General features: G+C 44.4%; 10 protein-coding genes and 1 long non-coding RNA gene across 19 annotated transcripts; 6 read left to right on the top strand and 5 right to left on the bottom strand.

Annotated features, from left to right (window-relative positions):
* Nucleotides 1-118,191: 118,191 nt before the first annotated feature.
* ELF5 (E74 like ETS transcription factor 5) lies at nucleotides 118,192-139,954 on the top strand. 3 transcript variants are annotated; one of them, XM_060104279.1, is made up of 6 exons: nucleotides 118,192-118,315; nucleotides 128,416-128,649; nucleotides 132,606-132,656; nucleotides 137,349-137,417; nucleotides 139,258-139,453; nucleotides 139,858-139,954. In XM_060104279.1, the coding sequence occupies exons 1-6, from the start codon at nucleotides 118,195-118,197 to the stop codon at nucleotides 139,952-139,954; spliced, it is 768 nt and encodes a 255-aa protein (XP_059960262.1). In that variant the 5' UTR covers nucleotides 118,192-118,194. The 3 variants fall into 3 exon arrangements, with proteins under 3 accessions (XP_059960262.1, XP_059960263.1, XP_059960261.1); XM_060104280.1 differs by lacking the exon at nucleotides 128,416-128,649; XM_060104278.1 differs by lacking the exons at nucleotides 128,416-128,649; nucleotides 132,606-132,656 and having other exon boundaries at nucleotides 118,195-118,315.
* A 14,413-nt stretch (nucleotides 139,955-154,367) lies between these two features.
* CAT (catalase) lies at nucleotides 154,368-192,132 on the bottom strand. The gene is made up of 13 exons (XM_060103267.1): nucleotides 192,000-192,132; nucleotides 177,798-177,969; nucleotides 176,624-176,734; nucleotides 175,517-175,647; nucleotides 174,950-175,054; nucleotides 174,224-174,349; nucleotides 168,695-168,886; nucleotides 168,080-168,232; nucleotides 164,995-165,133; nucleotides 161,906-162,036; nucleotides 156,934-157,041; nucleotides 155,348-155,431; nucleotides 154,368-155,033 (listed from the first exon to the last, which is right to left on the bottom strand). Exons 1-13 carry the CDS (start codon nucleotides 192,063-192,065, stop codon nucleotides 154,968-154,970), a joined length of 1,584 nt encoding a protein of 527 aa, XP_059959250.1. The 5' UTR covers nucleotides 192,066-192,132; the 3' UTR covers nucleotides 154,368-154,967.
* Nucleotides 192,133-236,146: 44,014 nt separating this feature from the next.
* LOC132494476 (uncharacterized) lies at nucleotides 236,147-238,146 on the bottom strand. Its single transcript, XR_009533069.1, has 3 exons — nucleotides 238,095-238,146; nucleotides 236,693-236,878; nucleotides 236,147-236,350 (listed from the first exon to the last, which is right to left on the bottom strand). It is a non-coding gene; the product is annotated as an uncharacterized LOC132494476 (long non-coding RNA).
* Nucleotides 238,147-238,333: 187 nt separating this feature from the next.
* ABTB2 (ankyrin repeat and BTB domain containing 2) lies at nucleotides 238,334-419,194 on the top strand. Of its 2 annotated transcripts, none has more exons than XM_060103247.1 (17): nucleotides 238,334-239,643; nucleotides 369,846-369,992; nucleotides 376,623-376,836; nucleotides 397,388-397,540; nucleotides 399,132-399,297; nucleotides 402,161-402,250; nucleotides 402,815-402,931; nucleotides 404,923-405,019; nucleotides 405,280-405,415; nucleotides 407,224-407,453; nucleotides 408,920-409,098; nucleotides 409,540-409,645; nucleotides 410,339-410,441; nucleotides 410,966-411,056; nucleotides 415,329-415,397; nucleotides 416,089-416,202; nucleotides 417,562-419,194. In XM_060103247.1, exons 1-17 carry the CDS (start codon nucleotides 238,761-238,763, stop codon nucleotides 417,757-417,759), a joined length of 3,093 nt encoding a protein of 1,030 aa, XP_059959230.1. In that variant the 5' UTR covers nucleotides 238,334-238,760; the 3' UTR covers nucleotides 417,760-419,194. The 2 variants fall into 2 exon arrangements, with proteins under 2 accessions (XP_059959230.1, XP_059959231.1); XM_060103248.1 differs by having other exon boundaries at nucleotides 402,815-402,916.
* On the top strand, nucleotides 287,598-806,744 carry CD59 (CD59 molecule (CD59 blood group)). Of its 2 annotated transcripts, none has more exons than XM_060103250.1 (4): nucleotides 287,598-287,610; nucleotides 795,472-795,556; nucleotides 799,061-799,162; nucleotides 805,779-806,744. In XM_060103250.1, the coding sequence occupies exons 2-4, from the start codon at nucleotides 795,490-795,492 to the stop codon at nucleotides 805,979-805,981; spliced, it is 372 nt and encodes a 123-aa protein (XP_059959233.1). In that variant the 5' UTR covers nucleotides 287,598-287,610; nucleotides 795,472-795,489; the 3' UTR covers nucleotides 805,982-806,744. The 2 variants fall into 2 exon arrangements, with proteins under 2 accessions (XP_059959233.1, XP_059959232.1); XM_060103249.1 differs by lacking the exon at nucleotides 287,598-287,610 and adding an exon at nucleotides 779,590-779,687.
* On the bottom strand, nucleotides 424,849-464,619 carry NAT10 (N-acetyltransferase 10). 2 transcript variants are annotated; one of them, XM_060104380.1, is made up of 29 exons: nucleotides 464,432-464,619; nucleotides 462,372-462,494; nucleotides 461,934-462,025; nucleotides 459,619-459,790; nucleotides 458,248-458,370; nucleotides 456,512-456,573; nucleotides 454,980-455,094; nucleotides 454,774-454,881; nucleotides 451,076-451,209; nucleotides 449,791-449,884; nucleotides 449,549-449,647; nucleotides 446,036-446,172; nucleotides 442,919-443,043; nucleotides 442,319-442,469; nucleotides 441,939-442,035; nucleotides 440,722-440,838; nucleotides 439,743-439,844; nucleotides 439,572-439,646; nucleotides 438,877-438,993; nucleotides 437,662-437,795; nucleotides 437,401-437,449; nucleotides 433,751-433,847; nucleotides 433,556-433,666; nucleotides 432,473-432,645; nucleotides 431,769-431,888; nucleotides 431,310-431,408; nucleotides 430,852-430,925; nucleotides 429,741-429,824; nucleotides 424,849-425,585 (listed from the first exon to the last, which is right to left on the bottom strand). In XM_060104380.1, the coding sequence occupies exons 2-29, from the start codon at nucleotides 462,477-462,479 to the stop codon at nucleotides 425,474-425,476; spliced, it is 3,081 nt and encodes a 1,026-aa protein (XP_059960363.1). In that variant the 5' UTR covers nucleotides 462,480-462,494; nucleotides 464,432-464,619; the 3' UTR covers nucleotides 424,849-425,473. The 2 variants fall into 2 exon arrangements, with proteins under 2 accessions (XP_059960363.1, XP_059960364.1); XM_060104381.1 differs by lacking the exon at nucleotides 464,432-464,619 and adding an exon at nucleotides 464,051-464,152.
* CAPRIN1 (cell cycle associated protein 1) lies at nucleotides 469,703-504,835 on the bottom strand. The gene is made up of 19 exons (XM_060102728.1): nucleotides 504,650-504,835; nucleotides 503,870-504,079; nucleotides 491,848-491,910; nucleotides 491,646-491,732; nucleotides 489,110-489,348; nucleotides 488,935-489,017; nucleotides 485,368-485,505; nucleotides 483,707-483,759; nucleotides 483,543-483,629; nucleotides 482,274-482,429; nucleotides 482,075-482,183; nucleotides 480,038-480,099; nucleotides 479,449-479,559; nucleotides 479,082-479,231; nucleotides 477,979-478,129; nucleotides 473,485-473,679; nucleotides 472,898-472,998; nucleotides 472,444-472,507; nucleotides 469,703-470,894 (listed from the first exon to the last, which is right to left on the bottom strand). The coding sequence occupies exons 2-19, from the start codon at nucleotides 504,077-504,079 to the stop codon at nucleotides 470,830-470,832; spliced, it is 2,124 nt and encodes a 707-aa protein (XP_059958711.1). The 5' UTR covers nucleotides 504,650-504,835; the 3' UTR covers nucleotides 469,703-470,829.
* Nucleotides 663,805-675,216, top strand: LMO2 (LIM domain only 2). Its single transcript, XM_060105169.1, has 4 exons — nucleotides 663,805-664,090; nucleotides 664,914-665,139; nucleotides 669,248-669,463; nucleotides 674,305-675,216. Exons 1-4 carry the CDS (start codon nucleotides 663,805-663,807, stop codon nucleotides 674,522-674,524), a joined length of 948 nt encoding a protein of 315 aa, XP_059961152.1. The 3' UTR covers nucleotides 674,525-675,216.
* FBXO3 (F-box protein 3) lies at nucleotides 743,594-776,954 on the top strand. 4 transcript variants are annotated; one of them, XM_060104628.1, is made up of 12 exons: nucleotides 743,594-743,713; nucleotides 748,304-748,393; nucleotides 750,328-750,491; nucleotides 759,407-759,521; nucleotides 761,271-761,475; nucleotides 763,056-763,101; nucleotides 765,963-766,047; nucleotides 766,892-767,014; nucleotides 768,312-768,427; nucleotides 770,070-770,260; nucleotides 773,836-774,021; nucleotides 775,401-775,482. In XM_060104628.1, exons 1-11 carry the CDS (start codon nucleotides 743,610-743,612, stop codon nucleotides 773,977-773,979), a joined length of 1,383 nt encoding a protein of 460 aa, XP_059960611.1. In that variant the 5' UTR covers nucleotides 743,594-743,609; the 3' UTR covers nucleotides 773,980-774,021; nucleotides 775,401-775,482. The 4 variants fall into 4 exon arrangements, with proteins under 4 accessions (XP_059960611.1, XP_059960610.1, XP_059960609.1 ...); XM_060104627.1 differs by having other exon boundaries at nucleotides 773,836-774,026; nucleotides 775,401-775,481; XM_060104626.1 differs by lacking the exon at nucleotides 773,836-774,021 and having other exon boundaries at nucleotides 748,307-748,393; nucleotides 775,401-776,954.
* A 17,200-nt stretch (nucleotides 806,745-823,944) lies between the features above and the next one.
* On the top strand, nucleotides 823,945-825,835 carry C7H11orf91 (chromosome 7 C11orf91 homolog). The gene is made up of 2 exons (XM_060105170.1): nucleotides 823,945-824,440; nucleotides 825,672-825,835. The coding sequence occupies exons 1-2, from the start codon at nucleotides 823,945-823,947 to the stop codon at nucleotides 825,833-825,835; spliced, it is 660 nt and encodes a 219-aa protein (XP_059961153.1).
* Nucleotides 825,836-847,608: 21,773 nt separating this feature from the next.
* Nucleotides 847,609-1,034,826, bottom strand: KIAA1549L (KIAA1549 like). The gene is made up of 23 exons (XM_060105171.1): nucleotides 1,034,693-1,034,826; nucleotides 1,034,192-1,034,378; nucleotides 984,009-984,036; nucleotides 981,782-982,126; nucleotides 978,579-979,187; nucleotides 976,467-976,582; nucleotides 973,393-973,612; nucleotides 972,430-972,563; nucleotides 965,917-966,079; nucleotides 963,897-963,956; nucleotides 953,854-954,005; nucleotides 948,621-948,792; nucleotides 937,914-938,077; nucleotides 931,746-931,936; nucleotides 924,404-924,531; nucleotides 917,773-917,951; nucleotides 910,086-910,303; nucleotides 903,089-903,218; nucleotides 875,594-875,944; nucleotides 863,880-863,977; nucleotides 861,138-861,286; nucleotides 859,840-859,991; nucleotides 847,609-847,890 (listed from the first exon to the last, which is right to left on the bottom strand). The coding sequence occupies exons 1-23, from the start codon at nucleotides 1,034,824-1,034,826 to the stop codon at nucleotides 847,609-847,611; spliced, it is 4,362 nt and encodes a 1,453-aa protein (XP_059961154.1).
* Nucleotides 1,034,827-1,153,433: the final 118,607 nt, after the last annotated feature.

Raw genomic sequence — 1,153,433 nt, forward strand, 5'->3', positions numbered from 1 at the left:
CGCAAATGGGGGGCTGTTTCCTTGCTGTACACATAGAAAACCCACATGGAGGTCAGCGCTCGCATTCCTTCCTTCCTTCCCTCTTTCAGCAGATCCTCACTGAGGGTCCACTGGGTGCCCACCCTTTGCATATAGAATTCACCATGGGACAGGTGTCTTCTGCTTCACCTGCCTTGTTTTGCAGGTGAAGAACCCGGGACCCCGGAAGGTGAAGTGACCCAGTCACCGTCTCACCACCAGCGAGTGGCAGCCCCAGCACCCTGGCTCGTACCACTCCACGCCCTGCCTGCGTGGAGGACACAGCCAGCAGCATCCCAAGGACGCTTGCCTCTCAGCTTCCATCAGCTGTCTGGCACACCGTGTAGAGTGTGGGAATTCTACGCCAGTGGAATGAATGAAGAGTTTGGAAAGCAAATCTCCTGCTGGGAATAGAGAGCATAATGCAGTGCGGGCAGCGCCTCTTGGACTTCAATGTGCATGTGAATCACCTGGGGATCCTGTTCCAATGCAGATGCCAAGATGCTGATTCTGGCAGTTTGGGGTGGGCTGGGGTTCTGTGGCCCCAGACCATAACTTGAACAGCATAGCTTGAGCACCCTCTGGAGCCAGACTGCCTGGATTCGAAGCCCAACTCTGCTACTTACCAGCCATGAAGCCTTGAGCCAGTTCCTGTGCCTGGGATTTCTCACCTGTCAAGAGGGGTGGATGATAATAATAGGGCTTACTTTATAGGGTCATTGGGAGGGTTAATGAGTTAATATGTGTTAAGCAGTTTGCCCAGTGACTGGCACATATGAGGTGCTCAGAAAAGCATTGGCTGTTATCACGAGGTAGCAGAGCCTTCCTTAGAGCAAGGCAACCCCTCCTCCCTCCTGTCCTGGCCCCCACCCCAAGGAGACCCAGCAAATTCTTCTGCAGCATCCGGTTAGCCTTGGTCTAAACCACCCTTGAACGGCCCTGATTCCTAAAAGGCTGAGGCTCCCTCGCCAAGCCAACAGTCAGAGCAGCGCAGGGCACTGCTCACCCCACCCTGCCACCCCAGCCCGGCTGCTGCGCAGCTGTGTGAACAGGATGGATGAGAATGGGCCACAGGCAGAAGGAACAGATTTTTGCCTTGCAGAGCTCAGGTTCCGGCTGGCGGGCGTTTCGATTTGTTTCCTCTGAAAGCCTCTCAGGTCTTTTGGGAGGTCGAGAGTTTTTAAGTCCAAGATCCTGAGGAGTCAGGAGATAATAAAGATCCATGAGGTTATCCATGAGTATCAGAAAGAAAGCAGGCTGAACATCAGGGAGTTCTCGGAAGACATAAATTAACAGCTCTTTGGGACTATCAGGTCAGAAGGGAATTAAGAAAAACTAGGAAAAACTCAGAACCAGGTGCCCTAAGTTGGGCTCTTTTTTTTTTTTTTTCTTTTTCTGGCTGGGAGACACTTGTTCTGTACTTTTGGCAACCCCCGTCCCAAACTGCAACATTCCTGTCCCCCAGCAACGTGCCCCCCACCTCGTCATTCATACTAAGGCATGCATGGCTGTCAGCAGCTTGAATGGCAGTCTGGAACTTCTGTTTTCCCTAAGATTCATATCTTTGGCTAAAGGGAAAACACCCCACTGAGAACATCTTAGACGTTAGCCACGGGAAAGGGACAGTTGGATGGAAATTGATGTGGTTTTAAGGTTGGGAAGCCCTAACTTGGAATCCCGGTTCTAGCATTTACCAGCTTGGGAGAGTGTCCGAGTTCCTTATCTGTAAAGTGGGGCAGGCAGCTCCCATGCGAGGCAATGCGGGATTAGAGATAATGCATAGGAAGTGCCCAGGATAATGACGGACACTGGCAGCCCCTCAACTAATGATTGTGCTTGTGAACTCCTTGGAGCGCCCTCCCTGACCTCCCCAGGTTGGGCTGACCCTTCCTCCTTGGTCCCAGCCTGTCTGTCTCCTCCTCCACCTGCATTTTAGCAGCTAGACTACTGGAGACATGCCCTTTGGGGCTGTTCCTTTCCCTGCTCCCCACGGTGAGCTCACTGAGGGCAGGGACCTTGTCTGATTTATCTTGGCTCTCTGTGTCCCACACAGACTTGGCACCATAAAGGGGCCAATCTGAATTCCAGACCCTGACCTTAGAGATAAAGGGAGCCCTCCCTGGGTCCCTGCCCCCTTTTGTCCTTGGGGCTGAGGCTTGGCTGACGGGACAGGGTCTAGTGGGGAAGGAGCCACGACAGCCACCAGACCCTCAGTCCTGGTGCACCACAGCCCCTCCAAGGCTGGCATGTCACTTGTCTCTGGCGAACAACCTCAGTTCGATCCCAGCTCTCTGGGAAGGAGAGGTCCTGGCGTGTGCAGGCAAGGAAGCTCTAGGCTCTGGGTTGGGCATTTGCTCCATTGTTTCATTCTCTCTCTCTTATCTCCAGCTAGTTAGTGATTAACTGCTCTTTGAAGGTTTCTCAGCCTCCAAAGCTCCCCCAGGGGCACAGGTGGCCACTGGGTTGGAGCAGGAGAGCTGACTCAGGGCCCAGCTCTCTCTGCAAGACGGCAGAAGCCAGAGGCATAGCCAAGTGGCGGTCATGTGGTTTGATGCTGTGCTAACAGGCAGGGTTTCCTGGGAAGGGCACCGAAGGCGTGTCTGCAGGCGCTGGTTCCTTGGAAGAGAGTGTGTGTGTGTTGTGTGTGTATGGGGGCAGGGGAGGGTGGCTGGAGGGTGACCACCAGGACGGGGAAGAGAGAGGCTTGACTCTCTGTCACCACCGCTGCCTCTGACCACCCCCAGGAGCTTTCTGTACAAACCCTGATCCATGCATCTTCTGTCAAATAAGAGCTAGGTTTACAGACGGCCCCCATAAGCTGCAGCAATCATCTCCCACCCCTCTCCAGCAAGCCTCACCTCAGGTAGGCCACCAAGGAGCCCAGGTGGAAGCAGCTGACTTGGACCAGCACCGTCTAGGACTCTCCAGGGGACACAAAGCCCTTTTCTGTTCAGAACATCAGTCTCTCCTCTACCTTTTCCTTTCTTTGATGCTAGGGTTTTGGATTTAAGGTTTAGACTTCCATAGAGGGACTTTTAGGATACTTATGAATGCTCCACCCCTGGTACACAGTCAGCAGAACAATTGGCAGTATGAATCTAAGTACAGTTTTCTAGGAATGGGCTTCTAGACTCAGCCAGAGTGATATAACCAGACCTTGTCACATCTCACCCTAAAACCCTTGAGTTATTTCCTGTTGTTTCCATTGCTTTTACAGGGGAGGTGAGGGCAGCAGACACTTATCATGACCTAGATGGCCCTGCCTGCCCTCTGTCACCCTCTTCTTCGGCCTCAGGCCAGGATCATGGTGCTTGGGCCCCACTGGCTCCTTCTCGCCCAGGCCCCTGGACTTTGCCCTCGCTGTTCCCTCTCTCAACACTTCTACAGCTGCCCTTTCTCCTAGTTCAAGTTCAGCTCCAATGTCTCACCCTCAGATCTGAATCAGCATCACCCCCCATCACTCCCCCAGTTCCCCACTGCACCCTGTTTATGTCTTCATAGCACATGTTAGGTCTTGCTTTGCTTGTTTATTTAGTGTTTATTAAGTGTTTAGAATGTAAGCTCCCCAAGGGTAGGATTTTATGGCACTCCTGCCATAGCTCCAGTGGCCAGCAGAGCACCTAGGGTTCAAAACATTTGTAGGATGAATGACTTAATGTGAAGTTTTCCTTGGGTTCTCAGAGGGGTTGGCTATAGACCCCCAAATTTCAAAACTATGGCTGTAAGTCAGAGCTCAACTAACTATAGCCTCTGAGCCAAATCCAATTCACTGCTTTTGTACAGCCTGTGAGTTAAGACTGTTCTTTACATTTTTAAATGATCGAAAAAAAAAACAAAAAAAAAATAATATGACTTAGTAACACATGAAAAATATATGCCGTTCAAATTTCAGCACCCATAACTGAAGTTATACTGGAACATAGCCATAGTTACCCATTTACATATTCTCTGCCACTGCCCTCACACCGCAACAGCAAAGCTGAGTAGTTATGACAGAGATGGTCTGGCCTGCAAAGCCTAAAATATTTACTGCCTGGGCCTTTAGAAAAAGTTTGCCAACCTCTGCTGTAACTAATGCTAAGAAGGAAGTAGAGGTGGAATTAAATTAGATACAAGAAAGGCTGGAGGAAGGGAAAGAAGGAAAAATAAAAGAGTAAAGAGAAGCAATAAGGAGAAAAACAAAACATTTTATTGAGCACCTACTATGTAACATGCACTGTGTTTGGTGCTTTACCTACTTTATTTCTCAGGTCTAGACAAAACTTCAAGTAGAGGCAAAATCTTTGGTCAGGAAGCCTCCATCCCTCGAATCCATGCTTCCTCTGTCCAGCCCCTTCTCTGTCATGAAGGCACTGAGCTTTGTCCCTTCTTCATAGCATTTCCTGTTCCAGACATTTCTCTCTGCAGAGATCAAAGCTTGCTTGCTCCTCTTATTCCCTTAAAGTCCTGAGTGACTGCAGGAGTGAAAAGAGGTTTTTTTGGTTTTAGGTTTTTGGTTTTTGGTTTCTTCTATACTACTTTCACCCTCATCCATACTATCCAGCATGGTAGATGGCACATAGTAGGAATTCAGTAAATATTTGCTAAGTGACTAAATTACACAATCAACCACACAGAGCTTTAGTTCAATTAACCACCATTTCTCAGGTCAGAGGACCCCAGTGTGGGGCACTTCTGAAAGGAAGATGGTTGGCAACAGACAGATCCTTCTGGGCAATGTTACAGCCCACCAAAGACCATCCCATAGAGACCTGAGGGCTCGCGGCCTGCTCCTCCACCTTCCTGCTCTACTGCCCTTTCTGTGCAGCTGCCCCCCTCCGGTCCCCAAAGCCCTTGTCCTAAGGCTTTCTGCTTGTCCTAGGGCTGTTCTAGGCTCTTGGCTGGTCCAGGGCAAAACAAGTAATAGAATGAGGGTTGGCAAGATGGACAAGTGACAGTAGAAAGGGGGGAGTGGATTATACTTGGAAACTGTACTTCCCCAGTTTTTGTGCCAAGACCTGAATAGGAAGAACAAGCCAGGGGTTCCATCAGAAACCAATTTCAGATGACCTCCCTGTGTCATAAGAGATGACTACACATCTATCTGGTATTTCCTGTGAGAGGTGATGACTCTCGCTTTGGTGGCTGGTTGGTGAAAGAGGACAGGTCTCCTTACAGAAGAGAAGAAAGAGATGAACACTAGCCCTGGGAATTCAGAGAGAGAAAGGGAGGGTCAGAAGATGGGAAGAGAATAATTTCAGAAGAAGTATGACTGATGCATTACTGATGCCAACTGGGAGAGGTCTGTGCACTATGGACCCACGTCCTTCGTGTGTTTTGATGACACCATCAGCCGAAGGCTCCCCATCCCCTTGTGCCTTCCCTGTGTTTGGCAACTACCAATAATTCCTGGGGGACCCCAAGATTGGCGATTAGGCAAAGACTCTGGGTCACAAAGTCCTTCTTTTCAGACAATAGGAAGGACCAGAGGAAGAAAACCAGATGGCAGCAAAAGAGAAGAACAAGGTAAATCAATCCTCTGAACTCAGAGTAGAAAAATTTGGACTGGATTGATTGCCCTGACTTTCAGATGTGACCGACCATTTCCAAGGTAGAGCAGGACCTTTCTAAGGATTTCCCCATCTGCATCTTCAGTTTGCCAAGTGCCATTGTCTCTTCCGGGGTGAGTGGTTATTTTTGCACCAGCAAAATTCAGAAAGAAATACGAATGTTTATACAACTTATTATCTTTTTCATTCAAATAAAAGTGACTTTATTTAGGGGAGTCCCGGGTTGAAAGAAATAGATTGGTACAACTTAAATTCACTGCTAATAACATAAAAGAAAGTCAACTTAAAAATGAGCATCATTAGGTAATTCCCTGGCAGTCCAGTGGTTAGGACTCCACACTCTCACTGCCAAGGACCTGGGTTCAATCCCTGGCTGGGGAACTAAAGATCCCACAAGCTGCACAGCACTGCCTAAATAAATAAATAAATAAATAAATAAATAAATAAATAAATAAATAAATAAATAAAATTGTACGCGTCCTTGACCAGAGATATAAGGCTAAAAGCTTAAATTAAAAGAAAAAAATGAGCATCATTAAACACATGAAAAGAGGCTCAACCTCACTGATCAGCAGAGAAGCACAAACTGACACGTGAGAGGCCACCCCACATCCTTCAAATTGGCAAAACTAAAAAGTCGGATGGTAATAAATATTGGCCAGGAGGTAACAAGGAAGGAGTTCTAACCCACTGCTAGGTCAGGACTGGGGATTGTTATAAACACTTCAGAGAGCAATTTCTTAATTCTAGTCAAGAGGAAGATACACATGCCCATGACCTGGCAAATCCACGTCCAGACATGAGTGCTGGGAAACTGTAACACATGCTCCCAAGGTGACAGTGCAAAGAGGTTCTTCGCATCACTATTTGTAAAAATGAATGATTGAAAAACCCTAGATATACTTCAGTAGGAGAATGGATGAATAAATTGTGACAGCACCCACACTCATTCTCTCATTCATTGTTTCATTCATTTTGCTTTCCCCAAATTCCCAAGAGTTTTTATTCATATGTGTAAGAACCACCTGGCAAGCTTGTTTAAAAGGCAGATTTCCGGCCCCATCCTCAGAGTCCGAGTCTTAGGTCTGGGAGAGGTTCAAGGAAGGGGGCGTTTTGCAAGTACTATGTGTGATGCCAGTGCATGTGGTCTTTGAGTCACCTTGTAACTGATCATTCTTCCCGAGATTAGATTTGAAGCTGGATTACAAAACGAGGTGGGCTACATGTGGACCCTGGTTACTTATCACTTGCTAGGCAAAGAGTCCAGCATTGCCTGGATCGGCAGGATCAGAAGGGAAGAGTCGAGGGAGCATTTCTCCTCTATGGAACTCAGTCCTGTCGTGTAAAACAAGAAAACCAAACCAGAGAATGGCTCCATTTTTCCTTCCATTCCTCACATCTGTGATTCTGTCCCTGGAGGGGCGCACTGCCCAGTAAATAACTATAATTTTCCAAAGGAGCCCACAGCACTACCTCTACATACAGCAGTCTCTATATTCAATAGCCTTTCTTTAAACAGAACTCTCTGTTATCGGCACTCCTGGCTCCTTAAATTCCTGTCTGGTCCCCATATGCTTCCAAAGCATCTTCATCAAAGAAGAATTAGTTATATTTAGAGACCATTTCCCAGTTGAACACAGATAATGGGATTCTAATAGCTTGAAAAGTCAATACATACATGGCAGATATCAAAACTATAAAATCCAGAATATCTGATTAATTATTTGACAGTTGTTAAACTGCTTAGGGTTCAGGCAAAGGTTGGTCAAATTTCCTACACACACTTCCCTGCCCCTTTGGACAGGGAAAAATAATATTGACTAAAAGTTCAAATAAAAACTCGATTCCATGCCATCTCTTTTCTCATGAATCTTGGTCATTGTGGAGGCATTGATCTGACGTAAAATCTTTGACTTTGGGTCTTTTTGAACTTTTGAATTGAATCATTGAATGCTGCTGAGATACACAATGGAGTAGGGTGGCTTTCGTAGCTCCCAAATTCGGTTAACAAAAATTTCTGGGTAAAGCCGGCCTCTGCCACCACAGACTCACCCTTCATTCCAGACACGTCTCACCTCCTGGCCTGAGTGAGCCAGAGCCCCCTAATCGGCTGCTCCTTTAACCCTGTCCTGTCTGAGCGAAGAACAGACACGCTCAGGTGACCTACATGCAGAGGCGGGGCCAAATCCAAAGCTGAATCCCAGGAGCTGTGCAAACAAAGAAGAGAAAGGGGAATCTCTGCCAGCAGCCTCAGGAGCGGTGGATTAAATCTCCACAATCAACTTGATGTACTCTGCATCTCTGGAATACCTGAATAGACAATGAATCATCCCAAAATTGAGGCAGTGGACTTTGGGAGCAACTGTAGAATTGGGATTTGCTTTCTGCATCTAATTTGTTTCTGGTTTTATGTTTATCTTAGTTTAGTATTTAGCGTTTATTATCATTGGAAGATTTGCTTATTGATTTGGTTGCTCTCTTCCTTTTTTTTAAATATATATATATATATTTTTTTCCTTTTTCTCTTTCTGTGAGTGTATATGTGTATGCTTATTTGTGTGATTTTGTCTGTATAGCTTTGTTTTTACCATTTGTCCTAGAATTCTGTCTGTTTTTTGGGGTTTTTTTCTGTTTTTTCTTCTTTTATTACTTTTTATTTTTTATTTTTAATAATTTTTCTTAATATCTTTTATTTTAATAACTATTTTATTTTATTTTTTTCTTTCTCTCTTTCTTTTCTTCTCCCTATTCTTCTGAGCCGTGTGGCTGACAGGGCCTTGGTGCTTCGGCCAGGGTCAGGCCTGTGCCTCTGAGGTGGGAGAGCTAAGTTCAGGAGATTGGTCCACCAGAGACCTCTCAGCTCCATGTAATATTAAATGGTGAAAGCTCTCCCAGAGATCTCCATCTCAATGCTAAGACCCAGCTCCACTCAACGACCAGCAAGCTACAGTGCTGGACACCCTATGCCAAATATCTAGCCAGACAGGAATACAACCCCACCCATTAGCAGGGAGGTTGCCTAAAATCAAAATAAGGTCACAGGCAGCCCCAAACACACCACTGGACATGGTCCTGTCCACCAGAAAGATAACATCCAGCCTCATCCACCAGAACATAGGCACCAGTGTCCTCCACCAGGAAGCCTACATAACCCACTGAAACACCCTTAGCCACTGCGGGCAGACACCAAAAACAACAGGAGCTACAAACCTGCAGCCTGCGAAAAGGACACCCCAAACACAGTAAGTTAAGCAAAATGAGAAGACAGAGAAACACACAGCACATGAAGGAGCAAGGTAAAAACCCACCACACCAATCAAAAGAAAAGGAAATAGGCAGTATACCTGAAAAAGAATTCAGAGTAATGATAGTAAAGATGATCCAAAATCTTGGCAATAGAATGGAAGAAATACAAGAAACTTTCAACAAGGAACTAGAAGAACTAAAGAGCAAACAAACAATGATGAACAACACAGTAAATGAAATTTAAAATTCTCTAGAAGGAAACAATAGCAGAATAACTGAGACAGAAGAACAGATAAGTGACCTAGAAGATAAAACAGTGGAAATAACTACTGCAGAGCAAAATAAAGAAAAAAGAATGAAAAGAATTGAGGACAGTCTCAGAGACCTCTGGGACAACCTTAAACGCACCAACATTCAAACAATAGGGGTCCCAAAAGAAGAAGAGAAAAAGAAAGGGACTGAGAAAATATTTGAAGAGATTAGAGGTCAAAACTTCCCTAATATGGGAAAGGAAATAGTCAATCAACTCCGGGAAGCACAGAGTGTCCCATTCAGGATAAATCCAAGGAGAAACACACCAAGATACATATTAATCAAACTATCAAAAATTACAGACAAAGAAAAAATATTAAAAGCACCAAGGGTAAAACAACAAATAACATAAAGGGAATCCCCATAAGGTTAACAGCTGATCTTTCAGCAGAAACTCTGCAAGCCAGAAGGGAGTGGCAAGACATATTTAAAGTGATGAAAGGGAAAAACCTACAACCAAGATTACTCAACCCAGCAAGGATCTCATTTACACTGCACAGAGAAATTAAAACCTTTACATACAAGCAAAAGCTAGGAGAATTCAGCACCACAAAACCAGGTTCACAACAAATGCTAAAGGAACTTCTCTAGACAAGAAACACAAGAGAAGGAAAAGACCTACAGTAACAAACCCAAAACAATTAAGAAAACAGTAATAGGAACATACCTATCAATAACTACCTTAAATGTAAATGGATTAAATGCTCCAACCAAAAGGCATAGACTGGTTGAATGGATTCAAAAACAAGACCCATATATATGCTGTCTACAAGAGACCCACTTCAGACCTAGGGACACATACAGACTGAAAGGGAGGGGATGGAAAAAGATATTCCATGCAAATGGAAATCAAAAGAAAGCTGGAGTACCAATTCTTATATCAGACAAAATAGATTTTAAAATAAAGACTATTACAAGAGATGAAGAAGGACACTATACAGTGATCAAGGGATCAATCTGAGAAGAAGAGATAACAATTGTAAATATTTGTCCACCCAACATAGGAGCACCTCAATACTCACCGCAAATGCTAACAGCCATAAAGGGGGAAATTGACACTAACACAATCACAGTAGGGGACTTTAACACCCCACTTTCACCAATGGACAGATCTTCCAACTTGAAAATAAATAAGGAAACACAAGCTTTAAATGATACATTAAACAAGATGGACTTAATTGATAGTTATAGGACTTTCCATCCAAAAACAACAGAATACACTTTCTTCTCAAGTGCACATGGAACATTCTCCAGGATAGATCATATCGTGGGTCACAAATCAAGCCTTGGTAAATTTAAGAAAATTGAAATGGTATCAATTATCTTTTCTGACCACAACGTTATGAGGCTAGATATCAATTAAAGGAAAAAATCTGTACTAAATACAAACACATGGAAGTGAAACAATACACTACTAAATAACCAAGAGATCACTGAAGAAATCAAAGAGGAAATTAAATACCTAGAAACAAAGGACAATGAAAACACGATGACCCAAAACCTATGGAATGCAGCAAAAGCAGTTCTAAGAGGGAAGTTTATAGCAATACAATCCTACCTCAAGAAACGAGAAACATCTCAAATAAACAACCTAAACTCACACCTAAAGCAATTAGAAAAAGAAGAACAAAAAAACCCCAAAGTTAACAGAAGGAAAGAAATCATAAAGATCAGATCAGAAATAAATGAAGAAATGAAAGAAACAATTGCAAAGATCAATAAAACTAAAAGCTGCCTCTTTGAGAAGGTAAACAAAATTGATAAACCATTAGCCAGACTCATCAAGAAAAAAAGGGAGAAGACTCAAATCAATAGAATTAGAAATGAAAAAGGAGAAATAACAACTGACACTGCAGAAATACAAAGGATCATGAGAGATTACTATAAGCAACGGTATGCCAATAAAATGGACAACCTGGAAGAAATGAACAAATTCATAGAAAAGCACGACCTTCCGAGACTGAACCAGGAAAAAATAGAAAATATAAACAGACCAAACACAAGCATTGAAATTGAAACTGTGATTAAAAATCTTCCAACAAACAAAAGTCCAAGACCAGATGGCCTCTCAGGTGAATTCTATCAAACATTTAGAGAAGAGCTAACACCCATCCTTCTCAAACTCTTCCAAAAAATTGCAGAGGAAGGAACACTCTGAAACTCATTCTATGAGGCCACCATCACCCTGATACCAAAACCAGACAAAGATGTCACAAAAAAAGAAAATTACAGACCAACATCACTGATGAATATAGATGCAAAAATCCTCAACAAAATACTAGCAAACAGAATCCAACAACACATTAAAAGGATCATACACCATGATCAAGTGGGATTTATCCCAGGGATGCAAGGATTCCTCAATACATGCAAATCAATCAATGTGATACACCATATTAACAAATTGAAGAATAAAAACCATATGATCATCTCAATTGATGCAGGAAAAGCTTTTGACAAAATTCAACACCCATTTATGATAAAAACTCTCCAGAAAGTGGGCATAGAGGGAACCTACCTCAACATAATAAACGCCATATATGACAAACCCACAGCAAACATCATTCCCAATGGTGAAAAACCAAAAGCATTTCCTCTAAGATCAGGAACAAGACAAGGATGTCCACTCTCACCTCTATTATTCAACATAGTTTTGGAAGTCCTAGCCACAGCAATCAGAGAAGAAAAAGAAATAAAAAGAATACAAATTGGAAAAGAAGAAGTAAAACTGTCACTGTTTGCAGATGATATGATACTATACATAGAGAATCCTAAAGATGCTACCAGAAAACTACTACAGCTAATCAATGAATTTGGTAAAGTTGCAGGATACAAAATTAATGCACAGAACTCTCTTGCATTCCTATACACTAATGATGTAAAATCTGAAAGAAAAACTAAGGAAACACTCCCATTTACCATTGCAACAAAAAGAATAAAATACCTAGGAATAAACCTACCGAGGGAGACGAAAGACCTGTATGCAGAAAATTATAAGACACTGATGAAAGAAATTAAAGATGATACCAACAGATGGAGAGCCAAATCATGTTCTTGTATCGGAAGAATCAATATTGTGAAAATGACTATACTACCCAAAGCAACCTACAGATTCAATGCAATCCCTATCAAAATACAAATGGCATTTTTTACAGAACTAGAACAAAAACTCTTAAAATTTGTATGGAGACACAAAAGACCCCATATAGCCAAAGCAGTCTTGAGGGAAAAAAATGGAGCTGGAGGAGTCAGACTCCCTGACTTCAGACTATACTACAAAGCTACAGTAATCAGGACAATATGGTACTGGCACAAAAACAGAAACATAGATCAATGGAACAAGATAGAAAGCCCAGAGACAAACCCACGCACCTATGGTCAACTAATCTATGACAAAGGAGGTAAGGATATACAATGGAGAAAAGACAGTCTCTTCAACAAGTTGTGCTGGGAAAACTGGACAGCTACATGTAAAAGAATGAAATTAGAACACTCCCTAACACCATACACAAAAATAAACTCAAAATGGATTAGAGGCCTAAATGTAAGACCAGACACTATAAAACTCTTAGAGGAAAACATAGGAGCACTCTATGACATAAATCACAGCAAGATTTTTTTGATACACCTCCTAGAGTAATGGAAATAAAAACAAAAATAAACAAATGGGACCTAATGAAACTTAAAAGCTTTTGCACAGCAAAGGAAACCATAAACAAGACAAAAAGACAACCCTCAGAATGGGAGAAAATATTTGCCAATGAATCAACAGACAAAGGATTAATCTCCAATATATATAAACAGCTCATGCCGCTCAATATTAAAAAAAACAAACAACCCAATCCAAAAATGGGCAGAAGACCTAAATAGACATTTCTCCAAAGAGGATATACAGATGGCCAACAAGCACATGAAAAGCTGCTCAACATCACTAATTATTAGAGAAATGCAAATCAAAACTACAGTGAAGTATCACCTCACACCAGTTAGAATGGGTATAATCAGAAAATCTACAAACAACAAATGCTGCAGAGGGTGTGGAGAGAAGGGAATCCTCTTGCGCTGCTGGTGGGAATGTAAATTGTTACAGCCACTATGGAGAACAGTATGGAGGTTCCTTAAAGAACTAAATATAGAATTACCATATGACCCAGCAATCCCACTACTGGGCATGTACCCAGAGAAAAACATATTTCAAAAAGACACATGCACCCCAACGTTCATTGCAGCACTGTTTACAATAGACGGGTCATGGAAGCAACCTAAATGCCCATCGACAGATGAATGGATAAAGAAAATGTGGTACATATATACAATGGAATATTACTCAGCCATAAAAAGGAAAGAAATTGGATCATTTGTTGAGATGTGGATGGATCTAGAGAATGTCATACAGAGTGAAGTAAGTCAGAAAGAGTAAAATAAATATCATATATTAACGCGTATATGTGGAACCTAGAAAAATGGTACAGATGAACCAGTTTGCAGGGCAGAAATTGAGACAAGATGTAGAGAACAAACGTATGGATACCAAGGGGAGAAGCGTCGGGGGGGGTGGGGGAGTGTGTGATGAATTGGGCAAAAAAAAAATGCTGGAGAGGGATTGGAGGAAAGGGAATGCTCTTGCACTGTTGGTGGGAATGTAAATTGATACAGCCTCTATGGAGAACAGTATGGAGGTTCCTTAAAAAATGAAAAATAGAATTACCATGTGACCCAGCAATCCCACTACTGGGCATATACCCAGAGAAAACCATATTTCAAAAAAATTCATGTAGCACAATGTTCATTGCAGCTCTATTTACAAGAGCCTGGACATGGAAGCAAGTTAAGTGTCTTTCGAAAGATGAATGGATAAAGAAGATGTGGCACATATATACAATGGAATATTACTCAGCCATAAAAAGAAACGAAACTGAGTTATTTGTAGTGAGGTGGATGGACCTATAGTCTGTTCTGCAGAGTGAAGTAAGTCAGATATAACAGTGAAGTAAGTCATATATAACACATATATATGGAATCTAAAAAAAAAAGGTTCTGAGGAACCTAGTGGCAGGACAGGAATAAAGACGCAGATGTAGAGAATGGACTTGAGGACACAGGGAGGGGGAAGGGTAAGTTGGGACAAAGTGAGAGAGTGGCATGGACATATATACACTACCAAATGTAAAATAGATAGCTAGTGGGAAGCAGCCACATAGCACAGGGAGATCAGCTTGATGCTCTGTGACCACCTAGAGGGGTGGGATAGGGAGTGTGAGAGGGAGACGCAAGAGGGATGAGATATGAGGATATATGTATATGTATAGCTGATTCACTTTGTTATAAAGCAAAAACTAACACACCATTGTAAAGCAATTATACTCCAATAAAGATGTTAAAAAATTTTATTAAAAAAATTTGTTGTTTGGCCTGCATCTAGGTGGAAGATCAGAAGATGTGCTTGTTCTGGCCTGACTCTCCTCAGGTCCATTCCTTATTCTTTTGCCCTCTCAGCCCCCATCCCTTTCTGCTCTCTTCCACTTGGTCTGATGTCTGAGGGTGCATGAGTTTCCTAGGCTCCTATGTCAGCCAGCTTCAGCGTGGATCAACCAGTGGGGGTGCCAGCAGGAGAGCGGAGGGAGGAAGTGAGAAGCCAGGGTATTTCTCCCCGCTCTCTGCCCTGGGTATGCCTCCAGAGGCCACTTCGTTTCCTCCATGGTTCTAGCTCCCTGCAGACCAGCCCATCAGGAATTCTGGTAACATTACCTCCTCCCTTTCTTTCTTCAGCTTATACATACCAGGGAACTTCTGCTCTTGCTAACCTTTAAGTTACCTCATCATCCTTTATTTGGCTTTAAACATCTTCCAACACTGGGATGACCCATTTCCTACATTAAATTCCCTCTGTTGAAAACAGCTGAGTTTCTGTCTTCCTGGTTACATTCCAACTGATACAGGAGGTAACTAGCCTCTCCTTTCCGCCAGTCAATATTATAATTCTTTGTCTACCATGCCCGTCAAGGAGTTTGGCCTTTTCACAGCCTGTTCATCTCACTTAAGCCCACAGAATCCCTGAGATGTTGACAGGTCAGGGATTACCACTTTCGTTTTACAGAAGAGGGAACAGATCTAGAGATGCTAAGGAGATATATCAAAGTTGCACAGCTAGTGAACTACAGAGCAGAAGCTAGAATCCAGGTGTCTTGTGAACTGGTGGTAATTTCCCTATGGCACTCAGGCCCTTCTCTTTCTCTCCAACTGTTACCACTAGAAGACATTCTTTAGGGGTCAAAATAAGGATTCATTTCGGCCTCATTTGCCTTTGATGAAAAGGTGCTATAACTATGCAAATTGCACACACAAATGAGTTCAAGGGAATATTCATTTCTATTTTGGTCTTTATAAGAATATTTTGCATTTATGTCAACCAGGTTTGTCATTATTCTGTAAATCCTAGAACAGTGTTTCTCAAAGTCAGAATTATATTGGGGAGAGGGGTGTTTCTGATAAAAACTCAGATTCCTGCCCTCCCTCTCACTGAAATAGAAAATCTGGGGAAGAGTACAGGGAAAGTGTATTTTCATCTAGCATTCCAGGGGACGCTGATGAAAAACATTTTGAGGACCACTGTTCCATGAGATAGAAAAAAGTTGTCATTGTCCACAGAAGAGAAAGAGAGATCAGCAAGGTGATGACAGGGCTGGTTTGTGGCCAATCTAAGACCCAGCCCCTCAGGCCTCCATCCCAGATAAGAGGTACCACTTATGACACCCTACTGTGTGTCCAGCTTAGTCTCAGACACTGCCTGGGTATGGATCCAGTTACTCTTCACAGAAACCCTATGAAGTAGCTGTCATAACTCCTATTTTACACATGAGAAATCTGAGACCCAGATTAAATAAGTGCCACTGGGTCACCCAGGTATGACTCAAATTCCAATCAAGTTCTGCACAATTCCAAAGTCAGGCTCTTGTCTGTCCATGTCACCCTTCTCAGAATGGAGCCCATTTCATCTCCAAATGATCATGGGGACAATTATACGCTAAACTGGCTCTGTATGGGGCATCCTAATTCTATTCTCCATGGGGTCTGGGTTTCTTACTGCTCGTTCCTGAATGAGGCATCAGTGCAGCTGCAAAGAGGGCAGGTGAATGGCATCCAACGCCCCCTCCTAAACCACCAGGTGATAGGAAGAGATTGTCCTTCTCAAGTTTTTCCAGGGGCTTTTGGAGGCTCTTCTACCCCTGCACTTGGCTCAGAAGCTTAAGGTTTTGCCCCAAACCGGTAGGAGCCAATCAGAAAGCCTGAAGCAGCAGATGCCTGCATTAATCTATCCACAGAGGCCCCAGGGGAAGCAGCCCAACTGTTGTTCTTATCACAAATGTTTTAAAAATTAATAACATGAATGGGCAAGTGTGCAAGCACAGGGTGCTTGACATCTGGATGATCTTGCAACATCTGAGCTGCTTTTTCTATTTCCTAATACATTGCTTTACATGTCTAGTCACCATTCTGTTGACATAGCTATTTGGATCAGCCAGGCTAATGAAACTCCAGATAGAGACTGAGTGAGGCGGGGCAGGGCTGGGGGATTCTCAGATCAGGATGATCACTCAAAGGGTGCAGCGAGGGCTGCTGACCTGTAAGAAAATGTCTGATGCTCCCCCACAGCTTCAGTGTTCTCTCTTTATCCTTTCCAACAGCTGCCGGACCCCAATCTGCCTTGCTTAGTTTTATATGCACATCTCAGCAGACATTTGCCATATATATGAGGCTGTCCTGGCTAGCTTTAGAAAGTAAAAGCCTGAGTTCAAATCCAAGGTCAATCACTTACTAGCTGTGTCCCCTTGGACATGTTCAATAACCTCTCTGAGCCTCAGTTCACTCATTAGTAAAATGAAGACAATAATAGCATGTTAAACTTTTAGAAATGCTGAAGGAAAAACATTTTTAAAAATTGTGTATGAAGCAGTTATCACAGCACCTAATTCAACAAATATATCTTGAATGCCTTCTATGTGCCAGACACAGTTCAAGGTCCTGGAAACAATTGTGGTGAACACAAAACATAGTCCCTGCCCTCACAGAGCTTATAAACTAGTGGCAGAGACAGACAATAAACAAACAGATATATTTACAATATACCATAGATTGGCAAGAAGTGCTGTGAAGGAAAATAAAGCAGGAGGAGTTGGTAGAGAGCGGCAAAGCGTAGAGCCAATGATGTTATTGAAGAAGATCTCTCTGCAGAGAAGATCTCTCTGCAGAAGTGACATCTGATAAGAGGTGTGAATGAAAAGAGGGGATAAGACAGATGGATATTTGGGGCAACAGCATTCCAGACAGAATGAAGAGCAAGGGCAAAGACCCTGAGACCGGAGCATGTTTCCTTATTTAGGGAAAAGCACAGAAGCGAGTGTGGCTTGTGAACCATGCAGAAGTTTAGGGAAGAAGCCAAAAGGCAAAAAAATAACTGAGACATATGCAGGTAAGCAGGTAGGTAGGTAGATATGACTAAATTCATTTACTTTTCATAATATCTTCCTATCTTGGATTGAACAATGCTAGGTACTATGACAGACAAAAAGATGAACCAGACAGAGAATTTATCTTTGATGAACCTTGAACCATTAGTCTACTAGGGGAGAAAATACCTAAATAATGAGAAAAGAAAATAATAGATGTCATAAAAGAAGTATGATAAGAAATATAGGAGCCTGAAAGAGAGTCTTTGCCTCTCATAGTCACTCTCACCACCAGAAACTTGGAGAGATTAATGAAAGAAATGACAGTTACATGAAGACTGTAAAACACACAGGGAACTCTACTCAATACTCTGTAATGGGCTATATGGGAAAAGAATCTAAAAAAAGAAAAAAAAAAGAGTGGTTATATGTATGTGTATAACTGATTCACTTTGCTGTACACCTGAAACTAGCACAACATTGTAAATCAACTATACTCCAATAAAAATTTAATAAATAAAAAATTTCAAAACCTGTAAAACAATGATGCTTGCCATGCTTAAAGAGATAAAAATTGAATTTAAAATATTTCATCAATCAACTAGAATAAAATCATTGTAAATTTGAGAGAAGAATCAAATAGAAATTCTAGAATTCTAATATTTAAAAACTCAACAGCCAAAGTAAAAAACTCAACAGATGGGTTTAATAACAAATTCAATAGAGGTAGATATAGAGAGAATTAGTGAACTGAAAGGTAGGTCAGAAGAAATTACCCAGAATGAAGCAGAAAGAAACAAAACGATGGAAAGTACAAAAATGAGAAGAATACAGTGAGCAGACTTAACATGTTTTTTTCAGGAATAGTAGGAGGAGAAGTTAGAAAAAGGATAACAGAATAATGGCCTAAAAATAGGGAAGGAAGGAAAAAAAAGAGCAGAAGTTAATGAAATGAAAAAATTACAATAAACCATATTAAAAAGGTCAAAATTTGGCTCTTTGAAATGACTGATAAAATTGATAAACCTTTGCTGTAACAGATCAAGACAAAGAAGGGGAAGGGCACAAATCAATAACGTTAGTGCTGAAAAAAAGAACATCATTACATATGCTACAGACATTAGCAAGATAGTAAGAGGATATTATGAACAACACAATGTCCATAAATTTGAAAATTTACATGAACTAGACAAATTCTGAGGAAAACACTATTTACCAAAACTAAAAAAAGAAGAAATTTAAAAATCTGAATAACTCTGGAACTATTAAAATAATTGATTTTTTGATTAAAAATAAATTTCTCCTGATGAAAATGTTTCTGAAGGCTTCAAGCAAACTTGATGAACTATTTAAAGAAGACATAATGCCAAGCTTATACAAACGCTTCCAGAAAATAAAATAAAAAAGTGAGAATGCTCTCTATTTTATTTTACAAGGCTAAAGTAATCTTGATACCAAAACTCAGCAAGAACAATAAGAGAAAAAAATTACAGGCCACTTTTACTCATGAACATGTGAAAATATCCTAAATAAAATATTAACAAGCCAAAGCCAGCAACGTATAAAAAGGAAACACACCCTATCCACTTTTGGCTTATTCCAGGGTGTGAGAGTAACTGTTGCTAACCAATGTAATTTGCCACCTTAACAGATGAAAGGAGGATGGAAACAGCCCAAGTGCCCATCAACAGAGGATGTTGAATGAAATACTACTCAGCCATTAAAAAGAATGACATATTGCCATTTGCAGCAATGTGGATGGACCTAGAGAATATCATTCTTAGTGAAGTAAGTCAGACAGAGAAAGACAAATACTATATGGTGTCACTTATATGTGGAATCTAAAAAACAATGCAAATGACTCAATATACAAAACAGAAACAGACTCACAGACATAGAAAACAAATTTATGGTAACTGAAGGGGAGAGGGAGTGAAGGAGAGACAAATTGGGAGTATGGGATTAACAGATACAAACTACTATACATAAAGTAGATAAGCAACAAGGATTTACTGTATAGCACAGGGAATTATATTCAATATCTTAGAATAACCTATAATGGAATATAATCTGAAATATATATATATATATATATATATATATATATATATATATATATATATAAAACTGAGTCATTTTGCTGTACACCTGAAACTAAAAAAATATTGTAAATCATCTATACTTCAATTAAAAGAAAAAGGGGGGAATCATATAGTCATCTCAATGTATGCAGAAAAAAGCATTTGCTAAAATTCAACATCCCTTCTTTATTAAAAATCATAGAAACTAGAAAAAGGGTGGCACTGAAATAATCTAGTAAACAGTATCTACTATGAAACCTATATCAACTAATATATTTTAAAATGAAACTTGGATAGCATCAAAAAATGATGAAACTTGGAAAATATTCTTTTTGAGGTTGTGAAGGAACAAGGATGCTTACTGTCATGACATGTCCTGGAGGTCCCACACAGCAAAGCAAGGCAAAGAAATAAAAGACATAAGGAAGAAATAAAATTGTTATTATTTGCGGATTACATTATCACCTACATAGAAAATCCATGGGAATCTGCACATCATTTTTAGACTTTAAGAAAGTTCCACAAGGTCCTGGATATAAAGTCAACACAGAAAAATGAATTAAATTTCTATTCACCAACCCCAATTTTTTATAAGTTGAAAAAAATTTTTAAGATAACATTTACATTAGCATTAAAAAATAGGAAAACACCTAAAAATCTAACAGAACGTATGCAAGACCTCTGTGCAAAACATCCATTATTGAGAGAAGTTAAAGAAGACCTGGGTTAATGGAGAGAAATTTTATGTTACTGAATTGGAACACTCAAAATTTTAAATGTCAATTCTCCCTTGAGAATTGCACTATGGAATTAAATTGAGCTATGGATTCAATAAAAAGTCACAACAGGATTTTTTAAAGAACTTAACAACACTTTCTAAAATTTATATGGAATTGCCAAGGTCCAAGACTAGCCAAGACTTTCTTAAGGAGGAAACCCAGGGTTGAAGGACTTGCTCTACCAGGTATTGAGTCTTACTACCACAGCAGAGTAATTAAGACTGTCATTTTCATTCAAGGGTATGGACGAAGGAAGGTGTCACTAGTGTCTTCCAGTATCTGGGTGTCCTCCTCTTCCAGCCACATGGCAGACAGCACTTCAGGGCCCCTTACAGGTGAGTATAACTCTCTGACTGGTTCTGGCAAATGAGCTTCAAGAGGAAGTGAATGATGGATGACGTTTTCATGCTGAGTCAGTGAAAAACTCAGCATGAAACCTCAGTGTATCTTCTCTGGATGGAGAGTGCTCCCAGTGATGCAGTCACTTCACTTCATGCAGGACAGTTGCCCTGATGCATCTCCTGCATCACCAGTGACCTGCTAGTGAAGAAGATATAACTTCAGTATGTTAAGCCATGAGACGTTGGGGTTGTTTGTTAGCAAAACAAAGCACAGCCCATCTTACCTTGTCCAACATACAGACAGACTAATGGAACACAAGAGCACCCAGAAAGATAGCCACCCACTACACAATCTATTGTGTAGACAACTGATTTTTCAACACAAAGTGAAATTGCAGAGTAGTAGAGAAAGAATGGTATTGGGACAACTGGATATCCATTTGGAGGAAAAAATAGAACTTGTCCCTACCTCACACCATACACAGAAATCAATTCCAGGTGGATTCCCAACGTTATTTGAAAGGCTATGCTGTATAAAGATTTTAGAAGAAAACATGGGTGGAGTCTTCATAACTCAGGAAAAGATTTTCTGAATAAGAAACAACCAACTATGAATGAAAAGATAGTTAAATTGTGTTCTATTCAATTTTGCAAGAAAAAAAAGTTTTGTTAAAAGAGAAAATAGCAAAAGGGAATGCCTAAGTGTTAATAATATCTATGTCCAGGTGATTACATTATGGGGTGAATTTATTTTCCTATTTTGCTGACCTCTTTTTTCCAAATAGTCTATGATGAATATGGATCTCTCGTGTAATGAAAGAGAAAAAAAAACAATAAAAATTTATTAGTTTTTGTTTGTGTGTTTACAATCAAGAAGAGGCAATCCAAAAGTTGAGGATATAGAATAAGAATTTTCCAGGCCTTACTCTCATTTGTTTGTTAAGCCAAAGGAAAGAAATCCTAATGGCAGCATATTGGGCAATGTAGCAGGTGGGTGCAAGAGGGTCACTGTGGCTTTTCTTATGACTCCATTTAGCTAGTAGAACATTATCAAGGCCGCCTGATATCACTTTTTTTTGTACATTAAATTTATTTTCTTTATTTTTACTTTATATTGGAGTATAGTTGATTTACAACGTTGTGTTAGTTTCAGGTACACAACAAAGTGATTCAGTTATACATATATATGTATCTATTCTTTTTCAGATTCTTTTCCCATTTATGGTTACCAAAGGGGAAATGTGAAGGGGAGGGATAAATTAGGAGTTAGGGATTAACATATACACACTACTATATGTAAAATAGATAATCAATAGGGACCTACTTTATAGCACAGGGACTTCTGCTCAATATTCTGATATCACTTTTTTTTTTTTTTTTTGCGGTACGCGGGCCTCTCACCGCTGTGGCCTCTCCCATTGCGGAGCACAGGCTCCGGATGCGCAGACTCAGCGGCCATGGCTCACAGGCCCAGCCGCTCTGCGGCATGTGGGATCCTCCCGGACCGGGGCACGAACCCGCGTCCCCTGCATCGGCAGGCAGACTCTCAACCACTGCGCCACCAGGGAAGCCCTGATATCACTTTTTAAAAGCCTTTCTGATGTAGATTCACAATCCCTATTCCTGGAGGGAGGTACCCTTGGGAGACCTCCTTCCTTCTCCCTCTTCCATTTCTGTCTCCCTTCTCTGATAGGAAATACGTTTTGACCCAAGTGTCTTTCACAGACTTTATCAGCCCTGGAGATGCAAGGCCTCTGGCCCCACCCCAGGTGACTGTCCATCTGGCCTCCCCGTGATGGACACTGGAGCCTCCCTCTTCTTTCGGTCATGCCACTCCAGGCTCTTTGTAAAATCTTTATCAGACACACATTTGACTCTGACCAGCCTGAATATAAAGACCCTTTAAGATCTAAAATGCATGTACAGATACTTATTTTCACTCTTGGTTTTTATAGTTTTACTGGCTCTCATATATTCATTGAACTTTTACTGGACATGGGCAGTAAATTCATCATAGACCACAGCTCCTGAAGCCCTGGGAATTCACCTCCTATATTCTGGAGCCTGGCAAAACATAGAATGGGGACGTGGAGGATGAGGGTCATTCCAGAGACAAAGAGCCATCAACAGGCGGAAATAGCAGGGCCCTCAGGATAACTGGGCTTTAAGTGGATTCAGAGATTCTAAAGTGCCTCACAATGGTCATGAAGAAGGTTCTGGAATAAGGGTGGGCAGCTCGTTGGAAGGGCATTAATAGCAACCACCTTCATCAGCATTATTGGTATTTACTGAACACATACTATGTTGCAGAAATTATGCCACGTGGGAATTCCCTGGTGGTGCAGTGTTTAAGAATCAACCTGCCAATGCAGGGGATACAGGTTTGAGCCCTGGTCCAGGAAGATCCCACATGTCACGAAGCAACTAAGCCTGTGTGCCACAACTACTGAGCCTGCACTCTAGAGCCTGCGAGCCACAACTACTGAAGCCTGCACTCCTAGAGCCTGTGCTCTGCAACGAGAGAAGCCACTGCAATGAGAAACCTGCTCACTGCAACGAAGAGTAGCCCCCGCTCACCGCAACTAGAGAAAGCCCACTCGCAGCAACAAAGACCCAACGCAGCCAATAAATAAATAAATAAACAAATAAATTAATTTTTTAAAAAAACTTAGTACTGTGAATTACTTAAAAAAAAGAAAAGAAATTATTCCACACACTTTATATAATCATCTCATTTAATACAGCAACCCTGGGACATATATTATATTACCTTCTTTTTGAAGATGAGGAAATTGAGACTCAGTAGAGGTTAGGTAATTTGCCAGAGGTCCCATGGTTCCAAGGGGGTGGTGTTGAGCCAGGAATCCACATCTGTCCCATGGGAAATCCTTGACTCTTTTTCTGACTGTAACTCCTGCTCGGGGCACTGATTGTTATTCATCTATTTCAATTTCACACCCTTTTGAGGGAAAACAGGAACCTTGATTTCTGAAGGCCTTTTGTATCTGACATCAGTTTCTTTAGGACAGCTTCCTGTATTTGAGACATTGTCCGCTGGGAGGTGGGGACGGAGCAGTCCCTGTGGCAACAGGCTGTCAGGAGACCCAAATGAGATCATGCATACAAAACACTTGGGACAGAGCAGTACAGAGGAGCCCTCTGTATACTGGCCTTCACCATTATGTTGTTCTCTCAGGCCCCAGGACTGCCAGTTATCCTTGCCTTTGTAAATGGTGGAAAAAACTTCCAAACACGCAGATTCTAATTATTTCTTGGATTCTGGTGCCAAAAACTTTCTTCAGGAGCATTTCTCGTCATCCCATGCATCCACATTCTGAGTGTCCTGTAGGTGTGACACTTTGCCACCAAGTCCCTAAGCCCCAAGCTGGCTTGCTATCACTGAGCCTTCATTCACAACAGGAAAAGGGTGAGATAGTGATTGGTGCTCCGGTAAGAAACTCCAATCGTTTCTATATCAGATCCTATAAAAGACAATGTCGGGGCTTCCCTGGTGGTGCAGTGGTTGAGAGTCCGCCTGCCGATGCAGGGGACACGGGTTCGTGCCCCGGTCCGGGAAGATCCCACATGCCGCGGAGCGGCTGGGCCCGTGAGCCATGGCCGCTGAGCCTGCGTGTCCAGAGCCTGTGCTCCGCAATGGGAGAGGCCACAACAGTGAGAGGCCCACGTACCGCAAAAACAAACAAACAAACAAACAAAAAAAGACAATGTCAAGAAGCAAAACATGGAGGCTTAGAGATCAAATCCGGAGGCAGGCAAACCAGAGTGGGAACGCTGATCCGCCCCTTCCAGCTGTGTGAACTTGGGCAGTTACTCAACCTCTCTGAGCCTCTTTAACAACTAGACAGTAATAACTACCTCACAGCTTTGTTAGGGGGATTACTATACGATATAATGAGGTCAAGTGCTTAATACAGAGCCTGGTCCATAGGAAACAATGAACAAATAAATACTCGTCATTTTATTATTATTAAATGCAAAAAAAAAAAAAAAGCCAACAAACCCTACGATGAGATTTTTTTCAGGTTCATAAATAATTACTTTAAATGACTTTTCTCCCCTCCTGGATCAGTCTGCTGTTTGATGTCTTTGAACAAGTCAATCTGTTGTTCAGTGCCGTGTGCCTGGCGTGCAGAGATGCAGGGGCTTGACAGGCCAGAGGCCAACATGCTTAACGAGCAATGCTAGCTGAGCACACAAGAAGAGACATTTGAAAAGTCTATTTGAAATGTTTAAGTAAAAAGAAATTTGGGGGCTTCCCTGGTGGTGCAGTGGTTAAGAATCCACCTGCCAATGCAGGGGACATGGGTTCTAGCCCCTGGGCCAGGAAGATCCCACATGCCTCGGAGCAACTAAGCCCCTGGGCCACAGCTACTGAGCCTGTGCTCTAGGGCTCACGAGCTACAACGACTGAGCCCGAGTGCCACAACTACTGAAGCCTGCGCACCTGGAGTCTGGCTCCGCAACAGAAGCCACCGCAATGAGAAGCCTGCGCACCACGATGAAGAGTAGCCCCCGCTCACTGCAACTAGAGAAAGCCTGAATGCAGCAATGAAGACCCAACACAGCCAAAAATAAATAAATTAATTAATTAAAAAAAAGAAATTTGGCAAGCAGGCAGAATCAGGAGAACTAACTCGCTCGCTCAGGGTCTCAGTTTCCCTGTCCATATGAGAAGGGGGCTGGACTGCATGCTGCTGTCTTGCATTTCTGACCTTCATAAGTAAAGCAGCCTGATTGAACAAGGATCATCGTAGCCACTCGTGTGTGCATCAACTTCTAGTCCTGCATGGCCTAGGAAAACTTGGCATCTGAAGCCCTTCTCTGGGTGAAGGGCTCACACAAGCCCACAGTTAGGGCATATCTCCACTGCCCCCTAAGCCTCCCTAGGACCCACCAATTCCAACATCTCCCAGTTCCCACCGTATGCAACCACAAAAGACAAAATTCCAACCGGAGTTCCCAGAAGTAGAGAGGAGAAATATCTAAACAAGGGGTTTGTTGGTTTCCAGCATAAACTGCCCAAGGTGTTCAGAAGAAATTTCCTTCTTTCCTCGACAGCTTTGGAGATCATTGTTTTGCATGTTCAGGGGAGAAAAAGCTAGCAACATACGAAACTTGGCTCCCCCGGCCCACCCCGAGTGAAAACTTGCTTTGGGGCTAAGGAAACATCGCCACCTGGTGGAATGATATTAAAATAACCAGACAGAGAGTGATGGGTTTCTAGTCTCCGAATAAGTGGAGTCCCAGAAAGAGCTACAAGGGTCCTTAGAGGTTGGACCCAATTTCTTTACTTTACTGAGTGATGGAAATGTTGAACAGAGATGGTTTGTGAATGTTGAGACCAGAACTCAGATCTACCGACCCTTTATGTGAAGAATTATCTTTACTACCCCCTGCAACAGATAACTTACCCCATACTTTAGCCCCAAATGACTTAATAACTGAGGTTAGCACAGTCAGGATTATTTTCATCCTGCATGTTTCCTCTTGCTTCTTATCAACTTTATGGGGGCAGAAGAGGAAGACCAGAGGAGTTGCAACTGGCAACTGGCATAAAGAGAAGACAGCTCAGATACCAGGGGAAAGTGCATAGATTGATTTGGGACCTGAGAATTCTGTTGTATGTTTTATGTTTCTAACTGAGAAGTTAGTCATTGTAATGGAGCTTGATTAATCTGTTCATTCTTTTAACTGGGCCAGCAACAGATATAAGCTATAATAATGCAGGATGTTTTCACATCTGTTTGGAATATTTGGGTCCTAAAGAGAGTACGTTCAGTGAGTTGAGTATAGAAAGCCTCATTATTTATACAAAGTGTGAAAATCCATCATTGTGTGAGTTGAGCCATCTTATTATAGGCACAGTTATTTCCATCTCTAATATTTGCCCATCACCTTGCATTTCACTACATGCTTCAATCTATTTAAAATGACTTAATTTTTACAAGCATCCTATGGTGGGCATAAACGGTCATTACCGAGGAGAAAATAGAGGCTCAGAGAAGTTAAGCGATTTTCCTGTGGTCACACAGCTACCGGTGGCAGCACTGGGACTTGGAAGAAGGGAGGAAATTTAATATTTAACCTACAGTGGGGCAGGGGAGGTACACGTGCTTCCAACACTGCTGTCCATGGCTCCTCCGCTTAGCAAGTAGAAAGACAGCATTCCTCCAGCCTGACCACAACAGAAGCACCCAGTCTTCCCATGGCTACCACATCCTATTGTTATTTACTTGGCTGTGGAAGACACTGAAGAGCCATATGACATACGTTTTCATTTAAAACTGACTTTGAGGAATTTTGCCAAATATCACAATCTCTCCTCTGTGAACGAGTAACATAGCATAACGCCTTACTACCCCAGAGGCTGCCAACTGGGGTCCACAGGACTGTCAGGAGGGCTTTTCACCCATTTACCACCTAAACCATTTCAAGTAACCCTATTGTAAATGCCCTGGCAAAGAGGGTTCTTTGCGCCCTATAAATACAGCATCCCCTCTGCATGGTCCTCTCCCCTAAACATCAGGACCCAAAGCTCAGTCCTCAGACCACTTCTCTTCAGTGTCTAATCTCCCTCTGTAAGTGGGATAATCTCGTCTCATGGCTTTAAATGCCACCTATATACTGCTAACCCCTAAATTTATTCCCACAACCCCAGCCTCCCCCTCTGCATTCCAGACTCATATATGCAGCTGTCTACTCAATACTTTAATGTCTAAGACATCAAACCCAGCATGTCCACATCCAAACTCTTGGTTTCCCCCAACCCAACACTCTCCTTTCACAACTTTTCCCATCTCGGTAAATGGAAATCTCATGTATCCAATTTCTCAGGCCAAAACTTTTCAAGTCTTCCCTGGATCTCTCTCAGAACCCATGGCCCATCTGCCTTCACAGCACATCTAGAATCTGCTACTTCTCTCCACCTCCATTGCTACCCAACCAACCACCTTCACCTGGATTATTGCAATAACCTCTCACCTGGTCTTCCTACACAGCAACCCGAGTTATCCTTTTAAGATGTAAATCAGAACTAACACCCCCTTGCTCCAAACCTTCCAAGAGATTTCCACCCTGCCCCATGGTGGCTACATAATCTAGCTCCACTCACCTCTCTAACCTGACCTCCTACCACCGTTCCCTTTCTGCCACCATCTGCTAGAAATGTAGGGATGTAAGAACAGGGGCTTCATTTTAGCCCATGATGTATGTAGCCCAGTGCCGAGACAAGGTCTGGATCATAAAAGATACTCAATAAGTATCCGTTAAAACACAAATGCCTTTGCCCTCTGTCTGGTTCATTCATTAATGCCATCGGTCCAGAGCCTGACCTAATTCCTTCCTACTGTATTTTCACTCTATCTCATCTTACCCCATGCTCCATGGCAAGGAGTCCTGGGATGCCCAGGGGCTTTGCATTAGTTCCTCCCACTCCACCTCAAGGGCTGTTATGAGAACACCCTTCCCTTCTCTTCAAGGTACCGTTTATCAATGACTATCTTCCCATTGGCAGTTCCACCATCACAACACTTCAAGGTGCCAGATGGTAGAGCTGACTGGGGACCAAGAACACACTGCTTCTGATGATACACCAGGAGTGCTCAAGTATCAGCCAAGACCATAAAGGCAGGAGCTGAAGGTGCTAGATAAGTATGGTTTCTTGATCCCTTTCCCCCGAAGTCTCTATAACACCTGCCTCACCTCAGCCACAACTGTGAGGTTTAAATAAAGAGGAAAGTGGGAGGGAGAGTAAGAACTAAAGCCAAGAGAGGAAAGGAAAAGTTTATCTTGAGAAATGAGCAGCATCACGGTGCACACGTGGACTGGGGTTACGTCCTTGGAGAAGACAGTCACCTCTTTGCTGAGAATGAGGGGCATTGACACCCCAGAATTCCAAAGACACCCCTCACACCTGAAGTATGACCAGACATTCAAACTCTACAACCTTTGGATCTATAAGAATCCTTTTTTAAAATGCAAACACGCCCAGGCTTATTCGAACAATCAACCATTAATCATTTATACCTTATTGTAAATTGTTGTCAGCTGTTTGATATCAACTCTACTATGGAAATAAGAGTATTAATAGGAAAGGGATTGGGGCTGTGCAAGAACAAAACAGGTCTGGCAAAACAGTGAGGTCCCTGGTCAACCAGAGGGTCATTAAAAGGACACGGGACACCTTGGGAACCAAGTGGGCTAGAAAGAAGGAAGGGGCTTTCTCCTAGAGATAGAAAAACAGGCTGAAAAAAGAGATGTCGGGGCACTGAAGGAAAGCAATCATACCAGCTCATGATAACGGATCGCTAAATGATCAAAGACTTTGCAAGCCCCTTGTTAAACACAACAATTATCATAAATTAAATTATATAACTGTATAATTAAATACATTATATTTAGAAGCAAAGGTAGTGAATACTCAAAACTCATCTGTTCTTAATTATTTTACACATTTTACTGTTACCCGTGCTCTTGACATTATTTACGTCTACTAGAGCTGTACAGTGAGGACAGGTCTCAGTAGTGTGTTCTGCACATCTCCCCCCAATTCTGTATTTAGTGATGCGTTGGTAGATTGAATCAGCCATGATGAGAGGTTTTGCACCACAGAAATCAGCAAACAGTATAGATCAAGGCTTGATTTATTCTTTTGTTGACTGTCGACGCCCGGGATTAGCAAACTATTCTGTTAAGGGCCAAATAGTAAATATTTTCGGCTTTGTGCCCATAGAGTGCCTGTCTGATCTACTCACCTCTGTCATTGTAGGGCACAAGCAGTCATAGACAATATGTAAAATCCATGGGCGGGTCTGTGTCCCAATAAATTTTATTTACAAAAACAGGTTGGGGGCCAGATTTGGCCCTCAGAACATGATTTACTGATCCCTGGTCAAGACTTTTAAAAAAGTGATGGAGAAATGTTAATAATGCAGATTAAAATTTAAAATGTGTCTATAGCCAATACGTATATGAATAGCACAAACAATTGAGGAAATGTTCTTGCAATATTTAAAAACTATCATCCGGGCTTCCCTGGTGGCGTAGTGGTTGAGAGTCTGCCTGCTGATGGGGGGGACATGGGTTCATGCCCTGGTCTGGGAGGATTCCACATGCCGCAGAGCGGCTGGGCCCGTGAGCCATGGCCGCTGAGCCTGCGCGTCCGGAGCCTGTGCTCCGCAACGGGAAAGGTCACAACAGTGAGAGGCCCGCGTACTGAAAAAAAAAAAAAAAAAAAAATGTCATCCACTTCAGGAAAGTTGCCTATGTCATTGACCAATGATTGATGGCCCAACATACAGCTATGCTGTTTCACTTTCCTTTTACTTATTACATAAAGGAAAAACCAATCCACATTCACGTAGGAACTGCACTTGCTCATCAACTAGAATAATAGAGTGGCTACACTCTTGATACAAGAACCCAGAGCAAAAATCAACAAAGGCATTCTATAGAAAACCATTGGCCGTAAGGAATTTACAATAAAGAGTATTATATCGTTTGCAATCCGTAAATTGTGTTTATGCATTCTTTATGTTAGTAAATATTTACCAGTACACCACTGAACACCACTTCTTCCTGTACTTTAAACTATTTTGTTAAAACCTGGGCCCAGTAACACAGGGTTTTACAGCTTTGGAGAACAAATCATGTACCGTAAGCAACATTTGTTCTTTTCCGCCAGTTCATCCCTGTCTCATCCATCTGGCAGCTCAGAGAAGGTCCCCAAGAGACACAGTCCAACTTCCCAAGTCATCCCCAAGGGACTGGTTAATCTAGAAGCCATGAGGTCTGCAGGGTCCTGCACTCCCTTCCCAAGGTGAACCCCAAAGATTCCATTGGAAATGCATATTCTCAAGTCCCTACACACTCCTGGGAAAATACTATTTTCAAACCAAAATTGGATACGTGTTCTGAAAATGGCTGTTCCACATGGAAACTAAGAATGTTGTAGGAAATTTTGGTCATGTGGTCATATTCTTGGACTGCATAACTTCTGGCTCCATGACTAAGACGTTCATTAATGAGATGGTTTTAAAACACTGACCAATAAATCCATGAAGATCAATTATTTAGGAGAATATTTAGACTTTTAAAAAATAAAATAATTTCAAATGTGTTACTGTTGTTCCTAAGGAAGACAATGTCTGGCCAGGACAGAGAATCAGGCCAGTCTAAGAGGTGTGGTAAGTCTATTTAGGAAAATGCCCCTAGTTCCAGGGTCATGAAAGCTATTTCTGGGTATAGTGCAGTCAAACGGTCAAGAACTGTAGCTCTGGAATTATGACCCTAAGAACCGTGGAAGATTCCAGAGCTGCTGTAACTTCCTCATGTTAATTTTGTTTGGGGACTCTGTTTACATTCCTATGGCCTGTCTCAGGATATGTGTGCTCTTAAAGGCAGTGACTATGTTTTCTTCTGATCCCCTAAATGACTGACAGATTGCACAGCATAATGTAGGAGCTCTATCACTGCATAAGGGAGAAAGGGATTCCTCATCACTGGGTGACAACTTAGCATCCCCAACCACTGAACTACAACAGGAAGTGTGCAGGTGTCCTACTCACACTTGCACAGAGAAAAGAGCAGCTTTCAAGCATCAGAAAGAACACTGGCCTTGTCCCCTTAAGAGCTGGATTCAGAGCTTGGCTCTGTTCTGTGTGACCTTGAGCAAACCTCTTCCCAAAGAGCTCCTGGATGCCTCCACTTCTCCACCAGCACCGCTTTAACGCAAGCAGCTGGCCCCTAGGCTGTGATGTCTGGAAGAGCCTTTCCTTGGCTCGCCCCACGTCTACTCCTGTCCCCTCCCAATGCAGTGCCCCCACAACAACCAGAAGGAGTTTGGACATCCCAAATCTCACTCCATTCCATGGCTCCAAACTCTTCATTGCCTCCCCGTGTCCTCAAAGATAAGGTGCAGATTCCTTTCCAGAGCACACAGACCCTTCATGATCTGCTCCCTGCACTGGTCCCCGGTGGGTTTTCGGCCACACCATTCACACCATTCCACTCTTTGCTCTGGGCACACTGGCCTTTCAGCTCCCCGCTTATGTGAGCCCTTTCCGGTCTCCCAGCCTTGCCTGTGCTCTTCCTTTCCTCTCTCCCGTCCTCACACCTCATTTCATCCGGCTCACTCTTACTAGCTTACAGACCTAATGCGTTGCCTCCGGAAAACCAGCTCTGATTCCCCAGACTAGGACACAGCATCTCACATGTCTTGTCTCAAATGCATTTACTACACTATTTATAAAATTATTTGTTTCATGTCTGTCTTCCTTGGCTAGACTAGAGGCTCAAAGAGGCCAAGGACATGAGTGTTTTCTGCCCACCCCCCCAGTATCCTCATCAGCTAGCACAGAGTAGGTTCTCAGTAAATGTGTTGAATGAATAGCTGGAGGAGCTTTATTCTTTGAAACTGTTTCCTCATTTACAAATGGCAGTATTGCCCCTTCAAAGGACTGTCATGTGTATTACTTTAGATAACTCATGATATAGCTCTCGCGTGGTGTCCTGTATATAGTAGACACTTAATAAATGTTTGTTGAGTGACTATTAGCACTACAGCTTCTAAAGTAACACTTCTTTAAATGGGCATAGTAAGAAGAGTAGGCTAGTAATTAGCACTTGTGAAGGTTTCTTTATTTGGTGATAATACAACTTTAACCTTGGTTATTGAGACTAAGCTATTATTAAGACAAGTGCTCTTGATTGGCACTTGTTGGGTGTGGACTATGGCTTTGTGTTGGACCAGGACACTCATAATGTTGTCCTGGGGGGTGCGGTCACCATGAGCTAGGGGATAGACAGAAAGGGGGCTGTCTATGGTTGGGAAGTGCGAGGAGAATCCTGATGTACACACAAAGGCACAAGGATGCTTCCAGGCTGGTGACTTCAAAATTCAGCCCAGGACTCAAAAAATATATCTTTCACTCTTTCTTAGAAAGTTCATAGGTGGTGAGTTCAAACAAAGCAAAGGAATAAACCCAAGAAACAGAAAGACGTGGAATTCAGGACACAAGTAATCCAACACAGGAAATGGGAGATAGGAATTCCTGGGAAGATGGAGGGAGGGGTGGTTGGGAGACCCAGAAGGGCAGTGGAGGCACCAGCAGGAATGACCCCTGGAGCAGGGTGGAGAGGACTGGGAGAGGTGTCAACAGGGGAAAGGTAGAGCTGACAGACTATTTGATGGGAGGATCTTATTGAGAGAAGCGTTGAGGAAAAGAATTGGGGGAAAATTTGGTGATAGGTATTTAGAAAACCAAGCAAAGGGAAAATGAGGTAATTGTGAACTCCAGGGTGAGGTAGGGGTGGGAGTGGAGGATGAGAAGTAGTAAAAGAAGGATTATGTGCTCTTAACACATAATGGGGCTCAGCTGTGAGACAAAGGAGGAGAGTGAAAAACACCTTTTGAGTGATTTATTTCTGTTTTTCTGTCTTTACCAACCAAAAATAAAAATTGTCCATCTTTATATTTTAAATTGGAGGAAAATAAAATCAACCTTTTATAAAATTTTTATTGGAGTCCAGTTGATTTACAATGTTTTGTTAGTATGAGGTGTACAGAAAAGTAAATCAGTTATACATATACATATATCTACTCTTTTTTAGATTTTTTTCTCATGTAAGCTGTTACAGAGTATTGTGTAGAGTTCCCTGTGCTATACAGCAGGTTCTTATTAGCTATCTATTTCTATATAGTAGTGTGAATACTTCAGTCCCAATCTCCCAATTAAAATCAACTTTTTGAAACCTATAAAAGAACATCAGACTTGAACAGGAAGAGAAATTGGAAAGCATAGCCTGGAGAGAATTTGTAGAAAGGGAAAGGAGATTTCCCTTTGGTGATGAATTTCCCTATGGTGATGGATTGAGTGCATGAGGATATGTTTGACCCAGAATAACTTCTTCCTTTCTCCCACATCTCCATTCACCAGCACCTCATCCTTCTAGCATTCAGGTCCCCCAAATTACAGGGCCCAGGGTGCTCTCCACACCACCCCCCCACAGTCCCAGCACTGAGTCAACAGGTAATTTGTGTGCATCTCCTTCGTTTCTGACATGTTGCCATCAACAGAAGTTACAGTGCACTTTGTGCTTGTGTAATTCTCCTTTACAGCACCCAGCTCAGGGCATGGGCAGTTAGGCACTAAAAATATCTAATGAAGATGCAAAGGAAAGGTAATAAATCTGCAAGGTTAAACATGTGGATTGCTAAGTCTCCTAAACCAGGGTTGAATCCTAGTTCCACACCTACAAGCTGCTGGCTGCAAGACTTTGGGCAAAAACATCCCTCTCTGGGTTTACCCATCTGTAAAGAGGAGTGTAAAAGAGCCTCCATCACAGGGTTGTTGTGTAGATTAATTGAGATAATGATGAGTGCCTGATGTTGTAAATGTCCAATAGATACCAACAATTTTAATTATCTGCACTTATTTGTGGTATGAATACAGGGAAGACCCCACAATCGATAAGTCTTGTCATGCATACCTTTGACACATTCCACATTAGTAAATATTTTTAACTAATATTTATTTTTTATTTTCAGAATTTTTGGAAACATATTTAATGGTACTGAAAGGCTTACAAAAACAACAACAGCAGCAACAGAAAACAGCAAGCCCTTTCTTGTTCCCCTACTATCATCTTCCAAGTCCTGTTCCCAGAGGCAAACACTTCCACCTCTTTTAGTTTTTCTTTGGGTATTTGTACCCATTTTTAAAAATAATTTCCCTACTTTAGGTTAAACCAACAATCAGCGTTTGTATTTTAATGACTATAAATGTATTTATTTTTCACCCATTAGCCAAGTAGTACACTATGATTGCATTTCCTTTCTTGAAAGCTTCTTTGGTGTTGTTGTCCAGGAGTTAAGCATTGCCTTCTTTACCTTTCATTTGCTTGGTTTCCTTTGCACCTTTTTTTATTTTTTACAAATGTTCCGACATATCTGTTATACACATTTTAAATGCTACTTCTGAATGCTGAAGTTGATCAGCTATTCCTTTTGTTCCTTCCCCTAATGCTGTCCTTCTGGAGCTGTCCATCCTTGCCAGCCTGGACATGTTCTCAGGACCCCTCTGGCTGTACCCTGTACTGTGTGGTGTCCCTGTTTCCCTGAACCCATTTCTTCCACTTTCTTGACTCATGTCCTTGTTCTGATGAAGTGTGTCCCCAATACTTTCTGAGACTGGGTGCACAGGAGGCAAAATTTTAGTCCTTATATGTCTGAGAGTATTCTAATTCCTCCCTCACATTGCATCACAATTGGTCGAACTGGATATAGAATTCGAGGTAAAAATCATTTTCTCTTAGAAATTTTAAGGTATTGCTCCTTTTCTTTCAGTGTACAATATTTCTATAGAGAAGTCTAATGCCATTCTGAGTCTAAGTTTATTGTATGTGACCCATTTCTCTCTCTGGAAGCTTTTAAGACCTTCTTGTCCTAGAATTTCATAAGGATGGGTTTCAAAGTGGTTTTTTCCAAAATCCATTTTTCTGGGTACATGGTGGGTCTTTTCAATCTGGAAATCCATGGCCTTTTGTTCTGGACACTTTTCTTATAATATTTCTCCCTTCCTTTCCTGTATTCTCCTTCTGAAACTTCATTTGGTCACACACAGCATCCTGGGTTGATGCTCCATTGTTGTTTTCGAAATCTAAAGTTTTGTTGTTTAAACATGATCTTCTAACCTTCCGTTTCATTTTTTATTTTTATTTTGTTGTACAGGTTTTAATTTCCAGGAATTCTTTCCTCTTCTCTGATTAATATTTCTGTGGCAACTTGTACTTTTTTCAGAGCTGTATATCTTTCTTTCTCTCTCCAAAGGACAATAATTATATGAAGGTTTTTTTGTTTTTTTTTGTTTTTTTTTTTTTTTTTTTTTTGCTGTACGCGGGCCTCTCACTGCTGTGACCTCTCCCGTTGCGGAGCACAGGCTCCGGACACACAGGCTCCGCGGCCATGGCTCGCGGGCCCAGCCGCTCCGCGGCATGTGGGATCTTCCGGGATCGGGGCACGAACCCGTGTCCCCTGCATCGGCAGGCGGACTCTCAACCACTGCGCCACCAGGGAAGCCCGAAGGTTTTTTTTTTTAACCCTATTTTTTCCCCTGATGTTTCTTTGCTACTTACACTACCAGATTCTTCTTCCTCTTTACTTATTTTATTCTCTTGTTCATGTTGGAAGTTTCATCAAAAGCGATCCTGTCTTTCCATAATTAAGACTGAGGTACTGTGACAACTGATTAGAAGCTCTGGGTTCAAGGTCAGGCCTGACAGGTGTGCACCCCTGGAAACTGATCCAATAGTGAGCTTTCCACTGGGGAGCTCTCAAAAATAAGGATCTGGGTGTTCTCTCTTGGACAGTCAGTTTCTCTGTAAAGGAATCTCCCAGTCTTCTGCTTGGGGGCAAGCTGAAGGTGCTGATCTAAGCCTGGCTGGGAATGTTCCAGAAGAAGCTGGGGGTCTCACGTATAGTCTTACCTTTCTTCCTCATTTTCAGGATGGGATCTCACCCTGCCCTTGGCCATCTCTAGGTCTCCCAGTGCAGAGCAAGGGGACAGGCTACAAAGTCTCCTGACTGCTTGGCATGGGAAAAACAAAAAAAGACCTTGGCATCCAAATTCTCTATATTCTGAATTTCAACCAATTCCCCTGTTTATTGCTACTTGCCATAGCACCTGTTATCTCTAAGCCTCAGCCTTCCTACAGTTCTGACCAGTAAAGTAGCTTCTTTCTCCACTGGTACCACCCTCCATCCCCACCCATTCCTCATTCCCTCTAAACCACTTGGGTTTTTTGCTTCCTCTGCTCTGGTAAGTCAATTGCTGTTTCTCCAAATGTTTTCCATATTCTAAAATTTGCTGAAATGTCTTGTCTAATGATATCTCCTCTTCCCCCTTTCTCTTTCTCTTTGCTTTATTCTATTCCTTTCTTTAAATTGAGATAAAATGGACATAACATAAAATTCATTTTAACCATTGTAGAGTGCACTGTCCAGTGGCAATGAGCACATTCACAATGGTGTACAACGATCAGCTCTATCTAGTTCCAAAACATTTTCATCATCCCCAAAGGAAAGCTTGCACCCATTAAGCAGTCACTCCCTATTCCTCCTTCCTCCCAGCCCCGGGAAACCACCAACCTGCTTTCCATCTCTATGGATTCACCTATTTGGGATTTTTCAAACAAACAGAATCATACAATATGTGACCTTTTGTAACTGGCCTCTTTCACTTAGCATAACATTTTCAAGGTTCCATGTTGTAGCTTATAACAATATTTTATCCCTTTTTATTCCTTCATTTTTTTGTCCTTTTTATATTTCTTTTAATAATATCCCATTGAATGTATATACCATACTTTTTTATCCTTTCATCCGTTGATGGACATATTTCTATTTTTTAATTTCTTTCCCATCATGGGATGGGGGGGTTAGAGTTGAGAAGGGAAGATGGTAAATGTGAGTGGTAACTCTGCCATGTTTAGCCAAAACAATGCTGCTAAGCATTGATGCAAGTTCCATTCTATCAACTAGACAGAAGCTTGGCTTTCATTTTCACCTCTGTTTAAAAAGTAAGCTCTTGTTAGAATGACCATCAAAAGGCTGTAGTCCATCTCATCAGAATCACAGATAGAAATATCTTCCTCTTCCCTGGTCTGGGATCTCTCAGCCAGCTGAGGAAACCCCCAAAAATGTGTTTGGGAAGGCAATCCCAAATTGTTTGGGATAGCATGACTGTTTGATGATTAGATAAGAATGTTTTGACTCCAAGAATATTTAGAATTAAGTGTAGAACTGATAAAGTATGTCAAATCCATAGAATAATATTTTTGTATACAAGAAGAATTTGTTTGTATAGCAGAAACTAATACACCATTGTAAAGCAATTATACTCCAGTAAAGATGTTTTTAAAAAAAGAAAAAAAGAATTGTGACATGGTGAGAATGAGTCCATTGTAACAGAGCACTTGCCTAGACAGTCATTTGCTTAGAAAGTTGGCGCTGGTCGTTGATGGGGGATGGGAGGATGCATCTTTTGACCCTGGGCATGAGGAGTGGAGAAAAAGTTGGTCTGCAAAGAGAGAGAGAAATTAGAGAAGAGCACCCATGGTGCCCCAGAGACTCCTATGTGACAGCACATATAAGTTCCTGATAGATTTGTAACTTCTGGCTCTAAACCCTTATTCAGTCAAGCAGTGCCCCCTACCTTTCTGTTCCAGGGAATTCCCCATTCATTCTTTAACAAAATTATCTTTTTCCTTTGGCTAAAAAAAAGAATTCATGTATAGTTATTATATTAAGAACATATAACCTCATTCTACAGAATCATATACTCCATTCCCTAGAACTGGAGCCAGGTAATTCTAAAACATGGGCAACACCCCAGGTGGAGAATTGGTATGAAGAGATAAGTATATATTCTTAGGTGTCATTGCTCATTTTCAGAATATCTTAGGTGGATGCAAAGTAGTCTATAGAAAAAAAAATTAAAATAAAAGGTTATGGAGCTTCCCTGGTGGCACAGTGGCTAAGAATCCGTCTGCCAGTGCAGGGGACACGGGTTCGAGCCCTGGTCCGGGAAGATCCCACATGCCACGGAGCAACTAAGTCCGTGCGCCACGACTACTGAGCACGCACTCTAGAACCCACAAGCCACAACCACTGAGCCCGTGTGCCACAACCACTGAGCCTACGCTTTAGAGCCCATGCTCCGCAACAAAAGAAGCCACCACAATGAGAAGTCTGCGCACCGCAATGAAGAGTAGCCCCCGCTGTCCGCAACTAGAGAAAGACCGCCCGCAGCAACGAAGACCCAACGCAGCCAAAAATAAATAAATAAATAAAATTTTAAATGTTATGAGGTGCTACTGTAATGTAATTTGCTAAAGAGATTAATTCAATATCTAGAACAAAAGCATTCAGTGTGCTTACATTGAAATGTTAACCTCAGACTCTTGAATTTCTTAAAAATATAAAATCTGAACCACTCCTGGAAAAGATGGGGCATACTTCCCTAAAGCCCAGCCAACAAGGGTAATGGAAAAAAAACACAAGCCCCCAGAAAAAGGGCTTAAGGCAAATTCTTATTTCAATTCAGCCTTATATTTTGGCGCCACTGGGCATAACACTAACCTTCCTTTGTTCTGATTTTGCAAAGGAGAAAGTTGTTCCTCTGTAAGCTTTCTTGGGATTCTGTGCCAACGGGGATTCAGCCCTTCCCAGGAGGCCTCTCAGATCACTTGGGAAGCAGAGCTGGTGGCAGATTTCCTGGACAAGTTTATTCCAGGAGCCCCTGCCTGGCCAGGTTTGGGTACTGGCCCCAGGTTTGCACCAGTACATGAGTTTGCTCCCTACCACATCTGCCCTCTCTCATGACAAGAAAGTCATGGGCACATCTTGGTCAAGTCCAGAAAGAGCCATACTCTAGGTTTCTAGTTTTCTGCTCACCATCCCCAGGGGTTGAAAGGCGGGTTCCTTGAGGTGAGTACCAAATAACCACTGGCAGAGGAATGGCCCTGCAGTGGGCAGAGTTCCAGTCCATCTCCTGGGCCTATGTGCAGGCAAACACAGCAGCAGGCTTTACAGAGACAGAGACAGAGACAGGAACATGAGAGGAGGGCACGGCAGCAAAACATCAAGGCAGAGAGGCCAGGAAGGGAGACAGGACAAAACAAGTTAATCGGCATGTTTGTTGGGTGGTTAGGGGAAGTGTTATTAGGAAAGATAAGTGCAAGTATTGATGATGTAACTCCAGAAGGGACGGTAAAAAGGGCTTCCTCTCTGGTGATATTCATCACCCCCAATGTGACCATCCCTGTAACCATCATCATACCGTCACCACCATCCTGTCATCCCTGTCATCATCAATGCAAAGAAAACTGAATGAGTGGTGACTTGTACACCGTGCTGTTGATCACATGCAACATGCTCATCCCGGTAAGTGTCTTCACGGCATCACCATAGGCACTGTCATCAGCACCACAGCCCTTGGATAAGTGTCCATGTGAGCAGTGTGCTGTGGTACTCTGTAAAAAGAGCAAGAAAAACCTAGACCCAGCCCAGCCCTCTAGGACGGCATTATCACTGTTCTTATTATTAGCCAAAATGAATCAAATGTTCACCAATGTTTCCCAGGCACTGTGTAAGAATTAAACCTTACAAAACCCTGTAAGGTATTCACGCCCTCGTCTTACAGAGGAGAAGGTAGATTTAGAGAGGTTAAGTGTTGTGTCCAAGATCACACAACTCAGGAGTAGTGGAGCCGCTGGATATGACCCTGGATTTGGATCCCGGGTTTCCAGCTTTACGACTGACACCTCACTATGCTATATATTGCCTTCCACAGCCTTCCCCGGTGGTCTTCAAATTGAGGTACACACAAGAAGATCCACTGAGGGTAGCAGGAAAATATTAGAACAGCCATTCATTTTTACTTATCATTTCATCCTTTAGTTTCTATTTTATATGTGTTTTGTAACATACTTAATTTACCACCATAATAGAGTATAGGTACAATTTATAAATAAATAATTCATATATGGATACATGCTTAATTCTTTACTGATAGAAGTGGGCAGTCAAAAAAGCTTGGAGACCACCCATCTGGACAAAACTAACCTGGCTAACCACATAGTGAGGCAAATAGAAAATTAAATCAACTGGACCTGAGTGTACCTCTGGGGAAATGCATTCAATGTGTACAATTCTGCATCATGATAATAATTGTATTCTGCAGAATTAAAGTCTTGATTTCAACAAGTGACTAAAAATTAGGACATATCTTCTTTAATGGCCCCTCTTTAAGTGTATCATACAAACTGGGTTCCTGTTTTAGAAACAGTAAACATAGATTAGTTGTCTAATACTTCAATTAAAGAGATATAGGATTAGTGGTCTAGTAAATGTTTTAATTAAAGAAATATCATTTCATCCCTTTCTAAGTCTTCTTTGAAAATGTCCCAAATTTTTCTTCTTTTAAAAAGTAGATATATACTTTTAAAGGGAATGTTTATCTTTTAGAGATACATAGTACAATACTTGGATGTGAAATGACACACATGATGTGCTTCAAAATAATCTGGAGTCAGAGAGCGGATGGGGATCAGAGAGACAGAATTGAACAAGAGTTGATCACTATTGAGGCTTGGAGATGGATATCTAGGGTATATTAGTTAGATCTGCCAACTTCTGTGTGTGTTTTAGTTCCATAATAAATAGTCAAAGTGTTTTTAAAAAGAGTTACAACTTGATTTTTTTTTCTATTGAGCACTGTCAGAGTCAACATCTCAGTTGAGAAAGGAGAATAATGATCAAATGTGGATTTCACAGAAATTATTATACACCCTTTCATGTCTTCATGAAGTCATGACTTTGTCTAGTAAATGTGCATTCATCGTTTGCTATTGTGTTAGAATCAGCCTCACATGAGGATACAATTAAAAGGAAAAAACGTTTAAAAAAATTATTGCATTATCTGTGCAGGGAAAAACTCAGAAAAGAAACAAACTTCATGTATCATTGAAATGAATGTCCTTTGAAGACACTTTTCAGCTGATATTGTTGGTGTGGATAACAATGATAGGACATTTCACACACAGATGGTTGACTTAGAATCTGGTTGGAATCTGAATGTCAACACTCAGGAGCAGCAAGCAGTTTGCAGGACCCCAGACGACATCTCGAGGGAAACACAGTGAGATGCAAACCAGAGTTCGCAGAGGGACAAGAAGAACTGATAAATGGTGACCACTCTGCCATTGGTATTAAACCACAGAGCAGCTCACCTGTGTGTTCATCAAATAATGCAGAGAAGGCAGCATATGACAGCGTTCACCATAGCCCATAGCTACCGAAAGAGCAGAAAATCACTCCCGAAGGAAACACTCACCTGTTAGCCTTACCACTGCTCCAAGAAACCAGAGCCATCCCTGCCAAGAGGCCTTGAGCAAGAGTTCTTCCGGTGTTCAGTTTCCAAGCCCTCTTCGATCCTTCGTGTTCTGAGTAAGAATTTCCACACTGAGGGCTCATTCCAATTACACCCCAAGATAGTATCAAAATGATAGGTAAAAGTAGGCTTGGCCTTCTAGTCCAGCAGCCAAAGCACACAGTGCTACAGGGAGAGAATGGACTGATTGGGATCTCTCACCATTGTGTCTTCCTGGAGAGCAGCTGAGGGCAGCTGGAGCAGTGTCATCAGACTGTGCTACCGAGAAAGCACTAGGGGAGAAGCACGGACATGCTCATTGTGACCTGGGTTTTCCTGGGAAGGGAGAGGATGGGTCTACCTCTCCATGACATTTTTTTAAATAAACTTATTTATTTATTTGTTTGTTTGTTTGTTTATGGCTGTGTTGGGTCTTCGTTGCTGCACGTGTGCTTTCTCTAGTTGCAGAGAGCGGGGGCTACTCTTCATTACCGTGAGCTGACTTCTCATCATGGTGGTTTTTCTTGTGCGGAGCACAGGCTCTAAGTGCATGGGCTTCAGTAGTTGTGGCACATGGGCTCAGTAGTTGTGGCTCAAGGGCTTAGTTGCTCCACGGCATGTGGGATCTTCCCGGGCCAGGGATCGAACCCTTGTACCCTGCATTGGCAGACAGATTCTTAACCACTGTGCCACCAGGGAAGTCCTCCATGACATTTAAGACAGAACAAAAGAGGGTATGAATGAACCAGGCTGACGTGAGAAAGATGAAGTTATTGGGCCCAACTGGTGGACTGTACAGTGGCAGAGCCCTGGAATCATGAAAACTCAGAGATGGGAGAGATTTAAAATGTCACTAGGGTCAACCTCTGCCCTCGTGGAGAAGCCAAGGGATGGTTTAGAGTGGGGAGTGTTTCAGACTCTCCGTAACCTTCATCAACAAACCTCCAGGTTGTCCCAAATTAAATACACAATCTAAAGAGAAAAGAGGACTTGCTCTGCACATGCTTCTTCAAGGAACACCTGTCATTCCTTATGAAGAGATCAACATCCTAAAACATCTCCTATCCAGGAATTTGGGAAGCACCCTTGCCCATCCCACTCTCCCAGACAGTTAATGCTTGAATTGACGCTACAAATGGTCAACATCCTTAGAGAAAAGGACCTCACAGCCCCCAGAGGAAGCCCACACCAGCTGTGAATGGCACCATCTGAAATTTTTTTCCTAGCCATTTGGTAATAGAGATTCATGAATATAAAAATGTTCTCATTCCTCCTAAGCCAGTAATTAGTTTCTTGAATCTGCACAAAGGAAGCGATCCTCAATATGATCCGCAAGTGATCCACAATGTTCTTTAAAATAGCAAATGACTGGAAACTATGGGAGGTTAATAATGGATGCTACATCCACTCAATTTGATACTGTTCAGCCATTAAAAATATGTTCACATAGAGACTGGAGCAATATGAAAAGATGCTTATAATGTAAAAATGTTAAGAAATCAGGATGCTGAAGTCCATATTCATTAGGCTCAATTTATAATTTTTAAGAAGACCTGTTCATAAAAATGACTAGAAATGATCCCACTTATATGAGGCATCTAGAATAGTCCAATTCATAGATACAGAAATAGTGGTCATCAGGGGCTGGGGAAGAACATAATGGGGGAGTTATTGGTTAATGGATACAATGTTTCAGTTTGGGTTAAAGAAAAATTCTGAAGATAAATGGTGGTGATGGTTGCACAATAATGTGAATGTACATTATGCCACTGAACTATACACTTAAAAATGGTTAAAAAGGTAATTTTTTTTTTTTTTTTTTTTTTTTTTTTTTTTTTGCGGTACGTGGGCCTCTCACTGTTGTGGCCTCTCCTGTTGTGGAGCACACGCTCCGGATGCGCAGGCTCAGTGGCCATGGCTCACGGGCCCAGCCGCTCTGCGGCATGTGGGATCCTCCCGGACTGGGGCACGAATCTGTGTCCCCTGCATTGGCAGGCGGACTCTCAACCACCACACCACCAGGGAAGCCCCAGAAAAGGTAAATTTTATGTTATGTATATTTTACCACAGTTTTTTAAAGGCACATGAATATGACTAGAAGGAAATAAACAAAAAAATAAGAGAAGCTGTATTTGAGTGGGAGAACTTTGCATGTTTTTTTTTCTTATTTCTTTTTCTGTGTTCTTTAAATGTACACAAGGAATATATCTAGTTGATCATGGGAAAATCCAATAAACCTTATTTTACAAAATAAATTTCAACACGAGAGTGCATAAAAATATGTCTAATGTCTTTCTACAAGTTCTTCAAGGCAATAATAATAAACTTTCCTCATTTAGGTTAAATGCTTTGCCCATTTTATAGGGGAGGAAACTGAGGCTCATAGAGTTTGGTAACTTCTCAGACCACTGATTGTGTTGGCGGAGATGGTTTTGATGATAATGACCATTGCAACCTCAAGCCATTTACAGCAAATGTGACCAACACAGATCGCCAGGACTAGATATTCATTTTGCCCTCAGACGTAAGCTTCTCCAAGACGTAGAGAAAAAGCCCATCCATTGTTTGGAATTCCAGCTAGCCTCCACTTACCTTAACTTTTCAGCTTTATTTAGAAAGAAACAATTGGTTCTAAAAAAAAAAAAATTCTTGGATTTAATCCAAAAAAAGACAATCTCTTGATGCATCCCATAGCCAGCCAACAAATTTCAGCAAACTTCCTCCACCCGCTCCTTTTCAGGATTAGGACCCTGAGGTCTTGAAACTGAATCATTAAGGACTCAGTTATGCTCAGGAGGTGGGACACCCTGAGGGTCTGAATGCTTCAGTGATGAAGATAAATTTCACTTGTTGTTCTAGCCATCTTGCTGCTTAGTCTCCCTTCCCTCTGATTCCCAGCTAAATTTAATTTCCCCTGATGGTCAGCTCCGTGACCTTTGCACTCCTGGAAATGAAAAATCTGGCAGTTCATGTCAAGCACAAGAAATGTTCATGAGCCCTTTGCTAAATCCACTGAAACAAAGGAAAGCAATTCTGGTCTTCAGCACCCAGTAATTAAGGAACAACACCTCATTAGTAATAGGGAGAATATGGGGCAATGAGAGGTCTCAGCCAGAACCCCTGCAGAGCCTAGAGAACCAGCTTGGTTGGTGGAGGAGATAAATAGATACCAGTGAGTCAGTCAAGTTTAGTATACACTGAACGCCATTGATACAGAGGGCATTCTGTAAATCAACACCAAATTGTGCTCTGAGTCTCCAAGTCCTGTGGAAGTCACAATAATAAGCTGAGATGCTGGAGGACAAGCAACGATAAGGAATTCATAGCCAAAGTTTTAAACAGGCATAGGGAGCAGGCTTCACCTCAAACGTCGAGTCTGATTGATGGAGGCTGCACAGAATGCTGCATTGAGAAGGATATGGGGCTCCCGTCCCAGTGAGCAGGAAAAGGGGTACCTGTGCTAAGGTGTGGGGAGGGGACAGCTACTGTGCCAGGCATGTGCCAGCCCTGGCCCAAACTCTCATGGAAATTACTTTTCCAAAAAACAGAAGCTTCCTAAGCAACACAAGTCTTAGGCAAAATCAAGAGGAAGATGAAATTTAGCAAACCAAGCTTCCTTCTGACATTTCCCTTCTCCCAGTCTCTAAGTACCCAGATAACTGTCTGTTCTTTCACGAATATTTCAGACCCTGCATTTCCTCCAGGGAGCGCATGACAAACAATTTAAAGGATTCACATTTCAAAAGAAATCAAAATGTCCTTCTAAGGAGCTAAAGAGAGGAAATTGGGACCACTAGTCAGAGGTAGGAGTTGGGGGAAGGAATTCGGCTTACTCGTATCGGTGGTGATGAACTCTGGCTCCCACAGAAGGAAATCCCTGAATCTGAAGAAAGGAGGAATTAGTGTTTCCACTTCCTGATTCTACCAGCCCTAACTATGACTTCCTTCCTCTGTTACAAGCATAAACACAAAGATCTTTTGCAAAATCTGGAGGAACTGAGTGGAGGGCCTCAGGATCCACAGAAGCCTAAGTAGAAGCATCACATTGGGCCCAGAGAGAAGTCATGTGGTCTTTTTTTCTGGGTTTACTGCCTTCCTCCTAGAAACTACAACTAATTCACCTACACAGTCCTTTCTCTCTCCCCAGACGTAGGCTCCAGGTGCCAACAAGGATGGAGGGACAGAGAAGGAGACCCAAACAATGGAAGAAGAATGAATTCTGTGTAGCCAAAATGTAGATATCAGCCTTCCAAGGGTTTTCCACTTGTGTTCCATTTGACTTCATTCCACATAGAGAGGTACCCCTCAAAACCTCTCTTCTTTCTCAAAGTCCCAAGGATTTCCATTCCAAAGCAGCTGGCATTAGGTCTCTGACAGCCCTGCTCTGGTCTCAGAAGCCTACTGCACAGGCAGGTATATCTGGGAGTGGGAGAAGGGAGACACAGCAGAAGAGGAGGGGGGCGGACAGCTAGAGGCCATCTTTCTTCCTTCATCAGGATAGAAGCTTGGAAAAAAGGCAGAAGAACTTCGACAAGCCTCTCCCTTTTCATGTCTGAGGTAGCACCAAGTCAGTTGAAGGTGAAACTCAAGCTCATTACTATGAAAACTAGATCAAACAACAGGGAGAACTCATCAGGGGAGAGCACCATCTCTGGTCTTGCCACACATGCTTACTTTATTCAGGAAATTGACCCCAGGGTCCTGGATGACCCTTTACACCCCATTCTGAACCAAAGGAGTTTGGAGGCTACCCTTACAAACCTCTAGGTCCCTGGACCTACTTCTCTGCCCTCCAAGGTAAGCTAAGACATCTAGGAAGTGATAAATAAATGGATGAACCAATAATTGACTCTAGGCCTTCAAGGCTGCATGGTCCACCCAGGGATAGACTTTTCTGTGTAAGTTCTCAGCCGGTGAGGATAAAAGGCTAGTCCCCCTACCTTGCCATGGAGGCAGCTGATTTTATCAAGGCTTAGAGCCAAGTCGGCCTCACCCAGGGATACTCTGTTACCCCTGAGCCGATCCTAATCCACCCAGGCAGGACATGTTGCCTCTACTGGGCCATCCAACCCAGCTCTGCCCTTCCCAGACTGGTTACTCCCTCATCCCTGTACCCCCAGGGAGAGGACAGCATGTACACAGCACGGGAGAATTGCACGGACTTTAGGTCAGGTCGATTCTGGTATAAATCACGGCTCAGTCATTTTTGGCTGAAAAACTCAGCAAGTTACTTAACCCCTCTGTGTCTGACACTGTAATAGGAGGATAATAACACCTACCTCACTGGTATTCTATCGGGTTGGCCAAAAAGCTCGTTTGGGGTTTTCCGTAAGATGTTAACTTAAGTGCCCAGAAAAGTGTCTGACAAAGTAGGAACTCAATACATGTATGTTGGGCGGATGAATAGGATCTTTGAAAGGACACCAATAAATAACTTATGTAAAGAGCCTAATTTGGGGGCCTCCCTGGTGGCGCAGTGGTTAAGAGTCCGCCTGCCGATGCAGGGGATACGGGTTCGTGCCCCGGTCTGGGAGGATCCCATATGCCGCGGAGCGGCTGGGCCCGTGAGCCATGGCCGCTGGGCCTGCGCATCCAGAGCCTGTGCTCCGCAACGGGAGAGGCCACAACAGTGAGAGGCCCACATACTGCAAAAAAAAAAAAAAAAAAAAAAAAAAAGAGCCTAATTTGGGAGTAGGCTCAGTAAATGGAAGTAGTGATTACTGTCAAGTTGATGATGTTGCTGAGTATAATAGAGTAAAAGCCCCCGAGCCTGGCTTTTACAAATTCATGGGGTGCTGGGATTGAATGTTAAGGTCCATTCTCCACCAGGCCCTCAGCTCCTGATGAAAGGTGCTTTTTCACATCCTCCCATGCAGTTGTTGGAGACTTTGCCCTGGTCTCCTGCTTGGTCTGGCCTGTCCTCTTCCTACCTCCAACACAGCTCTGACCCAAGCCTGACCCCAAAGCCTCTGCAGGACAAAGAGCTGCCATCTGGCTGCCACAGGGACGGCTGTCTCATCTTCATGTAAAAGTCAGGACTTTCCTCTCCTTCCCCTCTTCTTGGCTCCTTCATTTGGCACCTGGACCACTATTCATTAGCCAGTCCTACTCAAAGGCCACAGCTCCTTCTTGGAAACTGCACAGACCTGAAAACAAGGGGCCCAAACCTCTCTGCCAACAGGGACATTGCACAACGCCAGCACTGTGTTCCGGGTGAAGGGAACCCAGTTTCAGAGAGGAGGGCAGGCACTCTCCCCTACGCTTGGGGAGACCGCATGGACGTTTAAGTGCCACTCGTTCAAAGGGACAGATTTGATTTTGAAAACCTAAGTGTCCATCGACAGGTGAATGGATAAAGAAGATGTGGCACATATATACAATGGAATATTACTCAGCCACAGAAAGAAACACTTGTAGTGAGGTGGATGGACCTAGAGTCTGTCATACAGAGCGAAGTAAGTCAGAAAGAGAAAAACAAATACCGTATGCTAACACATATATGTGGAATTAAAAAAAAATGGTTCTGAAGAACCTAGGGGCAGGACAGGAATAAAGATGCAGATGTAGAGAATGGACTTAAGGACACAGGGAGGGTGAAGGGTAAGCTGGGACGAAGTGAGAGAGTGGCATGGACATATATACACTACCAAATGTAAAATAGATAGCTAGTGGGAAGCAGCTGCATAGCACAGGGAGATCAGCTCGGTGCTGTGTGACCACCTAGAGGGGTGGGATAGGGAGACTGGGAGGGAAACACAAGAGGGAGGGAATATGGGGTATAAGTACACATATAGCTGATTCACTTTGTTATACATCAGAAAGTAACACAAAAATGTAAAGCAATTATACTCCACTAAAAATGTTTAAAAAAATAAAATAAAATAAATGAGAGTGTATTCAACATAAAAAAAAAAAAAAAGAACGTCAGACAACCCTGGCTTCAGCCTGGACATGCCTCTCCATGCCCACCGTCACCACACCCACAGGACAATCTTTTTTCAGGGGGTAATAGGTGGTTGCCATATTTGTATAATATGAACAATGTCAGGAAGGAACCCATCCCAGAAATATGACCTCCCTGGATGCCTGGGATTCCACTATTAGTGATTCACTCCTTTGGGTTGAGCACCACCCACTCTCTGGCTGTGCTGGAAAACACAAATTCTCCTGGGAGGGAGTAACACATTAAGTACCTAACACATGGAGTGAATAACTGCATTAGACATTTAAGTTCCCCATAATAGGAGAGCTATGAGGATGCTGGGCCCATTAGCCCATAGGATGCTGGGTTGGGGTGGGTATTGTAGGAATCAGAGAGGAGGGAAGGATTTGCAGTCAAACTTCATTAGCATCACCTAGAGCTAGGCCCACTTGCTCCACCAGAAAGCAGCTGGCTCTGGAGCTGTTGATTTTCATGAGTTACTTGCCAAAGGATTCAAAGAGACAACATACAAAGGATTAACTCCGTACCCCCATATGAAATCGGTATGTGACAAATTATGTCACCCTTCCCATGAATGGAAAGATACATTTGTTTTGGGGAAGAGGGCTGGTCTGTGCCTGTCCCTCGTCTTCTGGGAAAGACAGGTCAAAGGAATCGGGTCTCTCCTCTGCTCCTTCTTAGAACATGGGCCCTCCTCTGCCCAACCAACCCCCGGGGCCCATGGACCCTTCACCAATGCTGTGGAAGAGAAAGAGAGGACTGAGTACAGGTGTTTGAGAACCGCTCAATAGGGACCTGCTTTCTTCATCCCGAGGCTGTGAGAGTTTGAAGAGCCTCTTGCTTGGTGTTGCTTCTACTCTGCTTCCCAGCTCTGTAAATTCTCTCTTGTAGACCAGGCCCTGCTCTGGGCCTCAAGAGGCTGACCTCTAGGGACTGCATTTACCAGCCTCCTTTGCCCTCTGCCTTCAAGATACACTCAGCCAACGGGAGGTGCTAGGAGGAGATTGGGAAGCAGGAGAAGAGAGAGGCAGGCAACTTACTTCCCCCACTCCCTCCCTACTGGCCAGGGTTGTGGCAGGAGCTGAACCCCCTGAGCTCTGGTCACATGCTGTAAGGCAGCCCCTCTCCCACGGCGCAGTGCCCACAGGGCTCATCTATCCAGGAGTGGAAAAGACTGCTCATTCTTGCTAGTCCCTGAGTGCACTGCCAACTCTACTGGACATCATCCCTTTATTTCCCCTCCACCAGCACGTTTGTAAGGACCAAATGGGATTCCAGATGCAGTTTCTTCACCAATACTTGCTGAAAGATGAAATGAGAAGAAGCTCCCCTTTGGGAGAAGCCATGTAGATCAGAATCAAAATCAACCTATGCTCAGCCAGTCCATTCCCAAGACTCCTGGGCTCACCCTGGATGTCCAGATTCACTTTCTCTATCAGCAGAAACACTTCCTCCTTCTGGAGCAGGTATTTTGAGGAAGATTTCTTCTCCTTTGGTTTCTTATGGTCATTTTCGTCACTTCTTTGACCAGTGGGAATTTCCCCTGTTAGTCTCCATGTTGGCCGAGCCAAGGAGTAGTCAGTCAAAGATAGTACACTTTCTCAAAGAAGAACAAAAAACTACACAGAAGTAGGTTTGTCCTCTTTAGCCTCTTTCTTTATTGAAATTATCCAATTCACACTTTAAACCAGAATGTTGGTTGTTCCCCAGTCTTGGAACCTCCACATGACCAAAAAAAAAAAAAAGTTTGTAAGAGCTGAGAGGGCCCATCAAGTTCAACATGGAGGACAGCAAGTCCCCCGTTTCCAAAAGTTGGAAGGGATCTGCCCAAGGTTACATCAGTGACAGAGCCTGGGCCAAAACCCCAAGATTCCTAGCACCCAGGATCAGTAGCCTTCCTACCAGTCCATGGACTTGGGCAGCCCACCTACCCAATCAGAGCTCTTAGACTACTGAATTCACTTAACTGTTTCCCCTACAAGCCTGTGAGCTCTGTGACCCAACTAGAGCCCTCGTCCAACTGAATTTACTTACCTATTTCCCCTAAAGGAATGAACAAGCTCAATGAGGAAGGATCCAAGCCATGCTCACTATTTTACCCACAGCCCCCGGTTCCTTGTCCAGAACATTAATTCCTTCTCGAATGAATGAAGATTCTGTGTGCAGATCTCTATGCTTTCAGGCATCAGACGTTTTCAAACACTTACTTCCCCCAGTCCTCTTCAGTGAGCATCGATTAAGGGATCATTCAAAGTCACAAGCCCTTTATAGAAGCCCCTCAAGGTCATCCTTGGGCAGACCCCACGGTGAGGTTCCTCACTCCTGAGATTTGTGTACAGGAGAAATCTGAGTCAAATGAACAGCCAGAGAAGCCTTGGAAATAAATAAAGGGCAGAGATGGCTCCAAAGAGCGTGGTGAGTCTGTTTTCACAGAAGGCAGCCCACTGTTCAGTGATTACTAGTTATTAGTAGCTGCCATTATTGTTTACTACCTACCAGGCCCAGTGTGCATCTCCATACATCATCTCAATTGATCCTTATAACTGTCCTACAAGTAAAGTGTTACATTCCCTGGTTTTTAGGTGAGGAAATCTGGCTCAGGGAGGTTAAGCCACTCACCGAAGGTCACACCACTTCCACATCTGTGTCCATCCCTCTTGATAATGATGCTTCTTCCAAGAAGACCCTGGATTTTCTTAAAGCATCAGTTCATAACGTCACCTGACTTCCCCTCCCCCTTATTCACCACAATCCAGTTCCAAAGTTGAAATTAGGGTAGAGGTGGGGATGTTGACAAAGTGCAGGGTTCAAAACAATCAGTCTGGTTTGCTCTGAGAAGTGACTTTGAGCGAATAGAGGAGCTGGGGTTCAGGGGGCAGTTTGCAAGGAATGGAACAAGTCCAGCCCTCAGAATTGTCCTTTCCCTCTTTCTACCCCCTTGTCTGTAGACTACTATCTGGACTCATCATAACAGATCATACAAAAGGCTTTCAATTCATTATATCATTTGAGCTGCTCAACAACCCTGAGGTAAGAAAATATCACTATCACGATTTTTTTTTTTTTTCTTGCGGTACACGGGCCTCTCACTGTTGTGGCCTCTCCCGTTGCGGAGCACAGGCTCCAGACGCACAGGATCAGCGGCCATGGTTCACGGGCCCAGCCGCTCCACAGCATGTGGGATCTTCCCAGACCAGGGCACGAACCCGTGTCCCCTGCATCGACAGGCGGACTCTCAACCATTACGCCACCAGGGAAGCCCACTATCACCATTTTAAGATGAGGAAATATCAGCTCAGGGAGGTTAAGTTACTTGTCCAAGTTCCCACAGCTAGTAAGAGGAGGAGACAAACTCCCAAGCCTTCTCGTATCAGGATCAGTTCTCCTTCCCCTGCACTGAGGCTTGTGGAGAGAAATGTGAGGGATATGGACTAGATGAAGCCGAAGTAGCCTTGGCATTGACCCAGCCTGCTCCAAGCCACAACCTCAGCCTCCACCACTGAGTTCCGTGGATGACTTAATTACTCTTTGTTAACACCAGCCAAGATGGCTGCCAAGTTCAAGACGCAGCAGGTCGTTTTCTGCTTCTGACCGCCCAGGGGCATCCTGGGAGTGGTAGCCAGGCTTTGGTGGTGGGGTCTGGAAGGAGAGTAGAGCTCCCTTCTGACCACAGAAAGCTGTAAGGCACATGGCCTGGCTATAGGACAGAGTTGGGACAACACTATGCTAACTCGGGGAGCTTACAGTGTGGTGACCAACACCATAAAATCCCACTCGTGCTATGGGTCCAGAGGACACAAAGGAAGAAAAAAAGAGAGGGAAATAGAGGTGACGGGTAAATTCCATTTTACAACTCCTTTAGCACTTAGCCTGGTTAATATAAAGGGTGGTGCTCGGGTTCAAATCCCAGCAGCATCATTTTCCAGCTCTTACCTGAATCAGTTTCCACATCTTCATAGGGTTGCTGGGCAGACCTGAGATGTTGTATGTGGACATATCTTTGAGGACTATATTCCAGGTACTCAGTACTATGTATTGATTGCCTCCTTCAATCTTAAGGGCTCTGTGAAGTAGAAACTGTTCTATCCCTATTTTACGATGAGGACAGTGTCTCAGTGAAGGTAATTTGCCCAAAGCACACAGCCAAAATGTGCTGGAACTGGAATGATGAATGTCAGCTGATAGTAACAATTCTAATTCTAGCCTGCGAGCCCCTTGAAAGCAGACATCAGAAGCTGGGTTTAGGGCTTCCCTGGTGTTGCAGTGGTTGAGAGTCTGCCTGCTGGTGCAGGGGACGCAGGTTCTGTGCCCCAGTCCGGGAGGATCCCCCATGCCGCGAAGCGGGTGGGCCTGGGAGCCATGGCCGCTGAGTCTGCGCGTTCGGAGCCTGTGCTCCGCAACGGGAGAGGCCACAACAGTGAGAGGCCCGCGTACCGCAAAAAAAACCCAAAAAAACAACTTGGGTTTAGTTTTTTTAATTATGAAATATTTCAAGCAGAGAAAAGTGTATAATATGACAAATGCTTGGGTAGGAAACACTCAGCCTAAGAAATAAAATGTTAAAATTAAAGTCTCTGCACATCTCCCCAATCCTTTACCTCCTCACCCTCCCCAGAGAGAACGAGTCATTCATTCATTCAACTGTGTTTATTAACTACCCACTCCACCCCAGAGTAGCATCTAGAGTAGCTTCTAGATGCTGAATTGTTTTAAGCATTTTCCTGGATGGAGAGTTCATCATTTACATCCCTGTTCTATATTTTTACCATATATTCAGATATTCATTAGCAATATTTGATATTTGTTTCATGGTTTGAAACTTTGTATAAACAGTAAAACATTTCTAAATCTTTCTGAAATATCATGTCTTGATAATCTTTTTTCTCTTTGAGAAAAAGAGAGACAGAGACAGAGAGAGACCATCCATATATTACATTAGTCATAGCAGTAACAATAAATGCATGAAGTTGAAGTGAAAAAACATTCCTTCTTAAGAAAAGAAAAAATAGGAGCTTCTCACTTTATCCTGAACCATCTCACTTCAAATGAGCTTATCAATAATTTGGCAAAGGTATGGGTGTTATGGGAGCTGATACTGCAACCTGTTCTAACCAAAATCCAAACTAAGATCACATTGGAAAGTGATCATGATAATAACACAGCATTACGTTTGTATAGTGTGTTGCCATTTTTAAGGCATTCTCAGAAACATTGCTCTCAGGATCATAATATGTTTGAAGGAAGAGATTGCAGCAATCACCCAGTCCAGAGGGTTTCAGAGTTCATTTTACCAGCAGAATATATTTTTTCCAAACTAAATCTTACCTAGAACATCTCTGCTTTAAATGAGTGGAGAGTCCAGAGGCTTTTCCCCAACTCAGCCTTCTGCTCACATCCTCTGATCCTTGAGACAACTGTGGAGACAGACCTAAGGCACCAGAGAAAGATCTTGTTTACACACTTTATTTTACAAATAGAGAAACCAAGGTGACCAAAAGGGGGAAAAGAGCTTGCATCCACTGGTTCTCTACTTTATGCCCAACGTGCATTTCTCATTTAATCCTGCCAGCAGAGGTACAAAAACATAACTAGCCCAAGATCATACAGTTGTATTTTAAAAGTCCACAGGACTGCCAATAAGTACAAGGCAGATTTAAGATTTAAAATCAATCTTGGGACTCCAAGCCCAGAAGCTCAAAACTTGGAGTCAGACACCCCATTGCAGCCTCACTACAGTCTAGCTGGACAGATCTTTCTGAGTTTATCTTTCAAAAGTAGGCTCAGTCCAAAGAGACATTTGTGACCTTATTGGATGCAGTTGGGTGACAATGTGGCTGCCCTGGAGGCCAAAATAGGTCAGGCCCTTGGCAAAGATGTGATATGGATAATCTGCCTAAAGCCCCCTTCTCCTCTTCCTTGGGCAGCCCCCTCCACTCCCTTCCAGCCCCCTGCCCTACATCTCCAAGACCCTATTGCTGATCTACAGGATCCACGGGCACCAGTTTTCCTCTCCTTTCCCCAGTGCGTGGCATCAGTCCAATTCTCCTGCACCTTGATCCCCGCTCACTGAAAGAGCTCCAGTGTAAAAGAAGATTACATATTGCCTCAACTTATGTTAAATATGCATATCATCAAAATAGCACACAAAGAGTAATATTACTGGTAGAAATTTTAGGTGCCAGATTAGATCAGTGAGAGAGATATTTATGGAGAAGGAAGTCTTTTTCTGATTCCCGAATAACACTACACAGATAACTAGATTATAGTTCCAAACCTTTTCATATGCAATGTGTTCATATTGGCATTTGAGGAGCCCTGGAATCTTTCTTTTAGGGCCTTTCACAGAGGGAAAGGGAGATTGAGAGGCAGGCTCACCCTGACTTCGAAGACAAGTACCTCCTCTTTTTACCATGAGTGATAGCATGCATTCATCGAATATTCCATGCGCTCCCGTATATTTCCCAGTCTGCCTTCCAGCTACGTTGGGGTCCTGTGACTAGCTCTGGCCACCGACCATGGGCCTAACTGACATGGGCCACTCCTGAGCTAAAGCAGTTAACGGCTGATATGCCTCTTCCATCTCTCTCTTCCCCTGCCTCAATGTCTTGAAGGTCGTTTGTTCTAGCTGGTGCATCTATAAGAAAGAGAAGGGCTAACCAGGCTGCACCGGCCATTCAATGAGTGAGAAATTAATGTTTATTATATTGTCATTGAAATGTTAGGGTTGTTTACCACTGCAGCAGAGCAGAGCGTATCCTGATGAATACACCATGTAAAACGACATTTGAACAGTGCTTGTGCTGAATAGGATTGTTGGCACTAGTTCCCCATTCCCTGTAACTCAGGAGCTAGAAAAGAAAAATCAGCATTTCCCAGACACCCTTGAAGGTATGGTTCTAGAAGCAAATTAGGTTTCCCCAATAATGTCCTTGTGTGAAGTAGCAATATGATTGAAACATGAGTGTTTAGAGGCATTTCAGCCACTGGACTCCTTATTCCAGGATCCAACCACCAGCTTCATGGATGGCAGAGGCACTTGTGGTGAAAACAGCTGGGGCATCAGCTTTCTAATCTCCGGATCATAGGATGACTTTGAGATAGTGTAGTGGTACCCACCGGACTTCCACTCCTCCAGACCTTACAACAGTTCTGTAAGTTCTTAATCCCCTGAATTGAATCCTTTTCTGCTTAAAATACTCAGTCTCTTTCCTTAACTGAACTCTGACTGAATCCATGTTACTTTAAAAAGTTTGAATCCCTTTGGGAAAAGATAATAGAGCAACAAGGAAGATGATGTAGAGCATTCCAAAGGCTCAAACCGGGAAAAAGGCAGATTCTTCAAGATCTCAGAAGTTTGGAGAAAAAAAATATAGTAAGATGAATTTTCACGAAACCATGAGTTCATTTAAAAAACATACCATCAAATGATTTAATGCAAATTCTTCACTTTATAATTGAAAATGCAACGGATGCCCAGAGAAACTAAATACCTTCTCCAAGGTGGCACAGCCAGTAAAGTCAGAACTGTGGTTCAAATTGAGGTCCCTTGAATGCAGATCCTACTAACCACTTTCCAGACTCCATCAGGAGGCCCATCCACCAGCCCAAATAGCCAAAGCAATCTTAAGAAAGAAAAAGAAAGCTGAAGGCATCACACTTCCTGATTTCAAATTATATTATAAGCTATAGTAATCAAAACAGTATGGTACTAGTATAAAAACAGATACATAGGGCTTCCCTGGTGGTGCAGTGGTTGGGAGTCCACCTGCTGATGCAGGGGACACAGGTTCGTGCCCCGGTCCAGGAGGATCCCACATGCCGTTGAGCGGCTGGGCCTGTGAGCCATGGCCGCTGGGCCTGCGTGTTCGGAGCCTGTGCTCCACAGCAGGAGAGACCACAGCAGTGAGAGGTCCGTGTAGTGCAAAAAAAAAAAAAAAAAAAAAAAAAAAAAACAGATACATATACCAGTGGAACACAACACAAAGCCCAGATATACACCCATGCAAATATAGTCAACTAATCTTTGATCAGGGCACCAAAAATACACAATGGGGACAGGATGGTCTCTTCAATAAATGGTAGTGGGAAAACTGGATATCCACATGCAAAAGAATGAAAATGGTCTCCTGTCATATACCACTCACAAAAATTAACTCAAAATAGATTAAAGTCTTGAATGTAAGACCTGAAACCATAAAACCCTATATGAAGTCATAGGGCAAAACTCCTTAACACTGGCATTGGCAATGATTTCTTGGATAGGATACCAAATGTTCAGGCAACAAAGGCAAAAATAAACAAGTGGGACTACATCAAACTAAAAAGTTTCTGCACAGTAAAAAAAAAAAATCAACAAAATGAAAAGGCAACATATGGAATTGGAGAAAATATTTGCAAACCATATATCTAATACAAGTTGATATCTAAAACATATACAAACTCTTACCACTCAATAGGGAAAAAAAAAACCAGAACAAAACAACAACAACAACAACAAATCTTACGCACACCCACAATACTCTGATTTTAAAAATGCACAAAGGATCTGAAGGGACATTTTTCCAAAGAAGACATGGCTAACAGGTACATAACATCACTAATTATCAGGGAAATACAAATCAGAACCACAATGGTATATCACCTGTCAACTGTTAGAAGGCTTTTATCAAAAAGACAAAAGGTAAGTGTTAGAAAAGACGTGGGGAAAAGGAAAGCCTTGTGCACTGTTGGTGAAGATGTTAACTGGTAGAGCCATTATGAAAAAAATATGTAGGTTCTTCAAAAAATTAAAAATAGAACCACCATATGATCCAGAGCTCCCACTTCTGGGAATATATCTAAAGGAAATGAAATCAGTATCTCAAAAAAGTATCTGCACTCCTGTGTTCATCGTAGCATTACTCACAATAGCCAAGATAAGGAAACAATTTAAGTGTCTGTCAATGGATGCATGGATAAAAAAAGATATGTTATGTATATACAATGCAATATTATTCAGTCATGAGAAAGAAGGAAATCCTGACATTTGCAACAACATGGATTTACCTAGAGGACATTATGCAAAGTGAAATTAGCCATATAGAGAAAAATAATGTATGATCTCACTTATATATGGAACCTTAAAAAAAAAAAGTCAAACTCATAGAAACACACTGTAGAGTGGTGGTTACCAGGGACCTGGTAGGGGTGGGCACAGGTGGGAAGAGGCTAGTCAAAGGTTACAAGCCTTCAGTTATACAATGAATAAGCTCTGGAGAGCTAATATACAGCATGGTAACTGTAGTTAGTAACACTGTGTTGCGAACTTGAAGTTTGCTAAGAAAGTGGACCTCAAGTGTTCTCACCACAAAAAAAAAAGTTACTATGTGAGGTGATGGATATGTAAATAAACAAAATTGTGGTAATCATTTCACAAAGTATATATATGTCAAATCATCATGTTGTACACTTTAAACACATTCAATTTTATTTGTCAGTTATACCTCATTAAACTGAAAAATGTTGAAGTCCCCTGAGACTCTGACCACATTTCATTCTGTCGTATAAGGCCAGCTTTGAGTCCTTTACCATTGGGGACCCACCTGAGTGTTATAGAGGACCAGATGTTCAATTGACACCTGCTCAGAGCAGAGGAGAGACTGCCACATGCTTGCAGCATTTAAGATTGTGAAAGACATGCTTGAAATGAAATCTAATGATTGGTATTCACTCCCATGGCAGTGTTTAGAAATATATACAGTCCTCATAAAGAGTTGCCATTGTAAAACAAAAGCCTGTTAAGTGCCTAGAGATTTTATTTCAGAGCTAACAACCTGAGTTCCTCAGGTGTCTCCAGTAACGATGCCCCGCGTGACCTTGGGCCTCTAAGCTTAAACATCTTGTGCCTCATTTTCTCTGTCTGTAAAAGGGAAATAATGACACTAGCTGCTGGATCATATTGGAGATTCCCAGATCAAAGGGGCTCTGCCTGGACCAAACAAGATGATGACGGTGCTTACCATCATTAGTGTTGTTATTATTATTGTTGTTTGGGGTGGCCATGTTGCAGCCCAGGAAGTAGGCATGACTCCCAAGGCTGATTCAGCTCCAGGGCAGAATGAGGAGGCATTTTAGCGCTGCAGAAGCCATTGACAGAGAGACAGGCCACTTTGTCGACATTCCGTGATAGCATATTCCTAGGCTCCCACATGGTGACCCCATGTGGTACCTTGAAGCTGAACCACACCTAGAACATCTCCAAGCAGTAAATACTTGTCTTTGGAGAAGGAAGCCAGTGAGGAAGACCCCATGATTTCTTGTGTTATATTGTCCCCGTCATCACACAGCCAGCTAAAGAGCCCTGGGATCATACCCAGGAGGCTTTAGATTGAGTCCCAGTTCCACCAACTAGAACAGAGTGGCTTTGAACATGAACCAGAATTTCTCAAGATATTCATTCCCTGATTATAAAATAAGGATGTTAAACTAAAGTAATCCCTTGGTCTCTTACTTCTGATATTTAGTTACCCTGAAAATCATGACAGAGGAGTCTGCCTATATAAGGCCTTGCCTGACACATTTCTCCAGAGGCTGTTGGTCCCTTGCCCACAATCATGCAGTCATGGTCTAAGTCTGGGGTAAGGAAATATACTGAACTTGCTTTGAAATTTACCAGCACACTGGGGACTCAAAATAGGAAGCTAAATTCTATGTACTGGTAGACACTTATTGTGATTTTCAAAGTATGCTCACGCAAGACCATGGCCTGCCTTTATGTGACCTATGTACAAAAGGTGCCCCATTTGGGTGGATGAATTTGAAAAACACCTCCTCTGGCTGCATGCTGCTCTGTGGACACATGGCTTATAACCAGACTATACTTTGTGCAAAGAGAAAGGTATCCCTATCCCCAGGTGGGTACAGTGCTGTGCAAGATCGCAAGTCTTGATGAGTAGAACATGAGCCGGATATCAACTCCCAAGTGCCTTGGCTAACACTTTTGTGCAGTATACACACTACACAACTGTACATGGCAGTCGCAGATCTGTTAACTCCTCAGGGTTCCCTGAACCCTCTCACGAACCTCAGAGGGTTGATGGGAAACATCTTCCCCATCCCACCAACTGCTTGTACTTGCTTTACATGATATGGGCCATCCTTGAAATTTTTTATCTGAGCAAAATGAGACTTTAAAAAGCCTGATAGTCACTATGAATATATAACAAAGAAATAAATAAAAGGAGCTTTTCTTGGAGATATGCAAAGGCTCAAATCTAGAAAAAAATATTTTCTTAAGCCATGATAATTTAGAGAAGTATGTATAGTTGGTAAGAATTTTCAGGCAACATGAACTCAGGACTGCAAGATTATTTTCTTTTTTTCCCCCTCTTTCTCTAATTGGATGTACTTTCTGCCTGGGATCTCTATTCTGACCAATGTAGAATTATTAGTCTAGTTACTTTAAAATAAACTAAGTCAAAATCAGTGGTTTTTAACAACCATTTCAGCTCAGTATGTGTGTGCACGTGTGTGTGTGATAGGAACATCATCCTTTGTACAGTGTAAGAAGGAATTTACCTCACTGTCTGCATCTGCTTGGTTCCATGCTGGTCTCTGGCTTCAAATGTAACACATCTCACCTGGTCCTTACTCACGACCCATGCTGGCAAATTTTCTGAGATGCAACCGTGTCCTCATCAGATGCCTGAAGCATCACCCACCCTCCATCCTCTGCCAGGGGGTCCACACGCATTCGGGCAAGGGCCACTTGTAGGTCTTCCAGCTCTCATTTCTTGTTTTCTCTCTCTTCTTCTCCCCTCCCATTCTTTCTCCTCTCCTTCCCTCCCCTGCCCTCCCTACCCTTCCTCTCCCTCTCTCCTTCTTTCTCTTCCCCTTCTATACACGAACTTGATGCCATTGGGACATTCAGATGCCCAACCCTCAGCATTCTGAGACTTTGGGAAAATTGGAAGGCTGCCTCTACACCTTTTTTCTCCCCACTAGATACTACCATTTCTACTCTATGGCAGTCTTTCTATGATGAACAGAGAACTTACCTTAAGCTTGAAAACTCCCCAGACTGCTCATCGGGAATCTTGACACAGGTCCTCTTGACTTCAAGGCATGTCCTATCATGCCCGCCCTCACCAAGATTCGTCTCACAGGGTGGCGAGAGGCACAAGGTAGGGCCACTTACACTCACGTCTAAACCTCTGACTTCACTTCTACCTCTCTTCTTCCCCAAAGATCAGAGACCAGTAGTGAGGGAAGGAATTGGCCGATTACATCGACTTCCCCAATCTTCCATCTGAACCCTCAGCACTAGAACTTTAAATATGTGCAACCTTTTTTTGGGAGTTCCACCATGCCTTGAATGGAAAAAGGTCCTCAAGATGTGAACAAGTTGAATATGGAGGGCGTCACAACACATGCATTAATGTGTCATATGTTATCCTGCTACAAGCTAGCACTAGTGGGGTGTGGGGGTGGCTGAAGCTGGGACACCCTTATTGCTCTACAAATGAGAAAGCTCTAGAGCAGAATGAGAGCCAAGCAATGGCAGTAGGATGACAAGCAGGAAGGGAAGGCACTGTAAAGATATTTATCAAAAGTACTTTTATTTTATTTTTTTTAATTAATTAATTTATTTATTTATTTACTTTTGGCTGTGTTGGGTCTTCATTTCTGTGCGAGGGCTTTCTCTAGTTGTGGCAAGTGGGGGCCACTCTTCATCACAGCGCGCGGGCCTCTCACTGTTGCGGCCTCTCTTGTTGTGGAGCACAGGCTCCGGATGCACAGCCTCAGTGGCCATGGCTTACTAGGCCCAGCCGCTCCACGGCATGTGGGATCCTCCCAGACCAGGGCTCGAACCCGTGTCCCCTGCATTAGCAGGCAGATTCTCAACCACTGTGCCACCAGGGAAGCCCCCAAAAGTACTTTTTAAAAAAACACGTGTCCCCTACAGCCCAGCAATTGCATCTCTAGGGGGTTAGCTTAAGGTAACTAGACAAGTGCACAATGATTATCTACAAAGATGTTCCATACAGAATTGTTTACAATGAAAAAAATTTGGAAATCATTGGCATGGTCAACAATAGGAAACAGATATGTAAATAACCATGCTCTTGCAAAAGAATATTATGTAACCATTAAAAAGTGATGATCTAAACTCTATTTTTTGGAGTGGAAAGATATTAAGATATCTGAAAAAGCAGATTACTAAGCAAAATTGACAGTACCATCTCATTTTTAAAATATATCTATTCTAGTGTGAGATGCTCTCTGTTTTACTTATATTTTTTGAATTTTCTACAAAGAACAAGTATTACTGTCTTAATAAAAGAAAGTAATGAAAAAAATTTTTGGTTGTATTCAGAAGATAAGCTGTGTGTTTGGAGGAAACAGGGAAAACCACTCCTGGGCAAAATAGAGAGGTGCCAATGCTGGAAACTTGTTGACAGGCCCAGTGTGCTCCCTTTAGGGGACAGCTCTTCTGTGGCCCTGCCCTTCTCAAAGGGCACTAATCAGGTTCTTCACTGCAAACAACAGAGCCCACTGGGGCCAGTTTCAGCAGAAAGGGAGTTTATTAAAAGATATTGGGACTTCCACTTCTGGGAAGGTAGAGTAGATGTACTTCTTCCTATTCCTCCCACTAAGTACAACTAAAAACCATAGACATTATATATATAATAATCATAAGAAAATTCTGAAAGATGGGGAGAGGAAGGCAGACAGGCTGGGGACTTGGGACCCAAAGAGTGACATGGAGGTGAGTTCCCTGGGTTTTCTTTTTGTCTCATATATGCCAGAGTGGGAGCTGAAGAAACCTGTAACCCAGAAATGCAAATAAGCAGAGACATAAATAAGCCCTAATAAAAACCTCTTCTCTCTAGCCAAGAACCAGGAAAGGCTAGCAAGACAGAAAACTTTTAGACAATAACAGCTCTACTCTACCCAAACATCACAGAAACAATCGTGCCTACCTGCACCCAGGCCAGCAAAGGCAAAAAGGAGGAAGCCACACTTCCACCCTCGCCAGGCTGTAATGAGGATCCCCAACCCTCCTGCCCGTGTGGTGTCAGAGAAGACCAAGTAATGGGCTGGGGTCTTCCTCACAACAAATGGTGTCAAGCACCTGATGAACCGGGTGTCAGTAGAGCCCTTGTGGGGAACCTGAACTTCCACCTCCACCTACAAGTATCATGGCACCCTGTCCCTTCCCCACTGGGGTGGTATTTGAGGAGGCCTAGGGAAGAGTCAGGACTTTGTCATCACCCAGAGGTAATGAGGCCACCTCCCTTGGCTTCAGTGGAAGACACGTGGTAAGAAGTAACAAGGCACTCCTACCTCTCCCAGCGAGGGTGATATCAGTGAAGGCCTAGTGGGGAACCAGAACTCCCTCTTCCACTACTGTAATGAGGAATCCCTATCCCACTCAGGTGTCAACAGAGGCCACATGAGGACCTGGATTTCTACTCTCACCTGGCAGGAACAGGGCAGCACCTCTCCCTTCCCCTGCCAGGGCAGTGTCCAAAAAAGTCAGCTCAACAGAAAATGTGAATACAATCCAGAGCACCACGCACAATAACAAAAATGTCCAGTTTCAGTAAACTATAACTCTTCATACTAAGAACCAAGAAAATTTCAACTTGAATGTACAATCAATAGAGGCCAACACCAAAACGATAGAGACAGTAGAATTATCTGACAAGGATTTTCATGCAGATATCATATGCACAATTCAATGTACAATTATGAACATGCTTGAACAAGTGAAAAAAATGGGAAGTTTCATCAAAGAAATAGAATGTTTCAGCAAATAAATCGATGATATAAAAAAGAACCAAATAGAATTTTAGAACTGAAAAATATAATAACTGAAATAAAAAAACTCAGTGGATGAGTTCAACAGTGGAATGGAGGGAACAAAGGAAAGAATCAGTGAACTTGAAGATAGAATGATGGAAAGAACCCAGCATGAAAAACAGAGAAATAGACTAGAATGAGAAAACCAGTAGAGCTCCGGGTGCCTGTGGAACAAAAGATCTAACATTCATGTCATCAGAGTCCCAGAAGCAGAGGAGAAAAGGGCAGGACTGGAAAAGTATTCAAAGAGATAATGGCTAAAAACTTCCCAAATTTGGCAAAAGACCTAAACCTCAGATTCAAGAAGCTGAGCAGCAAGCCCCAACCAGGAAAAACCCAAAGAAATCCATTCCAGGCATATCATACTCCAACTTCTGAAAACAAAAGGCAAATTAAAAAATCTTTAAAGCAGCTAAAGAGAAACAACACCCTACCAGTAAAAGGAAAAACAATTTACATCACAGTGGCTTTCTCATCAAAAACTGTGGACACCAGAAGGGAGTGGCCAACATTATTCAAGTGTGGAAAGAAAAGAACTGTCCACTCAGAATCCAGCAGAAATATCCTTCAGGATTGAGTGAGAAATAAAGACATTCTCAGATGAAGGAAACTAAGAGAATCTGTCACTGGCAGACCTGCCCAAAAATAATGACTAAAAGAAGTTCTCTAAACAGAAAGAAAATGACAAAAGAAGGAATCTTGGGACATTAGGAAGAAAGAAAGAACATGAGGAGAGCAAAATTTGGGGTAAATACAACAGCCCTTCTGTTCTTCAGGTTTTTAAATTATGTTTGCTGGTTGAAGCAAAAATTATAACATTATCTTATCTGGTCCTAAATGTATTTGGAGGAAATATATAAGGCTATTGTATTATAAATTGTGAAGGGTAAAGGGACTTACAGGAAGATAAGTTGCTATCCTTCATTTGAACCAATGAATGTCAATACCAGTAGACTGTGATAAGTTATGTACATATAATGTAATATCTAGAGCAACCACTAAAAGAGCTATCAGAGAGACATAGTCAAAAATGTGACAGATAAGTCAAAATGCAATTCTAAAAAAATATTCAAGTAACCCACAGGAAGGCAGATAAAATAAAACAGAGAAGCAAACAAACAAAACACAGAATAAACAGAAAAGAAGAACCAAATTGGTATACTTAAGGACTGTGATACCAATAACTACATTAAGTATAAATGGTCTAAATAGAGATTAAACAAGAAAAATCATCAGAGTGGATTAAAACCATGGCTCAATGACATGCTGTCTCACTTCAAATACAATCATATAGGTAGGTTGAAAGTAAAAAAAGAAAGGAGAGGTTATGTCATGCAATCTTTAATCAAAAGAAAGCAGGTGGTTATATTGAAATCTGATAAAGTAAATTTCAGCAAAGAAAATTACTAGAGGCAGAGAAGAACATTACACAATGATTTAAAGAGTGTCAATCCACAAGAAAGACATGGCAATCCTGAAAGGGTATGTACCAATCAATGGAGCTGCAAAATACGTGAAGCAAATTGCCAATAAAACTTGAAAGGAGGACTAGACAAATCCAGAGTTATAGTTGAAGACATCAGCAACCCTCTGTCAACATCAATAGAACAAGTGGACACAATATCAAAAATACAGACAAACTCAGCAACACCATCAACCAACGGAATCTAGTCAACATTTAGAGAACGCTGCACCCAGCAACAGCAGAATGCATATTCAAGCATTCACAGGACAGGGACTTCCCTGGTGGCGCAGTGGATGGGAATCCGCCTGCCAGTGCAGGGCACGTGGGTTCAATCCCTGGTCTAGGAAGATCCCACATGCCACAGAGCAACTAAGCCCGTGCACGACAGCTACTGAGCCGGCGCTCTAGAGCTCGTGAGCCACATCTACTGAGCCCGTGTGCTGCAACTAATGAGCCTGCACTCTACAGCCCACGAGCCACGCTTACTGAAGTCCACACGTCTAGAGCCTGTGCTCCACCACAAGAGAAGCCACCGCAAGGAGAAGCCCGCATACTGCAACGAAGAGTAGCTCCCGCTCGCCGTGACTAGAGCAAGGCCGTGCACAGCAACGAAGACCCAACGCATCCAAAAATAAATAAAAATTAAATCTTAAAGGAAAAAAAAAAGCATTCACAAGACATATACTAAGATAGACCATGTCCTGTGCCATTAAGCAAACCTTAGCAAATTGAAAGGACATTGAGTAGCTCACAAATCTCCTGGAGGGTCAGAGTCAGACATGCAAGCTCTGCCACCAAGAACAACAAGAATACCGCTCCAGGCCCTCCGCGGGCCTGCCGCTGCAGAGATGTCTCCACCACTACCTGTACTGGCTGTAGGGACTCTGCCGAGACCCCAACCCCTACTGCCCCTGAAAACAGATCTCTTGCAGTGCCACCTTCCTCAAGTAACCACTTTCAAGGTCAAAGTCTACTTTGGGGGTGTCTCACTGACGGCACCTAAGTCACAACTCCCCATTCAGTTGCAAGCGTCAGGGTGGGGGTGGGGAAGGGCTGAGAAAGCAGGCATCTAGCTCCTGCTCTGGAACATTAAGACTCAGAATGCAGAAACAAACCTAAGAAAGGAAGCCAAAAAGCTAGGTGCCAAACATGGGAAACACCCACCACAGAATGGAGGGCTGCACCCCACCCTCTGCTCCTGGCCCAGGATCTGGGCTCCTAGGCAGCAGGAAGGCCTGGGCTCTCCTGGAGGACTTAGCTGCTTTTTCAGCCTCCCTGGCACACAACCCCAGATCCGGACTCAATTTCTCACACACGAGAACTCTTGGGTGGAATAAGTCAGCAGTTAAAATGAACTCATTGCAAACTTCACATTATCTCGCCTTCCAATCTTGCTTGAGTGAATTCTTATCTTCAGGTCGGGGTTGTTTTTCACTAGAAATGAATCAGATTCAAGCACAGAACCAGCTATCTGTCAGGAGAAGCAGATAAGGGTGGGACACACGTGTGTACATGCACATTCACACATGACAGAGCTGTTCCTATCAAGCTGGGAGAAACAAGTGACTCACTGACACCCTACTTACACTCTGCCCCAGACGAATATCACAAGGTCTCCCTGGTCCCAGATTTAAGAAATCACAGGCACACAGCGTGGGCAGGGAGAAAACAGCAATTAGAATCGCTCCCCTTGTCACCCAGATCGTCCCAAGTTCTCGCCCATCCTGAAGTCTTCGGGCTGCAGGGCAAAGGGAAAGGTGGGTAAGGAGAGAAATGGGAGGTTACATGGGCAGTGGTTAAGAATTTCAGTGTCAGGGTGACCTGGGCTCAAATCCTAGCTTGGCCACTTCTGACTGTGTGCCTTTGAGTGAATTAATCTCTGCACACTCAGATTGTTCAACTGCAAAAACAGGATAATCAGGGCTTCCTCCCAAAACTGTTAAGAGGATTAAGATGAGATGCTTTTTGTAAAGTGTTTGGCACACAGTATGTGCTCAATAAATCTCTGCTGCTCATATTATTATTAAGGCAGATTTTTTGTTGTTGTCATTGTGTTTTAAGTAGAGAATACTGTGGGCAGAAAGAATGCTACTCTGTTTGCACCTTCTTAAAAGTGGATGGACCTAGAGATTGTCATACTAAGTGAAGTAAGCCAGACAGAGAAAGACAAATCTCATATGATATCACTTATATGTGGACTCTAAAAAAATGATACAAATGAACTTATTTGCAAAATATAAATAGACTCACAGACATAGAAAACAAATTTATGATTACCAACAGGGATAGCAGGAGGTGGTGGGATGGAGATAAACTAGGAGTTTGGGCTTAACGTATACACACTACTATGTATAAAATAGATAAAAAACAAAAACCTACTGTATAGCACAGGTAACTGTACACAATATTTTGTAATAACCTATAAGGGAAAAGAATCTGAAAAAAATAGACATATATGTATGTATAACTGAATCACTTTGCTGTATGACTGAAACTAACACATTGTAAATCAACTATTCTTCAATAAAAATTTTAAAAATAAAAAAACATTTTTTTGGAAAGTGAAGGGATTGAATTAAAGAAAAACCCAGAGTCTCCCTTCCCTGAAACATAAGCCCCAGGTGCATAGTTGTAGATATGACACAGCACAGAGCCCCGTGCTGGAATGCTGACCCACTGCAGCCAAGCTCCCCAGGGCCAGAGTTGGGCTGGTGGCCTTGGTTGGCCAGAGACACACAAGGGTTCACCAGCCACCCAAAACAGGATCTGGGTCCAGCTCCTGGATCCAGGTCTGGTGACAGAGAGGTGGCTTTCAGAGGAGGGTGTGGCCTGAAACAAGGCAAGAAAGCACAGGAGACCCACTTCCTGTAAAGGGAGCTCCCTCCCCCCTCATTAAAGGAGGGCAGGGAAGGGCTTGGTAGGCCTGTGAGCCCAGCTGAGTAAGCAGGTCAGGGTAAACAAAGATCAAGTCCATGGAAACCTACATGCAGAAAAGAGTAAGCGTTATTTCAAATTCACTCTGAAACTCCACACACCAGGAACAACCGTTTCCTCAAAATGAAGTGAAAAGAGAAATCATTTCCCGGTGAAAGTCCCCCCACAGAACACTTCTTGTGGCGGCCACCAGTGGGAAGCCAGGTCACGAGGCACAAAGACCACAACATCTGCTTCCAGCAAGTTCTGCCAAGTGGCATCTGGGTCCGACCACACGGTTCAAATCCCAACTCCACAGTGACTAGCTGTGTGACCTTAGGCAAGTTGCTGAACTGATCCGTGCCTGTTTCCCATCAGATAAGACAGGAGCATAATAAGCCAACCATGTAGGGGTGTCATGAGGGTTAAATGAGATTAAGGTCTAGTGAGTTCTTGCAACAGTGTCCGGAACCTATTAAGCCCTTGGAACACAATGTCAGTTTTAATTATTGTTGTTATTATTAATATTAGCATCAGTGCCACTCTCCTCCCAACATGGCAGCCAAGGAAACAGCCTAGGAAACTCCCCCTTTCTGATTGCTGCAGGACCTAGGATATAAGGACAAAATCCGTAAGTGAAAGAATGAACTGAAAACACGCGGTGACCTCATTTCTCAGAGTCAACAGGACACATTCAGGAAGGTCCAAGCAAAAGCAAAAGGGCAGCCGCCTCTCAGGCCAGACAGAACTTGTTTCAAAGTCCAGTTTCAATACTTACTCTGTGACATTGGGAATGTTGCTTAACTCCTCTGAGCTTCTGAATCCTCATTCCCAAAATAGGGAAAAAAATCCATAAGACCTCTCTTGCAAATTGATTCCTGGGGACTAAATAATGCACAGATGTACCCAAAGAGGGTTTGCACAGTGCCTAGCACATAAATGGTTCCTTCTCCCCTGCTCCCAGAATGAAACTCTGCAGCTTCTGGCTTAAACATCAAAAGCATGGCTATGAATGCAGCTTCCAAAGTATTAAAAAAAAAAGTCTTCCCTACTCTCCATGCCATCTTTTCTCTCCTCTTGTCTGAATTCTAAGCAACACCTGGTAAAATAGTAATAGCTAACCCACTATTAACCTCTCACTGTGGGAGCCCTGAGTTGAAAATCCAGCTCCTTCAATAGCTGTGTGACATCGGACACATTTCTTTGCTTCTCTGGGCTTCGGTATCCTCATTTATAAACTAGAGATAACTGATAACTAGGTTGCTGATTTAGTGCTATGGGTTCAATTACATGTTATATATAAAAGGGACTTAACTTAGCCCTTGGCATATCTGTGCAGGAATCCCACATTTTACATCCAATATGTCATTTCATCCTCACAATAATCCTATATCCCCAGTGTTTCAGCCTGAAACTAAGGCTCAGAGAGGTTACGCCACTAACCCAAAGTCACACAGTTACCTTTCCCAGTGTAAATGGTGGTCTTCAGACTTGGGCTTTCAGTCAGTCACATAGAGAAAAGGGTGAGGCTGCCTCTGTGGAGAGCAACTCCAGGAGACTCCAGTGCAGGCTTGGAGCCCTGGCCGCAGCTCTCTCCCTGCCAGCATCAGAGCAGCTCCTGGCTCTCAGGGAGCCCCCCACACAATGAGGGGCCCCGATTTCTCCAGGCATCCGTGAACATGGTTCATGTTCAGAAACCAGTGCATGCCAGTTTCACAAGGAGATTGCTGGCAGGCCCCACGGCCTCTGTTACTAGAGACTGAATTGCCAGTGAAAGAAGCCCATTGTGTGTCCTCTGAATGAAGAATACCCCATTTAGAGAAAGAATTCAACTGGTTTTTCACAGAGAAAGAAGACAGGCCTAGTGAACAGAGAGAACAATGCTGATCATTCACCAGATTTTTACTTAACATCAAAGCCAGGTGACCAACCAGGTGAAAGGCCACACAGCACGGAGTGGGCTCAGGCCACCCTGGCGTGTGAGAAAGAGCAGTGGTTAAGGAGAAGGGACACAGAGGCACCAGGCCCAGCTCCTTCACTGTCCATCATGGCCAACTTAACTCCTGACCCCTCCTAGATGAATCGGGGGTGGGCGGGGGCAGGGAAGTGTGCCAGTCCAAAGTTCTGCCATAGTGGTTCAGTGGTAAGCCTTGAGTGCCCTAGATGGTCTACACTCAGCTGGTTCTCAAACATGGCTGCATGTTGAAATCACCTGGAGAGGTTTTTAAACGACTGATACTTGGTCCCATGGCCAAGGATTCTGATTTCACTGGTACAGGGCACTGCCCGGGCACTGGGGATTTTTCAAAGCTCCCCAGTGTGATTTTTAAAGTACAGGCAAGACTGATTGGCTCCCTGATGGAGAACCAGTGAGCTCTAGGGTCAGAAACTGTTTTGTCCACAGTTGTATCTGGAGCTGAGCACAGGGCCTGTGGTACACTTGGTGCCCAGTAAATATCTGTGGGATGAATGGGTGCATGGGCTGTTCCAAGACATTTGGGAGAAGCCATCCAGTCCCAGCGTCAATGATGGCAGCTCTGTGTTATCCCTCTATCATCTACTGGGATTTGGCACAAGGTTTCTTTTCCAAAAAGAAACCAAAAACACTGGACCATAAAATCTCTGAGACTCTTTACAACTCCAATGCACACCGATTCCAAGACCATAAGTCCCTCTTGCCCTTTGCAAGCAGTAATGTTTTTCAGATAAATGATCAGGGTGGACAAGTCCTGGACAGGGTCCCTCTGAAGGCTGGTCTGCATCCCATCTGCTGAAGCCGAGGACTTGGCTTTGCCTCAGCAACCCCTCCTGTCTCTCCTGCTGACCCCTTTCTCAGGTCTGTGTTCCTCAACATTCCATTCTTGTTCTTCTATCACTTTATGAGCTCAGCCACTCCCAAAGCTTTAACTCTCATTTGTAAATTGGTGACTCCAGATCAGTATCTCGAGCCCTGCCCTGTCATTCTGAGCTCTGCGCTCAGCCATGCGAGTGGCTACTGAGCATCTCCACCTTGATTCCTTTAGGCACTTCAAATTTAACCCGTCCCAGAAATGTACTCATTACCTTCCCCACCCAAACCTGCTCCTCCTCCTGTCTCTCCTGTCTTGACGAGCAGCATCACCTCCACCCGGTTGCCCAAACCAAGAGACTGGACTCTCCCCCTCTCTGTTGCCAGGATCACATGCCACCTTGGGAGCTTTATCTCTAAAACAGCCATTGACTTCACCCTTCTCTTCACCCTCTAATTGCTTCATCTTCCACAGCACTTCCAGAGTATCTTTCTAAAACCCAGATCCAAACATGTCACTCGGAACAAAGGTCTGGTTTGTTAGCAAGGTGGACAAGCTAGGAAGTGCACACCACGGTGCCAGCTACATCCCAACTTCCCCCCGTCCCGTCACCTCCCTCCCACCTTTACATCCTGACCACCCTGGCTGACCTACTTATAATAACACATTTTCCACTTACTGTGCCTCTCCTGTGTGTTAGGTCCAGACAAGGGGCCTGAACGTATGATCTCTCACCCTCGTTGCCTGCTCCTTGAATAAGTCATGGCAAACACTGTCTTATTCTCGAAGGCTCAGATAGAACTGGCTTTCAAAGCTTTGCCTCATCCCTTGCAAGGCGTGCCTGATCAAGGAGTTTCTTAAATAGAAGACAACAAACACTTGAATAGCTTTGTTATATGCTAAGCAGTTTTCTAAGCACCTTACACATTTTAAACTAATTTAATTCTCACAACAGCCCAGTGAGACAGGGACTATAATTATCCCCATTTTGCAAATGAGTAAACTGAGGTACAGAGAGGTGAAGCCCAGGATCTGGGACTTGAACTCTCTCAGAGGATGCTCTTTTAATCACTGCCTCCTAAGAATGTATATCTGGATACCCATTTTACTTGCCATAAGAAAGCCCTCACATTTTTTAGCTGATGACTCTTTTCTTCAAACAAAATCTTACACTGACACCCAACCTGTTGCACAGAAAATAGGGGGCTGAAGATGGTCAGTGGAGAGAATGTAACTCTCATGCTCCCCCAACCTAGCATCAATATTTGAGAGAATGCTGAGGAACCCCTGGGCTCCAAAGAGAAGAGTTTGAAAAGCAGTATCCCAAGACATCTTTTTTTTTTTTTTTTTTTTTTTTGCCACTGCGCCGCCCAGCATGTGGGATCTAGTTCCCCGACCAGGGATTGAAACCATGCCCGCTGCAGTGGAAGCGCGGAGTCTTAACCACTGGACTGCCAGGGAAGTCCACAAGACATCTTTTATTTACCATTCTGTTGTTTATTGGCAAGATGCCCTCCATATCCAAAAGCAGTTATGAAATTGCGGGACTGTCTCCAGACCAGCCATGAAGTTTCTGTGTTAGAACACCCAAGTAGCATCTTAATGAAGAGTCCTAGGCCATTTCCAGGTGGCTGAAGCTTATTCCATTAAAAACCCAGTTAACAGGTTTCAAAGCTTTGTTTTCTTAAGTAGAGTATGCAAAGTATAATTTAATCTTTCAGTAACTCAGGGCATTCCTTTTGAATGTCAGGTGTTGGGCAGTGTAAACATCCTGTGTGACGTAAAGCTGCTTCCCCACACTCCAAACAAATGCATCTATGAGCACCCAGTTGTGTGTTTTGTACTTTTTCTGTTTCCATCACCATCAGAGGATCAGGTGTCATTTCTGCTTTCACATTCTTATCTCTAACAGTTTCTTCCCCACCGCTCCTAATCCATTGTTTCCAATAGCTATGGATTTTCTAAAAATCGAACTTGTTATAATCATGCCCATAGTAGGAACATATATCTGGAAAGAAATAGGAACTGAGACTTTTCCTCTTAGTAAAATGAATGATCTTTAGTGCAATGACTTTGCTATTTTTCTAGTGAATTCTTATGAGATCCTTTTTCATCCTCTTCATTCATTTAACATTTACTAAGCCTGTGTTATGTACCAAGAAACTGGGCTGGATGCTGAGGACAAAAAGATGGATGAAGCATAGTCCCTGGCTTCAAGGACTTGCCAGTTTAGAAAAAGAGTCAAGTAAACAGAAATAATGATAACACCATGATATAAGCCCTGCAACAATGGTATCTACAAAGCTCAAAAAAGCACTTCACTCTGCCTTGGGGAGCGGCAGCAGTCAGGGAAGTCTTCCCGGAGGAGGGGGCACGTGAGCCAATTCCTGAGGCGCCTATCATTAAGAGGTTGACCTATCTCACCAGCACCAAAGACAAAGAAAATAGACTGGGGAGAGGGCCTACTGACCAAATGCAAAGACAAGGAAGGATGAGAAAACCCAGTGAGTCTTGGAGTTCTGAAGAATTCAGTCAGGCTGAAGCATGAAGGAATAAGAATGGCAGCTTAGGGGAAAAAAAAAGAAAAAAAGAAAGGTTGATGAGTAAATTGCTCATATATTTTAAATGCTCGAAGGAAAGATAATGTAAACTTTTCAAGGCAGATTAATAATTGACTTTATCACACCCATATGTATGCAATGAGCCAAGTCAATTTGCTGCAGGGGAAAAAAAAATACTAACTAACGTTGAGCAATTCCCATTTGCCAGACACTGCTGTAGTATTTCACATGTATAATCATTGAATTGCCCCAGCAGCCCTAGGAGGTGGGAATGAATATTACATTTACAAATGAGGAAACAAGCCAAAGAGAGATTAAGTGACTTCCCAGGGATGCAGAGTAAGAAAGCAGTAGTCTGACTGAACCCATGGAAGCCTTAGCATTTTGGTTTCCTTGGAGTTGAAGCAGGTGAGCTGATAAGGTGCAGGGCTGAGAGTCTGAAGAAGAGAAGGAGATGGAAGAAGGAGAGAAAGAGCTAGAGCATGACTGAGGGAGAGAGGGAGGGAGAGGAGTACAGGGGTGGAAGTGGAAGAGGAAAGGAGTTATGGTTGTCGCTCCCTGTGGGAGACCCTCTGAGCTAAGGTCTAGGACTGGAGGCCCCACTGCTCAGAAGACCCTTTGGCCCAAGCCGCAGCAGGGTGGATGGATCCCAGGATTCCCATGGGTGGGGCCTGTGGGCACCAGCCATGCAGGTGAGGGAGGAGGTGGCCAGGAGCCCCAGCAGTGCGCATGGGACAAGACTTCTACCTCCATACCCGGAAACAGTCAGAGAAGATTGGACCAAAGGACCCTGGGCTGGGAAAGCCCTGGGGAGCAGCCAATGCAGACCCCTCATTTTATAGTTGATGAAACTGAGGGAGGCTAAATGATATGCCCACAGGTACCCAATGCTAGTGTGTGTGCCTTTTCTCTCTTTGCCTGCAATTACCCACCTGGTAGGGGTAGAGGTGGGACTAAAACCTGGGTCTCCTGATCGTCTAGAATTTAAATGTCCATCACTATCCCTTCCTTCCTACGGGGTCAACTGCTCAGCCAAGTTCTGAAAACTAGAGTCTCAGGGACTCACCTGAAGAAAGGGCTAGGGCTTCAAGGGCAGGAGCAAAGGGGGTTAGAAGACATTGTTAGCATAATAAACCTTGGCCAGCTTCCTGAGAAACAGGCATCTGTCTCTGAGTTACGTCCATGCAATACAAGGTGAATCCCAGTGTTCTTTCTCATTCTTTTCTTGAATAATATGGACTTCCCTGAGCAAAAGGAAGAGAGACTTCTGGAAAAAATAAGTGGGGAAAGCCTGGAAGCCAGAGAAGAAACTTTTGTAAAGAAATTTCATGATATTTGGTCAATGAATGAATAGCTACCAGGGAGTCCTGAAAAGTGTTCTTTGTACTGCGCTCTACACAATAGCCACACTGATGATATTCGAAAGCATATTCTAGTATTGCCTTCCTAGCTGTTAAAATTTGTTTGACAAAGAGACCCTGTCCCCTACTGTCCCTGCCTCCCTGACTCGTATTCCTGGGAGCCCCTGGACTGCCCCATGAGCCAGCAACTAAAGTTGCTCTTCCAGCAAGGGGACCACCAGACTCCCCAGGATAAGTTCTGATTGGCCAGCACTTGTGCAAGTACTCTTTGTTAAATAACTGAATATCCCCCTTAGTTATAAAAAAAACCTCTACAGTTCAGTTTGACTAAAGTACGTAAAATGAATGCTGTACTATGTAGTCTTTCCGTCAACCAGGTGCATATACCTCCTGAGAATCCACTAAGGGTTAAACCCTGTCCTAAGCACCAAAAAACAACAGAGACTAAAACCTGGCATGGGTCTGTGCAGTTTTCGTGGAGCTTTTAGTCTAGGAGGAAAAGTTCTACACTCAACTTCACACCATCATCAAATAAGACAACCTACATGCTCCATTATCCAGTGGTTTTCAACAGGAGATGGTACAGCCCCCCTAAGGGGATTTTGGAAAGGAGGGGAAGTATGTTCTGTTTTTGTAACAACTGGAAGTTGTAACCAGCTTTTAGTGGGAATGCAATGGACAATCCTGCAAAAAGAATGGTTGTTCTACCCCAAAAGCACTGACATTTGAAAGAAAAAATTATAAGCAATCGACCATGAACCACTGTCAGACAGAATGGTCTGCATGTTGAACCACGGCCTGCCAGAGTTTTATATGATGCTTATCATTGAATAATTGGGCATAATATAGGGGTCAAAAAGAGTTCAAGGAGGCAAGTTCTGGTTAGAGAATCCTACCCTATGGTGAGACAAAGTGTTGCATATAACCAATGATCCTCCACTCCAGCCATGGAGTTCTATATTCTGAACACAGTACCTGCAGGAGCAAAAAAAAAAGAAGAAAAGAAAGTGTTTACTGAAAACTATACTACAAAAGACTGTGTTTTAAATACTGAACTTCAGCCCAGTACATAAAGAGTTAAGTCCCTTGCTTGTTCCTTTTTTTAAAAAAATGAGCAATGTACCTCCTAATCCTTGTGGTTTCATTCCTTTCCAGCCAGAAAGCACTGTCTGAACCCACACACTACTCTCTAAAGCTTTCTTTACAGCCCCTCTGTTGCAGAAACTGAAGTATTATTTTCACCCTCGGCACTCCCCTAAAGTAAAGCAAAAATCTCTTGTCCTCGACCACAGGGCTGAGAGCTGGCAAAATAAATTCTAGTGAAGAAATCAGTAGTCTAGAATGCTAATCCATTATTCAGCCAAAACTGCAAAATATTTTCCTGGTCTTACTCCTGATTCCCACAATGCGACTACGGGAGTGGTAGCTTATAGACAGTAGACACATAGTAGATGGGTGGGGAATATCTGCTGAGTGAATGAATAAAATAATAAAATAAAAAACAAACATGCAGTGGGTCACAGCAAGACTCTGACACTGCTTAAAGTCACCAAGAAGTCAATTCCATTTGAGGCTCAGATGCTGGAATCGAAAACTCTGGCCTGTCTCCTATTAGATATTCAATAGATTTTTATTGATTAATAATAGTAATAACAGCTAACTTATGTACCAAGCACTATACTAAACGCCGTACCTGGATCATTTTATTTAATCATCACATAAACGCTGAAAAGTAGGACTCATCATTATCTCCACTGTCCAAATAAGGAACGTAAGATAATGAGAAGTGCAACTACATGCCCAAGGTCACTCAGCTAGAAAGGGATGGAGCAGGTTACCAATCCTGGTCTCGTGTCTGAAGAGTTTAGCCGCCCGGCTCTCTGGAGGGTAAGAAGATGAGTTACTGACTTCCCATTCGTTGGAGCCCATAGGATTCCAATATGTCCCACTGGGCAGTTTTTAGAGGCCATCTCAGAGAAATAGGAGTTGAAGAAGCTGCTTCTGAAACCTGGAGCATCACCACCAAATACTTAAATCAGGCATTGTGCTGAAAACTCATGAACTAAAGGTGTGTATAAAGAGTTCCAGAAGCTCTAAGGCTGTAGAAACCAGACAGGCCTGAGTGAGGAAGTCGAGTCAGAGATGGATTCATGAATAAGCTGGCATTTGACAGCCTGGGAAGGAGATAGGGATTTGGAGACAGAGGAGAGACACGTAGGGAAGAACACATCATCACTTCCCAAGAGAAGAAAGAAGAGTGATCTGCATTGAAGGAAGAATTTGATCCTTCTGGCAGCTCATTCCTGCTTTTCAGACCCAGGGGCCAGGTCTAAACACACTAAAAGTAATCGCCGGCACAGCCCAGAACCAGATCTCGGGAGGAATTCTTAAGAAGGCACTTCCAGGGTGATAGGAAAAAGCCTGTGCCTGGCTGCCATGATGAGAGGAGTTTTGCTTGTGCTAAGAACCCAGAGGGCAAGAGTGGGTGTGCACAGGGCTTGGATCAAAGGAGGCTACTCCTCGGCCCCTTTGAGTTTAGAGGATTATACAACAGAAGCCCATACATCTCTGCAGAGGTTCAGCTTTCACAGGATCCTTTAATCGTTTCAAACTGGCACTGAGTCCCATCTTATTTATTCATGTGTATTCTAGAGTTTCTCACACAGCAACTCCCCTGAAATCCCCAGGCAAACCTGGGACTCTACTCAAGATGAGTCACTCAGGTGCTCCAAGTGGGTTCCCTGGGTTAGGTCAGTCCTGCCCTCAGCAAGAGATGCTGGAAACAGGGGTAAGGGGGTTATCCTTGAGCTCGGACAGCCTGGGAAACTTCAGGGGTCATGGAGGGAGGAGGGAGGAAATATCCGATGAGGGTGCCTAGATCATCAAAGGGCTGGCATTGGGGGTGTGCTCATTAATAGCAACTGATGGATAAAACTTCTTAAGGATATTCTTAGGGAAGTAGGATTAGTAATATCCTTGGTTTTTTATAGCAGTGAAGACTTTTCAAAGACTAGTCTTGTAGACTGTGTGCTGCCGAGGATATTGTCCATTATATCAGTTATGACTCTTCTAATGCATTGTGACAGAAACCCAACATGAACTAACTTAAAAAATAGGAAGGGGAGATTATTGGTTTATCTAACTGAAAACTCTAAAGGGAGTTCAGGCATGGCTGGATCAAGGGCTCAAACAATCAGCAGGATTTGGTTTCTCTCTGTGTCAGCTCTGCTTCCTTAAGTGAGTTTCTCACTCTTGAACAGTCTCCTACCACATGATGGACCCTCAGAAGCTCCAGGCTTCCACCTTCCCAGCTTCAAATCCAGGAGAAAGAAATTATTTTCAATAGCTTCAAGAAAGATCCTGAGATTAAGTCTCTTCTCAGCCTGTTGGCTGACTTCCAGAAGCAAACATTTCAAAAAGTCACATGGTATCACTTCCACTATAGTCATGGTCCCACCTAGATTCAGCGGGAGAGAAATAGACCCCAAGTCTCTATGGGAGAAATGTCAAAGTTACATTATAAAAAGGGTATGTGTGCTGAGATTTCATGTTGAGCCATCTCTAGAAAATACAGTCTGCAGGGACCTGGTAAGCACATTGAAATCTGAGAAGCCCATCACAGCACCAATTCTAGGCTCATTACTTATTTGATACTTTGTTTTCCAAAGTTCCTAGTGTATTCCTCAACCAAAGAATCAATGCATTTGTATCAAAATCAAGCATTTGTATCATATACATAATAAGAAAACACAGAATATTTTCTAAGTAATGTCCTATTTTCACCCATCTGGTCACCAGTAAATAGTCATAGAGTCTCTATTTTAGTCAAGGCATGGTCGTAGGTGCCAGGCATAGAGTGGTAGATAGGATGACATGGGCCCTGGTTTTGTGAGGTATCCCCTTTTTCTTAAGGTGTCAAGGATCTAGAGCCTCTTCATGGCCATCCCAAAGGGTCCTGGAGGTCTCCCAACACAGATCCTTGGAATTCTCCAATGAATCTGAGGAGGGCTCCACTTTCCTGAAACCTCCAAAATTCTTTGCAGGACTAGCCTTAGTCCCCACAGAGGATTTTGGTCAAAAAGGGACCCAAATATCTGTCATCACATGATGAAGACATCTGAGGAAAAGTCACAGGCAGAAGCAAATCCTGATGTGAGGTTGCGATGAAATCTTTCCTGTCCTCTGAGAGGACAGAGGCTGTGACAGATACCACATCCCCATCGCCAGCCACCCTCTTAAATGTTCTCACCCAGGAGGTGCTTGCCCTTGGGGAAAGGCAGGCACTTGAAGACAATGACTAAGTCAGGACTCATCCAGATGCATATGATCAACCCCAATGCAAAATGTATAAGAAAGAAAATGTATTGGTTTTCATAACTTAAAGGTCCAAGGGTACCTAGATTCAGGAATGCTGGATCCTGGAGCTCAGACACTGTCTCACTACCTTCAGATTGCTCTCTCTCTCTATCTATCCAGCTCCATCACTTTCCAACTCTCAGATATATTCCTGTTTGCACCTTAGCCTTCTTCCCTACCCCTAACCTGGCTTCCTCCATGTGGTCAGGAAAAATGGCCCTAAGAAGCACAGAGATCATTATCTCTACTGTAACTCATCCCAAAGGAATAGAGACCCTGCTTTTCTCAGGATCCATACCTGTGCCTAGTGAGAACTCTGATTGGCCCTGATTGGGGCATATGTCCCCTCCTGGACCTGTCTCAAGGCCCAGGAAGCTGGAAACCTCCAACTGGTCAGCCTGGGGAAGGGCAGAGCAGGGCCATGATTGGAGCAGGGGAGGGGTGACTTTACCAAAGGAAAACTGAGTGGCTGTTATCGAAAGAAGAGAAAAGGAATACTGGTCAGGCAAAAAATAACTAGAATCCCCATAGGACCCCCTGGGCCAAAGGCAAGAACCTAAGGGCTAAGTGTATGTCCTCCTGGGACCAAGATTTCATTGCAAATGGCAGTTTCATGAACCCCTCCTCCTATATCTCATCCCAATGCCCACATCCTACCCAGCTTGCCTGCCTTAATCCAAACACCACCACCTCTGCAAGGCCTCACCTCATTTCCCCATATCAAGAGTGGTCACCCCACAATTGTCAAGCACTTACCAAGTACTGTGCTAAGCACTTAGCTTATTTTATCTCACCTAATCTTCACATCTCCACGAGATAAGCATTATTATTGCCTCCATACTAGTTTGCTAGGGCTGCCATAACGAAGTACGCCAAACTGGGTGGCTTAAACAACAGAAATGTATCGTCTCACAGTTCTAGAGGCTACAAGTCTAAAATCAAGATGTCAGATTGGTTTCTTCTGAGGGCTAAGAGGGAGAATCTGCTCCATGCCTCTCCCCTAGCCTCTGGTAGCCCCAGTATTCCTTGGCTAGTAGATGGCATTCTCCTTGTATCTCCACATTGTCTTCCCCCTGCCTGTGTCTGTTTCTGTGCCCCAATTTCTCCTTTTTATAAGGACACCAGTCATACTGGATTAGGGCCCGCTGTAATAACCGCATCTTAACTTGACCATAAGCAAAGACTTTTGTTTCAAATAAGGTCACATTCACAAGTACTGGGGGCTAGGACTTCAACATCTTTGGGGACCTAATTCAACCCATAAAATATACCCTTTTTTTTTTTTTTTTAAGATATCGGGGGACTTCCGGGTAAGATGGCGGAAGAGTAAGACGCGGAGATCACCTTCCTCCCCACAGATACACCAGAAATACAGCTACACGTGCAACAACTCCTACAGAACACCTACTGAACGCTGGCAGAAGACCCCAGACCTCCCAAAAGGCAAGAAACTCCCCACATACCTGGGTAGGGCAAAGCAGAGAGATTCCCGCACAGAGGAGCGGTGCCGAGCGGCACTCACCAGCCCGAGAGGCTTGTCTGCTCCCCCGCCAGGGCGGGCGGCGCTGGAGCTGAGGCTCGGGCTTCGGTCAGAGCGCAGGGAGAGGACTGGGGCTGGCGGCGAGAACTCAGCCTGAAGGGGGCTAGTGTGCCACAGCTAGCCGGGAGGGAGTCCGGGAAAACTCTGGAGCTGCCGAAGAGGCAGGAGACTTTTTCTTCCCTCTTGGTTTCCTGCTGCGCGAGGAGAGGGGATTAAGAGCGCCACGTAAAGGAGCTCCAGAGACGGGCGCGAGTCGCGGCTGAAAGCGCGGAGCCCAGAGACGGGCGTGGGACGCTGGGGCTGCTGCTGCCGCCGCCAAGAAGCCTGTGTGCGAGCGCAGGACACTGTCCACACCGCCCTTCCGGGAGCCTGTGCAGCCTGCCACTGCCGGGGTCCCGGGATCCAGGGGCGGCTTCCCTGGGGGAACGCACGGCGCGCCTCGGGCTGGTGCAACGTCACGCCGACCTCTGCCGCTGCAGGCTCGCCCCTCACTCCGTGCCCCTCCCTCCCGCCCGGCCTGAGTGAGCCAGAGTCCCCGAAGAGGCTGCTCCTTTAACCCTGTCCTGTCTGAGCGAAGAACAGACGCCCTCCGGCGACCTACACGCAGAGGCGGGGCCAAATCCAAAGCTGAGACCCAGGAGCTGTGAGAACAAAGAAGAGAAAGGGAAACCTCTCCCAGCAGCCTCAGAAGCAGCGGATTAAAGCTCCACAATCAACTTCATGTACCCTGCATCTGTGGAATACATGAATAGACAACAAATCATCCCAAATTGAGGAGCCAGGAGTCAGTGCTGTGCCTCTGAGGTGGGAGAGCCAACTTCAGGACACTGGTCCACAAGAGACCTCCCAGCTCCACATAATATCAAACGGCGAAAATCTTCCAGAGATCTCCATATCAACACCAGCACCCAGCTTCACTCAACGACCAGCAAGCTACAGTGCTGGACACCCTATGCCAAACAACTAGCAAGACAGGAACACAACACCACCCATTAGCAGAGAGGCTGCCTCAAATCATAAAAAGTCCGCAAACACCCCAAAACACACCACCAGACGTGGACCTGCCCACCAGAAAGACAAGATCCAGCCTCATCCACCAGAACACAGGCAGTAGTCCCCTCCACCAAGAAGCCTACACAACCCACTAAACCAACCTTAGCCACTGGGGACAGACACCAAAAACAACGGGAACTACGAACCTGCAGCCTGCAAAGAGGAGACCCCAAACACAGTAACATAAGCAAAATGAGAAGACAGAAAAACACACAGCAGGAGAAGGATCAAGATAAAAACCCACCAGACCTAACAAATGAAGAGGTAATAGGCAGTCTATCTGAAAAAGAATTCAGAATAATGATGGTAAAGATGATCCAAAATCTTGGAAATAGAATAGACAAAATGCAAGAAACAGTTAACAAGGACCTAGAAGAACTAAAGACGAATCAAGCATCGATTAAAAACACAATAAATGAAATAAAAAATACTCTAGATGGGATCAATAGCAGAATAACTGAGGCAGAAGAACGGATAAGTGAGGTGGAAGATAAAATAGTGGAAATAACTGCTGTACAGCAAAATAAAGAAAAAAGAATGAAAAGAACAGAGGACAGTCTCAGAGACCTCTGGGACAACATTAAACGCACCAACATTCGAATTATAGGGGTTCCAGAAGAAGAAGAGAAAAAGAAAGGGACTGAGAAAATATTTGAAGAGATTATAGCTGAAAACTTCCCTAATATGGGAAAGGAAATAGTTAATCAAGTCCAGGAGGCACAGAGAGTCCCATACAGAATAAATCCAAGGAGAAATACACCAAGACACATATTAATCAAACTGTCAAAAATTAAACACAAAGAAATCATATTAAAAGCAGCAAGGCAAAAACAACAAATAACACACAAGGGAATCCCAATCAGGTTAACAGCTGATCTCTCAGCAGAAACTCTACAAGCCAGAAGGGAGTGGCAGGACATACTTAAAGTGATGAAGGAGAAAAACCTGCAACCAAGATTACTCTACCCATCAAGGATCTCATTCAGATTTGATGGAGAAATTAAAACCTTTACAGACAAGCAAAAGCTGAGAGAGTTCAGCACCACCAAACCAGCTTTACAACAAATGCTAAAGGAACTTCTCTAGGCAAGAAACACAACAGAAGGAAAAGAACTACAATAACGAACCCAAAACAATTAAGAAAATGGGAATAGGAACATACATATCAATAATTACCTTAAATGTAAATGGACTAAATGCTCCCACCAAAAGACACAGACTGGCTGAATGGATACAAAAACAAGACCCATATATATGCTGTCTACAAGAGACCCACTTCAGACCTAGAGATACATACAGACTGAAAGTAAGGGGATGGAAAAAGATATTCCATGCAAATGGAAACCAAAAGAAAGCTGGAGTAGCAATTCTCATATCAGACAAAATAGACTTTAAAATAAAGACTACTAGAAGAGACAAAGAAGGACACTACATAATGATCAAGGGATCAATCCAAGAAGAAGATATAACAATTGTAAATATTTATGCACCAAACATAGGAGCACCTCAATACATAAGGGAAATATTAACAGCCATAAAAGGAGAAATCGACAGTAACACAATCATAGTAGGGGACTTTAACACCCCACTTTCACCAATGGACAGGTCATCCAAAATGAAAATAAATAAGGAAACACAAGCTCTAAATGATACATTAAACAAGATGGACTTAATTGATATTTATAGGACATTCCATCCAAAAACAACAGAATACACATTTTTCTCAAGTGCTCATGGAACATTCTCCAGGATAGATCATATCTTGGGTCACAAATCAAGCCTTGGTAAATTTAAGAAAATTGAAATTGTATCAAGTATCTTTTCCGACCACAATGCTATGAGACTAGATATCAATTACAGGAAAAGAGCTGTAAAACATACAAACACATGGAGGCTAAACAATACACTACTTAATAACGAAGTGATCACTGAAGAAATCAAAGAGGAAATTAAAAAATACCTAGAAACAAATGACAATGGAGACACGACGACCCAAAACCTATGGGATGCAGCAAAAGCAGTTCTAAGAGGGAAGTTTATGGCAATACAATCCCACCTTAAGAAACAGGAAATATCTCGAATAAACAACCTAACCTTGCACCTAAAGCAATTAGAGAAAGAAGAACAAAAACATCCCAAAGTTAGCAGAAGGAAAGAAATCATAAAAATCAGATCAGAAATAAATGAAAAAGAAATGAAGGAAACGATAGCAAAGATCAATAAAACTAAAAGCTGGTTCTTTGAGAAGATAAACAAAATTGATAAACCATTAGCCAGACTCATCAAGAAAAAAAGGGAGAAGACTCAAATCAATAGAATTAGAAATGAAAAAGGAGAAGTAACAACTGACACTGCAGAAATACAAAAGATCATGAGAGATTACTATAAGCAACTCTATGCCAATAAAATGGACAACCTGGAAGAAATGGACAAATTCTTAGAAATGCACAACCTGCCAAGACTGAATCAGGAAGAAATAGAAAATATGAATAGACCAATCACAAGCACTGAAATTGAAACTGTGATGAAAAATCTTCCAACAAACAAAAGCCCAGGACCAGATGGCTTCACAGGCGAATTCTATCAAGCATTTAGAGAAGAGCTAACACCTATCCTTCTCAAACTCTTCCAAAATATAGCAGAGGGAGGAACACTCCCAAACTCATTCTACGAGGCCACCATCACCTTGATACCAAAACCAGACAAGGATGTCACAAAGAAAGAAAACTACAGGCCAATATCACTGATGAACATAGATGCAAAAATCCTCAACAAAATACTAGCAAACAGAATCCAACAGCACATTAAAAGGATCATACACCATGATCAAGTGGGGTTTATTCCAGGAATGCAAGGATTCTTCAATATACGCAAATCAATCAATGTGATACACCATATTAACAAGTTGAAGGAGAAAAACCATATGATCATCTCAATAGATGCAGAGAAAGCTTTTGACAAAATTCAACACCCATTTATGATAAAAACCCTGCAGAAAGTAGGCATAGAGGGAACTTTCCTCAACATAATAAAGGCCATATATGACAAACCCACAGCCAGCATCGTCCTCAATGGTGAAAAACTGAAACCATTTCCACTAAGATCAGGAACAAGACAAGGCTGCCCACTCTCACCACTCTTATTCAACATAGTTTTGGAAGTTTTAGCCACAGCAATCAGAGAAGAAAAGGAAATAAAAGGAATCCAAATGGGAAAAGAAGAAGTAAAGCTGTCACTGTTTGCAGATGACATGATACTATACATAGAGAATCCTAAAGATGCTACCAGAAAACTACTAGAGCTAATCAATGAATTTGGTAAAGTTGCAGGATACAAAATTAATGCACAGAAATCTCTGGCATTCCTATATACTAATGATGAAAAATCTGAAAGTGAAATCAAGGAAACACTCCCATTTACCATTGCAACAAAAAGAATAAAATATCTAGGAATAAACCTACCTAAGGAGACAAAAGACCTGTATGCAGAAAATTATAAGACACTGATGAAAGAAATTAAAGATGATACAAATAGATGGAGAGATGTACCATGTTCTTGGATTGGAAGAATCAACATTGTGAAAATGACTCTACTACCCAAAGCAATCTACAGATTCAATGCAATACCTATCAAACTACCAATGGCATTTTTCACAGAACTAGAACAAAAAATTTCACAATTTGTATGGAAACACAAAAGACCCCGAATAGCCAAAGCAATCTTGAGAACGAAAAATGGAGCTGGAGGAATCAGGCTCCCTGACTTCAGACTATACTACAAAGCTACAGTAATCAAGACAGTATGGTACTGGCACAAAAACAGAAAGATAGATCAATGGAACAGGATAGAAAGCCCAGAGATAAACCCACGGACATATGGTCACCTTATCTTTGATAAAGGAGGCAGGAATGTACAGTGGAGAAAGGACAGTCTCTTCAATAAGTGGTGCTGGGAAAACTGGACAGGGACATGTAAAAGTATGAGATTAGATCACTCCCTAACACCATACACAAAAATTAGCTCAAAATGGATTAAAGACCTAAATGTAAGGCCAGACACTATCAAACTCCTAGAGGAAAACATAGGCAGAACACTCTATGACATAAATCACAGCAAGATCCTTTTTGACCCACCTCCTAGAGAAATGGAAATAAAGACAAAAATAAACACATGGGACCTAATGAAAATTCAAAGCTTTTGCACAGCAAAGGAAACCATAAACAAGACGAAAAGACAACCCTCAGAATGGGAGAAAATATTTGCAAATGAAGCAACTGACAAAGGATTAATCTCCAAAATTTATAAGCAGCTCATGCAGCTCAATAGCAAAAAAACAAACAACCCAATCCAAAAATGGGCAGAAGACCTAAATAGACATTTCTCCACAGAAGATATACAGACAGCCAACAAACACATGAAAGGATGCTCAACATCTTTACTCATTAGAGAAATGCAAATCAAAACTACAATGAGATATCATCTCACACCAGTCAGAATGGCCATCATCAAAAAATCTAGAAACAATAAATGCTGGAGAGGGTGTGGAAAAAAGGGAACACTCTTGCACTGCTGGTGGGAATGTGAATTGGTACAGCCACTATGGAGAACAGTATGGAGGTTCCTTAAAAAACTACAAATAGAACTACCATATGACCCAGCAATCCCACTACTGGGCATATACCCTGAGAAAACCATAATTCAAAAAGAGACATGTACCAAAATGTTCATAGCAGCCCTATTTACAATAGCCCGGAGATGGAAACAACCTAAGTGTCCATCATCGGATGAATGGATAAAGAAGATGTGGCACATATATACAATGGAATATTACTCAGCCATAAAAAGAAATGAAATTGAGCTATTTGTAATGAGGTGGGTGGACCTAGAGTCTGTCATACAGAGTGAAGTAAGTCAGAAAGAGAAAGACAAATACTGTATGCTGACACATATATATGGAATTTAAGAAAAAAATGTCATCAAGAACATAGGGGTAAGACAGGAATAAAGACACAGACCTACTAGAGCATGGACTTGAGGATATGGGGAGGGGGAAGGGTAAGCTGTGACAAAGTGAAAGAGCGACATGGACATATATACACTACCAAATGTAAGGTAGATAGCTAGTGGGAAGCAGCCGCATAGCACAGGGAGATCAGCCCGGTTCTTTGTGACCGTCTGGAGGGGTGGGATAGGGAGGGTGGGAGGGAGACGCAAAAGGGAGGGGATATGGGAACATATGTATATGTATAACTGATTAAATTTGTAAAATAAAAAAAAATTAAAAAAATAAAAAAATAAAAAAATAAAAAATAAAAAATAAAAAAAAATAAAAAAAAAAAAAAGATATCGGGGGTAGGAGTTTATTAATTAATTTATTTATTTTTGCTGTGTTGGGTCTTCGTTTCTGTGTGAGGGCTTTCTCTAGTTGTGGCAAGCAGGGGCCACTCTTCATCGCGGTGCGCGGGCCTCTCACTATCGCGACCTCTCTTGTTGCAGAGCACAGGCTCCAGACTCTCAGGCTCAGTAGTTGTGGCTCACGGGCCTGGTTGCTCTGCGGCATGTGGGATCCTCCCAGACCAGGGCTCGAACCCGTGTCCCCTGCATTAGCAGGCAGATTCTCAACCACTGAGCCACCACGGAAGCTCCCTTTTTCTTTATATGAGGAAACTGAGTCTTAGAGGATTATGTGCCAGGGTTACACACCTCTGAAGGCAGCCTATATGCTAACGTCTGGGATCTGAACAATGTCACTCTGTCTCTCTACTCATCCTTCTCCGGAAATTTCATCCCTCTTTAGGACACTCAATGCTGTTTACTTTGTAACCACTATTCCAGGGATTTGTGTGTAATTTTGCACCACCCTTCTAGACTCTAAGCTCCTTAAAAACAGGAGTTTAGGGCTTCCCTGGTGGCGCAGTGGTTGAGAGTCCGCCTGCCGATGCAGGGGACGTGGGTTCGTGCCCCTGTCTGGGAAGATCCCACATGCTGCGGAGCGGCTGGGCCCGTGAGCCATGGCCGCTGAGCCTGCGTGTCCGGAGGCTGTGCTCTGCAACGGGAGAGGCCACAACAGTGAGAGGCCCATGTACCGCAAAACAAACAAACAAACAAACAAACAACCCCCCCAAAAAAACCCAGGACTTTATTATATTTATTTCTGTTTGCCCAGCCCACATAGCAAGGACTTAATCAATATCACCCAGAAGAATAGAGATAGACACCAAGTTCAGGGGCAAAAGCTGACCACTGTTCTTCATAGATGATTTCATTTATGAACCAGCTAAGTCTTATATAGAAGAGTTCATTTTTTAAAAACACATTTTCATTGGTCCCTTTCGCTTCCTTCATTAATTCTTTCAACAAATTTTTAATAAGCCCCTCCTATGAGTCAGGCACAGTGCTAGGCATTGAGAAAACAGATAAATCAGACAGAGTCCACAGTCTCTTAGAGCTTAGAACCTGGTGGACAAGACAGATAAATCAATAAATCATTGTAATACAATGTCTCGAAGTACAGGCTGTCTTGATGTCAGGAGTGCTTAGAAAAGTAATGAAGGCAGGCAAGCTAGGACTTGCACAACTTCTAAGAAGTTGGAGAAGAGACACTACAAGCCAGAGATCATCTTAAAATACTAAATTTTAATATAGGAGAACACAGCAAATAATCTCCCCATTCCTGCTGCGGCAGAGAGCCAGACTGAACGAACAATGTATTAGAAACTCTGCCCTAAAGCTAGCTTTGGTCTTAACCAGTAAGCCGGAGAAAAACCTCACATGGGTTCCAAATCCAGGCAGACCTGGGTTTTGTTTTGTTTTTTGGGTTTTTTTTCACATCTTTATTGGAGTATAATTGCTTTACAATGGTGTGTTAGTTTCTGCTTTATAACAAAGTGAATCAGTTATACATATACATATGTTCCCATATCTCTTCCCTCTTGCGTCTCCCTCCCACCCTCCCTATCCCACCCCTCTAGATGGACACAAACCACCAAGCTGATCTCCCTGTGCTATGCGGCTGCTTCCCACTAGTTATCTATTTTACGTTTGGTAGTGTATATATGTCCATGCCACTCTCTCACTTTGTCACAGCTTACCCTTCCCCCTCCCCATATCCTCAAGTCCATTCTCTAGTAGGTCTGTGTCTTTATTCCCATCTTACCCCTAGGTTCTTCATGACCTTTTTTTTTTCTTAGATTCCATATATATGTGTTAGCATATGCTATTTGTTTTTCTCTTTCTGACTTACTTCACTCTGTATGACAGAATCTAGGTCTAACCACCTCACTACAAATAACTCCATTTCGTTTCTTTTTATGGCTGAGTAATATTCCATTGTATATATGTGCCACATCTTCTTTATCCATTCATCTGTTGATGGACACTTAGGTTGCTCCCATGACCTGGGTTTAAATCCAGTCTCTGCTACCCCTGAGCTATGCCCAGCTAGGCAAACCTCTTAACTTCTAAGGTTGTTTTGGGGATTAAGTGAAACAAAGATGCCAAGCACATCCTGTAGTAGTCAAGGCTCCAGAAATGTAATGAAAGCGGTTCTGGTCACACCAGACCTAGGTTTGAATTCCAGCTCTGCTCTCACACCACCCTGGGAAGCTAGTAGACCTCAGTAAGCCTCGGTTCCTGCATATGTAAAATAGGGAAAATCATCATCTACCTCCTAGCGTTGTGACGATTCATGAGATGGGCATATAAAGCACTTAGCACAGTCCCTGACATGTAAATGTGAGCAGCTGTGCTATTACTCCTGTCTACATGGCCCTTGGTCTCCATTTTACCCTCTGTTCTTTTTCTACCTTCTTGTCTAGGGCTCCTAAAAGAGCTCTTTTTAAATATATATAACATAGGGCTTCCCTGGTGGCGCAGTGGTTGAGAGTCCGCCTGCCGATGCAGGGGACACGGGTTCGTGCCCCGGTCCGGGAAGAACCCACATGCCCTGGAGCGGCTGGGCCCGTGAGCCATGGCCGCTGAGCCTGCGCGTCCAGAGCCTGTGCTCCGCAGCGGGAGAGGCCACAACAGTGAGAGGCCAGCGTACCGCAAAAAAAAAAAAAATATATATATATATATATATATATATATATATATATATATATATATAACATAAAATTTCCCATTTTAACCATTTTTAGGTGCACAGCTCAATGGCATTAAGTCTATTCACATTGTTGTGCAACCATCACCACCATCCATCTCCAGAGTTTTTTCATCTTCCCAGACTGAAACTCTGCACCCATTAAATGAGAATTCCTCTTTCTACCTCTCCCTACCACCCCTGGCAACCACTGTTCTACTTTCTGTTGTTATGAATTTGACTATTTTAGGTACCTCAGCAAAGTGGAATCCTACCGTATTTGCCCTTTTGTGACTGGCTTATTTCACTTAGCATAATGTCCTCAAGGTTCATCTTCATGTTTCACGGTTGTAGCATTGGGTCCGAATTTCATTCCCTGACCGTTTCTTCTTAAGTTCAAGTCCATCTCTTGTTCCCTCCTTCAATTTATGTCACCCTCCCCTCAAAATGAAAACACAATAATTCATAGGACAGTGACTACATTAAACAACAAGAGCAACAACACAGAAAAGGTTTTTTCCTGATTACAAATGTAATGCATATTCTTTCCTAAGCCCACATTTGGTGATAGATCCAAATTCTGAAGTCCACATTGTCACCCATTGCCCTTTTGAGGAGAGATGGTGTTTCGTGCAAAAAAAATATGGTTCTGTTAAACTTTGCATCACATCGGGTGGGGCAGGGCTGAAGCAACAGGCAGCCTCTAAACAATGTTTACTCCAGTCGACACTGTTGAATAGCCGTAAATCTAGGTTCACCGGGTCACCTATCTTTCTCTGAATCCAAAGTTGAAAACACTCTCCTGCTCTTCTCAGTGGGGTGGTAAATCTTCCCTTAATCTTATTCATCATGGGTTTTGAAGCCGCTCCCTCATGCTAATAAATTTGGCCTGCTCTGCTTCCCCACCTCACCCCACCAACCCCAGGGTTGACAGTCACCTATTCCCTGGCTCAGCTTTGAGAGGCTCACTCCAGGTGGTGCCCTACCCTGCCCCCCTCCCAGCTGCTACCATCAAAAAGATCTGCAGCGGTGTCTGTAACAGTGGAAAACTGGAAATAACCCAAACAACAAACACAAGGATACTAGTTAAGTAAATTATAGCACATGCATAAGACAGAATAGGATGGAAGCCATTAAAATAATGCTAAAAAAACAACAAGACATGCAAAAGCTTTTAAGTTTATTTGATCCCATTTGTTTATTTTTGCTTTTGTTTCTTTGGCTTTAGGAGAAAGAGCCAAAAAAATGTATTGCTACGATATATGTCAAATAATGTTCCGCCTATGTTCTCTTCCAGGAGTTTTATGGTTTCAGGTCTTAAGTTTTTAATCCATAATCTTTGAGTTTATATAACAGATACAAACCTTGTTGTATATAAAAATATACAAAGCTATTCTGAGAAAATGTTCTGATTTCATTCTTTTACATGTAGCTGTGCATTTTTCCAAGCACCACTTATTTTTTTTCTCATTATGAAAAATATATTTATTTTAAAAATTTTTATTATAGTTGCTTTACAGTGTTGTGTTAATTTCTACTGCACAGCAAAGTGAATCAGCTATACGTATACCTATATCCCCTCTGTTTTGAACTTCCTTCCCATTTAGTCACCACAGAGCACTGAGTAGAGTTCCCTGTGCCACACAGTAGGTTCTCATTAGTTATCTATTGTATACATAGTATCAATAGTGTATATATGTCAATCCCAATCTCCCAATTCATCCCACCCACCCCCCTTTCCCCCTTGGTATCCATACGTTTGTTCTCTATGTCTGTGTCTCTATTTCTGCTTTGTAAATAAGATAATCTATACAAATTTTTCAGATTCCACATATATGCATTAATATACAATATTTGTCTTTCTCTTTCTGACTTATTTCACACTGTATGACAGCCTCTAGGTCCATCCACGTCTCTACAAATGACCCAATTTCGTTCTTTTTTATGGCTGAGTAATATTACATTGTATATATGTACCACATCTTCTTTATCCATTCCTCTGCTGATGGACATTTAGGTTGTTTCCATGTCCTGGCTATTGTAAATAGTACAAACATCACTTATTACAAGATTATCTTTTCTCCATTGTATATTCTTTCCTCCTTGTCATAGATTAATTGACCATAAATGGGTGGGTTTATCTCTGGGCTTTCTATTCTGTTCCATTGATCTCTATGTCTGTTTTTGTGCCAGTACCATGCTGTTTTGATTACTATACATTGTAGTATAGTTTGAAGTCAGGCAGTGTGATTCCTCCAGCTTTGTTCATTTTTCTCAAGATTGCTTTGGCAATTCTGGGTCTTTTGTGGTTCCATAGAAATTTGGGGATTATTTGTTCTAGTTCTGTGAAAAATGTCATGGGTATTTTGATAGATTGCTTTGGGTAGTATGGACATTTTAACCATATTAATTCTTCCAATCCATCAACATGGGTATCTTTCCATTTCTTTAGATCATCTTCAATTTCCTTCACCAATGTTTTATAGTTTTCAGAGTATAGGTCTTTCATTTCCTTGGTTAAGTTTATTCCTAGGCATTTTATTCTTTCTGATGCAATTTTAAATAGAATTGTTTTGTTGTTTTCTCTTTCTGATAATTCACTATTAGTGTATAGAAAAGCAACAGATTTCTGTATATTAATCTGATACACAGTTGGTGGGAATGTAAATTGGTACAGCCACTATGGAAAATGGTATGGAGGTTTCTCAAAAAATGAAAATTGGAACTACCATATGATCCAGCAATCCCACTCCTGGGAATATATCTGAGGAAAAAACCCCACTAATTCAAAAAGATACATGCACTCCAATATTCATAGCAGCATTATTTACAACAACCAAGATATGGAAGCAACCTAAGTGTGTCCATCAACAGAAGGATGGATAAAGAAGATTAAGACATGTATGTATGCATATATACATATATATATATATATATTTTTAAAATGGAATATTACTCAGTCATAAAAAATGAAACTCTGCCATTTGCGACAACATGGATGGACCTAGACGTTATTATGCTTAGTGAAATAGGTCAGACAGAGAAAGACGAATACTCTGTTATCACTTATATGTAGAACCTAAATAATAAAACAAATGAATGTATATAACAAGACAGAAACAGACTCACATAGAAAACAAACTAGTGATTACTAGTGGGAAGAGGGAAGAGGGAGGGGTGAGATAGGGATATGGGAGTAAGAGACACAAACTATTATGTATAAAATAAATAATCAATAGGGATACATTGTACAGCACAGGGAAATATCCTATGATTTTATAATAACTTTAAATGGAATGTAATCTATAAAAATATTGAATCACTATGTTGTACACCTGAAACTAACATAATTTTATAAATGATACTTCAATTAAAAAAGAACAATAAGACATAGAAAGATGTTCAGAATAATCCCACTGTGTGTGTGTGTGTGTGTGTGTGTGTGTGTCCCTTAACTACAGAATTACCTAACTGTGGAATTAACATGACTTCTCTTTTTTTTTGGATTTCCCTGCACTTTCTGCAAAGAATACGTGTTACTTTGTATATTTAATTCCTAGAGCCACCATAACAAATAACCACAAACTTAGTGGCTTACAACAACAGAAATCTATCCTCTCACAGTTCTGGAGGCCAGAAGTCTGAAATCAGGTGTCGGCAGGGCTATGCTCCCTCCAAAGGCTCCCTGGAAGGTAGGTCTCTGCCAGCTTCAAGTGGCTGTAATCGTCCCTTGGCTTGAGTCCACATGACCCCACTCCCTGCCTCTACCTTCTCGCCTTCTCCTCTTCTGTGTGTCTGGCCCTAAAAGCCCCCTCTCTTATAAGGATACATGTGATTATATTTAGGGTCTACTCAGATAATCCAGGATAAACTCTTCCTCTCAAGATCCTTAACTTAATCACATTTTATTCACTCTTAACCATATAATGTAATAATCACAGCTCCAGGGATTAGGAGGCGGACATATTTGGGCAGAGCTACCTTTCGGGCCATTACACTTTATAATCAACAAAAAGAAATCTTATGTTTTCCTTTTAGATACTCACTACTTTATGCATTGCTTTAGCCAAGAGCCCAGTGCCCGACTCAGGATCGAAACAAGTAAATATTTGTTGAAGGGACGAATAAACTGCCCAGAGTAGGAACCGCATTCAGGATGAGAAATTATAGGTGACTTCTTTCCTTTTATTTTTTCTTTGTTATTTTTTCTTACTATAATTTTCAGATGCCATTAAAAGTTATTTCCTTCTTTCTTTACCCATACTCAAATAGTTGCACCTCCAAATCTAGGAAGCTAACACTTTCCTCTAGCTCCATATCAGAGTACAGAAGGGGGTTCCATCCTAGGAGGCTGAATAAGTGAAGAAACCCCACCCCCTCAGTCCCCTCCTACAGCAGTTGCTTTCCTGCAGCCATCCCAAGGCAGCATGAAGCCAGAGACTGATATGTTAAGAGAAGCTCTCTCCTGTCATTTTGCCCTTTTCCCTCCTGGCACACGGAACATTGGTGGGAGACTGGACACTTGAGAGTCTTTATGGCACCTAGTCTTCTACCTGAGAATTCCTTCAGTTCTACATATCGCTTAATCCCATTTTAGCTAACATGGAACAAGATCTAACTCAGGAATAGCAAATAGATGTGCTTGTGCTCTCTCTCTCTCTCACACACACACACACAACACACACACGCATGGAAAACTGCTAATAGATTGTGGCACTCTTTACACACAGCATCAGGATCTTTCTAAACACAACTCCTCAGGCAGTCATAGCCATCAGTCCAATTTGGCACATGAGAGAAAAGCCATATTTCATTCCTCATCTAGCCCATGTTGGAGAATACATCTTTATCATCAACAAACATTTATTGAACTTCTAATGTGCACAAAGGCTTGCAATCTAAGTGTGGCTTCAGGAAAGCCACAAAAAAAGAGATACAAGACAATGCCAGGTAGCCTGTGCTAAAGGCCAAATCCATGATGAATCAACTTGTTGGAGGAATTTAGATGTTGGTGGAGCCGCATGAGGGCTCCAAGAAGGCTGCTGGAGAAAATTAGACTGTAGAGAACCATTGAAGGAAAACCAGGATCTACATAAGTGAAAAAACATGGAGAGAGAAATCCCAACTTGAAGAAAAATGTGATCTAGAGCTCAAGGACAGACAGGAATGCATGGGGAACAGAGAGCAAACCCACTTAGCTAACACCAAGGTCATTCAGGTGACATTCAGCTCAAATGTCACTTCCTTTGTGAGGCCTTTACTGACCAGTCCCATGAAAACAGGGATTTGTTTTTCTTCACGGCCATCCAGACTGTGAGTTCTATAGGACAGGGACCTTGTTTGTTCACCTCTGTGTTCCCAGCACCTAGAAGAGAGCCTGGCACATAATAGGTGCTCAGAAAATATTTACTGGGTAAGTGAATGAACCAAGGGTTCCTGTAGGGGAAATTGCATGCACTCCATATGGAGAGATACGTGTGCTCAATTGCTATTGCCTTTGCATAGCAAACTGAGGACATTGGCTTATGGAAAAGTATTCTGAAGTGCTTCCCATCCACCGCCATCAAACGTATTAGGTCAAAAACAGGAATTCTAGATTCAGTGCATTTTTGGGTCACTGGGCTAAACAAAGTTGAGCAAGTCTGTTTCCTGTAGTTCTTTCTTTCACCTCTACCACATCATTGTGGATATTCACATGTTCCCAAAGTATTAACCCATAGCACGCTTCTCTTTTTTTTTTCTTTTCTTTCTTTTTTTTTTTAAATGCATCATGCTGAATTTAGTGTTTCCTTGGAGACAATTTGGAAAAAGGAGCTGTGGGAGCTCTAAAGATGTTGGAGTGGGAGGTTTATGCATATGCAATGATATTTTCAGAGGATTAATGTGGTAGAATGGATTAGGAGAGGAGAGAGGCTTAAAACAGGGAACCCAGTTTGGGGATTATAGCAGGAGTCATCCCCTCAATCGTATGCCATAAATAGGATGTGCAAGACACTAGACAGTAAGGATAAAGCAATAAACAAAACAAAGTCTACCCCACCTGGACAGAGTGACCGTATGTTCTGGTTTGTCCAGGACAGGCCCAATTTTTGCCTGTTGTCCCCACACAATTAGTAAATAGTGCCATACTTATTCTCAAAATTGCCCTGGTTTGGATAGTAAGTTAAATTGTCACTCAATTCGTGGAGCTTACATTATGGAAGAGACCATGAGGCTAGCCCACATGGGACCTTTGTGTAAATTAGAAACAGAATCCCCCTCTGGGTGGCCATAGCCCACAGGTGCACAGCTGGTCAGGTAGATGCCCCCCTAGTGCAAATTGAAAAAAAGGCATATTTAGGGAAGATGCAGGCTCTTCGGGGACACTCAGAAGGCAGAGCTCAGGCCGGTTGTCTACCTCCTTTACCTTACTTCATGCAGGCGTTTGCAAGCTAGGTGTAGATTCAGGAATGATTAAAAAAAAGAGGCACAAGGTAATGCCTGGCCCAACCCTTGTGCAGTGAGCAGCTGCACAACCACTGGTTGATGTCTGGAGATAATCAACAAACAAATAAAAGTAAATGCAATGTGAAGTAGTGCAAAGTACTGTGAAGAAAACTAACATGAAGCAAGGGGACTGAGAGTGAGGGGCAGCCATAGTGTTTACTCCAGCAGGCCTCACCGGTGTCTCAGTCTATGGAGATGGCGCCCCCTGGGGTTGAGCAACTTGGCCACCCTGACAGGAGGGGCCATGTTGGAAAGGGTGGCTGGGAAGGGCCTCTCTGTGGAGGTGGTAGCTCATTTGACACTGACTGTAAAGGAACAGGGATAGACAGGAGAGAAACATCACAGTGGCGGGGGTCGACACTGCATGGTGGCCGGCTTTGGGAAGGACTTTGAGGAGTGAGTGTTAAAGATGACTTCAGGCTTTCATGCCTGAGGGACTCGGGAAATGCTAGCACCGCTCAAATCTGCTCAGTTTACTGAGCCTGCCGTGCGTGGCTGGTGCAGGGAACACCCCAGGGAAAGAGGCGCAGTCCCTTCTCTTGGGGAGCTGACCGTTGCCATCCGGACTTCCCAACCTGTCGGTGGAACACTAGCTGGGTATGCTAATAGGTGTCACTAGAAAAAGTTGCTCGAGTTTGGGAAATGCTGGGTTCAGCAATATTAAACAGGTTTCTTTACTAGAAGACTTCTCAGAGCTTTTAATAGATTCACATGCTTTGTGAATCCAAAGCAGGGGACATAGACAGCAGCTTGTCCTCAATTAGTTGTCCAGAGACATTTTTCTTCACACAATGTCTTGGGAGACTAGGGTTCCCTTGGGTGGTGGGGGCAGGGGGAGGGGAGGGGGGAGGGTTCTGTGCTGTACACAAATGCTGAATGGGCCAGAAGAGAAAGCAGAGTCCGATTAGGGCAGTGCGGGAGGCAGGGCTGGCCGAGATAAGGGAGCCCCGAAGAGGACAGAGGCGCCACATCTGCTGGGGCCCACGGCTGCCACGGGGCAGTGGCAACCTCTGAGTTGGCCCCCCTCAGGGCCGGGTTTAGCCTCTGACAGGCTAAAGTAGTTGTGTGACCTCCCTGGGCCTCCACTTACCTTTCCATAAAATGGGGATAAAGCCATTGCCCTCCCTCTCCTGGGTGGCACGAGGCGCTGGTAACTACTGGTTGGCAGGGTGCTGAGGGGCTGACGAGCTCTGTCTGACACATTTCTCCACGTCTCCTCCGGACTCCACACTTTCCCTCCCCAGGAGCAGCCCTGCAGCTCGCTCAGACCTCAGCAACGCTGGGCGAGGGAGCAGGCGTCTCTCTGTTTCATAGCTCCCGTCAAAACAGGAGACTTGCCTGACCTTCGTTCGGCTCGCACCTGGGCATTGTGGAGGTGGGAGGGCCACCTGCCACCTGCCATTCTGGGGCCCTGCTGCATGTGGGAGGCTGCTCAGGGCTGGGGCACCCAGAGGCGGTGTCACTGGCCTGGAGGCAGCCATGCATTGGGCTTCTGGCTGAGGAGGGGCCTGCCCAACTGGGGCCTTCTCGGGGCCAAGTGATGACCACGGCGGAGGACCAGAGCCCGGCGGAGGACCAGAGCCCGGCCCAGCCTGGTGGGACGAGGGAGCAGAGGTGGGTGCTGTGTGTCCGATTGTGCAGGGAGAGGAAGCAGCACCCATTGGGAGAGGAGACGGTGGCGTCCGTGGGCAGAGCTAGCCTTGCCCCAGTCCGTCCACCAGGGATGAAAAGGGGGTGCAGAGGAAACTTTGAGGTTCCTGTGTATCCACGGAGCCTGCAAGCCAGCCTCCATCACCACTCCTAAGGGGTAAGACAAGCCTCCTCATGAAGCATGATGGCCTTTTGTAGCTACGTTTTCCTCTTTAGTCTAGCTGTGAGATCCATTTCTAGCCAAAGTCATCCAGATGGGGGATACTCGGGAGCCAGCAGAGCAGCACACGGTATGCTCAAGTCGAGGCTGGAGTCGCTTGGAACAGCTCTGTCTGGCCCTGAGTAGAAGGATGGAAAAGGAGTAGTCGTTGGATCTCCCTGGCTAGTTTTCAAATGCCAGTGTGCTCATCTGCAGAATGGGATCATAAAAATGTTAAGCTCCTTCAGTTGGCTGGTATCAGCACTCATTCCTGTGTGCTGGGCATTCTCCTGTGATCCAGGGGTTCTTTTTTTTTTAACATCTTTATTGGAGTATAATTGCTTTACAATGGTGTGTTAGTTTCTGCTTTATAACAAAGTGAATCAGCTATACATATACATATATCCCCATATCCCCTCTCTCTTGCGTCTCCCTCCCACCCTCCTCAACCCACCCCTCTAGGTGGACACAGAGCACTGAGCTGATCTCCCTGTGCTATGTGGCTACTTCCCACTAGCTATCTATTTTACATTGGGTAGTGTATATATGCCCATGCCACTCTCTCACTTCGTCCCAGCTTACCCTTCCCCCACCCCGTGTCCTCAAGTCCATTCTCTACATCTGCATCTTTATTCCTACTTCCTTATTTGTACTGACATGCCTTCTGCTCAGCGGAAAAGCATCCCATTGGATAGTGGGCTCTTGCTTTCATCCTTAGCTAAATTCAACTTCTCTAAAATGTGTAAGAGAGCTGAGATCCAAGAGGATGGTGGTCCACATCTCCAGGCCCATGGCATTGAATGCCACTTGAAAATCAAGATCTCTTAATTTCTGGAAATGGAGTGGTGAGGTCTAGTCCCAGGGTAGGGACTAGTTTAGGGAATGATGTCAGGGGCCTGTCTAGTTCAGTTTCTAGCCCCTACCTTCTTTTAAAGCCACCACTGTCTTTAGCGCTAGCGTGTTACCAAGTGACTTGTCAATGTCAGAGGAGCGGTGCAAAGAATCTTCGGCTCGTCATTCCAACATGTAATTAGCCTAAAAGTCCTCCTCGCTGCCTCCATTTAGTGTTACATGATAAAGAATAAGATATTTTCAGGACATCGTGAAGAGTTCAACTTAACTTTAAAGAGTTAATTATGAGGCTTCCCTGGTGGCACAGTGGTTGAGAGTCCACCTGCTGATGCAGGGGACGTGGGTTCATGCCCCAGTCCGGGAAGATCCCACATGCCGTGGAGCAGCTGGGCCCGTGAGCCATGGCCGCTGAGCCTGCGCATCCGGAGCCTGTGCTCCACAACGGGAGAGGCCACAACAGTGGGAGGCCCACGTACCGCACAAAAAAAAAAAAAAAAAGAGTTAATTATGGCTCACTGGAGTCCATCCCCAGGAGCCCAAGATCCAAGAATTAAACCGTTTCTTTTCCAGTGTCAGACTTCCAGACAGAGTTCATGGCCACTTCCTCCAAGAAACTTGAGATTGACATTGGTTTGAAAGTAGAACCACCAGAGTGTGCAGTGACAGGTTGGAGAAAGTAGTTTGATTCGGCCCTTCCTCCTACTCTGGGCCATGTGTTTTTAGAGATACCATCTGTACAGTGTCGGAGAGAAAAGAGAACCAAGGAGAGCTGGAATTCTACTTACCCTCCTAGTTCCATGGGGCGAATCCAGCTAAAGCCATTTGTAATCTCTGAGCTGAAGAGACCAACAGTGTGTCCAGAGTTCAAAGGGAGTTCAGCCCTAATCTGGACGTTACAATCTGAGCCAATCTAACCATGCAGGCTCTGAGGACATTATTATCAGTCAAGTGTAATTATAGATAAAATAGTTTTATTAATCACCTTCCTAAGGAGACTGTGTTTATCTGATGGCTATGCATGGCATGGGGGAATCTGTGCTGTGTGTGGTGGGTCTCTGGGGAGAACAGGGTGTCTGGGGGAGAGCATGGTAGATATAGGAGCGAGTGTGTCTGGGAGCTGTGTCTAAGGGTTATGCAGGCTCTGTACACGAGGGATGGTAGAATTCTGCCTATTCTCCCCTATACCTTGGATCTGTCATAATTCTTTTCCCCCCAAAAATAGACTTTTCTATATTTGTACTTAGCTAGGGTCTGTGGAGCTCCCAACTGCCAATTCCACCTGCAGGTGCCCTCTTTTTATTTATTTATTTTCTTTAATGGGAGTATAGTTGCTTTACCATGTTTGTTAGTTTCTTTGGTACAACAAAGTGAATCAGCTATATGTATACTTTTATCCCCTCCCTCTAGGACCTCCCTCCCTCCCCCCCCATCCCACCCATCTATGTCATCACAGAGCACCAAGCTGAGCTCCCTGTGCTATACCGCAGGTTCCCACTAGCTATCTATTTTACACATGCTAGTGTATATATGTCAGTCCTAATCTCCCAGTTCGTCCCACCCTCCCCTTCCCCCACCGTGTCCACATGTCTGTTCTATGTCTGTGTCTCTATTCCTGCCCAGCAAATAGGTTCATATGTACCATTTTTCTAGATTCCACATATATGCGTTAATATACGATACTTGTTTTTCTCTTTCTGGCTTACTTCGCTCAGTATGATAGACTCTAGGTCCATCCACATCTCTACAAAGGACTCTATTTCATTCCTTTATATGGCTGAGTAATATTCCACTGTATATATGTACCACATCTTCTTTAGCTATTCATCTGTCGATGGACATTTAGGTTGGTTCCATGTCCTGGCTATTGTAAATAGTGCTGCAATGAATATTGGGGTACATGTGTCTTTTTGAATTATGGTTTTCTCAGACTATATGCCCAGTTCTATTTTTAGTTTTTTAATGAACATCCATACTGTTCTTGCAGATGCCCTCTTTAGCCACTAATTGTCTGCCACATTTTCAAATCTTACCTCCAGATCTATCTTGGCTTGTCTTAAACGTCCATCACCCTAAACTAGTTTGTCAGTTGCAAGGGATCCTGAAAGAGTAGTGCTCCTTCTGTTCTGAATATTGTTTGGCCTGACCGGAAGTCAACTCCACTCACCTCTGGTCAGGATAAATGAACTCTTCGAGGCTACACTCACCTCTGGTCAGGGTAAATGAAACTCCTTTTCATTTCATGAAAAGATCCTCCAGAAGGTCTCCAGTTCTGATTTAAACTTGATTAAACATCAATGGTCAGGTGGGTGTCAGGTAACACTCCAAGGCTAGGTTCCCCCTACAGTGAGGGCTAAGCAGCTTCCCAGAGACTGTGGACCAGGCACGTAGCCAGCCTGGTGATCTCCGCCCTTCCCCCCAGTCTACTGGCAGCGTTAGGTATTTGGACAGCCTCTCTCGGCACAGGCATGGTCTGTTGGCCAATTGTGCAACTCACCGCTTGCTTTGGCTGGAATACTTGACCCCAGTTGATTATTTCCTCCCTCGGAAGGCCTTGTGCAAAATCTGTCTTCTGCCTTAATGCAGAGGTGCCACCTGAACTTTGCCCAAAGTGACAGCTGCAGCCTGGAGTGGATATAACCCCCAAATCAAAAAGACCCAGTGCCTGTTTCCCTCCTATAGAGGCAGGTGGCATTCACATTCTCCTCTGGGTACTGCAGAAGGGGTGAACTTACCAAAGCCCACTCACAGGGTTTGTGCACAAATATGTTAAACTGGGCCAGCTGGGTTCTCTATGGCCAAGTGGCAGACCTGTTGGCCACTCTATAAAGTGAGTTGTTGGGATTCCTACGGCCTCTTTGCTCCCAGAAAGGCACACTGGAGCTCAGGAATAAAAAAAGTTTGGATGAGGAAATGAACATCTTATAAAAGTATTGTTCCATTTAAGATAATTAATAACTGTTGGCCAAATATGGTGGCCTTCTCCTAACTCCCAAGGTTGATCCCCTTTTGATAGATACCAGATAAGAGACTGAAAATGAACCAATGGATGGATGAATATCTACTAGGTGCCAGATGCACATACCTATATTATTTCAATTATTCTAGTGAATAGCTAATATTACTCTCATTTTGTTGATTAGGAAATTGAGGGTTGGATAAGTTTAATAACAACAACAGCAGCAGCAATACTAATAATAAAAATATAGTAAGTAGTATAGCTATCATTTATTGAGTATTTAATAAATGCCAGGCATTGAGTTAAGTACTTCTTGTTTTATATTATCAATTTAATTCTCACCAGAACCCTATGAAGTAACAGTGTATTTATCCAAGCTTTTAGATGAGGAAACTGTGTCTTAGGAAGATAATTATCGCTGGCTACCAAGTGATAGCACTAAGCTTTGAACCCATATATAACAGATTCAAAACCCAGTACTCTTTCTTGCACTTGTTTTTCCTTTGCTACCTTCTCATCTGGCTTTTGCTCTTAACAATACCACAGTTGTCTGTTTAGTTACTGTATCACTTGAAGATGTTCAGCCAATTTGCACAGCAAAGGAAATCATAAACAAAATGAAAAGACAACCCACAGAATGGGAGAAAATATTTGTAAATGATGCAACCAACAAGAGATTAATCTCCAAAATATACAAACAGCTCATGCAGCTCAATATCAAAAAACCAAAAAACCCAATCAAAAAAAAGGGGCAGAAGACCTAAATAAACATTTCTCCAAAGAAGACATACAGATGACCAATAGGCACATGAAAAGATGCTCAACATCACTAATTATTAGAGAAATGTAAATCAAAACTACAATGAGTTATCACCTCACACCAGTCAGAATGGCCATCATCAAAAAGTCCACAAACAATAAATGCTGGAGAAGGTGTGGAGAAAAGGGAACCCTCCTACACTGTTGGTGGGAATGTAAATTGGTAAAGCCACTATGGAGAACAGTATGGAGGTTCCTTACAAAACTAAAAATAGAATTACCATATGACCCAGCAATCCCACTACTGGGCATATACCCAGAGAAAACCATAATTTGAAAAGATACATGCACCCCACCATGTTCATTGTCGCACTATTTACAATAGCCAAGACATGGAAGCAGCCTAAATGTCCACCGACAGAGGAATGCATAAAGAAGATGTGGTACATATATACAATGGAATATTACTCAGCCATAAAGAAGAATGAAATAATGTCATTTGCAGCAACATGGATGGACCTAGAGATTATCATACTAAGTGAAGTCAGGCAGAGAAAGACAAATTTCAGACGATATCACTTATATGTGAAATCTAAAAACACGATGCAAATGGACTTATTTACAAAACAGAAATAGACTCACAGACTTAAAAAATATGGTTACCAAAGGGGTAAGGTGGAGAGGGGAGGGATAAATTAGGAGTTTGGGATTAACATATACACATTACTATGTATAAGATAGGTAACCAACAAGAACCTACAGTATAGCACAGGGAACTCTACTCAATATTCTGCAATAACCTAAAGGGGAAAAGAATTTGGAAAAAAAATTTATATATATATATATATATAACTGAATCACTGTGCTGTACACCCGAAACTAACACAACATTGTAAATCAACTATACTCCAATATAAAATAAAAATCAAAAAAAAAGAAAAGAAAATGTTGAGCCAAGTCCCATATCTCACTGGTTCTTTGGAACCAGAGGGATAACTGTTACTCAGAATGAAACTGAATCCTACTGATCTGCTTTTGTACTTTGAGAGGACTTAAAACATCATTTCATGAAAAGAGATGAGGGCAAGTGATGTCCAGAACCAAAAAAGACGTCCCTTTTCTCTTTAACTCCAACAGCTCAGTGATAACTTCCCCAGATGCGGATCCTAGACAAACACCTTGGGGAGTGACAAGTTCCACATTGGAACTTCCCTGGGTTTGCAAGTTCAAGGCACAGACAAGTCAGTGTTGATGTGGATTTCTCGATGATGTTGGGCAGCTTCCGAAATTTAAGGGCTCTCCCCTCAGATTTATAAGTGCTCATAAGTACCAGGAATTGTTGGATTTCAGTTAGGATATGATGACAAACTCTGGAATAAAACGATAAATCAGAAAAGTTCATAATCGCGAAAGACTGAAATTTTGTAAAAAGCACAATGCCTGAGTTCTTACACCATTCTGTGTTTATAGCCAAGACTGTTTCTCTAAATGAGTTTCCAACAAAACCAAACTCAGCAAAATTCAGTGTGTAATTTAGACCTCTGTACTTTTTAATGGCAAATTAAGTTGTGGGAGATAGTAGATTACAGGGAAACAACCAAAGAAAACAATGTTAGTTCAAAATGAGTGGAAGAAGAAAACCCAGTAACAACCTCCGTAAGAAAGAACAGCGCAATTCTGGAAAAATACATGGGTGAAGAGTAAGAGAAAAATCAAAGTTGTTGACCAAGTATCCTTGCTGACCTGCACAAATTTGCCCCTGAAGAGCAGACAAGATTTGAGGCCTCCTCAAACTTAAAGTCCTCGTCAACTAGGATCCCCCTTGTTCATAGGGGCTGGTGGGCCAGACAGCACGATTCAGACCTCCAGGGCCACCACATGGTGGCATGTGTTAGACTCAAGCCAACCTTCCACAAGCTCCTGGTCTATCACATACACATTCTCTCCACACACCTGCAGGTTTCCTCTTCTTTGAAAGAGCCTGTCCTTCTGGTCATCCCAGACATCACAGAGCACCGTGGGCCATGTCCTGAGCTTTAAATTAAGCAATCCTAGGATTGAACTCTGGCTCTGCTACTTGTTATCTGTATGACCTTGGGCAAATTACTGAAGCTCTTTGAGACTCAGTTTCCCCTTCTGTAAAATGGGGATAATAACAGCCCCAACTCCTACAGTTGTTGTACTTGGCACATGATAAGCAACCGTTTTTAGCAAGTCATTCCAATTTTTCACGGCCCAGCTCAAATGCCACATCCCACAAGAAGCTCTTTCTGTCTGTTCCAGCCCTTATTGTCCTCCCGTTTGCTCAGGTCCTACAGTCCCTAACTCAAAATTTAGCTTGGACTTATATACTCCCTTTAAATGTTTCCTCTTAAATTCTTTGCTAAAGTGTCTATTACTTGAAGGCTACAACTGGGCCTCACTTTTTTCTATTCCTGAAAATAGTGGCCTATTATATATTTTTTAATTGCTATATTTACCGAGTCCACATTTTAACTTTTCTGAAATCAGGATAAGCTGTATAATCTATTTGCACATTTAACATAATGTTTTCTCCCCACAATGACCTAAATCAATGTTGTATATTATAATCAACAGCATCTCAGAAATAAGATTTGGTTGACTAATGAGAGTAGATCTACATGGATCTGCTATGAATTTCCCCTAGCATCCCTCCTCACCCTTCACCCTCCATCCTCACAGCCACCCCCACCCACAGTCCCTTGACCAAATACATGCCTTTGGATGACAGCTGGCGGAAGTGAGGAGTTTAGTGTGGAGACATGGATATCCGTGTGGAAACACACTTTATGAAACTACATGTGTGATCACTCCCACTGACAGGAGAGGAAACTGAGGTTCAGATAAGTTTACCCAGTAAGTCCAATGTCAACTCACCTACAGGAAGATTAAGTCTTCAAGGATTGACTGATTGATTATCTAAGGATAGCCTGTTATTAATGTGGTTCCTGAATTAACCAAGCAAAGGAGTCATGGCTGCAGGGACTGGTCCATTCAATACCAGTCAGCAGCAGCACCATCAGCCCTACACCATACTCCAACCAACACCATGGACTGGCCAAAGGAGTCAGTGGTGGCATCCATTCCTCAAATTGTCACCCCCAACAATTCTCTCAGGCAGCAAGCTCTCATGCCTGCCAGGGAACTGATGAAGCAACTAAAGAAAATACTGTCTTGATGAATTCTTCCTTTGAGAAGGCTTCCCTTAGCTGGGCCTCTCAGATCCATGCCTTTGTATAGCCATTATTTCTTCAGATTCATTTGGGCTAACCCAAAACAGAAACTCTGATTAGGGCTTCCCTGCTGGCGCAGTGGTTGAGAGTCTGCCTGCCGATGCAGGGTACACGGGTTCGTGTCCCGGTCTGGGAGGATCCCACGGCCCGTGAGCCATGGCCGCTAAGCCTGCGCCTCCGGAGCCTGTGCTCTGCAATGGGAGAGGCCACGGCGGTGAGAGGCCCGCATACCGCAAAAAAAAAAAAAAAGAAAATCTGATTAGGTTGGCTTCCAGTATCTTTACAGGAAGAAGGGAGACTAAAAATACAGTCATGCAATTGTGTCTGCTGTTCCATAAACATTATCATAATTCAACATTATAGTGACAAAATCAGTATTCTTATCCTCATTTTCATTATGCTTCTGTCAGCCATTGACTTTGCTATTGTTTAACCTCCACAATGCCGTCTGTGCTGGAAATCACACAAAGATCCATTACTTCCATGAGGCTCATAACCAAGGAGGGATTATCAGGGGAACTACCTCACTGCTGCTATCTGCTGAACTGGAGCTCCTGGCTAGGAAAATGGACAGCATGTACAGCTAAAGGATGAGTTGAATATAGAAAACTGGGGAAAGACATCCAAAGAGGAAATAAGGCAAATACAAAATCAGCCAACAAGAATTGCTGTAGCACTTATTTGTGCTTAAGTCCATGCTAGGTGTTTTAGGGGACAACAGGTTTATAACCCTTGTCCTTGCTTTCAAGGATCCTGCCAGCAACCTGGGAAGCCTAAGAAAATTGATATCTCCTCAACTTAGATTCTGCTTCCTAGAGGTACCAAATGATAGCATAATGGGGAAGCTTGTGGACTCTGGTGCCATCTTCCTAGGCTCAAATCTTACCTGCAGTTCTACCAGCTGTGTGATATTGAGTAAGTTACCTGAACTTTCTATGCCTGTTTCCTCATTAGTAAATTTTAGATAATAATAATGGTACCTACCTCAGAGGAATGATGCAAAGGTTAAATGATTTAATACACGTAGCATGCCTAGACAGTTCCTGGCACCTAGTAAATGCCAGATAAATGGTAGGGATTGTGACTATTCATTGCAGAAGGGCCATATTATCCTACTTGGTATGGTAAACTTCAAAATTGGGCGATTTTAATCAACATCTGCGTTTCTCTCTGTAGACCATAGTCACCACTCGGTGAGAACTTACTGTGCACCAGGAATCACAGTAAATACTTCCAGATGAGAAACTGAGGCCCTGAAAAGTTGTTGCTTCATGTAATGGCTCTCAGGTGGCAGGTGCCAGGAGTTGGTTACCATATACACCTACTGAAAGAAGACTTTTCATTCTTAAATATTTAAACCAGTAGACCATAGAAAATGTAATTTCTCCAACAGACTATTTTCTAAAAAATAGTTTTAGGATAATAGAGACAGGGATCCTAATCCAAAGCTCATAGACTTCACCATCACCCTGAAAATCTGTCCTGCTAACAGCATCATCTGTGAATTTACCTAAGTGTATTTTTTAACTCACTTCTGTTTTCAGCCTGTGCTTCCTCTTGGGGTGGTGGTGAGGGTAGCAGAGTGGGGGAGAGAAAAATGACTAAAGAAATGTTGGCCCAGGTTAAATGGGGGTAGGGTCTAGGAAAAGCGTGGAACCCATTACATCTAGTAAAAGGAATTGTGTAGGAACCTCCAGCCTTACGTCAGGTGACTTGTCTTTTAATTCACTTCCATGATACATGCACGTATATTGAGTGTCTTCTTTGTCCCAAGAACCATACCAGACACCAGGGAATCAATGAGGTACCAGAATTTCTACTCTATACTGAGAGGTAGACTATGGCAGCAACAGCCATGAGACTCAGGGATCTTGAACCAACAGAGGGGGAAGGACCCCTCTGAGGCCAGTGCTGAAGCCAGAGCAAATGGAGAGATGCCAACTTGAGCTTCTGTGTCTACACTGTGGTTTTAACACTGGGCAGCCCTGAGTTCAACCCAGGCTTGATCACTGCCCAGCTGGGTGACACCCGGCAAGCCTGGCACCTCTGGTTCTTCATCCTAAAAAGAAGGTAGTGATAGCTACTTCCCAGGATTACTGTGAAAAATAACCAAGCTACAACAGGTGAGCGATTCTAGCACAATGCTTGGCATATGGTAGATGCTCTATGTGTGATTCCCTCTTCCCTGTCCCCATGCAGCCACCCCAGGAGCACCTAGAGACTGGTTAGCATGGTAGTTAAGAGAATGGGCTCTGGAGGCAGAAAATACTGCTCTGCCACTTACTAGCTGTGTGACCATGGGCAAGTTATTTCACCTCTCTGTGCCTCAGTTCCTTTACCTGTAAAATGGGGATAATAAGTAATACCCTCATCAGAGAGTTGTGAGAATTTAAGGCAGCGAATGCACTAAAAGATAAGAGGAGGCATATGAAATTTTTCAAGCGTTCATTTGAGCAAACATCCATTCCAATCAGGCATCACCATACTGGAAGTGGCTAGGTGTTTAAGAGCACTCCACCAACAAGAGCCAGGGGGATGGTTTTTATAGTACAGACGTGGAAGCAAAGCAAGGAAATTATTTGACTGGCTATAGCTTAAGCAGTTGCTTTATTTGGGAAATCCCAGTCTGCTGCCTGTGTTTGGTTGTTTTTAATTTCATTTTTTCGGATACGAGCACATTTACAATCAACTCTGGCTTAGGTTTCGGTTTGCTTGCTTGGGTTACCCAGGCATTAAAGCCACCACAGTCAAACGGCCTCCTTGTTTAATTACTTTAACAAATGTCACGGCAGCCCATAGATAACAGAGCACACGCTAGGGCTCTCACCACTTCCCAGCTTTGAACTCATTTAATTCACCCAGCACCCTATAAGGGATGCATTCTTTTTCCCTCAGTTTACAGATGAGGGAACTGGGATGTAAGGGTAATAAATAAGCTTCCCAGACTTACCCAGCCAGCAAATGGAAAGCCAGGATTCAAACCTATGAAGTCTCCCTGCAGAATCCAGGCTTAGTAACTCTGTGACTCTTGTAAGCCTGATTCGTGTTACCTGTTATTGCTACGTGGTTGAGACAACAGAAGGAGGATGGGCTGGAAAGTCTAAAATAATTCATTCCTTCTTTTGCCCCCTTCTGACATTCAAATACAGGTTTTATGAGCTTAGTGTTTGATACCATCCAAGATCTCCACTCCAATCAAATTTAGGTTCAGTGTGATAGTTAGACTTCATTAGAGTCAAATTCCTCTTTTAGTTTGGTTTGATCTTAATCACCCCTTTTATCCACTAGTCCAGAAGCCAGTAATTCCCCACAAAGGCACCCAGATACACAGTATTACACATTCAGGACTGTGAGACAAACAGAGTTTGTTGTCATCACATTCATTGCCAGAACCTTTTCACTCTGATATAGTGGCACCAAGACAGCATAGAAACAAATGGAATTTCTCCTAAAGATTCTTTTCTAAAAACAATAGCAGAACAAGATGTTTTCCATGAAAACCTCTCTGCTGAGAAGAACATATGTGTGCGGATACAAACACAAGAAGACTTTCCAAAACTACTGACAAGATGGGAAAGTACCCAACGGTGAGAAACATGGTGTGTACGACCATCCGGGTCCCCTAGATGCTGAGGAGGAAGACTCAAATCACAGAATTTTAGAGCTCAAAGGAATCTCAATGACCACCTAATCCAGTTCTTTGCAAACTCTTTTTAAGTGCGGATTCTTTTGTTCAAGAGAAATCTTATCCTGAAGATTTGTATAAAAGCTGAGATGCTCTTACTGAATCAGGGAGGAACAGCCCAGAACCTAACCCACTCTGCTTTCATCCTCTCACCCCCAGCAGCTCTTATGAGGGCTCCAGGGAACCCCTGGGGTTCCTCAGACCACAGTTTGAAAATCACTATTCTAACCCAACCTCTTCTTTTACCATCAGGGGAAATGAAGCCCAGAGAAGCTACCTGACCTGCCTGAGGTTACACAGCAAGTCAGCAGCCTAGGCAATCCCCTTATCTTCCTTCAACACTTTTTCCATGATGACACCTGAGTCCTCTAATGAACTACCTTTTGTTTCTCCAGACTGTATGTGTGTTTGTATTTGTATGTTTGCACCTGTCCCCAGTGTTCCCAAGAAAACCTAACAAACCAGTCCCTGCTTTCACTCTAAAGCTTGGAGTCTGCAATTTGGACATAAGATCTTGGCTGCCCAGGAGAGCTGGAAGCACAGGGCAGAAAGGCAGAGGGTTGTCAGTTCTGTCCTGCAGGCAACCAGGAGACACTCTATTTTCAGCCTAAGTTGGGTTGAGTTTCTGCTCTTACAGGGAAGCAGGTAGTTCTCAGCAAGACACCTGAGAGCTGACATCCAAGTCAGACCCCAACGTAGAAGCTGTGGACACCTGACTGAACCGCTAAACCTCTTCGTTTCTCCATCCGTAAGGGGGAGAGGAAGGGAGAAAGCCACCACATGGCGTGTTACGTCCAAAGAGGTTAGAAGTTGAATAGTTAATGTGTCCGATGGCCGGTTATGCTTTGTGTGAAAAAGTAGAAGCAAGGTCCAACGTTGGTTCTACAAGCTGGCTGTTCCCTTCATCTGCTCGGAAGGCATGAGGTCGGAGGAAGTGGTGGAGAGGGGCTTTCTGATTAACGTGCTCCGTCAAAGAAAACGCTATGATCACAGCGAAACAAAGGGCTCATTCAGTACTTCACTTGCAGGACCTCATATGACCCCCAGCGCACCCAGTGGGTAGGTCCTGTTATTTGCATTAGAGCTAGTTACCTTATTAACTAGCTAGTTGAGTGGTTCAAGGTGACACGACTAGAAAATGATGCACCTAGAATTTGAATTCAAGGTCATCTAGCTGCAAAGTCTGTGTTCTTAACCACTGCTCCATCCTACCCTTCCACCTTGCCAAGCTGCGTGGGTGCGGGGCGGGGGGAGGATGACGGGCTATCCAAATTTGCAGGGCTTTGTCAGCCCAGGAGGGGGGCAGCAGACATGGGCACCACAGCTAGATTCCCAGAGTTTCCCCTCCAGCTTGCCCTAAAGAGAGTTCCCAGCAAACGCAGGATCCCAGAAAGCTCCCAGAGGCAAGAATTCTCAGCTTGTTTACTGATTCCCCCAGGTTGCAGGGGGAGGGGGCGGGGTGTGTGTGAGCTGGGCACAAAGGCAGGATAAAGGTAAACTTTCTGCGTGTGAGAACCATTCCCCCCTCCAAGGAGCCGTGTCACACTGTATGTCACCGTCATCAAAGGGGCTGTGCATAAACCTGAAAAACCAAACGGACCTGTCTGTAGGTGTTACTTATATCACAAGGCTACAGGTGCCTTTATTTCCACTGTACGCCGGTGCTGGGAGCGCCTGCCTTCTCTTGCCTTGAAAACCTCCTCTTTGGACCCAGCACCGCTATCCTCAAGTAAGCACCTTTTCTTTGCTCTTTTGGATGAATTGTAAGGGGTGTCAGGGCTTAGAGGCTCCGGCTGGGGCCTGGGTCTGTGGATCTGTCCCCAGCTCCAGACTGCCCGCCCTCCTGCCATGTCCACCAGTCACAGTGCCTCCCGGGAGCTGTTTGAGTGGGATTTAACTGCTTGCCTGAGAGAGAGATTTTTGCATCCTCAGGCTGTGTAGCCAGCCATGCACCACCGCCGCGGTAGCCCCCACTGCCTCTGGATCACTTGATTAAACCAAGGGGAACTAACTAAGAGAGAATGCATACAGGCGCTCTATTCTCTACCCTTCCTAAAGCTAACCTTAGGAAGGGAGGCTGGATTTTGCACCCAAAAATATTCAGCTTCAAGGAAAGCCCACCTCCTCCTGCCTAAACGCCTCCTTTTCCCATCGGCCTGCTCATGGACCCCCCCTTGAAACAGAGAAGATAGCTGCCTTATTACAGAATAGGGCGTTTTTCAGGAAATTGTCTTACATAATAGCTTAAAGGAAACCTGTTCTGCCCTCTCACACCACCTCCATATAGAATGCTTCCAGAAAAGCAATGGTTAGGGTTTTTCCACTGTATTTATTCTCAGACCTCTGCAAAGACTCTGCAGTATGTGGTGTTCTTGTGCATTCGCCCCCTGCTGGCAGCCACCAGTAACACATGCTCCCTTCTCCAGCTGGAGCTGGGGACCCACGTTCATTTGGAAGTGCTAAGAATTTTACAAACTGGAAAGGTTATCAGAGATCATTAGGGACAACCTCTTCGCTTTACAGATGAGGAAACTGAGGCCTAGAAAGGTAAAGTGATTTAGGGAGACAGCTTCATGTTTTAGTCTAAGGACGCGGGGAGAGGGGTTGTTTGCCCCTCTGAGTGAAAGCTTAAATCTTTTGTCCCCATGTTCTCTGTGAGAATGTTTTTCATGATTCAAGGTGCTGTTGACAAGAGTTTTCACAGATTGGTTTTCTTCTTTTCAAAGAAGTCACCTGAGTAGCAACCTTTTAGATATATTGACAATGATTGATTTTCTTTCCCCCCCGCTGGGACAGGGATGGACATACATATTATGCCTACTCATCTACATATATTATCTAATTTGGTTAAATCCTTGGGATATCCTGAGAATTGTCTTTAAAATCCCTATTTTAGAGATGAGGCATTTTAAAGATGAGGTCAGAGAGGGTCATGGATTTTTACATAACACACTTTGTATGAAACAAAAATAAAGAATAAAAAATACAATTTCGGCAGGCTGAGTAGTAAGAAATGTGTCCCACATCCCTTGCCTTGTGGGTGGCAGAGATGGGATTTAAACCCTAGTGGATTTAATCCAAACAAAGCTGATGAGCTTTGTACTGGAGCCCACAGTAAACTATACGGCGTACCTCCTATGAGTCTTTGCTGAATCTTTAGGAAAACAACGAAAAACAAACTAACTAGCAAACTCCCTACACAAGCCAAAGTAAGATGAGGAATCACTTGGAAAGACGTCAGCAAGGCAGTTCTCACAGCTGCTCTGGTTTCTCCCAGAACAAACACTCAAGCAGCCAACCCACAATCCTTTAGTTGCAAGTATTGAAATAGTCCAGTGGGTTTTCCTCCATGTGTCCCTTCTTAGGGAGGTCCAAAAGGTGGGAAGTGGACCCTGCCTTGCCCGCAGGGCTTGGGACCTGATGGACATTGGGATATCGCTGAGGCTTTAGAGAACAAAAAGCTTTATTTTTCCCAGTGAGATTGCCCAGGTGGTGGGATCAGGGAAGGCCCTCCCTGGCCCCCTTCTCCATGGTTTACACCCTCACAGCCTTGTTCTGCCCAGGGATGTATTAGCACATAAACAGCCAATGTGTAGGTGCTTCACTGGGTGGATTTTTGGTCACATGCCCGAAGCGAAGTGGATGATCTCTGCCAGGGTCAGGAAGGAATTTTCCTCCTCTGGCTAACTGGCCAAGGCTGGGTGGTTTTCTGCTTCTGCTCTCTCTGGAAGGCTGAGCAGAGGTGCCATGGACACCACACCTGTGACTGCTGCCTCTGACTCGTGTGAGGGCAGGAAGCCCACAGCCCTGTCTCTCTGACTGTGTGGACCCTCCCCGTGCACCTTGGTGAGTGAGCCGACTCTCAGAAGGGATAGGAAGCCTCTGCAGGCACTGGGGACCTGAGTGTCCACGCCATTCCCAAAGGTGCAGCCAGCTTTTCTCGTGCATGGAAGAGAACCCACTTGATTCCTCCCCCTGTGTGGAATGTTCTTGACCCTTTCCTACTTATTAGGCAGCTAGAATGTGGACTACACTTTGGGGAAACTGACTCCAACTGCCGTAGATCTGTGGATGGGCAGTGAGTGAGGGTCCAGAGTACTTATGGCACCTGGCTAGCCCAGGCAAAGAATGTCCAGAGTCCACAGTGGGCATAGGAGGAAAGGGAGAAGAGAAAATCGGGTGACTTTTTAGAGCTAAAAGTTTCCTCTCTGTAGTGATTGAATTGTACTCCAGTTTGGTGAACTTACTTGACTGCACCATCCAACTATACCACCGTATAGATGCATGTGCGTATGCGTGCACATGTGTGGATGTGTCGGCCCACTCCAGTGGGTCCCTAGAGAAAGTCACACAGCTGGGGCATGTCTTGGAGTCCACCTCATCGGTGTGTCCATTTAGCAGATGAAGAACTAAGACTCGGAGAGGAGCAAGAGGCAGAATCATGACTCCCAGCCCAGTGTTCTTTCTATGATGACAAACCAGCCAGCCCCTCAAAAAACAAATATGTGTGGTTAGAACAGCAGGCCTAGGACCCTCCCTAGACATCCCTTCTTGTCCTGCTGCTGATTCTAGTTCTAACCCAGTGCTTCTCAACCTTTTTTTTCATTATCACCCCCTCTAGGGAGTCTTTTTAGATCATTGTTTCTTAATCGTACCCCTTCCATGAAATGTTAATATCACAGATTTACTGTTTATCATTTACGTACTGTGGCCTTTTGGAGAGTCATAAAGGATTATAATGGCTAAGATTTTTCTGACCCTCAAGAACCAATTTTTTCCCTCTGGGGTCACTGTCCCCCCCACTGGGAATACATATTCTAACTTCAGGCCTGGGCTTACAAATCACTGGGCATCAGCGTCTTCACTGAGAAGAGGGTCCTCAAATAGCTGTTCTCTCCCACCACCCTGTTCCACCTACATTAAAGAAATCTTAAGGGCTAAAATGTTCAATTATTAAAAGGACAACAGAGAGCCTAAGAAGCTGGGCTGCTGAATACAAAGCAGCCATTATTCCCGAACTTTCACACCTACAGCCCGCTGGCTAAGTGGCCAAGGTCTCTTGTGGAGAATCCGGAGTTAATAACACCCCGTCCTCCAACTGCAATAGCAAAAAAAAAAAAAAAAAAAAAAAAAGTTGCTGCCTTTTATAAAACACATCTTTCCACAAAGCAAAAGATAATTACAGAAGAAAAATGCATGCTGTACACCTGAAGACAGCCCTTTAAGAAAACTTGATGGATATAATTTGCCATAGAAGAACCACCAAAGGGAATCAGATACAGACGGTGCTGTGTAGAGCCCTGGAGAGATTACAGAGCAAGCGAGTGGGCTGGTGCTAAAAGAAGAAAAAAAGAAGTCTTTAAAGGAGGTAAATATCATACTGGTCAAAAATATTCCTAATTTCTATACGATCAAATTCAATTTACCAGGCTTCCCTGGTGGCGCAGTGGTTGAGAGTCCGCCTGCCGATGCAGGGGACACGGGTTCGTGCCCCAGTCCGGGAAGATCCCACATGCCGCGGAGTGGCTGGGCCCGTGAGCCATGGCCGCTGAGCCTGCGCGTCTGGAGCCTGTGCTCCACAAGGGGAGAGGCCACAGCAGTGAGAGGCCTGTGTACTGCAAAAAAAAAAAAAAAAAATTCAATTTACCAAATGACTTTTGAGAGCTTTGCTAGGCAGAGATGAGGAAGAGTGCACTCCTACTGCCACATTATGTATCTGGAGGATTCCTAATTGACACCGAAGACCTGGGAACTGTTTTCTATTTTCCTCCACGTGGAGGCCACCTCTCCTTTCTCCAAGCCCAGCCGTGAAGGTCATGTCAGAGGTCTGCCATCCTCCTCCTCCGTTTCCTGAGCCTCCGGCCCAGAGGGGCAGGGTGCATTTTTACCTTGAGCCCTCACTTAGGAGAACTTTTCTGGGGTCATGTCCAGAAAGCAGAAGGGGCTTTGGGCTCCAGGGGCCCTTCCCTCCTTCATAATCTCCCACCCCCATCCCTCTTCATCCAGCCACCTGCTCTGGATATAAAACCAATCAATCCGTGGGAAAATCAGAGTCCAAACCCAGGCAGCCTTGACTTCTGTTTGATATGGCTCGCAGCGGGAGATCTGAGAATGTGATAATCTGTTGGGCACGTTAACCCTCTCCAGGCACCAGGAAGGAGGCTTCCTAGTGCCGTCTGGTGAACCTCTGATGATGCCCAGAGAGGGGGCCTACATGTGAGAATTTGAACTCAGTTATTTATCTATGTCTGGAGCACAGTTCTCATGTACATCTGATAGTGATGATGATACATAGATAGATTTGCAAACATCCCCAAAGAATTGATCTTTGGTTCTGGAACCACACAATCCCTGCCTCTCTCGGTACTGAGGTCCTATTTGACATGTAAGTGAACCTGGGATGCGTCTGTGAACAGATGAGGCTGTGAGTGTTTTTAGAAAGGGAAGCAGATGGGTTGAAAAAAAACTTAAGAATTCTGTATACCATAGTACTGTGTGACTTTGACAAAGTTACACAAATTTCCTGGGCCTTAACTTTCTCAGCTGTAAAATGGGTGCAGGGAAAGATTAGACCAACTCAGTACTTTCCAACATGCGGTACTCCGACCACTCATTATACATGAGATAAATCTGGTCAGGGGTAGGCAAACTTTTTCTTAAAGCACTAGATAGTAAATATTTTAGGATTTGCAGGCCTAAAGGTAAAAATCAAGTACATTATGTGTGTACTTATATAACCATTTAATATGTAACCATTTAAAAATGTAAAATCATTTTTAGCTGTGGGTCATTCAAAAATAGGTAGTGGGCTAGATTGTGCCTGTAGGCTGTAGTTTGTGAACCTCTGGTCTAGGCGGTGCACGGACGACTAATTTTTATTTCAATGCTTATGTCTTTATTTTTATATATGTTAAACGAATACCGACTTTCCATTTATAGTGGTGATGTAAAGTTTTCCTTTTAAATAAATGTGGTTATGTTAAAATAAAGAGGGAAGTGATTTTTTAATATATTAAGGAAGTTATCATGGTGGCAGGCGAATGACTGAAGTTTGGGAAACACTGGACGAGATGATTAATAAGCTCCTGACCATCTAAAATTCCATGCACTTAATAACCTGGAATCTAGTCTTTGCTTTGACACTGCCCAGCTGTGTGATTTTTGAGCTGCTGTGTCCCCTTTGCAGAAGGGAGTAGAACCATGCTATCTCATCAATATTATTGCAATAATCATAATAGACGTTGGGTGAACAGATTTTTCTAATTCACCAAACATGAATTCACTTTTTTCTGAATTGTGGGAATATGGGAAACAGCAAAAGGAAACTTGAAAGATGAGACTGGTGGGGCAAGAATGCTCATGAGTAGAAGCCCCAGCCCATTTTTTTCTATCCCCTTTCCAGCCTCGACCAGTCATCTTCTCCTAGAGCTTTCCACTCTCCAGCATGCGCAGCAATTAGGTTCATGACTTCTTAAACAGAGCCACCTGCGTTGTCACCCAAACTCCAGCACCTGCCACCTGGGTGCTCTGCGGCGTGTTACCTGGAATCTCAGAGCGCCCATCCCTCATCTATAAAAACAGAACCCACACCAGAAACTGTCTCAGAGTGGTTGCCCTGGGGACACCATGAATAATGAATGTAAACTGCTCAGCCCGGAGCCCTCAGTGAAGCAAGTGTGTTACAGTTATCACAGGTCTTCACTCTCTTATCCAAAACCCTGAGGCAAGACGTGCTGAAGAATTCAGAACTCTTCAGGTATTAAGAAGGTGACACAGGGTATATACTACAGAGCACAGAATACCCCTCTCAAGGTATTGGCTGCTAGGACTGCTTAAATGCATTAATATTTCTGCAGTGTATCATATGAATATTCATCAAGTAGAACAACTAAAACTATAGCTATAAGTATAAAACTACAGAGCATATCTATAGTTGTATATGTTTAATAAATGTATAGTATTTAGTTTATATACATATATAGAAGTATAGATATAATGTATATTATAATTATATATAAAAAATTTATAACATCAATTCAGGACTGTTTTTGCTGGGAAATAAGTCGGAACCACACACACACACACACACACACACACACAATTATACTTTCAGTTTCAGAGCTTTTTGATTTCAGAATTGTGGATTAGTGTTTGTGGGCATATTCATTTATAATAATTCTTGCCCTGTTTTCAGAAGTATATATATATATTTTTGGCCACGCACCATGCAGCATGCGAATCTTAGTTCCCCAACCAGGGATCAAACCCCCGCCCCCTGCAGTGGAAGTGTGGAGTCTTAACCACTGGACTGCCAGGGAAGTCTCAGAAGTATATTTTTAGACATTATAATCCAGAGTTCAGGGCTCAGGTGTTGAGAGAATAGGAGAAGTAAAGAAAGAACATTATTATATAATAAAAGCCTTCATCCTCAAATCCCAGCTTTGCCACTTACTGGCCATGTTACCTGGACAATTGTCTCAACCCCTCTGCCTCAGTTTTCTCATCTATAAAATGGGGATATACACACAAACCTCACAGGATGTGGCAAGGATTAAAAAATGTCACCGTGGAAAGCACTTAGAGGGGTGCCTGGCTCCTGGGAGACTGCATGTTTGTAAGCGTTTGCCGTGATTACTAAAAACCAAGTGTCGCCCTGCTGGGGGCTCCTACAACATGGCTTTCTTCCTTCATCCGGCTCCTCACAGCCTCTCCTGCCGTTACAGGGTGATGTTGGACTCAGTGACACACAGCACCTTCCTGCCCAGCGCGTCCTTCTGTGACCCCCTGATGTCGTGGACTGACCTGTTCAGCAATGAAGAGTATTATCCTGCTTTTGAGCATCAGACAGGTGTGTACGTCTGGAGAAGCTCATCTGAGCTGGGACAGACTGGGGCAGGAGGTGGTGCTGGCCTCAGGCGGGTGACAATGCCATACTGGGGGCCTGAAAACGCGAGCTCTCACCAGTGTTAAGGACAGAGGGTCACAGGAGACCCAGGCGGGAGGAAGGGCCGCTTCTGCAGAGAGAAAAGCACTGGAATCCTCGTCCCAACCTTTTCCCAGCTCTGTGGGCTTGGGGAACTCCACTAACCTCTCTGAGCCTTATTTTGCTCATGGGTAAAAGGGAGATGATAACACCAATCTCTTGGAGTTATTATATTTAAACAATGTAATAGAAAGAAACCCTTAGCCCGAAGCCTAGCGCACTGTAATTGTTTGATCATTGTGGCTTTAGCCAACATTTGCTAACTACTAGCTATGCCCCAGACCCTGTACCAAACACCCGTCTCTTCCTTATAGAAGCCCTAGGAGAAATTACTAATTATTATTCCCATTTTATAGATGAAGAAACTGAGACATAGAGAAGTTACATGACCTGCCCAAGGTCTCACAGTTAGTTAAGTTTCATGCAACTTGACTTGAGCGTCTGCACTCTTAACTATCTTACATGGTCATCTTATAAATGATGTAACGCTGTGGTTATTGGTATTAATATTATAGATAGTCTCTGAGCTTCTATTTCCTTATCCCTAAAGCCGGGATGATGAGAATTACTGTGAGGATTACAGTGAGCCAAACTGTAAAATATATAGCCTGACACCAAGCAAGTGCTCAGTAAACAGAAGTCCCCTTACTGTCCCCCAGGCTGCCCTCCCCACACTTCCTCCTCTCCCAGCCCAGTTTTCTCCTCCTAAAAGGAAGCACGGGGCCTTGTGCAAGCCCCATGCCAAAGGGAGGCCAGCTGAGCTTTGCCCCAGAAACCCTCTGTGGGCCTCTGTCCCCAGGTGCTTGGGTGACTACACATCACAGCAAGCCTGGCTGACTGCTAGCATGGCAGGTGCACGCCCCACGGAAGGTGATGCAAGCACTGATCGAGCCCTCAGGCCTCACCACCCAGCCTTGACCCTGTGTGCTCCGGCCCAGCGGGGCCCACACTCAGGGTCAAGAGGCCAGCAGCCTCCAGAAGAGGCCAAGTTCCTGAGGACACTGAAATGTCCATCTCAAGGAGCCCCTGCCTCCAGGTCAGAGACCAGTGTTGCACAGACAGACCTGAGACATATACTTACAAATCGAATCCCACACCATCCCCCAACCCCACACACGACACACTTGTCCATATGACATAGCTCACTCTCACCAGGGTCCAGATAATTGCACATGGGCCTGAGTCATCCAGCCGCACATTGTAATTCTCCTTCAGGCCTAAGGAGCACCTTGTTTCCCAGAAAGACAATGAGGAATGTACTCGATCTCCCCTACACTCATTATTTGGTCAAGAGGCTAAATTTGAAGGAGGAAAACGAAGGCTTTCGAGTCCCTGTCCCTTCCCCATGTGTCCCACGATGGTGGAGCCCAGCTCCTGTCCCTTCTCTCCATCCATGCATAACCCAGAGCTGCCATCCTGGAAGCCTCCTCCTCCTGCCTCGTCTACCAGGGGCCATCAGAGCAGGATGGGAGGGGGTGGCCTCAGCCGCCTACCCCGTGCAATGTTCCAGGAGCTTCTGTAGTTGTCAAGAGCTCGGACTTTGGAGCCAGGTGCCCTAAATATGAAGAGCGGCTCTGCTATTTAATAACTGCAACATCTTACCCTCTCATGCCTCAGTTTTCTCATCTCTAAAGTGGAGATAACAGTAATGCCTATCTCGCAGACTTGTGAGGGTGAAATGAGTTAATAGGTGTGAAGTGTCTGGGACATGGCAGGCACACAGCAAGCACACACAAGTGTGTAAAAATGAAGGATGAGTTTCAGTTTGGGTTGAAGAAAAAGTTCTGGAGATGGATAGTGGTGATGTTTGCACAACAATGTGAATATACTTAATGCCACTGAACTGTGCACTTAAAAATTACGGACCTAGCTTTCTCCTGTCTGAGGCCTCTGCATTTCCATCAGTGTAATGAGGGATTGGACCAGGTCCTTGCCAGGATCCCTTCCTGAAGCGTCTCTGATTCCTGCATCAGGCAACATCACAGAGGTAGACTTCATCCCCCACGACCCATTGGGAGACTAGAAATTCCCACCAAGATGTGAAGACAAAATATCCTCCGAGAGTGGCCCAGCTTCCTGACATTCCCCAAGGGAGGAGCCAGGCTTTGGGCTTGCCCTCTGGCCCTCTGGATTTCAGAAGGAGCTGAGTATCTCTGAGCTCAAAAAGGTCAAGGGTGGGTGTGAAAATTTAGTCTCAAATGAGGACCCTGGCTCCCTGAGTCCCAGTGGTGGGAGGAATGCCCTGCAGTGCCTTCTGTCTTTTTGTCACCCCAAGAGGTGACACATGGGTCTGAGTGTCTGCAAAAACCTTCTCTGAGAGGGATGTGTCAGGGGACAGCCAGGTTCTCCTCCAGACACTGCTCTGCCATCTGTCCTAAGGTCCTTGCCCACCTCCCAGGAAATTCCAGCTTGAATTCAGGGTTGTCCCAATGGCAGCTTCCTGTTTGGGTCTGAGGTCAAGGGCCGGTGCTGGCATCCGCCAGCCCCATGACCTTGGGCAGGTTTTCCCAAACATCTCTGAGATATGCTCTCCTCAGCTGAAACGGCATCCACCTCCCAGCGTTGGGAGGATTGACTGAGATTCCACATATAACGTGTTTAGCAAAGCACCTGGCACTTGGCAAGTGGTCACTGTAGCCAGGACACCTCACGACTCCCAGGTGGTGGAAAAACAGCTTTCTCTCTGCTCGCTTCACTTTTCATATTGAACAAAACAGCCCAGGTCTCCATCTCAGCCTTTCCAATTCAGAATGTTGGCAGCTTAGACACTTTGAGACCAAAGGGAGAGAAAGGGAGTAAGAAATGATGTGCCCGCTGGATAAATGATGTCTGTGAGAGTGCAGGGAGGAATACGCAACCTAGTTGGGATAGCCAGCTGTTTACTGCCTCTTAACTGGCTTTAGCAGAGGGCAGCTGAATCTGTGTCCGACATGTGTTAAGTGTACAGCATCTGGCCTCTCTTAGAAGCAGCACAGCCTGCTACACGGCAGGCTGGCGAGTGAGCAGTCACGGACTGCAAAATGTTCTAGAATATCATGAGCTAACCCTGGCCTTCCCTTCAGCTTTTAAAGTAAAGAATTACAGATACTGGAAAATTTTATCAAAGAGGGACGTAGGGGGGAAGTGCATAAATGTCACAAGCATGTGATATTTTGAAGAGATTATTTCTCCAATCAAGTTCCAGTAGCCAAGCATCTGACAAGCCATGGAGTATCCTGATCTCACCCCTACTTTCTGGAACTCCATCCTGACCTTCACACACCCACACACCCCTCCCCTGATTGCCAAGGCGGCCAGGCCAACACTCAGTAGGCCTTGGCTTTCGGATCTTCCTTATACTTTGCAGCAGAGGTTTCTAGGTTGAGGCAGCTCTAGGGGTTCCCAGGAGGTCCCTCGGGGACCTGCAGTGACAGCTGAGGACAAGCTTTAGGTCCCCCTCTCCACCTCCCTCCCGCACTTTGATTCGGAAGATAGTACAGCATAGTGGTTACTAAGGCTTGGCTGCAGGAACTGGAATTTGCCTATATGACCTCCTCGCTCAGCCACTTACTCGTTGTGTGACCTCAAGAAGGGATTTCACCGCTCTGTGCCTTACTTTCATCATTTACTTTGTAAAATAAGCTACGTGATCTAGGACCTCACAGCATCATGTTGAGGATGACATGAGAAAACTCAAGGAGTGTTGCATGGTAACTGGCACGTACTAAGTGCTCAACAAATATGTTAGCAATGGGAGGTTTTATTTGAAGACAGAACTGTTTCTTAAAAAAGAAAAAAAGGTGCAAAACCCTGATCTTGGGTATTAACAACCAGATGATCAGGAAGAGAGGCATCTGGGTCTCACAGGGGCTTTTCTTAGGCAAGACTCCTGTTCAGGGTATAGAAGTTTGAGATCAGATATGAGAGAGAGTCTAGGAACTTCTAAATCGAAACCAGATAATGAAATACAAAATCACTGGAAAGCCTAAGGTGAGCCCCGTGGCGGTAGTCAAACCCCAGGACACCCCCAAAGAGAGACCTCACCATCAGCCACCTCCAGTCTCTCCCACACGCATCCAAGCCTTTGGGCAGCTGTGGCCCCAGGACGGCTCAGAGCTTGGTGCTCTCTGCCCCTTTCTAACCACACTCCCATGGCCTCGGCTCTTTGCTGATGCCCAGCCAGCCCTTCTCATCTCTTCTCCACCCAGTTTCTTACAATGCTCCAGGCTTTTTTTTTTTTTTTTTTCCATCTCATGGTCTAAATCATTCCACAGGCTTGGAAGAAAAGCCAAGAAGGTCTATTGGATGGGGCTAGACCAGCTCAGGAGGGAAACCTAGAAGCAATATATCATTTCAGATCTCTCCTCATAAAGTCCTCCCTTTCAGTGACAAAGCCACAATCGATGGTGCCCGGTGCTATCCAGTCCACTCACTGGCCTCTTCAGCACTGCTCCAGGCAAAAGACTTGCCCAATTACCAATGCTAATAAATCATGCTAATCATGGTCCAGTCAGTCTAACTCAGGCCTCTTCTGACCCAAACTGTCTGCCTTGCTCTCACTGAGTTTTGGGTTGCTTTGTTCTGCTTGTTCCTCAGCTACACTGAGGCCCCGGTGGAGATGGCCTCATTTCCCTGAGAACAAATGTCATCCCAAAATAATAACTAATTACAAGTGACATATGGAAAGTTTCCTGTCGTTCAGATAACTGGGCTAAGTTCTTTACATGCATCATTTCTCTTTCATTTCATAGCAAACTCCTTAAGAGGTAGGCACTATTATTATTCCTGTTTTATAGATGAAGGAGGCTGAGGTCCAGAGAGGTTAGGAAACTTTGTTAGGATTGCACAGCTAACAAGTTGAGGAAAAGCAGTTAACGTAGTGGTATGAGTAGCCCTGATATTAACAAGTATAAATGGGTAGTATTTAAAGGGCACTTACTACCTGACTGTCCTTTTCCAAGCACTTTCCATGTATTGATTCACTTAATCTTTTTAACAGCATTATGGGGTATGTCCTAGTATTCCCATTTTGCTGAGGGAGTGAGAACAAGAAACAGATGCCCTTGGAGGGCATACAGATTCCCTTGGAGACCCTCTTAGGGTCCCTAGGAGGCAGGACCACTAAGTATGAGATCACACACCCTTTCAGCTTTTAAGGGGAATCCAAATAACAGGAGCCCTGGTTTCAAGTTCTAGAACCGTGATTTTCAAGGAGCCTTCTGGGGCTAAGGAGGGGAAGCCATATGGTACCTTCCCCTAACTCCCAGCAAAGCAGCACTGCTTTTTTCCAGAGAAGTTTCAATGCGAAGAAAATACTATTCGACTAAAAAAGTTTAAAAGCCTTAGCATGCCCGCAGTAAACAATAGTCTTGAAGGAGACAACCGTCCAGAAGCTTGTGAAGTTCTTCCTCCCAAGGTCACTGCCAGGAGTGAGCCAGCCTGTGGAAGAGTTTTGACTGACCCTCAGAGTGGCTTTTAAAAATTAAATAAGTCAGCACTTAAAAATCATGAGATTTCACCTAACAATCTGGGCTTGGCCACACAGGGCCCACCTTCCTGCTTGGCAACAGCCAATTGGAGCTGGGCCACCACTGTCCACTCGGCATGAACTTGCCCATTCCCACTGTCCCCATCGGGGGCCACTCTGGGCATGGACGTAACCTGCTGACCCTGTGGGAATCTGAGTGTGCCAGCCAGCTCCACAACTTAAGGCCTCCCTCCAAAGTTCACTGCATCCCAGGTTATAGCATCGGTTGTGAGCACTTCCCCCCAGAATTGCTGAAAACTCCCTTTAGCCCCTTAATTCTTCTTCCCAGTGCAGCTAGCCCTTAAACAAGTGTCCTGACCTCCTTCCGGCTTCAAAGGAGCTGGCCAAGGCTGCTGTTTAATCGTGGCCTGCGGACCTTTGGATTAAGTCTACCAGGTACAGGACATCGTCCGTACCCAACTGGTAAACATAGGCAGAAGGGCCTCATGGCTCAGCTTCTCCAAAAAGTCTAAATTATTTTGTGAAGAGTAGGCACATCGAGACAACACTTTACATTTCCAGACAATACAACCTGTTAAAGATAATATGTTCTCTGGGCGTATCACCCTGTCTTTTATTTTCCCTGAGTTCATCTCTTCCGAGTAGTGAAAGGGCCTCCATGTCATTCAAACACTGTCACCATCAGTCTCTCTATCCTTCTTCTGATTTTTCAAACCTAGATTACATACGTACATATTATATATGTAATATATATAAATAAATACACGTAATATGTAAAATATATAACAATACATACACATACTATATAAATATTTATATAAACTATGCACATATATTTTAATATATTTTAATATATATACACCTTCATCGGAATTGTTGAGTCAGTCTTCCAGATGTGTGTCCAGTCTGGTCCTTGTCAACCAAGAAGAGTGAGGCAAAGGTGATGCAAACGTCCCACGCCCAGAGGTGGAAGAGCTGGTGGAGGCCTAACCCCCTTACCGACCAGCCACGTGGCCTGAGTCACGTAACCTCTCAGAACTTCAGTTTCCTCCCTGTGAAGTGAAGATAGTAAGTGACAGTCCTCTGGCTGGTCATTTCACCTCCGGAACACCCACAGGGGGCTAGGCGGGCTCCCCGCCCTGCTGACTCAGGGTGAAAAAGCAGAGCTGGCCACGCCCCTGTGGGACAGCAAGCCTCCCTGAGAGGGGCAGTGAGCTGGGTCTTGAGGACCAGCAGCAATTACTTACAGGACAGGTGGGGACCGCACCCTAGGTGACCAGAGGCGCCTGTGCAAAGACCTTGAGCTGGGGGCAATGCTGCGGGAGGGCTGGGGGCGGTGTTGAGGAGGAGGGAGCAGGCCTTCCTCACCCCTGTGGGATCAGGACCGCGGAACCACACCACAGCCAAAAGGCTTCCCTCCATGCTGGCGCTTCGCCCTCCACCTGGCTGAGAACAGCTACTCTGCTCGCGCTTGGGAAGGACTCGGCTTGGGAGCCTGCCGTGCTTGGCCCTGGCTCTGGCCTCCCCGGGGGGCGGGCCGGAGCTGCACACGAAGCCTGCTCTGCGGGGAAGCTGCCGAGGAGACCTCCCAGGGTCAGTGACACTTCTCCGAATCCCTTAGGTCCCCACTGGCCTCCAAAAACAACATGGCCGTGGCCATCTCCCAGAGCCAAAGAAAATGACTTGGGGGTGGAAGAGAGAGGGGAGGGGCTCAGAGACTTGGCGCACGCTCTCCACGGAAAGAAATGAAGTGTGCCTGGCAAGGGCAGCGCCCCGATAGGCATCTCCGGCGGGGCTCAGCTCGGGACCCAGGGAGGAAGAATTTCAAGGCTCATAAACATCTCTCGTGGGAATACCAGGGAAGTGGAGGCCCCGGGTTTACTCCAGCCAGAACTCGGAACGTGAAAACACAGGCCAGAAGGGGGAAGGGCCGCCAGGTGTTCCCAGGAGACCCTGGCACCCCCAGTGGGTGATGGGGGCCCCTCCTCATCCAGCAGGTAGAGGCCACAACATCAGCCTCCACCATCCCAGCCGGATAACAACTCTTTGACTCACACACATATAGAGTTCTGATTAAAACCCTAAATTTAAACAAACCTGAGATCTGGGACCTGGGACCCTTTGCAGCAGTGCTGGCACCTGGACAAACGTGTCCTCCAACAACAAAATACCAATGAAAAACATTATGTGGGACTAAAAATAACTGCACACATGTGCAGTTGGGGCAAATGATGAATAATAAGATACAAAAAGGCCAAAATCCAACTGCCACTTCTGAGGCGCCGGAGCAAAAGCAGGGTCCTGCACGTGATGCCTGTGCTCAGCTCCACCAAGGGGGTGGGCAGGCCACCTAAGCCGCCCCTCCCGCCTGACCCACCAATTCGCCCCACCCTCCCCCCATTTAAGGGACCAGGTTGACCCTCCTCGGGGATCAAGCAAGGGCATTTGTTTCTTGTTCTCACCCCCTCGTGCTGCAGCACAAGTCCCAAGAAAGCCTTGCCTGAATTCCTCGTCTGGCCTCTTATCAATTTCTATTGATTAAAGAGTCCAAGGACTCAAGTCTACAGCAAACCTAGTGTTCAAGTTTGACCTCAATCCACTTCACGGTGGGAAAAGAGATTTCTGGAAGGCCTCTACATTTTAGGGGGAAATCCGAGGAAGTAGAGCTGATGTAGACCAGGGCACATAGCAGCCTGGCCAATACACAGGGGGTGCTTAGGGGCAGAGAAGCCATCTCCCCGCCTGGGATTAGAAGTGCCACAGTTCCTTTGGGGACAGGGGCAGCCAATGCAGCATTTAAAGGAGGAATCATAACAGCCTCGCTGCCGTGCACTGTGGGGTGTAACTCGTGAGGGACACTTTCTGTCGTCCACACAGCCTGAGCCAGTCACCCCCGCCTGCCTCTGCTCCCTGCCTTTCTCCTCAGCCCTTCTCCTTCTCTCTGGCTCTGTGTCTGCCTCCACTGTCTGATCTCTTCTCTGTGCTGACCTCTGAGGACCAGCATGATGGAACAGAAAGAGTAATGGCTTTCAAGTTCAGACTGGGGTTCACATCCCACCTCTACCCCACACTGGCTGTGGGATCTTGGGCAAGACTTCCATGACCCTCAGCCTCCTCATCTGTGACCTCCTGGGGGACAGGGACCAAACCTCCCATTCATCATGAAGTCTCAGCTCAAAATTTGTTGCTTCACAAATAGAAGGTGTTCAGTGGTAATCTTCTAGACTCTGTTCTAAGTACCCTAAATACTTTGGCATGTATTAACTCATTTAATCCACAGACCAACCCTATGATGTAGGTGCTATCATTGTCCCCATTTTACTGATGAGGAAACTGAAGCTTTTTGAATGAATGAATGAATGAATGAGTACAATGGCAATGGCAGGAATTGTTTATGTCAGACTACCTGACCCAGGACCTGGTACCTCACATCTTCCATAGCAGATCTGCCACCCTTTCGGTTTCTCCTGGCATTGGGACAGTCTGTTGAGCACCCATCTCTGCCCCTGGGTTAGGCACAGCCTCCTCTCAGCCTCCCAGACAGGATGGCACACACCTCTGTCTGGGGCATAGGGACCTTCACTGAAGGAGTGAAGGGAATCTGCCCTCTGGATAGAAATTCCTCAAAACAGCACCAGAAACACAAGAACAACAATATAACCAACGCTTCCACCTCCCCCTTCCCCTGGAGGAGCCTGCTCTGGTCATCCAAGGTCTGCCAGATGCTTGGGCAACATTTCAGCAGCCCAAGGCCCGCAGCACAAGATGGCCAGGGGCAGCACACAAACCTATAGCCAGTGCTGGGCAGCTTTCCATAACAGCAGAGGGAATCAGATCAGCCTCGGATGGTGCCTGGCACACCACAGGTATTTGTTTTGGTTGACCAAAAATTTCGTTGAGGTTTTTCTGTAAGATGGCGTGGAAAAACCTGAATGAACTTTTTGGCCAACCCAATAATAAGTATTGAATTGATTGATAATTTTCTATGCACCATATAGTTTATAGGCATTAACCACAAACTCCAGAACAGCCCTGTGAGTGGAGCATATTATCCCCATTTTACAGATGAGGAAACTGAGGCTTAAATATCTATGGATCTTGCCCAAGTAGAAAGCAGCAGAACCAGGATTTGAATCCAGGCCTGTCAGGCTCTAAAGGCTATGCTCTTGATGTCCTGTTGTCTGAAACCAAATACCTGAAGGGACTTTTTCTTTCCTTCTCCCCTAGTTCCCCCCTTTCAAGGTGCTCCCTAGCCAGGACCAGGTCTCTCACCCCGTCATTCCCTCTTCTGCCAGGAAGGTCACTCGTAGGATCCAGTCCCCTCTGGGTTTCGCTGCAGGACAGAAGGTGACCAGGACCCCAGCAGAACAACCCAGGGCTGGAGGCCCCTTCAACTCATTGGACAGAGGATGAGGATGTTAGTAAAACTAGAGCCTCCTTCGAGGGACTTCTAATCCTCTCCTGGCTGTCATCCCTCACTTGTCTCTTCCTGGTGCAGCCTGTGACTCCTACTGGACGTCTGTCCACCCTGAGTACTGGACGAAGCGCCACGTCTGGGAATGGCTCCAGTTCTGCTGCGACCAGTATAAGCTGGATGCCAACTGCATCTCCTTTTGCCACTTCAACATCAGCGGCCTGCAGCTGTGCAGTATGACACAGGAGGAGTTCATCGAGGCAGCTGGTGTCTGCGGGGAGTACCTGTACTTCATCCTCCAGAACATGCGCTCGCAAGGTCAGTGCCAAGAGGGCTGGGCTTTGAGGACAGGGGCCCGGTATTGGGACCAAATGACCTCTGAAGTCCTTCCCTACCATATGACTCACATGGCGAAATTTTATTAACTGCAACTAACTCTCTGTTAAACCAAATCCCCTGCTAACCAGACCTTTCTGTACCCAGAAGCTCTAGCATGCTAGAATCAGAGACTGGAGGTAAAACAGAGTGAGTTACAAGGAAGCAAGCTGAGTACATTTTTTTAAAAAAAAGAAGAAGAGGGCCTCCCTGGTGGCGCAAGTGGTTGAGAGTCCGCCTGCCGATGCAGGGGATGTGGGTTCGTGCCCCGGTCTGGGAGGATCCCATGTGCCGCAGAGCGGCTGGGCCCGTGGGCCATGGCCGCTGGGCCTGCGCGTCCGGAGCCTGCGCGTCCGGAGCCTGTGCTCCGCAACGGGGGAGGCCACAACGGTGAGAGGCCCGCATACCGCAAAAAAAATAAAAATAAAAAAAAAATAAAAAAAGAAGAAGAAAGAAAGAAAAAGAAAACTAAAACACGTTCAAGGACCACCCAGGAACCAGGCTGATACAACAAACTATTATGTTCATAAAGATTGTTAACCATAAAGCGTGGACAAAAAGAGACTTCTGCTTGACATTTTATTAAGCAGAAGAAGAAGATTAACTAGACCCTTTCCCTTCCCTGTTTCCAGAGGGGTCCGACTAATTGCCATTTCCTTTTATCACATTCCTAATGGTCAAGGATCGAATGGCCACAAGGTGGCCCCAGTAGCATTATTTAACACCAACATGCCCTGCAAGAGTAGACTGTTGCTGGACAGGTTTTTTAAACCCGGAAGCATTTTTTGAGAACATACAATTCTGTATCCCCATATCACAGAGAAAGGAACTGAGGTCCTGAATGGTTAAGGGACTTCTCCAAGGTCAACAGGGCTGATTCATGGAAAGTCAGTACAAAACAAGGACTGTGAGATCAGAAAGACCTTTGCTCCAACCCTGGCTTTCACACTTTGGAGCCGCAGGGCCTCTGGCAAACGGCTTAACCTCTCTGAATCTCCACTGTTTCGCCTCTGTGGTGGGGTTATGATACACACCTCCCCGGGCTTCTTGACAGGATTCAGTGAAATATTATCTGGCACAGCAAATAAGGATGCAAATACAATGACTGGCAACTGTTTTTGTCATCATGAATATAACCAAGAGGCAGAAATTTTAAAAAATAAACACATCTCAGCTCAATTTTAAGAAAGACTTTTCTAAAAGTTAGCACCTTTTTTTTAAAAAGGCAGTTTCAGGGGACTTGCCTCGTGGTCCAGTGGTTGAAACTTCGCCTTCCAATGCAGGGGGTATGGGTTCGATCCCTGGTTGGGGAGCTAAGATCCCAAGTGCCTCGCAGCCATAGAACCGAAACATAAAACAGAGGCACTATTGTAACAAATTCAATAAAAACTTTTAAAAAATGGTCCCCATCAAAATAAAAAATCTTTAATTAATTAATTAATTAACTAAAAGGCAGCTTTAAAAGATACCTAAGGTAGGAAGCTCCCCATCACTGGAGATAACCAAGCAATCTAATAGCCCCCTGCTTGATGGCAGTGCCGTGGCAGGGATTCCTATTTGGGTGGAAACCCACAGAGTACCTTCCCGCTCTATGATTCTTTGCCCTCCCCTTGATCTCCCCCATCACGGGTGCCTGAGAGCAGGAAAGCTAAGGATGGGGGCTCTCAGGCACTGCTTGGTTTCTGCCCTGGGAGCCATAGCCCCCTGGGGTGAGGAAGGGACAAACAGACATGCTGTCCACTGTTATCCAGTCTCTGCTTGATTATCGCCAGTGACAGTGACCTGCCAGGAGCAGTGGCCTCCACTCAGCGGGCCTCCCCTGAAAGGAGGCAAGTCTGAGCAAATCACAGAGGCTCAGGGAGGAGCTGGGGGCTCCATTCAGAACCATCCCAAGGGGACAGCCTTGCACGAGAACCCCAGGGCCACGGAGATGAGTATTCCATCCTGAGAAAAGATACAGCTTGGTACCGCCAGCCTCAGCAGAACGTCAAGTCAATCACATTTGGTCTCCAGGCCCAGCAGTCCCTGTGCTGGGATCTCCCGCCTCGGGCACTTCCGTTCCTGACAACTGTTACATCAAAAAATACCTATCCCTGGTCCCATTACCTCAAAGTCTGTGCAGAACAAATAAGCTAAAATCCAACTGTTTTTTAAGCAGGCCACAAGTTGCCTCTTCTTATTCTAAGGAATCCCTGGAGTCACAAAGCTACCTCCAATGGTGGACTTTCAGGGACTCTATGGGCCAGGGCAGTTATCCTGTTGATCAGTAAGATGATCTATTCCATCAACCTGCTCTGTCCTCAAATTCCCCCTTTAATGTTCCTCAGGCGAGTGATTGAAATACATGTATTGTGACCAAAGTTTCCAGTGTCCCAATTTGCCCAGGACACGGTGCCTTCACCCATTATCCTGTCTTTCCTTCTCAAAAGTGTCCCTGTTTGGACAATAAATTGTATGTTAACTAGTTATTCCCCAGTTTAGGCCTTATATTACCCCATAGATTAGGGCTCTGGCAGAAAATGACACAGAACAAGTTATAGCAGGGAGAGGAGTTAAAGGGGGCTCTAGGCCCAGTGTGCTGTCTGGCTCAGCAGGTGCTGCAGTAGGATTGAAGGGCCCTAAAGCATGAGGACCCTGGTCTCTGGAAGGCGAAGTCGGCCGGAGAGGTGGAGGGCAGAGGAGGCTCTCCCAGCACAGGAGAGGAAGATTCCCCACCACCCCCTCCTGTTCTCGGGAAGAGGGAAGAGAGTGCGTGGCTGACCAGAACCAATCATTCCTAGAACCAACGGCCCTAGGAATCAAGTCACAACCCTGCCCTGTTCCTGTCTTCTCAGTAAATGGGAACTAGTCCTCACATTGGACACCAAGTTAGAAAGCAGATGGCCTTTGGCCCTGTGCTGCTACGTGAAAATGTGATCTGAAACTCTCGATTCACCCCACTCTTCAGAGACCACAGAGGCCCCGACTGTCTCCAGACTCCTTTAAATCCTCATGTCGGGTTCTGCATTTCTTGCAGCTTCCCGTGTCCATTTTTCTCTTTGACCCGCATGTAACAGGCGTTCAAATCCCCAAGGGATTAGAGGTCACATCCCAGATCATAGACTCTGAGAGCCAACAGGGAGGGCAGGGGTGTTTTTGTCACATGTTGCCAGTAAGGAACACGAGCCCGGAGAAAGGGTGACTGGGCAAGTCTGCACAGGGGTCAGTGATTCGGCCCAGCTCAGAGCCCAGGCCTCCTGATCCCAAGCAAGAATTCACTCCCAGTGCCCACTCAGAAAAGCCTAGAAGCTGCTGGGATGTGTGGCCCAGGGCTCTCTCCAGGTGACCTTTAAAAACAAGGAGATTGGGCTTCCCTGGTGGCGCAGTGGTTGAGAGTCCACCTGCCGATGCAGGGGACACGGGTTCGTGCCCCAGTCCAGGAAGATCCCACATGCCGTGGAGCGGCTGGGCCCGTGAGCCATGGCCGCTGAGCCTGCGCGTCCGGAGCCTGTGCTCCGCAACAGGAGAGGCCACAACAGTGAGAGGCCTGCGTACCGCAAAAAAACAAAAAAAGCAAAAAAAAAAACAAGGAGATTGAGGAATTCCTCGGCGGTCCAGTAGTTAGGACCCAGTGCTTTCACTGCTGGGGCCTGGTTCGATCCCTGATCAGGGAACTAAGATCCCGCAAGCCTCACAGGGCAGCCAAAAAAAAAAAAAAAAAACAAGGAGATTACATCTCTCAGGGGTGGCTTTATAGGGTGGCCCTATAAAGGCCAGGTAGTCTCCAAGGTTCCTTCTGAAATAAAAGTACCCTGCAGGGGGCACGGTGGCTCCCCTTCTCCCCAGTACCTCCCTTCCTGGCCTGGCTGGGGAAACCAGGATTGTATGCCATGGTTTGTGGATTTCTTTTTCTTTCCCAGGTTACTCCTTTTTTAATGACCCTGAAGAGACCAAGGCCACCATCAAAGACTGTAAGTAACTGAGTTCAAGCTGCCCGTGGCCGTGTTGAGGCTATTGTTGGGCACATGGGCTTGAATGATGTTCTTGTGGGACCACACTCAACGTCTGATGACCTGAAACAGTAAAGGCTAGGAGAAGATGGCAGGAGAAACGCGGTGGACAGAGCAAGTCTGTGGCTTCCTTAACCTCCCCCAGACTCAGTTTCCTTGTCTATAAAATGGTGAGACACTCGCTGGGTTGTGAGTTCAGGTAACAGGACATACAAAGTGCCTGGCCTGTGCCAGCAGCGTAGATGCTCCAAATACTGGTACCCTTTAGCAATAATCATCATAATTACTAACCATTAGAGGCCTTGTGTTTGATAATGTCTACAAAGAACCTGAGCTCACTAAGCAGGTCACGTTTATAATTATAAGGTAATGGAGGACCTCAAATGGCCTTGTTGCTTCTGAAAATTAACACTCACAGTTTCACTTCTGCAGATGGAGAAGGTTTAAGAAAGGGAACTTTGGAGCTTTCATTTTTTAAAGATGATGATGATGATGATTGCTCTTAGTTACTGAGACCCACGCCAAGGTCCTGGCTCAGGGGCCTGGCCAACTAGGACAAAGTAGCCGCCTGGGGCTTCAAGCAGTGTTCCCATTCATGTTAAATAGCTATAAGATTAATAGCTACTGTTAGTGTTTGTGAAGCCCTTACTATGTGCCCAGCGCGGTGCCAGGCCAAGTATTCTACCTACATTAACTTATTTAATCCTCATGATAACTTTGTTAGATAGTAATGTTATCCCCATTTGCATCTGAGGAAACTGGAGGTGCTGTAACTCACAAGTTACGAGTTATAAGTCAGTGCCGAGCTGAGATTCCAACTCATCTTCTCAAAGTCTATGCTCTTATACGCTGTGTCCTTCACCACATGCCCACAGGTGCATACACACATGCACGCATGCTCCCAGACCCTGCTGTTCACTCTGCTGTCCACTCAGTTGAAACCTAAGACTCAGGACTCCTCTGGGTCTGGGCCCAGCTCCACAATGGTTCAGAGAACAGGAGATTTTCAACTCAGTACCTGCTGAAGGGGCCCAGGCCCGACAAGCTAGGAAACCGTCAGAACTGGCCCGAGTGAAGTACCCCAGCCCCTCTGCACTTGGTCTCTCCTCTCCACACCCTCCCCGAAGCACCAGAGGACAAAGCCTACGGGCCTGGCTTTGCTGCTGGGCATCTCCGGCTCCTGGCACGGGGTGCAGGCTCCATGGCTGGACTGCTAGCATCATGGGGACGTGCATGTGATAAGCTCGATTCCGAAACTGCCACACCAGCCTCCACCCAGCTTCTGGAGGACAGCGGACCACGATTTCAATCAATGACTGAGACCATATCCTTTGGCCACATTTTAACAGTCTCCAGTTTCAAGGCAACCAAACCTCTCCAAATCCCACAGACAGCAGAGAGCCCAGGCCATGTCCCCACTCGCCCTGCGGCAGGCACAGCCCAGCTGCAGGGGCACATTGAAGATGACGATCGTTGTGAGACAGGGAGCTGCCCACCCCCAGAGCACTGTGGACCTCCGGAGAGAAGTTTGGGTCGGAGTTCAGGGTACTGCCTCTGCCACCACCTCAGACTGACCTTGGGGACATTTGGATCTGGGAAGCTGCCTCAACGTGGCCACGCACTGATGGCTTCAGGCCCTCTGCCCCCACTAACACCCTCACCCCACCACCCGCCAAGCAAGGCCTCCAGCCAAGCCGAGCCGTGACTACCCTCAAAGCCACCGCTGAGGACTAGGAACAGATAAAACAGGGTTATTTATCTCTGGCAAGACCCACAAGGGGAAACTCCCACCATCCCCACAGCCCTGCCTCGTGCTGACCCATCCTGTGTTCACCTCATCAAGCCAAATCTCTTCCATCCAAAGCACGCGGAGAAAGCATCAAAATTAAAAGGGTGACTCTTCCACTTCTTGCCATTTTGGCATTTCAGAGAGAGCTTGTTGTCTGGTCACCAGTTAATAATTCGCCTGTGTTTGTCTTGATGACTCCATTTGTTTTCTCTCTTCTTAAAAGATTAAATTAAAACAGTGGCCAGGTCTTCTCTGCAGGTGATGCCACAGAGCGTGACATTGGATCAGATAGGAGGGCAGAACCCTTTCTCGGTCTTGATCAACCGGCCGTCAGCCCTGCTCACCTGCTCACCTGCATTCACCTCTCTCTACGTGGCGGCAACCTCACTGTCAGCTGATCTCACCTGAGCATTCACTGTGGCTTGGCCCGTGTGCATGGGCCCGTTTTCCCACATCAATACAATTCCAGGCTGTAATGTAGGAAAGGGTGGAGGAGAGGCCGAAGGGACCCTGACAGTTGAAGTCACGCATTCATGTCATTGTTTGTTCCAGAGAATAATGCACGGCAATTATTAGGGCTGGGGGCCCTGGTGCCGGACTGTTCACATGGGACCTCAGCTCCGACGTCGGGCAGGCACATGACCTGGATCGGGCTCCCCAGACATCGCCAGGGCTCGCTCCGTTCTGCTCAGGCATCTTCTTGTCCGAGAGCTTTGTCTGTTCGCTCTTATTACAATTGCAGCATCGCTCAGCCCCTTCACCATGACCTCTATTCTCCCATCCCGCTGCATTCCTCTCCATGGCATTTATCAACAATTGAAATAGGCCGTGTTTGCTCACTGGATGTTCCTTCCCACTTGGGTGCAAGTCCCCTGAGAGGAGAGCCTGGGACCTGTTTCGTGATGTCCGTCCCGTGCCTGCTGCAGAGAGTAAACTGTGCCTCAGCACTCGTGAGCCCGTGAGTGAAGGACCTCCAGGGAGACACCCAGCCACTCGACACCTCTGTTTTCTTATACGTAAAATGGGAGAGTAAGAAACGTGCATCATAAAGGTGGGCGAGGTTGGGTGAGCACCTGGCAGTAGCAAACACTCAACAAACTTTAATAATTATTCTTTAAGCATCTATTGAACACCTGCCATGAAAGACATGCTGAAGCAGGAATTGTGAACATCTGCTTTGAAACGGAACTGCTCTGGGTTCAAGTCCTGGCTCCACCTCTCTGGATGAAATTCTTAAACTCTGTGGGCTTCAGTTGCTCCTCAATACATGGAAATAGCGATTAACCACACAGGGTCGTGGCAGGTATTAAATGAGATACTGTATGTGAAGCCCTTACAAGCACTTGGCACTTAGTAAGCGCTCCATTAATATCAGCTGTTAGTACACATGAACAACGGACGAGATGGACCTCTACGGTAGAGGTAGAAAGGGACCAATGCTGGAACAATGAGGAACACACAGGTGCTATGGGACAGAGAGGGCTCTAACCCAGAGGGTGAGTTCTGAGAAGACTTCCTGACGAGGTTTTGTGAGAGTGGGGTCAGCTGGGTGGAAGTGGGAAGCGGGAAGCATGTGCAAAGGAATCAGGAGAAAGTCAAGCCCCATTGGGACCATCTGACCCAAAGGAGGGACGAAGTTGGGGAGCAGCAAAGGATAAGCCTGGAGAACTGGGTGGAGGTCCATGTGTGAAAGGCCTGACTAACGTGGCAGCCTCTGCGCGGGAGACCACAGGGTACCACTGCAGGATGTCACGCCAGGGAGTGACAAGACCCACTGGCACTGAGACAGGCCCCCCTGGGCAGTGGTGTGGCAGACTCTCAACCACTGTGCCACCAGGGAAGCCCTACCTTTTAATCATATACACTTTGCAGCAACGTGAGTGTCTCAGACTTACAGCGTGATTTCTAATTTAACTCGGCCTTGAGGTCACGCCTTGCTTTCTGCTCTTCACAAGCTCTACTCTCCTTGCTTTTACCTGTGTCCCTTCTAGTCTGTTCTCCACACACTAGCCAAAGGGATCTTCTTAAAAAGTAGACCTTGTTAAAGTCCTAAGTCTTCGCTTTACTCTTTGAATAAAACCCCACGTCCTGGGCTTCCCTGGTGGCGCAGTGGTTGAGAGTCCACCTGCCGATGCAGGGGACACGGGTTCGTGCCCCGGTCCAGGAAGATCCCACATGCCGCGGAGCGGCTGGGCCCATGAGCCATGGCCGCTGAGCCTGTGCGTCCAGAGCCTGTGCTCCGCAACGGGAGAGGCCACAACAGTGAGAGGCCCGTGTACCGCAAAAAAAAAAAAAAAAATCCCACGCCCTTACCATGTGCCCACGTGACCTGCCGGCAGCCCGGTGCCCCTACCACCACGCCTGGGCACCCCACGGGCCTCCCTGGTCGCCACCCTTGGCTTTGCACATGCTGCTCCTTCCCTCTGGGACACCCTCCCACCTCCTGACATCAGCATGAGTGTCTCCCTTCCAGGGGACTCGCCCTGGCCACCCCATCTACAGCAGGTGCTTTCTTCCACCTCGTTCTCTGTCTAAGGCCTCCTTCCTTCATAACACTTAACGCAACGGCGATTTGTGTTTCATTTGTGTTTTCCTTGCCCAATAGTCCTTAACCTCGAGGTGAGCAGGGACCAAGTCTGTCTTGTTCACTGTCTATCTCCAGCTCAGAGCCCAGAACCTGGCACACAGTAGGGCCCCAGTGTTGAATACAAACGCTCCTTAAACCTACTAATTATTCCCAAAGGGCCCAGCACGCTGTCTCCTACCACAAAGGTGTTCAATTAATAGTTGCTCATTTGGTGTGATTTGAGGTCAGAATGTGGCCTCCAGCTTCCTTCCTACAGCTGTAAATCACTCTGTTGCAGACGCTGTTTCCAGTTGCTTGAAAACAAGTGGCATCAAAAGTCAAGACTGTCACAGTCATAGTCGAACAAGTAAGTGTAAGAGATGTCATCTGTCATTGGTAATTTCTTAAAACCATTCATGAGACAAAGTAATCTACTTTAATAAGCTTTGAGACTCAGTGTTTGAGTCCTGTTATTTCCCAAAGAACATAGCAGAGAAATTGATGATTACCATTATGTGTTATCAAAATCCAATTTCTTTCTTTTGACTTGGAAATGGTATTAGGAGAATTAATGTTCTAACCATGTTAAATTTCTGAATAAGGGTTTGTTTCTCCTGGTCTACTGTGAATCCTTCTCACTGAAGTACTCAGAGATGATACTAAAGAAACCCCATGAGTTGGCAATTCTGTTAGCTTTCCCAGAACTAAGATCTACCCAGGACAGGGTTGAGCCTGCTGGGCTTGGTTCTAGCCATTTAACATGTATTAAATCATAATCCTCTAATCTGTGCTATGAGGTAGGTACTCTTATGTTGACTTTAAAAAATGCACAACATGGGAGTTGCGAGTTAAGTTTTTGGGGGGCAAAATGAGGACTTCAGCCCGGGAGACAGCGGTTCAGGTAACTCTGAGAAACTGCCCCAAGGAGGCGAGGGGAGGAGCCAGGAGATACGGAGTTTTGCAGCAAAGAGCAGGTAATTGGAACGTCAGAAGATTATTGATTTTTGTTTTTTGTTTTTCTAACATCTTCATTGGAGTATAATTGCTTTACAAAGGTGTTTTAGTTTCTGCTTTATTACTGAGCATATCCCCTGAGAAAACCATAATTCAAAAAGAGTCATGTACCACAATGTTTATTGCAGCTTTATTTACAATAGCCAGGACATGGAAGCAACCTAAGTGTCCATCGACAGACGAGCGGATAAAGAAGATGTGGCACATATATACAATGGAATATTAGCCATAAAAAGAAACGAAATTGAGTTATTTGTAGTGAGGTGGATGGACCTAGAGTCTGTCATAAAGATTATTGTTAATTAAAGACAACCAAATGTCTCAACTTAAGGAATTCAGCGCTTTTCTAGGTATGGTAAGATGCAAGAGTGTGGGCTCAGTGAAATCATTCCTTTGATATGCACCTCAGTTATCTGGGGCCAGTATCCTGTATTTTCACACCCTGAGTTTCCTCAGGGCTCACCGCAGGGACTGGCTGCAGTCTGATGGCTGCTAGATGGCAGGGAAACTTTTCAGCCCTGAGTCGCCTCAGGGCTCACCGGCTCCCATTGGAGGGTTGAAATCATTGATGACTGTGCCATCCTTTGTTTATTTATATGGCAGGAAATATTCCATTTGTAAATATTCCATTCCATTTATAAATATTCCATTTATCACTTACTAACCCATTTTAGAGAGAAGATAACTAGAGAGATTTGGTTACAGAGCTAGAAGAGGTGAATTCAGGACCCAAACCCAGCCAGTCAGGCTCCAGAGCCAGTCTTAATTATGACACAATGGAACAAGAGAAATACCAGTTTTTCATGCAAAACATAATTGTAGGATTAGTCCAGCCAGACAGTTGTAGCTATGGGATCTCAGTACAACCATACTGCTTTTCAGAAAGAAGAATGAAAACATCATTCGACTGTCATTTCATTAATTCCGTAGAATTAGTTGGCAGTTCCATAGAGCAGGGAAAGTTCGTGAGCCAGTGTTGCTGGTCGATGCAAATAGGATGTCTCTGTGTGTGCTTTGTAATTACTTTAGTAGAAGAGGACATTTCACAGCTAGGTATGGTTCCAAGTAGAGCACTCCGTCATCACTTTGGGAAATAACCATGAAGGAGCATTTCTCATGGGTTCATGAGAACTTGTACAACTCTTCAATTTTTCTGTTTTAATTTTTAGCTAACTTTTTTTCCTTCCCTAAAGGCCTCCAGAGCTCTCACCTATGGGAATTTGTACGAGACCTGCTTCTATCTCCTGAGGAAAACTGTGGCATTCTGGAATGGGAAGATAGGGAACAAGGTATTTTTCGGGTGGTTAAATCAGAAGCCCTGGCAAAGATGTGGGGACAAAGGAAGAGAAATGACAGAATGACGTATGAAAAGTTGAGCAGAGCTCTGAGGTAAGTGAACAGCACGAAATGCCGTGAGCCTTCAGGCAGAGGTATATAAAAAGTGTCATGAGACGACACTTTGGCTCTTAGGTACAGGTGGGATTAGGGTTTGTAAACGGACACGCCGTCCTTTCCATTCTTGGCAGTGTTCCCCGGGGATCACTCTGAAGCCAGGCTATCAGACACACACACACACACACACACACACACACACGTTTTGAACCAGATGTGGTGAGGTTCGCTCTTCAAGATGACTGGGAAAGGTTTAAGCGTAAGTTGATAAGAGGGTGTGAAAATACCAGGGTAACCAAAGACCAGCCTGTCACCTGAGAGGAAAGAGGAACGTGTTGATGTGCTGTTGTTTTCCCAGGGTATGAACCCTCCTCACGTCCCTCTTCTGCTGTCTTTCACAGGTACTACTATAAAACAGGAATTCTGGAACGGGTCGACCGAAGATTAGTATACAAATTTGGAAAAAACGCACACGGGTGGCAGGAAGACAAGCTATGATCTGCTCCATCATCAAGCTCATTTTATGGATTTCTGTCTTTTAAACAATAGATTGCAATAGACATTGAAAGTTCACTTTTTTAAAAGCCTGCAAACGTGCTGATAAAATTTCTCCACATCTCAGCTTACATTTGGATTCAGAGTTGTTGTTGTCTACTTGGGGGTGATGACAGCAACCCTTAAGAAATTCCTTTTTTTTTTTTTTTTACCCGAGGGGAGGAGGGGATGATCTTTTGTGGTACCCTGATCAAACATCACTTCCCTAATGAAGAGTTGCAGAACCACAATGCCCTGTGCCATTGGTGCTGCTCAGAGAAAAAGGATCCAATTCTGCCATTAGAGGCTCATCGGGTGCTCCCATTCCAAAGGCTCAAAAGTTTTCACATAGTTAACTGTGGCAGCTCACAAAGCAAAAAAAAAGTGATTAGTTTGTAGTTAATATAGTAGGACGGGGTGAGATGTGGGTAAGACAAACATACTGTAGATTTTAAATTGTTAAAGTCAAATTCCATAGAAAAGTTTCTTAATTAGTAAAGGAGCTAAGCCATCAAGATGGTACATAATTGGATTTAGCATAGGTTAATAGCGAGTTTCTTAACCAGAACATCTTTTTAGCCACTCAGCAAAACTCCCATGGCCATCCTTCTGGAGTAACACAAAATTAGGCACATTCTTAATTCTTGCTGAGTGTATTCCCCCTCTTCTCCTAGGTGGGAGGCATCAGATGTGCAAAGAGTCGACAGACGCTTACATCAATTTCCAAATCACCTCTGCTTCTATGATTCAAGTTCTCAACACAATAAAATCGTAATTCATTGATTCTGTCTGTGGGCAAGACGTTCCACCTTTATAGAACTGGGAATGTCTTGATGGCTCTGTAATGGCCAATTAAATTATGAGCCTCTTGTTTTGTCTTCCCACCCGATGAGTACGCAAGCTCTAAAACGCATATTTCCCTGACAAAATTAGTGACGGTGGATTTACACCAGTGAATGTTCACAAGTTAAAGTATGCACTGACATTTTATCATCAGTCACTGGTAGGTGAGCCATTAGTGACCTCCAGCTGGGTGAACTGCCCCTAGAACTCCTTCCCCAGGGCAGGAAGCCTCATGTAACGAGGCACTGAACGACAATACAGGCTGAGGGCCTCCATCTTAGAGTTTCACGTCAAAAGTAACTTGTTTTTAAAAAATGTGAATGACTGTAAAATAGTCTATTTTTTAGATTCATGTGTTTTCCAGGTGGATACAGTTTGTAAACAATGTGAATAAAATATTTAACATGTTACACTGTCTCCATATTGTTCAATTTAGCAAGGCCGACTCAGCAAACATTGACAACGTATAAAACCTTTGATGAGCCTTCCATTTTCTAGCATTTAGGGGATGGAGATTCCCAGAGAGCCCCAAAATATGCAAGAAATATATGAAGTGATCCTCCCCACCACCTTTCTATCCTAAGACAGAGGTCCCCTCACAAGATGGAAGGCATGGTCCAGTGGGTCCTAGAGCTATGTTTTTGTCTGGTGTGCACACACACACACACATTTTTTTTTTTTGCTTGTGTTTTGAGGTTTTGTTTCTTATTTTGAATTAGTTGCCGTATTTAAAAATCAGGACATTTACAGACAAATCCAGATTACCAATTTCTTTTTGAAAATCACATCTAGTACCACTAGTTTCTCAGTGCCTGTCACAGTAATTTCCTGGACCTGAGTGGAAGAGCATTTGGTCACCACTTCATGCTGCCTCAGACACTGAACTTTGTTCTTGCACTGTTGTGGTTGGTTTGAGGGTTTTCTTTGTTTTTTTCTTTTTAATACAATTTTTAAAGGTTACACGCCATTTACAGTTATTACACTATTGGCTATATTCCCCATACTGTACAGTACATCCTTGTGGCCTATTATACACCCAATAGTGTGTGCCTTCCCCTCCCCCACCCCTATCTTGCCCCTCCCCAGCCAGCAACCACTAGTTTGTTCTCCGTATCTCTGAGTCTGCTTCTTTTTTGTTATATTCACCAGTTGGTTGTATTTTTTAGATTCCACATATAAGGATATCATACAGTATTTGTTGTTCTCTGACTTATTTCACTAAGGATAATGACCTCCAAGTCCATCTATGTGGCTGATAATGGCAAAATTTCATTCTCTTTTATGGCTGAGTAATATTCCATTGTATATATGTACCACATATTCTTTATCCATTCGTCTGTCAATGGACACTTAGGTTGCTTCCACATCTTGGCAATTGTAAATAATGCTTCTTTAAACATTGTGGTGCATGTATCTTTTTTTTTTAAAACATCTTCATTGGAGTATAATTGCTTTACAATGTTGTGTTAGTTTCTGCTGTATAACAAAGTGAATCAGCTATATGCATACATATATCCCCATATACCCTCCCTCTTGCATCTCCCTCCCACCCTCCTTATCACACTCCTCTAGTTGGTCACAAAGCACCGAGCTGATCTCCCTATGCTATGCAGCTGCTTCCTACTAGCTATCTATTTCACATTTGGTAGTGTATATATGTCCATGCCACTCTCTCACTTCGTCCCAGCTTACCCTTCCTCCTACCCATGTCCTCAAGTCCGTTCTCGATGTCTGTGTCTTTATTCATGTCCTGCCGCTAGGTTCCTCAGAACAATTTTTTTTTTTAGATTCCATATATATGTGTTCGCATACAGTATTTTTTCTCTTTCTGACTTACTTCACTCATATGATAGAATCTAGGTCCATCCACCTCAATACAAATAACTCAATTTCGTTTATTTTTATGGCTGAGTAATATTCCATCGTATATATGTGCCACAACTTCTTTATCCATTCATCTGTCAATAGACACTTAGGTTGCTTCCATGTCCTGGCTATTGTAAGTAATGCTGCAATGAACATTGTGGTACATAACTCTTTTTGAATTATGGTTTTCTCAGGGTATATGCCCAGTAGTGGGATTGCTGCGTCATATGGTAGTTCTGTTTTTAGTTTTGTAAGGAACCTCCATATTGTTCTCCATAGTGGCTGTATCAATTTCCATTCCCACCAACAGTGCAAGAGGGTTCCCTTTCCTCCACACCCTCTCCAGCATTCATTGATTGTAGATTTTTTGATGATGGCCATTCTGACTGGTGTGAAGTGATACCTCATTGTAGTTTTGATTTGCATTTCTCTAATGATTAGTGATGTTGAGCATCCTTTCATGTGTTTGTTGGCAATCTGTATATCTTCTTTGTAGAAATGTCTATTTAGGTCTTCTGCCCATTTTTGGATTGGGTTGATTTATTTTTTTGATATCGAGCTGCATGTGCTGCTTGTATAATTTGGAGATTAATCCTTTGTCAGTTGCTTCGTTTGCAAATATTTTCTCTCATTCTGAGGGTTGTCTTTTCATCTTGTTTATGGTTTCCTTTGTTGTGCAAGAGGTTTTAAGTTTCATTAGGTGCCATTTGTTTATTTTTGTTTTTATTTCCATTTCTCTAGGAGGTGGGTCAAAAAGGATCTTGCTGTGATTTATGTCATAGAGTGTCCTGCCTATGTTTGCCTCTAAGAGTTTGATAGTGTCTGGCCTTTCATTTAGGTCTTTAATCCATTTTGAGTTTATTTTTGTGTATGGTGTTAGGGAGTGTTCTAATTTCATTCTTTTACGTGTAGCTGTCCAGTTTTCCCAGCACCACTTATTGAAGAGAATGTTTTTTCTCCATTGTATACTCTTGCCTCCTTTATCAAAGATAAGGTGGCCATAGGTGCATGGGTTTATCTCTGGGCTTTCTATCCTGTTCCTATGATCTATATTTCTGTTTTTGTGCCAGTACCATACTGTCTTGATCACTGTAGCTTTGTAGTATAGACTGAAGTCAGGGTGCCTGATTCCTCCAGCTCCGTTTTGCTTTCTCAAGATCACTTTAGCTATTTGCGGTCTTTTGTGTTTCCATACAAATTGTGAAATTTTTTGTTCTAGTTCTGTGAAAACTGACATTCGTAGTTTGATAGGGATTGCACAGAATCTGTAGATTGCTTTGGGTAGTGTAGGCATTTTCACAATGTTGATTCTTCCAATCCAAGAACATGGTATATCTCTCCATCTGTTTGATTCATCTTTAATTTCTTTCATCAGTGTCTTATAGTTTTCTGCATATAGGTTTTTTGTCTCCTTAGGTAAGTTTATTCCTAGGTATTTTATTCTTTTTGTTGCAATGGTAAATGGAAGTGTTTCCTTAATTTCTCTTTCAGATTTTCATCATTAGTGTATAGGAATGCAAGAGATTTCTGTACATTACTTTTGTATCCTGCTACTCTACCAAATTCATTGATTAGCTCTAGTAGTTTTCTGGTAGCATCTTTAGGATGATCTATGTATAGTATCATGTCACATGCAAACAGTGACAATTTTATTTCTTCTTTTCCAATTTTGATTCTTTTATTTCTTCTTCTTCTCTGATTGCTGTGGCTAAAACTTCTAAAACTATGTTGAATAATAGTGCTGAGAGCGGGCAACCTTGTCTTGTTCCTGATCTTAGAGGAAATGGTTTCAGTTTTTCACCACTGAGAATGATGTTTGCTGTGGGTTTGTCATATATGGCCTTTATTATGTTGAGGTAGGTTCCCTCTATACCTACTTTCTGGAGAATTTTTATCATAATTGAGCATTGAATTTTGTCGAAAGCTTTTTCTGCATTTATTGAGATGATCATATGGTTTTTATCCTTCAGTTTGTTAATATGGTGTATCACATTGATTGATTTGCATATATTGAAGAATCCTTGCATTCCTGGGATAAACCCCACTTGATCATGGTGTTTGATCCTTTTAATGCACTGTTGGATTCTGTTTGCTAGTATTTTGTTGAGGATTTTTGCATCTATGTTCATCAGTAATATTGGCCTGTAGTTTTCTTTTTTGTGACATCTTTGTCTGGTTTTGGTATCAGGGTGATGGTGGCCTCGTAGAATGAGCTTGGGAGTGTACCTCCCTCTGTTATATTTTGGAAGAGTTTGAGAAGGATCAGTATTAGCTTTTCTCTAAATGTTTGATAGAATTCACCTGTGAAGCCATCTGGTCCTGGGCTTTTGTTTGATGGAAGATTTTTAATCACAGTTTCAATTTCAGTGCTTGTGTTTGGTCTGTTTATATTTTCTATTTCTTCCTTGTTCAGTCTCGGAAGGTTGTACTTTTCTAAGAATTTGTCCATTTCTTCCAGGTTGTCCATATTATTGACATAGAGTTGCTTGTAATAATCTCTCATGATCCTTATTTCTGCATCCTAGTATCCTTATTAAATCCTAGTATTTCTGCAGTGTCAGTTGTTACTTCTCCTTTTTCATTTCTAATTCTGTTGATTTGAATCTTCTACCTTTTTTTCTTGATGAGTCTGGCTAATGGTTTATCAATTTTGTTTATCTTCTCAAAGAACCAGCTTTTAGTTTTATTGATCTTTGCTGTTGTTTCCTTCATTTCTTTTTCATTTATTTCTGATCTTATCTTTATGATTTCTTTCCTTCTGCTAACTTTGGGAATTTTTTGTTCTTCTTTCTCTAATTGCTTTAGGTGTAAGGTTAGGTTGTTTATTTGAGATGTTTCTTTTTCTTGAGGTAGGATTGTATTGCTATAAACTTCCCTCTTAGAACTGCTTTTGCTGCATCCCATAGGTTTTGTGTCATCGTGTTTTCATTGTCATTTCTTTCTAGGAATTTTTTGATTTCACCTTTAATTTCTGCAGTGATCTCTTTGTTATTTAATAGTGTATAGTTTAGCCCCCATGTGTTTGTATTTTTTACAGTTTTATTTCCTGTAATTGATATCTAATCTCATAGCGTTGTGGTCGGAAAAGATACTTGATAAGATTTCAATTTTCTTAAATTTACCAAGGCACGATTTGTGAACCAAGATATGGTCTATCCTTGAGAATGTTCCATGCGCACTTGAAAGTGTATTCTGCTGTTTTTGGATGGAATGTCCTATACATATCAATTCAGCCCATTTTGTTTAATGTGTCATTTAAAGCTTGTGTTTCCTTATTTATTTTCATTTTGGATGATTTGTCCATTGGTGAAAGTGGGTTGTTAAAGTCCCCTACTACGATTGTGTTACTGTCGATTTCCCCTTTTATGGCTGTTAGCATTTGTCTTATGTATTGAGATGCTCCTATTTTGGGTGCATAAATATTTTCAGTTGTCGTATCTTCTTCTTGGATTGATCCCTTGATCATTAGGTAGTGCCCTTCTTTGTCTCTTGTAAAAGTCTTTATTTTAAAGTCTATTTTGTCTGATATGAGAATTGCTACTCCAGCTTTCCTTTTTTTTAAACATCTTTATTGGAGTATAATTGCTTTACAATGGTATGTTAGTTTCTGCTTTATAACAAAGTGAATCAGTTATACATATACATATATCCCCATGTCTCTTCCCTCTTGCATCTCCCTCCCTATCCCACACCTCTAGGTGGTCATAACTCCAGCTTTCTTTTGATTTCCATTTGCATGGAATATCTTATTCCATCCCCTCACTTTCAGTCTGTATGTGTCCCTAGGTCTGAAGTGGGTTTCTTGTAGACAGCATATGTATGGGTCTTGTTTTTGTATCTGTTCAGCCAGCCTATGTCTTTTGGTTGGAGCATTAATCCATTTATATTTAAGGTAATTATTGATATGTATGTTCCTATTACCATTTTAATTGTTTTGGGTTTGTTATTGTAGGTCTTTTCCTTCTCTTGTGTTTCCTGCCTAGAGAAGTTCCTTTAGCATTTGTTGTAAAGCTGGTTTGGTGGTGCAGAATTCTCTTAGCTTTTGCTTGTCTGAAAAGCTTTTGACTTCTCCGAGTCTGAATGAGATACTTGCTGGGTAGAGTAATCTTGGTTGTAGGTTTTTCCCTCTCATCACTTTAAATATGTCCTGCCACTCCCTTCTGGCTTGTAGAGTTTCTGCTGAAAGATCAGCTGTTAACCTTATGGTTATTCTCTTGTATGTTATTTGTTCTTTTTCCCTTGCTGCTTTTAATATTTTTTGTTTGAATTTAATTTTTGATAGTTTGATTAATATGTGTCTTGGCATGTTTCTCCTTAGATTTATCCTGTATGGGACTCTCTGTGCTTTCTGGACTTGACTAACATTTCCTTTCCCATATTAGGGAAGTTTTCAACTATAATCTCTTCAAATATTTTCTCAGTCCCTTTCTTTTTCCCTTCTTCTTCTGGGACCCCTATAATTTGAATGTTGGTGCATTTAATGTTGTCCCAGAGGTCTCTGAGACTGTCCTCAATTCTTTTCATTCTTTTTTCTTTATTTTTCTCTGCGGTAGTTACTTCCACTATTTTATCTTCCAGGTCACTTATCCGTTCTTCTGCCTCAGTTATTCTGCTATTGATTCCTTCTAGAGTATTTTTAATTTCATTTATTGTGCTGTTCATCATTGTTTGTTTGCTCTTTAGTTCTTCTAGGTCCTTGTTGAACATTTCTTGTATTTTCTACATTCTATTTCCAAAATTTTGGATCTTCTTCACTATCATTACTCTGAATTATTTTTTCAGATAGACTGCCTATTTCCTCTTCATTTGTTTGGTCTGGTGGGTTTTTACCTTGCTCCTTCATCTGCTGTGTGTTTCTCTGTCTTCTCATTTTGCTTAACTTACTGTGTTTGGGGTCTCCTTTTCACAGGCTGCAGGTTTGTAGTTTCCATTGTTTTTGGTGTCTGCTCCCAGTGGCTAAGGTTGTTTCACATGTATCAAAAGTATACGTAACTTTTTGAGTTCACCTCCACTAACCTTTCACATCTTTAAAACTCTGATAAGGATTTTAAAGTCTTCAATTTGTCTTATCAGATCACTGAAAATAGAATTTGGCCCTTTGCCTTTATCATGAAGTAAGAGGCAAAGACAGGGCCAAGCAGTTTGCCCATTGTTTTTCTTTCAGAACAGCAAGTGCTAAGAAATTCTTAAAACTCATTTCTGTAGCAGAGATTACAAATTAGAGTGATGCCCCTTTATATGGGAAAGGAAAAAAATAATGTTTTTAAACTGAAATTCTACACTGAATTTGAAAGCAACAAGGTAATCTCTCAGTGTTTCTATAACCCAGACCAAGACCTCATTTTAGAAGAGTAGTAGATTTTAAAACACAAGGAGTCGATTTTTAGAGAGTGGTGTGCCAGAAGACAAGTGAAAACGCATTTTAAGAAGGTGAGAATGTGAGAAATGAAAACACATGTCCACACAAAAACACGTACACAAATATTCATAGCAGCATTATTCACAATAGCCAAAAAGGTAGAAACAACCCAAACATCTACCAACTGATGAATGGATCAATAAAAAAGCTTATTCATACAGTGGAATATTATTTGGCAATAAAAGGAAATGAAGTACTGATCCATGATACATGTAAGAATCTTGATAACATTATACTAAGTGAAAGAAGCCAGTCACAAAAGATCACATGTTGTATGATTCCATTTAAATAAAATGTGTACGTAGGCAAATCTATAGACAGATTCATGATGGCCAAGGGTTGCAGGGCAAGATTAAGTTGGGGGAATGGTGAGTGCTGCTAATGGGTACAAGGTTTTTTGGGGGGTGACAGAGATGTTCTAAAATTTATTGTGGTGTTGATTGCACAACGCTGTGCCTATACTAAAAGCTACTGAATTATACACTTTAAATGGGTGAATTTTATCTCAAAAAAAAGCTGTTTGTTTTTTTTTTTAAAAAGGTGCCAATGATCAAGTGTTTTAAACACTGCTAAGAGGCCAAGCAAGGTATGAGAATGGACCATTGGGCTTTGTATGTGTGTGTGTGTGGTGTGTGGTAAAATATACATAAAATTTAGGGGCTTCCCTGGTGGTGCAGTGGTTGAGAGTCCGCCTGCTGATGCAGGGGACACGGGTTCGTGCCCCGGTCCGGGAAGATCCCACATGCTGTGGAGCGGCTGGGCCCATGAGCCATGGCCGCTGAGCCTGCACGTCCGGAGCCTGTGCTCCACAATGGGAGAGGCCGCGGCGGTGAGAGGCCTGCGTACGGCAAAAAAAAAAAAAAAAAAAAAAAAAAAAAAAAAAATTACCACTTTAACCATTTTTAAGTGTACAGCTCAGTGGCAAATACATTCATGCTGTTGTGCAACCATCACCACCATCCATCTCCAGAATATTTTCATCGTCCCAAATTGAAACTCTGCACCCATTAAACAAGAATTCCTCATTTCTCCCTTCCTCCCACCCCTGGCATTCTACTTTCTGTCTTTGTGTATTTGACTATTCTAGGTACCTCATAGAAGTAGAATCATACCATAGTTGTCCTTCTGTGTCAGACTCATTTCACTTAGCATAATGTCTTCAAGGTTCATCCATGTTGTAGTGTGTGTCAGAATTTCTTCCTTTTTAAGGCTTAATAATATTCCACTGTCTGGATATACATTTTGTTTATGCATTCATCCACCAATGGACCCTTAAGTTGTTTTCACCTTTTGGCCCTCGTGAATAATGCTACACATTGTACACATATCTCTTCAGGTGTCTGCTTCCACTCCTTTTGGGCATATACCCAGAAGTGGGATTGCTGGATGGAACCATTGGATTTTAGTGGCATGGAAGTCATTGGTGACCTTGGCAAGGGCAGTCTGCTTGTAGGTTCAAGAAAGGACAAAAGAGAGTGAAGATAGCAAGTAAAGGCAATTCTTATAAGATATTGGGGAAAAGAATAAAGGGGGCAAATAACAAGAGAGGCCTATGAGATCAAGAGAGGATTCGGGGAGACTTACAAGAGCAGGTCTGCATTCTGAGAAGAATGATGCAGAATTCCAGAGCAGGAAGAAGGGCATGGACCAGCCCACATACAGGGTGCTAACATTCAATATGAATCGAACTCATCTGTGTCAACAGGAAGGAAAAAAGAGCCCGTGGATGTCAGTGATGGCAAGATGGAGGACTTTGGTGGAGGAAAAGATAAGAAAGTTATCCTATCCTTGATGAACTAGGAGCAGAGGGAGTGGGAGAGTTTACTGAGGAAGGAAAGACAGATTTCCAGGCAGTGCTGAGGGCCCACTTGAGGTTGTGGTCAAATTTTTAAAAGCCCACTTTGTAGGGCTGTGTTTTGCTCCTGCCACAGTCATTTCCAGTGTAAGAAATGAATAAGTGAGAGGCCTAGTTTACCAAGGCTGGGTTCTGGAGTAATTACAAAATCTAAACAGGGGAAGTAAGGACAAGAAGAGGGCGATGACCAAGGGAAGTTGCTAGTAGTGTTGAAGAACTGATGAGAGGGGAGGCCTATGGGAAATTAGGTTAATGTCCAGATATGTTCACACACACACACACAATTGGCTCTGTGGGTACAGTACACTGCCTCACCCTTTGACTTGGGCTTAACCATGTGACTTGCTTTGGCCAATGAAATATTAGTGGGCATGATATGAACAAAGGCTTGAAAACACACTTGTGCAATTTGAATTGCAATCACGATTTCCTGAGAAAGGAAAAACAGGTTTCCTTTTCTTGCATTCTTGCGCTTTTGCCGTTATTATGAGCTAGCCATCACCATGGGTCCTGTGTATCTTAATGTCACTTAAAAGTAATATCATTAGATAGTAACTCCCAGGAAGTAAAATCCAAATGGAAAAGTTAACTTCATCAGTATTTATATTTGAAAATTACAAAATAGGTCTCCAGAGTAGAACTGGGGACACTTCCATGCAGATTTTTACATATGGAAACATGTTAGATACATGTAATTTAACTACCAGCTTATTTTTAGACTACAGAATAGAACAAAGCAGAAAATCAGCTCAAAAACACGGTGTTTATAACCAATATTTAAATAAATAACCTCCTTCCCATCATCAAAGTATATTAATTTTTATGATTTTAACTTATATATTTAATAAAGAGATGTAACTATATAGTAAAGTTACTATATTGAAAGTATTCACCATTGGGTACAAATGGATAAATTTATTTTCCATGTCTACAAATATAACAGTTTCCAGGCACATTCAAACACAGGAGGAATTTAAGCAGGAGAGTTCTGACAGGAGAGTAAAGGAGTTTGAGCTAAAAGATTGAGAATTTGTGTTTACTAGTGTCTAATGGTTTCCTGACGCCCAAGATGTGACTCCTAAGAGTAAGCACAAACTGGTTTTGAAGATCTGAGATGAAGGGAATAAGAATTTTCAAGGGAAACAAGTTTTCAATTAGCATTCAGAACTCATTTTTAAAGTGTTCCCCTTGATTTTCAAGCATGATAGGCAAATACGGGGTAAAAATAAATGAAAAAACTTGAGGTTCTGAGCCCTGTTTTAAAAATTCATAATCATAAAACTACAATGAATTCAGTAAAATTGCAGGATACAAAATTAATGTTCAGAAATCTGTCACATTTCTATGCACTAACAACAAACTGTCAGAAAGAGAAATTAAGAAAACTATCCCATTTAAGTTGTATCAAAAAGAATAAAATACCTAGGAATAAATCTAACTAAGGAGACAAAAAACCTGTGCTTAGAAAACTATAAGACACTGGTGAAAGAAACTGAAGATAACACAAACAGGTGGAAAGATATACCATATTCATGGATTGGAAGAATTAATATTGTTAAAATGACCATACTACTCAAGGCAATCTATAGATTCAATGGAATCCCTATCAAAATACCAATGGCGTTCTTCACAGAACTAGGACAAATAATTCTAAAATTTGTGTGGAAACACTAAAGACCCCAAATAGCCAAAACAATCTTGAGAAAGAACAAAGCTGGAAGCACCATGCTCCCTGATTTCAAACTATATTACGAAGCTACAGTAATCAAAACAGTATGTCACAAAAACAGACATATAGATCAATGGAACAGAATAGAAGCCCAGAAATGAACGCACACCTATCCAGGTAGTTAATATACAACAAAGGAGGTAAGAACATACAATGGGGAAAACACAGCCTCTTCAATAAATGGTGTTGGGAAAATTGGACAGCTACATGCAAAAGAATCAAACTGGACTACTCTCTCACACCATGCATAAAAATAAATTCAAAATGGATTAAAGAGTTAAATGTAAGACCTGAAAGCATAAAACTTCTAGAAGAAAACAGGCAGTAAGCTCTTTGATATTGGTTTTGGTAATATTTTTTTGGATCTGTCTCCTCAGGCAAGGGAAACAAAAACAATAAAAAATAAAATGAGACTACATCAAACTAAAAAGTTTTTGCACAGCTAAGGAAACTATCAACAAAACAAAGAGGCCCTACTCCATGGGAGAAGATATTTGCAAATGATCTATCTGATAAGCAGTTAATATCCAAAATATACAAAGAACTTACATAGCTCAATGTCAAAAAAACAAACAACTTGATTTAAAAATGAGCAGAGGACCTGAATAGACATTTTTCCAAAGAAGACATACAGATGGCAATCAGGCACATGAAAAAATGCTCAACATCACTAATTATCAGGGAAATTCAAATCCAAACCACAATGAGATACACTTGTCAGCATGGCTAATGTCAAAAAGACAACAAATAACAAGTGTTGGCAAGGATGTGGAGAAAAGGGAACCTTCGTGCAGTTGGTAGGAATGCAAATTGGTGCAGCCACTATGGAAAACAGTATGGAGATTCCTCAAAACTTTTTTAAAAGACTACCATATGATCCAGCAATTCCCCTCATGTGTATTTATCTGAAGAAAACAAAAACACTAATTCGAAAAGATATATACAGCCCTATGCTAACTGCAGCATTATTTACAATAGCCAAGATATGGAAACAACCTAAGTGCCCATCCACAGACAAATGGATAAAAAGATGTGATATATAATGGAATATTACTCAATCATAAAAAAGAGTAACATCTTGCCATCTGCAACAGCACAGATGGACCTAGAGGGTATTATGCTAAGTGAAATAAGTCAGACAAAGAAAGACAAATTCTGCATGATTTCATTTACATGTGGCATCTAAAAACCAAAATGAATAATCATAACAAAGCTGCCAGAGGAGAGGGTGGTAGGGGGAGGAAAGAAATAGGTGAGGGAGATTAAGAGGTACAAACTTACAGTTGCAAAATAAATGAGTCATAGGTATGAAATGTACAGTGTGGGGAATACTGTCAATAACTATGTAATATTGTTGTATGGTATTATACATATCATAACCAGACTTATAGTGGTGATCATTTTTAAATGTTCAGAAATACTGAATCACTATGTTGTGTAACAGGAACTAACATCGTGTTGTAGGTTATTTATACTTCATCAACAAACTAAGAAAAAGAGATCAGGGACTTCCCTGGTGGCACAGTGGATAAGAATCCACCTGCCAACGCAGGGGATCCGGAAAGATCCCACATGCTGCGGAGCACCTAAGCCCGTGCGCCACAGCTACTAAGCCTGCGCTCTAGAGCCCGCGAGCCACAACTACTGAGGCCGTGCGCCACAACTACTGAAGCCCATGCGCCTAGAGCCCATGCTCCATGACAAGAGAAGCCACGGTAATGAGGAGCCCGCACACAGCAACGAAGAGTAGTCCCCACTCGCCGCAACTAGAGAAAGCCCGCATGCAGCAACGAAGACCCAACGCAGCCAAAATAAATAAATTAATTATTTTTTTTAAAAAAAGAAAAAGAGATCAGATTTGTGGTTACTATCAGGTGTGGGTAGGGGAGAGGGGAACTGGAGAAAGGCAGTCAAAAGGTACAAACTTCTAGTTATAAGATAAATAAGTACTAGAGATGTCATGTACAATAAATATCATTAATGCTACTGTGTGTTACATATGAAAATTGTTAAGAGAGTAAATCCTAAGAGTTCTCATCACATGAAAAGAAATTTTTTCTGGTTCTTTAATGTCGTACAGTATCTATATGAGATGATTAATGTTAACTAAACTTATTATTTTTTTTTGGCCACAACACGCAGCTTGCAGAATCTTAGCTCCCCAACCAGGGATTGAACATGGGCCCCTGGCAGTGAGAGGACTGGGTCCTAACCACTGGACCACCAGGGCATTCCCATTAACTAAACTTTCTGTGATAATCATTTCATGATGTATGTGAGTCAAATTTATACAGTGCTGTATGCCAATTATATATCAATAAAACTGGGAAGAAAAAAAGGAAAAAAATTTTTTTTAATTAAAACTCATAATTAGATAAAGAAGTGAGCTAATGAACAAGAGATCTAAGCAATTTTCAAAGCTGGGAAATTTGCTGTTTTCCCAATAGAATAAAGTTCTGGTCCCCTGTATCTCAGAGGCTATGTCTAAAGGCTATTGTTTTAAACAAATAACATACTACCCTTGTGAGGATGATATTTTCAATTATAAGGGTAAGTATCTGATAACAGATGACACTCAGATTCAGAGTCTTGAGACATTCCAAGTTATATATGTAGCCTAAAGAAACCAAATACCATCTTCTATTTTTATTTACAGATTATTTTATTGTAAAAGGATAAGCAATTACAGATCAGCCTGTTGCAAAATCAATACTATATTAGCATAAATGTAATTCCAAGTTATAAAAAATCTGATCAATTCCAAGCAGGAATAAACATTAAGCCATGATGGTACTGAAGTTATTTTCAAAAGACACCAAATTGTGCTTCCTATAAAGAACTTAGAAAAATTTAAATTTCTGAGTGGATTATCTTTATCTTTTCTTCTTATATAATTACAGCCATATTTTTATATAGCAGGCCATGAGATGATATGTAAACATATTAATTTCACCAAGATTTTTTCTTATCAAATAAAATCATATTTCTGCTAGAAACTTTCATTCTAGTCATTTTAAGTAAATAATCAGCTGTCAAAAGCAAATACACATTTCTTTCAAATGATTGTTAAGCTCTAACGTTCATTTACCCCTAGGAAAATAGCATTAAAAGCCATTATTACGTTATTTGCTATAGAAACCTGCGATTATCATTTTACAGACATAAACTTGCATTTGCATGTCTAGCGCAGGAGAATCTTCCATCCAGCGATGAGTGGGCATGTGTGTCAACATTATGCTTTGCTTCATAGGCGGACAGACAACCCTCACAGATTGGCTTTCTCCCTTGCAGCCAAGTGAGACCCGGGATTTACATAGGTGTGAATTGCGCTCTGTTTCGAAAGACCAAGACCAGCAGGTTACTTAACTCACTTGGGCAGCAACTCAGTATCTATCTTAGCTTTAATCTGTGCTCAAATGAAAATAAGCATTCAGAATTTGTTCACCTTAGACTGTCTTATACTGCCCAAGGCTAAAACGAGGAGCATGTGCTTTCCAGGTGAGTTCTTATATCTCAAATGAGATTCTGAACAGCTGCTTAAGAAACGGAATAGCTGCCCCTGAGGAGAAACATCATAAAAGGAAACCCAACTATGCCTATCCACGACACACCCCCTCTGCCACAGCCAGGATGCTCTGGGCTCACCTTAGGTTTCTCAGCGTTGTATTTGTCCAAAAGAGCCTGGATGCGGGTCCCATAGTCAGGATGGACATCACTAAAGTTCTTAACCTGTAACCAAGTGAAAATAATGTAAACATTAGCCTAGCCCTCACTACCCCAGTCCCCAGAGTCTGCCTCACAGGGTCGACTCCAGAGGGGAGGACGGACGCTTCCACAGGAGGCAGAACAACACAGCATTTACCAACACGGAGGAAGGCTTGCGTCCTGGACATATACTGGCTGAGCAACTTTGCCTAAGTCACTCATCTGAGCTTCAGTACTCACTCCTCATGAAATCAGCGAGATAACTAAATCTACCTCATACAGTTCATATCCACTCCCCAGAAAAATAAGTGGGATGATTAAATCTACCTCGTAGAGTACCGTGAGAAAAACGCGTTATGAGGTGAGCTACATTTACAGCAGGTAAAGAGCTGACCTCGGAGGAACACAAAAAGTTATAGCGATTTGCATTAAGAAACAGGCCCAGACACTGCCTGAATTTAAAGTGAGATGTACAAACACTGGCCCCTGCTGGGCAACTAAGCATACTTCAAGCAGGAATTCCTGACCTTGGGCTGATCCTGAGGTGGGGCATCAAGAACCCACAGGGGGCCTTGCAGCTTCAGCATATGTGAGGAGAAGGCCAAGGGTTCAAGCCCAGTTCTCTACTTACAAACGGTCTTATTCATTCTTATCAGTGAGATGAGAAAATACCCGCCCCACCTATCTCACAGAGCGACTGTCAGGCTCTCTGCCCCAGACAGCAAGAACTACTAGCGCTCAGGGACTTAAAGGGTTATCTTTCATACACGCCCTGGTGAAACACAGTTATAGAACCTTGCCTGCAGATAGAGCACCCAGCCTGCTGGTACATATCTCCAGGCCTTAGAACACATCCCAGACAGCTGTCCCTATGAACAGAGAAGCAGCAACCAAGAGACAAAGAAATAGCCGGGGTTCCTAAATTTACAAGAGGCTAACCCCTGTGGCAGGCCAGGAGAGCACAGCGGAGCACAGAGCACAATGAGCTACTATCAGAAATACCCTGGTGCCTCAGCTCAAAAGTTCAGCCTGAGTCTTTGGAAGTAGCTCAGTTCTGATCCCAGAAAATGTGCAAGTTTCTAGTTGCTTCCGAAGGAGGATCAGACATCATAACATCAAGTAGTCAGGCTGACTTCAAATCACAAAAATGTAATCTGTGTTTCTTATCACCTAAAGTCTAAGCAAAATTGTGTCAGGACCCACATTTTGACATTGGACATTACTCTTTTACACAGAACTTGGCTGCAGTCAGATTGAACAGCATAGGAGACCATTCACCCTAAACTCAACTAAATTATTATACACTGGACAAAGAGCTAAGGATCAATGGATATGGCATATACACTGGAGGTAAGACACAGAGAGAAAAGAATCAGAGGTTGATTGGGGATTCATACTAGTTTTTTTAAGTCTGCTTAGCTCAAGTAAAATAGAAATGACACTTCCATGGAAGGGTTTTCTCACACAGCTGCACTCTCTTCTCCTGCCAGCAGGTGTCACCCTTCGGCTTGCAAAGTATCACTCACCGCTTTCTTCTGGATAAAAAGTTGTGCATCTTTCAGATGGCCCGCTATGTTCTCACACAGGCGTTTCCTCTGCTCCTCATTCAGTACATTCAAATAGAAAGCCCGCACCTGCTCATTGAAAATAGAGTGCAGGGAATCAAATAACCACTTTATCACCAACAAAACTCACCCAAACACCACTTTTGAAATGAAGATGCAAGATTTCTCATTGGTATAAGAATGAAAAAAGGTTTTAGAATTTAAAAATAATTTAAAATTATAGTTGAAACTGTCGCATGTTGAGTTCCTCACTTTTTATTTTATTTTAAGCAAAACAGGAAGATAATAGCTCATAACTTCTTTTTAATAATGCCCTTTGTAGTCACTGCTTATAAATCTCTTATAAATAGAAGGCAGTGTTGCCTACAATTAAAAATGCCACCACGCCTTAATACTGACAAGTGCAGAATGTGCAAACTGTCGTTAAATGTAAGCTTAACGCAATACAACCTTTGTTCAATTCACTCAGGACCAAAGAGGAGGAAAACACCCTAATTTATTAATTAGGTCTTTAGTTATTCAGAAGCCAAGATTTCTTGGAGAAGACAGATGTTAATAGTGACACTTTGCTTCAATTATTGGGTTTAACCTCTAAAATGACTATCAAGAAGTTAAAATAAAAAGTAAGAGCTTAGTATTAAGTATATGAGTCCTAACAGCCTCTGCTCATTTCTGAAACTAACCATTTCTAAGTTATGGCTATGATTCTATTCTACATTTCTTTCATTCATTCATTGAGCAAATACTTATTTCTCATGTACCTATAACACACCAGGCACTACTCTATGTACTGTTCTACTAATGTTTATAAAGTCCAAAAATATCCAATTATCCAAAGTAGCAAATTCATAAAATATCAAATATTCATAATTTTTCTGTTATCAAATATCAGAATATAATAATATTTCTTAAAATCTGAGCAAAGTCTAAACATAAGGGACTTCCCTGGTGGCGCAGTGGTTAAGAATCCACCTGCCAAGGCAGGGGACAGGGGTTCAAGCCCTGGTCCAGGAAGATCCCACATGCCGCAGAGCAACTAAGCCCGTGCGCCACAACTACTGAGCCTGCGCTCTAGAGCCCGCAAGCCACAACTACTGAAGCCCACGAGCCGCAACTACTGAAGCCCGTGCACCTAGAGCCCGTGCTCCGCAACAAGAGAAGCCACTGCAATGAGAAGTCTGCGCACCGCAGCGAAGAGTGGCCCCCGCTCGCCGCAACTAGAGAAATGAGACGGGGTCTTCTCATTGTGGTGGTTTCTCTCATTGCAGAGCACAGGCTCTAGGCGCTTTACCCACTCCAACACTTTTACCACAGACCTTTAAGAGCAGGACCAAATTCCTCTAAAAGGAAAAGTGACATTTTTACTAGCCTATACAAAGTTAGAGAATGATTTTTTTCTTTTTAAGTGTAACATGCCTACAGTAAGGGTACTAAACATAAGTGTGAAGTTCAGTGATTTTTCAGGGGACACAAATGTATCACAACCACCCAGATCAAGAGAGAACATCACTCACACCCCAGAAATCCCCCTACCATACCCCCCCGCCCAGTCATTATCCCCTTTCTCCAACTGCTTCCCCAAGGGCAAATTTTTTTGACTTCCAATATTATAAACGTTTTTTACTTCTCTTTCAAATGTACACAAATGGAATCATACAGTCTATATTCTTGTTCTTTTGCTCAATGTCATGTTTGTAAGGTTCATCTATGGTAATGTTTGTTGGAATACTTCTTTAATTTTCATTGCTGTACACTGTGGGAATATACTACGGTTTATTTATCCAAGCTTTTGTTGATGAACATTGGGTAATATGAATAAACAGTGTTGTACATGTCTTCTGCTGCTCATATGTACACATTTCTATTAAGAATCTACGTAAGAGTGTACTTACTAGGTCAAAAGACATGTACATGTTTAGCTTTAGTGGATATTGACAAACAGTTCTCCAAAACACCTGAACCAATCTACACTCAGGTAAGAGTTAGTGTTGTTTCTCATTCTCGCAATACTTGGTACACAGTCTTTTTCAGTCTAGTCATTCTGGTGTGTATGTAGTGGTATCTCTTTTTAGTTTTATTTTGCATATCCCCAATGACTAGTGAGATAAACTACTTTCTGTGTGTTTTTCAGTCATTTGGATATTTTCTTTTGTGAAGTGCCTGTTCAAGCCTTTTGCCCATTTTTCTATTCATTTGTCTGTCATTTTCTTATTGCTCTGCAGGAGTTCTTTACATGTACTGTATATGAGTTGTTTGTTAGTTAGAGGAACTGCAAATATATTTTCCCACTCTGTGGTTTGCCTTCTCAATCTCTAATTGGTTTCTCATAACGAAGAGATGTTCTTTTGTTCTCTCTTCATGACTGAGTCTTGATAACATATACTGCTCTATCCACCAATTCAGTAATCCTCTCTTTGGCCATGTTTAATCTCCTTTTAAACTCATTTACTAAATGCTTAATTTTAGTTCTTGCATTTTCTAGTTCAGTATGTCTATTCAATTCTTTTTCTTTTTAATTTAATTTAATTTTATTTTATTGGCCGCATTGTACAGCATGCAGGATCTTAGTTCCCCAACCAGGGATGCAACCTGTGCCCCCTGAGTGGAAGCACAAAGTCTTAACCACTGGACTGCCAGGGAAGTCCCCTCCATTCTTTTTTTACAGATTCAAGTTCTTTTATTAAATTCTCCATGTTGTCAACTGTTTTCTGTTTTCCTGAACATATTATTTGCAGTTATTTTAAAACCTATATCTGACAATTCCACTATCTGGATCTTCAGTAGGTTTGTTTCTATTACCAGTTGTTTTTTTTAATCCCCCTCTGGCTTTTCAGATATAAGGTCTTATGTGTTGGGTATGCCTGATAATTTATTACTGAATGCTGGGCATTTGCATATGAAAAAATACAGAGATAATGTGAGGCTCTATTTTCCTCCAAAGCCTTATGTTTGCTTCTGGAAGATAGGATAGAGGGAGATCACCTTAATCCAGTCTGAGATTGAACTGGTATAAAACTGAGTCTCATTTTTTGTAAAGGCAAGTTGATTTCAGGTTTGTCCTTATTTCTAGGATGGCCCTTCAGGGATCCAACTGAGTGCCTGGGATGTTAACTAGAGGCCCTCTTCCTTAGCAGGCCCTGAACTCCAATTTTTATTCCCTCCAGACCCATGAAAACACTGTAAACTCTGCTCAGAATGTTGGCCAATACTTACAAAGTAATAAATGCCTCATAAGAAAAGAAGAACAAATATCAAGCTTATATCTCTGTACTTCTTTTCTCTTCAAAATCTTGGCCCCTCAAATTCTTGCTGCTTTTATAGCTCTCCACAGCCTTTTTGTATTTTATCTAGCTTTCCAATGTTCTCCATGAGAGGATAGGTCTGATACAAGCTTGTCTGTCATAAGCCAGAAGCATAAGTCCAAGTGGATCATTTTTAAGAGTATAAACCTGGATCTTCTTATTTATATTCCATGTGACTCTTACAGTTACAGGATTATGCTATGAAGCTATAAACAGTATCATGACTGCTTAAAAACTTGAGTTCTATATAGTGATAAGAAAATCTCTCAAAATAAGAATGATCATATAGTAAATTTTAATGTGTGAGCAACAGCCTCATTATCTAAATTAATTTCTACAGAGGTTGTATTAGCTAGTTTAACACTGGAATAGACTTCAGGTAGGTAAAATTTTATGAGAAGCAGGAATTGTATTGTAATATATTGATACTTGGTAACCTACATCACCAAGAGTAAGGCAGTTACTATAAAAGGCTTTCAGGAGACATTTAATTTCATCTAAATATGGTTTATAAGGTACAATAAAGCAATTTCTTTTTTATATACATGTATACACATAAGTGCCTTTCAAATAATGGTATCTTCGCAGCGAATTAAATTATGTATTTAAGTATATTTTACTGGGAACACACATTTACAAATTGAAAATCTAGAATAGGTCCCATTCTAATTTAAATATTGTTTAACACCAACTACCCAAGCAGAGATCTAAGACAACTATACTTTTTAACTTTATCCTTTTCTTACGTGTGGTATAAGTTGCACTGGGCACATTAATGAGGTGGCTGCTCTTCAGAGTCAAAGGGCCTCTTCCATGGCATCTACTAAAAGAACAGCCCCCAGGCAGCCATAGGTGATTAGAAAGAGGGTGGGCACTTGACCCCGGTCAGTTAACTAGAGGCTGGCCAAAGGCCAATGATGCAACCCATAGTGAAAACATTAGTCTATTCAATCCAATTTCCTCTCTCCAGAATCTGACTGTAGAAGTATTGAGAGAAGGAATAAAAAAGGACCAAAAAAAAAAAAAAAGTAATACATGGAGAAAGAAGCCATAAAGAAGAAGAGTTAGGCCATGGTCATAGCAAAACCACAGCAATGTTAAAACACAAGCTATAAGGCAAAGAGGAGAAAAATAGGGAAGGACATGGTAAGAACGAGTAATTGTATTGGAGAGCAACAGCAGACAGATGGAGAGTAGCCGAGTCCCATGAATGGGGTGCCCTACAGTAGAAACACCCACACCTTTGCTACTGGGACTCCTAGTGCTATTTTGAATCCAGTTCTAGTCCCTTAAATCTGGACTGTCCTTCTCAGATTCTTAGATTCAGCTGTACTTAAGCTTTACTTGCCCATTTCTTAGATTTCCACGAGATCACTGCTTCCCTAATGGCTCCCACTTACATCCCGTCAATAAAATTTGGAGGAAGTGAAATGAGTCTCCATACCTTGTACTAAAAGCACATAGTAACACAACTCTTCAACTCCATTTAATACAGGTGCTGATTTATGAATAGAGAGGTTGTCCCTGAATTCAATTTAAGACATATTAGACACTTTAAAAGGGGGAATATATGCAGACACTGACAAGGAGAATAACCAAGCAACTCGCACAGCAGACAAAGGATCCATTACCTGAGTGACGTTATCATCGTTGGCACTGTTGAAGCGCTGCACATCCCCAGAACAGTGGGTCCGATGTTCCAGGGCAGAAGACTGCTGCTCCGGAGCACCAAAGCTGTTGGGGTAATAATTTGGAGCTCCACCTTTAACAGAAAACCACACAGGTTCACTTGGGGAGATGAAAAATGAAGGAAGTCTACAAACAGTCAACAAAATAAGAAATAAATTCAAGTGACAATTATATTTATACATACGTGTATACACACACATATACATGCCATGCACGTATGATTTTTAACACCCCATATTTAGCTACAGGCAGTACTTGGATTGTTAGAGAATATGCCATCCGCCAAACGCTTGCGTGGCTGTCCCACTCTGCGTCTTAATGAAGAGATTTCAAATTCCCTTTGAACACTTCAGACGGCCTCATCTCTACGATCTCCTGATGCCTTCCGGTACGAATATATTTATATGAGCTTGGTTTGGCCCCCATAGAAGAAGAGACTCAAAGACATATTTCAGATTGGAGGGTTTCATTGGGGCTTGGGCTCAGTTCAAAAACAGAATCACAGAATTCTTGGGAGCAACTCCAAGTTCTAGCTCTGCTCCAGCTTTGCTCCTTCAATCGCCAGACAGATGAACGGAGCCCTGAGATGTTCTGTTCACTGAGTGCCGCAGGGTGATGGATGGTCAGTGGTGGATCCGGGATCTGGGATTTTTGTCCTCTCCATTCCAGCGCATACGACACTCCTATCACAGGATTCTACGTCACTATTTATTTCTTAATGGTGTTTTAAGATTCTCGGGATATCTATCCTTCCTATTGACCAAGACTTTATTCAGTTCTAGTTTCACTTTCACTTCTCTCTACAGATACATTTTTAACATATTTTTCTAAAATTTGATATTTCTAGTATGTCAGCACTCATTCATCTGGACTTAGGAAAAAGAATGACAAATGCGATCGAAACATTTATTAAGATTTCTGGAATAAGTTACGAGGCTTCTTTTTCCTTTTGGCATGTTCATTTTCCCAACTATACTCTGCTTCGGCTGATGTTAGCAGAAGCTTACATTATCTGAGTACGTGCTGCCTAACAGAAAGGATGGCCTGGAAGCATAGTAAGTGGTTTGAACAAACCAGTCGGGATTAGAATTTTACCCAGCTCACTGCCAGAACAGATTATTCTAGGTGGATAAGCAGGAGATGCCAGTACATCACATTGACGAAGGAGCCAAATGCATGTAGGAAGAGAGGGGGCACCCTACTACCATGGAGCCCAGTTATCCACCTAAGAAATTCATTCCAGCTCAGCCACGTCCATGTGAAAAGCAAAGTGCTCCAATAACGAGCCATCACAGTGGTTTTCTGCACTAAGAATTAGCTCTTTGAAATATGCCAATTGAGTAATTCTAAAATTTGATTTCCAAATTATCTCTACCTTTACTCAAAGTCACAGCTGTCTTCAAGTCATTGACTACTGGGAACAATTAAGCTCTTTCATCAAACTACAAGGGCATAGTCCAAAGGGTCTACTTTTAAAATTAGGCAAAAGGTGTGTCAAAGTAGTTTTTTTTCATATATATGCCACTATAATAGTAAACAAGAATGGTAAACACAAAGCATTTACTTATTAATGACGTTCCAAAATATATATGAACTGCTCTGATACAGCCAGTCTCAATAATGAAAGGACCGAAGGAGATTAATGAAAAAAAAATCACTTTAGGGCCTCCCTGGTGGCGCAGTGGTTGAGAGTCCGCCTGCCGATGCAGGGGATACGGGTTCGTGCCCCGGTCTGGGAGGATCCCATATGCCGCGGAGCGGCTGGGCCCGTGAGCCATGGCCGCTGGGCCTGCGCATCCGGAGCCTGTGCTCCGCAACGGGAGAGGCCACAACAGTGAGAGGCCCGCATACCGCAAAAAGAAAAAAAAAAAATCACTTTAGAATAAAAACGCAGAAGACAGACACAGAAGTATCAGTAACTTTGGGCAATAACACACTCCATACCTTTGTAAACCTCAAAGAGCAGAAATATGGCAACAACACAATACAATCATTCAGTGAGCATGTAAACTTGTTAAATACTTGTAAAAGGCTTAATGATAATGGTAACAAAATGCAAGGCACAAAACTATATATACAAACTGATCTTAAATGTATAACAAGTATTCACAGAAAAGACTGGGAAGAAATGCAGCAAAATGCAACAGTTCTGGCCTTTGGATATTGTGACTATATATGGGTTTTTCTTCTTTTTTCTCTTCTTTCCCTTATATTTTCCAAATTTCCTTTAAGGTACATGTATTATTTTTAGCATAGGAAAATAAACTTTGCTTGAATATAGACATCTATGGCTATAAATATAAATCATCAGTAAAATTTCTGAAGGGATCATGTGTCCTTCAGACACACGTAGTATAGCATGTGTATGGCAACTCTTGGCTTTTGCATTTCCAAGAGGCTAAGTCCTGGTGGCTTAAGAGTGATTTCAGGGGGCTTCCCGGGTGGCTCAGTGTTTGAGAGTCCGCCTGCCGATGCAGGTGACATGGGTTCGTGCCCCAGTCCAGGAAGATCCCACATGCCGCGGAGCGGCTGGGCCCGTGAGCCATGGCCGCTGAGCCTGCGCGTCCGGAGCCTGTGCTCCGCAACGGGAGAGGCCACAATAGTGAGAAGCCCGTGTACCGCAAAAAAAAAAACCCAAAAAAACAAAACAAAACAAAAAGAGTGATTTCAGGAATCATCCACTTTGTGAAGAGTCTTTAAAACCTGCTCCCTAAGTTGGATGATACCCTACAACAGCCAGTGTAGAAAAGCCTTTCTCCCTGCCTTCCATAGTCAGATGGACAGCAAGTAAAATCTGAGGAGGGAACTCTCCATAAAACATATAAAATAGATGAAAGTATGGAGAATCCTCAGGCAGTTTAAACCTTCGTTGCTGGGCAACAAATAGGAGGTTGACAGGAGTGGCTGTGGGGCCTCCACAGAGCAGCAGGTGCCTGGGGCAGCCTGACGACCCCTGGGCTGGCGGGGCCTCCTGCGCCCTGCCCAGCAGTGCCCTCCACACCCGCGGGGTGAGCCAAGGTCCCAGGCCTACCCTGATTGTCCAGCACGCACATGGGGCCGTCACGTTGGTAGCTGGCCACTCGAGCTCGGAAGGGACAGTTCACAGGTATCTGAAGATAGTTGGGTCCCAGGCGGTGGCGGTGAGTGTCGGGGTAGGCAAAAAGGCGGCCCTGCAGTTACAAATGAAACAGACTTGGACGGTGTGCAGTAACATACGAAAGAGGAGTGGCCCGTGAACTTCACTGTAAAGTTTCAAGCACAAAGCATCACAAAGCCCTGCCTGTCCCCCCAGTAAAGAGCAAAGTCTCTTCTCTCTCATGAAATGAGTTCTCCCTAACTGAACGGCCCTTGCTCTTCCACCCCTTGGGGCCAAACAGCCACAAATCTTCACATCTGTTCTAGGTCATAACTCCTTTTTTCCTCAAGTAACAAGTTAGTGCTCAGACTTGAATTATTTCCTATTCCCAAGGACACATTACATTGTGAAATAAGTTTGCTAAAACCCAACTAACTGGAATCATGAACTAATTCCACTCCTCCCCACTCTCTCACTCTAGGGGAGGGGTCAACCATTTGCTCTTAACAAAAAGAAGATTTCTACAAAACTAACCATACGGGAAATTATTCCAAAAAAGCACCTCCCATGTTGCATTCTGGTTTATGTCAGATACACTTTGAGCTCTGAGACTTCCTAGACATAAACAAAATACTACACAAAGAAAGCCACAGTGCAAAACGATGGCCCTACATTGCCACAGGTCCTGAATCAAAGATTAAATTACATATTTACCAAGGCAGGAGGTTTTGCCTCACACATATTTACCAAGGCAGGAGGTTTTGTAATTTCTTTCAGTTAGTGTTGAAACAAAAAGCTTTATGATTAACTCCGCGTCAATCTTAGTATACAATTATTTAAATATTCCCATTAGTCAAAGCTCTACTACATAAGCAGAGAAAGTAGTAGTAGTTTTATTTCATTGCCTTCATTATTGGCCTTGAATCCGAATGAATATTCTTATGTCCCTAATTCTATGGGCCAAAATACAAACCAAGTTGAACAGGACAACTGATGTGATTATTTTGTACCAAATCACTGAGGCCAACGTGCTCAATCCACTCTCGCCATTCTCTCGATAATTTGCTCTGGGCTGAGTGACGCTGCCTCCCATAATCATTTCAGATATCCCCTAAGGTAACATTCAGATGACTGGTCATGCAGCCGTGCCCAAGACCACCTACACTTTGGAAGCTGGTTGCCTCCTTTTACCCAAAACAGACTAACTTGCGCTCTAACTTTACCAACAGGACAGAAGACACAGTTGAGCCAAGAGCAGCTCCTGGATATAGCCTCATCATGTAATTCTGGTCTTGTGTCACCTTAGGTTTATAAGGCATCACTACCCCACCTGCAGGTGGAGACCTTCAAAGCTAAGGCTTCGAAATGGCCATACCCCGACCCCAACTTGAATGGAGGCCTTACCCAAGGCCCTGTGCCCAAGCTCCTTGCTGGGCTGGGGTGAGAAAGCAGAGCAAAGCTCTCCCACTCAATCAGTCAGGCCAACTTCTCCTCTCCCAGTAAACTGCAGAGTGTGGGAATGAAGAACGGCTGCACCTGCATCACCAGGTACTTAGGGGACAGTCTCTGTGACTTGCGTTATACTACTGCCTGCTTCTCACCATGGTCTGGCTTACACTTTGGATCCCAAAGTTTTAAAAGTTAATATCTGACCTTGTTGAAAGGCAACTGAGAACACTGTTCGTGACTGTACAACTACTACCACCTGAACATGCATTAGTTCTCATCAGGGTAATTTCCAAGCCCTCCGAACCGGCTCTCCACTTCCAATCCCTCCTCCAATGACATCCTACGTATTCCGGACAAAAGACTCCTCCCAAGGTCCCATGCAGATTCTATTACATACCTACTCAAAAAATCTTGGACAATTCCTCACTGGTCACCAAATGGCTAAATAAGTACAACAGTCCTTCCCTACTGTATGGCCTCCTATTTTAGCAGCCAGGACAGTCTTATCAATAGATAGGTATTCAATTTATAGTAAACTAAAAACTAAGATAAACTTACTTTCTATAAAAGGTTCAAATGTTCCCAATGTCAAAGCAAAAAGTTATTATTTAAAAAACAAAGGAAACTTAGCTTGCCTCCATGGAGAGTGACACCTGAACTGGAATCAGACACTTACATAAGAAACAGTTGTCAGTCACTGTGGTCTGATCTAGGGTATAAACTTTAAACTTTGTATCATGGTCAGTCCAAGAACATGAAAGATTGATTTACTCAATAATTATTAAGCCAGTTATTTTCCTATTAATTTCTGATCCAAGTAAGAGTTTTTCTCTCTTTGTACTCCTGAAAAAGCATACTGGTGAGTGGTGAAAAAATACTGAATGCCTAGGAACATTACCAAAACAAATGGTTAAATTAACCCACTGCCTTTAATCAATGGAAACATAAATTGAGTTTGTAAAAATCATCTCTGGGTCTCTTTCTACATGTGGCAAAATTCAAGCATCACCATAGAAGAGGAAATGAATAAAGTTATGCTGACCAAGTGTTATAATCAATTAGTGATAGTCCTCCATCCCATTGATTACAGATTGAAAAAGAATATTTTACCCCACAAATACCTAAGGTATTTCTACTATAACTTCTTTTTTTTTTTTGGTACACGGGCCTCTCACCGCTGCGGCCTCTCCCGTTGTGGAGCACAGGCTCCGGACACGCAGGCTCCGCGGCCATGGCTCACGGGCCCAGCCACTCCGCGGCATGTGGGATCTTCCCGGACCGGGGCACGAACCCACGTCCCCTGCATTGGCAGGCGGACTCCCAACCACTGCGCCACCAGGGAAGCCCTATAACTTCTTTTAAATTAAGAGCCTAAATGTCAAAGTCTTACCATATTGAGGGGCCTACAATGAAATTTGTTTTACACTGTAATGCTCATTTAAGGATGTTTCAGTCAGTCCCACAGGAACTAAGGACCCAGACAAAAGTTTAAGTGATGTTCTAGTTAATTCTTCATATAAAGGTCATGCCAAATTACACTCTGCACGCGCACACACTCCTGCCTCAGAACCTCTCAATCCACCAGGTTTACCTGAAGCATTTTGTCAGGGCTGGGCTCAATGCCAGGCGGCATGTTGCTTGGGTCAAAAGCCAACTGTTCAACCTCAGCAAAGTAATTAACTGGATTCCGGTTTAAGACCAGTTTACCAACTGGGATAAGAGGGTAGTCATTGTGAGGCCAAACCTAAAAATAATGGCATATTCACAATTACCAGACAACCAACAGAAGGAAATTAAAGTACCCATAAAAATATCAGCTTTCAAATACAATGAAGCCAATGACGATGAGTGAAAAGAACATTTTTGAATCCAACAAAATGATAAGAACTTAAGGTGAGTGCACTGGTTAAAACTTTCACAACAGTAAACAGTAAACACTGAGTCTTTCCCTGGGCAAAAGTACATCAGCTCATCAAAATTTGTTCCCTGCTAATAACAATATATCAGGCCACCCAGATGAACTTAGTAAACTCATCAAACAGGAACTGGAAGGGAAATGCTGGTGAGCCCTCATGCACAGGCTAGGAAACCCTTAAGTGGTACCACTGTGTTTTGTATACAACTTACGAATGCTTGACCACAATTTTTTTTAATTAGTTGCAAAGACACTTAAAAAAGAAAACAGTTTAGTTGTTAACTGACTCACCTTGGTAATATCAAATGGATTAAATGGGAAAGTTTCTGCCTGTTTAAATGTCATAACCTGGATGTAAAAAGTCCAGGAGGGGTAGTTGCCTGTGGCAATGGCATTAAAAAGATCCCGGAGGCCATAGTCAGGATCTTCATGGGCAAGTCTTGCTGCATCTTCAACAGAAAGGTTTTTGATGCCCTGGTCAGTCTACAGAATGAAAGAAAGAAGCTCAAACTGAAACTTATTAGCAAAGTTATCAAATTTTAATCAATAATTCATTGAAGGATTATGAGTAACACTAACCAAAGACTGGATTTTCCTTCTAACAGTAATCCTACTGTTCAAATCTGATACAAGTATGAATTTATCAGTAAGAAATTCTACTTGGGGCTTCCCTGGTGGCACAGTGGTTGTGAGTCCGCCTGCCGATGCAGGGGACATGGGTTTGTGCCCCAGTCCGGGAAGATCCCACATGCCATGGAGCAGCTGGGCCCGTGAGCCATGGCTGCTGAGCCTGCGCGTCCGGAGCCTGTGCTCCGCAACGGGAGAGGCCACAACAGTGAGAGGCCTGCGTACCGCAAATTAAAAAAAAAAAAAAAAAAAAAATAGAAATTCTACTTGATTATCCTGATTCTTCTCAATGTCCAGGGAATCTGTCTACACATTTTATATTTAAAATTAGTCTTTCTTTCCCTTTATGTATTCTATATTATTTGAATTTTTAAAATTGTTGACACATAGTTTATTTTCAATTTTTCACTCATAGAGAATGCTACATTACTGTCTTCAGACAAGCTAAAACAATTTTTGCTATAAAATATACATAAAATTTATCTTTTAACCATTTTAAAGTGTCCAATTCAGTGGATTTCTCTGAGGACATATCTTAAAATGGAATTGTTGGGTCATATGGTAATTCTATGTTTAAATTCTTGAGGAATTTCAAAACTGTTTTCCAGAGTGGCTATTATTTGAATTTTTATACTCATGCTATTTTCAGATCAGAAAAAAAAATTAAAATATAATTTTTTTTTTTTTTTTTGTCTGTGTTGGGTCTTTGTTCCTGCATGCAGGCTTCCTCTAGTTGCGTCGAGCGGGAGCTACTCTTTGTTGCGGTGCGCAGGCTTCTCGTTGCGGTGGTTTCTCTTGTTGCGAAGCATAGGCTTTAGGTGCCCGGGCTTCAGTAGTTGCAGCATGCGGGCTCAGTAGTTGTGGCTCACAGGCTCTAGGGCATGCGGGCTTCTGTAGATGTGGCACGTGGGCTCAGTAGTTGTGGCGCACGGGCTTAGTGCTCTGCGGCATGTGGGATCTTCCTGGACCAGGGATCGAACCCGTGTCCCCTGCACTGGCAGGCAGATTCTTAACCACTGCGCCACCAGGGAAGTCCAAAATATATTTTAAAAATAAGTAAATGATTAATGAAATTAAAGGACTTCCCCTTTTTTTTGCATGACGTAATTTTTTAAATTCCCTGTTTTATAATAACTCAAGTCAGTTACTGAGATTGTGCTGAGCTAGTATCCCTCCACCCCAACTGTCTTCCTTTTTTCTTTTTTTTAAGAAATCACAGAATCACAGTTTGTAGAGCTGAAAAGAACTTCAGTACAGCCGCTCTAAAGCAATTCTCTGAGTATGAGCAACCAAAATTAGTATTCTGACTTTCTAAACAAGCCATTAAGACCCAAAGAACTTAAGTCACTTTCACAAGTGCTCCTATTATCATCCCATCCTGCTCTTCAATAGAGTTCCCACCGGTGTCTTATTCTGAAAGATCCCCAACAAGTCAGGCACCATGGAAATATTTCTTTAGCAAGTCAACTCTGGAAGGCTGGTCTATTTCTACCACAGAAATCCCAACTCTTTCTAGCCAGTGGGAAGGTTTAAACTCTTCTTACTATTAGATCTTCAGGATTAGAAAATGGAAGTCACCATCTGCAGATCACCCAGATAATACGGTAAACTGTGCAATAATATTTCAATACCTTTCTGATTTTAACTGAATCCCCTGGGTTTAGAAAAGAATAATCTTAGGTCAGAATAATCCAGATTGATGAAGCTATGTAGATCTCATGCTACCTCAGAGCTCTCTGCTGAACAGACCCATAAGCAATCCAATCTTTCCAGGACCACTGACAGCTGGGACTATTAGCCAATTTTACTGTGACAGAACTGGAGCTCAGAGAACTCTTTTTTTAAAAAATAAATTTATTTATTTATTTTTGGCTGTGTTGGGTCTTCGTTTCTGTGTGAGGGTTTTCTCTAGTTGCGGCGAGCGGGGGCCACTCTTCATCTCGGTGCGCAGGCCTCTCACTATCGCGGCCTCTCTTGTTGCGGAGCACAGGCTCCAGATGCGCAGGCTCAGTAGTTGTGGCTCACAGGCCCAGTTGCTCCGCGGCATGTGGGATCCTCCCAGACCAGGGCTTGAACCCGTGTCCCCTGCATGGGCAGGCAGACTCTCAACCACTGCACCACGAGGGAAGCCCCCCAGAGAATTTTTAATAATATACCAAGTCACAGTTATCTAGAAGAGGGAAGATTTGAGTTCAGATTGTTTTAACTACAAAGCCACAACATGCTAGCTGTCTGAGATACAATCATTTAGTTCTGCTCTAAGTGACACTATGCTGCTCCTTTTGGCAATTACAAGCCAATGGGTCAACTGTTTCCTGCAACTGTTCCTTGCCAAAGATTATAGATCCAAGTCATAAGTAAAAAGACGGGTGACAGTTTTCCTGTTTGATATACCCACATAAGTTGTTCAGATAACAATTAAAACAGGGCAGAAGAGGGCTTCCCTGGTGGCACAGTGGTTGAGAGTCCGCCTGCCGATGCGGGGGACACGGGTTTGTGCCCCGGTCCGGGAGGATCCCACATGCCGCGGAGCGGCTGGGCCTGTGAGCCATGGCTGTTGAGCCTGCGCAACCGGAGCCTGTGCTCCGCAACGGGAGAGGCCACAACAGTGAGAGGCCTGCATACCACAAAAATAAATAAATAAATAAAAATAAAAAATAAATTAAAAAAATAAAAAAGGCAAAAGGGGAGCAAAGGGAAAACAGGCCAAAGTGGCTAACCAAGAGACTAAAGATGATTTACCTGCAGAAAACGGAGAAACTAAAAACGAGGAGAGCCCAGCCTCTGATGAAGCAGGAGAGAAAGAAGCCAAGACTGATTAATATCACACACCCGGTCCTATCGGTGGTCCCTGTCTCCCTTCTTGTACAATCCAGAGGAATATTTTTATCAACTATTTTGTAAATCCAAGTTTTTTAGTAGCTTTAGAAACAGTTTTAAGAAGGAGAAAATCCCACCTCATCCCATTTTTTAAGTGTAAATGCTTTTTTTTAAGAGGTGAAATCATTTGCTAGTTGTTTATTTTTTGGTACAACCAGAAAATAGTGGGATATTGAATATGGGAGACTTTGATTGTCTCGGGTGTCACCTTCATATTCCATAAACGGGGATAGCTTTTATATCCTATAATACAAAGCATACCAAATGGCAATTTGGAGTCAGTTGTGCATTTAATGACTTGAACACTTTAAATTACGTCTCTTCCCATGTTGTTTTTGGTAGAATTGTTTCCTAAAGCAAACCACTCCTTGATCTTGGCTCTCCTGGTCAGAATTTTATGCATTCTGCAACATCTTTCGTCATGGTAGTCCAGTTTTCCTAGTAACTTTATTAACAGGCTACAAACAATTGAAAATTTGAGTACATAGTGTGTATATGATATTAAATTGTGAATTAGTGGGACTTACGATGTAACAGCATATCAACGCTGGAAGATATTGGTACTTGATATTCCGTTAAGGAAAATTTGCCTCCAAATTTTAAGCTGGAAAGTCACTGAAATAAGTGACTCTGTGTAGTTGTGATTTTGTTTAGAAAAGAATCACAACTACATGATTTTTGTAGATTTTTTTGTACATATGTTAAGAACTGTGTACAAATTGAAATGTCTGTATACTGATCCTCAAAACAACCAATAAAATCTCAATTATGAAAGAAAAAAACAGAATTTTTGTTTTCTGACATTTGTAACTGATTTTTCTTTGTGCCTTGTTCATATTATATCCTCAATAAATCCTTAAAAATGGATGGATGGGACTTGCCCTGGTGGTGCAGTGGTTAAGAATCTGCCTGCCAATGCAGGGGACATGGGTTAGATCCTTGGTCTGGGAAGATCTCACGTGCCACGGAACAACTAAGTTGTGTGCCACAACTACTGAGCCTGTGCTCTAGAACCTGCAAGCCACAACTACTGAAGCCCGTGTGCCTAGAGCCCATGCTCCGCAACAAGAGAAGCCACTGCAATGAGAAGCCCACGCACCGCAAGGAAGAGTAGCCCCCGCTTGCCGCAACTAGAGAAAACATGTGCAGCAATGAAGACCCAACACAGCCAAAAATAAAATAAATTAGAAAAAAAATTATATAAAGAAATAAAGTTCTATTAAAAAATGGATGATGAATTAAAAAGTTAGGAGAAATGTTTTTGGAAAGATAGCATCAGATGTTGAAAATGAGAGTGAGATTGGTATTATAGATAGAAATGCCCCAATTCTCTCTTAATCCCCTCCTGGACCCCAAAACTATATATGCTCAGAACAAGGTACTCAGGGCTAGGAAAGGCAAAGCAATATAACACTTTACTGTTTGCTAACACTTGACTCTAAACTCCAACAAAGAACTCTAGGCTAAACCAGGTAGGAATTTCCTTTTACCTAGCTTGGAGACCTGTATTATCTCCTTTTTTTTTTTTAAATAAATTTATTTATTTTTGGCTGCGTTGGGTCTTCGTTGCTGTGCGCGGGCTCTCTCTAGTTGCAGTGAGCGGGGGCTACTCTTCGTTGGAGCACGCAGGCTTTTCATTGTCATGGCTTCTCTTGTTGCGGAGCATGGGCTCTAGGCACACAGGCTTCAGTAGTTGTGGCCCGTGGGCTCAGAAGTTGTGGCTTGTGGGATCTAGAGCTCAGGCTCAGTAGTGGTGGCACACGGGCTTAGTTGCTCTGCGGCATGTGGAATCTTCCTGGGCCAGGGCTCGAACCCATGTCCCCTGCATTGGCAGGCAGATTCTTAACCACTGCGCCACCAGGGAAGCCCTATCTCTTTACCTTAGATCTAAAACCTTAGATCTTCCTTCTCCAGAGAGAAAATAATATCAATGTGCACCTGCCGGCACCAGAAATATTAAACCAGAGAGCAAGCACAAAATGAGCATTTTCCCAAATATTTATGGCAGAGCTCCCAGGGTCCAGAAGAAGAAAGCTTGATTGCTGATAGTAGTGTGCTATTACCCCCCAGCCACATGAAGAGACCAAACAGAGACTATACATAGTTCTTCTAATTGGGCAGCGTGAGTCTATTCACTCAAGCTGTGGTCAACAAGAGTCATGGTCCTACTCAACCAGATCAATACTTGTCATCCTTGAGGGCAGAGGTACGGCTAACGTGGGGGAGGCCTTAATTCTTGCCCAATCCTCAGAAGAAGTAAGGATACGTGGGTGGTGGGAGCCTTCCACCACACTGCCCAAAGGCAACATGTACCTTATAATGGAATTTGCAGTAAACAGCTTTTCCATTCGCATCAACCAGTTTGAAAGTATGCGATCCATATCCATTCATATGCCTGTGTCCATCTGGGATCCCTCGATCACTGAACAGGAAGGAAACCTAAGGAACAGAAAAGTAAAGTGTAAAACTTTTCACTTTAAATCAAAACATCTTATATTTTTAAGACATTCCTAAGTTTCCATAAAAATCTCCTAATGACATGGAACATACTAGCCAAGTGCCCATAGGAAGGGTTACCATTTGTAAAAAATGACAAACAGAAGAATTTTAAAGCAGAATGATATATAAATCATTAACCTCATGGCTCAAAATTCTATAAAGAAACGTTAAAACAAATCTGAAAACTAGCCTAACTTGCTATTCAAATTTTAAGTTAATAGAAAATTTGTTTGGTACTACTTTCCCCTCATTTCCCTAATACAAAGAACTTTACTTCCTACTAGAAACTTTAATCCTTAATATTGCTAAATATTAATCAATAATGATTCTAGAATCACATAAGGTCTATGAATGGGGAAAGATTAAGAAAATCAATCATTATAAAACTCTTCAAGGATCAAGAAATCTGAGGAAGCCTCCCAAAAAGAAAGTCAAAAACCAATTCCAATAAAATAGCCAAAACTGGAGAAAAAGGTATGCGGCATAATTAACAGTTCCATATCAGGTGATATAATATAGTGAAAAAAGAGGTGTTCCCACCTGATGCAGAGACTCAGGACGCAGGCTCCAGAAGTCCCAGACCATATCAGGATCCTTTAGGTGTGTTTGAGGGTTTCTTTTTTGGCTGTGGATAAAGGATGGAAACTAAATGGAAAAAGAGAGAAAAAAATCCAAAAATTAAGTTTACAGGAATTATGGTGTCTTATACATTGCTTAACGCTAGGTTTACAGATTATAATTTTGAACAATGTAATCCTAGAATTTTAAGCTGTAAAACCCTAAAATGAAATTTGCCCTCTACAAGTTTCTAGGGCAAACTGCCTCTTTTTATTCATCTTCCAAGCTCTGCAAGGAAAACTGGACTATTCCCATAACATCAGTGAATCCCGAAATGCCAAACTAAGACCAATGATAACTGTTGTTATTTGACCTTATAAAAAGATATTAAATACAGGAAAAAAGTTTTTAAAAGGCCATCTAGCCAATCCAAATTCTCTTCTTTCTGCTTTTCCCAGGGCTTTTCCTCAAATGCCAATCTATGCAGAGTATTTGAAATCAATTTAAATCAACAAATATCTGCAGAGTGCAAAATACTTCATCACCTACCAATATGGCATCCCTGATGAAGAAAATGGGGGTGTTATTTCCAACAAGATCCCAATTACCATCCTCTGTGTAAAATTTCACTGCAAACCCTCGAGGGTCACGAACTGTGTCAGCTGAGCCCGATTCTCCAGCTAGAAGATTCAAACGAGAAAAATGAAGCCTCCACAAGAGTACTTTGCATCCAAGAAGCATAAGTCATAAAGAAGCACTGGGATCTATGCTTTCCAATTCATTTTCTAGAAGTAAATTAGGTATTTAAGTGCCTGGGTTATTGTTTCTACTACACACCAGCTAACTCAGACTAAAAAGTAAACAAAAGACTTAACTGAGAGAAATGAGAGAGTGTATGTAACAACAGCTGAAAAGATTATCCACTTAACATAAAAAGATAGCTTTGTTCAAACAGGTAATTAAAATTTAAATCAAGGGAAGAGAATAATTATGAAGATTAAGGTAGTGAACAAAGCGAATAAGTGAGTATCAAAATTATGAGGTTAATACTAAGAAAATGCGTCAAAACATAAATTCTTATTCTTAATTTCATTTACTTTTGCATTCCACAGTATTTTAAAAATGCACAAATTCATGCAGAAACAGAATTAATCAGGTATTGTGGTGTGTTGAGATGCAGGTTGATAGCTCTAACTCTTACTAGCTCTGTAACATGAGGAAAATCACTTACTCTCTCTGAAATAGAAAGAACCCCACCTTGCAAAGTAGATCTACAGACTATAAACAATGTCAGTAAAGCACCATCCATAGACGGCATAGAGTTAATTCTCAATAAAGGGCAACTGTTATCATGGCTACTGAGTAAGATTCCCACTTCATGCAACCACTTGTAGGAAAAACTCTTTCCAAATGTCACGGAATTGCAGAGGCGGCCTCTGCGTAAGTATGATTTCCTAAGACCTCAACAAACAGAATTATAAGTAACTTTCTACATGTCTTAAAATATTTTTTCTACTGTAAAACCTTGCTATCATTTGAAGAAGTGCTTGTTTTCTATTGTCTAGTAAGTTTTTTCTTGAAATTAAGTTATAAATGCCCCAGATTAGATACACGGTTGAGTTAAGCAACACCAGTAATGCAAACAGACCAACTTACCAACAGTGGAGAAGCGAACTGCAATGGGCGTCCTCTTTCCAATGTGCTCAAACACCTTCGCCTTGGAGTATCTGGTAATGTCATGCGTGACCTCAAAGTAGCCAAAAGCCCCTAAGGAAAAAGACACAGAAATCCTCATCACAAGACTGTCACTCAGGCCATCAGGCCCTCAATAGGCATCTGTGTGAGAGAGAAACTGGTGGCTTAGCACTGGCCTTCTGGGAGCTTCCAATATGATGGGAGAAGGGGAGATAACCAAACACAAAATGATGAGAGCAAAATGCAAAGTCCTAGGTCACTTAGTGCTAAGCTGAGTGCTACACAGCTGGAGCCAAAGAGGAGGAGGAGATGGGTGGGACCAGAAGGAATGAGCCAAGGTTGCCACAAGGACACAGGGCCTGAGAGGCCCCTGAAGTAGAGGCAGGACCTAGGAGAGAAAGAACAGGGTGGAGAGGAGGAAAAAACAGGGAGAGGATTGAGCACGTACGAAGGTCACCACAGAGCCAAACAACAAACTGAATAGCATATCAAAATCATGAGGGAAAAGACATGCAAAAAAAGCTGGAGAAGATGGAAGAGCAAATAAAGAAATTGGGAAGTCCTAACTGGGAGTCCAAGTAAGCAGCTAAAATAAAGCTTCTTCTTCCTTTCTATCAAGCTTTGTTTTTCCTATTGAGTTTTTAGCTTTCTTTTAAACACCACCCCCATCTTTTGTTTCTCCAATAAAAGCAAGATAAAAGTTTTACAGAAGTTTTCAACAAAAAGGAAAAATCACCACAAACCCACCACACTAACACAACCGTCATCGATTTTGCCCAGTTCATTCTAGTGTTTAGCCAGTTAAGTGCACCATCTAAATCGAATTATAATTACAGTATGTCTGTGTCAGTATTTCCACATTTTTACTTCTTCACTAAACTGCAAAATGGACTAAAAGGAAGATTACTTATTTTCAGTAAAAAATATTTTATATATAATGTGCAATCCAGGGAAATAACCATCATTTAATTATTGACTCCTCTATTGACAGACATTTTTTCCCTTCCTCCTGGAATGGAGATTTGGCACTTCTATTAAAGGAGCTCTGATCCTTTGAGAAGTAATTTTTAACTTCTGTGTTACAACACAGAACACAGTTAACTTCTTTGTTACAACAAATGAACACAGTTCTCACCTGCTCCTTTGGCGTGCACGACTCTCTCAGGAATTCTCTCCCGGTCAAAGTGAGCCATTTCATCAGTGAAAACCACATCCTGAACAAGAAGGGGCCCGCGGGGCCCTACTGTAAGAATATTGAGTTTGTCTCCTATTGGATTACCGGCTCCGGTGGTCAAGACATCAGGTTTCTAAGTGAACATGAGAGGAGAAGAGTGCAAGAGAGTCAGTACAATCACACACTTAATTTCCGCTATCACAGGGCACATCGTTTTGCATTTTTTATACCTTCTACCCAAACTCTTTTTAAATTTCCTCTGTCAAAAGTACTGAAATACTCAAAATATGCAATTGCCTGAAATTTATAGTCAGGTCGCAGAAATCCTAAGAAATCTGCTCTGAGCAGCAGGAAGATGGCTAAATAACTCGCCAACTTGCTCCACCCCTGCTCCAGCTCCAGCCGCCAGCCTCCACACAGGAAACCCCAGATGCGGATCCTCCCAAACGGATCATATGTGCTGAACGTGGAACGTCCAAACTAATAGTGAGATGATGGTCCCCACAGAAGCTATGCCTGTAAATGCTTTCCTCAATCTTACAAACTCTTCCTGACTGCTGCAGAGGTCAAGGCGGGTCATCCTGTACAATGCATTCATTTCTCTCAAGCAGTGTGTACCAGCTATTTGCAACATCTCTTTTCAATTCCAAAAAAAAAAAAAAAGTCAGTGGCTTTTGTTGTCACTGATGATAAACAATTATTGGTAAGATGGATTATAGTACTAATTTTCTTTTTTCTTTTAAACTTCTTTTATTAATTTATTTTATGTATTTATTTTTGGCTGTTTTGGGTCTTCGTTGCTGCATGCAGGCTTTCTCTAGTTGCAGCGAGCAGGGGCTACTCTTCCTTGTGATGTGCAGGCCTCTCATTGCAGTGCTGTCTCTTGCTGCGGAGCACAGGCTCTAGGCGCGCAGGCTTCACTAGTTGTGGTGCGTGGGCTCAGTAGTTGTGGCTCACGGGCTCTAGAACGCAGGCTCAGTAGTTGTGGCACAAGGCTTAGTTGCTCTGCGGCAAGTGGGATCTTCCCGGACCAGGGCTCGAACTCATGTCCCCTGCACTGGCAGTCGGATTTTTAACCACTGCGCCACCAGGGAAGTCTCTATAGTATTAATTTTCTAAAGATGCCAAATGTCTCTGAGATGAGACAGGTTGTTTTACGGTAATAAAGAATTAGTTTTCATACACCCAATTCTCGATTTCCGTTACATCAGAAGCCTCTCAGCTGTCCCTTCTCTAGAGTGGGGACAGCACTTTTAAGCCTCACGTGATCCTGGGCAGCTCTCAGCTGTGGTCACACTCTGCTTTTGACTACAGCCAACTGCCTCTCCCACGACCCCCCCTGGTCACTAGGAAATCAGGGGAGATGCAGAGCTAAGCCACCTCCAACTGGGTGGGTCCAACTCCCAGCCCTGCCAATTACCAGATGTGTGGCTACTAGCAAGTTACTTAGTATTTCTGAGGTTATTTTACATCTGAAAAATGGACAAAAAATAACTACTTCCCAAGGTTAACACATGGATTAAGAGAACTGAATGTACACAAAATAAGGCCACACACTAGGCAAATACATGTTACTGCTGTACTGGCCATGAGAAAGTGACCTGATACCAGAAACAAAGCATTTCTGGCTTTATTTTTCTAGAAACCATGACAGATGTGTAGGTATCCATCCAGACTCTCTCGCCCTATCCCCTAACCAATATCCCATGATGCAAGCTCTGGGCTTTCTCTAGGAATATGATGGAGTGTGGTTACTGCTGGTCCAAAGCTAATTAGAAAGGACAAACACAGACTCAGTGCAGTTGACAGAACTGCATATGTTCTGTATATGTTCCTCATTTCCCTCTGTAACTACCATTTCTCAAGCACCTGCCATACACAAGGCCTTATCCTAGCTACCTTCATTCAAGCCTCCCAAGAACCCAGTGAGATAAACGTCGTTACTCCCATTTAATGGGTGATGCCACATGCTCAGAGAATTTAAGTAACTTTACACAGATTTCAATGCGGCAGCCCACGATTACCTGCAACATATAACAAGTATGGAAGGGCAAAGATGTACCTGCCTACTTGCTGATTACTGGGGGGTTTTTGTTTGTTTGTTTTTTAACTCAGTGCAAGGTCACTTTAGAACTAGAATTTTTTTAAGACAGAGGAGCTTTTCTGTTGCTGGACAATTCTAAGAGCTCCCTCTCTAGAAAAGCAGCATCAGTACCTGTTAATTTGTTTACATCTTTCTGGCTGCCAATTCCTCGTGACATTCATACATGCTTCTCCTGGCACTCTTCCTGCCCCACCCATGCCACCCCATGAGCTGGGCCAAGGGCATCTTCTTGTGCCTCACAGAATAAATACTATAATTGTCTGTGTACTTCACAGTTTTTCCTCTCTAGACAGCACACTCCTTTTGCATCTATAGCCCTGACACCTGCCACAGTGCTCAGTTACCAACAAGTGCACAACCAATGCTGTGGATTCAACATGAGAATGAATTAAACTATGGACCAATATGAAATGGCCAAGAAGGATTATTTCTAAAAAGGAGGAGGATACAACAATAGTCTATGCCTCTCCCTGCACCTCCCCTCCAAAAAATAAAAGAGAAATATTTGAACTTATAACTTCATATTCTGATCAATCACCTTCAGACAAACTTCTTATAAAAACTGCTGCAGAAATTGGCAAAGAAGTACTTTGGCCTGGCTAAAAACTGGCACCATGATTAGAAAGAAGGACTCAAAGTTAAAGTAAAATTCCACTTTGGCTTTGCTGTTTGTATTTTTTGGCTCAAACTAAGACACGGATGAAGAAATTTTCCTGGGAGGAGTCAGGTTGGCTTTCTCTGATGAAATATTTTATCAACCTAGCTTCCACTGATTAGTGCCCACTGCTGACAGAATTTCCAAGAACTTGTTAGCCATCTTAGATTTCATTTTTAAATTGAAAAACAGTGGTCATGCAAACCATCCCCAACTTTCAATCCCAACAGAGTCATAACGACAGCTTTATATTCCCAGAGATCACTATAGAATATACCTAGTATTTCTAGCAAATCACTGTCTATGACACACCCGTGTACAGAAAACCAAAGACACTCCTGGTCCTCAGATTTCTTGGCGCTCCAGGCCTCTGTCCCGATCCAAAGAAGCGGGGAGACTTCCCCTGATGGGGCAGTTTGGGAAAGGGACCCAGGCCTACACAGGGCTCCACTCTCTCCCCTTTGGAAACTAATGGCTGCAGGCAGCAGCCATTCCTCTGGTAATCTCCAGAGCTGCCTAAACACAAGGGGTACATAAATTCAGCTTAGGAGAGTGGTCTCAGCAGGCCCTCTTGGCCAAAACTCCTAAGCCACGTACTCCAGTCAAACCTCTACTGATAATAAAGGTGATTGTGGATTCCTCTCATGCCACCGACTCCCTGCTTCTCTGTCAGCTTAAGTGTGCAACATGTATGTGAGAGGCCTAACTTACTAGACGCTCTCAAGCCTCAAAACAACAAATATCAGCTTGCTCTGCAGGTGCCGTTCTAAACTCCTTACTCGGTTATCACATTTAATCCATCTCTCCGAGGTAAGGGCTATAATAATCTCCATTACACAGAAGAGGAAACCGAGGCACCAAGAAGTTATACAACTTGCTCAAGGTCACCCACCTAGAATGGGGCAGAAGCAGAATTTGAACCCAAGCAGACTGGCTCGAGGACCCAAATCTTACCCACACACTATAGCACCTCTCAAAACAACACAGCTAACATCTCCTGCACATATTCTTCAGGCTGGGTAATTGACATGTATTAATCTACACACACGTTTTAGATAAATTAATTCTCACAGCAATACTGCAAAGTAAGGAGAATTATTATTCCATTTTCAATATGGGAAACCAAAGAGGAGGGAGGTTAAGTAACCTGGCAGGTGGTCAAGCCTCAATTTGATCCCTGTCTGACTATAAAGCCTGACCCCTCAGCTGACCTCCTTAAAGTTTAAGCCACATAGGGCTTCCTTGGTGGTGCAGTGGTTGAGAATCTGCCTGCCAACGCAGGGGACATGGGTTCGAGCCCTGGTCTGGGAAGATCCCACATGCCGCGGAGCAGCTAGCCCCGTGAACCACAATCACTGAGCCTGCGCGTCTGGAGCCTGTGCTCCGCAACAAGAGAGGCCGCGATAGTGAGAGGCCTGTGCACCGCGATGAGGAGTGGTCCCCACTTGCCACAACTAGAGAAAACCCTCGCACAGAAACGAAGACCCAACACAGCCATAAATTAAAAAAAAAAAAAAAAAAAAAAAGTTTAAGCCACATAAACTTCATTTACAACCACCCTAGGGAGGAGAATGATGGACTTAAGAGACATATCAACCAATGTAGTGTGTGAACGGTATTTGCATCTGACTTTGAACAAAGTGTTAAAAAAAAGAGAGACAGACAGTGTCAGGGGTCCCCAAGACCCCCCAGGTTCAGGGATTCCCTAGAACTCACAGAACTTAGCATCTAGGCATACTCAGGCCGTTATTTATTACAGCATTTAGGTACAAAGCAAAATAAGCAAGGAGAAAAGGCACAGTGAAGTCCAGAGGAAACCAGCACAAGCTTCCCAGAATCCTCTCCCAGGGTCAGGCAGGACATGTGCCGAATTTCCCCAGCAAAGCTGTGGCAACTCACGTGAAGTGTTGTCTCTCAGGGAAGCTTGTTAGAGACTCGGCACCCGGGTGTGTACTGGGGGCTGATCATAGAGACACCCTCTGACTCCCGGAAGGGAAGCCGGTGTTCAGCATAAACCACATTGTTGGCACAAATGGCTTAGGCACTGTGAGCTACTCTTACCAGTTAGGGTGGTGGGAACCCTCCAGAAAGCCAAGGGCCAACCTTGCCTATAGGCCTTTCTAAGGGCAGCAGTCTCAGGCCTGCATGGAAACTCTTTTCTGCACAGAGACAATCTGGGAAACTGATCATGCTACTTGGAAATGTGAGGATGTGAGGTATTACTGTTCATTTTGTAGATGGGACCACAGTATTATTTAAAAAGTCTTCTCTTGGGCTTCCCTGGTGGTGCAGTGGTTGGGAGTCTGCCTGCCAATGCAGAGGACGCGGGTTTGTGCCCCGGTCCGGGAAGATCCCATATGCCACGGAGCGGCTAGGCCCGTGAGCCATGGCCGCTGAGCCTGCGTGTCCGGAGCCTGTGCTCCGCAACGGGAGAGGCCACAACAGTGAGAGGCCAGTGTACCGCAAAAAAAAAAAAAAAAAAAAAAAGTCTTATCTTTTGGAGATACATCCTAAAATATTCACAGAGAAAATGATACAATGCCTGCTATTTGCTTCAAAAATGGGGTGGGGGGGAGTTGGTGGGATAGAAATTCATTATTGAAGCTGAGAGACAACGCACTTGGAGGTTCACCAAACTATCTTCCCTATTCAGTTCTGGTTTGAAATTTTCCACAATATAAAGTTTTGGGTTTGTTTTTTGTTTTTTTTTTCCATGAAGAATCAAAGAGAAATGTCTAAGAGAAGAAATGAGGGAGAAGTTGAAGCAAGGGAGAGAAATAGGGGGCTGCATCATATATGAGTGGTAGCTCTGAGCAGGGAAACTCAGCACTGCACTCAAAATATACAACAGACCAGCTGATGAACGCTGGCTCCTGCCCAGACAGGGCTTACTGTCACCAGAAAAAGTGGAAAACCCTAACTTCCATGTAAGCTATTTACTCCTCAATTCTGGATTAAGTCTGATGTGCTTTTCATTTTCAGCATCAGAGAGTGACTCACCTCAATACCACATCACACTGAGGGGGTTTTCTAGCACACAATCAGTGAATTGACAACACTAGGAAATTTTTCTGACTGCCTGAAAGACTGAAAACTACGCTTTCTGGACTCTAAGTGGACACTTCATCACTGGGATATACTTCATTTTGTAAGTTGACTTCATCATGGTTAAGCCACTAAGGGCCTCAGTATAAGTCAAGAACAGTTGGTCATTCTAAGCTCAAGAGGCGAGAAGGAGTTTTCATTCTACTTTACTAATTGCCTAAGTTATTCTATACCGTCTGCCTGGAGAACTGCCATTCAGTAAAATACTAAGTAATACATAATGGAAAAAGTGAAATCCAATAAATGTAAGAAAAAATCAAACTGTGTTTTTCAACAAGAACCAAATGGGTCCTGTTGGTACTAAACAAAGTATACTAAAGTATCACTGAAGTGACAACAGGCCATCTCAGCAGTGTGCTAACTGGTATGGGATACGGCCTTAGGCTGACAACAATACACTGCTCAAGGAACAATAGGATCTCACAGGCGTAAGTGGCGCTGGGAAACTGGACAGCTGCATGTGAAAGAATGAAATTAGAACACTCCCTAACACCATACACAAAAATAAACTCAAAACGGATTAAAGTCCTAAATGTAAGACCGGACACTATAAAACTCTTATAGGAAAACATAGGAAGAACACTCTTGGACATAAATCACAGCAAGATCTTTTTTGACCCGCCTCCTAGAGTAATGGAAATTAAAAAAAATAAACAAATAGGACCTAATGAAGCTTAAAAGCTTTTGCACAACAAAGGAAACCATAAACAAGACGAAAAGACAACCCACAGAATGGGAGAAAATATTTGCAAAAGAATGAACGGGCCAAAGATTAATCTCCAGGGCTTCCCTGGTGGCACAGTGGTTGGGAGTCCGCCTGCTGATGCAGGGGACGGGGGATCATGCCCCGGGCCGGGAGGATCCTGCGTGCCGCGGAGCGGCTGGGCCCGTGAGCCATGGCCGCTAAGCCTGCGCGTCCGGAGCCTGTGCTCCACAGTGGGAGAGGCCGCAGCAGTGAGAGGCCCGCGTACCGCAAAAAAAAAAAAAAAAGATTAATCTCCAAAATATATGAACAGCTCATGCAGCTCAATATTAAAAAAAAACCAATCAAAAAAATGGGCAGAAGATCTAAATAGACATTTCTCCAAAGAAAACATACAGATGGCCAAGAGGCACATGAAAAGCTGCTCAACATCACTAATTATTAGAGAAATGCAAATCAAAATGCACTGATGCAATGAGGTATCACCTCACATCGGTTAGAATGGGTATCATCAGAAAATCTAGAAACAACAAATGCTGGAGAGGGTGTGGAGAAAAGGGAACCCTCTTGCACTGTTGGTGGGAATGTAAATTGATACAGCCATTATGGAAAACAGTATGGAGGTTCCTTAAAAAACTAAAAATAGAATTACCATATGACCCAGCAATCCCACTACTGGGCATATATACAGAGAAAACCATAATTCAAAAAGACACATGCACCCCAATGTTCATTGCAGCACTATTTACAATAGCCAGGTCATGGAAACAACCTAAATGCCCACTGACAGACAAATGGATAAAGAAGATGTGGTACATATATAGAGTGGAATATTCCTCAGCCATAAAAAGGAATGAAACTGGGTCATTTGTAGAGACGTGGATGGACCTAGAGACCATCATACAGAGTGAAGCAAGTCAGAAAGAGAAAAACAAATATCATACATTAACACATATATGTGGAATCTAGAATAATGGTACAGATGAACCAGTTTTCAAGGCAGAAACAGAGACACAGATGTAGAGAACAAACGTATGGACACCAAGGGGGGAAAGTGGAGGGGGTGTGGTGGGATGAATTGGGAGATTGGGATTGACATATATACACTAATATGTATAAAATAGATAACTAATAAGAACCTGCTCTATAAAAAAATAAATAAAATAAAATAAAATAAAAAAGATCTCACAGGCAAGCAAAGAATTGTCTGTCCTTGAACTTCATGGGGCAAGAGGAGCAAACGCCTGAAGAAAATAAAAAATGATTCCAAGGATTCCAGGGAAGAAAACTAGTGGGAAGTGTTTTTTGTTTTTTAATTTATTTATTTATTTATGGTTCATTGGGTCTTCCTTGCTGCGCGCAGGCTACCTCTAGTTGTGGCAAGCGGGGGCTACTCTTCATTGCGGTGTGCAGGCTTCTCATTGTGGTGGCTTCTCTTGTTGCAGAGCACAGGCTCTAGGCATGCAGGCTTCAGTAGTTGTGGCATGGGGGCTCAGTAGTTGTGGCTTGCGGGCTCTAGACGGCAGGCTCAGTAGCTGTGGCACACGGGTTTAGTTGTTCCGCGACATGTGGGATCTTCCCAGACCAGGGCTTGAACCTGTATTCCCTGCATTGGCAGGCAGATTCTTAACCACTGTGCCACCAGGGAAGTCCCTAGTGGGTAGTTTATTTTGTTCTTTTTTTTTATTGGTAGATATTAATCCAATGTTATCAGTAATCACTTTTTTTTTAAAGTAGGTCTGGATGGACTCCATTGACTGTGCTTTTTTAAAAAATTTTTATTGAAATATAGTTGATTTACAATATTGTGTTAGTTTCAGGTATACAACAAAGTGATTCAGATATATATATATATATATATATATTTTTTTTTTAGATTCCTTTCCACTATAGGTTATTACAAGATATTGAGTATAGTTCCCTATGCTATACAGTATACAGTAGGTCCTTGTGGGTTATCTCTTTTATTTATAGTAGTGTGTATAACTTAATCCCAAACTCCTAATTTATCCCTCCCCCCTGCCCACTTTCCCCTTTGTTAACCATAAATTTTCTTTCTATGTCTGTGAGTCTATTTCTGTTTTGTAAATAAGTTCATTTGTATCATTTTCTTAGATTCTAGTGGATAGTTTTAATTCCAGAAAAAACTAAAAAGTTGCCTTCTACAAGGAAGATAAATAAATGTCAGACTTCAAGGTCACATGGTTGGATGGCTGAGCACAGACTGACTGAACACACCTCCTCCCTCACTCAAATAGGAAATGTTTGTTTTTCCAGCAAGGCACTTTTGTATTATTTTTTCGAAGAGGAAACATGTCACAGTAGTTGCTAATATTTTTCTCCTCTCTTCTTGGTGAGTTGTCCACATCCAGCAAGATATGGTTAAAACACACTGATACTGGTTTTCAATAATTAGCAAACAATTAGAATAATCCCACCAAGAAAAGAACCTTGAAAATATACAGAATAACTACTGCAAAAGAGGTTTTCTCTGTCTTGAAACTGACTTTACTAAATAAATCTGATAGCACTGGGAATTGCTCTGGTCCTTCAATTTTTTAAAAAAGTAGGGAATAAGAGGAGAGAAAGGCTCAAAAAATGAAGGACAACTGATCCACAAATATAAAAGGTTTCATTACTCTTTGTAGTAGAAACTACAGTAGTCACAGTACCAGAAAGAAAATGAAGAACAAAAGTGAGAAAATAAACAAAAATAAATATTTGCTTGTTTTATGTTTCACAATCAGCCTCTCTTTTCTTACCAGGAAAAAAATACAGAGTGGTCTAGATGTTGGCTAAAAGAACTAAAAGCTTAGAAATTTTAATTCAACTTCTCCTAATGTCCATCTGTCTCTCTCTCTTTCTGCCATACTATGTCTCACTCCTAGGTCGTTGCCACCAGAAATGAAAGCACGTGTGCACAAGAAGTTACTGAGTCACTACTTCTCCAGCCTGAATGTTAGCAGTGTAACGTCAATGCAGTTATTATCAAGTTACCCTAAAAAATACATAAACCCTCAAAGGCTCTGTCTTATGACTCATTGACAGGAATGGATGGGATAAGACCCAACCTCTCTCCCAAGTAATAAGGGAACTGTTAAAAAAAAAAAGGTTCCCTTGAAATGCTCAAATTCTTCAGTTTTTAAGGGATCAGAGGCTAACAATTACCCTAAGTATCCCAAAGGAAGAGCCAGTGGCACTCTAAGCAATGAACAACAAAGTTTCCATCTACGTTCCATTCAGAGCGACTGGAAATACATGGAGAACCACCTCCCTCCCTTCAAGGTATTTTGACAGAAAAAAAAAAATAAAGTTTTTAAGAAGATCCAAGTCATACCTATGAACATGTGATTCACTCATCGCTCGCTTATTAAAGTTCACAAAGATCCCAATTCACCTGTCAGCAACAAAATATTCCCACAAGGAGAGACACTCAAAAAATTGCTTTCATGCTGGCTGACAAAGGTCCTAAAGAAGGAGACACCCAGTTTGACATTCGGCATCTAGTTCTTGAGGATGGAGACAGCAGGGTGCCCTCCAACAGTCGTTCCATAACTTAAAGCTCTCACAATCCAGAAAAAATAAAAACAAACTGGGGGTGGGAGGCAGGATACTGACACAGAGCTGCCCACTTATAAAAAAAAAATTTGCCAAGCAAGTGGAGATTTTTTTAAAAATACCACCCTTTACTGTCATAATTTTCTAACAGAAAGAATATGTTAAAGTCAGAAAGTAAAAAGGACATACCCTTTTAAAAGAGATTATGTCTGTTTGCTCATCACCACATCACAAGAAAATGGCTAGAGAGATCATCACCACGTGGAACGTATGTTTGGATACAATGTAGTAGGGTTGGCTACCTAGGCACAGAGGTAGACTATGCTTCCCAGCCTCCCTCACAGTAGGTGTGGCCATGTGACAGGGTGCTAGACAATGGAATGTGAGTAGAAGTGACCTACAGCACTTCCAGCCTGGCCTCTAAACCTCCCTCACACTCTCTGCCATGCTCTTAACCTTCTGTGACTAGACAGTGATGTCAAGGGCAACATTAAGAAACCATGTGTTGACAACGGGGAGTCCTCCTTCAGCCTGCAGCCCTCAATAACTGTGGGCCGCAGAGTACTCACTACCCCCTTCTTCAACCTCAAACCACTTTGGCTAATCATGTAAGAGAGAAATAAACTTCCAATATGTTTATGCCATTATACACTTTGGGATGTATAATATTATTACAGCACCTGGCCCATACATGACTGTACTTAAAATATGGGCTATGAATTAAGGATAATAAGACAAACAATCCAATGTTTCAAAGGACAAAAGATTGGACCAGATACATCAAAGACATATATACCAATGGTCAAATAAGCATATGAAAAGATGCTCAGCATCACTGGTCATCAGAGCAATGCAAATACCGCTTCCTACCCACCAGAATGGCTTAAGTTAAAAGAATGACAATACCAAAAGATGGCAGGATGTAGAGCAACTGGAACTCTCAAACTCAGTTGATGGAACTGTAAAATGGTACAACTGCATGGGAAAAAGGCTTACGAGTTTCTCACAAGACATTCAATTACCTTACTCACTTACCCAGCAATTCTACTCATAGGTATGTTTTAAAAGAAATAAAAGCATATGTGTACAAAAAGATTTATACAAGATTCTTTATAGAACCTTTATTAATAACAGCCACACACTGGGAATAGCCCAGGTGCCCAGCAACCGGATAAACATGTGGTGGTCTAATCATACAGTGGAATACTACTCAGCAATATAAAGAACCATGGATACATGCAATGACGTGAATGAATTCTAAAACATTTTTTTAAATTTAAAACATATTTGCTGAATGAAAGCAGCATTACACAAAAAGTACATAAATCGATGGTTAAAAAAGAAAATCAACATGGTTGCCTGGGGCAAGACTGCAGGGGTTGCAGGAAAAGACTGGAAACAGCATGAGGGAACATTCCAGGGTAATGAGAATCTTCTGTACCTTAATAAAGGAACCGGATGCACAGGTGTTTATATTTATCAAAAAGCACAGAATGGTGCACTTAATATTTGTATATTTCCTTGTATATAATAATGGTGCACTTAATATTTGTATATTTCCTTGTATATAATAATGGTGCACTTAATATTTGTATATTTCCTTGTATATAAGTTTTGCCTTAACATAAATAAGCATCGAATGCTGTTAATTTGCATGCTGAGTCAAGTCTGCTGATGTCTACAACTTACTCTGAAATGCACCTCCAAAACACAGGTTAAAGGATGTATGAAGGGATAGACAGATGGAATAACGTAATAAAAAATACACAGCAAAAAAAAATGTGGTGGATATATGGGCATACACTACACAATTCTTCCCACTTTTCTGAATGTTTGAAAATTTTCAAAAGAAAGCACTGGAAAATTACAAAGGTCATGTGACATATGCAAAATTCCATTTGGTGGGGGGAGTCACCTCAAAGAAATAAGCAGTTTTCACTCAGAGCATCTCAAGTAAGGAACAACAAGACATCAATGTGACTGCCAATCAGGACAATGTAAACAGTGCACCGAGATGCATGGGCAGAGGAGACAGCAGTATTTCACCTGGAAGTGCCCAAATTATAGATGTGCTTTGCGAGCCAGCTGTTTCTCACAACGGTGACCAGGTAGGGTAAATCACCAGCGAGGTCATAATGACTTAACAACAGTTAATGATTCTCCCAAACAGTGAAGAGGCAAGCTAGTCTCAGGGGAGTCCTTTAAAGAGAATACATTTTGTTTTATGAAAAACTCACTACACTGTCCATATTTTTTTCAGTTCACCGAGTATTCATGAAAACCTCCATGCGAACCAGGATGCAGCAACCACTGGGTATGGAGAGAGTCCTGGCCCCAAGAAGCTGAGTTCTAATCTTGACCCTGCCACTAACTAACTGCTTGTCCTTGATTGATCAGATGCTAAGTCTCTCTGGGTCACTTTGACTAAGAACTCATGAAGAGCTAAATACCCTAGTAGCATATAAGGAACAAAATGATAAATTTTCCAGGCTCTTAGAAGAGAATGGCAGCCTTCTCACAAACAAGGAACTATAAGGCAATCCATGGGAACTCAGCATTAATACTAGTTCATTAACACTAACCTGGTTTTAAGAAAGACAAGACAAGGAAAGCATGACTCTAGTCCTCTCTCTGCCATTAACCAGCCACCATGGGAACTGGGCAAGTCCCTCAGACTCTCTGGGCCAAGTTGACAAAAGAACACTCAAAACTGAAGTGCAGAAACTAACACAGTATTGTGAAGCAATTATACTCCAATAAAGATCAATTAAAAAAATAATAATAAATGCTCTCATCCCATGCAACCTCCTCAGAGATGCCCTTTAAGGCTCTGCGCCCCAGGGTACAGGCCAGGTAATGCCTGGCCCACCACCACTGGGCTGAAATCCTACTCATCTTTAAAGCGCTTGTTCAGATGTCACCTGCTTTGAGAAGCCTGCCAGCCCAGTCAGTCACTCCCTTTCATTCTGCAGATAACCTATATTAGCGCCCTCACCACGTTGGATGGTAATCATTTGTTTATCTGTCTTGTCTCCCAGACTGGACCTGGAGCTTCTGGGTGGTGCAACTCTGGCCTCATTGGAATTTGTACCACTCACCCAGCACTGTTCCTAGCACATGCTGGCATTCAAAGCATACGTGTAAATAAGCGCATTAATTAATCACTAAGTTCACTTCTAGCTCTAAAATGCTAGACTTGGTGGGTTTTTTTTTTTTTTTTTTTTTTTTGTGGTATGCGGGCCTCTCACTGTTGTGGCCTCCCCCGTTGCGGAGCACAGGCTCCGGACGCGCAGGCTCCGGACGCGCAGGCTCAGCGGCCATGGCTCACGGGCCCAGCCGCTCCGCGGCATATGGGATCCTCCCAGACCGGGGCACGAACCCGTATCCCCTGCATCGGCAGGCGGACTCTCAACCACTTGCGCCACCAGGGAGGCCCTAGACTTGGTGTTTTTAAGTGCAAACGAAATCATAGGTATAAAAATCTTTTTATTTAGTCGTTTAATGCTGTGTGTACGGTGCTGGGGACGTCGACATGATAAAACACGGTCCCTGTCCCCCTGGTACCCCACAAATATGAAAGCTGGTAGTCACTGTTTCAGCAAGGGCAAAGCTAGAGCTTGTTCCGACCTCCCCCCTCACTTCCTTTCTTGCAGCTGCAGCTCTCTGCCTCTTTCCCCATGAGCCTTCACTCCTGCCTCAAGCTGCGACCTCTGTCCCAGCTGGCAAAAGCGCAAAATTATAAGCCAACCACCCGCGACCTGCGGCCCTAACAAATCCTGCTGCCCACCGCCCCAGAACCCTCTCCCCTCCTGCCTGCGAATATAAGACCGAACGGCAGCGCGCGCACGCGCACGCGCACGCGCACGCGCACACGCACGCGCACACACACACACACACACACACACACACACACAACCCGCCCGTTATCTGTGGTACTGCCCCACCGAACCGCCGCGCTGGAGAAGCAGGGGCGGTTACTCGCGGACACCTAACTTTCTGCGCGGACCGTAGGGCCGGCTCAGAGAGCGCAGGGTGTACCTGCACTGCCCGCTGCTCCTTCCAGAGCTTCATTTGGTCGCTAGCTGGATCCCGGCTGTCCGCCATGGTGTCTGGCGCTGCAGAACGCTGCAGGGTACCTCTACTCTCGCGTCTCCAGCCAGCCCCGCGGCTGAAATTGGCTTCTTCAGACTCCGCCCCTCAGCTCCGGCCCTTGTCCCGCCCCCCTTGGCGGGACCGCCTCCTGATTGGCCGCTCGAGCGCCAGGCAGGATGGGATTGGAAACCAAATAGGGGCGGGGCTGGGACTCGGAGGGGAGAGGTTGGGGAGAGGTTGGGGAAGGGTTGGAAAAGGTGGGGAGCCCCGCGGCTCCGACCCCCTAACCTCGAGATTAAGGAACCTAGGGCCGGGGCCCCGAGTACCAGGACGTGACTCTCTCCTCGGTTTATCAACATCCTTCACGGTGCCCTGGGACGCAGCGGTTGGTGGACTGCCAGTTTTGTTGAGGGAACGCTTAGGTCCTGCTGGGTGCGGCTTTGAACTCCGTAAATATGCTCTCAGCTCTTAAAAAAAAAGAAAAAGAAATCCTGGGTTGAGTTCATCTGTGCAAAATGAAGTTTTGTCATGTTCTAATGTTAATATTGTTCGCAACTGAAGGATTGATGGAATTTGGAATAAATGCATACACTGATTCTGCATTTAAGTATGACCAGTGGTCACACTCTCAAATGTTGCGTTATTTTTTCTTTGTTACAGATTATGCACAGAAAGACGTGCCTTTTTAAAAAACGCAGAAAAGCAAAATATTGGCAAGTTCTAAATGATCTTAATAGTCTAAAATACATAGGAAGAAAATTCAACCTTTTAGACTCCCTTTTTGGTTCAGAAGTTTCCCATTTTTGAGTGTCTACTATGTGCTAGACACTGCTGATGGTTGCCAGACTCTATCACTTAATCTTCACAACAAAAAGACATTAAAGGTCAATGAAGTCTCCCCACCATGACAGAATAAACAAGCATCAAGAGGTTGGCTTGCTCCTGATGTAGAATAATTAACTAAGTTAACTAAGATGCTCAAACCCACTATTTATTAGTAGAAATGCTGGCATGGAGTTTAGAAAATCTCTTCAGTAAGTTAATGGGGCTGATTTTTGAGGTGTTCGAGCAGTGCATTTTAATAAGTGAAAAAGCAGAATATATTTTGTGATATTCCGGAAGAAAATTGCTCAAGATTTCAAAGATGCAAACAAGTTCTGTGACTTATTCTATGAAAATATCTTCAGTTGGTGTTTTACTCACGTCAAGATGCTTAATTAGATGAAGTGTGAAAGGAGGACTTGCTTGTCCCCAGCTAGAGAGATTGTCTACAAAGTTGGAGACAATTGCCTTGGCATAATAAAGCTAGGGAAAAAATGGGACTCCTAGACCTAGACCTCAACAGAGACCTGTACTCCTACAACTTCTCATCCTGAGGCCACATCATAGATTTTTCTTCCACTATGTGAACCTCCCACTCATAGGGCATCACACTTATTGTTCAGATCTTCCCTTCCCTCAGTTGTTTCCATCCTCGTGTGGTCAGGGATTGCCTTATTCCAGAGAGGCTGTCACTCTTTTCTTTGAATTCTGGGTTCATATCACTTTTTATGCTTGAGCTTGTCTTTGAAATGTTAGCATACTGTTAGGACTCTAGTTCAGTCACATTTGTATGAAAAAGGATTTTTGTGAATAGAACTGGAAATCTAACCACTGTGTTTAACATTATTTGCATGAGAATAAGTCTTTCAAGTTTAAATTAAGTGAAAGGAGCTAGGGAGGGCTACCAAAACTTTTTGCCAAGTCACATTATGATTACCAGACCTATTAGAAAACCCTAAAGTAAGAAATAAAAACACAGTGCCCATAGACAACTTTCAAGTATTCAATAATGTACATGATTTCTCCAGTGGTTCTGTGTAAATCTCATCTCCTGGACCCACTGATGCATATGTCTCCTTATTTTAAAGGCCCTTTGTTTCCTGGGCCTCAGCTGCTCAGCGGTAGGACTTTTGATTCTTTCTAGTTTTCACCATGAGTTGAATCAAATGCAATTCCCTCTCCAGATCACCACTTAACTTATCTGCTTCTCTTGAAAAGTAGGCATTTTTTTGTTTGCCCCTCCAGATCCACTTTCCACCCTTCTCAATCCTAATCTGTATTCCAGGAATCTTGATTTTTATCATCCACTCGGTCCCATGATACCCTGCCTTCTTGTTGAGTTCAGCCAATGGTGGGCCGGCATGAGACGGGAACTTAGGAGGAGAGAGGGGCCAGAGTATTCATTACATCAGCTCCAAAGTCAGATTTACAACGAAGTTAATGAAGCTTAAATTTTAGAATTCCTCACCTACACACGTTCCTTCCAAACTTCTGGGAGGTGTCCTCACCATGTGCTTATGTGCAATGTGTTTTCATAAAATTAGAGTGAGATATTTAACCATGATTGAATATGACCTCAGTCTCTTTTGATTCTGAATTCCCCTCCATCACACTACTTCTCTTATCAGGTGTCATTGGAGTGCCTGTAGTTATTTTTGGCATTCTGTTAAGGAGACATTGAGCTGGAGATTCATTTAGTTGGGTTTAGCGGAATACAATTAAGTGACTTGTAGTCTCTTCCATATATAGTTAGTTATTATTCATAAAGTTTCACAGGCTAGAGAGTGGCAGAGTTATGTCTGACTCTGATACCAAGTATCTGTGTGGCCTTTTCTCTCTCTGATGAGCCTCACTGAGCCTTTGATTCCTCTCAAACTCTAGCACACTTTGTTGTCTTGTCATTTGGTCTTTATCTCCCACCACTGCCCTATCTGTACTCCACACTCCACTAAGCTAAGATTCTTGACTTTGTTGAACCTTGCACTGCTCATGCTCTTCCCTTGGCCAGAAATGGTCTTCCCTAATCACACTTGCTTAGGTTCTTATTAATTTCTTGCTGGTTTGACATTAAAAAAATGATGATGATGAAAATAACATAAAATTCACAATACAGTATCACAGCAAGAATGGTTAATACATATGATCAGTTCAAAGAGTATTTAGGAGTAGCCCACCACAAAAGAACATGGGAAATGCCCTGAAATTTGACAAGTCCTATATGAAAGCCAGTTAGTATTGATTTCCCCAAATTAGACAACAATTAATGAATTTTCTTTTTTGGCTGCGCTGCCAAAAAAAGAAAAAATCTTACTTCCCCGACCAGAGAACAAACCTGGGCCCCCGGCAGTGAAAGTGTGGAGTCCTAACCACTGGACCGCCAGGGAATTCCCAACAGTTCATGAATTTTAAATGGCATTACCAGTAGTAAGGAATAAAGTTGAAACAAAACTTTTCTAAGCTATCAACAAAAAACACAAATTTTGACAAGCTATGCTAGAGGAAAGACTGAATTACCTTTCTATTCTCTCTATTAAAAATTATGACCTTTTTTGGTACATAAAGAGGTGACCAAAAAGTATGCAGTCAAAATGCAAAAAAAAAAAAAAAAAAAAATTTAGAAATGTGTCAGACTGTTAATGAAATATTATGCTATTTTGGGGGAATTCTGTGATGTGTATGGTACTTGTCAGATTATTCAAATTTGTAAGTTGTGATTTCTTTTACCATTGTAAATAAAGGTTAATTTTTGTGCCTAAGTATATGTTCTTTTCCTTAAAGAGGCAGTGCAAATTATATAAGCTTTGAATCCCACAAGATCGGGATCCAGTCCTACCAAGCTCACTGCCAGCCTACCCAGCCATGTTTCCTTGATTTCTTAGAAGCAACCATTTCCTACAGCTACAGGTATAACTGGTTCCAGAAACCACTCTTTTTCTTTGCCTCTTCAGACCCAAGAATGGCACAGCCTACCTGACAGTCACAGGTGCTTCACCCTTTTTGTACAGTCCCTTCATGAAAATTTCCACAATTTTCCCTTCAGAGTGTGCTGTTTTTTGCAGGAATTCTGACTGATACAACTCATAAAAAGCAAAATAATGTGGTGCATCTTATGTATTTATTTTTTATTGAAGTACAGTTGATTTACAATGTCGTATTAGTTTCAGGTGTATGGCAAAGTGATTCAGTTATATATATATATGTATATATATATGTTATTAAAAAATATTGAGTATTGTTCCCTGTGCTATATAATAGGTCCTTGTTGCTTATTTATTTTTTATATAGTAGTGTGTATATGTTACTCCCAAACTCCTAATTTATCCCTCCCCCCCCTTTCCCCTTTGGTAACCATAAGTTTGTTTTCTATGTCTGTGAGTCTACTTCTCATCTGTAAATAAATTCATTGGTATCATTTTTTTTTAGATTCTACATGTTAGCGATATCATATATTTGTCTTTCTCTGTCTGGCTTACTTCAATGTGATGCATTTTAAAGGACACTTTCTGTAGATATTACAGCACTGTGTTGGACAATACTTGTCCAACCAGCATGGTACAGGGCAGTAGTTCTCAAACTTTTGACCTTAGAACCCATTTACACTCTTAAAAATTACTGAGGACTCCAAAGAGCTTTCTTTTGTTAATGTTAGAAATTATTGAAGCATCCAAACAGAAGAACTAATATTAAAATTCTTTAATTTGTAATTTGTTTATGAAAAGAAATAATAGCTGTCTTCGAGTCACTTTGGAAGTTAGCTAATGAGATGTCAGTATGGTCCACGTGAATGTTAATAGAAGCCAAGTTCCATGGTGTTGAACCTCACTTCTGAAGGCACATATCAGAAAAATAAAGAAGGAAAACAGTGACAATATATCTAACTATGACTTATTTATTGAGAAATTAATATGCATATTGGAACTCTCAATCTCAACATTGCCAAACATCATTTAAGATAGAAGGTGATTATGATGAGGCAAGCTTCCTTGGAAAATTACAGTGGTTTCCAACTTCCCATTGGCTAGGAAATGAAAGAATTGCAAACCTCAGATACTTGACATGAATATTTTGAGCTCCAAAACAGGAAATTGTGAACAAAAAAATATTATTAAATACTGAGGGCCGAAGTCCTCATATTTTTGAGAACTGAATTTAGAAAAAAGAATCCCTCTGCTGCTTACTGGCTGGCCTGAACTAAAGGCAGAGTTGGCTTTTGTAACTCTCCTCACCCTTTCTGGAACATGACCAGCCCAGTGGGCAGTCTTATTATAGAACACACAGTTAAACTGGCTCCCTGGGGGTGGAGCTGAGGCTGCACTTTGTCAGTCTGAGAGTAGTGTGCACCAACAACACAATTCCTACCTTTCCTTAATTTTTCCTGGGGCTTGATCTTCTATCTGAACCCACAGAAAACTGCCACTGGCATGGGAGTGGTGATGGTGGTAGGTGCCAGGGGGAAGGGGGAAGAAAAAGCATCAGGATCCACTGGAGAAGTCAGTTATTGTTAAGTGAGACAACATTAATACAATAGACATCTCTTCCCTTGAGAAAAGACCTTTGTTTAACGTATGGAGCTTTCAGTATAAATCACAAAATGATCTAACCTGTAGATGGTAGGCTGGAGTATTGGAATCCTCATGCCTTACATCAACGGGAGCTGTCACTGCAGAATTTAGTTCCCTTTGTTGTTCCCCCAAATGTGCACTAATTATTAACTTTTAGATTTACAGCTTAAGAGCTGTAAGTAGAGCTAGCTCTGAATTGAAAATCGAATGCAGCCAGCTAGTAAGCCCTCAGTTGTTCAACATTCAAAAGGTTTTTATTTGGGATCAACCTGGGCAGCCTCTAGGGTTCAACAATTCATAAACTGTTATGATCCCTGCCCTTTGGACCCTATCATCTAGTCTTTCTCAAGCTAACAAGATCACAGTTTCAGGAATTAGTCAATCAACTGTTCCCGAAGGACAATCGACTAAGCTGGAAGGAATCATCCAACCCCTACAAATTAGTAATTTAAAAATAAGGGTTAAAATCTAAAATGCATAAGGAACTCATACTACTCAATAACAAACAAACAAACAAAAACAACAACAAAAACAAACAAACAAAAGCAAATAAGCCAATTAAAAAATGGGCAAAGACCCAAATAGACATATTTTCCAAAGAAGACCTACAAATAGCCAACAGGTATACAAAGAGCTGTTCCACATCACTAATCATCAGGGATGTGAACATCAAAACCACAATGAGATATCACTTTATACCTTTTAGGATGGCTATTATCAAAAAGAGAGGCAATAATAAGTGTTGGAGAGGATCTGGAGAAAAGGGAACCCCTGTACACTATTGGTGGGAATGTAAATTGGTATAGCCATTATGGAAAACAGTATGGAGGTTCCTCAAAAAATTAAAAATAGAACTCTCATATTATCCAGCAATCCCACTTCTAGGTATATATCCAAAGGAAATGAAATTAGTATCTCCAAGAGATGTCTGCAACCCCATGTTCATTGTAGCATTATTTACAATAGCCAAGATATGGAAATAACCTAAATATCTGTTGACAGATGAGTAGATAAAGAAAATGTGGTGTATATATACACACACACACACACAGTGGAATATTATCAGCTCTATATAAACACACACACACACACACACACAAAGGGAAATCCTGCCATTTCCAACAACATGGATGAACCTGGAAGACATTATGCTAAGTGAAACAAGTCAGACACAGAAAGACAAATACTGTAGGATCTCACAGACATGTGGAATCTAAAAAGGTCAAACTCATAGAACCACAGCATAGAATGGGGTTGCCAGGGACTGAGGGGTGGGGGAAATGAGGAGATGTTGGCCAAAGGGTACAAACTTTCAGTTATAAGATGACTAAATTCTGGAGATCTAATGTGCATCATGGTGACTATAGTTAATAATACTGTATTATATACTCAAAGTTTGCTGAAAGAGTAGATCTTAAGTATTCTCATCATGCACGAAAAATGGCAACTATGTGAGGTGATGGATGTGTTAATTAACTTGATTGTGGTCATCATTTCACAACATACACATATATTAAATCATCTCTGTGTACACCCTAAGTATATACAATCTTTATTTGCCAATTATACCTCAATACAGCCGGAAAAAAATAAATAACTGAGGTCCTCATCAATTATTATATCCATGCATCTGGAGTTCAAAACTAGTTAGAAACCAGGACTAGAACCCAGCTCTACGGACTCCCAGACGTTTCCTCTTTGGCAAAGTTTACTTTCCTTCTCACTTCCCCACACACAGAACAGCCTAGTTTCACATTTTAGAATCCTTAGACCAGTAAATATCTGCAGACACATACAGGAAATCAATGGCCATTGACTCCTGGCCATATTGCAAAAGCAATATGTTGTTTGTCTTCTATATTTGCCAACTGCTAGAGTACAGTTGTGACATAAATTTGTTTTTCATGAAACATTCTCTATTTTTAAAACCAAAGTTCAACAGAAAGCTGATCACATGAGAAGTACGTCACATATAACTTTGGTTGATAGATGGATTTAAACGATAAGTATTAAATAATGGCATTAATCTCTGCTTCAGTAAAGTCCCATCAAAGCTTACCTTTCATAAACATGTACTATTCCTTTAAGTTGGCTTTTCAGATTTCCAAAAGGATTTAGCGTAACCTTTGTCAGAGTGATTTTTTTTTCTTTAAGATATATATATATATATATATATATTTTTTTTTTTTTTTTTTTTTTTTTTTTGCGGTGTGCGGGCCTCTCACTGTTGTGGCCTCTCCCGTTGCGGAGCACAGGCTCCGGACGCGCAGGCTCAGCGGCCATGGCTCACGGGCCCAGCCGCTCCGCGGCATATGGGATCCTCCCAGACCGGGGCACGAACCCGTATCCCCTGCATCGGCAGGCGGACTCTCAACCACTTGCGCCACCAGGGAGGCCCTAAGATATATTTTTAATTAAGCAAGTAATTCATGAGTACTTTATTGTGTTAAAACTGTCAAACTATACAGAGGTAACTAGTTAATGAAGTCACTTACAAGTCAGTATGTAATAGTGATTTTTTTTATGTAATATTGATTTTTAAAATATGCTGGACTAAGGAAAAGTTGTGAAATATATTTAGGAGTGGAAAGGCAGAATAATGTTCCCTGTTTCTTTCCTCTTCTTTCAGGCACCCAGTGGGTTCAATGTCCTTTAGCTTAGTGTACCACATAGAGTAGCTGACAATTGTTCATAAGAAAATTGTCAAGTAGTTAATGTTCTAGTTATCACCCCAAACAATTCATTTTAAAAAGAAGACCCAGGGCTTCCCTGGTGGCGCAGTGGTTGAGAGTCCGCCTGCCGATGCAGGGGACACGGGTTCGTGCCCCGGTCCGGGAAGATCCCACATGCCGCGGAGCGGCTAGGCCCGTGAGCCATGGCTGCTGAGCCTGCGCGTCCGGAGCCTGTGCTCCACAACGGGAGAGGCCACAGCAGTGAGAGGCTCGCGTACTACAAAAAAAAAAAAGAAGACCCAGGAAAAACACTATCAGTACAAAGTATTAAATGCTTATAAGGAATTCAGGCAACACCCAGAAAGTGTACTTTGCAGGGGTAGAGGGGTTGGAGGGAGGAAAGAGAGAGAAGTGGGGAGATGGGAAAGAAGTATAGAGTAAAGGGATCTACCATGTGCACAGCACTTCAGTTACTTCTATGGGCTGTCAATCCAGTTGGGGAGGATACTGATAACATTACTCAATCATGGACAAGGAGACAAAGTTTGCATTTGTCACTTGCCCAATGTCAGATGACCAGAAGTACAAAGCCTGATCTGATTTATAGTCTCTTTATTATAAATCCCATGTGTTTTCCACTACCCTGGCATTGCTGCTCTATCATTGTGCCAGGCGTGGCATATACAATGCTATGTTTAATTCTCACAACAACCCCAGGAGATAGATGTTGTTCCCAATTTCAAAATTAAGAAATTGCCTCAGAGAGGTTAAGTCATTTTGCCCAAGGGCCTATAGTAAAAGAGAGAGCATTTAGTCGATAGGTGAGTGCAAAGCTATGCCCTAGTATTTCAGTGTTTCTCAAACAGACCCTGAGAGTCTGTGAACCTATTTTTAGAGACCTGAACGTCTTCTTCAAGAACTTTTAAATTTTGTATTTTGGGGCTTCCCTGGTGGCACAGTGGTTAATAATTCGCTGCCAATGCAGGGGACACGGGTTTGAGCCCTGGTCTGGGAGGATCCCACATGCCGCAGAGCAACTAAGCCTGTGCGCCACAACTACAGAGCCTGCGCTCTAGAGCCCGAGCTCTGCAACAAGAGAAGCCACCGCAATGAGAAGCCCGCGCACTGCAACGAAGAGTAGCTCCCGCTCATCGCAACTAGGGAAAGCCCGCACTCAGCAACAAAGACCCAACGCAACCAAAAATAAATTAATCAATTTTTTAAAAAAAATTGTATTTTTATTTTTAAGATAACATTTAAAATTTAATAGAAACATATTTTGGATAGCCAATGCAGGAGAGGAAAACTTTTCCCTTCTTCCTTCTAGGTTCTTTGGCTGGCCTAATAATTAAATTGACATAAAACAGATTAACAGGAGAAAAACATTTAATTTCACAAGTACAGGAACCCCCCCCAAATATGTGGCTCCCCAGCAGTCTGGCAATTGAGGCTTATATGCCATCCTGAGCTAAGGAGAAGGGGGTAGGGACCTGGCACTTGAAAGGGGAAGAAAGCAATTTACAGAAAGATGGGAAGAGCAAATGTTTGGTAGATAAATGTGTGCTGGGCCACACAGATAGGTCTTCTTAATGAAAAAGGTTATCTCTGCTAATAGCTCTTTCTCTGGTACAAGCCTCTTACCTAAATTCTTTAATGTAGTTAAGGGAGGGATAAAAATCTCTTCTTGAGTCTGTTGAGCCTTGATCGTCTTCAGTTTGAAATCATCCACATGCCAAAGTGACAGTTTGGGGTAGCCTGCCCTGAGCCCCATCACCAAGTAATGCAATGACATTTCAGTGCAGGCATTTATATTCATATTTATAATCATCATAACCTTTAAAGTCTTGGTAAACATGTTGAGTTGCCACTGGATTGGTGTGTCCTCATGTCCAAATGGCAACTCTCTTTCATTTGTACCTAGAGTTCATTTTTTGCAGTTATAAGACCATACTTCTTTTCTGCAGTGATAATTCATAACTGAAAAATTATTAAAACATTATCTGATATATCAAGATTGTTGCAGCTCTGCAGTTTCTATGTAGGAGAGACTTTAATGGCTCTAGTGGGTTGGAATTAGGAGCAACAAGAGTTGTCTTGAAGCTTCATTGACAAGGGAGTGATTTTCTTTTCTATTTTTTTTAATAGATCTTTATTGGAGTATAGTTGCTTCACAATACTGTGTTAGTTTCTGTTGTACAACAGAGCAAATCAGCCATATGCATACATGTGTCCCCATATCCCCTCCTTCTTGAGCCTCCCTCCCATCCTCTCTATCCCATCCCTCTAGGTCATCACAAAGCACCGAGCTGATCTCCCTGTGCTATGCTGCTGCTTCCCACTAGCTATCTATTTTACATTCGGTAGTGTGTATATGTTGATGCTACTCTCACTTCGACCCAGCTTCGCCCTCCCACCCCATGTCCTCAAGTCCATTTTCTATGTCTACCTCTTTATTCCTGCCCTGAAACTAGGTTCATCAGTACCATTTTTTTTTTTTAGATTCCATATATATGCGTTAGCATATGGTATTTCTTTTTCTCTTTCTAACTTACTTCACTCTGTATGACAGACTCTAGGTCCATCCACCTCACTACAAATAACTCACTTTCCTTTCTTTCTATGGCTGAGTAGTATTCCATTGTGTATATGTGCCACATCTTCCTTATACATTCATCTGCCGACGGACATTTAGGTTGGTTCTGTGTTCTGGCTATTGTAAATAGCGCTGCAGTGAACATTGTGGTACATGTCTCTTTTTGAATTATGGCTTTCTCAGGGTACATGCCCAGTAGTGGGATTGCTAGGTCATATGGTAGTTCTATTCTTAGCTTTTTAAGGAACCTCCATACTGTTTTCTGTAGTGGTTGTATCAATTTACATTCCCACCAACAGTGCAGGAGGGTTCCCTTTTCACTACACCCTTTCTAGCATTTATTGTTTCTAGAATTGTTTGATAATGGCCATTCTGACCGGCATGAGATGATACCTCATTGTTGTTTTGATTTGCATTTCTCTAATAATTAGTGATGTTGAGCATATTTTCATGTGCCTCTTGGCCATCTGTATGTCTTCCTTGTTGAAATGTCTATTTAGGTCTTCTGCCCATTTTTTAACTGGATTGTTTGTTTTTTTGATGTTGAGCTCCATGAGCTGTTTGTATATTTTGGAGATTAATCCCTTATCTGTTGTTTCATTTGCAAATATTTTCTCCCATTCTGAGGGTTGTCTTTTTGTCTTGTTTGTGGTTTCCTTTGCGATGCAAAAGCTTTTAAGTTTAATTGGCTCATTTCTTTATTTTGTTTTTTTTTTCCATTACTCTAGGAGGTGGGTCAAAAAAACCTTGCTGTGGTTTATGTCAAAGAGTGTTTTTCCTATGTTTTCCTCTAAAGGTTTTATAGTGTCTGGTCTTACATTTAAGTCTTTAAGCCATTTGCAGTTTATTTTTGTGTATGGTGTTAGGTAGTGTTCTAATTTCATTCTTTTACATGTAGCTGTCCAGTCTTCCCAGCACCACTTATTGAAGAGGATATCTCTTCTGCACTGTGTACTCTTGCCTCCTTTGTGGTAAATTAGGTGATCATATGTGCGTAGCTTTATCTCTGGGCATTCTATCCTGTACCATTGATCTATATTGCTGTTTTTGTGGCAGTACCATACTGTCTTGATTACTGTAGCTTTGCGGTATAGTTTGAAGTCGGGGAGCCGGATTCCTCCAACTCTGTTTTTCTTTCTCAATATTGCTTTGGTTATTCAGGGTCTTTTGTGTTTCCATATGAATTGTAAAATTTTTTTTTCTAATTGTGTGAAGAAAGCCATTGGTAGTTTGATAGGGATTGCATTGAATCTATAGATTGCTTTGGGTAGTATAGTCATTTTCACAGCATAGATTCTTCCAATCCAAGAACATGGTATATTTCTCCATCAGTTTATATCATTTTTGGTTTCTTTCCTCAGTGTTTTATAGTTTTCTGAGTGCAAATTTTTCACCTCCTTAGGCAGGTTTATTCCTATGTATTTTATTCTTTTTGTTGCAGTGGTAAATGGGAGTGTTTACTTAATTTCTTTTTCAGATTTTTCCTCATTTGTGTATAGGAATTCAAGAGATTTCTGTGCATTAATTTTGTATCCTGCACCCTTACCAAATTCACTGATTAGTTCCAGTAGTTTTCTGGTGGCATCATTAGGATTTTCTATGTATAGCATCATGTCATCGGCAAACAGTGACAGTTTTACTCTTCTTTTCCAATTTGTATTCCTTTTATTTCTTTTTCTTCTCTGATTGCTGTGGCTAGGACTTCCAAAACAGTGATGAGAGTGGACATCCTTGCCTTGTTCCTGAATTTAGTGGAAATGCTTTCAGTTTTTCACCATTGAGAATGATGTTGGCTGTGGGTTTGTCATATATGGCCTTTAGTATGTTGAGGTAGGTTCTCTCTATGCCCATTTTCTGGAGAGTTTTTATCATAAAAGGGTGTTGAATTTTGTCAAAAGCTTTTTCTGATTCTATTGAGATGATCATATGGTTTTTATTCCTTAATTTGTTATTGTGGTGTATCACATTGATTGATTTGCGTATATTGAAGAATCCTTGCATCCCTAGGATAAATCCCACTTGATCATGGTGTATGATCCTTTTAGTATGCTGTTGGATTCTGTTTGCTAGCATTTTGTTGAGGATTTTTGCATCTATGTTCATCAGTGATATTGGTCTATAATTTTCTTTTTTTGTGATATCTTTTTCTGGTTTTGGTATCAGGGAGATGGTGGCTTTGTAGAATGAATTTGAGAGTGTTTCTCCCTCTGCAATTTTTTGGAAGAGTTTGAGAAGGATCGGTGTTAGCTCTTCTCTAAATGTTTGATAGAATTCACCTGTGAAGCCATCTGGTCCTGGACTTATGTTTGTTGGAAGATTTTTAATTGCAGTTTCAATTTCATTACTTGTGATAGGTCTGTCTATATTTTCTAATTCTTCCTGGTTCAGCTTGGAAAATTGAACTTTTCCAAGAATTTGTCCATTTCTTCGTGGTTGTCCATTTTATTGGCATATAGTTGTGTGTAGTAGTCTCTTATAATCCTTTGTATTTCTGCAGTGTCAGTTGTGATTTCTCCTTTTTCATTTCTAATTTTATTGATTCGCATCCTCTCCCTTTTTTTCTTGATGAGTCTGGCTAAGGGTTTATCAATTTTGTTTATCTTCTCAAAGAACAAGCTTTTAGCTTTATTGACATTTGTTATTGCTTTCTTCTTTTCTATTTCATTTATTTCTGCTCTGATCTTTATGATTTCTTTCCTTCTACTGACTTTGGGTTTTCTTTGTTCTTCTTTCCCTAGTTGTTTTAAGTGTAGGGTTAGATTGTTTATTTGAGATTTTTCTTGTTTCTTGAGGTGAGATTGTATTGCTATAAACTTCCCTCTTAGAACTGCTTTTGCTGCATCCCATAGGTTTTGGATCATCATGTTTTCGATGTCATTTGTTTCTATGTATTTTTTTTTATTTCTTCTTTGATTTCTTCAGTGATCTCTTGGTTGTTTAGTAGTGCACTGTTTAGCTTCCATGTATTTGTGTTTTTTACAGTTTTTTTTCCTGTAACTGATTTCCAATCTCACAGCATTGTGGTCAGAAAAGATGCTTGATATGATTTCAATTTTCTTAAATTTTCTGAGGCTTGATGTGTGACCCAAGATTTGATCTATCCTGGGGAATGTTCCATGTACACTTGAGAAGAAAGTGTATTCCGCCACTTTTGGGTGGAATAAATATCAATTAGATCTATCTAGTCCATTGTGTCATTTAAAGCTTGTGTTTCCTTATTTATTTTCATTTTGGATGATCTGTCCATTTGTGTCAGTGGGGTGTTAAAGTTCCCTAGTATTATTGTGTTACTGTCCATTTCTCCTTTCATGGTTATTAGCATTTGCCTTATGTATTGAGGTGCTCCTATGTTGGGTGCATAAACATTTATAATTGTTATATCTTCTTCTTGGATTGATCCTTTGATCATTATGTAGTGTCCCTCCTTATCTCTTGTAACAGTCTTTATTTGAAAGTCTATTTTATCTGATACGAGTATTGCTACTCCAGCTTTCTTTGGATTTCCATTTGCATGGAATATCTTTTTCCAACCCCTCACTTTCAGTCTGTATGTGTCCCTAGGTCTGAAGTGGGTCTCTCACAGACAGCATATATATTGGTCTTGTTTTTGTAACCATTCAGCCAGTCTGTGTCTTTTGGTTGGGGCATTTAATCCATTTACATTCAAGGTTATTATCAATATGTATGTTCCTATTACCATTTTCTTAATTGTTTTGGGGTTTGTTATTGTAGGTCTTTTCCTTCTCTTGTGTTTCCTGCCTAGAGATGTTCCTTTAGCATTTGTTGTAAAGCTGGTTTTGTGGTGCTGAATTCTCTTAGCTTTTGCTTGTCTGAAAAGCTTTTGACTTCTCCATCGAATCTGAATGAGATCCTTGCTGGGTAGAGTAATCTTGGTTGTAGGATTTTCCCTTTCATCACTTTAAGTATATCCTGCCACTCCCTTCTGGCCTGCAGAGTTTCCACTGATAACCTTATGGGGATTCCTTTGTATGTTATTTTTTGTTTTTCCCTTGCTGCTTTTAATACGTTTTCTTCGAATTTAATTTTTGTTACCTTGATTAATATGTGTCTTCGTGTGTTTTTCCTAGGGTTTAACCTGTATGGGACTCTCTGTGATTCCTGGACTTGATAGACTATTTCCTTTCCCATGTTAGGGAAGTTTTCAACTATAATCTCTTCAAATATTTTCTCAGACCCTTTCTTTTCCTGTTCTTCTTCTGCGACCCCTATAATTCGAATGTTGGTGTGTTTAATGTTGTCCCAGCGGTGTCTGAGATTGTCTTCAATTCTCTTCATTCTTTTTTCTTTATTCTACTCTCAGCAGTTATTTCCACCATTTTGTCTTACAGCTCACTTATCCATTCTTTTGCCTCAGTTATTCTGTTATTGATTCCTTCTAGCGTATTTTTCATTTCAGTTATTGTGTTGTTCATCTCTGTTTGTTTGTTCTTTAGTTCTTCTAGATCTTTTTTAAACATGTCTTGTATTTTCTCAATCCATGCCTCCATTCTATTTCCAAGATTCTAGATCATCTTTACTATCATTACTCTGAATTCTTTTTCAGGTAGATTGCCTACTTCCTCTTTATTTATTTGGTCTTGTAGGTTTTTACCTTGCTCCTTCATCTGTGACATATTTTTTTGCCATCTCATTTTTTTTTTATGAGTGGGATTGTGTTCCTGTCTTACTGGTTGTTTGGCCTGAGGCTTCCAACACTGGAGTTTGCAAGCTATTGGGTAGAGCTGGGTCTTGACACTGAGATGAGGAACTCCATGAAACCTCACTCCAGTGAATATTCCCTGGGGTCTAAGGTTCTCTGTTAGTTCAGTGGTTCGGACTCAGAGCTCCCATGGCAGGAGCATCGGCCCGACCCCGGGTTTGTGAACCAAAATCCCACAAGCCACCTGGGGAGGCAAAATAAATAAATAACAAAATAAAAAATAAAATTAGACTAGGAAACTAACAGATATGTTAGGAAAAATATAAAAATAAAAATATAGATGAATCAACAACCGGAAGGTACATTAGTACCACAATAGTAAAAAAGAGGAGGAGGGAAAAGAAAAAAAACAAAAAAAAGGGCGGGTGGTTGGGGGGAGTCCTTGGCTGTGAAGGGTGGGGCCTAAGCAAGGGTGAGGTTTGTTCAGTGGGTGTGGCCAATGCTCAGAACCCACAGGGCTGTGGGGGGTGGGGTTTAGGCTCAAGGAACAGAAGGGGCCTGGGTGTGCCCTCCACCCCTGGTCTCAGAGGGTGGTGGACCTCACCTGGGAGCTCAGCAGGCTTCCTAGTCTCAAGTGGGAGGGGCAAACGCCCTCCTCTCCTCTCCTGCTCCTCTGGCCTGGGACGGCCCCTCCCACCTGCCTCTCCTGATCTCCCTGGCCTCCCTCCTATGCCTCCAAGGACCCACACGGCCTGGATGGGGCTTTGGATAGAGGGGAAGTGGCTTGGGAGCTCAGCAGGCTCCCCTGCCCGAGTGAGCCAGTGGATCGCCCTCTGCTCCTCTCCCACTCTTCCCAGAGAGTCCCTCCCACCTGTGTCTCCTGATCTCCCTGGCTTCAGGGGCGCCGATCCTGTCTGGCCTCCACTTCTCCTCCCCCCTCAGTCTGCCTACGTCCTACTGGTTCACTTTGGGGTTCCTCCTGTCTCCTTGGGCATCAAAGTCCCCCACCAGAGGCCAGCAGGGGCCTTAGTTTTGGGGAGACGCTAACTCCACTCTTCCCACACTGCCATCTTGACTCCGCTTTGGGAGTGATTTTCTACAAATAAATTGAGCCCTCTATAGAGCATAGTTCTCTCCAAGAAACTCTTCTAACGTTTTCATAAAATGATCATTATTCAATTACTACATAATGTTTTTCACTCTTGCACTTGTTTAAAATAAAGTGCCTTTCCTCCAGAGCCTCATGTAATTCCTTTGCTCTAGTAACTTTGTACCTTTCCTGATTGCTTAATTTAAATGTAAGAAACTCTAAAAATTCTTAACCATAGGACATGGATATAGCGCTGAACAGAGCTTTGCTCTCAGTAGTTAAATCAGCATTGAGTCTGGACTGCCAAATGGATTAGGAATAGTACAGATTTTAATGGCTAAAGTCACAGTTAGCTATGTAGACCTTTTGATTTCAGCACTTTAACACACAAGTTCCTCTTGTTATCCAAATTCACTCTCCAAACTCTCTGAACACAGGAACTGAATTCATTTGGATCACAAGGAATAATTTTATAAAGAATAAAACATGCCCCCCAAAGTTCTTTGTCTTTAGAAGTCTAACCCAAGGAACCAAGAAACAATACTGACTGATGTTATTCATTCCATAAGAAAACAGAGATCAACGTTTCCTCCACAGGATCTTTTTGTGCCTCTTTAACATGTCTTGAAAACAAAGAATCATTTGGTTCTGAAGTGAGAAAAGAAGATATCTATACCAATGGCATTTAAAAATAGTATATCTAGAAATGCAATTAAAATTAAGGACAATAGCAGAAAACCATATACATATATGAGATTCAAAAGTTGAGCATATCACCAGTACAAAGAGGAGGTTTTAGCAATTAGATGTATCTTCAGTGTTGAATGATTGTAAGAAAAAAAATTGCAAGCTATGAAGACATGGTTAATTTGAAGAAGTCTCTACTCAGCCTTACCTAGTGGAGGGGACAACAATTAGTATTCAAAACCTTAACTAACTGTCCTCTCTTTTGTCTGCTAAGATCGTTGGGGGTAGTCACAATTTATATCCATGAATTATAATATGAGTGATTCTATCTCTATACCACACCTACCCACTTGCGGACAGTAATAGGAAGAGAAAACCCAGCCTAGGGTTTAGCAAAGACATCACTGAGTCCTTAGCTAAGTATAAGCATCCTGCAGCTGAGTTTGGGGGCACTGGAGTGAGCTGCATAGTAAAGCAAAAGGGATTTTAAGTTGTTGAGGTCCAATGGTATGGGGGACAGAAGGGAAGAGTCCTAGAAATCACCAAGGGAATTTTGAAGAGCAAGAGAATCTGATTCCATTTTGTTATGGGCTGGATAGAACTGCAGCATAATCCTCCTTGCCCCTTTCTCCAAAACTTCTTTATACGTCTGATTTTACAAATGACTTTTTTCTCGTGGAGGATAATAGGAATCAAGAAAAACATGATTGAGTCACATGTCGAGGTCATTATTGAGGCAGAAAAGTAACAGCAAAAGGCAGTACTCCCCCTAAACTGAGGCCAGATGGACCCAGCCCCAGACTCCAAGCCCCAGTCTAAAGCAGTGCTATTCACACTGCAGTGGGCCCCCCCAGGGGGCCTTCTTAGGTGTTCAGGTAGGGCTGAGATTCTACAGTTCCAACAAGCTTCTAGGTAATATTGATGCTGCTGGTCTGAGGACAACGCCACCCCCTTCCCAGACCATGCTCTGATACCCTGCCCAAAGGACCCCAGCCCACGTACAGGACCTGCACTAGCTTTCTCCCTGGATCCATCCTCCTGACGACAGCCCATGTTGCTGGTGTGCATGCCAATAGGACTAAGGTTTGCCCCAAGGAGTTGCTATTTGAGGGCAAGTGGACAGAACTTAGACATGCTGGGACGTCCACGGCTGCACGAGACCTGTCGTGGTGTGAGATGGTGGAGGAGGGGGCACGGAAGAAAACAGGAGGGTGGAATGGGAGTGGAGGGGGGTGTTGGTTGGCAGGGTCCAGTTCTCCCCACACTGCCAATTTCCAGGGGTGGACCAGAAGTCCAAGAATTCTAAATTTCAACCAGGCCTTCTACATTGTTGAAGGCATATTTATCAAGGTAGGAGGACAGTACAAAATTTTATTTTTAATAAATTTATTTATTTTATTTATTTATTTTTGGCTGTGTTGGGTCTTCGTTGCTGCGCGCCGGGTTTCTCTAGTTGCAGTGAGCAGGGGCTACTCTTCGTTGTCGTGCGCAGGCTTCTCATTGCAGTGGCTTCTCTTGTTGTGGAGCACGGGCTCTAGGCGCGCGGGCTTCAGTAGTTGTGGCTCATGGGCTTAGCTGCTCCATGGCATGTGGGATCTTCCGGACCAGGGCTCGAACCCGTGTCCCCTGCAATGGCAGGCGGATTCTCAACCACTGCGCCACCAGGGAAGCCCCAGAGGATAGTAGACATTTTATTTAATAGTTTGTTAAATATTTAGACAACTGTTAGGTGAGCTTCCCTTCTTATTTCTGCCCTGCCCTGGGCTTTGTAAATATTAAGGGCAGGTCCCTACGAAGGTACATGCCTCAAGCCAAAACAAGAGTTGTGTGGGAGCTGGATCTAGCCAGAGTGAAATTTCACCAGAAATGTGCAGAAATCCTGCAAGGATGTGCCTTGGGAGGTTTGAGCTAACATCTGGGTTACATTTAAGTGTTTGGAAGTTATCAAAATATGATAAGGCTATCCTCAATAAAAAGTTGGCCTCATCCCCAGAAAACTTACAATAACCTTAGAGAACTTGTAAACAAAGGCAAGTAATACATTAGCCAGTTTATTTCATATGTTGAAGCATGAGAGGAGACAGTGAACACTCAAGCAAATTAATCTCTAAAACATTGAAGGTATTGCATCTTTTTTAGTTTTCCAGCTAATAGAGAAATGGTAAAAGCTAGAGAGAATTACCAAATATATTTTAGTGATTCTGTACATGAACTTTCAATGTGAAGGGTTACGATAAGATTATAAAACAACACTCACACTTCTGTGTACACAGATGACCAGAGTGCTAATATTCTTTTCTTCACAAGGCCATAAGAAGTGCTGACCAGTCAATTCATAAAACTTGCTTTTTTTTTTAACTTTAAAAAAATTTTTTTAAATTTTATATTGGTGTATAGTTGATTCACAATGTTGTGTAAGTTCCAGGTGTATAGCAAAGTTATTTAGTTATACATATTCATACATATTCATATATAGAATGCACTTACTTTTAATACTCTTCAGATTTTCTTTCTCATTGCCTAAATTCTATGGCTATTAGAGACCAAGATCAGCCAGGTTGGTTAGGGGCAGCATGAAGTGTAAAGAGTGTTGGCCCAGGAATCACAGACCCCTGGATTTTAGTCTCAGCTCTAGTCTCTAACAAGCTGTGTGACCTGGGGAAGTGGTTAGACCTCTCTGTGACTCGTCTTTAACATAACTACAAGGGCTTCAGCACACACATTTTAGGGTATTGATGGATATAGTATCTATTTTCCCTCTGCAAGTACTGCTGTTGATGGTATTATTTTCTACCACTGGAAGAACCAACATATCACAAAGAATGAAAGAGGAGACATACATCAAATCTCATTTTTACTGGTGAGAATACTGAGGCTAAAGTTCAAAAAGAATCTGTATCAGTTAAGGGTCACTTAAGCAGAAACGGGGAATTTCCTGACTTGGAATTATAAAGTCTGTGGCTAGGCAAGGTTTTCAGGTATACATCTTCCCGGGTTCAAATTCAATGAAAGGAAATTGGAGGACCACTCAGTCACTCAATCTGCACTCTAGGATCTTGTTTTAATTTCCCAAGAATCCCTTGAGGTAGGTATTATTATTTTCCTTATTAAATGCATGTATCTATTTCATGGAGTTGTGAATTTAAAAGAAAACCATGCATAAAAAAAGTCCTCAGCACAATCCCTGGCACAGAGTAAGAACAAGAAATGCCAGCGATTTCATATATATTTACATATTTTGTATTTTACTATACATAATGGATTACATATATTTTATTATCTACACTAGAGTGTTTTAAATTGTGCTCCAAGGAAATAAAAATTTCACTAACAATGAAATATTTGCCACCAATAATGAGGATTACTAAATGAGGAGCTCATTTCTTGATTTTTTAAAATGTATTTTATATATTTGTATGTTCCATGTAAGACATTGCTTGAAAAATGTGTTTCACTGCTAAAAATAGATTCAAAAACCTCTGACATATTCCAAGCCATTAATTTTACTGATGATTAAACTGAAGCACAGAGAGCTGAAATTCTTAAATTCTCTTCTTTGAACATCTTAATACATCTGTTAGGATGTACTCAGTTGCAAATATGTAACAGAAAATCCATGTTAAGCAGTCTAAATAATAAAGGGAAACAATCAGTCACATAACTAACAGGAAGGCCCATCAAATAAGTAGGTCCTATTTCAGGGTTGATTTGATTCCACAGCTCAAGTGGTATCACCACTGTCTGCTTGTCTTATTTGCTTTTGCTTGTTGGTTCTATCTTTTTTTTTTTTTTTTTTTTTTTTTTCTTTTTTGTGGTATGCGGGCCTCTCACCGCTGCGGCCTCCCCCGTTGCGGAGCACAGGCTCCGGATGCGCAGGCTCCGGATGCGCAGGCCCAGCGGCCACGGCTCACGGGCCCAGCCGCTCCGCGGCATATGGGATCCTCCCAGACCGGGGCACGAACCCGTATCCCCTGCATCGGCAGGCGGACTCCCAACCACTGCGCCACCAGGGAGGCCCTGTTGGTTCTATCTTGCATCTGGCTTCCCTCATGGATGCAAAATAGTTGCAACTGTTCCACACGTGAAGACCACCCAGGCCATTCAGAAAGAGAAAGAATGTTTGCATTCCAAGTGGGAACTCTGACTTTCACACTCATTGGACTAGTTGGGGTCATGTGACTACCTCTGAACCAATCACTATGTCCCGGGGGAATTGAACATACCATTCAAGGTATACTCTTGAAGTTGACTGGAATGCTGTTCACCTTTCTCCAAAGATGGGGCTCTCCAAAGATGGGGTATATGCTCAAACAAAAAGCTGGATACCAAGACTTCCCTGGTGGCACATTGGTTAAGAATCTGCCTGCCAATGCAGGGCACACAGTTTCGATCCCTGGTCTGGGAAGATCCCACATGCCGCAGAGCAGCTAAGCCTGTGCACCACAGCTGCTGAGCTCATGTGCCACAACTACTGAAGCCTGTGGACCTAGAGCCCATGCTCCATAACAAGAGAAGCCACCGTAATGAGAAGTCTGTGCACCACAACAAAGAGTAGCTCTCTCTCACCGCAACTAGAGAAAGCCTGTGCACAGCAACAAAGACCCAACGCAGCCAAAAATAAATAATTTTTTTTTTTAAAAAGAAAGATAGGGGGCTTCCCTGGTGGCGCAGTGGTTGAGAGTCCGCCTGCCGATGCAGGGGACACGGGTTCGTGCCCCGATCCCGGAAGATCCCACATGCCGCGGAGCGGCTGGGCCCGCAAGCCATGGCCGCGGAGCCTGTGTGTCCGGAGCCTGTGCTCCGCAACGGGAGAGGCCACAGCAGTGAGAGGCCCGCGTACAGCAAAAAAAAAAAAGAAAGATAGGGCTTCCCTGGTGGTGCAGTGGTTGAGAGTCCGCCTGCCGATGCAGGGGACATGGGTTCGTGCCCCGGTCTGGGAAGATCCCACGTGCCGTGGAGCAGCTGGGCCCCTAAGCCATGGCTGCTGAGCCCGCGCGTCCGGAGCCTGTGCTCTGTGGCGGGAGAGGCCACAGCAGTGAGAGGCCCGCGTACCGTAAAAAAATAAAAATAAAAATAAATAAATAAATAAATAAATAAATAAATAAATAAAAAGAAAAAGAAAAAGAAAGATAAATGGTTTGACCAAAAAAAAAAAAAAAAAACCAACCAAAAAAACATGGATACCATTAGGAAGAGAGGAATAGGAAACAGGTGCTCTATAGGCAAGCAACAAAATGCCTTAAACTAACTGTGTGACTCTAAGTTACTTCCCTTCTCTCTCTCTCTTTTTTTTTTTTTTTTTTTCCTTTTTTGGGCTGTGCTGCGAGAATTGTGGGATCTTAGTTTCCCGATCAGGGATGGAACCCGAGCCCTCTGCAGTGAAAGCTCGGAGTCCTAAACACTGTACCGCCAGGGAACTGCCCCCCTTCTGTTATAAAATAAGGTGTTGGATTTGATCAGTGATCTCAAATGTTAATATGCATAAAAATAGCCCAAGTTACTCATGAAAAACTGCTAATTCAAAAATCCCATGCTAGGCAGTTCACAATTTTTAATAAGCACTGTAGATGACTGATGTGGGTGGTCCCCAGACCTCACACAGACACTGGACGAAATCAAGGCTACTCAAAGTGAGGGCCAAGGGCGTGTGCCAGTTCATGAGCTATGACTGCTCTGGGATGAGGTAAGAAGATTGCCCCAGAAGACAAATCAACTGAACTCAGCTGTGACACTCAGCACTCTAATTCAGCTATAGTCTTTTTTTTGAGTACCTATTATGTGCCATAACAATTCCTGGTACTTATGGTGCATCAGTAAAAAAAAAAACAAAAAAAGTAAAAGAAACAAACACCCCACAACAAAAACAAAAAACTATGCTCTTGCAAAGTTTGTTCTAGTAAACCTAAACTAACCCAGTTTCCCAGAATTCTAGGTATAGAGAATAGCAGAAACAATGAGTTGGAGACAGGAAATATAGCAGAATGATGTGGAGTCTATTTTAATTGGAGCACAGCTTTTTTTTTTTTTTAATGTTAAGACTTTCTTGATGAAAGAAGCAGTGCACTGATAACTGGACAGCAGTAGAATTTCATTCTCCAATTATAATGGATATCAAAGCATCTCTGCAGAAGCTGACAACCAGGGAATAGAGAAGGCGTATCACACTGGGACATATAGGGATCCAATCCATGGGTGTCCACAAGGTATTAGATGCTGCAAAGTATAGCACTTCAAGCAGCAGCATGGAAAGCATGAGTGCAGGAACATTTCACATGGCGTCAGGGACCTTTCATCCTCATTATGACACTGTTACCAAACAGACAATATTTCAAATTCCTTAATGTGAAGCTCTGGGATTAAGCAGCTGATTCACAAGGAACCTAAATGCAGAAATGGCCCCATGACATGCAACAGGTCAAGGTCGTACTAATCCTTGTTTTATTTAACTTTCTTGTTGACACACATCCTATGTGACAAATTGTGTATACTTCCACTTGTATATCCCTCTGGGGTACATTAAATTACAAAACATTATTCAGGGATAATATTTCAAAAGTTCTGTTGAAATGAGGTAAAGGGTCTTACGTCTAGAAAATTAGATTCACCAATTTCAATATCCTTATATTTTAGATTAAACATATATATTCTTTATATTAGAGAAGCAGTATAAGGCATATAAAAAACCCAGACTCTTCAGATAAATATATTTGAGTTCCAATCCCAGCCCTGTCCCTTCAACTTTTTTTTTTTTTATAAATGTGAGTAATATTTGTACCCACTTCCTAGGGTTGTTGTGAGAATTATAGGAGTAATTCATCTAAAGCACTTAGCAAAATTCTTAGCAGTTAATAAATTAAATTAAATTACATAAACCAAATAAAATCAGCAAATAAGATGTAGCTGGGTACTGGTAGCAGTAAAGATCTAGGTTAGTGTAGGAGACATACTTTTATGCTAATTATAGTAACCGTATTCCAGTTTTTCTCAGAGGAATCACCTACGTCCTGCCCTTCCCCCCATACCTGCTGTAGGATGAGTTGAAGCCATCCCCAGCTCCAGGACTGGACACAAGACTAAAGCCTAAGCAATCAGGTCATTGTATTCCACTGGCATAGTGACAGCTTTAGGGATGGGAACATAACCCAGTCATAGCCAATGGGACACAATGACAGTTTTGCTGGGAAAGTTGAAAGAAAGAAGCCTAACCTTATTCTGTTGCACTTGAAGCTTGAAGAAGGTGCCCTGTAGCTTCTGGCCGTCATCTTGCCCCAGATGCGGGGTGGGGGGGTGGGGATAGGGATTAGGGGGCGTGGATAGGGATTAGGGGGCGGGGAAGCCAACACAGAGGAAAGCAGACACAGTGATGGCAAGAAACAGAGTCCTGATGACATAATTGGATGCCTAATTCACCTGTGCTAAAATTATGATTAAATGAGACAATAAGTTCCCTTATTGGCTTACATTATTTTTGCAATCAAAAGAGCCTAAACTCATATACCCAGAAATGCATATTTTAAGAATTTGTGTTGGGAAATAGACAGACAACTTATTTTCTGAGGCAAGCATATAAATAAATTAGAAGTGGGGAAAGCATAGGATCATTTCAATGGCTGCAAAAAAAAAAGGGACTTGATAAAATTCAATATTCGTTAATGATTTTTTAAAAAATAATAAAGAACTCTTAACTAGGAATAGAAGACATCTTCCTTATTCTGAAGCCCTGACAAGCTAATATTAAAACATATGTGATGATGCAAAGGGCCAAAAATCTCCAAGACAATCTTAAATCTTAAAAATGACAGGGGAGCTTCCCTGGTGGCGCAGTGGTTGAGAGTCCGCCTGCCGATGCAGGGGACGCGGGTTCGTGCCCCGGTCCGGGAAGATCCCCCATGCCGCGGAGCGGCTGGGTCCGTGAGCCATGGCCGCTGAGCCTGCGCGTCCGGAATCTGTGCTCCGCAACGGGAGAGGCCACAACAGTGAGAGGCCCACGTACCGCAAAAAAAAAAAAAAAAAAATCACAAGGAGATACTACTACACACTCATCAGAATGTCTGACATGTAAACATCTATTATAAATACAAAGTGCTTGTGAGGGAGTGAAGTAACAGGTATTTTCCTGCACTGTTGATGGGAGTGTGAATTGGTTTAATTACATTGCAAAACAGATTGGCATGATCCATTAAAGGGGAAGAAATGCACACCCTATGACCAAACCATTCAATTCCACTCCAGGAATGTGTCTATGTTCACAAGCATCCAGCAACAGTAGAATAGATGGGGTTTTTTTTTAAGTGCGACATATTCGTATAATGGAATACGATATATCAATGACAATGAACAAACATTAGCTACCTACCACACGAGTGGTGTTCAAAACAGTCAAGAAGCAAGACAACAAAAATGCATGCTGTAAAATTAGATTTTAAAGGTGAAAAGAGGCAAAACAAAACATATTGTTTAGCAGGTTTACAAAGGTGGTAAAATTATAAAGAAAAGCAAGGATGGGATTACTATAAAAGTCAGAAGAAGCATGATGGAGAAAGGAGGGTCTGGGGATTGTCAATATTTTATTGGTGCTGTCCAGCAAGGCTTCCTGGGTTGAGGGTAATTCTCTATATCTGAGCTGTCCAATACCCTAACTATTAGTCACGTGTTGCTATTCAGCATTTGAAATGTGGCTAGTGTGACCAAGAGCTGAATTTTAATTTTATTTCATTTTATAATTTAAATTTATTTCATTTAAAATTTAAATAGACACAAGCAGCCAGTAGTTACTGTTTTGGACAGTGAGGTATCAAGTTTGCATCAAAGTTCCAATGGTAAACAGAGGGCTTACTCAAAATAAGGTAATTTGAGGAGGGTTCATTTAAAAGACAATAATTACAAAGGTGCAGGTGTAGGGGAAGCACAGGAGATGGTTTTGCAACCCAGAGCTAGTGGCATCCAGGCTGTTACCCCCCTGAGCCTGAAGGGACAAGGGGAGGGCGTGGTCTCTGGAATTGGAAGGACAGAAAATTAAGTAGATTCTGCCAAGTTAAGAGGAGCGGAAAGACCCAGCCAGACTGAGATGACCTCACATTAGGAGCTAAAGGAATAGATGCCTTATTCCCGCTGTCTCTCCCTAGGATCTCCTGCAGGGGCTCCCCATCAGGCAGAATCAAGAGACAGCTGGAGGGCAAAGTTGCTCACTGGTCCACACAGGTCAGCCTCCAGGCCAACAGCAGATGGATAGTGGATTTGTGGGGACAAACAGAAGGTCTACAGTACAGGGATCTTTATTTATTTATTTATGGCTGGGTTGGGTCCTCGTTGCTGCGCGCAGGCTTTCTCTAGTTGTGTCCAGTGGGGGTTACTCTGTTGCGGTGCACGGGCTTCTCATTGTGGCGGCTTCTCTTGTTGCGGAGCATGGGCTCTAGGTGCACGGGCTTCAGGAGTTGTGGTGCACCGGCTTAGTTGCTCTGCGACATTATGGGATCCTCCCGGACCAGGGATTGAAACTGTCTTCCCTGCATTGGTGGGCAGATTCTTAACCACTGCACCACCAGGGAAGTCCCAGCAGCACGTGGATCTTTTTAAAAATTTTCCCTTGTTCTTTTTTCTTTTTTCTTTTTCTTAATATCTATTGGAGTATAACTGCTTTACAATGTTGTGTTAGTTGCCGCTGTATAACAAAGTGAATCAGCTATACGTATACATATATCCCCATATCTCCTCCCTCTTGCGTCTCCCTCCCACCCTCCCTAACCCACCCCCCTAGGTGGTCACAAAGCACCGAGCTGATCTCCCTGTGCTATGCGGCTGCTTCCCACTAGCTATCTGTTTTACTTTTGGTGGTATATATATGTCCATGCCACTCTCTCACTTCATCCCAGCTTACCCTTCCCCCCATCCCCGTGTCCTCAAGAGTCCATTCTCTATATCTGTGTCTTTATTCCAGTCCTGCCCCTAGGTTATTCAGAACCATTTATTTTTTTATATTCCATATATATGCATTAGCATACGGTATTTGTTTTTCTCTGTCTGACTTACTTCACTCTGTATGACAGTCTCTAGGTCCATCCACCTCACTACAAATAACTCAATCTCGCTTCTTTTTATGGCTGAGTAATATTCCATTGTATATATGTGCCACATCTTCTTTATCCATTCATCTGTCGATGGACATTTAGGTTGCTTCCATGTCCTGGCTATTGTAAATAGTGCTGCAGGCTGTAGTGAACATTGTGGTACCATGTCTCTTTTTGAATTATGGTTTTCTCAGGGTATATGCCCAGTAGTGGGATTGCTGGGTCATATGGTGGTTCTATTTTTAGTTTTTTAAGGAACCTCCATACTGTTCTCCATAGTGGCTGTATCAATTTACATTCCCACAAACAGTGCAAGAGGGTCCCCTTTTCTCCACACACTTTCCAGCATTTATCGTTTGTAGATTTTTTGATGACGGCCATTCTGACCGCACATGGATCTTGACCTGAGTGTTTGCTTCCTTATTACTTATTACACTGTACCTTTATATGTTATTCTTTTTTCTTTTTTTCTTTTTTTTTTGTATGGGACTACAGTGTACAAAAAAAAAAAGAGGAAGGGAAGGAGGAAGGGGGGAGGCAATGAAGAAAGATAAAGGTGAGTAAGAAAGAAAAAAACTAGGGCTGACCAGCTAGCACCTGTGTTATGTACTGGATTTAACTAAATTGAAAAATAGTAATCAATTATCTGAGTAAATGCACATTATCAAATATTTTTGTCAAGTCAGCAAAACAATAGAATTTTTAATGCTGTATATTGTATTTCTGAACCCATGATGAGCCTTAGACAGTGGCCTCTATCTTTAAATATTAATATCTTTCTGTTTAAAGTAACCACACATTAAATAAAGACACATAACATGCTCAGAAATGCTATGGGCAAACCCCACAATTGTGTGGGTTTTTTATTTTGTTTGTCTTCCTATAATATTGGAACTGCTCTTCAAGGTTCTGGGTAAAACCAGAGCCATGAAATGCAACTGCGGTTTGTTTTTAAAGATGTGTGGATCAGTTAGGAATGCTTTGGCTGACGGTGAAAGACAACTGGTTAACAGTGGTTTAACAAACAGAGATTGTATTTCACACATTTAGACAAAAATCTGGACATAAGCAGCTGCTGGTGATGGTTCAGTGGCTCAGTAATTTCTGGACTGGCATCTCTGCAGTTCTTCCGGCTTTTTCTTCCCATCACAAATGACTAAAACAGCTCCAGGTATCATGCTGAAGGCACTTGGTGAGGGGGTGTTGGAGGGCACAAGCATTAACCTTTTGCTTTTATCAGAAAAGCAAAAGCTTTCTTTCCAAACCCCCAACAGACTACCACCTACATCTTATTGGCTAGCGCTGTGCCACTTGGCCACCCCTGGATGGAAGGAGGCTGGGAGCAGGAGTATTTAGCTTTTGCAATCTTTATAGGGAAGTTGACAGGGGATAAGGGAATTGGAAACAGCTGTTAGCTCAGCCAGCTGAGCTATTAATACCTGAAATATGTCCCCTGCAATGTCCAAAATGCTTACCATGAGAATGAGACTTCTTTGGCTGTAGGAATAATTTCTAGATGACTTCTATTTATACATACACGTTGCCTGGAAGGGTGACATATCATCAACATACTTGTGCCCTTTATCCTATTAGCATTACTTTGTTTCTGAAGATTTGCTAAGAGTTGCTGAGTATGCCACCAAGTGGTAAGAAAAGTAGGCTTCAACATAGGAGAAATCTATCAGGAAAACTCTAGACACTGAGAATGGACTGTTAGTGTCAATAATCAGGTGAAGGCACTAAATCTAGCAAGTGGGGCAAGTAGGGCAGGAGGCACTGAGAGAGAAAATTCACCCACTGCTCTTTGCCTAGGGTCACTCTCAAAGCCAACTCCCTAAGAGCAACGCAGATTCCTCTCTAGTATGTGCCATTAAAGCTGACCCACTGCTCCCTGCAAGCTGCTAAGAATCAATGAGTCATGAAAAATGGACATCATGAATATATGTTGACAGGGAGACACAGACCTAGATTTGTTTCTTAATGGTAGGGTGTGCATGAGGAGGGCAGACTGTAGAGCTGGGCTCCCAGGGACCAAATCCGGCTCTATTAGCTCTATGACTTAATCATAGGGTGGGACTTCCCTGGTGGCACAGTGGTTAAGAATCTGCCTGCCAATGCAGGGGACATGGGTTCGAGCCCTGGTCCGGGAAGATCCCACATGCCACAGAGCAACTAAACCTGTGTGCCACAACTACTGAGCCTGTGCTCTAGAGCCCGTGAGCCACAACTACTGAGCCTGCATGCTTCAACTACTGAAGTCCGTGTGCCTAGAGTCCATGCTCCACAACAAGAGAAGCCACGACAGTAAGAAGCCGCGCACTGCAACAAAGAGTAGCCCCCACTTGCCACAACTAGAGAAAGCCCGCATGCAGCAGTGAAGACCCAATACAGTCAAAAATAAATAAAAGAAATAAATTTAAAAAAATCATAGGGTGGCCATGAGGATTAAACAGTTAATACATGCAACTTACTTGAAATCATACATGGTGTATAGTAAGTGCTGTATATGAGCTGGCTTCAAAAAAATAAAGCCTTTCTCCTCTGATCCTATTGGTATGATGCTTTAATATGTGTATTTTTTTCTAAAGTCTTTTTTCTTATTATAAGAGCAACATAGGTTTACTCCAGAGAACTCAGAAAAGACAGACAAAAAAAAGGAACTTTTGAAATCGATAATTTCCTTCCTCCAGAGAAACCACTACTAATTATATTTGATCCATCTGTATATTTTCACTTACAAAAATTAGGTCTACTTTGCATACTGCTCTGTAATATGACTTTTTTAAAAAATGTAATGGTATATTAGGAACATTTTTCCATACCTAGAAATATATTTGTACAGTATCCAGCATCTTTTTAGTTGTCATGAGATATTCTGTTAAATGGGTATTCCATTAGTATTATCCTTAACAAATCTCTGCTGTTGGGCATTGATATTGTTTATTTTGTTGATTTTTGCTATTACAGAGAGCACTGTGTTGAACATCCTTAGAGCTACTTTCTTGTGCACATCCACAATAATTTCTTTTGGATAAATCCTCAGAAGTGAAATTATGCTTAAAGTTATGCTTATTTCTAAGGCTTTTGATGAGTATGCTTCAATTACCTCCAGAAAAAATGCATTCAAGTATATATTCATTTCCTTACCCTTTTTTTGGCTGCACTGCAAGGGGATTGAACCTGCGCCCCCTGCAGTGGAAGCGTGGAGTCTTAACCACTGGACCTCCAGGGAAGTCCCTCATTTCCTTACCCTTGAAAGTACTGAGTATTATTACTGTTTGTTTGGTTTGCAGTTTTCCTGCAGTACTTTCTAAGATCCCCAAACTTGATGTTCTTTGATGTGATTTCTATGAATTTTCTACCTTTAGCCTTTGTCCCCTCACCTTTTATCTTAACTTTGCGTCAAGGACTTCTGTGGTGAATTTGATTTTTGCCATGATATATTTACAGTTCTTTATGTCAAATTCTGATTTGGTTATTTGGGAGTAGAACTCCCAGATATTTTTGATCATCATCTAGGTGTGAGAACCACTGCTTTTTTTCTAATCAAAGTTTGTTTTAACATAAATAAATTCATTGACTACATTCCTAGGTTAGAGCAAGACAGATGGTGTGATTGTCATCAACATGCCTTGAAACTAAAATTCAAATCTTTCAGCACTCTTCAGTGTGCTGTTTACTCAGTTATTCAACATTTACTCATCACCTATCAGATTCCTGACCTATGTGCTAGGGGTATAATGATAAATAATAATCATCCCAGCTCTAAAGGTGCTTGGGCTGAAGGAGAGGCAGACAGGAAAACAGGTAAATCACAATGCAATGTGAAATATGCTGTTGAAACTTTTTTTTTTTTAATTTTTTTTTTGCAGTACGCGGGCCTCTCACTGCTGTGGCCTCTCCCATTGCGGAGCACAGGCTCCGGATGTGCAGGTTCAGCGGCCATGGCCCACGGGCCCAGCCGCTCCGCAGCATGTGGGATCTTCCCGGACCGGGGCACGAACCCGCATCCCCTGCATCAGCAGGCGGACTCTCAACCACTGCGCCACCAGGGAAGCCCTGTTGAAACGTTTTTATTACATGTCAGGAGAGCACAAATTGCTATGTGGGGAAAACTGAACATTATATAATCTTTAGTTCATCTATTTACTTCCATCATACTTCCTAGAGCCAGGCCCTGACTGTACTTTTATTTTCCAAATGTATTGTTTTTATTGTAACAAAGTAATACATTCTAATTTCAGAAAGATCAAGTAATATAGACGAGGCCCCCTCCCCAAAAAGATACTTTTAAACTGTAATTTCATCTACCTTTTTTTTTTTTGCGGCACCCCACAGCTTGCAGGATCTTAGCTCCCCAACCAGGAATGGAACCCAGGCCCCAGCAGTGAAAGTGCCAAGTCCTAACCACTGTACTGCCAGGGAATTCCCATTGCTTTAGTATTCTAAGTTGTTTTCTATTGTTTTTTAACAAAAGTAGGATGATGTTTTATAATCTATTTTTTTCTTTTAATATATGGTGAACATATTTCAAGGTAAAAGATATATTTCTACAACATTATTTTAAATGGTTCCATATTATTCTACTATATAGATATTCTATTATTTATTTTAGCAATCTGCTACAGACATTTATAGTGTTTCTATCTTTTTACAATCACTAACAATACCACAATGAATTATTTTGTTGCTAAATATCTATGCTCATTCCTATTTCCTTACCATAAAATTTAAGAAGTGAAATCATGTAACATTTGAAATGCTTCACTTGTAATCAGATTTAGAGACAAATGACTACATTAGATATCTCCCAGCTCAGTTGCTTTTTGCCCTCTTGAGTTTTAGTCCTAGCTGCTGTAGATTAAACGTGATCAAAGGGGCATGTACCATGGACCAGGGTTCAGTGGCTTTTACCCCTGCAGCAGGCTGGAGGCTATCACCTTGCTATAAAGCATAGGATGATGATTAGTTCTGAATGTCATGTTTTCTTGAAGCCTGATTGGCAGGTTGCCTAGGATAACTTGCAGACTACTTCCCTGCTTGTTTGGATATTTTTTTTCGTTTGGACTTTTTTTTCTGATATCAATGTTTGTATCTCAAACTATCTAAATGCACTCTTGGCAAGGTTCTGCTTGGGCCACATGTAGCTGTGGCTTGCCAAAATCATGGGTATATTTCCTGCTGCAAACTTGCACATGATCTTGGTCCACTCCAAGCTGACTGTCAGCATGTTAACTCTGCTCAAATAAAGAGCAGCTTGTTGGCAATCTGTATATCTTCTTTGGAGAAATGTCTATTTAGGTCTTCTGCCTATTTTTGGATTGGGTTGTTTATTTTTTTGTTATTGAGTTGCATGAGCTGCTTGTAAATTTTGGAGATTAACTACCATATGACTCAGAAATCCCACTACTGGGCATATATCCTGAGAAAACCATACTTCAAAAAGAGTCATGTACCAAAATGTTCATTGCAGCTCTATTTACAATTGCCAGGAGGTGGAAGCAACCTAAATGTCCATCATCGGATGAGTGGATAAAGAAGATGTGGCACATATATACAATGGAATATTACTCAGCCATAAAAAGAAATGAAATTGAGTTATTTGTAGTGAGGTGGATGGACCTAGAGGCTGTCATACAGAGTGAAGTAAGTCAGAAAGAGAAAGACAAATACTGTATGCTAACACATATATATGGAATCTAAGAATAAAAAATGTCATGAAGAACCTAGGGGTAAGACGGTAATAAAGACACAGACCTACTAGAGAATGGACTTGAGGATATGGGGAGGGGGAAGGGTAAGCTGTGACAAAGTGAGAGAGTGGCATGGACATATGTACACTACCAAACGTAAAACAGATAGCTAGTGGGAAGCAGCCGCATAGCACAGGGAGATCAGCTAGGTGGTTTGTGACCACCTAGAGGGGTGAGATAGGGAGGATGGGAGGGAGGGAGACGCAAGAGGGAAGAGATATGGGAACATATGTATATGTATAACTGATTCACTTTGTTATAAAGCAGAAACTAACACACCATTGTAAAGCAATTATACTCCAATAAAGATGTAAAAAATTATTTAAAAAAGAGCAGCTTGCTCTCTGGGGCTTATATTTTTATTCAAAAAAAGTGAGAAGCAGGATAACGAGGTGGGAGATTCCTTCATTGAGAAGCAATGAGCCAGGGACTCTGTGGCAGGTGCTATGTGGGCATAAGGGTACAATGATTCTGACACATCTTGCCTGGCTCTTCTGGTTTCCAGGGTGCCTGGGGCATTACTAGATGGAACACAAGACCCCAGTTATGAACTATTAGAAGCAACCGAGGAGTCAGATTACAGAGAACAAAAGACACAGTCCCCAAGAGTTCCACTGGGTCCCCTTAGGCCACCAGTTTCCAGACTAAGTCTGAACAAGAGCCAATTTTATTCCATCTTCAACACTCTGAAAAGGCAGATGAATTTCACCTGCACAGCATTCTGGAAAGGCAAACATATGGAGACGATAAAAAGACCAGTGGTTGCCAGGGGCTCAGGGAGGGGGATAAAGAAGGAGTAGGTGGAGAACAGAGAATTTTCAGGGCAGTGAAACTATTCTGTATGATACTATAATGGTGGATACCTGTCATTATACATTTGTCTAAACCCATAGAATGTACAACACCAAGAGTGAACTTTAATGTTAATTATGGACTCTGGGTGATGATGATGTGTCAGTGTAAGTCCATCAGTTGTAGCAAATGTACCACTGTGGTGAGGGACATTGATAATGAGGGAGGCTATGTATACAGAGGGGCAGAGAGTCTACGGGAAGTCTCTGTACCTTCCTCTCAGTTTTGCTGTGAACCTAAAACAGCTCTAAAAAAAATGTCTAAAAAGAAAAAAAAGGAGATGACAGCAAAAACAGAGTCCCTAATCAGCATTATTACATCAGTCGTTCCTGAAGAATTTCAGACAGGTTGTAACAGACTCCTCTATGAGTGAATGCGTCAAATGACGTTGATTCTTACTATTAAAATGGATGCTAAGACAGTCACAATCTGAGTCATTGCTTTGCACAACTGTCACTTTAACAATAAGCAAGAATAAAGAATATTGATTCTATTTCATCTGCTCCCTATATGTACAAATTTGGTGTGAGGTTGTAAGGTAATTGGAAGAGCTACTTCACTAAATTATTTTTCAACTGTTGACTAAGTGTTTGGGGTAACTCTTCCCAGTCGCTGGCCTAAATGATGTTCCTCGTTGCAATCCTCGTTTCTTTCTAGCTAATCTATCTATCTTGAATCTTCTTTGCTTGAGAGAGAAAGAGTGTTCTAAATGTCCTACATCAGCGGTCCCCAACCTTTTTTGGCACCAGGGACTGGTTTCATGGAAGACAATTTTTCCAAGGACCAGGGCGGAGATGGTTTCAGGATGATTCAAGCGCGTCACTTTTTTTTTTTTTTCGGTACACGGGCCTCTCACTGTTGTGGCCTCTCCCGTTGCGGAGCACAGGCTCCGGACATGCAGGCTCAGCGGCCATGGCTCACAGGCCTAGCCGCTCCGCGGCGTGTGGGATCTTCCCGAACCGGGGCACGAACCCGTGTCCCCTGCATCGGCAGGCAGACTCTCAACCACTGCGCCATCAGGGAAGCCTGCGCGCATTATATTTATTGTGCACTTTATTTCTATTATTATTACACTGTAATATATAATGAAATAATTATACAACTCACCATTATGCAGAATCAGTGGGAGCCCTGAGCTCGTTTTCACTTGTCGCTCACTTGATAGGGCTTTAATATGAGTCTGCAAGCAATTGATTTATTATGGCCTCTGTACAGTCAAGCCTCTCTGCTAATGATAATCTGTATTTGCAGCTGCTCCCCAGCGCTAGCATCACCGCCTCAGCTCCACCCCAGATCATCAAGCATTAGATTAGCATAAGGAGCTCACAACCTAGACCCCTCACATGCACAGTTCACAGTACGGTTCGTGCTCCTAGGAGAATCTAATGCCACTGCTGATCTGACAGGAGGCGGAGCTCAGGCTGTAATGCGAGCAAGGGGGAGCGGCTGTAAATACAGATGAAGCATTGCTCACTCTCCTGACTGCTGTGCAGCCCAGTTCCTAACAGGCCACGGACCAGTACCAATCTATGGCCTGGGTGTTGGGGATCCCTGTCCTACAGTGAAGTATTTTATGAATATTTACAAATCCTTTGGCATACCATCTTAACAAGCAAAATGTGTTACAAGGAGATAGAACTTTCTGGTTTCGAGCAATGTGTGTTGCATAATTCAGAGTAACTCAACTGAGTTTAATGCAACAAATATTTATTGAGTGCCTATTCTGCGTTTAAACTGTGCTCTGGGGTGGGGGGGAAAGGGTATGGAGAAAGAGATATAAATCAGAATTCTTATCTTCAAGAAACAGGCAATGTAGTTGGAAAGAAAAGACATACACCCAGACTTCCCTGGTGGTGCAGTGGTTGAGAATCCGTCTGCCAATGCAGGGGATATGGGTTCGATCCCTGGTCCGGGAAGATCCCACATGCCATGGAGTAACTAAGCCTGTGTGCCACAACTACTGAAGCCTATGTGACTAGAGCCCATGCTCTGCAACAAGAGAAGCCACTGCAATAAGAAGCCCACGCTGCAACGAAGAGTAGCCTCCACTCGCCACAACTAGAGAAAGTCTGCACGCAGCAACGAAGACCCAAAGCAGCCATAAATAAATAAATAAATAAATAAATTTATTTAAAAAAAAAAGACACCCATGAAACAATTCAATCACATTATTGGACATACATGATAAATGTCAATCATTCATCTGTTCAGCAAAAATGTTGAATGCTTTCCATGTGCTAAGTAGGAACTGGGGATACACAGTTAAAATAATCTCTGCCTTCAAGGTGCTGACAGCAAAATGGAAAAACCAGACAAGTAAACAAGAGTTACACTGCTATGATGAGGGATGATTACAGCAGAAATGGGATCAAGGGGTGGGTGGGGTCTGGAAGGTTATGGAAAGCTTCATGGAGGAGATGGTTCAAGAGGCCCCACTAAAAGGAACTGGAGATCTCTGGAGAAATGGCCGAGCCAGGTCTGCAGCAGGGAAAGTACGAGGTGAGCTTGGGGATGAGGACCTAAAGTTTGTTCATTAGATATCTCTAACAAAGTACATTGTTTTAAGAACAGCCATGTATGAAACAGATAAGAGCACTAAGTGGTAAAATGGGCTAGACTACTAGGGACAGTTTCATGGAGAAGCTGGGAGTAGGAACCCTGGTCAGCCTTGGAAGATACCTAGGAATTGAGAAAGTAGCATGTAAACTGGTATAACATTTGGGGGAAATTTTAGTGATAAATGTTTTTTTAAAAAAGTAAAAGCATATCCCGTGACCCGTAATCCAAGTTCTAGGAAATTTATCATATGGAAACAATTGAATAGCTAGAAAAATTTATGTACAATAAAGTTCATCACAGCATTGTTTGTATAGCAAGAGAAGAAATACAGAGAGACAGAAACACAGAAAAGAAGGAAAGAAAGAAGGAAGGAAGGATGGGAAGAAAGAAAGACAGGAAGGAGGGAAGAAAGAAAGGAGGGGAAGGAATGGAGGAAGGAAGAGAAAGGAAGAAAGAACAAGTTCTTCAATAAAGGCTAGCTGAGGGCTTCCCTGGTGGCGCAGTGGTTAAGAGTCCGCCTGCCGATGCAGGGGACACGGGTTCGTGCCCTGGTCTGGGAAGATTCCACATGCCTCGGAGCGGCTGGGCCCGTGAGCCATGGCCGCTGAGCCTGCACATCCGGAGCCTGTGCTCTGCAACGGGAGAGGCCACAACAGTGAGAGGCCCTCGTACCACAAAAATAAATAAATAAATAAATAAATAAAGGCTAGCTGAAGAAAGTAAGGTACACCACGCAATGGAATGTTATTCAGTCATTTTAAAAGACTGCAGTAAAATATATTACTAATTTGGAAAGATGTCCATGATATCTTTCCACATGATATCTTGTAGAACTTACGTATTACATAAATGCACTTCTGTGAAAAGAAAAAAAGTAGCGTGTGTGTGTGCACACGCACGCATGTGTGTAGAAAGAGATGTTTGTCTGTTAAGCTTAAGGAAAAATTCAGAACACCCAACAGTTAAGAGGCATGAGCTTGAAGGAATAAACAAAGGACTTTCACTTCCTACTTTGTATATTTTAAGTGGTAGTTTTATGGTTGTTACTTATTTTCATTTTATTTTTCCAAATACAAATTTTAAATATAGAAAATATGTTAATATTAAAAAGTTGCTATTCTAGATTCCTAATATAAGCTTTTTTAAAAATATATTTATTTATTGATTTGGTTGCACTGGGTCTTAGTTGTGGCAGGTGGGCTCCTTAGTTGCGGCTCCAGGGCTTCTTAGTTGTGGCTCGCCAACTCCTTAGTTGCAGCACTTGGGCTCCTTAGTTGTGGCAGGCGGGGTCCTTAGTTGTGGCATGCAGGTGGGATCTAGTTCCGTGACCAGGGGTCAAACCTGGACCCCTTGCACTGGGAGTGTGGAGTCTTATCCACTGCTCAACCAGGGAAGTCCCTTCCTAATATATACCTTAAAAGCATCTTTCTTCTAGCTTTTCTTGGGGATGGTGATGATTTAAAAACCAAAACCCATACACAGGAAAAATAATTATTAGTTACTACCTTCAATATCCTATAGACAGCCCCTTGATAAAAGTTTGGGTATACTGGCTTCAATTCAGAAATTGAGAAAACAGAGTAACAGTAATTGTTCATACCTATACCACGGTGATTTTCAAATCAGAGGGGAAACTAATACCCAGTGAAGTGTACCCTGAACCCCATAACCTAAGTAGAGCCCACATTTGCAAGTGTCTTCTTGGTATCAGGGGCTGTATTTTGTGACCCTGGGGGATATTTCTTTTTTTAAAAAAAAATTATTTATTCATTTATTTTTGGTTGCATTGGGTCTTCGTTGCTGTGTGCGGGCTTTCTTTAGTTGCGGCGAGCGGGGGTTACTCTTTGTTGCGGTGCATGAGCTTCTCATTGAGGTGGCTTCTCTTCTTGCAGAGCATGGGCTCTAGGTACACGGGCTTCAGTAGTTGTGGCTTGCAGGCTCTAGAGCGCAGGTTCAGTAGTTGTGGTGCATGGGCTTTGTTGCTCCGCGGCATGTGGGATCTTCCCGGACCAGGGATCGAATCCATGTCCCCTGCATTGGCAGGCGGATTCTTAACCCACCGTGCCACCAGGGAAGTCCCTGGGGGATATTTCTTAATGTGAAACTAGCAGGACTCTTAAGGTGGTCCTGTTAGCCCTGTCCCAAACCACTGAGTCAGCCCAGCAAAGACTTAGATGAGCATTACTCAGTGTCATAATATTTGAGATTTGCTTTAAAAATATTGGAGATGGGGAAGTAGGTGACAGTGTAAACAAGGTGGACCACAAATTGATAATTATTAAAGTTGGGTAAAGGGTACATGGGGGTTCATCATAAAATTTTGTCTATTTTTGTATGTATTTGGAATTTTCAATAATAAAAAAGGTTTTTAAAAGTGTTTAAATAAGATCATTCAACTAGAAGTCACAAATCTCAGTTATTAATCTTGATTATTCATCCCGTGTTTGATCCTGGTTTGCCGACCAAATTGAGGCAAGAAAACTTGATGTGCTCCAGTGTTTATCTGTAATACAGGGGTCATCCCTAACACCCAGTAACCTCTTCAATTCCAAGTTGATTTCTTACTTTGATTTGGAATGCTTTTAAAAAGGCCTAAAATAGGGAATTCCCTGGCTGTGGTTAAGACTCAGTGCTTTCACTGCTGTGGCCTGGGTTCAGTCCCTGGTTGGGGAACTAAGATCCCGCAAGCTGAGGAGCGCAGCTGCTCATCTTTATTTATTAAACTTTATTTATTAAATAAAATTTAATAAATAAATTTTATTTATTAAAAAATAAAATAAAATAGACTAAAATAGGGTTTAATTTTTAACCCTTTGGTATTAAATTAACACATATTCCTATCATATTTGTAGCCTTAATTGTCTTCAAATGAATTCAGCATTAAAAAGTCTAAGGAGAACACAGTCTGAACTCTGAAAATTACTTACACCAGTTTCACCTGCAAATCAGCCATCCCTCTGCTTGGGGGTGTCTACAATCATTCCTAATATCGAACATCCTTTTTTAAGGGCAGACAGAGACATCTTCAAACTTTGGAAGGAATTCATGAGTAGAAATAGCTGTTTGGTCCCAGATCGATCCACTAGGGAGATATAAAACTTAAAAAAATAAATAAATAAAAATCCAGCTCACGATTTTTTTTTTTTTTTTATTTTGGCTGTGCCAGGTCTTAGTTGCAGCATGTGTGATCTTTAGTTGTGCATGCATGCGGGATCTAGTTTCCTGACCAGGATCAAACCTGGGCCCCCTGCATTGGGAGCGTGGAGGGTTACCCACTGGACGACCAGGGAAGTCCTCCAGCTCATGATTAAAGAATTAGACTTCTTAGGTGCAAGTTTTTAGCAAAATGAATGAGAGCGCCAACTGCTGGGAACATGTGAACTTCTGAGCGTGAATACTGATGAGCTGGTTTCCTCAGCCCCACCCATTTGAATCACCTGAGAGCCACCGGTTAAAATGGAAGGTTTATAGGCTCTAGGCCTGCTGTATTAGAATCCATGCAGGTGGGGCTCAAAGATTTATATTTTATACAAGTCTTCATGGACTTTGAAGTTTAAGAGACAAATGCCTTAGCTCTCAAACTTGCCTGATAAGAATCATCTGGGAATGCTTGTTTAAAATACTTTTACCTGGATCACACTCCAGGCTTATGGAATCAGGACATTCACGAAAGGTCTTGATAAGAATCATCTGGGGTGGGGGGATGAGCGCAATAGGTGAGGGAGATTAAGAGGTACAAATATCCAATTAAAAATAAATGAGTCGGGGGCTTCCCTGGTGGCGCAGTGGTTGGGAGTCCGCCTACTGATGCAGGAGACACGGGTTCGTGCCCCAGTCTGGGAAGATCCCACATGCCGCGGAGTGGCTGGGCCCGTGAGCCATGGCCGCTGAGCCTGCGCGTCCGGAGCCTGTGCTCCGCAGCGGGAGAGGCCACAACAGTGAGAGGGCCATGTACGGCTAAATAAATGAATAAATGAATGAATGAATGAATGAGTCGGGACTTCCCTGGTGGCTGCAGTGGTTAAGAATCCGCCTGCCAATGCAGGGGACACGAGTTCGAGCCCTGGTCTGGGAAGATCCCACATGCCGCGGAGCAACCGGGCCCTTGAGCCACAATTACTGAGCCTGCCTTCTAGAGCCCGCGAGCCACAACTACTGAGCCCACGTGCTTAGAGCCCGTGCTCCGCAACAAGAAAAGCCACCAGAATGAGAAGCCCGCACGCTGCAGTGAAGAGTGGTCCCTGCTCGCCGCAACTAGAGAAAGCCCACATGCAGTGGCTAAGACCCAATGCAGCCAAACATGAATAAATAAAATAAATACATTTTTAAAAGTAAATAAATTAAAATAAATGAGTCACAGGGATGAAATGTACAGCATGGGGAATATAGTCAATATTGTAATATCTTTGTATGGTGACAGATGGCAAATAGACTTATCGTGGTGATCATTTTGTAATGTATAGAAATATTGAATCACTAGGTTGTGCACTCAGGACTAATGTTGTGTTGTTGTAGGTCAATTATACTTCAATTCAAATACATACATACATACATACTTACATAATGGGGAGTGGGAATCATCTGGGAATACTTGTTAAAAATACTTTTACCTGAATCACATTCCAGGCTTACTGAATCAGGACCTCCAGGAAAGGGGACTGGGACTTTAAATTTGTAACAAGAATGCCAAATGAATCTTAAAAGTTGAATGTTTAGTAAATATTGCAGAGTTAAATGTCATATTTAACTCTAGGTATTTTCCATGCCAAGATAGAAGAGCACAATTGCAGTTAATTGATAACTGGTGTATAGGACATCCAGATGTGGGGATTTGGCAATAGTCCCTGGGTTTTCTGTCTTGTAGTTTTAATTCAGCTCTGCAGCTTTAAGTTCCAGCCCATATCCCTTAGAATTCCAACCCCAGGCTCTTGAAGGCTTCATCTCTAATAACAGCTATCAAATCTATGACACCAACTGCCTAACAGGCAGAACTCCCTCTTGGAGAGACTCCTTCCTCCCCAACTTGTTTGCTTTGGGAAACTTTTTACTCGTGCCTGCACCCCTATGCACTCCACCTCCTTTTCTCCTGTGGACCAATGCCCTAGGTTTATATTTACCTTTGGAATCATATTTGTGTCCAACAGAATCACCAAAATCCAGCTTTGTGCAGGGGTCAGATGGTGAACCTTGCCCTGTTCTGGGATTTATCTGGATTCCTTCCAAGGGTCCTGCCCTACCACCACTGCCTGAGGAGACACAGAAACAATAGAGTTGTCTTTTCTGCTTCAGGTTAAATAAAAAATCCCAATCACTTTACAATAGTTCTGCTGGGGATGGGGAGAGTTCTCTGCCCAGTTAAGTCTGAGATATACTAGGTCAGAAAAATATAAACAGAGTCTTAAATAAAATATTGCATCATGAATATAGTAGAGGGAGAAACAGTGCAAAATTTCCCAAACTTAACTATTGAATCCTTTATTTTTTATTTATTTCATTTTATTTTTTACAAGTAGAACTTTTTATTTGGAAAGTTTTGGAACTATCATGTACAGGAATGCAAAATTTTTTAAATTGAAGTATCATTGACTTACAGTGTTATGTTAGTTTTGGGTGTACAGCAAAGTAATTCATATATATATATATATATATATATATACATATAGGTATACAGATAGATAGATAGATAGATGTACTCTTTTTCAGATTCCTTTCCTTTATAGTTTATTACAAAATACTGAGTATAGTTCCCTGTGTTATACAGTAGGTCTTTGTTGGTTACCTATTTTATATATAGTAGTGTGTATATGCTAATTCCAAATGCCTAATTTATCCCTTTCCCACTTTCCCCTTTGGTAATCATAAGTTTGTTTTCTATGTCTGTGGGTCTGTTTCTTTTTTTGTCTGTGTGTCTCTTTAGTTTTGAGGTCCAGAAAACAATACCTCTGTCAGGAATGGGCTACCTTAGGTTACATGGAACAGAAGGATTACCTCACAGTGTCCACACCATTGGTGCTTTTTCAATAGCTGAGTGTTCTGCTTGTAATTCAGCTACAAAGCTGTTCTGCTAACCATGGCACACTTGTCTCCCTACCAGTACATTTGTCAGCTCTCCTGGCATTCCACACAGTAGTTCCTTCCTTGCAATTTTACCATTCCTCCCCTAGATGCATCAATCTGTGTGGTGAGTCAATGACCTGGCAATGGCCCTTGGTCAGTGGTCTTTGAAAAGCTCCACAAAGCATGTTTTGCAAAAGAGTTAGTCTCATATGTCCATTTCTACACATTGGCCATGCTTTTATTTATGGCAGGGACCTTGTCTAATGCACCTCTACTGTACCTAGCCCAGTTCTAGACCCAGTAGGTGTTCAATAAACGTTGCTGAAAGGATGTACCAAACATGATCCGTAAACTAAATTAAAACTTGGTCACTCTCCAAAGTCAAGGTCATAATCTACCTTTCTCATAAGAGAGTTCTGTCTGTACTTAAATAGTTGGGATTATTAACCCCTTCTCTTTCAAGATAAATTCTACAGCATTTTGTTCTCTAACCTTCACATTGTTTTTGATTTTGTAAGAAACTGTATAACAAATATGAGACCTTGCCCAAGATAAAGTTTCTACATTTTATTTCAAGCTCCTGCCTTACATAACTTCTGCATAGGCAATCCCAGATCTGGTTTTTAATTTCTCACTCCACTGGGAATTCTCCCAATATTTGCTATGGTTTCATCATGTTCTTATTAACTTGTCCAGCCACATGACAGTTGTTTTTCTTCAAAGATTATGTTTGGGCCAGGCCTGAGTAGAGAAAGTGGGTCTGCTTTCTCTTCTTCTAATATAATTTGCATTCCTAAGGTTAAACACATTAGTACCAGATTGCCTTAATTAACCACATACGTATATGTAAGAAGCCATGTCAGGACTTCCCTGGTTGCACAGTGGTTGGGAATCTGCCTGCCAATGCAGGGGACACAGGTTCCAGCAGTGGTCGGGGAAGATTCCACATGCCGCGGAGCAACTAAGCCCGTGTGCCACAACTACTGAGCCTGTGCTCTAGAGCCCACAAGCCACAGCTACTGAGCCCCCGTGCCACAACTACTGAAGCCCACATGCCTAGAGCCTGTGCTCTGCAACAAGAGAAGCCGCCACAGTGAGAAACCTGTGCATCACAACGAAGAGTAGCCCTCGCTTGCCGCAACTAGAGAAAGCCCACACGCAGCAAAAAAACCCAACGCAGCCAAAAACAAATAATAAATAAATTAATTAAAAAACCCCAGAAGAAGCCATGTCCGTTCTTTCCTTATCCAAAGTTTTGTACTTCATCCGGCTTGCCAACTTCCCAAAAGATTAACTGAAATCAGTTGGTTCATGTTTAAAACAGCTCGGTGTATCTTGTCCTCTATCACTATCTCTCTTCCTTTCTTTCTCCCCCATCACACAAAACACAAACACAAGCACACTCTGGGTTTATTTTGTACCTCCAGTCCTCAAGCAGACTATAGAACTCTTTGGGGAATATATCAAAGGCAAGAGTCTTAATTGTCTTTCTTAACTTTCTAGCCCCTTTACCAGATGTTTCCATAAAGATTTTTCTTTCTTTTTTTTAATGGTGAAAATTAAAAGACACATTTCAGTATGTCTCTAAAAGATAAGAACATTTAATAAACATAACCACACTACCATTACCACATCAAAAAACTAACAATGATTTCATAATAGCAAATATTCCAATAGTTTCATAAGGTTAAATATTTATTGATTTTAAAAACCCCTACAAATTCCAAATAAATTCCACACATTGTGATTGGCTGATATGTCTTCTAAGTCTTTTTCAGTGTATAGGTTTCCTCTCCATCTCTTTCTTTCCATGTAATTTAATAACGGAACTCAGTTGTTTGTCCAGTAGCGTTTCCAGCCGCTGAATTTTGCTGAACAAATCCTTGTGGTGCAATTTAACATTCACAGCATTCTGAAATTTGGCTGTAGGCATGTTTGATTATTTTTACACTTCAAGTCATCAAGTAACTCGAATATATTAAGATAAATCCCATCTGCTCTTTTCCCCCAAGAAATATAGATAACCTTTCCATTCAGTAAGTCCCCTGTCCTAAATTTCCAGTTGTCATTTTCGTTGCTTTTTAAGGATGCACACAACAAAATGAAAAGAAAAGGAAAGAAAAGAAACCCAAACAAAAAAACTTTGCCGATTTTTTCCCTGTAAACGTCCATTAGAGGGCGACATTTGCCTTAGTATTATATTTCCCCTAATAAATATTAAATTGCATCCGATTTTCGCATTTTTGACAAGTTGAACCTCCTTACCTACTTCGACTTCTCATCTCTTGTTCTATAAGATGTAGTCACACCTTGTGTCCTCTCTTGATTTGGTCCCTGCGGACTTGCGTCGTTCGTATGAGTAGGTCCATCCTTGACGCCGTTCCCAACCCTAACCATGAGGGGGCGGTATTGCATAAATAAAGATGCGCAGGAAGGCAAAATGAGGCCAAACTGCCAAAGAAAAAGGAGTTTCACAGGGAAAGGGCCATTAATTTAAGAAGGAAAGAGACAAACCAGACATTTCTAGTTCGTATCCAACTCACGGCTCAAGGTCAGCACCGTGTGAGATACAGCACAAAGGAGCTATTCAAGAGCGCGGGAGGAGGCTGACTTGGGGGAAACGCGTTCACAATCTCCTTGATTTTGCGGTTCCACTGGAGGAGGCATATGCACATTCGTGCACGTGTGTGTGAATAGTTACAGGACAGCAGCGGGACGGAGTGGGACCGCGCATGGATCTGCTGGAACCAATCGAACTTTGACCGCCTCTGAACACGCGCCTGAGACAGGTTTACAAGGGTGCTGCTTGGAGGTCAGCTCTCATTTTACCCGGGAAGGAAAGCGAGTCCTGAGGGGGGCAGATAACTCGCCCAAGGGCACACCGTTAGGAAGAGGTGCATTCAGCCAGGTGTTCCGAGCGCAGGCCAGTGCTAGGGACGTTTCTCACCTTCGCACACCCATTACACACGTGTGTAACAACCCCCCACCCCCCGTACACATGCACACAATCGGACACTGGCTCCTCGGACAGGAAGGATCCAACACAGCAAAAGGTATTGTACAGTTGTTAACAGCGAAGACATGGACACTTGGGAATCTGATCAGTTAGAGCCCTCTTCCCCGAGTAATACTCAGACTACTGCATGTGTAATATTGCAAGTGGCGGGGTGGGGGTGGGGGACGGGGGCGGAATCGCAGGCCTCCTGGAGCCCGTCCATTTATCAAATGCCAGATTAGGGAGAGATTGTTCTGATTGGAGCTTAGAGAGCACCGTAAAGAAAACCAGACGGATCGGGGAAGAAAAGCAAACAGGGGCGTCTCTCCTCCCTCCCCAACTTCACTGGAGTTTCGTCTGGAAGAAGGGAGGGCCTTGGCAGAAAGTCTTAGTAGAGAGGTGGAGCGACTGGCTTGGGTCCCCTCCCCCATGCCGCTGTGCCCTCCCCCAGCCCCACCTCCCTTGCTCCCTACCCACACTCGACTCGCTGGCGTCGGTGTTCGGCAGCAGAGGGCTCGAAAGGGAGCTGCGAACGCCCAAAGCCTGGACGACGGGAAGGGGCAGCGCACAGTGGCTTTTCCTTCACATTTTTCTTTAAGTCGTCAGCTCCCGAGCCTAACGTTTCGATCCCTCCTTTCCCAGTCTCTGCTCCCCACCTCCCAGCTCACTCACCCGCCTTCTCTGCCCCCTCCTCCTCCGTCCTCCCATCAGCTCTACCAGACCCTCGGCCTCCAGCCCCGCCTCCGCCGCCGAGGGGTTTTACCCGCGGCGGAGTGAAATCTGCATAGTGACCGCCTCTGTGGGAGATCATTGGTGCAGCCACTGCCCGTCGCGGCCGATGATTGGTGGGCTGCCCCGCGTTATTTGCATGCCGGTGGCGGCCGAGTACCTAGCCCGTGCGGGCGGCCGGCGCCGCGCAGAAGTTTGCTGAGAGCTTCGTCGGCGGTCGGTCCCGTACTCGCACAGCTCTCGGAGCCGCCTCTTTCTGCTGCCGCCGCCCTGTTCTCTCGGGATTCCTTCTCCGCGGAAGATAGACGCTTTGCGTGAGGGAAGTTGAAGTGGGCTAGGGGGAGTGCCGAGGAGGAGCGGCGGGGGGCCTTTCCAGTGACGGCTTCGAGTCCAGACGCCGGGAGCGTGGGGCTCCGGCCGCCGCGAATCTCGCCCACCTTCCCGCGGCCGCCGGGCGGGCGGGCGGGCAATGCGGCCGCCGAGCCCCGCGGCGCCGAGAGGAAAGAGGGCGCCCCGGAGAGCCTAGAGCTTGTTTCTGCCCACTTGGGGAAGGACGCATGGAGTTGTGAGCACCCCTCGCTCGGCGAGGCCGCCCCGGCCAGGCTCCCCATGGCCGGGACGTACAGCTCCACCTTGAAGACGCTGGAGGACTTGACCTTGGACTCCGGGTATGGGGCCGGGGACTCGTGCCGCTCGCTCAGCCTCTCGTCCTCCAAATCCAACTCGCAGGCGATCAACTCTTCGGCGCAGCAGCACCGCGGGGCGGCCTGGTGGTGCTACTCCGGCTCCATAAACAGCCGCCACAACAGCTGGGACACGGTGAACACGGTGCTGCCCGAGGACCCCGAAGTGGCCGACCTCTTCTCGCGCTGCCCGCGCCTCCCCGAGCTGGAGGAGTTCCCCTGGACCGAGGGAGACGTGGCCCGGGTGCTTCGCAAAGGTGCCGGCGGCCGGCGGCAGCCCCTGTTCTCCGCCGAGGCGGTTAGGCGCCTGGCAGGGCTGCTCCGCCGGGCGCTCATCCGTGTGGCCCGTGAGGCGCAGCGCCTGAGCGTGCTGCACGCCAAGTGCACCCGCTTCGAGGTGCAGAGCGCTGTGCGCCTGGTGCACAGCTGGGCGCTGGCCGAGAGCTGCTCGCTGGCCGCCGTCAAGGCGCTGTCCCTGTACAGCATGAGCGCGGGCGACGGGCTGCGCCGGGGCAAGTCGGCGCGCTGCGGCCTCACCTTCTCGGTTGGCCGCTTCTTCCGCTGGATGGTGGACACCCGCATCTCCGTGCGCATCCACGAGTACGCGGCCATCTCGCTCACCGCCTGCATGGAGAATCTGGTGGAGGAGATCCGGGCCAGGGTGCTGGCCAGCCAGAGCCCCGACGGCGGAGGGGCCGGAGGCGGGGAGGTGTCCGCTGAGGCCCTGGAGATGGTCATCAACAATGACGCCGAACTCTGGGGCGTCCTGCAGCCCTATGAGCATCTCATCTGCGGCAAGAACGCCAATGGTAAGCACGCGGGCCCCCGACCCATGGACGGGGTGGGGGAGAAGTCGGACATGGGTTACCCAGGGGGTGAATTTCCTAGGACGAAGGAAATTCAAGACCTGAGAGAAAGCTTTCGGTCTACGGGTGGAGGAGTTCATTAAAGGGTCTTTCCCGAGATTGTTCTTTCAACGACTGACTTTTGGAGGGCAAAGTCGTGGTTGATTTTCTACTTTCTGTTCTGCGTCGTGTTGTTGCTACTGGGGGCTGTTCACTGATTGAACCTCTCGACCAAGCCATCCCTGAATCTCTCTTGGCGCGAAGCTTACTGCCCCGTCGCTCTCTGCCTTGCTTGACGGATCTATAGTTGGCATCTCTCCCCAGAGCTGGGCAGATCGACTGTGGTTCTGTCCCGGTTCTCTCCAGTCCAGTAGCAGTAGCCAGAGGGCCCAAACTATTCAGACCTGAGCCTTGGGTAAGTGGGATGGGAGGAAGGGAGCTGGAAGCCCAGGACCTTGGTGCGGCCACCTTGGGCTTTGCTGGATTGAAGCATGCCTTTCAGGCCCTCTCCTGGGAGGTGGGGTGGTACTGGTGGGTTCTTAACTCTATGTGCCCAGACTGATGGAACCTGGTGACTCCTGAATCCCATTCCCAGAAAGGGAACCACATCCTAGCTCCCAGGGCCTGACTTTCAAAGCTGTCACCAAGTGAGCAATTGATTAAAACCCTTGTGTTGTATTATATTAAATGCACAACCTTATGGACTTTCCCGAAACAAACCAAGACCCAGTCAGTAAACCACACTATTGGGAAGAGGAGTGGGGGGATGGGCAATGCCATGGTGTCAAGTCCGGGAAAGAAACCATTAGGTAGTTGCATTTCTCTGAAGGATGACATAGCTTCAGTGCAGAAGGTGGTAGGGAAGCACTTGACCTTTTCCCTTGAAAGGTTACGGTGTGACATACATTCAACAGTAAACTGCCTACCAGACTCCAACTTCAGGAGTCAGCAAACCATCAGTTATTTGGAATGGTACTTTGGCTAGACATCCTTGCAATCTGATTGGAAGGCCATTTTGGGGGCAGCATTCAGTGGCAAGTAAGTTGTCAGTGGAAGAGGCCTTGTGGGTGTTGGAATGCCATAAAGGGAGTCATACTTAAATGTGGTTTAACATAATCATAATAGCTAAAATTTTAAATTAGCACTTAACAATGTGTCAGTCACTGTTCTTAGCACTTTATATGTTAACTTAAGTAATCTGTAGGTATAGTATTATCCCCATTATACAGATGGGGAAACCGAGGTACCCGTCAGTTAAATAATTAACCCAAGATTACACAGATATTAAGTGACAAGGTGGAATTTGAACCCAGGCAGGCTCCAGAGTTCAAGCTTTTAGCCACTAGAGGAGAAGAAGCAACTTTGTTTTCACTGGTCCAATTTTCAAGGAGAGTACTTGACATCCTAAGGCCTCATTTTGAAGACAGTCTGCATCTACCAGTGTGGCTGACTTTGACGTCCATGGGTTTTGTTTTTAATTCTAGCACTGACAAAAGGAGAGGCCTGGAATGGAAGGAAGAGCATTCGCCTTTTAATTTTCCTCCTCTTAGGTCAGAGTTGAGGTCAGTCCAGGATCTCAGCTGATAATGTCACAGCTGATAATTGTGTTTACCCTCCAGGTTTGTGGCATCAGCATGGGGAACACAGCTCCAGGAGAGGAAGTGGAGGGCAGGGGGATTTCCATGTGGTTGTCATAGCCCAGGGGGAAGCGTGTCTGAACTTTTGGCTGAGGGGAGGCCCAGACTGAACTCAGAGAAGTGAAGACTCCTGAGGGAAAAAACAAAGGCCTGTAACCCTACAAACCAGACTAGAATGAAGGAGGATAATGGGGGACAGAGAAACAAAGCAAAACAAAAACATGCCCTTCATGCAGAACTGGTGTCCCTCAGGTGGAGGAATTTCTCAGTTTTTCTAACTGTAAACTGAGGCAATTAAGAGCAGCTGCCTCTCCAGGGTCCTCTGAAAATGCAGTTGTGAGAAATTGCTAGAACACAGGTGTCTTCCACTAAAGGGCTATCCCAAAGGGCCCTAGATTTCTTATCTAGGGTCATCACTCCTTGGGATTTTCTTCACCGGATGGGGTTTTGACCCTATAATTTTACCTCTTCCCTCCCATCCTCCACTCCAAACAATTCTTCTTAAGCCATGCAAGACAGCAGGACTCTATGTGACAGGCAGCACATCTCCGGATGTTCCGAGCAAACGTGTCCCTCCATACAGTCCTTGGTCTCCAGGGAGCTCTCCTGCAAGACAGGTGACCATTCGCTTCCCCTGAGTTACATGGATGCTCATTTTTTATACATGAAAACCTGAGGGTGGCCCCAGTAAACAATAACCAGGCTGATTTATTCTCTTTAGACAAAGTGAAATGAATGTTTAGTAGAGGCACAATGAATTACTTATGCCTCAAAGCTGACTTCAGAAGGAAGCATAAACTGCTTAGGAAAGAAATGGAGAGATCCTAAACCTTTGTAGTACTAAAATAAGCCGAGGCCGACAAGGTTACCATCTATACAGCTGAAGTCTAAGTGGGAAATGGCTACGCACAGGAGGGAGTGTGCTGGTTCGAAGTCTTGTCCTGTTGGTCTTCCCTTTATAGTATGTATTTATTGTTGATATGCCTGCTCATTATACAGCATGGGCACATGCATTTGAGTCAGCTATATAGGACTCTTAAACTTTTAATGTCTTCCAACCAGGAATTTAAGACCCCTAATCCATCTAATCCCATCCATTACTCAGAGTGCTGGGCAAATATGGTTTCGCTCAGCCCAAGATGGATGATAAAATTTCTATGGTGTTTATAAAACATGATCTCAGCTTCGTAGAGCAGCAGGAGTTATATATTGCTTGCTCATTTGGTATCTGTGTCCCTGTTCCCAGGGCAATGTCATTAAGTGATGATATCTTCCTTGTGGGAGGTAGAGAAACCAATTTAATAGGGCAATATTTATAAACATGGATCTGGTAGAAAATAGAAACTTCTCTCATCTACTTTCTCTCTCTCTCTCTCTCTCTCATCGTTGTACATCAGTTTGATGCTGAGCATCACTTCGGGGTTTCTTCTTGGCCATTTTTCTTACTAAGCTTTCATGAATGTCCATGGCATTAGAGAAAATCCCCTTCCATTTGGAGACTCTAGGTTAAATGATAGGATTTTGGTGAGAATATTCCTGCTCCGAAGCAGTAACCAGGATGTACATGAAGGTAGCTCTATCATAATGGTAAGGAGCAAAAACTTTGGAATCACAGTGAGGATTTGAAGCACACCTCTGCTGTTTATATGAGTGACCTGGGGCATATTTCATAACCATTCTAAGCCTCAATTTTGTTACCTGTAAAATGGGGGTTAATAACAGCACCTAATTCTTAAGGTTGACGAGGATTAGGTGATATCATAGATTTAAAGATTGTAGCACATAGTAAATGCTTAATAAATAGTTGCAGTTCATTCAACAAATATTTATTGAGCACTGACCCTGCCTGCACCACAGTTAAAAGTGCTGTGGATTAAGTTGGGGGAGGGGGAGGTTCCTCCTCTCATGAAGTTTACAAACTAATGGAGGAGACAAGGAGAAAATGAACAAATAGGGATTTACTTTTAGCAGTAAGTGTTACTAACAACAACAGAAAACATAGTAATAGGATAGTGTGACTGGGGCTAATTTAAGTGACAGCCAAGGGGGGCCTCTGAAATTTCATAAGTAGTAGGTAATATATCAATACTGCTGATGTCTAAGGATCACTCAGCAAAGAAAAAAATAGGGACTGAGGACCTTTCTGAATTATTCAGTTATTTATCAGCTGAAGCAGAGTCCCAACAATCTCATTTGCAGCGGAGAAATGAAAGGGATGCATCTTCAGCAGGGCTGAAAACTCTTCTAGTTGTAGGATTCATTTAACAGGGAGATCATAGGATGGATTTCCATTGAGATAATCAACTCCAGGAGCAAGGGTTAATTGAGCCGCTGGTTGCTGTTTAATCAGTTTCCACACCTGGGTAGTCTGGGCTGAGGTGGCAGCTTCCCTCCTCCTTGACTGTTTTATTGAAGCCCAGAGAGCTGGTAAAACTGAAACAAAGCAAGCTTTGGAAATGCAAACTTTTTTTTTTTTTCCTTGAATGGCTGAGAAATGTAAGCCAGCCTTAAGAAGTTAGAAGAACAAGGCGGGGATGTTCTGTTTCCTCCAAGAGGTTTTACCTGCCTCCATGCCGGACTGACGGGCCACCTCTCTGTAAATTTCCACAGCACTCAGGGCAGATTCTTGAACTGTTTCCTGCTTGTGTCTCTCCCATCACACTGTGGACTCACAGGCATCACTGTCTCCCCTGTGCCTCGCATGGGGTCTGGCACACAGTAGAGGCTCCATGAATGGCAGTCAGGCAAATGATTGATCCCACAATACAAAATGTTCAGTTCCAGAAACTTCATTTGAAATCCTTCAAACCCCTCAGAAGAACCTTCCCCTGTTTCTACCATGGCAGAGAATTTCAAGTTCTTGATGAATAGAGGCAGCGGAGTTTACCCAAACCACAGGGACATCATTCAAACTTTTGATCCCCTAATTTTGAGCAGGGTTCCCAAGGTCACCTGTGATAAGTAAAGGTCAATGGGAGGGATTTCAGGCTGGGGGGGGCTTCCTTCAGTGTGCAGTGCCCATAGTGGGCGTTTCACAGCAGAAGTCTGGTGGGCAACAGATAGATCCACAGGAAGATTGAGTTGAAAGACAGAGGCACTCAGTTCCCCTAAGAATAGCAATACCAATCCCGCCTTGCCTGCAGAGCTGCCCTAGAGGGCAATTTGCTGATGACTATTGCTCAGAAGAGGGTGCATCTGTGTTGCACCCATCTGCCTCCAATCTGAGGATGGCACTAAGGCAATCAACGACCGAGACATTCCTGGGTCGCACGGACAACACCTAAAGTTCTAAAATAAGCCAGATTGTAAAGCAGATAAAATAAATGAAGATAAAATAATAAAATAAGCCAGAGACCCTGGGCTGCGAATCCTCAGGTTGGTCCTTATCCCATTTCCCCATCACTACCTGTCCTTCCCCAAGTAGGGCAGTGGGTGAATGCTTTGGCCTCTGTTTCCACACTTCTACAGCTGTAATAATAGGCGTAACCTTTGCACAGGTCCTTAAAGCTTTTTATCTAGGATCTCGCCCGGTGCCCATAAAAATCCATCGATGGGATGCTCTTTCACAGAAGGGTCCCTGGGAGCCCAGGATTCACAGCTTGGTAATGGCCGGGCCAGGACCAAGCCCCATATCACTCAAGCCCTAGGCCTGTGCTGTTTCTGTGAAGAATCACGGAAACAAAGGTAATGAGGACCGGGGCAGTATTTTTCCCCTGCCAGTGGAGGCAAGGGTCAGACTCACAGCAGCACCTGCTATAGATCTTGCTTGTTAATGCCTGCTGCGTCCGGGTTCTTTACATCCATTAGGCCAGAGAGTCTTCACGACCAAGCTGAAGACCAGGCATCAAGGCCCAGGTGTGGATCTTCCTCCGAAGGATGCTGTGATAGGCTGTTTAAATGCTGCTTGCTAACGGTCCCAGTGTGTGTCCTGCAGGTGCCATCGATTTTAAGGAGCCTTTATTGCTGCTCCTGAGGGGCGGGGAACTCTGCCGCCCAGGGAGGGCCTTACAAGTGTCAGCTGCTGGCTGATCAATAAGCTCAATTGAATGACAGAGCTGCCACCTCCACCGTGATTGTCTTCTAACGGCAGGGAGAGCCAGCCCGGAAAAAGAGGACACGCAGGAGGAAAGAACCCAAAGGGAGCCCGTGTTTAGGCCACTGGCCTCAGGGCACTCAACTCACTTGCTCTGGAGTTGGCGGAAAAGCCTTTATGAAGGGACCTTTGATTTCCTCAGAGTCCACTATGGTTTCGGCTGAAATCTCAGTGCCAGGAGCACAGGGAGAGAAGGAATCCGCGTAGCGAGCACTGAGATGCTCTGGCTTTGAAGTCTGAGTTGGGCCCCAAGTTGCCTTGCTTCTTACGAAGGCCTGGAGCAAGTTGCTTCAAGTCTCCAACTATAAAGTGAGGGCCGGCTCTTACACACGGGTGCTTGTGCCTGCAGGCATACTCCTTGCTCCCAGGATATCAGAACTGCCCTGGGTTGAGCGCTGAGAACACAGCACAGGGTAGGGCCGCCCGGGTGTCCTTCCTGGTGCCCTCCCTTTTGAGTTGTGTGATCCTGGGCGAGGTCAGTGCTGTGCCTTAGTTTCTTCCTCTATAACAGGATTTCTCAGCCTGTCACTGTGGCACTTTGGACTGGATAACTTTTGTTGCAGGGCTGTCCTATGCCCTGTAGGATGCTTAGCAGCATCCCAGCCTCCACCCACTAGATGCCAGTAAACACCCTCCCTCCCCCACCTCCAGCTGCCAGTGGTGACCATCAAAAATGTCTCCAGACATTGACAGATGTCCCTTGAGGGGCAAAATCACCCCTGGTTGAGAAACACTGCTCTGTAATAGAACTGAAAAGACTACCCAACTCACAGAATGTTTGTGGGATTTACTAAAAGTCTCTGTAAGGGACTTTGCACTGTGCCTGGCACATAAAATATTAATTCTAATCACTGCTATATTTTTGCAAACTTGTGTTGGTTTGCAGCCAGTCATGTTCACTTTTGCCGAAGTGGGCATGTCTAGTGCAGGGGAGGATCGTGACCCAAATCCCAGAGTGATGAGTGTTAGTCACAAGGCTTTCCTTGGTGACTAATAGGTAGGAGGAAGTTAGGAATCTGGAAAAAGCACCTTTGCACCTTGCTCAGTTATGGCTCTATTGCCCTCAAGATGAAGCGGGCTAGCATTGGGCATTGACATCGGACCCTCCTTCCAAGCTCAAGGCTGACCCTTCCAGGATGACAGTGACGGTGCAAACTCAATGCTCCAGGCCCTGCAAAGTCATTCTGCTGTGGGACCCTGCCCATCGCAGCTGCCAAGTCCTGAGCCACAGGACAGCAGGTGTTTTGTGTTTCGCTGGCCTCTCCTGTAAACATACTTTGTGATCTTCTTGCTTGTTTTAAAAAAAGGCCTAAATGGTTTTGCAGCTTTGGCAGTAGGCTTGGAGCAGCTTGCCGAACTGGGAGGAGAAGCTTCAGAAACACAGCCCGAGTAAGCCTGAGGAATGCCATGCCGGCCTCGTTAATCGACTACTTGCCGAGCGCCAGCTACATCCAAGGCCATGCAGGAGGACGGGAATTGATCTTGCCTGTCAAGGAGTTTAGAATCTAGTAGGGAAAGCAAAGCATGTCCATGGATTCTTCCAAGGAAGCTTGGGGTCCCTGCATTCAAATGAGAGGGATGATGCTGAAGCCTCATCTTTCCCACTGCCCATTTAGGGGTGCTTTTCATGAGCTATTTCACTTAATCCTCCCAAGGCCCTCTGTAAGGTAGATATACTGTCCACCCCTTAGATGGGGACCTTGAAGTTCTGGTGACTGGAGAGGTCAAAGGGGAGAGGTGAGCCCTGGCTGGGTGTGAGGGAGGGCGTTGGGGCTGCTTTGTGGAGGGTGTGGCATGTGAGCCAGGGGCACTTGGGCAGGTGGAGCTGGGACAGAGAAGGGAAGGTGGTGCAGAGAGCACGCAGGCTTGCAGGCAGAGGGAGTGGTGTGAGCAGAGACATGGAAGCCAGAGTGTGTGTGTTGGAAAATGGCAAGTGACCCTGTTTGGCTGGAAAGGCTCAGATGCATGATGAGGAGCAGGGCAGATAACACAGTAAAGAGGAAAACTTTCCCACATCTTTTATCCAGATGTTAAGAAGCCTGCCAGAGTGCAGGAAGAGTTTTCCAAAACTCATTTTTATAATTCAGAAATGGAGTGTGTCTGCTCCCCAGCGCATCTTAACCACAGCCCCAGACCTCCCATTACCCCTCTTGTTGATTGAAAGATTGACCTCAAAAATGCCCCTGGCCTCTGTCCTAGCAGTACAAGTAATGAAAGAAGACTTTACCCGAGCAAATCTGGGCTGAGAGGGCCTGAAGAGCAAGACTGCCATCACCCCTGCTTCTCCCATGCAATTTGGCTTCTGACACGGTGTTTCTTGCAGGGCTCCGAACATAGCATTTCAGGCCAAAGCAATCCCAGTATGGAATGAAGGTCGAGGCTGGCACACCCGTTAAATGACTCTTGCCAAGGCAGGATTCTCAAACACAGAGGCAGAGAGGGACAGAAAACAGGCTAAGAGGGTCCCAGAACTTTGGTTATGAGTCTGGCTTGATAATCTTCAATTTCATTTTGGAAAATAACAGCTCAATTCTCAAAGAGGTTTAGTCACCTTCTAATTCTTGCTAAAGTTGTTTCCAGAGCATTGATAATAAAGATTTCAATCATCATGTTAAATGTTTGATATTGTGGAGCCACCTTATAGCTCAGTGCCATCTGGAATGGACTCCCTAGGGTCCAGCTGAATTCCGCTGACAGTAATAAAATGTGATAGGTCATCAATGGCTTAGCCGATAACTCAGGTATTAGACCTTTTCCTGACCCCAGTGTTATAAAGGAATTTGTCGCTTGGAAAAGAGAAATCTCATGAACATTTTCCAAAAGTACATATATAGTTATTTATGGTTAATGGTTTGGGACCCATCATTCGCTTTCTAAAAGTGAGCTGGGTGGGGGTTTGGGAGGGGGGTGGTCAGGCCCATGATGGAAAAATCACACAGGAAAGCTGAACTTGGAAGTACCAGAGATAAAAGGTTAAGGGTGGGGAGAGATTAAAGTGGACCACAAAGAGGGTGAAGCAGGTCTTTCAGTGCATGAAAATCATCCCTAAAATTGAGGCCAAGTTTTGTTGAAATTTTAAAACTTTTTTTTTTTAGTCTACCTTTTAAGATATGAAAAGCAACATTTGCTGTGAGGAGAGCTGTTCATAAACACAAGCCGAGGTTCACGGACCAAGCAAGTATATGTGCACAAGTGTCTGGGACAGTCCAGTTCAGAGAGTGAAGGATGTGGATCCAGAAGATTCTGGGTTGGAGCTTGGCCTTTCCATGACCTGGAGTGAATCACTCCATCGTCTTGGCTCTTTCTTACTTTATCTGTGGTGTGAAGAGGTTGGACTAGATTCTCCAACAGCCCTTCTGTCTCCGATAATGTTTCCAGACCCCACATGGACACTGTGAAATCACTTTCCTAAGGTCGAGCCCTGTAATTATTATCCTTGGGAAAGAAGCAGCCCAGGATGGAGCTGGCCGCGCTCTTGGAAGATGGTCCAGGTAGTAGGACTAAATGCCATCCTTTTTATATTGGGATTAACTATGATTACTCTACTTAGAGTTTTTTCTTCCCCCACTTGCCTCAGAAGGATGAGTTCTGTCTACTCTTGGCCAGCCCACCCCACCAGCACTCAGCAGCCGTGTCCAGGTCCTGGCAGGCCTGCTTGGTGGTGAGACTGGCCCCGAGGTGACTTCATGCAGCCGGTGTTTGCAGCCCGCCTATCTGACCTTGGATATTTATAGCAGGGAGCAGCTAGAAAAAAGAAAATTAAATATGCTACACCCTTCTTTATACTATGTGGGACAGACAGACATTGTGAGGAATTTAGAAGGCAGGGCAGTATAATCCAGCAAGATATTTTTAAATGCTCTTTGTTGCAGTTGGCAGGGCCGATTCTTCAAAGGCAGGGAAAGTGAGAGTAAGTGAAAATGACAGGCTGCCAGGAATTCCAAGGCTGAGACAGGGAGCTCAGCACCCCAAGGGGTACGGGTTCTGAATCCCGATTTACTTCAGTCACAGAGTCTGAGCAGGGCTTGGGGCGGTCCCCACCAGAGCTGGGTGAGTGGGGCAGCTTGTCCCTCTTCCCCACCAGCCCGTCCACTCTACAAATCCCCAAGTTGAAGATTATAAAATGTTCAGGAGAAGGCAGAACACGTGGCCGAAAAAGAGTGGCTTCTGTGAAAACCAGAGGCCTGGTGCTGCTTCTTTAACTCATCTCAGCAGCTGGGTAAATCACGTTGTATGTGGGGACACCATTTGGAAGCCAGTTGCTTGCAGCTGTTCTTCTGGATGTAATCTTTCCAGGAGTGGGGCAGGCCAGGACTATGCTGAGACCCAAGTCAGTAGCAGGTGAGAGGGCCTCTGGGGGTAGAGCTGCCTCTGGAAAGGCATTACAGGGACCCCCACCTGTCCAGCGGATGCTTGTAAAGTATCCTGGGTTTTCTACCATGTTGGTCTTGGAGGAGACAGACGGTGATTACAGTGGGAGGGTCTGGGATTAGGATCCAGGGAGAGGCTAAAAGTTTTGGCTACCTCTACTTTTTTATTCAGCATATATTTATTGAGGACTTACTGTGCATGGTGATAGAATAGATGAATATGAGAGACACAAAGGACGGGAGGGTGTAGGCCCAGTGGATCATGAGGAAGGGTAAGACCTGCTGGAGGAGTCACAGTGAGGCCAGCCAGGCTGGAGAAGACAGCTCCAGACAGAGGGAGCAAGTGCACATTGGGTCCAAGGAGGCTGGCGGGGCAAGTGAGGGGGAGCAGGGCGCGTAGTAGGAGATGCAGTTGGAGAGGGAAGCGGGGGTGGATAGTCAAGTAGGGCCTTGTAGGCCACTGTGTGGCACCTTGGCTTTCAATTCTGAGTCTGCTGGGAGCCATTGGAGGGGGCTAGGCCCAGGAATGATGTGATCAGATTTGCATTTTAACAAGATCACCCTCTCTGCCCTGTTGGAAATGGAACAGTAGTATCAAGCATGGAAGGAACCAGCAGGACTGCTCAGGACGCTTTTGCAGTAATCCAGGTGAGAGAGGATGGTGGCTTGGGTGTCAGTTGAGGAGGTTATGGATGTATTTTGAAGTTCAAGCCAACGGGACTTGCCAACAGCTTACATGTGAGGGATGAGAGAGGAATCCATGTGACGCTGAGGTTTATGGTCTGAGCAGCTGAAAGGAAGGATTGGCCATTGATTGAAAGGGGAACAGCTATGTATGGAAGAAGGAGGGCTGAGCCAGCCATCAGAGTGTGGTTTTGGTTACTTGTCTCAAACTTTATTAGAGAGAGATTGAGCGGGAGGGTGGCCTCCAGATCTCCTTAACTGGGAGGAAAGGCCTCCCTCCTTAATCACATAATGGATTGAAACATTGCCCTCCTTTGCCTTTCCCAATGGTAGGGCCATGCAGCAGGGCTGGTTAGGGCCTCAGGCAGTGAAGATTTAATTTTCAGTCTTATAATTCTTTGGTTGATGGCCTTAAGAGCCCCCCCCTAAATTTTGCCTTCTAGCTTCTTCATAGACAACCAGCAGCCTTTAATGAAGATCATCAAATCCACAGTTTCCCGTCATTAGCGTGGGGTCTGTTTAATTAGTTCCAGTTGTTCTGTGGATTGCTGTGACTTCATGCATGTGTCCTTCAGGTCTGGGAAAGCGAGTCTCCATTTCCAGGCAGCTTTGGATTCCTGGAAGTCAAGTCTGGGTTAGAAATTTAGCCAGAAAGAGAACCGTCTTGGGTGCTTTGAGAGGGCACAGGGGACTGGAGGAGTCTCAGAAAGGCATTGGGAGACTCCAAGTGCCTGTGAAATAGTTTGACCTCTGCTCCTCAGGTAGCACAGGTGGCTAAGAGATGGAATTTGAGAGTTGCCCCTGCCTGACTGAGGTCTCTGAACCTCAGTTTTCCTCTTCTGTTTAATGGGTATACCATGGTTCCGAACTTAGAGTTGTTTCAGGGGCTCTGAACCCTGGATTCACATTAGAATCACCTGGAGAGCTTAAAAAAATTTTTTAAAAAAGTGTGTGTGTGTGTCTTAAGTCCCCACCTCCAGAAATTCTGATATAAATTATCTGGAGTAGGGCGCAGACCATGTGGGTAGAGTTCTTGGGAGAGTCTGGTGCTCAGTGAGCACTGAGACATTAGCTGTTATTCGTGGTAAAAGAATCATTGTTCTGGAGCATTCATGTCTGCCCCACCCAAGATGGCGACTTTCCTTCACTTCATAGCCATGCTTGTTCCTCTGGTGGGATTACCAAAGAACAACCAAGAGAAGCGTGAACTGTTAGATTTGCATGAAAAGAGCAAAGTTAGATCTAGAATAGCAGTGGCACCATGTAATAATGTTACTTATCCCGCTGCTAATTGAGGGATATGAATTCCATCTTAAAGAGGAGGAAACCAAGGCTCAGAGAGGTTCAGTCACTTGCTTAAGGTCATACAGCTAATGAGAGGTGGAGATTATAATTAAACCCAGCAACCTTACTCTGGATTCTCCACTCAACCACATCCTGTTCCCTCCCTACCCAGAAAAGCCAGCTCTGATCCCCAGTACATACCTGCCATGTGTTGAGCCTTTACAAAGTTCCAGCCCTGTGCTACGTGCTTCATGTGTATAATATCGAGTAATCTCTGTAATTACCCAATGAGGTATGTATTCTTCTTAATCTCGTTTGACAACTCAAGAGACTGAGGCTCAGAGAGGTCAAGGTAGCATAGCTGGTAAATGACACAGCGGATTCAAACCAAGGTCTGTTGGGCACCCTTCCTCACTAGCCATGCTGCCTCTGTCCCCCACTACTTCTGTCCTCGGCAGTCGCCTGGGTGGGGATGAAACACATGCAGTGATTTCCTGAGCAAAGAAATGAATGGGTTGGTCCAAGAGGGTGAGAGGAAAGGCATCCCTCACAGCTTCTGAACAACCGAGCCATTTAGGTGCCTTAAAATAGTAACATTTCTCAGAGGGGTGGACAACCTGACAGGCCTGAGGGCTGTGGTGTAGGTATTTGTTTCTTTGCGAGTTTAAAGCTACGCTCTGCGAAGCACGTTGCTTCTCTCCTATTGCTGTGAATGAAATAACCTCTGAGAGATTGTGTGGGTTGCTTAAAATAGTTTCAGAGGAAGAGCGTTTGGAAGCTGTTAGCTTCTTGAGTCTATTCCCTCCTGATTTATGACACCTTAGAGAATGCCGGGCTTCTTCTTGTTTACCTTCTGGTTTTTTCTTTCCACCATATTTTAGCCCTTGTGTCATCATAAGCCGAAGGAATTTGTCACCTGAAAAAGTGACAGCCTTTCCTAAGCAATTTAATCAAGGACTTTCTATGCATTTCATTTTTTTTTTCTTTTAAAAGGAAAAAAAAAAATGAGACGAGGCTATTTGTCTTGGAATCTGTCATTTCTCTCTTCCAGCTGCCGAGGTTCCAAAATCATAGCGATGGTGTTTGCTCTGGGGTAAGAAGAATTTATTTTATTCCTTCACACTAAGGCCTGCCCTGGGAAGCATGCGTTTTCTTACAGCCTTCCTGGAGTGGGAGCCCAGGACACCTGACATACTGTGAGTGAGAGAAACTGCTCTATTCAACACAGCAGACACTAGCCTTGTGAGGCTATTGAAATTTAATAAAAATTCAATAAGGTTAAAACATCAGTTCCTGGGTTGCACACGTGACGTTTCTAGTGCTCACTCATCATGGGAGGCTGGTGGCTACCAGATTGGACAAGGCAGGTATGGACCATCTCCATCATTGCAGACAGTTCCATGGGACACTTGGCCACTAGAGTGAGGCATCGGTTGGTCACTTGGGGCCAGCTTTCTGGGTTTTCAGAGGTCTCAAAATTTTAACCATTCTCTAGCCTCTCTGAAGCCCTCTGTGCAGAAACAAGAAGATTCATGGATGTGGAGATTAAGGCCATTGATTTGTGTGGCTCTAACCTCTGGACCCTTGACACGAGGTCAGGTTTTATGATTTCCAAGCTGCATGGCCTGGAGCAAATCAGCCTCTGAAGTTGTCCCTTATCAGTGAGATGGTGATCTAAAAGTAAATGGTGATCTAAAATCCCTCACAGGGATTTTGTGAGGGTTAAACAAAATGACAAAATATGTATAAAACGCTTAGCAGAATGCTTGACACATAGTAACAACTTACATGTGTTACAGAGTTTTTCATGGGTTTTCTCATCTGAGCCAGGCAGTAATCCTCCGGAGGTAGATATTGTTGCCATTTTCAAGACAATGAAACAGGCTTGGGGAAAAGCTATTGCTACTGTCTCTGCTGCTGCTCCTACTAAGGGTAGTAGGACTTGACCTTGAGTTCTGCTTTTTTCCGCCAAGGCTCTTCTTTCCTCCTGGGCTGGTTGGATGACCCCTTGTCATAAAGTCAGAGGATGTTTGTTTGAACTAGAAGCTCTTCTGAGCTCACTTTCATTCAGGAACTGCCTATTCCTCCCACCATTTGAGGGGAACTCTTTCCAGAGGTGTTTTGCCTAAAGCCAGCCTGTCACGTCCACTTGGAGAGCTGCCACCAGGAGAGCTCCTGCCAGAATCTGTGGCTCCTTGGAACTTGAAATTTACCCAAGAGATTAAGGTTTTTAGCGCTTCACATGCTCTGTGGTCCTTTTGCGTCCTTTGCTATGAGGACTGAGCCTAAGAGTACTCTCAGTAGAATCCTGGCAGAGGATGGCTTTAAAAGGAGTATCCCTTGCGAAGAGTAGGACCAAGAGAGGCCTCGCTGATGTGATGGGTAGAAGGGCCTGAGAGGATGTTTGCTCACACCTGGGGCTGGGGTTCAAACCCTGACTCCACTACTCACTTGCCCAGATCATACAGCTAGTTATTTAACCTTTCTGTGCCTCAATTTTCCCATCTGTAAAATGGGGACAGTATTAGAGCTTACCGGGTATGGTGGTTGTGAGGATTAAGTGCAAAATAAAGCCCTTAGCCTAGTGCCTGGCACATGGCAACCACCAGGAGCATGCCAGTTGCTTCCAGGCAATGGCATTTGGTACACTTTCACTTTTAGGTGCTGTTTGCATTTTCTACTTGAGGATGTACAATGTTAGCTGTCTAGTCAGAAGTGGTCTTTAAGTGAATGTTAACTCTTTAAATGAATGTCTAAGTTACATTTGTATATCGTGGGCCTCCACTTGGTCTTTTTTTCTTTTTTCCTTTCCTTCCTTCCTTCTCTCTTGACGATGGTGGGGGTGAGAAGCGTGACTGTGCAGTTGTTATTTCAGTACCTCACCTGGTAACCACCAGCCTGCTTCCCTCCTGCTGGCTTGGGCTGTGCAACCAGCACCACCAGTCAAACAGTATAATCAGACAGAGTCGGATTATTTCTGTAGGATTAATTTGTGGTATGAAATGCCCAGGTAGTTATGCAATTGCCACTCATTTGCCCACATCCAGAATGTGCTAAATCTGCCACTTGTAATGAAATCCCAATGGCTTGGAAGCATGTGTAGGGAATTTTGAGTAATTTTCATCACAATTGTTACAAGAGATGGGTTTAAATCCGGGGAATCCAAATGCTGCTTAGCAATGGTGATGTCCCTGCTTTCCTTCTGTTCATGGTTCTACTGAAGGAGGCACGACCCTCAGTGAGATGCTTCCAAGAAAAGAAGGACAAGGGCCAGGATATTACATCATCGTGTTGACATTTGTGTAGCGTGGGCCCCACCATGGGCCCTCCCAGGCTGACCAAACGCTTGTCCTTTGTGTGGCTTCCCTGGCACTGACAGATCACCCATGGTTAAAGGGTAACTTGGACTCCTCTTGGCAAATAGTTGCCTTGTTAGTTACTGTGCTGTGGTCTCTTCCATTAGCACTGGGGCCCCTCAAACCTCTAAAGAACCCTGTGTGTGTGGGGGGGGTGTGCATGTGTCCGTGTAGCACGAGTCCACACATCTCCCCCTCCTTCCTAAAATACAGGAACCCCTTAAATCAGTCATTTCCAGGCCTGGCTCATTGCTGAAACACTTAAAAAAATCGTACTCTGGGATCTACCTTGGATGTATCAAGTAAACACCTCTAAAAGGGGGGCCAGAAGGTCTGTTTTTAAAATGCTCCTCAGGTGATTCACATTTGTGAATCCCATCCTCTATCACTTGGATTTGGGTTTTGCCTTCGGGGCTCCTTTGAGGGTGTGCACTGGGCAAAGGTCCCCTTAGAGGTGGCATGTGAGGCTGGTCTGTGAAGGTCTCCTCTGTGAGCGGTGGGACGGCCTAGGGTCACTGAGCAGGAGGAGGTGAGGATGAGTGTTGCCTTGGAAAAGATAAAGGTAGCCAACCTTTGCTGGATACTATCTTGTTTAATCCTCTCAACCAAACTGTGAGGTGGTGGAGATGAGAACACAGGCTGGTATTTATTGAGTGCAGACTATGAGATAGGACAAGATTCTAAGTGATTTGCCTGGATTATCTTATGGGATCCCCACAACAGCCTCGGAGGTATATGTGCTATTATTTATTCCCACTTTACAGATAAGGAAACTGAGGCCTGGAGACAGTTTAAATGACTTGTCCAAGGTCACACACAGCATGGGACAGAACTGGGATTTGAGGTTAGTGTGATCAGACTTCAAAGCCTATGACTTACATTTCTGGAAGGTGGCTAGAGTTTTATTCACAATCCTTAGGTTATTGGGAGTGCATCAAATAAGAATCTTGTAAGTAGAACGTCAGAGTTTTTCCAGAAGGATCCTCCGTGCCCTTTCTTTAAGACACTGTCCTTTGGCATTTCCAGCCGTGGTTTTCAGAGCCTGGTCATTTCCCCACAAGGCCCAGGCCCCTGACTGAGACCAGCAGCCAGCCAGTTTTGCTTCTCTTTGTTGAGATGGCTGTATTTTCCTCTGCTGTTCCTCCTTCTCATTCGCTTCCTTCTTCTCTACTCAGCCCTTGCATGCAGCTCTTCTGGGACAGAGGCCTTGGGTCAGGGCCTTCCTCAATAAATAAATAGATCAGGTTGTAGGGGTGCCATACTCACCACCCAGATGCAGACTCAGCACAGGCCTCCTCTTAGCCAGCATCCGTCCTAGTCACTTGTACTCAGATGGTTTTCCTCCTCGGTAGACTGAGAGGCATACAGCTTTGTGATTGAGGGTTTGGATGTGCAGCTGGACTGTCTGGATTCAAATCCTGGAGCCACTGCTCCCTTGACAAATTGCTTCACATCTCCGTGCCTCAGTTTACTTGTCTGTAAAATGGAAATAATACTACCTACCTCATGTGGTAGTTGTAGCGATTAAAGGAATTTACCTTCTAAAATGCCTGAAACAGTGCCTGGCATATAAGTGTTCACTATGTTAGCCATTATAATGATGATGATGACTATTTGGGGTGGGAGGTCTTTGGTGACCCTTCGCATAGTGTGATGGGGGAGCCCACTCGTACGTGAACACGTCTTGAGTATTATAGTGGAAAGATCAAGGGCTTTGGAGACAAACCTGGGTTTAATCCCAGATAAGCTGACTTTTTTTTTTAATGTGAAGCCCCTCTCCCTGTTTGTTCTATTTTTTTTAACGTATAAAGTAGGGATGACAGTATCTGCCTTGTGCTGTTATAAAGGTGAAATGCAAAAATGTAAACAAAACTTCAGCTGGCAGTGAATGGATAGGAGGAAAAATAGGAGCTGAATGAACCTTAGCAATATAATACACGAAAATAAAAATCAGTCTCAAAAGATTAGATACCACATGGTACAATTTTTACAAAGTTAAATTTTTAAAATGTACTGAAACACTTCATCACAGCCACAGTAAATACTGTGTAAAGGAGAAAGTGAAGGTTGGTAAACACGGGTGATGGGATGATGGTCGCATTGTGTCGGAAGAAGGGAAGGGATGAACTGCGGTGTGCGGGGCCGAGATGGTTTTCGAGGCTCTAGCTTTTGTTTTGGAGGTGAGTTCACATTATTATACCTAACCAAAAATGGTCATGAACCAAGGATTACGATACACTCAATTTGTGTGCCTGAGGCTAAAAAATTAGTGGATTCTCAATAGGGGGCCATAGGCCACCATTAATACTTCCTGAGATTGCCTGTCATCTGTCAAAATACCCTGAAAACCACGCTTTTCCACCTCCAGCCACAGCGGCTTCCACATGAGAACACAGAACAGTGGGGATATTTAAGCTGCCTTATTTCTTAGGTTTGATGCAGGTCTTGGGCATGAGCTCCTGTGTGTGTCTAAAGTAGCTGGACAAAGACAGGGTTGTTTCTGCCCTTGCTGTGCTAGATATAGAGGCTTTCACTGGAATCACTTGAGCACTCACGTTAGCCAGGGTTTTTGCTTTCCGAGGGAAGGAGATGTTTGGGTTGGACCTGATGGTATTTGCCTTGGTATGGTCTGAGACCTCTCTGCTTCCATTGCCACCACCAAGCATCATGACCTTTGCTGGTGGCTTTTCTTTACCTGATGCTCCTACCCTTAAGGGAAAGGGGAAGCATGGGTGGGGGGTGCTCATGAGACACCCCAGAGGTGTGCTTGTAGGTCCCTGGCCTCTGGGCATAAATGATCCTCATGTCTTACCCCTCTCCTCTGAATCTGAGAAAGTTGAGGAGATAAGAGCATAGATTTTGGAGGTAAGGAGACCTGGTTTCACTTTTGGGATCTTCACTGTGTGATTTGAGGTAGAAGCATTATTTGTTTTCCTCATTTTTTTTTTTTTTTTTTTGTGGTACGCGGGCCTCTCACTGTTGTGGCCTCTCCCGTTGCGGAGCACAGGCTCCGGACGCGTAAGCTCAGCGGCCATGGCTCACGGGCTCAGCCGCTCCGCGGCATGGGGTATCTTCCCGGACCGGGGCACGAACCTGCGTCCCCTGCATCAGCAGGCGGACTCTCAACCACTGCGCCACCAGGGAAGCCCTGTTTTCCTAATTTTAAATTAAGGTGCGTGAAGGGCCGAATCTGAAGTGTACAACTTGATGAAACCTTCGCCAGGCATATACCTGTGCAACCCATCCAGGTCAAGACCAAGATTTAAAACACTCGTGCCCCAGGAGATGCCTCATGGCCCTTCCCTGTCAGTTTCCATTCCCTTCCCCAAGTAACCATTATTCTGACTTTTGTCACCATCCATGAGTTCTACTTGTTGTTGAACTTCTGGGGGGTGGGTACCTTATCAAACCTTTCTGACCCCCAGCTTGGTTTCTTTATTTTTAAAAGTGAAATTGTAGTTCTTGTGTTATAGCTTTGAATTGAGAGAATCAAATGAAGCAACACGTGTAAAGCCAATAGTAGAACATTTGTAAAGCAGTCAATAGTCAGGTGGAGGGACTTCCCTGGTGGTCCAGTGGCTAAGACTCTGCACTCCTAACACAGGGGGCCTGGGTTCAATCCCTGGTCAGGGAACTAGATCCCACATGCCGCAACTAAGTGTTCTCATGCCTCAACTAAAGATTCCACATGCTGCAACTAAGACCAAACGCAGCCAAATAAATATTAAAAAAAAAAAAAAAAAGTCAGGTGGAGCTGGTGATTGTTGGTTATTGCGTGGTTGACTCAAGTGTTCATCTGTTCCTTACCCGGGGACGCAGGCCCTTCCCTCGGTGGTCACTGCAATTCCCATGCTTCTGGTGCTCTCTGCACCCATCCACGCCCTGGGAGCCCCCAGAACACACTTCTGAGATTGTGCCCTCTGTGGCTTTCAGGGTTTCGTACTGAAACCAGTTCTTCTCGCTTAATAAGGCAGAGGAAATGGGCAGGAAAGCGGAGTTCTGCTGCTTCTGCCTCTTTCTAAGAGGGTCTGTTTGCTCTATTAGCAAAAGCAACAGAGGCGTTGCTGGTGAGGGCTGAGCTGGATGGACTTCCCTGGGTCCCCGGACGCTGGCTTGCCCAAGTGTCCGGAGTCGGTCATCTGTGAGGTTTCAGGAACAAGACGGAGAGCTACCTCTTCCGCTCGTCCTTAAAAAAACAAAAACAAAAAACCCCAAACAATCTACCCCTGTGATTGCCTGAAATTCTACAAGTAAAATTTAATTCCTTAGGTCAAGGCTGGGGGGCATGGAGGGACGCACAGGTGTCCTGGTCTGGGGGGTGGGGGGCATGCTTTAATGAGGTATGATTCCATTTGATCTTAACCTGAATGGCTTTATTGTGTCATTTCCTGGGGGGAGGTCTTTATGAAGGAGGAGGGGTAAAACTGTGCCCTCGGTGGTGGGCAGTGACGACACAAGAGGCAGAGAGAGGTTACAAAGGCGAATTCCCTGTATTTGTGGCGTGGTCTAGGTCAGTCTGCCCACAGGACCCTCTACACACATTTACAGAACACGTAAGCCACGTCAAGCGTTGTGGCAGAAGACGGGTGAAAAGTTACAGTCCCTGCCCTCAGGGAGCAGCTTCTAGTTGGGGAGCAAAAATTAAAGAGGCGTTTGTAACGCAGTCTGTTATGTGCTGTACTTGGAAGACCCCAGCCCCTAAACCAGACTGGGGGCACAGGGTTGCTGCAGTGCTGGAGATGGTGTCGTTTGGGTTGAGATCTGAACGATAAATAGAAGTCAGCCCTCAGACATCTAAAACTCGAGACCCACATCAGTGTATCCTTAGGACTTTCAGGAAATACATTTTCAAGGATAACTTCTGCCCACCTGATAAATGTGATTTTATTTTTACTAAACTGACTCTTTTGCTAGTGGCAAGACTGTTGATTTTTTTTTCCCCCAGCAACCTTGTAGCCCCTCTGTCCTGTGCAATGGAATTTTGAATCCACAGGTCTTCTGATTCTGCAAAAGATTTTCATTTTCCTGCGAGGTGGGTGAGAGAGGCTGGGTGGGCAGATCCATTTATAAACTGAGGACTTTATTAGTAAGATTTTATGAGTAAGAGAGTAACCCTGCCACAGAACCAGAAGAGAGATGTGTTTGTTATGGAAGAAGATACCCACTTGGCATCCCTCAAGTGGCCAGTCCTTGCGAATGGGGCCAGCACGCCAAATTTTTCCAGTTACCATGGGACCCAGACTTAGACAGGAAATCATGGCAGGATGGGAAAGAGTCCAAAATACACACGGCGGGTATACAGGCTGCAGTTAGAAAAGAGAGCCAGAGAACAATCAATCTATTTTCCTGAACGAGTACTGCAAAATCAAATGGGGTTGTTTTTCCAAGACTCCTTACATTTTATGGACCTGATTTTCAAGCTTTAATTTTTTCCACATTAAGCAATACTTAGGTTCTTCGAAGTGACCCTTCTGTATGTACATGGTGAGCACTTCTTAGGCTTGTTTTGTGTGGTTTTTAAAGCTCCCAAACTGAAAAAGAACCAGTGTCCTTTTGGTCTGGGGGGGGCGGTGCTTTTTCTCCAACACCTGGAAGGAATATCTTTTTGGTTTTACCACGGCTATCTCTTTCCTGCGAGCGAGCAGCCCACTGGAACCCCAGCCCTCACTCGTTTTATGGGCTGTACCAGTGGAAAATAGGAGGGGTCCGCCGTAAGGCAGCACTCCCCACGGCTGGGCTTCTTGGCAATCAGTGCTGCCAAGTCCAGCAACTGACGTTTCTCATTCATAAAGAAGCACATTTTCATCCTGCCCGTGAAGTCGTTCAAAGCAATTGAAAAATCAGGAAGGGGATCTTGTACCTTTGCAGATGGAGCTCTGGAAAAGTTCAGAACGGGCCAGAGTGTTCATAGCTTGGGCACAGTTCCAGGTCTCCAGAGGAACAATTAACAGGTCGCTATTGATCGCATTTTCCATGAACTGCCCTGATGTATTTCTTGGGGAGTGTGCTACACTGTTGACAAAATGACAGTTATAGTATGGAGTTTGCAGCCTCATGCTGCGCTGACAACTCTCTCTCTCCCTCTCTCCCCCTCTTTGCCGGGTCGCGTATAATTTATCAGTTGAGTTCAGTTCATTGAGTTTATTGCCTTTATCCCGCACTGTGACACTATAACCCACAACCAGTTTAGGAGTGAGGAGAGGTGATGATGATAATCCCTAATATGGTTTTTACAAAGTACTTTCACGTTCTTTCTCATTTGGTCTCACCGCTATTATAGCTAACATTTATTGAGTCTTTACTATATACCAGGTACATTGCTAAACTCTTCACAAACTTTATCTTATTTAATCCTTAGAATGACCCTATGTGATAATACTGATTATTTCCCTTTTACAGATAAGGAGGCATCTTACCTGAGATCACCTATTTAGTTGAGGGTGGACTAGGGATTTGAACCCCAGTCTTCCTGACTCCAAGCCCATGTTGTTAAGTACCATGTTGCACTGGCTCCCGTTCTCCTGGTGTTAGAGGCAGGTGGCTTCATGTTCCTATAGAAAAGGCTAAGGGTTTGTTTGAGGTCTCAGAGCCAAAAGCAACACAGCAGGAACCAGAGTCAGATTTCCTGAGGAACCAGTGCTTTGTCATTACCCAAGACCTGTTAACCTGAACAGTATTACCCAAGTGAGGCCATCAGCATTTCCAAGTCAGCTATCACTTGGTCAGAAACGGCCAGTCCTGTGATCATTCTTCAGGGCAGGCAGATGGGAAGGAATTCTGAGATAATCCAGTGCATTAATAATAATAATATAAATATTAATAATTCTGGGATAATCCAGTGCATTATTCTCACATTCTAAGTAATTTAACCGATGCTAAGAAGCCATAAATTTGCTACTTATAAGTGCGCTTCCATTTAAAATTTCTACGTCAGGACTCTGCATGTTGCAGACACGTTTCAAACCAATTAAAGCAAAAGGACATTTATGGGCTTTTCTTTTAAGTAAATTTATTTATTTTTATTTTTGGCTGCGTTGGGTCTTTGTTGCTGTACGTGGGCTTTCTCTGGTTGTGGCGAGCAGGGCTACTCCTTGTTGAGGTGAGTGGGCTTCTCATTGCGGTGGCTTCTCGTTGCGGAGCACAGGCTCTAGGCGTGCGGGCTTCAGTAGTTGTGGCTCGTAGGCTCTGGAGCGCAGGCTCAGTAGTTGTGGCACTTGAGCTCTAGAGCACAGGCTCAGTAGTTGTGGCACACGGGCTTAGTTGCTCCGTGGCATGTGGGATCTTCCCAGACCAGGGCTCGAACCTGTGTCCCCTGCATTAGCAGCCGGATTCTTAACCACTGTGCCACCAAAGAAGCCCCTACTGGCTTTTTTAAAAGTCCTAATGGTAAGGTTGGCTACAGGGGTGTGTTGATTCAGGGGTTCAGTGGTGTCTTTGGGACCCTGTCTCCTCTTGCTTGCTGGCTCCTCTGGATTCTGCCCCTGGGTTGGCTCCATTATCCAGCAGCTTTTCTCTTGTGATTATAAACTGCCTGCAGCAGTTTCAGCTTTAAGGCCTAATAGCAAAGGGGACTAGGCAGCTTCCCTGACAGCTCAAACAAAACTCCTGCGTGAGTCTCATTGGCTCTAATTGGCCTGACTTAGGTCACGTGCCCACCGTTGAACCAATCACTGTAGTCCTGTGACCATATGCTGCTCCCATGCTGGGAGCCCTCCTGGTCTGAGAACCATAAGTGGGCTATAGAGAGGGGAAGAGTGGATGTTGTGGAAATGAGACACTGGGAGACCTGGGGGTGAAGTAGTGGGGAGATGGGCTGGGAGATCCGGAGGGAAAAGTAGAATGGAAAAACCAGTCTTGTAGAGAAAGACATCTGCCACATTAGGCTGGGAAGGGTAAATTTTTTATTTGACGTGAGTTTCAACAGACCATTAATGAGAACAGGAAGCTTACAAGTATCTTTTTGTTGCAGCTATTAGAGCAATTATTATTTATTATATCCACTGACTTCAGTGTGTATTTGTTCTAGTGTAACCTTTCCTCTCTGGAAGAAAAGCACTTCTTATAGATTATAGATTATAGATTATAGGTTTGAGGGAGAGAGCCATTAGGTCCTGAATAGCTGGTGACTGGGCTTCTTTCTGTCTTAATGCTATCTTAAATCATGCCAGATGAATTGAAGTGCCACTTCTCTTCTTCAGTCTGTCTCCAATTTGATGCCACCTTGATGTGCTTCAAGTTTTAGTGAGAACGTTTGGTCTGAGCTGCATGTTGTCAAGTATTATAGACAAGTTCATCTCACAGATCCTTGTTTTTAATTGGCTGCAGATGCAAATGGAAGGTGTGATAATATTAGAGACCACATGTTTTCAGAATCCTGGGTGGCTTGGTGGCTAATTTGCTTTCCATTTCAGAACTAAACCAGACAAGGAGGGGGTGTTATTAAATATTCCTTTTGAAGAACCTGCAGCTAACTAGGTCCAGATAGTGGGAATGTTTAGCCAACGAGGGTTCCTTGAAGGCCTGCCCTGTGGCCGGCATCCTGTAGGCATCATGGAGGACACAGAAGGAGTGGTTTCTGTCCTGGAGGAATGAATGATCCTATTGCAGTTATAACAGGAACTGTTTATTCAGCAGTTACTCTGGGCAGGCGCAGCGCTATGGATTTTGCATACGTCATTTCTTTCAATCCTCACAACACCAGTAGGAGGGCAGATGCTAAGTCCTTGGTTTGCAGAGGAAGCAACCTAGGCTTGGAGAGGTTAAGCAACCAGCCCCAAGTCACACAGCAAGTGAGCAGCAAAGCCAGGCTCACACCCAGCTCTCTCCAGCTGCAAAACTCAAGCCCCTCCCCCCAGTGCTGTGGATGGAGACTGTCACTGCAGGATTTCTCACAGTCAAAAAAATGAGTTCCCCCTTGATAGCAGGTTTCATCACTCGTGAGACTGCAGGCCTGGGAAGAAAGAAGATTGCCACACGGCTGAGGCCAGTGCCTTTCCAGAAGGAGGAGACTGGGTGGGCCTCCTGCCAGCCTGTCTGACCCACGTGATTCTTCCATCTGTCTGACTTCTGACTCTGAGCTGCTGGTCCAGCCCGTCTGCAGCCTGGACAGTAGGACCAGTCTGAGCGTGAACCAAATCTTTTTTTCTGGAATTGGGCGGAATCAGAGCTGTCCAGAGCTTTGGAGTTCCCCATAATCTGTTTTCACACACTGGACTGGATGACACATGTGAGATCGCAGGCAGCATGGGGATGGGAGGTGTTAAACAGGCTGTGAGGAGTCGGGTCTGGCAGGCCAGACGGCAGACCGAACGCATCCTATCCATGCCACACGCCGCCAGGGGGCTTGTTTCAACCAACCCTGCCAAGGTCATGGAGGCAGAAAACGTAATCCAGAAACCCTTTCTCCTGGGCAGGATAAGTTGGATTTTGAAGGATTTTTTTCCCCCTATCTAATTTCTCTTGGGAGAAATATATCTGGGAGGGGGCAGGAGTGGAAGCGAGGGAATTTTTTTGCCCCCAGTGGTTATCCATACGGATGTAGAGTCCCCTGAACAGTGTGATGCTTCAGAGTTGAGAATTTACCGCTAGGAATGAGGGTATAATCCTCGGGATGGGATGGCTTTTTCAACAAGGTCACTGACTCCTGTCACTTTGGGGGTTGCCTTCCCTCTAAAGCGAATTGAGGTTGGAAGGGAATTGGGGGTGAGTGAAGATAAGCAAATGTGCCTGAGGCCCGGGAGGGAGAGCCAATGTCTCTTCTGCCCCTGGGCCCTCAGGGAGCTGGGAGTGGACAGGAGAGCAGAGTCTCCGATGGGGAGAAGAGGGCCTTCTGCAGGGCTCCCATCCCATTCTACTAGAACCTTCATCTTCTCTGATGCTTTATATAAAAGCTAGTGTTGGTAATGTCCCTCTTTGTCTCTAATAATTGTCTTTGCTCTGTAGTCAACTTTATCTGATACTAATTATAGCTACTCTGGTTTCCTCTTGATACGTGTTCACCTAATATATTTTTCCATACATTTAATTTTACTGGTTTATGTAGTACACCAAGTGAGTTTCTGGTAAACAGCATAGAGCTGCATTTTGCTTTTTTAATCTACTCTCCATCTCTTTCTTAATTGGTGCATTTAGACTATTTACATTTAATGTAACTATTGATATATTTGGATCTAGTTTCTACCATTTTTTGTTTGTTCTGTTTTTTCTCTTTTGACTATATCTTATTGTGTGGGTTTTTTTTTTTTAAGTAGGCGCTCTTAGGTTTAAAACGTATGTTTTCACCATCAACTTGGAATTAATATTTTCCTACTTCAAGTGCAATGTGGAATGCTCATCACCATATGGGTCGTTCCATATAAAATCTAGTTTTGGAGGAAACCCATCCTAACCCAGTGTAGAGAGAGGAGGCAGACCTGGAAGAAACGAAGTTTGTTTTTATCTCCATTCATTCATTCACTTAGTAACATTTATCCAGCAGGCAGTAGAATCTTCTCCCTTCTGGGTTTGGTAACCTAGTATCTAGTTGGCCTAGTATTTAGTATTAGTAATAGCATTGATGAAAAAATTACTCAGTGGATCTAAGAAAGAAATGGAAAATTTTTTTTTGTAATTTATTTACTTTTGGCTGTGCTGGGTCTTCGTTGCTGTGTGTGGGCTTTTTCTAGTTGCGGTGAGAGGGGGCTACTCTTCGTTGTAGTGCGCGGGCTTCTCACTGCGGTGGCTGCTCTCGTTGTGGAGCAAGGGCTCTAGGAGCGTGGGCTTCAGTAGTTGCGGCATGCGGGCTCAGTAGCTGTGGCTCACGGGCTCTAGAGCACAGGCTCAGTAGTTGTGGCACACAGGCACGGAGTAGTTGCTCCGAGGCATGTGGCATCTTCCTGGACCTGGGCTCGAACCCCTGTCCCCTGCATTGGTAGGCAGATTCTCAACCACTGCGCCACCAGGGAAGCCCAGAAATGGAAAATTTTATTCAAGCCAACATGAGGATTATAACCCTGGAGCAGCCTTTCAGAAAGCTCCGAGAACTGTTCTGCCCATTAGAGGTCAAAGCAGTTATATAAGTTTTTGAGACAGGGGACTGTACATTAAACTGACATATTATTGACAATTTACACAATCCAGATCTACACTACAAAGAGTAGTGGGTCATGGCCCCTTACAAGATTTAGCAGGGAGTTTATCTCCCAAGTAGTGGTGACCCTGGCTGAGATTAAGAGGGCAGGTTATCTTCTAAGGAGGTCTGTTTAATGCAGACTCACAATACACGCTAAAGGGGAGGAAGGAAGGCCCAAATGGGCAGAGAAAAATTTTAAGTTTTTCTTGTCTTGCCATAAAATACGAATTTTATTTCATCAATAGTAATAGCTAGCTTTGAGCACTTACTGTGAGTCACTCACTGTTCTAAATAAGTTCTTTACAGGCATTACGTTACTGTCCCAACAACCGTATACTGTAGGTACTCTAATTATTTGCATCTTATAAATGAGGAAACTAGGGCATCGAGAGTTGCCCAGTTACAGCAGACTAGCCAGTAAACAGCAGACTTTGGACCATTGATTATCCTATTATCAGAAGGCCTCGATGGGGGAAGAACACACTGGAAGGTATACAAGCTCCTAGTCTTTCTTGAAGATCTTATACTCTCCACCATCTTCAGATCTTCTGCTAGAGCCCACTGATGGTCCACTTCAGAGGCTCCTTTGTTTCCACACTGATTCTCTTCCCCATCTTCCTGTAAACATCGACAGGAGACCCTCTCGATGCCAGAGGTTATGCACATAATACCAAAGCTCTGAGAATGGACCTTGAATCTGAGGTTAGAACTGAAAGGGACTCTAAATGTGGCCTAACCAGTGCACTTTTCAGATATGGAATCCGAGGTGGTGAAGCAGGCTGCCCGCGGGCACGCCAGTAGAGGCAGAGCCTGGGCTGGACATAGGCCTGCTGACTCCTGCTTTTGGTTTTTGTGCCTCCATGTACTTTCTTGGCAGGAGGGTGTGGGAAGCTGAAGAGTAGCAGAGCTGGAAATTCTGATCTGTAACTGACAGGGACAGCCAGCGGTCCCCACAGGGAGCCCTTCCTTGTATGCCAAGCCTCAGAAGACTTTGGCAGCCGGGCTGTGCTATTTAATAACCTTCTGGAGGCTGATCCAGTGGTATGGCACTATTGCTCACCAAGGCCGAGGTTTATTTGGAGCCTTAGGTTTTGCATTTCCTGAAGAGGCAGGAATGGACCCCAGAAAGAACTATTGGAGGGGCAACTCTGTCACAGTGGCACCTGCTTTTTAATAGCAAGACCTAGTGTGCGAGTGGCGAGTAGATATCACATCATGGACCAAACCTAATCAAATGATGAACACTGCCTGGAGCCCTGTGATGAATACAGGCTCGGTGGAAAGAATCTGGGGATCTATTGGTGATGCCTGTCATGCACCCAGGAACAGGCTGTAAGCACATCTGTCAGGTGTGTGTCACCTTGGGTGTAGGGGTTCCATAAGCCTTGGATTTTGATTGTAGCACAATATTACCTGCCCTTATAGGATTATTGTGAGGATTAAATAGGAATATATATAAATTGCTCGTTAAATGGTAATTATTCTGCTTAGCAAATTAGGAAGGGCTTAAGAAGAAAATCCAGTTTATTCTTTCAAATATTTGAGTACCTTCTGTATGCCTGGTGCTGATTTGGCACCGGGGAAAGATTATACAAGATATATTAGGTCACTCTTCTCATGAAGATTGTTCTATATGGAAGAAATAGACAATAACTGATAAATAGACAAGTGGGGTAACTTCAAGTAGTGGTAAGAATGTTGAACCACAACAACAACAAAATCAGACTAAGGTAGAGAAGGACTGCAGGACAGGTGAAGTCAGAAGGTGGCATGTGGACAGAGGCCTGAAAGTGAGAAGGAGCCAGTACAGTCTCCCCATTGATACCAGAATCCGAGATGCTCAAGGCCTTTATATATAGTGGCGCAGTATTTGCATATAACCTATGCACATCTTCCAGTATACTTTAAATCTTCTCTAAATGACTGTAATACCTAATACAGTGTAAATGCTGTGTAAATAGTTGTGAATACAATGCAAATGCTATGTAAATAGTTACCAGTGTGGCAAATTCAAGTTTTGCTTTGGGAACTTTCTGGAATTTTAATTTTTTTTTTTTTAATATTTTTTATCCATGGATACTGAGGGCTGACTAATGCAAAGATCTGGGCAAACATTCCAGGTAGATGGAAGAAAAGGTGGAAAGGGTCTTGACGTGGAACAGCTTGAAGGCTTGGTAAGCTTTCAGCAGGCAAGGTCAGAGATATCATACCTTACTTTTGAAATACTTAAAAAATTTTTATTATGAATAATTTTCAAACATTAAAAAGAGTAGAGGGCTTCCCTGGTGGCGCAGTGGTTGAGAGTCCGCCTGCCGATGCAGGGGACGTGGGTTCGTGCCCCGGTCCGGGAAGATCCCACATGCCACGGAGCGGCTGGGCCCGTGAGCCATGGCTGCTGAGCCTGCGCGTCCGGAGCCTGTGCTCCGCAATGGGAGAGGCCACAACAGTGAGAGGCCCGCGTACCGCAAAAGAAAAAAGAGTAGAGACTTGGGTAATGAACAACTGTATATCCATCACTCAGATTCAACAGTTATCACCATTTTGATGCTTTCTTCATTGATGCCTCTCTTTATTTGTCTGAAATAGGTTCAAGCAAATCCCAGACATCATGATATTTTATCCCTAAATACTTCAGTATGCATCCTTTAAAAAACCAAGATTTGCTTATATGCTAATGTAATTTCTCACATTTAATTGTCACAGTGCCATTGTCATAATAATAGTAATTCTTTCATATAACCTAGGACCTAATTCATATTCACATTTACCTGCTTGCCTCAGAAATATCTTTTATGAGTTAGTTAGTTTGAATCAGATTCCAAAGACGGTCTACACGTTGTAACTTGTTGTTAACCCAGATGTGTTTTCATCATGAGCACTGGGAGAAAGGTATTTAACATCAGACCTGCACTAGTGGAATGGTTTTTGCATGTCTTACTGGTTCAATATGTGGTTTAAATTGTAAGGAGCCCCAGAGGACCGTGAACTACTGTAGATGTTGTTGGATTATCTCCCAAACTGACATCAGAACCCCCTGCGCCATCCTCTGTTCTTGCTAACAGAGCTGTGGCTCTGTTTAGGCATCAGAAGACATGTGCGTTATGAGTCTGGACTTCTCTGGCCCAGATGTGAGTTCTGAAATTTTTTTTCTTTTTCTTTTTTTGGCTGCATTGGGTCTTCGTTGCTGCAGGCAGGCTTCCTCTAGTGTGACGAGCCAGGGGCTGCTCTTTGTTGCGGTGCGCGGGCTTCTCATTGCAGTGGCTTCTCTTGTTGCGGAGCACGGGCTCTAGGGTGCGCGGGCTTCAGTAGTTGTGGCGCACAGGCTTAGTTGCTCCGCGGCATGTGGGATCTTCCCGGACCAGGGATTGAACCCATGTTCCCTGCATTGGAAGCCAGACTCTTAACCACTGTGCCACCAGGGAAGTCCAGTCCTGACTATTTTGACAGATGTGGTTCTGGTACCCTTGACAGTGACTGATTGAGGAATGGGCCTGTGTCCCAGCTCAGGCCGTTGAGGGAAGTTTGCTTGGTGGGGATTCTGGGAGGGCTTTCCTCTCTTACAAGGGATGGCCCAAATTTGGGGTCATCTTTTCAGACTTCTGGATGTTGAATGGGGGTGTCTGGAGCTGTGGCAGCAGCCATCTAATGACTGTGCAGGGAACATTGGGTAGAACCTACCATCCTGATGCAGACCGAGGGTAAAAAAGGAAATAGCATGAGTCCTTGATGACAATGTTGAGTCACAGAACTAACCGTCCTGAAGCCACTCTGCCAGAGATATCTTTTTATGAGATAAAAATGCCACTTTTTGAGATCAGAAGCATCCCATTCACAGGCGTCTTTTTAGAAAAAGAAATATCATCCCTAATAAGTTTTAATTTTCTTTGGATCAGAATAGGGGAACTGACCTTCACACTCTATCCTTATCCTCCTGCTTAAACCTCTTTATTTTTGTGTGTTTTTTCAAATTGGTTAGTGTTTCTCCTTTTCCTTCGAACTCCTGCACACTGCCCTCTCTGATTTGTCCAGAAACATTTATGAAGGTTTGACTTCTGTGGAATGGGAAGTATGTACCTTCTCTCCTTGCAAAGGCTTAACCCAAGGTAAAACATCTCTAAACAGTGAAAAGTAAAACTTTATGGAAGGTTTTAGCACACATGGCTGCAAGAAAGATAAAAACTGTGTTGGAGATTGGTTAAGCTTGCGTGTGCTACCTGCTGATGGAGTGAGGTGTACTCAGGAGAGGGCAGGCAGTGAGCAGGGCTTGCCCAGAGGAAATAAAGTTAGAATTTGGCAACCCTCTAATGTGGACACATGGTGCTTGTGGAAGGTAAGGTGTATGAATGGGAAAGGCTGTCAACTCAATCTACCAAAAATGACCCCTTGGGTTTCTAAGTTGTACTCTGCTTTGGAGAAAAGATTCTGCTGTAATGAGACATGTCCGTTCAAGTGACCTGTTGTCATAAGTCTCTACACCCATGGGGAGTTGAAATGGCCCATGGCCTTTCCAGTTGGGGAATCATCAAGGGACAATTTATTTCTCATCATCTGCTAGAACTGCTTCAGTCACTGAGTACATTTCTAGGACCCTGTCTTCTGACACAGCTTGTCCAGGAAATGTAAAATATCTAAATGTTAGCCCAAGTTTAACATCGTTAAGAAAGAAAATCTGGGCTTCCCTGGTGGTGCAGTGGTTAAGAATCCACCTGCCAATGCCGAGGACACAGGTTCAAGCCTTGGTCTGGGAAGATCCCACATGCCGTGGAGCAACTAAGCCTGTGCACCACAACTACTGAGCCTGCACTCTAGAGCCGACGAGCCGCATCTACTGAGCCCATGCGCCTAGAGCCCATGCTCCACAACGAGAGAAGCCACCGCAATGAAAAGTCCATGCACCACAACGAAGAGTAGCCCCCGCGCACCGCGACTAAACAAAGCCCGTGCGCAGCAACGAAGACCCACCGCAGCCAAAAATAAATAAATAAATTTGTTGAAGGAAGGAAAGAAGGAAAGAAAGAAAGGAAGGAAGGAAGGAAGAAAGGAAGAAACTCTGCTCCTTCTTCAAATGAAAACATCAGTGCCTTCCAAAGCTAGAGCTAATTCCTGTTTGGGTCATCTATGCACATACATAGGGGAGATTGACACTGAATCAGGTCCAGCTCTGCTGGTAAAGATCTCAGGGAATAAGCTGTGTGTTAAGGATAAAAATAAAATTAAGTAACATGTTAAAGAATAACTATGTTCCAAGTACTGGGCTAAATGCGTTATACCTATTAACTCATTGTAATGTGCTTGCTCTCTAAGAAGGGATGGTGTCTCATTTTCCAGATGACAGAACTGAGGCTCAGAGAGGTTAACTAACTGATCATAAGGTGATGAGTGATGGTGAGGGGATTCACGCCCAGGTCTGGCTAACTCCAGAGCCCACCTTGTTAACCACTTCCCAAAGATGGCAGCATGGCAATTACTTGGTGTGTGTTGGCTCTTCCTTTCTTGCCCACAGCTCCTCTTTGGCTTGGAGCTGTCTTGAATTTAGGTTTTCCCTGCCCCGCCTCCTAGACACTGACCAGCCCAGGCATCAGCTGGTTCTGATTGGACCTGCTCCTCTATAACAAAGTGGGAAGAAAGCTCAAATGAGCCTTGCTGAGGACTCTGTGACCTTCTCCACTTGGCTGTGGAATGACAACCTGAAGTCAGTGGGACTGTGGGAAAGAAGGCTCGAACCATGGCTTCCTGTCTGCCAGGTCCAGGCAGTAGAGCTTCACTGCACTGCCTTTTCCCCTGCCATGTGCTCCTGGAGTTTGGGGTGGTCTCTACTCCAATGCTGATCCTGTTATTCTGCAAGGCTGACAAGATGTCCCCAGCTGCAGGAGACTTTGCTGTCACTCTTGCTAAGGCATTGCTGATGTCTGGCTCTGGAATATGAGCCTGGGAAACAGGTGCCTTTGGCAGTAGAGCTGACGCAGGCTAGTAACTGGGGCAGTTCTTTGAGAGACATGCCAGCTTCTTTCCTTAGCCATGAGATGATACTTCTTGGTATTCCTTCATCAAAGCATCTTGTTTCTCTAAACAGTGGGTTTTATGGATTACTTGGGAAGACCTGAGAGCAACATGTTGTATCCTTATCACATTATGGGTCACCTCCCAACTCAGAACACTGAGTTCTGAATCCTTGGCTGGCACCAAATGGAAAATAGTCCCCTGGGCTCTTAGACTCTGTATTTACTTGGTAACTCACAGTCTAGTAAAACCACTTTCTTTTGGACTGCCCAGAGATCTAAGTTGGATTTTGATGACTGCTCTGTTGTGTTGTTAGTGGCTGAGACTCAGCATCACATCCTGGCTCTGCCACCAGCTGGCTGAGTGACCTCCGCCAGTCCCTTGACCCCTCAGAGCCTGTGTTTCCTTCTCAGAGACGTCTTAGGGTGTGAGTTCTCTAGGTGGTCTCTGGTTGCCTTTAAAATCAGTGATTCTATTTTATTTATTTATTTTTTTGCGGTACGCGGGCCTCTCACTGTTGTGGCCTCTCCCGTTGCGGAGCACAGGCTCCGGATGCGCAGGCTCAGCGGCCATGGTTCACGGGCCCAGGCGCTCCGCGGCATGTGGGATCTTCCCGGACCAGGGCACGAACCCGTGCCCCCTGCATTGGCAGGTGGACTCTCAACCACTGCGCCACCAGGGAAGCCCCAGTGGTTCTATTTTAAATCTTGTCAATGAGCAGTTCTTCTTACTGTTCCTGGCTGCATTTGTTCTCCCAGTCAACGCCTCCTCATCAAGCCGCCTGTGGGCCATGTGCTGTCCTGGGAAGTAAGAACACAGTATGCAGGAGAGGACACACGTCCCAGCTCACTTGCCCACAGGAAGACTGTAGTCTCCAGGGTAGATGGACCTGTAAGCAACGCACTAGTGACTGTGATGACCATGTGAGCCGAGGGCAGCAGAAACAGAGGGTCGCCAAAGCTAGGATGCGTCAAGCCGATCTAGAGTAGAAACAGAGCTCATGGGTGACACGTTTAACCTGCCCAAGAAGGGTCGTGCTTTCATGAAACACCTGGAAATCCACTCTGCAGTACCAAGGGTTCTTCCATACATTTCTGATTGGAATTGCTCTAGCTCGGTTGATTCTGCAGTTGCCTGCTAGTGGCAGAGAATCAAACAGCCCTTTACGCCTCTCCTGCCCTAAGCACCTCCTTCATAGGAATTCTGGAGTTAGTGCTGTTCGGGCCCGAGCGTTCTGCCCAGATCTTTCTATCCCTTGTGTCTTTCTGGGCTTCCTCCAAGGAGATCATTAGTGTGTAGAGAGTGGGAACTGTGTCACAAACTGCTCACCTATCGCTGGGCCCACTGCTGCCATAGGTGCGCAGAGGTCCTTAGTGTACCTGTCATGCAGTCAAGTAGGCAAGCCCAGCGTACCTCTATTCTTGGAAACTTTTTGTGTATGGTTTTTATTGTTATAGTTTTGTCACATTCGAGTAAACACTGTATTTAAAATATATATATATATATATATATATATATATATATATATATATATATATATATACAGAATATCTATATTCTGAAGCTCACAGATTATCTGTAAAGTTGGGTTTTAGCAGCACCAGTAGAAATAGTAACTTGGCCTTGCTGTTTTCACCACTTGACCTGGTGTGTTTGTAGCTGATGAAATATTTGTGGCAAACACACATTTGCCCTTGGTCACTGACTTAAGCCTGTGGGTTTTAGGGGAGCAAATGAGCAGACTGTAGGAGTTAATCCAAAGAGTCTCTTTGCTTCCCAAAAAGGGTAAAAGGGAGCAGTTTGAAGCTTTTCAAATACCCAAGTGACAAGTTGCTCCTGTGGTGGACAGAGTCTGGGGCTGACCACAGAACACAGCCTCGTGTTCGATGCCCTTGGCTGAGAGCTGATTTCACGCCCTGCCCCAGGGAACATCCTTCGGAGGCTGGAACAGTTGTTTCCATCCTGCTGGGTCGGTAAAGCAGAGTGACATCAACATTTGTAGCCCTGTTCTAACAAATGTGGCTGCTTGGTCCCAAAGTTGGTTCTGGTCACTTCAAGTGTAGGACAAAGTAAGATTTTTTTTTCTTCCCTTTAAACTTGAATTCCACATGTTTAATTAGCAGCTGGACATCGGTTGGTTAGAAATTACTGTGTAAGCTGGTCTGGGACAAATTATCCTATGCCACTGCAGGTCCCTTCTCTGTAAAGAGACTGACCCCCATGGGTGTTTGGGATTCTGTCTGTGTGTCAGAAGCATTGAGATCCTGCCATGAAAGATGGCCTAAACCATGAAGGATAGCTGCTCTTGTCGTTTCTAATTTGAAAAGGGAAATTGAATTTGAGGACACCTGTGCCCTTAAGAACTGAATTCACGGTGAGGAAAAGCCTCAGGGCCACGGCCAGCTAGGGAGCCCTGGCCTCTGCTGCGTCTGCAGAGGCTGTGGGAGAGCTGTCTGTAGGGAAAGGGAGGAGGACAGAGCAGAGGGGGCTGGATGGGGGGGAAAGGGGTGAATGGGAACCCAGAACTCGTCTCTGGAATCAACCTAATTGTTTCCATTCCTCCCCGTGAATAAATGGAGCTGTATCCCCCGGAAAGCGTTTTGGAGTTTATTTCAGAATTTCCTCCCGGAGATGGGTTTTTGAACCTCAGTGAGCCAAATCCCAGACCTCTTGGAGCCTGGGGTCAGGAAGGCCCTGGACGCAGGTGATTTTACATACTCACTTCTCTCCATCAGCAGAAACCAGTCAGCCTGAGCTGGGTGTGTTTATTCAGTGAAATCCAGGAACCTCAGGCCACTGGTTTTAATCAGGACACTCGCTCTGTGGTAACTGGGGCTCCTCAACCAAGGATCTGGTCCCAGTTAGGTTTCTAAATGCCAGGCAAGCTTGTTTCTGCAGATAGGGTGTCTGCCACTCACGTGGCCTCCTGCAAACGCAGACTGTCCAGAAGACAGACTCGCCCAAGTGCAGGCCTCCTTTTAATGTGGAATTTTGAAGCCTTCTGGCAGGGAATTTTCCAGTCTTTGCTTTTTGAAAGGAGGGTAAGATAATACGTGGCGGCCTTTCTGGAGAAGTAGTTTGGAGAGATGGGCTGGAACTTGGCAAAATGAACCTTGGGACCATTACAGGGCTGCTTAGGCCTTGTAAACTCGGTGTCGCCCTCAGCTTCTCAGCGCCAGCCCCGAGAGGCAGGGCCAGCCACAGGGGCATACAGCCTTTGGGGTCTCACGCGGCCTGCATTCAGAGGGGCCCCATGCTTAGCTCAGTGATCTGTCATTGCTGTCTGAATTCATAATAATTTTTGAATGAGGTTCACACATTGAGGGTGAATATCTGGGCTGAAGGCTGGGCTCGGCCACTCACCAGCCAGGAGTCTTGGGGCTAAGGAGACACTGACCTCTTGGCCTCAGTGCCCTCCTTTCAAATGAGAAACACCTGGCATCTGTCCCCTAGAGCTGCTGGGCAGAGAAGAAAAGATTATGCCCTGCAGCACTTAGCAGGGTGTGTGGCACTTAGTAGGCCCTGAAAACACATATCTGGCTTACCTTTCTAGTCATTCCATTCTTCATGCAACAAATACTATTGAACATACATGCTGTGGCCTGAATGGTGAGCCTCTCAGCCCCAATTCATATGTCGAAGGCCTAACCCTCTATGTGACTGTGTCTGGAGATACGGTCTTGAGGAGGTCATTAAGGTTAAATGAGGTCCTGAAGGTAGGGCCCTCATCCAATAGGATTGGTGGCCTTATAAGAGGCAGAAAGAGAGAATATGAGAGACAGAGAGGATGAGAGACAGAGAGAGAGAGAGAGAATGAGAGACAGATACAGAGAGAGAACGCGACAGAGGATGAGAGATCTGCCATGTAAGGACACAGCAAGAAGGCAGTTATCTACAAGCCAGGAAGAGAGCCCTCGTCAGAAACCAAACCCTGCTTGACCTTGATATTGGACTTTCCAGCCTCCAGAACTGAGAGGAAATAAGTTTCTGTTGTTTAAGCCACTTGGTCTGTGGTATTCTGTTATAGCAACCCCAGCTGACTAATACAACACACTGTGTGCCAGGTACTGGATCAGAATTGGGAGTATAGATACTTCATTAAAGAAAACATACATGGTCCCTGCCTTCATCGAGGTTGAAGTATAAGCTCAGACCCACACCTCCTTCCCTGAACAGATTGCATAAGTCTCTGTTCTGTCTCAATTTATCCAAGAAGAACAGCTTTGAAGTCTGGTGGGACCAGCTGGTCCATGGGACCTCAGGGCATGTGGAACAGCTGTTAATCCAGCCTTCACTGGCCCTCTAGGGTGCCCTTGCTGCGTCTGGGATGCTACGTATCAAAGAATTAAACAAAGCCACATGCATGGGACTATCCCAGGCAGTATTTTCCGTCATCACTCTGTCACTGCATTGGCCCCTCCCCTTTGCTGTTGTAAATTTGGGGTCCTCTCTCTGTTTCCAAGTGTGTTTAATCATTCCCCGCACCGCAGGCCGTGCCCCTTACCCCATCACTGTGTGGCAACTGGTCATGCCCTCGTGATCCACCCCCAGCTTGGAGGAGAACTTCCGTAGGTGGTGCTGGGGGGAGCCCCTCTCCAAAGGCGGCAGGGGTCGGGGTTTTTACATCGTGAATCTATGAATTCTTGCTGCTCGTCCCAGGGGTAGTAATAGTAGTAACGATAGCTAGCAGTACTTGATGAATGTTAAAAAAGCACAGGCACTGGTCTCAGGGCTTTTACACGTATTAACTCATTTTGCCATAGCGTTACGAAGTCCTACTGTTAACCCTATTTCACAGAGGAAGAATCTGAGGCAGGTGAGTCCTCACACTGGCATCACTACCACTTACATGGGATGGCTGATATCATCGTGTGTGTGTGTGTGTGTGCGTGCGTGTGTGCGCGTGCACGTGTGTGTGTGTGGTACCAGCTCCTCCTATCTCTCTGGGTGTTTGAGAGGACTTCCCCACACATCTACTAGTCAGATGCTCCTGGTTACATTGACAAGCTTGTTTAAGGGGGATGGAAGGGCCTTGACTTACCCAGGAAACGCTGGCCCCATTGGGGCAGGAGATGAGTCTGACAGTGACGCAGGCTGCCGCTCAGGTGCTGGCTTGCCTTCTGAGCCAGGTGGCTTGCAAGGAGCTACTAGACACTTGAAAGAATGTGGTCAGACCACATCCTACCCAGGAGACAGCTGGAGTGCACAGGAGCCATTCAGTAGGACAGTCTGTCTTTGAGCCAGACCTCCACCAGAGCGCCTGTGAAGAACAAGTGTCTGGTCATCTTCTCACTCCCCTTCCCTGCCAGCCGCTTGCTCTCCAGATGCTGACCTCACTCCACAGAAGGCTTCAGAACCTCCTGAGCAAGAAATTGCACATGGGCTCCTGTATACATTGCCCCAGTGACAAGGAGCTAATATTAATGCTTTCAGTCCCTGGCCCATTTCCAAATCAAGGATATAGATTTAATTTTAATGTGTGTATCTCACTAAGAAAGATTTGTTTTTTTAAGAACATGGGCTTTGGGAGTCCCTGGTGGCGTGGTGGTTAAGAATCCACCTGCCAATGCTGGGGACACAGGTTCGAGCCCTGGTCCAGGAAGGTCCCACATGCCACAGAGTAACTAAGCCCATGTGCCACAACTACTGAGCCTGCACTCTAGAGCCCATGTGCCACAACTACTGAAGCCCATGCGCCTAGAGACCATGCTCCGCAACAAGAGAAGCCACTGCAATGAGAAGCCCGTGCGCCACGACGAAGAGTAGCCCCCACTCGCTGCAACTAGGGAAAGCCCACACGCAGTAACAAAGACCCAACGCAGCCAAAAATAAATAAATAAATAAATAAATAAATAAATTTATAAAATAAAAAAGAACATGGGCTTTATTTTTTATTTATTATTATTATTTTTTTTTGCGGTACATGTGCCTCTCACTATTGTGGCCTCTCCCGTTGCAGAGCACAGGCTCCGGACACGCAGGCTCAGTGGCCATGGCTCACAGGCCCAGCCGCTCCGCAGTGTGTGGGATCTTCCCGGACCGGGGCACGAACCCGTGTCCCCTGCATCGGCAGGCTGATTCTCAACCACTGCACCGCCAGGGAAGCCCCCTTTTTAAAAAATTTTTTAAATTTATATTTTGGCTGAGTTGGGTCTTCGTTGCGGTGTGTGGGCTTCTCATTGCGGTGGCTTCTGTTGTTGCAAAGCAGGGGCTCTAGGAGCGTAGGCTTCAGTGGTCGCAGCACGCGGGCTTCAATAGTTGCGGTGCGCAGGCTCTAGGGTACACGGGCTTAGTTCCTCCGCGGCACGTGAGATCTTCCTGGACCAGGGATCGAACCCGTGTCCCCTGCATTGGCAGGCGGATTCTTAACCACTGCACCACCAGGGAAGTCCCAAGAACGTGGGTTTTAGAATCACTTAGGCTTGTGTTTGAAGCTGAACTCTGCCCCTTACTAGCTCTGTAATCTAACCCAACTTCTCTCTCTGAGGCTGTTTCCTCCCATAAAATGGAAATAATAGAAGCTATGAGACAGGACTGTTGAGGGGACTGAATGTTATAATGCATGAAACACACCTACATAGTTCATGGCGATTGGCAAGTGCTCAGTGAACATTAGTTGCTGCTGCTGCAAAGCACGGTCTGAGATGAAGGGGAATATTCTTGAGGAGGCTTATTTTTCTAGATCAGTTGAGAGAGAAAATTTTAAAAAATGAGAACTCCGAGGACTGCTTACCATCTGGGAACAGGGAACGTCTTAGAGTGGTCTTTTTGATCTAGAAATAATAAAGTACTGAACACTACTGGGAACAAAAGCCAGAGACTGGGTTCTGATGCAGCAGATGTTTGCCCAGCCCTGTACAGTGTCTGTAGCTCACAGCCTGTCTTCCTCAAGGCAAACCGCTAAGGGTAGTTACCACCCCCAGTTAGAGTTGAGAACGCTTGCCCCATTTTGCAGATTTGACCCAGGAGCTTCTGACCCCAGGGCTAGTGTTTCTCACCTCAGAGACCCTCTGGAAATGGGTGGACAGTATGGGTTCTCCTGGGATTCCAGTGTTGAACCAAACCGGCGCGTTTGGGGCCCATCTGGATGTGTTCAGTCCGTTTGAAGATGCCTTTCCAGGCAGAACCACCTTTGGAGTCACTTTCTCTGAATGAACTGACAGAAATCCTGCCTCAGCAGAAGGTAGGAGTTGATTCCTCCCTTCTTTACGCTTCCTCTCAAATGGGAAATGGTGTAATTACCCTGAGGCAGAACACTAGTAACTAGGGTTATGTTTAAATAATTGCCTCTCATTGAAAATGGACACCTTATTTTAAAAAAAAAATTTTTTTTTTTAATTTTAAAAATAGCCCTGGAGAGCAACCTCAGCTACTGTCCCTGAGAGAAATGTTCTCTTGCTTTCTCAATTAAAATATCAGTAGCAGCTCCAGAATTTCTACTTAGGTGATGTTCTCAGCCTTAATTTGGTTGTAGGGCATGATTGCGGGATTGGTGTGAAGTTTGGGTGCGTGGGGGTCTAAGGTTTTCTTTTACAGTAAATCAGTTTGGGTTGGTTTGGAGCTAAGGGGAACCATGAGGACTGAGGCCTTGTCCAGGCCACTCTGGGACTTGCATGATTAAACATCACCTTTGGTAATTTTAGACCTCCTGGCGGCAGATAAATTTAGAAGCACTTGCAGTGTGCCTGTCTGGGTCTGTAGCCTGGAAGTGCTGTGTTCCTGTCTAACCTCACCTCACTGGTCGCAGCTCTCAGAGGCCCGAGGCAGCCCTTCCGGGACCTGACAAACCAGGGTGTGCGTGAGGCCTGCCAGGATCCTCTGGAACGAGGTCCAGTGCAAGCTGGACAGGCAGAGACATAGGAAGCAGTACTTCTCACAAAACAGAGGGGTGAGATTGGGGTTGAGGGTGGCACACAGGACCAGGTTTGGGACATGCCCAGAATGGGGTATCTGTGAGATATCCAAATCTAGTTGTAAATAGCAAGTTGGATCTGAAGATAAAGCCTTGAAAATCATCAGCATTTAGATGAGCCACATTTAAAGGTACTACTTCTGGGGTGCGTCCTGGCTCTCAGCCCTCTCTGTGCCTTACCTCATTTCACTGACGAGCGTGGGACACACACTGTGCTTATCCCTCTTTTAGGAAGGAGAGTTGAGGCACAGTGCAGTGGAGGGAGGTGCCTCTCAAACCACATGGTTAATTAGTCTCAGGGTCAGGCTCACACTCTTCCACGGTCAGGGGCACTTCAGATTTTGTGAGATCTAAAGTTTATCTAGTTAAGAAAAAAAAATCCAAACTTACAAAAGCAAAGGGAGGCATAAAAGTAAATATTTATTTAGAATGAGAAAAATAGTCCAACACATTTTCAAAAGCTGATGCATGTCACAAAATCCAGAAAAATCATTTTATTAACTGCCTGTGGTTGGTATCTCCACCTCAGCTTCCCTTCAGCCGACTCCCAGAAATGCCCTCCTGATGCCTGGGGACATGTAAAGGAGCGTCCGTTGGAGTGGGGAGAGACAGCGGTCCTAACTGATGTGGTTAATCTTATGTTGGTCAAATTTTATGAAAACTCATGTTCACCTGAACACATTGCTGGACCCCCCAAGGTTCTGGAAGGGACATCTGCTAGTGGGGGCTGCCAGGAGGTGAAGCTTCCTTAGCTTTGTGATAACTCTGCCTCAGCTTGAAATCTCCACCCATCAGACCATAGGGGCGCAAGTCATCCAGGATAGCTGCACATTCGTGTCCTGTAAGTGCCCACGCTTTGTCATTACAGTAAAACTTCTTAACTGTTTAGGGCTGGAGGTTTTTTTTTTTTTTTGCTGTACGCAGGCCTCTCACTGTCGCAGCCTCTCCCGTTGCGGAGCACAGGCTCCGGACGCGCAGGCCCAGCGGCCATGGCTCACGGGCCCAGCCGCTCCGCGGCATGTGGGATCTTCCTGGACCGGGACACGAACCCATGTCCCCTGCATCGGCAGGCAGACTCTCAACCACTGCGCCACCAGGGAAGCCCCTGGAGTATTTTTTTAAGGCTCATTTTATTTTATTTTATTTTTTGGCTGTGCTGCATGTGGGATCCTAGTTCCCTGACCAAGGATCAAACCCACACCCCCTGCATTGGAAGCGTAGTCTTAACCACTGGACCAACAGGGAAGTCCCAGTGCTGGAGTATTTTTAAAGCATATCACATAGTTTTGTTTTCTTAAACAGTGAGCAGAGCAGATGTGAATGTGTTCTAGATGACTCAGGGTTGTCGTATGAGTATTTGCACAGCACTGTGCTTGCTGTAAGGGAGTGATTCACCAGGAACCCCAAGATGTGACCGGGAGTTGATCCCAATACTGAATAGCCCCACACTTAGTCTTGTTTTACATTTTTACACCTGCTTTCTCTTTTTGTACATTTTTCAGCCCTTCGAAAGCTGTTAGCTATCATTTCTTGCTGCTTTGAACAAGCTGTGGTCTGAGAAACAAAACCAGCCAGCTTCCTTTCAATTAATAGACTCTTCTGAGTATCTGTTATGTGTCCGGTGGTGAGGGTCTGGGAAGTGTACATTACTAATAATGGCTAGTATAACGAGCATTCGTTGAGTGCCTGCTCTACGTCAGGTGTTCTGATCTCATCACATGTGTCCACTCAGGTAATCCTCACAATCATCTGTGGGGTAGATGCTGTCCTTATCCCCATCTTGCAGGAGAGGAGGCTGAGGCACAGAGAAGTAAAGCAGTTGCAGTCCAAGGTCACAGAGCAAGAGGTGAAGGGCTTGGATTCAGTCCCCGGTGGTCTGGCTCCAGAGCCACAGTCTTAACCACTGTGCCCCAGGGCTTCTCAGTGTGTAACCTCTTGTCTCACAACACCCTCAAAGAATATGTTTTAGACTGTATTTTAAGCATAAGGAAATCAAAACTCAGAGAAGTAAAGTAACTTGCCCAAAGACACCGATTCCAAAACACCTACCTTTTTTATTCCACCGCATCGTAACTCTTAGAGATTTGTCGACTGTGGGGCCAGACTCATAACCATTGATAATGTAAAAATCAGACCCAGAGAGCATGATCTGTGTCCCCAAGGAAATTGCACTCTCCAACATATGGGAAAGGAAAGAATTGTGGCTTGAGTCTGAAGAGCTTTCCTGTGAGAGGCATGAATGGGGTTCATTGGCATTTCTGTTGATGGCATAGACTCTTTTACATCATTTCCTGATCGTAGCTGAGTGCTGGATGGTGTAGATTGCTGAAGGGCTAGGTTTCGGGTACGTGGGGTGTTGAGTTATCCAAGAGTTTCGGGATGTAGTGGTGATGCAGGTTATGCACACACGGAGACCAGGGGAGACCTAAGGGTTAGTCATTTCTTGGTCCTGACCTCGTGAGTATTTTAGAGAAGTGACCTAGCTGTTCTAGACTCCTCCTGTTGGTGACCCAGTGACAGTTACACTTTTGAAGCACAGGCAAGCACTGGATGCTGTTGAACAGTTCTGGCAGCACCAGGAGGAAGTCTGGATGATTCGGGATGTCACTGTAAGGGTTCTTAGGATACCAAGCTCTGAGTGAGTGAATCATTCAGGAACGCCTGCAGGAAAGTCAGCCTCGAGTCTCGCTTGAAGTTTTGTTCTGCTTTTTCCTTTTTTAAGTCCCTTCTCATCCTCTCATGCTGTTAGCTTGTTAGCTTGTTAGCTGTCCTTCCTTGCTGTGGCTGGAAAACTAAGCAAGCAAGCTTTGATTCAGCCATCAGGCACTTTTGAGTACTTCCTATGTGTTGAGCTCATCCAAATTCTCATGTAGCAGAAGTTTCTAAATATTATAAAGTAATATTTGTTTATTAAAAGGAAAAGACGACAACTAAAGAAAACAGCTCACCTTCCGATCTTTCTTTCCCTCAAGCAAAAGTACTTTTTAACTGCATGGCAAAAGGCATGAACACAAGCAAATAATGGAATGTCTTTTTAAAAACAGCCTCCCACATGTGTAATGGGATCCAGGCACTTTGAGCTTATACCCCTGTGGGGTCTACAGTGTTGAATAATGAGAAAATTAGTTTAGAATCATGCAAATATTTAATCATCGTATGAAAGTTATTTTACTCACGGCATTGTTGTACTTAGTGCGCTCTGGTACATTTTAGAGATATTTTTCCCTCTAACAATTTAATTGAATCCAAGTTGTGTCATTTTATTTAAATGAGGTTTTACTGACTCTTAGAAGTAAATGTAATTATATAGTTATATTCCAAGTACATATATTTACCTTATAACATTAATATATTATTAATTATAATTGTATCAGAAGTAAATATAATGTAAAAATAAATATTAGATAACATTGTGTCAATATGCATTTTCTTGAGAATGGCAGTCTTAGACAGAAGAATGTCTCTCATCTTAGGCGATACATGCTGAATTATCAATAGAGGAAGCTGCGTATCTGCACCTTTCAAATGGTTCAGCAAAAAAGAAAAAATAAATGTGGCAACATGTTAGCAACTGGTGAATCTAGGTGAAGGGTATGTGCTTTTCATTGTACTATCTTTTCCATTTCTTTGTAAGTTTGAACGTTTTCAAAGTGAAAAGTTGGAAGGGGAAAAAAGTAAAATTCTAGTCCTTTGGTCCTGTCCTTTAACTGTCTCTGAAGTCAGAAATCATCATGAATGAAATGTACTGAGATAGCAGGTCTTTATCATAAACCTCCTATTCCTTTACTTCACTTATTTCCGGTCAAGCCTCAAAGCCACCAGTAGAATATTCATTTATATGACGTGCAAGATTATTTTTGGCCAGGAAGGCAAAAAAAAAAATCTCAGCTGCTCTGGTCACTCAATTTTTCAGTTTACTGGAAAAGAGGTGCATGCAATGTTATTGCCTTCCTGGTGATGCCTTCGTGAGTATCAAATGTTTCAAACTGCAAGGTTTTATTTTTTGGAGAGAAAACACCCATGTGTGAGAGAGAACGTGTGCACGAGCCAGCAGCTTGTCCGGTAAGGGCTTCCCCACTCACAAATCTTGGGAAAACACCGCCAGGAATGAACGGATGGGCCCCAGAGGCCTCGCGGCTGTGTCGCTGAGTTTAGTGTGGAGACTCAGCTTAACATTTTGATTTTCAACCTGCAGATGCAGGACCTCTTCCAGATCACCTGCACCTATGTGGGGTCTTCATTCAGAGTGCACGTTTTCTTGAGCCCGAGATGTGTGCTCTGACGTGGTTGCTGTGCACTTATGTGTCATCCCAGACTCTGCTCCGACGAGTCCTAACCTTACTCAGGGGTGAGCCTCTGATGTCGGTGCACACAGCAGAAACTGCACGCGGCCAACATTTCTGCCGAAACTCTCTTTAATGGCCCGTAATGTACACCATGAGAGGCACCCGGGAACTGAGCCAGCAGGGAGCACAGGTTCATGGTCCTGTCCACATTCACTCTGGGGCCCTCACCCTTTGAGGGGAGGGCAGCACAAACGCCAGTTGGCAGGGGCACTGCGGCCATGTGGTTGGTTAAGAGCCCTCTGCAGTTGGATTGCCTGGGTTCGAATCCTGGCCCTACCATATCCTAGCTGTGTGTCCATGGACAAGTTACTTGACCTCTGTCTATTTTTTTTATCTGTGAAATGGGAATCATGCCTACCTCATAGGTTATTAGGAAGATTAAATGAATTCATTTATAAGAAGTGCTCACAACAGTGCTGGCACATAATTAGTTTCATGCAAGTATTTATTACTAGTGTTTTTTTCTTTCACGTGTGTATATTTGCATTGTTCATGTATGTTAAATGCATGTAAAGTACAACTCCACTGTCAAGATAGAGTGTGCATTAGCGTTGGCAGCTTAAGAAGAAAACATTTGATCTCTTCCTCCTCTAGACAGGAAGCTTCCACGCTGTGCCACCCATGTCTTCCTTGCAACTGATTCTGATCGCCTTAGCTGTGAGGAGGCTGTTTCTGATCCTCTTATCATGGTGTAAAGTAACACGTGCTTGACTGGTTGATAAAAATGGTAGATGGAGTTAGAAAGGAAACCTTTGTAAGCAATTAGCGGTTGATGGTTGGCTGACTGTGGTTGGGTGCCACTCCGAGGAAGTGCTCAGCACAGGAAGTGACCTTTCCACCTCTTCCCGTGGCTCTCCCTCTTGACCAGTGAAGTGAGTTGACTGCTGTCATCTTCCTAAATACCACACATCCAATAGGATCGTGGGGAGGGGGCGATGCTAACTGTGTGGTCTCTCTGTCTGGCTCCCACCTGAGAAAGTATCCTGAGGCCTCTGCCTTAAATCAAGGGACAGGAATGTTGGGAATGAAACCCATCAGGAATAAATCCGGGCCAGAGGCAGGAAATTGAATTGGAGGTGTCTTATCAGGTGCCGATCTTAACCCTCCCAGAGAAGCACCAACCCAAGATACAGATCTACAGATAAAGTTCCTTTTAGGACTGGAGACTTGACAGCTCCAGACCTGCTGGGTAGCTTAGAACCCCCTGGTGAATCTATAAGGCCTCTGGGTAATAAACCAAACTGCCAGGAATGTCCCAGCTCTCCTTCTGATGGGGGCTTTGGGTACCAGAGTTCAAGAGGTCCTGTTTCTGAGGGTTGGAGGCTCCTTAGCATTAGCTGGTCACAGAGAGCATCTTGCTTTGCTTGCTGCCCCCAGGTTTTCACAAGGACACAAACACTGGCACAAGTTGGTGACAGAAATAGTGGGCAGACCAATAGTTGATTTCAAGCCTTGGTAACACTTCTGGCTGTTGCTTGAGCCCCTCTGGGGCCTGGGGAACCAGCAGACCTTCTCTTGCCAGAGACTTTTATGCAGGAATGCCTGCTGTCAAGTTTCCCCAGTAGAATGTCTCTTGATAGGTTTGAATCTATCTGGTCATGGGTTTCAGATAGGAAGGTAAGAGTTTAATTTTAGTAAAGAAGCCAGAGAGAGATTAAAATCCTATCTATCATCTGAGAATGGTTAAATTAATCATAGCACTTGGATATGGTAAAATTTATCCAGCCATCAAATACTTTTTTTTTAAACAAAATTGCATGTGTTTATTTATATAACTTGGAATGCATAGGCGTCACACAAGAAACACTGCTTTTTTTGTATTTTGGTTATTGTGGTAAAATATACATAACATAAAATTTACCATTCTAAACTTTTTCAGGTGTACAGTTTGGTGGCATTAGGTACACTCACAGTGATGTACAGCCTTTACCACCATCCATTAAAGAATACATTTTTGGTGAATTCCCTGGCGGTCCAGTGGTTAGGACTTGGTGCTTTCACTGCTGGGGCCCGGGTTCAATCTTTGGTTGGGGAACTAAGCTCCTGCAAACCTCGAGGTGCTGGGAGGGAGGGAAAACGAATACATTTTTGAAGGAAATGTAATGGCATAGAAAAATGCTCCTCAAATGTCCAGGCATGGCTGGCAAGAGGGCAGAGACAGGACACTATATATGCCATGGTCCAGTTCTAGAATAACATACATAAATGTCATATGTGTGAAAATAGGCCAGAGTATTAACTAGTGATTATCTCAGGGCGGTGGAAACACACATGATTTTCATTTCTTCCCTATACTTTCTACTTTTTGCCAAATTTTATGCCCTGAGCATAAAAACATGTTGAAATGTTTTCCAACGTTAAGTGTTCTATAGTGAGGAGAAACGGAAGAGTTCTGAATCCTCAGAAGTGGCTCCCTCTTTGGATTGTTAGAAGAGGGTGATGCTGAAACAGATGTGTTTAACACATAGCAAAGCTCACAGGCCTTTCTTGCTTCTCTCCCTTTCAGCTTTGAGGCTAGGCCTTCATGCTCTGCTGGTGGTTGTGATGTACCAATTTACTCAAGCTTGCTGTTTATGCTAGGTTTCTTTGAGGGGTGGGGGGGTTTTTTGGATTTTTTTGAAGGATAGTTGATGCACAATATTATATAAGTTACAGGTGTACAACGTAATGATTCACAATTTTTATATTTTATACTCCATTTATAGTTATTATACAATATTGGCTATATTCCCTGCATTGTAAAATATATCCTCATAGCTTATTTTATTCTAGCTTTTTGATGAGCAGGAAAAGTACACATTCATTGACTTAGATTAAAAAAAATAATTGATGTGGTCAAGGTGATCGTTGGAAGATTCAGTTCCGTTCCACAGACCCTTTATTTGTAATCCCATTCTCTGAAAAACTCTGAAAACACAATTTTTGTCTTCAGTTTATTTGATGGCATGATGGGGTGGGGGGTGGGGTGTCCTTTGAACAGCACTAACCACGGGAAAGGAGGTGTGTTTAGGAGCATGTGGGCAGCTCCCTCTAACTCTGATGTTCTTTTTGCCCACAAGTGACCCAGGTGAGCCAAGATGCTGTCAGAGGCCTTCAAGTCTGTGAGTTGCTTTTCTGTAACAGCTCTGGGGGCTGGAAGGCTAACCAGCTATAGAAATACACTGCAATTGGACACAAAGACATGAGACCACAGATAAAGTTGATAAAGTAGATAAAGTTGCTTCACCCTCTCTCCTTCCCTCCTACCCCCTCATTATTGACAAAGACTGGGCACAATCATCTCTACCGCTGGGATAGAATGGATTCTCCCCTCCTCCCTTCCCAACTGGGATGGCTGGATGTTTAGGTAAAGTTAACCCAACTGGAAAAGAGTTTATGATTCACGTTCATTTCATGAGAAAGGAACACACAAGAAAGGCAGAGCAAAGGAAGGGAAACAGAAGGGTAGAAGCACTTCCAGTCCTTAAGCGGGTTGTTGCAACTTAAAACCTCTTCTCGTTGGTTACCTTTGTTGAGTACCCAGAGTTTGAGCCCATCCCCACCCCCAATCTTCTTTTGAAAGAAAGGCTGAAAACGCTATGAGGAGATGTATGAGCTCTGATTATGCCCAATTACATTTGGCAAGCCCAAGACAAAAATTAATGGGACCAGCTCATTCTTCTGCGTGAGATGCCGTATTGCCCAGCCTAACGATTTTAGCTCTTGCCCTGCCGTAGATCGTCAAACAAATTCATAGCATGCTAATGGGTGCCTTTCAGCCTTCTCGTTTATATTAATGAGTTCCACTCCACCCGATAACCAGTGATTTATAGCACTGGAACTTGGAGCGTGGCTATAAAGATCGTCTTTTGTCGCTCTTTCTGGGGTGGGGCAGTCAGCCTAACAAGCTAAATGGTAGGGTTTTGTAATTGAATTCTAAAATGTGAAACGCCTGATGTGAGAACATTTCATTCTGATCATGGCTTGGGAAATTGAAAGGCCTTCAGTGTGTCTCCCACCACCCAAAGCTGAATGCAGTCTGATTTGGGTTTCCGCGACTTGTGAAACAAGAGTGTGACATGATTCTTAATGTAGGGGTATTCATGCTGAGTTAGCATGGCAGTTAGATTCAGCGGGCTGTATAATAGCTCCTCTAAAAGAAAACAATATATGTTTGAGAGCCATACAGGAAGCCCCTTCCTTACCTTGGAGGTGCTTGCATCCCTCACCTTCAACCTCCGCCCCTCCCTGCCCGCCCCTCGTGACTAAGAGGCAGAGAGCGCTGACTGGGTGCCAGGCACTGTACCACCTACTCTACCCTTGTCTCATTTAATCTTCCCAGTGGTTCTGTGAAGTAGGTAGTAATATTATTCCCATTTTACAGACAGAGCTGGAACACGGAGGAGCTAATGAGCTGACCCCAGCTCTTAGAGCTGGTCAGTGGTGGAGCCGGGATGCCAACCTTGGCCACCCTCTGCTGCCCCACCCAGATGGCCCGCTTCTCTCTTCCTCCGCATGTAAGAGCAATGCAGAGTGGGAGCCCCAGATGAGCAGTCTCTCGGCATGAGGGCCCAAAGTAGCTGCTGTCAGTTTGAGCCTGGGAAAAATGCCGGTTGCAAATGGAATGGCCCGCCTTCCTCAGGCTCAGGCAGGGTTCCTTTGCTGGCCGAAAACTCCCATCAGGAGTGGCGGGCTGGCAGGGCCCTGGTGGAGCCGAAGCCTCGTTGGGCTTTGCCGACAACCGCCTTCATTGTTTTCCGCGAGGACTACGCTGTCACGACTTCCCAAACAAACACGCAATCCTTCTTAACCAGGGAGCCCAATACCCTCAGAGATCTTGGTTTAAACATCACAGAAACGTCTTGCTTAAATTTTTTTCTTTTTAACATCAGTTTGGGTTCATTTTCTCTGGTCCATGGCCACTGTGTATAGCCATGTCCTAGAAACAATCCGAAGACAGCTTCTTTTTCATAAGCAATAGTCTGGAAATTTAATTGATGTGCCATTCCTGCTTCCCAGTCCAAACCCTTGCCCAAGCCGTTCTCTTTACCTGCTTTGATTTAGATTCTTTTAATTCTTCCTATTTTACAATCACCAGCCATTCCAGAAAAACATCTGCTAAAAAGATCCATCCCCTGTAGTGGGAATTAAGTACATATTTTAACTTCAGACAATTTTACTTAATGTTTTCTACATTGCACAGAGCAGAGGATTAATGCAAACGTCCCTGAGAAGCTCCTATGAAACCTTAAGCTGCGTCTTCAATCACTCAGACCATTCAAGGACCAGAATTTGAAAGAGGGTGAAGAAGCACCAAGAATAAAATTAGAACAGGGATCTTTATTAACTTAAACATTTATGCAGGCCCAGTTGTACGTAGGAAACTCTAAACTCTTTTGCTTTGTTGTACCCAAGCCGAATGCTGTTTCTTATGGGAAGACGAGAAAGTAAAATGGCTTTTTAAAGTAGTTGGTTTGAAAGAGAAAAGAAATGAGATTTTCCTCCCAAGTTTTTTTCGTTGTTGTTTTGGTTGTTTTTTCTTTTTCCTGTAATCTTCTGTATTTTAAAGGTAGAAATTAAGACCTGAGTTTTATGCCAAGGGTATGCCATGAGTGATTGAGTCTGGTCAATCATGTTGCAGTGAAATGTGGGCATATGTTTTGTGATGTATGTTGGAGTGGTTGATAGCCAAGAGCCCTGGGTTCTGGTTCCGTTTCTTACACGCCATGTGTGATCTTGGGTAAGTCACTTAGCCTCTCTGAGGCTGAGTGAGATAATAAAAATAGGATAAATTGTCTGTTTACACTCAGCTTGAAAATTCTCCAGTGTGGTTTTGTTTTCATATTAAGACCTTCTACTCTACAGCACATTAGAAAAAGTTAACCAGAATTTGGCCGGCATTTCTTTAACTACTTAAAAAATATGTAGTTGAAAAGACTGGAGAGAGAGAATAAGCACAAGACTCAAAGGCCTCAGAGAGGCAGGGACCTTTAAGGAAAAGCAACTTCATTTCTGAATTCACAGAGCATCTACTGTGTGCGAGGTACTAGGCTAACAAGTGAGGATATAAAATGAACATGTACATAAACGGCCAAAGCTAAATCTAGCTTCCTTAGTGAAATACTTCTAAAAGGTGGGTTTTTTGTTTTGTTTTTTTGGCATGGTAAACTGTATACGCATAGCTAAATTGTATATGTGAATAAAAGCCTAACACTGAAAGTCTTCTTCACTCATTATGAATGGTAAATTTTTCAAGGTCTTTGAGCAAGTTATCCAGAAGTCCAGGGCTTTTTTTTCCTTTTCCCCCAACATTTCCTTCTCCATCTTGCTATAATTGAAATCTGCCTGAATCTGGAGGACATTATCATCCCTACAGCCTTCTGAAGCCGTGGCTGTTTACTTCTCCCACACCCTACGTACACAGGATTTTGATACAGGTCCGAGCTCTCTCTTCCTCCTTACTGTCATTTCCAGACCATTTCCCCCTATTTTCTTCTGGAAAAGAAAAAAAAAAAATACCCCGTTCCTTTGAAGCATACAGAATTTCAGGTTGTGTCACCTTCTGTCCCTCATTGCAGTCCTCTGCACATCTTCAGAGCCCCATCCGCACCTGCTTCCTGGGTGATGTTGGCCCCTGCCTCACCGCTTCTCTCTCCCGCATAACTCCTGCCTCATTCTGGGCAGCATCAACATCCTCAGAGGACACTGGTCTTTTGGTTCCTTCACCCCCTCACTTCCAGTGGTCTTGTCCTTTATCTAACTTCAGCCACCTGCTCCCAGGGTCAGACTCTGGGCCTTGTTATGACCAATAATAACTGCATCATCTCAGAAATCATCTTTTTAAGCTTCCTTCTCTCTGACCACCACCTCCTGTCTTTCCAGCTTAATTCTCTTGGTCCTAACACTCAAGTAGTTCCTCCATTCCAGGGGGACCTCCAACCCATTGACTCCACTGCCCATGAATACCCTTCATCCCTTTCTTCCCTCCTTACTCACCTTAGATTTCATGGCCCATCATTGTAATCACTGCCTTGCCTTTCACTCTATCTTACACTCTCTGGAAAATTCTGACCTTGGTTGAACCCAAGTCTGCCTTCTCCATGCCATCACCCAAGCAGCTGAGAAGTGTGGCTGAGAAGGACATGCTCACAACCACGCTGATTGGATTCACGTTAAATTTATGGCCACATACCTCAACTGAGCCTTCTGCTTTGCTTGGCACACCTTCTACATTCCATAGTCAGTTCACTCTTTTTTTCCCCCACACCTCTTCTCTCTGAAACCTTAAACACCTACTCTCTCCTTCACATTCAACTGCTGACTTTGTTATATGCATCACTGAGAAAATAGAAGCCATCAGAAGGGAATCTCCTTATATTTCCTCGGCCAAATTGAATGATCTCCCTGCATCTGAATTCCCACACTCTGCCACCCCTCCAGTGGCTGACCTGTCTCTCCTCCTGTCTAGGGCCAACCTTCTTCTTGTGCATCAGCATCCCACCCCCTCCAGCCTACGGAAGAGCTTTGCTTCTGTAGTTCTCCCATCTCTGCTGGATCATTCTATCAGCAGACAAATATACCATGTTAGAGAAGTACCGTCTTCCATTTTTTTCACTGATCCCGAGCTCAGGGTCCCCTCCCCTTTCTGTGTTCCAGTGTATAGTGAAACCTCAAGAAAGCATTGTCTATAGTTAGTGCTGTCAGTTTCTCACTTCTCATTCTTTGAAGGACCCATCAGCAATCAAGATTTCATCTGTAGCCCCCCAATGAAGTTGCTCTTGTTAAGGTACAGCAACTTCTGCCTTGTCAGATACTGGTCCATTCTTGGTCCTCATCTTACTGGATCTCTCAGAAACATCATGTTTTTTCTTTTAAATTTTTTTTTAAAGCTTCCAATTTTTTTTCTTCGTTTGTTTGTTTCTTTGTTTTGGCTGTGCCACGCAGCTTGTGGGATCTTAGTTCCCCACCCAGGTCCCCTGCAGCGGAAGCGCCAAGTCCTAACCACTGGACCACCAGGGAATTCCCCCTTTTAGCTTTTATTTTGACAAAACTTCACACGTAGAGAAAGTTGCAAGAATAGAACAAAAAAATCCCCATATCTCCTTCATCGAGATCTCCAACTGTTAATTAACGTTTTACCACGTTTGCCGTATCCTTACTTCCACCCGTCCCTCGCAGTGCGTGTGTTTGCACGCACACGCGCAGATTCCTTCCCCCACCTTTTGAGGGGGTCTCAGCAGCATCCGACACAGCTGGTCGCTCGTTCCTTCCTGGAACAGTTCCTTCACTTGGCCTCTGGGGCCCCGTGCTCCTGCCTCACAGTCCCTTTTGTGAGTTCTTCCTCCTCCTGAGGGCTGAGGGAGCTTCCTGGCGCCCAGCCCTGAGGCCTCTTCATCTGTGCTAATCCTCTGGGTAGTCTCATTTGGTTCTGAGACCTCACTTTATACCTCCAGCCTGGACTAGCCCCCGCCCCAACCCCACTCCTCCTGCTTCTCAGTCTGTATCAAACGCCCCATGCCCGAAACTGGGGTCCTGAATCACCTTCCCAGACCCTGCTTCTTGCCCAGGGCCTCCCAGCATCAGCAAATGGCACAGTCTGGTCACGCTGCCAAAAACCCAGCAGTCATCCCCCATTCTTCTCTCTCACATCCCACACCCAGTCCATTAGCCAGCCTGTTGGCTCTGCCTTCAAAGAACCCTCTCTTTCCACTGATCTCTCTCTAATCTAAGCCATGTCTTCTCCCTCCTCCCCTGCAGCCTCCTAACCTGTCTCCCTGCCCCCGCTCTTGCTCCCTGAAAACCAGAGCGTACCATGGCCCTGCCATGCCCAAAGGCCGCTCATCACACTTGGAATAAAATCCAAAGTCCTCCAGTGGCCTACATGCCCTTTGTGGTCTGGCCCTTGCCTTCCTGGGTGACCCCTTTGTTACCACCCCTCAGGGCTTTGTACATGCTCTTACCTTCACCCAGGTGGCCCCGTCCCAGGCTCCCTCACTTGGTGCAAGTCTCGGCTCCCCTGCCACCTCCTCCAAGAGGCCTTCCCTGACCTCCCTCGGAGAGAGCTCCACTCTCCCACCCCTCTCCATCCTCTCTTTGTTTAATTTTTCTTCATATCAGCAACTGCTGTCTGTAGTTTATATTTGCTTATTGTCTATCGGACCCTTGAGGCAGGAATTGGGTCTGTTTACTAGCAGATGCCCTGGCACATAGGAAGTATTCCATACAGGATTCCATATTCCAGCAGGGCAAAGGCAAAATGACCGGCTGGTCTCTGAGAAGAGTAGAGACCAGCGACCCTGGCTGGGCTGCCATCTTCACAGACCATGACTAAAAGAATCCTCAAGGAAACAGGCTGGTTTCAGGTCAAGGCCAACGTTTTACCAATTTGCAAAGTAGGAAAGATCATCTTTATGCCTCAAGGCATGTAGCTTCTTGCAGCTGTTTTAAAAGTTTCCAAGTAAGTCTTTGCTAAATTGTTCCCAGTCCTCTCTTAGAACACTGTGGCTTTTCCTTCCTTCATTACTGGGAAGGGAGCGGGGTTATTGGATGAACAGAAGGAATTCAGCCTTGGTGCTGATCCAGTGGACTTTAGACCAGGCTTCACGCAAAATGAAATGTTGGTTTGCTTTAAGGTCTACTTAGATGTGCCTCCTGCCTTCCCCGGTTCATTAGAATATGGGCTGGGTTTGGGACTCAGCAAATTAGTATTTATGGCCTGTGTTTGAGACGTGTAAATCAGTCGAGCTCAGATTCTTAGTGCATTCATTTCAATGTACCTTTGTATTATTTGTGTAAGCCACTCAAAACCTTTAAAAAGAAAAAAAAACCCCAAAACTCAAATTAGTTACTAGTAGGGATGGTTCTGTGCAGATCATTTTGCCCAACTAAAAGCCCATTTGCATTGCATAATAATATTAAAAACAAATTTTCAAAGCAAATATAATCAAGATCAGCTAAAGTAACAGTTTTCTGTTCTGTGTGCCACCCCCAGAGAGCATGGAGCCGTCTCTGTCCTAGCCTGTGCTCTGCCTGAGCAGACCCGCCAGTCAACTGACAAAGGGGTCTCCAGCTCTTGCTCCTTCCAGGCTGGGAATGTGCTTACAGACCCCTCACCCGCGTGGGAGACGCTGGTGGGGAAGCCGAAACTGGTCCACTTGGGATAAAGACATCAAAGAGGATTCTGATCCAATTAGAAAAAGATACTATTGTCCTCTGAATTCCCAAAGTTAGCCGGCTGTTATGAACACTTAGCCAGTTTCCTTGGGGATCGCTGTGGCATTGACTTAGATCTGAAGCTCATTGATATGCACATATCTCGACAGAGCCCAGTCTCTCCTACGTGCCGGGAGCCTGGGAAACCCGGGCACCACTTGCTGCCTTTCCACTCAGCAGATGAAGGTTTTCAGGGTGTGTACAGTGGCTGTAAAATGCTGTTTTTCCTCAGTTGGTCTTAAGTGAGTGTTAGTCTCTTGTGTCTTAGAAAGAAGAATATGAACACTTTATTGGGAAAAAAATTTATAACTGTTTCCATTTATGGCACTTCAGAGAATGAACATGGGAAATAGTTTAAGCTGGTAATTTTAGCCATTAGTCCTAACTGTGGAATTCCCGGAGACACTTATCCATCTGTGTTCAAGTCGCAATTATTCTGTCCTCTCTGGCACACACTTTTCTTTTGTTCCACTTTTATTTCCCCCTCTGAAGCTTTTCTGAAGGCCACCTGTCCATGATGATGTATAGATGATGTTCATATCTGCCATATGTGGCTAATGAGCTGCTTAAAATATCTTTCTTTGACTGCTGCCACTATTACAGAGAAGAACCACAATGGAAAAGTGTAGAAATTGTTTTCCCGGGGTCACTTGTATTGGCATGGACTGCTGAGGTCAGGGAGGAATTGGATATAATCTTGACCAGAGAAAGTTGGGCCTTCTCTGCTCCCAGTCCGCAGTGTAACCCTTAACTGCAGCTGCCATCTTGAAAATACAGATTTCTGACCTCAAGTGGGACTGAGCAAGGGAGGGTAGCTACTTCCACCCAAATCCAATTCCACTCTGCAGAGACACATGCCCTTGTCCAGTTGTTCCTATACTTTAATCCGCTAATGATTTGAAAATCATTTTACGATTTTGTCCATTGATTTGACTACATTGTACTCAATATTCCTCTTGAAATCAGTTTTTTAAAATTCAGCCTTGTTCTGAGTAATACTGTCCATGACATTGAGTTTTGGATGGGCTTATTGGTTTTTTCCTAACACATTATACACGTTACTATTAAATATTTTTAAATGTTTATCCAAGTACCAATAAATTTCCCAGTGCAGCACTTAGAGTAATATTTCTTTAGTATAAGTGCTGCTTATCTGAAATAATGATTTAGATATTATTTGGAGGAAGTCAGAAGGTCTGTATTTAGAGTATACATAGATGATAAGCCCCATTCTGATTTCACAGATGCAAAAACTCAAGACAAGGAGCTATGCATAAACACCTTATGGCTCTATACAAAAGTCAGGAATTTGCAGGGCCCTCTCTGAGTATAAAAAACAGCCTTTAGAAGCATTGTTCAAGACAGAACCAAAATAAAGATTAGAATAGAATCATTAGGGTCCCCACACCATTTAAGATGTTTAATTAAAAACAGAAAAGAAAGAAAAAAGAGGCTAAGAAAATGCTTCATTCAATCCAACAATCTGTCATGTGCCCTGGCTACTTACATGTATGCACGTGTATATGAGTGTTTTTGGATCTCTCTTGCTCTCCCTCTGTTTCAAATAAGCATAACTTCAGTGGCCAGCACTCTGGCCCAGATGTCTCAGATGGAGCCTCTTTTGCCAGCTACCCTAAACAGAGTAGTACCTCACCCTGGTAATCCTTATTAATGTATAACACCGTATCCTATCCTTAGAACCCTGTTAAACGTGACTTTTTTTTTTTTTGAAAAGCAGTATCTCTACTTATATTTGTCTGATAATATCCAATTGTAAAAAAAAATAAAGCAACCCAGAGGGTGCAGATGGATTCCATGATCCTACCCCCAGAGATACACCCAAACATTAGCAGTATTCATCCTTCTATCTTCTACATTTTTTTTCATTTTTTAATATTTTTTTAAATTGTGGTTAAAAAAAAAACTCACAAAATTTACCCTCTTAACCATTTTTTAGTGTGCAATTCAGTAGTGTTAAATATATTCACGTTGTCGTAAAACAGATCTCCAAAATTTTTCATCTTGCAAATCTGAAACTCTATACCCCTTAAATACCCCCCCCACCCCTTCCTCCCTCCCTCCCTCCCTCCAGCCCCTGGTAATCACTCTACTTTCTGTTTCTATGAATTTTACTACTTTAGATAGCTCATATAAGTAGAGTCATACAGTATTTGTCTTTTTGTGACTGGTTTATTTCACTTAGCATGATGTCCTCAAGGTTTGTCCATGTTGTAGCTTGTGACAGGATCTCCTTCCTTTTTAAGGCTGAGTAATATTCCATGGTATGTATGGACCATAGCTTATTTATCCATTCATCCATCAATGGACATTTGGGTTGCATCGTCTCTTGGCTATTGAGAATAATGCTGCTAAGAATATGGATATGCAAATAGTCTCTTCCAGACACTGCTTTCTTTTGTTTACATACCCAGAAGAGGGATTGCTAGATCACATGGTAGCTCTGTTTTTAATATTTTGAGACACCTCCATACTGTTTTCCACCGTGGTTGTATCATTATACAATCACACCAACAGTGTACAAGGGTTGCGGTTTCCCTATATCCTCTCCAACACTTGTTATTTTCTGATTTTTGGATCATAGCCATCTTAATGGGTGTGAGGTGGTATGTCATTGTGCATCCTTCCTGTCTTTACGTGTCTGTGTAGACACACCTTTAAAACATAAGTGTGATCATATTATATGTGCTTTCTTTGTGGAAAATGGCCTCTCTCTCCTGCTATGTTTTTGTAAAAAGCTATTAACTTGCATAAATATTTTAACTCTTAGTGCCAAGGGAATAAAACGAGCTAAAGCAGAAGACTGGGTTGGGTTTTGTTTTGTTTTGTTAGACCAGGTACTTTTTTAACAACTGTTACAATGAATCCACTTGGAATCATCTTTTAACTCTATTTTTGTCTATGAAAATTTTTATAATAAAAAATTTTAATACCCCAATGTTTTTATTAATTCACATTCTTTGTCTGACTTTAGGAGAACAAAAATTGGAGTGAGCTGATATCTGCTTATTTGCTGACTCTTATTGGTTTACTTAGAGAAGTGTTAGCTTGTGAGCAAACATGGAACTTGGCGTTCTGAGAAATTCCAGGGTAGGGGCTTTGGGGCATGTAAAATCCAAGGCGGTAGGAGGAGCATTTAGGGGCTTGTATCAGATTTCCATGGTAGGGTCAATACAACTGATTTGGTGTGATTTAGGAGTTCCATTCAAATGTCTTTAGGGGCTAGGCCATTCATCTTTGTTAATTTGTTTTAATGAACTTGTTGGAGGTGGGGCAGTTGGGAATAGTGCAGACTATAGTAAGCTGCTGGCCCTGCCCGAAGGCTATTCAAACTTAAACTTTAACAAAAGCAAAGCTGTATGGGCCAAACAACACACATCTGGTTTGAATCGGGCTCAAGGGTGCAATTTGACATCTGCTGTGGAGCTGTGGTTCTTTATGGGATATTCTTTGCCTTGGGGGTTGGTTCACCATCTCTCAGGTTTTAGTGACCTGCCCCCAGATCTCCCTTGTTTAGACTCTAGGTTATTGTGCTCCTGGCTCATGCCCAGGGCCCTGCACTGGCTCCTGCCAGGAAGGACCATCTCATCTGTTGACTTTAATAAACCATTCGGATGGGAATGAAGATTTGGGGTCAGGGGTAGCTTTAAGTTATGGCCTGAGCAAAGTTGGTTTGTGGGGTTCTCAAGAACGCCACGTGTGTTCTGGTGGTCCTGGAGTCAGGCTTGGGTAGATTCCAACTCTGCTGCTCACCAGTTGTGTGTTTCTAGGAGGCAAATGGCTTTGCCTGTCTAAGCCTCATGTTCTACCTCTGAGAGTGGTAGAATGATAAAGGGTTTTCGTGAGATTGAATAAGACAATATAGGGAAAGTGCCCAGCACGTGGTCAGCCCTACATTAGCATGAACCATGGCTATTGGGGTGTAGAGGCCTTGTAGATGTGCCATCGTGAATCCCTAAAATTAATTGTAAAATGTTGTGTTGATGGGCACTTTACTTTTCCTGGGGAGAAGATCCATTACCTTTCATCAGATTCTAAGCGTCAGCCATGATAAAGAAGGGACCCCACGGGCTTCCCTGGTGGCACAGTTGTTGAGAGTCCACCTGCCAATGCAGGGGACGTGGGTTCGTGCCCCGGTCCGGGAAGATCCCACGTGCCGCAGAGCGGCTGGGCCCGTGAGCCATGGCCACTGAGCCTGCGCGTCCGGAGCCTATGCTCCGCAACGGGAGAGACCACAACAGTGAGAGGCCCGCGTACCGCAAAAAAAAAAAAAAAAAAAAGAAGGGACCCCAATGTTCAGGGATGCTGAGGAAGCTGTCACAGGACTCAGATGTTGGAGAACTGGCACGCAGGTCTTCCTGGACCTGGAAACACAAGGTCGAGTTTCGTTCACTCTTTCCATCCCCGTCAGAACCTGACTGATCAGAGATTTATTCCATTGACCCACTTTCTCCAAGGACAGAGCCAGTTTTCCAGGCAATGCCGACATCAGAATTGGAAAACCAGATTCTCAATCAGCCAACGTGACCTCAGTAAAAATGGCCGTGTTGCTGGGTTTCCATGTGAAGGCAGGGGTAGGGGCAAGGGTACATGATGAATAACCCCAGAGGGACTGTGAAGGTCGCTGCTGATGTTATGACCAGATGCAGGAATGTCCAGGGGAGGAAGGCTGTGCTTCATGTCAGGGCAATAAGGTGGAGTGTTTCCCAGTATATTCTGCTGCGACCCCTCCCTCCACCTTCCTCGTGCAGCCGTGGAGGGATTTCTGCAGCAGCGCGGAAGCCCGGCTTCTAGGGCAGTGGCCTTGGCCACGTGGCTGGGGGTAATCCTTCACTGTCATCCTCTTGTGGACCTGTGAGTCCCGAACCACACCCTCCCTTCCCACCCTCCCCCCCACCCCGGGGTGAAAACACAACTCGGAAGACTAATGAGTCAGTGGCAAAATAACTCATCTAGGGCTCTGTCCTTCTGTTCCCTTCTTTCAGGCCTGATTCAGAGCACTTAAAACTTGGAAGGGGTGCTTGGCCTCTAGGGGACCAGCTATTGGAAATCTTTGATTCTTGCACTTAGGAAAGCCCCAAAGAATGTCTTCATCTCTGGTTCGTTTGCTTTGTTTATGCAATGGGCATTTTTAGATGATTGAATACAAATTGGTGGAGAAAAAGTCAGATGGGTTAAAGCATGGAGAGTGGGACAGACAGTTGGATAGATAGGTGATAAACAAGAAGAGCAAAATGTTAGTGATAGACTCTAGTCTAGATGGTGGCTGTACAGGTGTTCACTGTAAAATGCTTTCAATTTTGCTGTCTGTTTGAAGATTTTAATAATCAAATGTTGTAGGAAAAGAGATGAAGTATTTGAGTGTAAAACCTTTGGAAAATGGCAAAAGAGAATTCATGGATTTGGGATCCCACCTCTCCCCCCACCCCCTGCAATTGTTTCCCCATTTTTTTTCAAGCTCTTTCATGGCCTATTCACTCCGTTTGGGGCACTTGGGGGCTTGTTCTAGGTGATGTGGATACAATAGTGAGCAAGGTGGCCCCCTGATTGCGGAACACACACCCTTTCATTCTTTTGGGGGGAGGTCAGACAAGCAATAGTGGAAAGTTCTATAAAAAGAAAAAATTCTGGGCTTCCCTGGTGGCGCAGTGGTTGAGAGTCCGCCTGCCGATGTAGGGGACACGGGTTTGTACCCCGGTCCAGGAAGATCCCACATGCTGCGGAGCGGCTGGGCCCGTGAGCCATAGCTGCTGAGCCTGCACGTCCGGAGCTTGTGCTCCGCAACGGGAGAGGCCACAACAGTGAGAGGTCCGCGTACCACAAAAAAAAAAAAAAAAAAAAAAAAAAGAAAGAAAAAAAAATTAAAAACAACCATGGAAACACATAGTGAGGAGGAGGCTGAGCTGCTGTATATTGAGGGCTTAGGGAAGGCATCTCCAGGAAGGAGCCATCTGAGCTGAGACCTGAGTGAACAGAAAGCACTAACCATGCAAGGATGAAGGGAGGAGCAATACAGGTGGGGAGAAGCTGCTGCAGAGGCCTGGCAATGGGCACATACTTGGTGGATTGGAGGAAAGGAAAGAAAGCCAGTGCGTGTGATCAGGGAGTGGCTGAGAGACAGGTGGGCTGGGGGGCGGGGGGAGGTAGGCAAAGGCTTACATGGTAGGCCTAGAATGTTCCTCTGATTGAAGGAAGCACTCAAGGTTGGAGGGAGGGCATCCTGTGGGGCAGACCTCTGGGTACCGAACTGTACATTGCATATGATGAACCGGGGTCCCCGAAGTCAAGTCATGCGTGTAGAGGCCCTGGCTTGGGCAGAGAGGCTCTGTGTGTTGTGTAAAAGCTGTCTTCACAAATTGAAAGAGTTTTGAAGAAGTGGATCTATTTGGTGACTCGGATCAGTTGATCATTCATAATTGCAGAATTTTCCCACCCCCATCCCAGGAGCTCAGTTCTGTTGGGGTGTGTGTGTGTGTGTGTGTGTGTGTGTGTGTGTGTGTGTATACCAAATATATATATTTGTAATTATCGTACGGTAAAATCAGCTTTGGGGGATGTTGACGCAGTTCTCTTGTATACATTTGGGTAACCACTGCCACAATCAAGATACAGAACAGTTCCACTACCTCAAAAAGCTCCCCCCCTGCTATACTTGAGTCACAGCATCCCCCCTCCCCCACTCCCTGACAACCTCTGATCTGTTCTCTATCAGTATAGTTCTGTCTTTTGAGGACATCATACACATGGAATCTTGCCGTACATAACTTTTTCAGACTGGCTTCTTTCATGTAGCATAATGCCCATGAATATGTTTTTAAGCTTCCAAGGGGACATGTTGAGAATAATAATCAAGTGGCTTTTGTTTTTCTGGGAGTGAGGGAAGGGGGAAAGAAGCAGCACAAAAATGGCAATGGATGGTGAGAACCAAAAACAGGAGTGGGGGACACAGAGGCGGGCACTGAGCAAGGATGGTTGGGGAATGAACCTGGTCTGTAAAGGGAGATCGTATCAAACTGTCTTCTGTAAATGTGCAGTGTAAATCTCCTTTGATTTTTTTCCCCAATAAACCTTCAGTACTGGAGGTTGGGTTATGGAGTTGAATTTATTTAGGGCCTTTTGGCCGCCTCCTGCCGGGTACACATGAGTCGAGGACAGAGGCTGCCCATCTGGTTCCAGTCTGTCCAGAATACAAGCTGCAGGGGGGCAACTTCTGGCTTAAACAGGATAAAAGGATAGGGGAGTGGGTGCCTCACCGTGCCCTGGGTCTGCGTTCCTGCAAAGCGGTGAGAGGCTGGCTGCCCGGATGCTTTAGTCTCAGGCTGGGAGAGGGGCTGGTGCACTCTGGCCAGTTCTCGACAAAGCCAGAATCCCTGAGTAAACTGAGCAGTTTGTGCACACGTGTGGTGGAGTGAATGTAACAAGACCAAAGGGCGGGGTGGCGAGCCCCTGCCTTCTCAGCTGTGCTGCTCAAGCATCCACCCTCCTCTGGCCTGTCTGAGATCACATGTGTAGAAGGACTTTGTAAACTACAAACCGATCGCGGTCTTTTCATTGTTACTGTCCATTTCTGCACCTTCATGGTTAAGAGGCCTGCCAGATAATTAAAGTCGGGGAGTGGAAAAAAGGCCAACCTGTTTTTCCATTAGCAAGGGTGCATTGCTCTGTTTCTCTGGTTACCGCCAGAGCAAAGCGCACCGGGTCCTGCTGCGTGATGACGAGTCCCCAGAGACCCCCGATAGTGATCGATAGCGCCCGCCTAGCTCCGGGGCTCGCATAATGAGCTGTGCAGCCCCACCAGAGTCACCAGCCAGCATCAGGGAAACCTCCCCTCCCCCACTGTCCACTTCTACAACAAATGTCCCTCTCCACCCGCCGCCGTGGTCGGGTTTCCTTTTGATTGGCAGAGACCCTGTTATTTCCGCCTGGGCTGCCTGACAGCCTCTCTGCCTGGTCTAATTATGCTGGGTCTATTCTTGGGCCACAGCGACCCCAGGAAGGCTTTATCAGATTGTCCAACTGACCGTGACCAGATCTCCAGCACCTGCCTCCCTTGCTGATTGAGGATGGAAGGTGTTTATACACAGCCGAGCTGGGGGCTGATTGACTGTCCAGGGTCCTGTGCTGAGGACCGCCCGTCTGAGTGTCAGTGATGAAAAATGGAGTCGGCCTCGCCACCCAGCCTCATTAACGCCCCTCGGGGTCCAGACAGCATCAAGCGGGGCGTGTGCAAGCACAGCACCTGCTGCCATTGTCCAGGGCCCACAGGGACAGGTATCCAGCTGCAGCAGTGTTACTTGGGTCCATCTTTTACCGTTTTTATTGTCCTCTGCTTTCTCCACCTTTCCTGTTCCAGTCACCGGTTCTCCGCTTCCTGTTCATCCTTCTCTAATCCATCCTAACCTAAAGGTGAGAGGTGGCCTCTCACCTTTGTCTTCCACCCTCATACCTTGCTTCTAGTGTCAGCTTTCAGAGCAGCCAGTCAGAATCCCTGTTTGGGGGTTGATTTATTGGGGTCATAATGTTCTGTTCCTGAATGGAATCCTTGGTGTTGCCAATCTTTTTCAGGCGCCCAAGTGTGTTTCTGGTTATACACAGAGTTCCTGGAAGGCACCCCAGGCATCGGGGCTGCTTTCTCTGGTAACTGTGGTGAAATGGCCCATTTTGATAGGAACACTGAATCATCGAGGTCCTTCAGGGTTCTATTTGCTAGTGGATCACTGGTAGCCTGAGAAGGTAAGAGCGTAACAAAAGCCAGGACATTTCTGCCCTCTTGGGTGATGTGGTTCGGCCCATTGTCTCATTTAACCTCTGCATCCCTGGGCTGAGCCGAGCTCTCCTATCTGAGAATCATGGGGAGGGCTTTACTGCTCCAAGTGTGGTCTCTGGACCACCTGCAGCATCACCTGGGAGCTTGTTAGAAATGCAGAATCTCAGGCCCCACCCCAGACCTCCTGAATCAGAGTCTGCATTTTGATAAGATCCCAGGGATCATGTGTACAGTGCAGTTTGAGAAACTCTGTACCAGCGCATAAATCTGGTAGGGAAACCCTCCTTTGGATTTGCCAAGAAGTAAGAGAACTCAGCAACTTCCATCAAATGGGCTGGTGAAGAGTTCTCCCTTCCGGCCTGGGGAGGACCTTGTTAAGGAGACAGGAAAACCAGTTGGAAGCATGTTTGCTGAGGCTAAGGAACCAAAGGTGGGTCTTAGGCCCCTGGGGCTAAGTTTCTTAGCAGCAGCTTCTCCTTATTCTGGAGGAAATGTTTTGGTGTTGCAAGACCACCTAAAAAACAGTGTCCTCTAGGGCCACCTTGGATGGTACCCTCTAGGTTGACTGGTACTTAGTGATGATATTTCTGTCTTGATCCATGCCCTAAATTACTGCTACTTGTCTTTTGTTAAATTTGAAATTTTGAAGCTTGGATTTATAGGACGGTATTTTTTTCTCAGCGTATATTTTTACAGTTGCTAAATGGACATAACACTGCTTGCTTCTTGAATCAAAAGAAAACTTTTTTATAACTTTTATTGTACAACTAATATGTTTAAAGTAGACACAATTTTAAAATATGTGTCATCAAAAAAGGAGCTAAAATCATCTATAATCTCACTGTTTGGAGATTGTATCTTCAAGTTGTTGATTCATATATAGAGATTTTGGTTTTGTTTCACATACAGAGATTTTTGTTACTTTCCACACTGTTTCATTACCTACTTTCGGTTCAATATACTATCAATATCTTTCCAAATAGGTAAATAGAGCCCTTCTACATATTCATTTTTAATGCCTTACAAAGTATTTCATTATATGAGCTGTTCTATATAATGAATTTATGTAATTTGTCACCTACTTTGGGGCATTTTGGTTTACAGTGTCTTCTGTTATATTGGCATTGCCATGAACTTAATCTGGAGCAAAACTTTTGCACATGGTCTTAATGATTTATTTAGAATAACTTTCCAAATACATATAAAAAGGCAACCTTCCAAAAACAAGAAGGTTGACTCTGAGTTTTGACTCCATCCTGGGATGTAGCTTTGTGTCTGTTAATGGCAACTTCAGGTGATAAGCCATCAATATGCTGGAACGAGGTGATGCAGCTTCACCGTGGCAAATGGCTCTTAGGAATCATCTGGGTTTTCTGAAGAAAACAAATTATTTGGGTTCTGCAGCTCAGTGGCCCACCTAGAAGGCAGCCACAGAAGGCTGTGCCAAAATTCCAAAGCCTGGTTGGCAAAGCTTCGGTGATAGTTACAGGATCGTCTCTACAGAAGGGCCCAGGGGAGGTACAGAGGCTCTTGTAAGTGAGTGGGAAGCGTGACGCTGTATGTATGTATCGGGGCCACACCCTGGATTTCGGCAGGAGTCAGAAGAGATCCGAGGCTTGGGTGTGGGCAGCTGTGCTAAAAGGGGAACTAGAGGTGGTTTCTAGCCAGGGCGGAGCTGGGAGCCAGCATCCAAGAGGGGAGTGGCCTCAACAGCAAGGGGCAGATAGGATTTGCTAGGCAGCCAGGGTAGAGCCAGGATCAGCTGCCTCGGAGAGCAGGTATTGGAGAACTCCTGCCAGATGTACACAGAAAGGATGTCGGAAGCTGGGTGCATACTCCTGGTCTGGGAGGGAGTCTGCTGGGTGTCATGCTGTTGCTGCGACTGTGGTTTTGGGTGGAGGTTCTCATTCCTGGGGAACGTAGCTGCTCAGCCCAGTATGTTCCCCCATGAAAGGCAACTACAGCCACTTAAATGCCACCACCTCCTCCTGGCTGGGAACAGCCTCTCCAGTGTTGCTTTATATGTGTCCCAACTAGGGACTTTCCCATTTTCTTTGTTATGCTATAGTTAGTTATATGTGTGTCTCAGGAAAAGCAGTACAGTGTGGGGAGAGCACCCAGGGATTACGAGTCCACCAAGCTCTTCAGTTAGCATTCTGCCTCCTCCAATTACTGGGTCACCCTTGGGTAAGTTACTTAACTTCTCTGAGCCTAAGGGTCCTCGTTTATAAAATAGGGCGGTTGTAAGGATTAGAAGTAATGACATAGAAAGTGTTCCCTTAGTAGCTGGCTGGATAGTAAGTGCTTAAATTACCCATTTTTATTGAGGGCTTAATGTAGTGTAGTCCTTAAGGGTTGATGGATCATTGTCTGTGGGCAGATCCCACTAGACATGACTGTTAGGTTAGTAATAGGGGCCCTGAGGTCAGAAGGCTTGGAACAGCCATCCCGCCTCCCAGACCTCGGCTTGGAAAACATTCACTGCCAACAAATTATTGAGCTGTGCCTTTCTGACCAGGCAGCAAGGGAGAGAGAGAGGGGGGCCCTGGGGCAGCTGTTGGAGCTAGGAAGGCGCCCAGTTGCTGAAGGCTTGAGGAGGGCCTTCTGACCTGGCACAGGGAGGGCCCTGTGATGGTCTCCTCTCTGACCTGGATGCCACAGCCCAGCAGGCAGGCAGCACAGCCACTACCCAGGAGCTTGGCCTGGCCTCACCGTCTCAGCTCCAGGCTCACCCATGGCCTTCCTTTGCCATGCTGAGTAGTACAGTGATCAAGCCTCCATGTGCCAGGGTCCCATCCTGGCTCCATCCTTTCTATTTGTGTGATCTTGGGCAGGTTCTTAACCATTTTGGGACTCGGTGTTCTCATCTGTACAATGGGGATAATAGTACCTACCCCATCATGAGGGTCAAATGAGTTTATTTATAAAAAAGCATTTAGAGACTGGATATAGAAGGCATTTTCTTTATCAGTGTTGGCCAGTGCCTTCTGTCTGCCTCAGGCCTTTCATCTTAACCTCATTTCTTCTTGAGAGCAGAATCCCTGTCTGATCCATTTAACCTCCACTTAGTAAGGATTCCTAAATATTTGTTGGATGGATGGATGGGGAGGCTCAGCCTATGATACCAGATAGAACTGGGTTCAGATTCTGACTTTGCCCCTGTCTGTGGACCTTTGACTTCACTGGCCTCATTACCTCTTTGTAAAGTGGAGTAGAATAGACTCCTCCTAGGGTTGTAGCAAGGATTAAATTAACACATGCAAAGCCCAAGACAGTAGCGAGCTTTCAGGAAATGGCGGTGCTGATGCTGATGAGTGAAATATTGCCTCAGTAAATAAATATTGCCTCATTCTACCACACTAAGTAGGTGATTCCTGCATTTTTTCAGGTTTCATTTTGAAGTTAGAGGATGATTTCTGGTTTCTGTTTAGTTTTCCCCGGTGACTGTCAGAACACAGGAAGGAAAACAGGACACCTATGCACAAGCCATCCTTTCCCACAGCTATACCCTTAGAGCTGCTCTTCTGTATGTACTTTTCACACACAAGCCAGTGTCAGGCATTAGACCACCCCGGAGGTTCACTGTGGCCTTTGGAGTCCACTGTGTGTCCATAGTGGCCAAGATCATTGGGCATCTTCCCAACCTCAGTGTGGTGGTGGTCTGGCTTGGAGCACATCGCTTGTCTCCAAGTTGGTGCTGACTCTCCTGCTTGGAAATGCCAACACACACCTTTGTGTGTACGGTGATTTAGTTTTCTTATGAAGGCGCCTGGGCCACCAGGGTGTCAGACATTTGGGAGACCTAGCAGGCAGTAAGCTGTGTTCCTGACAAGCTCAGACCCTACAGGGTGCTGTGGGGAGTCAGAGAGAGGATATGATTTTGTCCATCATGTGCCCACAGGGGCTGGTGACACTCAGCCATTCCCTCAATACGTGAAAACGGAAGCCAGCACACTGGACACCTTTAGTTTCCTTATCTGTGAGTTTGGGGTGATGATTACTGAGTAGAGAACTTACCTCAGTATCAACTAATCCCCAGAGTAATTCTCAGAACACTGCTCATGTGAATGCATCACAGGAAAAGGTTCCATGGCCAATTATGTTTGGGAAATGCATGACTCTGTCTTTCCTTCTTGGCATTTTATAATACACATTTGCATATTCAAGGCTCTGAGAAGTCCTGCAGTAAAGAAACAAACTTAACATTGTTTAACCCAGAAGTGCCCAAATCAAATTTACCATGAACACGAACACTTTTTTTTCAGCCCTAGGGGCTAAATAAAAACACTGAAGATATCTAATTATCCTAAAAGAGTTTATAACAAGTGATTATGTGAACATTAAGAAAGGAGAATCTGTTAGTTTTTAATAAGACATTTAGAAAATGGTAGAATTAAAAGTACTTGGCAAAAAAGTATTTTGTTTTGTTTTGGTGGCCAGTCACTTTTAGATTTGATCTTAAAATACTCAATGTCTTACCAACCCATGGCCCTCTTGAAATACCAGAGTCATGATATGCTAGGAGATGCTCCCAATGGGGGTAAGACTTGAACTTGAGTAGTAAAGGTATTTATTTAAAGAGCATTTCAAAGATGCTCTTTATGAGACACTGGATTAACTAGGGCTGTTCATTCAAGTAGTTTCATTTGGACTTTTAAACACATATTCTCAGCCAAGTGAGCACCTCCTGAGCCTGCCCCGATCTAGCTGTTCCAGCTTAATCAAGCAGTATGAGACTGGAGCAGTATGAAAGATCCAGAGTCATCGATTTATCCTGAAGAATATTTTTCATATATTTTGTGTCCTCATAATGCTGGACCGTGGAAATCGGGATGGATGACCAGACCCCACTCCCCCACCCCCCTCCCCGAGCCTCATTGCTCACTTGCTCAGACTGTTCTGGTAAGGAATGGAAGTGTGGATCTGCGGGTCATCATTATCCTGGATCTGAGAGTTCATTCGGTCACCTCTGAAACCTCTGCGCCAGCTCAACAGAGAGAAAGGGCCGCTGCAAGCTCTTGTTTATTTATTACAGTCCTCTAATTGTACATCCCTCTCACCCCCTCGCTCCTGTGGCTGGTCAAGCTAATTTGATCTGACATCCTGGCATTCGAGATTTGTCAAGTATTGTAACCCTAAGCGGTACTAATATTGAAAACTGTACTTGAAATTTATGTGATCCAGATGTGCATGCCAATAAAGCAGAGAGATGAAATGGCAGGCTTGGGCTGGGGGCCGGGGGGAGGGATGAGGGAGCGTGTGTGTGGAAGAATCCTGTTGCCCTATATTTTTTCCACATGGTATATAGCCAAGAAGGATTTTATGTGTTAATATTTTCCCTTAAGAATAATAACTAGATTATGAAGTATAGCTTTAAGTAAGTACCAGCATCGGTTTTATTCGCAGCCAAGAATAACTGATTAAGTTTTGGGGAGCAGAAAGGCGATCTATTTTTAAGTTCTTTTTAAAACTCTTAAATCGGTCAGGTCCCTTCAGCAGTGCGGTCTTGAGAATTATTAGTCACACTGAGTCAGGATGTTTGACGTGGTTCTTTAGTGTCGAACGTTTTCTATTTCAACGTGTCGTTTTTCTCACTGGAGGGCCTTTGGTGTCATTCGGAGGCCCCCGCTTAAAAAGAAGGGCTTTGACCCCTGAGTTGTCAGTTCTGAGCCCCCCACATTGGTAATGCCCAAGTGCCATTTCTATTTTCCAGAAGCTTATTGAGTAGCTGAATTAACTGTGGAAAGGTCTCCATTCAGGTATCCGATGGTGGCCTTCCTTGGAGCACTTGTCTGGCATCTCCCTTCTCCACCCCCAAGCAGTGGCCCCCTGTGCCGACTCCAGCAGGACAGTCATCTTCTCTGCACATGGCCTTGCCCACCTGTGAAGATGACCACGGGATTTTATCCAGCTGACCTGACAGGAATAGTTCACGTAGCTCACCTGACAGGGAGTTCTGGGTCGGAAGTTTTGGTATCCTTGACCTGAAAGGGTGGCGGAAAGTATTGTTAGTCCTAAGCTTGTTGTGCATAATTAGCATCTACCCTTAACTAGACCTGGAAGCCCAGGGAAAACTGGTCATGCCAGCTAGTAAAAGCAGATGACAATGATACAGAAAAGGAAGCAGAGAGCTGGGATCCACATGAGTGGCGGTGACTTCTGGCGGACCTGGCTGTTCATGAAACCCATGGCTGCAGTTGGTACCGGTGCCATCTGTGCTTATTTCTAAGCAAGAGATCCAAGATCAGGTTGATATTTTAGCCCCGTCTGCGGATAGGATAAAGAGAAAATGATGTCCAGGATTCAGGGGGAGCCTGTAGCATGCTGGCATTCCCGCTTAACTAGACGGCTCTGGAGAAAGTCTAGGGTGTGCTGTTTCCACGGCAGGGGTGGGACGTTCTCCACCGGGTGTACCAGCGTTTCTTTTGTCATAACTTATAGCCCTAATTCCAAGAGGGTGAGGAGGTCGATGCCTTCATCTCAGGCTCCCCTGAACAGAGCCTCAGCCTGTGGGCTACAGCCCTGTTTCAACTCAGATCTTGAGTAAGGAATGCTGTCATGGCTCCAAGCCAAATAGATTCCAAATGATGGAATCGGATTTTTCCTGTTGGGTTTTGAGGTAAGGGAGTCAGCGTGTGATGTGATGTGATCAGGCCTCCGTGGGGCTCTGCAGGGGGTGGGGCCGGCACAGAGCGCAGGTGAGTCGTGAGTCATCACCGTCTATTCTGAACGGCTCAGCAGCCTGGGACCGGGGCCCAGACAGGAGGCAGATGGTCAAGGCTGCTGGTCCAGTTCTCTCTGCTAACATCATCGCCTCACGTAGTGTAGAAGGACGGAGCACGAGAGCAGGCTGGAAGTGGGGAAGCAGGAACTTTCCGGGACAGGAATGTTTCAAGGCAGGTTTTTTTTTTTTTTTTTTTTTTCCTTTTTGCGTTATGTGGGCCTCTCACTGTTGTGGCCCCTCCCGTTGCGGAGCACAGGCTCCGAATGCGCAGGCCCAGCGGCCATGGCTCACGGGCCCAGCCGCTCCGCGGCATATGGGATCCTCCCAGACCGGGACACGAACCCGTATCCCCTGCATCGGCAGGCGGACTCTCAACCACTGCGCCACCAGGGAGGCCCTCAAGGCAGGTTTTAAGGCACATTTGCACAGTATTGAGCCACGCTGAGCCGGTGTGGACTGACCCTTGTGTCTAACGGGATCCCAAGGCTGAAATAGGGTTCTGCAAAGCCACTGGTCTGACTTTGTACCTCCCAACTAGCACGGAGTGAGACCTGCTTGGCCAGAAAAGGAAATGACCTTTTTCCTTTTCTTTTCTTAATGCTTTTATTTGGTTTGTTTTAATTTTCAAATTTTTTCTTTTTCTTTTTTTGGCCATACCACACAACATGCAGGATCTTAATTCCTCAATCGGGGATCGAACCCATGCCCCCTGCAGTGGAAACGGAGAGTCCTAGGCACTGGACCACCAGGGAATTCCCCTCTCCCCTCCCCTCCCCTCCCCCTCCCCCCTTCCCTTCCCAGTTATCCAACTGAGGTGTGCATTGCTTTGTTGTTGTGTGTTTGTTTTAAATATGTAGTATAACCATTCCAATGCACTAGTTAATACAAGGATGAATGCATAAGATCATACTAGAAGGTCTATAACCAGAACTGAACCATAGCATTAATAAAGGGCAAAATGAGAGCCCAGCCAAGAGGAGCTGTGGTTGTGGCGGGGGCGGGGGGGCAGCGTAGCCTGGTGGCTAAGAGCTGTAACCTGGGAGTCCACGAGCCTGGGTTTGGATCCTGGCCCTGTGGCCTATTAGCTGCGACCTTGGCCTCTCCAGCCTTCTGTCCTCTTACTATAAGATGGGGAGGTGGGGAGGGGCAATATAGAGGTAGGGGTAAGTAAGAGGTACAGACTATTAGGCAGAAAAATAAGCTACAAGGATGTATTGTACAGCATGTGGAATATAGCCAATATTTTATAATAACTATAAATGGAGTATAACCTTTAAAAATTGTGAATTCACTATATTGTACATCTATAACTTTTGTAACATTGTAGCGCAACTATACTTCCATTGAAAAAAAATTTTTTAATAAAAAAACAATGGGGAGATGGTACCATGCCATAAATTGGCCTGAGAACTGAGTGCACCTAACAGGAAACAAGTGCTTACTAAATGGGAGCTGTTAGCATAATGGTTGTCCTCCTTTTTCCCATAGCAACAGCCTGTTTTGGGATGATGCCCTCTATGCAGCTCAGTGTGTCTAATTTCCTTCCTCTTTTCTACCTCGTTGCTCCAATACTAGCGCATAAGGGGATGTAAGTTCTTAGGAGCTTTGACCTTGAAACCGGACCTTGTGGCCAGCATCAGTTCTTCTCCTATGGACCCATGGTCCGGACTGGGTCCTGTTTCATCCTTCTCCTCCGAGGTCTGAGTATTGCTCAGCCATGAAGTCCATGTAGTGGACCACCATTCAGATGGATGGAGGAGTCTTTCAGAGAAAGCGTGAGCTTTCTGGGATGGTGGTATCTGGGGTCAAGTGCTGGTCTTTGCCAGCTCTGCCCCTCCCACGTCCCCTGCCAGCTTACTCTCCAAAGCAGTGAACCTGGAGCCAGCCGAGGCTCCCCAACAGAGACCTCAGGCCTTCCAAAGGCAGGCTCCTCAGGCCTAGACTGCCTGAGTTTTGTCTTCAGAGTTGCAACATGGGTTTATTCCAAAACAAAACAACAAAAGCAGACCCCTGGTGTTTCTTTGACTCACGTCCGTAAAGCATCCTGACCATTAACCAAAGGAAAGAAAGATCTGAGGCTTGTGACAGACAGAAGTTAGACCAAAATTATTCTCCCCTCTCCCTTCCGGGTCCCAGGAATGGTGAAAATAGTGAACATAATAGTAGCTAAAAAATCATGGAGTTTTACTTAAGTGCCTGCCTGCTAGTGTTTAAGCACGTTACATATATTATTATGTAATTCTCCTAATAACCCGGTCAGAGAAGTGCTATTATTGTTGTTCCCCTCTTACAGATAAGGGGACCAGGGCACAGAGCAGTGAAGTAACTTGCTGAAGGTCACACAACTAGTAAAGGCCAAATCAGTTTAGGAACCCAGCCTGGAATTAGATGCTGCACACGTAACCACATCCCTGTACTGCCCCTCATGATACTTATCAATTATAAAAATAAACCATATACACATGTCATAAAATAGCATAGAATTATAATACACAATTGTCCAGTGTCAGTTTCCTAGTTTCGCTATTGTACTGTAAGACTTAACCATCTAGGAGCATGTACCGTCTAGGTGGGTACACAGGACCTTTCTATGCGATTTTTGCAGCTTCCCTTGAATCTATAATTATTGCAAACTAAGAGGTTCCAACCAACAAATAAACCATGGCCAACACTGTATTGAATTATGATTTTATGTCAAGCACTTTACACTCATTATTTTATTTAATCCTCCCAGCAGCCCAGTGAGGTATGGGTGCTTTATTATCTTCAGGTACAGATAAGGAAGCTGAAGGTTGGCAAGGTTAAGTAAGTTGTATAAATTCAGTAGAAAGTGGTGAGTCCCCTGGGTCTTTCTGACTTCAGAGCATAAACTCATAATGCTTTTTTGGATGTAAGAGTACTAAGAAGGTGTGTGATGTTGGGACCTAGCTCTGTGTCAGGCTCAGCTGAGAGCGGGCCAGGCTCCCCAGATGACAGCAGCCCTAGGACCTTGTTTGGTCTGTGGCAGACCTGGAAGGAATCAGACCCGTCAGTTGCCATCATCTTGTCTCTTGCCCCATCATCCCTTCCTTCCCATGAAAGATGTGCTTGCCGTACAAGCTCAGAGACCCTAGAGGTATGTTGTGGGGGCTGAATCACAAGTGTTCCTCACATCTCAGGGAAAGAGCAGACTTTAGGCTCAGACCTGGGTTCAAATTCTAACTTGACTTCTCACTAGCTTTTTTTTACCTTGAGAAAGTTACTTAAACTCCTAGAACTTTTTTTAAAAACTGTAAAACAGGAATAGTAACAGTACCTACCTCCTTGTTTTATTACAGAGATAAAGCACTTGGTGCATGGATGTTCCATATTGTTGATTTCCACATGTTTGCTCAGCAAACACTGAGCCCTGCCAGGTGCTGCGCACAGTATTGCATGAGCCAGTCACAGCCTCTGCTGAGGTTTGGCACAGAGGATGCCAGGGATACAAGGACAACTACATTGTGTTTCTACCACCCAGGAGCATGTAATGGGTCATGGTGCAAAACACAATTTATAAGTATTGACAGAGTGTGAGCCAGGAAAAGGGTACCCACCCAGCCTAAGGCACCTTCCTCTGGATCCAGACAGAGTCTGGGTCTTGGACCCAAGCCAGGCACCTTCCTGGGATTCAAGGACATTGCTACAATTTGGAAGAGGGAACATTATCAATCACCCTGTTGGATGGCATCAGTGATTATCATCTTCATTTCCATCAAAGGTGTCTTGTGACAGGGTAGCGTCAAGTTCAATTTAGTCTGAATCAGGACACAGCAAGGATATATTTTCTATTTCTGCCCTGGGCTGAACCTGTCTTGAATAATTCAGTGTCTATCTACTTCCAAAGACCAAGCTTCCACGCCCCCTAGCTTCCATACTGCTTTATTCGGGGTCACATGGTTGCTTGTTTCTCCAAAAACGCACACATACTCACGTCTGGCTGCCAGTAATGAGTGTTGTCAGGAAAGAGAATCAACTTCTTATATGTACTACAAGGTGGTATCAGTTGCCCAAAGTCTATAGAGACAGGCCTCAGAGCAGAGGCTGCACACAGTGGCCTATGGATATCTTTTGACCTAATACTCTTTAAAAAATTCTTATGCTATCATTATAAAATTAGATTTCCAGATCTAGCAACAGTTGGCTAAAGCTGAGTGGCATCTGCCCCCTTTAGATGGAGCAAGTGTTCTCCAATTTGCTGTAAGCCTCCATCCCCCAAGGTCACTCGTTTACCTTGCATGCCTGGCGCTCACAAGCATCTAGTTGTCAACTCCTGACATAGATGAAGAAGGAACTCTGTCTCCCAAGGTGCAGCCTATTAATGCTTCGGGAGCTAATTGGTCCACAGTGGATCCTGAGACTGTGTGTGTATGCAGCAGAAGTAGTGGGCAGCCGCTCATTCTCCATCCTTCCATTAGGTCGGTGTTACGCCTGGCCATCGTATGTAGGAAGCTGAGATCCTCAAGGGGAATTCTCAGCTCTGTAGCAACACCCCAGTTGTGGCAGAATTCCTGGAAAATGGATCTGGAGAATGACACATGCTGACTTGGGGAGTCGTGGTTATGTGCGTACATCTGTGGGGAAGTAGCTGACTTGGAGCATAGTTACGTGAGGTGAAATATTCACTGGGGTATCAAACACGGAGTCGGAAGACATAAGTTTCAGTCTAGCTTTACCACTTGCTAACTGAGCACTTGACTTCTTGGAGTCTGTTTTCTCATTGGTAAAATGGGGATAAGGTCAAGTGTGCCTCCCGACAGGGTAGATAAGAGGATCTGGTTACACGATCCAATGAAAATGTTATGAAGTGTAAAGCTGTATTGAAAAGTCGGGTGATATGACAGAATGTCGTGCTGTGGATGAACACATAACACACAACCTCTGTGCTATTTGTAGATCAGGGATCAGCAAGCTGTGGCCCACAGGACATATCCCGCCCTCTTTCACATTTTGGAAAGGTTGAAAAACCATCAAAAGACAAAGCGATTCATGGCGCGTAGAGTTTCTATGCAGTTCCAACTTCTGTGTCCATATAAAGTTTCATTGGAACACAGCCATGCCCATGGGTTCAGGTGTTGTCTGTGGTTGCTTTCTGGATGCAGTGGCAGAGTTGGGAAGTTGTGACACATACCAGATGGCCCTAAAAGCATAAAATATTTACCCTCTGACCCTTTACAGAAAAAGTCAGCCAACCTCTAGGGTAGAGCGTGGAGCGCCGGTGACTCAGCCCCTCCACCTCTTTCCCTCACTTCTTCTACCATCCAGACTCAGGTGCTGTTGCAAATAGGTAGCCCAAGAAATATTTTCAGGTGTAAAATCAAGAATTTCTCTCAATTTAACTCCCACGGAGCAACGCTTCCTTCCTCTGGCTTCAGCCAGGGGCGCTTCCTGATGAAAACCACAGCATTTTTCTTAAACCAATCCACCTCTTAGCAACAACCGCAAAAGGAGGCGAGGCTGTTCCTGTCACAGTGGGCATTTCTCCAGCATGTCACCCATCCAGCGGGCCTGGTCAACAGAGCTTCCCTCAGCCTCGGACTGACAGGACACACACGGGGCGGCCACAGCTCTGATAAGCTTGTGAGGGCAGTGTTAGGGCCGAATTGTGTCCCCCAGAAGATAGGTTGAAATCCTAACCCCGACACCTCAGAATGTGACCTTTTTTGGAAATAGGGTAGTGGCAGATGTGATTAAGTAAGACACGGTCCTGCTAAAGTAGGGTGGGCTCTGGATCCAACATGACTGGCATCTTGTTGAGGGAAGAGGGAAATGTGAACACGGAATCAGAGACGCACAGGGAGAAGGCTGAGTAACAGTGAAGGCAGAGACCGGAGTGACGCATCTGTTTGCCAAGGAATGCCAGGGTGGCTTCTGGCCACCACCAGAAGCTAGGAAGAAAGAAAGGATTCTCCCCAGAGTCTCAGAGGAAGCATGGTCCAGCTGACAGCGTGATCTCCAACCTCTAGTCTCCAAAAGTGTAAGAGAATACCTTTCTATTGTTTAAAGCCACCCAGTGTGTGGTAGTTTGTTACAGCAGCCCTAGGAAACTCATGCAGGCAGCTCGCCCACCCTCGGTGCCACCTTCTAATGCCGTTCAAAGCACTTGGCGCTATCCCCATTCTACAGACGAGGCCGTAGAGGTGCCGCAAGTTTCAATGACCTGCCGGAGGTTTTGGCTAGTGGCAGAGCAGGATACAAACCCAGGCCTTCTGATTCCGCGCTTCTGGGAACGGCCTTCCTCTGGCTGATCCATAGCATCCTAGTGGAGGGGAAGGGCGGGTCCTCAGAGTGATGGCGCTTCCTGCCTTGCACTTCTCATTCCAGGAGCTCTGCAGAGAGTATTTCTTTACTGTGGTCATCTGAGCTTGCTCACTTGGGCTCTCAAATGGGTAGGAGGAAAAATTAATCACTAACTTTAAAAAAAACAGTGGAGGTGGGGATATGTTCTGCATACATCTATGTGCTTTTTACAGTTGTAAAATTGGAAGAGGAGTGAACGATCATTTTCTGAGCCAGGTTACAGTGCATCTGAAGAATGCACTTAGATCTTTGGGGAGATACCCCACATAAAACTCCAACGTGGAAGACGATTTAATAAGGGAAGCCTCCAGTGGCTTCCTGGAAAGCATAAGAACACTGATACTTCCTTCTTAGGTAGCCTCTGGTTGGCTAAGCTCATTTGTGTGGCAAATAAATGGAATCAGCCCTCAAAGCTCCTGAGATGCTCCACGAGGGCAGTTCCTTGAAAACTCCCAGCTCACACACTGGTGAAGAAACTCAGGTTGCAAAGGAAATCTCACCATTAAAAGTCCAGAGTTTTGTTTAAGATGGTCTTTGTCTCTATGATGACTGTTTTCAAATATACAGACAAGTGTAAAGAGTTGTATGGAGAAGTCCCACCTTCCTACTGCCCAGAATTCCCACTTCACCTATTTTTGCCCCACTTCACCTACTGCTTTGTCCTTGTTGTTGCTGAAGTGTTTGAAAGTATGTCCCTTATTCTTGTCATCTTACGCCCTCCTACTAGAGTGTGCATCTCTAAAAACAAAGTCATCGTTTTTATAACCAATGTCATTATCGCGCCTAAGCACGTCAACAGGGACTCTTTGCTGCCACTGCTACCCAGCTCATGTTCAGAGTTCAGGTCTATAGTTTTTAAACTACATGGATGAAAATGTGGACTGAGGGGCAGGGAGCGATGCCAATGCGGATGGGCAAGAGGCTGAGGTTGGGGTCCAGGAAAGAGAAGTTGAGCAGGTCCTCTCAGCACGCGAGGCGCTTTCAGAAAGTCAGCAAGACTGAGGCCAAGCGGGGCGTTCCTGGCCACTGGGTGTTTCCCCCTCTGCCGTGGTGACCCAGGTTTCTCCATGGAGTTCTGCCTGCACCAGAGGGCTCCCCTGAGGGCCGCTGCCTCTCGGACACCCAAGAGTTAGATGCCAGCTGCAGCTTTGGAGGACTTAGCGTTCAAGACCTGTGGCTGGCAGCGACCCCTGTACGCTTCTGGTGGCTGCCCAGAAAGAGAATTGTTTCTTTCTCTGAATGGGGTTTTTTACATCAAGAGAACTTCCTTCTCCTACCTCCACCACCAACCCCCCACCAAAAAAAAGCGGGGGGAAAGCTTTTTTGGAATTTGTTTTTAGTGGGCTCACTCAAAAGGAGCTTTCTGTTTATTTTTTGAGTGGCTCTCTGGACTGTTGTGTCCATTTATCATGCCTTACTCCCAGCCCTCCCCCATCCCTCCTTTACTGTGCAAACCTAAACTTCATCAAACTGTTCCTAACGACTACCACATGTCCACTGAGGGCACAGGGGGCGGGGATGGGGAGCTGGGAAATGAAGGAATCCTCCAAGGAGCACAGTAGCATATTAAAATTCAATGGCTTAGTCATCAGAGTTTTCAGCCCAAGCACCGAAGAAAAATAAATGTTCTGTAACAGTCTTGTGGATCTCAGAGGAAGGGGGTGGCCGTGGGGAGGGAGGAAGGGGAGAGGTTGTGGTTTTTAGATAGAGGAGCTCATGCTATAGAGAACAATTAGGGCCTTTGCTCAGAACCAACAAGACACACTACTGTTTTCCTGCTCCATAGAGGAGCACGCAGTGTCAGTGAGAAGGGATCGTTCCGATCAAGTAGCTCGGCTCCCAGATGGGGAAACTGAGGCCTGAGCGGGGGATGTGACTTCTGCACAGTCCTAGGATGAATTAGTGGCAGAGGTGGGAGTGGGACTAGATCCCAGGTCTTGGCACCTCGTGGTCAGTGTGCCCCACCCCCATTCAAAGAGGGTATTTTCCTAACAAATGCTGGAGAGGGTGTGGAGAAAAGGGAACCCTCCTGCACTGTTGGTGGGAATGTAAATTGGTGCAGCCACTATGGAGAACAGTATGGAGGTTCCTCAAAAAACTAAAAATAGAGTTGCCGTATGATCCAACAATCCCACTCCTGGGCCTATATCCTGACAAAACTGTAATTCAAAACGATACATGCATCCCAATGTTCACGGCAGCACTATTTACAATAGCCAAGACATGGAAGCAACCTAAATGTCCATTGCCAGAGGAATGGATAAAGAAGATGTGGTACATATGTACAGTATATACAATGGAATATTAGCCATAAAAAAAGAATGAAATAATGCCATTTGCAGCAACATGGATGGACCTAGAGATTATCATACTAAGTGAAGTAAGTCAGAGAAAGACAAGTATCATATGATATCACTTATATGTGGAATCTTAAAAAAATGATACAAATGAACTTATTAACAAAACAGAAATAGAGTTAAAGACATAGAGAACAGACCTGTGGTTGCTGAGGGGAGGATGGGATTGGAGGAGGGATGGATTGGGAGTTTGGGGTTAGTAGATGCAAATTATTACATATAGAATGGATAGACAACAAGGTCCTATTGTATAGCACAGGGAACTATATTCAGTGTCCTAGGATGAACCACAATGGAAAAGAATATGAAAAAGAATATATATATATATATATATATATATATATGTATGTATAACTGAGTCAGCTTTGGGGGGTAAAACCGAAAAAAAAGAAATAGAGCAACCAGCCAACTCAGATGAATGTTGGTGGCAGAAAGTCAAACAAAATCAGGTTTTCTGAACCAGTCTGAAAGATCTTGGAGTAGCCGGGCAAATTCCCATAGATTCGGGCCACTAAGCATAATTTCCAAGGACGTCAGTCTGCTCTTGCTTCCCCTGCATATTGTAGAAATGATCGTGCCTCTTCCTGTCCACAGTTCCAGGGAAGGAGCCATGTCCATGTGTCACCGTGTGCTCTTGATGGGCTGCTGTTTAATTGTACGGGCAGCAGAAATTGAAGCTCTCTTTTCACAGAGGGAGAAGTCAGGACTGGGAGAGCTGGGGAGAGTGGTACCAAGGGAGAGTCGAGATTAGAATCCCAGCCTTGGGCTCCCCACCTTGGGCCCTGCCCACTGGGCTCCCCATCCAGTGCTCCCCTCCAAGGAGCTGCTGCTCAAAGATCAGTTGGGCTTGGAGACCCACCTGATGGAGCTGGGACTACCTCCCTGTTTGTCCTGCTGGAGAAGCCAGGGGAGGCCTGGTCCACTTCCCTCAGAGAAGATGCTGGGATACTTCCTCTAACAGACTGTTGATCTTACAGAGCAAAGCCAGTCTACCACCAGTCTCCATAAAGACATCAGTGTGGAAAGGAGAGCTGCCTGGACCTGCACCACCCCCCTGCACCAGCCTTCCTGGCAGGCGGTTTTGAGGTCTCCCTCCCAGGCCCCCAGCTCACAGCTTCCCTCACAGATGTCCCCAGGAGGGCTGGGGTGGAGCAGGGTGGTGGCCCTGTTGTGCGCGTCAGATGCACCTCTAATTTCCGAGCGTGGTCTTGCCCTTTGGACTTGGAGAAGAGGGCTCCTGGGGTCAGATGTGGGCTCACATGTCTTTGTTTCCGCACTGGGCCTGGAGTTGAACTTTGTCCACGGCAGGTGCATGACCTACTGAGGAACGAGTGGGAGCGCGTTCGTCCCGTGCACGTGTGTGCCGCACCTGCCTGCCTTTCCAGCCGCTCAGAGAACATGCCAACCCTACCTATGAGATCCTCAGGGAAGAGCCAAGCTCTCCTGACCCAGATAAACTTTGGTTACCTGGGTCTGTCCCAGCTGACAGTAAAAGTAACGCCTGAGGAGACCTTATGTTTGTGCGCATTGGCAGGGGGAGGGGAGTACTCTGGCCCCAGAGGTGTACTAATTAAAAGCTGAGAACCTGCAAAGGAACTTTCATTTAAACCCCACCCGCCTCCGCATTCACCCTGCCTCATCCTGCTGCTTGCTTTTGTGGCTGTAAAAGCCTCTTATTTCCCCCACCGAGCCTTTATTAATGAATTTCTAGCCCGAACCCCAGGGATGAGCCTGGCTCTCATGCACACGCATGCACACGGGGACTGCCACGCATGAGTCCTATTGCACAGTGGCTCCCCTCTGTGTCCTCTCCATCATCACAGGCAACGTTTCTAACGAGATGAACCCTTAACTTTTCACAGCTGCCACAGGCCCAAGTGCATAATGAAAACCAGAGCCCCCCCGCTGCCCTGAGCATTCCTGACGCTCACCCCATCCCAGAGCTCTGTCCCGGAGCTCTTTAGCTCTAGGCCTGGGGCTGCAAGCGAGCTCAGTTCAAAACAAACCTGGGGCCCATTATCTCCTTGGCCTGGTTTTGTCCCCCGTGGCTGCCTTGTCCGTCCTCTGCTAGGCCTCGGATGCGTTGCGCTGGGCCCTTCTCCCCTGTTCAGGGCCCTGGAGAAGCTGAAAAGGTAGAGTTCAGGCAACACAACATGGAGGGTGGAGCTGGGTACCAAGGCCCCTGGCGGCTGAGGGTTCACAGGTGAGAACCGCCAGCGAGAGGCAGCGGGGAGCAGCCTGGCATTGGTCTGGCAGGCCTTCGCAGAGGCCCTTGAGAAAACAGTATTGCGTTATTGTCACTATTAATAATGGCCTTTTATTTGAGCCTTGCTAGGACAATGGTCCAAACAGAGCTGAGAGGAAGAGACAGTCCCTGTCGTGGGGCCTTGTAATTTATCAAGGCTGGTGGAGGAAGGCAAGTCCACTGGGGGAGCTTGTGGAGAGATTCTGTAGCTGCTGGAGGTGTAATCGAAAGATGCCCCCAGCCTCACTATGCATCCCCGGTCACTTGGTCACAAGAGTGTCTCCAGCTCCTCCTTTGTGTTTATTTCACCAGATCTGAGCCCCTCCAAGGTTCTGAACAGAGAGAGGATAAGGTCGGGCCGACCCGGGTCTAAATCTTGCCTCTGACACAGCACTGTGACCTTGGGAAGGTTCCTTTATGTCTGAGTCTGATTCCCACCTGCCGGGGAGCATCCAGATCGGAGATCATGGGAGTATAAGCCCCTCGCGCTGCTCAGGGAATAATAGCTGCCCAAACCGGGTGGCAAGAGTGTGACGAAAGAGGACTTGCTGGAAGTGCCTTGCACCCCTTAGAGGGAGGATCCAGGTGCAATGCTGGGTGCTAACACCACCGTTTATTGAGAGCCGTGTGCCAAGCACAGAGCCTATTGGCATTTCTGGACCTCATTTACCTCTCTGTGAAAGGACTGTCGCGAGAACGATGGCCTTCATGCTGTTCACATGAGCATGTGAGGCTGTGTTGTTTTCTTGCCGGGTGCCGGGCTCACCGTACCAGGGGTGTGGTGACACTTCAGGGCTGGATGGGCTCTGTGAAAAGCAGCAGCCCACCCTGCCAAGTCGGAAGTCCCACTGTCCTCCAGAGACGCTGGCAGCCGGTTGCTGCAGCTGTGTGGCAACAAGTCTGATTTAATTTGGGGGGTGGTACAGACAGCACTGAGCGGTGTTTGTTAAAAACCAGAAGAATGCAGCTTATTCACCAATCTATGAAAATGGCTGTGCCTTGGGTTGGAGGAAGCCAGACGAGAATGGGTGATAGCATTTTAAAAGAGTGAAAATGCTGATAATTATAAATGTATCATAATGCCCATTATGCTTGAGGTCTTTGTGGACTAACTCATTACAGCTAAGTAGGCAACAGCTTTCCCTGAGCCCTCTCTCTTCCGAGGTTTATAATTCTCTTCTGACTTCTCTATTAATCTGGAAGACGGGAATCTAATCATTGTCGGCACTAATCATCCTCCGCCTCCTTAGTCCTTTTATCACCACCTTGGTTTCTCAGAAATAAAAATCAGGAAGGAGAAAAAAGTACATTTCCATATAATACAATTGGTATAAACCCAAAAATGTTGGAGGAGGGTGGGTTTTGTAAGTTAAATCCTCTTTCAAATATATGAGAAAAACAGGCCGCTTGTTAGAATCTTGTGGTCAATAGTTTTGTCAAGCAAAAAAGCATATGTATATTTATCTTTTAGGTAAATCTGGATTTTTCACATCCACAGTTACTACAGTGTGTACTCAAGCAGACAGGTCATCCATTCCAGCAGTATTTCTTTTTCTTTTCTTTTTTTTTTTTTTTTTTGCGGTACACGGGCCTCTCACTGTTGTGGCCTCTCCCGTCACGGAGCACAGGCTCCGGACACGCAGGCTCAGCGGCCATGGCTCATGGGCCCAGCCCCTCTGCGGCATGTGGGATCTTCCCGGACCGGGGCACGAACCCACGTCCCCTGCATCGGCAGGCGGACTCTCAACCACTGCACCACCAGGGAAACCCCCCAGCAGTATTTCTGTTTTCATATCCACTTACATCTTTTCTCTAAAAAAAATCTTTCAGGTTATTAAACCTAGGTGAGGGTAACTGAGACAGAAGGTATGAATGTGCCTTTTGAATTATCATTTAAATGTAAGGATGCTGTGAACCCAGACCGGACAGAAAAGGGCATTTGGAGGAAGTGTGGCTGTGAAGCAGGGTGGTAGGAAGCCTGGAGTAGAAATTGTGAGCCTTGGTGTCCCCTCAGCTCTGCCCTACCTTTGGTATGACCTTGGGCAGAACTCTTGGTCTCCATGGGCATCAGCTTTTATATACGTAATATGAGGGATTCGAATATTTAAGAAAACCCATGAAATAAGTAACTATTATGGTATTCTCCCAAAGAGGCAATGCTGGGCCAAATGTCCCTTTAGAAAAAGTGTTACTCCCTGGTTATCAGTACAGGTTTCTCCCTGGTAGGATACAGACATGTTTCTGGACAGAGGTTTGGGGAGAAACTTGATCTGGGAATTCTGCCTTCTCAAGGCCCCAGAACGTCAGTGCGCACTGATGTGTCCTCTCCGGAGACCCCTCATTGAATTACACCGAGATCCACAGTGGGGACCTTGCACATGTATTATTCAGGAGGCAGCACGCCATCCTTCGAGGGCAGGTACTTTATCGGTTGGGATCAGATGGGTTATTGAATCCAGAAAATCCTCATTTTGTATTCGGCTTGCTTCTCCCTGTCCACTGGACCAGGTCCTCCTCCTCACCTCTCAGGGTCTCTGGGGAAGCGTCAGAGGCTTTCTACAACCAGGTGTATAAACATATAGTTATGTCCCCGCCCCCCCAACATACACACACTCTACACCCTTCTCACCAAGAGCAGACGCTTCTGTAGAGCTTTCCCTGTGCTGGGCGCAGTGCCGAGCACTGTATATACTCTAACTCACAACGACCCTAAGGGGCAGCAGGCACCACTGTTCCTCCCATTTTACAGATGACCCTGAAGCACTGAGAGGTTACGTGACTTGCCCAGAGCAACCCAAGATCATCCTCAGTCTTTTGCCGGGTCATTAACTCCACCTCTGTGAACCCTTGACAAGTGTGTTTAAAACAGGTGTGATCTTACCTCCCTCTGCCTCTCTCTCATTGTCAGGATTAAATAGGGGAAAAAATAATAGTGAGCCAGGGCTTCCCTGGTGGCGCAGTGGTTGAGAGTCCACTTGCCGATGCAGGGGACACAGGTTCGTGCCCCGGTCCGGGAAGATCCCATATGCTGCGGAGCAGCTGGGCCCGTGAGCCGTGGCCGCTGAGCCTGCGCGTCCAGAGCCTGTGCTCCGCAACAGGAAAGGCCACAACAGTGAGAGGCCCGCGTAACGCAAAAAAATAAAAAAAATAAAGTGAGCCAAGTGTGTAAGTTATCCCTTATTCAAATGAGCTGTGGAGAAAGCGTGTGAGGGTTATACTGTAATGATCTGTAACTTCTGGAATGAGTGGCATGAAGCTTACAGGCCAATGTGACAATCCATAAGGTAGGCCATGGGACTTCATCTTTAAACTTGAGATTTTTATGGGACAAAACAGGCTGGGGGTTCTGAGGGACAGTGGAGTTTCTGGGGTCATTAGAGCACTCTGCCTGCAGGCCCCAAAAGGGAGCCCGGGTGCTGCCTCTGTTCCCTCCTCGTCTCCCACGGACTCTGGGGCAGGGAGTGGGGGAGAGCAAGGCACCATGGCCCATGGTTGGGATATGCTTTGGAGAGATTTGGTGGCGTCAAGTGATTGATAACAGCCCTCAGGTGGAGAAGGTCTCCTCCAGGACTGGAGGATGACTTCGACTGAGAGGACCTGAAGGCCCGGAACTAAAAAGGAAAGAAAAAGAGTAACTGTCAGATAGCTTTGCTGGAGGCTGTTCTTGGGCTTTTCTTTCTTCTTTTTTTATTTTTTTATACATTTATTTATTTATTTTTGGCTGCGCTGGGTCTTTGTTGCTGCGCGCGGGCTTTCTCTAGTTGTGGCGAATGGGGGCTACTCTTCGTTGCAGTGCGCGGGCTTCTCATTGCGGTGGCTTCCCTTGCTGCGGAGCACGGGCTCTAGGTGCGTGGACTTCGGTAGTTGTGGCCTGCAGGCTTCAGTAGCTGTGGGTTGCCGGCTCTAGAGCGCAGGCTCAGTAGCTGTGGCGCATGGGCTTAGTTGCTCTGCGGCATGTGGGATCTTCCTGGACCAGGTCTCGAACCCATGACCCCTGCATTGACAGGCGGATTCTTAACCACTGAGCCACCATGGACGTCCTGGGCTTTTCCATAAGTAGTGCTTTGCCATTTGATCTTATTGTACTGCTCAAAGTGGTAGCCACTCAACTCGTGTGACTATTTATTTATTTATTTATTCATTCATTTTTAATTAATTTATTTACTTTTGGCTGTGTTGGGTCTTCGTTTCTGTGCGAGGGCTTTCTCTAGTTGTGGCAAGCGGGGGCCACTCTTTTCTTTTTTTTTCGGTACGCGGGCTTCTCACTGTTGTGGCCTCTCCCGTTGCGGAGCACAGGCTCCGGACGCGCAGGCTCAGCGGCCATGGCTCACGGGCCCAGCCGCTCCGTGGCATGTGGGATCTTCCCGGACCGGGGCACGAACCCGCGTCCCCTGCATCGGCAGGCGGACTCTCAACCACTGCGCCACCAGGGAAGCCCTGGGGGGACCACTCTTCATCGCGGTGCACAGGCCTCTCACTATCGCGGCCTCTCTTGTTGCAGAGCACAGGCTCCAGACGCGCAGGCTCAGTAGTTGTGGCTCACGGGCCTAGTTGCTCCGCGGCATGTGGGATCTTCCCAGACCAGGGCTCGAACCCGTGTCCCCTGCATTAGCAGGCAGATTCTCAACCACTGCGCCACCAGGGAAGCCCTTGTGTGACTATTTAAATTTGTATTTTTAATTACTATTAAATAAAATTAATATTTCAGTTCTATAGTCGTATGAGTCATATTTCAAGTGCCCGTAACCAAATGTGACTAATGACCACCGTGTAGGGCAGCACAGATGTAGAACATTTTCATCATGATAGAACGTTCTAGCGGTTACCTGATCCTTCTGGGTATATGATAGCAAGTTTGCTCTTTCTTAGGCTGGGTTCTGTGGCCCCTTCTAGACTAAAAACTCTTCTTCATATCTTAGAGTCCCAGAGGTCTCCTGGAGACTTAGTTGCTCTGAGTTGCTTGTGACCAGTTCTAAATGTTTCAGTCATGTGTTTTCTTCTTTGACGCCATAGAACCAGGTCTTCCTGAGCCTCACGTGGCTCTTGGGTTCTTTTTCTTTTAATTTCTCCCTCCCATGTTCAAGGCATATTCGTTTATTCTGGAACAGTTGTCCTCCATGTGTGCTCGGAACGGACTTATTCAAGTCCGAATGGACAAGTCAGAACTCAGAGGTCAGTGTCAGGACCTATCTTCATGAAAACCCAACTTACGAGACCAGGACTTGCCACCCTTCATACTAACTCTTGGGAATCATTTCATGTGTGAGGAATAATGGAGTTTTATTGTATAATTAGAACTTTTAAACAAGTTTGTGTTTAAGCACCTAAGCTCCAGAGAAGGTATTTGAGTCCTATGAGTGCCCTGTATCTGGGTGAACCACGGTGTCCTAGTGATTCAGAGCAACCCAAGAAACGCTGGGCTGCGGAAAGGGCAAATTCTGTCTCATTCTTGCAGCTGCATAGCTAGTACAGTCCACAAAATGGAGAACTCACTAGCTAGATTTTTCAGGAGGTGATTTTCCTTTGGGGTAGCCTGGGGCTCCCCCAGACCATCCTCTCTCCAGTGAGTGAGTGTGAGAGTGTGTGTGTGTGTGTGTGTGTGTGTGTGTGTGTGTTTTGTGGCCAGAGACTGGGAAAAGGGACTTCTTGAAACATTTTTCACTTGGGAAAGAAAAGAAGCGTTGGTGATTTTTGCCTTGAGTGTTTGGAACCTGACACCAGCCTTGTTTTCCTCCACTGAGCCTTCAGATGTCACACTGTGCAGGTTGCCGACACCCCTTCTCATTACCGACTTGATTCTCCCTGCACCCGGCCTCCTTTCCCCAAACAAACCCCTTACATCTCGAAGGTCAGAAACCCGGACAGCTTTTTATGCAGCCACCAGATGGTGTTTGCTTTAGCATAGATCCACGAATGATGTGTTATTATAGTAGAGGTGCCGAAAATTATATGACAAAACCAGGTTTGTTTCTCTGCTAGAAACCCAAGGCTGAAATACTGCAGTATTCCTTCAAGCCTGACTCAGAAGACGAAAGGGAGCCTTTCCCAGAATTAGGGGGCATTCAGCAGGGACCAGAGGGAAAAAAAATAACATTGCACTTGTCACTAGTGGCTGGGCTGGTGGTTTATTTTCTGTCTGTGTCTTATTAAATTTGCATTTTCCACTTGACTTTTCCTTGTGTGATTTATTTCTGCCTCTACATGTCCCCCAGCCTATCCCCCCACCCAGGAGATTATAAACTGACAGTAGTGTGGGCATCACAGTTAGCTGAGACTCATCAGTTGGATTTCAAGAAGGAACAGTAATGGGAATGAGTGTTGGGTTTGTGCCAGGGTGTTTGGTAAGGACCGAATGCCCGCCCAGTGCATTGTACCATTTTTTAAAAATTAATTAATTAATTAGGTTGCGCCAGGTCTTAGTTGCGGCAGGCAGGCTCCTTAGTTGCGGCTCGCCTGCTCCTTAGCTGTGGCATGCGTGCGTGCTCCTTGCATGTGTGCTCCTTGATTGCGGCTGGTGGGCTCCTTAGCTGTGGCTCACCGGCTCCTTAGTTGTGGCATGCACACTCTTAGCTGCAGCATGTGTGTGGGATCTAGTTCCCCGACCAGGGATGGATCCTGCGCCCCCTGCATTGGGAGTGTGGAGTCTTAACTACTGCACCACCAGGGAAGTCCCGCATTATACCATTTCTGATGGAATGGCCATATGTTGAGGATTGGATTGATCCTAAAGGAAATGATCAGGAATTCAGTTTCATTTAAGGAGGCATTGGAATGTCCTTGAGGCCAGCGTGGGATCACACTATTTTTAACCTCCTTTAATTATGGCTCCTGGGACAAGACTGGTGGAGGAGGGAAAGACTTTATCTAATTTCTCCCTCCCTCTCCTCATTTTTAGAAAAGTATCTTGAAACCACACAGCAGCTTAGAAGGATCTTGAATCCTGACCACCTAGTCACTCTGGTCTGAGGAGACCATACCCCAGGCTCTCTGGAACCCTCCACCATGTTCCTTCTCAGTTTAGACTAGGGAAAGGTGAGAAAGTGACATGTCCAGTTAATGGTAGAGCCAGAATGGGTTCCATCAGGGCCATCTCCCCTGGCCCTCAGGTCAGAAGTCAAGTTTAGGTATAAAAGTCATGTAATGGAAATGGTTTGGGAGCTTTGAGTATTCAATCCAATTCAACTCGAGCAAATCTCTGAGCTTCAGTTTTGTTATCTGTAAATGGGGTAAATATTGCTTGCCCTGCTCACCTGAAAATTGAATGTTATGGTATATATGGAAGTACTTTGTACAAGATATGATTTTTTACCTGTGTTGTCTAGTGTGGTAGCCACTAGCCACATGTGGCTATTAAAATTTATTTAAAATTAAAGTAAAAATGTGGTTCCTGATACTCACTGGCCTTATTTGGTAGCCTACCACATTCACTAGCACCATCATATAAGAATATAAGGAAGTGGGTGGTAGTAGAAGCATCCCTTCATTCTGGGGTCAGAGTCCCCGCTCCCCCCAACAGGTCCTTTCCCCAGGGGGCTCACAGCCCAGCTGGGGAAGAGGAGACTTTCCTGAGAGAAGCACACTGATGGTCAGTCCCAGATGGCGGTTCCGAGTTCAGGCTCCAGGGTTCAGCAAGGGAGGTAAGCCACCTGACACAGCCTGGTCCCACACCGGAGCCCCACGATGCCACACCTGGGAGGATGATGACTGGGGCCACAGTGAGAGGCCAGGCACACGGGCCCTGTCCTGAATCTTCATGTTTCCCCACTTCTTTTTGGTCTGTTTCCTGAAGTGGCCACATCTGGGCCCTTACTCGGTTGACTCCCCTTAGGACTAGCATCTTTAGGGCTGTGTGGGCAGCTCACAGTGACCACTGCTCAACTGGTCCTCCTTAGTCACAGTGGGAAGGCACCATCTGGAGAGCAGGAACCCAGCCCCGCTGGACCGCAGGGGGGCCACTGGCCCCTTCCCAGAGAATATGGAATGGGCACCTAGAGAGAGTGACTGAGCTCCTAAGAGCCAGTCCCCAGTGTGCTCTTGTTTACAAAGAAGCTCTGGAAGAGAGGAGAGCAGAAAGGAGAAGACAGGGGGAAGGGGGGACAAAGGGGGTGTGTGCGTCATCCTCCCAATCCTCGGTCCCAGTACTGTCCTGAGGCTCAGCTCTCCTGCCTTTGGGCTCCACCTGCTTTTTTTTTTTTTTATTTCCTCCTTACACTCCAATATGTCTTTTATAAATTGTGACCTCAAGAGTCCTCCCTAACCTAGTGCCAGGGCCAGTGAAACTACCAGCTGGGCCAGAGGAGGTTGGGTGGTCTCCAGGGAGCCATAAGGTGACTGGACATCTGGCCATCTCCTGCCTTGCCCCAGGTGGCCGTCACCTGGCCCTGGCACAGCTCAGGGCCCGACTCCATCCCTCCTTCCACAGGAGGAAGAGCCACTTCCATAGCTGCCGGGAGTACAAATACCTCCTATCAGTGCTGACCCTGAGCACTGCACCCCCCAACCCCAGCTAATCCCCATGTCCATCCTGGGGAAGACCCAACTCCGTTAGCTCCACAGCCTTCTTCCCAGATGACAGCAGAGCTTGCCCGCCACTAAGTCAGAACCCTCTGGCCCCTTCCAGGCTGGGAGCATCACTGCCACCATCTCCCCTCTCAGCACCTGCACCCAGGTCACTTGTGTACCTGGAGGCCTCACCTGGGCCACGAGACACAGATGCCTGGGATTTGTCACTTCCTTCCTTCAGAAAGACTGGGGGCACCGCTCATGACACAGCCCTCCCCTCTCTGCACCGCCGCCTCCTGCGCTGCCACTACCCACTCCGCGAGACCCACAGAGGAAGCCAAACACCCTGGTTATCTCAGGTTCTTCTTGCCTGGGAACAGGGCCCTCCTCCCTCTTCCACCACTGGAAGGGAGTTCAATGCCTTCTTCTATGCCCGAAGGATGGGCTCCTTCTCTGGTTCAGGGCATCTGAGACAAAACTGCCTTGTCTGGCCGTCACCCCCTTGGGCTTAAAACTACCACGCCCCCTCCTTCGCTCTCCCGTGCTGAAGCCTGCCGTCCTCCCCAGGGCAAGGTATAAGGGCAGTGACCGCGCCGATTCGTATGTTATAGTAGCAGAGTGATAGCAGCACCGACAGCATAACAAGTCACGATTTAAGTAACTTAAGAAATCATCTGAGCGCTTATGAAATGCCAGGTACTGAGCTGACTGCCGGGCAGACACGGTTTCATTAAACCCTCACAAGCACCTTGGGAGGGAGGGACTATTATGTTTTCCGTGTTACTGACGAGGAAGCTGAGGCTCAGGAAAGTGAGGTAACCGCCCACGGCCTGTGGCTGGTGACTGACAGAGCCTGGAATCAAACCCCCAATAAGAGGGGAAGGAGGCGGACAGTGTCCTCCCCAAAGCCAGTCACCCCAACATCCCCTTGGTGCTTGGGGGAGGGTGTGTGTTTGGGGGGTTGCTGTATTTCTCAGCATGTCTGTCTCCTTTGACAAAGAGCCCCGCCTCACCCGTCAGCCCTCACGCTGGCAGAGCAGAAATAGTGTCAGGTTGTCTGAACAGCACCTCGCCCTTCACAGGGCCTGATTCACTGGGAGGGATGCGCTCCCACGCCTCCCGGCAGCCTCACCCCGTCTATTTTGGTGTGGTTGTCACAGAAGAAGGGCAGAGCCACCCTCCTTGCCTCTGAGAGGCCCCTCCTACCTTCCCTGTCCCACAGCCAGGCTGGCCTCTGCTCCTAAGCCAGGGGGAATGTTCATCTCTTAGCTGCCAGCTTCTCTTTCCCAGTGCACAGGCACCTGCCCTCCTTCCCTTCCTCCGCGGTGTAACGTCAGAGATTCAGGAGGGGTGACTATAGAGATTGAGGATATGTACTTTGATGTCAGAGCAATACGAGCCCTGTTCTGCCCCAGTCAGCTGTGTGACCTTATGAGTTACTTAATCTTTCTGAACCTCAGTTTTCTCATCTGTAAAATGGGGGTGATGGTTTCCACCTCTCTGCATCATTCTGAGTACTGAATGAGCAGGGGGTGATTTGCACAGTGCCTGACACATGGTAGGATCGCAGTAACAGTAGCTCCAGTTTTATTAAGGGAGGCACCTGATCTGCGTGCTGCAGAAAGAAGCTGGGGGTTGGTGCCATCCCTCTTGAGGGGGAATCTCAGTCAAGGCTACTGGGGTTTGGGAGGAGCTGGTGTGGAGACTGGAAGGATGAAGTGTGTTTGTGCCATGACTGTTCACTTTCCACATCCATTCCTCCTCTCCCAGAGCTGAGTCTCATCTTCATGTAGCAGGGAGCTGCCCCTAGGGGTCATTTGAAGAATTGTTTCAGTTGCCCAAAACCTTGTCATTTGGTGTCTATAAAGCCCCCCTTTTCCCTCCTTGCGCCAGGAGGGAAGGGATTCTGGATTCACATTTATCATTACTTTATTCAGCAAGTATTTACTGTATGTGCACCACGTGCCAGGCATTTTTGTGGGTGCTGGGACTGAATCCCCCGCCCCTATGGAACTCACATCCGGTAGTGCTGAAAGCCTGGAAAGGCCCTCTCAGGAGATCTGCAGAGACTTCTCTTGCCCTGGAACCTTCATTGTCTCCCCGTTGCCTGTGGATGAGATACAGGCTCCTTGCCGCCTGGGTACCCTCCGCCTCCACTTTCCTTGTATGCATTTCCTGCTTGCCTCTGGAGCGTTCTGCTCCCCCGAGACCCCTCTCCTTTCTGTTCCAGGGCAGCTGACACTTTTCTGCCTTTACTCGTCTGTCTGCCTGAGCTCCCCAGCTCCTCTTCCAGGGCCAGCTCAAGTCATCACTAAGTCCCCCATGAAGCCGTCCCAGCCACTGAGCGCCATCGAGGTTATTCTGCTGGGGCCACCCGTATGCTTTGACACTGACAAGGTCTTACTGGCCACACCGCTGGCTTTGTGAGAAAAGTTGGGCCTCTTCAGCTCTGCTGATGGTGTGCAGAGATGGTGCTGAAGAACTATTTCCCTGACCGGGACAAAGCTCGGAGTTAGGTGTTCAGGTGGGGTCAGGCTCAAACAGCCTTGCCTTTCTCAGAAGGTGTTGGAGTGACCTACCCAGGTGGCCTGTCCTCTTGCCAATGTTCTGAGCCTCAGCGGTAAGGCCCTGTCATATTAGAGGACATTCCCAAAGTGCTTCTAACTCCCTGAGATGCCTCAGGGGTTATTCTGGTCAAAGACAGTTTAAGCTGGTTGCTTTTATAGAATCTGATTTAAATTTCCACTCAACTGTGGCTATTTCGGTGTAAAACTAGTATTTCACCACTTCCTTGCAACATTTTCAGTTGCTCACTGATACCTATGTGATACTACAACTGCTATAGCTCAGGGGCCAGACTCAGACTCGTCCCTAAAGGCACAATCCTCACAGGCTCCAGGCACGGACGGCTGAGCTACCATCACTGAGTTGGCACTGGTCTGTGGGTCCCACCTCCAGCCCACGGCCAACATCTGCTTACGTGCAAGTCACGGCCACCTTTGCAGTGAATTCGTGTTGCAAGCATCTTGTATCTCTGTGATGCATCAGAGTTTTTAAGGTTTTAAGTAAACATCATATGATGACTCCATCAGTGAATTTTGCAGTTAAAATACCCCCCAAACTCACCATGTCCGTCTTTTTAGAAGTTGTAGATGTGTGTTCATTTATGAAAACCACACTTGTGATTTAATTCACTTGTTTTACATTCTTAACTGAGCTGAGGGGAGGGTGTTGTGATCACATCAGGGGCCTGAGAGGTCCTTCAGGTTCTTCTCTGAAGGTAAAGCCACCTCTGAAGTGGACTGGGCTGCAATTCCGCTTCACATTCTGCTTTTTAATCATTCCTGCTTTGGGTCACTGTGTCCTGGAGTGGAAGGTGGAATGAAAATGGAGTTGTAATTGAAGGTAGTGAGGAAGTCTCTTTTTTATAGGAAACTTGCAGTTAACCCTTTGAAAGAATGAACCATTACTCCTTGGCATTCCCTTTGTATAAATGTGGGTTTTTCCACAGCGGGTTCCTAACTGTGCAGGACCCCAGACCCAGGTGCGGCTCTTTTTCCCCGTGCTTGGGTATGCAATCAGCACATACGTGCCTTTCGCCCAGCATGAAGCACTGAGATGCTCCAATTTAAGTTTCTTTCTCCCCTACACCTCTGAACTTACTTCTTCATGTACAAAATAGTACCAAAAATAGCCTTTCTGAGAGTTGTTAGGAGGTTAAATGAAATGACGCATGTGAAGTGCTTAGCAGGGCATCTGGTTTGCAGTAAATACACAATCACTGCCAACCTTTGCTGAGAGTTGCTGCCTTGCTAAGATTTCTGCTGCTCTGCAGCCCCGGGTGGGCCTTAGCTCCTCAGTGGATGGATCTGTAACGCTTCTCTTCGGAGCTGTTGAGGGCAGCAGAGGCAGTGGTGGTGGGAGAAGCCCACTCGGAAGCTTGTGATGTCAGCGGCCACAGCACCAACTGGTCAACGGGCCAAGGCAGATTTACACAGGAGACACTGGCCCAACTTTTTAAGAAACCGAACTTCTGGCAAAAAAAGTGATCTGTTGAGCCTTCCGAGTATGAATACAAAGAAATATCATTTGTGTAATATCAATAGGAGCTTTATAAAAAAAAAAAAACACAACCTAAAGAAATAAGTGGGGTTTTCTGTTGTAAGAGGGTACAAAGCAAGTTGGGATGGCTCACTATGCAAATACTGAGAAGAAGATGTAGGGAGACCAGATTCTTCTTCCAAACAACAAACCAAAGGCCCCTTTGTCGCAGACTGGACAAGAGGTTGCCTAACCTTGGCCACTCTCGTTGAACTTGTTTAAGAAGCCCACCTGATGCCCTGACTGGTTTCTTCCTTTTTTTGTTTGGCTGAAGAGTCTTCATTTGAACAGAATCCTCTCCTTTTAGGAAGGGAGATAAGGATGGAGAACCGGATGGTGGCTCCTGCACTTGGACCCTCAAAGTCCTGACTGGTCCAGCACACCCTGCCCACACCCCTCAAGTCCTCCCCGGGGCTTGTGCCAGTCCTGCTTGGGGCACTGGGCCGTGAGTAAGGCTTACATGCTTCTGGCTTCCAGTGTGTCGGTGAGGAGTCTGCCACACCAAGGCTGATCCCGAGGGTGTGGGTATGACCCAGGCAGCAGCCTTAGGTAGGAGGTGCTCCAGGAGTAGTGAGGGCATCCGACTCAGCGTGCTGGGGCTCGGGGAGCCAGAAGCCTGGGCTCCCAGCTGGCCCCTCAGCCCCTCCACTGCCATTTGTATGCGGTGGGGGGGTGGCTGGCTGCTGGTGGACACACATTGCCAGGAACCGACAGCAAAGACCAATCCGTAAATGACAGACATTTGTGGTCCCAGGATGAGGAAGACCTCTCTCCTCTCCTGGGGTTTGTGTGTTTCTGTGTCTGCAGCATCAAGGGCTAGGGTTCTTCCCCAGGTTACAGTATAGTCCAGAACAGCACTCTGGCCCCAGACACTTGGTGGGAACAGCCTTGGGAGGAGCTGGTGGGTCCTGGGCTTTTCAGCCATACCTGGCTGCTGGATCTTTTAGCCACTTTTCTACAAATAAGGCCAAGCGCAATTTAATTTTCAGAAAGAACTCTGCTCGGAGGAGCCTCTCTGTCCCTGAAGAAGAAGCGTTTTGTGAGGGGCCTGATTTCTGGGAAAGGTGTAATATAGGGTAAAGAAAATCAGCCCTTAGCCTAGGTGGCGTGCGTCTGGATCCTGCTTGGCCTCTGGTTAGTGGGGGAAGATGGTCCAATTTCTGTCACCCCTTTGTGCCTCAGTGTTCTCCCCTGTAAGTTGAGGATGGTGACGTAGTAGCAAACAAACAAAGAGCGCTCTGTGTGTGTTCTGTGTCATACCGTTAATGCCTGCCTTCCTCACAACCCACCCTACGAGGCGGGTCCTGTTAGTATCTACCTATCACCATACTGGAGGCACACAATTCATCAGTAATTAAGCAGGTTAACGATTTATAATAGTGCCTGGGTCATATGCGCTCTCAATAAATGTCACGTACTTTTAATTTTCTGTTGGATGCTTCCATTCTGCTCTTCTACGTCATAGCCAGGGTTAGGCTTGGTTTATTCCTTGACTTGAGAAACCTCAGTGGGGATTTGGCTGATAAGAGCTTTTAGAGATCCAGGCTTCAGAGAGCAGCTCTCTCTGAAGGAATCTTCAGGCTCTGAAGTGGAGATGCCCAAGGCAGCCAGAAGTACCTTGGATGGCCAGTGTCGGGCCTGGGTGTTACCCCCCGGCAGGTGGAATTATCTCTCTGGGGAAGGGTCAGTAGCGATGCATTCACCCTCGCTCAGGTAGGACTGGCCATCAGGAAGCCTCCCCGTGCCTCTCTTTTCCCCTTCCCCTGTACCCCGTGAGGCTCTGGGAGGGTGGGGTGGGGGGAAGGCTTTCCCTGACCCCCAGATGGAATTAGTTCTTCTGCTGTGAGTGCTCACAGCACCCTCTGCTTCCCCTCTCATAGTACTCATTTGTTCATTCACTCACTCACTCATTCATTTATTCACTTATTCAACAAATATTTACCCCTCTAGGTCATCGCAAAGCACAGAGCTGATCTCCCTGTGGTATGAAACTATCACAGTATTGTAAAGCAATTATACTCCAATGAAGATCTATTAAAACAAAACAAAACAAAACAAATATTTACCAAGTGCCTGGGACGTCCCAGACACTGTTTAGGATGCTCAGGACATGTCAGGAAATAAAACACATACAGATGTCCGCCTTTGCATCCTAGTGGGGCTGGGGGGAGATGGGGAGATGGTCCACAGTAAACACAGGAAGTAGACACCAGAAGGTGGAAAGGGGGAATGAACAAGGTAAGGTGGGTTGGGGGCACAGGGGTGTGGGGAGTGAAGTTGGAGTTTGAAATCGGGTAATCAGGGTGGGTCTTACGGCTGTTACACGCAGGCTGGAGGGAGGGGAGAGATTGTGCCCTGTGGAAAAACGGGAGAAGAATATGCCAGGCAGAGGGGACAGCCTGCATGACAGCCCGCAGGCCTGACGAGTTCCTGTGAGGACACACAGCAGTGAGATCTGAGGAGTCCTGGGGCAGCCTTGTAGGGCCTGAGAGGACATCTTCAGGTCTCGCCTTGGCCTCTGAGAGAGATTGGGGGACGTGATCTGAGGTATTTATTGGAAGGATAATTCTGAGTGCTGTGTTGAGTCTAGACGTGGGATGACCTCGGTGGCATTTCTTGATCCGTATCTCTTTCCTCTTAGATCGTAGGCCCCCTGTGGGCACAGGCTGTGGTCTCGTTCTGCTGCTCTAACGCCGGCAGCCCGTCATTTGTTTTCCATGAACGAACGAGTCACGGAAAGCTGTGCTGGGGGGCCTTTGGTCCCAGGTGTGACAGGAACAGAGGGAGGCGTGGGCAGCTTTCGCCCTTAAGGGTGAGGCTCTGGGTTCCACCTGTGGCAGATAAGCTGGGGCCCAGGGCTCCGGGTAGAGGAGGCAGCCCACCGCGAAGCTCCCGTTTGTCTCCGTGATGAGACCGTGCGTCGGAAAGGAGCCCCGGGTGTGTAGAGGTGCACGAGAAGCCACAGGGAGGGGGCGGCCTGTGGCCAGAAGACGGCCTCCGTGTGAGTAACCCGGATGTCATCCCCTGCTCATCCTGCCCTCCCCCAGGCCCCTTTGGATCAGAGGAGGAAACAGACAGAAACCAGGACAGCTGGAGACAAATCGCTCTCAGACACCGCTGTTTCCTCGGGTGTCTCGGCACCTCACGGGCCTCGGGTCTGCCCGGCACGCATTGCCAGTGGTTGGCTTGCAGTCTGCTTCCACAGAAAGACCCCCAGGTGGGTTCCCACTAGGAGGTGATTTCCTAATGGCAAGACCCAAAGAATCAGCAGGCCTCTGGCTTTGAGGCAGGCTTCGTGGGGAGGTGGTGTGGTGAGCTGGGCGCGAGCACCTGTACCGAGAGGGAACCGCACAAGCGTGGGTTGGTTCTGACCTTGGGAGGTTTCAGGTGTATCAAGTGCAAAATGAAGAGAGGACACACAGCCAGGCACGGGGCTGTCTGCGATCAGCGTTAACAACAGCAAAAGCTAACACTTGTTGAGGACGGTGTCCCAGATCCTAAGTTAAGTTCTTCCTTTGGATTTATTTATTTAATGTTTAAAACGATCTTATAAGGTAGGTTCTAGTATCCCAGTGTTACGGACAGGGAAATTGAGGCCTGAAGATGTTAAACAAGGTGCCCAAGGTCACCCAGCCAGGAGGGAAGGGCTGAGAGGGTGAGTGGGAGTGAATATTGAGAGTAACCCAGGCAGACTGACTCCAAAGCCAGCTCTTGGCCACTGCGGTGAGGACTAGATGAAATTAAATGAGGTGATCTGCATGAAAGGCTTAATAATACAGGCACAAAGCGAGCCCCACTCAGTCCTAACGAAGGCACTGGCTGCCCCTGTTTCCTGCATGCTTTATTACCCTGCATTTTGTGCAGGGGGCCCAGCTGTGGATTATTCTAGTCACATACTAAAAATGTGCAGGGTTTTCAGTCTCTTTGTTGCCGGTGAAACTGGTGGTTATCTGCTTTTCCCACAGCCAGTGAGCCGAGGCCTGCTGGCATTTTCACTTTGAGCTTTGAAAGATCACGGGAGTCCTGATAGAGTGTCTTATCTCCTAAGTGTTTTAGAGCTGTTTATTCATTTAACGACTGGAAGTGATTTTTAAAAAGAGAGAAAGCACCTCTTTTGGCCAACAGTGACATCTCCAGAGGTCAGCATCTGGGTCCCCAGGGCAGGCCTGCTGTGGCCTGCCGGTACCTGGGCTGGCTGCTTAGAGGGTAGCCGATCTGGTTTCTCTTTGTATCTCCAGGGCTAGTGCAGGGCCTGGCATGGGACAGGCGTGGAAAGGAACAGAGGTAGTTTGTGAATTATGGCCCCATATAGCAGCGTTAGACTCAGGATCCAAAGCTTCAAATTCCCTCCGTTCTCCAGACACGTCCACTCCACTCCTAGGGTACAGAAGGGTCTTGGCCGCAGGCAGGTGGGGCTTTCTGGACAGTTCATATAGGCCAGTGGAATGCCCTCTGCTGAGTCACTGTACCTGGGGATGGGGTGGGTCCTTGAAGAAAGAGCCTTGCTTTGGACACCTGAGGGCTCCATTCCCATCCAACCTGATGCTTGACCTTAGGGCTGTCCCTGGGCTTCAGGTTTTCCCCTTTTAAACACTGAATCTGTGCTAAGCACATTCCATGCAAGATCTCGTCTTCATAGATGCCTCCTAAGAGAATCAATGTTGTTGTTCTCATTTTTACAAATAACAACAATCTGTGAAATAGGTTTAAGGCTAGGACCTATCTCCTGGGATTATTTTTGAGGATTAAATGAGATACTGAATGGGAAGTATTTAACAAGTGTTCTAGAATGGACTAAGTGCTCATCGAAGTTAGTGATTTCTGCTTTTGGAAGCAGAGGGAGAGGGCGGCGGTTACGGATGAGGCAAGTGGGGTTTGGAAGGGTTAAGTGATTTGTCCTTAGCAGAGGCAGGATCTGACGGGGGGGGGGGGGCTGTCTCTCACACCTCCCTTCCCCCTTTGGTGGGGTGATAACAGCCTCCCCGCCTATAGCTGCAGAGTGTTCTTGAGAAGCCGAGGTTATCTTGGGTGTGACAGAAAAGGTGGAAAGTTCCACCAGCTGGCACATCTCCTCCTTAGGCCTCTGCTTCCTCATCAGGCTCCCTGACATAGGTCACCTGTGAACTGGGTGGGGCAGGGGGAGATGAGGAGAGGCGAAAGGGGAGGGCTGAGGAGAGGTGGGAAGAGGCCTTGGTTCACCTGGGCCCACGCCCGAGGTAAAACTCTCAGTAAGCACCTGGCGTCCTCCACGTAGGGGCTGTGAAGTGGGAAGGTTGTTTGACCTCTAAGCTCCAGTTCTCTCTTCTGGAAAATGGAGACACAGTGGTGCCCCTCCTGTGGAGAGTTCGAGGAGATGATGCAATGTGAACGGCTCAGCTCGGTGCAGAAGTGCTCAGAAGCCTGCGGTGATTAGCTAGCTCCGTCACACGCCTGAGGACAGAAGACCCCAGCTGGTCATTTTTTCCCACAAGTCCACACCCCTCCTCCCCCAGGACACCAGTCCCTCTCCTTCCTCAGAGTTAATACAGGTACACCTGCAACAGAGCCTTCTTACAGCATCCCTACCCCTCCTGCCACCTCTCCCCCCAGAAAGGAACTCCACAGTCCAGCAGTAGCTCCCACTCACTGAGCACTGTGTGCAGAGGTGTTTGCACCATGCAGGTGTCTGTCTCACCACCATCACCACCGTGTGTCAGATCCTGTGTACCAAGAACCTGATAGTCATCGTCTCGTTTAAAGACCAGACCACACAATTCCAAGAGTCATAGGCCCGGGACTTCCTACCGATGGGAAATGGTGTCCTCTTGGCCCCCTTGGTTCAGTAATTACACCTTAGACCAGGAGGGTGTGGCAAGGTCTGACTCATGAGTGACTCGGAGGCACGTCACAGACGTGCAGTCCTAACAGCAGGCAACATCACAAGCCCGAATGGATCCCGGTTTCATTTATAAAAGGCAAAGCCCACTCTCCGTGCAGAGTCATGGTGCAGTCTTGGAAGTCGGGTAGGGTGGGGGGCGGCAGGGGGCCCCAGGACCACGGTTAAGGTAAATAGCGAATCTGCAGAGAGCTTTCAGATGCCAGCTCGGGGAAGTACACTCTGATTTTTAATTCTCTCACTTGTTCAAGAGAATGAGGGGCCAGGAGGTAAGATCAGCCTGTGGAACCTTCACCAGACCCCTCAGAAGGGTTTAGCGCCCACAGCAGCCTTCTGGGGGCCGTGGCCTGTTTTGTATTGAAATTCAGCCTTGGATCCTAAAAGCTTGCCATCTTTCAGTGGTTCTTTTCCCGTCTCAATCCTAGACTCCCAGAGACACACCTCTGTGGTTCATGGTGTCCTTCCAGTACCTTCCACCCTCCCGTTTCTTCACCCCTTCCATGGTTCTTGGGCAGCAGGGATGTCACCTGGCTGGAAATCCAGAGGATGAGTTAGGCACCCTCAAACTGTTCCTGGGTGAACACTGCCTCCTCTCTCCACCCTCCCACCTTATCCCAGAAATGCTTAATTACATTCTCTGTTCCTCCTCTGTTAGGCTTTACAAGCAGAAGTATTAACTCACTCAGTCCTCATAACGCCCCATGAAGGAGGTTACTAACGGTTGTTCCCACTATACAGATGAGGAAACTGAGCCATAGAGGGGTTAAGTAATTTGCCCAAAGTCACACAGTAACTGGTAGAGCTGAGACTGGAGCTCAAACCCGCTGGCTCTCAAATCCTTTTAACCACCGTGCCATAATGCACCTCTTCTAGAAAAAAGGCAACTCTGACTGAAAAGCCTCCAAGTCCCTCTCTCTCTTGCCCCCCAAACCTTGAGAACTTGGCCTCTCTGAAGATTTCAGCCCAGGCAGTGAAGGGCAGGCTCCTCTGACGGGACTGGGCATGGGAGATGCGTGACTAGAACGTCTATGGCTGCATTCTTGGTTCATTATGAGAAAATCTCCCCTGTCTCTGATTATCCAGTGCTGGTGGGGGGACCCTGTTTGGGGGGCGGTTGGCAATGAACGCAGCAAAGCCCTGTTCTCGTGACCCCTCTCAGCGGTGGGGTCATCCCCTGTTCTTCGGCCGGGTTGGGTCACCAGAGAGTCCCTAGAATCGGGGCTTCCAGCTTTGAGCCGTTGCTGTCAGCAGCCTGGCTTTACTGCCAGCTAATGGGGTCCGTTCTTCAAATGGAAGAGTTGGGGGAACTGTGGGAAGGAGGACATCCTTTAAGAACTAACTCTCTTGGCGTTAAGGTTGGGGGGTGGGGGTCACACACACAGCCTTTTTCATTTGTTCTCAGAAGCCCCACCACCAAAGAAAAGAGGTCTGTAATGAGTAGCAGTTGAGGTTATGTTGATTTTCGTACGAATTGTCAAATCTTCGGTGACCATTAACCGTCTTTTGTGGTGAGGAAATTGTGTAACTGGAATAAGAAACGCCTCCTGACTATTAAGTGATAGCTCAGTCCCCCAGCTCTTGACTCTTTATCCAGTACTGGGGGTGTGGGGTGTCCATAGAGGGAGAGAGCTTGCTTCTCTGAGAAAATGGTCAATTCAGAGTAGAATTGCATGGCTGTGGGTCTCTGGTGCATCCTTGCCAGGGGAGGGGAGCCAGGACCGGAGGAGAGTGACAGCTGCAGTCAGCCTCCCAAAGGTCAGTTCTCCCCTTAGACTCTTGTCCAAGAGACTTACCTTGTACTACTGCAAAGGCAGAGTTACAGCCTGTCTTACAGTCTGTTTGGGTAGTTCTTTGCTGGCAGAAAGCCCAGGATTGGGGTGGGTGGGATAGGAAGGAGGTAGAGGCCTGAGAGTGAATTCTAGGCTTGGCTCAGCCTCAGGGTAAACTGCTTTACATGCTTCTGAAAAACTGTAGGTGGGAAGGCAAACCCAGGAGCTGGCTAAAGGGCCAGGCAATGAATCCCCCCCAACTCCTTATCAGATGGATTCGTTTCGCCTGAGCACCTCCTGGGTACAGGGCACTATCCTGAGCGCCAGAGACATAGTGATGAACAGGCCAAACGTAGCCCTGCCCTTTCACGGAGTTTCGAATCCAGCAGGGAAAATCGACGCCTATGTTCACAGTAGGAGGTGACTAATGAGATCAGGCAGAATGGAAGAGAGCAGCCCAGCTCAGGCACATCACTTAGCTTCCACGTCTCAGTTTCATCATTTATAAAGTAGGGGGTCAGATCTCCCCTCACAGGCTGCTACAGGAAGCCAGGTGAGCAAGGATGGTCTCCTGGACAAGGTGGTATCAAGGAAAGTTGGAAGATGGAAATTGACCTCATGGGGGAGGAGAGTACATTTCTGGGTAGAAGTGGTCTGCCCTGTCCCATCTTGACCTTCCTTCTCAGATACCAGAGGAAGTTGATGGTAACCACAGCGCCCTGACCCTGGGGTGACCTGGCTCCCTGCCAGTTCGCCTTGAGGAAGCCAGAGTAGCTCAGAAAGTCAAGACCAGACATTTTCTCCCCAAATAAGAAAAGAGCTACAGAAATACAGGTGGGTTGGACCTGATCTGGCCTTGGAAAGTGGGTGTTTCCAGGATTTCATTCCTTTGACTGGGGCTTTGTTTTCTCTTGGGGCTTCTTTGAGCCTTCACAGTTGTTTATGCCTGCGGTCACATCCTTTCCCCACAAGTAGCTGTAATTTAGGGAAGGAGATGGCAGATCCTGAATTACCTCTAAGAGGATCCCTGGCTTCTTTACTGTGTGGCCTCAGGCTCTTCTTGAGTTGGGTCCCCATTTCAGCCAGCCATAACTGGGCAAGTTCACATTTACACACATGATAGTTCAGAAGGTGAGAGTATCCTTTACAAAGAACATATTCTGATCAAAATAACAATTATAAATAATCTGGCAGAAGGGTGTTAGAGATAACAGGAAAACAATTTGAAATCAGAACATGCAGAAATATCAAGAGGGCATATTTGGGATAAGTGATATAAAAACGGCCAATACTGAGTGTTTACTCTGTATCCATTAGCACATTTAATCATCATAACAACCCTATAGAGGTGGTGTTGTGGACTCTGTTTTACAGATGGGGAAAACCACACAGACACACACACACACACACACAGGGATTCGGTAACTTGCCCAGAATAATTCAGAGGTAGATGATCTGTCCCCAAAGTCCCTGCTTTTGGCCACAACTCCTTAAGATACCTCTAAACAGCTTGCTTCCTTCTTACAATTTAAATGATTTTATTTTGTCTTCATGTTTACATTCAACTTTCTCATAAACTTGAGGATCTCAGTTCATAACTGCCCAAACATTTCCAGGGAACCCAGAGTCTGGATCCCTGAGGGTTCCCAGATGGCTCTGACGGGCCCAAGATGCAGAGGCTGTCCAGAATGATTAGGGCAGAGGAAGGGGCTAATCCATCAGGAGAAGCGCTTTGCCACTGATGAGAATTCGTTTATCCCCCCTCCTCCTCGTTGTCTCTTTATCCTCCCTCCCCCCTCCCGGCCCTGCACATAGGCCTGGCCTTGGGCCCTGAGGCCTCCCAGAGTAAATCAGTGAATTGTGGGGAGGGGTGCAGAGAAGGGATCAAAAGAGAATGGGGTCCTCTCTGCTTCCGGCTACCTATCATCTGCTGCTTACCCTGAAGGTGGGGAAAAGGGTCTCCCCTTCCCCACTTGCAAGGAGCTGCCCTCAGGGAAATCTGGAGGGAGAAGTTCCTTCTTCAGCCCTAGAAATAAGGTCTCTGAAACCCATCAGATGAACCAGCCCAAATCAGGAAGAATTTTATTCTTAAAAAGCATATTCAGGGCTTCCCTGGTGGCGCAGTGGTTGGGAGTTCGCCTGCCGATGCAGGGGACGCGGGTTCGTGCCCCGATCCCGGAGGATCCGCGGCTGGGCCCGCGAGCCATGGCCGCGGAGCCTGTGTGTCTGGAGCCTGTGCTCCGCAACGGGAGAGGCCACAGCAGTGAGAGGCCCGCGTACAGCAAAAAAAAAAAAAAAAAAAACATATTCAACTGAATTCTGTGTTTTCTGCTGTTCACACAAGGCCAGAGGTGAAAGGCAAGCGTGAATTCTCTAAACTTCAACTGCAGGAGTAAAGGAAGGAGAAAATTTCTGTATTTTCTTGGCTATTTCAAAATGCTTTCTAGTTGCGGCGAGCGGGGTCTACTCTCCATTGCGGTGTGTGGGCTTCTCATTGCGGTGGCTTCTCTTGTTGCGGAGCACAGGCTCTAGGCGCGCAGGCTTCAGTAGTTGTGGCACACGGGCTCAGTAGTTGTGGCTCACGGGCTCTAGAGCGCAGGCTCAGTAGTAGTGGTGCACGGGCTTAGCCGCTCCGCGGCATGTGGGATCTTCCTGGACCAGGGATCAAACCCTTATCCCCTGCATTAGCAGGCGGATTCTTAACCACTGCGCCACCAGGGAAGTCCCCTCAAAATGCATTTTTTAAGAATTTAGGTGAAGAGACTGTTCCAAAGGACCTCTTCTTTGAAGGGAAATAACTTGCTCTATTTTGATTATTTTTCCTCCTCCTTTTTCTCCAGCCTCTCTTTTTCCATTTTTAATCTCTTTCGACCAGGAAGAGTCTCCAGGGATTTACCACCGGAACCTCTTCTCTCCACAGCAGAGCTGTCCCCACGAGCCCTCACCTCTCCCGGCAGCTCTTCTTTCCCCTCCTGGAGATGGACCTACTCTGGGCCTGGGCAGTGGAGAAACCAGGTGCTGCTCCTGCCTGGACCAAACAGCTCTCTCTCTCCATTTAGGGCTTTGCTGCCTGGAAGTTTTTATCAAGGGGAGACGGGTTCCACTCTGCCTTCTAGGCTTTGTCTGTTACCTGGGATGCAACGACTGTTCCCTTAGCTAACAGCTGGCCTCCTGCAGCTAATTAGTGCCTTTAGCTGGCCTGAGCAGCCTGGATCAGGACAAGCTTCGCAAAACGACAATTAGTGATGGATTGCTTGTTGCTGCTTCCTGCGAGTCTGTCAGCAGGACCCGGGGCTTGTGGCTTACCAGCCAAACTGCGGGATCCCGCCTCAGACAGGGTCCTGGATGACCTGGCAAATCCATTTAGGAAGGTGGGATCATAGGCACCAGGTCCTTTTGATCTTCCCCTCTTCCATCCCCTTCCTGTGGGGCTGGTTGAACAAAGGCCAATTCATTAAATACTGGAAATGTGGCCATTAACTGAAGGGGCTCAGATCCCTCACCTCTGATGGTGATAACAAAGAGAGCCCATTTATTCGTTTATTGGTGAACTCTTGCCGTGTGTCAGGCATTAGGGCTTCGTGTGCATTTGCCCTTTTTAATTCTCACCATAACCACCAGAGAGAAGAAACGACATTCATTTTACAGATGAAGAAACTGGGATCTAGAGGTCAAGTAACTTACCCAGGGTTATGGTCAAACAGCTAGTTGATGGCAATCATTTTTTTTCCCCAAAAGGTATTTATTGAACATCTACTATGTGCCTGATGTTGTTCAGGCAACCCCTGCCAGAACGAGTTTGCATTTTGGAGGGGAGTGCCAGACTTTGAACAGCTAAGCAAATAAATAGACACAGCGATATCTGTATAAATGCTTCAGGGTCACGAGAAGGGCTCTCTTCCATGGCAGAGCCAGGATTCGCAGAGCTCTGAGGCTGGCAAGAGCAGACAGCATCACCTTGGAACCTGGGGGCCTCCACAGGCAGGGTCAGTGACCTGAATTTCCCCAGTGCTTAGCACTGCCTGGTAGCCGTGTGTTTGCGTTAGGAAACGATTATGCGCCGTGTCTTATGCGGGGCAGAGCCAGAGCTGGCATTGAAAGTGCCCCCACGATGCTGGCACTCTGAACTGCATCTCTCCTCTGCGAAGCAGGACCAGCCCCAGCCCCACCCTTGCCCAGTCTCACCCTGGATGTACGTAGTCATCTTGTGATCAGTGAAAGTAACCCAGGAATCCCCCAGATGGGGAAGCCCTGGGGAATTTACTGCGGTTCCAATGCTCTGATTACCGCCTCTGCTCTAGGAAGGCCAGGGAGGGGAGAACCCAACAGTTCTCATTCTCAGCCAATACCTGCTCCCTCCTGAGATGGGAGCCCCCTCCCTTCCCTCCTGCCTCACTGAGTAACCACGCAGCTGGCCTGCTGGGTGTCTGCACCTAGCTCCCCAGTGTGATTTCACTAAGGAAGCTCATCTGCCTGACTCCTGGCCTGCTTTGGGCATCTCCTTGGGGAGTGGCTCCTGCCCCTGCTCCCACCCCCACAGGGGAGGAGCCAGGAAAAGGGGAAAATCCCTCACTGAGGCACCTGCCATGGAAAATACCTGCAGTCCCAGCTTGGCTCTGCTTCAGGTGCCCTGGAGCTGGCAGCTTCGCTAGATACCTGAGAGACAGGGGCCAGCTGTGGGCACAATTCAAATTTGGGGATGCAGTTACAGCAGAAAACTGTGCAGATCTTAAAATGTAGTGATCTGAAAAATGTCCACAAAATATAGAATTCAGTGTTAGGTGAAAAATCATGTCATTAGAATCCTATCTGTGAGGGAAAAAATACTGATACAGTTAATGTATGCACAAAAAAGGCTATGTGAAGAAAAAATATATACTGTACTAGTATATATATATATATAAAACAGTAGTTATCTTTGGAATGTAAGAGTACAGGAAGCTTTCTTTTTCTTTGTCATTTGCCTTATCTGATTTTTAAATAATAATCATATTTACCATTATAATCAGAAAAAAAGATTTGGAGGAAAAAATCCTAATAGTTTGAATAGTGTTTAAAAATTATTAAAGAAGACAATTTAGGTGATACAAACACACTTTATTTAACACTTCATGAAGCAGACAGTCTCCTTTGGAGAACTGCAAAATAGGATGGAAGGCAGGAAGCTTTTATGGAATAAAGAATAAAGAACAAGGAGGAGGATAATAGGAAATATCTGATTGGTCAGGGCCACACGGTCAGCCTTGTTTGGGGTGAAAAGGCCCATAGTTGGCTTGGTGTTTGGGAATCAGCTGATTGGATACATTGCTTTTCTGGTGACGCAGAGCATTTACAGGGACACAAAAGTTATCAAAGTTTCAGTGTGCTGACGTGGCACCCCAGGCTGGAGTGGCTCAATCTGAGGCTTAGAAAGTTATTTCAGCAATAGATACAATGCTTTCAAGTAGTATGAGTGCTGTCTGAGATATGTGTCTGCAGGTTTTGGTGGGGGCCTTAAGGGAAAGATCCCCTCACTAGGAATTAGGGAAGGGAAGTCCATATGATGCTCTTTCTGGGACATTCTTTTTTTTTTTTTTATTGTTTTTAGGATATACTTCTTTATTAACATTCAGTAAATTTTTGAGAATAATTTTAGATTTAGAGAAAAGTTGCAAGAATATTACAATAAGTCCCTAGATGACTCAAACCCAGTTTGCCCTACATTTTACATTGGTCACAACGAATCACTCACTTTGATACAATGGGTTTTTTTGGTTTTGGTTTGGTTTGTTTTGGCCGTGTTGGGTTTTCATTGCTGTGCATAGGCTTTCTCTAGTTGTGGTGAAATGGGGCTACTCTTCGTTGCAGCGCGCGGCCTTCTCATTGCGGTGGCTTCTCTTGCTGGGGAATACGGGCTCTAGGGCGTGCGGGCTTCAGTAGTTGTGGCTCACGGGCTTAGTTGCTCCGCGGCATGTGGGATCTTCCAGGACCTGGGATCGAACCCGTGTCCCCTGCATCGGTAGGCGGATTCTTAACCACTGCGCCACCAGGGAAGTCCCAACACAATGTTATTAACTTAAAGTCCATACTTAATTAGGATTTCCTTGGTTTTTACCTAATGCCTTTTTTTCTGTCCCAGGATCCCATGTTACTACATTTAGTCATCCAGACATCTTAGATTCCTCTCAGCTGTAACAGTTTTTCATCTAAGCCTTTCCTTGCTGTTGGTAAGCTTGACAGTTAATTAGAAGACTTGTTAGGTGTTTTGTAGAATGTCCTTCAACTTGGGTTTGTCTGAGGTTTTTCTCATGATTAGGTTGGGATTGTGGGTTTTGGGGGAGGAAGACCACAGAGGTAAAGTGCCCTTCTCATCACATCATGTCAAGGGTACATGCTGTCAACATGACTTACCATGATGAGGTTCACCTTGACCCCCCGGGATGTTTGTCAGGTTTCTCTACTATGAGGGTACCTCCCCCACTCCCCCTCCCTTCTGGACCTTTCCATGTTGTACTCCTTAGAATGAAGTCACTATGTGCATTCCACACTTAAGGGAAAGGAAGTTATGCTCCAGCACCTTGAAGGGGATGAATCTACATACATTACTTGGAATTATTTTGTGTGAAAGATTTGTCTGTTCTCTCAATTATTTATTCAATCAGTTGTTCAAACATTCCATCATTGTTAATCATATGAATACAGGGATATTTAGTTTACACTTTGGATTCTAATCCTTTATTGCTCAAATTGCTCCATCCTGGGTCATTGAGAGCTCTTCTGTTTGGCCCCTTCATCCCTTTCACATGCCCCATCATTTTGGTTTTTTGAGCACTATCTTACTTTCTGGCATTACAAGATGCTCCAAGCTCATCTTGTGTATTTCCTGCCCCATTCCTAGAATCTACCATTTCTCCAGGAAGCTCTGGGTCTTTTCACTGGAGAATGGTATTAGAAACCAGAATCTGGCTGTGGGATGTGCTGGTTGCTACTGGGGAGGCTGGGACATTCATTTTTGAAGAAGGTTTTCAGACCGGGGAAATAAGAGCCAAAGCTGTACAAAAGATTTGTGATGAAAATAAGAGGGAAGAGGACATCCCCGTTGGCACAGTGGTTAAGAATCCACCTGCCAATGCAGGGGACACGGGTTCCATCCCTGGTCTGGGAAGATCCCACATGCCACGGAGCAACTAAACCCATGAGCCACAACTAATGAGCCCGTATGCCACAACTACTGAAGGCTGTGCACCTAGAGTCCGTGCTCCACAACGAAGGGTAGCCCCCGCTCGCCACAGCTAGAGAAAGCCTGTGCACAGCAACAAAGACCCAATGCAGCCATTAATTAATTAATTAATTATAAAAATAAGAGGGAAGGGGCTGGAAGAGGTGGTCCCTAAGCCTTTTGCCAAATCAACAGCTTTAGGTGGACACCATTCAGCCCCATTTTACTGCTGAAAGACTGAGGACTTGCCCAGCGTCCCTGGGTAAGTGACAAACCTGGCAGCCAAACCTCCGTGCGGCCCTCAGGTTCTCCTTCACTGAGCTGTGCTGTCCCTTAGCCTAGTTTGTGAACTATTAGCTTCAATTGCAGGAGTGGACTGTGGTGTCCCCAAGTCCATGGGTCCACACTCTCTGCTTTCTCTGATCAGAATGGTCATCACAGGGAAATGGGAAGGCTGTGTGTGTGTGTGTGTGTGTGTGTGTGTGTGTAGGCGTGCACAGGTGTGTATCTGTCCATCCCAAGGGCTCTCCAGGGGCTTCACAGATTCCCACCCCTTCCCTGGCAGGTAGGTGTACCCAGCCAGAGGCTCTGCTTCATGAACTGAATGATGGGAAGTTTTAGAAGGAAGGAAAGTGGATACAGGTAGAAGAGCAAAGGCCAGGGAATTCCCTGGCGGACCAGTGGTTAGGACTCGGTGCTTTCACTGCTGGGGGCCCGGGTTCAATCCCTGGTCGGGGAACTAAGATCCTGCAAACCACACGGTGTAGCCAAAAAAAAAAAAAAAAGAAAAAGAAAATGCCAAGCAAGCTAGTAGAATCTGAAGCAGTTGGCAATGACTACATAGACATTTAAAGACATATTAAATATGTTTCAAAGATATTTAATATCATAAGAAAATAGTGTGTAATAAGTAAAATGATACAATACTGTATGTTTAAAAAGTATATCAGTACCTCTCTCTAAGTGATGGGATTATGGGTGATTTTTATTTTCTACCTTGGACTTGACTATATTTTCTATACCCTGAAGTAAACATACATTAATTGTTCTGGCAAAGATAAAAGTAATTTAAAGTGAAGCCAGTGAGTGAGTTTCATTCTTAGGGTCATCCTAATCTCCTGTGACTGATTTTTTGTTAGCTGTGTTATCTTATTATTCTATGTGCTTCTTTCATGTATTTTGTGATGGCACTCCTTCTAAGGAAACCCATTCTAGCATAGAATCGTTGCTAAAGAATAAATAATTTTTTAAAAGATTATCACATAATGAGATACTGCTTTACACACACTAGGATGGTTTTAACCAAACAGGCAATAACAATTGTTGGTCAGGATGTACAGAAATCGAAACCTCCATGTACTCTTTGTTGGTGGAAATGTAGTGATGCAGGCACTGTGAAAAATATTCTGGTAGTTCCTCAGAAAGTCAAACATAGAATTACCACATGACTCAGCAATTCCACTGCTAGGTGGAAGAAATGAAATGAGAAATGAAACTGTATGTGCTCATAAAACTTGTAAGTAGATGTTCACAGTAGCATTATCTATAATAGCCCAAAAGTGGAAAGAATCCAAATGCCCATCAGCTGATGAAGAGATAAAGAAACTGTGGTGCAAGATCATTCAGCCACAAAAAGGAATAAAGTGTTCATACAGTACAACATGGATGACCCTTAAAAATATTGTGCTACATATGTAAAAGAAGCCAGACACAAAAGACTGTGTATTGTACATTGTACGATTCCATTAATATAAAATGTCCAGAGTAGGCAAATCATAGAGACAGAAAGTAAATTACTGGTTGCCAGGCCTGGGCAGGGGTGGGGAAGACAGAGAATGGGGGTTTCTGTGGGGACTGTTGAAACTGTTCTGGAATTAAATAGCGGTTATGGTTTTACAGTTCCGTGAATGTACTAAAAACCACCGCATTTACATATTAAAAGTGTAGATTTAAGGATATGTGAATTATATCTCAATTTTTTTTAAGTCTCCAGTTTTGATTTATAAGTGCTGGGCCCAGACTCCCTACAGTGGAACAGTGTAGAGCATGGACTCTGCTGCTTCCTGGCTGCGTGATCTTGGGCAAGTTGCTTAACCTCTTACAGTGTCGGTTTTCTTAGGGTAAAACGGAGACACCGTTACATTACCAAGGGTCCCTGGCATTTGTTCAGACCCCACACCCCTCCTCCACGTCCTCCCCTCGTCTGCCCCTGTTAGCTGCTCCCTGAAGAGGCGGGTTTGTCACTCATGTAAGAGGATCTTGCTTTTTGCTTTCCATTCCCACGGGAGAGCCCCTGCATTAACACCACCCCTTCCAAGAGCCTGGGCTTCTGGGTTGGGGGCCAGAGTGATGGCTCATCCTGCCAAGGCATTTCCAGTGTTTGTTTGAAGATGTAAAAGTCAACGAGGCAGTGGCTTCTTCTGAAACATGTCGTTAATGCAAGCGTCATGGGGCTTCCGAGCTCAAAACACTCATGTGGCACCTGTTTATTTTTCAGACACACTTTCTTCCCTCTCTTCCCTCCTTTTCTCTCTCCTTCTCTTTCTCTTTAAGGAGAGCTAGGGGCTGAGGGTGGGCTCTGCAGTCTGCACACAGAGCGTAGAGTCAGAGCTGCAACGTCCCCATGACCGGGCAGGGCCTCGCAGCCCAGACCTCTGTGCTCCGCTCAAGCCCATCTGTGGACCAGAACCAGGGCTGGAGGGGCTGAGGGTGGAGGCCAGACTGACGTGCCTGCCCTCCTTCCATTCTGCTGGAGTGCCTGGGCCCAAGCAGTCAGCGCCTGGCAGGCCCCTTCCCTCTGACATCTGCCCCCGACGGCTGTCTCCTCACAGGCCAGACGATTGGAGGAGACGCTGTCACAGAGACGGTTTTCTTCTTTAACTTGTCACACCATCTGAAGCCAAAGCCATTCTCGTGGTTTGCTTTACTATTGAGAGTGTCCAGTGTTTTTACTAAGGCTTAAAGCTAAAGTAAATTCGTGTTCTCTGAACATGGGGTTTGCATCTACCATGTTCTTGGAACTGCAGAGACGACAGAGAGAGGGAAGGAGTAAGGAGAAAAGCATAGCCTCTGCCCTTCATAAGCTTCTAGTAAAAGGGTTATTGATATCACAGGTAACTCCTACCTGGAGCCTGAGAACCCTGGGAGAGGGCCAAGTGCAGTGGTGATTAGATCCCCACCTGATGGGGATGATGGCACAAAGACACTGTCCCTCTATCGTGTGCCTGCTCTGTGCCCGGCACTGTGCATTCCTGTCATCTTGGTTGACCCTCACTCTTGCTCTCTGAGAGTAGGTGTTATCCCCATTCTACAGATGGGGAAACTGAGGCTTAGAGAAGGTATCACATGTCCAAGGCCACATGGCGAGTAAGTGGTAGAGTCAAGATTTGAGGTCGGCTCTGCCTAACTTGTGAGCTTGTGCTCGCAACCAAGGGGAGGCTTGGGGAAGAAGGTGGTGGCCAGTCACTGGGTAGAAAGAGGATGGACAAGGATGGGGGACGCCACCAATGCAGAGGCTACAATCATAAGCATTTCAGAATCTGGGGAGAGGGGTGTGGACCATCCTCCTCTCTTCTGAACCGGTCAGGATAGACGCACACACGCACAACACAGCTCGGGGGTGCGCATGAGTCCTAAGATCCCAGATTTCAGTGGTGTGGAGCCACGACACGTGAGGACGTGTGTTGGATGTAGGGGCCCCACCATGGGAAGGAAGCTAAGTTTACTGGTGTGGACACAGGTCCAGGGCTGGAAGCTGCAACAAGACAGATTGGATTAAATAAGAATTTTCTAGCAGTTGGAGCTGCACATGAGCTCTCTTAAGGAGAGTGAGTTCCTGGCCACTGGGACTGAGCCCTCAGGCAGCTACTCAGGGTATTGTGCAGGAGTGTCAAACATCAGGGACTGATCAGACAGTGCTGATATATGTACTGGGGGTGTGGTGAATATCGACAACACAGTGGCAGCGTATTAAATAAAGATGGGTCCTGGGCTTCCCTGGTGGCGCAGTGGTTGAGAGTCCGCCTGCCGATGCAGGGGTCACGCGTTCGTGCCCCGGTCCTGGAAGATCCCACATGCCATGGAGCAGCTGGGCCCGTGAGCCATGGCTGCTGAGCCTGTGCATCCGGAGCCTGTGCTCCACAACCGGAGAGGCCACAACAGTGAGAGGCCCGCGTACTGCAAAAAAAAAAAAAAAGAAAAGAAAAAGATGGGTCCTGGGGAAGTGCAAAAAGGGTTTGAGTCTGTGTGGTTTCTGTAGTCCTTTCCAGCCTTGGTTGTATAAATACAAGTCATGCTCTTCTGGATTTGGAAGGAGGAGATGCTGTTTGTATGTGTTTTAGTAAAGACCTGGGACACAGAAGTGATCTCCTGAAACTTGGTCTAGGAGGTTAAAAGATTTTGATGCTTTCTCTCCTTCACCATCTGGCTGGGAGCCTCAGGGTGGACGGTAAGATCTCTGAGGTGGCATTGCTTCAGCCTTGGAGTAATCTGGGGCATGCTGACTGGTCAGTGACTCAAATAAATGAGGTTGTTGCTGGGGGGCAGGAGACCACTTTTCTCTGCACTCCACTCACCCCGGCCTCCCACCTGCAAGGCACGACCCCTCACACGTGCATGAGCTGCAAAGCAGAACTGACGGAGCTAAACTGGGGGCCGCCGGGGGCCCCCCAGGCAGGAGAAACACCCCACAGAAAGATAAGGTTAATCTGCTGAAGGCAGGAGTGAGAATGTCGGGGTTGTGTTGTAGGCAGCAACCTCTGCCTGTAAGGATGATGATGGGGGATGCGCACGGAGCAGGGGTGCTGCAAACGAAGTGGGGAAAAGCTGAGAGCAGCAGAGGGTGTCGGAGAGGCAGTTCATTCCCCCTGTTAGTTATGACGCTCAAATCCAACAGGGATCCAGCCCAGCTGGCTTGAGAGGACGTCCACGGCCTGCCTCTTTTCTGGCCTGTGGCTGACACAGCCTTAATCGAGGGGGGAGCTGGAGGAGGGGGTCCTGCCCAAACAGGCTGATTCACTGTTTCCACCGGGTCCGCGCCATCTTGGTGGGCAGATCACACCCCAGCCTCGTAAACTCACTCTCCACTTGCCTATGTGACGTTTATAGTCCCACAGGGAGCTGGCTTTTTAATGAGCCTAATTTGAGGCTCTAAGTAGGAGTCTGTAAAACAAACAGGGAGGGACTCCTGCCAAAGCCCAAAGTCGCCGTTGAAGCACACAGGGTCACATCCAGCTCTGCAGACGGGCCAGGACTCTGCGTGCCCAGGGCAGCGGGAGAAGCTGCTCCCCAGGGACAGGCCTCTCTTCCCAGGCAGGCGCTGCAGAAACCCCTGGAGGCTTGGCAAGAGCCCTTCCCATTTTGGTTCTGCGTGGAAAGCACAGGAGGGTCCTGGCTTTCCTGGTTGGAGGAAAGGAGCGGGCCTGTGTGCAAATCCAGGGCTGGTTGTCAGGGGATCAGACGGCCTGGGTGCTCCCTCGCTGGATGACAGCCCCACAGCCAGCCCTCTGAGGCCTCCAGGGGTGAGAATCTGTAACCCGAAGACACCTGTGAGGAAATGCCCCATCTTCCTGTGGCTTTAGTTCATTTTTTTGAGACCTGGTTTCCAAAATCAGAATGAGACGGAGGTGCTGGCGTCTGTCATGAGGCCCTGTTAGGGTCACCTCTCTCTAGCAGGTCCTGGTTGGGAGAGGAGGGGCCTCACCTCCCTGGTGGATTCTCAGGGCTCACTTCCAGAGCTAGGACAACAAACTCTTCGGCGCTAGAGCGCTGGGGTTTGATGTGACTCAGAGGCCACTGCCCACTGTGAAGTCATATTGGGGGACCCGCCTGAGTCACCCAAAATAACAGTGCTAGGTACTGTGAGCCTTTAGAATGGCGTGTGCTGCAGCCATTGAAAGTGATGATGAGAAACAATATGTGGGGCCATGGAAAGCTATCTGTGAAATATTAAGTGAAAAAGGTGGTCATTAAAGTGTTAATTTCTTAAAATTAAAAGTATGCATGTGAGAAAAAAGAAAGTACGCATGCACACTCCAAAGCAGTGCATATTCAAAAGTCTGAAAGGATATTAAACTGTAATGTCAATGATGATTATCTCAGGGCAGTAAAATTACTGTTTTTATTCTCTTCTTTTCGCCTATCTGCATTTTTTAAATGCAAATAAACTGTGAGTGGTGTTCTGCAGACACTCACCCAGCAGAAGCCCAGTGGTCTGCCCGGAAGATTTCCCCCGTGAAGGGAGCTTCCAGCCCTTATGTTGAGCAAAGTGAGGGCTTGAGTTGCTGCGGCCACCCCACGCCCTTGGGGAACTTGGCCTTGTGGGCCAGAACCGCCCTGTTCTCAGCAGAGTCTGAGTCGAGCATGTCCACAGCCAGCGCCACACAGAGGAGCCTGTGAGCACGCATTTTTAGCATCCACAGAGACGCAGGGCCCCAGGAGCGGGGAGACGGCTTTATCATCAGACTCCATATGATTTCATTTGAACAAAGGGTTCCATGGTTTAAAAGTATTTTTGCAAACTAATGATTTACAGAAACCATCTTGTATTAGAGAAATCACTTCATCTGCAAGTCAAAAAAACCTGCCTGTGGTGGTCTGAACTGTGAGCCTCCAAAATTCATAGGTTGAAGTCCTAACCCCCAGCACATCACAATGTGACTGTATTTGGCAATAGAGTCTTTTAAGAGGCAACTAAGGTAAAATGAAGTCGCATGAGTGGGCCCGAATCCAATCTGACTGGTGTTCTTGTAAGAAGAAGTGATCAGGACACAGACACATAAAGGAAGACCATGTGAAGACCCAGGGAGAAGACAGCTGTCTACAAGCCTAAGAGAGAGGCCTCAGAAGAAGAAAGCAACCCAACCCACACCTTGATCTCAGACTTCTAGCCTCCAGAATTGCAAGAAAACAAATTTATGTTGTTTAAGCTGCCCTCCCTGTGATATTTTTTCCTATAACAAGAAGTTCGGGGATCAGCAGTTCCTGGTGGTGGTTAGCTGCTCGGCGAGACGGTCAGAGACCCAGGCTCTTTCTACTTCCTGCTCTGCCATCCCCAGCATGTTGGCTCTGATCTTGCCTTTGTCCCCTCCAGCAGCTCCTCCCCCTGCACAGCAGCCCCAGGGTGCTGCTCCAGCTTTGGCAGCAGGCGGCCTGTCTCCTGCTGGCATAGTGGCTGCTGCTGTACCTCTTCAGACAGTGTGTCACATTCGAGGCAGGAAGAAGCTCAGAGGCCCTGCCAGCTGGACAGCTTGTCCCTTTAGATCAGGAAAAGCCACATTTTCCAAAACCCCTGAAGTCTTGAATTTACATCTCATGTCCAAAACCATGTTGTACAGCTGTACGGGAGTCCGGGAAGGGGCCCCCCAGGGCTCATACTGCAAGTCATTCCAGGCAGAATCAGGGTTCTGTTAGCCAGGGAGTAGAAGGACGGCACTGGATAGGTCGCTGGGAAGAGCGGCACAGTTTCAAGCATCCAGCGGCTGGATGTTTTCATACACCTTTGCAGGGAAAGATCATGGTGTCCTGGAAGTGACACAGTGAGGTTTGGGATGTCCCCCTCCTGAGAATGAACATTCTCCAGGGACCTCCTTCCTATGAATGAGCTTCTTTCCCTGAACCTTCTCAACCTACTCCCATGTTGCGTGACGTGGCTCAGCCGTGAGATGACCGGGGAGTGTTTGCCACTCATAAGGTCTGTACGGTCCCTTTGGGGTTCTTGGAGTGAGGAGGGGCGGCTTTGTGAAACATCCTGTTATTTTTCCTCCCTTGCTGGATAATAGCACATAGCAAAAACCCTCTCTTCAGCCTCCTTCCAAGCTTCTAGTACCTACTGCAGACCCCTTCTCTAGCATTCATTTATTATTTATTTATTTATTTATTTATTTATTTATTTCTTTTGCGGTACTCGGGCCTCTCACTGTTGTGGCCTCTCCCGTTGCAGAGCACAGGCTCCGGACGCGCAGGCTCAGCGGCCATGGCTCACGGGCCCAGCCGTTCCGTGGCACGTGGGATCTTCCCAGACCGGGGCACGAACCCGTGTCCCCTGCATCGGCAGGCGGACTCTCAACCACTGCGCCACCAGGGAAGCCCACCTCTAGCATTTATTATGGTACCTTTTTTTTTTTTTTTAGATGTTGGGGGTAGGAGTTTATTAATTAATTTATTTATTTTTGCTGTGTTGGGTCTTCGTTTCTGTGCGAAGGCTTTCTCCAGTTGCGGCGAGCGGGGGCCACTCTTCATCTCGGTGCGCGGGCCTCTCACTGTCGCGGCCTCTCTTGTTGCGGAGCACAGGCTCCAGACGCGCAGGCTCAGTAGTTGTGGCTCACAGGCCCAGCTGCTCCGTGGCATGTGGGATCCTCCCAGACCAGGGCTCGAACCCATGTCCCCTGCTTTAGCCGGCAGACTCTTCAACCACTGTGCCACCAGGGAAGCCCATATTATGGTACCTTTTAATTATCTGTCTACATATTTTTCCTGTCCTCTAGAGCCAGGGAACTGGATCTTACCTCTGTATTTCTAGCACCAAGCTCAGTGTGATTAATAGGCCTGTGATGAATATTTGAGTAAGTGAGTGAGTGACAAGAACAGTGCAGTGCTAAAATTCCCCGAGCCTACTTGGATACTTCTTCCATATTTGAAGCCATCAGTCAACCTTGGGACAGAAGGTCCCACGGCCTTAGAGAATGTGTTCTCTGTCCATAGGATTTAACTGCCTGCAAACAACCCTTTCTGTGCAGGGGAATGGGGATGGGGTGGTACATGGGTATGTCCATATTTGCCATATATGAGTTATGAAGGGAGTGACTTAAACTCTGGGCTCTGGTGTCCCCAGCACACTTAGCATTGGTTTTTTTTTTTTTTCAGCCCAGATTTCAAGGCACGTGTTGAATTCTCCCATTCTCTGTGAATTGCCTTTTGGAGCCATAAAGACTGAGATTGAAATTTGCTGGAGCCATAAAGATTGAGATTGAAATTTGCTAACTCCTTTAAGTTGATCCGGGAACATCACCAATTTTAAAAGTAGTCAAACATGGTTTTCATTTATTTGGTCTTAAAAATGATCCCTTAATGAATTTTAGTTCCAAAAAATGTAATCTGCTACCTCCGACTTTGATGTTTAAGTGCTTAGTGCAAAAGCTAAAAGGAATGAGCAGCTTTATTGAAATAAGAGCCCAAGCAGTGGCCCAGGTGGATTTTTAGACTATGAATTCCTTGGCAAAGAAGATGTCTTCAGCCAGCAGTGGGGCTCTCTAATCTCTAATCTCCTCTCCCATCCCTTTCCCATACAGCTACCGGATTTATCTGTCTGAATGTGCATATGACCCTGTCATTCAATTGCTTAAACCCCTTCAATGAGTCCTCATTACTCTCAGGACAGAGTCTCAGCCTCTTAGACTCCTGTGACTAGTGCCGTCTGCCCTGGTCTCTCCCCCGGAGGCCTGTCACTCTCACCCATCACTCCGAGCTACCCCTCTCCATCCCTCTGAGGGGCTCTGGATTAGTACAGAGGTCAGCAAGCATGGCCCTGGGGCCAAGTCCCACCTGACACCTGTTTTCATATGGCCTACAAGCTAAAAATTAGTTTTACCTTTTTAAATGGTTGAAAAAGTACTAAAAGAAGACTAGTTTGTGACACGTGAAGGTGATATAAAATACAAATCTGTGCCCATTTGTTTATGTATATGCACATTACGCTGGCGGAGTTGAGTAGTTGTGACAGACCCGCAAAGCCAAAAATATTTACTCTCTGACCCTTTGCGGGAAAAGTTCGCGGATCCCGGCTTCGTAGTGGCTCCAAGGGTGGGTGGAGAGAGGGCAGTGATCTCCGTTAGCCACCTCCCAGGCTGCCCCAAATAAACACATAGTCTAAGTATGAATAATGTGCTGGCTCTACAAACACAGCTTCATGACAAGTCTCAGGGGGCCTCTCCCCGCCTATCACTGCCCCAGAACCTCCCTATACAGGCCCTCCCTCTGCTTGGAAGACCCATCCAACCCCTTCACTAGACTGATAGCTACTCTATGTCTCTTCCTCCAGGAAGCCTTCCTTGACTACTAGGCCTACGTAGTCTGCTTAGAGATCCTCCTCTGGGCTCTTTGATCCGACTCCATGTAGCCCTTTTCATTATGGACTTGGCTGGTATACTGTCTGCTCTCCTTCACTAGATGGCAAACATCAAGAGGGTAGAGACTATGTCCTGTTCACTTTTCTACCCCCAGAGCATAGCCACTTCTAGTAGATTATTAGGTCATCAGTAAACAGTTGCTGAAGAAATTAGTGGATGAATGCAGAATAAATGATCCATCCATAGTGAATAAAGCATGATTCTGTATCAGCACAGGCCTTTAGGAAAATAACGGGATCGGTTGGCCTAGGGTCCATCACTTCGGTCGAATAGAAATACTTTTATATGGTATCTGATGGCTTTATCCCAAAGCTATTGGCCCTGGGAATCCGTGAGGCCATTTATAAGATATTACCATTTATTACATGCTTACTATGTGTCAGGCATTTTACTAAATACTTACTTAACTTCTTTTAATTCTCAAATAATCAGTGAATTCGGAGCTATTATGAGGCATATTAGACAGATGAACAAATTGAGGCTCAGAGAGGTTAATTAACTAGTCCTAGGTCACATAGCTAATAAGATTCATAGCTGAGCTTTGAACCTTGACTCATGCTCTTAAATCATCTGGAGGGTCTATTAGAGCCATTTGGAATGGGAACCAAAGCCGACTGAAGCAGGTTATATTTGTTAGAAGGAATCTAGCACAGTACATTTCTGACTAATGATGCATTCATGTTCTATTAATAAATATCTTGGCCATCTGCCCTGGACCTTGTGACATTTGCCTTTTTTTTTTTTAACCCCTAAGGAATGACTTGTGTGTATTACAGGTGCTCAGGCTCATTTATCCCTCTGCTTCCTCTGAGTTGACACTTGGAGACTTCTCCCACTCCCCTCTTTTTCCTGCTGGCAGCAGTGCTCTCACTGGAGATGTAGCTCCGGGATCACTCCCAGGACGTGCTTTGCCTTCTGTCCCATTCCCGGGCCCACTGGTACCTCCCACCCCACCCTCAGCAGCACTGGTAGTGGCAAGCCTCTCTTTTCACACTTGGTGCAGCGTGAGGATTTCCCCCAGCTCTCCCTGTCCTCAATCCCAGCAAGTGGCAGCCTGTACCGACTGAGAGTACTGTTGGTCCAGACTGCCACGTGGCTGCATCATGATCACACAGGCTCAGCCCAGTGGGTACATGGCTGGACCAGAGGAAGTGCCCCTGAGTGGCCCCTGAGTGGCCCAGAGTCCCTACCATCTGGCCAGGTGAAGGGGCTGGTTCTCAGAGAGGCCGATTCTTGGAATGAGACTTGCAGACAAAATCTCACCTCCTGCTTAGGAATACAGAACAGTTTCTGTCTTTCTTTCCCTTACCTTTTTTTTTTAAATTATTATTATATTTTTTTCTCTTTTTTTTGCGGTATGCGGGCCTCTCACTGTTGTGGCCTCTCCCATTGCGGAGCACAGGCTCTGGACGCGCAGGCCCCGTGGCCATGGCTCACGGGCCCACCTGCTCCATGGCATGTGGGATCTTCCCAGACCGGGGCATGAACCCGTGTCCCCTGCATCGGCAGGCGGACACTCAACCACTGCGCCACCTAGGAAGCCCCCCCCTTTTTTTTAAATTAATATTTATATAAAACAATCAAGTTTTCCTTCTATTTACTTTTTTTCCTCCATGAGCTCACAATAGTTGTAACAATGGTTTTGTTTTTATTAAAATATATATGTTCATTAGTTAATCAGTAGAAAGAAGCATGAAGAATAATGGAGAAAAAAATCATCTAAAGTTCTCCCGTGCAGAAATAACTATCTTTTATGTTAGATGACCTCCATTATGGGCTCTTTATAGGTAATTAGATCATAGTAATTTTTTTAAACGTTCTCTTGTTTTCCTATATAAAAATTGAATTTCAGTTAACTAACTTGCTAACATATTTGAAATTATGGCTATTCCTATGCTCAGAAGAAACATTCTATCACCTTCTTCTCCCTCTAAGTACATCTCCCCCACCACGTCCCCTGTTTCTCTTGTAACAATCACTTTTTACACCACCAATAAATCATATTTGTAAAAAGTTTAAAAAGCATAGTAGTTCAAGACATTTTTATAGCCCTAGCGCAGAGAGAACCACTCTCACCTTGGTGGTTGTGTGCATGGGTTGGGGGAAGGGCTGATGTTTTAGGGTGATGACTTTGTGTGTTTACGTTTTAAATGTGTTGTTGCCTTTATACAAAAGTGGCTGGATGTTGTCCTTGGCTCACAGGAACTGGCGTGCTCAGCCACCATGGGTCAAGGACAGCATTTGACAAAGGACCATGGTCATGTGATGGATTTTTCTTTTTTTTTTTAAGAGGTGGCAGTTCCAAGACTCATGCTTCCTGGGTCGCTCAAGTTCTTGATGTGTTACATCAATACTTTGGAGCGAGGCCACCCAGAATCTCTTAAAAAGTATTCCAAACACAACAGAGATCTTTTTCCACAGGAAAAATCTCAGTGGTCCACGTGTGAGTTCTCCGCTCCATACCCCCCGATGTTGTGACGGTTGCCGGGTTTTCCAGAGTTCACCTTTAGGTTTAATTTCCTGAAATTGATCTGCTTGGTTACTGTGGCTTTATTTTATTCTCTTGCAAGGGAGGGAAATGGCAATGAACAGGCTGCGTTTCGCTAGGTCTTTTCTCACTTCAAAAGAATTAAGCAGCAGTCCATGATCTCTACTAGTTCTTTTACGGGCATATTCATCCTCCAGGTCTCTGATATGAACCTTAATTAAACATGATATGAACCCTAATTAAACAAATCACCAAAATGCCAGTTAGCCAGCATTCCTAGCGGAGTTTCTGGGCTCACCCGCACTGCTTTGTTGGGCTATTATTTTATGGTGGCCCCTCTCCCCATCTAAACCCTCACCCTGCTTGGAGCCCCTCTGAGAACTGAGTGAGCCAGCCCTGAGGTCAGAGGTGCTGCTACCAACTGGAGGGAGAAGAGGCAGCCCAAGACCAGCTCCCCTAGCAGGACCCCCCCACCCCCACCCCCGCCAGAAGGCCCAAGACTGTCAAGGACTCCAGAGAGAGATGAATTCAGCCCAGTGTTCACCGTATATTTTTACCATATATTTTTTTTTAAGAGAATTGGGGACGCTGGCAACAAGCGTGTTGTCCTCCAACAGCCTTTGATCTCGCTAGTCCTGGGTTCTCTGGCCCCTGGCTCCCTGGGTAGTCATAAATGTGCATTTTTATTTCACAGTTTAAGGGTAAGCTCCTGGCCCTCTGGGCCTCTCTTAACGGGAAGACCACCTTCAGCCGGTGGAGTTCTGATAACTTAGAGTGAGGTGTTAACCAGAGCATGATTATGTTTGCTTTCAATTTCCTGACCTTGAAGAAGAAGGGGAACGGGCGGTGCTAATTGGACTGGTGAGTGGTGATGGAAGTCTTCTCTGTCCCTGGGCTTGAATGGGCTAGAGCCCCATATGAGAGGCAGTGTGGACTCCCGGGTTGGACGGGCTGGGTCTGAATCCCACCTTGGCCATTTTCTAGCTCTGTGACCTTCACCAAGTGATCCAGCCCATTTAAACCTCAGTGTCCCTCATTGGTAAATGGGGTTAGTAACAGTACTAGCTAATTGTAATGAGGCCACTGGTAGGGTCTTCGTGTGGGTTCAAATGCTGGGTCATCCCACTCATGGCATAGAGTAGTGCTCGGTATGGGGTCGCCCATCTCCGTGCATTACTAACCCACGGTTAAAACCTGCTTCCCAAACTCAGTTTAGACCCCAACGCTTCTCTCTTCCTGTCTCCCAACCTTTGCTCCTTACTTGAACTCTTGGGCCTCACAATATGGTGGTCTCATCTTTAGGTGGGTTCTGGCTGAGAATTACATGAGCTTTCAATTACTCTCGATGAATCATTTTTACAGGGGTGATTGACGATTCATCAAGTCAAGCAGATTTCATTCCACTTCTAGGTCTTCCTCCTTATTTCCTTCCTCTTCCGCTTGCTTCAACACCCATCCCCCAATCTCGTTGGACTTCGAGTATCAGGAGAAATACCATTCAGTGAAGTGGGGTTTTTTTTTAGAATCAACTGTCCTTATACTCCATTTGGGTCTCTCTGGAAAATATTCCAGCTTTAACTCTTCAGCACTTTGTTTCAGTATGACTAATATGCAACAACCGGGCATTAAACGTACTATATATATAAAATTCCAGATCAGAGAATGGAAACACTTTCAAAAAAAATAAAAAGGCTTGGATTATGTGGGCTATTTGGAAACCGTTCAGTGGGGCAATATAATTTTTATTTTCAGAAGCTTATGGATTGAACCCCACCCAAGCTTCCAGCTCCTAAGAAAAGTGGCAGAAGACGCCCTGCCAAGTTTCCTCTCAAGGGCAGTAAAAGAGTAATCCTCTGCATGCTGGATTTCATTTTAAAGAAACAGGCGACAGGCAGTGGCCTTTGCTGTCTTCACAAATGAGCTTCCCTGAGCTGGGGGGCTAGTGAGTCTGGTGGGGCGTGTCGGGGGGCAGGGGCGGGAGAAGATGCTAGGCACGCAGGCTTGCACAGGTCACTGGGCCCACTGTAGTCACAGCGCCCTGAAAAGAACATTTGCAAATCTGTGGACAGCCCTGGTAATGGGAATGGGTTGTCAGGTTGGGGGGTACAGTTATGTTACAGTCTTGATGGCCTTTTGATGACTGGTTAGAAAAACTGAACTGTAAATCTACCCAGTTTTCACAAAAAAAAAAAGGACATCTTTACATTTACAATTTGGTGTGTATTGTGTCTGTTGGGGGGCTGTTGTTATAACTTGTGGGAAATTAAATCACAGGAAATAATGCTAACAGGACCTGTTTGTTTCCACAATTCAGAAGTTAAACAGTGGAATGAAAGTGGGGGGAAAGGTTTTAAGGGGTACACTTTAGTGCTAGAGTCCACAGAAGGGCCAGTTGGAGTGCAAGATCCCAGTGCTGGAGCAGACTTGAGAGACCACCCAATTGACCTCTGTGTCTTACAGAGAAGAGAATGAAATCCCCATCGACTTGGCCTTTGGGCTGAGCCCTGCTTCTGAAAAACCTTAGCACTGAAAATCTGGTTTGTCAACCCAGTGTGCAGTCCATTGGCTTCTGGCTTGTTACTTGCTTGCTTGGAGGAGCCGGCAACCTCTGCCAGCTGAAACCCAGGTCGAATTCCTGCTTGGCAGCCAGCAAGAAGGCGGGACTCCCAGTCTTCTGTGCACTGGGTTTCCCAGCTGACTCAATGGCGCCCTCTCTGGGCACTGGTGGAGAATCGCCTGGGAAGGAGCCCAGGGCTGGAGCAGAGCCAAGTGACCAAACTCGGGAAACAGCCTGCGGAAACCAGGATCAGGTGTGCATAGGCTTCTTTTTTTTGTTGTTTTATTTATTTGTTTTGTTTTGTTTCCTATTTTTTTTAATATCTTTATTGGAATATAAGTTCTTTACATTGTTGTGTTAGCTTCTGCTGTATAAGAAAGTGAATCAGCTATATATATACATATATCCCCATATCCCTTCCCACCCTTCCTATCCCACCCCTCTAGGTGGTCACAAAGCACCGAGCTGATCTCCCTCTGCTACGCGGCTGCTTCCCACTAGCCATCTATTTTACATTTGGTAGTGTATATATGTCCATGCCACTCTCTCACTTACTCCCAGCTTACCCTTCCCCTCCCCGTGTCCTTAAGTCCACTCTCTATGTCTGTGTCTTTATTCCTGTCCTGCCCCTAGGTTCCTCAGAACCTTTTTTTTTTTTTTTTTTTTTTAGATTCCATATATATGTGTTAGCATACGGCATTTGTTTTTCTCTTTCTGACTTCACTCTGTATGACAGATTCTAGGTCCATCCACCTCACTATAAATAACTCAATTTCGTTTTTTTTATGGCTGAGTAATATTCCATTATATATATGTGCCACATCTTCTTTATCCATTCATCTGTTGATGGACACTTAGGTTGCTTCTATGTCCTGGCTATTGTAAATAGTGCTGCAATGAACATTGTGGTACATGACTTTTTTTGAAATATGGTTTTCTCAGGGTATATGCCCAGTAGTGGGATTGCTGGGTCGTATGGTAGTTCTATTTTCAGTTTTTAAGGAACCTCCATACTGTTCTCCATAGTGGCTGTATCAATTTACATTCCCACCAACAGTGCAGGAGTGTTCCCTTTTCTTCAGTGCGTAGACTTCTTAACTCTGCTGATTTCTTGAGAGGTGCTGGGAATTTCCCTATTTACTGGCAGAATTATTGTCATCTCTAAGTATCATAGAAAGAAAGAAGAATATTATCTATTCTTATCTGTGGAAAGGTGTTTGAACCTCTTTGTGAGGGCAGTGGGCAGTCATCGAAGAGTTTAAAGCCAGAGTAAATAAGAGTGTGTGACCAGAGTAAGGGATTGTCAGGGATGGGGTGAGACGGAGGGAGGAGACGGGGAGGGGCTATTGCAGTATCCAGTGAGGGAAGATGGTACCCTGAACCGGCAGTGACTGGATTTTTGAGATACGAAGGTGATGAGAGCAGCAAGGTTTGGTGGTGGATTGGATGTGTGGGGGGAGGAGGAAGAGAGTTGATAAGGATGACTCACCGGATCTGTTCTTGGGCAACTGGGTGGTTGTGGTGCTGTGATCAGAGAAGAGACTGGAAGCTTTGGGGTATGAGGTAATGAGTTCCGAGATTCAAGGGTTGGGCAACCTGCTTGAGAAAAATTGAGTGACCGAAGATTGTGGTTCTGTGTGCAGATTGAGAAATGTAGAGGCTTCCCATACAGTCAGAGGACACTGGGGTGGAACCTTGTTTCCACAGAAATGCTGATTTTGTAGACAAGGGAGACAGGGTGCCTGGGTCATGCCTACTGCTTCCCTGCCTCACACTCGGGAGTTCATTTCACAGCAACGATCTGAGTGACGCATGTGGGTTTTCTGTGTAACTTTTACAGAGTTCAGCAGGGATTGATTTGGGGTGTCCTTATTAATTAATAAAGGGATACAGGTTTCATGCCAGCATGCTTTTTTTTCCATCACGACTGAAATAAACAGATTTTTTTCTAAAGATTTTAGTAAACAGAGGGCGGGAGGGGGGGTTGCTTTTCTTTTGTTTGTTTTTTTTTGGAAGTCCCTTTTTCCAGAATGACCTTGCCCTGGAAGATGGGAATTTCTGTGGGGCAAAGAAGGCACTGAAGTGTTGAGAGAACTTAAAGCAAGTGTTTTCCGTCTCCAGTGAGAATGGCTTAGGAACAGGCTTATGTGGGAGAGAGAAGAATTACACATTGACATTTTAAAAAGGCTTTCTTTTTTAAAAAATAAATTTATTTATTTTTAGCTGCGTTGGGTCTTCGTTGCGGTGCGCAGGCTTCTCATTGCAGTGGCTTCTCTTGTTCTGGAGCACGGGCTCTAGGCGCGTGGGCTTCGGTAGTTGTGGCACACGGGCTCAGTAGTTGTGGCACACGGGCTCAGTAGTTGTGGCTCGCAGGCTCTAGAGTGCAGGCTCAGTAGTTGTGGCACACGGGCTTAGTTGCTTCGCAACCTGTGGGATCTTCCCGGGCCAGGGCTCAAACCCGTGTCCCCTGCATTGGCAGGTGGATTTTTAACCACTGCGCCACCAGGGAAGTCCAAGAAAGGCTTCTTAAGGGGCAGATTCAGAAGGCAAGCTGTGGGACTGCATTCTGGAAAGATCAGAGGGAATAAGAGAGATGGCCTTCAGTCTGTAGAGCTTTACGCGAGGCCTCCAGGGTTCCTTGGCAGGCGGTGCCTGGAGACGCATTAAAAGAAAGTTGTATTTCTGGGCCTTTCTTTATATTTCCTCCTATCAGACCCCAGGCACAAACAGAACAGAACCCCTTTTCTCTCAAATATCCTTGTGCTCTTTAACTAAAGGACAAGGGGGCCAAAGTTAGGACGTCATTTCATTTCAACAGCTTGAGAATCAAGAGGTTGAGATTCTAGCCCCAGTTCAGTTTCAGACCCTCAGTAACCTTGGGCAAGTCACTTAACTTTGGGGGCAGGACCCTTGGTTTTCTCATCTATAAGATGGGTGCAAACAGTACTTCGTGAAGCCTTGGGAATTGCATGTGATCATGCATATAAAGTTATCACAGTCCTGGCACATAGTGAGCACTCTTTAAAAGTCAGCAGTGTCTATTACTGATAATGACCTCCCTACCTCCCTTGCTGGAAGAATAAATTATGTACTTCTCGGTGTTTGAAGTCCCTTAAAAGTAAAAGGTACTATGCAAAAGCTGTGATGCTATCAATTACTATTATTAATAATAGGCTCATAATTACTTTTGCCACAGTATTAAATGAAAACCCCTTTGGGTGGGCGATGACTGGGAAAATGGGAACTATTATTAATGGAGCTGCAAGCTCTTGTTACTAGATCCATTGACATAATATTTCTCTCTGGGAATCCTTTGACAAATCAGCTGAATTTCCTATTCCCTTGCCCTAAGCGCTGTAAATTTGATCCACACGTCCCCAGCGTTGTTTCTGTGGATTAATAATGAAGAGAAGAGGAAGAGCAGGGCCTGAGTTAGACCCGTAGATGCGTAGAAGCCCTCCCAAATATTTGGGCTGCCTGTGGGTTTGAGCTTTTAGTTCGGGGTGGGGATGGGGGAGGGTTGTCTTTTGTTTCACTACTTGTTTTAATGCTCAGAGCCAGGTCTTCCTAATGCGTTTGGGTCCTCAGCTGTCAGGGAGAGGTTCTGCTTTGGGGACAGGGCTGGGGGCAGGGGGAACCTAGTCATGCCCTCCTCCTTCCACTGGAAACAGAGCTTTGAGGAAGTGCTTTGACGCCCTGCTTTGCCGAACCAGCCCCCAGATCCGGAGTCCGTTGCCGCTGCCATCCTGGAGGGGTCGGAGGGAGATTCCGAGCGGCAGGTCCCAGCCACATAGCAGGGCAGTGAGGCAGTGCTGGGGAGGGCAGGGAGGCTGGGTCAGGGGAGGGAGAGGCTAGGAGGGCAGGGCTGGCCGGCCGCCGAACCTAGAGCGTGGCCAAAGAACACTGCCAGGATCTGGGCAGGAGGAAGGCTGCCATGTGCGTTTGCCCCACAAAAGAGCACACGAGGCCCAGCACTGGGGCTTCTGTGGGTGAACCAAGCAGGAATAACACTGAATCGGGACAGCCGTAGTAGGTGAGCTTGATGGTGTGTTCATTGAATCTGGGAGTACAGAGGGGTGAAGCGTATACATTCTAGAGCCAGTCAGACCTGGATTTGAATCCTAGCTCTGCCAATTGGTAGAGCACGTTATTCAGACTCTCTGCATGTTATCTAACATGGAGACAGCAGTGCCCACCTTGTTGAAAGAATAAATGAGAGAGTGAACCTGAAGCCTGCGTTCCCCACACATGGGGAAAACAATAGCAAGAGCATGCAAAGAGCACTGACTCTGAGCCACGCACCAGTCCCCACGTGGACATCTGCCAACTCACGGCCACACCGTGAGCTAGGTGACTTCTGTTTCCTCTAGTTAACACGTGAGGAATCTGAGGCACAGAGAAGTGAAGTAACTTGCCCAAGGTCACGCCGCTGGTTTAAGTGACAGAGCTAATGTTCCAGCTCCAAGGCCCTGTCTTAACCTCTCTGCTGCAGGACCTATGGCTGTTGTCATCCTTGTGACGTTTCTGGGTACAGGATAGGGAAGTCTAGCCTGGATTTGGCCACATCCCAGGGGCTCTTCTGTTATCTCAAGGAATTTTAAGAGATTTTCCCAAAAGTGACTAAAATAAATTCCTGTGGGTATTTTGCTTTCAAAAAAAAAAAAAATAAGTTCAAGGGGGTTGGACAAAGATGTCTGGATCAAAGAAGAAGCAGTTACCAAAAATTGGGAATCTTGGTGGCCTTAAGAACCAACTTAAGACCAACGTGTGCTCTTAAGAACCAACATGTAATTTTAAGCCAGTCTGATTTTGCTTTTCCGGTGCTTTCTAAGAAGCCACACAGTGAGTTGGAGAAATTTACAGGCTGTCACCCTCTGGGATTGATTCTGACAGCTGTGCTCTTCTATTGTCGAAGTGCTAATGAAAAACGCTAATTGGCCTTGGCCAGTGGCTGGATGAGTCCCCTTCCTGGAGTGGGGAAAGCAGCATCCTCTTCTCTGTGGTTTCTCCTAGTCCTATTCTTGGCTTGAAGAAGGAAAGGGGGGCAGCCTGAGGAAGTGGGAGAACTCCAAGGGCGATGCCGCCCTCTGGGTGGGCAGGGTGAACGTTTACCTCGGACGCCCCATCCACTGAGCTCCGTGAAGACAAAGCCAGGTCTCTTTGTCACCCTGGAATCCTAAAGGCAGCAGAATACCTGGGCCGAGTGAGGCGCTCTGGATATTCAGCAAGTGAAGCAGGGAAGGAAGGAAGGAATGAATGCGTATATGGCCCACCAGCCTCTGGAGGCCAGTTCCTTGTGCAGCTCCAAGAAAGGATGGTCTCCACCTGCTTTAAACCACGTCTACAGGTGGGCCGCCCTCATCCTGGCTCTTGCAGCGCCGTCCACAGTGAAAAGTCAGCTGTCCCAAGTGGAGCCTTGCAATTTGCCCACCACCCGCACTCGACCAGACAGGGAGCAGAACTGTGGCCTTTGAGCTTTGCTTCCATCCTCAGGTGACTTGTTGATAAAAGACATTTTCACATATTGACATATAGGGAAGTCATTCTGGCTTATACATGAGTTAACTTTAATTTTATGCGAACTAAAATAGCCTGTTTGTGGCCTGTCAAACATACATTGTACGTCGGCTTTAATTATTAAAGAAAAGGGCACATGGACCAGAAGTAAATAACATCTAGGTTAAAAATAAAGATTAAATGCCCCCCCTTCCTGGGATGCCGATGCTGGTCCTCTTTGGATGATAAGACTCCCTTCCCACACTTCGTTATAAAGCAGAAACTAACACACCATTGTAAAGCAATTATACTCCAATAAAGATGTTTAAAAAAAAAAAAAAAAGACTCCCTTCCCAGGTGCTAAGGCATACCGACTTGCTATGTACGTGCTGGTCTGTTCTTTTTTTTTTTTTTTTTCCTAACCTTGAAGAAATGTAACCCAGACTTGTTTAATATTCTTTGTTCTGACAAGATATAAAACTGTGCTGAAAACCCTGCTTCTCCAGAGAGGTTTCTCAGAGTAACCTAGACAGTGGGCTTCTGGGCTAGTCCTCAGTTTGGCTCAAATAAAACTCTTTTCTATTCTTACTATTGATTGTTTATTGATTATTTTCGTTGACACTGTCCACCGTCTTTCCCCACAGGTGTCCTCTCCCTCCCTGCATACTTCAGTCCCTACAACGGCGGGTCCCTGGGCCACGACGAGCGCGCCGATGCCTACGCGCAGCTGGAACTCCGGACCCTGGAGCAGTCCCTCCTGGCCACCTGCGTGGGGAGCATCTCGGAGCTGAGTAAGTGGGGCACCCACTGTCCGCTGGCTCCAAGGGAGAGGCAGGGAGGAGCCCACCTTCTGGGTCCTGGCTTCCTCCTTCTCCTCCACGCTTCTTGCCTTCTCTGAAAGCCAGAGGTTGTAAATTGGTGGCCCACAGACGTGTGCTTTAGTTGGCAGGTGCATTTAATCACGTCCAAATTTGGATCTCTCGTTTCTCTCGAGAAATCAGATGATCTAGCACTGCTGCACCCCATTCCTGCATGGCAGCGATCAGGGGCAGCTGAGTGACAGCTAAGGGGACAGAAAGCATTCCCTACACTGCCGCGTGCCTCGGTCTCTCGTAGCTGGCCTGTCTCATTTATTTATGTTACCTGCCTGCCCCAAGGGCTCTGAATTTACAACCAGTATTTGCAAGAAAGAAAAAAGCTGAGCTTCTCTGGCTGAAGGAGGAGCTGATCAGTGAGTGGCCTCAGCCCTGCGGTGCCCTGGGCATCTCCCAGGACCTCAGGGCTCTCTGGAACACAGTGGGAAACCCCTGGGTCTAGGTCATTACTGTTTGACAGCTGTTTCAGAAGATCGTGTTAGGAGGCATGAGATCCCCGTGTCTCCCGATTTCTCCCTCTCATTATCCCAATTATTTGAGAAATCAAACTGCATGCTCCTCCCGGGGTCATGAGACCACCCAGCGGAGGGCGGGGACACGTGCCAAGGGTCGTATAGCACACGGTGTGGAAACAGATGGAGTTTCACTCTGCTCCAGACTTTTCCGCTTGTGATTTCTTTAAGGTTTCTGGCCCCTGAATAGTGAATGGCAAGCCGTTCTGTTTCTTTAGGACACAGTCCCCTCCCCCACCCCCCACCCCGCCCCGTCTTCCTTCCCTTCCCAGGACAGGAAGTGAAGGTGCCTGGTTCAAGGTCACAGAGCAGATTGGTAATAAGGCTGGGACAGAAAGCAGGACTTTGAGCTCTCTGTCTCCTAGGGGCATTCCAGCATGGCCACCTGGGTCCCCTGCCTCTTGAGGACCCTGCAGGAAGTGGGCTTGGGTGTATGGCTTGATCCCCACCCCTGAGGAGTATCTCCTGGACGGTGGGCTGTCTTTGGGGCTATGCACAGTCTGTTTGGTGAACTCTCCTGGCCTGAGGACAGTGAGGGACACACTTAGGCCTCAGTCCACTGGAGAACACCTCGATTTTGTTTTGCATTTTGAACATTAAGTGAGCACGTACTGTGTGCAAGACACTGTATGAAGTGCCTTCATCACATGATCTCATTTACTGTGCATAACGACTCAGCAAGTATGTCCTGATGAGGGAACCGAAGCTTAGAGAAGAAAAGTCATTTTCCCTAAGTCAGGTTGCAAATAAGAATCAGAAAGGGGGCTTGACTCCTGCTGTGTCTGACTTTAGCAAAGCTCTAAATTACTTAGGGCTGTGGGCTTCGTAGACGTGACTAGCAGCCCAGCCACCAGCATCTCAGGGCAGCTGAGGTCAAGATCGGAATCTGGGGACTTCGCTGCTGGCACAGTGGTTAAGAATCCACCTACCAATGCAGGGGACACGGGTTCGAGCCCTGGTCCAGGAAGATCCCACATGTCGCGGAGCAACTAAGCCCGTGCACCACAGCTACTGAGCCTGTGCTCTAGAGCCCGCGAGCCACAACTATTGAGCCCATGTGCCACAACTACTGAGCCCATGTGCCACAACTACTGAAGCCCGTGCACCTAGAGCCCATGCTCCACGACAAGAGAAGCCACCGCAATGAGAAGCCCGCGCACTGCAACGAAGAGTAGCCCCCACTTGCAGCAGCTAGAGAAAGCCCGTGTGCAGCAACAAAGACCCATTGCAGCCATACATACATACATACATACATACATACATAAACAAGATCGGAATCTGATCTTGACTTTTATCATAGAGCCTTTTGTCGTAGTGGTCTCTGTGCCCATTACAATCCACAGTCAGGCACAAGGCGAGCATTCAGAGACTTCCCTCAGGGGAAGGGCTTATCCTTACCATTCAGCCCAGGGACCAAGTCCAATCAGTTCTACCTTCTAAGACTATCCCAAGTTTAAGTTTGCCCCTCTCACCACTTCCAGAGCTACCAACTCGGGCCAAACCAGGGATATTTAAAACCCAAATTGTATTATGTCACTCATCTGCTCAATATCCTCTCAATTACCCCCACGGCTTCCCAACCCACTCAGTGAAGTCCGGGATTGAACATACGATCTGCCTTCCTCGTCTTCTATTCTTCTCTTGTTGACTGTGCTCCAGCCACCCTGGCCTCCTGGCTAAGATCCTCCCACCCCAGGGCCTTCGAACTAGCTGTTCCTCTGCCTGTGACCTTTTCCTCCAGTTGTCCAAATATGGCACGTTCTTAAGGTCTCTGCCCAGTAACACTTACTAGACAGGCCTTCCCTGAGCACCCTGCAGAGATTAAGGGTCCCACCCTCGTTCTCTGTCTCCCATCTATGGCTTTGGTTTATTCAAAGCACTAATGGATACTTGGCATTTATTATATATTTACTTGTGAATAGTTGATCATCTTTCTCATGTGATTAGAACTTCAGCTTCATGAGAATCGAGACTTTCTCTGTTGTATCCCCTGGTGTACGTATCGCTAGAGAGGAGAACAGAACCTGAGCTGTGTATTGGGATGTGTGTGTGTGTGTAAGTAAAAATAAGTTCTCTATCGTCCAGTTTTTGCCTCCTAAAACCCACCTAGGATTGGTCCCCATCCTGGCTCACCACTCCTCAGACCAAAGGGAAGAAGGATCCCCAGAGCATCTTTCACTGACAACCCAGCAGGCTGTGTCATGCGCCAAGATGCCCAAGCTCCCTCGCTCTGAAACCAGGGTTTTTGCTAATCATTGTGAAGGAAGGAGGAGGTGAAGGTGGAGGCAGATATTGCAGTTTTTCTCTTCAAGACTAAAGAGCTTAATGAGGCTAGTGATACTTGGTGCTGAGCACCTCGTACCTTAGAGTTTAGCCCGGCTTTAGCACCCACTCTCTCCCTGCACCTGGCCAGGACCAGCCTGCCAGGTAGGTCAAGAAGTCTCATTCTTGTATCAGGTCCATCTGCATAGGGAGCTCAGGCACTTGTATTTTCCTCTGTCCCTCTCTACCTATGAGAAGGTAAATGGAAGGGAATAAGAAATAAACAAAACACTTCTTTTCAAAGGCAGCCAGATGGTATAGGCCTCATTTTGGAGACAGTGCTTAATCCCAGGCCCTCCCACTCTCTTTTTATTCGATGGCTCCTGATGCAGGTTGGACAGACCAGAGGGAAGCCGGAGCACCTCTGCTCAGGGCTCTCATGATTAACAAGCAGGGAGGGCTTGTTTCTCCATACTTGTGGGTGTTTCCGGGCTTCAGACTGAGGTCTCATCAAGCTTAGGGTCAATTGATTCTCAAGTACAAGGATGTCTCAGAAGCAGCTCTGAGTGCCCAGCTGTACCAAACCAAGAGCACAGCCCCGTTGGGCCACAGCTTCTGAAACTCACTGTGGTAGCAGGTCAGGGATGGTATCCCCCCAGCTTTGTTGCAAACTGAAACTTTTATAAAATACAATAAAAAGGAACGTTTAGAAATATGAAATAAAGCACAGGTAAGATGCAAGCCATTTTATTTTATTAATTAGATTAAATAGGCATAAAATCACTCTGTCAGATTGCTCTGGAAGTTTTTTCAAGCTCACTCTCAGTTTCTGAAATGAACTTCTGAACCAGTAACCAGTTTGCACACCTGTCCCAGTTCACAGACCACACTTCAAGCAGCAGTGTCGCAATGGTCGAGAACATTCGTTTGGGACACAGGGACCCCAGTTCAAGTCTTGCTTGTGCCACTGGACAAATCACTTAACTTGTGTAGCCTGTGTCCTCGTCTGTAAAATGGAAATGCCTCCCTTATGGGGTGGCTGTAAAGAGATTTTTTTTAGAGATTTTGTCTTATCTTTTCATGTCTATCTTGAAGCCTAGAAAATAGAAGGTGGCAGGGAGGAAAACCCCTCTGGGAGAACATCCAAAACAACTGGCTGTCTTTGCCCATAACCTGGACTTGCAGCACAGCTTAAGTTTTTTAGATGCCTGATCAGAGTTGTCTGCAGGCATCTGTCTCTTTGGTCTTTGAGAGACACTGAAGCCCGAAGCTGGGCCTGGAGCAAAGTGTCCGGGGACTCCATCTCCAGTCACCATTCTGCTGCCTTCGTGGTTTCCCGAACCTTCGGAAGGCCTCTCTGCTCCTGGCTTCCCTTTTAGGGAGCTGTTAGGAGGTATTCCTATTCCTTCCTCGATTTTCTTGCCTGCATCCTGGCTGGAAATGTGCTGCCAAGGGTTCTACACCAGGAACAACGAAACCATCTTAAACATAATTAATGGTAATGACTTCTACCTTGTCGAGTCTTTGAAATGATATTTCAACAAGATTTCTTCGACGCTATCGGGGACTCTTTGAATTCTCCTCCTTGTGGTCCTGTGGTCATGCCAACAGTTATGACATTTAGACCTGGAGGAACAGGAGCCAGATTTCAACTTATTGCAGCCAACTTAGCTGTACAACTAGCTTCTGGGAGACGGCTTGGCCTGGGCTTGTTGATGCCAGTTTCTACTATCCAGGAGCCCGAGGGCAGGGCTGGACTCCTCCTGTCCTGGGAAATGCGGGGCAGTGCTTGACTGCAGGCAGAGGTCCTGGAAGGAAGAGTACCACGAGGTGGCCTGTAGGATAGAGGATTAACAACAAAAGACAGTAACAATAATGGTGATATATTTAACTTTACCAAGCACTTACTCTGTGCCAAGCATGATGTTAAGTGCTTTACATTTGTTATTTATTTGAATCCTCAGGATTTTTAGGTTAGAAACGACTATTTCCATTTTACGGATAAGGAAAACAAGGCTTTGATAAGTAACTTACTACGTAAGACACACGGGATAGAAATAGCAGAGCCCTGATTGGAAGCCAGGCAAGTCTGAATCCAGAATCTATGCGCTCATCCGCTTACCTGGTGATTCTCAAACCTGACTGGAGATTAGATTCACTGAGGGAACTTTTACAAAATACGGACGCCTGGGTCCTGCCCTGGACCAATTAAATTAGAGTTTGGGGGATGGGAACCAGGCATCAGGAACCCAGTGCCCTCAGCCCTCTTGGCCCTGGGGTCTGGCAGGAGGCACCCAGGCAGCTGAGCTACAACTGCGGGATGAGCAGAGTCCACTTTGTAGAGAGGAGTGAGGACCTGGGGGTAGCATGGAGGGCTCTTTCCCGGGGGAGATCTCCAATTCCAGGGCTGTCATTGTCCCTGCTTGGAAACAAGCGTTGCTGCTGTGGCTGTCATGGGAGAACTTGGCAGCTAACGAGCTCAAGTCAAGCCCCACCAGAAGTTGTATCTTAAGTGAAATGAATGTGTAAGGCTACTTTTTCATTCTCCAAATGTTTGCTGAGCACCCGTTGTGCCGTAGAAGCTGTGCAGGGCTCCGGGGACACGTGGTATAGAGTCCCAGACCCACGGGCTCTGTAGGGGAGGTTAACAGAATAAGTGAATGAATTGGTCCTGTCGAACGTTGAACAACACTTCACCTGCCATATTAAAAACCTGCTCGTTTCTCCCTCCTTGAGCTCAGCCTCATCCAGAGGCTTTCTCTCCAAGGGGTTATCTGTAAGGGGCAAGCTGACCCACAGGGGACGCCCCCCTGAGTTCTCAGGCCTGAGAAGAATGGAAGGCGCCACTTTTCCTAGAAAGAGGGGCCCGCAGGTGCCTGGGGCCATTTCACCCATCCTTTCTCAGCATTGTGGCCTCACACAATGATGGGACGTTTCCTGTCCTGGGCTGGTGGGAAATTGAAAAGACTCAACTGGGGAAGAAACACAGCACAGGATACGGGGACCTGAGGACCCTGCAGACTTCATTAGTGCAGGCCACAGCCTGGATCCCAGTTCAGTTCATGGACTTTGGAGTCACATAGGCCTGGATTCAAATCTAGACTCTACCGTTTACTGGGCACCGCGACATCCCTGTGACCAGGGAAATGCATGGTGTCAGTAAATGTTTGCTTACTGGATAAGCCTCAGTTTCTTCGTCTGCAAAATGGGGATCCTACTCGGGTCCCAGCCTTGTAAGGATCAAATTAAATTCTATTTCTAGAAAATTGAACACTCAGCACATAATAAGCATAATGGATGGTGGTGGGAGTTCTCCTTGAGGCCGTGGAGAGGGAGGTCCCTTTTCTGCAGAAGTGCCTGGACTTTGCACCAGACAGCATGGGGGAGAATCACCACGCAGCCTAGCACAGGAATTGGGGGTTGGGAAAAGAGGCCCAGGGAGATTCCTGTGGTCAGAGCTGGGGGAAGGGCCGTGGGGTGATGGAAGGAGTGGGGATGTTGGAAAAGAAACCGTATTAGCGTAAGTTCTGGTGGGGCCGGGCCCCTACCAAGTGTTTCGTTCAACTGTTAAGGCAGGACTGGAAGTGAAAGGGAATCTAAATTGCTATCATGTATCTGGGTGACAGTGTCCACCTCCACCTGCTGCCTCTGGGTAAATAGTAATTAGGCATGCCGGCTTAGCTGCTCCTCTAGCTAGCAGGATCCTTGGGAGAATGTGGGCTATGAACTCAGACTTTTCCTTTTTCTCTCCCTCTCGCCTGCCCTCCACCAGGCGACCTGGTCTCCCGCGCCATGCACCACATGCAGGGGCGCCGCCCGCTGGGTCCTGGCTCCAGCCCCGCCCGCCAGGCCCGCCAGCCACCCCAGCCCATCACCTGGTCCCCTGACGCCCTCCACACGCTCTACTACTTCCTGCGGTGTCCACAGATGGAGTCCATGGAGAACCCCAACCTGGACCCCCCGAGGATGGCCCTGAACAACGAACGGTAGGGATCTGCCTTGGGCTGCACACCCGGTGGACCGTGCGACCCAATGTGTGTTGACCGAGTGACCGATGAGGTGGAAAAAGAGCCCTGGCCCCGGCCTGTGTGCCTGCGAGGAGGCAGCCTGACACGGGCAACGGCTGCGAATTCAGATTGATGAAGGCCTGTCCCTGGGGTGCAGCAGGATGTGTTCACCCTGGGCTGTTGTAGTGTGGGGTCGTTGAGTCTCAGAAGGTGGGCTGTGGCCTCTGTCTCACAGCTCTAGCATTTACTACCTGGGCTCTTGGGAATTCAGTTGCCTCGTTTATAAAATGAGGTATTCGCACCTACCTAGAAAGGTGGGTAGTGAGAATCGAGTGAGCTAGTGCTCTCAGAAAAAGCACCTAGGACAATGTCTGGGTGGTGACTGGCCCTCCATCAATGGTGGCTGTCACCTCTTTTGATGATGATGATATCACCGTTATCATCATTCTTGTTAGGAATTCTTAGGCACATTTTGCCCTGTTCACTCATTTCATAGATGGGAACGTCCTGGCTCTGGCAGATTATTTGATCTCCAGCAGGTTAGTGGGTAAATAGCCCCAGGGTCCAGGCCTGCTGGCCCCCAGTCTAGTGCTGTCCACGGGGTCGCAGCCCTTTCCCAACTGGGGAAAGGGCTGCTAAGGACAGATATACAGGTTGTACACTGCACAAGGGGACGCAGTGAGGGGCATGAGTGGGGGACACACAGAGCCATGTCAGCCTGAGGACAGGGTGCGCATTCTAATTGGTCTACTCAGAGGGCCACCTTTTTTCAATTTTCTGCCCAGAGAAGATGGTTTTCTATAATTTGTCCAGTAGATACGCTAACAGGAGCTTCACCTGGAGGCCACCACATGGCCACCCAAGGCAGGGTCTGTCCATGGGCTCGACTCATGGACAGGGGTCAAGGGTTGTGTAATTGAAGGTCCAGGGAGTGGGAGAGACTCGCCTTCAGTTTAGGAAGCCCTGGGTGCATACATTCCACCTCACAGCAGGGCCCAGGAGAGGGGGAGAGCAGCCCGGGGGTCTCTGTGCCCCATCACAGAGGAGGGAGATCTGAGACCTTGATCCAGAGAGTGCCACTGCTTTCCCAGCACCCCCACCACCCGTTGTCTTTGGGAGGCATTGGGTCTCCTCAGTGGTGTGGTCCTCACAGCCAGGCCCACTTCTCCAGGGCCTCCACAGTCACAAAAGATAAAGATGCAAGGGTAGATCCCCATACCAGCTCATTAAAAAATAGCCGTCGTGAAAACACTGGCAATCCTGTGGACATATGGCAAATGCTGGGAGCAGAGGATGCAGAGACTCAGGAGTCAGGTGGCCTGGGCACGCACAGCAACTCTGACATTCATGAACCTTTGTGCAAGGTTCCAAATCTCCCTGAGCCTCAGCTTCCTCAGCTATAAACATGGGGCGGTAATGAAGCAGTTTTAAGGGTTCGAGGATGATCAGCGATGTTTATAGGGCCTTTGCCACGTGACAGGCACCGTGCTGAGCACTTTACATGTGGGCACATACTTCCAGGAAATAGGTACTCTTCGCAGCCCCATTTTACAGATGGGTAAGTGGAGGCACAGAGAGATTCAGTAACTTGCCAAGGCCACATAGGCTCTGCTCATAACCTCTGTACCATACCATCTGTCATTACGAGCGACGTGAAGCAATAGTGGCCCAGTACACACACACAGTAGATTCCCCGTAAATGCTACCACTGCTGTTATTATCACCGGTATCATTATTAGACCCTCGTTGTCTCATTTCTTGGGGAGCTGGACAGTGAATGCAGGTGGGGCCTGACACAGAGCAAGAAGGCAGCAGGTGGAGGCCCCGGGTTTCCTGAAGGAAGCATCCAGCAGCGAGATGGGGCCAGAGCACAGGCTCTACGCCCCAGCTGTTTCTGCTTTGTGGAGAAATTGTTGTGGTTGCCAGAGCTGGCTGGGAGGGAGAAAGGGCCAAGAAAACATCTGGAGGGGGTGGGGATGGGGAGGGGAGGTTTGCTTGTTAGTGGTGAGGTCCCCAAGGGTGCTAGACTGAGCCTGAGGCTGGGTCACCCAAGCAAAGGTGGCTGGGAGAGGAGGACAGGGAGCCTTCCTGGGACCTGCTGCCCCAGGCTGGGCTGCCTGGCCCTCCGGCTGTGACTGTGGCTACTGGCTGTGGTGCTGGCCGGGGAGGTGCTCTTCTCTGGATGCTGTGCCCAGAACCCCTTGGATGTCTTTGTGGCCACCCTCTGGCTTTCCTTCTGGGGAGATTCCCAGCCCCTGACACTCTAAAACATGACATCAGGGTTTCTGTGCTACACGAGCTGCTTTTCTCTGTGTGATTGCGATGGCTGAGCTTGAGTGACAACATATACATGAGTACGTGTTTAGATATCTGCTTATTTACAAACCACACTGTCTGTGGCACAAAGAAGTCGGTTGCAAAAGCATTTTTCCGTGAATCGTTTCAAGAGAGTGTCAGACATGTGGAAAATTGGAACCACCATCAGGAAAAAAGAATCCCAAAAAGGAGAGACTGAAAGGAGGACACCTTAAAAATACCCAGGGGGACAGACAGCCCGGCAGCTCTCTGGTGGCCTGGTTCCTGGCTGCAGAGTGGGTCCTCCCGTGCTTGGATGCACTCTGACAGGGCAGGCCCTGCAGGCCTTGGAGAGCCTGGCTGGCCTTTCCATTGCGGGCTGGGACGCATGTCCCCACGAGGCACTGCCACTCCGATACCCTCAGCAGAGCCCTGGGGAAAACCTCTCCTGTGCTAGGGCTCCAGGGTGACAAAGCTTTGCTTTGGTGAGTCTGGGGATGTCTGTCTGTCTCTTTCTCTCCCCTCCCCCGCTTCATTCCCTTGACGTTCCTCCCTCTGTCCCATGTCTGGGACATGGGGGTCAGGTCCCTCAACCAGAATTGGACAGAAGCTGTGATTGCAGATATGATGGTGGGTTTGTAGCCTGGAGGCTTTCCGCTTGGGGATTCGATGGTCTGGGGAGGTCTGGGCCCGTGGGGATTAAGGGACCTCTTCCACGGCCTCGGCTCCCTGGGCTAAGGAGCTCAGTTTGGCGGCGTGGGTTTGGCCCGTGGCATCACTGACGGTGCCACTCCAGTCTGTGCTTACAGATTTCCGCTTTGAAGGAAGTACCCTTCTTTCCCGCCACAGGGGTTGTGTGTGACCACAAGTGTGCTGACAAAGGGCAGGCGGGACATGCCTTCAACCCTCTGTGTGAAGCTCATCCCGCTACGCCGTGAGCTGCGTCTGCGCTGGTCAGTGGGGCCTCAGTATCTCTCCGTGAGGACCGTTCTCCCCAGGGCCTCCTGCTCTGGGTTTGGAGGGAGAAGGGAGTCGTAGAAGCAGCGGGAGCTTTGCGAGGCACGAGAAGGCAGTCGAACGTGCTTCTGCAGTGAGCCGGGCAGCAGCAGGGAAAAGAGCACAGGCTTCGAGCAGGGGCCTGGGCTCCGATCCAGCCTCCCACACAGGCCCCTCCACGCCTCAGGTTCCTCATCTGTTAAACAGGGCTGATGACCCATCAGGGCGGGCGAGTGAGATGCCACATGTGAAAAGACCCAGCTTTTCCTTTTAAAGGGCAGCTCTCCCGACTTCTGTTTCTTTTGTGCTCCACAGCGAATCAGCAAGGTGCGTGTTAGCATTACCTGCATTTTACAGACGAGGGCATGAGGCCAGGGGGGACCTAGCTGCTGAGTATCTGGGCAAGGATTCGAATCAGGTATCTCTGACCTGAAAGCCCTCGCCCTTCACCATGCCAGGCTACAGCTTTCCCACCCAGCTGCTGAGACCCAGTCCTAAAGCTCTGAGATAATCTGGTGGGTGATGGCCCTTGGGGCCACTTTCTCTGGGGCCATTCCAGCCCCACCTGCCTCTCCTCTGCCCTGGGAGAGCCCCGCAGCTGGAGCCTCCCTGCACCCTCCCAGGATCCCTTTCCTGCCGGCAGCTTTGCATCACAGGCACCAGCAGGATCTCAAACACAGGATTAGTCACAGCTGCCCCCCTGCAGGGCATGTCATCACCCAGGACTGAGCTCAGAAAGTGAAAGAACTTGCTGTCAGAGATCCAGGGTTACCCAGGGAGATGGGGGGAGCCTCTTCCCCCATGGTCTGGAGGAGACTGGACAGCCACATCTGGCTAAATGTGGTCCTTGCTCGTCACGCCTGGAGGCAGAGGGATGGGTAGCTGAAATAGCATCCGGGCAGAGGACATCGTCCTCCTGGGAATGAGGGGTTTGGGGAAGTGGGGAGGAAGGCTGTGTAGACATGCCGGAGCAGAGGGAGGTCTGCCGGCTTGCCAGCAAATTGCTGGAGGAGAACATCATCCAGCAGAGCACACGGAAGGAGACAGATGCAGCTAGAGATGCAGAGGGGGCTGAGATAGACAGAGGGTAATCTGATTTTCTGCCTCAGAACCTCGGGAGCTGGGGTGCTCAGACTCACCGAACGGTGCTGCCAGCAGTAGCAGAGAAGCCAGATCCCTGAGGAATATCTGGGAATACTGGAAACGAAGGTGGGCTCCTTGTCCACAGACCAGCCCATCTGCTTAAGCTTCAAGCCCTGGCCCCCTTGCTTCCCTCTCCCCAGCCCTGCACAGTGCCCCATCATGGAGGGACGCTCGGTCCAAGGGCTGGGGGCCTGCTGGTGTTCAGGACACTAAGCCAGGAAGAGCGTCTGACTTGGGATGGAACCTAGAAACATCTGGTGTTCTGTTTCTCAGCCAGCAGAGCACGATCTGAGGGGAACACTGCGATTCAAGGACACGCATTTGAGATCAAACTTATCACTCTCTTAGATCCTTGGACCTGTCACTTAGTCTCTCCAGAGCCCAGGTTCTGTGGACAACTGACATTTAGTCTTCACAGCCACCCGTAAGGCGAGCGCTGATGAGTTAACGTAGGTAGCACTTTTAGAATGGTACCTGGACACAGTAAGTGCTCAGTATTAGCTACTATGATGATTAGTATCAGGCAGAAGGAATAGCATTTGCCGAGACCACGTGGCAAGAGAGTGTGGGACCTGGGGGAGAGAGCAAGGAGCAGTGGGAGAATAAGGAAACACGGTCCAGAACGATGCCCGGGGGAGCTGGGACCTCCAGGGCCAAGACTAAGGGAGGGCTGAGCTTGCGGCCCAGGACAGGGGTCCCCAACCCCCAGGCCGCGGACTGGTGCCGCTCCACTGCCTGTTAGGAACCTGGCCGCACAGCAGGAGGTGAGTGGCGGGCAAGTGAGCAAAGCTTCATCTGCTGTTCCCCGTCTCTTCCCACCACTCGCGTTACCACCTGAACCATCCCCCGCCCCGCCCCCGCATCCGTGGAAAAAAATTGTCTTCCACGAAACCGGTCCCTGATGCCAAACAGGTTGGGGACCGCTGGCCTGCTCAGGGTTTCTGTGACTGGCTGATTTTCACTTGCCCTTTCCCCACACATCCCCTCTCAGCACCCGGACCACTCTGAGAATGAAGGCGCTAGGAAGCCCTTCCCGTGCTGCTGCGAGGAGAGGCACTTCTACCAGGATCCGCCCTGGAGCTGTCTGGTACGTGGTCCTGCACCCTGGGCAGGTTCAGGAGAGACAGGTGGCCCAGAGTGCTGCTTTGATACCTATCAGTCCCCAGTTCCCATGGAGCTATTTTTGCTCTGAGATCAAAGCCCTTTTCCAGGTGAGATCCCGGAAGAAGGTGCTGTGTGTCTAGCCCCTCTCTTGGCTGCCCTGATCTGTGTCATGCTGGCCGAGAGGGTTCCTGCAAGCATGTGGACAGAACTCAGAAAAACTGGAGTTGGCAAAGGTGCCAGCCCGTAGGGGTCTTACCCACTCCACCTGAAGTCCATACCACGACCTCAGGTACTGCCCAAGGGTCAGAGGGTTCCACCAGCCTCTTGGGTCATCCCGGAGGTGCCCTCTCTGCTACCTTCTAGCAGTGTGACACATCAGCCCATCTTTCTAGGCCTCAGTTTCCTCAGCGGTAAAACAGTGAAGATAATAAGATGCTACTCGGGTTAAATGAGATAATGCGGTCAAACACTCAGCTCAGTGCCTGGCACCTAAAAGTGCTCATAAATGGTGGCTGTCATCCCCCAGCCCCATCCCCCGCTCCCCCCGTTACTAAAATGGTCATAAACATGCTTAGGTGACGGTTGGCGCCGAGAAGAGTCTTTCTTCATTGATGTAGGATGATGTTTTTTTTTTTTTTTCACATCTTTATTGGAGTATAATTGCTTTACAATGGTGTGTTAGTTTCTGCTTATAACAAAGTGAATCAGTTATACATATACATATGTTCCCATATCTCTTCCCTCTTGCATCTCCCTCCCTCCCACCCTCCCTATCCCACCCCTCTAGGCGGTCACAAAGCACCAAGCTGATCTCCCTGTGCTATGCGGCTGCTTCCCACTATCTATCTACCTTACGTTTGGTAGTGTATATACGTCCATGCCACTCTCTCACTTTGTCACAGCTTACCCTTTCCCCTCCCCATATCCTCAAGTCCATTCTCTAGTAGGTCTGTGTCTTTATTCCTGTCTTACCCCTAGGTTCTTCATGACATTCTTTTTTCTTAGATTCCATATATATGTGTTAGCATACGGTATTTGTCTTTCTCTTTCTGACTTACTTCACTCTGTATGACAGACTCTAGGTCCATCCACCTCATTACAAATAGCTCAATTTCGTTTCTTTTTATGGCTGAGTAATACTCCATTGTATATATGTGCCACATCTTCTTTATCCATTCATCCGATGATGGACACTTAGGTTGTTTCCATCTCCTGGCTATTGTAAATAGAGCTACAGTGAACATTTTGGTACATGACATTTTTTGAATTACGGTTTTCTCAGGGTATATGCCCAGTAGTGGGATTGCTGGGTCATATGGTAGTTCTATTTGTAGTTTTTTAAGGAACCTCCATACTGCTCTCCATAGTGGCTGTACCAATTCACATTCCCACCAGCAGTGCAAGAGTGTTCCCTTTTCTCCACACCCTCTCCAGCATTTATTGTTTCTAGATTTTTTGATGATGGCCATTCTGACTGGGTTCTCAAGCAGCATCTGGGTTAGTAATATGACTACAGCTAATACAATTACCACTACTACTATTGATATTACCAATATAACCAGTGCCACTACCAACAATAATAGTTAATAATGCAACTCCTAATATTATTCCTACTTACAAACACTCCTGCTAATTACAGCTAGCATTATAGAGCACATATTAAGTGACAGATACCATCTTAAGTGCTTCACTAATTAACTCACATTTCTCACTGTACTTCTGTTGATCAGCAGGGAAGGGATATAAGGGAATTATGGAATGCCTTATGTGATTGAGTCTCCTGACTAATACGAGAGGCAAAAACAAGATAGAGGGAAAAAATGAGCACAAAGCACCAGACAATGTAAGAAGAAGCTTGGTTGTATGATACTGCATTAGGTCAGCCCTCAGGCCCTGACACTGGCCGGGATTCAATCCCAGCTCTGCCATGTACAAGCTGGTGGCCTCCGTCGTTTAGCCTGTATGCCTCAGTTTCTTCTTAACACAGGACTAACAGTGCCAACCTCGTAGGGGCGTCATGGGGATTGAGTTAATATATGCAAAGCACAGTGCCTGGCACACAGTATGTGTCAGTCATCATCTTCTTCATCTTCATCCTCATCCTCATCCTCATAGCCCAGAGGATCTTGGAGAAGACTGGAGTCTTTGGGGAGGTAGTGTCAGAACAGACTGGGGTTTTAACTGGGCCTTAAAGAACAGCCACAGGACACTGGGACAGGTGGGGTGACATTGGCAACAGAAGTCGCAGAGGGATTTTGTTGCTTCAAAGTGCATATTTCATGACGTATGAAATAGGTCATGAAATCTACATTTCATGTACATTTTTAAAGCACAGAATAGGTTGTGTTTTTTTTTTTTTTTTTAAATCATCAGTGGTTGTTGTTTATCTAGGCAAATGCTCCTAGGTGGCGCCTGAGTGGTTTTCCTGTGGAGACCTGCATCCTTAGAGGTGCCCGTGCGTGAGGGTCAAACCGGCGCCGCCTCCTCCAGCTGTGTGATCTGAACATGTCTCCCTACCTTCCAAGCCACAGTTTCCTCCTGTGTAGAGTGAAGATCTAAGCAGTGCCTACTTCCTGGGGGCCCCCCAAGTTCTGGGGCAGGGCCCCCAACACACATGAAGTACACAGCAGAGAGAGGCCTCTCTTTGTTCCAGTCCAGATGCAGGAGGGGGATGTTTCCCCTCAGATGAGCACTTTACATAAAAGGGAGGGGCCCGCGGATAGGCTGCGCGTTCAGTCTGAAGAAGTGGGCTCGTTAACCTTTTGCTCGGCTTGCGAAAGTGTTTTCTTATCAAATAATAGAGATGACGGCGCTGGTGGCTTTATGCTCCTGACTTGTGGTCCCCTTAAGTACCATTTCAAGCAGATTTGCAACGTTAAGCTCTTTTCTCTCTTTCCACTCCTCCCTTTTGTGCATTGAATTTCCATCTGCTTACCCAAAATGGAAGCAAAAGAAATAAAAATAGCTATCGGGTGAACTAAGTACTTGTTTCCATGTGTTTCCCAGGCTGGTGCATCCAGTGACCTCTGAAGTGACTCGTCTGTGGTCTGCCGTACACCGAGAGAGCTGTCCCTCCCACCCCCAGTCATTCTCCATCCTCTTATCTGCTTTTTATTTCCTTCCGAGCACCCTCCTCTGTCTGAAGTTACCTTGTCTGTGAATTTGTTGACTTCCCTTTCTGCCTCCTCCTCACCCCTCTAGAAGGCAGGCACTGTGGGTCCGGGGTTACCACTGTGACTCCAGCACATAGAACATTCCCTGGTGCAGAGGAGGCAGTTAAATATTTTGTTTGGTTAGTGAAATAGGCTATAGAGCCTAAAGGTTGGACTTTTGGAGTCAGAAAGACCATCTGTGGGGTCTCTGCTCTCTCGTTTACTAGCTGTGTAACTATGGGCAAGTTAATTTCTCAGGCCTCAGTTTCCCCAGCTTTTAATGGAAAATGGCTTGATCTACTTACATAGGTTTTTACAGGGATCAAATGAGGTGATCCATTGAAAGGACTTAGCACAGAGTAAGCTCTTCATATGTGATGGCTGCGATTATCAATATAATTACTGTTTTCATAAACCTGTGAAGGGACTCAAATAACTAAATCATGTTTAATGCATAAATAACCCAAAACAGTGGTGAATTTAAAAATCACATCTACTCAGAGTGCATGTTTTCTTTCCCCCTCATATATACCTCCTTCAATCGCTGCCCTTAATTCCCTCTTAACCCACCCGTGACTGTAGCCAGGGAACCAGGCAAATGACAGAGAAGATGAGGTAGACCAGATGGTCCAAAGGTTTAATTCAGTGAAGACAGTTTTGAACAGAGATATGTACAGACTTTGGATTTATCGCAACCCACCACCCGAGAATCTCAAAGAACGCTAAAAACTGGATTTCATCCACCCATTGGTTCAAAGACCGAGCAGCAAGTCAAGCACTCTGAAGTTAGTGGTGCAGTCGTGCCCCTGGCCCCTCACTTGCTGGTTTGGCCACAGTGCCTGCACAAGACAGGCTGCCATCGCTGAGTGTTAAGCGTAGAAGTGATATGACCTGATTTATGTTTACATGGGTTAGAAGCATCTGGACAAATCTTTACAGTTTATAAAGCACTTTAAACACACAACTCTCTAGCACATCTTCACAAGCTCTCAGAGGAAGCCGTTTCCACTCCCATTTACAGAAGAGCAGACTGAGGCCTTGACAGGGTAAGAGGGGCACCCAAGGTCACAGCTAGGAACAGACAAATCTGAGCTCAGGCAGGGAGGTCCAACCATAAGAAGGCAGTGAATTCACAGTGTCAGCGGAGGGGGGTGAGACCTACCCCCCGCCTCCTGGGGGAGAGAGGAAGACCCTGGGAATCGGTCTCCATCAGCACCTCCTGCCCAGTGTGACTTGGGCTGCTCGCTCTCAACCACTCAGGGCCTCTTCCCCCACAGGCTTGAGTTCGCTGGCTCTGGGTGGCCAGAGAGGGTGGGCATCTGTCCAGCATCCGAGAAGGAGTGAGCCAGGGATGGGGGACAGACGAAGTGGCAGTGCCAGATAACAGGGGCTGGAGAAAGAACAGGATCCCGACCCAGCTGTTGACAAATGCCCCCGGGGCTGCCTGTTGCGTGTGATTTCCTGTCCCATTGTTGCGCCCTCCCAGTCCCCAAAGAGAAGAAGAAGACTGGGAACTGCCAGCCCCAGGGGTGTTTTCATCACGGGCTGCCACAATGCCCTTTGTCTGCCAGAGGGCGCCTGGGTGCTGGGAAGTCCCAAGTCAAGGGAATGGAGTTTGCTTTCTTACAGAAGGCAGCTTCCTAGGCTGAGCTGTGGACTTTGCAGACGCCGAGGATGGGCCAGGATAGGCGCTCGGGCGATGTCTGGAGTCCAGCTGGGCTGGTTTCTGGCCTGCTCCTACTTGCCTGCCAGCCGGCTCCCCAGATTTCCCTCCTCCCTCAAGACCAACTGCCTCTGACAGCCGCTTCCTTTGCTGCTTTAATATTTGAGATTTGGGGGAAGAAAGCTCTCAAGGGGTCCGGAGTGTCCCTTTGGGGCCCAGCCCAGCACCCCGTTCCCTGCTGCCTTCAGGACTGAGGAGGCTGTGGGCGCGGAGGCTGGAGTTGGTCAGAATGGGGCAGTGGGCGCAGTGGGGCGACTCTTTTCTCCTTCATGCCCTGCCTTCCAGTTCTCCACCAGCCAGCAGGCTCAGAGCACTTTGCGTATGGCAGTTTGGTCTCAGGAAGGACCTCGGAATCTCTCTTTTTAGAGCCAGACAGATTGCCATTGGCTAGCTATGTGACCTCAGACGTGTGTCCAAACCTCTCAAAGCCTTGGTTTCCACATTTGTAAAACACCGTTGCAGGGTGGCTGTGTTAGAGGGTAATGTTTTCAGAATGGCCTCTTGCTTACCTGGCACGTAGTAGGCCCTCAGCAAATCTTAGCAAAATGTGGTTTTGCTGCTCAGAAGCCAGTGCCAGCGTCTCCCCTGAGGCTGCAGTTGGGCCGTGGGTGCAGAAAGCAGGGTCAAGTGCTGGGAGCCTTTTCCTCTGGCTGGGTTAGAGTGCACCGCCGTCTCCAGCTCAGGTCAAAGCCACTAGCTGCCAGTCGGGAATCTCCACCTTGCACACGTGCATCTCTGCCAGGCCTCAAGAGCCCCGTGCCTCTACCTCCTTCTGGAAGTTTCTGGAAACTCTTTACCTGACAGTGTGAATGGGTCACCTTTCTGCCTTAGACTGTGGGGTGGGTAGGGAAGGCGGGTGCTGTGTGAGAATACTCAGCTGAATCCGGACAGGAACACCTATTCAGAGACTCTAAATAAATGACCCCACCCCTGGCCCACTGCCCAGCAGCTGCCTGTTGGGTCAGTGAAGCAGGAGAGCTAAGCCGTAGGGTCCTCCCAAGCTGACTTGCTGGCAGAGGCCAATCACTGGTGGCAGTGCCCTCACCATGATTCTGAAAGCGTGTGTTCAAAAGAAGGGGCGTGTGTTTGAACAGGTTGGAGGCCCTTGACTGTCTGGCTTCCACAGGGTGAAAGAGCTGTGGTCTCTTGTCAGCCATCACAGACGCCGAGCCTGGGTGATTCTGAGTCTCTTGCATCTCCGTGCAGCAGTGAGCCCCGAAGGTAAGGTGCAGCCGGGAGGCCAAGGGAGCCACACCCCAGCCAAGCGGAGAGAGGGAGGCCTGCTTTCTCACCCAGCTCCATTCCACTTGTGTGGGAAGCAGCGATACTCTGGCCTGCTTTGCCAGCCACCTGCCAGTTAGGCCGCCTGCCGGCCAGGCCCCCACACAAGGGAGCCTTGGCCTGAGGAATGGGCCAGATAGATGCCCTGGCCCTTGCAGCACTCAGAGCCCTCCCTGCTGTAGGGGAGAGGGTGGAGGGGTGGTGCCCGCATGCAGTCTCCAGTGAAATCTGTACCATCCCACCCACATAAGAGGCCACCCTGGAGTCAGGCCCAGTTACCAAAGACAGATGGCCGTGTCCCCTCCATCACGGCTCAAGGCCACATGGACATCTGCCGAACCACACCTGCCGTCCCCTCCCTGAGACGGCTCCACGTGCCATCCTAGCTGCCCTCCCAGAAACCACCTTAGCCCCAGTCAGCCAAGCTCCCCCAGGAAGCTGTTCCTGGGTAGAAAATTCTCCTGTGGAATGCTTATCTTTTTATCAGGGAAATATTTTCTTTTTTTCTGAAGAGAACCATTTGTTAATACCCAAGCCAGCCCAAGCCTCCAAGAATGGAAGACGAAGCACTTCCCCATTTCAGGAGCTCATCTACCTGACTTAGAGCTCGGGAGACCTGCAGAGAGTTCTGGAGTAAGAGCGGACCCCTGAGAACATGTTAGCAGCCAGAGGGCTTTACCTCTAGGAGTGAGAAACGTTCTATGCATTTCTGTTTTCTGTTCTTTTTTTTTTTTTTGGCCATACCGCGTGGCTTGCAGGATCTTATTTCCCCAACCAGGGATTGAACCCAGGCCCTCGGCAGTGAGAGCGTGGAGCCCTAACCACTGGACCGCCAGGGAATTCCCTGGGCTATGCATTTCTGAATTCAAAGGTTGAGTTTCTAACATGGGCTTCTGTGCTGGGGGCTGGGCAGCATCAGTAAGTAGAACAGTCTCTGCCTTCAGAGAAATTATAGCCTGAGGGGAAAGCAGACAAAAAGAATGCAAACAAACAAAATGATACCAAATGGGCTAAGTGCTGTGAGGGTGCAGTGCTGACGGCAGAATGGGGACCAGGCTCAGGGCAGGTGGGCAGAGAGGACCTCCCACTGCCTGGAGGAGACCCATGAGCCAGGCAAGGTGCCTGACCCCAGTGCCTAATGCCAGGGTGACCAGGTGTTTGTGTTTGCCTGAGACACTTCTCATGTACGCCTGCTGTCCCAGTGTTGTTGGCAATAGCACTCCTTTTCCCTCTCAAAATTTGTCCAGCTTGGATGACAGACTACATGGTTAACTATGCCTAATGCTCATCATCCCCAAGATGTCCAGGTCCAGAAAAATGGAAAGCCAGGGCCAACTTACTAAGCTAAGTGGCAGTGGAGTATGCTCTTTGGGAGATTGGACACGGGGTGTACCCCGCCTGGGACCACATCCCAGCTCTGCCACTTACTAGGTGCGTGACCTGGAGCAAGTTACTTTATCTCTCCAGCCCTCAGTTTCTCCATGCGTACAATGGGGATAATAATAGTACCTGTTTCATAAAATAGATATGAGGATGAAAGAAGTCAATAGATATAAAGGGCTTAAAACAGTGCCACGTGTTTAGCAAATGCTCTGTACACGTTAGTTGTTTGTGTTTCCCAGTTATTCCTGGATGCCTCGGAGCCAGGCCAGGATGCCCCGATTGTTACCCAATTGGCCTCCCATCCCACAGCTCATGTTTAGGTTCCCTGACGGGCAACCAATGGGAAGAGGCAGGGAAATCGTTCACAGCTAATCATGACTTGGTTGTAATCTAAATTTATATCCATATGCATATCTGAGCAACTGGGGTTTTTTCTAGTGCCTCTAATCTGTACCAGATGGGTTTTAATAAGAAAAGTGTATTTCCCAGAAGAAAGTCCTAAGCCCTGCCTCTAACAGAAGTCACCTGACCCTACATGGAGATTCTGCCAGGGGTCAGCTCCAGGGTCTGAGGCAGCCGGGCTGCCAGAGGAGATAGGCCCCGGGGTCAGAAGAGAGGTGCCTGCCGGGCTCTGACTCCAAGCTGAGCCAAACCATTCTGGTTTACCAAGCAATTCTAGAAAAGGAATTAGTCCAAGATGTGAACCAGACTAGAACTGCTTCCTTTGTACTGGGAGTGGAATCTGACTTCATTTGGGACGATGTTGGCTTCATTCTCCATGGATGTCTTGGCTTGGTGTTCGGCCACCGTGGCCCTCCAGAAATCTTGGGGGACCTGTGGTGAGGGCCTCAGAGCTGGCAAGAGCCGACCTTGACCTTCCTAGAGCAGTCTCTGCTTGAAGAGCTGTCACTTGATTGGGAAAAGCTTGGCATCTTCTCAGGCTCCTGACGGTGCCAACTTGCCAGCTCCCAGCCCAGGCGGCACAGCAGGTTAGGGCGTGGAAGCGGCGTGCTTCCCAGCAAGGTCCGTGAGAAGGATGGATTCAGGGGGAAGGTCACCCCATTCAACGCCAGTGCTCAGCAGTGGTTCCCACTGAAGGTGGGGCAGAGTCTGTGCAAGAATTTAGGGCTGAGGGTGGGAGACATTCTGGCTACCCCCTCCCTTGACCATCACCTGCAGCTGTGTAGCTGGTCCCTGTGAGATTCCTTTCCTAGACTAAGGGTGCTCACAGGCAGGGTGGGCTCTAAGGCATCATGGGCCTCCCCAGACCCTCCCAGCCAGGCCCGCGTCCCAGAGTCCTGTGTCCTCCCAGCCAACGGTGGAAGTTAAGAAACCACAGCCCGGTTTCCCAGGGCTGAGCTCAGGCCAGGTCTCGAGGCCCTGCCCAGCCAGTGGGCACCTCCCAGATCTGCCTGCCTGAGTATTTGAACCCAGTCCTTGTGGGTGGGCGCAGAGGGGACATACCTGCTGGCCCCAGACTTGGCCTGCCAGCTGGGGACAGAGGCCCAAGGCCTTCTCACGCCTGGGCCTCCAGTTCCAGGCTTGTGCCCCATCTACCAACCTGACTCTCTCCCCAAGGCCCCTGCCCACCTCAAGGAAGAACAGAGCCTGCTTTGAGCTGGAAATTGGAGGCGTTTCCTGTTTCATGTTGTTAAGACACTGCTTATAGGACTGTAATCCCAATAAATCATATGCTTGCTGAGTGGGGCAGAGGTTTTTGTTTTTCCCCAGGCTGCAGGGACCTCTTAAAACCAAGGCCTTAAGAAGTTTATTCTCTTTCATTTTTTTAACGGGGAAAAATGGCTTTTGCAGGCCTGGTCCTATTGAAGGGCCTTGTGAGCCCATTGGCTTGATATTCTTAGGCTCATCTGTATGATTAATTTAAAGAGAGAGGAAGAGAAACTGAGTCATGACACATGGGGCTGGGCCCCCTGTTGCTGCTGAAGGGCTCTGTGACCTTGGGTGAGATGCTCGGCCTCCCCGGGTCTCCATTTCCTCCTCTTCACCCCCCTTCCTGTTAAAGACCCGTTTTCTTTGGTGTATTTTACACCTCCCCCACGTGACATTAGTTGCTATTTTATGCACACAAAGACAAATGCTCCCAGTCGGTGACCCTTTTAAGTGGCTTTGTTTGTCATGGTAGCAGCCTGACCGGATGCGGATGCGCTTGCATGCGTGCGCGCGTGTGTGTGTGTGTGTGTGTGTGTGCGCGCATGCGCACGTGTGTGGTGTTTCTGAGGTTGGTTAGGCCGCCTACGGCATTTAGGGGCGGCAGGTCCCTCACAGTCATCCCGTGCGCACCCCGTCACCACCTCGCATGTTTCTGACCCCGTGGCCCCTGGGTCTGTGTTGTCGTTGTCCCTTCCCCTCTTCAAGGTTCTTGACAGCCAAGGCCGAGGGCCTGCACTGCCAGAAACGGTCTCCAGATCACAGTCCACACAGTGGTTGTGTTTGTTGCTCTGTTTTATGAGTGGGTGGTGGGCAGCTCGCTGGCAGGCTTCTGCAAGCTTTACATGTTTATACTTGCTGGAGGGTTGGGGTGTGTGGAGAGGGAATTGGCTGGACTTGAAGAAGGCTGGAGCTGAGGCATTTAATAGGACCAGATTCCTATAGCCTTTTCTGCTATTATGTATTTTCTCTATCGACAGACACTAAAATGGTAGTAATAGTTAACCTTTACCAAGAACTTACCATGTGCCAAATGCTGTGCTAAGCCCTTTATGTACATAACTTCTGACCATCTTGTGAGGTGGTCCTATTATTTATACCCATTTTGCTGATGGGGCAACTGAGGCTAAGGGAGATAAAATAACTTGCACCCGATCACAATTTAATTCATTGAGAGTGCAATGGATTGCAGCCTAGGGCAGTCGGCCACCAGAGCCTATGCTCTTGACCTCTGTATAGTAGGTACAGCTGTTGTCATGTGGAGGCTGTGAAATAACAGCAGAAGGGTTTCTCATGATGGAAACTGTCTAGAAGCCACTGACTTAACACCATCTTTAAAAGAAAAACAGGCCCAAAGAAGGTAATGATCTGCCCAAGGTTACAGAGCCAGTTCGGTTGCTTCCTAAAACTAGGGCTCTCTCCCAGTGAGGGTTCAGTGTGGGATCCTCAGATCCTTAGGCCGGGAGCATGCATATAAAGCACACACCATTCTAGAATTGGCTGGACTGGGACAGAATCCCAGCCCCACGCCTGAGAGCGGCCTTGCCTTAGGGATCGACTACATTTGTCTAAGGCAGTGGTTCTCAATGAGACTTCTCAGGAGTCCGCAGGGTCAAAATTATACTCAATAATAAGGTGTTATTTGCCTTTTCACTCATTTTCTCACAAGTTTCCAGGGAGTTTTCCAGAAGCTATGTGACATGTGAGCATAGTATCACTCTGATGGCTGACGGGATATGAGTTTGTGTTTGAAGTTTGAAGTTCTCTGAGATGTTTGAAGTTCTCTGTTTTAATTTCTGATACAATAATTAGCGCTAGAACAATACACATAAATAAAAGCTCTTTGGGGGCCTCAGTAACGTGTAAGAGTACAAAGGGGATTCTGAGGCCAAAGTGCTTGAGAACCGCTATTCCGTGGTGCCAGACCCAGCAAAGGGGAAAGTCAGTGGCTTGCAGCCACACTCAGCCTAGGGAAAAGGCAAGAAGAGGGAAGCAGGCTTTTTTCTCTGGGAGGGAACCAAGCAGAGAGACCCTGGGGATGACGCATACTCAGTCATTCCCAGCTTTGCTCCTCTAGAGCCTTTTTACTCCACAGTTAGGATGCAGCCATGGCCGGTACAGATGGGAGTTTTTATAGGGATTTTCCAGAATGTCCAGGAATGCAGGCCAGTTTCTCAGCATGCCCAGTGGGCTAGGTGAAATTACCAGAAAGGAAATAGTAGCCTGGAACCCACAGGCCAAGGGAAGGATGTTACTGAGAAAGTCCATGAATTGCTTGTCATTTTACCTTCCTATGGGCCGCAGGTCAGGGAGGTGGGTAGACCAAGGAGAAAGGCCTGAAGGGGTCATTTGGGGGCTGCAATGGCCTTGTTTGTGGACAGGTGGGCACCGGCCACCACCCCAGAGGCAGAGTGACAATTTTAACCCTGAAGGATTTTTGTATGTTGAGAATATTAATCAGTGTGCAATTCAGGAAACAGAAAACACCTTAGGTGTTTTAAACAGGAAGGGATTTAATGCGGGGAATTAGGTGCCAAAAGAATCATTGGAAGGACTCAAGGAGCAGATTCAAGGCTGAACCTCCAGGAATGACTCCAAGGACAATACAAAACTTGCTATCAGGGGGGCTACTCCCTCTGAGATAACCCTGGACACTGCAATTCAGGATTGAAGCTGGAGTCAAGAAGTTTCTGCCCTTGCCTTCAATAGCAGTACGGCTGCCTCTGGAGCACTCAGGAAGTTGGGAAATGGACACCGGAATGCTCTGTAGGGGGAAAAAAAATCCCTCATGTTTTACGCGTTGGCTTGCTAGCAGAAACAAGCAAAGGGGACACAAAGGTGGCCTCTGCCACACATCCATTGACCAGATCTCATGCAGCTACGTCTTAGTGGTGAAGCCTAATTTGCAAAGAAGTCTGGGAAATGTAGTTTTCAATTTTCCATGTCTTCAGCTAGGATGGTAAAATAGAGGCTGAATGAACCAATTCCCAGTATCCACCCACCTGTTATCAACAGTGCGTCTTTTCATGTGCCAGAGTTATAAGAGGCACAAGGCGGGAGAATGAATCATGACACCATCTGATTAGACTTCATGGTTTCCTGAGTTCCCTCTTGGATTTCCCGTAGTGCAGCTGGGAGATGCTGCTTAGAGCGTTCGTGGCCACACTTGGCTCTTTGTCTTGGCCGTTGGCCACAATAGGGAAGAATGGCTGGCAAATCCAGGAACTGCCTTTTTGTTTACCCTTCAATCTCCAATGCTGGTGGTTTAGATAAAACCTTCCCCTTGGATCAGAAGGACTGACATGTAGAAGTATGTCTCTGAGCTTGACTTGTAGCATTGGAGTGTAAGAATTGTAAAATTCCAAAATAACATTTGGGGGGAATTCAAATGGGCATCCACAATGAAAGAAGATCTTGGAAACGGGAGTAATTCACAAAGGAATTGTTGTTCCTTCCTGGATTCTACAAGCTCCCCCAAACAGGGTCCTGGCTTCCCACTCTAACGAGTCCACGTTGTGACTCTGAAAAGTATATGCCATTCTTTTCTGGGCAGAAACAGGACTTGGTCCAGAACTGATAACTTGGATGCATTATGCCACGTTCCTGATGCTTAGCCATCCTTGCAGTCATTCGGTTTATTGAGGATCTGTTGTGTCTAGGACCTGTGCTGGGTATGTGTGTATATATATATATATATATATTTTTTTTTTTTTTTTTTTTTTTTTTTTTTGCGGTACGCGGGCCTCTCACTCTTGTGGCCTCTCCCGCTGCGGAGCACAGGCTCCGGACGCGCAGGCTCAGCGGCCATGGCTCACGGGCCCAGCCACTCGGCGGCATGTGGGATCTTCCCGGACCCAGGCACGAACCCGCGTCCGCTGCATCGGCAGGCGGACTCTCAACCACTGCGCCACAGGAAGCCCTGTGCTGGGTATATTTTAGAGAACCAGAGATGATGAAAGCATCGTTCTTGTTCTGAAGAGGAACAATCTAGTCAGGAAGATGAGACGCATTCATTCTGTAATAGAATTCTAAGGGATCTTGGAGAAGGAAGAGATTATTTTCTTTGGAAAAGGGATGTGGGAAGGCTTCTAGAAAGAAGTGGCATTGGAACTAAGCCTTGAAGGATAAACAGGATCTGGATGGGCAGAGGTGAGAGCTGGTCCGTTCTTGTGAGGAGGTGGGAACGGGAAGGGTGGGCTTGAGAACCACGAATGCCTGATGGTCAGGTGTGTCCTGATGAAAGGTGTGAGCCAGGCTTGGAAAGTAAGTTGAGTGAGGTTCTGGGCATCCTTGAAGGCCAAGGCTACAAGGCTTTCCCAGCCTGTGGCCGTCTTGTCACCATAGCGATCGGTACACTCAGTGCACCAGTGAAATGGCTCAAACCTAGAAATATTTTCAGAAATGACAGAACCGGGACATCAGAAGAATTTCCAAATGAACCACTTTCAAGAATCCCATGTGATTCTCTTTTTAAATAAATAAATGAAAGCATCCTTTGCCCTCAAGAAGAGAAACTTTGCAAACTTCGAAGATGACCTAAGCTATTGAGATCTGAGATCAGTCATGTGAGGGCATCTTTAGGTGATTCCCTGCAGTTGATTTACTCAGGAGCTGAGGGGAGAGGATGGAGGTCATCTTCCTGGCCAGAGTACCTCTCTGTATGTCTAGAGGAAAGATGGTGACAGCAAGGGCCTAACACACAAGGATCCCAGGGTATCAGGTGAAGTGGGGTGTGGAGGGGGCATGGGGGGCGGTAGGCATGAAGCCAAGACCGGCTGTCGGGGCTGCTCCACAGCATGGGGTCTGCTGGGCTGTGGAGTGGTCTTCACCATGGGAGATGGGCCAGAATGGGCGGAGGACAGGAGTCAAGCTTGGTGGGGTGGGGACGGCAGGGCCTGGGGCCGGGAGGGACCGGCCCTGAGTGGCAGGACCATGGTATTGCTCAGCACCAGGGGGCACTAGTCGCTGTCCTGTGAATGGTGCCGCCTGCTGGCACCCAGAACGCCGGTGCCCCCTGAGTTTGTAGCTCAAGAGGCCTTGCTGAACCAACCATCTCTCCCTGCCTCCTCCTAGCTGCCCCACACCGTGGCCATGGGTTCTGGGTGTGACATAGGTCCTGGGACAGGTCCTCCCTGGAGGACCTCGGGCACCAGCCTGGGGCCACCCTGCCTGCCACAGGCAGCGACATAGGCCCACCTCAGCCCGGGGGTCAGTTGAGGAGGGAGTGGCTGTCCACCACACACAGGTAGTGTGCCATGTGTCGTCTCCCGTGGCCTCACGATGATCCTGAGAAGTGGGGACTGCCCCCGTCTCACAGGTGAAGAAGAAAACAGCCTCGGGGTGTTGTCTGTGGTGATGCAGGGGCACAGCTGGGTTTGGAGCCTGGGTCTGCTCGACTCTTCCCTCTGCACCCCAGCACCCAGAAGGCAGGCATCCTCTCCCCTCTGCAGGGAGAGAGACCCCGTCTGAATTCTGTGGAGGGCACAGGAGTCCCCAGCTCCACATGCTGGCAAGCCCCTTCCTTGATGGGCCACCTAAGGCCCTCAGGCTCTGCTCATGGCCCATGACAGGGATTCCTTCCGGGTCCTGACAGCGTTCCTGTAGAATGGGGCAGATCGCGCTGTCCGTGGGGAGAAGAGTCAGGCCCCCTCCACCGCCCGCAGCTGGAAGGCTACAGGGGACCAGCCTCCGCGGCCGTCCCGAGAGTGGGTGCTCAAGGGGGTCCCCTTCTGTGCTTCAGGGAGCGGCCCGCCCAGGCCTGACCCCTCCCTCTGCTGCCTCCCAGGCCCTTCATGCTGCTGCCGCCGCTGATGGAGTGGATGCGCGTGGCCATCACCTACGCGGAGCACCGCCGCGGCCTCACCGTGGACAGCGGCGACATCCGGCAGGCGGCCCGGCTGCTGCTGCCCGGCCTGGACTGTGAGCCCCGGCAGCTCAAGTACGGAACCAGGGAGGCGGGGGGTGGGGGGAGTTCTCCATGCCCGGCCCCCGGTCGCTGCTCCCTCCTTCTCCTGGGTTGGGAGCGGGCAGCAGGCAGGGGCTGCAGCCGGTTCGTTCGAGCTGCGCTGAGGTGCTCTCTGCACAAGCCCACCTGTTAGAACTGCTGTGTTCTGGACCTTGGCTGCTCTCGGCTGCATCCTCGGCAGCCACGGGTCAGGCCCGCAGAGCAGACTCCCATTCGGATTTGGGTGGGAGAGCTTTCGCAGTCTGACTCTTCGGGCCATTTGGGGGTACACAGCAGAAGTGGGCCCCCCTTCCTGCGGTTGCCACCATTTTCTGGAGCACTTCCTAGGTGCAGGCCGGTTCTGAGCCCTTCCTTTTTTCTTTTTCTTTTTCTTTTCTTTTTTTTTTTTTTTTTGCGGTACGCGGGCCTCTCACTGTTGTGGCCTCTCCCGTTGCGGAGCACAGGCTCCGGACGCGCAGGCTCAGTGGCCATGGCTCACGGGCCCAGCCACTCCGCGGCATGTGGGATCTTCCCGGACCCAGGCACGAACCCGTGTCCCCTGCACCGGCAGGCGGACTCTCAACCACTGCGCCACCAGGGAAGCCCTGAGCCCTTCCTTTTTACGTGCATTTTCTCAGTCCTTGTAACAACCTCAGAGAAGAAGGGGCTTTAATGCTCATGTTTCAGATGGAGAAGCTGAGGGTCAGGAGGAACAGTAACTTGCCCAGAGATACTCAGCTAGCAACGTGACCATGTCCGAATTTGAACCCAGGCCCATATGGCCCCAAGCCCGGGCTCCTAGTTACCTTCCCAATGTGCCTCTCTTGTATTGGACTGGCCTCCTGAAGTTGTTTCAGAGAAGCGTTCCTCTGGCCATGCTTGACCTGGAAGAGGCTTGCTTTTTTTTTTTTTTTTTTTTGTCTTCTTCTGTCTCCATTGCAAATGCCAGGACCTCGTTCTGTGGCATGTACTTTTTACTCTTTGGCCTAATCACGACTCCAGGCTGAAGCCACCTATTGGAAGCTTGCGGTGTGCCCTCTGCAGACGCAGGTTTTATCTGTGACTCTCCTTGGTAGGATGGCTTGGCTGCAATGGGAGTCTGGGCCACTCTCTGCCGTCTCTTTGGTGCTTCGGGGCCTCACCAGGAAGTGCTGAGGGGAGAGGGTGGAGAGGCAAGAACTGGAGCTCGGCCTCGACGACTGAGGAGTGAGAGTGCGCCTTCTCTGTGCAGAAACTGTACGGCCGAGAGCTGTGGCCCAAGTCCAGAAAGCTGGAGCTTCTTCCTCCTCAGAACAGTCCCCTGAGAGATTATGTTAGATGGGAACTTTGTCTCCGACAACTGACAGGTCCCAAGAGCTCAGAGCACGTCTTTAACGTGTTTGTAGAACAGCCGACGTACGTGCTCTTCCTGTCACCGAGCGTGACAAGGCCAGTCACTGCCGATTAGATAATAATTCCCAGTCCTCCCCCGCCAGCCTCATCCTCACACCACACATCAGCCCAGCAGAGTTGTGTCACCTGTCATAGGGAGGCCATGTCCTAGCAGGAAGAGCCGTGCTCACACACCCCGGTCTCTTCTGCGCAGACCCGAATGCTGTTTCAGTTCCTTCCGGAGGCTGGATGCCCGAGCGGCTACTGAAAAATTCAACCAGGACCTGGGTTTCCGCATGCTCAACTGCGGGAGGACGGACCTCATCAGCCAGGCGATCGAGGCCCTAGGTCCCGACGGGGTGAACACCATGGACGACCAGGTGCGTTCTGAGCGCTCCGCCAGCCAGGCTCAGGACCAGAGTCCACAGGGGTTCGTGACCACTGGAGCCGGTGGCACAGTCCCTTCTGTCCCAAACCTGAGACCCGCCCACTCAGCTCTGTGCTCTAAGATGTGGGCTGCCATCCAGGTAGAATGTCAACTCAGAGACTTCCCTAACACCCCTTGGAAGTCCTTTGTAACGGGGATTCTGCTTCCCCTCACTGGAAGGCTGGAGGCTGCCCCATAGGGTGCAGGGCTGGGAAAGAGTCCAGAGGAGTCAGCTTGATAGCGAGCTCTAGATCATAATCACTGAGACTTGTATTTGGAGCATCCTGTGTGCCTGCCACGTTCCAGGCCTGTAGAAATCCTTGCCTTCACGGGTTAACATTAGAGGAGACAGATACTAAGAAACACACACACACACATACACACACACACATACACACACACGCACACACAAATACAAATACAGAGTATGTTAGTGAAAAGTGCTAAGGCATTAAATGAAGCCAGAAAAGGGGATAGGAAGTGTTGGAGGCAATTAACAATTTTAGGTAGAATTTAACTTGAGATTTTTGGCTCGCTTTGTTTTTTGTTGCTTCTGTGAATAGCTAACATTTATATAGCACTCACTGTGTTCCAGGCATTGTTCTAAGCACTTTGCACGGAGTAACTCATTTAATCTTGACCACAGCCCTATGATGTAGGTATCATCCCCATTTTATAGATGAGGAAACTGAGGTGCAGAGGTCACACAACTAGTAAGGAGCAGAGCTGGGATTAGAAGAACCCAAGTGGTCCAGCCCCAGGCTCTTCACCGCTGTGGAAGATGCAGTTTGTGTATTTGATGTCGTTTTGTGAGCTCTGCAATGTATAGGTGATGGATTTCCTATATGGGTTTAGAAACCCACACAGAAGCATGAGGGAAGTTAAATGCCAGCTGAAGGGTCACATAGCCCTCTCGGATGAGATGACAGTATGTTAGAGAGCATGATGAGGCGCCCGGCGAACCCAAGCCAGAGTGGACTTTGACAGGTCGGGCTTGAGCAGCCAGGGAAGGCTTCCTCCTGGGGGATCTGAGCCAAGCTGGAGTGAGGGGTGGTCGGATGCAATGGAGAGGAGTGGGGAAGGCATTCCAGGGAAAGGAGATGCTGGGGGCAGGAGCATCGGGGAGGGACAGTCGGGCACGTGCTAAGACAGGGATGCTGCAGCTGAGCTCAGGGAGGTGACAGGCTGGGTCCTGGGATCTCCCCGAGGTGCCTCTGTCAATGCAGGCTATGGGGCTTTCATCCTGGGGGTCATCATCTTCCTCCAGCAGTGCGGTGGGGAAGCCTCAGACGGACCTGGAGTTTAGTCCTCCTGTCATAGCTGTGACAGCTTGGACAAGCACCCCTCTGAGCCTGTCCCCTCACCTCTAAGATGTGGGGATAAAGTACCCGGCCCGTAGGGTTATCGTGAGGCTTTCACATCAGGCACATAGTAAATGCTCAATAAGTGTTCGTTCAGTTTTTTGTTGTTGATACGATGATGATCATCCCTGAAATCTGTTAATCAGCCTCTTTTGATTTAGCCTCTTTAGGTAACTGCAGTGGGGAGGGGCCAACACAAAAAAAGTAGTTTCTCCTTAGAAGGCTTGTAGCCTGGTTTACACTCCGAATCATGTACAGATGTGTGGAGAAAAAAGAAGTCAAGCATGTGCCAAGGGGAATAAAACAAAGTCAGATTCTCACTCGGTGGCCATGGGCTTTTCTCTAAATGTTCGGTCCTGTTTGTTCCCTCAGCCTCAGTGTCTGCAGAATGATCTGTGGGTAAAAAGGCCTCTCACCCATGATTAATCTCGGGCCATTTCTTTATCTCTGGGCACTAGGCAAGGATTTATGAGGTAAGGAGATCTTGTCTACACACAGATAACCTAATAAGTAACATCGCGGGGCTCCAGACAATCGCTGGCCAGCATCCAGCTGTGGAATAACACTTTCCCCCACTGCCTTTGCTATTACTGGCCACAGAGGAGATTCCCCGCCAGGGAGGCAGCTCTGTTAATCGCCCACCTAAACTCAGGGAGGGATCGGGCCTCAGCTTTCAGAAAAGCTCAGAACTGCTCCCAGCACCTCTCCACCCTCCGTGAGATGCCTCAGGGGAGAGCTTCGCAGCTGAGGCAGGCCCGGGTTCCAGCTGAGTTCATCCTCTTACTTACTGTGTGACTGTTGGGCAAGTTAATCCCCTTCTCTGCTCCTCATCTGTGAAGTGGGGACAACAACAGAGCCTCCCTAATAAGGAAGGTATATGGCCATTAAATGAGACATGCATGTAAGTCACCTCACACGGTGATTTACCAGCACGGGGCCTGGGCTGGGTTTGGACGTGGCAGTGTAACATAGAAGCAGTGATAGAGTTGTTGTGTTATTTTAATTAGTTAGCTTATCCTTAGTTAGCTGTACTAAGCACTTCATACATAGTAACTCATACTCTTTACAACAACCCAATGAGGTAGATACTGTTGTTATTCCCATTTTAAAGATAAAGAAACTGAGGCACAGAGGAGTACAAGTAACTTGTACAAAGTTTACAGCAGAAGTAGCCTTTGCACCGGAGTCTGGCCCTAGGGCCTGTGCCCTTTGCCCTTCTGGCCACCTGTAGTGCTCATGGAAATGTCCCCTCCCCATCCTTCAGGTGTCATACGTCCAGTGGGCCTAGGAGGGGCAGGTTGTCTTGTTCAGCACAAGACACAGGATTGTTCAGGATGAGCAAGTAGCTGGTCAAGCAGGAAGACCTGGATCTGGTTTCTGGGTCAGACACCTATGGAACACGTGTCCTCATGTTCTGTTTGCAGACAGTTTAGCATCTGCCTTTGGTTCATGTAGGGTATGACGCCGCTGATGTATGCCTGTGCTGCTGGGGATGAAGCGATGGTCCAGATGTTAATTGATGCTGGAGCAAACTTGGACATCCAGGTGAGAAAGCCCCCAAGGGCTGCACCGGGCTCCTAACCCAGCAAGAGAACACCCCAGGGTCTTCATCATCCATGCTGGCTGTGATGTTTTGGACAACTAGACGTGTCTCAGAGGACTGAAGACGCAAGATGCACAGAGATCACAGTTAGCAAAGAGGGTTTTTCCTCAAGATTTGAACTTTCTGTCAGAGAGGAAGTGAGCTCAGAGGGGAGTCGAGCAGAGAGAATGGCTGTAATTCTGTTACTGTAGCACCTTTCCCATTTTATCAACTTAATCCCCAGCCATCCCCACCATCCCCAGATACTTCTAGCTCTACCTTCCTCTGAGGCATAGTGTTCCCTCTCTGCCATCTCTCTGCCCAGGGCAGACATCACTAATTGAACATCCTTTTGAGCCTTTCCCACAGGGTACTCCAGGCAGACATTGCCAATCGAACGTAGAAAGCTCTTGAGTTGACTCCTAGTCACCATCCCTGCAGGGCTCCCCTTAGCTCAGGCACCTGTGTCACCTGCCCAGGAATGTCACTGACCTAGGAAACACTGATCATTTGCGGTGTTTTTCCAGGTTCCAAGCAACTCTCCCAGGCACCCCTCCATCCACCCTGACAGCCGGCACTGGACCTCACTGACATTTGCTGTGCTGCATGGACACATCTCTGTGGTCCAGGTGAGCTCCTGCCAGGTATGCAACATGCCCCCAGCTTGCTGAGTGGGTTGAGTCCCAGGCGTAGCCCCAGTCTTACCTGTGTGAGCAGCAGCCTGGAGTCAGAGACACCAGAGGCGCTCGTTAACGGTAGCTCACTTGGTCAGCCAACACCCACCTGGTCTGCCTCCAGGAGCAGGCTTCAGTGTGAGGATACATGTGAGAATTTTAGGGAGCAAGACGCAGGCCCAAGTAGCACCAGACCTGCCTGGCGTCTCTGCATCTGTGGGTGGGTCCTGGGGCGTGCTGGAATCTGGAATCTGTGCAGGTGTGCTCCGTTTCTCTCCTCCAGTAATCTTTCCAACCGTAGCTGTTTTTACTCCCTCATGAGTTCTGCCGGTTCTAAACATCATGCGGTCCTTCCGGTACTGCCCCTCCCCGGTAGCCCCTCCCCGGTAGCAGGCGTAGTCTCTCAGCTCCCCAGTTCCTGAAAGAGGACTCAGATTGGCACAGCTCGCCTGTCAAGCCAAGCCACACTGTGCCCACCTTGGTCCCAGGAGCTGTGGCTGGCGTGAGGAGGGGGTTCAGGCCTAGAAGTGGAAGCTGTGGATGGGGCATATGGTGACACTGCCACTCGGCTCCCAGACTCCTTCACTCCTTAGGCCACAGGCCCACAGGATTCCAGACTCCTTCCTGGGAGTTCGTATTCCACCCTTGCTGTCTGCTAGATTGCCGGGCCTTTGAGGGCAGGGGTCATGTCCGGCCTATTCATCGCTGTGCACCCAGGCCTGGCCTATAGGAGGGATGCAGTAAGTGGTGGTCAGTGGGCTGACTGCCACATCCTGCCTGCTTTTTGGTGTGCGTCCTCCTAAGGCCCTGAGCAGAGTTCCACGCTAGCCCAGACTGGCCTGCAGGGCTGTGCCCTGGACTCACCTGGACTGGTGCCCATTTTCACCCTGACGGGCAGGCCTCTTCCTCTTCCACCTTGGCGCACTGGCTCAGGCAGAGGTGCCCTTTCTGCCTGACGGGAGCCTCCCACCAACAGCCGCCCCCATGCTCCACGCTGTGGGGAGGCTGAGAGGTCAGCCTGGGCCCCTCGGACCTGGTCTCCAGGTGACGGGGCCGCGGCGTTGCCTTAGCCGGTCAAGCACGGGCTCTGAGGGGGCTTTGGTGTCCGGAAACCTGGGAGGGTTGGAAGGCGGCTCCCTCCAGAGCAGCTGGTCAGGAAAGGTGAGATGGAGCTGAAGTCACCCACCCCTGCCCCAAGGCAAAGCCAGCCGGCTCAGCTGGAAGTGCTTGGTATCTGTTTAGCCCTGCCCCCTCTGTCCCCTGCAAGACGTGCCCTTGCTAGAATGGGGAGAGGCCACCTGGCGTCCCAGACAGGGAGGCCCCGCCCCAGCCCCGCACTTCCCAGCCTTGGGTAGCTCACCGAACCTCTCTGATGAGAACCCTAAAAGCCACTAGTCATTGAGCCCCTATGGAGAGGTGAGCACCGTTTCACTTCATCCCCAGCAAGGCTGCAAGGCGGGCCTCTTTTGCATTTTCCACATGAGGAAGACTGAGGTTTGGGGAGTTGAGGTACCTGCCCCAGGTCACCCACTGGTCTGTGGCCAGCACTGGCGCTCAGCTCTAACACCTCTGCCGTTCCCACTACCTCTGCTGCCTCCAGAGCCCCCGTTTCCCCCGGTTGATTGGGGGGTGGTGCCTTCTTTTCTGCTCATCTGTGTGAGTTCTTACAAAGATCGCTGCAGCCAGTTTGTAGGAAACTGTTTGAACGGGAGAAATAGCTCAGAGGTCCCTATAGCTTAGGGGCTTGGTCCAAGGCCACAGGAGTGGAGGTGAAGACTCTAGACACTTAGAGCCCTGAAGGTAACCAGGAGTTCTAAAATTCTGGTTGCCTGGACGCCTGGGTGAGCCGGTCCTTGGTCACATGCCCCAGGAGGGAACTACAGGCCCCTCCCCAAAGCCTCCCCTGAACATGCCCCAGACACTCCCTACCACACTGAAGTGTCCTCCCTGTGCCCTGGAAGTTGCTGCTGGACGCCGGTGCCCACGTGGAGGGCTCGGCAGTGACCGGTGGTGAGGACAGCTACGCGGAGACACCCCTGCAACTGGCTTCTGCAGCCGGTAGGTACACCGCGGCCCTGCCCAGTGAGGGTCCCCTGCTGCCCCACGGGTCCGCCTGCCCCTCCCCACGGTGTCACCCAGCCTGGCTGAGCTGCGCACGCAGATCCCTGTGGCGAGCCTTGAAGCCCCTCCTTCTGGGTCCCAGGGGCTCCCCTTCACCCCATCGTCCGTGTTTCTGCCACACTCACTGCCCAGGCAGGCCCAGCAGAGGGGCAGTGACACGGGCAGTGGAAGCATCCTTGGTCCGCCTTGTCTTTCAGGGAACTACGAGCTGGTCAGCTTGCTGCTCAGCCGGGGCGCCGACCCCCTCCTCAGCATGCTTGAAACCAACGGCATGGCCTCCTCCCTCCACGAGGATATGAACTGCTTCAGCCACTCAGCCGCCCATGGCCACAGGTACCCGCCCGGGGTTCCTGCCCTGTGTGCTGTGGGGCCTGAAGCAGGCTCTCAGCAGAAGAACTAGGCCTGGAGGTCCTTCCAGAGGTGGGGGCTGGGGATGGCTGCACGCACACCAGCCGGAAAGAAGACAGGGCTTCAGGCAGCACGGGGGCCCCAGATGTTGGAGGCCCGGAGACGCTGGGTTGCTTAGAGGTCCTACAGCCAGTTCCTGGCAGACGTGGGACTGCAGCAGGCCCTCCCATCGCCCCGTAAGGCTCTCCACCCTGCAGCCACCCAGGACCCCATCCCTTCCCGAGCCTGGGGTGCTTCTCCGGTGCCTGCAGTGGCCTGGGGTGCTAGGGGCTTCCACACAGCAGGCCGAAGACGCCGCTGCTGGCTCTTCAGGAGGTCGCGTCTCGCTCCAGGAGCAGATGGTGGACCTTGCTGTGCGGGGGCCGGGGCTGCGAGAGGGCAGGGCTGAGAGCAGAGCCGTTAGGCAGCTCAGGGGGCAGAGGGAGACAGGGAAGAGGTGAGTAGAAGGCAGAGAGGGCAGGCGGGACACCTGCTTCCCGTTCTCAAGCCCAGACTGTGCCCTCGCTGTGGCCCGTTCCCTAGCGGGCTTCTCCCCGCCTTCTGCGCCCGGACCCCGCTCTCACCCATCTCCACCAGCCCTGCCCTCAGGCACCACCTCGCAGGGCACGGCCTCCAGGCCTCTCTACCCCGCCCAGTGCCAGCGTTTTCCCCCCGCTGTGGCCTCTTCACCCCGCGTGGAGTTGCCCCTCTGCTCATCGGCTTCCCACTCTCTCTCTGGAACACGGGCTCCCTTGGGTGGGCGCGGTGGGTGCTCACTGTCCCGTGACAGCTCACGCCAGACTGGGTGCTCTGTTAAATTGCTTAACTGGCAGAGCTACAGCGGGATGACCCGGGTCCCTCGAGGGGGTCCCCGCCAGGCCTCCATCACACAGTAGGGGAAGGTGGCGGGGGAGGGGTGGGAAGGGGGTGGGGGAGGGGTGTGCAGGGCCACTGGGAGGAGGCTCAGCCCCAGGTGACCTGTGGGCCTGGCCCTGCTGCAGCCTGCCCAGAGCCCCACCCACAGGCTGTGACAGAACGAGCCTGGGGCTTGAAGCTCTGGGTCTGAGTCTTCATCCTGCTCAGAGTGACCGCAAGCAGAGTGTAGTCATCGCCCACAAACGGCGAGGTACCTGGGATGGCTCAGGTTAAATGCAGCGGTACATGGGAATGTGCTCCATCGGGCATCCAGTGTGCTACACATCTGTGTGTGTTAATGAATTCAGTATAAAATGCAGCTCCACTTCATTCTTATTAATGGAGGGAAAGGAAGAAATGAGTATAAGCATGTCCTATGTTTCGGACACGTTTACATGTGTAAAGTTGGCTTCTATTAGGAGGACTGCTAGGTATCGGGCTCTGCATCTGATGTCATCACACTGGCCTCACGTTAACTGGGAGGTGCCCTGTCCTACAGATGACAAAGCCGTCAGGGCTCAGAGAGGTAGAACAACCTATCCTAGATCACACAGGATGGCAGAACCTGCTTGGTCTCAAAGCCCACGACTTCTTGGCACTACCTGGATGGCAGAAGGGAGAGGCCTCCTGCACCTTCCCCTTTACTCACCCAGGTGGCCAGGGATGGGGGTCACTGGGAGCCCTGGCCCAGCCTGCGTGGGAGGGGAAGACCGTGAACCCTTTGTGCCCGCACATGCCCCATAGCTGCCCATCTGGACCACGGGGCGCCAGAAGGCAGCTCGGCGGGTGCCGTCCGTGGCGGAAGCCTCAGGCATCACCCTCCGTCCCTTTACCCACAGGAACGTCCTGAGGAAGCTCCTGACGCAGCCGCAGCAGGCCAAGGCAGACGTGCTGTCCCTGGAGGAGATCCTGGCTGAGGGCGTGGAGGAAAGCGATGCGTCGAGCCAGGGCAGTGGCAGCGAGGGGCCCGTGAGGCTGAGCCGGACGCGCACCAAGGCCCTCCAGGAGGCCATGTACTACAGCGCGGAGCACGGCTACGTGGACATCACCATGGAGCTGCGGGCACTAGGTGAGACCTTGCAGCGTACGGGTACATGCGCGCGCGCGCACACACACACACACACACACTCACACACACACACACACACACACACACACGCTCTGCTGCTCCTCAGGCCAGGAGTGGGCCAGGTAGCTGAGCATAGGGCGGGGCTCAATTCCCCCGGGCCTGGTGACTGACAGCCAGGACAGGAGCTGCCCTGAGCCTCGGACAGTCCTCCGTGGGGATGTGTCTCAAGAGCCTCACCCCAGCCCTGTGCCCTCAGGTCCCCCAACCTCCCTGCTCAAGTCCTGGGATGTGTAGCTCTGGGAGCATCTGTAGCACTAGGGGTCTACATTTCTGGTCAGCTAGACGCTCTCCAGTCCCCCAGCCAACCTCCCCACCTCCTTGGAGCTGCAAGCCTGCCGACTCCTCCTTCCCTCCCGGGAGGCTGGTCAGACAGACAGACTTGGGTGAGAGCCTGGCCCTGCCACGTCCGCTGGTGCTGATGATCCTCCTCTGTGAATGCGGTGTCGTCACGTGCAGCTCAGAGCCCAGCGCCAGCTCACCGTCAGCACTCAGTGCACGGTGACAGCATCGTTACTCTCCCGGGGGCCGTGACACACGAACGCCCGGCGCTGGGCCAAGGCAGCAGGAGGGCCACATGGCCCTTCTGTGGCAAGCCAGCCTCAGTGATCTTCTCTGTGAAATGGGCTCCTACATACAGTCAGTCAACCAGGGATGCTAACGTTACGCACGTCGTCATGGGGGGCAGGGAGTGCCAGCAGTCCTTTTTTAACCCATGGTGAGGTGGGGGAGTAAGAAGCAACCCCTCTAATTATCAGAAACATCACTAGTTTTTGCCGTGATCTTTACACAGTAGTTGTAAGTTGCTCTGCGGCCCCGCCAACACACTCCAGGGAGCTGGTAAACAGTAATTACGTGGCACTGGATGTGCACAAACAGACCAGTGAGCTGGGCGCTAGGAAAAGCCCTCTGCGATAGGACGGGGTTGATTTCAGGCTTCTAGACAGGCAGGGAGCCCCTGGGTCCCCAAGCACCCTGCATATCTTCCGGGTATCCGAGTCTCCCGGGCTACCCCTCGTAATTATAATGGGGCCTCCCCAAGTAAGTAAGTCCGGGGCCCAACAAGGAGTGGGGCCAGTGTGTGCTGGGATGGCGCTTGAAAGTCCCCAGGCTGAGCTGTGGATTTTCAGAGCTCGGGCTCCCTGCACTTGGTCCGGAGGCATTCCTCCACCTCATCTGACACGAACCTGGGGAGCCCTCTGATGTCTCAGGGAGGCCCGTCAGGGTGAACGGAAGCTTTGCTTACTGGCTACACCGAGGGGGCTGGGGGCTGCCCCCTGCTCTGCAGACACTGGGCGCATCACAAGAGAGCCTGCCAGGAAGGGGTTCGTTGGGAGGCGGGCTCGGTGGCCCCCGCAGGGAGCGCTCTGCCCAGGGGTGACTGCTGCCTTTCCCCTGCCCGGGCCCAGGCGTCCCCTGGAAGCTGCACGTCTGGATCGAGTCTCTGAGGACATCCTTCTCCCAGTCTCGGTACTCGGTGGTGCAGAGCCTCCTGCGGGATTTCGGCTCCATCAAGGAGGAGGAATACAACGAGGAGCTGGTGACCGAGGGCTTGCAGCTCATGTTCGACATCCTCAAGACCAGCAAGGTGAGTGTCTCCGGGCAGGTCCCTGCCCCAGGCTCAGAGAACCCAGGCTCCAGAGCCCGCGGCCCCAGCAGACCATGGGACGGACACGGAGACTGACGCATAGGCAGACAGACACAGGGACAAGCCCTCCCACGGACAGATGGACACAGGCACCTTCACGCACGCAGGTGGACACCCACCCCACACGCAAACGCATACCTCCTGGCTGCAGAGGCCTTGGATTTGTCTGGGCTGGAGCCCGGCCAAAAGAGCAATTTGGAGACTCAGTGTTGAAGGGACAGGCCCCCCTCACCAGGCCACCTCCAGGAGGAGCAGAAGGCAGCGGCTGCTCTGGTCCTGGCCTGGACTTCTGAAGTTGGCCCGATGTAGCAGGAGCTGTAAACAGACGGCCATAGGATGGGGGGTTGAGCTCATGGCCCCTCCCTGACTCTCCCCCCACAGAACGACTCTGTCATCCAGCAGCTGGCTGCCATCTTCATGCACTGCTACGGCAGCAGTCCTATCCCCAGCATCCCCGAGCTCCGCAAGACCCTGCCGGCCAGGCTAGGTGAGGCCTTCCCTGCTGGCCACCCGCGCTTGCCAGGCCTCCCTCCCCTCCCTCCTCTCCCCTCCCCTCCCTCCTCTCCCCTGCCCTCCCCTCCCCTCCCTCCCTTCCCCTCCCTTCTCTCCCTTCCCCTCCCTTCCCTCCCCTTTTCCTCTCCCCTCCCCGCTGCCCTTTTCCTTTCCCCTCCCCTCCCTCCTCTCCCCTCCCTCCCCTCCCCTCCCCTCTCTCCCTTCCCCTCCCCTCCCTCCCCTCCCCTCTCTCCCTTCCCCTCCCCTCCCCTTTTCCTCTGCCCTCCTCCCTCCCCTCCCCTCCCCTCTCTCCCTTCCCCTCCCCTCCCTCCCCTCCCCTCTCTCCCTTCCCCTCCCCTCCCCTTTTCCTCTGCCCTCCTCCCTCCCCTCCCCTCCCCTCTCTCCCTTCCCCTCCCCTCCCTCCCCTCCCCTCTCTCCCTTCCCCTCCCCTCCCCTTTTCCTCTGCCCTCCTCCCTCCCCTCCCCTCCCCTCTCTCCCTTCCCCTCCCCTCCTCCCCTCCCCTTTTCCTCTCCCTCTCCTCTTTGTCCTCCTTCCCCTTCCCAAGTGCCATGGCCTGGCCTCAGTTTCTCTACTCTCCACATTCCCCACCCCATCTGCCCCCAACACACACGTAAGAAACCCCCGGAGGCAGGCTCCTCAGTCACCCCCTCTCCTTCCCTACTGGCAGATCCTCACTTTTTGAACAACAAGGAGATGTCGGACGTGACCTTCCTTGTGGAAGGAAAGCTGTTTTATGCACATAAAGTCCTGCTGGTGACAGCTTCTAACAGGTAGGCAACCCGGATAATGAAGTCTCAGCTGCCGGGAGGCTGGGCAGCTTCATGTGGATACAAGGTGATGGACAGGCTGGAGAACAGCCTCTGCCCCCCACAGGGAGGTCACGGAGCACGGAGGCCCCATCCGCCCCACGGCGGGCACGGGACAAGTTGACAGAGGGACAGTCGAGATGGGACCCAGAGTTCTCCAAGAGGAGCTCTGAGGCTGTATTCTTTCTGGCCAACTTGCTGCCTTTGATTATTAGAAAACATAAATGTTCTGGCACAAAAGTCAGTTTTCCAGCTGCAGGCGTCACAGTCACTCGTCTGGGGGCAGTAGGGACAGGACGGGGCTCAGCCCAGCCGCCTGGACGATGTAAAACGTCACTCGCCGAGCATCATTTTGAGAGCACGGCAGTAACTTTTAAAACGCTCCTGTGCCCTGGTGGCCAGTCAGGTGGCGGACGGTGCCGTTGCCACACGGCCATGGAGTGAAAGTCACGTTCCAGCCCCGACCTGTCTCATCTCCTTGGCTCCAGGTTCAAGACACTGATGACCAATAAATCAGAGCAAGATGGCGACAGCAGCAAAACCATTGAGATCAGTGACATGAAGTACCACATTTTTCAGGTATGTGGACCGCAGTGCTGCACGCTTCTCAAGGGATGCCCCCTCCCCCCAGGAGCCCCACCCTGGCTCGTCCGTCTGGGCAGGAGCAGCCGTGAGTCGGTCATAATCTTCCCCTCCGTCCCCAGTGCCTTCTGTGTTCTGCTGAATCTCAGTGGTCAGGTTGGAGCATCTAGGTTTTTCCCAGGCACAGGTAGCCGTTCCATTGTGACTTTGTAGCTTCAGAGCCTGTCTCGTGGGCCCTGAGCTCTAACCACTGGGTGAGGGGTCTGGGCAGACTGGTGGACGTGTAAGGACAGGCGCACACCACGCATGCAGCATGTGAGTCCTCGTTCCCCGGAGTGAGCTCCCAGCATACAGACGTTGCCCGCGTGCTTGTTGGGAATGCAGAACCTCAGGCCCCAGCCCAGACACCCCACATTTTAACAAGACCCCGGTGGGTGGAGGGTGACGTGCGCGTGCGCTGGTGTAAGTCACATCACTCCTCCCGAGCATCAGACCCCAGCCATGCCGGCCAAGCAGGAAAAGCTATGGTGAGCCCATCCTGGGTGTGGAAGATCAAGGTCGGGGCTTTCGATCTCTAAGCTTCGGAGAACCTCAGAGGCTGCGTAATGGAAACTCCACAGGCTGGCCACCAGGGGTGGCAGGCGGGGTCTGAAGGAGGCGGCTGGCTGGGGTCTACGCTGAGCCCCGGTGGGGAGCTCCTTTCTAGAAAGTGATCTCCAGGCTGCAGGCATGACCCTCAGGGGCTGAGACTGAGGCCAAGAGGCAGCTGGCGGGTGGGTCCAGGACCTGGCCTTGCACAGGACAGGCTTGTGACTTAACGGGAGAGCTCACAGCCTCGCAGAAGCATGAGGAGCCACCATCTACAAGGGTTTGGTCCCTCTCTCATGTTCCCTGTAGTCATTTATTTAGCATTTAGTCACTGACGGGTACTGCGGAGACGGCAGTACACGGGACGGGGACCCTGCCCTCCACGAGGCAGGGTTATGAAGTAATGGTCTAGGTGTGGTGGGGAAGGCACTGGGAGAGCAGGACGGGGCATCTAACCCAAAGCTGCGGAGGAGGACGTTTCTTGGAGGACGAGGGCAGCCAGCCAGGTATCGGGAGCTCCAGGTAGAGGAAGAAGTGCACGCAGGGTCCCAAAGCCAGAGACCACACAACCTGTCCAGGAGATGCCCTCTGGCCTAGTCCTGGCAGCGATTCAGAAGAACATCCAGAAATGAGGCTGAAGCTGCCCCCAGGAGCCATAGCATGAAGGGCCTGAGCTTTAACCCAAGGACAGATGGAAGCTACTAGGAGGTCACCATCATCACAGACACTTAGCCAGGCATGGTTCCAAGTGCCTTGCCCCTGTTCTTCAGTTAAGCTTCACAGCACAGGCCTAGGAGGTACAGGTTTGTTATCCCCTCTTGGTAGATGAGGGGTCACAGGCACAGAGAAGTCTAGTAACTTGTCTAAGTTCACACAGCTGAGGAGTGAGAGCCAGGATTCAATCTTAGGATGTGTGGAATGGTCCAGTCTGCACTACCTCGCTCACTCTGGAGGGTGAGGAAGGGACTGGAGGGGCCATGACTGCAGCCAGGGGACCAGTTAGGAGGCTGTTGAGAAATCCAGCTAAGTGATGATGGTGACCAGGTAGTGGCAGCAGGATGGAGGGAAGTGGGCGAGGGGAGAGTGGATGGAACTCGGCGACTCAACGGGGTGGGAGACCCAGGGTCTGGCGTAGGGTGTCTCCCCTCCCCCCTTTTCCCGTCCCTTGAGCCAAACTCACTGGGGAAGGGAACAGCTCTAGAAACTTACTTGGCTAAGAAGCCCAAAGTCCAGGTGAGTTGGAGCATGAGGTGGGGTCAGGCTCTGACATAGGAGGCGGGTCTGAGAAAGGCAGCAGGGATTGGGCGGGAGTGGGGGGGGGGCAAGGGCACACGTGTGGCTCGGGTGACCACTGCCATCAAGGCTGCATTCACGCAGCAGGGGAGGATGCCTGTTCCAGGACAGGCCGGGCAGCCCTTGATGACTTCTCGGAGTTGTCACGAGGGTAGATGGGGACAACAGGTCTAACATCGGGGCACACGTGAGCCTGGGCATGTTAGCCACTGGCCTCGCCCCCTGGGTCCTCTAGGGACAGAGCTCTGCCATCACTGGGGGGAGCCCGAAGCCATCAATCCAGGGCCAGTCCTCCCTAAAAAAGCCTAAAAGTTTCAGAGCAGCCCCCAAACATCTCATTGGCTCTCACAGCACGAAGAGAAATGGCGGTCACTATTTGTTTTCTAGAACAGGAAACAGAGGCCCAAGGGGATCTAAGCAGTACTATTGCCCAATAGAAAGAAAGATAATGCAGGCCACATAGGTAATTTAAAATCGCTTAGTAGCCACAGAAACAAAAAGAAACAGGTGAAATGAATTTTAATAATATTATTTAACTTAATGTAGCCAAGATAGTATCATTTCAACATATAAAAAAATTAATGAAATGTTTTACATTCTTTTTTTCACACTAAGTGTTCAAAATCCAGTTTTGACACAACACGTGTTAATTCAGAGCAGCCACGTTTCAAATGCTCAAAAGCCACACATGGCCGGTGGCTGTTGCATTAGACAACACAGGTCTAGACACTTGCCAAGGTCACTGCCGACTAAACCCAGGCCTCTGGGGGAGAGCCCTGCCATTGTGACGTGGCTCTTGACCCCAGGCCTGTCCCTGCAGCATCAGTGGCCTCCCTGTGGTCGCATTCCTGGTGGCCCACTCTAGGCAGGAGGAAGCCCGGCAGCCCCTGCGGCCAGTCCTGACAGCTGCTCACAGGCAGCAGCCCTTTGGGCAGCCAGTCCAGCCCCACAGGCTGCCTGCCAGCAGCCCAGCTCCCTCAGCCAGCCTCCAAAAGGGCAGTTCTGCTCTGACTTCTGTGGACTCGTATGCATTCAAGTGACCTCAGGGAGATGCACGTGCCACAGATGGCTGGGCCTGGCCAAAACCAGCTACCAAATACAGCAGGAGGCTGCCTTCCAGGCCAGGAAGGGGAGCCTCTGTCCCTGGGCCTCTTCTCACCTAGGGGCTGCCCTGAGGCCATCCCTTAGCAAAGAATCCCTGCAGATGTGACCTACCCCACTCCCAGCCCTGGGCGTTCAGGGATGTCCTGCTGGTGCTGTGCTCAACACCCACTCAGCTCCCAGCATGGGGATGGCAGAGGAAGCCAGGCGTGGGCCCGGTACCACCTGGAGCCATGCGACACATGGACACATATGTGTAACTGTAGGATCGCCATGTGAGCTCCAGCAGGGGCCGGGGAAGGCCTTCGGGGGCCCCCGCTCCTCTGAGGGGGAGAGACTGATGTCTCCTGGACAGGCCTTGGGCCTGGATGAGGCTGGTGGGCCCTCCCCACTCCCCCCCTCCCCCGCTCCCCCAGGTTGGGCTTCTTCCCTCTGGTGCCGCTTCCAGCCTGGGGGCCAGTCCTAACAGAGCCTGACTGTGCTGGCTGGAGCCATGTTTACTTACACACCTGCCAGCTCCTTGCTGGGGCCGCTTCTTCAGCCAACCAGGGAGAATCATTTTTCTTTTTCCAACTGGGAAACTCCCCAGTCTCCAGCGTGATGGCAGAGCTTGTAACTCAGACCTCAGCGTAACTAAATGTAGCCTCCCTCCCCACAGGCCACCTCATGTGGTGTCCCAGGGCCCTCTGCCCCCCAAGAATCCTGAAGGTCCTGGGCTGGTCAGCAAGGTGACCTCTGGACCAGATCCCTGTCCCCGCTCTGCAACTTAACTTTCCAGGAGGGAGTCGGGATCTGGCTGTCACCTCCATGTGGAGGCCTAGCGCCGACAGGGAGGTCAGGAGTTGGGATCCTGAGGGTGGCCCGTCAGACAGTCGCCCCCTCAGAGCCCCACCTCCCCCTCTCCCAGCCCGATTTAGAATTTCGGTAAAAGGAGAAACGAGCGGCATGGTGCCTGGTGGTGAGCTGGAAGGGTTCTGGGGAGGGAGGGCAGCCCCCCTCCCTGGCCTCAGTTTCCCCAGCTGTGAGTAGTATCTGCCCTCCTGGGCTCATAGGTCTGTCATGAGGATTGAAGTGAAACCACTCTGTGGAAGGAAGCTTGCCACACGCATTCCAGGGAAAACACAAAAATGTCTGACGAGAGTTGGGGGAGGTGCAGACGTCAGCACACAGAGGTCAGGGGGCACCAGGAGGCCGGCAGCGGCTGGAGTGGCATTCCGGGGGTGCCGGGTGAGGACTGCGGTGCTGTGGGTCCATCTGGCGCTCACACGGGGCCTCTCCTCCCTACAGATGATGATGCAGTATCTGTACTACGGGGGAACAGAATCCATGGACATCCCTACGGGCGACATCCTGGAGGTGAGGACCTGGCCGGCCTGCCCGGCCCCAGGGGGAGGAGCAGGGAGGCCATGAGCCTGGCCCCCAGTCCCGCCATGCCTGTGTCCCTGGCCTGCAACATCTTCCAGGTCTCAACCCTGCTCTCAGAAACCCAGCACTTGGAGAGATGAGGAGGGAAGGAAGGTGGCCACTGCAAGGACCTCCTGGTTCCCTGCTGGTCCTTGCTCTTCTGGCGATGGGAAGCGCCGTTCCAAGAGAGCGTGGGAAATTGTGCACCCACGGAGCCCGGCCTCCCGGGCCACACCTCGGGGTTAGAAAGGGCCACCCCTGAGGATGGAAGGCCCAGGAGGATCACAAGGCAGCAAGGCCTCCCCCTCACCAGGTCACTGCTCAGAGAATGGACCCACTGCTGGCCGGGCACCTAGCTAGAAGGTCACGTAGATGAGCAGGCAGCTTATAGTTGAAGGCCTCCTGACGTCAGAAATCCCAACCAGCGCCTGTCACCCATCCAGTGCCTCCCGAGGTGTCCCAGCCAATACGTAGAGAGCCTAGAGTAGAAATAAATCTCGGCCGGCAGACTTGACTGGCAGCGGGCGAGGGCCCTGGAGGTCTGGAGGAAGCAGGGCACACAGCACAGAGCAGCCGTTTGTCCCTGATGCCTGGGCCACAGACCTGGCCACACGTACCCACGGCCTCCTTTGCCTCCTGCCAGCTGCTGTCAGCTGCCAGCTTGTTCCAGCTGGACGCCCTGCAGCGGCACTGCGAGATCCTGTGCTCCCAGACCCTGAGCGTGGAGAGCGCCGTGAACACCTACAAGTATGCCAAGGTGAGGACCCCTGATGCCCGCCGGCTGCCTCCCAACACACACTCCGCTCCACTGTGGCCAGGCAGCTTTGAAGGGCACTGTAAGTCCCTCTGTAGCCCGGCGTCACTGCCGCCCCGTGGGGCGGCATCGCAGCTTGGGAGCTGAGCCGTGAGCCGGGTGGATCCCAGTTCCCATCCCAGCCGCGCCGCGCCAGGCTGTGAGACCTGGGCCAAGGAGCTGAGCCTCTCTGAGTCAGATCAGTTCCCCAGGCACTACTTGATCTTCTTCCCGGCATGGCTGTCTTTAGTCTTCCTCCTCTCAGCAAACGCTATGGTCCTCTGCCACATCTAGAAACACTCCCGAGACACATCAGCACTCCCTCCCCCTCCCTCCATCTCCATTGTCCCCTCTCGTGGACAATTGCTGCCCTGGCCTCCACACTTCCTGGCTTTCACCCTGCAATCCCCAAGACCCTTGGAAAAGTGTAAAGACCGTGTCACTCCCCTACTTAAACCCTCCAAAGGTTTTCCACTGCAAACTAAATAAAACCCAGCCCTTACCTGTCGCCCATTACGAGGGCCCCAGGACCCCGTCCGCATCTCCCCTTCCGATGCCTCCCCGCTGCCTTCACCCAGCCACGCGGCCCACGTCTCTTTCTCAACTCACTCCCACCGCCCAACTCCTGCCATCACTGTCCCCTCCCCTCCGGTAAAGCTCTTCCCAAGCCCTGTTGATTTCCCCAGGCCTCCCCCGAGTCACACACCTCTCTGCTCCTTCGCCCACTCTCACGTCCTCACAGCACTGACCACAGTCTGTGGCCTCCTGACCTGGTTGGTTCCTTGGCTTCCCTGTCTTCCTGAACTGGAACATCAGCTCTAAGACAGCATCGCAGACCTGGGCCTCGAGGCCTGCGCCCAGCGCCTGGCCCAGAGCAGGCACTCCATGTTTGTTGACCTAAAATAGTTACTGAGCGTTTACCAGGTGAACACTCGTGTGCTGGGCCTTGTGCTGGACATCCCACAGTGGGCAGTCCCTGCCCTTAGTGAGGGAGCTGCCAATCCAATAGGGATGACTGGCATTCAACAGGCCGTCACCAGCGGGACCTAGGCCAAGAACAAGATTTCAGGGATGTTCCTGGTGGCACAGCTGGGATTTGAACCCCGATCAGTCTAACCCCAAGGAGAGGCTTATGGAAGGAATTCAGATAAGGGGCCAGTCGCCCCAAGAGATAGGACATGCCTCCCCCAGGTTGAGGCTTGAAGCTGGGCCTTAGCCCATGGGTAGGTACTATTTGGAGGTGAGGGTAGGGGGAGGTTTCAGGCAGGGCTCACCCCCTGGGGCTCACAGTGGGCTCACCCCCTCCCTCTCCCTGCCCCACAGATCCACAGCGCCCCCGAACTGGCCCTGTTCTGCGAGGGCTTCTTCCTCAAGCACATGAAGGCCCTGCTCGAGCAGGACTCCTTCCGGCAGCTCATCTACGGCCGCAGCAGCAAAGTGCAGGGCCTGGACCCGCTGCAGGACCTGCAGAGCACCCTGGCCGAGCGCGTGCACTCTCTCTACGTCACCTCACGTGTGTGAGGTTGGGGGATGGCTGGCTCTGGGCCGGGCTCTGTCACCAGGCATCCTAGCGGGTGAGAAGGGCCGGGAACAAGTGCTTCCCGGGGTGTCTGGGCCAGCACGTAGCCAGGGCCTGTGGACACACTGGGGCCCTGCTGGGTGGAGGCTGGCCCTCTTGGAGCCAGACCTGAGCGGGCCCAGAGCTAACCACGGGCTCAACCAGTGATGGGCCAAGGGCAGGTGTGGCCAAAAGGTAGCCCTTCCCCCAACCCCTCCCCAACATCTACCGCTCGCACCTTGAGGGCCACCATGCACTCACCCTCGTGTGATCCTGATTCAGCTCTGCTCAACACAGCTTCAGATCGTGCCCTCCCCCCGGGGCCTCAGGCAGCTCAGACTGTCCTAACTGGGGCTCTTCAGGGGTGTGGGCATCCTTATGAATGTACAGAATGTATGTTCTGTTTGGGCCCCAGGCCATTTCAGTCAAAACTTGGTATTTTCCCTCAATGTCACGTCAGAAAGGCTGCCCAAACCCTGAACTTATTCAGGGCTGTGCCTTTGAAAGACTTGATGTGGGCCTCCAGGGGGCTGGGGATCGTGCACAGAGGGTCACTTTGAGTCCATTTTCAGTCCATTCTCTTGGTGTCTGGCCTCACAGAGGCCCTCCTTTGGGACGGGGGGGGCGGGGGAATCGCCATCCTGCTCAGTGAGTAGTAGAAGGCAGTTAGTTCCCCTGAATGCCTTTAAAGCTTTTGGTCTGAGCCAAGAGTGGCATGGGGTACAATGGAGGAGCCTGGTGGCCTCAGCTTTTGTTGCTGCTGTTTTCAGGGTCGATGCTGAAATCCCAAGCCTAGAATTAGGCTGCCTCTGTGGGCTCTGGAGGCAGAGCCCTGAACGGCCCCCCTGGTCCAGCTTCTCCAGTGAAAAAGTCCTTTAAGTTGGATTGGAGAGCAGGGCCCACACTCCCCATTGGGAACTGCGGGTCTTGGGGATTTAAAGGACGGGGCATGGGTGGAAGGGAAGGACTGGGAGAGGAGGCCCTTCTACTTCTTCCCCGCTACCTGCCCCTGACATTCTGCAGGCTCCAGGCTCTCCTGGGGTGGACACACATCGTTGGGCCTAGACCCTTGTCGTATTTATGGGCCAGACACTGGGGGCACCTTCTGGACAGCTTGTGCTGGATGTCACCTTCAGCTGTCTGGCCGTACCTTAGAAACTATTTATTCACCAGAAGCCCCAGGCACTTTAGGAGGTGTCACTTCGGTCACCTTGAAAAACCCCTGGGGGCTTGCAACCCTGGAAAATATTTTCAACTAGCTGCTTGAGCTGGATGTACAAAGGAATAGGCGTTATTTTATTGCTGTAATATTGTACGATACTGTAACTATACATTAATGTTGTCACTTATTGTAAATGTACTATGGTTTTATTAACAATAAACACTTGTTAACAATGACCTTGGCCTCATGGCTCCTGCTAGAGGGTTACCCAAAGTTCTGAGCTGGGGAGGAGCCCATTTAGGACCAGGAAGAGAACCCAGAGCTGATTCCCTGGTTACTTGGGGCACCCATGTCTCAGAGGGAAAGAACCCCTGCTGGAAGCTGTGCTGTGGCCACCTGCCAACCCCTGCCCTACCCCACTTAGTACCTGAGCCTGGGTCCAGCCCTCGCTGGGCCTTAGTTTTCCTGTTCTGTCAAATGGGGTAGGTGTGTTCCCATTCGTTAAGCACTTACGTGCCACTGAGCTGGACTGGAAGGACGGGAACACAATGTCAGGAATAAGACAGCTGTCAGATTTTTCACAGAACTGGAACAAATAATCCTAAAATTCATATGGAACCACAAAAGACCCAAAATTGCCAAAGCAATCCTGAGGAAAAAGAAAGCAGGAGGCCTAACCCTCCCAGACTTCAGACAATACTACAAAGCTACAGTAATTAAAACAACATGGTATTGGCACAGAAACAGACATATGGATCAGTGGAACAGAACAGACAGCCCAGAAATAAACCTACTCACCTATGGTCAATTAATCTTCAACAAAGGAGGCAAGAATATACAGTGGAAAAAAGACAATCTCTTCAGCAAGTGGTGTTGGGAAAGCTGGACAGCTGCATGCAAATCAATGAAGTTAGAACACACCCTCACACCATACCCAAAAATAAACTCAAAATGGCTTAAAGACTTACTTAAATATAAGACATGACACCATACAACTCCTAAAAGAGAACATGGGCAAAACATTCTCTGACATAAATCATACCAATGTTTTCTTAGGTCTGTCTCCCAAGGCAACAGAAATAAAAGCAAAAATAAACAAATGGGACCTAATCAAACTTAATAAGCTTTTGCAAAGCAAAGGAAACCATCGATGAAACAAACAACCTACAGACTGGAAGAAAATATTCACAAATGATGTGACCAACAAGGGCTTAATTTCCAAAATATACAAACAGCTCATACAGCTCAATATCAAAAAACAAACAAACAACCCAATCGAAAAATGGGCAGAAGACATAAAGAGACATTTCTCCAAAGACATACAAATGGCCAATAGGCACATGAAAAGATGCTAATAATTAGAGAAATGCAAATCAAAACTACAATGAGGTACCACCTCACCCCGTCAGAATGGCCATCATCAAAAAGTCTACAAACAATAAATGCTGCAGAGGGTGTGGAGAAAAGGGAAGCCTCCTACATTGTTGGTGGGAATGTAAATTGGTACAGTCACTATGGAGAACAGTATGGAGGTTCCTCAAAAATTAAAAATAGAGTTGCCATATGACCCAGCAATCCCATTCCTGGGTATATATCCAAACAAAACTATAATTCAAAAAGATACATGCACCCCTATGTTCACAGCAGCACTGTGTACAGTAGCCAAGACATGGAAACAACCTAAATGTCCATGGACAGATGGATAAAGAACATGTGGAACATACATACAATGGAATATTACTCAGCCGTGAAAAAGAACTCAGCAACACAGATGGACCTAGAGATTATCATACTAAGTGAAGTCAGACACAGAAGGACAAATACCATATGATATCACTTATATGTGGAATCTAAAATACGACACAAGTGAGCATATCTATGAAACAGAAACAGACTCAGAGCACAGACCTGTGGCTGCCAAGGGGGAGGGCAGTGGGGGAGGGGTAAACTGGGAGTTTGGGATTAGCAGACACAAAGCATTATATACAGAAGGCATCAACAACTAGGTCCTACTGTATAGCACAGGAACTAGATTCAATATCCTATGATAACCATAATGGAAAATACAAAAAAGGAGATATATATATATATATATATATATATATATATATATATAACAATCACTTTGCTGTAGAGCAGAAATTAACATTGTAAATCAACTATACTTAAAAGTGTTTAGAAAGACAGCCGCTAGGGGCTTTGCTGATCTGCCCCGAGGCCAGGTTCCCCACACCCCTGATGCAGGGGGCTGCTGGGATAGTTGTTTGCAAACCCTCCCTCACACAGTCAAAATCTGTGTGGCCCAGCACAGGAAAGAGGGGGGCCTGAGGAGGGACCCCCGCCCTTTGGTAGCTGCTGCCTTCAGACCCTGCTGAGCCCAAGCTGGCTGTGTCACCTGTTAATGCAGGGAGGACCGGAAGCCGGTGACTCAGGCCCAAGGGTTTTCTGGGGTCAGCTGTAGTTTGTCTTAGGTGCGAAGTCCAGGCAGAAATAAAGGCTTTGAAAAATGTTTCCTGCCTGAAGCAGGCAGAGAAATTCCTAAGGCCGCTGGGAACGCTGACTGGAGTGGCTGTGGTTTGGTGACCGACAGGCCAGGACTCCGGAGCTGGGGGACAACGTGAAGACCGCACGTGGTCAGTCCCAGGAAAGGCCTGCTGTGGGCTTTGCTTGGTGGAGCCCAGGCAGGGCAGCCTGGGGCCCTGGCCTCCGTGGGGAGAGGGCTCAGCACGGACCATGGCGCCCTCTGGGGGCCTTGGGGAGGAGGCGCGCCCCTCGGCACCATCCTCCTGGTCCGAAGGCCCCTGAGGGAGCTTGGGGTGTGGTCCGTCCCCAGCACTCGCCACCTGCAGGGGATCCCCCGCGGAGGTCCATGTCCACCCTCCCCACAAGTCCCCCAGCCCTGTAGGACGTCGTGCCTCAGTCAAGCACGCAGCCTAAGACGCAAGATCTAGTCAGCACCTGGCTCCAGACGGGAGCTCAGCCATATTTTCTCTTTCTGGGGGGCAGACGGTTGAAGGGAAGGTGAGATAAGGGAGGGGTGGGACGCTTTTGGGCCTGCGTGTAGCAGAAACACGCTCTAAAGCAAGCACTTAAATAATTAGAAAAAAATCGGACATTCTCCAAGGGGCCAGGAGGACTAGAACGGAAATGGGGGTGTGTCTGGTCACCTTGATTGCCCCGGCGGCCGGGCCTCCTCGTCGGGACACTGCTCCAGAGCATGGGGGCACCTCTCGTCCGCTGCCTGCTCCAGGCTGTCGGCAGCCAAAGGCAGGCCAGGAAGAAGACGGTGAACTTCTCCTTAGCAGGAGTCCCTGCAAAGCAAGGGGGACTTGGTTCCGCTCTAGCTGCCCTGCAGGCAGTGAGAAGCTGGGCTAACTCAGCCGGCATCTCCACAGGAAAGCCATCCAGAGCAGGGGGAGCCCGAGTCCAGCCCGGGCCACCAAGGCCGACCCCGAGCCTGCCCTCCTCAGCAGCGTCTGGCCCCTGCTTTCCTCCTCCCCATACTTCCCTTTCCTTTCTGCTCCTGCTGGTTGGTTGCCCGATAGCATCCAGATGCCAGATTATCACAGCTTTCTCCTCAGGAGAACCACTGCAAGCAACGCAAGAAAAGCTTCAGCATCTCCCTTTCCTGCCGCCCCACCCTTCTGCAGAATCCACACCACCTTTCAACTTTCACCAGTTGTTTACAGAGTGGAGGGCAGCCGCCTGGAGTCTAAACCGCCTATTCAGGCCCTGGGGATGCCAACCCCGCCCCCTCCAGGCCTTCGGACCCGAGGCTAGTGTAATGGCCTCTGATAATGAGTCTACATTTGTCCAAGGTGACGGTCACTGATTTCCTCCCCTCCCCCAGCCTCAGCAGCCCCCTTTGTGTCCTGGTCACCCCGGAGTCCTCCGGGATGTGGGGGACAGATGAGCACTGGAAGCGCTGAAGCCGGCCAGTACTGGCCCCCTCCCAGCTCGGGCGGGTGGGCGGGGTGGGGGGGGGGTGGAGACCACTGAGGACTCTTCTTTGTTCCGCTTCTGCAGCCCCTTCCCCAGGCTGGTGACAGCATTCATAGGCCGCCTATCTGAATGCATTTTGCAAGTGAGATTTCCTGAGACAGCGAGCTTTACAGATGTCACTCTGTCTGGAGGCCAGATGGTGAGGTCTGGGGGAGGCGTGCCTTTTCAGGTTTGGAGGAGAACCCAAGATCACACCACCAAGTGCAGAGACCTGTTTAGGAACACACGCTTTGCAAATAAAAAGGCCAAGGCTGTACATAGTAGGCGAAATGCTCACTTCCTTTTCAGGCACAAAGGGAAAGGCTGTCAGTCAAGAGGCTCGTCAGAGAACACAGAGCTGGACTGCTCTGACTACAAAGCGCACGCTCCTAGCTGCCCTGGTGGGCCTCTTCTAGCACAGGCTGTGGTTTAGAACAAAGCCAGCCAGGCCTCATTCAGTCCATCTTAGCGCTCGTGGGTAACGGAGCAGCTCCCCGGGTTACACTGGCGCATGCCACAGAACCCAGAGAGGCTTGGTGAGTGCCTGCTGCACGCCAGGCACCGTTCTCAGCTCCTCAGGCCGGCCCGTGAGGGAGGTGCTGTCATTACCACCTGCGGTTTACAAAGCTGTGGACCTGGGTTACGAGGTGTGCCCCAGGTCACAGCAAGGGCCAGGCAGAGCCAGTGTCAAGGCCAGGAAGGCTCCCTGGAGCAGATCAGAGGGCGGGCGTTGGGGCTAGAGGGGCCGAGCAAGGGCTCGGCCGATCGGGGTCCTGCACCTGTGGGATGATGTGGCTAGAGAGCTTTAAGATGCCATTCGGCTCAGACCATTTGGGGCTGTGACTTTGCTTTTTAGCCACTCTCCTTAAGAAAATCCTCTTTGAAAGGCAGGCTCAGGCACTCACCTGAGAAAAATGGATCAAAAATTTTTTTCATCTCATTAAACTTTCCTTCAGACTTAACAGGGGGTCTGCAGCTCCAGGAGACAAAAGGCCCTACACCTACGGGGACAAGGCGCGGCGGTCCCAGGTACACAGTCAGAATCTGCTTGTCTCCCAGTGGCCATCTGTCCTGGGAGTTGCACGTTTAATCCTCTTTGGTCCAGAAGCTCCCTTTTCTTCCCTGTCCACACACTAGACTTCTAGGAACCAGATTACCTATCAGGGCTGAGGAAAGGATCTATTTGGACTCACTGAGGACCAGTCCTTTTAAAGTCTATGAAAAACCAAGGAAGATCAGTAACCAAGGCCACCACATGAATTTTTTAAAAATAAGGAAAAATACAGAAGCTGAAATCCGACACGGTCAGCGAGCTCCGAAGGATCGCCATTAACCCACATGCGGAGGCGGGGAGAAAGGCGGATCAGAACCAGAGCATGACAGAACTGACTTCCACTCTGAGCTCTCCTTGCACCTGGTGACGTGGATGAGGAACAATCCTATAGAACCAGCAGAGGGGAAATTCCCTGGCCGTCCAGTGCCTAGGACTCTACGCTTCCACTGCAGGGGGCCCTGGTTCGATCCCAGGTTGGGGATGCAGGGTCAAGGTTTCAATAACAATGGTATCAGATTCGGGACTGGAAAGCAGACACCATCAAACATTCCAAAACACACACGAAGCCACCACATAATCTCTGTGGAGACCAAACGACCTGACGGGGGCTTGGCAGAAGAGGCCCAGCTGCTGGCTTCCAGGTGCCATCCCAAGTCCCTCGGAACCACCACAGTGAGCACCGGTCAGCACGGCCACTTCTCCCATGGGCTCCTGGGCCAGTAAGCCCTGGCCACGCTGCCCACCCTCCGCCTTGATGCCAGCACCCTCCCAAGTGTACCGGCAGCCAGGATCCACCAAAAGAAATGAGCAAAGTGCAACTTCCACCTACATTCAGTTGACGAGCACACAGGCAGCTGATCTCTCTAGGATGTAATTTATTAAAAATAGATTCTCTAACCCCCTCAACCCCTGCTAGCAAAAGGGTCTTTGCCCACATTTTTTCCCAAATGGATGGAGTAACAGGTATTGGGGACTCAGATGTCATATCCTTCCTATCCTAAGAACTCAGGCTTTTCTGGGCCACTGGCAGGGCCAGGAGAGGAACGGCACACGGCAGTGTGGGTCCCAGGACACCAGTCCTGGCTGGACTAGAGCCTCTGCGGCTCCAGGCCCCAGGGAGTTTGGACAAGTTCATAACAAGGGGCCCTGGTGCTCCCCCAGCAGCCTCCTGAACATCCCCAGAAGACTGTGTACTTGACGCCCGAGAAGGAACAACAGCCAGCGTGGCTTCTACACGTGCGAGAAGGAACCGAAAAACCTGGGCCCAAAGCAAAATATGAACGAATGGGAAAGACAGGCCTGGACGGTGGGGAGGAGAGACGGTGCCAGAGGTTTGCCAACCATCGAGTTCTAAGCTGACCCATTCAGAAGTGACTGCTTTTAATAGTCTAGTCAGCTGCCACTCAGTCCAGCCAGAGACAGTTCAGAAAGTCAGGGTATCTCCTTACGAGTCAGCCACCGACACCCAAGTTACTCTCCACTATTTCTTCCACTTCAGTTTTGCATCTTTTTTGTTCTTGACATCTCTGTTTTTCTTGAACTTTTTGTTCTGTTTGGGTTCTTGTTTGGCTTCCAACTTCCTTTTCTTGTCACTGGAGAAGAAAAAACAGGAATAGAGAAAGAATGAAGCATACCTGGATCTGTAACCTTTCAGACTGCTTTGCTTTAAGCTTGCTTTGCTTTGTCTGAAAAAGGGTTTCCGCCATCTGAAACGTGATGTAAGAACGTGCAGTCACACAGCAATGTCCTCCGCAGGCCTACAGGGCATTGTGCTGGGGTCTGGGGGTACACCACACCAGCCCAGCTCCTGCCCTGACCAAGCTCTCAGTCTGTGGAGGAACAAATCTACGCCTTAACTCCTGAAATCTGTACGTTCCCCCCTCCCAAGACTTTAAGAAAAATCTAAGGCGTTACAAGGAAAATTCCTTCCCACCACCTACCACTAAGGATTACCCTGGAAACCAGACATATTATCCCAATGACGAAGATAGTCCATAATACACAGCATGAAACTCCCAGGAAAACCATACAATACTTTTTGATGTGTTATTTTATTTTTCCTAAATGAGAAGAAAACCCAAAGGAATAGTAACTCGGGTACACATTTCAGCTGGCCGGTAGGTTCCTCACAGATAGATTAACGTGAGAATAGCTTGGCAAATGGCCACCTTCCTTTCCCCTTATAGGTTAAAGATTCTCTCCAGTGTCATTGTGCCCTGGAAACAAACACCTCCCTGTAAGGGGAGGGTGAGCAATTCTGTCCTGAGACCTAACATCACCTCAATGAAGTGACCGCTCAGAAAACAGAAGGCCTCAAAGAATTCGGAATGACAGTTATCAGTATTTTTACAGAACCAGGCCGTCTCCACACCAGGCCCAGAGCCGGCCTTGTTCAAAGCCACCACACTCAATACGCAGCTATCGCGGGCCCTGGGCCGCATCTGCCATATTGTCCAAACCAGAAATTAGGACACACTGACAGCGGGCTTTCATGCCACATCAGAGACCATCAGGAAAATGAGGCTAGCACCGATGCTGGAATCTTCCAGGTAGCACAGTGATTTATGGAGACAGGAGAAGAGAATATCTGATTTCTGGGAACTATGGTTCCTAGAGTCACAAGATTTCCTCTTTCCAAATAAACTCTTCAGGGGACCCTGTTTATGGCAATGCCAAGAACTCACCCTCCCACAAACCCACAAACCCCCAAACCAGCTGTGGAAGCCTCATCTCCAGAGGCCCAGGGCAGGGGAGGCCTCACTGTCTTCCCAAGGGAAACTCCAGTGAAAGTGCCGCCCCACAGAACCACTGTCATCTACAAACACACCGCTCTGCAGAGAAGCAGCTGAGGGCGAAGGTTTTCAAAGAGTAGTCCAGGGAGTCCTGGAGTCCCCCAAGACCCCTCCTGGTGGGCCCCAAAGTCAAAACTATTTTCGTAATACTCCTAATACATTATTTGCCTCTTCCACTTTCATTCTCTCCCAATTGTTTTGTTTTCCAGAGGCTACAAGATGTGTGAAAGCACAACAGATTGAATGCAGAAGCAGACAGGAGAACGCAGCTGCTTTCTAGTATGCCAGATATTTAAAAGATTCGCAAAAATGTAAATGCAAAACAATGCCACTCATCTCACTAAAATTTTTATGAGAAAGGTATTTTTAAAAACAAAAAACCCATAATGAGTCCATGACTGTTAATTCTGAATGAATAAACATTTTTTTTAATTTCTGTTTTTCATTTCTAAAATGGGAAATTTTTTTAATTTAATTTTTTTTTTACACAGCAGGTTCTTATTCGTTATGTATTTCATACATATTAGTGTATACATGTCAGTCCCGATCTCCCAGTTCCTCCTACCACCACCACCACCTCCCCCCCACCCCCGCTTTCCCCCCTTGGTGTCCATACATTTGTTCTCTACAACTGTGCCTCTAAAAAATGGGAAATAGTGATAGATAAAACCCACATGCACAAAAGCCCTTTGGGGTCCTCAATAATTTTTATGATATAAAGGAACTCTGAGATCCAAAACTTTGAGAACCACTGGCTTAGAGGAAGGAGAGTATAACAGGTAAAACTCTGGGCTTTGCAGTGGACAAACCTGGTCCTGATTCTGGCTCTGCGTCTTACTAGCTATATGCTTCTTGGGAAGTCACTTAACACCTGAGAGCCTCGGTTACTTCATCTTTAAAGAAGTGATATACCCATAAAACTCCTGGAAGAGAACATAGGCAAAACATTCTCTGACATAAATCATACCAATGTTTTCTTAGGTCAGGCTCCCAAGGCAATAGAAAGAAATGAAAACAAAAATAACAAATGGGACCTAATCAAACTTACGAGCTTTTGCACAGCAAAGGAAACCATAAACAAAGTGAAAAGACAACCTACAGAGTGGGAGAAAATATCTGCAAATGATGCGACAGACAAGGGCTTAATTTCCAGAATATACGAACAGCTCCTACAATTCAATAACAAAAAAAACAACCCAATTGAAAAATGGGCAGAAGACCTGAAGAGACATTTCTCCAAAGACATACAGATGGCCAATAGGCACATGAAAAGATGCTCATCATTGCTCATTATCAGAGAAATGCAAATCAAAACTACAGTGAGGTACCATCTCACGCCGGTCAGAATGGCCATCATTAAAAAGTCTACAAATAACAAATGCTGGAGAGGGTGTGGAGAAAAGGGAACCTTCCTACACTGCTAGTGGGAATGTAAAGTTGGTGCACCCACTGTGAAAAACAGTATGGAGGTTCCTCAGAAAACTAAAAATAGAATTACCAGATGATCCAGCAATCCCACTACTGGGCATATATCCGGACAAAACTATAATTCAAAAAGATACATGCACCCCTATGTTCACAGCAGCACCATTCACAATAGCCAAGACATGGAAACAACCTACATGTCCACCAACAGAGGAATAATGGATAAAGAAGATATGGTACAGATATACAATCGGATACTACTCAGCTGTAAAAAAGAACGAAGTAATGCCATTTGCAGCAACATGGATGCAACTAGAGTTTATCATACTAAGTGAAGTAAGTCAGAAAGACAAATACTGTATGAGACCACTTATGTGTGGAATCTAAAAATGACACAAATTGAACCTATCTATGAAACAGAAACAGGGACTTCCCCGGTGGTCCCGTGGGTAAGGCTCCACACCCCCAATGTAGGGGGCCCAGGTTCGATCCCTGGTCGGGGAACTAGATCCAGCGTGCGTGCCGCACTAAGAGTCCTGCGTGCCACAACTAAGAGGTCCGCATGCCGCAACTAAAAGATCCCGCATGCTGCAAGGAAGATCCCGCGTGCCGCAACTAAGACCCAGCACGGCCAAAATAAATAAATAAATAAATAAATAAATGTTAAGGGGAAAAAATAGAGATCAATAGAGCAAATCTGGGGAAAAGACAGGGTCACAGCAATTTTAAAAAGCACAAATAACAAAGAAGCTGTGTGTTTTATCAAGGAAGGTTTCAAAAACGACATACACAAATTGAACTATATATGTGTATAACACACATAAAACCCTATTAAAAAAGCAAAATAATAACCAGGTTTGAGGGGGTATAGTGCAAGGGTGAGTTTAGAGAGATCAAGCTTAATAAGCCTGAAAAAAAACCCAAAACAACAGAAACAGAACCTCAGAGATAGAGAATAGACTGGGGGTTGCCAAGGGGGAGGGGGGTGGGAGAGGAACGGATTGGGAGTTTGCGATTAGCAGATGCAAACCGGTATATACAGAATGGATAAACAACAAGGTCCTGTGATAAACCATAATAGGAAAGAATATGAAAAAGAATGTACACATATGTATAACTGAGTCACTTTGCTGTACAGCAGTAATTAACACATTATAAATCAATCATACTTCAATAAAAATAAATAAATAAAGCAGTGATGTAGGAAAAAAGCCCACCTCTGTTTTGAGCATGAAGGGGATGCTGCATTAAAGCCCCTAGGAAGTGCTCAGGTAGCGGCAACTCTAAGGCCGTTGTTCTCAAGCCTGTCTCCCTGGCATGTCTGAGAATACGGGGGATGCAGAGATCCAGGCCTAAGCAATGGCCCTGCCTGATCAGTGGGAGCTATGATACAAAAATAGCATCCCTCAAAGGAAAGAATAGTGACTTTCCTCAAAGCTTTTGCTCCAACCTCCTATTTCCTAGAGAAAGTTACCAGCGAAGCAGAGAGGCCAGAATGCCTCCCCTGCCTGATGTAGGCTAGCCCCTCACCTTTTCAGGCTGACAACTGAGGCATTCTGCCCGGCTTTGTTCAAAACTTCATTCCATTCTTCATCGTCCCCACGGATTATGTATCTAAAAAATAAAAGGAAATATCAAAGCCTGCTCAAAAGAAGAGAAGCCCGCTTAAAAGAAAGTAAGAGAGTGACAACGTTTTCATCACACACGTCCTACCACGAAAGCCAGGCCGAGCTGCACCAGCCTTTGAACGGCAGACAGCAGGGGACAGGCGTGCAGCTGAGCTCCAGGGGACAGGAACTTCACCGGAACAAGCACGGTCAGGCCTGCCAGCAGGGGTCGATCCGCACAGAAGGCAGCTGCCCGACTTCTTCTACCTGACTCTCAGCAACTGCCCACCAGAGGAGCCTCCCGTCACCCCCAGCATCTCCTTGCTCACCGCCACCTCCACAGCCCACACGCCCTTGGACTGGGCCCTGTCTGCCCCACCTCGCCCCCCCTCTCTGGGATCTGGCAGAGTCCTGACAAGTCAAGGCTTTGATGCTGCAAAGCGGTGGGCAGAGCCCAATACTTTGCCCACGGACCTCCCGGCCACCTCCATCTCACATCCAACAACCACCATCACTAATGACCCAGCAACGGGACTACAGGTCAAAGAGGCTCAGAGGCCACCAAGTCTGGAGCGGTTGTTCACATCAATCTACCGGGCGGGTACCACCATTATAGCTGCAGCTCAAAGAGGACTGCAATCTCCAGGGCATGGAGGGTTCTAGAACAAGGGGTTTTGTTGGTTCGTTGGCAGTAGGATCTTTTCTTCAAACAAATTCACATCAAAAGCCAAATATTAAAAAGTGGCCACTGAAAGTGGATGCTCATGGGTCAGCATCCCCCCGCCCTAAGGGGCCCGGGGCATGACATGGGACCCACGGGATCTCAGGAACACGACCTGCAAGTCATGACTTACAAAGTGGCAGAGCTGATCTAGGGAAAACAAATCCTTCAAAATTATGCAGTTAGTCAATTAGTAGGTTTTCAGCTGCTCGTGCTTCTAAAAATAATCCCATGAAACACAGCTTCCAGGGCACCCAGGAAGCGAATCAGAAGCAACCAGCAGTGGTTCCGTGCTTCCCACGAGGGGCCTTACTGAGCGAGGTCCAGGTTCTTCAGCTTCCCCACTTCTTTCTTGTGTTTCTCCTCGAACTCCTTTGCTGCTTCGTCCTGTGGTCGAAGTCCCATACAGAGAGTAGGTCAGAGTCAGGCAGGGGACAAATGGCAGGGAAAGGCCAGGGGGCAGAACATGGCCACGACGACCAGCAGGCCTCTCCTTCTGCACGTTTCCCTCCCACAGCGTTAGAGGCAGCTCTTCCTCAGTGTGTATTAACATAAAACGTGCCTTCTGAGAACCTGAACGATCAAACAAGTAGTTCACAACAGCAGCTGGCATACTGCCAACTCGCACACGCGCTCAGCGGGGGGCCTCGTCAAGGGCCGGGTGGGCACGCGAGGGGCAGGGAGACTCGGGGAGCGTGCCCCTCACACCCCCAGAACACTAGCACCGGGGACTCTCCTACAGGGGAGAGGGCGGATGTTCGGTGTTCGTACCAGGTCGTCACTCAGCGTCTTCATCGTGGGCTCCATAACCACGGCCTTCACTGCCACCATTTGCTCCTCGATGGCCTTCTCCTGCACCTCATTAAACAGCTACAAAAGACCAAGGCCAAGAAGCAGAAGGTGAAGGAGCAGCAGAGGCCCAGTCACTCGGTAGCAGGTCGTTCCACACGCGCCCTGCACGGTTTAGGAGAACACACGCTCACGGGGGGCACAGGGAATCCCCGACTAGAGATGTCACACTCCCGTCAAGGGTGCCTCTGGGAGAGAACGCGGAACGTCACAGATCCAGCTGAAGTTCCCCATACCTGTGTGTGCGTGTGTGTGTGTGTGTGTGTGAGAGAAGATCTGCAGCAAACACAGCCAAATGTTAACATTTCTGCATCCTGGGGCAAGGAGTGGGCTTGACACATTTTCAACACAGGCCAAAGCCCTGCCCCCAGCTGAGGTTACCTTCACAACCTTGCGGATGATCCGGTTGAAAAGTCCCATCAACTGGCCTGAGGGCAGCTCAATCTCCTTCTCCAGCTGGTCCACAGACTTGTGCTGCAGGCCAATCCCCAAGAGAAGAGCCTGGGGGACGGAGAATCTGTTGGAGTGGCTGCCAGGACAGGCTTTTGCCCATTAAAACGACACCAAGAACCAGAGTTACACTCTCTTGACCAAAACACTGACTGACACTATTGTGGAATCTTCCCATTCATCCTGTTACTGAAACCACCAGGAAAACTCCCTCCTCCTGAAATCTCCAAACTAACTTCTTATCCCGGCAAATAGCTGCTTTATGGCTACGTTACAAGTACAAGGTACTCCTGGACCTCTGATGAAGCAGAGTAAGAATCAAGGCAACAAAATAAAAAAAGAAAAAATAAATTTAAAAAAAAAAAAAAAAAAAAAAAAAAGAATCAAGGCAACGTGGTGGGATGGAAGAACGTGGGTCCGGACTGCAGCACTTCTACTTACTTACTGTACTGCTGGGCACACAGCTCGGCTGTGTCCCCACGTGTCAGGAGTCCCCACGTGTAAAAGCGGAGACCACTAACCCCCCCATCAGCACCACCAAGAATTAAATGCACAAAGTTATGTCAAAGCATCCGACCAACACCCAGCATATAAACTGCTCCACAAAACCAGCACACGAGCAGCAGGTAACCTACCGACTGGGCAGCAGACAGGGCCAGGTCCCCCAGCTGGTTCAGGAAATACATCCGGGAGATGGCCGGGATCATGTCCATGATGAGGTGATAGTCAACCATGTTCCGTGAATACATCTCCAGCCTCTTCAGGTCATAGGGGAGGAAGAGTGCTTCCAGCTCCTCCCGGCACAGGGCTGGACATGCGACAGAGCCAGACGAGTCAGGTGAGCCCAACGCCCTTGCAGGGTCTGACAAGATTCCCAGATGGCACTCACAACAACAGTCCCCAGGTGGCACCCAACAGCTGCTCCTCCACCGGGCCTTCAGGAGCCGGGCAGGAGCCACCTGAAAGTGCCTGCCCACCCTGGGCTGCCCTGACCCTCCTCCTGCAAAGGGGAGGCAGCTTGGTCCACACAGGGAGGGGGACAGATGGTGTGTGACCCTTGCTCAGAGTTCCACGCCAACACATCAGACCAAGAAAGGCTCCCGTGCCCTGGGGTTAGAGGAATGCAACACTTTCCTCACTTCGTCACTTCTCCTCAGGACGCAGCTTCACAGAAAACAGGCATGCTCCACCCAGCTCGACAGATTTTTACACCAAAATATAATTGGCCCAAAAAAAGGGTATACATACATGTAACTAGCAAGAGGGAAAAAATACCCCACGGCTGTTAACACTAATGATCCCTTACACCTTTTTTTGTATTTTAAATATTCAAACAGAATCTACATGCCCAAAGCACTTCTATGTGTTGGCCACAGAAGGTGGATAGCATACTCTTATTACAATTTCATGAATGAGGAAACTGAGCCTCAGAATTGAGCTAGTTACCCTAGCTCATAGGATTTAGATCAGGTTCCATAACTGACCAGCTGTAGGCCTTACTTACACCTCTAAAGCCAAGTCCTACCTCCCATGAAGGCACAGTGTGTGACAGCGGCCCTGAGGCGGAGCAGGGCCTGCTGAGCAGAGGCGGGTGGGGGAGACGCAGGCCTGGAACCAGTCCCTCCATTCCTAGTCCAGCCCTCTTCCTGGACCACATGCCCACCGCCTGTTCCACACAACCAAGCCCCACCAGCCCTCCGGCCGCCCCACCAGCTCACCCGGCTGCACGGGTTTCCCGATGTTCCTGTTCTGAAGGATGTTCAGGGCCAGGGAAGGAGAGAAGGTGCTGAACTGGTAGGACAGCAGGGCTAGGAATCGCCTTCGGAAATCTGCGGGGTTCAAGCACACAGTGTCAGAGGTCTGCAGGCCCCTGTGCCTGCGCCTGGCCACCCTCCACCTCCACTCCCATTCACCTTTCCAAAAGGCAGAGAGCCAGGCGCCCTGGTCGGCCTCATCCTCGTCCATCAACGTCTTCAGCATGATGCACGAGTGCTCTCCGGTCAGGTCGTTCTGGGAAACACAAATCCCTAACTGGCACCAAGACCCCCTTTTATGAAGGACCTGCCACTGCTGAAGGGCGAGCACGCTTACACGGGCCCTTGCTTCCTCCCCAGCAGGAGAGGCAGCCTCGCCTTCATTCTCGCAGGGCCCACTGCCTACACGACAGCTTCCAGAGACCACTTTGCCCTGCAACTTCTAAGCAGGTGCCCCAGCAATGGCGCAAAGCTACTCAGACCTTCGGAGCATGGTTTCTGCTGTGAGCCCCTTGCTCACATCAGGTCAGATTCTGAACCAAGAGGCATTATAGCTTAAACTCCACATGATCCAATCAACGTGTTTTGGGTGCTCGCAGCAAAAACTGCACGGCCAAAAAAAAGCACGGCAAGAGTTCCCCTGTTGGCAACAGGTTTGCAAGTACAGGCTCCTTTAGGTACTAAAGCAGTAACCACAGGTTTTAAAACTTCTACTACACAACCACCACAAAGCCCAACACCATAAAAATAGCTAATGGATTTCAACTGAAGGGCATTCAAGTAACAAAACGCCACCACCAAGTCACAAACAAGCAGTGCACAGTACAAGACCACAGGGACATACCGTGGTCTACGCTGAACCCACTGGTTGTGTGTTTCTTGCAGTCGACCACCAAACTTACATTCCAGCCTCGACCAGGGTCATTGACAAGGACCCAGCCCCTCTACAGCTGCTCCTGCCCACGTGGAAGCAGCCACACACCCAGTGGTCCTCATCAGTCCAGCTTTGAACTCTCAGATGGGTGCCACCCTTGGATACTGACCTTGAGCTCTCCAAAACCAAACCTCCAACACTCCCTCAGCTGCTGGCCTCCCCTCTCTGGCAAAACAGAAGCAATCAGGAGAACTTCTTCCTCCTCCCAGCACCAACTCCACCAGCTGACCAATACCTTCTGTGCCCACTCTTTGCTTCCCTCCTGTTGTGAGGGATGCGGTGGCCACCTCTCCCCCTGCACTCCAGGTCCTACCCTCCTGCCTCTTCCAGGCCTGTAGTCCCGCAATCAGCCCCCCTCACCTGCATCTGCATGATCTCTACAGGATCATACCCTGCAGCAAACAAACATGTTGTGGAACCTCCCGGCTGACAAACCCGCCCTGACTCCAATCTCCCCCGAGCTACCTTATTCCTCTGCTCCCTCTGCCTCGTGTAGGAATCGTGTATTCAGTCTGTTTCCTCACCTCCCATTCTCTCCCGTCAGGTTGATCCCGCCCCTCCACTGAAGCTGCCTTTATTCAGATCACCAGCGCCGACAAATCCAATGGTCAACTGTCCTAACCTTACTTGTCCTCTGACAGCCATGACCCCCCTTCCTGAAACGCTCGTTATTCTTGGATTCGGACACCACAGCCCCTGCCCTTCTCCTACAGATCGTGGCTACTCCTCAGCCTCCCTTGCTGTGCTTCCTGACTCATTCCTCTAAATGCTGCAGAGTCTAAGGACTCACCCTCTTTAGTCTCAGCCCCTACTTTCCACAGCTTTAAATACTTATTCACTGAACAAAAGTATTTACTGAACATGTACTGTACATAGCAGATGCTATTAAGTGCTGGGGTTACAGCTGTGAAGAAAACAGCTCCCCCTCCCCACAACCAACCCTGCACCAAAAAAATCCTTGACCCCGAGAGTATATTCTCTTAAGAGTATGCTGATGACTCTCAAATCTGTCTCCAGCCCCAACCTCTTCCTTGATCTCCACACTCCTGTGGTCAACTGCCTATTCCATACTTCCACACTTGGCTGTCTAATAGGCATCACACACTTACTATGCCAAAAACAATTCCCATTTCCACCTCCAAATCTGGTCCTACCCCATTCAGTCTTTTTTTTTTCTGGCTGCGTTGGGTCTTCGTTGCTGCGTGCGGGCTTTCTCTAGTTGCGCTGAGCGGGGGCTACTCTTTGTTGTGGTGCGCAGGCTTCTCATTGCGGTGGCGTCTCTTGCTGCGGAGCACGGGCTCTAGGCGCACGGGCTTCAGTAGTTGTGGCTCGCGGGCGCTAGAGCGCAGGCTCAGTAGCTGTGGCACATGGGCTCTAGAGCGCAGGCTCAGCAGCTGTGGCGCACGCGCTTAGCTGCTCCGCAGCATGTGGGATCTTCCCGGACCAGGGCTCGAACCCGTGTCCCCTGCACTGGCAGGTGGGTTCTTAACCGCTGCGCCACCAAGGAAGCCCCCCATTGAGTCTTACCTCAGGAAACAGCACCTCCAACACCCAGTTTCTCGGCCAGTCTCTCCAGCCAAAAACCAAAGAACTACCCTTGATACATCTGTTCACTTACCTTCCACACCCCCGTCCTTCAACTCTTCTCAGTTCACCTCCCAAACACCCCTGGCATCTGGCCCTTCTCTCCCCTCACCATGTCCTCCCCAGCCAAGCCGCTCATCTCCCTGCCTCTACTCATGGGCCACCGTCCATCGTCTACACAGCAGCCCCAGCACCTTCCCTCTAACCCCTCCCTCCACCTGAACAGGGAGGGTGCGCAGAGTCCCTGCCCAGACCCACCACCCTTTCCTTTCAAGGTCCCTCCAGCCACACTGGCCTTTTGTTTCCTTCAAATCACCAACTTCCTTTCTGCCTCAGGTCCTCACATTTGCTGTGCCCCCTACTTGAATACGCTCACTTTTCTGCAGGCAGGACTGTCACGTGGCTGGTCCACTCTGATCACTCAGGTTGCAGTTTGAAAGGTCACCCCTCAGAAGCCTGACCACTCATTACACTGTCACTATCTGAATACTTCTCGTTTGCTCACTTTTTCGCTGCCTAGTTCTACTCATTAGAAAATAAGCGGGCTTCCCTGGTGACGCAGTGGATAAGAATCCACCTGCCAGTGCAGGGGACACAGGTTCAAGCCCCGGTCACGGAAGATCCCACATGCCGCAGAGAAACTAAGCCCGTGGGCCACAACTACTGAACCTGCGCTCTAGAGCCTGCGAGCCACAACTACTGAAACCCACACACCTAGAGCCCGTGCTCCGCAACAAGAGAAGCCACCGCAATGAGAAGCCTGCGCACCGCAACAAAGACCCAACGCAGCCAAAAATAAATAAATTTAAAAAAAAGAAGCTTCACAGCTTGTCTTGCTCACTGCTCGACTCAGTGCACGCACTAAATAAATTTTTTTAATGAACTGACAGCCACTAACTCTCTCCTCTTCCATTTTATCCTCTATGGCTCTGTTGTCCACACAAGCGCATCCCTCCTTCAGATACCAGCTTATAGTATGCACTCCTCCCCTAAAACCACTTTTCTTCCTGTTTTTAAAAAATACAAATTCAAGGAGGCCCCCAGTGACAGGATTCCAGAACGTGGTGAACAAGCCCGCGTGCACTTCCGCCATCTCAGCGTGGAGCACAAAGCCACAAGAGTACGCAGTGGGGAGAGTGACCGTGTGGCCCTCAGTAAGGGCAGCTGCTCCGGGGGCATTCAGAGCAGCCTCCGGGCAGCACAGGCACACGGCTCAGGGCACAGCGGGAGGCACCAGGGCTCTGCAAGGACACACCCGTTACCACCCTCCTCTGCCAGACGCCTCACTCACCGGGGTCTGTCTCAGATAAACAGGGACAAAGCCAGCTCGTTTCCAGAACCTGCAAAGGATACAGAGAGCAGGTCACCACGTGTGCCTTCTGGGAGCGGCTCACACACACAGCTGGGAAGGGCGGGGGGTGAGGGCGGCGGTGCGGGGGCGTCAGAACAGCTGACACCATTGCAAAGGCAGACACGCAGCCCACAGGACTCTCATTCTCAGGACACCAAGGCCAAAGGGATGCTGCGGGAGGAAGGGCAGGCGAACGCTTACCTGAGGAGCCTGGGGGTCAAGCCGTAGCACACCCCCAGGTAGTCCAGGTGCTCGGCAGGCCTCTCGTTCAGTTTGAGAAGTAAGGGAGGCAGGTCCTTCCGGGGAGTGACGACCTCTTCCAGCAAGCTGACAGCCTGGAGGGTGCCAGAGCGGAGAGCACGTCCACCCAGCGGAGAGAGAGGAAGGTTAGTGACATTCCCAAGCACCCCTGGCCACACCAAGCTCTGGACGAACACAGCAAAAACCGGGACAGGTGTCTTGGTTTTTAAAATGTAAAATCACCACTAAGTCCAGTCATCATTCCTAAGGATACCAAACCCCTAGACAAGCACGGACTCACACTGCTCAAAACCCAGAATTCGGGGCTTCCCTGGTGGTGCAGTGGTTGAGAGTCCGCCTGCCGATGCAGGGGACGTGGGTTCGTGCCCCGGTCCGGGAAGATCCCACATGCCGCGGATCGGCTGGGCCCGTGAGCCATGGCCGCTGAGCCTGCACGTCCGGAGCCTGTGCTCCGCAACGGCAGAGGCCACAACAGTGAGAGGCCCGCGTACCGCAAAAAAAACCCAAAAAAACCCCCCAGAATTCGGGAAACAGCCACATGGTTTAGAAATGCCAAACGCATTTACAAGGAGACAGAGGTAAGGTTCTGAAGATGAGGGCTGAAGATGCAGGTCTGTCTCCGGCCGGCTGTGTGTCTTGGGAAGTGACAAACCTCTGAGCCCGACCTTAAGTATAAGCCCCTCCCCACCTCCTGAACAGGCACACTGTGAAAAATCAAATGAACCCGTGTGAAAAGCTGTCCCAGCTCCTAGCGTTAAGCATTCTTACCCAGAAAGACAGAGTGTCCCTGAGTCTGGGTTCAGTACTAAGAGGAGGAGCCTGCACAGCAGTGGCTTTAAGCTGGCATGTGGATCGGCATCACCTGGGAGCTTCAGACAGATTACCGGGCCCCACCCAGAGCCTCGGATTCAGGAGGTCTGGGGCAGGGGTCAAGAGCTGACACTCTTAACAAGTCTCCAGGTGAGGCGGATGATGCTGATCCGAGGGCCTCAGTCTCAGTGTCAGCTGGAGAAAGAGAAGCTTCTCCAAAACCAGAGAGGAACTCTGCTGCTACTGCTCAGAGAGCCCAGACCACAGGACAGCTCTTGATGATACTCCTGAAGACCCAGAGGATGGCCCTCCCCGGAACCAGGAGCTCAGCCAGAAGACGCTTACCTCACTGCTGACAGTGTGAATTTCTTGTGAGGGCTCCAGGACCTTTTCCTCGAGACAAGGGAATCTGCCCTCATAGTACATCTGCAGCAGCTGCAGAGCTCGGCTGCCATAGCCCATCTGTGAGCAAACACGGAGGGAAACAGGCAAAGGGAAGAGAAGAGAGATGTCCTCAGTGTCTACACCACTCGTACGCCCCTGTATTGCTTCTAGAAAGCCTTCACTCCAGGTCAAACTGCACTTCGCAAAGAGAACCAATGAAACCCCTCAACAAGGTCAAAGCAGAGACCCTTAAGACCTAGCATGGCATGACCCTCACTCTTGCACTGTCCAGCCCGTGAAGAAAGTGAGGATGGCTGAGCATGCTTTCTGGTCCACAGATCAGCGAGCTTGGAACTGATGAGTCTACAGCTAACTCCTCAGTGAGGACTTCTAAGATGGGAGGTAACTACAGGAAGCAGATCTGGTTCACAAGTCCCCTGTCCTCACAAAGAGTGAGCACATACAATCATCCTGCCCGCCCACCCCCAGCCCTGGGCAAACCGTCCACAGCAGAGGGGGACCTGGATCTGCTACTCCTTGACCAGCTTCCTATTTAAACAACCACGTACACCTGCCCTAACGAGCGGCCAGCAACACGGCTGCAGCTAATTACAGCACACCAGGTTTAAATAACAGCACACACGAGGACACGTTACCGCTTGATAATCGGGGTGAACAGCAATGCGAACCACTCTTCCACCCGAAAGGCCGCCAAAGTCTGGGTCTTGGAACTGTGGGGGAGACACAAGCCGGTAACTAAGCAGCAAAAGACAGCCTCCAGCACTGCCAGCTTCACTCGCTCAGACACACCAGGGAAAGCATGTCACCTGTTCCGACACTGTCCATGGAATCAGGTCCCCCGAAGCCTTCTTGCCTCGAGACAGGCTGTTCAAGATGGACTGGCGAGAAATCTCGCCCTCGAGGCACACCTGTTGGGGAAGCAGGACAGTGCAGACAGAAAGGCCGGCTCCAGGTTCAGAGCCCAGCCCCAGAACCTCACCAGCACTGTGCCCTTGCTCTGACTAGGCCGGCTGTTTCCACTCCAGAGCACGCTTAACCCTGTAACCAACCCATCCGTTTCCAAGAGAAGTTTCATTACTGTGTCCCCTGGGCATCCTGACACCGTCACTAAGAAGGCAGAATACTGACATCCTCCTGGCCCAGAGAGCAAAACCACACTAGAAGAGGGTCTCCACACGTGGTGTACATGTGAGCTCATCAATTAAGGCTCAGGATGCTCACACGGCTCTCAACACAACTGTGCAACGTCAGTGACTCCAGGGTCTAACAGGAGGATGGTTAAACACAGTACCGTACGTGCATGTCATGAAATACAATGCAGCCTTAAAAATTATGCAGATTATGAATATCTGACACATTGAAAAAAAAAGATTACCAAATACTATGATCGCATGTTTATGAATAGGAAAAATGATAACGATATGCATAAATACAGGCTAGGCATTAAAAACATCTTCCCAATCTGTGTCTTCTAATTTTACAAGTAGCATGTATTGCTTTAGTAATAAAGTAGGAAAACAAAGTTCTGTTTTAGGAGCTGCAAGTCGAAATATGAGTGGCCAGTTCTGATTTTCACCCATCCATGAACAGTGGGGCTTTGGGTTTCTGTCTGGGTGGTAGTTTCCTTTGATGCACCCTAATCGCCTGCCTGGATACGTCCAGTCACTAGGCTTGAGACCAGGAATCAACACCTTCCCCTTCTGCGCTGCGGTTACCGAGCCACTAATCCTTGATGCCTAAGTGGGTCCCAAAATCAATGCCACAAGGACACCTCAGCTTCTGTACCTGGATGACAGCAAGCACTTCAGGAAGGGCATTCTGGGTGGGGGGCACGGGAGGCAGGAGGCAGAAGAGATGGTGAGCAGGCGCATCAGAAAGCATCTGAAGATCGCTGGGAGAGTTCTGTGGGGCACCAACACGGTCAGTGAGAAGCACTCCTCATCCTGTCCTCACTCGACAGGCTACTCCACAGTCGTGACTGGAGAACTGCCTTCCCCAGAGCCAAGTAATGTGCTGAAACCCGTCAAAGCGCCTTTCCAGCATCATAGCCAGCCAGCCTGAGACCCTCCGTAAGGGCTTAAGTGGGACTTAAACCTCCAGTGTTTGCTGTCACCTCACCACGAGCGCTCGGGCTGCAGAGCCGGCGCAGAGACCTGCTTAGTTAGTGCTACATACTTCACAGCTGGGAAGCGAACTTCTTCCTGATGAGAGGCTGCTATTTCAAGAAAACCTCTCACCACTTCTAACACCAACCCTTCGGCTTTCCGTTTAAAGGGTGTTCATAAAAAAGCTACCTAGGGCTTCCCTGGTGGCGCAGTGGTTGAGAGTCCGCCTGCCGATGCAGGGGACACGGGTTTGTGCCCTGGTCCGGGAAGATCTCACATGCCGCGGAGCGGCTAGGCCCGTGAGCCATGGCCACTGGGCCTGCGCATCCGGAGCCTGTGCTCCACAGCAGGAGAGGCCACAGCAGTGAGAGGCCCGCGTACCGCAAAAAAAAAAAAAAAAAAAAAAGCTACCTAGACACTCAAAAAGTGTCCTTTCCAATGTGCCTTTTTAAGACTTTCAAATATTCCAAATTCTCATTCACTGCTCCTTAAAAACAGCCCAGGGGTATAAGGCTGGTCTCAGGTCAAACAGCAGCCCCCAGATTACAACTGCTATGTCATCTCAGCCCATCCATTTAGCCAACAGGCAAGAAATATAAGTACCCCTTTTAAAATGGGCAAAACTTTCCACCCTCGCCAGCTACCACACATGGAGCTACATGCAGAAATCTCACACTCTGTATGCAAAGCTGGAGCCCAGGACAAGCCTGGACAACAATGGGAAATGCAACCCCTCCAGCAGGATCCCTGGACCCTGCCAACATCAGGACGCTCAAGTCCCAGTGGAATGGTCACCTGAGCCACTGGGTAACAAAACATGCAAAAAGCCGAGTCAGAAGGCACTGCCCAGGGCTGGAATTCACTGCTAAAGTTCACCCGGGGGATAGCTGCAGTTACCTTGTAATGAGAAGCCACGTAGAGGGCCATAAGCCGTTGGAGGAAAACCTCAGAGGCTTTGTGGTAGCAAAAGAGGGTATCTCTATTAACATAGTAGCTGGATCTGGAGTTAAGCAACCAAAGCAAATCAAAGAGAACCCAAAACAGGACACACTACTTCCAAGGGTCACCTGGATATGTGGGTTTCCCTCAACCTGGGAGGAGGAGCCCCTGGTTCCGAGCAGAAACATATCAGGGAGGACAAGAAGGGAAATGAACAACATTCAACTCTCCCCTCTCCCTAGAGCAGCAGCCTATGAAGCAAAGGGCCAAAACCCTTTGTTCAACTCTTCCATTGCCCCCTCTCCCTTTCACAGGGCAAATGGAACCCAGGAGGATACAGCTCACAGGCTTCAGGCAAGGGGCAGCCAGAGATGATCCGAGTGATGTTGAGGCAATCCAGGCACAGCAGGTCGTTCAGCCACTTCTCTACTGCGTCCCCAGGGGCGTATCGGATCGACTCGTGCAGGGAAACCTCATGCAGGGTTCGCGCTGTTCCCCACAAAACACACACACACAGTGAGGAACAACTAGTAAATACTTTTTGTCCAGAAGAGCAAGGCAAATATTCTACTTTATCTGTCACATGGCGCTCACAAAATATGGCTCAAGAATTTAAAGCGAGTGGTTTTAAATTGTTCTGGTGGATGTTCAACTTGCCTCGACACCAATCCCAAGGGGATCTCTCTAAGTCAATGCAACCAATGCCCTGAGATGGTGACAAACAGGAATCTAGCCACCAGAAGGCCCAGGTCAGCCTCCCATCTGGTCACTGGTTTGCTGTTCCTCAGAGAAAAGCAACTTCACCTCTTGGGGACTCAACCTCTCTGCCTGATGGTCAGACGGTGTTACCGCCCATGAGGTTATGAGGGGAAGGATCCCGCCGGAGGGTGTGAAGTGACTTGCTGTGCACGCAGGCGCATTCAGAGCTCCAGGGGTACCTGATGCCAGTCTGGCGGTCGTCGTGGTCTTGTTCTCAGCGGTGGTGCTGACCTGGCTCTGGGCACTCTGTTGACGGAGCTGCTGAATTAGCTTGAGGGACAGAGACCGGCCAGTGCCCTCGTAGCTAGGAGCAAAAGCAAAGGCAATCAGGCATGAGGTCCCAAACTCTCTAGGAGGGGACAGAGAACGACTTTCCTCGTCCTGATGAAACACCAGACTTCTGTTCGTTGAGGACAACCCTGTCACCTCTGAACTTCCATGCCCAAAGGAGGCAGGGCTGCATGGTGGCTCACCTCGGAGCCATCTGGGCCTGGGCTCAAGTCCTGGCATGTCCATTTAGTACCTCTGGACAAAGAACTCAACCCCTTTTAGCCTCCTCCTCTAAAGGGGACTATTCCACACATCCCACAGGACTGTACTGTGAACTAAAAAATAAGGACTGAGGGCTTCCCTGGTGGCTCAGTGGTTGACAGTCTGCCTGCCAATGCAGGGGACCTGGGTTCGTGCCCTGGTCCGGGAAGATCCCACATGCCGCGGAGCGGCTGGGCCCGTGAGCCATGGCCATTGAGCCTGCGCGTCCGGAGCCTGTGCTCCACAACGGGAGAGGCCACGACAGTGAAAGGCCCACGTACCACAAAAAAAAAAAAAAAAGACTGAGGAGAAGATGTGAATAAAGCATTTAGCATAATGGAACTGGAACGCAGGTAAATGGCCAATTAATAAGAGCTGCTATTAGAAGTTCCATGCTTGAAAAAATGAACAGAGAGTATTTCCAGTTTGGAAAAATTAAGATTAAACAAATCCACCACCCAAGTAACTTTTCTCATTACTACTTTCGTTTAAAAGATGACATAAAGAAGTAACAAAAAATTGGGGGAAAAGAAATCATCTATAATCTGATCACTGAACCAGCTCTTTTCAATTGTTATTTCCTCCTTGTCTTTGGTCACAAGCACACGTGACCACAGGGTGCAGACTGCTCAGTGGGTTTTTTTAATTTTCAGTTTTACACTGTTTCATAGCATTCATTATCATAAATGAGGATACTGTATAAATACTTCCTCTAACTCAAATACTACTTTTAAAGAATGATCAAAAAATTAAATTTTGAAGTGCTTTTATTACTCCTGCCTGCCCCATATAACAAAGCATTCTCAAAGGAATTCCATTTACTTATTTAAAAAAAAAAAAAAGAGTAAGCACAAGCAACAAAGCTAAAAAAAATTGTGTTTCAAAGAACATTATCAAGAAAGTGGAATTTCTTGAGTGGGAGAAAGTTTTTGAGTGGGAGAAAACTTCTGTAAATCATGTATATGAGACTTGTATCTAGACCATATAAGGAACCCTTCCATACAACTCAACAATAAGTAAGACAACTCAATTAGAAAAATAAGCAGAGGATCTGAATAGATACTTCTCCAAAGAAGATAAATAATGGCCAATAAGCATATAAGATGCCCCACATCATCAGCCATCAGGGAAATGCAAATGAAGACCACATGAGATACCATTTCATACTCATTAGGATGGCTATAATCAAAAAGACATATAAATGCTAGCAAGGATAGGGAAAAACTGGAACCCTCAGACACTGCAATAGGAATGTAAAATGGTACAGCTGCTTAGGAAAACAATCTGGCGGTTTGCTAACAGTTAAACAGAAAGTTATCATTGGACCCACTAATTCCACTTCTAGGTTACACACCCGACAGAACAGAAAACATGTCTGCACAAAAACCTGTACATGAATGCTGACAGCAGCATTACTGTTACTAGCCAAAAGACAGAAACAACCCAAATGACCATCAAAAAGATGAATGGAAAAACAAAATGTGCATAAACATACAATGGAATAGTATTCGGCCATAAGAAGGAATGAAGTACTGATATAAGCTACACGGATGAACCTTGAAAACATTATGGTCAGTGAAAGAAACCAGTCACAAAAGACCACATATTCTAAGATTCCACTTATATAAAGTGTCCAGAATAGGCAAATCCATAGATACAGAAAGTTGATTAGTGGTTGCCTAGAACTGGGGGGTAGGAAGGAATTGGAGGATGATAATGAAAGGATATGGGGTTTCTTTCTGGGGTAATGAAAATGTTTTAAGATTGACTGTGGTGATGGTTTCACAACTCTATGAATATACTAAAAATCACTGAATTATACACTTTAAATATATCTCAATAAAGCAGTTATCAAAAAAGAGTAAAACGCATTTTATTTAACTGTTTTCAGTATAAGCAAAGCAGTCAAATAATAAATCTATAATATAGAATTATCTCTTCAAGATGTGACTTCCATATAGAAATCTTTTCAATATTGAAGATATGTATACACTGACCAGGAAATATGTCCCAGTATACTCTTTTTTTTTGGCCATGCTGCACGGCTTGTGGGATCTTAGTTCCCCAACCAAGGATCAAACCCAGGCCCCCAGAAGTGGAAGCTCGGAGTCCTGACCCCTGGACCGCCAGGGAATTCCCAGTATATTCTTTACATAAAAAAGCAAATTCAAAACATTATGAAAACTATGTTTATGTTCTTATTCAAAATGAAAAAGTTAAATAAATGCACAGAAAATGTACACCAAAATTCTAACAGAAGCTGTCTCTATATGGTCAGATCACCGGTGATTTTTCTTTTTGCTTACCTTACCTTTCTAGCTTTTCTATAGCAAACAAGAACGAAATATTCCAAAATTTTAAAAAAGCTCTTGAGCCTGCTTTCTTATGATAACTATACAGTTACTTTAATACTATATTTTCACATAATCCTCAGAGATAAGACACTGGTATTGCCATCCATGTGCCCTTTAGAACTTCATCAGGCCTATGGACAGAAGGAGACACTCATCAGCTGGGTTATGAAGTTTTTCAGTCTGGTGCTGCCTGTTCTGGTGGGCCGTAGCGCAGACCAGAAGTGAGCTATAGTTTACTATGAAGGGGCCAGCTGCCAAGGAGAAGGCCGAGGAGAGAGTGCAGCAGAGCCCCAAAGACTCAGACTTCAGGAATCAGCCCTACCCACCCAGGCCCAGGTCACATTCGTTAAATGCTATCTAACTGGCAACAACCTACAATGGGAGCAACGGCTCCTGCCCGAGGTGCCTCACCCGTTGATGGTGGATGCCATGAACACAAGGTAGGGGCCCAGAAGGCTCTTCACCAGGGGGAGGGGGATGGCAGCAGCTTCATCGATCACAACGAGTTCAGCCTGGCCCAGTTTCACAGCATCTGCAGGATGTATATACTGCCAGAAAGAAAAATTTGTATTATTAGCTTGGCCACCTGATACCATGGCTGTGATCACTGGTGAGTCACCATAAAGGCCTCTCTTTACTCTCTCTCCCCTATCCCATTTCTTCTTCTCTCGTTCCTCCTTCTCGCTTTTCCCTGGCAGGGCAAAGCTGGGATGGGCTTAGAGTCAGATGCCTGGGTCCAAACAGGTTGACCACTGACTGTGTGGCCCTGGGCAGGTCTCTTCATCTCAGCACCTCAGATTCCTCTCCAGAAAATGGAGGAAATACCTGATGGTTGCCTGAGAAGAAAAATAGGTAAATCTGTAAAAATGCCCTACCTGGGACCTGGCTGAGTGATAGGTGGTGCCTCCCTTTCTCTCCTCTCTCCCTTCTCAGGCTTCTCCCCAGCCTCACTCTGGCCAGTGGGCCAGAGGCAAGCTTGGCCCCAGCAATGGCTAAAGGGGAGGATGTCAGGTTTCTGAAGCATCTCCTACACTCTGGGTACTGTGTGTCCTGTTTTGACACCATCAATATAAAGCCCAGGTCCCCCTGCACTGGTGGGGACACTTCTAAGACTTATAACCTTCTTAGTGCTCACACATCCTTATTTATATTATTAGCTGGGCCATCTAATGTCACAAACTTGCCATGAGCTTGGCACCCTTATGCATATAAACAACCCTTTCAGTTCCTACAGGGGTTCCTGCTCTTTTTAAAGTTTGCAAAAGTCCATGAAGAGGTATTTTTACAGGAGAGGAAACCTGAATAGCCAACTAACATAAACAAAGGTACTCAGCCTCACTAATAATCAGCACAATGCTGAAGACAACAAGGAGACCCCACTTCACACGCAGACGGGCAAAACTTAAATAGCAGTAAAACACCCAGTGTTCCTGAGGACGTGGGGAAACAAAAACTCAAGAGAGTGCTGGGGTGAAGGTAAATATGTACAAACACCTTAAAGGAGAATTTGGCAAAATCCGAGAAAGATGGAAATCTATGCATACCCTAAGACCCAACAATTCCAATTCTAGAAACCTATAAATAAATTGTAATGTGCTCAAATAGTGCCTAAAAATGAATCAACCAGATCTACAAGCTTCAATCTGGACCAACTTGAAAACAAATGCTGAGTGAAAAAAAGGCAAGCTGAAAGAAGACAAGTATAGTATGTTACCATTTATGGTTACATAATTATGTAGTGAAATATAAACAAATGAATTGAAAGGAAACACACCAGGGACTTCCCTGGTGGCGCAGTGGTTAAGAATCCGCCTGCCAATGCAGGGGACACGGGTTCGAGCCCTGGTCTGGGAAGATCCCACATGCCGCGGAGCAACTAAACCCGTGCGCCACAACTACTGAGCCTGCGCCCTAGAGGCTGCGAGCCACAACTACTGAAGCTCGCGTGCCTAGAGTCCGTGCTCCGCCACAAGAGAAGCCACCGCAATGGGAAGCCCGCTCACCGCAACTAGAGAAAGCCTGCGTGCAGTGATGAAGACCCAGCCCAGCCAAAAATAAATAAAGAAATTTATTTAAAAAGAGAAGAAAAAGAAAGGAAACACACCAATCTCAAGAGCACAGTATGGGGAGTGACGGAAGGGAATGGGTGGGGAAGGGTACAAGAGGGACTTCAACCGTGTCTGTGAGGATTCAGATCTTTAAAACAAAAATATGAGTGGCTTTTTTTTTTTTTTTTTTGCGGTACGCGGGCCTCTCCCTGTTGTGGCCTCTCCCGTTGCGGAGCACAGGCTCCGGATGCGCAGGCTCAGCGGCCATGGCTCACGGGCCCAGCCGCTCCGGGGCATGTGGGATCTTCCCGTACTGGGGCACGAACCCGTGTCCCCTGCATCAGCAGGCGGACTCTCAACCACTGCGCCACCAGGGAAGCCCATGAGTGGCTTTTTAAACGTGAAACAAACACAGCAAACAGCAAAACATCAGCATTTCTTAAGCCTGAGTGCTGGGCACTTGAGTGTTATCTTATATTGGTCTCTGTGCTTTCCTGTAGTTTTCAAGTATTCCATTACAGGTGAGATTTTTTAACTGCTTTGCTGGAAGCTGATGGGTCGAAGGGGCAGAGACTCCACTCGTTGCCGACAGCAGATACATGTCCTCAGTAGGGCCCCACATCTTGGATCATTACAGAGAAAAACTAAACAAGCACCTCATAAAAGCAGCAGAAAGCAGGCCCCTGGAGAGGCACAGCCGACTTTAATTTAATATTCTTCTATATCGCAATTTCCAGCAAGAAAGAAAAGGTCTCAAAGGGACACAACTGTAGCCTCATAAAGTCAGGTCACCTCTTCTACACTTCAACTCCAGTCTGGAGACAAAAGGACTCTGGTAATACGAGAAGGTCTCTGATGACAGATCCAAGGAGCGGCGAGGGCTGAGCCAGGCATTTCACGGAAGGGTTCTCCCTCTTTGGTTTGTGTGTTTTTCTTGAGTTTTAACAGATCTCTGTATTCTCACGGCCTGCAGCCTGCCCCTCACCCCGCCCTACGCCAACATTGGACTCTCTTCCCCTCAGCTGAGAGGACCAGGCCAAAGTAGGAAGAAACGCACAGAAAGAAGAGAGTCTAGAAAGAGACCCAGCAAGAAAAAAATTAAGGTCCTTGAGGGAAAAAGGCACAAACACTGAACCTTATTTATAACCTGGATCCGTGATAAAAGGTATACCTCCCTGACAGACGTATACAAAGGCCTCGCAGGCACAGAGGTCAAGGGCGTGAAGTGCCAAATTGACGCCCACTTCCCGCCCCAACCCAACTCCAAAAGGGATCGATAACCTGCTCCATTAGGAGCCCACGGGCCTCCATCCCTTCTGCAAGCCTGTCATGATTTAACAAAGTTGTAGCCTTTGGACAAGTACAGACCATTCAGGCTTACAGAGGACTGGAGGTTCACAGAGCTTTCGGGGAAACACCGTTTGAAAAGGAAAATAGGCCACCGGCTAAACCACAAAGATTCAGAGTACAATTTACAAAGAACTTTTCTTCTTTTAAATGGTGAGGTTATTTATTGTCCTCGCTACAGATGCATCATTTCAAAACCTGCTGTAACTAAGCAAAATTAGAAATGATGTCGGAAAAAATGATTTTCTTTCTCTTAGCTCATTAGCATACTTAACAATGTTACTCACTCAATTTTCAAGGGACAAAACTACAACTTTCCCATCTGGCTACGTACATTTGGTAGTCTGCTTGAATGCTTTTCTTTAGAAGAGGCTGAAAATCTGGAACACGTTTACCGTAAAACAACAACGCTGTCTAAAAGATACGCAATTACACAGCACATAAAACAACTATAAAAGGAGACGTCTTAGAGCATTTATATACAGCAGGACACTGGCCCCACGTGGCAGGGTTTTAGAACAAGCCTCACCTGAATGGTCTGCCTGTGTTCCCGGAATATGTTCACTCTGATCACGGCTTTGTTAAATTCAGGATTTAGAGACTGAATGATCTCATAATCCAGATGCTCCTAATAGGGAAAGAGCCAAACCAATGCCAAACGTCAGAAACAGGCTATAAAAACTAAATATTAAGGAAGTTTGCATTCTAAAGACTTCACCTGGATTTATACTCAGCATGGAATCAAAATAAGCTCTTATCCTAATTTCCTACCTGATACTGCAGAGCATCAAATCCTTTAAACACAAATTCAAACAGAGTGTGGAGGTTATCCGGGCTCGGGGAGGTAACAAAGATATTGGAGTACCTGTTGAACAAAAGGAGTATTTTTTTTTTAAGTAATCAGGAAATCTAAGAAATGTTTAGAAAACTTAAAAAAAGAAAACATTTTTGTTTGCCCCTGTTACACAGGGGATAACCAGAGACAGTGGCAGACAAAAAATCAGGACACACGTTTTGGGGAGGAAAAGTAAAGCCACTGCAGACCTGAGGGTATTCTTCCTCCCAACCTAATGAAAACGCATTACCAGTTTGAAGGTAGCACACCCCAGCAATTAGCTACCAGCATCTGTGAAAGCACCCTGCTGAGGGCACTGTGGGGACCGCTCCCTCAGTGCCAGGGCCGGCACGTGGCTCCCCAGTCCTGCGCCCTGGGACGAGAGAGGGCTTCACTCTCATCACTAGCTGTGCTGCGAGGGTTTCAAACCGTGAAGCCAAAGTGCTCAATTGTGCTCAGGCTAAGGCCACAGTTAACCTCTGAGGGATCCTTGTTCAGTGTAAAGGATGCTGATGGTGGCGGGGCTGAGTGGTCCTGCCGGAGCAGCGAGAGAAACAAAGGACTAGGAGTCAGGAGCCGAGTTCAGCCCCAGCACTGACTTGGGGGGGTCTTGGGTGTGTCACTGAAACTCCCTAAGCCTGGGTTTATCCATCTATGAAACGCTAACATTGTGAATTAGGAGCACTGAGGAAGAGAATGCATACAGGACATGGTGAATTCTAGGTCCTTTATTTATGTCTGTGAAGCTGGAAGTACATGATCTCCTGGCAGTTGCAAAAGTCTTCCGCCCAGGACAAAAGAATGGAAAGGAACATCACACTCAAAAGCAGCTCCTCAGAAGCAAACAAGATCTTCTACTGATCAAAATCATTAAAATGCCAAACTTGTACTTTTCTAAGTCAGCAAAGCTGGTCATTATACATGCTCATCTCCTGAGAGTTTTTAAGTTTCTTACCCCCATTTCTTTGCTCTTGTGTGTTTGTTCAACTCTAAACAGTGAGTTGGCCCTGGTGTACGTCTGTGTGCGCATGCACACATATATGTGCACCTTTGGGGGTTTGGGGGAAACAGCATTGCTCTTTCTAGACAGGAACCCAAGACCTAGAGAAATCACACAGGAGCCTGCTCAGACCCCGGAGCAGCTTCCCTGTCCCCTGACCCCCTACTCCTGCACACTGCTCCCTCAGAGCTCAGAGTGCCTAAAGATGGGGACCCCCTTACCCAAAAGCCACCGCCCCAGCAATAGCCAATCCCAGGGCTGCAGATTTTCCCCTTCCTCGGGCAGCTGTGAGCACAACAGTACTCCTCAGGGTCTTTTCCGAGATCCCCTCAATGAATTTCAAGACAGCTTTGGCCTGTGGAAAGAGAAACATATTAGGTGAGCTTTGAGAAAGGCCAAGGTCCAGCCATCCACCACCATTGCCGCGGAGAATTCAGGCTGATGCCTAGGCTAACTCGGGGGCGGAGGGGCTGCAGGGGAGTTCTTACTGGCCGGAAAGCAAGGCCCAGCACCTGGACTCTCACTCCCTTAATCGTCTCCTCTGGGTCTCAAGGCTTTAAACACCAACTAGGTGCTGATAACCCCCAAGTTCACACCTCCATCCAGACCTCTTCCCCGCACACCAGACTCTTCTATACACGCAACTGCCCCTGACCTGCTCTCCACCTGTACATCTAATAGACATCTCACACTGAACACCTAACATCCCCTCCAATCCTCCCCCACCTACCATCTTCCCCAGCTCAGCTAACTGTCCAACTGTTTAGGCCAAAAGTCTTCTCCATTTTCTCCCATACCTGATTCATCAGCAAATCCTGTCCATACTTCCTTCAAAACATAAAAATTCTACATTCCTCACCATCCTCCTCCTCCACCACGCTGGCCAAAGCCACCACCTTGTACCGCCGCCATTATTACAGGAGCCTCCTAATCAGTCCTGCTCCCACCTTCGTTCCCCTACAACCTAGACTCAACACAGCACAAGGCGATCCTGTTAAACTTAAGGCTGGCTTCCAGAAGCACAAGAATTCCTTCAATTGGATAATTTGTGTATTTGTTTAAAAAGAAAAAACATGATAACTGGGATTAAATAAATAAAGCCAGCCTGGGGATCCCTCTGACAGCTGTGCGGAGACCATAAGCATAAAACTCTCTGCTGGCCCCCAACGCTCACAGAGTAAGTGCCACGCCCTCCCAGCGGCCTGCATGGCCTGCGCGGTCTGACCTCCGTCGTTTCCTCCTACCCTCGCCCACTCGCTCTGCTTCAGCCCAGTCATCCTCCTTGTGAGTCCCTGAGCACACCAGGAGAAACTACCTGAGGCCTGTGTACCAGGAGACCCCTCCGCCGGGAGCCCTCTCCCTGCAGAGAGCCACGTGGCTCGTTATCTCAACTCCTTCAAGCCCACTCAAAGGGCAGCTGCTCACCAGGCCCTCTCTGACCACGATACGGAGACCCGCAGCACCCCTCCCTCCCCCGGCACTCCCCATCCCTCCTCGCTGCTCTTCATGTTTCCCCACCTACACAGCACCTTCTACTACAATACGTGGTTTGCTTACTTCCTTGGTTCCCCGTCTTCCTCATCCCACCAGAATGTAAGCCCCATAAAGCAGGTGCGTCCCTCTTGTTTGCTGCTGAGCCCCTGCCTAGAGGAGTGTCAGTGGCGCTTAATGAGAACAGGGACCATAGCTCTACTCAGGGGCCAGACGCTGCTCCCCACGGGGAATCTGCCCTGGGAACAGGCCATTGAGACTGGGAGGAAGGCCGGATGGTCCAGCCTGGCCTGTCTGGTCCTGAAGAAGCTGCCTTACATGACTGGGAACGGACACTCAGAAGATACTGATAAGACGCAGTCCCAGGCAGAAGGAAGGGAAGGACGGGGAGGGGCTTCAGGAAGCCAGAGTCTCTCCAGGTGGAAACACTCAGAGGGGATCCAGGTCCTACTCGCCTTAACTTGGCCTTGGCTGAACACTGTATTTTATCCTCTTGTTGTTTGCTTTAGAGTAGAAAAGTGAAGAACCCTGATAAAACATAAGTGGCAAAATCTACAAACATAATAAAAGGGTATGAAATCTGGACTAAAAATGCACTCTAAAATAATATTCTAAAATGAAAAACCAATACAAAAAAGCAGAGTGGTTTATAAAAACAAACAAAATAACCAGTAATTATATGAAAACAGTGCCTGCTTCTCTCATAACTAAAGTAACAACAAATTGAAACAACGATCCTATGTTCCCATATCAGATTCGTAAAGACATACAAGTTTAACAGTACCCAGTGTTGGCAAGACTGCAGAGAAAAAGGCCTTTTCATACATGGTGCGGGTTCCATAACCTGGCATGACACCCGCTTTAGTGCACACATACTCTACCCCAGCAATTCTCCTGTTAAATTATCCTAGAGACAGTGCCCAGATATGTATCTGTAAGAATGTCCTAATAGCATTACTTATAATAGCAAAAAAGCTGGAATCACGGCAAATGTCTAATAGGGACCACCTTCCCTTTGCACACTTTAAAAATACCCATTTATATGCACAGAAAAAGATCCAAAAGGACACACAATAAACCGTTAACAGTAGCTGTCTCTGCAGAGCAGGACAGCCAAGGAGAAACATCACTTTCTATTTTTAATGCACACTTTCCTACTTACTGATTTTTTTAATTTTTTTGCCGTGGGTCATTTATTTTCTTATAACAATACTACTGTACTATAGTTTTTCTCTCTTGGGCCCTTTCCCCATCCTCTCTCTCACTCCCTCTCTCTGGTGATAAAGCTACCAGGAAGCGGTTGAAAGCAACCCAGAGCCTGCAGCCTGGGCTGCAGAGAGCTGCGTGTTTGGTGATTCTACTTCCAGCATGGAAAGGGAAACCACCCTATTGGGACTCAGACCCAAGTGGGCAGCATCATTGCAGCTGTTTTCCATCATGAGGGAAAAGCCCAGTGCTGAGAGAGGCCTGTGCTGCTTGGTTGGCTCAGGCTGGACCAGAACCCTGAACATACCCGACAGCTTGCAGGCCTCTGGGCCACATCCATTCAGCTCCCATCACCGCCCAGGAACCACCGGAGAAGCCAAGTTTACCAGCCCTGGCCACTTCAGAGAGCACAGAAATGCATCCTGGCAGCTCCCACCCAGCCTGCTGTCTGTACCTAGAGATCAGGTACACAGAGGACCCTCACCACAGGGCCCTCATCAGCCCTCACACTGGAGCCTCCAGCTCTCCTCACTTACGAACAAGGCATAAGCGAAAACCTTTATGTCATCAAAACTTAATGAAAATGGGGGCTTCCCTGGTGGTGCAGTGGTTAAGAATCCACCTGCCAATGCAGAGGACACGGGTTCGAGCCCTGGTCCGGGAAGATCCCACATGCCGTGGAGCAACTAAGCCCGTGCGCCACAACTCCTGAGCCTGCGCTCTAGAGCCCGCAAGCCGTAAGTACTGAAGCCCGCGAGCCTAGAGCCTGTGCTCCACAAGAGAAGCCACCGCAGTGAGAAGCCCGCGCACCACAACGAAGAGTAGCCCCAGCTCGCCGCAACTAGAGAAAGCCCACGCACAACAGCGAAGACCCAACGCAGCCAAAAATAAATTAATTAAATAAATTTAAAAAAAAACTTAATGAAAATGAAAGGACACAGGTCCATCACCCTGCGCCTGTGGCGTTCCTCCATAAATGTAACCCATCTCCCCCCGACCCCCAGCTCCCTGAACTGTTAACGTGGAGAAGGGGGAGCTAATCCTGGACCACTGTCATGAACACATGCTGCTGCTGCGTGCCTGAGTGTGAGCAACAGAAAAGGGCCCTCGCCCTCGGAGGAGGCAAGCCTTGTTCTAACTTGGCATCTGTCACTCTCCGCCCGCTGTCTCTCCCCTCCGCGCCGTGCAGACTGGGCTGGGGACGTTCCAAACGCATGCTCACCTGGTCTACGGTCTTGCAGCACTCCACCAACACACCCACAGGCTGGGTGTCCTGCAAGCTCTCCTTCAGCTCCTTCAGCTCCAGACCAGAAGGCCCAAGACTCTCCTCCTACCAGAGAGGGGAGGAGGAGAAGCTTTGCCGCCACCCCGGGAGGGCCAGCACAGAAAACGCAGCCTGCCCCACGTTCCCGGCCCCTGGCAGCTCACCGGGGTCTGGGGAGGGAGGGCCTCAACACTGGCGGCATGGGAGGAGATGGGCAGGATGTTGAGCTGGTCATCGATGGCGAGACACCTCTTACACGAGGCCAGAGAAAGAATAAACCTGAGGAACAAACCGCAGTCGTGAGGTGCTGAGGGCAGTGTCTGCACAACAAGGGAAGGGCTTTTCTCCAGGAAAATCATCTAGCCCCACGTCTCTCAGAAAGCTGGAGAAAGCCAACACCATCATCTGGAGGGCAGTGCCGGATGATTCCCAGCCTCCTTTACGAGGCCCGAACATGCTTTATAGAGCAAAGAAGCAAACGGGGAACTCCCTTAAGCGACTGATTACAAGGGCCCCTACTGTGCAGAAGCCCGCTGCTCCAGGGTGCCCCGGCCCTTCCCCCATCCTGCCAGGTTCACCCTTTAGCACTACGTGTCTCCTTGAATGGGGAACGCCAAAGCCACCCAACATGTGCTCACCAGCCACACAGGGAAACAAACGCATACTCAAATGGACTGACCTTCTGCCACAAGGAGGAGAAAATAAAGGAAAGGGTGGAGGGGAAAGCTCCCTCTAGCACTATAATACAAACATTTTTGCGTGTAGCAAAACATGTGTTTGGCTATAAAATCCAAGCTTCTCCCACAACTGCAAGCATAGGGCCTCCCGCACTACTTTCACAGGCTTCCCTTCCAGCCAGTAGCGCTGGGCGACCTCCAGGCCCACTCCTACTGAGCAGCTTCAGAGGCAATTGAAATTAGGTTGCACAGTTCACCCAGGCCAGGATTCCTAAACCTCAGCACTACTGAGATTCTGGACCAGATAATTCTTTGCTGGAAGGGCTCTTCGGTGCCTTTTAAGCTGTTCAGTGGCACCCTTGGCCTCTACTGACACCAGCCTCCCGCCCTCACCGCAGGTCACGACCATCAGAGCGTCTCCAGACACCGCCAAGTCTCCCCAGGGGCAAAACTGCTCCGGCTGAGAACCACTGACCTAGGATATGGCTTCTTTCTTCTTAAGGCGTTTCACGTGTTGCTAACTGGCGTTCCTTAAAAAGGGGTCTGTGGTCAAATAAATTGGGGTCCCTGGTGCTGTGAGACTTTTCAGAGGCTAAAACAGGCTCACGTGAATCCTCAGAAAGGAAAAACCGTATCAGCATTTCCCAGATATATTGGACCAGAGAACCCTTTTGTCATAAGGTCCCTCTTAAACATCAGTGTTCTGTGAAACACATTTGGGAAAAGAGTGGTCCAGACAAATCACCCCTTTGACAGATGCGTAGGCTAAAAGCCAGAGCGGGAGAGAGACTCGGTAAGGGCCAGAAGCAAGATAGAATCCAGGCCCCAGCCTTCCACTCACTTCTATTGCTTCCAGTTAGCTGCACAACTACCGCTGCTATCGGGAATATCACCATTTGGGGCTCCTGCACTACCTTCCCTGAGATAGAGCACAGCTTTCAGTTGGGTCCAAGATGAAAATGTTCCCCCTGCTGTGGCTCCCCACAGCTGAGGAAGTGAGAAATGTGCTCCAGACCTACCTCTCATTAAATCTTCCCACCACATCCTGATGGGCCTCTGTCCTGTATCTTGAATGCACGTCCTAAAAGAGACAACATCCATTAACAGAGGCACCCAAATAGCGCTGAGGTTCAGCATCCAAGCATGAAGAAGTTCCAGCAAACAGCCCTGGGGTAAAAGAGGCACCAGAGATGCTGCTAGAAACAAAATCTACTCCTACCTAACCTGCCATGTGAAACTGGCCGGATGCGATCTGCTGCAGCAGGACTCAGACACTAAATGCAATGTTTCTTATCACAACAAATGTCCCCTCACCTCACCTTTGACTGTGAGCACATTTTATCCAGCAGCACAAAACATATTCACTTGTTCAATAAAATGCACATGCCAACGCTAGACAAGCTGGGCACACACCGGTGTTTAGTAAAGCATGAAACCTATTCTCCTGAAGCTTACAGTCAAATGGTTGGATGGAGACAAACAAGTAAATAGATACAAATTTGGGGAAATACTATGAATGAGAAACAGGGTGCAGTGGCAGCCAATGGCGGGGTGGGGAGGGGGACCACTTATATAGGGTAGAGAGGGAAGGCCCTCTGAGCTGGTAAGCAGGCAGCCAAGTAAGAGAGGGAGGAAGAACAAACAAAGTGACGTGGGCACAGACATTCGCTCGTTCACAGGTATTTCAGGAGGGCTTACTAAAGGCCAGGCACCCTTCCAGGATCAGGGAATATACCAGGGAGGAAAACGAAGTCCCTGCTCCCATAAAGTTTGGAGACTGGCACGGGAAGCCAGACAATAAACAAATAAATGTCTAACTTTAGGTGGCTGTACCATGCTTTGAAGCAAAATAAAACAGGTTGAGGAGTGACAGGCCAATCACATATGCTACACAGGGTGTGAGAGAGGCCACACCGAGGAAGTGGTATCTTGGCTGGGACTGGAACGCAGTGAGGAAGTGAGTCAGCAGACATTTCGTGGAAACGGCGCGAAGGCCCTCAGGTGAGAGTCTGCTGAGGGGAGAGGGCGCACCTGAAGACCTCCGAGGAGGCCGGAGGGGCTGGGGTGAGGCGGAGGGGCTGGGGGCGATGAGGCGACAGGAAGCAGGCACTGAGATCTGACGGAAGTCCACTTCACCGGGCGAACGCAGCTCATGAAACCCTGAGGCCAAGCCTAACAGTTCCCGAGCAGCTGGCAATGGACAATGACTCCAAACCTGCGGCTCAACACACCCATGTGGCAGAACGAGCTCTGCATCCAGGGAAACACTTCCAGCCGCTCCCTCAGCTGGGGCAGAAAAAAATACCCCACCTCACCCTGGAGTCAAAGTTTCTGCCAGTCCGGGAGCGGGATGGCAAGGCTCCTCCACTACCCATTAGGGTGAGGGCAGGTGAGGACGCTTGTGCGTGGTCCCCTTTTTGTAGTACACAAATGTAGGCACTGGCATGGCCCTCTGTGGAATACTCTTTTAGAAACTGAACTACACAACAGCTGCATCATGTCTGAATCTCACTGGTGTAGAATCTGCAAATGCCTGAAAGCAAAGGCAAAATGCACAGATTCCTAAGCACACCCAGGGCCACTGAGGCTTCTCTGCAGAAAATTCCTCATTAGCTCCAGTCAAAGAGCTCCCAGCCTAGAAATTATACTGACTGCTCACTGGAGTTGATCAGTAGGCATTCTTAAAAGAAAGCAGCAAAAACACAGATTGATTTGAACCGCCACAATCAAGTTAAAGAAAAAAACGGACACTTACCATGGTCATCGTGTACAACTGCTTCAGTGAGTTCATGGTCCGTAGGAGGATAACCACCAACCCACCACCTTCCACTGTTTCTACAGTCCTGGCCAGCAAGTTTGGAGTCAAAGCTTCAAAATCCTGGAAAAAGGAAACCTTAGAACTGGCTGCAAAGAACACCCGCTGGGAAGCTTAACCAGGGGCCAGGCGATAAGGTACAAGGAGGGCTTCAGAGTACAAACTCAAGACCATACCCCATACCTGACTCACCAGGACACACACACACACTCTCTCTCTCTCTCTCTCTCTCATTGATTCACACTTGAATTTCAGAAATACCTCACACTCATTTTCTGCTCTGTTCATAGATGGAAACTGACAAAACTCAACTGCACCACATGGGGGAGCCTCTGCCTAAGGGAGCCACCATCACTTCACCTGGTAACAGGTGAGCAGAAGCAGCTCCCTACCGGTCAGTGATGGGGTGAGAACAGGCAAAACGCTCTTTTCAACCTCCAAGGTGGGATGTAAGCCAGCAGTGTATGGACAGCCCACTGGAATGCGGAAAGGAAAAACCAGAACTCCTATTCAAAATTTCCCACCTCATTTCTTAATTTGTATTTTAAAAGGTATGTTTTACGATGCACACAATCATAGTAGTGCATGCATATAATAAATACATATCAAACTGTGGGAACCTGTGCTTAAATGTGAGGATTTGTGCTTAAATGTTTTCTCTGGTGGGTGGGGCGGGGGGGGGGGGTGGGGGGCGGAGTCACAGGTGCCAAAGAATCAAAGAACAAAACAAAGACCACCAGAGCTCAAAACAAAGAAAAATGTGAAACTTAATCTATTAACTTGCCAGGCAAGAGAAAATATATACCAGTGAAGAAACTCACCAGCTACTTCTCTGAGGGGGGGAAAGCTAGGAGACTTTAAGGACGAGAAGGGCGGTGATAGGGGTGGTTATTCGGTCAAGCACTCTGGATAGGACGTCCGAGTACTCGGGTCCGTACCTAGTTAGCTAAAACAAGTCCCACTGCTCTCTGGTCACGAAAGTCTTCAGTTAGTTCTAATAGGGATCTAGGGTCCTAGGGTCACTCAAAGTTCCGTGCTTTACCAAGCTGGTTAGACCCAGTTGTGATGGAGCGTCACTGCCAGTTTGGGTATCTCTAGACAAGTGCTGCTTTTGGTAGGAAATGCTCTTTTTATGTTGGTGAGTTACCCAGTTCCTGTGGAAAGTGGCCAAGTCCTCCACGGATGAAGCTTTGGGGGAGGGAGTACACGTGACTCCTCTCCTCTCTGTACACCTGGCCTTGTGGGTGACCAGGCAGCCCAGGCACTCCCCCTAGCACTCTAACTCGTCACGGGCTGGGGCAAGTCACCCACCTGGAGAACACACATGCCAAACGTATTGCCCAGGATCTTGTGGGTCTCATTGTAGTAGCAGTAGCGAATGTTTGTGGCAGCTACGAAGAGCTCAAAGGGGTCATCTTGCTTTATGTTCAGCGTCCCGCTCTTTATTTTTTTCTGCAGCTGTCGCATTCTTTTCTTCCGATGACTGCAATCACCCCCCATCCCATGAAAGCCAGTTAACCAGAGAGGCTAGAGTTGGGAGCAGGGGATAGGCTCAACGATCACCCACTTAGACCTTCAGAGCTAGAAGGGAACGTGGAAATCGCAGTGCTCATCCCCTCACTTTAAAGCTGAAGGAAACGAAAGAGGCATTAGAGCAGATGGGCTTCGGAGGGAGACAGTGGAAGTCTGTGTGAGGACCCTGCCATTTTGACACTTCACTTTACAAAAAGGGGAATGGGAGTCCCTACACCTCACATTCAGCCAGAGCTTGAAAGCAAACCTTAGTGGCCTCATTACCTCAGTCTCAAGCCAATGCTTCAACCACACAGCACCGCTTCCCAGAGAACCTGGGAGAGGCACTGTGATGGCGGGTTACTTTATTCATTTTTCCTAAATGAATTCATCCACTTCCTTCCCAGATGGTGGGATCAAGTCCTCAAGGGCAGCTCTAATCTAAGACAATACTGATAGAGGATATAAGGGTTGGAACGGAATCTGGACGTCTCCCAGAAATCCCTGAACTTTTCTTTTGTCTTAAAAAACTCTGAATACCTAACTGTCAATTAATTGTTTCTTTTAGAGAAAAGAGAGAACGAGAAAACTCCAGAATCAAGGGTTACAGCAAACCAAAATTGTATCATAGTTCTCTAACTGAATAGTAGAGCCAAGGCCTTGCCCCTGGGGCTGCACTTCCTCAGCCCATGACTTAGCATCAGCCTTCATCTAATGCTCAAAACAGGGGTAGGAGAGCTATAAGAGGCACAGAAGAGATTTTTAAAAGTGAATGCAGGTGGGTTGAGTTTGAAAGGCAAACCTGCCCAAAACATTGCAAACTGCCCAATTTCGCAGGGGGTTTCCCCACAGCAGAGTCCGCCCCAGAGACACATATACTGGGGGATAAAGGAGCGAGAAGAGGCCCAAGGACAGAACCACAGGTGAGCTGGGTTTAGGGAAGGAGACGAGCTCGGGGAGAGAGAGCTCAGGAAGGTAGTCTGAGTGTCACAGAAGCAAAGAAAGGAGAGCATTTCCCAGGTGACTTTATAACGTTTCTCTGCCAAGGAACAGCACCCCCACACCCCAAACTCCTCCACACACACAGTCGTAGGCAGAACTGCCAGGTTCCTAGTAGGTGACCCACCCCACCTCCTCTGGCCCAGGGGTGGATGTCTTTCCAGAAGAATTTGGGAGAAAGACTGATTTCTGTGTCGTTGGACCCAAAGCACGTAAAACTCAAGTGGTGTTTCTGCGATGGGCACCACAGAAGGCAGAAAGCTGCCCTGAAGTGGGAAAAGAACAGAGCAGACACGCAGAGATGAGAGACTGAGCAGGGACCAGAGCGTCAGCGCTGCGGCTGTACACCACGCCCACGGAAGAGCTGAAATCTCATCCCCGTAGGCTTCAGGAGCTAGCCCGTATATTGCCGACCCTTGAGAAACCTGGGGGTTAACCTGCGTCTAACTTAAGAGTCGGCCCCCCGGTAACCACAGCTCCTCCACATCAGAGGATTCAACCAACCACGGACCACGTGGTACTGTAGTATTTACTACTGAAAAACATCCATGTATAAGTGGAGCCCTGCAGTTCTAATCCACATTGTTCAAGGGCCAACTGTACTTCAATAAATTCCCCTTGTGCCTAAGTGTGTTTGTGTTGGAGGTCTGCTCTTTACTATATAAGAAGTCTTAAGTCCACAACTTCAAAAGATAAGAACAGCCAATTGTCAAAAACAGCAGTGAACTACTAGAAGAAGAGCTCTGAAAAAAAGGAGAAAGAGGGGGAAAAGTTGTTGCATTAGGCATCAGGTCGTTGGTAACTTCCAAGAGCAACTGAAGGAAGCTGCATTATTAGAGGGGCTGGATCAGCTGAGAAAACTCAGAAGAAAACTCGTGTGCAGAAAGCAAGGAATTGGGCTGGGGACTTAAAAGAGCATGAAAAGGATCTGAAACTTATTGTCAGGAATGAAGAAAGGCCATCAGCTCTATTATTTTTCTCTACTAGAAGTGTCCTCAGAGATAGCACCTTCACTAAGAATCCCTGAAAAACCATGTCAAAGAATCATTTCCTAGCATTTAACTAACGAGCAGGGATGGGAAGTGGGATGGGACACTCAAAAGGGCACGGCTTACCTGCTAAACCCCAGCTCTTTCTTATAACACCACAGCACAGAAGGCCGAGCCTTCACAGTTGCTCTGGACAACATGTGATGGAGTATGACCACCTGCCAAAGAAAAAAGCCATAGCAACTCAGGACCAAAAGAGACCTCCAGGACAGCCAGGACCGAGACCACAAGGCAAGCAGTGCCCAGGCGGGGACTAGAAGCCAGCGCACATACACTTACCCTTGCACTCAGTCCACCACCCCACATATCAAAAGCTGTTAACCTGTCTGTTAATAATTCTAAATATTGAGTATTTATCACTTCCAGTAAGTAAAGGAATGTTCCCACTAGGCATTTCACTTAAAGAAAACCAGTTATTATGTGTGAAACCCCAGAGTGTCTGTAACATGCTGACTCTTTGGGACAGGATACAAAGTAAGTCAGGAAGCATTTACCAGGTCTTACCTGATCCTTTCCTCGATCTCCGACCACAACAAAGAGAGACCTCTGCCGCTCAGCTACCCCATTCTCAATGAGAATCCGGATTCGGTTATCCACTTTCTTCCGATGCATGGTGAAAAACTATCACTAAAACAGAAGGAAAAGACACAACTGGACATGAACATCCAGGTTCTGGGTGAGGAACATTAGCTGGCTGCCTCCTGTGGGGCTGGGAGGCTGAGCTAGGCACATTTATAAGTATCATCTTATTGAACCCTCAAACAGCTCCCTAGGGAAGACATCGGCCTCATTTTTTAAATTACGAAACTTAGGCTTGAAAGGTGAAGAAAATGTTCCCTTGGCATGGGAAGTCAACAGGAAAGCTGTAATTCACCCCCCTATGGAGGAGTTTTTCAAAAATCGGAAACAACGTTCAAAAACAGAATGATTAAAATGTATGATATATCTATGGAAAAATAAAGTGGTTTTCAAAAAAATTTGTTCAAAATCATTTTCAAATATTATCTAAGGATATGGACACAGATGCTTATTAGAGGATAACATGGCAGGATATGCATGTACATAATATATATATATTAAAAAAAAGATTGGAAGAAAACACCAAAATGTAAAGTAGTTATTTATGAATGGTGAGATAACAGATGATTCTTATTTTGTTCTTTTGTTTTTTTGGAGTTTTGTGTTTTGTTTTTTTTAATTCACATACATTACTAACAAAGTCAGGAAAAGAAATCAATTGACTATTACTATGATGGAACGTGGCCATCTGTTTCCTCAAAGGAGGGAAAACTATACTGAAGCCTGTACAGAGAGATTTCAAAAGTTATTGTGATTACATATGATAGAGCATTGCATCATTATAATAAATACACCAAAGAAACATCAAAAATATCAATTATGCTTCTACAATGTAAAAGTAAAAATGGCATGTTACTTAGAAACTCCAGTGCTTGCTGCATTCTAATTCTACACCTAAAGCTCATTAACTGAACCTTAACCCTGCCTTAACTGGCTTTCTAACCTCTCAATCCAAACATGGATTTTAGCAGTTCAATCTTACTGTAAAACACTACTTGATAATCAATGGCTCCTATTTTATAAAGAAAGGACCAAGTATAAATACTCAAGTACCCCAAGGAAGAAAAGTGAGGGAGACAGGATTCACATTCAGGCCTCCCCTGATTCCAAAGCCTGAACCCTTTCCAGTTCACCAACCTGACCAGCTTGTCAGCTGAGTTGCAGGCCACACAAAGACCCCACAACCAATCAACAACTAATTAACTAATTATTGCTTTTTGTTCTAGTTACTGTGGGAGCCCCAGAAGTAGTACCAGATAAAGCCTTGACTTCGAGTAGCTTTCATGTTCCCTAAAGAAAATATTTAAGAGAAAGAAATGAGGGATAATCTGTCTAAAGACAGACAAATTAAATGTAAAACTAATTGCTACAGTGGTCTGATGAAAGTCTGAGATTACTGTGGGCTGGAGTTGCCATGGAAGGCTTAATGGATGAGGAGGGCCTTGAAAGAAGAGAAAGAGGATTATTTTCATTCATCTATTAGTCTAACAAATATACATAGCACCTATCTGCCAGGCACCATTCCAGGTGCACTGGCAAACAAAACAAAGTCCTGAATGTGCCTGCTGAATATGGAGTATAAACGAATGAGCAGAGTGAAGTACCTAAGAGCGTGGGAGGATCTAGATGAAATCAGACTGCCTCAGTTCAGTGCCAGGTGCTGCAATCAGGAACTGTGGGCAAGCTCCGCAGAAAGCAAACGTGTTGTCACCCACCCACTCACCCCACCCCACCCCCAGAGCCCCTAGAGGATGGAGATCAAGCCACGCAACCCGCCAGAGCTCTCGAGAAGCACTCCCGAGAGTGGCCGCCTACTGGGGAAGAGGGTCCTGTCATCTAGGAGCGCCCGGGTGGGGCGGCAGTCGGCATGGGCCGGGCATCAGCACGGATGCAGAGCCTTCGTCCTGGAGCCAGTCTCCTCCGGGCCCAAGAAGGACACGGACACCGACCTCGGCACCCATCCCCAGCCATCCCGTGATGAGTACCTGCGCCCCGAGCCGGGCGGACTCCAGCCAGGAGCGAAGCGGAAGCACGTGGGGGACACCGAACTTCCGCGGGAGAAGAGGGCGCAACGGGCTGCCCCTAGCGGATGCCTGGTCGCCGACTCTCACAGTTTGCCTCCCTCGGCAACGCGCGCCCAGCTCAGTCGCCGGTAGGCGGTGCGTGCGCTGGCGAACTAACGGAGCGGCGACGGCGAGCGAGAGGGGACCTTTTTCACCCCTGTCCCTGCGTGATGACGTCATGGGCCCGGGGGGCGGGGCTGCAGCAACTGCGGCTGCGCGCTTTAGTCTCTGCCCGCCGTAGCTGTGGTACCTGTTGTAAGTTGCCTCTTCGTATCAAAATTAAGAGACCGTGACTACGGAGGGCAGAATAAGCAGATACCCGCTCCCGCAGGGCCTGTCAGCGCGCTGGGGCTAGCTCGGGTGCCCAGACAGGCCCGGGGCAGCACACGGTAAGTGGTCTGGGGTTTTCAGTGTTAGCCTGGTTATGCGAGATGACTGGCTCCGGGGATCTGTGCGTAATTTTGACAGTCCTCTTACTTTAAATAACTATTTTAATGTGATAAGATGGGGAAACTCGATCAGCAGACTTGTCTCATTCAGCTCACTTGACCCTCCCCATCCTCAGTAATGACCTTGTAGACCTCTCTGGCATTCCGTAGATTTTCTACCCACTACTGCTGCTCCTGTACTTTGGCAGGCTCCCTTTAGGCCTGTATCTGGCTGTCAAATGCTGGCGTTCTTCTGAAAACCAGCTCTGAGGCTCTGCTTTCGTTACTTCCCCTGCCCCCCATTCTCGGACGAACTCGGTCAAGCGGTTGACTTGAAGGGCCACCTACGTAGTCATGGTTTTGGGGGCCAGATCGTTGAATTTAACAAATCCAACTGCTTGCTCAACATTTCTTGATGCCTCAATCAGAAAGTTGAAGCTGAATTCATTTGCCTTTCTTCCCTAAGCTCCTTCCTCAAAGCAGAATTTAATTCTCTACCTCCAAATCTAATGTAATCAGCAGCACCACCCATAGTATTTTTTTGTAATTCCCTCAACAAAATGTCAATATGCTAGACACAAGAGATAGTGACCAAAACAGTCCTATCTCCTGTGAAACTTACAGTCTAGGTAAGAAAAAAGTATCCAGTGAGTAAAAAATAAGGCACTGCTTTAGAGGTGGACTTGGAAGGACTCTGAAGTGGTGACTTGGAGTAAGACCTGAATTTAGAAAGAATGAGCCTTAAGAACAGTGGAGTGAAAAGCTTTCCCATGCATTAAGTGTAACACATGAAGACTCCAAGATGGAAAAAGTCTCAGCAAAGCAGCCAGTGTGACCAGAGTACAGTGAGCAAAAGGAAAAATGGTAGGAAACTAACCAGATAATTGAAGGGCACATGGGACACAGATTTGAATTCTACGTGTGACGGGAAACCACTGGGGTCTGAGTAACAGGGAAGTGACAAAATCTGACTTGCCCTCTTAAAAGGCTCAATCTGGCTGCTATGCAAAAAACTATACTACAGGAGAGCAAGAGTAGAAACACAGAGAACCGTTATAAGCTACTGTAGCTGACTGTTCTGATGTGGTGGTCACAAGTGCTAGTAGACTCAGGATATATTTTCAAGGTAGAACCACATGTAGATTTGCTTAAGGACTATATAGATACAAGGTATGAAAGGAAATTAAAGATATGAACAACTGGATGTCGGTTCATCAATAAATCAATTTCGAATACTCGTAACGTTCAAAGCAAGATATTAAAGTAGGAGTTTGTTTGGGGGAGTCTGGGACCTAGAAATACTTATGAGTGACTAAAATGCTGATTGTAGTCAAAGTCCTGGGATTGGATAAGATCACCTAGGGAAGAATGTTAGCTAGGGATGAAGTCTGCAACCAAGGCCTGGAAAACTCAGCAAAGGATACTGAGCAGTGGCCAGTTAGATAGGAAATATGTAGAATCCCATTTACTACCACCCTCCACTTTATGTTGTAATCGTTTCTTACATGGGCTACTCCAATAGCCATCTCTTGCACCATTATTATTTTGTTCTCAACACTGCACTGTTTGGGGGGTTTTGTTTTGTTGTTGTTGCTTTGTTTTTGCTGCTCCACGAGGCTTGCAAGATCTTAGTTCCCCAACCAGGGACTGAACCCGGGCCCACAGCAGTGAAAGCACAGAGTCCTAACCACTGGACCGCAGTGGAATTCCATGCACTGAGTGTTCTTAAATGGCAATTTTATTAGGTGACCCACCATCCTCTCCCCCCCAACCCCACCCCCTATACACACAGCTTAGAAATCTTGTTTCCAACTGTTAGAGACAAAACTTAACATGGAATAGAACTTACAAAGCTATTCTTAGTAGCCCTTACTGTTGCTTCAGCCTCTTTCTAGCTCTACTAAATCTGTACTCTTTTCACTTGAGCCAGAGAGCCTTTCTCAGTCCCTGGAGACTGGACTTGGGACATGCGGTTCTCTCCCCTTCTTTACTAGTTTACTCCTCATCCTTCAAGTCTTAATTACTCCTCTGAGAAAAGTCTTTCCTGATCATTTTAACTGGGTCATATCCTATCATGGCCTTAATATCTATCATCAACCATGTTGCTCCATCATGGCTTTTGCTATACTTCAGTGTCATCTTGTCAATATCTTTGATCAGACTGTTCAATGAAAGCAGGAACCACAGTGATTCTGTCACCACTGAATGCTTAGTGCTTGGAATGGTGGCCTGGCAAAGAGTACCCATATTTGCTGAATGAAGCGTTAGTTTACTGACTTAATACAGTGGCTCCCTAATAAACACACCGTACTTAAAGAAAACCAATATTACAAGTTAAGAACACAACACTAAAAATTGTCTTTACTAAATCAGGTCGTCTTTCACTACTTACAAACTTGAGGAGCCAGTCTTCTGCATGGGACTGGATTAGGCTTCAGAACAGCTGTTAAAGTAAGGTACTGAAATCCCAATTGAGAAGAATGTAGTAGTCTAACAAGTAACCAAGGCAAAGCTACCAGAGATTTAAATTTTTTCCTCTCCTCTCACAAGTAGAACTTCTTCACTTAGAGCTTTGCTTGACGGTATAAACTACTAAAGCAAACTTCACTCAAGGACAATAAGGTATCAGGTTTTAATATAATTTAATCTAATGTAATTTAAAACATTCACTAGTCTTTACCAGTAGTTTTTTAGAATTCAAAATGGGAAAGGGTATAGAGATGAGGCTTAACAAATTACTTTAATATTCCTGAGGGGTCTCCCTCCCTATTAACTCTTTAGAAGGGATAAGCTCAAGGGCAATACTGATTCTTTTGATATAACTTAGTCAATAAAACTTCAGAGTTCTTAATAAGAACTCAAGTGGGATGGGGATTCAGAAGCTTAAAGATGAACTGAAGGGTTTTAACTCTGTGCTTACCTGTATCCCATTTCCCCTAATAAGATATATTACTGAAAATATAATGAACAATACAAATTTCCTAAGACACTTAGGAGGCTGACTACTCAACTACCTTCTACATTTTATGAACTGCTTGTCGACAGAGCATCTCAGTTCATTAGCCTTCTGAGAATAAACACACATTCTCGTCTCTTAAGTGAAGTCTCCCACATAACAGAGTCATATACATAGGAGACAAAAGAACTGCAGAAGCTAACTGATTAAAAATATTTAACGGATTTCATTTTAATATCAAGATACGATGGTCAGAAAAACTTTCATATTCTATAGGGCTATTAGGATCTGAAAAAAAAATGCCTTAACCAAGGTAATCAATGACACTCTACCTTAAAGCTTCAAAATAGAAGTCTCATTGTCCACATGAGATGATACTGTGCATTTACTTGAAAGTACTTTATATATGGAGTCTTGCTATACCAAGAAGCTACAGTGCCACGTGTGACAATCATTTTCTTTCAACTCTGCTAGAATATGCATTTGACCAAACAAGGCCTTCTGCAGGTAGGACAAGTATTCACATATTATACGGAACACCTAGTGCCAAGACTCAGATCTTAATGGGACTTTTTAAAAAGTTCTCTGCCCCATAATGAGGCACTGCTTTAAAAAATATAGTCTGAATTGAGGCATAAAATTGAGGCATAAAAGCTTTAGATTTAGACTACAATGGTAGAATGCCAAAAAAAAAAAAGCATAGTATCTCAAAAGGAACAAACGATTCTTTTAAAAACATACATAGAAATAATCAAACTACTAACACCTTTACATATTCACAGCATCTGCACTAATGCATAGAAGTCTGAAACCTAAAAAGCATTTCTCCTCCATCCCATCTCTGAACTGATTCATAGAGATCACTGTATAAATAACTTGCTTACTTCGATTTTAAATCTCATGAAATTATTTTCTACACAGATAGCAAATTTAGTTTTATATATAGAAGGACTGTAAGCATATATCATCTATAGGGATTACCCAGTGAATCACAAATATTTTATCTATCCCCCTAAAATACAGCAAACATATGGTTGTGGTACATCCCAGGCAGATGTCATTTAAAGCACACAAGGGGAGGTGCTAGCAGAAGAAATACTTATTTGCAAAAGTAAACAGATAACCCTTCCAATATGATGTACCACAACCACACATGAGAAAAGAACTTTTTATTTTAAAATAAACATTGAAGATTCCCCCCCGCTTCCCCACCACCCTACAAAACTTCTGAATGTGGAATGTTCAATAGCCTAACCATTTTAGTAGGTTACAAAACCAGCAAAAACTCCAGTTGTCTAACGAGGAACATTTGAGAATGGTTTTGTGGGGTTTTTTCTTTTTCTTTTTTTAAAGTAGCTGAGCACCTACTGGAAAAATTCCTTAGCTAAAGGCTGAAGACTAAATTCAATTTCTGCACAGAAAATACCATTAACTTAGTAGCCTTTGCTTAATAGGTGGGATTAATTCTCCATGAAGTCCAAGTGGGATACAACAAGCAGCATTAAGTTCATAGGCACACAGAACTAGTGCTCTAACTGCTAGTACAAATTTCAACATAGTACATAAATTACTAAAACTGTCCTCTTCATCAAACTTGGGACTCTCCCTATACATCTATGGGAAGGAATCACCACTTTGAATATAAATACCTCCATGAGAAATGGATAATTCAATTAGGGTTAGACAAAAGATAAGTGCAAGTACTATAGAAATAGCTGCTGGAGATAACCATAAAATTTGGAACACTAACTGCATGGGGTGAACCACATAAGCTGCTAGCTGTTGAACACCAGTGTTTCAAGATACAACTTTTATAAACATGTTTTATTTGTTTGCTTATACCATCAGAACTGAAACTACTGACTGTCATTTCCCTAAAATAGGGAAATCAATCTAAAACACATACTGGTGCTTTTCAAAAGATAGCAATTTAAAAGGGTGGTAGCAGCAGGCATTTCATCTCTTTTTCTTTTAAAAACTTTCAGGCTGCAGGAAAAACATGTGACCAAGGTTGTTATGATTATCCATTAGAGATTTTCATCAGTACCTGTACCAATTTAGGTGACAATACAGCAAGATCCAAGGATTAGTGACAGACAATGTACATCATAAGGAATGATATATAGTACCAATCCTTACAAAAGTCATTGTCAAAGAAACTGTTAAGTGTTCAAAAAGGTATCTAAATATTTCACAGTAAGTACAGAAGCGGCCATCCAGATTATATCCCTTATTTGTTGCGTATTTTTCAAAAAGTGCCAATCAAAGCCTAATTTTGCATTTTGGCTTTGTCTTATACAGTATCAGCTGTTAAAAAGCAATTTACATGTGTTTTTAACCACAGTCGTCTGGCCAGAGAATGAACAGTGCTGTGTCAAACCCTAAGGCTGGTAGCCAGCCTTATATGTGATTAAGGACCCATGCATCATTTGGTATGCATCTAAATGTTCAGTGCTCCAATTTAACTGGAAATGCTGTGAAATGCAGTCGTTATGCCAAACCACACTCCACTCCTTCCGTCTTCCTTTCAAGGGAAATAGTTTTGTCAATTACCACTGAATAATAGGGCTGATTTGTAGGTTTTATCCAAAGTCAAGTCCATCTTGCTTTTTCCAAGCCACTTAAAATAACTATGGAGATACCACCCCATTAAAGTATATGATGTTTTACTCCTAAGCAAGGGTGAGGAATCTGAGTATCATGTGCAAGACTCAAGATGACGTTTAGGACAGAACATGCAGAGTAAAAATAGTTTCCTTCCATATCCAGGTAATATAAAGCTGACAATTGTAGTCCTGTCTTTATGGGATGAAAACAGTCCCTTTACAATAAGTTTCCTGAAAGGGAGAACAAATAGATAATAACTCTTCTGGTAACATATTATGGTACACTGGCCAGTGTGTTTTTGGCGATTAAACATAATCCTGTGAATCAGATTAATTCACTTGCTGAGTGTTCATTTGCGGCATCCCTCTGTTGGGTCTTGGGGGCCCTCCACGACCTAGAAGACAAAAATGGCATTTGGTTTTTCTTTCAAATATTATTTATTTTGCCTTCAAGCAGATTTTCATCTGAAGTCAAGAAGCATGTGGGCAGCTTGTCACCACATTATTAGGTTTAAGAGGTCAATTCTTCAGTGTTCAAGTTTCACCTGTCCTGGAAGTTGTCATGCGCAAATTTGCTCATGTTCTCTAGCTAAAAGAAGAGTAGAGCTAATGGAGTATTCCACCAGTACTCATTCATTCATTCATTCAACAAGTATTTATTGAGTGCCTACTATGTGCCAGGCACTGTCATCAGGCGTTGGAAATAGATACAGCAGTGAAGACAGACAAGGTACCTGCTCTCATGGAGCTTACATTCTAGTGTACACTCTAGCTTACATTTCAGGAAGTAAGTAACATCATACTATCAAAATTAATAAAAGCACCAGAATGAAAAACAGACCTTATTACCTAAACTGTTAAAAAGAAACTACATAACATTCAAAATTGTATAATGACTTGTAACAGATAAAGTAACTTTTTACATGCTGTTAAAACAGATTTTTAGCTACCAGTCAACTCAACTTTCATAGAATATGCTACAAGGTGAGAAAGAAGAACATAACCCACATTCACATGCAAATATCCTTTGATACTTCAAGTCAGTAATTCTCAAGTGATCCATAATTTAAAAAAAAAAATGCACCCTTTTTGCTGGCCAGTTGCTACTAGCATTGAAATCAAAGTACTTTGTAATTCCTCCTTCACATACAATTTATACATGTTATGGCCAATATCTAGAGGAAATCTATTCAAGTTTACTTCCCTCCAATCAGAGAACCATTTAGAACTTCAGACCATATGAAACGATACCTCTAATTGTTACATAGATTGACTTCCTGCCCAAATAGTAAGTCGTTTTCCTATGGTAATAGACAAAAGCCAAAAACTCTTAAAACCTATAATTTTTAAGTATAGTTCTGTAAGTTAGTTAGGAATTTGGAGGTTTTGTTTCAAAGTCAGAAATAATTTGACATTTATATCACTAATAATGGTCCAAAAGGCATTGAAATTTCAATTAGTTCTATTACTTCTAAATGGTTCTCTAAATGTAACTATGGCTTATCCGGCCATTAAAGGGTTTCTGGCCCTAAAATATAATATGCATGTTTGAAAAATGAAAGAGGAATAATAAATTTATATAAATGTTTAATCTCATTCCAAAAATGTCTTACAAAAATGTTTTGGTAAGTACTTCCTAAAAACATTTAGCAGGTTTTAGGACCTGAAAAATAATTTGCAGTTGGAAAAACACTTTTTCTGAGGAGGAGAAATGTTCTAGTTTTCAAGACAGTTTATATAGTAACAGGGAAAGTCATTCAAAAAATTAAATTTGGGTTCAAGATAAGTTTTAGAAACAGAGCATTTCATTTAATCCCTAGCAACAAGTCTGGAAATGATAAATGTATTCCTAACATGTAACCTACATGCAGACTATGAACAGCTCTTCCAAGGCCAGAACAGAAGCTCCACTTAGGAGCTAGGATCACCACCACAAAATATTACCTCGTGGGGCTCCCCGTGGTCCACTCTGCCCAGAGCCTCGCTTGAAATTCTGCTGATATCCATCCTAAAAGACAAGCTAGTTAGTACTGAAGAAAAGGCAATTTTTTAATGCTTACCCATCTATCTCTATTCTTACAGTCTAACACTTGTAGAATACAGAATTCTTTCTTATTCTTTTAGACATTTAAATATAACATTACTACAAGTTATTATTTAATCGTACTTGTATTTCTCAGCTCTTAAAAATCACTGTTTTTACCAGCCTCTATTAAATGAATACCTATATTGAGTGCTAAGAAAAGCAAAAGTCATCATTCTCCATAAGGAAGTACCTTGTACAAGGTACAAAATTAGCCCCAAATTACTTAGTTGCTCAAGTGCATCAAGCAACTACATTAGTCCCTTTCACTGGGGTATTTAAGTCAGGTTTATATTTTATAACAATTTTACCTACCCGCTGATAGCCAGAGTAGTCCCGGGGAGCACTGAACTGAGACTGTGTATATCCACTGTTTGGAGTGTTAGAGAATGAAGGGCGGTAACCATCATATCCTCCTAAAATTTAGGACAAGAAAAAAAACAACTTTCTTATCTTCAAAGGGAATTTTTACTTTCCCATTACTGACCAAGGGAAAAACTGAAAAATTGTAAACTATGCTAGTTATTCAAACTAATCACTTATCCTGATCCAATCTGTTTATACATTAACTGCCTTAGATGATAAAATTTTCACCCATCCATGCACATACACACAAAAAAATAACAAAAAATCTCCCTAAGGTTTGAAAATTTATAGAAAGCAATATCCCCTACAGGACAGTGGTAGACATGGGTTTTATACATACAAAAAAACTCAGTCCCAATTTTGCCAATTTAAATGACGGTATCAACACATACTAAAAATGTTTATGTTGTACGTAAGAAGCTAATGCAGAGAGATACATATTTTTCCTAAAAATCATATGACGTATTTCTATATATTGTGCAAGTCAGAAAAGAACATGAACTTGCTTTCTGGGTTTTTTTTGTTTTTGTTTTTACCTCTGAATCCATTAGCAGGTCCCCTGTATCCATTCATCAAGCCTCTAGCACCACGGGAGCCTCCACGAGACACACCACGACTGTTGTAATAGGGCTGACTGCTACGTGGAAATCCAGTGTTCTGCTGGGGAGGCTGCTGGTGGTTACCAGTCACTTGATGGGTCTGGTCCTGGGAACCATGGTAAGTGCCAACCACTATAAAAGAAAAAAATACATACATACATACATACATATGTATATACACACACACACAGATATACACACACACACAGCTCATTACAATTTGTCTGATTTCCTACATGCTTTCTGGTTTAAGAAATGTCTTACACAGTTTCCTCAAAGTTTAATTCTGTCTTTAAATTTTCATATTAACAATAGGGAAAACTACACATCAATGAAGTCCCTGTCTTTCTCCTGTATTAAGCTAAAGGGAATAAAATTCTCCAACAAATTCCAAACCTTTGAAAGCACACATTGAGTGAGAGCACACAATTCTATCCTTCCAAATGACTTGAAAGGCTATATTATTATTATTATTATTATTATTTATTTATTTATTTATTTGCGGTATGCGGGCCTCTCACTGTTGTGGCCTCTCCCGTTGCGGAGCACAGGCTCCGGACGCGCAAGCTCAGCGGCCATGGCTCACGGGCCCAGCCGCTCCGCGGCATGTGGGATCCTCCCGGACCGGGACACGAACCCATGTCCCCTGCATCGGCAGGCGGACTCTCAACCACTGCGCCACGAGGGAAGCCCGAAAGGCTATATTATTAAACATCTTCTGAGAGGCATCTGCTTATAGCACAAGAGACCCGCAACAGTCAAAAGATCTTACGTACTGAAACACTTTTGTACCATTTAATTATTTCATTATAAAGTTCCTACTGGTAGTTTTCTTATTCTTTTAAATTTTCCTTGATACTTATTAAAACATACAAAAACATACTCTCCCATAGCTAAGCAGCTATATGCTAGAATACTCAATTACAAAGATAAATTAGCAGAGAGAGGCCTTCAACTTACACCCCACCCTAATACTTGAGTACATTTCAAGTACTTTTAAAGCACAGCCAATTTAGAAGAGAGTTAAATGGTACTCACACTGGCACTCAACCCCCTGGAGTGAAGGGAAGGTTCTAGAAGGTCCACACTATCTTATACCCCCTCCTCCTTCCACAATGGGGAGAAGTCTAAAATCTAGAAACCTTCAAAAATGAAATACCAAGGTACATTTCAGGCATTACCCCAATGTTCATAATTTACAGGGGAGAAAAAACAGTGCTAACAGTATCTTTGGGAGGTGAGGAAGGTATAGACCAAAGGAAGGCCCACACCCCGGGAACAAAAACAGTCAGCAGCCTTTAGTCAGCCCAAATCTCCCGTGTTTGGGCAGAGAGAAAAGGTGATGTGAGTCTTGAAAATATTTAGCTGAGCTATTTTATAACCTCAAGAAACCCACATTTATTAGTTCTTCGAATGATATTTTGCAATGAAAAAGCTAGAGAATGCCTAGGAACAGAAGGGGTCATGGCTCCTTTTTGAACTATGTAATGGACCAGATATACTATTCACAGTGTGCTCTTTCTACATAAATTACCTTTTACTACATTCCCAAAATTTAAATTTATAAGCAAATATCACAAGTACCAGTAACATTTTCTATCTAAAAAGATTCATTCAGGGAATTCCCTGGTGGTCCAGTGGTTAGGACTCCATACTTTCACTGCAGTGGGCACGGATTCAATCCCTGGTGGGGGAACTAAGATCCCACATGCCATGCGCCATGGCCAAAACATAATAAATTTTTTTTAATACAAAGATTCATTCATATACAAGTAAAAAGTAGAAGAACTGAATTTTCGACTCACTTTTCATCAATAAGAATTCTATTATGCTTTTTGGTCAAATCTCACTGCAAGATACTCAAAGTAGAACAATTAAGGGGTGATCTTTATTTTAAAATACCAGAATTCCTATTTGAGTGCGTGTAAAGCATAAACACTAGTCCATAAAAAATAGCCAAAGATCCTTGCCAGATCCTTTTTTTACGTTGTTCCTGGCTAGATACTAATTCAGATTAAAACAAAATTTCTGGAATGATGGGATACACTGCCTTGTTCAACAAATATCAGAATGCCCTCAACCTGCCAGGCCTGGTCCTAGACACAAGGGATGAGTTAACTGCCAACACATAATCTTTGCCCATAAGGAAGTTTTAATAATGGGAAATAAGTAAACAAAATATACATACAAGTAAAAACATCTATACTGTATCAGGTAATAAGTGATTAAGAAAAACACCAAGTAGGATAAATGAGTGACCAAGTGAGCACATTACATTTGGACAAGACGATGAGGGAAGGTCTCTGTGAGGTGATATCTGAGCATAGACCTAAAAGTCAAGAAGCGAGCCATGCAAACAACAGTGGAAGAAAGGAAAGGAAGTGTAAAGGCCGTGAGAAAGGAAAGAATTTGTGTTTGTGGCTGGTATGGGCACATAAGGAAGAAAATAGGATATACAACAGAATCAAGGCAGAGGCCAGATCATGGATCTTGTAAACCAAGGTAAAGACTTTGGATTTCTTTCCTAAATGTAATTGACAGTCACTGGGAGGTTCTGAACAGGAGACAGACATCTGATTTACATTTTAAAATAATCACTCTGGCTACTGTGTGGAGATCAGACTGGACTAAAATAAGAGTCAAGGGAGACAACTGCAATATTCCAGATAAGAGCTGATGGCTGCCTAGATCAGAGTGGTAGGGTGGAGGTGTTTGAGCAAAGCAGACGGGCCGATTTGATTTTTTACTGAAAATATCTGTAAATGTTATGAAGTTAAGTTTCATAAATAATGTGTATTTTGAAATGGTAACAAAAGGTTATCTAGTCCAGTGCTTCATAGTCAATTAGTAATGTCAAGTAGAATATAAGAACAAGATAGCTTGAAATCAACTGGCACAAAGGGCCAAACTAACCAAATGAAATGATATATAGTAATTTTTAATTTCATTACACCATCTGAAAAAAAGATAAAACAGCTAGCATGTTAGCATAATGTCTAAAGGCACCAAATATATCCACTCCACAACCAACTTATGAATACAAGCATGCCTCGTTTTATTGTGTTTCTCTTTATTGCTCTTCACAGACACTGCGTTTTTGTTTGTTTGTTTGTTTTGTTTTTACAAATTGAAGGTTTGTGGCAACCTTGTGTGGAGCAAGTCTATTAGTACCATTTTTCCAACAGCACTTGCTCATTTCATGTCTCTGGGTCACATTTTGGTATTTCTTGCAATATTTCAAACTGTTTCATTATTATATTTGTTATGGTGATCTGTAATCAGCAATCTTTGACGTTACTACTATGACTCAGTGAGGTCTCAGAGGATGGTTAGCATTTTTTGACAATAAAGTATTTTTTAATTAAGTCATGTACACTGTTTTTTTAGACATAATGCTATTATTGCGCACTTAATAGGCTATAGTATAGTGTGAACAGAATTTTTATATGCACTAGGAAACCAAAAATTTCACGTGACTCACTTTGAGATATTTGCTTTATTGCAGTGGTCTGGAACCGAACCTGCAATATCCTCAAGGTACGCCTGTACATGGCAATGAATAATTAAAGGAGCCTAAGAACAAGAAGTCCAGTTTTATCATTCAAAAACACAGATAGCATAACTGCCAAATTTCTGTCAGACTGTGGTTGATTCAACCTCCCTGATTAGTGATGCTGAATACTACAGTGATATATAAGAAAAATCACTGTTGACCCAGGTCTGTCAAGAAATTAGACAATTAGAGATAGTTACTCACATCAGTCAGTCCAGTTACTCACATCAGTCAGTCCAGTAAAGTTAAAGTATTAACTCCTATGGTTCTTAGTAGGGTTTGCTAGCTTGTTGTGGGATTCCAATTAAATATCTTAAGAATTAAATAACCAAAGACCTAAAAAAGCTATTTATGTCTTACAAATGTAAGAAATCTAAAATATCTATATTCACATTATAACTGTGATAGGTATGACAACTGGCCAAATTATGACCTTACTTGCTAACAAGGACCTTGTTTCAACCTAGTCCACCAAATGCAGCCACACCAACTCCTTTACTGCTTAATTTTGTATAACCAACTTCCTGCCAGGTATCATGCCAGCAGGCTTCAAATAATTAGCAATTAAGAGCAAAGTTGATCACAATTTGAATAACAAGTTTAATTCCGCTAAAATCACATAATGAAATAGGATAGGATATTATGAAAACTCACGAACCAAGGGAAAATGGGCAAAAAGCCTCCCAAAACTGCAATAATTCACATACAGCAAATATGGGCTTGATTTTACTCAGGATCAGCAATGAAAAATTCATATGATCTACTACCAAAACAAAAACTCTTGGACACTGCCACTCAGAAGTCCAAACTCTCTCCTAACACTGTCAGTAACTGCACTGCAAAGCAAGCAGTCAAGGAGGTGACACTGGTTTGCCTACCTGTTTGAAGCTGTTCTTGCTGAAGCTCTGTTTGTTCTACTTGGTGAGGCTGACTGGAAAAGCTCTGGTTATAACTGGTCTGGTACTGACTTTGCTGTTTTAAAGTTTCTGGTTCATTAACAGGAGGAACTGGGGCATTCATATTGAACACCTATAAGTAAATAAAGTAAATGATTAGTTCTTCCCTTCATGCTAATCATTTCCCTACTTTTAACATGGCCATGGCAGATCTCAATTCTGGTTTTACCTGAAACATAACAAAGACCATTACAGAAGTCTCAGAGATCTCTCTCTCTCTCTCTCTCTCTCTCTCACACACACACACACACACACACACACCCCTCAGTTCATGCACTTCAATGTCGAAAATACATATATACCATACAGCACTTAAAGCAGAGTATAAATGGGGATTAAAAATCTAAAAAGACATATAATCAGAAGCCTTGGAAATGCTATTATAAATGAGAAATCTTTTTAAAAGATGCAAGCCCCTGATAAAATATCACTTACAGAAATTAAATCTAAGAACTTTAATTATTTTATCTTTATTGATATTTTAATCAAAAATTATATCTTAAGCATTTAACTCTGAATTTTCCTGTGAGCACTGTTTTGGCTGTATCCCGTCAATCACAGTATCTTCATTAGCATTATTTTCTAGAAATTCTGCAATTTAGAGATGCTTCCTGAAGAACCAGGGTGAAGTATCATAATGTCCATTACTTTACTTTGAGATATACTTCAGTAAAATAAAAGATTAAGCCAATATGGCAAAGTGTAAACAGTTGCTAAATCTAGGTAATGATCTGTATATATATAATAGATGTTATACTAGTCTACTTTTTTCCATGTTTAAAATTTTGTTAATCAAATCAAAACGGTGAAACCACAAAATAAGAAGACATGGGCACATAACTCCTAAGACTCAAATTTATCTCTGGGAACAGAAAAAAATGAGAGTTTGTGTTCAATTAAATATACCCTACAGTTAGGGTAGATGCAGACTCAAGCACAAAGTTAAATAAAGACTTTCTGTTGAGACTCCAGCATGAAGATAGTACACACCAGGCACTTAATGTTAGCTGAATTAATTTGCTTACCGTTTGCATGGACTGGAATGGAGCTGCATTTACATTGATTCCACTGCTATGTAAAGGTTTGCTTGTACCAGCCTGGAACACCTGAGGCTGAGAAGCAGCAGGAAGGGATGATGCTGCTGTAGTCTGGTCTGTATTTAAAGAGATTGTTGCCTAAACACAAAGTGAATAATCGCACTTTAGTGGTAAACTAAGCCAAGTCTACTACCCATACATATGTTAACAAGCTCAACTATTTTATGAAACAAAAATACTACAGTGCGTGCACTGGGTCCAAAACAAAGAGACACTATATTAACAGTTATTTACCTCCACCCAATTCATGTATAATTGCCTCATCAAGTTTACAAGCCCTGGTAACAGAACTTGCCTGAATCTGGTCAATTGGTTCCTTTTGTGGTCGTTGCTCGGTAGCATGAGAAGGCTGGTACAAGGGTTGAGATGCTGTATACCCCTCACTTGTGGATGAAACCAAAGGAACCTACAAAGAAGTAAAGAAATCAAAGCTTCATTCTGTTATAAACCACCTTTAATACATACAGGGCTAAGAAATAGATATGATAAAGAGACTATAAAACCTAACAACTGCAAAAATATATTATTAAGGCTCAAAGTTAAATAAACCCTAGTCCAGTTATGAAGCTCCCCACAAATGTAGATAACATCTACACTAAGTTTTTAAATTATGAAATCTAAAATGTCTTCTCAAATTCTCAGTTCAAAATTAAAAACCTTCTTCCTTCATTATAATTATAAAACACAAGGATTAACAAAAAAACTTTTTTAGTTCATCAAAAGAAAAATAAATGTAAAGATGGAAATAAAGGCTGATAGCTAGCTACCCATGCCAGACTTGGACACTTATCAAATTCCTACCTGGTTTTCATAAGCTAACTAAGAAAGAGACCCAAGAAGTGATTAAAAACAAAAACCTGCAAAAATATTTATATCACTCTTACCTGTGTAGCTTCTGGTTGTACAGAAACTTGATTAGGTTGAGCAAGTCTAGATTCAGAATGAACTGCAAAATTGATCAAAAAATACTGTCATACAAAATCAAATTTCTTCAGAGATGTCTAAATACCTTTACTTGCTCTTTAAAGTCAATTTTCTATAGCCAAATCCTATATAAACTTTTCAGCAATCATGAAAATAAATGGGGAAGTATAGGCAGGATTTTAGCTTTCAAGTGAGCATTTTCGATTAATTGATAGTCATTGTAAGTCAACTGTCACACTGGCCTTCACTTTGTTTTTGCAAAGTGTTAGTGAGGCAGGACTAATGAAGAGGTATAGAGCAGAATGGTAAGAATCAACGCTAATGTTACCCACAAAAAGCCTTTTAAAGCAGTAACCATAAAGTAGCATTACTCTTATTCAAAACTTTTAGGTAATATTCTGTAACATTTTAACATTATCCACTTTCAATATAATTTCAAATGTTTCCACTGGAAAAAATAAAAACAGACCTTTAAAAAGCCTATATTCAATTCAATGTGCATATTATTGCCAACTCTCACCATCCTTCCACTACTCTCCCAAATCACCGTTAGACAGATAATCAAAAATACAGTATCTTTCGTTAGCCATTTGGAAATCATCCGTTTTCACGGGAGAGTCTAGTGAACTCAGCCTTACCTGAACATCTAAACAGCTTTACAGGTTACATCAGTGCTGAATGTGTTGACTGGCGCAGCTAAGAAAACTATGCACTTTCTTCCTCTGGTAGAGCTCAAAAAATGAACACTGATCTGTTTTCTAACTCTTGGTAGAGATATGAGCTCCCTTTACTTTAGAGAAATCCTAACTACCTTAACCATATTAACTGTGTTCATTAAATATGCTATTACCAGCAACTCCTTTTATGTCACTTAAGATTAACAACATTAAATGTGTTACTTTACATGGTTCCACTTTTATGCCCTTAATGCTGACATGCTGCAGGAAAAAAACAAGACTCAAAATTACTAATGGTCCTAAAGAGATGCTCCACTTAAGCTGATACAAAGGCACCAACCATATTTAGTATGCTGCTGTTTCAAATAATGGTGTAAGACTAGTAAGAGTTTGAAATTTACTCTCTCTTCCACTTTCCTCTTGAGCATTCCCTTACCCACTCCACTATTTTTTACCCACTCCATCTCATTTTTTATTTAAGTAATAAAATGTTCAGAGATTCTCCTAAAAAGCTGCAATCATCCTTCAGAGAAAGACACCTGTTAATACTAGATTTATTCTTAGATTAATTTTGAAATTTAAATAGCCAAGCAAAATTTCATTTATACACAAAAACAAGCAAAACAGGTCTACAGTTTTACAAGTCAGGAAGTGGTTACTAATGGGGCAAGGAGAGAGGTAACTACTGACTAAAAGGGAACACAAGTAGGCTTCTGGGGGTACTGGTAAAGTTCCACTTTTGGGTGCTGGCATGTTCAAGTTTGTGAAAACTCACTGTGCTATAAATTTACACGTACTTTTCTGTATATCTGTATGCCAATAAAGTTACCAAAAAAAAAAAAAAATCCACCACCACCAACGATGGAACTACAGAAATTATTCATATTACAGGAAAAAACAGTAACATTTCTCATCGAATTAAAAGATACAGAGACTTCCCTGGTGGTCCAGTGGGTAGGACTCCACGCTCCCCATGCAGGGGGCCCAGGTTCGGTCCCTGGTCAGGGAGCTGGATCCCGCACACATGCCGCAACTGGGAGTCCGCATGCCGCAACTAAGAAGCCCGCATGCCACAACTAAAAAAAAAAAAAGGATCCCGCATGCCACAGCAAAGATCCCGCGTGCCACAACTAAGACCCGGTGCAGCCAAAGTAAACAAACAAACAAACAAATAAATATTTTAAAATAAATAAACAAAAATAAAAGATACAAGAACTAAAAGCATTAAAAAAGAAAAAAATTAATTTTCATAAACTTTACAAAACCTGAAAGCACTGGCTCTATACTTTATTTCTCACATAAACATGTATCATTACTAACCTGGAGGGCAAACCAGCTGGGGTATGTCCATGTTCTGTGCTGGATTCATAGGCTGTGCAGATACAATGGCAGGATCAAGGGTCTGGTTTTCAAAATCCAGCATTGAATCCTACAAGTTTAGGTAGAATGTAATGGAATTAAGTTAAATAATGTAAACATTTAACCCTTCTGTCATAGTGCTTGACTAAACTGCACCTACCTGTATGAAATTATAGGGCCCCTGCATTTGCGCCATAAGGTCCTGTACTCGCTGTCTTCTCACGAGGGGATCTGCCTGAGCCACTGGGGTCAAAGAGTGGGGCTCTGGTACTGAAGGAGATGCAGCCTGAGGTTGCTGCTGGAGTGAATTTACCACCTAAAATGGGAGAGAAGGAGAGGAGACTGGGTTGGTAGAATGACAGAGCTCCACTCATTATCATCATGACTGGTCCCCAAATTACATACGCCACCTACACTGTAAACAGAATAGCAGACTGGAATGTATTCAACCTGACCAAATTATGCCAAGTTTAACATTCTGATCAATGCCATCATTTCTACAGTGTTCCCAATTCCACAGGGTCACCATGTAGCATTTCAGATTTACCTTGTAAACTGCTTTCAAGAAAGACTACCTGTGATAACTTCCTAAAATCGTGTATTTTGCTTAAACTGTTAGTTAAGCCTTCTATATTAAGCAAACCTATATATCTATATCAAATATATATCTATCTCAGTACCTGATATATAATGAGCATTCAAGAAATGTTAGCTATTATTATCATCAAGCTTTGAGTTCCTATCATTTCATTCTCTCTGGCAATACCATAGGATCAAGCTCTATCACCTCATCAAAACTGCTACAAAAGCCAAAGCTCATTCTAACTGTCATTTTTCTAGCTCTAATAATTTCTCCTGATTACTGTTTTTAGTAATTCCCTGCTCTGCTGAGAAATATCACTAATTTTTATGACATCAAATTTATATTCCTCTGTCTGGCTTTTAAGCCTGGGCAAGTCATATCTGTTAAGCCTGGGCAAGTCACAACCTATTTCCTTTGTAAGCAATACTGAGCTAACAGAGCCTGGTAACCAAACAGCACTAGGGTGAAGGAGAAGTCTAAGAGACACTCCAACGTACCCCTGTAAGGTAGTCTTTCTGAAGGCTATCCATGTGGGAGCCCAGATTTTTATAGAGCAACCTGATAACAGACAAATCATGTACTTTAATAGACAGATTAACCCCATAAATTATAAATGGATATTTGTATATTTTTTTGTAATTGGATCAGCAAAGCAGTGATTATATTAAATATCCACAAAGACAAACAAATCACCTTTTAAACAGAACAGTCTTACATAATGAGTTTGTTATTCTAATAAAGGTACTAAGAATGCAAAAGACTTAACAATCTAAAATTGTTCTTAGGAGAGATAAGAATTACTAATTTAAGACAAAAGACATCAACCTTGTAACAGAGAACTCTTACCTCAACTGTTTCAACTGTCCACTCATCTACCTGCTCCTTTTCACCACTGCTGAACTGTGTTTCTGCCATAAATTGTCTATTTACATACTGCAAAGCAAAGTAAATGTTTGAGACCTCTGTTTGAAAGGCAGAAAGGGAAAGCTAGCATTAAATAAAAATCATACCTCTGTTGATTCAACTTCACTTTGTTCAGTGTATTCTTCTGCAGGCTCAGGTTCTAAGAGGTTAAAAAATGATACAAAAGAGTGTAAGAAAACTTTTTTTAAGTTAACAATTCATTTAAATCCAAATAAGTAAACAGTTCACCATCACATAGTCTGAATTTATTTACAAAGTTATAGTTAACGGTACGTTTCTGTATTTTATTATTCTTACAACAATATATTCAGAAAGTGTTTTCTTTACCATTTATTCCACAATTATTTTAGTTTCAATAGTAATTATTCTGGATCAAGTGTAATGCCAATAAAGCAGCATCCTAGTCTCCATTTTAATCTACTTGGTAAAAGTGGTAAGCAGGGAAAAAAATGTCTTGGGAATTCCCTGGCAGTCCAGTGATTAGGACTCGGCACTTTCACTGCCTGGGCCTGGGTTCGATCCCTACTTGGGGAACTAAGATCCCACAAGCCTCACAGCACAGCCCAAAACTGCCTTACTGCCTTATATTGATCTGCAACCATAAATTCCATTGATGTGCAACGTTCCCTTCTAGTTTCAACCTAATGCTTACCATGTGCCAGGCACTGTATACATACTTTACAAATTACTTCCTAAATGAAGAACCTGAGGTACAGAGAAGTTCAGTAAGTTGCCCAAAGTTACATAGCTAATACGTGTTGTAGCCAAGATTTTATCCAGGCAGTCTGATTCTGGAATCCATGCTTTTACCCATTATAAAATTTATGCTCCAACAATGCTCCCTATAGTACTCAAAATTTTATTCATCATCTTACGTTATCATAAAAGTCCTCACAGTAAATGCTTACCTACCTATTAGTGATGTGCTAGGTGCCAGAATAGATCTCTGGTGACTGAGGAATTTATAGTTCAAGATCATGGAGTTATAATCACTCCATCATAAAAAAAACAGAACAAAACCTCATACCATTCACCTCATATACTGGCATTGTAAGCAGCAATAAATTTGCGTACATCAGCCAAAAATCTATTTGAAAAACCTTACAACAGTTGCTCCCTTATCCATACTCCAGCCTAGCAATACTGCAGCAACAGAAATACCAGTCTGTAACAGTCATCAACATAAATAAGATAGGGGCTTCCCTGGTGGCACAGTGGTTAAGAATCCACCTGCTGATGCAGGAGACATAGGTTCGAGCCCTGGTCCGGGAAGATCACACATGCCATGGAGCAACTAAGCCTGTGTGCCACAACTACTGAGCCTGTGCTCTAGAGCCCGCGAGCCCCAACTACTGAGCCCATGTGCCAGAACTACTGAAGCCCACACGCCTAGAGCCCGTGCTCCGCAACAAGAGAAGCCACCACAATGAGAAGCCTGTGCACCGCAACAAAGAGTAGCCCCCGCTCGCCGCAACTAGAGAAGAGCCCGCGCACAGCAACAAGGACCCAACACAGCCAAAAATAAAATAATTTTAAAAATAAAACTAAAAAACAAGATAAACAACTGATATTTAATGCCTCTGGGAATTACTCTTAACATGCTTTGTCTTGATATTTGGTCATGCTTAAAGTTTCTTTAAAAACCTAAGTGTACAAATAGAACTAAATAACTGTATAGCTTGAACTGTGGCAAAGGAAAGTAAATCCAGGACCCTAAACTAAAGCTCACATCCACCTGAGTACTCACCAGCTTCAGCTACCTGGTCTTCAACTGCAGGTGCTGAGGCTGCCTCTTCTTCCTCACACAGCCCATTCTGGTGGTTGTGAGTGCTGTCAAAGTAGTTTGACTGGAAAACACGCTCAACAATTTCCTTTAGAGCTTTATCTAAAAACAGAATATTAATTATAGTCTTGGACTATCTGAGGAAGCCTGATTTAAAAGATTCAACGTTCTACAAAATATAGTGGCAAGAAAAAAAACCCCATCAACTGTTACTTAAAAACATAAAACCATTAAATTCCAACAGAAATTTATTACAGAATAATAGGGAACAAGAAATTATTTGTATTAAATTTTTAAGTATTTTAAATAAGTTAGTCCAAAAAAATGCTAACAATTATCATTTATTCATTCGATAAACATTTATTTAGCACCTAACTGTATGTTAAGCAATGAACTAAGCACTGGGGCTACAGAGAGGTATGTAAAAGATACAGTATCTGCCCTCACTAAGCAAACAGTCCAATAGAGAAGAGTTATCAAATACTCACAAAAACAGTAAAATTACATCTGTGAAAAGTACTACACAGAAGTACAATGGACTGGACCTAATCAGGGAGAGACCATGAGAGGCTTTTCTGGTGTAAGGGCTGCAAGAGCTGGGATCTGAAAGATGAGTAGTAGAGAGGAAACAAGTGTTTCAAGGCAGAGGCAACAGCATTTACAAATCCCTGAACACAGGGCGCCAAATACAAGAAAATTAAAGTATGCATTGTGGCTGGAGCATAGGGAGGAAGAAAAAGCATAAGGAAAGATGAGTCTGGAGAGACTGGTAAGAGACAGAATATGCAAGGTCTTACAAACTAAGGGCAAACGAATATAAAATGTGATTAAAATAAAACCATTAAAAGATTTTAAAGAGGAATGGATGGTGACTTCAGTTAAGAGGCTGCATTAGACAACTGAAAGGCAGAGAAGTAGAGAAAGAGAAGTAGATTCAAAAGATATTTAAAAGGCAAATAAAATTGTCAGAATTTGGTACGTAAAGGGGACAGGGCGGTAGGGGAAGGTTTGTGTCAGGAGTTAATCTCCATTTCCTGGTCTTGTATAGCAGATGTACAGCAAGACTATTAATAGGTCACTATACAGAAAAATGAAACTTCAGGGACGTTATATCAAAGTATTATAAACTTAATACTATTAAAAGTAAAACTATAGGGGGATTTCCCTAGTGTCACAGTGTTTAAGACTCCACGCTCCCAGTGCAGGGGGCCCAGATTCGACCCCTTGTCCGGGAACTAGATCCCACACGCATGCCGCAACTAAGAGTTCACGAGCCACAACTAAGGAGCCCGAGAGCTGCAACTAAGACCCGATGCAACCAAATAAATAAATATTTAAAAAAACAAACAAACAAGTAAAGCTATTGGTAATTCCCTGGCAGTCCAGTAGTTAGGACTGCGCTCTCACTGCTGAGGGCCCAGTTCAAGCCCTGGTCAGGGAACTAAAACCCCACAAGCCGCACAGCACAGCCAAATAAATAAGTAAGTAAATAAATATTAACGTTATACACACACACACACACACACACACACACACGTTTATTTATTTATTTGGCTGTGTCGGGTCTTAGTTGCAGCACACAGGATCTTCATTGTGGCATGCGGGATCTTTCACTCTTCTCTAGTTGTAGCACGCAGGCTTCTCTCTAGTTGTGGTGCGCGGGCTCTGTTGCCCAGCAGCATGTGGCATCTTAGTTCCCCTACCAGGGGCCAAACTTGCGCCCCCTGCGTTGGAAGGCGGATTCTTAACCACTGGACCACCAGGGCAGTCCCAATAACTATTAACTTTTGAATGCTGAACACTTCACATGTTTTCCTTCTCCCGCTTCAGAATCTCCTGCCTCAGAACTATTTTTTAAAAACTTATGAAAACTGAATGCACATAAAAACACTAATATGAGTAAATTATATCTTTCCATTAACTATAAAGATGTTACATTCCTCAGATGCAGGGATGAGGCCAGGTAGAAAATACACCAAAACAAGCTACGGCTTACACTTTAACCCTTGTTACTCCTCAATAGTGCTCATGAAAATTTTATCAGGCTTGACCTAAAGCTACTTTTTTAAGCTAACAAGTTTATACACATGTCAACTGCTTTCTAATCAAACTTCAAGTGGGGAATTCAGTACATATTTGTAGCAGAACTAAAATCAAGAAGCCAAAAACTTTTTTTTTAATGAAGAAATACAGACAACACAAGTTAACAAACCAAGAAAATGATTTCTTACATGAAAAGACACAAAAGCATTGGTTCCTCATATTTGATTTACCCATCTCCTTAAAGCAAATACACTCCAAATTACATCATGCAGTTTTTCCAAAAAAAGTATAAGCTCTTTTCAACCAAATAGCTAAAAACAGGGTATAAACGGGTATTTTTGCCTTAATGGGTTCAAAACTCTACTTCCCTAAATCGACATTAAAAATAGCTAAGAATCTACTCCCTGATTTACTAAGGGGTTAAAATCTAAAATTCCTAATTTACTGAGGTAGTGTAACTTAAAAATATCTTTTTTTTAAAAAAAAATCAACATACAACTGCATATTTACAGTTAAGGAGTTCACATATAGAATACTGGCCTAGATATTAGCTTTTTTAAAAACACAGAAAAAAATGAATGTCCCAAATTGGCAGAAGTTTAAGAAAAACTAAAGATAGACTAAGGCAATGACCATGAGTAGAATGTATGGGGTGCAGTAAATGTTTTTCACAAAATTTCATCTGTAAGGAAAAACCAGTCCCCATCTAATACCAAAAACACTGAAAGTCAATTTGGTATTAATCTGTCCACCTCAAGCAGAATAAGTTATGAACAAAACCATGTTAATTTAGGACTCCCATCTTTATAGATTTTTGATTGGTTGATGCTGGTGTTTGACTTACACAAAAAAAATTGCAAAAAATAAACAAATGAAAAGATACAAAAAGGAAATAAACCAAAAAGTAAACAGTGGATTAACGTTATTTACACAGTTCTAAAATTTAATATTTATTTTTATTTTATTTTATTGTGGAAAGAACACTTAGCATGAGATCTACCTTTTAACAAATTTTTTTTTCAACAAAATTTAAGTGTACCATATATTATTGTTGACTACAGGTGCAATGTTGTACAGCAGACCTCTAGAATTTATTCATCTTGCTTGAATGAAACTTTATGCCCAGTGATTAGTAAGTCCCCATTCCCCCTCCCCCCAGCCCCTGGAAAATACCATTTCCTTCTTTGATTCTATGAATTTGACTTTAAAAAAAAAAAAAAAAAATCTTTATTGGAGTATAATTGCTTTACAATGGTGTGTTAGTTTCTGCTTTATAACAAAGTGAATCAGCTATACGTATACATATATCCCCATATCCCCTCCCTCCTGCCTCTCTCTCCCACCCTCCCTTATCCCACCCCTCTAGGTGGTCACAAAGCATGGAGCTGATCTCCCTGTGCTATGCAGCTGCTTCCCACTAGCTATCTATTTTACATTAAATTTTAAAGATTCTTAGTCACAAAATCAAAAGTTGTCAGTGATACTCACAGGTTGTTCCACATACAGGTTTTTCCTTTCCTTCCAGCAAGTCCCACAGGTGAATGGAGGCATGTTCATACTGCTCATTCAACCTTATAATAATAATAAAACAGCTAGTTAATTACCTTTCGGTTGTCTACTCAACACAACATTTAGAAATTTTTATTATCAAATACCACTATACCTCAAGCTCATGTCCCGTTCAGGGTCTGCTAATTTGTAGAACTCATCCAGCAACGACAATTCCTCTTCAGACAATATTGGCACTCCATTCAAACCTTGCTTCAGGTCAGTTCTCACTTCGTCATCTCCCAATTTGTCCAAAACATACTGCAGCTCAAGCACAGTTTTTAAACGTTTCTGTTCAGCTTCTTCTCTCATAAGCTGCTCCCGACGTGCTGTCTTCTTTATTGTTTTCTGAATCTGCATAAGAATATAAACATAGACGTAGAAATAAGTTTTACGAAACTCCTTTACATCAATTTCAGGTCCAATGTAAATAAGACATATTTCATTCATTGAGTTAAATGTGACCCTGATATACAAAAGAATGACTCCCAACTTAAAAACAGTTTAATAAATAATCTGTTTTAAGTAGCTGTTAGAAATTCAAAATACATCTTTTCCTAGAAGGTATTACACTATGGAAATGGTATTAATGAAACAATATATTGGGGATTTGCTTCAAAATAATCTAGCAGGCAGGGAGCAAGGGAGTAGGTGTGAGTATAGACGAAATATAACTGCCCATGAAATCATGGTAATTGTAAAAGCTAGGTATAGGTAAATGTGAGTTCATTATAGTCTTTTCTTTAGTTTTAAAATTTTCCATAATAAAAAGTATAAAAACTAAAAATTTTAATTAAGGTTCTGAGACAATTAAAAAAAAAACGAACCACAGCCACAATAAAAAAAAAATCTTATCTATGTCTATCTCTATGAAAAAATGGTTCAAAATACTAGTTTCAATTGCCTACTATTGACTCGCAAGAAGATGTCAAACCCACTACTACCTTCTCATCCCAACAATCCACCGCTTCCATTCTAGGAAGAAAGGCAGGAACGAGAAAATAAGTCAAGAAAGCAAAAGAAGTAAGATAATAAAGAAAGCCACTTCGGATGAAATGAGGAGTTCAAGTAGGGAAGACTATGAAGACTAGAAAAGGTAGGCTGGATCTAGGTTAAAGAAGCTCTTGAATGCAAAACAAAAAAAAGTGTTTAATAACTGTGGAAAGTGCAACAAAGGATCAGAGTTCAATAAAAGGACTGCCAATGAAGTTAAAGGCCCAGTGAAAAGTTCCTGAAAACACCAGTGTTAAAAAAAGAAGCAAAGGAGGATACAAGTATTTTCATTTACATAGTGACAGTAGCTTCAAAATAGATTCTATATTAAATTGTATATAGCAATTCTACTTCTGTGACCCATATATTTTTTTTTAAATCAGAAAAAAGAAATTGGGCAGGGTTCATCAAGCCTGAGGCTCTGATCTAAGCTAAGTGGAACAAATCCCTATTTGGGTGTAAATTAAATTTCCCTTACTCTGTTTTGAGGGGTATCAATCTTTTCCACCTTTAATCAAATTTAATAAGTAACAATAATATTAAGTGCATGAAATAGATCAGTTATGCATCAAATACTGTTATAAGCACAACCCTATAATGAGGCACTATTACTGCCTCTCCCCTCTCCCTTCTCCTCCCATCCTTTCCTTTCTACCCTACTGGCTCTGTTTCTCTGGAAAACCCTGACCGATACAGGTCTACTCTTTCAAAGTCATACAGCTATTAAGTAAAAGTGGCAGAATCAGGATTCAAATCAGGCAGTTTGGTTCCAATCAGAACTCTTCATCTCTGTACTGCATTGTCTCTCATCACATAATAAACTGTTTTGTTTATTCATTTCACCAAATCAGAGGCAACTTTAAATTTCAACGTTGTTATAAGCCTTTCTCCAAATAAGCTAACACTAATTCAGAAGGATATTACTTTTCTGGTCTCAACTTTCAACAAATTATTTGACTTTGCTCATATTTAGTTTTATCCTGCTCCCAAAGGCTTCTGTCACATCAAAAGATGTTTGGCGAAAAACACACCACTTCGTTGGATCAAGAGTTGATACAAGTGCAATATATTAGTCGGCCACATCCCTTAAGATCTCTATGGAGAAAGTAGTTACCCATTATATCAACAGGTCTCTTTATTTTCTGATAGTTAATGGGATTGTAATATAGTCATGAGGCATAAAGGAATACATGGAAGATAAATGTCTATCACGTTTATACAGTTATCTCTCCGTAGCCAAGGGGAATCAATTCCAGGACCACCCCCCACCCCACCCACTGTGGATACCAAAATCCATGGATGTTCCAAGTCCCTTACAGTCCGCACTCTGTATCTGCAGATTCAACCAACCTAGGATTTCGAACCTTGGATGAAGATCCCGCATATACAGAAGGCTGTTATATTTGCATAGATAATTTTTTAAACCAACGATACATGTCTGTCATATATGAAACTCAGTCCTTTTAAAAGGCATCTTTCAGGTGTTACACTAAACTTTACAGAATTGAAAAGCATCTTAGATATAATTGGATCCAATCCTCTCCCCCTTGCAGACAGCTTATCAACAGTAATGCAATTAAAACTCGAAGAGACAAATAAAATTTTCTGCCCTCCTCATTTTTAATATTTCATAAACATATATGCTATTTTTTACTTACATCTTGGCTTAATGCCATGAAACTCCTCTGTAGTTCTTTTGCAAACTCCAAGTTATTTGTGACTTCCTGGTACTTAGATACAGCATCCTAAAATAACAAAGAAAGAACCCGACTTTACTGGAAACACAAAGAAACACAAAATTAATTTTCTTATTAAAATTAATGAGCATAAAATCTTAATAAAAAAATATAACATCTTTACCAGCTGATCTTGATTAAGCCTTTCCCCTTTGTTCATTCGTTCCTGATAATCATCAAGCTTGCCCTATATTAAAAGAAAAAAAAATTATATTCCATACTGAAAGTATATACCAGCTTAACCATGCTAAAATAACAAACCCACATAACTCTAAGTTTGTCTCAAATCTTGCCATAAATATACTTTTTAGATATACTACAGTTTAAGTTAGTATATAAAATAGCTTTAATTGTGAGTTAAAACATGAATTTAAATACCCCAGCCATGCTGAATGATACCAAATACTGTTATTATAAGCCAATGAAAAAACGCTGCTTATTTTTCAGGTTTCTCAAAAAAGATATGCATCAGATGGCCCAGGCATATAATACTCATCCACATGAGGGCCACAATTTGGTGAAAATCCCAGTTACACCGAAGTGAGCATATCAGACATTTTATTAAGTGTTAAATTTTTGTCCCTCCCTCCCCCTGCCAAAGAATTCATGTAAGTGACATAAAAGAGTTTATTTTTCCTGAATAAACACACATGCATATTGTCTTTGATATGCCTCATTCATTTCCCTTGAACTGAAATAATTTCAAGCTATCATATCACCTACAGGCACAGTACACTAGTCAACAGCTTTGCTTTTGTTATTTCCTCACAAATGTAATTAATGTGCAAGAGTGGGGGGAAGAAGTTAAGCCTCTGGTTCAAGGTCATCTCCCTCCCCCCCACCCCTAAGCTGAAAACTTTGGAGGTTTCCTAGGCTACTACTATTAGATAAGCACCCCCTGCCCACCCCCCGCGGAGATACTCAGGTACTGAAGCACAGTTAAAAATTCAGATATTGTTTTAATAAGTTGAAATCTAAATTGGGGGGGTGAGGGGGGCAGGCGGAACTCCCTGGTGGTCCAGTGGTTAAGACTCCATGATCCCAATGCAGGGGCCCGGGGTGCCATCCCTGGTAAGGGACCTAGATCCTGCACACAACAACAAAGATCTCACGTGCCACAACTAAGAACCAGCACAGCCAAATAAATAAATATTATTTTAAAAAATAAAATTTAAAAATTAAAAAAAAATTAAAAAAATTTTTAAATAATCACAGTAAATTACAAACATATATAATACTTTACCCTTAGCAATAATAAAATAATGAAGAAACCAAATACAAAGTAATGGTCTGATAAAATTCAGAGGCACAGAAACAAGTTTAAAAGCAATGCCAGAAAGGTGTTTTAGGTCAAATGATCCATTTTCTTTATAGCAGAAAAAGACAGTAGTCAACTTTCATAGCCATTCTACCCTAAATGAAACAGCCTATCAAAATTCCTTAGTTATACTGAAGGTAAATCAATACAATCATTAAAACATTAAAGGATGATGAAACTATCCAATTTTATTTAGGTGAACTATTTACACAATCAACAAGCTTCCAACTAAACACATATAAAATTCAAGTCTACCAGATGAAAATCAAGATTTTTACACTGGTATGACAGGCCTAACCCCATGTGCAAAAGACAAGCTCAATTGCCTCAAACACTCTGAGGATGGAACAAAGACAGTTCATTCATTTTTTTTAAAGGGTAGGCTACTTTTTCTTTAAGAAATAAAAAACAAGATTTGTTTTTAATTATGATTTAGGATGTAATAACAGCGTTATAATCTGCATTCCGCTATTTAGAAATATACAAATAGAAGATATTCAAGGGAGGGTGGCAGGGAGGGAGACGCAGGAGGGAGGGGATGTGGGAACAGATGTATATGTATGACTGATTCACTTTGTTGTAAAGCAGAGACTAATAAAAAATAAATAAAAAATAAAAAATAATTTTTAAAAAGAAGATATTCAAACAGAAGGGGGGCCTGAAATTTAGTGTCAGTACACAGTTAAAATTCTAGCAACTAGGCAAAAGAAAAACTATTAGCTTATACCTTGCATTTATTATCTTCCCTTTTTATGGTATTATACATTTTTCAAGGAAACTGTTGTTAGACCAGGACATTAATACACAGTGAATGTCCTACATATCCCACAAGGGATAGTTGTTTTTGTTCGTGTTTGTTTGTTTGTTTTTGCGGTACGCGGGCCTCTCACTGCTGTGGCCTCTCCCTTTGCGGAACACAGGCTCCAGAAGCACAGGCTCAGCGGCCATGGCTCATGGGCCCAGCCGCTCCACGGCATGTGGGATCTTCCCGGACCAGGGCACGAACCCGTGTCCCCTGCATCGGCAGGTGGACTCTCAACCACTGCGCCACCAGGGAAGCCCAAGGGATAGTTTTATATACCTAGCTTTTAAAAAATAATAATAAATTTATTTATTTATTTATTTATTTATTTATTTATTTATTGCTGTATTGGGTCTTCATTGCTGCACGCAGGCTTTTTCTAGCTGTGGCGAGCGGACTTTTCGTTGCGGTGCGCGGGCTTCTCATTGCGGTGGCTTCTCTTGTTGCGGAGCATGGGCTCTAGGCGCACGGGCTTCAGTAGCTGTGGCTCGCCGGCTCTAGAGCGCAGGCTCAGTAGTTGTGGTGCCCAGGCTTAGTTACTCCGTGGCATGTGGGATCTTTCCGGACCAGGGCTCAAACCCATGTCCCTCCCCTGCATTGGCAGGCCGATTCTTAACCACTGCACCACCAGGCAAGCCCTATACCTAGCTTTAACTTTGTCATTTAATGTCTTGAGAACTTAAAACTCCTGAAAAATGCTCATATATATATATATATACATATACACACACACATATATGTATGAAAAATACAGATTTTTTTAAATGTTAAGAATGGTACCTGAAAAAAGAGTGGTACATGAGTGGTACAATTATAGGTGGAATCTTTTTCCTTTTTTTGTACACTTAGATGTTCTGCAATAGACATATAATAAAAAATTAAAATCTTGGGCTATATAAAAGATGTTAAGATTGTTAGATTTCAGGATATTGTCAGGACTTTCACCTATAATAATCCTTGAGTATGAATCTATATTATCCTAAGACAAGATATCCTATAGCAGAAAAGCTCCAATTTTCCACACAATAGGAAATTTACTATTCAATCTAACCCAGAGATCTACGGCAGATTATATTTTCTAAAGATGGCTCCCACATACTGTTCTACAATGTGACCTTGGCACTTCCCCATTAAGAACTAATCCAATTCCTCTGCCATTTTATTGAGTGGACGCCAACCAACAGTGTACAGTGGAAGTAATCCCGTATGACTTCCAGGGTTGAGTCATTAACAGCACTGCATCTCTACCCTGTTTGCTGGTCACTAAAACCAATCATGTTTGGAACCCTGAGCCATCATATAATAAGTTCAATAACCCCGAGGCTTCCATGCTATGAGGAAGCTAAGCCATGAAGACAGGTCTCATATAAGAATTCTGGTCAGCAATCCTAGTGTTAAGTCATCCTAGCCCAGGCATCAGACACATGAGTAAACAAGGCTGAGTCTTCCCAGCTGAGGCCCCAGGCATCATAGTACAGGTCAACCCCACTGCATGCCCTGTCTGAATCCCTGACAGGCATCTTCTGTGCTCATGATGCGATGAGGTAAGTGTTAGAGTAATCTGTCACACAGCAATAACTGGAAGGTTAAGAGGTAAATAAACAGAGAAAGCAGCTACTTTGTGAAACTCAGCTTCATAGTACACATCTTCATGGAATACTGTCATCAAAAAGGGATGCAAGAAGACCTCTGTGCAGCCAAAATAAAGATCTATGCATTAAATACAAGTAGAAGAATTGTTCATTTGGGGTTAAAATTGGTAGTATGAACTTAGTCACTACATAAATAAGGACTTGCTTGTCAAACTGACAGATCCAGCATTAACCCCAACAAAAACAGAGAGGCAAAGACAGGAGTAAAGGACTCCAGACAAACACAGCTTTTTTTCTTCCCTAAGCTAGAACATGGTTCCTAACTTATAAAGTGATAAAGACAAATTTGTTAACTACCCATATCATCCACATAAAATGAATATTAACTTTTTTTTTTCAGGAGAATGTAGTCATTTTTCTAGCATCAGGTATCTTAATCAGAAAGCCTACCACAATATTGATATAACTGAAACCTCCCCTCTTAGATTCTATCTTGAAATATCTATAGTGAAAATTCAATTTAGGGTTCCTTTTTCAACTACTGAGCAGCCTGAATGTATTAAAAATTCATTTATAGCACCACATATGAGCAAGATAAAAAATCAGGCCATTTTCCAGATTACTGAGTCTCTAAAGCAGAACCATGGGATAGCAGTGGGACAGACATTACCCAGTAAATGTCAAAAGACTATATAGTCATGTAATCCTAAGAAATAATTATCCCAACAAGTGCTGTCCAGTCCTACTCTCCTGTTTCCCTGTTGCCTATAAGAGTTGACAGTATTTGTTATGTGACAGACCACATTCAAATTTAAAGTATCAGGGAGGCACTATTATCAATCATATTTCATCTAAATGGAAACTGAAAGAAAGGGCAATTAAATAACTTGCCTAAGGTCATATATCCCAGAAAAATTATGTGTGCCTCAACACTTGCCCACTCTGTATTCCAGCCACCGCTACATTTCATTTCTGCCCCCCTGCTGCTGTTTTCCTCCTTTTCTTTCTCCAGAACACAGTACACCCAGATCTTCCATTCTTCCCAAAGATTTTTTCATCACCACCAAAGTTACTTTATTGAAATGTTTTTTTTTTTTTTTTTTTTTTTCTTTTTGCGGTATGCGGGCCTCTCACTGTTGTGGCCTCTCCCGTTGCGGAGCACAGGCTCCGGATGCGCAGGCCCAGCGGCCATGGCTCACGGGCCCAGCCGCTCCGCGGCATATGGGATCCTCCCAGACCGGGGCACGAACCCGTATCCCCTGCATCGGCAGGCGGACTCTCAACCACTGCGCCACCAGGGAGGCCCTATTGAAATGTTTTTTAAAAATTCACTGCAGTGCCATGAGGGTGCCAGAAGATAAATATCCAAAATAGCTGTTCTCCAGAGATTTCCTTCCTTCCTGTGATAACCAACAAATTACACAGATGAATAATTTTAAAAACATTTTTAAATTAAACAGTTAAAAAGAAATGGCAAAAGAGATGATAGACTCCAAAAAACCAAAAATTCTTCAGCTAGACAACTGTAAACAGTCACAACAAGAAAGATTAGGAGAGACAACATCTTTAGCTCCACTATCTGGGAAACTATGTAACTCGTTCTCAATTAAGGGGATCTCCAAACTGAGGCAGAATACTTAAAAATGAAGTCTAAAATAACAAAAGTGGTAAGAACGCCTAGCTATATCTTAAATTATTTTACGTCTCCAGGCCAAATAAATCACGTCTGTAGTACTGAAAGAACCTGTAGAATGACGAATGGAAACACAGAAAGACAAAGATTTCTCTTCCTCTCATCTTTCCATAATCTTCAGTGGCCCTTCTACACATTATTTCAAGTCCCCAATCCCTGCATTCCTGTTCTTCACCTAGAAACATCAGTTCTGACTTTGCCCACACAGTGGTAGGCAGCTGACCCTGCCTCCAATTCACCTTCCACCAATTCAACTGAGACTTAGTTGTTAGTAAAATTCATAGAAGACAGGAAAGGTAGTAAGAATCAAGTTTCTTCAATTTTTAAAGGGAGGTAGAGAGAACATACAGTACAATCCATTGATGATTCATAACACCTCTCTTCAAATGCTGGAAGCCTTCACATGCAGAAGTCTGAGTTGTTACAGAAAACAAAGTAAGTATTAAACAGTGGTGGCAGGGATGTAACTCTAACATCATGAACTTAAAGAGTTGTCCAAAAATGAAAGAGACTTTCACTGAGAAATGAGCATTCTACCAGGCCCTAGAAGAATGATTAATGCAGAAGCTCAATGAATACCTGTCAAGACTGCAGGATTCCTGAACACTGAAGAACAGAAAAAGGATGCTAAAATAAATATTATCTAAGGTCCCACTGTAAGATAATTTTTCAGGCAGATAGCTAACCAGGAGTTTAATTTGACAAGATTTTTGTCCAACTGAAAAGAGAAAAAAAAAAAGATCCTGTAAAAACCTTCATTCCTTGTCCATGGCAGTAAATATGTAGTTAAGTCTGAATGAATGGAAGCACCCTAGCAGGAAAATGAAAAAGTTTAATTTCAGCATCACCTACTTTGAATTATATTCTTATAAAGTCTAAATAAAGCTTGTGCATTTGAAGAACAAATGATCAAAAAAAAAAAGAAAAGAAAAACAAACGATCATAGATAATCTTAACAATGTCTTTTGAATTATTAGTTGCTTTAATCAAACTACGCATTAGGATGAGTCGGTACAACTGGTTTATATACTCTGCTGGGAGTATATAAATGTAGAAAGATGTGAACTGTAATTCATTTAAAATGGAGACCAAAGATTTTTTCCCACTGATTAAAGTATATTTCAGCTATTTCTATGTGTGGATAAGAGTATTAAGGGGAATGCAATGAAATTTCTAATAATTTACAATGGTCCAAATACCAACCAACAATCATCTGTCCTCCTTCCTAAGGCCTTGCTTACACTACCTACATTCTAAAATAAGTGTGTTCTATTTGGCTACTCATCAACTCTACTCACTTAAAAAAAATCCTTCAGGAAAAATCCCATTTCAATAAAAAACAGTGCAAGTAAACAGCTCTGTACAAAAAGCATTTTCCCCCTCATGGATTAATCCATTTTAACAGGGTTTTACTGATGAAGCTACAAATACTTCTATGTAATGATTTACCCAAACTAGCAAATACTGATTTAGCATATGCCCTATGCAAGGCACGGTGTGATGTTAGTAATAGTCTCTGCCCTCCAGAAGCTTACCACCTATTTAGAAAAATACATAAGGTAAGAACATAAGGCAATATAAAAATGTAAAGGAAGTGTACAGACAATGGGTAGCACAGAAGTTAAAGGAAGCAGACTGCATGGTCGAGAAGCGTACCTTCCCCTTTCCCCAGGAAATACCAATTCTGAACTCTGCTCAATAAGGTCTCTTTCATCTACGTTTTTACACTCATGCTCTATCCAACAAAAGCACTGGTATTTAGCTAGTGGGAGAAATAAAAAGATGAGAAGTCAAGTACCTTACAATTCCAACTTTGGCTGACCTTCTCTTCTGCTACTCCTCTCATTCTTCTCTACTGCATACATACTATTCATTTCCTCTCCCAAAAGAAACCAATTATTTAAAAATATCCAGAAGCTTGGAAGACAAGAATTAAGATGTAACGGTTGACACACCTCTGATTTCTCTACTGGTGATGTTATCCCCAAATCTTCTGGTCTGTAACATACCAAATTTGAGTAGACTGGCAAATGTGCATTTGGGGCTTACCTAAGCATAAAAAGAAACTTCAGAGTTTAAACTTTAAGAGTTCATTTCATTACAGTAGGGATGTCCCAGTGATACCTGGTACAATGGGACTTCAGCTGTACTGCTAGTTGCTGGAGCCCATTACCTAGACAGCCTACAAACACAAATTTAACAGTGAGACGTTAATAAAGGTCTATCAAAGAAAAAATAAAAAGCTTTTTTCTTTTGCTTTCAGCTTTTTTAAACAGAGGAACTCTTAACACTCAAGTATTTGAAGTAAAAAGGCTTTACTTGGTTCTACAGGATCAGCTTAAACATGAAAAATTACACTTACATTGCAGAGCATTACAAATTCTAATTATCCCTCTAAAACATTACAAGAGGCCTTGGAATTCACCCATTTCAACCTGGGTCATTTTACATGAGCATCTCAATTTCCTCTTCTGTAAAATAAATTGGAATAAATTCTCAGATGGCTTTAAGCTCTTAAAATATCTTAGATTCTGTAATAGTATGATAATAAAATTAAGGCCATATTGTTGCAAGTTTAAACTTTTGCAAGTATTTATTAATTTTTTTAAAGGTGAAGTAGTACAAGGCTAATCCTCATCTAGTTCTAAATGTAAACTAAGAAATTAATTACGTAAAATTATGACAAATTGTATGCTTAATCTCTAAGTCACACAAAATGTATTCTGATAGAAACATCTGCCACATGGGAATGATCCTAGAGTAAAAGAATATGGCCAGGTTAAGACAATACATTCTCATTATCATGCTTAGGATTCTACTCTCATTCTAGGAAAAGGTAGTGATGTTATCACATGACGGAATTCACCTTTTCCTTTCCAAATTCAAATTTTAAACACTTCTCTATGTCACACACTCACAGAGCACACCCAGACAGGCAGAGAGAAACAAATTAAGCATTATACTTTTTTTCTCTGTGACAAGGTGAATGCAAAACAAAGTAATCTTGCCCTCTGCATTGCAGAGGAATAGTTCATGCAACCAGTGGAGAAACCAACACAGAGATTTTAACTGTCAACAAAAACTTCAGATGTTATCCCCAAGAAAAGATTTTGCTTATAAAACAATTATGAAATTTTTTGTTCAAAATACTTAGAAGAATTCTGTACAACAGCTGCACTGAAAATTCTAAATAGAGGCATACTGCATTGCTCTGGAAAGAAATGTTATCCTTTCTAACACTGGAGAGTATCCTTTTTCAGAATAATGTTAACTGCAAAGATATAAAGAGCAAAAAGACTTCAGGAAGTATGAAAAACAGTACACTTTGGCTATCACTTCTGGTCACCTATTGGTTACAAAACTGCCAGGCCATTCTGTTAGACAACACTGATTAATCTTTCACCTACCAAAGTCACCACTGTCTGAACTTAATATATTTGCAAAGGGTATAACAATTTTAAATGTCATCTATTAAAACGTCCTCTATTCTACATCAAAACTGATTACATCTTACCATATAAATGAGCTCTCTCGAGTTAAAATTAAGACTTGGTTTCAAAATATCATCTTGCATAGCCTAGGGCCCAGTTCTATGCCAAGAAACTGATGAAGAAAACTAGGCAATCACTCAATTCATTATTACTTGTCCTTTAATCAGCTGAAAGATTGGTGAATGGAGTTTTACACTTGACTCTTTTTATAGCTGCATTTCTTCTCTATGCTAAACACTCATGAAGTCTTTATAAGCCCAAATTTCAAAAAACCACCAGGCCATTTAGTTGCATTACATAATAGGATCATATTTCATCAAAGTTAAGCATGCATTCTCACTGGACAGATGCTTAGCTTTCCCCCAATGGCTCAACTTACTAAAAAATTAACAAATAACTTTGTTTTTTCAATGAAGTACAATAAAATTATTCCAATTCTCTATGTCTCGTTGTGATGTTACTTATCAAGCAATAATTTTTATCAGAATACTTGATTTTAGAATCCCTGGAAAAAGGCATTTTGTCCAGAAGGCTCCTAGGTCAAAAGGTCAAAACTAAAATACAACTCAAATATAACTTGCTTAAGGAACTGAAGTAAAAAGGAATCCAGTTATAAATAGTCTCTTCCTTTACTCCACAAGCGTTTCTAAAAAGGTTCAAAACTACTTTGTAAAGTAAATCGTACTTTAGGTGTGTTAGAAATGCTCACTGTTAAAAAATGAAGCACAGTTAAATCCTTTCATACAGTAAATCATCTATAGAAAAAATTCCATTTAAACTAGGAACTAGATGTGCTTAGAGGAAAACCCAAATGCCTTGAGTTTCTCAAAAAGTAAAACCTATAGTTTTAATAGTAATTAAGCCACAACATCAGTACTGCCAACTCAACTAGTTAACAAGTATGTGGCTCAGTCTATTAGTTATTGACATTTCCGCTATCTAGCAACCAAACACTGAGAAAAAAAGATATGAAATTCATTTCTTACTTTGTGTAGTATGTTAAATCTCCATCACTACAAGGGAATTTTTCAGTATTTACTAGCCTAGTCTATAATCTCTGCAATAATAATTACATTACTTTCTCCTCTATAATTGGGGGGGAGGGGGTAGGCAATATACAGTAATACAAACCTATACATGTGAATGACCTGTCATGGTTCAGGGCCTCACAGGGCTTATGAAACTAGATTTCTAATTTTTTCAGATGCATACTACAATCTAACAGCCTCCTCACAACTAAGGTACCTGCTAATCGGTGCTTGATTTTTATTATAAACATCTTACAAGACTCATTTTTCAGCCATTAAAATATAAATGTCTATATTAAGATGTCCACACTTAAAATATTACATCATTAATATTTATCTTCTGATTCCCATCCTAGAAGAAAACAGATTTCTTGGGAATTCTGAAAACAAAAACCATTCAAGCAACAACCAGATTGAGAGGATTATTTGCTGCATTATGATGTTTTTAAAAGGTACCTAAGTCTCAATTTCAAATACAGATTACAAAAACTAAATCAGATGGCAGACTCAGAAGACACTGGTCTTGGGCGTGCTTTTCCTATTACATATTTCAGTGCAGTTCCTTAACAATTAAAATGCTTTTGTTGCTTTGTTAATACTGATAAATCTATTATCTAACTCATTTATAATAAACCACACAAAAGACGAATTTTAAAACTCTAAAAATGTTTTAAAACTCCCCCCAAAATGTAAAATGAATCATTAAACACGCAATTAAAATAATTAAGGACTAAATATCACCAGTGTTCTTCAAGTTATTTCCCAGAGCCCAAATTTTAGCCAAGTAGTTACTATCTCAACATCTTAAGTAACACTATTAGGTGTCTGGCTAATTAAACATTTTAAAATGACTTCTTCAAAATTCAAGATGCTATAATAAATGTTTTACTAGAGGCAGACAAGCAGAACCTATTAAATGAAAGTTATTTTCTTAAGGTAAAATGCAAAAGTTTGCCTAATAGTCACAGATGTAATTACCCCATTTTTGTACTACTGATTCGTTTTCCTTTTCCACCTCCAACCTTACTGAAGGTTGAATTATCCACTCTGCCAAGACCCTTTCTACACACACACACACACACACACACACACACACACACACACACACACACACACACACACACACGTGTCCCTCTAAACTGAGCTGGCACAGTACTGCGCTGAAAGCATAAAACAAAAGGCCAACTTGAAGACAAACCTCACTGTGTGACCTAGACTGGCTGAACACTGAATCCAAAAAACTGTGGGTGTGGCTCGATTTTTCTTTTTGGTGGGGGGTTGAGGGAGGCCAGTTGGGGCGGCTGCCTGGTCTCTGCCCTCCCCCTCTGCTTTCGCTTTGTGCTCACAATGCAGCTCCTGTAAAGCTCTTCCCTCTCCCCGCAGCCGCCGCCATGTTAGACGCGCTCTCCATGTGCCCAGAGACCCAGCGAGCCCCTCCGTCTAACCCGGACCCACCCCCCCTCCCCCGAGTCCCGATCGGTAGTCTCCCTCCCATCCCTCTTTATAGTGTCCCAGAGGGACAAAAAGCCGCTGCAAAAAATCTTCCCGGGATCGAGTGGAGCGTGAGGCTCGCGGGGGCACCCAGACAATTGAAACAAAGAAGGCAACGTTAAGGCCGCCCGTCAGATGGGGGCGGGAGTAGCAAATCAAAGACCTCCTCTAGAGGGGCCGGTTGGAGAGGCCATCCTCCGTCCACTTTCCTCCCAACGGAGAAGAGGGGCCACGGCGCAGGCCTCAAGTACCTGGTAACGGAGCGGACAAGCCCCAAGGATACAGGATGCAGGCCGCCCCAACTCCACGAGGCAGTCGGGTGGACCCTGAACGCCCCCCACCCCGGGACCTCTTCATTTTCCCCCGCTGACCCCCTCGAAGAAATGGGGCCTCGGCCACGGAGAGAGGGGCATCCATCGCACAGTTACGCCCGGCGACGGCACAGGCCCTCACCCTCACACAGCCCAGTCCCAAAGGCCAAGGGCCCGGCCCCCAGCACGAGGAGAGTCATAAAGAGACCTGGGGGCCAGCGCCGCGTCCGGGTCAGGGTCAGGTGACAAGCACCTCCCCGCGGAGCCCGCTCTCTGCGCACGAAGCTCCGGTTTACTGGGGAGGCCGGGCTTGGGGGCTGGGGGCCGGGTGGAGGGGAAGCGTCCGAGACGGGGAGAGTGAAGGCTGCGGTAGTCAGGGTCGGAGCATCAAACCCCCCCTTCCCCGTCAACTCCTGGCACCTTTTTCTTCTCCAGATTCCGAAGTTTCTTGTCGATCACCCCGAGAATCTGCTTCATGGCCTCGGTCTGGACAGCGCCGGTACCGGTAGTGGGGTGTTGAGAAGCCGGCGCGGCGGCCCCGGCCCCCGCCTCACTCCCGGTGGAACCCGAAGGAGGTGGCGGTCCGGACGACTTGCTGCCGCTTCCGCTGTGGCTGGTGGCCGAGGGCATCTTGAGACCGTAAGGAGAGAGAAGAAAAAACGGGAGGAAGGACAAGAGCGGCGAGTCAGGCGGCGGACGGGGCGAGACGCGGGACAAAACGCGCAGCGGGCGGGAGCTTGCGCGAGCGGGTGGGGGCGGGGACGGGGCCGGGGCCGGGGCCGGGGCCGGCGCGCGCCGCCGGGGCAGGAAGGGGCCGCGGACGCGCGCGCGACCCGCCAGCGGGGCGCCCGGACGGGCCTCGCCCCGCCCCCCGCCCCTCCCCCGCGCGGGCTGCCGGCTCGGCCTACCCGCCCCGGGGCACCGAGGCTCGCGCCGGGGGCGGGGCCTCGCAGGGCCGGCCGCCAACGGCCAAAGCAACGGTCCCCACCGGGGAGGGCCGGAAGAAGGGAGGGAAGAGAGAGGTCGGGGCTGAGGGGCGGAGAAGGGTGAAGAAGGGCACTGGAAATGACCGGGGGGGGGGGGTTGGGGGGAGACTTGAGGAGCGAGCCCCTCGCGAAGATCCAGCCGATCCGGAGGTAAAGGACACTCCGGGCAGCGGCCCGCTTCCCCTTCAGCGCCTTGGTCCGGGGTGGCGCTCACCGTGCGCGCGCGGAGGCCGCTGGAGATCCCGAGTGGGCGGCTGAGGGGGCAAGGGTGGCGGTGCGTTCCGAGCAGTGTCGTGCGCTCCTTGGGCACAGGCCGCTGCGCCCGGTCCCCGCTGCACCGAGAGCCGCTGCTAGTGAGGCGGAGAGCCGGGAGCGGGAGGGACTTAGGCAGCCAGCCCTCTGGGGCGGAGGGGGCGGGAGAAGCCACGGGCGGGGGCCTTCGCGGCCGCTCAAGCTGCCCGGCGCGAACGCCTGCGGGGAAGGGCCCGCCCGGCCTCCCGCCCGGCCTGCCCAAGCCCCTGGCCTGGGGCGCGGCCGCCCGGTGCAGCTCGGCACGGCCCCCGGGAGGCTGCCAGAGCGGTGCCTGCAGTTTTGGGCGAAATCGAAGCTAGGGTCCTTCAGGCGAAGTCGCTTGACGTCCAAACGGGGACAATAGGTGTCAAGCCGCTGGATCTGGAGCTGGCGACTGCCCTGCGAAGAGCCCTTATTGGGTGGGGGTTGGAGGGGTCGGGGCGGGGGGGCAAAGGTTTCTGCAAGTGAGGGGTGCGTGGGGGTGGGTGGTGCAGTCGCACCTTCTAGATTTCCTTCTGTATGCAGAGCAAGCAAACTCCCGCACCCCGAAAGGTCTGAAGACAAGTTGCCACTTCCCCCACAAAACAATCCACCTGGTAACCTAGGAGGTCTCTGTAGAACGCATTTGAAATGAGCAAGATGGATTTTTTTTTTAAGTCTTAAAACTCTGGACTCATGTGAAAAATAATATTCAGCTCCCTTAACAGGCCTGAGTATTACGAATCAGACTTTTTTCCTTTTAGATTTACCTAAAACTTTTAAGAGAATGTTAAATGAAACCGAGACATCTTTTTTTTTTTCTCCAAGAGAAGTATTACAGCCTTGTAATAAGGCTGTGGACGGTGAACAAAAAAGAGGCCAAGTGCTGGAAGAAAATGTATTAAAAGGAATATAATCAGTGGAAAAGTCAGCAACATAATGTTGTATGACAACAGTAAATGGCCAATTTATAATTTAAATTTCCTGCAAAGGGGATAGAAAAGGATTCTACCAAACCGCTGTTCCCTGGGGAATAAAATGAGTAATACTGGTTAGCACAGTGTATCCTGAGGGAGCCTAGAGAAATAGCAGCAGCTTGCAGCCTCAAGATATCCCAGTTAACTGCAGTCTGTTATCTATTCATTCAAATATTCATAGAGTACCTAACTATGACTTAGGAACTCTGTAATGCTAGGGACTGAGAACAAAACAAAAATTTCTATATTCCTGGAGCTTACAGTGTAAGTGGGGAGAAAAGTAAATAGTGAAGAGGTAGAGAAAAAAAATAGGGTGGTCAGGAAGAGCCTTACTGAGTGACATTTGAGCTAACACTGGAGGAAGTGAGGAAGAAGGTCACGCACTTATCTTGGAGGAAGAATTTCCAGGTAGAGGGAAAACCAAGTGCCCAGGATCTGAGATGGGAGTGTGCTTGGTGGGTTCAAGGGACAGCAAGAAGGCCACAGTGGCTAGAGCAGAGTAGGAGATGATGTCAAAGACATAAAAGAGGGCCAGTCAGGTAAAACCTGATAGGCCATTGTAAGGACTTTGGGTTTTACTGAGTGAAATGGGGAGTCATTGCGTGCATAGTCTTAAGCAGAGGAGTAACGTGATCAACCTGTGTCTTAAACCCTCTTGCTGCTGTATAAAGAATTTACAGCAAGTGTGTATTAGAAGTGAGAGGGAGGGTGGAGCAAGCACAGAAGCTGGGAGCCCAATTAGGAGGCTGGTGAAATAATCCAGCCCAGGGATGGTGGTGGCCAAGGTCAGAGTGTTACAGTAAAGGTGGTGACAAGTGGTTGGATGCTTTATACGTTATGATAGTAGAACCAAAAGGATTTGCTAACCAGTTAGGTGTGAGTGAAGTCAAAGTGGGCCTGAGGTTATTCAAGACTTAAGCACATGAACTGTGCTTGGCACTAAGTTAAACACTATGCTAAGCCTAGGGCTAAAAAGGGAGATTAGAATCCTTCAGGTCCTAGCCGCAATTAGTGTACTCAGCCTGACCACTAATCACTATCAAAATGTCAGGCCTCGGGGCTTCCCCGGTGTCGCAGTGGTTAAGAATCCGCCTGCCAATGAAGGGGACACGGGTTCGATCCCCGGTCGGGGAAGATCACACATGCCGCAGAACAACTAGGTTCATGTGCTACAATTATTGAGCCTGCGCTCTAGAGCCCGCGAGCCACAACTACTGAGCCTATGTGCCACAACTACTGAGCCTACGTGCCACAACTACTGAAGCCCGCATGCGCCTAGTGCCCATGCTCCACAACAAGAGAAGCCACCGCAATGAGAAGCTCGCACATCCCAACCAAGGGTAGCCCCTGCTTGCCGCAACTACAAAAAGCCTGAGGACAGCGATGAAGACCCAATGTAGCCAAAATTAATTAATTAATTAAATTTTTAAAAATCTCAGGCCCCACCTCAAATCTACTGAGGTATATCTGCATTTTAACAAGCTCCTCAGCCAATTTGTATGCCTGGTGAAGTTTGGGGGGAAAAAATTACTGCTTTATTAGAACTTGATCACTGTCTTTAAGATCAGACATGAACTACACTACTAGACAAATTCTTCCCAAACCTATAGAGTCAAAAACTCTGAGGGTAAAACCCAGCAATCTGTGCCCTCTGGGTGATTCTCATGCCTGCTAAAATATGAGAACCAATGACTTGCCAACCTTTGGTGATTCAGGTTTGAGCTGAAGAGGCCTTGTGATTAGGTGTTAAGAAGGAAAGGCCTTTTCTGCCTTTCTTAAGCACATTATGAAATAGTTACTGAAACAAAGATTCTGGCCAGTTAAATTAGTCTTGAAGAAAAGAGAAAGTGCATTGTTGAGAGGGAGCAGGATAGATGACAACACAGATGATGAAGACTCATTTGGGGGTTCATCTCACAGCTGACAGTATATCAAGATAGGCTAGGTTATGCTGCAGTAACAATCCTGAAACCTCTGTGACTTAAAATAGGGATCTGCAAAATACAGTCCCTGGGCCAAGTGGCCCTCTGTCTGCTTTTGTAAATAGTTTGGGGATGGGGGAGATACAGCTACATCCATTCAGGTACATATTTTTTCATGGCCGATTTCATGCCACAGGACAGCAAAGTTGAGTAGCAGTGATAGAGACATTATGATGGGCAAAACCTAAACTACTATCTCACCCTTTACAGAAGAAGTTTGCCAATCCCTGGCTTAAAACAAATGATACACATCCATCATGTTTCAGCAGAGGGCTCTGCTCACAGCGCTCACTCAGATTCAGGCTGATGGAAAAACCATATCTCAAGTGTTGCTGATTACTATGCCACGAGAAAAAAGAACTGGAGGGTTTCTCAAGTAGTCAATTAAATACTGCAGACAGATAGACTTGTGTCTTGTGTGCTCGCACCTCATTAGCCAGGAAGAGTCACATGACCCCATCCAACCAAGAGATGCTATCCTGTCAGATGCCTGGAAGGGAACCAGGTGAACCAGAAATACTTGGTGGACATACATAGCTGTTGTGCTCTCACTTCCTACAACATGTTATCCCAATCCCACGTCCTTGGTTTTCTGACATTATTGTAGTTTATTCAGGTCAACAGGTCCAGGAAGACAACAAATTTAAGGCAAAGCAGTGTCTTTAACTTCTGTCCAGCCCTGTGCCATGGTCCCAGCAAACCAAATTTGTCTATTTCCCATCTGACAAAAAGGCGACTAAAGCTATGTTTATGTGAATTTTTAATACTTTCTCTTTTTGCCTTTTTTTCCCACTACAAAGCCATGTGGTACTTGGGGTCACTGTATCACTTGAAGAAATAGGAAAATTAAAGGGTTTTCCCAGCAAACCAGTGGGAGAGCAGAATATGTAAGTGGAAAACACTTTCTCCAAAAACCTTGGTATTAAAGTTATACCCAATATATTGATATTTGAATAACACAAATCTCCCAAGTTGACATTGACTTGTTTGGAGGTATTTATAAATTGTCACAACTTGAGGGGGAGGTGCTACTGACATCTAGTGGGTGGAGGCCAAGGATGCTTCTAAACATCCTGCAATACACAGGACAACACAGAATTATTAAGGCCAGAATGCCGATAATGCTGAGGTTGGGCAACTCTGTTTTATTTTATGAGACCAAAAATACAGTCATTTGTTCCAGTACTTCACAAGTAAAAATATTGAGATGACACTGGCAGAAAAAACAATCCTTAGAAAGTGTGACAGGACGTAACACTGAACTGGGAATAGATAATCATCTTGCATCCTAGCAACTGATGCACAGTCATGGTCTCTTTCAGGCAATATGTAGTATATATATTCATTTCATCCACTAATACGTACAGTCCACTTCAAACAATAATCGAAGAAAAAGAATTTCCTTCAAAGTGACAACTGCCTCACAAACTTTAGAAGGAATAAAACTTTATATATCTCAAAGTTACATACTAGGAGAATATAAGTATATTATAAAGGTACTTTATTCAGGACTGTTTCTACAATTAGGATATGTATTGTTCAAGAATAACTTTCACATCTAAAAGAACAACTCCCCCTGCATTAATGGTTTACCCTTCAGGTGTTAATAACATTTTTTTTTTAATCTTGAGAGTCTAAGAACTTGATTTAAAGATTTCCTAAGCACTAAGCCACTAAAAGACATGAAAAATGTTCCAGAAAGGTGTAGCTCCCGTGTTACTTTTTCCTTTTAATTGTATAGATTTTCCAGAGAGTGTCGACTTTGCAAAGGGGAGAGGTCTGCAAGCCCCACCCTAATTCTCCGGCTTTGTGCAGTGTTTCTCAAAGGAAGCAAGCCCACCACTTTCAGAATCACCTGGGGTGCTTGTGAGAATGAGGAAAACCAGACTCCACCCCAGATATTGCATCTACAAACCAGAATCTGAGACCTAGGAATATGTGTTTTAAAAATCAAATTCCTCTTTGCACATTCAAGTTTGTGAACAGAAGTGGGGTATTTATTTTCACAAAAATAAGTGCCATAAATGTTTAAACAAAAATAGCTCCTTTCATGATCTCCTCTTATCTTTCTTCCCAGGAAGTGCTGTGAGGATCTCTTACAAGGGTATTGTTGGCAATCGCCAGACACATTGAAAAGAGCCGCACACTTGAGTTGCTATTCAGAAAGGAGCAACCGGATTCCAAGATGGGAGAGAAAATGTTGAGGCTACAGGCTGGGGAAAGAATCCAGAGTGGTGAATGGACGGTTAGGGTTAAGGGAAAGGAAGGTGACTCAGCAAATCTGTAGCGCCTACTACTGTATATTATACTGAAAAGCTGCTGGCTAAGAAAAAGCACTATTTAGCGGTGTTAAAACGGGGGCTGTGCCTCAGAATCACCTGGAGGGCTTGTTAACGCCCTGCTCGCGGGGCCCCACCCCCAGAGTGTCAGACGCCTCGTGCAGATGCGGGACGGGACGATATTTTACATTTCCAGCAAGTCCTCAAGTGATGTTTATTCTGCTGGTCTGGAAACCACGTTTTGAGAAGCACAGGATTAGAGGGATTTATTTTTAACGATTGGAGCAAGGAAAAAAACTAAGGGGAGAAGAAACGTTGAAAAGTAATCAATGATGACAGTAGTATACTAGAATATCATGGTTTATGCTGCTATTTGTTGTTTTGTATTTTCCTCTTCAAGAGGCCAGAAGAGAAAAAATAGATAAGGATATTGCACCGGCTAGTCAAACTTCATTAAGAGGTTGTTCCAGAGGACAGTGAGGGAAGGAACCAGCCACCTTTCCTCTAGGCTCTTCTTATATAAACCAAATGCCCCTCGAAACCCTGTCCTACTGCAAGATCATATTCCTTGGCATTCTTCTGGTTAGAGCTGGTTACACTTCCCTTCATGAACGCTGAGCTAACATCCACCTAAAGAAGAAAGACACCAGTTCTTTAGGACACCAGGCTGGGTTGATGAGAGAAAAAGGAGAGGTGTTAATGTGACAAGAAATATGTTTGTGCAACATCTTCACAAGAAAAAAAAATACAAATCATAAACGTAGTTTTAAAAACTTTGGTTTTGGGCTTCCCTGGTGACGCAGTGATTAAAAAATCTGCCTGCCAATGCAGGGGACACGGGTTCGAGCCCTGGTCCAGGAAGATCCCACATGCTGTGGAGCAACTAAGCCCGTGGGCTACAACTACTGAGCCTGCGCTCTAGAGCCCACGAGCCGCAAGCACTGAAGCCCGCGTGCCTAGAGCCTGTGCTCCACAAGAAGAGAAGCCACCGCAATGAGAAGCCCGCGCAGTGCAACGAAGACCCAACGTAGTCAAAAATAAATAAATAAATTTATAAAAATAAAGTAAAAACTTTGGTTTTGGGGGACTTCCATGATGGTCCAGTGGTTAAGACTTCACTCTTCCACTGGAGGAGGTGCCTGTTCAATCCCTGGTCAGGGGAAATAAGATCCCACATGCCACATGGCTAAAAAAACCCAAAAAAATTACAGTTTTTTTTGAAATTGCAGGAGTAATACATGCTTGCTGCAAATAATTCAAATAAGAAGTATGCAAAAAAAGTAAAATTTGACACTTTAAAGTGTTGTATAACAGCTTTACTGAGATATAATTTACAGACCATAAAATTCACACTTTAAAAGTGTACGGTTCAGTGGTTTTTAGAGTAGTCACAGAGTAATGCAATCATCGCCATTATCTAATTTTAGTGTATTTTTATCACCCCAAAGATAACATGCACCCATCATCCATCACTCCCCATTTATCCCTTCTTCCAGCCCCTGGCTACTACTAATCTAATTTCTGTTTCTATGGATTTGCCTATTCTGGACGTTCTATACAGATGGAATGTGTCTCACTTTGTGTCTGTCTCACTTATTTCACTTAGCATAATATTTTCAAGATTCACCCATGTTGTAGCACTCCTTTTATGGCTGAATAATATTCCATTGTATGTATATATAACAGTTTATCCACTCATCAGCTGATGGACATGTGGCTTATTTCTACTTTTTGGTTATCATGAACAATGCTTCTGTGAACATTCATGTACAAGTTCTTAGGTGAACAAATTTTCAATTCTCTAGGTATATACCTAGAGTAGAATTTCTGGGTCTTTTGGTAACTCTACCTTATTTTTTTTAAATTTTATCTTTGGCTGCACTGGACCTTTGTTGCTGTGCTTGAGCTTTTCTCTAGTTGTGTCAAGTCGGGGCTACTCTTCGTTGTGGTGCATGGGCTTCTCATTGCGGTGGCTTCTCTTGTTGCGGAGCACGGGCTCCAGTCACGTGGGCTTCAGTAGTTGTGGCATGCGGGTTCGGTAGTTGTGGCATGCGGGCTCTAGAGCACAGGCTCAGTAGTTGTGGCACACAGGCCTAGTTGCTTCACGGCATGTGGGATCTTCCCGGACCAGGGCTCGAACCTGTGTCCCCTGCGCTGGCAGGCAGATTCTTAACCACTGCGCCGCCAGGGAAGCCCCAGTAACTCAACCTTTAACTTTTTGAGCAACTGCCAAACTGATTTCCAAAGCAGCTACACTATTTTATGTTCCTACCAGCAATATATGAAATTTTCATTTTCTCCACATCCTCACCAACACTTGTTTTTATCCATCTTTTTGATTATAGCCATCCTAGTAAATGTGTCTCAGTGAGAAATGGTATCTCATTGTGGGCTTGATTTGTATCACTGGGTATCTTTAAATAAGGATTAGCTTCTTCCCTGCTTTGGATGGCTTAGATTTTGTCAGAAAGCAGGAGGTATACAATTGTATTTCAAGCTCTCTTTTAACTCTGTGGTTAGAATTGTCACAGCTCTGGTGTATACATTCCTGGTCAATGCTATGAAGTATCTAGCTAGTGAGTCCTTGAGAAAATACCAGAAGAATAATACTGGCAGTAGGTGGACACTCAAACATGCCTGATGATTAGGACTTAAACTTAGGCAATGTAGATGGTCACTTACCTAAAAAGCTTGATTTTGGCATTAGGAAGACTTCTTAGCCCCTTATTACTTCTCCAGCAGTGTGTTCACTGAAAAAACATTTCCTTAGCACCCTGTGTGTGCCAGGTACTGTCCATGTTGACACACGATGCTGAATGAGACATAGTCTCCTGGCCTCAAGGAAAGCAGTATTGAGAAGGGTAGACAGAAATAAAATTCGGTGTAATATACCTCAGGGAGGTACTACTACACTGTCACCAAAGTAGCTAAAATTTGGAAACCGAAATGGATGAGTAATGGTGAGAATATAGAGCAACTGGAACTCTCATACACTATTAATGGGAGTATAAAGTGACCCAACCGCTTTAGAACAGTATTTGGCAGTGTCTCGTAATGCTGAATATTCACATACCCTATAATGGAGAAATTTCACTTTGGAACATATAATATCTCATAGAAATGCATATACATGGTAACTGAAAGACATAGCCAAGAATGTTCAAAATAACTTTGTTCTTAGTAACTAAAAATGGAAACAATTCAAATGTCTATCAGTAGTGAAAAAGGATACATAAGTGGTGTATTCATACAAAGGAATACTATACAGCCCTACAAATCAACAAACCACCATTACTAGAAACAACATGGACGAGTCTAACACCCAGAATGTTGAATCAAAGAAGCTAGATACAAGACTATGAGACTTTTTTAAATGGGCAAACTAATTAATGATAAAAGAAATCAGAACAGTGGTTACGTTTGGGGTTATGTAAGGACTGGGATGAAGCACAAGAGAGGGTTTTGGGGTCCTGGCAATGTTCTATTTCTTGATCATAGGGGTAGTTACACAGGTATAATTCACTTTGTAAAAATCATTGAGCTGCTGCACGTTTATGGTTTGCTCGCTTCTGCAGGTATGTTATACTTCAATAAAAATGTCTCCTTAAAATATTTCAGATTTTTATGAGCAAAAATATGGGCAAACCAGAAGCCTATATAAGAAAAAGACGTGGCTCATAAATGGGATTGGTTAACTCTTTATGGGAGGGAACCAGGGAAGACTCTCTGGAGATGTTGCCGGAGCTGGATTTTGAAAGATAAATTTGACAAGCAGACAAAAGTGGGTAAAGGAAAGAGGAAAGGCATTGCAAAGGGAGCAACATGCTCAAAAGCACATGGAGGCATATAATCATATGGCGTATTTTAGGAATCATAAGCAGTTCTATATTGTTGGAGTGTTAATTGGGGAGGGATGGCAGAGAGGGAGATGCAGACGATAAAGACTGGCCACATAAGCAGTAGCCAGGTCAAGAAAAATCCCTTTTATCCCAGATAAACAACTTTAGCTCAAACTGTAGATCTCAGCTTTTCTATGGAAATATATTCCCCTGAAGTTCTGAATAAAATGGACCATCTCATTGGAAAAATGCACATATAAAATCTGCATATAATCCACAATTCCTCTGATGCCTGTCAATTTGGACTCCTGCTTCATGCATCTCAGAACAGAGGCAGGATCAGATTTATATTTTAGAAAGCTCAGTGAATGCAGCATGGAGGTTGGATTGGAAGTTGAGCCAGGGTGACCTGTAGGAACTATTAGAACAGCAAGAGAACAGATAGAGCTTGAACTAAAACAGTGCCAGAGCTGAATTCTAAGGATATTCATAGGTAGGGTCATCAAGGATTGGTGGCTGATTAGATATGAGGGTTGAGGGAGTGGTAGCTTCTGGGATTCTCCTGTGTTTCCAGCTTGAGTTAGTCATTAGACAGCCTACCAAAGACAGGAGCTAGAGGGTGTCAGGAAGATTTTGGTTAAAAATGAATTTTTTGGTGATCATTTTGAAAGGTATAGAAATATTGAATCACTATGTCGTGTACAGGAATTAATATGGTGTTGTAGCTCACTTATACTTCAAAAACAAACTTGTAGAAAGAGTCATCAAATTTATGGTTACCAGAGGCAGAGGGTTGGGGGGGGTGGCGGAATTAGATGAAGGCGGTCAAAAGGTATAAACTTCCAGTTATAAGTACTAGGGATGTAAGGTACAACATGATAAACATAACACTGCTGTATGTTACACATGAAAGTTAAGAGAGTAAATCCTGAGTCCTCATCACAAGGAAAAAAAATTTTTTTTCTATTTCTTAATTTTGTATCTACATGAGATGATATTCACTAAAATTATTGTGGTAATCATTTCATGATGTACGTAAGCCAAATCATTAAGCTGTACACTTTAAACTTATACAGTGCTGTACGTCAATTATATCTCAATAAAACTGGAAGGGAAAAAATGAACTTCTTTCTCAGAAAGAAGTAGACCATTAACTAACTCCTTAGGCTTCAAGTGCATCTTGATTAGTGTTGGGCCCCATGCTGCTGGCCTCTGGTGACACCCCTTGCATTTAAGCCTTAAATGCTGCAGGAACAAACCTGGACAGAAACAAATCAATTTGCATACGCTAATTCACAAAGACATTAAGGCTTTGCCTTGGGAAATGTAAGCAGATTCTGACACCCAGCACTCCTTATCCATGTGAGTGAACTAAATGTGCTGTGTAAGAGAAGAGCTTGAACATTTGTGTCACAGGTTCACCATGGCATTGAGCCATCATAGATGAATATAACCCTTGGAAAGAAAGATTTTCCCCCCTACTTCCAGAACTCAAATACGGTGGAGCCTAGGTCATCGAAACACTTTCTCTCCCTGAATAAGGATTACCCAGGGCTATTTGGTGGACATTTGTGCCTGGTCACTGCAGATCATACAGCAATGGTTAAGGACTACCCAAGGACAGAGGACCAGTGAAGTCTGATGTTTTACTGACAGTCACAGCAGTCAAAAAGAATATGAGCAGGTTTTCCAGTTCCATTTATTAAGACAATCTGAACCTTTGGAATGTGAAGTTATCACACAAGGGAGACAAGTTGAAGGCTCCAAGTCACCTGATTTGAACATTTAAGAGGAATGTGACCTGATTTTGAACCCCAGGGGAGTGAAACAAGATATATTGGTTTAATCAGATTTGCATTTTTAAAAGATCACTCTGGCTGTTTTATAGGAAATGGATTGGAGGGAGGCAAATATGGATGCAGGAATACAAGAGGACATTTTAATCAGTGAGGCGACAGGTGATCGTGGCTTGAACCAGAGACTGGCAGAGGAATATGGAGGGAATGGATTTAATATATATTCCATGCATGTCAGAGGCAGGATAAGTAGAATGTGGTAATTGATTCAATATGAGGGGGTGGCACACGGGCTTAGTTGCTCCACGGCATGTGGGATCTTCCCAGACCAGGGATTGAACCTGTTTCCCCTGCATTGGCAGGCGGATTCTCAACCACTCTACCACCAGGGAAGTCCCCAAGATGTTTGGCTTTGGGATAGATGGACTGATGGCTGGAGGTGGAAGTGGGAATAATTATTTACTTTTAACATGTTGGCAGAGATGAGCCTGCATGAATGCCATTCATAGATAGAAGGAAAGGCTACAGTTAGAAGGAGGGATACATATTTAGTATGGATAGACTGGAAGGAAATAATTTTATAGATATGGTAGCCCAAAATTGAAGGAATTCTTGCATGATGGATTCTTTTTTTTTTTTTTTTCCCATGAAGCAGAAAGTGAGGATTATTTACTGAGAATGAGGGGAGATGTAAGGGATCAGAAGTTTAATAAACGTAGGTAGATGAGTGGCAGGGGGGCGGGCGGGGGGCTGTAGGAATTTGCATTAGAAGTTTCCAGGGGATATGGATGATGCTGGTTCAGGGACTGCACTTTCAGAGAAAAGTACAGAGAAAGCATATGGTTATCTCCCCAGTTGAACACCTTCATCTCCCAGTTGGACCACAGTGGCATTTCCATCACTATGACCCAGCTCCAGCTGTGCCTCCCCCACAGTATATTTTCTACATAGTATTTTTTTTCAAAGGAAAGTCAAACTATTTCAATCAGCTGCTCAAAACTCTTCAATGGCTTCTTTGGACAAACCAAGTCCCAAGTCCTCATCTGGGTCTATAATGCCTTCATGATGTGGCCTCTGGATATCTTTCCAGCCTCATCTTCTACCATTCTCTGCATTCCAGGCATGCTGTCAGCTTGCTCTCCCACTCCAAGGTCTTTGCATCTGCTCTTCTTGGGAATGTCCTCCCATGCCATGGTTCTTACCTCATTTCAGGTCTCTGCTCAGAAGCCACCTCTTTGGTGATTCTTTTCCAGACTATTGCATCGAAAATAGCACTGCCCTCCCACCCTTCTTACTTTCTGTCCCCTTTCCCAGCACTTATTTTTCCTCAAAGCACTTATCGTGAGCTAACACGTATTAAATCTCTATATGTCTATTTTCTGCCACCACGGGCACCCCCTCCCGCCCCTGCAGGATATAAACTCCACAAGGTCAGGGCCGTGATCTGTCTTGTTCATTTTGTATCTTCAGCACCTATAAAGACACCCGTCACAATGTTGATGCTTATTCAATACGTAATTTATTGATGGTTGATGTCAGCCAGGTTGGGTTTGGCCAGAGTAGTGACAAAAGATCAGAAGGACAAAGTAAATGAAGATATTTGCAAAAGACTGATTGAAATGATTGACCATCCAATCAAAGTTGGGTAAGAAACCAAGGAGATGACAATGTAAAGAGAGTTAAGGGGGAACTTTTGGGCCTAGCTATCCCAAAGAGGTTGGAGAATGATCATAATGGAAACAGTTGACCAAGCAAACTGTAATGCAAGAATCTGTGGTTGGGGAATGGGAGGCTTATATTTGTGATATGGGAGGAAAAGCAATTTCAAAGGGCAAAGTAGAGGACAAAGGAGAAGGTCGGTGGAGATAAGATGGTCAAGAAATTGAGAGGCTTGGGTGTTAGCCATCACTCTGGACTTTGAAGTGACCCAGGATGAGCCTGGTACAAAAGACTTGAATGATGAGGAGGGGGAATGGTGGTATAACCACAGGGCACGAGCCTCAAAGGAAGAGGATTTTTTACAAGAGGGTGGGGTAGAAGTAATGGTCTAGAAATAGTGATGGAGAGAAGGAGGATGAGGGCCTCTCCCGCAGTAAATAGATGTGAGTACAGATCCACCATCCCAGAGGGCTGCTGGAGAAGGGAGTGGGTTTCAATTAATGCAAGGAGATATAGAGAACATTCCTGGAAGGTGTAGTAGATACAGGGAAATTTGCTGATCACAGAGCAAGTGCTCCAGAGGGCACACTGGAGAGCTGGGGTGGGCAGGTGTGTATCAGAACAGTGGGGAACCAAAACAGGAAGAGGAAATAGGGAGGATTATGGGGGTGATGGTATAGTGCAGTCATTCTCAGACTTTCCAGTGCATAAGAATCATGGGGAGGGCTTGTTAAAATACAGATTGCTAGGCCCCACTCCCAGAGTTTCTGATTGAGTAGATTCTGGGGTGGGCCTGAGAATTTGCACGACCAGTTCCCAAGTGACGTGGATGCTCTGGTCCAAGGACCACACTTTCAGACTATGGATATAATGGAAGACCAGTGATTAACGTGGCAATGAAAACAGGGATGAGAGTGCAGAGTAGATTAGTCCCAACCGTTCCCTGGAGGATGTCAGTTTCTGAGCTAATGGACAGAGGGCTTGGTGCCATTCACTCTAGACAGTATCGTTTTGACACCAGTGGCCTTAGCACATTGAGCATGGGGGCGGTGAATCTCTATTATGAAATCTTTAGTATGGAGCATCCCCCTCAGGAGCTTAGCACAGAGCAGTGCTACCTAACAAATTGAAGGAGATTTATACTAAATCCATTAGAATTAGAGGCTGGCCTAAAACTGCATCCCAGTGGAACTGTTGGGGCTGGTATTGTGAAGTCTCAGCCGTGATCTAATCAGGTGTCTGGCTCCACTGAGAAACAGTGATCATGCCTGAAGCACCCAAGTACTGCCAGCAACCAAGGACTGCTGATAACTCTTAGGTCTCAGACTTCACAAGCTGGATTATGTAAATGGAGTCACGGTTACACCAATAACCCTAATCTTGATGCTCCCAGACCTTACCTAATTGACTAGCAGGGATTCAAATAGTTTCTAAGACTTTTACTGAAAATATCTGGGGGGGATTGGAGAACTGAAATTTGGGATATTCATATAAGAGTAACCTCATTGACACCTGGCTTAAGTTCTGGCAACATTTCTGAACCTAAACTCCAGAATCTCAAAGCTCCAAACCCTGATTTAGTTGATATGAAGATGGTATGGTATCTCTCAGATTTCCCTCCCTCCTAACATTTGTGAAGTTCCCAGGGAAAATTACACATGTCCATGAATCACTCCTGGCCATCATTTACTCCTAGCCTGCTGGTAGAGGGAGAAGTCATGTGAGTTCTTTCAAGCAGAAACACTAGAATGTGAGTCAAAATAATGCTGGAAGTTTAGTCTGAACACAATGCAGGAAGTATAGTAGAGAAAGGAGTGGCATTTTGAGTCAGAGCCCAACTGACTCTCTGGAGATTGCAGATAGAATTCCCACCCCCACCCCCCAGGCACCAGTGTCCTAGAGGGGTACAAAGAACTCTATACGGTCTTTAGAGGCTGATGACCCAAAGTTACACTAACTTAGCCTGTTAGTCCCCATGAAAAGAGAAAAACTAACCCCACTTCTGTAACTTCTCAAGATGAGACTGGATTTTTTTTTGTTTTCCTTATTTTCCTTATTTTTTTGGCTGCACCTCGCGGCTGTGGGATCCTAGTTCCCTAACCAGGGATCAAACCTGAGCCCCCTGCAGTGGAAGCACAGAGTCTTAATCACTGGACCACCAGGGAAGTCCCGAGACTGGATTCATATTGGGCCCTTCCCTTTAACTGACTGTGGGAAAGAAGAGAGCCACTCCTAAGTACCTTTGTGTACTCTGGCTCTGGGCGAGGGCAGGGCAAACACTTACAGAGCCAGGGACCTACCAGGAAGTGAAATATCTGTCTGGTAAGTCTTTAAAAGTTCTGAACTGCTATGCCATGTACCCTCTGGGCAAGCTAAAGTTAACTGGAAATGAGGTCAAGTAAGCACAACTTGGCAACAGAATTTGAATTTGCTCCCAGAGGTTCTCCACTGTGGAGTTTAGGGAATTGGAAATCCATTCATTCAAATTAATATTTATGAGTACACATCAGAATAACCAGGGGTACTTTTTTCCCCAAAATACACACGTCTTTATGAGTTTGCTTTGCATAATCCTCTAGAGGCTACTTCTTGCTTTTTATACACTATACCTGAAATTTAGGTAACATAAAAAAGATGAGTGATGGTACCTGTATAGGATTACATGTCAAATTGGATTGTTTTTCCCAAGTCCCAGGTAAACTTCTCTAATCAAACGTTCTTAATAACTTTATTTTTGTGTGTTTTATAAATTCATTTCTTTAATTTGTTTTTATTTTTGGCTGCTTTGGGTCTTTGTTGCTGCACACGGGCTTTCTCTGGTTGTGGCAATCAGGCTTTCTCTAGTTGCGGCGAGCGAGGGCTATTCTTTGTTGCGGTGCGCGTGCTTCTCATTGCGGTGGCTTCTCTTGTTGTGGAGCACAGGCTCTAGGCACGCGGGCTTCAGTAGTTGTGGTACGAGGGCTCAGTAGTTGTGGTACGAGGGTTCAGTAGTTGTGGCTCACAGACTCTAGAGCACAGGCTCAGTAGTTGTGGCTTAGGTGCTCCGCAGCATGTGGGATCTTCCCGGACCAGGGATTGAACCCGTGTCCCCGGCATTGACAGGTGGATTCTTAACCAGCGTGCCACCAGGGAAGTCCACATTTTTTTAGAAATCATTAATGAAACAATTACTAATTTTAAGGAAATAATTAAAAAATAAGTCCTAAGTAAAGTCAAGTACTTCCACAGACTTAAAAAAAAATCTAGTTTGAAGTATCGCTAGTCTAATTCTGATTGAAAGGCCTAAGTAGAAATAATCATGGCTACCGTTTCCTGGCCACTTACTATGTGCCAAGCACTTCATATGTGTTCTCACTTAATCTGCACAATAATCCAGTGAGGTGGGTGTGCTTCTACCAATACGAGAGAATGGAGAATCAGAGAGTTTAAATGATTTAGCTAAGATCTAGAGCTATAATTTAGGTCAGAGTAACTGAGGCTTTGTCTGATGTTGGGCCTAAAATTTAGAGGGCAAGAAAACAGTTCTTTAAAAAGACTGTCTATTTTAAAGTACCTCTTTCTTTAGGAAACATTCTCTGCCTTTATCTCTGTACTTCTGGATTTGGTGGCAAGCTCTCCTGTAGGCTGGGACATTACCCTTTGGCAACCTACCAAGATTTGTCTACGTGAGAACCCTCACTCCCATTCCACTTCCGCTTTAAGGGTGAATGTCTTGACCTTTGCCGTGGTGCTAGATTTGAATCCCAACTTCATGTTGGTCTTCAAGACCAGGCAACCAGTCTTTTTCATCCTTCTCCTTCTCTTCTTCCTCTTTTCTCCTCCCCTCTTCCTTTTCAAAATCAATCTTCTGCTACTTCTCTAGAAAAAAAAAATGTCATCTGATTCAAAAACTCTACTCAGAGCCAAAAACCTTCAAGACTTGGGGCATTAGCATAGCTTGGCTTCCGAAGCTTTGGAGCTGAAAGTCAGACTGACCTGCTTGAGCCTGAAGTTTTCTACATTTGCTCCTGGATACTGTCTGCTCACGCAGTTGAAACTGAAGCCGAATAGGATCCTGTGGGGCTCCTGGTCCCAGAGGCAATTCTATCCCCCGTTTCTTGTTTGTAGGGAACAGACCCCAGCCTCCATGACCTTCCCTGTGTTCTAAAGGGCAGATTCGAGCAGTTGCTAGTCAGGGAAGGGAGGGGATGTGGAGACAAGGGAGGAGCAGCCAAGAAACCACCTGAGGCCAGATTAAAGGAACCAGAGAAGCTCATCAAGTTTAGGAGACCACCTGGGACAAGATTAAAGGCGTGCAGGCCCTGCACACACCCTCATCTTATCAGCAACCCCACCCTTGAACTGTTACTATAAAACTTCTCATCAAATACTCCTGGGTTGGGACACATAGTTTTTGAGGGGTACGAGCCTGCTGTGTCCTGCTTTGCCTGGCAAAGCAATAAGCTATTCTTTTCTACTTCACCCCAAACTCTGTTTCTGAGATTTGGATTCAGCACCCATGCACAGAGGCCGAGATTTCAGCATCAAAACCCGTGCTGTGTGTAGAGAAGTTTCTGCTCAATATTGTCGCCACGGGGTTAGGTCTCACTGCTCTCTGAAACCTTGGCAGGTCAGAGTCAGGGCTGGGGCTGCTGGTCTACCCCCAAGGTGCTCTAAGCCAAGATCACTCCGAAATTCCCTGTGCCACAGCAACTCAGCGTCATCCACACCATTGTTCTCTTAAAGTCTGCCTTTCTAGGAGGTTGAATCAGGGCCTTTTCACAGACTCAGGACTTTCATTTTCCTTTGCATGACGCAGAAGTGAGCCCACTGATCCAGGGTCTTTCTTTCCTCATGGGGAGTTTTATCACAGTGACTTTGTGTGTGTGTGTGTGTGTGTGTGTGTGTGTGTGTGTGTGTTTCCTATCACAAGAACCCAAGGATCACCTAAATCCACCCTGGTAGATTTGAGTGACTTCCAATTTCAGGGGCAAAGGTTTGAGGACTTGACCTTTTCCAGAAGATTGCAAGTTCAGGAAGGTATATTGAGATTAGGTAAGCCCAGTGGTGCTGCCGAATTGTCAACAACCAGCTCTCTGGTGGGAAAGTGTGTACCTGCGTGTGCATACATGTGTGTATATTATATACATACATATATATTTTTTATTGCTATAAAAGACTAGAAGACAACATACAAATAAGATATATAATACTTATTTTAAATCCTATGTAACAATTGTCACAAAATGCTTTGGTTGATTTTTACCTAAATCTTACATCCATAGCCAACCAATGGTTGCAACTGACAAACAAGTATAGTTCCAACATAAATGTTGGTAAATATTTTCCTTCACATTAACTGGTAAGATGAAAATCAAACAACGAAGATGTGTATCAGTACTTCACTTATTTATCAATAACATGATTGACTTCTTTACCAAATGAGATAATGGTTTTAAAACACTGGAAGAATATTTCTTCAATCTTTTTGTGCTATTTACAGTGTAATGGTTACAGACACCACAAACTTTTAAGTTTAAACTGTATTACTAATATTAGTTCCATCATTATCTTAAGTCTAGATAATTGACAAAATAATAAATCAAACCCCGATTTACAGTGTTTGTTAATTTCTGTGGTGTATATACTCCCAACATGGCCAATTGTAATCTAACAATGAGATGCAGAGTTCTACTGAATGCAGAGTTGGAAAGGGATGCACCATAAAATACCATTATAAATTATTTCTACCACTACAAGTACAATAGATGTAAATAACCTCAAGAAAATAGATAATATTAAAATGTGTAAAATAATTAGAAATTAATGCATTTTGAGTATTTATTACTTGTTTTAAATATAATTTATTTAACGGTAAGTTTATATAATTTAATTTTTAATAATGATTGTTTAACTACTGGTTTGCACATTTCCTACAAATTTAACAATCAGCGCTAATGAGTGGGTACAAGCTGGCTTCTCCAACAGACTAGTCAAACCAATAACAACAAGTTAAATTTAGTATTATGGCTTTTAGTCATTAGAATCACATGTACATTTCCTATTTAGAGCATCTTTGATGACCATTGGTGCTATCTTATGAAGTATTTCCAGCTCTTCACCTTATGAGCAGAAAAATATGGTGAAGATTGTACTTTCTTGCCTCCTTGGAGTTAGGGGTGGCCAAGTGACTTGTTTATCTAAGCAAATGTGAGCAGAAATAACATGTGTCACTTTGCCGTGAGTGTTAGAAGTAGTACATGATTTGCCACTTCCTCTCTTTCTTTCTGCCACCAGCAACACTCCATTTAGTGCCTTCTCCATCAGCCTGTGTCCCAGAGTGAGTAGGGCCTGGACCAGACCCTCAGTTAACACAAAGTGAACATGTAGTATGAGTGAGAAATAAAATTGTTGTTTTAAGCCACTAAGATTTTTGGAATTGTTTGTTACTGTGGAATAACCTACAGGATATCCTGACTGATACAGTGCCTAATATTTGAGAGAATCTGGCATATCAGATAAACAGACAGCTTATTTTATCTGAAATATATCATTTATTTTAGACTTGTAATTTTAACCTGAAGGATATGATAATTACTAACAGAATTAGACTCTCTGCAAGAGAAACTGATTTACTACATTAATGCATTTGATTTATTACATTTGTAAGAAATGCTTAAGTGCTTAAAAAGATTTTGCAAATAAGGTTGTCTTTCCTATAAATTATTTGAAGTGCTTGGGAGGTATTATGCAAATTCTGTTTAAAATCTTTAAATGTATTTATTACATTTGTAAATTTGAGACTAGTTGTTTGGGAGAATTTAACCTGTTAAACTTTAAGTAATTGAATGTCAAAAAACATTACTAGATTTGTAATTAAATCAACACTTATAAGGTAAACTTAAAAAACCTAAAAAAACATGTTTTAAATATACATTTTTTTTTAAATTGTATTTATTCTTTTTGGCTGTGTTGGGTCTTCGTTACTGCACACGGGCTTTCTCTAGTTGCGGCAAACAGGGGCTACTCTTTGTTGTGGTGTGAGGGCTTCTCATTGCAGTGGCTTCTCTTGTTGCAGAGCACAGGCTCTAGGCGCACAGGCTTCTGGAGTTGCAGCACGCGGGCTCAGTAGTTGCAGTGCACAGGCTCTAAGGCACGTGGGCTTCAGTAGTTGTGGCGCGCGGGCTCAGTAGTTGTGGCGTGCAGGCTCTAGAGTGCAGGCTCAGTAGTAAATATACAATTTTAATAAACTGAATATTAACTTAAAGCCCAAGTAACTGTGAACTGTCCTTTTCAAGCAAAACTACCCTCCTTGATCATTAAAAAAACTCACGCTTGGGGCTTCCCTGGTGGCGCAGTGGTTGGGAATCCACCTGCTGATGCAGGGGACATGGGTTCATGCCCTGGTCCAGGAGGATCCCATGTGCCGTGGAGTGACTGGGCCCGTGAGCCATGGCCGCTGAGCCTGTGCGTCCGGAGCCTGTGCTCCGCAGAGGGAGAGGCCACAACAGTAAGAGGCCTGTGTACCGCAAAACAAAAACAAAAATAAAAACAAAAACAAAAAAAACCTCACACTTAATGTGAGTTAATGACCATTCTTCACACTTCAGGATTTATTAGAAAGAATATTCAACTAAAACTTGAGACAGGAATTCTATTTCTGGCCTAGCCAACAAATAATTAGTGTCCTCGAAGAGGCTTTTTTCTATATATCTGTCTATCCATCTATCTATCAATCTATTTATTTTTTACTTCAAGACACATTTTTTTCCATTTCATTTTTTTCTTCCAGCCTTATTGAGATATAATCAACGTACAGCACTGTATAGGTTTAAGGTGTCCAGCATAATGATTTGACATAGCTGGTAAGTTCTACTGGTGCAGCACCACGGCACCTCCTGTGCCAGCCAGGGAGCCATGGCCATGCCCCCTCCAGCAGTCTGGATCTCAACTTTAGTGGCCCTGGTGGCTCTGCCTTCAGTGTTCTAACTCAATCCTAGGGGTGAAGGCTATTAGATATTACACAATAGACCTGCTGTTATATATTATATCTGCTCTCTCTATATTCTTTAGAGTTCCCTTTAATTCTTACTATCCAATCCTCATCACGCCAAACCCTTGTTATAGTTAATAATTCTTTATATTAAACTTTCCCTGCTACAATTACCTATGGTTTATCTCCCCTGATTACACCCAGACTGATATACCTTGGTACAAATCATAACTTATACCCTGCTATCTTACCTCTCAACCAATTCAAAAAGTATAAACACATATATTGTATTTTTTACAATTAATTTTTATTGGAGTATGGTTGCTTTACAATGTTGTGTTAGCCTCCACTGCACAGCAAAATTAATCAGCCATACACATACAGATATCCCCTCCCTTTTGGACTTCCCTCCCATTTAGGTTACCATAGTGCATTAGGTAGAGTACCCTGTGCTATACAGTATGTTCCCATCAGTTGTCTATTTTATATATAGTATCAATAATGTATATGTATCAATCCCAGTCTCCCAATTCCTCCCAACCCACCCTTTTCCCCCTTGATATCCATACATTTGTTCTCCAGGTCTGTGTCTCTGTTTCTGCTTTGCAAATAAGATCATCTCTACCATTTTTCTAGATTCCACATATATGAGTTATTATATGATATTTGCTCTTCTCTTTCTAACATACTTCACTCTGTATGACACTCTCTAGGTCCACCCACATCTCTACAAATGACCCAATTTCATTCCTTTTTATGGCTGAGTAATATTCCATTGTATATATGTGCCACATCTTCTTTATCCAATCATCTGTTGATGGACATTTAGGTTGCTTCCATGTCCTGGCTATAGTAAACAGTCCCGCTATGAACATTGGGGTGCATGTGTTTTTTTGAATTATGGTTTTCTCTGGGTATATGCCCAGTAGTGGGATTGTTGGGTCATATGGTAGTTCTATTTTTAGTTTTTTAAGGAACCTCCATATTGTTTTCCATAGTGGCCGTATCAATTTACATTCCCACCAACAGTGTATGAGGGTTCCCTTTTCTCCACGCCCTCTTCAGCATTTATTGTTTGTAGATTTTTTTGACGATGGCCATTCTGGTGTGAGGTGCACTTTAATACCTGTTTGACATCTAAATTGTCCTGGAGTTTTACTTCCTCCATACTACCCCTCCCCCACCAAATCCTTCTTGATATAACCTATACTCTAGTCTCACAAATTATGATGCTGATCTATAGACAGTGTTCTTCCACACCCTTGCAGACCCCAATTCCTCTCTGCCTAGAATCTTTCTTTCCTGTAATGTCCTTGAAGAATTCCTACTTTTTCTTTAAGACCCAGCTGTAATATTATCTTTTTGAAGCTTCTTTGGTAGAGTTATTCAAATACCTCTATTGTAGCACTTAGCACGTAGTATTTTATTTTCTCCAATATTTATTTTCTTCAATAGACTATAAACTTGAAGACAAAGGCTGAGTCTTGTTAATCTTTATAACCCCAGCTCCCAGGACAGTGCCCAGCTCAGAGTAGGACATCAGTACATGTTTGTCGAATGAATCAGTATGTCAGCATATGATGCAAGAGATGGGAAATTTCAAAGCACTATCATCTACGATAATGGGCTCTGATACAGCTCAGCAATTCCTTTTTGATCAAATTATGAAAGTTATGGCTACTCAGAGAATCAATTCTGCTTTTGCAATTATCAGGACCTCCAGAGTCTGACTTCCTCTAATTAGCTGGAAACCAGAGCATGGTCTCAAGCTTTTATCCCTGCACCAATAGCCAAGATGCTCTTCCCAGGCCCAAGGCCTTTCCTCAGTTCCTTACCGAGGGAGGCTATGTCAAGGACCAGGTGTCTGTAGTTAGACAGATGAGGCATCTTGGTGAGTTAACTGAGTTAACTTGGTGAGTTAAATGGCTTTCTAAATTTCACTTTCCTCATCTACACCTACCTCATAGATGAGGATTAAATGAGATAGTGTAAGTAAAGCCTGCAAGGTGCCGGACACCAAATGATCACTCAAATGTTAGGTGTTATTAACATTTCCTTGTGCCCAGGTTTAGCCACATTCAAACAACAGCTCCTCCGTGTTCTTTTTCCTGGACTGGACATTTGGACATCGATCCCAGCCTGGACATTCCAATAGTGCACTCCTATTGGAGTGCATTCCTACTTGGAGATCTGGATACCAGTCTTCCCAGTCTCTGCTATAGAATCTAACCATTTTAGAATTTGGGGCATCCCCAGTTCATCTCCTTGGAGCCCAACTCATGCAACATCTCAGATTCACCTTTGTCCTCGGCCAATTGTCTAAGTCACTACCTTGCTCGAAATCCACAACCTTGGCAAGTTATTCAGGACCCTATAAGTTTCTCTTCAGTCTCCCTTTCTAGCTCTTGTCCTGCCCCACTCCCATCCTCTTTACCCCACAGCTGACTACAAATCTAGCACATACACTGACTGTACAAAAGTAGCAAAGGCAGAAGACATTTCATTTCTTTTTCTCCTCAAAGTAGAGCTTGTTGGGAAACTTCTGATCAGAAATAAATGACCCTGGGGTTTCATATAATTGATGCAGAAGTATGTGTGCTGCTAACCAATGTTTGTTTTTCTGCTTTTGTTGCCTGGAGAGGAGGAAACATTGGCTAGAGCTTTTCTATGCCTCAGAGGCTTTGGACCAGCCTCTTTGGCTTCTTCCACTGGTAACTAACATTATTATGGGGAGCCTTTACCCTTCAACATGGCCCTGAAAGAGTTCAAGTCGTGGCCTTGTCACTTGCTTCCTGTGTAAGCATGGGTAAGTTTCTTAACCCCTCCAAACCTCTGTTTTTCCATCTATAAAATAGGTATGATAATAAGAATAATAGCTACTAAAAGAAAATTAGATGATACACATAAATTACTCAGCACAGTACTTGTACAGAACAAGCACCCAACTGAGCTAGTTCTAGTTTTGTTGTTGTTGTTGTTTTACTAGGGCCCAGATGGTCTGGAAATAATAAAAGAATAACAGCTGTACCACTATGGAGAACAGTATGGAGGTTCCTCAAAAAACTAAAAATAGATTTACCATATGATTCTGCAGTCCCATTCCTGGGCACATATCTCGAGAAAACTGTAATTTGAAAAGATACATGCACCCCAATGTTCATAGCATATTATTTACAATAGCCAAGACATGGAAACAACCTAAATGTCCATTGAAAGAGGAATGGATAAAGAAGATGTGACATATATATATATATATATATATATATATATATATATATATATATATATATATACATGAATATTACTCAGCCATAAAAAAGAATGAAATAATGCCATTTGCAGCAACATGGATGTACTTAGAGATTATCATATTAAGTAAGCCAGAGAAAGACAAATATCATATAATATCACTTATATGTGGAATCTAAAAAAATGATACAAATGAACTTATTTACAAAACAGAAATAGACTCACAGACATAGAAAACAAACTTATGGTTACCAAAGGGGATAGTGGAAAGGGGGAGAGATAAATTAGGAGTTTGGGATTAACATATACACATTACTATATATGAAATAAATAAACAACAGGACCTACTGTATAGCACAGGGAACTATATTCAATACAGTATCTTATAATAACCTATAATGGAAAAGAATCTGAAAAAAAATAAATATACATATGTATAACAATCACTTTGCTGTACATTTGAAACTAACACAACCTTGTAAATTAACTATACTTCAATTTTAAAAAATGGTTTAAAAAAAAGCTGCTACCATTGAGGAGATGCCTACACAGACCTGCAGAAAAAAAAAAAAAAAGCCTTCATAGAGGACTTTGGCAAAGGTAAAATTTGAACAACAGGGTGACCTTTCCAGGGATTTTAGGGATACTCAGAAGCTCTAGATTCATACGCTTGGGCATTTTTTTCCAGATGTTGCAGCATTTAAAAAATTATGATAAAATATACATAACATACAATTTACCAGTTTAACCATTTTAATCTTAGGCATATTTTAGGGCTATCCACAAACCATGCAAAATAATCAGTGATTAGTTAGGACTTTTTATAATTCAAGTCATAGAAAATTCATTTAAGTAATAAAGGGAATTTACTGGTTTATGTAACTGAAAGTACAGTGGTATCTGATTTGGGGTATATATAAATATACATATATATATTTTTTTTAATTAAATTTTCTTTTTTGGCCATGCTGTACAGCTTGCAGGATCTTTGTTATCAGACCACGGATCAGGCCCTCAGCAGTGAAAGCATGGAGTCCTAACCACCGGACTGCCAGGGAATTCCCTGATTTGGGGTATATTTTGATCCAGTAGCTCAAGTGACTTCAACTAAGGACTTGTTTCACTCCATGCTTTTCCTCTGCCCTCTGCTAGGCTGGCTTTATCCTCCACAAAGTGGATTCCTGGCAGCTCTGGGCCCCCAACGCTCAGTAACATTTTATAATCACTCTTCAGGGAAAGAGAGTTCCCAATAATGAGAGGGAAACTCCCCTCCCCTCCATCTCCTACTTCCCCCATTTCCCCTCCCTCCATCACAAGGTCTCCTTGCATCTAGTCTAAGATTGCATTGTGTGAGCCTACAGGCTCTTTGGTGGGGCTAACAGCGGACTCTGGGAGGGCTCACACCAAGGAATATTTCTCAGAACTTCTGCTGCCTGTGTCCTTGCCCCCGCAGTGAACCACAGCCGCCCCTGCCTCCACAGAAGACCCTCCTAAACTAGCAGATACAATTCAAGGCTGAGTGAAAGATCAAGTGTCAACAAAATCTGAACTTGAGGGCAGACAGCAGAAGCAAGAAGAACTACAATCCTGCAGCCTGTGGAACAAAAACCACATTCACAAAAAGATAGACAAGATGAAAAGGCAGAGGGCTATGTACCAGATGAAGGAACAAGATAAAACCCCAGAAAAACAACTAAATAAAGTGGAGACAGGCAACCTTCCAGAAAAAGAATTCAGAGTAATGATAGTGAAGATGATTCAGGACCTCGGAAAAGGAATGGAGGCAAAGATCAAGAAGATGCAAGAAATGTTTAAGAAAGACCTAGAAGAATTAAAGTACAAACAAACAGATGAACAATACAATAACTGAAATGAAAACTACACTAGAAGGAATCAATAGCAGAATAACTGAGGCAGAAGAACGGATAAGTGACCTGGAAGACAAAATGGTGGAATTCTCTGCTGCAGAACAGAATAAAGAAAAAAGAATGAAAAGAAATGAAGACAGCCTAAGAGGCCTCTGGAACAACATTAAACGCAACAACGTTCGCATTATAGGGGTCCCAGAAGGAGAAGAGACAGAGGAAGGACCCGAGAAAATATTTGAAGAGATTGTAGTCGAAAACTTCCCTAACATGGGAAAGGAAATAGCCACCCAAGTCCAGGAAGCGCAGAGAGTCCCATACAGGATAAACCCAAGGAGAAGCATGCCAAGACACATAGTAATCGAATTGGCAAAAATTAAAGACAAAGAAAAATTACTGAAAGCAGCAAGAGAAAAATGACAAATAAGATACAAGGGAACTCCCGTAAGGTTAACAGCTGATTTCTCAGCAGAAACTCTACAAGCCAGAAGGGAGTGGCATCATATACTTAAAGTGATGAAAGGGAAGAACCTACAACCAAGATTACTCTAGCCAGCAAGGATCTCATTCAGATTCGATGGAGAGATCGAAAGCTTTACAGCAAGCAAAAGCTAAGAGAATTCCGCACCACCAAACCAGCTCTACAACAAATGCTAAAGGAACTTCTCTAAGTGGGAAAGACAAGAGAAGAAAAGGACCTACAAAAACAAACCCAAAACAATTAAGAAAATGGTAATAGGAACATACATATCAATAATTACCTTAAATGTGAATGGATTAAATGTTCCAACCAAAAGACACAGGCTTGCTGAATGCATACAAAAACAAGACCCTTATATATGCTGTGTACAAGAGACCCACTTCAGACCTAGGGACACATACAGACTGAAAGTGAGGGGATGGAAAAAGATATTCCATGTAAATGGAAATCGAAAGAAATCTGGAGTACCAATTCTCATATCAGACAAAATAGACTTTAAAATAAAGACTATTAAAACAGACAAAGAAGGACACTACATAATGATCAAGGGATCAATCCAAGAAGAAGATATAACAATTATAAATATATATGCACCCAACATAGGAGCACTTCAATACATAAGGCAACTGCTAACAGCTATAAAATAGGAAATCGGCAGTAACACAATAATAGTGAGGGACTTTAACACCTCACTTACACCAATGGACAGATCATCCAAAGTGAAAATAAATAAGGAAACAGAAGCTTTAAATGACACAATAGACCAGATAGATTTAATTGATATTTATAGGACATTCCATCCAAAAACAGCAGATTACACTTTCTTCTCAAGTGCGCACAGAACATTCTCCAGGATAGATCACATCTTGGGTCACAAATCAAGCCTCAGTAAATTTAAGAAAATTGAAATCATATCAAGCATCTTTTCTGACCACAATGCTATGAGATTAGAAATCAATTACAGGGGAAAACATGTAAAAAACACAAACACATGGAGGCTAAACAATACGTTGCTAAATAACCAAGCGATCACTGAAGAAATCAAAGAGGAAATCAAAAAATACCTAGAGACAAATGACAAAGAAAACACGATGATCCAAAACCTATGGGATGCAGCAAAAGAAGTTCTAAGAGGGAAGTTTATAGCTATACAAGCCTACGTCAAGAAACAAGAAAAATCTCAAATAAACAATCTAACCTTACACCTAAAGGAACTGGAGAAAGAAGAACAAACAAAACCCGAAGTTTTAGAAGGAAAGAAATCATAAAGATCATAGCAGAAATAAATGAAATAGAAACAAAGAAAACAATAGTAAAGATCAATAAAACTAAAAGCTGGTTGTTTGAGAAGATAAACAAAATTGATAAACCATTGGCAGACTCATCAAGAAAAGGAAGGAGAGGACTCAAATCAATAAAATTAGAAATGAAAAAGGAGAAGTTACAACAGACACCACAGAAATACAAATCATCCTAAGAGACTACTACAAGCAACTCTGTGCCAATAAAATGGACAACCTGGAAGAAATGGACAAATTCTTAGAAAGGTATAACCTTCCAAGACTGAACCAGGAAGAAATAGAAAATATGAGCAGACCAATCACAAGTAATGAAATTGAAACTGTGATTCAAAATCTTCCAACAAACAAAAGTCCAGGACCAGATGGCTTCACAGGTGAATTCTATCAAACATTTAGAGAAGAGCTAACACCCATCCTTCTCAAACTCTTCCAAAAAATTGCAGAGGAAGGAACAATCCCAAACTCATTCTATGAGGCCACCATCACCCGATACCAAAACCAGACAAAGATACTACAAAAACAGAAAATTACAGACCGATATCACTGATGAACATAGATGCAAAAATCCTCAACAAAATACTAGCAAACAGAATCCAACAACACATTAAAAGGATCATACACCATGATCAAGTGAGATTTATCCCAGGGATGCAAGGATTCTTCAGTATACACAAATCAATCAGTGTGATACACCATATTAACAAATTGAAGTATAAAAACCATATGTTCATCTCAATAGATGCAGAAAAAGCTTTTGACAAAATTCAACACCGATTTATGATAAAATCTCTCCAGAAAGTGGGCATAGAGGGAACCTACCTCAACATAATAAAGGCCATATACGACAAACCCACAGGAAACATCATTCTCAATGGTGAAAAGCTGAAAGCATTTCCTGTAAGATCAGGAACAAGACAAGGTTGTCCACTCCCACCACTATTATTCAACATAGTTTTGGAAGTCCTAGCTACGGCAATCAGAGAAAAAAAAGAAATAAAAGGACTACAAATTGGAAAAGAAGACGTAAAACTGTCACTGTTTGCAGATGACATGATACTATACATAGAGAATCCTAAAGATGCCACAGGAAAACTACTAGAGCTAAACAACGAATTTGGTAGAGTTGCAGGGCACAAAATGAATGCACAGGAATCTCTTACATTCCTATATAGTAATGATGAAAAATCTGAAAGAGAAATTAAGGAAACACTCCCATTTACCATTGCAACAAAAAGAATAAAATACCTAGGAATAAACCTACCTAGGGAGACAAAAGACCTGTATGCAGAAAACTATAAGACACTGATGAAAGAAATTAAAGATGATACCAACAGATGGAGAGATATACCATGTTCTTGGATTGGAAGAATCAATATTGTGAAAATGACTATACTACCCAAAGCAATCTACAGGTTCAATGCAATCCCTATCAAAGTACCAATGGCATTTTTTACGGAACTAGAACAAAAAATCTTAAAATTTGTATGGAGACACAAAAGACCCCAAATAGCCAAAGCAGTCTTGAGGGAAAAAAGCGGAGCTGGAGAAATCAGACTCTCTGACTTCACACTGTACTACAAAGCTACAGTAATCAAGACAATATGGTGCTGGCATAAAAACAGAAACATAGATCAATGGAACAAGATAGAAATCCCAGAAATATAGATCAATGGAACAAGATAGAAAGCCCAGAGATAAACCCACGCACCTATGGTCAACTAATCTATGACAAAGGAGGCAAAGATATACAATGGAGAAAAGACAGTCTCTTCAATACGTGGTGCTGGGAAAACTGGACAGCTACATGTAAAAGAATGAAATTAGAACACTCCCTAATACCATACACAAAAATAAACTCAAAATGGATTAGAGACCTAAATGTAAGACCGGACACTATAAAACTCTTAGAGGAAAACATAGGAAGAACACTCTTTGACATAAACCACAGCAAGATCTTTTTTGATCCACCTCCTAGAGTAATGGAAATAAAAACAAAAATAAACAAACGGGACCTAATGAAACTTCAAAGCTTTTGCACAGCAAAGGAAACCATAAACAGGACAAAAAGACACCCCTCAGAATGGGAGAAAATATTTGCAAACGAATCAACGGACAAAGGATTAATCTCCAAAATATATAAATAGCTCATGCAGCTCAATATTAAAAAAACAAACAACCCAGTCCAAAAATGGGCAGAAAACTTAAATAGACATTTCTCCAAAGAAGACATACAGATGGCCAAGAAGCACATGAAAAGCCTCTCAACGTCATTAATTATTAGAAAAATGCAAATCAAAACTACAATGAGGTATCACCTCACACCAGTTAGAATGGGCATCATCAGAAAGCCTACAAACAACAAATGCTAGAGAGGGTGGGGAGAAAAGGGAACCCTGTTGCACTGTTGGTGGGAATGTAAATTGATACAGCCACTATGGAGAACAGTATGGAGGTTCCTTAAAAAAGTAAAAATAGAATTACCGTATGACCCAGCAATCCCACTACTGGGCATATACCCAGAGAAAACCATAATTCAAAAAGGCACATGCAAAAAAAAAAAAAAAGAAAGAAAAGACACATGCACCCCAGTGTTCATTGCAGCACTATTTACAATAGCCAGATCATGGAAGCAACCTAAATGCCCAACGACAGACGAATGGCTAAAGAAGATGTGGTACATACATACAGTGGAATATTACTCAGCCATACAAAGGAACGAAATTGGGTCATCTGTTGAGACATGGATGGATCTAGAGACTGTCATATAGAGTGAAGTAAGTCAGAAAGAGAAACACAGGGGCTTCCCTGGTGGCGCAGTGGTTGAGAGTCTGCCTGCTAATGCAGGGGACACGGGTTCGAGCCCTGGTCTGGGGGGATCCCACATGACGCGGAGCAACTGGGCCCGTGAGCCACAACTGCTGAGCCTGCATGTCTGGAGCCTGTGCTCTGCAACAAGAGAGGCCGCGATAGTGAGAGGTCCGCGCACTGCGATGAAGAGTGGCCCCCGCTTGCCACAACTGGAGAAAGCCCTCGTGCAGAAATGAAACCCAACACAGCCAAAATAAATAAAATAAATTAATAAACTCCTACCCCCAACATCTTCAAAAAAAAAAAAGAAAGAGAAAAACAAATATCATATATTAATGCATATATGTGGAACCTAGAAAAATGGTACAGATGAACAAGTTTGCAAGGCAGAAATTGAGACACAGATGTAGAGAACAAACGTATGGGTACCAAGGGGTGAAAGTGGCGGGGAGGTGGTGATGGTGGTGTGATGAATTGTGCGATTGGGATTGACATGTATACACTGATGCGTATAAAATTGATGACTAATAAGAACCTGCTGTATATTAAAAAAAACTACAGGAACTAACAATAAGCATGTTTATCAAGGTCACAGGATATAAGTTTAATCGGAAAAATCAATTATATTCCTATGTATTAGCATGAACAATTAAAAGCTGGCATTTTTAAATTAGAAAAAAAAGATTGCATTGTGTGCCTATTTTAGAAAGACCATGGAGACCCAGGCACATAGGGTGGCTTAAGCCAATTATAATCCATCCTAGAATTGGAGCCGGGGTCAGTCCCACCCAAACCACACAACTGATAATGGGTGAGGGGTACTTCCCTACAAGTAAAACCTGAGGGCTATTACCAGCAGAGGAAATGGCCACTAAACACTTTGTCCTAGCCTCCCAAGAGCTCCCACCCACCTTCCCAAATAGGGTAACTTCATATGTTTTTTCTCTCTCATCCATATTCCAGCAAACTCTTCTCCCTCGCTGGTAGTCTGGCCTCATTCTCCATTGCTATTCATCTAATGACAGGATGATGAGATATGGATAGTCCTGACCTTGTGAGTTTTAAGTTATCAACTACTCCAGAATGAAGGGGTCCTTCAATGAATCGAAATATAGCTGGAATTGTCGACCCATCCCAGCAAAAATTGAGTTACCATGTGCCCTGAAATTCAGCTTTGAAAATCTCACTGCCTATAAAAGAAGAAAACTTTAGAATCTAAAATCAACTTTAGACTCCAGACATGCAAAGTCTAATGGATATGGCCTTAATCTTGTTGCACACTAGCTTAGCACCCTGAAAACACAAAGCAGGACAGGAATAAAATGCCAACGTAGAGAATGGACTTGAGGACATGGGGAGGGGGAAGGGTAAGCTGGGATGAAGTGAGAGATTGGCATGGACATATATATACTACCAAATGTAAAATAGATAGCTAGTGGGAAGCAGCCACATAGCACAGGGAGATCAGCTTGGTGCTTTGTGACCACCTAGAGGGGTGGGAGGGAGACGCAAGAGGGAGGGGATATGGGGATATATGTATACGCATAGCTGACTCACTTTGTTATACAGCAGAAACTAACACACTATTGTAAAGCAATTATACTCCAATAAAGATGTTAAAAAGAAAAAGCATTTTGAATTTTTTACTAAGAATGTGTGTGCTATTACATGCATTGAGCTGGTCTTCTGCTAATCTTTTCAAATCCACACATTTCTTCAGAACAAGGGACTTTTGTTTTTCGTGACTCTGACACACTTTTCTCATGCTCTCTCTGTGAGTTGCAGTGCTTGCTTCTTAAAAGATTTTCTTTTCAAAGAAGAGGGCCAAAAGTTGTAACAATTAGGAATTTGCAAGAAAAGAATCAAATTATACTTCAATATTGATTTCTAAAATTGCTTTTAAAGTTAAAACAAATGAACATGACCAATATTGATAAATGTCATTTTAAAGAGTTTTTCATTTAGTCTTTTAAAGGTGAGTGCTCGTTTCTGCTGCGCTCTCTCAGTTACCCACATCTGAGGTGGAAGACCTGCCACTTACACCTGGTGACTATACCTGATACATAGTGCTCACTGGTGAAAACCTACTATAGTTGCAGGCAAAGCATCCAAAAGGAAGTGAACATCATCTCAGTACTGATTAAGCATAACCTAAGCAAATGACAACATGATTATTTAAATCCTTGAAGTTTAAGTATCTTGGACCACATATACTTCAGAAATGCATGGCATCTTATGATTTAATATTTTATTACTTTGTGGGATGACCACTTTCTAGTCAAGTCTAGCTAATCTGATTTCAGTGTTGTGACCCATTAAAGGGTGAGAACTTATCTGGAGTCCATGTAATCATACACGTTATGTATTGTGTATATATATTATATTATATTCATATACTCTCTTTTACTGTTTTCTTTTTTCTCCTCATATATAATAGTTAAGAGTTAAAATGTTCATTTCAGGGCTTCCCTGGTGGCGCAGTGGTTGAGAATCTGCCTGCCAGTGCAGGGGACACGGGTTCGGGCCCTGGTCTGGGAAGATCCCACATGCCTCGGAGCAACTGAGCCCGTGAGCCACAACTACTGAGCCTGTGCATCTGGAGCCTGTGCTCCGCAACAAGAGAGGCCGCGATAGTGAGAGGCCCACACACCGCGATGAAGAGTGGCCCCCACTCGCCGCAACTAGAGAAAGCCCTCGCACAGAAACGAAGACCCAACACAGCCAAAAAAAAAAAAAAAAAGTTCATTTCAGCACATATTTCTTACTGAAGTTGACAAATGAAGGAATACTATAAAGTTTCTTTTGCTTTGTAAAGTGTAATCTTTTTAAAAACAGACTTACTGAAGTATAAATGATATACAATAAGCTGCACATATTTGAAGCATACAGTTTCCTCAGTTAACATATATATACGCTCATGAAACCATCACCAATAATCAAGATAGTGAACACATCTACCACCGCCAGAAGTTTCCTCAAGCCCTTTTTGTAATCCCCTCTGTGAACCCCCCTCCCAAGCAACCACTGATCTGCCTTCTGTCATTATGGACAGAAAGTTTAATACAAATGGAATCAGACAGTACATACTCTTTTGTGTATGGCTTCCTTCACTCAATAATTATTTTGAGATTCATCCATGTTGTTCTATGTATCAATAGTTTGCTGCATTTTATTGCTGAGTAGTAAGGAATATAGAGTTCTAACATCTGACCTCAAAATTCATGAAATAGAAGCTTGTTAATTCTGTTTAATCTTTTACTTGAATATAATAACAGAGGATATTTTTATCAAGGTATTAATAGTATGTCTGAAATTTATTAAGTATGAGGCCTTATAACTCCTTTTCATGGGATACCAGGCTTAGTCTGTGACTTTGATTAGGTTGTCTTAGTATTACAAACTGTATGCATTAGGAGAAGGTTTGACATTGATTTAAATGGTAGAATCATGGAATTTCATGATTTAGAGGGAGCTTTGGAGATTATACCAACTACCTCTTCATTTTATAGATGAGGAGCTGGATGCCCAGAGTGGTTAAGGGGTCTGTCCAAGGTCATACAGAACAAACTTCTTTCAACAACATTATTGGAGGGAGGTGAGGGGGGCTGTAGTGGAGGATACAGTCAGTCCTCCTCTTTGCTGTCATGGCCTCCTCTCATCATTCCTGGCTGCAGACCCATGAGCTTCTGTCTCAGCCTCCATTTGGCCCCCAGTCAGTGGTCAAATCCCTCTGGTGTCCCACCAGCTTCTGGGATGGGGGCAATGGCCTTGCTCCAGCAGAGCAGGCTTACCACAGCCCCTTGATGCTTGAGAGCAACTCAGAAAACCTATACTTCAAGACTGCCTCTGTCTGACCCAGCTGAGCTACCGACTTTAGTGGATGGGATGTGACCACACTCCTAGTTGCTTTAGAACAGCTGTCAAGGTGCCTCCTTCCCAGAGAACCAAACAGACAGCAGGGCGAAACACTCTTGCTGAAGCCCAGAGAGGGAAAACTGGACCCCACGTTTAAATACTTGGTTTGCTTCCTATTCTTTATCCTCCCTCTAATAACACTTCTGGGGCCAAGAAAGGGCAGGCTTTCCTTTCTTCTTCTTCCTTGAAACTCAACAAGCCGAGACCTTGATAAATAAAATGGAGGTTAAGGAAGATACGCAATCCTCTCTTAATAGCCTGACTTGCAAAGCTAGAGTAGTGCAGAAAAATCCTATTTTCGAGTGCCAGAGCTGGTTTTTGTCTCTGCGTTCCTCTGTAACACTTTTAATCTCCCTAGGCAGAAGGATGCCTCAGGAAGACTAAGGAGAAGATCATGTACTCTGACAAACTAAATATAAAAGTACATTAATAATTTTCAAACGATCAGTATTACCTACATTCCACTTGCCACCAAAGTGTCCTAATTAATACCCACTTACTTAGACTTACAATAAAATGACACCTGCCCAAGATCCAGAGACCCTCTCCCTCCCACAATCCATCTTCTCTTCACTACAATGGTGATAATAGCTAACACTTAGGAAAATGTACTATGTGCTATGCAGATTATCTCATTTAATTCTCCCAACAGCCCTATGTGGCCAGTGCTATTTTTTTTTATTTTATTAAAGTATAGTTGATTTACAATGTTGTGTTAATTTCTGCTATACAGCAAAATGACTCAGTTATACATACATACATATATATATATATATATATATATATATATATATATATATATATATATATATGCTTTTTCATATTCTTTTCCATTATGGTTTATCACAGGATATTGAATATAGTTCCCTGTGCTATGCAGTAGAACCTTGTTGTTTATCCATCTTATGTATAATAGTTTGCATCTAATCCTAAACTTCCAATCCTCCCCACCCCTACCCCTGGCAACCCCAAGTGTGTTCTCTACGTTTGTGAGTCTGTTCAAAAATGAGGTTCATTTTTGTTGTATTTTAGATTCCACATATAAATGATATCATATGGTATTTGTCTTTCTCTTTCTGACTTTTAGGTCGTTTCCATGTCTTGTTTATTGTAAATAGTGCTGCTGTGAACATAGGGATACATGTATCTTTTCTTTTTGTTTTTTTTAATAAATAAATTTATTTATTTTTGGCTGTGTTGGGTCTTCGTTGCTGCGCATGGGTTTTCTCTAGTTGTGGCAAGCAGGGGCTGCTCTTCGTTGCAGTGCACGGGCTTCTCACTGCGGTGGCTTCTCTTGTTGCAAAGCACAGGCTCTAGGCGCACAGTCTTCAGTAGTTGTAGCATGTGGGCTCAGTAGTTGTGGCTCGCAGGCTCTAGAGCACAGGCTCAGGAGTTGTGGCACACAGGCTTAGTTGCTCTGTGGCATGTGGTATCTTCCAGGACCAGGGATCGAACCCGTGTCCCCTGCACTCGCAGGCACATTCTTAACTACTGCACCACAAGGGAAGTCCTGTATCTTTTTGACTTAGAGTTTTGTCTGGGTATATGACCAGGAGTGGGATTGTTGGATCATATGGCAACTCTATTTTTAGCTTTTTGAGGAATCTCCATGCTGTTTTCCATAGTGGTTGCACCAATTTACATTTCTACCAACGGTGTAGGTGGGTTCCCTTTTCTCCACACCCTCTCCAGCATTTATTATTTGTAGACTTTTTAATGATGGCCATTCTGACCTGTATGAGGTATTATCTCATTGTAGTTTTGATTTGCATTTCTCTAATAATTAGTGATGATGAGCATTTTTACATGTGTTGCCAGTATTATTATTCACCCATTTTACTGATAAGGAAACTGAGGCTAAGAAAGATGACCTGCTCAAGGTCATATATCTAGTAAGTGATAGAGTCATGAGCCTGAAGTTTGTTTTTTAGCTACTAGCCGCTTTCCAGTTTTTACCTGCTGGTCTCCACTGCTTCCCACGTGATCACCATATACACAGTGGTTACATTCCTAGACTGAACTGGCCAACTTAACTTAATTGGAGGAGGTGCGGTTTCCAGGACCTTTCTTACCAACTGATATGTAGAGTGAAATCTGAGTGAACTTATTTATGGCAAAACTACAGGTGACAAAGTTAACAGATTTTATTGCTTCTAGAAATCTTGGCAGTGATAGATTAATTACCTTAAGTGAAGATACCAGCTTTAAAAAGCCAAGGTATGCTGCAATTAAGTTATAGTTTAATAAATAATTGTTCTGACCTTTATTCTCACTTTGCCCTAATTTTCTCATCTGTATTTTATCCTTTTATATTTGATGATTTTTTTTTTTTTTTTTTGCGGTACGCGGGCCTCTCACTGTTGTGGCCTCTCCCATTGCGGAGCACAGGCTCCGGACGCGCAGGCTCAGCGGCCATGGCTCACGGGCCCAGCCGCTCCGTGGCATGTGGGATCTTCCCGGACCGGGGCACAAACCCATGTCCCCTGCATTGGCAGGCCGACTCTCAACCACTGCACCACCAGGGAAGCCCTATTTGATGATTTTTTAAAGCGTCTGCACATCCCCTTGGGAATGAGGTGGGAAGAGTTAGCAAATCTAATTAATGAATTAGTGAATCACTGTATTTAAAAGGTAAAATAGTAAAAATATATATATATATTATATACCACTTTGTAGTTTTGTACACATTCTTTACCATTAACTTTGAGCTTTTCAGAAATCAGTTCTCTATTCGTCTTTGTGTCACTAGGATCTGTGACCATTTATTCGTTCAATAAATAATTTTGGAACTTTAGACAATGTGTTAGTACAAAGAGCCTGTTCTCAACGAGCTGACAATGTAATGCGTACTGTCAAGTCTATTGGAAGAGCTCAGTAAATGTTGTGGAATAACTCTCACTTCAGATCCACAGAGGAACCTTGTACGCAAAATTAAGATTTTTTTTTCTAGTTTTTAGAAAGACACAGAGAGGCAATATGTCTGATTCATGGTGACTCATTGGAAAGAGAGAGAGCCAAGTATTCAAATCCAGATATTTGGACCCCAAAGACCTTGCTCTTTCTGAAGATTACATGAATATAAACCCACACAAAGCAGGTGGACGTAGGTTTTCTTTTCTCACCTGCCTAGTATTTCTATGGGCAGCCAGTGAGGTTTCAAGGAAGGATGGAGGAAAAGCACACCTTTCCAATCAGAGGCCTATGTGCTCCTGGACATGTGATGTTACCCACGCCAAGCCAATCCCTGCATAATCACTCATCCCCAAACCTGGCAACTTTAAACAACAATGATTTATTATTTCTCATGATTCTGTGGGTTAACGGGGCACTCTTCTGCCACATGTGGTGTTGGCTGGATTTACTCATGCAGCTGGTTTAGCTGGCAGCTGGGCTGAGCTGGAAGGTCCAGGCCATGGTGATTGATGACTTCAGCTGTGGGGCCTTGATTTTCCTCCACTGGCCTCCTTCCACGCATATCTCATCCTGCAGGGCTGCCCCATGTGGCCTTTCTCCAGTACTGTAGCCTGGGCTTCTTTATGGCATGAGTATGAAAACAGAGGCTGCTGGTATTTTAAAGGCCTGGACTCTGAAGTTCCTGAATGTCACTTTCATCACATTGTATTGGTGGAGGAAAACCATCTCAGATTCAAGAGGAAAGGAAACAGACTCCACATCTTAATGGAGGAGTGGTCTGCTCACAGACGAAAGGGGAGAATTGCTGGGGTGAGCATTTTCAGGGAACTTACCACAGAGCCCTCTCCAGGACAATTATCACACTTAGTCTCCTTTGGGAAAGCACAGATGCCAAGAATCATGCAAACCCAGAGCTGCTGGGGCCATCTTTGTTGCCTTGTAGAAAAAGCCCGTTTTTTTCAGAGTGAATATATGTATATTATAACTGAACCACTTTGCTGTACACCTGAAACTAATGCAACATTGTAAATCTACTATACTCCAATAAAGTTAAGAAAAAAGAAAAAACTCACTTGAGGACAAAGTCAGCCCAGAGGAAAGCAGAGCAAGAGGTGGAGAAAAAAAATGGTGAAATTCAGTTCTCCACTGAGGTGGAACAGAGAGGTTGTAGAGCTAAGTGGTTAAACGGCTCAGTACTTGGAGTCATACTGCCCTGAGTTCTAATCTAGCTCTGCCACCTATTAGCCATGGAAATTTGGGGAAGTGAATATCTATAAGCATCCGATTCATCATCTATAAAATGTGGACAATAATAGTCTCTGCCTTCATAGGAATGTTGTGACAATTAACCGTGATGACATTTGTGATGAGTTTAGCAAAGTGCTGGGCCCAGCATAAGCCCTCAGTGACGGCTGCTGTGTACACTGAGATGCACTTGGAACCTCTCCGCCACAGAGATGCTACCTCCTGTGCTGGGACCGTGAAGGTCGAAAGTGAGGTTCCAAGCTTCACATGAATTGGAAACCCTTTCACATATAGCAAAAGATCCTTTATGTCAGAAGTCTTCTAAGCAACGCATTCTTATTTCCTCTTTAAGCATATGAAGCCAAAAATAACAAATGCCTGACTTTAATTTTGGGAAAAGAAAGAACAGTCTGTAAGTTTTATGTGATTCTTAGGAAATGTAAGTCCTATGACAGACAACTTAGAGAGATGAAGAACCATACTACCATCACCACACCAAGAGAGGGGCACCAGTGGAACCTGTCACATTGCATTTATTCCCATAAAGCTGAATTCAAATCGTATGCAGTTGCTTCTTAGAGGCTGGACAGATCTGGCTTTCAGTTCACCTTGACAAGCTAAAGGTCACTTGTATGACACGGAATACTTTTATCTGTTATGCACAATATATTTACTCCCTTCCTTCCTTCCTTCCTTCCTTCTTTCCTTCCATCTTCATTGCTGCTCATGGGCTTTCTCTAGTTGCGGCGAGCGGGGGCTACTCTCCATTGTGGTGCATGGGCTCCTCATTGAGGTGGCTTCCCTTGTTGCGGAGCATGGGCTCTAGGTGCGTGGGCTTTAGTAGTTGTGGGACGCAGGCTCAGTAGTTGTGGCTCGTGGGCTCTAGAGCACAGGCTCAGGAGTTGTGGCACACGGGCCTAGTTGCTCTGTGGCATGTGAGATCTTCCCGGACCAGGGATCGAACCTGTTTCCCCTGCATTGGCAGGCAGATTCTTAACCACTGCATCACCAGGGAAGTCCAATATATTTACATCTTTTATGCATCCCCGTCAATTCATAAAGTGACTTCTTGTCTCCTCTGGTCGTTACTGGAATTGTAGTCTAATTTTACATCTGATGAATTAGTCTGTGGAACTCAGAAGTTACCCTTGCATCTCTCTCTCTTTTGTGATAAAATACTCATAACATAAATGTGTCATTAGTGACATTTAGTACATTCATAATGTTGTGCAACCATCCTATCTAGTTCCGGGATACATTTTCTGTTAATCCTCTGTCTCTCTCTTAACCAAATATTAGAACCAGCTTCTTTGGTTACCTCAGTTTACAGACTTGGCCAAAGCGGGAACTAAAGGAATTATGAGAAGCCATGTTTCCTGATCAGACTGGTTTAACAAGGCTGAGGAATTTGCTGTGACTGTCAGCCGAGGACATAGGCACTGCTGCCTGGAAACCTTGTGTGCTGTTTGCACAGGGACTGGTCCCAGAAAGGATCAACTGCCTTTTGTTAATTGTGTAATTAGTATTATCTCTCCTGACACTTTTCTGGAATAAGACAAAGGTCTACACTTGGTGAAATATATTGTTGTTTTTAGATGTCTGAGGGTATTCATGGAATATTATTATTATGATTATTTACAGAAAATGGTCAACCTCATGAAGTGTTTCATGTGTCAGGCATCATGCTGCTCATTGATTCCTTAATATCCCTGTGGAGGTGGCCTCTTCATTAGCCCCATCTTACAGATGTGAAAATGAAGCCTCAGAGAAATTAAACAACTTTTCCAAGAGCACACATCTAGTAAGTTGTAGATTCTAGTCACTTTGACCCTAGAGCCCACACACTTAGCTCACGGTGGATACAACCATTTCATGCCACAGGACGAGGCCAGCATATGAGAAACGCAGCCTGAGTCTCAAGAGCAAGAAGCATCACCGAAGCAGCAGCCTGAACAAGGAGAACCAACTCCACAGAACTGCAAGGTACCGCATCTAACAGAAGTAATAACAGCTCTACCCCCTGTCTGTTCCATTCTTCACAAAGAACTAACTTACGAAGCCACTTGAAAACCTGCTGTGGACCTCAGCCCTCACCTGCAGAATCTGTTCACACCATTTCCACTTCCGCCTGGTGAGATCCCTGGGCCCCAGTTTTCACCCTCATAGAACACTTTCCCTCCTTTTGGTTGCCTTTCTTAGCTCCCAATTCTGGTTCTCCACACTTCTGACGCTACCCATTTCCACATGCCACTTGAGCTGGAGCCAGCATGCCCTCTTGGATCTGACCTTAACATTGACCTTGGAGGAACAGGTGAGAGAGGCTCAGCTTGGCTCCCCCGCTCCGCCACAGGCTCTGCCACGCAGGAAATGAGACATCCACCATCAGAACAGTGGAAGAGGACACCCATTCACCTTCGTGTAGAGCTTTGTTGTTTACAGAACATTTGAAAAGTATCCTTTAACGTTTATAAAAGAAGACAGAGCCAGTACTGTTTTCTCTATTTTTTAAAATGTCACAAACATTTCAAGTGTACAAAAGAAATACACCAAATAACAGGGACATCCATAGACACTGCCCAGATTTGACACATTTAAGTTTTCCTTAAAGAAATAAAACATTGCAGATATGATTAAGTACTTTTCCATCCCGTTTCCCTCCCTTCTTCCCCAAAGAACCCACTGTCTTTAAATTGATTTGAATTGTCCCAACCAGGTTTTTAAATTACATGTGTCTATTATCTATCTGAATCCATAATGATATTATTACTTTGTGTTCTTAAAACTTTTACATAATATCATACTATATGTATCCTTTTGCCACTTGCCTTTTCAAAGTTTTGTTTTTAAGATTTATCTTTATTGAAACATGTATCTAAGTTCATTCATTTCACCTAATAGGTAGTGTCTCCCTCGCTTTCAATATGCATATACATAACATACATTACTTATCTAACCTCCCACTGATAGAAATTTATATAACTTTCTGTTTTGCACTATTTCAAAAGATACTGCAATGACCAGTGTTGTATATCTGTTCCTGTAGACACGTGTCAGACTTTTTCTAGAGCAAATTCCTGGAAGTAGAATTCCTGGGGTGGGGGTGGGGTCATAGGGTATGTGCAGATCTACAATTTTAGTGAAGACACTGCCACTGGCTTTCCCAAGTGGTTATACCAATTTACCTTCCCATCACCTGTGTTTGAGAATTCACATTTCCCTTCATCCTTGACAATTCTTGACATTATCAGATGTTTTGATCTTTATCAATCTGTTCACTAAAAACAATTTCTCCTTGTTTTATCAGGGATAGATTTTGAATTAATGATTCAAATTCTTTATTATAAAGCCCACTGAAGTTTTCTGTTTCTTCTGGACTCAATCTTAATGATTTATAGCTATCAAAAAAACCCTGCTCATTTCATCTACATTTTAAATATCTTGGCATAAAGTTGACTATGATATTTTCTTATTATTTTAAAATTTACTGTAATTATGTGCTTCTTTTCATTTCTGGTATAGTTTATGTCTCCTCTCTCCTTTTAATAGATCTCACTAGGGGGTTGTCTAGTATATTAATCTTTTCAAAAAACAAGCTTTTGGTGTTGTTGATATTCTTTCTTATTTCCTTATTTTCTATTCATTAATTTCTGTGCCTATCTTTAGTTTCCCCCACCTTTCTTTGGTATACACTCTGTGGCTCTTTGCTAATTGCTTTCATTGCATGGTAAATTATTTATCTTTTTCTCTAATACATACATTTAAGGTTATAAATTTCCTTTCAAAAACTGCTTTAGCTGTTTGATATATAGTTCTTTGGTTGTTATTTTGTAGTAAATATTTAATAATTTTTATAGTAATTTCTTAATTGATCAATGTATTTTTTAGAAAAGTGTTTTTCTACCTATGTACAGTATGATGGGGTGATTGGTTATGTTTTTTCTAAAGTATTTGTAATTTCATTGTATTTTAGACAGATAATGTAATTTAAATGATATAAATTATTCTGTGTTTGTAGAGACGTCTCTGTGACCCAGTTTGGGGTCAGTTTTTATAAATGTTCCATGTGTGCTTGAAAAGCATGTATCAATATAATGTTGAATTATTGAGCACAGAGTTCTATATGTCATTTGATTAAATTTGTTCATATTTCTTTTTAAAAAAATTTTTATTGGAGTATACCAAAAAAGAGGAGATATATGTATATGTATAGCTGATTCACTTTGCTGTACAGTATAAACTAACACAATATTGTAAAGCAACTATGTTCACATTTATTTTCTTTTGCCTACTTTTATCTGCTTTATCTATCTATTCTGAAAGTGGTATATTAAAATTTTGCAACTATGATTGGGAACTGTTAATTTCTTTTTGTAATTCTGTCCATTTTTGCTGTAAATATTTTAAGGACACGTTAGTAGGTACACACAAGTCCATAAATGTTTATGACTGTCTGGAAATTACTCTTTTCATCATTCTATAATGACCCTCTCTCTTTCTAGTGATGCTTTTTTTTTTCCCCTTAAGTCTGTTTTGTGTGATAATAATGTAGCTACATCATATTTCTTTTAGTTAGCTTTTGTCTGAGAGTTAAGTAATTTTAGTTTATTTAGTTAGATGGTTTTCATCCTTCTAAAATGGTATCTCTTGTAAACAGCAAAGAGTATTTTCTTCTTTAAAATCTATCTGAGATTCTCTACTTTCCAACTGGTGAATTCAATCCTTTTCCAGTTATTTTTATTAATGCATATTGGGTTATTTCTACTATCTTATTTTGACTTTTCCTACCATACTTTGCTTATTTCTTTTAACTCAGTTCCACTTAATTGACCGAGTTTTCTGGATTCTCCCACTTTTCTCTTCTACTCATTTGAAAGTTATATATTCTATTTTCATTCTTAAATTGATTACTCAATAAAAGGTGTAACTATTTTAACAAAGTTTAAAGTTAGTCAATAGCTTTACCTCCCTTCAATACAGTGTAAGGAACTTAAAACATTTTAACTGCAATCACCTGTCAATCTTCCAAGTATTTGTTGTTTAGCATTATAGTTCTACCTTTTTCGTAAGCTACTATCTCTTTTTAATTATTATTATTTTTCCTAATCTATAGACAAGAAAACAGGTTCAGGAAGATCAGGTAATTACCTAAGACCATATATTTAATGAGTGGCAAAATCCATCTAGAACCCACCTTCATTTGGGAATAAAACATCTACAGACTTGAATTCTTTGGGATATGCTGGCCATTTCACTGTATGGGTAATCTTTCTATGGCCAGCTTTAAGGCACAAGGAGTGCTATTGGCTATCTCCAAATATCTCTCATTAGTAAACCAGATAAAATGGGTGTTTCGCCCTAAATTGAAAACGGACTCCTTATGTCTTTTCCATTGTGTTTACAGAATCTCATTATTATTATAAAGGAGTGACAAATGACAGGTGATGTGCTGAGAGTGGATTAATGATATAACACGGAGGAGACCACTCCCTCCTTCCCTGTGGGAGCTGGTTATCATACAAAGAGAGCCATCCTAGAGACTCCTTACTTGAAATTTCACTCTATATGTCCACCCATCCATCCTTTGATACGGGACAGTTTTATGGCTAAGGTTGGAATTGTAATTGCACAAATTTCCAGCCTCCTGCTTCAGTCCTCCGATCATGTTTCTTACTAACAAGTCTGAGATCCCAATGAAACATGTTTGTGGATAGCTCACCACCACCTATTGTTATTGTAAGAAAACAAACAAAGCCCATTGAAGGTAAAGAGTGCCATGGTGTCATCTCTGTTCATGAAAGACAGCCCAATTTTCAGTTGGTGAACAAAGAGTATATTTGAGGGTGAAAGGCTGGTGAAATAGCTTTGCTGAGTAAATGCTCCTGCTAGCAACGATTATTGCCTCATCACTCAAAGGTGAAAGGACAGGAAAATAAAATGGCACAGATTGCATCTCCCAGGTAACAGATGAGAGACAGAAGAAGAATATAGTCCAAAAGCTGGCAAGCACCCACGCGGTCCTCTGCAGAACCTGAAAGAGGCCGTCTGGACCAATTTTGGATGGTGCAGTCGCATTGAACACTCATACCCCATTTAAAAAACAAACCTTGATAAGATTTGGGGCAGTTTCGATGGATTCAGAAAGAAAGATTTGAGAAACACATTGCTCACTGGCGCTGAAAAGTATGGAATTAGTATGAAATGTCTACTGGTGTCAGGCCCTGTGCTAAACACTTTACATACATTATTTTAAATTTTCCTTATTAGTCCTTTGAGGAAGGTTTTAATATCCTTCACTGACAGAATATAATGAAGGTCAGAGATCTGAAGTGACTTCTCTAAATTCACAGAACTAATGAATGGGATTTGAAACCAGGCCTGCTTGGCTATCACTCCATACTGCTTTTAAGAGTGAGATGATGTCTGTAATTTAGCAGTTTAAAAGGGTAAAAGTGTGATTATAAGGTATTCGTTCTGCATTGATTCCTTTCCCATCTCCTTGAGCCAACGAAGAATTCTGCACAGACATTTCTCTCTGTCTAAACTACGCAGTCCTGCAAGCCACGCCCCTACAGTCAGACTTCACCATTTAAAAATAGGCCTTGAGCCCCCTCTCACCAAGTCTCAGCCTTGAACCTCTAGTCCTGACCCTCTAGGGCTGCACACTGATCTGAATGTCAGCTTCTCCCTCCCCGTTCCATCTGTCCACCTCTATTTCTAGCCCCATTGCTTTTCTGCAATTTCTTTCCCCCCTTCCCTGCCTGGAACAGCCTGCATGTCAGGCACAGCCTTCCTGGCTGAGGACATGACTTCTGTCCTCTGAGGCCGCTCTGGCTCAACTCCATTCCTGGGACAACCTGCCTCCCACCCCCTCTCACGCCAATTCAGTGCAGTCTCCTTCCTTCCTCCTTTAAGTTTCTGACATTCATGAATGGAAATCCCCTGCGCAGCTCCTTTGTCCCAGGCACCAAACCAAACACAGGGGGTGCAGATATGCCCAAGGAGATCATGGGGCTGGGACAGAGGCAAACAAGGAAACAGAGTTCTGAAGCAATGCATTGAGTGTGTAAGACAGGTGTGCACAGGATGCCCACGCTGGGTAACAGCGAGGTTGTCTCCTCGGAGGCTGCAGTGAGGATGCAAAGAGCCTTCACAGACAAGGCGAAGACTTACCTGAATCTAGAGAATGAGTAGGAGTTTCCACACTTTCCCACCAGCTGGGTTGCTATGGTTATAGCTGTAACGGGCGGTGGAAACTGGAGGAGTAAGGGTAGAAGGAAAGGTGAGAGAGGTGAGGAGGGAACTTCAGGACTTTCCATATCCTCTACTCAATCCTTTAAGGTTGAGGGGAAATTATATTCCCAACTAGAGCTTCATTCTTCTGCTAGTAGAGAGAAATTCCTTCTCTTCTTTCCATTTTGTAAAAACAAAATGGTGGTGGTGGTGGGGATTATGTGAGTAATTACTTTTCCTATAATAATAACTATCATTTTTTTCCACAGATAGTTACTGTGTGTTAGAGACTGTACTACATTCTAGAGGGTTCCCTCTTGCTGGGTACACTATTCTCAGTCACTTCCCAGATTACATTATTTGAGGCTCCACCTGCTGGTAAGAGCTGGAAGTTCAGAAGTCTCGTCAACCTGTCCCCAGGGCTCCATCCCCCTTGTCTTTAGGCATCTGGAACCCAGGAGCCGTGACATGTGTCTTGTGGCAAGAAGTTCACACAGGTTTGATCCCGTTTCAGTAGATGGACTGCAGTGAAGGGTACTGAGTGTGGTGGAAGCTGGTCATGGTGGGCGGTGGATTAAGCTGGACAGGAATTAAGCCCCAGTTTTCTGCTCCTGCTATAACCCCAGTTGCTAGAGTGGAATGTCTTATGGGGGGAAAGGGGGAATTCTTTGAGGATTAACTGTATGTCCGCCAAGGCTACACTCCCTGAGGGGACTCACAGCCAAATCATCCACAGCTCTCTTTTATTCCCCAATGGGGAGCCACATCCACTGGAAGCCAAACTACTCCAGGAGGGTGGGGATGGGACCCAGCTTCTCGATAACTTTGCAAGATGGCAGCAGCAGAGCTGACGTGCAGCCCAATCCTTGCTTGAGATGCTGCGGAGGTGGGACCTCAGCTCACCAACCCCATTCTTCAGTAGCAGTTTTTCAAGGGAAGAAGATGCCTCTAGATTATGCTCTATTAGGAATGACTCCTTGTCATTCCTAATAGAGCTGAGCCTCTGGGGTTATTGTTCTTAAAACACACTGGCCTCGAGGGATAGGCAGAACCAATGACAGCATCAAGCACTTAAAGGACCCAGAATCCCCATCTTGCACTCTCTTTTCTGGGTTTATTGCCAAGCCTGGCCACAAGTCCCACATCTCTGGACTCAGTTTGTAATAGGGAAGAACAAATCTGACTCCATATTATCTGTTTCTTTTCCTTTAACCTTTGTATTCTAATGCTTTTGCTACAAGTTAATCACTAAAGTGATGTTGTTTATAGCTTAAAGTATACATAAAGGCCCATCTCCAAGAACCCTGCCTCCTATGCCTGAGTGTTCAGCTAAAATCCCTTTGTTTAGCTCACAGGAAACCTCCTGACCAGGCCCACCTGTGAATGCCTCCAGGAAAGAAGGAATTAACACATCCCCTCCAGAGTGTGGCTAGAACCAGGAAATATCTGTAACAACTTATCACCTTTTTTACTTTATCTCCTCACCTCCCCCTCTTTGATCCATAAATGAAACTAGCATCCAAACCCGGGCAAGATGCTGCTTTGGGACAGTAGTCCACCAGCTTCCCGGTCTGCTGGCTTCCTAATCAAGTTGTTATTCCTTACCCCGACAACTTGTTTCTGGATTTATTGGCCTGTCGCGTGGCGAGCAGTATGAGTTTGGGCTCGGTAACAAGTTGGACCTGTTGCTTTTCCTGCTTCTGAATCCTTTTCCGAGTTGCCCACAAGCACCTCCATGTACCTCCCTAACTTCAACTCTCAGGGAGAAGGTTTGGGAATAAAGAAAGGAGCAAGACTTTTCCCTCCCAGAAGATCCCTGGGTTCCCTCTGCAAACTGGCCCCTTCCCATCCCTGGAGCCCTACATGCAAGGAGGGGCCCCTTCACTCAGTTAAACATCAGTTAAACTAGAACTTTCCTTAGGTAAGGACGATTCCAAAGACCTCCTCAAGGGTAATCTATACCAAACTGCTGGCAGTTTCTTTCGCCCAACAGGAAAGAAGAGATCTGAGGTTACCTCATTTAATCTTCACGATAATCCTATGAGGCAGGTGTTATTGTCATCCTCCTTTCACAGGGAAAACGCTAAGGCCCGGCGACGTGAAGGAACTTGCCCAAGTTCTCCGTGGACAGTAACCGAGGAGAGATTCAGAAGTCCTTGCACACAGTGCCTGCCAGCCGTGGAAGAACTCCTCGTTCTCAGCAAATAATATTCACCTGAGAACAAAGGATGTGTTGCAGTGAATGCTGAAATCAAAAATGGGCTGCAAAAAAAAAAAAAAAAAGGGCTGCATGTGGACCCACTGACACATGTTACTTCTGTTTGGCTTTGTCCTCTGTATCTGTTATGGGCTGAATTGTGTTCCCCCACCCCCTAGATTCATATGTTGAAGTCCTAAGCTCAGAATGTAATTGTATTTGGAGGTAGAGCCTTTAAAGAGGTGATGAAGGTAAAAGGAGGTCCTATGGGTGGTCATAATCCAATATGACTGGTGTCCTTCTAAGAAGAGGAAGTATTATAAACTGTGGAAGAGAGTGGAAGACTGGGTCTTGCCACTCAAAATGTGGTCTTAGACCAATAGCAAGCAGTATCTGGCAGTTTGTTAGAACTGCAGAACCCCGGATACACTGAACCAGGATCTGCATCTTAACAAAATCCTCAGGCAGGACCAGCTGGATAATTTGTAGGGTCCAGGGCAAATTGAAAATGCAAAGACTTAGTTTAAAAATTAGTAAGAATTTCAAGACCTTAACAGCAGGGCATTAAGCCAAGTGTATGTATTGATAGTACTAACAGGTCTCACATCTGTGTGGGCCCTGCCCGCAGGTGATAGGTATGCACTCCAAAGCTGGAAAAACGTCGCCCTGGAGGATTCAGTGATGCAGTCTTTACCAGAAGGATAGTTTTAGTGTGATTTTATCTTTTTTGCATTTTTATCCTAAACATACAAAATTTTTGCATTATACTCCTTAATGCATCTATTCATCTTCCTATAAAATGATATTCCCCCCCAAAAAAACCTGGAAGGAAACTTGACACTCCTGGATGATGCACCTTGTTTTTGTAGTGTTGACAGCCTGTGGCATCATCCCCATTCCAGGAAGTACATGCTTTGTGGGAAAAGCCTGGGGCTAGCCCATCCCAGGTGTGGACTGCAGAGCCCTTGATTAAATGTTTTCAACAGAATCACCCCACACAAGTTCATGTCTCCCGCTTGCAAGAAGCTGAGCATTCATGAGCTACCCCTCTGAACCAGTTATTTAAGTTCTCTGAACCTCAGTCTTCTATAGAGTGGGGGAGAAGAATAGTGCCTACTTCAGAGGGTTGTTGTGAGGTTGAAATGAGACAATACATAAAAATAAAACACAGAGATGGTTTCCTGTGGGGTTTTGTGTGTGTATGTGTTGTTGTTGTCCCGTGGTGCAGCTTGCAGGACCTCAGTTCCCTGACCAGGGATTGAACCTGGGCCCTTGGTGGGGAAAGCACCACATCCTAACCACCGGAGTGCCAGGGAAGTCCCCTCCTCTGTGTGTGTGTTAAGTGCTCAGTAAATGTTAATTTACTATTTCATCTTGGAGACTAGGTTCTTATTTCACTCTGAGGAAGGCAGGCAATGGGAGAGAGAAACAGAGAGGGTGTCACAAGGAGAATTTGCCCAGCTCCCAGACATGGAATGGCACTTATTCTAATGAGTTCATCTTGACCTGGGCTCTGGTCTTCATTCTACTGATGCAGAAACCTGATTTTTTTAACTTTTTTTTAAACTTTTTATTTTATATTGGAGTATAGGTGACTAACAATGTTGTGTTAGTTTCAGGTGTACAGCAAAATGAACCAGTTATACATATACATGTATCTATTCTTTGGCAAATTCTTTTCCCTTTTAAGTTTTTACATAACATTGAGCAGAGTTCCTTGTGTTATAAAATAGGTCCTTGTTGGTTATCTATTTTATTTATTTATTTATTTATTTATTTATTTATTATTTTATTTATTTATTCTTGGCTGCGTTGGGTCTTCGTTGCTGCACGTGGGCTTTCCTCTAGTTGCAGCGAGCGGGGGCTACTATTTGTTGCCGTGCGCAGGCGTCTCACTGTGGTGGCCTCTCTTGTTACAGAGCACGGGCTCTAGGTGCGTTGGCTTCAGTAGTTGCCGCACGCGGGCTCAGTAGTTGTGGCTCGTGGACTCTAGAGCGCAGGCTCAGTAGTTGTGGAGCTCGGGCTCTAGAGTGCAGGCTCAGTAGTTGTGGCACGTGGGCTCAGTAGTTGTGGCGCACGGACTTAGTTGCTCTGTGGCGTGTGGGATCTTCCCAGACCAGGGCTCGAACCCGTGTCCCCTGCATTGGCAGGTGGGTTCTTAACCACTGCGCCACCAGGGAAGCCCTGGTTATCTATTTTAAATAGAGCAGTGTGTATGGGTCAATCCCTAACTCCCTAACTATCCCTCCCCCCAACCCTTCCCCCTGGTAACCATACGTTCGTTCTCCACCTCTGTGAGTCTGACAGACCTGATTATGTAAGCACCCCAAGAGTGCGGCTATAATTGGGGGTGGTGTACTTACACTACTGGACACTGGTGGTGGTGGTGAGGGGTGCGTGTGTGTGTTTGCATGTGCGCAGGCGCTAGTAGAAGTTACTAAATAGAGCAAATAAAAGTTTAGAGTCTGGTGAGGAAGAACTGTCAGTGAGAGAAACTATTTCTACAACGAGTTTGAAGGTTGCTGGGGGGAACACCACCACCAGCAGTGACAAGACAGTCTCAAGGGGCTGATAGGTTTCAGTTCTGACACCAAGTCACCTTTGCGGCGTGCATCTTCTGAAACAACCAACCCCGGGTAGCACCGTGGAGTCCTTGAGCCTCAAGGGGGCGCTCTAAGCTTCAGCTCTAGGAATCAGGCAGGAGTCCAGCCAGGTGTTGTCTTTTGGATATAAACAAATGCAGGGGATTTTTGGAGACAACAAGGTGGGTAGGTGTGTGGGCTGTCCTTAGGAGAGATTGGATTAGTCTGGGCATGTGGGAGCTTGAGAGGTGCATTTGGGGACATTGCTTGGGAAATGTTTTTTAATCTTTCAAATTCTACAATAGAATATGATAATTAATGTGTGTGTATACATAAATATATATATTTATATATACTTATGATTATAAAGGTTAAAGATGTTTATTGTAAAAATTTCAAATATTAGAGAAAGTGTAGCTTTGAAAGCGAAACCCTTTGCTATTCCCTTCCACACCCCACCGCCAAGAAATAAAGCACTATTAAGAGTTTGGTATGTTTGCTATGCCCATATTCATTAAATAGCTAGCAAACTAACTAACTAACTAACTAACTAACTAACTAACTAAATATATATATATATATATATATATATATATATATATATATATATACACACACACTCACACACAGGAACACATGCATATGTATTTCTACATAAATATGAACGCTGACAATTAAATTCACAATGAAAACCTGAGCTGTAAAGCCGACTGAAAAGCTTGTGGCATGTTACCCACTGCATTCTCTTCCCATGAGCAAGTAGCACAGAGAAACAAATTAAAGACATTTATGAACTGAGTGTGGAAACAAAACAAGGGGAGTGAGTTAATCTTCTGGAATGTCTCTCAGCTAGGAGCTCTCCCTTGCCCCCCACCAACACGTCAGGGAACGAGTATCTCACAGAGCACATTTTGGAAAATGTTGACCTCCCTGCCTATGTCATTTCAATGTCTCCTTAAAGCAACAAATTATGGCTGAGTTATATTGTTCCTTTGTAAATTCTTTGCATTGGGGAGAAGATTAATAATCTTCTTTAACCTACCTATGGGTCCCTTGAAAAAATATATTTAATGATTTATTTATGATGATTAAAGCCATTATATTAGTTTGGTTTTTTTTTTTTTTTAACTTTATGTCCTGAATCTTCCAGAGATTGGATTTTTAAAAATATTTATTTATTTGGCTGCGTCGGGTCTTAGTTGCGGCTCACAGGATCTTTGTTGCAGCACGCGGGCTCTCTAGTGCCGTCATATTAATTTTAAACTCATGTTTCAAAATAGAGCGGGAAAAAATTAAATTTCCAGTAGCAGTTATTTAAAATAAACTGAGGACAGAACCCTATTAATATTAATAAACCTTAAACTCTGTCATTAGGAATGACTGTAAGTCTATAAAATATTTCTTTAAAAATAATCATTAATCCTATATCCTTCATGTAAACCTGAAAGTATGAATTGTGATTACTTTTAGGCATGTAATGCATAAGAAGATGACCAAGCTGTTCTTCAGCTCATCCACTAGAGAGCACCTGAGAGTCATTCAACAAAAGCACTCGGGAAACTAAAGTTAAAAATCTGAACTAGAAACGCAGACCTAAAGTGCTATATATATTTTTAACACTTCTGGCACATTATTAAGTAAAGTCAGTTTGCTAAAAGATAGCCATACGTTTTCTTAATTGTAGGATTTTGACACTTCTATCTGTAGACCAACACTCACTTTTGAAAGAATTTTTGGATCTTGCCTAGATAAGAGGGTACTGTGTATTTTGCAATATATTAGACACTTTGCTTCTCTAGTGAAAATTGTGATATTTAAGTTTGCTATAAAAGGCTGGTAATTTTACTATCATAACCCCAGAATTGTTTCTCTGTTTTACGTAATTATTATATTCCTTAATTGGATTCACCATGAATGGTCTCACGCAAGATGCAGAATGTTATTTTTCCTTTATTAGATTCATCTTCTGCTTCTCAATCCCATTGCATGTTTCAGTAAGAGCAAATTACTGTACTGCACATTAAACCTAAAAATTGGAAATAGTCCAAATGGCCAATAGTAGGGAATAGGAAAGCCAACAGTGGTATGTTATGGCAATGACTATTTATATTAATCTATTAATTATAGTGTATATAAATTATAGACCGATTCAGTAACATTAGAAATGCATTTACAAAAATGTGCTGACCATCCACTAAGGATTAGTCCCTGTGCTATGTGGATGATGAACAAGAAATAAGTCCTAGCTCTGGAGGAGTCCATAATTTGGTGTGGGAGGTGTGTGTGTAGTGTGAAGGGACCCATAATTGAATGCTTAGAGGGTAGGGATTGGGAGCATGCGCTCTGGAGTCAGAAATTCAGGCTCTCCCACTTGTTTGTTATATGACCTTGAGCAAATAATTTTATCTGTCTCTGAGGCTTGATTTTCTCATCTCTTATATGGGGATAGTCACCTACCTTAATGTCATTGTGAAAATTAAGTGGGATCATGAACATAAAGTACCTGGCACCTAGTATTAATTAAGGAGTCCAGTAAATGATACTAGTAGTTGTGGTTTTTTTTATCATTGTTGCTTTCTGCTGGTAGAAAGACATCGTTGTGTGATACCATGTGTAATGGACTTTCTCAGCTGGCCACCCCCAGCATGAGATGGAAGCACTGGTCCAGGGCCAGACAATTGCTCTTGTCTGGGAAGCTTCAGTCACATCTTAACAGTCCAAATTTCTGGATAGCCCCATGGTTTTGGCTTCCTGGCATGGAGAAATTCACTAAGAAGAGATCTCACCTCCCTTGGAGTGGTCTGCATTTCTGTTTTGCTTTAGCTGCTTCAAGGTCCAGTGGCCAAAGTGGGTTTCTTCAGGTGAAGCCTTCCTGCAGTCCCAAGAGCCTGTGTAGACTGCTACCCCCACATGGGCTAGGAGGTGGGCTTCACTGGGAGATGGGCTTGGGGTGCAGGATGGCAGAGGATGTATTGAATATTTCTCAAACAAAGCTGTGAGCGATGCTGAAGTCCAAGGAATCTGCTGAACCAAGAGTCAAATGAGGTCAAAAGAGTCATATGAGCTGACGGCAGAAAGCCAGACAATGAGATCCAGATGGATGGCCAAAGGCAGACGGAAGCTGCGCTGAAATCCAGGGTGTAGACCAGGAATTGGAAACCAGGGTGAGTGAGTGCAGAGGACAGCGAGTACATACTATTCTCTAACTACTGTTCCTGATACTGGGAACTTACATTCCAATAAGCCAAGTTCCCATGCTGGTAAGTGCTATAAAGAGAGAGAGTTCCTGGGGTGTTGGTCTTAGCTAAGGTGGTATTCTGGCAGGAGGAACAGCGAGGGCCAGTCTCTGAGGCAGGAATGACAGAAGAGGGCCATTGTAGCTGGAATGTAGTGAATGAAGGGAGAGGGGGAAGGAAATGAGTTTAGAGAGGGAGGCAGGGGCAATACCATGCGGCGGCTTGTGAGCCATAATACAGAGTTTGGATTGTATCAGTGCAATGGGAAGCTATTTGAAGTTTTAAACAGGGCAGGAGAGTTGGCACAATCTAATTTACACTTTAGAAAGACCACTCTGGCTGCTGTATGATGGATAAATTATAGTAAGACAAGAGTCTTACACAGGAGAATTCTCCGGTCCCCAGTAGGAACTGCTGGGTCAAACCACACAAATATGCCCATAAGCTAGTCCAGTGGAAAATCTGTGTCAAATATCTATCTTTCCTCTCCAACCCTGAGGTTGTCCTTGTACTTAAACCAGGCTGGTAGGTGGGCCTTACCTCTTAATTTCTTTGCCAGGAGCGCCTTGGTCCTGGGATTTGTTTATTCAGATTTCCAAACCTGTGCAGATCAATCTAAAATTTTGAGAAACATAGCTTGAAGCGGCTAAAATGGGACTTCTGCTACACACCTCATTCTGTTTTAATATGAATGAGGAGAAACTAAGTTTATAGTTTTTTAAAAAATAAGAGGGTATGTAGAGAAGTGGTTCATTTAAGTAGCATTTCAAATAGACTGACTGGGTTAGTTATTTAAAGATAATAACTTAAAAGCATATCAAAAAGAATTATAATAGTTGCAACTTACTTAGTGCCTACCATGGGCTAAAGCCTTCACAAATGAAACAAAACAATAATTATTGACATAAGAGTCTTTTTCCTCCTGTTGTGGATTTGAAGAGGATTCTGGTTCTGGGACTGATCCACGTGGGTCTTTAGATGCAATTGGTTATAAAAGTATTTCTTTATTTACTTCCTGGCAAGCTAGACATTAGCATCCCCAAGTTTTGCAGGTGAGGTGACTAAAATTTATAGAGGTTGTATGCCTGGTCCAATTGAGTAATAAAGCCAGAATTTGAATCCAGGGCCATCCAACTCCAGGACTCACATTGGAGCCACTCTACATGAATCACACAGGTATGTTGCAGTGATTGAGCGTGTGAATCATGGCATCGGGGGATCTTGGATTTGAATTCTGCTCCATCATTTGCTAGCTGTATCATCTTAGTCTGGTTATTTAACATCTAGGAGCCTGTGTATCGTCGTTTGTAAACTGGGGGTAACAATAGCCCTTCCTTCAAAGGTTGCTCTAAAGATCATGTGAGACGTGTTGCATGGACCTGGCAAATAGAAGGGGCCTAATAAATTGTTCGTTTTTTTAAAAAATTATTTAATTTATTTATTTTTGGCTGTGTTAGGTCTTTGTTGCTGCATGCAGGCTTTCTCTAGTTGTGGAGAGCAGGGGCTACTCTTTGTTGCAGTGCGCAGGCTTCTCATTGCCATGGCTTCTCTTGCTGCAGAGCACAGGCTCTAGGCACATGGGCTTCAGTAGTTGTAGCACGTGGGCTCAGTTGCTCCGCGGCATGTGGGATCTTACCGGACCAGGGCTCGAACCCGTGTCCCCTGCATTGGCAGGTGGATTCTCAACCACTGCACCACCAGAGAACCCCAAATGTTCGTTTTGATTATCATATACCATGCTGGCCTCTGAGAGGTGTTCTTTGGCATCTGTCTGAGCCAGTTTCACTGCCAGCATCAGAAACATATATCCAACCTTGGAAACATCCCACATAATAGACTGTGTCTGCTTAAGTCACTTTGCACTCTGCTTTGAACACCAGACATCTAAGAAGCGCTTTGGATGATGGTATTACCCAACTGCACGAGTGGGTTTGATAGCTTTTCCAAAGGGTTGGTTTTTCAGTTGTGCAACTGTAACTGCTTCATGGCAATAGAAAAGATTTATTTTTTGGACCCCAATCAACCCTCAGCCCCATTTCTCAAACTCCAGCTCTATCATAAGATGTCGAAATTGTGCGGTATTAACGTTTGGTCAAAGGTGCTAGCAGCATTTCACAGATGGAATGAAGAGCCCATATTGTCCAAAATTGCTTTGCGATGGCTTCTGCCCTGAGCCCTGTTTGCTGTTAAAGACCCAGTTGGTGGAAAAATTCAGCTACAAGCTCAGCTGGAAGGCAGTGGAAGGACAAAAAACTGATTTGCTTCCCTTTGCAGGAGTCTGGGACCTCAGCGTGGGGTAGAAGATGCCCCCTGGTAAGGAAAAGTGTCTCCTCCCAGGTCCAAGGAGGGCAAAGGAGAAGATCTCCCATAATTAAAAAAAATAAACATAATGCAGTCATTTTTGAATGGGGATGGTTGCCCATCTCCTAGAGAGGAAGCTGGAGTAGTGGGGGGAGCAGAGAAAAAGGGGGGATTTTCTCAAAGAGGACTACCATTGTCAGTGGGGTAAGCTGCTAAATCAATTATTTCTAACTGGTTTTGGGGGCCAGATTTCTCAACCTGAAGGGGAAGAATTGTGTGCTTTCTTCACTCGGGGTCTCTTCTAACCAGTCTGTTCTCACTTACATTGAAGAAATGGAGGCAGCCTGACAGGGTATAAGGGCCCCACCTTGAGGGGAGTGTCTGTGTCTTGCATCCCTGAGTGTCCCCGCTCTGCTTTAAATCTTGGTTGGAGTTGGACAGGCCTGGGTCAAAGAGTGGTGCAGCCACATACCTGCTTTGGTGCCTCAGGCAAGTCGTCTGACCTTAGTTTCCTCATCTGTAAAATGGAATTAACAAAAGAACTTACTTCAGTAATACATATGTAATAGAAAATAAAAATAGCATTGTAAACCCAAACTGACCATAAACACCTCTCCTTTTTAAGGGAGGTAGGCATGCTTCATATCAGTGAGGAAATATGTTTTTCCTCAGAAAGGGAGAGAGAGAGAGAGAGAGGGAACTAGTATGTGATTGGGTAGTAGGTCTGCTGTTTCACAGAGCACGTTAATGGTGTTTGGATGATCACGGTAAAACTGGAGCTGAATTTGGCCATAGAAACTGAAGAGGGCTGAGTTGCTCTACCCAATAGTTTTGGCGGGGTTAATAAATAGTTTTTGGGGTTTCCAGTGGCCAGTGAGAGAGAAATGGCCCAAACAATACCGCAGAAGGCAGATCTTTTTCTTTCTTTATTTATTAAAAATTAAAAAAAATTTTTTTGGCTGCATTGGGTCTTCGTTGCAGTGAGCTGGCTTCTCATTGCGGTGGCTTCTTTTGTTGCGGAGCATGGGCTCTAGGTGCACAGGCTTCAGTAGTTGTGGCACGCAGGCCCTAGAGAATGTGAGCTTTAGTAGTTGCAGAGCATGGGCTCAATAGTTGTGGAGCATGGGCTTAGCTGCTCCGTGGCATGTGGGATCTTCCCAGACCAGGGATCGAACCCATGAACCTTGTATTGGCAGTCAGATTCTTAACCACTGTGCCACCAGGGAAATCCCCAGAAGTCACATCTTAAAGGGCTAGTAGAGCCCAGCTGTTGTTCAGTTTAGATGTTTATATATGTCAAAGTATGTAGAATAATTCTTGGCACCAGTGAGCATTTAATAAATGGCAGCCAGGAGCCATGTAGCAAAGCTATCTCATTGTTGTCCTCTAACAGTCTCTCTCTCCAGAGGAATAGCATCTTCTCCCTCTTTTATGGTGTATGTGGTGTGTGTGTGTGTCTCAGGGAAACTGGGGTAGACAGCAAATGAGGGATGTAATGGGTTCAAATTCTGATTCCACAGGGTTTATTTCTTTGTTTCTTTAATATTCCATCTTTAAATTGGGGCAAAAAAATGGTACCTCACTACAAATAATAAATGCTGGCGAGGGTGTGGTGAAAAAGGAACCCTCCTACATTGTTGGTGGGAATGTAAACTGGTATAACTACTATGGGAAGCAGTATGGAGCTTCCTTAAAAAACTAAAAATAGAGCTACCATAAGATCCAGCAAGTCCACTCCTGGGCATATATCTGGCAAAAACCATAGTTCGAAAAGATACATGCACCCCAGGGTTCATAGCAGCACTATTTACAATAGCCAAGACATGGAATCAACCTAAATGTCCATTGACAGATGAATGAATAAAGAAGATGCAATATATATACATTCATTATATATATATATATATACACACACATTATATATATATATATATATATATATACACACACACATTATATATATATATATATATATATATATATATACACATATATATAATGAAATATTACTCAGCCATTAAAAAGAATGAAATAATGTCATTTGCAGCAACATGGATAGATTTAGAGATTCTCACACTAAGTCAGACAGAGAAAGTCAAATACCATATGTGTACTGTAAAAAAATGATACAAATGAACTTATTTATAAAACAGAATCAGACTCACAGACATAGAAAACAAACTTATGGTTACCAAAGGGGAAAGGAGTGGGGGAGGGATAAATTAGGAGTTTGGGATTAACCTATGCGCACTATTATATATATAACATAGATAACCAACAAGGACCTACTGTATAGCACAGGGAACTATACTCAATATTTTGTAATAACCTATAAGGGAAAAGAATCTGAAAAAGAATATATATATATAACTGAATCACTGTTCTGTATACCTGAAACTGACACAACATTGTAAATCAACTATACTCCAATAGAAAAAAATATATAAGGGACTTCCCTGGCGGTCCAGTGGTTAAGAATCTGCCTTCCAATTCAGGGGATGCGGGTTCGATCCCTGGTTAGGAAACTAAGATCCCACGTGCCACAGGGCAACCAAGCCTGTGCGCCGTAACTACTGAGCCCGCGTGCTCTGGAACCTGCGCACCACAACTAAAGAGAAGCCTGTGTGCCGCAATGAAGGGCCTATGTGCCGCAACCAAGACCTGACGCAGCCAAATAAAATAAAATAAATAAATAAATTACAACAAATATATACAAAAAATAAATAAAACCTAAAAAAAGTTACCTCATCTCATATGATTTATATGTAAAGTTTAAATGAGATAATCTAGATAATCCATGAGCCAGGCACTTAGCCTTCAGTAAATGTTAGCTCTTATTAGTATTCTACAATTATAGTCTTATGATGATGGTATACCATCTTAGAACATGTGCTTCGTGGTTTTTATTTTTAAATTGACATGTATATTCAATGCAGAAAACTTGAAAAACATATAAAGAACACAGAAAAACAACAATCTCGCCAACAAAAAATCACCAGTGTTAACATTTTGGTTTATGTCTTTTTGGTTTTTTTTCCTCCCAAGTGTATGTACATCTTTGTTCCATCTTTTCAAAATGGGATACTGTTCTATAGTCTGCTTTCTTTTTTTTTTCAACCTAGCAATAGACTGTGAACTCTTCCCCATGGATGAGTTGTTTCTTAAAATAGATATTTCAGTGGAAGCAGTCATACTCTGGGACAGCAGTTTCATTGCTATTCTTTTTTAAGAATAGAGGGGGGATGCCTCATGGCCATCCAAATCTGGGAGACCCTGCCCCTTATATTTACTTCTTGGAAAATTAATAGTGCATATTAGCATATTAAAGGCTCTGAGAAGCCCTTCCATAAAGAACCTGCTTGACTTTGATGAGTGTTTCCCAAACTAATTTAGCGCTGTGGAGTCATTTATTCTCATAAGTCCTATTAATGTCTCAGGAATTACTGGGGGAAACACGGCTGCAGGTTCAAGATTCCTTCAGAACAGGGAGCAGGTCTTGTTCATCTTCGTTGTTTCCGCACGCTTGGATTGATGAATCTGCTTTCTAACCGACAGGCACAAACATGTGAACTGGGGGCCAAGGTTAGAGGCTGAGGCTGTGCTCTGAAGTGTCTCTCGGTGTAAAGCTAATTGGCCCCTTTGGGGATGAACCTGTGAACTTGGCCTCGTTAGCGCCTGCACAAAAAACAGCTGAGTTAGTTTATCTGGCGCCATGAAATTGTTTTCTTACGCAGATTCTCATTCTCTCCTCCAGATGGCGATGCTGGTTTGTCAACTTTCTAAGAGCCTGAAGCTTGGGCCAAGAAAAGCTTGAAATTGAGGGGAAGAAGATGCGTGAGCAACGGAGTTGGGAGTGGAGGGATTATTGAAAACCAGAAGACACACCGTCAGGTTTGCTGTTGGCATGAAGCTGAGGGGCAGCCTTATACATTGGGTGTCAGACACAAGGTTTAGAAAAGTCTTGATGAACCAGTGAACCAAGAATAAATATCACTAGCGCTTACGGAGCACCAACTATGGGGTTGGCAATATGCCAGATAATTTCATTCACTATTCCTTTCCTTTTAATATCCTGAACAGACCTAGGAGGTAGCTAGAGGAAGAAGAACTGGAAATTCAACCCTGGTTCCTAGGCCTGGTGCTGTATTGCTAGACTGAAACAAGAAAGATATTTACCAAGGATGAATAAATATAATATGTTTTCTGTATCTATCTACTATCTCTCTATCCATCCATCTATCTGTTTTTTTTTTCATTTGCACAGGATGGGCCTAATAGCACTTAGTGAAATTAATACCAGAGTTCTTTTTTTTTTTAAGCTGGCCATCTGCTAATAAATTAATCACAGTTCTGGGCTGCATTCTTAGAACTACCACATTTAGATCAGAGTGGTAGAAGTGTTCTTTTTAGAATTCTTCTACTGTTTTTAGTTCTGGTGGTCATTATGCAAGAGGGACATGACCAAACTGAATGCTCTAGGGTGGACAGTTTAAAATTCTGTTGTCAGACTGAGTGGTCCTGTGTCCCACCATACCCCTGTTACAGCACTTGGCACCTAGGACAGATTGCAATTGTTTCTTTAACTGCCTCCCTCCCCCAGTGGATCCTGTATTTCTTGAAGGGGGGAACTATGCCTTCATCTCTGTATTCCTAGGGCCTAGCAAAGTACTTGGTACACAGTGAGTAAAGTTTAAATAAATGAATGAGCAAATGAATGAAGGGCCTCTCCTGCAGAAATGATATCAGAGCCTGAACCAAGGAAGGAAGTCAGGGAGCTTAGTCTAGATGATCAGAAAGAGGACCTGGGGGAGATGTGAGAACTACCTTTACATGCGTGACAGGCTGTCATGCAGGTGAGATCGTAGAACAAGATTGTGCCTCTTCAGGTGGAAGGCTCAGGAGGCCACTTTCTTCAACAAAAAAGAATCTCAGAGCTGTCTAAACATAAAAGGAGCTACTTTTGAGGACAACCACCCTCCCATTTCCTCAGCCAGAGGCAGGATGGCCATCCAGTGCGAATATAGGAGAAGGGGTTCCTTCATTAGTTTGAGGCAGAATGAGGGGGTTACTGAGGTGTGCGGCTGTGTGGCAGGCACGTAGAAGGGACTTAATATTTGTTGAACAAATGAATAACAGTCTTCTACTAATTGAAGGCTCGTCCTGTATATATTTATTAAATTCTTCTATGTGTTAGGTCTGTACTCAGTTGAAGAGGATGCATCAGTGAAAAGGATGATTCAGCCCCTATCATCAAGGGGGAGTGTACCGTACAGGTTGGGAGCACAGGATGGAGCCACACTGCCTGGGTTCAAAACCCAGCTATGCCAATTACTTTATTTCTGTGTGCCTCAGTTTCCTCAGCTGTAAATGGGAGTAAAGTAGCATGCAACATAAAGGATTATTTTGACAATTAAGTGGATTAATACTTGGCACATATTAACGATTCAAATATTCATGACTATTACAGTACCTATCTTCCAGCAAGGGCTATAGAGAAGTTACTGTTATGTGAGTGATGCTCTGATAGGTATATCTGGACTGAAATACGTGTGCACGTGGACAGGCTAATAATTAGACATTCATCAAATCAGTGTGCTCTAAATCTTTATTCAGCTTTCATTAGAGGAGAGGCTGAGCCCTTTGTGAGGTGGGATTACGCCTCACCCATCAGGGTTTTTGTGATGACACCTCCCTACTCCCCTTGGAGTTGTCCAGTGCAACCAGAAAGGTGTATTGGGACCCCATCAGGAAGGAAGTGCAGAGAAAGGAGGCCTGCTGGTGCCAACACTGATCGTTACACACAAAGTCCTGAGCAATTCCATTCTGCCCCAAACCTGCAGTCCCCACGAAACCAAACAAATACTTCAAAATTAGACAAGTCCCCCTTTCAAAGCTCATCTAGCATTTCTCAAGCATGTCCCTTTGGGGGTGTTATCCCTGCCCCAAGGGTCTCATCAGAATATTCTTTCCGGCCCATAGCATACTATCTGAGGAAATGGTAGGGGAGAGAATTTTTCTTATTTCATTACATTTCCTATGATTTTTATTTTCTTCCTATGTAGATTGCTGCCTCAGGTGATTGATCAGCGGACCACCCCTTAATCCCACTCTGCTGATGGGGGCTGTGCGGAGTGCCACGAGGACACTTCCAAGGGAACTTATCCCTGACTTGGAGGGTGAGGGAGGACTGCAGAATGTGTAGGAGTTAGTTGTGCAAAAAGTGGCAGGGTCAGCTGTTCTGGACAGAGGGAACAGAGTGTGCAAAGACCTGAGGTCAGCGAGAGCATGTGGTGCATTTAGGGGACTGGAAACGGTTTAGTGTGGCTGGCTCACAGGGTACAGGGTGTGTGATGTGAGGACGGAGAGTGAGGAAGAGGCTAGAGAGGGATGAAGGGTAGGGAGTGCGAAGGGCCCTGTAAATTGTGTTCAAGAGTCATGCTGGATCCTGAGCACGACTGAAAATCTTTTTTTTTTTTTTTTTTGCGGTACACGGGCCTCTCACTGTTGTGGCCTCTCCCGTTGCAGAGCACAGACTCCAGACGCACAGGCCCAGCGGCCATGGCTCACGGGCCCAGCCGCTCCATGGCATGTGGGATCCTCCTGGACTGGGGCACGAACCCGTGTCCCCTGTATCAGCAGGCGGACTCTCAACCACTGCGCCACCAGGGAAGCCCCTGAGCACAACTGAAAATCTTTGAAGGGTTTGAAGGAAAGTGGTGCAATGAACAGGTTTACATTTTAGAAAGAGCACCCTAGCTATGGAAAAGGGATTAGAAGGGATGGGTGTGTGTGCACATGTGTGCATTCTCCAACACGAATTGCTGGGGCAGGGATGGCGTGGGGGGTGGGACCAGAAACAGGGAGAAGAGTCAGGAAAGTGTTGCAAAACCTCCTGCAAGCGACAGGGGGCACTGGACTAAGGAAACTCCAGCATTGTGACTGGAGAGAGTGGTGAGCAAATTTGAGGGGAATTAATGGCCTCTTGCTACTGACTGGGAGCTGAGAGTGATATTTATTTGGCTCCTCTGGTTCTTAGTGACAGTGCATACAAGGTATTAAGCCAAAATCAGGTGGCAAAAATGCTCCACACAGGGTACCTGACCCTACCCTCTTTACCCTTCTTCTCGTATTGCCCCCATAATTTCTCTCTTCCTCTTTTCTTCCTCTTTTAAAAATCTCTCCTCATACAGTACACAGTAAAAAACATGGGTGTCAGAGTCAGGCTGACATTAATCACAGAACAAATTAGGGATTTTATTTATTTAAGGTATTTATCTGAACTTCTTTGAGCCTCATTCATTTAATTATAAATGGGGATAATCGTACCTACCTCATAGGGTTGGGATCATGATTCCGTGCAGATTTTCCCATTTGGACACGAACTCAGTTCTCTGCTGGAGGATGTGAATGGCACCACCCTACAACCCATTCACCCCCAAACTGAAACCCATGGTTCCCCCTTTCATTAGCACTGCCTCCCCCAACTCCTCCCCCGTGTGAATCACTGTCTGCCTGTTGCCCTGATGGCTGCAGTTGCTTCTTAGTTGATCACCTGCTTCCACTTCCCTCCTTCAAGGATCCTTTCTCTTGTTTTCTCTGTAGAGCAGCCAGGGTGATCTCTTTGTTGGTGTTGGTTTTTTGTTTTTCATAACAACTTTATTGAGATATAAGTCACATACCACAAGATTCACCCATTTAAAGTGGGTTTCAGTATATTCACAGAGTTGTGCAGCCATCACCACTATCTAATTTTAGAGCATTTTAATCACCCCCAAAAGAAACCCCATAACCATTAGCAGGCATTCCTTATTTCCTCCTCCCCCAGCCCCTGGCAATCACTAATCTAATTTTTGTCTCTACGGATTTGTCTATTCTGGATATCTTGTATTAATGGAATCAAATAACATGTGATTTTTGCTTCTGGCTTCTTTCTCTTAGCATAGCTTTCAAGGTTTACCCATATTGCCACATATATCAGTATTATATTCCTTTACATGGCAGAATAATCTTACATCGTATGGATATACCACATTTTGTCTATCCATTCAAGAGCTGATAGACATTTGAGTTCTTTCTACTTTTTGGCTGTCATGAATAATGCTGCTGCTATGAACATTTGTGTACAAGCTTTTGCACGGACATATGTTTTCACTTCTCTTGGGTGTATACCTAGGACTGGAATTGCTGGGTCATAAGTCTTATGTTCAACATTTTTGAGGAGCTGCCAGACTGTTTTCCAAAGTGGCTGCCCCATTTTATAATCCCACTGGCAATGTATGAGAGTGCCAATTTCTCCATGTCCTTGTAACACTTGTCATTGTCTGTTTTTCTGAATATAGTCATCCTGGTGGGTAGGAACTGGTATCTCATTGTGGCTTTGGTTTACATTTCCCTAAGGACCAGTGATGTTGAACACCTTTTTATGTATTTTTTGGCCATTTATATATCTCTTTGGAAAAATGTCTATTCAAATACTTTGCTCTCCCACCTCCTGCCCCCCTCCCACCTTTTAAAAACTTTTCTTTATTGTGGTAAACTATACATAACATAAAAGTTACCATTTTAACTATTACAGTTCAGTGGCATCAAGTACATTCACATTACTGTGCAACCATCACCACTGTCCATCTCCAGAAATTTTTTATCATCCCAAACTGAGACTCTATCCTCATAACCTCCTCCTCCCCAGCCCTAGTAACAGCTATTCTGCTTTCTGTTTTTTAATTTTTAATTTTAATTCTTTCTGCTTTTATCTCTAGCCATCCTAATGGATGTGAAGTGGTATGTCATTGTGGTTTTGATTTGCATTTCACCAATGCTTAGTGATGTAGAGCATTTTTCATGTGCCTATGGGCCATCTGTATGTCTACTCTGGAGAAATGTCTATTCATGTTCTTCGCCCATTTTAAAACTGGATTATTTGCCTTTATATTATTGAGTTGTAAGTGTGCCTTATATATTTTAGATACAAGTCCCTTATCAAATATACGATTTGAAATTATTATCTCCCATTCTGTGGGTTGTAGTTTTACTTTCTTGTGACACACTTTGAAACGCAAAAGTTTTTAATTCGAGAACTCCAATTTATCTATTTCTTCTTTTGTTGCTTATACTTTGGTGTCGAAACCACCACCGAATCCAAAGTTAGAAAGATTTAGTCTTATGTTTTCTTCTAAATGTTTTGTGGATTTTAGCTCTTACATTTAGGTGTCTGATCTGTTTTGAGTTCCTTACTGTATATGGTATGAGGTAGAGCCAGGGTGATCTTTTAAAAGCACAAACCAGACTCTGTGAATCCCCCTGCTTAAAATTCAGCGCTGGCTTAACACTGCTCTTAGGACATATTCCACGTTCCTCCCCACAAGGTCTTCATTGTCCTCTCATATCCCCCACCTCCCACCAGCACCTCTAGTTTGCTGCAGCCATAGCCGCCTTCTAATAGTTCTTTTTTTTTTTTTTTTTTTTTTTTTTTGCGGTACGTGGGCCTCCCACTGCTGTGGCCTCTCCCATTGTGGAGCACAGGCTCCAGACGCACAGGCTCAGTGGCCATGGCTCACGGGCCCAGCCGCTCCGCGACATGTGGGATCTTCCCGGACCGGGGCACGAACCCGCGTCCCCTGCATCGGCAGGCAGACTCTCAACCACTGCGCCACCAGGGAAGCCCTAATAGTTCTTTTAAAATTTTTTTATTTATTTTATTTGTTTACCTTTGGCTGCGTTGGGTCTTCATTGCTGCACACGGGCTTTCTGAAGTTGCGGCGAGCAAGGGCTACACTTCATTGTGGTGAGCGGGCTTCTCCTTGCAGTGGTTTTTCTTGTTGTGGAGCACGGGCTCTAGGCGCTCGAGCCTCAGTAGTTGAGGCATGTGGGCTCAGTAGTTGTGGTGCGTGAGCTCAGTAGTTGTGGCACACAGGCTTAGTTGCTCCACGGCATGTGGGATCTTCCTGGACCAGGGCTCGAACCCGTGTCCCCTGCATTGGCAGATGGATTCTTAACCACTGCACCAACAGGGAAGTCCCCTAACAGTTCTTATATGCTTCCTGCCTCAGCGTTTCTGCACTGCTATTCCCTACACCTAAATGCAGAATATCTGGTGGCTTCTCTCTTGTTCCTCAGGTCTCAGCTTAAAAGTGCCTTCTTCAGGAAAATCTTTGCTGACCACTCTGTGTAAAAAGTAGGTTCCCCACACTGCTCTTCATTCCTTAGTTTCCTTCACAGTGATGTTAAAAACCTGAGCAAAATTTAAAATCTTACTGGCTTTATTCAACCCTTCATGAATCAGGCAGCATTCAATCTCAGATAGAAAGGAGCTCCAAGAATCTGTACAAAATGGAAGACTTTCATCGTCAGAAGGGAGTGGAAATGAGAAAGTTGTACTGGGCAAAAAGCATGGTGGTTATTGCAAGTGACTTTCCTTTAGGGGATGACAGGAGTTTATGAGGCAGATTTCCTAGCTAGTGATGATGAAGAGATTCCTGACTGACTGGTTTAAGATTCCATTTCTGGGAGAGCTGAAAGTGTACTTAGTTAAGGCTCTTGTTTTGGTGACGTGTGACTTTCAGCGTAAGTGACTCCCTATTGGGCCTGTTGTCTTGTTTTTGACAGTAATTAACTAAGGCTATATTCACTCTATTTATTTGCTTACTTATTTATTGCTCCTCCCCTTATTTAAGCCCCATGAGGGCCAGGACCACCTGTGTCTGATTCACATTTACCCAGCACCTAGTACAATGCTTGGCACATAACAGGTGCTCCATAAATACTTGTTTTAGGAAAGAAAGAGAAAGAATGAGTATTGTTAATGTTTCCTCCATTCCCAGCATCCTTTCCTACTTTTGCCAATTCTACTACTTTTATGTTTCGTCACCTTTTGCCTGGATTTTCTTCTATTTCCTGTTTTCATGGAATATATTATGGTGTAGAACACCCATTTTTGCTTTTTGGGTTTTTTTGTTTTGCTTTGTTTTTCTCTTCTTACTGCTTTTAGCATATAAACACATGTTGGAATTCAGCTTTCTAGTCCACCACAAATTTTTTTTTTCTTTTCTGAAACTTTCTCAATAGAAACTCAGCATTGAGCTCGCTGGGTCTTTTCTTCTGTTTTTATATGAATAAGACTTTTCCCCTCAGTGAAAATGAAGGCTAAGAAGAGAATTTTCTTTTTTTTTTCTAACTCAGAGAGTGGTTGGCTGAGTTCTGGGCAAGTAAGTCTCAATAAACACTAGGGCATTGATCATCAGTGCTTTAAAAAACAAAAAAAAACCCTCGGGTATACTGTGCTCAAAATGTGAAAAAAAATTCCAAATCAGTGGATTCTGAAACTGTTACCACCCGACAGCATACAAAATTTAATTAACCAAGCACCTTTCATGTAGAAATTCTATTAGAAGTAATCACATAATAATAATAATATGTATCACCAAAAATCCTGCAGAATAATTTCTTACAGACAACTCCCTGTTGAAATGGGGGAACTGGGGTCCTTTGTTTGTGACATATCTCTGCACACACTTCTGCTTTGTATCAATTCAGCAGGACTATACTTGTACAAAAGGAACACATCTTCATCTTAATGTTAACCTCTGCTCCCCCCACTGATAAAAATTCTTTTGATGAAGACTGCAGCCAGAAACATGGTTAAAGACCATTTCACCTGAAAGCCTCACATTCCAGATTTTTTTTTGAGTTTGCCATCTTGCTTATCATTTACAGATATCCAAATACCTAAGAAGTGAGCCCAAAAGATGATTGAAACTTTTGATCCAAGAAATAACTCACACATTTGTTTTGCTTTGCTCTAATCTTCAGAGCTGTGTATCATGCTGACAAGTCCCAGACTTTTAAAAAAACAGATTTTCCTTTGGGTTTTCCCCCTCCTTTCATGATGGTAATATTTTCTCCTATCTTCCATCTTCTAAAAAAGAGTAGGTGTAACAGTCTAATCAGCCTTTACCAACTTTTCTGCAAGAACAAGGCAGAAAATATGAAGATATAAATCAAGAATTGTTATTATTGTTTATGTAGTAGTGATATATGATTCCACTGGGCTTTGTGTTTTACATGGCCACTTTGAAAACACAGAATGCTGCTCAGGCACAAGCGATTTGTTTCTGAGCCTTGTGCTTGGATATTTCTAATAAATATTATTCTTCCTCCAATTTTATGTTATCAACAAGATACTCATGCAATAAAATATGTTCAGATTCCTGGTATTAAGTCTACACTGTCAAACAAAGATAATGTTCCTAAACTTCAAGAACCGTAGGTAGAGAAAACATTAGGCATATAATAACTAAATATTTGTATATCATCATAATAACAATGATAGCTTTATGCATGGGACAGTGTCTAGAAGGATATATATCAACATATTAAGCCATGTTATTTCTGGGTAGAGAAATCAGAGGTGACTTTAATTTTCTTTTTCTCTTTTTTTGGCTTATCTATATTAATTTTTTTCTGTGAATGTATATTACTTTTGAAATAAAAAGAGACTCTTTTCAAGGAATAGTACACAGGAAGAGTTGATAAAACTAAGTATAAAAATAGAATGAGTATCATTCTTTCATGGAAAATAGGGAGAGTAGCTTCTGAGAAAGTGACAATCTGATTTATCTTCTATTAATTTCTGAGTTCATATTGTGCACACTTTCTTTAGCTCTGATGAAAACACTGGTTACCTGCTGCCCAGCCCCACCCTTGTATCGAAGCCAGGTCACTATGCCTACATGCCCCATGCCAGGAAAAAGCAAGCAGCAGACCCTCCTATTTCTCAGTAGGAAAATAGGCTTCTTGTTTGATTCCCAACTGGCTCCCATTCCAATCTTCTTTCCATCTGGCTCCGGATTCCTGGCTTTTTCTTCTTTCTAAAGCCATGTGATTCCCTCAGGACACCCTAAAGACTTGGTCTGAACCCAACTTTCCAGCTCTGGAGAGTGGTCTCTTCCTTCAGCCCACAAACCCATGTACTAGCTGCTATGCCCTCCATCCCACCTCACCTCCTTTTTCCACTGCCTTGTCTCGAGATGATCAAGGAAGACAAGATTAAAAGCCCTCTCTTTACTATAATAACCTCATCATCTCACCTCTCAGTGCCTCATCTTGCAGTCTTATTTGGGAACAGAAGGACTTCTGTGAAATGGCAGAGAAGGCTGGACCAAAAGGTGCAATGCTGTATTTAGAGTAATGTGCAACATCTTGGAGATATTCAGCTCTATGAACCAGAATGGCCACGTCCATCCATTGTTTATGGCTAGTGTCTGTCCTGACTGGTAAGTAACTATGTCTTATCAGTTGTTAAATATTTCAATATCATTTTCAAAGTAAAGTTGTACTGTTATAAGTTGACAGTACTTACAGGAGACTGGAGTTGAGTATGACTAAGGGATGGCAATTTACCTCCTGTAAGCCTTGGCTTACACATTGGGAGAATGGGGATGCTAAGACTGCTCTGTCCACTACAGAGAGCTACTGTGATGATCAAACTGTCAGAGTGGATGAAGAAGTTCTTTGTCAATTGTGAGAGACTATGCACAGGCAAGGAATGATGACAAAAAATGACCAGTAATGACCATAACAGTGGTGGTGGTGAAGGTCAAGGTGATGGTGATAATAACGAATAGGAAGAAGACAAAATTGGGAATACCGTAGACTATCTTTTTCTAGTTCAATGTGCTACATTGTTCCCTGGCTCACAATTCACCCTACATAAGAGTTAGAAGCATATAAACTGGCCACATCCACCTCCTATGGTTTATGCCATTGTAGCTCCCTGGTTGTTCACTGGCCAGTGCTGAGAGGCACTTCCCTTTGTCTGTGGGCATTCGATCATGATTTATTTCATATCCTGGTTAGGAAACCCTTCTATCTTGTAATGCTCAACACCAGGAACAGCTCTTAATGCATTTAGTGATCTGCTAGGACCTGGAGCCAGCAATATGGAAATGTGGAGTTACCCCAGTGGGGTCCTGAACCCCCAACACAGCATGGTCTGAGCTGGATTCTCATGTGCCTCCTTCTGATGCACATTCTGTGATCCCCAAACCGACTCTGCAAGTGCCTTGGATGAGCTGTTGGTTGTGGCCAGGTAGAGTTAGTAATTGGCTCCCTCCGTCCTTCCCTCCTTCTTTTCCTCTCTTTGCCCCTCGCCTCACACACTTAGGAAGTTTCTGGGTCTGTGCTGAGTCCTCTAAGATGCTTCTGGCTAACCTTGACAAGAGCCTCCACCTTGCCTTTGGAGAAAGGTGCAGAAGAGCTCCACGGAGTCTAGTCCAACAGAGCCAGCACATGCTGGCAGAATAATTGGCTCCTATAATTCATTCAGAGCAATAGCTGGGGGACAGAGAGGTTTAAACCCTGTGGCCTTGAGGGAAAGACATACTCTAGAAAGGTTTCCCTTTGCCTTTGTTAACTGTGAAAGAAAACACTTCCTGCAGAGGAGGCCCCCCCTTGGTGAGGGCTTTGCAGTCCCTTCATAGAGTGATGGCTTCTGGGAGCCTCTCTTCCCCTTTTCCTCGTGCTCTGGGATCATATACTTAAAAGTTACACAGCCTGTAAGATTGGGAGGAGGAGGTCTAAGGAGCCAAGCCTGAACACTCCTGAAGACCTCTCGATTACAGAGAGAGAGCCGAGCTTCAGGGTGGGGTAAAGTGGGAGGGGGTGGCTTTGCAATGGTCACAAAGAGCCTGAAATTTCATCTCTGAGTGAGATTTAGTATATAGTCACAAAAATGCACTGACAAGGGCTTCCCTGGTGGTGCAGTGGTTGAGAGTCCACCTGCCGATGCAGGGGACACGGGTTCGTGCCCCGGTCCAGGAGGATCCCACATGCCGCGGAGCAGCTGGGCCCGTGAGCCATGGCCACTGGGCCTGCGCGTCCGGAGCCTGTGCTCCGCAGCGGGAGAGGCCACAACAGTGAGAGGCCCACGTACAGCAAAAAAAAAAAAAAAAAAAAAAAATGCACTGACAAGATCCAACCAATTAGAACATCATAATTTGTTTGACCCAGTTTGGGCATTTCTTAATATGTAAGGAGCCTCTCCTGACCTCAGAGAGACCCTGGGTATGACAATGCAGCAACCAGACTGATTGTCAGGAAGAGCTACTTGGGGCTTCCATTTACTGGAGGGATTTTTCTACCTGGTTGTTATATTTGACCATCGTGACAGCTCTGTGAAGTCAGTACTGCTGTCATTTCATAAATGGGGAAACTGAAGCCTTGTTCAAGGTCACGCAGGTAGAAAGTAGTGGAGTAGTGTCTAACATTGAAGCATCTTTCCATACTTCCATTATTAATGATAACACAGCCCATCATTTAGAGCTGACTCTGGACTTACTCAGCAGCCATGGGCACCTGGGATCATCTTTTGGGTAATGGGGCTGTTCCTTCTCTGGACCCCTCCCAAAGATGGTCCTACAGGTGCTGTCAGGTGGGGCTTAGGTTTATGCCTCGGTTAAAATCCTCTGAAAGTCCCTTCTCAGAGAATCCGAGGCCTCTGATGCCTTGATCGCCCTGGGTGACATCATGTTTAAGTTAGTCTGACCTCCCTGAGCTCATTTCATTGTCCCGGTCACCTCTGCTTCCATCAAAAATAACAGGTTGCTGATAAGCTGGCTCTCAGCTCCCTGGCTCAGATGGTGGACTCTGAATCCATGCTCAGAGCAGTCCTCCCAAGTTCGAAAAAGCCCTTGTGCTCTATGTTTTGACAGGTTGAGAAATCCAATCCATTTATTTTGAAAACCCATTAAGCCCAGCCAATATGGGACATTTAGAAAGGCCAGAATTTTGCTTCTGGTCAGAAGGTCAGTGCTGTCATAAAATAACAGCTAAAGGAAGTGAAACAAAACATATTTTATTGTAGGGCTATAATTCCCAAGCATTCTTTAAAAATGTACTTTCAGTTAAAATAAGACAAAACAAAAATACAGCACATTGAATTGCTGGAAATTGCCACCACTATAAACTCTCTTTGTTCAGAGTACTTATTCAATTTTGCATGCCCAGTTCCCATATCAGTGACAGGCGTGTAGTAAATGCTCAATACATGTTCAATGAATGAGTCTCCAAATGGTTTACTTTGCTACTTAACCTTTTTTCTAGGTATTAGTTTTTCTTGTTCCCAGTGGCTGTTAAATCATCCTCAAGAAAAAGACATCTGATTTTTAGTCCTCTAGGGTTTTGGAAAGTAGGTTTCAGAATAAGTAAGTTTGACTTTTTTTGGCATCTTGAATTACATTATTGATGATACGGATAACAGGGTCTTATGGTCAGATTCTCCAAAGATAACTCATTTGACCCTTTCAACCTTGTGAAGGAGGCATGAGAGATGTTACTATTTTCGTGTTACCCCTAGGAAGGGTGTGTTAAGTACAGACCATTAGCTGAAATAAAATAACTTTGCCATTAGGTGATCCTGAACAGAAATGATGTTCAGAAGATGCTGAAAAACATGCTTGTATTTTCTCACTGACTCACTTTCTGGTCCATACAGTGCCCTCCTCTGATGGGTTTCCAGTGACCCATCTTTTTTTTTTTTTTTTTTTTTTGTGGTACGCGGGCCTCTCACTGTTGTGGCCTCTCCCGTTGAGGAGCACAGGCTCCAGACGCGCAGGCTCAGCGGCCATGGCTCACGGGCCCAGCCGCTCTGCGGCATGTGGGATCCTCCCGGACCGGGACACGAACCCGTGTCCCCTGCATCGGCAGGTGGACTCTCAACCACTGTGCCACCAGGGAAGCCCCATAAGTTTGTTTTTTATAGATGTCTCTTCTCATGAGGAATCATCAAGAAGGGACGTGTTTCCCTTTAACACAGCATGTTCTATCGACCCACACTGTTTTCAAAAAGTTGACATAGTAGGTAATATTTAAAATAAGGAGATTTTGCATAAAAATCAAAATTTCTGCTTTCTTTGAAAAGTGGAATGATTTATCAGCAATGAACCTGTGTTTCCACGTGGCAACAACGGCTTGGAGCTGAGCTGTGCCTGCCCCTTTAGGCAGGCCTATGTGTTTTAGCTCATCAAGAACCCCCATTCCCTATGGTGTAGATATTGCCCTCTCCAATTCACCCATTCGTATTTCCTGCCTGGTCCTTCGGGGCATTTTAGTTTGTTGCCTCCGCTTTACCTGCCTAAGTCTAGAGTGGAGTATAAACAGGGCCAACAGACCTGGCTCTTGCCGATGTTGCCCAGCTCTACCGATCAGTTTCATTTTGATTTTGTTATTAGCTTAACAAAGTCTCAATCCTTCTATTCTGTCTTACTAAAGACCTCTTTCATACCAGAGGCTTTGCATTGGAGAAGATAAAGGAGGTGAGGAAAAAGGAAAATTCTGTCCTATTAAACAAGGGAAGAGGGCTTCCCTGGTGGCGCAGTGGTTGAGAGTCCGCCTGCCAATGCAGGGGACACGGGTTCGTGTCCCGGTCCGGGAGGATCCCACATGCCGCGGAGCGGCTGGGCCCGTGAGCCATGGCCGCTGAGTCTGCGTGTCCGGAGCCTGTGCTCCACAACGGGAGAGGCCACAACAGTGAGAGGCCGGCGTACCGCAAAAACAAACAAACAAACAAACAAACAAAAACAGCAAGGGAAGAAACAAGACCAGGAGGTTAAGGAACTCGTCAAGGTGTGTGGCAGAAGGAAGACACCCGTGTGGTCCTCTGACATCTACTCCACTGTACTACAGCTACAGTCATTTCTGATTTGTCGATCCAGTGGGCACCACTGATCCAGATGAGCAACAAACTGCACATCTGAGTGTGCGTTTCTGAAATATGTTTTGCCTCCCTAGGACGACCAGTTAGGCAGAAGCTCCAGCCCAACTGGATTCACAGCTGCTTCTCCAGGGCCAGCAATGGGTGAAGAGGAGCAGTGACAAGGAGAGAAGGTAGTCGAGTCTGTCTTCATAGCCTTCCTGAAACTCTTCTGTCTCGTCTTGAGGTGCAAAGGGGTTAATTCAGGGAAGAGCAGGGCAGTATGAAGCAAGCCAGGCCTCATTCACACATTCCCCCTCTTACCCCGCCCACCTATGCTTTCTTAAGGACTTAGCATAAACCAGAGGGAAAGATGGTTGCTATGACAGATGGATGGATTGATGGATGGGTGGGTGGACCAATGGATCGATGATTCCTTTCAGGGAGCTTTGTTAGGCTCTTCTGTGTGTTTGCATCAGAAAATATTTTGATTTCACACCTAAGGGTCAAATATCAAGGCTGAAAAAGCAAAGATACTCTGTCTCCCAAAAGAAGGAAGTACAGTGGAGATTAAGAGCAAGGGTGTTGGAGTCATTCGCTCCTTATTAACATCTCTGAGCCTTAGTTTCTTCACGTATAAGATGATAATACAGTACCATTCTCAAAGGTGGCTGCTTTTAGAATTAAACAATTTTTGGAAAATAACAATAACTCATTGCCTGGCAGATGGGAAGCACTTGGGATATGATGACCCTAATTCAACTGAGATAATTCTGTTTTATTTTTTTTTAAACTTTTTTTGGGGGGTAGTACGTGGGCCTCTCACTGTTGTGGCCTCTCCCGTTGCGGAGCACAGGCTCCGGACGTACAGGCTCAGCGGCCATGACTCACGGGACCAGCCGCTCCGCGGCATGTGGGATCTTCCCGGACCGGGGCACAAACCCGTGTCCCCTGCATCGGCAGGCGGACTCTCAACCACTGCGCCACCACGGAAGACTGAGAAGTCTGTTTTATATTGAGCACTTATTACATGTTTAGCTCTATCACAGGAATTAGGTGTACATTTGTGGGTGCTAACAAAATTTGGGGTTACATCTGCAGAGTATGGTTATAAGATAAAGTACAAGGACATACTGATATAACTGTAATTGAGCACCCTCATATACATTCTCGTGGGTGGTTGGAAGGAGAGAACGCTCCTCTTGACAAGGGGATGAGTAGGTGGAAGGAAAAAGGAATTGGGGAGGAATTCCCAGTAAGGGAAGCCCCACTCAAAAAGGCCATAGTAAGAAAGGAGATGGATAGAATGGTAACTGCTGGTCAATTTCCTTTTAACCCAGATCCAGGGAACTTCTCCTAAGAAGCAGATTCTGCACTAAGTACAGTTGTCCCTTGGTATCCATGGGGAATTGGTTCCAGGACCCCCCTCAGATACCAAAATCCAAGGATGCTCAAGTCTCTTACAAAAAATGGCATAGTATTTGTATATAAACTATGCACATCCTCCCTTATATTTTAAATCATCTCTAAGTTACACATAATACTTAATACATTATAAATGCTATGTGAATAGTTGTAAATACAAGTAAATATTGTGTAAATAGTTGCTGGCATGAGGCAAATTCAAGTTTTGCTTTTTGGAACTTTCTAGAATTTTTTTTCTGACTACTTTCAATCCGGGGTTGGTTGAATCTGCAGATGCAGAACCAGTGGCTACAGAGGGCTGACTATACTTTCAACTGAGTCCTGTCACTTGCTGGTTGTTTTTCCTGGCCTTAGTCACACCATTCTGAGCCTCAGCTTTTCATCTATAAGATAGGAAGCATTCTGTGTATCTTATTTGGTATTTTGATGCTTTTGAAATTGCCAGTAAGGAAGGTCTTTGTAAATGGAAAAGCATTGTACAAATGGAGGAGCTGATTGTTAATGGCTTTTTCACCTGGCAGCCACAGTGGACCATTTAAAACACTAAGCAAATCATTCCCTTGCTGAAAATTCCTTCAGTGCTTCCCTATTGCACTTAAAATCCAAGCCTCTTACTATAGTTCACAGGACTTTATACTGCCTGGTCCTGGGCATCCACTCTCCTTTGCTTCTCCAAAGGCTAAGCCATTCCTACCTTAGTGCCTTTGTACTTTCTGTTATGTCTGCTGGAAACTCATGGCTGGCTCCCTATTTTTATTCAGGTCTTGCCTCAGAAGCCATCTTTGCAGAGGCCACCGAAGACCACCCAGTTTAAGGTATTGTCTACCCACCCCCACTCTCCAGCCACTCTCTCTCACCTTGTTTCATTTCCCCAGTGTTATTTATCACGATCCAAATGTACCTTGATCATTTATTCTTTACTTGTTTGTTGGCTGTTCCCCTCCCCCATATAAGTTCCTCCCTAGGGAATTTGGTATGCCTTTTCACACTTCTACCAGAGCCTCAAAGAATGCCTGATATTGAGAGGTGCTCAATAAAAAATTATCAGTCACATTTAACTATGGTCCCACAAACCCCTAACACTTTTCACCAAAAGCCAAAGAAGTTCCATTCATGGGAAAAATATTTATAGTTCACCCAGACTTCTAAACTAGGAGTGTTCTGAATCGTGTTGAGTTCACTGAACACCTGCCGACTCCACGATTTAAGAGTCATGAATACTGAGTCAGAATAGTATAATACCAAGAAGGAAAAACAACAAGTTTGGTCTGTTTCCTGCAACACCAGTCAAGGCAAAATACATTAAGCTCACAGCTGTGTGGTCAGACAAAGACAGGGGCAATGGCATTTAAGAAGAAACTGGTGGGCGGCAAGTGGACTCTTAGAGCAGCAAAGCCAGGGGGTGCCAAGAAGGCCTTTACCGGAATTGGCAGGCGGTGGCTGGTTAGTGAGGTAATTTGTGCCTGGTTGGCCCTGGCCCTGCCCACGGAGATGTGTGTCCGAGGGAGGTGTTGGCAGATCCGTGATGCCCCATGGTGTTCTGCAAACTGCTGTTGCTGCTTAATGAGCCGGTCAGCCATTAAGTGCCTCCTACACAAAGGCAGCATTTGCAAATGAGCAGCTGAAGGAACATACTGGAAAGCAGAGGAGTTGAGTCTTGACCAAGTCTTCCATATCCTGTCCTCTCCACCCCATCTCTTTGATCTTAACTTCTAAATGCTCTCCTTGTTCACTTTGCAGCAGCTGCACTGGCCTCCTTGCCTTTCCTCCAACCCACCCAACCCACACCTACCTCAGGGCCTTTGCACTGGCTGGTCCCTCTGCCTGGAACTCTCCTTCCATGCACTGGCTGACTCCCTGATATAGTTTATGTCTCTGCTTTAATGTAGCCTCCTCAGAGAGACCTTCTCTAGCCACTCTATCTAAAAAGAACACCTGCCCTCCAGCCGCACTCAAGTTCTTTACCCTCACTTATTTTTCTTCAAATAAAGCTGACAGTTTATTATTATCTATTTGTTTATCTGCTTACTTGCTGTCTCCAATCCACCAGTTACCCTCCTACCCCTACCAGTCTAGTTTAAATTTCTGGAGAGGGACCATGTTTATCTTGCTTAGAGCTGTATCCTCCTTAGAACCATGCCTAACTTAGTATATCAATGATAACAGTTGATTCAACTGAATAAACATGATTCAATTGAATTTGTTGAATGAGTGAATGAATGAATGGGTGGATGAATGGATGAATGAAATAAGTTTCAGGTTCAGGATGGACTGGGCTATGAAGGGCACTGAATACTAGAGGTGGGTACAAAAGGGCAGGGCGTCCAGGGTAGGGAGAGTGATGACTGTATGTAATGAAGCAGGAAAGTCTGTAGATGAAGAGATGCATGTTAAGGGCTTTATCTGGTCCAGGCACATTCATCCCACACTAAACATATATATATATATTTTTTTTACTGTAAAAGAAGCAAACAGGATTTTGATAATTATCACTTCTGAAATTATTTGGTGACAAATATTGATACACTCATTAAATTAATTAAACAAGGAGGCCATTTGACTAAGGTGGTTCTAATGCCTTAGCAACCATCATGAGCAAACCAAAACCTAAGTCTGCAAATGCCTCATGGTAGAAATCAAAACCTAAGGACCACCAATCATAATTAGCCAACTAGGCTTTCCCAAATAAGGCAATTGCTTAAGCTATAGCCATTCAAATAATTTCTTTCCTTTGTTCCATGTCTTCTCTATAGAAGTCTTGCCCTTAGCAAGGGGAGCACTCTTAACCACTTTATATGTATACAAATAAAAGAGCTTTACTACAAGGACTTCCTTGGTGGCACAGTGGTTAAGAATCTGCCTGCCAATGCAGGGGACACGGGTTCGAGCCCTGGTCCGGGAAGATCCCACATGCCGCAGAGCAACTAAGCTCGTGCGCCACAACTACTGAGCCTGCGCTCTAGAACCTGCAAGCCACAACTACTGAAGCCTGAGCACCTAAAGCCTGTGCTCTGCAACAAGAGAAGCCACTGGCATGAGAAGCACGTGCATCGCAACAAAGAGTAGCCCCTGCTCCCTGCAATTAGAGAAAGCCTGCTCGCAGCAACAAGGACCCAATGCAGCCATAAATAAATAAATAAATAAATAAATAAATAAATAAAAACTAATTGTGTATATATATATTTAAAAAAGAGCTTTATTACAAGGTCACCTGAATTGGGTCACTTGCATACAGAGGCTGACAAGTCCCAAGATCTGCATTCAGCAAGCTGGAGACTCAGGTGAGCTGAAGGTGTGATTCCAATCCAAAGGCTGGAAAAACCAATGTCCCAGCTTGAAGGCGTTCAAGCAGGAGTTCCCGGCTACCCGAGGGTGTGTCAGCCTTCTTGTACTATTCAAGCTTTTGACTGCTTGGATGATTGCCCAGGGCAACCTGCTTTCCTCAGTCTACTGATCCAAATGTCAATCTCATCCAAAACACTGTCACAGACACACCAGAATAATGTTTGACCAAATATCAGGGCACCCGATGGCCTAGTCGAGTTGACATATAAAATTAACTATCACGGGTGTTGGGGGTAGACGAGTAATACTACTCATCACTTGGGGTTGTGGGAATTAAATACAAGTACTAAGCACAGAGACTGGCACATAATGAGGGCTCAATAATTGGTAGCTGTGGTTATTAATTTTGTCAAAACAGACATTTCTGGAAGGTGATTCCTCTTACTAAGATAGGAAAGCCTATGTACACCAGGGCAATGCCTTTAATTAGGAAATACTATATATATTTTTTGGAGTATAGTTTCTTTACAATGTTGTGTTAGTTTCTGCTGTAGGGCAAAGTGAATCAGCTATATGTATACATATAGCCCCTCCCTCTTGAGCCTCCCTCCCCCCTCCCCCCATCCCACCCCTCACAGGTCATCACAGAGCACGGAGCTGAGCTCCCTGTGCTATATACCACAGGTTCCCACTAGCTATCTATTTTACACATGGTAGGAAACACTATTTGTTGAACTGTTGAGTTCAGGGAGATTTTCGCCAAGAGTTGAAGACTCTACATCTCTCTGCCTGGGAAGCTGACATTTGTCCAAAATTGATTCATGTGGACCACAAGCAAGCCCTGTTCTCACAAGGTCCTAAAGGAGCCCCAAATAATCATCACTTTGGAATCCTCCAGTGTGAACTTTTATTCAGGAGTGCACCAGGCCTAGGGAAAAATATTGCAGAAATGTACTCCATGTTTGATGCCAGGCTTCTCATAGCTGATAAGAGGCAGAGTTTAGCCCAGGACTGTAGGACTCAAGAGCATACTTACCCACCATACATCCTCCCTATGATGTCAGTTCTCTCACCCATCAAACATGGAGAATAATACCCATCTTTTCCACTGCTCAAGGGTGTTTGAGGAACAAAAAGTTATGTATGTGAAAGCATTATATAGACTTTAGAGAACTACACAGGTATAAAATTCCAGTCTATTACTTTAATCAAGGGCAACATGGTCAGCTCATCTATACATTCCTGCATCACAAATATTTATTAAGCACCTACTCTGTGCTGAGGACTGTGCTAGGCCTCTGGGAAGCATGGGTGGTGTAAACCAGACACACTCTGTCTCCTAAGGGATTTTCTCAGCAAGGCCTTCTCTGATTCCAGATTGAGATCCCTGGTGAATGAATGGCTTCTATAGAACTTTGCTTCTTTTCTTTATAATATTTCAATTTGTTGTTCTGTGTGCATTTGAATAATTATTAATATCTGTCTCTGCTACTTAGATCTTAAGCTCTGTCAGGGAGGAGTCTGGTTTTGCTCATCATTATAGCCCCAGGCCTACCACAGTGCCTGGCACGAAACTGGAACTCTGAAACTAGTTGTTGGATGGATGGATGGATGGATGGATGGATGCTTTCTAAGTGCCCAGGATGTGTGTGAAATAATAGAAAATATATATTGGTGTCTGCCTCTGGTTTCTGACACAGAGCTCCTAAAACCCTTGTAATTTCCTCAGTAATAAGAGCCCTAGGAGCATGTTTTGTTGTAGCATTTGTCCTTTCATTCTGGTTCCTGACAAAGAGCTCCTAAATCCCTAGGAATTTCTGGGGTGATAGGAGTATCTTTTGTTTTAATAAGGGAACTCTTGATGGTTTCCTAGATGGGGGCTGGTCACCAGAAAGGCCAAGCCATGATTAGAAGTTTGAAATTTTCAGCCCTATCTCCCATCCTCCAGGAAGGGGGGAAGGGCTGGAGACTGAGCTAATTATCCACTGTGCCTCTGTGATGAAACCTCCATAAAAACCCCAAAATACAGGGTCTGAAGAGCTTTCAGGGTGGTGAACACATTCTGTGCTGGGAGGGTGGAGCACCCCAACTCCACAGGGACAGAAGTTCCAGTGCTTGGGACCCTTCCAGACCTTACCCTATGTAGTTCTTCATCTGGCTGTTCATCTGTATCTTCTATTGTATTCTTTACTATATAGTAAGCTGGTAAACATAAGTGTTTCCCTGAGTTCTGTGAACTGTTATAGCAAATTATCAAACCTGAGGAATGGGTTATGGGGACCCCGTTTTATAGCAAGGCGGTCAGAAGTACCAGAGACAAACTGGAACTTTCAGTTGGTGTCTGAAGTGGGGCCAGTCTGTGGGACTGAACCCTTAACTTGTGGGATTTGATGCTAACCCCAGGTAGATAGTGTTGGAACTGAATTGAATTCTTGGACATCCAGCTGGTCAGATAATTGGTTGGTGTGGGAATAAACTCACACATCTCGTATCAGAAGTGTTGAGTGTGGCATTAGTATGAGAGTAAAGGAAATCGGTGTTTTTCCTAGGCAATGCAAAACACTGGGCAAAGCACTATCACCACTTCTATTCAACATAGTACTGGAAGTCCTAGCCACAGCAATCAGACAAGAAAAAGATATAAAAGGTATCCAAATTAGAAGGGAAGAGATAAAACTGTCATTATATGCAGATGACATGATACTCTATATAGAAAACCCTAAAGACTCCACACAAAAACTATTAGAACTGATAAACAAATTCAGCAAGGTAGCAGAATACAAGATTGACACACAGAAATATGTTGCATTTCTTTACACTAACAATGAAACATCAGAAAGAGAAAGTAAAACAAACAAACAAAAAACCCAATCCCTTTTAAAATCACGTTAAAAAAAAAAAACCCAAAACTAAGAATAAACCTGATCAAAGAGGTGAAAGGCTCATGGTCTGAGAACTATAAAACATTAATAAAGGAAACTGAAGATGATTCAAAGAAATGGAAAGATATCCCATGCTCTTGGATTGGAAGAATTAATATTGTTAAAATGGCCACACTGGGGAGATGTTCAAGATAGCGGAGGAACAAGACGTGGAGATCACCTTCCTCACCACAAATACATCAGAAATACATCTACATTTGGAACAACTCGTACAGAACACCTACTGAACGCTGGCAGAAGACCTCAGACCTACCAAAAGGCAAGAAACTCTCCACATACCTGGACAGGGCAAAAGAAAAAAAAAAAAAAACAGAGACAAAAGAATAGGGACAGGACCTGCACCTCTTGGAGGGAGCTGTGAAGGAGGAAACGTTTCCACAAACTAGGAAACCCCTTCACTGGCGGGGACAGGGGTTGGTGGGGCAGTGGGGGAAGCTTCGGAGCCATGGAGGAGAGCACAGCAACAGGGATGCAGAGGGCAAAGTGGAGAGATTCCCACACAGAGGATCAGTGTTGACCAGCACTCACCAGCCTGAGAGGCTTGTCTGCTCACCCGCCAAGGTGGGTGGGGGCTGGGAGCTGAGGCTTGGGCTTCGGAGGTCAGATCCCAGGGAGAGGACTTGGGTTGGCTGCATGAACACAGCCTGAAGGGAGCTAGTGCACCACAGCTAGCCAGGAGGGAGTATGGGAAAAAGTCTGGAACTGCCTAAGAGGCAAGAGACCATTGTTTCGGGGTGCACATGGAGAGGGGATTCAGAGCACCACCTAAATGAGCTCCAGAGACAGGCATGAGCTGCGGCTATCAGCGTGGACCCCAGAGACAGGCATGAGACTCTGAGGCTGCTGCTGCCGCCACCAAGAAGCCTGTGTGCAAGCACAGGTCACTACCCACACCTCCCCTCCTGGGAGCCTGTGCAGCCCGTCACTGTCAGGGTCCCGTGATCCAGGGACAACTTCCCTGGGAGAACACAGAGCATGCCTCAAGCTGATGCAACGTCATGCTGGCCTCTGTCGCTGCAGGCTCGCCCTGCACTCTGTACCCCTCCCTCCCCCACACCTGAGTGAGCCAGAGCCCCCTAATCAGCTGCTCCTTTAACCCCATCCTGTCTGGGGAAGAACAGATACCCTCAGGTGACCTACATGCAGAGGCGGGGCCAAATCAAAGCTGAACCCCAGGAGCAGTGTGAACAAAGAAGAGAAAGGGAAATCTCTCCCAGCAGCCTCAGGAGCAGCAGATTAAATCTCCACAATCAACTTGTTGTACCCTGCATCTCTGGAATACCTGAATAGACAACAAATCATCCCCAAATTGAAGCTTTGGACTTTGGGAGCAACTGTAGACTTGGGGTTTGCTGTATGCAACTGACTGGTTTCTGGTTTTATGTTTATCTTAGTTTAGCATTCAGAGTCTATTATCATTGGTAGATTTGTTTATTGACTTGTTTGCTCTCTTCCTTTTTTTATATATAGATATATATATTTTTTTTTCCTTTTTCTCTTTTTCTGACTGTGTATGTGTATGCTTCTTTGTGTGATTTTGTCTGTATAGCTTTGCTTTTATCATTTGTCCTAGGGTTCTGTCTGTCCTTTTTTTTTTTTTTTTTTTTTTTTAGTGCTTGTTATCATTGGTGGGTTTGTGTTTTGGTCTGGTTGCTCTCTTCTTTCTTTCTTCTTTCTTTTTTTTAAATTACTTTTTAATTTTTTTATTTTTATTTTAATAACTTTCTTTCTCTTTCTTTCTTTCCTTCTTTCCTTCCTTCCTTCTTTCCTTCCTTCCTTCTTTCTTTCTTTCTTTCTTTCTTTCTTTCTTTCTTTCTTTCTTTCTTTCTTTCTTTCTTTCTTTCTTTCTTTCTTTCTTTCTTTCTTTCTTTCTTTCTTTCTTTCTTTATTTCTCCCTTTTCTTTGGAGCTGTGTGGCTGACAGCATCTTGGTGTTCCAGCTGGGTGTCAGGCCTGTGCCTCTGAAGTGGGAGAGCCGAGTTCAGGACATTGGTCCACCAGAGACCTCCCAGCTCCACATAATATCAAGTGGCAAAAGCTCTTGCAGAGATCTCCATCTCAATACTAAGACCCAGCTCCATTCAACAACCAGCAAGTTACAGTGCCGGACACCCTATGCCAAACAACTAGCAAGACAGGAACACAACCCCACCCATTAGCAGAGAGGCTGCCTAAAATCATAATAAGGTCACAGACACCCCAAAACATAGCACCAGACATGGTCCTGCCCACCAAAAAAACAAGATCCAGCCTCATCCACCAAAACACAGGCACTAGTCCCCTACACCTGGAAGGCTACACAACCCACTGAATCAAGTTTTGCCAGTGGGGGCAGACACCAAAAACAACAGGAACTATGAACCTGCAGACTGTGAAACCCAAACACAGTAAGTTAACCAAATGAGAAGACAGAGAAACACACAGCAGGTGAAGGAGCAAGGTAAAAACCCACCAGATCAAATAAATGAAGAGGAAATAAGCAGTCTACCTGAAAAAGAATTCAGACTAATGATACAAAAGATGATCTAAAATCTTGGAAATAGAATGGAGAAAATACAAGAAACGTTTAACAAGGACCTAGAAGAACTAAAGAGCAAACAAACAATGGTGAACAACACAATAACTGAAATTAAAAATTCTCTAGAAGGAATCAATAGCACAATAACTGATGCAGAAGAACAGATAAGTGACCTGAAAGATAAAATACTGGAAATAACTACCACAGAGCAGAATAAAGAAAAAAGAACGAAAAGAATTGAGGACAGTCTCAGAGACCTCTGGGACAACATTAAACACATCAACATTCGAATTATAAGGGTCCCAGAAGAAAAAAAGAAAAAGGGACTGAGAAAATATTTGAAGAGATTATAGTTGAAAACTTCTCTAATATGGGAAAGGAAATAGTCAATCAAGTCCAGAAAGCACAGAGAGTCCCATACAGGGTAAATCCAAGGAGAAACACACCAAGACACATATAAATCAAACTATCAAAAATTAAATACAAAGAACAAATATTAAAAGCAGCAAGGGAAAAACAACAAATAACATACAAGGGAATTCCTGTAAGGTTAACAGCTGTTCTTAACAGCAGAAACTCTGCAAGCCAGAGGGAGTGGCAAGACATATTTAAAGTGATGAAAGGGAAAAACCTACAGCCAAGACTACTCTACCCAGCAAGGATCTCATTCAGATTCAACGGAGATATTAAAACTTTTACAGACAAGAAAAAGCTAAGGGAATTCAGCACTACCAAACCAGCTTCACAACAAATGCTAAAGGAACTTCTCTAGGCAGTAAACACAAGAGAATGAAAAGACCTACAATAACAAACCCAAAGCAAATAAGAAAATGGTAATAGGAACATACATATCAATAATTACCTTAAATGTAAATGGATTAAATCTCCCACCAAAATACATAGACTGACTGAATGGATACAAAAATAAGACCTATATATATGCTGTCTACAAGAGACCCACTTCCGACCTAGGGATACATACAGACTGAAAGAGAGGGGATGGAAAAAGATATTCCATGTAAATGGAAATCGAAAGAAAGCTAGAGTAGCAATTCTCATATCAGACAAAATAGACTTTAAAATAAAGACTATTAAAACAGACAAAGAAGGACACTACATAATGATCAAGGGATCAATCCAAGAAGAAGATATAACAATTGCAATTATTTATGCACCCAACATAGGAGCACCTCAACACATAAGGCAAATGCTAACAGCCATAAAAGGGGAAATCAACAGTAACACAAACATAGTAGGGGACTTTAACACCCCACTTTCACCAATGGACAGATCACCCAAAATGAAAATAAATAAGGAAACACAAGCTTTAAATGATACATTAAACAAGATGGACTTAATTGATATTTATAGGACATTCCATCCAAAAACAACAGAATACACTTTCTTCTCAAGTGCTCATGGAATATTCTCCAGGATAGATCATATCTTGGGTCACAAATGAAGCTTTGGTAAATTTAAGAAAATTGAAATCATATCAAGTATCTTTTCGTCCACAATGCTATGAGACTAGATATCAACTATAGGAAAAAATCTGTAAAAAAAATACAAACACACTGAGGCTAAACAATACACTACTTAATAACCAAGAGATCACTGAAGAAATCAAAGAGGAAACCAAAAACTACCTAGAAACAAATGACAATGAAAACACTACTACGCAAAACCTATGGGATGCAGAAAAAGCAGTTCTAAGAGGAAAGTTTAGACCAATACAATCCTACCTCAAGAAACAAGAAAAATCTCAAATAAAAAACCTAACCTTACACCTAAAGCAATTAGAGAAAGAAGAACAAAAAATCCCCAAAGTTAGCAGAAGGAAAGAAGGCATAAAGATCAGATCAGAAAGAAACGAAAAAGAAATGAAGGAAACAATAGCAAAGATCAATAAAACTAAAAGCTGGTTCTTTGAGAAGATAAACAAAATTGATAAACCATTAGCCAGACTCATCAAGAATAAAAGAGATAAGACTCAAATCAACAGAATTAGAAATGAAAAAGGAGAAGTAACAACTGACACTGCAGAAATACAAAAGATCATGAGAGATTACTACAATCAACTATATGCCAATAAAATGGACAACCTGGAAGAAATGGACAAATTCTTAGAAAAGCACAACCTTCCGAGACTCAACCGGAAGAAAGAGAAAATATAAACAGAGCAATCACAAGCACTGAAATTGAGACTGTGATTAAAAATCTTCCAACAAACAAAAGCCCAGGACCAGATGGTTTCACAGATGAATTCTATCAAACATTTAAAGAAGAGCTAACACCTATCCTTCTCAACTCTTCCAAAATATAGCAGAGGGAGGAACACACCCAAACTCATTCTACAAGGCCACCATCACCCTGATACCAAAACCAGACAAAGATGTCACAAAGAAAGAAAACTACAGGCCAATATCACTGATGAACATAGATGCAAAAATCCTCAATAAAATACTAGCAAACAGAATCCAACAGCACATTAAAAGGATCATACATCATGATCAAGTGGGGTTTATCCCAGGAATGCAAGGATTCTTTAATATACGCAAATCAATCAATGTGATAAACCATATTAACAGATTGAAGGAGAAAAACCATATGATCATATAGATAGATAGATGCAGAAAAAGCTTTTGACAAAATTCAACACCCATTTATGATAAAAACCTTCCAGAAAGTAGGCATAGAGGGAACTTTCCTCAACATAATAAAGGCCATATATGACAAACCCACAGCAAACATTGTTCTCAATGGTGAAAAACTGAAAGCATTTCGTCCAAGATCAGGAACAGGACAAGGTTTTCCACTCTCGCCACTATTATTCAACATAGTTTTGGAAGTTTTAGTCACAGCAATCAGAGAAGAAAAAGAAATAAAATGAATCCAAATTGGAAAAGAAGAAGTAAATCTGTCACTGTTTGCAGATGACATGATACTATACATAGAGAATCCTAAAGATGCTACCAGAAAACTAAAGTAAAGTAGCAGGATACAAAATCAATGCACAGGAATCTCTTGCATTCCTATACACTAATGATGAAAAATCTGAAACAGAAATTAAGGAAACACTCCCATTTATCACTGCAACAAAAAGAATAAAATACCTAGGCATAAACCTACCTAAGGAGACAAAAGACTTGTATGAAGAACACTGTAAGACACTGATGAAAGAAATTAAAGATGATACAAACAGATGGAGAGATATACAATGTTCTTGGATTGGAAGAGTCAACACTGTGAAAATGACTCTACTACCCAAAGCAATCTACAGATTCAGTGCAATCCCTATCAAGCTACCACTGGCATTTTTCACAGAACTAGAACAAAAAATTTCACAATTTGTATGGAAACACAAAAGACCCCGAATAGCCAAAGCAATCTTGAGAAAGAAAAATGGAGCTGGAGGAATCAGGCTCCCTGACTTCAGACTATACTACAAAGCTACAGTCATCAAGACAGTATGGTACTGGCACAAAAACAGAAAGATAGATCAATGGAACAGGATTGAAAACCCAGAGATAAACGCATGCACATATGGTCACCTTATTTATTTATTTATTTATTTTGCACTATGTGGGCCTCTCACTGTTGTGGCCTCTCCTGCTGCAGAGCACAGGCTCCAGACACGCAGGCTCAGCGGCCATGGCTCACGGGCGCAGCCACTCCACGGCACGCGGGATCCTCCCGGACCGGGGCACGAACCCATGTGCCCTGCACTGGCAGGCGGACTCTCAACCACTGCGCCACCAGGGAAGCCCTGGTCACCTTATTTTTGATAAAGGAGGCAAGAATATACAATGGAGAAAAGACAGCTTCTTCAATAAGTAGTGCTGGGAAAACTGGACAGCTACTTGTAAAGAATGAAATTAGAACACTCCCTAATACAATACACGAAAAAACCTCAAAATGGGTCAAGGACCTAAATGTAAGGCCAGACACTATCAAACTCTTAGAGGAAAACATAGGCAGAACATTCTATGACATAAATCACAGCAAGATCCTTTTTGACCCACCTCCTAGAAAAATGGAAATAAAAACAAAAATAAACAAATGGGACCTAATGAAACTTAAAAGCTTTTGCACAGCAAAGGAAAACATAAACAAGATGAAAAGACAGCCCTCAGAATGGGAGAAAATATTTGCAAATGAAGCAACTGACAAAGGATTAATCTCCAGAATTTACAAGCAGCTCATGCAGCTCAATATCAAAAAAACAAACAACCCAATCCAAAAATGGGCAGAAGACCTAAAAGACATTTCTCCAAAGAAGATATACAGATTACCAACAAACACATAAAAGGATGCTCAACATCACTAATCATTAGAGAAATGCAAATCAAAACTACATGAGGTATTACCTCACACTGGTCAGAATGGCCAGCATCAAAAAATCTACAAACAATAAATGCTGGAGAGGGAATGGAGAAAAGGGAACCCTCTTGCACTGTTGGTGGGAAAGTAAACTGATACAGCCACTATGGAGAACAGTATGGAGGTTCCTTAAAAAACTAAAAATAGAACTACCATACTACCCAGCAATCCCACTACTGCGCATATACCCTGAGAAAACCATAATTCAAAAAGAGTCATGTACCACAATGTTCACTGCAGCTTTATTTACAATAGCCAGGACATGGCAGCAACCTAAGTGTCCATTGACAGATGAATGGATAAAGAAGGTGTGCACATATATACAATGGAATATTAGTCAGCCATAAAAAGAAACAAAATTGACTTATTTGTAGTGAGGTGGATGGACCTAGAGACTGTCATACAGAGTGAAGTAATTCAGAAAGAGGAAAATAAATACCGTATGCTAACACATATATATGGAATCTAAAAAAAAAGAAAAGAAGAAAATGGTTCTGAAGAACCTAGGGGCAGGACAAGAATAAAGACTCAGATGTAGAGAATGGACTTGAGGACACAGGGAAGGGGAGAGGTAAGCTGGGACAAAGTGAGAGAGTGGCATCGACTTATATATACTACCAAATGTAAAACAGATAGCTAGTGGGAAGCAGCCACATAGCACAGGGTGATCAGCTCGGTGCTTTGTGACTACCTAGAGGGGTGGGATAGGGAGGGTGGGAGGGAGACACAAGAGGGAGGAGATATGGGGATATGTGTATATGTATAGCTGATTCACTTTGCTATAAAGCAGAAACTAACACACCATTGTAAAGCAATTATACGCCAATAAAGATGTTAAAAATAAAAAGGCCATACTACCCAAAGCAATCTACTGATTTAATGTGGTCCCTATCAAATTACCCATGATATTTTTCACAGAACTAGAACAAATAATCCTAAAATTTATATGGAACCACAAAAGACCCAGAATTGCCAAAGCAATCCTGAGGAAAAAGAACAAAGCTGGAGGCATAACCACCAGTCTTCAGACAATACTGCAAAGCTACAGTAATCAAAACAGCATAGTATTGGCACAAAAATAGACATATGGATCAGTGGAACAGAAAAAAGAATCCAGAAGTAAAACCACACACTTCTGGTCAATTAATCTTTGACAAAGGAGGTAAGAATACATGATGGAGAAAAGACAGTCTCTTCAGCAAGTGGTGCTGGGAAAGCTGGACAGCCACATGTAAATCAGTGAAGTTAGAACACACCCTCACACCATACACAAAAATAAATTCAAAATGGCTTAAAGACTTAAAATATAAGACATGACACCATAAAACTCCTAGAAGAGAACATAGGCAAAACATTCTCTGACATAAATTGTAGCAATGTTTTCTTAGTTAAGTCTCCCAAGTGAAAAGAAATAAAAGCAAAAATAAATAAATGGTACTTAATCAAACTTATAAGCTTTTGCACAGCAAAGGAAACCATCAACAAAATGAAAAGACAACCTGCGGACTGGGAGAAAATATTTGCAAATGATGTGACTGACAAAGGCTTAATTTCCAAAATACACAAACAGTTCATACAACTCAATATAAAAAAAAAAAACCCAAACAACCCAATCAAAAAATGGGCAGAAGACCTAAATAGATATTTCACCAAAGACATACAGATGGCAAACAGGCACATGAAAAAAATGCTCAACATTGCTAATGTTTAGAGAAATGCAAGTCAAAAGTACAAGGAGGTATCAGCTCACACTGGTCAGAATGGCCATCATCAAAAAGTCTACAAATAGGGACTTCCCTGGTGGCACAGTGGTTAAGAATCCACCTGCCAATGTAGGGGACATGGGTTCAATCCCTGGTCCAGGAAGATTTTCACATGCTGTGGAGCAACTAAGCCCGTGCACCACAACTACTGAGCCTGCACTCTAGAGTCCGTGAGTCACAACTACTGAAGCACCTGGATCCCATGCTCTGCAAGAAGAGAAGCCACTGCAATGAGAAGCACATGTACCACAATGAAGAGTAGCCCCTGCTTGCCGCAACTAGAGAAAACGCACACACAGCAACAAAGACTCAACGCAGCCAAAAATAAATAAATAAAATAAATTTATATTAAAAAAAAGTTTACAAATAATAAATGGTGGAGAGGGTGTAAAGAAAAGGGAACCCTTCTACACTGTTGGTGGGAATGTAGTGGTGCAGCCATTATGGAGAACAGTATGGAGGTTCCTTAAAAAACTAAAAAGAGTTACCATATGATCCAGCAATCCCACTACTGGGCATATATCTGGAAAAGAGGAAAACTTTAGTTCGAAAAGATACATGAACGTCAATGTTCATTACAGCACTATTTACAATAGCCAAGACATGGAAGCAACCTAAATGTCCATCGACAGATGAATGGATAAATAAGATGTGCTACATGTACACAATGGAATATTACTCAGCCGTAAAAAAGAAATATTGCCATTTGCAGCCACATGGATGGACCTAGAGATTATCATACTAAGTGAAGTCAGACAGAGGAAGACAAATATCATATCACTTATTTGTGAAATCTAAAAAAATGATACAAATGAACTTATTTACAAAACAGAAATAGATTCACAGACATAGAGAACAATCTTATGGTTATCAAAGGGGAAAGAAGGGAGGAGGGATAAATTAGGAGTTTGGGATTAACATACACACACTACTATATATGAAATAGATAAACAACAAGGGCTGACTGTATAGCACAGGGAACTATATTCAATATATTGTAATAACCTAAATGAAAAAGAATCTGAAAAAGAACATATATGTATACATTCTTATACATATATACATATATATTTTTTTCGGATCATATTTTACATATATGTATAACTGAATCACTTTGCTGTACACCTGAAAGTAACACAATATTGTAAAGCAACTATATTTCAATTAAAAAATTTTTTTAAGACAATGGGCAAAGCAACTTATGGCTCAAATGTGTGTGATATTAATGATTTTTCAACATGACATTGGACCAAGGGATTTGGACTGAAATCCTTATTATGTAGCAACTAAAAGTTAAACTGAGCCAATCCCTTTGAAGTAGGTGTGACAGAGTTGAGACTGTTATCTTCCAAGCAGGGCTCCTGGGCCCAAATCAAGTACACCAAAGACTGTAGTGTCCCTTCCCCAGTTCCTAAATGCACACAATATGGCCTGAGAGATTATTGCTGTCCTTTCTGTGGTTCCCGGATGCCACAGTACAGTTGTTATCTAGCCCAACCTGCTGCCTAGCCTTGGGGAGGCCAAACCACAGTCCTACTTCAGAGGGCCCTCCTACCATTCCAGTTAAGCTACCTCCAATCCTTCTGGTGAAGAAAATGCTCCACTAGCCACAGGACATTGGAGTGTACTTGGTACCCAGAACCACTCCCATCAATCAGCCACCTCCAACTATCCTGGGGCCATAGATGTGGAGATTCACTTCCATAACAAAAGATGTGAAACTTGCAGTGTATTTCCTGCTAAGTGAACGAGTCTTCCGGGTTGTTTTTGTTTTTTTTGGTTTTTTTGCCCTCTCACTGGAGAGAAAGTGATGAGTGGGAAACAGGTTCCAAAAACAGTGGCCAACCTCATAAAGGACTCTTAAGCCTTTTGGATGGAGATATCTCAAAAGGGGTATGCCAACTGTCTCCAAATATATGAACTTTCCACATAGAACAAAGATCAGATTTAAATTTCCTGTGATTCTGGAGAGCACAGCAAGAACCAAGCTATGACCTCAGAGTGACAGCCTTTGATTCAATGAAAGGAAGAAATGTCCATCAGCCAGACCTTTCTGAAAATGAAATGGGCCACCTAGTCAGGTAGTGAGTCTCCTCTGTCCCTGGAGGTGTTCAAGACTGGCCAAGGTATGGGTCCTATATTCCATTCTACCATATATGTAACAAGGGATGTTTCATAGGCTTGCTGTTCTTGAGAAAGGTCTGGATGCTGGAGTAGGGGAACAGGGATAATCTAATATGACAACACAATTAAAAGCCATTAGTAGCTCAATATGTGGGTATTGAGTACCTACATCCACCATGCTAACTATTTTGTATGCATGTCATTTAGTCCTCACAGCAATCTTGGGCACGGAATCCTTTAATTACCACCCTATTAGAGACAAGAAGACAGAGACAGAGATGTGAAGTAACTTGCCCAAGTTTGTACAGCTAGAGTGAAGATCTGGAACTCAAATCCTAAACTACTACCCATTCTACTATGGTCCCATCCTCATCTCTGTCCCCCTCCCCCCGCTACCTCCCCAATCCCTTCTATTAGAGCATAATACCTATAAAAGCATAATAAGGAGATGTCCCCCAAGAAAGTTCATCAGAATGGGCCCCAACCCAGAACAGCAATGCTAACAACACAAAACGCCCAAATCGGGGCAAATTGCTACACTTGAGTACACTTTGCAAATCACCGAGAAAGTCTTCCTACAAAGTGAGAGCCAATTTTAAAACACCCACATCCTCTGGCCTCACTCACTCTCTCCTCCCCAAAGGTTCTTCTGGCCTGGCTGGGGGAAAAAAATCCCTTTGCCTTCATTTGCATCGTTCTCGGGAGGAGGAAAGTGAGCAAGCTGTGAAGTCACTCCCCACAGAAGAGTCAGAATCACACCTTCAACTTGACCAGCCATGACTTCTCAGGAATCTGATTTAAAGGTCCAAAACAAGTTAAACGAATTAATCACTGTTTCCCCCAAAGACTATAACACTTGATCCTTAGCAAGAACATGAGTGCACCCCAGACGCTTACAAGAAAGGAGGGCTCAGGGCACCAGAAAGAAAATAGAAAACCTGGAAGAATGGTGTTTTTTTCCTTTTTTTTTTTTAATTGAGGTATAATTGACATGCAACATTAGTTTCAGGTACACAACATAATGATTTGATATTTGTATGTATTGTAAAGTGATCATCACAATAAGTCCATCACCACACGTAGTTACATTTTTTTTCTTGTGATAAGAACTTTTAAGATTCACTCTCTTAGCAACTTTCAAATATACAACCTGGTATTGTTAACTATAGTCACCATGCTGTACTGTACACCATCCCTAGGACTTAAAATTTTTTAACTGGAAGTTTGTACCTTTTGACTCCTTTCACCCATTTCGCCCACTCCACACCACCCCAACCCCCCACTAACCTCTAGCAAGCACCACCAATCTGTTCTCTGTATCTCTGAGTTTGGGGGTTTTTGGGGTTTTTTGCTTTTTTTTAAAAAAAGATTCCACATGTAAGTGAGATCGTACAGAATTTGTCTTTCTCTCTCTGACTTATTTCACTTAGCATAATGCCCTCTAGGTCCATCCATGCTGTTGCAAATGGCAAGATGTCCTTCTTTTTTATGGCTGAGTAATATTTCATTGTATGTATATGTGTGTGTATATATACATATACCACATCTTTATCCATTCCTCTGTCGATGAACATTTAGGTTGCTTCCATGTCCTGGCTATTGTAAATAGTGCTGTTATGAATATTGGGGTGCATGTGTCTTTTCGAATTAGTGGGTTTTTGGGGGGGAGATATATACCCAAGAGTGGGATTGCTGGATCATATGGTAGTTTCCTTTTTAATTTTTTGAGAAACCTCCATATCTTTCCATTGTGGCTGCACGATTTACATTCCCGGGATTTTCATGTGCTCCCTCCCCATTGGACCGCAGTTCTGGGCTGCAAAGTCAGGTGGGGCCTCTAAGCTGCCATCACCTATCAAATCACGTTTACCCCAAGATTCAGGGAGGCCCTGGGGCTGTGAAATGTCACCTCCCAGCTGCATCTGGAGAACCACAAAGAATTTATGTGGGGCTAGGTCGTTTTCTAAAGCGTTTCTCTATGTCCTACAAGGCAGTTTATTACAAGGATCTGAGGCTCTTAAAATCCCAGGGCCCTTGTGTGATCTAGAGGTCACGCCGTATTAAATTTTTCTAACTTCTTCCCTTGCACCACCTCATGAAGTGCCTGCTTATCAGTGGGTCCCAGATCTAGGCTGCCTGGGTCCTGTCCAATCCCAAAGCATCCCATTCTCCACCAGCGCCCTGGGGTGGCCTGGATTGTCTTTTGTTGAGCAGGAGAATAAAAATAATTTTAATCTCCATGAAATGCCAAAACCAAGCAGAGTGTGTGTGACTCTTTCCGGCCTCCCAGGGACCCCAGGCCGCTGCGGCCCCATGCTGCCTGGGAGGAGAGAAAATGGCTTAGCAGCACGAGGGCGATTCGTCATTAGAGCAACAAGGCCAGCGCGCTGCCCGGCCTTATCGGGGCGGGAGGCCTCACTGGATTCTATTAATTGCTGAATGCTGTTGGGTTTGGCAGATACAGGAAGCAGTTTACATGGCTACACAGTGCCCTGGCTCACAGTCTCTCTGAAATGGTATTATTGTAGCGGGATAATTGTGATTAGGGACAGTTCCCGGAGGAAGACCAGGCCTTTGATGATTGAGTCACTTCCTCCCCACTCCCTCCTGTGTGATAGGGTAGCTCGCCCCACAGACACACACCCTTTGCTGGCCGGCAGGTCCCACGCCCCACGACAAGGTTCCCAAGCAGGGCAGCCGGGAGCCTCATCAGAGCCAGGATCGTGGGAGAAATGGGAGCAGGCTGGAGACCACCCCTCCCCCCAGTTCTTTTTAGGTAATGGTGACAGGCAACCTCGTTAGTGATATCAATTGTGTGTCCCCGACTCCTGCGACAGCATGGACTTTGGAACTGGGGAGACCAGGATGTATGTTTACTGGCTGTGTGACCTGGGGAAGGCCTCTCTTTGAGCCTCAGTTTCCCCATTTGCAAAGTGGTGGTGATAAGAGAATCTACCCCAACTGATGTTGTGAGGATTAAAGGGATTACTTTGATGTTTAATAAATTGTAGCTGTTATTATCATTGTTGTTGTTGCTGTTAAGAATGACTCCCCTCCCTCCCCCCACATCCACTCTCCCTTCTCCCAAAGTCTACTGAAGGCAGATCCAGTCGCCTTCACTCGAGAGAAATGCAGCCACCTCCGAGGTGAAGGCTGGAGAAGGATGTGACTGCCTGGATGTGAAGGCCCGGAGTGGGGTAGAATCTGAGTCTCGGCTTCCGCAGGGGCCATTTCTGGGCCCAGAGCTCCCCCAGAAACACAGCCCATCGCTTTCACCCTGCACTTGGTTTGTGGTCTTCTCTACCACCAGCTGCTGCCCTGGTCCACTCACTCACTCACTCTGGCTTATACCCAGAACAGCTTCTCATGAGCTGTCCTGAATCCTGCTTGCTTATCTCAGACTTCATCAGGCTCCCAGGAGAAAAGCACCCTTCTGTGCACATGGGTGGGAACAGCGTTTACCCAAACAAGGGAGTCCGCCCTATTTCTAGAACCCAGAGTGGGTCCTGCAACTGCCCTCAGATATGCATAGGGAGTGTGTGCTCTTAGGAAAGTCACTTTTCCTCTCAGAGCCTCAGTTTCTTCATCTGGTAAATGGGGATAAAAATACCTCTCTCAGAGTGCTGTGGTCAGGATGAAATTAGGTACGTATGCAAAACACTTAGTATAGTACCAAAAACATAGAGAATACTTACTATATGGCAGCCAAAGAGGTGAACCAGATGGGCCAAGGAGAGCACTGAACACCTCCGACAGGCTCCGGGATCCAGAAAGGGCAGAGCTCCCGCTGCCCCAGAGATGCTTCTGGGACCCAATGTGCTTTAGGAACTGCCAGCCAGACCCAGAGTCCCCAGACAGTGGCAATATCCAGCAAGCTCTCAGGGGCAGACACTATGTTTGTTTTGTTCACCACTGTACCCTCAGTACCCGTATATTTTTTTCCCATGGCTGCTGTAGCAAATTACCACAAACTTAATGGCTTAAAACAACACCAATTTATTATCTTACCATTCTGGGGGTCAGCAGCCTGCCATCGGTCTCATGGGGTGAAAATCAAGGTGTTAGAGGGCTGCATTCTTTCTGGAGGCTCTGGCAGGGGGTCTGGAGGCTGTCTGAATCCTTTGGGTTGAGTCATGGCCCCTTCCTCCATCTTCAAAACCAGCAGCCTAGCATCTTCAAACTGAACTCTGACTCCCATTTATAAGGACTTGTGATTACATTGGGCTCACCTGGATAATCCAGGCTTCTCTCCCCAGCTCAAGGGCAGCTGATTAATTCCATGTGTGAACTTAATCCTCCCTTTGCTATATATCAATAACATATCCACAGGTTCTAAGGATTAGAATATGCACACTTTGAGGGAGCCATTACTTTGCCTACCACACCTAGTATGAAGGAAAATGAACAAAAGCCAGATAGTAACACTCCCTGGGCTTCTATTTTGGGCTGAGCTTCCTGTTAAGGAAGGACAGGGGATCTTGCAATCCACCCCAGGACACAAGATGTTCACTTGTGAGAACAGTCATGAGCACATTACAAGTGATTACAGCCTAGAGGGAGGTAACAGGGTACAGAAGCCCTTAGGAAATGAACAGCCTCTGGCCAGGGCTCAATGAATCATAATATTTATTCAGCAAATATTTTGAGCATCAATTAGGTTCTAAGTGCCAAGGAGGTTATGATGAATAAGATTACTATTCCTGCCCTTCAGGAACCTAAGTGCTCAGGAAAACCTTCTGGAAGAGGTAAGGATGAAGCCAGGGTTAGATAGGAGAAAACCAAGAATTTGGGGAGAGGGTGATGGTTTGCAGAGGTAGTTTGCATAGGTTACAAGCACGGAGTCCGTAGCCAGGACTACCTGGCCTCAGAGTCTGGCCCTGCCATGTACCAGCTGTGTGACCTTTAGAAAGTTTCTTGGGAGTTCCCTGGTGGTTCAGTGGTTAGGACTCCGGGCTTTCACTGCTGAGGGCCCCGGGTTCAATCCCTGATCAGGGAACTAAGATCCTGCAAGCTGAGTGGCAGGCCAGAAAAAAAAGAAAAGAAAAGAAAGTTTCTTAACTCCCCACAGATAACTGTGCCTCAGTTATCTCATTTAAAAATGGGAGTAATAATCGTACATATGTCATAGAGGTCATTGGGAGAAATACATGACTAAGTATATATAAAGTGCTTAGCACAGTATCTGGCACACTGCAAGTGCTATGTAAGTGTTAACTAATATTACTGTCCACTTCTTATCCTTCTGGCAGTCTTAAAATAGCAAGCAAGGAGTGAGGGAGAGTCCAGCAGATACTGGAAAGGAGAGAGTTAAGACAACAATTGGTCTCTGGTAGGAATGCTCCTTTAGGGGTGGAATTTCCAGTTTTTAAATTCTCCCAAGGTGGAAAACAATGCAGTTTTTACTGATGGCTATTGGGTGACAATTTGTCTTCATGCAGCTTTCCTTGTGACCCCCTAATATAAACACCGCAAAGGGCATGGAGTTTGACCTGAGTAGTTTGGACTTGCCCCGAGTGGACCAAACCTTGGCCTTGGTCTTTTCAGGTCCTGGCCCTAGATGCTGAAAGAGTGGGGAGCAGGAAAGCCAGAAGCTCCAGGCCCAGGCTGGTGGAGGGGGGCCCAGATTCTCTGGGGAAAGATCTTCTTCGGCCACTGGAATCTTTGACCAAACAGATCTGGAAACATCATTCTGGTTTACTGGACGTCCTAAGTGCCTATTCTTCCTTAAACTCAGGGCCAATGTTTGATTAGTGAGCAAACGTCTCCGTTATCAGGGAGGGCTAAAACTGGATTTATTTAAAGCTTTTTCTCTTTGGAGGTGCAGTAATTGCTCTCTGATCAGGCAGGAAGTCCTATTGCTTGAAAGGAGCCAGTGTTATCAAGAGAAAATACATCAGCGCCTGTCCTCTTGGGAAGGGAATTGTGAGTAATCAACAAGGCTCCTCTCCAGCTGGCCATGGGGCTTTTGTTCAGATGGCGGACAGGTCAGGGAAAGTTTGAGCAGACAATGCTTTGAAGGGGCGGGTGCAATTCCAATCCTTTCTCTTCATACGTTCCTCTCCAGGGGACAGGCTTTCCCCAGGGAACGGAGCTAATCTGGGCAAATTGTTCTGAAGCCCTCAGACAAATCTGATTACATCACTCTCCTACTTGAAACCCATCAAGGGCACCCCTGTTACCCTCAAGATCAAGTCCAATTCCTTGATATGGTTTACAAGGCCCTTCATCACCTGGCCTTCGCGGCCCATCTCTTCCGCCTGCTTTATCTATCGTCACTCCCAATCAGTACTCTTTTTTTCTAGTTTTCTTAGTACATGGAATGTACACTCATCACGCCAGGAGCACCATCTCGACCCATTATGGTGTGTTGGGTCTAAGATATTGCCTGTGAGCTCAGGAGACTGAATATACAGACACAAGAGGGAAGTCCAGTAAAAGTCACGAAATGAATGAGACGGCCCTGACTGTGACAAAATTTCCCAAGCAAGCCCCACGGCCTAGCAGTTTTCTGTGTGTTTTTGTACTAGTCTGTATGCTTCTTGAGAACAGGAGAAATTTCCAGAAGACACTATGGAAGGCAAGAATGATGTTACTTATAGTAGGTGTTTAGTAACCTACTATCACTAAGTATCATTTACTGAGCACATACGATGCTCCAAGCTGTGCTAAAGACTTTGTGTGCCTTGTCTTATTAAATTCTCACAATGACTGTAAGAGGTAAGTATTATTAGCCCACTGTTATAGATGAGAAGGTCAAGGTTCACCAAGACAGTCATTTACCCAGGGTTATACATCCAGGAAGTAGTAGAACAGAAACGCAGACCTAGGTTTTACTGAGCCAACCATCCAGAATTCAAAGGCATACAGCTTCCTAATGTGTGGACACGTGGACATGTGCATGGAGCGTCCAGGGCTTGGGGAGGGGGGCCCAGGAAAGGCAGGACAGACGTAATCAGGGTAGGGCCTCTTTTGTTTGGCTTCACTTCAAACAAAGACGACAGCAGGGAAACTGAAGCCCCTACTTCCCTTCCCTGAAGACCAAAGCATGGCCAAAAATAGGAGCGACAGGAAACATTTGATCCCAACGTGTTAAATGAGCACAGACATCCTGCCAGCCTTGCCATCAGGGAGTGCCCAAGAGCAGCTGCTACATGCAGGCCAGTCAGGAGGCCAGCCTGTGGGGCAGTGCCCAACCAGACCCCCTCAGATTGACATGGGTCTGCTGGCATTTCTCCAGGGTTCTTAGAACATTGGACATAAGAGCACCCAGGGTGCTTAGAGATTATTATGGCCCAAAGAATGCACCTCGCAGACCTCCAAGCTCAGGAGGCCCTAGCTGCTTGCTCTGAATGAGCCCCCTGGAGTGTTTGCTCCGAGGCCACACTTCCCAGATGACAGAGAACAGCACAGATGCTGAGGCAGACCCATTCCTTGGAGACACCAGACTCCTCTGAAAGCTGTCTTTGGTTTGAGGACTCCTTGATGGTCTTGTTAAACTTTCCTCAGATTTAGAACCATCTAAGATGCTTCCACTTATCCTTCCTGCTCTCTCCTTGACGCAGCGTCAGACTTGCATCGTGGTCTGAGGGCTCTCCCAGTCTTTCTCAGTTCCCTCCTCATTTTTCGCTCATGGGAATTTCTTTCCTAATGTCCTTGCGTGTTCACCCTCCTCTTGGCATCTGCTTCTCAGAGGACCTGAACTAACTCAGAGATCATCTAGTAATCGCCTAATTTTATAGTTGAGAAATTCGAAGCTCAGAGAGGAAAAGGGATTTTTCTGAGGTCACACAGTAAACTCTTGCAGAGCAGGAAATGGTTCTCCCAGCTTACAGGTCATATCTGTTTACTTTGCCTCATGTGTGTTTGGAGTGGGAGGGAAGTGATGAGACTTGTGTGAGAGTTTCTTCAAAATAAGGCCCCTCACACACTCATTAGTATCTCTCTCGAGCTTGAGACCCAGAGGGAAAAACAGTGTCTGTCTTATTCACCCATTTGTCCCAAATACTCCAGTCTCCAAAGCTTGGAGCCCTTAATTACACTGCCTGCCTGATGTAATAAATGTGAGTGTACCATTCAAATAAGAGAGGTCATTATTGCTTTTGCAAATGGAGCCAGAAAAGTGCATAGACGTCCACCAGCAAATGTGTGTGTAGAGAACAGATGGGAAGAGAACTGGAAGATCTGAGGACCTTCCCAACCAGAGAAAAGAGGGCATCAGCATTTGCTCAGGGCCCTCTCTCTGTTGGGGCCTAAGCCGACCTGTCAGTTAAGAGGCTTCCTGCTAATTTCTTCTGCACCTGCCCAGGAGCTGGGGCTGCTTCATGGCTTCCATCATGCTGATTGCCACTGTCTCCCCAGTGACACTGAGCTCAGTTCCTGATAAGGTGCTTCCTTAATAGTCTCCCATTTCCCTGCTGACACTAGAAAATAGGCCTGACTTGGCGAGGTCTTACTGCACTGAGTGAGGTGGAGCTGTCACCCCCAGCCTCACAGCCTGAACCATTAGTGGACCTAGAATCAATATCGTTCAGGCAACCCTTGTTTCCCTGAAAGCGTTCATTTGGCATGTTTGCTGTTTGTCAGGCAGTCCTTTTCTCTAACGTCCCACGGTCCATGGCCCTGGTGCCTGAGTCTCTCCTCCTTCTACAGAGTGCTGAGCAGAGTTTGCAAGTTCCAGGCATTATCAGCTTGCTCTCTTCGGAACAAAAGATTACAACTTTCATTGTAAATGGCGAACGACTGTCTTGGTTACAGTTCTCTGGCTGCAAGCAACAGAAATCTACTGTGGTGACTGTAAGCAAAGTAGAGCCTGATGGGAAGTTACTTCAGAACTCAGCAGTGAGGCTAGATCAGCATCAGTCAAGCTTCTTAAAATCCAAGTTCACGGGAGAGAGTGTCATTTTGGTGTAGTCTGGGCCACTTGCATACCCTTTGGTCAAAGGAGGGTGGGTCAACTAGATGGTCTGAATCTAACAAAGGTGAGTGATGATACCAGAAGAGGAGAGAATGGATGTGGGTCAGGCAAATCATGGAACTCCACTAGGTGGACAGACATCTGGGGATGTAGGACCAAAGAAGGTTCTAATGACCCAGTGTATGGTAATTCAGACCCCTCCCCCGCCCCGGCCTAGATATCTCTACTAGGCCTGTGAAAAGTGCCTGGCACTGGACATGTGTTCAATAAGTGACAGCTGATACCACTAGTGCTTGAATTCTTGACTTTGTAGCATAATTTTAAACATTAGGCAAAGTGAAAGCACCTGGTGGAATGCTGAAGGCATGGCCTAATTATCATGCTGTGTATTTATTTATTTGGCCCAGCTGCACGGCTTGGGGGATCTTAGTTCTCTGACCAGGGATTGAACCCGTGCCCCCTGCAGTGGAAGCATGGAGTCCTAACCATTGGACCGCCAGGAAAGTCCCTAATTATCATCTTTTTTTTTTTTTTTTTTTTTTTGCTGTACGCGTGCCTCTCACTGTTGTGGCCTCTCCCGTTGCGGAGCACAGGCTCCGGACGCGCAGGCTCAGCGGCCATGGCTCACGGGCCCAGCCGCTCCGCGGCATGTGGGATCTTCCCGGACCGGGGCACGAAACCATGTCCCCTGCATTGGCAGGCAGACTCTCAACCACTGTGCCACAGGGAAGCCCTATCATCTTGAATTACATGAAGAATCCTGCCAAGTGCTGTGACCAGCTCTTTTTGCGAGGGAGGTCCAAGAGGGAGGGGATACATGTACACATATAGCAGATTCACTTCGTTGTACAGCAGAAACTAACACAACATTGTAAAACAACTATACTCCAATAAAAAAAATTCGAAGAAAAAAGATTGTTGCTAAGTTTAACAGGTAATGGAAACAATCTGAGATATCTGAAGGCTTGGGTGAACTGTAAAAAAAGAAACTTGCAGTCTCTGGGAAGGGCTGTAGAAGAGCATTGCGGACCCTGCTTCATAACACATATTGTTAAACAGAGCAGAATTTCATCCATATGGGATACCTTACCAGCACCTTCAGACAGAATTTGCACTGTAACTGCTTATTTGCTTGCCTGGATCCCTTTCTGGATTGCCAGCTCCTTGAAGAAGGAGGGCAGGGGCTGGGATCAGTTCACTGCTGTATCCCTGGGGTCCAACACAGGACATGGCACACAGTATATACTCAGAAAATATTTGTCGACTGAATGAATGAGTGAATGACAGGGTGTTGATGATCTTTCAAGGTCACTGGTTGGCTAACTGCAAGGTGTTACAGCCGCTGTACCACATCTGCTTGTAGAATCAGAATAAAGTCTCCTGGAGCCATTTTGGTGGCTGCAGAGCTGATCTCATGAAGTGTTCTTATCTGAAACCTTGTAATGCTTATTGAATGAAGGGGAGAGAGAGGGTGGGAGGACCAGCAGGGAAATCATGATTCAGAGGTGAGGCTGGGAGGAGAGGAAATGGAACGCAGAGGGGCGGGGGAGGGGATTGACAGGAAATTCCTGTGGGGACCCAGGGGTGGCTCCATTGTCAGGAACTTCATTTAGTTCTGACCTGGACACTGCTGACCAGAGGTCCCCTCCTGACCCAGATGCCCATGGGCTGGAGGGCGGGAGGCCAAGACTATACCGTACGTGCTCCCCCAAAAGAGAATTGTTCAGTAGCGACACGGGACGTGTCAAAGGCAGTTCTTGACTGAAGGCCACATATGGGTTGAGAGAATAAATGCCATAGGAGTGCAGATGTGTAGGAGACCATCATGGCCAGAGGTGGTCAAAGGTGCCTTCGTGGGTAAGAAAAGGGGTTCGGGTTGGCCTCATACAATGGGAGAGATTTGGATACATGGAGAAAAAGGAGCACAGGCAGGGGACAGAGTCTGAACAAAGCACAAAAGTAGAATAGCAGAGTGTCTTTCTGAGGCAAGAAGGTCCTGGCAAACTCAGGACAATGACAAGTCAGAGAAAAGGTGAGACAAGGAGGCTGGGGCTGAGACAAGGAGAGCTCTTCATATCAAGCTATAAAAAATTTTTTTTAAATCAAGCTAAATTATTTTTGATTCATAGATATATATATTTTATAAGTACTATCCACATGTGAATGAATGAATGTGAAAATGCACAGGACATATACAGGAGGGAAGGAGCCAGCTCTTCTGCTGTTGAAACACCTCTGCCCAATCCAGTGATGACAAAAGGCTTTGAACAGTCAGCCTTTCAGGTGAGGTGCTCACCTCCACGCCTCAGGGCCGGGAAGCTGCCAACCCCCTCCTTCACCTAACGGTTACGGCTTCACACAGTATTGGCAACTAAAGTGCTTCAGTTCATAATAAGGAATATTTAATAAGTGAAACAGCCTGGATTCTATGTAGTTTTCATTTCCCCAGATGTTTCTGTGTCCCCAGCTACTTTTGAGCTCGTAAAGAGGCGACTCCGGGTCTCCTTGTCTTCTGCAGCCCTCACCCGCTCCACCACCCACTTCACAGCAAGAGCTCAGGCTGACGTCCAGGACTTAATTACTATACGACAGGGCCTTGGTGTGGGCTGGCAGAAGAGATGGGCAGGCTAAGATAAACTGTGCTGGAGTTCTGGGGCAATGCCTATAGCGGAGTGAGCGTCCCCAAATATCTTCTCTCTCCTGCCAGGCAATAGAGGGGTTCAGCCAAGTGGGTTAACCTGGTAAGTAAACTAGGATATTTCCCTTGGATGAAGTTTAAGGGATGCTGAGAAGGCTCCCTGCCTCCAAACTGCCCATCCGATCCCTTAATTCAGTGGGATGCTGCCTAAAATTCCATAAACAAAGCTTGACCTCTTAGCTAGAAGCTGTGATCGCTAACTTCTAAAGCTGTTATCAGTCCGTTATACCTTACTGTGAAGGTAGGATCTGAAAGCACATTTTGACAGGGAGGCTGGAGAGGAAAAGGAAGACGTAACCTGAGTACTTGAGGTGGAAGATCAGAGACATAGTGCTAGAGAGAGTGCAGGGAGGAGCTGGCGTTGTGACTGACTTTGCCCAGCACAATTTTGCTGAGTTCTAGCAGCTAATCCTAACAGCAGCCAGACTGTCCAGTTATTCACAAAAAGGTTTCATACACTCTGTCTGATTACAGCATCAGCCAGATCATTTAAATGGCTGTATTAGGCAGCTAAATCCTTAGTCGCTGGCTGCTCTGACGCACAGGGGAGCTTGGCTAATCTTAACATTAGCAGGTTGCAGCCCCTCATCCACAGCTGCTTGCTACACAGGGTGAGTGATGCTGTTCTCAAGATCCCGAGGAGGCCCAGGGAGTTCAGGAAGATGGAAGTGCTCATTCTTATTATAAAACCCCCTGAGAACAGCAGGCTGTTTAAAGGATCAGTGTGGGGGGCATTTTTCTTCTGAGGAACTTTGCCTTATAGTCTCACGCTGCATATTTCCTGGTCATAATAATTTGGAGAAAAATATTGCTAAAAGGCTGCATAAACAATTTTAATTGGCCTGGGCTCCCAAAATGTGCTATTTTTGTTCTGCTGCCAGGCTTGCTTTTTTACTAGCTAATTATGCCCAGCATTTAACTTTCGGCAAAAAAACAGGAAATAGGACATTCATTACTCGAGTGACAACTTTTCAACAAGCCCACATTTCAACATCCATTGTGTAATTTCCTCTCCCTAGCTTACAGTAAGTTGTTCCATCGGGCCTTTGGAAACAAGCAGCTCCTTCAGCAGGGCCCAGGAGGGGCTTTGTTCTGTTTAAATGCTTGCCTATCTCCAAAGCTGGCAAGGCCTGCCTACCCCTGCCCGGGGGGTGGGTCTTCCAGCTCGTTTTGGCTCCTTGCAGACTTTCCTCACTGTGGTTTCTGCTAGTTTAAGTTTGCTGCTAGATTGTGCCCTCCTATCAGGGGCTGGGCAGTGCCTCTTTATGCATCACCGCAAGGTACCTGTGAGAGGGCCACTCTCAGAGGGATGCCCTCTTATCCCCTGAGGAATCACAAAAGATAGGCAACCTCAGTTTGCTAGGCAGTAACTCCTAGAAAGTGCTATAAAGCCATGTTTTGTTGTATGGGCCTTTTTTTTTTTTTTTTTTTGCGGTACGCAGGCCTCGCACTGCTGTGGCCTCTCCTGTTGTGGAGCACAGGCTCCGGACGCGCAGGCTCAGCGGCCATGGCTCACGGGCCCAGCCGCTCCGCAGCATGTGGGATCTTCCCAGACCGGGGCACGAACCCGTGTCCCCTGCATCGGCAGGCGGACTCTCAACCACTGCGCCACCAGGGAAGCCCGTATGGGCCATTTTAAATGTATTTTATTTTAAATAATTATTGCAAAGTATGGCACGCATGCATAAAAAGTACAAAAATTGTTAAATATGTAGGTCGGTGAGTTATCATAAAGCAAATACCATGTGAATAGATTATTACCAGCACCCCAGAAGCCCCCCTCATGCTCTCTCCCAACCACTGCTCCCTGCGTCCTCCTCAAGGGTAACCACTATCCTGACTTCTAAGATAACAGTTTAGTTTTAGGTAACAGTTTAGTTTTAGGTATTTAAACTTTATATAAATGGAACTATGTGTGTTTGTGTATATGAGTGGGGCCATGTGTGTATGTTTTTATATCTGGCTTCTTTTGTTCTACTTGGTTTTATTCCTTGTAGCTGTGCCTCATTTGTTTTCATTACTATAGAGTATTCCACTGTATGAATATATCACAAGTTGTCATTTTACCATAAGTGGACATTTAGGTTGTTTCTGATCTGTGGCTGCTGTGAAAAGTGCCACTGTGAACCCTCCTATGTGTGTCTTTTAGTGCATACGCACAATATTTCTGTTGAGCATCAACTAGGAGTGCGCTGCTGGGTCACACATATAGTCGGTGTGCATGTTTTTTTGGCTTCTGCAAACTGTTTTCAAAATAGTGTATGTAAGTTGCCACTGCACCACTTCCTCATCGACACTTGGAATTGTCAGTCTTTTTATTTTAGCCACTTAGGCAGATGTGTAGCGGTATCTCAGTGTAGTTTTTATTTGCTAGTCCTTCACTATTAATGAGTTTGAGCACTTTTTCATATGTTTATTCATGATTGGATTTAGAATAAGCTAGAGGTTGAAGAACCAGATGGCCAAAATCTGGAAAATGATACCTTTTTTTTTTTTTTTTTTTTTGCGGTACGTGGGCCTCTCACTGCTGTGGTCTCTCCCGTTGTGGAGCACGGGCTCTGGATGCGCAGGCTCAGCAGCCATGGCCCACGGGCCCAGCCGCTCTGTGGCATGTGGGATCCTCCTGGACTGGGGCACGAACCCCCATCCTCTGCATCGGCAGGCGGACTCTCAACCACTGCACCACCAGGGAAGCCCCTGGAAAATGTTACTTTAATGGGAGAGGAGGCTGATAAAACCTCTACCTCTTGAAGTTCTGATATTGATCAACAAGGAATTATTGAGCACCCATGGTGGACCTACAGTTGTACTAGGTAATGTGGAAGAATCAAAGAAAGCTCATCACCCTATCCCCACCATTAGTGTCTTGCTTTTCTCTGTAAGCAATATATAATCAGCATCTTTCTGTGTCACTAAATATCCTACAAGATCATTTTAAATGGCTACGTTGTATTTCCTTATTTAAAGGTATCAGTTTATTTAGTCAATTTCTGTGGCTTTTGATTTTTACTATCATTGGCAATAATGCACGGAAAATCCTTGTGACTAAATTTTTGGGCACGTCTGAGATTATTTACTAATGCCAGCATACTTCAAAACTTCAGTATTTGGGGGCTTCCCTGGTGGCGCAGTGGTTGGGAGTCTGCCTGCCGATGCAGGGGACGCGGGTTCGTGCCCCGGTCTGGGAGGATCCCACGTGCTGCGGAGCAGCTGGGCCCGTGAGCCATGGCCGCTGAGCCTGCGCGTCTGGGACCTGAGCTCCACCGCGGGAGGGGCCGCGGTGGTGAGAGGCCCCGCGTACCGCAAAAAAAAAAAACAAAAAAAAGAAACAAAAAAAAGCTTCAGTATTTTGGAGGCAAATTAGATAGCACATAGGGATGTGTAATGAATGAATTAATATGAGCACTGATTCTTCATATTTCTTTTTTCATTTTATGTGTCTGCCCTCTGCCTTTACCAAAACTCAGGGTCTCCCTGAGGGTGAGCTAAATGGAGTGAAAGGGACAATGGTGTCAAATGGATCCAGGCACTCCATCTCCTGCGTTGGCTCCTTATTATTATTATTATTATTATTATTAACTGAGCACTTATTATATGGCAAGCACTGTGTTAGGTACTTTATAATAGAAGTTAGTATTTAAAACTTTATGATATGGATGCTATTATTGTGCCCATTTTTGAGGTGAGGAAATTGAGGCTCAGAAAGGTTAAGAACCTTGTCAAAGGTCATGTAGTAAGTGGTAGAGTAGGACTTAGAATTCAGCTGTCTGACCCATAGTCCCAATTCTTAACCGTTGTGCCAGTAATTCTCAACCTGTATACTTTGACGTTCTAGTCTACTGCAATCCTTTCCTAGACATGTTGCTAAATTTTATGTATAAAATGTATTTGCTGCTGAGTGGCAAATGCTATGTGGTAAATTGATTTCAGAAATGGCTCGAATTCTTCACCTTTCCCTGTATCCATCTCTTTTATAATTTACCTTTGCAGCCCCTCCCATTGAAAAGTGAAGACTATTTCCCCACCCCTTGGACATGAGCTGATCTTGTGACCCGCCTTGGCCAATAGAATGTGTTGGAAGTGATGATGGGCTAGTTGCAAGCCTAGGCCTCAAGAGACCTTGCTTGCTTTGCTCTACCTCCTGCTCCTCTGCCCTTCCTCACAGGAAAAAAGCCTAGTCCTGCTTGAGGGGGATGAGCCAGATCAAGGCTCTAGATATATGGGAAAGCCCAGCCCAGCCAAGATCAGCCAAGCCTCCTAAGCCAACCTACAGTTGAGTGTAGAGGCATGAATGATTCCTACTAAGCCCAGTGAGACCAACTAATTGACCAACGGACTCAAAAGCAGAGTATTAATTGCTGTATGTCACTGAAGTTGTATGTGATTTGTTTTGTAGCATGATTGTGGTGATAGATAATACATACTATGATGGCTGTCTAACAGATGGAATACTAGCTAGTGGGTCATGAAATGCTGGATAGACTCAGGTACAACTTGGCCTCAGCATAGCCAAATGTCAAGCTGCCACCTGAGAAAGGTGTATATTTACTGAAGCATGTGAGAACCATGTTCCAGGAGCACATGAGAAGATGGTCGGGACAGCTCACAATTTCATTCCAACAGCAGCCTTGCACCACTGGACCACTCAGGGAGAGTGTGATGCCTCTACTGAATAAAGTTTAAAGGGACTGAGAGAAGTCAAGTTGCATTTTGATCACAAGATACATGTCATATTCTTCATGTGCTGGTTACATTAGTTGAGTTGAATTTCTGTCCCTGGCAACCCAAAAAGTCCAGGTTCCGGCAATGGGAACATTTGAAAGACTGCAGTTCCTCCCCTCCCATCTGATGCTCATGGTCCTTCTGCAATTGACATGTGGCTGAGAAAGCAAGCTGTAACCTCCAAAGCACATTCAAAGGTTGTACCCTCTGTCAGCCTCTTTGTCTTGCAGAGAGGGCCTCCTTCCAGGGCTAAGCAGGTATAGACCAAAGTAGGCAATGCTTGCCTGCAACAGACTTCCTTTGCCAACACCTGTCCCTGCCCTAAGGCTCCCAGCCTCTGGTATCTTCAAACTGATACTGGCATTCCATGGTCCCCCCTCTGTATACACCAGCTAAACAACGCTCCATACTCTTGGCCTTTTTCTTATATAACTTCTCTTTCAGTTACATATTGTCATGTAACAAACTATCCCAAACTTAATGACATAAAATAGCTACGATTTTTTTTTTCCTTTTCATGTGTTCTGCAGATCATGAATTTACAGAAGGTGTGGTAGGATGGCTTGTCATTGCTCCTGGATGTCTGGGCTTCAACTAGGAAGACTTGAATTGCTGGGGCTGGAGTCATCTGGAAGCTTCTTGGTTCACATATGCCTGTTGCCTGGGCTGGCTTTGGTTCAGCTGGAACTGTTGACACCAACATGTAACCTGTCCACAGTATGATGGCTTCATGGTAGTCAGACTTTTAATAGGGTGGCTCAGTGCTCCAAGAAAGAAGTGAAATCTCCATGGCCTTTAGGACTTATTCTTGAAACTTGTACATCCTTTCACATCTCTCATACTCTATTGGTTAAGACAGTCACAAGCCTGCCCAGATTCAAGGAGAGGGGACATAAACCTCATTTTTTGATGAGACAATCATCCTGTACAAAGAATTTACAACCATGTTTTAAAACTATCATACCTTAAATTTATTTATCCATTGTGCCAATTGCGAAGATCCTTTATTTAATGTAAGAAACTTTTGGTTGCAAGGAGCAAAAATTATCCAAGCTGGCAAAAGACATAGTTAATTTATTATAAGGAGGCAATGTTATCTCACAGAACACCCCCAAGGATGTCACTATTGTCCCATTGTATGCTCAGTGCCTGTAGGTGCTAAGGGGTTAATGAGGCAAACATCCCCACTGATGTGTCTCCATACCTGGGCATTGATGCCTTATCCCTGAAGGCCCTCAGGGAGTGCCAGTGGAAGGAGAGTGGAGCGCTGTGGCAGATTTATCACACTCAACAAAGAGGAAGCCAAAATATGGAGATGGTTGTGTCTCCCAAGGTGGGAGCTGGAACACTGAGGATCTGGGTGGAGGAGATGCTTGGAGCAGTCTCTTCTATCCCTAAACACACAGGTATATATTCTTGAGGGTCAGCTTCATAGATCTTTCTCCCCTTCTCGATCCCTCAGGCTGACTCAGGCTATCGCTAGCCCAGCAGATTCGGTCAATCATTAATTCCACAAATATTTACTGATTCTCTTGGATAGGCCTGGCCTTGTGGCAGTGAACATGACATTCAGAAGCCTGATAAGATGGAAAACGCTCTGACCTGGGACCCAGGAGCCCGGATTCTGCCAGTTACTCTCTAAGTGACTTTGGACAGGTACTCAGTCCTCCCTGGGCCTCAGTTTCCCCATCAGTCAAATCAAGGCCTTGACCTTGAAGATTGCTAAGACCCCTTCAGAACTCCCAGAACAAAGATGATTCTGGCACGCCAGGGACTCCTAAAATTTCAATCCTCAACCTCAAGTTTATTTTCTGTCTTTTGCCTTTACTGCTGGCTGGCTTACTCTTGCTGTAATTTATTTAACTGAGATGTGCCGAGCAGTTTGGAACTGAGTTTGCATGAATCACTGTCCATAAAATCAAGTTAAGTGGATTTCATTCCACAGAGCGCACCTGTGTATATACTCGGAGAGAAGAAGCTGGATTTTCTTGGCTCTTCCAGACCACTGTTGGAATTGCTTCTTTACAGGTATAGCATTCATCCTGTATTTATAGTCCGTTGTTATAACAGCCTCCTTCAGAGACCTGAAAGTAAAGTGTTGGATGCAATTTTTCCTACAGATCATTTTATATAGCTGTCCTGTTTCTCTCTCTAGCTGGAAAAGCTGACATTGATTCCTTCTATTTTATCAGAACTGGCAAATATCAGATTCAACTTCATTCACTCATTCAACCACTATTTATTGAGTGCTTTGTGAAGTCCTACTGAGCAAGGTATAGGGGTGGGTGTCAAGGAGTGTGTCATGCTGCTCAAAGACTCTACAAGCTATGAAGTGTTAAGTAACAACAATGCAAGAGAATGTTTCCAGGCAGAAAATGGGAAATTTGCTGTGTTGGGTGGAAGAGGAAACTAGCAAAGGTGAGTGATCTGGGGAGGATTATGGAGAGTGTGGGGGAGGATACTGAGCTTGTGAGGGAGATTTCTGTTTGGACCACTGCCCACATTTCCCTCCTCCTCAGCCCCATCTGACAAAACCTGCACCAAAATCATTTCAGTTCACCATTTTGTAAAAGGATGTGATTAGAAAAGAAAAAGGGTTTGAGTGGAGATGAGCATTTTTATAGGAAGAAATTATGCCCAGAGTGTCTGCTCTGGTGCTTGTGGAAATACTTTTTTGGAGCCAGTGTGAAGGATTATAAAGGGATTTATTTCATTTTGTAACACAGCCAAAAGCACAAGCAGACTCTGACTAAAATGGTGGTGCGTGGGACTGGCTATTTGGATCTTTGTTCTTATTTTCTACCTTGATAGAAAATATGTCATTTTTACTCTGCCACAGAAGAAACATTTCACAATTTTCTTGGCCGATTTCAAGTGATGTTGGAAATTCTATTCCATTGACCCCTGGGACTCTGGGAGACATACTGGGATGCTGGAGAAGAGCAGGGTGTGGCCTCCCACCTCCACTGACACTATGCTTATGGCCATCCAGTATTTTTGAGAAAATGGGTTCACTTAAAAAGACTTTAGGGCTTCCCTGGTGGCACAGTGGTTGAGGGTACGCCTGCCGATGCAGGGGACACGGGTTCATGCCCCGGTCCGGGAGGATCCCACATGCCGCGGAGCGGCTGGGCCTGTGAGCCATGGCCGCTGAGCCTGCGTGTCCGGAGCCTGTGCTCCGCAACAGGAGAGGCCATAACAGTGAGAGGCCCACGTACCAGAAAAAAAAAAAAAGACTTTAAGCTTTGGATGCACCTGCGTTTGTATCCAGGCTGCAAGCAAAATTTGCTTTGCTTAATGGATTCTGTTTGTCATACTGTCTTGGAATAAGACACACCCACATTTCCAGGCAACTATTTAGGAAGCTTGTATTTCCAGAAGGTGCCTTAGCCTGGGTTGTGTCTGCCCTGGACAGAGACCCTGGACAGCGCCACTTCTGCACTGGGGGAGTAACACAGTGGACCACAGAGCAGTGCTGTCCAAGAGAAATACAACGCGAGCCATGTATGTAGTTTAAAATTTTCTAGTAGCCGCAAAAACAAAAACCTAAAAAAAGAAATAGGTGAGTTTAATTTTAGAAATATATTTATTTAATCCAGTATATCTAAAATATTACAATTTCAACACAATAATCAATATGAAAATGATTAATGAGATATTTTACATTCTTTTTTTTCATACTAAGGCTTCAAAGCTTGGTGTGTGTTTTATACTTTAGCACATCTCAATCCAGACCAGCCACATTTCAAGGGCTCAATAGCTGCATGTGGCTAGTGACTACTATATTGGACAACACCGGTCCAGAGTTCTTCCACAGACTCCTTGAAGCCCTGGAGGGTCTTTTATTTTAAACTTTGTAGGCAATAAAGAGCCCAACCTTTTTTTGCCTTGACTAGGAATAGCTCACTACTTGGCCCTCCAACTGTATAATTGTCTCCGTTGCTCCCAGAGATGGAGTCTGGTAAATTTCAGGGGCCTTCCATTATGGTACCCATCACTGCCACCCCTATTTGTGCTACGTTCATACCTTGTCTTTGTTTCATGCTCTGGCACTTTTCAAACTTCCTTTATCCTTTCAAAACTTACCTTTCCTGGGTCCCTTTTCCTTCAGGGTCCTACTCAGGGTTTGAAGGATAATGATAATAAGGGCTAATGGTCAAAATAGACTGTGGTATTCTTCCTGGGTATCAGCATGCACCAACACACTTCAAAATTACAATCCTCCTGCAGATGGCGAGTGGCAATGGGACAGGATGGCAGAGCATTGGAAGTGGAAAGAATTTAGAGAGCTTCTAGTCTGGTATTTTATTTTTAAATTGAGACAAAATTTGTATAATATAAAACTAATCATTGAAAGCGTATGATTCAGATAAACAACAGGTCCTATAGTATAACACAGAGAACAGTATTCAATATCCTATGACAAACCGTAATGGAAAAGAATATGAAAAAGAATATTTATATGTATAACTGAGTCACTTTACTGTACAGAATAAATTAACACAACACTGTTAATCAACTATACTTCAATAAAATTTTAAAAAAGAAAACAAAGTGTATGATTCAGTGTATTTAGTACTTTCACTATGTAGTATAACCATCACTTCTATCTAGTTATAAAACATTTCCATCACTTCAAAGGAAACAGCAAAATTGAGCAGAAAATCCAGAGTTCCCAGAAAATCCCTGTCCCCACACATATACAACCTTCCCCACTGTGGACAGCCCACACCACAGGGGCACATTTGTGACAATTAGAGAACCTGCATTGACACATCATTATCACCAAAGTCCAGAGTTTGCATTAGGGTTCACTCTTCATGTTGTACATTCTATGGAATTTCACAAATGTACAGTGAGGTGTATCTACCACTATAGTATCATACAAAATAGTTCTACTGCCCTAAAACTCCTCTGTGTTCCACCTCATTGTGGTTTCAATTTGCATTTCCCTAATGACGTTCAGCCCTAGTCTAGTGGGTTTTAAGCAGTGCCCTGAAGGGCCACCATGTTGAGGAAGAGAAGGCAAGGCAGGTAGCAACAGTATTCAAGACCCCTCATGCCTTCTTCTACCACAATCACCCCACTTGTGTCTTTTTTTTTTTTTTTTTTTTTTGGCGGTACGCAGGGCTCTCACTGCTGTGGCCTCTCCCGTTGCGGAGCACAGGCTCTGGACGCGCAGGCTCAGCGGCCATGGCTCACGGGCCCAGCCGCTCCGCGGCATGTGGGATCTTCCCGGACCGGGGCACGAACCCGCGTCCCCTGCATCAGCAGGCGGACTCCCAACCACTGCGCCACCAGGGAAGCCCTCACTTGTGTCTATTTGACACGCTTGACTTCGCGTTGAATGTTTCATCTGAGCAAAGGGTTCTGATGCTTAGGTAAGTTTAGCAGTCACTTACCCGGTCCTACATTTTCCACAACTCCATTTTACATGTGGTGAAATTGAGATCACAAGAAGCAGAAGATACTTGGCTAGTGTCTTGAGACTTGTAACTTCCAAAACCAATAGTGGAGCCCTATTTTTCTGACTCCTGGGCCCATTCTCTTTCACCTATACCACCTGTCACTAATAAAAATAATAATGATAATCACCACATATTAAATGCTTACCACTGGCAGGCATTGTGGTAAGCACTGTCATGTGACCCTCTCTTCATAACTCTATGAGGGTCACACCGCCATGAGGCATGTGTCACACTTAGAGTAGAAGTCTTCACCATGGCCTGTGAGACCCCTCTCCAACCTCATACCTGCACCTCTTCCCCTCCATAGCTCTGCTCCGGCCACGTTCCTGCTGTTCCGTGTGAAAGCCAGTATGTTCTGACCTCAAGGCTTCCTCCACCCTCCTCTCTCGTCCTCCTTAATGATAAACTCTTACATTATATATAGTTTTGTAGACCTTTCAATAACAGATCATTGGGTTTTCTCAAAAACTCTTGTAGTAGGCACTGATACCTCCTTTAAAATTAAGGAAACTAAGTCTGGATTAACTAAAATCAGTTGTTCAAGGTCACACACATTTCCACATTCATATGTTCGTTTACTTAAAAAAAAATGTTTTAGAAACTCTGATTTGTGCCAGGCACTGGGAGAGGTATGTTATGGTATTAAAGAGGCAAAACAGAAAAAAATCCTTGCCCTCATGGAGTTTACAGATTCATAGGACCGGTGAGATAGAAACACAAACATCTATAATACAAAGTAAGAATTCGAACTGCTATACATAATAACACCCACGTGCAAAGATTTCATTAAAAGTAGGTTCATCTGCATACAAAGCCAAATCCCAGAATAACAGTGGCTTAAATAAAACAGACATTTATTGCTTTGTCACATAAAGGAGGTCTGGGAGTAAAGAGACCTCTGACCCTGGGGTCGTCAGAGATCCAGGCTCCTCCTATCCTGCCCTACCACCTTTCAGTGTGACTTCCATGTTAATACTGTAAGTTCGAGATGGTGCTGGACCACCATCCACCCTACCTGAGTTCCAAGCAGTAGAGGAGGAAAAGGAGGAAGGAAAAAATACAGCACTTCCCAGCTGAGTCAATTTCCTCCAAGCAGCCTTCCCGAGGTCCCACCTACCATTTCTATTTATCTCACTAACACATGTTGTCTTGATCTAAGTTAATTGCCAGGGAAGCTGGGAAGTGACATTTTTTACTTTACCTTTTTTTGTCACACCAAAGTAAAATTGAGATTCTATTCTAAAGAATAAGGGGAGAATGGAGTCTACCACAGTTGTTTATTGGAAGCACTTTTTAATAGTAAAAATTTGGGAATAATGTAAATATCTAAAAACATGATGGGCTCAATAAATTAACTAATTCATTAATACCATTTGTGCTTACATGTTACATTCTTGAAGAATATTTAATGACATGGTAAAATTTTATGATACTACACTGAGTGAAAAAAAATTACTGTTGTTCTAAGAAAACAATTAAGATAGTATGTAAGAACCATAAAAGAGGAAAAGCTACTTGATGATATAAAAGAATTCTGGTACTGTGTTTGTCTTTTAAAAGAGTCCCTATCAGTTAGTGATATATTTATGGATGAAATGATATGATGTCTGGAATTTGCTTTATAGTGGAGGAGATTGAAAGGTTGGTGGGGGAATATAGATAAAACAAGAATGGCCATATGTTGATAACTGTTGAAGCTGTGAATAGATAAATGGAGGTTTGTGACCCTATTTTTTTTCTTTTATGCATGTTTGAAATTTTCCATAATAAAGTTTTAAGCATAAAGTATAAATCATTTAACCTTTGTCTCATTTCTCAGTTGGACTAATGATAATAATAATTAGCTCACAGGGTGGAGTAGAGGTTAAATGAAACGAAAGGTATATAAAAATACTTGAAGATGAATAAAAGGGGTCAGAAATGCAAGTTACTCCCATCAGGATGGGGCTGGCATAAAACCAAGTTAGAGACAAAAGCCAGGTTCTCAAACTTTTCATCTCTGGGGTCTTTCACCCCTCACTTTGCCTTCCCCCTAAGTGCCCCAGGGGGTGGCAGGAGGTGCTGGCACAGATGGGCTCAGTTCAAGCCAAGGGTGAGGCAGGTTTGATTATAAGGTGTCCCAGGCCCCCAACGCTACCCCTGTAGGTACCCACATTCTTGATCTAAACATGGGGTCAACACGACCACTATCACCCATTTAACTGCCACAGGCTGGGTCACAGTCAAGGTGCTCCACCAACTGGCTTTGTGGCATTGGGTGAATGACTCCCCTCCCAAGGCCTCAGAATCCCCTCAGTCCAAGGAAGGAGTTGAACACACTTGTTTCCAAGGATTCTCTGCCCTTGATGTTTTCAGAAGATAAGTGTTATAATATAACCACAACAGTCAGCATTTATTGAGTGCCAAGTATGAACAAGGCATAATGCTAAGCACCTTATAAGCTTTAATTCATGTAATTCTTACAACAATCTTTACAACACAGGGACACAGGGTCTATTTTTTTTTTCTTTTTTGGCTGCATTGGGTCTTCATTGTTGCACACGGGCTTTCTCTAGTTGCGGCGAGTGGGGGCTACTCTTGGTTGAGGTGCGCAGGCTTCTCATTGCGGTGGCTTCTCTTGTTGCAGAGCACGGGCTCTAGGCGCACAGGCTTCAGTAGTTGTGGCACACAGGCTCAGTAGTTGTGGCTCGCAGGCTCTAGAGTGCAGGCTCAGTAGTTGTGGTGCACGGGCTTAGTTGCTCCGCGGCATATGGGATCTTCCCAGACCAGGGCTTGAACCCGTGTCCCCTGCATTGGCAGGCGGATTCTTAACCACCGCGCCACCAGGGAAGTCCCAACACAGGGTCTATTATTAGCTCTTTTTTATAAATGAAAAAGTAGGTTCAAAGAGGGTAAATCACAAGGTCACAGAGCTGGTAAGTAGCAGAGCTGGGTTTTGAACCCAGGCAGCCTGGCCCGGGTTCAATAGGAAGGAGAAAGCAGCAGATTGCATGGCATGTCCATTTAGCTCTGTTAAGAAGGCTGCATCCATTGTACACACTAAATTCTGGAGTCCCTGACAAAGCCCTGGGTCTGTGAAACTCAGGAAAGAAGACCCCAGTACTTCTCCCAAGGAATGAGGAGGTGTTCTAGGCCTCAACTGTGAAGATCAGAAGGAACAGGCTTTCAATGCCCCGTTTAGGAGACATCAGACTGATGGTCAGCTGGCATGGACCAGTTTGGCCTTATGGATTCTTTATAGTTGTGATAGTTTTGATTAGTCTATGCCCAGGGCATACCAGTTGCCAATTATTTACTATCGTCCTGGATTAGAGAGAAGAATGTCTTGTTTGCAAGTATTTAGAAGTCAGATGGTCTTCTCTAAGGAGTCTGGAGAGATTCTCAGAAAATGATAGACAGCTCTCTGGCTTGGGTAGATAACCAAGCAATGTGCTTCATGGCCCTTCAAAGTCCTGCAAAGGCTCCAGGATCTCATAAATACTCATAAGTACTGGTAGATTGGTCGCTCATTTGGAGAAAGTGATAAGTCAAAACCACCAGAAGTGTTTTATAGTAGAAACATGTTTTTGCCAACCCAGTTTTGCCATTCCCTTGTTCAGTTACTCTATCTTGGTTTTCCTTTGGGGAACTAGCTCTCCCTCCCCACTTACTTTCTTGGTGGAACTGTCCATCAGGGTGCCCCATCCTCCCAGGCCAAGGGAGGACCACGTGACCCAGTGAGGCTGCTCAGATGCTCACTTGGAATATGAATCCTGAATCAAGACACAGTGACAGAAAACAGCACAGGTGAACCCCAAACAGCACCTTCAAGAGAGCCACTCTGGTTGCAAATATTTCTGAGACCCAGCTATTTAACCTTTTTGTTCAATAGTTTTACTTTCTGAAGTTATCTGGAGTCTGTTTCTGATGCCTGTAACCCAAAAACCCAAACCCCAAACCCCTTACTCAAACAAAAGTTAGTGCTTTTACTTAGAAGTTTTGTTTTGTTTTTTTTTTTTTTTTGCGGTACGCAGGCCTCTCACTGTTGTGGCCTCTCCCGTTGCGGAGCACAGGCTCCGGACGCGCAGGCTCAGCAGCCATGGCTCAGGGGCCATGGCTCAGGGGCCCAGCCGCTCTGCAGCATGTGGGATCTTCCCGGACCGGGGCACGAACCCGTGTCCCCTGCATCGGCAGGCAGACTCTCAACCACTGCACCACCAGGGAAGCCCTTTACTTAGAAGTTTTTAATCCTGAAGGACAGACCCTTCCTTCTTGGTTCAACCTCCCCTACCCCCAGAACCTAGGTCCTTTCTCTTCCATTTCCTTCCAGAGCTTCCCGGGTGGAAAAAGGGCTCCTGTCAATGTGCTACGCTTTACCCTGAGGGATGAGTGAGGACACCCTGTGAATTACCTATAAAACCCTTTGATTCACTCAGCAGAGGTTGCCATGGGCAATTTGCTAAGCTTATTGATTATTTTCTGTTTAAATTAAAGTTTGATGTCCTGGAACAGGCTGTGCAGTATATGGAGTTAATGGAAAACGTTGAGATCCAGGGGAGAGACACTCGCTGGGGAAATGGAGGGTATTCAAGGGGAAAACAGGGAGTCTATGAAGAGGAGACTGTCAGCACCAAGTTGTAGTAAATATGATGGCGATAAAAAAGATAGAGAATGGAATTCTTTTATGGAGAAGGGTAGCTTCCTTTAAAGCCTCAGGGAGACAGTGGGAAAAGTGTATTTATTCCACAAATATTTGTTGTATTCATGCCTGTTATATGCCAGGCATTGTGCTGGGCACTAGGGACAAATAGTGTGGAAGGTATGATCCTTGCCTCTGTGCTTAAAGTCAGTGTTTCTGAAAGTGTGGTCGCTGGTGGGGCAACATCCGCGTTGCCTGAGAATGTGTTAGGCCTGCAAATTCTCAAGTCCCACCTCAAACCTACTGAAATCAGAAACTACAGATGTGGGACCCAGTCCCTTCCAGGTGAATGTGATGCAGGCTAAGGCTTGAGGACCATTGCTCTAGACCCTTAGGCCTCTGAGGAGCCGGCCTCAGGGTTCTGCCAACCAGGAGCTCAGTCTGTGTTGGTGTTTTTATTGCCAACATCTGTTGAATATTTATCATTGCCAGGCTTTGTGCTAAGCATGGCACGGGTTACCTTTCATCCTCAAAACAACCTGTTTATTAGGGGGTACAATGGAGGCACACTGGAATTAAGTGGGGTCAGTAGAATTCAAATGCAAGAACTAACCACCCTGCTTTACTGTCTCCCCAACACCAAACTCCCACGAGCTCTGTGACACATTCTGCCCTGGTCAAAGCTGATCTCCAGATAGAGACAGATCCCTGGTTTCCTCCAGATGAACTATATTGTAGAGTTGGGTTTTAGATGCTCGAGGAAGTAAAAGAAGGGTAAGAAGTGTGAAATGCACTGGGAGGAGGCAGAGGGCATGATGGGTCCCAAGGAGAAGCCAGCCAACAGTCCCACATGCACAGTTAGGCCCATCTCATGGGAGGCTAGAATTCAAAATCACCATATACTGATTGAGTGTGGGGAAATCTTGTCAATTCAGTCAAAAAGAGACTTCATGTTTGTTTGTTTGTTTAATATATTTTGGGCTGTGTTGGGTCTTCGTTGCTGCACGTGGGCTTTCTCTAGTTGTAGCAAGCAGGGGCTACTCCTCGTTGCAGTGCGTGGCCTCCTAATTGTGGTGGCTTCTCTTGTTGCAGAGCAGGGGTTCTAGGTGAGAGGGCTTCAGTAGTTGTGGCACACAGGCTCAGTAGTTGTGGCGCACAGGCTTACTTGCTCCGTGGCATGTGGGATCTTCCCGGACCAGGGCTTGAACCCGTGTCCCCTGCATTGGCAGGCAGATTCTTAACCACTGCACCACCAGGGAAGTCCCAAAAAGAGACTTCGTGTTATGATGCCTAAATCCAAGCCCTTTAACTCTTCCACTGATAGTGTGTATTGGTTTCCTATTGCTGCTGTAACAAAGTCAGTATTAGTTTCATGTTGCTGCTGTAACAAATTACCACAAATTTAGTGGCTTAAAGACAATACAAATTTATTCTCTCACAGTTCCAGAGGTCAGAAGTCTAAAATCAAGGTGTTGGCAGGGCTGTGCTCCTTCTGGAGGCTTCAGGGGCAAATCCATTTCCCTACTTTTCCAGCTTCTGGAGGCTGCTTATATCCCTTGGATTTTGGCCCCCTCCTCCATCTTCTCTCCTATCTGACCTCTGCTGCCATTCTTACATCTCACTCTGACTTGAGTCTTCTTTGTCCCTCTTGTAAGGACAGTTTGATTATATTAGGCCCACCTGGATAATCCAGGATAATCTTCTCATCTTCATATCCTAACTTACTCATATCAACAAAGTCCTTTTGCCATGTAAGGTAACATATTCACAGGTTCTAGGAATTAGGATGTGAACATCTTTGCAGGGGCATTGTTCTGTTTACCTCACTATGGACCTTAGGGAAGGCATTTTTCTTTCTGAAAGCCTCCAGTTCTCTCCAAAAATGGGGACTATATACTTCCTAGTCCTAATTCTATAGGACTATGATTGTAATGAGTGGGTATGTCATTTCAATCACAGATGTAAATATTATTACCGCCTCAGTTTCCTCGTCTGGCAAATGGGAATAAGAGTGGTATTTCTTTTTCCTTCAGTTAAAAAATATGTAATGCTTATTTTCTCTGAGCCACATAGTGGTCACGTTGCATTGGAAAGGACTTGACACAGCATCTGCCACAGAAAAAACACTTGGTAAAATGCAGTTGCGGTAGTTATATAAGTTAGTTAGGTTTTAGAGCCTTAAATATGTGTCAGCCACAAGCAGAGATGAGGCCAGTTCTCCTGAGAAACCAACCATCTGATGACTCATATCATGGTGCAATGTTTGGAAGACAAGCAATAAGCCCAGGTCCCAAGATGCTCCAGCGATCAGGAACTTAAGAGTCTGTCCACTGAGCTAACTGAGGGTCAAAATGAGCCTCTGCACCCCCGTGGTAGGTGACAGGTAAGGGCTGCATGTGCCCACTGGAGGCTGTTATTGCCAGTTCCTTGGATCTGGGTTTGTTGGGGACCGGGAGGACAGAATGCAGCAGCCGGGTCCACCAGAAGAGAGACATTAAAGTTGATTAAGTGAGGGGCCAATTAGAGTCTGGCTTCATGCAGTGTGGAGTTAATTAGCCCCTACAAAACAACAACAGCTGCTTTAATGGTGGGGCAGGAGGCCCAGCAGAGGAGCCATGGGAAGAGAAGTGATAGGGCTGGTGCTTCATAACTTGGCTGCAGTGGAGCCCTGCCCCACTAAAAATGTAGAACAAAGCCCTGGGTAAATTCCCTGCCTGCTTCCAGACAGTGCCTGGGCCAGAGAGTCCTTCCCCCAGGGAGAGGCCAAACTCAGACCTCAGACTTGAGTTTCTTTCTGAGCCTATTTAGCACAACTTAGTTTGCCTTCTAACTAAAATCGCTACCCCACACATTTTGTCTTGATCCTCAACTTTATAATTCACACTGTTTCCTAATGGTGATATTTTTTTCTTTATTCCAAAAGTAATACATATTCTGGGGGGAACATCTGGAAAGTATATAAAAGTACAGAGGAAAGAAATAGTCCCTCCACCCTGAAATAGATTCTTTCATTCATTAACCATTTATTGTTCACCTGCTAAATGCCAGTGCTATTCAAGGTGTTCAGACAAAGTATACATCAGTTTTGTTTTTTCTCTATGCAAATATATATGCTGTTTTACAAATTAGACTCACTATGCAATAATAACCTACTGTTAATAACCTACTGTTTTTAGCAATATGTCATGAACATTTTCCCCATCTTGTTAAAATATCTTTTTAAACTACTTGGCCTTTATGGTTCTACTAATTAAGCTACATTTTAGCTGTTCATTTATTTATGCCTCTGTTTCCTCTTCTAACAAAGTTCTTGGGGGCAGAGACAATATCTTTTTTTTTTTTTTTTTTTTTTAAACCACTACATCCCTAAGGCCTAGATGAGAGCCAGGCATGGGGTAGGTACTCATTAAAAATGTGATGAATGAGTCAGCAAATGGGTGAACGAATCTAACCAGTCCCTTTTTATGGGCCACTGAGGTTGATGTCACTTCTTTTCCATTATAAAAATGTTATTGTATCAGTTAAGATTGGGTTCAACTACAAGTGACAGAAAATCCTCCAAAGCAGTGACTTAAACAAGAAAGAAGTTTACTTCTCGTTTGCAAAAGTACAGGAAGCGAGTCCAGGGCTGGTCCAGAGCTTTGCTATCCACTGGCATGGACTCCATTTCCAAAGTCACCTCATTGTGCAAGATGGCTTGAACCACGGCCAACCACATTCCAGCCAAAAGCAAGGAAAGGAAGGGAAGAGAAGGACATGTACTCTTTCTTGAAGGACCCTTCCTGGAAGTTCCATATACGGCTTCTGCTTGCATTCTCATTAGTCAGAATTTGATCACATGAGCATGTCTAACTACAAAGGAGTCTGGGAAATGTGGTCTTAATTATGCAGCTAACATTCAGGGCTACTGTTAATCAGAAAGAAGGGGAAGGAAATTGGGGGACCATTAACCGGGATGGCTCTTGGACTTCTGGATTGACCCCAGCCTCTCAAGCTAGCCTTTCCCTAATGTGACCCTTAATGTTTCCAAAGGGGGATCTGGATATCGATCAGGTCGCCGTGGCTTCTTGGACTCAGGCCTGGGGCCAGTGCACCAGGAGGGTTTTAGAGCTTTCAACTCCCTGCTGCAAACTTCACTTTGCCAGTTGACATAGCCATCTCCAAAGATTGACTCAATAAAGATGCCCCATTTCCCAGAGGATGTTTTTCCAATTAGTGCAAAGAGGAAGTTCCAGCTGTGAGGACAGGAATAGGGTTCTGTCCTGAAATGCAATGATTATTAGTAACAATCAATCAAACGGCCTCTGAGGACAACAGAGAGAATGCCAGCTCTCAAGGATGCTATGTGGGACAAGGATGACGGGCTGCCTGTAACGAGAGGCAGTGTGGCTCAGCCACAATGCGGCCAAGCCCCTGAGACGGTGAGGGACTTTGTAACAAGGTTTTACTGCCTGCAGTAAAAATCCTGCCAAAACGCACTCAGGAACGTGTGGGGAGACGTGTATTCATTATTATGCCCCTAGCAGCTATCACAGGAAACCATCTGGGCTCGGCTGGCCTATAAATTTGCAACTTGCAGTTGGGTGGGCTACGGGGACTTGGCCAAGTGGGAAGGCAAGGTGTGAAGAGGATCTGGCAGGTTGCACACACAGGCCTAGCTCAGAGAGTCACCATTCCTGGCAGCTACTTTTCTTTAAAATTTTTTACTGTGAAATATAGCACACACAGAAAAGTGAATAAAACATAAATGTACACTTTAACAAATTATCATAAAGTGAATACATCTGTAACCATCACCCCAGTCAAGAAATAGGACATTGTCAGCCCCCCAAGACTCCCATGTGCTATTTCCTAAACACCGCGTTCTCTTTCCCCTCAAAGATAATAACCTTGACTTTAATGAGTATACCTTCCTTGCCTCACTTTACTGTTTTGTCACTTAAGTATTCACCCCAAAATGGTATAATTCAGTTTGCCTATTTTTAAAACTTTATTTATTTTATTTATTTATTTTTGGCTGCATTGGGTCTTCATTGCTGTGCGCGGGCTTTCTCTAGTTGTGGCGAGCGGGGGCTACTCTTCGTTGTGGTGCGCAGGTTTCTCATTGTGATGGCTTTTCTCGTTGCAGAGCACAGGCTCTAGTTGCGCAGGCTTCAGTAGTTGTGGCACGTGGGCTCAGTAGTTGTGGCTCGCGGGCTCTAGAGCACAGGCTCAGTAGTTGTGGCGCACGGGCTTAGTTGCTCCGCGGCATGTGAGATCTTCCCAGACCAGGGCTCGACCCATGTCCCCTGCATTGGCAGGCAGATTCTTAGCCACTGCGCCACCAGGGAAGTCCCAGTTTGCCTATTTTTGAAACTTCTGTTGTTTTACAGAATCATAGAGTTCATATTCTTTTGTGTCTGGATTTGTTGTGTGTGTGTATGTGCGTGTGTGTGTGTGTGCACGCACAACATTATCTTTTTAAAAGCTAATCCATGTGGCATAAGACTCTGGTTTGTTCATTTTCATTCCTGAATCATTTTCATTCCACTTACCTATTTTACTGCTTTGGAACATTTTACTGATCCTGAACATTTGGGTGGTTTTTAGTTTGGGGCTATTACAGACAATGCTGCTGCGAACATTCTTGTACATATATCCTTGTGTACATATGTGTGAGTTTCTCCACAGCTGTGATTCTCAAACTTCAGTGTGCATGAAAATAGTCAAAAGCCTGTTAAAATGCAGATTCCTGGTCCTTCTCCCTAAAGATTCTCATTCATTTAAGTCTAGGGTAGTGCCCATACAATTTCATTTCCGACAAATTGTTAGGTGATAATAGGAGGAAGTTGAAAACAACTTAAATGTCAGGTAAAGGAGGGATGGATAAGTAAATCATGGAATACTTTACAATTATTCAAATAAAGACAGTAGCAACATGAATAAATGAATTGATATGATGAATTAATGAATTAGTATAATGCTTAGTGAAAAAAAAACCAGAACACAATGAACTCCCGTTCGTTAAAAGATACCACGATACAGTGAAAAGACAAGTCCCAGTGACAAGAAGATATTTCCACATATATCAGTGACAAAGGAACTGTATTCGGAATAGGTAAAGGACAGATAACGCAATAGAAAAAGGGGCAAAAGATTTGAACAGGCATTTCCTAAAGTAGAAATCCAAATAGCCAATAAATATTTGAAAATGTATTTAACATCTATGGATGATCAGGAAAATGCAAATTAAAACCACAAAGGAGGGCTTCCCTGGTGGCGCAGTAGTTAAGAATCCGCCTGCCAATACAGGGGACACAGGTTCGAGCCCTGGTCCAGGAAGATCCCCCATGCTCAGAGCAACTAAGCCTGTGCACCACAACTACTAAGCCTGTGCTCTAGAGCCCGAGAGCCACAACTACTGAGCCCGCGCACCTAGAGCCCATGATCTGCAACAAGAGAAGCCACCACAATGAGAAGCCCATGCACTGCAACGAAGAGTAGCCCCCACTCGCCGCAACTAGAGAAAAGCCTGACTGCAGCTACAAAGACCCAACACAGCCAAAAATAAAATAAAATAAATTAATTAACCAAAACAAAACGCCACAAAGGAATATCACTGCACACCCAGTAGACTGGTTAACATTTAATTTGGACAAAGTTAAGTGTTGGTAAGAAGGTGGAGCAATAGGAACTTTCAACTGCTGCTGATGGGAATGTAAAAGTGATACAACCACCTTAGAAACTGACATTACCTGGTAAAGGTGTTACAATTGCAAACCCTATAACACAGAAATTCCACTCAAAAGCATGCATTCTGGGTCGAGTATAAGCAAATTTTTTCTGTCAAAAATCAAACAGTAACTATTTTAGGCTTTCAGGGCCAAATGGTCTCTCACAACTATTCAACTCTGCTGAGCGCTAATGCAGCCATAGACAGTACATAAAGAAATTGGCACAACTGCGTGCCAATAAAACTTTATTTATGGACACTGAAATTACAAAGACAAAATAATTATCTCTGTGAGAAAAAAAAATAGATGCGTTAGAAAAATCCTGGAAGGAATATACAGTAACAATAATAGCAGTTATGAATATGGATGGTTTTTTCTTTTTTCTAAACCTTTGGTAATATGGTTATATAAACTTATAGTAAAAATATAAGTTAAAGAGCCACTTTCTATTAGCAACTGACTCCTGTTTTCAGTACCTGCCGTGTGTCCAGCCTGTGTCCAGCAAGATGCTAACTGCCTCACATGTGTGATCTCATTTAATTCCCAGAGCCCTTGTGGAATGAGTATTTTTAGATTATTGTCTCCTCATGAATAAGAGGAGGAGAAGGAGGCTTAGAGGTAGAGGAACTTCCACCAAGTCACACAATGAGAGGCAGAGGTGATGCACAGACGCAGATCTGCCACAGTCTGTGGTCTTCACCACTGCACCAGCCTGCTTCCACCTGCTAGAGAACCACGGCATCTTTCAGAGGGAAACGGGTTTAAAGATGGTTAAAATGCAGTTCTGCTCAGAAGAAAGTAGGTCGTTAGCCTTTAGACCCCTCGGGCCCAGTGCCTCTGATTCTCAACCCCATCTCACGTGAACAAGCCAGGTGATCTTAGATGGTGCCCCAATCCTGCAGTGCCCCAGCTTATTCTTCTGTCAAGTGCAATAAACACAGCCCACCTCAGAGGTTGTTGTATTGATTAATGAGATAATATATATCCCATGTCCTCCAAAAGAGAGGCACTTGTTCATTTATTTCCCTCCACCCAAGGACACAGGAAAGTTTAAAAAGCCCCAGCCTTTTCCTGTCACTTGGCCTCTGGTTATTGTCCTGGGTGTAATGGAGTGGAAAACTCTATACATGTCTCCCTCTGACAGTGAATTTCTAATCTTAGAAAACTTAATGGTTTTTGTCAACCTGATTGTCCAGTGAGAACGGATTAAGAGAATAACTTCCTTGTCACTGGAAAGTTGACTTGCTTCACAGCGTTTTTCCTGGCGCTGGTGGGATGCATGATCAATACAACACAGACCTAAATACGTACCTGTGGTTTCGGGGCTGAGGACAAAGGTTGGGTGTTCCCTTTAAGTGCGTTCTTCCATTTCCACATAGACCCAGGCGGGATGTGCATTAAAGCAGTTTAGGCGGATGACCCGCGACTCTGCAGTCTGAGGGGCAGACCAGAAATTGAACGGTGGCTTTCTCCTGACCAGCGAAGCAGAGGCCCCTCTGGCTGAGGCTGGGTTTGTCTTTTCTGCTCTGTCTTTCCCGTCTGGGAAAGAAAGGTCCATTAGTTACTGTCTGTGCTACAGGGGAAGGATGGCCTTGCTTTTTTCTGTACCAGGACTTCCCAGACAATGCTCCGGAGCAAAAATGGGTGATGACTGCTAATGGACACTTGGTTCCAAATCCCTGTCCACTGCCCGCCAAGGGCCAGGAACATCTCTCACACCAGGCTACCCTCTACAGCAGATGGAACTGAGGCAGCCTCCGCCAGAATTTAATCACCCAGGGAAACTCCTGCCCTGTGCAGGGAAGCTCTCTCAGTCCTGGAAGGCAAAACAAAGCCCTATTATATTTGAGGCACTTAAAATGATGTCACTTCCTCAGGGATGTCATCTCTGACCTTTCCGAGGAGGCAGGACCCCTGTACTTTTTCTTCATGATAATTATTCTAACTAGAAATAAATCAATATTTACATCAATTAGAACGTAAGCTTCCTGAAGGCAAAGATGTCTGCCTGCTTTGTTCACTGCTGAGCCGCAGTGCTTAGAAACATTTTTGGCAGGCAGTAGGTACTCAATAAGTATTTGTTAAATACATTAACTAATAAATCTATATAATTACTAGTTTATGACCTGTCTCCCCTATTTATGACTAGAACCCCCATGGAAGAAGGAACTGTGTCTATCTCATTCACCCTGTATTCTGAGGACCCAGAACAGAACCTGGCACATAGGAGACGCTCAATAAACACTGAAGGAATAACAAAGTACTTAAAAATTTTTACATTGAATTAATGGTAGTAATTTTATTCATGTAATAAAACAGTAATACAGTTATTTTAGAAAAAGAAAGTAAAGTAAAAGACACATCTCCCACCACTCTTAAACAGCTACTTGAATTATTTTGATGTTTTTCCTTTCAGAGTTTTTCACTTGTGTGTTTTATACATAATTTTAATCAGGTAATTTTAAGTGCATATGTGTGCACCCCCCCACACACACACACACATTAACAACTGCCCAGGTGGCAGGGATTTTTATGAATTTAAGAGCAGGAAGGGAGGCCTGGATGAATAATGTCTTTCTTATTTTTATAATTAATTGTTGATCCTACATTGGGATTGATAGCATCACGGGAACAGCTAGCGAGAAGCATTGCTCACTAAACATTCACCCCTGGGGTCAAGGCAAATCTGGCTATGGAAAAAATTTGCAGGTTAGAAATAATCCACAGGAAAATGCTTTATTTTTATGCTCACAAATCAGGGAAACTTGCCATGGCCACTACTAAACATAAACTGGTTATATACACTGCAGTGGGCTTAGCAGCTCAGGGCTCATTTCTCAGGCTTTTTTATTTGGATCATTATGTGGAAATCAACCCAGTTTCTATCTTTAAGCCCCTAGTGATACAGTGCCAACAAGTGACTTTATATTTATAGAAGTGAGGAAACCACTGTATGCTTTAAAAAACAAAACAAAACAACACCCTGTTCCGTTATATTCAAAATACCTTTCTAAACTTTTAGAGGGAAAAGGGTCTACTCCCTGTAAGAGGAAGCCTGTAATAGCAGAAAACCTGTTAGTTTACAATGAGAAAAATTCATGCGAATTACTTTTTGATAAATAAGGTAGGCAGGAAGTTGAGTGAACGAATTACTCATCTATTGCTGGGGGACCACTTTTGGGCTTGGATACAGACTCTGTCTTGACTGGGAGAAAAAAGGTTGATCTTGATCTTGATCTTTTGCCTTTTTTACCTGTCCTTATTTACAATAGAAAACAGGAGTAAAGGGTGAAGAGAGGGGATTTATTTGAGATTAATAAAACAGCACTGCTTCAGGAGATGGTTTAGTGGAAAGGCAGAGAACTGGGTGCTGGTTCTAGCTCTGTGGCCACCGTAGTGTGTGAATCCAGTCACCTTTCTGGGGGCTAGGGATGACGAAGATTTCATACCACCTTCACAGATTTGTTGGGAGGATCAAATAAAACCCTGACTGTAGAAACCCTTTGAAAACATGTAGTCAAATGTTTTTTAAATGAGCGGTAAGGCTCAACATTGCAGAAGGAAGCCATACTATTGAAAAGCCTGGGTGAGGAACTTCGACATCTGAGCTGCAGCAGCCGTATAGGAGACAAGCTGAGAACTTGGGACTTCTGTGCACTGGAGGCACTGAGAGATGAAGACAGTGTAGTTTTCTCAAGCAGTCAAAGGATTGCTTGAGTACTTGATAACAGTTGAGTTAAATGGGAAAAAGCATCCGTATCTGTTTCTACTTCTTTAATTTTTTCCTTTCTGTGACACTGATGTATTTGTAAAACAAAGATGGGAAGAGAAGATGAGCATTTATGCAAAAATTCTAAGAAAATTAGATTTCTAGGGTTAAACAGTAAGTTTTATCTCATTTTCCCCAGTTGTAACAACTGAAACTGCTGGATCTGATAAACAGTATATTCCCTTCAAACAGGCTTATTGAATTCACTTATCCATTCAACAAATATGTATTGAGCATCCAGCTGAATGTACACTAGGGAAATAATTAACTTCTCTAGGGCAGGTCTTAAAGCCCCAAATCTACTGGGCATTGCAAAGATCCACAAGATGAAACTAAAAAAGAAATTGCAAGATCAAAGTACCATTCAGAATTCAGAAAAGAAACATCAAATGTAGTAGCAGGGACTCATGGCTACATGTTTTCCTCTCCTTCCTGGGCACACAGATAGACTACATTTCCCAGTCCCCCTTGCATATGGCTACAGCCACAGGACTGTATTCTAGTCAGTGGAATGAGAAGCTGTGCATCACTTTCAAGCCTGACCCATAAAATCCTCCCACACAATGCTCTTTCCTTGTCCAGCTGGCTGGAGCCCAGAGGACCTCACATGTTGAAGATGGCAGAGTCTGGATCCCTGAACGACTGCATAGAAGAAGCCTGCCCTGTGAGCTGTTCACCAAGCCAGTGCCATTATGAGAACATGAGGTCAATCTCGATTATTTTGGGTCATTAGGCATTTGGGGTCTGTTGGTTCAGCAGTTATCCTAATTTAACTAATACATATGGCAACTGAGTCTTCACATTATGGGCCTGTAAGAAGGAAGAAGTCAGGAACAGTATCAGAGACTTATCAGCAATGGGTGCTTTTGCTAACTGTCATTAAAAAGTTCAAAGGCTTTGGGGTACTCAGTCTGATTGTCCCAGGGACTTGCCTCCTAGTAGAATCATCTACACTTTTCTTTGCCTTGGTACTTCCATGGCAAGAGAGCGTATAGATAGACACATAGATACATAGATAGATATAGTTATATAGATATAAAGATATTTTTGAAGGTAAAGTATAAACATTACGTCCAAAATGGTAGCAATCTATTGAACTCCTTCAAGAGCAGACGGATGGAGATATGAAAGCAGGATATAAAGTATCAGGAAGAATCTGGTTTTCTATATCTCTGATCATTGCTCTGCCAACCCAACCCTGCCAGGGAACCCACAATAATGTCAGGCATCTGTAGCCTGAGCCTTACCCAGGCCCTGGTCAGTGGGAGTCTGGCCTCATACTATACCAGGAACCTGCTATCTATCAGTGAGCAAATGGGGTCTGGAAATAGACTCTCTTCAGCTGCTTCAGCCTTAGGTTAGGATGCTTCAGTTGAAAGTGATAGAACGCTCAAACCAAGCTGATTTCTGCTAATAGGGAATTTACTGATATATGCAACTGAAAGCCCAGGGGCAGGGGGCTAGCTCCAGGCACAGCTGGATTCAGGGGCTCCAACAACGTTGTTAGAAACTGTCTCCTCTTTATTCTGCTCTTTATCATCCTTCAGTCTTGGCTTTGCCTGGTCGCAAATGGCTGCAGCGACATCAGCTACCTAAGGTGACTGCTCTTCTCTGAACCAATCTCAGTGGCCAGGGAGGCACAGTGCTTTGATCGGTCAGGTGTGGTCATATGGTCCACTCTGGCAGCTGGATGTGGGAACTCTACCCAAAGTGCAGGGACTGAGAGGAGGCAAGAGATGGCTTCCCAGGGGAATATCAAGGGCTATTACCAAGAAAGGGGGGATGGGTGCCGAAGAGACAAGCCACACTGGGTCCTGAGGGGTTCAAGTCACAGCCCTGTGCTGTTCTTTTATGCCTCCTTGCTCCGTGTGGTGCTAACCCACCTCCCTGGCCCTTCTAGAACCTAGGAAGAGAGACTGGAGCCCTAGTTCTGAACCCCAGCAGCAGGCTACAAATCCTGTCCCACTTGCCTGAACCCTCACCCAGGCCTGTTTTCTAGGTTTCCCTATTCCTGCAGGAGACCGGGGGCAGGGCTGGGTAGCTTTGGGCTCTACAGTAGAATTCCTGCCTGTGGATCTTGTTTTTGGCTTCTCTCGCTGCTCTGCTTTCTGATCTCTGGTGCCATCCTGTCCCCATACAGCATTCTGCCCACTCCATCAGGTTGGGCTCCTTGGTCATTATCATCTGCCTAAATTGCACTTGGGTTTTGCTCACACTCCTTTGGACTTAACTGGCAAGTTCTCAAGAGATGAACTTCCATCTGGTTGGTCTCATGGTGTTTCTGGTTCCTGCCTTCCCCTTTCTCCCAACCTCAGTCCCACCTGCTCCCACAACAAGCCCTGATCTACACTCGAGCCACCTCTAGACCCCATCGGCCCCATAGGCTCATAGGATGTGAGGCCTGGGCATTCAGCAGCCCTGAGAAGGACAGTCAAGTGCCCTCCGGACCTCCTTGGGCCAGGGGGATATTCTCTAGAATCGTGCTAGAGCTCTGACCTTGTGACCCTTCTCTGGCCTTGTAAAGTGGGAAGACTGGTGCTGTTTGCAGATCTGAAAATAAAATCACTTTTAATGCAGATGTGTCTATAGCTTGTCAGTGTACAGGCCTGGAGACAGATCCTGAAGAGAAAACATCCTGGTCCTGAGCTGTTGGAATGACAGAAGTGTTATGGATTCCTCAGAGGCAGGGTAGGAGCCATCCCACGTGGGCAGGGCCTCCATCATCAATCTCGGGGGAATTCAGGACATTTCAAGGGTTGGTTTTCCATGAAAACCATCTTGAAGAAATTTTCAGGTTTCAGGAAAAAGGGAATAAGTATTCTTTATTTGGAAACTAATGGAGACCCTTATAAAGATAACGATAATGGTATTTATTGGGCCTTTTCTAACATGTTCCAGGCACTCTTAGGAGCCCTTTACATATCTCATTGCCCTGAATCCTTACAACACTTCGATGAGATGGTATTATGATCGCTACCTTTTATAGGTAAGAGGATGGAAGCATGGGAAGGCAAAATCATGTATCCACAGTTACACAACTAGTGAGTGACAAGGACTAGGATTCAAACACAGCTAGTCTGACACTAGGGGCTACATCAAAGTGCTTAGTTTTAGAAAAGGCTCAGGCTATATAAAGGGCTTATATGAACTGGGGGACAGTCCCAGGTAGAAAATGCCAAAGCAAAGCAGACACATCACTAGGAATAAACAACAGGTTGTCAAGCTGGTCCTCACCCAGAGTCTAGGCTCAGCCAATGTCACATACAGGGAGAAAGACAGAACAGAGACGCCAGTGCTCAGAATCAGGTTGCCAAGGTCTGAATAACAAGTGCAGGAGGTCCGAGGCTGGGCAGGCAGGGCCAGAGAGAAAGGTGATCTGCCAGGAGCCAACTGACCTGGCTCCAGACATGTGGGTGTTTCCTTCCTCCGCTGTGTATCTTGGCTCACAGTTCAACCCCTTTGTACTGAATCTGGACCTCAAAGCATAGTTCACGGTGGGTTGGAAGGGGGCAGAAGTGGTCAGCCAGAGCTCAGAGACCACATCAAAGTCTTTTCTGGGCTGAGTGTCCCCACGGGGCCAAACAATGCCAGGGGAACTCACTGGGATATTTAAGGTGTGTGCAGAAGAGAGAAATGGGAAACAAGAAAGTGAGACTTTGAAGGGCAAAAAAGGAGAAAACCGAGGCAATTGTGACGGGAGGCCAGAGACTCGCACTTTGACAATTACTGCCTTGCCCCGCAGGGCTGTCCCCAGAAACCTGTGCAGGGGTCGGGGTGAGAGGGTAGGCTGTACTGGACAACCTGGGCTTCCTTCCCCCAGTTTGTCCACTCTTTTGAATGAGTTTTGAGTACAAAATCTCTCTCCCTAAGTGGGAAGAGCTCCAGTAATAAGGTGCCCAGAGTTAGTTATGACACTCAGGCCTCTCGTAGGAAGGAAATATTTTTTTATGTCATCGTAAAACTGCCCAGCTCACCTAAACCTGCGGTGGAAATGGTGTCTCTGAGGACAGAGTGGAGATAAGAGCACCTGACATGAAGCTGAGGCAGAAGGGAAGGTCAGGGACACAGGTCCCCTCCCAGCCAAGAGTCAAACTAGCTCTTCTACTGCACCCGAGTCAGCAGGAAGCAACACACAGCAGTCAGGGAGGGAAATGAAAGGACAAATGGGGGTCCCTGGCCTAGGTCCAGCCCTGTCCAGAGGAATGAAGTCTGTGAAAGCCTCTCAGGGACCAGTCTTCTCCCTTGGGGCAGGTGTGGTTGGGTGGGGGCAGGTGTCCGCGTACAGATGCCCTGAACTCTCTGTTTCACTGGAGCGCCTCATCCTAGCTCCTGCCTAAGGTAAGCAAACGTAGGTCCGCCAGGCCGTGTCCACAGGCCTCTCCCTCAAACGAGAGGCATCGCAGCATCTGAGCTCTGGAGGCAGGAAGACCTCTGTCCAAATGTCACTCTGCCATTTCTAGCTGAGTCATCTTGGGTGACTGCCCACCTCTGAGCCTCTGTTCCCTCATCTGGGAGTTGGGGAAAACAGTGCCCATCACACAGTGCTCTGAGGCTCAGAGCCACAGAGTGCAAAGCACCGCCAGTGAAGCTCAAAGCATTGTATCTAAAAATATAATTACACAATTGTGCCATCCAGAGCCTTAGTGGTACGTTCCCTTCCAGAGATACAGCTTCGAGGGTCTTTCTCACACAGAGAAAGAGATGAAGACAGAGATGAATAAGGCAGGGGCCTGCCCTCCAGGGCTCACAGCGAGCCGGGGAGACAAGACAGTCAGACACCTGATTAGAATCAGCACTAAAAGAGCTGAGATGCATGAGCAGCTCTGGGAGCTCTCAAGAGTGAACAGTGTCCACCTAGGGGATATAGGGAGTCGGCGTAGGATCTGGACCTTGAAGGGTGAGCAGGATATTATGGGATAGGTAATAATTGGTAGAGGGAGGACATTTTAGGAAGAAGGAACCACATGAACGAAAAGTACAGTGATTGAATATGACCCAGAATATTGGGAACCCAGTGAATGGTCTAAAGGGCTGGCGAACATGGTCCGTGATGGGCAGTGGCAAGAGGGAGGTGAGAAAGGCTGGTCAACATTTAGAAGTGGTTAATATAGCTGAAAGTGACCCCGTAAAACAGTGAATGCTATCCCAGAGAACTTTCTGTGATGGAAATGTTCTGTATTAGCACCGTCCAATATGGTAGCCGCTTGGTCATGTGCGCCTATCGAGCACCTAACGTGAAGCTAGTATGACTGAGAGATGACATTTTTGTTTTATTTAATTGCAACGTAAATTTAAGTAGCTACATGTGGCTGGTGGCTACCATATTGGACAGCTCAGCCATCAGACTTACGACAATAAATTCAAGCGTGTAGAGGGAGCCCTCAAGGTCCCCACCTTGCAGTCCTGTCCTCAGCCCATAAAACAGGAGCTCCCACAAAGGCCGTTGCTACAATTGTGCAGCCAAGTGGATGAGATGGGCTGAAACATAGCTTGTTTCCTGCTTGCCAGGCCGTGCCCCCCGATGTGGCTGTGTCTGCTTGGAGGAAGGGGCACCTTTCTTACAAAGGTGTTAGGCGGGCTACCAGCAACACTTTTTCTGTCCGCAATGGCCTGTCTGCAGGCAAAGTCAGGTTTCCTCTCTGCTTCTACTTCCTGGAGCTGCCGGGCCAGGTGAGCACAGCAGTGCTCCCACAAGGTGATGAGGCATTCTCATTAAGGCTGTCAGTATCAGGTTCTGTTCTGCAGCCCTAACTGTCTGCAAGCAGATTCCTTGGCCTGAACTTGGGAGGGAGTAATGGGAGGCTCCGACTCTGGTCAAGGTTAAAAGGAGGGTCATTACTCAGCTTTACCAGCAATAAAGCATATATCATAGTTTAGTTCCCACTTTGCTTCCTGGTCTAGTTCTCGGTTGTTTCTAATATAAAAGGGAGGAGGAGGAAACGTAAGCCATTATGTTCCTTCAGAACCTGCTCGCCTCCCAAGCAAAAGGACATGGACACGCTTTCTAGTCTGGAATACAAAGCAGTAACATATTCATGAGCTGACACATCCATTCATGATGTCCTGCTCTAGAACATAGGCACAGACTTTCTGAGTTGGAAGGAACATTGAATTCTAAAATCTCATCATATGATGAGGAAAATTTGGTCCCAGAGAAGTTTGATGAACTGCTCAAGGCCATGCAGAGATCAGAGGCAGATAGGACTGGATCCCAGTTCTCCTGACTCAAACAGGTCCTAATTATAAAAATCAGATTGGGCTTCCCTGGTGGCGCAGTGGTTGAGAGTCCGCCTGCCGATGCAGGGGACACGGGTTTGTGCCCCGGTCCGGGAAGACCCCACATGCCGCGGAGCGGCTGGGCCCGTGAGCCATGGCCGCTGAGCCTGCGCGTCCGGAGGCTGTGCTCCGCAATGGGAGAGGCCACAGCGGTGAGAGGCCCGCGTACCGCAAAAAAAAAAAAAAATCAGATTGCAAACTGGTGGCCAAGGGTTAAAATTAGTTTGCTGTTTTTGTTGTTGTTGTTTTAATGTACACAGTGTTGGCCCATGCAGGGTTTAAAAAATATTTCTGAATCATCTGCCTATACTTAAAAATCAGTTGAATTCGCTTTGAAATCCAGATTAGCTATCACTTTGCGGCCTGTAATTCCACATGGCAACAAAGGCCTGTAGCGAAGTCGCGCCTGACCCTGCCACAAAGAGAAGTAAACGGGAGAAAGGAGACGTGTGGACCATTTCAGAAACTGATCCTCCAAAGCCATCAAACTGGATCCCAAATGAATATAATCTGCTTTTTAAATGCCTGGTTAGTAATTTGTTACTGCCTATTTTAAGGACTTAGAGTTTCAGTTTGTAGAAGTTTAAACAAAATATAGATCTTAGAAATCACCTGGTTGAGCCAATTCTTTTTACAGATGAGTATCATGGATCTAAACCATCGTGTCTAAGCCTGCTGATAAAACAGGGTCACAGGCTGTTGTAACCAGGTAGGATTTGATTGGCTCCCTTGGCTCCAGCTCTGTAGGGGTTCCAGGTCCATCACATTTCCCCCTAAAATAGTTTTGGGAAAAAATTCCTAACGCTATTTCTTGTGGACTCACATGTATTAACGGTACTGATGTCTGCACCAAACACACTGATGTCCAACTCAGCACATAATAGGCATTCATTCAATAAATGTGTTGAACAAGTGACTAAATGTGTATCAAATGACATCAAAATTGGGTGTAGCTTCCTTATACATGTTGCCATTTTCAGTACATAATCTTTTCAGATTAATATTAATGAATCTTGGCAAAATACTGGTATCTATGTCAATTATAATCTGTTTTTTATAAATAGATGCAACATTGCTCTGATTTGGAGAAGTAGCGAATCAGAGCACTGGTGTTATATGTTTCAGGATGTATTTTGCAGTCTCATAAAATATTAATATTTTAATTGCCCCAAAATAAAAATTAAATACATCTTAACTTCACTAGGAAGGAAATCAGTGAACAAAACAAAACCAAACCATGCTGCTGCCCAAACTAAGGCAACCATGTTTTAAAGCCACCAGTACCATCTTTGCTCACAGCCAAGGAGCTGACCCCAAAGTCTTGTGTCTTGTTATCCCCTGGATATTTCAGTGAAAAACCCTTGATTCTACTTTCAGTCACTCTCTAATTATAGCTCTCTTGTTCTAGGACTCCACTGTGGGTGCCATAGTTGTCCTCAGAAATAATTCTGCCCTCTCTCCAGTGTTACACATTGTCCTTGAATGAGACAAATGTCCCTCGACTTCGCCTCTCCCTGGGACAAGTCATCTTCTGAGAAGTAGTTTGGTCCTGCAGGTAATTAAATCCTGGGGCGGGGAGGGTGTCCCACTAGTCCTCCAGACTGCGTCCAACAAGTCTGGACCAAGCTTAAGCTACTTTGTCTGTTACATAAAGATGGTAACACATTGGAAAGAAAATGACACAGGTGCTTTGCTCTTTCTTTGCTGCTGCCTAGTAGAGAAGCATGGGGTCCTTGCTTAGCATTTGGTGGGCTCCACTTAACAGGAGGATATCCCTGGTCTTGATCACTGTCCGAAAACAGGTTCTACCACTTCCATAGCCTTTGGCAATTGAAAGCTTTTTTTCTCCGTAAACATCAATAGACTGGAGAGAAATCTCCACAGTGAAAACCTCTTTTTAATTTTTAAAAATTAAGTCTCAGGTGGCACTTTGGGACAGAGGGGCAATAAATTACAACTTACCGTGTGGCAGGAATCATACCAATTCTATATCTTATTGAATCCTCACAACAGCCTGGAGAGGACCTTATAATCTCCACTGACAGAGGAGAAGTGGAGGTGGAGAGAGGAGGTGGCTTGCCTGTGTAAAGGGCTGAGCCAGAATTCAAATTCAGGTTTTTCTAACTACAAAGCTAGTGTCCCTTTCTTAGTGTTGGCCCTCCAGAGGCATTTTTTTCTTCAAAGCACCCCAAATCACACAATAGAGCTTCCTCTGTGTGTTACCACTGGGAGCTCATAAAACACCATATTCCCACCATAATCTGAGACTCTGCAAAATGCACATACAGCTAACTGGGAAAATATAATATTTGAATCATCCTGTAGAGAGAACCTCAAAGCAATAGTCAGCCCATGGCAAATGCCATCTGATCGCCCAGCCCAAGGCTCAGCCTAAAACTTGCTGCAGGGTGTCAGTCTAAAGATAACCCAAAAGGTCTCATAGCTTCCTGGTTGTTAAAACAACAACTACAGTAGCAGGAATTGAGACCTAAAGATCAGCGGGGTAGAAATGAGGAAGGAAATGGCATGTTAAATGACTACTTTTCCCCAACTGGCCCTGTTCTTTCTAGATATAGTCCCAGAACTTGCATAGTTACAGTGGGAGAATTTGATCAATCAAACGCTGAAAGGTTTCTACCAAATTCGAGGCTGTTCAAATCTTGATGTACTTTGAAGTCTGGAGTACAGTAGAATTCCTAGGAGATTTATGCTTCTATCTCTGTTAGGCTGGTTTGACACAAATACCCGCTTAGGAGGCCCTTCCCAAGCCACTACGTAAACTCTCCTAGGCCAGCAGTAAAGAGAGTGTGTTCTCGTAGTCCTCTGCCCGCCAAGGATCTCATCTTAATTCCCTCCTCTTCTTTTTGTCCCTTTCGGGTTTCATCAACTCATTGTCACTTTGGTTCTTTCTCCCTCTCTCTTCCCACTTTTCTACTTCGGATCAAAGGAGTTCCCCATTTCCCCACTTCTGCATTTGCTCCCTGGAAGGCAAAGCAAGTTAATTTCCCATCTCCTTTTCCAGGCACACAGGGTGCTCCTTAGCCAAATAAAATCTCCTCTTCACCCACTCCCCCACCCCCGACACACCCTTGCCCAGAGCCCTGGCGATTTCAGGCTCTCAGGTTGTAGTAGGAGAAAAGGTTTAGTCTGATGTGGTTAAGCCAGTCATCACGGCGTCTTCAGATTCTCAGCCCCAAACCACTCTCCGGTACATCACCCTCACTTTCCATTTCTCTGGATTATCTTTCATCTGTTCACCACTAACCCTCACAGCCTCAACCAAGGCTGAAGCTGGGGCCAGAAGGGTGGTACGCTTCCTTTCCTGGTTGAAATACTGACTGCCGTGGCTAAGCCATTCCCTTTAGGGCACATTACAGGGAACAAGAGAAAGAGAAAGCAAGAGTGAGTGGGGCTGCAATGACTGTTGTTACATGGTTTCCCTTAAGCCCCAGAAATAGAAAACCAGACTTCCGACTTGCAGAGCCCCCCTGCAAACCACCAGACCACACTGCCAGATAAGAAAAATGTTCGATTGTGTCATATTTCCTTCATCAGCGCCAGTTTCTGAAAATGGCCCTGAATTTCAGAGAGAGCCTCCTCACGATCCTAAGATTTAGAGAAGATGGGAGAACAAGGTATCAGATCTCTCTCTTTTCTGGTATAAATTTATTTTCAACCACAGAAGTAAAGGAAAGAAAATATTATGAGACATTAGTCACGAACTAACTTTGTTTGCAAGAGAAATGTCTTATTTGCAAGAGAAAGAAGTGCATTGGACATCAACAGGCATCGAGAAGGGGAATCCGCTAGCTTAAAAAAATGTGTCCTTGGCCTTTTCAATTCACGTGTGTTCATTTATTGAGTACCTACTGTATGCCAAGCGCTGTGCTCGTTGCTGCAAATCCAAAGAGGATGAGGCACCTGCTTACAGAACCTGGAGGCTGGACTAGATTCAGATTCACCTAGATTCCAACTCCTGTGCTCAGCACCACCTGCACCGCCGAAATAATTTTGCTTCCCCTCCCAGAGCAGCCTCGGCAGGCACCTGTGTTGTCAGCCGCTGCAGCGAGAATGATGGCCGGGGTGTTGACAAGCTCCTAACTGGAAGGTAGGAGGGGCCGTGAGAGATCAGCTAGGAAAGATACCTTTGGACCAGGGTGGGCTGCTAATGCTTGGGAAAGACTTGGGGGTGAGGCCTAGTGAGCTGTCACCCTGGGGTAGGGCCTGGCCCAGCAGATAGACAACACAGGCGGGGGAAGCAGGTGACAGACAAAGCCCTCGTGGGGAAACAGCCATTTCGGGGGACAGCAACAATAACATGGAAGCCAGGATCTCAGGAGCCGGTGAGCTCACCAGGGGTTGGGGCACAAAGAAGGGAGAGCCTGGTGTGACCCCAAAGCCCAGGATCAAAGAGGCCGGGCCGGGAGAGCTGCTGCTAACAGCCTTGTGGTGAAGACGAAGAAGGAGAGACAGGAGTCAGGAGTCTCTTTTATTCAGCCAATACAGAAACAACTACTTATGAGTGACTTCTGTATGCCTAGAGCTGTTCCAGGCCCTGAGGAGTTCAAAGGAAGAACCAAGTTAGAAGTACACATCCAATTCAGAGATGATCAAATCCATACCCTGAAATTACTGCTGGGTAAGACAATACTGCAATGGGTCATGCAATATTGGCACCTGCCTCAATTGACACAAGCGCTTTCCTTGCCTTATCTCATTGAATCCACCCAACAACCCTGCAAGGTGGGTACTCTTGTCCCCGTTTTAGAAATGAGGGTGCTGAGGTTCTGAGACTTCAGTCTGGCTGAGGTTCTGAGCCAGCTAGTAAGTGGCTGAGCCAGGATTCAGATCCAAGTCTGTGTGAGCCTCTGAACTTTCTAGTATAGCCTGCAGCATCCCTGTACTGGAATAATATGGTGCTGCATTGAGCAAGAGGGAAAAGCAGATACTTACGGGCCGAAAGTGCAGGGAGAAGTTCAAAGGGTGGAGCCCTAGTAGAGGTGAGGGCGCTACGTATGCACAGGGTCAAGGATGGCTTCTTGGAATCGGAGGGTCTGTTGGAGCTGAGTCAAAGCTGTAGATCATAGGTCTTCTCCACTTTCTGAGCCAGAGAAGGAGGGTCTGAGTTAGGACTTGGGCCATCCAGCAGAGTGGCCCTGCCCTGAAGACGCAGGGGTGCCACACAGAGCACATGTGGTGTGAGAGCTCACTGCAGGAACCACGCTCCACCCTGTCAGACAGATACCCAGGCGGCCCACAGGCCCAGCCTCCGAGCCATGGGCTTGCAACACCCCCAAAGAACAGCAACTGGCCTCGAGCAGAAGGGCGGAGGAAACCCCCCCTCAGGCCCAGGCCGTGGAGGGGGGCCTGGCTGTCCACAGGGCCTGCCGGTGTCCTGGCAGAGAGAGGAGGTGGCACAGGCACCAGGCACTAGGGTGCCAGGGCCTCCCAAGAAGGAACAGGTGCGAAGCAGGGCAATTAGCTGAGAAGGAGTACGGGGGGCAGGCGGCCTTGACCTGACTGGGGGAGCCACCAGGGTTACATCCTCTGCGGGTGAGTAGGCTTGATTAACTCTCTGATGAACGGAGTGTTGCAAGGGAACTTTTCTCTTCTTCGAGGAGCCAGATGAAGTGATCATTAGATTTGGCTTTTAAAATAAAACTATTCTGAAGGGGGGACGAGCCCTCAAGCTTCCCCGGGTGTGCTTGGCACTCTGGCTTCTCTCCACGAGGAAGGAAGAGCGTCTGCTCATGGGCTGTGACTTGGAGAGGTCCCACGGTGAGTCAGGCGCTCTGTGTGTGTGCCCCGTGGTTACAATGTCGTGAGGAACCGCTAATTTACTCACGTAATGTGTTCCTCTAGACCAGCCACAAAGAAGACCGCTCAGTTATTTTGATCCCGAAGAGAGGCTGGTGTTTACCGTGAACTCCCCAGCAACCCCGTGTGTGTGTGTGTGTGTGCATGCTCGCACACATACACATATGTATTTGCATAACGACCTTACACAATGAAGAGGTGGGGCCGCTGCCCTGTCCAGCATTTACAAACACATTTCAACTCTGAATTGTGAGCAGGGATCGTCACGGAGTGGCCTCCACGGGGACGATGACCTGTATTCTTCTAAAAACCCAGGTGCATGGAGAAAGTTGTCACGTGTTCCTACCACCACAGGGGACGGGGAAAGGGAGCAAACATTTGAGAGTATGTACCTCTTGCCAGGCACTGGGCTAGGGTTTTATGTATCTTGTTGGCTTCTCCCAACTACCCTTTGAAGCAGGTATTATGCTTTCATTGTTCCAGATTCTTGCCCCACTGCTTGTGCTTAGGGGAAACCCATACTTCCTTAGGTGTCCTCTGAAAAATTCCGTAAAGCCTTTTCTGACTTTATCAGTAAAATTAGTTATACTCTCCTTCGTGCTCCCAGAAAATCATAGACTTTGGGGAGATGGCAGCCTCACTTTCCTCATCTGTCATACTGGGGTGACCATAGGGTCCTTGTGAGGAAGAAATGAAATAAATCATGTAAGTGCTTCGACAGTGGCTGGCACTTAGCCCTTGTCAGCCATCGTTGTTGTTATTAATAACAGTAACAAGAATACCCCATATAATTACTTACCACTTGATGTAAGTTCCTTGAACATAGGGATGATGCTTACTCGGTTCATTGTTTTATACCCAGAGTCTAGGAGTATTTGGCACATGGGTAGCGCTCGTTTTCTAGCTGGTGAATGAATGAATAACAGTGAAGGATTTGTGCACTGTCACTTCTGTGTGCCCCTGAGGATGGGCCCTTGTCTGACCCGTTTCTGTATTTCTAATGTCACCGCTTCATCTCGCACAACCCACGTGTTCAGTGACTCTGTTGAACGGATGAACAGGACCATGAGCTGCTGCTACTCAGCCAGTGCCTGGCCAAGGGAGTGCAGCTGCACGCCTGTCTCATGCTCCAGGGGGTGGGGGCCCCTCCTCCTCCCTGAATTCAGTAAGGCCCTTGACACACCACCTCTACAGGGTGAGCTCCTCGAGGTGGAGACCATGCCTTGTTTACTTTTAAATCCTTGGTGTCCAGCACCGCACCTGGCACCCAGGACATGCTCAGATGGCTATACGGGGACTCTCACGTCCTCTTGGACTCCAAGGAGTGCAGAGTCCAAAATGGATTTGTCGTCTCTCTTCCAAACCCTCTTCTTCCAGAGAGGTTCCCATTTCTGTTTATTAAAGACCCTCCTTCTCAGTTTCAAAGGTCTAAGTCTCCTCGAGAGTACTGTACCCTAATGGAAAGAGCAATCAGGCTTTTCTGGGCTCAAATCGTGGCTTTGCAACCCCTGGCTGTCCGGTCTGGATGAGTTGCTTACCCCTCTTGAGCGTTAGTTTGCCCTTTCATCGAAGGAGGATGACAATACACACTATTCATCCTTTCAGTAAGTGTTTATTGGGCCCCTAAGACATGGTGGGAGCTGTTCTAGGCCCTAGAGATACGTAGATGTGAACAAAACAAACATTGCTCTTGTCTGAATGGCGCCTGCAAACTAGAGAGGGAGAGATAGACACTAAACAAATCAGCCAGTAAACAGGGTGTTGGATGGTGTATGAGCTGTGTGGAAGGAAGTGGGCAGTCAGGTGTCAGTGTCTTATTCAGGGGATGAAGGAAGGCCTTGCTAATAAGGAGAGCCTGCATCTGGAGAATAAGATTCCAGGGAGAGGGAAAGACCAAGGCACCTCTTGCCTCTCCCACCCCAATCCAGCCCCAGTACAATCCAGTCACACCCCTTCCCTGCTCAGAAGTCTGCAAAGGACTGATGGTTCATCAAGTTCACACCCTTGGACGCTGATATTCAAGACCACCTCCAATATGATGCTACATTTACCTTTCCCACCCATATTCTACTGCTCTCCCAGAAATATTAAATACTAGGGGAGAGAGTCAGCTGCACTCTGTCACTCCCAGCAGAATGACTGAGAAGCCTAACCACACTCCCAAAGAAAATTGACTGCAATGGACCCTTACCCCAGATTCCCTGGGCCATTGTACGCTCCAGCCATGGTGGACATGACACCTGTCTATTACTGGCTCACCCTTCCCACCATGCTGCAATATCATGGACTCCATGATAATGGGTCTTCTCTTAAAGCTACAAAATGGCATATGGTTTCCCAAATCACTTTTCTTTCACTGCTCTTATCTCCCCTGATACCTGCCCCTATAGGCCCCTCACCCATAAGAAAATGTCCTTATTTTGACTTTGCTGGTTCTAATGGGAGATCCAGGCTCAAGTCATGAATTCCTACATCCAACTCTCTGTCCCAAGATCCCTCCATCCCCCATTCTTCTATCCCTTTTCAATCTGCACTCAGTTCACAAAGGACTGGTGCCTGGACTGAGGGCAGATCATAAACTGGGACCTGCTCACACTACACAGAACAGCAAAACCCCTGATACTGTGTTTCTTCCAGCCTGGCGAACAGGCACCACCATCCCCTAAAATAGCCCCCATGGTGGAATTTATGATGAATTTATAGGCTGGCTAATTTCAGGCCCTTCTCCCAGGGAAGGCCCTTGAACTGACACCTACCACCATTTGGATCTTGGAGAAAAGCAAAAGAGATCCTGGGCCCCAACACCAATATTCATTTTATTTATTTGTTTGTTTGTTTGTTTCTTTGTTTGTTTATGGCTGTGTTGGGTCTTCGTTTTTGTGCGAGGGCTTTCTCTAGTTGCGGCAAGTGGGGGCCACTCTTCATCGCGGTGCGCGGGCCTCTCTTGTTGCAGAGCACAGGCTCCAGACGCGCAGGCTCAGTAATTGTGGCTCACGGGCCCGGTTGCTCCGCGGCATGTGGGATCTTCCTAGACCAGGGCTCGAACCCACGTCTCCTGCAATGGCAGGCAGACTCTCAACCACTGCGCCACCAGGGGAGCCCCCGATATTCTAAAATAGTATTCCTGGGGCTTTCTGTTCCCCACGACAGGATGCTGAAGCAAGGACAGGCACTCATAGCTGTGGGATACAGATGCCCTCTAGCATTATAAACGGGCAATCTTAAATACCACTGTAGAGCCTAAAAACCTGAAAATGTTATTGTTGAACCTTTGGTTATCATTAGCTGGCTATGCCTGATATGGTTGATATAGCCATGGTCTGGGACACAGTTTTCCTACTCAATGCCAGGACACCTGGGCAATATGGCACCCACACTCTCATCCCTATCTGTTTGGAGTGTACCACTCTTCTTCCACAATACCATAGGCCAAACATATTACATCATCCTGAGCAGCCATCAGGAAAAACAAACATGAATGTGGTCCTGCATTCTAGTGCCCCCCAAAGGCTACCTCCACCATAGTTATGATGCCCAATTGGCTGCCCAGCACATAGCTACATGTGACTTCGACCACTCCTTCCACCTTGTACATCTTTGTGACAGCCTTGCCAATGTCAATCTATGCCTCTGAGGTCTGGCTCAAGAGTTGTTCTGGCTCAGGGAGCCTACCACCTCATTACACGTGATGACGCGGCCCAGACAACCACTCCATCTCAGAAGATGACTACCCAGCTACCCACATCATCTACCAAGATGCCGCCTGCCAGAACACAGGCATCTTCCCCTCAGGGGATTCCCCCACTCAGCATGTACCACATACTCAAAAGAGTGAACACCAGACAGACCTCCAGACTTACAACTCTCTCCTCCCCATCTTCCCCCCTGAGCACCATAAACCCCATTACCACCGTGGCTAAAACCTCCCCTCCTGGACTTCCTAAAGCAAACCTTCTGCTTAAGGCCATCCCCAGGCTAGTCTGTATGTACATATGGTCAAGGCTGCATCCCAGAGGCTCAGCCACTGGGTGCACTCTGCCCCCATGAGCAAGCCATTTCCTTAATTCACACCATGCCAGATGACCCAAGGCTCATGAAAAAGGCCCACAAAACCACCAACACTAATGCCACTGGTCTAGGCTCCTGGGTCTTGCTCTGTCTTATCCAGGACCTGATGGACAGGACATTGACTGAGGTTGTTGAGTCTGGTCCCTGGCCCATGAGTCCAGATCATGCATCTATCCAAATCCACATGCCTACGTTGGTACCTTCCTAGGCCCTCACAGCATGATGGGAGGCATAACCCTCCACTGGCCCAGAGAGTAAAGGAACATGAGTGATTAGAAGACCCAGAAGGAACCTGGTTCACCAGTGCCCTACCCCAGACGACGGCCTCCAGACGTCCCAACTCCTTAAACACACACACACACTCTGCTAACTCCACTGACCTTCTTAACATTTTCCAACCACCACCTGATGGGGTCCTGCGGTTCACAGTCCCCAGGCAAAGGTGATGAGCATTTCCCTACCCATTGCCCTAGGCATGAGAGTGACATTTGGGGGCTTCCCTGGTGGCGCAGTGGTTGAGAGTCCGCCAGCCGATTCAGGGCATGCAGGTTCATGCCCCGGTCTGGGAGGATCCCACATGCCGCGGAGCGGCTGGGCCCGTGAGCCATGGCCGCTGAGCCTGCACGTCCAGAGCCTGTGCTCCACAACGGAAGAGGCCACAACAGTGAGAGGCCTGCGTACCGCAAAAAAAAAAAAAAAGAGTGACATTTGGGCTGGAGGAGTGGGACTAAGGGCTCGATTACACAAGGAAAATAGCAGATGCAGCAGAGGAAATGTCCAAGATTCTATCAGAACCTTGTGACATTCACAGTGTAACGTAAACAGTGGCAGCACTGAGGCTTTCACTGAAGGGCAAAACTCCTAACTGCCAGGGTGGCAGATAACAGACTAGCTCCAGATGATGTGCTGGCTGCCCAAGAGGAGTATGTGCCCTCCAGGGAATTTCCCATTTTGTGTGGATAAACAATGCAGGCAAAGTAATCTAAATAGCCCAACAGATGCACCACCAAACGAAAACCAAATTTTATCCAAAGCACCCTGAAGTCCCTAGTTCCTGGATATCCCCTGCATCCTGGGGTGACCTTGTTACAGGGACCCTTCTGCCAGAAAGTGGACTTTACATGCTGACCTGGCCATGAAAAACCAGTACAGCCCACAGCCAAGTACGTTAATAAGAGATAATTAATCTCTCCCCTCTACCATCTCCTGGCATTCTTCAACAGGTGGGTTCCTGTCCTGTATCTGTGTCCCTAGGACCCTGCGTTCTCCCTCTGAAGATGATGGGGAGCCCTCTTTTCAGTGGGCCCCTCACCTGGGATTTCCCTCACTTTGCCAACGTCTGAGTCGGTAATAAACCTTTGAATCACTTGTGATCATGGCAGGGGTGGTGTGTTTGGACATGCAATGCCTTTAAATAGGAGGGAATGGCAGACTGGTCGTTGAGTTGCATTATAACAATATTCCAGGAAGAGGCAACTTGAACCTGTCTTTATTCCATCATTGCCCCAGAACCGCACCTCCAACTCCTGATCCCACACCCAGACCCTTGCTCAGGCTTTTTCCTGCCAGCCACACCTGCTTCACTCACCAGGTGTTTAGGAGAAGTGACTTTGAAACCACTGGCTGTTAATCCCTACTCACTTCTAAGCTCTGTGACCTGGAACAAGTTCCTTAGCCTTTCTGTGACTCAGTTTCCGCATCCATAAAGTTATGAACACAATACTTAACTCCATTAGGGTGTTGTAAGGGGTGTGAAAAACCCCACTCTAGGTAAAGCTCACAGTACAAGTCTGACACAAAGGAAATACCCAGGTATTTACTCATTTAGAGGCAACTCAATTTCTACTTCCTCCAGAAAAACTTCCATACCTATTCCCACTTCAGTTTGTCCTTAATCCGACCAGTCTGATTGCATTTCTGTTCAGCACCTTGCTGTTGATCGTGTATCTGTTCTCCATTACATATGCGTTCACTTTGACCTTCCCAAGTAAGAGATAAAAGTCCATGAAGGAAGGGACGACATTATACCTGGCTCTCCTACTGACTTGCTGTGTCATCTTGCACGTAATTTTCTTAGGATTGAGTTTCTTTCCCTGGAATGGCAATTACATGGCATGTGTGGCAATACCTCCCAACCCCATGGCCTGGGGAGACACTAGTACCCAATAATAAGTCTCTTCCCCCGAACCTGGGTCCAGACTCAGAATCCTTCTTAACACAGTGCTTTGGACGATGTCTAGTCATGTATTCAATAAATATGTATTGAATACTTACTAGGTACTACTTCCCATTTAGTACTCTGGAGATAAAACTTAGGGCGTCCTGTCGCTGCACTTATGGAACTTGTCACTTGGTGGGGAAGAAAAACAATATGTAAATTCATAAATGAGAAAATATCAGATATAGTGATCAATACAGTGATGAAAATAAAATAGTGTTGTGTTAGTGCCTGGGGAGAAGGCTACTTTAGATTGGATGTCCAGGGACTTTCTGAAGCCCCTGGAGATTTTGATCTGGTAGATTTTGTGTGGGCCCCAGAATATGTGTCGTTAACAAGCAAAGGCAGGAAATTTGGGAAACGCTGACATGGTGAGTAAGAGTGAGGGTACAGGGTCAGAAGACCTAGGCTCACATCCCGTTTCCTACACTTATGTAGTTGTGTGACCTGAGCAAGTTATTGAACTTCTGTGACCCTCAGTTTCCTTATCTGTAAAATTGGAATAATACTACTGTCCATCTCAGAAGGTTATATTAGGATTAAAATAAGACAAAATATAAGATTTAAGATTCCTGGCACATAGTATGTGCTCAATAAAAGGCAGCAATTATTTACAACAATAGGCCCATCTACTCCTAACTATAATCTTCTGTTTGAATTACTCAAAAGACAGACCCAACAAGTACCACTTAGTAGGCAATTAATATAGCCTCTAAGTTGATTTTTGCCTAATAAAACTCTTCCTCTTGAAAAATACACTCTCAAAAGACCTTCTTGTGAGCAGGAATGCCAGAGTCCAATGAATGTATGTCCTATGGCACTCTAGTTTAGGCAGGTTTCAGATTTGGAAGGGCTTTGGCCTAATTTCCTCTCCTATCAAAAGGGAGCCTGGCTACTTGCCCTTTCTAATTCAGTGGGCAGTGGGGGGACGTGTTTCTGAGACCTAAAGGGATGTGAGATTTGCAAAGTGTAAGGCACAAACAGGACACTCGCCTTCTCAGAGCAGCCGGCCCATCCAACTGAAGGGCCCAACAGCAGCGATAAGCACACTCCTGCTCTACCGGCCTCCACTCATTTGGAGAAGGGGGCTGCTCCTTCACGTTATAAGCTGAGCTGGTACATAAGGAAGAAAAAAAAAAGTTGGGCAGGAAGCAGCCTTTTCAACCAGTGAAGAAACCGTTAGAATCCATCCCTTTGCCCTGATGCCAAAGCTCGGCCTGCACCACCCAGCTACACTATCGAGGACACTCAGGCTATCGCAGAGCCCTGGAGGTATTTGTCCCTAGTTTATCAGGGACCTGTGGAAACATTTCTCTAACTGAAGATAAAGAACTCTTCCTCCCCACCCCCATTCTACTTCTAGCTACCTACCAGAGAGTTTCTCTCCTTTTCTTTCAGTAACACCAGTTCTGAAAAGAAGATATTTTTCAACCAGGACTTGAAGTAACTGGTGCAGAGGCAGGTAAGATGAGTTTTCTTCATTCATTCCTTCAATAAATAATTATTGGGTACTTACTACGTGCTGGGCTAGGCTCTTGGACTCAATTCCAAGCAGAAGGAGCTCGCAGTCTTTGGGGGAGCTCAACAGAACTTAACAGCCACAAAACAGAGAATTACCAATTGTGATCCAAACTGGGAGTGAGTAGATAAGCAGCAAGGTCCTACTGTATAGCACAGGGAACTATATTCAATATCTTGCAATAACCTATAATGGAAAAGAATCTGAAAAAAAATAACTGAATCACTTTGCTATATACCAGAAACTAATATGGCATTGTAAATCAACTATACTTAAATAAATAAGTAAAAAGAAAAAAAAAGGAAAAAAACAATTTAAAAAAACCTGGGAGTGAGATCATATAATGATGGGTCCTAATCTAGTCACAAGAGGCTGGGAGCTTCCCTGCAAAAGTAACATTTGAACTGAGAGAGAGTGCGTATAATAATCTTCTAGATTGCGCTCTTGCCCTCCAAGTGGGTGTTTTCAGGGTTAAAAAGATGCCTCAGGGCCAGAAAGAATTGCTGCCATGCCACGCCAGTCCTGTTTTGAAGACCAAGTCATGATTTCTTGACCCTGGTGAAGGTTAGGATGGAAATATCTTATTGGAGTGATAGAGAGGCCAGCATAAACCTGCCAGGATCTCCTTCAAGATTCAGTTCACTTTGTAAAAGTTGCCAGATAAAAGATATTTCCAGATGGAGGGCCATGCAAGAAATACAAATGGAAAAGTTTTTAATAGCTCTTCCTTTGAAAGCTACAACCCAAGGCAGCTTTTCGCAGTGGGATGGGAGGCACTGTAGCCTGATACCATAGGAGGAGCTGAACTGGCCCACGAGCATCCTGGGGGCCTTTGGAGAGGGGCTGTAGCCTGAAGGGAGCATTAAAGATGCTCTACTTACATGAGACCCCCTACTCCAGCCGTCCCCACCCCAAATGGAACCTGTGCCTGCTATACTCTAACCCTCGGCTTCTCAGAGGAGAGGGCAGATAGGAATCTATAAGAGCATGAGTCCCTCTAAGGATGTGGCTGTACATATTAATAACAAGCTGCCTCCTTTTCCCCTGTCCTTGGGGCCTAGTGGGCTCCTGCCAAGAAGGTCATCTAGAAGTCAGGGACCAGTGCTGCTGATGGGGGCATAAGTGGGCAGGAATTGCCATTGGGGACCTGAAGAATGTCTCAGAGCTCATGGGACTGGCTTCACCGTACATTGGGGTTGTTAAATTGGTCCATGGATGAACCTGAGAATGTTGTGAGCTCCCTGAAATGAAAGGTAAAATTCTGCACCTTGGTCAGCTCTGCACCTAGGGAAACGTCTTTAACTTTTACCTAAAAACTTTTAGGTTTTGTGTGTGTGTGTGTGTGTGTGTGCACGCATGGTAAAAATATACATGGGCATAACATTTACCATTTTAGCCACTCCCCCGTATATAGTTGAGTGGCATTAAGCATATTTACGTTGTTGTGCAGCTATCACCCACCATCCACCTCCAGGACTTTTTTTTTTTTTTTTGCGGTACGCAGGCCCCTCACTGTTGTGTCCTCTCCCATTGCAGAGCACAGGCTCCGGACACGCAGGCTCAGCGGCCATGGCTCACGGGCCCAGCCGCTCTGCGGCACGCGGGACTCTCCCGGACCGGGGCATGAACCCGCGTCCCCCGCATCGGCAGGCGGACTCTCAACCACTGAGCCACCAGGCAAGCCCAGGACTTTTTTATTCTTCCCAAACTGAAACACTATATCCATTAAAAAATAACTCTCCCCTCCCCCCAGCCCCTGGCAACCCCCATTCTACTCTCTGTCTCTGTGAATTTGACGAGTCTAGGTACTTCATATGAGTGGAATCATACAGTCTTTGCCCTTTTGTGACTGACTTGTTTCGCTTAGCATAATGTCCTCAAGTCTCATCCATATTGTAGCATGTGACAGGATTTCTTTTTTAAGGCAGAATAATATTCCATTGTATGCATATTTATTTATTGGGTATATACCCAGAAGTGGAATTGATGACTCATTTAGTAATTCTATTTTTAATTTTTTATAGAACCTGCATGCACCATTTTATATTCCCACCAGCAAAGCACAGAATTTCCAATTTGCCCACATCTTTGCCAACACTTGTTATTTTCTGTTTAGGGGATAATAGCCGTCCTAATGGGTGTGAAGTGGTGCTTTATTGTGGTTTTGTTTTGCATTTCTCTAGTGATTAGTGATATTGAACATCTTTCTATATGCTTATTGGCCATCTGTATACCTTCTTTTTTTTAATTTAATTTAATTTAATTTAATTTTCGCTGCATTGGGTCTTCGTTGCTGTGTGCGGGTTTTCTCTAGTTGTGGCGAGCGGGGGCTACTCTTCATTGCGGTGCACGGGCCTCTCATTGCGGTGGCTTCTCTTGTTGTGGAGCACAGGCTCTAGGCATGCGGGCTTCAGTAGTTGTGGCTCGTGAGCTCTAGAGTGCAGTCTCAGTAGTTGTGGCGCATGGGCTTAGTTGCTCTGCAGCATGTGGGAACTTCCAGGACCAGGGCTCAAACCCGTGTACCCGGCATTGGCAGGTGGATTCTTAACCACTGTGCCACAAGGGAAGCCCCTGTATATCTTCTTTAGAGAAATATCACTCCAAGTCTTTTGCCTACTTTTTTTTTTAAACAATTTTTTAGTTCTCTTCCTTGTATTTTTTTTAATTCATTTAATTTTGGCTGCGTTGGGTCTTTGTTGCTGCACGCAGGCTTTCTCTAGTTGCGGTGAGTGGGGGCTACTCTTCGTTGTGGTGCGCAGGCTTCTCATTGCAGTGGCTTCTCTTGTTGCAGAGCACAGGCTCTAGGCGTGCGGGCTTCAGTAGTTGTGGCACATGATCTCAGTAGTTGTGGCTCGCGTGCTCTAGAGAGCAGGCTCAGTAGTTGTGGCGCACGGGCTTAGCTGCTCAGCGGCATGTGGGATCTTCCCAGAGCAGGGCTCGAACCCATGTCCCCTGCATTGGCAGGCAGATTCTTAACCACTGTGCCACCAGGGAAGTCCTTGCCTACTTTTTAATTGGGTTTTTGGTGGGTTTTGCTGTTGAATTGCAGGAATTCTTTAAATATTCTGGATATTAACCTTTTATCAGATATATAATTTGCAAATATTTTCTCCCATTCCATAGGTTGCCTTTTTAGTCTCTTGATACTGTCCTTTGATGCACACAAGTTTTTAACTTTGATTGCAGTCCAATTTATCTGTTTTTAATTTTGTAGCCTGTGCTTTTAGTGTCATAGTCAAGAAATCATTGGCAAATCCAATGTCATGTAGTTTTTACCCTACATTTTCTTCTAAGAGTTTTATAGTTTCGAGTTGCCAGCTTTTTAAGAAGTCTATGACCGACAATGCATAAGGCCATCCTCAATACCGATTCTGGGGAGACCCTCAGGTCTTGACGAATGTCAGTGTGAAGCTAGGAATTGGGAAATTGATAACATGGATGTGATATCTGAGGCCTTTAATTCAAAAGGAATTATTGAGTATCTCCAAATTTATATCAACACCCTGGGAGCTGGTAAAAATGAAAATCATGTCCTCTCTTCTCTAAGAACGTAAGTCACTTACAAGGTGGCAAGATGGTATGCACACGTAAAATTATGGCACTGCAAGGCAGAGTCTAATGAGCACCTACCCAGGCCCTAGAGCCAAGAGCTGGAAGGAGTTGAGGTCAGGGGACAGAAAAACCTTCAGTGCAAAGATGTGGCTTGAGTGGGGTCCAGGTTGATGGACACGATTTGGAGAGGCAGAGAGGAGTGGGAGGCTTTTGTACTAACTGCAGTAATGACTGCCATTTACCGAGCACTCACCCTGTGCCAGGCTCTGTTCTCTGCCTGCTGCTCACATTATCTCAGCTATGCCTCCTCACCCTATGTTTATCATTGCCTCTAGTCTATCATTGCAAGCACTGAAGCACAGAGATTTGCCTAAGATTCATTATCCAGATAGTAAGTTGTAAAGTGGAGCTTAGAAACCAGGTTTATCTCTATTCTTAACACCTCTGCTCTTCTAGCACCAAAGTTTTGAAGCACAGACAAAGCAGACATTCCGGATAGAAAGAACAGAATAAGACAGTGCACAGAAATGGTCATGAGCAGGATGTTTGAGGTCAAAGAGGAGCAGCCTGGCTGGTGGGAAGGTTCAGGCTCTCGGGCTTTGGGATATCAAGTTCATTTGATGGCGTGGGCAGGCTCACAGCCATCTTTAATGGAATCATGGGGAGTTTGGTCTTGATTTGCTAGAAGGACAGAATCACACATAGAGCTGCAGCTCTAACCTTCCAGCCAACCTCTTTCCTCTATACAATGAGAACATCGAGGTCCCAAGAGGTTAAGCTACTTGCCAATAATCAGAGGAAACAGGGAGCCATTGCAAATTCTTGAGCAGGGTGGTAACAGTGAAGAAAACAGTATTCCAGATGGGTTAGTCTGGCAGTCAGATACATGAGGCGCAGCTGAAGGGAAGCAGAGAAAACGGGCAGGAAGAAGCAAGCAGATCCTTCCCTCGTTTCGGCTGAAAGCTACCTCCCTCAGCAATTGGTATTTCTAGGAGCATCATGCACAAGACTCCTTTCCGCTGAGGTTTGAAGCTTAGGAAGTCAAGTGTCATCAGGAAGGCCAGAATCTTCTTCCCCTGCCAGGCTCAGTGCCCTCAGCTAGATACAAGTGCCAGAAAACACCACTTCCCCGGAAGCAGCCTGGCCTCTCCTCCAATGGAAGGTGTGTTTGGAGTGCAGTGTCTCAGACCAGAGACTCCCAACCCTGAAGAGCCAGTGATCAGGACAGGCTCCTGACACCATCTCTTTATGTTGCCTTCCTGAGCATGAAGTTAGGCCAGGTGTCTGCACGCCTAACCCATCTGCCCCGTGGGGCTTGGGGGTTGTCAGAGAAGGTAAGATTAGACAAGAGTTCCCCCAGGCAAGGAGGCTGACCCCACCTGCTTGGGCTGAGCCCTCATTGTGGCAGAACTCCAGTTATCCACCTCTGTGTGGAGAAAGGCCCGCCCTGAGTTGACTATCCTCCTCTGAGGTTCTCTTTGCTTAATTAATTCTAATAATAGCTGCCGTCCACTGAGCACTGTACTAAGCATTTGACATGCATGATCTCATTTTATTCCTCCAGCCCTGTGATGAAGATATAATTATCCCTATTCTACATGTGACGGAACTGAGGCTCAGACTGTCAAATAATTTGCCTAAAATCACGTAGCTGAAAGAGCCAGGACTCAAACATAAGCCTGTCTATCTCCAAAGCCTGTGCCTTTACCCACATAATTGACTGCATTCTACACATTGGTCCACTGTAGTCACACCTCCTTGTGGGTATGGGGGCCTTGCAGTGGAGAATCAAGCTTCAAAGTGGGGCCTTGTTGCTTCCTGAAAACACCTGTATCTGCGTGTTGCTAGCAGCCAAGAGCTTGATCTCGTTCCCAAACCAAACTCTTGGGTCTGCATCTGAATGGTATCTGGGCCCTTATCGTCTCCCAAAAGCGATGCTCAAGGAACACAAGGGATCTTCAAGTTCCTTCTTAACTTTTACCCAGAGAGCATAATGCAGGCAGGTTTTGGCCAAAGGGGAAGGCTACCATTTGTACATTCATTCATTGAATAGTTACTGAGGGCCGACTGTGTGCTAGGCACATGGTAGGTCCTGAGGACACAACTGGAAGCAAGTCATAAAGAATTTCTATTCTCATGGAGTGTACATTCTAGCTGGGAAGAAAAGCCAAAACCAAACCCATAAAAAACCGCAAATACATATGTAAAGTGTAAGTAATGATGATACTAGGAAGAAAAATAAAGCAGGATGAGGAGATGGAGAATGATGAGAAATGAGGTTTTAAAAGGCTCTTATGGGGCTTCCCTAGTGGCGCAGTGGTTGAGAGTCCGCCTGCCGATGCAGGGGACACGGGTTTGTGCCCCGGCCCGGGAAGATCCCACATGCCACGGAGCGGCTAGGCCCGTGAGCCATGGTCGCTGAGCCTGTGCGTCCAGAGCCTGTGCTCCGCAACGGGAGAGGCCACAACAGTGAGAGGCCCGTGTACCACCAAAAAAAAAAAAAAAAGGCTCTTATGAGTGTAAACATTTGAACCTGAGTAAGTACATGGGAGCCATGGGATGATCTAGAGGAAGAGCATCTCAGACAGAGGGAGGAGCAGGTGCAAAAGCCCTCCAATAGGAGTCGGCTTGGTTTGTTTTAAGGAATAGAGAAAAGGTCAGTGTGGTTCAAGCAGAGAGAGTGAGGGGGTTGTGATGGAAAAGAGTAGTAGGGGCCAGATAGTATAAAGCTTTCTAGGCCACAGAAAGGAGCTTGGATTTCAAATGTGCTGTTGCAGGGTCCCAGGCACTGTGGTGTGTCAGCCGGGTGGGGCTGCCTCTGAGCAGCTAAAGAGAGGAAATGGAGCATGTGAACAAAGGGCCCCAGGACAGCTCCGAGAGTCAGCTAGCTCACCCAGCTCTGACTCCCCCTTGAACACAAAGCGGCAGATAAGTTCAGGTCTGGTACCCAAAGAGAGAACGTGGGGGAGGATTTGATGGGGGCAGAGGTGGAAGAAGGAGCTGTTGACTCCATGTCTCATTTGCCTTGTCCATCAAAGGGGCTCTGAATCACCAATGGTTGTTCAAATATTTTAAAGTTGGAATCTCTCTGTTTAAGCAAAATCTTCCACAGAAGCTTACTATGTGCCACTCGCCTTTCCAAGCACCTTATATGCTTCATTTCACAGAATTGTTATAGCAGCTCCATGAGATAGGTACTCTGAATACGTCCACTTTACAGATGCAGAAGCTAAAGTCCAGAGAGGTTGAGCAACATGTCAATAAGTGCAGAGCTGCTACAGTTGGAGCAGGGGCGGTGGAGCCCACTAGGGAAGCACTTCAGAACCCCTACTGCTCCAAGGAGCAAGCTGGGAAATCACATTTCAGAGGCTCCTTCTACTAAGACATGCTGTGAGGTTAACTCTGCTGAGACCTCGCTGTGGAGCTGTGACATTTGGGGGCAGCTACTTTAGCACTTGATTTTGCCTCTTGTCTTAGTTGTAAAAGGTGATTTAGAAGTTGTTGGAAAGGGGAAAAGCAGATGAATAAAATCAGGGATGTGGCTGAAACAGGCAATGTGGTAGGGAAGCAGTGAAGCTGTCAGCAGCCTACCCAGGACCTAAATGGGCACAATCCTGCATTTCGGTTGAAATAGGGGGGCTCCCCAAGCCTGAAGCCTGCTGATGTCTTAGGCACACTTCAGCTCTTTCTACAGCACCCCAGTCGCAGCATTCTTTGCCGGATGTCCTGACTAGCTGGGAGATTGTTGCTACCTAATACAGTGGTGATGACTTCTGAAAGATAGGGTAAGAACAACAGGTATCATTTCTGAGCATATATTATGCACCATCACTGTACAAAGCATTTTTATCCTATTAAATCCTCTTAAAATTCCTGTGAAGTAAGCAGGCATCCCTATGGCCTCACCCTAGTCCCAGCCCTGCTGAGTGTTACTATTGCCTCCATTTGACAAATATAGAAACTGAGGTTCAGAGAGGTGAAGTAACTTCCCCCAAGTCACACAGCTAGTAAACGGCTGAGCTATGCCTTCTGGCACCTATGCTCATCTCCTAAACTCAGTTGATAAAGATTTTTTTTTTTAGATTTTTGGAGCTCTTTTCTACTATATAGGAAATCTGGTTTATTTATCACTAAGGTTACTAATAGGTCTAACATTCTGAAAACATACCCATCAACATGCCCTGAAATGTTCTGAAATGTGTTTGGGAGCCAGATACTTGTGACAATTAAGTAGTTTAAAGAAGTTTGCATGGGAGCTGAAGCCATAATAAAATAAACCTTTATTTTTGTTCCTGTATGTGAATGTCACAACTAACAGGTATATGACGCAAGTTGGCTTCTAATGGTTGGAAAAAAATAAAAGAGGTAATTGTCATTCTTGACATTTTCCCAGTGACATTTGCATTTTCCTTTCTATTGGAAGTCCATTTTAACAAAGAAATGTAGCCTTAGTCACTTAAACTGCTCTTCCCGAGAAAACAATTGTAGATGTAATAAGCAAAAAAGAATAGAAAATGCCAGCAGGAAGAAAATAATCCACCTAGGGTCAGATTCATCATGCCAACCCATTCAGTCTTCCTCTGACATTCACATTCAGGATGGAAAACTTGGAAATTTTCTAAATTTTAAGGTATTTAAGATCTGCAAGGAGTTGGGGGAGGGTAAAAGGAATTAAATTACAACCCCACTGGATAGGGATCAAGTATAGATTTCCCCAACTCTCAAGAACCATTTTACATGTTCAAATTGCCTCATAGTTACTGAGTCCCTCTCTGCATGAGGCATAAGTTTGCTATGGAAGGATACAATAATGTCAAGATTGCTTTAAAATTATTCATAATGAAAACACATTTTGAGACTCGATTCTAAATGTTAAACTTAAATTTGAGCAATTTAATTGCCCGTTGAATAGAAATGAAATCCCACCGGTAGGCAGTTATTTCTTACAACTACTGTGTGTGAAATTGAAATCTTAAGATACCATTTCAAATATTCACTTTCTCTAAGGAAGTTCTCCCCAAAGAGTGGTGAGAGATAAGAAACTGACCCAAAGTCATCGGCAGTAATCGCTCTTTCTTTACACATTCGAGTCAAAACAGAAGCATATTATTAAAAGGAAGCTTCATGCCCCAAAGTTGGCCGTTTAGAGGTTACCTCCGGAACCCAAGGATATATTTAATATAACAACTAACTTAAGCCCCATGCAAAACTATATAGAAAGGTAGGAAGCAACTTATCAGATTTAATAAAAGCAAGCAGATGCAAACATATCATGTAATCACCAAGGCAGTGAACGCTAAAGTGGAAAATACATATATGTTTTGTATACAAGCACAAGGAGGTGAAGTGAAGGGACCCTCCTCTGTTTGCTTTTAAAAAATGGGACAGTTTTTTTAATTTGGGCAGGAAATTCTCATTTTTAACCCCCAGCTCACCTTTAAATTTAATTTCAAACTCTTTTTAAATTCTCCCAACGATATTCTGCTATAACACAGAAGCTACCATTTATGAGAGCTTAATACACACCAAATGCTATCCATGTATGTAATCTCATGTCTGTTATTTCCCCCAGCTCATTACACGTCTAAGGGCCACACTGCATGCAATCACTCATCCTCACAACAACTAATCAATAGGTTCTGGCACCCCATTGACAGAGGAGGATCTTGGGCGTTTAAATTCCTGCTGTTTGCCCAGGTTCACAGGTGGGAAATGGTAGGTTGGGATGCAGGCGGTCTGACTCCAGAGCCACTATCAACACTGCCTCCTCAGGTTAAGTAACTTTCCTAGATAGGCCCCGCTAGCTTGTAAGTAAGAGCTTAAGTCAAACCCAGGCAGTCGGATGCCCAAGTCCTAGCATTTAATCACCACATTGACTGGTTGTAAGTAGGTGAACTGCTCCTTACAGCTTACATATATATGTTTATTTTCATTTCCGATTGTAGAGAGGTAGGTTACATGGTTATCACATAATTTAGGCTGACCTAAAAATTCTAGGCACTTTCTCTTTTTAAATTAAAAACAAGGAGCAGAGAAGGCCTTTTTAGAGACTCAAGAGGCCTTGAGTTGGACCCAAAGCTGCTCTTAAGTCTTCCTTTGACACACACACACACACACACACACACACACACGGGAGGGGTGGAGATTGAGAGAGATTTTAATGATACCCATAGGGACCCAAGCTTTGGACATGGAGGTAAGGAAAGGACAAGAGCACGCAAGCAATAGTAAATTCTGGTTATACGTGTGAGAAGTTAGTGAGGATAAGCTCTGAACAGGGAAAACGATGCCTACAGGGATGCACTTCTGATTTCAGCCACCACCTTTCAGGGTGAACTCATCCAGGTCCTTCAGTGCCATCTTTAAAATGGGAATACAATATCCATGATCATGATCCAGACTGCTCATATAAAACTATGGATCCTGAGAGTACTTGGTAGTTTCTTCTTTACAAGACTTGTGACTGGTGTCATGCACAAGTAGGCCTTTAGTAATAATTTCTGAATGCAGTTATTTTCAAGGAATTCTGATGAGGCCCAAGGGACCTAAAGTTTTGCTCTACACAAGGGCAGATTATTAGCCTCCTCCTCTCCCCTTCTGCATTCCTCCCTCTCCCTAGAATTTGCCCTTGAGGTTGGAGGGGAAACCTGAACTCGAAAATCAAGTCTGGCTTCTCTCTCTTTCCCTGACCCACGGCAAAATAGTCTCTCCCTCATTGGAGAGGCACTCTTCTCTATGCAGAGTACTATTGGCACTTTACAGGGGCCAGTTTAACCGCAGGAGTCCGATTTTTGAAAGATGCTGAGGGAGGGAATTCTGCCGCCAGCAGATGGAGAGGAGACTGAGATCAGCTTGGTCCCTCCCAACCACGCTCCCTCTGGGATTAGCTGCCCCTGGCACTGCTCAGGCGTACCCAGCCCGTGCGGCCTCTGCTCGCACAGCTCCCGTCGCCTGTCTGCAGCGCGGACGCAGTCGCAAGTCCGCAGCCAGCAGAGCCAAGCTGTCTGGGGCATCTCCGCGCTCCGTGTCCGCGGACCTGGAACCTCGAACGGGCGCGAACGCCACTCGGAACGCGTGCATCTCTGTATGTGCTTATTTCGCATTCTTGTCTTTTCTTTCTTCCTCGAGCGGCCCGCTGGTTACTTTCAATCTTAGTTTACCAAAAGGGCAACGCCGAAGCGGGGAATCCCTAAAGAATGATTTAGAGGCAACCCAGCCGCCTCTCCAAGGAGAGGTGTTCACTGAGAGACTCTCCCCGTCCCCGACGCTGGCCCCTTTAAGACGCCAACTCAGTCCTGCTGCGGCCGCTGCTGCTGCGGCGGCGGCGGCGGCTGCTGTTTGTATCGCTAATCCCCAGGAGCCCAGTTAAAAAAAAAAAAGAAGAAGAAGAAGAAGAAGAAGAAGAAGAAGAAAAAAGGTGTGGGGGGGTGGGTACCGGGCAGCTGTCTCTTTAAATGTGATTTCCTTCTATTGTATTTGAATCGTGATCAGGAAAAAGGAAATGAAACCAGAGACAGAGGGAAGCTGAGCGAAAATAGACCTTCCCGAGAGAGGAGGGAGCCGGGGGAGAGAGGCGCAGTCCCCTCCTGGCCCCCAGGCCGCCGCCCCCTCCCTGCCCTCGGCGGCTAGCTGCGCGCCGCGACCCGGGCCGAAGGGGCGAGGGGCGAGGGGCAGCCGGACGGTCGCGCCCCATTCCCGCGGGCGGCGCGGAGCCGGCGACAGCGCGCGAGCCGAGCCGGACCGGGCGGCGGCGGCGGCGGCGGCGGCGGCGGGACCGGGATGGAAGGTTAAGTCCTGAGCAGCAGCGGCAGCTGCAGCCGCCCGGGGCAGGCTGCGCGCCCCTGTCCCCGCCTCGGCCGCGGCGCGCGGCAGCCCGGTGATTCGCTCTCTCTCTTTGGCGTTTGAAGGGAGCGCGGTGACTGTCCTTGAGCGCGGAGGGGCGAGCTCGCCGCCAGAGCGCCGGAGCAAGAGGAGGCGCAGGAGCGGAGGCGGCGGCGCCCGAGCATCCGAGGGGGTCCGAGCCCCGGCAGCCGGCCAGCCCCGCGCCACAAAGGGAGCGCCCCCGCCGCCTGGCACACCACCTCCCTCCCCAATGTCCTCGGCCATCGAGAGGAAGAGCCTGGACCCGTCTGAGTAAGTGCAGCGCCCCTGCCACCCACGATGTCCACGGCCTCGCGCCCCGGGGCGGCAAGGTGGCGCGGGCGGCCGGCTAGAAGGCTCCAGGTGCGCGCCCGCAGCGTGCCCTTGGTTCCCTCTGCCTTGCGCGGGGCTCCCGCATCCTATCGGGTGACTCCGGGGACACTGGGAGAGGGGCTGGGTGGCGGGCGGCAGGAAGAGAGGGTCGACCCGGCGCCGCTGCGGGCCCCTCCCGGCTACCTGGGACGCTCCCCAAAGCCACTGAGGGCCAGAAAGTTTCCACCGGAGCAGGCAGAGGGGGAGGTCGGAGGCGCGCAGGTGCAGTCCCGAGAGCCTTCAGGACTCGATTCTGCGCCTTTCTCCCCTCTCGTTCCTTCTTGGTCCCCTTTCTCTTTGTCCACTTGGTCCTGGAAAGGGGGACATTACAAGTGGAGGCCTCCCGAGTCCCCGACGGCCCCCTTCCCGGTCCGCAGGTGGAGCGGCTGCCCGCAGCGCCAGGGACCGGCGGGTGAGGAGGTGCGAGAATTCACCTCGGAGCTCACTCAGGCCTCCAGAGATTTTAGAGCAGCTAAACACGGAGTTAATCTGGATACACGTCCCCGCCTCTCCCCTCGGGGTCCACCGATGGGGACCTTTGAACCTCGAAAGTTAGTGCACCATTTTGCGTATAGGTGAATTTTTTCTGGGGAGCGGAGTCTCACGGCTTTTATCACAGTCTCAAAGGGTTTGGAGTCTGGGAACCGGAGCTCTAATGAACTGCATTTGTTTTCTGAGGCTCTGACTGGTTTGAAGTATCCCCTCTTCCCAATGTTTACCTCCAGCCCATTCCTTAGTGTTAAGACGGGGAGAAAGGGTTGTTTTAAGATATCATTTAGCCGTCAGCGCAAATGCCCTTTTAAGATTCATTAGCTGTCTGGTTTTGAGAACATTTATTCCTTTGAAGTCCCCATCTAATCCTTTGAAGGGATTTGTTACACAGACCAAAGGAGCTGGTTAATGACTTGTCCATTTGTGCTTTTAAGAGGCATTTGTTTTCTTTTCTTTTCTTTTCTTTTTCTGCTTTAAAAGAATTGTGCTTTCCTGATTGAAGTACCTCCTCCTCCCAGTTTGTCTCCTATGGTGTTTATATACCTGGGTTTTACCCTCAGTTACCAGCATAAAAGCTCAGCGTGTTCTCATAAAACACAGGAAGTACCATGATCTAGTGAGAATATAAACATCACTATTCAATCTTGAAGGTTCAGATGCCAGTTCTATAAGGAGTCTGGTTTGTTCTAACAAAAACCCAGCTTCCTTAAATTCTCAGGAGAAAGATAACATTCCTTTTTAAAAGTATATATCTACGAAAACACTGGGTTTAAGGGGTGGTTTGCTCTTTTTTTTTTTTTTTTTTTTTTTTTTTAACAAACCGAGAATTACAACTTAGCCCTGAGTTTTCAGAGCCTGGGCAAGACCATAGTAATACAATAAGAGAGTGAATTGGATGAATTACCTTTGAAAGGTGCCTAATGCCTTTTCGATCAGCAGAACTCAATCACTAAGCCCTTTATTAGAAGATAAATCTGGAGGTTTCAGTTCCCTGAAGGAAGTGTTTCTCTTTTCAAAGTTTGTGCTTTTTCACTGAGATTGGAACATTGAAACATCTTTACCTCATAACGCAGCAGGCACCTACTGAAGCGTGCTCTTCTCACCCTTTGCTTCACTATTTGCCCAATGCAGACAAGCTCTAATTGGAGATGGACCAGCTAACTGAGAAATTACTGCAGCACATTTTTTCCCTATGTCTCTTGGAAATTGTTGAGAAATTATCCCAGCAATCCAGGCCGAAGTGTGTTTAGGTGTAATATTCAGTTAGGCTCTAGGAGAATATAAAATATTAGAGAGTGAATCCCACTCAGTTATTGGCTTGGAACATCCACCAAAGATAATGTGATATTATCATTAATTATAGAAAGATAGAGCCAATATCTTATCCTATCCTTTCCTATCTCATCTCAGGCCATCACAATAGCTCTTTTGCTTACCATTTCTACTGCGGACCACTATTCTACCAGAAGCTTCATTGTGTACATACTTGGGTCAGTGCAGCTGAGGTCAGTCTGATCAGCATCTCCAAATTACACACAGAAATTTGCCAAGGCATATGCAAATGAAACATTTAGACAGAAAGACAGCCAGGATTCACAGACACAGAGATTTCCTCCACTGTGCCACCAGTGGCCCCTACCGCCTCCCTGTGAGTAACAAGAGCAGTTCATTTTAATTCCAGGCAGTTTTTGCACCAGCTAAGTGCAAATTCTCTTCTTTCACAGTTGGTTGGCAGGCTCAGCATCAGGGCATCCAGCAGTGTTGAGGTTCCACGAGTGTTTCTGAAAGCCTAAAGTAAGACCACGGGCTGTGGAAAGGGAAGAGATGCGATTCTGAGGTGATGCATGTGAAAATGCTGGTGTTTTATTTTTCAGGAGGGAGAATGGAAGTCTTTATGTATAACCCGTGGAAACAAAGAAAAGCAAGCCAGGCTTCAGTGAATTCTTAAAACTATTCAAAGTCTTGAGTTTTTAGGAGAAAACTGGTTTGGGTTTTACATTTCCCTGTTCTAAAAGGAGATCATCTCACAAAGGACCCTCATACTTGATCTACAAAGTGTGGGCTCGGTTTCAGTAGCCCTAAATATTCACAGGGAGGTATGCACATTACAGACAGAGTCACCTGAAGCTGTCAGAGTGTGTTATCAACACTGATTCCCTGAGCCTTGTCATCCCTAGGTGTAAAGGATGCTGAGTGCTGTGGGCACAGGCCAATCAGGACACAAGGTCACCTGGTAAGTTAGCGTCAGCTGGAAATAGGAGACAGATTTATACCCTCAAAGTACCGAGGGGGAAACTCCCTTTGGGAATTTCACAGTTGGAGGCAGTTCCATTTTTCTAAACATAATAGATTTTTGAAAAATAGATTTGTGTTTGAGTGAGGTTCAAGAAAGCACTTGTTAATTGTCACAGATCAACAGGTATTCTGTTTTTCCTGTGTCCCGTCTGGTGAGAGAATCATTTCTCCCACTCCCTTTATTTTCTTTTGGCAAATAAAGTTATTTCTTTTAAAATGTAAAACAGAAGTATTCAGATTCCAGTTAAGCAGAGTGAACTGGAGACACTGTATGACATTGTGGTGAAAGAACACACGTCACAGGCTCACTCCTAACAGTTGCCGGGATGGAGATTTCAGAGTCTGTTTAATTGCCTTCCACTCTCTTGAAAATAATTATTGCCCCTCTCCCCATTTTCTTTCCTAAATCAACTTCATCCAAATCAGTTTTGCTGCTGTAAAAATGTTCACGCGCAGAAAGTTCGGTTTGATGTCCTTTATAAGTTTAACAGTGGCCTTAATTAGCACCTGAGATTTTTCTCCAAGGATTCATTCAGTAAGAAGGATGGGATGCGGAATTTCTATTAAAAGATAATAATAATGAGAATTTCTATTATATCCTGATGGAATTTTTATCTTGGAAAGAGAAAGCAACCTAAAATAACTTGGGGTCCCTTTCTTCTTTCTTCCTTCCTCACCTCTGCTTTTGTGCAGTTGGGAAGGGTTTGAGGCAGGATGCCACGGAGATTCAAAAGGGAATTTGCAGATTCTTAGCCCTCTAGGAAGTCACTGTCCTGGCAGCGAGCAACTCTGGTTGTCCTGGGTGCCTCCTCTGGGTTTGGGCAGTGCCCTTGGGTCCTGGGTACGTGAGGAGGAAAGAGGAGAGGTGTGGAGGTGGAGTAGGAGGGAGATAAAGAAGAGAGACCACAGGTGCCGAGAAAGTGGGGCTGGACTGTGGGTAGGGGTGCAGTACCACCTGCAGTTACCTTGGTGCCCCTTGGTGCCCCCGCACTGGCTTCTTCTAGGATCTAGGATATAGGGTCTAGCTCTCTCCTGTCCTAACCCAAGGCTGGCAGGGTCTCTCTGCAGTCTGCCCTAGGTATATGTTGTCCCCTCCTTTCTCCTATGTCACCTACAGGCAATTGAATGAGGTTTCCTGTTGGGCACAGCATGACTCCTGACCCCTCCCCCGTGCTTGTCTCCCCAAGATGAGGTCATCCCTAATGCTTGGCCTTCTTTCCAGGGAGCCAGTGGATGAGGTGCTGCAGATCCCCCCATCCCTGCTGACATGTGGAGGCTGCCAGCAGAACATCGGGGACCGCTACTTCCTGAAGGCCATCGACCAGTACTGGCACGAGGACTGCCTCAGCTGTGACCTCTGCGGGTGCCGGCTGGGCGAGGTGGGCCGGCGCCTCTACTACAAGCTGGGCAGGAAGCTCTGCCGCAGAGACTATCTCAGGTACTGTCCTCACTGCCCTCCTGGGGCTGTGGGTCTGTCTCCCCCAGTGCCTGCCTCTTGCCCCAGCGAGGTCAGGCTGGGTCTCAGCTGCCCGATGCAGGGAAGCAGTCGGCCTTTCTTCCTGTTCGAGAAGCATGTTCTCAGGGATGCATTCCTACGTGGTCAAATTCTAATATTTTAAAGGCAAGAGAGTGATGAACACACAATTCAGAATAGCGGTTCCCTCTGTGGGGCAGAAAAGGGGAGAAGGTTGGGGAGGAAGGCACAAGACGTGCCAGAGGAGCTGGGAGCTTTGTAGTTTCTAAGTTTGAGTGTGGGCTCCTAGGAGCCCATCTAATGCTTCAAAATATACCTATAGGTTCTAAATATTCTTTTGTAAGATTCCAATATTATGTGATGAGAAATTTAAAAATAGAAAGCATGATCTCGCCATGGCACTCCAAGGATTTGACGGTCACAGCAGGAAGGCCCTGAAGTCAGCTGTTGGTTTGAGCCCCGGCACCACTGCTTTCTAGCTCTGTGACCTTGGACAAGTTATGTAACCTTCCTAAGCCTCGACTTCCTCATCTGTAAAATGGGGATAACAGCGATACCTACTTCCAAGAAACGGTGGGAATTAGATGGGGTGATACATGTAAAGTGCTTGGCTTGGTGCATGAGTATGAGGATCAAATAGATGTTAGCTGCTCATGACATTTATCATTAGAGTCTCTTCTGATCTAATGAACAAAGAAATGGAAGAATGGAAAGGCAAAAAAGGAACTCTAGAACACCCAGTGAGACAGGCAGTGAGGACATCTTGGATGCTCTGGGTCATACGTTTGACTATGTGAATTTTCCAGCACTCAGATGAGTGCCTTTGCCCGGAATGTTCTAGCATTTCCAGTTTCATATTAGCTGCTGCAGAGGTAACTCTGTGCCCTCTGCTGTCAAATCTGCTTAACTGTGTAGCTGTCAGATTTTTGCCATCTTCCTGTGGCAGAGGGTCTGTGGAGCATGCAGCCCTAATACATTAGAACCACCCAAACCAGGGAAGCTTGTTTAGACTCCAGCGCCCTTGGCTGCCAGGCCAGCTCTTCCTCCCAAACCTGCCCTCAGAGCATTTTACATTAAAAAAAATAATAATAATGCAGGCAATTCCATGGTGAAGGAAGCTTATCTGTTCACCCAGAGACTGACAGAGTAAGCTTCCCACCCCCAAATTTCCTGATAAAGTCCTTTCAAATTTGGTGGTTCAGAGAAAAGAAGTCAGGTTTCCAAGGATCATGATTTTAATTTTGGTCAATTTTTTATTAAGTAACGAGAAAACAGAACTGGGATAAATAGAGACCTGATTCTGCTCGCTCTCAGTTTGCCAAGACAGTGCAGAAAGCAGACGGGTAAATGATTCCCATCGGGCCCCCTGACTACATCCCTGTCAAATCATTTGAATCTTATTAAATGAAGTACAGATAGAGTAAGGTCAAAAGAGCCCGGGCTTCTCCCTATCTCTGCGGTTTTTATATAACATTCAAGAATAAACCCCGTGCTGCCTGGGCTTGTTAATCTCTTGCATTTTTAAAAAGGAGAGAAAAAAAATAGTCTGGGAGAACCCAGTGTTAATTAACTTGTGTCTTGGTGACATGAAATAATTCTTCTCCCTGCTACATTCCTAGGCAACATGTTAATTAACTCTGTGTTAGTGCAAGCGTTTCCAGCCATCCTTTCATATTTATATTATTGTTATTAAAATGGGCAGGAGGAAGCTTCAGACATGACACCTCTTGACAGAGGAGAAAAATCATTTCTTGCTGCAGGCATGACCCTTTAGCCATGGACTTGTTTGCTTGCATTCTTAACATGTCTGGCAGTGTCTTTGCAAAAGGCAAGTTGGAGGAGTGAGGAAATGGGTTCTATGAGGGAGTTCAGTCCTTCTCCCCTGCCCACCCACCCCTGCCCCAGGAGAACTTCTCTCCCTGAGGGTTTCCAATGTTTGACTTGCCTGTTACAGTCCCTTTCAGACATTTAGCCTCAAATATTCATGAGACCTCCATGCAGAACCTAAATAAACCCTGTGCTTTTATGTTGTTTTCTTGGGAACCGAAGAGTAGCTGTTAATATCAGTGCCCAGCCCAGATCCCCTCGGATCGCTTTTTACCAATTTTTGTGTGCAGTGCCTCCCCACCCCTAGGTGTTTTACTTTCAACAGCCAGCACCTGTGTCTGTTAAAGCCAGAAGTGTGCCCACTGCCCCCCACCACATGCCCAACAGACCTGGCCCAGTGGCTGGCACTGCCGGAGACCAAAGTCCTGCAATCTTGCCGGGAGCCAGGGCCTCTTGGAGACATAACTTACACCCCAGAGGCCCCGTGCAGTCAGGCTGAAGCCCCCTCTGAGGGACTTGGCCCGAGCGTGCAACTTTACTTGCCTTGTACCCCTTCTGTCCGGCTTCCCTTGCCAGCTTACCTGTTTCCCCTGATGACACATCCTTAATAAATCCTGGTCTCAGGGTCTGTTTCTGGGATATCCAGCCTAAGGCACCAATTCTTGGTGCCGGAGGTGAACGCTCAAGTTAGATGTCAAGTCCTGGCTATTTTCACTATCAGTGAAGTCCCAGCAAACCAGAGCTTGTAAGGGCCTGCAGAGGCCTTCTCTTCCAGTTCTCTTGCCTTATAGCTTAAGACACAGAAGCCAGGGCAGAGGATGTCATTGGCTCTGGGGCACCCGGCTAGTTAGAGGTGATGCTGGGACCTGAACTTGTCTCCCAAATACAAGTCCTTCATCCTTCCCTTCATTAGCTGCCTGACGTGTGTTGTAATTTACCCCCAACTTCCCTTTAATAAACGCTCTCCTTCCGTAAGGGTCACACACCCCAGGTGGTTGGCTTCATTCCACGCACACTGTTTTGTAAGTCACTTGGGCCCAAACTTAACTTACTGAACAATCAGGAAATCAGAACTGTCTTTCCACTCTGTGACCTCCAGGGTGGCAGTTCCCCACAGCTCCACCATCTGCTGCCTTGGGATGAAATGTTCTCCCCCAGTAATGAGTTTGCTCCCAGGTGGTGCCTTGAAAACACTCAGAGCTCTTCAAATGGGAAGCAGGATTCGGAGGGAAATTAGCTGGCCTGGCTGTAACCATGAGTTCTCTACCCACAGACCACGTCTTCCTGGTTCCATTCATTTTGTCCATGTGTTTCCAAATTTGTCAACTGCCCTCATCTCCCCTAGAACCTCTCAGAACGTACCAGTTGATTCTCTGCTATTCTGAAGTTAATAAGAACTTCCGAGAAGAACAGGCATTCACCTAAAACCGCCCTGAAGGTTTTCCGTGGAAAGGACCTGCTGACATGCCATGTAATCAGGCATGTGGGAAAATGACTTTTGGCAGCAAGACTGGCCCTGTTGGAACACCCCCAAGATGTGTTAAAACACAGCCAGCGCTGGCTTTGCCCTTGAACGCTGGTGCTTTGACATGCTGCGTCCATCCTTTTTTTTTTTTTTTTTTTTTTTTTTGGCAGTACACGGGCCTCTCCTGTTGTGGAGCACAGGCCCCGGACGCGCAGGCTCAGCGGCCATGGCTCACGGGCCCAGCCGCTCCGCGGCATGTGGGATCTTCCCAGACCGGGGCACGAACCCGTGTCCCCTGCATCGGCAGGCGGACTCTCAACCACTGCGCCACCAGGGAAGCCCTGCGTCCATCCTTTAACAGCCGGGTGAGGGGTACGCTATGATCACTGCCAAGCTCAGAGGAATGAGAGGTCTCCCCAGGGTCACTCAGGTACTCAGGGCTAGTCCTGGCTGAACCCAAGTCTTCTGATTCCAGTGCTTGTGTTATCCCACTCTTGCGGGCTGATTCTCAAACTTCAGCCTGCATCAGAATCACCTGGCCGTGCTCAGGACCACACAGATGGCTGGGCCTCACCCACAGAGCAGCTCAATCGGGAGGGCCTGAGTGAACATTTCTAACAAGTTCCCGGGTGATGCAAATATGGCTGGTCCCAGGACCACACTTTGAGAACCACTGCACTAGGCTCCACCCTATTGCATCTCCCACTTTGGCACTACATATTGCTTAATATAAGTAACCAGTCAACTGAGACTTAGGAGAGTCTTGATGTCAATGTCAGAAGAGAAGTTTCTCCAGAGACTCATGCCACTGGGGCAGCGGGAACTCCAATTTAGATCTTCCATTCCATGTGGAGAGATGCTGCTCATCCTCCAGATCTCCGAGGCACGATTAACTACACCACGTGTTTTCGGTTGAACTCCCTCTGTCTCCCAGAAGCTGGGGTCCCAGCAAACAATCATGTGGAGATGGCCTTGGTACCTTTGAAGGAATCCAAGACCACCCCTCCCCGTGGGTGATATTAGTGGCTGTTGATGTGATAGAATTTGGGAGCCTCAGAAAGATGCCCATTTCATTGCATTCTTGGTCAGTCTCCTCTCAAAGGGGCCCCTGGGGTTTACTCTGGCTCCTCTTCTAAAATGAAAGTTCCCCTGGGAAGAGACACACAATCCATGCCTAACCTCTGAAATCACTTCAGCTGAGAGTCTTTTCCACAGAGGTGGGGCCCCGGGGCAACCTGGAGGCGTGGAGGGTGGTGGCTGCGGGCAGGGAGAGAGCCCAGAAAAGGGACGAGTCATGCCAAACACAAATGCCACAGATACGGTCTCATCCCAGAGGACCCACTTCCTTCTAGGAAAGACTGCGAACGAGTCAGCCATCAGTCTGGACCCAGCTCTTCCTTGCTGGGACGTCTTGGGAACCCAGCCTACAGCATGGAACCCATCCTCAGCCCCTTTCTTCCAGTATTGTCTGTGCCACTGTCTCTTTAGCTCTTCTCTCTTGTTTTCTCCCCAGGCTCTTTGGCCAGGACGGCCTCTGCGCATCCTGTGACAGGCGGATCCGTGCCTACGAGATGACGATGCGGGTGAGGGACAAAGTGTATCACCTGGAATGTTTCAAATGTGCCGCCTGTCAGAAGCATTTCTGTGTGGGTGACAGATACCTCCTCATCAACTCCGATATAGTGTGTGAACAGGACATCTATGAGTGGACTAAGGTCAATGGGATGATATAGGCCAGATGCCCCAGCATCTCTGGAGAGGTGTTTCACTGAAGTCACTGTCTCCGTGGGGTCTTCACTCTTAGGCATTTGGGGGATTTGAGGGTGGGCTGAGACATTTCTTAGGGGATGAAAGACCCTAATTGGACACCAAGAACCAATACACAGCATCCAAGTGACATAATGCAAGGGGGCAAAACTTAAACGTGACAAAATGACTGGCCTTGAGGGAGACCTTATGGACAATGGCCACAGCCTATGGGTAATAACTGACATGATTAGCGAGGGAGAGAGTGTTGGGGCTTCTGTGCCGTCGTGATGGAACTTCCCATCTACAGATGGGGACTTGTCCTGCCCAGACTTGTTATGTCTTTAACCCTTGAAAACTAGAGATGTGCAATTGATTTCTTTTCTTCCTGGCTTTTATGAGAACCCTGTTCCAACCACTGTCCTCCACACAAGGGAAGGACAGAGAGAAGAGTGGCCATCCTTTTCTTCTTGGCCACCTTCCCAAGGCCTTAAGCTTTGGACCCAAGGGACACTGCATGGAGACCACATTTCAGTTGAGAATGAAAACTGCAACTTTTAACCAAACAATTCTTTAAAGCATTGCTGATGAATCACTGTTTTTAGACACCTTAGTTTTGAAGTGAGGAGTTCCACAGATTGTTTCTATACAGATGTAAATCTAAAAAAAAAAAAGTTGTTCACCTATTTTATTATCTTAGATTATATCAAAGTATTTGTTGTGTGTAGTTTAAAAAAACTCTGAGAACAATAAAAATGACTGATTAAAACGCAGTGTTGTTTACCTGGTAATGACTTACAATTTGGGATGGCAGGGAAAAAAAATGGCTTTTTATATTGTAAAGGAGAAGTAAATAAGCAATTTACTTTTAGGTCAAATAAAAACAAGTTTATGGCTAGGGTTTATATGAGGCAGGCAGTTTCTATATTACTAGCAATTAGTATCCAACGGGTCATCATGTACCTCAGAGGGATGTGGAATAATTAGATTGCTATTGTAAAACCTGCATTTCACTTCAGCATTGTATAGAGTGAACAGAAGGTAAGATCTTTGCCTTTGGGAAACCTGTAACCTAGGAAGGACACAAATACATAAAACAGGTTCCCTTGGGAGAGAAGGTAATTACCTAGTTTGAAATGTGGCAAAGATGCTGAGCTTGACACTTCGATTTTCCAAGACATGTGTCTCAGGGTATTTTATGACAAGTGGTTAAGAGAACCTTACTTTGAGGATTTAAAGCAGGCACCTTGTCTGTGCGTTTGCCTTTCACCGCATCCAGGCAGCCATGAACTGACTCAGAGCGCCACCTGCTGGTCATCACCTCTCAGCTCACTAGTTCAAGAATGTCCCAGTGAAAGACTAACGGGAGATGTATTTCAATTGTTACATACAAATATTGGCAAGTACCAAGAAGTCTTAATGTGTTTAATTATCAAGACATCAGAAACATGCATCTAGTGCTACAATTAATTAGCTGTGATATTCCTTTAAAAAGTTCATCAGTAGGGTTTGCTTGGTTTTTTCTTCTTCTGGAGAAATAATAAAGTGATGGCTCTCTTGGTCTGTAAAATACTAAAAGTGGTTGGCAAGTTTGACTGCTTAGGGTGGCCTATTTAAAACAAATCTAGTTATACTGAATTTCAACTAGGTGTTGGTAAGGGACTTCCAGTGAGGGGATATTTGTTCTAAATCAGCAAAGGGAAGTGGTTCTCCGATTGTGGTCCATGAACCAGCAATATCAGCATCACTTGAGAACTTATTTAAAATGAAGATTCATGGGCTCCATCCCAGACAGAGTGAGTCGGAAATGCTGGGGATGGGGTTCAGCAATCTGTGTTTTAACAAGCCCTAGAGATGATTCTGACTGATGCTGAAGCTTAAGAATGTCCTGAAACATCCCCCAGTTTGGTAGATCATCTGCTCTAAGTTGTTAATAGTTAGTATTTGACACAATGGCTAATCACTGAGTAACTTTTCCACATGTAGACCAACACTGTCTACCCCTGGTCCCTAAGCTGAAAACCTTTACATAATTTTGTCACTCAGCTAGCAGTTGTCATCTACCAGATCAGTCACAATTCAATCCACCATTTTTAACCATATCGACATTAATAATAAAAATAATAATAGATTTTAGTTATGTGAATGATCCTATGTGCAGTATTAGGTCAAAATAAAAATGGTTCTTGCTTTTGAAATGTAAACTTTATTCTTAATCCCCATGATAGTATAATACACATGATTCAAGAGCTCAACCAATACCTTTGCTATCCTCAACACAGCGATAATCAACATTTTCCATTTGTCCATGGCACCATTTTGCAGAATTGTGAATGCATAGGCAGAGTCTTTGTGGTAAGTCACCCCAGGGACCCAAATGTCTAACCCACAACTGACTTGAGAGGAAGGACATGTAAAGAGAGGGACCAGCTCCCAGAATCTACCCTGGTGGCCCTTGCCTGAGCATGCAGGCTGTGTGCCCAAGACCCAGAGGCAGAGAACCAGGCACCTGCACCCTTCCCTGGTCCATGACTTACTTCAGCAATTTGGTGGAACATTTCACTTCCTCTTACCTTATTAATGTCTTATAACCTGAACCAGCTTCCTTTTATTGCTGTCTCTAATAGAATCACTGCTTCTCAGAGAATCTTGGACTCCTACAAAGTTACAACAGAGCAGTGGCTAGGAGTTTTATCATCATAAGACTGGGATATGAATGGCAATGATGTGACTTAATTATTTAACAAACATTTACACAGCAGTTACCACGTGCCAGGCACTCTTCTAGGGGCTGTACAAACAGCAACTCCTTTAAGTGACAGAACAGTGCCATGTGTCAGTTTCTATTTATTATCATCCACATTGACTCCCGGGGAAACTGCAGCACAAACCGGCTTAGTCACCTGCCTAAGGTCCGACAGCTAATAAAGGGCAGAAGTGGCCTGTAACTGAGGCCTCACCCTGTGCTCCGCTGCCTCTCTTAGGCTCACCTCCCTGAACCTCAGGTTTCTCATCTGCAAAATAGGGAAAATGAATACCTTTCTCCCCAGGTTATTTGAAACCATTTGAGTACAGTCTAGCCAGAAATGTAACCAAAGTACAATGATATGAGATTAGCACCATAACAAAGATATGTCAAAAGTGCTATGGAAACACAGATGAGGGAACAATTCTATTGGCCCCTGGGCGGCTATCTGGAGTAAAGCAGAAGTGACATTTCAAATGCCCCTGGACCAGCAAGGAGGTGACACAGGCAAGAGCAAAGACTCAGAGACCTTGACCTAGTGGAGCAGGTAGTCAAGTGAGCCCAGAGTTTTCATGGTGGTGGTGGTGGAGGTGGTGAGCTTTGGCTGGAGGGGGGCTGGGCCAGTGAGTAAATAACAGGGGAGATGAGGTCTTCCACAGTTTTGAGACTGAATGGCAAATCAAAATCCAAACCCAGGAATCTCTGAGAGGTGGAGGGAGGGTGCAAGGAAGGTATAACAGGAGCCTGGAGCATCTTATTATGCTAGAAAATAAGGAACTGCTTTTAAAAAAGTGATGTAGGCATGCCACAAGGACGAAGAAGCCAGCTTGAAGGGGCTGGCCAATCTGGAGCAATTTGACTACCAAAATAATTAAGGATAGTAATGAGTTATAAAGTGTTGGGGGGAAAATAAGAATTTGTGAGTTCATACCAATAATAAATAAATGGATAGAAGAAAGGGCTCTTGTTTACAGCAGAATCTTGAATGCCAACAGGTAAATGTGAAGAGAGTGTGGGAGTTGGCAAGTCATCATTCTGCAGCTATCATAGTGAAATGATAGAATCAAGCAAGAATCATCAAGAGTTGCTAAATTTCAACAAAGAGAGAGCAGGATACTTGGACGGTCTTAAAAGTACCTTTCCACATATTGTTATTTGTTGCAAGGGGAAACTCGTAATTACACAGTGGAGACATTGGACAGCACCCTGACCAGGTGATCAGTGAAGGGCGGATGGACCATGTGTGCCTTCAGATGTGATTCTCTGTGAGGAACATACCATCACTGTTTTAGGATTCCTCCTGAGAATGCATAGCCTGAATCTAAGTGTGAGACAAATTACCAGGCAAACTCAAAATGATGAACATTGTATTTTTAAAAAGGAAGGAGATGGGACTCTATTTTCAAAAATGTCAGTTTCATAAAGAATAAAGAAAAGCTATGGGAATGTTCCAGATTCAAGGAGGCTAAGGAGACCTGACAACTAAGTCCAATACCTGGCCCTTTACTTTCCCTCCAGTACTGGAGGGGTAAAATGCTATAGAGGATATCATCGGGGCAATTGATAACATTGAAATATGAGTGGGTAGATTAGTTCAAATTATTGCACAAACGCTAAATTGAGGTTGAAAACTGTACTGTGGTTACATAAGAGACTATCCCTGTTTTTAGGAAATACGCACTGAAATATTTAGAACAAAATGTCATGACAGGGCTTCCCTGGTGGCGCAGTGGTTGAGAGTCCGCCTGCCGATGCAGGGGACACGGGTTCGTGCCCCGATCCCGGAAGATCCCACATGCCGCGGAGCGGCTGGGCCCGCGAGCCATGGCCGCGGAGCCTGTGTGTCCGGAGCCTGTGCTCCGCAACGGGAGAGGCCACAGCAGTGAGAGGCCCGCGTACAGCAAAAAAAAAAAAAAAAAAAAAATGTCATGACATATGGAACTTAGTCTCAAATAATTAAGAAAAATTTACATGTGTGGTGTGTGTGTGTGTCTGCTGTGTGTGTGGAGAAAGAGAGAGACAGAGACAGAGAGAGGGTAGGGTGGGAGGAATAAATGGCAAAGCAAATGGGTAAAAATGTTAACAGGTGAATCTAGGTATGGGATACACAGGTACACTATTTTTATTCATGCATCTTTTCTATCAGTTTGACACGTTTACAAATAAAAAGTTTTTTAAAACTTTAGAAATCTTGACCTTTTCTTTTTGGGAGCTTTTGATTTAATTAGGAGAAGAATAGGAGAGATGATAAAGAGAGGGAAAATATAGTTTGGAAGTCAGTGATACTCTACTATTCGTTTATCACAATTTTAATGTACTTCTAGCCTTAGAAGTAAAGTTCATGTGTCTCAAGCCAGCAGTTCCTTGCAAACACACACATGTAGTGTAAATGATGTGTTTAGGAGGATTCACTTAGTGCCAGTTTCTGAAGCAGGTTATTTCTCAACCTTATAAAATGAGCTTGATACAAATTCTTCATTTCCTTTGAAATTAGCATCAAGATGTAATCATCTGACTCTGAAATGTGTGTATTTTAGGACCAGGAATCTAAGCTATAATGTTTTGTACATAGATCTAAGAATTGAGTTGAAAGAAGTTTCAAAGCACTAAAGTGACTTTCGTCCTCTACCAGTGGCTGTGTGTTAATTCTCCCAGAAAACCATCATTTCTCTGAGTTAATAGAATTTTTGAAGCTAAATCAAGTCAATTTCCATTGTAACGTTGTGAAGCTTTTGAACTGGGCTCACGGAATTATCCTACTTGATGGTCACCTTGAAGACGGCTTTGTGGTGATCCTAAGAAAACCCACAGCCGCAGCTTCTGTGTGTCATGGCCTTTCCACCCCACCTGATTCATTCTCATTACTTAATGAGCAGCTCAAGGCAAGTGCCCCCCACCCCACCCTTGAGATAAATAGTAGGTAAAATAGATATAAAGGCAATCTAATGTGGTAGAAAGAACCCTGAAATGGAAATTGGAAATGTGATTTTGCCTCTAATTAGGGTTATGTCTTCGGGCAGACCTCAGTTTCCTCATCTGCAAAATGAAGAACGTATTATAGATTATCTCTAGGAATTTGCTACTCAAATTTTGGTTTACAGACAGGGAAGTGTGGGAATTGGGAATAAGCATTTGTAGTAGCTGGTCTCCAAGATGCCTCCAGAGATTCTTGCCTCCTGGCTTCAGGCTTATGCGGTCTCCGCCCACATCAAATAGGGCTAACCTGTCTAACCAACAGGATATTGCAGAGATGATAGAGTATGATGTCTGATGTTAGGTCATAAAGGACTCTGTGGCTTCCACCGAGCTGTCTCTTGGATGACTTGCTCTGGAGAAAACCAGCTACCATGCCTTAAAGGTGCTCCATCAGCTCTGTGGGGAGGTCCATGCAGTAAAAGGAACTGAGGCCTCTTGCCATCAGCCAGCACTTGCCTGTCCTATGAAGAAGCCATCTTGAAAGCAGATCCTCAAGCCCCAGTCAGGTTTTCAGATGACTGCAACCCTGGCACACCTTGAATGTAACCTCACAAGAGACTCCTAAGCCAGAATCAGTCAATTAAGCTGCTTCTGAATTTCTGACCCACAGAAATTATGTAAGATAGATAATTGTTTTAAGTCACTGAGTTCTGAGGTATTTTATTATGCGGCAAGACATAATTAAAACACATTTAGAAACTTTTTAAGCAATTTGAAGGAATAATCTTATGTCTGTTGAATTTAATTTTTAAATTTTTCCATTCACTTTTTTTTTTTGGCTGTGCTGGGTCTTCGTTTCTGTGCGAGGGCTTTCTCTAGTTGCAGCAAGCGGGGGCCACTCTTCATCACGGTGCGCGGGCCTCTCACTATCGCGGCTTCTCTTGTTGCGGAGCACAGGCTCCAGACGCGCAGGCTCAGTAGTTGTGGCTCACGGGCTCAGTTGCTCCGCGGCATGTGGGATCTTCCCAGACTAGGGCCCGATTCCGTGTCCTCTGCATTGGCAGGCAGATTCTCAACCACTGCGCCACCAGGGAAGCCCAGTCATTCACTTTTATTGTATTTTACCAAAGTATCAGTCTATGGTGGTTTGAAAATTTTAAAAAAATAAATGTTGGATCTACTCCATGGAGAGTTTGAAAATCACTGATCAGAATAATACAGTCTTAGAGTTGAAAAAGGTTTTTGAAATTATACAGTCCAAACTTAGAGAATAAACTCTCTCTTACAGTTTTCCTACAATTTTTCCAGCAATAAAACTCTGATTCTCAGCAGCATTTTTATTATCACCATTGTTATTAAACATGCTTTTTATTGAGAGACCAGATGGGGGATATTTCATAATCCAAGTGAGAAATAACGGTGGCTTAGATGAGGGTGTTTGCGGTGAGGATGGAGAAAAGGCGACAGGTTCAAGATGTATTTCAGAGGTAGCTGAAATTACTTAGTGACACTAAAAAAATGGGTTTTTTTGTTATTATTATTCATAGGGACTTCTTAAACATCTTGGGTGTCAGTTTTTGCTGACGAAACATTGTCTTCATGGTGTCTGTTGCAACACAATTTGCCATGTTCTCTAGGGTTTTACTTGCTTCGTGTGATCAGAGGAAATGAGCTACTAAGAAAAGAAATTTTTTCAGGCTTTTCTGGTGGCACAGTGGTTAAGAATCTGCCTGCCAATGCAGGGGTCACGGGTTCGAGCCCTGGTCCGGGAAGATCCCACGTGCTGCGGAGCAACTAAGCCCGTGTGCCACAATTACTGAGCCTGTGCTCTAGAGCCCACGAGCGACAACTACTGAGCCCGTGTGCTGCAACTACTGAAGCCTGTGCGCCTAGAGCCTGTGCTCCACAACAAGAGAAGCCACCGCAATGAGGAGCCTGCGTGCCACAACTAGAGAAAGACTGTGCACAACAACAAAGACCCAACGCAGCCAAAAATAAAAATAAATAAAATAAATAAATTTATTTTAAAAAAAGAAAATTTTCATTTGAATATAGACAAATATTTCCTTCCTTACCCGGAGCTTGAAGAAAAAAAAGATAGTTGGTCTTAGGTTCTGGGTAATTGGTATTATTAGAAAAGAATGTGAATCTTCTTTTTTAAATTGAGGTAACTGGTTTAAAACATTATATGTTTCATGGGTACTTCTGTATACACTAGAGTGTGCTCACCACCAAAAATTTAGTTTCCAACCGTCACCATACAGTTGACCCCCTTTACCCATTTCGCCTTCCTCCCCACCCCTTCTCCCTCTGGTAACCACTAGAATGCGAATCTTCTGATCCTGCCTGCCACGGCTTATAACAAAACAAAGGTGCCCAATGATGAGTATACCCAGCATACACCCAGAACAAAGGGAAGGTAAGATGCATCAGACCCAGCTGTACACAAAGATGTAGTAGAACCTAAACTGGAGAGTGTTTACTTTGGACAAGATGGTAGCCTAGGATAACCTACCACACCTATAAATGCTGAATAAAACCAATCCAAAGATATTTAAACACAAAATTGAGCTGCAGGAAAAGCAAACATAGAAAATATTAGGTCCAGAAATAAATAGAGGTGGGAAGAATTGCATAAAGCTGATCCTGAGATGCCCTGGGGGAGTTACTGGCCACTGCAGTCTGGCTCCATGCAGAGATTAAGAGATGAGAATTGTTGTGAAGTGGGAGATTGGAAGCAAAAACCTACATAAAAGCAGAGATGGCAAAGGGCCACATCCACAGTGAAAGGGTAGACCAGAAAAAAAAAAAAAACCTATCCACAGTCTCAGAGAGATGTCAAGGAAGTTTGTAATCTCTGCCTGGATATACTGGATGAGAGCAAAAAAAGTTTCCTCTGGGTACCCAAAACCTCAGGCCTACTGCTCACAGATTCTAAATTTATAATAAATGCACAACCCAGAAAATTATAATGAAAATCTACACTGGGCCAGTGATTCCTCTTGTCTCACTGGGAAGAAGAAAACAACTTTCTCTGAAGGGACATACTTGCAACTTAGATCATTCAGAATTTCCACGGAAAACTAAAGCTTCACTCAAGAAGAGCTTTAAGTAAATAAGTAAGTAAAATGCAAAGTATACACTCCTTCCATGAACAAGTACCAGAAAATACGGCACACAGAGACCCCCAAGAACTTCAGTTCATAGAAAAACTGTTTAAAGGATAATATAAAATAAATATATTTTTAAATGATTAAATATATTAAGAATTGAAATCTGTTAAAAGAACAAGTCTATTTTTTTTAAAAAAGGTAGATTTGAACAGGTATCAGATAAAACTTCTAGAAAGAAAAAGAACTGAAATTTAAAGCTCAATGAATGGGTTAAACAGTTTAGACCGCTGAACAAAGAATTCGTGAGCCTATAGACAGAGTTAAGAAAATCACCCAGGGTGAGATTAAGAAAAATGGAGGTTAGAACGAGAAGTTTCAACTTATACCTACTAGGAGTTCCAAAACAAAAGAATAAAGAGACCCGAGAAGAGGAAATATTTGAAGAGATAATGGCTGGTATTATACCAGAATTGATTAAATCACACACATGAATTTTCACATGCCGGGGTCACAACATATTAGCCAGTGTTCTCCAGAGAAACAGAACCAACAGGATGTGTTGTGTGTATTTATATAGATACAATAAAGAAAAACCCACAATTAAAATTATACATAATGTGAAAGACTGAATACTTTCAATTTCGGTTTGGGAAAAATTCAAGGATGCCTACTCTCATAACCAACATTGTACTAAAGATTCTAACCTGTGTAGTGAAGCAAGAAAAAAGAAATAGAACGCATATAGACTGGAAAAGAAGAAGTAAAATTGTCTTTTCATAAAGAGAATGCTTGTCTAGAAAATTTGAAGGAGTCTCCCCCAAAAAACAACTTAGAACTAAAGAGTTTAGCAAGGTCACAGACAAAAATCAGGTGCATTTACATATACTAGCAATGAAAAATCAGAATTTGAAAGAAAATTAAATACCATTTAAAATAGCATAAGAATATTAGATACTTGGGGATCGATCTAACAAAATGTCCCAAACCTATACACTAAAAACTGCCAAACATTGCTGAGAATGATTAAAGACCAAGACAAACGAAGAGCAATACCATGTTCATGGATCTGAAGAGTTAATATTGTTAAGATGTCAATTCTCCCCAAATTGTTCTGTAGATTCAGCATAATCCCAATCACGATCCCAGGAAACTTTTTTTTTTTTTTTTTTTTTTTTTTTTTTCTTTTTGCGGTATGCGGGCCTCTCACTGTTGTGGCCTCTCCCGTTGCGGAGCACAGGCTCCGGATGCGCAGGCCCAGCGGCCATGGCTCACGGGCCCAGCCGCTCCGCGGCATATGGGATCCTCCCAGACCGGGGCACGAACCCGTATCCCCTGCATCGGCAGGCGGACTCTTAACCACTGCGCCACCAGGGAGGCCCCAGGAAACTTTTTAGGGGGTAGATATTGATAAACTAATTCTAAAATTTGCATAAAGTGCAAAGGATATAAATAGCAAAACAATTTTGAAAAAGAACGAAGTTGGCGGACTCACCTACTACCTGATCAAGATAGAGTGATATTAGTGTAAGACTAGACAATGGAACAAAGCAGATAGTCCAGAAATAGACTCACACATATACGGTCAATTGATTTTTGACAAGATGCCAAGGCAATTCAATAGAGTAATTCAAATGGTGTTGAAATAATTGAAAATCTATACTGGAAAAAAGGGTAAATCTCAATCCTTTATGCCATACAAAAAATTAACTCAAAATGAAATGAATTATAGACCTATATGTAACCCATAAAACTATAAAATTTCCATAAGAAAACTTAAGAGAAAATCTTGCAACTTTTGGGTAGGCAATGATTCCTTAATGCAATATAAACAGCATAAATCCTAAAACAAAAAATTGATAAAATGGACTTTATCAAAATTTAAAGTTTTTACTCTTCCAAAGACACCATTAAGAAAATGAAAAAGCAAGATACAGACAGGGAGAAAATACTTACAAAACATGTATCTAATAAAGGACTTGTATCCTGAATGTATAATGAACTCTTATAACTCAATATTGGAAGACAAGTCAACTAAAGTGGGCAAAAGATTTGAATAGACACTTCGCTAAAGGAGATGTACAAATGGAAGACTACTCAGCAATAAAAAGGAAAAGTTAAAACCTACTGATACAGGCAATGTGAATGAATCTCAGAATCATTGCACTGGGAGAAGCCAGACATAAAAGGCTATGTATTATACAATCCCATTTACATTAAGTTCTAGAAAAAGGAAAATCAGTGATGTAAAACAAATCAATGGTTGCCAGGAGCTGGGATTGGGGGTAGGGTGTATGGATTTCAGAGGGGCATGAAAGAACATTTGGGGATGATATATGTGTTCTGTATCATGACCGTAGTCATGGTTACGTGACTGTACTTTTGTTAAAACTCATTGAATTGAACACTTAAAATTGGTGGATTTGATCATATGTAAATTATGCCTCAACAAAGCTTATTTTAAAAACTAGAGGGCTTCCCTGGTGGCGCAGTGGTTGAGAGTCCGCCCGCCGATGCAGGAGACACGGGTTCGTGCCCCGGTCCGGGAAGATCCCACATGCCGTGGAGCGGCTGGGCCCGTGAGCCATGGCCGCTGAGCCTGTGCGTCCGGAGCCTGCGCTCCGCAACGGGAGAGGCCACAACAGTGAGAGGCCCACGTACCGCAAAAAAAAAAAAAAAAAAAAAAAGGAAAAAAAAACTAGACATGGTCTCTCACTAGACAGGGCTAGAAATATATGAACAGTTTTCTGTACCCTTTGACCAAACACAATATCTGTGTGACATTGGATAATGTAATTAACTTCTCTGGGTCTTGGTTTCCTCAAGTGCAATGTGGGGGTAATAACAGAATATTATGGATTGTTATGAGGACCAAATTACATAATATATGTAAAGTACTTTGCACAGCACCTGACACAAAGTTCAATCGCCAGCTCAGGGACACTTTCTAAGCCTCTTGTCTTTGTCTGACTCATTCAACAGCCTTCACAACAAACTTCTATTATGAGTTGGCTTCCCTAGGAGTTTTCCTCCAGGGAGAGTTGGCCCAAAGAATGTCCACTTCCCTAGATAATTTTATTTCAGAATGTTATAACTGCAGTCTTGGTTATAGTTTAATATCATGTGAGTTGTTTTCCTATCTCCCATCACACTCTGGGAGGCTGATTAGATCCTCTGTCTAGACTTGCAAGGCTGAGAGCCTGATTCCCTAGTGTGAAGGAAGGAGGCCCAAATGGGTGGACTTCCCCGGTACCATTTCTGGGCCATCGTGCTCTAATGGTAATTCAAAATGGTGGCAATAAATGCCAGGGGGAAGTTGACCTCCCCAGTAACTTCCAGTCTTTAAAAATAGTTTTGGATACAAGAAGTATAGTTTACCTTGCTCAGGAGAGAGAGAGAGAGGTGGAGGCACTAATGAAATATGATTTCATTTTCTTGGAATAGGCGTAAGTCTGGATTATTTTGTATGGTTATTCTGGCTTACACATGATATCCTCTTTTCTTGTTCCACAAGGAATTCCTGACTTTGAATTGAAATGCACATTTTGATGGAATTCTCATTTCCAGTAAGAGCAAGTAAAAAAGAGAATAAATTCTCTTCTAATGCTTCCTAATATTCCCATATCCTGGCACATATAGAGTAGAATGCTGCAGTAATGGGAGGAGGCTGCTTGTTGCCCAACAAGATTTCCGAGTATGCTGATAACATAGACCCAACTGTAACCCTTTCTAGGCACCCCAGGGTTCCCCAACACACCAATGGCTCTGCTCCTGGAGCTATGGCTGCAGATGAAGTGCTTGCTAACTAGGAAGGAATAATAGACCTAAATGCTGGCCAGTTGCAATACTAATTCTGTAGCAAGAGACCCATAAGTCAATCAGAACATCTCAGTGCAGACTCATGACCACGTTCCTGGACAGTTTCCATGAAGGTGAACTGATATCACTGCTGAATTTATCTTTGCTGCTTCAACATTGGCTTCATGTCTTAAGGTTCGATCCTAAATTCATGAATCTAGGAGAAAAGCTGAATCTGGGGACATGTTGTCGATGAGTTTTCATCCATTCATTACCTCTTTTTGACTGTCTGTCCAAAGTACTTCTGTAGCAGAAACAAGATATATTATAAATTATTTCTTACAACAGTTAAATTGGAATAATAATTCCTACCTACCTACTTCACAGGGTTGTTGTGAAAATAAATAAAGCATTCAAACAGTACTGGTCACAGAGTTAATGCTCTGTAAATGGTTGCAATTATTATGTACATGTTCACTTTCTTAGAACTAATTAGTAGGTTAATAAAAAGTGTCAAAATGTTAAATTTTCATATTCATATTAAAGGAATATGACTTTTGTAGGAAACGTGGAGTCAAGATGCCTGGGAACTTGGTCAATGCTACTATTAGTAATAAATTGTCAAATGAAATAATAGAATCAGGGAATTGAGGACGTGGAGGAAAGACCAACACTTTCCTTTTTTAGGTGGAGAAAAGGAGTTATAGAGAAAGAAAGTCACAGTGGCAAACCTGTGACCAATAGCTCATAGTCCCCGTCCACAGTTCTTCTCCAGAATGCTACGCCATGGATAAAAAGTCTTTTTAAAATAAGTGCTTCAGAAAAGCTAAACACTGTACAAAAAAAGAGGTAGCGTGAGCACTATATTTGGACAAATAAAGTCCGAATCTGCTTATCAGCTCCCCTAATGGAAACGACAACCAGCACAAGCAAAACGCTTTGTGATTCAAAAGATAACAGGACCCAGCTCACCAGATCTCCTGTTATTACTGATGGAATCCTCCCAGCTATTACACCTTGGGAAAATATTAACGTGCTCAGCCAACAAAGACAAATTTAAAAGAAGAAGCAAGTGATGCTACACATTGCAATGCCACCCGATATTCAAATGTGCTCTTCTGAGCTATGTCTAATGTCAGCATCATTTTTTTAAGGAGACATATCAGTTTCAGTCAAGGTTTTTCTTTCACTTTCCCCATTCTTCACTGCCTGGACTAGGAAAAAAAAATAAAAAGAATTACCAGCGACATTACTTTTTAATTTAATGCCCTTGAGTAAGGGCAATAGCAAGGAGGCAGGATAGAGATTTCGATTTCGGAAGGACAGCGGATGGAGAACAGTTGTTAATGCCACGTCGTCCATGAATATTGGTTGCAGCAGCTGTCTCTGCCATCATTGTCTCAAGGTAATGCCTTGCTTCCCATTGTCATGGTATCTCAGAATCAAATTATTTGAATTCCAGACACATCGACAACACACTGAAGGGCCCTTGCCAATTTTTGCAGCTCGCGTGGAGAAGAGCATCATGAAGCATTACTCATTTATACGACTCCCAGGCTCCTGTTGTAAATTCAGCACGCAGGACTGCCTCCACGTGCAGCCCTTCAGCTTAGCTCTCTAATCCTGTAACCCTTTACCACCAACTCCTTCCCATAAATATGTGCAGAAAATCCCCAGGCCAGGTCCTGCACCTCTTTGAGCTTCCGTGGGTGCAGATGGAGTCCAGGCTGCCAGAGCTGACCTGGAGATGGAAGCCAGCTATTTTGCCTCTGTCTGGCCTAGGGGTGAAAGCCCCAAAGCACAACACACTGAATCGTCCCCAGAGCCATCCCTCTGACATTTTCATGCAGGTGAAGTCCAGTTAAAATTAACATCTGTCCTGCAATAGTGAAGCAGCTGATAATGGCCCATCTCTTGGAGCGTGAGGAAACCATAAATAAGGGTGTTTTGGAAGATTTCTTTTCAATGACCTAGGAAAAATCTCACAACATAAATGAAAAAAAGTGTGTAATCCCATATCTTATAGAAGTTTTATATATGCATGTAGGTATATTTACATATATATATATATATCTAACTAGAAGAAAACACATCAAAATTAACAGTGATTATTTTACTTTTTCTTCTTTATTGTTTTCTATATTTTCAAAATAAACAGGTATTTCTCTTATATTCAGGAAAATAGATCCTCTTTATAAAGAAAATTTCCATCAAGGGTGTTTTTTAAACAAAAGGACCGTTTTCAAAAGGTTCACTACATAGTCAGCCCACACACCCCCATTCTGAAAGCAAGGGGTTCCTTCCCACTGGCCCCTGCTTAGAAGAGCTGCCCCAGGGGTATCCTCTTAGCACCCCCTTAGCAAGGGGGTTCTAGTTCAGGAGTTTTGTCCAGCAGGACCAAAAGTGACCATATTAGTCCAATCGGATTCTTTCTCTTGAATTGATCCACACAGAGAAAGTAGCAAAGGCAGAAAAAGGGAAAGAGGAAAGAGGGAAAGAATGAGTCACCCTTGAATGGCTGCAGTGTGGATGGCTGAGGAATAAAGAATAAAGAATAAAGGAACTTGATAGCTAGAGCTGCCTTAGACCCTGGACTAGCTTCTGATTCCAAGATTCTATGCCATGCAGGACCACGATTCCTATTTTTCCCATGAGGTCTTGGTGGTTGGTCTTTCTGGGTATCTGGCAGACAGACCCATGGCCAAATATCCTGTTCTCCTTAGTACCATGAATATCCTTGTAACGATCTATTTGGGCACAGATTATACTATGATTCTTCTAATCACATGAGACAGGAATTTCAGGATACCAAAACCCTGAGACCAGGCAAATGCATTTCATAGGTCATTTTATTGCTTATTAAGTATACTACCCAAACCAGGGCTACCACCAGACCATTTGGCATTTTCTACAAATTTGAAAAAGCTACCCCTTCCTCAAATTAACAAAGTTAATTATTTCTCAATAATAACAATTACTAAAGAAAAACAGTCATTTTATATGAGTTGCACAGGTAAATGATTCATCATAAAATGATAGAAAATTCAAATGGTTAATGATAATATTAGAAATTTAAGTCACTTGGATCTAATGATTTGTTGTAAAATTCATAGACATCTTGCCTTGGTAGAAATAATTCTTTCTGATGGTTTTAATGTTTACTTTTTTATATAGTTCATATTTTATAGAGATGATCACCAGACTGGCAGTCTTTCTTATGATACTGTGGACTTTATCTTGGTTTTAACATATTTAATTTTGAGATGCCACATTCTTCACTGATATTGATATTAGCAAAATTAGTTTTACCTTGAAAGTTTCAAAGTTATTTAGAAATGGATCTGGTAAATTATTGTCACAAAAACATTACAATATTTTGGTGGGAGCATATGAGATTATAAAAAGACAAATTTAGATTTTTAGCTCTTTATACATTGATGAATGATGCATACAATTCTTTAATATGCTCATCAGTCAATTTCAGTTATACATTTTTACCCAGCTTTGGTACTTGGTATTGACAATAATTCTTCAAATCACATGAGATATCCAGAACTCGGCTACTTCAAGTACCCAGCATTAGGGCATCACCAGGAGTTTGTTATAAATGTAGAATCTCAGGTCCCATTCCAAATTACTGAATCAGAATTTGCATTTTCATAAGATCCCCAGGCACTCTGTATGCACAGGAAAATCTAAGAAGTACTGATCTAGGATGCTGTAAAGGCCATCATATTCTTTCAGCAATAGAAACCTTTCTTTTAAAGATAATATCAATATTATTGTTACCATTATAGAAAAAAATAGAAATCAATTTTGGATCAGAGGTGGTTTGATTGTGGAAATAACATTTGAAATGAATTTTCCTCCCCGTCTGGTGTTTTTACATTGAAGAAGTTGGAGTCAATGTCAAGAAGTTGCAATTTGTTGAGCAGCAATAATATCTTTTTGTAATTATCATAAATTCATTTTTCTTGAAAGATTTTCTTCGCCCATTATCTGTGATTGAGGGAATAATAGATGTTGACTTTTGGCTCCCATCTAATTTTGCTTACACATTAATTTTACCTTCACTTCAAATTAGTACTGAGCAATGCATTTTAAAGAGAATATTTTCAAAAGTATACTTTGACTCGTATTTGAGAATCTGTGCTTTTATTTGTAACATCAGTATGCACTGCATACTCCCTCTAATTAAGTTTTAGTAGCAAGATGGCATCTACTCAATTTCCCCATCTCATATTCAACAATGATTTAAAATTTTATGTCCCGTAAATGCATTTTCAATATACTTCAACATTTGGTTGAAGGAAAAAGAGTAGTTATATCATTTCTTGGATGATATAAAAAATTCAGTGCTGTCAAAATAGATTTTTGCCACGATTCAATACCAAATGTAAAGAAGATGCAAAACAAAAACTATAAAATGCCCTAGAATTTTTGAGGATCTTCTGTAACAATTCATTACATTCTGTACGCATACTTGTGGCATTGCTGAATCCAATGTTTCTTTAGATTCAGTTTTTGTAAGTAGCCTTCTGAAAATACACATATGCTTTCTTTTGTCTTGTCATTTACTGGGCAACCCCCTTTGTCCAAACATTCACATATGAAATGTTTACTTGTTGAAAATCCACAAATCTAATAACATTATCTGTTCTACAGGGTTTATACCAGGGGTTATATCTAAAATGATCCAATAATATTTGCCTTTCTTACCTTTTTCAAAAATAATTCATTCATTGCATCTACTATAATTTTAATTATTTGGCTTTATATTTTATGACTTTAAAAATGTGTAACATTATTTGTTAATCAATGTGCCATTATGTTATCGAATTTTGTATAGTTTCTGCCAAAGGAAGGCAATTCTCATCATTGTACTCACAGTTGCCTGGATAATCTTCTCCCTGGATGTGGCCTTGCCAAAAGTTGAATCATGCATAGTATGTGTTCCCAGTGTTGTTTCTCATTTTCATAGTATCTTTGTTTGTCTGCCTCTCTCTCAATACATAGCTTTCAAATCATACTTCAACTTTGAATTCTTAATATTATCAGTGAAGAGCATTTTACCCTCTGTTTGTTAGTAATGTGTGATGTATACTGCCAATCCTGCCTCATGTTTTCATTTCAGTTGGTATTTTTCCTCCATCCCTGAAGAATTTACAATATAGATAAAACACAGAAATCACTGAGGTAGAATAATGTAGGGGCTTTGATCATTAATAAGAATTTATGAATAAACAATTTCTGAAAATTTCCCACCTGCACGGATGGTAGTTAAGTTTGATAAACTTTGATGAAAATTTAATGAAAATAAATTTAATAAAAAGTTACATAATTCCTTACATAAGATGGACAAACTTCAGCTAGAATCTTGTTAATATTCAAATCGTTAAATATTTAAATTATATAGCCAGGTACCTGGATAGACAAAATATACATATATATATGTATATTAGATTGATAGATAGATGATACATAGATAGATAGATAGATCAATCTCCAGTTTAATGTTTTCTTTTTCTCTTCCACATCCTAATCCAGCAGTCTGCCCCCATTCCATCTTCTCCAAAGTGTATTTAATGATCTAAATTATTCTTTTTCATTTTCTTCTCTGTTTTCTGATTCTGAAATAAATTTTAAAATCTCTTTCATAGTATCTGAGCAAAATCAATAATTAGTATTTTATTTTAGAACTTATATGTATGTAACATACAAAATACATAATTGACAAGCTGCTAAATGTTGTCATGTTAATAGTATTACTAACAGAATATCCAAAACAACAAGTGATTGCTATTATGTAATTTCCAGATCATTAAATAGTGATTTCTAATTTATGTGCATATAATTTATTTTATGGATTATTTGAGCATATGTATTTAGTTTGATGATGATCCATAGAATAATGAAAGTCCTTGTAGATTTATGTTGGGAACTCAGCAATACCTTTTGCAAACAGCAGATAAACAGGAGGTGATGTGAAGCAACATGAAACATTAAATTAGTTGGTGCACTAACAATGGGGATTATTTATTTTTAATTTTTGAAATACTCACCTATCAGTATATCAATTAGAAAAGCAGTTTCTTGTTTAGAAGCAGAAATATTTTAGATGACATTAGAGCTGTTGTTGGTTTTGATTATTGATTCATTTTTCCTTTGTGCATGGAAGCAGAACAAAATATATTAAACCTCTTAAAACAAGACACTTTACTGCCATCTGCAGGGAGGTTGTAATAAATATACAAAGCACCCATCTCTGCGATAAACAATAATAACAAACATACAGACATTTGCAGAATAATAAAGGTGTCTGTGATGTGAATGGTGACCTCTTAGATGAGGAGCACATGTGCAGTGCCCAACCAAAATAATCATATGTGGCAGCCCCAATCTCAACTGCATCTAGATTTCATTCTTGTTGTTTACAATCTTCTGACAAAGGAGAAAAATTCCCATTGTAAAGACACTCTTGGGGTCCAGTCTGGTGTTGCTCATTCATGTTTTTGGGTAGAAAAACAGGGGAGGGGGATACAACCTACAATTCAGCTTCTACAGAATGGCCACTCACTCTAGCAGGGAAGACTGGCTGTTCAGGACTTTTGTCACTGGCCCCAAGCCAGAGAGCTGAGCTGCACTTAGTCTCCTCTGGGCTAAAGCCATTCACCCTGCAGGGAGTGGGAATGGGGGAGGGGTTGGGCCCAGGCAAACCATCAGAGGAAAAATAAAAACTCTGCCTAAAATTAGGGATGGGCCAGCAGGATCCCTGAACAAAAGAACTTCAAGTGCGGGTGGGGATGGAGAGGGAGCTTTACACATGTTAGTTATTCTTCAGTGCAAACTCACAATCATCTTGCTAGAAAGATGCCCTTTGGCATATTTTGCTTGGAAACAATGGTCATAAATCCAATAATATTTCCTATTCTTGGAAGAAGACAAATAGTTAGATGGCAAGGTGATAAGAAATTCCCATTACCCAATCCCATGTATTTGAAGGAAAATACTGAGTGAGCCTATGTTTCTTGCAATTCAAATCGCAAAAGTTAATATTACCATAACTAACACAGGGCAGAAAGTACCCCTAGCCCCTGGCCCATGATGGGCATTCGTTTGTTGAATAAATGAGAAGAGTTCTACTTCAGAGTTACCCCAAAGTGTCAAGTGAGCACAGAGGAGGCAGAATTGGGGGAACTGGGGAGGGCTTCCAGGTGAAGGTGTTAATTGAGTTAGATCTTGACAAGGAGGCAGAATGTTGACAGGCAGACAGGCAGAGATGGAGAGAAAAGGCATCCCAAGTGGAGTTAACAGTAGCAGCAGGACGAAGTGGGAGGAGAAGGAGGGGCGTCAGTCAGGCATTTGGGACAGGAGAGCATGGTGACAGTGTCCAGGGAGGGAGGAGTGTCTAGCAGGGGCCACTGCAGCTGGTGGCCTTTGAAGGTGGACATGACAGCCAGATTGCAAGCAAGGATAATGATTGAGTGGGAAAGGAAGGAGGAGAGGGAGTAGAAAAGAGAATTAGGCTACTCTCTCTCTTCCTTTGTTAACTTTCTATTGAAGTTACATATATTTATTATTATGTATTATTAAAATATACATATTTTAATATACATTTATTGAAGTAATATATATCATATAAAACACATACTCAAGGGCTTCCCTGGTGGTGCAGTGGTTGAGAGTCCGCCTGCCGATGCAGGGGACACGGGTTTGTGCGCTGGTCCGGGAAGATCCCACATGCTGCGGAGCGGCTGGGCCCGTGAGCCATGGCCACTGAGCCTGCGCGTCCGGAGCCTGTGCTCCGCAACGGGAGAGGCCACAACAGTGAGAGGCCCGCGTACCGCAAAAAAAACCCAAAAAACAAAAAACACATACTCAATATAACTTATGCTCTTTTATACATATAATGTGTATTTATAATAGAGCATATTTGTGCTTACATATGTGTAGTATGTATATGTATATGTATATATATATATATATATATATATATATATATATCAAAGTGCACGTAGTATACAGCTCAACTGCTTTCCTGACTCCTAAAAGCATAGATTAGTTTTTAGAGCTACTTTTTTGTTTGTTTTTGTTTTTTAAGAAGTAAAAGGAGATGGTAAAAGGAGAGAAACGGGATGGTAGCTTGAGTGGCAGGATCAATGGAAAGGGATTTTCAGGCCACAGAATCATTGTTCTTGTGCCACAGGGAGCCAATTAAGAGGGAGACATTGGATATGTAAGAGGATGAGGTAACAACCGATGGAGCAGTACTAATGGACATGAAAGGAGCAGGCTCACGGTAATGGATGTGGTTGATATTAAAAATAGAGAGGAAACTTCATCCTGGGGTTGCAGGACCCAAGCAGAGAGATCAGTGTGGGGCAGTGGCTGGGTGTGTGGCCCTGGGACCAGAGAGTTCTGGGTTCTATCTCAGCTCTGCCACGTACATAGACAGTTAACAGTTACTCTGGCTCCTTTTCTAAACTTGAATCGTCGTGATAACAAAGGCAACAGCAACAAAAATAGCAAGGACTCCTGTCGGAGTCCAAAAGCCCTAGGATCACCCTGAAATGGGACCTGCTTTTAAATTGGACTCAACTAAGTACACAAGACTTCTATCCTGACCCTAACCCTGCCCTATAACCTTGCCAGGAGACAGCCCACTTCAGGTTAGCCCTGAGTGTCACAGGAAGTGCTGCGCCAGCCTCTGGAATTCCAAAAGACATTTCAAGCCAAATCAGTCTGAGGGTCCCGGGTTGAAGTTGGAAAGTCCAGCATTTAGGGGGACTTCGGCCCCCAGAGCCTCCCTGCTGGTTACACTCACTGGTGGGTGGCACTGGGGGAGATGATGGCAGAACTCAGCTGTCAGAGGACAGAACCTCCCCCTCTTGGAGAGATAGCCAGAGCAGAACAGGACCAGCCAACACATGTTGTCAAACCTTTCTGAGGCCCACACCGACTTCTTCTTCCCAGGGTCCATGTTTCCCACAAAAGGATTGAGTAAGAACCTCTTTGAATTCACCAAATATTCCCTGAACTCTTACCTCCTGTCGGTCCTGATCTTGCCTGAGAGCCTCTCTCCCTGAAGGAACTGGTGCTCTGTGGTTAGGACAGACTCGAGCACATCTGGGGCTCAATCCGCAAGAAGTAGGAAAGCAATGGATAGAAGTGAACATAAATTGTCATCTCTGAAACGAAATCAGAGCCAGACTCTGAGGTGAGAACTGAAGGACACGTGTAGAGGGGAAGCCAGACCTGGTGGCTACGTTTTCACCTTTTCTTTGGGTGACAAATCTCTCACTGCTTTTCCTGCCACCAATATTCTGGCTGCACAGGGACACTACTCACCCTTCGTACTCCCTTAATTCCTTGTAAGCTGTCTGAGACAAGACTAGAAAGTTCAAATAGGACCTTAGCAAATGCTGAAGTGAAATATAAACTCAAAGCAACATGGGTTATAAAGAGGGCCATGGAGCTACAGAGATCATGGGATCCAGAGAGGAGGTGAAACTTCTCCAAGATTGCTGAAATCCATATGAAGTTTCCACGGCCTCAGTCAAATCCAAAAGTGGAAAAGAAATCCAGAAGAGGAGCAGCGGGGTGTTATGGTTAAGGGACCAGACACAGGAGCCAGATGACCTGGGTTCACGTCTCAGTTCTTTGGCAAAGTTCTCTGGGGACCTCGGTTTCCCCATCTAAAAACAAGGGCGATACTAGTGCCTACAGCATAGCGTTCTTACGGGAATTAAGTTAATATATGTAAAGCCCTTACAACAGTCTTTGGCTCATAGATGTCAAGTAAGCTTGGAATTTTATCATTATTAACGACATGCTCAATGTGACTAAAGGAAGAGAAGAGATGGGGGCCACCTGGGAGATAGGCAAAGAAGCAGGAATGAGATGGACAGGAATGGCACCCAGGAAATGGAGGCCACAAGGAAGGAGGGAGGAATGAGAGGAAAATAACATATAGCGTGGGACAGGGGTGGGGCATAGGAGACACTCAGGTAAGTGAGACAGTTGGAAGAAGGCACTGCCGCCTTTACACCAGAGCAAGAGACCCACACTTGAGAGAGCCTGGCTCTGGCTCTCCTCTAGACTCACCATCCTTCCCACTGGGTAAGAAATCCTGGGGGCCAAGGGATGCGCCTCCTCAGCCACCCCCTTCTGGCTGCTTAGGACTCTGGAATTCCCTGCCCAACCCCAAAAAGCCCACTGCCAGGTGCTGCCCTGTTCTGGTCACGCCATCCTAAGGCTACCGTCTCCCCCCAGGTGAGCACACCCATAGGTTCAGAGGAGGCCAAGGGGCCGCCATTTGCAAGAGCATGGACACAGCTTTAACGCGGCAGCTGAGGTGCCCTTTGGAGGCTCCTCAAGGTGCGGGATGGAATTAGGGGGGAAGGTGGAGTGTCCCTGTGAAAGGGGTAGGGGCTCCCAGTGGGGGGCAGGATGGTCCCTCGCTTTCCTTTGAGGTCTTTCCGATAAGCTTCGCGCTGACCGCGAGGTGGTGCTCCTTCCCTGTCAGTGTTCCTGTCGGACCCCAGTCCTGAATCTCACCAGTTAACCCAGGGGCGCTGCTGGAAAGGGTACCAGCCTTTTGCTAGGCCTCCGGAAAACTACGCGAAATGAATGCAGAGAAAACCAGGCAATCTGTTTCCACCGCGCAGCTTCCTCACTGCGGCTGGGCTTTCGCTCAGGTGTCCGCGGGGCCGGGTGTCGGGCTCACCCCAGGTGGGAGGTGCTGGGGACCTCGCTCGAGGCCCGAGAAGGCGAGGCCGCTCTTTCCCACCTTTTAAACTCCCTGCTTCTGGGTTTCCCTCTGTGACCCGCCCCCGTTCAGAGAGAAGGCGGAGGATACCCTCGCCGGTGTTTACCAGGAGGCGCGGCTTTAAGCGCCAGGCTCTGGGGAGAGCGCAGTGAGGGCTCCCGCGGGCAGCCCTTGCGCTGCAGGGTCCCCACGAACGTAGCGCGGGAGGAGGAGCCCCGGCGGCGCCGATGTTCTTCCGCAGTGGACTGCGGGCCCCTTGGCGGCACTGGGTAGGCAGAGCCGGGCCGAGACGTCGCCGGATCTCCGAGAGCGGCCAGAGCCACCTTCGGGACGTCGCCGGTCACTTTGTCCCGGGGGAGGTGAGGAAAGAAAGAGGGACCGGAGGCCCAGGGGTTGCAGCGATAAGGGAGCCTGGTTTGATAGCCGGAATGGACCGGGGGAGAGGGGTGGTGATCTTAGATGGTGCCGGGGAGCTGGGACCCAAGCCCGAGCACGACACCCCTCTTCCCTCCTCCTCCTGCCCGGGCGCGGAGCTCCAAGCTTGTTATTCAGGCGCCTCTCCAGCACCTCGCTGGGTCCCAGGGGCTGGGTTTCACCCTGTGGCTGCTCCGGGATCCTCCAACCCGGAGGGGAGAGAGCAGCATCCAGCGAGCCCCGCAGCCCTGCAGGGGAGTTGCGTTTCCAGGTGGAACGCAGAGAGGGACTTATTCTCCGCAAGAGGCAGCGTTTGAGGACCGAGTACCCCATGCAGCGCAACCTGACCCTAACCCCCGGAGGATCCGGAGAAAGGCTTCCGGGGTTCTCGGCGCTGCAGGGTGTCCAGGAGTCTCTGAAGTGTATCAAGTGGGGGGCGCACACCCTCCTCTGCGCGGTGGGCTCACACCCTTCCCCGCCGGACTCGGGCCTCAGTGTCGAGGCTGAGTGCCCTTTGCTGGCCTAGTCACGTCCTGCTCTGTGCCCCAAGGTGGGGAAGAGAAGGCCTAGTCCTCCCGACTTACTGGATTTTGCTTGTTACGCAGCTCGCTACCAATCAGAGCTTTATCGGGAAATCCACCCGCAAGGAGATAGGAGGCAAAGCTCTCAAATCTGTCTCCTTGATCCAGGGTTCAGGGGGAAATGTATAGGGTTTAGGGAAATTTCAAACTTGGATGCTGATTGACTGGTCTTGATTTAGTCCATATAAGCTACTACTGCTCCTGGAAGCCAGATTTTCCTTATTGAAGGGCTTCTCGCTTTTTAAAGGGCTCTGGTGGCATCATTTCTATTCTTTGAGTTCTGACCCTGTTCCAGGGTCATCCTGGAGACAAGGGTTCCCGCCTTGCACACGGAGCAGTGCTGTTTCTTTAAAATAACTCAAGTTTGCTTAATCAGTCAACCTATCTAAGGAGGTAAAACCAGTTTAAGCTTGGGCTGTTTTACATGCTTTTTCACCCTCATGGCTCCATCAGTGACTATGACCAGCAGGGAGGTCCTGGAGGGCAAGTTCCCCCTGAAGTGTTTATGCTTCACTCCATCCCCAGATGGTGACAGTGACCTGGCTTTGGGATGAGGAGTGTCTGAGCCAGAGCACTGCAAGAGCCTGGGACCATCCTGCCCAGTGGGGATAGGACCAGCAGATCCCCCTGGGCAGAAGTGGAGACTAATCTGCTACAGGGAACTTCTGAGGCTTCCTGTGATGTTCTGTGAGGAAGGAGGGGTACCCTGAAGTGGGCTCTCCCCTGGTAGGATTAGGGGCAGGGAGGGTCTCAGAATAGGAGTCTTGTGGGTTCTGGTGGGATTAGCGTAAAGTCAAGTCCCATTTCAAGGTGACCCCAAGAGCAATACTGTCATTGTTGCTGTAGAGGTTGCTGCCGGCTTGTCTGATGACTTGAGCTGAGAATATCAAAAGGCAAATGCAGAAGACACACGTGAGGAGAAGACCAGGCTGGGAATGGGGAGGAGAGGGGCTCTGAGCTCTGGCTCTCTCCTCAGCCAAGCATCCAGAGAGAGTGACACAGCATGTTAAATTGTGCTCTTTAACACCTTTCTCCACTAAAATGAATCAGGGCTCCATGGTGAAAAGTTTTTTTAATTTTGAGAGTTGGGATTCCCTTGGAGTGTAGGGATAAAATGGTTGTTTCAGCACTTTCTAACAAAGCAAACAGGACCAATAAAGTCCAACATTGGCTAAACGTCATTCAACAAATATTGATTGAGTACCTAATATGTTGCAGGCACTGTTCATAAATAATAGAGCAGGGCTTCCCTGGTGGAGCAGTGGTTGAGAGTCCGCCTGCCGATGCAGGGGACATGGGTTCATGCCCCAGTCCGGGAAGATCCCACATGCCGTGGAGCGGCTGGGCCCATGAGCCATGGCCGCTGAGCCTGCACATCCGGAGCCTGTGCTCCGCAACGGGAGAGGCCACAACGGTGAGAGGCCCGTGTACCGCAATAATAATAATAATAATAATAATAATAGAGCAAAAAATAAATAACAACAAATGCAGCAATAAATAATGGAGACAAAAATCCCCCTTGTACTTAGCTCACTCGTATTTGTGCATGTGTGTCTTTGGGATAGAATTCCTAGAAATGGGATCCCTGAGTCAAAGGGCAGCTGCATAGGTAGTTTTGCTAGATAGCGGTAAACGTCTCTTCCTAAGTACTGTACTACTTTATATTCCCACTAACAGTGTATGGGCCTGTTTCCCAAGCCTTGACACCAGAATATGTTGTCAACTATCAGATTTTTGCCAAGCTGATAGATGTGAAATGGTATCTCAGTGTAGTTTCCCTTATTATGAATGAGGCCCATCACCTTTTCATATGTTTATGGGCTTTCTTTTCTATTAACAGTTTGTTCATATCTTTTGATCTTTTTTTCTATTAGGTTATTGTACACAATAATGAAACGAGATAAGGTATTGCGGTAATCAAGGCCAAGAATTGGTAGTGATTTGAATCAGGTAGCCATGGAAAGGGGAAATATGGTCAGATTCGAATTGAATTTTGGAGGTAGAATCCACAGAATTTATATATGGAGCGTAAAATAAAGAGAGGAGTCAATAACAATCAGGTTTTGATCCTGAGCAACTAGATGAGAGTCATTTTCCATGACTGAGATGGAGAAGACTAGGAGGATAAGGTGTGACGGGTCATAGCAGGATTAGAAATGTGTATTAGACCTCCAAGTGCAGAAGTCAATTAGACAGTTGGCTATATGAGTCCAATGGTCTGGGCAGAGGTCAGGGCTGGTGATATCCATTTGAGTATCATCCAACAGATGGTTGAAATTTAAAGTCTGAGGCAGGAGCTGAGCATGGAAGAGGCCCAGGGATTATGTTCTGGGGAGCTCCAATGTTTGAAAGTCAAGGAAAGGAGGAGGAAGCAGCAAGGGAGACTTGAGGAAAGGCCAGAGGAGGAGGAGAAAACCAAGGGTACATCACATGGGAGAAACAAAGTGAAGAAAGTATTTCAAGGAAGAGGGTGATTGGCCATGTCAGATCTGCTGATAAGTCAAGGAAGATAAGGCCTGAGAATTAAACATTGGAATTAGGAACAGGAAAATACTGGGAGACCTTGATCATTTAGGCAAATGTCCTTCTGTATTTTCCCTTTGCGTATTCAATCATATGATTTTTTTTCTTTTTAACGAACATGATATGATTCATGTAACCAATTCTTTTCACTTAATATATTTATACATTTTCCAAGTCAACATATAAAAGTATCTCTTTCTTAAAAATAACCAAATAATATTCCATTGCAAGGATTTTCCATTTCAAGCTTATAGGTGCTACACTGATGCAGACCCCGAGGTCTCCAAAAATATGACAATGGTAAATATGACCTTCATAGGGCAAAGTGCCCCAGATATAAGAAGAAAATTACAAAAGTTAGATGGTACATTTGGAATGAACCCTTCGCAACTGGTAGATGCTGCTTTTAAAGTGTTGAACAATAGGGAACAATTACAGAAGGAAGAAGATGCAAAATGGGATGCAGCTTTTCTGGCAGCAGCATTAGATTCTCGGAAGGCGAGTAACCCGAAGAGAGGTAAGCCACCACTGGGGAGGGAACAGTGTGCTTACTGTAAGGAGGAAGGGTATTGGAAAACAGATTGCCCTAGACTAAAAAATAAGAATGAAAACAATGAAAGAAAGATGGGGGCCTCTCATGTGGTAGAAAGAGAGGAACACTCTGAAAATGAATGAAGAGGCCTGGGGGCTTGACTTGAGGTGTCCAATGCCAATTCCCCCACAGGAGTCCCAGGTAACTTTGACAGTGGGGGACAAGTTGATTGACTTTCTGATAGATATGGGTGCAACATACCCTGTGGTAAATACCAAGGTGGCGCAGAAAACATCTCAATCCATCCTGGTCAAGGGAGTTTCTGGAGAAGTACAAAATCATTCTTTCTTACAACCTCTAGAATGCCAGTTAGGGGACCTCACCTGGAAACACAGTTTCTTATATATGTCAGTATATCCAATCTCTCTTTTGGGCTGAGATCTCCTTTGGAAATTAAATGCTCAAGTAATTTTTTTGCCAGGAGAGCTTGACATTGGGGTCCTACCAGAGCACACTGTAAGCCTACAGATGGCACTCATGGACATCCCAGAAAAGGAGACAGCGCTCTGTCCCCCCGAGGCTTCGAAAAGGTAAGGCCAGAAGTGTGGGCTGATGGCACCCCAGGGAAGGCCAAAAACACATGGCCAATACAAATCCCCTTAAAAAGAAAAGCTGGGACACCTAATCTAAAGCAATACCCTCTGAGGCAAGAGGGCTAAAAGGGAATTCAGCCAATTCTCAAAAAGTTTTTGAAAATAGGACTGAATAAACCTTGCAGGTCCCCATATAACAACCTTAATCTCCTGGTCAAAAAGCCAAACTCAGCAGAGTATTGCTTTTCCAAGACTTGAGGGCTGTTAATGAAATAGTCCAAGATTTGCACCCCTAATGGGTGGTACCTAATCCATATGCTCTGCTCACAACTCTTCAGGGAGAATACAGCTGGTTCGCAGTTTTGGACTTGAAAGATGCTTTTTTTCTGCATTCCTATTATAGAAGAATCATAGCAGCTGTATGCTTTTGAATGGCAGGACCCAGAAACACAGGTAGTCCAACAGTATTGTTAGACAGTCCTACCTCAAGGATTGAAGAATTCCCCTACCTTATTTGGGGAAGTGTTGGCTAGGGACCTTAGAAACTTCATGTTGGATGAAAGACTCTTATTCCGGTATGTTGATGATTTGCTCATAGCGAGTCCTACATATGATAAGTGTTTACAGAATACCATCAGAACCCCGAACTGTTTGGCCAGTTGTGCATATAAGCTCTCCCAGAAAAAGGCCCAAATATGTAAGCAACAAGTCATATATCTGGGCTTTGTCCTTTGCCAAGGACAGCGGGTTCTTTTGCCTGATAGAAAACAGGCAGTTGCAGGCATTGGAACACCCAAGACTCACAGACAACTGAGGGGGTTTCTGGGACTAGCAGGGTTCTGTTGGATTTGGATCCCCAGTTCTGGGCTCATAGGAAAGCCCCTCTATGAGGCTTTAAAGGGACATGATTCTGAGCCCCTTACTTGGACTAAAGAGTGCCAAACAGCCTTTGAAACAATAAGAATAAAGTTAATCTCAGCCCCAGCTGTGGGACTACCAGACTTAAAAGAACGTTTCAGATTATATGTCCATGAGAGACAAGGCATAAGTTTTGGGGTGTTCATTCAAACTCTGGGGAATATCCTTCTACCCGTTGCCTACTTCACAAAACAACTAAAACAGACTGTTAAGGGATGGCCCCTTTGCCTTGGAGCTATAGCAACTACTTGTGACAGACTTCAGGAAGCTGAGAAGTTTACCCTGGGGCAACCCACCACTGTGTTTGTCCCTCACCATGTCCATTCTTTACTGGAACAAAGTGGGGGCTGTTGGCTGACTTTTGGGAAAATGGGAAAGTACCAAGCCATTCTCTTAGACAATCCCAGTATAAGATTTCATGTCACTTCAGCCCTAAATCCAACCACGTTGCTTCCAATTGATGCTGCACAATCCCCAGAGCATGACTACCTACACGTCATGGAGCTAGTGTGCTCTAGCAGACTGGACTTAATGGACCAACCCTTGGCCGAGCTAGATATGGGACTCTTCACCAATGGAAGCAGCATCATGGACCAAGGTAGGCCACGCTCTGGGTATGCAAAGGTACCCTTAAAATGACTGTTGAAGCCAAAGCCCTGCACCCAGGGAGCTCAGCTCAGAAGGCAGAAATCATTGCTCTGACAAGAGCCCTATTTCTTTCTTTTCTTTTTTTTTTTTTACATCTTTATTGGAGTATAATTGCTTTACAATGGTGTGTGAGTTTCTGCTTTATAACAAAGTGAATCAGTTATACATGTACATATGTTCCCATATCTCTTCCCTCTTGCATCTCCCTCCTTCCCACCCTCCCTATCCCACCCCTCCAGGCAAGCACCGAGCTGATCTCCCTGTGCTATGCGGCTGCTTCCCACTAGCTATCTACCTTACGTTTGGTAGTGTATATATGTCCATGCCACTCTCTCACTTTGTCACAGCTTACCCTTCCCCCTCCCCATATCCTCAAGTCCATTCTCTAGTAGGTCTGTGTCTTTATTCCTGTTTTACCTCTAGGTTCTTCATGACATTTTTTTCTTAAATTCCATATATATGTGTTAGCATACGGTATTTGTCTTTCTCTTTCTGACTTACTTCACTCTGTATGACAGACTCTAGGTCTATCCACCTCATTACAAATAGCTCAATTTCATTTCTTTTTATGGCTGAGTAATATTCCATTGTATATATGTGCCACAAGAATGGCCATCATCAAAAAATCTAGAAACAATAAATGCTGGAGAGGGTGTGGGGAAAAGGGAACACTCTTGCACTGCTGGTGGGAATGTGAATTGGTACAGCCACAATGGAGAACAGTATGGAGGTTCCTTAATAAACTACAAATAGAACTACCATATGACCCAGCAATCCCACTACTGGGCATATACCCTGAGAAAACCATAATTCAAAAAAAGACATGTACTGAAATGTTCATTGCGCTCTATTCACAATAGCCCGGAGATGGAAACAACCTAAGTGTCCATCATCGGATGAACGGATAAAGAGCCCTATTTCTCACTGAAGGGAAGTGAGTAAATATTTACACAGACTCTCGCCATGCATTCTCTGTGGTGCATGCTCACAGGGCAATCTGGAAAGAAAGGGGGCTCCTCACTTCAAACGATAAATACATAAAACACGCTTCTGAAATCCTGTCACTATTAGAAGCAGTCCATAAGCCCTCACAAGTGGCCACAAAGCACTGCCAAGGCCACCAGAAGGACGAAACTCATATAATAAAGGGCAACTGGTTAGCTGACTGAGCTGCAAAGAAGGCAGCAAAAGAAGGCGATTATCAAGCCATGATAGGGTCACTTCTCCTGCAGATCGACTTGTCAAAATACCAGCTGGTGCATCCAGAAAAAGACAAGGAGAAGGCTGAAAAGTGGGGCTTCACTTGATCACACCTCGCCTGGCTGGAAATGTCATGCACAAGGAATTGTTTTGATCCCTGAGACACTCTTGGACACTGTGCTGTGGCACGTTCATAATAGTGCCCATCACGGGAGAGATGCCACCTTACAATGGATTCAAAAATATATAATGGGGCCTAACCTACAAAGGACCATCCAACAAGTCACTCAAAATTGCATGACTTGTGCTAAAAATAACCCTAAGACTGCTGTCAGACCTACCCAGACGGGCACCCAACACAGAGGAACCTGCCCCACCAAGGACTGGCAAATAGATTTGGCTCAAGTGAGCTGCAGGAAATTTCAGATACTTGTAAGTGTTTGATGACACTTTCAGGATGGGTGGAGGCATATACTACCCAGACAGAAAAAGCCTCCAGAGTGGTTAAAGCCCTCCTTAAGGAAATTATCCCCTGATTTGGACTGCCTGCCTCCCTTCAAAGTGGTAACGGGCCTGCTTTTGTCTCTAGTATAATCCAACAAGTGTCCAAAGCACTGCAAATTAATTGGCTGCTACATTCAGCCTGGAGACCACAATCAACAGGAAAAACCGAGAAAGTGAATTATACATTAAAAAGGAACATTGCTAACGTATGTCAATTTAACTTGGGATAAGGCCTTGCCAGTTACCCTGCTGTGGGTCAGAGGGGCTCCCAGAAGAAGGCTTAAATTAAGCCCCTTTGACATATTATATGGTAGGCCTTTCCAGGTGCCTGCCCCGGTGGGAGAATCTATAAATGCTCTGAAAGACCTAGCAGTTGCCAATTACGTTAAAACTCTGGGCACTATGCTAACCTCTGTTCATGAGTTTGCCTCCAGCAGGTCTGCCTATCCAACTGAAGTAGCCTTACATCCTTTCCAACCTGGGGATCAAGCCCTCCTTAAAACTTATAGAGAACAAAGGCCTGAACACCAGCTAACTGCACAGTGGACAGGACCACATGTGGTATTACTTACCATGCACTCATCTGTCAAGTTAGCTGCAGTAAAGCCATGGATTCATCACACTCAGCTTAAAATAGCCCCACTGTCATCAGAAAATGACCCAACTCCTGAGAGGCCTGGAGAGCAATGGGTTTGTGAACCCTTTAGAAGACTTGAGGTTGCTCTTCAAAAAGGATAAGTATTGAGATTAAAATTTCATTGTAGAAGAGATTTCATCAGGTTCAAATAGTTGTAGATAAAGAAAGAGAACTTCCCTGCTGGTGCAGTGGTTAAAAATCCTCCTGCCAATGCAGGGGACACGGGTTCGATCCCTGGTCCAGGAAGATCCCACATGCCACAGATGAGTCTGGCCCCTGACAGATGTCTGCACCTGAGCTGTTTGAGCAGCCCTTTCACGGGAGTGTAAGGGGCTTCCGGCGAGAGGCTTCATCCTGAGGGGCATCAAGGCCAATTCTGATCACAGGCCTTTTCACTAGAAGAGCAGAGAAGGGTCTGGAGGGGCCCACAGGGCAGCAGCCCAGCTCAGTGAGAGACCACTTGTTTGTGGGAACATCTGTCATGCTCATGGGGACCCCCAGGGAAGAGGGGGTGTCTGCAGGTGGCTTTGCAGGAGGAGAGGAGCTCGGGGAAGCAGAGTGACCACGGGTGCTGGGCTCAGCTTCACACCTGGCTAGTGCTGCCCGGGGAAGCTCCAGCAACATTTGTGCACACAGACCACCTTTAATGCAAAGCTCACACCCATTGTGTCCAGGGCTCCTTATAGGCCAGAGCATTTGCCCACCAAGGACATCATTTAATACTCACAATCCCATGGAAGGGGCGCTTTGATGCCTATTTTGTAAACAAGGAAAGAGCAGATTGGAGAGGTTAAGTGATTTTTTCTGAGATCACACAGCTCAGGTGTGGTGGAATCCAACCTCAGTTCATCCTCAACTCTTTTCCTCTCCAGCTGACGTTCTGCGGTTGTTATAAGCAGTATCCCACGTACACCACAGCCCCCTTCCTTGGGCTTATCCAGCAAGCGGCAGCCCCCGTCAAGATCAACTCTTGGCCTGCTCCCACCTCCAGGAGCATAGCTGGAGGTGGCTGGAGAAAACCCCCCACCATAATGACCGAATTCATGACCTTTAACCTCAAGCAGGTCCAGGGGGCCTTGGCACTGGCTGGTCCTTGCACTCTCCCAGACAACTAGTTCATACCTCCTCCTTTTCTGAGCTCCCACTTCCTGGGAGCACCCAGGGCCCCAGCGCGCTCTGTGGTTTATGGTGGAAAAGACCCATCTCTGACCAGAAGGAGACTGAGGTCTGGAGGTGGGTGCTGATGGCGGAACTATGCTTCAGACCGTGGCTCCCCCATCCTGAGTGACTGAGGGCTGGGCCTCATACCTGCACTGACCACTCCCCTGCCCAGTCCATAGGGATCAACTAAACGTGCAGAAACCGTCCACATTTTGGCAACAGCTCCTCTGACACTAGTTCATGTATTTTGTATATGATTTGGGGAGCGAAGGTATTTTGAAAAGAGGTTCCACTGGTACCAAATTTTTCTCTGGACGTGCAGGGTTATGGGAACCATGACAACGGCCCTCCAGGAGGAAACCAGTTGTGCTCTGCCCTGTCCTGTCTTCTCTGTCTGCATCGGGGGAGCCTTGGAACTGCAAGCTGGCTGCGTCTCACCTGGGAGGGGTGAGGTGACTTGGGGGGACACATCACAGCATGACCAACTTCTTCTGGAACCCTTGGGGCCAGCAGAGCTGCCGTCTGTTCTACCCTGACCTCAGGCACCACCTTTGCCTAAAGAGCACCTGGTACCAAGGAGAAACATGATGTCATGATGTCATTAGAGCCAGATAACTCCTCAGTTATAAGTGCCCGGGCCAGCCCTGCCCAGGGTCACGGAGCACAGAAGTTGGACTAGGCCCCAGTCTCTCCCGACTCCAGGACCACTGTCCTTTGCTTACAGAGATATTAGCAAAAATTATTTAAAAGCGTTCGATTTCTAATAACATTCTCACTCCATATCTATCTCAATGACTGCTGGAAACAGGTAGGCACTTCCTCCTTAGGCTCCAAGTCCGGGTGACCTTCCTTAGTGGCCAATGTTGTTTTTTAAAACCACGAATCTCAGAGTTGACTCTGGTAGGTTGAGTGTCCACATGGACACGTAGACATGCTGATGACATGTCTCTTGCCCATGATAAGAGTCTCTTAAGGGTAAGACACAACAGAAATCAAAGTTGAAGAAGTGACAGATGTCCATAAAGTCCTCTCAGTGGAGGACTTGGTCCAAATGGATGAGGTTGGAGTTGGCATCCTTCTCACAGGGAGACCAGGCTGGGTATTTTGCTGGGAGCAGGACTGTCGGATTCCTTGGCTACCTAGATGCTTAGCAGCCCTGGGAAAACCCAAGTCCACAGACCAAGGTTTATCTGTTAGGTCTCGGGGTCCTGGCAGCTTGTCTTCTGCCTGTCCCTGTGCCTGTCCGGCCAGTTCCCCACCCTTAGTTCTTATTACAACAGGCCCTCACACCTCCCCCGCTGCTACTCTCCTGACTCCATGGGTGGATGCCTCTCTTGTGAGCTTCCCAAGCACCCTGCTTCCTGAGAGCCTACTGCTTCCCCAAAGCCCCGGAGCCCTGGAAGTTGCAGGGACCTGGGAAACAAAGCAGAAGGCTTTTCCAGGATGTGACCCCCTGCAGAGTCCCCCACGTGGCCTGGAGTTTCCATAATGATGGTAAGGAGTCTAAGATTCTAAACTGAAAAGGCAGCTGGTCAAGTGAGACAGTGATAGGGAAGAGGAATCTGGGGGAAAAGAGCTCCGAGGTGAATTGTGGGGTTGAGGGGAGTGTGTGTGTGCAGGGCGCAGACCTGAGGTCTATTTTTTTGTCTCCCACTCTCTGAAATGGCTTTCACACCTTTTTGTCACCCCCCCCAAACCTCCCATGCCCTACCTCCCCTCCCTCTCAGCTGCTACACTGCTTCCTGTTTAACCAAGAAAACAGATAAACCGCCTCTGATTTTATCAGTAGGCTGTGGACCCCACCCCCCTTCCTAATCAAGGACATCCCTCCTGCAACTGACCTCTATCTACCTGCATCACTAGGTTTTTCCTCCATATGGGATCGTTGTCAAGCAAATAAAATCACTCTAGGAGAGTGAATTTTTAAAAATCAACTCTATTGAGTTATGATGTGGATATAAAAGGCACCCATTATAAGTGCAAAGTTAGATGAGTTTTGACACATGTATTCCCCTGTGTAACTGCCACCACCGCTGTGAAGTCAGAGATCATTCCCTTCAACCCCATGAGGCATCGCACTGCTGAGGAGCGTTCCCTTGTATGGAGGCAGCACAATTTGTTCATGCCTTTGCCTGTTGGTATACAATTGGGCTATTTCTACTTTTTGGCTATTATGAACAAAAAGTGCAGTGAATATTCATGTATAAGTCTTTGTGTGGTTGCATGTTATTTCTCTTGAGTAAATATCTACAGGCGGAATAGCTGGGCCATATGATAATCTATGTTTAGTTTTACTAGAAACTTCCAAACTTGTTCTCCAAAGTGGCTCTACCATTTTACATTTCCATAGTGGTCCATGAAAGTTCCAGATGCTGCAATTAGTATCGCCAGTTTTTTCTCCCTATCTTTAGCCATTCTATCACGTGTGTAGGGGGGTATGCATTTTGGTTGTAATTTGCATTTTTGTTTTATGACTAATCGTGTTGAGCATCTTTTCAGGTACTCATTGGCTATTCAAGTATCAAGCACATGTATTGTCTCACAGCTTCCATGGGTCCTGCAGGCTTGGCTGAGCTGGGCCTTCTGCTCAGGGTCTCACAAGACGTTGGCCAGGGCTGCAGGTCTTTTTCCAGTCACACATGGTTGTTGGCAGAATTCACTTCCTTGCAGCTGTAGAACCCATGATGATTCAGGCCAAAGGTAAAGCTTTGCCACTGCTTCTAGAGTCTCATTTAAAAGGCTCACCTGATTAGGTCAGGCCCACCTATTGGTAATCTCCCTTTAGACTGACTCAAAGTCAACTGATCAGTAACCTTAATTACATCTGTCAATCCCTTCATATAATATGATGTAATCCAATCACAGGAGTGACATCCACAATATTCACTGGTCCCACACATACTGTAGGGGAGATTATTATACATGGGCATGGGTCATCTTAGAATTCTTCCTACCACACCCATTTTCAATTGGCTGGTTTGTCTCCTCCTCACTGTGTTATATGAGTGCTTTATAAATTCCAGATACAAGTCCTGTACAGATACATGTATTGCAAATTTTTCTCCCAGACCCCTAACTTGCCTTTTCATTTTCTTAATGGTGTTTTTGGAAGAACCGAAATTTTTAATTTTGATAAAGTCCAATTTGTCAGCTTTTTCTTTTATGGTTCACACTTCATATTTCCCCACAAGAAATTTTTGCCTACCTAAAGTTTACACTATTGTCTCCTATGTTTTCTTTTAGAAGTTTTACCGTTTCATATTTAGTTCTGTGACTCATTTTAAGTCAACTTTTGTGTATCATGTGAGATAAGAGTTGACATTCACCTTCTTTTCCCAAATGGATATACCATTTTACCAGCACTATCTGCTGAAAACACCATCATTTCCCCCATTGAATTACCTTGGCACTTTAATTGAAAATCAGTGAATATGGGTCTACTTCTAGACTGTTATTCCATTGATTTCTATTTTTATACTTAAATCTATAGTAACCTATTTGATTACTGTATATTTACATTGTCTTAAAATTTAGACAGATTACACCCTTAAGCTTTGTTCTTTTCCAAAAATTTTCTATTTTATGACCTTTTGATTTCTGTATAAAATCTCAGAATCAACTTGTCAAATTCTAAAAATCAGAAATAAGCCTGCTGGGATCTTGATTGGGATTGCATCGAATATGTAACTCAGCTTAGAGAGAAATGCCATCTAACAATATTGAGTCCTCTAATCCATAAGCCTGGTATATATCTCCATTTATTTTCTCCCAGCTGCGCTTTATAGTTTACAGCATACATGTTATTCACATATTTCATTAAATTTTCCTTTAGTAATATATCACCTTTTTAGATGCTTTTATAAATGGTATTTAAAATTTTCCTTTTCCAACTGTTCATTGTTAATGTATAGAAGTATAATTGATTATTGTGATATTGACCCTGTATTTTGTTTTTTGTTTTTTTTTTTTGATTTTTTTTTAAAATTTTATTTTACAAATTTAATCAGTTATACATATACATATGTTCCCATATCCCCTCCCTTTTGCGTCTCCCTCCCACCCTCCCTATCCCACCCCTCCAGGCGGTCACAAAGAACCGAGCTGATCTCCCTGTGCTATGCGGCTGCTTCCCACTAGCTATCTACCTTACGTTTGGTAGTGTATATATGTCCATGCCGCTCTTTCACTTTGTCACAGCTTACCCTTCCCCCTCCCCATATCCTCAAGTCCATGCTCTAGTAGGTCTGTGTCTTTATTCCTGTCTTACCCCTATGTTCTTGATGACATTTTTTTCTTAAATTCCATATATATGTGTCAGCATACAGTATTTGTCTTTCTCTTTCTGACTTACTTCACTCTGTATGACAGACTCTAGGTCCATCCACCTCATTACAAATAGCTCAATTTCATTTCTTTTTATGGCTGAGTAATATTCCATTGTATATATGTGCCACATCTTCTTTATCCATTCATCCGATGATGGACACTTAGGTTGTTTCCATCTCCGGGCTATTGTAAATAGGGCTGCTATGAACATTTTGGTACATGTCTCTTTTTGAATTATGGTTTTCTCAGGGTATATGCCCAGTAGTGGGATTGCTGGGTCATATGGTAGTTCTATTTGTAGTTTTTTAAGGAACCTCCATACCGTTCTCCATAGTGGCTGTACCAATTCACATTCCCACCAGCAGTGCAAGAGTGTTCCCTTTTTTCCACACCCTCTCCAGCATTTATTGTTTCTAGATTTTTTGATGATGGCCATTCTGACTGGTGTGAGATGATATCTCATTGTAGTTTTGATTTGCATTTCTCTAATGAGTAAAGATGTTGAGCATCCTTTCATGTGTTTGTTGGCAGTCTGTATATCTTCTGTGGAGAAATGTCTATTTAGGTCTTCTGCCCATTTTTGGATTGGGTTGTTTGTTTTTTTGCTATTGAGCTGCATGAGCTGCTTATAAATTTTGGAGATTAATCCTTTGTCAGTTGCTTCATTTGCAAATATTTTCTCCCATTCTGAGGGTTGTCTTTTCGTCTTGTTTATGGTTTCCTTTGCTGTGCAAAAGCTTTGAAGTTTCATTAGGTCCCATGTGTTTATTTTTGTCTTTATTTCCATTTCTCTAGGAGGTGGGTCAAAAAAGATCTTGCTGTGATTTATGTCATAGAGTGTTCTGCCTATGTTTTCCTCTAGGAGTTTGATAGTGTCTGGCCTTACATTTAGGTCTTTAATCCATTTTGAGCTTATTTTTGTGTATGGTGTTAGGGAGTGATCTAATCTCATACTTTTACATGTCCCTGTCCAGTTTTCCCAGCACCACTTATTGAAGAGACTGTCCTTTCTCCACTGTACATTCCTGCCTCCTTTATCAAAGATAAGGTGACCATATGTCCGTGGGTTTATCTCTGGGCTTTCTATCCTGTTCCATTGATCTATATTTCTGTTTTTGTGCCAGTACCATACTGTCTTGATTACTGTAGCTTTGTAGTATAGTCTGAAGTCAGGGAGCCTGATTCCTCCAGCTCCATTTTTCGTTCTCAAGATTGCTTTGGCTATTCGGGGTCTTTTGTGTTTCCATACAAATTGTGAAATTTTTTGTTCTAGTTCTGTGAAAAATGCCATTGGTAGTTTGATAGGTATTGCATTGAATCTGTAGATTGCTTTGGGTAGTAGAGTCATTTTCACAATGTTGATTCTTCCAATCCAAGAACATGGTACATCTCTCCATCTATTTGTATCATCTTTAATTTCTTTCATCAGTGTCTTATAATTTTCTGCATACAGGTCTTTTGTCTCCTTAGGTAGGTTTATTCCTAGGTATTTTATTCTTTTTGTTGCAATGGTAAATGGGAGTGTTTCCTTGATTTCACTTTCAGATTTTTCATCATTAGTATATAGGAATGCCAGAGATTTCTGTGCATTAATTTTGTATCCTGCAACTTTACCAAATTCATTGATTAGCTCTAGTAGTTTTCTGGTAGCATCTTTAGGATTCTCTATGTATAGTATCATGTCATCTGCAAACAGTGACAGCTTTACTTCTTCTTTTCCCATTTGGATTCCTTTTATTTCCTTTTCTTCTCTGATTGCTGTGGCTAAAACTTCCAAAACTATGTTGAATAAGAGTGGTGAGAGTGGGCAACCTTGTCTTGTTCCTGATCTTAGTGGAAATGGTTTCAGTTTTTCACCATTGAGGACGATGCTGGCTGTGGGTTTGTCATATATGGCCTTTATTATGTTGAGGAAAGTTCCCTCTATGCCTACTTTCTGCAGGGTTTTTATCATAAATCGGTGTTGAATTTTGTCAAAAGCTTTCTCTGCATCTATTGAGATGATCATATGGTTTTTCTCCTTCAGTTTGTTAATATGGTGTATCACGTTGATTGATTTGCGTATATTGAAGAATCCTTGCATTCCTGGAATAAACCCCACTTGATCATGGTGTATGATCCTTTTAATGTGCTGTTGGATTCTGTTTGCTAGTATTTTGTTGAGGATTTTTGCATCTATGTTCATCAGTGATATTGGCCTGTAGTTTTCTTTCTTTGTGACATCCTTGTCTGGTTTTGGTATCAAGGTGATGGTGGCCTCGTAGAATGAGTTTGGGAGTGTTCCTCCCTCTGCTATATTTTGGAAGAGTTTGAGAAGGATAGGTGTTAGCTCTTCTCTAAATGCTTGATAGAATTCGCCTGTGAAGCCATCTGGTCCTGGGCTTTTGTTTGTCGGAAGATTTTTGATCACAGTTTCAATTTCAGTGCTTGTGATTGGTCTGTTCATATTTTCTATTTCTTCCTGATTCAGTCTTGGCAGGTTGTGCATTTCTAAGAATTTGTCCATTTCTTCCAGATTGTCCATTTTATTGGCATAGAGTTGCTTATAGTAATCTCTCATGATCTTTTGTATTTCTGCAGTGTCAGTTGTTACTTCTCCTTTTTCATTTCTAATTCTATTGATTTGAGTCTTCTCCCTTTTTTTCTTGATGAGTCTGGCTAATGGTTTATCAATTTTGTTTATCTTCTCAAAGAACCAGCTTTTAGTTTTATTGATCTTTGCTATCGTTTCCTTCATTTCTTTTTCATTTATTTCTGATCTGATTTTTATGATTTCTTTCCTTCTGCTAACTTTGGGATGTTTTTGTTCTTCTTTCTCTAATTGCTTTAGGTGCAAGGTTAGGTTGTTTATTCGAGATGTTTCCTGTTTCTTAAGGTGGGATTGTATTGCCATAAACTTCCCTCTTAGAACTGCTTTTGCTGCATCCCATAGGTTTTGGGTCGTCGTGTCTCCATTGTCATTTGTTTCTAGGTATTTTTTAATTTCCTCTTTGATTTCTTCAGTGATCACTTCGTTATTAAGTAGTGTATTGTTTAGCCTCCATGTGTTTGTATGTTTTACAGCTCTTTTCCTGTAATTGATGTCTAGTCTCATAGCATTTTGGTCGGAAAAGATACTTGATACAATTTCAATTTTCTTAAATTTACCAAGGCTTGATTTGTGACCCAAGATATGATCTATCCTGGAGAATGTTCCATGAGCACTTGAGAAAAATGTGTATTCTGTTGTTTTTGGATGGAATGTCCTATAAATATCAATTAAGTCCATCTTGTTTAATGTATCATTTAAAGCTTGTGTTTCCTTATTTATTTTCATTTTGGATGACCTGTCCATTGGTGAAAGTGGGGTGTTAAAGTCCCCTACTATGATTGTGTTAACTGTCGATTTCTCCTTTTATGGCTGTTAATATTTCCCTTATGTATTGGGGTGCTCCTATGTTTGGTGCATAAATATTTACAATGGTTATATCTTCTTCTTGGATTGATCCCTTGATCATTATGTAGTGTCCTTCTTTGTCTCTTCTAGTAGTCTTTATTTTAAAGTCTATTTTGTCTGATATGAGAATTGCTACTCCAGCTTTCTTTTGGTTTCCATTTGCATGGAATATCTTTTTCCATCCCCTTACTTTCAGTCTGTATGTGTCTCTAGGTCTGAAGTGGGTCTCTTGTAGACAGCATATATATGGGTCTTGTTTTTGTATCCATTCAGCCAGTCTGTGTCTTTTGGTGGGAGCATTTAGTCCATTTACATTTAAGGTAATTATTGATATGTATGTTCCTATTCCCATTTTCTTAATTGTTTTGGGTTCGTTATTGTAGTTCTTTTCCTTCTGTTGTGTTTCTTGCCTAGAGAAGTTCCTTTAGCATTTGTTGTAAAGCTGGTTTGGTGGTGCTGAACTCTCTCAGCTTTTGCTTGTCTGTAAAGGTTTTAATTTCTCCATCAAATCTGAATGAGATCCTTGCTGGGTAGAGTAATCTTGGTTGCAGGTTTTTCTCCTTCATCACTTTAAGTATGTCCTGCCACTCCCTTCTGGCTTGTAGAGTTTCTGCTGAGAGATCAGCTGTTATCCTGATGGGGATTCCCTTGTGTGTTATTTGTTGTTTTTGCCTTGCTGCTTTTAATATGATTTCTTTGTGTTTAATTTTTGACAGTTTGATTAATATGTGTCTTGGTGTATTTCTCCTTGGATTTATTCTGTATGGGACTCTCTGTGCCTCCTGGACTTGATTAACTATTTCGTTTCCCATATTAGGGAAGTTTTCAACTATAATCTCTTCAAATATTTTCTCAGTCCCTTTCTTTTTCTCTTCTTCTTCTGGAACCCCTATAATTCGAATGTTGGTGCGTTTAATGTTGTCCCAGAGGTCTCTGAGACTGTCCTCTGTTCTTTTCATTCTTTTTTCTTTATTTTGCTGTGCAGCAGTTATTTCCACTATTTTATCTTCCACCTCACTTATCCGTTCTTCTGCCTCAGTTATTCTGCTATTGATCCCATCTAGAGTATTTTTTATTTCATTTATTGTGTTTTTAATCGATGCTTGATTCGTCTTTAGTTCTTCTAGGTCCTTGTTAACTGTTTCTTGCATTTTGTCTATTCTATTTCCAAGATTTTGGATCATCTTTACCATCATTATTCTGAATTCTTTTTCAGGTAGACTGCCTATTACCTCTTCATTTGTTAGGTCTGGTGGGTTTTTATCTTGCTCCTTCTCCTGCTGTGTGTTTTTCTGTCTTCTCATTTTGCTTATGTTACTGTGTTTGGGGTCTCCTTTTTGCAGGCTGCAGGTTCGTAGTTCCCGTTGTTTTTGGTGTCTGTCCCCAGTGGCTAAGGTTGGTTTAGTGGGTTGTGTAGGCTTCTTGGTGGAGGGGACTACTGCCTGTGTTCTGGTGGATGAGGCTGGATCTTGTCTTTCTGGTGGGCAGGTCCACGTCTGGTGGTGTGTTTTGGGGTGTCTGCGGACTTTTTATGATTTTAGGCCACCTCTCTGCTAATGGGTGGCGTTGTGTTCCTGTCTTGCTAGTTGTTTGGCATAGGGTGTCCAGCACTGTAGCTTGCTGGTCGTTGAGTGAAGCTGGGTGCTGGTGTTGAGATGGAGATCTCTGGAAGATTTTCGCCGTTTGATATTATGTGGAACTGGGAGGTCTCTTGTGGACCAGTGTCCTGAAGTTGGCTCTCCCACCTCAGAGGCACAGCACTGACTCCTGGCTCCTCAATTTGGGATGATTTGTTGTCTATTCATGTATTCCAGAGATGCAGGGTACATCAAGTTGATTGTGGAGCTTTAATCCGCTGCTTCTGAGGCTGCTGGGAGAGGTTTCCCTTTCTCTTCTTTGTTCTCACAGCTCCTGGGTCTCAGCTTTGGATTTGGCCCCGCCTCTGCGTGTAGGTCGCCGGAGGGTGTCTGTTCTTCGCTCAGACAGGACAGGGTTAAAGGAGCAGCCTCTTCGGGGACTCTGGCTCACTCAGGCCGGGCGGGAGGGAGGGGGACGGAGTGCGGGGCGAGCCTGCAGCGGCAGAGGTCGGCGTGACGTTGCACCAGCACGAGGCGCGCCGTGCGTTCTCTCAGGCAAGCTGCCCCTGGATCCCGGGATCCCGGCAGTGGCAGGCTGCACAGGCTCCCGGAAGGGCGGTGTGGACAGTGACCTGCGCTCGCACACAGGCTTCTTGGCGGCGGCAGCAGCAGCCCCAGCGTCCCACGCCCGTCTCTGGGCTCGGCGCTTTCAGCCGCGACTCGCGCCCGTCTCTGGAGCTCCTTTACGCGGCGCTCTTAATCCCCTCTCCTCGCGCACCAGGAAACCAAGAGGGAAGAAAAAGTCTCCTGCCTCTTCGGCAGCTCCAGAGTTTTCCCCGACCCTGTATTTTGTGACTTGGCTAAATTCACTTAATAGTCCAGTAGATTTTTTTTAAGATTCATTAGAATTTTTGAGTACATGATCATATCATCTGCAAATAAAGTTTTGGTCTCTCCTTTCCAATCTGCATGCCTTTTTGCACTAGCTCGGACCTCCAGCACAATGTTAAAAAACAACAAACAAACAAAAAACTGGAGAGACCAGACATCTTCACCTCATTCCCATTACTAAGGAGGAAAGCCAGCCTTTCCTGAGGATTATTCAGTAGCTGTTATGTCTCAGGCAACAGTTCTGAATCACTTTCTCTCAAAGAAGCATGCACATACACATAAAATTTTATAGACATTTCAGTGGATTGACCTCCTTGGAGGCTGTATATGTACCTTATTTGGTTGTATGGACCCGAAGTTAATAAATCTTTGACTAACCTCAGGCCCTGCCTACATAAATAAGCGGAAGATAAAAGTGGGCTTCCAGCTGCTACGAGAGAAATGGAAAACAAAGGGAATCTCTGGACTACTTAGAGTTATGACCAAACACCCCCGACTACCAGTCTAGGGCGGGAGGATGCCTGTACCCATTTATATGAAGATGGCAGTGCCTGGACCCTGAGATGAAATCTGAAAGACCAGGGACCAGATCTTCCCTAAGGAAGGAGAAAGCAATGGTGTCACCTTGAGAAGGTGATGTTTTCAAGACCTGCCAAATCTTCCTAATTAGCAGGAGGGTAGACACCAAAGGGAACTATGTGGAATCTGTGACTGCACCTGCTGACTGTTCACAGCATCCCAGAGTGCACAAAAGATGTTAGTGCCAATACAGCCTTCAACGCGCGTAATTATTACCAAAACTGGTCCTTTACTGGAATAACTCCCTCACGCTTAACATTTCTGGTGTTCCCATCTCCTCATGCCCATGTCCCAATGTGGGAAAACAGCTTACTCTCTGGGCACTTCTTTAGGGGAAAAGACCCCCTTTCTCTGTTGGATTGGCTGGGCAGTGCAGGTGGGGCCATCTCTGGGCAGCCATTTCCTAATAAGGATACTCTTTACCTCGGAAGGTTCCAGTGAATGATGGAAGAGATAGCAGACATGATGTTCTGAAAAGTTTGTATTGCCTTGCAAATAGAGGGCACTGTTTTCTGGCTCTTCTCCTTGCCCTGCCCCACCATAAAAAAAACACGTGACCTGCTAGGATGCTTAGGAGCAAAATATTACTCATCTGCCCCTGGGGAGGCCCAGTTGAATAATGTCTCTTCCAAAAACACCCGGCATTGGGGGAAATGGAGTGTGTACCTATGTGGTAACCAGATGTCATGGAAGAAAGACAAGGGCACACACCATCAGTGTCACATGGTAGGGTTTACGGGGTGGGGGGATCCTACAAGCCAAAAAGTAGAGTGTACAGGATTCCTGAGCTCCCATTATCCCATAGAGAGCTGGCTAAATTAGGCACAACTGGACTGGACACGACACGGACAACGCCGTGGGAAAGAGGAGCCCTCATGTCAACAAAACTCTAAAGATGCATGAGGATGGGGTGTGGGGTTAATGCTAGACTTCTGGAGCTTTCTCAAGTGGGGTTTCTGGGGATCCCCAAGAATATCCTGACTAGAGGAGGAAGAGGATGGGAAAGAGGGAGGTCGCCTCACTCTGAACACCACTGTCCTGCTCCCCTGGGATTATGACTGTTCTGTCAGCCCCATAAACTGTCAGACTTAGAAGGCCTCTGGACACGGAGCCCCTGCTACTCTCCAAACAACCCTCTATTCCCTCCGTATCTTTCTACCATGCCGTCCCTGGCCACAACCCCCTGCTGAGCTCCATCTTCTACCAAACGTTCCATTCTATTCAGCAGTTACTTCTAGGACACCTTCCAAAAGTCACATCTTTTCTAGATTCTGAGGACCTGGAAAAGGATGATGCAAAGGGAGTTCCCTGGATGGGGCCCCCATACACGCTGCCTCGTCTCTGGGTCTCTAGTCCATCCTACCCCAGCAGCATCTCTCTAAGGCCCAGCTCACCTGTGCCTCTACCGTCCGTGTTTCTTCACTGCATCCAGGCTGAAACCTAGAACATTTCATACAAAGCCTTGGTTCCTCTGGATGTTCCTCTGTCCTTGGGCTGTGCCCCCTTCTCTGTCTGCGGTGTTAACCCTCACTGCTCTCCAGGCCTCACCTCTGCCCACTCCTACTGGCTCATGTGGCCCCACCAATGCCCATCATTTGTCCTGGTCCTCTGGTGTGGAATGTGGCTCCCACCATCCATGGTGGGCACTGAAATCCAGCCTGTCCTCTACTCTCGCCTCACCTCCAGGAAGCCTTCCTTGGCTGTAGCCGCTCTCATACCCTCTCTCCCTCCTATGGTTTCCTAGAGCACGTGAGCTCTGAACCTCAGCACTCACATGGCTGGGGTTGCTCTCCAGCTGTTTCTCCTGAATTCTTTCATCAATGGGGAGCCTCTTAAGCCACAGACCACACAGCCCTGAGATCAGAGGGGAGGAAAGAGCTGTTCCTTGCTGCCTTCTGATGCCTAGGCCTGGTATAAACATGGAAGAACATGTGCTATGGAGGAATGATTACAAGCTGAGCATCAGGGTCCTGAGCTGTGTCCTCCAATGATCCCTAAGCCTATTGTTTCTATCTCTGGGCCTCAGGTCCTGAAGTTGTGAAATGGGAACAGACAGGCTGAGATGGCTGATTCCTAAAAGCCTGTACAGTTTTCAGGATTCAGTGTTCTCCATTAGTGATTCTTAACCCTTTATAGATATTAGAATTACCTGAGAAACTTAAAGACTAGCAACGCCTGTGCCCCATTCCCAGGAATGTAAGATGTAGTTGGCTTGTGATGGAGCCCAGGCAGTTGTGATTTTATAAACGTTCATCGGATGATTCCAATGTGCAGACAGGATTGGGAACCCGAGATCCTCATGTTTGCTAGGGAAGCGCTCATTAGAAGGACCTGGTTAATGCTCAGACACAGCCATGGTCTCATGCTGCCTTCTGGTGGTCAGGTTGCCCACTACAGGAAGACTTCCACCTCCAAGTGTTTCAACCTGGGTCAGGAAAAATGAAACTGAGAAGAGGAATAGGAAGAATTAAAAAGAAGAAGAAGAGGAGGAAAAAGAGAAGGCCTGGCTTCTCCAGACCCATGGGTTCACAGACATTTCCATTCCCATTTTTCCCCTACAACAAATAATGTGCCCCCAGGACCAGCCCTCTGGATCTCCCTGCTGGATGTAAGGGGAATTCAGAAGGATAAAGGTTCAGAGAAGCTCCTGAGACAGCAAAGCCAAGTAGGAGACTTGAGATGATGCAATAATATTTGTAAAGTGCCTGGGAAATGAGTGCTTAGTGTGAGCTTTATCATTGCGCACTGCAACTTTGGGCAAGATCATTTCTCTGAGCCTTGATCATCACTGCCCACCTCACAGCACTATTGGTTTTTCTTTCTTTCCATGTCACATTATTCTCTAGTTCTATGCAATGAATTCATCTCCAGGGTATAGGACTTTGGGATCAATTTCTCAAAATGAACTAAGCTTTGAACTGTGATAGCATTTTTGAAAAAAAATTGTATAGTATTTAGATTTTTAAAAATCACTTTGTAGTCAATTAAAATAAATACTTCTCATCAGTTTTTCTTTTTTTAATTTTTAAAAAAATTTTATACAATTTTAAAGGATACTTTCCGTTTACAATTATTACAAAATACTAGCTATATTTCCCATGTTGTACAATACATCCTTGAGCCTATCTTACACCCAATAGTTTGTACCTCTCACACCTCCACCCCTGTATTGCCCCTCCCCACTGGTAACCACTAGTTTGTTCTCTATATCTGTGAATGTGCTTCTTTCTTTGTTAAATTCACTAATTTGTTGTATTCTTAGATTCCACGTATAAGTGATATCATACAGTGTTTGTCTTTCTCTGTCTGACTTATTTCACTTAACATAATGCCCTCCAAGTCCATCCATGTTGCTGCAAATGGCAAAGTTTTGTTCTTTTTTATGGATGAGTACTATTCCATCTCACAGCATTATTCTGAACACCAAATATTTGTGGACAAAATATTCTGTCAAGGGCCCCAGAACTTTAACAGACTCCAGACTGTGCAAAGTCCAGGCCTATCTGACATGGGCTAGGGCTTCCCAAACCTGGTTGTGAGTCTGAAAAAAAAAATGGGGATTTTTTTTAAACATAAAATGAGAGTGTTCAAAAAGTATTACTGTATCATCACAAAGCAATCTATATAGTATATTCTTTACAAGAAAAAGAAATTTTAAAAGCTGGTGCCTTGAAGGCTACAGCCTAATGATCAGGCTTGGGGATGGGGAGTAAAGAGGTGGCCATGTTTAGAGGCTCATTCTCAGAAAACTCAATCAATTTTCAATTAACAATTAACTTTCACAGCAAAAAGTACATTTAAACCTTGACCTGTCTGGCTAACACATCACACGAGGCCATGGAAAACCAGATAAAGGGGAAAGATGGGTAAACACTAATGGACTCTACAGATATAGGTTAGTGAAGACAAAAGATAACTCATCTCTTATAAAGTAGACCAGCTCACAAGAGCTTCTCATATGATGACAGCTGGTAGCTTGAATCAGCCTACATTTGAAGCTCAGATTCCTGCCTAAGCAAGAAACCATGTGAATGTTTTGTGGTTGTTGTTGTTGGTTTCCCCACCTAGAAAAAAAGATAAGCTGCTAAATTGGGTTTCTTATCATTATCACTTTCATATGAGTTTAGTATCAAAAGCCAGGTTTCTGATGATCTGACTACCATTAAAGAAGATGAAAAAGACTTTGTAGACCAAATCTGGCAACTTGGACGTAGATGCAAAATGTAAAAGCTACCCTTTCATAACCAGTCAACTAATTGCCCTCCCAACACTGCATACTACAAACTCTAAGCTAAAGAAGGACCTGCTACAGTTGATAGAGCCCTTAAAAAGGTAAAAATCTAGTTTAACCATCTTATTGGTTCAGATGATACTAAGACATTAAATGACTTGTCCAAGATCCCACTGCTTTTTCCTATCAAAGAAAAACTAGCATCTGGGTCTTCTGATATGGAATCGGGTGTTATTATCACCTCTACCAATGGTACCCAACAATTTTCGCACCAGGGAGCAGTTTCGTGGAAGACAATTTTTCCACGGACTGGTGGCGGGGGGCGGTTTAGGGATGATTCAAGCACATTACATTTATTGTGCACTTTATTTCTATTATTATTACATTGTAATATATAATGAAATAATTATACAACTCACCATAATGCAGAGTCAGTGGGAACCCTGAGCTTGTTTTCACTTGCCACTCACCGATAGGGTTTTGGTATGAGTCTGCAAGCAATTGATTTACTATGGTCTCTGTGCAGTCAAACCTCTCTGCTACTGATAATCTGTATTTGCAGCCGCTCCCCAACGCTAGCATCACCGCCTCAGCTCCACCCCAGATCATCAAGCATTAGATTAGCATAAGGAGCTCACAACCTAGACCCCTCACACGCACAGTTCACAGTACGGTTCGTGCTCCTATGAGAATCTAATGCCACTGCTGATCTGACAGGAGGCGGAGCTCAGGCAATAATGTGAGCTATGGGGAGCGGCTGTAAATACAGATGAAGCTTTGCTCACTCGTCCACCACTCACCTCCTACTGCATGGCCCGGTTCCTAACAGGCCACGGAACCGTGGTCCAGGGCTTGGTGACCCCTGATCTATACCACTATGCATGTGAAACGTAACGCCCCTCCTTATGGAAGAAGAACAAGAAGGACAAAGCAGAAAACAAAAGCACAGAAGGGCAGGGACCACATCTGTTTATCACTTTGTCAGGTATAGCCTAAAATCATGTACACTAGCACTCAGTAAATATTTGCTGAATGACTTGCAACAGATTACAATTCAAGAAATGTTTTCTGAGTGTTTATGAGTTTTTAAAACCATTGGTAAGGCAGTGTATGGGGCACATTTACATTACTACCTTCATTTTATACAACTCTATTACCATCACCATTATTGCTATTATCAGAGTTGTACACAGTTACCACATAAGGTAAAGATAGAGGTCATCATTTCCTCTGATTCGGGAGAGAAGAAAAAGAAGGGTGGCAGAAAAGGGTGGATAGTATTTCTTGGAACCTGAAGAAAGAAGGGCTCACTTTAGACATAACTTGAAAACTGGCAACTTCTACAGTTTATAAACAATTGTCTCTTTTCACCACGTATATTTTCAGAGGATAAATTGTGATCCTTGAATTTTGCCCAGTTGATGCAATTCCCAAAGGAATGTCACTATTAAAGGCAAGAAGTGAAGAGACATGGTCCACAGGTATCTCAATGTTTATAGGTTTTCAGTCTTCCCCAGGAATTGGGAATCAGCTCCTTTTTTCCCTCTTTTTGCATTGAACAATCTAGAAATATGTGAACATAGGAATAAATGGCTTAGAAGACATAAAAAAGAATCCAGTTATGTCTAAGAATCTGTGCCAAAGCTACCTGATCAACATTTTTCAAAAATAGCCTCTTCAGGAAAGCCTGGTCTTTCACTGTAGCTCAGGCCTGTCCTAGGGAAGAAATACAGACAAAACCCATACCATATAGAGCTCTTGATTTAACGTTAAATTTTATTTTTACTGTTGAAGACTTCTACCTGCTAAAACCTTAAGTAAAAGAGAATATAATATGAATCAAGACAGAACTCAGTTACAACTCTGAGCCCACCCCCTGTTGTTTCTTAGAGTGGACCCTGGCACATGATGACTGCTGGATCTATGCTAGCAGTGACCATCACCATGGCTATTTTCTCCATGTTGCCATTGTGGTGGCTGTTCCAGGACTCCTGCTCCATCTCTGATGATCTTCCCTGCATCTGCATGGATCCACATGGATCTACCATCTCCACTGCTTCTCCCGAGGTGACAAAAAGTCACTTCTGAACTTCTGCACTTCAGCACTGAATTTTTAATCTAGATTAAAAAGTACCTGCTCCATCTTTTCCTGTCTAGTCAAATTACCAAGAACAATTTTCAGGTTTTTCTTCTAAGATGAATGTAAAATGTTAAAAAAAACCTCAAAAACCCCACTACAGCATGTGAGACCTAATATGAATACTAATGCAATACTAATAAATACTGCTATTAATAATACAGTATTAATAAATTAACAGGTATGTTGGAGGTAAGGGCAAGAAATAGACATAGACGGAGAGACTGAATACATCTGAGTGTAGGACACCAGAGAAAGCTTAACTGATCCTGACCCCAGTAGGGACTTAAAAAAACAGCGAAGCCAACCTTTTCTGAGGAATATCTCTCAGATACTGAGTCTAAGCCTTTTGAGCATTTTGGGCTCATCTTTGAAAGTTATTGACCCTCTTCACAGAGAAACATTCACATACACAATAAATATTGAATAAATACTACTGGTTGACCCTTGAGGATGATAACTGGACCTTATTTGATTCCCTGAAGCCCATTTTAAGAAAGCCTAGGGACTTGCCTGGCGGTCCAGTGGTTAAGACTTTGCCTTCCAATGCAGGGGGTACGTGTCCCATCCCAGGTCAGGGAGCTAAGATCCCACATGCCACGGGGCCAGAAAACCAAACCATAAAACAGAAAAAGCAATATTGTAACAAATTCAATAAAGACTTTAAAAAAATGGTCCACATCAAAAAAAAATTTTTTTAATAAAAAATTTTAAAAGCCTTGGCTAGGATTAGCCCCATACCTTTGAAAATAAGGAGACAAAAGTGGACATTCAGTGTCCTAGGAGAGAAGAGGAAAACAAGGGGATCCCCCGACTACCAAGAACAAGACCAAACTCTGCCCTGAGGTGAGGACAGGTGTAATACAAGATGGGAAGCCAGATGTCCCCGGGGAAGGAGGAAGTTATACTGCCACTAAGAGAACACGGAGCCGCCAAGAGCTGCAGAACCTCCTTAATTCAGGATTCCTACAAATCGCGGGGTTTGATTTGTTTGTTTGTTTGTTTTCTTTTTCCTTTTCTTGGTAAGAGGAACAAAACGGGTTCTATCTAGTCAAGTTTTAGGAGTACAGGTCATTCTTGGCAGTGCCCTTGGCCCACTGTTTCTAGAAGTCACCAACAGGGGTCGCTCTGAACGTCTCTAATCAGTACCTTCAAAGACCCAAGATCGTGCATAATTTTGTCTCTACAAACAAAAGAACTGACTACTACTAACCAGCCAAGTAAGCTCTGGTCTCCAGCAGATTGAGGAAATTTTGAGCATCCTCTTGCGGGAGAGGGAGGCGTTAGGGACTAAATCCCGGACCTAGTCCTGGTTCCTGCTGGTCCAGTGTAATTTTCCTGGAGCCATTCCTGGTTTTCCAGGGTTTTTGCCTCCAGGAGTAGCGAAATCCACGCCAGGTTTTCCTATCCGCCCACCAGCTTGGCTGCGAGTCAGGCGGCGGCTGCAGCCTGTCTTCTCTACCCGCCGCTGCCTATCCATCCTCTGCTTCTGCCACCCGCCCCCATTTGGCAGCCTCGCCACCAGGTTTTTCCCTTTGTAGCGAATCTACCTCTTTTAAAAATGGCGCCCTCGTCCTGCGGCTGCTACCCCTCCGCTCCCCTCCCCGATCTCAGAGCCCACCCACCCTGAGCATCTGGATTCCCGAACTCTGAGATCCTCACCCACTCTCCAGCCCTTCCTGAGACCCGACACGACCCCTGAGAAGAAATGTTTGCCATCCCTAAGGTGGCCCGGCTTCAAATGACCACTTGCAAAAACTAGAGACAAAGTGGACGTGTGCCTCTGTGGTCGGAACCCTCATGCGGGAATACAAGGGTACGCACCCCACTGAGGTCGCACGCAGTACAAATAGAGTTCATGGGACACCCAGGGGCAGGGGAGGCAGAACCTCCTACGCGCTCTCAGCTCAGCACACAGGGTGTGTCAGGGACGGACAGGGCTGGCCTGGGCACTGCAGTAAGGTCTTGGCCGCCGAGTGTTGCTCTTTCTCTAAGGGGGAAGGGGAAGGGGGGCCATGGGGGAGTCCACATTACAGCAGGTCTTCCTGGTTGAGGAAATCGCTTTGTTAGAAAGGAGACGCCTCTGGAGTCCAGACTGTCCTTCCTCTGAGCTAACTCAGACCTGCTGACCAGCACCTTGAAAACCACCAAAACACAAGGGCAACCTGCCTGGGTCCCTCCTTAATCAAAGTATTGCCTTTCTTCCCTCTAGGGTCTTAAGAGCACAAACAACATCACATTAATCTTTGTAACCCCCTCAAATACTGAGGAAGGAAAAACCATCCCTGCCATTCATCAGGCTGGGATAACAGACACAAATAAAGACGGCTGCAAAGTTCACAGTAAACAGTATTTCTCCCAAGGAAACGCTGAAAAGTGCCATAGGACCCCTTCTTTGGATGACTACTGCTGTCCTACTCACCAGAAAACCTGTCCTCTAAAATCAGACTATCAGAAACTTTGCTGTTTGAAGTTATTCCGGTAAGAATGAAACCCCCTCCAGTCTTGCCTGGAATAACCAAGACACTCTGACACAAAGAAGCGACCTTGATTTAGAACCCAGGTGCAGACATTCAGATAAAGGTGTCTGGACACAAGAGTCCACATTTATCTTAACTTAGTGGTTTCCAAGGAAGTATGACCCTGGATCCATTTCACAGTCTAGCCATGTGTGACCCTTTTGCACTCACCCTGCATTGCTTTAAATGCATTAAAACACCTACTTCATCTGAATTTTACCCAGATTCCATCCTTACCCCAAATTCTATAATAACTCTACTTTTCCCTTTGTTTGTTGAGAAGCTCCATAGTAACTAACTCTACTGTGTGGTTTTTCTCATTGCAATGAGCCAATAAACCTGACTTTGTCAAACTGCAGGTTTGTCCCTAGTGGTCTTAGGCTGATTGGGCTCTGACAGTAAAGAGCACAGAGACTCACATGTGCACTTCTGATGGGTTCTCCAAATGGTCAATACGGAAATAGATATGGTGTAATTATGTAGAGGCGGGCAGTGTTCATTATACTAAGTGAGTATATTCATTTCTGCAGCATTATCCAACTGTTTTCCTGAGAACACGTAGTATATGAAAAAATGATCAACTTTGTTTTTAAAGTGTACAGTTCAGGGGTTTTTAGTATAGTCACAGAATTATGTAATCATATCCACTGCCTAAGTTCAGATGTTTTTATCACCCCCAAAGAAACCCTGTACCTGTTACCAATCACTCCCCACTCCCTCCTCAGCACATCCTCTGGCAACCACTAATCCACCTTCTGCCTCTTTGGATTTGCCTATACTGGACATTTCATGTGAATGTAATCATACAATATGTGTTCTTTTGGGATTGGCATCTTTCATTTAGTATATTTTCAAGGTTCATCCACATTGTACCACTGTCCTTCAGTTTGTTTCATTTCTCTTTTTTTGCCAAATAATTTTTGCCAAATAATTCCATTGTATGGATGTACCACATTTCATTTATCTGTTCATCAGTTGATGGACATATGGGTTGTTTCCACTTTTGGGCCGTTACGTATAATGATGCTATGAATATTCATGTGTAGGTTTTTGTGTGAACAAATATTTTTAATTCTTTTGGGTATATACTTAGGAGTGAGTTTGCTAGACCATATGATAAATTTGTATATCACATTTTGAGGAACTGCCAAACTGAGAGGTCTTACGCTAGAGCTAGGACCCACTATTTTGAGCGAACTCTGTATTATATAAACCAGTCATTATCTGTTTGGTCCTTAACACAATTTTAATTTGGATAGATTTATTCTAGTCACGTCATGTGTCAACATGTAAACTTGTTTGGATTAAAGAATTTTTTATCAAAAAATGGTGACTGAAAAATTTTATCTTTCCACCAGCAATATGTGGAGTTTCCAATTTCTCCACACCCTCATCAACATTTGTTATCTGTCTTTTTTATTATAGCAGTCCTCGTGGATGTGAAGTGCTATCTTATTGTGTTTTTTATTAATTTTATTTTATTTATTTATTTTTTATACAGCAGGTTCTTATTAGTTATCTCTTTTATACATATTAGCGTATACATGTCAATCCTGATCTCCCAGTTCATCCCACCCCCCCCCCTCCACTTTCCCCCCTTGGTGTCCATACGTTTGTTCTCTACATCTGTGTCTCTATTTCTGCCTTGCAAACCGGTTCATATGCACCATTTTTCTAGATTATTGTGTTTTTGATTTGCATATTCCTAAGGACTAATCATGTTGAGTATCTTTCCATATGCTTATTGGCCATTTACGTATCTTTTTTGGAGAAATGCCTGTTCAAATACTTTACCAGTTTTTAACTGGGTTATTTGTCTTTTTATTGTTGAGTTTAGGTGTTCTTTATATATATTATATATAAATAGTATACAAGTATATATAGTATACAAGTATATATAGTATACAAGCCCCTTATCAGATATATATTTTGCAAATATTTTCTCCCGTTATATGGGTTTTCTTTTCACTTTCTTGATAGGGTCCATTAAAACACAAACGTTTTTAATTTTGATGAAGTCCAATTTATGTATTTTTTCTTTTGTTGTTCATAGTTTTGGTGTCATATCTAAGGATCCATTGCCAAGGTCATGAAGATTTACCTATATGCTATCTTCTAAGAGTTTTATGGTTTTAGCTCTAATTTAGGTCATTGACCCATTTGGAATTAATTTTTGTATAAGGATCCAATCTTATTCTTTTGTATGGGACTAGCCAGTTGTTCCAGCCCTATTTGTTGAAAATATTATTCTCTCTTCACTGAATTGTCTTAATATCCTTGTTGAAAATTGACTTAAATGTACAGGTTTGTTTCTAGACTCACAATTTTATTCTGTTGATCTATATAATTCTCTTTATGCCAATACTACACCTTCATGATTGCTGTAGCTTTCTAGTAAGTTTTGAAATCAGGGTATGTGAGTCCTCCAACTTTAATTCTTCTTTTTCAAGATTGTGTTGGTATTCTGAGTCTCTTGTATTTTCATATGAATTTTAGGATCAGCTTATCAATTTCTCCAAAGAAACCATCTAGGATTTTAATAGAGATTGAACTGACTCTATAGATCAATTTGGGAAGAACTGTCATCTTAACAATAAGTTTCCACTTATTAAGGTCTTCTCTAATATCTTTCGATAATGTTTTAGAGTTTTCGGTGTATAAGTCTTGCACTTTTGTTAAATTTCTTCCTACGTATTTTATTGTTTTTCATGCTATTGAAAATGGATTTGTTTTCTTATTTTTCATTTTGGATTGCCCATTGCTAATATATAGGAATACAATTAATTTTTGCATATTGATCCTATATCCTGCCACTGTGTTGAACTTGTTCATTAGCTATAGTATTTTTGTGTGTGTGTGGATTCCTTAGGATTTTCTACAAACAAGATTATGTCAAATGCAAATACAGTTTTACTTCTTCCTTTCCAATCTAGATGCCATTTATTCCTTTCTTGTTTAATTACCCTGACTGGAATCCCCAGTATAATATTAAATAGAGGTGATAAGAGCAGACACCTTTGTCTTATTCCTGATCCTACAGGTAAAAGCTTGCAGTCTTTCCCTGTTAAGTGTGACATTAGCTGTGGGGATTTCATAGATGCCTCAGTCTACTGATTCAGTTGTTAATCTCACCCAGAAACACCCTCAAAGACACATCCAGAATAATGTTGGACCAAATGTCTAGGCATGCCATTGTCCAGTGGAGTAGCTAGATAAAATTAACCATCACACCAGTTATCACTGTAACAACAAAACAATACAAATGTATAAAAAGAAATAAAATAATTGTCTCCCTTCATGCCCTCTTATTTTCCTCACTCACCTTTTCTACAACATCCCTGTCTCCATTCCCAGAGAAGCCACTTGAAAAAATATATCTTTTTACACCTTTCTCCTTGATTTTACACACACACACACACCCATGATAACATTGTTTCTTTCCCCCCAAAAAGGACTCAACTGAATTTATAAGTTTGATCTTTGAAAACACTCATAACAACAAGGACAGTAAAAAGTATATCTTTCAGGAAAAAGAAGTTCTATATACCTCATTTTCCCCATTACATACTTAGTATATAAAATACTGTAACTTAGTCATGGTATACCCAACAGATAAATTCCTTAAAAATTTAAAATTAATGAAAAGCTTTCCATACGGTTTAACAGACTGCATTCCTTGACCACATTTAGATCCTTGAAACATGTCCTTTTCATAGGATAAAGTAGGTTTTCAATATATCTTTGCATGCTAACTTCATCAGCTAAGTACAGATAAGAAACAAAAAGACATTTAATTTCTATGAAGTTCATTTTCTGCCGTAATTACTAATAATATAAACCAGGCTCTAAAAATAGATGACCTCAATCAAAAGAATCACAGTTTTAAAAGAAAGCATATAATTAAAAATGATAAGGCTGCATCGTTAATAATCCCATGAATGGGATTAGGCATGGAAAAAAATTCTAGCTCCTTGAAAACAGTCACACATCTAGGCTTCATTTTCTCTCTACAAGCATTTTACTTGGCAAAATCAGAACCATCCCATGATGTTCAACTCAGCTGTCACATTTTTTAGGACGCTTTCCTTCACTGACCCGCCCACTGCTAAATTAGTCACTTCCACATTTGTGCCTTCATGACGCTCTGCTGACACTGACATTATCCCAGTTAATCTCACTGCAAGTGAGGTCAGGTTTCTCTTGTCTCTTGAACTGTCAGCAAAATGTGGGAAGATTCCATGGTGCTCCCTGCTCCTTTGAGCACATGTGAATACACACACACACAGAAATGCACCAACACTTACACACACATAGAGCAAGATATGGAACTTACATGTCAATTCCACTATTTTCTATTCCTAATTCTTTCCATTATACTTTTCCTTAATTTATATATATATAAATATATATTTTCTTCCTTGTCTAATACAGAAAATACTTAAGGTTTTTAATTTGCTTCTAGGTAAAGTTTTGGCAGAAAAATAAAAAATTTTATTATATGTCATTCTGATTGTCATTACTGTCAAATAATTCTGTAATATCTCCTTTAATTTCTTCTTTGACCAAAGAGGTTTTTAGAGGACATTTTCATTTATTTGCTTTTTGAGGCTAAACTGGTGGGGCTTTGAGAATATACATTTATTATTTGTTTCTGATTTTACTATATTTGGGTCAGAGAATGTGGGTCTGTACTACTTCTATACCTTGAACTCAGTGCTTTGTCTGTAGCCTATTTTGAGAGTCCTTTAGAAATAGGTGACAAACTATTTAAAAGTTTGTAAATTTGACCCAGCAATTCCAAACCTAGGATTTATGCTATGAACGTAACTGTAACAATTCACAAAAATGAATGTACAGGGATATTTATCACAATGCTTTTATTATAACAAAATTGGAAATTGTCTATATGTCTCATAATAGGAGATTAAGTAAAATATGATGCATTCATATTAAGGAACATACATTTAGTCATTAATAATGATAATGTAGATGAATGTTTCCTAAGAAGGAAAAAAGTTTACAATCTGTTCCAAAAATACAAGTTGTACAATAATATAAGGAGAATCCTTTAAAATATTTATGCATTTCTTTTTTATTATATTTGTGTTTATTTTTTATCTTTCCCATTTTATTTTTTTCAGCTTTATCGAGGTATAATTGACAAAATTGTAGTTAAGTGTACAGCATGCTGGCTTGATATACATGGCAAAAGGAGTCCCACAATCAAGTTAATGAACACGTCTTACAAATCCACCTTTAAAAAAATTTTTTTTTTGGTGAGAACACTTATATTCTACTCTCTTAGCAAATTATACAATACGGTGTTATCAACAATAATGAACATGTCATACATTAGATTCTCAGACCTTATTCATTTTATAACTGAAAGTTTGTACCCTTTTACCAACCTCTCCTCACTTCCCCCACCCCTCAACCCCTGGCAACAGCCATTCTATTCTCTGTTTCTATGAATTCAACCTTTTTTTTTTTTTAGATTTCTCATATAAGTGATACCGTGCAGTATTTGTCTTTCTCTGTCTGGCATATTTCACTTAGCATAATGCCCTCAGGGTTAATCAATGTTGTCGCAAATGGTAAGATTTCCTTTTTTTAAGGCTGAATAATAGTCCACTGCATTATATACCCTGCACTTTTTTATCCTTTCATCTATCTATAGACACTTAGGTTGTTCCCATACCTTGGCTATTATGAATAATGCTGCAATGACTATAGGATTACAGATACTTCTTTGAGATAATGATTTTATTTCCTTTGAATTTTTACTCAAAAGTGGGATAGCTGGATAGTTCTATTATTAATTTCTTGAGGAACCTCCGTACTGTTTTCCATAGTGGCTGCACCACTTTTCATTCCCACCAACTGTGAACAAGGGTTCTCCTTTCTCCACATCCTTGACAGCATTTGTAATTGCTTGTCTTTTTGATAAGAGCCACCCTAACAAGTGTGAGGTAGTATTATATTGTGGTTTTGATATGCATTACCCTGATGATTAGTGATGTTGAGCACTTTTTCATGTAGCCGTTGGCCATCTGTATGCCTTCTTTGGAAAAATGTCTGCTCAGGTCCTTTGTCCATTTTTTAATTGGATCATTTGGTTTTTTGCTATTGAGGTGTATGAGTTCCTTGTATATTTTGGATATTAACCCCTTATTGGATATATGGCTTGCAAATGTTTTCTCCTATTCCACACATTGCCTTTTCATTTTCATTTTTTTTTTTTGGTTTCCTTTGCTTTTCAGAAGCTTTTAAGTTTGATGTAGTACCACAGGCTTACTTTTGCTTTTGTTGCCTTTGATTTGATAACAAATCCAAATAATCATTGCCATGCCCAGTGTCAAAAAGCTTACCCCTATGTTTTCTTCCAGGAGTTTTACAGTTTCACCTTTAAGTCTTTAATCCATTTTTGGTTGACTTTTGTGTATGGTGTAAGATAGTGGTCTAGTTTCATTCTTTTGCATGGGATATCTACTTTTCCCAAAACCATTTTTTGAAGAGACTATTATCCCTTATTGTATATTCTTAGTGCATTTGTTAAAGATAACTGACCATTAGTTAATTAACTAATGCATTAGTTTATTTTTGCATGCTCTATTCTGTTCCATTTATCTATGTGTCTGTTTTTATGCCAATACTATAATGCTTTGATTAATATAACTTTGTAATACAATTTGAAATCAGGAAATGTGATGCCTCCAGTTTTGTTCTTCTTTCTCAAGGTTGCTTTGGTTATTCAGGGCCTTTTATTGTTCAATACAAATTTTAGGATTGTTCTATTTTTGTGAAAAATGCCATTGAAATTTTAATAGGGATTGCATTGAGTCTGTAGATCACTTTGGGTAGTATGGATATTTTAACAATATTAATTCTTTCAATCCATGAACATGAACTATCTTTCCATCTATTTGTGTCTTCTTCAATTTCTTTCATCAGTGTTTTATAGTTTTCAGTGTACAGATCTTTCACTTCCTTGGTTAAATTTACTCTTAAGTATCTCATCTTTTTTGATGCTATTGTGAATGAGATGGTTTTCTGAATTTCTCTTTCTGATAGTTTGTTGTTAGTGTATAGAAATGCAACTGATTTCTGTATATTGATTTTGTATCCTGAAATCTTACTGAACTAACTTATTAGTTCTAACACTTTTTTGGTGGAGGCTATAGTGTTTTCTATATATAATACCATGTCATCAGCAAACAGAGATAATTTTACTTCTTTTCTGATTTGGATGCTTTTTTTTTTTTTCTTGACTAATTCTTCCTTGTGTTAATTATTTACCTCTTGTCTTTTAGCTTGTGGCTGCCCTTATGTTTCCTATTCAGTGATGGTGGGCCTGTAAGACTGAAAATGACACTTCCCTGATGCTTCTGCAAGCTGGATCCCTGTTAGGCACTGCCTATTGGGAAGCACTGGCAGGAGACTGGAAGGAAGGAGGGGCGGGGGAGTCTCTTGCTGTTTTCCAGCCCCTGCATGTCTCTCTCCGGAGGTCTTTAGGCACTCTGATCCCCAGCCCCAGGATGCCATTTCAGGATCCAAATCACTAGCTGTGAAGTTGTCCTTGTCAAAGGTCCAATACCAATCAAGTGGTACCCTTTCGAGTAGGGTTGCCCGGACTCCTCTATATGACATGTCTTGTGTTTAATGATTGTGCTCTGTATTCTGTACTGACTTTGCCCCAATGCCTTCAATGCCCTCTAGACAGCTTTTCTTTTCCAATAAATTACCAAGTATCAGCAGTTAGAGTATTTTTTTGCTATAGTAATTGAAGCTTAAGTCACTTAAATGCAACATAGCTGAAAATCGTACCTCCACAAATATAGTTATGGACAGTCCCACATGGTCTGTCCTGCAGGTTTGACTTAGAAGAGACCAAAAAGGAGGTTTGAGAATTAAAGTACTGATTCTTCTTATCCTCAAGAAAGAGAAAGATTTTTCTTTGATCAAAGTCCCAAGTCATGAACAAGAAACCACCACTAATTAGAGATAACCTGTGTTCTGAAAATCAACCAGTCAATGACAGCCTCACTCCAATAACCCACACTATGGAAAGTTAACAAATCACAGATAGCCCCCAAACTTCTGAAATTGAGCCAGTCGGTGACAGCCATTACACGTCAGCACACCAGCTCACAATGCAACTGTTGAGCGTATATTCTCATTAATGGACGTTCAGTAGACAAAAGAACAAAATAAGCTGGATGTGACCACTGTAGAAACTATTTTACAATGTAAATGAAACAGATTGTAAGTTCAAGGACTTATACATGCAAATTCTGCAACACAAAGAAATGTTAGGGAGACCCAAATCACCAGGGAAATATAATTAAAGAAACAGGTAGGTCACTTATGTAGTTATAATTTATTTCAGATAGAGAATGAATAATATTTTAGTATAAATATGTCCCATGTGATATTTTTCTTTTATTTCAATGTATATGCACGTAAGCAATTAGAAATCATTCAAATTTAACTAGGTTTCCTGGTGGCCTTTTTTTTTCTTTTGTATTTTGTTGTTGTTGAAGGTGGTGATGGTGGTGGTGGTGGTAGTATATGTGTATGTGTGCTAAATATGGTGACTTCAAGACTCTGAGTATCTGCTGAGTTACCTGCTCTGATATGTTCGTGATAGGGACAGAGTAAAGGGCCAAAGTAAGTGATTAAATAGTTAATCTCACTAGGAGATTTTAAGTAAAAAAAAAAAACAAAACAAACAAACAAACAAAAAAACCCTGTAAGTTAATGATCACTCAAGAAAGCAGGTTGGGCTGCCATGGATAGACACAAAGCCCATATATGCTTCATCAGTCTTTTTTTTTTTTTTTTTTTTTTTTGCGGTATGCGGGCCTCTCACTGTTGTGGCCTCTCCCGTTGCGGAGCACAGGCTCCGGATGCGCAGGCCCAGCGGCCATGGCTCACGGGCCCAGCCGCTCCGCGGCATATGGGATCCTCCCAGACCGGGGCACGAACCCGTATCCCCTGCATCGGCAGGCGGACTCTCAACCACTGCGCCACCAGGGAGGCCCTTCATCAGTCTTTTTAAGTAGGTTGTTTTCCTCTAGATTTTGCCACTTCATAACTATGTCCACAGGGGATGCCCCATTTTGGTATGCCCCTATTAATTCAGTCTTTGGGTGGCCCAATGGCCTGACCAATTGCTAGACCATTAGGGATGTTGTGTGTGTGACAGCCATGGAAATAGCTCAGATCTCCTGCTGCAGGTAGCATCATTAACTGACAACTCCACTTTGATACCCACAATGTTTTTGCATCAAGGTCACACTTCCTCTGGGGTGCTCCCAGTCCAGGCCTGACCATAATGGGGTGTTAGTGCAGGCCAATCCTGTGGGTCTCTGGACTACTCTAGTGGGCAGCTTTGGCTCAAGGACTCTCCATCGGCCTGGCTGAGACATTCTCAGAGCTGCAGTCCAGTCTGAGATTCTTCCTTCCCAATCCTCTTTCCTCCACCTTCTCTTTTCCCAAGCATCAGAATTGCATCATGGTCTGAGGCTCTTTTTGCCTGTTCTCACTCCCTATTTTTTATCCCTCACAACCCCCACTCACAACTGCAGTGCATCTCTCATGAATCTAATCCTATCCCAGCATTTGTTTCTTGGAGGACCCTAATGGACACACTGTGTAAAGGTTTGTTTCTATCCATCTTGGGGCAGTGTGCCCTACAGCCAAGAATAACATCTGAAGTTTAACCCATTGTTCAGCATGTCTAGTGCTGAACTCCACAATTTACGGCTGTGGCATTCCATGGGGTTTGCCCATCTCAGAAGCAAGCTATTTCATCAGTGAGCCATGTTTTTTGTCATATGGAAGTCTTGTTGAAGAGGTCCCCAGTGAGCCAACTGCTTAGGTTTAACAGTAGGTGGGCCTCTCTGTGTCTAACGGGTGGGCAGCCACCTGTTCCTGAAGTTGGCTGAGGTATCAGGAAACAGGCTTGGGCCTTGACTGGAGGGACCATTTCTATATCACTACAGAACTTTCTGGGTATTCCAGTTCAGATGGTATAGGACTCAATGCAAGTTGAGAATGTCAGGTGGCAGAGTCAGTTTCTTTTCACTGACTGTCTGTTTTTCCAGAATGGGCTAGCTTCAGGCTTGGCAACAGAAGGAAGTTCTTGTAGACCTGGCTGATGAGAAAGCAGAGTCCCATTTCCACAGTCTATAGCCTGTTTTGAGATTGAACACTGATATCTGTGATTCCATGAGTGGGAAGGAGATAGGAGAGGAGGCCTCCAGCACAGGTTTGCTTTACTGATGACTGGATCACTTTCCAGGCTTCTTGCCACATGTGGCCCCTCCCCACCTGCGGTTGTTTGTCTGGTATATAAAGGCTGTAGTGAAATTCCTAGGTATGGAGAGTCTTGTTTCTAAAATAGGCCAATCAGGGGTTGGGCCTCCATTCCCATGGCTAGCACCCAAGAAGCTCCCATGAGTGGCAGAATCATTTCTTCTTCTTTTTTTTTTTTTTTTGTTTTACAGATTTATTGAGGTATAGTTGATATATACCAGAAGTTTCACATATTTACTGTACACATTTTGAAGAGTTTGGACATATACGTACCCCTGTGATACCATCACCATAATCAAGGTAATAAACATATCCATCACCTCCAAAAGTTTTTGAACGCATCCATCTTTGGTCAACTTTTCCAAGATGGGACATGATGGAATGCATGAAGTACACTCAGTGCTTGTGTCATCAATATAGTGGAATGTTTGGCCCCAAGCAGCAGTTCTCACTGTTTTAGCCTGAGTTCAACCCACTGATGATGTACTGGGGAGTTTCTTACAGTACTGCTTGCCTGGGTGGGTGAAGGCAAATGATATCAGTCAGGGTCTTACAACAAAACAGACAAAACTTTCAAAGGGACATTACTGAACAGAATTCAATGAGGAGATCACGTAAGAGGTATGAGCAGGATGAGGGAACCAATAAGGGATGGTGAGGTGCCCAGAGATTAGTAAACAGGGGGGAGATGTCTCCAAGCCTGAAAGAGCAATGGGAAGGAATAGTGTTACCATAACGGGACAAGCCAAAGACTTCAAAGAGGGCACCAAAAAGTTTGGTCTACACAGAGAAATACCCTAATTTCTCTTTTCTCCCCGCCTCCTCAGTTGCCGACCAATGCTTTCCATTGGCTGAAACCCACCAGAGCCAGATGACAAGAGAACTCAGGTGAAGGAGGTCATAGAGATCAGCCTCCCAGGGCACAGAGATGAGCATAGGTCAGAGACTGAATTTTCCCTTCTTTCTTCCTGGAAAGTATCCCGCCACCCCACCAAAAAAAAAAAAAAAACACTGGCCCATCCAAGCCCACATACCAAGCATCACTGGTTCAGCCACTCTTATGATGTCTGTCAGGCACTACAGGAACAACAGTGGACAAACTGACCTGCATAAGCCTCCAAAGGACACCATAAGACTCCAAACACTAGTGGCTTCCCCAGCCCTGCAGGCTATTGAATTGGATGGCGGTATTTGGCTCCCTGACCTGTATAACATACTGCATTTTTCTCTGTCCCTGGGAGGAGCTGTTGTTTCCATGATGCAATCTTGGTAAGCTTTGGGGTTACAGGCCATTCTTGGCCACACCTTCAGTATTCACCATATTAGAAGCCACCAATAGGGGACACTTTGCATCCAATAAGCAGGTCCTTTCACCATGTGTCCAGAAAATTCATATTAATTATACAGATTGCAAGAAATCAAGAAGCATGTTCCAGACAAAACAAAACAACAGACATATGCTCAGCAAATTCAGGAATATTTAAAGTCTTGCCTACGGGAGGAGCAGGAGTCCCAGAACCTTGTTTGTGTGACTGCTGGAACTGTGCGTTTAAATCTTACCTTCATTCTAGGCTTCTCATTAGCCATGGGTTTGTCTGTGTTTTTGTTCCACAGAAACAGTTAAATCCCTTCCAGATTTTTGCATCAACCCATCAGGCTGGATGCCTTTCTGAGAAGCACTGACAGCCCCTAACCTCCCTACCACCCTGTAATTTTATTCTTCTCCCTGCTTTCAGCCGTGAAGCATACGCAGAGTCTTGAATTTTCCTGGGCTCTGCAGAGGCAGGCCTCCTTTTGACCAATCACCAGCAGCCTTGCAGCCCGGTGGTTTTTCTTCTGGATGACGCACTTGTCTCGGGGAGCTGGTGTCAGGCAGTCCCATGCTGGTCCTCCCACCGCCTCATCTGCCTCACCACAACTAGGAGAACCGACACCAAGGGTTGCATGGTCCAGTCCCAGGCCTGCCAGGACCCCCTGAGAATGTTTGCTGCCCGAGAGGCCCAAATGGTCAAGGCCCTTTCCCAAAACACTGAGCATGAGACAAAGTGGAGTCTGACCTTTGTGCAGCTGCTATTCATGGGCCCAGGACGCATGCCACCAAGGCCATGCAGTGTCAACACACAATGTTCAGGGCGGGTCTACAAGCAGAGGAGGAGGAGAATGCACGTGAACTCCCACTCCACCCCACCTCCCTCCCCATCCCAATTCACAGCTTTCATTGTCCCACTGGGAGGCGCACCTAGGCTGGGCAGAAGAAGACTGGACACATCCCAGAGAGTGGTCAATAGAGAAGGACCCTAAACTATGGTGTTTTACACATGGGGGGCCCCCGGCCACCATTTACACCATTTAGCAAGCGCCTCTAAAGCTCAGTGTCTGCTGTCTGTCCTGCTTGCCAGCAAACTCAGATCTGCTGATGCAGCTACTTGCTAAACCATGAAAACGAGGGAGAAAACAGACTGCAGGGCCATGCGGATTTGTCTCTCCCCGAGCAAACAGGTGTATCTCTCACCTTCTAAAGAGTAATTGCATCAAAGCAGGAACAGCACTGTGTCTTGATCCCTTCCAGTCCTGAGCCCAGACCCTTGCATGTGATAAGGTATGAATGAATGTCTGAGGGATTTACCAAAACAGCCAATGGGAACCTTGAAGCTAAGGTGTAATCCTGTGTAAGGAGGTAGGCATTGTGCACTAAAAACTGCTTTCCAGTGAAGGCGACACTGGGCTTCTAAAGAGAACATGTAAGTATATTTATTTCTCAGGTATTATCTCTATTCCTGAGAGAATAGAGAAATCTCTTTTTTTATGCCACACATGAACTCTTCTTTCAGAACCTTGTGCTTTCTGATCTGCCATAGGAATATTAATGGCAAGCAAATTCTGTTTTGGTGAAATCCTTCCATGCCCTTTAGAGACTAGCTTCCAAAACAATTAGCAGACTAAGAGAAACTGTTTCTCCCACCAAGGCACAAAGGCTATGGAGTCCTCACCCTCAACCTTAGCCCAGGGGACCCAAATAGCCAAGTCCCGGCTTCCTCTTCCTACCCCTTTCCAGCCATGATTAGGGGTATGGGGGGTGGTAACAGGAAGCCACAGCCCAGGAAAGGGCTGTCCTGGGTCCTGCTCAGCTACATTGCTCCCCCAGCTTCCTCTACCTGCTTCCTACCATGTTGGGGAGAGAAATGGAGCCTGGGCTGGGACCACTTCCCCAGGGAGGTGTGGGCTGTCACAGCAGGCGCCAGCAACCTGATGCCACTCCCCAAGGATGGCAAGAGCTCTGAGCCCTGCCACATGGGAGAAGCAAGTCCCCTGCCTGAGCACCCCCTCCTGGCCTTATAGGAAAAAAATAACCATTTGAAAAGACATAAAAACATATATTTTTCCTTTTGCCTTAGGCTCCAATATGGCTTGCATAGCACTGTGGGATCTCGTTTTTGTTTAAGATTTTGTTCATCATGGGTTTTTGCATTAATTTTTTTAAAGTATTGTATTAAAATATTAGCATCATCTTGATTATTGGGTTTTTGGTACTCCCCTAAATTTTGTGCCCCAGGTGAGCGCAAATCTTGCCTCACCTTAATCCTGGCCACGATAGATTAACTTCACACTCCTGTTCTTCTCATTAGGTCATAACTGGGCCAAGTCCAAAGGGAAGGAAAATGCAATAGGATAGCAGAAGCAAATGCAGTCTACTTGAAACTCCTACCAGTTTTTCGATTTAAAACAAGTAAAGTAGCCCATCTGAAGGAGAAATAGACAAACATGAATTAGAATCAAATGCCTTTATAAGCATTTACCTATATCAACAGGCAAGGTTCCCTTGTAAACAGAAATGACAGTTCTGTCTTCATCCATTCAACCTGAACTTAAACTTTCTACTTGTTGTAGAAAGGCCTTGGGGTTACAAGGATGAAAAAGACTGAGAGTTTACAGCCTGGTGAGAGAGACAAACAGGGAACAACTGACCTGAATCCAGTTCAATTAACGCTCTAAATATGTGCATAAATAGTTTGGAAATACAGAGATGTAAGCAGAGCGTTTTGTTTTGTTTTGATTTGTTTTAGTTTTTGGTTTTTGCTGGGTGGCTCTCATTTTACCTGTGGGATTTTAGTTTATGAAGGTGACTGAGTGACGACATGGCAAGATCAGTGCCATTGAAAGAAGATTTTTATTACATTTCCCTAGAGAAAGGGGCACACGACACTGTGAAGGTTCCCAGTGGAAGCATCAGGTTTGGGTCAGGAGGCAGAAGCAGGAGCAAGAGGCAAATTTAGGCCAGAGCCTTTATTGGAGTTTGCACTGGGCAGGGCAGAGTAAAGAGCTTGGGATTGGCTAATTTGAACAATAAATGGTGGGCTCTGGGATATAGAGGTGTTCTCTCATTGCCTGGTACCTAGCCCTGAGACAATTTAGGCAGGGGAAATAGTGGCTCGGTGTGTGACAGTTAGATAAAGGGGGTGGTTGGCTTGCATATGAGAGGTGCGTCCATGTAAGTTGTTTGCTATCTTTAGGAAGCAGCTAGTCCTGAGGGGAGGGGGGCAGTCTCTCCCCAGCCAGCAGGACTTTTAGGATGTCAAAACATCATAAGACACAGAAAATAAAAAATGTAATTAATACAGTGGGGGAGGGGGAGGAGAGGGGTTATAAAATTAGACAAAACCATAATTATAAAGCATTAATGGCATGGTGAATAGAGGAAATGGAGTGTTTTACTGTTGGGGGTGAGTGGGATGGGAGAATCATTTCCACTTTTCCAAATAGTTAGGAGAAAACTTTCTCCAGGATGTGGAAGAGTTTGGAAAACTTAGTGATGGATGTATACTTAGGCTTGGGAAATTAACATTTATTGAATATCTAGCCAGGCACTTTACACAAATCTTTATCAGCATCCATAAACCACTTTAGGGAATGGTTGGTTTTTAGAGTAAACAAGCTCATAGAACTTAGGTATAGTTAACTAGTCCATCATCTCACTTCTAGTAAATAACAGATGTGTGAAGTTCGTGTCTGACCGGACTCCCCACAGCTGCTTACACCATACTGCCTTTGGAAAGAAACGGAAAAGAAGAAATCTGATAAGTGATGTATTCCTTAGCTCACAATCCATGACACGTCTCCCACCCCCATTTTAATACCATCTTGTCTAAGCTGAAGAGTGGCCATCATGTGCCTCAATCAAGCCCAGCCGGGTCTCAACCCATCCCTTCACACCGGAAGTACTTAACCCTCCGAGATTAAATCTTGGCCAAAAAAAATCCATTTAATATACGCTTTGCATTTCCCTAATAGGCTGAAAAATAACCGTGACAACCTAATTGAGAGCGGCTGACCCTTAGATTCAGAGCCCATGCACCGTTTACTTGGGAGGGCGTTGAAATTATGCCCTCGACGACCATTTCCCTAGTTTGGAAGAAGAGCCTCTAGTTGATTCCCAACTCTGCCCACTACAGAGCGGACAAGGTTCCCGCTCTGTGCAAGGGACACGCCGGGCGAGGGAAGCTGAAGGGAGAAACGAGGAATTTCTAGGTCGGAAGACGAAGAGAAGCGATGGATTTGGGGGCCAAGGGCAGAGAGAGAACTTACTGGGAGATGTGGGGGCACGCTTCGAGGATACCGGATGTAAAATTTCGCAAGAAGGGCTGGAGTGACCCAAGCAGATTTAGAAAAAAAGTCTCATAGGGGTCCGGGCTGGGCAAGTTTAGGGACCAGAATGGGAGGAGAGAGACCGGGAGATCTAAGGGTGAGCATGTGGGCACCTGGCAGAGCTCGCGCAGCTTGGCTGAAGAGGTACTCGAGACGCAGACGGACGCCACCGCGCGGGCCCTTGACCCTCAGGGCGGTGGGCGGAGCCTTCCAGAGAGCCGCCCGTCGGCCTCCCCTTGGGCGGGGCTATCCTGTCGGTTACACAACAAACCTGTGTGATCGGCTAGGGAACGGCGAGGGCGGTGGCGGAGGGGGCGGGGCCGGGGCGGGGCCGGGGCGGGGCCAGGCCTGCACTGGGCCAGGCAAGATGGCGGCCGTGGAGACCGAGTCGGCCCCCCTGACCCTAGAATCGCTGCCCACCGATCCCCTGCTCCTTATCTTATCCTTCTTGGACTACCGGGACCTAATCAAGTAATGGGACGATGCGCACGGCAGGGGTGGGGTCACGGGTGGGGGAGGAGGCGTAAGGCAAGAGGGACGGAGGCCCGGCTCGCCGATAGGACCTGGACTCCCGTGACAGCCAGGAGGTGACGCCAGGGCCGCCCTGATCCTGCAGAGCCACCCGGGGGCAGGGGCGAGACCGGGGCGGAAAGAGCCCCGCCTTGAGTTCTTCCTCCCGTCCCGGGCCCAGGCCTGAGGAGCGACAACAGCTCTCTCTCCCAGGCCTTGGCGAGGCCCAGTTGGAAGGGGGGCCAAATGCTCCCCGCTGCCGCCGCGCGGACTCCAGCGCCCCGCACCTCCCGGCCACCGTGGTCTTTGCCCGCTAAGGGCAGCCCTGGCCGCTTTGGAAAAGTCCCCGTCCGGGCCGAGCGCTCTTCTCTGCCTGGGCCAGGAGCCTGCAGAGTCAGGCGCCAAAGTGGGCAGGTGGGACGCCGGAGAGGAGCCAGGCGACCCTCTGACCCCTGGGTGCGACTTATGCAGCAACGTAATATCTGGCAGGGCTCACTTTCGGACTTCTGTGCTAGATAATTGTTTCGCTTTCAGCCTTCCTTCTCACGATTGCATGTTGGCTTTTGTGTTTTGGTACTGATTTCCGGTGGTGCGGTACAGGTGACCATCTTCCCTCCTGTATGCTTTGGGTTTCCCAAGTTACCGGCATCTGTTCCAAAAATAAACACCGGTTGCTGGTAGGGGTGGTTAAATGCCCAGTTACTTCAGCGCTTGGGACCGTCTGGGATGGTGGAAGAAATGGCGCTGTTTACACCCTTGACAGCTGGTGGCATGGGTCTTTCTTGTGCCACCACATATATTTGCAAAGGAGGCAGAATCGCCCTCTTAAGGATAGGTAGGCGAGATTCGTTTTGTTTTGTTTTGTTTTTTTGATTAACCATTGGATTTTAGTCGTTTGCTGATTGTACCCTGTGTTGTCAGGGATCCTTTTAGAAATACAGCCTTCTTGAAGTTACTGGTAGCTGTTGCTTGATCTAGCTAAGTGATGACAGAGGGATAATTCCAGTTTCTGGCTGCTATCTATATTAGTACCTGTAACACTCTTATTTTTCTAGAAAACAAATTTTTCTCTACTCAGGCTTGTAATAAAGTTTATCTTTTTCTTTCGAAAAGGCTGTTACAGTTCCAAACTATTTTCATCTGAAATGTTCTGTTGCAATAGCCTTTTAGAAATCTAACACATACACACACGCTTTTTGATCTGTGGGCCACATTGCTCCCAGAGTGATTTCTCTAAGACAGATCTGGCTGTCATCCTCCTTAAAAACCTATAATGCCCCTTGTTATTTACAGATTATAACCTAAACTTCTGGGAGCATTTAAGGCCCTTATTATTTGGCATAGTCTACTCTGGCCAAATAGACCTCTGCCAGCACACTTGTGTTTTTTTTGTTCTGTGGCTTAAACTCCTGACCCTGCCTGGAATGCCATGCCCCCTTCTTCTGAACCTGGCAAGGTGTAATTCCTTTAAGGACCCCCTCTCCTGAGTCCAATCTCTACCTTTCTCCTTCCTCTGCAGAAGGAGAGGTATTTACCATACCAGATAGATTATGCATTTCTTAAATGTAAAGGCTGTCTTGCTTATCTTTGCAGTCACCATTTATTCAACAGATTTTCTTTTTTTGAGTGCCTGCTGTGTGCCATCCTATTAAATGTTGGGGAAACAATAGTGAACAAGACAGACAAGGCCCCTCTCATAAGCTTACAGTCTAACGGGCAAGATGGAAAACAAATAAATGCGTAATTACAAGAGCTACTGTGTGCTATGAAGGAAGTGAACCAGTTGGTCTGTTAAGGAATTGATTCAAATTGGAAGGAGCTGCTATCTATGACGGATAACATAGAGCAGTCCTGGCAGAAGGAACGGTGTTTTCAGAAGCTGATTGGACAATAGCATAGCCTGTTGGAGGAGCTAGAAGACTGGTGTTGCAGGAATTAGGGAATGATTCACAGGTAGAGAGGCTTGAGAAGAGACTAGTGAGATCATGCAGGACCTTGTAAAACAAGGTGAGGAGATCAGATTTTATTTTAAATGCTTTTGGTAGTAATCAACATTTTAAACAGAAGTGATCCCTCATAAATGTTTGTGGAAGTGAACTGAGTTGAATACTGTATTAGGGTTCTCGAGAGAAGCAGAACCAATAGAGAGAGAGAGAGAGAGAGAGAGAGAGAGAGTGTGTGTGTGTGTGTGGTTTTTTATAAGGTATTTGCTCATGAATTATAGAGGCTGAGAAGTCCTACAGTCTGCCAAATGCAAGCTGGAGACCCAAGAAAGCTGGTGGTATAGTTTAAAGGGCTGAGAGCTGGAGAGCTGATGATGTAGATCCCAGTCTGGGTCTGAAGGCCTGAGAACCAGGAGTGCCAAGGGCAGGAGAAGATCAGTGTCTCAACTTAGCGGTCAGGCAGAGAGCAAATTCAACCTTCCTCTGCCTTTTTGTTCTATTCAGGCCCTCGATGATTGGAAGGTGCCGACCCACATTGGGGAGGGCCATCTGGCTAACTTAGTCCACCAATTCAAATGCTAATCTTTTCTGGCAACATCTCAATCAAGAAATAATGTTTAGGGGCTTTCCTGGTGGCGCAGTGGTTAAGAATCCGCCTGCCAATGCAGGGGACACAGGTATGATCCCTGGTCCTGGAAGATCCCACATGCTGGGGACCAACTAAGCCTGTGCGCCACAACTACCGAGCCTGCGCTCTAGAGCCCACGAGCCACAAGTACTGGAGCCCGCGCGCCTAGAGCCCATGCTCTGCAACAAGAGAAGCCACCGCAGTGAGAAGCCCGCGCACCACAACGAAGGGTAGCCCCCGCTCACTACAACTAGAGAAAGCTCACACACAGCAACGAAGACCCAACGCAGCTAATAAATAAATGAATAAATATTTTTTTTTTTTTTCTTTTTGCTGTATGCAGGCCTCTCACTGTTGTGGCCTCTCCCGTTGCGGAGCACAGGCTCCGGATGCGCAGGCCCAGCGGCCATGGCTCACGGGCCCAGCCGCTCCGCGGCATATGGGATCCTCCCAGACCGGGGCACGAACCCGTATCCCCTGCATCGGCAGGCGGACTCTTAACCACTGCGCCACCAGGGAGGCCCGAATAAATATTTTTTTAAAAAATAATGTTTAACCAGCTATCTGGGCATCCCTTAGCCCAGGCATGTTGACACAAGTGCCGTAGAATTTTATCCACAGAAAAGTTTCCAGTGTACTGCAACTTCTTTCCTGTAGTTTATAGCCCAAATTTGTCAGGTGTCCTGCCCATTGCTAAGCTCTGAAGGTTATGGTACGTATTTGCTGAACTGGATTGGGTTGGATTGAATTAGTCCATTGGGATCATTATATAATATAAACTGCATAGTTTGAATCTCACTGTGTATCAGAATTACATGTGGCACTTTTTAAATATACACATGCCTGAGGTACAGATCTCACTCCATGCCAACTGAGTCAGAAGCTCTAGGATAGTAGTTTTCATCCTTGACTTGCATCAGAAATCACCTTTGGTGCATATTCCAGAGATTCTTTTATGTTAACTCTTGGGACAGTGATGGACTCTGAATTCACAAAACTGGAAGGATTCCTATGTTTGCAAATGTTAGTTTGGGCATCTCCTGAGCTTGGCAGAAAAGGATGAGAATTATATTTGTATAAAATCTGAAAAATGAACAAAGGCTAATCTGTTTACCATCAGTTGTTTTTTAACATGCCCCACTTATGGCCTTGACAAATCCCATGTGATTTAAGATTCCCTTAATTGATTAGCTATTGCCCAAGTGAAATGTTTTATACCTACTTTCTATAACTTGTGATTTCTCTTCTGAAAGGATAGAAATGCACTTTTTTTAAATCTTAAGTTCATTCTTTTTGCAAATTAATTATGTAGGGTAGGATTTACAGGATTCAAGCACTATTGTATTAGAAATCTCTGCGTAAAAAGAAAATTATTTGTTTCTAACATTCCAAATTTTTGAGCAGCTGATACTAACTTGAACAGCTATGGATCTTGAATCAGAATTGTTAAGAATCTGACACCTTTTATAGGTGGGCTTTCCAATAGTTGCTATAGTTAAAAAGTGTTTTTGGCTGTAATATTTCTTTCTGTTAAGAAAAAATTAGAACAAACAAAAGCCCTGTATATTTAATATCAAATGTCTCACAGATCTTAAAAAGAAAAAGCACTTTGTTTACACCTGAATAACGTTTCTATATGTAGAAATGATTACTACCCCAATAATAAATACAGGAAAGCTCTTTGATTTGAAATTAACTCCAATGGTTTATATGTTTTATAGACTTTCATATGAAAATTACAATTGTAGACATTTTGTGGTTTGTGAACTCAAATAGTTAAGATTTCACTACTCACAAGGAAATTATACTAGCTAGCATGTTAAACAGGTTTTAGAAAAGATTATTTTGCAGTTATAAAGGTAGATAGTGGCAGAAAAGCAAAAGGAATAAAATAAAACTTAACATTGAATATTTTCATCTTTACTTTTAAATTGTTTTCTTGTTTTCTTTTATACTAACCGTGAATCTGGTTACTGCCAGTAGTTGCTATGTCAGTCGAAGACTTAGCCAGCTATCAAGCCACGATCCACTGTGGAGAAGACATTGCAAAAAATACTGGCTGATATCTGAGTGAGTATTTGGGAAATGTATTCTTGAAATTTGGCCCTTGGCTTCCATTAATGCTAGTCTATCCTGATTCTCCTCTCTAACCCTTGTCTCTTTAAGTCCTTTGGTGGCCTTTCTTGTGCCTGCCAGTAAATGCAGGCGTTCTCCAGGCTGCTGCCCTTGGCTCTCTACTCTTCTCTCTCTGTGAAGTCTCCTGCATGTACTGTTGCACTTTGTAGAGACTACTTGTATGCTTCTAACTCCCAAACCCAAGTGTCCACCCCTAACATTCCCACTGAGCTCCAGATTTCTTTGCACAGCCGTCTGCTGGATCTTTCCATTGGATGACCCACAGGGTTCACTGAATTCAGTAAATGTTAATAAATCTGATAGAATAAAAGGGTAGATGACAGAAGGTGGGAGTTGGGAAAGATGAAAGAGGGTAGGATTGCTAGTATGTTTTTCGTAGGTTGAGGGGAGTCAGGTAGTGACTGAAGTTGGTGAAGCAAGAAATAGAGGTTTAAATATATTATTTAAAGCCGCAAGCTACTCAATAGAATGAAAAATTAATAACAGAGCCTCCAAACATTGGGAGGAGGAAGGATGAGGAAGAGGGAATTTTAAGTATCGCTGTATCCTGGTCTTTTACTTTGGACTATCAGTAGATAGACATAAAATGATAAACCAAGAACTAGAGGCGTAAACATTTAGAATTATGGAGATAACTTCCAGAAATAACTAAAGATTCCTTTGAGAGGTCGGACTTAGAACAGGAGACTGCCTAGTTTTTCATCTTACGTTCTTCAGTACTTTTTGGTTTTAATCATATATATGTATGTTACTTAGATTAATAAAAAGATACTTCCCTTCCACCACTGCCCCCACCCCGAAAAACGCACGCACATGTATACAACACCCTGAATTGTTCTTTTCCCCATCCCTAAACCTGATCCTCCTGCATTCATATCTTCATAGCAGTACCATCCATCCCACCCTCGAAGCCAAAACAGGAATCATTCTAGATCTCTTTTCTCCTTCCATCCCTACATTCATTCAATTACCAAGCTTTTCTGATTTTAGCCCCTGTATATTTCTTGAATCTTTCTTCTCATTTCATCTAGCCACCACAGTTTTAGCTCAGTTCATCATGTCTTACCAAGACTGCTGCATAACCCTTCCAGTCCATCTCTGTGGCTCTAGCGTACACCCTTCCCAAACCACAACCACAATTCTGCTCTTTTAACTCTCCTGTTAAAACTCTTCAGTGGCTCTCCATTCCCTACAGGTTAAGGTCAGCCTCATTAGTATGTTACCTTAAGGCCCTTCCTGGCTGCCTTATCCTGTACCACTTCTGACTCTTAAATTTATACTTCCTTCTTTCTCCCTGATTAGGTTATACATTTTTGAAGGCAAAAAATGTGCCTTACTTTTAATGTCCCCAGTAGCTAAGTAGACAGTAAATATTTGTGGAATTGTACCAAATAGGAATGTTGAATCGTGTGATTCCTTTGATATGCTATATGATTCTCTAGCTAATCCAATGTAGATAAGTTAGATTAATATTATTGTATCATTAGATTCTAAATATTCTCTAAAATAGAAAAATTAAATATATGTTTAAAATTGTGTAACTGGTATGTTTTTAGGAGTAAGTTGAAATTCATATCCCATATATTATTCACTTTATATCTTATCAAGGATTAGAAACTTAGAAAAAATAATAAGTAGAAAGTAAGAAAATAAGTGACTCATAATCCCACCATGCCAGCAGTAACTTGTTAAATTTTCTGATGTATGTGTCACTTTTTGTTATCTAGTCTTCATTTGTAGCTACAATAAATGAAAATGAAGACAAAAGTAACCACAAATTCCCAATAACGTATGTTGGTATAAGTGTCTAAGATATATGCTAATTTCATTTCAAAAGATTTTTAATTTTATTTTTTAAATCTATTTAGGGAAGAGAAAACACAGAAGAACCAGTGTTGGAAATCCCTCTTCATTGATACTTACTCTGATGTAGGAAGATATATTGACCATTATGCTGCTATTAAAAAGGCCTGGGATGATCTCAAGAAATATTTGGAACCCAGATGTCCTCGTATGGTTTTATCTCTGAAAGGTATTGGAACTGCAGGGTCTCCCTTCCCCATTTTAGTTTCATAGTATAAATAGGTTAAATACCTTTGGGTTTCTATCATCTGTGCTAATCTGTGCTAATCCAACATTATCTGTAATTCACCATTCACATTTGGTCAAGCACATAGAAAGCCTAATTTGCTAAAAGGACCCTGGTTCTAGTGCTTGCCCTATTTTTGCCTACCTCAGCATCCACATGCTTATTAGAAGTCAAAGCTTCTTTTTATCCTTACATTTGTTTTACATAAAGAAACTAGTAATGTCATTGTTGCTTGAGGATAACTTGTAATTTCTTTTAAAAGACTTTTTTTTTAATTGAAAAATTGCCTGCTGTATCAACCCTCTTCACTCTTTTTAGTACAAGTAAATGTTTATTTGACAGTCTAATATTTGAAAGACCAAATATTACAGACCGGGTCTTCAAGCATGTAGGAGCAGCATAATAGGGTAGGGAAAACTTTCGTCCCTATTTTGACATTTACAGAGTAATGAAAACTAAGATTTGAACTGAGGTCTATTTGACCCCAGAATCTATGCTGTCTCTACTATACTATTATTTTCCAATTTTGGCAAGAAATATTAGCAAGCTATTTCCCATTACTTTGATTTTTAAGTTTATGCCCAAGAAATACATAAATTGATTGCAGATATATTGCTACTCATCTGCTTTAGCCTCCAAGTTTTTTTCAAGTTTCTCCACTAAAAGGAATTTTTTATGTGTTTTGGTTTTGCTAAGCTAAAATTGGGATCAGTTCTTCTCAGACGTCTACCTTTTGAACTAAGGACTCTTTTGAAACGGCATTCCTTTTACATTTCATATTTCTGCTGTACGTTTCCATGCAAATATGAATTTCATACAAATCATGATTGCATGACCAGGTACTTAAAACTGAATTGCTAGGAGGTAGAAGAAAGAATGATTTGGCAGAGAGAGTACAGCTTTGAAAGAAAGTACCCTTGATTAATATTTTTAATAGGTTTTTTCCTTGGAAGAAAAGAAAAATATTATCCACTTGGTGTGTGGGGTTAAATAATTACAAGAGGAAAATAATTCAGAAAATAGGTATTTGGTAATGATAAGTAAAATATGTCAGGGTTTGCAATAGCTGTCATTTATTAAACACAAAGCTAGGTACTAAGCCAAGTACTGTATATTATTCCATTTAAGTTGCCAAAATCCTATGAGGTAGGTAGTTACTAGTCTCATTTTATAGGTGAGCTACCTGAGGCATAGAAGGCTAAGTAAGTAGTTTGCCATCACAAAGGAGAGCAGAGCCAGGATTTGGATATAGGGCTGACTCCAGAGATGTGGTCTTACCAGCTGTTGAAGGGAGAGAAGACCTATACTATTTTGTTTAGAATGTGTTAGGAGTCTTAGAGAGCTAGTCTAATATTAGAATATTTGGAATATGGGAATATAGACATGGTTCTCCTTTGAGACACAGAGCTGCCAGGAAGGAAGAAACTAAGGATACATAGCAGCTTCTTCCTTTTTCCTTTTTCTTTATTTTTTTTATTTTTTAATTTTTTGAGGGGACACTCAATTGGTATTCCCAGGCTCCCTGTTCACTGTTTTGTACTTAATGGTTGAAGGTGAGGTTGTCAGAGAATTCCTTGTCAGCCCGTGTTTTACTCCCAGGTGCCAGTTCTCTGGGGTCTTTGCCATGAATTGGAATAGGACAAAGGCTCTGATATCTAGAAAGCTGGGGATTCTATTAATGTAGACCTATGCGTTTTAGGGCTGAATCAGGAAACTAGGTGCTCATCTCAGGGGCCATAGTCCCTGACTCAGTTTCAGGGGTATAGAGATCACAGATAGGAAGGAAACTTGGAAAGCAAATAGCCACTGGGTTTGGGAAAATTTTTATTAAGTATCTTGAAATTATAGTATATTGGTGTACATTCTACCAATCTATCTCATGGTATATATCACATATCTTTGGATTTCATATTAACCTTAAGTATTGGCTTAAAATTTTAAAGTCAGAAGGGACTTTTTTCTTTTTTTTTTTTTTTTTTTTTTTTTTGCGGTATGTGGGCCTCTCACTGTTGTGGCCTCTCCCGTTGCGGAGCACAGGCTCCGGATGCGCAGGCCCAGCGGCCATGGCTCACGGGCCCAGCCGCTCCGCGGCATATGGGATCCTCCCAGACCGGGGCACGAACCCGTATCCCCTGCATCGGCAGGCGGACTCTTAACCACTTGCGCCACCAGGGAGGCCCAGAAGGGACTTTTAGAGATCATTTAGACCAGGGATTAGCAAACTTTTTCTTTAAATGACCAGATAGTAAACATTTTAGGCTTTGAGGGACAGATGGCCTCTGTCACAACTATTTAACTCTGCTATTGTGGGAAAGCAGCCATAGACAATATAACAACAAATGGGGTGGCAGTGTTCCAAGAAAACTTTATTTATGGAAATAGGCCTCAGTCTAGGATTTGGCCTGCAGGCTGTAGTTTGTGGATCCCTGATTTATACCAGCCCTTTCATTTTACAGGTGAAGGAACAGGCTCAGAGTTTAGGTGACTTATTCAGGGTCCCGTAGCTAGTGAGTAACAGAGATAGAACTCTAATCTAGGTTTCTTGGCTCCTAGTAACCTTTTCACTTCTTCCGCATACAAATAGGCTGGGGGCAAGGGAAGTACATAAACGCTTATTGTATGCCAGGAAAGCACTTTATTAAGCACATGAAGCTTATTTAAACCTCACTGTAATTCTCTTAGGTAGGTGGGATTATCTTCTGTTTTGCAGATGAGGAAACTGGATTAAAGAGATGAAATAACTTGCCAGAGATCACAGTCAGTCTAGCCATCCCTTGGTATCCACCGGGCATTGGTTTCAGGACCTGCTGAGGATATTGAAATATGCAGATGCTCAAGTCTCATAGTTGACCCTTTGTATCCTTGAGTTCCACATCCGGATATAGAAAGCCAGCTGTAATTGGTAGAGCTGAGATTTGACCCTGGTCTGTCTGGCTCCCAAATTCTATTATAGTAGGATGCCCCTCTAAATGTATTTCCTTATATTTATCTTTTGCCATGTTTGCTTGTTGTTATTTTACTTTTTTTTTCTGCCTTGCTCTCTCTTTTCAAGAAATTCTTGGTTTCTTAATGTTACATGTTAAATGTCCAACGTGTAGCACTAACTATATAAATATTAGTGTTTTTTTTCTCATTCACCTCCTGGTTCAGGCAGCTATTCAGCTTGTTTTCTTTTGTATTGAACTTTTTAAAAAATAAACTTTTCATTTTGTACTAATTTTAGATTACAAGACAGTTGCAAAGATAGTACAGAGAATTTCTGTACACCCCTCACCCAGTTTCAGTTTCCCCTAACGTACCAACCCATGGGACATTTGTCAAACTAAAATCTTCACTGGCACCTTACTACTAACTAAATTCCAGACTTTGTTCAGAATTCACCAGATTTTCCATCAGTGGAATCCTTTTTCAGTTCCTGCATCCAATCCAGAATACTACATTGCATCTAGTTGTCATGTCTCCTTAGTGTCCTCTGGTCTGTGGACACTTCCCAGTCTTTCTTTGTCTTTCACACCGTTGACAGTTTGAAGGAGTACTGGTCAGGTATTTTGAAGAATGTCCCTCAAACTGACTTTGTCTAAAGTATTACTCACGATTAGACTGGAGTAATGTGTTTTCAGGTTACCAGCGAGGTGTGGTGTCTCATCACATAGCTGGGGGTATGTGATATCCACAGCCTATCACTAGTGATGTTAACCAACCTATAGGAATGTGCACAGATCATAAGTGTACAACTCAGTGAATTGTCACAAGGTGAACATGCCCATTGTAACACCCGTCAGGTCAAGAAGTAGAATAATTATGTGTACCTAGAACCCTACGTCTTTCTCAGGGGTAACCACTATCCTGATTGCTAATGCCACTGAGTAGTTTTCTCTCTTTTTGAACTTTATATAATTGACACGATTAAGTATGTTTTTTGCGTGAATTATTTCTGTTTCATTTGTGAGATTCAGCAGTGTTGTGTGTAACAGTATTTTGTTCATTTTTGTTACAGTATAAATACTCCGTTATATGATTAGACCATAGTTTATACATTCATTCTACTGTTGTTGGGTATTTGGGTTGTTTCTAGTCTTTGACTATTACAAATAATGCTGTAAATCATTTTTGATGTACATATGAGCTTATTTCTATCAGGTAAATATCTAGGATTGCGTTTGCTGGGTTGTATAGTGTGCTTGTATTAAACTTCAGAAGATACTGTTAATTTTCCGAAGTGGTTTTACCACTTTACATTCCTACTAGCACTTTAATGTTGTCTGTCTTTTTATTTTAGCCCTTCTAGTGGGTGTGTAGTGGTGATTTTAATTTGCATTTCTTTAAGGATGTAGAATGATAGTTTTATCTCTAGCTTTCCAATCCCTATATGTCATTTCTTTATTTTTCTTGCTTTATTGAACTGGCTAGAGCCTTCAGTGCAGTGTTGGATAGAAATGATAATAGTGAGTATCCTTATCTTTCTGACTGCAGAGGGAAAGCTTTCCACATTTCTCCTTTAAAGCTGATGTTTGCTGTAGATTTTTAGTAGACACCCTTTAGCATCTTGTAGAAAGTCCTTTCTGATCCTAGTTTGGGAAAAGGGTTTTTTGTTTTTGTGTTTTAAACAGATAATTGAGTTTTATCAAATGCCTTTCCAGCCTTGTCATTATCATATGATTTTTCTACTTCATTTTGTTAATGCTCTGAATTACATTGACTGATTTTCTGAATGTTAAACCAATTTTGCATTCTTGGAATAAACCTACTTTGCTTGGAATGTATTATCTTTTTTATGTATTGTTGGATTTGATTTGCTAGTATTTGGGGTTTTTACATCTATGCTCATGAGAGAGTTTGGCCTGTAATTTTCCTTTCTTGCAATGTTCTTGTCAGGTTTTGGTATCAAGATGATGCTGGCCTTGTAAACGAGTCGGGAAGTGTTGCCTCTTTTTCTGTTCCCTGGAAGAGTTTATGTAAGCTTGGTCTTATTTCTTGTTTAAATGATTAGTAGAGTATACCAGTGAAGGCATTCAATCCTGGAGTTTTCATTGTGGGAAGGTTTTAAATTAAGGATTCAATTTCTTTATCAGATTTAGGACTACTCAGATTTTCTACCTAGTCTCCTGTCAGTTTTGATAAGTTGTGTTTTTCTAGGAAATTGTCTACTTCATCTACATTTTCTAATTTATTGCCATAAAGTTTTTCATAATTATCCTCTTCGTAATGCTTGTTGGATCTCTGGTGATTTCACCTTTCCATTTCTTGTATTATTTGTGCTTTCTCTCTGTTGTTCTGGATCAGTTTTGCTAGGTAAGGGCTAATCAGTTTTATTAGTCTTTTCAGAGAACTGACTTTTGCCTTTGTTAATCCTCTCTATTTTAATATCTTATTTTTTATTTCATTAATTTCTCTGATTACTTCTCTTTAAGTTTACTGTCACTTTTCTCCCGACTTGAGATGATTACTTAGATCATAGATTTTTTCAGCCTTCCTGGTTTTCTTCAAATACATTTAGGGGTATAAATTTCCCTTTAAACGTAGCTTTAACTTCATCCCACAAGTTTTAATATGCTGTATTTTCATTACATGCAGTTCAAAATATTTTGTGATTTCTTCTTTGACCCATGGATTATATAGAAATGTATTGCTTGATTTCTAAACATCGGGGGCTTTTTTAGTAATCTTTTTAATGTAATTTATATTTTAATTCCACTATGATCAGAGAATATACTCTATATGAGCTCAGTCATTTGAAATTTATTGTGATTTGTTCTGTGGTCCGGCATTTAATTTATCTTGGCAAATGTTCCATGTATACTTGAAAAGGATGTATATTCTGCCATTCTTGCCATTTAGTACTATATATATGATTAGGCAAAACTGTTGATCTTGTTCACATCTTTTGTACTCTTAATGAGGTTTTTGGTCTCCTTGTTCTGTTTGTTACTGAGAGAGGTATGTTAAAATTTCTCACTGTGGTAGGCAGAGTTCTGAGATAGGTCCCAAGATTCTCACCCACCGTGGTACGTGCCTGGTATAATGATAGCTTCCCCTTGAGTGTGAGTTGTACAATGGATATAATTAATTTCTGTCTTGTGATTAGGTCATATTAGATGACAAAAGGGTTTTACAGATGTAATGAAGGTCCCAAATTAGTTGCATTTGAATTAATCATTAATCAAAAAGGAAATTATCCTGAGCAGGCCTGACCCAATCAGGTGAGCCCTTAACAGGAACTGGGCCCTTCCAGAAGTCAGAGAGATTCAAAGCCTGGGTGTATCTCCTACAGGTCATGAATAAGCAAACTGGCACGTTGTGTTGGGCCTCCCTGGTGGCGCAGTGGTTGAGAGTCCGCCTGCCGATGCAGGGGATACAGGTTCGTGCCCCGATCTGGGAGGATCCCATATGCCGCGGAGCGGCTGGGCCCGTGAGCCATGGCCGCTGGGCCTGCGCGTCCGGAGCCTGTGCTCCGCAACGGGAGAGGCCACGACAGTGAGAGGCCCGCATACCGCAAAAAGAAAAAAAAAAAAAAAACAAAAAAAAAACTGGCACGTTGTGGAGAGGGCCAGGTGATAAGGAATGGCAGGTGGCTTCTAAGAGTAGAGAGCCTCAATCCTGCAACTACAAAGAACTGAGTTCTGCCAGCAACCAGTGAGTTTGGAAGAGAACCCCAAGCAAAAGATGCATAAGGTGCACTAGCAGCCCCAGTTAACACCATGATTTCAGCCTTGTGGGACCTGAGCAGAAGATCCAATTCAGTCATGTCCAGAATTCTGACCTACAGACACTGTGAAATAATAAATGAGTGTTATTTTAAGCGGCTAATATTGTGGCAGTAGAAAACTAATACACCCATTATGATTACAGATATATTTTTTTTCCATTTTAATTCTGTCATTTAAAAAAATATATTTTGAAGCTGTGTTATTAGATGCACAAGATTAAACTTATAATACCTGTGTAGTGAATTTAACCTTTTTGCCATTACAAAAAGTCCTCCATTACCTCGAATAATGCTATTTGCCTTAAAGTCTATTTTGTATGATTTTAGTAGAGCTATTTTAGCTTTCTTTTCTGTATCTACAGCTTTAAGATATCCCTCTTGTATATGATTGTGTTTTGTTTTTCATCTGGTCTGTTTGTCTTTTAATTAGATTATTTAGTCTGTTTATATTTAATGTAATTACTAATACATTTGAGTGTAAATATACCATGTTTCTATTTTATATTGGTGCCACCTGAGCAGGTATTCCTTTTTTGCATTCTTCTTAATTATCTTTTATTCCATACTCCCTTTCCTTTCTTATTTATCTAACTTTTTTTTTAGTGATTAGCCTAGAGATTAAAACATGTATCTCTGACTTAAAGTCTATTGTAAATTAGTATTTTTACCACTTCCTGAACAATGAAAGAACCTTAGAATACTTTAATTTCAGTTACCTCCCTCCTGTCTTTTGTATTATAGTTTTGTGATTTTAGTTTTTAACATATTTTATATCCTTGAAAACATTATTATTATTTTACATGTTCAATATTATTTTAGATTTATCTGCATATTTACCTTTTCTGGTTGTACTTTATTTATTCCTGAATCTTCATGTTTCCATCTGGGATAATTTTTCTTCTGCCTGAAGAATTCCTTTTTGTTTTGTTTTGTTTTGTTTTGTTTTTAAAAAGGGAATGCTATTGCTGAATATTTTCAGATTTTTCTTTTTTGTCAAAAACTATATTTATTTCATCTTCACTTTTGAAGTATATATTCACTGGATATAGAATTCTAGTCAGCACTTGAAGAGACCATTCTTCCAGCTTCTATTGTTCTGTTAAGAAGCTGTCTTATTGTTGTTCTTCTGAAGACGACTGTGGCTTTTCCCCTTCTCTGGCTGCTTTTAAGATTTCTCTTTGTCTTTGATTTTCAGCAGTTTTCCAGTAATGTGTCTAGATAATGATTTTCTTTGTAATTATTCTCCATGGGGTTATAGTGCTTCTTAAATCTATGGTTTGATGTTTTCATCAACTTTGGAAAATTCTCTCAACCCCGTGGTACTGCTGAAAGCTTTGCTCATCTTCTCGGCCTCTCAGCCTCATGTTTGCTTTCAGAAGTGGCAATTGTCTCAAAGACAAGGTGGCTCCAAAGCCCTGGCTAAACTCTCAGTTTCCCTGTTCTTCTGGACCAACCTCCCCCCACCCCAACCCTGCCAGTTCTCACTGTCTTTGAGGTTCTCCAAAAGCCTTGAAACCAATTTTCTGTTGTTCAGTTTTTCTAGTTCTCAGCACAATGTTTGGTCCAACAACCTGGTGGGCCATTGCTGGGAGTGAATCTCTTCTCTTAGTATTTGTAATTACTGCTTTTTAAAGCTAGAATATATGGCAAGCTTATAAACATGAAAATCAAATTCAAGGTAATGGCCTCCTCACAGCATGAACCTACACCTATATTTCCCATTAAGAGACCAGGTTAAGACTCTTGAACAACATCCATTTAGAGAACTTCTGGAGAGTTTTTTAAATAGAGAAATTTGAGTATATTAGATTAAGAAAAATGAGATATGCTCTAAAGTTTGTATTGTACTGTGAAAAAACTATTGTGGATTTCACTGGTGCCTGCCATTCCATATTTTGCTTAGTGCCAGTGTTTTCCCCATGGAGAGGAAACTGAGAAATTTGCTTCCTCAGTGCTTCAAACGTCAGAGCTAATCTAAAGTGATATAATATTTCTGTGAATTTTCAGTTCATTTCCCTGTATTTCAGCAAGTACATTTTGGACAGAATTCACTTGCTCTAAGATTGTATCATTGGCTAGCAGATGGATTGCATTTCTTCTTAGATTTAAGGCTTATGGTTTCTTGATAATTTGCTTTTTTGTGCATCTGCAGAGGGTGCTCGAGAGGAAGACCTAGATGCTGTGGAAGCTCAGATTGGCTGCAAGCTTCCTGATGATTATCGATGTTCATATCGTATCCACAATGGGCAGAAGTTAGTGGTTCCTGGGTGAGATGTTCACTGTTTGAGTTACTTTTAATGATACAAGTTATTTTCTAGAATGTAAACAAATTGTATTTGTAGTTACTCTTAACAGATTAAAAAGTATAAGAATTTCCTCCTGTTCCTTATAACAATCCATAAGACAAAATCTATAGCTTGAATTTGATTTTACCAAAATAGATAATGTCTCAGAAACATGGTTTCTATCAACACATCTTTACAGTTGAGATGGTTGGGGTGGGCCTACAGGACAGGAGAGGAGATGTGTGTGTGAGTATAATTTAACTAAAATTTAATTAAACCTGTTCCAAATCCTTGAAGTATTTATCCTGTTACAGGCCAAGTAAAGTATTTTAGAGAGCTTGATATAAGTTCTATGAATCATACATGTTAAAAGTAATTTGTTCAGAGCTACATACACTTAACTAAAGAAAATATTAGTTTTGTCCTATTCAAGCATAGTCTATAATTGAATGGCCTATTTTAAACTTACTTCTAAACGATATGAAGTATTCACTGTGGAACCTTTTGGTAAAAGCAGACCATGCAGTAGCTCTCAAATTTACTCACAGTTTTTAAAGCTATGTGCTTCGAATGGGTCTACTCCCTTTGTTCCCTCATGAAATTAAGGTATTTCAGAGACATTGCACTTGTGACATACTGATAGGAATTTAGGGAGAACTTTGCATTGTTCTTATTAGAACTTGGTATCTCTTTGTGTGTGAAGAACGATATGAGGCTCTGTTACCATTTCAGATCAGAGTTGAGTGAGTACAGGGAATCTAGGAGGTGGTCATACTGAGGTTACAAGGTAGTATTCAGAAGTCAAATATTGGGCAGTTAGGACTAGATAAGCCTAAATCACTGGGGTTTTTTTCTATTCTGTTTTCCTGTCAAGCTGAAACTTGACAAAATGGAAAATTTTTCATATTTCAAGAACCAACAGGAGAGAACTATACTAAGAGTTGCTCAGAATTGACATGACAAACAGATCATGATTTCAACACAGGGATTTTTTTTTTTTTTTTTTTTGCTGTACGTGGGCCTCTCACTGTTGTGGCCTCTCCCGTTGTGGAGCACAGGCTCCGGACGCGCAGGCCCAGCGGCCATGGCCCACGGGCCCAGCCGCTCCGCGGCATGCGGGATCCTCCCAGACCGGGGCACGAACCCGTGTCCCCTGCATCCGCAGGCGGACTCCCAACCACTGCGCCACCAGGGAAGCCCCAACACAGGGATTTTTATCTGCCCACAGCCCAAACAGTGAGACTTAGGATGAGACTCTCATCAAGGACTGACACCTGTGTTGTTCTCATACGTATGAGTTTAGACCCCGTACATCCCAAGTTTATGAAAATTTGAACAAGGATTAAGCTGATTTCTATTTATACTGCCTGGTAGGATAGTGTAAGCTAAAGGTTGTATCAAGATAAAGGTATCAGAGAGGACATTAAACATTAAATTAGTCATATATACATATATAGCAAAACACTGGCAAATTATGGTAAGATAGATTTTTGAAAGCAGTAAAACTATTTTTAAAAGGTTGGCATTTAGACAGTTTAGACTTTTAGGCTTTTAATTTAAATCAGAATCTTTCCACTCAAGAGTTTGAATTTAATATATGCAGAAATTGTAGTGTTTGGGATATTCCTGGTTTAGAATTGACATGTTAATCGTTCTTATAAAGTTGTCAATGTGAAATTATTATTCATCAAAAAGATGCAGTTGACTAAATTTTTGAGTCTATATTCTCAGGTTGTTGGGAAGCATGGCGCTGTCTAATCACTATCGTTCTGAGGACTTGCTAGACGTTGACACGGCTGCTGGAGGCTTCCAGCAGAGACAGGGACTGAAATACTGTCTACCTTTAACTTTTTGCATACATACTGGTTTGAGTCAGTACATAGCAGTGGAAGCTGCGGAGGGCCGAAACAAAAATGAAGTCTTCTACCAATGTCCAGTAAGTAGGAAGCATGTTTAAATGTGCCTTTAAGATGTGTTCTGATGGGTGTATAAAATGTGCATTAGGAATTTTCAGGGTTGTAGAATGGGTATAGAGCATTATGCAATTTGATTATAGACGGATCTAACTAGAGGTCTAATATTCTGGTATAATGGCATGGAATGCTAAAAGAAAATTTCACCAATGGACAAACAATGCAAGCTATTGTGCGTACAGAGGGAAGCTGTGATTTGTATTAGGACATTTTAAGTTTAAGAAAAACTAATGAGACACGCAAGAGGGAGGGGATATGGAGATATATGTATACGTATAGCTGATTCCCTTTGTTATACAGCAGAAACACACCATTGTAAAGCAATTATACTCCAATAAAGCTGTTATAAAAAAAAAAGAAAAATGAATGAGCTTTTTGTTGAAGTGATTAATTGTAATATAAATTTCTAACTTTAGCTTTTGGACATCATCCATCATCATTCACTTTGGATTCAAGTTCTGAGTGCAATAGAAACTTTCTAAACTCTTTCTTCAGTAGGTATTTGAGTTGTTGAAAAATGTAGATCTTTTTAAAGAGGATTTTGTTATGATTTTAATGTAAGCACAGAAAATATGGCATTTGGTTTCATTCTTATTTCTTCAGTTCTCAGTCATTCCTCAGTTGCAGATCTTCTGCTTTCATTTTTGCCTAGATGTGAACTTAAATAGAAAATATTTTTCAGAGGCTTCCCTGGTGGCACAGTGGTTAAGAATCCGCCTGCCAATGCAGGAGACACGGGTTCGAGCCCTGGTCCGGGAAGATCCCACATGCCGTGGAGCAGCTAAGCCCATGCGCCACAACTACTGAGCCTGCGCTCTAGAGCCCGTGAGCCACAGCTACTGAGCCTGCGTGCCACAACTACTGAAGCCTGTGTGCCTAGAGCCTGTGCTCCGCAACAAGAGAAGACACCGCAACGAGAAGCCTGTGCACTGTAACGAAGAGTAGCCCCTCCTCGCCACAACTAGAGAAAGCCCGTGTGCAGCAACGAAGACCCAATGCAGCCAAAAATAAATAAATAAATAAATTTATGTAAAAAAAAATTTTCATAGTTATCTGAGACATGTGACTCCATATAACATTTAAATTATTTAAAGAGCTTGCATAGCTTTTAATTTTTTTTCTAAGCATTTTCACATCTTTTATCTCATTTTTGACTTGTTAGCTCTGTAAGGTTGTAGGATGATGACTTGATCTCTCCATTTACTGAGAGAAGAGACTAATCTAGAACTGTTCAGGTCCCTTGACTGAATTCAAAGCCCTGTCTTCTGGGTTCATAGGCCATGTGTCTTCTCACGGTTTTAATGTCCTAATTGTTTTCTGGAAGGATAATTTATTAGTTCATTGTAACTAATAGGAAGAGCCTAAATATAGAAATCATAAGAGCAGAAACTGAAAAGTGTGAGGAATGTCTGAGTATTGGTTAGGGCACTTAAGTTCTTTTTATCTGTTTTGTCTTGTCCCCAGGGAAGGATACAGGTAGTGAACAATGGGGAATTAAGTAAAATGTATTTTCCTTGATTACAATATTCTTTTTCTCACCTAGGACCAAATGGCTCGGAATCCAGCTGCTATTGACATGTTTATCATAGGTAAGAGAAAAGTCTCTTCTTTTTGGTCAAAAAAAATTAAGTTGGTAAAAACTTTTCTGTTACTTGATCAACTGGCAATTTTATATTTGTATTTCTTAAAGCTTGCTGGTTCATAAAGTACTATAACTAGGTTCTCATTAGAATAGCCCTTGTACTTTATTTGACTTGGGTTTCCATTTGGAAAAAAGCCATGCCATAAACAACCTTGTGCTCTTAGGATTCTGCTGTAGAACAGTGAAATGTACAGAACTGCTAAGAATGTGTATATAGTTCCCTTACACACACATGCATTTTCCATTGATCATATTAATACATAATTAGAGATATAGATACATAAAATAACTATACTTTTTCTCTTCTGGTGCCAGTGCTATAGTAAAATACTGATGTCACACCAGAGACCTCAGACCAGCAGTCTTCAGAGACCAGTATAAACTGGGCCTTATAAATTGCTTGGCACACCTGGTTTTTCTTGGCCTTAAAAGCATATTTCTCATAGGATTTTGAGAACAATTAAATTTGTATTCAAGAGCAGCTCACCCCTTTGCTGTTCATCCATTCTTGTTTTGCTTAGATTTTGCTCACGTAGAAGAAAACGAGAAGCTTCCTGACTATCCATTCTGCTTTTTAAAGGCATTTCTGGAACATATTAAACATCATTATATATTAATAGTAAAAGAATCTTGCAGGCCAAGGCATCTGTATTTAATTGTATCTCCTAAATGGAACCTTGAACAGAGTATAAGTCTCTGTGTGTTCAAACTACGGCATATTCTGGGTTTGTGGCATACTTCACAATATCAAGAAGTTCTCACCCCTACGCAGTCAGTTATAAAACACTTTTAAGCTTGATTCCTAGCCTTCAGCTAACCCTGATTCCTGTGGTCTATGGTATCTAAGTTAAGCACCCTCTGGGGGTTACACCCTTGCTCGTTGCCCTCTTTGGCTTCTCTGGCTGACACATACTCTGAGAACATGATCGTCCTGGCTCTAGTCCAGTGGTGCTGCTCAGTTTATAAACTAAAGGCTGCCTGAGCTCTAAGATAAGCTGCCGGCTAGGCTCTGTGAGTTTCTTAGTCTTAGTTTGGTGCTGGTCTGACATGGTGTGGAAGACCCCACCACTACAGCAGAGTACTAAGGTCTGAGAATACTCTTCTTGGAGTTGGGGTTTCTCCTAGAATGAGAGAGTAAAGCAAAAGATTTGAGAGGCACTGGAAGAAATGAGGTGGGAAGTTAGTGCTGGGAGGAAAGATGAGAAAGCATCTGATCTGCCTTTACACTACCTTGATAAAACCCCAATACTCTCAAAGGAGCTGCAAGATATGGGCTTACTTTAAAAGGTAAACTACTGTAGAACATATAAATTACATCTTAATTCAACTAAGTTTGACTTTCTTGGAATTTTTGGTAAAACGTAAGATGGAATCTCCTGATATTCAGTGCATTATTAATACATATTTAAGAAAACTGGAATCTATGTGCAGATAAGTTTACTGGTGAAGGCTGCATGGAAAATTTTATCCTTATTTTAAAGAACACACTTCGGTATGTGTTGTAATAAATTAAGGCACATTAAAATACACCATGCCAATTTCTTTTTAAATGTAAATCATAAGAAATGTCTTTTTTCTTACATAACATTTTAGTTCATGAAATTTACAAAATGATTTTTTAAACTCTGCAGGGAAACTGCTAGTTCTCAAAACAGAAAATTGTACCTTCTATGAATTTAAAAACATTCATGTGGCCCCTTAATATCTAGCTCAAAGTGGACAGAAGATGATCAGTGATCATTTGAATAAAGTAGCATTTAATAAATAAAGGGTCAGAGTGGGCCATTAATAGGCATTGAAGAAAGAGTAAACTATTGTAGTTTACCTTCTGTCAGTTGATACCTTTAAAATTTTAAAGCTGTATACTCTCAGACTCAAGCTTAAACTGTATCTTCAGTCATTCCCTAAATAGAATTATAAGTAAATACATACTATAAATTTAGCATCTGACTTTCAGTGTGGCAGAGTGCAGGAACTGGGTTAATAGAAACAAGATTATGAAGAAATTCATTAAGCAACATTGATTAAGGGACTAGTATGTGTTAGGCACTGAGCTGTATTGACAGTAAATGATGGGGGTCTGAGAAAGTTATGTGGTATTACCTACAAGAGGCAACATAATTCATGTAAATACTTGTTATTGATCCAATCACTAGGTCACGGATAGATGGCCTGGACTGGACTATCTCAGTCATTCTTCTCTGCATTGAGCTGGTCACTGAGAATATGGAGGACCGCTGTACATTTGAATATGTAGTAATGCAACTGGGCTACTTTGGGATTGGCGTGATGCCCAGAACTCCACAGTGGTATACCCCTATTAGATGTCCAGACTGAGCCTGGCTTCTGCCAGAATTTTGTGCATGAGTCAGGATGTGCCTGGACCAGGGATGTACCCTGATCATCTGAGGATAGGTGCTGATACTTTTTCTGTAGTTTCTTCCTAGACATAGCTATATCTCCTTTGTTCTATATGTTCCAGAAATTATAGACAGAAGGCTTTTCATTCTTGTACCAGAACAAATTAAAATTTAAAAGTCAACTATTTAGTTTTAAGTGTAAAAAGTAGTTTGAAGGTAGTTGGAGGATTCCCTAGCAAGGTAGTTTGGAATAAGATTGATAGGACTGAGGATAGAAATTTACCTAATAAAGGATTAATCGAATGGTATATATAAATTTTCTAGTTTTGGTATCACTAGATACCACTATTAAGCATAGAGAAATTGTCATTTTTCCCCTTGTTTCCTGTATAAATTAAAAAAAAACTATTTGTCCTTTTCTCTTTTTTTTTCCCTTCCTTTTTTACAGGTGCTACTTTTACTGACTGGTTTACTTCTTATGTCAACAATGTTGTATCAGGTGGCTTCCCTATCATCAGAGACCAGATTTTCAGGTATTTCACTTGGGGCTTTATGGATTGGAATGATTATAAATCAGAAAAAAACATCAGTTACAGATCATGAGATGAAGTTTCCCATGAAGGTTAATAACAGAACCTCTCATCTTAAATCTCACTATCTTATTCTCACTTTAAAGCCAAAACATCCAAACAGTTGAACAGCCAGTATTTTTTTCATCTTGAAGAATGAAGAGAAAAAACTGATTTTGATTTAGAAGCTGTGGCTTTATAATAGTTACATAGTTGTGGTTTTTTTGGCAGTGGAGTGAGAGGCTATTGCCAATAACAGATTTACTGTGAATAGCAAGTCAGTAACTATTAGCTCCTGGAAAATATTAGTCATTATCTCTAAATGGAACATTCAGGTATTATAGATGGAACTAGAGGTTGGTTCACAGTAGCCCAGTTGGCAGAAATGATACATTAATTATACATTAGAGGCCTCTAGAATAACAATACTAACACATTTTTATTCTCAGAGTCACTGTGTATAGGGCATAGCTGGGTTTTCAGATGTTCCAAAAGTTTCCTTAGCTCTAAAGACTGAAATAAGCTCTTTTTAGTTTCCAAGTTAGTTACTGATCCATTATTTGAACCACTGGTCAACCACTGGTTGAACCTTGACTGCTATCATTATTGATTCAGAGTCTTCAAGGTGTTCTAGTTTGTTTGTTCTTTTAAGCTTAATAACTATACCTTTAAGGTGCCAAATATGATTTAAATTTGTTTTTATCATAAAGTAAAATATAAACTATTTTGCACTGTATCTTTAAATCTTTTATCTTATAGAATTGACGTTTGTTGATTAAAAAATGTTTAATTTTTTAAAATTACCTAGATATGTTCATGATGCAGAGTGTGTAGCAACGACTGGGGATATCACAGTTTCCGTTTCCACATCGTTTCTGCCAGAACTTAGCTCTGTACATCCACCCCACTATTTCTTCACATACCGAATCAGGTGAGAATTTTAAATGGGGTCGCCTTTTGGGATATACCTTATGGATGTGTTGTTATCACCCCATTTGACATGATATAAAAACACATTCTGAAAGGCAGCTTCTTGCTAAAGTGTGGAGGTAGGTGGATAACAAACAAATTTTCTACAATATAGTGTTTGTAAAGCACCTTGAGTTTGTATCAACCTCTGTGCCAGGTACTTTGAGAGGTGGACCACTAAGCTGTAATCATCATGAAAGATCAGTATTAGAGTTATATTGCGTTCTGAAAGCTATGAAATTGCCCAAGATAAAATGATGCATTTCAGTTTTATCTTGCCTGTCTATATTTAATTAAAAGTGTAATAAATATTTATTGAGTACAGCCTGTATATTAGACATAGTGCTGAGCAAGCCCTGGATTTGGTTAAATAAAAAACAAATATTAAATACACTTTAATTAGAAGTACTCTGTACTGTGAGGTAAAGATAACTCATTGCCCTAAGGGATTAAGAATGCTTTGTTTTTAGATGTATTTTTAAATACTTTATGATATATATATTTTAAAAATACATATACATGCATATATACATACTAGAAATAATAATAATGTATACTTAACCAGAAAGCATTCTAGGATTTTGGTATTGTATGAAGCCTTTGATATGTCCAGTTATACATATTCAGATGAATTTTGTTTTAATTATTTAATTTAATCCTGCCTAGGATTGAGATATGCTTAAAATAGTAATACCTACACGTGCTTATACAGTATTCTAAATGAAAATAAGAGTCAGCAGAGTCTCAGAAAAAGGAGGGAAATAATAGTATTGGAAAACAGAGTCAAGGTATAACCCCAGTAACTGAATAGTAGATGCACGAAATAGTGACATTTTGCTCTGAGCTTTCTAGAAGCTAATGGAGAAAAGGGCTGTATAGCCTTGTAGTGAAAAAAAAGACTCCATTTTTTAGAACAGAAGTTTTTCATGGCACCATATTCTAGAAAGTGTTTCCCACATTGGTCTTTATTTGAACAGCAAAAGATTGTTGTCACCAGTGTTTGTAAATTTTTATGTTGTCCTTTCTGTTGTTAATCCTAAATGAAAGTCAAGTATGTAAATTGAATGAAAGCATTTCTGTGGGGGAGTCCAGCTAATTAGGCCAGTATCTTTGCAAACTTACAGGAATAGACTTACACAGACTTTGGGTTGGGTTTCTTAATTTCCTTTGGAAATCCCTTTCACTGGCTCAGCTCAAAATACTGTAGCTCTTAAACAGAAAAAACCAACGTGTCTCTACCACTCCATTCTCTTCTCCAGGATTGAAATGTCAAAAGATGCACTTCCTGAGAAGGCGTGTCAGTTAGACAGTCGCTACTGGAGAATAACAAATGCTAAAGGTGATGTGGAAGAAGTTCAAGGACCTGGAGTAGTTGGTATGTGTCCCAAGATTTGGGTTTATACATCAGTTGCTTCTAAAACATTTTGGAGAGTATATATGTGATACATAGCTTGGCAAATGCATGATGTAGTTAGTGGATAGGACTGCATCTTTTTAATAGCTGTGTTTCAGTGTGAAAGATATCATAGATTCTGAATTCTTCTCCTAACTACAATATTTTGCTTCATAAATATAATGTGTAAAGGTCATTATTTTATCAGTTTAGTTCCTGAAACATGAACTTTTCTAAAATTATAGCAAACTCAATTATTCAGGGGTTGAATTTCCGTTCTGTAGTTTACACAGGTTTCTTGCTTTTCCTTCTTAACTGCTTTATTTTTTTAGCTGGATAATTATTCATTATCATATTCTGTAGGGTTACAGGGTGTATGGAAGAAAGAGAAAATAAATTTCATATTGGTCATCTTTTTGAAATTTCAGGAGAAATGTTAAACTTAGTAGCACAGATTTTATTGTTTTTTGATGTCAATCATCTCTAGCCTCTGATTACCATTGACATTTGGCTTTTTAAAAAATTATGATTATCATAAGTTTCTGAGACCTCAGATTTTTCACGTTTTGTATGTGTACTTCAGGAAAATAATATTATTTAAGATATGCACTTTTGTTATTGGTCCTAAGCATATGTAGAATTCAGTTTAAATTGAAGTTGTTTTAATTAATTGCCACAAATAGATTCATATTTATGTGTGTTTTTAAGGAATTTTTCCTGGATATTAAAGAATTTTATTAAAGCTGTAATTCTTTTTCTGTCATTTCGTCAATTGGTGTAAAACCTTTCCCTTGTGACTGCCATTTTGTCTCTGCTAAATGCTTAAGATGCATCTTCAGAGTTTTATGTTTTAGTCTCTTGCTACATTTAAACATTTAGATTATCCTTATCTCTGTTTGAACTAGAATATGTGACACTTTTTATTACCAGGGTCTTAAAGATTGTGTCCTCAATGCCTCTCCTTATTTTTTAAATTAGTTTTTTATAAATTAATTTTATTTTATTTATTTTTGGCTGCGTTGGGTCTTCCTTGCTGCACACGGGCTTTCTCTAGTTGCGGCGAGTGGGGGCTACTCTTTGTTGCGGTGCGCGGGCTTCTCATTGCAGTGGCTTCTCTTGTTGCAGAGCATGGGCTCTAGGCACACGGGCTTCAGTAGTTACAGCACGCTGGCTCCGTAGTTGTGGCTTGTGGGCTCCAGAGCACAGGCTCAGTAGTTGTGGCGCACGGACTCTAGAGCACAGGCTCAGTAGTTGTGGCACACGGGCTTAGTTGCTCCGCATGTAGGATCTTCCCGGACCAGGGCTTGAACCCTTGTCCCCTGCATTGGCAGTCAGATTCTTAACCACTGCGCCACCAGGGAAGCCCCCCTCTCCTTTTTTAATTTTCATTCTACTGGATATCACCCCCCCACCCCCCAACAGACTATAGGGAATTAGGAGAGTACAAAAAAATGTCAAAACACTCATAATCCCATCCCAAAATATTAACATTATTTATAGTTCCTTTTAGATTTTTTTCTAATTATGCATTTTCTTTAATATAGTTTAAAGAGGACATATCGTGTTTGCTATAATGAAGAACTAAGTATTCTACTTTAATTTATTGTTACTGTTTTCTCTGCAGGTGAATTTCCAATCATCAGCCCAGGCCGGGTATATGAATATACAAGTTGTACCACATTCTCTACAACATCAGGCTATATGGAAGGATATTATACCTTCCATTTCCTTTACTTTAAAGACAAGATCTTTAATGTTGCCATTCCCCGATTCCATATGGCATGTCCGACATTCAGGGTGTCTATAGCTCGATTGGTAGGTTAAATTTTCCTCTGGTGCTGATTATACATGACTTTGTAGAATGAACTCCACAGAGGGTCTTTGTTGATTACCCAGACAGATAGTTTGTAAATGGTATTTCAGAGAACCCTAGAGATTTTGAGGGAAATATTTTTGGGGGGAGGGGGAGATGTGTGAATATGTTGGGGTGGGGTGGACAGTAAGTAAACTAGGCTCCAGATTCTTCAATCAGAGTAACTCTACTGTTGTGTTTTTGTTGTTGTTTTTATTTGTTTGTTTTAAATAGACTTTATTTTTTAAAGCAGTTTCAGATTCACAGCAAAATTGAGCAGAAGGTACAGAGATTTCCCATATACCCTCTGCTTCAACTCATGCATAGACTCCCCCATCATCGATATCTCCCGCCAGAGTGGTACCTTTGTTACAGCTGGTGAACCTACATTGACACATCATTATCACCCAAAGTCCATAGTTTACATTAGGGTTCACTCTTGGTGTTGCATATTCTGTGGGTTTGAATGTATGTATAATGACATGTATCCACCATTACAGTATCATATAAAGTAGTTATTGGTTTCAAAGTTTCAGTGTCTTTTCCAGTTTCCAAAAACAGTTTTGTTGCCTATTGAGAATCACCACACTAGACCAGTTAGAATCGCCTTTATTTTATTTCATTAAGACTGGGAAAGCAATTTCTTACAGTGGTTTTGCTAAAACTCCCAATTTTAAAAAATAATACAAATATCCTATAAAATCATTACAAAGAAGATTTAATGGGTAGACTTGCACTTTTAGTAGTCTCTCTTTGGGATCATTTCCTAAGTCAACTAGTTGTATTTTTGAAATCTCATTTCTAGGGTGACAGGTATAGCAGTAACCCCAACCTTACAGGCTATAAAATGATTAAAGAAAATTATGACACTTGAGTTATACAATAGGAATAAATTATGAATTGCATACCCAGAATATCATCAAGTCATAGGTGTCAAATGTTCAAAAAAAGCCCTCTAGCTCCTGGGATGACCCCGATGGGTGGGTCTAGTGTAAGTCTGGGAGGATAGACATGATATTAATCTGACTTAGAGTGGATACATTCCCAACTCCAGTTTGGAAAGAGAAGGATGATGATGAGACTTTAGGCCATTATACTTGTGGTATTTCTGGTGAAAAGAATCTACAGCCTGGGTTTGGAAGTGAAGTTTAGCTTCCCTCCCAGTGGTATATTTCCAATACTGTGAATTTGCTACTTCCTATAACAGTCTTCCGTTTTTGACTAGCCCCATTTCTGTATGAGATTGGTATCATCCCTAAATGTTTGATACAATTATCAGTGAAGTCATCTTGGGCTGGAGTTCTCTTTGTGGGAACGCTTTGAGATATGAATTTTATTTCTTTAATATTCATATTTTCTGTTTCATGTTTCACTTTCAGTAATTTTGTGTCTTTCAAGGAATTTGTCCATTTGGTCTAAATGTTGAATTTATTTCCATAAAAGTTATTTGCAGTATTCCCTTGATATCCTTTTAATGGCTGTAAGAGCTATAGTTATATGTAGTGTTTTGTTCTTAATATTGGTAATGTACATCTTCTCTTTTGTTCATCATCTTAGCTAGGGGGGTGTCACTTTTATTGATTATTTAGAGGAACAAGTTTTGGTTTCACTGTTTCTCTCTATTTGTTCATTTTCTGTTTCATTGATTTCTGGAGTTATCTTTATTTCTCTCCCACTTACTGTGGGTTTAATTTGCTCTTTTTTTTTTTTTTTTACTTCTTAAGGTAGAAGTTTAAATTATTGATTTTAGACCTTCTCTCTAAGCACTGTTTTAGCTACATTTCACAAATTTTGATGCATTATTTTTATTAACATTTAATTCAAAATATTCTCAGATTTCCCTTGTAATTTAATTTTGATCTATGTCTTTTCTAGAAATGTATGAATTTCCAAACATTTGGAGCTTTTCCAGTTACCTTTTGGTTATTGATTTCTAGTTTTGTTATGGTTAGAGAATTCGCTGTGTATAATTTCAATATTTTTAAATGTTTTATGGCCCAGCATTATGGTCTATCTTGGTAAATGATCTTTGTGTATTTGAAAAGAATGTATATTCTGATATTTGGGGGAATATTAATTCTATAAATGGCAAGTCAAATTGGTTGACTGTTTTTCAAGTCTTCTATATATTTACTGATCTTTTTAATGTGTGTGTGTTCTCTGAGAGATGATTGTTGTAATCTCCAACTATAATTACAGTTTTGTCTATTTTTTTAATTCTGAATTTTTATTCTCTTTTTAATTTGCTTCATGTATTTTAATTATATGCAAATATGTTTAGGATTGTTACATGTTTTTAATGAAGTGCTTCTTTTATTGTTATAAAATCTCTATATATGGCAATATTCCTTGCCCTAAAGTTGCTATATATTCCTGACCTAAAGTGTAAAGAGTGTTGACATTTGTTCACACAGGTAGTTTGTGCAGTTAAGTTACTATTGGGTCAGTCGATCCTGTTGAGGCTTGTTTTTAATGTTTGTTAGGGTGGGGATAGAGTAGTCTTTACTTAAGGACAGTAGTTCTCAGACTTTTCCGTCTCATGATCCCCTTCAGCTCTTAAAAGTTATTGAGGACTCCAAAGAACTCCTGCTTATATGAGTTATATGACATTTATCATGTTAAAAATTAAAACTGAGAAGTTTTATAATATTACTCCTTTTTTAAATTTTTAAATTTTTAAATTTATAATTTCAAATTACAATAATAAACTCATTACATGTTCAACCCTCTCTTAACTATGTTCTTACTTAAGAGTTTTAGTTTCCTCCCAACCACAAAGAAGCATATAAAATCTTGAACTGCCTTGTGGAAAATGTTTTCTCTTTCTCGAGGATGAGAACTCAATAAAATGAAATGAGAATTCTGGACTTATTTCTAATCAACATGAAAGAGGCAGTGGGAATTGTATTTGTATTGTGTTTATTTGTATTGTACCTTTCCTGTTTAAAAATTAGTTTTCTTGATATGGAAGTTGAGTTGTTCCCCTTATTTGTCCACTAACCATATATTATCATACTTAATACTTCCTTTTGCTTTATACTTTGAATGTTGCTATAAAACATTTTTTGGTTGGTCTTAAGCCTTTTCTTGGTCTAGGTAGTTGGTGTTTGGACACTTTAGAGGCTCCTGCTGCTTATTTATTTCCATTCTTGTCTGTGTGTTCCTCTTTCCATCTACTGTTTGTATATGTACACTTTTGTCTGAGATCATCAGCAATCTCCCTCTTTAGCTACATTGACTTCTTTAACAGTTTTTCTGTTTTTTTCCTTAAGATAATTAATAATCATACTACCTGGATTTAATGTTTCAGAATTTCCTAAGTTTTAATCCTCTCCCCCTTTTGTACCTTCTACTGAATTTTAAAGTCTTTATTTCCCAGATTTAAAAAATCAAAAGATAAAAGTAATGAAATATATTTATGTATATTTTCTCTGATTGTTGTTGTTAGTGTTATAATAAATCCCAAGTGACAGTTCCTTTGACAAATTCTAAAGGACATTTCCTTTCCCCCACGTTAATTAATTTGCTTGCTCAACAGATATTTATTGAGTACCTACTAGGTGCTGGGGAAAATGCAGTGAACGATATTATCAAAATCTCTGCCTTCAGGGATGTGATGTACAGCATGGCGACTATGGTTAATAACACTGTACTGCATATTTGGAAGTTGCTAAGAGAGTAGATCTTAGAAGTTCTCATCACAAGAAAAAAGCCCTGTAACTATGTAAGGTGATGGATGTTAACTAGATTTATTGTGGGGATCATTTTGTAATGTATACAGATACTGAATCATTATGTTGTACATCTGAAACGAATATAATGTTGTATGTCAATTATGCCTCAATAAAAATTAAAAAAGAAGAAAGTGGAGGAGATTAAAAAAAATCTCTGGCTTGGAATTTACATTCTAGTTGGAAGAGACAAAGTGTAGCAAATACACACTCCTCACTTATGTCAAGTAGTAATACGGGCTCTGGAGAAAAATCAGAGTAAGGGAGCTAAGAAGTATACTGTTGGGTTGTTCTGATATAAAGATATGTCAGGGAAGGCCTTGGTGACATTTGAGTTCAGACTTGAAAGAAGTAGAGGGAGCTGGGTGGATGTGTGGTTGAAGGGTGTTCCAAGCAGAAGAACAGCAAGTACAGAGGTGCTGAAGCACTAATGTGCTTGGTATGTCTGAAGAACTGCACGGAGGCCAGTGTAGCTGGAGGGCAGTGAACAGGGGAGAGTGGTTAGAGACTCGATCACGGGGTAGCGGGATGCTGCATATGCAATGCCATAAAAGCCTTGGTGGAAGGACTTTTGCTGCCCTCACATCCCAAGTTTCCCAATACTTGCCACATTACCAGCTAGGTCCTCCTTGCCGTTCAGGATTCTGTCCAATACAGTAGGTCCTCTCACTGAGTCTTCAAATGTGTAAGAGAGAAAACCAACATCAGAATGGGTCAAGACTCAATTAGAGACACTGCTTAAAAGGAACTGAAGTTCCCAGGAGATGTTCATGTATTGGATGTTCAACATCACTACTGCCTTATTCCGAGAGCCTTCAACAAATTAATTTAAAAGCGGAGGCTACCGATGCTGATTGTCTTTATACTAGGAGCTCAATAGAAATCTTAGACCTCCTGTTGACAGTACATAAAACTTACCAGTAGAGGTCACACCTTAGTAATATTTTCAGATCCTCTTTTCTGTAAGCATGTAGGTTAATAAAGAATTGTTATTCAGTACACTAATAAGTTCAGTAAAATTTTATCTTGGGTTGTTAGGAGTGGTCTGTTTGCTACATTGTGTGAATTACCAACCACCATGTAAAAAATAAGTACTATATTGATGAAATATATTTACCATTAAAACCACATTGAGCATTTTAAAACTTGTGATAGAATATATACTCTAGAATTTGCATCAGCATGTGCATTATGAAAATGTATAAAAGACTATAAAATTCTATTTTAAAAATCTATAAACATTCTCTGAGAAGTCTATAAAAAATCATATTTGGCATGCCCAGTTGTTTAGATTCTAGGTAAATGAGAATTTATATTAAATAAGAGTAAAAATGATGGAAGTTCTTATCAAAAGATTGTTTTCTCTTTCAAGGAAATGGGTCCTGATGAATATGAAGAGATGGAAGAGGAAGAAGAAGAGGAGGAGGAGGAAGACGATGATGATGATTCGGCAGATATGGATGAATCTGATGAAGATGACGAGGAGGAGAGACGGAGGAGAGTCTTTGATGTTCCCATTCGAAGACGCCGCTGCTCTCGCCTTTTTTAGCAAGCCTCTGCTGATGGAAGCCCTGGGGTGAATCAGCCTGTTAAATAGATTTCTCAGTAATGTAAATAACTAAATTGTTCTCAGCTTATAGCAGGAAAACTAGCATGAAATATTGTGCCAGGACCTGGGTTCTATATGACACTACTTTAGGAGCTGGATTGTTTGAGTTTGCTTAGTTTTTTTGAGGTAGAGGAGGAAATGGGAATCTTTTTTTCCTCTTCTAGAAGTCAGTGGGAGAATACTTCTCTAGCTAAGGAACAGACTTTTTTTTGTTTAAAGATATTTTATACTTATAAAAATATGGAAATGGGAGGGAGTAGAATAAGGATTTTAAATGAAGCAGAAATACCTACACAAGGATAGAGAGAAACTGTGTGACTGAATGATTCTGTGAAAAGACTTATAAGTTATTTAGAAATGAACAGAATTTGTAATTAGGCTAATCCATTTAGTGAGTCCTATATATTTTGTACTCACAGGGAACTAATTGACTAAATAGCTTGAATGCTAGTTGTCCTTTCTTAGACAATCTGTCCTTAAATTTAGAGTTTTCATCACAACAACCTTGAATTTAAAGTCTATCAGTATGACTTTGACCTTGAATTTAGTCTTCAACTCTGCCAACCTTGAATTTAAAGTCTTCAACATTATGACCTTTATCATGTTGTTCACAGATGCATCATTTTTGAAGTGTAGTGTGTAAAAGTATGTATTGTGTTGCTTATTAACAAAAGATTCTTCACAATATCTCATGTAGTCTAAATTTGTAAATACTGCTTCTGTTTTGTTTCCCCTCTATATACTTGACTGTCTAACTTTGTGATAAGTGACATGAATTTTAAGTTAAGATTAAGTATGTTTCCCTAAAACATGGATTTTTTTGTAATTATATAATTGAGAGTTTGGAATGAAATCCTCCAAGTGTCAAAAACTCACATTTTGAAAACATATTTTGGTTCCGATCCTGTATTTTGTATAATTGCCTATTTCCCATAAACGAATATTAATAAGCCTTTGCTCTTAAGATGGAAGAGGAGATCAGAACTCATTGGCCTATTGCCAGAGGCCCATTCAAAGTCATTTCCTGCCTTTGACGATACTCTGTCATGTACTCCACCTCTTAATTCCCCCAGGAACAGTTCTTTTGTAGGGAAAACTGTAGTAAGAGGGAGGTATATACAGGATTAAGCAGCTGCCATCAGAGACCATGAAGGCAAACTTAGTCTTTCATACTGGCACATGTCAGAATGTTCTGAAGTGGAGTAAGTAGTTTTTCCTGCTTATTTCTTTTTAAATAGGCTCCCAAATCTATTATGCCTATCCTTTTTTTTTTTTTTAATCAACCCACTGGTTTTTTGAAAAATAAACTTCCCCGGTAAAGCAGTGATTTAATTAAAACTAGTTAACGTTGGAAGTTAAAGCTGGCGCCAGGATACCTTGCCATTCTTTGCATCTTTCTTTTTTCAGAATGGCCTCTCCTCTCTCAGTTCACAGAGTACTCATGATGTTCCAAATCTCCCTGCCACCCCATCCAATCCTTGCTCCTCAGAATGCTTCAGGCTTGCTTATCCTTCCATCAGAATTCATTCTCTTAGTATGTTGAATGAATGGTCTCTATTTCATACTAAGGTGTGATTGATTAGTTGATAACAACCTCAGGCATTTTATTTCATTGGCAAGAATGTGTATTCACACAGAAAAGGGATCTAACAGTTGGTCAGACTATGCTTTTGGTGGAGCGAAGCCCATTTCTGGCTCCTAGGTCCCTTCAGAGCACCACTTACCTTTTACTCATTTGTCCGAAGCTTGATGTATCAGGATGAGGCAGATATGTAAATAAACCGGAGCTTAAATAGCTTAGGGTTTTTTTTTTCTCTTGTGAAAAGTAGGAGGTAACTAGCTCAGGACTGATAAGGTGGCCCAATGGTGTCAACATTCTAGGTTCCTTCCATCTTCCTGTTCTACCATTCGTAGCAGACTTTAATCTTTAAGGTCACCTCATGACTGCAAGATAGCGAAGGCAGTCATATTGTATTCCAGGAAGGATGATGAGAAAAGGGAAAAATTAAATGGAAAGTAAAAAGTCAATCATAAGGCTGGAGAGAGGTAAACCAGCCAGGTCTCCAGCAGGAGGAAAAGTAGAGAAGGGACAAGAGATGCAGGTATTAACGTGGGCAGCCTGTAAACCTGGTATGAAGGAAGGGTAATGGCCCAAGTAAGACCTACAGGCATGAATTAGGGCAGTATCAGTAGGAGTAGAGTGAAGAGAGGATGAAATTGAAGTAGCTAAATGATAAAATAGGCAGCAGTTGGTGATTGCATGTGTGGGAGTGGAAGAAATAGAAGTTGATTCCAGGTACGGGGCTTCATTTATGAAAAAAAAATTTCAGGAAAAGCAGTGGAACATTGGAGATGAGTTCAGATTTGGACACATTTTGAGTTCAAGGTGTTTGTGGGATATAGAAATGGAGTTGTCCAGTAATCAGTTGGATATGAATATGAAGAGCCAGGGAGTGGTCGGGACTGGAGAATAAAGATTTGCAAATCATCTGCAAACATACATACAGTCATCCCTCGGTATCTGCAGGGGATTTATTCCAGGACCTCCACAGATACCAAAACATGCTCAAGTCCCTTATATAAAATGGTGTCATACAGCCAGCCCTTGGTAACCGCATATTCTGCAGTTGGTTGGCCGAACCTACAGATATGGAGGGCCAACTGTATTCCCAAGGTAAAACAGTGGGTGCACTATAGTCTCCCAGGGAAAACATACAGCCGTGGTTCTCAGTCCAACCCTGGCAACACCACATTATGAGGGGGTAATGGAAAAGAGTCTCAAGACCGAAAGGTCAAGGAACTGAACGCAAAACCAGGAGAGAGTGGCATCTCAGAACCCAAGAGAGTTTAAAGGAGGGAAGAGCTTATAGGATACATAGAAAATGCATGTGGAAGAGCTTTGTAAACAAGCTATCATAGGAAACACATGTATTAGCTGATTTAAGCAGACACACTTTAAATATCAAAGCAAATCTTTCTGATTTGAGAATCCTGTTTGTATAGAGAAAAACCAAGATTAAGGCACCACCAAATGAAATTCATTCCCTGACATCCCAAAGCCATCAGAGGATCATGGTAGAAGGCACGTGTCATGATCAGTTGTCATATGATTTCCCCTGCTTGAACTTTGTCATCGGTTCCTCCGCTCCCGATTCAACATGAGCAGTCCTGAGATGCAATACCTTCTTACCCTGATCCTCAGAGAGTCTCAGTCCCCAACAGAGGTCAGTCTCTTGGAGAAAGACCTGTACTTTTGGCCTGCTTTTCCCACTCCCCCTTGTATGGCGCTCTTTAAGCCGGTTCTGCAGTGGGTAATGACAAAGTGATAACCAGAAACTTCAGATTACATCTTCACCTAAAAATAATGTTCTAGGGACTTCTATGGCGGTCCAGCTGTTATGACTCCCGGTTTCCACTGCAGGGGGTTGTGGGTTTCATTCCTGGTCGGGGAACTAAGATCCCACAAGCTGCAGGGCACGCCTCGCCCCCACCCCCCCCGAAAAAAAAAACCCACAGCAGAATTTCATCTCGGTTCCAAACAAGTCACAGAGGTGACTATTGCTGAAGGGTACTTGGAGGCTACCAGAGCCCGAGAGCAGAAAGGAGCCTCAGGCTGCAGCCAGGCTGGCTAACCCGACAGCCGGGCCAGTTGGGAGCTTGGCAAGGGCACACAAACATTTTGAAAAACATTTTCATATTTTTTTCAACAAAGGAGGAAAATTCATAAGTGTTGGAGTTTCATATTGTTTTTGTTTTCGATAACAAATCGGAGGAAGAACATCATAAACTTTCCGTTTTCAGTGTTTTATCATAAAGGTCTTAATCTAGTCCTGGCCACAGGTCTTTTTCTGCACCGGGGCCTGGAGCCCGCAATTGCGCCGGGTCCGGTGACCTTCGCTGGCAAACTGCGGCGTGCATGGCAAGGCCGGAGCCTGGGCGGGGTGGGGCCGGCGGGAGGAGGCGGAGCCCGCCCCAGCCGTAGGCGATAAAAAGGGACTGGACTACCCTAGCAGGCGTACCCGCGCAGAAGCGGAAGACGGGGGCTGGAAGGTGAGGTCTGGGAGCCGGGAGGGGAGCGGAGCCGCGCCGAGTCCGGCACTCGGGGATTTGGGCCGGCGCATGCGCCCACGGGCAGCTGGGCCCGGGCCCCTGCCATCGCGGGACTGGGGGGTTTGGAGGGTCCGAGAGGGCCGTGCCCACCCTGCGCCGGCCTCCGCGCCCAGGGGCGGCGAGATCCGGCGCCCGTCCCCCGGCCCGCGGCCCGCAGCCTCCCGGCGATTCCTTTGTATACGACCAACGAGAAGGGGGGAGCGGGCGCGCTTTCCGAAACACCCCCCATTCCGCGGGCCCTGCCCTCCATTCTCCTGGGAGTATTTGTTTAGAAATTTGAATCTGAAGGGAAGCTCTTGCAGTTTAGGGAAAAGAAAGCGCATCGCACCTTGAAAGGAGGTTAATGCCATCCCTGGAAGTTATGGACATTCTTCTCTTCCTCTGGAGGTTTAAATTTTGAGTTTTAAACAGCAGGGTGGGGTCGTGACTTAGACATTTTAAGTCCAGTTTTAGTTTTCTTGGGCCAGCTTGGGCCGCACCCTTCATAGAGTCTAACGGCAGACTTTTAAGGAAACGTTAAGTAGTGGTTTTCTCCATGGATCCTGGAAATGTACCAGGTAACGTTCCATTTCTCCTCTGACGTATGTGGCTTCACCCCTTATCCCAGAACTCACACGGAGAAGAGCTGGGGTTTGTGACTCACCCTGGCAGTAGTTGTGTGACTTCTGAAACTCGGGTCTCGTCCGTGCCCTCGGAGTCTTTGTGAAATAACGATTTGGCCTGGTTGCCACCTAGTGAAGGCTCTGGCCCAGGCTTCCTCCGGTTTTCCTTTTGACCAGTGCTTTCCTTCCTTCCTATAATGCCTCATGTCCACTTTTAAAGTGCCTCCTGCCGTAGCCAGCTGATTCTTTTAAAAATCCTGTTCTTGGCCAGTTTTTTAAGGACATCAGGGGGCTCCAGCTGAGACCTGCCCACCACTCTCAACTGCAATAATTCTATTTCATTCTAAACAAGTCAGCCCATACATTTTACAAACCTAGAGACATAGCCCACACCATATCAAGGTTGCTTGTGATGATAGACATTTCTTGAAAAGGAGGGAGAGACCTCAAATACAGGCCAGATAATCCGAAGATTGCGTACAATTCTGAGAATCACAGATCAGGGAAACAGCTCTTTCCTACCACCTTGCTCTCCGTTGTCTAGCTTCATCTGTCGGTGATGATGGCTCTGGAATGCTCCTAAAATAAGTAAAATTTGACATGGTTTGCTTGCAGAGAAGTGATGAAGTTCATGTGTGGTCAAGGGCCTGGGCTTGGCACCAGTTTGAGTCTTGGCTCTGCTCTTACTGGCTGCGTAATGCTGAGCGTGCTATTTAACCTCATTTTCTTACTGCTAAAATAACAGGCCTTACTTCTTAGGGTGTTATAAGGACTAAATGAGATAATTCGTGGAAAGGACTCTGTGCGCGCCTCGTAAGTGGAGAACAAATGTGGCTGTTATTGTTTCAGTACCCATGTTCCCCGTAGGGGGCAGCTTACTCCCAGTTCTCTAAGGAAGGCACATACAGCTCAGAATGTTAATTGAGGGAGGTGCCTGACTGTGGACCGAATGTGTGAAACTATGGCTTCTGTATTTTCAAACAGAAAACTATAAGGAATTATGCTGAGTAGCTTGTAAGGTAAAAGTCCAAATAAAAATGGATGTTAGAGTGTGGAGAGCGGGTGTCTAATGGAATTCAGCTTTGACAGCTGCAGGTACAAGCTCTTGAAAAGAAATGCATTAAAAATTCTGGGCCAGCTCCAGAAGAACCTCACGAACAAAAACGCCATAAACAAAACCAAGCCCAGAGGTGCTTGAGATTTTCCAAAGCGGAGGACATGTTATTACTACACCCTATATCTTGTGAGATATCTTCACTACGCAGTTGGCTCTCCATGTACAATCCCAAAGGGCAGGGCCATGACGAAGCTGTCTGACAAGGGCCCTCTTTGGAGAACTAGAGACTTGAGTTCCTGGAACAAATTGCAAGGAAGGCCCTTCCTTGTTGAGGAAGCTTCCGATTTGTGTAGTTTAGAGAGTTCTGAGGTTGTCTCTGGCACCTCAGAGTAGCTGCGAGGGGCTGTTCATTATGATGGTGGCTTTCTGTTTGTCTCTACTTGCTGATGTAATGACTTCTCTGAGCTGAGTGATCTTTGTGTAAGATCAGTGATCTTCTCAGCTTGCCTGGCTGTGTGTGTACAAGGTGATAAGGAGGCAAAGCCCCAAGCCACTAACACTGCTGGCCTCTAGGTAATGTTAAGCTACTTGTGAGTTACTGGCCTCTGGTAAATAGAAGCAAGATCCACCCAGTGTGTCTTTGCAACTAACCTGTTGCCTTGGGAACGGGTAATTTCATCCCCTGGGGCCTCCATTAATTTCCTATAAAATAGGAACGTTGGGTTTAATTTTTGAGAATACTTCTAGCCTTAAAGTTTATCAGCCTCTAAGGCTCCAGGCTCCCAGGAACAGAAACTATATTCCTGGGCATCTGTTGAGTCTTGTGGCAACGTCGCCGATGTAAAATCTCTTCTCTGGTGGCCTGTGTTAACCAATTTATTTCAGAAGCTGAATTCACAAGAAGTTTCCCCACCAGAGAGTTTAACTGTGGTTAAGAGCTAAGACCTGGGTTTAAATGCCACTCAGCCACATCCCAGTTCTGAGGTTGGTGTATTCATTTTCTATTATTGTTGAAACAACTCACCACAAACCTAGTGGCTTAACACAACACAAATTTATTAATCTTACAGTTCCATCTGTCAGAAATCTGACCGGGGCCTCACTGGGCTCACATCAAGGTGTCAGCAGGGCTGTGTTCCTTTTTGGTGGCTCTGTGCAAGAATCTGTCCCCTTGACCATTCAAGTTATTGACACAGTACAGTCTTTGGGGTTGGAGGACTGAGGTGCCATTTCCTGTCTGAGTGTCAGTTAAGGACCATTCTTCACTTCTAGAGGCCACCTGTATGCCTCAGCTGTGACCCCCTTGCTCTGTCTTCAAAATCCCCATGGGTGGGCAAAGTCCATCTCACTCTTTGAATCTTCAGCTCAGTGTGGTCCCCAGTTAGAAATGCTAATTTCTAACTGGGCCCCACCCAAGACCTGCAGAATCAGAACTTATAGGGTCAGGGCCCAGCAATCTGTGTTTAACAGCCCTCCAGGTGATTCTGATGCCCACTAAAGCTAGAGAACCAATACTGTTACCCTATTTTATTTTCTTCCTGGTCTTTACCATTAGTTGGTGTCCACCTCTGCTAGATTGTAAGGTTCTTGAGAGTGGGGCTTCGCCTGATTCAGCAGTCACTGTAACCCAGTGCCTAGCATGGCACCTGCTCAGCTCACAGTGGGCTCATAAATGATCGTGTGGAGATGACTGGGGGGTAGGTGCCAAGACTGAACTTACTTCATAGAGTAAATATACGCACCGATGTATTCCTTCAGTTTGTTGGGTCATTGGTGTGTTAAATATTTTATGTTCACATTTATTTGGATTGTTTAGATGGATAGATAGATACATAGATAGGTAGATAGATAGATATTTGGGGAGACTGGCTGGGGTCTTTGGATGGACAGCAACACGTCTTTGTTTTCCTATTTAAAATAATGGAATATAGGCTTGCACTATCCATAAACTGGCTACCCAAAACATTTTCAGGAACTTGATTAGGGATGCCTGTATTTGTAAATCACCTTGCAACTTGTAGCTTCACCTTACATCTCAGGTGGATGGAAATGAATAAATAATGATCAGGTTGGTTCTTATTGTAGGATGAGAATCTCTAGTACTTCAGAGATCTTTTGCTTTAACCCCTTGCTGCTTTCTGCTGGCATCTTTCTGCATCATCTCTGATCTGTGATCTCTGCTCTCTGTGTGAACATTTCCAAGTGATGGGGAGTTTTTCACATTTCACCAAGGGAATTGATTTCCATATGTGCTGACACTTTGCACAGTGCGTGGCACATGGCAGGGAGGGAGGAAGGGGTGGAGTGATAGCAAGCAGTTGCTCTTAGGAAGCTCAGAATGCCTCCCTAATTGATCCTAATGCTGTCTTTGTAAATTACACAGAATAACCTCTCCCTCTCTTCCTTGGTGGCCATTACCGTATTTGAAGATGGTTACTGTCTCTGACTGTACTTTTCCAAATAGGACAGCCCTGGTTTCTCCCAACCATTTCTCCTGGCTTTTACAGCTGTTTATTTTGCTGTCCTGATAAACTGGAAGAAATTCAGAAATCTGGCACCTAATAGTAAAAATATTATTTCCAGGTCAGGTCTAAGCCCAGGACAGAGTAACCCCAGGATTGTGTGTGCATTTGTCTGTTCCTTAAAGTGCCATGTAACATTTTAGCCCATAGTGAGCTTTAAAACCCTCAAGTCTTATTTTTATATTTTATCATTCTATAAAATCATTATTACCACTTCACAAATTAGGAACTGAAGTAAAGTAGTTGACTGCTTTAAGGTTATATAAATTGACAGCAGAGTGGGATTAGAATAGAGGTCTTTCAGGACTACTAGAAAATAACACAAGCCTCATTTTTTTTTTTTTTTTTACAAATACAGGGTGTGACTAAAATAACTATTTTTAGACATAGGAGAATATATATACATGAAATATTTTTTACCTCAATGTAGCAAATTTTGAAAGGTGGTATATATTTTTAATACTTAATCAGGTGGAGTAGTAGAAAAATAAAAACTTAAGCTGCAAGTGAAATGACACATAAGTACATTAAAATATTCTTCACTCATGTTGAGAGCTCTTTCTATAAAAATGTTCATTGTTAAGAAAATATATTTAAGCATAAATAAGCTGCTCATAATTCTACCATGCTATTAATCACATGATCCAAAATGTTCGGAAAAGTTGGAAGGTGTTCCAAGCAATTTTTTATACGAGTGTGTATGTATGTATGTATGTGTGTGTGTGTATATATATATATATTTTTTTTTTTTTTAAGACAAAGTAATAAAATTATAGCTATTTTTAAACTGGCTTTTTTTCTTAATACGTTGTGGATAACCTTCCATGTCTGTTACTCTTCATGGCTGTGTAGTTCCCCACCATGGAAGTGTACCATAATTTACTCATCTTCTTGTTGGAAATGTATGTTACCAAATTTTTACTATTTTAAACAATGCTTATATATCCTTGACTGTTACTTATTCCTCTGGTGAAAAGCCTATTTGGCGTGCCCCTGAAGGAATTTCCTTTAGAGTCAACTTCAGAGCCACCCAGGAAAATCTGTCCAGACTTCCTAAGGCTGGCTCCAGACGTGTCCTGTGACTCCCAAATGGTGTTTTCCAATAGGCTCACCTATTTTATTCTGTGGACCTTTTCCAGAATGACTTTGGGTCTACGGCCATACCACCCTAAACGTGCCCCATCTCATCTGATCTCAGAAGCTAAGTAGGGTCGGGCCTGGTTAGTACTTGGATGGGAGGCAGAATGACTTTGGGCTGTTTCCAATAATTAAATCCATTTAAATGAGTCTTAATATGTTTAGAAAAGAGTGATGAGGTCTTCTGGATGCATCTTGCATCTAAGCGTTTGGTTGGGTGGATTGAAAAACTAATGGCAGCTCTCTTGGTTCATCTGCCATCTGATCTACACTTAACTTATGGGCATCATTTTAAAATTTAAAATGGAGGATGGACTTCCGGGTAAGATGGCGGAAGAGTAAGACGCGGAGATCACCTTCCTCCCCACAGATACAGCAGAAATACAGCTACACGTGGAACAACTCCTACAGAACACCTACTGAACGCTGGCAGAAGACCCCAGACCTCCGAAAAGGCAAGAAACTCCCCACATACCTGGGTAGGGCAAAGCAGAGAGATTCCTGCACAGAGGAGCGGTGTCGAGCGGCACTCACCAGCCCGAGAGGCTTGTCTGCTCCCCCGCCGGGGCGGGCGGCGCTGGAGCTGAGGCTCGGGCTTCGGTCAGAGCGCAGGGAAAGGACTGGGGCTGGCGGCGAGAACTCAGCCTGAAGGGGGCTAATGTGCCACAGCTAGCCGGGAGGGAGTCCGGGAAAACTCTGGAGCTGCCGAAGAGGCAGGAGACTTTTTCTTCCCTCTTGGTTTCCTGGTGCGCGAGGAGAGGGGATTAAGAGCGCTGCGTAAAGGAGCTCCAGAGACGGGCGCGAGTCGCGGCTGAAAGCGCGGAGCCCAGAGACGGGCGTGGGACGCTGGGGCTGCTGCTGCCGCCGCCAAGAAGCCTGTGTGCGAGCGCAGGTCACTGTCCACACCGCCCTTCCGGGAGCCTGTGCAGCCTGCCACTGCCGGGGTCCCGGGATCCAGGGGCGGCTTCCCTGGGAGAACACACGGCGCGCCTCGGGCTGGTGCAACGTCACACCGACCTCTGCCGCTGCAGGCTCGCCCCGCACTCCGTGCCCCTCCCTCCCGCCCGGCCTGAGTGAGCCAGAGTCCCCGAAGAGGCTGCTCCTTTAACCCTGTCCTGTCTGAGCGAAGAACAGACGCCCTCCAGCGACCTACACGCAGAGGCGGGGCCAAATCCAAAGCTGAGACCCAGGAGCTGTGAGAACAAAGAAGAGAAAGGCAAACCTCTCCCAGCAGCCTCAGAAGCAGTGGATTAAAGCCCCACAATCAACTTCATGTACCCTGCATCTGTGGAATACATGAATAGACAACAAATCATCCCAAATTGAGTAGCCAGGAGTCAGTGCTGTGCCTCTGAGGTGGGAGAGCGAACTTCAGGACACTGGTCCACAAGAGACCTCCCAGCTCCACATAATATCAAACGGCGAAAATCTTCCAGAGATCTCCATCTCAACACCAGCACCCAGCTTCACTCAACGACCAGCAAGCTACAGTGCTGGACACCCTATGCCAAACAACTAGCAAGACAGGAACACAACGCCACCCATTAGCAGAGAGGCTGCCTCAAATCATAAAAAGTCCGCAAATACCCCAAAACACACCACCAGACGTGGACCTGCCCACCAGAAAGACAAGATCCAGCCTCATCCACCAGAACACAGGCAGTAGTCCCCTCCACCAAGAAGCCTACACAACCCACTAAACCAACCTTAGCCACTGGGGACAGACACCAAAAACAACGGGAACTACGAACCTGCAGCCTGCAAAAAGGAGACCCCAAACACAGTAACATAAGCAAAATGAGAAGACAGAAAAACACACAGCAGGAGAAGGAGCAAGATAAAAACCCACCAGACCTAACAAATGAAGAGGTAATAGGCAGTCTATCTGAAAAAGAATTCAGAATAATGATGGTAAAGATGATCCAAAATCTTGGAAATAGAATAGACAAAATGCAAGAAACAGTTAACAAGGACCTAGAAGAACTAAAGACGAATCAAGCATCGATTAAAAACACAATAAATGAAATAAAAAATACTCTAGATGGGATCAATAGCAGAATAACTGAGGCAGAAGAACGGATAAGTGAGGTGGAAGATAAAATAGTGGAAATAACTGCTGCACAGCAAAATAAAGAAAAAAGAATGAAAAGAACAGAGGACAGTCTCAGAGACCTCTGGGACAACATTAAACGCACCAACATTCGAATTATAGGGGTTCCAGAAGAAGAAGAGAAAAAGAAAGGGACTGAGAAAATATTTGAAGAGATTATAGTTGAAAACTTCCCTAATATGGGAAAGGAAATAGTTAATCAAGTCCAGGAGGCACAGAGAGTCCCATACAGAATAAATCCAAGGAGAAATACACCAAGACACATATTAATCAAACTGTCAAAAATTAAACACAAAGAAATCATATTAAAAGCAGCAAAGCAAAAACAACAAATAACACACAAGGGAATCCCCATCAGGATAACAGCTGATCTCTCAGCAGAAACTCTACAAGCCAGAAGGGAGTGGCAGGACATACTTAAAGTGATGAAGGAGAAAAACCTGCAACCAAGATTACTCTACCCAGCAAGGATCTCATTCAGATTTGATGGAGAAATTAAAACCTTTACAGACAAGCAAAAGCTGAGAGAGTTCAGCACCACCAAACCAGCTTTACAACAAATGCTAAAGGAACTTCTCTAGGCAAGAAACACAACAGAAGGAAAAGAACTACAATAACGAACCCAAAACAATTAAGAAAATGGGAATAAGAACATACATATCAATAATTACCTTAAATGTAAATGGACTAAATGCTCCCACCAAAAGACACAGACTGGCTGAATGGATACAAAAACAAGACCCATATATATGCTGTCTACAAGAGACCCACTTCAGACCTAGAGACACATACAGACTGAAAGTAAGGGGATGGAAAAAGATATTCCATGCAAATGGAAACCAAAAGAAAGCTGGAGTAGCAATTCTCATATCAGACAAAATAGACTTTAAAATAAAGACTACTAGAAGAGACAAAGAAGGACACTACATAATGATCAAGGGATCAATCCAAGAAGAAGATATAACAATTGTAAATATTTATGCACCAAACATAGGAGCACCTCAATACATAAGGGAAATATTAACAGCCATAAAAGGAGAAATCGACAGTAACACAATCATAGTAGGGGACTTTAACACCCCACTTTCACCAATGGACAGGTCATCCAAAATGAAAATAAATAAGGAAACACAAGCTTTAAATGATACATTAAACAAGATGGACTTAATTGATATTTATAGGACATTCCATCCAAAAACAACAGAATACACATTTTTCTCAAGTGCTCATGGAACATTCTCCAGGATAGATCATATCTTGGGTCACAAATCAAGCCTTGGTAAATTTAAGAAAATTGAAATTGTATCAAGTATCTTTTCCGACCACAATGCTATGAGACTAGACATCAATTACAGGAAAAGAGCTGTAAAACATACAAACACATGGAGGCTAAACAATACACTACTTAATAACGAAGTGATCACTGAAGAAATCAAAGAGGAAATTAAAAAATACCTAGAAACAAATGACAATGGAGACACGACGACCCAAAACCTATGGGATGCAGCAAAAGCAGTTCTAAGAGGGAAGTTTATGGCAATACAATCCCACCTTAAGAAACAGGAAGTATCTCGAATAAACAACCTAACCTTGCACCTAAAGCAATTAGAGAAAGAAGAACAAAAACATCCCAAAGTTAGCAGAAGGAAAGAAATCATAAAAATCAGATCAGAAATAAATGAAAAAGAAATGAAGGAAACGATAGCAAAGATCAATAAAACTAAAAGCTGGTTCTTTGAGAAGATAAACAAAATTGATAAACCATTAGCCAGACTCATCAAGAAAAAAAGGGAGAAGACTCAAATCAATAGAATTAGAAATGAAAAAGGAGAAGTAACAACTGACACTGCAGAAATACAAAAGATCATGAGAGTTACTATAAGCAACTCTATGCCAATAAAATGGACAACCTGGAAGAAATGGACAAATTCTTAGAAATGCACAACCTGCCAAGACTGAATCAGGAAGAAATAGAAAATATGAACAGACCAATCACAAGCACTGAAATTGAAACTGTGATTAAAAATCTTCCAACAAACAAAAGCCCAGGACCAGATGGCTTCACAGGCGAATTCTATCAAGCATTTAGAGAAGAGCTAACACCTATCCTTCTCAAACTCTTCCAAAATATAGCAGAGGGAGGAACACTCCCAAACTCATTCTATGAGGCCACCATCACCTTGATACCAAAACCAGACAAGGATGTCACAAAGAAAGAAAACTACAGGCCAATATCACTGATGAACATAGATGCAAAAATCCTCAACAAAATACTAGCAAACAGAATCCAACAGCACATTAAAAGGATCATACACCATGATCAAGTGGGGTTTATTCCAGGAATGCAAGGATTCTTCAATATACGCAAATCAATCAACGTGATACACCATATTAACAAACTGAAGGAGAAAAAACATATGATCATCTCAATAGATGCAGAGAAAGCTTTTGACAAAATTCAACACCCATTTATGATAAAAACCCTGCAGAAAGTAGGCATAGAGGGAACTTTCCTCAACATAATAAAGGCCATATATGACAAACCCACAGCCAGCATCGTCCTCAATGGTGAAAAACTGAAACCATTTCCACTAAGATCAGGAACAAGACAAGGTTGCCCACTCTCACCACTCTTATTCAACATAGTTTTGGAAGTTTTAGCCACAGCAATCAGAGAAGAAAAGGAAATAAAAGGAATCCAAATGGGAAAAGAAGAAGTAAAGCTGTCACTGTTTGCAGATGACATGATACTATACATAGAGAATCCTAAAGATGCTACCAGAAAACTACTAGAGCTAATCAATGAATTTGGTAAAGTTGCAGGATACAAAATTAATGCACAGAAATCTCTGGCATTCCTATATACTAATGATGAAAAATCTGAAAGTGAAATCAAGGAAACACTCCCATTTACCATTGCAACAAAAAGAATAAAATACCTAGGAATAAACCTACCTAAGGAGACAAAAGACCTGTATGCAGAAAATTATAAGACACTGATGAAAGAAATTAAAGATGATACAAATAGATGGAGAGATGTACCATGTTCTTGGATTGGAAGAATCAACATTGTGAAAATGACTCTACTACCCAAAGCAATCTACAGATTCAATGCAATACCTATCAAACTACCAATGGCATTCTTCACAGAACTAGAACAAAAAATTTCACAATTTGTATGGAAACACAAAAGACCCCGAATAGCCAAAGCAATCTTGAGAACGAAAAACGGAGCTGGAGGAATCAGGCTCCCTGACTTCAGACTATACTACAAAGCTACAGTAATCAAGACAGTATGGTACTGGCACAAAAACAGAAAGATAGATCAATGGAACAGGATAGAAAGCCCAGAGATAAACCCACGGACATATGGTCACCTTATCTTTGATAAAGGAGGCAGGAATGTACAGTGGAGAAAGGACAGTCTCTTCAATAAGTGGTGCTGGGAAAACTGGACAGGGACATGTAAAAGTATGAGATTAGATCACTCCCTAACACCATACACAAAAATTAGCTCAAAATGGATTAAAGACCTAAATGTAAGGCCAGACACTATCAAACTCCTAGAGGAAAACATAGGCAGAACACTCTATGACATAAATCACAGCAAGATCCTTTTTGACCCACCTCCTAGAGAAATGGAAATAAAGACAAAAATAAACACATGGGACCTAATGAAACTTAAAAGCTTTTGCACAGCAAAGGAAACCATAAACAAGACCAAAAGACAACCCTCAGAATGGGAGAAAATATTTGCAAATGAAGCAACTGACAAAGGATTAATCTCCAAAATTTATAAGCAGCTCATGTAGCTCAATAGCAAAAAAACAAACAACCCAATCCAAAAATGGGCAGAAGACCTAAATAGACATTTCTCCACAGAAGATATACAGACAGCCAACAAACACATGAAAGGATGCTCAACATCTTTACTCATTAGAGAAATGCAAATCAAAACTACAATGAGATATCATCTCACACCAGTCAGAATGGCCATCATCAAAAAATCTAGAAACAATAAATGCTGGAGAGGGTGTGGAAAAAAGGGAACACTCTTGCACTGCTGGTGGGAATGTGAATTGGTACAGCCACTATGGAGAACGGTATGGAGGTTCCTTAAAAAACTACAAATAGAACTACCATATGACCCAGCAATCCCACTACTGGGCATATACCCTGAGAAAACCATAATTCAAAAAGAGACATGTACCAAAATGTTCATAGCAGCCCTATTTACAATAGCCCGGAGATGGAAACAACCTAAGTGTCCATCATCGGATGAATGGATAAAGAAGATGTGGCACATATATACAATGGAATATTACTCAGCCATAAAAAGAAATGAAATTGAGCTATTTGTAATGAGGTGGATGGACCTAGAGTCTGTCATACAGAGTGAAGTAAGTCAGAAAGAGAAAGACAAATACTGTATGCTGACACATATATATGGAATTTAAGAAAAAAATGTCATCAAGAACATAGGGGTAAGACAGGAATAAAGACACAGACCTACTAGAGCATGGACTTGAGGATATGGGGAGGGGGAAGGGTAAGCTGTGACAAAGTGAAAGAGCGGCATGGACATATATACACTACCAAACGTAAGGTAGATAGCTAGTGGGAAGCAGCCGCATAGCACAGGGAGATCAGCTCGGTTCTTTGTGACAGCCTGGAGGGGTGGGATAGGGAGGGTGGGAGGGAGACGCAAAAGGGAGGGGATATGGGAACATATGTATATATATAACTGATTAAATTTGTAAAATAAAAAATAAATAAAAAAAATTAAAAATAAAAAAAATAAAATAAAATGGAGGATGTTTTAGACTAGGGGGAAGAGTTTCAAGCCATGAGGTTCAATTCTCTTTTTTAATTCTGTAACAGACTTGCCGGAAGACAGGTGATCTATGACTACTAAGGGAAAGTTTTGTAATGTGCGGAGTTTCCTATTTCTAATTATAAAAATAATGCTTGGCTCATTATAGACTATTTGGGGAGGTGTGGCAAAAAGTAAAAGGTCAGGAAGAGAAATGAGATTATAAATAATCCTGCTTAGTGTTTACTACTGTCAGCATTTTGGGGGCATTTATAAAATAGCTTTAAAACAATCAGCTATTTTCTGTCCCCCACCCCTGCCATTTCATAGCAACATATCACTCTTGGAAATTCATATCTTAGTAGTGGTTAATGAAGACCTGGTCTTCCGATCTGAACAGCTCAACATCCGTACACTGATCACTTCCTCTCTCTGCCATCTTGGCCCTCCCATAGCCAAGTCACAGAAACAGCCGCTGTGACTACCAGCCAGTCCTGTGGACTTAAACCTGTCTTGACACTCCCCATCCAACCCAGATGGATGGCCTTAGGTTTGGGGGCTGCAGTCTCCCCTGCCCATCCAGTCCAGAGTGTTTGTCCAGCTTCCTGACCTGATGCTACCTTCTGTCGACCCTCCCCACGCTTCACCCCCCAACACCCCCTCCCTGCCCAATTTTCTTTTCCTGGGAACCTCGTGACTTCCCAGTAATACTCATGGTGGCTACTGCTTTTTGAGGGCCTTCTTTGGCCAGGCACCATGCTGTGCAGTACCTGTGATTATCCCTGTGTTTACTTGGTGAAGAAGGGAGGCCCAGAGGTTGAGTAACACATGGCAATAAGTGGCAGAGCCAGAAATATTCAAGGCTTTGTTCACCGGTCAACGAGAAAGCCTGTCCCTAGACCAGTTCACTGTGCCGTTTCCACAGTCTTTTGTTAAGAGATGATGAGCCTGTCTCAGTAGACCCTTCTTTCTGATGCTTGTCATCAAGGGCGAGTTCACTGCATTGCACCCTCTTTGTTGTAATGGTGTTATTCATGCCAAGGACCATTCCGAGGGAAGTCTCCTGGAGCTTGCAGCTCCTGCCAGCCTGGCACCCTCCCAGCACCTACCCGCCCCAGTCAGGAGGTCCCTCCCTCCTCCTCCAATAGGGCTACCTGAGGAAGCAGATGTTCTTAACTTTTAGGAAGAGTCTGATGCTCCCCGCATCCCTGTTCAGCAACCTCAGATGGGTGCCTTCCTCTCCTGTTCTCTTGCAGCACTCTTCCCAGCCCCAGGCCTGTCTAAGCTGAGTGTGTGAATCACCCTTTCTACCCAGATGCCCCCGAGCCTGAGGAACCAGGCAGGGAGCTGGGGTGTGCTGGGCCTGGGCCACTGGCTGGGGGGTGGGTGGCGCGGGAATGCTGTGATTCTCTCCCTTGACCCGTCTGGCTCCCAACAGAGGGCATTGCAGGGGCGTCAGGTGCTGGCAGGAGGGGCTGGGGCCTCTCCCTGAGCTATTAGGATGCAGAGACCTCACTGCCTTCACCTCTCAGGCTCAGGGAACAAGAGATCCTGGAGAGGCCAATAGTCTGACCCGGAGGTATGTACGTGCCTGACTTCGGGCAGGAAGTCTGGGTGTGGTCAGGAAGAAAGTCCAGGGTGAGGCAGGAAGCCGGTGACAGCCACCACTTTTCTGTGACTGTCAAGTTACATAGTTAACTTGTCTTATCTCACCTCAACCTCCTGGTGTGGGAAAGCGCCCATGTACCTGCCCCTTGTTATAGGTGAGGAGAATGAGGCTCAGTAGCCGTGGCAGAGCCAGACCTTGTGTCCAGGTCTTTGCCAGCCCAGAGTCTGAGCTTCTGACCACTGGCCTCGGGCAGCCTCAGGTCCTCACCGCGCAGGGGTGCTGTGGGCAGCTACGCCCCGGGAGGGTCAGCCCGGTGGTGGGGGGCATTAGTAGGCTGTGGTAGGTGTTGCAGGTGCCAGAGGGAAGTGGGGGGTATTCAGCCTGTAAAGAAAGGCCAGGCCCAGTTAGATTTTCTCCCCACTTTCCCACATGTCAGCAAGCGACCTGTCTCTCTCCCGGGCGTGGCTTACTCAATGGCTTCGTCTTTGGGCAACGCCAGGCCCTGCCCTGTTCGCTTCCCAGTTCTCCCCTGGCCTTCCTCAGCCAACTCCTGAGCATCACATGACTTTCAAAGGTGTGAGAGATGCCATTTCCAACCCAGAGGAGGGCAGGGCCCACCCACCAAGAGCCCCATCTGTGTCTGTCTACCGGGCAGGAGTCCTGGCCTGTGCGGCCCAGGAGAATAGAATGTGGAGCCGCCCTGGCTTGGAGCAGCTGCTGCCTGTTTGTTGGAGGATGGCCTCAGGGAAGTCGGGGTAGCGTCGGTAGACTCCTTAGATCTACTGCTCATGATTTGGACTTAGGCAAGTTAAAAACCTCCCTGTGGGGACTTCCCTGGCGGTCCAGTGGTTAAGACCTCACCTTCCAACGCAGGGGGTGTGGGTTCGATCCCTGGTCCTGGAGCTAAGATCCCGCATGCCTCAGGACCAAAAAAAAACAAAACATAAAACAGAAGCAATATTGTAACAAATTCAATAAAGACTTTAAAAATGGTCCACATCAAAAAAAAATCTTTAAAAAACAAATAATAAAGTCTAAAAAAAGAAAAACCTCCCTGTGTCTTGGCCTCCTGCTCAGGTAAAAGGAGGGTTCAAGGTGTTTCAGCCCTCCCCTCTTCTCCCCTGATGCTCACTGCCACACATCTAGGCATTAATGTAATGGGGACTTGTCATCAGAGGTCCCTGGAACCCCTGCATACTTTTCCATAGTGATTAAGGAGGAGGTGGGGAACCAGAGATTTTGTGCACGCTAAGCCTTTGCCTCCTGTTCTGAATGCACACCGGTGCCCTCCAGAGTTACCCCTTCCATCTGATGCACTGGTGCCCTCCAGAGTTACCCCTTCCATCTGATGCATTTAGTGGCGTGGCCTGGAGAAGTGGCCCTCGCTGGGCTCAGGCTCAATTCAGCCAGCAGCTGGGTGGGGCCTGCAGAGCTGAAACTGCAGGTGCTGCATTACGTACTTGGTTCATATTCTCATTTGAATCAGCGACCCTGAGGGGGAAGATAGTGCTGTCCCACTGCTCAGTCATGAACACTGAGGCTCAGAGGAACTGAATTTATTCAAGGGTGCACGGCTACTGTAGGTGGGAGCTGGGGTGGGCCCGGTGTGCTTTGACTCCCTGCAGCTGCCCCTCCCACCAGGCCCGGCAGCATTTCTTCAGTAAGCTGAGGTCTCAGCCAGGGAGGGACCAAGAACTGCCCCACCTGAGAGCACCCTCGGTTCATTGCACCCAGCCTGGAGGTTCCCTGCTTTCTTGGTCTGCTCACTCCTTCCCATGTTTTCTGAAGCCCCCAGGCCTTCCAACTCTTGGTTTTTGAGATACCCGGCAATCACCTGTTGGTTCATGACAATGCTTTGTGTTCCTTCCTTCCAGAACCTGTAGCCGGTCACAATGGGAAGCAAAGGAGGGTTCATCTTGCTTGGGCTCCTCTTCAGCCTGGCTGTCGTCTGCCATGTAGGTGAGTGGTCCAGAGGGACATGGATCTGGATCATGTAGGCCGCCTTGGCCCTAAACTTTTTCTTAGGCCTCAGGAAGACCAAGCTGATGCCACAGACCTCGGGCCGAGCTTCGGTTCTTTTGCCATCAGTATTACAGGTCCAGGGTGGTGTGGCTGCTCCTTCCTGTGTTACGGCCCTACCCTGAGTGGAGCACCTTCCTGAGTTACAGTTCATCCTGGGTGACAGAGCTGCTTTTGTGGGGAGCGATTACACTGAGCTGCTTGAGTTTCACCCCACTCACCACCAGCCGCTGGGGCTACCGATGGATGCCATCTTTAGAGTGCTGAGCCCAGCCGCCCGCCCTGGGCTTCTCCCATGTGATGCTGCTGCTGCTCATAGCATTCACGTGCCAATCACTATTCTCGGCATTTTACATGTATTTACTTATTTAATCCTCATGTCCACCCTGTGGAGCAGGGACTATTTTCCTTGCCATTTTACAGGTGACAAGACTGAGGCCCAAAGAGATTAAATAACCGGTAAAAGGTCACACCAAAGTGGTGCAGCCAGAATTTGAACCCAAATGAGCCTGGCACCAGAGTGTCTGCCCCAGCTCCTTCACGGGGCCACCCCTCCCTGCCTGCTGGAGATCCTAGTTACCTCTAACAGTAGGAACACCTGTGTTACTTGCTTTGCTTCATTGTAAACATCAAAGGCCATTTTTTGCCTATGTCATGTTGGTACTACTAACTGTTACTTGAGGGGTGGGGACAGGAGGCAGAAAAGGAAGTAGCCATGCGGTGGGCACTACAGAGGCATCTGCATGTTGGAGCACGTCTTAGAGCTTGTAGCTTTAGTAGCTCCCATATGGTGAACGCTTACGAGGTACCAGGGCCTGTACCGGACCCTGGCTCATTTAATCCTTCCAGCCATCCTGTGAGGGCTCAGTACGATTACGCCCATTTTACAGTTGAGGAAACTGAAGCAAAGAACAAAGTAGCCCAAGGGCATGTTTGAACAAGTTTTCCCTTTCTGAGAAAAGACAGAAGTCACGACCCCCCTCCCTCCCCACGTCTGTTGATTGTAGTCACAGAGGTTTGTAATGTGGTTCGCTATATTACAACATACGTTATTGTCTTAATTCTTCTACCCAGTGAATTTTCTGTAGTAAGAATATCCTGGTCATACCTGCTTTCCAGCAGTCTACATTTGTTTATGGAGCAGGCTTGGGTTTGGCGCTGTTAGCTGTTCTGTGACAGGTCTCGGGGGCACTTAGGTCTTTCCTGAGGGAGTCGGAGTGTGAAGAAGATCCACTCCACCCCGGCTAAGTAGCTAGAATATCAAACAGCCACTGACTTATTGCTTGCCCCTGACCTGGTCTCCCCCATAATTGGTCCTGGTTTCTTCTCTTTCCCACTCAGGACAATTAGAAGAACATCACGGTAAATAAACCAAGCGTGGGCTTCAGAACTGATCGCCTGGGTGTGAGTCCCAGCTCTCCTCTTAGTAGCCATATGACTTTTGACAAGTTAGTTAATATCTTAGTCTTAGTTTTCTCTTGAAAAATGGGGATGGAGATCCTTGAGCCTGCCTCTTATAGCAATTCTCTGAAGATTGAAAGTTTAGGTATTTGAACACTGTGTTAGCTGTGAATATTTCTGCCTCACAGAAGTTCCAAACGTGAGCTCTCTTTCCTCTGTCTGAAGGTTTGACCTGGCCATTTAAGATGTTATAGGGATTTCCCTGGTGGTGCAGTGGTTAAAAATCCGCCTACCAGTGCAGGGGACACAGGTTCGAGCCCTGGTCCGGGAAGATCCCACATGCCACAGGGTAACCAAGCCCGTGCACCACAACTACTGAGCCTGCACTCTAGAGCCCACGAGCCACAGCTACTGAGCCCGTGTGTCATAACTACTGAAGCCCACATGCCTAGAGCCCGTGCTCCACAACAAGAGAAGCCACTGCAACGAGAAGCCCACGCACCACAACAGAGTAGCCCCCGCTCGCCACAACTGGAGAAAGACTGCCTGCAGCAATGAAGACCCAACGCAGCAAAAAAGTTAATTAATTAATTAATTTAAAAAAAAAGAAGTTATAGAGAGCTTCACTCCTATCTGTGCTCAGGAAGTGAGGAGCCACTTTTTTCTGGCCTTTGGAGAATTCCTCTCCCTGGTGATGAACCTAGACTTTGGCCTTAGAACTAAAAGTCAGCTGTTGGGTTCTAAAACCCACATTTCGTCTTGGTTAAACCATGCCATTCTTCTATGAGATTTTACATATTTCATCTTTGAAAATGTCTTTTCACACCGATAGGTACTTCCAAATACTGATTACGTGGCAGAAGCCATGTGGCCAGAATAAGGTGATCTCTTATTGTAGAAAAGAGTATGTCCACATGAATCAGGAAAACTTGCTTCCAACTCTTCCCATCACAAATGTGGAATATGACTCATCTTTTTCCATCACCATTGTTATAAAAACAGAGAAGGGAAAATAATCCAGTGAAACTTGAAGTCTAGCCACCAAAGATGAATCCTAAGAACATGAGTGGGAGCGGTAGTCATTTTTCAAATTGGAGAACCAGAGGCGTTTGCTTCTGATATGAGTCGACCCTCGTGTTCAGTGTCACTGTGCATGTCTTCCCACCCACATGGGTTTAAAGTGTATGGCTGCTGCCTGCCCCTTGACTGTGTTTGCTTCTGGCGATGGGTTGTTCCCTCAGCAGAGAACAGCTGCAGTGAGGACGCCTTATCCCAGAGGCCATCAGACTTGTTCTGCAGAGGTCCAGATAGTAAATATTTCAGGCTTTGCAGGCCAAGAGACAAAAATCAAGGATATTATGTAGGCTTTTATATAAATAAGAGAGAAAACAAATTTCTCCAAGTTTTTAATTGACAGAATTCAAAAATGTAATAATTGAGTACAATTATTTCTAATACAGAGAAGAATGGAATTATTGCTGGGAGAATAACATTTTGCTTACTTTGGGATTCAAAAGTTAGTGTTCCCCATCATCAAGTTGGTTGCAAATGTTCATCTGTTAATACTGATCTGTAATGAGGTTTCATGCATCTCGTCTTGGAGCTTCTCTCCACACAGATAGGCACAGCCAAATACCGATGAGCAGCCCGTGAGAATGTTATGTGATAGAGCATATTCATTGCTTGGAAGGTGTTTATAGAATTCTGTTAGTTTATCCTCTTAATGGATTCCTTTTAATATGTCATTGCATTGCAGATTAATCACTTCCGGTTGAAAGTAGGAGAAAGCTTCTCAATTGCACAGTTAAATGGATTTTGAAATCTGGAAATTCCCTTTGCACTTGCCTCAGGGTCCAAAAAAACTGCTGCTGTAGTTTGAGCTTGGGAAAATATATCTGCTGCAGATATATGTGGGAAGGAAGGCCACGCTGAGTTGCTGACCTCTGACCCACACTAATGGAGCTGGTGGGCTTGCTTCTGCTGCCAGGAGGGTGAGTCATTGCTGGTCTACCAGGTCCTGACGGGCATTCTTCCTGATCCTAGGTCACAGCCTGCAGTGCTACAGCTGTGTTAACCCAGCTAATGGCTGCAATACGGCCGTCAATTGTTCACATAATCAAGATACTTGTCTCATCGTTAAAGCCGGTAAGAGCCTCCCCCTCCCCCTCTTCCTGAGTGTAATGGGATGAAGAGAGCCTGGGAAGAGATCTGTGCCGCTCTCATTCTTGTTAGACTCGTATTCAACAAGTAATAGCTATCATTTAATAGCACCAGTTGTGTGCGGCGCTAAGCACTTTCCATTTGTTTTTTTATTTAATATTTCCCATCTACCACTCGGGGTAATATTTTATTCCCGTTTGGTAAATGAGGAAACTGAGACTCAGATTAAGCAACAGACTAAGGTCAAGGAACGAGCTCAGGATCTGAACGTGGGACTCCATCTAATTCCAACACTTGTGCTCTTAACAGCAACGCTGGCTGCCCCACAAACTTTTCAGAGCCTGCCCTGTGCCAGAGCCTGAGCTAGGAGATCGGGGTACAGAGATGAAGAAAGGAGATGATGAAAATTGTGAAAGAGGCCTGTGTAGCTATTACAGATGTCTTTATTTATACCCGTGTCTCATTCCGTGGGGAATTTAATACATACAGAGTCCTGAGGGGACTCAAGCTGAGCTCAAAGGATAAGTAGGAAGTAAGAGGACTAAGAGAGGAAGGGTGTTCCCAAGAAAGGCAACAGTAGGTACCGAGGCTTGGTGGCCTCAGAGGACAAGGAACTCGTGGGCTTGGGGTAGGGAACTGTCAACATTGACAAATTTTGTCAAATCTGCATTTTCCAAATTGGTTAGACTATGGAATCGCTTCCTCCATAAATCCTATTAAAATAGAATTTAGGAAATGGTGGACAGAGGCAAGAAACCAGCAAAGGCATGCCCTCTGCTCTTGGCTGGGTGTGGTTCTGGACTGAATCAGTGTGTGGAAATGATACTGGTGAGGAGCGGCTATTTCAGGACCTGCTTAGTTAGTGTTACAAGGTCAACCCCCTGACCTCCATCTCTAAGAGATAAAAGTAAAAATACCCTTTAAGTTAGTTCACTCATACCCTCTATGTAAATTCTTCCCAGTGTCCACCTCAAGGAATGCTAAGCACATCAGGTAAACTCATAAAAGGCTTGGGAGACCCACATGTTCAGAAAAAGCTGATTGAAAGGAGGAGGAGTTTCACTTCCCCAGAAAGGAAAAATCCCTCAATAAGTAAGGACGAATTAGAATGATCCTGTCTAAAGAACAGGAGTATCTCATAATTTTGATATAAACTCCTGGAATACAGCTCAGATTCCAAGGCCTACATGTAAGGTCCTCGATTCTGTAGGGGACAGTTCCTCTGCCTGACCTGGGACTATTAATTCATTGTTAATGTAGAAAGCATAGTGAGGGTGCCAGAGAGCATAATAATTCACTCCACAAATATTTGAGCACCAATTATCTATGAGCACAGAGACCTTCTTCTTGAACCGGATTGTCTGTGTCTCTTGAACCCCCACTACAAAAAGTATAATTTCCAAATGAGAGAATAAAGGCAATACTATATGTAGAATAAGTATTAGATTATCAGTTAGAAGCTTTGACCTCTGATCTCTGTCTTGCCACCAGTAAGTTCTTCCAGCCTCTGTTTTTTATTGATGAAGTGGGTGTGTCAGATGGTAGAGGTGGAGAGAAAGAAAGAGGGAAGTAGACTAGACTAGGGAACAAATCCCATTGTTTCCTACCTGAATGGTTAAACTTTCATTTTAGTTGTTTCCAACATTGTTGAAGTATAATTGACAAATAAAAACTGTATATGTTTAAGGTGTACAACATGGCGGTTTGATATACATATACATTGTGAAATGATTACCACAATCAATCTAATTAACACATCCACCCCCTCACATTGTTACCTGTTTGTGTGTGATGAGAACACTTAAGATCTACTCTGTTAGCAAATTGCAAATAGACAATACAATCTTGTTAACCACAGTCATAATGCTGTACATTAGATTCCCCAGAATTTACTCATCTTATAATGAACTGTTATGCTTTGTAAAAATGATTAATGTAAACAATGGGGCACGTCTATTAGAATGGCCAAAGTCTAAAACACTGACAGCACCAAATGCTGGCGAGGATATGGAGCCACAGGAGCTCTCATTCATTGCTGGAAGGAATATAAATTGGTACACAGTACGTACTCTTACCCTAAGATTCAACAGTTGCATTCCTTGATATTTACCTAAATGAGTCAAAAAATTGTGTCCACTCAAAAACCTACACATGGATGTTTATAGCAGCTTTAATCATAATTACCCAAACGTGGAAGCAACCAAGATGTCCTTCAGTAGATGAATGGATAAATAAATGGTGGTACATCCAGAGAATGGACTAAAAAGAAATGAAGTATCAAACCATGAAGAGACATGAAGGAAACTTTAATATGTATTACTGAATGAAAGAAGCCACTCTGGGAAAGCTACATTGTTATGATTCCAACTATGTGATGTTTTGGAAAGGGCAAAACCAAGGAGATAATAAAAAGGTCAGTGGCTGCCAGGGGTTAAGTGGGGGAGGAGGGAGGGATGAATAGGTGGGGCACAGGATTTTTCAGGCAACGAAGCTAGGACTGTGTGTGATACTATAATGATGTACACATGTCATACATTTGTCAAACGCTATAGAATGTACAACACCCAGAGTGCACCCAAATGTAAATTATGGACTTTGGGTGATGATGATGAGTCCATGTAGGTTCATCAGTTGCAACAAATGTACTGGCGGGAGATGTTGATAGTGAGGAAGGTTGTTTGGGGTGGAGGTGGGGCTGTCGGGGGCTCTATGGGAACTGTGTACTTTCTGCTCAATTTCGCTGTGAATCTAAAACTCCTCTCAAGTATAAAATCTATTTTTTTAAGGATATTGTGAATCTTAAATAGTTTTCTTCTTCTCGTGAACATAGGTCCCAAAACTTCAGCTAGACATGTGGTAACAGCAGTTCTTGAAATATAGATATTCAGACCTTACAGTAAGGCAGATAGTAACAGAACATCTAAATGCCCCTCCGACTCTGATTCACATCAGCCTGGGAGAGGCGAGGCACACTGTCATAAACACGAATCAAAGGCCAGGCATACATTGGAGAAATTATTTAATTAATCTAGCCACATTTTCGCCCCAGGGTCAGTGGGGCATTTAGTGGAGAAATGTGCGTGATAGAAGATTCAGTCTAGAAGAGAGACAGATGGGTGCTACTTCAGCCACTATTTACTGGCGTCCTGGCTAGGTCCTGGAAATATAAACCGTGTACTTAGAGTCTGGCAGAGCCTTTGATGACAGTGCCAAGCAATCATTTCTGTAATGGCCTTTCAAATAAGGGACACACTGAAGGATGCCTAAGGCAACTGGGGACTACTGCTTGGTAAAGGCAGACTCAAGGCAAATCTTCAAAGAGAGTGGGGAGGCTGTGCCTAGCAGAGAGAGAACCTTTAACATTCCGGTGACTCTGTGATATGATCCACTTTTACTTGGGTGATTCTGATAGTGGCTTTGGTGAGAAGCTCACCATTGAAGGTTGTTATGCAAATAAGATCATTCAAGTAAAGTGCTTGGCTTACTGCAGGACACATAGTAAGTGATTAATTGGTAGCAATTATTAATAAATTACTATCTGCTTTTCCCAAGCTGTTAGGCTTCCCTAATTAACATTCTGGTGACTTTAATGCTTTCCCAGTTCCAAAGCCTGATTACTACTACGTAAGACAGTAACTTGTCCTATTCAACAGCATTCTTTAGTACAGTATTAGAAGCATCCACTTAAATATTTATGATCCAAGCAGGTAGAGTCACTGGAACACTCTTATCTGGCCTCTGCCACTTGACCAAACTTCACTAAAATCCAGGCCAAACACTCATCTCCTCTGAGGGGGAGGATAGAACAGTTATACCTGCAGTTATAAACTTAGACGTTTTGTTCTGAGCTGTGAATGAAATAGAATAAATTCGTTACTGGCCTTAAATAAGGAAATGGGCATCTGTATTTTTTTCTTTCCAACACAGAAGAAAAGAAAATGATTCCAGGGCAGGGACCAACCTTCTATATCTGTGTGTCCCCAGCATCTAGCACAACTATCTTCTCTTCTCTCTCAACTCTCACTTTTTAAAAATATTTAACATAATTTTTCTAAATATTAAAAAATCACTCTAAGCTAATTGGCATTGTATATTTTGGCCTGCATTTTCCTTTGTGTGTAAAAATTGGGACCATGATGGCACGTTCTTTTGGGAAATTTTCCTGCTTTACTGAATAATGATTTTTTAAAGGAAGTTTAAGCTATGTTTAAAATAAATTCATCCAGTGACTTTTTATTTTAAATCTCAATCTACAGAGAAATGTAGAAGTGAAAGATAGTCTTCTGTGAGGGTAACACTGTTAAATTACTTGGGAATCTTTCCAGAGAAAAGTAGTATACTCACCCCAACACATATACTTTATACAAATGGATCACATTCTACATATTGTTCTGCATCTAGGCTTTTTTTCTATTGAGATATAATTCACATATCTCAGTTCCAAAGTACATTTTAAAGTGCACAATTCAGGGCTTCCCTGGTGGCGCAGTGGTTGAGAGTCCGCCTGCTGATGCAGGGGACAGGGGTTCGTGCCCTGGTCTGGGAAGATCCCACATGCCGCGGAGCGGCTAGGCCCGTGAGCCATGGCTGCTGAGCCTGCGCGTCCGGAAGCTGTGCTCCGCAATGGGAGAGGCCACAGCAGTGAGAGGCCCGCATACCGAAAAACAAACAAACAAACAAAAGTGCGCAATTCAGTGACCTTTAGTATATCCACAACTCTGCACAACTATCACCACTCATTTCAGAACATTATTATCACCCCAGAAGGAAACCCCATACCCATTAGCAGTCACTCCCTATTCTTCCCTCGCCCATACCCTGGCAGGGAGTACTAATCTACTTTCTGTCTCCATGGATTTGCCTATTCTGGACATTTAGATATAAATCGAACCATACAGTGTTGTGGTCCTTTGTGACTGGCTCCTTTCACTAGCATAATTTTTTGTTTGTTTTTTTTAAAGTATATAATCTATTCTTTTTTTAAATTTTTTATTCATTTATTTTTGGCTGCATTGGGTCTTCGTTGCTGCTCACAGGCTTCCTCTAGTTGCAGCGAGCGAGGGCTACTCTACGTTGCAGTGTATGGGCTTCTCATTGCGGTGGCTTCTCTTGTTGCAGAGCACAGGCCCTAGGCACACGGGCTTCAGTAGTTGTGACTCATGGGCTCTAGAGCACAGGCTCAGTAGTTGTGGTGCACGGGCTTAGTTGCTCCACAGCATGTGGGATCTTCCTGGACCAGGGATCAAACCCATGTCCCCTGCACTGGCAGGCAGATTCTTAACCACTGCGCCACCAGGGAAGTCCCTGCGTATAATGTTTTTAATATTCACCCATGTGATTGGATATATCAGTACCTCATTCCATTTTATGGCCAAATAATATTCCATTGAATGGATATACCACATTTTGCTTATCATTTACCATTTAATGGACATATGGGTTGTTTCCACTTTTTAGCTGTTTTGAATAATGCTGCTATGAACATTCGTGTATAAGCATTTGTGTGAACGTAGTTTTCAATTCTCTTGGGTAATATATTTACCTAGGAGTAGAATTACTAGGTCATATGGTAACTATTTTTAACCTTTTGAGGAAATGCCAGACTTTTCCAAGATACCTGCACCATTTTACCTTCCCACGAGCAATATTTGAGGTTTCCAATTTCTTCGCTTCCTTGACACCACTTGGTATTTTCCAATTTCTTGACTATAGCCATCCTAATAGGTGTGAATTGATCCTCATTGTGGTTTCGATTTGTATTTTCTTAATGGCTAATGATGTTGAGCATCTTTTCATGCACTTATTGGCCCTTTGTATATCTTTGGAGAAGTATCTATATCCTTTGCCCACTTTTTAATTGGGTTGTCTTTTTATTATTGAGTTGTAAGAGTGTTTCATATATTCTGTATACTATACTCTTATCGGATATATGATTTACAAACATTTTCTCACTTTTTGTGGGTTTTGTCTTTTTAGTTTTTTAAAATAGTGTTCTTTGAAGCACAAAAGTTTAATTTTGTTGAAGTCCAATTTAACTATTTTTCTGCATTAAAAAAAACCCTCAAACTCCTCCCATGTCAATACACATGGTCCTGTGGCATTCCTTATCTGCATGGAACTTCGTTGTGTGGAACTCTACCATAATTTATCCAAGTGCTTTTTTATTAACCAACTGTTTGTCTTTTAGTTTCTTGCTGCTACAGATAGTAGTGCAGTGACCATTCTTGAGCATATATCTTAACCTTTTTTCAAGTAACTTCATAGAGTAAATTCTAGAAGTGGAATTGCTGGATCAAAGAGGGCATGTGTTTAAAAATCTTGGTAACTCTCTCAAACATTAGTATGATTGCCTGTTGCCTTCCATATACACACAACTGTATTGGCTCTGATGAGACTCTGCTTTTATGGAAAAGTTCCATTCAGAGCTGGATCATTATTTACTTAATTGTTCCCCTTTATAAGCTAACTGGGATGCCTATTTTTACCCAAATATCTCTATTTCCCCACGATAAGTTCTAAGAAGTAGAACTGAGAGTTTAAAGACAGGTGCAGAGTTTTACCTACTTGACTGCTTATCTGTGTGTGTGTATTTCCCCCACAGTGCCACCAAAAACTTACTACCAGTGTTGGATGTTTGACCGCTGCAGTTTCGAAGCCATTGCGAAAGCCTTAGGGGAGAAGGAGCTTCAGTACCGCTGCTGCCAGGAGAACCTGTGTAACAAAAATGACGGGACGAGTATATCAGGGAAAACAGCTCTGCTGGTCATCCTGCTGCTGGTGCCAGTCTGGAGCTTCTGTCTGTAAATCTACCCCAGGAGGGCTTCTCCTAAATCTCCTGTTTCTGTATACTCCTTATTTCCTGTGCTGCTGCATTCCAAAGGCTTTATATTTTCCAGCTGGATCCTGTTGGGAAAGACGAAAACTAGCTTGAACAAGTTAGATTAGAGAGAGGAACTCACAGGGACTCTGAAGACCAGTTCTGTTGGCAGAGAAGACCTGTTGGAGGGGAAAAGTTTGAGTGAAGTTGCATGCTTCTTACTCTGCTCTTTGCACTGACAGCTTGAGTAGATTCTCTGCAGTCCTCAGCTATTTCCCTCTGGTTCCTTGGATGTAGTTAATGTGATCAGTACTTTTTTGGGTGACTGGGGCAGGGGGCTCCTTTTCAACAGTCTCTCACAAGGCATGCTTTATTCTCGCCTTTCATGGCCCCTGTATTGCCAGGTAGGCATGGTGCATGTTCCAGGTGTGGGCTGTCAGGGACAATGAGATTCTTAATGACTGTTGTATTCTCAGCTAGAAGGTGTCTGGCTGGGAAGGAGGTAAGCTTTCCAGATGGCAGGGCACGGAAGCACAAGGTTTATCTTTAGAGAGGTACCAGAGGCTGAAACCTGAGTTTTCCTCTGTCCCTAAATTTTGTATTCTTTGCTGTCTTTCAGCAGAAAAACTCAGTAGCATAAGTTAATGGTGTGTTAAAACTATCCCTCCCACTCCCCGCCTTTTTTATTGGAATGGTAGGCTGTCTTAGTTTTGTCACACACAGTTAAAAATTAAACACTTGAATATTCTATGTTACTTGTGACTTGCAGTTATTAAGAGTGCTTATGTTAAATGTTACTGGTAGGAAAACTCTTCATATGTGTGTGTATAATGCATGAATGGAAAAGGAAGAGCCTTTGGGTTTACGATTTGAGATTTCCAAATGTCATCATGAACAGTAACAGGTCTGCAGGGATGTGTTTCACCTGCTGACCTCCAGCCTGTTGGCTCCTCGCTGAGTCAGCACAGATAATGTAAAATACATCTGTAAGGGCTGTTAGCGTAATCACGAGTACTGAGGCTTTCAGAAGCGCTACCGGTTTCCTAAAAAGTGATACACCTTTTCAGGAGGACAAAGTTTTGCCTCTTGTGGGTACTGGTGAATAATTTAAGATCCAGTAGACAATGACATTTGTATGCTTACAGTCTTGGCTGTATTTAACAGCATAGTCTGACTTTTGCCGATGAGAGTGGAATTTATTAACATTAAAAAGAACCAAAAAAACTCCTTGATTATGTGATCTGTTGGACAAACCAGAATGAATACTGCCTTTCTGAAAATAAAATCTCATCAAACGCATGAGTGTGGTGATTGGCCCAAAGGATAACAACATAGGTGACACGCCCAATGGTAGCAACTGAACGAAGAGATCTTGGACAGTATCAGATTTCTTCTGTTGATGCCATTACTTAAACACAGACCAATAGAGGCTTCCTCATCAAAACCTAGCATTACCTTGGTGTTCTGTGTTCCCTATTGGCTCAGAGCTTTTCCTTACATCCTCTTTAATCTTCTGTTCAAAGACAAAATACTAGGTGTGACTCTTTCCTCAATAGAACTTTTTCTGCCCAAGAAAGTACTGACCATGCCCACAGCAAAGTGGCTCATTTCATACAGTGCCTTTTAGTTCCAAGGAACAAGAACCAATTTTGACTCACTTAAGCAGAAAATGAATTTGGGGGAACTTTGAAGGGGCATTCAACCAGACTGCAAAAAACCAGTAGTTAGGGAGAGTTCCCTGGTGGTCTAGTTGTTAGGATTCAGTGCTTTCACTGTTGTGGCCCAAGTTCAATCCTGGGTCAGGGAACTGAGATCCCGCAAGCCATGCAGTACAGCCAAAAAATTTAAAACATTAAAAAAAAGCCAGAAAGGAGGAGTCAAAATGGTGGTGTGGGAAGATGCGGAGATAGCGTCTCCCCACAAATAGGGCATCTGCCGGCCGCTGGTGGGTACTCTGACCCCCAAGGAGATGGGAGGAACCCCACAGTGAACCAGTAGGACGTAGGGGGACCGAGGGGGGAGGAGAAGTGGAGCAGATAAGATCAGCACCCCTGAGGCCAGGGAGATCAGGAGAGGCATGTGGGAGGGACTCTCCGGGAAGAGCCAGAGAGGATCAGAGGGCGATTGCCTGGCCCACTTGGACATGGGGAGCCTGCTGAGCTCCCAGGCGGGTTGCCTGCCCTCCAAGGCTCCCCCATCCCCCACCCCCACCCCCGCCCGACTGCATTGGACCTGGGGACATAGGGAAGCCAGGGAGATCAGGAGAGGCAGGCGGGAGGGGTGCTCCCAGACCCCAGACTGGAGGAGCAGGAGAGGAGAGGAGGGTGTTTGCCCCGCCCACTCGAGCCAGGAAGCCTGCTGGGCTCCCAGGTGATGTCTGCTGCCCTCAGATGGGGGTGGGGGGCACGCCTGGGCCCCTTCTGTTCCTTGAGCCTAAGCCCCACCCCCCCACAGCCCCCAGGGCCTTTTCCAGCCCTGTGGGTCCTGAGCATAGGCCCTGCCCACTGCCCAAACCTCACCCTTGATTAGGCCCCGCCCTCCACAGCCAAGGCCTTCCCCCCCTTTTTTTCCTTTCCCTCCTCTTTTTTACTATTTTGGTACTGATGTACCTTCCAGTTGTTGATTCATCTATATTTTTATTTTTATATTCTTGCTAACATCTGTGAGTCTCCTAGTCTAATTTTATTTTTTACTTTGTTCTTTCTCTTTTTTTTTTTTTTTTTTGGTCACCCCACGTGGCTTGCAGGATCTTGATTTGCAAGCCTGGGGTCGGGGGCAAGCGCCTGTGGTGGGAGCTCTGAGTCCAAACCACTGGACTAACAGAGAACCTCAGAACCCAGGGAATAGTCATCGGAGTGAGGTCTCACAGAGTTCCTCATCTCAGCACCAAGATCCAGCTCTACCCAATAGCCTACAAACTCCAGTGTTGGAAGCCTCAGGCCAAACCAGTAAAACAGGAACACAATCCCACTCATAAAAAAAAAAAAAAGACAGCAAAAAAATATGTCACAGATGAAGGAGCAAGGTAAAAACCTACAAGACCAAATAAATGAAGAGGAAATAGGCAATCTACCTGAAAAGGAATTCAGAGTAATGATAGTAAAGATGATCCAAAATCTCAGAATGAGAAATACAAGAAGTGTTTAACAAAGATCTAGAAGAACTAAAGAACAAACAGATGAACAACACAATAATTAAAATGAAAAATACACTAGAAGAAATCAATAATGGAGGCAATAGAACAAATAAGTGAGCTGGAAGACAAAATGGTGGAAATAACTGCCGAGGAGCAGAATAAAGAAAAAAGAATGAAAAGAATTGAAGACAATCTCAGAGACCTCTGGGATAACACTAAATGCACCAACATTCGAATTATAGGGGTCCCAGAAGAAGAAGAGAAAAAGAAAGGGTCTGAGAAAATATTTGAAGAGATTACAGTGGAAAACTTCCCTAACGTGGGAAAGGAAATAGTCACCCAGGTCCAGGAAGCACAGAGAGTCCCATGCAGGATAAACCCTAGGAAAAACACACAGACACATATTAATCAAACTAACAAAGATTAAATTCAAAGAAAAAATATTAAAAGCAGCAAGGGAAAAACAAAAATAACATACAAAGGAATCCCCATAAGGTTATCAGCTGAGTTTTCAGTGGAAACTCTGCAGGCCAGAAGAGAGTGGCAAGATATACTTAAAGTGATGAAAGGGAAAAATCTACAACCAAGATTACTCTACCCAGCAAGGATCTCATTCAGATTCGATGGGAAGTCAAAAGCTTTTCAGACAAGCAAAAGCTAAGAGAATTCAGCACCACCAAAACAGCTTTACAACAAATGCTAAAGAAACTTCTCTAAGTGGGAAACACAAAAGAAGAAAAAGACCCACAAAAACAAACCCAAAACAATTAAGACAATGGTAATAGGAACATACATATCGATAATAACCTTGAATGTAAATGGATTAAATACCTCAACCAAGGCTTCCCTGGTGGCGCAGTGGTTGAGAGTCCACCTGCTGATGCAGGGGACACGGGTTCGTGCCCTGGTCCGGGAAGATCCCACATGCCGCAGAGCGGCTGGACCCGTGAGCCATGGCCGCTGAGCCTGCGCGTCCGGAGCCTGTGCTCCGCAACGGGAGAGGCCACAGCAGTGAGAGGCCCGCGTACCGCAAAAAAAAAAAAAAAAGCCTCAACCAAAAGACACAGACTGGCTGAATGGATACAAAAACAAGACCCATGTATATGCTGTCTACAAGAGACCCACTTCAGACCTAGGGACACATACAGACTGAAAGTGAAGAGACAGAAAAAGATATTCCATGCAAATGGAAATCAAAAGAAAGCTGGAGTATCAGATACTCCAATACTCATATCAGATAAAGTAGACTTTAAAATAAAGACTTACAAGAGATAAGGAGGGACACTACATAATGATCAAAGGATCAATCCAATAAGAAGATGTAACAATTATAAATGTTCATGCACCCAACATAGGAGCACCCCAATACATAAGGCAAATGGTAACAACCATGAAAGGAGAAATCGACAGTAACACAATAATAGTAGGGGACTTTAACACCCCACGTACACCAATGGACAGATCATCCAAAATGAAAATAAATAAAGAAACAAAAGTTTAAATGACACAATAGACCAGATAGATCTAATACATATTTATACAACATTCCACCGAAAAGTGGCAGAATACACTTTCTTCTCAAGTGCACATGGAACATTCTCCAGGATAGATCACATCTTGAGTCACAAATCAAGCCTCGGAAAATTTAAGAAAATTGAAATCGAATCAAGCATCTTTTCTGACCACAATGCTATAAGATTGGCAATCAGTTACAGGAAAAAAACTGTAAAAAAACACAAATACATGGAAGCTAAACAGTGCACTACTAAATAACCAAGAGATCATTGAAGAAATTAAAGAAGAAATTAAAAAATACATAGAAACAAATGACAACGAAAACACAATGACCCAAAACCTATGGGATGCAGCAAAATCAGTTCTAAGAGGGAAGTTTATAGCAATTCAATCTCACCTCAAGGAACAAGAGAAATCTCAAATAAACAATCTAACCCTACACTTAAAACAACTAGAGAAAGAAGAACAAAGAAAACCCAAAGTCAGTAGAAGGAAAGAAATCATGAAGATCAGAGCAAAAATAAATGAAATAGAAATGAAGAAAACAATAGCAAAGATCAATAAAACTAAAAGCTGATTCTTTGAGAAGATAAACGAAATTGATAAACCCTTAGCCAGTATCATCAAGAAAAAAAGGGACGGGCTTCCCTGGTGGCGCAGTGGTTGAGAGTCCGTCTGCCAATGCAGGGCACACGGGTTCGTGCCCCGGTCCGGGAAGATCCCACATGCCACACAGCGGCTAGGCCCGTGAACCATGGCCACTGAGCTTGCACGTCCAGAGCCTGTGCTCCACAACGGGAGAGGCCACAACAGTGAGAGGCCCATGTACCACAAAAAAGAAAAAAAAAAAGAAAAAAAAAAACTCTTAGAGGAAAACATAGGCAGAACACTCCATGACATAAATCACAGCACAATCCTTTTTGACCCACCTCTTAGAGAAATGGAAATAAAAACAAAAGTAAACAAATGGGACCTAATGAAACTTGAAAGCGTTTGCACAGCAAAGGAAACCATAAACGACGAAAAGACAACCCTCTGAAAGGGAGAAAACATTTGCAAATGAAGTAACTGACAAAGGATTTATCTCCGATATATACAAGCAGCTCATGCAGCTCAATATCAAAAAAACAAACAACCCAATCCAAAAATGCACAGGAGACCTAAATAAACATTTCTCCCAAGTAAATATACAGATTGCCAACAAACACATGAAAGGATGCTCAACATCACTAATCATTAGAGAAATGCAAATCAGAACTGCAGTGAGGTTTCACCTCACACCGGTCAGAATGGCCATCATCAAAAAATCTAGAAACAATAAATGCTGGAGAGGCTGTGGAGAAAAGGGAACCCTCCTACACTGTTGGTGGGAATGTAAATTGATACAGCCACTATGGAGAACAGTATGGAAGTTCCTTAAAAAACTAAAAGTAGAACTACCATATGACACAGCAATCCCACTGTTGGGTATATACCCTGAGAAAACCATAATTCAAAAAGAGACATGGGGCTTCCCTGGTGGCGCAGTGGTTGAGAGTCTGCCTGCCGATGCAGGGGACACGGGTTCGTGCCCTGGTCTGGGAAGATCCCACATGCCGCGGAGTGGCTGGGCCCGTGAGCCATGGCTGCTGAGCCTGCACGTCTGGAGCCTGTGCTCTGCAACGGGAGAGGCCACAACAGTGAGAGGCCCGCGTACCACAAAAAAAAAAAAAAAGAAAAGAAAAGAATCCGCCTGCCAATCCAGGGCACATGGGTTCAAAACCTGGTCCAGGAGGCTCCCACATGCCGCAGAGCAACTGAGCCCGTGCACCACAACTACTCAGCCTGCACTCTGGAGCCCACGTGCCACAACTACTGAAGCCAACATGCCTAGAGTCCATGCTCCTCAACAAGAGAAGCCACTGCAATGAGAAGCCTGCACACCACAACGAAGAGTAGCCCCTGCTCACAACTAGAGAAAGCCTGTGTGCAGCAATGAAGACCCAAAGCAGCCAAAAATAAATAAATAAAATAAATTTAAAGAAAAGAGACATGCACCACAATGTTCATTGCAGCTCTATTGACAATAGCCAGGACATGGAACTAACCTAGATGTCCATCAACATATGGATGGATGGAGAAGATGTGGCACATATATACAATGGAATATTACTCAGCCATAAAAAGAAATGAAATTGAGTTATTTGTAGTGAGGTGGATGGAACTGGATTGTATCATACGAGTGAAGTAAGAAAGAGAAAAAATACTGTATGCTAACACATATATATTGAATCTAAAAAAAAAAGGTGTGGGGGGGTACTGATCAACCTAGTTGCAGGGCAGGAATAAAGAGTTAGACATAGAGGGCTTCCCTGGTGGCGCAGTGGTTGAGAGTCCGCCTGCTGATGCAGGGGACACGGATTCGTGCCCCAGTCCGGGAAGATCCCACATGCTGCGGAGTGGCTGGGCCCGTGAGCCATGTCCGCTGGGCTTGCACGTCCGGAGCCTGTGCTCCTCTCAATGGGAGAGGCCACAGCAGTGAGAGGCCCGCGTACTGCAAAAAAAAAAGAGTTAGACATAGAGAATGGAATTGATGACGTGGGGTGGGAGGGGGAAGCTGAGGCCAAGTGAAAGTAGCATCGACATACATACTCTACCAAATGTAAAATGGCTGGTGGGAAGCAACAGCATAGCACAGGGAGGTCGGCTCGGTGCTTTGGGATGACCTAGAGGGGTGGGATAGGGAGGATGGGAGGGAGACGCAAGAGAGAGGGGATATGGGGACATGTGTATGCATATGGCTGATTCGCTTTGCTGTGCAACAGAAACTAACACGGTATTGTGAAGCAATTACACTCTAATAAAGAGCTATTAAAAATAATAAAAATAAAATAAAATAGGGAGAAGGTGAAACAAATTAATCACACACACCCTTAAAAGTGGAAGAGGAGGGCAGAAGAGTCAGTCAGAGAGATTAAAAAAAAAAAAAAAAAAGCCAGGAGTTGGGCAGTTCCAGAAATCTCTTTCAAGATTCAGATGCCAGGGTGAGACTGTCTGACTGCTTTCTTGGGTCTCGTGCCCACCTTGGGGCCAGAGTACATTGAGAAGGGGGTAATTCTCTAAGGCAGAATCTGGGTGTTGCTAAATGGGGAGCTGGGGAGAGGGCTGCTGGGAGTCAATCAGCAAGGGTCATATAAATGGCCTTAAGCTTCGAGGTTTCTTTCTGCAGATAGTTGCTATGACTGATACCATAGACTAAGGGTTAGATGTCTGGACCCAGAGGCAATACTGCAAAGGCCAGATGAGTTGGAGAGTCTATAGTCTTGGATTCAGTATTGGGTGGTGATAACCCCATTGGATCATCTCTTTTGGGGGATGAGCTATATAGATAGATGCAAGGTACACCCAGTGGGTAGATAAGTGGAACTCATAGTATGTCCTGAAGGATACTGGCCCAGTGTCCAACTTTGGGAGGTACTGAGCTTCGAGGTACAGGTCTACTTTTGTGTCCTTGCAGTTGGCCCCGTGACTTAACATCATGCAGTGTGTGTCCTGATAAAATAAGAGCCTGCCAGCCCACATGTTTTGGACTTTGGGCCCCTTGAGAGTTTGAACCCTCAGCAGGGCCAGATTATTTATCTGCACATTGTAAGTCCCTCATCAATATTGAAAGTCAACTAGCTCACATTGGTCTTGCTGCTTCCAAACAGATCTTGACTAATGCTCATAGTTCCCTCTAAGGGATGCTGATGTGCTGAGAAGGCGCAGAGATGACTGGAGGTTGTGCTGACATGCTGTGCACTGAGATGAAGGGTGCTTTCTAGTGTGAGGTTCTATGCGTCGTGTTTTACACGTAGTTTTTCAAATTAATTTTTATTAGAGTATAGTTGATTTACAATGTTGTGTTAGTTGCTGCTGTACAGCAAAGCGAATCAGTTATACATACACTTATATCCACTCTTTTAGATTCTTTTCCCTTATAGGTCATTACAGAGTATTTTTATCTGTACTGTCATCATTTCACTTTGCTTAAGAGGAAACTTCATCTGGGGAAGTTAGCTGAATTGCTCAAGGTCATCAGGTTAATATGTTGGCAAGTTTAGGATGCCCACTCAATTCCCCAGGTCAGCCACTCAGCTGCCCTAAATGTACTCCAGTCTGACTCCGGAAAGAAACCTGGAATGGGACCCTCGTGTCTTTGTGCTTTGAAGGAATCAATTCCTGCCTTTTCTTAGAAAGGAAAATATTAAGTACAGTTGTTTTTTACTGACAGTTAGATTACCCAGTGGTGTGAGCTTTATATACCTAGTTAGACCTTTCCAGAAACAGGAGGTAATTTCAAAACACTGTGTTTGCCAGTCTGTTTCAAAAGGCCCACTGATTCTTGTAAATATTTTGTTTCAGGATAGTAGCTGTTAAGTGCATGGAGTTTGTCTTTGGTAGCCTCAATTCGGATCCTGACTCTTCCACTAATTGGCTATATCTCTGGACAAGTTTTTGTTTATTTTATTTATTTTTTTTAAGATTTTTCTTTTTTTGATGTGGACCATCTTTAAAGTCTTTATTGAATTTGTTACAATACTGCTTCTGTTTTATGTTTTGGTTTTTTGGCTGTGAGGCATGTGGTATCTTAGCTCCTGGACCAGGGATCAAACCCACACTCACTGCATTGGAAGGTGAAGTCTTAACCACTGGACCACCAGGGAAGTCCCTGGAAAAGTTTTCTGAACACCTCTGAGCTCTGGCTTCCTACACCTACCTCAGAGAATTGTTGTGAGGCTTGAGGTCATGCATCTGTAGTGTCCAGCAGGTGGGAAGTGGACTATAATAAAAACTCAGAATCTACAGGGAACCACAGTATGTTTACTAACCTCTGGCTTTGACCAAAGTAGAAGCTGACCAGAGATGATCTTTAACATTTTCTTAGAGGATTATTCACCATAAACTGTTTATTTATCTAAATAAATGTAAAGCTTCCTATTCATAAGCACATGTTGTTTTGGAATAAAATAAATGACCACAGTACTTAACTTCCAGGTCAGTGTCTACAAGGATCCCTTGTAGGTAAGGATGTTCTTTTCCCACCTGGCAGCTGGGGAGTCCAGAGCCTCTGGGAGAGGGGGCGGGACAGCATGATCCCTACAGGGGGCGAGTGCACTGACCTGGGAAACTCAAGACTCTGATTGTGGAGTAGGGAGCTTCCTTCCTGTGATCAGCTTCCCTGGGGGTGCTGCTATTCCCACCCTTGCTATTATCGGCCATATGCAAGTTAGCCAACCCCAGCATGCTGATCCTGTATGTGAGCAGTGTTGGCTTATGGTGCTATAACCAGAACTGGAACCTTAGCATTGTAATTTGTAAACTCTACTAGGGTAGACAAAATGGGACTGGCTCCAAATTTTTGAACAGGGAGCATAGTGGCTCACAACTTGAGGGCTTAACCGTGTGCCAGCACTAATCTAGGCACTGTATTTATATGAGTTCATTTAATTTTTTTCAGTAACTATGCAATAGTATTGCCTATTCCCAAACCCATCAGAGTGTTTACAAACTACAGTCCCTGCCAATTTCACTGAGTGGGACAGTGGGGCTGGTGACTCAGTGGGACAGGTGACTTGCCCTTGGATTCAGTAAGATTGCTTGAACTAGTGTGGTTGCTTGAACTAGTTTGAGAAAGTTTCTGTTCTTTGCAACCAGACATCCCTGATGAAGACAACTACGAGTGAGAAGGGTTAACTGACAGTTGCTAACTAAACCCCTTCCTCCCTGAGCTATAGGAAGCAGTTAAGAGTACACTAAAAATTGGACTGGAAATAATGCGTATATTATGTGAATAAAGTAGCTTTGAGATTTTTTTTTTAGTTTAGGTTTACAGTAAAACCCTGCTGCAACAGACATTTACTTAAAAGCCGTACATATGCAGCATAGTTGTAAAGAGTCCTTTTTATGCCTCTATCACTGGCTAGCTCTGAGGTCCTGAGCATACTACCTCGCCACTCTGAGCCTCTGTATCGTCATCAGTTGTAACAGTGGTACCTACAGTAAAGGACATTTGATTTTTGGCCACTCGGCATCTCTCCTCCTCCCCTCTTGTAACAGAGCCGTAATTACCTTTTGGGGAATTACTTTCACCCTTTAAGTGCAGTCTTGGTGGAACTGTTAATAAAATTGGTCTGCCCTCCTCTAGCCAAAAGACAGGCATGTTCTCTCCGGGAATTTGAGTCTTGAATTATGCAAGGGTTGATAAAAATTTTTTGGTTGAAGCTGTGAGTCTCAGGAAAGGTACAAGTAACAGAAAACCCAATTTAGAGTAGTTTAATCAGATAGAGTCTGGTTTTCTTGCATAAATAATCTGGAGGTGGGCAGCCACTAGTGTTGTTTTAGCTGCTCAGTGATGTCTGGGCTGGGATATTTGTGCTATTTTTGGTCTTTTCCTCCTGATCACAAAGTGACTGCAGAAGTGCCAGCATTGCATCTGGGTTCTAGGCAGGCAAAGGAGATGAGGCGAAAGCTTCAGTTGTTTCTGTCCCTCTTATCAGGAAAGTTCAATCTTTCCCAGAAAGCTCCCAGGTATCTTCTTCATGTCTTCTGACTGGAACTGTGTCTCATGGCTACCCCTAGCTACAAGGGGGCTGGCAGAGTTTCCAGCCTCTGTAGGGGAAGGCAGCAAGAAAAAAGGGTTAAAAACAGTCATTGAGAATAGCCAGCCAATAACATCTACCACCCCATTGGCCACACTGAACAGGCTATTGATTCCTTCCTCCTACCTGGATCCCAAAAGTTGCCCTGTTCTCTGCACCTTCTAAACCTAATTCTTTTTTTAAAAAATAAATTTATTTATTTTTTTGTTTTTATATTTGGCTGTGTTGGGTCTTTATTGCTGTGCACGGGTTGAGGTGAGCGGGGGCTACTCTTCATTGCGGTGCATGGGCTTCTCATTGTGGTGGTTTCTCTTGTTGTGGAGCACGGGCTCTAGGCGCACGGGCTGTAGTAGTTGTGGCTCGTGGGCTCAGTAGTTGTGGCTCGCAAGCTCTAGAGCGCAGGCTCAGTAGTTGAGGCACCCGGGCTTAGTTGCTCCGGGGCATGTGGAATCTTCCCGGAACAGGGCTTGAACCCATATCCCCTGCACTGGCAGGCAGATTCCCAACCACTGCACCACCAGGGAAGCCCTAAACCTAATTCTTAAGCTTTTAATTCCATGAGCCGTCTCACAGACCTCTGTGTAAATCCTCAGTATCAACCTCTGTTGCTTGTAAACAGAAAATTCTGACAGACCTACCCCGGTAAGTGTTACTGTCAGGATACATGAAAACACAGTAAGTGGACAATAAGTGTTAGTGAAAATTATTTCACCCAAGGTTGCATAGCTAGTTCATGCTGGTTGATGGGACTTAGACTCAGCTCTTATCTTCCAAACCCCTGTACTCTCCATGCCAGGGAATCTACCTCCCAGGCTTCAGTTTATTAAAAACTACTTACTCTGCAAATGCAGAGGAACACATCCACCAAGAGAAACAAGAATAAGGGCTGGGCTGCATTTTTTAGAAACTTTCTTGAAATCGTGGGTGCTGGGAAGGGAGGTGGGAATGCCTGCTCCCTACCCACCCCCAGGTTCAGACCAACACAATGGTTACTTCAAATGAGTAATAAAGAAAAGACTGTTCCATGCTTCCCAGAATAGCTGGGCCCTTGAACTGTGGCACAAACAACTTCCAGTTAGAGCCAGCCCCCTGCCAGGAAGAGGACGGGAAGCCAGAGGGCGGGAAGGTGGCCTTGCCTGAGGGCTGAGAGAACTGCTGGGAGGCTGTAGCAGGGAGTGGTGAAGAGACCGAGCGCTGGAGCCAGCCTGCCTGTGTGGAACACTAGCTCTGATGCTAACCAACCACAGGACCTCAGGTAAGTTACTTAACCTTGTGTGCCTCAGTTTCCTCACCTGGAAAATGGGGGTAACAACACCTACTTCTAGGGGTTGTCAGAAAGATGAAATTAGTGAAGACAAGTACCTGGCGCACAGTAACCTCTCTTTATGTGTTTACTACTATAGGGACAGAGTAAAGGGACAAAGTAGGTGATTAAATAGTTCATCCCAAAGGGGATCTTAAATAGAACAGTATGGAAGACCCCTGTAAGTTCATGATCACTCAAGAAAGCAGGCGTGCTTAGCAACAAAACCAAGCAGGCTTGCGTAGCAACAAAACCACACAGACATGCTTGGCAACAAAACCATGCCACAGAAGCATGAGACATGCCCCCAAACAATAAAACAACTGTGGAATGAGTCCTACATCACTCCCATTGAAGTCAGCAAGTTAACGATCCTTGAGAAAGGGAGTTTTCTGCTTGTACTAAGAGCAGAAATATAGGAGAAAGGTGACATTATACCGAAACCTGAGATGATTTACCATATCTTACTATATGTTACCACCTTTTTGCTCACTTCCACAGCACCATGACGGTTCGGGGTTGACTATAGAGGGACAAGAAACCCCGCCCCCCCTCCACCCTGCTGTGGAGGAGGAGCTAATGATGGAAGCTTGATGTCTACTCAAGAATGAGGAAGATGTTCTTCCCCCCCTCTCCACTCTTCCTTTCATTATAAAACTGTAGCCCACTAAGTTCTCGGGGTGTCACTCCCTTGCCTGCCAGCTTGTATTTCTCACAAGCGTCCTTTACTAATAAACTCTTTCCTTACCTGTCACTCTGCCTCTCGCTGAATTCTGTGCCAAGACAGGAGAACCTATGCTCTACTAAGTCCCGAAACGCATTCTGCGGTTTCACTACCACTGTCTTCATCAGGACAACAGGGAATCAGCTTCTAGGGTGTAGGGCTTTTCAATCTGGAGTGGGTTTGATTTTCGAGGAGGGATCCCCTGCTCCATTTTTCTCATCAATTCACCAGGACCTAATGATGAATTAAGGAATCTATGTGTAACTGAATACTAATCATAGTCACACCTCATTGAGCACCCGTGATGTGTCCCAGGTACTGCTTATACATATTTTCATCAAATACATCAACCTTGTGACGTAGATATTATCTTCATTTTATAGGTCAGAAAATGGAGGGTCAGGGAGGTAGCATGACTTTCACAGAGTCACGAGGGGTCCTGATTCAAACACGACTCTTGTCTCAGTTGGTTCAGGCTGCTATAACAAAAATACGATAGACTGGGTGGCTTAAACAACAAACATTTATTTCTCATAGTTCTGGAGGCTGGGAAGTCCAAGATCACAGCTCCAGTGTATTTGGTGTCTGGTGAGACCCCACTCCTGGCTCATAGGTGGCTGTCTCCTGTGCCCTCATGTGGTGGAAGGGGCAAGGGAGCTCTCTTTTCTAAGGTCACTCATCCCATTCATGAGGGCTCTTTCTTCATGACCTAACCACTTCCTAATACCCTCCCACTGGGAGTTAGGATTTCAGCATAGGAATTTGGGTGGGACACAAACATTCTCTTCATAAAAAACTCCGTTGTATTCCAAGCCACAAGCACTGCGTGTCCCTAAAAGCCACCCGGAGCCAAGGCAGGCATGGCAAATCGTGACACACCCCTCAAGAGGCAGAGACCCTAGTGAAGGTATGATGTCCAGCAGTGTGTCTAGATGCAGAGTTAGAGTGATGGAGGGGAAGGGGACTCCCAGGGGAGGCTTTCTGTACCATCTCCAGCAGTCCCATGATGGAGGGAACCAGGCGAACAGCACCCCAGGTACTCCCAGGACCTTCTGGAGAGGGCTGTGGCAATGGAAAATTACAAACCCCAACTGCAGTGAGGCAGCCTGTGTTGGGAGGAACTTACATCCCGCTGTGTCGTGGTTCTTAAGAGTGACCCTCCTGGCCCCTCTTCTCCAGAGAGTGGAGGAAGGACGGCCCTGCTTAGTGAGTTTGGAGAAAGGACCAGGTCGGCTCTTGGCCAGCTCTTCACCATGCCAGTAAAGGCCCTTTCCGTGCACACAAGGCCCGTGGTTTTCCCAGAGGGCCTTGTGCTGGGTGGGTGAGCTCACCTGAGAGGTGCAGTATCAGTAAGCCCACCTGGTTGCCAGACCGATAGCAGCATCCTCCAGCTGACGTTTATCAGCAAAAAAGGACTCCTGTGTGTCTTTCTCAGTTAGTTGCAAATGCAGGCAGGGGGCAGGGGTGTTAGGAATTGTATCCTTCTAGTCCCAACAGGATGGCACTTAATGGAGATTTTGGGGAAGAGGCAGGTGATACAAGAGCTTTAGACCCCAGGGAGAGAAAAGTTCTGTTTAAAATGGATGCAAGCCTGCTCATCTTTTCATTAGCAACTTGAATTTCCCAGACCTTTGTTTGCAGAAATAATCGGTAGGGTTCTGCCTTAACTACCATGGTTTGTTATGACCCCATATGGACTTCACCTCCAAACTGGGGTTTATCTCAGTGTTTGTTCATTGTGGCGCCTGAGTTTTCTTGTAGTGTGTTTGTTAGAGGAAACAACCTTTTTAACCCATTGTCTAATACCACTGTGTTATAAGCAAGCCATCCAGTATCAAATCTGTCTAGATTATCTTGGGGTTAAGAAAAAACATCTGGAAGCCTTTTCTCTTTGAATGGATAAATACAAGTAAAAACATGTGATTATATCACATCATGTAAAAAACATAATGCGGGCTTCCCTGGTGGCGCAGTAGTTAAGAATCCGTGTGCCAATGCAGGGGACACGGGTTCGAGCCCTGGTCCGGGAAGATCCCACATGCCGCGGAGCAACCCGTGCGCCACAACTACTGAGCCCGTGCTCTAGAGCTCATGCTCCGCAGCAAGAGAAGCCACCGCAATGAGAAACCTGCTCACCGCAACAAAGAGCAGCCCCCGCTCGCTGCAACTAGAAAGCCTGTGCTCAGCAACAGAGACCCCACGCAGCCAAAAATTAATTAATTAAAAATAATAGTTTAATAATATTCTTTAATCTTATTATTTTATTATTTTATAATATTAGTAGTAGTAAATACTAGTTTAATAAAAATAAACTATAAAAAACATAATGCAAAATCTCTTTCCATTCTAAGGATCTTCAATAGGTAATAACAAGAGCTAACATTTACTGAGTAGGTATTACGGCCAGGTACTTAGATTGTCTCATTTAATCTTGCCAATCCAAGCAATTAGGTACCATTACTATTCCCATTATATAGATGAAAAACAGGTTCAGAAAGGTTCAACCTACACAGCCAAACACATAGTGGATCCAGGGCTCGGTCCCAGGTCTGAGTCCCAAACCCTGGTTCTTACCACTACTATGGCTCCTACTACTGTAGGAATGGGAAAAAACAACTTTTCCCCTACTCCCTTAGGTTCAGTAGCTGGGTCATGAGAATTAAAGTAGCCAAAGACAGATTAACAGGAGAAAAGATTTATTATGTATGCATATGTGGGCCTTACAGAAAAGTAATGAAAACCCAAAGAAGTGTTTAGGCTTGAGAGCTCAGAAACCATTTCAACAAAGGGTGTTAAATTGCGAACAAATGATAAGACAAAGGGAAAGGGGTTTGGATTTCTAGGCCTTTTAATTTCTAGGTAAATAGTGGGAAGGTAAGTATATGGGGGAAACTTATGGAAGATAAGGGTTGTTTGGTAAGGTCTGTTATGCAGACTCAAGTTAGTGCCATCTCCAGTAATAAGAGTCATCTCTTCTTCCTGGCACGGGAGAGAGTGTTGGGGACACCTTCACTAAGGGAAATTTATTTTCTTTACAAAGGAAATTTTGTTACCTTTACAAAGGGAAATTTATGGCCTGCTTTTAGGCCGTAAAAGGAGAGGACGAAGTTCCTCCTGTGTCTGCTTTTTTCAATTGCCAACTTAAAATAATCCTTATGCCAAAGTGGCATATTTGGGGGTGGTATATTGTGAACCCTTCAGTTCCCACAACACATAACACTGTTTTAAAAGTGTCCAAATATTTATTGAGTCCTATTATATGCTCAGCATTATAGGATCCTTGGGCTGGACCCTTGCCCTCAAGGAGCTTACAGGTAAGTGTGGGAAGGAAAATCTTCGCAGCTTCAGACAAGCCCCTCAGTGGGGATTGCTGCTCCTTACATTTGGACAGAGTTTCTAAGTTTACAAGTGCTTCACCCACACTATTCTGTCTTCCATCTGATCATCACAAACAACCCTATGAGGCAGCCTGGTTCTCTTATTTTTATTTTACAGAAATCCATCTTAGAAGTCAAGCAACTTGTCCACCTTGGATATCTGACTCTCTCTGCTTTGCTGCCAAACACACACACACACACACACAGCATTTGCTAGTGGAGCTGGTACAGACTCAGATCTTGACTGGCCAACAGTCTAAACTGGCCCCCACCCATCTTTGTTCATTTACATCAATATCATTAGGCAGACGTTTTCAAGGAAATTTACTCACACTCAGTCTATGACTAGTACAGACTACTCATCTATATGAGCTGGGCATGTCCCTTGGACAGTATGTCCAAGTCACCGTAAAGAATAGCTGAGCTGTTCGAGGGCCGTTCTGCAGGATTTCCTTTTGGTGGTTCGTTTACTGCCTGTTAGTTCCTGATAATGAATGTTAGGAAGAGAACTAAACTACATTTCATTGAAGACACCTAGTTCAGATCTATTCCAAATCCATACCAGGGTCCCTTTTTTCCAGAATCGTCCATAACACTGGGAAATTTGGTAGAAACATGGGTTGGCTCTAACAGCCATTCCCATCTACCCTCTTCTTCCCTTGTAGAGGAGGAAAAGTCAGACACTCCTGCCCCTAAACTTCTGTGCAATGAGCAGTGGTAAGGGAAGTCTGCTAGGGCAGGGGGCAAGTTTCTAGGAATTCTTTTTCTCCCTATAAAAGGAGAGGAAGACTGAAGAAAGTTTTCTCTCGGAGTTCTGACCAGCTCCCAGCTTCCTACTTTTGCATGAAGTTATGGCGGGATGCGAGAGCAGGCGCCAGGGGTTCAATAGCTCGGGAGTGAGGCTTGCGGAATTTAGGGGCGGTAGGAGGAGTCGTGGGGAGGGATCTCGAGGACCCGGAGCTGCTGTCATCGAGGATGTTGGGGGAGCGCCCGGAGGGGACGGGCCGCACATCAGGGCGCACGTGCGGGATTTCCCATTCCAGCTGCTCCGCTGGCCTTTCTCACTCTCGGGGCGCGTCGGTGGGCGGGGTCATATTCTGGGGCGCGGCCAGCGGGGCTTTAGAATCTCGAGTGTTTGCGGCGGGGCCGGGCGAAAGGGTGGGGGCCGTTCTCCCTCGGGGCGTGGCCTGTGGAACTTCAGAACCCGGGTGTCTCGGGGCCAGGGCTCGCGTGTCCCGGCACGGGGTTCCTCCGACTCAGCCTCCCGTTCAAAAGATGCCGAAGGGGCGGCGCGGCAGCCAGAGCCCCACGATGAGCCAGCGGCCGGCCCCGGCCCTCTACTTCCCGTCCCTCTATGACCGCGGCATCTCCTCGTCCCCGCTCAGCGACTTCAACATCTGGCAGAAGCTCTTCGCGCCGCTGAAGGCGGGGGAGGCGCCGGCGGGCGGGGCGGCTGGGGGCCAGCCTCTGCCCCAGGCGCTCCTGGCCCCAGCGCCCCTGCCGCCACCGTCGCCCGGCCTGGGTTCCCCCAGTGAGCACCCCTGTCCCCCGCCCTGGCCCTCCGGCCTGGCCTCCACCCCCTACGAGCCTCTGCGCTTCTTCTACTCGCCACCGCCGGGGCCCGAGGTGGCTGCCTCGCCCCTGGCCCCCGGCCCCACGACCCCCCGGCTAGCCTCTGCCTCCCACCCCGAGGAGCTGTGCGAGCTGGAGATCCGGATTAAGGAGCTGGAGCTGCTCACCATCACTGGGGACGGCTTCGACTCCCAGCGCTGTGTGTAACCTCGGCCGAGCCCACCCTTAGCCTGCCTCTGCTCCCTCCTTGGCTCCAGGCCCCCTGAGCCCCTCACCCACAGTGTGGCCTTGGGCTCAGACTCCAGCTCCCAGGAATCCCTGATCCCAAACCGATGCCCCAGATCCCTGACACTCCATCCTGGATTTCAACCGATTCCTTTGTTCACCATAAATCTGGACTTCACGGCCCCTTTTGCCCCAAATTCCAACCTCCCTCCGTCCTGAGCCCTTTTGTTAGTCTGGACTCTGAGCCTCTAAACCTGGAACTCTGTCCATCACAACCCCCAAGTTGAACTTTAAGCCTCCTGCACAGTGACACTAACACCCTGGAGTTTCACACACACACACACACCCCACCGAGATACACAGCCCCTGTCTCTAGAGACCTGACTTTTAGTGTTTTTCTTAAACTGGGGTCCTCAATGGGAGGAGGGGGAAATAGGTGAGGGTCAGTTGATCTGTAGGGGGAGGTGTAAGACCCAGAAGGCCCAAGGATGTTCGCTGAGGAGCTTTGGGGTCCTCAATTTCTCAGTGCTGGAAGGTTGCCTCCTGTGACCCCTGGCCGCCCTTTCACCAGGGTCCTCGCCTCTACCATCTGGTCTGAGGTCTGAAGTCTTGGGCAGACCAGAGCAGACCAGGTGTGCTGATGTGGGCAGGCTTCCTCTAGTGCGCAGACTGAGTCCTTGCTGTTAGAGAGTAAAGTTGTTAAACCCAATTCTAATCCCAGAAAGACCAAGTTGCACTGTAGAATATTCTACTCCCAGAAGGACCAAACAGCCATAGGCTGTTCCACAGATTTTGTCTTTCTCAACACCTGGCCTGGCTAAGGCTAGCCCCTGACCACTGGAAAAGGGCAGATGGTTCTAGAAAGACCATTCCCATTATTGTGAAATAACAGACATGTTTAGGTCCATGGGGCCATAGGAATGGTCCCCAATTCATCAGGCACCCTGTAATGTCTCCTTCCTCACATCCTCGGGGAGAAAACTCCTGGAATACTTGGGTTTTTCTGAGTCCTGGATTTCTCAACCACCTATTCTCCACTTTGACGTGTTTTGGCTATTAGGGTTTTTTTCCCCTCACCCACCTTGGGTCATAATGGGTTTGGGCCTCATGTAGGGAGCACACAATTGCTTCCCAGAGCTTGCTTTGGAAGTGTTAGAAAAAGCCCTTATGTCTCCTACAGCTAAGTTTGTTTTGCCCTCCTGCAGATAAATTCTTGAAGGCGCTGAAAGATGAAAAGTTACGAGGCCTGAAGACGAGGCAGCCTGGAAAGAAGTCGGCCTCTCTCCCTGAAGACAAGGCAGCCTGGAAAGAAGTCGGCCTCTCTCTCCTGAGGAGCTGCCCACCAGAGCCTAAGCAGCAGCCTCCTTAGGTGTTAGTGCTTAGATAATGTGCCCCGTTTGTTGTCATTTCAGAGATCGTTATTTTTTGTTCTGTATTTACTGCTGTTCTCGTTGCTCTCAGCACAAACTCTACATACAGTGCCCACCTGAGTGGTAAAGCTCATGGTCTCTCTCCTGTCTGTGCTGCTGCTGGGGAAGCACTCTCACGGGGGTTGGAAGCTGCTGCCCAGCCAGCATTCAGGAGAGGAGGGGATCCCCAACACTGCCAAGTCGGGGTGGGGGGATTGGGAAAAGCCAAGGGCAACATATATTTGGACCTGTTGCCGTGACCCTGCTCGGAAAGGATCTTTGAGGACTGGAACAAGGGGTTAGTTTGTTTCCAACAGCTTTAGTCCTTGGAAATGTTTTTAGTTTTTAAATGGTTTTTGGAGCACAAAACTCCTTGATAATCTGATCAAAGCCACGGTCCTTCCTAGAAATTCACGTAGTCAAGAAATATTTGAGTGCATATTATGTGCTAGGTGCCCTCCTAGGCTCTTGGGGCTGGGGATGCAGACAATAAATATAAGTAAACCATAATATGGTATCAGAGATGACAGGCTAAGGGGAAAACAAAAAGAGTAGGGATGAGGATGGTCCCAAGGGTAGGAGGAAAGCAGGGTTTCTTGAAGAGGGAACATCTAAACAAGGTTTGACAAAGGTTAAGGGCGAAAGCCAGGTGACACCCTGCGGGCATGTTTCAGGGGGAAGGGCCGGTGCGAAGGCTGAAGGTGGGATGCTTGAGGGTCAGCAGCTGGAGCAGGAGTGAGCGGAGAGTGGTAGGGACGAGTACAGAGAGGGGCCATTCAAGCGGGACCTTACAAACCATGGTAAGGACTTGGGGTTTTACTCCGAGTGGGATGGGAAGTAGTTAGAGGGTTTTCAGCTGACGAGTGACAGGATCTGACTTGCTCTATGTTGAGAACAGGGTAAGGAGGGACGCAGAGAAAGCAGCTAGGAGGCTGTGGGAATTAATCATTCAGCTAAGCAAGAAGCGATGGTACAGCATTTCTGCCCTTTCCCCCTTGCTGGGTCCCCCTATGGGGCACCCGCTGTGGCCGCCGCCCCTCTGCCAGGTGCTGCCTCTACGGCCAGGAGGAGCCACAGCTCAGCGCAGGAGCATGCAAAGGGTAACGTAGTTGATAGAACAAAATTTTCCATCCAATGTAACGTTTTGGTGCTTGGCATCCAGACTCCCTTGTGCCCTCACTGTGCCAGCAGCACAGTAGATCAAAGGCAAAGAATCCGTCAAGTTTGGAGAATAAATAGGAGTAAGCAGTGAGCCGGGTATTTTAGAAGACAGGTTAAGAAGGGGTGTAGCGGGGGGAAGCCGCCGGCTCTGACAAATAATGCTGCTCGGCCGAGTGAGAGGAGCCTGAGCATTCACTTTTGGATTCAGCAACTTGGATTGAGTACCGGCGATCTTGCCCAGAGCAGTTTTGGTTGAGCAATGGGGGTTAACCCCTGACTGAAGTAGTTTGTGGGGAGAACGGGAGCAGACGACCTAGAGACAGCAGGTGTAGATGATTTTTTACGGAGCTTAGCTTCAAGGAAAGCTGAGATCTGAGAGGAGCCGGCAGGGTAAGCGGGGTTGAGAGAGTGGTTTTTTAAGAAGGGATAAATGACCAGACGTTTGTGGTCTGTTGGAGAATGACCCAGTAGAGTGAGAAAAACTGACGAGGTAGAAGAGGCTCCTTTGACGCACAGCAAGCCAAATGCTGACACGCCAAGGTTTGAAGCGAAGAGAGGGCTGATTTGCGAGGCAGCCAGATGAGAAGCTGCGCGAACAAGCCTCAGGTCCGGCCTGGTCTGCCCCCCAAGGTAAGGGGCTGGGGTATTTATGGGGTAGTGAATAAAGACTCAGGGTGGCCGGAGGCGTGGGGAGCATGGGAAGGTGATCGGAAAAAGGTGCGGTAATTGTCCTTCTGCTCGGGTGTAACTCGGCTACAGGCCTCTGCGTGTTCTGAGGGTGGAGGTTTTAGCCCTCTGATGTCAGAAAGTCACTGAGTGGGGGCTTCCCTAGTGGCGCAGTGGTTGACAGTCCGCCTGCCGATGCAGGGGACACGGGTTCGTGCCCCGGTCCGGGAGGATCCCACATGCCGCGGAGCAGCTGGGCCCGTGAGCCATGGCCGCTGAGCCTGCGCGTCTGGAGTCTGTGCTCTGCAACGGGAGAGGCCACGGCGGTGAGAGGCCCGCGTACCGCAAAAAAAAAAAAAAAAAAAGTCACTGAGCGGACACTGGCACAGGCCCAGTTAGAGGGTCAGTGGTCCTATCCAGTCTTAACCCACTCAGATCGAATTAGACACAGCTGATTCCAAGTTTCTGGACAAAAAATCAGGCAAAAATCTTACTGTTTAAGCTTTGTGCTGCTTGGAGGACACGCAAGTCTTAAAACGACCTTGATTAGTGAAGGCAGGTGAAATGGATTTAACCCACGGTTTCAGAGAGATGAGGAATTGCTGGAATGGTATCCTTGAGTGAACTAGCGGGGTTGGGTGTGGTTTACAGTAGAGGAATTGGCTTTAGATGGAAGCAGAGATGGTTTATCTGTAATAGCGGGAGGTTGTATCTGCAGTATAAGGGTGCAGACGCTGATAGATGGGTAGATGGGGTGGTGGGAGCCCTGGATGTTACATACACTTGCCCCTAAATTTGTGCAGCGACCTCTAGCTTGAGGATGCAAATGTGCATGCCTTTGAGGCCCAGCTGGACACCCTGGGTGTGGTGCCAGGAGCCAGGGGGAGGCTGGCAAGCCCCAGAGCCCCTGCCTGACGGCGGGGTCAGTTCCAGCCACTGCTTCCCAGCCAGGAGTGTGGGCCCAGTGTCAGGCAAAAGCTCTTGGGTTGTAAATCTTAGCAATGAATTCCGGTGTTTCCAAAACCCAATGCGGGACATATAAAGGCTGGACAGTCCCCCCCAGAGTTTGCAATCTCTGTTCTACCCATGGGAGTCTGCCCACCCTGGGCATTCCAGGCCCTGTCTCCCCTCTCCAGGAAGAAGCCAGATTCCCAGTGCCCCAGGCTGGTTGTTACAAGAGAGGCTCCCTTGTTCTAGAAAACTGCAGGCTGGCAAGTGCAGAGAGGGGAGCTAGAGACTCTAGTGAGAATAAATGAGAATAAACTAGGCATCAAGAAAACCCAGCGCAGAGCTCAGGTGGAGACAGAGCTGTCCAGTGGGGCCCTGTTTCCCATTCCCTCTCCAGAGCCCCAATAGCCCCCGCCCCCATCCCTCCAGGCTCGAAAATTGGCCACCAGTTAAGTGCATACTGGACACAGAGGGAGGCAGTTGATGTGAACAATCGAATTCTCACTAGCACCTTGTAAAATAGGAACCGCTCTTGGCATGTTTTACAGATGAGGGAACAGGGGCTCTGAAAGGTGAGGTAGCTTACACCCACCCCCCTCCGCCACCCCTGCTGCTCCTGGGCACAGAGCTAGGGAATGGCAGAGCCAGGACTGGAACTCAGGCCTGTCAAGGTTCACCCAGGCTGTCCCGCGGCATGGGGCGCAGGTACAGGGGAAGCCCTAGTGAGCTATCAGAAGGAAACATTAGGCTCAATACTGGTAGGACATAGTTTGGGGGTCAGCTGAGTTGTTTCCCACAATTTCCCAAGTGAGAATGGGGTTGACGGTATTATGGTGTCACAGCCAAGGTCCCAGGAATGCCCACACCCAGCCCTGTCACCTATCCCTTCATCCCATGGCTTTGGTCACAGATCCTGTTATCACGATGGTGGGGAAGGCAGGTCCTGTGATTGTCAGCCCCTCCAGAATGAAATGGAATGATGCAGGGCCCAGGGAATGTCCTGGACTCCGGCCAATCAGATTAGCAACTTGTACTCTCAGGACATCAGGGCAGAGGGTGCGGAGAGGGAACAGCCTGTGGGTGAGGGACTGAAGTACATCCTCTCCAGTGGTAACTGGTTTGAGCAAGATGGAACAGGAAAGCTGATAGAGTGTGAAACCGACTGTTTATATCATGACGGCTTCATCAATGGATCTGTCAGTCCTGAGGGAAGTAGAGAGTTCAAGTGTGATGGGAAAATCTGCCACTCCCTCAGCCAAGTAAGCTGTGCCCCACTCTAGGGCCAAAGGGGTCAGGCCGGATCCAGCGCCTGCGGGGGCCTGGCTTCTCGGAGCAGGAGCAGAAGAGATGTAATCACCGCTTTAAAGACTTCCCTCTCGCTGGAGGTGAAGGCTGTGCTGGGACCTTTGCCTTTCAACAGCATCTAGATTCCGTCCCCAACCAGATATGTTGGGACGTTATATCTGGGACGTTACTTAACCTCTCTGAGCCTGTCTCCTCATCTGGGAAATGGAGACATTGCTCTCATGGGATGGTTGGGTGGGGACAACAAACAAGGTGATAGATGGGGAACTGCCCCCAGCTGGAGTCATCATGACTGTTTCCCACCCGGTTTAGGACTCAGCCCTCACTGCTGAGCTACTAGGGAGGGGCGGCGGCCTCGGGGTTTGAGCTGGAGGTTGGCCTGACCAGCAGGGAGGGAGAAACGTTGAATTTGCAGGGCCCTAGAGCTCCACCCACAAAAAGTAGCAAGTGGGTGAGCGTGGCTGGGAGGCAGTTTGGGGAAGAGGGTGATTCTTTTCTAGAGAGGGCCAACCACGTTTCTCCCAGGCAGCATCACATCTGCCACATCAGGTGAGGTCAAGGGCTTGGCCCCTCTGGAGGTGGTACCCCAAAGGGAGAGCTTTGGCCATCGCCCAGGCCTCTGTCCCGTCCATAGCAGAGCGTCAGCACATCCAAGGAGCCATCTGTGTGGCGACTGGAGGGAAAGTGCCTGGAGAGGAATCCACAGATGCATCAGTGACGCACAGCTGGAGATTCACGTATTCTAGGGGCTTTTCTGGTTGAGAGGCAAGAGGCCACTCAAACTAGTTTACTTAAATAACAAGAGCAGATGCCAGTAGGCTTGTTTGGTTACAAACAGTAGAAACTTACTCAAGAGAAATAAACTAAGGAGGCGTCCAGGCCTTTAGGAGGAAAGGAATGAGGTGCTACCACTGGACACTCAGCTTCAACCACATTCCTCGGAGAGCAAATGTGATCGGCTCGTCTGGGCTGCATGTCCATCTCTGTCCATGTTGGGGCGGGGTGGCCAGGGTCCTGTGATCGCAGCCCCACCAGAAGCTCCTTGGAGCTGGGGAGCATCTGCAGACACACCACATGTCCCGTCATAAGCCTCACGCCAATTGGCACCAGGGCTTGGAAGCTACCAGGAGCCCAGGCAGTTGCCCTCCTAACTCCCTCTCACTCCACACACCTGTGCACCTCCTGCCTTTCTGATCGGCTTCCTCCTAGAGAGTCACTCGGGTTCCCCATTCACAGGAACTCTTTCCCAGTTCCAGTTCCTAAGAGCAGAATGGGAGTGGCCTGCCAGCTGGCTTTGAGCTTAGGTCGCAAGTCAGGTGCCGGGAGAGACAGAACAGCAAAGGTCCTATAATCAGTGGATGATTCTACGGGAGCCGGAGGGAGGATTCCTCCAGAGGGGGAATAAATGTTAGCTATTCCACCTATCCATTCCCAAACTCCCCCAGGATTATGAATCTCTGCAGAGTTTATCTGAATGCAGTGCACATAAACTAAGCCTGCATGCCTTTACTGATTTGTTCATTCATTTATTCATCCAATGGCTCTGCCAGTGAAGCAGGTTCTTCACTTCTCTGAGCCCTTTTCCTCATGGAAAATGTGCATGATAATTTGTGTTGCGAATTAACTGAGATAATGTGTGTGAACTGCTCAGCTCACCGCCTGACACACAGCTAATGCTCATTCCGAGGGTTTGCCAGGTAAATTTGCATCAGGGTTTCTGGTCATTAACACAAAATCCTTGTTTCTCTCATGTGGGGCCGGGGGAATCCACTAGGTGACAGCATGGATTTAGACTTGGGATGAAACAGCCCCCATCCCCTCATATCCAGGGCTGATATTTCTCAGCTTGTTCTTTATTATCTAGAAGAAAATGCGATTTGGAAATCTTTAGGGAGAAGGAGACACTGTGGCCACTGCAGGCATTCACTGCAAAAATAAACACAGGTGCAACATCAGGCCCTTCTCAGAAGATGCAGGTGGTCGCCTGCTGAGAGCCACGTTCTACTTGCACAGGGAAAATATTTTTCTAGAACCAGTTTCAAGGTGAAAAGCCCAGTTCACATGAATAAAAGAAGCTGGACTGAACTCATTAATACTTATTATCTGCATTGGTCCTCTCTGGCTGCTATCACAAAGTACCATAGACTGGGTGGCTTGAACAACAGACATTTATTTCTCACGGTTCTGAAGGCTTGGAAGTCCAAGATCAAGGTGCTGGCCAATTCAGTTCCTGGTGAGAGCTCTCTTCCTGGCTTGCAGTTGGCCACCTTCTTGCTGTGTTCTCACATGGCAGACAGAGAGCGAGCTCTGGTGTGTCCCCCTCTTCTTATAAGGACATTAATAGCACCATGAAGGCCCTACCCTCATGACCTCACCTAAACCTCCGGAGGCTCCATCTCCAAATACCAAAACACTGGGGATTAAGGCTTCAACGTATGTATGTGGGGCGGGGCGGGGTAGGGGGGAGAACATGTTTCCATCCATAGCAGATCTATGTTGTCTAATAGAACTATCTGCAGTGACAGAAATGTTTTGTATCTGTGCTGTTTAATATGGAAGTCATTAGCCACACGTGGCTATTGAGATTTGACATGTGGCTAGTACACCTGAGCAACTGAATTTTAAATTTTATTTCATTTTAATTATTTAAATTTCAGTTGTTTAAATAGCCACATGGGGTTAGTGGCTACCATACTGGACAGCTCAGGTCTAGATATATATGTATATATTTTTCCCCCTTATTTAATTGATTAGATTGTGTTGAGTTTGGAAAGAGGGAAGTTTGGGGTTTAATGTTGGCTTGGTTTCCAGCATTAACTGATATGGGAGCAGGTCAAAATGGTATCTGTTTACAAACCAGTGAAGTGAAGCCACTGCCTATGGTGGCACAGTGGGTTGGCAGCTGAGCCCACCCGCTCCCTCCAAGTAGCAGCTCCTCCCTGTGTAAGCCTCCAGGAATCTAGGCTCCCTTTTTATCCCTCCTGGAAGTGACTTGGGAAGAGTCACAGGACAATCAGGACAGGCTCGCTTGTCCAAGAGGTGGAGTGTTTGTGCATGTGCACACGCGGGCATGTACACAATCAGGCCTCCTGCAGAAAAGGTTGTGTGACCCTCTGCACGGGAAAGAGCGTGGCGTCCAGATCTGAATTGCTCACTGCATCCTTCCCCATCCATCCCAAAGAAACAGTTTACTACAGGTGCGTTTCAAGAACTGATGTCATTTTATAGTTTGTTTTAGGAACAGAGCAAAGATGCTCTGACGAGACCAGTTCTAGCACCAGAAATGGTGTCTTGGGGTCTGAGTACAAGAGAGACCACTGGGGGTTAGTGACACTCTGGGAGTTTCTCCCCAGCCCTGCCACAACATCACATGATACCAACTATCAAGAACTAGTTATCAAGGGATTTCTCTGTGCCAGATCCTGGGCTCAGCACACTACTTATAGCATCTCATTAACGTTTATAGCCTGAACCTATGAGGAATATGTCCTCATCCCCACTTACAGGGGCACCAAGAAGTGTACAGCTAGGCTGTGGCCAAGCTGCTCTAAAGCCCAAACACTTAAACCCTTAGCTCATGTTTTCTTGACCGGCTTCAGTTTATTATATTTTCCCTGTTCCCCTCCAGCCCACCTCAGCCAGCTGATATGGAGAATGTGTGGGCAAATGTCATAACTGACAAGAGTCTGGACTCCAAGATAAGGACAGGCAAGGTTTCTCCTGAATCCAGCACAGGCGAACTTCACTTTAGCAACGCTGTCCCTGAGCAGTTACATGAGCAGTCTCATGGAGTTTTACTAAATAGAATCTTATTTTCCTCTGGCTTACCATGTGATTCTGGTAATGAGTTCCATGTCATTCTTACAGAGCTGACCATCTTTGCTGCCAGACCTTTAAATGCACCAAGCTCAGGTGTTTTGCAAGTTGCTTGCTAGGACCAGAATGGTATGCCCTGGGTGAGTTGAGTCTTTTGGGTGCTCAGAAGAATGACTCCTGGGAGTGATGGGACCGTGGAATCTGTGGGAGATCTCCAGCCGGTTCCAGCTAGTCTCACCTCAGCCAGGTGATGAAGAGCCTTTCCTATCGCAGCACCAGCCACCTCTCCCTAGGTGTCCTGAGCTCACCCTCTTTTGGGGGTGCTCATTGGTGTCCTGAGCTGTTGAAAAGGGAGGCTGTCCACAGTTGGGGGCTGGAAGGGGCTGAGCATAGCAGTGACTCCTGGTGGATCAATGGGTAATTCTTCAGCTCTGGCAAGATAGTGAGTTTCCCAACACTAGAAGTATTCAAGCAGAGGCTAATCAATCACAATAGTCCATCACGCTTGTAGAGTGCCCTGCAGTTGTAAACTCTGTGTTCTCTCCTTCCAGCTCTATAGTCACTTCACTGACTAGATCCCAGCTTCATTTCACAGATAAGGCTCAGAGAGGGGACATGACTTGCCCAGAGGAGCATAAGTAGAATGTGGTAAAGGTGAGGTTCCAATCTAGGTCTGGATGGCCCCAAATCCTAACATGGGCATCCCTTTAAAGTGTGATAACAGTGGCCTTGACATAGATTCAGAGCTAGAGTAAAACTTTTCAGACCCCAAACTGAAAATATTTTGGTGTCCTCTCACTCCATGCGTGATTTAAAATCAAGGAAATTCTTCCACTCCCACTCAGTGGTGACTACATTGCTTTTTCCCCCTAAATACTAAATTATATTTAAAACCCTCCATCTCCTCCCCATTCATTCCCCTCTCCCTCATTTTGAGTACCTGCCTGGCTGAAGTCCTAATTCTGCTTAATCTTTGACCAGGTAGGCCTCTATAGTGTCCACAGGTCATGGGGTTGATTGCAGGGTAGAAACCGGGATCATTTCCCCAGTAAATTCTCTTCCAATTAAAAGAGTCTAGGATCCTATAATTTCAAAAACAGTTGAGACATCAGTTCATCACATGGTGATTTCTAATATTATGAGAATTTGTAAACGCTTGTTAAAATCTTTTCCTTATGGGGAATGGAGAAAGAACTAGTAAGTAAGAGAAAAGACAAAATGTGAACACATATATCCACTAACACCTTGGAAAGAAAATTACCAGCAAGATGATGTGCTTTATTTCATATGCAAAATTTCCAGGAGAAGATAAACACAATTTCAACTAAAGAAAACAGGCTAATGCAGCAAAGAAATGGTATCACAAAGAAAGAAAAAAGAAAAAGAAATGGTATCACTGCAGAGCTCTACCTGGTTCACCTGTTTAGATTTGTTCCACAGAGCACTATATTTCAGAGGCTGAATAAAAACCCAAGCCCATTCATTAATAATCCAGTACATTCTGAATGGCAGTTTACTGATATGAACAATGCAAAGTGAGTGTTTGGTGCACTGTGGTTTCATTTGTAAAGTACTGAATATATGGTTCCTGAAATCAACAAATACTCGTTGATTCTTGGCAGTTGGCAATTTGTTCTCTATCTCCACTGGTATATTGTGGGTACCTTACTAATCAGTTAAAGATCCTGGGGAAGGAAAGCTGTGTGTAGCCTAATCAGAAGATGCAATTGCAGAGTCTGTTATTTTCTAAACCTAAATGTTTCCAGAAAGAAGGGGACTTCAGTTTTCATTCGACTGGCTCTTATGAGGTAGAAAAATCACTGAATGCATGGTGAGTCCTTCATGTGTTGGGCTTTGTGTCTCAAGAATCAGTCTCCCTTGACCGTGAACTCTGTGAGGGGAGGCGCTGTGTCTTGCTCACCGCTGAATCCTGATCACCTAGCATGGCGTCTGATGCATAGTAAGAATTCAGGAAAGTTTGCTCAGCCAATGAAGGACTGAATGGATGGCTATGTGGAAGCTTCTATCAGTGCTCCCTGTACAGTTCCAGTTAAATGAAAGATTAACAATCAACAGACATGCACATCCCTGGCAGAAAGACAGCCCTGCAGCCCTTCTCCAGGCCTCGTATCTGCTCAAGTCACGGCTTCTGGCCTCAGCCTTTGGTTCTCTTTTACCTGGACCATTAAAAGAGTTGGTCCCTGGGACACAGAAATCTTGTCTGGACCTTCCAATTTTAGGGACAAAACCTTAAATTAGAGAGAAGCAAACTTTTAGTTCCCAAAGCACCTGAATACATGAAGCAATGTATGAAGCAACTCGGGCAATTTGGCAACCCTTTGCTTTCACAGTCTTAAGACTATCCACGCCCTTTCTCTTGATGCTGCCAAATTTGATCTAGAAAATGGACTACTCCATGCAAACAGTTTCCAGCTTTGCCACCAGCCGAAGCATGAGAAATCCTGTCCAACAGATGACTTATCGGTCAACCCTACGTCCCAAATCCAATAGTTTCTAAATGTCCCATAGGTAAGACATCTGGGTGGTAGCCTGACTTTTCATTAGGTTATGTTGGCATCACTGGGAATATGGCTTCAAGAGGTGTGGCTTCCACAGGCCCTGTGGGGCTCCTGTAGGCCTCAGCCACCAGGAGCTGGGTGACAGAGTGGGCACTGGGGGCCAAAGCAGGCCCTTTTATATGTTCCGTGAAGGCCCGGCAGAGTCCAGAGCAAGCACACCAGCCCATATCAGAGACCAGATAACCTGCAGTGTTTTCCCTTCAAGGGTTAGCCAGAGCTCTTTGGCTTGGAGGAGGGGTGGGTGGTGAAACTGTTACGCTAACAAAACCTTATTTCAGTTCCGAGGAGTCAGATGACCTCTCCCTAAATGTGGGCTTGTCTATGTGCAAATATGAACTGGAATGTTGTTAAAATGAAGTACCCAACTGTGCCAACCAGTATTTGTCATAACTGTACCTCCAAAAGGTCATAGAGAGACTCAAAGCAATTGTGTTTCCCTCTAACCATCTGTGTACATTTTACAGTTAACTGACCATCACTCTCACTAATGTTTTCATTACTTGGTTCCATACTCCTTCCTAGGCACATCCTTTCTGGCTTCCAGAGCTCTTGAGTTGGATGCATGACATTTCCTAAAAGATGTCTGGAAACCATCCTTTGGAATAAGTTTGCTCTCCTATTTCTAATGGGGACCAGCAAGAGGGGCTGGCTTTGCCATGTGCCTTTTCCAGCTCCCTGGGGCTGTGTCTGTCAGCCATTCCTGGGATGGAAGTAGGTACCAACCACTTCCTTCCATTTGGTCACGTCATTGGTCCTGAGAGCTAGGAGCAGCCAGAGTCCCGGAGGAAAGAAAAAGCAAATGCGGGAGCAGGGAAGCCCTCCATTCCTGGGCCCACCGGTCCTCTCCTCTGCCGTGCTCTCCACCCCATGGCGAGCCCTGCAACAGCATTTTGCAGAGGCTCTAAGTTTATTCCTTGTCACTGAAGCAAGACAGCAGCTTCGGGGGTGTCTTTTGTACATAGTTGAGCTTTCTTTACAGAGGGGCAGAGTGGAGTGAAGAATCACTCCCTCGGTCTCTAGGTACTTTGTGAGTATTTGCAGAAAGCTTCAGCAGTTAGGCTGAAGTGAGGAACATCACTAGGTTGCCACCCAAATCTCACTGGAGCCACAAAAGCCCAGGGTCGTGTCTCTCCATTAGGGCATAGGGACTCCTCTGAAACATTCAGAGTTGGGTTTTTGGTCTATTTTTAATACAGAAGATAGACTTTCTTATCTCTAACCTCCTTGGCTTCAAGGCTACTTCTTAGTCAATATTCTGATTTCTTAGATCTTTGTATTGAATACAGCCCATCATGGCCTCTGAGTCTTGACAATTCAGTTTCAACACCTGCTAGTAACAGACTGTTTCTTGGTGTTTCCTGGAGAGAGAATCTGGTTGGCCTAGCCCCATGTGCTAAGCCACATTGTTTTTGGTGGCCTATGAATCTGTGGCTCCTGGGTCAGATATGCCTCCTGTCCAACCAGCTTGGATCAAAGGGCAGAGCATGGAGTATAACACATAGTCTCTGGTTAGGTCTAAATATAAGGCTGGCATCACAATTGCTGGGACTAGCAATGGGGAAATAGGTGGTCTTGGGAGTTTATGTCCCAGACTAGCAGCATCCCTGAACTCCTCGGGAGCACTGGATGGGACTTCTTTATGTTCTGAGAAGGGCATGTAAGCAAACATTGGCTTATTCTGCCCCTGGACACCATCTGCCCCAGGAATACAGTCGTGGATGGGCTGGAACTGCTTCTCAGGACCCTGTGAATGGCCAGGGGTGAGCTCTTTTTGCCTGATGAGCTCATGCCCCAGGTTGAGACCACAGGGGGTCTGCCAGACCCACAACTGTCCTTTAACAACCCCCAGCGGGTACTGCTGTGCAACTGATTTGTGAGTCCATCTCACCATCTGGAGTAGGCAAAATGAGGCGCAGGCAGGTTTTGGGGCATGAAAGCCTTTGCCATTTTATTTTACCATAAAAAATTCCAATAGCATATGAACACTGTTCCTGGCAGAGGCCAAGGACGTACAAAGTTAATTAGGAAGCAAAGCATCACATTACAACAGCTATAGTCAAGTGCCTGTTCAGTACTTGCCTTTGCCCAGCATGTCTAACATGTTTGGTGAGAATTCCTGGCCTGGGTTTACCCCCCAGAGTGAAAGCGCAGGCACAAGTACTTACATGTCCTCCAAATCATAGGCAGCAACAGCAAAGCACAGCTCCAGGTGAGGCTGGCTTTTATGGGCAGTTCCAAACTTAGGATCATCTTTGTATTTTTATTTTACAGAATATAAATACTTTAAAAATTTTATAGAACATGTGACAAATTAGTTCAGTAGATGGAAGGAGCTAAAACATTTTGTTGGATGAAACTGAATTATGAAGCTAATACTTTAGTAAGAACATCTTCAAATATACTTTTGAAAGCATTTTCGGATACTTTATGCCACATGCTCCTTACAACCACCACGGGAGGTAGGAAATGCAAAAGTTCTTATACCCATTTCACAGATGAGGAACCAGAGACTGGTTTAACGTGAATTGTCAAGGCCTTGATTATTTCTGCTTTTCTCAAAACTTCCAGACCAACGATATTCCTCTGATTCTATTCGGTCAGACCATCTCTCGACCCAGTTTGTGTGTGGGTTTGGAGGGGGCCAGTTTAGTCATAAGGTAGAGATGGGGGAAAATAAAGTGAAGCCACAGTTAATTTATGTAAAATTCATTGATGGCTTCCCTCCATAATTCACAAAAGTCTGGCCAAAGTCAGAGAATGAAGATAATCAATTTCAAGATTTCATTATATAATGGCTTTCATTAAAGTGTGGATCTGTCCTATGAAGACAAATCCTGCCCCATCACAAACTTCTCTGTTTTTGAAACCTGCATAATCAAAGCAACTTAATATCCTCTAAAAGAATTTGTTTCTGGCACTAATTCTATCGATACTTCCTAAATATCCCTTCCCAGAAACACCCTACATTTTAGCACTTATCACAGGCTAGGATTCTGTAACAGTTCACCTTAAGAAATCAAGAGACTTTTCAATTCTTGGGACATTAACTTATTAAATATTTAGAAGGGAAGAACCACAATAATATCAATTTTACTAGAGACCAATTTTGTTTCAAAAGACTCTATTGAGAAGCTCATCAGTTTTCACATCATGCAAGTGTGTGGCCAGGAGCCATATTAACATCACCTGAGCTAAGATCATTCGTTTCAATTTACAAGTATTTATCATCTGCTAAGCAAGATGTTGTGCTAACTGGGCCTCAGTCAGAAGTCACTTCCTAGACCCAGCAGCATTTTCAATAGGACAGGTGTTGGGGTGGGAGTGGTGGGCAGGTCTGCAAGCACGTGCATTCTCACCCGACGTGGGAGTTGAGGGTGCCCTCGCCTCTCCGTGGTAGTGTCCACAGGGACTGTCCACCTGCTGGCTGCCATCCTGGGGGTAGTGGTCAATTTCAGGCTTTTGAAGGACCTGCCCACTCATGCTTCCTCCTCTGGGTACAAGCTCTCAGCAAAAGCCCTCACTGAAAGGGTCAGTCCAGGGGGGCCATGCTTATGTCACATGACCCTGTCTCCTTGCTGACAGCTGATTGTATAGGCACCTGACCCAAGGGTGGCTCATCGTAGGGGGATGAACTGGACCAATCCGAGTCTCAAGAATTTGCCCTGGGGGCACAGAGATGGCAGCCAGATAAGGGTGGGTAATGAAAGGGTAAAGTTGTGCAGAGTGGGTCCTGGGGTGGATTTTCAGCTACATACACACTAATGAGAAAACAGAGAAGGACAGTAGGCCGAGGGAAGCAGGAGAACAGAGCAGGTATGCAGAGAAAAACAGAGGTGAAAGCCCATGTGGAGAGAGAACAGGAGAGAGCGAGCCAGTGGGAGGACGGCGGTCTCCATCCCTCCCCATCGGGAGCTGTTTTGTTTCCATGAAATGGCCCTGCGTAGGCACACCTGGTCTTATTGCGCTTTGCTTTATTGCACTCTGCAGATATTTCATTTTTTTTATAAATCGAAGGGTCGTGGCAACCTTGTGTCGAGCAAGTCTATTGGCACCATTTTTCCAACAGCATTTGTTCTCTTCATGTCTCTGTATCACATTTTGGTAATTCTTGCAATATTTCAATTTTTTTCATTATTATTATATTTGTTATGTTGGTCTGGAATCACTGATCTTTGATGTTACTATTGTAATTGTTTTGGGCACCATGAACCACACCCATATAGAGGACAAACTTAGTCAATGTTGTGTGTGTTCTGACTGCTCCACTGACCAGCTTTTCCCCCATTTCTTCTCTCCCTCTTCGTGGGCCTCCCTATTCCCTGAGATACAACAATATTGAAATTAGGACAATTAATAACCCTACAATGCCCTCTAAATGTTCAAGTGAAAGAAAGAGTCTAATGTCTCTCACTTTAAATCAAAAGCTGGAAGTGAATAGGCTTAGTGAGAGGAAGGCATGTTGAAAGCTGAGACGGGCCAAAAGCTAGGCCTCTTGCACCAAACAGTTAGCCAAGTTGTGAGTGCAAAGAAAAGGTTCTTGAAGGAAATTAAAAGTGCTACTCCAGGGAAAACACAAATGATAAGAAAGTAAAGCAGCCTATTGCTGATCTGGAAAACGTTTTAGTAGTCTAAAGATCCAACTAGCCACAACATTCCCTTAATCAAAGCCCCATCCAGAGAAAGGCCCCAACTCTCTTTAATTTCATGAAGGCTGAGAGGTGAGGAAGCTGCAGAAGAAAAGCTTGAAGCTAGCAGAGTTTGGTTCATGAGCTTTAAGGAAAGAAGCTGTCTCCAAAACATAAAAGCACAAGGTGAAGCAGTAAGTGCTGATGTAGAAGCTGCAGCAAGTTACCCAGAAGGTACAGCTGAGATGATTAATGAAGGTGACTGTGCTAAACAACAGACTGTCAGTGTAGACGAATGTTGGAGGACAGAGGGAACGAAAAATACCCACCAAACTGAGAAGGCATCTTGAGACTGAAAAATAGGCAGGAAGCTCCATGTCATCAATGGATCAGTTTATTATAGGGTAATTTACTCACAGGGTGCGATGAGATGGACAACGATCCAGAAGCATTCTGCACTGCTGAGGGGCCATGGGGACAATTTTACAGCTAACCTAGAATATGGAGGTATGTGCTTGGAAACAGGATGTACATTCCTAAGTCAAGATTTATGATGGGTAACTAGTCTCATGGGCACCGGGATTATATTAGGGAAGGTTTTCATCATTTGGGGGGACTAGAGAGCATAGAGGCTACCTGGTCCTAATGATTATTAAACAGTATCTATTAACTACAAAGCCTTTGATGACAGAGAAGTGATTCACTGCACAGTACAGTCCTGGGTGAGGTCAGTAAAAGGACAGGAGAAACTAAGCGTCCAAGATGGCATCAGTTATGCTAACAGCCATACAACAAAACAGCCTTATATTAGAAGGGGATATCATCCAGGACTTTCATAGCCAGAGAGGAGAAGCCAATGCCTGGCTTCAAAACTTCAAAGGACTGGCTGACTCTCTTGTTAAAGGCTAATGCAGCTGGTGACTTAAAGTTGAAGACAATGCTCATTTATCATTCCAAGAACTCTAGGGCCCTTAAGAATTATGCTAAATCTACTCTGCCTGTGCTCTATAAATGGAACAAGAAAGCCCAGATGACAGCACATCTGTTTGACAACATGGTTTAATGAATATTTTAAGCCCACTGTTGAGATTACTGCTCAGAAAAGATTTTTTTTTTTTAAATAGTACGGCTCATTGACAATGCACCTGGTCAACCAAGAGCTCTGATGGGGATGTACAATGAGATTCATGTTTTCATGCTTGCTAACACATCCATTCTGCAGCCCATGGATCAAGGAGTACTTTTGACTTTGTCTTATTATTTAAGAAATACATTTTGTAAGGCTTCATAGATAGTGATTCCTCTGATGGATGTGTGCAAAGTCAATTGACAACGTTCTGAGAAGGATTCACTATTCTAGATACCATTAAGAATACTTGTGATTCGTGGGAAGAGGTCAAAATATCAACATAACAGGAGTTGAGAAGAAGTTGATTCCAATTCTCATGGATGACTTCAGTGGAGGAAGTAACTGCAGATGTGGTGGGAACAGCAAGAGAACTAAAAGTGGAGCCTGAAGATGTAACTGAATTGCTGCAATCTCATGATAAAACTGTTAACGGATGAGGAGTTGCTTCTTATGGATGAGCAAAGAAAATGGTTTCTTGAGATGGAATCTACTCCTGGTGAAGATGCTGTGAAGGCTGTTGAAAGGACAACAAAGGATGTAGAATATGACTTAGAAGATAAAGCAGCAGCAGCGTTTTGAGAGGATTGACTCAATGTTGAAAGAAGTTCTAATGTGGTCAAAATGCTATCAAACAGCATTGCAGCTATAGAGAAATCGTTCATGAAAGGAAGAGTCAATCAATGCAGCAAATTTCATCGTTGCCTTATTTTAAGAAATTGCCACAGCCATGCCAACCTTCAGCAACCACCATCCTGATCATACAAGCCATTAACACTGAAGCAAGACCCTCCACCAGCAAAAAGATTGCAACTCGCTGAAGGTTCACATGATGGTTAGCATTTTTTACCAATAAAGTGTTTTTAAATTAAGGTATGTATTTTTTTAGACATAATGCTATTTCACATTTAATAGACTACAGTATAGTGTAAATATAACTTTTATATGCACTGGGAACCCCAAAATTAATGTGACTCACATTATTGTGATATTTGCTTTATTGTGGCGGCCTAGAACCAAACCCACAATATTTCTGAGGTCTGCCTGTATTTGCTCAGTCAGTCTCTACATTTGAGCAAGTGTGAATGGGTTTCTGGTCCTCACAAAGGTCCTTGACTAGAATATCTTCAAGATTGGACTAAATGGCCGCATTTAATTTCTAATACTTGGACCCAAGTCAGTCACTGCTAAATTACTATCTTTCCCTAAGCGTACTTGGCTGTATTTTGTTAGAAAAGTCCAAACTACTTTCTGATGTGTAATAGGAGTGGATTACATTTAAATTCTGTTCTCAAACTTTAAAATAATATCTGTTATTTATTTATTTTTGCGGTATGCGGGCCTCTCACTGTTGTGGTCTCTCCTGTTGCGGAGCACGGGCTCCGGACACGCAGGCTCAGCGTCCATGGCTCACAGGCCCAGCCGCTCCGCGGCATGTGGGATCTTCCCGGACCGGGACACGAACCCATGTCCCCTGCATTGGCTGGCGGACTCTCAACCACTGCGTCACCAGGGAAGCCCCCCTGTTATTTTTTTTTTCATTAAACAATGAGTGCCTGTGTGTTATGTAGAGAAAAGAAGCTTATTTATTGGTAATCGGTATTTAAATCTTTTGATCTATTTTGTTAATTTCTGCCTGTTAGAGAAGCACTTCTTTTAGTCAGGTATTTAAATCTTTCTCCTCCTCCATCCGTACTCTCAGAAGTCTTCTTTTCTTTTTTTATATCGCAAATCTAACAATATCCTACCCATTCTTCCGTCAAGAATGCTCAGAAATTACATGCCCTTCTGCTGAATTCTTAAATTAGCACATGCACCATATAACTTCTTCTGGCACCGGAGAATTGATTCCTACATGATCCACCCTGTCTCAGTCATTAGTCAGCTCAGGCTGCCATACCAGAGAACCATAGCGCGGGTGGCTCACAAACAACAGACATTTATTTCTCACAGTTCTGGAGGATGGAAGTCCGAGATCAGGGTGCCAGTATGGTCAGGTCCTGGTGAGAGCCCTCTTCTGGGTTGCAGACTATCAACTTCTTATTTTATCCTCATGTGGCAGAAAAGAGGGCAAGAGAGCTTTCTGGGGTCCCTTTTATAAGGGCATTAATCCCATTCACGAGGGCTCCCTTCACTAGCTAAGCACCTCCCAAGGCCCCACCTCCTAATACCATCACATTGGGGGTTAGGATTTCAGCATAGAAATTGCAGAGGACACATTCAGTCCAGAGCACACCCTGAAAGAGGCAAGTTCCTATTCCACAGGTACCAATGCATCCTGGATGGTAGGTACCAAGGCATGCAATAGACTTCTACGTTCCTGTACCACGGGATCGCCTCCCCTAATGCAAAGTGCAGAATTGGCTACCTCTCAGTGACAAGCTGCTGTGGCCTCCCCACCTGCCTGTTTGGATCCATGGCACTGAGAGAAGAACACACCCCTGAAGTCTTGAACAGCAGTAGAGAACACCATTTCCTTGATGGCGCTCTCTGGAAAAAGCCAAAATGCCTTTCTTTTCATGAATGCAGAAAACTCACGTTGAATCTAGTTCTGAAAAATGTTTATTATGCCACAAATGCATTGTCCTCATACACTTTAGCTGAAGTTCTTTACATATTCAATTATCTTTTTTCTTCACAAGAACGTAGATAGTCCCTCATATGACCCTTGTCTACTTTTTGAACTTCCTAGCACAGTTCAAGAAACGTGTTGCAGGCAAGCGTGCAGGCAGCATGGTGAAATGGAAAGCAAGCCCGATCATGAGTCAGTGGGCTTGGGCTGGAGGCTTCGGGCAGGTCACTCCACTTCTTCGGACTTTAGCTTCCTTCTCTGAGGTCACCAATGTCCTCTGTGGCTTCTTCAACTGTCTGGAGGGTCATGAGGGACACAGAGCCTCTGGGTTTGCGTGGAATTCTGTGTTCACTTCCACAGGGCACTTTTGACCACCTGCCTTTTCTCAGAGTCAGCTGTCCAGGTATCCATAACCTCCATGAGGTCAGGAGACTCTTCAGAAAAGGGACCACATCTTAGTCACAGAATATCAAACAATGGCGGCCATCTTCACATTGGTGGGACAACACAAACAGATTTGATTTCTTCTCAACTTAAGGTTTTCCTCCCATATACTGCTCTTAAACCGGCAGTATCTCGTTTAAAAGTGTCTGATTTAGCATGCTGTATTTTTAGCCATCGCCATTGACTGACTCAGTATTTCATGGGGTTCTACACAGCTCACCATGATTTTTCTGCATCCTCTTAGCCAGCTGGAGCCAGACCACCGCACACTGTAGGCTCTCCTCTTCTGTGAGTTACTGGTACATCCAAAAAAAAGACGCTGTCTTGAAAGCATGTGCCTACACTTAAATTACCCTAAGGTCTTGGAACTTCATTTTCACATACAGTATTTCCAGGCATTTACCAAGTAGACAAAGTACCAGGTTGATATCATTGCACTGATGAAATATTCATATCACTGATAAGGCGGGACAATGTAGCTGACTTGATCAGACTCATACCGTTTGCATGAAAAGGCTGAGTTTCTTTGGCTCTTTGTTCATTCAAGTGCACAGAATACCTATTTGGATAGACTTAGGCATTGTGTTAATCTGTCAGTAAAATCTTGCACTGTCCACAGTGTTTTGCAAACTGATTTAGGTTTTGGACTACAACAAGCGGCCATTGGTAGAAATATACCATATATACACATGGAAATTACAAAAATACATTTTATTTATAGCTGATTTTTTTTTAAGTAACAAAAAACTAACACTATGAAAGATCAACCAGCATACCAAAAGGACACTACCTAATATCATCAGGACAAGAGGCTTGTTTGGGGATTCCATGACACAGCATCTCCAGAACATTCCAGAAAGGGCAATTTGCCATTGGGAAGTAAAAACAGCTTCTTTGAAAAGTCTGTGCTTTGACAGTTTGACTCTCCCACTCTAATCAATTCCACTCCTACTCTTCTCTCAATTTTAAATTTTCCACCTTCTTCTCTCAATAAAGACCAAAGAAACTCATGAGGAGAATGGAAAGATGGACTCAGAGGGGATGGATACAAGCTGAAGCTAGATGGATCATGGGTGAGAAGGCAGGACAGGACCTCACTCTCCAACAGATACCAAGTAAGTCCCCGACATTGAGCATAGCTCCCAAAGTTGGTGAGGGCACCAGGGTGTCCCCTCCCCTGGGCTACCTGAAGTCAGTAGCTGTTTTGCTTTTGCACTGACAGTCAGCAGCTGGTGCCTTAGGGCTGTGAGGCATTGTCCACCCAGAGCTCTGGAGGCTCACGTGCCATGCCAGGGAGGCTGATTTGCAACATCATGGTCACGAGGTCAGAAGCCTGCCATTTTGGCAAATGTCCTCCTATGTCTATTAACTAACTATGGGAAGGAGTGCGGGAGGGGACTGGCTAACTCCATACACCTTTAAAAATGTTATTTACATTTAAATGTAAATCAACAGATTTTCTGCATTCAGAAGCTTCTATAAACAGAGGCTGCAGCCTGGGGAGACTGGGTCCACTGTTCCTGCTTCTAACAGGCATCAATGACTATTTCCTTTTGTATCACTGGGCAGCACATGCTGGACATCATTGCTGAAGAGACAGAGGTTTCCTTGTAAAAGTCGATGTATCTATTGTCCCCAAAAAGAGAGAAGCTTCGTTCTCAGGCCACCTTCATTGCAGGGCAAAGAAAACCTGTTTTTCTTTTGTAGGACCTTAAAAGCTCTTAGCACCGATTCTCTTCCAGCCAGAGCCCAACTTGCAGAATACTCTATTTCCAAAATGACAACACCTTTTCAAAAACCTGTCAACATGAATCCACCATTCCCTCTCATCTTCTCTCTTTCTTGGCCTTTGTTGAATTAATTGCAGGGGGAAAAGAGTCAGGACTATTCATAGGTGCAGTCATTGACAGTACTGATTTTCATCCAATTTATTTGACTTTGAATATGAACCTTTGAAAGAAAAGGACTCAGCTTTCTTGGCTGGAGTCAGTGTCTCCCTTGGAGATGGGAGGTGATTGCAACGATTACAGTCATGGCTGAATGAGAGAGAGTACAGTCTGGGACTTCATCACACGCCTGCATTGCCTTTAACACAGAAATAGAGTTAACATGCAGAGGTCACCAAAGATAGAGCTGTGCTCTCCCCATTCTGGTGATTTATTAAAATATGGCATTGGACAGGAATCTGCAGATTTGTGAGCATCTCTCGTGACTAAGGCTCCGTAGGGAAATACACCCGCAGTTCAAACAGTTAATGTAACAGAGTATCAAACATATGGTCCCACATGGGGACTTGTGGACATACAATCAGTTGAATAAGCCAAGCATCCAGTTGTTCAAGAGTTTCCTGTTCCCCAGAAGCCCCACTGTTCACCTTTTTAGAAACTGAGGGTGAGAAAGACTCCCACATCGTCTGTGCCTCCAGACCCATCAAGCCAGGCTGGAGAAACCCAAAGACTGTTTCCTCAGAGTCTGGAAGTGGGTGAAGGCATTAGACCTGGAACTCAAACATGTCCGTCTGCTTCTTGGCCAGCTTGGCCACCTCTTCCCGGATGGCCTTCACCAGGGCTGCTGTGGAGATGTTGGTCAGGGGCGTGTCGGACGGGTCGTTCTCCGCCAGGCTCTGCTGTGAGGCTGCTGCGGAGGGCAGCGGGGCCTGCTCCAAGCTGGGGTGCAGCCCGGCTGGCTGGCTGTACTGGCGAGGGAGCCTGGAGGGCGAGTTCTGCTGATACCGGGACCGGGGGTAAGCCTCGATGTACCCCGGGAGGGGGACCTACAAAGCATGTTGGGAGAGAAGACAAGGACCTGGGGTCAGGAAGCGGCTCAAGTCATAGGACGCACTTGATACCAAAGCAGGAGGGGACTGAGGACAAGGAAAGAGGTTTGGAAGAAAATGAAGGCAACGCACCATTGTGCAGATACAAAAGCTGGAGTCTGTTTGGACTCACTGGATCTGCTGGTTGGATGAATTAAATACGTGTTTTAAACAGTAAGCAAATAGTGGGCACATACCTGAATCTACATCTGAATCTACCCGGCTACCTTTTTAATATAAGCACCATCTAGCCAAAAGAAGTGTTGTTCTTTATGGATGTCAAAGGACTCGCGGGAGAGACCTTCAAGATGGAGGAGCCGAAAGACGTGGAGATCACCTTCCTCCCCACAAATACATCAGAAATACATCTACATGTGGAACAACTCCTACAGAACACCTACTGAACGCTGGCAGAAGACCTCAGACTTCCTAAAAGGCAAGAAACTCCCCATGTACCTGGGTAGGGCAAAAGAAAAAAGGAAAAACAGAGACAAAAGAATAGGGACGGGACCTGCACCTCTGGGAGGGAGCCGTGAAAGAGGAAAAGTTTCCACACACTAGGAAGCCCCTTCACGGGCGGAGACTGAAGGTGGGTGGGAGGGAAACTTCGGAGCCACAGAAGAGAGCACAGCAACAGGGCTGCAGAGGGCAAAGCGGAGAGATTCCCGCACAGAGGATCGGTGCCGACCAGCACTCACCAGCCTGAGAGGCTTGTCTGCTCACCCGCCAGGGTGGGCAGGGGCTGGGAGCTGAGGCTTGGGCTTCAGAGGTCAGACCCCAAGGAGAGAACTTGGGTTGGTTGCGTGAACACAGCCTAAAGAGGGCTAGTATGCCACAGATAGCCGGGAGGGAGTCAGGGGGAAATGTCTGGACCTGCCGAAAAGGCAAGAGACCACTGTTTCGGGGTGCGCCAGGAGAGGGGATTCAGAGCACCACCTAAGCAAGCTCCAGAGACAGGTGCGAGCCGCAGCTATCAGCTCACACCCCCGAGACGGACATGAGATGCTAACGCTGCCACCACTGCCACCAAGAATCCTGTGTGCAAGCACAGGTCACTACCCACCCCCCCCCCCAGGAGCCTGTGCAGCCTGCCACTGCCAGGGTCCTGAGATCCAGGGACAACTTCCCCAGGAGAACACATGGCGTGCCTCAGGCTGTTGCAATGTCATGTTGGCCTCTGCCACTGCAGGCTCGCCCCAAATTACAATTATGACTTCTGTACCCCTTCCTCTCCCCAGCCTGAGTGAGCAAGACAGCTCTAATCAGCCGCTGCTTTAACCCCTCCTGTCTGGGCGGGAACAGACGCCTGAGGGTGGCCTACATTCAGGGCTGGGGCTAAAACCAAAGCTGAACCCCGGCGGCTGTGCGAACAAAGAAGAGAAAGGGAAAGTTCTCCCAGCAGCCTCAGGAGCAGCGGATTAAATCCCCACAAGCAACTTGATAAACCTTCCATCTGTGGAACACCTGCCTAGACAACGAATGTTCCCCAAATTGAGGCAGTGGACTTTGGGAGCAACTGTAGACTTGGGGTTTGCTTTCTGCATCTGACTTGTTTCTGATTTTTATGTTTATCTTAGTTTAGTTTTTAGTGCTTGTCATCATTGGTGGATTTTTTTATTGGTTTGGTTGCTCTCTGTTTTTAAAGTTTATTATTTTCTAAATTAAAAAAATATATTTTCCTCTTTTTCTCTTTTTGTGAGTGTGTATATGTAAGTTTCTTTGTGTGATTTTGTCTGTTTAGGTTTGCTTTAACCATTGTCCTAGGGTTCTGACTGTTTGTTTCTATTTTGTTGTTGTTTTTTGTTTCTTTCTGTGATTTTTTCTGTTTAGTTTTGCTTTTACCATTTGGTTTGGGGTTCTATCTGTTGTTTGTTGGGTTTTTTTCCCCTTTTTTTCTCTTCCTTTTCTTCCGAGCCGTGAGGCTGGCAGGGTCTTGGTGCTCTGGCTGGGTATCAGGCCTGAGCCTCTGAGGTGGGAGAGCCGAGTTCAGGACATTGGATCACCAGAGCCCTCCCAGCCCCACATAATATCAATCGGCGAGAGCTCTCCCAGAGATCTCCAACTCAACACTAAGACACAGCTCTACCCAATGGCCAGCAAGCTCCAGTGCTGGACACCCAATGCCAAACAACTAGCAAGACAGGAACACAACCACACCCATTAACAGAGAGGCTGCCTAAAGTCATACTAAGTTCAAAGACACCCCAAAAAACACCACCGGACGCAGCCATGCCCACGAGAGGGACAAGATACAGCTCTACCCACCAGAACACTGGCACCAGTCCCTCCACCAGGAAGCCTACACAAGCCACTGAACCAACCTCACCCACTGGGGGCAGACACCAAAAACAATGGGAAGTACGAACCTGCAGCCTGCGAAAAGGAGACCCCAAACACAGTAAGTTAAACAAAATGAGAAGACAGAGAAATATGTAGCGGATGAAGGAGCAAGATAAAAACCCACCAGACCAAACAAATGAAGAAGAAATAGGCAGTCTACCTGAAAAACAATTCAGAGTAATGATAGTAAAGATGATCCAAAATCTTGGAATTAGAAAGGAGAAAATACAAGAAAGGTGTAACAAGGACCTAGAAGAACAAAAGAGCAAACAAACGATGATGAACAACACAATAAATGAAATTTAAAACTCTCTAGAAGGAATCAGTAGCAGAATAATTGATGCAGAAGAATGGATAAGTGACCTGGAAGATAAAATAGTGGAAATAACTACCATAGAGCAGAATAAAGAAAAAAGAATGACAAGAATTGAGGACAGTCTCAGAGACCTGTGGGACAACATTAAATGAACCAACATTCGAATTATAGGGGTCCCAGAAGAAGAAGAGAAAAAGAAAGGGACTGAGAAAATACTTGAAGAGATTACAGTTGAAAACTTCCTTAATATGGGAAAGGAAATAGTCAATCAAGTCCAGGAAACACAGAGAGTCCCATACAGGATAAATCCAAGGAGAAACACGCCAAGACACATATTAATCAAGCTATCAAAAATTAAATACAAAGAACAAATATTAAAAGCAGCAAGGGAAAAACAACAAATAACATACAAGGGAATCCCCATAAGGTTAACAGCTGATCATTCAGCAGAAACTCTGCAAGCCAGAAGGGAGTGGCAGGACATATTTAAAGTGATGAAAGGGAAAAACATACACCAAGATTACTCTACCCAGCAAGGATTTCATTCAGAATCGACAGAGAAATTAAAAGTTTTACAGACAAGCAAAAGCTAAGAGAATTCAGTACCACCAAAACAGCTTTACAACAGATGCTAAAGGAAGTTCTCTAGGCAGGAAACACAAGAGAAGGAAAAGACCTACAATAACAAACCCAAATTGATTCATAAAATGGTAATAGGAACATACATATCGACAACTACCTTAAATGTAAATGGATTAAATGCTCCAACCAAAAGACATAGACTGGCTGAATGGATACAAAAACAAGACCTGTATATATGCTGTCTACAAGAGACCCACTTCAGACCTAGGGACACATACAGACTGAAAGTGAGGGGATGGAAAAAGATATTCCATGCAAATGGAAATCAAAAGAAAGCTGGAGCAGCAATTCTCATATAAGACAAAATAGACTTTAAAATAAAGACTATTACAAGAGACAAAGAAGGACACTATATAATGATCAAGGGATCAATCCAAGAAGAAGATATAACAATTGTAAATATTTATGCACCCAACATAGGAGCACCTCAATACATAAGGCAAAAGCTAACAGCCATAAGGGGGAAACTGACAGTAACACAATAATAGTAGGGGACTTTAACACCCCACTTTCACCAATGGACAGATCATCCAAAAAAGTAAATAAGGAAACACAAGCTTTAAATGACACATTAAACAGGGTGGACTTAATTGATATTTATAGGACATTCCACCCAAAAACAACAGAATACACTTTATTCTCAAGTGCTCATGGAACAATCTCCAGGACAGATCATATCTTGGGTCACAAATCAAGCCTTGGTAAATTTAAGTAAATTGATATCGTATTAAGTATTGTTTCCAACCACAACATTATGAGACTAGATATCAATTACAAGAAAAAAACTGTAAAAAGTACAAACACATGGAGACTAAACAATATGCTACTAAATAACCAAGAGATCACTGAAGGAATCAAAGAGGAAATCAAAAAATACCTAGAAACAAATGACAATGAAAACCGATGATCCAAAACCTATGGGATGCAGCAAAAGCAGTTCTGAGAGCGAAATTTATAGGAATACGATCCTACCTCAAGAAACAAGAAAAATCTCAAATAAACAACATAAACTTACACCTAAAGCAATAAGAGAAAGAAGAACAAAAAACCCCCAAAGTTAGCAGAAGGAAAGAAGTCATAAATATCAGATCAGAAAGAAATGAAAAAGAAATGAAGGAAACGACAGCAAAGATCAATAAAACTAAAAGCTGGTTCTTTGAGAAGATAAACAAAATTGATAAACCATTAGCCAGACTCATCAAGAAAAAAAGGGAGAAGGCTAAAACCAACAGAATTACAAATGAAAAAGGAGAAGTAACAACTGACACTGCAGAAATACAAAGGATCATGAGAGATTCCTACAAGTAGCTATATGCCAATAAAATGGACAACCTGGAAGAAATGGACAAATTCTTAGAAAAGTACAACCTTCTGAGGCTGAACCAGGAAGAAATAGAAAATATGAACAGACCAATCACAAACACTGAAATTGAAACTGTGATTAAAAATCTTCCAATAAACAAAAGCCCAGAACCAGATGGCTTCATAGATAAATTCTATCAAACATTTAGAGAAGAGCTAACACCTATCCTTCTCAAACTCTTCCAAAATATAGCAGAGGGAGGAACACTCCCAAACTCATTCTACGAGGCCACCATCACCCTGATACCAAAACCAGACAAAGATGTCACAAAAAAAGAAAACTACAGGCCAATATCACTGATGAACATAGATGCAAAAATCCTCAACAAAATGCTAGCAAATAGAATCCAACAGCACATTAAAAGGACATACACCATGATCAAGTGGGGTTTATTCCAGGAATGCAAGGATTCTTCAACATACGCAAATCAATCAATGTGATATACCATATTAACAAATTGAAGGAGAAAAACTATATGATCATCTCAATAGATGCAGAAAAAGCTTTCAACAAAATTCAACACCGATTTATGATAAAAACACTGCAGAAAGTAGGCATAGAGGGAACTTACCTCAACATAATAAAGGCTATATATGACAAACCCACAGCCAACATCATTCTCAATGGTGAAAAACTGAAACCATTTCCACTAAGATCAGGAAAAAGACAAGGTTGCACACTCTCACCACTACTATTCAACATAGTTTTGGAAGTTTTAACCACAGCAATCAGAGAAGAAAAAGAAATAAAAGGAATCCAAATCAGAAAAGAAGAAGTAAAACTATCATTGTTTGCAGATGACACGATACTCTACATAGAGAATCCTAAAGACATTACCAGAAAACTACTAGAGCTAATCAATGAATTTGGTAGAGTTGCAGGATACAAAATTAATGCATAGAAATCTCTTGCATTCCTATACACTAATGACAAAAAATCTGAAAGAGAAATTAAGGAAACACTCCCATTTACCACTGCAACAAATAGAATAAAATACCTAGGAAGAAACCTACCTAAGGAGACAAAAGACCTGTATGCAGAAAATTATAAGACACTGATGAAAGAAATTAAAGATGATACAAACAAATGGAGAGATATACCATGTTCTTGGACTGGAAGAATCAACCTTGTGAAAATGACTATACTACCCAAAGCAATCTACAGATTCAATGCAATCCCCATCAAACCACCAAGGGCATTTTTCACAGAACTAGAATAAAAAACTTCACAATTTGTATAGATACACAAAAGACCCTGAATAGCCAAAGCAATCTTGAGAGAGAAAATTGGAGCTGGAGGAATCAGGCTCCCTGACTTCAGACTATACTACAAAGCTACAGTAATCAAGACAGTATGGTACTGGCACAAAAACAGAAATATAGCTCAATGGAACAGGATAGTCTGTTCAAAGACAGCCTCTTCAGTAAGTGGTGCTGGGAAAACTGGACAGCTACATGTAAAAGAATGAAATTAGAACACTCCCTAACACCATACACAAAAATAAACTCAAAATGGATTAAAGACCTAAATGTAAGGCCAGACACTAAAACTCTCAGAGGGAAAACAAAGACAGAACACTCCATGACATAAATCACAGCAAGATCCTTTTTGACCCACCTCCTAGAGAAATGGAAATAAAAACAAAAATAAACAAATGGGACGAAATAAAACCTAAAAGCTTTTGCACAGCGAAGGAAACCATAAACAAGATGAAAAGACAAACTTCAGAATGGGAGAAAATATTTGCAAACGAAGCAACTGACAAGGATTAATCTCCAAAATATACAAGCAGCTCATGCAGCTCAATATCAAAAAAACAAACAACCTAATCCAAAAATGGGCAGAAGACCTAAATAGACATTTTGCCAAAGAAGACATACAGATTGCCAACAAACACATGAAAGGATGCTCAACATCATTAATCATTAGAGAAATGCAAATCAAAACCACAACGAGGTATCGCCTCACACCGGTCAGAATGCATCATCAAAAAATCTACAAACAATGAATGCTGGAGAGGGTGTGGAGAAAAGGGAACCCTCTGGCACTGTTGGTGGGAATGTAGATTGATACAGCCATTATGGAGAACAGTATGGAGGTTCCTTAAAAAACTAAAAATAGAACTACCATACGACCCAGCAATCCCACTACTGGGCATATACCCTGAGAAAACCGTAATTCAAAAAGAGACATGGTACCACAATGTTCACTACAGCCTGCAGCACTATTTACAACAGCCAGGACATGGAAGCAACCTAAATGTCCATCGACAGATGAATGGATAAAGAAGATGTGGCACATATATACGATGGAATATTACTCAGCCATAAAAAGAAACGAAATTGAGTTATTTGTAGTGAGGTGGACGGACCTAGAGTCTGTCATACAGAGTGAAGTAAGTCAGAAAGAGAAAAACAAATACTGTATGCTAATGCATATATATGGAATATAAAAAAACGGTACTGATGAACCTAGGGGCAGGGCAGGAATAAAGATGCAGACATAGAGAATGGACTTGAGGACACGGGGAGGGGGAAGGGTAAGCTGGGACGAAGTGAGAGAGAGGCATGGACATATATACACTACCAAATGTAAAATAGATAGCTAGTGGGAAGCAGCTGCATAGCACAGGGAGATCAGCTCAGTGCTTTGTGACCACCTAGAGGAGTGAGATAGGGAGGGTGGGAGGGAGATGCAAGAGGGAGGGGATATGGGGATACGGGGATATATATATATACGTATAGCTGATTCACTTTGATATACAGCATAAACTAACACAACATTGTTAAGCAATTATACTCCAATAAAGATGTTCAAAAAATTAGACTTTAATTATATATTTTATAAAAAAAGGACTCAGGGATTTATCACTGATGATAACAGCTAACATTGAATGAGCCCTGTGCTAAGGGCTTTCCAATCGTGGTCTCATTTAATTCTCAGAACAACAACCTAGGAGGTAGGTATTGTTACCCTTATTTTACAGAAGAGGAAACTGAAGCAAACGGTGCCTCAATTGAAGGTGCCACAGCTAACAAGCCACTGAGAGATGCAGCTCCAGGCTGGGAGTTAGTCACTGCACTATATTGTCTTGGATCTGGAATATGATCTTGGCTTCTTGAAAAAAATTTCTCTTTTCATTAAAAGTGGAAGATACACAGTTCTATGCTTTCATATATGGACACTTATAGTAATAAGGACAGGGCAATGATCTGGAATTCAGGATCAACTTTCCCACAGAAACAGTGCCATAAAAGGGGACGCTGTTCCACGGTAATCCACAAAAGGCCTTTATATCCCATAATGTTAACTGCAACACTGCAAGATAAATGCCCATGGATGATGTAGGTATGGGGTGCTACCGTAAATGGGACACATGTAAGGAGTCAGGCAGCTTTCTGGGAGAAGCAGCTTAGCTGAGTCTGGAAGATGAAGAGGTTGTTTTTCAGAAGACAAGGTGGAAGGGGCATCCCAGGCAGAGGGAAAAGCAATGCAGAGGCCTGGAGGTACACAGGGGAAGGTGCACCCAGGGAGGTTCAGTGACTTGGTCTGACCAGAGAGGGTATGTGGGGTATGAGGGGAGCTCAGGAAGACAGGCAATCAGGGCCAGATCAAAAAACTGCTGAACGCCAGGCTACGGAGTAAAGTTTTCTATGGCACTTCTAAGGAATTGAGTGTGTTTCCATTCTTTACAGAGATGTCTGTTTCGGCCCTGGTGAGGATGGAGTGGGATGGGGGTGGGTGAGGATTCAGAATTTTGTATGGGCGAATGTGTAGCAGGAAAGCAGGCCTCTCCCAGTCCCTGCCAGAGGTCCTGACAGCCCCTCCGGAGAAGGCCTGGTCTGGGAGCCACCAGTGGGTGTCAGGCAGAGGAAAGGTCTGTATTTTAGGAAGGACACTCTGGAGGTGGACCCACTGGAGGTGGAGAGGAGATAAGTTCTGAGGCTACCTCAATGGACCAGGTAAGAGTCGGGAAGGACCCGAGTGAGGGAAGAAGTGATGGGATGGATGTCCCAAAGTTTGGGGCTTTAATTTCCCTACAAGATCTGGTAAAGGAAGACAAAGCAGCAAATATATTTCACTTGCCTGTTAGAGGAAAATCAGAGCCGGACTGTCCAAGCCCTTGGGCCACACAGCTGGGAACGCACAGGTGACTGGGGGCTAACAGAGAGCTAAGGCCAGGACACGGGACTTGCCTGTCAGGTCTCAGCTCAAACTCCCTTTCTTCCGGGAGACCTTCCCCAGTCCTATATTAGCTGAGAGCTCCCTGTAAGGTCCTTCCGTGCACTTTGTCTAGCATAACAGTCTTCATCACTCACAATACCATCGCCTGTCTCAGGCATTGACTGTGAAGGCAGAACTGTGTCTCACCTGCTTACCACGGTGCACCAGTGCCCAGAACTGTGCATGGTACACAGTACGGAGTGTCTCAGACCTGGGGTTCTGAGCGGCACAATTTGAAAATCACCGAAGGATGACCAAGTGGTGCCGTATGTTTGTGAAGGAAGCTGCCATGTCCCCTTTCCCTGCATTTCAAGTTCAGCTGGAGCTGAGGGTCAGTGTCCAACTCTTGAGACCTCCCAGTTCTGCAGCATTAAGCAACTTGGTGCTTGTGGCTGGGACAGGCCAGGGACACCTGACGCCACTGGAGTAGCCTCAGGGTAATACTCAGAAGCAGGGAAGATGAGGAGATGACACATTCTTCCTCCTTTACAGTAGATGCAGGCAGGAGCCGCCGCACCTTGTGGGCCAAAATCCAGGGCTGGCAAACACCACTCCTTCCCTAGCCAGTGCCTGTGGCAGGCATCACCCATTGATCACAGCACACTTTCCTGATGAGCCTGGGAACCCCCTCTCAATCCCTCTCCATCCAGCACCAAGGATGAAACCTATTTGTCAAGCCAGGTCCAGGTGATTTTATACAAGCTAGCGCCTTATATCTGGATACCTGGGATCAGGAAGGTCAGACATCCAAATGATGGTGGGGGCTTTTTTCTTCTCACATGGATGTGGAGGGTGAACATTTTCCCCACTGGAGTATCTTTCTCAAGCCGACATCTGGTCCCTCTGAGCCTCCTGTGCTGAATTTCAAATGCAATAAAACACCTGACCTCCCAGCTTGGTTCCTGGCTGCTGTGCTCCACGCATGGGCACGCCACCCTGCTTAACTGAAGGTGGTAATGGGGCTCCAGGAAAGACCCATTTAGGCTGCAGCCATCACTTTCCTCTTAAAAACAACTAATAGGAAACTAGCACTCCCTCACAATGGGGGGTGGCATGGTGATCAAGTCATCATGTCCAAAAGATTAAGTTTTGATTTGCTGGGCTCCTTTTCCTTCATCTTTAAGGCAACATGAACCCAAAGGTATCTGGATGTCATCATAAGCCTGGCTAAGTATTATCTGTAAGTATCTTGAAGGCAAGGGACAAGGTTTTGTAAATACTTTTGCTGACTCCTGCAAAGCACCCAGTGCACCCTGCATGCAGACAAAGCTGCAGGTCTACTGTCTAATTAGCACAAGTATCAACTACTTTCTGAAAAGTACACATTATGTTTAGACTGCAAGTGGAATTACGGAGGTGAATAACCTCTGAACTGATCAACTCACACCCAGTGAGTTCAGCTGTTTAGAAGAGCTGAGGATGACAAAGGAAGCAAAAAAGGCCCACAAACAACCAAAAGAGATGCCATACCCTCCCGCATTAAGATTTGTAGACTGAACAGTAGGGAAGCCCTCCAGTTACTCTCTCAGAGACTATTTACTCCAGCTCTACAAACAACTCTAATGAGCTCAGACATGCCTCATTTGCAGATAACAGAGCATTAGGAAAAGCATATTTAAAGGTGAGTATATATCTGAAAGTGGGGAAATTGAGCAAGGTGTGAGCTGGGAGCAAGGTCAGAGAAAGAAAAAACATACTAAGCCTCATAATAATTCCAAAAATTATAATAGTTTAGAGATGCCTGACATAGGGGCAATAATCCTACAAACCGTCAGAGCCCATCTGACAAATGTCATTTTAGTACAGTGAGCCATAATAATGATGCTGAATCATGTGTTAAAGACTAATTAAATTATATTTTTCTTTTAAAGAAGGAAGGGAGAAGAATGTAATTCATTCCAGAATTTAAAAATTCAGGTGGCATATATTTTTAAATATTTTGGAAATTAAAGGAATAGCTTTGATTATTAGGAAAATTAATATACGTAGGGTAGTTTTACCCTGATGATGTTGTTTAAATGTGGCATCACTACAACAAGAAGAGACACCCACGCTGAGGTTGAATTGAACCTGTAGGGGTAGAAAGTATGGACCCCAGGGGTTTGGACAGAGAGAAAAGATGACACAGGCGTCAATGTGTTTCCTAAATCTAGGATGTATTTCAAATGCTGAGACCAAACCCTAAAATGACATACAGCACCACAGGGCCCTAGGAAACAGCCTGCCTTTCTTATCCATGATGGATGATCTCACACAGGGAGTGGAGCAACTCATTCTAGAGGCCATCGTTGTGCTATTTTTGTTTGCTTGTTTTTTGTTTTTCACTTGGCAGTGCTTGACAGGTGGCTCAGAGGCAGGTTTGGGTGTGAATATCTAGGTTCATCTGGTTGCTGCCCCTCTTTGGTCCAGGCTGGGCCAGGTCCACTGTGCCATAAACTCCTACTAATATAATGAAGGAAGAAACCAGGAGACCATGCCAAGACAGTCTTCAGCTGGAAGACAGGCAGAAAGCTTTAGATCTGCATGCAAAGTAATTCAGTCTTGGGTTTCTAATACTTCATTTTCTGGTATTGCATCTAAACTTTTCACAGGATTTTAAAGCTGAAAGGAACAAATTTAGTAAAGGCTTTGGAGCCAGAAAGATGCAGGTTTGACTGCTGGACACATCAGGGGAATAATACCTACATGATAGGTCTCATGAAGATTAAATAAGATAACATAAATAGAACATCTAATATAGTGCCTGGCACATAGAAAATACTCAAAAAATGGTAGTTTTATTATAAAACTGTATTTGATTAAGGGCGCCCTCCGGAAAGAGGTGGAATCTGACTGAAGGCTCCTGTGTCAAAGGACATCACACTCCCTTCCCCGCACTGTCTCCTCTAATAGCTGATTTTAGCCACCTGGTTGGTGGGAGGGGGCCTGAGATAACAAAACACTCAGTCTCAGCCTCACATCCCTTCTCTCCCTGAAGCGTGTCAAGCAGGTAAAGTTGTGAGGGAATCAGCAAGGGTCTCACCGAATCAGCCCACTGGCTCGGGAGCTCATTCTCTCCTGCATAAGACATCCAGGCCTGGTTCCTGTAGGACGAGGGAGGCGTCGGGATGAAGTAGCCGGTGAAGCCGGGTCTGTTGGCAGCTGGAATGGCGAATACTGCCGGCACCGTATTACCTGGCATGGAGGAGATGGACGGGCGAGATTAGGCACCTCGCCCACTGGGCTGACATATGCACAAGCTGGGGGAAGCTGGGAAATGGGAGGACACTGGCCTTGGGGGAAGGGCTGATGGGAAGGCATCACACCTCCACCTGCAGCCCCAGCCCTGCTCACCTGCCCAGACAGTAGTGGAGGCATCACCTGCTGGGACTCAGACCTAGCTTTCTAGAGAAGTGATGGCTCAACAGTCCTTGCTGAGCCCTCACCAACTCCCCCATCCCCATCCCAACACCCCTGACCTACTGGGGTGCCAGGTGTTTTCCTCCCAGGAGAATGGGTATTTTTCAAGAGCCAAGAAGAGGAACCTAAAGGAATAGATTTCACTGGTGGCATTTCTGGACACAGTATGCTTTAGTAAGTGTTGACAACCGAGTGTTTGCAGTTTTAGCCTAAAAGGTATGGTTTGGATAAATGACAAAACCCATTGGGGCATGTTCAAACCTCCATGTTCATTGACATTGTTTGTAATAGCAAAACACTGGAAACAACCAATATGTCTCTCACTAGGGGATAGGCTAAATGGTCGCATATCACATAATGGAATACCATATGGCAGTGTGAACAAATGAACTAGATCATCATGTGTGTAGCAACCTGGACAACTTCTGAAAACAATGTTAAGCCAAGAAAACAAAGTGCAAAAGGAAAGGTATAGCTTAACATCACTTATGTAAATTTAAAATATACAAAGCATTAACATATACCATTGTATAGATATACATACGTAGTGAAAGCCCATGACTTAAAGACTGTGATTACCTCTGGGGAGAAGGGGAATGAGTTGGGAGTGGATAGTTGTATCTGGAACGCTTTAAAGATATATATAATCATTTTTTAAAAGGCCTTAAGTCTGGCAAAATGTGAACATCCACCCTGACCGTAACCTATCTTAATATTTTGTCAGAGTTCAGATCTTTTTAAGAAATAAAAGCAGTAGCTCTTCTAGCCAGGGCTACTGAAGTCCAGAGGGGGTCCAGAAATACAGTTGCTTTGATTCCTGACGGTGGCGGGTAGAAGGTGGAGAGCGGGGAGGACAAAGTGCACAGCGCGGGGGCTGGCGCAGGGCGCGGGCTTCTTCCAGGCCTTTCTCCTCTTGCCCACCTGAATAATTTAAAGCCGACTGATCCAACTGTGCCACAGACACAGGGCCTCGGGACACCTGCGCGAAGGAGGCGCTGTCGTGCAGCTGGGCGGGCTCAGGCCCCGCGGACTCGGCCATCCTGGTCTTGCTCCCAACATCCGAGGTGGACCTGCGGGTGGAGAGGGGCCGCCTTAGCCGTCTCCAGGGACCGTGGCCGGCCGGGCGAGGCGGGGCTCGCGGGGCAGATCACGGCCGGGGGATGGCTTCGGCCTCCAAGCCCCACGACGGCGGGTCCTCAGGCCTGGGCTTGCCCCCGAATAACAAAGGGGGCCTACACGCCCAGACCTGGAGCAGCCGTCGCGGTGGCCCGAGCTGGAGTCATTTTTAGATAGTCAAGGTCAGTGCTCCCCTGAGGGTGACTCTCATGTCTCTGGGGAGTCGAACACTTAATTTCCACATAAAAATGAGCCAAGAATTAGCGCTGGGTCTCAGCTGGGGATGGTCGACCTGGCAGGTGATGACATCATCGGCAGCCAATGGGAAGGCTCCGTCTGGAGTGCGCCGCCACTCCCACTCCTGACACCGGGACGAGACCCTGGAGGGCTGCGGGGACCGCGTTCCCTGCTGCTACTGGCAGGAAGCAAGAAGCCCTAGGCTCTGGGAAGCTCAGGCTTCTCCCGGAAGCAGGAGCCTAGTACTTTCTGGCATTATGAATGAGAGAACACTTTTTTTTTTTTTTTTTAAGTTCCACAGGCAAGCAGAGAATCTGGCGCATTTAACACTTCTCTTCACTTATGGCTCAGAAAGCCATGTAAGAAGAGGGGGCTGGGGTGAGGGCACGGGCCTCTCCCCCTAGTATAAAGGGTGCTGTAGCCAGTCTCTGTCTTCCCTGTGGTAGAGGAACTTCGGGCTCTCCTAAAATTAAAGTGGAGGGAGGCAAAGGCTGCCAGCCCACAGGGCCACCCTCTAAGCAGAGGCAGGCTGTCACACTAAGAGCAGAATAGAAGCGCGGTAAGGGAGCGCATCGGGAGCCTGGGTTCTGGCTGCCTCCTGTCTCTGAGCCCCAGTTCCTCATCTGTAAAATGAAAGAGGAGGATGCCTCCATCTCAAAGGTTCTTCCCTGGTCTAACCCTCTGGCTTCATAAGGAGGGCAGTGACCTCCTGATATTTGGCAAGGATGGCAGACGGTGCAGAAGGACATGAGAGGAGATTGGTGGTTGAGATAAGAAATAAGAAATAGGTGCTGGGGCTTCCCTGGTGGCGCAGTGGTTGAGAGTCCGCCTGCCGATGCAGGGGACACGGGCTCGTGCCCCGGTCCGGGAGGATCCCACAAGCCGCGGAGCGGCTGGGCCCGTGAGCCATGGCTGCTGAGCCTGCGCGTCCGGAGCCTGTGCTCCGCAACGGGAGAGGCCACAACAGTGAGAGGCCTGCGTACCGCAAAAAAAAAAAAAAAAAAGAAAGAAATAGGTGCTGGCCTTCAGCAAACATAGCTCAAACGACTGATTGAAAAGCTCCTCCAATCCAGAACCCCCAGGAGCAACTGTTCCCCAGGGAGGGTCAAACACAGGCTGTGAGGATTAAACTACACATCAGGGTGGGCTGCTGGGGGCTCAGTAGTGTAGGGTCTCCCTTCCTTTCTCCGTCCCTCCTTCTCCCATTTGCTCACTCCCACAGCCCTGGCTTCCCACAGGCTCTTTCCAGGCATCTGCTACTCCTTTAGAAAACCATCCTAGGAAAATCCCTGGCTTCTGCTCTATACACTCGGCCACCTTTGAGGACTCCCAGAGCCTTTGAGGTCATTTAGGTCATTGCCCTCACTTTACAGATAAGGAAACAGGAGCCAGACAGGGGACGCAATGTGCCTGGAGTTACACAGCACATTACTGGCAGGTTAGGGTGGAACCCTGATCCGCTGCCTCCCATCCCTCCCTGAGCTTGACTGGGGTCAAAGGGTGGTGTCTACACACAGCTCGGCATCCTAAACTGCTGGAAGTGAAGGCAGGTCGTTTCTGAGGAAAACTCATTTCTTTTCACCATTTTGACAAAGTTCAGACCTGTGGCCCACAAATAGTGTATGATTAACATGTTGGAGGAAGCTATGGTAGGAGGGCCAGGGCAGTGGCCCGTACAGGCCTCAGGGCACGGTTGTCTCTCCTGGCCTTGGACATGATGACTATTCCAACCTCCCCCAGGGCTCTTGGCTGTTGTTTCTTGTCTATCTTTTTTTAAAACATGTGCTTTTTATATTATTACAGAGCAAAGAGAATGCTGAATATATGTTTCACAGCTGACCTATCCAAGTTCGTGTGCTTTCATCCTCTCCATCTTGGAAGTCAAGAGTTAGGGCAGGAGGCTAGACATGCTGCACCCCGGCCTCTCGGACACTACCCCTCAATAACAAAGGGCCTTCTGGGTGCACACACCTGGCAGGAGGTGCCCAGACTTGAGGCAGCTGTTGTGACGGCCCAAGTTGGAGTAATTTTTAGATGTTCAAGGTCAAGGTATGGGGCAGTTGACTTTGGGTTTTTTCAATTGTGGGTTCTACAGGACTTTCAGTTTTCAATGGTAAGAAAGTAGGTCAACCCTCTGTGGCCCCCCACTTCCTTCCTTCATGGTACTTGGGGTGTCCCAGGCACATGGTTGTCTGTACAGGTGATGCACCCTGAATGGGGCAGGGCAGGAAGGAAATCTGTCAGGGCGGGGCACACAGGACCAAATCCTCTGCAAATATTCCAAATAAGGCAAAGAAAGGAATGTGTTACCGCCTGAGAGAAGCGACAGCCACTGGGCCAGTCCGTGGAGGCACAGGTGGAGGGGGAGAGCCCATGACCATTTCAGGAAGCTGGGAAAACCTATAGGCCTGTGAAAGAGATGAGCAAATAGAGGGAGATGTGTTAAAACCCGGTGTCCATCAACACACAGGTTCTTCTTACTTAAAAGGGAAGCAAACTTCCGAGGGTTAGACTTTCCTTCTTTCCTCAAACTTTCCCCTTCGATCTCCCTTAACATGTTCCCCCGCCCACTCTTCTATCTCATCTGCCACCATTCTCCCCTCTGCTGGGCCACTGCAGTCACAGAGTCCTTCAGTTGTTCTTAGAATCTGCCAAGTTCTTTCCTGCCTCGGGCTTTGTACATGCTGCTCCTTCCCCCTGGGACGCTTCTCTCCCAGTCCTTCCTGTGGCTCCTTCCTTCATTTCATTCATCCAGCCCCATATTCCCTGTGAGCCCCATTTACTCTGTCTTCATATTCTGTTTTATTTTTTGGCATAGCAGTTGTCACTCTGGTATTATATCATTGCTTATTTATTATCTGCCACAAACTAGACTGTAATGAGGGCAAGAGATTTATTCTCAGCTGCATCCTCGCGCCTGGAACACTGCCTGTTATACCATGGATGAGCAATAAATATTAGATAAGGAATGAATCACTGATTGCATTTACTTTCTGACTCATGGAAAGTGGGTTTAGTGGCGGAAAGTAATGGGTCTGGAGTCAGGAAATATGGGTGGAGGCTCTAATTTGCTGATGAATAGACTTTATGTCCCTAAACAAGTCAGGTGACCTCTCTGGGCCTCAGTGTCTTCTTCTGAAATGGGGACAAGGATACCTTGCTCAGAGGGGGTGGGTGCAAAGAAGATCAGGCAAGAGAGTGTATGTGTAAGTATTTTGTGATCTATAAAGCACTATTCAAAGATAAGGGATCAGAAATGCCACAAAAGTGAAGACTTTCATCAACATAGGAGGGGAGAAAAGGAAAATGGTCAGAGACAGGACCAGACAGCCAGGCCACAGCCTCTTTGAGCAGGAGAAAATCTAGAAATGCTCTCTGCGAAGACAAAGATTGGCTTGTGCTTCTCATTCATTTTTTTCTTTAGGTATCAAGGCCTGCCAGATCTCTTGAGGAACAAGATCATAGGGCTTTAAACCTGAAGGCATCCAGACAGAAAGCAGCAGCAGAGAGAATCCATAAACAGGATTCTTTAAACCGAATGAGGGCTTCTCCCTTCAGCATCATGGCAGACTACCTACTCATAAGGGCCTACCCAGTAAATAACAAGTAGATCCTGGATAAAACCTGGCTTTTAATGCATGTAGGAATTGCAGGATATAAGGAAAATCTTAAGGACTCCACCCACTACCCACCCCACCCCTCTCACATCTCAGCAAACTAAAATAAAAACTGTGAGCTGAAATCAGAGGTAGAAACAATGAGCAGTAAACAAATATGAAAGGTGGGATTGCCTCGAAAACAAATGCCATACTGGTAATCAATTAAGAGATCAAGCCTGGGACAGGGCAAGGTGAGGCAGGTGAAACTGAGACCCTTCAGCCAACCTGGAAGGGGCTAACATTGGTTCCTCCCAGGGAGGAAGGTTGGCAATGCTCCCAGGCTCAGGCAGAAGCAATTGTAAGTCCTCTTTGGAAGAGATATTCCTAATCTAGGCTCTCGGGATTGGCACAGATTGAGATGAAGCAAAAAGGAGCTCATAATCAAATATCAGAAAACACAACAGAAAACATAAGTGAAAGTTAGAAAAAACAAGAAATTTAGACCTTAAAGGACTTTAGAGTTTGAAATTTCCAGATACAAAATAGAAAGTAACAAGGTAAGAAATGTTTTAAGAAAATAACTGACCAGACAGAAACATTATCAGAAATGATCCAGCAGATTTGAAAAAGAACAAATAGAACTTTTAGAAGTGAAAAAAATACTGAAATAAAACACTCAATATAGGCGAATTAAGTAATAGATTTATCACAGATGGAAAGAAATATAAACTAGAAAATGGAATTGAGATAACTAAGGATGAAACACAAAGAGACAAGAAGACAGAAAACATACGTCTCAACAAATGACCCAATTTCGTTCCTTTTTATGGCTGAGTAATATTCCATTGTATATATGTACCACGATGACTAATAAGAACCTGCTGTATAAAAAAATAAACTAAAAATCAAAAATTCAAAAAATAAAATAAAAAGAAACTCATTAAATGGATAAAAAAAGATAGAAAATATAAAAGAGAAGTAAAAGATACAGAGGATGGAATAAGAAGGTCTAACATGCAGTTAATCAAAGTCCCAAAGGAGAAAAGTTGGAGAAAGAAGAAACAATATTTTAAGAAGCAATGACTAAGAATTTTCCAGAGCTGAAGAAATAAATTAATCATTTTAGGAAGTATAATATATAACAAGAAGGATAAATAAAACAAAATACACACCTACATACACTGTAGTGAAATGGTAGAATACCAAAGACAAAGAGAAGGTCTTAAAGCAGCCAGAGGAAAAAAAGGCATATCACCTGTAAAGGGATGACATTTAGACTGACAGATGACTTTTCAACAGCACCCAGAAGACCATGGTATGCAAGTGCTCAAAGAAAATAACTGTCAACCTAGAAATGTATCAGCAACAGTAATTTTCCAGAACAAGAATGAAAAAAACAATTGCCCAAATCTAGAGGTACTGGCTGAATCAATATGGAAAGCTACATCACCATGCTGCATTTTCCTTTTTAGCATCAGTAAACTATTGGGTTGGCCAAAAAGTTCGTTTGTATTTTTCCATAAGATGTTTTTTGGCCAACCCAGTATACATGCTAAGGTAGTATTCAGGGAACCAAAATCTTAAGCTCCACTGGATCCTAAGCTCCTTGGGGTTTAGCAAGCACATCTTTCTCATCCTGGCTCTCCCACCTCATCAAGCAAAGTGCTTTGCACCTAGTAGTGCTATATAACTATTTGTTGAATGAATGTTGAGTGAACCAGGAGTCAGGAGACCAAAGCTCTCATCTTGATTCAGCCATTCACATTCTGTGGACATGTCATTCAGTCTCTCTGCATCTCATTTTTCTGTTTTTGGTTTTCCTTGTGAAATATGGCATTGGAGTACTTCATGAGCTTCCAAACAAACATTTATTTAGCCATGAAACCATTCTGACGTGACCCGAATACATAACCAGATTAAAGCGGAACTGCTCTGGTTGAAGTTGGGGGTAGGGATGCCTAGGTGACTTTGGCCCTTTGCTTACCTGCATGATGACACCCTGGGGACCTCCCTGAACCCTATGGTTTTACAGAGTTTGAAAATCATTGTCCCGGAGGTCCTTCCAGCTTTGCATTCCATTATTATCAACAAACCAACAAGTAAGGATATGTCTTTCCCAAAATAGAGAAAGGGGTGTATAGCCCCTCTTCTCTCTTCTGGCCTCTCATGATATCAGTAGAGGAGACAGACAACTTATTTTTATCCCTGGTTCTTGGAAGGCTTATTCTGTAGCCAACACAGTTTTCCAGCCAAGAAAATGCATTTTATGTCTGTCTTGTAACAGTTCCCCAAAGAACTGATTAAAAGTTCTGAACTTTTGACAAGTACCAAGGGAATTTCCTGCTTTGGATGATTTTTCCAGGTACAAAGCAAGACTACACAGGAGATCAAGGTCTCCTTTGGTCTGTATCCTCGGGGCTTCCTGCAGCCACAGAGACCACATAAAAAGCAGAAAGGCTACCTGTGCCCTGTGCTAATGGCTGAGGAAAATCCCCCCAGCAGTGTCTTCCTACCTCCCCCTGTGCGGTTTCCCCATAGTTCTAAGTCCTCCTGGATTCACATTCTGGCTCCCCTTTCCATGTGTCTGGAACCTGGCTCCCTGCGGGCTGCTTTGTGACTAGGATCCCACTAGAAGCTATTGCTCAAAACTGTTACTTAGTTCCAAGTTTCCAGTTCTGTGACAGTGGCCGTGAAGGGCCCAGTCTGGCCCTTTGGGATCCCTGTCCTCCGGCTAGAAAGGAGATCACACACTCAGAACTGCAGGCAGTCTTTATAAATAGCTCTCAGGTCTCTGAGGTGGAAGGACCCTGGATGTGACAAGAATAGGCCACTCTTTGGGCTCAGAGGTTTGGTTGTAAAAGTAGAAGGGAAGGGGCTTCCCTGGTGGCACAGTGGTTGGGAGTCCGGCTGCCAATGAAGGGGACACGGGTTTGTGCCCAGGTCCGGGAAGATCCCACATACAGCGGAATGGCTGGGCCCGTGAGCCATGGCCACTGAGCCTGCGCGTCTGGAGCCTGTGCTCCACAATGGGAGAGGCCACAGCAGTGAGAGGCCCGCGTACCGCAAAAAAAAAAAAAAAAAAAAAAGTAGACGGGAAGGTGACCACAGTTTGCTCAAAGTTCCAGCCCTGATGTCCCTGGGCAGGGGGCGCGGGGGTGGGTCAGGGCCATTCTTTCTAGCAAACCCAGTGGAGAATGAGCCCAGGTGAGACCCACTGTGTGCTGGACCCTCCTTGTGCATGTGCATCCACCCAGAGGGGGAATCTGATGAAGATCAACCTCAAGGGGTAACACTAGAGGGGTGACAAGTCAAAGGGGCAGGCTGCAGCCGGAGGAACAGGTCAGGGGTCTCAGGCTTTGCACTGGTGGGGGCATGAGGAACAACAGGCCAAAGCCCCCACCCTCACTGGAGGCCCTTGTCCTGTGACAGCAAGTCAGCCTCAGGGCAGAGCGAATGTGCCAATCTTTCCAGTCCTGCTGACAATGCTGGGTTCCACTGCCAGATGCCCCTTCCACCACACTGTGCTGACCCTGCGAGTACTGCTCCGGGCACAACAAGTGTCTAAGTCTGCATGCAGCTACAAATAACTTTACATCCTGGTGCACAAAGTAGAATCTTCCAGCAGATAGTTCTTATTTAGTTGAAAACAGAGGGCATTGTAATTGAAGACTGACCCCATGGTGCAAACTCAGTGCTTATCTTGATCTGTCAGTTCACCAGGAGTTACTGATGGAGCAACACTGAGGCTTCCAGGCCCTGGGAATCATAGAAGATTCAAGCTGGAAAGAGCAGGAGACCACACCTCTTACCTTAACACAGAGAGATATGGAAGCCCAGACAGGTGAACTGACTTGTTCAAAATCACATAGCCAGTTAAGGGTGTTATCTCACAATTCTGAGCTAAGGGTGGTGTGATGCAGAGGGCAGGGGTTTGGAGTCAGACAAAACTGGATCTGATTCACTTTGTTGTACAGCAGAAACTAACACAACACTGTAAAACAACTATACTCCAATTTAAAAAAAGCAAAAACAAACAAACAAAAAACTGGAGTTGAATCCTGGCTTGATCTTTACCAGCTGCTTGACCTCGAGTAACCTACCTTCTCTGTGTCTGTTTTCTCATTAGGTGATGAAAGTAACAGAATCACACCCCCATTTCAAAAGCTGTTCAGAAGACTCATTTTATATGTTAATATGACATTTGGCACATAGTGGGTACTCAATAAATGACATTCTCTTCCTTTCGAGACAAGATAATATTTTGATATAGTAATTGTAGTAACCAAGACTTTGCCACCACGGTTCCTTGAATCCAGGGCCCTTCCCCTGCCCCAAGCAGTGAGGGCATCGCACCTTCCTGCCCCAGGGAAGGAAGGCCACCCCCACTAAAGATGGCCCAAGAGCCAACTCTTACTGGCATTTCAAAAGTCCAAGCTACTGAATTGCAAGCATTTAGGATTTTGAATATCAAAAACCTAAGCCCTTAGAGCACTCAAGGCTGAAGGCTGATGCCAAAACAAGAGATTTGGAAGAAGTGAGGTACTTTTAGACCACTCTGCCCTCTAAACACCCTTAGGTTATGAAGAAGAGGAGAGCTTAGATGCTGATGGGTCTGGAGAAGCGCCTCAATCTGGGAGCACAGGGGGATGGGGAGGTGAGGAGAGAATAAATATAAGGAAGATGCTAGAGAGGGGAGAGGGGCAAGGGTGTGGGGGTGTGGGGGTGTGTGTACGCACACGTTAAAGAAAGAGACAGAGAGGGGGAGAGGGGAGAGGCAGAGAGAGAGGGAGAGAGAAGGCTCAAGCATGGGAGGAGGGGAAGGAGGGATCTGGAGAGAGCTTGTAAGCAGGAGGACCAAGATACACCTGTGCTCTACCTGGACTAACACCTGCAGACTAGATGGAAACAAGCAGCTCTCTGGGACATCAGCCAGATGAGTAGTTAGATGAGAGCAAACTGGGACCAAGTACTGAAGCCTCCTCCCCACCCTGACCATGCTTTGCACCACGTAGCTCCCCCTCCCCTCCCCTCCCCCCCCACACTAAGCTTTAATCAGAGATGGGGAGGGAAACCCTGAACGGAGACTGAACTTCTGGCGCTGGAAGGTTACAGGAAAATAAACTTACATGTCTTGCACACCTGAGTTTGTGAGCTGAGCTACATACTCCTCTCCTCCCTCCCTCTCTCCCTTTCCACAATCTTCCTGTACAAACTGGTTTTTACTCACTCGAATGATTAAGCTTAGAGGGGTATGCCTTTGCCAGACGCTGGGTACTCTGTCGGTTTTCAAGCGGGGCTTCCTTGGGGCAGTCGAAAGGCAAAGAGCCCCAGCCCAGGCTGTCCCAGGTAATACAGAGTGACCTACCTTCGTGGACTCCTGGGAGCTGGGCAACGCTCCATTGTCTGGCTGCCAGCATAACTGATGCCGTCTTGGACCCGTTCAGTTCCTCCTGTCCTTCCACTGACCCTACCCAAGACTGTACTGCGTGGTAAATCACTTCTCTGCCGTCAAGGGCTTTGTAGTTAATAGACATTATTTAATGACCATTAGGTCCAGGTGGCCTCTATGCTCTGTTACTCTCCAAACAATGATAAAGACCTTCATGATGTAGTCCCCGCACCCACAAGACTAATTACTCACCGTAAGTCTTGACGTAGGAATGCACTCCCTGTCTCCAAGCAGGTACCCCCATACCCCAGGTTAGCTATAAAATTGTCCCAGTGGCCCCTCTGTGGTGTGGAGTGCAGCCTGTGAATGCTTCTGGATCGCCATCCGCTCCATCCTACCCTGTATGTAAGTTACCCTATAATACACTGATCCATTGATTAAATGGAGCTACCTGCCTCATTTTTCAGTCTCCAGATACCTTCTCGGTTTGGTGGGTTCCCTTCATCCTTAAGCACCCATCAACACTGCTTGGGGTAGACCCTCTCCCGCTATTCCACCTTCAGCAAACTGCCAATGACTTTTGTGCAATAACTGACATTGAATTCCCATTCCCCCTCCCCCCTTCCTTTCCCGCCCCACCAAACTTGGCCAGATGGCAGCTCAGAACAGATTCAAATTTGATTTGGAGAAACACAAGAAATGCAACATTTCTTGAAGCCAAGTGTTGGGGTGGATGCAAACTCCTGCCTGGTATGCCTGCATATCTCATCATTAATGAAGGTTTCAGAAGGGGTTTTTTGGTTTTGTTTTGCTTTGTTTTTGAGGGGAGAGGAGGAAAACGGGCTGTAATATTCTCAATTCCATCCTTATGGAGATGTCTCTCCTACAAGGGGCAATGATAGGAATGGACAAAATCCCATCAAACTGGTTAAGCTTCCTTATAAGATCACACTCTGAAGTTTAGGAGATTTGAGTCCTCATCAGAGGCTAGGACATCCTCTGGCTCACCTGGCCAGAGGGTGGAAAGAGCATGGGCTTTGAAGTTAGAGATCCCTGAGTTCTAACCCCATTCTGCCCTTTAGAGCTGTGTCACCTTGGGCAAGGTTCTTCACTTCTCCAGGCCTCAGTTTCCCATGGAGTACACGGGGATAGTAATGTTGACTTCATAGGGTGGGTGTTAGATCAAAAAAGACAGTAGCACTTAGCTTAATGTCCTGTATAGGGCAGGAGCGCAAGAGAGGGCAGCTGGTATTGTGCTATTATTATTACTATTAGTTGCATCTGTAAGGCCTCTAGAGGGGAAGATGCTTTCACCCCATCCCTTTCTCGGAATCCCCGACACCAACAGGAAGGCTGTAGGATGTTTTCATTCCTCTTGGCACAGACTCATTACGGCTGCTAGCAAAATTGGATTGGTCATTAGGTGTCAAGTCCAATTTCCTCCCAGATTCAAGGGGTAAAATATGACCAAGGGTCTCCTGAACTGCAGGGCAGAAATCCCCAGCTGCCAGCAGTAACCTTCTCCACGATGTAAATGCCATCAGCCTGGCCGAGTGCATTGAGAACCACCAGCTTCCCACTATCCTACAGCAGAGCTCAGAATGTTTCCTTTTTGGAAGCTGAAAAGTAATCACAGTTGTCATTCTAAATTGCCACCCTGTCCACTGATTTCCACATTATCATAGCACAGAGGGCTTGGCAAGAACTTGGGTTAAGAATCATCACTGCTACTGTGTATTGTTAGCCATTTCTCTTTTCGTTAAAATAAGGACCTCATTTTTTGTTGGCAAAAGGAAACCTTAATAATGAAAGAACTGCCTTTGATGTTGTTCAGTTTGACGGCCCATCTCTCTGCTGTGTTATTGCTCAGTCCATTCCCCTTTTTTGGTGGCTTCATTTTTTTAAGTATATGATGCTAATGTTTCTGCCCTTCCTGGCACAACTGCCAACCCTGAATTATAACAAACAGAACCATCCAAGTTTTCATATTCCCACAATGACATTTTTAGATGGTTTTGTTAAATTGAGGCATATGGATGTGGGTTGTGGCATCTTCTTGCCTGTCATTGGAAGACTCAACCCAGCTATTTAAGTTTTTCTCTCTGAAACCCAGATCTCTTCACAGATTCCCAGAATCTGGCCTCCAGCTAGAGGGGCCCAGTCATTCTTGAGAATCATCTTTAAGCAGAAGTGAAGCTTCCCTGAGCACAGAGCATGCTCTTAAAAGAATGTAACAGAGTAGAAGGAGAAGAAGATATAATCTCAGAACTGTCAGGGAAAGGGAGATAACTAGTGGAACCCAGGGAAAAGAAGAGAATATTTTTATAACAATGACTACCATTTATCCAGTAATTTGATGTGCTAGGCTCCATATGAAGCACTCTGATTAATATCCGCTAACATGTGTTAGGTGCTTACTAAATGCCCGGACCGTGCTGAGCATTTTACACGAATTACCATCCCTTCCTCACTGCAGCCCTCTTCTCGCCACCATTCTATGGCTGAGGGATCTGAGACTCAGAGTTATGATCACTGGCTAACGTCATTCAGCTGGCGAGTGCCATTCCACTCTGGGCTGAGGGAAAATTCGGGGACACGGTTAACGTCTGGAATCAGGAAGAATGGGCCAACGACACTGAAGTCAGTGTGGATCAGTATAGAATGGATACAGGTAACTCTCCCCAGGGGACAGCCACTTTAAGAGGTAGGTATAAATGTGGCGAGATTAGAGTGTTTTCTAAATCTCAGTGAGAAAATCCCTTCTTTCCCCATAAAGAAGAGTACCAATTTAATGGGCAATTAGTTAAGAAAACTGTGATTGTGGAAACTATAATACGACTATCATGGGAAAGTATTTTAAAGTAACAGATTTGCCAGGCTCAGTGAGCATTTTTCTAACTCTTTCTGAAAAAAGGATATTTGGAATCTCATCTGATGAGAGCATGGCCAGTGGTGGCCCCAGAGTTGCTGACACTCTTCTGGAAGGCAGTGTTTCTTGAACAGATTCAGAAAAGTTCCGTGATGGCAGAGGCAAACTCCTATTCCTGAGATCTGGGCATTGCCCCAAAGTCTTCTATTTTAACTTAAACATTATATTAAGAATTTTGCATTTTATTCTACCCATATCTCAGAAAATGGGATGCAAAAAAAGATGTCCCACATTCACTCTATTTCCTTTATTGACTCTGCTCTCTGGGTTTGCATATTACAGACCGAGGAAGATGACTCCAATACCAACCAGTTCTCCTTCTGATAATGTCGTACTTCCCCTGAATTGGCTTTTACTTAACGAAAGACCATTAACAGGAAAGACCAGGAAACAAGTATTCTGGCCCACCTGATCATTCAGCATCTCACTGCAGGTTTGTAAGTTAATATTCTTAATAATAAAGTAGTTTTTGTGAGTTTAATCAGCATGATGTGATCACCCTGGAGTGAACAGACAAAATAGAAATTCTGCACCTGCCGACTTAAGGACCAACCCTTGCAGTGATGACGACCGCACTCAAGCACAAGTGTCCCTGCCCCAAAGGCTCAGATTGAAATAAACTTTGGTCTCTCCTCACAGAGTTTTATCAACAGGGAAAGGCTGGGCCAGAGACCGACATTCCAAGAGAGAGCACCGACAGAAAGAGAGACTGAGGGGATTAGGAGAAGTGTGAAGGGGAGACATCTCAGGGACCTGGTCAGGAGGAATCTGGGGCAAAGAATAAGGAAATTCACAATAGTGTGTAGATTAGGTAGTTCCATAGAATAACAGCAGTTTATTAAGTGCCACTGTAGTGTGTGTGCTTTGCGGGGGTGGTGGTTGGAGTTATCAAAAGGCTCCACAAGCTCATAGGTATCCCCAATAGTCTACTGAAAATGAAAGAAATAATACGATGGAGAGACAATGGAACAGCACAAGGCAGGTTGAGAACATGGGCTCTGTCACCAGATGGCCTGGCTTTGGGTCCTGGCACTGCCCCTTCCTGGCTGTGTGACTTGAACAAGCTGTGTAACCTCAGTTTCCTCATCTGTAAAATAGGGATAAAACTAGTAAACCAGTATCTGTCTCAGAGGCTTGTAGTAAGGACTAAATAAATGAGTTAACATACACATGACACTTAGATCAGTACCTAGTAACAGTGAAGCACTCTATAAATGTTAGCTTTTATTGGGTAATTACATATCACAACGACAACTTATAAAGCTCTATTAATGAGTAACCCTTGGGGATAGGGCATGAAGTATTGCAAGGGTGGAATCTATACATATACAAAGCATTGCCTATTATGGTCTGTGGCTTATAAAGCTACGTCTGTCTTTTTAAAAAGATATCTGTAGATGCTATGGTGATGAACTAATTATATGCAAACTAATTAAAGTGGTTGTTTAAATCATGGAAGCTTTTAGTCATTGGATGCTTTCTCACATACTGAAGTGCAGTTACTACTTAATGAGATAATCATGGCTGAAACTTCTATGGCATTTACTGGGTGCCTGGCATTTTTCTAGTACCTCATGTATATCAACTTGGGTAATCTTTACAACCACCCTAGGATATCAGTTATTTTTCTTACCTGTTTACTTTACCTGTAGAAAATTTAAGTCTCCAAGTTACAAAGTCAGCTGGGATACAAAGTCAAGGCAACCGCCTCCAGAGCCTCTGCTGGGAGCCACCAGGCTCCCACCAGCCCCTAACATGGGGCTCTGCAACACGTTCTGACATTTAAACCAGGGCCTTTAAACGTGGGGTTGTAGAAAACAACCAGTGCATGAAGAGTGAGGTCAGCCCTTCACAGAAGGGATAAAAAAGGGAAGTCATTCTAAAACATATTACGGTCGGACATAAGGGCTTCCTGTGTGTCTGTGTCCACAGGACTAAAAGGCCTAGGCTTGGATCCTGGGTGGAGGACGTGTGAAAGCCCAGCAAAGTTTGTTTCCAAATCCCAAGGAGGCTCATCAGGAAAGTCCCCGCTCTGAAACCCTTGTCCGAACACCCTGGCCGGAGCTGACCTGATGAGGGCAGGCACGCGGAGGGATGTCTGACTTACCGGCCGGGGCAGACTGTACTGGTACATTTCTGGGCGGTAGGTCGGCACCCACTGCACCCCAGCCCTGGGCCGCGTCATGGTCCCAGGAGCGCTGGTCACCACCTCGGAGTAGGGCAGGTGCTGGGCAGAGCCATAGGCCTCTGCGTGCCGGCTCTGGCCTGCGTGTCCTGCGGATGCCAGGCTGAAGGCCTCCTCCAGCAGCATGTGCATCTGTTGCCGGACCTCGTCGATGGAGGGCTGCGAGCTCAGCGTGGAGGTCTCCGAGTGGCCTTTCACCTGCCTCGACCGGGCGTAGCCCCGGGGCTCATTCACTCTGTCGATGTTGGTTTCCTCTATGATTTCAGGCTCAGTCTGTGGGACCAAACAAATGCCCATCGATTTGTTAATGAACTTTCCTTCCCATTAATGATGTCTGTAATTTACTCTAAAATGTTCTGTTTAGGCGCGTGTCATTAGGCATTTGTGCTAATTTATATTAGACCCTAGGCGCCCTCTCCCAGCATTCACACTACAGGGGTAGTCAGCTAGCATTCTATCAGTGAGGCCACACTATCTATGTGAACCCACACAACTATCTCTGTGAACTTCAGTTTTCTGGACCTTAAGGAATGCATCAGGCTTTGCTAATTCGCATAATGAGGATGAGAAATGGCTTTTCATTGATGACATTAGTGGTATCCTCTAAAACCTTTCAGAGACATTCTCCACCCTTAGGCCTTTTAGGTAAAAGAATCTAGAGCATCTTGTAGTCTACACCCCAGGGGCTGGTGTTCTAGACCATAGACTAACCCCCTAAATGGTCCTGTGCCCCAGCCATTGAGGGAATTGCTGGTTGCCTGATGCCAGTCATCAGAGAGAATAACAAAGCCAGACCTCAAAGCGTAGTGCCCCCTGAGTCAGGAGCTCTGGGGTCAGGGCCCAGCAATCGGTGCCTTAACAAGCCCTCCAGGAGATTCTGATGCCTGCTCAAGTTTGAGACCCACTGCTCTAGAATGTTCATCTGCCTTCTTCCAGTGAACTTTCCATTCGGGGAGCAGTTGCAGTACTCAGATGGGCAGAGAGCTAGGACTTGATCAGCTTCCAGAGCAGGCTGCCTGGACCGTCTTATGTTTGCCTGCTAATGAATGCTTATTTAATAAGTCTGCATGTGTGGCAGATTTTGGTCTGAGACTTGTTTTTGTGATAACGTGATAGTGAGGTTGCAGAGGCTAGTTAACCCACGTCCACTTCAAGTATGTCCATGGCTACCGCTATCTGCTAAAAGAACCTGAGGGTTCTGTGTGAATAAACTGGCATAGATCAGTTTGCCACCCTGCTCTCCACCCATGACACAAGAAAACGCTGTCACTTTAGGAAAGTTAGACAATACAGATAAGCAAGAGGGAAAAAAATCAAAAAAGTCCATTTACATTTGTCGTAGTTATTCCATTCCTAAACCTATCTGATTTTGTGTGTACACTCCTCTTCCGTGCACACATGCCCCTTTAAAAAGATTGATGTATTTATATCCTGGCTCTGGGTGCTTATAATTATTTTACATAGAGTGAATATTTTCCTACCTGGGTTTCACAGCTTAACTGCTGTGCGACTTAGAGCAATGTCTTAGCTTAGGTTGCCCCAAAAAGCAGAACCTGAGACGTACATTTATATACAGATAATTCATTTTGGAAAAGAATTCCTGGGGAATGGGGGCCTAGAATGAGTAAACTGGGGAAGGAAGAAAAGCCAGTCAAGGGTGCGGTACTGAGTTAATGATTGCTGTGGGCCACAGAGGCTTAATCCCTCTGGGGACCAACGAGGAATGAGTCAATGACCCTCCAGAGACTGTCCTTGCGCTCTGAGATCTGTGCAGGAGCCAGGTGGGCAGAATGGGGTCCCACAGGTGTCCCACAGAATAGTGCAGAGAAGCCTCAGGCAAAGCCAAGAGATGAGGAACTGTTAGGGTAACACAGTCAAGCTGCTACCGTGCAGGGCGGATGCTTCTGCAATGACCAGCTCTAAAAGACGATCCAAGAGGTAAAAGGGCAGAAAAGATGTTCCAACCAGGAGAGTTACTTAACTTTATGATGTTTCAGTTTCCTCATCTGTAAAATGAGGATAATAATCAGACCTGCCTCAAAAGGTTTTATAAGGACTGAACAAGATGATAGAGGTAGTTTAGAACAGCAGCACATGGTAAAAACACAGTAATAGTAGCTTTTGTCGTTATCATAATTGTCATTATTATTACTTTTATTCATTCAACCACACGTTATTTCTCACGGATAAAGCACTCGAACATATAGGAATGAGCACAGCAAGAAAATGTCATCAGGGAACCCATTCATTAAAGGGACCCCTTCCCTCCTTAAAATCTAGATGTGGGGCTTCCCTGGTGGCGCAGTGGTTGAGAGTCTGCCTGCCGATGCAGGGGACACGGGTTTGTGCCCCGGTCTGGGAAGATCCCACATGCCGTGGAGCGGCTAGGCCCGTGAGCCATGGCCGCTGAGCCTGCGTGTCCAGAGCCTGTGCTCCGCAACGGGAGAGGCCACAACAGTGAGAGGCCCGCGTACCGCAAAAAAAAAAAAAAAAAAATCTAGATGTGGAAGGTCAGAACTACATTATTTTTCATGTTTTAAACATTTATGTACTTTTCTTTGGTATTAATACACATGCACTAGAGAAGAAATAAAAAATACAGAAAGCATGAAAAAGAAATTAAACATTTCCTGTAATCTTATCACACAGAATTAGGGCTTGGCTATAGTTCAAGATCAAAAGACAAGATTCTCTGTGGACCTGCAAGTCTAGATTTATCAACGTACATCAACAGTAATTCAGAATACTATTTTTATATTAACGCATGCAAGAACAGATTATGGAGTGCAAAATTACCTTCATAATAATAAACAAGAACTCAAAGACATTTCATGCCTGGATGTATGCCCCCAGACCCTGGGCTGGGGACGCCCCGGGGCCCTTATGCATCGGGGTTCTTTAGGGAAAGGCTTGAAATCGCTCTCCAGGAAACGTGCTCCCAGTGATACCTTCTAGGGTAGTGAATGCAATTTCTGAAAAAAAATTTCTTACAACGCTTAGAACATTCTGAATGGAATTTCAGAGCCGGAAGGGACTTTAGGAGACCATTTAATTCAAGCCCCATTTTACGGATGAGAAACTCAAGGCCAGAGCGGTTAAGTGACTTACCCAATGTCCACCAGAGGTGGCAATGGCAGAGCCTTGCTCTCCCAGCTCCTGTCCCCTGCACATCTTGCCGCACCCCGTTACCTCTCACAGTTCCCTGGCAATGCTGGTTGCTACCCACACACGGCCCTTCCTCCTCGCATCCCCAGTCTCCCGGATGAATAATGGATGCTTAGTGCTAAACCTCTCCCAGGTGGAAGATTAATGGTGCTGAGGACGGCTGTGATATTTCCCACACCTGAGCTGGGCTATGCATTTCCAGTCATACTGGTGGATCGATTATCATGTGAATTTATAGTTGTGACTTCAGCAGGGCACAAATATATTTCTTAGCAACAACTTCCTACTCACCCATTCTCCCAGGAGCCCTGGGGTGGGGCTGTACTGAGTTCAGGGAGGGGTTCTCTGAGTAAGGCTCAGGGAAGATACTATCTTGGCTGGGGAGGTGGAGACATTCTCCAGAATCCCATTGCATCTACCCCGTAACACCCCAACGCAAATCAACCTGCGCTTCCCCCCTGCCCCGAGTTTTCATTTTGCGTGTGCAGGGGGCTCCCTTTAACTGGAGGGCCAGAGTCATAACCCAAGTATGATCTCAACAGGTTGGTGCTAAAGAATTCCTCTCTTCCCACTCTTCTCACTTGCTTTTTTAGCCTCCTGATATCTATAGATGGAAAAAACATGAGCTCTCATTATATCCTGGGATTTCCCCTCTTCACACTTGATTTGCTTATTTAATCTTGAGCAAGTCTGGATGCTCTCTGAGCCCATTTCACTTGTCACTCATGAACTTAGCACAAGACACTTGGCATTCAAGAAAGCTTTGTGAAATTGAACCAAAATAAAAAATTCTGTCAATTGCCCATGGAGTAGAAAGAACTTGAGGTTAAGATAAAGAGCCCTCATTCCCTAACAGATTTCCCCCAACACTGCAGAGCCACAGGCGAGCCACGTGAATTCCCTACGCCTCAGTCTCCTCACCTGAAAAATGGGAGTGTTAACCATGGTCTGGGGAAGTCCCTTCTGGTTCTCACATTTACTGTGAATGACATTGATTTCTTGGATGCTATCTGCTCTAAGAGAGCCCAGATTCCTCCTACAATCGTTGTGCCTGGGGGGAATCTGATGTCCGCTCATAAGGGGAATCCCTCCCCACCCTCTGTATCACCTCCTTCCCTACCTCAGAATATCAATATATGAGTAGTGATAAGTTTGTTCTTTTACTTAACAGATAATCATCGATTTCAACCCCATGCTTGGCCCTGGGTTGGGATCTGCAGATACAACAATAAATATGATAGTGTCCCAGCCCTCAAAGAGCTCCCAGTCTATAGAAGGAGACAAATAACAACAACAACAGTAGTAACAGCAGCTAACATTTACTAATAGCTTATGTGCTAGACACTGTTATAAGTGCTTTATATAGATCCATTTTTTCCTTACAGTAATCTATGAGGCAACAACTATGCCTATCCTTATTTTACAGATGAAGACATTGAGGCATTGAAAGATCAACTATGTTGCCCATAATTGATGGAGCTGCATTTTGAACCCAGAGAGCCTGATTCCCAGCACCCAAGCTCTTACTCACCACGTATGTAAATAGGTCCATTACCGTACCACAGATATTGGCTCTGGCAGAGGGACAAACAGATATCTGTGACCAGAAGGACAGACTATAAAATAATAATTGAGAAAATCTACCTTACTGATTACTATAAGCAAATATCAAGTGCTTAGAAGAGGGTCTGGCAGACACTCCCATATTACCTCCTCCTCCCCACAGGCTGGGGGTTCCTTTAAGGCTGGGTCAGTGTCTTTTTGTTATATCCACAGCTCCAATTCAGAGCTTAGCCCAAAGCTGAAACCAGTAATTGCCTGTTAAGCAAAAGAGCGGAACAGAGCAGGTGCTCAAAGTTACTTGAGGACCTGTGATATGCTAGCCCTGTGCTGGGTTTTCCACTTGTGGTCCCTCACCAATCCCTGAGGGCCGTATGGCTGTACCCATTTTCCAGTTAAGGCATATGTGTCAACTGGCCTAACCTGCTCCAAGTCCTTCTTCCTAACTTGTACAATTTTGAAAATACCTTTTGCTTTTATTTGACAAAAAGAGGGAGACAGGCACAAAGACACATCTCCCAGTGTTGACTGATGGCTGGCTTGGGTACAAATGTCAGTGGCGTATCTGGGACAGAGAATATATTTTTAAACCTCCTTAACTTGGAGTTTATCATACTAGCCTCTCCAACCTCATACTCCAGAGAAGCACTGGGGAACTTTTTTTTTTAATGATTTTTATAAATTGATCAAGATATACTTCAATAAAAATTCTAAAAAGTTAATCAGGGAATGTCTGCTCCTGGTAGAAAATTAGAAAACACAGATAAGCAAAAGGAAGAAAATTAAAATCCACTCTAATCCTACCACCAGGGATAACTAATGTTAACATTTTGACCTTTGTGCATGCCCTTCCAGATGTTTTCTATGCATATGAGATAAGCTGAAGATTATGAATGGTGGCACATTACCGACACTCTCCTCTCTACTCCCCCACCTCACCCATCACCCCACCCCAGGCAGCTACAAAGAATGCTGACTTGGCCCACGTCAGTTTCTCCCTCTTCCTCTTCCAAGGAGAGTTCACCACTTGCCACAAGATTCTCTGGCTTTTGTGATGGAGAACAGGAAGTGGGGGAGGGCAATGAGGCAGAAGGGGAGTGGGCTGCAGGATTTTTTTAGTGGGATTTTGGAGACAGATGCAAAAGCAGCAATAAAGCATGTGACTGGGAAAGGAATTAAGGAAGTTGAAAATGTATTATGGGCATTTCTTGTATCAATATATGAAAATATGAGTAAAGAAGTAGAAGTATTTAAAATCTACTTTTGTCAACATAATTCTTTTGAGTTTAGATACTTTCTCAGAGCCATCTGGGTCATGATTTTATAAACAGAATAATCACACACATATATATTTTATAAATATATATAAGTTGAATGTCCCATTATATAAAAATCCTCCTATATATATGAATATATGTGGATTTACATATATATATAATAGAATTATATATAATATTTGGAAATCTTTTATACAATATTACAAATAAATATGTCAATAAAAATATGTATTTATAGGAAATAACCTTAAAAGAGTTCATAGCATACTGCTATATCGAGTTTTCAACCTACTTTTTAAATATTTATTTATTTTAATTTATTTATTTTTGGCTACCTTGGGTCTTCGTTGCTGTGCACGGGCTTTCTCTAGCTGCGGCGAGCGGGGGCTACTCTTCATTGCAGTGCGCAGGCTTCTCATTGTGGTGGCTTCTCTTGTTGCAGAGCATGGGCTCTAGGCGTGCAGTCTTCAGCAGTTGTGGCACATGGGCTCAGGAGTTGTGGCGCACGGGCTTAGTTGCTCCGCGGCATGTGGGATCTTCCCGGACTAGGGCTCGAACCCTTGTCCCCTGCACTGGCAGGTGGATTCTTAACCACTGCGCCACCAGGGAAGTCCCTACAACCTATTTTTAACTATCCACTATTTTAGGTGGTTTCCCAATATTCTACCATAGAAACAAAGCTGAAATATGTATATTGTGATTAAAATTTCACATATAACCATAAATTTAGCCTTAGGTTAAATTCCTAGAAGTAGAATTACTGGGTTAGAGGAAACGCCCATATTTAAGATTTTGGATATTTATGGTGTTAAGTGAGCTAGGCTGAGACCTGGGAATCTTTGCTGCAGTGCTTGCACCTGGACAAACATCTCCAGCAATAGAATACAAAGAAATTATAAGGGACTAAAAATAACTGCACACATGTGAAGTTGGGGCAAATGATGAACAATAAGATACAAAAAGGACACAAACCATTTCTGAGGTGCCAGGAGCAAAAGCAGGGTCCTGCGGATGATCCCTGAACACGGGACCACCAACGGGGTGGGCAGGCCAACCTAAGCTACGCCTCCTGCCCGACCGATTGGATCCACCCTCACCCTCACCCCACTTAAGGAACCAGCTCATGCCCCCCACATCAGGGCGTGAGCAAGGGCACGTGTTTCTTGTTCTCACACCCTCCTGCTGTAGCACAGTCCCAAGAAAGCCTTGCTTGAATTCCTAGTCTGGCCTCTTATCAATTTCTATTGAGTAAGGAGACCAAAGACCTGAGCTGGTAATCTAAGTATCCTCAGCAACAAAGGCCACAGGAATTTAGAAGAAATTAAGGTCATTTCTTCTCCATACCTGAACACACGGGCCTCTGGGCTTGAGCTTTAGGGTGCCCACCGGACGGAGTAAACATCTGCGATCCTTTCAACGTTGTTTAAAAGAGCACACCTGTCTCGCACACCTAGGAATGCCCACAAAGTGGCTAAGTATTCATGTGCCTTCAGCTTCTCTTTGACACACCATGGGAAAAAACTTGAAGGAAATTATAGCCCTGCTAGGAACCCTAATTATCTTCTTTCTGGAAAATATTCCATCATGTTGCCCGGTCCTAGAACACATTCTATAGCCCTAAGACTTCATCAAAATTAAAAACCAGCTTTTTTTTTTTTTTATCAGACAATGAAAAGACAAGCCACCAACCAGGAGAAATATTAGGATTTGTATCCAAAACATAAGGAATTCCTACAAATAAATAACAAAATGACAACGTCATTTAAAAATTGGGCAAAAGGCTTGAATAGACACCTCATTAAGTAAGGTACATAAATGTTCAATAAATGTATGAAGAAGGGCTCAACGTCATGAGTAATTAGGGAAATTACATCACTTCACATTCACTGGAATGGCTAAAATTAAAAAGATTAATCACAAATGTTGGTGAGATTGAGGAGTAGGATTAGAACTGTCACGATGCTGATGGGAAGGTAAACAGCAGAAATAGTTTGTAAACCTGTTTGCAGTTTCTTAAAAAGTTAAACATACACCTATATTGGGACCCAGAAATTCCACTCCTACATCTTTATCCAAGATAAATAAAAACATCTTGTCTTAGTCTGCTCTGGCGGCTAGAATAAAATAACACAAACAGGGTGGGTTATAAACAACAGAAATTGATTTCTCACAGTCCTGGAGGTTGGAAGTCCAAGGGTCCCAGCGTGGCTGGGTGAGGGCCCTCTTCCAGGATGCACACTCCTCACTGTATCCTCACATAGAGGAAGGGGCGAGGTTGCTTTGGGGGAATCTCTTTTATAAGGGCGCTAATTCCATTCACGGATTCCACACTCACGACCTGCTCGCCTCCCCAAGGCCCCACCTCCTAATACCAACATATGGGGGTCAGAATTTCAAAGCTTGAATTTTAGGGGGACACACACATTTAGACTACAGTACATATGTTCACAAAACATATATGTGAAAATGTTTACAGCAGTTTTTTTCTAGTAGCTCCAAACTGGAAACAACCCAAATGTCCAACAACAGGATGATGGATAAATAGTGGTATATTCATACAATGGAATAGTACTCAGTAACAAAAAAATGAACTACTGATACATGCAAAAACATTGGTAAATTTTGAGCAAGAGAAGTCAGACGCAAAAGAGTACATACTGAATAATTCCATTCAGATGAAGTTCAAGAACAGGTAAAACTATAATAGTAGATATCAGAAAAGTGGTTGCTATTTGAGGTCGTGGTGGTAAAGACTGGCTGAAAGGAGAAATGAGGCAACTCTTCGGAGGTGATGAAAGTGTTCTACATTTTGATTGCACTGGTGGTTACAAGGGTATACACATTTGTCAAAGCCCATCCAATTGTACACTAAAGACCCGTACACGTTATCATATATAAATTTGGCTTAATGAAACAAACAACATGGGTTGGCATCATAGCTGGTTTGATGGGGATGCTGGGAAGGCCTCTCTGAAGAGGTGACATTTATGGAGACCTGAAGGAAAATGGGGTGGCCATGTGAAGATCATAGGAAAGCTTATGAAAAGTCGTGAGATGGGAAAAAGCTTACAGTATTTGAGGAAGAGAAAAGTAACTGTTATGGGCTGAATTGTGTCCCCACCCTTACCCTGATCCCACGAATTCCTATGTTGAAGTCCTAACCATGACTGTATTTGGTGATAGGGTCTTTACAGAGATAAGTTAAAATGAGGTCATTAGAGTGGGCCCTAATTCAATACGACTGGCATCCTTATAGGAAGAGGAAATTTGGACACAGACATGTAAAGAGGGAAGGCAATGTGAAGACAGGGAGAAGACAACCAGCTAGAAGCCAAGGAGACAGACCTGGAACAGATCCTTCCCTTACAGCCCTCAGAAGGAAGTCACCCTGCCAACACCTTGATCTCAGGCCTCCAGCCTCCAGAACTGTGAGAAGATAAATGTCAGTTGTTTTAAGTCATCAGGTCTGTGGTACTTTGTGATGGCAGTCTGAGCTGACTAATAAATACATGGACCATGTGGCTGAAGCTCCAAGTGCCAGGAGATGTGGCTGGAGAGGCAGGCAGGGGCCAGATCCTGTAGGGTCTTGAAGGCCATGGTAAGAAGGCTGGACTGTCTTCAAAGGGCAATGGGAAAGTGTTGAAGAAATTTAAGCAGGGTTGAAATGTGATTGGAATTTATGGGAGGTCAGTTAGAAGGCTCTTGCAATAATCCAGGCAAGAAGAGATATGGCAGGGGCTTGGATTAGGGTGGTCATGGACAAAGACGATGCAGCTGAGTTCAAGATGCATTTTGGAAGAGGGCTGATAGGACTTGCAGATAGTGACATGTGGGGATATAGGGAAGGAGTCAGAGCTGAGACCCTTTACCAAGAAAGGGCATCTTGCTACATGGTCTCCTTGATGTTCTCTGAGCTCCTCAAGCATGCATCTTCCTCTGGGCCCTTCAACTTGCTATACCTTCTGCCCAGAATGCTCTTCCCCTGGGGGTCAGCCTGGCTGGCTTCCTCACTTCAGGTCCCTGCTCAAAAGTCACTTCCCCAGAGAGCCCTACTTTGGTCAACCTATGAAGAGCACCTCCTGATATTCTATATTTTCTACGTTCTTCTATAGTCTATATTCAATATTCCATCGCCTTGCCCTGTTTATGTCCCTCCATAGCGTTTCTAACATTGTGCTGTATATCTATGGGCTTACATGTTTGTTATCTGTTCCCCTTGCTGGAATATAAGTGTCAGGAGGGCAGGGACTTTGTCATGTGTCCTGTTGCATCCCAGAATGGCAAATAGTAGAACTTTAATAAATGCTTATTGAATGAATGAATGAATGGATGGAAATTAATCCTAAAAGAAGCCTGGAGAATTTCTGCTCAAAAGTCTTTAACAGTAAAAGACAATTCCAAATGTCTAAAATGAATTAGGCAGTCTTATCTAGAATGCAATTGAAGAGGAAGGATGAAGGACTCTGGAAGCCATTTATTCTAGAATTTCTTGAGTTATGAGCCCCGAAGTGGACAGATGTCTTACAAGGTCATACTTTCTAGGACACACAAGCGTGTGCAACAGCACTTTGCCCCACCCAGGCACTTCATTTCTGAAGCACAAAAATTTGAAGGTTCTCTCTAAAATTTGCCCCAGAGCTCTGATTGTCAACTCAGTGCCAATCACAGCTCTATCTAACATGGAGAACAGATTCTGAGCAAATTCTGCATCTTCACAGCAAGAGCCCCAAGAGCAAGTGTGGGTTTCAGCAAGATACATCTCTGGGCCATATGGCCATGATGAACTGATCTGGCTCCATGACCATCTTTCTCTCCACCAACAGGGTCCCTTGGGCAACACAAAACTACTGCTTCTCTCCGTTCAATGTCTGCTCTGGCTGTTACAACCCCATGGCAAGTGCTGCTTGTCACTGAGTAAGCAGAGACATTTACAAAGCCACCTGTGGAAACCAAAGGTCAGGAGGTTTTCACTTCCCCTGTGAGGAGAAGAGCTATCACGACACAGGGTCAGCTTCCTCCTGAGCCTACATCTCAAAACCTTCTCTGACAATAGAGGGAGATTGGTATCCCTCAGAACAGGTAGGGGGGTTCAAAATAATGGTTAATGATTTCTCTTTTGCAACAGGTTGTACGAAAAGAATTTGTTAAAAATCTCAGCAAAATTTCAAGTTTCACTCTGATTGCCTTCCAAAGGCTGACCCACAATCACTTCCAAGCTACAGGGACATGAAAACAGCATGATATTGCTGTTTCAGGTGAGTAGAAAAAACCTTACAGGGTCTCTCATAGATTTCTAAAGAAGAGCGACATTCTTTTTCTTTCTCATCTTCCAAAGAGTGACCCATAATGACACTGAAATTATGGGAATGGACAATAAAGGGTAAAAGAAGGTGTCCAATGTCCTCAGCAAATGGACAAGTCTCAGCTTTACTCACTGCTCCCAAAGCAAAACATCTTCATCCTGAAGCAGGAGTCTCAGGAACCGGCTCCATCCTCTTGTCTTTCTCCCCATGACCTGCTGCCCTCCACAGAGCAGGGGAAATTCAATTACTGAGCAAGTCGCATTTACCAAGTTATAACCACTGGCAACCCCGGGTTTGGCAAAGTGTGCTCTTAGAGGTCACCTTTGGAGGTCTGGCCTGTGTCGGGGCAACGGGGGGAAGGTCTCAGGCACCCTTTACAAAGCCCTTCTCCAGCCCCATCGTGCTGGAGAAAGGCACTCTTTGAGGAATACAATCCTCTCTTTAGTGTGTACAATTCTGATCACCATGTGTGAGTTTTTCCCCACACATCCAGTTCCTCGACATGAGCTAGGCATCCTACAGTTCAACTCAATTCTGATTCTACCTGGAGAAAGCATCAGATTCCACAGGTTAAGAGCTCAGCTCCACCAGACTGCCCCCCACCCCACCCCACCAACCGCTTCACATGCCAGTCGCAAGTCCAGGTTGTCACCTGTGTTTCTGACCAATCAGCTATAGATGGGAGGTTCCAACGACTCCCTCCTCAGGTTCAGCTGTAATGGCTCAGAGAACTCAGAGAAACATTTTATGTACTAGATTTCTGGGTTATTATTAAAAGATATAAATCAGGAACAGCCAGATGGAAGGGAGGCATAGGGCAAGTTATGGGGAAGGGCAAGGAGTTTCCACGCTCTCTGAGGGTGCCACTCTCCCCAGTCTCCAAGTGTTCACCAACCTGGAAGCTCTCCGAACCCAGTCCTTTTAGGTTTTTAATGGAGGCTTCATTACATAGGCACGATTGACTAATCACTGGAAACTGAACTCGATCTCTAGCCCCTCTTCCCTTCCTGGAGGTCAGGGGGTGGGAGTGGGACTGAAAGTTCCAACCCTTAATCACATGGTGGGCTCCACCAGCAACCAGCCCCCATCCTTAGGTGCTTTCTAGGTCACCTCATTAACATAAAGGACATTTAATGCTTCCATCACTCAGGAAATCCCAAGGGGTTTTGGAGCTCCAGGCCAGCAACAAGGACTAAGACCAAATAATGTATTTCTTATTATAAATCACAATATCACAGTGGGTGAGACAATTCACAGCAGTCCTGCGATGTCTAAAGTGCTAGAGTGGAAAAGAAACAGAAAAAAGAGTATCCCTCTCTCCCTCATGGAATCTGTTAGACACAGGTACAACAGCTAATGTTCACTGTGCATCTTCTAGGTGCTTTACCTGCATTAATTCATTTAATCCTCACAACAACCCTATAAGGCAGGTTCGACCTGCATGCCCATTTTCCAGGTGGAGAAACTAAAGCAGGTAGGTGAAATAACTAGCCCAGCTTCACACTGCCAGTGTCTAGCCAAGCTGGACTGTGAACCCAGCTTAGCTCCAGAGGCCATGAGCATAACCATTACACAGTACTGATTGTGCATGTTGAGAACAATACATGAGCCAGAGTCAACTAATGACTAATACCTTTTAAAAAATCAACCTGAAGGCTTCCCTGGTGGCGCAGTGGTTGAGAGTCCACCTGCCGATGCAGGGGACACGGGTTTGTGCCCCGGTCTGGGAAGATCCCACATGCCACAGAGCGGCTGGGCCCGTGAGCCATGGCCACTGGGCCTGCGCGTCCAGAGCCTGTGCTCCGCAGCGGGAGAGGCCACAACAGTGAGAGGTCCGTGTACCACACAAAAAATAAAAAGTTAAAAAATTAAAAATAAAATAAAAAATCAACCTGAAAGTAAACACACAAGAATGGCTTTCTCTCGTGGGAAGCTATTTTGCTTTTTGCTCTTGAGACGAGTCATCACCTGCTTCTTCTCAGCTTCTTAGCTGAGTTGGCCCTGCAGGCAGCAAGGGGACTCGGGCTCAATTTCGAGAGCCGACGCGAATCCGCAGCCAAACAGGTCCTCCCCGTCACCAACTCAAATCTGCTCTTCCTCCTCCCACCTCTTGAAAAAGCCAGACAGACCCACAGAATCCCTCTTGGTCACTCCGTCTCCAAAACACAACCTCCCCAAGCCCACAGGGAGAAATGGTCATGGGCTTATCGCCATGCCGATCCTTCCTTTTATGGACGGTCAACCAAAGAGGTGTTTGTCCCACAACTGAGACTGGAGGGACAAGTGACATGGAGGACTGCGCTGGTTTTGCCCCTTAAAAGGCCCAAAGACTGATGTTCCTCAAGTCGCAGGTACTGTAATGGCCTCAGCATCCATCCACTCCTCTCCCTGGGTCTCAGACAGGAGCTCTGGCGGGGGGGGGGGGCGGCTGGCAGGGACTAATAAGCCTGTCCCAGCTCTGCTGCTGAGGTCTGACTGGGTTAAATCAATCAGTATAAGCCCCCTCCTCCCCACGCTGCATTGATACAGGGGTGGGGTGGGCACTTGACCTACGGTGGCTCAGTTAGAGTAAAACCCATAAGCTTCGTTTCATGGCTGGGAAAAGAGATATTCTCTCTTGCGTTGGCCAACGCAGTATGTAGACACGAGGCCTGAGGCTGCTGCAGCCATTTCCTACAGGAGAGAATCAACCTGTAGATGAGCCCAAAGCATGAGGGGAACAGCACTGCATAATGCAGAGAAAAGGAACGGGAGCATCAATCAGACCAGGCCCAGATTTACTGTACCCAATACATGCCCTTAATGAGTAGAGACAGTCTGAGTTGGGTTCAGTTTTCTGTTATTTTAGCCAAAGCATCCTAACTGATAACCACCATTTAGACTGAACTTCAAACAGTAACATGCATTTGTCTACAGTGTTGATAAGCCAGTCAAATCAACGGTTTATCTGGCTCAGAGCTAAATCTGCACCATTATTTTCAAGTCTCAGCTCCGGAGTCACTTCTGGTTGACACTTGCTTGTTCATTTGCTCAAAAAATAGAGACACGGCATCTAATATGCATTGGTTCTTATTCTGAGTGCTGAGGCTCCCAGGATGAATAAGGCATGATTCCTGTCCTTGAGGAGGGCAGCGGGGGCAATAATATATATAAACCCACAGAGGGAGAATGGGGAGTAAGGGCTTTGATTGGGGTGAGTCCCAGGTGCTACTGGAGCACGAAGGACGGCATTTAAGTCAGACCACAGACGTGAGGTCGAGGAAAAGGTTCTCAGGGAGATGATGTTCAACCGAGTCTGAAAGCATTGCCTGCATAGGCAGTTCTCAACTGGGAACACGTTTGCCCCCAGGGTACACTCAGCAATGTCTGGAGGCATTTTTTGGCTCTCACAACTGGGAGGTGCTCCTGGCAGCTGGTGGGTAGAGGCCAGGGATGCTGCTAACCGTTGTACAATGCACAGGACAGCCCTCCATCCAAAGAATGATCCAGCCCCAAATATCAATAGTGCTGAAGTTGAGAAACTTTGGCCTGCCCTAAGCTGGAGGGAAGGGATGTTCTGAGCAGAGGGAGGAGCACATGCAAAGCACATGCGGAGATGTGAGATCACAGGGCAAGTCTGGGAAGGGCCTGTAGGGCCGGAACCAAGGGGTGGATTAGAAGCAGCAGCAGTAGCCAGAGGGCGTGCCCAGGCCAGCCCGAGCAGATGGGTCCTGAGCCGGAACGGAAGCTTAGAGTTTGAGTCTTATGCCCAAGCCCTGAGGAGGTACTGAAGGATTTTAAACAAGGGTATGTGTTTTAGAAGGTTTCCTCTGGCAGCCGTGGGACAGACAGGAAGAGACCTTCAGGAGGACTTCCTGTTCCCATCCAAGTTCACTGGCACAACCGGCTGCATATGTCTCTACCTGTCTCTTCCACTAGTCTGCAAAAGCACCTCGGGGCAAGCAGTAGTTAATCTACCTTTCTCTTCTCCATAGAGCCTCACACAGGTAGTCCCATGTGGGGCTTAGATGCCAATGCCAGCAGAGAAGGGAAAAATCATGTAGTGAAACCTTTGAGAAGTCCTTAAATCGTCCATATGGTACAGCATGCATGGCCTTGTGTACCATCTTACAGGACAATATGTAAAAAAAACAGATCACCTGTAATGCATGATACGAGCAGAATACAGACAAAAGCTATTTTTTTTTGCAATATTTAAATTTCTTTCCTTTGTCTTACAGGGTCTATATTACCGATTTTGCGTATGTTAAACGCAATATAATGCAGTGGTTCCACTGCACGTGAAAAATGTTTGCAGAGGAAATGAAGGAGTAGCAACTACCAAGGGGTGTTCTCATTTGTCCCCTGGCCTTTGGCTCCTGCAGGAATTCAAGGGCCACAGTGGGCCAAGGAACACCAGGGCTGGGAGGCACTAGCGTGGGGTGGATGGTGCTGTGCTGCTCAGGACTCTAGGGCTCCTGCCCGAGCTGCTGGGCACGCCGCCAGCCCTCAGGTGTCAACAGGGAATCGCCCTCGCTCTCCCTGGGCATTTAGTGGGAACCGGCAGTGGCAACTCTCTCGCTGGGAATTGTCCTTGGCTAAAGAGAGCTGCCTCTCCCAAGGACACCTAGGGACTGGCCAGTGCTAGAGGATAAGAGCCCAGACGCTTCTCGAAAACCCGGGACAGCTCTTCAGGGCCATGTGAGCTACAGAGCTCCCCGTGGGGTGAGCTGAGGGCTTGGAGTTCCTGTACCATAGCCCGACCTTTAACTCTGTCCAATCCTGCTTCCTTCCCTTCCCCTACAGGTGTGCACACCAAGAGCATGCTGGGGACGCTGGCCTGCAGTAAGTGGCTGCCCTAGTCAAGAGGCTAAGAGCTCTCAGAGCCCAGAAGAGGCAGAGTGAGTGGGCGGGTACCAAGAGCAGGAACAGGCAGCGTCTAGAGCACAGGGAACCAGAGAGAACAGGCAGGCAGATGGCACTTGAGTGCTCACTAAGGAAGGGAAGCTGTTTGTCTCCTGCCCAGTGGAATCCTGTCGGCACGGGAGGGGAAGTTCAGCAGGGGAGGCCTGGCACCAAGTGGGGTCACTAGGAGGTCCTGAAGCCTGGCCCTCCACCCCCAAAATCTGCAAACAAGAATCTACTTCCTGCTCTCCACCTGCCAAGAGGCCTCCATCTTTGTGGGATGAACAAGCATCTTTGTGGGCAGCCACCAGCCCGCTGAGGTCTGGACTACACCAAAGGGCTCACTTCACCACCAAACACCTCCGCCTCTGCCTCAGCCTCAACCAGGGAGCCTGATCTCCCATCATCAGATATTTCCCTGGGATTAAAGGCCCCTGTTAAAATGTACTAGAAGTTAACTTGAGAGAACATATCAAGCCAGGCTTATTAGCAGCTTAAACTACCTGGCAGAGGCAGGAGAAAGAAATGAAAGGCTGAGATGGGAGACCTCTATAAGGCAGTTCTAGGTGGGATGCTTAGGAGGCGATGGTGTTGGGGTCAGGGCCAACCCAGGGCACCTAGTTCAGAGGGCAACGGCGGGTTGCTTCTGGTAAAGGACAAAACCCCCAAATCCAACCATCTGCTTCCCAATGAAAGCAAAAGTTGGTTGTACCCTTAACTGGGCACATCACGCAGTGCCAGGGCATCCTTGTGCTTTGCCTTGGTCTCTAACTATCATGTCAGAGCCATAAGACACTGGGGGAGGGAGGGGAGAGGTGAGCAGGAGAGACTCCCATTAATAATAGGATTTACAAGTTTACTGAGAAGGCCCCAGACGTGCTGTATGCTATCTCAGGCAGTCAGGGGCCTTCCAGATCATATTTCATTTCCCTGAAAATGGAAGCCGTCAAAACAACTGTTCCAATCCCTTGGCCTCCTTCCAGTAACCACTGTTCACCTGGAACAAAGGAAACTGGCTTCATTGTCAGCCGAGAGACGCCAGCAAGATAAACAGCCCGTCACACACAATACACTGCGCCCAGCCTGCAGCCTGGGTGGGTACTGAGCTCTGAGCGGTGTTTCCATCTTCCTCTTTGCTATGCTTTCCTCCACTAGCTGCCCCAAATGCTTCCCAAATATTGCTCTGCCTGGTAATTCTCTATCTTGCTTTTACCCCGTGCCACAGTAGGAATGTTGGACTAGGCCTTGGCAACCTCTTTTTTGCACACTTTCCTATAGCTCGAAGGCTAACAGTTAACATGCACTGGGGGCCCTCCAGGAGGAACTGGCTGTGATTGAGACTTAGGTTCTGTCAATTAAATGCACGAGTGTGTGGTTTGGACCAAGGGAATGGGGCAGGGCCCATCTTTCTGCTGGTCAGCAGTTCCAGGGCAGCCCACTTCCCTCACCTTATTGCTTGGGGCACAAGCAGTGGCCCCTCTGCAGGGCCAGCCCTGTGGTTTTGTTCTCAGTCTTTCCTGCAACACTCTTCCAGCCCTCTGATAATTTTGGGAGCACCTAATTCCTTACAGTCCCTTTTTGTCTGTTTAAAATGGCTCGGGGCTTCCCTGGTGGCGCAGTGGTTGAGAGTCCGCCTGCCGATGCAGGGGACACGGGTTCGTGCCCCTATCCCGGAAGATCCCACATGCCGCGGAGCGGCTGGGCCCGCGAGCCATGGCCGCGGAGCCTGTGTGTCCGGAGCCTGTGCTCCGCAACGGGAGAGGCCACAGCAGTGAGAGGCCCGCGTACAGCAAAAAAAAAAAAAAAAAAAAATGGCTCGATGTGAGTCCGCCTGCCGATGCAGGGGACACAGGTTCGTGCCCTGGTCTGGGAAGATCCCACATGCCGCGGAGCGGCTGGGCCTGTGAGCCATGGCCGCTGAGCCTGCGTGTCCGGAGCCTGTGCTCCGCAATGGGAGAGGCCACAACAGTGAGAGGCCCGTGTACAGCTAAAAAAAAAAAAAAAAAAAGCCTCGATGTTTTCTGTTTTCTGCAGCTGAACCTTGCCTGATGTAGCGGCCCTTTTTGTAGGTTTACAAACTCTTCAGTTGTAAAATCATCTGGTTTCCGCTAACATATCAAAACATTTCCCCCAAGGTTGTAACAGTGCTGGTGATGGCTACATCACAGCCTTTGACAGCACCTCTACTGAGACGCATCAATGGATCAATCATCCTTCTTAACATTTTCACTCACTGCCCACATGTTTGTTAAGGTCTGAGCACTGCCAGGGTGTGGAATTCCGGACAAGGTGCTGGAGACAAACTAAGGGAAACGCTTGTAAAGCTCTCTACTTCTGGGAGGTCGGCACTCATTTTCAACATTATGATTCAAACCATTGTTTCAGAGACGCTCTCGTGGCCAAGGCACATAGCTGACCCTATTCCTGTCATAGGTTTTTGAAGTCTAAATGCAAATCAAGGTTAAGGAAGTGCGTTTTTATTTCTGGGGAATGATTTGATTATTACTTGCTTTTTGGAAGCAAAGACTGATTCATCATCCACATACAGGGGTTAACAATTTGGCTGATGTAGGAAAAAACAGTTGGGTCTTTATTCTGCCTGAGAAGTCACATTTAGGGCATTTTCTTTTCCTTTCCCCACTGCTTCATTATTTTCTATATGACTTTCATTTGGAAAATAACATTTAAAAAATAATTTGAAATAGTTATTTTTGTTTTGAAATATTAGGCTGACATTATCTTTTCTACCCACTTTCTGCACTTGGAGGAATTAATTTCAAAGTTACTTTAAAGATATGATGTGTCCTTGTTAGGACGGATCAATTTTGGACATCCTTCTAAAATCATGCCTTCTTCTAAAAGGGGTGCCTGCTCCTGAAAATTACTATCCAAGTGAGCCCTAGTAAATGCCAGGAGTGTGTGGCATTCCTTATCTGTTAGGGTGGCAAAGTGGTTGAGAATACTTGCTGCAAAACACAGGGATTCCCAAACCCCTTGGAGCTAAGAGTCTCTCTTCCATAGGCCCTCACTTTTCCTGTTCAGTGGAAAAATTCTGAAACAATCCAGGCTGCCATCAGTCCTGGGACTAAGATTTGCCCATGAAGAGTGTGTTTGTTGGCTTATTTGTTTATTTATTCATTTGTTTTTACATGCAGGTGTTTCCTTTGGGACTCTAAAGCAGGCAACCTTTGAAAAATTCACACTTAAATCAACCTCCTGGTGCTTCTGTTTCTACCATGTCAAGGAGCTGGTCCCGACAAACCTCTCGGATAGCCTCATCTATCAGAGGGAAGACAGCCGAAGCAAGATGAACTACAATCCTGCAGCCTGTGGAACAAAAACCACATTCACAGAAAGATAGACAAGATGAAAATGCAGAGGTCTATGTACCGGATGAAGGAACAAGATAAAACCCCAGAAAAAACAACTAAATGAAGTGGAGACAGGCAACCTTCCAGAAGAAGAATTCAGAATAATGATAGTGAAGATGATCCAGGACCTCAGAAAAGGAATGGAGGCAAAGATCAAGAAGATGCAAGAAATGTTTATCAAAGACCTAGAAGAATTAAAGAACAAACAACTAGAAGAATTAAAGAACAAATAAACAGAGATGAACAATACAATAACAAATGAAAAATACACTAGAAGGAATCAATAGCAGAATAACTGACACAGAAGAACGGATAAGTGACCTGGAAGACAGAATGGTGGAATTCACTGCCACGGAACAGAATAAAGAAAAAAGAATGAAAGGAAATGAAGACAGCCTAAGAGACCTCTGGGACAACATTAAATGCAACAACATTTGCATTATAGGGGTCCCAGAAGGAGAAGAGAGAGAGAAAGGACCTGAGAAAATATTTGAGGAGATTATAGTCGAAAACTTCCCTAACATGGGAAAGGAAGTCCAGTCCACCCAAGTCCAGGAAGTGCAGAGAGTCCCAGGCAGGATAAACCCAAGGAGAAAGACGCCAAGACACATAGTAATCAAATTGACAAAAATTAAAAACAAAGAAAAATTATTGAAAGCAACAAAGGAAAAACGGCAAATAATATACAAGGGAACTCCCATAAGGTTAACAGCTGATTTCTCAGCAGAAACTCTACAAGCCAGAAGGGAGTGGCATGGTATATTTAAAGTGATGAAAGGGAAGACGTACAACCAAGATTACTCTAGCTGGCAAGGATCTCATTCAGATTCGACAGAGAAATCAAAAGCTTTACAGACAAGCAAAGGTAAGAGAATTCAGCACCACCAAACCAGCTCTACAACAAATGCTAAAGGAACTTCTCTAAGTGGGAAACACAAGAGAAGAAAAGAACCTACAAAAACAAACCCATAACAATTAAGAAAATGGTAATAGGAACATACATATCGATAATTACCTTAAATGTGAATGGATTAAATGTTCCAACCAAAAGACACAGGCTCACTGAATGGATACAAAAACAAGACACATATATATGCTGTCTACAAGAGACCCACTTCAGACCTAGGGACACATACAGACTGAAAGTGAGGGGATGGAAAAAGATATTCCATGCAAATGGAAATCAAAAGAAAGCTGGAGTAGCAATACTCATATCAGATAAAATAGACTTTAAAATAAAGAATGTTACAAGAGACAAGGACGGACACTACATAATGATCAAGGGATCAATCCAAGAAGAAGATATAACAATTATAAATAAATATGCACACAACATAGGAGCATCTCAATACATAAGGCAACTGCTAACAGTATAAAAGAGGAAATCGACAGTAACACAATAATAGTGGGGGACGTTAACACCTCACTTACACCAAGACAGATCATCCAAACGAAAATTAATAAGGAAACACAAGCTTTAAATGACACAACAGACCAGATAGATTTAATTGATATTTATAGGACATTATATCCCAAAACAGCAGATTACACTTTCTTCTCAAGTGCACACGGAACCTTCTATAGGATAGATCATATCTTGGTTCACAAATTAAGCCTCAGAAAATTTAAGAAAATTGAAATCATATCAAGCATCTTTTCTGACCACGACGCTATGAGATTAGAAATCAATTACAGGGAAAAAAAATGTAAAAACACAAACACATGGAGGCTAAACAATATGTTACCAAATAACTAAGAGATCACTAAAGAAATCAAAGAGGAAATAAAAAATACCTAGAGAAAAATTACAATGAAAACACGACAATCCAAAACCTATGGGATGCAGCAAAAGCAGTTCTGAGAAGGAAGTTTAGAGCAATACAAGCCTACCTCAAGAAACAAGAAAAATCTCAAATAAGCAATCTAAGCTTACACTTAAAGGAACTAGAGAAAGAAGAACAAACAAAACCCAAAGTTAGTAGAAGGAAAGAAATCATAAGATCAGAGGAGAAATAAATGAAATAGTAACAAAGAAAACAATAGCAAAGATCAATAAAACTAAAAGGTGGTTCTGTGAGAAGATAAACAAAACTGATAAATCATTAGCCAGACTCATCAAGAAAAGGAGGGAGAAGACTCAAATCAATAAAATTAGAAATGAAAAAGGAGAAGTTACAACAGACACCGCAGAAATACAAAGCATCCTAAGAGACTACTACAAGCAACTCTATGGCAATAAAATGGACAACCTGGAAGAAATGGACAAATTCTTAGAAAGGTATAACCTTCCAAGACTGAACCAGGAAGAAATAGGAAATATGAACAGCCCAATCACAAGTAATGAAACTGAAACTGTGATTCAAAATCTTCCAACAAGGGCTTCCCTGGTGGCGAGGTGGTTGAGAGTCTGCCTGCCGATGCAGGGGACACGGGATCCGGGAAGATCCCATATGCCGTGGAGCAGCTCGGCCTGTGAGCCATGGCCGCTGAGCCTGTGTGTCCGGAGCCTGTGCTCCGCAACGGGAGAGGCCACAACAGTGAGAGGCCCGCGTACTGCAAAAAAAAAAAAAAAAAAATCTTCCAACAAACAAAAGTCCAGGACCAGATGGCTTCACAGGTGAATTCTATCAAACATTTAGAGAAGAGCTAACACCCATCCTTCTCAAACTATTCCAAAAAATTGTGGAGGAAGGAACACTCCCAAACTCATTCTATAAGGCCACCATCACCCTGATACCAAAACCAGACAAAGATACTACAAAAAAAGAAAATTACAGACCAATATCACTGCTGAATATAGATGCAAAAATCCTCAACAAAGTACTAGCAAACCATCCAATAACACATTAAAAGGATCATACACCATGATCAACTGTGGTTTATCCCAGGGATGCAACGATTCTTCAATATATGCAAATCAATCAATGTGATACACCACATTAACAAATTGAAGAATAAAAACCATATCATCATCTCAATAGATGCAGAAAAAGCTTTTGACAAAATTCAACACCCATTTATGATAAAAACTCTCCAGAAAGTGGGCATAGAGGGAACCTACCTCAACATAATAAAGGCCATATACGAAAAACCCACAGCAAACATCATTCTCAATGGTGAAAAACTGAAAGCATTTCCTCTAAGATCAGGAACAAGACAAAGATGTCCACTCTTGCCACTATTATTCAACATGGTTTTGGAAGTCCTAGACACAGCAATCAGAGAAGAAAAAGAAATAAAAGGAATCCAAATTGGAAAAGAAGAAGTAAAACTGTCATTGTTTGCAGATGACATGATACTATAAAAAGAGAATCCTAAAGATGCTACCAGGAAACTACTAGAGCTAATCAATGAATTTGGTAAAGTTGCAGGGCACAAAATTAATGCACAGAAATCTCTTGCATTCCTATACTCTAATGATGAAAAATCTGAAAGAGAAATTAAGGAAACACTCCCATTTACCACTGCAACAAAAAGAATAAAATACCTAAGAATAAACCTACCTAGGGAGACAAAAGACCTGTATGCAGAAAACTATAAGACACTGATGAAAGAAATTAAAGATGATACAAACAGATGGGGAGATATACCATGTTCTTGGATTGGAAGCATCAATATTGTGAGAATGACTATACTGCCAAAGCAATCTACAGATTCAATGCAATCCCTAACAAATTACCAATGACATTTTTTACAGAACTAGAACAAAAACATCTTAAAATTTGTATGGAGACACAGAAGACCCTGAATAGCCAAAGCAGTCTTGAGGGGAAAAAACGGAGCTGGAGGAATCAGACTCCCTGACTTCAGACTATACTACAAAGCTATAGTAATCAAGACAATATGGTACTGGCACAAAAACAGAAATATAGATCAATGGAACAAGATAGAAAGCCCAGAGATAAACCCATGCACCTATGGTCAACTAATCTATGACAAAGGAGGCAAGGATATACAATGGAGAAAAGACAGTCTCTTCAATAAGTGGTGCTGGGAAAACTGGACAGCTACATGTAAAAGAATGAAATTAGAACACTCCCTAACACCATACACAAAAATAAACTCAAAATGGATTAGAGACCTAAATGTAAGACTAGACACTATAAAACTCTTAGAGGAAAACATAGGAAGAGCACTCTTTGACATAAACCATAGCAAGATCTTTTTTGACCCACCTCCTACAGTAATGGAAATAAAAACAAAAATAAACAAATGGGACCTAATGAAACTTAAAAGCTTTTGGACAACAAAGGAAACTACAAACAAGATGAAAAGATAAACCTCAGAATGGGAGAAAACATTTGCAAATGAATCAATGGACAAAGAATTAACCTACAAATATATAAACAGCTCACGCAGTTCAATATTAAAGAAACAAACAACCCAATCCAAAAATGGGCAGAAGACCTACATAGACATTTCTCCAAAGAAGACATACAGACGGCCAAGAGGCACATGAAAAGCTGCTCAACATCACTAATTATTAGAGAAATGCAAATCAAAACTACAATGAGGTATCACCTCACACCAGTTAGAATGGGCATCATCAGAAAATCTACAAACAACAAATGCTGGAGAAGGTGTGGAGAAAAGGGAACCCTCTTGCACTGTTGGTGGGAATGTAAATTGATACAGCCACTATGGAGAACAGTATGGAGGTTCCTTAAAAAACTAAAAGTAGAATTACCAGGTGACCCAGCAATCCCACTACTGGGCATATACCCAGAGAAAACCATAATTCAAAAAGACACACAGGGCTTCCCTGGTGGCGCAGTTGTTGAGAGTCCACCTGCCGATGCAGGGGACGCGGGTTCATGCCCCGGCCCGGGAAGATCCCACATGCCGCGGAGCGGCTGGGCCCGTGAGCCATGGCTGCTGAGCCTGTGCGTCCGGAGCCTGTGCTCCGCAATGGGAGAGGCCACAACAGTGAGAGGCCCGCGTACCACACACACAAAAAAAGACACATGTACCCCAATGTTCATTGCAGCACTATTTACAATAGCCAGGTCACGGAAGCAACCTAAATGCCCATCGACAGATGAATGGATAAAGAAGATGTGGTACATATATACAATGGAATATTACTCAGCCATAAAAAGGAATGAAATTGGGTCATTTGTAGAGACGTGGATGGACCTAGAGACTGTCATACAGAGTGAAGTAAGTCAGAAAGAGAAAAACAAATATCGTATATTAACACATATATGTGGAACCTAGAAAAATAGTACAGATGAACCGGTTTGTAGGGCAGAAATAGAGACATAGATGTAGAAAAGAAACGTATGGACACCAAAGGGGGAAAGTGGCAGGGGGTGGTGGTGGTGGTGTGATGAATTGGGAGATTGGGATTGACATATATACACTAATATGTATAAAATGGATAACTAATAACAACCTGCTGTATAAAAAATAAATAAAATAAAATTCAAAAATTCAAAAGGAAAAAAAAAAAGGATCTGGTCCCTCTGGTGTTTCCTAATTTGGCAGATATGACTTGGAAATGTTGGCCTGGCTTCAAGATCCCCAGACCCAGTAGGAAGCATGACGTGTTTCCAACTGAATGACCTGTTCACTGTTGAGCTAATGGATTCTTTTGCCAGGAGTGATTCAGGACTTTTGGAAAATCAAGATTCAGAAAACGAATGCATGCGTTGTTTAAAACTAAGACTCTTATCTTTCTGCTTTATCTGCTGGTCCATTTTTTGCTTGTGTGGGTTATCCATGCAAGAATTTTGTGAGACCTGACATCTTATAGAGATCAGAAATACAGGGCATATATTATGTTATGAGAAGACAGCTGTACGGTGTTGTGAGGGCACATGCAGGTCGTATTGTGGTGGTTAAGGGGACGGGCTCTGGAGTCGGGTAAACTTATTATGTAACTGCTTGGAGCCTTGGTTTCCCATCTGTACAACGGACATAATGAGAGCACCTACCTGACTGGTGACTGCAAATTCAATGAGATTATACATGCAAAAAGACTAGAATAGGGCCTGGTCTAGTGTGTGCAGTCAGGAAATGATAGCAAATACTTCTCATGGGATTAAAAGGCTCAGGAGGAGATACAAGAAAGAATTTCATTCTCAGCATCAACAGTCTAAATTCCTAAAATTGTTCCCTAGATGATCATCTTCTCTTAAGGAAACTTATATTTGCTTGTGTTTTTGTGATCACACACACTTTTCAAAGAATTGTATATTTTAAAATATCTACTGAAATGAAGTGTGCTTCCCCTAAAGTAATCTGTAATTGGAATATTTATACATGTTTGTGAGAGGTGAGCAACCTCCTTTAAAAAATCGACCCTCTCCTTCTACTGTTCTACACAACATTCCAAGAGTATTAGGTGAGTACTGCAAGTCCTGGCAAAGTGGTAAAAAAATACCCTGCAGTGTTCTCTTTTCAAGACTAATAGGGAAACCTCTGGCCTGTTTCCTCAAACTGTAAAAATGTCTGTGTCTAGGACCTCATGAGAAATCTATTAATACAAATCCTGAAATAAATTAAGAATCCTATCATACCTCAGCAGAATAGTCCTGAGCAGAAGAAGAAATTCCCCAAACTACAAGCATCCAAGAAGAATACTCACTGTTAGTAGGGAGAGATTAATTGGAAATTTCAAACGCCCTATTTTTAACCACAGGCTGATTATCAAATTGATGATCAAGTTTAGTATAAGAAGTATTTGTATGGGGAGAAAATTTAACATTGAATAATTTAATCTGGAGGAGAAAAAAAGATTTGCCCAAAGCATCTGGAATTTTACAAAACTAAACCATCAAACGGTTTTCTATAGAAAAGGAAAGAGAAATAAAAGATAAGGGTATCATCACCAACACAAATATCAAGTTTAAATGTAAGGAAGGTAATTAGAATTCAAATTAGGTATAATATCTCTGTTTCTAATTGGACCATTAAAAACTCCCACTTTAAGTTTTTGTGGCAAACAATGACCAGTCCTGAGGGTGGAGAAATCTTATTGCCTTCAAATTAGCACCGGATGTTTAAGAAATCAAGTGTCATTTTCAAATTACAACCTCACAATTGTAACAAAACGTTATCTGGATATATTTGAATCATAACTCTTGTTACAGAAAAATTTTTATTTGTCATTAGAGAAACATTTTAGGAGAAAGGGAAAGAAACATTTCCATAGAACGTAAGAGGATATTCAAGGCCATTTGAAACCTTGAGGCAGAAGGAAGCATTATTGAACATCTCAGCATAGTATTGTTCATGTGAGCTCATGAGAGCAACTACATGTGACGGGATGTAAACAATGTGAGAGGAGGCACCAAATTGTAAGTCATCACCTGGGGGCGTCTGATGGGATTAGAAGCATTTTTACAGCTTGGAGCATCCCTGCACATAAGCAGGTGCTTCATCATATGCAATCACCAGATCGCTCTGTTGGAAATCTCATTGTTTCCATGGCATATTGAGGAGTTATGAAATCAGGAACAAATCCAACTTCTCAACAGTGCTATGGATTAAAAGAAGCCTACGTTCAAATGAATTCTAACCCACAGCCATAGTTCCTACTGAGTTTGTAAGGACAAAGGGGAAAAAATTAAGGACGTTTAGAACTGTTGTTGAGTTTAAGGTCAATAATGTACTATTCATATAATGGTTGAATTTAGACATTGAGCTCCTTTGAGCAATAATTTGTTACTCTGACACATTCCAATTAGTCTCACTTTGCAAAATAGGTATTAAGGAATAATAAAACAGAAACCATTTTAGTGCATTTTAAAATTCCACTAATATGCAGTAAACTGAAACATTATAGGATGCTCTCTCCCCTCTGCATTCAGGACAAAGCAAAGCTGTATTCAGCTCGGCCCACCAGAGACTTACATCGTATCCGCTGTTACGGATTCCACGCCGAGGTCGCTCCCGAGTCACCAGAAGGTCCATCTCCGTTTCGCCCGGACTCGGGCTGTTCAGAGATTGCCGACTCCGGTAGACAGAGTTCTTCATCTGTTGCCTGAAGAAAATTCAACAACTGTTATGATGCAGCAAATGCCCTGACAGATGGAATTCTCCACTGATCCAAACTACAGGCAACCAATGAAGGGTTTGGATTTGCTTCACGAATCTCAGAATTGATGGTATTTGTTCCCTGGCCATCAGGGGCTGTAGAAAGAGTAGAATAAAGAATTTTCTTCCAGATGCTATAACCATTTGGCTGAATTGTAAATGCTCTTTTGTATGGAAACTAGGTAACTATAATCAATTGCAACAATGCAACCTCATCTAAAATTCTGATGATGGCAAGGCCAGGGGCTCTCCCTTGACCCTCTAGGACAGCTAATGCTGGAAGAACAAACTTGCTTTTGTTAGCTTTGTTGACTTAGCAGCCTCCTACTCCTTTTCATCTTTCTGATTTCACATGCAGGGTTCCATGATGCGTTAACAAACGCTGTGGCTAATGAGCTTCTCAAACACAAGTGTTGATAGATTTTCTTTTCTACCTTTACCACAGTGGATTCCCTTCTGGGCTAAGGAGCTATAAACCAAAAGGCAATTTGGGGCCCATCCATCCATCCATTCATCATTCAGTATTTACTGAGTGGCTACTATGTACCAGGCACTGTAGAAGATGATGAAGATTCACAGTGAGCAAGACAGACATGGCCCTGCTCTCCTGAGCTTACATTCTAATAAGGGAGACAGACAATTCGCATGATAAGTTCCAAGAAAAATAAGGGCTAGGAAGAAAAACGAGGTGATGTGACAGATGGCGATAGGATGGGGGATGACTTTAGATAGGATGGTCAGGGAAGGCCTCTCTGGAGAGGTGACATTTCGGCAGACACCTTAACAGAGCCAGCCACATGCCAATCTAGGCATAGAGCATTTCAGTCCCAGGGAGTAGCACGTGCAGAGGCTCCACTCAGTTCCCACTAGGAAATGCATCATCACTGTCTTCTTTCCACTTGTCATTAGAGGAATTTTTTGAGGAGGGGGAAAGAAACAGTAACATAGTGAGGGCTGTGGCTGTGCTTTTCTTCTTGCACAAGAGTCAACTCTTAGCAGCAGGGACTTTCACATGATCCTGCAGGGTTCATCCCACAAAGGTGGGATAAGATCACTGGCTATTTCCCTCTCATCCAACAGTAAGTTTCTCTCTGTAAATAACTTGCATTTCAGAGCATCTGCCTTCAGAGAACTCCCCAAACACCACCTATTTTGTGTCTCGGTTCTAAGATTCTATCCATTCGTGGGTTGAAGGTAAAGAGGTTGCATTATTTATTCCCAGTGACTATGGAAGAAACCTGGGACATATAGATACCTTTTCATGATCCCACAGAGTTTGTCACAGCATGACACTCACACACTGTTAGTCTAGAACAGACATTAGAACTCCCAAGGCAAGACACTACCCTTGCAATTAGTCTAGGGAATAAAACACACTATTAGACCGACTCCCTCACCATGAGGAACTTATACCTGTTTAGAGAGCCTCTGTGGTCTTTGCTTGCCTGGCACCCAGGACAACCCTCTTTAGGTAAGAGCACTAGGATGTTCTTTGGGGGCCAGCTTTCCTCCAGGGATAGGCATGTGACTCAGGCTGGACAGTCATAGCATCACAACCCCATGGCCATAACAGTTGGTCAGAGGGTGGGCACTTGAGTTAGTCAAATGAGACTAAGTCTGAAGGCTTTTGCTACAGCAACCAGCAAAGAGGCATTCTCTTGGCACTGAGGTTTCTAAGAAGATAGGATATAAGCCTAGACTTGTTGGTAACCAGTTTGCCACTATGAGGTAAAAGGCTGCCTGTAAACCAGCCAGCAAAGAGTGAAGCAACAGCAAGGTAAACATGGAAGACATTCTATGACCTCTTGGATCTAGCTGAAGCTAGATCTCCTGAAGCTTTGGCCTGTTCAATGGTAAATTCCCCTTTTATTTAACCAGTTTGTGTTGGTTTTCCATCATTTACATCCAAAAGAATCCTGACTCATACAGGAGCTTACCACCTAGTGTTATCAAATGTGCCCTACAGTTATCTGCAATTAGAGGCTTCCTTTAGGAAAGAAGCACAACCTTGTGAAACAGAATCTGTTCTGAGTGATTCACACGTTAAGGCAGATCCCAAAGAATTCTTACCCTTGACCTAATTACAAATCATTTTTTGAAGAAGCAGACTTCACAACTGTCCTGAGATTGCCAATTACTAATAAAGGTGATGGAGGAGTAAATACTAGGATTAGCAATTGACATTTAAGTAGTTTGTTTTGGAAGTATTAGAAATACAATAGTGAGATTGTGTAAGCCCTTTCAAGAACCATGAACGGGGGGGGGTGAGCCCTTAGACACTGGCACACACTCCAGTCTCCTTTTCTGTCAAAGACAATGTTCTTTTATATACAGCTTAAAGACTGCTGTTTGACATGGATCTCAATTGACCAGATCACCAATGTGTGCCTGATGTGCAAGCAACTACTTCGAGATAAATTAGGCTTTCAGGTAGAGAAATTACTTATTTTCATCAAATAGAGTTCCATTAGGTATATTCATTTCCTATTGGTATTTTTGCTATATTCTTTAAAAGTTAACAAATTTTGACACTTGCAAACTTGAGACGTAAGTTTTTTAACCTTTGAAAATACTGCTGGGAGGGTAATGATAAATATTATTTGGATTTTTTTGGAGCCTGGGATTAACCACTATAGTTTAAGAATGTAGTTTCCCAACTGTGTTCTACAGAACCCTAGGGTTCCATAAAGATGGACTAGAGCCATTGAGAAGGAGGAGGTCGCCCTGCTTCTATCAGAGAAACTCTTGTCTTTACAGGTTATTGCCTTAGGTTGGGTTCCGCCAGAAGCAAGCTCTGTGATGATCTGAGTAGAAGTAGAAGTGGTTTATTTGGGAGAGGGTTCCAGGAAGCACAAGTTGGGAAGTGGGAAAATGAGAGAGGGAAGGAGAGGAGGCCAATAAAGGATATGATCCAGAGCAGATCAGTGTTTTGGGCATCTGGGGCTCAAACTCACTAGAGAAGTGTGGGAGACAGATGTTTTAAAATGTAGGTTTTGGGCTTCCCTGGTGGCGCAGTGGTTGAGAGTCCGCCTGCCGAGGCAGGGGACACAGGTTCGTGCCTCAGTCCGGGAAGATCCCACATGCCGCGGAGCAGCTGGGCCCGTGAGCCATGGCCGCTGAGCCTGCGCGTCCGGAGCCTGTGCTCCGCAACGGGAGAGGCCACAACAGTGAGAGGGCCGTGTACCGCAAAAAAATAATAATAATAAAAATAATAATAATAAAATAAAATGTAGGTTTCATTATTATTCAGGTATGGTAAAACCAACAGATCAGGAGATGACTGCCATTGAAAAGATAGCTCGTATACTCACAGATCTCAAGAGGAAAGGGCATGCCACACTATGGAGGGCCACATGGAAAGCACAAAGGTCAGTCACAAGGCAGTGGGAGTGTGGGGAAAATGTGGGCAAGAGCCTTTATTGTGGCTTTCATGGGAAAGAACTGGCAAGGCAGGGTAAGTAGGCTTAGGACTGGCTCACTTGAAAGGTTCTGGCAGACTCTGGGACATGGGAGCTGTCCCTGTTTGTCTGGTACCTGGCCAGGGTGATTCGGGCAGGGAGACTGGGGGCTCAGATTGCAAAAGCCCTGTGTGCAAGAGGCAGCTGGAGTCTGGGCTCTAGCTTGTTTGGTTTGTGTCTGACAAGTGCACTTGCACGTGAGACTTACTATCCCTAAGAAAAGGCTAGCCAGCCCTGGGAGGGGCAGTTTCTCCAGGGGCAAGGTCCCAGATGTCAAATCATCAAACACAGAAACCAGACAACGTGGTTATTACAACAGTGTATAGTTCTTCTGCCAGGGGTCTTTATCCATCAGTTCCCATCTGTCAGTGACTACAGCTGCTCCTGAGCACATTAACTACCTGACACTTCTGGTCGGGGGCTCACGTCAGAGTCACAGATGAAGGATGCTGCTGGCCTATAGGGGGGCTGAGGGGACACGTAGGGGGCCTCCGACAGCACCTGCCTCAGTTATATTACACACTCTGTGTCTCTGGGTAAGAGTTTATAACATAAAAAGGGGGGTGTGCTCTGACTTAAAAAAAAAAAAAGCTCTGAAAACTCTTTTTTTTTTTTTTTTTTTTTTGCGGTACGCGGGCCTCTCACTGCTGTGGCCTCTCCCGTTGCGGAGCACAGGCTCCGGACGCGCAGGCTCAGCGGCCATGGCTCACGGGCCCAGCCGCTCCGTGGCACGTGGGATCTTCCTGGACCAGGGCACGAACCCGTGTCCCCTGCATCGGCAGGTGGACTCTCAACCACTGCGCCAGCAGGGAAGCCCTGTGAAAACTCTTTTAAAGGGTATCAGGATGAGTCATCATTTGGAATCTAAACTTTGTCTTTGATTTATTTAGGTCTCAGGGTAAGATCTGGTTACTGATGCTACCTCTGGCCAAGAGAATGAGTCCCTTACTTGTGCCTCGCAGGGGCTAGGTCACTGAGAGCAGAACCTCTAACAAGCTGAACTGTGAACAGTAATTAACAGGCAAGTCTAAGCTGTGATAACAGGTGACACACACAGCAGGTAGCAGCGGACAGTGCCTGGAGTCAACAGTGGGGTGTGACAAAAGCACCCGAGGGGCTTCCCTGGTGGCACAGTGGTTAAGAACCCGCCTGCCAATGCAGGGGACACGTGTTTGAGCCCTGGTCCAGGAAGATCCTACATGCTGCGGAGCAACTAAGCCCGTGCGCCACAACTACGGAGGCTGCGTTCTAGAGCCCATGAGCCACAACTACTGAGCCCGTGTGCCACAACTACTGAAGCCCGTGCGCCTAGAGCCCGTGCTCCACAACGAGAAGCCACCGCAATGAGAAGCCTGTGCATCGCAACGAAGAGAGTAGCCCCTGCTCACTGCAACTAGAGGAAGCCCGTGCGCAGCAACGAAGACCCAACGCAGCCAAAAATAAATTAAATTAATTTTTAAAAAAAACTTAAAAAAAAAGACTAGCACCCGAGAGCCTCTGTTTCTCTCCTTTTCTCTATTAATCTTTCTCTTCTCGTCCCAGTCTCTTGCTGACCCCATCTCCTTTCCTACCTCCCACCTCAACCTGATTTGTGTTTATCTCTATTTTTCCCTTAACTTTTAAAAAATTAAATAAATTTCAAAAAATTAAATAAAAAAATTAAATAAATTTTTAAAAGTTTAATTAAATCATTTCTTCAACAGACATTTCCTAAAAATTACCTATATAATCCCAGCATCAGCAGGCCATCAAAGGGCCTTAAGAATCTGGCCTGACCTTTTGTTAGGCAGTGGAGACACACCTTTCCAGAAAAAAGTTTTGTTCATTCTCCTTATAAAATACCTTAACGGAAATTTTCATTTCTCAAATAATTTCCAAACTCAGTTCCTCTTACTTGTACAGGACTTTTGATTCATTTTCCAAGTATCAGCAGGAAACCCAGCAAAAAAACTCCCCACACTAGTCTATAAAAGACCCCTGAAGTAAAAAGCCCCAAAGTATAAAGTGAAAGCTAAAGAAGCCCCAGCCTCCCAATAAAATCTACGTATGTTCTTCTCTTTTTTTCCTACAGTTATCAACTTGGTGGCACATACGTTGTGATCCCATCACAGTGTGATTTTAGATCAACAACTTGTTATCCCCACCAAGCCTAATGAGAAGCCTGGTAAATGAAGCACTGGCTTAGAATTCTCCCCTTTCATTATTAAAAATAAATTATGGTGATTCCATTCATAAAATGTAGCAGCTTGATTTTATGGCTTCCATCTAAGCCACATAGTCATTTTGGCTTTGAATAAATACGCACTCAGGCCAGGAACCATCCTATCCTCCCCGGGGACCTCTGAAGAGGGTATGTCTGCCAAGGCTACAGGATGGGTTGGAGCACTGGCAGCTCAAAGTCAAGGGGCCACTGCCAAGGAGTATTTGAAAGAGATGTTCTCAAATCATGAAAATGCTTTTGGGGAAGTACCTCAGAGGGAAGGCAAAGAAGAGAGGTGGGCCTATCTAGCTTTGCTGACCTCTACCCCTTTTCCCAGTAGGTGAGGCCACTCCCTGCTGAATTAGCCGCAAAGCTTGGAGAGATGCCAAATTCCACCCACCAGGCCCACCCGTCTCTTGCTAGGCCAGGCCCACCTTTTCGACTGTCACAGCAGCTCACATTTCAAACACCCATTGCACTTGTGAGCAATGAACTTCTGGGGTGGTGATCTTTCTCTCCCATCAGACCTTAAGCTCCACAAAAGCAATGATTGGGCTGTCCTGTCCACCATAACATTCTGAATGAATTGAATGAACGAACATGTGACCATGACAGTATCCAGGATCATGCATGGTGCCCAATACAGAGCAGGTGACAATAAATGGCAAGTGAATGAACAAGTCTATGAATGAAAGAGGAACTCAGCATGGAGACTGGAGTAGCGGTGCAGTAAATACTTACTGAAGCTGAATGAAAAGGCGAGGCATGGGTTCTGTTTTTCTTATGCAAGAGCCATTAAAATAATTGACGAATACACTGTCCCTTGATCTGGAAGTTGCATAACCAGGTGGGTGATAATTATATCTGAACCCAGCTCTGAAACAGCTACAGGTATGAAAACATCATTAAGCTAAAGGACAATTATGGTTGTTTGCACAAGTATTTTTTTTGAATGGCTTCAATTTTATTCTCTTCCAGACTCACTGTGGAACTCCTGTTCGTACAGACCAGTGTGGCCCAGACCAGCAGCCTGCAAAGATGATAGTCCTAAGGTAACACACAGATCCAGAGACCCAGACTGTATTGCCCGAGGCACACCCTGCCCTCATCCCACTAATGGTACAGCGACCTTCAGAGAATCCCTTAGGGACTGCACCTGTTTTTAGCCTCAGTGAAGGGGGCACACACTTCTGGGTCTGGATCCAAAACGTGCTCGATTTCCTTTGGGGCTTTTTCATACATCTTTTTTCTTTCCATCTGAGCCTTGCTCGCCTCCACCGGAGGGAAGTCGTAGTAGCCCTTCCTCTTGGCTTTGAGGCGCAGCTTGTTCCGATAGTGCTCGATGTCTGACTTCTGCTTCAGGGCTTTGTTCACCTGGGGAGAGAGAGAGTCTCAGGCCCAGGCCTGACCAGGCACAGCCCATAGACAAGGAGCTTCATCAGACAGTCACAACTCCTGGAAAAGCCATCCTGGGCTTCACCTCTGGTCCTTTGAGCCAGCCAGACCCACCTGTGTCCCATGCCAAGACCAGCCCTCAAGAGTGGACCACAAACAGTGTGGAGCCTGGCACTTGCCTAAGTCACCTGAGACCTTCCCTCAGGGCCTCCTTGCCCATCTATTCGAGTCTACTCAGGTCTAGGCCTGACTCTGCACTTTCAGCTTTGTGGTGTGGGCCTCAGTCCCGCCTAAACCCTTTTGGTTCCCCTGTGTGGAAGACTCGGACTTGGCAACCCAGCTAGACTTGGGGTTCTGACTCTAGCTCCAGCCCTGAGCAGCCCAGGGGCCTCCCCTGGCTGTCTGGCTGGTGTCCAGCTGGATAAGACAGCCAGTTCCTGAAAGAGTAGAGTTGAGATGAATGGGGTGGGAAAGGGGAGCAGACACCCTGCTCCCAAGGTCTCCCCACTCTATCGACCTGCACTTGAGAGCTTATTTTTGTCAACCTATAGCTTTCTTGAAAGAAGCCTGGCATGGTTGCTATTGCCAACCAGTTCCAGCTTACCTGTCAAAGATACAAGCAGATGACTGTGCTAAATAAGTAACAAATGACGAGGATGTTATTCCCACAAACAGAGCTGAATGGTGAAATCTGCCTGACACTTACTGAACAATATGGAGAACCATTAGTGCTGCTGGTAATCGGACTTGACTACATCTGTATAATCATGTATAATGTAGAGAGCATTTTCACAGCTGTAATTTCAAGGGACAATCATGGAAAGTCTGGTAAGTGTGGGGATGACTTCCACCTCACAGATGAGGAAACTGAAGCCCAAAAACGGCTAACTTAGTAAAGTGCAGAGTTGGGATCCCTAGCCAACTAAGTAAGAGCTCCCCTTATAGCGAGGTACAATCACTGGAGTGACTTATTGGGTGTGAAGTGAAGTCTTCTTAACCTTCATGACAACCCATAGGCAGGTTATTTCATTCCCCCTTTTACAGATGAGATTAAGGAACTTTCTCATGGTCCCCACAGATAATCAGTGGTGGGGTCAGGGTTTGACCTTGGAGAGCCCATGTCAGAGCTCTGAGTCTGCACAGTTAGCTACCATGTACACTGCCTCTCAGGATGAGAAGGTCCAAAGTCTAAGCCCCTGGACTGGTAGATTCCACCCCAAGAATGGCTGAGGGCTGAGGTTGGTGTGGGCTTGCCAGAGTTGGGTCTTTCCATTGGGAAGATGTGCAAGGCAACGGTCATCGGGCAGTGCATTGGCGCTGGATACAGAGCTGGCAAAAAATCCAGAGGCCCAGACTCTACCTCAGACCTACTGAATCCGAATCTTCAAGAGTGGGGCCTGGGCATCTGTAGTTTGAAAAAAGTCCCAGAGCTGACTCTGGTCCAGCACCTGGCTGAGAAAACTCTGGCACTGAGCATTGGTTTTCAAATTATATTCCATGGATTTGTGTCACTTTGGAAGGTCGGCTGAGAATCTTATGAGAATTAGGAGTCTTGCCCTCCAAAAGCCAATAGCTTCAGCAAGTCCAGGGACCTGGGGTTAAGAACTGTTGCCCCAGAGCTCCAGGAGAGTCCTCAGGAGCCAGGAAAGTATGGAGGCAGCAAGAAGACAGCTAATGGGCTTCCCTGGTGGCGAAGTGGTTGAGAGTCTTCCTGCCGATGCAGGGGACATGGGTTCGTGCCCCGGTCCGGGAAGATACCACATGCCGCAGAGCGGCTGGGCCCGTGAGCCATGGCCGCTGAGCCTGCGTGTCCGGAGCCTGTGCTCCGCAACGGGAGAGACCACAACAGTGAGAGGCCCGCGTACCGCAAAAAAAAAAAAAAAAGAAGACAGCTAAGCTGTTGGGTCTGGTCCCCAACCAACAGAGCAGCCCTCCATGCTCCCGTCTGTGTTCTATATCAGACTGCTACAAAACAGCATGTTTGAAGAAAGGATTAGGGGGTTCAAGAAGGCATAAGGTCCAATGGTCCTGGGGTCAGAAACTTGAGGCCTGACCCCCAAGTCAGGCTGAGCTGAGCTCTGGGAGGAGAGGGAGACAGGCTGTGGCCTTGAGATACGTGAGATATGCAGAGGTGCCGAGGCCAGGGAGGAGAGGAGGAGCTCCCGGAGGCCCCCAGGACGTGGCACAGGAGCTTCCTCACTGTTGCAGCCAATGCCAATGGGGGACAGAGGGAGGGAGGGCTATGGCTGTCTTACCCCCTTTGTGTCCCTCCTGGACTTGAAAGTCCCCTAGGTAGCAAGGACCGCAGCCTGGGATGCTGGGCTTCTGGCCAGTCGGGCCCATGAATCCCTGACTCACTGCCCACACTGCTGACGATACTTTAGATTACTCTCTCTTTCTTCTTAAGGCTCTTCTATTTGGATAATTAACTTAAAATCTGCTAGAACATCAAGACTCCAAAAACTAAGGCCGGCAGTACTCCCTTCTGCTGAGGGAACTGCTCCCCTCTTTCCCCCAGTTCCCCCCACTGTCACAGGTAAGCATAGGAGCAGGGTCCCCACTTGAGCCAAACTTACTTGCAAGCAACACAGGGGAAGAATCTCCTTTTAAAGTCAATCTCTGTCTCTCACTCATTCCCAACTCTTCATGAAATATTCACCAGAGTTCACTGGGTTAATATGCAAACACACACCTGGGAGGATAATACTGTTGCTTTCAGTCATTTACATTTTAATGATGGAGCAGCATAAAGCTGTGGCTAAGGGTATAGGTTCTGGGAACCAGATCAACTGCCTGGTTTAAATCCCAGCTCTGTCGTTCCCTAGCTACATGACCCTGGGCACATTACTTAACTTCTCTGTGCCTCAGATTCGTTAGGTGAAGAGGGAGATAATACTACTGCCCTCGCAGGGCTGTTGTGAGGATTTGCATTAGTTCACATGCATGGCATGCTTGCAACATGACCATCACTGAGAATGACTTTAAAATGTTATTATCGCTGGGCTTCCCTGGTGGCGCAGTGGTTGAGAGTCTGCCTGCCAATGCAGGGGACACGGGTTCGAGCCCTGGTCTGGAAGAATCCCACATGCTGCGGAGCAACTAGGCCCGTGAGCCACAACTGCGCATCTGGAGCTTGTGCTCTGCAACAAGAGAGGCCACGACAGTGAGAGGCCCGCGCACCGCGATGAAGAGTGGCCCCCGCTCGCTGCAACTAGAGAAAGCCCTCGCACAGAAATGAAGACCCAACACAGCCAAATAAATAAATAAATAAATAAATAAAATTTAAAATGTTATTACCGCTAATGTGGGTTGTTTGGGGTTCCTTTACATCTAAGAGTAAGGGAGAGGGAGCTTGACAGAGAGAAGGGGAAGGGGAATGAGTAGCTTTGGGAGCACAGAGCACTAAGGTGAGCAGACGTGGGTGGTGTGGGGCAGTGAGGGGGCTTTGGGCTGAGCGGCATGGGTGCAGCACTGTGGGAGTGGGTGTGCTGGGGCAGGGGCAGGACGAACAAAGGAAGGCCGACAGGCCACAGGCTGCACCGAAGTCTTAGGATGTCCCTGTTCCTTCCTCTTGCCCATGAGAGTTACTCTGGTTGCATCCTTTCTGGCTCCTGTTTCAGGAGGGAAAGAGGAAGGGGTGAGCCAGTTGCGAGAAGCAGCCTGTAACAACGCAAACCAACACCTGGGGGCTTTGAGCATTAGACATAGCACTAGCTGTGTCTGGCCAACAAGTTGTGGTGAGAGTGTGGTGTTTTAGGAAAGCCCATTCGAGGATCCGCGCAGCCAGCTCTGGAGTCATGAGCCTGAGTAACTATAGCCCATCCTCTAAGATAAACTCCTAAATGCCCAGGATGTGGTTCAATGTGCATGCAGAGGGTCCAGTCCTGACACTCCACACTGCTAGGTTATCCCAGCCATGAATTCATCCACTGGTAAGATACGTATCAACCAACGTACAAAGCCCAAGGTTCACTAACACGAGGCTGCATCTTAGGTGCTTTATTTTTACAGCATTTGAAGAAACAGACTGAGAGACATACTTTTTCTAACTCTTGCAAAGATCTCCCCAACCTGGGCCCTGATGATATCTTTAGGTTGGTGGCATCTCACAAATCTTTCATTGTTCCCTCATTCTGCCTGCCACTGAGAAAACCAGTAAAGAGGAGAAGGTAGCATGACATCCTCTGAGCCAGGAATCCATTTCTGGAATCTCTCCTGAAACAACATTCCAAGAGAAGTTCAAAGTCAGAGATGAAAGTTAACATCACCAGTAATCAGACATATCAGTATCAAGTACTTCCTGATGCAATGCCCATGAAAGGCCACAACATTCCCATAGCTATGCCAAAAGTTCATAACCTCAATCCAGTCGTAAGAAAACACCAGACAAATCCAAACTGAGGGACATTCTACATGGTAACTGGCTTCAGAAGAGTAATGGTCATGAAAGACAAAATGGTCACAAAGAAGGACAGAGAAACTGTCCCAAACTGGAGGAGACTCAGAAGACAACTAAATGCCTTGTGGGATCCTGGACTGGAGTCCAGAACAGGAAAAGGACAGGAGCGGGAAAATCGGTGAAATTCAAATGAGATCTGCACATTAGTCAATCGTATTGTACCAATGTTATGTTCTTGGGTTGGATCATTATTCTATGGTTACATAACATGTTAACAGTAGGGGTAGCAGGTAAAGAACTAGCTGGGTAAAGGAATTCTCTGTCCTATTACAGCAACTCTTTTGTAAATCTAAAATTATTTTCAAAATAAAAACTTTTTAAAAGTCATGCATGAGAACTAAAACCAAAAATACCTGGTTTGATCAATGGGAGAGTAGTTTCCCAATCAATGGTGCACCTACTCAATCAAGTCATTCACAATGATCGTCAGAAAGACAACAGCAACACAGCAAATGCTTAAGATACAAGATATAAAGTTGTCTGTCTATGATGAGGTTCTAAAATATACATGAGTTTGATCAAAAGCTTGAAGGTGGAAAAAATGAAAACAGAGGATATATTAGGGTAGTGAAGTTACAGTGATCTTTCTTACTTTCTGAACTTTGCTGTTATTATGTTTTCTTTAAAATAATATTTCAAAGAGTTACCTATAATTCATAAAAGGAAAATTTATGGTTTTGAGGCTGTACTTTCTTCACTTATACAAGCTGCCCGTAAGAGGAGAAAGAGGAAAATTATAAGACAATCTGCCTCAAATGCCACAAGGCAGTAAATTACAGAGAACAGTTCAGTTCAGGGCTCCTTTTCAATCCACATGTCAGCAAGGTCTATTCCTTCGGCTACCAAAGTGTAACATGCATCCATTTCTGGACAGGGAAAATGCTCATCTGTGCTCCTGTGAAAGGGTGATGGGCCTGGCAGAAAAAGCGAGTGGTAAGTTAGATTTAGCCGAGATCTGGAATCTGTCCCCATGACATTCACATGGCTAAGCTGGGATGAAAAGATCAAGGCATGGCAGCCATCACCTGGGCCCATACTGGGCAGAGGGTCTTAATGAAGAGCAGTTACCAGTGCGTTAGTGATAACCTCAGAGGCCTCTAATCACTGGGCTTGCATGTCCAGTGGCAGAACTGTGTACAAGGAAAGATTCACTGGCTGTGATTGGCTTTAAGAAGATATACAGGTTCCCAAATTATAGGGCCAAAGGGCATAAAGTACATGATCAGTGAATCCTTGCTCGTTAGCTGACTAATGATGATGATGACAGTAATAATAATGTACTTGTATGCTAGGCACTTTTCTAAGTGCTTTACATGTATGAACTCATTTGATCCTCACAACAGTCCCATTGTACAGATGGAGATACTGAGGCACAGATAAATTAACCTGCCTAAGGTCACAAAGATAGTAAGTAGAAGAGCTAGGATTCACATTCTTGCAGCATGGCTGGAGAGTCCATACTCTTTCAAGCACAATGCTTTTTATCACTAATGGGCCACAGGAAGTCAAAGAGAGGGAAGGAGCACTGGACAGGGAGCCAGGGGGCCTGAACATCATGCTGTCACAATAACCTGCAGTGCAACTTTGAGCAAGCCACCTGAGCCCTCTGGCTTCAGTTTCTTTGTCTAAAAAAAATGGGGTTGGAATAGAAGTGCTCTATAAGTCCACAACCAGTTAAGTTCTTTTTATTTTTATTTATTTATTTTTGGCCATGACGCGTGTCCTGTGGGATCTTAGTTCCCCGACCAGGGATCAAACCTGGGCCACGCCAGTGAAAGCACTGAGTCTTAACCACTGGACCACCAGGGAATTCCCAGTTAAGTTCTTTTTAAAAGTTGATGAACCTCAACTCATCACACCTCTGGGCAGTTCGGTCTTTCTGTCCAGAAAACCAGAGGAGCTTCCTGAATCAGGTCTGTAACAGGCTTTTATACGTGGCCTGGATGGGGGATGCAGACAAGCGGCTAAAGTGCGCTTACAATACCCAGCTGTATGGGGCTGTCGCATTTTCCTCCAGGTGTGATGGTAAAGAGACTTTAAAGCTTAGGCAGTCTCCCTCCTGATGCAGGTAACCATAGCTGGGTATAAACTAATGAAGTGAAAAGCCAACCTGACAGCTTAACAACAGAGAAAAATATATGAAAGTACGTGTGTGCGTGCACACATGTGTAACATATTCACATGCAGGTTCCATATGCATGGCCTTAAAGTATCATAAACATCTTCAGCCCAGTGACCATTCTGCTGCAGGAGATGGAGAAATGGCAGATAATTTTTACCCAATTTACTCTCTTGCTCTCCCCTAAACTGCCTCTATCAATCTATCTATCTATCTCCATCCATCCATCCATCCATCCATCCATCCACCCACCCATCCATCCATCTATCTGTTTATCTTTGGTGGAATCATTATTCTCGTGTACATTAATAATTTTTTTCAGACTTAGGAAAATTGATTAATATCATGATATCCATCGATATCCTCCTGGAAGCAGGCAAAGGGTTGTTTCAAGCTTGCTCAAAGGAGTAAAAGTCATTTCAAAGCCTAGATAGTGGGCCACATACCGGTCTGGATCTCCTCTGGTCCCCTATCAATTCAAGTGCCTCTCACCACCACTGCAACAGACGTGCCATCTTGACCAGTTAAGTATCAAGAAAGACAGCAGGCTGTGTGGGTGAGGTGCTGGGGAAGCAGAATTTATGTTTCTCTTCACAATTACAGTTTTTAAAAAGTCCCCTTTGGGCTTTCTAATGAAGGTAGAAAATGCTCTGAAAACATCACTCAGCAAACTGGTTTGGGGTGACTTGTGTCCTGATTAGTTCTGCTGAGGCCTGCGCATGCAGAGGTAAAAATGACCCCCAGAGCCCCGTACACCTGGATGCAATCTGCACCCAGGACCACCACCCCCCCCAGGTGCTACTCCTTAGTCCGCATCCACGGAGGCCTGGCGGCACCCGCTCGCTCCTGCTCTGGTCCTCAGGTGCTTACCTCACCGTTGAGTACGACTGGCTCCTGGCTCCTGTCCGAGGTGGGGTGCACCACGGGGAGGGCTGTGGGTTTTATTCCGATGAGCTGCACAGACCCAGAAGACGTGTCAAAGGGATCAGCGGCCGCCTTGCCAGAGTTGTCAAAGAGGACTGCTCCTTCCTCTTCGTCACTCGCCGGCACTAAAGCACAACATAAGCACATTGATTTTCTGGTGTGCGGAAGCTACACCATCGTGGGGGAGTATATGAGAGGCTCACAGCCGAAGGACATTGACTTTACTCAAAATGACCTCAGGAATGACAGTGTCTGGTTCTGTGCCAATGGCTCACTCCTGCTCATGGCTTTCTTTCTTTCTTTTTTTTTTTTTTTAATTTAAGATCTACACTCTTCACCCCTCCACTGGTTTGAATTCAAAAAGTAAAAACCATTCCTTCAAAACTGTGACAGAACACACTTGAAAAAAAAAAAAAAGTAAATTTGTTCTCTATGTTTGAGTCGGAGATGGGAAAAGTGCCATTTGGCCAAACCTGGCAACTATTCTTAAAATATGAGGATCAAGAGAATAACAGCATTCAGTTTAGTCTCTGCCACCAAAGCTACCCATTTTGGCATAATGTGAAGGTCACGAGCCTTCCCTGGTCAACCAGCCACAGTAATTGCTCCTGAAACTTTTTCTTTCTTTCTAAAGACTGCTTCTTCAATGACTGGGGTTTGGTTTCTTTCATGTGTCTTAAACAAAAGAAAGGTAAGGAATAACCACCAGAGAAACGAATTTAAAGCTACAGACGACTCCCCTAATTAAGTAGAGCGATTTCCACCTACACTCTGTTAAATTAATTCTCCCCTCTGACAGAGGATTCTGCTGTGATTGCTGAAAGACAGCCATCTGCTTGCACTTCCATAGCTAAGCTGACGGAGGACGTTGGAGGGCCTGCGGTATCTTGCTGATTTACTTGTTCTTAAAGCACATCCCCATTAAGTAACTATACGAATGACAGTTTATTGAACATGGCTCGGCAAGAGATAAATTAAGCCTGTTCAAACAACCAAGCCAGCCGGCAATTTAGGAGCAAAATAGGTGTTATATGAAATACGAACGTAATAGAAGTGTATTCACCTTTCCTCCCGTCTCGAGAGATTGGGATGTCATTTAAATTATTGAGAAACATAGTTTGTACCATTCTGTCACTTATCATAATCACAGAAGATTTGTCAAATTAAGCCAAGTAAATTGTTATTTTGTAATGTGGCTAAAACACCTCAGAGTCTAACCATGGGTTATAATTGGAGTATTTTTGGGTTCTGTGGACTTATTTGTAAATAGCAGGCCACCAAGAAGCCAATGACAGAGAAAAATCTCTATTCAGATGTGTTACCAGATGCATATATCTTTTGAGAGTGTAGTTTTGCTGGGCAATTCTTGCTTTCCTACCATTATCTCCCACCAGACAACTCCTATGAAACCCAGCCTCCAATATGGCACCCAGCAATTCTTGCCTCCCGATATTCACAACCACATAGGATTAACCTGTGTAACAAAACAGGAAACTGCAGAAATGGCAGTGTATCTCTTCCAAGGCTAGGTCATAAAAAAGCATCGTTGCTTCCACCTTGCTCTCTCTTGGATCACTTCCCTCTAGGGAAAGTCAGCTGTCATGTTACGCAAACACTCAAGGAGCCCTATGGAGACGTCCATGTGGCAAGAAACTGAGACTCCTGACAACAATAATGTGAGTGAGCCATCGTATGAGTGGGTTCTGCAGGCCCGGCGAGGCCTTTCAATGGCTACAGCCCAGGCCAATATCTTGACTGCAACCTCATGAGATACTCTGAACCCAGAGCCACCCAAGTAAACCACTTCTGAATTCCTGACCCACAGATACTACGTGAGATAATAAATTTAGATTGTCATTTCGGTTGCTAGATGTTGGGGTAATTTGTTACGCAGTGATAAGTAACCAATACACTTCCTAAACAATGCCCCTCCTCTGAGTTTCCACTCTTGTCCTCCTACCTCTAAAATACACACTCCACCAGCAGCCAGGATGGATTATCTTTTCAAAAGATAACCAGATCACAGCACTCCTCTGATCAGAACCCTCTGAAGGCTTCCTCTCCCTCAGAATAAAATCCAGAGTCTTTACTGTGACCTACAAGGTCCTGTACCATGTGGCCCTGGCTACCTTGCTGAGCTCATTTCCCGCTTCTCTCCTGAGCCACTCTGCTCCAGCCACAATGGCCTTCTTGAACACAGCAGGCTTGTTCCCACCTCCAGGATTTTGCATTTGCTCTTTCCCCAGATCTTTACATGCCTAGTTCCTTCTTATTTTTCAAGTTGCAGCTTAAAAAAGACTTTCCTTATCCACCAATCTAAAAAAAACTCACCTCATCACTCTGTTGTATTTTCTTCAATGCATTTATCACTAGTGATTTGTTGTATTGATTTAATCGGCTCCCACCCCCTGCCACTAGAATAGAAGAGCTCCATTCTTGCCCATCTTTTTAAAGGCTCATGCCTTTGCATTTAGCAATGTCTCACATGCAGTTGGCTTTCAATAGGGATTTGCTGAATAAATGAATGAATAAAGGAATGACTAAAATTTCCTGACTTGGAAAAAGAGATGCTGTTAGTACCTGCAGAACAATTAAACATGTAAAAGTTAACCATTCCGAGGTTGAAGACATGATACCTCGCATTCTTATTGCTTCTGGGTTGTGACACCCTTACTCCTCACCCCGTGGAGGGAAAGGGGGGAGCATAACTATAATGGGACAGGAAAAGAACACCCTGGAAACTATAAACTGCAGTTCCTTTCCACTATCACTCAAAGTCATATTCAGATTTGCACAATAATTCCTCTAGGTTTCTTTAAGAGCAAAATAATTATCCTCCCCCCAAAAGGACTGTATGAAAAAAATACATTAAAAGGCATTGCATTAAATATTAATACATTAAAATGTTATGTGAGTACAGCAGGTTCGTGGGCATATTTAAAGCATAATTTGTCCCTAAAGAAAAAAGCATGGGACAATGCTAAAGAAAAGGGCCACAGTGAAATTGAGGAAGTATCCTAGAACATCATCACATCATCACGGTAAATGCCCCCAAGCATCCACCCTGTATCTATTTGTGTTTTATGTGCATGGCTGGTGTGAACTCCAGTAAATCAGGCTGGAAAGGGAGATTTCATTTCTTTATGTTTGAACTGGCATGGGGAGAATCTTCCCATGTGAAGCAGAAAATGCTCTTAAACAAAACATTTTCTTTTGGGGGGAATCTTTATTAAAGCTCAAAGACAAATAATTTACAACTAGAATCACTGCCCTCTGGTGTTGCTTATCAAATAATAAGCGAGTCTTTATCTCACTGGGAAGGCAAAGAAAGAATAAACTGAAACTGTTTTTGAGCTAATATTTCTGACAAATCCTCAAGGGCTCCTACTAAGAAAGCAGTGATTCATCCTCCAAGCTCTCTGATGCTTGTCCTCCTCCTGTCCCACCTGCCCCACGAGAACTAGGAGGCAAGGTGTGATTAGATTCTGAAACCTGGCTGTGAAATCTTGGGGTCTTAAAGGAAGGTGCACCCTTAAGGGTTTATGGAGGTTCTTTCTTCTAAATGACTGAAGGTATAAATACACAATGTTCTCACCTTGAACTCATTTTTAACTCTTTCCTGGAAAACACTCTTTCTAAGGTGACACTGGTTTGGGTTCAGAAGTTTAAGTATCTGTATTTAGTTGAGAGAATGCCAAATTGTTCTGCTTTCAAAATCCTAGCTCTCGCATCTGTCTTTCCCACTTATATTTAAACATCACCTTGAAACAGACTCTAAAACTGCCCGCAGTTATGGTAACTAACAAGGCCATTGAGCTACAAGGACCTCCCCCCCACCCACCCCCAGCCGTGTTGCTAGTGGAATAGTGTCTTTTCCTTTTAAAGTTCTTATCTTCACAAAAAAGTAGAAAATTAGAAGCTACATATGCAACAAACCTGGTGGAAAACAAGAGACTTTTAGAATGATAGCCTGGTACATGAACATTTATTAATTAACCTCAGTAACCCTAACCTCTAGAATGGATACTGAGCCATAAAAACAACTTCTGATTATTCCATACCAAGAGAATAATCTATTCTCAGAGGCTACATTCACACAATCACGTACTTTTTGCAAGCTGACAATGGGATGGAACTACACCTTTTAGTTTTTCCACAATTCCATTCAACGTTATTTCCTTCCTTCCTTGTCTCCCTCCCTCCTTCCTTCCCTCCTTCTGTTCATCTTCTAATCCAATAAAATATGCTATTGATATTTTTGGCGAACTCTAACCTAGTATTGTGATAAAGTGGAGCCCTGTGATAAAAAAAAGGACAAGTGTAGGTTCCACTGAAGGTCCAGTCTAGAATCCTGATGTGCTTCAGCATCTGTTAAATTTTACATTAAATGAGTTGGTCCTCTCATTTCTAGTTGAAATTTTCAAAGTGAAACCTCACTGAATGAGAACGTTTGGTCAAAGAGAAGTGACCAAGTCTGAAAATTCACTGGGTTTACTTCTGGCAAGAATAAAATGCAATGAAGCAGGGTAAACTCGGAGAAAGGATGGCTTTTTAATACAACAAACACGTTAAAACCTCAACCTGGTACAGTGATTGCATTTTATTCATGCACCCGGCTGTTGTTATTTCTGAACCTGATATTTAAATAATCAAAGTGACCTAAACAGAATGAGAAGGCAGGTAGAGAGGGTGGGAAAACAAGAAGAGGAAGGTCAGTGGGAACATTTAGGCAAGTCAATGCCTCACCAACTGGGTGGGGAGTGATGGGGTCTGAAACTGACCCCGCCCCCTCCTCTTCTACAGATTAAATGCAGGGCACGGGGAAAGGCATCATCTTGTCAGTGGGTATTTACTGACAGAGGAGCCTGTATATTGCATATTTTTAAGCAAGAAAAAGGGCACAGAACAGTATGTACATTGATCCCATTGCACAAAATAAAATAAAGCAATACAACAAAAAACATGTGTTGATACATGTGTGTTGTCATATGCATAGTAAAAAAAAGTCTGAGAGAGACACACACTGAGTTATTCAAGGCCATTTGAGGACTGGGGTGGGTGATGGGGTATCTGGGGGAGGATGGACTTTGACTCGGCTTTATGCATTTCCGGGAAGAATATAAAGGAAGGAGGGAAGGAGGGGTGTGATGGGTGTAGGAGGGCATCTCGGTTAGAGGCAATGGCAGTCACTGCAGTTGGTTAAAACAACTTTCCCCTATGGCTTCACTACATGTCTCTGGGTTGCCTCACTCCCTCTGACCACCTTCCTTAGCATCTCACTCTGGGAGGAAAGAGGAGAAAGTGGCTAAGTTCACATCTCCCTTTATAAGCCACGGCTCCTGTGGCCCGCTGTGAGCTGCCTTGGCAGACTGCCGATGGGCAGAATTTCTAGTGGACCCGGGTAGGGTGATATTCCAGGATAGCCCCACAGGTCACACCCTGATTCTGGTGTGGAAAGCACAGTCTCTGAGTGGCATGGGGGGGAATCAGGAAAAGAAAAAATGAAAGAATCAAATCAGTTTGACAGTTTAAAGAAATGCTTTATATAATGGTTGGAAATGGGAACAGGGACCACATTTTCCATGCAGAAGACAAATCCATTGTGCCATTCTTTCTTTTTTGGTCAGAAAAAAGAAAGAAGTAAGTGACGCTCAAAAACAAAATTATATTCTGGCACTAGTTTCAAGGGAGAGTCCTGAACCACACTTCATCAAATTCCTGTAAAAGGGAAGCACAGCTAACCAGAGCGCCAGATTGTTTGCCTTTTCACCCAGCATTTCTGTAGGACTCCACCTGCAACGCTCTGATATCCAGAAGGAATTTTCCCTGATCTGAGTGGCAGTACTGGTCCCCAGCATCACACACAGAAGGACGGAGTGGAGATGAGGCTCAGAACCAAAGTGGGATGAGGAGGAAGGAGGCTGCATAACGACGTCTAAGAGATGAGATCCCCGGGTGGTGCCACAGCACGCTAAGGCAGCGCTGACGACTTGTAAATAACCCCCAACACCAATCCTTTATAGGTGGTGAAAAGATCTGCACGAGGGAGAAACTAAAGGGTTCAGTTCCCCTGGAGAATAAAGACAAGCACAGGCTGATTTTTATGATGACAGATTTAGTACTGTCTTGATTTTTCTGCGAGAGGTGCGTTTGTAATATCTGGACTCACTGGCACAGACTGAAGCCCTGAAACGTATCAAGCGAGTCGGGGCAAGAAGATGAGGGGACTCTCCGAGACAAGCAGCGTTTCAGAAACCTGCCACCCTCGTGGACCTGGTGCTACAAATCTAGGCAATTCACCCCCAAATGAGAAAAGTCTCTAAGCAAACATCAGCTCAATCTGTATAGGGTTTTCCTCAGGCCCTGCACAATTCCATAAGCACAGAGGGCAGAGGAAGTGAAACAGAGTATTTCAGGGAAGGGCATAAGGCACTAGGTAGGTAGGACCTTTGCGGGACACAGTAGAGAGAAGAGTGGGCGGTGGTTTAAAGCACACTGGTGTGCGAGCCTGTGCACGTGTGTGCGCGCACGTGTGCGCTGGGCTTGGGGGTGCTGCTTGGCAGGGAAGGCTTCTCACCATTTCTCTTCCATGCCTCCTCCTTTGTCACTTTCTGCTGTGCCATTACATTCTGGGGTGAGCGCCTCCCCGAGCTGGGCTTCCCTGATTCGTTGCTGATGACAGAGCCACTCTCACTGGGCGACCTGCTGGAGGTAACCATAGCAACAGGGAGACGGTAAGTTTCAACTAGACCAGCCTCCTCTCAAGGTTATTTTATTCGCACAGTTTGTGTCTGCAGCCTTTCATTCCGGTTTTATCCACAAAGAAGACACGATACAGGAAAAGGAAAAAAACACACCCAACACACAGCATGGGTTAAGGACCTGGCTGTTGTGAAGTGTGTTTACCAGTGCCGGGCTCTACAGAGAAGTTCAACGAGCGCAGCCCTCCATTCCCATCTCTTTTTCATGAACCCCCAGTGACTAGGGACAAGGCAGTGACGGCATTTGTAAGCATGCCCTCTTTTTAAATCGCAGCACTTTGGAGAGCGTTGCAGAGTGTTTGATTCACATGGCATCTTGAGGGACATGCATAAAACATGGTTCTCTTCGGCTGGTGTCTTTACAGAATATAGCTTGACTCCTAGAGATTAAGCCACTCAAGCTAACTGGCAACGACTTACATTTGAAGCTACCAATTTGAGCTATTCATTCACTCAGGAGAGACTTTATGTGCACCGCCTCTGTGCTGGGATTTGTGTCAGGTATACAGGTGTATAGAGATATGAAGACACCACCCATGTTCTCCAAAAGGTCCCCGTCACAAGCACCTACCATGTGCCAAGGACTGTGCTGAATGCTTTCAAACTGTTAATGCATCCTTACGACAACTCACTGACGTGGTGACTGTCACCTTTGTTAGCGAGTGAGGAATTTCAGGAGGTGAGGTGTTTTGTCCAGGACAGAGTTGGGAGTGGTGAATCAGCCCTGGAAGCCAGGGCTCCCCCTGCGGGTAGGAGCTTTCGCCACAGGCCGGAGCCCCTTCCCTTTCTGTCTCCTACAATGTCCCAGATGAGGCAGGCCTTACACAGGGCAAGCCACAGGGCCTTCTCGCCTTCCATTGGGGCCACTCACTGGTGTTCTGGAACCTGTGGGAAAATGGGCTCTTGGGAACCCCTGCTAAGGCTCATGCTCCTTGGGTCACATCAGCCTGTGGGTGGGCTGAGCTAAAGACCCACTGTCTTCCCCTCTGTGGGAGACAATCAGGAAGCAGCTATGCAGAGGTTCACCAAATCCCTTGTTGTTCTGACGTCAATTGTCCAAATTCAGCACCTACTGGCATTGGGCCCCTACAATGGAAAACTGACTGGAATAAAATGCAGCCCTTCAGAAGACCTACATAGACATTTCTCCAAAGAAGACATACAGATGGCCAAGAGGCACATGAAAAGCTGCTCAACATCACTAATTATTAGAGAAATGCAAGTCAAAACTACAATGAGGTATCACCTCACACCAGTTAGAATGGGCATCATCAGAAAATCTACAAACAACAAATGCTGGAGAGGGTATGGAGAAAAGGGAACCCTCTTGCACTGTTGGTGGGAATATAAACTTATACAGCCACTATGGAGAACAGTATGGCAGTTCCTTAAAAAACTAAAAATAGAATTACCATATGATCCAGCAATCCCACTACTGGGTATATACCCAGAGAAAACCATAATTCAAAAAGACACATGCACCCCAATGTTCATTGCAGCACTGTTTGCAACAGCCAGGACATGGAAACAACTTAAATGCCCATCGACAGACGAATGGATAAAGAAGATGTGGTACATATATACAATGGAATATTACTCAGCCATAAAAAGGAACGAAATTGGGTCATTTGTAGAGACGTGGATGGAGACTGTCATACAGAATGAAGTAAGTCAGAAAGAGAAAAACAAATATCGTATATTAACGCATATATGTGGAATCTAGAAAAATGGTACAGATGAACCGGTTTGCAGGGCAGAAACAGAGACACAGACGTAGAGAACAAACGTATGGACACCAAGGGGGCAAAGCGGGTGGTGGTGGTGGTGGGATGAATTGGGAGATTGGGATTGACATATATACACTAATATGTATAAAATAGACAACTAATAAGAACCTGCTGTATAAAGAAATAAAATTTTTTAAAAATGCAGCCTTTGACCCATAAGTAAGCAGCTTCTTAAGTGGAAGCTGCGTATCCAGCTCCTCTTCCTCCTCCTCCCATCCCCCTCTCATCCTCTGGGAATTTGGGATTCTCAGTCCTGTACACTTCTGTGCACTTTAGCACCCTAAAAACCATGCACAATGAAAGTGCCTGCTCACAACTGTGGGATAAGGCAGAGTTAGCCACGAGCGTTCCACAGAGCACTGCTGCGGCCACAGGAGATGCTCCCCGCCAAGGATGCACAGACAAGCACGAGTCTGGGAGATGTCAATTACTATACTCCCTCTTTGGATATTCCTACAGCACATCAGCATATCAAAGGCTCTCATCAGTTCTGTCAGAAAGAGACTCATCTTGTTGTGTTTAATTCAGCACTTCCCAGTTTATTTGGCCACAATCTCTTTCACCAGAAAAGTAATACAAAGAATGTAGTTCGGGAAAATATGAATGAGGCATTAACTATTTGATCACTGAGCGCTGGGTGTGCAAACACACACACACCTTTGGATCATTTTCAGAACCTCACAGTTAATGATCCCTACTCTTCCCGCTGGCTTCACTGGCACAAAGAGGCTTTCACTGAGGTCCAGAAGGAAAGGCTCCTTGCAACCTATTTCACAAGCACAAAATATTTAATGGTTTTTGAAGCACTTGCATACCCTTTCCCTCATTTAATCCTGAAACGATTTTCTGGCTATTACTCTTGCTCCGAGGAACGGTATGAATGAACACATTTCTGGAGGGAAAAAAAAAAAAAAAAACCCAGCTCGGCTTTATTCTTTGCAACAGCTTATAGACTTATGTTTACATGGACCTGTCAACTCAGAATTTCTGGTCAAAAACAGAGAGTGAGATATATGTATGTGCGTGTGTGTGTGTGTCCACTCATGACAGTAACAAAAATGTCTTTGAAAGTGTCACCTGAGAGGTTGCAGTTTAAGTCTATTGAACTCAATAGTCCCCATTCCGAGTATGGGTGTACATGGATCCTGGAAGAACAATCTTGGGGGTGGGGATTAATCAACTGCTGAACAATCATGACCAATCACTGCACTGAAGTACCCATTGCGAATGGCTGTTGCTTCTCTATCCTTGCTCATTAATTCCAGTCATGGAACAACAAAATAGCCATCACCAAAAGCCTACATGAGGAAAAGGACCTGAAACATCATCTGGTTGTCTGCAAGTGGCTGAATCTTCATTTTTCCTTCAGTTTTAAAACAAATTTTTTAAAGATATCTTAATGACCACCAGATCACTGGCTTCCCCTATTTTTCACCTGCAAAACTTTTTGGACCATCTAACGGCCCCATTCTGAAGGGTCATGCAGTCCTGCTCTAGCAGGAATGAGGAAACTGAAGTGGCAAGTTGGGGAAGCTAGAAACATAGATGCGTAATGGGCTTGCTCTTGGATGTGGCATCCTAAAATCTTCCTAAATGATCAGAGATTCCTGTGATCAACTGAACTTGAACAGAGGTGAAGTTTCTCCCACAACTATGGCAATGATATAGCCAGTCTTTAATAAAATTATATTGTTATGGTAAAATTATGAAGCAAACGGAGAAATCATTCAATAGGGTAGGCATTGTCTTCTTTATTTGTATTTGTTTCATAAGCTAATATTTCTTAATAAAAATCTGAGGTTAAGTATTTAAATCTGATTAGCAAGAGTAGACTCCTTGCAAATTCAAGAAAAAAAAACAGCTTGTTCTAAAACAATTTTTTAAAAGAAATCTTTGCACAATTTAAACCACTCAACTAGAATGGGTGGCAAAGTTTCTATTCTTCCTGGCAGTGCAGTGCTATGTTAATATTCTAATTTTAGTAATTCTTATTTCTTTTCAGTGTCCTCTAAATAGGTGATAAACTGTTAACATGCCTTTATGGTGGTACTTGGCAAAGATCATAATGAGAATAATTACTATAGATAATACTACTTGCCCGTCAACTCAGATAAATCATCCATCGCTTCTCTGTATGTTTCAACTTCATGCTGAGGTGGACTGTTGCAGTTAAGGTCCCAATTTGTTCACACCTCCCAGTAACCAAGCTTAGGGCAGTCCCCTCCCACGCTGACTCCGGACTTGACTATGTGTTTTGCTTTGGCCACCAGGACAGTAGCAAACGTGATACAAGCAGAGACTTGAAGCTTGTTTGGGGCTTCTTTTCTTACTGCTCTTGGAACCCTGTAACCACCTTGTGAGAAAGTCAGGGCTAGCCTGCTGGAGGGTTCAAGACCACATGTCAAGAGGTCCCAGTTACCTGGCCACCCCAGACAAGGCTGTCGTCAACAAGCCAGCCCAGCAGGCCTTCCACCTGACTAAAGATGCATGAGTGAGCCCAGCTGAGATCAGCCAAGCCTAGTTCAGACTAGAAGAACTACCCAGCTGAGCTCAGACTAAACTGCTGACCCAACAAAAGTCATGAGCAGAATAAATGGTTGTTGTTTTACGCTGATAAGCTTTAGAGTGGTTTGTTACAGGGCAACAGATAATTAATACATATGCCCTCAACATTCTTTCCCACACAAGCTGAAATCCATCCCTGTTTCTCTGTACCTCTTTCTTAAGTACCAAGATCTCCTAGAGAAAAGCACAGAGCCTTGCTGCTTGACTCCAATGCAAAATTTATATATTTGATACAAACAATCCTTCCTTCCTCCTGCAATGACTCCCTTCTCTTGGCTTCTCAGATTCCACTCTTGCTTCGCTCTCCTTGTGCCTTACTTACTGATGCTTTTCAGACTCTTTTGCTGATCCGTCTTCATTATCTGGACCTCTAATCATTGCAATGTCCCAGTGGTCAGTTATTTGATTTCTTCTCTATCTACACTCTCCTAGGTGCCCATCTAGTCTCAGAGCTTTTTATAACCAAACGCTGACAGCTCCTACATTTATATTTCTACTCTGGACCTCTCCTCTGAACCCCAGACTCATATGGTTAACGGAGCTCTCAACATCTCCACTTGCATGTCTCATGAGCATCTCAAACTTAACATACCCACACCCATACTTTTTTTTTTTTTTTTGCGGTACGTGGGCCTCTCACTGCTATGGCCTCTCCCGTTGCGGAACACAGGCTCCAGACGCGCAGGCTCAGCAGCCATGGCTCACGGGCCCAGCCACTCCGCGGCACGTGGGATCTTCCCGGATCGGGGCACGAACCCGTGTCCCCTGCATTGGCAGGCACACTCTCAACCACTTCGCCACCAGGGAAGCACGACATCCATACTCTTGATTGTCCCCTATGAACTTCTCCTCCAGTCTTCCCCAGCACAATAAATGGCAAATTCATCCCTCTCTATTTCCATACCCCACAACAATCTATCAGCAAATCTTGTCAGCCCTTCCTTCTAAACATCTCTAGAACCCAATCACTTCTTCCACCTCCACGCCCTGGTCCACACCACCATCTCTCACCTGGACTCTTGCAATAGCTTCCTAATGGGTCTCTCTGCTTCTGTTCTGCTTCTCTACGTCTATTTCCACACGGCAGCCACAGTGAACCTTTAAAATTGCAAGTCACATCCCATCACTGCTCTTCTCGAAAACTTCCAATGACTCCTGATCTTTATTCACAACAAAATCTCAAGTCCTGACTTTGGTCTATAAAGCCTGACATGCTCAACCTCAGGTAGGTCCTCTGGCCCCCTGCTACCACTTCCCCCCTAGTTCATATCAGCCTCTTTGGCCTTTGTGCTCTTCCTTAAGCAAGTCAAGAAGTTCCCTCCCCTGGGCTTTGTACACACTGTTCCATCTGCTTGGAAAGTTTTTCTGCGAGATAAGATAACCTCAAGGCTTACACATCATTTCAATCAGGTCTTCCTCAAATGTCACTTTATCAGAGAGGCCTTCCCCAGCTTCCTGCTAAAATAGCCTCATGTTCCCCTCTCCAACTCTGCATTCCCTTACCATGCTTTGGTTTTCTTCTTCGATACTCATCACCGCCCAACCTACTATGTTTCTATTTCTCTATTTGTTTATTGTCTATCTCTCCCTACCAAACTGTAAGCATCACGGAAGGAGGAACTTCGTCTTGTTTGCTGGGGTATCCCTAGTGCCTAGTAGACAGCAAGCAATCGATAAATATGTTAGGTGAAGGGAGGGAAGGAGGGAGAGAGGATGTAGCTTTTCCAGCCGCCACTGTGGTCCCAGGCAAGGTTGGCAATGGGAGCTGGTTTAGCCAGACAACAGGGCTGGCCAGAGAGTTCCTTACCTCTCTGTGAGCCTATTGCAAAGGCCTAACAAGCTCCTGCCCTCTAGCCTAACCTCTCCCATCTATCATTCACATTGCCGCTGGAGTAGTCTTTCTGAGATACAGGCTGGACATCACTGTCTTCCTGAAGAACTTTCAGTGCCTTACCAACGCCTAGAAAATAAAGGTCAAACTCCTTAGGCTGGCAGTTAAGACCCTCCACAGTTTTCATCTATCTTCCGGTTTCATCTTTCACTATATCCCAAGCACTGTGAGCTCTAAGCCCCAGAGACACTCATGATTAAATGAGCATGGATGTCCATATCTCTCCTGGCTCTGCCAGCCTGGATGCCTTTATCTCTTCCCACTTATGGGCATCCCACTTGCCCTTCAAGGCTTGACTACAACATAACCTCCTCCACGACGTTTTCCCTCATCAGAATTAAATTCTTCCTCCTCCCTTTTCCCCAGGACTTGGTTCAGACTCCACTGTGGGCACCTGCCCATCACGTTTGGTATTCCAGCAATTTCTTTCTGTCTTTCCATCAGCAGATGCTCAGGGTCAGGAATCAATCTTAAACCGTTTTGTAGTCCTCCCAATGCCTGTCAAAGTGCTCTGTTCATAGTAAAAACTCAGTAAATGGTTTTTGAACTAAAATCATAAGCTCTATAGAGAAATTGCCAGATAAAATATAACTATCCTGAACCAAAGGCACTGCTCTTCAGATAAATTAAAAATATAAGTGTGACATCAGTGCCAAATTTGTTATCATAAATATAAGAGCTAAACCTCTTCCGTTGTGGTTGATCAGGCATCTAAAACCTTACAATGAGTGGCTCATGAGAAGCAGGTATTGTGATTCTTATCGTCTCCCTTAGTCTCCTTCTCAAATATTCAAAACAAGCACGAAGGGGAATTTTTAAAGAGAACAGAGGAATTAACTTGAGGGCTTCAGCTGTTCTCCCCATCAATTATTTCTCTTGCTGACACAGAGAGGCAGAAGCTGGCCCCGTGCCTACCTCTTTCTGGTTTCGATGGATTTGGCCGTCTTGATAGTGCTTCCATCCTGAGGGGCATCCCTTTCCTGAGAGGCAGGAGCATCTCTAACGGGCAGTGGGAGGACCACCGTTTCCTGAGTCACGGGGATGACCTCTTCGTCCACCCCTTGCTGGCCCAGGTGCTGCTTGGCATAATCAAAGCCCTGCACAGGCTGCAAAGAGGAAACAGATTTGCAGTCACGTTTCTGGCAAAGCAAGACGCTCACAGCAGCTTTAAGAGAAGACAGGTGGGAAAGTGCATGTGATGGGACCATACTTAGCTTTCTGATGAACAAGAGTTAACATAAATCTCCATCATAATTTCTGTCCCTGCAAGATCAAAATCCGTGTTAATTCCACCTAGCTACAGAATCGCTATAGATAAGACTCAGAAAAATGACTAGTATAAACAAGATGCAAATATGTGTGTGAGAACAAATACTTTCAAGGATTTTAGACCACTTATTTTAAGTCACAGGATACTGCTAATTAGAAGCTCTTAATTGCTACATTAAACAGGTCCCGCATCTTCTCCTACCTAGGAATAGTTTGTCCTCCCTTAAACCCTGTGTAATAGCAGGTGTGTGGCTTTGCCAAGTCACTTGAACTCTGAATCTCAGTTGTCTCATCTGAGAAATGAAGATAATCATATCTGCTTTACCTCTGCCACCCTTGGGTATTAAAGGGGATCACAGATCTGAAAACAGAGGGAGGAAATGTGCTACCACATGCGAGGTAGTACAATTATTAATAATAAAATGGAATTTATGGAATCACTCTTTAATCCAGACCTTTCCCTTAAGCAGGCTGGCTCTCCTATAATTCATTACTGAAAAATTAGCAAGGCTTCTGTTGTACAATGTCTGAAATCCCAAGTGAATAGGGCAGCTGTGAGCAAAACCCAACAGACATTTATTAGTGGGGTAATGAAAAAACCAAGAAGCATATTTAAACAATTCCTGAGAGTGTCTCTTATTCTGCTTGACACCTCAAAACAGCACAACACAGATTTGAGGCAGGAAGATGGGGAGGTTAAGATCAGCAGCTCCAAAAGCAGACAGCCTGGATTCAAATCCTGGCTCTGACATGTATTAGCTGGGTGACCTCGGGCAAGTTACTGAAATTCTCTGCACATGTTTCCTCACCTGTAAAATGGAGAGAATAACAGCGTGAGCAGGATCAAACATGTACGTCTGTGAGAGTGATATTTAGCTACCCTCAAAGGGAGGCTGTGTAGATTACATACGTAAATTCAAGTCCAGCATTTAGCTAAGTACCCGACACACAGCAAGTGCTCAATCAATATTAGTTAATACTGCTTTCCTGCCTACTAAATCATAGGCCAGGTGAAATGGACATCAGTGGATTCTCCTTAAGAAAATTTGGGATGAAACTTAACCTCTATTGTTTGGGTTCTGTCAGCACTTGATATGATCAGAAGTTCCTCTTTCAGCAGGTTACTTAGCCAAGAATTGTAACAGGAAGGCTCCAGCCAGATTTAATGGTCTAAGACCGTGGCCCAACCCATCAAATAGTGTCTCAGAATAGGATGGAGTTTTATTGCTAAATCCAGCAAAGCTTCCTTATTTCAAGCTGTCTGTAGTATAGCCACGGACAGTTCCCTGGATAACTCACTCTGGGAGGTGTGGTCACTGGTCCCTCTTCTCTGAGACACTCACACTCTGACCCACGTGGTAACCACTAAAATTCTATGCTACGATCTGGGAATGTGCTTCTGAAATAGTGTTTGTTCATTTCCCTCCCCTCCCTTGGTGGTACATGAAATACAAAGGAGCCTTCGGGTGATGTGCTGATGTTCCTAGAATACTGACTCACCTGCTTCTCCTACAAACAACTGATCACCAATTGAATTCAACTGAAATGTTTCTGGAAGCTGACCTTTTCTCTCCAGGTCCACTGTTGTACTGACCCTGCCCTGGTCTTGTTACTTCCATTCTGCTCCTTTCCAGGCCCACCCTTGACAAGCCTCCAAAGTTACCTCCCTTAGAACCATGTCAGGTCATCGTCACTCCCTCATTAAAAATGCTCCATGGCACCCAAACCCTTTGGCAAGGCACTCAAGACCCTTCACATTCTGTCTGAACCCATGTGCCCAGCCTCATCTCCTGTTGGTCCCTTTTCTGCCACACCCCCATCCTCCCATTATCCTATTCAGTTTTGTTCCAACTCTAGTTATTGAGCACTGGCTTGTGTCAGGGACTGAGCTTGGTGCTGGAAACATAAAGGTGAATAATAACTGGCCCCCTACCCTCAAGGAGCTCACAGTTTCAGCTTCACTTGATATTACTGGTACAGTATCGAATATGTTGCATAAGTTATGTCATTTCATCCTCACTGTAGTTCAAGGAGGTAGGTATTGTTATGGTTCCCCATTTTAAAGATGAAGAAACTGAGGTTGAAAGGTTCAGCAACTTCCCCAGGCTCACACAGCTGGTCTATGGTAGAGCCGGGATTTGAACCCAGTACTATATGACCCAGAGCCAGAACACCCAACCACTGCTTGATGGTTCTTCCCACGGCCCCTCCTCTCCTTCTGCAGCCTGCCATCTTGGTTGGGCACCTTCTACCACACTTGGCCTGGCTCCTGTGTTGAGACTCCTGGCCTGTGTGTGAGGTACTGGGAGTCTGCACTGGCGGGTAAGATGACCTAAGAACCTAGTGAGGAGGACGAGCTAGCTCTGGCTTGCCCCCCTCATCCTCACTCTCTCTGAACTTGGCCTCTCACCCTTCACACTGGGCTGAAGTTACCTGCTAGATACTTCAGGGGACTGGGCTGACGGTGGGTGAGCAGGGAGACATCAAGGAATGACAAGCTTAAAAGGCGGGCCTTGTTATTAGGTTAATAATAACAATCCCTGTACATGTTCAGTACTTACAGCCTGCAAAACACTGATACCTCATTTCATTCTCACAACAACCACACGGGGAAAGCAGGGCAAACAGCACAGTCTTCACTTTATAGGTAAGAAAACAAAAGCTCAGAGAGGTTCGGTGACTTGGCCAAGATCACACAGCTAAGTGGTGAAAGACTCAAGACTAGTACCTTACTCTTCTGACTGACAGGATAGTGGTCTTGCAACCTCCAACTTGAAAATCACCTGAGATTAACTCACTGCCCACGGGACACACACTAGTGACCCCTAACACCGTTAATACAACACCATGAAACATTTATAGTTGCTTTAATGAGTTGTGTAAAATTATCAAATCAAAATAATCTCCAACAATTTCAAAGGTAAACATGTTACCCAGATCTTTTAAGAAGAAAGCATGTGTAATAATAAACATCAACTTATATATAATATTTATTCTGTACCAGGTACACTCAAAGTAATTGACATAGCTCACTTAATCCTCACACCAACCTGTAAGTGAATACTGTTATCACCCCCATTTCACAGATGGGAAAATTGAGGCACAAAGAGGTTAAGTATGGTCATATAGATAATATGTGAGAAACAGGAGACAGCTGGGCATCTTTAGGGGGTGACTAAAGCAGACCCATCCCAAGCAGAAGGACATGCCAACCAGTGCAGGCCCTCCAAGCTCACTCTGCACCTGGATATGGCCCTAACAACTTTCTCTTAAGGTGGCCTGTTCCAGGGAATCATATTCTCTTCAGTTGAAGGGAAAACCTGGGAGAAGGCTATGAATCCAATGACAAAGAGGAGGGAAAAAGTGAACTAGGAAGAAAGGAGGTGACAAAGGCATGACGCCTGGCCCTCCTCCTGCTGCTCTGATCATTTTCTCAACCTTCTACCTGCCGAAGCCCGGATGACAGCGATGGTAATAGGGTTACATCTGTGGTACCTGGTCTCTGCAGAAGGGTGTGGGCGTGCACGGCTGAGCCTTGGCTCCCGGGACAGCCACACTCACCTCCTCTTAGGATGCTAAGTCTATTAGTGGGGCTCAGCAAGGATCCCCAGCCACGTCCTCTGGCACCGCAGCCGCATCCTTACAGACACAGTGGTGTCCCTGGAGACTAGGAGACCACCCTCCCGGTCTCTGGATTGGTGGCGAAAGCTAACTTTCTCATCCCGCCTGGTCCCTTGGCGTTAAATGAATTCTGCTCACACACAAAGGTTGTGAGAAGTGATGCAGGCAGCTCTCTCCTCTTGCAAACACTGCAGTGTCCCCGGGTTGCAATGGGCAGGACTGCGGTAAGAAAGAGGCAGTTCCACCCCGCTGGTGTCCTGTGATAAAAGGGTTTTAGAAATCAAGTGCGTAGCCCAGTCTCATCGAGGGAGAAAACAACCACCATCACCCCACACAAGTGAACTCGATCATCTCATGGAACATAAATCTGCTTGATTTTCCACAGCAGCCGGGTATCTGTTGAAGCACAATGCACCGGGAAGGGACATAAAAGGGGCTATGAAAACCCACACACGTGAATCTGTTCCAGCCTCAGACAGCTTTCCAGCCAGAAGATATGCTGCAATCATGTGCTGCCCAACTCATCTCGGCAAATTAGTAAAATTTTGGCTTCATCTAGCACACAAAGATGGCATTTACAACCTCAGTATGGCATGTTTTGCATTCCTGAACTCAGCTGCAATTAGATTCTGGTAATTACTGTTAGGTCTGCAAGGCTCAGATTGTAACCAAGCTAAGATGGAAATGAAATACCCCTTCTTGGAATAGTTTCATTTTTCACTGCTTGGGTAATTACCAACATCATGCTGTGTCCGGGCAGCGGGTGGCTTTATGTCAATAGACACAGAATGACATTCTTTGGGGTTGGGCTCTTCACTAGACTGTGTCTCAGCAAGCCGCAGCTTCTCAACAGGTGACTCGGTTTAATAAACAATGAAATTCATTTGATTTCTTTTGCTGAAGCAAGGTATGATCATCCAGGAAGAACTAGACATGCCTGACTCCCAGCAAGGACAATCACCACATCACGCATTCCAGTGGATGTGAAATTCCATTTGCTGTTTCATTCGCACACAGGTAGACAAAGCTCAGATGTTCAGGGCTGGAAGAGGATTCTACCCACCAAATCTCAGAGTTCAGGAAGGGATAGAAAGTAGACAGAGCCCAAAGACTCAGATATGGGCCTGAGTACCTCCCCCACTGCTGTGGAGTAAGTCCCACAGTCTCTCTTTCCTTTGGGTTTCTCTGCAGTAAAATGAAAATAATAAATGCTGCCCTGACTACAACTTACCTCACAGGGCTACTGTGATGAGCGAACAAGGTGACAGACCTAGGAGAGCCCAGGATATTGTAAGGCATTATTTAAACACTGGATATTACAGGTTATTATAGTCCCTTCGGGGACTATTGTGAAGGGAGCTATGTGACTGGAGAATTAGCCTTTGGAATTTCCTCGGTTCATTCCCCTTCCAGTCACTGGAGATGGGTGGTAGAGCCCTATGGAGGCTGTGGAAAGTGGACGGGGCTCCTGGCCGGCCCTCAGGGGAGCCACTGAACTGGGGGTTGATGGCTGCAAGGCCAAGTTTCTGTAGCTCGCCCGTCATGCAGCCTTTGAAGATCAGCCACTCCGGCCAGCGGAAGAAGGAAAGTTTTGAGGGTCTGATGTGCCCCAAAGGGCCCTGAGTTAGGAGCCAAGAGACCTGGTTCTACTATCAGTTCTGCTACTTACTAACTGTGCCATTGTGAAGAAGTCACTTCTCTGTAAAAGGGAAGGTGTCAAATCAGATGACCTGTGAGGCCCCTTTCATGTCTAGCTAGCAACTCGTTTTCTGTGCCTCTGTTTCCTCATCCGTAAAATAATGTTCTTCCTCAAAGGGTTGCTGGGAAGATTAGGGGTTGCTGGTATATGCAAAGCCCTGAGAAGCATTTAAGGCAAAGAGTGAGCATTAGATGAGCATTAGCTATCGTGTCCTCATTATAAAAATAAAGGTGGCACAAGAATGCAAATATTCTAAAGAATACTGAACTGTACACTTATAAGTGACTTAAGATGGTAAATTTTATGTTATGTATATTTTACCACAATTTTTGAAACATTCAAATAAGTAAATAAAGGGTCTCCTTCAACATGAGGACTCATGAGGATGCTTCTGAAGGTACTTGCAAAGACCTCAAGAGCCAAGAGAGAAAAGGCAGGTGGAGCCCCAAGGGGCCAGGGCTCCTGCCCCTCTCCTCACAGTTTCCGTCTCGTACCTTTGCTCTCTGTGGCAGGTTCATCATGGTGTCTGGCTTGAAGTCGTTCTTGTTCTTCCGGCAGAGCACGGCAGTGATGATGATAATGATGACCGTGACCACGGCAATGGGCGCCAGCACCGCGGCGATGATCCACAGGTTGTTGGGCGGGTTCTTCACCACGGCTGCGGGGAAGAGTGGGGGAAGCACATGACAAGGAGCTCGGGGAAGGGGAAAGCAACCAGGAGATAAATGCCCTCCAGTCCCAGGTCGTGAGATGGTTGAGAGGGTTTGGGCTCAGAAAGGCTCTTGCCTTGGCAAGCTACTCAAAGTCTCTGAGCCTCAGCGTCCTCATCTGTAAAATGGGGCTATCATGTTGCAAGGCATCAGAGAGGCAAGGTACACGTGGTGCTTTGGTGTGGCCCCTAGTAGGTGCTCAAGAAATGTGAGCCTTCACTATGATTAAGAGGAGGAAGAGGAAGATGGATTGGTATCAAGTTTCCCCACTGGTAATGTCCGTGAGTCAAAAGAGAAGAAGAGAGAAGCAATCTGAGGATTAGTACAGTGGGGCAGTCAGGTGGCAAAGGCCACAGAGAGATGACTCTAAATATTGTAGTTAAGTCACCCGCTGAGTGAGCAACAAATAAAACATACCTGAGTGGACGGATCTGCCCCGCCCCCCGATGGCTGGCTGGGGAGGCATGGAAATGCCTTGTCTAATCAAAAAGATCCAGCTATTCTCAGAGCCAGAGTGAAATAGAGTAACGAAAGTGACTGTCAGTAGGAAGAATGTGTTATTAGAACAGTAGGTGCTTCAAGGAGGGTGGGGCTGGCATTAATTAACTTGCAAAGGGCAACAGGTTGATGGTCATGCTCTACATCATGATAGGGGTTAGCGTCACACAGGTGTATACACTTGTCAAAACATCAAATGGTATAGTTAAGAGCTGTTCATTTCACTGCATGTTAATTTTATCTAAAACATCACAAACGAATATTGAACTCTAGGCAATGATATGCATACTGAAGTGTTTTGGGTTGAAGTCTACTGATGTTTCCAACTTACTTTGAAATACATCAAAAAAATATGATGGATTAACAGATGAATGGAAAAATAGATGAACAGAGATGCGATTATTAAAATATAGTAAAACGCTAATTGTGGAATCGAGGTGGTAGCCACATGGGTGTTCACTGTACAATTCTTTCAACTTTTTAGTAAGCTGGGTTAGGAAAATGTAAGAAAAAGAAGAAGCCTTTGATGTGAGATGAATGAGTCCTCCCCCCATGATCCCAGGTGGGGAAGTTTTGAAAACATCTCAGTCCAATCAAAAGGACTGGAGTAAAGAAAACAGTAACCAAAATAATTGTTTATAGGAATCAAGAGTTATCGGAAGGGAGTGGGGTCTGCAGAAAATCTAGAATAAGAGAAACAAAGATTTATCCACGCCAGGGGAGGGTACCCCGACCAGTAGACATGGGTAACCTGGCCGGATGGCAGGTCTATCTGGTGGGCAAGATGGTTGCAGCTGGCTGTTTGAGCTTGGTGATACTGTTAATACCACACAAGCTCTCTTCTCTCCCACTCCCTAGATGATCTCATGGACTCAAGGCTTAAAAACCATCTGTGCTGTTGATGCTCATTTATATCTCTAACCAGGACTACTACTCTGAACTCCAGATTCCTGTATCCAACCATCAACTCAAATCTCCAGTTGGATACTTAAGAAGTGTCTCTAATATATCCAGAGCCCAACTCTCAATCCCCCCACCCCCCAACCAAACCTGTTCTTCTTGTGATACTTTCCACTCCAACAAACGGCAACTCCTTCCTTCCAGATGCTCAGACCAATAACTTTGCCATCAATGCTGACCTGTCTCTTTTACTCTCACTCAATATCCTATTGAGCAACAAACCCTGTCACCTCCATCTTCAAAATATATGACTTCTTTCTATTGCTATAGTCCAAGCTACCAACATCTCTCACCTGAATTACTGCAATGGGCTCCTCCCTTGTCCCCTATAGTCTATTTGCAAGACAGAAGCTGGAGTGATCCTTTAAAAATTCAGATCACAACATTCTTTTGCTCAAACCCTCCAGAGGCTCCAACCCCACTAAGAGTAAGAGCCAGGGTCCTTATAATTTCTATAAGACCTTAAGTGATCTGCCCGACCAACCATCTAGTTACTTCTCTGCCCTTACAACTCTTCCTTCAACTCACTCTGCTCCAGCCTACCTCCCTCCTACTGTTTCTCAAACATGCAGGACATGCTCCTGCCTCAGGGCCTTTGCACCAGCTTATTCTTCTACTACATAGAACGCTCTTCACCTAGATATCCACGTGGCTCCCTCCCTCCCTCCTTCAGGGCTCTGAACAAGTGTCACCATATCTGTGAGGCCTCCCCTGTACTCTCTATAAAATATCAATAACAATCCCTGCCCTTAGCACTCTCCATCCCCCTCTTCCTACTTAATTTTTCTCTAAATCAGTGCTTCTCAAACTTTAATGTGCATGCCCATCACCTGGGAATCTTGCTCAAATGTGGATTCTGATTCTGTGGGTTGGGATGGGTCCCCCTGTAATATGTTCTTTGGGGGCACAAGTCCACCATCTTCTCAGTCTACTGGCTTTCCAAATAAAGTCACTATTCCTGGCCCCAACAACTCGTCTCTCAATTTATTGGCCTGTTGTGTGGTGAGCAGTACAAGCTTGGACTCGGTAACATGCCTAATGAGCATCCCGGGGGTACCCATGCAGCAGGCCCCCAGGCCACACTTGGAGTGGTGAGGCTCTAAAGTACGTATCACCATCTGCCATGATACATATGTATTTGCTCACCATCTGTCACCCCCTGCCTCTCCATTAGAATGTACACGCTAAGAGAGCAGGGAGGTTTTTTGTCCCTTGTTTGCTGCATTCCCCAGGGCCTAGAACAGAGCCTTGCACATAGTAGGTGCTCAATTAAAAGTTGAATGAATGTGTAACTGAACTACCATTATTCCTGTTGCAATTTGGCTCCCCATACAGATTTCCACAAAGGATAGAGTAACAGCCAGTTAAAGAAATCCCCTCTCCTTGGTAGTTCTAATCTATATTTTAAACTAAATACTTTCAATCTGGTTTATATATCAATCTCTTATAAGTCTGGTTAGCATAAGTTGGTCCTCCTGATCCTGCTTAATTCTGGGGGCTACTAGACCCACAAAGCTGAGGACTGGACTCTGGAATACAAAGACCCCACCAGTAAGTGCCACATGGTGAGGGCCTGCCTGAGGAGCCAGCTGATCTTTCTCTGAGTTCGACCACCCCCTGATCTCAACTGGCACCTCATTAGCCAAGATCTACCTCTCCTCAGGCAGCAGTTGGCTTGGGAGTACTATTAGTACAAAAGAACTTCTTTTCCACAGTTTTTGTCAATCAGTGATTAATCGCATTATTAACTTCTGAAAACAGCTCATTAGATAATGTGCTCCTGTTGACATTAAACATGTAATTGCTGCTGCTTTTAGTAATTCAGTATTTATATGTGAGTTTTAGGCCATTAACATTTTTTAAAGCTCAGTGCTTCTGTGAAAAATATCAATATGCCTCTTTTCGGCTATGTTGTTCTATCCTGATGGAGAAAAACGTATAGTGTATCAGAACATGATACCCTAAATATATTTATATATGTATATAATTTTTCTCATTAGCAAGAATGAAATATTTACATGTGTTCTGCTTTTACTCAGCTTTATTGTTTTGATAGAGGTGTGCCTTCTTGATGCAGTATGGAAAATCCTTTCACCTCTATTTAAACGGGGAGAGAACAAATTTATGCTATGTACATTAATAAATTCATTTAACAGTCAAAGCGATAGTAAAGTTAGGTCAACTGAAGTCATCCAAACCCAGTATATTCATTGGCATAATGATCTAAAACTACAAAGTCATGTACAGAGGTGAAAAGGAACAAATGGTTATTTAACTTACAAGAATGTCAGAGGAAGGATAGGAAAATGAGACAACACATTCTTGAGCTTCTACCGTGTGCTAGGCATTGGGATACACTCTTTGTCAAGATTCTCATACCCATTTTTCAGATGAAGAAACTGAGCCCCGGGGAGGTTAGATATTTTTTTTTTACCAAAAAATTCATTCTCTGAAATATACAATTTAAGTCAGTTCTGAGTTAACACACATGAATGGAAGTGTGTGCATGTGGGCGTGTGCATGCACACACACATACAAAGTATCTGTCAGAGGGAATGAAGTCAAAGGGTCCACATAACCTAAACTCAGAATGAATTATTCTCATGTGGAGCAAATGTTGAAAGGAGAAGGAATCCATTCAAAAAAGCTCCCAGCTCATTTCTGTGGCTGTCAAAACATCAGAGTTCGTGACTGCTGTGAGTGGACGCAGGGGAGGGTCCAGCAGCTGGTGAGAGCCCAGGCCCATCCTGCCCCTGCCCACACACTCCCGTGGCTCTCACCCCACTTGGGTGCAGCCCATGGGGCTCCACTGATCGTGGCCCCTATTCTGCACCTCTGACCTCATCGCTGCTGCTCTCCTCCATCGGGACCTCCTCGCTGGCTCTCAAACCCTCCCCCCTCTGCCTGGAATCTTGTCCCAGGTATCCTCAGGTGGTCACTCAAAGGTTCCTTCCTCAATATCCTCTTCTCAACCCCCCAACAATTTAAAATCACAGCCATTATCTCCTCGGCATCCCCTAGCCCCTTCTGTGCTCGATTTTTCTCCATGGCACTTATTAGCATCTAACATATTATTCAGTTATTTTGTCTGTTTAACCTGCCCGCTCAGGAATGTAAGGTCCATTAGGCCAGAGGTTTTGCCTGCTTTACTCACGGCTGTCTCTCCAGTGCCTAGAACAGTGCCAGACACATAACAGGTGCTCATAAAATATTTGTTGAAGGAATGAATGAGAGTTCCCTTCACCAAAGGGTCAGTCTATGGCTTTCTTTAAGTGATTTTTTTTGAGATAAATTTCTGATGGCCATGTAAGGTAAACCAATTCCCGCCCTGGACTGCTTCTGCATGGGGAGCGTTTTCCCTACTCCATCAGCTGGGTGACCTCTCTGAGGGGCCTCTCACTCCAGACCCTGCAAAGGGAGTGGATGAAAACCTCCATCGGGAATGAAGTTGCTTCTTTAGAAGTCATTGCTGCCCCATTACCCAGAGATGACGTGGGTAGAGTGGGCATCATATATTCCACTGTAGGGCACCGCACATCCGCCCTAGACCTAGCGATTTAGAGGACACTGGAACACACAGAACGCTACACTCTACCTTCAGAGGGACAAGGTGTCTGTTCCACACCATGACTCTCTACTCAAAGTGCTGACCTCAGATTCACATCTCAGGCTGATTTCAAAGCTATTAGGAGAAGATGGGATTTAAAACCTCTCTGTTTCTCCTATTCTTCACTGGCCTCAGTGTCCTCCTCATCTGATCCTGGGATGGAGGCATTTCCCAGGGTCTGTCCTCTAGCTATACTCCCTCCAGGACTCGAATTTTCTCCAGGATTTAAATTCTATCCTGTATCTACAATGTTCTCAAAATCCATAGTGTTAACTTTGGCCTCTCTCCTGGGATCCAGGCTTGGATTTCCAACAACTTTCCTAACCTCAGCCCTCAATACCCCCATGGCACCCCTTAATAGCTCATCACCTAAACTCCACATGGCCCAAACTGAATAAATCACCTTCTCCTTCCTAAAAGTGCTTCTCCACTCTAACCCCCTCTCTAATTTCATTAAAAGCACCCTATTCTCTGAATTATATAGGCTCTTAACCTTCCAATCTCCTTTCCTTCTTCATTGCCTCTCCTCGAGTCCTTCTACCTTATGGATAAATGAGACACTCAGCTACCATTTACTACGTGCCTAATAGACACGTAGTAAATGGTCCTAAACCCTCTACATGCAATAATTATCTTATTTAATCCCCCAGTAGCTCTACCAGGTCAGTGTTTTTGATATCACCATTTTACGTATGAGGAAAATATAGGTCAGAGGGTCATTCATTTGTCTTCGGTCTTATTACAAAGGCTCTGCTCTCAACTGCTCTGCTATGGTGTCTTCCAACCACGTGCCTCACTCAGGGCCTGGCAGAGGCATTTAGCAAAAGTGGGTCCTTTGCCTTCACAAAGACAGAGCCAGGCAGTAGCTGGGGCTGGATATTCAAAAAGGAACGAGATGGGGTACCTGCTTTTAAAGAGCTCATGAGGGAGAAAAGCGAGAAAACAACTCATTTGCCCAGTGTGATAAGGGCAATGCAGGCCCCTGGAACTAGGGAAACTTCGGGGAGGGGTCATGCTTCAGGGGTCAGGGGAGGCTTCAGAGGCATAGGAAATGTGAAGAATGAATCTACCCGTGTGGCTGAAGCATTAGGTTTGAAGGAGAGAAGAGTAGCCGTACGGCTGGGAAAGAAGCCTGGAGACCAGGTTGTCAAGGGCCCTGAACATTTGCTGAGCACCTGTTGTGAAAGGCTTCAAAGACCCACTTTAAGAAGATTGGATTTTATTCTGTGAACAGCAGAGAGCCACCAAATATTTTTTAAATGGAGTAGATGTAAGACCAGAACCTGTGTTTATTATAATGACCCTAATTACAGTGTGGATGGTACATTAGTGGCAAAGAGGCTGAGGCTGAGTCATTTGGGAAGCACCTACCAAGCCCAAGAGGAGATAATGATGAAATGGAGAAGAGGAAACAGTTTGTGAGTTACTCTAGAAGGGAACCGAGAGAGCCAGGTGGATTTGAAGGAAACAAAGAAGTAGGGTTGAGGGCTAGCAGCTCTGGAGCCAGGCAGAACAGAGTTTGAATCCTGGCTCTCCGAGCCAGTCAAACCTCTAAGGTCACCCCTAGATGACCCTTGACTCTCACTTCCAGAAGGCTCCATGCACCTTCTAATTGGATGGGATTGCTCTCTCCTGCCCATGCTCTCAGACCTTCCACTGTTCCCATCCATTTCCATCAGCAAAGTCCCCTTACCTCTCCTCCTGACACTCCATTCACCTCTTGCTCTAAATAAGGCCAGCTCTCCCATTTGTGCCCCTTCCCAAGTACCACAAGGCCTAGAGTAGATGTGAGGAGGTCAAGGAACTGACCTCAAAGTAGAGGATGGGTTGGGACAGGAGAAGCGATGGAGAGGAAGAGACGATGAACCAGGATGATGGGGGTCAGCCTGGGTTCTAGAGGTGACTACAGTGAGGAAGGGGCAGTTCAAAGCATCTAGAATTTTGAAAGAATAGAAGAAATGGTCTGAACATAGCAGTGAGGACCCGGGAGGAGGGGAGCCTTGCCAATCTCACGGTGTTTCTCTCATCGGTTTGCTGATGCTCAGTGTGTACTACTGCACTTGCTCAAATGCCCCCCCACACAATCTCAACCTCAGCTGCCAACTTCATTATGCCCCAAGAGAGCAGAAACAACCACAGAAGCATCCTCAGGCTTCCATTACCAAGTGTACCCCCGGACCGACACCCACACCCCTGTGCTCTGCTTTCCTTCCTGGTGCAAAAGATTGATCCGTCCCTGTTCCTCACTGAGTCTGAACCCTCCACCTGTGCCACTCCCTCGAGCACGTATGGACTTCACCCCTGCAGTGTTCGTCTCTCTTCTGCATCGTCAATTTCTCCCTTGCTATTAGTCACCCATAATATTCAAACATACCCCAATATCTCCCACACGCCCCTCCAGCAACTGTCCCATTAATCTTCTCCCTTTGCTCTCACCGCTTCCCCACCTCCACCCTCTCCTGGGTCCACTCCAGCCAAGCTGTCTCCACCACCTCTTCCTGGAAACCCCTCCTGCCAAGGTCACCACCGAACTCCAGTTTACCAAATTCACTTCATCTCCATCCTTCCAGAACAGAAGATGACGCAGCAGCTCCCTCCCTCCCGGGACATTCACTTTCTTCACTTATTTCTAGACACCACCTCCTCCATTTCCCCGGATGCTCCTTCTCAGGGTCCTTTGCCGGCTCCAGTTCTTCCCTCATGTGGATGCCCCGGGCCTGAATTTTTACCCTCTTCTCTTTAGTTCTCAATCAAGACAAATCTGGTTAATCTTACCTACTCCCTTAGCTCTAAATGTCACCTGTGTTGCTGACTGCCGACTTCCTATCTCCTGAGCTCTCCCTGAATGTGTAAGCTCACATGTCCAAAAGCAAACTCTCAACTCCATCCCCCCCACTGCCACTGCAGCCCCACTAAGCCTCCTCCTCTCCTGCACCTTCTGCATCTCAACAAATGACACCACAACCAGTGCTCAAGCAAACACCTGGGAGTCACCCTTGAGTCCTCCAGCCCCCCCCGCTCCTGCCATGCACACACTCCATTACCTTGCCCACCAGCTCTGTCTCCAAACATATCCCGAATCCAACCACTTCTCTGAGTCTCCACCTCGGACACCTTCCCCTCTCACCTGGGCACCTACAATGGTTTTCACCCCAGTCCTCTACAATTCATTCTCTACCTGGAGAGACGGAGAAAGAGCCGAGAATGGAGCCCTGGGGAACCCACATAAAGAAGATGCAGTAAAACTGATGAAGCTAGTAGTTGAGCTGCCCAGAGATGGAACAGAGCCCACGGGGAGGGAAGGAGAGAGGCGCAAAGGAGGAGAATCTTGGTTAAAAAGTCATTTCAGGGGGCTTCCCTGGTGGCGCAGTGGTTGAGAGTCCGCCTGCCGATGAAAGGGACATGGGTTCATGCCCCGGTCCGGGAGGATCCCACATGCCGCGGAGTGGCTGGGCCCGTGAGCCATGGCCGCTGAGCCTGCGCGTCCGGAGCCTGTGCTCCGCAACGGGAGAGACCACAACAGGGAGAGGCCACAGTAGTGAGAGGCCCGCGTACCGCAAAAAAAAAAAAGTCATTTCAAAGACAAGATTGTAGAGGGTGACCATCATTTCCAGGCAAAGGTGTGTCCGTGAGGATGTGCTGGCCGAGAAGTGAGGGCCGTAACAACATGTGGGCTGGACCGTCCCTGTGGAAGCCACACCTACTCCGGACGAAGGCAGGAGACGAGGAGGAGAGGAAAACCATGAGCCAGGCGTCAGGTTCCTAAAGGAACGTGGACACCAACTAGGAGATCAACGGGAGAGGACCTTCCAGGCCCTGTATGCTCGGTGTGCTGTCGAATCTAATATTTCTACCACACAACCTCTCATCTTCATCAACCCTCTCTCCCCTTGCTGCCTTCACAGCCCTTTTTTGGGGCCCCAATGCCTGGGCCGCTAGGGAGCCTCATTAGTCCTGCCCCCTCTCATCCTGGACACTGCCGACAGGTTAACCTCCCTAGATAATGGGTACTTCCAGTGATACTACTCCCCTGCTCAGAGATGTCCAACAGCTCCCCACAGCCAATCACATCATGTACAATCTCCCTCCCCTGCCATCCAACGCCTGAGTCTCCTAAGCAATGCTCGTTTCTAATCCCATCATCTCCTCCTCAAGCTTCTGCACTCCAGGCAACTTGAACTCCTTTTTTTCAAGCACCCTTGGTACTTTTCACCTCCCTTCTATTGCTTCTGCTGCTCCCTCTTTCTGGACAGTACATCCTCCTCTCCCTCTGCTGAAACTGTAGCATGCAATACAGTTAAGAACACACTTTTGAAGTCAAACAGATCCAGATTCGTATCTTGGCAACTCAAGTACTAGTTCTGTGATGTTGCACAAGTTAGTTAACTTTTCTGAGCCTAGGTTTCCTCATCTGTAATTTGGAGCTGAATAAAGTTGCCCCAGAGAAATTGAGAAAATCTACGTAAAGCAACAAGCATAGTAGCTGCCAGGGGAGGGTCCTCAAAGAGGCAGCTGTTATGTTTCATATCCTTTCTCTGTTCATCCTTCCCGGATGCTGCTCCAGAGCAATCTGTCCCTCGGTTGAGCCCTGTATCTATCACATTGTCTCCTCAAAGCATTCCTGCATTCTATGCCTTTATATCTGCATAAACGCCTTCTCTGCTCCTTAAAGGCAGTGATTGGGACTTGCCCACTTCTATATGTCCTCCAGCACTGAACACAGTTCATGCAGGACTCTACAAAGCTTACTGAATGAAATTACCTTTAATTCCCCAGCAGACATATACCATCTCAGCTGTGGTGATTTTTCTAACTGTTCACAAGATTATACTGAGGAGGAAGAGAGGATAGGACCTGGGGAAAAGCAGTATTATCATCATCCTAGTAGCCAAAACATATCCCTTACCCAAAACTTATTGCTTCAAACAACACAGGAAACAACTGGTTGATTTGAGAACCTTCTAGAACAGAAGTATGTTTAGCTCTGGGTCTAATAACATCCAAGTGATTCAGGAAACATTTACTGGTATTAAAAATAACGAATGATGGGACTTCCCTGGTGGCGCAGTGGTTAAGAATCTGCCTGCCAGTGCAGGGGACACAGGTTCAAGCCCTGGTCCGGGAAGATCCTACACGCCGCAGAGCAACTAAGCCCACGCGCCACAACAGAGCCTGCACTCTAGAGCCCGTGAGCCACAACTACTGAGCGCATGTGCCACAACCACTGAAGCCCGCACGCCTACAGCCCACGCTCCACAAGAGAAGCCACCACCATGAGAAGCCCGCGCACTGCAACAAAGAGTAGCCCCCACTCGCCGCAACTAGAGAAAGCCCGCACGCAGCAACGAAGACCCAACACAGCCAAAATAAATAAATAAATTTATTAAAAATTTAAAAATGAATGAATGGAAAGGTTATCCCCTTACGGTCAGCTTGCAGAAGGACAACGTGATGCAGGGTCAAGGCCATCCTTTGGGAGTCAATGGTGCTCAAGATCTTGGCAGCTGCAGTCCCCAGCAAAGGCTTCCCATTGTACAGGGTGTAGTAAGTCAGCTCCGCAGGGTCCTTGGGTCCTGGCACCCTCTGCATCTTTACCATCTTTCAGAAAAAGACAGGCCATGTTTACAGGGCATCTTGCATCAACTCTGCAATCACCTGGGCAATCAGCAGGCTGTCCCCCAACTGCGAAGTGGCTAAGTGGACCCATGACGTATATTTTAGACATCACCCTTCGCATACCTCCCTAACACCAACGTCTCAAGAAACCCTGCTATGGCTGGAGGAGGGAGGCAGTGAGGAGAAAAGGGTTTTGAAAATATAAACATCTGGAAAGAGCAGTTTCAGGCTGGAGAAGGAAACGCTGAAATGGTGATGTCTTCCAGCCTCCAGAGAACTCTGGCCTCATTTGAAACTAGGCCTCCACATTAATTCAGGGCATGTTAGGTTATTCTCAAACAAGATTTCTAATTTCAAATTCCTGCAATTGCCAGAGAGGAAAAAAAAATGAACTTATATGTCTGCCATTCAAAAGAACTCTGATAAAAGCAGTACTTGGAGACTCAAAGCTCTTTTTCTAAAATAACCTTTGTTGCTTTTTCTCACTGTACAAGTTATACATAGTCACTACAGGAAATCTGAAAATACAAAAAAGCATCGAGAAATGAAATAAAATAAAAACAATCTGGAATCCTTCCACCACAAGCTAATTACTATAACCATTTTGGAGTATTTGCTTCTATTCTTTGTTTTTTCCACACAGGCCTTTGATTTATCATTTAAAAAAATTATTTATCATACTCTCTATATAGTATTATATATTGCCATTTTTACTTGCATCCATAATGGGCTTAAATATAAAAAAAGCATAAATGTTAATTTCTACACAGCATTCCAAGGCATGCCTCATAAACTTAGCCAATCCTTTATTGTTGAACACTTAAATTGTTACTCACTTTTCAGCATTGTAACTAACAATTGATAGTCATTATAAATACATAAAATATAAATTTAAAACCTACATAATGTTCTACTGTATGCATGTCTCATAAACCTAACTAACCCTTCATTTTTAAACATTTAGGTTGTTTTCAACTTTTTACTAGTGTAATTAACCATCGATAAACATTATGGTGTAATATAGTATTTTCCAAAGTGTACATTACAGATTACGAGTTTCACAGGATACTAAAAGATGTTACAAAAATGTTTATAGCAGCATTGTTCATATCATAGCAAAAAAATCTGAAAATTCAGGATTCAGTAACAGAAGGATGGATACATGAGTTATGGTACAGTCACCCAATGCAATATTATAGAGTCATGTAAATGAACTATGGCTCTTTGTATCAATATGGGTGAATATAAAAGCCTGATGTGGAGCAAAAGAAACAAATTACAGAATATAAAATGCAAAACCGAATGATGTACTACTTAAGGATACACATGAGGATGGTAAAATCTATACAGAAAACACAGGTGTGATTTAATACAAAATTCAGAAGCACAGTCAACTCTGACGGGAAGGAAGTGAGTATGTATAATCAGAAAAGACACAGAAAAGGCTTCTGGGATAAGGTAACAGTAATGTTCTTACTCTTTGGGTTGTGGGTTCTTTTTTACTAGTGTTCTTTAAACTCTACATATTTGTATGCTCCTATGTGTGTATGCTATAAATAACAATTAAAATAAATATTACTACAACCCTATAAAAAATGGGTTTTAAAAAAGTCTGACTAGACACTTCACAAAGGAAGATATCTGAATGGCCAATAAGCATATTTTTTAAATGCTCAATGAGGAAATTCAATTTAAAACCACAAGTCATCATTATGAACCACCAGAATGGCTAAAATAAGAAGGGCTGACCACATCGTGTTGATGAGGAGGTGGGGTAACTCCACATCTGGTTGGTGGGAGTGGCAGAATCAAACTGTACACTTTGAGAAAAGGTCTGGCAGTCTCTCATAGAACTCACATACACCAACTCTATGACCCAGGAATTCCACTCCTACATACCCAAGAGAAATGGAAAGCACATGGCCATGGAAAGACCTGCAGAAGAGGCTCATAGAAGCTTTGTTTATAATAGCTAAAAATTGGGAAAAGCCCAGGTGTCCATCAACAGAAGCATGGATAAACAAACAGTAGTATATTTCATACAAGGGAATATTATTCAGCAATAAAAAGGAATACACTACTGAATAAAAGAACAACATGGATGAATCTCAAAAACACTACAGAGTCAAAAAAGCCTTATACAAGAGAGAATATACTGTAGGATTCCACTTATATGAGGTTCTAGAACAGTCCAAACTGATCTATGGTATGGAAATGATATGTTATCAAATATAAAACAGTAACATAATACACTGTTAATTGTAGAACCTAGATGGTGAGTAAATGGGTGCTTACGTCATAATTTTTTCAACTTTTCTGTGAGTTTGAAAATGCTTATAATAAAATGTTGGGGAAATGTAGATATTATTATAAACAAGGGTCTTATTGGCATTTAAATGTAGAAACCAGTATATTGAAGAAAGTTAAGGAGATTTCTTTACCTGCAGGTTTTTTTAGAGTCTTTGGTATGCCAATATGCCTTTGGAATCTTCAAGAACATTCTACAGGATGCAGCCTTGCCCAAACTGACCTGGCCAGAAAGCCCCTTTGCCTCTGGGCACCTTATAGAGTCATTTTCTGGACACTCTCTGAGAAACACTGCTCTTACCCTTTCATCTTTGTGTTCACCTCTATCTCCTCGAAATGAATTTCTAGGAGTAATGTTGTGACCATCTAAAAGATTCTTGTCTGAATTGCTCACCTGCCCTCCAGCAAGGTCATATCCATTTACTGTGTTTGAGGGTGCCCACTTCACTGCATCCTCATCAACACGGGGTAGTACCATTTTACTCATCTTGAAAATGGCATCTTGTGGTAGTTAAAACTTGCATTACTTTGATGACAAGAGTTAAATGTTTAAAAATGCTTACTGGTCATATGTATATCTTCTTTGGACTCAGTTTTTCGCATACATCCACTAGAGAAAAATCTTTAGATTCTAGACATTAAAATCTCCATATTCATGAAGGTGGCTCATCTTTACAAATGATCTGAGCCAAGACGAAAGACTTCTCTGGGTGAAGGATGATATAAGCTATGTAGAGTGAATTTTATTTGGGAAACTTGGGGGTGTTATTTCTGTCCCCAGTGGGAGAGGAGGTAGGGAGAGCATTAGTATAACCAGGTACAAGGTGAATGAACATTCAAGTATCTAATAACTTGGCTCAATTTCAATTTAATAGCAAATTCTTCTTACCAAATTTCTCCAAGGATGATGTTGGAAGGTGGTCTACAGCCTCGGTAAATTGGGGATTTGCAGAAATAAACCCCTACTTACTTCACTCAGGCTTTCCAGGCAACAAAAGGGACCAAGCACACTGAGTACTCAGAAAAAAAGAGGAAACAGCATCTCACTGGGCTCTTTTAGACACTTAGAATGTGCTGGGTTTCTTAGGTTTACAAATAACACCAGGAGTGTAGGGTGATTCTTTCCTCCCCTTCAGCTGAGGCAAATCCCCTTTCAACTGTCTGAATCCCAGCAACTTCCTTTCTGTCATTTGGAAAAGTGTGAATTATAGGGCTCATGTGGACCCACAGAAGGGAAATCACAAACCTGGCACATGAAATTAACTATCGCTTTACCTCATGACAAGGCTGTCTCAGACCACAAAGGTTTTTAGAACCAAAGCAACATCCAATAGGACAAGAGGCCAAATTCGCCAGCTGCGAACGGGGGACCTGGAGTCTCCCTCAGGGGCGTGATGTTGACTAACCCAGGGAAGTGTGTTCCAGAAGATGGGTTGTTTGTACTTCCAAGATTGCCTGGGGACATGATCTGCAGACACTGTGGTAATGTCTGCAATTTCCTTTAAAGCTTCCTCTTAGACAGTGAGACACCACCCATGTGTGTTTGGGTTAAGTTACACACTAGATGTGGTCAATTACCAATCCAGGGGCAGTGGACTAGATCCCAGAAAATAAGAAGTCCACTTCCTAGAGGCAACTACCAGAAGCACTTCTGTAATTTGATACCTTGCTCAAGAGAGCTTGTTAATTAGCATAACAAATGTTAGAAATGGGTTCTCTTTTGGTGAAATTAGTGGTACTCAAGATATGTGGATTGGCCAGAACATGCTATAGACACTCCCACTCTTGCTTGAACTGGATAAAGAACCTAGAGAGGCTTAGAGCCTCTACCCTCAGGATGGCTACTGGGTTCCCTCTGAAGCAGACTCTGAGATGAGTTGAATGCTTGTAATTTATTGGAGAGATGCAGGGAACTGACAGGGGGTGGAAGGGAGCTAACAAGGGATGCATTATGAAGCCAGTCACCAGAGCGGGAAACTAAAGCTTAATTCTCTGTGGGAAAGCTCTGGCAATGATCCTAAAGCAGATGTTTCAGAATCCTCCCAGCCAAGAAGCAAGAGAGCTGTGGTATTTATACCTCCACCACTGGTGAATTCCCAGACACTTCCGGCCAGCCGTGGCTGGGCAAAGTACGTTCTGGCATCTCAAGAGCAGCCCATCAATAAAGAGATGCTGGAAGTTCATCAGCATTCATCATAGAAATTATAAGGGGGTTTGGGCGGGGCACCATTAGTGTCTGCTACAGCTCCCTACCCTGAATCCCTGTGTGGTCACGTGTCCATTATCAACGTAGAGGGCTCTATCTGTTGAAACGGATTCGACAAGGCTAACAGAACCCCACACCTGTAAGGCTGATCGGTGTCTCTGCTGATCACAGTCATGGTGCTGAGAGGCCTGAAGGCTGGGACGTCATCCAGCCTCCAGGACAGGATGCAGAGGAGTTGCCCTTGCCTACTAATAGCCTTTTGTTTAATAACTATGTGCACGTGGGCAGCATTTCTTCCGAGACCTCCTTTCCCTACAGTCTAGTAGTCGGGAGAGCAGCTCCCACCCTCCTTCATGATTTCGATGACTATGACTGTCACCCCCTCCCAAAACCTAAGAGCAGTGTGGATTAACCGGCCTCATCAGCTTGCAATGTGAGTGCTCCTTGGCACGCAGCATGGTTTTCTTAGGCTCAGGAAGCACATTTCCACACCCTTCTTATAAGACCCCCATGACTTTGTGCACACCCACCTGCACGGTGTAGCTTCCCAGGGTGGTGGCCCGTTTAAACCGCCGGCCTTGTTGCTGGGACATCATGAACAGCTGGGCCAGGCGCTGCTCCATGACCCGGGCGAAGCTTTGGTTGTGCAGGCCCACCAGGGAACTGTCCACGCCCTGCAGCACTGTGGACATAGGACACAGAGGGGCTGTCAGAGGAGAGGCTGCCTGCTGACTCAGAACCACAGCCGCCACCGCTGGCCCCCACCAGCCACTAAGGGCCATGGGCCCGACCCCATGTTAGGGTTTGGCTATCCTTCCCTCACTTTACCCTCACATCAGCCCCAGGAGTTAGGAATCGCTATTGACCTGTTCGAGATGCTGAAAAGGTTAAGTGACTTGTCTAAGGTCACACAGCTAGTAATCAGCAAAGCCAGGGCTCAAACCCAAGCGTGTGGAACCCCAAAGCATGCACTCTGTCCTTCACAAGCTGTGACAGGTGTAACGCTGCTGTATTAGGTCCCAACCTTATTTAAGAAAGTACGTGTTGTCAGAGTCCATATGGGAATACAGCATCGCTAATGGGTACAACTACTTGGACTTTTGGTGGTTCCCACTCAGAAGCCCTGGCTCAGTGCTACCCTGATTTTACTTTTCCTTCCCAACAGCTTTGGTGAGAAATCTAAGCTCCATCCTGCAACTCAGCCCCTTCCGCATGGGCAAACCACCCTGTTCGGTGTCCTCATCCCTCTCTCCCCAATGGGGTCCTTTCAGGGCTCACCCCTAAAGCTGCCCAGGGCCCCTGGAGTCTCTCTCACTTGAGAGCAGGATCGTGGATACAAAGAGTGGGCTCTCTCACTGCTGGCCCTTGCCAGTTGGGGGACTTTGGGCAAACCACCGGCCCTCTCAGAGTCCAAGTCCTTTTCTGTAAAACGGAATAAGAAGGGCTACATCACAGCAAATATATTTCTAGTGGGCTTTAAGGTTGAGATGAAATAAGATGTATAGAGCAGCTTAGCATAGAGCCTGGTGTGCGGAAGGCAAATGAAACCCTGTCTTTCCATCCCCCCTTCACTGCTGGGCTTCATCCACATCCAGGGTATCTGTAATCAATGGGTAAGGCGTTGGTGATGGAATTCCAGGCAATGGCTGGTGCATGGGAGAGAATTTAGTGAACATCAGAGCCATCCAAGGACTGCTGTGGTCAATCACTATGGGGGCGACTGCCATTTGCTGTCTACCCCCAAAGCCAGCCCTTCCTCCGAGACCCTTGGGGAGAAGCACACTTCTTCCCAAACACACAAACACTCCCTCTAAACACAGTCATCCCTGAAAACAAAAATGCTAAAAGCAATTCTCACCTTCTTAGACCAAAACTTACATGGGCTGGGAATGTAATACAAGGTTTTTCATTTAGCAGAGTTTGTCTTACTACAGTCCAGCCAAGGACCATTAATACCACCCGTCTACTGGGATCTGGCAATAGCTTGGATATAAAGATGGCATTGTTATTATGATGGCATTCTAACAGGGCCAGAACATGCAACGGATGACAACGAGATACTGAGAACGATGTTTAAACCGATCAATAGAAAAATAAAACCCACAGCTGAGTCTTAGAAATTATTTCTTTGCAACCACAAATGCTAAATAATCCCCACGGAGGGCATAAAGCAGCTTTCCTTCCAGGGCCCTCATGAGGGACTCCCAGCTCAGCAGAACTCCTGCAAACAAAGATAAAACACTCCTGCACTTCCCACTGTGGCCCCTTGGAACCCTCCTGACACAGCTGTCAGGCTGAGGAAGGGCTGACCAGCCTCCTGACCCCAGAAGGAGAGCCCGTGTTCTTGCGCATTCAAAGACACCCCCCCTCCCATAAAAGGACAGCGCCAACTGCTGAAGGATTACTTCTACACTGGTCTCTCCTAACTGGTGGACAAGAGCAAGAGAGGGGACACAGGATGGTCGAGGGATGCCATCATGGGTTACTCTACAGGAATCCCAGAGATGATGCAAGGGCAGACATCAAAGAAGTGGTGATGGTTGCACAACACTGTGAATGTACTTAACGCCCCTGAATTGTACACTTTAAAAATGGTTAAGGGCTTCCCTGGTGGCGCAGTGGTTAAGAATCCTCCTGCCAGTGCAGGGGACATGGGTTCGAGCCCTGGTCCGGGAAGATCCCACATGCCGTGGAGCAACTAAGCCCATGCACCACAACCGCTGAGCCTGTGCTCTAGAGCCCGCGAGCCACAACTACTGAGCCCGCATGCTTCAACTACTGAAGCCTGCACGACTAGAACCCGTGCTCCGCAACAAGAGAAGCCATTGCACATATATACACTACCAAATGTAAAACAGATAGCTAGTGGGAAGCAGCTGCATAGCACAGGGAGATCAGCTCGGTGCTTTGTGACCACCTAGAGGGGTGGGAGGGAGATGCAAGAAGGAGGAGATATGGGGATATATGTATATGTATAGCTGATTCACTTTGTTATAAAGCAAAAACTTACACACCATTGTAAAGCAATTATACTCCAATAAAGATATTAAAAAAAAAGAGAGAAGTCACTGCAATGAGAAGCCCGCACACCGCAACGAAGAGCAGCCCCCACTCATCCCAACTAGAGAAAGCCCGGGCAGAGCAATGAAGACCCAATGCAGCCAAAGATAAATAAATAGATAAATAAATTTTTTTTTAAAAAAAGGTTAAAACAGTAAATCACACTTTATGTGTATTTTACCACAGTTTTTAAAATTGAGAAAAAATACCTCCAGTGAAGTACGGGAGGCCATGGGAACCTGCCACAGAGCTACATGGAATCAACTGGGCAGCTTCCTCATGCCTCGTGGCTCTATTTGCAAAGAGGATGTGTCCTTCTCAGGAGACAGCTGGGGAAGAGCTGAGGGTTGGAGCCAGGGGCCTGGGTTTGAATCTTGATGCCCCCTTACCGAGTGTCTTGAGCAAGTTGCCTAGTTTCTCTGGGCCCCAGTTCCTCATCAGAAAACATGGTTATCATAAGCTCCTCCTGACTGTATCATTGCAAAAAACAGTATACTTTATTAAAAAATGCTTCCAGCATAGTGCCATAAAGCACTTGAGAGGGGGGTGCCCATAAACAGTAGCTGTTGTTGCTCAAACGCGCCTTCTGCTTCACTAGACACATCCTCACCAGAGGAAGGAATTGCCTGGAAAACACAGAGCTGTGTTCCAGGACTGTAGCTCCTTTCCTTTCCCCTGAGAAGCACGGCGGACCTCAGCCTCCAGGACCTCTCTGCCCGCCTGGAAGGGAGTGGAAAGAGGTGTGTGCCCATAGCTCTCACAGAGACACGGAAGCAGTAGCGGGGGTTGGACCCTGGCACGGGGGCCCAGGAAGACCGCAGCCCCTCAGTACATGAGCCAGGGCCCTGGCCACCCACCCTTACCCACCACTGATTCAGCTCAGAGGAGGTGGGCAAGTCCCTGCTGTGTTCCTACGAGCTTTGTCCAGAAGATTTGGTGACTGTAACATCACTGGTCTCTCATTCCTTCTTTGTTTACAATTGCACTGGGCTCTAAGATTCCAAAGATCAGGCCAAGTGAACTCAAGTTAAGTTGTTTTATTCGTGGTTGAATCTCACATACTCAGAGCCAAAAGAACCTCAGTCCTCAGCTCACATCTTTTCCTGATTCTAAAGGTGAGCATGTGATGCCTAGTGGGTCTAAGTTGACTTGCTCAAGGACACACTAGGTTAGTCAGTAGCAGAGCTGAGACCAGAAGAAATCCTGTAATTGCTGGGTCTGGGATATTTTGACTCTGGTAGGTGAAATAAAGACAGATGAATAAACGTAAGAGGGGCTCTCACCTCTGTCAGGCAGCAATATTAAGTCTGTACATTTCTACCCCGCCTCATATATACACCCCTGACTGCAGGATCCATGAGAGCAGGGTAGCCCCTGGGTACTCTGTAAAGAGGGGCTGCAGGAGTCACCCTAAGCCAGTGATTTTCCACCACGGCGGGACCCACACTCAGGGAGGGGAGAAGTGGAGAGTGTGCCAAAACATATTTAATATAAGTTTAGTCGGAAAACAGATGAAAACATGTTAGGCTTTTATAATACAAATTACAGGAAGAAAAGTTGCTTCAAATCCTCTTGGCTGTTAGCAATGAGCAGAAGACAGGATGCCCAGGATGACTATCTGGGCAGACAGGTTATTCGAGGGACTGTAGGTCTGAACAAGTACTGTCTTCATCTCTCAGTTCCTAATCTCCTACCCCTTCTGGAAAAGATGGTTAAAGTTGCTGGTGGCCGCCCATGGGTCTAGAAAGTGGTTATGGGCCAAAGGGAAGGCAGGAGGGTCATCCTGAGACCTGGACCTGTCCCCTCTTCCCCCCCAAGCACGAATCAACTGATCCAATCAGCCCCAAACACAGTGATGGGTACCACAGTGTATGCTGATTACCAACAGGCAGCAACAGTGATAACAAAGTTGGATACAGAGGTGAGTGGGCAGGGGTCAAGTCCCAGAAGAATCCTGAAAACAAGACCATATATGGAGCTTTTCATTAAGGTTATGTCACTAAAACAGAGGCAGGGCAAGACGCAGGTACATGAGGAAAGCATGAGACAGGAGTCTGTCAAGGACAGGATGTTCGACCACTGAATGTAAACCTTAAAAGTGAAGCCGCAGAGCATAGGGAGATCAGCTCGGTGCTTTGTGACCACCTGGAGGGGTGGGATGGGGAGGGTGGGAGGGAGGGAGATGCATGAGGGAAGGGATGTGGGAACAGATGTATATGTATGACTGATTCACTTTGTTATAAAGCAGAAACTAATTTAAAAATAATAATAAAAAGAAAAAAAAGAAAAAAAGAAAAAGAAAAAAAAAAGTGAAGAGAAGGGAGGAAATGTCTACAAGTTAAAAAACAGCATTCCCTGTGCAGGAAACGTGATTTTGTAAATGTTACATAACCTGCTGGTTTCCAACATGTGTTGCATTGTCTCTCTTGAGCATAAACTCTGGTGGGTTGTTGTTGTTTCCTTTTTAAACATTTCTTTAGTTGGCCTTCTTAGCAGGTAAAATAATCTCTACAAATCCATGGCTTTGCAGGGGAGAAAGAAATGCAATTTTCTGCAATTTAGGAGAGATCTTGAGCAGGCTTCACCAAGCTCCTTGATTAGTATTCCAGGCAGCAGCCCATCTACTGTTTGTTTGGGACAGCAAGGGAGGGAGGAGACAGGCAGGGGAAGGAGGTTTGGGAGGGGCTGCTTGTTCAGGCACATCTTCCAGGACTTGCAAAATCTTCCTCCCTCCTTGTAATGGGCTGAATTGTGTCCTCCCACCACTCACATGTTGACGTTTTAACTCCCAGGACCTCAGAATGCGACTGTATTTGGAGATAGGGCCTTTAAAGAGGCAATTAAGATAAAATGAGGTCATCAGGGTGCGGCCTAATACTATAGTGACTGGTGTCCTTATAAGAAGAGAAAACTGGGCTTCCCTGGTGGCGCAGTGGTTGAGAGTCCACTTGCCGATGAACGGGACACGGGTTCGTGCCCGGGTCCGGAAAGATCCCACATGCCATGGAGCAGCTGGGCCCGTGAGCCATGGCCGCTGAGCCTGCGCGTCCGGAGCCTGTGCTCCGCAGCGGGAGAGGCCACGACAGTGAGAGGCCCGCGTACCGCAAAAAGAAGCGAAAACTAAGACACAGACATACACAGAGGGAAGATGGACATCTACAAGCCAATGAGAGAGACCTCAGAAGAAAACAACCCAGCTGACACCTTGATTTTAGACTTCCAGTCTCTAGAGTTATGAGAAAATAAATTCCTGTTGTTGAAGCTCCCCCAGCCTGGGGTACTTTGTTACGGCAGCTCTAGCAGAGTAACACCCTTCCGTCCCTCCCCTTGAAACTGAGGAGGACCCTGTGGGGCTCCTGGGCACAGAAGCCTTTTTGTCCCCCCTTTCTTGTAGGCAAGACTCCAGCCTCCATGACCTTCCCTGAGTTCCAAAGGGCAGATTCCAAGAGTTACTAATCAAGGGAGGAGCAGCCAAGAAACCACCTGAGGCAAGATTAAAGGGACCAGAGAAGCTCATCAAGATTAGGAGACCGACCACCTGAGACAAGAGTAAAGGCATGCAGACCCTGCACACACCCTAATTTTATCAGCAACCCCACCCTTGAACTATTGCTATAAAACTCATCAAATCCTCCGGGTTGGGACACAGTTTTTCGAGGCAGGAGCTTGCTGTGTTCTGCTTTGCCTGGCAAAGCAATGAAGCTATCCTCTTCTACTTCACCCAAAACTCCATCTCCGAGATTCAGTGTGGCACCGGTTACAGAGAAGCTGAGCTTTTGGCATCACCCTTTATGGCCCGGCTGGTCACTTTTCCTCCTAAAAGCATCTGTCCTCTCTCTCTGCTTCCAATCCTTTCTTCTCTAATTTTCAGAGCTACTGTCTGGCTTTTGAAAAACGCAAGCAAAAATTTTTTGCTGTTTCATACATCTCAGCTGGGAAATGTCAAAGAAGAAAAAGGAAACTGCCACCCAAACACCCTTTTACTTCCATCCACCCTCACTGTCAGGACATGCCCGGGCTCCACCAGGATCAGCGCAGGGGAACCAGGGAGAGAGAAAAATGCATGCCTGGCATTCCTCTGACTTTCATTTGGGTTTTGTAAAGCAGTGCAGAAAATCCTATGATCTTTAAATGATCTTTAAGCGAATAGACAACCATTCACATGGACATGTCCCAGACGTCCACAGCTTAATGCTGCACCTTTTGATGGGTACATATTTTGCGAAGAGGAGGCTCCTGGGTGGGACTTTCAACGTAGCTGTTTTGAATTGGTTATTTAACCCTCATCTTCAGTGTGCTGTCTTTTCCTATCTCAGCTTACTCCACCCACTTCTGGTCCTAGGGAATTAACTCCTTGGCGTATAAGACAGGACCCAAGAAAAGATGCCAATTCTATCACTGAATGGCATGCAGTTTTTAAAAATAAACCAACCTTTCCAAAATACAGCAGAGGGAGGAACACTCCCAAACTCATTCTACAAGGCCACCATCACCCTGATACCAAAACCAGACAAAGATGTCACAAAGAAAGAAAACTACAGGCCAATATCACCGATGAACATAGATGCAAAAAACCTCAACAAAATACTAGCAAACAAAATCCAGCAGCACATTAAAAGGATCATACAGGGCCTCCCTGGTGGCGCAAGTGGTTGAGAGTCCGCCTGCCGATGCAGGGGATACGGGTTCGTGCCCCGGTCTGGGAGGATCCCATATGCCGCGGAGCGGCTGGGCCCGTGAGCCATGGCCGCTGAGCCTGCGCGTCCGGAGCCTGCGCGTCCGGAGCCTGTGCTCCGCAACGGGGGAGGCCACAACAGTGAGAGGCCCGCATACCGCAAAAAAAAAAAAAAAAAAAAAAAAAAAAAAAGGATCATACACCATGATCAAGTGGGGTTTACCCCAGGAATGCAAGGATTCTCCAACATATGCAAATCAATCAAATGTGATAAACCATATTCACAAATGGAAGGATAAAAACTATATGATCATCTCAATAGATGCAGAAAAAGCTTTTGAAAAAATTCAACACCCATTTATGATAAAAACTCTCCAGAAAGTAGGCATAGAGGGAACTTACCTCAACATAATAAAGGCCATATATGACAAACCCACAGCCAACATCGTTCTCAATGGTGAAAAACTGAAACCATTTCTCTAAGATCAGGAACAAGACAAGGTTGCCCACTCTCACCACTATTATTCAACATAGTTTTGGAAGTTTTATCCACAGCAATCAGAGAAGAAAAAGAAACAAAAGGAATCCAAATCGGAAAAGAAGAAGTAAAGCTCTCACTGTTTGCAGATGACATGACACTATACATAGAGAATCCTAAAGATGCTACCAGAAAACTACTAGAGCTAATCAATGAATTTGGTAAAGTAGCAGGATACAAAATTAATGCACAGAAATCTCTTGCATTCCTAAACACTAATGATGAAAAATCTGAAAGAGAAATTAAGGAAACACTCCCATTTACCACTGCAACAAAAAGAAGAAAATACCTAGGAATAAACTTACCTAAGGAGACAAAAGACCTATATACAGAAAACTATAAGACACTGATGAAAGAAATTAAAGATAATATAAACAGATGGAGAGATATACCATGTTCTTGGATTGGAAGAATCAACATTGTGAAAATGACTCTACTACCCAAAGCAATCTATAGATTCAGTGCAATCCCTATCAAACTATCAATGGCATTTTTCACAGAACTAGGACAAAAAATTTCACAATTTGTATGGAAACACAAAAGACCCCAAAGAGCCAAAGCAATCTTGAGAAAGAAAAATGGAGCTGGAGGAATCAAGCTCCTGGACTTCAGACTGTACTACAAAGCTACAGTAATCAGGACAGTATGGTACTGGCCCCAAAACAGAAATATAGATCCATGGAACTGGATAGAAAGCCCAGAGATAAACCCACACACCTATGGTCACCTTATTTTTGATAAAGGAGGCAAGAATATACTATGGAGAAAAGACAGCCTCTTCAATAAATGGTGCTGGAAAAACTGGACAGCTACATGTAAAAGAATGAAATTAGAACACTCCCTAACACCATACACAAAAATAAACTCAAAATGGATTAAAGACCTAAATGTAAGGCCAGACAATATAAAACTCTTAGAGGAAAACATAGGCAGAACACTCTATGACATAAATCACAGCAAGATCCTTTTTGACCCACCTCCTAGAGAAATGGAAATAAAAACAAAAATAAACAAATGGGACCTAATGAAACTTAAAAACTTTTGCTCAGCAAAGGAAACCATAGATAAGAAGAAAGGACAACCCTCAGAATGGGAGAAAATATTTGCAAATGAAGCAACTGACAAAGGATTAATCTCCAAAATTTACAAGCAGCTCATGCAGCTCAATATCAAAAAAACAAACAACCCAATCCAAAAATGGGCAGAAGACCTAAACAGACATTTCTCCAAAGAAGATATACAGATTGCCAACAAACACGTGAAAGGATGCTCAACATCACTAATCACTAGAGAAATGCAAATCAAAACCACAATGAGGTATCACCTCACACCAGTCAGAATGGCCATCATAAAAAAATCTACAAACAATAAATGCTGGAGAGGGTGTGGAGAAAAGGGAACCCTCTGGCACTGTTGGTGGGAATGTAAATAGATACAGCCACTATGGAGAACAGTACGGAAGTTCCTAAAAAAAACTACAAATAGAACTACCATACGACCCAGCAATCCCACTACTGGGCATATACCCTGAGAAAACCATAATTCAAAAAGAGACATGTACCACAATGTTCATTGCAGCACTATTTACAATAGCCAGGACATGGAAGCAACCTAAGTGTCCATCGACAGATGAATGGATAAAGAAGATGTGGCACATATATACAATGGAATATTACTCAGCCATAAAAAGAAACAAAATTGAGTTAGTTGTAGTGAGGTGGATGGACCTAGAGTCTGTCATACAAAGTGAAGTAAGTCAGAAAGAGAAAAACAAATACAGTATGCTAATACATATATATGGAATCTAAAAAGAAAAAAGGTTCTGATGAACCTAGGGGCAGGATAGGAATAAAGACGCAGACATAGAGAATGGACTTGAGGACACGGGGAGGGGGAAGGGTAAGCTGGGACGAAGTGAGAGACTGGCATGGACATATATACACTACCAAACGTAAAATAGATAGCTAGTGGGAAGCAGCCACATAGCACAGGGAGATCAGCTTGGTGCTTTCTGTTCACCTAAAGGGGTGGGATAGGGAGGGTGGGAGGGAGACACAAGAGGGAGGAGGTATGGGGATATACGTATACATATAGCTGATTCACTTTGTTATACAGCAGAAACTAACACAACATTGTAAAGCAATAAAGATGTTAAAAGATGTTAAAAAATAATAAAGAAAGAAAAGAAAGAGAGAGAAAAAAGAAAGAAAGAAAGAAAGAAAGAAAGAAAGAAAGAAAGAAAGAAAAAGAAAAACAAACCAACCTGATAGGGTGAAAGGGGAAACGAAAGAAGAGATTACCTGTAATTACCCAGTAGTCTCTGGTTGTTTCTGATATATCAAGGTTGGGGTATTCCAGTGCTAAAACAAACAAGAAACACACCAAATTACTTTCACAAGTTTTATATGTAAATATTGTTCAGAGAAATAGACATAGCTGACAAAATACCAAGCAGCTAAATCCTGCTTTATCATTCTTGGGAACTCTAGGACATACAGACTGAAACTTGCTATTCAGAAAACTAAAATACTCAGTAAAGGGCTTTTGCATGTCTGCTTTCGGTTTTTCCATCAAAACCTTCTTAAGTGAAACACTTCCGTTGTCAAGACCTACAGCTAGAACCTATCTTTTTTTTTTTTTTTTTTTTTTTCTTTTTTTGCGGTATGCGGGCCTCTCACTGTTGTGGCCTCTCCCGTTGCGGAGCACAGGCTCAGCGGCCATGGCTCACGGGCCCAGCCGCTCCGCGGCATATGGGATCCTCCCAGACCGGGGCACGAACCCGTATCCCCTGCATCGGCAGGCGGACTCTCAACCACTGCGCCACCAGGGAGGCCCTAGAACCTATCTTAACAATAGCTTTCTCTTTAAAAATTATCCAACCATCATAACATTTTTAGGAATAATTATTTCTTGAATGGATTTTTCCAGTGTCAAGGACTAAGTTTTGTAGCCAAATGTAACAGTACCATTTCTTTACAGGTGTGGTGACCATCAGAGTTAATACATGTAAAAGGCTTAGCATAGTACCTGGCACATAGTAAGTACTCAATAAATCATAGTTGTGTTATTGTTATTATTCTCAGAATATCAAGATGATGAAAAAGGAAATTCTTCACGTGCTGCCAGGTGACATAATGCCATCTTTTATGACATCATCTTTTCCATAAAATCCAGAAGCATCTTTCCCTAGTATATGGAAAGTCACAAAAGCTTGTCATTAAACAAACATTAAAAAAAAACTCTGGGGCTTCCCTGGTGGCGCAGTGGTTGGGAGTCCGCCTGCCGATGCAGGGGACACGGGTTCGTGCCCCAGTCCGGGAGGATCCCACATGCCGCAGAGCGGCTAGGCCCGTGAGCCACGGCCGCTGAGCCTGCACGTCCGGAGTCTGTGCTCCGCAATGGGAGAGGCCACAACAGTGAGAGGCCCGCGTACCGCAAAACAAACAAACAAACAAACAAACAAAAACTCTGAGTGTCTACTATGTGCTAATAAGTACATTCACACACATTATCTCACTTATCTACAATATATAAAGCAACCAAAGAAGGAAATAGAAACAATTTTGCTAATACATATTTAAAAAAAAAACTTGCCCAGTGACCTTTAGAAATGTACCAATGATTAAATTTAAGAGCATAGATCTTTACTTCCTTTGGCTACCGAGTAAATGTTTGGGTACAAAACGTAGGCTGTATCGTCTTCAAAGTCTATGCCTGCTGCATGGTAATGAGGATTATGTAACTGAAGCATTAGAGGAAGATGAGGCCACAAGCCTATGGGGACTTCATCAAGTGAAGTCACGATGCTGACTGCACATGAGTTGCATTATAATATCTATAGCCCAGGCAAGGGCTGAAGGCCCAGGAACATTTGCTGATGGCAGAAGTGGAGGAAACCATAGCAACCCAGATTGCCACGAGGACAGATGCCATACCAGGCAGTGTTATAAGCTCAGAAGGCAGACTGCTTGGGTTCAAACCCCAGGTTCCATGTCTCGCTAGCTATGTCAGAGTAGGCATCTTGTTAAAACTCTTGGAGTTTCAGTTTTCCCATCTGAAAAATGGAGTTAATTTTGCACCTACCTTATAGGGTAGTTGTGAGAATTAAATGAGATATGATATTAGTGAAGGGTAAAAGCACCTAGTGCTTTTTTCAACGTGTAATAAAGTTTTCATCAATTCAATCCCCATTGATCACATGTTTCAGTTGTGATATAATGACAAAAGAGTTAGCATGTGGCCTGGCACCACGGAGGTTTGCTAAACAGAGAGGGCCCCGGAGAAGATGGCAGAGTCCCTGTAGGACGTGGACATACTCACGTTCAGCGATGGTGAGCGGCGGGTAGGTGAGGTAGAACCCCACCAGCTCAGCGGAGAGCTGGCGGAGGAGGCTGCTGGCCACGGTGCCGTTGAGGAAGGAGCTTCGATTGCCCACCACATACACCAAGGTGACTGTCTGGGAGGCGTTGGACGTGCTCACCATCTGAATCGACACAGGAGGAAAGGGGAGGGAGACATGCCAAATAAGATGAGGGTCTGTTTCATGGAGGCCGTGGGAGGAGAAGTTTAAGGAGAAGCTGAGGTTAGGAATGAAAGGGAGGTGGGAAGAGAGCAAGGAAGAGATAAGAATAACAATAGTTGTCACTTACAGATTGCTTGCTTACATGCCAGACATCGTGCTAAGGGCACATGATCTCATTTAATCCTCACCGCAACCCTAGGAGGTATATCCTGTTATGACTCCCTTTTACAGAGGAGGAAACTGAAGCCCAGAATGATCAAGGGACTTGCCCAAGGTCACACAGCTAATAAGTGACAGAGACAGGATTCCAACCCAGGCAGCCTGACTTTGGGTTTTAACCACTGCTGTGTGTATCTTTTCCAGGGGCTAAATGGTCTCAGGCTACTTTTATGGTTCTGAAAATACACAATAGAGCATAGGAATGGTAAATTTAAGGAGGACTCAACTGCTCAGACAGGGAAAGCCTGAGTCAAACTTTTGGGGGTTTTAAAGTTGAAAGGACGGGGAATGCACACCGTCCATCATCAACCTAGTCATGGACAGCGTGACCGAACCTGATGACAAAACGAATTCAGAAATAGAAAACAGCTTCTTTAGAGACAGATTCCATTTCCTTGTGGTCTATTAATTCAGTGTAAAACATGTTAATATTACTATGAGACGGTGTGGTTTTCTTCTCAAATCTTGTCTAAGTCAGTTTTTTAGTTATGAGGAAGTGAGACTTTTATAGGTCCATGTATACATAAAAATATCCCACAGATGAGATTTGAAAAACAGATGCAGTAGGAAGGCATTCCGTCTGGTGAGACACTCTTTATGGGCTTCTGTGCTGGGCGTCTCCCCCTTCCCCCTCCAGATCCGTTTGCCACCCTGCCCTCATCCTGCTCAGCGCCCCCCGAGGCAGACCCCTGTGGACCACGTCAATGGGCTCCTTGGACCCCTGGCTTCAGCTGCAGGGAGCTCAGGAGGATGTGAGAGAGAAGGAGGAGAGGGAGGTCAGAGAGTTGGCGTCAGGGACTCCCTCCTGTGAGGTCACAGCTCATGTTGGGCAGCTCTGGCCTCAGGCTTCCCACAGCTGCTCGCTCCTCTCATGGCATCAGCCCCAACTGTCACAGCCTGGGCAGCTGCACTGTCCCTGTGGTTTCCCTAGAGCCCACCCACACTTCTACAAAGTCCTTTTCCTTGGACTTTCCTCAAATTATCTTCATTTGAGTGTGTCCTCTCTTTCTGCCGGAAACAGATACCCAGTCTGTCCCAGACCTCTGTGTGCTCAGACATACATATCACTGCAACGCTCCTTTTAAACCTTACTTTGAAGAAGACCGTCAAGAGTAGCTTCTTCATGTTATTTCGAACTTTCTCCCATAAGTGGAAGTTCCTTTTAAATTCTCTAACACAGTGCCTAGAGTCCCATGATTAATGACATACGGAGTCAACTTTTCTGGCCAACTCTTACTTCCTCTCCAACAGTATTTCTGGAATGTGGTTTAGCCACAGATATTCATGCCTCTCCCAAGGTACCTAGAAAAAAGGCACCTCTTTCTGAATAATTCAAAAGACCTCACTGCACTGTCACCTAAAAAAATAATAACTAAAATAACTTTGCAACCTTTATCTCTATTCTGAACGCTCTAGTTTTTTGCTTTTCAACAAAAGTAAATCTCACTGGATCCCAAAGAGCTTGCAATATGGTATCTCTGTACATACTACACTCGATCAGGTAACTTATACATTTTTTCAGATAAGAATTTTTTATTGAGGAGACATCACTGACATACAACATTATATTAGTTTCATACTTTTTTGTGGTAAAATACACATTACATTTTAACCAGTTAAAGTGTACAGTTCAGTGGCATTGAGTACATTCGCATTATTGTGCAGTTATCACCACCATCCATCTCCAAAACTTTTTCATCATTCCAAACTGAAACTCTGTACCTACTAAATAACACCCCATTTCTTCCTCTTCCTAGCTCCGAGAAACCACCATTCTATTTTCTCTCTCTATTAATTTGACAAAACTAAATACTTTTTATAAGTGGAATCATACAGTATTTGTCCTTTTGTGACTGGCTTCTTTCACTTAGCATGATGTCCTCAAGGTACATTCATGTTGTAGCCTGTGCCAGCATTTCCCTCCTTTTTAAGGATGAATAATATTCCATCACATGTATGTACCACATTGACTTATCCATTCACCCACGGATGGACACTTATGTTGCTTCCACCTTTTGGTTGTTGTGAATAATGCTGCTATGAACACCGGTGTTCCAGTATCTGTTCAAGTCCCTGGTTTAAATTCTATTGGGTATATACCCAGAAATAGAATTGTTGAATCATACGGTAATTCTATGTTTTTTGAGGGAATGCCATACTGTTTTCCACAGCAGCTGCACCATTTGACACGTCCACCAGCAGTGCACAAGAATCCCAATTTCTCCTTACCAATGCTTATTATTCTCTATTTTTTTTTTATAATAGCCATCCTGTGGGTCCGTGAGCCATGGCCGCTGGGCCTGCGCGTCCCGAGCCTGTGCTCCGCAACGGGAGAGCCCACAACAGTGAGAGGCCCAAGTAACGCAATAAATAAATAAATAAATAAATAAATAAAATATAATAGCCATCCTCAATAGGTGTGATGGCAAATATTTTCTCCCATTCTGTGGGTTGCCTTTTGATTATGTCCTTCGAGCCACAAAAGGTTTTAATTTTGATGACATCTAACTTATTTATTTTTTCTTTTGTTACCTGTGCTTTTGGTGTCATATCAACAAATCACTGCCAAATCCAATGTCATGAAGCTTTTCTCCCCTATTTTCTTCTAAGAGTCCTACAGTTTTAGCTCCTACATTTAGGTCTTTGATCTGTTTTGAGTTAACTTTTGCATACGGTGTTAGGTGAGGATCCAACTTCATTCTTTTGCTTGTGGATATCCAGTTTCCTAGTAGTACTGGTTGAAAAGACTGTCCCTTCCCCCACCAAATGGTCTCATCAAAAATCATTTGACCATATATGTAAGGGTTTATTTCTGGGCTCTCTATTCTGTTCCATTGGTCCATATGTCTGTCTTTATGCCAGTACCATACTGCTTTGATTACCATAGTTTTGCACTAAGTTTTGAAATCAGTAAGTGTGAGACCTCCAACTTTGTTTTCCTCTTTCAAGATTGTTTCAGCTATTCGGGGTCCCTTGATATTTCAGGTGAATTTTAGGATGGATTTTTCTATTTCTGCAAAAAACATCACCAGAATTTTGATAGGGATTGCATAGGGATCATTCTGGGTAGTATTTGACATCATAACAATACTAAGTCTTCCAATTCATGAGCACAGAATGTCTTTCCATTTATTTTTGTTTTCTTTACTATACTCATTTTTTTTTTATAGCTAAGAAAATTGTGACCATTCTTGGGGGCTGCTTAACAACAACTTCATAAATAAGAAGAGATCCACAGGCCTGAAACCAAGGTCATATCACTGTTCCTTGATAGTCATGCCTTGTCCCTTGCAGGGGATACTTTCCCATTACCCCTCTACTCTTAGACGCGTATGGGTTCTGACCGTATCTCTTACTTCCCATTCATTCATGCCATGATTCATTTAGCTAATTAGACCCACAATGCTGACAGAATGGAAAGCTGTTGTTTTCATTCTTAGTATCCATTCTCCCTTCTTCCTTGTCAGCACCACAATTCTCCTTGTGGAAACACCTCCTCCTCTCCAATCAGTTCATGTGCTTTGGGTGCAGTTGTCCCACTCAGGTTCCAGGAGTGGGCATCTCAGCCAGACTTAGTTGACTGGGATATTTCATATCCTTGACCACAGTTACTGGTCCAGAAATGGGCACATGATCCAAGAGGGTTCAATGAAAACTAATCCAGGATTTTGACTGGAATGACACAAAAAAGGCACTCTGGATCCATGAGACTGTAAGTAATAAGGATGAGGCAAACCTGGAGGTGCCAGGGGCCTGAGGATGATGCCACCCAGAGCAAGGCAAGCCAAGAGATGAAGAGAGAACTTCATGAAGAAATCATGTAAGCACCTGGATCCAATTGTTCCTGAAGTAAGGAGCTGTGAACCTTTTGGTTACATGACCCAATCACTTCCTCTTTTTGCATAAGCCTGTGAGCTTGGATTCTGTTGCTTATAATCAAAAAGTCCTAACTGAGTCTACTATACTCTAGCCCCTAATATCTATGCTATACAAGTAAAAAATAATTAAGTTACTTTTTCGATGACTCTCTGAACAAATTAAATATTTACATGGTCTTATTCCACAAAAGATCCAAGGTGCCCCACAAATTACATTTAATACAATAAAACGGTAATTTATTAATTACAAAACGAGGTCCTGAAAAAACAGATTAAAGACAACCCTGGGGGGATGATTAGCATGTAGCAATCTATGCATGATATAGGGGCCTAGAGGGTTACTAAATCCACACAACAACTTTGGCTCTGGGCTTCCTGCCAGCCAAGGCAAAAAGTGAAAGAGGGTTAATAAAACAATTCACCCAAAGCTGTGGATATGTTCGAGAGCATCTAAAATCTATTTAAATGCAATTATCTAATTGCCCATCGTAGTCTTTTCCAAGGAATGTTTGTTACTTGCTTTATAAAGTTTCATCTCATGGCCCCTGACTATCATACGACAATACAAGAGAGGCTTCTTAAGGCCAAGGGCAGCTTATGTATCTTGGTGTCCCTTCCAGTGCCTGATAAAGAGAAGCTGGCTGATAAGTCTGTGCTTCTTGAATATAATTAGAATATGTTCCACTGCCAAGCTCCAATAAGACTCATGTACCTGTGAGGATCATAAATGCAATCAGAAAGAAAAAGGAGTTGAGTCACACTCCTTACATAAATCTTATGTCTGTGACATATTTTTAGATCTTAGTCTAATATGAACCAGATCATAATGAGATACTTCCATATATACTTTGGGTGAATCTAGAAAAGGACGACTGCTCATTCAAATTAAAATGTATGCTTTCCACATCATATTGGCTTTGCTGATAATTCACTTATGCTAAATGTCAATTTTAAAACCACTGGGTTTAATTGCAAAGGCTTTAATTCAGTAAAAACAGAGACATTAGTTAGTACAGTTAATTAGAGAAATTTGGGGGCTGGATGAATATGATTAAGAAGCATCTGTCTTTAGTGAGATGTTATCAATATAATTGTAAAAAATGGGTCTGAGAGACGCTTTTGGTAGCATGTCTACTGTAAATCCAGGAAGTTGAAATACAGTATACCAGGAGTGGGATTGCCCTGTAAGATAATGCATATGCTTGCCAAAAATTTCATCAAGGATGCCATTTCGGCATTGCATTGATGCTAGTAGAGCATGGTAGATTAGAGTATGGGCTTTGGCTCAAGTCTTAATTCCATTCCTTACCAACTGTGTGACCTTCTGGAAGTTTCCTACCCTTCTCTCAGTTCCCTCTCCTGTGAAATGCTGATAATAACACCTCAGAAGGATGTCTTGAGTATTATGTAGCAAAACATTTATAAAACACTTAGCACAGTCCTGGCACATAGTAAACCCTAAAATGTGTGTGTGTGTGTGTGTGTGTGTCTAAAATAAGGTGATTGTTCGTGTGGATGCCGGGAAAACAGCTCAAAGAAAATCACAGAATAGGCAAATCTTGGTGAGTTAGCTATTTAGAAATGATTCATTTTATATGCGACATTTGACCTATAGAGTATATTCTAGTTCATTTTTTAAAAATAATAAATGGGGCTTCCCTGGTGGCGCAGTGGTTGAGAGTCCGCCTGCCGATGCAGGGGACACGGGTGTGTGCGCCGGTCCGGGAAGATCCCACGTGCCGCGGAGCGGCTGGGCCCATGAGCCATGGCCGCTGAGCCTGCGCGTCCGGAGCCTGTGCTCCGCAACAGGAGAGGCCACAACAGTGAGAGGCCTGCATACCGCAAAAAAAAAAAAAAAATAATAATAATAATAATAATAATAATAATAATAAATGTATTAGAAAGGCTTAAGGAAGCTTTAAGCCTTCCCAAGAAAGGCTTGGGAAAATAAATATAAAATCCCAAATCACAGCAGGTACACAGTGTCACAGCATCTCCCTTGTCATGACCACCACACCCCAGACATCCTCATCATTGCTAGGCTGACTCAACTCAGTGGCCCCAAAGTGGCACCTTCTCCTGTTGATATCACATGCCCGAAGTACAAAGTTACTTTACACCTGCTTTGAAATGCAGGACCAAATCACTTCTTGCCAACATTTGTGTTCCGGTTGGTCTCTGTCAACTACACAGCTGAAGCACTCTCCTCCTTACCTGAATCGTCAGGTTGCTTTTAGTATTCAGAACTTTCCTCTCGGCGTCCTGGAAGGCCCTCTGTAGCCTCTGTTCCATCGTCTGAGCAAACTTGCAGGACTGTATGTTGTCCGACTGGCTCACAAACTGTAGCACTAGAATGAGAGTAATATATCAGTGCTCACCAAAGCTCTGTGTCTTAGTTCCTTGAACTTAATAGCAGTCATGATATAAAACGGCATGATTTTACATCAGAGAAATCAGACAAATAAGAAGGACAGTTGCAGTTTTGGAAGTGACTTTTAAAATGATTTATAACATAGAAGAATTAAAAGCGGGACTGAACCTGAGATTCCCTCCAATGCAAAGGATTTTGTGATTTCATTTGATTGGCATATGGAGACATCTGCTCCAAGACAACAAAATGGCTTAAGAGTGATCATGTATTCTGTTTCTTTGGCGGGGAAACAAACAATCAATTGGCCTGCATGACTAAGCTGTTTGAGTCTTTCAATTTCAGTGGTTCCTCTACTCTTGTGGCTTACAAACCACAGGATCAGAGTCACCAGGGAGTTTGAAAGAAAGATTCCAAGGCCTAAGCTCAGAGATTCTGATTCAGGGGCATCTGGAACGTGTTGCTGCAAAGCACAGATTTTATGGACGCTCAACTCTCCTCAGTATCCACTGGTAATACAGGAAAAAAAAATACAGTATTTGATGCTCACAAGTACAATATACTCATAATTATATAAATTGGGAAGAAAGACTCCTGTGAAGGAATATTTCTAATGAATCCAGGTTGGAAAAGTTTAGGCTGCTGTGCAGGGGACTTGGACATTTGATTAGCAAGGCCCTTGGAGGAAGGTACACAATGACTCTAAGAAATAACAGAGCTGCCAGTGATGGAGTTTTCAAACAGGTGTCCTCTTGGGACCACCGCTGATCCCAGAATGGATAGGAATCCTTTCCTTCTGAGTTACTTGCCTGTTTTCAGCTGCAAGTAGCCTGCAGGCTGGGGAGTCCACGGGGAGGCAAGTACTGCCACAGACTGCAAGGCTGGGGTGTGTTGCTTCAGATCTGCAGTGACATTGCTGATCCCATAAACGCCCAGCGTTTCAATCACTGCAGCAGGCAAGTAGACCAGCCTCCCTTTGGTAGCATAATAACCAACAGTGACGTTGTGAGAATATTCCAGAATGTCCACCTACAAAACAAATGGACCCACAGAACTCAGTATTCATTTCCGTGGCACTTTAAGTTCTTCTTGGTGTTTCTTAGAACCACAACTGTTACTCAGCATGGCTGAGGAATAGGACACTCCCATTCGACAAATATTCTAACAATCCCATAAGCCTACGGGGATTGTCAAGTCTCAAAATACAAGAATACAACAAAATATAGTTTATATTGAACCCACGGATACAGGAGTCAATCTATATTTAATTTAATTCTGGAATAGAATTAAATGTGTGGGTTTTTAAAAATTATTATTCTTTAAGTGCCTCAGTATAATCCTGTGAGCATCAATTAGCACCCAAGAAGGCAGGCAGGAGACGGCAGGCAAAAGAGATTTCCAGGGAATGGAATGCTGGAAAAAACAGCTGTATCATATTTCTCATCATTTATAAACATTAAAAGGCAGAAGTGATAGATTAAGTGGAGGCCCTTTAGGACAGGGGTCAGGTAGTATATGAGGTGAATTCCTTTCTTTTTTTTTTTTTTTTTTTTGCAGTACGCTGGCCTCTCACTGTTGTGGCCTCTCCCGTTGCGGAGCACAGGCTCCGGACGCGCAGGCTCAGCGGCCATGGCTCACAGGCCCAGCCGCTCCGCGGCATGTGGGATCCTCCCAGACCGGGGCACAAACCCGTGTCCCCTGCATCGGCAGGTGGACTCTCAACCACTGCGCCACCAGGGAAGCCCAAATTCCTTTCTTTAGAAGCTGAGAGAAGAACTGTTCAGACTTCACTCCATTCTTAGCCTGTGACTGGTTCAAGACCAAGGCAGGGATGGGCCATGGAGAGTTTCTCTTACAGCTGAGTCCTAAGGGATGTTGATGATCTGAGCTCATTCTGACCCAACTGGAAGATTCTGAGACTTTCGATTTTATTTACTTTCTTTTGTTTCCTTAGTGTTTTATATCAGCAGTTCAGGGTGTTTTTAACACCTGCTTTCCTCCCCCTTATTCTTGCATCTCCATTAGGAGTGTCATGTGTATTTGCCAAAGAAACCAAGACAATTGATTTTGCAGCAGGCTGGGTATGCCTTTGCTTCCTCCACACTGTGTGCTCCCCAGCACGTTGTTACCTAAAGGCAGTGTTCAAGGTGACTTTAGATAGGACTTTAGGTGACTTTCTGGATGGAACATGGGCTCAGCACCAAATGCCACCAAATCACCCAGCAAGAAAGTTACTCCCATTCCAGTCCTTCCAATTACCTCAAGGAGCAGGTCTCAGTTTGAGGATAATTGACTTTTAACACCTCTCTAATCCTTGCTAACCATATTTTTAAACAAACAAAGGAACACCAAGCCCAGCCTTAATGCCTTCTGTAAGCAACAATGTCTAGCTTGAATTTAACAGACTGTTCCCATTATTTTCATTTTTATTTTTATCTTTTAAAAGTTTTGGCCACACCGCTCGGCTTGCAATATCTCAGTTCCCTGACCAGGGATTGAACTTGACCCATGGAAGTGAAGGTGCAAATCCTAACCACTAGACCACCAGGGAACTCCCTAGTCTCCTTTTTATGATTACGTTTTATTTGTGGCAAATGATCCTGATTGCCATTTATGGTGGTAATATCAAACATCCTTTCAAAAGAAACGTGTTTAAGTGGTTTTTTTTTAATTTTTTGGAGTATAGTCAATTTAAAATGTTGTGTTAGTTTCAGGTGAACAGCAAAGTGAATCAATTATACATATACATATATCCACTCTTTTAAAATTCTTTCCCATATAGGTCACTACAGAGTATTGAGAAGAGTTCCCTGTGTTATACAACAGGTCCTTATCAGTTATCTATTTTATATACAGTAGTGTGTGTATGTCGATCCCAATCTTAAGTGTTTTTTAAATAAAAGCTGATTTTAAAAAAAAACTAACATGGACTAATTGTCACAGTGGTCTGTGATGATATGCAAAAAAGGCAAAAGCTGTGAGGGTAATTTGCAAATGACCAAAGTTTAGTGAAAACTGTCTCAGGTAACCACATAGAAGCATGCACATTTTCAACCTTCAAATAAAGTTTCTGGTGCAGAAACCACAGATGCCTCTCGTGGAGAGCATTTCTTCTTTTTTTTTTCACAATTATATAAAAGAGATTAACAATGACCAATAAACCGTGTACCCAATCTCCTTCCTAGTCCTTCATGTGGTGGTGGGGAAGGACCCCTAATCTGAATGCAGCTGGGGCACAAAGCATCAAAGGAGGAAGCGAGAGCAATATTTTTTAGTGATGTAAAGGGTTGTCCACTGACTGCTGATCACATTTACTGCTTTAAAACTTGGAATCAAACCAAAAGGGTGTAAAGCAAGCCTTCCGTCACTTAGATATGCCATCAAAATCACCTAGTGGTTGTTAAATAGTTCTTGGCATTAAAGTGTTTAGAGAAAAAAAATGTTTACTTCCCTATCTGCTGCTGGCAATTTAAGCAAAGGTGGACTCAGTTTACAAGTCAGAGTAATTTTTAAATGTCCAGAAATAAATCACTAATTGTTCACAATGGTGAGGAAGATAAAGGAAAAACACAATGGATGATTTCAGCAAAATTACACTGACACAATTAAATACTTTCCCCAAACAACAGGATAATGGGACAATTTAAAACAGAACCACCAGGCTTAAAAAAAAAAAAAAATCTAGACATAAGGCAATTATCCTCAATTTTCCATCTCAGAATTTGACCTTCTCCAGCTACCATGCATTACTATTTGCCCAAATGATGAAAGATCCTACTTCTGTTGTGGCTATGGTACCCAGGGAGGAAGTAAACAATCTAAACAGATTCTGGACCCAGGAGGAAGAGATAGATGAACCTGGTTACAAAAGCAGGGGGCTTACATGAGCCAAGACGTCATTCTGGTGAAATGCCTTCCGCAATGCCTGTGTGAGCCCTCTGGCTACATTAAGCTTCAAGGTTTCACTGATCTGCACCCTCCTTTGGGTCACAAAGAGAACTGTGGGGCGAAACAGAAGCATGCAATCAGCGTAAGGCAGCAGACCTCCTAATTAATGAGCCCTCCTCTCCTCCCCAGCTACCCCCACCTCCTACAGGTTCTGAGCAAAGCTAGCGGGCACAGGTCCAACCATTGGGGCAGCAGCTCCATTGGTCCCGCTCAAGTCCTCAGGAAAGAAGGCCCCAGCCATTCGTGTGGCCCCAGTGGAGAGATAGCTAGCATGCTGGTGGCACTTCACTTCTGACAAACGCTGCCTCTGACTCTGAAAGCCAGGCTAAGTGTTGCCTGCCCCTGACCAGTCTGCATGCAAGGAAATTCCTGGAACAGGATCCCTGCAAACATCCTTAACTGCAGGCCCTAAAACAGCCTAAATCAACCCTGCATCAGGAGGTGCAGTCCTCACCCCACAAGTGGGACAGAGACAGGAATGGAGACCTGACATGGAGAAGAGGCATTTGTGATTGAACATGACAGGTGCTATGTGAAGGGAAGCCTAGGATGTGGTTGGAGGCCCTTGGAGGAGCATCCAGCCCTGACGTGGGCAAGGGGGTGGGGATCAGGGAAGGTTTCCAGGAGGAACTGTTGCTTCCACTGAGCCTTGGAGGATGATGGACGTGAGCCAGGCCAAGGCCGGAGGGACTGCCCCCTGCCACTCCCAGCAGAGGGAAGACCAAGTGCAAAGGCACAGGGGAGAGAAGTGAATTTTTCAGCCTACAATATCAGGCTCGGTCCTGGGGCAGTGGGAAATGAAGGGTTTAAAGCAAAGGCATGTATTTTAGGGGGCTCCCTGGACTCCAGACTGGAGAACAGATTGGAGGGAGGGGGAAGTCTGAAGGCAGAGAGAGAAATCTGGCTGTTGTTTCAGAAATTTAGGTGAGCGATGGTGATGGTGTGAACCAGGGAAGCGGCAGTGAGGTATTTAGGAGGTAGAACTGGAAGGAACCGGTCGTTGACTGGGGGTGGCTGGGGTGAAGGGAGGTTGTGAAGAAGAGGGAGGGGAGAATGTTCTAGATTTCCGCACCTAGGTGGCTGGGATGTGGAAAACCAGATGGCATGACTGCTTGAGGAACTGAAAAAGATACTGTGCTTTCTGCTCTGCCTAGTTTCACAATTTCCCATTTTAGAATAAGATACGTCTCAAGAGATAATTTCATTTAATTCTTTGCGGGGTGAAGAGGAAGGCGGGACATGAGCATTCAACACTGGCATGTTCTTTCAAATAATGTGTCTAATGCTTTTTATAGCAGACATTACCACGCTATTAAAAGCATCCTGTGCCTTCTTGGCCCGTCTGCTGCAAATCAGAGGCGGGGGCTAAAAAAGATAGCATCTATGCGACTTTTTCAAGAAGGTCTCCTTTTTAACATCAGAAGAAATCTTGGGCGCCAACATAGTGTACGGTAGCTGTACTGTTAGTATCTGCTGGTTGAGAAGATACATGACAGAAAGCCTTTCTGAGTTCTGTAGCCCTTCCCAAGATTCTGTATTTTACCGATCACATCATTCACGCATGTGAGACATCGCTGACTACACGCAAACTTTGGTGTACATTTGCTTTCTCAGACTCACGGGCAGAACTGGTTTCCCAGGGGCCTCTGATATCAGGATGGATCCCAGGACTAGAATCCATGTCACATGATGCCCCTCTCCTCCGTCACTTGATAAAGATCAGGGCTTCTCAACCTCGGCATTACTGATGTTTTGGGTTGGATCGTTCTTTGTTGCCCGACTGTCCTGTGCACTGTAGGATGTTTAGCAGCATCCCCGGTCTCTAACTCACTAGATGCCCGTAACACCCTCCCTACCCTCCAAGTTGCAGACACCCAAAAACATCTCCAGACATGGCCAAATGTCCCCTGGTAGCTGGGCAGGGGGGCAAAATCCGCCCCCCTGGTTGAGAACCACTGATCTCAAAGAAATCTAATAATTCTGCTACACCTCTGAGGCCAGGATGCACTTGCTGCTTTCAAGTCAAATCAGGACAGTGGACTCTTACCTGTCTTCACCAGGAGCTTCCTGGACATATGACACTCCAGGTTGGATGCCATTTTGCCAGTTGTGACCATGGCCGTGGACACAGCGGGAAGAGCAGCGTCTGTGTTTTCTGCTGACAAAGGCGGCATCCGGGTGGCCCTTCCTGGTGCAGTGATGGACGTCAAGGCTGCCGTGATGGTCAGCGGGCGTGCGGTGGACACCTTGGGCATGTTGGGGTTGGTAGGGTTCAGGAAGCCCGTATACATGGCTTGTGGTTTCCTGGGGAGGTGTGTTGTGGACAACAGGCCAGAGGCAGTGCCTGTGTTCCCTTGCATGGCCGTGGGAGTGCTCATGGTGTGTGCTGCTCTTGCAAACATGTAGGTCGGCGTGAACGAGAAGCCTGGATGGGCTGCCCCTGATGTCGCCTTTGAGTCAGATGCTGTGTTGCTTGTGACGTTTCTAGCTACAGCAGTGGTCCAGCTGCTCTTGACTAATCCCGAGGCCACGGCCGAAGGGCTGCTGCCGGTGCCCTTAGCAACCAGGGCTGCAGACAGCCCCAGTGGACTTGATTTCCGAAGAAACAACGTGGTTGCTGCTGTTGGTTCTGCCTTGGGCAACACCGAGGAGTCCACTGCAAAGAGAGAAAAGCGAAGTTTGTCATTGGTCCGGAATGCACCCACCACTGTGGGAATGAATGGACGTAACTTATGGGTTTGCTGGGGTGAAAAGTCTCTGAGCACTGGAATTTAGGCAAAACAGCTTTAGGTTCGTTAAGTCGATTAACCATAATGAGAATGCCACTTAGAGCAAAGCTATGGTTGGAAATAAGGACACTTAAATTCTGAATACTTTCCAAAAAATCAGTCGGCAGAAGATCAGGGGCCTGACTATCTGGACAGCTAACTCATTCACCATCCTGGAATCAGGTATATCTGCTCCTTCTGAGCAAAGCTGGGTATCTGTGTTGAGCTTGAAGATGCTTTGGCCCCAGAAGCAGTCACACATATTTTGGGGGGGGGGTACCAGGAAACAAACTACCTGCATTAGTGGCTGCACCTGTCCACTTCTCGGGGCGCTGAGAAGCCGGCAGTGCTTTGGATGGGGTCCTGAATAAGGCACTGGTTGATAGAGGAGGAGATTCAGCAGTAGAGTGATATCTCGGGATACTCTGGAACAGTGGGGAAGCATTTATCACTGGAGGTGGATAGATGTTGCCAGAAATTTGGAAATCTGTATCCATTCCATCTGAAAGCATTTCCCATAAGCTAGCTGTGGAAGTTAGACTTGGAGAGGTCAGCACAGGAGAGTGTGTTGGATGGGCAGGCAGCCGTAGATGGGGATGAGACATAGAATGTTGACTTATGGATGGGTCATCTTCAACCTCAGCTGTTTGAAAGTCTCTGGAATAGTTGTTAGTGTTTATGGACAAGAAGTCGGTATGGTTTCCAATTATGGTAACGTCTGACTGTTGGACGAGCTGGTTAGTGCTTCCACCAGAGACTGGATCCTGAATGCTAAAGCCTTCTGCAGTCGCTAAATGCCCAACATAATCTTGGAAATCCCGAGATTTTATTGTACTGGCAGCAGAATTTAAACCACCGGGAGGAGCAGTTGAAGCTGAGTGAGTTTCCCAACTTGTGGAGTTAATTGTGTGCCCGTTCACATCATAATTTGTTTGTTGCAGCAAGCCAGCTATCATTGGTTCTGTTGAAAGGGATCCAGTTTCTGCTGCAAGAGAATGCCAGAAAACATCTGTGATTGCTGGCTTCTTCATGTCTCCCATTGTTGAGAAATCATAGACCTCATTGGAGGAGGGAAATGCTGTCACCTGTTTGGAAGCTGAAACTGGCAACCCAGAACGGTCCGTCACAGCTGTGTAAGTATCTGGCTTGGTGTTGGAAGAGCTATGAGATGGGGAAACAGTCTGGGTGGCTTGTGCGAAGGGGATGGAAGATGGAGATAATTCTGAAGGAAGGAGGTTTGTTCTTGGTGGTGTCATGTCTGAAGAAACCCGATCAGTGCTAAAATCAGAGGTGACTCCACTTACAGCGTGAAGACTTGGCCTCTCTTTACTCGAAAGGGTCTGGAGAGCAACTGTCAAATTTGCCTTTTTGTTTTTCTTTAAAACAGCTGTTCCGCTACCTTCTTTCTGCAGGGGAAATGTCCAAGTCGTGGAAGGAAGATTAGGAAATGTGCTTGCGAGGAGCAAGTCTGCAGCTGCAGTAGGAGAGGATCCATAATTTCCTGCTTCTTGAGGAGTTGGCACTGGGGGCGTGGCGGATGGAGAGGCATGATTCCCTGCCAGCTGGAGGAAAGAAGGCATGGAGGGGAAGTCTGCCACTGCGCCATTGGATGGGGATGTGAGAACCTCACCAGAAGGGATTTCTTGCCCTCGGCTGGCTGGGGTGAGAGGCGGAGAAGGCACCAAAGGGGAGGATGTGTGTTCTGCTGCAAGGGCGGGCCCTCTGGAATTCTCTGGAGCTGCTGACAAACGCAGGGGGTGAGCAGAGTCCTTTGCAGTAGCAGGGGCTGCCTTTCGGCTGATCATTCCCACTGCCACCGATTCTGCAGCCTGGACAGGTGAAGACACAGCCTCATGGGTCACGGTGCTCTTAAAGGCTGGCAGAGACACCCCATTATGTGCTCTTTCGGCCACCTCAGCTTCAACTGGCTGCGTGGATGCAGGACTTGGAGCCCCTTCCAACATCGATGATGAGGGTGTTCCACCTGGAAGCTGAAGAAGACTTCCGGGAGCTAGGGGAGGGAGAGACAGACGGGCCAGGTCGGCCACAGAGCTCAGAAACTCAGGTGTGTGAGAGACTGCTGAGTGAGGACCCTCTGCTGGGCTTGAGGATCCAGGAAAACCTAGACGAGGGATGCCTATTAAGTCCTGGGCATTTTGGGATGGAGCGTGGTTCATTTCCTCAGCAAATGGGTTTAGGGGATTAGCTATGCTCTGACTTGAGGATGAGTCAGTTGGAGCTGTTTGGGGGAATAAAAGCACTTTGGTGGATCGCTCTGCTGGCTTAGAAAAGATGATGGAATGAGGTGAGTCAGGAGACAATGAAGAAGATGAAGATGAGGGGAGAGCGTCTGCCCTCGGGGAATGCAGTTCGGCCATGGAAGGAGTCCCTACCCACGGTGGCCGGGATGGGAGGCCAGCACGGAAGGACGCCACTGGTGGGAGAGGGGACAGTGTGGGAAGCATGCTGGTGTAAGGCAAACCTGACATGGCGGCTGCTTCTTTTCCCCCTGGAGGTCTTGGTTGGACCAGGGCCTCCGTAGAATCCTTGGAAGGCTCGAGGGAGGCACTATGTCCACTGCCTTGGTAAGGGGAAGGAGAGAAGTCCCCATGGGCCCGAACTTGGCGGTGTGTCTTGGGCGGAGGCGTCTGCGCAGACTGCGGCCAGCTAGTGTTGTCAGGGGACCGTCCCGGCACAGGCTGCATTCTGTCCACCGCTGAGGAAGACCGGACTTCGGACAAGGGCCATGTTGGTGAAATCCGTAACAATTTCCCATGAGGAAATGACACGGGGGTTGGGGTGACAGTGATCTGTAGATTGTCCCTTCCTGTGAAACAAAGGATCAAGCAGTCAGGCATCGGCTCATCACAGGTCCTGGAGAGAAGGGTAGGCCAGACAGGCACCGCTCGGACCTCACAGAGCTTCCACCACATCACAGAAGACTCATTAAACACATTCAAATGATAACTTAGGTAATTACAAACACCTAGATGCTGCAGCTAACCTACAGGGCAGTGTTGGTGAGAAGTGGTCTCTGATGAAGTGACGTTTAAGCAAAGATGTGGAAGATACTTGTGTATTTTAAATCTCTTTTCTGTTCCACCTACAAGGGTTGGACTGTGAAACTCACGACCTGGAAAATCAAAGATGAACAAGGCTCCCTGCCATGGCCAAGGACACCAACATAAATCCCATCCAATAATCCAAAATGCAAAAGGAAAGGACTGTGTATCTGAATGCAAATCTTTTTTTTCAGACCCTAGGGCATCTCAAGCACAATAACTGAGGTTGCCTGTGTTTGGGAACATGGCACCAAGGAGACATATTTATTTTGTTGGATGTAAAAGGATTCCTGATGCTATTGTTCACACCATGTCAAACAGCAAAGGGGATTTCTTTCAAATTAGGCTATTTCTGAGAGAAAAACTATTCACATGCCATGTAGGACCAGAGACACCTCTCACGAGGGCTGGTGTCACTCCCAGCACCTGCAGAGAAACCAGCACGAATGAGCAAAACTGCAGGCAGAAAGGCGAGGTGACGGGGCAAAAAGGTGACTCTGCAGGAAAGGAGGCAAGGAAATAACTGATCAGAAAGCTGGGAATTCCATGCTTGGGAAGAGAAACGACATCCTGCTTGAGGATTCTCTGATGCCCCTTTCCACAGTGGTGCCGATGGTGTTGATGACCCCCCAGAGGTGGCTAAGTGCCCTTAAATAGTAATTTTAAATTAAAAATAACAAAGAAAAGGTACTCCTAGAGCTTTCTATGTTACTGGCCAAAAAAAACGTTAGAACCATCTGATAGAAGCAGACATACCAAGAGCTGAAGTCAGAAGACCTGGGTTCGCACGCACCCTCTAGCCACCCGCAGCTGTGTGTGCATCTGTGGATTGCTGTGGCTGGCGTGAGGGCAACAAGCACACTCTAACTGCCCCGCTGGCTGGCTGGGAGGAACAGAGGAAATCATGGAGGTGGGAGGAAGGGCTCCCCAAGCAGAAAAGCACCAAACAAATGCTTAAAAAAAAAATCACTAAACAAGTGCGTGGTCATTACAGGCTCTAAGTCCCTGTGTTTTCTGTTTATTTGTTTAACAAAAGAGGACACTATGGTCCAGAGTGGAGACATCATTGCCAGAAGCCACATAACCCATCAGGGACAGAAGCAGGTCCAGATGCGAGGTTCCCTCACTCCCATTGCAGTGTCTTCTTCCCAACTGCTTCTCCCAAACCAGTTCTAGCCTTCACTCCACCCCCGTTGTATCCTGCCACCAGAAAACCAAACAACTAAAGCTGAAGCTTTCAAATATTTGAGCTTTTAGAATATGAAACATACTCTGAGTCACAAAAGCATAAACGTGATGATTTTCTGAAATATTGTTTTCGGTTTCATTTTTTAAGATGGAAAAAGCAAGGACAAACGATGTCTTTTACTCTGAATTAACACACAAAAAAATAACTTTCCTTTCTGATTCTTCGCTTTCTTGTTTTAAAAATTCCCCATTCTTGGGATTTACAGATACCCAAGGAATTAGCCGTAAGTCATTTTTAGAACACATCAGGATATAAGCCAATAGTACAGCAGTCGACGGCCTTGTTCATTTAATTTTGCAAGTGAGAACCAACCCCTTCTCCTGGGCAAGCCATCTTCATAAGCCAGGCTCAGCCTCTTTGTCTCCTTATCGCCAGATCAAAATCACTACAGCCCTTACCGGCAGGACCCAAAGCTTCCTCCTGCCTCTGTTAGCAAAAATGCACCTTTTACAGGAAAAGTGCTAAATGTATATACAGCTATAGGACAGAAAAGTCTACACAGCCTTTCATTAAAATATCTGCACTCCCTGGGAACTGCCTCATGGTTTGCAATGAAAATTGTGTTTCTGTTACCAAACTCAGCCTAAGGAAGCATCCATGCTCCCTTGACTGCAACTTTACATGGAAGGCTGATACTACTGTCATGCCTCAGTCCTTCTCGTTCAAGATGCTCATCTCCTAGATAGACTCAGCTTCACACTTGTCACGCAGTCTTGTCTGGTTATGTATATAGGCGGTACTTACATGAGTGCATATAACATCCATCTAATGTAGTTTTTGTATTTTGGCATTTTCCATTAACACTTTAGAATCCATTTTTATTACTGGCATGTCAGATGAAATCTATGTAGGATTTCTTCTTTTGTACTCTCATTGAAATGGAGTCAACCATGGGTTCAACTCATGGATTCAAGAGTCAACCAAATTAAACCGTTTTCAAGTAAGTACCCTTCTAAGTCAAAAAGGATGTGACAGGCAAAGCAGTTTTTGCTTTCAGAAATATTTTTTACAAACTCTTTCATAAAAATCTTACAAACAGGAAGGGGAAGTGGGTGTTGGATGATTAATACAAGGGGGATTGTAATTGACTGAATGGGCACAGCCAAAGGAGGCTGAAGTAAAGAAATAGTCTCTAGTGGACTTGCCTCTGCTAAACCTTGTTGTTTCTAGACTAGAACCCAGTGTTTCCCAAGCTATCCCTTACAAAACACAGTGTCCCAGATGCCTCATGAAGAAAAGTTTCAACAAGCTAACAATTCTGAGCAGTGTTGTACACTACACGCACACCTAACAGTCACTAATGGTACTCACCATATATTTCTGGCTTTCCACCTTCAGAGCATATAATAGGACTGCACTTCCCGGATACCTCTGTGGTTGGGTGGGGCCATGTGACTAGTTCTGGTCAATGAGTTGTGAGCAGAAGTGACAAGTGTCACTTCTGGTCTAGAATATTTATAATCAATGCTGGAGCAAGACTCTCCAGAATTTGCTTTCTCTGAAGAAAAAAAAAAAAACCCTAGCAATATTATATCTCAGTAAGCTGTTATGAAGAAGAATGAGGAGGAACCTAGTAATCTTCAAAATGTTTGTAGGTTGGTCCACCAGCCTGAGTCCTTTAGGGACTATAATAAGCAAAAGCCCTCTGCTGTAAAAGTGTGTACAGGTAGCATGAGCAAAAAATAAGCTTTTGCTCTTTTAAATCACTGCAATTTGGGGGTTATTTGTTACTGCAGCATAACCTAACTTCCCCTAACCTATTCAGAAATTGGTATCAGAGTGGATTTGGAACATAAATGGGCATACTCCCATGTATATCAACATTTAAATAAAGGCTGAGAAGTCCCATAATCAAGAAAACATAAGTGCCTGGGATGCAGTACAAACTCCATGAATTGATGTTGGATGGTTTAATTAAACTTTGGCCAAAATTGATCAAGTATATTTAACTTCTGAAATATGTTTAGGATATTTCTCAAACATATTTGACCTCAGAACTTGGTGACTAAAAAAACTCCACCAATATACATAAAGCTAAGGATGAAAGCATGTTCATTGAATTAGCAAATGATAGCAAATTCAAAAGAATAATTGATATGAAGAATTCCAGAGAAACATGCTTCAAAGACATGTCAACTGACTGAAATTATTGTTGAAGGAAGACATAAATTAGGATTAAGTATAAAGGCTTACCCTTAATCCACATATTACCTAGACGAGAACAGAATGGGGGAGCTTCCCTTTAAGGATAGCTTACGTTAACTATAGGTAGGGTTGACTGGAGCTCATTATAAGCTACAATAGGAATGTAGGCTAGCAAGGAAAGTATAAATTCTTAGGCTGCATTAAATTTTTTTCACTCCTAAAATAAAAAACTATTTCATACTTAGGAAATAATAGTTATAACATCTGTATGTAAGAATAAATGCATAAAGAATAAATAACAAAAAACATACATGGTCTCTGGCTTCATGGACCTCACAGTCTTATGGGAGATGTGGAGTTAAATCAGACATTCTCACAAATGTGAAAATGATACATGTTACAGATGAAAGATGCATAGTCCTTAAAAGCATGCAATAAGAGGATGTGACCTGATCAGGGAGGTCAGAAAGCACATCACTGAGAAAGTTACTATCAAGTTGGGAGCCAAAAAATAAGGAGAAATTAATCAAGCCAAGAGGGTAGGGGAAACATTCCATGCAGAGAGAAGAGCATATGCAAAGGCCCCGTGGCAGGAAGAAGCATAAGTAGTACAAAGAACTAAAAATGTAACCATAGCAAGATCAAGTAGAACATGAGTGGCCATGACATAAGGCTGAAGAGGTAGTTGATGACTGGACCATTGAAGTGTCACAGATTTTAGTTCAAAGAGGAGTGGGAGGGAATGGAGTTGAGGGTGGGTGATGTACAGGAGCAAATCTGTGTTTCAAAACAATCATTCTGGCTACAGAGTGAAGAACAGACTGTAATGGGCAAGAGTGGACAACAGAAGACTAGTAAGGAAATACCTGCTGTGGTCCAGGTATGTGATGACAGGAAGTTGTAAAGAGGAGCTGAGCCGTGGGTGGGAGATTGAAATGGATAATCCTTCTCGGTCCCTTTCAATTCTCAGAGTTCAAGACAGTGTATTCCTTTAAATATGTGTGTGTTTACAATGTTCATTGTAACTCTATTTACAATAGCCAGGACATGGAAGCCACCTAAGTGTCCATCGACAGATGAATGGATAAAGAAGATGTGGCACATATATACAATGGAATATTACTCAGCCATAAAAAGAAATGAAATTGAGTTATTTGCAGTGAGGTGGACAGACCTAGAGTCTGTCATACAGAGCGAAGTAAGTCAGAAAGAGAAAAACACATACCATATGCTAACACATATATATGGAATCTAAAAAAAGAAAAGGTTCTGAAGAACCTAGGGGCAGGACAGGAATAAAGACGCAGATGTAGAGAATAGACTTGAGGACACGGGGAGGGGGAAGGGTAAGCAGGGACGAAGTGAGAGAGTGGCATGGACATATATACACTACCCAGTGTAAAACAGAGAGCTAGTGGGAAGTAGCCACATAGCACAGGGAGATCAGCTCGGTGCTTTGTGTCCACCTAAAGGGGTAGGATAGGGAGGGTGGGAGGGAGATGCAAGAGGGAGGAGATATGGGGATATATGTATATGTATAGCTGATTCACTTTGTTATAAAGCAGCAACTAACACAACATTGTAAAGCAATTATACTCCAATAAAGATGTTAAAAAAAAAAAGATTCACTAATGGGAGGCAAAAAGGAAAACGTGGGCAACATGTGATCCCTCAGACTTTTGTGGAAAATATGGAAATATAGTATGGTCATGCCCTGCATCTCTATGAAGTATTGGTATTTGATAAAAACTTGAATTAAAAATTTAAAAATGTGTGTGTTTGTGTATGTGGTGGGTTTTTCTTTTTTTTTAATGACGGCAAATTCTCCAATATGCTTCTCGTTGAGAGGTGGGGGTCTAGGTCCCCATCCCTTGGGTGGACTTGAGACTGTTAAACCAATTAGAGTGTGGCAGAAATAATGCCATGTGACTTCTGAGGCTACCATCATAAAAAGCAGCTTTTGCTTGGTCTTTGGAATGCTCCCCTCCATACCCCTCCCTCACTGTTCCTCCTGGAAGCCAGACCCTGCTCTGTGAGCAGCCCAAGCCATGTGGAGAGATCACGCGCAAGTACTCCAGTCAATAGTCCCAGCTGAGCCAAGCTTCCCAGTCATCCCAGCCCAGGCACAAACAGGTGAATGAAAACGCCTCCAGATAATTCTAGCCCCCAACCATCTGAATCACTGTGGTTGTTTGAGTCTTCCCTATGGAGCCCCCAGACATCAAGAAGCAGAGACAAGCCATCCCCTCTGTGCTCTGTCTAAATTCCTGAAACCATGAGCACAACAAAACGGTTGTTGTTTTACAACACTTAGCTAGGGGTGGTATGCTGTGCAGAAATAATAACTGAAACAGTACCGGGCTGTGTCCCTCACTTCTGGGAGTGAGTCTCTATACCCTTGATTAGATTCTCAAAAGGATTCAGAAGCCAAAAAGACAGTTAAGAAGCCTTCACTTCAATAAAAAATACTTCTGCTTTACACATAAGATTTTAGAACTCTGTCTCTGCTAATAAAAATATTTCTGTATTGGACTTCCCTGGCGGCACAGTGGTTAAGAATCCACCTGCCAACGCAGGAGACACAGGTTTGAGCCCTGGTTCCGGAAGTTCCCACATGCAATGGAGCAACTAAGCCCATGTGCCACAACTACTGAGCCTGCGCACCACAACTACTGAAGCCCACACACCTAGAGCCCGTGCTCCCCAACGAGAGAAGTCACCGCAATGGGAAGCCCGCGCATCGCAACGAAGAGTAGCCCCCACTTGCCACAACCAGAGAAAGCCCACACACAGCAACAAAGAGCCAATGCAGCCAAAAATAATTAATTAATTAATTAAAAAATATTTTTGTATTAATTAAAGATGCATCACAGAAAGAGGAGAAATGAAAGGTAGGTGGTATAGGGAAAGTAAATTACAAGAAGTAGGCCAACACCCAATTACAGAGGGCTTAACACACACTCACAGGAAGGAAGTGAAGTGGAAGCTTGGTAGAGGTGGTATGCTGGACAGACTAGGACAGCCCCGCGATCCCTGTCTCTCGGTGGTCATGCCTTTGTGTGACCGCTCTCCTGCAGTATGAGCAGAACCTGTGATGTGCTTCCTACCAAGAGACGATGGTAAAGGTGATAGACCGTCACCCTCATGATCTTACCTTATATTAGACTCCGTCTTGCTAGCAGACTCGCTCTTCTTGATGGCTTGATGAATTAAGAGGCCAGATGGAGAAAGCCTGTGTGGCAAAGAGCTGTTTGTGGCCTCTAGAACTGCAGGTGGCCTCTAGGGACTGCAAGTGGCGGCTCAGAGCTGAGGGTGGCCTCCGGCTGACAGCCAGCAAAAAGCCAGGGCCTTCAACCTGGCGGCCACAAGGAACTGAATTCTGCCCACAATCTGGCTGAACTTGCAAGTGGATTCTTCCCCAGCCAAGCCTCTGGATGAGAACACAGCCCAGCTGACACCATGACGGCAGCTTTATTAGACCTTGTACAAAGGACCCAGACAAGCTATACTCAACCTCTTGACCCATGGAAACTGTGAGATCATAAATGTGTGCTGTTTCAAGCTGTACAGTGTGTGGTAGTTGACTACACAACAGTTGAAAACTGATATAAGTAGGCAGTAACATGCTGTGGAAGGGTATATGGTGCCGAGGGAATGAAGAAGAAGAGACGGAGCACGAGGTACCATGGCTGAAGTGTAGCCTGAAGGATGGCGAGAAGGTGTACTCAAGACAGCAAAAAAGGAGCACAAATTCATATGTTTGTTCAGACTATCACAGAGAACAGCTGTGAAGTAACAATTCTAACACAGTACCTGGGACTCGGAGGAAGTTATTTGAAGAGAACACAGGGCTTTGCAAGAGCAGAAACAAAGCCACAGCAGCAAATAGCGCCAGACACGTTGGAACGTTGCTATGAAACGGGGTGTACTCTTCTGTTTAAACCCCATTTTTCAGGGGGAAAAAAAAGCCACACCATTCTAATCAAATTACCGAATTCTTATTTTTCTCAATGAACTCCTGCTGACTCTCCAATCTCCACCCCTCCATAACTTTCTTCTATTTAGAATAAATGGATTATTCTTTGCTGAAAATATGGCAACAGTCTTCAAAAAATGTACAGAAAGCAAAGATAAGTCCCACACATTACAGAGGGAGATGAAAGACAGTGGTGTTTTTCTGCACAAGCCCCAGGCTGGCTACCCTTTCTGAGCATTTACAAACATCATCCATTCCAGGGACAAGCCAACAATTACCTTCTGTTTGGACAGTGTTTCCCACAAAGGGACTGGTAATCTAAAGAACTGTAAAGGGAAGTAGTTTAGATGGTAGAGATTTAAGGAGGCTCTGGATGAAGAAAGACAAGGAGCAAAGATCAACTTATGTTGCAAACAAGTGAAAGCAAGCAAGACGAAGACCCTCAAAATAATGAAAAAAAAGTTAACTTGAGTCAGCTCTTCCCTTCCTCAGGCAACAAGGATCGGTGGTCCCACAAATGCTGCTCAGCAGACAACCGACACACACGCACTTTAAACCAAGCTTATCTGAGCCAGGTTTAAATACAACCATGACTCTCAGAGCTTCAGGAAAGAGATAAGTCACTCCTGTCCAAATATCAGACTTAATAATAAAGTGCACAAGCTTGCACGCACAGGTTAAGTATCAAGTGCTTCTGTTGCTCAGCAAGTGTGCAGAGTCCCAGGGCAGCTAAACTTAGCCTTCAACGAAGAGTCCAGAAACAGATCATTAACATAATGAAACATCAAAAGTTAAGAAAGGCTTGGCCAGGTCTGGAGGCAGAGTCTGTCACTGACTAATGTCAAAATGGTGAGAACGACCTCCCTAGTCTCCCCAGACCTCAGAGATCCACGTGGGAACACGGAGATGCATAATGATGGATTGTTCAGGCCTCTGTCTTCCTGAGGCCCCCATATTACCTGTACATAAGACGCAGAGCCGGGCTGCAATGCTGCTGCCTGCCCCGGGCACACTTTAACCTCACAGAAGCCCCCAGGTACAGCAGACTCCTCTGCTGATGCAGCTTCTCACCTGAGCCTCTTTCCTCAGTCCCCAGGGCTGTGTCAGTCCCCTGGTCATGGCTGTTTCCAGAGAACCTCTTTTCCAGAGCCCTCAGAGTCTGCTACTTAAGGAGCATTCTCATTCAGGTTCACGGGGCCTCTGCGCTGCCCTCCCTGGGTTGCTTCCTGGTTTCCTCAAAACCACTCTTGTAACCCCGCCACAGTCCTTTCCCAATCAGCGCTGTTCCTTTCTTTGACTGCTGGCGACATGGAGGGGAAGACAGCCTTCCACAGCCGGCCTAATGCGTGATGAGGCATGGCTGCATTTCCAACCAAGGTCAAGAAACCACCACTTTGTCCCGCTCCCCGCTCACCAGCAGGTTTGCTCCCTGCAGCACTTAAAGGAAAGCAAACCTGATCGCCAACAACCCTTAAATGTAAGAAACTAAGGCAACCAATTAATAAATATCCCAAACTCTTCTTCCTTGTATGTCAGAGAAAAATAGCTGAGGCTTTCTACCAGGTCCCATAGTCAGACTGCCTGGATTCAAATTCCACTCACTCCTCTATTTGCTGTGTGACCTTGGACAAGTTACTTAACCTCTCTGTGCCTCAGTTTCCTCAGGAGACAATTACAGTCCCTACTTCATGGCACCCACAGTACCACGAAATTGTTTTAAGGATTAAAATGAGGTGATACATGTCAAGTCCTTAGAACACTGCCTGGTACTAGTGCTCTTATACGGCTAGCTAGTGTTGTTATCGTTATTTTATTACCTGTTGAGCCCAGAGTCGACATGGAAGTACTCAGAAGCCTCCTCAGAGGATCTGGATACCAGTCAGAACTCAGAAATGCCTGCAGACCATGCACTGTCACAATCCCACACATCCGTGGAACCCGTTCCAGTTTGCATAGTATTGTCATACCCTCAACCCACCTTGCTCCTTACAGTTCCTGTGAGGTAGAAGATAAAGGTTATTATCCCCATTTTACAGGTGAAGAAACCAGGGTTCAGGGAGGTCAAGTGCTGGCTTGGCCAAGGTCGCTCTGAGAGTTACGCTATAGCCAAGCATGACTCAACCCCTTTGACCTCAGATCCAAGGCTCTCTGTTCCACATGAGGAGTAGGTCTTGCTCCATCTCCAGGTCTGGGGTGGGCTCCATCCTCCAGCCCACATGGTAGCTGCCCTCATCTCCTGAGTCTGATGATGAGTCTCTCTCCTTGGTGCTGCTTTGACAAACATTACTGGAACACAGCTCTAAATCACCAAGACCTGTCAGGCTTCGATTCCCAGAAGGTCAGAAGAGATGGATTAAGCATCACTGCTATGCTGAAGCATCCACCCCACACCCCAGACCCCACAGTCCTGAAGTTTGGCGCCTGGGATGTCTTTGCCTAAGATGATTTCTCCTGGGGCTTTTTAAGACGAAATGCACCAGTTAATAGAATCAAGTTGCTATTCCTTGAAGTGATGCCAGCAAACAGAGGTTCTGTTTCCTGCTTCGACAGAAGCATTTTAACTTTCAAAGCTCCTTCACAGCTATTTTCTTTTTCTTTTAACATATTACGATTTTTTAATTTTTATTTATTTATTTTATACTTATTTTTGGCTGTGTTGGGTCTTCGTTTCTGTGCAAGGGCTTTCTCCAGTTGCGGCGAGCGGGGGCCACTCTTCATCGTGGTGTGCGGGCCTCTCACTGTTGCGGCTTCTCTTGTTGCGGAGTACGGGCTCCAGACGCGCAGGCTCAGTAGTTGTGGTTCACGGGCCCAGCCGCTCTGCGGCATGTGGGATCTTCCCGGACCGGGGCACGAACCTGTGTCCCCTGCATTGGCAGGCGGATTCTTAACCACTGCGCCACCAAGGAAAACCCCTGTTTTCTTTTTTTTTTAAGTTTATTGCTTTCAAATCCTTTGTGAAACAGGTTTAAAAATAAAGTTGATCTTCCCCCTTTATAACAGTAATACATTTCATTTTCAGTATTTTAAAACCTTGGCATATGTGATCATTACAGAAAATTCAGAAAAGATGGAAAAGTAGAAAAGAAAAATAACCCCGTGCTGCCCTCAGCCCTCTCCATGTGCATGTCCAGCTACACCAAGAAAACTAGGATTCATACTGTGGTGACTTGTACTTCCGGACTTCATTCTTGGGAAAGTTTGGGTTAGCTTGCTTTTCAGACTGGTGATCACACTGCACATACAAATTTGCACCAACTTCTTGTCTTTTAACATTATATTAAGGCGTTTTTCCACATTGGATAAGGCTGTATATTATTTCCACTAAGATGTGGTATCATAATTTGTTTAACCATCCCCTAACTGTTAGGATACAGGCTGCTTATAAATTTTCAGTATTATAAATAATGGCCTCATCTCCTTCCAATTCTGTCATCAAAATCCATATGTGGCAGATGGGACAGATACAATGACCTCCTCTTATGGACTAGGACACCATACACACAGAAGATCATCTGCATCGAGAGAAGTAAACCAATGGGACTTGGAGTTTCTCTCCTACCCCTATGCCCTGGCATCCTTCTGATCTTTCGGATAGGGTCATGTATAAATTTAAAACTTCATGGTGGCCTAACTCAATGATAGAAGACACAATTAGCCACCAGTAACTGACCTTCACAACTAGGGCAATCCTACTGGCAAACCTTTCCAAATTCCGTATTAATTTTTACTATTTCATTCTGATGGCCTTAAGGGGAGTTGAGACCATTTAAATCCATTAGGCAAGATACTGGAGATCTAGGAAATTCTGGACCTAGAGAAAAGCAGTAACAGGAGCTTAGAGAGTTGAGCAAAAAGACAACATATTACTAGTCTTCCCCCATGTTGAAAGGTTTAAATGTAAACCACTCCTAAGTGATAGTCCCATAATTAAGATGGCACTGTTCCCACAACTCTTCATTTTTAGCTCTATTAGAGTACTTCCCTTCTGCTTAGTATTACAGCCAGTTGTCTCCCTTATTTGCTCAATCACTTAACATTTATTCCACAAATACATATTGAACGCTTTGTCTGATTGTCGCTGTTTTACAAAGATTGACAAACTGTAGGGCTTCCCTGGTGGCGCAGTGGATAAGAATCCGCCTGCCAATTCAGGGGACACAGGTTTGATCCCTGGTCTGGGAAGATCCCACATGCCGCGGAGCAACTAAGCCCGTGTGCCACAACTACTGATTCTGTGCTCTAGAGCCCACGAGCCCCAACAACTGAAGCCCGTGCTCCATCTGCAACAAGAGAAGCCACCACAATGATAAGCCCGTGCACGGCAATGAAGAGTAGCCCCCGCTCACCACAACTAGAGAAAGCCTGCGTGCAGCAACAAATACCCAACGCAGCCAAAAATAATAATAAAATTTTTAAAAATTAAAAAAAAAACAACAACTGTGATCTCACTGGGAAGGTGGTCAAAGGTCACGGTTTAGGGTGTGGGACCTGGGGACAGAGCAGCTGATGGCCTTGTTCCAGCTGTGTAAATTTAGGCAAGTTAGTACCTCTCTCTGCCTGTTTCCTCCTTTCTAAGATGAGGATGGTAGGAATTGCTGTCTCACAGGCTGTTTTGAGGCTTAAATGCATTAATACATGTAGGGTATTTGAAACATAACCTGGTATGTGGTTAGCAGTCAAAATGTTACTCGGGGCTTCCCTGGTGGCTCAGTGGTTGAGAGTCCTCCTGCCTATGCAGGGGACACAGGTTCGTGCCCTGGTCCGGGAAGATCCCACATGCCACGGAGTGGCTGGGCCCGTGAGCCATGGCCGCTGAGCCTGCACGCCCGGAGCCTGTGCTCCGCAACGGGAGAGGCCACAACAGTGAGAGGCCCGCGTACCGCAAAGAAAAAAAAAAAGTTACTTGTTTTACATTGTTAGTGTATATATGTCCATGCCACTCTCTCACTTCATTCCAGCTTACCCTGCACCCTCCCTGTGTCCTCAAGTCCATTCTCTATGTCTGCATCTTTATTCCTGTCCTGCCCCTTGTTATAAAGCAGAAACTAACACACCATTGTAAAGCAATTATACTCCAATAAAGATGTTAAAAAAAAAAGTTACTTGTTATGATTATCATCAAGGGGCACAAAATGCAACTGAGAGGTTTCAGAGGCATATCTTTTTTCTAAACTATGATAAAAATAAATTCTTATACTCCCACTTTTGAGGGTAAATTTATTCTATCTTCTCAGGAATAGTTCTCTTTCCTTACAATGAATCCCTTTTCCCCAGCCGTAATTCTCCAATGAGTACCTGAATAATCCATCTGGCTTTCTTAGGCATTAGTAAGACTCACAGAGCTTCTGCATTAGATTTCTCCCCTGAAGTCTGCTTATTTCCACAGTCGAGAATGTGGTTTTGAAGATGATTTATTCAGCATAGTTGCCAAGTGAACACTTTCCCAATAAGATTCTTTACAAATCTAACTACAACTATCGCTGAGACTCTGAGAGAAGAAAGCAGAGACAGAACAAGAGCTTCTCACATATTTATCTCAAATTTTAAAATTAATGTATTTATTAATATTTATTTACTTATTACATGAGAAAAATTTTGATAACCAAAATTAAACCAGATATGAAAAACCTAAACAAATTAATAAACAAAAAGAAGAGCCACTATTAAAAAAGGCATCAGAATGAGATATACTCAGCTGAGAGCTATCTAACTTTAAAAAAAATAGGTAATTCTAATGTTATTAAGCTAATTCAGGCCTTTGAAATATATGAAAATGTCCCCAATTTGTTTTATGAAACCAATACTGCTTTAACACCCAAATCCAGTATGGATATACTAAACAAATAAGCAATAATCAAAATATGTAAGTGAATACAAGGCAGCCAAGCAAAAATGTGTCTATGTAGGGGGCAGGAAAAAACAGCAGTGAAAAATAGAAATCTATGTACACTCCAAGATACATTTGTGCAGTTATATAAAAATTATGTATGTGTATATAATAATAAATTATGTAATGCATAAATTATCAATTAATAAAAATTTTATAAGGTTTGTGACAGTCAACACAAACACACACACACAAGTGCATGCACAAAACATCCATACACACAAAAGGAGAATGTAAAACTTTCCACTGCATTTAAAGACCAAATAGTGTGACCCTAGGCCCAACTCTGGACTCAAATGTGTGCAACCTCAACTCTGTACCATTTGCATTGCTGTTCATGATAGGCAGAGTCCTTCTCATTCATCTTGTATCTCACAGGATTTTTTTTTATATTGATAAGAAAATAATCCTACGGACATCCAGACAACCTGACATTCTTAAACCTGAGAAAAAGGAAAGACAACCAGGTCCCAACATCTGTTCCAATAAATACTGGTCCCATGCAATGATTTGAGGGAAAAGAAGTTCTGTATTCAAAACAGTTCAGGAAATTTCTTGTGGGAGATTCACAGTGCAAACATATACACTAAAGGCTCTGAAAAGTGTGCGATAAACGAAAGATCTATTTCATCTAGAAAATACTCAAGCTGGTTGACTGTAGGACTTTTTCTTCTTCTTTTTTGCTTGATACCACTTAATATCCCAACTGAAGAACACTTTGGAATTCTAGCTTAGATCACTGCAGAATTTAAAGTTGTTGCCCTCGAGCAATTTCAGACACACAGAAAAACTAAAGAAGCACTGATGGGTGGACTGAATCCATGAAAGAATCAGAAAACATACTCTTGGTCATTACATAGCTGACAAATTCTGCTCCTGTTTGCTTGTTTCCTGGTATACCTTATCAGACTTATTCATGAGCTCTTCTATTGATGCACATCACTGAGATAACACAAGGGTAACCACTAGGAAACCTGTAAAGTACTGTCACTAATGTAAAGGACCACCATTATTATACTGATTGGCTCTAATGCCTTCTTGGGGCATTAAGTTAATTTAATTTAGGTAAAATAATAACATCAATAACTTGACTGTTTTCCCCCCTGACTGGAGACATTAAAAAAAGTGATCTAGGGCTTCCCTGGTGGCACAGTGGTTGAGAGTCCGCCTGCCGATGCAGGGGACACGGGTTCGTGCCCCGGTCCGGGAGGATCCCACATGCCGCGGAGCGGCTGGGCCCGTGAGCCATGGCCGCTGAGCCTGCGCGTCCGGAGCCTGTGCTCCGCAATGGGAGAGGCCACAGCAGTGAGAGGCCCGCGTACCGAAAAACAAACAAACAAACAAACAAAAAAGTGCTCTACTGGAAAAGGTTGTGTGATGCTTCATGGATACTGATGATTTTCTTACAATTAGACACTAAAAACCTGCAAGTATCTATGTGGAGACCAAAGAAGCAGAATAAGTAGCCAATATTAATATAAATATTATTACTCTTAATTCATATTCACTGGTGACTGATGTAGGCATATGTTTTACTACAGAAGTCTAACTTCATTAATATGAATATCACTATTTCAGGATATATTAATTCAGATTCTTGTAGGAAAAAATTATTGATCAACTCTATTAGGACTGAATAATGATCAAACCGATTACCTGTAAGATAAAAAAGAAAATATTTATTCTAAGTAAATAATTTTCAAACCCTTTAGAAGCACCAAAATTCAATAAGATAGCCAATATGTTCATAGCAATTTCCATTTATAGTTCATATTATTTTTTATTAATTTTTATTGGAGTATAGTTGCTTTACAGTGTTGTGTTAGTTCATTTATAGTTTATTTGCCTTTAGTGTTTACACATGTGGTCCTATCAAGATAGCATTTATTTTTTAAGAATTCTCTAATTTAGACATTTCTGAGACTACATTTTCCCTCATTTGGTATAAAATAGCAAGATCTATCTGTATTAAGTTTAAGTTTATTCCATTCAACAGAATTTCCATTTCTCTCTCCCAATACCTTGGCTTACCTAGTATTAACTAGAATCATTAGACATGATTTTTCAGTATTGGCAATGGATTTTCCTTTATCTTTCCAGTCTCCTCCAGGCCAATCTGTGACTAGCAACAGAGTCTGGCCAGAACAAGGGTTGCCCACAAGAGGCAACCAGAATGCTGGTACTCTCTGCACCTGGCCTATCCAACACAGTTCCCACTCTGGTCCAGAAGAAGCCTAGGAATGACTGACTACACACCATCTGGTGGGAGTAGGGGGGAGATGTTGTGTGTTCCTGGCGAACTGCCACCTCGTATCAATATGAAGCTTCTTGAAGTTAAAAACATACACTATTATCGGCAAAATAAATAACATACAATTCCCTCTTCTACCCTGAATTGTTAACACTATTATTTTCACAGTAAATAACTGTTAGAATGATTACCAGTGAAATAGTAGCATGTTTTGTTCACTCTTTACAAATACCAAGAGAAATAAACTGTTTCTTGTGGCACAGTGGTTGGGTTGTTAATTACATGTACGTGATCCTGAAATCCTGGCTCTTTTCAAAAATAGAAATAATCAATGACAAATATATGTCATATAGAAATCAACATCTCTATTATAGAGACTTCATTAAAATCTATTTTCTCTCAAACTATATTGAAATATTGAATAATTTAATCCTAAATCTATTTCAGAAGGTTGAATTTGTTGGCTAAGTTGTTTTCATGGTAGTGATACACATCTTTATTCAGAATTCTGAAATTTTAACTAGTTATTTTTCATGCCAACCTACATCAGGTAGTTCCCATTTTCAAAACAGCCAGTCTATATAGGAATGAATTCCCCAAGAAAAAGTGCTACATGTGAAAATATGTAATTTAAATCAGTGCTGGAAGAACTACTGGGAAAAAAAGAAATTTAATAACAAAGGTAAAGATTATTTAATAGCTTTAATTGCAACTTTAGAGCATTTTAATAGCGCTGAACATTGAAAGTGACTTTATAATACCAAAACAAGTAGAAAGTAAAAGAATAACTTTATGCTCTGAACCTGAAAGTCAGAGAATGCTGCAGCTCCTGGGCTTACTTACTTACAGCCACTATATAAAGGACAAATAGCCAATTTTGCTTGAAAAGCAAGTAACAGAACAGATTAACACAAAGTAGTCTCCAATATGTACTTGGCTCTGCTTTGATTTTATCTATTTCAATCAACTCAAAGATAAAATTAATGTATGACAAAGGTTATACTCAGGGGGAGTAGTAGAAATATCACACACGGGCCAGGGCATCTGGATTCTGACCGTGGTTCTCCTACCTTCTCCCACTTAGATGTGAAGCAAATTACTTTGTCTGATTGGGTCCCAGGTTCTTCCTCTGTAACATGAGAGGGTAAAACTGATAATCTAGAAGAGCCCATTAATTATGGCATGATTTAATCTAGGAAATTATTTTTTTAATAGTGCATCATCCTAGATATATATAATCTTGCCCCAAAACAAACAAAAATTTGTTATGTCTTTTAGGTATCTTTTAATCTCCAGGTTCTGTCCTCCATTCCTTTTGTGACGTTACAATGTGTCACCTTGAACCTGTAGAGTTCCCACAGTCTGAACTGGGTCAGCACCTACTCACGGTGCAATTCAACATATACCTCTGTCCTCTGAAGTTCCTGCAAATGACAGTTGGCTCCAGAAATGAAAGCATTTAAGTCCTCACTGTTATTACCTTATAATATTTTTAAATGGGAAGTACATAACAACAACAAAAAAGCATTTAAATGCAGTCTTTATGGACTGTAACCCCACTCTTCCTCATTCACCTAGAGCACTACCCCTTTCCAAGGAAGAATAAAGTGGTACGGCCAGATTCTCTACCAACAGCAAGGATTCTTTTTACTAGGAAGCCAGCTCTAGACTCCTATGCATTAGGGATAGGCATTTTCTCCCAGCTCCAATGCATTGGAGACAGGCATTTTCTCCCAGGTCTGGTCTTCTTTGGAAAAGTTTCCTTTCATCCCTCTACTTACAATTAGTCTCCTTTCTAGACCTACAGCTCCCCCACCTCAAGGCCGTTACATAAGGTGGTCCTAACCCTAACCACATGGAAGCTGCCATCAGTAATTATTCTAAGGAGGCAGCCTTTCAGCAGAAATCATTGAAATATGCTACCTTAGAAGTTTAAACCCGTCTCTCCTGGGGAAATGAACTCCAGAAGGCGACTTAAAAAAACAGCATCCAGCAGGAAAGGCAGAAAGGGAGAGAGAGATGTTTCCCAGCATTGTCGTCGAGGAAACAATTCTGCCACCAGCCATTACAGCTGCATCATCTGCAAAAATGAGTGTTCGGTAGGCAGAGCAGATGTTCCAAAGCTGTTTCATTTGTAAATATAGATGAGAAATGTGAATTGAAGATGTGACCTCACTCAATATCGTATTTGAGGGTAACAGCAATTAGGAACATTGAATATAATTTGAGCTGAGAATGCAAGGATCTTTTTTCAGTCCAAATATAACTGCAGAAAACATATTTTCAAGAAGTAAAATAACGCTCACTGTTGCCTTCCACCACACAGTTGCAAAGTGAGACAGTGTAATTCTGAGGCTCTCAGACAAATGTGGCCTATTCCACATCTTTGCTAAAAGAACTGTCAATTTTTCAGCCATAGGAGAAATTAAAGGCTGAACTGGATGGATTGGATTGAATGAATATTAGGAAGAAAAGGGCAGAAGAGGGCATTTATTTTTTCCTCAGAGTTTCAGGAAATTAGGAATAATGACTTCATATATCCATCCCATCCCTCTAAGGATAAAAGGAAGAAAAATTGGTAGACATCTGAGCCTTGATTTCTTGCTTTAGAGATAGATGGCTAATCGGTCACATCTCAAAGGTGGGTTGCCTCCAACTGATTGGTAGTGGCTGCCCAGACTGCTGTGAAGGATTCTAAGCACAGTTCTGGATCAGCAGGGAAGCACGCTGGAATCTATTAGTAATGTCTGCCACAGATGCCATATTTGCACAATGGTAGCATTAGCAGACAGATAGATATTTAGCAGCCTGGACAATGTGATCTCTAAGATTTCTTCCAGCATCTAGCCTAGCTCCATTCCTTTTCAGAAGATGAAACCAGGGCCAAGGGTGGTTAAGTGACTTGGCCAAGGTCTAGCTCTGGGCAAGTCTGAATTAGAGGCTGGTCTTGGATTCCCAATGACCGTGTGCTTTCTATCACCAGATGCATCATGTTACTTTCCTGAAGCATCAACTAAGAGACAGGGGAGAGAAAATGAAGTGAGGAGAAGCAAAGAGAGGAAGTTAAAGAATGATTGTGGGACCAAATGAAAGAGAGGAAAAGATCAGCAGGATTAATAGGGATGGGTCAGAGGATAGATATGACTTCCAGGCTACAGGGGGTATGCAAATTAGCTGTTTCCACACCTAGTGGGTCCAAGACACTGACAATTTCCTCCTCACCACTCACCTGAGAGAACCTACTTGTATCACCTCCCCTGCTCCATCCCTGAGCATCAGCTCTTATAGCCCCATCTGAGCAGATCTCTGGTCATGTGGTCACAGATGCTTGGACCTGGAATGGATAACTGGTCACAGCTGGGCTAACTGAACTGTTCCCCCAGAATCTGAAACTGGGACCTGGAGACCATTGTCATTCTGTGTTGGGTGCTTGACTAGGGAAGTGATACAGAACAGGAAGCCACGTTTGGCACACATATGTGCCAAAACAGAGAATGCTGGTTTGAAGAGAGAGAGAAGAATGAAACAGCTGCAAGGAGCTTCACGGGCAAGAGACCATGTAATCTTAAAAAGAGACAGATTAGCTGCTCTGGTTCCACATTCTAGGGGGACTCAGCTGGATTCCAGACCACTGTGTTCTGTGACATACCCTTGCATGATTCCCAAAATATAAGACTTTTTTGCTTCAACTAGCTCAGGTGGCTTCTGTTCTTTGCAAGCAAATATGACCTCAACCAAGTCAACCTAACCCTGGTTGGTTTCCATTTTCTATGAACACAGTGACAGCTGTGGAGAGGAGAAGATGAGAAATAGTATCCTTTTCCAGGTCAAATGTTCTCAGAAAATCCGACATAATATGGTAACCTTTGCAATAATGTACTTTTATCCACCAAGTAAGGCGCTAAGGTAATAAATCAAATTAAACAAGATATCAGCTACTTAAAATCTATTTTGATGGTTAGCTTTTCAAACGAATGTGAAACATGTCATTTATTTATTACCAGGCATTTCTGCACAACAACCCTAGAGTTTTTAGGCTGCAAAGTCCTGAAAACATGGCACCCGTTTGCTAGTCACAAGTTACTAAAAATCCCAGATGGTAAAGCCTTTAAAATCGACTGTGGGAAAATGCAGTGTCTGTCTCCTAAGCAAGATTCTGGGGCTGTAAAATTGGCTGGTGGCATATGAAGAGTTCATAAAACTATGATTAAATAAAGTGCCAGTGAGCGCTTAGGCAAAGCCTGTTGAAAGACTGCCCCGAAGCCTCCTCGTAGGAAAGCAAAGTGATATAAAGTAGGGAGAGATAAACTCTTTTTAAAAGACAATTCACTTTTGCAAGGATTGGGTTTTCACTGAAGTCCTCCAAATCTGGTATAGAAAATGAGAAGGTGGAGGGAAGATCCTGTTGATATGTCCCCATGGCCAGCATCAGGCAGTGCAGACCTGTAAAACTCATGCGATTTGCAAAGCGTTGATCAGTGTGCGGCTTCCACCACACATTCTGGGAAACGAATGCTCCAGACTAAAATTTTCATTATCTCTGAACTTTTTAGTGATTTTGCATAAAATACTACTCTAGTTTTGCTGAGTTTATTCTTCCTCTAGTTGACTCCAAGACCACGTGTAACATTTAACCTCTAAAATGATAAACCTCTGGAGCTTTTCCCGGTTGTCAACCTTGAAGTCAACCAGATGCCTCAAAAGAGGTACCTGGAACGGCGAGGGGCAGCTGTGCAGCTCACGCTGCAACACGAACCAAACTCTCCAAGCGAGCGACCCTTGTACCTGGAGCAAAGAGAGCTGTAACTGAATCTGCCTTTGCCATTTACCTCCTTGGGCCTTGGACCTGTCCAGATGCCCTAGATTGGGGTATGAGTAAAATACTATGGAATGATCAAGGCAGTCTCGATTTTCATTTTCAGACGGTAGAGAGTCTGGTACAAGGTAAATGACCAATAAACAGTCATTATTCTGTCCAGCTGCAGAAGACACCATTTGGAGCTTCTGTCCAGTGCACAGTCCCTCTGCCAGCAAGTGCCCTCTCCTGAAAACACGAAGCTGGTTTGCTATCATCCCCTATTGCCGACACTCAGGTGTCCAAGAGTGGACACCTGCCCCAGGGGGAGCTAACTGTACCTGACCTTGCAGCAATCAAGCTGTCCCTGGGCCACGGAGAGCTTCAGTAAGGTGGGGGGGGGGGCGGGCACTGGACTCCATGCTGCCCTTTCAGGTTGGCTATTTGTATTGAATACCACGGACCCAGAGAAAGTTTTCAGATAAACGTAAAGGAGAGGACCAGAGAGAAGCAGAAATGAGAGAACTGGGGCGGTGGGACAAGAAAGAGAGAGAGAGAGAGGCAGAGACAGACAACAGAAACAGAGATGGCGGCCCTGCACCTGCTGGTTCTTCTCTCACCAAGCCCGGTGGTACTCTCTTCTGGGGTTCCTTGATGTACCCCTGGCAGCCTTCCAATAAAACCCCCCTCTCTGGTTCAGCTAGTATGAGTGTTACCAGCACCCAAAGACTCCGACCATCCAAACTTTCTGTACATTTGCAATCCACCTCCACCCCAACCCCTGTGAGGAAAACTGTCAATCCCTCCATGATAAGACTCCAGGTCACCAGGAGATTTTCTATTGAGTTGGAAGAAATTTGATTTACTTTCACTTTACCCCATTTTTGGAGTCTATCTGTGAACAGTTCAGTACGGTCCCAAATACCATATAACATCTGAAATTCATTTTCTCTTAAAGACACTTGATGAATTTGACTATAAATTTAGAGGAAAGCTTCCCAGCTGACACTTTTGGCCACCATGTTGGGGAGGCCTGGGAGAAAGCGCTGCTGACAGTCTCTGTCTCTGTGTCCTGACGTCAACTGCGCCACATCATCAAGCGTGCAGTGGGGGAAGGGGGCTGGAGCCAATGGGACGCTGACAAAGCGGACCTGAGCTCGGATCCCTCGACCCTGTGCAATTCTTCTCTTAGCTTTCTTCTTTCTCTTCCGTCTCGGTGGACATGAACATGAGCCTTGGAGCCTGACAGACCCAGATAAAAATCCCAGCACTACACTTGTTGTGTGACTTTGGGCAAGTCGCTTTACTTCTCTCTGCCTCGATTTTCTCACCTATGAAATACCTTCCTTACATAGCTGATGTGAGGACTAAAGGAGACATGGCATTAAAAGAGCTTAGAATAGGGGCTTCCCTGGTGGCGCAGTGGTTGAGAACCTGCCTGCCGATGCAGGGGACACGGGTTCGAGCCCTGGTCTGGGAGGATCCCACATGCCGCAGAGCGGCTGGGCCCGTGAGCCACAACTACTGAGCCTGCGCGTCTGGAGCCTGTGCTCCGCGACAAGAAAGGCCACGATAGTGAGAGGCCCACGCACCGCAATGAAGAGTGGCTCCCACTCGCCACAACTAGAGAAAGCCCTCACACAGAAACGAAGACCCAACACAGCAAAAGAAAAAAAAAAAAAGAGTTTAGAATAGTGCCTAGTACAATACATAGTAACCATCAACAATATTTCATTATCCTTTGCAAATGACGTGACCAGGTGACTTAAGTTCTCACCAGTGGAATGTGAACAAAAGTAATATTCTATTTCTTACAAAGAAAATGCTGTCCCTCCATTCTTTCATACTCTCCCTTTGGGTTGGAGCATATGTAACTGGTAAGCCAGCTTGTACTGTATGAACAAGGGACACACCTTAGGACATGGCTAAGGAGCAAGAGAAAAGCACCTGAATCCCTGGATGGCTTCATGAGGTAGAGCCACCTCCTTGCCTTACACCTCCTTTCCTTGGGATTGTTATGAAACAGAAATAAACTAGATTGCCTGAGAAAAATGTGACTATTATGTATTAATCGTTACCACCACTGCGGTATTAAAAGGTAAATATTTTAAGAAAATGATGGCCAAATTAAAAGTCTAATTGTGTGTATAAGAAAAATGAGTCCACTGTATCATAATTATTATTATTATTTTTAATAAATTAATTTATTTTTGGCTGAGTTGGGTCTTTGTTGCTGCGCACGGGCTTTCTCTAGTTGCTGCGAGCGGGGGCCACTCTTCGTTGTGGTGCATAGGCTTCTCACTGCGGTGGCTTCTCTTGATGTGAAGCACGGGCTCTAGGCTCGCAGGCTTCAGTACTTGCGGCTCGCGGGCTCTAGAGCGCAGGCTCAGTAGTTTTGGAGCACAGGCTTAGTTGCTCCGCGGCATGTGGGATCTTCCCCGACCAGGGCTCGAACCCGTGTCCCCTGCATTGGCAGGCGGACTCTTAACCACTGCGCCACCAGGGAAGCCCCACAATTATTTTCTATGTCCATTAAATTGTCACTCTGAGAAAAAAATCAGGATATCTATACTTATTACCTTGTCTATTTTTGAACCTATAAATTTGATCATCTTTTAATGAAGATTTCTCACAATAATATAATCAACAAAATAAACAATCTAGCCACTGGAATTTTACCTGATCATGTGTAGTGTTAAAATCAGAATATTCTGAGTTAGTCATACACTTACAGCAGTACATTATCAAGATGATCCAAGAGAAATGGTTAACAAGCTTGTGAAAAAGACCTCAGGCAAATTTCTTCCTTAGAAGAAGCTCTCTAGATAAATTATCACTCTCAACCTAATACTAGCTAACTTATTGCATACATATTCACCACGTGCCAGGCTGGGCTGAGCCTTTCAGATGCATTAATCCATTCAATCCTCATGCCAATGCTAAGGTAGATACTCTTAGTACCCCCAACTTAATGTGGAAAAGCTGAAGCTCAGAGAGCTGAGGTTATTAACCCAAGCTGGAGAGGGTAACAAGGCATTTGAACTTGTGCAGTCAGACTCCAGAGCCTATATCCTTGACATATGTCATCCATGCAAGGAGATTCCACCCACAGGCTCTATAGAACACTCCAACACCACAGTGTATTTGGGACTTAGATTTTACAGTCATCCATCCTGCGTGCCACGGCTTTGCATTTTGTGGGATGGATGACCAGATAACTCAGATTCACCTGGGCAACCATGAATTGCAACGTTGTGATGGAAGTATGCACCTGGTGCTTCGTAACACTGCATGACTGATTCCCTGATTAACAATGACTCCTTCGATTCTCTTCCAATGTCGTCTAGTTGGAAATTGTGTTCCTTTCTGAAAAGAAATTAATTCTACTGAGGGCCAGCAATGTATGGATACTCGACATATGTTATCTCATTAATCCTCCCAACAATACTTTGAGTAAGATATTATAGTCTCCATGTATCAGCCAGACTTTGATAGCAGAAAAGCCAATATAAGCAGGAAGGGGTTTCCTAGACATAATAAATGGCTTCAGGAATTTGTTGGGAGGTCTGAAGAAACCACCTCTAAAGACAGAACTTCCAGGAACACACCCAAAATCACACCAAAGAATTGGGATACTGCAGAAAAGAAGCTAACACAGCCATGCCTGTGCTCTCCTAGAGAAAGAACGGTAGAGGAAGTTGTGGCCTCTGCTTCTGGGTGTCATGGAAGTGCCTTAGATTGGCCGAACCCTCCCTGTACTGGAGCCATGGAAAAGGAATTTTTAGGTTTCCAGTTTCTGGGGGCCTGGGAAAGCACAGACGGAAAGGGGGTAGAGGAAATGGAGTTTCCAGCGGTAACTTGCCTAAGTGAGACTATAACTTGGTCTACGTGACTCCCAAGGCCGTGTTCTTTCCACAGCACCATGCTGCTCCCACACGCTTTCCCTCCTGTTTGTTTCCCTGTCTTGGTGGTTCTCAAACTCAGCTTCACATCTGGCTACAACCACCCCAAACCAACTGAGACAGACTCTCCAGGGCCCCAGCTAACCATACTTAAGGAAGCGCCACAGTTAGTTGACTCTGAGGAACAGGAAACGGGAACCCTCGCACTAGCTTCATCTTGTTTCTTACCCCCAGGAGCTCAAGGCCTTCACACCCCCAAGTTTTAGATAACTTTCCTAGGTGCCTCAGCCTCCCCCTCCCCTCTGGCCATGCCCACGTCCTCTCCAGCATCACCAAAACTTTTCCCTCATGGCTGGCTGCCCCAGTTCTAGGAGCCCTCATCTTTTTTGCAAGTACCCGAGAAGCATGAGTCCAATATCTGTGTCCCTAAAATCTGGTTACTTTAGAGACAAACAGTTCTGGGATTCTAGAAACAAGCTGCTCTACACTGTCCCAGCAAGTCCCTTCGATATGCAGTAACGAAAGCTCCTTCTGCCATTTCTTGGCCTAACGGCTGTCACCAATTCACTATAAACAGTCGATTTCCAAAGCCTTCCTTGAAGTCCACTCTTATTTGATGCTGCCTATAGAATTCTGCCCTCTGTAAACAGGGAGCCAACACAGCAATTTCTGAAGCAGAGAAGCAGGTCCTCAAAGATTCTAGGAGGAGAACACAAAACTTCCTGGTGGGGGAGTCATTTCTACTGGCCCCCAGTTTCTGAGGATGATCAGAGTGACATTACTGAGGGCAGCCTGGCATGGCAGAGGTAGCTACATTCATTCCAAACACAAATCACACCAAGCCATAGCTATAAATTCCAGCAGCAGCAGGCGTGAGCTTCAGAGGAGTAGCTTCTGAAATTTAAAAAGTGACGTTTTGGGCTTCCCTGGTGGCGCAGTGGTTGAGAGTCCGCCTGCCGATGCAGGGGACGCGGGTTCGTGCCCCGGTCCGGGAAGATCCCACATGCTGCGGAGCGGCTGGGCCCGTGAGCCATGGCCACTGAGCCTACGCCTCCGGAGCCTGTGCTCCACAACGGGAGAGGCCACAGCAGTGAGAGGACAGCGTACCGCAAAAAAAAAAAAAAAAAAAAAAAAAAAAGTGATGTTTTAATGGATTATGCAGATCAGCTAAGGCCCTAAATCATATACCTCCTGCCTTAAATGCAATCGAAAGCACAGGCCAAGCAAGAGGAGACACCATAAACACTACGAAAATTTTATCGCTCCTTATGACCTTTTTATACTTCACTGTGAAAAATGAACATTAACTTTCACTTCCAGAGAAGCCCCTTTCGGCCACCTAACAAAGGCAATAGTTCCTCTCTGTAATGACATGTGAGCTCACTTGACTTTGTTTTTTTTTTGTTTGGTTTTTTTTTGCAGTACGCGGGCCTCTCACTGTTGTGGCCTCTCCCGTTGTGGAGCACAGGCCCCGGACGTGCAGGCTCAGCGGCCATGGCTCACGGGCCTAGCCGCTCCGCAGCATGTGGGATCTTTCCAGACCAGGGCACGAACCTGTGTCCCCTGCATCGGCAGGCGGACTCTCAGCTACTGTGCCACCAGGGAAGCCCCCATGAGTCAATTTCTTAACTCTCTCTGCCTCAATTTCCTCATCTGTAAAATGGGAATAACAGAATTCATAGGGTTGTCATGTTGATAAATTAATATGTCATATGGGGACTTCCCTGGTGGCGCAGTGGTTAAGAATCCTCCTGCCAATGCAGGGGACATGGGTTCGATCCCAGGTCCGGAAGCTTAATAAATAGAAGCCATTATTTTTGTGGAGGTCGAACATTAGAATCTTTCCCTTTGCCACTGAAAGTTTTGTAATCTTGGAATCATATTCCCAGATGCCAAAAATCTGGCCATAAAAAAAACAAACCCAGAACTGTAGCTACAAGTGGGAAGAATCAAAGGGAAGATTCCTTTTCACTAATTGTCACAAATATTGCTACATTAACCTCCTAGAGAGCAGAGATGGTACAAGAAAGGAAGTCTCCATTGCTTTGCTCAGACCTGAAATAATAGAGGATGAGCAGACATAATAGGTGAAGGCTCAATTTGATGGCAGTGGGAATAGAAGATAAACAGAGGGGAATAGGGAGGGGGTGCAGAGCAGGAGTGGGAGGTGGCCTGGATTTGCAATTTGCTAAAAATTTACAATTGATTTGGAATCCAATGCAAATCGAGCATGGGGTATCAGGTAACAGGAATAGGAGAGAAAGGCTGTGTTGGCCGCAGAATAACTGCGCTAGTTGGCAAGGAGAGAAGAGAGAGAAAAAGTTCACAGATGCAGAGTTTTCAGCCTTTACTGACTAAAAGCACAGATAATGCATTCACTGGAGAGTCTCCTCACAACCAGCTAATGAACGTGAGTGAACAGAACATTCGCTTCAGGCAGTTCTGTGCATGGGGTGTTTTGTTCTTTGTGATTTAAGTACTTCTGAGGGAAGGATACAGAGATGTGAAGATGTGTGATAGAAGGAAAGAGCTCTGACGTCGGAGTCCTGTGCACTGTGGTTAGAACCTTGACTCCACCACCTGGGAGCTGTTGTGGAGCATCTTAACACCTCTCTGTGCCTTGGCTCAGTAATCTGTGATGATTCCTCTTTGATGGGCTTGCTATGAAAATTAAATGAAACACATGTAAAGTAATTCACTCTGTGCTCTCTGTCCACAAGAGGCAAGCAATAAATGATGGGGATAGTAAAGATGGAAGCCAGCATCAAACTTCTTAAATCGGAAGGGGAGAACTTACATAACTTGGGAGATTGCAAAATAACAATTCTTTAGGCCATTTTGAAGGCAGAATTTTTGTGAATGTTGTTTGAGCTGAATAATGGCAGCGGGTGTATTCTGTTGACTGTCCCTGCTGCAAGCCAAGACTCAGTGAGAGCTAGTAAATAATTCAAGGGCTACACTCACAGAATTGAAAGGTGAGAAAAGCTTGGCATGAACACTGAAACTACTACTGAAAATCAACCTGTTTAAGCCCTGCCATATTTGAAACTGTCAGATGACTTTTTGGTGGCAGAGTGAATAATTCCCAGGAAAAGGAACTCTCAGAAATAAAGTTACAAACACACCCAGACATACTTCACTTTATATAATGGGAATATTACTGAAGATGCAGGTTATCCATATAATTTTGGCAAATAGATTCATATGGTAAACTTACTAACTCACTTATTTAAAAAAACCTTGAGATATATTCCTTTGTAGAAGGAAAAAGAAGAAGTAGAACCCCTTTGTAAAACCATTTGACTGACAGTGTCTACCAAAGCTGAACATATGCATATCCTATAACCCAGCAATTCCACTACTAGAAATATGCCCAATAAAAAATATACATATACAATAGAAATGCCTACATATGTTCACCAAGAGACACGTACTAGAAATGATAATTAGCAGCAAAATCCATAATAGATAAAAAGGAAACCACCTAAATGCCCATTAACAACAGGAGGGATTAATAATTGTGATATAGGGCTTCCCTAGTGGCGCAGTGGTTGAGAGTCTGCCTGCCGATGCAGGGGACACGGGTTCGTGCCCCGGTCCGGGAAGATCCCACATGCCGCGGAGCGGCTGGGCCCGTGAGCCATGGCCGCTGAGCCTGCGCGTCCGGAGCCTGTGCTCCGCAACGGGAGAGGTCACAACAGTGAGAGGCCCGCGTACCGCAAAAATAATAATAATAATAATAATTGTGATATATTCATACAGTGTAATACTATACAGCAAGGAGGATAAACAAATCACAATTACACATACCAACATGGTTCAGTCTCACAAACATAATGCTGAGCAAAAGAAGTCAGGAGCAAAAGAGAATTTAATCTATAATTCCATTTATATGAATTTCAAAAACATTCAAAATTTATCTATAAGGTGAGATGTGATTGGAAGCGGCATAGGGGGGTATTCAGGTGGGCTAGTAATGTTCTGTTTCTTGATCTAGGTGTGGTTATATAGATGCGTTCATCTGAAAAAAAAATCATCAAGCTGTATACCTAGGGTTTGTGCATTTTTCTGTTGTATATATTTCATACAAAGTTTGCATTAGAAAAAGAAATCAGCTATCAATTACTAGCTAGGCATTGTGCTAGGAACTTTATCTGCTTGATTCCAATTGACCTTGACAGACAACTGTATGAGGTTATCCCCATTTTTTTTTTTTTTTTTTTTTTTTTTGCGGTATGCGGGCCTCTCACTGTTGTGGCCTCCCCCGTTGCGGAGCACAGGCTCCGGACGCGCAGGCTCCGGACGCGCAGGCTCAGCGGCCATGGCTCACGGGCCCAGCCGCTCCGCGGCATATGGGATCCTCCCAGACCGGGGCACGAACCCGTATCCCCTGCATCGGCAGGCGGACTCTCAACCACTTGCGCCACCAGGGAGGCCCTATCCCCATTTTAAGACACAAGATGATCAAGGTTCTAAGATTATTACTTTCTCAAGGTCACAACGCACAAGTGGTAGATCTGAGGTTTGGACCAGGTCTCACTGACTAAGAAGCTCATGCTCTTTCCATGAGACCACATTATACTCCATGAAGCATGTTCTGGTAATAAAAATAACTATTTCTTTGATATATCTGTCTTTGGCATCTGCTTGTTAGGTTTCATGAACATTTAAAGTTGAAGATACCAATATTCCTATTAGATGTCACCTTTTGTATGGTTTTGTGAATAAAATACTAAAACTCCAGGACAAACTCTATGAACTAAGCTTACATGGTCAACTTGAGAAACTAAAAACGACTCCTAAAGTGAGTGTGCCTGAGAGCAGACTAGAGAGAATTAGATTCAGATATCACCAAGTTGCCTTCACATAAAGGAAAAATGGATGATCTAAAGAAGTGTTTAAAGCTTTCAATACAAAATTTTTCATAAACCAAACTGACCTAAGACTTTTTCCCTATCTCTGAAGTTCCTCTCAGAGACCGAAGGTAGAAACATAAAAATTCCTGATTAAAACTGACTTCTCAGGGCTTCCCTGGTGGCACAGTGGTTAAGAATCCCCCTGCCAATGCAGGGGACATGGGTTCGAGCCCTGTTCCGGGGAGATCTCACATGCCACGGAGCAACTAAGCCCGTGTGCCACAACTACTGAGCCGCGTGCCTAGAGCCCGTGCTCCGCAACAAGAGAAGCCACCACAATGAGAAGCCCGCGCACCGCAATGAAGAGTAGCCCCCACTCGCCGCAACTAGAGAAAGCCCACGCACAGCAACGAAGACCCAACGCAACCAAAAACTAAATAAATAAAATTTAAAAATTTATAAAAAAAAAAAAAAACTGACTTCTCATGAGTGATGGAATGGAGCTCTATCCAGAAGCTTGTGGAGCAGAATCTCACTAAGAATCCAGTCTCAGCAATAGAATCACAGATGTAAAAAGAGGGGAAAATGAAGACTGATTCATGAAGACTGGAAGGTTAAGCTCAGCAAAAGCAAGATGCAAAGTTCTGCATGAGCTTCTCGGAAAGGCCTCCCTCTCCCAAGAGAGGTTGCTTGAGGAGGTTGCTCTTATCCTTCCTTCTCTTAACATTTTCCTTTCATTCTCACCACTGGCTTCTGGGCATCTCAGATTCTGGAGTGGACTCTGACAGCAGACTATCTAGGCTCAAATTTCAGCTCTATCCCTGATTTACCATGTGACCTTGGACAAGTACTTAACCTTCCTGTGCCTCAGCCATCTCATCTATAAAAGGGGGGTGATAAAAACAGTAGCCACATCATAGAGTTGTTATAAATATTAAATGAGTGAATACAGGTAAGATGTTCACAATAGTGCCTGTCACCTAACGCTAAATAATTGCTAGTCCTTGTTAGTATTATCAATTATATACAATATCCTCCACACATACACCTACAACTGCTGAGAAAAAAGATAATTTTCCTTCTTGGTAACTGCCGATTATTTGCTTCATAGTACCTACTAGAATCTCAAATTATTTATATTTATTTATCTTTAGTCTTCTCCCACAAAAATGTTATCTCCATGACAACAGTGACTTCATCCTTCTTGTTCACTACTCTATGTCTGGTTGCCAAGTACAGTCCCCGGGACACAGACGGCTCAGTAAACATTACTAGAATAAATGAACTGCAATTACAACTGTCTTTCGTTACCTAAATTATTTAAATTTCTGAGATTAAATAGCAAGTTTGAACTGTGAGAGATACTGTGTTATACAAATCTGTTTGATTCCTGATTTTATAATAGTACCAGTAGCAAGAGTTTGGAGAGCAGGGGGTTTATCTGAAAATATGTTTGCAGCTATCTGATCCCAAGTTTGAATGACGAATGACGTCTGTATTTGAAAAGAATAGCAAACAAAGGCCTCACTTTTTTCTCCCTGGAAATTTCTGTAAGCAAACAGGCCTTTCCAACAGATTTTGTTTGCTTTCTCTCTGTGTTCCTGCCCCTTCTCTTCTTTGTTACCATTCCTCATCCTGATATTCAGAATATTATTCTGAGGGAGACCGGGCAACAGCGATTCAGCACCACGAACAGCAACAGCTTCCAAATGCGCTGAAGGCATTTAGAATGCTCCACTTTATGGTTCATAATATGAGGAATGCAGATGTTTGGAGCTAAGTAAGACACCCATATAAATTCCTTTATTTTGCTATGAACTGCATTGAGTTTCAAAGGAGAATGATTCATGTGTGCTCCTTGTTTGTTTGCTTTATTAATGGTGAATGAATTTGACTTCTCTATCAGGAAACTGAGTGCCTTTACATGCCGGTCACTGTGCTGGGGGCTTTATTCATACTTTATCTCATTTAATTCTCATATCAGCACCATAGAAGCACTATATTTAGAGCCGGAAAGCTCTAGATTTAAATCCTGACTAGATCTAACAAGAGGAAATAGAGATGAGATAACTCTGAGGTCCTACAAGTTGGTCCAAAATCTAACTGCACAAAACCAAAATGGAGAGACGAGCATGTTCACTCTGGTTCAGGGAGCATTAAGCCTCTGCACATAACATTCTCTTCACTCATTCAATCAACAACTATTCATTGAGTACTTGTTATATGCCAGGCGCTGTGCTAAATAAACCATGGGGCTAGGATGGACACTGACTCCGCCTTCAATAAAGCCTACATTCTAGAGTGAGAATACAGACTCCCTATTCCCCCACCCCCACCCCCAAATACCCAAATATATGAAATATAAGTATTAACCTATGAGAGTTTGGATACAGGTCTGGATAGTGAGGGATGCCACCCAGTGCATTAGCTGCTCTCTGAGCGTCATCAAAATAGTAATCAAAGTAATCAAATCTGAACCAAATGGTTCAGGGATGGTAGGGATTTATTTAACAAGTAATTTAATCTACTCAGTTCCTGAGTTTGGATAGAGAAGGCTACTTGTTGAAACAAGCTGGAGAGAGAAAATAACCAACATGGGGTAAAGAGGAAGATCTTTTCTATACGGCAGAATGTCAAGTAGGGGTTTGTCTTTTAACTGCTTAGTGCAATAGTTCAGGGGGAAAGAAAGAAGAAGAAAAATAAAAGGCTCTGAGTGTTCGTATGTAAGCTCAAAGAGATACCAGCTTTAGAGTCAAACACGTGCCTTACCTCACAGGGCTCTTTGAGAGTCATCAGGATGAAGAACCAGCCCTCCTACCTCCCTCGCAGGTTCATGTAAGAAGAGGACTAGGAGCTACGAGTGGTGGTCTTGTAGGAAGTGCACTGTGTGTGAAGAGTCTATCCCCTCCCATCAACCCCCCTGCAGGAAGGGAATGGGCGCTTTCTCACTATGGCAGATTATCTCCAAAGACAGCTGCCGACAATTACTCCCCTCCCTGTATGCACACGCTCCATCAAGATATGGATGGAGTCTCTTTCCTCTCCCCCTGAATCTGGGCTGGCTTTATAATTGCTTTGACTAATAGCATGTGATGAAAGAAATGTTCCATTTATTTATTTATTTATTTATTGTTTAATTAATTAATTATTTAATTTATTGTTACAATGTAAATTGGAAAAAAAGGAAAGTATTAATAAATAGATTGCAACCCTCCACCCTTAGAGATACTAAGGAGGAATAAAAGGAAGAAAGAAGATATTTGAGAAGTGTTTTGAGTTTTAACTCCAGACTGCAGTAAAGATTCTAATTCCTTTTTGATTATTTTGGAGGATGGAGTAATGTTTCTTCTTTTAAAAATTTACTTTTCTTTATTTATTTCTATGTCTGTGTCAGGTTTTAGTTGCAGCATGCAGGATCTTCTGTGGCTGCAAGTGGGCTTCTCTCTAGCTGTGGTGTGCGGGTCTTCTCTAGTTGAGGCACCCGGGCTCCAGAGCACGTGGGCTCTCTAGTTGAGGCATGTGAGCTCAGCAGTTGTGGCATGTGGGCTTAGTTGCCTCACAGCATGTGGGATCTTAGTTCTCCCACCAGGGATCCAACCCGCGTCCCCTGCATTGGAAGACAGATTCTTTACCACTGGACAACCAGGGAGGTCCTGGAGTAATGTTTCTTTGAAAGTGACATCATACCTAAACGTGGCCACAAGACAACTGGGCTTTATATGAGCTGAAATAATGATTTTTTAGTTTTCTCAAAAAGAATATCACTTGCTTAGTCAAAACTACAATGAGGTACCACCGCACACCAGTCAGGATGGCCATCATTAAAAAGTCTACAAATAATAAATGTTGGAGAGGGTGTGGAGAAAAGGGAACCCTCTTGCACTGTCGGTGGGAATGTAAATTGGTACAGCCATTATGGAAAACAGTATGGAGGTTCCTCAAAAAAATAAGCATAGAGTTGCCATATGATCCAGCAATTCCACTCCTGGGCATATAGCCAGACAAAACTATAATTTGAAAAGATACATGCACCCCTATGTTCACAGCAGCACTACTTACAATAGCCAAGACATGGAAACAGCCTAAATGTCCATCAACAGATGAATGGATAAAAATGTGGTACAATGGGATACAATACAATGGGATATTACTCATACAATACAATGGGATATAACTCAGTCATAAAAAAAGAGTGAAATAATGCCATTTGCAGCAACATGGATGAACCTAGAGATGATCATACTAAGAGAAGTAAGTCAGAAAGAGGAAAACAAATACCATACGATATCACTTACATGTGAAATCTAAAATATGACACAAATGAACATAGCTATGAAACAGAAACACACTCACAGACATAGAGAACAACTTGTGGTTGCCAAGGTGGAGGGGGTCGGAGGAGGGAAGAATTGGGAGTTTGGGATTAGCAGATGCAGACTATTATATATAGGATGGATAAACAACAAGGTCCTACTGTATAGCACAGGGAACTATATTCAATATCCTTTGATAAACCATAATGGAAGAGAACATGAAAAAGAATATATGTATATGAATAACTGAGTCACTTTGCTGTACAGTGGGAATTAACACATTGTAAATCAACTATACTTCAATAAATTTTTTTTAAATTAACAAAATAAAAAACAAATTAAAAAGTTCACCCCCCCCTCAAAAGAATGTCACCTGCTTATTAATAAAGTTGCACATGAAGGTGAGGCAATTTAAGTTACTCTTTGAATGTTGGGGCTACATATTAAGCTTTACTTTGGGGTTTACTGTTACCCACTTTGTGCTGGGCAATATTCTAAGTACTGGAGACACAACAATGAATTTTTTTAAAGTCCCTGCTGTCATGGCATTTAGGTTCTAGTGGGGGAAATCAATTGAATAGGACACAAAAGTGTTCAATTCTATGAAGAAGAGAAAGTAGAATGTGGTGCTGAAGAGAGGCAGGCTACCTTAGACTGGGTAGTCAGGGAAAGCTTCTCAGAAGAGGTGAGACTGGCACTAAGATCTGAGTCATAAGGAAGAGTGGCATGGGAAGAGCTGGGGAAGAGATTCTAGGCCAAGAGAACACCAACTGCAAGGGTCTGGGGAAGGGATGAGGCTAGTGTGTTGAAGGGGTGGGAAGAGAGCTACTGTGGCTGGAACGTGATGCAAAGGGAAAAAGCATACAAGGTAGGATGAGAAAAAAGGCAGGGATTAGATCATAGGGCTTTATGGTCACCATGAGGAGTTTGAGTTTTATTTTATTGAGATGGAAAGCTATTCTCTACTCTAAAAGCTATTCTCTTTTAAATAAGGGAGTGATATAATCTGAGTTGCATGTTAAAAGATCACTCGGGCTGTATAGTGAGGAAATGATTGCCGTGTCGGAGGGATGAAGGCGAGAGTAGAAGCAAGACAACCTGTTGGGAGTTATTACAGTGGCCTGGCTAAGTTTACGGTGATTGAATATAAGGAGTGACAGTGGAGATGCTGAGAAGACATCCCCACTGAAGAGGCCATCCATACCGAAATGGGAAGAACATGTCTGGGAGTAGAATGCCAAAGCTGTACGTTGGGCATAGTAAGCTGAGATACGCATTAGACTAAAACAGTGCTTCAGAAGGGCTGCCAGCACTACATCAATGGCTGCCACTGACACCCCCTCCAGTGCTGCCCAAACCAGAGGTCCTGGGATCCTAAACCCCTATTCCCAGATATTATAAGGAAGTCCAATGACTTCAGGGGTTGTTTGTCTATGGGTGAAAGGAGACCAGAGAGTTTTAAAGTGACAACCACATTCCAACTTCTGATCTCTGCAAGTGGCCTAAGAAGGCCATTAATACACATGACAACAATCCCCAAGGACTAGAAGTGTGTGAATTTTTTTACAACAAGGCATAGTTCTCCTTTCTTCACACTGAATAAAGAATGTATTTATTTCCTATCAAGACTCTGAAGACTCTGCTTCAATATTTGACTATGATTAAATATTTGCAAATGAAATAACAAAGGATTAATCTCCAAAAATATACAGACAGCTCATGGAGCTCAATATCAAAAAACAAACAATCCAGTCAAAAAAATGGGTGGAAGACCTAAATAGACATCTCACCAAGGATGACATACAGAGGGCCAAGAGGCGCATGAAAAGATGCTCAACATCATTAATTATTAGAGAAATGCAAATCAAAACTACAATGAGGTATCACCTCACACGGGTCAGAATGGCCATCATCAAAAAATCTAAGAACAATAAATGCTGGAAAGGGTGTGGAGAAAAGGGATCCCTACTGCACTGTTGGTGGGAATGTAAATTGATACAACCACTATGGAGAACAGTATGGAAGGTCCTTAAAAAATTAAAAATAGAACTACCATATGACCCAGCAATCCCACTACTGGGCATATACCCTGAGAAAGTCATAATTCAAAAAGAGACATGTGGGCTTCCCTGGTGGCGCAGTGGTTGAGAGTCCGCCTGCCGATGCAGGGGACACGGGTTCGTGCCCCGGTCCGGGAAGATCCCACATGCCGCGGAGCGGCTGGGCCCGTGAGCCACGGCCACTGAGCCTGCGCGTCCGGAGCGTGCTCTGCAAGGGGAGAGGCCACAACAGTGAGAGGCCCGCGTACCGCAAAAAAAAAAAAAAAAAAAAAAAAAAAAAGAGACATGTACCACAGTGTTCACTGCAGCTCTATTTTCAATAGCCAGGTCATAAGCAAACTAAGTGTCCATCGACAGACGAGTGGATAAAGAAGATGTGGCACATATATACAATGGAATATTACTCAGCCATAAAAAGAAACGAAACTGAGTTATTTGTAGTGAGGTGGATGGACCAAGAGTCTGTCATACAGAGTGAAGTAAGTCAGAAAGAGAAAAACAAATACTGTATGCTGATGCACATATATGGAATCTAAAAAAAAAAAAATGGTACTGATGAACCTAGTTGCCAGGCAGGAATAAAGATGTAGACATAGAGAATGGACTTGAGGACACAGGGTGGGAGGGGGAAGCTGGGGCGAAGTGAGAGAGTAGCATCGACGTATACACACTACCGAATGTAAAATAGCTAGTGGGAAGCAGCAGCATAGCACAGGGAGATCAGCTTGGTGCTTTGCGATGACCTAGAGGGGTGGGATAGGGAGGGTGGGAGGGAGGCTCAAGAGGGAGGGGAGGGGCTTCCCTGGTGGCGCAGTGGTTAAGAATCCGCCTGCCAATGCAGGGGACGTGGGTTCGTGCCCCGGTCCGGGAAGATCCCACATGCTGCGGAGCAACTAAGCCTGTGCGCCACAACTACTGAGCCTGCGCGTCTGGAGCCTGTGCTTCGCAACGGGAGAGGCCGCGGACGACAGTGAGAGGCCCGCGCACCGCGATGAAGAGTGGCTCCCGCTCGCCGCAACTGGAGAAAGCCCTTGCACAGAAACGAAGACCCAACACAGCCAAAAATAAATGTAAAAAATAAATAAATACATTTTAAAAAATATATATTCTGTGAATGTTTAAAAAAAAAGAGGGAGGGGATATGGGGCATATGTATGTATATGATTGATTCACTTTGTTGTACAACAGAAACTAACATAGTATTGTGAAGCAATAATACTCCAATAAAGATCTATTAAAAAAATAAAAATGCTTTGCTGGGAAAAAAAAAGCGATGTGACTATAAATGCAGATAAATATTCACAAATTCTTTCTTCTCACAGGAAAGCTGCATGAGATGCCTCTGCACCTTTGTTCCAAAGCCTGAAATTCAGCTGTGTACCCAGGGGAGAAGCATCAAGCCAAAGTGGCTCTTTTCCGGATTTGCAACACAATCTAAATGAAATCTGGCCTTTGGAAAATTTTCCATTTTCACTGGCCACTTATCACCCTCATTCTCAAAGATACAATTTCCTCTTCTGTGATGCCAACTGGAAAATCTAAGGCACTTAAAAACTCTTTTAAGGTCCAGAAAGCCCTCCTGTTGCCAACTGCCTTTGAAGAGTGCCTGCAAAGTCCCTGATTCACACGTTTGCTGCCAGCAAGTAGCTATTTGGCTACATGTTAATTTATCTCTAGCAGGTAGAGAAGGCTAAGAGGGCATGTTGGTACTTAGAGTGTCCTTTTGCTTAAGCCTTCCAGGGATTCTTAAAAAATTTTCCTAATACCATGCAAATCCCCAGTCTTTGTGTTGGTGGAATAATGGGCTTATCTTTCATGAGTGGATTTGGCTTTTCCATTAGGAAAGGAAGAGTAATTATTGGCTTTAAGCTGTCAAATCCATTAGTTTTGGGTTTCTTGGCAAGGTGGCTTAACTTGCATTGGGTTCAGAGTAAAACATATTCATATGACTGTTTTTTATTTTAATATTGGGGTCATCTGCTACAAGAAACAAAACAAACTCTGATTAATTTAAATAATCCGAGGATTTAAAAGAAGATTTTTAGTAACCCACAGACTCAACAAGAAGGTGAATTAGGTGGGGAAACCAGGCAGGCAGGTCTGGAGACTCCGGAACAGCCTCTTTGGCAGTGGTTCTTATCCTGGCTGCACACTTGAATCATCGGGGGAGATTTTAAAGCTTTTAAATAATATTGATGTCGGACTTCCCTGGTGGCGCAGTGGTTAAGAATCTCCCTGCCAATGCAGGGGGCATGGGTTCAATCTCTCATCCAGGAAGATCCCACTGCCGTGGAGAAACTAAGCCCGTTCACCACAACTACGGAGCCTGTGCTCTAGAGACCACATGCCACAACTACTGAAGCCCACAAGCTCTAGGGCCTGCGTGCTGCAACTACTGAAGCCCACACACCTAGAGCCCATGCTCCACAACAAGAGAAGCTACGGCAATGAGAAGCCCGCGCACCGCAGTGAAGAGTAGCCCCCCGCTCGATGCAACTAGAGAAAGTCTGCTCGCAGCAACAAAGACCCAACGCAGCCAAAAATAAATAAATAAATATCCTTCAAAAAAAAAAAAAAAAAAGCTATTCCACATACTCTGTTCATTATTTTATCTGCCTGCAGTACTGTCATCAGATGAATACCAATCATTCTGGTGGATGGTTCTCAATGCTGTTTGGAGTAACTGTTTTTCAGCTTGGTTAACGTTAGCATTTGCAGTAACAAGGCGGGGGGCGGGGGGCGGGGGAGGTGGGGAGAGGGACATGATGCAGTTTATGTTCATCTTCAGGAAAACACAGTGTTTTCTTTTAGCGGAAGTCCATGCAGTTGTCACGATTTCTAATTTAAAGAAAGAACAGGAATCCTCATTGTCTGACTTGTACCTCCGATTCCTCCTTGCGGTGGCTTCTCTTGTTGCCAAGCACAGGCTCTAGGCACGCCGGGTTCAGTAGTTGTGGCACTTGGGCTCAGTAGCTGTGGCTCGCGGGCTCTAGAGCGCAGGCTCAGTAGTTGTGGCGCACGGGCTTAGTTGCTCTGCGGCATGTGGGATCTTCCCGGACCAGGGCTAGAACCCGTGTCCCCTGCATTGGCAGGCGGATTCTTAAACACTGCACCACCAGGGAAGTCCCTGGAATAGCTTTTGATAGGAAACATTGTACCCATGCCTGGGACAATAAAATCCAATCTTGCTAAAGGAGCAGAACTAACGCCGTGACCTATGCAGCACAATTATCAAGGCTCTTGACATTTCTGCTCGTCTCTGAGATTGTATCAGTGTCTGAAAAGAAGCTAAACTTTCTCTGAACAGCCTAAATAACACAAGGTAGAACCATGTCCATAACTAGTACCCATGTGAAATTCCATTTGGGAATAGATGAGAGAGAGACAGAACCTCTTTAAATCCTGCCCCAAGTTATCCATACCCTAGTCTTCATGTCTCTTCACTCCAAGGGGTAACCCTGGTCTTAATCTGGGGCCCAAAGGCAACCTGAACTCGCTGCAATCATATGCACAGTTGTGAGTGTATGTGCCTTCCTGGGCAGAGGTACCACGGGTCCCAGCAGACTTTTGTGGTGATCCACAGAAAGGCTTAGCCTGACAATCTTCCAGAAACGTTATCTTCTTCTTCTCCTTGCCTATTCTGACTCCCTTCCTAGATCTCACCTTCTACGAACAGATCTTGTTTCTAAGCCATCTGAACCTCGGACGGAAACCAGATCTCTCCTCTAACACTTGATGTTCATGTCCTCTTTTTCTTGTCAGTGGTCTGTCACTGGTGAGAACTGGAGGAACCAGCCGCCTCAGATAAGCTCAAGGGTCCACTACTTGGGGGGAAGGAGTGTCTTTACAAAATGGGTCGATACCACCCCATTTTCAGACAGCTATAGCCCTCAGATTCTGTTTCTTTAGAGAAAACAGATTTTTCTGTAGAAAAATGTGAAAAGGGATTTGTTGGGGAAAGATATATATTTTATGGTGATCTTTTTTTTTTAGTTTGGAAAGTACTCCCACATTCAAAACCTAGTACCGGGCCTCCCTGGTGGCGCAGTGGTTGAGAGTCTGCCTGCCGATGCAGGGGATACGGGTTCGTGCCCCGGTCTGGGAGGATCCCATATGCCGCGGAGCGGCTGGGCCCGTGAGCCATGGCCGCTGAGCCTGCGCATCCGGAGCCTGTGCTCCACAACGGGAGAGGCCACAACAGGGAGAGGCCACAACAGTGTGAGGCCCGCATACCGCAAAAAAAAAAAAAAAACCCAAAAAACCTAGTACCTACAAGAAAATAGCCAAATAGGAACTATAACTAGTCAACCTTGGCTGCTTGGAACATTATGGATTGTGTATTCCAGATCCCTCCTCCCACACCCACCAAATTAATATTAGCCCGACAATTTCCCTATGTATCCTTCTACTCTTTGGTCTTGCATTTGTTTTGTATTGTCATACGAACAGTGAAGGAACCAAAAAGGATCAAAAGCCCTGTGGGACCTGCAGATGGCCAACTAACCGTTTTCACATAGCACCCTATAGGGTGAGAGGTAATGCCCTTGACAGTGCCTCAAGAGCAGGATTCCATGAAGCCTGGCTCCATACTCGCACTTGCAGTCATTAGTTGTCCACTCAAAACACATGGATTCATGGGGCTTCCCTGGTGGCGCAGTGGTTGAGAGTCCACCTGCCGATGCAGGGGACACGGGTTCGTGCCCCGGTCCGGGAGGATCCCACATGCCGCGGAGCAGCTGGGCCCGTGAGCCATGGCCGCTGGGTCTGCGTGTCCAGAGCCTGTGCTCTGCAACGGGAGAGGCCACAGCAGTGAGAGGCCCACGTGCCGCAAAAAAAAAAAAAACACATGGATTCAGCAATTATTATGAATCAGGCACTAAGCCAGCCATAAAAGTTTCAAGTATAAATGGCCTTAGTCTTCAAGAAACTCAGATTCTAGTTGAGGAGACAGCCATCTATCCCATTAGCTGTAGTACAATATAACAAGTGAAGTGACAGATAGGAACAAAGTGCCAAAATAAACTGAGGAGGGAGCAGGCTGATTCTGCTACACAAATACCAGATCCTTACTATTCAAAACGTGGTTGATGGACTAGCAAGGTGGGCATGACCTGGGGGCTTGTTAGAAATGCAGACTCTCAGGCCCCACCCCAGACCTGCTGAAGCAGAACCTGCATTTTAATACGATCCCAGGTGATGCGTGGGCATATAAGAACTTGAAAAGCTTTGTTTTAAATGTCAACGAAAAACCAGGCACCTGGGTCCCTGCTAACACACCTAACTGGAGCTGCAAGGAGAATGTGCCAGGAATAATCAAGGGAAAAGACTTTTACATCTGCTTGAATGCAGGATTGCAGGATTTAGAAAAGCCTGGCTAATTTGAAGTAAATTAAGTAGTTCTATCAACTCCCACACAAGACTCAGACCCTTAATGGCCTTGGATAAGAGAGGGAAACTAATCAGTGCTCCCCGACATGCTTAGCTGCCTCATCAGTCAAGGCCTGGGAGGTACTATTAATGGCAAAAGTGGGACTGGAACCCCACTCTCCTGACTTGCCCTAAGAAGATGTAAAACTTGCAGAGTGGTTATGAGTATTGATTCCAAAGTCAGAGAGACCTGGGCCTGAATTCAAGATTGGCTACTTATCATCTATCTCTTTGACCTTGAGCAAGTCACTTGATTTCATGTCTCTCAAATTCTGCATCTGTAAGAAGTAGTAACTTATCTCAAAGACGGTTATGAGAATTTATTGACATAATGTTCATAAATTGTTGAGATTACGGAGTGCCTGGCATATAGCAAGAATTAGTAATATTTGATGTTTTCATTATTTTTAACTACTGCAGCAGAATCTGCCCAGCTGTTCACCAAACCCATTTTCCTTCATTCCTGAGCACACATCTAGACTACATTTTGCAGACCTCCATTCTGTTTGGAGTGGCCATGGACTGTCTTGGCCAATGGGATGTAGTTGGAAGAGACAGATACCACTTCCAGGCCTGGCCCATCAAAGCCTCCTGTGGGATCCTCCACTCTTTCCCCAGTATGCTGCTGGGATGGAGTAACTGTGGAGATCATGGGATGAGGAGGGCAGCCCCTCCATCAGCCTGGGCCCCTGAATGATGACTTCATGCAGTGAATCACCTTCATTACTGACTGGACACTGTATGAGTGAGAAATAAACTGATATTGTGTTAAGTCAGCAATTTCAGGGTATATCTGGTATAGCATCTAGCGTGTCACCTAACTACAGCTGGGCAGTACAACATTCACATTTTTCACAGTTTATCTCATAGGGTTGTTGTGAACATTTAACAACATAGCAAATGTAGAAATGCATTATAAACTGTTAAGTGATGTGCAAATGTTTAGAGAGAATGCAAAGAACACCAGATCTGGAGTCAGGACCAAGTTCAACTCCAAGCACTGTTGCACACAAACTGGATGATCTTGAATAAATTATTCATACTCTCTGAGCCGATCCTGAAAATGGACATAAGAATAACACTTCACAGGGCTCTCAGGCAGATGACAGGCTCTTATACGTGAATGCATCATAGAAATGAAAGCTGTTATTCCACAGGCAATATGACTTAGTGGTTAGGAACTAGTCTACTTGAATTCAAAACTCTGATCTGCTACTTCCTGGATAGTAACCTTAGGCACATTAATTAACATTTACGTGCCTCAATTTCCGTACCTGTAAATTTGGGATAATAATAGAATCTACCTCATATGGTCGTTGTGAGTACTGAATGAGAAGACAGGCATAGAGTTCCTAAAACAGCATCTAGTACATGGCGAACAATTAATAAACATTGATAACTATTAAGATTAAATAGGACATATGAATTATAATTTTCAACTGCCCAAAATGTCCTGCTTTGCCCACTTTGGCCTTCCTTCTCATTAGATATACAGGATTTGATCAATATAAATATTTTTGACAACTAAAATAATTAGACTTAGTCCTTTTGCCATCCTTTAATGTTTGTTCTTCAAGAAAGTTGAGGGGGAACATACCTGTAGATGGACTTATCCACATTCAGGAACTGTCCATAGACTAGAGCAGGGAATGTAAATAATTATGACACCAGTGTAACTCACTTTCCTAACAGTCTCTTTGGGTTTGGGCACCACAAACATCATAGACTGACTACTGCGGGAGTGGGTCAGCACAAAAAGGCACCTTTACCAAACCATAGTTAGAACTGGAAAGATTCTAAAATTTGAAGTCTTTGTTTCACCAGTGAGAAAGCTGGGATTCCAAGATGTTAGGTGTTTTGGCCAAGATCACAGCTAGTTATAAGAAGATGGACCAGAATCTAAGTCTCTCAAAGCCAACTTCCTGGATTACTCTATCATTCTGCCCCCTGAAAATCATCTTTCCTCTAAAACATGATTCTAGATTTAATTTCCAAGATTTCAGCTACAGAGAGGACACAGAGTTCTTACTCATTAGCAGGCTCCCCAACCACCCTGCTCAACTGTGGAGTCTAACACACAGGATCTTGGGTTTTCAACTTCAGACCATTACACTGGTCTTTCTGTTAGTCCAGGGGTCCTCATCCCTGGCTGGACATTAGTGTCACATGAGAAAACTTCTGGAAAAAGCTGATGCCTGGGTCCTACCCCAGATTAATTAAATCAGAATCTCTGAGCATGGGCCCAAGTGTCACTTTTTTTTTTTTTTTTTTTTTTTTTTACCGTTCCCAAGTGATTCTAAAATGCATTCATAGTTACAAACCAATGCTTCAGCTCATGGACTTTTGAGGACAAGAGGGGAAAGAAGAGCTTCCAACACTGAAATGCGAGAGCTTTGCTAGAACATCCCATTTCCCAAAGCCCCATAGCAATCACTCAGCCATTCAATGAACAGTCAAGACCTTCTGTGTGTCAGCTGCTAAGGATACAAAAGCAATAGACCACAATCCCTGCCTCCAGAGCTCTTCATCCAGCAAACTGCCTCCATCTAGTGGACTGCACGTTTTGGTCAGTACATATCACCCTCCCACCGTGCAGCCCCACCCCTCCAAATCAGTCTCTGTGGTCTGCAAGAATCTTGCAAATGAGCTATAGCTGGAGCCAAGAAAAGAGATGGCTCATAATCTTCTCAAATGACCCTATCCTTGCTGGAAACTGACCTCGACACTTTGACATCTCGAAAAACAACCAGCCTTTTCTTTATTAGACGTTATCTCTTCCCCATTAGTGGGCCTCCTACAGGTCAAGGCATAGTGAAGAAATGCAATTTATTTCTGATTGAGTGAATAATCAATTACTAGGGAGATCCATGTAATATTTCTTGATATTCATCACGGGCAGGCTCTGTTGAGAATGATTAAAGCCACTTGTTTTCATGGGTCCACAAAGTGTATGACAGTAATGTAGTGGTTCCAATTTAAAAAAAAAAAAAAAAAAAGCTGTTAGGAATGGATGGGCCAAAGTCAGTCTTGGCTCGTACAAGACTGAGAATACCTGCTCCATCATCAGTAACCAGATTTCTGTGACATACCTAATCACCAGCAGAAATTGAGTTTTGCAGGCAGCTCCTTGGTTGAGTTATTCATAGATTCTTTTCTTCTTTAATCTGGAAAGACCTTGACATTTGAAAGATGTTAAAAGAATTGCTAGATATAGGCAATGATTCAAAGGATAATTTGTCCTTCGTGAGATGACAAAATGAAAAGCTGTTACGGTGTCTCTCCTATCGAAGATCATCTATTAGCCTTTAATAAAACATTGTTCTCAGTATAATATCACTTATTATAGAGACTTAGTTAAGTTAATTATATGGAGTATAATTTCATACATAAAGTAAATGCATAAGTAGTTAAATTTTTTTTTCAACGAGCTGAACGGCAGCATCCCCAGGGTATTCCCTCCAAACCAAACTGGCCAAAATAAAAAAAATGCCAAATATCTTAAACCAACAGAAACAATAATAAAACCAAGCAAGGTATGCTCCAAAACCAATTTTAAAAGACACAGATCCTCAAAAGCTTTGTTGACTCCAAAGGGCAAGTTGGCAAGATGACCAAATGCTCCTCCCTATGGTCCAAGTTTTCCAACAGACAGGCTGTGTTAGAATGGGGGGCTCTTACCTGATCATGGGAAGCACCAAGGTTCCAGTAACAAATTAAGTCCCAACCTGGGTTGTAAGGTTCAAGATGCTGAGGTATGAGTGCCAAAGAAGGAAGCTGGATCTGTGCTAGGCCAATGGCAGCTGCCAAAGTCAGGGGGTGAGGAAAGCCTGACCCAGAGAGATGAAAAAGGAACCCAAGCATACTGGGATCAAATAGGGGAGGGGAAGTTGACAGTTGATCCTTAAAATGGCCTGATTGGCTTGGTGCCTTCTGAAGGTCAGTAGGAGCATGGCACATGACTACTTATTTAAAAGATGCAGGAAGAAATAAATTATCAAAGCAAGACTGGGCCACTAGTGAAGTAGTGGTACGAGAGTAAAATTAGACTCTAGAGTGGGACTGAAAAAAGGGAGGGCGGGGTAAAACACTGATATTATGGTGTGATACTATGATTTATAATAAGAAATGTATATTTGGTCTTCATCCACTGTTCCTGGCACAGAGCTCCTAAAACCCTTGGAATTTCCCAAGTCCCAAGATAAAGGTGTCTTTTCTTATGCTAACGAGATGGCTTTGGGATAGCACCTAAGGATGGGGGCTGCCAGGAGAACCAATGGTGCAATTAAAGGGTTAGAACCTTCAGTCCCACCACACTGACCTCCAGGAAGAGGACAAGGGCTGGAGGTTGAATCAATCATCAATGGCTGATGATTTAATCAATCATACCTATGCAATGAAGCCTCCATAAAAACTCAAAGGACAGGGTTCCCAGAGCTTCCAGGCTGGTGAAACAGAACGCTTCCACATGCCACCATGTCTGGCCTCAAACTCCACAAGGACAGAAGCCCCTTTGTTCGGGACCTCGCCCTATGTACCTCTTCATCTGGCTGTTGATTTGTATCCTTTAATATTCTTTGTAATAAGCCGGTAATCTAGTGAGTAAAGGAGTGTCCTGAGTTCTGTGAGCCTCTCTAGCAAATTAATCAAACCCAAGGAGGGGGTGGTACATATCTCTGATTTATAGCCAGTTGGTCAGAAGCACAGGTAACAACCTGGACTTGTGACTGGAATCTGAAGCAGGGAGAGTCTTGTGGGACTGAGCCCTTCACCTGTGGAATCTGGGTAGACAGTGTTGAATTGAGTTGAATTGTAGGAAACCCAGCTGGTGTCAGAGTTAAATTTTTTTTTCAACGAGTTGAACGGCAGCTCATCACCAATTGCTTGGTGATGTGGGGTAAAACACACACGCACATTGTAATCAGAGTCAGAAATTTTTAACAGAGAACACACAGAACCACAGAAAACCTAATTTATAGCATTACCACACCAGTAGACTGTAACAATAAAGCTACAGCTAGTATTTATAGAACACTCACTTCTATCAGACACTGTACAAAGCCTTACGTATCGATAAGCTCATTCTCACAGCTCTATGGAAAGAGTGGTCATGATTCTCCTCACAGAGTTGGAGACGTCATGTTACACCAGAGATAAATAACTGGCCAAGTTATTTAACTCTGAATCTAAGTGCTGGAGCTGGTGTTAGAACCCAGGCAGAGCCCTTGCTCGTATCAACACACCACACTGCCTCCAAGGCAGAAGGAACAGCCATAACTGGAAACAGAATGAAGATCCACACCCTGCGACACAGGCACCAACAGAAAAAAAGGAAAACAAATGCAATGATGCTGAGATCATAAGAGGCCACTGATAAAGACAAAGGTCCTCATGTGAAAGACAATTTCTATGTGGATATCAATCAACAAAGCTGCAGATTTAGGTGCAGGACTGAAGTCAAAGAGAGGTCTGGAGACTTGCACTTAACAGCTTTCTAAACTTGAAATTCAAAGAGAAGATCCATGAGCTGCCTCTAAAATTAAGAGTTATGGTTGAAATAGTAAGAATAACCTTAAGAGTCTACCTTTCACATTTAGGAAAAGAGAAGGATCTGGGAAGGACCTACCTGCAAATGAAGCCACATGCAGCCCTCAGAGCATGGACAGTACCTGACCACGAAGAATATTCTCCAGACCCAAAGACCAAGACCAAATGGCCAAGCTAATTCTTTGGTTGGAAGGATAACGACCAGAGACAGAGACGGTCTGAGAGCAGAAAACATGTGCCTGTCCTGCCTCCTTGCCTGTCATGCTCAGTTGTATGCCAAACGGAATAAACTCTACCCTCACAATGTGTCTTTCACCATGTGTAAGTGTCACGCCCACCATTCTAGATCAGCTCTTCTCTCTAGGTGAATGTATCCAACCCCTGAATCGTGTACCCATCCATATCTCCCCAAGGTCATTCCACTCAAGGCTGGCATATCAATCTCCTAAAGGGCACCCCAGAATGTAGGATTCTCCTGCACAACTTCCAATCCCCTTGTCCACCCCTCAAATATTTGTTACTACTCGACTCACAGGAAAATTTCTCCAACCCACTTATTAAATAAAGGATCTCATATTCTACTTATTATGGGGGGGGGCGGTATCTCATATTCTAGAACTCACCTTCATAAACTAGGTTAGTTTATGAAATAAAGGCCTCGACTCCCAAACCTGACAAAGGCACCACCAAAAGCAAGGGATAAAGGAAGGACAAATGGAGGGAAGAAAAAAAAGAGGAAGGGAGAGAAGGGGAGAGGAAGGAAAGGGGGAAGAGAAAGGGAGAGGAGGGAAAGGGAGGAGAGAGGAAAAGAGGAAAAAAGAGGACGGGGGAGAAGGAACAAAGGAAGGAAATGGGGAGAAGGAAGCTGGGTAGTGGTTTACCTCTCTTATGAAAACATCAGGGAAACACTGACATTTAAAATCATTAATAACCAAGTAGGCTGCTCTTGCCTTCTGAGACGGCCCATACTCTGTCTGTGGAGTGTGTTTCTATCTAAATAAATCCACTTCTTACTTATTAAATTAATTAATTAATTAATTTAAATAAGATAAAATCATTATAACCAAGTAGAGTTTGTCCCAGTCATGTAAATCGAGTACAAATTTTAAAAACTATTTTTACAATGTAGCATATTCAAAGAAAGTCCTTAGATACATATAATTATTAAAGTGTGCCAACAAGGAACTCAGTGAAATTCAGCATTAATTTTTAATTAATTTCTGTTTAAAAATGGTACAGGGGGCTTCCCTGGTGGCGCAGTGGTTATGAGTCTGCCTGCCAATGCAGGGGACACGGGTTCGAGCCCTGGTCTGGGAAGATCCCACATGCCGCGGAGCAACTAGGCCCGTGAGCCACAACTACTGAGCCTGCATGTCTGCAGCCTGTGCTCCGCAACAAGAGAGGCCGCGACAGTTAGAGGCCCACGCACTGCGATGAAGAGTGGCCCCCACAGGGCTTCCCTGGTGGCGCAGTGGTTGAGAGTCTGCCTGCCGATGCAGGGGACACGGGTTCGTGCCCCGGTCCGGGAAGATCCCACATGCCGTGGAGCGGCTGGGCCCGTGAGCCATGGCTGCTGAGCCTGCGCATCTGGAGCCTGTACTCCGCAACGGGAGAGGCCACAACAGTGAGAGGCCCGCATACCGAAAAAAAAAAAAAAAGAGTGGCCCCCTCTCGCCGCAACTAGAGAAAGCCCATGCATAGAAACGAAGACCCAACACAGCCATAAATAAATAAATAAATAAATAAATAAATAAATAATTTTTTTAAAATGGTACAGAATTTCTGTCTTAGTCTAGTGGAAGGGCTAAGCATATTTACTCTGAAGCATCAGTTTTATACCCACTGCAAACAAAACAGCAATGCCCCATTGTTACCATCTCTATTTAACCTAGCTCTAGAAATATTCGTAGATAACTATTTAAGAAAAAATAAAGTGCAAAGATAGTGAAGGAAAAAAAATAGAAGTATCAGTATTTCCAGATGATGTGTTTATGTTCCTAGAAAATTCAAGAAAATTAACCAGAAAATGACTTACTCAAAATTGTGGATATAAAATGAATCTTCAAAAATCAATAACCTTTGCTTATACTAGTGCCAGACAGCTTAAAAATAAAAAGTCAGGGAAAAATGCTATTTGCAATAATAATATAAAATGTTAAATTCCTGCACATTCATTTAACTTGAGATGCACAATGCTTAAAGAAAATTGTAAAACTCTGTTAAGAGAAATAAAGAAAATTTGAATAAATGGAGTGATGTTTCCTGTTCCAAGGGTAAATTTCCAACTTCCTCTGAGAGAAAGAGGAGGAAGTAGGGGGCTGGGCATTTATGGGGGACGTGGGATGAGTCCACGGGCTTAAAGGGAGAGCTAAGGGCATAGAGATGGTTCAGTTGGTAAAGATGACTACATGTCCTATGTTGACACAAATTAATCCATTATCTACTAAGACCTGTTGGAATACTTTCGAGAACCAGACAGATGAGTAAAACTCATCTGGAGAAATAAGGAATAACAGACTTTTTTTGAAGAAATGAGGGTGGATCCATCCTACTGGATTGTAAACTATAAAGCCACAGTCATCGAAATTGTATGGAGCTTTATTAAAAACAAGTATCACTGGGGCCTTCCCTGGTGGCGCAGTGGTTGAGAGTCCACCTGCCAATGCAGGGGACACGGGTTCGAGCCCTGGTCCCGGAAGATCCCACAGGCCGCAGAGCAACTAAGCCCGTGCGCCACAACTGCTGAAGCCCATGCACCTAGAGCCCATGCTCTGCGACAAGCGAAGCCACCACAATGAGAAGCCCACACACCACAATGAAGAGTAGCCCCCGCTCGCTGCGACTGGAGAAAGCCCACACACAGCAACAAAGACACAATGCAGCCAAAAATAAATAAATGTATTAAAAAAAAACAAGTATCACTGGTCTGACATACACTTCAGAAACATAATTCAAACTATTAAAGGAATGTAAAAAAATTACATATACAATACAAAAGTGAAAAAAATAACTATTGTTAAATGCCAACTTAAATAAAAATGATTCATTGTACCTTAGGTCCTGGTGATACAAAATACATTTCAAACAGGGCAATGGATTATGTATTAGAACTACCAGAATTATATTAGAAATGAAAAATGAAGATGAGAGAATGGTCTTACTATTAAAGAAATAAAAGAGAAAAGATCAATGGCTTTGAAAAATAAATAAATAAAAAGTAATGTGGAAATAGGACAAACATAACTGATAAAACTTTCACTATTCAAAAATAGTATGTATAAAGAACTGATATAAAAAAAGAACTGATATAAATATATACAAAAAGCCCAGACTGTATTCATTAAGTGGGCCAGAGGAGATGGTTCACTTAGCCCAAAGGAAATGTAAACATAAGAAAAAGAAAGAAAGAATGAGAGAGAGAGAGAGGAAGGAAGGGGAATGAAAGAAAAAAAGAAAGAAAAAAGGAAAGAAAGAAAGAGAGGAAGGAAGGAAGGAAAAAGAGAGAGAAAGAAAGGAAAGAGAAAAAGAAAGGAGAGAGAAATGTAGCATCCCTAGGCATTATAGCAAAACAAACTAAAATAACTTAAGACATAACTGCACACATTAAACTAAAATAAATACAAATGGCAAAATTCAATGCTGGTGCAATTATACAGGAAAAAAAATATGTTGGTGATGGTAGATTTAGTGGAGGATGGTGTTGCTGCCCTGTCCTTTAAGTAGCAGCAAAGGCAGATTGCTCCTTCCACGTGATATCCTAGGAGGTAGCTGGGCTTCTGATGGGAGTGGCACATGGCTGCCAGGGAACAGAGCCATAAGGCCAGCCTTGCAAACAGTGGCCATCCCTTTGCAGAGTCTGGCAGGGGGATCTAAGAGGATATGGAGAATAGAAGAACCACTAACTTTCAAATGGGCCACACAGATTTGGGAAATGAGCATCTTGTGGTCTTCATGGGGACTGAAGACCAGAGATCCCCCAAACTTATGAGGAACCCCTTTATACACATGCGCACAGCAGCATTATTCGTAACAGCAAAAAAGGTGGAGAAAACCAAAGATCAACTGGCGACTGGGTAAATAAAGTGAGGCATACCTACACAATGGATTGTTATTCAGCCATAAAAAGGAATGAAGTTCTGATAAATATTACAACATAGATGACCCTTGCAAACATGATGCTAAGCGAAAGAAGCCAGTTCACAATGGACTACATATTGTATGATCCCATTTATTTAAATGTCCAGAACAAGCAAATCCATAGAGACTGAAAGTAGACTGGTGGTTGCCTAGGGCTGGGAGGGTTGGGGGAAAGTAGGAGAATGACTGCTAATGAATACAGGGTTTCTTTTTAAAGTAACAAAAATGTTCTAAAATTGTAATGCTTGCATAACTCTCTGAATGTATAGTCACTGAATTATATATTTTCAAGGGTGAATTGTTTGGTGTGTGAATTTTGATTCAATAAAGCTGTTGAAAACCACACATACACACCATTAATAAGAACCTGCCGGGCTTCCCTGGTGGCGCAGTGGTTGAGAGTCTGCCTGCCGATGCAGGGGACACGGGCTCGTGCCCTGGTCCGGGAAGATCCTACATGCCGCGGAGTGGCTGGGCCCGTGAGCCACGGCCGCTGAGCCTGCGCGTCCGGAGCCTGTGCTCCGCAACGGGAGAGGCCACAACAGTGAGAGGCCCGCATACCGCAAAAAAAAAAAAAAAAAAAAAAAAAAGAGCCTGCCTCCAACCCTGATAAGTGGAGACCTACAGCTAAATTTAACTTGATTTAGGAAAATAAGTTAACAGGATGTCTCTTGTAGCCCAGTCTTTTGGAACAAGTTCCTGCCTGCTAAACATATTACAACTTCTAAATGGAGACCTTGGGTAGAGTTCTCAGCTCTCTTCTCCCACCCTTCCTTGGTCCTGATAGTCCTATCTTTTCTTCTTCTTTCTTTTTTCTCTTTTAAAATAAGTCTAATTCTCTACCAAACTGGGCCAGTATTGGCTCTTGTTTTCCCTCCCAACCATTCTGCTAAAAACACACATCTCAATTCAATGTTCAGACCTAAGGTTATGCTCTTGACAACAGGAGAAAAGGTTTGAGAATCACAAGATCTATTATGCCAGTACAACTGAGAGCCTTCTCATATCCCCCGACGCTGCTTTCCTTTCAGGTTTTCTAATTCAACTTTTAAATTTCCCACTGATTCCCTATTCTATTCCTGGCACTTCCTAGCCTTTCTCTTTGGCTCAGCCACTTCAAGGACCAGCTTGTCATCTGTGTAGCCCAGACCTCCTGCCCAATGCTGCCTTACTTTTGGGTTGAAGAGTTATTTTCACTCTTTGCCAACCTCTCTCAATCTGGAAGCCCCCCAACCCCATCCCTCAACAAGCCATTTGTAAAGTCCATATCCTGGCTTTTCTTCCTAACACTGGCCAATCCCAGAGGAAGAAAGGCCAGGTGGCTGCTCCTGGGTGGTCTGTGTGTGGCTTGAATGCCCTCTGGCCTGGCCTCAGAGCCTCCCCAGTCGCCACAGGGCAGCTGACAGCTACTCCGGGACACCCCCAGACGCTCCAGACCCCAGCTGGCAAATCCACAGACCTTGGCCATCTCCTCTCTATCCAAACAAAGGCAAAGAGGACAAAGACATTATAAGGTTCACTGCTGAGAAAGAAAACTCTGAAGTTCTGCAGATTTGTATATATCCCATATACACCTTTAACTGCGTTGGATTCAAATCTGGGCTCTGTCATTTACTAACCAGTGGCTTTAAGGGACAACCTGCTTAGCCTCTCCAAGTATCAGTTTTCTCTTTTGTGAAAATGGGGATAATAATATTGTGTGGATTAAATGAGATGATTCGAGTAAAAGGCTTGGGACTGTGGTCATTCTATCAGTCCACCTAAGGCAAAATCACAGATTACTCTTTACCTGAAGGACGAAATAAAAAATCCGATGGGAAGGATGCCATTACTCTCTGTGACCGGCTCTTCAGAGGACGGAAACGGAGAACTCGCGACCCGCCTTCCCTTGGTGCTATGCAGCCTTCTGCAGGCAAAGCCCATCAACTCGGAAAATCTGCTCCATGTGGTTATAAGAGCTCTGCAAAGCCTGAGAAACCTCTTTCTCTCTGTTCCTCCCCTCAACCAGTTCAGGCCAATCTGTGTTTTTCCCAAGACAAAACTGCAATCCCTGCAAGACACAGCTTTACAGAAACCCCTGCCCAGGCTGAGGCTGCAAAGCCAGCTGTGCTGGTCAGGCTGGAACAAAACTCTCTCTCTCAGAGCCCTGTTAGCATGGCTTCTGCTAGCAGCTGCTGCCGTGGGATTGCAGGTGCAATTGATACCATGTCATCAGTGAGTTCAAGGTCAGAGGGATCTGCATGCTGCTGAAGACAATGGCTTTAATACTGTTGGGGATTTTTCCCCTTCTGTGCCCTTTTATGCTAGGAAAGTAAATCCCAGAGAAAAACTCAAGCCTTGCCCTTCTCTAGGACAAGCCAACACCCTCTCTGGCTGGACCCCAGCCTGTTGTCCAAATGTGGCCTGCTCGTCTGACCTGTATTTTGCAGGTTTCCAAACCACGAGCTATTTTAGCAGATCAAGTGCTCTGTGCCCGTGGAGCTATTCCGTTTCCCTGAACTGAGACAAAGCCAAACTATGTTCCTGCAGTGACACGTGTGTGCACGTGTTTGTGCATTTAACCAACATTTACTATGCACCTACTGTGGGTCAGGCACTGGGCTTGGTGAGAGGGAAGTAAAGACAAACAACACAGTCCTTTGAGGCGCGTGCAGTCCTGGGGATGTGAGAGGGAACAGGTAACTGACAACCCTGGGAGGGTAGGATGTGCTCAGGCAAAGGGACTGCAAATCAGAGCACCTCCCATGGTCCTGGGGCAATGGTTTCCAAAGCAAGTGGCACCTTAATGCAGCTCAAAAAGTGAGGACCTAGCCAAAGAGAATTGTGCAGAAAGGGATGTGAGTTCTTTGCATGTGCGTGTGTGCATGGGTGTGTATGTGTCCCTGGGCACCCCTCCCAGGCACACTCCACCACAAATTGTTCATCATCATGGCGCCTTTCTAAAAAACCCCACATTAAACATCTTACATCGTAAAATTCATTGTGTTCCATCGCATTGGACAGAAGGTCGGAGAGAACATTGGTGTGAGTCATACTTCACTGGATTTCTACATCTTGTTAAATGTACATTCACCCTTTCTGAGATGTCAGAGGCAGACTCCCCAGCTCCCTCCTCAGTGCACTGGGGGCCAATCTACCCAGTGGACACTCTTCCTCCCCTTGGGCTCAGGTCCCACTGAGGAGGCTGTAAGGAGACTCCTACACAGACAGAGCTGACTGGGCTCCCTTCTCAGCTCCGATGTGTGACTGCCTTTGGCCTGGTTGCTGACCCCGAGCTGCTAGAACTACAGTCTGGACTCCAGCTTACTGGCTTGAGATCTGGAATCTGCATTCACTCGTTCATTCATTCACTTGATTACTTATTTACTGAGCTCCCACTCTGTGGCTAGCACTGTTCCAGGTGCTGGGAATGCAGAATCGAACCAGGTACATAGGTCTGCTCTCATGGAACCTGCATTCTAATGGAAGAGACGGATAGAGAAGCAAACCAGTAAGTACACAAGTAAGGAAATAAATGAGAGATTTTTATGTGGTGATAAATTCCATGAAAAAGCAAAGATAAAACAGGGTAATGCATTTCAACGTGACATTGGGAGGAGGTGCACAAGAAAGGCCTCGTAAGGAGACATCTGAGCTGAGACCTGAACAATGAAAAGGAACCGGCCACACAGAGATGGGCAGGTAGGTGCTAGCAGGCCATTGTATGGAGTCTGGATTTCATTCTAAGCACAATGGGAATTCATTGGAGAGTTTTAAGCAAAAGGGTGACATGATCTGACTCATGTTTTTAAAAGATTACTGCATCAAAAGCGTTCAGGACTCTGGCCCTATAGCATCTACCTGTTCCTCCCTTTCTCAGATAACCTCTCTGAACTTGACTTTGGCTTACTAGACCCGAGGTTCTCTCTAGTCCAACGTCTGGCCCCAGCCTCTCTGCTGCCCACACTGAGAGATGGGGGTGAGCCTTCTCAATGAGCACACACACACACACCCCCATTCATTCCTCTAAATGCCTTATTCCCTATTCAGCATGGTCTGCATGCTCATTAGCCGAGTCCCCTGATTGCAGAGGAAACTTCTCTTTCAACAAAACTGCAGACTCTCGTTCCCTTTAAAGCCAACAGCCTGGCAGCTTGCCAACCTCAGCTCAGTAATAGATTTCCTGAGGGGCATTCAAACTTGCCATCTCTCACACAGGCTGTCACTCTGGCCAGTTGTGTGGGGTTTCCAGATTTTAAAAGACCATTTGGGTGATCTGGAGCAAAGCTTCTCAACCAGGGATGGACACATCTGGGGACTTGGCGAAGTTGCCAGATGTGCTCCAGCCCACTCTAGATTGAGTGAATCACCACCCACGGAGGGCCAGGGTGGAGGGCGCATGGAATCTGTATTTTTTTTAAGTTTCCCAGGCAGTTCTGACATGTACCTCTGCTTAACAGCAACTAAACTACAGAGAGATAGGCTATATTTACAAGCTCACCACTGCAAATTCTGATTTTGAACAAGGCTAAGGAAAACATAAATAAATACATATCCGTACACTAACAGTCACAGAATCAGAAGAAGGAAAACTGTCTCTTAAAAAAACAAAACAAAATAAAACTGTCTCCTGCTTATATGGATCAGGGCTGTATCAGGCAGGCGAAGAGGAGGTGAGGAATTACGGGTTAGTGAGTCTATGGAGCCCTGACCCTCGCTGCTCAGAAAATCATGGCAGGAGAATTGGACACAACTGCTTCTTCACTCTCCCAGCTTTCAACGTTCACGGCTCTGCAGCAGCAACCAGCAAATCCACACGCGCAGGGTTTCCAAAACCACATGCCCTGGGGCTTCCCTGGTGGCGCAGTGGTTGAGAGTCCGCCTGCCGATGCAGGGGTTCGTGCCCCGGTCCGGGAAGATCCCACATGCCACGGAGCGGCTGGGCCCGTGAGCCATGGCCGCTGAGCCTGCGCGTCCGGAGCCTGTGCTCCGCAATGGGAGAGGCCACAACAGTGAGAGGCCCGCATACCGCCAAAAATAAAAAAAAAAAACACATGCCCTGAAGATGCATATTCTTCCTGGCTTTCAATTCCCTTGGATATTCCCCTGAAAATGTAAAATCTTGCAGCCCTCCTTAATTTAAAAACAAAGTCTACGGCACCAAATAATTAGAATGCCCACACCATTTCTCACATGAGACTGTGTATGAGGATGACAGGCCCCAAGACCCCCGGCCTGGAAAAAACAGGACCAAAACAAACAGCAGCAATCAGGTCACAGCCCGTTTCATTTGGTAAGTATTCCTGAGCCCCTATTATGTGCCGGTTTCTATGAAATACACTTCACCTATGTTACTTCATCTAATCATCCAACCCACTCCTTGCAGTGGTGATTATTGTTATCTCTCTCGTACAAATGAGCAAGTTGGGAAGCCAGGGAGGGGAGAGGCTTTCCCCAAGGCACATCACTCCTGCTTAAGTGCAGTATCGAACCCAGATTTGAGTCTAAAGTGGTTGTGCTTTCATGTCGCTCTTTTAGTAAAGAATCACGGACATAAAAATGACTCAGGGGCTTCCCTGGTGGCGCAGTGGTTGAGAGTCCGCCTGCTGATGCAGGGGACACGGGTTCGTGCCCCGGTCCGGGAAGATCCGACATGCCGTGGAGCGGCTGGGCCCGTGAGCCATGGCCGCTAAGCCTGCGCGTCCGGAGCCTGTGCTCCGCAACAGGAGAGGCCACAACAGTGAGAGGCCCGCGTACCGCAAAAAAATAAATAAATAAATATAAATAAATATAAATAAAAATACAATTGAAGGTGATCAGCACAACATGGTGAAACGTGAGTCCTGGAGCCACAGGAGACAGGCAAAGCAGGTCCAATTCAGGACAAATTTAAGGCTTCACAAACAAGGTGACATCTTAGTTAGAACTTCCCAAAAGGAGATAAGACTTGACCAGAGGAGAAGCTAGGAAAAGTTACTCTATGCAGAGATTATATAATCAGCCAAGATGTGGGAATGAGGAACATGTTCAAGGAATGGGGGCCAAACCGGTATGATTAGAAAGGAGCATGGGTAGGAGACCAACAGGATGGGGAGCCCTGAATGCCATGACTGGAAGTGGGGACCACGTTCTTTAGGCAAAGGGTATTACAGAACACTGATGGCCGAAGGAGAGAGGTGATAAAACGGGGGCCTTGAGAAGATAACTATAGTATGGTCACTTCCAACTACTGACAGTTCCTCTCACCAATGACCCTTCACACATGCTTTTCTCTCTCCCTTCCTTCAACGCTGGGATGATTCCTAAGCAATCTTCAAGACTTGCCTTGGGCATCACCTCCTCCAGGAGGTGTCTATCCCCTGTTCTCCAGAGATTGGGTTGGGTGCCCCTCTTATGTGTTTCCTCATACCGGATACTGACATTGAAATTTCTGTCTGCTTCCTGTCTTTCCCACTAGATGGAAGCTCCCTGAAGGTAGGCACCATGGTTATTCATCTTTGATTTCCCTCAATTCTTGATTTCTTGGCATGTAATAGATGCTCAATAAAAGTTTGGTGGGTTAAAGCAAACAGCATCAAAAAAGCCCCCAAAGGACACTACAACCACAGCCATACAAGGCTGAACTGTAGGTGCAGTAAATTCACTTGTTCTTTTGTTCTTCCAACAAACATTTCTTGTGGCCCTATTTTATACCCTGCACCGTGCTTCCGGTTTGGTAATTACAGTGTGTCTGCCTCCAGAGGCAGCCCCTACTCTTGCTCCTGGTCACATGATGGAATCCAAAGGCCCTAAACACCAGTTCCCACAGAGCCTCATGAGCCTAAGTCCAGCCTTCTGGGAAGTGAAGTGTTATCACCAAGTCCAGAGAAAGTATTGGAACACTCTGCTTTTAACTAGGCACATGGTCCTTGGAATTACAGTTCCCAGTCTCCTTTGTGTGGCCATATGACTAAGATTTGGTCAATTAAATGTAGGTGGGAGTGTTGTCTGTCACTTCCAGGAAGTCTCCTTAAAGGGAAAAGGCACCCTGTCTTTGTCTTTCTTTTTCCTGCTGAAAGGAATGTAGACGTGAAGCAGAGTGCTCAAGCAGCCATCTGGGATCCCGAGGTGGTCCTCTAAGGACATCAGAGCAGCAGGATGCAAGGAGCCTGCATGCCAGCTCTGAGCTGCCTAACTGTGGACTTTTTACACAAGAAAATAAAGCCATGAATGTTTAAGCCACTGTCTGGTTGCTTTCATGAAAATGTTGAAGAGGCTCTGATAAGGAATCTAAGGATTCACAGACTCCGAAAATGTTGGACCCAGAAACCTGGCTCCCTGTTCCTTCCTACTGGAGCTCATGGCAGATCTGCACCTGCCTAACAAATTCCCTGGTAGAGCTGACAGACTTTGCTGTGAGTTAACATATGAAAGGAGATGGGAAAGGTTTTCTTCTCTTAGCAGGTGGTGAGGAGAACCCCTCTTAGAGACAGATCTGCTGCTGTTGCATAAAGGTTTTGCTGAGTTCCTCGGGCTAGAAGTTATATCTTCAAAGCCTGAATGAGGAATCTAAGAAAGAGGAAAGCTGTTCTGTATAATTGAGCATCAAGCACTAGAGAAGGGGAGGGGGAGATCTGGAATGAAGGGACTGAGGAGAGAGAGAAGAAAGGGTGACTGAGATGGAAGAATATTACCTACCCTGCAGAACTACTCCAAGTGAGCTGCCAATTTTCATTGGCAGTCTACCGAAGTTGCAAAATGCTTGGCATGATTGCATGATTTATAGAACCAATGAGGTGGCTCAGTCTGTCACCAAAGGTGTCACGGGGAAAGAATCTGAGATGGCCCACCCAGATGCAGGTGCTAGACAGGGGAGACCCTGGGATCATGAGTCTGAGGATGTTCAAAGAAGTTTTAAAAAGGGCTTTCAGCTTCTCTAAGCCATGAAAAGTTGGGGGGTGGTAGTGGTGTTCAAAGACGTTTCCCTCAGAATGTAAGAAACCTACTGAAGCACCTGTGTTACCATGGACACCGGAACAAAGCACTGAATCACACTGCAGCAACCTTATGCTCAGTCATTATCCCCTCCATCAGCCACTAACCCTGCCCCCTTCTTCCTGAAGCCAAAATCTTAAGTGGAAATGGAACTCTAGCAATAAAAACTCCATGCAGGGACCCAGAATAGACAAAATGATGTGTTTTTTTTAAAAGCCAAAGAATTCACACTTCTTGATTTCAAAACTTACCACAAAGCTACAATAATTGAGACTGATACTGGCACAAGGATAGACTTACAGCTCAATGGAATAAGATTTAGAGTCCAGAAATAAACCCTTACATTTATGATCAATTGACTTTTTTTTTTTGATCAATTGATTTTTTACAAAGGTTCCAAGACCTTCGAGGGGAAAGAATGTAATTTCAACAAACAGTACTGGGACAGCTGGATATCCACATGTAAAAGAATGAAGTTGAGAATCATGTACCACAATGTTCATTGCAGCTCTATTTACAATAGCCAGGACATGGAAGCAACCGAAGTGTCCATCAACAGATGAATGGATAAAGAAGATGTGGCACATATATACAATGGAATATTACTCAGCCATAAAAAGAAATGAAATTGAGTTATTTGTAGTGAGGTGGATGGACCTAGAGACTGTCATACAGAGTGAAGTAAGTCAGAAAGAGAAAAATAAATACCGTATGCTAACACATATATATGGAATCTAAAAAAAAAAAAAAAAGAAGAAGAACCTAGGGACAGGACAGGAATAAAAACGCATATGTAGAGAATGGACTTAAGGACACGGGGAGGGGGAAGGGTAAGCTGGGACGAAGTGAGAGAGTGGCATGGACATATATACACTACCAAATGTAAAATAGATAGCTAGTGGGAAGCAGCCACATAGCACAGGGAGATCAGCTCAGTGCCTTGTGTCCACCTAGAGGGGTGGGATAGGGAGAGTGAGAGGGAGACGCAAGAGGGAGGAGATATGGGAATATATGTATATGTATAGCTGATTCACTTTGTTATACAGCAGCAACTAACACAACATTGTAAAGCAATTATACTCCAATAAAGATATTAAAATAAATAAATAAATCACTATTTAGTAAGATTAAAAAAAATGAAGTTGGACTCCCATCTAATATCATATATAAAAGTTAATTCAAAATACATCATCAATCAAAATGTAAGAGCATCAACTATAAAACTCTTAGAAGAAAATATAGGACTAAGTCTTCATGACCTTGAATTAGGCAATGGTTTCTTAGATATGACACCAAAAGCACAAGCCACAAAAAAACCAGATAAACTGAACTTCATCAGAATTAAAAACATTTGTGCTTCAAAGGATACCATCAAGAAAGTGAAAAAAACCCCACAGAATAGGAGAAAATATTTGCAAATTACATATCTGATAAGGATATATAATTTATATCCAGAATACATAAAGAACCCTTACAACTCAACAAAAAAGACAAATAAATCAATTTTAAAATGAATGAAAGAAACAATAATGAGATACCTCATATAGCTATTAGAATGGCAAAAATCTAAAATGTTGACATCACCAAATGCTAGTATAAATATGGAACAATAGGAACTCTCATTCATTGCTGGTGGGAATGCAAAATGGTGCAGCCACTTTGGAAGATGCAATATGAAAAGGCTAACTGTAAGATTATAACTATATGACATTTCAGAAAAGGCAAAAACTATGGAGACAGTAAAAAGATCAGTGATTGCCAGGAGTTAGGGGGGCAAGAGGGATGAATAGGTGGAGCATGAAAAGGTTTTAGGGCAGTAAAACAATTCTGTATGATAGATACTGTAATGGTGAATACACGTTATTATACATATGTCAAAACCCATAGAATATACAACACCAAGAGTGAACCCTAGAATGTACAACACCAAGAGTGAACCCTAACGTAAACTACTTACTTTGGGTGATAATGACTTTGTGTTAATGCAGGTTCACCAACTGTAACAATGTACCACTCTGGTGCAGGATGTTGATAGTTGGGGAGGCTATGTGTGTATGGGGGCAGGGGGTGTGTAGGAACTCTCCTACCTTCCACTCAATTTTGCTGTGAACTTAAAACTGCTCTTAAAAAAAAACCTATTTAAAAATATGTTAATGGGCAAGGGATTTCAATTGACATTTCTCCAGTGATGACATACAAACAGTCAATAAGCACATGAAAAGACACTCTACATGATCAACCACTAGGGTAATGCAAACCCAAACCACAATAAGATACCAATTCACATCCACTAGGATGGCTAAAATCAAAAAGACAGACAATAGCAAGTGTTGATGAGTAAGTATGTGGAGACGTTGGGACCCCCATACACTGCTGGTGGGAATGTAAAACAGTGCCTTGGAAACTTTGGGAAAACAGTTTGGCAATTCTTCATATGAGAAAACATAGAGTCGCCATATGACCCAGCAATGCCACTCCTAGAGAAAACTGAAAACATATATCCACACAAAAACTTGCACATAAATGTTCATAGCACCATTATTCACAATTGCCAAAAAGTGGAAACAACCCAATTCATCAATCAATGAATGGATGAACAAGGTTACACACACATACAGAACATCGTTCAGCAATAAAAAAGGAACGAAGTTCTGATATTTGCTGAAACATGGATAAACCCTGAAAATGGCACACTAAGTAAGAGAAGCTACACACAAGAGGCCGCACAGTGTGTCATCCCATTCCCATGAAATGTCCAGAATAGGCAAATCCACAGAAACAGAAAGTAGTTGTTGCCTAGGACTGACAGGAAGGGGGAATAGGGAGTGACTGCTGATGTGTACAGGGCTTATTTGGGGGGTGATGAAAATATTGCAAAATGAGTGAGTGCTGATGGTTGGACAACTCTGTGAATATATAAAAACCACTCAGTTGTACACTTTAAATGGGCAAACTTTATGACGTGTAAATTATATCTCAATAAAGCTGTTATTTAAGAAACAAAAACAAACCAAAAAACTTCACTGGAGGACCACTCCTGCCCAGACCCAATACAACCCAGAGCACATCACCGCTCCCTCTTTCAATACTTACTTCTACCTTCCTGGGGATATTTAAAAAACGATTTGTTGATGTTCCTACAACATTTTAAAAAGAAAGTAAGCTCAGTATCCTCATTCTACCCAGGACCAGGAAGCAATACTACTCACGGAGATTACGACGGCACAGAAACCAGAATTATGATCATGTAACGCCATATTTTAGCCGAGAAGAGTTCATTACAGTATATATTTTTAAAGCAGTACTGAGAATGCGAATCAACACTCACCAGATTTAATCTTCGTGCTGCATACATGATGTTTTCTCCCAAGTTTTATTAACCCATATCACTCACCAGTACATAAACGAGGAACAATGGAAGGGATACGGGGCAGAACAGCAGAGGAAGATAAGCTCCCGGGCAATACGCATCGCTCCAGATAATGTGACAGTGATGCACCTGAGGACACAGGCGAGTCCCAGGTCTGGAATGACCTAGCTGGGGGACTCTGTAACACTCTTTGTCAGGGCTGGGGAATTTTCCGTAACTACTGTGAATTGAAACTAATTTCTTTTTGATAATTTTTTTCAAAATGTGTGACGCCCTTAGAGATCATTGGAGCTATCCCAGAGTGTGGACAGCTACACAAAAATTTTGGTGCCATGGAAACTCCTGACTGGAGGAGGAAAATATGAAAATGTATACCCCTGTGAAACTTCCTAATGTGCTAAAATCAGCAGTTCTCTTTGAAGGGCCAAGTGTAATACTAGCCAGTCGATCTGTTTTAGGATCCAAATGGCTCTGCTCAAACTGCTATAGCTCCACTGGGCGAAAAAAGCTTTGGCACTTAAAACATGACTGAAAATTCCCTGCTATTTATAATGATGGAGGAATGTCACTGAGAATTAAATGTTTCGTCAGTGGAAAAATGTGGCTGTCTGGAGAAGGCTGTAGATACATCCAGGGAATTAACGACAAGGTGGCTGTGAGTGCTCAATGCCCTACTCCAAAGGAGCACAAAAGACAAGTCTTTTGGCTTGGATTTTTTGTTGTTGTTTTCTTCTTCTTTTTGAACTGCGGAATTTTTCACCTTCTCCTTCACCTGAACTCTGGGATAGTATGAGACAAGCAAGCCAGACCCCAGGTGTTACACTTTGCTCGCTGCAGAGGGTCACCGTTGTCTTTCCCTTGCACCCTCGAAATAAAGGTGGCATCTCTCAACCCACAGTAGATTTTCATTAAAGCTGATCTAGAAACAAACGAAAAAAGGAATCTACTATACTGCCCAGACAGAGAAAGCAATAAAGAAAATGCATAGGGCAGGGGGAAGGGTAAATTTGGAATTTGGGATTAACAGATATACACTACTATATATAAAATAAACAACAAGGGCCTACTGTACAGCACAGGGAACGATATTCAATATCTTATAATAACCTATAAGGGAAAAGAATCTGGAAAAGAACATATATATATATATAACTGAATCACTTTGCTGTACACCTGAAACGTAAATCAACTATACTTCAGTAAACAAATAAAAATTAAAAAGAAAAGAAAATGCACAAATGGCAGTACTGTTCTCAGGGTCCAATGTTCAGTAGTCTGCTATCCGTCCAGATACCCAGGGTATTCACAGCAAACCACCCAACCAGCAGCCCAGACTCTTCAGCAAGGTTTTTACCAACCTCTCCTTCTCCCAAGTGGAACTTCAACTCAAATCAAGCAAACCTACTAAGCTCCTGGTGGCCAGGCCATGTCCCCTGGAGCCCTCCCACTTTGTCCCTGCCATTGATTTAATGCAGCAGGTACCACTCCTATGCTCCTCCTTCAAACTCAAGAATGAGCCTTCCATTTGCTCCACAGTCACTCTCTCTGCTGTACATGCTTTTTTTTTTTTTTTTGCGGTACACGGGCCTCTCACTGTTGTGGCCTCTCTGCAGGCTCAGTGGCCATGACTCACAGGTCCAGACGCTCCGCGGCATGTGGGATCCTCCCGGACCGGGGCACGAACCCGTGTCCCCTGCATTGGCAGGTGGACTCTCAACCACTGCACCACCAGGGAAGCCCTGGACATGCTTTTTTATTAGAAATGTTTCAGTTGTCTCACTAGTGTGGGTGCGCTTGCATTCTGTTTCCTACTTGTTAATCACAATGTGTTCTATTATAGAACAAAAGATACCAGCCTTCTCATCTTAATAAATTCTAGACCACCATCCCTTCTTCTCACTGCTGCTGCTTTCCACAATTTTCAACTTGCACTTGTTCGTGTATTTGCATATCAGGTGTAGGTCCATCAATTTAGCCACGTGTATTAGTCAGGGTCCTCCAGAGAAACAGAACAAATATATTTGTATTTATTTTAATATATTTATATTATTTATATAATGTATTATTCATTTAAATATGTTGATAGAAATATATTTGTTTATATATTATATATATGAAGTTTATTATATGGACCTGGCTCACAGGACCATGGAGGCTGCCAAGTCCCATGACTTGCCATCTGCGAGCTGGAGACCCAGTTCCAGCGCCTGAGAGCCAGAGAGTTGATGGTGTAGATTCCTGTGAGAATCTGAAGGCCTGAAAATCAAGAGCACCAAGGGCAGGAAAAGATCGATGTCCCAGCCCAATCAGCCAGACAGAGCAAGGATCCTCCCTTCCTCCCCCTTTTTGTCCCATCAGGCCCTCAGCAGATGCATGATGCAACCCCCCCACACACACCCCACAATGGGGCAGCTTTACTCAGTCCACCAACCCAAATGCTAACCTCTTCCAGAAACATTCTCACAGACACACCCAGATCTGGGCATCCCATGACCCAACAAGTTGACACATAATATTAACTATCAGACTGTGAAAAAAATAAAAGAAAAAGGCTAAACATTTTTCAGTGCATACTAGCATAAAAGAAAACAGGGTCTCTGTTTTCTTCATATTGGCATATAAATTTCTGATCCATTCACTCAACAATGCTTATTAGGCTCCTAATATGTGCCAGTCAGGGTCCCAGCTGCTGAGGACTCAGCAGAGAACAAGCTCAAGCTCCTGGTCCTCACAGGCCAACAGAGAGGACAGATGTGTCTACAGGAGGTTGTAAAACTATGTGATAAATGCTAGTCATGCATGAATAGATGGGGACACAAAGCAGGGACCCCTGACCTAGGTTTTGGGGTCAGGGAATGCTTCCCACAGGAGGTAATGGTGAAGGAAGACAAGAAGGTCAAGAGGGGGTTGGGGTGGAGGTGGGGATGTTCCAAGCGAGGAGAACACCTGGGGCAAAAGGTCAGAGCTCAGAGATGCAGAGCATGTTCTGAGATTTCTTTTTTTTTTTTTTTTTTTTTGCGGTACGCGGGCCTCTCACTGCTGTGGCCTCTCCCGTGGAGGAGCACAGGCTCCGGACGCGCAGGCTCAGCGGCCATGGCTCACAGGCCCAGCCGCTCCGCGGCATGTGGGATCCTCCCGGACTGGGGCACGAACCCGTGTCCCCTGCATCGGCAGGCGGACTCTCAACCACTGCGCCACCAGGGAAGCCCCTGAGATTTCTTAGATCTGCAAGAAGTTCCGTAGCGCTGGATCAAAGACTTGGGGGTGAAGGAAGATGCAGGATTATAAGTCTGGACTGTATCCTAAGAGCATCACAGAAATCCCGGACAGCCGAATCAAGCACTGCAAGGTGGAGGGAGACGCAGGGAAGATCAAGAAGGGGCTAGTAAGCCTTGCTAGGAAGTCTGGACTTTATCCTGGGGCTATCAAGAGCCATCCAGGGGTTTTAAAAAGGAAAGTGATATAAGTAGGTGTATGTCTGGAAAACCACTCTGGCTGCAGTGTAGAGAATGAATTTAAAGACACACGGCAGGGACGGGGAGATGGGACTGCTAACTTCTTTGACCAGTAAATGTTAATGTTTAGGGGGAAAAAGGTGCAGGGGTCCTCAACTAGCTTGTACACACACACACACACACACACACACACACACACACAGGGCTCTGCAGTCACGCATGTCTACCATGTGTCTTGGCTTGCCTGTTGGCTTGTCTGTGTTCTCCATTGGGACGTAAGAGGGGAGACCAAGTCTTATTCATCGTTGTATCTTCAGGGCCCAGCACAGTGCCTGACACAGAGCAGGCAATTAATAAATGTCTGCTGGTTGAATGAATGACTGAGTGCCTGAATGAGCGGGTGAATGTATGAATGAACAAACCAGTGACCGAGGACAGGGACCTCGGGAAGTATTAATGGAAAGATCATGGACTTCGGAACCAGGCAGGATTTGATTTAAATCACAGATCTATCACTTACTGGCTGTGTGAGCTTGTGCAAGTTGATCCACTCTGAGATTGTTTCCTCATTTGTAAAAAGAAGATAATAATACCTGCTCACAATATTATCATCAGGATCAAGTGAGACTGTGTGCGTAAACTGCCAAGCGAAGGTCTGGCACAGCATAGGCACTGAACAAATAAAACTCTGCCCCTTTCAATTTTGTTTGTCCTCCCTCCCCCCGCCACCTGGCACCAGCACGGGGTTCCAGAAATACCGTACAAGGGGAGAACCAAGTAGAGGTTCTAGACCTGTACCTAATGCCAAGTGGAAGGCAACTTCTAAAAAAATTCCTTGTCTGTAATGGGAAAAATTGGCCAATCCTCATTTCAGTAGCTACTGAACCACTAAAGAGCAGGAGCTTAAAGTTATTATTTAGAGAGCAAAGAAGTTAAAGCAGTAGGAAAGGTGTCACAGATACAACATAACATAAAAGTCTTTCCAGGTCATGTTCTGCCAATTAGAAAGAGGTTCAGACTGTCTGTGACCAATAACTATCAAACAGAAAAATAATCATTGATTTTAACTGAGCTACTTTTTCAGTGGTGTTCCTGGGATTAGCCTGACAACAGACAGTCGATATTTCCTTTCCTCTGATAGAAGGACGTGTGCCTGTGGACTTGACTGTTCTCTTGTCCAAGAGGTTGGTATTTATTTGGGGGTGGTTTCAGTTGGTGGTAGTTATAATTAATGCATCTTACAACACTATCTACTTTTTTGCAATTCATTTACACTGGTTTTCAAAAGGGACTGATAATACAAAAGGAATAAAATGGAAAGAAAAGGAAGAGAACAGTTAAGAGAAGAGCAGATGAACCAACAATAAGGGTGACTGTGGTTCCTGGGAGTGAGCGTGAAAAAAGGTCATAACATTCATGATATTCATGTGCTACGTGATGTGTGTCACCTTATGTAGTTCTTATAATAACCACGTGGTTGAAAGATACCATATTTCACCACATATAAGGCATCATTAAGAAAGGAAAAACTGCCAGTTAAACTAAGGCAATTCAGAGATGTAAAAACAACAAACAAACATAAACAACAAACAAACATAAAAACCATGGCTGAAAACCAAGGAAACACGGCATTACCACTGCCATTTTATAGGTGAGGAAACTGAAAAACAGGAAAGTTAAGAAACTTGAAACTTCAGTAAGTGGAAGAATCAGGTTTTGAACCCAGGAAGTCTGACACCAGAGAGCTCAGGCCCCTTATCACCGAATACACTGTATCTCTACTGCTGAGTGTCCTGGCAGTCACGGTGAAGGCAGACACAGGTTGAATTACATAATTCTTATTATTTGGGAAGAAACACGATAGCTTCTCAGGGAAGCAAAAGCTTTTCCTAGTGAAAAACTCAGAGAAAAATTTCTTAGAAATATTACATAAGGGGTATATGCAGATAGTTTTGTTAAAACGTTCAAAAACAATTAGAAGGCTTATATAAAAACACAGCTTAATGAAAACAATTTTCCATGGATAAAGTCATGTAGTCCAAGAATGTCACCTTCTCATAGTCTAATACAACCCATACATGGAACCAAATGTATCCAGAGAAGCAGAGAATATGCTCCTTAAGTTACCTTCCCTAAATATTATTGTTCTCCATTCAGTTTTTACCGACAGCTGGTTTATTAGATGGTTCAGAATATTCTCCAGCAAAAACCTGAGGGAAGAATTCTGCTGATTGATAAATTCTGTCCATATGGTGGTCCATTTACGAATTAAGAATTGGCTAGCCACTAAATGACTCAGACACTCTTTGGGATTCAGCAAACACCATCCTCTCCTCCAGAAAGTCTCCACATCCTTGGCTTCTGCGTAACAGAGTCTTAGCCACTGTGAGCCCCAAGAAAGAAGCCTACACTTTCTTCAGCATCTTGTCCTGATAAAGCACGTAGCACTGAGTTGACTGTCTGGACCCTAAAACCAGCTCTAATACTCCCTAGCCAGGTGCTCCTGCACAAGTTGAGATATCTTGATGCTTCAATTTCTCCATCTGCAAATGATGAAGATCATAATGATATCTACCTCCCAGGGCCGTTGTAAAAACCTAATGAGACAATTCATATAAAAGACTCCATATGTATGACACATGGTGAGTACTCTAGAAATGGTTGGCAGGTTTTATTATTTCGTTAGTTGTGTTTTTCTAACAGATAATTTATTTAGCAGTAGTAACCCTCAGGCCCTTCGGGAGAAGAGGTTGCACAGGTGTGAACATTTTTTTCAGGCATGAGGTAGAATGAGATGCCTGGGGACAAACAGTAATCATGAGGCATAGCAAACACCTACAAGATGCACTGCAGTGATCCTGGATGCCTTCCTACTGAGGAAGGCAGCCTGGCATATGGGAAGAACCAAAGTTTAGAGTCAGGCATTTGCTCAAATCCCAGCTCAGCACTCACCTGCTATGCAGCCTCAGGCAGGCTGCTTAACCTCTTTGTACCCCCGTTTATAAAATGTGGATGATACCACCTACCATGTAGTGTTGCTGAAACAACCGGAAATAATACGTGTAAAATGCCCAGCACACCGTAAACAATAGATACTATTACTATAGCAGCCTACTAAATTTTACTTAAGTGTCAATTTTCCTCTTTATTGAAAGAGTGGTCTATAAGAATGTTTTGTTTTCTCTTCTACCAAAGGAAAAAAATCAATTTCTTATGAAAACATGATGCAAAACTGATTACTCTTTAGAGATAGGGAAATATATATATATATATATCATATCATGTATCATATATATCATAGATATCATATCATATATCATATATATGAAAAATCAACTCCCCAACTCGATTTTTAATGTTTTTCAACCTGTTTTTAAATACCTCAGCAAAGCAATTTCACTCTAAAAAAAAAAACTTAAAAATAGAGATTAAATAAAAGGAAGAAAATTAGCCTCCCCTAATCCCACTGGGGAGAGATAACTACATGTAGCATTTCGGTGTTTACCCTTCCAGAAGGTTTTTCTCTGCCTATAAACATACATACATGCAAATCCATTTTTAATAGTCCCATACAGCAAAACCAGGAATCCCATTTCCCTCAGGACCATCCCTGCCTGCACCAATCTTTGCAAGGAACAAAATGTAAATCCTTAAGAAGGATTTTTGTCTATTTATTTCACAGGCGCACATAGGTAAGGGAATTATTTTTAATTAAACATGCTACCCCAAGACCTACAACCTCCTCAATATGCATAAATCTCCCTGTGACCAACAATATGTAACCAGGTGCCAGGCAGAAAAATACACACACATTCACAATTGATGCTGAATCCAAATATAGTCAATAATCATATACTCAAGCAAGTTGAAGGCATGATTGAGTCTGTCAGCACCCCAATACCACTCCATGTTTTTAAGCCAATAGATGGCTCCCATACACCAGGAACCCCTTACCTCTCACCTCATATACATATACACAACCATGTGAGTGCAGCCAATGGCATTTCATTTCCATCCCACATCCCCATCCTCACAATGCCAGGCAGCTGACTTGGGCTGCCCTGTGTGTAGTGACTGGTTCTGCAGCATTTCAAAATCAGGTACGTGCGTGCTTGCCCAACTCCCCTTGTCCCCACCCACCCCATCTCAATCCCTGGGCTCCCACCGGCTCCCATCAAGAGGTACTAATGAAAAGCCAATTGTCTAATTCCACTTCAGTGGAGCTGAGGTCCCTCCCTGAGGCCAGCGAGCACTTAGGATTAATTGTTATTTGCTATGTTTGAGCAATACAGGTCCGTCCAAGGTAGCCATGAAGAGCACGAGTGTGGTGAGTAGCATAAAAGATAGGCTGTGGGTTGCTAAGGGAGAGAAGAAATAAAGATAAAAGGAGCAGGTGCGATGAAGGCTATTTATACAAGGAGAAAAGGAAAAAGACTGACGGATGGTTCTGACGGAGGCCATGAATCAGGAGGCGTGTGCCACATCCTCTAGGACACTGGTTTTTCAACTCCTCACCCCTTTTATAGTAACAAATAAAAAGTACTATGTTATGCTGCTAACAGCACACTGTCACACGCAGTAAACCCTCCTGGGCTGAGCGTCATGAGACAGGACATATGTGGGACAGAGCACAGCCAAGTGGCCAAAGGCAAAGTGACATTAGATGACAGATCTGCCGGGTAATGGCTCCAAATGTATACAGTCATTTCCAAAGGGGGTGACACAAACCACCCTTTGGAAAGCCCTGCCGTGCCCACCTCCTCTCCCCAAAACACATACATGCAGACGGAGGAAGCAGACCTCGGAAGGGGTGGCATCAGAGTATAGATCCAAGTAAATATAGATGTGGATTCCCATCCTACCCCTCCAGCCAACAAGGTTAGAAATAGCTGTGTCTGAGCTAAATGGGTGAAGCTCTGCATCCTTTCAATTCAGTCTGCTGTAAAGTTGAAATAAACTCTCCACGAGCACCCAAATGCCCAAATTTATAAATGCAGTCCATTAAAAAAGCCTATCTCCTAGCAGCTGGTAATTGCAATCAAAATTGGGGAATTGGGGATTATAAAAAGCAATGGATGGGCTTCCCTGGTGGCGCAGTGGTTGAGAGTCCGCCTGCCGATGCAGGGGACATGGGTTCATGCCCCGGTCCGGGAAGATCCCACATGCCGCGGAGCGGCTGGGCCCGTGAGCCATGGCCGCTGAGTCTGCGCGTCCGGAGCCTGTGCTCCGCAACGGGAGAGGCCACAACAGTAAGAGGCCCGCGTACCGCAAAAAAAAAAAAAAAAAAAAAGAAAAAAAGCAATGGAAGTAATAAACATGTTGTTTAAAAGCTTGAAACTCTTCATCCTGCCACTCCTACCATCCCAGCTGTCACTTTCAGATGCCTCCATTTCCCCAATTCTAAGTTTGGGGCTCTCGAGTTTAACCCTGTTAATTCTACACTTTCCCTAACTCTACTGCGTTGGCCAAAAAGTTCGTTCGGGGTTTTGTGACCGCTTACAAAACCCCGAACGAACTTTTTGGCCAAGCCAATATCTAGAGCTCCCCATGGGGGACAAAAGCACCAGTGAGCATCTTGAGCTCTCATCCGACCACACAGGACAGTGACTCCTGTCACTTGATCAGCACGATCGTTAGTGAAAAACACACCTGGGTAGGGGCCACCTGCCGTTTCTCTCCTTAGATCGCCCTCTTTTTCAGATGTCTGTGCTCTGCATACTACGGGTCCTACAAACAGAGCCAAACATCAAGCTACCAAGCTGTGATTTTTTCCCAATCCCTGCTCTGTTCCAGACAGCATCTGTAAGCACTCATGGCAGGCCCACTTTGACACAGCTGCCCTCAGATACCCTGCAGCCGGTCCCCCCGCACCAAACTAAGCTTCCTTTAATTGCAGGTTTCACCTAAAATTCATCTGATTCTTGGATCTCCTCCTAAATAGGATTCTTTTCTAATTACTCAAGAGCTATCTTCTATCCCCTATGATCTAAAGCCATCCAATCGCCCTAATTAACGTGCTTACCTCCACTCCCACTCCTAACATTTGCAGAACCTGGGGCAGGAGTACAAGCGGAGGCCTGCATGCCATAAATGTAAATATTTAAAGTTATAAATCAAGCTGACGAGTTATTAAATGAAGTATGTTCCATCCTATCTTATTACTGCTTCCTTCGTAATGACCTAGAAGGCCAGCTTCAAATACAGACTTCTCACTCTGGCCCTCAGCTCCTGGATCTCAGCCGGCCCACCTTCTTTTCTCACTCCCAGCTCCATCCCACAGCACAAGGGGCCTCGCGCTAATGGAAATGCTGGGTTGTATATATAAATCCTTCTATCTCAGCACACGGAGCAGTCATTTCTTTGTCATCTCTTAGGCCTATGGGTGCACACACTGGTGTCACAGGCTGCCCTTGCGAGGAAGGAATGAAGCCCACACAGGCCATGGAAACAGACATGCACAGGGAATTCCAGAGTCCTGGGCACCCAGAGCCTGATGCAGATTCTAGACTCTAGAAGGGAGGGCATGGTTCCTTGACCCTGCATAGCCCCTGCCCCATGGAGACATACAGACTGAGGAGGGCCAGAATGGGCCCAGGCCTAAGGTTGGTACCACTCATTTCTGCAGGCATATCCTACTCCTCTTTCAGAACCTAGCTCAGAAGAGATCATCACCTCCAGGAAGTCATCCCTGACTACCCACCCACACACACACACAAATCCAGGAGGTTCAATGAATGCTTATTAAATGAAGGCTGTAGAAACACCTAGATGAGCATGGAATACCTGTAATATAGACTGAGCTTGTATTTATCAGTCTTTTCCCCCAGTAGAGACTTAGAGCCTTGTGAGCAGTGGCCACATTACGCTGAAATGCCATAAATTCCTGGGCTTGTTACCAAGTATGTGGCAATCAGGGTTCACAACTGAAAAGCCCGCTGACCTAGGCCTCCTCCTGGCTAAGCGGTCCAGATGCTTTTATAACAGGATGTTAAAGTCCACTTATTCTGTGGCCTCAGAGTGGTTGAAGCAAAACTACTCAACAGATGTTAAGATCCCTCGTATCTTGGACAAGCTTGGCAGGACTTGCCAAGAGACTGAGCTGCCAGTTCTGCTACCTGGAGCCTACCACCCACCTCCAGGCTCTTTAAGAGAGAGTGAAGAATTCATTGGGAGGGCAAAGATATTTTCTACGGAGAGTTATCAGTGTGCTGCATATTTCAACACACTCCACCCCCTCCCCTGGAGAGGGGACTTACATTTTGTCCTTACTTGGAAAAATAAGAAAGTTCAGGATTGGGGGAGCCCAGAGAACCCTAAAAGCACCTCACAATGAGCCAGCAATTGTCCCTCTGCCAACGCAGAAGGTTCTGTATCAAACTACAATACCAGGTAAGACTGTTCCTCATTCTTGATCCTTGACTTTCTCCCCCACCCCCAAATCCCCTCACTACAGCAGCTAAGGGATGGATAAGGGGGAGCAGGAAATAGACATGAAACCCAATACACATCCCTCTTTCCCAAGAGGGGAAGACCAAGGGAGGCCTGAGTTGGGGGTGGGGAGAAGTTTTTAATTGAGTGTTTTAAATAGAACTTAAAAAATTTTTTTAATTGGATTTTTTTTTTTTTTTTTGGTGGTACGCAGGCCTCTCACTGTTGTGGCCTCTCCCGTTGCGGAGCACAGGCTCCGGACGCACAGGCTCAGCGGTCATGGCGCACGGGCCCAGCCGCTCCGCGGCATGTGGGATCTTCCCGGACCGGGGCACGAACCTGTGTTCCCTGCATCGGCAGGTGGACTGTCAACCACTGCGCCACCAGGGAAGCCCCTAATTGGATTTTGATGTTACATTGGATGGATGTTTTTAATACAGGGGAAAGAAGACTACTGGCTTATCACCTGAGAGTGGCTAGAAAAGTTAAGGGATATAAGAAAGAGCTAAGTTATTTCCTACATGTGCCCTACCAAGTTCAGCACATTCAATAAACCAATATGTGCTCATTAACGCACATGGATAAAATACCTAGGTTGCTAAAGGTATGCATGGACATTACAACATTCTCATGACGCCCACCTCCAACAGAGCATCAGCTGCCCTTGGGGGAAAAATAAATTAGGTCATCGATTTGAGTTTTCTAAGACTGAGAAAGTCAGTTTGTTCCCTGCTCAAATTATAAGTTACCTGTTAAACTGACTTTAGTTGCTCCTCTTTTCATTTTAAATCTACATATATCATGACGACTATCAGCCAGCTAAAGAGAACCCCGCCCCGTCTTGGTCAGTAATTGAATACCTTCATCTTCCCCATAATTTACTGGTCTGCCGCTTTTCCTAAGAGAAGTCTTCTTTATCATGACCATCACTCACAGATTGGACCACTAGTGAGCTGGTGAACATTTCCTTCTCAGGTAACTTAAAACATAATAGTGTTTGGCTGAACACATTTGTGAAGAAGAAACAACATTTTGCTCCCTAAAATCTATTTGGAAGAACTGGCTGAGATTATTTTCCCTACTACTTCCAATATATATCTTGCAGAATAACTCTAAAAAAAAATAAGATAGGGCCTCCCTGGTGGCGCAAGTGGTTGAGAGTCCGCCTGCCGATGCAGGGGATACGGGTTCGTGCCCCGGTCTGGGAGGATCCCATATGCCGCAGAGCGGCTGGGCCCGTGAGCCATGGCCGCTGAGCCTGCGCGTCCGGAGCCTGCGCGTCCGGAGCCTGTGCTCCGCAACGGGGGAGGCCACAACAGTGAGAGGCCCGCATACCGAAAAAAATAAAATAAAAATTAAAAAAAATAAGATAAATACACCAATGACTTAGCATGGAATTAACCAAGAGCCTTGTGAACTCTGTGATTTTTCCAGAACTTTCTGTGCATTTAGAAAAAGTACTCTCAGAAGCATCATATTTTCAAAAAACTTTTCTAGCTGCCTCTAAAACCATGCAGAAGCATTATACTCATGAAATCATTTCAGAAACAGCATTTTTCTGACTAATTCTAACAGAACCAAACCTAACTGGAATTCTGCAACGAAGTTTTAGTTCAAAAACTCAAACGCCAAAGCCAAACAAGAAACTAAGACTGAAAGGTGTCTATATGATTGTTTTAGTTCCCACATGAAGCCTTGTTTCCTCCTGACATTCTATGGCAGTGATGGCCAAAAGAATTTTCTGTAATGATGGAAATGTTTTATATCCATGCTGTCCAATATGGTAGCCATTAGTCGCAGGTGGCCAGTGAGCACCTGAAATGTGGCTAGTGCAACCAAAGCACTGAATTCTTAATTTTATTTGAGTTTAAATAGTCATATGTAACTGTGGCTACCATTTTATTAGACAGCACAGTTCTATAGCATTTATTATTGCTGGCAATCCAGAGAATTCCCTTGGAGAATGAGTCCCCGTGGCTGACCAAGGTTTCTGGAAAACTAAGCAGCAATCACTAAACCTTCTTTTTGTCAAATGGCTTTCCAACTTTTTTTAAAGCAGCAATTCCTTTTCATCTTATTTCTCCGTTCTTTCAAAACATATTTCTTCTATGACAATGCCACTGCTTTAGACATTAGAATATCTTTCTAAAATTATTTAAGAAAAAAATACAATGCACCCACATACCTTCTTAAACAGCATCCACTGAGAATAACTGAATCTTTCCCACAGGGCTCAGGGTCATGGTTATGAACACAGGCTATTAGACTCAGAAGAAACACATCAATTACTATAATGCACCTTAATGCAATGAAGCCCTCAGGGTCACTGGGCTCAGTGGGGCTATTTAAACCTACCCCAGGCAGAGATTTTTATAGCTTTCTGTCACATCTATTGCCTAGCTGTCAATGTCAAGCCCTATTACTGTCAGGGTATCTGCCTATATTTATTTATTGGTTACCTTGTTTCCAAAAGGTAGTTGCCTGTGTCAATGGTAGCCTCTTTTACCATCTCAATTGTTGCCTCTGATTTGCCAACATTGCAAGGATGGTAGAACTATAGTTGGAAATGTTTGTAAATTAAGAATAGTTAGGGTATAAACAAGGGTATGAAGAGTTCTCAGTAAACTTCCATTGTAATGCCAGGACCTTCTGATGTCTAATTCACCAGCTCAGAGACTCTTCCGCTTACTTCTTTTTTTAATTTTTTAATTTTTTATATAAATTTATTTGTTTGTTTGTTTGTTTATTTATGGCAGTGCTGGGTCTTCATTGCTGCGCGTGGGTTTTCTCTAGTTGCGGCAAGCTGGGGCTACTATTCGTTGCGGTGCTCAGGCTTCTCATCGCAGTGGCTTCTCTTGTTGTGGAGCATGGGCTCTAGGCATGCAGGCTTCAGCAGTTGTGGCACTTGGGCTCAGTAGTTGTGGCTCACAGGCTCTAGAGCACAGGCTCAGTAGTTGAGTAGTAGCTTAGTAGTTAGGTGCTCCGTGGCATGTGGGATCTTCCGGGACCAGGGCTCGAACCCCGTGTCCCCTGCATTGGCAGGCGGATTCTTAACCACTGCGCCACCAGGGAAGCCCCTACGGTTGAATTCTTACTTCTTGATTCTAGGCTGAGAGCTTGCATAATAGCTGCTTGCAGATAGGTGGGTCTTATTTTCTACTGGAAAGGATCTTATTCTTGCCCTTAATTGTTATTTAACTTTTTATTCAATATTACCTGTTTCCCAAAATAGAACATAAACATTTTGGTAACAGAGGAGTAAAAACCTCGGGGAATAGAGGGAGGAAAGAATGTGTTTTTCTTACTTGTGTTCCTTCGATATTTTGCACAGCAATATCCACCAAGAAAGGATCAATTGGATGTTGAATGAACCAATACTGTATTTTATTTCTGAGTTTATTTTCATGAAGTTTAAGCATAGTAAAACTAGTTTTCAAAGTTAAACATTATTCAAAGCAGAAACTGAAGATGCTCAATGGTGATTAAGTTTTAATATTTCTGAGCTATTTTTATCTGACTGGTTCAAAATTTAAGTTGAAACTGACTCCACTTGGCCATATTCAATTATATTCTTGATACGATCAGATGCCTGTCACCTCTGACAACTCTTGCTTTTTGAGCTCAGAAAAGTGAGCCAAAGAAAGCCTAGAAAGATTCTAGAATTCTAGAATTTCCTAGACAAAACAGAATTGAAATTCCAGAAATGAACCCAGTACTCTAGGAGCTTCTCCACAACATCCCCAAGTATGGAGAACAATCACATCTCTGATTCAAGGTATCGTATTTCTATTAAGGTGCCCTAGGAGTGAATTAGCTCTCTTACCCAGCTATCTCACACTGTTGAGTCACATTTGAACTCACGATGAACTGGAAGCTCCCCCTGCAACAGTCTTACTTTAATAACTCTTATCCTCCATTCCCTACCCTTGCCAGTAATCCTAAAATGTGGAGCAAGCTAAAACTAAAACCCTCTCCAGAAAAATTTAGAGGCCCCCCCACCCCGCCCATCCTTGCAGATATCTTTTCCAGAAATAATCTGACTCATTCCCGAAACTGCAAATTTTCACAGCTCTGCAATTCACTGACACTCCCAGTATCTTGTTTTCTTCATGTATCCTGTGACGTTTGCAAGGATCCAGCTGCGACCTGAAAGAGCAGCACTATACTATGTGAGCCACTCGGAGAACGCACGTGGCTTCCCAGGAAACAGAGTCATCAACAGCATCTTAAAAGTGTGAGTCCGGCTGGAAAGATTCCTTTTTTAGCTTCAGCATGAGTATATCCTGGCCAGGTCTGAGTCACCAGACTAGGCAGTAGGAAGCATACAGGAAAAACTCCTGCTTCATAAAAAGGTTAGACAGAGGCATTGGTCCCACAACCCACCTCACTCACCCCAGCCTCCAGGACCCTGCAAAGCAGGAAGATCCACAAGGGGGAAAAAAGACACTCAGAGAGGGGTGAGAGGCCCTCAGTGAAATGCCCAACAGGCTGAACTATGGGACAAGAGGTAAAACTCGCTCATCAATAGCCAATCACCACGGGGTTACTAGTGTAGGAAAAAGGTAGACAAACTCTCCTTCTGCAGTGGGATGGTTATGATGCACATCTCCTTTTCCTGCTGTTTCTTCCCAGCTTTCACCTGCCTCTTGGATATGAGGAGAAGGGCAGGACAATAAAGGGATTATCAATAAAAGAAAGCTAAATAAATGAAGACTATCTTTAAAGTCTGTGCGTCAGGGAGATTTTTTTTTTTCTCCTTTGGACTAAAGTATCTTCTCTCTTACTGGGTTCTTTGATTTAGAAGTAGCACAGCACAATGGGGAAAGCATCAGTTTTTGGAGTCGGGTTTGGGGTCCAAATTTTAGCTATGTGATCTTAGTCAAACTACTTGACTGCTTGGCCTCAGTTTCTTCATCCGATAAAGTGAGAGAATTCAAAGAAAATATACATAAAATGCCTTGGACGTGGTAGGCACTCAATAAATGATAGCTAGTTGCTCCTGAATTCTAGGGGAGCCCCAGCAAAGCCTAAAAGAGTGGCAAGGAAGCAAGAGCTGGCTGTTTGGAGACAAGAGGGAGGAAGGGCCTTGCTTTTGAGGTTTTTTCAGAGTGTCCAGTTCAATTCTCAAAGTTGGGAAAGTTTTGGGGACTTCCCTGGTGGTCCAGTGGTAAAGAATCTGCCTTACAACGCAGGGGAGGCGGGTTCGATCCCTGGTCGGGGAACTAGGATCCCACATGCCGCGGGGCAACTAAGCCCACGCGCCACAACTAGAGAGCCTGCGTGCCTCAAACTACAGAGCCCACGTGCTCTGGAACCCGTGCACCATAACTACAGAGCCCTCGCGCCCTGGAGCCTGCATACCACAACTAGAGAGAGAAAACCCACATGCCAAAACTAGAGAGAAGCCTGCGCACCACAACAAAATATCCCACATGCCTCAGTGAAGATCCCGCATGCTGCAACTAAGACCTAACACAGCCAAAAATAAATAAAAATAAATCTTTAAAAAAAAAAACAACTGGGAAAGTTCTGGAGAGAAGCTCAGTCAGCTTCCAAGGAAAGGAAACATAGCTGACATATGGATAAAAGAGGATGAGGAGTCCTCACAAGTGAGACATTTCTGTTTTCTTCCAGACAAGAGCAGAAAAGTTCCTCATAAACCCTTTGGCTACAAAGCAAACAAATTAACTCAAGAGTAGACAGTGAGCAGAATTTAATGACATTTATGCACAATGATAAATTTACCACAATGTGTGCAATAAATAGAAATAATGTAGGGAAAAATGGCCATATGTTAAAGAAGCGTCAAGAAAATAAACATTTTTTTATGCCTGTGAACACTTATAAATATACCCAGGTTGGTTGTTTGTGTTGTCCTGTTGTAAATAGTCAAGAGCCAAACTCATAACACTTTATGCCTTCCCTGGGGCAATTTCCACTTTCACCTTTGTAAAATCTATTTGCACGGAGGTCCCATCTACCCATCTAAGGCTATGAATTCCTTGAGAGAAAATTCACGCCTTCTTCCTTTTTGAATCCTCAGTCAACTGCACACAGTAGGCCCTCACAAAGACAACTGTTGGAAAGAAACTTAATGACTTATCTATAAACCTGAGCGTTTGAGAGAGAGAGAGAGAGAGAGAGAGAGAGTGTGTGTGTGTGTATGTGTGTGTGTATGTGTGTGTGTGTGTGTGTGTTTAAAAACTACATTGTCGGGTGGTGCAGTGGTTAAGAATCCGCCTGCCAATGCAGGGGACACGGGTTCGAGCCCTGGTCTGGGAAGATCCCACATGCCATGGAGCAAGTAAGCCCATGTGCCACAACTACTGAGCCCACATGCCGCAATTACTGAAGCCCACATGCCTAGAGCCTGTGCTCCACAACAAGAGAAGCCACCGCAATGAGAAGCCCACGTACCTCAATGAAGAGTAGCCCCCACTCACTGCAACTAGAGAAAGCCCGCGCACAGCAACAAAGACCCAACGCAGCCAAAAATAAACTAAAAAAATTTAAAATTTTTTTTAAAACTACCTTGTTGAGGTACCACCTCACACCAGTCAGAATGGCCATCATTAGAAAGTCTACAAATAACAAATGCTGCAGAGGGTGTAGAGAAAAAGGAACCCTCCTACACTCTTGGTGAGAATGTAAGTTGGTGCAGCCACTGTGGAAAACATTATGGAAGTTCCTCAGAAAACTAAAAATAAAATTACCATATGACCCAGCAATCCCACTCCTGGGCATATATCCAGACAAAACTATAATTCAAAAAGATACATGCACCTCTATGTTCATAGCAGCACTATTCACAATAGCCAAGACATGGAAATGACCTAAATGTCGATCCCCAGATGAATGGATAAAGAAAGTGCGGTACAAGGCTTCCCTGGTGGCGCGGTGGTTGAGAGTCCGCCTGCCTATGCAGGGGACACGGGTTCGTGCCCTGGTCCAGGAAGATCCCACACGCCGCGGAGCGGCTGGGCCCGTGAGCCATGGCCACTGAGCCTGCGCGTCCGGAGCCTGTGCTCCGCAATGGGAGAGGCCTCAACAGTGAGAGGCCCACGTACCACAAAAAAAAAAAAAAGAAAAAAAACGAAGGTGTGGTACATATATACAGTGGAATGCTACTCAACCATAAAAAAGAACAAAATAATGCCATTTGCAGCAACATGGATGCAGCTGGAGATTATCATACTAAGTGAAGTGAGTCAGAAAGAGAAAGACAAATACCATATAATATCACTTACACACAGAATCTAAAATATGACACAGGGCTTCCCTGGTGGCGCAGTGGTTAAGAATCTGCCTGCCAATGCAGGGGACACGTGTTCGAGCCCTGGTCCAGGAAGGTCCCACATGCCGCGGAGCAACTAAGCCCGTGTGCCACAACTACTGAGCCTGCGCTCTAGAGCCCACGAGCCCACAAATACTGAGCCCGTGGGCCACAACTACTGAAGCCCGTGCACCTAGAGCCCGTGCTCCGCAACAAGATAAGCCACTGCAACGAAAAGCCCACACACAGCAACGAAGACCCAACACAGCCAAAAATAAATAAATAAATTTATTTTAAAATAAATAAATAAAAAGTAAAATAAAATATGACACAAATGAACCTATCTATGAAACAGAAACAGATTCACAGACATAGAGAATAGACTAGTGGTTTCCAAGTGTGGCGGCAGTGGCGGGGGAGGGAGAGGGATGGACTGGGAGTTTGGGATTAGCAGATGTAAGCTAGTATATATAGAATGGAAAAACAATAAGGTCCTGTATAGCACAGGGAACTATATTCAGTGTCCTGAATAAACCATAATGAAGAAGAATCTGAAAAAGAATGTGTGTGTGTGTGTGTGTGTGTAACTGAGTCACTTTGCTGTATAGCAGTAATTGACACAACATTGTAATTCAACTATACTTCAAAAAAATTAATTTTAAAAAAACCTATATTGTCTTATTACTACTAGCAGGACTGGCCTGCGTGGGGTGGTAGGTACACTGGGCTCAGGGCTAGTGTAGCCTGGGAAGAATAAATTGAGATTGGGAGGCTAGAAGGAAAGGGAGCAAGTTTGAAGGCCAGGCCCCAGGGCTCCTCAGATTTGCTTGTGGGAACGGGCTTCCTTCCTCTGGAGGAAGGCGTAATGGCAAGCTACAGCTACACCACCTATTAAGAGTCAGAAATTCTTGGAACTCTAGCTGCCCATCGGTTGAGGTCCAGTTTCTTCATCATGTAGTCAAGGACACGGGGGTCCCGTTTCTTTGTGAAGACAGCCAGTTCCATATTGTTGAAATTTTAAGAACTCCCTCTGGGAGAGTTTGCAATTTTTATAATCCTGTCCAGTATACTTCTGGAAAACAGAAATCAGGGATGCACCATTAAGACTCTGCAGGGACAGATACACCAGAAATACAGCTACACGTGCAACAACTCCTACAGAACAACTACTGAACGCTGGCAGAAGACCCCAGACCTCCCAAAAGGCAAGAAACTCCCCACATACCTGGGTAGGGCAAAGCAGAGAGATTCCCGCAGAGAGAAGCGGTGCCGAGCGGCACTCACCAGCCCGAGAGGCTTGTCTGCTCCCCCGCCAGGGCGGGCGGCGCTGGAGCTGAGGCTCGGGCTTCGGTCAGAGCGCAGGGAGAGGACTGGGACTGGCGGCGAGAACTCAGCCTGAAGGGGGCTAATGTGCCACAGCTAGCCGGGAGGGAGTCCGGGAAAACTCTGGAGCTGCCGAAGAGGCAGGAGACTTTTTCTTCCCTCTTGGTTTCCTGGTGCGCGAGGAGAGGGGATTAAGAGCGCCGCGTAAAGGAGCTCCAGAGACGGGCGCGAGTCGCGGCTGAAAGCGCGGAGCCCAGAGACGGGCGTGGGACGCTGGGGCTGCTGCTGCCGCCGCCAAGAAGCCTGTGTGCGAGCGCAGGACACTGTCCACACCGCCCTTCCGGGAGCCTGTGCAGCCTGCCACTGCCGGGGTCCCGGGATACAGGGGCGGCTTCCCTGGGAGAACGCACGGCGCGCCCCGGGCTGGTGCAACATCACGCCGACCTCTGCCGCTGCAGGCACGCCCCGCAGTCCGTGCCCCTCCCTCCCGCCCGGCCTGAGTGAGCCGGAGTCCCCGAAGAGGCTGCTCCTTTAACCCTGTCCTGTCTGAGCGAAGAACAGACGCCCTCCGGCGACCTACACGCAGAGGCGGGGCCAAATCCAAAGCTGAGACCCAGGAGCTGTGAGAACAAAGAAGAGAAAGGGAAACCTCTCCCAGCAGCCTCAGAAGCAGCGGATTAAAGCTCCACAATCAACTTCATGTACCCTGCATCTGTGGAATACATGAATAGACAACAAATCATCCCAAATTGAGGAGCCAGGAGTCAGTGCTGTGCCTCTGAGGTGGGAGAGCGAACTTCAGGACACTGGTCCACAAGAGACCTCCCAGCTCCACATAATATCAAACGGCGAAAATCTTCCAGAGATCTCCATCTCAACACCAGCACCCAGCTTCACTCAACGACCAGCAAGCTACAGTGCTGGACACCCTATGCCAAACAACTAGCAAGACAGGAACACAACACCACCCATTAGCAGAGAGGCTGCCTCAAATCATAAAAAGTCCGCAAACACCCCAAAACACACCACCAGACGTGGACCTGCCCACCAGAAAGACAAGATCCAGCCTCATCCACCAGAACACAGGCAGTAGTCCCCTCCACCAAGAAGCCTACACAACCCACTAAACCAACCTTAGCCACTGGGGACAGACACCAAAAACAACGGGAACTACGAACCTGCAGCCTGCAAAGAGGAGACCCCAAACACAGTAACATAAGCAAAATGAGAAGACAGAAAAACACACAGCAGGAGAAGGAGCAAGATAAAAACCCACCAGACCTAACAAATGAAGAGGTAATAGGCAGTCTATCTGAAAAAGAATTCAGAATAATGATGGTAAAGATGATCCAACATCTTGGAAATAGAATAGACAAAATGCAAGAAACAGTTAACAAGGACCTAGAAGAACTAAAGACGAATCAAGCATCGATTAAAAACACAATAAATGAAATAAAAAATACTCTAGATGGGATCAATAGCAGAATAACTGAGGCAGAAGAACGGATAAGTGAGGTGGAAGATAAAATAGTGGAAATAACTGCTGCACAGCAAAATAAAGAAAAAAGAATGAAAAGAACAGAGGACAGTCTCAGAGACCTCTGGGACAACATTAAACGCAGCAACATTCGAATTATAGGGGTTCCAGAAGAAGAAGAGAAAAAGAAAGGGACTGAGAAAATATTTGAAGAGATTATAGTTGAAAACTTCCCTAATATGGGAAAGGAAATAGTTAATCAAGTCCAGGAGGCACAGAGAGTCCCATACAGAATAAATCCAAGGAGAAATACACCAAGACACATATTAATCAAACTGTCAAAAATTAAACACAAAGAAATCATATTAAAAGCAGCAAGGCAAAAACAACAAATAACACACAAGGGAATCCCCATCAGGATAACAGCTGATCTCTCAGCAGAAACTCTACAAGCCAGAAGGGAGTGGCAGGACATACTTAAAGTGATGAAGGAGAGAAACCTGCAACCAAGATTACTCTACCCAGCAAGGATCTCATTCAGATTTGATGGAGAAATTAAAACCTTTACAGACAAGCAAAAGCTGAGAGAGTTCAGCACCACCAAACCAGCTTTACAACAAATGCTAAAGGAACTTCTCTAGGCAAGAAACACAACAGAAGGAAAAGAACTACAATAACGAACCCAAAACAATTAAGAAAATGGGAATAGGAACATACATATCAATAATTACCTTAAATGTAAATGGACTAAATGCTCCCACCAAAAGACACAGACTGGCTGAATGGATACAAAAACAAGACCCATATATATGCTGTCTACAAGAGACCCACTTCAGACCTAGAGATACATACAGACTGAAAGTAAGGGGATGGAAAAAGATATTCCATGCAAATGGAAACCAAAAGAAAGCTGGAGTAGCAATTCTCATATCAGACAAAATAGACTTTAAAATAAAGACAACTAGAAGAGACAAAGAAGGACACTACATAATGATCAAGGGATCAATCCAAGAAGAAGATATAACAATTGTAAATATTTATGCACCAAACATAGGAGCACCTCAATACATAAGGGAAATATTAACAGCCATAAAAGGAGAAATCGACAGTAACACAATCATAGTAGGGGACTTTAACACCCCACTTTCACCAATGGACAGGTCATCCAAAATGAAAATAAATAAGGAAACACAAGCTTTAAATGATACATTAAACAAGATGGACTTAATTGATATTTATAGGACATTCCATCCAAAAACAACAGAATACACATTTTTCTCAAGTGCTCATGGAACATTCTCCAGGATAGATCATATCTTGGGTCACAAATCAAGCCTTGGTAAATTTAAGAAAATTGAAATTGTATCAAGTATCTTTTCCGACCACAATGCTATGAGACTAGATATCAATTACAGGAAAAAAGCTGTAAAACATACAAACACATGGAGGCTAAACAATACACTACTTAATAACGAAGTGATCACTGAAGAAATCAAAGAGGAAATTAAAAAATACCTAGAAACAAATGACAATGGAGACACGACGACCCAAAACCTATGGGATGCAGCAAAAGCAGTTCTAAGAGGGAAGTTTATGGCAATACAATCACACCTTAAGAAACAGGAAATATCTCGAATAAACAACCTAACCTTGCACCTAAAGCAATTAGAGAAAGAAGAACAAAAACATCCCAAAGTTAGCAGAAGGAAAGAAATCATAAAAATCAGATCAGAAATAAATGAAAAAGAAATGAAGGAAACGATAGCAAAGATCAATAAAACTAAAAGCTGGTTCTTTGAGAAGATAAACAAAATTGATAAACCATTAGCCAGACTCATCAAGAAAAAAAGGGAGAAGACTCAAATCAATAGAATTAGAAATGAAAAAGGAGAAGTAACAACTGACACTGCAGAAATACAAAAGATCATGAGAGATTACTATAAGCAACTCTATGCCAATAAAATGGACAACCTGGAAGAAATGGACAAATTCTTAGAAATGCACAACCTGCCAAGACTGACTCAGGAAGAAATAGAAAATATGAATAGACCAATCACAAGCACTGAAATTGAAACTGTGATTAAAAATCTTCCAACAAACAAAAGCCCAGGACCAGATGGCTTCACAGGCGAATTCTATCAAGCATTTAGAGAAGAGCTAACACCTATCCTTCTGAAACTCTTCCAAAATATAGCAGAGGGAGGAACACTCCCAAACTCATTCTACGAGGCCACCATCACCTTGATACCAAAACCAGACAAGGATGTCACAAAGAAAGAAAACTACAGGCCAATATCACTGATGAACATAGATGCAAAAATCCTCAACAAAATACTAGCAAACAGAATCCAACAGCACATTAAAAGGATCATACACCATGATCAAGTGGGGTTTATTCCAGGAATGCAAGGATTCTTCAATATACGCAAATCAATCAATGTGATACACCATATTAACAAGTTGAAGGAGAAAAACCATATGATCATCTCAATAGATGCAGAGAAAGCTTTTGACAAAATTCAACACCCATTTATGATAAAAACCCTGCAGAAAGTAGGCATAGAGGGAACTTTCCTCAACATAATAAAGGCCATATATGACAAACCCACAGCCAGCATCGTCCTCAATGGTGAAAAACTGAAACCATTTCCACTAAGATCAGGAACAAGACAAGGTTGCCCACTCTCACCACTCTTATTCAACATAGTTTTGGAAGTTTTAGCCACAGCAATCAGAGAAGAAAAGGAAATAAAAGGAATCCAAATGGGAAAAGAAGAAGTAAAGCTGTCACTGTTTGCAGATGACATGATACTATACATAGAGAATCCTAAAGATGCTACCAGAAAACTACTAGAGCTAATCAATGAATTTGGTAAAGTTGCAGGATACAAAATTAATGCACAGAAATCTCTGGCATTCCTATATACTAATGATGAAAAATCTGAAAGTGAAATCAAGGAAACACTCCCATTTACCATTGCAACAAAAAGAATAAAATATCTAGGAATAAACCTACCTAAGGAGACAAAAGACCTGTATGCAGAAAATTATAAGACACTGATGAAAGAAATTAAAGATGATACAAATAGATGGAGAGATGTACCATGTTCTTGGATTGGAAGAATCAACATTGTGAAAATGACTCTACTACCCAAAGCAATCTACAGATTCAATGCAATCCCTATCAAACTACCAATGGCATTTTTCACAGAACTAGAACAAAAAATTTCACAATTTGTATGGAAACACAAAAGACCCCGAATAGCCAAAGCAATCTTGAGAACGAAAAATGGAGCTGGAGGAATCAGGCTCCCTGACTTCAGACTATACTACAAAGCTACAGTAATCAAGACAGTATGGTACTGGCACAAAAACAGAAATATAGATCAATGGAACAGGATAGAAAGCCCAGAGATAAACCCACGGACATATGGTCACCTTATCTTTGATAAAGGAGGCAGGAATGTACAGTGGAGAAAGGACAGTCTCTTCAATAAGTGGTGCTGGGAAAACTGGACAGGGACATGTAAAAGTATGAGATTAGATCACTCCCTAACACCATACACAAAAATTAGCTCAAAATGGATTAAAGACCTAAATGTAAGGCCAGACACTATCAAACTCCTAGAGGAAAACATAGGCAGAACACTCTATGACATAAATCACAGCAAGATCCTTTTTGACCCATCTCCTAGAGAAATGGAAATAAAGACAAAAATAAACACATGGGACCTAATGAAACTTCAAAGCTTTTGCACAGCAAAGGAAACCATAAACAAGACCAAAAGACAACCCTCAGAATGGGAGAAAATATTTGCAAATGAAGCAACTGACAAAGGATTAATCTCCAAAATTTATAAGCAGCTCATGCAGCTCAATAGCAAAAAAACAAACAACCCAATCCAAAAATGGGCAGAAGACCTAAATAGACATTTCTCCACAGAAGATATACAGACTGCCAACAAACACATGAAAGGATGCTCAACATCTTTACTCATTAGAGAAATGCAAATCAAAACTACAATGAGATATCATCTCACACCAGTCAGAATGGCCATCATCAAAAAATCTAGAAACAATAAATGCTGGAGAGGGTGTGGAAAAAAGGGAACACTCTTGCACTGCTGGTGGGAATGTGAATTGGTACAGCCACTATGGAGAACAGTATGGAGGTTCCTTAAAAAACTACAAATAGAACTACCATATGACCCAGCAATCCCACTACTGGGCATATACCCTGAGAAAACCATAATTCAAAAAGAGACATGTACCAAAATGTTCATAGCAGCCCTATTTACAATAGCCCGGAGATGGAAACAACCTAAGTGTCCATCATCGGATGAATGGATAAAGAAGATGTGGCACATATATACAATGGAATATTACTCAGCCATAAAAAGAAATGAAATTGAGCTATTTGTAATGAGGTGGATGGACCTAGAGTCTGTCATACAGAGTGAAGTAAGTCAGAAAGAGAAAGACAAATACTGTATGCTGACACATATATATGGAATTTAAGAAAAAAATGTCATCAAGAACATAGGGGTAAGACAGGAATAAAGACACAGACCTACTAGAGCATGGACTTGAGGATATGGGGAGGGGGAAGGGTAAGCTGTGACAAAGTGAAAGAGCGGCATGGACATATATACACTACCAAACGTAAGGTAGATAGCTAGTGGGAAGCAGCCGCATAGCACAGGGAGATCAGCTCGGTTCTTTGTGACCGCCTGGAGGGGTGGGATAGGGAGGGTGGGAGGGAGACGCAAAAGGGAGGGGATATGGGAACATATGTATATGTATAACTGATTAAATTTGTAAAATAAAAAAAAAAAAAAAGTAAAAAAAAAAAAAAAAATATGAAAAAAAAAAAAAAAAAAAAAAAAGACTCTGCAGGGCTGGAGATTTTTGCGATGTTGTACATGAGCAAAGAACCGCAGCCTGTGACGCAGAAACGGCACAGAGAGCTCCCTTCAGGGTTTTCTAAGGATGGTTTCTTTGCTCACGCCTGGACTGAAAGCCCATTACTTGCCCGTTTTCATCCCAAGTGGTTATGTATCAGGGGATTTTCTTATATCTTTCTTCATCTTCAAGGTAAAGACGTTTCTGAGGTTATAACTTGATGAGGTATCCAGTTATCAGACTCCCTGAGTAACTTCTGAAATCCTCATCCAAGGAAAAGCTACAAGTGTACCATTAAGGCACATCACACTGAAGCAGCTTTGCAAATAGCTACTTGCTCAAGACAAACAGTAATATATTATGCCTGGTGGTTTGGCTGGAAGACTGATTTCATCTATTTTTGTCACCTGTATGTGCTTTCTGCAGGAATCAGAGCAAAGGAGTTGAAAATTGGTGAGCTAGTCAAATATTAGGATGTGTTTTCAAGGCTGTCTTACTTTGCTCAAATCCACTAGTTTTTTTTTTTTATTCCAGAGTAGGACTTTATCTGACATATCACAGAGTCACCTGGTTACCCAGGGCCAGGCAGAGACAGTGTGCCCACAAACCACCTGATGTTTGTGATATTGGTGGGAGGAGAATGCAACTGTTGAGTTCAGAGGGGATGGTCAGGAGATGGTTTTTCAAAAGCACCACCTGAAAGGCACATCAGCAGACCGTTAGACATGTGCCAGGGTAAAACTGCCCAATAATCAGCAACAGAGAGTCACAGAAAAATGGTTGTTTCTGAACTTCCTTGATAGGAAATGAGAGGAATGGGGTGGAAATAAATGTCTCCTCCTTGGTGGCCCGCCCCAGTCTCTGGTGACCCCATGGTCTCATTTGCTTGGCTCTGCCTTGCCCTGCTAACCTTCTCCAGGCAAATTTTAGTGAATAAATGAGAATCCTTTTCTGCTCTTTGAAGCCATCACTCAATCCACTATTACTGACATTGAAAACTAAGTTCCGAAGAGGAAAAGGAGTGAGGAATCGGAATCTATTCTGCAAAAATGCCTAGAGATCACATATAGCGCAAATGTCAAAAAGCAAATTTTCCCAAGTGTCTTGGTTTTAAACCCACTGTAAAATCATAGTACATGTTCATTTTTGAGATTTTGAGGGCAAAATGAAAGTAGAAAGAAGGAAAAATATCCCTAATCACACCACCCAGAGACAATTACTGTTAACTTTTTATTCCAATTTAAGATCAAATTTGAGTTCCACTTTTTCAGTAGAACCAAAAATTAATTGCCTCTGTAACATTTAAGACTTATTCTTTGATACTGAACGTTTACATTGCTAAGTGTGAGTAGAGGTGGATAACATGAAAAAAAAATCAAAGTGAGTTACTAAGAAAAAAACGGGGACCAGAGAAAATCCTTGGGGCCAAGTTTCTTCTTTTGAAATGTTTTTCAAAGGTATTCATACTTTCAGATTACCTGAGCATGGCGGCCACTGAGGAGAATTTCATAAATGCAGTAGTACCTGGAAATCTATAAAGGTTTCAGTCTTCTCTGTACAGCTGTTTCCTAAAGTTCACAGACAAGGGACAAGCAGGGGGCCACAAGAAAGCACCTCCAGGCATACCAACATTTCTGCACTGAAGAAAAAGACTGAGAAAATAATAACCTAAAAAAGATCTCAAGCTGGCCCTAGAGTACAGTAGTATAAACAATATCTGATTCAACCTACCCTCATCACAGATCTGCAACCCCCTTCACTGTAAAATATCCTGGATTGTGGCTCTATCTAGTACCAACGTGACATAAAAACATCTTCAAGTCAAGATGTTTCAGGTCAAGTCTACAGGGAAAAACTAAAGGCATTGCCATTGAAGCAAGGAAATATATTTTAAAAGACAAATGCAGGCTTCCCTGGTGGCGCAGTGGTTGAGAGTCCGCCTGCCAACGCAGGGGACACGGGTTCGTGCCCCAGTCCGGGAAGATCCCACATGCCGCAGAGCAGCTGGGCCCATGGGCCATGGCCACTGAGCCTGAGCGTCCGGAGCCTGTGCTCCGCAACGGGAGAGGCCACAACAGTGAGAGGCCCGCGTACTGCAAAAAAAAAAAAAAAAAAAGATAAATGCCTACAGTATTGAGAAAAAAGCTCAATTATAGGAAGGACATGCAACTCTGGTAGTCATGTTTCATTTACAGCCACAGCACAAAAACATCTATCAACTAGTGGAATTTTAAGCTTAGCAATATTGATAGCTGCAAAGGATGCCTCCTCTGATATGCTTTTAAAAAAATTAATTACTATATAATTATATAGATTACATTATATAAAAGTAAGTCCTAGCCAGAGCAATTAGGCAAGAAAAAGAAATAAAAGGCATCCAAATTGGAAAGGAAGAAGTAAAACTCTCTCTATTTGCAGATAACGTATTGTATAGAAAACCCTAAACACACCATCAAAAAACTGTTAGAACTAATAAAAGAATTCAGTAAAGTTGCAGGATACAAAATCAATAGACAAAAATCTGTTGCATTTCTATACACTAGTAATGAATATTAGAAAGAGAAATAAAGAAAACAATCCCATTCATAACTGCATCAAAAAGAATAAAATATCTAGGAATAAATTTAACCAAGGAGATAAAAGACCTGTACATTGAAAACTACAATTCAATAATGAAAGAAACTGAAGATGACACAAATAAATGCAAAAATATTCCGTGCTCATGGACTGGAAGAAGCAATGCTGTTAAAACGTCCACACTACACAAAGCAATCTACAGATTCAGTGCAATCCCAATCAAAATTCCAATGGCATTTCCCAAAGAAATAGAACAAATAATCCTAAAATTTGTATGGAACCACAAAAAAACACAAATAGCCAAAGCAATCTTGAGAGAGAAGAACAAAGGTGGAGGGAGGAATCACACTCCCTGATTCCAAACTAAACTACAAAGCTGTAATAATAGAATTCTGGCATAAAAACAGACGCACTGGTCAATGGAACAGAATAGAGAACCCAGAAATAAACCCATGCATATACGATCAATTAGTTTATGAGAAGGGAGTTAAGAATATACAGTGGGGAAAGTACAGTCTCTTCAATAAATGGTGTTGGGAAAACTGGACAGCCACATGCAAAACAATGAAACTCGACCACTATTTTACACCATACACAAAAATTAACTCAAAATGGATTAAAGACTTGAACATAAGACCTGAAACAATTAAACTCCTATAGAAAACATAGGTGGTATGTTCCTTGACATAGGTCTCAGCAATAATTTTTTGAATTTGACTCCAAAAGCAACAAAAGTAAAAATAAATAAGTGGGACTATATCATACTAAAAATCTTCTGCACAGTAAAGGAAACCATCAACAAAATGAAAAGGCAACATACTTAATGGGAGAAAAAAATTGCAAATCATATATCTGATAAGGGGTTAACATCCAAAATATTGAGAACTCATACGCAACAGCAATAGCAAAAAAAAAAAAAAAAATCAATCCAACTAAAAAACAGCAGAAGATCTGAATAGATATTTTTCCAAAGAAGACATATAGATGATCAACACGTATGTGAAAAGATGCTCAATATAGTTAACCGTCAGGAAAATGCGAATCAAAACCACAATGAGGTATCACCTCATACCTGTTAGAATGGCTATCATCAAAAATACAAGAAATAAGTGTTGGCATGGATGTGGAGAAAAGGGAACACTTATGCACTGTTGATGGGAATATAATTGGTGAAGCCACTATGGAAAACAATATGGAGATTCCCGTGACTGACCAGAGAGCCATGGCCACATGTGCATGTATAGCTATAAAGTAGAGTTCTAGAAGTGGACTTGCTGGGTCAAAGTGTCAGAACATTGCTAAAGTCTCCTACAAAAAAACTGTACCAATTCACACTCCCACCAACGAGGTTCAGCCTGTATCCATAAGTACATACCACATGATGCAGCAATTCCACTTTTGGGTATGGATTCAAAGAAAATGAAAACACTAACTTGAAAAGATATATGCACCCCCACGTTCACTGCAGCATTATTTACAACAGCCAAGATATGGACAAAAACTAAGTGTCTATCAATGGATGAAAGGATAAAGAAATTGAATACACAGGAATATTAATCAGCTGTTTAAAAAGAATGAAATCTTGCCATTTGAGACAACATGGATGGACCTAGAGGGCACTATGTTCACTGAAATAAGTCAGACAGAGAAAGACAAACACTGTATAATCTTTCTTATATGTGGAATCTAAAAAGAAAAAAGAAACACCGAGCACATAGTCACAGATTGGTGGTTTCCAGGGGTCCAGGGGTGGGGAGTGGGGGATGGAAGAAATGGGTGAAGGGGGTATAAATTAATTTTTTTTTTAAAAAAGCATCTACCAGAAGATACTTTTCTTACCTCGTAAGAAACTTTTGGTTTCACAAACTACATAGAGAGTAGTAGTTTATTTAATCCTTTGAGATAGGCGCTACTATCATGTTAACAATAAGAAAACTGCAGCACAAAGAGATTAAACAACTTGCTCAAGGTCACACAGGTGGCAAGTAATGGAGCCAGGATTTGAACCCAGGAACTTGAATTCAACATATCATTCTTAATCATTATGCAAAAGTATGTTTTGATGATCTGCTACTTAGGGAAGAGGACCTATCTAATCCATCTCTGTGTCCCTCGTGGGGCACCATGGCCCAACAATAAACATGGAATAAATGAATGAATGAATAAATGAATGAGCATGACCAGTTGTCCCTGTCACACTTGATTACTAATCCTTTCAATAACTGGCACAAAAAATTATTTCTTCCAGAGTCTTAGTATCAACCAGTTTGCATGTTCCTTCTGGATTAAAATCAAATTCTAAATATAAATTGAATTTCATGCTTGAAAGGCACTGTGAAATTTCACTGAACAACTGCTGTTATCCAAATTCTCTCTGATTCGCTCCCACCTTCTGCTCCCACTGTTCTGCTGGCTTTGTCTCCTCCACCAGCAACCAGCCCCACGGCAGAGGTTTGGGGATAAAACTGGGACGCCAAGGACTGGTGCTCTCCTCACCAGACTCAGTTCTTCCTGGTTCCCCTTCATCGCCTCCACCTTTCCCTTTGCCGCCCATCCAGCTGACAACCACCAAGCCATGGGGTCTGACTGTGCCACCTGCTCCACTATAGGAAGACTCGGGGCCTACTACCTATTTCTGCATCCCTAGACCTCACTCCTGGCAAGATCAAGAGTGAATCATTCTTTCACCATTTATTGTGGGCCTGCTCCATGCCAGGCCGTGTGAGACACGTGGCTCCAGGAGTTCACAGACCAGGGAGGAGAGGGGAAGAGAACTAGACAGCTATAAAGCAGTCTGTGAGAGGTGTAAGGAAGGCAACAGGCCCCAGGAGGACACTCAGAGGGCCTGGGGAAACCCTGAACCACGGGCTTCGCCTTCTGAACCCTGAACTCAAGAACCAGTCGGTCTTACTTGGAGCAGGCCTAATGGTTGAGACTTTCTTCTTGGTGCACAAAATAGTGTAGTAGTTAGTGAAATGTGTTATTTGACAGGCTTATTAGTACATATTCTTTATGTGCTTTAATTGAATTTCAATATCAATAGCTGCTAGAAAGACAGTTCATTTTTTAAATGAATTAATTAGAACTGCGGATACAAGCGCGTGGCAAAACATTTGAACAATACAAATAGATACACAAAGAAAAGTCAAGCTCCCCATTACTCTCCAGACCTCAAGTTCCCTTCCCAGAAATAATCCTTGTTACCAATTACTGGTATCTCTTTGCAGAAACATTGCTGCAGGATTTATCAATGGCGAGATCTTAACACATGACAATGCACAGTGTACTCACCTACACCTTTCCTCTTCCATTTAATGACCTATCTTAGAGTTCATTATGAGAGCACGTGTATCTCTATTCTTTTTTTTTTTTTTTTCTCGGTACGCGGGCCTCTCACTGCTGTGGCCTCTCCCGTTGTGGAGCACAGGCTCCGGATGCGCAGGCTCAGTGGCCATGGCTCACGGGCCCAGCTGCCCCGCGGCATGTGGGATCTTCCCGGACCGGGGCACAAACCCATGTCCCCTGCATTGGCAGGCGGACTCTCAACCACTGCGCCACCAGGGAAGCCCCTCTATTCTTTTTAATGGCTGCATAGGATTTTATTGTACGCATATGACATAATAAGCCAATCCTGTAAGGATGTTCAATTAGATTGCTTCCAATGTTTTAAAGCACTTCAATGTTTTCTTTGATACTGAAAAGCACAATGAATAAACAATATTTCATTCTATTGTGGCAGTTAATAAGTAAATCACAGCTTTCCAAATAAACTGACTTTGTTTATTTTTCCTTTTTGTTTTCTTTTGTTTTTCCCTTGTTGATTTTGTTTGTTTTCTGAGGTCATCCTTAACATATAATGTCAATAGCCCTAGGTAGCACTGGTCTTGACTCATTTCTTATCTTACAGAAATCAGATGGGTACAAAACTTAGGAAGTTCCTTTCCAAGGGACCATGTTGTTACCACAGCAGAAATGCTTTATTCAAATATATGTGATAAGACTTAACAGTGCCTCTTTATACCAGCTCCATTTCCGCTTTTAAGAAAACTGAGGAAATCAGTCATGTCATAAACTACTTTTTCCATCAAGAATAGAGAGGTATTTAAATATGTCACAGAGGTTAATAATCTAGATATCTCTTAAGGGTCTATGAATAAAGCTATATTTCAATATTTGTGGTTTCCTTTTAATTCTATGCATTTTGTTTTAAGTACTAAAACTATCATTCTGAGAAGGATCCATAAACTTCACCAGATTGCCAAAGGGGACCATGGCACCAAAAAAAAGTAAGACTCTCTACCAGTGGATTAAAATCAATTTGGGGGTGCCAAGCAAAATCAACTACTTTGAAAAGTGTAGCATTTCATCCATTCGCCATTTACACCTCTGAAAATTTCTTGACATTTCTCATTAGTGGCGCCTGTTTCTAAATCAAACAAAAGAGGCTCAGTAAACCAAGCTCACTTCCTGGTTTCCTGATTTGATATTTTGAGATATTTCTTATAAAAAATAGCTTTCTCTCAAACAGCATTTGACCCCAAAGCAGATCACTGGATGATCAAAATCTCTTTCATCAACTTTATTATCAGATGTATTGATCATCTCATTACTTAAGAAAAAAACATGTTCAGCTTTTTCTCTCCTCTCCATGTTTCCACTTTAAAGAGGTATGGATTAGGATGAATGCTTGAAGGTACTAATTATTTGTTATTCCTTAATCTGTCTATATCACTGATAAAAATGAGGCAAAATATTTTGTTAATGGAAACATGACTTTAAAATGTTTACTTGCAGAGAAGAGCTGCATTCATGCCTTACAAGACTGCTCTCAGCTTGTCATTAAAATGTCATTTTCAATCTCATACCTATCTTAACAAATCACATTAGGGCAACTGCTTTAGTTGGATGTGGATGCAATCTACCTCTGAGCCCAAATTCAAGGGCTTCTCTACCATGCTGTCCTTATCACTAAATTAACCAATTACTTAATAATGAGGTGGTTTTATTCAATTCCCACGGAATAACGGGTAGATTTATCTAACAGCATCACGATGGGGTGATTAAATACACAAATACATAAAGAGATACAGGACCAAATCCCATGCATGGGTCACTGTGAATATTTTAAAAGATGATAGTATTCAATACTATCTGAAACTAATTTAGGTATTTTTTATTTGTTTCTTCTCTCCACCACCACTTAAATATAAGTGATAAATGGGGTCTTACTGTCTTGCTCATTCACTGCTGTATCCCAAACATCTAAAACATGCAGAACCTTTGTTTCTGCAACTAGATGGGTGGAGAAGCCTCTTCTAATACAGGTCATTTAAGAAAGGGATAAAATATTCTTTTTTTTTTTTTTCTTTTTTGTGGTATGCGGGCCTCTCACTGTCGTGGCCTCTCCCGTTGTGGAGCACAGGCTCCGGACGTGCAGGCTCAGCGGCCATGGCTCACGGGCCCAGAGCGGCATGTGGGATCCTCCTGGACCAGGGCATGAACCCGCGTCCCCTGCATCGGCAGGCGGACTCCCAACCACCGTGCCACCAGGGAAGCCCTAACATATTCTTTTAAATCTGTTTTAAAACATGGCTAAGGTTGCAATAAAGTAAGGAAAATAGCTGGAAGCCGGAAACTAGAAGAAAGTGTAATTTTACTATGGAATGCAGAGCTGCTGGCCTTTGCTCCAAGTACACGTGCTAACCCATGAGCCTGAGTTTTTACACACTGCTTTAGTATGGGGACCTGAGAACAAAGCCTGGGGCCTGATACTGGTCACAGGCCAGATCAAACACCGCTTTCCAAAACACCACAATAGTCAAATGGAAGCAACTTCAGATCATGATGCAAAAAAAAAAAAAAAACCCACAACAACTGTCCTTTAGAAGAAGACTTACCTATCCTGGCCTTGGCTCTTAGAGAGGCAGAAAGAAAGAAAAAAAAAAAAGTCTCTCTTGAAAATCTCTAACTAAAAGCCCACACTTACATAGGTTTAGGGCCAGAATTCATACAACCAATGTGACTTAGAAGAATACCAACCACCACCACTGAGGTGAAAATGTGATTAAAGCAGCCCTTGGTTATCATTACTCCATGGGTGGAAAATTTCAAATCCTTTCTCTCTAGAGAATGACTCTTCAAACACAGGGTTCTAATAATTCCCACAGAAAAAGTTTCGCAGAACATAAGCTCACAATAAAAAAAATCACTAAAACTAAGAGTGAAAGTTATCAGAAAACAGGAGATATTTCAATAATCAGATACAGAATATAGAATAAGTTTAATGTGTATAAAGAAATAATATGATGACAACTGAGTTAACAATATTTTTTAAATATAAATAGAATTTCTGAAATATAAAATATAATCATGAAAAAAAAACAGGTAAGTAGCATACTGGACCTAGTCAAAGACAGAATTTATGAACCTGAAGACAGTCTTGAAGAAATAACCCAGAATGCAGCACAAAGAGACAAAAGTTAAAGTACATGAAAGAAGTTAAGTGATAGGGAGAACAGAGTGAAAATGTTTAACATATATCTAATCAGATTTTCAGAAAGGAAAAAAAATAAGGAGACTGAAGTAGAGGCAATATTCAAAGAAATAAGGGCTAAGAATTTTTAAAAATTATTGAAGACATGAAACCTCAGATTGAAGGAGTGCAATAAATCCCAAGCAGAATAAATAAAAAGAAATCAGTATCTAGATATGAAAAATTTCACCATTCAGTGAAATCGAAAAACCAAAATCAAGGAGAAGAAAATGAAAGCAGACATTGAGAAAAGACAGATCACTGACAAAGACTGAGCTGATTTCTCAGCATCCAAAAAGAAAGTAAAATGACATCTTCAAAGAGTCAAGAGAGGGCCTCCCTGGTGGCGCAGTGGTTGAGAGTCCGCCTGCCGATGCAGGGGATACGGGTTCGTGCCCCGGTCTGGGAGGATCCCATATGCCGCGGAGCGGCTGGGCCCGTGAGCCATGGCCGCTGGGCCTGCGCGTCCGGAGCCTGTGCTCCGCAGCGGGGGAGGCCACAACAGTGAGAGGCCCGCATACCGCAAAAAGAAAAAAAAAAAAAAAAAAGAGTCAAGAGAAAATAACTGTCAATCTAGAATAAGCAAAACTGTCTCTCCAGACAAGGGTGAGATAAAGACATTTTCAGGCAAACAAGACTGGATAGAGGTCAATACTAACAGATCCTCACTAAAGAAATTTTTAAAGAATATACTCAGAAGGAAAGTGATTTGAAAGGAAGATCTGAGATGTCAGAAGGAATATTTAAGCAGTTAAGTGTCAATGCTCACAATGGGACTCTGAGTCCACCCTGGTTGAGTTTTGAGACGTGTCCAAACTATTCCAGAAAGGGGAGGCCAGCTAGGGGCTTATTACTCATGAAAGTGATAAATTGGACAGACTAGCCATGAATTGTTCAAGTAAGGAACGCTGGACATAACTTATTCTTTCATTTTCATGTAAACTATAATTGCCGTAATTTAATACAACAATTCCACAGGATAAGAAAATTCTACACGTAATTTAAATCAAATTTTTCAGGGTAGACACAGAAATATAAGATTTTCAAGGGAATGGTAATTTTGCTAAATCCTTTGTGAGAGACTATTAATTACTAGCCCCCCGTTCGATAAAAGTCTTGTTCAAAAATTTCCACCTTCTGAGTCTCTTCAATCTGAGACTGTTCTCTCACAAAAGACTGGCACGTGATGGTTTGGATTTCCCAGGCCCACAAACTAAATCACGAAGACTTTCCTTCTCAGGGCTAGGATCCATTTCAGATACGAGGGGGAGAAACCGGAAGAGTCGGAAATGTAGCCAGTGCCAAGAAGGACTGCGTGGAGATTCTTTTCAGCTCTAAATCACTAACTGAGCAGAACATGGTCAGGAATGACCAGAATCACCAGCATCTGATGGATCTGATGGAGCTGTGCCAAAAAAGAATCACCGTTTCCAAGGTTACATCTTAAAGGACTTTCAAATCTCTACACTTTGATCACAGAGGAGCTGAAAGGGAAAATGTCAATAGAGGAAGTACACTTCTTACCCCATAAATGATGCTTTCCAGAGCCTAAGTAAAGTACTGGGTGCCTTCTGACTCAAAGTGGAGACTCATGTACCTGAGCCCTGAGTGATGCTTCTGGAACTGAATCCAGTTAAAAAGTTCGAATGATAGTAATTCTAAAAAGTTACATGCAATCAAATAACGGGTGTCGTGGGTTCCGCTTTAATGAACTGCCTTTTTGTTGGCATGGAAGGCACAGATGCCCCCTGCATCCCTGCCTTTTCTTGGCCTGGGCACGCTGGCGAGCATGACCTCTGGTCCAGCACCCAGGGGGCTCCTGCTGGAAGCAGCAGCCCTCCCCCTGTCACCTGTCAGCACAGCACCTGAGACCTCTTCAGCCTTGGCTCCCGTACATGAAAGCTTCCAGATCCTTTCAAGGCAGTTCCAGCAAAAGCAAAGCAAAGCAAAGATCGGTGTTCAAAGGAGTTCTGCTGTTATACTCCAGGCATAAGGTAAGGAGAAACCAGGGTAAAAACCAGGAGGAACGGGACATTATGTCTGTGTCTAAACGGGTCGCCAGCTTAACTGTTTTGATTAAACAGGCCGGTCAGTTTAATGAAGCCACCAGCCAATGGAGTCAGTAAGCCACCAGCTTAACTGATTTTTCCTCCAGAAATGACCAGGAATTTGACTCAGTGAACCAAATCTACTGTCTCTCTTGAAATGGTGTAGCTCCTTCTAAAATAATCCATGTGTAACAATTTTCTGTCCAAAAAAAAATCTGCCCAGTTTGACACCAACAGTTAGCAACAGTGGTAAAACAGGGACAGAGACAGCTCGGAGGAAAGAGGCCAGGACAGGGCTGGAGAAGGATAGGCAACTGACAGTGGGCCAGCCAGGCAGGCCAGGTTCAGAAGGGATGCAGAATGCAAGCCAGGAACCAGGGAAGAGGCCCCTTTATCCAGCTGGACACACACAAAGGGGCTGACGGACAGGTGGTCTCCAACTACACCTGGCCTAGAGCAGCAGGATGACTCCACAGCTGCTCCACTGGCAGGGACAAGAATGGGAAGAAATAGTCAGCTGTGGCCACTATAGGTGGGAAAGAGCAGGCAGACTGAAGGTCTTCTCAGGGTTGGTAAAGGTAGGCCTTACCAGTAGAGGTGGTGGGATTTGTAATAGCTCTTAGTTATCGAGGGCTTACTATGTGCCATGCACTGAACAAGCACTTCTCATCCTTACAACCATCTGGTAAGGTACAAAGCATAATTCCCATCTCACAAAGGAGGAAAGGTCCAGAGAGGCGACACGATGTGTAAGTAGCAGATCCAAGATTCGAACCCAGAACTGTGTGGCTTCAACACCCATAGTTTCTATGACTCTACATTTCCTGGTCCAGGGCTCTTCCATCTCCATCAGAGCCGCCTGCCAATGATCATGCTGCTTGAATAAACACTCTTTTCTCTTCCAGCATCTTCTCACAAGTCATTTTTTTCTTTTCTAATCTTGGCTAAGAGGAGGTAAAAGCCTTTTCTCCATTCACATGCACGAAAGGCCACAACCCCAGAATAAATCCACTTTGTCAAGCTAATCCATTTTTAAACTAATGTGTATATATGAGAGTGCTCTAAAAAGCTTTGACTTGCTTTATAATGGAAGGTAGTGTTTTAAAAATAATTACCATACTTGTCCATGTAGGCGAACTCATCTGAGAGTATTTTAGGACTGGAATATTATAGACACAAATTATAATGCTGAAAAGGTGAGACGGCTGGAACTACTACACTGAGTGCTTAAGTCAACAATTCAGGGGTAAAGTTAACTTTTTTCCTTTCACAAACAAGTTGTCTGTTATACAGAGGATAAGCCATATTGGAATTGAAGGACTCCCTGGGGGCTGGGTCCAGTGTCAGGAGATCTGGGTTCAAATCCCAGCTCCGCCTCTAACTAGTTGGCAGCTTTCAGGCACATTACTTTCCCCCTCCCCACCCTTCCTCCCCCATCTCAGTTTACTCCTCTGAAAGGCAGTTTGTTATACCAATTAAGGAGAGGATTTGGGGAGCCAGACTGCCTGGGTTTTGTGTTCTGCCTCCGCCACTACCAGCCTGTGACCTCGGACAAGTTACCTATACCATCCTCTCCATTTCCCCATCTCTACAAAGAACAAAAACAGTACCTACCTGTGATGGTTAATTCTAGGTGTCAACCTGACTGGGCCATGGGGTGCCCAGATATTGGGTTAAACACTATTCTGGGTGTGTCTGTGGAGGTGTTTCTGGATGATATAACATTTGAATTGGTAGACCAGATAAAGAAGATTGCCCTCTCCAATGCGGGTGGGCCTCATCCTATTCGTTGAAGGCCTGAATAGAATAAAAGATTGAGTACGAAAGAATTTGCTCTCTCTGCCTGACTGTCTGCCTGGGACATCGGTCTTCTCCTGCCTTCAGACTCAGACTCAGACTGGAACTTATACCATCAGCTCTCCTGGGCCTCCAGCTTGCCAACTTGCCAGATCTTGGACTTCTCAGCCTCCATAATTGGGTGTGCCATTTCCTTATAATAAATCTCTCTAGGTACAGGTATAGAGATAGAGATATGGATATAGCTAGAGGATAAAGGATAGACAGAGTATAGTACAGTATAGTATATATAGTATAGTACAGTATAGTATAGTATAGTATAGTATAGTATACACACCTATTGGTTCTGTTTCTCTGGAGAGCCCAGACTAATATAACACCTCAGGGTTACTTTAGAATTAAGACAATAACCTTAGGACAGAGTCTGGCACAGCGTAAGACCTCAATAAATATTATATTTCACCAATAGACATTTACTATCCCAGTCCTCTGAGCCTTTTTTTTAAAAACCTTAAAATGTGTAGAAGCAAAAGGTTTTTTTAAAAGCTACAGAATTGGAAAGATTCAGGTTACTTCACCTGCAACCACAGGTCTCTTCATTTTCCGTGCTGGAATATATGTGTGATTTCCAGAGACACTGTGACTATGGTGTCATCTATGAAAAACTACCAAACACACAGCCCCACGGGCTTCCTCACCTTTGATTTTATTGCCTCTTTCTAAAGAAAATGTCCATCCCATCCCTATTCAGGTGGCCTCTGGATTTGCTGAACTTAATTAGAGAAAGTTAAGACACTAATACTCAGACATTAGCACCCAGAGTTAATTAGCCAGATACAATGCAATTCTTCTTACTGTGCAAATCAGAGAACACCCTGGGAAAAGCTAAAAGGGAAGGGCACATCATTCTGTGCTTAAGAGAGCAGGCTGAAAGACAAAAATCTTGGGCTTTTCCAAGTAACCTTTTCTTTTTCCAATTTCCAGAAAGAGTACAGCTTTTCTGTTGACCATCTCTAAGAAATAAAATACCAACCCATCTACACCGTGGGCTGACATTGTACCTTCTACCTTTTCAAAATCAAAAGATGACATGGGCAGGTCCTCAGAGCAACTTTCCTCTGGAAATGTCAATCACACAAGCTGCTTTTTACATTATGGTGGCTTTCAAGTTAAGTACCCAAACAGAATCTTTTTTTCAAATGTATTTACTGCAAACTATTCAAACTACCTAAAGAATCTTTCCAAGAATGCCCATATTATTGTTTGTGAGCTGAGACCATGGAACTAGGAGGAAAAGGTACTTAGATTTCCATTCAGAATCTCAGCAGTTTTACAGAGGACAAAATTCTCATTGTGCCCAGAAGCAACTACACAAAAATTTTCTGTATACGAAAGCCCTTGGGACAGAAGTCTTAAGCAAATTTTCAAAGAAAATCCATTGAACTGAGCCTTAAAAATAAGTCATCATGAGGCAAGGTCAAGTGAATGTGCTACTTAAAAGTTTCATTCAACAAATGTTAATTGGCCACCTATTATAGGAACAGCGTGGAGCTAGGCATTAGGATCTACAGTGGTAAACAAAACAGAAATAATCCCTGCCCTCTCAGAGCTTCTTCGGACAGAAGTCTGGGGCTAGAAAATGACAAGAGACCGCCTATGGGACCCTGCAGGATCCTGGCATCCCAAAGGGCACAGCAGAGATCATCTGGAGAACCGAGACAAAAGCACAGAAAGGACAAGTACGAACTGGGTGAACAGCTCTAGGAGAAACTGCTTCCAAGTTACGCCACACTTTGCTTATAAACATGAAACTACGCAAAAACACTCAAAGGTAAAACCACTTTTCAAAATCAAAGAAGAATTAATTAGCCAGATCACACCTAGTGAGTCATCAAAACACACCCTCAGGATAAATTCCAGGCTTTTGGAAGTACGGTTTTCCCCACACGCTGAAATGTTTTATTAGTCAAGGGAAAAAAGACTCAGGTTATATAACACTCACCCTACCTACATCACCCCCAAACATGACCTATCACAAATAAGAGTCTGTTCCAGCATTTCCCAAAAATATTTTGCAAAAAAATAGACCCTATAAGTAAATAAATCAATAAGAAAGAAAGAAAGGAGGTAAGGAGAATATCGCAAAAGTATCCTCTCCTTAGAGATTGTTAACGAATAGTAGCATATTACAAACTAGGAGAAGTCCTAACCATCTATGTTGCTGTACTGGGCATAGTTGTAAACACAGGGACTAAAACAGTGAACAAAAAACAAAAAGTCCTTACTTGCATGGGGTTCATATTCTAATAGAGGATATGGAGCAATAAATAAGTGAAAAGGAGAAAAACAGAGCAGGGTAAGGAAGATCAGAAGAGGGAGGAGGACATTGCATAGGGTGGTCAGTGGAGACCTCTCTGACCAAGTGACACTGGGCAGAGATAGGAATGAGAAAGCCATGTGACTTTGAAGAAGAAGAGTACTCCAAGCAGAGGAAGCAGTATGTGCAAAGGCCCTGAGGCAGGAGTGTGTTTGGCAGGCATAAGGCACAGCAAAGAGGATAGCGTTGGCTGGAGTGGTAAGAGCAGGTTGTGGGGGCAGTGACAGGAGACAAGATGGAAGAGGAAGCCAGGGCTAAAGATTTTGGCTCAAACAGAGTGAAATGAGATGCAACTGGAGCTTTCAGAGCAGAGCTGTATCATGATCTGACTCACCATTTAGCAGGATTTCTCTGGCTGCTGTGTTTCACACAGAACAGATGGGGGTGGGCTAGGGGAGAAGCAGGGAGACCAATTAGGAGGCTACTTCAAAACTCCAGCTGACAAATGATGGTGGCTTGGATCTGGGTGACTGCACTGGAGGTTGTGAGACATGATCAGAGTCTGAGTATATTGTGAAGGTAGAGCCCAGTGGAGGAGGAAAAAGAGAGGTCAAGGACAACCCCCAGATTTCTGGCCTGAACAACCTGGAAGGATGGTGTATGGCTGTTGGAATCACTGACACCATCTTGGGCCCGTTCAGTTTCTCCTGTCCTTCCACTGACCCTACCCAGGACTGTGCTGTGCAATAAATCACTTCTCTGTCATCAAGGGCTTTGCAGTTAATAGATACTGTTTAATAATCATTAGGACCAGGTAGCCTCTATGCTCTCTAGTCAGCAAACAATGATGAAAACCTTCCCTGACGCATTCCTGGTACCCACGAGACTAGTAACCCGTCATAAATCTTGACTTAAGAATACACATCTTATTTCCAAGCATGTACCCCCATACATAGGGTAACTATAAAATTGTCCCAGTGGCCCCTCAGCAGTGCAGAGTGCAGCTGCGATGCTTCTAGATCGTAGTCCACCTGATCCCAATCCCACCCTGTGAGTAAATTACCCAATAATAAATGGATCCATTGACTCTATGGAGCTGCCTGCCTCATTTTCAGTCTCCAGATGCCTTTTCAGCTCAGTGGGCACTTTTTGTCCCTCTGTCCTCCAACAGATGAGGTCACCCAGGGAAGTGAAGACAGAAAGAGAGAAGGTATAAAAGCTGAGCCCTGGGAAAATGTAATGTTTAGAGGTCATGAAGATGAGAAGGGACCGGCAAAAGATGCTGAAAAGAAGGAAGAAATAATAGTATCTGGGAAGCCAAGTAAAGAAAGCATTTCAAGAAGGAAGGCGTGCTCTTCCCTTAAATGCTGCTGTGAGGACAAAAAAAAATAAGGACTGAAAATGGGCCACTGGATTTGACAAAGTGGGAAGCCGTTGGTGACCTGGATAAGAGCAAAGCTGTGGAATGATAAGGAGAAAAGCCTGATTCGAGTAGATTCAAGAGAAAATGGGAAACTCAACAACAGCAACAAAAAGACAATCGAATGAAAAAAGGGCAAAGGACTTGAAGAGACATTCCTCCAAAGATACAGAAATGGGCAACAAACACATAAAAAGGTTCAATATCATTAGGGAGATGCAAATCAAAACTATAGTGAGATACCACTTCATACCTACTAGGGTGGTTATGAAAAAAATGGAAATATCAAATGTTGGTAAGGATGTAAGGAAACTGGAATCCTTGTACACTGCTGGTGGTCATGTAAAATGGTGCAGCCAGTTGTCCAAGCCACCAGACAGTCTGCAGTTCCTCAAAAAGTGAAACATAGAACTAGATGACCCAGCAATTCTACTCCTAGGGATCTGCCCGAAACTGTTAAAACTAGACACTCAAGCAAATATTTATACCTGAAGGTTCATAGTAGCACTAATCACAATACCCAAAAGTGGAAACAACCCACATGTCCATCAATGGATGCATGGATAAACAAAATGTGCTATACATAAAAAATAGAATATTACTAAGCAATGAAAAGGAATGAAAACTTTGACACATGCTACAACATGGGCGAACCTTGAAAATAGTATGCTAAGTGAAATAAGATCAACATACTGTCCAACTCCATTTATATAAAATATACAAAATAGGCAAATCTATAGAGACAGAAAACAGATTTGCAGTTGCGTGAGGCCAGGGGGAGGGGAGAATAGGAAATGATTACTTAAAAAGTACTGGGAGTTACTTTGGGGATGAGGGAAAGGTTTTCGAACTAGACAGAGGTGGTGGCTGCACAACACTGTGAATGTACTAGATGCTGCTCAATTATACATTTTAACACATAAAAATGGTTCGTTTTACGTTAAGTGAATTTCACCTCAATTTTTAAAAGAAGCAAGAATGGGAAGAGAGGAATTGGAAACAGTCTGTAAGAAAACTCTTTCAAGGAGATTCGCTGAAAAGGGAACAGGGCTGTAGAGCGGCAGCTGAAGGAGTGTGTGTGGTCAAGGGAGGGCTTTTCTCAGATGGAAGGTAGACTGACACACCAATCTGCAACCGGAAGGAGGAGAGATGCCGGTAGGAGGTCCTCGAGCACAAAGACCTTGTGGGTCCATCTCCCACAAGAATCAGATGGTTCATCCTTAACAGGAAAGAAGGCAGGATTCAGGCAGCTTGGTCAGGGCAGTGGTGGGGGCTTTTGGAAATCCTCTTTCGCCTGGTTGTTTTTTCTTGGGAAAGGTGGAGATTTATAAGGGAGGAGAGGTGTGATGCAGTCATCCTGGGGAGTGGGCGGGACGTGGGCTGGGGCAATAGGACAGATTTACCTGGCAGCTCCAACAGCCCGCTTGACGTTAGCAGTAATAAAATGATGGGACCAGTCGGCCTGGTTGAGTGCTTTTCTCCAGCCATATTCAGTTGCCTGGGTAAAGGCAGACAGCTATTTAATTTATTTATCCCTAAGTTCCCCCCTAATATATCTGACCACAGAAACCTATTAACAGCCCCAAAGAGCCTACATAAAATGCTAGTCTATGCTCAAACAATTAGGGGATATAGAAAATACTGGTACCCCCCTTTTTCCTCTTTTCTATCCATTGAAGGCATAAATGATAACAGAGGGGCCAGGTCTGGAGGCCCCGCAGGGGAGAGCTGGTATTAGGCTGGTCAGGGGAGCACCCGTTAAGAGGAAGGAGAGCAGAACAGTACAGCAGTCAGAGTCTGAGCTTTGGAGGCAGGTTTCCAGTCCAGCAAATCTTGGGCAAATGAATCGCTCGGAGATGTATCGTAAAACGGGGGAACTGGCATCTGCCTTTCAAGGCTGTCATGCGGGTTAATGATGATAAGCACTTAGCACTCAGTTTCTAGCATACAACAGCATCCAATCTAAGGAGGTAACCGTCATTATTAGCCAGTCAGCTCTGCCAGATCAACCAAGTGAAAGGTGAAACAGCCAAGACACCATCCGCTCCAGGCACCCAAACACCTGTGCACCAGGATGGCCTCTGCCGATCTGTTAATGCACCTTGCTTTCAACTGACAGCCAGGAACTTCATCAGTCAAGATATAACTCGACTGCTTTAGCTCAAAAGTAAACAGGTGTTTCTAGCTCCCAAATCCATACGCAGCAAATGAAGCTCCCTCTGCTTTCTACAAAACGGCACATTTCACAAAAGCTGCCAGGTATCCCAGTATCATGTTTCTAACTTCTGAAAAAATTTTAGACTTACAGAAAATTACAAAAACAGTACAGAGAGCTCAGTACCCTTCATCCAGCTCCCTCTAATGTTACCTCTTACATAACCATAATACAACTGCCAAAACCTGGAAAATAACACTGATCAAGTACTATTAGCTACTCCATAGACCTTATATGAATGTTCCAGCTCTACCTCTAATGTTCTTTTTCTCCTGCAAGGTTCAATCCTCGACCCCGCATTGCATTTAGTTCTCAAGTCTCCTTCTCCACCGACCTGGGATAGTTCCCCAGTCTTTGCCTTTCATGACTTTGACATCTGTGAAGAGAACTGGTCAGGTATTTTTTAGAACGTCCCTGGATTTGGATTTGTCTGCTGTTTTCTCCTGATTAGAGTGAGCTTGTGCATTTTTAGTAAAAAATCTCCCAGAGGTGTTGTTTTATCCATCTCAGTGCATCAAAAGAGGGGTACACGTCCATGTACCTCATTACTGGTACTGTCACTTACGATCATTTGGTTCGGGTGGTGTTTGCTGGGTTTCTCCACCCATATCATCTTTTTTTTTTTCTCATATCATTTTTGATTCAGTGTGAAACAGAGTTCCAGCCCTTCCCTGATCATGATGGAAATAGATGTTTCCATCCACATTCCAGCATCTGTACACCAGTAAGTGTAACCATGCTCAGCACCCAAAGGGTTTATTTTTCTTTTAATCATATTCTAGATTATTTTATCCCCAAAAATGCTTAAAAGAGGAAAATTTTAGTTACATACCCAACTCAAATCACCTGGCCCTTGCTCACTCAGCCACATCCAGAATCCCTTCACCACCTAAGTGCTCCCAAGTCCCATCTGAGAACTCACGTATCCAAAGGACCAACGAAAAAGAGTATCAACCCTATGGTGACCACTGCATTCAAGGCTCTTTACATACATCATCTCCATTCCTCACAGCTTTGAGGATAAATGTTATTAACCCCATTTGAGAGAATGAGGAAAGCTAAGAGATTTTTAGTACTTTGCTCCGTATCTTAAAACTAGTAAATGGTAGAGCAGGAATTAACCCAACCAAGGCCACCTGACACTCAGCCTCCTGACACAGCAAAAATAAATCTGATCAACGTGGGAGGAAAACAGCTTCCGTGGCGCTGAACCCGCCCCACCACCACCACCCAGTGCTAACAAAAAAGTGTAATCCCTGAATACTTTCTTTTTAAATTTCACAAAAGCTACAAGATGGGTAGTATGTACCTCATTTCACAGAGATCAGAAAAAGCAACCACCATGCCCAAGAGCACACATTCTGCAAATGAGGGGCGGAGTCACGACTTAAACTTAATCCGAGTTCAAATGCTGTCTTCCACCCACTCTCACTGCTACACCCGGATGACTCCTATGTATTTATCTCGTTTCAAAGCTTATGCTCCAAAAGGAAATGCCACAACAAATCATTCCTTTAAGCCCGGAGTTTCTTCAATGAAATCTATAGTACAAAGTAAAAAACATATCTGTCAGAGAAACAAGGACTAGCAGGAGGATCCCTTGATACACATGGTGACCCGGAAACACTTGCAATGCCTGCCCTACATCTGCTGCAAATCATCAGAGAATGAGCCAATCAAGAGAACCAAGAGTCCCCTAATTGACAAATTTTTTAAATAGGCCTTGAGGACCAAGAAGAAGAGCTGTTTATAAGAAAAAGAGAGAGTTCCCTTCTGCTCTAGGTAATAACACACATGCAACTCTTTAAAAAGTGCCCTCGGGGGCTTCCCTGGTGGCGCAGTGGTTGAGAGTCCGCCTGCCGATGCAGGGGACACCGGTTCGTGCCCCAGTCTGGGAAGATCCCACATGCTGCGGAGCAGCTGGGCCCGTGAGCCATGGCCGCTGAGCCTGCGCGTCCGGAGCCTGTGCTCTGCAACGGGAGAGGCCACAACAGTGAGAGGCCCGCGTACCGAAAAAAAAAAAAAAAAAAGTGCCCTCGGATCAATTAACTCATCTTGGACTCTCGAAAGTTCTTTGAGATACAGTTGAATCACATATTAATATCCCAACCCCACAAATGAGGCAAATGAGACATAAAGAGGTCAAGATTTGATACCTGCCAGAGACTCAAAGTCAAGATTTCATTCATTCATTCACTCAACAAGCACTGACCCCTGCCTGTTTTCTATTCTAAGAGCTGGGGATACAGAGACACTGGAGGCCCGTGGTCTCCAGACTGGAGGAGTTTAGCCTTTCCCCATGCCCTGCATACAGAGAGTCCAGAAGGGTAGCACTTCCCTCAGCCCTATCTCCCACCCACTCCCCACCCCGAGTCCCACAGACACCCAGAACTCTACAGAAGTAGGCCAGCCTTTGGCGGGGGGTCAATATGTATTTCGAGTTTGAATGAAGATCATCATTCTCCTGGTTGAATCTCTCCTGTTTGCCCTTCTCATCAGTATCCAGAGCAGGGTACATATTTCTACACATAAACAAAAGGCCAAACCAGAAAAGGAAGGGTGTCAACTTCACCCACAGATAAAGGAATCACACTTCACTCAACTAATATTTATTGAGCCCTTACTATAAGCCAGCTATATGGGGAGCCAAACAGATGAATATAAGACAGTCTCAGTTGTCCAGGAGCCTATAATAAGTAGGAGCTATAATCACATACCTAACAGCCGATGTTGTTTTGTGTGATGTACCACTGGGTTTTTGACACTTAACTTTGAAAAAGTCATAAGCTTTTGGTATTCTTTTCCTTGTTTTTCACAGCAGTGTCCACTGACATACACCTCACAATAAGCCACAAATGTCATATATTGAAAAGTCAACTCAAAAAGAGGAGGGGGGTATGGCGAGGGGTGAAAAGGGCATCTTACAATTGATCAAAATATAAAGATTGGCATCTCATTTTTAAAAGCTTATTTTATTTTATTTTTGAATTTTATTTTTTTATACAGTAGGTTATTAGTTATCAATTTTATACACATCAGTGTATACATGTCAATCCCAATCACCCAGTTCATCATAAAAGCTTATTTTAAAAGAAAAGAATGATCTAGGGATCACATCCAGCTAGAAGGGCCAGGGAAAGTCTCAAGGAGGATGCAGCTTCGTAGGAAGACCTGGAAGGAGGGGAGAATCCTAGCAGGTGAGTAGGTGTGAGAGGCCATTTCTAGAGCAACAGTGGCCCAAGCAAAATGACAAAGGGCCAAGAAAAGGGCAAAACATACCCTAGAAACTAAGATGTAATGCACTGGGGAAGGAACACACAGGGCAATTGTTGTTTATTTATGTGTGTCTAATAGTCACCCTGAGATGCTAATGAACCATCCTGTGCTCCTCCAGGGATTCTGATTCAGAAGGTTCTGGGAATCTGCAGGTACAGGTAGATCATGAGGACACTCCAAGAATGTCATAATGAGGTGTGGTGAGACGCCTGGCAGGAGAGGAGGCCAAGGTAGCTCCAGAGCACGGAATTCCTGGGGGAGGGATCACAGGGACGAGCACCACGCAGTTGCCATGAGCAGACTATACCTGAAGAGTGTGATTCTCAGAGCGTAGCCCCCAGACCAGCAGCCGCCGCGTCACCTGGTAACTTGTTAGTAGCACAAATTCTCAAAGATCGCCTCACATCTACCAAATCAGAAACTATGGGGTGGGGTCCAGGAATGTATGTTTTAACATGCCCTCCACTGACTGGGATGCATGCTCAAGTCTGAAGAGCTCTGCTCTGAGCTCAAGCCGGTGATGATGTGTGCTGGTCAAAACTGAATCAAAATTCCCACCACCTCCACTCCCAGCCAAATTCACATTATTATTGCTGTTGCTGTTATTCAGTTCCCTATAACATGCGAGATGGGCTGCAAAGCAGCGTGTATTTGAATGACTTACTCATCTGCTTTATAAGTCACTAACATTGACTGCTTGACCACGGGTCTGTAAAGGTACTAAATGAAAGTGTTCATGGGCTTCCCTGGTGGCGCAATGCTTGAGAGTCCGCCTGCCGATGCAGGGGACGCAGGTTTGTGCCCCGGTCCGGGAAGATCCCACATGCCGCGGAGCAGCTGGGCCCGTGAGCCATGGCCGCTGAGCCTGCACGTCCGGAGCCTGTGCTCCGCAACGGGAGAGGCCCCAACAGTGAGAGGCCCGCGTACCGCAAAAAAAAAAAAAAAAAGTGTTCAGCAGTCCTTCTCAAACTTTAATGTGCATACGAATCGCCTGGAGATCTTGTTAAAGTGCAGACTCTGAATCTGTAAGTCTAGGTAGGGCCTAGGATTCTGCATTTCGAGTGAGCTCCCAGGTGATGCTAGTGCTACAGGTCCACAGACCACATTGCGAGTAGCAAGAAATTACATGATTCCAGACATCTCAAAGCCCCTGGAGTAGGACACCATCTCCGCACCAGCTGGACTTTGCTCTCAGACCCCGTGATCTGCTGCAGCAGCCCCCCTGCCCACTCTCCCCACACTCCCTGTGTCTTCCCTTTCTCCTAGTCAGCCAGTGGGTCAGCACTTCCATAGGTACAGCTCCCCGAGTGAGAAGAGGGACTTTCTGTGCCCTTCAAGCCAGTGGAGGGAGTTAGTACACTTCCCAAGCCCTCTCCAGGCACCTCCAGAGGGCATTGGCAGGAGGCAGGATCTGGCTCGTTTGTTCGCAGAGCTAACTATCCATTATTTAAAACATAAGCTACCGGCTTTAGCTTCATTTGAGGCTGCAAATCAACAGTCATTCCTCAGGGCCAGAGGGGTCCTGGTCACCCTCCCAGGAGCTCCATCAGTCGAGAACAGTCAAAATCCCAGCTGGGACCACTGCATTCACTCAGTGAAAAAAACGATGCTTGCAGACAGCACCTCCCTCACAAGTGGGAGCCCGGTTCCTTCTGCGCTCACGGCACCAGTCACCTGCCCCACGAGCTCATCAAATATGCTGTGGTTATGGAACGTTTATGTTAACAAAACTGCAGAGTTGCAGCTCAAGACTTCGCTGTAAACATTTATTAACCACAGCCATTAAGACACCACTTCATTTTTACTTCAGGGTCCATTTTCTGGTTTTTCCCTACCAGGCAGTTCTATCCCCAACTCACTCTGTCTCTCCCTAAAAAGGTACTTCTTACATAAAACTATTTTGTAAAAATCTGCATGACCTCTTTAGAACAGCTCGACTAAAATCAACAAAAGATCTCTCAGATACAAACCAGGATTCTTACCATTTGAGCTCGAGGAATGGGGAGTAAATAGCTTTGTGGATGCTCTTTCTGTGCATGAGATCATAAAGTGATGACTTAATCACTGGGGGATATTTATCACAAATAGTGTCAGATGATGTACTGTAAAATTTATGCAGCTAAAAGCTCGAGTATACACAATAAAGAGATTGCTCAGCTGTTTTGAACTTACTGGTCCAGCTCTACTGTTTATTACTAGGAGCCTTAATATTATAATAGGTTCTTTTTGAAGACTTCCTGTTGCAAAAAAGAAAGCCATTCAACAAATTATATTTAATGTGTACACTCCACAGAGGAGAATAAAATGGCACCATCCTGATGATTCTCTTATGAAGGACAGGGGAAAAGACTAAGGAATAATAAATCTGACTGTAAGGAAAAGAGGAGGGAAAACAGACCGAGAATAGAAACACTTTGTGCCTTCAAAATGGATTCAAGAACCACCAACATATCCGTAGTGTAAGCAGAAACCATCAAGTATAAAGATTGGCTAATAAAAATTTCAAGGTATGATTATAATTAGATAGCTATCCACTGAACCCATTACTCAATTCTCATAAAGCGTGCCACTCAGCCCTGAAGCAATAATATTTTTTTTTAGGTTGGCCATTTTTAATCCTATGTTGAGAGGAAAACGTTAAGAGACAACCATAAAGAGATGCAGAGAGAGCTTCTGGCATGGAAGATAAGAGACCTGAATTCTAGTCTCAGACTTTTACAGAGTCCACAATATAAGCTAAGACAAGCCACATCGCCAGGACCCCAGTGTTTCCATGTAAAATTCTGTTTGCGGTTACTTTCCTAGACCTCCATGCAGTGCTGTCCCCAACTCTCAGCAGCCTTACTAAGGGCTGCTTGTACTTTAAAAAATACAAAATCTTCACCTACTCCTCTGATTGCCTGGTACATATCCAGACAACCTCCAGCACAACATTCCTGGACCCACACACAGCAGAGGCCCAAAGCCAATTAAAATTTCCAAGAGGACAGAGACTTGTCTCCCTTCTCCTCCAGCATATCTATCCCCAGCAGCCATAACACAAGCCAGGCCACTGGTATCAACTCAACATATCCAAAGGAATGAACGAACAATTCCACAAACCTCTCAGTATATCAAGCCATAAGGAAAAATCTGAGTAAGGTCATGGAGCCATGTCCGTTCATTTATTCAACTAACAGTTATTTTGAAAGCCTCTTCGGGCTACTGGGACATACCAGCAAACAAAACAGTCCCTGCCTTTGTGGAGCTGACATCCTAGCTGGGAAAGCAGGCAATAAACAAATGATGTCTACGTCAGGTGATGAACACTGCGACAGAGAAAAGCAAGTCAGGGTAAGAGGGATGGGGAGCTTCCCAAGGTAGGGCGGCTACAAGAGGAAATCTCCAGTGAGCATCTGAGCAGAAATCTGAGGATGTAAGACATGCAGTCATGAGATGGTATAGGGAAAAGCACGCCAGGCAGAGGGAACAGCAAATGCAAAGACCCTGCAAGGGGGCCAGATGCAGAGACAGGAAAAGAGATAGAGGAAATGGCTAGAGGTGGGAGGCAGATAATGTAAGGCAATGTTCTTCACCTGGGGTCTCACAACCCACTCATGAGTCACAAAAGCAACTGATCAAGTCATAACCAGCACCTTTAAAAAGAAAATACCACTGTGCACTGCCTGTAGTAAGGCCAAATATCGTTTGGTGAAATTTTGGTGATGGCGGCGGGGCGAGGGGGGTAGCGCCAGGGGGCCGGGGTGTGTGTTCATACACATGTGTCTGTGCCACAGTACAATATAAAATGTGCTTCTCATAGCGAATTACAATCGAACAGTTTGAAAACCATGAATGTAGTACTTTATAAATCTATACTGTCCAATACACTATCCACCAGCCACATGTGGCTATTTAAATTTAAATTAACAAAAATTAAACAAAATGAGGGGCTTCCCTGGTGGCACAGTGGTTGAGTCCACCTGCCGATGCAGGGGACACGGGTTCGTGCCCCGGTCCGGTAGGATCCCACATGCCGCGGAGCGGCTGGGCCCGTGAGCCATGGCCGCTGAGCCTGTGCTCTGCAACGGGAGAGGCCACAGCAGTGAGAGGGCTGCGTACCGCAAAAAAAAAAAAAAAAAATTAAACAAAATTAAAATTCAGTTTCCTCAGTCACACTAGCGACATTTCAAGGGCTCAACAGACACATGTGGCCAGTGACTACTGTACTGGACAGAGCAGAGATAAAATATTTCCATCAGAACACAGGAAGTTCTCTCGGCAAGCACAGTTCTAGATGGTTCTCTGAGTTTCGTGACCTCTCTAATGTCACCTGATAGAATTACAACTGTGTCCAGGGTGATCAGATGAATGGGTTTTCTGAACGGAAGGCTCTGATTTTATATTGTCTCATAATCCAGCTGGCATCCAGCTGGCATCCAGCTGGAGATAAAACCAAAATATACTGAAAATCACCCTGACACTTACCAGCCATACGCACGGCTGCCTCAATTTTCTTCTCCATAAAGTCACTATTAATAAATAACTACCCAGTGTTTGTTTTGAATTCTAAGGACTTACTAGGGAAAAAACTACAAAATCCCAAAGGCGAGCACTTCAGGAATAGGCGGCTGACCAATTATAACACGACAGTGTGATTTTTACAAATTCATTTCCTGGCTCTGAGCAAGGCCTGAAACCAAATCCAAGGAAGGCATAATATTCCCACGTGGGACTCTAATGATTATCAATTAGTGTTATCATCAGAAGTCCTGCAGCCCAAGACGGTGGTGATATATCACACGGAGGGTTTTCAGGGACCTTGTTCAGGAGTGGTCACCCCACCCCAAAATAGGTCCTCACCATGTAGTATCTGGGGCTGGTTTCTGCTTGAAGGGGGTCTTTTACATGCTGGGGAATCATCAGTGTTTTCAGCTCCTTCACCTCAGCTCTCCCCATAGCACTGATGTAAAGAAAGAAGCCTATGGATGCGAGGTTCCCATCCCAGGCTTTGACTTGCTCTGTAGCTTAGAAAGGCGAAATGACTGTGCCAGCATGAGCAGTGTGGGCCAGGGAGTGAGGACAGGGTCTTGGCTGTTCCACTGGGTACCTCAATGGAGGGTACTCCTTCTGAGAACCAGAACGAGCTATGCTCACCTCGAGTTCACACCTTCAACTGCAGCAGGACCTTGGCCCCCTTCCAGGTGCAGCATGGATGATGTACTTGCCTTCTGGGTCCAGGCGTAGGCAGACAAAGAAGGATACCCAATGAGCATGTTACTCAAGGACAGGATATCCATACATTCAGAAGCCAAATTCAGAACAGGCAGTCTAATATCTAAAACTGACAATAGGGTGGAATCTTTGAAATTGGGAATATCTGTGAAAATCCGTTATATATGGGCATCTTATTCATGCAACCCAGCTACATACTGTGCATCCAGTGTCTAATACAGTGCCTAGAACATGGTGGGCACCTGATAAATATTTTCAAATGAATAAATGAATGAATGATTGAATATGAAATGTACAATGTCCTGCACTAACCTAATATGGCTACAACTTCATTTGTCTTTCTGAATTGGAGCAGGAAGCAGGGAAAAGTACACTCGCTTTGCCTAATATTTCACCAGTCTTATCAGTAATGCACAGAGGAAAGTAATCATAGAGGAAAAGACTCATTGATTTGGCTATATTAAATATCGGATGTCAAAATCCCTACAAAAATTAAAAGGAAAATGATATAAAATTCGGGAAAATACCTGCAACATAGTGTAAAGACTTAATTCTATTACTCTATAAAGAGATCTTAAAATACACAGGAAAAGATACACAGTACCTTAGTAGAGAAATGAACAAAGGATGTGAACAGAGTCTACACACACACACACACACACACACACACACAGATAGCTTATAAACACATGAAAAAGTTCAACCTCTCTGCGGTAATCAAAAAATGCACATTAAAACCACAATATGATACCATTTTCAATTATCAAATTGGTAAAGGTATTCTGTTGTTTTGCTTTTTAATGACAGTGCTCAACATTGGCAAGGGTGTGGAGAAATGGGTTCCCTCTTTCACTGTTCAGACACTTAAGGAAGATAATTGGACAACTTGTGCCAAAAGCCTTAAAATGCACACCCTTTTGATCCATAACTCTATTCCAGGAATTTATTCTAAGGAAATAATCAGAGATGTAACCAATGACTTATGTGAAAGATGTTTATGGTAGGGGAAAACAGAAGTCACCTATAAATCCATCAATAGAAGGGCTGGTAAGTGAGTATTACTAGCCTATGATAGAAACTATGCATAATTTTTTAAGTCCTTTTACAATATTCACATTAGCCAAGAGTTGGAAGCAACCCAAATGCCCATTAACTGATGAATGAATAAAGAAAATGTATATAGATACAATGGAATATTATCCAGCCTTTAAAAGGAAGGAAATCCTGTTATATACTACAACATAGAGGAAACTGGAAGATATTATGCTAAGTGAAATAAGCCAGTCACAAAAAGACAAGTACTGTAGGAGTCCACTTACATGAGGTATCCAAAGTAGCCAAACTCATAGAAACAGAAAGTATTATAGAATAGTGGTTACCAGGGATTGGCAGGAGGGGTAAATGGAAAGCTGTTGTTTAATGGGTGTAGAGTTTCAGATTTGCAAGATGAAAAGTTTTGGAGATCTGTTTCAAAACAATATGAATATACTTAACGCTACTGAACTGTACACTTAAACATTATTAAGGTGGTAAATTTTATGTTTTGTCCTTTTTATCACAACTTTTCAAAGTTCTTTTACAAGATTCTCTAACCAATGGATTATTTATGTCATAAATTATCCTATTACAGAATATACTTCATGCTAAATCCATACTGTAGGCTTAATTTCTGTGTGATTCTGAAGGACGTTGCAGAACACATTTACAGTGATGATCTTCATGACTACCAATTATAATTTTAAGAGACTTCTAAGCTTGTGTGCTGACAGTAGTAGTTAATAAAAACACTAGGTAGTACATTTACTGAATTAAGAAATTATAACATCAAAAAATGCTTTGCCAACGGCTATCTCAGGGTTTTCCAAAGCATTTCCAGGGAATTTCAAATATTCTGTTTCCAGAAACATCCAGATGCTGGAGATTGCAAGTCTTACATATCCTCACACACGAATTCTTTGTCAGACCCTGCTCTGATTTCCTCTTCATAAATGTGAACACCTTAACTAGAGACTCTAAACATATTCAAATATTCTTACTCTCTACAACAAGACAGTCTAAAAGGACTGCTCTGCATGTAGTATCTGGACCTCGGTATGGCACAGAAGTCCATGCCAACAGTTCATGCAGATGAATTGCTAAATTTTTCATTATAATTGTCACTTTCTTTGTTTCTGCAGTGCCCAAAGCTGTTCCTGGCCTGTTAATAAGGATAAATTATAATTTATGCAATAAATAAGGATAATTAACTGTATAGATCGTACTATAATAAAAAATTTTAAAGACCAAAGTCATAAGACGTTTTAAAGATATATATATATATATTGTGCTAACTGATAGCAAAGCAATCCTAACTGAGCATTGTTAAGGGAACATATCTTCTCCTAAAATTAATTATTCTAAGTCCACATCCAACAAAAGTCAGGTTCCATAGACCATTCACCTTGCAGAATATTAATAGGTATTCTTGGTAAAAGGATTCCATGTTCAAATAAGTTTGGAAAATTCAAATAAGTTTGGAAAATCTTGTTCATATTCCTCTGTGAAAGCCTTCAATTACGCCAGGATTATGTATTACCCTGGCAGTAGAGTGGATCAGTTAAGACTATACCTGGGGGCTTCCCTGGTGGTGCAGTCATTAAGAATCTGCCTGCCAATGCAGGGGACACGGGTTTGAGCCCTGATCCGGGAAGATCCCACATGCCGCGGAGCAACTAAGCTTGTGCACCACAACTACTGAGCCCACATGCCACATCTACTGAAGCCCACATGCCTAGAGCCCATGCTCTGCAACAAGGGAAGACACCGCAATGAGAAGCCTGCGCACCACAACGAAGAGTAGCCCCTGCTCACTGCAAGTAGAGAAAGCCCACGCGCAGCGACAAAGACCCAACACAGCCAAAAATAAATAAATAAAATTAAAAAAAAAAGACTATAGCTGAAATTGAACTACCTGGGTTCAAACCCTATCACTGTCACCTACTAGCTTGGGCAAGTTATTTAAGCTCTCTGTATCTCAGATTTCTTGTCTGTAGAAAGGAGAGAAAAATAGCACCTATCTCATAGTAGATTACTATGTGAAATGTTTGTACTGATATTTAATCAGTTTATATAATATTTCAATAAATTAAGAAATTACAACAAGAAGTCGAACAGACATCAACAGATTTGGGAACAAACACAACTGATCCTCTCCTGGTGGGAAAAGGTACCAACTTTCTAACCATGAGCTATCAGCATGCTATGCCATCAGTCACAGAGCAAACGACCAGCACCGATTAATGCAGCCAGTTGGTTAAGTGGAGGGCTGTTAAGACACTCTTTACTATAAGACTCTATGTACTTCAGTACTAATACTAAGGCAAGGCAGCACCCAGAAATACCATTTCTTGCCCCAAGGTGGAACCTAACCACTCTCTCAGCACAGCACAGCCCACATAGTCTTATTTATAGCAAGTCTGTAAGGGTGTTAGTAATTCAGGGAATGCCTATATTAGCAAGATTTAGCCCAAATACTTAGTCCACAAAACAAGCCCTAAAAACAATACATGTAATTCTTTTTATAATCTGGAGATATATATATAGAGAGAGAGAGATAGATAGATAGATCTATATATATATATATTTACATAAAACAGGAGTTATTCATATAATAACCCAAGAAGACAAGCTTCCAATAGCCACTGGACATAACACTGGATAAACATATAGATTTTTCTGCCTGTGTAGTTCATATAAAATATTCATGTAAGAACTAGAACATTAGCTGATTTAAACATCATCATTTTTATTGGCTATAACACAAGCTTAGAAAACTTTAATGGAAATTAAATGCTTTGCATTTAAGATGTTTCCTACTCTGACCTTTAAACATTAAAATAACTAGAAGCACAGAAAGCAGAAAGGAGAATGTTTCACTTACCTGGTACTACATTTCAGAGCTGCAGTTTTAAGTAAAAAGATTTTCACCTTCAAGGTCAGAAAGGACAGAATGTCCTGTGTGCAGCTAGAATAAAAGGCGCAGCTGAAACACAAGAACCCCCCCCCACAAGAGAAGACTCAAATGGAGAATGTCCTGTGTTCCTTACATCCATCAGTCTAGTCTCCGACTTGCTCTCTCAATAATCCTGATACTCAATGTGTGCTTGAGAACAAAAGTGAGCCTTACTTCATACAAATGCAATGATCCTGAAAAATGTGAATACACTGAATGCCAGTCAAAAGCACTAGGAGAGCTAACTCTTTTTTTTTTTTTTTTTTTTTTTTTTTTGCAGTACACAGGCCTCTCACTGTTGTGGCCTCTCCCGTTGCGGAGCACAGGCTCCGGACGCGCAGGCTCAGCGGCCATGGCTCACGGGCCCAGCTCCTCCGCAGCACGTGAGATCTTCCCGGACCGGGGCACGAACCCATGTCCCCTACATCGGCAAGCGGACTCTCAAACACTGCGCCACCAGGGAAGCCCGAGAGATAATTCTTTTAAAGGACAGCTATACCTCTCCCTTGTCATTTGGGTCCCTGCCATTTGAACTTCACAAGTCAGTAAAACAAAAATTAAATACAAGTACAAATGAAAACAAAACAAAACAAACAAGGTGGGGCAATGAACTGTGAAAATGAATAAAGGAAACCTCATTTAAAATGGAGTCGGACGGCCCTGGAAGGGGAGCTCACATGCAACACCACTCACTGCCTTACCTTGTATTTCCCCAAAAGGAAGAAGCTTACTTTACACACCTTGCAGGAGTAAAGAAGATTTTCTCCTTACCCAGCAACAGCCCAGCCAATGAGAAGTCATGACAACTCAGCCAATAAGGAGCCACCAAACCTCTGCACTCTGGCTCTTCTCCAACTGACTTTTATTCAAAAACAGCCCCTCCCAACTTCCCCCTTTCCTCTATAAAAGAACACTCTTCCCTTGTTCTCCAGACTTGCCTAGGGTCCCCCACAGCTTGCATGTCCCCAATTGTAATTCTTCTGCTATTCCCAAATAAACTTGATTTTGCCGGTTGAACCACTTATTTTTTTGTTTTAAACAGGTGATAGAACAAAGGGTTTCCAATGTTTAATTCTGCCTAATAAGGCCTTTTAAAACTTACAGGAAAACAACAAAAATCCTATCATTCACTAGCAGATTCACAAGCCTGACTGCACAACAGAATCACCTGGGGAGCTCGGAACCCACACCAGCACCAGGCCTGCCCCAGGATCCTGATTCAGTTGTCTGAAGTGGAACCAGAACTCCATTGTTTCTGAAAGCTCCCCAAGTGGTTCTAATGTGCAGCCAGCGTTGAGAAACACCATCATTCCATAAAAGAAAGGGCATTTTAAAGCCAAAAAAGTAAGGCTATAATCTCAGATTACAGGATGGCCATTAAAAGTAAATAAAATTAGGCTTATGAAAAACATACTATGTTAACTTTGTATTTCTCGTTTCAATTCTAACAACCTCGGCTGAAAAGCTTATGGACCAGCATTCGGGGATACCCGGTCCACACTAACACACTGCACTTCTCCATCCCTCACTCTGTAATCTCTTACAACCTGGCTTGTGCCTTCTCCACTCCACTTAAGTAGCCCTTTCGTAGCTCACAGAGGAATCCTGTGTAGCCAAATCCAATCACTTTTCCTCATTTCTCCTACCTCCACATCTTTGCAGCATTTCACACAGGGGGCTGGTCTCCCCTTCTTGAAACTGCCTTCTTCCTAGCCTGCCAAGCAATTCACTATTTCCCAAACATGTCTTGCAAATCCTTGCTTCTAGTTTTGCTCATGCTGCTCCCTTTTCTTGGAACTCCCTTCCACCTTGTCTATAGACCCAAATCCCACATCAATCTTAAATCAAGGACACAGTCAATTGATACCCACTCCCTATGCCCATCCGTGGGTCCGCAGGGCAGGGAACCTAGTAGAATTTAAAATGCAGTATTCATTTCAAGGAGTGAGATGATGTCATAAGCGGAAAAGCCAACCTCAAAGTCAAAAGCCAAGAAGACTGAAAACCTAGGAAAGCAGAGCACAAGATGGACTGAGGCAGGTGTTTCAGAACCAAGACGGTTAACAATGTCCATGATGGTAAGAAACCTGAAAGAGGAACAAATCCAGGTACTGACTCTAACTAGTTTGTGATAATAATTACCATTTTGGGGGTGATTTCCTAGGCACTGCCTGGGAACACGAAATTCATTATCTCACCTAACCCTCATAACTCCATGAGGAATATATTACTGTCCCCCTTTGGCAAGTGCAGTGCACACCAGCAATGCAGTTCAGAGACTAGCCCCAGAGTACCCGGGAGTGAATGGCTAAGCCAGCGATTAAACCCTCCCCTTTGCAATTCCAAAGCTTGTGAGAAATCTCTCCGCTACAATCCACTGCCTCCTTTCATTGTACCTTCTCTAAGCCTCAGCTTCCTTTTCCAAAAAATGAGGTTTGTCTTAGTGATTCCCATGGTCCACATTCCAAATCTGGCATCCCACAGTTCTATGAAAAAGGAGAAGGAGGCAAAAGTAGACACAGCAGAGGTCCATGAACAAAGAGAAATAAAAGACAGAAAGGTAACAATAATAGACAGAAGCACAAGAGAAAAGACAAAATGACCTTTGTGGCCCCCACTAGCCCAGACTCCCTTGGGTTTTTTCCTGGCTGTTTTTAAGTCTTTTACCTACTCTGAGATGGGTGTAAGGTAACTTTATACTGTATTGAGTTTTTCTTCCAAATCTTACCCCAAAATGCCCTGAGGGCTTACAGAAAACCACTATGGAAATAAAAGTACGGGGGGAAAAAAAAAAGAGAGGTGACAATGCACTAGAAAAGCAAGCTTTTGGGTTTTCATTTTAAACTGAGAAAGGAGATCATGATAATGATCAAATGAAGTCTTTCCAAAGGGGTGTTTTCCAAAGAAAGAGAATAAATGAGTAAGGAGAACAGAGAGGAAAGAGCAAGCAGAATGACCTTGATTTAGCAACTGATCTTTATTGATTTTCTTTCACCTTCTTCCTTGATTCTGGGAGAAGTCACAATCAAAATGTGACATTAGAATCTACCCTTAGTGAAATTAGTGGACTAACAAAAATGTCAGTGAAGCACAAAAGAGAAGAGAAATATCTTGGAAGAAATGCTACTTCCTTTAATCACCGGGAAAACCAGCAAGAAAAAAAAAGAGAACTTAAAGGGAACTTTCAGAATGGGAACTGTCATCCATTTTACTTTCCTACAAAAAGCGCTTTAGAAAGCGATCAATTATGAATCACCACCTTGACCTCTGATGAAGACTTTTGCAAAGCCATCAAACCATCAACACTTTAGTGCACCAGGACCTTAAAAAGTCTGGGGTTTCACAAGCGTTGGCGATGACATGATTTAGTCTCAGACGGAGGAACAGTTTTGAGGCTCTTTCCAAGGTTCACAAATCCCTCCCCCCCAGAAAAGAAACAAACACAGATGCTATGATATCTGCCCCTGCCCCCAACCCCCCAGCATCAGTTACACTTTAACCTTTGACTGTTGTGTTATTTTAAAGGAGAAAACGTTTCCCAGGCAAGCAGCTCTGGCCTTTTTTTAGAGTCTAGTTTAAGGGCAGGACACCCAATCTTAAGGACAGGGTCAGAGGTGAGGCAACCAACCCTCTAACAGAGGGAAATCTGTATCACCTTGGACATGCAGAGCTGGGACACGGAGACGTGGAAGAACTTGCTCACCCAAGGCATCTGTGTATAGAAAGATTTCCTAAAGGTTTAGGAAGCTCTAAAATGTATTTATTTATACATACATATATTTATTTAGAGTTGGAAAACATTAGAAACCATTGAATCTAATTTTGCAGATAGGGAAACAGAAGGGGAGTCACTGGCCCAAAGCTAAGGCCATATATACAGCTGATATGTAGCAAAGTCCCCTGCATTTCACTTCCAGCTCATAATTTAGTTCTCTATCCCCTGTTGCCCCCCAGGCCCCCAGCTGGTTGAAATAACTTCCCTTCTAGCGCCAGAACATATTAGCCCAGTTATGGCCTGTTTTAGAAAAGAAGGTGCTACAAAAGACACTTTTCAATCTTTATTTTGTGTGTACAGCAAATATCTATTCCTTATTTCAGAAGAGTAGAATTCATTGATATTATTTTTTCCTCTAGAAAGTAGATAATTTAGTGACACGGTGAAATTTCTATTACCTTAGCAGCCCTTAAGAAGGGAATTCTCTTGTTTTGGAGGGGAAAAAAATCTTGATGAGCTTTGGGGGCTTAGAACATGAGACCCTATAGGCAGGGGTCATTGAGAGTAAGAAGCAACCAAAGAAAACCTCGACAGCTCTAAGCAAAAACTGATGAGGAGTTTGGGGATGAAAGAGAAGAGGGAAGACAGAAAGAAAGGAGCAGAAGGCTGAGGGTTTTTAGAGTCTGCCGGGGAATTTTTCAGAACAAGGACACAGCAGGAACTTTTTAAAGCCATTTGACTTGACGCAGTGCAAATCCTTTGGATTCCACAATCCTCCTTAAAGTCTTCTTAGCAAAGGCAGCAAAAGCAGAAATAAACAAGTGGGACTACATCAAACTAAAAACCTTTTTGCATAGCAAAAGAAACCATCAACAAAATGAAAGGACATTCTATGGAATGGGAGAAAATATTTGTAAGTCATAAATCTGATAAGGGGCTAATATGCAAAACACGTAAAGAACTCACACAACTCAATAGCAAAAACACAAAGAATCTAGTTTTAAAATGAGCAGAGAAACTGAATGGACATTTTTCCAAAGAAGACATACAAATGGCCAACAGGTACATGAAAAGGTGCTCAACACCACGAATCATCGTGGAAATGCAAATCTAAACCACAATGAGATATCATCTCACAGCTGTCAGAATGGCTATCATCATAAAGACAAGAGATAACAGGGACTTCCCTGGTGGCACAGTAGTTAAGAATCCGCCTGCCAGTGCACGGAACACAGGTCCGAGCCCTGGTCCAGGAAGATCCCACATGCCTCGGAGCAACTAAGCCCGTGTGCCACAACTACTGAGCCTGCACTCCAGGGCCCGAGAGCCACAACTGCTGAGCCCACGTGCCATAACTACTGAAGCCCGCGTGCCTAGAACCCGTGCTCTGCAACAAGAGAAGCCACCGCAATGAGAAGCCCACGCACTGCAACGAAGAGTTAGCCCCCGCTCACCGCAACTAGAGAAAGCCCACGCACAGCAACGAAGACCCAATGCAGCCAAAAATTAAATAAATAAATAAGTTTTTTTAAAAAAAGAGAAAGATGACAAGTGTTGGTGAATATGCAGAATAAAGGGAATCCTAGTACACTGTTGGTGGGAATGTAAATCGGTAGAGCCACTATGGAAAACAATATGGAGATTCCTCAAAAAATTAAAAATAGAACTGCTGTATGATCAAAAAATCCCACTTCTTGGTATGTATCCAAAGGAAACAAAATCACTATGTCAAAGAGATATTTGTACCCACCTGCTCATTGCAGCATTACTCACAATAGCCAAGATATGGAAACAACCTAAGTGTCCATCAACAGATGAAAGGATAAAGATGTGGTACACATATACAATGGAATATTACTAAGTCATGAAAAGGAAGGAAATATTGCCATCTATGACAACATGGACGAACTCTGAGGGCATTATGCTAAATGAAATGTCAGAGAGAAAAACACAAATACCATATGATCTCACTTATATGTGGAATCTTTAAAAACTGAACACACAAAAACAGAGAAGAGATGGCTGGTTTCCAGAGCCAGAGGCTAGGTGGGGGATGCAGGGTAGAGGAAGTGGATGAAGGCAGTCCAAAGGTACAAACTTACAGTTATAAGATAAATTCTGGGCATGTAACGTTAAAAAAAAAAATTTAAATAACGTCTTCTGTGTACTTGCAAATGCTTAGTCCAGGTGGGTTGTTTGAAGAAACTAAGGATGCACGTGTGAGGAACAAGGGTAGAGAGCCCCTAATCTGAGCTCATTGGCTGGAAGCAGAAGCTCAGAGGCAAAACTGAGGGTAAGAATACAGCCCCTGAGGAATGTGTAGGAACCTTAGAGCACTGTACTTCCACCAGCGGCCACAAGGGGGGCTGGAGCCCACCCAAGTAGGGCTTAAGGGGCAAGAAGACCTCTTCTGATACCTGGGCACATGAAAGCGAAGGTTACCCCGGGGCGGGTGGGGGAGAGGAGGAGGAGAAGGTGGAGGAAAAGAGGAAGGGGAGGAGGAGGAAGAGGAAAAAGGAGAAGGAGAAGAAGAAAAAGAAGATGCAGCAGCAGCAAAGTAACTGCTCCCTGGAAGGTGCCTGATGCCTTTCAGTTAGACTTGTGAAGAAGGTGGGAGATAATCCCCTCCGCGCAGGGGTGAGGGGGCCCTCAGAAACAAGCAAGCGTGCAGGGCAGAGAGCAAATGTCAGGCCTCCGGGACATATCAGGCCTCCGGGAATGTCAGGGCTCTGGGGAGCTTTGCTGAGATTTCCCTGCCAGATGACAACACAGCGTCAGTGAGGATAAGTGTGTGCTTCCAGCACACCCCCACCTCCCCCGACCACATCCACCTGTCTGAGAGACACAGGATTTGGACCAAAGATCATTTGAAAAAACAGAGACACCAAATGGAAAGCCAGGGTGTCCCGGCAGCCATCCCCTCCTTGCACACGCACAGTCGTGTTGCCATATGGCCAGTGCACGGGTGAAGCGTAAGTGGGAGCCTGCAGGGGCCCCTTGCCCTCCCAGCCATCCTGAAAGCGAGCCAAGCGCATTAGAGCAGCACTCAGTTACCAACAGAAACGCCACCAGCGGGTGTGCTGGGGGCCATGGGATTCTGGATTATGTTCTTCCCTCTTCTCTGCAGGCGTCTCTGGGGGGAGCAACACGGTTTTGTTATATTCACACCAAAAATTATAATAATATTGTAATTGTGTTACTAAAGTTAAAAAAAAGGAACACTTGTCACAGTGGTCATTTTTCATTCTTTGACTATTGTAGTAATGAGTTAGTTTTGCTTCAACTGCTGGAATCACTCAGAGAAGCGGTACACACCGATCGTAATAAATAGCCCTACTTGAGAAACATTAAGCTTCCCTATAGCAGGCCAGGTCCATAAGCCTATTGACGTATAGCCTTCCTCTTCTAAAAACAGGGCCAGTGACAGCTAGAACACAGATAATACTATTCCCAATGCAGCTTCTGGTGCTTTTAAAAAAAAAAAACATAGAGGGAGATAACAGAAAAGACATTACCAGAGGATATTTAATCAGGAAAATTTTTTGTTAATTTATTATGGCAGTTTCATTTGAATTTTTACCCAAAACCACTGTGTAAGTAATTTTGTAGCTCAAAATAATTTTGGTCATCTTGTAATGTCTTTTCTGTTATCTCCCTACACAGTGCCTTCCACAAACGTAGGTTTTTCTAATATATATTTTTGGCATCAATGCGTTTACGATATTTATTCTGTTTACTTCAATGCTTTGTTGCTACCCCATTTTTATTTCTCAGTTTTCTTTTCTGGATTCAAAGAGCCATGAGGGCAAGAATTTGAATAGTCGAGTATACACTATACTATTCAAATACCATAATTTGAATTTGAATAGAACAGTATTCTATTCACTACTGTTTTCTTCATTCCCATTACCAAGGGCAGTTGTTGAATAAATGACTTGATATCAACCACAAAAATAAATAAATAAAGTTTTCTGGGTTGTTATTTTATCTGAAATGCTTCTTCAGGCCCCTTGGAAAGCTGAATGCTAAGGAGGTTCCTCTCTCCCAGAAAAACACAGGTATGGTATACAATAGATTTAAATATGTAATCTTAAGGATGTATAGACACCCCCCCCCAAGGCAGTATTTTTCAACATACAGATTGTGATCCGTTAGTGGATCATGAAATCAGTGTGGTGGCTCATGACCAGCTTGGAAGGAAAAGGAAGAAAGGGAGGCAAGAAGGGAAATGAAGGGAAAAGAGGAAAAGGGCAGAAGGAGGCAGAGTGGTAGCGGGAAGTATTATTTCCCGGCACTCTTCTTTTAGTTGTGGTGTGTGTGCGCGGGTGTGTCTGTGTGTGTGTGTGAATTTAGGAAAGAATACTCTAGGGGTTCATGGACTCATGGACCACCCCTGGTCCAAATGATTAAGGACGAAACTGTCATCTTAGCTGGTTGCCAAGATCCTCAGGAAAGATTATTGCCTCTCATGTGATTTTTAACCAGAAGAGGGATACATGCCAACACAGAGGTGTGAAACCGAATCCCGAATTTGAGGTACTCCAAGAAATTAAGCTCAATGGGTGCAGACGACAAGGACTACAGTGGGGCCCTTACAACTAGAGGAGACCCAACTTCATTCCACACACCAAAGGCCACCGACTAAGGATGCAAGAGCCAGGTGGGTGACATGAGTGAGTGAAACATACCTGGGAAGGTGAGTCTGTGACTAACTGATGAGGGCACACCCCATCTAAGAGGTACAGCTGTCCCTCTGTCCAGCCAGCAGGCCCTGGGGGAATGCAGGAGCCAGGGGGCCAGGGTTTCTGGTTTTCAAAGACAAACCAGAAACCTGGAGATCTCAGGTGAAGTTTTCTGCTGTTTAATATAGACAAGAAAAGCCAAAAGAAAATGGTTTTTAAACATGGTACGGGCCAACACTATCAGTCAAATAAAACAAACCTGTGAGCTGTTTTCAGCCTTAGGCTGAGGAAGAAGATGTGATTTGTTTTATGATTTAGAAAGATCTGTGGAGGATGGTTTGAGGTGGGAGTGGGGAAGGGAGACTAGATAGAAGGCTACAGAAATCACCCAGATGGGAGGTCACAGGGGCTCGAGTAAAGGTTGTAGGAGAAGGGGGCAGACACAGGAAATGTTAAGGAGACAGAACTGACAGGACCAAAGATGTGCAGACTGAAAGGAAAGAGTCTAGGATGACTGGTTTCCGGCTTGCATGGCGAGGCAGACAGGCTCCATTCAGCAGGGCTGGGAAGAGAGCAGGAGGACCAGGTTAGGAGATTAGGCTGGGAAACGGCTGAGTGCAAGGTGACTAGAGGGCATCTAACCAGAAGCGCCCATGAGCGAGAAGAGGGCTGGCGTGTTGCAGAAGCTATGCTGGGGATGCGTCACGTGAGTCATCTGCACCTAGACATTGGTGAAGCTTGAAGACGAGGGAAGAGCCTGGGGCACACCCACATTTAAGGGATGAGCAAGTGTAGAAGGTACCATAGAAGTCATCTACTGAGAAGGAGAATTGAGGCTGGAATCAGGTTAGAAGGCTCCAGGAGAGTCATGGGGCGTGAGAAGCAGAATTGATGAGGAATCCGTGAAGGGACTGTAACTGGCCAGGAAGACCGTGCAGAGGTGAGCACCGCTGGACCAGCTGACTACAGGGATGCTGGAAACAAGAATCCTAAGAACACCAAACTCCCAGCTGTATGTGCTCTACATTCCAGCAGCCTGTGGGTTGAAGCAGAGACAGCAAACGCCTGGACTATCCCAAGGCTGAGGGTACACAGGTTGAAAAAGGCAGAAGGACAAGGGGGCTGAGACATGCGTGGGGCTTGGGTGGCTGAATAAGAAAAAAGAAGCGTAATGGGGGAGATGGACTGAGATGAAAGTCAGAGGTGGAGGGCGCTGAAACCTCAGAGAGGCCAAAGAGTAGAGACAGTGGGAACAAGGGAGTGAACACCAGAACGCTAAGGGGTGGTGGACGGAGAGGGGAATACTAGAGTCTGAGATTTCACAGGGGGCACAAGCTCCTGAGGGCGGTGCAGGGTGTGGCCATAGGGGAGGGTGGGTGAACTGAAGTGAAAATAAAGATGGTTCCAACTGAGAAGTCCGGAAGCTTTGAAGCTGGGGGAGGAAACGATGGGTTATCCTCGTGGAGCCTGATGTTGCTGGCGCGGATGGCAGGACTTGGCATGGAAAGCGTCTGAGCAGAGTTGAATCCTCGATAACTGAGGGGCCAGGTGCCCGTAAAGTCAGAAGGTGACAGCAACAAGGAGGGGGAAGGCAGGAATCTCAACACGAGAGGAAGCTTTATATGAGGGTGAAAGAATAAAGGTAGCAGAGAAACGCAGAACAATTCAAAACAGCGTCCCACCCACATGATGCACGTGGTGCCAGACAAAACGCAGGAAAACGTTTCAAAGTGCAATTTCATTCCTTAATCCTGCTGGAGGAGTTTAAAGCTAAGGAAGTTGCCACATCCTAAAATGTAACTTCAATATTACGGGTTACTTAATTTGACCAAATGGCTCTTCTCTAGGCCTCAATGTTTTATCTGTAAAATGAGAGAGATGGACTAAGTGATTGTTACCTGTCTACTCAGCATTTATTTATTTTGTTTGATTGAATCTTTGCTTCTGAGGGATTCCCCCTGTGCTTCAATGCCTAGTGGCATTTCTTTGACCGAGATTCCCCCAGCCTCAGCCTACCATATTACAGACATTTATGGCCATGCCCTGACACCCAACAATCTCTACAGATAACTGGCTTCCAACCAATGTTTAGTGAACAGGTGAGTGCTGAAGGTCACTCAGATGTAATTAGCAGCTACTGTGAAAAATGAGCTGGACAAGAGCAATAGTGAGACTTCAAGGTCAAGGAGAGCACAGAACAGGGCACGCAGTAGGCACTCAATAATTAGTGTTGAATAACTGGATGATATAAGAAATCTATTGGGGGCTTCCCTGGTGGCGCAGTGGTTGAGAGTCCGCCTGCCGATGCAGGGGACATGGGTTCGTGCCCCGGTCTGGGAAGATCCCACATGCCGCGGAGTAGCTAGGCCCGTGAGCCATGGCCTATGCGCCTACGCATCCGGAGCCTGTGCTCCGCAACGGGAGAGGCCACAACAGTGAGAGGCCCGCGTACCACCAAAAAAAAAAGAAAAAAGAAATCTATTGGAACATTTTTAACTGAACATTTTTAATCTGTATAGATGCAAGAAATTCTCAATATCCATCTCAGATCCAACTGTCTGGTATAAATGTATGTGAATTCCACAAAAGGTAGCTGGAAACCTAAACATTCTTTTCAATATTGCCAGCATGAGAAATGTAGTGGTCACCGAGGGCAAGGAAACTGATGAGTCTCCAAGACAAATTCATAATTCGCCAAGCTCAAAGGGCAAATTCAGAACCATATCCAGCTGCATCTAAATTTTATTTAGATGTGACCACAGTGTGACTCAGGCCTGTGCATTTTTTAAGGGCCCAAACAAGACCAAAAGCACAATTGATTCAATCTGCATGTGTGAGTTTTTAAGAATTCCATAAAATTCTTTAGAATTCTTGCCAGTGTCCTTGAGTTTCAAGCACTACGGGGGTCAAAACACAATCTAGTCAATTCTCATCATCCCCAATAATAAGAGCCTGGAAATAAATATCATTTAGTGTGTATGTGAAATCTGAAATGAAGAGCCACAAACCCTCTTTGTGGCAGAGATGGCAGATGTGAAAGCCCTCTGTAAAGCATGTAGGATGTGCCCATCAAGCAAAACTGCTGTATTTCATCCTCAGGGCTGGGATACAGCTCTCTGGGCAGAGGGGGAGCAAGTACAATCACAGAGAACATTTAGCAAAGCAGCAGACGGGAGCACAGGCTTGGGTGCAGAGGTACAGATCTAACATCACTATGCTCTGTGGTCCTGGGCAAGTTACATCGTCTCTCTCAGCTTCAGCCTCCCCATCTGTAAAATGGGAATAATTACAGCTCACATCTCATAAAATGACTGTGAAGATTGAATGCCCTAATAAGCATGTCAGGTACCCAGTACAGTGTCAGGAACATAATAAGTGCTGACAGAATAAGTGGAAACTACTACTTTCACTGTAACTTACATGTCACAGAGTTGTTCAGTAAAGATATTCTCCAGTTAAAGGTAATTCAAGTAAGAACAGTTTAGAGGTAATTTTATTCCACAATTCCCACTGTCTATAGTGAGAATATATTTCAGAAGCAGAATGCCAGCTTCTCTTTTAAAGATTCTGTTGATGTGCATGATTCTGTAAGACCTGCTCTAGAGAAAATCAACAACTTGGAAGTTCCCAGAGGACCTCTAGCACCATCCTAGACCATGGGGTTCCAGATCACAGATGCTCAGCAACCACTGCTGTTTCAGACAGGTTCTTAGCATTAGGGACCCACCAGTTCATTCCCATTGTAACCTAGAGCAAAGTAGATGCTGAGTTCGACAGCACAGTCCATGAGGAATGAAAATGGATAAATTCTTTGAACATTGATTGCCTATACTGCTTATTTTGCACCTGGATACTTTACCTTCCATATTCAATTAGCTATTTTCATGCAACTGTGTTCTCATGTATATTCCTTAAAAGCACTGTTGGGGGCTTTCCTGGTGGCGCAGTGGTTGAGAGTCCGCCTGCCGATGCAGGGGACACGGGTTCGTGCCCCGGTCTGGGAAGATCCCACATGCCGCGGAGCGGCTGGGCCCATGAGCCATGGCCGCTGAGCCTGCGCGTCCGGAGCCTGTGCTCCGCAACGGGAGAGGCCACAACAGTGAGAGGCCCGTGTACCGCAAAAAAAAAAAAAAAAAAAAAGAACAAAACACTGTTGGTACCACTTTGAAAACCTCCCCTAGCACTGGCCTTACTTAGAACCTCGTGCATGTTTAGTAAACATTTGATTGGTTTATTCCTATTTGTAAAAATTTCATATTTGTAAATAGCATTGACTCTTAAAGGCCAGAAACCAATAAGACTGTCAAAATTACTGTTAAAATATATATTATGTCAAAATCATAGAAATTACTTTTCTATTAATACCAAATTCAGAACTAATTATTATTATTTTTTAATTAATTTGTTTATTTGGCTACATTGGGTCTTCATTGTTGCGCACAGGCTTTCTCTAGTTGCAGCGAGCGGGGGCTACTCTTCATTGCGGTACGCAGGCTTCTCACTGCAGCGGCTTCTCTTGTTGCAGAGCACGGGCTCTAGGCACACGGGCTTCAGTAGTTGTGGTACGTGTGCTCAGTAGTTGTGGCTCGCAGGCTCTAGGGCGCAGGCTCAGTAGTTGTAGCACACGGGCTTAGTTGCTCCATGCCATATGGGATCTTCCCAGACCAGGGCTGGAACCCATGTCCCCTGCATTGGCAGGCAGATTCTTAACTACTGCGCCACCAAAGAAGTCCCCAGAACTAATTATTACACATCATTCCTCAAGATGATTTGAGTGAGGAATCAAAAGTCAGTTTCCTATTAGCACGAGTGGGGCTAACTCTTTCCAGCAAGGGCTGGCTTTAGGATGCTGTGAGCCAAAAAGCCGAGCCACAGGCAGATAAGCCACATAAGAGGAGTTGGAATGCCACAGCCTATGACGAAAACATGGCCACATCCTTCTTGCTTCTTTATCTTTGTCATTCTGAATTCACAAAACCGAGTGAGTACAATCTGAAACCATTTCCAAGGTTTAGGAAGGGATTTTAAAGAATAATAATAAGACCAAGGTGGGCACAGGTGACTCAGAAGAGATCTCATATGTCAGCATGCAAAGCCAAAATAAACCCTGGGGTAGGGGAGAACAGATGGCCAGTGGGCAGTGGATGGAGCCTGGGGGATTCAGAACGATGGCCCTCTGGATGCCATTCCTCCATGGGAGATGCCTATTTGTAGGAGGTGATGTTCATTTCACCAGATGGCCAGCTCACCGCCTGGAGTCTCAATCACCAGGTAAGCTTGGTGACTTGAGAGAATTTTGCCTCACCTTAACAGAGAAAACTAGCAGAGGATAAAAAGAGCATCTTCTGTAACCCCTGGGATTAATGAGAATAGAATACTAGAAAGGTAAAGATGTTTGAATTATTTTCTAGCAGTTCTCTGGCTGCATGACAAGAAACTAACAATATTTAGAATAGAGAAGAAAAGTTTCCCTCCTCCCCCCCCAAGCAAAAAAAACCCCAAAACTCTTAAGATATTATATGACACTAACTGGCACTGAAGGAGCTGAAAACTCCTAAAAAGAGAAACAATTAGGAGACATAACTGATTACTAAGTCTTTAACTCAGACTATAGATGAAACACAAAAATTGTCCGTAATATGGCAACTATGAACCTGAATCTAAAGATCTGGAAACCGTGGTGGATTATGGTTACAATTATATTTGTAAAAGGCACACATACACACAGAAAGGATGAAAGGGACTTCCCTGGTGGCACAATGGTTAAAAATCCACCTGCCAATGCAGGGGACACAGGTTTGAGACCTGGTCCAGGAAGATCCCAAATGCTGTGGAGCAACTAAGCCCGTGAGCCACAACTACTGAGCCCACATGCCAAAACTACTGAGCCCACGCACCTAGAGCCTGTGCTCTGCAACAAGAGAAGCCATCGCAATGAGAAGGCCAAGCACCACAACGAAGAGTAGCCCCCACTCGCTGCAACTAGAGAAAGCCTGCATGCAGCAATGAAGACCCAATGCAGCCAAAAATAAATAAAATAAATAAATTTTTTTAATTATAAAAAAAAAAGAGCTTGCCACCTCTGAGAGTTAAACTGCCCTAGGTGAATGAGACAACTCTACTAAAATTACCTTAAAAATTTATAAAAAGGAAAAAAGAAAGAAAGGATGAAAGGAAAGACACTAATCCTAAGAATAGTTGTGTTAGATCGCTGGGATTATGGGTGAATTTTTCTTCTGCTTCTAACTTGGCTATGAATGGAAGAAGAGTGAGTGATAACACAATAGCCAGCAGTGTAGAGCACTATCCACAGCAAAGGACTAGTACTTTGTTTTTTTACTTTTTAAAAAAAAATAAATTGGGCTTCCCTGGTGGCTCAGTGGTTGAGAGTCCGCCTGCCGATGCAGGGGACACGGGTTCATGCCCCGGTCCGGGAAGATCCCACATGCCACGGAGCGGCTGGGCCTGTGAGTCATGGCCGCTGAGCCTGTGCGTCCGGAGCCTATGCTCCGCAGCGGGAGAGGCCACAACGGTGAGAGGCCCACGTACCGCAAAAAATAATAATAATAAAAATAAATAAATTTATTTATTTTATTTATTTATTTTTGGCTGTGTTGGGCCTTAATTGCTGTGCACAGGCTTTCTCTAGTTTCAGCAAGTGGGGACTACTGTTCATTTCAGCGCACGGGCTTCTCATCGCTGTGGCTTCTCCTGTTGCGGAGCGCAGGCTCTAGGCGCGCAGGCTTCAATAGTTGCAGCACACAGGCTCAGTAGTTGTGGCTTGCGGGCTTAGAGCGCAAGCTCAGTAGTTGTGGGGCACGGGATTAGTTGCTCCGTGGCATGTGGGATCTTCCTGGACAAGGGCTCGAACCCGTGTCCCCTGCATTAGCAGGCGGATTCTTAACCACTGCACCACCAGGGAAGCCCCTGCTTTGTTTTTTTGTTTGTTTTTACCTTCCAATCCAGCCTCTATCAATTCGTGGTTCTCCAGCTTATGCCATCTGGGACTCACCGTGTGGGTTCCATCCCACCCAAACTGGTCTAGTTCCTGTTCTATAGGACAACTGCCCTGGGTGTCTCAGTGATGTCTAATTGCTATAAGTCTCTACAGTTTTAGCGCCTATACTTATCTCGCCACAGACCGGTGAAAAGTAGCCTGGACCAATAACACAGGTGCAGAGAGGATGCGGGTCTGTCATTACTACATGACCCACCACCATACTGGAACTTTGTTCCAACCAGATAATAATCTGTATGTCTGAGGCATTAATGGAGGGATTCTGTGAGTGACTTCTCCTTTCCAAACTTTCCTTTATTATTATTAAAAGGTTGCCTTGCAACAGTTTCTAAATAGGAGGGAAGTGTCTTAACTTTTAAAGAAATTATGATGGAATTCAGGAAAAGGGGGAAGACCTAAAAACCAACATTAATTCATTACTTGAAGTTTCTAAAAGAAAAAAGAAAGAGGGTAATATTGATACATTAAAGGGAGCAAAAAGAATGAGTGAGTTTGAATCCCCTTCTCTCACTCTCATTAATCTGCTTTAAGTGTCGCCTGAGGGGCCCAGTGTGACTAGAAATCACCCAAACTCCTCCTTTCAACATTCATTCAAGGTCCTCCCTCAAGTAAACCCAACTCATCAGATACTCCACCAGCCCTACCCACATTAATCCTCTCTTCTCACAATAGTTCTGTAAATATCTTAATGATCTACTTCTTTTGGTTACGTGTTTATACATCTCCATTTTTATTACATCCTTCCATCTTCTTATGGATAGTTTCCTGACAAAAGACTAGAGTCTCGGGAAACAGAGACTCGCAGCTAAGCTGTTGCACCATCGGCAGCCCCCTTCAATGAGTGGAAAGGTGGGTTTCCAATGCCCTCATGGTCATGGGATAAGGTATTCTTCACACAAAGGTAATTACACTTCCTGCTGCCCAGAATGCTTCAACTGCTCTAGGTGAGGTCTTCAGCCTGTATAGTCCCATAATAACTAGCAAAGATGCAGTGCCAGGGATGACAAGATATGGAGGATTTTACTTGTATTCCTATGGGAAAAGAAAAAATACAATCAAGTCCTTCCAGATAGCCTCAAACCTACTCCCAAATAAATGAGTCACAACAGGAACAACAAAAAATTACTTCAAATGTACCACAATCAAAAACTCAAACCATAGGAAAACTATCAGACCTTCTGGCCTCTATGCTGAATTCTGCTAAAAGAAGCCAAGGTGACCTTGAAAAGTGACACTAATTTTTTGACAAACCAAAGACAGCTGATCACGATCCATTTGAAGTACAACTGAGTACAATATAATCAGAATTTGTTTTACATACAGGAAGGAAAATCTTACTTTAAGGAGCAACCATCTGTCTTCCAAAGCTTACAGAGGTTGAAAATAGCTGATTTTTTTTACCCTAGCAGTGAGCCAATAAGAAAATATATTAAATTTCCTCATCAGTATATAGATGAAAGGGAGCTCCAAAAAATACTGAAAGTGGGAGACAAGAGAAAAAGAAATTTTGACTTTTACTCTTCTTTCTAATCCTGCGGCCACCATCCATGTCCAAATCTTAGCACCTTTTCCCTGAGACAGTACCCAGCCTACTAACAGAAGTAGGCACCTGAAAAGCACTAAGTAGATGGTAGCTATTATCATTGCCCAGGGCAAAAGGGGAATTCATTCATCTAATCAACAAAGGCTTGGTTTTTTTTGTTTGTTTTATTTTCAAAGGGATATACTTCATTATTAAAAAACTTACATACAGTAAATCTGTATGGATGTACCACAGTCTATTTATCCATTTACATGTTGAAGGACATTTGAGCTGCTAACTTTTGGTGATTATGAATAATGCTGTTATAAATATTTGTATTTTTGTGTGAACGTAAGCTTTCATTTCTTTAGGATAAATGCCTTAAAGTGGAATTGCTGAGTAATAGAGTAAATGCATATTTAACTTTATAAGAAATTATTTCCTAGATGGCTGTACACATCCCATTCCCACCAGCAATATATGAGTTCAACTGCTCCAAATCCTCAACAGCAATTGACACTGTTAGTTTTAAATTTTTTTAAATATTAGCAATTATTTTAGTGTGAAGTGGTAGCTTGTGGTAATAATTTTCATTTCCCTAATGACAAATGATGTTAAGCATCTTTTCATGTGCTTATTTTTAATTCATTCTTTGGTGAAGAATATTCAAGTCTTTTACCATTTTTATATTTGTTTATTTCCTTATTATTGAATTTTGAGAATTCTTTATATATTCTGTACATGAATCCAACAAAAGTTTGTTGAACACCTACTGTGTGCCAGGCACTGAGTACACAGCAGTGACCAAAACAGATTAAGTCCCTGTCCTGCTGACATTACATTATAGCGATTACAGTGATTTGAACCGAGGTTTCTTTATCTCCAAAGCCTGTAGCTGTTAAACCAGCTTTTAGGCAAACTCAAATGCCTGAAGAGGTCATGCAGGTAAAATAAATGAGTTGGGTCAGATACTAGCTGGCTGTTCACCAAACCTGTTCTCTTTTCTTTCAGGTCCACCCCATGTTTCCCAGCCTCTCTCTGCAGGTAGATGTGGCCAGGTGACAGAGCCCTAATCCATGGAAAGTGAGCAGAATGATGCACAGCCCTTTCAGACCTGTTCCCCTCTCTCTTTCCCCTTCTATCTGCTGGATGCAGATAAGCACAGCAGCCTTGGAAGCCACAGACTGAAGAAGGAGAAAACACAAAGAAAGGATCCTGAGTCCCTGTATCACCGCTTGGTAGAGAGCTCCCGGCCACTTAGGAGTGTTCATTGGGTCTTTATGTGAGTGAGAAATAAAACTCCAGGGCTTTAAGCCATTATAGACTTGGGGGTTGGGTTGTTACCACAGTAAACCCATCTCAGCCAAGACATGACTGAAGTGGGACAGGTGGGGGCTGTGACAGATGCCCCCCATCTAAAGAAGGTGCCACCACTCAACTTTAGCCAGTTGTTGCCACGCTAGAATACGGGACCAGTGAAGTCAGTCTTCTGACTATTTCAAGAGAACCTGGAAATCCTGATTTGTATGGAAAAGCTCCCGATTTTTCAATGATTTTTATTTTTGTTGACAAGTGTTTAATTTTTGAAAACACATCTGTGGACAGAAGTCAGTCCTCTGGGTTGTGGCCCCTGCACTCCATCCCACCATTACTGTTATGCTATCCAAATACGTTTTGTTGGCAGAATGGTCAAGAAAGGTTTTGTTTGTTTGTTTGTTTTAATTTATTTATTTACTTACTTATTTTTGGCTGTGTTGGGTCTCCGCTGCTGCGCCTGGGCTTTCTCTAGTTGTGGTGAGCGGGGGCTATGCTTTGTTGCAGTGTGCGGGCTCCTCACTTAAGTGGTTTCTCTTTGTTGCGGAGCATGGGCCCTAGAGCGCGCAGGCTTCAGTAGTTGTGGCACGCGGGCTCAGTAGTTGTAGCTCACAGGCTCTAAAGCACAGGCTCAGTAGTTGTGGCGCACGGGCTTAGTTGTTCTGCGGCATGTGGGATCTTCCCGGATCAGGGCTGGAACCCGTGTCCCCTGCATTGGCAGGTGGATTCTTAACCACTGCGCCACCAGGGAAGTCCCAAGAAAGGTTTTAAGACCAGAAATAATAGACCAGGACTTTGTAAGTACAGTGAGAACACACCGGGAAATTCTCTTCCTTCCTGTATACACACCACACCCATCCCCTGTCTGTCATGTATGTATAAGAGCCTGCGCTGAGACAAATACATGACCCCAGCCTTTGAGACGGTGGGTTCCCAAACTTTAGGGGTTGTCTGCACACTTTCACCCTAGAACTTACACCGATTCCAGAGTCATCCCACCGGTTAGCCGGGTACTAAGGAGCACCACTTCCTGCCCTGGCAGCATCGTCTCCCGCCATGTGTGCGGGAGGCAGAGCCCAGGTGGTCCTCGGTGCTGGTGTGAGTTTACATTTTTCCCTCTTGCTCTAAGCAAGTTGTCTCACTAGCCACTTAATTCATTGTTCCTTCTAATAGACTTGGCTGTAACTTGTGTGTCCACGTTATAATGAAAACAGTTTTTACACATGGATCATAGTTACTGTGAAAGGGCTTCCGGGACCCCCCTCTTGACACCTGCTCTAAGGAGCTCACAGTCTGATGGAGGACACAGGCCAAAGGCCATCACAGAGGGCACAGAGGGTGGGAGTAGAGAGGACAGCGTCTCCCTCCCACGGTGGAGGGCAGAGTGGCTGCCCGGAAAGGCTACCTGAAGGAGGTTAATACTTGAACCGAGTCTCAAAGGAAGTGCAGATGCTAACCAAGCAGACAGGGCTGGGAAGGGCTTCCCAGGCAGAAAGAATAAAACGTAAGGGGCATGCAAGGGCTCTGGGGGGACTGCAAGTCTGGCTATGGTGGCAGGTACGAGTTGAAGGTGGCTCTTCCATAAAGTACCCAGACTGCTAAGCAGTGGAGTGGAAGAGAATTACAGGGAACCACAGAAGGGTTTGGGTGGATTCATGTTTTATGAAAATCTCTGTAAGGAGGATGAGATTACTTAGAAGGGGGCCAAGACTAGAGGCTGGGTGGCCAGTTAGGAGGTATGGCTTGGACAAGAACACAGACCAGAAAGAGGGAGGGTCTGGAATAAGGCAGCAGAGACAGAAAAGGGACAGCATTATGAGAATGTTCAGAAATACAAGTAGCAACTTTAGCGGTCAACTAGATGAAGAGAAGGAGAGAAAGAAAAGAATCTAGAATGATTTTCAGATTTCTGGCTCCACAGATGAGTGGTGGGCACACTCACTGAAATAGGAAATACTGAATGGGGAGCAAGACCCCAGGGAAAATGAGCTCACTTTAAGGGGAGAATGTCAGGTTGTCCATAGCCATGGGTAGAGATGTCCAGTAAACAGGTGGGTGTATGAATCTCACCCTCAGGAGAGAGTCAAGAGTCTTTTTGCATCATCCGTACATAATCAGTTGTTAAAGCCATGAGTTTGGATGAAGCCACCTGGGATGGTCTACAGAATGACAGAGCCAAGGGGATTTGACAGCCGCCCCAGGATTAAGAAATCAGGGATGGGCCTCCCTGGTGGCGCAGTGGTTGAGAGTCCGCCTGCCGATGCAGGGGATACGGGTTCGTGCCCCGGTCTGGGAGGATCCCATATGCCGCGGAGCGGCTGGGCCCGTGAGCCATGGCCGCTGGGCCTGCGCGTCCGGAGCCTGTGCTCCGCAACGGGAGAGGCCACAACAGTGAGAGGCCCGCATACCGCAAAAAGAAAAAAAAAAAAAGAAATCAGGGAGTCATTGGTGACCCTAGGAGGGCCCGTTTCAGGGAGGAGCAGGTGATGGAAAGGGGATCAGTTAAGGGAGGAGGAGAGAATGAAATGGAGGCAGGGAGACTGGGAGGAAAGAGCAAGCAAGAGCCGGAGGTAGAGAGGATCTTTATTTAGTAACTAAATGGTAGTTAGTTAGGCAGGCAGACGAGGGAGAAAACTCGTATGCGGCATCTGAAGATCTATATGGGATCATAATGCAAATTAGTGTTCTCCTAAAAGCTGGAAGCTTCATGCCAATGATACTTAATTTTAGCTGTGATTCCAGAACATATGGTCCATATTTCCCCTTCTTCCGACTCAACTGGCTGGATAACTGAATGTCAAGGTGACTCTTTTACTTAAAACCAGGCAATGGCTTCAGATGGTGGCTAGAGGCCAAGGCCTGTCTCCTGGGTGATGTGGCCCTTGCGAGCTCTCTGCCTAGTCGATCACTCACTCTCACCCTCCATTCCTGCCCACCAACCTTCTCTCTAGTTCCAGAAGAAACCACACTTCTTCCCATCAGGGAAGACAGTATTCACTTTGCCCTTTGCCCCACCTCCTTGCCTGGTTATCTCCTATGCATCCTTCTGATGTTGGCTCCAACGTCACTTCCTGGGGAAAGCCTTTCCTGACCATCCACCTCATCACTCACCAAACCTCCCCCAGCACCCTGGGCTCCCCCTTCAACACTCACCTCTGCTGGTAATAGGGTACTTATTCCTGTGATGAGCTGATTAATGTCTCTTTCTCCACGAGGGCCAATGTCTTTTACCTGCCCACTGTACCCCTTGTACCAGCACTGTGCCTGCCACATACCAAGGGCTCAATAAATACTGTCTTGACTTAATACATACAATGAAAAGTCAATTTGAAAACAACAGGCAACATCATTTAAGACTGCATGGTATAAAACTAAACCATGGTGAAAAGAAAAATCAAGCTGTGATGTCTGGGGTGGGGGGTGAGTAGGGAGAGATATGTCTGGAGAGGGGCAAGAGGGAACTTACTTCCTGAGGTGACGGTCATGTTCTATATCTTGACAGGGGTTTGGGTTACACCTGTGTATGCATTTGTCAAAACTTGGGAATATATACTTAGGATTTCTGGATTTCTCTGTATGTAAAATTTACCTCAAAAAAAAAGGAGTATAAACAAATATTGAACTATAATCAATGGCATGAATGCTGAAATATTTAGGGGTGAAATGTACTGATGTCTGCAACTTACTTTGAATACATCAAAAAATAAGATGAACTGATGGATGGATAGAGGAAGGACAGATAAACGATAAAGCAAATATAGCAAAATGTTCACAGTACCATCGAAGTGGTAGGTATATGTCTGTTCACTGTACAGTACTTTCAATTCTTCTGTATGCTTGAAAATTTAATATAATGGGGTGGGGCGGGGGGACGGCCAGCAGAGTATAGCTGAAAATATATTTACCTTGTAGTCTAATCTGGTTTCAAATCCCATCCCCACCACTTTCAAGCAACAGTGCCCTTAGGCAAGTCAGGTTCATAAATGTTCTCTCAATCTTAGCTTCCTCCAAGCAAAATGGACAAGAACTATCTCTCAGTGTCACTGTGAGATTATATTATACAAAACTCTTGATCCACCAACTAACAAGTTGTAGCTGTTTCACAAACGTTAGTCCTCTTATTCAGAAGTCAACATATCCACAAACTAGGGCAAACCTCCAATGAGACGTAAAAGAAGAATCTTGTAAAATTTCTCCCTTGCTACATCCCTGGGGAAATTAAAAGAATAAATTAACTGTGCTATTTTTATAGGTAAAGACGCTGACCTGCCATCAATCAGTAGGACACTCGGAACTCCATGTCTGAGGAGAGATCTACGCTGTCCACACCCCCTTCCCCATCTGCCAGTGGTCACCACCACCCTTTGTGAGAGCGGGCCAGGGTTAACAACGGAGCCGCATCGGGCGAAAGATGGGGGAATTGTATGCAGTGCGCCAAAGTCAAGACTCCCAACCCCTCTCCAGATGTGCAAGGGAAAGAGCCACCCAGACAGGCCTTGAGATCTGTGACGGCATCTGACATGCTCTCAGAGGCTGTAGTCACCAGCCGGTCTTGGTTTTTAGCATAATTACACGACCTGAGAGATGACCTTATGGTCATAAATAAAAGCTTCCAATCGAAACTAATCGTGTGTACACAGCTGAAAGATGTCTAAGAGGCCACCATGTGGACTCGGCATCTCTCTTGGGAAGGAGGAAGAAAGGAGTCCATTAATGACACCAGCAAACGGGGTGGAAATGCTGACTTAGAGAAGCAAGGAAAAACTATACCTTTCGGTGCTAGACCAATGCCCCTCCAAGAAAATGAGGTCTGGCATCTTAAAGTCAGTGAAAGCGTTCATTATATGTCACAAGTGAGATGCTGCAGGCAAAGGAAGTTGCAATATTTTAGAAAGCATCCCCGTGTGCCTAGTAGATGCCACACTTAGGGCAACAAGTTATTTCAGGCTGCCTGAGCCAAACCTAACTTCCACCCTCTCTTCCTTGAAATCTTCTTCCCTGTTACATAATTATAAGCCCACCTAGTTGGTTAGCCTACACTTCAAACTCCTTGGAGACATCCTGCACTCACTGTGTAAGCTGCCCTGCATCCAGTCCGTAGATGGACAGGATCATCTTGGCGCTCAGCCAACCATGAGCATCTCTTCCCAAATCCATTGTCACATTGGTAGCTTGAAATCAGCCACGGTGACAGTATTTATACCACGGAAATTGGTCAACTCTATCAAGCAGGCCACTTGTCATTGTCATTTTTCATAAAGCCAGCATATGAGCCTCTTTTTACTGTCATGAGGGAAGAGACGAATTTGGGGAAGTTTGCTCTATCCATACACCTAATTTAAAACTGCACTCTACCCACTGCCAAGGTTGAAGGAGGGCTCAGCCTAGGAGGGCATTTTTGAACCACCAGCCTTTTCACCTCTGGCCTCTGCTGATCAGATGAGGGGTAGACTCCTTACTTTTTTGGCCAGACTATGGCAGCCTGATTTTCCCTCTTGGGAAATATAGACCTGGGACAGAGACTGGAGGGTGGGCACTTACATGGAAAAGGCTTGTCAGCTCTGGCTGCAGGGAGCACCACAACAAGCAAAGGCGCCTGCAAAGTTTAGTTATGGGGGAGCCCAGAAGCTACAGGTAAGCAGAGAAAGCCAGTCTGCAGAAAGAGGCAGATGGACAGACCCAGCCTGCAGGAAAAGAGAGACGAGAGGCCTCCAGGTCCAGGAGACACAAAGCCAGTAACCACAGCCTCTCACTGTCAAGGAAGGCAATATAATGAAGTGGAGTGAGAGCCATGGAATCAAACTGCCTGGGTTCAAAGCCCACCTCTGACACTTACCTGTGCGACACTGAATACATTACTGTTAAATTGCTTTTTGCCTCACTCCCCACACCTGAAACCCAGGAGTCACAACAGAACCAACCTCAGAGGGTTGTTGTGAAAATCAAATGAGCTGATACAAGGAGTAAATGCTCAAAAATGTTAGCTCTTATTTCTATCAATGAGTTATACTGTCCACGTGACACCATTGTATTTCATTCCTATTCCAAATCTGTCACATGAGATTTCCCTGTGGCCTGGAGCCCCACACTTGAGCTAGTTTTAGTTGAGTAGCTAGGTAATCTGTCCCCTAAATCACAGACTAACGAAAAAATCCCTGGACCACTGTGTGACCTTTAGCAAATTACTTCCTCAACCCTCTCTTAGAAGTGATATGAGATTCAAACAAGAAACAAGAATGAAAACTTCTACAACTGTGACGTGCTGTACCAAACTCTGAGGATGAGTATCCCCATAAGGAATAGTAAATATATCACGTTAGCCAAAAGAATGGGGAAACACTCATTTCGAATGTCATTTCTATTGCTGGACTAGAGACAAGAACTCATTCTCCATCCCACTCAAAAAAAGGTTCAATTTCCCTGGGATTCACCAGGTTGATTCGTGTGTTCACCTCCACTATTAATAAAATAAGAGGAACCTGCCAAAGACAGCTCTGTGGCAGTGATTTTGTAATACACTTCCATCCAGGTCAATTATATTCCAAAAATGCTCATAATCCAGATCCTCTTGCTCTTTTCAAAACAAAGACTCCCATTTGATAATGATGTCTGTAGCTTTAGAGATATTTTGGTTCAGCTCTTTTCAACAAGGACTTAGAAGCTGCACTATTAATTGAAACACATTTTCTTCTCAGACACATTTTTCTTCAGGCTCCCTTGGTTCACTCTTGACGTCTGGTAAATAAAAAGACAAGTGACTGAGGAGCAGCATTCACAAGCAGGGACAGAAGTGGAGGGGTAGGTCCAGGAGTCCTGGTTTCATTCTAGCACTTAATTCCATATTTCACATCGAAAGAGTAAAGTGAGAAATATCCTAGACCTTCCTATTTACTGGCACTGCATAAATACCAAAGCCATTTTGTGTTTCTGAGGTCAGGAGGTTTTCTTTCAAGCTAAGAATAGATTTAATATATATAAATCTAAATCTAAATCAAATTCCCCTCTTGTGGTTAGGAGGCATTAGGCAAAGTCTCGCCTGAGTGGACAGATGGCAGGTGCAGCAATGACCTTGGGCTGAAGCTTGAGGCAGCTCCTTGCCCCGATTTACATCTGCATTAATTGATTTATACACAGTGTTCATCCCCGTTCTATGTGGTGTTTAAAAGGGTCCATGATTTTCCTTAAACATGTGTGGAAGTATTTTCCAGGGAAGGAAGCCAAAGAGTAGAGAAAAGAGGAAGAATGGTCTAATGATGATATTTTAACTCTGTAGGTTTGAATCCAATCTGTGGTTTTAAAATTGTTATCTTTTATAATAAGGGCTTTTCTGTGTTTCAGGAAGAAGTTCAAATTCTCTTAGGACAAAATTTACTTCACATGGAAAGAGGGCCACAATACAGTGGTAAATGAAAAGAGAAAGGCATTAAATATTATACCCTTTATATCTTAAAAAAATTAAGTGAAGATATGTATATAAATATTTGTATGAAAAAAGATCTGGAAGGACCTACCATATTTGCTTGACAACACAACTCTAGGAAATAGCAATGGAGCCAACAGGGCTTTTTTCATTTTGCTGCATACCTTGTGCATTACTTGAATTTAATAAAGTACTGTATATATTACTTTTACAATTTTTAAAAGCCAATGAAGATTAAAGATAAGCCAACATTTGGGGCTTCCCTGGTGGCGCAGTGGTTAAGAATCCGCCTGCCAATGCAGGGGACATGGGTTTGAGCCCTGGTCCGGTCAGAACCTACATGCAGCAGAGCAACTAAGCCCATGCACCACAGCTACTGAGCTCACGTGCCACAACTACTGAAGCCCACGCACCTAGAGCCCATGCTCCGCAACAAGAAAAGCCACTACAATGAGAAGCCCACACACCGCAACGAAGAGTAGCACTCGCTCGCCACAACTAGAGAAAGCCACACGCAACAACAAAAACCCAACACAGCCAAAAATAAATAAATTTATTATTATTATTTTTAAAGCCAACATTTGTCTGAGCTTCAGGTTGGAACCATGACAGAAAACCATGGGAAAATTCTTCCCTTTGCAGAATGAGAGCCCGTGACTTGGCTTGCCACTAATATAGGAAGAGGTAAGAAAAGGATTGGTCTAACCCAGCAAAACATCTGCTTAGGGCTCATAAACACATACCCAGGGTAATGAGGGAAGAAGGGAAGATCCTGAGGCTTTTGTTCACAGATGCAAAAACTAAGGCCCCAAAAAGTGACTTGATAAACAGCAAACAGTCAGCTACGGGTGACCCATTTCCTGAATTCATCCAACACAATTTCCCCTCACCCAGGCCATTCTAGACCTGAAACCAAACTCTGTTCTAATGTCTAGGAAGTGTCCACTGGCAGCCCTGAAAATGAGGAAATGTACTAGAGGTACGTGACACTTTTTATTTTACTAAAGAAACCCTTGAGGGATCTTCTCATTTTTAAGACCATAGGTCTAAGGGGAGAAATAATACCAATTCTACCAATTCTGCATTTAACTAAATTCAATACTCATTCATGATAAAAATTCACAGCAAACTAGGAATAGAAGTGAACTTCCTCAACCTGACAAAGGGCCTCTACAAAAAAAAAAAAGAAAAAACTACAGCTAACACCATACTTAACAGTGAATGTTTTCCCTCCAAGACTAGGAGATCAGGGCAAGGATGTCCACTCTCCCCATTCCTATTCAACAATGTACTTGAAGTTCTAGCAAGTGCAACAAGGCAAGACAAAGAAATAACAGGCATACAGATTTGAAATGAGGAAATAAAACTCTCTATTCATAGATAACATGATTTTCTATTTAGAAAAATCCCAAAGAGTCTATGAAAAGCTACTAGAACTAAAGTGAGTTTAGAAGGGTCACATGATACAAGATTAATATTTTTAAAATCATATTTCTATATACTAACAAAGAAATTTTTAAAGTACTATTTACCAAAGCATTGAAAAACATGAAACGCATATGTACAAAATTCATATGCTGAAAACTATAACACATTGATGAAAGAAAAGAAAGAATACCTAAATAAATGGAGAGAGATATGTTCCTGGGTCAAAAAATTCAATATGGTTCAGCTATCAATCTTCTCCAATTGACCTAGATTCAATGAAATCCCAATCAAAATTCTCTTTTTTTACAGAGATGGAAGAGAAGATACTAAGATCTATATGGAAAAGCATAAGCCCTAGAATAGCCAAAAAGATTTTGAAAATAAAGAAAGTTAGAGGATTCATACTACCTGATTTCAAGACTTACCATAAAGCTTGAGCAGTGGAACTCAACGGGGGGAAATTTTATCCTGCAGGGGACATTTAGCAATTTCTGGAGACATTTTGGTTATCACACTGGGGTTGGGGGGGTAGCTATTGGCATCTACTGGGCAGAGGCCAGGAATGCTGCAAACATCCTACAGTGCACAGGACAGTCCCCCACAACAAAGAATTACCCAGCCCAAAATGTCAGTAGTGCCAAGGTTAAGAAACTCTGAGCTAGAAAAATCAAGACACTGTTGCACTGGCATAAGGAAAAAAGTACAGATCACTAGACTAGACTAGAGTCCAGAAATAAACCCACAAATATATGGTACCAAGGCAATTCAATGGAGCAAGGATAATCCTTTTAATAAATGGTGTTGGAATAATAAAGCATCCAAATGAAAAAAACATTAACCTCAACTCTTACCCTGCACCATATACAAAAATTAGCGTGAAACAGACCACAGACCAAAAACTATAAAACGTCTAGAAGAAATCATGAATGTTTGTAAACTTGGGATAGGCAAATATTTCTATCCTAGCACACAAAAAACACAAGCCTTAAATTTAAAAGTTCATAAACCGGAACTACTCAAAATTTAAAACTTCTGTTCTTTGGAAAATACTGTTGATAAAATGAAAAGAAAAAACACACAGACTGGGAGAAAATATTTGCGAAAAACCATATCTGATAAAGGACTTGTATCCAGAATATATAAAGAAAGCTCAAAACTCAATAATAAGAAAACAAACAATCCATCTTTTTAAATGGGCAAAAGACTTCAACAGCCACTTCAAAGTAGAAATATAAATGGCACGTAGAAGATGTAAAGATATGCAACAATAACATCATTAGTAATTAGAGAAGTGCAAACTAAAATTATAATGAGATACCACTAAAATATTATTGGAATAGCTGAAATTTAAATTTTAAAAAAAGTTGACAAAACCAAGTGCCCACAAGGATACAGAGGAGCAACTAGAACTCACATACATAAGAATACAAAATCATGGGCTTCCCTAGTGGTGCAGTGATTGAGAGTCCGCCTGCCAATGCAGGGGACACGGGTTCGTGCCCCGGTCCGGGAAGATCCCACATGCCGCGGAACGGCTGGGCCCGTGAGCCATGGCCGCTGAGCCTGCGCGTCCGGAGCCTGTGCTCCGCAACGGGAGAGGCCACAGCAGTGAGAGGCCCGCGTACCACAAAAAGAAAAAAAGAATACAAAATTATGCAGCCACTTCGGGAAAGGGTGTGGCAGTTTCTTATAAGGTTAAACAGATACCTAACATATGGCCCAGAAATCACACTCCTGGGTATTTACCCAAGAGAATGAAAACTGCCCACACAAAGCCTTTTATGCCCCAAACTGGAAACAACCCAGATGTCTATCAACTGGCAAGTGGTTAAGCAACTGTGGTGCAATGGAATACTACATGGCAATAAAAAGGACAGGACCAGAGGTGCAATGACATACATGATTCTCAGGAGCATTACATTCAATGAAAGGAGCCAGACACAAAACATTACATACTGTATGATTCCATTTATATGACTTTCAGTTAAAGGCAAAATTATATGGGCAGAGAATAGATTGGTGCTTGCCAGGTACTGGGCTGCTGGGGGAGAAGACTGACTGCAAAGGAGCAGGAGGGAGTTTCTGGAAAGTACGGAAATGGTCTATGTCTGGATTGTGGTTGTGGAACCGTGAGTGTATGCTTCTGTCAAAACCCGTCATGCAGAACGCCTAAAAAGGGTGATTTCTACTGTATGTAATTTACACCTTAATTAAACTTGACTTAAAAAAAGACGGGTGGTGGCTCATGGGAGTGCTTTTCGTACAGCATGACATTTCAAAACTCTGAATTCGTTGGTGACATTTGAAAACAATATTTGAAGTAAAGATCTGGCTTTTCTTGAGAAGTCAGAACTTTAGCACCCTGAGCCTCACTGCAGCTGGGCAGAGACAGCCTCTTTGGACAAGGCAGGTACTTTCTGTCTTGCCATATCCTCCCTCCTGACCCAGAGGTACCTTACCAACCTGCCACTGAGTAAGGATTTCTTGTCCTGGGCTACAGGCTGCTTGAGGGCAGGGGCCAGGCCTGGCTTGGTCTCCACTATACCTCCAGTGTTTAGGGAAGAGTTTGACCTGGCATATGCCAGGTGCTTGATAAATACCATCAAATCAGTGTGACTCACTTGCCACCATCCTATCGGCTACAATAACTGACATTTCCAATACCTGGATTGCCAGCTGCTCCTTTGGTCCTGGAGTCCCCACAGGGAGCCACCATCCAAGGCAGCCATCCCGTGACCTAGAATAATGTGTCCCTCTGTGCGTTTAGAAATCCCCTGTAATGTGTTGTCAAGCAACGAAAATGTTTTAGGGTCATTCCAACTATTCATTTTTGTCTGGAGAAGAGTGGAGTTGTTGTTTGTTTAAAAAAAAGAAAAAAGAAAGAAAGAAAACCACAAGAAAGCCTTCAATAAGAGCTTGAAGGTTAATGAAAATGAAAAAGGAAACGTGCACATTCATTTTGAATATTCTCAGATCATATTCTAGTAATTCAAGACTTGAGATAAGTAGGCTTCTGAGAGATTCTCTCAGAAGAATTTCAGTATCTCAGTTTCCACAGTGATGTCCGGTTTTAGAGAAGGGTGAGGGGCAGGGAGGGGACATCTGACTTCTGTTTGATGTCTGTATTAAAAGCACAGACTCATTAGTCCCAAAATCTTCTTCTTTACTTCGTGTGTGGGATGGGAAGGAAAGGGAGGCAAGTTTGGGACATCTTGCAAGTATCTTTGAAGCACTAATAATTAATATTGAGAGTAAAAAGTCTAAATATATTTTATTGGATTATCTATAACTGGAAAAAAAAAGCCCACCCAATCAAACACTCTTGTTATACATCTTTAATGTTAAAAAATGAGAAAGTACATGGCACAAAAACAGAAATATAGATCAATGGAACAAGATAGAAAGCCCAGAGATAAACCCAAGCACCTATGGTCAGCTAATCTATGACAAAGGAAGCAAGGATATACAAAGGAGAAAAGACAGTCTCTTCAATAAGTGGTGCTGGGAAAACTGGACAGCTACATGTAAAAGAATGAAATTAGAACACTCCCTAACACCATCCACAAAAATAAACTCAAAATGGATTAGAGACCTAAATTAAGACCGGACACTATAAAACTCTTAGAGGAAAACATAGGAAGAACACTCTTTAACATAAATCACAGCAAGATATTTTTGTATCCACCTCCTAGAGTAATGGAAATAAAAACAAAAATAAACAAATGGGACCTAATGAAACTTAAAAGCTTTTGCACAGCAAAGGAAACCATAAACAAGACCAAAAGACAACCCTCAGAATGGGAGAAAATATTTGCAAACAAATCAATGGACAAAGGATTAATCTCCAAAATATATAAACAGCTCATGCAGCTCAATATTAAAAAAATGAACAACCCAATCCAAAAATGGGCAGAAGACCTAAATAGACATGTCTACAAAGAAGACATACAGATGGCCAAGAAGCACATGAAAAGCTGCTCAACATCACTAATTATTAGAGAAATGCAAATCAAAAGTACAATGAGGTATCACCTCACACCAGTTAGAATGGGCATCATCAGAAAATCTACAAACAACAAATGCTGGAGAGGGTGTGGAGAAAAGGGAACCCTCTTGCACTGTTGGTGGGAATGTAAATTGATACAGCCACTATGGAGAACAGTATGGAGGTTCCTTAAAAAACGAAAAATAGAATTACCATATGACCCAGCAAGCCCACTACTGGGCATATACCCTGAGAAAACCATAATTCAAAAAGACACATGCACCCCAATGTTCATTGCAGCACTATTTACAATAGCCAGGTCATGGAAGCACCCTAAATGCCCATCGACAGACGAATGGATAAAGAAGATGTGGTACATATATACAATGGAATATTACTCAGCCATAAAAAGAAACGAAATTGGGTCATTTGTTGAGACATGGATGGATCTAGAGACTGTCATATAGAGTGAAGTAAGTCAGAAAGAGAAAAACAAATATCGTATATTAATGCATGTATGTGGAACCTAGAAAAATGTTACAGATGAACCGGTTTGCAGGGCAGAAATTGAGACAAAGACGTAGAGAACAAACATATGGACACCAAGGGAAGAAAGCGGCGGTGGGTGGGGGTGGGGGTGTGATGAATTGGGAGATTGGGATTGACATGTATACACTGATGTGGATAAAATGGATGACTAATAAAAACCTGCTGTATAAAAAAAATAAATAAAATAAAATTCAAAAAATAAATAAAATCCTTTTGGAAAAAAATGAGAAAGTACAAATATAATGTAATTATAACCCATCTGAACCCTCTTTTGACCCACCTCCCCTATGTCTCTGCTTTCCTTTATAAAAAAGACTAAAAGAGTTGTCTTTTTTACTGTCTCCAATTTCTCTTCTTCCTTTCTTTCTTGAACCCATTGCAGCAAGACTTTTGTCCCCTCCACTCTTAGGGCCACCAAACATCTCCACATCTCTAAATACAACATCCATTGCTAGTCCCTATCTAGCCTTCTTCAGTCTCTTTTGCTGGTCCCCCGTCTCCTGAACCCCTAAATGCTGAAGTATCCCAGGTCTCATTGCTGAGATCTCCCCCTCCTCTATACTTTCTTGCTTAGTTGCGTGCTGATGGCTCCCAAATTTATATCTCTGGACCCAATATCAGGCTGGGATTCCAGACTACTTTGTTCAACTGGCTATCTGACATCTCTACTTCGATGTTTAATAAACATTTCAACCTTAACAAACCCAAAACCAACTCTTTATTTCCTACCCAAATCCTGAGCCTCCTGCAACCTTCCCCATCTCCATGGCAACTTCAACCTCCAGTTGCTTGAGCCAAAAACCCTGGAGCCGGGCCTCCCTGGTGGCGCAGTGGTTGAGAGTCCGCCTGCCGATGCAGGGGATACGGGTTCGTGCCCCGGTCTGGGAGGATCCCATATGCCGCGGAGCGGCTGGGCCCGTGAGCCATGGCCGCTGAGCCTGTGCTCCACAACGGGAGAGGCCACAACAGTGAGAGGCCCGCATACCGCAAAAAGAAAAAAAAAAAAAAAAAAAAAAAAAACCCTGGAGCCACATTGGTTCCTCTCTTTCTCTCCCACCCCACCTCTAATCCATGAGAAAATTCTATTAGCTCCATCTTCAAAAGATGTCCAAATCTAACCACTTCTCCCCACTGTCTAAGCCATCCTACCTGGTCTCCCCACTTCCACCCTTGACCTTACAGTCTTTTTTTAAAAAAATTTTTATTTATTTTTGGCTGCATTGGGTCTTCATTGCTGCACGCGGACTTTTCTCTAGTTGCGGCAATGGGGGGCTACTCTTCGTTGCAGTGCGCAGGCTTCTCATTGTGGTGGCTTCTCTTGCTGTGGAGCATGGGCTGTAGGTGTGTGGGCTTCAGTATTTGTGACACATGGGCTCAGTAGTTGTGGCTCTTGGGCTGTAGGTCGCAGGCTCAGTAGTTGTGGCGTACAGGCTTAGTCGCTCCATGGCATGTGGGTTCTTCCCAGACCAGGGCTCAAACCTGTGTCCCCTGCACTGGCAGGCAGATTCTTAATCACTGTACCACCAGGGAAGTCCCGACCTTACGGTCTTTTGGCCCCATGATAGCTATGGGCATTTTTCTAAAACTGAAGTCAGATCACGTCACCTCTTGCTTAATCTCATTCAAAGTAAAATACCAAGTTTTCACTTTGTCAAAAAGTCCTATATGATCTGGGCCCAGCTCCCACTTCAACATCATTTCTTACCACCTTCCCCCTATTCACTCAATTCCACATGACCTCCCTGCTGTTCCCCAACCATCCCAAACACAGTCTCTCCTCAAGGCCTTTGCAGTTGCTTTCCCCTCTGCCTGAATACCTTTCCCCAGATTTCCATTTTTAAGTATCTACTCAAATGTCACCTCGACATGGGGGACATCCCCCATCACTCTAGATAACCAGGCACACGCATGAGGGTACACGGCACATAGACATCAGCCCCTTGCTATCATCTTACCCTGATTCACTTTTCTTACCACCATCCAACCTACATTTATTCGTTTATTTTCATTTGCTACTTAAAGTGGGGTCAGCATCAGCATCACCCTGCTTGTTAGAAATGCAGAACTGCAGGCCTTATCCCAGACCTACTGAATCAGAATCTGCAACAGGATCTTCAAGTGATTCACATGCACAGTAAAGTCTGGAAAGCAATGGGCTAGCTCCTAACTGCCATGAGAATGGGAGCTTGTTTTCTTTCATTATTGTAACCTCAAAAAGCTGAGGTACTCAAGATACACTGAATGAATGGATGGATGGAGGGATGGATGGATGGATGAATGAATGAATGAACAAATGAACTGTTGCACCTGTTTCGAATGGGACTCCAATCTGATGATGTATAAAATGTTGGAGAGGGGTAAAAACGACATCCTAGGTCAAAATTATCCCCCATATATTGTGCTCAATTAGAGATTCTTTCAAAATGCAAATACATTCCCTGAATAAAGCAGTCATTAACAACTTTCTGTGGATTACTTAGATGAGATAATTATTCTAACATCTAACAGAATCATCCAAACTAAGGGAACAGGAGTGAAAGAAGGCTGAAACTTTAATGAGTACCTACTCTGTGCTGGGCATCGTAACAGGCAAGAGCGAAACAAAGGTAAATCAGGAACTTACAAGTTGGTGAGAGAAGCAGAGGAGGGCCAGGGGGGTGGAGTGCCTCTGAGGAGGGCTTGAGAAAGCCCAAGGGCAGTGAGAGAGTCCAGGGTACTCCTCCCTATAGCATCCTGTGCTTCTGGACACAGAAGTAAGGAACCTTTACTTCTCCTCTGCCTGAAATGCCACCATCAACCCTGCCAACACCTACTCATCCTCCAAAGCTCCCGGTCTTCCAGAATTAACTGTGCCTTCATTTTATTTGCTCTGACCACACAGTATCAGAGTTCAAGGACATGTATCACCCTATTCATGAGGGGTTTCTACAAACTGCCTGACCCTTATGCATGTCTGTATCCCCTGCCCCAGCACAGCACCTGGACAGAGTAAATGTTCAGTCAATTTTATAAGAACAGCTAGCATTCACTGAGCATTTACTATGTACCAAGCACTGTTTTAAACACTTCGGATATATTAACTTATTGAATCTTCACAACAACCCAATCAGATTGGAGCTATTATTATCCCCATTTTACAGACAAGAGAACTGAGGCCCAGAGAGGCCAGGTCACATAAAGGAATGAGCACTGCACCTGCACCTAAAAGACACACAGGAAATGTTTACTGACATGAACTGAATGGAAGATCAGTAGTTAAGAAGATCGGGAAGTCAAATTTGAACTTTACCAATCTGCCCAGAGCCTCAGAGGGCAAAAGAGAACGGGGAGATGTCAGAGCTTGCTTCTGTAAAGAACCTTCTTTTCCACACCAGTCTCCCACATGCAAAACAGAAGTCAGGGAGCAAGGGTTTCCTGGAGATGGAAGTTAGGAGAGGAAGTCCGAGAGAGGACATTCAAGACAGCAGCTTTGAGAAGGAACCCCAATTCCTCAGGAATATTAAATAAAAAGAATTTGGGGTGGAGTGGGTGGAGGTGGGCTGGGAACACACTGCAGGGGCTCCAGGACACAAAGGTCCTATAGCACTGTCCAGAAACCAACCTATTTTTACCTATTTGTCAGCCAAGGCAAATGTCTGCTTAGCCTTGCTTAGAAAACAAGATGCAGCAACCATGCAAATGACATGACTGTAGCAAGCTAGCACATTCAGGAGGTTCTTAGAATCAGCGTTTGGCTTCTCATGCAACCTGGCCTCAGACTCACTCTACAGCGAGTGGCAACATCAAGCAGCAGCTGTGCCTCAGAAAAAGTTCAAAACCAGGGAGTCTGTTGAAAGTCAAAGGTCTCAGGAAAATGTCACCTATTCTCCTGCCTCCCTCCTGACACTGCTTCCTCCACAAACCCCTTGGGACTCCCTGCATCAGGTCTAGGACTCACTCACCCTGCAGTAAAGCTGCCTCAGGTAGAAATCAGAGAACAAATGAAAGCAGGCAAGAGGCAAGATAAGGAGCCCAACGTTTAACTCTTCCATTGAGAGAGAAACAAGTCATGAAGTTGAATCAGAGACAAACACACAGGAAACCATGGAGCCCGGCAGTAGACTCTGGATCCACAGGTGACCTGGACCACGGGAAATTGGTCATCAAGAGTGACAGTAGAAAGGACACCCAAAAAGCACAGGGGACGCAACGAGTCACTCCAATGAGAAGGAAGAAGACAGAGGACTACTGATTTTTACCATCATTTAAATCAAAGCATCTTTCCTAGCAATCCCCAGGGTCGCCACACTAAGAGAATAAAGGAAAAGGACATCAGGGCTAGAAACAAAAGATACAGAACAGAAGTCCCATAAGTCAGGCTCTGGCAGTCTGAAAGAAGAGCCAAGAAAAGTTACAGAGGTTCCAAAGGGGCAATGTACAAAGGTCAGAAGAGAGATCAGAAATCAAAGCCAATCAGAGGAAATCATCTGACATATCAGGCCAAATAGGATAAACACATAAAATCTAAATTTCACGTATTACAAACGGTTGAGCAGATTTTGGTATCTGCCCTCAAATGAAGAACATCCAAAAGTTGGTATCTCATAAATTGTTTACAAAACTATTAAGGATCTGATTCATTTTAAATAAAAACTCAAAGTGTGTTTCTGATCCAGTGAATACTAAGGTAATTACATGTGTCTGACTCAGAACTTACCTTTTAACCCTCAAATACACATCACTGAAAACGGCTAGAGGCATAAAAACTGGGGGCTAAAGTTCTTCGGAGGTTTTCTCGGGTCTCGGGCACACATCCAAAGATTACTGAACTTTCTCACCACTATGATCACAACAGACAATTCCTGGAGAGCAACTTGCACACATAGACACCACATGTCAGTGACCTTTTAAGTGAATCAAAGGAAAACGGGCTTTGAATTAAGCTGTTGAAGACAGGAAATGTTTTTAACCTGAAACCCTCTTATCTAAAACAGTGTGAACTCCTTCATAATTAGGAGATTTAATCTAATTGGGGGGACGAGGCACACTGGGAAAAAAAAACAGCCCTCTTTAATCCTTGCTAAAAACCACAGAAGTACAGAAGAATACCGGCTGAAGCAAGGGCTATATTCCTTGATAAATGAAATGTACCAAGAGCCCCGAATTTCACAAATAAAAGCCTGCCCTTTACAAGTGCCATAGTAATCATTCTTATTTCAAAGGCAATTACTGACTGCACAGGAAGTTTTGAAGAACATTAGCCGAATAATACCCCCTAAATAGTTACAACAGATTTTTAAAAACCGTCCAAGAAATTATAGAAATCTATTTCCTGAGGATTCTTGGGAGTCAAAAGAGCCAAGCGTGGTTATTTTTAACTAACCTCCTTCAAACAGTGGATTATACACCCGATCCCTTTGCAAGACGCAAGCAATTATTTTAGGTACCTCTATCCCAAAAGAAAAAGGAGTCTCCTGTCAAGACAGAGAGGAAAACGCCGACACGGGAATTGCCTAAAACTCTCTGGGCCATTTCGTGCAGTTAAAGCAAAGTGGACATCCGTCAGGGAGCCCAAAACATAGTAGACGTCCCCACTTTGTGTGTCCTACTAAAACACATCCCTTTTCAGGTGTCCTAAACACAGCATATCTTTATCTAAATGAAGAGTGCCTTGGGGACAACCAGGAAGGACCTGCCACTTGTCCAGATGGAAAATGCGAATGCACCTCTTTTTACTTCCCCGCCCAACGGTGTCTTCCCGGGAGACAGATTTCTGACAGTTCGCCTGCTGTTGCAGCAGCAAAGGGCGGGGAAAATCCTAGCGCCGGTACCGCAAAGACCTCTCCATCCACCGCCACCGGTCAGGTGCCGGCCCCGACGGGCAGCCCCGTTCCTCCAGAAACCTCCGTGGGCACAAAGCAGCCGCCAAGTGCTTACCCGGGTCGGCCCGGCAGTGCTCCGGAAGGGCCGCCAGCAGCAGAAGTCCCAGCAGCAGCAGTGGCGGCGGCAGCGGCGGCGCATCCTGGGACCCGGCAGCCCGGGGGCCCCTCACGCCCGGGCAGCGCGCGGCTCCCCCGCCAGCCCGGCCGAGGCCGCACGCCCGGATCCGGCCCCTGCGCCCCCGCACCTCCGGTCCATCTTTCCTCGGGCCCTGGGGTTTCGCCTCCTGCCGAGCCATGGGGACGCTTCACTCATCCAGGCCACTGCCTCGCTCCGCACCGCTCCGGGGAGCCCAGCCTTCGGCGCCCCGGTCCTCACCGAGCATCTCCGGCCACGGCGCGGGCGCCTGAGGGCGGGGGAGCCGGGCGGCGCGACTCGCTGGCTCGTGCTGCCGCGCCAGGAGCGAGCTCCGCGGAGCCGCGGCTTCACTCGCGCAGGGGCCGGGGCCGCATGGAGCCGCGGCGGGAGCGGGCCGGGGTTCCCACGGTGCCTGTCGCCGCGCGCCGGCGCGCCCGGTGCAGCGAGGGTGGGACAGGCGCCGCCCGGAGCCCCCACCCCCGGGCGGGCTCCCGCAGACTGAGGGGGCGAGGCTGCGAGCCGCGGGGGCAGGCAGCCGCTGGGCGCGCTCGGGGCCCTCCCTCCCGCCGCCGGCTGCAGCCTCTCCGCTGCGCTCTCCTCGCTCGCTTGCTCGGGCTCGGGCTCCAGTTCCGGCTCCGGCTCCGGCTCCGGCTCCCTGGCCGAGAGTGTTACTGCAGCTCAGAGCGGCGCCTCATTGACAAAGAAAGCACGTAGCCACCCGAGCGGGCGAGGGAGGCGAGGCAGGCGCGCGCGCGCATCCCCGCGTGGAGCCACCGCGCGCCCCCCGCACCCGCGCGCCCCGCCGGGCTCCGGGCTGGGGAGGGGGACCTCTCGCGGCTGTTCGCGCGCCGCGGACATCCGTACAGGCCGGTGGAGGGGTGGGCTTCCCTTCCTCGCATTCCCCACCAGTCCCTCGGCTAGAGGAGGGGAGATCTGCAGGAAGGGTCCTCCGGCCCGGAAAAGCGGGGTAAAGAGCCATGGTCAACGTGCTGAAGAGGTCAGAAAGCCCTTTGGCCTGGGTTTTGGAAAGCCCTTTAGATGGGGGAAGCGCTTTGTGCTGTTTGTTCACTACTTCTCTGAGGGGCCCTCCGACACCCGAATGCCCGTTTTACCCCTGAGGAACCGAAGCGCCTGTGGCCTAGTTGCAATAACACTCTGGGTTAAAACGCATTATAAATATTTATTGCAGCCACACAATGTGCAAAGCCGTGCGCATTGGAAAGACCAGGGGAAAGTCTCTTCATAAAAGTACCTTCCTGAAAATAGGACACTTAGTCACTATCCGGTGGGACACAAGGGCCCGAAATCAGCAGAACTGGCCTCCTTGCTCTTCTCCTCGCGAAGCTGGATGTCCTGAAGCAAGTTACCTAGTTCATCGGCGCTTCACACATCCCCTATTTATTGATTAATATTTATTGAGGGCCCACTGCTTGCCAGCTACTATGCGAGGCATCAGGGATCTAAGTGATGAGCAAAAACACAGTCCCTGATGTGATGAAGCTCCAGCTCTATTCGTTCAACAGTACTTCCTGACGGCCTGTTATGTGTCAGGCACTGTTCTAGACACTGAAGACAACAGCCACCAACAAAATCCCTGCCCTCTTAGAGCTGACATTCTAGTGGAAGTAAACTGGCAATAAACAAATAAGTAAGAGATAAAATGTCAGCCGGTGATAAAAGCTATGGAGAAAAATCAGTGTGAAAGAAAAAATCGGGGACAGAGTGTTGCAATGTTAAATAGAGGGAAGGAAGGTGTCACCAAGAAGGTGACATTTAAGCAAAGACCTGAAGGAGGTGAGGGAATAAGCCTGGCAGGAAGAGCATGCCAGGAAAAAGGGGCAGCAAGGGTGAAAACCGGGGAGCACGGCTGGCTGGGGCATTCAGGGTACAGCAAGCCAGCCAGTGGGCCTGGAAAAGTGTTAAATCTCACTTACCGTGCATCTGTAGGATAGAAATGACACCATATTTCATCTAAGACACACATTTTTTCACATAGTAACTTCTCAGAAGTCAGATGGGTCTTATCATGCACGTAAAATTTGGTGACATATAGTAATACCTTCTTGGGATTCTTATTATTTAAGCTTGCTGTTCAATTAAATCACTTCTGCTGTTTTTTTTTTTTAAAAATTGCAGTGTAATTGTGGCAATAAAACAGCTCAGAAAAATCATTTTGAGCCACTAATGAGAAAGTCATGATTCAGACAACACCATAAGATAGGAGGCATGGTGCTGGCCACAAGCGGTGATCCCAGGGACAGTGGGATGGGGCGTGATGGTGCCAGCAGTCCAGGCAGAGTTGGACTGAAAGATGCCAAGGTTTGGAGCAGCGGAGGTGTTGAGGAGCAGGGAGCATGGAGGGAAAAGAGGGCAAAGAGAAAAGAGAGCAAAAGTGGTCAGGGAGGTAGAAAAAGGCATGTGTGGCGCCCTGGGGCTGCTTGTTTGAAGCTAAGAACTCTGTTAGGAAGAAGCGGGAGGTAGAGAGGGGAAGGAATATTGGGACCAACTTGTGGAAGGCTTTGGACACATTTGGGCTTTTTCCTAAAGGGAGGGAGAGGAAAAGGGGAAGAAAAGTTAGTCTCAGGAGCACAAGTGATGTGCGGGCTCTGAGTTAGCAGCTGAGGACACACAGGCAGGTGTGATGGAGAGAAATATAAACCCTTGACTAGTCATAGCCTCCCCTGCCCGACCCCACCAAACCCAGTCCTTTTCTGCACATTGCAGTGGGGAGAGAATAGAGAGGGAGGCTAGGACTGAGGAAGCCAGAGGGGCTGACTGAATTCATATGGAAAGGGAGAGAACATTGCTGGCCTAAGAGATAGAAAAGATCCAGAAGGGGAGAGGCTATGAGGCAAGAGAGGCAAAACCCAGCCAAAGCTGGGTTCTCTGTGAGCATGTACAGAAAGTGGAGAGAGATTTGGGGGACAGAGATTTGGGGCTGAGAGATAGCAAAGTATATCCTCTGCATTGTAAATGGGATTTTCCCTTCAACATTATTTGCCAGAGTTAGATAAGGTATAAATTACTTGTCAGTGCTTTTGATGGTTAGACTGATGTTTCATTGAATCTTTCTCTCTGATGAGCTGGCCTCAAGAGCAGACACAATGCTTATCCTCAAGAAGCCCCAGTCTGACAAAGCAAGAGAGAGGCATGGACATATACACACTACCAAACGTAAGGTAGATGGCTAGTGGGAAGCAGCCGTATGGCACAGGGAGATCAGCTTGGTGCTTTGTGACCGCCTGGAGGGGTGAGATAGGGAGGGTGGGAGGGAGGGAGACGCAAGAGGGAAGAGATATGGGAACATATGTATATGTATAACTGATTCACTTTGTTATAAAGCAGAAACTAACACACCATTGTAAAGCAATTATACTCCAATAAAGATGTCAAAAAAAAGAAGCCCCAGTCTCAAATCTAGTTAGGGGGCAGATACATATGGCATTAGCCTCAGAGAGATGCAGTGAGTGTGCGCTAGAGGCATATATGCACATCGCCCATCATCGCGAGAATGTGGGTGAGGGCTGGCTATTTCTGCCTGGAGGGAGAGGAGAGGTGAAAGGAGGTAACATTTAAACTTGGAGTTTGCTGGCACCACAAAAGGTAAGGTAGAAAGGCGTGGGAGTTTGCAGCATTTTTCAAGGAAAAGTAAAGTATCTGGTGAGGGCAGCACAGAGGGGACCTGAGGAGATCCTGCTTCAAGGCCGGAGACCTAAGCTGGAGGCAGATGTAGAGAGGCTGAGTTTGTACCTTATCCTCATCCAGTAGGAGCAGCTCCAGAGAGGTTTTCTGCAGGCTCAGGAAGCTTGATGAGATCCCAGTCCTTGACTGATGGGTGAGGGTACAGACTCTGTTACTTGACTACTTAGATTTAAATTCTGCCTCTACCATTTACTAGCTGTATAACTTTGGGCAAATCCCATAATCTCTATAGATCTCGTCTATAAGATTGGAAACTGTAAGAGCACCTACCTCTTTGGGTTGTGTTAAGGATTGAATTGATACATTTCAAGCATTTAGAAGTACACTTGACACACAATAAGCACTCAATCAATCTTATCTGTTATATATAATATGACAATTGCAAACCTCTTAAACCATAAACCCTCTTGTTAATTTTAGTCTGTTTAAACAGGGCTTTTGGACTTAACCTATGTGTGAATTTTTTGCTATGTAGCTTTATGAAGTCAGTGTCTTTTGTGCAAAGCATTTTTGAGGCAGGATTGGGGTCGGTGGGTGGGGAGATCAATCCCTGGGCAGTGGTTTTAGGCCCTCAACTTGACATTTCCACCATTGCCGTGGAGGGGAATGCCTGGGCCTGTTTCATTCTTTTTGCAATAAGCAGATATTTCTCCTCTAGTTCTAATCTCTGTTACTGACACTCCCTGCTGGTACAAAGCCCAGGTCTACACTGTGAAGCACTTCTTTCCTGGGCCCAAAACTGTGGTAGGTCCTGGAGGCCCTGCGGTGTGCAAGGCGCTGTCCCCATCCTGGAGTGAAGGAGACAAGTAAACACACAAGTCTGCCTCGCCTGGCAAGTGCTGTGGGCACACACAGAGGGGACCTGAGAGAGGAGCTAGCCGGTAGAATGGACTAGAGGAGGCATGAGACTAGAGAGAAGGGGCCACCTGAAAGGAGGCTGTTGCAGAAAGGTGGATCATCTTGGTTTCCCTTTTCGCTCATCTTTCAACCTATGTTTCTAAGTTTCCAAAGCTCACTCTAAGGCCCAGCACAACAGGCCCAACAAGGTGATGCCAGCACCCACTAGGGCCAACCCCGAGTGCCCAGGTGGGTGATGCTGATCGCAGTCCTCGCCGTGGCCCCTACGGCAGCCTAGAGATTCAGTGTTTGTTGATTTGAACTGGTTTTCCATTAATGACATTTCAACTCCCCGGCTTCTGGCTAATTGCTCTCCAAATCCTCCAGTGGGAGGAAAAAATTAGTTTTTTAACCGTCAAGGGCTAATTTGTCTTGTTAATATTTGTTGCTTTTGGGGCTCGTCCAATCACAGAGCAGGGATATGGTCCAGGCGTTGGCACTCTGAGGCTAGTTCATTTCCACTGCACACTTTGCCTTCATGTTCCAACTTAGCTACGTTAAGCCCTTTCCTCAGGCCCTATGGGGTGGCAACTAGCATTGGCCATTGAAAATCTCACTGATTCACAACCTGGGTTCCAGTCCTAACTCTATCACCTAATAACTGGTGACCTTGGGGAAATTTTTTAAACTCTCTGTGCCTCAGTATTCCTCTTTAAGAAAATTGGACATGTCAACCTAAGATATCAAGGTATCTACCCAACATAAATAAAAACAAATGTGCACACAAATACAAATATTTGTAGCAGCATATTATTCACAACAGCCAAGATGTGGAAACAACCGAAATCTCTATGAATTGGTGAACAGATAAAATGTGCTCCAGCAGCATACTATTCATCAATAAAAAGGAATGAAGTTCTGAAACATGCTACAACATGGATGAACCTTGAAAATATTATGATAAATCAAAGAAGTCAGTCACAAAAGGCCACACATTATATGATTCCATGTATGTAATGTCCAGAAAAGGCAAACTCAAAGAGACAGAAAGTAGCACAGTGGTGACCGGGGGCTGAGGGAAGAAAAATGGGGAGTGACTGACTGCAAAGGGCACACGCTTTCTTTTTAGGGTGACAGAAATGTTGTAAAATTAGGTCGTGGTGATGACGACTAACTCTGTAAATATACCAAAATTCATTGAATTGTACACTTAAAACTAGTGAATTTTATGTTATGTAAGTCATAGCTCAATAAAGCTGTCCAAAAAAAACTAAGCTTGGCACAAAGTGCTCAATAAATCTTTGATGTTATTTTTATATAAAGTCTTTCTCAATGCACATAAAGGAGAGAATATTTACACTTAAAATTTCATTTTAAAGTTCTATCATTTTTTAAAGGTCTATAAGAAGTGTAATACAAACAATACATATCCTAACAAGGATATTAGCCCACTAGCAATAAATGCCAGCTCCTCCAACCAACCAATGCCCTTTTTTGTTTGCCAAAAACACTTCTACTTTATTAGAAAATCTAATCAAGTGCATCTTCAGACCAGATGAAACTATCACCCCTTTAGAGGCAACTTGCAGGAATTCCCTGGCGGTCCAGTGGTTAGGACTCCCTGCTTCCACTGCAGGGGGCATGGGCTCAATCCCTGGTCAGGGAACTAAGATCCTGAAGGCCACACAGCACGTCCAAATAATTAAAAAATAATAATAAAGGCAACATGCACAGTAATAACGTCTTCCATTCTTGAGTACCTGTTAAGTGCCTGAGAGTGGAGACTTTCTACATGTTAACACAATCCTATCATTCTTCACAATGTCTGATTTAAACCATCATTTTTTCTTCACTCCTCCATGCATTCAATAAACCTTTATTGATCTCTACTATTAATATGTGCCCAACATTGTACTCACTGGGACTATGAAGATGAGCAAGACAAAATCCATCGCCCTCAGGGGTCTCAGGATATAGCAATGGATAAATTAAATCATAAAACAATTATTTATGCCATAGGTGAAAAACAACATAAGGAAGGAGATATGAAATCTCTTCCTGAGTCAAGGAAGGATGCCAGAGGAGGTGACACTTGAGCTGGGACATGTCAGGCAGACAAAATGGGGGCAAGAAAGAGGGCATCTGAGCCATGCCAAAGTATGGAATTATAAATCAACAGGTGCCTTCACACAAGACCAGGATGCTGATATGGCTGCTTAGTATGGGGAGGAAAGCAATGAGGGATTCTCTTTTTTTTTTTTTGCGGTACGCGGGCCTCTCACTGTTGTGGCCTCTCCCGTTGCGGAGCACAGGCTCCGGACGTGCAGGCCCAGCGGCCATGGCTCACGGGCCCAGCCGCTCCGCGGCATGTGGGATCCTCCCGGACCGGGGCACGAACCTGTGTCCCCTGCATCGGTAGGCGGACTCTCAACCACTGTGCCACCAGGGAAGCCCGAGGGATTCTCTTGGTGAGGCAGACCAAGGACATATCACAGAGAATCTCCCCCTAAGAGATTTGGACACTACCCTAAAAGTGATAGTCACAATTTTAAAGCAGGCTAGCATACAATGGCAACTCCAGGATTTCCTCCTGAGGAGCTTGGGGGGAAAATAGTCAAGGACTTGCCTTGAAACTGAATTTGATAGGCAGAACTCTGCTCTCAGAACTTTGTTCCTTTTTATTGATGAACAGTGTGCTGTTAGACTGGATATTTACTTGCACTGCCTCCCTTGCCCAAGCATTTTTTTGTCATCTCCACTGCTACTATCTTAGTCAGAACTGAATTTTAATAAGACCGCACAGCAAGTAATAAGGAGGTTGGTTGGAGCTGGGAGAGGATGGTGGGCTGGAGGCAAGGAAGTCAGACAAGAGCATTCGTTTAGACAAGTTCCTAGGCCTGAGCCAAGGATGAAGTGGATCTGATAAGGGTAACTAATGATAGGAGGAGGACGGGGGTGGGAATTGAGGAAAACATTCAGCCTTTGGACTGGGGTGATTGAGGATGTCATTAACCAAGATCTGGGAATATAGGAAAGGGAGGTTTGGGGGGAAAGAAAACAAGAGCTAGAAAGGGCATCCAGGTAGAGATGCCCATTAGGCCCAAGTTTCATACATTTTAATGTGTACATAAATTTGTAGATCTTGTTAAAAAGAAGATTCTGATTAAGTAGATCTGAGGTCACCCAAGAGTCTGCATTTCTAAAACATTCCAAGGTGATGCTAATCCTGACTGATAGACCACACTTGGAGTAACAAAACACTAGGTCATTGAACACAGGGCTTAATCCTATCTCAACAAATGAATTTTTAGAAATCAAATTCTTGACCTTTGGTAATTTTTGAGAAACTATTCCTGTTTTCTCACAAGTTGAAACAAACAAAAAAAAAAACAGATCTGCTTCTGTTCTTTACTTTCATGTAAGAAGATTATACTTTCTCACACATTACTGTGTGACTTGTAGTCTTGCTGTCCTGATTTTTCCCTTCCTATTGATATGAGGCTTGGCCATATGACTTTTTTGGCTAATGGCATGTGACAGTAGTGAGCGCATGCCAGTTCCATTCATAAGCTTTAGGAACCATTGCAAGGTCCAATTCTGCATCTTTTCCCTCTTCCATTAGGAGAGCATGTCCAATATTTATTACTCCTTTAGTCCAGGTACAAACATGAAGAAAATCCATGGACTATACATAGTCTGTAGCTAGGAGCAGAACTGCCACCAACCTGGGACCTATATATAACAAGAGCAAGAGATAAGGCTGTGTTCTTTTAGCTACTGAGATGTTAGGGGTCATTTGTTACTGCAGTATAACCTAGTGAAAGTTGACTAATAATAGTCTCTCTGCTACTAATGAAAGAAACAAGATTAGGAATGAAATAGAAGAACTAAAATAAATGTTTCATTTTTTTTAAGTTATTAACTTTTCTTATATATCCTCTTTACAGATACCAAGAAGACATGGAATGAGGTTGGAGGCTTATAGTAAACCTTGAGATCATTTGAACGCAAATTATCAGGAGAGTTTAAAGAATAGCAGCCTTGGATATGTCATTCTGCCTATAAACTTGAACAAGTAACAGCCCCTCTGCTGTTCACACAAAGGAGGAAAGTGGAAGTACTAAATGCTTTATGGGGTTATGTAGTGATGTGCTGGATCTGGCTTGTACCAAAGTCAGCTAAGAAATTTTCAGCTATTTTGTGAACCTGTTGTTAAACACACTCATTATTAAAAATTGAATTTCATAAACTTACAATTAAATGATATTAAAAACAAAAGTAATAAATATAAGCAGCTCTCACTTTATATGGTTCCGATATGCACAAATTTCAGTTACCACAGTTTAGTTAAATAACACCAGTCCATCAACAATGTGGTCCAAATTTTAGTTACCACAGTATATTTACTATGAGTGAAGGCATAAATTACAAACTTTGCTGTTGGCTCTTCAGTCCATAAATCACTAGGTTAATAATGAACACACTTCATGATCAGTGACCAATCACATCGCCTCTTCCAAAGACTGCTGGTGATTGATCACTGCGCATCTGTTCATCAGTTCATGCAGACAGCAGAGTATGTAGTTTTGTTACCTTCTTGTCTTCCCATTTTACAAAAATGGATAATGGAAAGAGGGAATTGGCCAAAAAAGATGAAAGTGCAGCAGAGAAATGGAAAATGATAATTCTGGAAGTCAAATTTGAATCAAATGTAAATGGAGCCAAAGAAGACAAAGCTGATTGTGAGAAGGCTGACACGCCGCTGTTTGGGAGACTGTACATATACAGCCAGAGGAACTTAGTGAAGGCAAACTCATCAACATAAACTAGCAAAGTGTTGTGACAAAGAGGATGACGATGTCCCAGAGAGGAAGTGATGCCAGCAACAGAATTCACATTAGAGGAGTTACCAGAGATATCTCATGACATTCAAAGCGCAAAGGATAAAATGTTGGAAGATGATTGAAAAGTACAATTCACCAAGATATAGAAAAGATGCATCATAAGTTATACAATGAGAAGAATGCAAGCACTGTTTAAACTCTTGATAAGTATTTTACAAAGAAATAAAACTTTAAAATTCTAATTCTCAATGTTTCTAATGTCTTAAATTATGTTCTATTATATTAGCCGTACTATTTTTTTGTTTTCCTATATACATTTATAACCAGCAGCAGAGAGCTTGTAATGCTTTAACAAAAAATATTCAAGGTGAGGGAACGATTGTAATTATTCCCATTGAATTATTAAGATCACTTTGCATGGTTTCAGCTTGCATGGTCATTTTTATAGTCCCATACTACTGTGCAAAGGGAGAACCGCTTGTTTTCAAAACTTACCTCTAATTATTTCACTACATTTTGCTATTCTCTGTGCTCTTGATGTTATTTATGTCTATTGTAACTATTTAATGGAAGTACAATCTAATGGTGCACATCTCTTCCCAACTTTATGTTCAGTGACATCATGTAGGTAGCTTGAAATGCTATGGTGGGAATATTTATAGCATGGAAATTGGCAAACACTACAAACTCAACTACAAATTAGAGTTTATTGTTTTGTTGATTTTCTAGACTTAAGTGATGAAGAAAATGTTAATGCAGTCAAAAGTATATAGTGTGTGTAGCTGTATGTTATAAATAGCACCCAAAATTGAGGGAAAGCAATATTCTCCCAGTGTTTGAAAACTGTCATCAGATTGAGCAAAGAGTTCACTCATGTCATTGACCAACAGTGTATATATGATTATATATGACCAAGGTATATCTTTGTTGTTTCACTTTGGTCTTAAATGTAAAAGAAAATAACAGTGAACATTCAGGTCAGAACCACCCTTGTTCATCAATAACATAAGCAATTCTTTGCTAAATCAGGTAGTAATAAAGCATTTATTCATAGCCTGATTTTGTCAAGTTGTGGCTGAATTATAACCATATAAGAGTTTGGCAAAACTCAGTGAAAGCCTTCTGTGAGAATCAATTGACTATATGAGATCTATAATAAAAAGTATCGTATATTTTATCATCACTTGTCAATTGTGTGCCATACATTATTTATATTAATAAAGGTTACAACACACTTATGTACATACATACACATACAACCCCCAGGCAGTTATTAAATAGTTACCACGCTAGCTTTAGACAGTGTAGTGAGGCGAAACATCCAAAAGCTTCAGAGTCAAACAGGGGCTTGTTTTCAGCATTGTTTATTTCTGTGTTGTTTTATTAGTAAATTATGGAGCCTCTCTAAGCCTTTTCCTTCTTCTGCAGAATAAAAAAATAAAAAATAAAGAGGGATTTTGGCACAGGAAAAGGGTTATCACGAGGAAGATAATGTACATAAAAGGCTCTGGTAAAAACTAGGTACTGAGTCACTTTTTCCTGTTACCATTTCCTTCCCCTTCCGGTTGCAAGCCCTCTAAGGTTGATTTCCTTTGCTGGAGATGAAATAATCCACACATTTTTAGACTACGTGGCAGGTATACATGGCAGCAGAGGAACGGAGGGATGAATGGATATCTCCCGTTGATTCCACGATAAACCAACTAGACTATTAATTGAAGGATTCACTGAGGCTTGGAATCCTTTCTCACTTTTTCAAATTCTATTTACAAAAGTCAGAAATTTCTCACTTCGTATTATCAGTGTTCATGGGACATAGCCTACACCGCCCCATCTCTACTTTGTTATTTTCTTTAATGCTGTTATCCCACCAAACTGGAAAGAAAAATTATTAGAGTACTCTTTCTCCCCCTGCTGGCCATACTACAATATAGCAATAATGAAATGAACGGAATGATCAAATGTCAAAACTGAAAGGAAACTCAAAGAATAACTATTCCAGCAAACCGGCTACCCACAAACCATCTCTGGCCTGCAGATGACTAGTGTCTGGCCTACGCCACATTTAAAACAAACATAACTTTTTTTTAAGTTTCATTAGTTGCCAATACTTCACTGACATCCATATTTGTTTTCTCAGAAAACTAGAAGTTGGTAGACATTGGGTGTGCCATGCCACATGCCTGTCCTGCTCCCTTTGGACTTACTGCCCTGCTTGGCCACAGTCCCCACTCAGTCTGCTTCACTTACTTGTGTAGTCTGCCCAGCCCTTGCTGCTTTTGAGTTTGAATGCAACTCTCTCTCAATTTACCAGGGAAGCCCAAACTTGCTCAAAACCAGACCACCTAAATGAGTAGCCAAACAGGTAATAAAACTGGGCCTCCTAAATTCCATTCAACAGATTTTTGTTGATTTCATTCATTTATTTAACAAATGTTTTAGTGCCTGCTATGGCCAGGTACATAGAGTCAAAAATATGGCACATACAAGATAAAAACGGCCTTTGCATTCAGAGTTTTAGTTAGTGAGAAAAGCATTCAAGATAATTATAAGAAATATGATGAAAGTGATGAAAGAATATGGGGACTATGATGAAGCAGCAGCACAACTCCTGTTCTCACTTCATCACCTCCTTCAAGTTAATCATCATCATCATGAATATAACACAACCATTTTCATGATTTACTAATAAATAAGGTCCTCAAATCCTAGGGTCCACATTTATTCAAAAGCCATTGGGCAAAAGGGCTAAACAATGGGGAAACAGCAGTAAACATGGCATTTATTAGATGAATTTTCCCATGCATGTGAAAACTCATCTTTCTCCCTGGTCAACTGCAATCAGTGTGTAAGCCTGAGAGTCACAAGATGGTTAAGGAAGGTAGGCTGTATTTGCTGGACAAACAACATCTCTCTGCAAAAACGGAGTCAGATATGAGCTTGAGTAATGGGGATACAGGATTAAAGCTAAACTAAGAGAAAAGATCAGTCTTTTCTCTTGGTCAGCAATACCTATGACACCATAATTGGACAGTACTACAAAAGACAAAAGAACTACCTCTGTATCATAAACATTACTCAACTGGGTCCTTTGAAACCTTGGCTCTTTGGAGAAATGGCTAATTCCAGATCCAAGGCAGGAAAGATACAAGGTGAGCATAAGACACCTTATTAGGCCAGAAAATGAGGAAACATTCAGAGACTAATGCAATAATGTCAAAAGGATTTGACAGACCTGAAGATAATTAATAATTTTACCTTATTGAATAAAGCAAAATCCATGAATCCATAGTGGTGAGAGAGACAGAGAAAAACTGAAGGGAGCACAGGGGGAAAGGCAGAAAGCCTTTATTAGAAGAATGATGCCAGGTAAAGAATGTAGAGGGAACTATATAATTGAAAAATCACCATTTGCAACCCCCAATGTAATAATTGATTCAGACAATAATCATCAATGGACACTAAAGCCAATGAGCAAAATGCTATTGATACTGCCACAGTACCAACCCCACATACGACAATGGAGAGATCTGCTAGTAACCTCTTTATCTTAGTGTCATAGCCGATAATGGACAACCTGACGTTATGCGCCCCTTAATGTGAAGCAATAAGGCACAACTACTCCTACAATTCTTGCAAATAAGCAAACACTAAATCTGATCAAACCACTAGACCCAACTTGTACTTCACAGAAATTCATGCTAGAATTAGCATGAAGAAACAAACACAGATTTTAGACTATTCTAGCCTAACTCTTCAAAAAAAAGTCATTAAAAAAAAAGGACTGTTCTGAATTTGAAATAGTCAGAGACATGTCATAAACAAAGGCAATGGGTGAATCCTTTTTTTATACACATATATACACTAATATGTATAAAATGGATAACTAATAAGAACCTGCTGTTTAAAAAAATAAATAAAATTCAAAAATTCAAAAGGAAAACACTTATTCGCAACATCTTTTGTTCTCACATCTTTATTGGAGTATAATTGCTTAACAATGTTGTGTTAGTTTCTGCTGTACAACAAAGTGAATCAGCTATACGTATACATATATCTCCTCCCTCTTGCATCTCCCTCCCACCCTCCCTATCCCACCCCTCTAGGTCATCGCAAAGCATCGAGCTGATCTCCCTGTGCTGTGCAGTAGCTTCCCACTAGCCATCCATTTTGCATTTGGTAGTGTATATATATAAATGCTACTCTCTCACTTTGTCCCAGCTTACCCTTCCCCCCGTGCCCTCAGGTCCATTCTCTACATCTGCATCTTTATTCCTGCCTCGCCACTAGGTTCATCAGTACCATTTTTTTAGATTCCATGTACATGTGTTAGCATACGGTATTTGTTTTTCTTACTTCACTCTGTATGACAGACTCTAGGTCCAGCCACCTCACTACAAATAACTCAACTTCGTTTCTGTTTATGGCTGAGTAATATTCCATTGTATACAAGTGCCACATCTTCTTTATCCATTCATCTGTCGCTGGACATTTAGGTTGTTTCCATGTCCTAGCTATTGTAAATAGTGCTGCAATGAACATTGGGGTGCATGTCTCTTTTTGAATTATGGTTTTCTCAGGGTATACGCCCAGTAGTGGCATTGCTGGATCATATGGTAATTCTCTTTTTAGTTTTTTAATGACCCTCCATACTGTTCTCCATAGTGGCTGTATCAATTTACATTCCCACCAACAGTGCAAGAGGGTTCCCTTTTCTCCACACCCTCTCCAGCATTTATTGTTTCTAGATTTTTTGATGATGGCCATTCTGACCGGTGTGAGGTGATATCTCATTGTGGTTTTGATATGCATTTCTCTAATGGCAATGGGTGAATCTTGATTGGCTCCTAGACAGGGGGAATGGGGAGATGGCTATAAAAGACACTCTTGAAATATCTGGGAAATTATGAATATGGACTGGAAATTAGATGTTATAAATTGTTAATCTT

The sequence above is a fragment of the Mesoplodon densirostris genome, chromosome 7, assembly GCF_025265405.1.
Source record: "Mesoplodon densirostris isolate mMesDen1 chromosome 7, mMesDen1 primary haplotype, whole genome shotgun sequence".
Classification (NCBI taxonomy): Eukaryota; Metazoa; Chordata; class Mammalia; order Artiodactyla; family Ziphiidae; genus Mesoplodon; species Mesoplodon densirostris.

Bases quoted from the DNA above. Each gene is read 5' to 3' on its own strand.
- CD59 (XM_060103250.1), top strand. From the start codon at position 795,490: ATGGGAAGCAAAGGAGGGTTCATCTTGCTTGGGCTCCTCTTCAGCCTG. The intron at 795,557-799,060 runs GTGAGTGGTCCA...TCCTGATCCTAG, and splicing joins GGCTGTCGTCTGCCATGTAG to GTCACAGCCTGCAGTGCTAC. The intron at 799,163-805,778 runs GTAAGAGCCTCC...TTTCCCCCACAG, and splicing joins TTGTCTCATCGTTAAAGCCG to TGCCACCAAAAACTTACTAC.
- LMO2 (XM_060105169.1), top strand. From the start codon at position 663,805: ATGCTGAGGGAGGGAATTCTGCCGCCAGCAGATGGAGAGGAGACTGAG. The intron at 664,091-664,913 runs GTATGTGCTTAT...TGGCGTTTGAAG, and splicing joins CTCGGAACGCGTGCATCTCT to GGAGCGCGGTGACTGTCCTT. The intron at 665,140-669,247 runs GTAAGTGCAGCG...CCTTCTTTCCAG, and splicing joins AAGAGCCTGGACCCGTCTGA to GGAGCCAGTGGATGAGGTGC.
- ABTB2 (XM_060103247.1), top strand. From the start codon at position 238,761: ATGGCCGGGACGTACAGCTCCACCTTGAAGACGCTGGAGGACTTGACC. The intron at 407,454-408,919 runs GTGAGACCTTGC...GCCCGGGCCCAG, and splicing joins CATGGAGCTGCGGGCACTAG to GCGTCCCCTGGAAGCTGCAC. The intron at 409,099-409,539 runs GTGAGTGTCTCC...CTCCCCCCACAG, and splicing joins ACATCCTCAAGACCAGCAAG to AACGACTCTGTCATCCAGCA.
- FBXO3 (XM_060104625.1), top strand. From the start codon at position 743,610: ATGGCGGCCGTGGAGACCGAGTCGGCCCCCCTGACCCTAGAATCGCTG. The intron at 748,394-750,327 runs GTGAGTATTTGG...AAATCTATTTAG, and splicing joins AAATACTGGCTGATATCTGA to GGAAGAGAAAACACAGAAGA. The intron at 759,522-761,270 runs GTGAGATGTTCA...CTATATTCTCAG, and splicing joins CAGAAGTTAGTGGTTCCTGG to GTTGTTGGGAAGCATGGCGC.
- C7H11orf91 (XM_060105170.1), top strand. From the start codon at position 823,945: ATGCCGAAGGGGCGGCGCGGCAGCCAGAGCCCCACGATGAGCCAGCGG. The intron at 824,441-825,671 runs GTGTGTAACCTC...GCCCTCCTGCAG, and splicing joins CGGCTTCGACTCCCAGCGCT to ATAAATTCTTGAAGGCGCTG.
- CAPRIN1 (XM_060102728.1), bottom strand. From the start codon at position 504,079: ATGCCCTCGGCCACCAGCCACAGCGGAAGCGGCAGCAAGTCGTCCGGA. The intron at 491,733-491,847 runs GTAAAGATGTTA...TTGTTATTTTAG, and splicing joins GGCTTAATCAAGATCAGCTG to GATGCTGTATCTAAGTACCA. The intron at 470,895-472,443 runs GTAATATTTTGT...TTTGTCTTCTAG, and splicing joins ACCACGGGGAGCCCCACGAG to GTCGTGGAGGGCCCCCAAGA.
- ELF5 (XM_060104279.1), top strand. From the start codon at position 118,195: ATGTTGGACTCAGTGACACACAGCACCTTCCTGCCCAGCGCGTCCTTC. The intron at 118,316-128,415 runs GTGTGTACGTCT...TTCCTGGTGCAG, and splicing joins TGCTTTTGAGCATCAGACAG to CCTGTGACTCCTACTGGACG. The intron at 128,650-132,605 runs GTCAGTGCCAAG...TTTCTTTCCCAG, and splicing joins CCAGAACATGCGCTCGCAAG to GTTACTCCTTTTTTAATGAC.
- CAT (XM_060103267.1), bottom strand. From the start codon at position 192,065: ATGGCGGACAGCCGGGATCCAGCTAGCGACCAAATGAAGCTCTGGAAG. The intron at 155,432-156,933 runs GTGAGTGATACT...ACTTGGTTACAG, and splicing joins TTTTTATCCAGAAGAAAGCG to GTTAAGAACTTTAGTGATGT. The intron at 155,034-155,347 runs GTGAGCCCAGAG...CTTTCGAAACAG, and splicing joins ACAACGCTGAGAAACCTAAG to AGCGCAATTCACACCTATGT.
- NAT10 (XM_060104380.1), bottom strand. From the start codon at position 462,479: ATGCATCGGAAGAAAGTGGATAACCGAATCCGGATTCTCATTGAGAAT. The intron at 456,574-458,247 runs GTAAGTGTCCGT...TGTCTCTTTTAG, and splicing joins AGTTGTACACGATGACCATG to GACGTGCATTCAAGATACAG. The intron at 425,586-429,740 runs GTGAGGGGCTAG...TTTCTTCTCCAG, and splicing joins TCAGTTGTCAGCCTGAAAAG to TGACAAGAAAAGGAAGTTGG.
- KIAA1549L (XM_060105171.1), bottom strand. From the start codon at position 1,034,826: ATGGGCTTTGCCTGCAGAAGGCTGCATAGCACCAAGGGAAGGCGGGTC. The intron at 982,127-984,008 runs GTAAGGGCTGTA...TTTGTTTCACAG, and splicing joins GGAAGCTTTGGGTCCTGCCG to GAAGGGACAATCTACAGATC. The intron at 931,937-937,913 runs GTACGAGACGGA...TCCTCTTTGCAG, and splicing joins ACCTGCCACAGAGAGCAAAG to CCTGTGCAGGGCTTTGATTA.